This window comes from Ambystoma mexicanum, chromosome 9, assembly GCF_040938575.1.
Source record: "Ambystoma mexicanum isolate Mex_15411 chromosome 9, UKY_AmexF1_1, whole genome shotgun sequence".
Taxonomy (NCBI): Eukaryota; Metazoa; Chordata; class Amphibia; order Caudata; family Ambystomatidae; genus Ambystoma; species Ambystoma mexicanum.
In genome coordinates this window covers 702,592,460-703,745,892 of record NC_090931.1, presented here as the reverse complement: position 1 = coordinate 703,745,892, position 1,153,433 = coordinate 702,592,460, and the positions used below count along the sequence as shown (strand labels likewise).

At 46.4% G+C, this 1,153,433-nt stretch overlaps 3 protein-coding genes across 5 annotated transcripts; 2 read left to right on the top strand and 1 right to left on the bottom strand.

Annotated features, from left to right (window-relative positions):
* The first annotated feature begins 6,354 nt into the window (after positions 1 to 6,354).
* FZD5 (frizzled class receptor 5) lies at positions 6,355 to 9,808 on the top strand. Its single transcript, XM_069615594.1, has one exon. It carries the CDS (start codon positions 7,430 to 7,432, stop codon positions 9,212 to 9,214), a length of 1,785 nt encoding a protein of 594 aa, XP_069471695.1. The 5' UTR covers positions 6,355 to 7,429; the 3' UTR covers positions 9,215 to 9,808.
* A 380,098-nt stretch (positions 9,809 to 389,906) lies between these two features.
* CCNYL1 (cyclin Y like 1) lies at positions 389,907 to 951,109 on the bottom strand. The gene is made up of 10 exons (XM_069615590.1): positions 950,699 to 951,109; positions 865,419 to 865,493; positions 823,486 to 823,520; positions 801,622 to 801,722; positions 738,808 to 738,843; positions 699,747 to 699,798; positions 633,434 to 633,553; positions 582,770 to 582,936; positions 470,411 to 470,573; positions 389,907 to 392,241 (listed from the first exon to the last, which is right to left on the bottom strand). Exons 1-10 carry the CDS (start codon positions 950,871 to 950,873, stop codon positions 392,125 to 392,127), a joined length of 1,041 nt encoding a protein of 346 aa, XP_069471691.1. The 5' UTR covers positions 950,874 to 951,109; the 3' UTR covers positions 389,907 to 392,124.
* A 57-nt stretch (positions 951,110 to 951,166) lies between these two features.
* On the top strand, positions 951,167 to 1,117,257 carry METTL21A (methyltransferase 21A, HSPA lysine). Of its 3 annotated transcripts, none has more exons than XM_069615593.1 (5): positions 951,191 to 951,289; positions 990,037 to 990,116; positions 1,038,427 to 1,038,593; positions 1,076,520 to 1,076,631; positions 1,116,596 to 1,117,257. In XM_069615593.1, exons 3-5 carry the CDS (start codon positions 1,038,447 to 1,038,449, stop codon positions 1,116,988 to 1,116,990), a joined length of 654 nt encoding a protein of 217 aa, XP_069471694.1. In that variant the 5' UTR covers positions 951,191 to 951,289; positions 990,037 to 990,116; positions 1,038,427 to 1,038,446; the 3' UTR covers positions 1,116,991 to 1,117,257. The 3 variants fall into 3 exon arrangements, with proteins under 3 accessions (XP_069471692.1, XP_069471694.1, XP_069471693.1); XM_069615592.1 differs by lacking the exon at positions 990,037 to 990,116 and adding an exon at positions 1,001,601 to 1,001,671 and having other exon boundaries at positions 951,200 to 951,289; XM_069615591.1 differs by lacking the exon at positions 990,037 to 990,116 and having other exon boundaries at positions 951,167 to 951,289.
* Positions 1,117,258 to 1,153,433: the final 36,176 nt, after the last annotated feature.

Here is a 1,153,433-nt window from a genome sequence, read left to right as displayed (position 1 = left end):
TGCTTGGGGTATGCCTATACTGACGAATAGTAGGGTCAGCCCTCTCCACTGGTACCAGGGGCTCTGAGAACCCCATGCAGTCCCAAACTTGAGAAAGCACCTCCTCCACTCCTTCCCTGTTCAGATATTTCCTTTCTGCATCAGCCGATGAAGAACAGGAAACGGCAGAGGACTCAGTGCCAGAAGATGAGGATGAAGAGAAAGACAGACGCCGGCACATGTGCTCATGCGGATGGCTGTGACTCCCTCCAGCATGATGCTTTAGCAGCTTCTTCAATTCTTCCTGGTTAAGGAAAAATGCTTTGACTTCTTTGTTCTCCTCCTGTGCAGTTCAGTTGAAGAGGCAGACGAGGAAGAAGACAGGACAAGGTGCCTAAGTTTTTCAGAATGTTTACCCATCGCATGCACAGTCAACAAACAGAACACGGACTTGCCGAGCACACATTTAACAAGGTAGGCCAGGGGATCCCCCCAAAAATGGGGGAGACCAAAGAATCTATCCCCTTGGGAATGGGCCGTTCCCACAGTTCACCTCCACTCTGGAGGAGGATCCCACCCGCCTCCAAAAAGCAACATCGGGAGAATCCATCAAAGGAGCCAGTATGTCACGTTGAAAACGCTTTGCCCCACCGGCAGGAGAAAAGGGCATTTTAGACACATATAAAGCCCCCACATCCTTACCGCACCCGGGCCCTGCAAGCCCCAGGCTGTGATGCCGTCACGCCGGCTTAGAGCCCAGCAAAAAAACTGTCAAGGCATTACCTCTCAACCGGAACCCCAAACCCTGAAGGGGGCCCGGGAGCAATGCTGCACCTGAAGGAGCCGAAGGCCCCGCCACACAGCCCCACCAGGGAGCCAGCAACCGTCGTTCCCTGTAGCCCTGCACCGGGAATAGTCCAAAATTAAACTGGGTGACGTGGGTTGAGGGGAGGAGTTATAGGGAATAAGGGAAATAAAAGAAGGTCCTGTGTCGGAGGCAGTGACGGGAATCTAATGCATCATAATGGCGCAATCCCATAGGAAGCGCTCTGTGAATCAAGCCCTAAGTCTTTTATGCATTCGATTCCTTCTACGTGCTTATTTAAAATGAGCTCCTTTGAATTTTAGGCAAGAAGATGACCAAGATGATGCTCCCCTGTAAGAAAGAGTTATGATTTTGATTTTGTTCATCAATACTTCCTTTCAGCAGCACGGTTATGCCCCGGGTGCTGTTCGATTTTCTCCATGTTGCAGCTTAATTATGTTCTGTGATGCAACTCTATCCTATTCCGTGGAGCTACTCTCTTATGTTAGTTGGTGCTGTGCATTTATGTCTCTGGCTACGCCTGAATTAGGCTTTGTGGCTGCAATTAAGGACATGATTCATTAAATATTTTGCACTGCCGACGCAAACCCTGATTCATGGAACTGTGCAAAGTGTATTTTTGCAGGGCAGTTATTTTGTACTGCAAAAATGACTTTGTACTGACTTTTCCCTGCAAAGATACACTTTGCACTGCCAACACAAACCCTGATTCATGGAACTGTGCAAAGTCACTTTTCAGCAGTGCAAAGTCACTTTAAATCGTGCAAAAACATTCCATGAATCGGGCCCTAGGGCTGGAGGGGCCAGGAGTCATCTCGAGAAGTAGGTGCAAGGTTCAGGCCTTGGTGCAGGAAGAAATGAGTGGAACTAAATCAGAATCCTATCTCGGGCTACCAACTCCCTGCAGCAGCACCGCCACCTGCCCTTCTCGGCCTCTTTCTATTTCCTTGAGTTGCAGAGGACAATAGAGTTGCGGAATTTAATTTGTCTACAACCAAAATGGGCAGAGTTTGGTGTCAAATTCCCTATACAGCAAATCGCTAATCACCCCATTGTTACGCAAACAAACTTGCTGCGAGAAAATTGCTTTGTTACAAAAACGAATAACTAAAAAAGTATTGATTGATTTTTTTTTTAAAGAAGGCGGCTCTACAAAAAAGGAAAACCAATGCAATCCGTTTCTACCAAAAACGAAATGATTAATTAAATAAAGTTACTCCTGTTTGTGAGGAATACCCCCGATGTGTTCAAAATGACGTGATTCCCGTATCCGGTTATTACAGAATTCGGCCTTGCGTACATGATATGCAATACAATGATATGCTGTGTTATTATGAGGTGTGCAGCGACGTTATGGCAATGTGTCAAATTGAACAATTCACTGTTCCCCATAATATCACGCGCAGTTTCCTTTCGAGCCCACGCATCCATTTTACAGCGAATCTGTCAGCGACGTTCAGGTGAAAGGTTACATTATGTACCAAACTGTTAATAGTGCTGAGGGCCACCGTTGAGTCTGGTGTCAAAACAGAAGAAGGCCCCAAATACTGAATGTCAAAATCAAAATGCAGATTTACTTTCCCAGTGGTGTAGTAATTTCGAGCAACCGGCCGTCCTTGCACTTTTCACACACATTTTGCTGTCAGCTTTCCTTGCAGCGCCCCCTGGTGTTTACTCGAGGGAGCAGCCTGTGACGTGCAGATAAGATCAGTGGGGTAATGCACCGGCTGTGGAAATACGCGGTAACTTGTAGCTCACAGCCTCGAAACCCTGTAGGATGAGTGGGTGGGGGGCTCTCATCTTTGTATCCTGAGAGTAACAGTGGCATCTGCTATTTGTGTTGCAAAAAACAAGTTACTATTATTTAGAAATGGTTATGTTCCTGCTGCATATGTTATTGACTGCCGACATTTGGACATTATTGTATGCATTGTGTATTGGGGCAAAACATTGATCAAATATATTGTGTAACTCTTCGAGGGTACTACAAAAAAGCAGGCTTACTTAGCAGCTTATATATTGCTCAAGGGGGGAAATGTAGGAATATGATTTTGGGCTTTTTTTGTAAAATGTAAGTTCGTTCTAATCCACTTTATTTATTTATTGAACATTTGTTAGACACCTATACAACAGAATGGTGGTTCCAAGCGCCACAAGGCAAAGTGGGGAGGGATCAAGGGGAGTGAATAACATTGGAAAAAACAGCAAATGTACAATCGTGGTCCTACTAGGCCTTGTGGCATTCATACGTGCAAATGAAGTGAATAGAAGTGCAGGAGATAGGATGGGTGAGGGGGGCGGGAGAGAGAAGGACTGGTCAAGTCCTGGTGGTGGCGTGGGGGAGGGAGTGCCAAGGGGAGCCAAGGGAGGAGGCCTCAGGCTAAGTGCTAGGTTGGGTGAAACCCAAGGATGGAATGCACAGCTACCAGGCAGGGGACCTGCAAGGGGCAGTGCTGAGGGGCTGGGGTGGTGCTGGTGTCTACTGGGTAGAGGGCCTGGTATACTGTGAGATTCATAAGGACCAGGCCACCCGTCTCAGCGACAGTGCAGTGTTTAGCAAGGAAGGGAAAGAGTTTGAAAAAAGCAGAGTTTTGAGAAGTTTCCAGAATTTAAGGTGGTCCGGCTCCAGTCTGAGAGGGGCAGCGCGGCTGTTACAAAGGGAGGCAGCAGCTGAACAGAGAGACCTGTCCCCAACTCTCTGCTTGAAGAAGTGTTTGACAATCAGAGAGTTGGAGTTAGAGGAGCGGAGGTCTCTAACAGGGGAGTTGGGAGGGAAAGTTGGAGAAAGCGTGATCCCAGGCCCCAGAAAGCCTTGTGGATAATGCAGAGGGCCTTGAATTTGATCCTTGCGGCCGCCCGAAGCCAGTGGAGAGATTTTAGGGCTGGAGAGATACGGTCCCTAGGCTTGAGGCCAAGGATAAGTCTTGCAGCCCTATTGTGGATTAGCTGAAGAGGGTAGAGGGAGGAAAGAGATAGACTGAGGAAGAGGCTGTTGCAATAGTCCAGCCTATAGAGGACCAGAGCTCTGGAGACATTGAGCTTCTGGGGGAAGGTGAGGAAAGGGAGAATGCCTCTCAGGAGGTGAAGCTGGAAGTGGGCCTTCTTGGAAAGGTCCAAGATGTGAGGGGTGAAGGAGAGAATGGAGTCCAAGATGACCCTGAGGTTTTTGGCCTCACAAGATGGTATGGGTAGAAGGCCCACGGATTGCAGTGTGAATACTGGGGCTAAGTTTAATCAGTTTGAGCGCTTCCTTCTGATAAGCAGCACCAGCCATACAAAATCGTTTCCACGAGAGGCAGGTCACTGGAAAAAAGCGTAGTGACTGCACTGTCACTAGTGAAAATGACATTTTCATTTGTTCTCTAGAGGCCTAATTCATGGGTCGTTTAGCGCGGTGCAAAGTGATTTTGCACTGCCAACAAACATGTTGAACCACGCCTAATTCACTGAGAGGTGCAAAGTGTATTTTTGCAGAGCAAAGTCACTTTGCACTGCGAAAGTACTCTTTACACCACGCTGAATAGGCCTAATCCGTGCTAAACATTCCATGAATCGAGCCCTAGATTTTTTCACTCAGCTGGCTCAAGTTTTTATCCACTGTAAAATCGATGTAGGATATGTATGTAGTGCTGGAAATCTACATTATTTCCTGTGGAAGCCCAACAGCGAAGGGGGGGGGGGTGTTGTTGTTTGTTCCCCCCCCCACAAATGTTTGCCTCTCAGACGATTAATCATGAGCACCTGAAAGACAATCCAAGGGAGGAAAGGAGGAAACTGTCCTACAATGTTGCAGGGAAAGTATAAAGGTGCAGCCTTTGTAAACCTAAAAAGCTCTCATTAACTATTGCCTACAGAGTACAGTTATACCAAGCAATTTCACAGGCATCAGGATCAGACTTGCAAGTGGTCTTGTGTCCAAGTGTCTCGCCCCTGCACCTAATACGGTTAAGCCGACTGACCAATTGAAGGCGGCAAATAGGTTTTTCAAGGTCTGAGATCCGGGGAGACATTGTTTGCTGAAAGCCAGATCTGGGAAAACCCGGCCCAAAATCCAGCACTGAACGTAGATAAAAATTATAGAAAAAATAATGGTTCTCTCTTCCTTAAGAAGCATGCCAAAATCCTTGAGTGCAAATGTGGCAGCTTGAAAAAAAAAAAAAAAAAAAAGAACCGTATTGCAGAAACTTTGAGTCCGGTGCAATGCAAATAAAGGGCACGTGCATCAATGAGTCTGCATCAAAATGCTCCTGCGCATGATTATGTGCAACGATTGCTTATTGCATTAGTGTCTCTATGCACCTGCAATGTGAACATGAGCAAACCTTTGAGGTACCACCGTTATGATGAAGAATTGTTTGCACATGTTTGCTCTGACGGCTTGCACCGTGTACAGCAGGGGAACATGTTGTTTGCACTGTACTGTATAGAAGAAAACGTCTCTAATATTTCGCTCACTAGGCTTGGCCACCAGCCATACCCATTAGACACTATGTGGATAGGCAAGTGGCCACTGGGCATGGCTGGTGGCTAAGCCTAGTGGGCATTGTGTGTCTCTGGGCAGTGCCTAGATCATGCCCAGTGGCCACTTTGCCCAAGGTTTGGCCTTCAGCCATGACACGGCCATCCCGAAGCCTCTTAATGGACCCGCTTGGGTATTGCTGCGTTCATGTCCAGTGGCCACTTTGATCAGAGCGAGGCCGTGGACACTCCCCTAGCTACCCAGTGTACCCACTGCCACCGGGTCTGGTCTTCATTTATGCAGAGTGGCCACTTGGTCCAGGGAATGGGGTTTTGGTATTCCCCTGCCTCCCTGAGTAACGCTGACAGGTCTGCAGGCTAACACTGTGGCCAAGTCCAAGTTACGGTTGCATTAGAATGACGGTGTCCAAGTTGTGGTTGCCTCGAAAGGATGAAATGCCGAGTTGGCCAACAATTTGGCGTCTGTTGGTTCTAAAAGGGATTTCTCAAACAGCTTGTTTTCTTCGGGCCGTCAGGTGGACCCCAATCACGTTTTAGCGCGTGCATAGAAGCCCAAACTTTACATAGTGCTTCAGAGTGGATTCCTCTCGCTTCTTGGCGCTATAATAGCAGGAGCTACCGAATAACAAGTTTTTGGCACGTGGCTTTGTCCCGACTTCCAAAACTCATTAAAAAGTTCCATAGAAGCAGATAATATAGGATTATGTTAGCTGAAATTAATAGAATTACATATGTTGTGGTTAACACCAAACACAGAACTGACTTCACTTTTCCCTTAACAAAAGTACATGCGTAAACAGCCGGCGGCTCCTACTCCCCCTGAACTTTCAGAGCAGTGCCGGCTGCCTGCACGGAGGAGCGCCGCGGCCTGTTGGCTAATCTCCACTCCACACCCAACCCCACTGATCACACACACGATTCTACTGATGACAAACAGGGACAAGAAAGGAGGCATGAAAAGGAGGGGGCGTGGCTGTCGGTGAGAGAAGAGGCGCGGCCGCAGTGGATTGACAGGGGGCCTGGCCTCGCCAGCGCCTTTGAATGCAGGTAGCCAGCCCAGAGGAGAAAAAGTCCAGAGTGGGCGACAGAACGCAGAGCAAGGCGTGCAGCTGGTGCTGCGCTAGAAGGGAGCCCGTCCGTGCGCGTGTGTGCGTGTGTCACTTGTGTGGGGTGCCTCTTTCCACACCCGCAGCTAAGGGGCACAGAAGAAGAAGCACAGGCGGGCGGAAAAGTGCCCAGTCCGGGGCGGCTGCGAGTTCGTCTGCGATACTCCGCCACATCCAAGCCATGTGCACCGGCATCCACAGCAGGACCCAGCCCCGCGGAGAGAAATAAGAAGGAAAGGGCTGGATATGGAGGGAGCTTGGCCGGCACTTCCAAGATTGCGCCTGTAACCGTCCAAAGCCACCCCGGGCCGGCGCGAAGCGGAGTTCTAAGCAGCAGAGGAACGGGGAAGGCGCGTCCTAGTCCAGAAAACAAACTTCCAGAACTCTTCAGAAAGGACTGAGAATTTTGCCAATTCTTCCGTCCCTAAAATCAATTATTTGTCCGCGTTTTCCTAATGCTGGCCTTTTCCTGTGTTTACCATCCAGCCGGTAATTCAATAACAGTGATTGGAGGACAACCCCAGAAGCATAAAAACGGAGAGAAAAAAGACATTCTTTTGTGGATTATTGCGACTAATTTTGTCTTCTTTGTTTTGGCGACGAGAAAAACTTTACAAATATATTTTCAGTATTAAAAAAGGACCTTGTGCGAATCCCATCTTCTTGCGTAGAGCGCAACGCGGCCACCACGCCCCCGACCTTCTGGGTGCGCACGAAGGTATACGCAATTCTGTCCGCAACCGACTGGGCAGACTCTTTTCCATAAAGGCGTTTGGTGCAGCTGAACTGACGTTTCCATTCATTCTTCGGTGGGATTTGGCGTTTACCAAGAAACCAGGTTGAGTGCATGGCTTTTTAGTGCGTGAACACGAACCTAGAGACGAGGCAGCTGCCTGGCCTTTGCGGGCACACCGAACAACCGCCTAAATGAACTCTGAAAGCTGGAACATGGAAACATGGAAGACACTGCAGACGGCGCAGTAGTCTATAAGCCCATGGGATACATGGTGATGTTGGCGACCATGAGAGAGGGGCCAAAATGACTACCACTTCTGTGGCGCCCAGGCAGTGGAAATTGGACAGAATGGCACGGTCTCACCCCATAGACTTGCATGTGGGTCTTGCGCTGCTGCTCCTTCTCGTGACCTCTCCGACCCTTGTGCCCGCAGCCTCGAAGGGCATTGTGTGCCAAGAGATAACGGTGCCCATGTGCAAGGGGATTGGCTACAACTTGACCTACATGCCCAACCAGTTCAACCACGACACCCAAGACGAGGCGGGCCTGGAAGTGCACCAGTTCTGGCCCCTGGTGGAGATCCACTGCTCGCCGGACCTGAAGTTCTTCCTGTGCAGCATGTACACCCCAATCTGCCTGGCGGACTACAAGAAGCCGCTGCCCCCCTGCCGGTCAGTGTGCGAGAGAGCCAAGTCCGGGTGTTCACCTCTAATGACGCAGTACGGGTTCGCCTGGCCGGAGCGGATGAACTGTGACATATTGCCGGTGCTTGGAGACTCTGACAATCTGTGCATGGACTACAACAGGACCGAGACCACCACCACACTGCCGCCGTACTTCCCAAAGCCCACCCACCCATCCAGGAGGTCCTACAACAACCTAACCCCTCCCAATGGACAGAGGCCCTCTAACAGCGGGTGTGATGGTGTGTGCAAGTGCCGGGACCCCTTCATCCCTATATTGAAGGAATCCCACCCACTGTATAACAGGATCAAGACAGGCCAGGTACCCAACTGTGCCGTCCCCTGCTTCCAGCCTTATTTCACCCAAGACGAGAAGACCTTTGCCACTTTCTGGATAGGGCTTTGGTCCATCCTTTGCTTCGTGTCCACCTTCACCACCGTGGCCACGTTCCTCATCGACATGGAGAGGTTCAAATATCCAGAGCGCCCCATTATCTTCTTGTCGGCTTGCTACCTCTTGGTGTCCATCGGTTACATGGTCCGCCTCATCGTCGGCCACGCCAGTGTGGCCTGCAACAAAGACTACAACCACGTCCATTATGAAACCACTGGTCCTGCGCTGTGCACTGTGGTCTTCCTCCTGATCTACTTCTTTGGGATGGCCAGTTCCATTTGGTGGGTTATCCTCTCTTTTACCTGGTTTCTAGCAGCCGGAATGAAGTGGGGCAATGAGGCCATCGCCAGCTATTCACAGTATTTCCACATGGCCGCCTGGCTCATCCCGAGCATCAAGTCCATCGCCGTCCTGGCCTTGAGCTCCGTCGATGGTGACCCAGTGGCTGGAATCTGCTACGTGGGCAACCAGAACCTGGACAACCTGCGTGGATTTGTGCTAGCACCCCTGGTGGTGTACCTCTTCACCGGGACCATGTTCCTGTTGGCCGGATTTGTGTCTCTGTTCCGGATCCGTAGCGTGATCAAGCAAGGGGGCACCAAGACGGACAAGTTGGAGAAGCTAATGATCCGCATTGGGATTTTCACCGTGTTGTACACGGTGCCCGCCACCATTGTGGTGTCGTGCTACATCTATGAGCAGCACTACCGGGAGGCCTGGGAGAAGGCCCAGAACTGCTCCTGCCCGGGGGACAAGAGAAAGCTCCGGCCGGACTACGCCGTCTTCATGCTCAAGTACTTCATGTGCCTGGTGGTGGGCATAACATCGGGGGTCTGGATCTGGTCGGGCAAGACGCTGGACTCTTGGAGGCGCTTCACGAGCAGGTGCTGTCGGGAGGGCAAGGCCGTGAACGCTTGTGGGTACAGCGAGGCCAGCACAGCCCTGACGGCCAGGACTGGTGTGGGGAGCTCAGCCTCCTACCCCAAACAGGTGCCGCACTCGCACGTGTGAGTCCAACCTGCCTCGCACCATAGACTTTTGGGACAATTCATTTCATGTTTAACAGACGGGGGTAAGCTACAAGGAAAAGGTACCCGGCGCAGGCTTGGGCTGACCCTGGTTGGCGTTTGGGTGAGGAAAAGAAACCACCTTTCTGTATATGACTTTGGGTTCTTAGAGGGGAGTGTGTGTGAGGGATGTGGTCACTGAGGCAGGGCGGTGGAGGAAGTACCCACAGCTGAGCGGAAGTACTTGAAATGGAAAGTAAAAAAGCGCAAGGTATGCTTTCTTTTGCCAAGTGCCATCGTAAGGACAGCTCCCCCCCAACCCCCCCCGAATAGTGTCAGCGCTGACCCGCTTGTACTAAGGCGGCCCGGCTCAGCATTGCCGCTACACCCTCTTGGAAAGGGTGAGGGGTGCCGGTATTTCAGAGTTTTCCCGTTATAGGGAGAAGAGCCGCGGCGCGGCTGCGTGTAGAATATTCTGTGCAGATGCGAAGATTAGACGATACACTGGGGTTACACCTGGAAACAGGCTTTGGGACAGGTTACCGGGAAAGGTTCTAGTAGTGTTTGACCGGACCGCTGAGTATGTGGGCGATGGGGGAAGGGCAAAGGGGGTGGGCGGGGGGTGCTGAGAAATGTCACTAAAGGGGGGGGGGGGGATTTCTAAAAGTTAGTTCCAGCAGCACTCACCCCTCGTACTGGAGGGTCACACAGTTTGGCAGCGTGGTATCTGTGTTTCCATGGCACTTGGGGCAGACGGACCAGATGTTGGGGTAGACTTGCATGACATCCAGATACCCCAAGTTTGTAGAAATATGGCAGGCAGGTTTTGTAATCTCCCGTTTTACATTGCCCCGCCCCCAAACAAACATCAAAAAGTAAATAACACCTCCTGTGACCCTAACGCACCGTTCCAGGGCACTGGCGTCATAGTTTTCAAAAACAAATCATTGGAGGGGAGGGTGCCATGTTGGCAACGCACAAACCTACGCATCTGGTTAGCTCATATGTCCATTGCATGAAACCCCCTGTGCCCACCTGTAGTCCCCGCTGAGGCAACAACACAAAATGTAGGAGCTGAGAAGCTGTCACTCGAGCAGAAAAAACACACAAACACATTCAAAATGCAACTTATCACCTGAAAAACAACCCACGTCAGCAGAGGGGACTCGGGGGCGGTGTTTCTTCCAAAGAATGCCCTTTGGTAACGCGTCCCCTTGTTTTGGTGACGTCCCTGGCCAGTCCTTCTTTTGCCCAATTTGGTACCTATTCGTTCTGCATGACATGCCTTGCACGAGGGCCTTTGGCACGCTCGTGGCGGGGGGTCCGGGAGCGCACGCGCGGCCACTGCGTGTCAAATTGCCTTCGCGCCCAGCGTGCCTGTCGCAGGTGGGGGGTGGGCATGGAAGGGGGAGGGAGGGGCGAGAGAAACAAAAGCCCGCAGGGACTGTATTTTGGTTATTTACCCCGTGGCCGGATTCTCCTTCAACAATATCGAAACTCCCTCACTGCCGGGAGCAGGTGCTGGGCTACCGCTCTCCGCAGCAGCACCGAGACCTTTTTAGTCCAAACCCGGTATGGCCACGTTGTGTAAATTTTGACAAATACCATTATTCGTGTGTACCTCCGATTCCTTATCTGCCACAACGGAGAGTTTGCCTGGGGCAGCCCCGAACGCAAATATTAACTTCCATGGGAGAATCGGGACGTTTACAGCCACGACTTGTAAATGACTAGTGTAGGTTAGGCATTAAGTCGATGTTGTGGCTGACCTTTAGACATGTTCTACAGGACAACGTACACATCATACGTGTCATTGGGCTTTGACCTTTTAAAACTAACCCGCCGTAAGGTACTTGCCACACGGCCCTGGGGAGCTAGTAGGCCCTCGCCCCACGGAAGACGCACACCCCACTTGCTTCCATTAGTAGTAATACGCACTTACGGCCAAAGGCCTGCAGCTTCAAAGCGCTGTAATTAAGAAGTTATCATTAGTCAAACTCAGTGGCGCTCGTTTTATCGACCGCCGAGAGATGAAAGTCTAAGGGTCTGATTTACACACAAAAAAGTACCATTGAAAACCTTATTGTAAACCCGGCCCTGAGTTGGGTCTTCCGCAACTTGGACCATTGGTTGTGGTTACAAGCAATCACTGCAGCAAGTATGTCAACGCACTGAGCTATTTATTTTGCCAGTGCTTTATGATGGCACAACCAGGATGTTTACCGCACAAAACCACAGGAGGCACCACCCCGGTGCCAGTCCCAAACAACACCTGAAAAACCATACTCTTATTCTGAGCTATAAAAAAAAAACACCCCTTTTTAATCCACCTTTCTACCCGCTGGGAAGGGGTCCCACCCCCCCCTCCTGCCCCGTTCATGAAGGGATGTTGAGGCGGGTCGAATGCGGAGGGCTGCTTTTGTGTCGCCGATGCTGTTGGTACTTCTTGGATGTCCAATCAACGTGCATTACTTTACGGTGTACACTATTAAGGTATGCGGGCGGCGTAGGGCAAATGTGAAAGGAACTCACCCCTCATGTGTTTAGCAATGCCAGGGCACTCTACCAAAGACACGCTGGGAAACCGATTTACACATCTGTTCCCATTGAAAAACAATGTGTAAATCGGGCCCCCTATCTGCGGCCTGTTAGTTAAGCCGCTCGCTGTGAATATAGGAAACCCGAGTTACAGCCACTGCTTGCTGCCCCACCGTGTGATCTTGAACACACCACTTTATTTTCACGTGTTTCGCGTCTCTGTTTTCCAAAATTGGGGGAATATAAAAAAAACTTCACACACCAGAGAGTGTCATGTATAAGCTGAACGTTTGTTTACTTTTAGTCATTTAAAAAAAACTTGTATAGAATAATTTTCTGCCAAACAATTGTGAGTGGCTCTCCGTCACTATTCGGCGCCGTACAAAAGTGCACATTTCTATAATGCTTAGAGATATGACCAGCAACCCTACTTAAAGAGTACCCGTCCTTTCCATTTTCAGAAAAAACATTGCATTTCTTTTGCATTTAAAATTTTAAAACAAAGTTGGGTGGTGCGATGCTGCAGTCTTCCGCCCCTTTCTGGACCCTTGCATCCGCTAGAGAAATTGAGGCAGAAACTTCAGTGTGTCAGGCACGAAAAGATAAAACAGCACGGTTGCATTGTGGGGCTTGCAGTTCTCCATTTAAAACGGCAAGGTCAAGACCACAAGTACAAAATTTCAAGGAATGTATAGAAGGCTGGTTGGACTTTTGACGCAGGAAATGGGACAACTTGCATAACTAGGCAAATAAAATCAGTGCTGTGTCTGGGTGACACGAGGGCGTTTAAGTGCTCCGACGCTTGTGCAGCACTCTGGTGTCCCAGTGGGACTATAGAAACAAAACACGCCTAATAAATAGACATAGCATTTGAACCCCACCCTCCTGGTTCCTGTAACCTCCCCCTTCCTGCCTCTCCCCGCCCCCTTTTCAATCTGCGCCTTTCTCCTGGTTAATATAGATCTTTGAAATCGTCGGTAGCTCTCCTCGGAACTACCGCCAATCTCCAGCCATCCCTTTGGCATTGAGCCCTCAGAATCGGGCACGGTGGCGCCCTATTCCACGCGAGGCTTCCAGAGCTGCGCGCGAAGATGCACGCGTGGCCTCCAGAATCCAGGACTCAACACGGTGTCCCAGAGGAGGCCTCCTTCATTAAACACGCCAGGGATGGGCGCGCGGCATGGAACAAACCGAGTGCTGTTGGCACACAGCCTCATTGTTTCTGCTGCTCGTGTGTCTGTGGCACCCCATCTTCACCTGTCCCGTCTCGTACTGAGACGCCTTGTTTACAGGCTCGGACTGGCCTATAGGGCAATGCCCGAACCAAACACGCAAAATGCTTGGGTGGGCTCGTATTGGGGGGTCAAAGTGGGCCACTTTTTTGGCCAGTGTGGGCCAATTTGATGAGTTCCTTCACGATGCGTCTAATAGTCTTGACCAGTGTTGCTGAATAAATAGTCTTTAAAATGCACAGTTTCCATCCCATTTTATCAAAAACCTCCCCCTTGGGTACTATTCAAACAGTGTCACAAAGGGAATGAATTGCCATTTGCATCGGTTGGCCTCTTGACAGAGTTGTGCCCCCGTGCGACCCTGCTGGCTTTCTCCTGTGGATACAGATCTGTAAGGAATGGGCGAGGAAGCAGAGAGGCAGGCGCTCCTCTGGGAGTATTTGCATACCATTACCCACACCTGTTCTCGAGTGCTCCCAGTCGGGATGGAAAATAAGGATAAAAGCAGCAAGGCAGGTGTGCGAACGGCCAGGGGCTTTGTGTTCGGATGGAACCGCGCGGTGGCGTGTGTGCCGCGATATTCTTTCATTGTCACCATCTTGATATAGATAAGAGATGGCTGCGAAGCGACTGCATTTCATGTCACCAGGATCGCAGTGCTTCAGTGTTAAAGCTTCACTTAACGAATGGATTTTTTAGGCGCTATATTCCGAGTACAGCTCACACGGTCCACTTGCACTAACAGCTGCTCACAATGGCTTGGCAGAGGAACAGCCCAGGCTGTAGTTGTGTGCAGGTCACCAGATGACGACTTGTCCCGTGGACACCACTGTGCCAGTCACGGGCTTCCATTTAACGAGCACATGCATTCTGGGAATAGTAGTTTTGGGCAACATCAAATGAACACATTGGACTTTAGCACCTGATTCCAATGATTTGGAGAAGGAACGCCCAGAGACCCCATGACATGCGTGACCCCTTCAGACTGTGCTGATTTGCTTGTCTCACTTCCCCCTTAAAAGGAGGTGGACATGGCATGGTAGCATGTACAAAGCGGTGGCTAAAAAAGACGGCCATATGTGTCACATGTTGCATGGGGGAAACTTGGCACGTTTTGGTGGCACGGCCTAATGATCAGTGTTTGGGACTGATAAGGCTCTGAGCACAGAAGACAGCAACCCATCTAGAAGTAACTCAACAAGTAGCAGGGAGCGGAACAAGTTGACACTCTCTACACCTGGCAAGCAACACCTCCACCCACCATGCAGGCATTAGGAACGCCCTCTGCTCTTTTCCTGGGCTTGTTTTCCAATAGAACACATCCATTTGTCTGCAATCCCAATTTGGACGGGTGCCCAGAGGCAGTGATTTTCCCTAAGTCGGTAACCTGGTGAAGTGGGGTATCCAGAACGAAAGTCCTGGCCTCATGAGTGACCAGCTCCCATTTGACCATATTTAGTCGTATGCCCCATGGGTTCAAGGAGAATACCCGCCCAAACCCATCTCCATCCCACCTTAAAAATAATGACATTGGGGTTTCACTTAGCACTTCATGCACTATTCCTGATGCTTCTAAGCACTGTAATAATATCCCATGATTTCTATTGCTAAAGGCCTTTCTCTGGTTTCTTTTCCTTCCACCAAGGTTCTTTTTTTTAAATATTCTTCTAGCAGAAATAAACAGTGCCCGCATGTCACCAGAAACATCACATTTCCAGCCAGGACCTTTCATTTAGTGACGCAGTATTGTCTCAGCGTTGTAGCCTCACAGTTTATTTCAAATGAACACGCCTGGTGCAATGGGCGACCCTATTCATAGTGAGTCACTGAGCGAAATGACTTCCAGTTGCACTATGTCGCATGTGACACAACCAGATACTCATGTTTTTTGTTTATGTTGCTAATGCATATCTTTGCATTCTGGTACTTGTAGTTATGCTTCTTCCGTTAGCCACGTAGGCCTACAAATACCAGTATGCAAACTGCTGTGACTGGTGACGAAAAAGCCAGGCCTGGCTCTTACACATGAGAAGGGGGTCACGTGGCTCTTGCGACTGCTGCCCCAAGAGGAGGTGGCGGGGTCCCACAGCGTTGTCATTCGAAAGAAGCACTATACTGGATGCAATCAAAGCTGCAGAATTGCGCGGGAAAAGCACGGATATGTGAGACCAGAAATCACTTGGAATGCATCTTGGATTGGCTTTCAAAACCTTGCAAGACTCTGCACTGAAACCAAAACTACACAATGCTGCAGGACTCCTGGCACGGCCTGCTGTAAGCCTGTGTGTGTGTCTACTGGGGTCTGCAGCCATTGTCTTCCCAGATGTTCTGGACTACAACTCCCGCCAGCCTTAGCCGGCATAGTCAATGGTAAGGGCTCTTGGGAGTCGTAGCCCAAACGATCCGGAGAGTCACAGGGTTCAGACGCCTGGTCTAAGGCATGTACCATTTCTATCAAAACCTGTACATAATTGCTCTGTATATATGTTTTGTACATGTTGTATATATCGATATAAATATATAAATATATATAATTTAGAGACATGTTATACGGGTTTCTTGCAGTTACATTCCTAACTGAGCCACGCTGGGCATGCACCATTTGTACATTTGTGAGCAGTCCAGGGCGATTTTTAACCTGTCTTTTTGTATTAAATCAGATTTGCAAAATTCAGCGCAATTCCGGATCTTCTGTCTTTTTACCCATGCGACTTGCACCACTTCACACGGTGTACAGACTATGAAAGCGTGTTTTAACTTGCAATGGACCATAAAAATATTCACTAATTTTCAAATGTGGCTTCTAATTTAGCTAACCTGTCTCACATTCGCATTAGGGGTTTTGTAGTTCTTTAGTAAGTCGGGACTACACAGCACACAATGCACTAGTGGTGTGCAGGAGGGGATAGCCAACATATCCTGCACTTACAGAGTCAGACAGAACTCTGCAAGTCCTTTAACCTATTGATAATGATGAAGGAAACTTGAGGAGAACCATCTCCGGTTCCAGAAGCACCTCAAAACCTTTCTCTTTTTGCTTCTGCTTGTTCTCCTCCTCTCCCTTGCTGAACCTGCACTGGTTACCTGGCCTACCTCTGTTCTCGGGCCCAGGTCCCCTCCACCGCCAGTCGTACACCTGCACTGCCTTCCTGGCAACCCCCTGCACTCGTGACTGGCTCTGTATCCCTACAGTCCCAATACCAGCACATGCCACCTGCTGGCCGTACTTTACTTATTGTTATTATTCTTTATCCCATGTACTGCAGTTCCCCCCTTCCCCTCCCCCTCGCACTTTCCCCCTTCCCATGGACTTGCGCGATCTGAATGACACCTGGCCTAGTAGGATTGCTGTCTGTCTTCCCTCTTTTCCCCCTCCCTTGCCAATGCCATATCATATCATAAGGCATGTGCAGGAAATCCCTGATCCCTTGCAGTCATCGATAATGGTGCATGCAGGAAATCCCTGCTCCCTTTCAGCCAATGAAGATGGTGTATACAGGAAACCCTGCCCCTTTGTAGCCAATGATGGCAGTGCATGCAGGATATCCCTGCTCCCTTTCAGCCAATGATGAGGGTGTATACAGTAAACCCTGCCCCTTTGTAGCCAATGATGGCAGTGCATGCAGGATATCCCTGCTCCCTTTCAGCCAATGATGACGGTGCATACACGAAACCTCTGCTTCTTTGCAGCCGATGATGACGGTGCATATGGTGAGAACATATTTTAATCCCAACGGTCCTAACGTATGTGTGGCAGGTAATGGCGCACATGGTTGGATATAGAAAACTAGCGATTAAATTGGGTACCGAAATTGTTCACTTATGTTATAACGCTCTACCAGCTGCAAAAACTATAAATCTCACCATTTCATCAGGGATGTGGGAATGAACCTCAGCGACCATGCAGCCAATCCCAGGGGACTCTGAGAACAAAGAAGCTGAACGAAGTTACCCTCTGGTATGTTGAACCTACCTCATCCTGCCCATCACCCTACAAAACCATGCACCCAAACCACCAGATCCCGCCCTCTGGGCTCGCAGCTCATCCCGCTACAAGAGTAACCATGGAAAGCACGTCACAATTTGCAGCTCCAGGGTGTGAGAAGTGTCTCCGTTTCTTGGCACTGCCCCCCTCAACCCCCGGCTAACCTCACTCCCGCCCAGCTATGCAGCCGGCCAGATTGACAACAGTTTATTGAGTTGGCCGGCCGAACCTGTAGGTAATGGGCCGCCGCCCAAGTAAAGGGCCCATGCGCAGTGATGGTCCCTTAATGAGGGTGGTGGTGGTGTTACCGAAAGGGTCGGCACACCACCGAGTGGCATATCACCATTAGTACCTGTGTAGTTTCCCACTAGGATAATAGTGGTGCCTTTTAAAAATGTAAATAAAATAAACGTACCTTTCTTGCGGTGCCACGGTCAGGAAGTCCATTTTCCGTGTTGATGTCTGTGACGTCACCAACATGAAAATTGACTTTCCGAGAGCTGCACTACACGGCGCCAGGCCGCGGCAGAAAGGTAAGCCTATTGTTTTTCTTTTTTTTTACAAAAAAAGGCACCATTGCCACCTGTGTAGGAAATTGCACGGGTACTAATCGGTGAAGGGGGAGCGGGGAAGGCAATGGGGCGCTGGCTGCCTAGGCAGCTCAAAACACATGCTTGTACCATACAGTACAGCCCATGTTCCGAGCCACCCGATTGGCTTGTGCCCCTCCAGGGTGCTAATGAGGCAATATGCTCCTTGTGGTGTGCCTAGTGCCTACCCTGTTAAGAGCCAGAGTGCAGTGAGAGTCCCTTAACGAGGGTGGCGAGCCGTTGCCTACTGGGTCGGCCTGCCACTGAGGGGCATATCGCCATTAGCACCCCTGTAGTTCCCTACACTCGTGCTAATGTTTTTTGTTTTTTAAATTAAAAAAAAGAAACGCATCTTTCTTGCAGGGTGCTGCAAAGCATCAGTGCGTTTTCCATGTTGCATGACTTGGACGCCATCAGCATAGAAAACAGACTGAGGGGACAGCAGCACAGCCGGTGCCGTGCTGTGCCGTGCCATGCAGTAAAGTTACGTTCTTAAAAAAAAAAAAAAGTTTACATTTAAAATACCGTTAGCACCCATGTAGGAAACTACACGTGTGCTATGGTGAAGGGGGCATTGGCTGCCCAGGCGCAGGTTTGTTCCATAAAGTACAGCCTGCGTTCCAAGCCTGATGATTGGCTGGCACCCCATTCAGGGTACTAATGTTCATTAGAATAATGGACTGCTGGCAATTCTGTTGCACACAATGCACTAGTCGAGGGCAATAATGGCTAGTGTAATTCCTTTGTCCCGACATTACAGTGTTTCTGCTTTGCCTTTCCTTGTTTCAAACAGAACATTGTGCCCTCACTTAGTGGAATGATCGTATGCCAGTAATTCCCCCCTCCCTACCCATTGGACCATTTCCTGGTAGTTAAGTCCCACGGCTCTCGTTAAATGCCCTTGCTTTGCTCAGGCCTTTAATTTGGGCAGAAGGCTATTTCCACCCGGTAATGTCCCCAGAATGTGGCATTATTGCTTAATCAACGTTTCAGAAACTCGGACAAAGAAAGGGAAAATAACCAACATTTCACCATCATAGCTTTATATTTGAGAAATTAGAAATATGGCTTAAAGCATCCTGAAGATGTGCTCCTAATTCGAAGCAAGATGCTTCCCATTTAAAGGGTAGTTATTGGTTCCAGGAAAGGTGCTCATTACAGGGGCTTATTATAACTTGTATCTTGTATACACATCCACTGATGAGTAATCACACAGAAAAGGTAGGCTCATGAGGGTTTGATGGGAAAAGCGTGTGCTTCCAGCTAAGCCTACAATGCTGCAAGCCCATAGCAATGATGGTATTACCCACTTTTGCCTAATGGCAATTTAATAAAAAATATTCTTGCTGCATTCTTTTGCTACAAATTTACAGACCGTACGTTGGGGTAAGGAATATAGAAAGGGAAGGGGGTTGGTGGTGTAAGGAGAGGTGCAGGGGTTCTCCCCCGCTGTTTGTGGTAAAAAAAAAGTGACAAGATCGGCCCAAAAATGTGGCTAAATTACTATTTGCCCACACATTTTAGCAAGCGTTCATAGATCCACAAGGATTGCATTAACAAATACCCATCACAAAATACAATCTGAGGGTTTTTGTAGCGCCTGTGCGGCATCTCTCAAAACAATGCTAGGCAAAGTCCATGGGGGTCATTACGAGGTTGCCCGTCCGGAAACAATGGTACCGGAAAGCTTGCCGGTACTGTTGTTTCCAGACCGGCAAACTACGACAAACTACGAGTTTTGCAAGCGGGTGCCTTTTCGCCCGCCAGATCTGATCTGTCGGGCGGAAAGACACCCGCTCGCAGACCTTGACGATGGTGCTGGTGTATCCGACCTCCCCATTCCCATTGAGTTCAATGGGACTCGAATGGGAATGGGGAGCAATATTTTCCAGCGCCCGTCAATGAGGAATTACCGGGACCGCCAAGGCTGTAATGCCCTGGTAAGTCCCCATTGCCGGGCGCCAGAAAAAAAAGACTCCGGCGGCAACCGTGCCGTTTTTACCGGCACGGCTACCGCCAGACTTATAGTGAGGCCCCATTAACTAACCAAAGAAACTTAATTCAACACCTTCTCCTTTGAATTTCTTCCTCCCCCCAAAAGCACTGCAAGACATACCTGCAAAGTTGGCTGATTAGGAAAAAGTTCTCCTCAGCATTCTTCGAACCGCATGTCGTCTATATATACGGCACGCGTGCATCCACAGGCACTGAAATTGCTGACTTTGTTTTTATGGTTCGATCTCCTGTAAATACAAAAAAACGGTGTGAATTATATTTTGTGACAAGTCATAGAAAGCCCGAAATTCTACTCTGAATAAAACATTCTGGGGGGATTAGCTAGTTATGAGCACACAAAGGAAACGTCTATTTTTGTTTTGTTTCTTTGTTGCTGATTTATAGCGTGAAATAAAACAATGGCAATAACAGAACATAGTCACATACTCTTCTGCCTTCTCTATCCCCTCTTCGAAGCCTCTGTTACTGTCAGGGTTGGTGACAATGTGGTGGGGGAGCAGAATCACGCAGTCGGTGTCCAGATGTCGTCATGATGTGCCCTCTGATTGGCTGCTGTAGTGAATTTTTTTTGTGAACAGATACCACAGTGAAGAAGTAGCAGTTACATAACTAGCACAAGTCTACATTTCTCCACTATAAGCTGTATTTTCTCCTTGGCGGGTTCTGTGTCCATTTCGAGGTTGTGGCTATCTGTTGTGTTTACTTAGGAGTGAAAGATCTGACTTTTTCCAGGCTCCCCAAGATATCCCTAGCGAGATGAATCGTTTTTGGTGGTTCTCTGAAATCACCACCTCTGGTTTCAGTAGAGGGAAACAATCAGTTTGAAGTAACCAAGACCCATGAACCTTGGACTTCTGGTGGGAAACTGTGACATTTGGCCTATTAGAAAGGGCATTCTGTTAGTGATAGATCCTGCTTTTGCCTTCTCCATTGCTGGTGCAACCTTTTTATTGACAGTTTTCTGAGAAACTTAGAAACCCGGGTGGAATTGGGGGATGACAAGAGGGGTGGGGGCATCTTCTGATGTCTGCTGATCAACTGACCCGCAGCATCGGGGGCAGAGGGGGTCTGGCAACAGTTTGCATCCAGTTGGAAAGTTAGGGCTTGACTTGTGGCTCAGAGCATCGAGGACGCAGTGCTCCAGTGCCCTAAACTAGGTCTTGTGGCTGGAACTGGAATATTTGATGGCGTCTGGCACTGAACCCTTGATTTAACCATAGCTTTATTTACCATTCCAATACTCCTGCTTTATTTATAGCATTGCCCTCTTTTCATGTCAGTGGCTTGGAGGTTCTCACATCATAATGGAGAACGTGCACTCCCTTCCTGTCTGATGACCACTGTCTATGGAACATCTGAAGGGAAAGGAGAATCATTGTGCGGATGGGCCTCTAATCACCTTATCCCAAACAGGCCCATCACTTAAGAAGTGAGCCCACAGTTGTACATAAAGCAAGTTTATTGTACAATTTTCCAGGGAGCAGTTGGATGATGTTGCAGGACCAAACTGGCCCAAGTCTCAACAAAGCACACCAGTTCACATCTTTTATATAGTTTTGAAAGTTTAAACACTGCCAAATTCTTTATCGCAGTCCACCCCCAAACATGATTGGACAAAACCCACTTCAAAGAAATCCCATCTTTTCCCAATTCCTATGTTTTCATTGGCCAGCTAAATAATTATCTTCCGAATATATTTATAACACACCTTTTCTTATGATTTGTCCGTGATAGGTCATGACGTCAACACATGGTTAAACATTGGTATTGAAAACATAATTTGTTACTTGCAAATAACTGGTAAGCCATTTAAACCGTAAGTCTTGATTTGCACATAGCTCGCATAGATATTCCCCACAATATGATGAGGCTGGGTGAATGATTTCTCTTTGTTCGTGATGCTATCTCATTTTCCAGGTCACTGTTCCATTGAAACTTTCCAATGTACAAAAGCTTCCACATTATCGCACAATTGAAACTCCTAAATAGCTTTAAACCTTAGCTTACCCTGCATTTCACCACTGACCGAAATAAATAGTGAAACTCCTTCTGGCACGGTCTCAGGCAGGAGGAGGTTACATCTACTATCTACACAAATTATCAGACCACACAAACTCAGGGCTATTTCTGCAGCTTCTAACTGTGAAGGTTGTACAGTTACTCATTCACCTGTGCTCTGCCTTCTGAAAACCTGACAAAGTCAGTTTAAGAAGTCAAAAGTGCATTTTGCAAAAGAGCCCCAACTACCTTGTTTGATTCATTGAGAAAAGGACACTATATTGAGATTCATGAATTCCCCATGTATTTATATTAGTGTGCATGCATGTTTTCCCATTTGGTGGATTGGTCATCAATATGGTGCGTGCAACAGGAACCCTTCATAATCATGATACTCTTCCTGACCACCCCAACAGCATCATCATGTCGCTTGGTCTTCATCTCCATAGTTGCCATTGCGTTGGTTTTCACTTGGTCTTTACTGCAGCATCCCTTGAAGCTGGGCCTGACAGATTGCTTGTCCTCTGGATGTTTGTTCTGCCTGGTTCTTTTTCCTCTAACAATGGATCTCACCCCAGAGTCACTATGCAAACTATCTGTATTCTCGAGTAAGTGCAGTGGAAACAGGAAAAAGTTGCCAATTTCTTTGTGCTCAGAAAGAAAGGCTAGAAGCCCAGCACCCATATGGTGACAAAACACTAGTTACATGTATTATCCTTTCAGTAAAGCCTTTTTTGTATCAGCAGCTTTCTGAAACTGCACACACATCCACACATAATTAAGCTCCTATTCAGTATATAGGAAGCAATAACCATTATTCAAAAGAAGGAATAACATTCTGTGGGAAGCACAGGTGGACGGTCTTTGAGGTGGGTTTGTGATATTTGTCGGACAGGATCCAAATGATTGGAGTCAGTTCTTTTCATTGAGTACAAGTCTTTTGAGGACCCTCATTTTTTTCTACTTGCCCCAATTATGGTGAATATTTACCTTAGCCCCCACTCTGATGTTCCAGATTGCCAACACTCTCCCACATTTGGTTCACTCTATGCAGAATACATAATTACAATTATACAATCATTATAATTAATTATACCGATTTTGCTGTAGAGGCCACCTGATTCCTCTTTGTTTTCAGCTTGCTATTTTTTTTTTAGTGTATCTAAAAAATCAAAGACCATTGCCTTCAGCTAAATATTGGGAAGACCAAGGTAATCTTTTCTGGCCACAAAGATAGATCCATGTAAACTTACGAATATCCATCTTTTATGGCGGAATCATTTCCAAAAAATGTTTAAGGTGGAAAATATGAGGGTCATCTTTGACACTGAGATGATACTCATGCCCTGAATATTGACATATATGTTTTAAAAACCTGCCCATTCTAGCTTGACCCAACAAGAAGAATGATCTAATATCGTTCGTTGAAACACAGAGACATTGTTAGATATTGCCACTTATAGCCAGAAGAAGTGCTGCAATGCTTACTAAGGTAGACTACTGGCTCGGCTGATTTTTTTTAACTTTCATTGGCCCAATATGATGATCTTTGGGGCATTAGATGCTTGAACAACTGGAATTGTATCTTGGCTCACCGGATGTCAGCATCAATAAGGATAATATTCAAGCTACCTTGCGTAGCTTTCAAATGCAGACACAGGACTGGTCGCCATTAAGCACACAGTAAATCACACATTATGCAACCACACAGGACCGCCAGTCTGCAGCTCTGCACCCAGTGAAGGCCATGAGAACTGGTCCCGCTTATCACCTTCAAGAGATCAGGTCTAAAGCTCAGTTCCGGAAACTTCTAAAATGGCCTCTCGTCCAATGCAGTCAGCTGAAATATTCTAGGCTATACCAAGCCCAGAAACAAAGAGTCAAACAACGAGGCACCTCATAGAACAATATAAGAGACTTAAAAATGTACAATGGCTGATCTATATAAATAAAATCATAGGAAATCTTCTTTAAGAACCACTGCTTTACCTGGCCTCAGTAAGCAACCACGCAGAAGAAAGGGCCATTGCAGCGGGGAAGGCAAACTGCTGGGATCCATTCTAACTAAACCAGCAATGGGAGGACAAAGACCCAAGGAGAACACCCTTCGGCTGGGGTGGAGCTGGACAATCCCAATCATGTCCCTTTTCACTGTCCCTGGCATGATGAATCCAGACGGAGACTGCTGAGTCGAATGACAAGTACATTATCAACCACCAAGTCGTAGTATATAATCATCACACCCCAGAGCAAAATATGGCGGTTGTTTCTCAGAACCTAAGAAGATGTCATCCATCAAAGAAATCCCTCGGCAGAGCGGATTAATGGAAACTCAGAACATGTGCACACGGTTCAACACTGATTATTTGTGTACAGGTCGAGATCAGGATAAGTCGTATGGAAACTATAGGGAGGGAGCTATACCACAAGAGAGAGATAGCTAGATATACCGGTATCAGATTAACCGAAAACAAGAGGCAGGCCTTAACCTATCCTATCCTAAATAGGGCCTAATGTCCTGAGTCTAGGTATACCTAAATTTGGAAAGTCCAAGGTCAGGACAGTATCCCCCTGGATGTTTGTTTACACAGTCACTCACAGTTTTTGGGTGGTTTTAAGTGTCCCCACACTCTTCTTTACATCTTCTGGCATTGATTGGGGTTCATTAACTGATGCATAGCAAAGTCCTCTGGGACACTGCAATCCCTGTGCCCTGGGATTGCAGGTGTTGACTGGCTTTACCTTTACTTCCCAGCCCTCCTTTTGTCAATTTCCAGGGACTGTCAGTCCTCTGGCAACTCGGTTAAGGGCATTGACTTCCAATAGGGTACATTTACAGGCTCAAATGCTCCATTAGTGAGTTCACTATATGCCTGTGAAAGGTCAATCAGCAGATTCACATCAATGAAACAACATGCACTACACACCATGGCATGCAAAGCAGAAAGAGACTCAGATCTGCAACATCCATGCAAAGAATAGCCTACAGCCATATACCCATACCCTGCAGCAACCCCCCAACCCCCTTGTTGGACACCACTGTAAATGGACCCCAGGTCAATATGCAGCCGTTCACTCACCCTCCTATAGACCACACACCCTGTACGAGACAGTCCAGTACGTGAGCATGGATCCCAGGGTGCACTTGCAACACCTCCAGGGACAACAGATGAAGACCAGCCCACAATGTGCACACACACTGTGTAGTCACTCATAGTGCTGGATTAGGTCAAAAAGGAATGTAAAACAGTCATGCAATACATCCAGGTGTACACAACATACACAAATGAACAAGTGACCTGATTGGGGAACAAAGTAGCAGTCCGCCAGGGGAACGCATGCGCATATCTGTACAACCCTACATGCAGCAAGTGTGACAAACCTGTCCTGTGGAGTCAACGTACACAAATGCCCAGAACTGTGTCACCAGAGTCAACGCCATGAAGCGGAGCAGCCGAGGATGTGAAGACCTGACAGCAGACATGTGCGTTAAATGTGGCATAGTAGCATGGCAGGTCATGTGAGCCGATAAGGGAGTGCAGTGAGCAGTGGCACAGGTCAAAGAGTAGAGTGGACAGGGAGTACACCAGAAGGGCCCCGTAGAAGATGGGGTGAGTAAAAGTGTGTCAGTAAGGAGACATCATCACAGTCAGTGAGGCAAGTGCTTGCGAACCAAAATACGCAGAACACAGATGCACAGAGAATGAATGTTGTTAATAAGCATGTACAAACAGAATGTGGGACATACTGTCATTGGCTCAAGTGTGACAATGGCTGTCATCAGTTGTGTAAGTGCATCCTCCAATACAATGCACACGCATCAAAGTGAAAGCATACATGCACACGCATGCACGTGGATAGACACACATCTGCAGTGAAATGTACTGTGACTCAATGATCACAACCCGAACTACCAAATATGTGGCATGCATGCAAACACTGTGGTGACCAATGATACTGACATAACACACGAGACAGTGCACATCCTTGCCTGCTGACAGAGCTGGCATGATGTGATTCCCAATCACATCCACTGGAAACTGTACCTCCAAATTCGTGAAAGGAGAGCCAGTGCCTGGCAGAGGGCATGGTGACTAGGGATGTGAAAGGGTGCAGTGCGAACCTTCCATGGAGTACAGTCACCGGAGGAATCAGGAACACTGCAACAACATGCGACATAGCATTACACCAGCCATAGTTAAGAATGCGGTTGATGAGCTTGGTTGGCTGTACCCATAGGACGGCAGACTGGGTGGCATCTTTTCCCGGTCCACGAGTATCAAGAGGAGCCATGGAGGGGCCTCAAACCCCTCCCGATATTCTTAATGCTGGAGTACATCAGGGTTCAAGTATTTCACTGGCACTGTTTAATATCTATATAAAACCACTACTGGCTTTGCTTGATCACCTGGGTGTCCGCTATACGAACTATGCTGATGACACCCAGGTGATCTTTAAACCTTCAGGTGATCACAAATTGGACTCTGAGAGACTTAATGAAGTTTGTTCGGCTATCCAGTCCTGGATGATCATAAATTCAACTGCCCTTAATGATAGCAATACTGAACCTCTTATTATAGCAACCAATCACAGGTTAAATAAACTTGATGCTTTGTATAAGAACTTCTCCATTGCCAGCAGTCAGATTCCTGTGTTCACTAGTGTACAAACACTAGGTGTCCATGTTGATGCATAGCTTAATGTGAAAGATCATGCATCCCATATTAGGACCTCCTGTGGTTACGTGATTTAACTCTTTAACCAAATCAGACCCAATATCTCTGTTGAGAAGAGATCCACCTTAACTCGAGAGTCGATTATTGTAATAGTTTCTTGGCAAGGAACTTGAAATCAAATATTCAGTGACTGCAGGTGGTGCAGAATAGTGCTGTTTGCGCCGTTTGCAGTTTGCGCAAACATGATCACGTTTCTGAGGCCAGAAAAAAGTTACACTGGTTGCCTGTAGTGCACAGTATTCTTCATAAGATTCTAAAACTGGCTCACAAATGCTGGTCATCCATTGCCCCTCCTTATAGTATGAAACAACTGACTCCAGATAAACATGCCTGTGCACTGCGATCAGGGGATTCGCACAAACTCAAACAGTCACGTTTCAAATTCTCTAAATTTGGTGGATGCAACTTTTCACTGCAGGCATCCAGGGAATGGAATGCCCTCCCAAACAGAATACGTTCTATCTCTTCCCTGCTTTGCTTTAAAAAAGCAGTCAAAACACACTTTTTTGGCTAGTCCTCCTTGCTATGCATCACTCTCCTGCTCCTGTACTTTTATATCTTGATATCTGTGCGTTATTTGTGTGTGCCTTGAGGTCTATGGGCATTTGGCGCGTTAGAAGAATTGAATAAATAAAAAAATAAATGCATATAGCACATATGGTCAATACTCCATCAACCCATTGTTACCTGCACATGCCATCCTGTCGTCCTCAAGGCAACCATGGCAGTTGACACCACTGTGCATGGCTGCATGTCTACTACCGAACTCATCCCTTTGAGAGGGCAACAGCAAATCTCTCAAGGAAATAACAAATAAAAGAAAATGAGTCCATCTTAGATTGGGTAAAGAAAAAAACACATGCCTCCATCCTGGACAGGGGTATCAAAAAATAACAAAAAATGTCCATCCCGATCAAGGGGTACAAATTAAATAAAATCAGACCACACTGGTCATGTAAAGAATAAAAATAAAAGGTCTATCCTGTACTGGGGGGTGGGCTTAGAATGTCCACCCTTCAGGGGGAGGGAGAGAGGGAGGGTGCATGTCAATATCCACATGAGTGGAAAAAAATGAAAAATTCCCTCCATGCGCTCATGGACATCACAGCAACAGAGGTTCTGGAGGCATGGGCGTGCTGGGCCCCCAACCTGCAGTTGACCTGCTGGTGGTTGTAGTGGTGGATCCAATCCATGCAGTGCCAAGGCTTGATCTCCATTGTCCAAGGCCAGCCTTGACACAGATGCATGCACCAGCACACCAGTGGCGCTGAGGTCCGGATGCGCTTCCTCATGAATGGCAACTGAGTCAGTATGCGCACTCACTCATGCAGGTATCAGCAGCAATCAGACCCAGCTGGAAGCGTCTCAATGCTAAGGTAAAGCTTAGCTCAGCTCTCCTAATTTTTCTTCTCCATGAGATTTTACTTCTGAAACTTTGCCTCTCTTTCCTTCCTAGCATTTTATCCTGCTCTGTCCATACCTGCTGTATCTATGGACCTCTTGCCTGCTCAATCCTTTCCGTGTTACTTGTTTCCCTGGATCGTACCTCTTGGAGCTCTTCTTTATTGTTGCTTTTCCTCTCTGCCTTTCAAACCCCTGGTCTCTCCTCTACTATTTGCAGGGTCGAAATTGGAGAGTGCACATCCTTGCTAATGCAAACTATTGGATTCCATTCTACTGCTGAACATCCAACTCCATATCAATTCCACATCTTTTTTTTTACCCATCTGGGTTTTCCTGATTGGTGGTTGGCTCTGGGTGGCGTCCAGAGGCAGTTGCCCATTTCTACACGACTCTCGGACCAGCCAAAGAAAACGCCAGAACAAGATTGCTAATACCAACAATACACAGGTGAGACCAAAATCTCATTCTTCTGAGAGTTCTATGTGGCAGTCCGACCCTGAACTTGCCAAACCACTATTACATGTCACCTTAATGGAACCATGCACCCTGACCAGGACAGCATGGACCATTGCATCGTTGTGCAGAGCATAGTTCATGTACAATGAACAACGTGATATGTGTGCAGCAAAGATGTGTGCACTGTCATAATCTCAAACCTCTAAGTGTAGGGTTCCCTGTGTTTGACAGCAAAGTGACCACACATATGTCTGTTACTGTGGGATGTGTCACATCAATGTCAACACCAGGTCTCCCAGCACCCTGTGTGTGGCTCCACATCGGCATGAGTCCCCTGCTGTATGCCTAGCAGCAGTCAGGAATATGCATTGTAAATTGACATTGTGTGTGATAACAGTGCCATGCACATGACTTTGTCATATGAAGCATCAGTCGATGAGTGGCCATGAGTGAGTGATCAACAGTCATTGACTGTCATTTTGGATGACACTGTCAGGCAACGGGCACTGTCATCTCATACAATGCAAACTGCTACTGTACATAATGGGGTCTGCTGGTTAGACTAGCAGACAGGGATGTGTACTATCACACAAACATATGCCACACGTGTCCACCACACAGGATACTCCCAGAATGAAGGCCATGTGACATGCATCTAAACGTTACCAAACATGCATTACCCATGGATGTTATACAACTGCAGCCAGATGTACCACTACACATATATGGCGTGTCATACATGATTGGCGGAACATACGATGCACAAGAAATGCCACTCACAAGATGTGTCCTCATAGTTCTCCAGGCCTCCCATGCCTTGCACCTGCTGAAGGGTGATGAATTGGCTCATGGCCTCTTCATGCAGTACCAGCTGCCCCCCTCCAGTGTCCAGTGCAGATGCCAGGTTGACACTGAAGTTGTCCTTTCTCCGACGTGTTAGATCATTCCACCACTTCTGAACCTGTTCAGCAGTGCGCATCTCCATACCTACGGCGTTGATGTGGTCTGTGACCCGCTGCCAATGCACCATCACTGTGCAGGTGTATGGGTGCTCCCCACATACTGGCATCTCTCACGATAGTGATCGGTCAGGTAGTCAATGAGGATCTGGAGCTTCTCATCTGTGAAGTGCCTTTACCTCTGCAGACCCTTCTCCTGTGCCGTGTCTTGGCTTGAAGCCTCTTCCTTCTCTGCAGGGCATCCTTTCATGGCCCGAGAGGCCCTAGGTGGTGGTACTTCATCTGTCTGTGACCACATTGGCATACAGGTGCCGGATCGCCTGGGACCCTCCACATCCAACTGGGGCAGATGTGTCCTCACCCCGTCCCTGACCCCGGCTGCCCCCTTTCCTTCTTGGGGCATTTCCACTCATGTTTTTCAGATGTAAAGGACAAATGGAAGGCACACCAAGATATTGTTCTAGGTAATATGACTAAGGGAACAGTCTATGTGATGTGTGACATAGATGTGTGGTCCAGCAAGGCTCCAATGTACCCCAAAAGCAAAGAATACGGTAAGCGATATTCAGAGGCATCCCACAACTCAAAAATTGCATACGCGATACCGGAAAGCTTCGGAAAATCAAAAAATACTTTATTCAATATACAGAGGCACCCCTAGACTCAAAAACTGCATGCATTACACACGGTAGGCCTAAAGAAATACAAAAATCCATGCACGTATGCTCAGAGGCAAACCCCAAAAGAAAATCTGCAATATGCGTTACCTGAAGTAAACGACTTGCCTAGCACTACCAAATAGGTATGTGATACTCGTCCCGCTCGTACCTTTACCTGCACAATCAGTGATGCACTTTGTGTACCTTGTATTATACTGTCATTGCCATGAGCCACGTAGGCATGCTGACTAGGTGTGCTGCGTCCCCACGCATAGGACGTAACGTATGCATTAAAGGCCTTTACTCTGTTATCGGCTGCTACGGATGAGAGACGCACACCACAGAAGTTCCTCCTGCCTGTGAACTGCTGTTTTTGTAAATCCGGCCCTGCTTTGCCTCACTCACTCCTAAAGTGCTGCTGCCTGCTTGAGTGAAAGTGCCTGCTTGCAACCAACACTGTCTTGGAGTGCCAGTTGTCCTACATTTGCCTCTACTCCTGTATTGGGTCTGTGACCACCCCTTCTGTACTTGGGACTTCCACCTCCACCTTTGTACACCACCACAGCACCTACCTAGGACCCAGGAAAGCCATACCTGCCTTGGGAGTGCCATGTTTGCCCCATCGACATCCTCTGCGGAGTGAAGCACCCCCACATTGAGGCAGAGGGCTGCCAATTTCATCTCCACTGAAGTTGGCCTCCCGGTGGATCGGGTCCTGGGTGCCTATGATGCCCTCTTTAACCCAGCAAGACAACTGGGCAAGGACGCAAGGCTGAAGATCTGGGATGACATCACAGCTACCATCAACGCAGAGGGGGTGACAGACCGTACGAAGATCACAGTGTGGAAATGTTGGGACGACCACCAGGCACGTAGCCATTCCAAGGTGGTGGCAGCCCTCATCAAGGAACCCACCATGGAGGTGTACTGTGCAGGATGCCCCTGGTTCACCCAAGTAAAGCTGCAGGTCCATGAGAGGTTCTAGCTGGACATTCACTCCCAGATCTTGGCCGGACAAGGCGTGTGTAAACTGCTGGTGAGTACTCATGTGGAGCAATGCTCTACAGTATATGTGTGGTATGCATGTTTGCAGGTGCCACATCCTGTTTGCAGCTTGTGTGTGGTGTGAGATGCATCAGCGTGCTGCCTCATGCCAATGCTGGGCATATGTGGCGTCAGACATTGTATACTGACATTTGCATGGGTATTGGCAGATTTGTCATCAATGACTTGTTCTACTCAGGCACATGCTGTGTGAGATCATGGACCAAGTGCTGGGAAGTACGTATGCAGACATGCTATGTTGTGGGCATGTGGGGAACGTGCATGATGAACAACTCTATGTGTGGCACACCTGACAGTGCATCCGTGCAGACATCTGCTGATAGTCACACATGTGCATGGATGTCTGTGTATGTGAAGTTGATGCATTGACATCTCCGGGACAAGGATGTGACGTCTCATGCCACTGCATTAGGAGCACACGTGTATGTGTGTACATGCAATATGTGTATGCTGGGCCACATTACATGTGCAATTTGTTCCCAGATATGTGTGGCGGTACATGTTGCTTGCAGGTCATGCTGTTGCATGGGCATGTTAGTGACTGTGTTTGTGTGGGCAGGTGCCCTGGTATTGTTCCCATGCCCATGGCTGCGTGTCATACTTATGTTGATTGGTCATCGATATGTTGGCGTTGCATGTTTTTGGTGATGTGTTGGTGGGTACTCAACAATGTGTTTGGTTGACATGTGCATGTGACATGACTGTGATTCAGCCTCCACACTACACTCATGCAGCAGTTGACATGCAGTTAGCATGGGCACATACATGTATGTGTGCATTGTGTGTGTGTTAGTTCCTGGTTGAAACATGCTGCATGTTTGGTGATGTTAATGTTGTGTATGACACACATGCATTGATGATGATTACTGATGTCAATGGGCCTCATAACAAGTTTGCCAGTGTGGAAACAAGGGTGCCGGTGAGCTCACTGGCACCCTTGTTTCTGGACCGGCAAACTAGGAGTCTGCCTGCCAGAGCCGCTGTGCCCGACAGGTCTGACCCTACCAGGCGCCGCGGCCACAGTAGGCAGACTGGTCAAGGAAGGTGCTGGCACTTCCGAGTCCCCACTCCCATAGAGTCCTATAGGACTCTATGGGAATGGGGACTTAAATTTTACTACCGTCTGACTTCCTGGGCCGCAGGACTTGTAATCTCCTGGTTGCACTGGGAAGTCAGGCACTGGTAACATTTTTCGAGTCTGGCGGCAACCCCGCCGGTAGCACCGGCAGGGTCACTGCAGGACCCGTAATGAGTCCCAATGTGTTTTGTCCCCTTTTCCACAGTTGCTGCAGCTCATGAAGAGGGCGCTGTGGAGCAGAATGGCAGGAACCGAGCCACCGGACTGAGCCACCAGACCGAAGCGCATACCCCGGCCAGCCACATTGAGACCACCTTATCTGAGGGAGAGTTGGATGTTATGTTATGTTATGTCATGTGCTTGCTCGCAGGCATCAGGGCGCGGGAACCAAGAAAATCAAAAAAACACGTCATTCTCCTCATTAAGTTGGATTGAATCGTAGAGAGAGGGACTATTACTCATTGAAACAGCAAGGTTTTAAGCAGTTTCCTAAAACTCTGGTATTTTGCTTCTAGCCGTAATGCCATCGGCAGCTTGTTCCAGAGGTCTACTGCTTTCACCGGGAAGGATTTACCTTGCCTGAATGCACACTTGGTCCTGGGAATATTCCGGGGATGGGGAAGCACAAGGAACATCGGGCCGAGCTGCGGGGTATGTCCCAGGAGGTTGTTGTGGCGGGTGACTCCTTAGTGGCTGTGGGCAAGCGTGCAGGAACAGATTGGCCACCCAGGGAGGAAGGCTCTCTGGAGTCATCCAGGGATATCGAGGTGGTGGTGGAGGAGGAGGAGGAGGAGGAGGCAGATAAAACCAGCACACAGGGTCTGGTGGGGGCATCCAGGAGGGTGTTCAGGCTGCACCCCTGGGCCAGGCACAGGAGGATGTACAGTGCACCGTGGAGGGAGCTACCCAACCACCTGTGCCTGCTGTATCTGCTGCAGCAATTACCTCCGTCATGGATGCCTCCACCCAGACCGTGCCCCGCCCCATGGGGCCATGGAGGTTAAGATGGATTTCAAAACGCTGACCTGGTGGGCAGAAGTTTAGGAGGCCACTCTAGTTTAGTGGAACAGGGGAACCTTCTGGACAAACCAGACCAATCTACGATAACTTGGCAAGCGGTCAAGAGTAAGTCTCAGGAGCGGTGAGCGTGATCGGAATCCCACAATGAGCACACACAGTAAAACTCCACAGATTACTTTACACAATGAATATCACAAATACATTTATTATGGGCCTTTATAACACAATCATGATTAAACCACACTTATCAAGAAAACAATTACCACACATGCTTATTCACTATAACATATATACTAATGCGTTTAGCCTAATGCTGATGAAAGGGGAGAAAATAAACACAACCTGCAACAGAAAGGGGTCAGTTTCACACATATATCAGATTAGGCAGTTGTTCATCAACAATCCCTAATTTATGTAGTCCAGTCCTACGAAGTGAGGAGGCTAGCGCTCAAAGTACAGTTGTGTGTTAACGTGTGGTCGTGCGTAAGACAAAACGTGGGTTCTCTTCAGGGGGCTGTAGCTGCTGAGGAAGGGGCTTGAGGCGATGAAGAATACGTTTCTATTCTTAGAGGAGGGTCTACCCTAGTGGATAGAGCAACCTTTGGAGTTTGGGAATAGCTGGGGAGCGGAGGCTAACCCAGCCAAGGTGAGGATCTTTTAAGGGACTCTTGTGTGTAAAAAGGGATGGATGTGCCAGGGGGCCACCGGTAAGTGATGAAAGTACTCACCAAGCCTCAACACAGTCCAGACCAACCTTTGGCAGTCTAGCCCACTTCGCTGGTAAGTGTTAATCCTGCAGTTTCAGGGTGCTCCGGCTCTTGTGTGTAAAAAGGGATGGATGTGCCAGGGGGCCACCGGTAAGTGATGAAAGTACTCACCAAGCCTCAACACAGTCCAGACCAACCTTTGGCAGTCTAGCCCACTTCCCTGGTAAGTGTTAATCCTGCAGTTTCAGGATGCTCCGGCTCTCAGTGGCTGCGGGACAGAACGTTTGTCTGTGGCGGCACAGTAGCCTTTACTCAGCTCTCGAAAAAAGGAGGATAGTGCCGGTGCAGCACATCTCAGGACACGGTGGGGCAGAACTGCAGGCACTTTCAGAGATGGTCACCACAGCGGAGCGACACAAGGACCATAGATGCTCACGGTGTGGTGCACTCTCATAAAACCTGACGCAGAGGAGCTAAGACAACGGGTTCTGGTGGGAAAGGGCCCAGGAACACAAGCAAGCGAATCCCAAAGTCTCAACTCGGGATGGCGGCATTCCTGTGTGATACCCTGGGTTTGAGCTGGACAGTTCACTGGATGTCCCAGGAACACCTCAGAAGGGGCTCTTTGCAAGGGTAAGTAGGAGATACCGAGAGTTGTTCCCACTACTCCAAAAAGGGTGACGCGCCCTTGCAGGCCTTCTTGGTACGATGCAAAAGCATGGGTCTGATGGTACAACAGTGGGGTCAGGGAGCCAAACCTTCCAAGCATGTCAGCAGTTCCTCTAATCTGCTCTTTCGTTAAGGATACTTTGTTCCTTATGAGGTTCAGTGTGAACCTCAGTAGATCGACCTGGAATGGATTCAGAGCCCCTTCTCTTATTCAAGATTCGTTTTGTGCTCTTATCTCAGATACCCTTGGAAAGATCTGCTTTCTTGCATACACGCCAGGCGTAGACCAATCTAGGCCCATGGTGGTTCCAGTCATCCATGACTACCAGACATTCTGGCACCAGTAGTGTGGATTGGGACCAGAGAGTCCAACCCTCTTCCTGGGCACTAGCCAACGTGACACGCATGGGCCCATGAAAGATGCGGTTTTCGTGGGAGGCTGCATGCCCAAATAAGGAATACCTGGAGGTTTCTTGACCTGGGGGAATGCAAAGGGACAAAATGTCCAAAGGACAGAACAAAAGACTTTGTGGTACGGCCAATTCCTGCACATGTTCTAGTCTTGGAAAAAATGTTAACCACCATGCACACCTGATTCAATTTTGTGTTTAGATATATTGGGGAATTGAACTCAAAGTAATTGGTTGAAAAGGTAAGTATTATTAGAGGTGCAGGGGAGAAGTGCTCAGCCTTGGTATCTAGGCTGGAAAATATACATGGAACAAATGGTTTCCTAAATTAAGGAAACCCGCGTCCCCTGCCCACTATCAACAAGGGCCGAGGCCTGTATGTAGTTTTTAAAGTACTAATAGTAGCCTTATTGATTTTTACAAAAGGTAAGTAACACTTTTGGTAGTTTTGTTTGTTTTGCAATGACAGCAAATTTCTCTGAAATGTCCCAATTAATGCTTGACAATTAATGTATTTATCAAAAAACAGTCATTTATCCAAATTTATTACACAAAAACATTCAATATATGATCTGGCCCAACGCGCCTCGAGTATTAACTTTCACTCTTCATCAGGGGCAAAGTGTTCTGTATTCTTTATACATGATTAAATCACTATAGAAAAAATAAATTTAAATTAATGATCCAGTATTCATTCCAATACATATTAATCTTCATATGTGCATTAAAGGAAAAATAGAGTTCTAAAATAACTAAAGAAAAGCTCATTATAATGTTTCTATGTACATCATTGCTTCATTCTTTGGACTCAGGTTCAGTTTCACTGCTCCAAGAGGAAAGGACATTGTAGCAATTAGCCAGTGTTTGGTGCCTATATAGGTCAATGACAAACCTCTCTTTTCATGAATAGAACATGTTTTAAGAAAAAAACATAAAAAAACTCTGAGGTTCCTATTGGTGGTTAATATATACCTTTGCTTGAATTCAATATGTTGGAGGATAGTAATCTAATAGACTCAGTGGTTCCTAATATATGCAAAAATAATAATATGGTGGCTAGAAGAGCACTTACTTCTAAAGATGTAAAGAGGAGGTATCCACGGGTAGGGAGCTCCATTCGAATCTGGATGACAAAGTGGTGGAGGAGCCTAATTCTTTTAAACCTATAATAAATGATAGATTAAAAGTGATGCAATATAATGACCAGAGTGAGAGGGGCTATTAACCGGTCATAAACTTACTTGAAAAAGTAATAGCTCCACAGACAGGCATCAACTGTATCTCTGTAGAAGAAGAATGTAAAGTCACCAGTCTACAGACACTACCGAGACCAAAAACACAACATCTCACAAATGAGAATGGTGATCTTGGAAGTAGTCCACCCATTACCAAGAGGAGGTGATTTTCCAAAACTGTTAGCACAAAGAGAACTTTACTGGATCCAAAAATTAGACGCTATGTTCCCTCTGGGGATGAATGAGGAGTACTACTTAGGTCCATTTTTGTAGACATACCTCAGAGCATGGACACGGGATCCCTCATTTTTCTGATGACCTTTTGTTCTAATGACTATTCCTCAAAAAATATTTTTGGACTATTCTATGTTTGATTAAAATCAGATCTATTACTGGACAAAATTAAAACCCAATATAATAAATCCTGATATGAGATTCACAAGAGGGTATTTGAAATACAAGATAATTAACAATTTCATGACTATGCGATAAGAATGTACACCCCTTAGTGGGTCAGCCAAGAGTTAAATCATTTACTCTATGCACAGCACATGCAATTGTTTTAATGCTATGGTTTTAATGTACAGGTGCCCTGTTTTTTGTTCAATGACATTTTATCATCACACCCATTCCTCCTATAGGTCGAAGGACAAATATATTACATCCAAGGTTCCAATAAGCAATTCTTTAATAACTAACTTTTTTCTCTTTTATTCTCTTTTATCTAGCCCATCTACTCATGCACTTATTAAACCGTTTTTTATCGTTTTTTATCTTCTTTTATATTTACACAGTTGTTTTGTTTCCCCTTTTTTTCCATCACTGTGCTCTATTTACATTTTACATCCATATTTATATAGTTAACTTTTACACACGTTTTACCATTCTAGTCATCAGTTATATTTTCGCACACTCGCAAATGTTTACAAACATACAAAATGGCTGCGGGGTGGCCTCGTTACGCGCGTGCGCGGGTGATGTCACCCGCGGCCATTGTTGCATTAAGTGGAAACGCTGTGACGTCATCACGCGAGTGCGCGGATGACGTCGCCCGCGACCATAAATACTCGATCCGGTTCCGTTTTTCATTCGGAAGCGGATGGAGTGTTTCCTGCCACAGCCCCAGCTGAGCCCCCTTTATTTGGATTTCTGCAGCTTTTTCTTGTAAGTAAGGATGCAAAGCCACTATCACTTTGCTCTGTCACGTTGTTCCTTATGTACAATATTCACCTTTTGCCTGAATATATTTATATTACATATTCTCTCGATATATCTTTTCACCTCCAGAGAGAGATAAGCATCCCACAGAGATACAGTTGATGCCTGTCTGTGGAGCTATTACTTTTTCAAGTAAGTTTATGACCGCTTAATAGCCCCTCTCACTCTGGCCATTATATTGCATCACTTTAAATCTATCATTTATATAGGTTTAAAAGAATTAGGATCCTCCACCACTTTGTCATCCAGCTTCGAATGGAGCTCCCTAACCGTGGATAACACCTCTTTACATCTTTAGAAGTAAGTGCTCTTCTAGCCACCACATTATTTTTGCATATATTAGGAACCACTGAGTCTATTAGATTACTATGCTCCAACATATTGAATTCAAGCAAAGGTATATATTAACCACCAATAGGAACCTCTGAGTTTTTTTTAATTTTTTTTAATGTTTTTTTCTTAAAACATGTTCTATTCATGAGAAGAGAGGTTTGTCATTGACCTAAAAAGGCACCAAACACTGGCTAATTGCTACAATGTCCTTTCCTCTTGGAGCAGTGAAACTGAACCTGAGTCCAAAGAATGAAGCAATGATGTACATAGAAACCTTATAATGTGCTTTTCTTTAGTTATTTTAGAACTCTATTTTTCCTTTAATGCACATATGAAGATTAATATGTATTGGAATGAATCATGAATACTGGATCATTAATTTACATTTATTTTTTCTCTAGTGATTTAATCATGTATAAAGAATACAGAACACTTTGCCCCTTTTGAAGAGTGAAGGTTAATACTCGAAACGCGTTGGGCCAGATCATATATTGAATGTTTTTGTGTAAAAAATTTGAATAAATGACTTTTTTAATAAATACATGAATTGTCAAGCATTAATTGGGACATTTCAGAGAAATTTGTTGTGATTGCAAAACAAACAAAACTACCAAAAGTGTTACTTACCTTTTGTAAAAATCAATAAGGCTACTATTAGTACCTTAAAAACTACATACAGGCCTCGGCCCTTGTTGATAGTGTGCAGGGGATGCGGGTTTCCTTAATTTAGGAAACCATTTGTTCCATGCATGTTCTAATCTTGGCCCAAACGCATTAAACGCAGCATGGTCCATAAAAACGAGGTAGAAATACTTTAATAGTAAACTGCTGCCATCAGTTGATCCTAGGCACACTTGTACACACACCAAAAAATATTTAGAGGGTGGCTAGGGCCATAAAACAAAAGGACCTCTATGCGCAGTACTATAAGGTACTTGGCACATAGATAAAAAGTTACCAAGAAATGGCAATATAGTCGAAAACTAAGAGAAACATAGTTTCCCAGTATCGACAGCCTGAAGGACATGTCAGTTTCCCTATAACAAATGAGCAAAAGCCCAGAGGGGTGCATATGAAGGCTGTGCTCCACTGGAAAAAGTCAGGTTAGGTAAGCCTAACAAAAGCAAAAAGTTTGGGGGGTTCACAAATGGAGGGACAATTGCACATAAGGGAAATCCTTCCTAGCAGATGTCACCCCTGAGATGCTGCACGCCCTGCGGGCTGGTCTTACAAGGTGGATGGCCACAATTCGTGATGATGTGAGAGCTATTCGTTCTGAGCTCTCTCAGCATCACAAATCGATGTGCCTCTACCTGGGCCAGCTAGCACGTGCGCTACTCTCTGGTCTTCTCTGTGCGCTGGCACATTCATCTGCCCCTTCCTCCACTTCCTCCTCTGTGCCCCAGTCATCCCCCAGGGGGGCCTTCTGTATTAATGAAATCGATTTCACATGAGAAATAACAACACCGTTTATTACAAGTTGGGAGATATAAAGACCCTCTTGTCAATGGAGAAGGCAAACACGATATGGCAGTTGAGCTGGCATAATATGTCACAGCCTCATTGCGCGAGGATGACTCATACAAGGAAAGGCAGCAAGAAGCCATCTCACGCACCGAGAATAAACATACGTTCCCCCTTAAGGATAGCACATACTGAAAACAGTAAGTAATATGGAACATTGTATACAACATATAGACAAAGAAAAATTGATATGATAATTACTAAGTACATAACTCATGCTTAGTGATTAATTACTTATTCAGTTTGTAGCCCTCAAATTTAGCTGGTCCTTTCCTCATGCGGCATGAGGTACTTATACCATCATCCGGCCTCACTGCACTGTTATCCCGCATGGGTTGAGGCCGGCTGTCCATCACCCCATTGAATATGATACCCTGCTCATTGGTGTTGAGCTCGCCCTCTGATTCACCACCAATCTCATTCTCCTCTTGAAAAGAAACAATCTTATACCATTCATCCCCTAACTCATCATAAGTAGGATTTCCTTTGAACTATTTCCACGCTTCAGGGTACCTCATAACCGCCACTCGGTTTATACTCCAGTGTTTACCATCACTGGTTACCACATGTTTCTGACCCACTTTAGTGATTACAATAGGGTCAAAGTATTGTCAACATCCTTTAGGTACTCTGAAAGGTTTTTTGATTCTTACCGTATCACCCACTTCTACTCCTTGCTCCCTTCTAGCACACATACGCTTGACACTCTCACATTGATTCATCAACCAATCTGGAAATATATCAGAGCCCATAGCTGTTTCTCCCATCATATGGATCAGTGAAATTCCCATCAAAACATGAGGGGTGTCGCGGTTTGCCTTCAACATTTCATGCATACCTCTTTTCCAGTCCAGCCCATTTGCTCTAGACAGTTGTAAAGATTCTTTCATTCTGTAATTTGTGCATTCCACTAAACCATTTGCTCTAGGATTGTATAAAACTGTGCGATGATTTTCGATTCCATGAAATTTCTAGTATTGCCTCATTTCATTAAATACTAACTGAACGTCGTTGTCAGATATAATTATTTTGGGACAGCCTTCCCTTGTAAACAGCTTTTCCAAATAGTCAATTACAACTCCTGTTGATATACTGTCAACAAACTCCACCACAAACCACCTCGAAGCATAGTCAGAAACCACTATAGCAAACCTGTTCTCACGGCCAAGCATGCACATAGGACCCATGCAATCAAGGGCAATCTTCTTCCAGGCCATATGCAGAATATCCACACTTCCCTTTTCCACCTTCTGTGTTTTCAAGGATTTGTCACTTACTGAACAGGGCATACAATGCCCCACTTCTGCATCTACCATATCATCCATACCTGGCCACCAAAATCTTGACCTCAATCTCCTTTTAGTCAGACTTATTCCCAAATGACCTTTGTGGGCTCTCTTTGGCAATTTTCACCATAGCGACAAAGGGGAAACCATCCTCTCACCCCGAGCTAGACCCCATTCAGAACTACTTAATTCATCTCTGAACTTATAGTAGGGAGATTTCATGGATTCACCTGATTTCCATACACAATATAGCCACCCTCATCTTGTGGTCCTCTTTCACTGCGTCTAACTACACTTCCTTCGAAAAAACATTTCCAACAATACTTTTAATCTATACAAGCCACTCATTGCATACATCTTAGATGCCTCCACACTCTCCAAGGGAGCTCTAGACAAACAGTGTCCCACCGTGTTGCATTTTCCAGAAACATACTCAACCGTAAAATTATAACTCTGAAATGCCACTAACCACCTAGTTATTCTGGGGGTCACCAACCCTAATCCCTTTGTAGAAAACAAATGTGCCAAAGGCTTATGGTCGACCTGATCTTGTAAGGTATGCCCAAAATGTAAGTCTTAAAATACAAAGATGCCCAATAACATGCAAGACTTTCTCCTTCAATGGTAGAATATTTAGATTCTGTGTCCGATAATGTTCTAGATGCAAAAGCCACATGTACCTCTTTGCCATTCCTGACCTGGCTAAGAACAGCCCCCAATCCTGAAACACATGCATCCACAGACAATTGTTTCCGCAATGGGATCAAATCTGTATAGAGTAGGTGCATTTGCTATTTATTCCTTAAATGCAGTTTCTTCTTCCTTACCCCAACAAAACTCTTTCCTCTCCTTCAACAAAACACAAAGGGGTTGGTGTTTTACCACAAGGTTCCCCACACATTTGGAATAAAACTATTAAAAACCTAGGAAAGATTTCAGCTCATCTTTGTTGGATGGTGATTTTACTTTCACAATAGCATCCACCATCTCCAGACGTGGAACCGCACCTTCTTTAGTGAGCTTGTGTCCCAAATAGGATACCTGGTTAACTTTAAACTAGAGCCTGCTTATTTTAACCATCAAGTCTGCCCTTTCCAGTCTCTGTAACACTTCATACACCCTGGCATCATGTCCACTCTCATTTTTTGCTTCAATTAAAATATTGTCCTGAAAACACTACTCCAGGTACATCCACCAACAAATCCTCCATAATTCTTTGGAAAACGTCAAATGCCGATGCTAACCTAAAAGGCATTCTTTTGAACTTATAGGCACCCGTCGGCGTGATGAAAGCCATTAAAGGTGCGAGATGAGGTATGTAAAAGTCTACCTGATAATCTGCTGATTAGAGGTCCAGGGTGGTATACCATTCCGCCTCTCATGGTCATGAGCATCTCATTGATCTTGGGTAACGGGTGTCTATTGACTCAAATTGACTTATTGAGATCCTTTAAATCAACGTATAATCTAATACGACCATCCGGGTGTTGAGTGACTACAATGGGGGACAACCATTAATTACTCTCAATGGGTTTGATTATACCTTGATCACATAGGCCCCATAACTCTTCTCTCACTCTCAAGGGAAGGTTCCATACTTTGTGCACACAGTCTTGCTTGAGCAGACAATTCAATCTTATCGCAGTACCCCTTCAGTTTTCCTATGTCACGACCAAACACCCTCTTGAACCTAGCACCAACCTCTTTGGCAAATTTCTCTGCTCTGTTCACCACCACCGATCTCACTTGCAACTCTTTACCAGGGTGTAATTCAAGACCAAATTTCACTTGTTGACACCAACCCAATAAGCAATCACCTTTAAAAGCTACATAAATCTTTGCTCTTATTTTTCTGTCCCCGTATGGAATGTCACCCCACACAAAACTTTTAATATCAATTTTCCCCCGCCATATGCTCTAGGATTTATGTCAGTATTGTGTAATATGTGGCCCTTGTCTCCCCAAATGTCCTTGTATTTTCCTTCAGAAATAATAGTATATGGAGACCCAGACTCAGCTAATGCTTTTACCAAGCACCCTGCCACTACAATCTACAGTTCTGGGGGGAACATACTCCTCTTCCTCGTCATCCTCTATTCCACCCACAATGTGGACAATTTTGTTAGCCCACTCACTTTTTCCTTCACCCACAAACTGGACATCTCTGTCCGCCACCCAGGTTTTGTTGTTAAATTTGCACAATCTGGTGAAATGTCCCATCTTGCCACGACTACTACATTTAACTCTCATGGTGGGACATTCTCTAGCATTCACGGCATGTGTTTCAAACCCGCCCCTGGTGCATTTCTCCTTGTGCTTATTGTGTACAGCTGAATTATTCCCCCTAGCCAATGAGGATCCACTATTTCCATAGTTACCCTTACCAGATTTGGTGTACTTTTTCACAACACAAACTTTTGTTTCCTCACCTCCACTTACATTTTCTCCCTCATTGACCACTATGGCATGTACCAACTCCTTAGTTTTAGAATTCACCTCCTTAAGGCACATACTTGTTAATTCCATTCCCTTGGCAATTGCCAATGCATCAAGTAATGGTGTTTTTTTTGTTGCCTGCCACAAATTGAATTTTAGGGTTAGACATATGCATCATTAGTTGGACTCTAAAGTATTCATCCTCCTTACCAGTAAATTCACGTGATGCCAATAGTACTCTTAGATCTGCCACCAATGAGTCCACCACCTTCCCCATTCCCCATTTCCTTGAGAAAAACGTGTACCTCTCCAAGACAATATTTATCTGTTTGCCAAACTGTACCTGCAATGTTTTCATTGCCGTGGAATATAAACCTTCCCCATCACCACTACCGCCCTCTGCTGCACCTTCATCCACATCAGGCAGTTTTTTGATTATTCGTAAGGCTTCTGCACCCAAGGAACACATTAACATAAAAAATGTCCTTGCATCAGAGTATCTTTCTCCCCCAGATGCCATAAAATAAAATTTGAATAAGTCTCTCCAATCTTCCCAAGGAATTAGAGGTTCCCCAGATGTGGACAGAAATGTGGGTGGTGGCTCTAGGTTTTGCATGGTGATGTCACCTTCCCGATGCGCTATTCACAGTTCCCAGCCATCTTCAGACAGGAGTACCTCCCACTGTCAGTTCCAGATGGTGCTGGGACAGTCCCTCAAATGCGCCTAAATTCCCCCCATGCACTCTTCACAGTTCTAAGCAATCTTCAGACAGGAGTACCTCCCACTGTCACTTCCAGATGGTGCTGGGACAGACCCTCAGATGCGCTTAAAGTTCACCCATGCACCATGTAATGCAACTTCTTCAGGCCATCTGCACCATATTAAAGTCATCAAGAGTGCATTCTACCTCATGCGTGCCCCATAACTCACATGCCCTATGAACCAGGCATAGACTTAATTGATAGGTCTTGTGTATCCCTGGACCGCCACTGGTGGAGCTGATGCGCTGTGTGATGATAGAGGAGGGCGTACCAACAGTCTCAACGTTGCGTTCCTACTACACAGAATGAGCTGTCATACACACAACGCTCTCTCCTCCGGATGACAACAATACACAAAAGTCTCCTTCTTCAGTCTGCTTCCCATCACAGAGATTTATATGCCTCTTCCCCCATGATCACTGCAGGATTGCTGCCGCCTACACTGTCTCCCAATACTGTGGTATGCTGCACCCACATGGGTCTCCGTTCGTGCAGAGGTGTTTTGACAATAATAGGCTCACAATATGCTGCACCACTTCCTGCACCTACCAGGCGTGAATAGGGGCCACCACACAACTCCCCAATTGCAGCTGATAAAATACCTGGGGATACAGCGTTAACAGATCACCTGACCTCTGTGAGCCTAGTACTGTACCACCTCAATATGCAACATTCGAAGGCGGTGGTACCTGGGCAGTGTACGCTCGGCCAGGCAGTAGCAGGTTAGGAGTGCCCAGAGGCAATCCTTGCAGGGCCAGACAACTTGGTGGAGGCAAGGCGGGTAGGACAGTTCAGGCACCTGGCAAGAGGACTGGAGGAGATTCAGAAAAATGGTGTGCATCAGAATCGACTTCCAAATGCAGCTGATGGCAGAGAGGCAGCGGGCTAGGATGGCAAGGGTTGCTAGTGCCAGGACAGAGGTGGTGGAGAGAAGGACTCTGAGGCTTGCAGGGAGGAGGTGAAGAGGAGGATGTTGGAGAACCTTGCATGCTACCAGGAGAGAATGGTGGCCTGCCTCCATATGGAGGACAATGAATGCAACTGTGCCCCGGAGCGATGAGAGACTACTGAGCCTGCTGCCTATGTATATTGTTAATTATGCAGATTTTCTTTTTTGACTTTTGTTCATTTTTGCCCTTGGACATTCCCCCTTCCACGTAGTCGTTTTTTACAGTGTACATATTCATAATACAGATTTGAGTTTCTTCATCACGCAGTTGTTGGTGTCTCTATGTTCATGTGCTGCATTTTGGTTTTGGTATGCATTTGAAATGTGACTGTCACGTGGGTTGGGGGCCTCACTGTGGATGTGTGGGATATGCTCATCACTTGTGCAGTTGTTATTCGGTAGGTGTGTCGCTCCCGATGCATGGTGTAAGGAACACATAGTATCAACAGTAAAGACAGACACAAGTGATCGCAGTTCACGGGTGTTTATTAAACTGTATAATGGGTGAGAGAAATGTGTAATCTAAACCTTAAATATAAGATGGGAGCAAGCTACAACCATCACATAATAATAAGGCAGTCCTAGTGGTGTCTTGACAAATAAAAAGGGCCTATACTAAAAAAAAAAAACTATTGCCAATCCTTACAACAAAATTACAAAGTAGTGTGGGATAATATTCACAAGAAAAGAAAGAAGTGTTTGCCAAATGATAAGTCAGGATGGTAGGGCTGGGGTCTCCCTTCCCCACGTTTTTAGTGTGGAACAGGGCAGGACTCCTGAGCCCAGCACACTCCTAGACCTCGTTATCTTTAGATAACCATTCACTGTGGACAACCCTCAGCCGGGTTCACACCTTGTCGACACAAGGTTCACGGGTGTGCTACTTTTCACTCCAATTCGCAGGCATCCCTCAACCGGGTTCACTCTTGCTACATATACAGTTCACTTGGTTTTCTCACAGTGGGGAATTTACTCTTGTTAGCTTTCTCCTTGGCATCCCTCCGTCGGGTTCACATAGCCTTACTATCACTGTTCATGATTTTCTAATGCAGTTCATGATTTGCTCCTATCATTAGAAAGTGGGGTTCCCTTCCCCTAGCTTTCTCTTGGCATCCTCTGTCAGGTTCACCCTTGCCACAGTTTCACAGTTCATTCAGTTTAGCATCCCTCTTTCGGGTTCACGTTTGACATGTTGGAGAAAGTTGATTGAACTGTGAAAGACTTTCGCGTGTACGAGGGGTTTTGCTCGACCCTCTTAGGACTACTTTGACACCTGTCTCCGGCCTCTCTTAAAGGTTTCTTGGCTTCCCTAGCAACAAAACAAAAACACAACCCCAAAAAAGGCTTCAGTTAGAGTCCTTCATCAGGGACGTCATTTCACCAAATTGCCAGGGGTAGCGGAAGTAACATCACGCGACCCTTGACCCCTGATGACATCACAGGAAATGATGCCATTTGACCCCACCCCCAAGTGATATCGCGGGTAGCGATGGAACACCACCTTTCACCTGTTGACAAAACAGGAAGTGGCATAACATAGCATTGTACACTACGAAACATTTGGTTACGATATCACTATAATGTGATGTATATTTCATACAAGAATGGATCGCCATATGTATCAGTGTGTATAGTCCCATATTACCAAATAACTGTGAATGCAAGCAGGCGTCCATGACCAAATGATAATGGGCCTCATTACGACCCTGGCGGAGGTCCATGGTGCAATTTGCACCATGGACCATGGCGCAGAGCTGCCAACTCCGCCATGGGGGTTGGCGGACTTACCACCCCATTCCGACCTTGGCGGGGCGGTAAGTCCCCAATCCCCATTTACCCTTCCCCATTCCCATTTTTGCCCCATAGGGTATAATGGGAGTGGGGAAGGCGTTAATTACGCCACCGTAGAATACGGTGGCGTAATTAACAAGAGGTCCCGTAGCGCCATGGATTTTTCTGCCCGGAAAATCCGGGCGGAAAAATCCCCATGGCGCTACGGAAAGTCTTAATCTGGCGGAGAGGTACGCCATGCATTACGCTGGCGTATACCCCTCTCCGCCAGGGTCGTAATGAGGGCCAATGATGTGTTATTATATAGAACTTACGCTTAAGCGCTTTATATAGAAAAAATATACACACAATATCACCCAACCTGTGTTGGTACTCATTTATCGACCACAGAAGGATGAAAGGCTGAGTTGAAGCATTTAAGAACGGACTAAATCAGTGACTCACCCCCTTAAGTGTGCCTGAAATAAACATTTAATGAGTCTAGCAACTATTGTATAGAATTCCAGAAAGACACATTATTTGGTATTCCGATTCTTTCTTATTTAGGGTCAATGCTGAAAGTGTTCGACTTGTGGTACTCCTGTTCTTATTTTTCTCCTTTTTTTAAGGGGCCTGAACAAGAAAGCCAGCTACTCCAAAAGTAAAAGAGCCACATGGTGCTGGCCACAGCTCAGGAGATTGCATTACCAAAAACATTTTTTTTACATTTTTATTTTTAGAGGTCGCAAGGGAGACCACAGAGGTTGCAAGGGAGACCTCAGAGGTCGCCGTTGCGACCTCTGGCGACCCCTAAATGATGTCCCTGTCCTTCATATGAGCGCCCCACGACGCCGGACCACTCTGCTTCTAAATCTTTTACTGGGGTTTATTTAAATTTAATTTAGACAAGGTCTTTGTTCAACAAGGTGTTACGCTCACCTGGTTGCCACAGGGGCGTCGATCGGACCCGGACAGCTGTGGTCTCCACCAACGTGATGCGTAGTGCCGAGATGACTGTCTGGACTGGCCAGCCTAATCTCGTCTGCTTGATCCGTAGAAGTATTCTCCTGCAAGTGGAGAAAGGGATTTAGCCACCCGTGGATATGAGTGATAGCCCCCTCCCACTGTTCTCGTTCTCCCTCCTTGTCACCTCCGATATCCCCTTTTAGGAACCTCACCTTATGTTTTTAAATGATGAGCTCTCCATCCTGCGTGGTTTGCAGGGGCGCGTTGATGCCAGTTACTTCACTGGTTTGAAGGCGTGGGAGAGTTCTGGAGAGTATTGACTCTGAGGTTCCTGGCAAGGTTCGGTAAGTATCAAGTTCATAGAGTTCAATATGTACGATGATTCACTCTTGTTCCCCCCTTCCTTCCTTGTCTTGCAACTAAGATTGTGAGAAGATACCCCTCGTGGCAGTTGGTGGCACTCAGGTAAGAGTCTGTATTACCCGACGCCGTCCGGTAAATGTTGCCGGTGTTTAACGTGTTGTTTTCTCTCCCTTTGCAGGTGCGGCACATGAAGATGTGGAGAGTTATAGAATAATGCCTCTGGTGGTAATCAGGTAAGTCTATGATGATAAGTGTTTTATTTGTTGGTTTTCTCGGCTCACCTTGTTGTTTTCTTTTGTCCCTCAGGTGCCGGAGTTCGGCCAAGAAATGATGGAGGCAGCGCCAAATCGAAAGATGCTGCGAGGACTGATGAGTATGGCGCGGCGCTGCAGCTGGAGATGCGACGCGTACAGAAATGATGTTCTTTCCAGGTCCGGAGGCGAGATGGGTCCGAAATCAAGTGAGGAATTCGAAATAGTTTGTTTTCTAAACTTGTCCTTTCCTTTCCTCTTGGTTTAAGGAGCTCCAGATTCGAGGCGGGCGTGGCAGAAGACTGGATGCAGACTGCAGGCACGGTGAGCGTTACGCTGCTGGATGCAGAATAACGCAAAGCGTGTGCTGTTGTTCGGGCATGGTTTAAATAGCCTCCAAAGTAGTTCCAGGTAAGAAGTTCCCTAGAACCACGCCCAAGTAAAAAAAATAGTCCCTGTAGAAAAACAGTCCCATCCAGGCCTCACGTTGGCTTGGACTCAATAGCAGCATGGTCTGCATCAGGTAAGTAAAGTCTATGAGCCTGGCGCCTATGGCGCCAGGACAGATTTCCATGATGAGCCTGGCGCTTAAGGTGCCAGGACTGAACCCAAACAGCCCCCAGCCGGGGCTGTTGGGGTTTAAATAAATATCTGGATGCCTGCTCCCGGAGCTGATGGGCTTGGTCCTGATGCACGGGGGAAGGCATCATGACACAAGGTCGCCGCCTGCAACCTTGGGCCCAGCACAGTTCGGTTTTACTATCTATCTTGTTCGACTCACCGACTGTGCTGAACTGTCAGGGTTTTCTTGTCTTGGGACTCAAGGACGGCACCATGGTGGCAAGGGCTTCCTCTCGCTTTGGCTGTCAGCGAGGGGGAGCCCCATGTTCCATTAACACCTGTCACACCACAGGCCAGCTGTTCCTCCGGGTCTTATGATTGCCCTTTCAGAGGCTTTGCAGGTCTGAGTTGAAAAGGGGAAGGGCAGTGCTCCCTTCGTCGTCCCTCTAGGTCTCACTGCCTCTCTCCTCCGTTTGAACTGCCGGTCCGGTGTAGCTGTTTCCTCGTGCGTTCGTCCTCGCTCAACGTTTGCTTTCATGCTCCACCTTTTATCCCTGTCAGGAAGGGAAAGGGCCATCAGGTGTGTGTAGTTATTGTCAATTACCTGACTCTGCCTGACCCTTGTGTTGGGACATGTCAGGTAAACATTTTTGGTATTAGTCCATTGTTTGTCACAGTGCAAGAAAGTGTTTGTGTTTGAAAAGCAGAGGGGTAGAGTTTCTAGATATCCTACGGGGTAGGATGGGGAAAAGATATCATAAGGGAGGGAGTGGTTGGTTAACTCAGAAATGTGAGATTTATAGGGTTTTTGAAATGAATAGGGGGGATGGTGGGAACGGTAGTGTTTTATCAAAGTATACTGGGAGTTTGGGAAAGAATAATCAGAAGGACGTGGAGAAGAATGGGAGTATTCGGGTAGGAAACAGGGATTCTGAGAGATATGGTTTTCGAGTGCAAGAGGGTTTCTATTGGATTAACCAGAAGCAGAGGGGATGTTGGATTCTGGTCAAGGAGGTTCATTTGGTGGAAGGGCGGTCGAGTTGGTACAGCCTATAAAAGCCTCAAGGACCTCATCTTCCTCATCCCTTTTTCCGATATACCGCACCTCACCTGGGACTTTGCCCCTCGGCATAACCCCGGGCTCCCCTACCTAGGTGATCCTCCCTCGCTCATCCACCCCCAGGGTTGGGATCTGTGAGAACCTGCCCACCTGAATAAGGGGTTCTCGAGGTCTGCTTGGAAGAATACCCACAGGTTTCTCATAATGGTCACCCACCTACGCACATCAGCTACCACCCAGTGGATATTCTCATGTCATGCTGTATATCTGCCACTGAAATGCTTCATCTTCACATGTGAGTTTCTTAAGTCTGGCTGTACACATCATCCATCTCCTTGGCTCTCACACCCTCAGACATCCTTCACATCACCCAAACACATGCCTGTTCAACGTGTGTTAGTTGCAGGGGTTTTGGCTGCTGTGCTTTCCTACCTGACTCCAGTCATTGATTTTTACATGCTACTATGCACACACATTACATGTGTCTCTTTCCTATCAGTGATGTCTTTGACTTGTGTCCTCCTAGGCCATTCGCCCACAGCACTTTCAGGCCATTGCAAGGGCACAATGATACATGACATTTATGTCGCATGTACATGGTGCATTCACAGTTCAGCTGGTGCTACATTCAGCTGTCCTGTTGCTGTGCAACTGCCTGTAATGTGCCAGGGAGTCCTGTGATGAGCTACAGACATGGATTCAACATCAGTGCCCCCTGTTGTTCAGTCTAGGGGTGAATATGTGGCCGGTGTGCTTCAGGTTGGTGGCTGGCCAGTGTAGTTGAGGTAAGCTGTTGGTCAACATTAGACTGATAGAGATGTTATGTGGCAGTGCCAGGCTGGGTTGGTGTCAGGTGAGGCGGGACTGGTGGGTGGTGTCAGAACCTGTGTGACTGTCTGGGGGTAGTGTCGGAGGTGAGGGGGGCTGGAGGGTGGTGTCAGGACCTGGGGCTGCCTGGAGGTAGTTTCGGAGGTGAGGGGGGCTGCCTGGTGGTGTCAAGACCGGAGGGGCTGCCTGGGGGTGGTTTTGGAGGTGAGGGCAGTTGGTAGGTGGTGTCAGGACCTGAGGGGTTGCCTGGGGGGGTGTCAGAGGTGTGGGGGGCTGGTGGGTGGTGCCTGGGCTTGAGGGGGCTGCTGTGCAGTAGGGGTATATGGCAGCGGTTTGGGTCATTGGGAGTAGGGTGGAGGGTTTGCAGCATCGCAGGTGTGCAGCCATTACTTACGTGGAATCTCGTGCAGATTGGGAGGGGTGCAGCCATCAGTTACTTGGGACCTTGCACACATTGGCAGGGGTGCAGCTGCTAGTTACGTGGGACCTTGTGCAGGATTGCAACAGTGCAGCCGTTACTTACGTGGAACCTCCTGCAGATTGGGAGGGGTGCAGCCATCAGTTACTTGGGACCTTGTGCACATTGGCAGGGGTGCAGCCGTTAATTACAGGGGAGCTCGCTCAGAATTGCAGGGGTGCTGCCGTTACTTACAGGGGAGCTCACGAAGACTGGCAGGGGTGTGGCTGTTCCTTACGGGGGTGATCACGCAGTGTGTCGCAGGGGTGCAGCTGCTACTTACGTGGGACCTCACACAGATTGGTAGGGATGTAGCCATTAGTTGCGTGGGACAGCGCAAAGATTGTCAGGGGTGCAACCATTACTTATGGGGGACTTTGCGCAGTGTCAGCGGTATGTTGGGTCAATGCTGGACGCCGAGGTTTGTGCAATGCTTGTTCTATGGCTATTGTTTTGGTTTGCGGGGCGTGTTTTGGGGGCGTTCCTCGCACAGCTCGGTTTTCTTTGCGGGTCGGGTTGAAATGGTTTGAATCCATGAATATACACAGCATGCATTGGTAACTTTGTGCGTAGGGCCGCACAGAGTCGTTCCCGGCTCGCAGACTTTGCTGGATCAATGCACACTTTTTGATGAATCAGGGCCTAAAAGTTCTAGATCACAGGTAGGAGAGTGAGCCCTACAGACAGAATATTGTCAACTAATTAAAAATAAAAATAAAATGTGAGACCTGATTGACAAGGGCATCATATGTTAAAATACGGTTGAGCCCAGACAATGCCAATAGAGTTTCAGGCAGAAAATGAACGAAGGGTGGTAATTAAGGACAGATTTTTTAAAACAAGCACGGATTGTGTGGATTGTGTGCTCATGGTTGTAGATTCTCGTAGATGAAACAGAGCAGGCATGCGGATGCATCCATTTACAGGCACTAAAGGAAGAAGCCAATCAACTTCCTGAGAATCACAAATTAACTAACATGGAAAAAAGACCAAGTGGGATGAGCAGAAAGATCAGGGAGAATTCAAAGATTCCATTAATCTATCATTGATACCTATCTACCCCAGCCGAAATCTGAAACACACCAACCAGATCAGAAACTGATAAGCAACAGTCAACTATCAGAATGCTTTAATGTCAATAACTGGGTCCCCTTTCTCACTGGAAAGGCACTGTACTAGATTTTATATTTGTTAAGTTGTCAGATCGTTCACATATTGTGGATTTACAAATCTTTTTCTGTCCACAAATCAATGATTTTAGATAATCTAAGTGTGGAAATATTTCAGTCGGATCTAAACAGATAGCAAATTAAAATGCTGCTGAGGATTAAGTCTTCAATTGAAAAGCCTTCAGGCCCCCTTGTGATAACTGTAACCAGAAGAAGAAATATGCTAAGATTTTCAGTCATATTTAAGCTTTACTGCAAAAGAGGGCTGATGGTTTGATTGCCAAAAATCTTAAAAGTCACCTGACCACCTAGAAGATTACAAGATTACTTTTCAAAGATGTATTCCATAAATGGATTTCAAGTGCAACCTAGCCTTCATTGACTTTGAAGCTGCTAGGTACAAGGCCAACACCTTCTAATGCGTCAGTATGGGCTAGTCTCGCAAGAGCCCAGGCACAAAGATTCTGGCAACACTAAGCTGACAGGAAAGCAATCACACTCGGCCTCTACTATCCATACGTTTCCCCCAGGTGAACGTTTCTTATTGCATGGTCCTGGGCACTGTGTCATGATAAAATTCTGAATGGGGTATACCGGACGCAAGATATTTGTGCCACCATTGTGGAGTAACATTCAGAAGTACAGGTGTCAGTGTTGGTCCCTTGGTGGAATACATTGGGCCCCATCATCATTTGAATAAATAAGGCGTGTACCTGTTTACTGAATTCACTGGTTCTGATAAAGGCACGCCATAAGGTGGTGTTAGTGCCAATACACATAGGTTGACCAAGTACTTTCATGACCAAGTACTTTCATGGACAGACTGATCCATAATTAAACTACAAAGTCGTTTTTTTTCAAGCATCCACATGATTTCAGTGTTTTCCTCAATTGTATGTTATGTAGAAATCCAAGTGCAGGAACCGTCTAACCCCCAACAGCGCAGATGGACACTATATGATCCGATTCTTAACGAGATGCCACTCAGAGACGCGATCGCAACCACGATCACCAACTTTTTTAAGGAGAACCCCAGCGAAGACATCCCCACCGCCAACAATTGGGACGCAATGAAGGCAGTAGTGCGGGGAGAACTGATTGCGCAAGGAGCGGCCTATCACAGGCATAAACGACAAACTCGCCAGGGTCTTGAGGAAGAACTTAAAAAAGCAGAAAGGACCCATAAGGAGAAGGGCTGGACCCCTAAAAATAAGCGGGCCATCCGGATAGTGCAAAAAAAGATCGAGACCCACTACGCCGAACACACTGCCCACCAAATGGCAAACGCTAAACAGTTTTATTATGCTAAGAACAATAAAGCGAATAAGTTACTGGTGGCCAACTTGCCAAGGCGAAGAGGAATAACACGATTGTGGGCCTGCGTGACCAGCAAGGCAAGGTCCATTACGCTGACCAGGACAAACTACAGCTCGCAACGGCCCACCTGACCCAGGTGATGACTGCTGCGATACAGGACATGAAGGAACAGAGGGAATACCTACGGAGTGCAGCGCTTTCCCGGCTTAAAAGAACAGCCCGTGACTCTCTGGAGGCGCCGATTACCGACGAGGAAGTGGACGAGGCAATAAAAGCCCTTAAATCCCGGGCTCCCGGCCCTGATGGATATACAACTAGGTTTTACAAGATTTTCAAACCCCAATTATTAGCGCCTATGGTACAGTTGTTTAACTCGTTCAGGACCACGGCCACTATAACCCCGTCTATGCAGGAGTCAATTACGGTCTTACTACCCAAACCTGGAAGCGATCCGAAGAACCCTGCGTCATATAGACCCATCGCCCTGCTCAACATAGATGCTAATATATACTCTAAAATCTTAGCAACACGACTATCTCAGTTCTTGCCGGAGATAATCAGTGCAGATTAGAGCGGCTTTCTCAGACACCGCTCCATGGCCAACAACATCCGGAGGGCCTTAGACCTGGTGGAACTTACCTCCCGAGACTCCCAGGAGCTGGTGCTTCTGGCTCTGGACGCAACCAAGGCGTTCGACAAAGTGGATTGGACTTTTATGAGGCTCACCCTTGAGGCCTTTGGATTTGGCCCGGAATTCTGCACTTTGACGCTGGCAAACTACAAAGCTCCCAAAACCCTTCTCAGAGTTAATGGCACCCTTTCCCCCCCTATCAGCCTAACCTGCGGAACCAGACAGGGATGCCCACTGTCGCCGCTCCTCTTGGCACTAATCATGGAACCGTTTGCCCAACGGATCAGGTTGAACCCTGCAATCGAAGGCTTCCAGTCGGGCACGGCACACCACAAGCTGGCCCTCTATGCAGACAATGTCCTTCTAACTATCAAGAAGCCTCGGTCCTCCCTCCCTCAAGCCCTGGCTGAGATAGTGAGCTATGGAGGGTCACAGGCTTTGCCATCAACTTCCGGAAATCAGCTGCCATGGGAGTGGGTCTGACCCGGGAAGACCGAGAAGCCCTAATCCCTCTGTGCCCAATACAATGGACGACCAAGGGAATCGGCTACTTGGGAGTCCAGATCCCGGCCAACCCAAGCGAGGTCTATCGGGCTAATTTCCCCCCACTATTTACAAACTTGGATGCAGATTTAAAGCGTTGGGCGGCACAAGAGATATCGCTGATGGGCCGTATTACAGCCTGTAAAATGAACTTACTACCGAGATTTCTGTATGCTTGCTCCTCACTCCCGGTGCCGGTTCCGGCGCCAGCCCTTCAACACCTACAGAAGAAAATGCTGCAGTTTGTTTGGAGGGGGGGAAAAAACCCAGAATCCCTAAATCCACGATGCTGGGCAGCGCGAAACTCGGTGGCCTTGGGGTCCCAGACCTACAGAAATACCAAATGGCGGCTCAGCTGTCATGTATCCAATCATGGCAAATCCTTACCAACCGCCCTGGATGGGTGGACCTCGAGCAGGCGCAACTACCCCTCCCACTACGCTTTCTCCCACATATCCCCCCTCCGGAACGGTGACGGTGGCGGAATCTTCTGGCGACCACCAAACACACCATTTTGGTATGGGAAAGGCGTTGAAACAGAAGAGGATCCCGACGGGGCTCAGCCCCCTCTCCCTGGTGTTTATGAACGCGGCCTTTTCACCTGGTCTGTCTGCCCAGAATTTTAAGTCCTGGATTGCAGGAGGCCTGGAGACCCTGGGACAACTCTTTGAAGGAGGCCAACCCTGCACCTTTGAGCGATGTAAAGAACTCTTTAGGATCCAGGAACCGGATAGATTCACTTATACCCAGCTGCACCACTGGTGCACCCATCCACAGACTCGCCAGGCAGATATCCGCCCCCCACAGCCATCGAGTTGACCCTTAATGAGCTCCCGCCCCAGGGAGAATCTCCACTCTATATAAACGCCTCCAAACGGATTTCTTAACCTCCAAGACTCGGTATTTGGCCCTATGGGAAGCGGACCTGGGCCGTCCGATTGAAGACCAACAGTGGGTTGACATCTGGTCCCGAGCTCACACCTCCTCATCCTGCATCACAAATAGAGAATGCACCTACAAGATCCTCCTCCGTTGGTACTACCCTCCCTTGAGACTTCATCACATGAACCCCACACTCGACCCACAATGCTGGAGACAATGCGGCCAAATAGGCTCCTTCTTCCACATGTGGTGGTCCTGCCCCCAAGGCTCAAGCCTTTTGGAAACAATGCTTAGCAACAATAGCAGACATCACTCAGGTGCGACTGCCCTTGGACCCCGAACCTATTCTCCTTGGAGCGCCGATCCCCGGGATCTACCCAAGGTCTGGTCCTAAGGCCAAACTATTATCCCAATGCCTACTGGTGGGCATGAACGTGATAGCCCGCACCTGGAAAACGACGGAAGGCCCCCTCATGCCTTTCTGGTGGATGAAAGTCTGGGACATCTTGATCGCTGAGAAGGTGACGGCTGCCGGGGCAGGCATTCTACATAGCTTTCACAACATCTGGGGTCCGGTCTTGGACTTTGACCAAAGGTTCCCGGCCCTGACATTCAAGCCCCAACTGGACAGGAGAACTGTTCAAGATGGAGATCCCCAGCGGGGGCGGGAAGATGGAACTTAAGACCTGGGGGCGGGGTGGGAAGAGCGTTAGGTGGTATTGCTTTACGCTTCATGTTGCAAGTGATTAAGCTTTGTATTGTCATAACCTGCCTGTTTAAAATAAACATGTTAAAAAAAACATGTATTTAGGGAGTTTGTGTCTAAAACACTGCTGTATTGAAATATGTGGTGTTCCTCTTTGTTGATGAATTTTGATATTTTTATTAAGGTTTTATTCACATGCTGCATCACACACCAAAAAATGTAGTTGGGTAGAAGAAATTGTTAGAAATCTTATTTTTATTTTCTTGTTAAATGAAAAATATGGTTTCATTTAACTTTATTAAAATATCGTTTTAGTTGATAAATTAACTTTTTCAATAAAACTAACAATAACAAAATCATAACTTAATCGCAAGCAATACAGGGATTTGACAAGATAAAATCACATTGCTGAACTTGAGGCAGTGGAGGAGAACTCTACAATATCATTAAAAGGTCATTGCAACATCACATGATAATTCATAGTATCTTAAGAAAAGTTATTAAAATGGCAGTAAAATGGATAAAAGGCAAGAAAGAGAAGAGGAGTAAGAATTAATCCGCTAATTAACAATTGTAAGAGCGTCATAAAATAGCTAAAAACAGTCAATCAGTTCAGATCGTACATTGTACAGTTGTTCCTATTCACATAACAATTAGATTTCAAAACAACATGGCAACCATATAAGCAGGAAAGGACGTGGGAATTGCCACTGTAGTACTTCTATCATTCCTTGAGATTCAATCAGATTCGGATATAGGTGGCAATTGAACAGGTCTGCAAGAGTTTCTACACCCCTTCACATTTTTAGTTTAAAAAGAAAATACTATCTAAATTCGCTCACAACACCATCGTATGCGCAAATCATAGATTCCGTTTTAGAATAAAATTTACAGTCGCAATTACCAAAGAGACTGATGAAGCATTAAAAACCTCATGCCATAGTTGTTCCTTAGATAGCAAGGGTCTTTCTTTAAAATGATTAATAAAATACTGTTTCCTCAGATCGACCAACCCGTCACATTTCACGATTAGGTGAGCCGTTGTCTCAGGCTCATTTTCGCTTTTACAGAATCTGCAGTCGGTCGACAACACCTGTTCCTTCGCATAGATTGCCAATCTAGTTTTATTTGGTAGAAGGTTAACGCGGAAGCGTAAAAACGTATCTGCATAAGCTCTATCGGGGAATAGTTGGATGTACCGTGGAATCACGTTCAGTGCTTTACATAAGAAGGAGCCAGATCTATAAGCATTGTATTTTGAACATCTAATTCCAGTCTTAATCCAATCATCCCTATAGATCTTTAGTTTGACTTTATTTGAAAATTGTATTAATAGATCTAATTTAATATCTGCTGCATCTAAAAGTGATTCACACTGTACTTCCCACTTTAACAACGGAGTGTTACCGCTATTTTTTAAAAGATTTTTTTAGGACAGGGAACAAGTTCTTTGCTAGAGTAGGAGGAAGGTGTATTTTCCTATAAAGGGCGACCATTGCCCAATGAACTACAACTTCCAGCGATATCAAACCCATTTCATAGCGAATTAGGGCAATCGGGGTGCTCGCAGGAACTGGTAAAATCATTTTCCAAAAAATTCCTTCTAAGATATTCTAGTTCACAGCTTTGTCAATTATTTTCGTCTGGGCACCATAAGTAATAATAGGGACGGCTTTTTGTAAATAATATTTTGGAGCAGGCAACAAGGAAAATTTTCCAAATTTCATCTGAATAGCCTTTGCCTGGATTGCCAGCATTCTCATTAGCAATTCCTCTTTATAAGATTTGTCAAATGGGTATGAGTTAACATTGACTCCAAGATATTTATACGAGGTTGTATGTGCCAAAACCTGTTTGGCAAGTATCCAGTTAAATTTAGTTTTGGATCTTTTTTTAGCATTGTTAAATATTAAAACATTTGAATTTTTTGCATTTATTTCAAGGTTATTTTGTTCCGCAAAAAATGACAGGGCCGTTAGCTTCCTGTACTGGACATGGTTGGTACCGAGTTTTGGAGGGAAGGAGCTAATGCTTCAGGGAAAAGTAAAAATCGCTAATATAAAAGTTAAATAAATGAAAAATATTTGAAATTTCATTTGAAAAGAAAAATCAGTTAGGTACTCCTTTGTGCCTTCCCCCGATCTAGAGAATGTGCATATCAGATCCCAAACTAGAATAACTGTGTCCATAGCAGGGGACAATGGATAAAGGACTTGCCTGGACCAATGAGGACATCAAAGTTATAAAGTCTCTCTGTTGTCAATCAGCTCAGCACTCATACATAGACCAGCTGTGGAGTCTCAGATTGGTCCAGGTAGAGCTTGATTATACGTAGTGTACAGTATGTACATAATCCAGTTACTCTTGAGTACATGCAGCAGTTCATGAGACAGGACAGGAACAGGGATAGGTAATTGACACTACATACAGAGGAGTAGACCCACCGGCCACCCTATCATCCCAGCTCAGGCCCCCAACTGACACTCTTGGAACATTCACTCACAGATCCACTCAACATTCTCCTGAGCTGCATTCACACATCAACATTCTAATAGCAAGCACTCCTGGCTGGTGACAAGACAAGACTACAATACATTTCCTTTTTCATACTAGATCACAACCAAAACAATCAGCCACGCTAATGGTTTATCAACAGCAACCCAGCATTATGGACTGGCAGAACCTGTACTAGGAAACTACCGGACATCACCACAGACTTGAAAGTAAAAGCAACACATGCTGTGATGCCTAGTTTTGGAAAGCCAGGCTATTCAACAGTGGTTTCATTTGAAAAGTTAACAGTCTGTGGCAACCCAGCAAATCAAACACATCATGCCTCACTGTAAAACTGGAGCTCGAGTTCTCGCAGAGACAGAGGAAATTATGCCAGAAAGACATCAAGGCCTGTTGGGCTGTTCCACAAAAACACAGCTGCAGTTCCGAGGGCCAGGCTTGCACACAGTCTTTGTGAAGGCTCGATCCATGAACCTAGACAAAGCCATGAGCAACGCGTCAGAACAACGAAGGAAACTAAATCAGGAGAACCAATCCAGCTGCTCAGCTAATAACGGAGCACCCCAGAGCATGGTTCGGCTGAGGCCGGCCTTGAGGGTGGACCTGCAGAAGTGTAAAGAGTGCTGGTGGCTCACATTGGTTGCGGATGAAGATGGTTGGCATCAGAACCAAAAGGAGGTGCAGACGGGAAGCGGAGTAGAGAGAGCAGAAGGAGAAGGAAGAGTGAATGAAGATGACGAAGCAAGAAGAGGAGAAGGAAAGGAGAAGGGAGTGTGCAAACAAACATTTCAGAAGGTCTGGGAAGTGCGGCACAGAGACTGCAATACAAGATATAGTAGGGGCAGAGGAGATGGAAGGAAAGGTATTGGAACAGCAGAAGGAGATGAGAGTAACAGAAAGAATAGAGGAGGTTGAAAAAGATGTCTTGGAGCAAGATGTGGAGCAGGAGAAGAAAGAGGAAAGTGAAAGGAAACATCTGGAGATGGAAAGGGGGTTCAGTGAGAAGAAGAAGAGGAAGGACTGAGAAGGGAATGTAAGCCTAGAAAGGTGGTGAAGAAGGCCTGATTGTTGCAGGGCATCGAGGAGGAAAGAAGAAAGGATCAAAACTTTGAAGGAGAAGGGAGAGTCAGGGAGGCAAGGAGAAGGAGGGCATACCAACGTCAAGAGGCTCCAACACTTAGGGTGCCTGGCATCCCAATGCTGGAAGGGACTGTGCCAGAGTCTGTGAAGGGGACGTGGGGCATGTGTGCCTTGCCAGCCCCATGCCTAGAGACCTCTGGTGCACTTGTCTACAATCATGAAATCTTTGCCCATGTCCCAGGGCTCCCTCAAGCCCTAACTGGAGAAGCTTGCCATTCGTGTAAACAGCATCCTGAAAAACGCAACGAAGATGCAATCACTCTTGCAAGAAAGAAGTGCTGTGGTAATTAAACCCCAAATACTGTGAGTGACTTTACTTGACCATCGGATGGTGAAGCCAAAAGGAGAAAGGGGAGGTATGTCAGACCATGGTCATTAATCGAGCACTGCTTATTTTTGATTATTGAATATCCATTGTCCTTAGTTCAGTCTACCTTAAACCCTTGGCACATTTACTTTGTAAAATAAAACATATTGAACTGCACTTTCTCTGTGCTAGGTTGTCTGCTGGTTCCGGAGAGTGAAAATACCCTTGCCTACAAGCTGTGAAGCTGCTAGAATATATGTTCCTTATGGAAGTAGCTGCTGCATACAATGAGAGAAGTACTTGGAGACGAAATTCCTATTCATTTTCAGTAGCTTTCGTCTTGGGGGATAGCTGTACCTCAACATTTCTGGTCACCCCCTAAAAAATTATGGCTATTCAGGAACATGATGGCTGCAAACAAGCTGATTCTATGAGAGTGAAAGCAACTAACCTGCCTGTCCATTGGCAACCTATAAGACAGAGAGGGCAGGAACGCTACTTTTGGAGGTGTAGTCAACTTTTCTGGGTTAGCGTGTGTAGGAACATGTACGATTGGAAAATAGCCCCTCAAGCCATTTTTAGGGTACGCATTTATTTAACTGGAATGGAGACGCCATTTGTTTCTTCGGATTCATGTGTGGTGAGGTCTGTGTCTGGAAAGTGTCTTCTCTTTTTATCTCTCTCCTTTTACACCAGTTTCGACATTCATCGCTTCTGTCTGGCGCTGGCTGAGTTGGCACCTAAAACCAGGAGCTCTGGTGTCCTTTTTTAGGGGGCCGGGTGGCACGATACAGCTGTCAAAAAATGTTGTTGATATAGACATGCTAACAATGAGAAGAAAAAGTGTTAAATAAGTATATGATGGTTACCTATGTACATTTACTCACTCAGAAGTACTAACCTCACGTTCAACTGCCAAGATTAATTTGTGCCAGGCAGGCTTCCTCATGTGTTGTCACTTTTTGACTTTACCGATCCATTTTCCTAGTCTTTTATACATTATTTTATGTGTTGTAATTTGTATTAGATAATATTAAAATGTCTTTCTTTTTACATATTTTGGTACCCCTATCTATATCAGCTTTGGCAGCTAGATAAATGTTTTAATCATGGCTGTGTGACACCACAGTAGGCAAGTACGGGTAGCTGGCTTGTGGCATTTGTTGGTGAGTTGGCACACTTTCATCTTGCTGCACTGGGAGACCAATGTTCATTAAGCTCTGTGCAGAGAGTTTCCTCTGTGCTCATCTCTCTGTCCTTTTAAAGGATTCTAGGCAACTCATCCTCATGCCCCTGTGTGCACAAAAGACTAACATCATAAAGAATGCATCTAATAGCAAAAGAGGTTTCAAGCTGCGGGAAACCAAAAAGATACAGAGAGATGCAAGTTCATCGTAAGAGTTGAAGAAATAAGTCTTTATAGCTTCTGTAGCATCCCGGCAGATTGGATGGAAGTTTGTTCCAAAGCTCCAGGGCACAACAATCGAAGATCATCGCGCCAAAGTTCTAATTTAATACGTGCCTATTGGAGTCTGTTTTTTCCATTGGATCCAAGTACTTTAGGTGCCACAGCTTCCTGTACATGACTTGCAAGGTAGCCAGGGGTCTTACTGATGCAGCATTTCTGTGTCAGAGACAAGATTTTATGCAAACGTCTGTGGCACACCAGGAGCCAGTGGAGCTCTCTCCTGGCCTCAGTAACATGTGCCATCCTCCTAAGACCCTTTGCGGCTCTGATTGCACTGTTCTGAATAATCTGCAATGATTTTATATTCGTTTTGGAGGTACCAACCAACAGACCATTGTAGTAATCAACTTTGGTGTTGATCAAGGCCACCGTAAAGATAGGCCAAGTTGTTAGAAGAAAGGTAAGCCCTAATCTTCTTGATAAGCTTGGTTGTGTATGCACAAAACAATCTGAGGTATGCAACGTGTTTCTTTATGCATTCATTGGAGTCCAAAACACCTTCCAATGTCTTGATAGATGACACCACTGGGATGTTAGAGACAGGAATTGCACATTGATTATACATTTCCTCAAGTGTTTCCAGTCTCTGAGCATCCCAACTATGAGCAGCTCGCTTTTGCTTTTATTTAAGGCCAAGGAGTTAACGGCCTCCCAAGTCTGTACTAGAAAATAGACATGATTGATTGCCAAGGAGTTGGTATCATAATCCCCTGTCAATTCAAAAATTAGCTGGGTAGGGTTTACAAAATGTACCTATTTTACCCCAGCTGTGCCAAGAAGATCAAACAATTGGTGAGTGTAGAGATTAAAAAGTGCAGGGGACTGACACGACCCCTGCGGAACCACACAGGACACAGAAACAGGTGGTGCCTGAAAGTCCACAGCCGAGAACCCTGGAGGTTCTTGACACAAGAAAGGAGCTGATCCATGCTGCTGCTGATTTGGAGAAGTTCGTAAGCTCAGTAGGCCTTTTTTCAGGAGTAAGTGGTCGACAAGATTGAAAGCTGCAGACAGATCAAGTGACATGAGTAAGGCAGTATGAGCCATTTTTATCATCTCAGTGAGATTTGCCCCGAGGTCAATCAGTGCAGTCGCAGTAAAATGAAATTTCCTGATACCTGAATTCTGAATTCCAATAATGTGATGGTTTGCCATGTGTTCCTGGAGCTGCAGGCAAGCTGTCCTGTCCTCGGCTGGCCTTAGTGGCAGCAGGGACGGGGTTTACACGCCCCTTTTCTTTTTCTCTATCACGCCCCGCTCCAGCGCCTGGCAGTTAATCACTGGAATAGGGCGCCCTATTCCAATGAAAACCGCCTCGCTGATACGTCGGAGTGGGGAGGTATTCATCTCAATAGGGTGCTGATGCAAGCCGCCCCGGGCGCATTTAATGACAAAAGGGCACCTGCCGCGCCTCCTCCCACTACACCAGCTCGGGGGAGCCCTTGAAAGACTCCGCCGTGCTGGCGTGGTGGGGGGGCTCATGGTGCCATGGGGGCACATGGCGCAGCGGGCAGTCGCCCGGCCTGCCCTGTTCTAAGGCCGGCCCTGGTCCTGTCCATAATTTGTAGGAGAAAATTGACATTGGTTATAGGATGGTAATTGCCTGCAGCCGCCTGGTCAAGCATCGCCTTCTTTAATAAGGGAGATACTCAAACATCTTTGAGACTCATGGGCACACAAGAGGTTAAGAAAGATGAATTAACCATGCAAGTTATATCCGTTAAATCCGGAATAACACACATCTCGGTTAGGGTGTGTTTCTCATGCTTTTGGGTTCCTGCTGTCATTGTTGATTCTATAAACACGAGTATTGATAGGTTGGTAAGCTTATTTGAAAAATAATGATTGCAATAGAAGTTAGCTATGCTCCCCTAGTTGTTCACTATTTTAATCAAGCTTTGTGAAAGCCATTCGTTTTGGCTGTTGTAGTTCATTTCATGTTACATTTGTAGCCATGAATCTGTGTTGTCCCATTAAAGTATGGTCCCACTTCAGGGAACATGCAAGCAGAAGGGCTGTTCATCATGTGACTGTCATTATATAGCTGCTTTCATCTGCTGTCTAATTAAATACTCTTGTTATTACCAGTGGCAATCAATTGTTCAAAATGTTTCTCTAATACTCTTGAGGATCTGTTTCAGTACTCCATTTCTGGTCTGAACTGCTTACACAGCAAAGAGGAATAACTTAGAGTTAATTTAGAGTCACTGGCCATCAACTGGGGTTATCTCAATCTGCACTTTGGTAATAGTCATTTACACGCTTTCTTAGTTTGTAGAGGTAATAATTATGCAGTCACTTGGTTATTGATTTCAGTAGAAAAATACAATTTATTAATACATGCAAGTCTATATTCAGCAATATTACCAATTGTTGATCATCATATAGTGTCATGTCTTCAATCACAAAATATCTGCATTTTAGGTACGGTAGAGGCCTAACTACTGTTCCAAATAGCTCAACGCGTTTCGGGAAGTAATTTTCCCTTCTTCAGGAGCAAAATATTCTATGTTAATAACTTTCAAACTTCATGTTTTCATAATCTGGGTTCTTCCGGACAATCTGTTTCCCTCTAAAGAGAAAATCACAGAGAATACGTTTAGTCTATTGTTCTCCAATTGCAATGTGCATGAATACTTTGTCATTTTTACATTTTTTACAAATCAAATGTGTCTCTACCTCTCATTGGTGCCCCTTCGGTGTATCTCCGGCTGGAGTAGTCAGTAATCAGGGTGGGTGACCCCTCTAGTATAGTGATTTGGACCGGGGTAGAGGCTGGAGCTGAAGAGTTCTATAGGAAAGGATATGGGTCCATAATTCTGCTTATTAAAGTTTTACAAAATGTCTTCAAGGCTGAGTAATTCTCAGTTATTACTATTAGAGTCTTGTATAGGTAAAAAAGTGAGTCACTCACCCCTTCATGCGAGTGAGGTCAGGGTATGCAGTGCTCAGTCCAGTACCCAAAATGGTGGGGGAAGGTGAGCTTGTCAGAGCAGGCATTACCTGTAGGTAAAAAGCGAAGTTGGGTCAACCCTTATCCTGTCCATACTATGTGGAAGTTAAATCAAAGGAAATCCTCTAACCTTATATATTTTGTTAGGCTTCTTACCTCTCAGTTGCAGGTAAGTGTTCCGGGAAGGAGCCGCGAATGCAAAGGAGCCCGGACATCCCGTTGTTATTACCTAGATGCGGCGTCGGTGCACATCAGCGTGATGACGTCGGATGTAAACATCCAACGTCATCACGCCATGCGCGCGTCATCACTCCACATATCTGCTAGGGGGATAGGGCTGGAAACTGAGTATACAATTTCATACAATCAATGTCAGGGCCATCTTGGATGATGGTATGAATCAGTCAGGTATGGAATACCTTACATGGAAAGATGCTACAGACTTTTGAGTGCAGTGATAGTATATTTAGGAGTATATTGAACGGGGCCCCTCTGCTCATAGTCTCACTAAGTTCATCCGTTGTCATGACAGTACATTTATTTCTGGATAACATGGTTGTATTATAATCATATGATTCAGTCTCAGTTTCTTCCAAGCGCAGGCAAAAAGGCTACGAGATACTGAAGTGCATTACATAATGCTGTCCTTAGACTATATTTATCCGAAATTTGCATGGCAGATAAATTAAATATTACATACATGGATCCTTAGAGTTGTGCTAGTCATTGTAATCACCTTTGCGAATAAACACTAAGAATTAAAGAACCTGATGATGCTACAGCCTGATAGTGTAATGTTTCTGAGTCATTATTGGTATGGTGTAGTAGGGATGTTTAAACAGTATGATCATTCAATGTCGGTCTATACCCAAAGGGATTAAGGCCTGATCATATGCTGACTGGTAAAAATGTTAAGACATTTTCGTTGATGTGGTAGATACGTTTATGCATCCACCGTTAGTGTTTCTGCTCATAGGAATGCTCCTAGGTGGAAATCTTCGTTCATTCCATATGGGCACATGCTGTCCAATTTATCTATCCAGTACAGCTCGCGTTGGTCCATCTTTTTTGCGTGGTTGCCTCCTCTTAGTGCTCTATGTACCACCTCCAAGATTTGAAATCTCAGTTGGGCTACTGTGTGTTTTTTCTCACTGAAGTGTCTTGCAACTGGCGATCGTTCATTCTTGGTACGAATGTTGCTTTTGTGTTCGTTGCATCTCTCCTTCATCTTACGTTTGGTCTGACCGACGTAATAAATGCCGCATGGGCAACTCAAGGCATAGATTATAGATTTGGTATCACAGGTTGCAAAGTGTTGAAGTTTAATTTTGGCACCTGTTCGAGGATGCCTCACATAGTCTCCTTTTGTGATGTTGTTGCAGTTATTGCAGTGTAGGCATGCAAAGGTGCCTAATTTTTTAGTATGTAGTACCCTTTGTCGTTGATCTTGAATACGTTCTGCCCTCACCAATCAGTCTCTAAAGTTCTTCCCTCTTTTATAGGCGATTAGGGGTGGTTCTGGGAAAAGCTCCTTCAGGTGTGGATCCAGTTGTATTATCCTCCAGTTCTTTCTGATTAGCCGAGTGATTTGATGGCTTTGGCTAGAGTATTTCGAAGAATATAAGAATGGAATCTCTTTTTTCTCTGGTCTTTTCTTCAGTAGGTCTTCCTCTAAGTTATTCCTCTTTGCTGTGTAAGCAGTTCAGACCAGAAATGGAGTACTGAAACAGATCCTCAAGAGTATTAGAGAAACATTTTGAACAATTGATTGCCACTGGCAATAACCTGAGTGTGCAGGGGACGCGAGTGAACCACAGCCCGTGGACACTTCCTTTTCCTTGTTTTGTACCATTGCCGAGTGTCAAGGCAGTGTTCTTCACCTCTGCATCTCACGAAATCTCACTAAATATCTACTAACCCTGTAGAAACGTTTGTTAAAACTTGGTGTGCATACTGTGTTCCCATTCTTTGTGTAATTAAATACTCTTAACATTTTACATCAGCAGGTAGGGCACGAAGCCCAAAAAATGCTTCTGATATTTGTACCATCAGGCATGCCATCAATGAAAGCAAACTTTCAAGTCCAATTATCAAGGGCTGCAAATGATGTACCACAGAAGAATGTAACCCCTGACCATCCATTTATTAACAGGTGAAAAATGAGGACCGTACATCTCTGGAATAGAATACAGGCATTAATAATGTATGAGACAATGTACGGGAGAAAATAACTTGTTTGTAGCTAGTTCAGAATATTCTTCTGTAGCAAGATCCAGAACCAGTCTTCCAGCCATGCCGAAGCAAAGAGGACATCAACCACCCTGTACACATGCTGCTTATAACTGATGTAAGGATGATCTGATTGTGTGATGCCATATGGCCACTGAAAGCTGAGAACCTTCGAGCAGCATTCATGCCTTACCATTCACCTGAAGCAGTTGCTCTACTCAGTGCTTGCATTACAGAGCTTACGTTCCATGCATGCCTCAAACCCTCCAACAGAGCTAAACAGAGCTAAACCCCCAATTGTGATAACCTGGAAATAGCTCACACAGGCGGCTTAGAGGATAGTTCTTGCAGCAGCATACATCCCACCAACATAACATACATAATAGCCCCATTTTCTTTTTGCGATGTATACTCCATAATAGCTTAACACCGCCGGGAAACGTTTCCTTGATTTTAATGTTGTGATTAATCCATATGATGTGTGTTGCGATTCTATTCTTCTGCTATGCTTTACACTGATGAGTCCTTCACCCAAATATCCTCATTCTTATTTTAAACTTTGATTTGTAAGCAATGGTTTGCATACGTTTCGTTTCAGAATGATATTTCAAGATATGGTACCTTGTCATTCCTGCTGATATATTGCCAGGCACAGATATCCTCCTACGTTATTTATTTTATTTATTTGTGTATTTGTATAGCGCACCAAACCCGTAGGCATCAGGGCGCTGTTACAGACAAGCATAGGTTACAGTAGGAACATTACATTGCAGGGTCAAGGGTGAGGTACACAGTTCAGTTACAGAAGTGGAAGAACAAACAAATTACTATATCCTGGTGCTATGTTCTGAAACTGTGACTTCTCTAATGCGTATACCCGAGTGCCCACCCAATATGTGAGCATGTGTTGCTAATGCGTCTGCCATGTGTGCATGTTGACTCTGTGTTGTCGTTGTGCTTGTGGTTTAGTGTTAGGCCTGTGGTGGTGCAAGAGAGGTTGCAGGGTCCCAAAGGTAGCATAATACTTCACTAGCATTCCCACTAGCCCAAGGACTCCTCGGTGTGGTGTGTAAATGGACAGTCAGAGGCTTAGGTGGGGGAGTGAGGTTTATTTTCTCTGTAGTACCGGGAATCTTGGAGATTGGTGATGTCATGAAGGACAAGGCAATATTTTTCTCAGTAGATGGCTTTATATAACCAACATCCAATTTGGATCCAACATAAAACATGTTTACTACAATACCCAGTTGGTACAGACAAGAGCACATGCGTTGAATGTATCTTTGTGACAGGTCCCGGCAAGTGAAGCATCCCAAAATGTGGTAGGAGAATGTGTGAGTACATAAGGATTGGTAAGAGCCATCTTTTCTTTAGCTAGATGCATTCAGGGAGGTGGTTCAGCCCCTTTCCAGGCTGGTGGAGCTGCATCACAGATCTTAATGGATGAAGAGAACAATGAGGTAGTTTGGAAAGTTGTGAAAGGTTCTAAACTACCTTTCATTCAGAACAGTGTTTGAGTAGGTCATAGTTTCCTGAGCTCTGAAGAAATGTGAGAAAAGACCCAGAGAATTCCTAAGCTAAGGACGTTATGAATGGGCAAGCAGTCAGACACTCTTCAGACATTGTACAGCAACCAAGAGATAAGTGAACCAACTGTCAATGCCATTTTCAGGATTTAATTATTTTGTATATAGTTCAGTATCCAGAAATAAGTAATGTTGTAAATGTAAGATATTTATGTAGCGCAATTATAAGAATCTGCGTATTTAAAAGTTAGTAGTTAGGAGAAATATTGAGCCAATTCAGAGCAGCAACCAGGAATGAGCTGATAGATATATTGTCAAGATTACTGTGCTTTGGAGAGTGGAAGGCAGCCGAGGACCCGGGTGTGGGAGATTGATAAAGCAAGTCGTTGTATGCTTGCAATCGACTGTCGTTTTAGAGGAAGGAACCTGGAGGTGTCGAGGCAGTGCATTGGCAATTTTGGTTTCGGCAAGAGTGTGGCTAATGACAGATGCATAAATCACCTAGCAACTTTTAGAAGCACAGAGTGCAGAATTAAAAAGAGGTCAAGGGAGTCTCCGGCAGCACCATATGTAGCAGCACTGGAGCGCTGTGATGCGCAGAGAGAGCGGTGATTCAATGGAAACCGGCAAGATCCAGTAGTGAAAAGCAGTGCAGGGAATGCAGTGATACATTGGATACATGAGACAATATGGTCATTGAGTGTGGGAGTGCAGTGAATTATTTTGACAGTACCAAGTTACAGACCTTCAACTAGAAAAATAATATTCTAGTAAGCAGGAGTTTTAAAAGACTATCTGCCTCATCACGAGTTTGGCGGTAACCCTTAAATGTGGTGGTAACACTATTACTGCTGCATTTAAGGGTCTGCCAAATCACGGGTTTGGCATGATTTACCCCCAGCTCTGAGCTGGGGCAAATATGCTGCGATTTTGCAGATTTTCGGTGCTATTACCGCTGCACTAATACCACCAGCGGTAGTAGTGCTGAAAATTCCCCATTGGGCCCAATGGGGAATTCCTGACTAGGCACAATGGGGAATGGGGACTTACCGTTCCACCAAACCCGTGATTTGGCGCTAATAGCGCCAGGGGTTTGGCAGTAACGCTAATAGCCCCGGCGGTAATACCACCGGGGATACCGCCCAACTCGTGATGAGTCCATATGTATGGTTAACAATCTTTAAGAGACCAAGAACAGTTCAGCTAAACAGAGAGTTATGTCTAGAACAAACACTTGGTATAAGAAAAACAATTTCATTTAAACAAAGTCTTCTAGCTTTTAGGAGGAGGCAACCAGGTAAAAGGAGCGAGCAAGAGTGTGAATGTTGTAGCATTAGGATACAATTCAGATACAATGTATTAAATATATTTGTATTTGCCTTATTTATTGTAGATCCAAGACAGCAGTAATGAATACAGGGAGACGGTGTGCCAGTGAGCCAAGATCTGCAAGTTTGTTATTTTGTCCACTCCCTTTTCCCCCTGGAAGTGTCAAGACTGTGGCTGTAACAAGAGTAGTAGACCGCAGACAAAACAAATCCATAGGGTTTAGTGGGGGTAACCTCCACAGGCCTGGTCAACTGGGCTCTTGCAGTTTGACATATCTGACAATTTTACATGAACTCTGCATGTGACTGCATGTTATTCAATATGCATTTGTTCTGTTTGTAAAGTATAGCAGAGCCATCAACTGTAGACAGTTGCCCTCCTGGTTCATATACTATCTATACTACCCATTCGCCCTCTTGTGCTGCAAACCATAGAATACAGCCGAGTGGTACAAAACAAAAAATGGTGTCCATCTGTCACATAATCACCGACATAGCAATATTCTGTGCTTTAACACAATGCTTTGCAGGATTTTTATAATTTTTAAACTAGTCATCTCAGCAAGCAATGCTCTTTTTATTTTATTTTTATTTTTTAAATGTATTTATTGTGCATTGGTTAATTAATAAAAGACCTTCAGCACAAATATTAAAAACACATACAAGCATTATTAGACAATACAAACACATAAAATCAACAGAAATTATTTTAGCCATAATACAAGATTTCCAATACTATAAAAAGGTACATGACACATCAGCTAAAACCTATTTCAAAATTACATATCGGAATAAAAACTATATAAAAAATAAGACAAATACCTTTAAAATCAATAAAGAATAACAAGCAGTTTGAGTCAAATAAAAAAATTCATAGATAGATATAACACTGCATAGATCATAATATCAAATCTATTCTACTATTCGCAGGGCCTCAAATATGAAAAGGCAGAAGCCGTTTTTACAATTGATTCTGCAGCGGATTTGCCATTCCAAAATGTATCTGACTCGATAGATTCCATACTGGGAACCAAAGATGCATACCCTTTTATACAGGCATTAGTCAATTTAGGGCAGCCTGTAAGAATGAGCCGGGCAGTTTCAACAGAATAATTACACAAACGGCATAGTCTTTCCTCGTATGGAGTCCCCATCCAACGGCCCGTATGCTCTGTGTTCGAGAGAATGTTGAACCTCAGAGAGGAAATACATCTCGTTAACTGTGTGCTGCAAGACTTGACTAAATACGTGCAGTTTTACCGAAACCAAAATACAGAAAAAATACTGAAAAGCCACCTTGTTTACCCATTTTTTTAACCCATCCCAACCCCCATGCCCCCAATATGTGGGATACATTACTCACCGTAATCGTATTTCTGATGCTTGTATCTGCTTAGATTCACATGCTGTGCATAGGCCGACATCTAGTGGAAGCTGCGGAGTATTACAGTTTGTTTTTCGAAACTCGAAAATGGGCGTCGACACAGGCGTGCCAGTAATACTATCCCTAGTGTGACGTCCACTGTACCCAAGATCCCTCACGCGTCTAGGATCCTCAGATTGTATTTTTTCTGACATGAGGAAGCATGAGGAGTAGCGTGAGTACAGATAATCCAAGCAGATAGACAGAAAGGTAAGACTACAAGCAATCATGCGCCTTCTCTCGGAGGGGAGGAAGGGTGGGTCGCATGTGAATCTAAGCAGATACAAGCATCAGAAATACGATTACGGTGAGTAATGTATCCCTTCTGAGGCTTGTGGAATCTGCTTAGATCACATGCTGTGCATAGATTAGCGAGCAGTACCAGAAGAAGGAGGTGGGATGTGAGAAGGGTCATGAGCAAACAGGTGTTTTAGAACCGCTTGTCCCACTTGTGTATCTGTCTTGGAATGAGTGTCAATGCAGTAATGCTGAGTAAAAGTGTGAATGGAGCTCCAAGTAGCTGCTTTGCAAATGGTGTCGAGGGGAACATTTGCAATGAAAGCCAGAGTGTCCCCAATGCCTCTAGTAGAGTGGGCTCTTGGCGTAAAAGGCAGAGTTTTCTCAGAAAGAGAGTAACACAGCTGTATACAGTTGATAATCCACTTCGAGATAGCGCCTTTAGAGACGCGATCTCCCTCTCTGCCTGTAGCTACGGAGACAAACAGTTGATCTGTTTTCCTTAGCGGTCTGGTTTTATTTACATAGTAGAGGACCACCCTACGCACATCTAGGGTGTGTAGTTTCACCTCAGCTGAGCTTTGCGGGTTCTGGAAGAAAGCCGGAAGCTCGATGGACTGGTTTACATGGAACTTTGATATAAATTTAGGTGAGAACCTAGGGTGTGTGCGTAAAACCAGTTTGTCTTTATGGATAGTAAAGAAAGGATCCTGCACTGACAGAGCCTGAATTTCACTGACCCTTCTTATAGAGGTAATGGCTACTAAGAAGGCCGTTTTATACGTCAGGTGTTTGAGACTACTTTTATGCATGGGTTCGAAAGGGGGCCCCATGAGCTTAGCTAGCACCACATTAAGGTCCCATCCTGGCGGTGGGTTCGAAATAGGAGGGTGAAGTCTCTTTACTCCTTCCATGAAGGCTTTAACTACTGGTACTTTCCACCACGACACCCTGTTATGGGATGTGGTGTAAGCCGAGAGGGCTGCCAGGTGTACTTTCAGAGAGTTAAAAACCAATCCTGCATCCAGCAGGTGGAGCATGTATGTCACAATGTTGGAAGGAGTGCAATTAACAGGGTTGATTTGTTTATTCTGGCACCAAATAACGAATCTCTTCCACTTGTCAAAGTAACAGTGCCTTGTGTTTGGTTTCCTGGATTCTTTTAGGATGTCCATACACCTCTGTGGTAAATTGAGATGTCCAAACTCTATGACCTCAGGAGCCATGCTGCCAGGTTCATTGAGTTGGGTTGCTGGTGCACTGTCTGACCTTGTTGCTGGGACAGTAGGTTGTACCAGGCTGGAAGTTTGATGGGCTTGCACACCGCCATCCTGCGTAGGTGTGGAAACCATGGTTGTCTCGCCCACATGGGAGCAACTAGGATGAGCGTCATCGATTCCTTGTTCATCTTGTACACCACTTTTCTGATGAGAGGAGTTGGTGGAAAAGCGTACGCAAACATCCCTGACCAGTTCATCCACAGGGCGTTCCCTTGGGAGTCTGGCTGGGGGAACCTGGATGCAAATCCTGGGCATTGTTTGTTTTCGCTTGTGGCGAATAAGTCTATAGTGGGGAAACCCCACTGAGAGAAGAGATCTTCTACGATCTTTCTGTGAAGGACCCATTCGTGTTCTTCTGGGAGGGAGTCTCTGCTTAGAGCATCCGCTAGGGAATTGAGCTCCCCTGGAACATGTTGCGATGACAGGAAGATGTTCCGTTTGAGTGCCCATATCCAGATTTTCTTGGCAAGCTTGGACAGATTTGGCGAACGAGTCCCTCCTTGCTTGTTCAGATAGAACATGGCTGTCGTGCTGTCCGTCAGGATCTGCACCGACAAGTTTAGTAGATAGGGCTCGAACGCCCGAAGCGCTCTGAATACTGCCAGAAGCTCTAGCAGGTTTATGTGGTTCTTGGCTACTGAGTGAGACCAGAGACCCTGAGCTGTGTGGTGGAGATGGTGAGCTCCCCACCCAGTCAGGCATGCATCTGTAGTCACCACTGCTTGTACTTCGGGATCGTAAAAGGTTTTTCCCCTTGCGAGATTCTCTCTTGTCCACCAGTGTAGGCTCTGTACAAGTGTTGGCGAATCGACCACTAGATCGTCCCACTGACCACTTGCCTGAGACCACTGTTTCGCCAACCATTCCTGCATGGGACGCATGCGCAGTCGCGCGTGGGGGACCAGGTAAATGCATGACGCCATCATGCCCAGTAACCGCATTGCTTTGCGTACCGTTATTTGTTGACCGGACTGATAATGTGGAATTTGCAGTAGTATATTCCGAATTCTTTCTTCCGAAGGGAAGGTCAACCCTTTCTGAGTATCTAGGATTGCTCCTAGGAACTGTTTTGAGGTGCTTGGCACCAGGCTTGACTTCTTCTCGTTGATTGAGAAGCCTAATTCGTGGAGGAGGTCGATAGTCCTTTGAATGTTTGTCATGCAAATCCCTGGGGTTTCCCCTGTTATGAGCCAGTCATCCAGATAAGGGTACACTGGGATTGCCTCCCTGCGTAGGTGTGCAGCTGCCACCGCCAGTACCTTGGTGAATACCCTTGGTGCTGAAGTTATCCCAAAGGGCAGTACCTTGAATTGGTAGTGGCGACTGTCCACCTTGAAGCGCAAGTACTTTCTGTGCGCCGGGAGCATGGAAATATGAAAATAAGCATCTTTCATATCCAAGGTTGCCATGTAATCCCCCTTTTTTAGGAGGGGGATTACCTCTTGTAGCGTGGTCATACGGAATTTTTGGGGCTTGACATACTTGTTGGCAGGCCGTAAGTCCAATACTGGGCGCATTGTCAAATCTTTCTTTGGCACAAGGAAGTAAGTTGAATAGATACCCTTGTTTACCTGGTGTCCTGGGACGAGTTCTATCGCGTCCTTTTCTAGCAGAATGGCGATCTCCTCGAGAAGGATCTTCTGATGTTCTAAGGAGTGTACTCTTTGTCGTGGAGGATGGTTCCGGGGACGCTGCAGTAATTCTATACAATATCCTGTGGACACTGTTGACAGCACCCATCTGTCTGGGGTGATCCCTTCCCAAACCTGGGTGAAGTTGGAAAAGCGTCCCCCTACTGGGGTTGCGTGAGAAGGGACCCTGAACTGAGCGTCACTGCTTTGGTGGAGGCGTGCCACCTCCCTTGTTGGGGCTGCCTCTGCCTCTCCCACAACCTCTTTTGTTACCCCTGCCGTAACTTTGGGTAGACTGCTGCTGGCTGTTGTTCCACTGTGTACCCTGTCCCTGGGCATAGTTGCCTCTTTGTGAATTTTGGCCGCGTGGGCGATGAAAATTACTGTTCCCCCTCTGGTTAGGGGGTTTGTTGGTTAGTTGGCCAAGGGATTTCAGTGTTTCGTATTCTTCCTTGGCGTTTTTTAGTGCGTCTTCGACCGCTTTCCCAAACAATAGATCTGGTTCCACCGGCTTATCTATTAATGAAGCCTGAGTTTCTGTTTTGAACCCCGACTGCCGTAACCACGCATGTCTTTTGATAACAGTACCTTCTGCTATCAATCTCCCTGCGTTGTCCGCGGCGTCGAAAGTTGCTTTTAATATGCAACCAGACACGGCTCTCCCTTCTGCCGAGATCCGAGCCAATTGGCCTTTTAACGGTTCAGGAGCAGAGGCTATGAGTGCCGCGACCTCTTCCCACTGATGGCAGTTGTAGCTGGCCAACAGGGTGGTGGAGTTAGCAATCCTTGCTTGGTAGGTGGACGTTGAGGCTACCTTCCTGCCAAACCCGTAAAGTTTTTTGCTCTCCTTGTCGGGAGGAGCTTCTGACGAAGATAAGGGTGTTCCAGCCCTTTTCCGAGTGTTGGTAACAACTAGGGAGTCTGGTTTAAGATGTCCTCTTATATAGAGAGGGTCAGACTGGGCTGCCCGGAAAAGTTTTTCGACCCTGGGGTTGACAGCTCTGGTGAGGTTTGGGTTCACCAGGGATGGATCTATTCTTCGTTGGATGGATTTAAAGATAGGGATGGTCTGAGCGACCGGCCTCCTCTCTCCCACCAACTCTTCTGCGAAGTCCCTTTCCTCCTGTACACCGTGGGTGTCGATGTGAAAATGTTCTGCCGCGCGAGCGAGAACCTCATTAAGGAGGGGTTGGTTATCGACTGGCGAGTCGGTAATTGGGGCTTCGTTCTCTACCGGGGAATCTACTCTGTAAATTTCCTGCTCATCTTCTCCCTCCTCCCGGTCCTCATCATCCGCATAGTATTCCGCCCCGGTTTGTTCCTCCATAATTTCAAACTCCTGGTCCCCCTCAGGGAAAGGCTCTCCTTTGTACCTGGGGTGTGGAGTAGAGTATGGAGTAGAGTAAGGCTGCACCTCAAAGGGTTCAGGTCTTTCAAACCGGGCCTTTTTACTTAGGGGGATAGGATCAGTGGAACCTGAGGGTGTGGCCCCCTGAGGGTCATACGAGAGGAAATGCTCTGGATTCTTGTCGTAAAAATCTGCCAAGGAAGACATCCTTGACATGACCCTGTCTATGTCTTCACTGGACCATTCTTTGGAACAGGGGATGACTTTAGTAGGCAATTTTGGGGACTTATCAAGGGTACCCTTGCTGGATGTTGCAGTAGACTTGTATTTGTCTGTGTGCTTTGGGGGAAAGGATGGCCTTACAGGAGTGGAAGAATGTGCTTTCCGCTGTTTCCCCCCTTCCCCGTGCGTGGAAAAGTGTTTTCCCTGTCCCTTGGAGGCCCCGGAGACTTTCGACGTCTGGCGTCGAGGATCGGAAGAGGTATCTGTGTCTTTCGAGCGTGGGGCCTCTCTGGTGTTAACTGCGGGCTCCGTCTCTTGGAGCGCGGCCTGGGGGTGGAAGTCGTCTTCGTCCTCCGACGATCGAACTTCCGTTAGTCTAGGGAGCGAGGCACTCTTGGCAAGAGTGGATGATTGCCTTGCGTCATGAGGCGATCTCGATCGAGAGCGCCCAGAGGACACCGAGTCGGACCGTTCTATCTGTGCCTCTTTCCGAGAAGTGAACGTCGTCGAGGTTCGGTTGGACTTAGTGTGTTTAGTGTGTGTAGGGTGTGTAGCGCTTGCATCGCCGGGGGTCTTCCCCATAGCCGCCCTGCCGGACGACCTTCCGAGGTCGGGGACCTGCGCTCGGCTGTCTTTCGACGCCGTAATGCCCTCGCCGTCCGAAAGTACGGCGTCGCTGCCATCGCTGAAGGCGCCCTCCGCTGCCATGGCCGCCTGCCTGGCGTGGTGGGCCCAACGCTTTGTCGAACGGTCCTTAAGTGTCTTAGGTTTAAACCTACTACACGCTCTGCAGTTCGCTTCGGGGTGGTCCCTCGGCAAGCAGAGATTGCACGTGGCGTGCCTGTCGACCCAAGGGTATTTGCGGTTGCACTTGGGGCAGAATTGGAAAGGGGTACCCTCCATACGCACCTTGAGGCAGCGGGCTGGTAAGTGTAGGAAATATATAAGGTGTACCTATATATCAAGAGTGAAGAGTATGTACCACCCCCCACTCTCCCTACTTGCAGGGCCGAGGCCAGCGGCCTACTAGGCCCGGGCCGAGGCCAGCGGCCTTCCGAGGCCCCGATCCGTCGTGCAGCAGCCGACGGTCGATGTCTTCTCCAGCCGTCGTCGAGTGTCGAGGGTCGACGTTGGGGTGGGGAAGGATGTCAATAAGAATTATAAATTTGATTATTAGCAAAAGTATGGCTAAGGCCAGGGGACTCCGCAAATGCTTCCGACCAGTATGGCGGAAAAAAACAATCTGAGGATCCTAGACGCGTGAGGGATCTTGGGTACAGTGGACGTCACACTAGGGATAGTATTACTGGCACGCCTGTGTCGACGCCCATTTTCGAGTTTCGAAAAACAAACTGTAATACTCTGCAGCTTCCACTAGATGTCGGCCTATGCACAGCATGTGATCTAAGCAGATTCCACAAGCCTCAGAAATATATATATATATATATATATATATATATATATATATATATATATATATATATATATATATATATATATATATATATATATATATTTAAACTTATTTGGGTATTTTTTCAGTAATTTGGTTTTGGTAAAACGTACCTTATTAAAACATTTTTCGCTAAAATCACAGGATAACATTAAAACGAAAACCCTGGCTAGCAAATGTTGTGTCATTTCCTATTCAATTGACAAAGATTAGCATTTATATCTCATACACTGGTTTTATTTTTCAGTGTCTATAATGCATTCAGAGAGTCAATCAACTCTTCCATTGTTAGACCTGTTCTAACCAAATGTTCCATAGTCATGTCCCGAAGCTCGGCTAAGAAAGGGCTGGTGGTAGCCTGATAGTAATGCTTTGCAATCAGCCCCAAAAGTCAGTCAGTGTGCCAGTGAAGGAGATGGCGGGATAAAACAAATTTACTTCGCTGAAGTAACCAGATTGCTCTTATGGAAGGCCAAGTTCTAGCCTTAGACTTAGTTTTGACTACTCCCGAGGATGGTACATCTAAAATTGAGCGCAACATGGTTCCCTCCAGAATTTCCAACCATTTCATTCTTGATTCAGGAAGAGGAATAATACCATAAAGGAACAATACTGGTACTGTAAATGGAAATTAACCCTTCTACGTTAAAACCACCCTTATTACCGATAAACATTTTTAAAACCACCCACTTGCTTAAAACTTTGGGCAAGATAAAATCACCATAAAATGTGCATTGTGGACAAGACTTAATAGGAACCCCGAGATAAATCTAGCTCTCCACCACCTCAAGGGGTACACATCCAACTTCCAAGAGAAGGAGCTATTATTCCTAGAGCGAGAGTCAATCATTACAATTTTCATTGAACTGATGTTGATTTTTAAATGTTTAGTGTATAGAGACAATGCATCAGTGGAGCGTTGAAGACCAATCGGAGTGGAATCCAGCAGCACGGAGACATCAGCATATCCAAGCCATGCTACTGGCTCACACCCCATGGTGGGAGGGAAATTTCGCACCACTCCAATCACAGAGGCCAAGTCAAAAATATACTGGTTAAAAAGTAGGGATGCAAGAACCCAGCCCTGCTTTTAAACCACTGTTGGTGGAGATTGGTTGAGTTACTTGGCCCTCCTGGTTAACACGCGCTTATACTGAGTTATCAGTGTATAATGTTTTGATAAAATACAATAGCCCAGTATCATTTCCCCAGGTATGTAATTTACCCCAGCGACAAGTGCAAGAAACTGAAACCAAATGTCTTAGTAAAGTCTAAAAAGCAAAGGTACAGTTTCTTAGCTTCAATACGCACTACCTCGGTCATTAGGCTATGAAGAGCACAGATATTCAGTGGGCCTCATTATAAGTTTGCAGATCTGGTAACAATGGTACCAGTAAGCTTGCCGGTACTGTTGTTACCGGACTGGCACACTACGAGTTCTGCTCATGGGTGCCTTCCCACCCGCCAGGTCTGACCTGGTGGGCGTACCGACACCCGCGAGCAGAGCATGCCGGATGCCCCGGCACCATTTTGAATGATGCCGGTGCATCTTGCCTCCCCATTCCCATTCGAGCCCCATAGGGCTCGAATGGGAATTGGGAGCATTTTTTTCTGGCGCCCAGGAATGGGCAATTACCAGGTCTGGCGGGCCGTAATGACCCGGTAATTGCCCATTCCTGGACGCGGGGAAAAAAATGATACCCGCGACAGCCGTGCCTTTTACACCGGCACGGCTACTGCCCGTATTGTAATGAGGCCCAGTGTGTTCTTTTCAGAAACCGGTGTGGAGCTTATGGAGCCACCCCTTTTATTCAGCCCCTTTATTGAGTTTTTTCAACAGCATAGTCACAAAAATCTTTTGACTACTCTCCAACATGGCTAGGAGCCTGTAATTATCAGGGTTATTCCTATCCCCTTTCTTTAACATAGTAATCAATATAGACTCCCACCAGCTCGGGGGAATTATAACAGAAACCATGATGCTTTGAAAAAAGGGGCAAGGTAGTAGCCCAGAGATTAGGGTTAGCCTTAATTACCATGTTTGCAACACCGTCAGGGCCGGTGCCATAGAGTTCTTAAATCCCTTGATAATAATTAATATATCATCAATGTCGAAAACAAACTCTACGCTAAATATGGGGTGGGGGGCATATCTCTGCAGTAGTAGTGCTATTCTGGGTGTCATAATACAGATCTTTTATCACTGCGATCCACTCAAGCTCAGAGATAACATTGTCTTCATGGGAAGAATGACCAGCAGTATAACTACTGATCAAAGACCAGAATTTGTAATGTCATTACTCCATAAGAGTTTAAAAAGGAGCATTCAATTGACGTTAGTGGCAGAAGACTTTTGTGCCTTAAGCGAGTAGAAATGTTAGATAGCTGCCTCCCTTTTTCCACTTCTGAAAGTGTGATTTTTTTTACTTATGCTCTGTCCCGACGATAGTCCCTTGTTTTATTTTGGATTAAGATATCAAAAGGACCGTTGCGAGCACCAAAACTCTTATCTACCTTAAGATTGAGAAATAAATGTTTTCACTGTGCGTTCATTAACTTCCTAAACCCAATTATGATGATCTAACCATTCAAACAAAGTAGTCTGTGTCAGAAGTATATTTGGTCAAAACCTTTACATTCTGCTCTGTCCAGATTACACGGTTACCCTGAGTGTTAACTTCTACCTTTGAATCAGTGTATTTCAAACTACTGGGAGTATCCAACATCAATGACCATTCAAGAATGACATGATCTCCGAGTGTGGTATACTTCAGTGTCAACTTTCATGATCACTGAAAACATAGTCCAGACAGGAGGAGAAATATCCATTCATCCAGCTGGTATGAGACAAGTTACTTGAATGGCCCTTATTATTTAAACAGGACAAATCATGTGAACCGATTAGCACACCGATTTAGTGCTTCTATCTAGATGCCCGTTTTTTCCATGCGTACCACCCTGTAAGCTATTAGAAACAGATTCACCTTTGAGAACTGGATGGGTGTAAAGTGTGGAGGAATTAAAATCTGCAGCTAGAATTATCCTCCTGCTAGGGCTCAACTACAACCAAGATGCTAATAGCCTATCAACAATACTATGGATACAATTAGAGCCATTATCTTCTGGAGTGTCATATATATTTCCTATCAATATTTGCGCTTGCAAACATTTAGGTTTGCAAATTACAGTGGAAAGTACACAGGGCGAGATAGGGCCAGAAACAAAAGATTTTAATTTAAATTGAACCCGCGCACCAATATCTAAACCCCCCCATCGGGCGACCTCTAGATTTACACACTGAAGGACGGCAAAGGACTTGGTATCCGTCAATATTGAATTCTTTGGTGAGCCAGGTTTCTTGCTAAATAAAACCCTCACTACCAGTAATAAAAGAATAACCCTCTGGATAAAACAAGAAGGAACAGTGCCCTCTAGTATTCCAACATAACCAATCAATACATTTCTTAGAATGGGTATGTCAATTATTTTTTGTACTCAACATATCTGATATCCAATGTATTACCTGCTTATGCCCCATTACAACTTCCCTACTTTTTTCCAAAGAGGCACAAAGACTGGACTTTTCTGTAGTCAGATTGTTTAGCGAGGCAGTGTGGTCAGAATTGGATATAATGGCATTGATCTTAGATGTACCTTTTGATGTTGTGTTATATTTCCTGCATACTGTGAGCTCAAACCCCAATCTATTTAAATCTGAGATACAGGTGTTGTGAGAAACCAGAAGGTGTCTCACCTGCTAGTCCTTGGGGACCTCTCAACCTGATGGCCAGGACACGGGCAACATTTTTGGATCCAGTTCCTGGGGGTTGGCCAGTGCGGGAGGAACACTTCGGTGAGGGGTCTTCGGGGAGTGGGACTCCGGATGGCGAGACGCGGTATCCCCTTCCCTGTAAAACCTTTACCCCATCCAGGAAATGTAGGAACTCAACCCCCCGCACCCTCTTTCACAACATGAAAATGTTCTCATGGACAGCTCACTATCAGCCGTATACCTGACATGTCCCAATAGAATGTTCAGGCACTGTCAGGTGCTTACTGACCATCACACACACCTGACTACCATTACACTTCCTCACATGGGTTCCATGTGTTAATAAAACCTGCAAAAATATGGCCATACAATAATGGTGCCATATTTTTGCAGTGATATTAACCCATTAAACCTGTGGGGGATGCTCCCTCAACCCCCATATTATTTTAAAGGGAGCGGGGGACACCTAGCAACCCCCGCTCCCATTTACCCCCAAAAGTATCCCAACTAATATCGCCTATGGCTGTTCCTGCCAACCATATATATGGCGATAATATTGGTGGGGATAATGCTACCCGATACCCTCACATGGATAAAAGGCGGAGCACAAGAGCACACTCTGAGAAAAGCAAAACACATGAGGAAGCAGCAGTTCCAAGATGGCAGTTTAATATGAGGCGAAAGATGGCAAAACAGAAGGGGATCGCAAGGAGGGAAGCGCCCTTGACATTTTCAACAAGGAACCTTTACTTTCATGAACCTTCAAGAAAAGAAACCCTAAGACCAAGCAGAAAGGCTGAAGAATCCTGCATAGGGTGCGGATGTACCCAGGGCCCTCCTGCATTGATAGTCAAGGTGGGGAGAATCGGTTGCTACTGTGGTGCTGTCCTTGGCTCCTACAACAAAGTAGCACCAGTGAAGTCAGCACAGTCGGTGAGTGGGGGAGACTGATACCAGACTGGTCTGTGTTGAAGCCAAGGTTACAGGCAGCAACATTGTATGGTGAACGCTGAAGCGAACAGTGTATGAAACGCATGTGATAACCAACGCAAGTAAAAGTGAACTACAGATGAGTAATTGAACTCTGAAACCGACAGACGATGCACTTGACAGAGTGGTCCTGCATTGTGTGGGTGCACATTCAAAAGTCTCTGTAGGGTTTCAAACTGAGAGTTAAGAAAGGTGAAAGACTGGCAAAAGAACTGTACATTGAAGTGGTCCTACAACGGGTCTAAGAAAATCCTGTGCACAATCGAAAGTCTTCAATGTTGATACTGTCAAGCAAGTTGATGACAACATAGATAAAGTTGATCCAAGCCCGATGGAGGGAGATCAATTGAAAGCTTTTTGGGATAAAGCAAGTTTTTTTTGACTGAATTAAAGTTGGTCTGAGCCCGGCTGAGGGAGACTGATTGAACATTGTGTTAAAGGGGATTTTAGCCGGCAGAGGGGGATCCTGGGTGAACAGAAAGTCACCCGAGAATTTGAGAACATTCAATTGAAGTGGATCTGAGCCTGGCACAGTGGGATCCCGGGTGCACAGCAATACACCTGAAAAGTTGAACATTGAGTCGAAAGGGAATCTGAGCCCGGTGGAGGGGGATTCCGAGGTGGATAGCACAAGCAAAAGGAAGTAGACGATGAGGCAAGACTACTCACCCTCTGTATTCCATCTGTATTCAGAACAGCGTTCAGTGACCCTGGAGAAAAAGCAGGGATGGGAGTTCACCGCCAAGCACAAGCCCTCGAACGCAAGCTCTGTGTGGCAGGGTAGAACCTTCCCAACCTGGCCACAGCTGAACACACTGAAATTTTCAGCGTGCTTCTCTGTCTCGCAGACGTTTTGATTTAAAATCCTTAAAGGCACAGTATCCAGAGCCAAAATCCAGCACCAAGCGTAACTCCACGTCTCCTCACCACGAAGTTCAGTGACACACTGAACACTTCTGCCGCGCTTCGCGATCTCACAGGAGTTTTGATTGAAAATCCTTAAAGGCACAGTATCCGGAGCCAAAATCCAGCACCAAGCGTAACTCCACGTCTCCTCACCACAAAGTTCAATGACGCACTGAACACTTCTGCACACTTTGCAACGCTTTGCGGCCTCTTTTTATTTTAATGTCTGCACAGGCTACGATCTTCCAAAGGGCCTTCCACCCCACAGTGCTTCAGGGCCATTAAAATGGCAGTAGACGATATACCAACATCAAAAGGCATAACGCAGCAACATTTTCATAGATTGCATCACATTTTATACTTTCAGCATCCAGCCTTTTAGTCTCACTTTGTTTTCTCCTGTCCCATGTTCACACTCTCTGGGCCTACATTCCACAGGGATAAAGAGGAAAAGGGAGAGAAAGAGGGAGCAAGCAAGAGAGAAAGGAATACAGAGAGAGACAGACCAACATGGGATGTGTAGGAGGAATAGAAAAAGTGATAAATGAAGCAATATAAAAAGAGGGACGAAAGAGAGTGACTGAGAGACTGTGAAAGAGAGACTCAGGTACTTTGGGCCTCATTCTGAATTCGGTGGTAATCCATTGGTAAATCTGCCAAATTATCACCAAACTTGATTACCGTTACTGCCATTTGGTCCCTTGGAGTTACCACGCGATTACAAGTGGTGGTAATTTCCCATTTTTTGAGTCAATAGGACTCTCTGGGGATTTTTGGAGCATTTACCGCTGGTGGAATTACAACGCAGTAAATCTGCAGTAAAGTCTCAGTCACCTCCAGAGCAGAAAGAAATATGGACCCCCTTTCGTGCCAAAGACAATGAAACAATAAAATGGAAAGATGTAATGGATGCGAGCAAAAATAGAAAACTGCATGAGGAATATCCTGAACCCCTAAGGGGGCATGGCATGGCAGTCCTGAGGGCTCTAGAAAAGGTGTTACCCCCATTTGATGTGAATGTGGAGAAACTGTCCGCTGTGATACAGGGTGCAAGTGAGGAAGTAGCACAGTACTTTCTGCGTTATGAAGCAGCATTCAAAGCGCACAGTGGGCTAGAGATAGGGTCTGAAACGGGCCAACGGTACTTTGCCACAAACTTTGTAGAGGGGCTCCACGGGCCAATTCAGGAGAACATTAGGAGGGCAGAAAGTACATGGATGACTAGGAACCCCCGGGATCTCCTCGAAATGGCTAGGTATTACGAAAGAGGGGAAAGAGTGAAGGGACAACAAAAGGCACGACAAGAGAAGGATTTAAAAACCAAAGTGTTGATGCAACAGTTGCATCAAGGGCCCCAAGGCAGGTATAACTACAATTATAACGGCCCGTCACAGGGCTATAGTAGCAACATGATAGGGGGCCAAGGGACAGGAAGAGGTACAGTGCAAGGAGGTGCGCTATATGGGAGGAGGGATGGGCTACCCCAAGATGTATGTGCCTTCTGCAAGAGACCCGGACACTGGAAATCCCAGTGTCCCCAGAGTGGTGGGAGAGGAAGGGGCGTACGGCCCCCTTCACAGACAACATTTGCCCCAGGAAATAGGACTGGTGGGTACGGCAACCAAGACAATAGAATGTTTAAACCCCCTCAACCCAATGCCTTTGACGGACAAGCAAGAGGGGATGTTCCCTGGCCGGCCCCGCCTCCCCCCAATCTACTGTATCAGCCACAACAAACGACACAAGTACAAGGTGTATGCCAGGGTGAAGAATGTGGAGAAGGGGTATACTATAACAATGATTTTCAGGATAACACAAGCGATATGTCCTGAGGATGCCGGAATGAGATAGCGGGAGTGGTGCAGGTTCCTATAGACCAAAGGGGGCCTTATGCCTCTATTAGGATCGGCCCCCACCGAAACTTGAGATGTCTGGTAGACACGGGAGCTGGAAACAGGCACACCTGATTATACTAAGAGATTTTGCCTTTTTGTTGATGAACAGGAAGGTTGCGCTGTGTCAGTCTTGACACAGGAACAAGGGGGTAAACAGAGACCATGTGCATATTTTTCTAGCACTCTGGACTCAGTAGCTCGAGGCCTACCCCCATGCATGAGAGCAGTAGTTGCAGCAGCGACAGCCCTAAAACAAAGTGCAGGTTTCATCCTAGGGAGTGAAGTAACAGTAAAGGTTCCACATACGGTAGATGTTCTTCTGAATAGAGTGCATACACAGCATTTGACTACAGCTAGACTCACACAGTATGAGATGATCCTGTTTGCCAGTAATGTAAAAATTGAACGGTGTAACACTTTGAATCCAGCGACACTGCTTCCTTTGCCCACCTCACCTGATGACATTAGGCATGATTGTGTGATCCAAATGGAAGAACACACTAAGGGTAGAGCAGACCTGCAAGACACCCCGCTGGTTGATAATGAGGGTATATTATTCTGTGATGGTTCCTGTTTCAAACTGCCAAATGGGGAGACAACAGCAGGGTATGCAGTAACTACAGGGGAACGGTTGATTGAGAGTGGGAAAGTGTGTGAAAAATCGGCCCAGGCAGCAGAATTAATTGCGCTAACGAGAGCATTAGTGTTAAGCAGCGGTATGAAAGTGACAATTTATACTGATTCAGCCTACGCTCATGGGGTGGTTTCCAGTTTTGGTAAACTCTGGGGAGAGCGTGGGTTTTTAACCTCCCAAGGTGATACTATTAAACATGCCCGATTGATTGCTGAATTATTGCAAGCCCTTACGCTGCCCAAAATGGTGGCCGTAGTGAAGTGCTCAGCGCATAAAAAAACACTGGATTATGTCACGCAGGGAAATTCTTTGGCTGACCAGATGGCTAAACTAGCTGCCACAAGGGACACTCGGTGGGAAGCCCGACAGCTCATAGTGGGGAGGGATGTGACTATGGAAGGGACGAAGGAGCGCGTAAAGGAAATCCAAGCAGATGCAACCATTGAAGAAAGACTATCTTGGCACAAGGATGATCAATATGAGGAGACGGTAGATGGGCTATGGGCACATACCAAAACGAACACCTGGGTACTACCTGACGCATACTTACCTGTGATAGTGAGCGTGGCTCATGGTCCAACCCACGTTAACGCAAGAACTATGGAAGAAGTTTTAAGTACTGTGTGGTACAACAAAAGATTGGGAATGTATTGTCGCCAATGGGCAAAACAATGTGAAATATGTGTTTTATATAATGTGGGGAAAGGTGTACCGGCCCCGGCGGGCCACAGTAAGTTACCCACCTGCCCTTTTGAGGTGGTGTATATGGACTTTATACAGCTGGAGCCTGTAAATAAACATTCCTACTGTTTGGTGATGAAATGTGGGTTCTCAGGATGGGTGGAAGCATATCCCCTGCGGGACAATAGTGCCACCTCCACAGCACAATGCATATTGAAACACTGGATGCCCTTGACTGAAATGGCCGGATGCATTGTCTATTGCATTATTGAGTATGCGTACTATGCCTAAGCGTACACATGGTTTATCTCCTTTCGAAATTGTTATGGGGCGCCCACCAAGTATTGGGACCCCCAAATCACCTAAGAGATTGTCTGAGCAAGCATGGCCTGCATTACAACAGTACTGTATTGGGTTAACTAATAGACTGATTTCTATTAATGCACAGGTGAACGCAGTAGCTCCATCTCCTCTGATAGGAGAAGGTCACGACGTGCAGCCCGGTGACTGGGTTGTTATAAAAGCCTTCGATCACACCAGCGGACTGCAACCCAGATGGAGGGGCCCGTTTCAGGTTCTCCTCGCAACACAAACTGCGGTAAAAGTTGATGGCAAATCGCACTGGTACCACGTGGATCCAGAAAAGGGAACCAACCAACCCCAGGTTGCAACAGTACTGCCAGATGCCACTAGTAGGTGTGCCCATCGCCTCCGATCCCGTGACGTGTATGTGCCAAGCAACGTGTAAGGACACTGTTTTGAACTTTGATCATTAGGGAGATGAACATTTGGACTCTCTTGTTGGTTTTAGCAGAATTGTGCCTTACTGAAGACGACGGGCTTGTAGCCTGAAGGGCCTTCGGCGTTCCCCTCCTGGGACAGGCACTGCGAGACGTGGGACAGATCGGATGAAGGTTTTCAGTGAGACCTACCACTATTAGAGTAATAAGGACACTGGTGCTTTAAATAGGGGATATTGCTATATCGCTAGGTTGCAACTGATATACGCTGTATACTGAGCCATATACTGAACTATGTCTACACCCGTGTATGCTGGTTTAGTCCCTGAACGGATAAGTGTATGCTCCTCAAACACAGAAGGTAAGAGGAAAATACCAGTTTGTACCACAAGAGGCAAAATTTTGTTTTCTGTATGCACGATAGTAGTACTAATAGCATTTGCCATAATATTCTGGTATCTGGAACATCCATCTAGATATGAATTAAAGAACCTGTTGCCCGAGTCAAATGAAACAGGGAGAACAGATTGGGTCAAGAGCAGGAATCAAGATGCCTATGACCAACACGACCCGGAAGACTATGCTAAAAATGAATACGTGAAGATAATAAACACAACATATGGGGTAGTGAATAAAACTGATTGCTGGATCTGCACCCACATGCCCCGACATAGCAGTGAAGGCATCCCAGTGTACGCATCGCCAGTTACTGAGGATGCCGGGTGTACATTAATTTACATGAGAATAGTGTCAGCACAGCAATACATGATACCGAATACCGCTTGTTATGTTAGAGGAGAGAACAAAACCCTTCTAAAGGAAAAGATACGCTATAAAATCAAAACTGAGGGAATCGGGCTTGCACCTGCTATGGTACAGATAGTAAGAGAACCTCCTCCCCCTATCACCATCACACAAGAGTTTAGGCCAAAGAATATATGTTTTAAGAGGAGCGCAAGAGGTAATCAAAGAATGATCTCGGGGTGCAGTCAAATGGTGAATCTAAATAACTACACGAAGGGATTGTTACAGATTGAAGGACATGCCTACGTCTGTAACAAGAGGGCTTATTTGTGGTTAGCCAAAGATTTTGTTGGGGTATGTTACATAGCCAGAATAATGCCGGCTGTGATGGTATATGCCCCGTCTACTCTGCATAAAGAAATACACAGCAGAAATAAACGAGCAGTAAACCCAAAAATTCCTACGTATCAACCTACAGGATGGGAAACGTTTATAGATCTGATGGGGGTCCTGGTTCCTCCAGCGGGCATCTTTATGAACAGTCAAGAAATCCAAAAGCTAAACAGGGCCCTTGAGTTCGTAATCGAAGAATCTGCAGACCTAATGGAAAACATTACTTATGAAATGAAAGCAATTCGGCTAGTGGCTCTCCAAAATAGGTATGTCTTAGACATACTCACTGCAGAAAGGGGCGGAGTCTGTTTTTTGGTGGGATCCCAATGCTGTGTTTACATACCAGAAGGGAGTACAGGAATCCTGGATGGAGTAAACAAACTGCATAAAGTGGCGGATAGCATCCACCAGGAGGAAGGGTCAGGAGATAGCTGGTGGATGAAGCTCCTGAAAGAAATTGGATGGCAACTTCTTACGCCTATACTGGTTCTAGCGGCAATAGTTGTAGGAATTTGTCTCTGCATCCAATGTTTCCCGGTATGTGTGTCGTGCTGTGTTTCCATGTGTTCTTCCAGCATAACGCGCCTAAATCCAATGGATAAAAGCCATGTACAACAGGAATTTTTTGACATGGGAGGCCTGGAGAAGATTATGGTACATACAGTATGTGATGATGTTGCTTTCCTGCCATCTGCTTATGCTAGGACTGTTTAGATTGATGCTCAAGTGTGAGCAAAGGGTGGATTGAAGGTACGCATACATATGTAATGTTGTGCTCACACTTGGAGTTTGTACTAATCACCATATGTGTTAAAAGAATGTACCCTTTGTTAAAAGAAGAGGCCTTCTCTTTATACAGCGACATTTAAGACCTGCTGACCTGGCAAGAACTTGTTTTAACAGAAGAATTGTGTTTGGTCACTGTATGTCGAAGCATGTTGAGCCTGCTAAAACTATCTGCAGATTACGGGTGGGGAAGGAATGAGTAAGCACAGCCTCGTGCACAGAGATAAGGACACAGAAGGGCACGAGAGAGAGCGAATAACAGATAACAGGAAACCACAATAGCAGATGTTGAACTGTTGACCGTTGATGCAAAGTCATGACTGGGAGGAACCGCCTTGTGGTGGACATAATCTATGTGCAGCAATGTATGACAATGTAAAACAGATGGGTATAAAAGGACCACGATGTGCAGGGCAAAGGGCGGCACTTTGACGACTTGCTTTGCGAGACGGTTGAACTTGTGGCCCATTCGCGAATGCTTGTGTGTTAATAAAGCAATGTTTACTCAACTCTTTTCTGTTTGAGTTTTTATAGGGTCCCTTTTGTACTGGTTTTGGCGACGGCGAGAAATCGCACCCACAGTAATTACGTTTCCGCCCAAAAAAGGCATTAACAGAATTACCACCAATTTATCTCCCATGCTGGTGAACTTGTAATGAGGATTTATGACTGAGAGTCTGATTAGTAGTAAAATGAGAGACTGAGATTAGAAAGAGGGATGAGAGATGAGAACAAGATAGTAGGAAGATCTGTGAGACCTCGGACAAGTGATTATGACAAGAGACAGGGATGAGGACGAGGGACTAGGTTGGGAATTGGGTGGAGAAGCTGATGAAGGACTAGGACAAGGTACTAGGATGAAGGATGAGAATAAGGGACAAAGAAGAGCAGCCAGTAAGAGAGACTGGGATGAGAAAGAGGAAAGGGGACTAGAATGATGGACTTGGATCAAAGACTTGAATAGGAAAGAGTGCAAAGGAAAGTGGGAATTGGATGAGGAAGAGGTATGAGGAATATAAACAAAGAGGAAAAGGGGAAAAGAAGAAGAAGAGGGTTGCTGGAGAGGAAGATAGGCCCCGAAGAGGAAGCAGAAGATGATTGAGAAAAAGGAATTAGGATGAGGAAGAGGAACTAGGACAATGAAGGAGGAAGAGGGACTAAGACGAGAAAGAGAGACTATGATCAATAAGAGGGAATAGGATGAGAAACAGGGGTTAGGAAGAGAAAGAGAGGATGCGATGAAAAAAGGAAAAGGGACACGAATTAAGAACTAGGAAGAGGAACTAGGACATAGAAGAGGGAGAATGGCTAGGCCTAAGTGGGATGAGGATTTAGAGTATTTAAAGGAAAGGGACCGGGAAGTGGTATGATGAAGAGGGACTTGATCAACGAAGAGGGACTTGGACAAATAAGAGGAACTAGGACAAGAGAGAGGGTTTAAGGTGTGAAAGAGGGGCAGGGACACAGTCAATCACTCAGACACAATTAACTACAGGCCTCTGCAGTTTACTTTTGTTTACTCATCCCTGTACTGTACCATGTTTGCAGAAAAAAAGCATAGTGAGTGGCAGGAGACATAAAATAATCTGTGACGTAGTTAATGCTTGACAGTATCATTCCCAGTTGGCATGGCGGGCACATATTCCTCTTCTCTGCGACATTTCCCTTCCCTCTAGTCTCTGTAGCATTGTATAGGCCGCAAGGTGTCTCAGTGGCCTATCCAAGAATAGACTTGATTTTGCCATACAACACTTTCCCTGTTCAAAATGATCCCTCTGAAAACACAACTGTGATGCAGGACCACTACCTCTTGCTTCTTTTCTCTGCTGGTCCCTCTCTGTGGAAAGCTCTGCCCCGAGGCATCAACGCAGTTCAATCAGCAGAGGTATTTAAGCCAGGCTCAAGCTCCAACTACCACCCAGTGAAGGGGAAACCTCCCCCGTCAAGCCTTCTGCCCTCAAAAAGCCTGCTGATCATAACCTAATGATAAATGATGTTAAATATTCATTTGTGTACCCGCACCCTGAAGGCTGCAATGTTCACTATATGTATGTATATCTCTCTGTCACCAGATGGATGTCCCCTTTTATGTCTCCATGCCCTAACCCTAAATTACCCGGCTCCCCTCCATCCACATACTCACTGTAACAATGTAGAGGAACCCTATAAACCTCCTGACTCTACTGTTTGTTTTTGTTGGCGTGGACTAATAGGTTGTTGAGGTTTAGAGAGCAGAGAGTCCCAGGGGAGTGTAGAGTGAGATGGAATTGGACAGGTAGTGGGGAGATAGCTCCTGGATAGATTTAAATGAGATGAAATATCAAAAATGTGTAATTTTGTTTAGAGAGACACCTAGTGTACTGGCAGTATGGTTAGGTGGGAAAAGGTCTAGAACCTAGGTTGTAGAGAGTGTGTGCCAAATTTAAATATTTTGTGGAGGAAAGTGAAACAGGTGAGGGGGGAGTTCCGGAATAGGTTGGGACAGTAGTCACATTTACTGAGGATCTAGATGGAGATGGGAGTTTTGGCAGAGTGGCGAGTTAGAGACTGAACAAATATTCTCAATATTTAGAATGGTTTATCCTAAATGCAGGGCCGTATAAGTTATGATGGGAAGTTTAGGTTTGCTGTAAAAGAAAGAACAAAGGTTATGAGCCTTAGGGGATGGAATGAGGAGGTCAAGAAGAAAAATCAGATAGCTAACTGGATAGGAAGAAAGATAATGGGAGAGTGGTTAGCAACGAAGAAAGCAGAGAAGAAACAGTCAGAGAGCCAGGAGGTCTTGCATTGAAGTATGTTGTCCTTGAAGCCAAAGGGAGAAAAGAGTTTTGGAGGAGGGAGGAATGATCTGCAGTGTCAATGGCTATAGAGAGATCAAGTAGAATGAGGATGGAGGAAAGGTGCGAGTGGGGAGCTACGGCAAGAGACAGGAGCTAGAGCGGCTACTCTGGAACTCACATTTGAGGGGGGTGACAGAGCATTTGCCTCAAGGCAGTTAATACAATTCAAGAAAACTCACTCATGGAGGTTGGAGTGGTGGGGCAGAAGCAATGTTTTGTAGAAAAGAGGGTTGTTGGAATCATCAGTGGGTTTTTTCAAGAATTGTATGGCCATGGTCACTTGGTAGCAGGCTTGGAAGATGCCAGTTGATAGACAGATATTGAAGAGGGAGGAGAGGTGGCAGTAGCAGATGGTGCAAGATCTTTGATCGTGTGCAGTGCAAAGGAATAAATGGGAGTGGAGGATGGGTTAGCTGAGTGGAGGTTAGGTGTAAGCTTGGAAGGGAAAGTGGGAGAAATGTGAGACAGATGAAAGGGTGGGTGTAGAGGGGGGTTGAGATAAGTATTGAGTTTGGGGAGGGATAGGAAGAGGAAAAGAGTATCTTAAATTGTAATGATTTTGAAAGAGGAAGCAAAGTCATCAACAGAGAAAGAAGTTATTATCATAGAGTGAAGTTCAGGGGGGCAGGTATGGGACCTCGAGAGTCATCGACAGTTTGAAATGGATCAATCTATCAGAGGATTATGAGTGATTTAGGTGGAGGCACACATCGGTCCTCGGCTGCTGGGTGGCTAAGGAGATCCATGGTTGAGGTTGGATACAGCCGGGGGTAAAGGATCAAAATGGATAGTGTCAAAGAGTTAGCAATGCAGTTTTGAACTCAACAAATGAAAGTACGAAAAAGTGAGAAAGTGGGAAAGCAAGAGCTTGGAGAAAGGTGCCATCTTGGTTATGGTAGGGGGCCCTGTAGTCAGTATTGAACTTGTTTTAGTTATACATGAGGTTAGGGAGAGCGGCAGAGGAGAGGGTTTGGAGATGGTGTAGTGGAAGTGTGAGTGGCCAGAGGGTAAATGGGTAGCAGTGGAGTTAAGACTGAAGGATAGGAAAATGTGATCTAGCGAGTTGCCATGGGTGTTGGTTTAAAGGTTGTGTAAGCAGACCAGAGAGTGATCAGAGAGAATAGATGTAAGCTGTACATGATGAGGCTTGATCATGTCGGTAAGGATGGAGTCCCCCATAATGATGACATCGACACCAGACTGGAGAGTTTTAAGTGGTAAATCGAGGTCAGCCAAAGGAGAGATTTAGAGTGGGGACTCTGTGATAGATGAGTAGGACAGTGAGGGGTGCGGCAGCAAGAATTCGGACAGAGATGTGTTCAAAGGAGTAAAGCAAAAGTGGGGAAGAGGAGTCAATGGTGTGTCTATACTGATAATCAGATCAACACCCCTGACTTTTCTACTAGCGGAGGTGAGTGAGATAAGGTAGTGAAGGGCAGCCAGTGGGACACTGTCAAAGCATGATCTATGTTCCAGTGATGGCCTTCTCAGAGAGTTTGGGAAAATTGAAGTTAAAGGAGTCTGTGAGGAAGGAGGTTTTATTACAGAGTGATTGGCATTCCAGAGGCTGAGGGTGAGTTTATTCAGAAAGTGAGAGGGTGGGAGCGTTTATAAGGGAGACAAGTGAGGTAGATGAGGGTGGTGTGGGTAGGGTGAGAGTGGGAGGTACGGCCAAGGTGTCGTGTTTGACATGCATGGAGAATAGGGATGAGAAGAGAGGGGGAGGAGGAGAGGAGTGGGAGGAGGGTTCATGGGAATGTGCAAAGGTCCCGAGATAGATGAAGAGAGAGGACTATCAGGCTAAGAAGTAGGATTGTCATGGGCATGGTGGATATATAGGTAGTTAGGGGTTAGGAAACGAGGAGTATGGAGCAGAGAAGAGGTCCTGTGTGCACACAGGGAAGGGGTGCTTGCCTAGAGAGTGTGATGAGCATGTGGGGCCAAAAAAGGTGAAAGCAGTGTTGGCCTTAGCTTCTGGTGCCACTTGCCACAGGATGCCTAACACAGGATATCAAACAACAATGATAATGGGAAGTGGGTGGGAGGTCACATGGTCAATGTATCCAATCCTAGCCAATCAGCCGGCCCAGTTGAGCAATGTAACTGCCACACAAGCTCCCAAAATTGATTATACAACGTGGAGAGGACCATGAAGAAGTGATTGGTCCAAAAAGAGATTTCTGGGATTTGGAATCTTCTAGCGCTGAAACCGGTTGATTTGAATGTTATGTTATGTTATTTTGCATTTATATAGCGCCTTATATACCATTGGTATGGTCTGAAGGCGCTGGTAGGTTGAACGCCCTTGGGAACCAAAGTTCGTGTCAGTAGAGAGAGTAGAGAGAGTCCAAAGGTGCGTGTGTGCACCAGGTAAGTGTGCAGCTGGTGCGGAGTTCATGTGGTAGCTGCTTCTTAGCGGTAGGTGCGGTGGTTTAGAGATCAGGAATATGTGTTCGGTCTGGCAGGATTTATCCAGACCGAGTGTGGCTGCGTTAGGCCTGAGGAGAACGCCTGGCTGGGGGTGTGAAACCAGCAGTGTTTACTTAGAGTGATGGGGAGTGAGCGGGAGATGTTGATATGAGAACAGTTATACCGAATGGTGTCATAGTATCTCTGTGTTCTAGTTGAGTGGTGGTGTAAAGAAGAGAGTAAGCGTGGGGTGTGGTATGAGATATGCTCTTAGAATTCATCCGCCCCTTATACAGTCATCTGCTCTACATACACTCATCCGCTTCCAATACACTTATCCGCTCCCAATACACTTATCCACCCCACATACACTCATCCGTTCTACATATACTCGTCCGCTTGACGTACTACTCGTCCGCTCTACAAACTCATCTGTTCCACACACTCATCTGCTCTACGTATTTATCTGCTCCATACACTCATCTGTTCCACACACTCATCCGCTCCACCCACTCATTCGTTCCACCTACTCATCTGTTCTATGAATGTATCCACTCAACACATTTACCCGCTCAACACATTCATCAACACCAGATGCTCATCCGCTCCACACACTCATCTGCACCAATACGCTCTATGTACTCGTCCGCTTTATGTACTCGTCCGCTCAGCGTGCTCGTCCACTCTACGTACTCGTCTGCTCTACGTACTCATCCGTTTCACGTACTCGTCCGCTCTGCGTTTTTATCCGCTCCACACACTCGTCTGCTCCATATTTTCATCTGTACCATACATTTGTCCGCTCCATGTACTCGTCCGCTCCATGTACTCGTCCGCTCTACGTACTCATCCGCTCTGCGTACTCGTCCACTCTACGTACACGCCCGCTCTACGTAATCGTCTGCTTTACGTACTTGTCCGTTCCACACACTCATCCGCTCTACGTATTTATCCGTTCCACACTCTCATCTGCTCCACACACTCATCCGCTCTCTACATTCATCCGCTCTCCAGACTCATCCATCCTCCACATTCATCCATCCTCAAGACTCACCCACCTTCCACACTCACCCGCCCTCCACACTCATCTGCTCTCCACATTCATCTGCTCCCCACTCTCAGCCGCTCCCCACCCTCAGCCGCTCCCCACCTTCAGCCGCTCCCCACACTCAGCCACTCTCCATACTCAGTTGTTCCGCACTCATCCGCTCTCTACACTCATACGCTCTCCACACTCATCCGCTCTCCACACTCATCCGCTCTCCACACTCATCCGCTCTCCACACTCATCCGCTCTGCACACCCATCCGTTCTCCGCACTCATCCGCGCTCCGCACTCATCCACTCTCCGCACTCATCTGCTCTCTGCACTCATCCGGTCTCCACACTCATCCGCACTCCACATTAATCCGCTCTCTACACTCATCCGTTCTCCACGCTCATCTGCTCTTTATGCTTATCCTCTCTACACGCTCGTTCGCTCCTACACGTTCGTCTGGTCTAAAGGTTCACCCGGTCTATACGTTCGTCCGTTCAGTATACGCCCTCCCTCGTTCTATTCGCTTTTCTGTATTTACGTACTCATCAACTCTACACATACTCATCATCTCTACACGCTCGTCCGCTCTACACACCGAATCACTCTACACACTCATTGACTTTAGTATGTTCATCTAATCTATACACCCATCCGATCTCAATACTTATTTCATCTTTCTAGTTGTCTGTTCTTCCGCTCATGTACTCTTCCACAAAGTGCATTCATTGGTTCTATATGCTTCATCCATTCAAACTATTTCATCCATGTCATTCACTATGTTCCCTCCTCACTCATTATGTCCATTTCATCAGTTTAGATCTATTTACTTTCCCAATGATTTATTCATCTTATCCACTTCACTGTTTTGATCTACATTACTTGTTTAGTTCTGTATGTCTTTCCAGTTTACATTGAAGTTTATTAGTTGTCAGTTTCTCGTATCAGGTAGTTTGTTGGGTGGTGTTTTTGTGATGGTGTTAGTTTGGAAGACTGGATGGTTTTAGGGAAAGAGCTAAGTTTTCAGTAGTTTGCGGAAGGACGTTAAATCCTCAGCTAGGCCGATGTGTGGTCGGAGCGAGTTCCACAGGGTTGGGGCCAGGGCTGAGAATGATGATCCGCCCAACCTGACCGAGTTTGTTTTAGGAATTACTAGGAGGCCGGCTGAGCTTGATCTTAGGGTGCGAGTGGGATGCTAAGGAATTAGCTTGTCTTGAAGATATTGAGGTCCAGTTTTATGCAGTGCTCGATGGGAGAGGCATAGGATTTTGAAAGCCACCCTACGGGCTACAGGAAGCCAGTGCAGTGTCTTAAGGGCTGGGGAGACGTGGTCTCTTGGGCCGAGCGCAAGTAGCAATTTGGCCGCCGCGTTTTGTGCCCTTTGGAGTTTATTCAGTTGGTAGGCATGGATTCCGAGGTATATGGGGTTTGCGTAGTCCAGTCTTGTTATGACGATGGATTGGACTGTGGAGAGTCTGTTGGGAAATGAGAGATATGGAAAGATGCGCCTAAGGGTTTTGAGGTGGAAGTGGCAGGACTTTGAGACATTATTGACTTGGCGCGAGAGTGTTAGGTCAGAGTCCAGGGTGCATCCAAGATTTTTCACTGAGTTGGAGGGTGTCGGTGAGTTGCCCATGGCGGGTGGCCAGGGTAGTGGGTGCGGAAGAAGATTGGAGTTGCCGCAAACCATGATTTCTGTTTTGGAGGGGTTTAACAAGAGGTGGCTTTGGGTCATCCATAGTTCTATGTTAAGGAGGCAAGATGCCAGGTCGGGTTCGGAGTTGGTTTTCGAGTTCAGGAATTTTAGAATTAGTTGAGTGTCGTCGGCGTAGTTGTAACATAGGATGTTGTGTGAACAAATTATTGGTGGGAGGGTGATCAGGTAGAGATTGAATAGGAGGGCGGATAGACATGCTCCTTGTGGGACTCCCGTGTCGACTGGTCGGGCTTGGGAGGTAAAGTTGGAGAGTGTCGTTATTTGGTGCCTGTCTTTAAGGAATAAAGCTATCCATTTAAGAGCGGTTCCATGAATTCCTAGAGAGTGGAGGCGGTCAAGGAGGATTGAGTGATTTATCGTGTCAAAGGCGGCCGATAGGTCGAGAAGGATTAGTGCGGCGCATCCCCCGGAGTCTGCTGTCATTTTAAGGTCATCCCAGATCGAGGTTAGGGTGGTTTCAGTTCCGTGACATGTTCTGAAACCTGATTGGGTGGGGTCTAGGAGATTGTTTGCTTCCACAAAGGCATTTAGTTGAAAGTAGGCGGTTCGGTCAATGAGTTTTGCAAGGAACCTGATGTTTGAGATGGGGCGGTAGTTTTTGGGCTCGAGAGGGTCGAGTGAAGGTTTTTTAATTAGAGGTTTGACGTGCACCGTTTTGAATGCGTCGGGAAAGATACCGGAAGAAAGGGAGGCATTTATGATTGATCTTGCGTGTTCTCCTGCGCAGGTGGAAGCAAACATTTCTTTAAGGGTTGTGGCTGGGCAAGGGTCCAGTAGTGATCCAGATGGTTTGCGGGCAGATAGAAGTTTGAGAAATTATTCTGGTGATATTGGACTAAAGGATTCGAACGTTGGTTACGTAGGGGTCGCAGTTGATGGGCTGGCCGGTACGGGCGGAGGATTGCCTGGTGGCTGTAAGAGAGCCAGTTTGGTGGTTAGAGTTTTTGTCCTTTCGATAGCCGTGGTGTAAAAGTGGAGGGAGAGTGAGTCGCACAGAGATTGTGACGGGGTCGGGACGGTTGTGTTACAGGCCGGATTGGTGAATTTCGGAGATGATTTTGTGGAGTTCTTTGCTTGGGTTTTTGCAGTGTAGGATTCGGGTGTTGTAGTGGGCTTTTTTTGCTTTCCGGATTTCGGCCTTGTACCGATACAGGTGTTGGGCCAAGGTGGTCCTGCTCTCGTGGGTTTTCTCTTTCTGCCATTTGCGTTCTAGGTATTTGTATTGTCGTTTAGTGGTCTTCAAATCAGGGGTGAACCATTTGGGGAAAAGGCCAAAGCGGGTTGATGGTTTGCACGGGGGGGTTGAGCTGCATTAGTGATGCGTTGAGCCATGAATCAAAGGCCTCAGGGATTAGTTGGTTGTCGAGACGGCAGGTAGGTGGTGGAGACTGGAGGAGTGCCTCTGCTAGGTCCGGGGTGATTATTAGTTTTTTCCAGCATTTGCGTAGATTCGAAGGTTCAGATGCGAATACGGGAAGGGGGTTGGGTGAGCGGATGGTGAACGAGAGAATGGAATGATCGGACCAGATGATAGGGGTGGGTGGTTTTAAATGAATCAGGGTGTTGGAGCTAAAGATGGCGTCGAGAGTGTGTCCTTTATAGTGAATCGGGCCGTTTACGTGGGGTTGGCGATTAATTGCATCTAAACCGTCAACCAGGGAGTGTGTCATAGGGTTGGTGGGGATGTCGAGCCATATGTTGAAGTCTCCAAGAAGGGTGAGGTTGGGATGGTTTAGTTGGAGGGTGGCGATAGAATCGCAAAGGTTGTTTGCAAAATGTCTATCGTAGCCAGGGGGCCTGTAGATTATTAGGAAGCTGTGTGAGAGCGACGGGGAGAGGGATAGTTTAACGAGGAGAGATTTGCAGGACGGAATGGAGGGTTGGTTGTCGATGATTGAGGCACGGAAGAGAGATTTGAAGATGAATGCTACCCCCCCTCCTCTAGACGGACGGTTCAGTGGGATGAGGGAGTAGTCAGGGGGAAAGGCTTCATTAGCGTTTGGGCCGAAGTCATCAGAGAACCAGGTTTCAGTGATGAAAACTAGGTCTGGTTTGACAGAGGCGAGGAGGTCAAAGATGCAATGTCTGTTTTTTGCTACAGATCGGGCGTTAAATAGGATACAGTTCACATCGGCAGGCAAGGTTGGTCTCGGTGCTGGAGCGGGATGGGCCGGTGGTGGAAAAAGTGGAGGGAGAGGGGTAGGGTGGGTGATGCTAGATGGGAATAGTGGGCGAGCAGGAAATTTGGCAGGCTTCGGGCCTGGTTGGGTGGCTGCGAGTGGTAGGATGATCGGGTTTGGGTTGGGGGATTTGGAGGTGGAGTGTGGGCGGTTAGGAGTTTCGGTTGCAGTCGATGAGAAATTGAGGGAGAGGGGTTTCAGGAAGGGAGAAGCCGCGGGGGAAGGAGGGGATTGCGGGAACGAAGTGGTGGGTCGAGACAGGGGAGGCAAGGAGTGCTGAGAGATTGAGGGGGACCAGGAACGTTTCCTCTTTAGTTTCTTTGTTGCGATTGGTGTGTGAGAGAGGGTAGAGGGGTCAGAGGGAAGCAGCTTCGGTTCTTGCTAGGGCTAGGCATGCAGTTTTTAGGGAGGGGAAAGAGTGCGGTCGGGGGGGAAGGTGGCAGGGGTATGAGGGCAAGGCGGGGGGTGGGTGACTGCAGGGTGGGGTGTGCCAGGTATGATAGTGAGCGGAGCGGGTATGGTTAACGCTGGCAGGTCGGAGGTGGGGTTCAGAGGATGAGTGGTCTTAGGGTGAATGGCTCGCCACCGTGCCCCCCTGGCTTGGTGTTTGGAGAGGGGAATGGGAGGGAGTGCAAAGGAGGGTGGGGTGATTTGGGAGGAGGGGGACGGGAGGGAAGGCAGATCGGAGAGTGTGGGTGGTCCACGGGGGTCGTTTCTGATAGACTCTGGTGGAGTGGGTGCGCTCATGATTGGTGTGAGCTATAGGTTGATTTAGGAGTGTTTTCTGATTTTAGTTCTAAATTCAGAGAGAGGCTATTGGGCACACTTCAGATGCAATATTTCCAGACAGGGTATTAGGCACACTTCTAGATGCAACCTTCACAGACAGGATATTGGCACACTTCTAGATGCAGCTTTCAGAGAGACTATTGGTCACACTTCTAAATTCACAGAGAGGCTATTGGGCACACCTCTAAATGCAACTTTTACAGAGAGGATATTGGCACACTTCTAGATGCAACTTTCAGAGAGGCTATTGGGCACACTTCTAACTGCAATTTTCACAAGGTGGCTATTGGGCACACTTCTAAATGCAACTTTCGCAGAGAGGCTATTGGTCACAACTTCTAAATGCAATTGGGTACACTTCTAAATGCAGTTGGGTATACTTCTAATGCACAGAGAGGCTATTGGTCACAACTTCTAAATGCAATAGGGTACACTTCTAAATGCAGTTGGGTACACTTCTAATGCACAGAGAGGCCATTGGTCACAGCTTCTATGTTCAGTTGGGCATACTTCTAATGCAACTTTCAAAGCGAGGCTATTGGTCACAACTTCTAAATGCAATTGGGTACACTTCTAAATGCAACTTTCTCAGAGAGGCTATTGGTCACAACTACTAAATGCAACTGGGTACACTTCTAATGCAACTTTAACATGTAAAGGACAGAGCCTCTCAGTGCAGATATAATGAGTTTACAGTGGTGATGCTTAGTTAGATGGGTGATAGGGTAGTGTGGCCTGAAGTAGTTGCTACAGTAGTTGTAAATGCAACTTTCACATTTATAGAGTACAGTTTCAAAGGCAAATATATTACAGAAATAACGAGTTTACAGTGGTGATGCTTTGTTAGATGAGTGGTTGGGCAGCATGGCGTGAAGTAATTGCTTCTGGCCCTGTCCTTCCCACACTTACTTATTGTTGGCTTCTTGCTTCTCCTGCGGATACCTGCAGATACGATTTGGAGCCGTCTCTGTAGGAGCCGTCCTTTGCCTCTGGTCCTTAGCCGATGGGCTGCCGGGCAGCGGGCTGCCCTGGGAGAACTGGTAATGGAGGGGAATCTTCTCGTCTGGGCCAATCAGAGCGCGATGGGCAGGATGGGAGGCGGGAGGAGGAACAGCTATGAAACGGGGGTTGCGGGAGGGTATTTCATGGGCAAACAGGCAAGAGTGGGGGAATGAACATTTCACATTCCAATCATTCATTTAATACAAGATGATATGCAGGCGGTTTAAATGAACATTGATATGGCAATTGTTTCTGAACATGCAACTATATTGTATTAATGAGCTAACGCAGAGGCCTGCAAGTTGTGGCCTTACAGATGTTTTGGACTACGGTTCCAATGATCACCCATCATGGACTATGCTGCCTAGGATTGATGCGAGTTGGAGTCCAAAACATCTGGGGACACAACTGTTGCAGACCCTTGAACTACTGGAACCATAATGCTTGGCAATCAAAGAGCTGTGAATAAGATGTGCATTTTTTCACACTAAACGAATCTTGGCTCCATCTGTTTTCTATACTGTTTTGACTTGGTATGCAGTAATGACTTAAATATGTGGCGCATTTGCTAACTTTAATACGGATTTAAACCAAAAGGTTGGTCTCAACATTGTAAAAAGTAGTTTTCTGTATCTTTTCAGACCTCTGAAAAGAGGAGTCCATAACTCTACGAAACATGCTGCAGAACCAAATCCTGTGAATTATAACAACGCGTTAATAAATTGCATGTATATCAAAATAGTCATTGTAATCAAGCACGGACTCTCCTAATGGCATAGCTCTGAGCCCTTTGTGTACGTAGGGTGGGTGAAAACACAGGATTTTATTTTTGGCGGGTGAGAGCCCATTGGCGTATAGAGACGGGTATGGTGGCCGAGTGAGCCGATTACATGACGGGTGGCACCCGCCACAAGCGTATGGGTTGAGAGGTATGCCAATGGTCAATGGGGAGCAGAGCTAGCATCTATTAAGCGCAGGGGGCTCTGGCAACTGCTTGGAGGCAACCATAGGCTCTCCATCTTGAAAATCCTCAGCCACAGCCCCTGCAACCTCCAACAGTGCCACAACGTATTTATGTGAGGTCAAACAGTCACGTTTTTTAGATCACTTGGACGGCCTATGGTAGAGGTGTGGTTCACACTAACAAAATGTTCAATACAATAAAAGTGCCCAAATGCAGGTATTCTCAGCGCTACTCGCACGTGATGCCTCTTAATCTCAATTTCGAGTTAAAAGTCAGATGTAGAGCAGGAATTATGCAGTGTTATGGAGGCCGCGATGAGAATATTAAATTGTCAATTGTCAAAATGTATTCCACTTTGGGACTGATAGTATATGTACCATATACCAGCTGAAAACTGAATTACAAACTGAATCTATTCTGGTTGGATAAGGTGTTAGTGCCAGTGCTGGAAATGGAAAACGTTTACTCTGGGAACCCTCTCCTTAGGAGCAGTGCACAGAGGGGGTGGAGTGGGAGGGGTTAAGGGCCATAGCCCCAGGACAAGTCACTCAACAGAGTGGGCCTCATTACGAGAATTGAGGTAGCCATGGAGAATTAGCTCCATGGCTGCCTCCGTTCCGGGCTCCATTACCAGGTTCCTGTAATGGGGACTTACCGGGTTACTCCGACATAGGAGGACCTGGTAATTCCTCCTTGCAGGAACCCATCCCCATTCCCATTGAGCCCCCATAGGGCTCAATGGGAATGGGGAGGGAGGTAATAACAGGCAGATTACATCTGGCCCGTTATTGCCTCCCTCTTCCCCTCGCGGGACCCAGAAAGCACGACTGGTTTTACCAGGCGTGTGATCCGGGTCCTGCGTTTGGAAGCTCATAATCGGCGCTCCCGGAATGAAGGGGGCCAGTCCCATACCGGTCCCATACCGGCCCCCTTCATTACAGGAGCGCCAGCATTATAATGAGGCCCAGTATCTCTTCGTGGAGCCCAAGCCTGGTAATTTGCATAAAAGCAAAGAGCATTTTGGGAACACAAGAATGCCCACAATTTTTAAATTGAATATGTCTGTGATAGTGATTCAGCAAGAAACACTTCTGAGCGAGTAATGGAAGTTGGACTCTGCTCCTTTCGTTGGCCACAATGCTCACCCTATCAAACAATGCCTGTAATTGCAAGCATTTATAACAATTTAGACAGCTTCTGAAAAGCTTTGAGGCTTTGTCTGTTTCTGCATTCAGCCTCGTGTGTCTTCTGAAGCACGGACTGCTCCAGTGAGAGAACTCGGTCTAGGAACAGATCTGGGCTAGCCCTGGCAAAACTGCTTTTCTAATGCAAAATAAAGCCCCTCCACCACACATCAGATGGCGCCTGAAATCCCAGCAACCTAGAGGAACAAGTTTGCCTGCGGCCAATCTGTGACCCTCCTTATAGCGTGGGCTCCCTTCACTGAAGGGGGGGGTGGGTGGGGGTGTGTGTGGGGGTGTGTGTGGGGGTGTGGGTGTGTGTGTGGATCATTGCAATAAATAGTACTGGTACTGGCCTATAGAGGAAAAGAGGAAGGCCCAACGGGCGGTATGGGCTGGTTTTGTTGCTCAACGTGGGCCGGTTTGCTTTTGAGATTTTGAGCAATACTCCAATGTTCTTTCAAATATACGTTTTGCCACAATTCTTGCAAATAATTGACCCACGGTAATACTAGAACAGGAGGACATGAAAAGTAGTCGTTTTCAATGGACTAATGCCGCCTGTATGTTTTACCAGGCCTGGACTAAGTTTGTGTCCCAGTCCGATCCTGACACCAGCATGCAATATTTGCAGGGTTGGACTGGCCTACAGGGAACTCTGGAGATTTCCAGGTAGGCCTCTGCACCCTGGGCCTCTTTTTTGTGGCATTTCCACAATTTGCCATAGGAAAAGTGCTGGGTTTCCTGAAAATGATTAATATGGGCCATTTTGAACATTATTTCCAGGGCCTCTTTCGTTTCCCAGTCCACGCCTGAGTATTTGTCATACATTGTCAGCGCATGGGCTGTAGGTCTGCTACCAGGTTTAAGTGCAGCTTTTGCTTACTATTGATGTGCTCGGCCTTCCTTTGCTTGCTGTATAACATATAGAAGCCACTAAGGCGTCCTTTCGTATGGATGGCTACTGCAAGTTTTGCTTTGCATGATCAGATAAAATACAACGGAGAAAAGCAATGGGCAGTATTTTTTGTGCAATCGTTTCGAGAAGCTAATTATGGCCATAAAGTAATGTCCTTACAATTACCTGAAGCTAAAGTCTGATTTCCAAACAGCAAGCAGGTGTTCACATGAAATATTGGTAGTTTGCAACACCTGGTATTGTGCAATGTGCAATGGTCGTGCTGCTGTGAACTGAGAAACAAAGCCCCATTTAAGGCTCATGAAAAAGATTATGGCAGGGGCAGGTGTGTGTGTGTGGGGGGGAGGGGGGGGTCGCTACATTATGTGCTACCCTGCTTCTCATCGTCTGGCACTCTCGCCTCTTCCCGAACAGCACCCTATCCCCCCTGCAAGCCATAGAGAATGCAGCAGCCAGGCTAACCCTTCACCTACCCAAACACTCTCACATCACCCTAGCTCTTTCCCAGCTCCACTGTCTCCCCATATCCCAGAGAATTGCCTTGAAAGGTTTCTGCGTGGTATTCAAAGCCATCCACCTCAAAACCAGCTCATCTTACCTTCATAAAAAACTGAAACTCGTCACCCACACAAACACCAGACAAACTAGCCTGCACCTTCTACACACACCACACTCCGCAAACTAGCATGCACACCAAAACAAGCTTTTACGCATTGGTAAACATTTCTCTGAATCGGCTTCTTTGGAAGCATGCAGGCGGCCGCGACTCTAGAATGAGGATACTGGTCTATTGCTTCTTTTTGAATGAAAGACATATAAGTGCACTGTGGGTGGTGGATATATGTATTTGTAAAACATATTGTACATCTAAATGTGAATTTGTGTTGTAAAATAACATTTTTGCATATGTATAGGATGAAAGCGATGACTTGGAGCAATTTGACACTAATGATTTTAGAGTTAGATAGGAATTGTGTATTGTAGATTTTGCACTGAAGTTTTACATGTTATGAATTGAATATATATGATTTGTTTGGGAATTGTCATAACTATAAATTAAAGATTATTGTGAATTATGTTACTTGTTCGTTGGTTGTAAATATGTCTTTCTAAAATAATGACTACAAGCAGTAGATAAGAGAATGTTGATGGTTCCATGTGTTAATATCCCCACAAAAATATTCCGATACTAAAATGCCGCCATATTTTTGCGGCGATATTGACCCATGGACCCTGCGGGGGACACCCCCACATTATTTTAAAATGTGCGGGAGACACCCCTGCAACCCCCACACCCACAAATTATCACCCCAAAAAATATCACCTATGATGAGACAAACGGCCATATGTATGGCAATATTTTTGGTGGGGATATTCTGTAGGGATACCAATGTTGACAAAGCTCTGCAATCTTTGTTTATTGGTTTGGTTGCCGTTAGTCCATTCTTTGTATGATATTTTAGAAAAAAGAGGAGCAACATATTGGACCAAATACTCCACATGGAAAACACAAAGAAAATAGTGGTTCTGAAAATAAATGCTGCATCCCTGAACTTAGAAGATACATTGTGTGCTGTAGTCCTTTGCCTGTTTCTGGTGACTGCCAATTTGGTCAGTCAGGGGGCAGAGTGGCACCTAGCGCCAGTGAAATTTGGGCCTGGGGAAGGTATGAGGAGGTTCCCCTGATCACCCTGTCTTGGTCTCCGTCACATGGCTTAGTGGCCCAGCACAGGTCAGCCCTGGGAGTGCGACATCCTCTCGCGGCACTAGTCCATCATGCAATGCTAACCCTAAAAACAGTAGTCCTGCCTAAATCCATGCTGACATTCCTCCACTGCAATATTTGTGCCCCCTCTGCCCCTATTGAGAGAGCCCAAAGCTCACTCTGCACAAACCCAAAGCTCCGACAGCGAAATAGACCGTTTTCCCTGCAAGGAAATGACTTCTGCTGTGTTTTGTTACAGTTACAGCTTCACTTGGCAAATCACAGGATTCATTTCCCAAGGGTCGGGGAAGGACCCACGCTGAACTCTGTGGCCCCGTGGATACAATGCTACCAGTTTGCGTCTTCCCTATCACTGAAGATTCAGCACAGGAAACATTTCAGAGCCATTATTCCCCGATGAGTATTTCCCACACAGGGGATACAATGTTTCAATTTAGCTGCACGCACAATATCAAAATAGGGGAAAAGAGTTCAGAAAGCATAGCCAGTGCGATCCCAGCTACTAAGTCACATAATGGAGACACTGAAACCTCAACCTCAGCACAGGCATCATCAGGGATGGTATTGTATGATTTAACGGACTATAACAGTCCGACCCCACCAAAAGACCTAAAACAAACACCATGAAAAGTTCGGACTACCAAAAGTCCAAACTTTTTGTGGTGTGTGTTTAGGTGTTTCGGTGGGGTCGGACTTGGGGGTTGTCCCCCGCAACACCCCGTTCACTACAGTGGGCGTGGGTTGCAGGGCATAACCCCCCCGCCCCCTGCCAAATGAAGAAAACAAAAAAGCTGGGGGCTGCAGGGGTGTGCCCTGCAATACACCACTCACTATGCTATACAGTATAGTGAGCGGGGTGTTGCCGGGGACACCCCCGCAGCACACCCGAGAATAAATAAATAAAACAATTTTAAAAAGGGGGGCTTCGGGGCTGTCCTCCACAACACCCAGCTCACTATACTTTACAGTATAGTGAGCGGGGGTTGCGGGCGAAACCCCTGCAGCTTCCAAAAAAAAAAAAAAAACCCATGAAAAAATGAAAGGACCCTGCGGCCGCCGGTTCCCGATCACGGAAGTGAACGGGAACTGGCGCAGCAGGGACACAGCGCGAAGGAAAGGTAAGTAGGGTTTGATCATGTTGGGGGTGTGGGTGGAGGTGTGTCCTGGGTGGGGGTGTGGGTGTGTAGGGGTTTTAAATGTGTGTTCGCACGAGAAATGTACAAACGTTTTGTGGTTCACACATTTCTCATGCAAACTTTTCTGTCGCCGACGTTTCCCCGACAGAAAAATCACGCAGATCCTCAGGGATAGCCAGGTATGGAAAAATGGCATTCAAGAATGAAGAAAGGCCAGATATAGGCTTGGCCCAGCCCCCTGACTCAAAAGCAGCTCCAGGTTCACTCACTGAAGACAACCAATCACAGGACTCATCCAATTACAAGTCATAGGTGAAGACCTGCACCGAAAGTCTAATCCGGAAGAATTAGGGAACAAAAGTCTAATCCGGAAGAATTAGGGAACAAATTATAAAACCACCCAGCTGCAATTGCTCAGTGTGGGTTGCAGTAGCAGGCGGCTAGAGACTAGAGAGCCATGGAAGAAGCAGAAGCAGGAGAGATGGAGGAGAGTGTAGAGGATGTAACAGTGAGGAGCAGACAGGTGGTGAGAGTGAAGAGGATCAAGGAGGAGGTCGTAACATCAGATGGTGGGGAGGGCAGGAGAGGGTAGTGAGAGTTAAGGGAGGGGCAGTGAAAGGATGACTTCAGAGAGTGACAGTGGATTAGAGGGAGGTCATGGGAGTTAAGAAGGCGAAGGAGGAGGTGCTAACAACCGAGAGAAGAAGGCAGGAGGAGGTGATGAGAATTAAGGGAGTGACAGAAGAGGTGTTAACATCAAAAGAAGGATGGTTGAAGGAGGAGGTGATAATATTAGGACAGGAGAGTGTAAGTCAGCAGGATGGAGAAGGACTCTGGGTCCAGGAGGAAGAGATAACATCAGAGGTTGGAAGTGACTGAGGTGAGGACATCAGGATAAGACAGATGCAGAGGAGGTGGAGGAAAGAGCATTGCAAGATGGTGGTGTAGGGAAGGTATTATGGAGGGGTTGGAATTGTAACATCATTTGAGAAAGGGATATCCGGAAGGAGGCAATGCCCAGAAGATAAAGTGGGTAAAAGGTAGCAGCATCTCACAGTGAGACCAGAGCAGACCAGAGTGTAACATCCTTTAAGGTGGAAAAAAGATCTGACCATTGGGGGGGTCAAAGGAAATACCACCGTGAAGACAGAGAAACATGGTTATAAAGCTATAGTAGGCATCTAGCAGGACCAGGCAGTGGGAACAGGAATGAGTTTTGAGTCAGGGAGATTACTGTAGGAGTAGAGAGATGACAGGCAGAGGATTCATGGAGTTACAGGGTTGGACCATCCTGCAAGAGAGTCCCTTCCATCTCCCCTGGCCTACCCCACCATTGCTTGGACCAAGTGACTCACCTGTGGGACAGACTCCACTACCAAGTTGGTATTTAGGGTTCAGGACCCCATGTGAAACCCTGTGACAGTTCCTCGTGTACATTATCAAACTGACATTGAAGAGAAATGTTGCACGTTGGGAGTTGAAGTCAAAAGAACTTAATTCCTAGAGCCAAAGAAATCAAATCAAAAGGCAATGGGCTACATAACAAATTTGGTGACATTTTGGTGGTAAATCTGCCAGAATACCGACAAATCGAATTGCCGTTACCACCATTTGTTCTGGCGGAATTACTGCCAGAATACAAGTGGCGGTTTGGTGGTGTTAATCCCCATTTATGTCGTCAAAAGGGCTCCAAGGGGATTTGGCCATTTTTTGGCAGTATGGTGGCGAAATTACCTCAAAAATTTTGCTGGGGATTTTTCCTCCGCCTCACCACCAAAGTTGCAGTACGGCAGTGCGTTAATGCACTGGTAACAAAGAGAGACAGCTCTCATATGATTTAGCACCTGGGTGGCCAAGAGACTATGCACACCACAAGGAGACCCAACTTCCAATGACATGTTCTTGCTTTTACAGTCAATGGCAAAAGACATTACCTCAAACAAAAGGAAAGTAGTGGAGATTTGCAACAGCCTGGGAGCAAGAACCTCCAGATGGGATGAAGCAGAAGGTTGAATCTCCTCAATAGAATATAAAATACAAACTATGAAAAAAGGTGATCCGCAAGTCATCAAACCCTTGGCAGCCCTTACAGACAGGCTAGATGACCAGAATTCAAGGGATATGTGGAACAATGTGGAGATCTTCGGAGTGCCAGAAAAAAGGAAAAGGCTCAAAGATGATAGCTTTCATTATGAAACTTGCTGCTGCAACATTACACCTGGACATTGCAGGCGACACAGCGATCGAGAGCCCACAGAGCAATAGGACCAGGAGCTGAGCTTGGCAGAGCCCCTAAGGCGTATAATAGTAAGATTCCTATGGTTCACAGCACAGACCGGGAAAAAATCATGCAACTGGTCAGGGAGAAAGCTGCAACAACATGGGAAGGGCATCCAATTAACTTTGATCAAGATCTGCCCCGGGGAGTGCCAGAGGAAAGAAGGAAATTCACTGAAGACAAATGAGAACTAGCTAAGCTCAAGCACTATTACAATCTGAATCCTACCACTGCTGACCGAGACACAGAGGAAGGCCAATCTCTGCTATCACTAAAGTACTAACATGGAATGTCAATGGGGTAAATAAACCCATTGATACAACTAACATATTTTCCTATCTGAGAAGGTCCTGAGCTAACATTATCCTCCCCCAGGAGACTCACCTAAATGTCCTAGACACCCAAAAGATGTGTGACAAAGGGCGAGCCCAGGCCTTGCGCAGACCATGATTAGGCAAAAAACATGGTTTAATGATTCTGTCCAGCAAAACCTTAAGTTTCAACTCAACACACTCTCACAGAATCCAGAGGGCTGCTGGGTAATGATGCTGAGCCAGATAGCGAACCAATACTACCGGCTGATGTCCGTATATGGTCCAAATTCATATAATCCAACCTGAAAGCATTTCAGAACACGATAAAAGTGGCTTCCCAGCTGATGTTTGGAGAACCTTCCACCTGACTGAAAGACTACATGCACCACTCAGACATCGCAACATTCCCAGAATAAATGCAATTTTAATATCCAAAGAATACACTCAAACCCTTCTGGAAGCCCAGACACTTGTGCCTGCACTATCGGACCTCATACCAGTTGCAATTATAATATCTGATGCAAGGGTGCTGTCTGTCCCAACCAAATGGAGATACAACCCCACACTCTATCAAACAAATGAAGACGGGGATCTGCTCCACTCACAAGTCACAGAATACTTCGAGCTCAACCAACATGAGGAAATGTCCTCACAAGTCCTCTGGGATTCTGCAAAAGTCTCTTGGAAAGTATAATGATAGAGAAGGGCTCACAGATTGAAAAGCTAGCCAAAGCCACCTCATAGCACTAGAGTCCAAAATTAAGAAAATGCAATAAGGCCAACAGGCATTCATCCTCCAACACTGCATTGCATGCGCTCAGGAAGGCCAAGTAGGAAAGTAATGCTTTCCACACCAAAAATTCAATCTTCCTGCATAAAAAGGTGAGTTGTACCTTCTACGGGCAAGGAAACAAAGCTGGAAGACTCTTAGCGCACCTGCTAAAGAAAAACCAGCTCACTAGACTTATCCCTGCAGTGTTGAGTAACTCAGGGATGGCTGAGAGAAATCCTGCAGACATATGTGTTGATTTTAGGACTTTTTACTCTATGCTTTTCACCTCAGAACAGGTCTATACCACGTTCTTTGACAACTCCATAATTTGCCCAGAGAACTGTCAGAACTAATGATCCAACCGATCTCAGAAGAGGAAGTCCTCAAAGTTATGTCAACCTTCCACAATCGGAAAACGCTGGACCCAAACAGCTACTCAGTGAAATTTATCCAGACATCTAGAGAGGCTCTTCTCCCTCATCTGACGAAATTATACAACAACTTCCTAGAGCAGAAGGCCATCCCACCCACAATGTACCAGGCATCAATTTCACTCATCCCTAAAGAAGGGAAGGATGAAAGAGGCAGCCATTGGCCAATATCCCTTCTCAATACAGACCTTAAGGATCCTGAAGAAGATTCTAGAAGACCAGGTTCAGTGCTCTATCAGACATGTCATCCACACACATCAAGTTAGATGTATAGCTCACAGGGCATCTACAGACCAACTGCGAAGACTGACTCATATAATCAACATGGTTGGTGACCATACAGATAAGATGACACTACTCTCCATCTATGCTATTTTCCAAAGAGCCGAGAGAGTTTGGTTATCACAAAAGCTTCAGATCCTAGGTAAAAGCTCTACACAAGTCCCTGTAATGAAGTGAGACTCCTGGAGGCAGCAGGTAAGTTCCCAAAAGGTTCATTTGCTAAAATGCGGGTTACATGAGGTCAGAAACATGTCAGGGAAAGAGGGTACAAGACAGGAGCCCACTGGCTCCAACAAACCAGGCTTGCATCTCCAACTGCCTGGGTGTGGAACCCCTTTCACATCCAAACATTCTCAGCGCTCTCTCAACATTCTCATGGTGACATCACTCAGTCAGACATACAGGAGGGACAAGACGCCACACTCCTCCCTTCCATCAACATTCACAACAGAGGGAACATATGCGACACCAACGTCTGCACGCTGAAAATATGGTCTTGACACAAAGTTTAACAATTTCACCATCCATAGTAGACCCAAATCTCTTGAGAAACCTTTGCAACCACCACAAGAGATCAAAACACGTTTTACTCAAGGCTGCTACCCTCGAGTCCCAGGCCTGCCACACCCGAGCGCTACCCGCCCAACCATGGGCAACCACACCTTAGCATGACCAAATCAATAATACACCTTCCACCTGGACCTGTCACCGCAGGTATCCAGCATGCCACACTCGAGTGCAAACTTAGAATGTCAGAGTGACCTCAATCTTACAACGGGGCATGCCACTCAAACTCAAATTAAGCTACAGCCTCAAGAGTACAAGCCAGCAGTGAGGTGGAATACATACAGGAAAACAACTATCGTACTGCAGACATCACATTCCATCCACTCACATACTACATGCTCCACACGCACCCCTCACCCTTCTTTTTAAAGAAGGCGGTCACAACACAGGATCATTAAGAAAATATGAAGACACATACCAGCATTTAGGTGAGATGGAACACCCTAGCCGTGCCAAACAAAACAGAACTAGCATCCCATCATGAACTCCAGGCCAGTTAGTTTAGGATCCTCCAACATCTAACTGACTAAGAAAGACATGCTAACCCAATAGTCACAAAGCAAGGGCACGCCAAAAGTATATGTCATACCCGAACACCACAGATCTATACCAGTAAAACTCCTTTCCACAAGAGAAGGACCTGAGCAACCCCTGCCAAAGCTACTCAACAGCTAGTCAACTTATTTCCCCGCATTACAGAGCCTTACAAACAAACACCTGTTGCTGAGTGGGAAACGGGTAATAAATGGCAAACGTTTCTACATTATCCTCCAACAGGGCAAAAACAAAAGAAACATTGCAATCCTATAAGTACATCCTGCTCCAAACCAAAGAACAGCACAAAACAAAGCACAACCACGTGCACAAGGTTGCATACCATAAGTGTTGTTGCCAGAAACAGGTTTAGGAAGGAAATAAAGTACCAAATACAATGCTGTTCAAAATCTACAAAACCACTGACCACCTACAGTACCATGGTGCTGTACATTCCAATCCACTGACAGATAAACCTAACACTCCCCGTAGAGGGTGTTATACTATTCACCAATGTGGCAGAACTGCCCACACACTGAAACTAACACCCTCCCAAAGTAAAAGTGGCTGAGCCAAACCCTCAAACCAAAAATGGTTCACACAAAACTGACCTCTACAGAAAACTTTCATCCACGGTGCAATGTTGCAGCCTTACTTACTCCTGCTCAAAATGACTAAAAATAGACCCTGATATGCATAGTTTAAACAACCTCACGTATACACGTGTATTGATAATTTGTTGAAAATTGCGTACATAGATACATGAAGATATACATGTAAACGAAATTCACTTGTTCGCTAAAATGTCCTCACTGCACAGGGCAGTTCCAAAACCTGAGAATTCTCAAAGTGGTTAGTTCTAACGCAAGAACGTACACACCCACACTTGAACATTTCCATCCCCCAAAGTCTGCAAACATCTCACATTCTTCCTGAACAGGTCCTACTATAATGCAAAAACACATCTCGACATCAATTCCATGAGGCCATGCTGTATTGCAGCTATACCAGGAATGTCTTTTAATGATAGTTAACGTTACCTGCAAGACCTAAAGCTGTTAATACTAGCATGGAAATGCCCGTTTACTGTGCCACACATCCATGTTTACATAGCTGAGATGATGGCACATACACTCCACCACTCATGAGTCTTCTTATCAAAACAAAACTTACACCATGCATATTTCCGAAGACTCCTGGCCCATAGATCATGGCAGCCCACCCTGCCATACCATGGGCAGAAAGCCCAAGAGAACAGTTATTTAAAGACATGATGACCAATACCCTCCTTTCAAAACAATAATAGCAGCAAGTACATTCTGCAAATATCTTCAGTCAACTTCCGATCAACAACGTGACTTGAAAATACAAAGGACCTCATCATGAGTTGGGCGGTATCTCAGCGTTTTTTGTGCTTAGATACCGCCCAATGCAATTAGCGTTATTGCAACTTGGTCCGATGCAATTTGCGCTGGATCCCGAGTTGTGGGCGGGAGGTAAATCCCCATTCCCATTGGGTCCACTGAACCCAATGGGGGTTTCTTGGCACTATTCGCACCGAAAATGGTTTTTACCTCTGTCAAAAAGGTGGAGGCAAAACTCCCATTTTACGCTCAACTCGCAATTGGGCGGAGCAGTAAATGCATTGGTAATAGTGTTACCTCCGCATTTTACAGCTCTGCCCAATTTGTGATGAGCCTCAAAGTGTTCCTAACAGTTGCTAAAGTCGCACTTGTAAAAACGCTCTATTTCTCCAACCCACTGTATTGTAGCCTTCCATTACCGTGTTTGTCATGAGCCTCCAAATTACAGGTGGACTGCAAAGCGGTACGTTATTGCACAATGCACATGATGCGCACGTCACACAACCTGGCCGTGACCAAGTCCTTTCCTCTGAGCGCTTTGCGTAGTGATAACATCAACATCAGAGCTTTGGCAACATTTGAAGCGTCGCAGGGGCCATAATTCCATGCTTTGCAAGGTCCCTCAGTGACGTTGGTGACGTAACCATTTGCTCTCACAGCAGAAATTAGAGCAGGGCTTTCCATGGCACAACGACTGTCACAGCTGCTCCCAAAAGCATGTACAGGGACCCAGGTAAGTGGCCCTGCTGTAGAGCTAACTACGAATATCACACCAGATGGCCATCCTTAAACTTCACCTCTGCATCTGTTATCCTGGGAGACAGGATGCCTTGTGCGCGCCTGGGCTGCAGTCTTCCTAACACATTTTACTTTGCATGGAGTTTCAGCACTATAGAACTTGCTGAGCGCATCTTGGCACAGTATTTAATAAAGAGGCTGGATTGAACAGATGTCACGTTGAGAAGTGTCAAGACCCTATTAAAGGACTCGCTAAAGGGGCACAAGTAGCGTCTTTGATCAGGAAGCCTGCCTCTGAGTTCGAGCCACTAAGGCCTCTAACTTTATCTCCCCCTCCAGGCCAGAGGCCCCCCCAGACCCGTGTGCAGCCCCATCAGCCCCGCTCCCCAGTTCGCCTCCCCTCCGTGTTTCCCTTCCATAAACCCGCCTCCCTGCCCGCCCCGCTCCCTGATTGGTACCCCGTCTAGGTCATAACCGACTCTCCCAGGGCAGCCCTCCTGCCCGTGCAGCCCTGCGGCTAAGGGCCTTAAAGCCAAGGGTGGCTCCAACAGTGGCGGCTCCAAGAAGTGTCAACTGGTGTCTGTAGGGGAAGCAGTGGCCAGCCATCAACCATCATTTACAAGGACCAGTAAGGTAAGAGTGGCGTGGGTCAGGAATAGAGCAACTACTCTACCCAAGACTCCGAGCCACTTACCAAACCCAAAGTAAAGAAGATGATTGCATTGTATGATGTTTAGATTGCACTGATAGGCCTCTCTCCCACTATAGAGATCTCAAATTTAGCAGGGGTTCTGTCTCCAAATTGCATTGTATGATGTTTTGATTGCACTGATAGGCCTCTCTCCCACTATACAGGTCTCTCAAATTTAGCAGGGCCTCTGTCTCCAAGTTGCATTGTATGATGTTTTGATTGCATGATTAGGCCTCTCAAATTTGGCAGGGCCTCTGCCTCCAAGCTGCGTTGTGTGACGCTTGGATTGCACAGATGGGCATCTCTCACACTGCGCAGGTCTCTCAGGTTTAGCAGGGGTTCTGTCTCCAGGTTGCATTGTGTGATGTTTAGATTGCACTGGTGGGCCTCTCTCCCACTGTACAGGTCGCTCAGATTTAGCGGGGGCTCTGTCTCCAAATTGTGTTGTGTGATGTTTAGATTGTACTGATGGGCCTCTCTCCCACCATGCAGGTCTCTCACACCTAGCAGGTGCTCTGTCTTGAAACCAAGTTGTGTGGTGTTTAGACTGCATGGTTGGGCCACTCTACCACTGTACAGGTCTCTCAGGTCTAGCGGGGGTTCTGTCTCCACACTGCATTGTGTGATGTTTAGATTGCACTGATAGGACTCTCTCCCACTGAGCAGGTCTCTCAAATAACATAACTGCGCTTAGTTCAGTACTCTATCAACCCCGGAAACCCTCCACAACCTAACTCAATTAAGTCCCAATCCAGCAGACCGTTAACACCCTAACCCCCCCACCCCCCGACAGTGCATCCTTAGGAAACACAACCTGCCCACCGACAGAAAAACAACACTGAGCAAGAGTACACCCCAGCGTATCCAGAGAAGGAAAAACCGAGGTTACTGCGACAGCACAATACAGCATAGAGGACCAACTACCTTACTACGCCTGCACTTAAACTGGAAAATGGCCCGACCCAGAAAAGGACGCAGAGAAAGAGAACAAGATCGTGCAACAAGAGACGCAAACACACAACACCAACAGAACCCACAAGAAGCAGCCCCATTGGAAGGAAACATGCCTAACACAGCCATAACTGGAACAAAATCTACAATAGAAAAATCCTTATACCTCACACCTTACCTCGCAACAACCACGGTGCACCGACACCCCAACAAGGAAACCTTGAAACATGCGAAGAATTTCCTGAAACACGTGGAAAAAAGATGGGAGCACTCAACAAGAGAGTGGGAGGGCTCCGACCCCATTACCCCTTACATCACAAGAACAGAGGGGCAACTTCAATTTCCACTACATCCTACACAACACGGCGAAGCACCGACAACCAGCAATGCTACCTCCCACCCAACAATCAGACTCAATGAAGAAACCACCGCTGATCCTCATGCAAGCACCATCACAACAGAAACACCAAGACTAATCAGCCCTGTTATCAACTTATTGGACCGCTTCAATGAAGAAGCAGCCGTCGTCGTTCTTCATCCTACCGACATCAATGCGGAAACACCACAAACAGACAATTACCAACTTGAACAACAAATAACCTCAAAACAAAATCTCATCCACAAAATCCACTGTAACCTAATAAACGCAAGGTCAATGTCCAAATATTCAACTGAAATATACAACCTCCTGTCAGAAGGAGGCATAGACATCCTATTTGTAACCAAAATATAGCTAGACGACAGTAACAAGATCACCCTCAACAACTGCCTGCCTGAAGACTTCAAATGCATCCAAACAAACAGAAAATCCAAAAGAGGGGGGGACTAGCGATCATCCACAAGGAGCAACTGGCCATCAAAATGGAAGATCCACTAAACATCGAGAAATGCGAATCCTTAATACTACGACTTTCAGTAAATCCCAAAACTATCCTGAAATTCATTCTGATATACAGACCACCAACCTACAATGCGTCTTTCATAGACACTTTCACGGAATCAATCACCATCCTAGCCATCAAATACAACCATCTGATCATCCTCAGAGATTTCAACATCTGGTTCGACGAAGAAACCACAACCACACAAAAATCCTTAACCGCCCAACTAGCAGCCATGAACCTACAGAAACTAGTCAAAGGAGCAACCCACTCAGCAGGGCACACACTAGACGCAATCTTCGCCAACAAGGATCTCATCACCACGGCGCACCCAATTCAAATACTTTGGAGCGACCATGTCATCATTCCATTCATAATCACAATGGCCGCTCCAACAAAAAGCAACAAGAAAAACGACCCATCATGATGAAAAGAAATTGGAGAACCATAAAAAACTGCAACCTAACCGAGCTCCTAGAACCACAAGCATCAACCATGGAAGAAGCAGACCTAGACAAAAAAGTTGCCCTACTTCATACCTGGATCGCAACAAACCTAGACGACATCGCCAAAGAAAAGCCCTTCACCCTATCACGTAAGAAAACTACAGCAAAATGGTTCACCCCACTACTCAACGCCATGAAAAGAAAAAAATGAAAACTAGAATCTGAATGGAGGACTAACAACACCACCGCAAACAAATTGAAATTCCTACAACAGATCCGCTCATATAAAAAGGAAATACAAAAAGCACAGAGGAAACATTACGACAACTGAATCTTCAGAGCACCAAACGCTCAAAAAGAACTATTCAAAATCAAACGAAATAAAGCACCCACCGGGCTGCAACAACACGCCAATTCCATCGATGAAACTCTGGGAGGACCTCCGAGACCACTTCCAAAACAAAATACCCTCCATCCAACACACCATACAAAACAGACCAAGCGATCACAGCTCAAACCCCATGACACCGACGAGGAACATGCAAACAAGCTACGAAACTTTCCAGAGATATCAGTTGAGGCTTTCTTCAAACTGGTAAACCAAAGCAACAAATCAGGCTCTCCTGAAGACCCTTGCCCCCCGAACATATACAAAACAATTCTCAAACAAGGAACCCCCATGGAATACCACAGGAACCTTTTCAACCTCTCAATCTCAACAGGTAAAGTACCACAGGCCTTCAAATCAGCCTACATCTAGCCGCTTCTCAAAGACACAACAGGAAACGTAGAGGACTTATCCAACTACAGACCCATCTCCAACATACCCTACATAGCCAAACTGCTAGAAACGTACGTCTACCAAATAACCCAATAATTCATAGAAGAGTATTGCCTACTGGACCAGGCACAAGTTGGTTTCAGACCTACCAGAGGAACAGAATCAGCTCTCCTCTCAATATGGGACGACCTAAATCAAACGCAGACTCGGACAACAGTACCGTCCTGATTCTCCTTGATCTGTCTGCAGCCTTCGACACCGTCAACCACGCAATCCTCATAAAGAGATTAGAAGGACTAGGGATAACAGACACTGCCCAACTATGGATCAAATCCTTCCTAACAAACAGAACAGAAACAGTATGGATGAAACCTTTTAAATCCAAACCCAGAGACTCCACATGTGGAGTACCACAAGGATCATCCTTCTCCCCGCTTCTATTCAACATCTACATGTACCTATTAATCAAACTCATCAAAAAACACTGCCTCACATGCTACAACCACGCTGAGGATACTCAAATAATCTTCAACATACAAGATACCCAAGAAGAAAACACCACACTAGAGAATTGCCTTTGTGACATATTCAACTGGATGAACCTCAACCATCTCAAAATCAACCCAGGCAAAACAGAGATAATGATTGTTTCAAAAAAAGGAGGAGACATCAACTACATCCCCTGGCCAAGAGAGCTCGGCACCACACCAGAACCATCATCAACTGTAAAAAACCTAGGGGTCCTGATGGATAACAACCTCACTCTAGAGCCACAAGTAAACTCAGTAATCAAGAAATGTTTCTTCCTCCTGCGAGCAGCAAAAAGGATCCCATTGTTCCTGTCGTCCGCCAACAAAACACTTACCATCATTGTTCTGATCATGTCCAGAGTAGACTATGCCAATAGCCTATACCCGGGCATGCCCGAACGACTTCTAAAATAACTGCAACGCATACAAAATGCAGCAGCCAGACTCCTCCTCAAACTACCCAGAAGAGAACACATCACACCTGCACTAAAAATACACCACTGGCTACCACTAAAACAGCTAATAAAGTTCAAGTCCATGTGCTTCAGGCACAGAGCAATACACAAACAAGGCGCACAATTCCTAAGCGACAAACTACGCCTACATCAACCGACAAGAACACTAAGATCAAGCACCGACATACGCCTGGAACCAAAACCCTACAACAGAAAAAAACTCAGAGGATCCTCTTTCTCTCACCAGGCACCCAAAACCTGGAATGACCTACCGAAGAATATACGGAACACAATAAACCACCTAGCATTCAGGAAACTCCTCAAATCATGGCTCTTCACAGTGTAACCACAACAGAGATGCACTAGAATGCACAGACATTAAAACAACGATGAAAATAACTCCAACCTCGGCCACTCTCAAATTGGAAAAACACTCAAACCAAAGAACCAACCACTCGACCGAGCATAAGATATTATGGAAAATAGCCATAAAAGGAAGGCTCCAGAGACCGATCACATACTTGGACCCAGACGAAAGCCCTCAAGCGACTCACCCACTCCTACGTACCAGACAGAACATATCCAGACCGGCAGACGCATTTAGATAGATTTGTGAATGTTAGCATGGCCGCACTTGGATGAAGTTGTGGATATTGGCCTGCATCGCATCTAGATGCGACTTTGAACGTTAGGCATGACCACACTTAAATAGAATTGTGAGTGGTGGCATGTCCACACCTGGATAGAATTGTGAATATTGGCCTGCGTCGCATCAGGATGGGACCTTGAATGTTAGCATGCCCGCACTTAGGTGAAACCTGAATGTCAACATGCCCACACTTGGATAGATTTGTGAGTGTTAGCCTGCTTCGCATCTGGATAGGACTCTGAATGTTAACATGCCTGCACCTACGCGAAACCTGAAGACTAGCACAGACCACACTTAGAATTGTGGACAATTGGCCTGCGTCGCATCTAGATAGGATTGAAGGATAGCATGCCCGCACCTAGATGAAACTTGAATGTTAGCATATACCACAATTAGAATTGTACCACCAGCCTGCGTAGCATCCAGATTAAGTTGTGAATGATGGCATGCCCACACCTGGACAGATTTCTAAACACTAGCCTGTGCCGCACCTGGATAGGACTGTGAATGTTGGCGTGCCCACACCTGGATAGAGTTGTAGACACTGGCCTGCGCCGCATCTGGATGGGATTGTGGGGGCTGGCAAGTGCCACACTTGGACAGAACTGTGAATGTTAGCATGCTAAAGGTCATGTAACCCACTAACCAATATAAGCTCAAACTCTACATACTTCTCTCACTCAAAAAACTCACACAACCATCTCTCGCACAACAAGCCGCACACACTTCACAACACTGCAACAACACATAAACCGGAGCAACAGCACACGCAGACTGACACCGATCCAATTCCCGCACCAAAGCTCAGCACCCGGTGTACACTGAGTTGAAGCTGCTAACAGAACACGACTCCTCTCACTATCCTACTCCCTCTTCACCCTACTAACCAATCCACCCCTTATCATTTACAGTTCCGCCGGAGCGCCTGGGGACCAATTCCGTTGGTGACGGTGCATGGTACAAATACCTTTAACATTTAACATAGCAAGTGAGCTCTGGGTTTCAGGGGCCGGATGGGGCGGGACAGGAGGCTGGGAGGGAAGTGACGAGGGGCGAGATGGGCAAGTCAGTAAGTGTTGGAAAGCAAAGAATAAAAATGTGTGTAGAGCACTCCCGGATCCGTCTTATTCTTTACTGCGCAGCTCATGCCAGGCCGTCCCTCATTTGGGACACCCACTACACTGGTGACGAAGCACGTGCAAGGAGCGTGAACGGACCCAGGCAGCAGAGGTGCGTAGTGATACTGCAAGAGCCGGTGGGCAGAGAATTCACCCGGGCTGCGACAGTGATGGCGTTGCCCCCCTCAGTGCAAAGGCCTACAGAGGTCAGAAAGAACCGAATGCCACAGCCGTGATATCCCGCAAGCAATGGTGAGTGGGAGAAAGGGGTGAAGAGTAAGACGGTGATCGTGCCGGCCCTCTCATGCAAAATCTCTTCCCCGTCAGCTTCCATGTAATTTCACGTAACTCATGCCTTGGCAGGCGGCCATGTAAGGGATTCAGCAGAGCCACACATAATTTAAAAGGGCAGTGGACAAAAGTGGTAAAAAAACATCTTTTCAAGACATCCCCAGACAGTCAACCAGGACATTCAGGGAAGGGGTCAGGATGCTCCATCGGCTACGGCTCCATATAGACTTCCTGATTCACTAGCCGTTCAGCTACCAGGAGCTTTTGATGTGTCAGACAAAAGCAATATGGGTCCGAGATGGGCCAAATGGATCAGTGACTTTGATTTGTACATGGGGGCCACAGGGCCTGTGGATGAAGAAAGACAAATGCCTACTCCAATTGGCAGTGGGACCCGCAACAAGGAATATTATCAACAAAATGCCAGCAACGTCCATTGACTCAATTCATGACCTGAAGGGTGCATTGTCGGCCTAGTTCAGACTATGTAGACTATGAACGTCATCTATTTCATAGCACGAAGCAGACAAAAGGCGGAACAATGGAAGTCTACATCATGCGCCTACGAATCAAAATGAAGCACTGTAATTTCACCAACTATTTGAACAAGGAGGCCCTGCGTTCCCAAATCATTGCGTGCTGCGAATCCTGACATTCAGGCACAAACTACTCCAGAAAGCCTGAACTCTCGATGAAATTTTAATGCTTGTGAGGGCAGAACTGGCAGTGGACACACAGGTCGAGAGCTTCAACACAGCCACACCTACAGAGTCCATACACCGGCTACAAGATGACCGCAGACAGGAAGAACCCTTTTGCTATCGGTGTTGGTATGAGTATCCGTACGAGGGAACCTGTCCAGCAATAGGACAGAACTGCTTCGCATGTGGCGAGGAAGGACACTTCAAGTCGGTATGTCACCTAGCAAGAGAAAGAGGGCGAGACAGAGGAAGGGAGTCCACAGCTAGTTGCAGGCCAATGCCACTCCTCATAGCAACACAAGCATCTCAGACAACAGCTCAATCTCAACATAGACCAAAGGACACAGAAGCAAAGAGGCCAGAATCAGGGGATGGCAAGTACAGGAAAGACAGGAAGGAGAGCCAGAATCAGGGGACGGCAAGTACAGGAAAGACAGGAAGGAGAGAAGGAGATACGTCACACGCACACGACCAGACAGAAGATCAAGACATCACGCGCGATATCTGGTAGAACAGTCCCCTTCAGACACCGACACCAGTTTATCGGAAGGTGAAAAGAGGAAAAAGGGATACATGTACGCATTGGGCAGTTCGGCGGTGCCAGAACACAGCCCGACACTGCTTATGGCGCTGAATGAAAGATCAACAGAGTTTTTGATAGATACAGGTGCCAGAGTAAATGTGATAAGCAAACAAATATACAAGGAACTGCAGCACCCCCCGAAATTCAAACCAGCAACTGTCAACATATGCCCATACGGGGCGACAAATCCCCTGAAGTGCTTGAAAATTCGAAGGCACATGCCGCTACAAATCACAGGAAAAGAAAGTACTCATAAATGTGCTAGCATCTGAGAGTGAAAGCGGATGTATAATCAACTTCAAGACAGTCATAGACATGGGCCTGATACATGTGCTATACAAACTAATGGTGCACAAATACATCGACCCTGTAAACCTTATCAAGGAACTGCATCAACCCAATCCAAAGGATTAGGAAAACTATGCAACAAACAAATTAAACTACACATAGACAAAGACATCCCACCAGTAGCACAACACTACAGAGTTATACCAGTCAATATTCAATGGAAGGTAGAGGAGGAACTGTACCAACTACTTGAACAGGACCATAATTGAACCAGCCATGGGACTCACAACGTGGGTATCGCCCATCGTCCCTGTCCCAAAGAAAGGCTCAGGCGCCATCCGCCGGTGCCTGGATATGAGAAGACCCAACAAGGATATTAAAAGAGACAGGCACATGGCACTGCGTATCACGGACATGATACATCTTATAAACGGCACCAAGGTCTTCTCCAAACTAGAACTACAAGAGGGCTATCACCAGCTAGTGTTGAGCCCAGAAAGCGGCAACATCACCACTTTTGTTACGCACCTCAGGCTCTACAGATATAAAAGATTGCGTTTTGGCGTGTCCTCCGCCGCTGAACTTTTTCAGGCGGTAATTCACAATGTCATTAAACACATATCTAACTGTATAAATTACAGTGATGACATTTTAGTGTTTGGGATCGATGTAGGAAACATGACGAGATTGTACAGGGTGTGCATGGCATTGGAAGCAGCCAACCTAACCCTCAATCAAGAGAAATGTGAGTTCAGGAAAGGCACGTTAACATTTTTCAGACATATATTCTCAGAGAAAGGTATGACTCCAGACAAGGTCACGGCACTCAATGAGACACTGCCACCAACAAATGTCTCCGAGTTAAGATCCTTCCTGGGCCTTGCCAGTAACTGTACCCGGTACATCAAGGACTTTGCTACTGTCAGTGAACCACTTTGAGTGTTGACCATACAGAACGCCTTGTTCAGCTGGCCTGAGTGTCAACAAGCCTTCAACATGATCCGCGACAGGGTGGCACGTGCCGAGAACATGGCCTATTTTGACGCCAGCTGCAAGTCAGAATTGACAGAAGATGCAAGCCCATTCGGGCTACGGGTGATCCTAGCCCAAATTGACCCAGATGATGCTAGTCGCACTCACATTGTTGCCTTTGCCAGCCGCAGCCTCTCAACAACGGAACAAGCATACTCTCAAGCGCAGAAGGAAAGTCTCGTTGTAGTGTGGGCGTACAAAAACGTCCCTCTTTTTCTTTATGGAAAGCCATTTAAAGGAGTGACAGACCATCAGGCTCTACTGTTCCTTTAAGGTAACCCCTAGGCTAAGATGCCACCCCGGATAGCCAGGTGGGGACTCAGACTAAAAGACTACTCATTTGAGATAGTTCACCAGCCTGGTAAAGAAGAAAACCCGGCTGACTTCTTGTCCCATCATCCGAGGAGTAGAAATGTCCATGAACCGTCTGTAGCGGACCACTCTCTCCGGTATCTTATCCAGCATGCAATACCCAAGGGTATCGACCCAGCTCACCTCGCCCAACCAATGGAAGCAGACATAGCATGTCAGATAGTGTGTGAGGGACTCAAGTCTGAGCAGTGAAGAAGAGCCAAAGAGAGGTGTCGCCTCAAGTCAGATGTTGTCAGAAGAGAGGTGGACAGACTCATACAGGTGAAGGAGAAACTAGCCCTCTCTGAAGACGCCATACTGCTAAAGGGACAGAAGATGGTGATCCTGGCCTCTCTAAAGAGGAAAGTGGTGGAACTTGCCCATGAAGAGCAACCAGGCATTGCCTCCACAAAGCGCATGTTGCGACAAAATGTGTGGTTCCCACAACTGGACTCACTAGAGGAGGAAATCCGGAGGCGGAGAGTGTCCGACATGCTGTCTCATCCCACCGAATCGACATCCTGAACGGCTATGCACGTCTGAGCTCCCGGAAGGAGTGTGGTAAGCAGTGCTGCTAACTTCTTTGGACCCATCGAAGGGGGAAAATATGTGCTAGCCGTAATGGATGAATACTCCTGCTACCAGGAAGCCCAGCTTGTGTCTTCGACAGCAGCCCACCACGTCATCCAAGTATTAGACCGCATCTTCACTGCATATGGCATTCCACGAAGGGTAAAAACAGACAAAGGGCCCCCGTTCATTGGCCAGCACGGTTCAGTGAGTACATGGGATTTCATCATCAGAAAATCGTGCTGCTCTGGCCACAGGCGAATGGCATGGTCAAACGCTTCTTGGCAAACCCCAAAGAGCACTGCAAGTGGCCCGACTCACGGGTCAACCATATGAACAGGTTCTCCACCAATTTTTAAGGGATCATAGGAGCACACCACATAGCACAACCGGGAAAAGTCCAGCAGAAGTAATGTGCGGGAGGGACCTGCATACCAGGCTACCTCAGCATGGACCCAAGGATGGTGAGCGGCCAGTTGATGCAGATCTGAGAGACCAGGACAGATCTGCCAAGCAAAAAATGAAGGAGTATGCAGACGTGCAAAGAAAAGCTAGGGATTCTAAGCTGGAGGTAGAAGTGGTGACAGTGAAACAACCACAGACACACAAACACACCTCAATGTTCAAGGATGACCTGTTGATCATTACAGCAAAAAAGGGCTCAATGATAACGGCCCAAGGCGATCATGGACCCACTACCCAAAACTCCTCACATTTCATTAAGTTCCCCTAATTAGCCCCAGGAGGTTAAGTGGAAGAGGAAATGTAATGGATGAATACCTCTTGGGCGAGCCCTATCAAGGAGATCGAGAAGACTCGGATGCCTCTGGTGTCAAGGACATGGGTGGGTCAGAGGAAAGGTGTTCGATGGGGACAGCAAACTCGAGACCTCAAAGGGCGAGGAATAAGCCTTGACGACTCATTGCAGAAATGAGCTGATCAGCTTCATCTCAAGTTCACATTGGACCCCCATTGGGGTAACTGTTTAATTTGGGGGGGTGTCAAGTTGACAAGTGAGTTCCGGGGGGTTGAGGGTCAGGATGGGGCGGGACAGGCGACAGGGAGGGAAGTGACGGGGGCGGGATGGGCAAGTCAGTACATGTTGGGAATCAAAGAATTAAGATGTGTGTAGAGCAATCCCAGCTCCATCTTTTTCTTTACTGCGCAGCGTGGTGCGTGACCCATGTCAGGCCACCCCTCACTCGGGACACCCACTACAACAGCCAGGGTGATCTTGCAAAACCTATGTTTTAACCAATACTACATCCATGTATAAGGGTAAGCATATCTCCAGCACACGCTTCAGTGCCAGTGCTCAATCCTCGGTGATGCTTGCCCCAGATCATTCCAGGAGCTGCCCCAGTATGAGGGTGGGCAAGAGGACCCATATACACCAGCTTTCAGCCCTGCGTGGTGGGTAAGTGGGCTCCTACCACTCAGGCTTACATCTGCAATTGCCTGGGTGTGGAACTCCTTTCACATCCAAACGTTCTCAGCACTCTCTCAACATTCTCACTTGACATCACTCAGTCAGACATACAGGAGGGACAAGACACCACTGTCCCCCCCCCCAACAGCATACATCAAAACAGGGCAAGCCAACCCTACATCATTTAAGCTTACCAGAGGCACTCGCCATAGCTGCCTGCTCTCACCCTTCCGTTTTGAGATAGCATTGGAACCACAAACCACCCACGTTCAAGCCCATCCGTGCATTACAGGCACTGCATTATAAAAAAAAAGCTCTAAGGGCACAATTTTGCAGAACAATAATTCCAATCCTGATATATGCATTCATCTCTATTGTTTAATTCAACACCACAATTGTATCAACAGTGCCATATAATAAGAATTGTTTGGTGCAGTTAAATCATACAATTGCCTTGTTTAGTTCAAATTGAATGATACAGCTGCCTTATTTAGTGCAAATTAAATCAAACCATTGCCAACGCGTTTGCATGTGCCTGTGTCTCACCCACTAAAAGGCTTTCTCAAGGCTAATGTGTCTGGTTATTGCTAAGGTAACTTCATTTCAATTGTTTGAAAATTATTTTTTATTCAATTCAAATTCTAGTGAATATTCTATAGAGCAAGGAAAAGGGGGGAGGACAGAGGTGAATAAATGAAGAAATAAACACATTGGGCCTCATTACGAGTCTGGCGGTAGCCGTGGCGGAAAAACCGGCAGGCTGCCACCGGACCGGTAATACCATTCCGCCTCCGTGATTGGCGGAATCACCGGGGCATTACAACCCCGGTGACCCGGTAATTCTGGAGGCGTAATTCTGTAAATCCCCATTCCCATGGAGTCAAATAGGACTCCATCGGTATGGGGACCATGGAAACACTGGTTCCGTCTATGACAGAGCCGGTGTTTCCATGTCCGCCTGCAGGCGGGTGGTGTTACTTCCACCAGGTCAGACCTGGCGGAAGTGACACCTCCCGCCTGTAGGACTCGGAATCAGCCGGTCTGGAAACAACCGTGGCGGCGGATTTACCGCCACCGTTGTTTCCGGACCAGCTGACTCATGATGAGGCCCATTGTTAATAGCCTGATCATCATATATGTAAGAGATGTATAATCTTACGGAGAATGTCACGGCCGTACTACTGAATGTAAGTGCATGCAAAATCTGTTCATTTTGTATTTGTTTTATTTCGAATAGTGGTATAGCAGTACTTGATTTAATTGATAAAGTCTTAAATAGTGTAACAGATTTGTAAATTTGAATACCTAGTTAACTGCAGTAAAATATGTTGCCTGCTGGTGGGTTTTCCCTGTATATAAGGGAATTATTCACTGTACTATTGTCTCCTTATTCTTTAATTTGTAGGTGAATAACTTGATCTAAAAAATATATGTAAAATAGGTTTACACACCAAATCATTTATTTATTTATTGAAAATTAAAAGGGAAAATAATACATTTTTGGCACAAAAATACTTACAAAACTTTGTAACGTTGATTTACAGAGCTGAGGACCAGTGTCCTTAACAATGCTTGAAAGGATGTGGATATAAGTCCAGATGATGCAGGGGATGTAGAAACATGAACCAGGGGCATGGACAGTAGAGCAAGATATAGGAATTAGATAGTGGAGGAAGTGCTAAGTTTTCAAATGAAGAGGTGAGGGATAAGTGCTGTGGGGTGGTCGTTGAAAGGTAGGGGAAGACGCAAACAGGGAAATGTGGTGGTGTACAATGCTATGTAAGTGGCTCTGCAGAAGGAGGAGAGCTAGGAGGTTGGACTCAAATAGAGACTGAGTGGGAGTAGTGCAGAGAGCAAGAGGAAGAGCATTCCAGACTAAAGGAGCGAGGAAGATAAGAGCAGAAAGTAGAAGAAATGCAAGTGGCGGGAGAGGTGGTAGGGAAGTGAGCCTGAGGATGATCCTAAGGAGCCTTGGGGGATAATAGGGAGTGAGATTGCCCTATTAGTAGGGGGGGTGGAGACCATGTATAGTTTTGAAAATGATGAGAATGAGGTTATACTTTTGCCTCTGTTTCATAGATAAGCAGCCTAAATGGTGACGGGCTGGGAAGGTGGAGGTGAAGCGGGGGAAGTCTGGAGAGTGTACGGGAAGCAAAGTTTGTCAATAGGTGAAAAGGCATAGTTGGGAAGGCCATAGAGTAGACTGGTAGAGGAATCAGATTAAGAGAGTACTAAAGAGGAGATTAAGTGCTTAGCAGTGTTGAAGGGAAGAAGATGTCTTATTTTTCTGATGTTGAGGAGATTAAGTCTGGCCGCAGTGGCAGATTTGGAGATGGGTCAAAGACGGCACTAAGGTTGTGAGCAGAGTAGGGCAGGTAGTCAGGAGAGAATAATAGAAGAGGGGGAGAGGAAGAGATAGCCTGTTTGAATGGGAAGTAGAGAACTTCAGTCTTGGTAGAGTTGAGCTTGAGCAAGTGAGATGCCATCCGGTATTTGATGGTGGAGGGGCGGTAAGAAATGTTTGACCATAGCTCAGCGGATAAGGAGGGAAAACAGAAGTAGATCGGAGTATCATCAGCAAAGAGTTGATAGGGGAAGCCGTACCAGGAGGTCAAGGTGCCAAGAGCAGAGGTATAGAGAGTGAAGAGAAGTGGACCAAGGACTGACCCTTGAGGAACACCAACAGTAAGGGGCGTGAGTGGGGTAAAGAAGGCAAGGTATCATACAGTGAAGACAGACACAAGTGATCACAGTTCAAGGGTGTTTATTGAACTTCAATGGGTTAGTTGAATGCCTATCTAAACCTAAATCTAAGGATGGGAGCAAGCTATGACCATCAGATAATAATAACAGTCCTAGTCGAGTCTGTCAAAATAATAAAAGGGCCTATACTAATAAACCTACTAATAAACCTATTGCCAATCTTTACTTCTAAATACAAAATGGTGTGGTACAATAGTGTATTCAAGAAGAAATAATATGTCAGGATAGTTGAGCAGTTGGCTTCCCTTCCCCATGTTTTCAGCATGGGGCAAGGCGGCACATTCGAGCTTCGCACACACTCTGGCTTCTCTGCCGCGAGGATACAGTTCAAAGCATAGGTATACAGGCCTTTAGCCAAAGCATCCTTTCTAATAACAGTCCATTACTGCAGAGGGCCTCTCATAACAAATAAGCACCAAAGTTCCTTTCTTATCAGGATTTCCACATGTACAAGTTCTCGCTTCCAGAATTCATCATGGGTCTCTCTCCTTCAGGGTTGGGCCCCTTTTTACTACAATGTTCACAACTGGTCTTCCTCTTTTGGGCTCAGACCATGCAATCTGTCTTTCTACGTTTTTCTCTTGATATTAGAAATTGAAGACTTTCAAATGCGCAATGGGTTTTTGCTTAAACAGTTGCAGGACCTCTTCGATTCACTTCACACAATATTCTCACTTTCGTTTCTGCCACTTCTTTGCTAGATACCTTTAAAGAGACCTTCGATTGAGCACCCACGCGGCGCCGGACCACTGTTACTAGTATTGTATCTTTCACCTGTAAATGTTATAACATCCATCAGCAATTAAGCTTTACTTGCATCTTTGATCACACACGTTTCAATCTTTGTTGCTGCACTCTTTATACAATGTTGCCACTTCCAACCTTGACTTCAACACAGACCGATCTTGTATCGGTCTTCCAAACTCACTGGCTGCGTTGATCACTCAGGCGCTGCTTTAATCTTGGAGCCAAAGATGGTACCACATCGGCTGCTGATCCTCCCCAACTCGGTCAGCCATGCAGGAGGGCTGTGGGTATCCCTGACACACGATACAGGATTCTGCAGTTTGGTTTCCGGGCCTTATGCTTTCTAATTTGAAGGGTTCTGTAAAGTAACAATTTCTCACCAAAAAGGCCAAGGATATCTCCCTCCTTGCGGACTCTTCTTGGTTTGTCCTTTCCCTTCCCTCGTTCAGCTGCCATCGGAAAAGTACTGTTCCTTTGTGTGCTTTGCCTCCCTCACAGAATGCTCTCATGCTCCACCTTTTATCAGTGTGGGGAAGCCTAATGGAAGTCAGGTGTGAGTGATTGTCGGTAATTGGCAAGCTATGAAGCAAAACAAGCAAGGGCCTTGTCTCTGATGCCTATAAAAGAGAGTGTTGCGAGAAGGTCAGAATGGTTGACTGTATTGAAGGCAACAGAGAGTTCGAGAAGAATAAGAATAGATAAACGGTTAGCATGATGAGCGGAAGGCGGAAGAGATATAGTTGCTGACATTGAGGAGAGCTGACTGAGTAGAGTGGAGAAGCCATATTGAAGAGGATATCAGAGGTTGTGTGTGTCAAGGAACTCTGAGTCAGCTGAAAAATACACACTCTAGGGTTTGGAATAGTAAGGTAGAAGACAGACAGGACAAGATTGGCAGGGAAGTTAGGATGTAGGCCAGGTTTCTTAAGGATAGGGATGACAGTAGCCGATTTGTAGGATGATGGAAAAGTGGCACTGCCAAGAGAGGAGTTGAAGAGGGAAGTAAGATATGGAGCAACACCAGGAGCTATGAGTTTTACAATGTTTGGGGATAGAGGGATGATTGGGGCACATGAAGGGTTAGCGCTGAGGAGAAGGTCAAGGATCTCATCTGGGTTAGTGGGGCAAAGGAAGACGTAGTCGGGGATAGAAGGTAATTTGCAAGGCTATTTTGAAAGTTGGACATTTTTGAAGTAGAGCGCAGCAGAAAGAGTTGAGGGAATGAAGGAGGATTTAGGTGAGAGAATTCAGTTGAGAGATTTTTGGAGGCACCTAAATTGAGAGGATTGAGACGTAATGAGAGAGATAGAAGTTACGTTTGGCAGAGACTAGAGCAGAGGAGTCGTTTTGAAGCACAGTCAGGTAGAGTTGGAGGTCAGAGGAGTGTCTAAATATTTGCCAAGTGAGAGGGTTTTTCCTCATAGTTGTTTTTTGGTTGCGGATGGCAGGTGCAATCCGAGGCCGGGAAGTGGAGGGTTTAGGAGTGAATGTAATAAAAGGGCAGTGAGAGGTGAAGGGAGTGTTAAGAGCAGTGTGAAAGCTAGTGAAGGCTTTATCAGTGGATGGAACAATGAATTGTGCTTTGCAGGAGAGAGAGTGTTGTAGTTCAGAGAGGTATGTTGGGAATTTGGAGGAGGGAACCTTGCACTTGGGAATAGAAATGGTACATGGAGAGAGTGGGGTGGAAGTAGGAGTGGAGATTGAGGCAATGACAATGGAATGATCAGAGGGAGAAGGGGCGGTGGAGGTATTAGAGGCAGAGAGTTAAGAGGAGATGACAATAAGGTCAACAGAGTTACCATTTGAATGGGTGGGAAGAGAGTGGACAGAAGAGAGTGAGTGGTTAAGGAGAAAGCGAGCTAAAGTCAGTGGATAGAGGAGTGGAGAGAGAGAGGGGAGGTTAAAGTTACCAGTGACAATGAGGTCATAATGGGGTGGAAGGGAGTCAATTAGCTGGGAGAGATGGTCAATAAATTGACCAGCGGACTAAGTGACTGATGGAGAGATATGATATGAATGCCAAAGGGAACAGTGATTGTATAGACAGTGTATTCAAAAAGGAGAAATAGCGGGAGGTAGGGGAGCAGGAGGGATTGGAAGTTTGGAAGATGCAAACAGTCTTACACCATCATCCCTACCAGTTGGGCAGGGAGAGTGGGTGAAGGTGTAGGCAGGGTCATGAAGGGCAGTAAGGGTTTCAGATTCTGAGGGAGAAATCTATGTTTTTGTAAGGGTAATTAGGTCAAGAGAAGGAAAATGGTAAATAAGGAAGTCTGGGGTAAAGGAAGTCTTGTTACAGATAGATTGTGCATTCCAAAGAGCAATATAAAGGGATTGAGATGTAGAAGCATGCTGATGTGGATTCTGCCGAGTAAAGAGGCACTGGGGGTAGATGCAAGAAGAGGAAGTGTGTTGCAAGTTAGGGTTTGAGGTTTTGTTAATAGAGAGTAGGGGAGTGGCGTCGAGGAAAAGAAGGAAAAGAGAAGATAGGGATAGGAAGATAGCTGAAATGGTTTTGGGCAGAGGAGAATGGAGAGAGAACTAGAAGAGATATTAAGGGGCTGATTCATGGAATAATATGCACAGTGAATGGGGACTTTGCGTGTCATTCTGTGTGCAAAACCCCCCTTCGTCGATTCAGGGAATCGACTTTGCAGGCCCTTTCTGGCCATTGCAGGGACTCCACGCTGGTCTGGCACATGCAGTCCAGCGCGTTGCGGGAGAATCCACGCAGAGCGTGGGCTGGGCCTGTGCAGAGATTTAAATAAGGGCCGAAACATGTATATACTGCATTTTCCATACAGAATGAGGAATAATGTGGGCATGTTAAGAAATGGGATACGCTAAGCAATGGCATGCCCAATCTACTGCAAACCCAACTGAATTCATGGATTCCAACGCACAATCTCACATCAGGAAAAGTCACATGCAAACCCTGTGAACCAACCACCACATGATATCAGGCAGTTCAGCGCGCAAAGGATCAATGCATACCATACAAACATTGCACAGCCACAATGTATGCTGCAACAGTGGGAGCCATTTTACATGGACACAGAATAAGAAGGATAATGCCAAGGCCCCGGATTTTTGGAACACTTGATTACTCCAACGGACTTCTGGCCGGAGCACTGAGTAATCAAATCCATCGTCTCTAGAAAGCACAAAATGCCGGAGTCAGATTGGTGTTTGGTGTGTCCAAAAATTCCCACATATCCGGTCTCCGCCGATCACTACATTGGCTGACAGTCGAAGATCGGGTTAAATTTAAGATCGGTTGCCTGGTTTATCGATGCTTGCATGATATGGCACCAGCATATTTAACAAATAAATTGAAATAATACCAACCTACTTGTACTCTTAGGTCAGAGAATCAATTCCTCCTTGTAATTCCTAGGATGAAGTACAGGTCTAGAAGAGATCGGTGTTTCTCAGTGACTGGACCCAGATTCTGGAACAGTCTTCCACTATTTTTGCGACAAGCTACCTCCTTGATGACTTTCAGAGCAGGTCTTAAAACTTATCTCTTTAAATAAACTTACTATTTGTCTGTATGGTCTTGTCTTTCCCAGTTGGTCCTCCTGGCCTTCTGAGCTTTATTGTTCTGTTCCATCTGTGCCAGGATACGATTTGGTTTGTTGTGTGCGTGTTTACAAGTGCCTCAAAACTCAAAACTAAAACACGCACCACGCTGTTTGAGATGCCTGATGACCAGGTATATGCTAGGTAGCGGTTCCCACCCCATGTCATCCTAGACCTTGTCAGGGAGTGGGAGCAAGATCTAGCATCACCCACCATCTGCTTCCAGGCCCACCGTTCATGATGACGCCATACAGGAATCCTGCCACACCAGCTGAAGTAAGATATAATGTAGCATGTGTAGCCTCTAGGGGCATGTGAAGCGCACATTCGGGGTGCTAAAGTCACATTTCTGCTCCCTAGACCACTATGGTGGGGTTTTGCTATATGTCCCACCTGTAAAATCATTGTTGCAGTATGTGTATTGCACAATGTAGCCACACGGTGTGGCATACCAGTTGATATTCAGGTGGGACATCGCCCTCAACCACAGGCACCATCCTTGCCCTTGGTCTGCTAAAGGGCACAGGGAGAGGCTGCATGCAACCAGCTGGTGCAAACATACTCTAACTGAAAACCTGCCCATGTGGAGCACACACAGTGAGGCCACAGCCCTGGTGCCATTCAATGATGATTTGAGGCCTATCCTCCGTGTACATAACAATACCCTCAGAATGTGTGTCTGGGAGAGGCAAACTGTGTGTGTCCATTTGACATAAAATAACATGCACCAAACACTGACACAGTCAGAGCAAATGGAAACATTATCCATTTAGTTGTTGGGATTCACGTTCACATCCCAACCCCTCCCAAACGATTAAGATTGCGGAAAGTATGCTAACACGTGGGGAATGCATAGAGGTGGGTATAGGGGGAGGAATCATGTGGGTAGAGGTGACTGGCGGGAGACACGTGTATAGTAGAAGCACATACATATTCAAGGGAAACTAACCACTTGCTTTGCTGAAGTGTCACATAGAATACATTGTATGCGCATGATATCCATAACATGAACCAACACCATAATCAGGAGTAGGCCTGAATCTTTGCAGGCCATGTTGGAAACACAGAACAACAAGGCCTCTTCTATTGCATGACTATCACATCCCAACCCAAACCCCAGGCAAGGCAGGGAACACGCATGTACACACACACATATACAAATGTATCCAGTTACAACTTTGTACAATTACACATGAATGAAAGAGCATCTCGATGCTGCTAGTGAGTAGCCATGTGGTGCAGTGCAGGACATGTGTGTTGTGCATGGGCATGTATGTTTGTAGTTACTCCCTTATGTATGCAGCATGTGTGTTTCAGTGACCCACAGCGGCATGCAGCTCGCAAACGATGATGCCCATGTTTGAAGCCTGACAACTGTTGATTGGACATGAACTTGTATTTGCAGTGTGTGTAGTTGTACAGTTGCACCAACCATGCACATGCAATGTCACTTGATGGTTAGACGTGCTTGCACAGCAAGAGGGCCAGATGAGGATGTTGTGCCCATGTGCTGGACATTCATGATGTACATGATGTTGTGTGGACCATTTTAATGTATGCCAATCCACCCTCAACGTCTTGAGGTGACACGTGTGTATGGATGTATGGCCTTGCCAATTTGTGACATTGACATTTCAGGGACATTTATATGATTGGTCATGCTGCTGCATGTATACTGTGAGCGATGTGTGAGCATGCCATGTGTGTGTGCTTGGGGCTGTGACATACTCACATGTGCCTCTGCAATTAGTGCATGTATGTGTTGCATGTTCACAGGTCAGGCTGTCAGGGACGCATGTTGTTTGATGTGATTGTGTGGACAGATGCCCAAGCAGGTTTTGGCATGCATGGCCATGCTGTGAGTAGTGCAATCATAAGTATCTAATGAGAGCCAACATTCCACTGTGTGTCCCTGGTCTATCTGTGCTTCCATGCATTCCATGTTTGTCCAGCAACGCAGCAGGTTGCAGTTGGGTCACCTTGCCATTGCCATTTTGCCATGCCATATTTCTTGATATGTGTCTGTGCACTACCGTCTTTGTGCTGTGTTTACATGTGAATGTGTCGTGACCATGCTCATCATTGACCCTGGATTGGTGTGTCTGGCCATGTGTGTGAGTGTGGCTGTTACTGGTTGTACCATGGCAACTTCATGCTACTGTGAATGTTCTGTATGCCACACATGCTTTGACACTGTACACTGGTGTCAATGTTCTGTGTCTCCTTTCCCACAGTTGCTTCAGCTGGAGAAGAGGGCAGAAGTGGTGCTGTGGAGTGTGGCAGCTGAGAAAAATCCACCAGACCAAGGCACAGACCCCAGCCAATCCCCTGTGAAAGCTCATCCTCGGGGAGTGATGTGGCTGAGGGCGCGCCAGGACCATTGGGCGTGGCTGTTGGGGAGTAAGTCCCAGGAGTTGAAGGAGGCAGGGGACTCCTCAGCAGCGATGGGACAGGGTGATGTCACACAAGGGCCATCCATGGGGAATACACCCGGGATTCATCCAGGTTGACGGAGGTGGAGGCGGAGGAGGTGGCCATTGCAAACCAGTCCGTAGGGTCAGGTTGTGGTGTTGAGCAGGTTATTTATGCTGCAACCCTGTCCCAGGGGCATGAGTCTGTGCAGGCCACCGTGGAGGTGCCTGCACACAGTCATGTCCCTGGGCCATCAGTTTCAGCTGTGCCCACCTCCCAGGATGCTTCCACCCAGACCAGCATCCCCATGCCAGCTGATGTGTCCATCAGAGATCATGTGCTGCCTCTGATGGCTGGTCTCACGAGGTGGACTGCAGTCATCCGTGATGATGCACAGGCTACTTGTGGTATGCTTGTGCATCATCATAGTGAGCTGTGCCGCCTGATGGCCTTGCTGTCAACAGCAATGTTCCCTGGTGGGCTCTGTGGGCTGTTCTCCATCACAAGCCCCTCCTGCACTTCCTCCTCTCTGCATCAGTCATCCTCCAGGGTGCCTTCCAGGCCACATTCCAGCATGCCCACCTGTGCACTAGTCCCACTACTGATGCCCTATCTGGTGGAGCCAACGTCCCTGCCTGAGGTGGGAGTCCCATCAACAAAGGATGAGATGGTCAAAGGGCCTGCACTGACGCAGCCACAGGCAATGGAGGGTCAGCAGGCACCCCAACAACTGTCATCATGTCGGAGGGCGTACCAACACAACCTGCACTGGGCATGGCAGCGGTAGACAGTAACTGTGAGAAGGCAGACTGTGACAGGGAAAACCACTGAGAGGAGGCAGGTGGCATCTATAAAGCAGGAGGAACATAGGGTGGCCTTGCAGGCTTTGTCTTCCGTGTTCCGGCAATATCAGAGGCAGCTGGTTAGAGAGAGGCAGTAGGCACAGGTGATGGTGGCCAGGGCTAAAATGGTGCTGTGGCGGGCGCGCAGGTGGGCTGCCATCCTAGAGGTAACTTGCAGGTTAGCACAGGAGGCAGAGCATCAGTTGGTGGCAACCCTGCAAGACCTCCAGGTAATAACAGCGGCCTGCCTGAGGGAGGAGGATGTGGCCTGTGACTCAGCCCTGCTGGACACGTCAGAAATTGGAGAGGCTGCCTTTGTATATAGTTCTGTAGGAATAGGTTTCATTTCTGTTTTTTTTTTCATTTTCACCGTACTTCAAAGACATTCCTTCCCTGTTTTCCATGTATATTGTTGTGTTCAATAAAGGTTTTCCATGAGATCTTTCCACGCTTCATGCAGTTCATTTGTCTGTCTACGCATTTGATTGTTTGAATTTTGCCCAGTGCATCTGTTCATTTCAGGTCATGTGTATTGTGGCGTGACTGTTTGCATCATGTTCATGCTGTGATGTTTGTGGGTGGAGGGGGGCACATGTGCCTGATATGTGAGGGTGCGGCCATCAGATGACTTGAGGCTGCACTGGATGATTTTCATATTCCATGTGTAGCATCACTGTGTGTTTGACGTCAGTGTGGTTGGCATGGCGGCTTCTGTTGTATGTGTAATGATGTGCATAAGGGAATGGTTGTGTGGATGTTTTATGACATTTCTTAGGGACTTTCAATGGGGATGGATTGCCACCCGTTCATGTGTATTTGCACTCGTTCACACTGTTTTCTTTTCAGGTCCACTGTTGTTCATGTGTCCCCTTTCCACATGCTTGGAATTGTGCATGTGCCCACTCTATTCACTATAATGTGTATCATTGTAGGTGCTGCAGCGGGAAGTGGGCTCATTGTGGCTGGGGGGGCCTGAACACATCACTTGTGCATTTGATATTTCATTGCTGTGTCACTCCCATGTCATGCTCACACACCCACCGAAATCTGCAGATCTGCAGTCACACACTGCCTGCTCTCATGTCATGCTCCACCTCTGCCACTGGAATGCAGCTGTGTCCCATGTTTGCTGTTTCGGTGTGGCAGCATACATTTCCTGTCTCACTGAGTCACACACTCTGTGACTGGTTTCCCATCGCCCATGCACAAGCCTGTCATGTTTTCATCCCTGAAAGGGACTTTGACACCCCTACGACCCAGTCTACATATGCACGGGCTGTCATTGCCCCGTCATTATTCGTGGATGTGCCTAATGTATGATTCTGTATGCTTCTGTCCTCAACAGGCATTCACCTTCTTTGCTTTGAGGCCTTTGTAAAGACACATGGCCAATATGCACATGCCACGTTGCATTGCATTCACATGTAGATGGGGTGACCAAAGTGTTAGTGATACAATATTGTGCTGTCCAGTGCTGCAGATTCAGGTCTGCCAGGGAGTGACAGGAGATGCTCTCGGCCTGGACCAGTGCTACCAGTTGAATGTGTTGGTGGTGGCCATGTTGGAGGTCTGCTTCATGGTAGAGGCAGACCGTAGTGTTTCAGGTGAGTCGCACCTACACATTGGACTGGTAGGGTGGCAGGCTGCCTGGGGTGTATAGTGGAGATGAGGGGGGCTGGTGGGTGGTGGCTGTGCTTGAGGGGGCTGCCTGGAATAGTGTCAAGGGTAAGGGGTGGTGCCTGGGCTTGAGGGGCTTCCTGGGGGTATTGGCGGAGGAGAGGGGGGCTGGTGGGTGGTGTCTGGGCTTCAGGGGGCTGCCTGGGGGGACTGGCAGAGGTGAGGGGGCTGTTGGGTGGTGTCTGGGCTTGAGGGGGCTGGCTGGAGTAGTGTTGGAGGCGAAGGGTGGTGGTGGCTGGGCTTGAGGGGGCTGCCTGGGGTATTGGCAGAGGTGAGGGAGCTGGTGGGTGGTGTCTGGGCTTGAGGGTGCTGGTAGGTGGTGTCTGGGCTTAAGGGGGCTGGTTGGTGGTGCCTGGGCTTGAGGGAGCTGCCTGGGGTAGTGGCAGAGGTGAGGGGGGTGGTGTCTGGGCTTAAGGGGCTGCCTGGGGGTATTGGCAGAGGTGAGGGGGGCAGGTGGGTGAGGGGGCTGGTGGGTGGGGTCTGGGCTTGATGGGTCTGCCTGGAGATATTGGCAGAGGTGAGGGGGGCTGGTGTCTGGACTTGAGGGGGCTGCCCAGAGTCATGTTGAAGGTGAGGGGTGCTGGTGTCTGGGCTTGAGGGGGCTGCTTGGGGGAATTTGCGGAAGAAAGGGGGGCTGGTGTCTGGGATTGAGGGGGCTGATGTGCAGTTTGGGTGTCTTGGGAGGAGGGAGAACAGTTTGCAATTTCGCAATGGTGCAGTTGTTACTTATGTGGGAACCTCGTGCAGATTTGCAGGGGTGCAGCCGTTACTTAGGGGGGACCTTGCACAGATTCGCAGGGGTGCAGCAAGAGACCATTTTTTGGGAGGGCAAAAGGGGCACTTGCCCAGGGCCCCCACCTTGGAGGGGGTCCCACAAGGCTAGCTGATCTGAAGAAGTAAGATTACATTGGTCAAGTCTTGAATAGCACACGTCAGTATATTTTATGGGGTGCTGCTGTGGCTCTAAACCAATTGCCGTTCTGTTTTGGCAAGTGCATTCTGCCTTGATCAATTCATCATGTATTGCTTTCTGCATTCACTGTGGTATACATAGTTTGTGTGTTCCTTATGGCACAACTCTGTAGTATTCTTTCCTTCCTGTGGGACTTAGGTTGATCATGTTGTTGTGACTTGAATGGCGTGTAGACCGAAGAGAGCTCCGTCCCCAAGTACCGCACAGGGAGAATCTAGATCACTCCCTGTGCAGTCCTTGAGGCCACAGGTGGGAGAAGATGACACCGGAACCACGAACTTCTGGAGACCCCAAGTACCGCTGCAAAGGAAACAGTGGTTAAACACCAGGCAACAACAGTTGACACTAATACAAAAGAACCAGAAAAGGGCTTACCAGGAAAGGGCAGAAAGGGTGCTGCTAACACTTGGGGGTCAGGGTTCCGGGACTCACATGGACAGCGGTCCCAGCGCTTTATTGTATGATGGTAAGAATCCACAGAGTTGAGTAAACTGGTCCCACCTGACAAGAGACCAAAGACAGATAACCGTAGAATGGAACCATGGAGCGGTTCCACAGAATCCGATGAGCAAGACTCTAATGCAAGGTAATCCAAAGGCAATCCAGGAGCAGTCCGAGATCAAATATCAGTATATCAATCAAAGAGTCAATAGCCAGCAAGGATGATCCAAAAGAAGTCCGTGAAAGTAAAGCAGAAGTCGAGTAATCCAGATTCCAGAGACAGGTACGTGACGCCAAACAGAGTAACGGGAAACAGCTGTGAAGCGGTGCTTGAACGGAAGCGCCGCGTTTAAATCAGGCTACTTCCTGGTCACATGACACGTGACTGCATCACGTGATCGGGTTCCTAAGTCATGTGAGCAGGATCCTGCGATCACGCGATGCGGAAGCGTCCGAGTGCTTCTTCTGTCTCTCAGTCGCATTGGAAGCTGCCAATGAGTAAACGGGCAAAATCGGTAATGCACAGTATTATTAGTGGCAACCCGTACTTGAACGTTAGGGGCAGCTCGCTGTAAACGTGAGTCCCGCAACACATGTGTGGAGTGGGAGGAGGATGTAGGGCAAGGACGGGCCAATGGAACCCCAGGGCTGCTAGTTGTGGAACGTGTGCGTGTTGTGGAGTGTCCGCGAGATGTGAGGTGCATGATACATGTGCAATAGGAAATGGTGAAATGCATATTGATAAATTGAGCTCCACTATGGTTCAGAAGTTAGCTCAGTGTGTGAAGCAACCATTGCAGAGATATGTGTTCATATGCAAAATTAGAATATCACATTCCAGCATGGCTGGCTGAGCCTTTTCTATGTCCTAAAGTTTATAAACCTGCCTGCATATGTACTTGGTTTTGCAGAACAACATCTGCTATTACCAGCAATGTAACTAAAACAGAAATTGGTTTGTTCAGATGGGGTGTTGTAAAACGTAGGCGATCACCTCCAACAATGGCATAAACTGTTAGTCCAAGAGGTGAATAAGCATCCAAATTTAAGACTATAGAACGGCAGCGTTCATGTTTGTATCCTGGATTTGCCAACAGATGATACAGTGATCCTGGTCAAATCATTTAATATATCTTATATTACTGTGCTGTCTTCTGTGAGGTTTGCCTTCTAGCATGCTGCTGGTATCGTTTAGCCCATTACTTGATCTTTCTTCTTATGTAGGCCACTTGGCAGGAAGGGTTTGTAGACAGAAGAGAGCGGACCATATGTTCAGGCCTCAGGCAACCATATTTTAAGTTCTGCTTGTTTGAGAGAAAACACAGTTTGCTTTTTGGTAAAAGTCAAAGGATTTTATGCACGTTTATAAATGAAAATGTCACAAGCCATTGTTTTGGAAGTATTTAAAGCTATGAAATACAACAGCCAAACCCAGATTAAATGTGTTAAATCACATCGATTGGTATGCTGGTTCTCATAAACTTCCCTTGATGATGGAGGGGAGGAAGCTAGAATCATTCCCAATTTGCATAACACCCTTCTATAATATTTTGTTTAAAAATTGTCATGTTTGGTAATGTGATTTGTGTACTTTCCAAGTCCGTTTTATTTAAAAAATGAGATTGTTTTAGTTCATGGTAAGAACTGTAAAAGAAAGTGTTCAAATGCAGAAATTGCAGAGTTGGTACACATCCCAGCTTCACCCCTTCACCAATGTGTGATCCTGGGCATCTCATTTAATCTTGTATTGCCTAACCTCTCAATATTGCCTGTCCCTAAACCTTTCAAAATTGTCAGCCCTTCCGAGTGATTTAGTTCTCATGGTGTGAGCTTCACAAAAGCCTTATTCATGGGTTCACTGTGTTAATAGGGAGCATATTTATATCGCACACCACAGGCATGTGTTCCTTTGATATCTAGTGGCAACACTATTTGAAAACCATATCCCACTTCTAATCTCTGTCTATCTGGATAAAGACACCTTCCTGGTAGCTTCTAATCTGCCTCCATTATCCATGCTACGGTATGTGTAACATTCTCCTTCCTTCCAATTGGTGGTCTCTATACATGCATGAGCACTTTTGCATTCTGTGAGACACCTAATGTGAGTGCTCTGTCTATTATGGGTTACATGTAACTTTTACATACGGTCCTGCATTAATACTACATTTAGCTTCGTGGATGTTATTAATAAAAAATATCCTCTATGTACTAGAACAGTAAACCCATTGGAGACTGCTAATGTTGGTCTTCAAATGCTACCGGTTTATCATTCTGATTAGAGCAAGAATGAAGAGGGCAAGGGGACTTAAAGGGAATAAACTTGCTTATTATGCTGTGAGACAGCATATCAAACTATAGGATGTGAGTGCGACGAGTGGGGGGCGCAGCCAGTATTCTTGATCCCTTAATTCTGTTGTTTAGGTGGAGGTGATCCCCAAAGATGTCTGTGCCCAGGGTCCCAAAAGTGCTTAAGATGGCCGTTGTCTTACAGGGGATCGCGTGCAATGTCACTGGGGTGCTTGATGGTGAATCAGTGGTGGACGCGGAGGTTTGCGCAAAGGTTGGTCTATGGCTATGGTTTTGGTTTGCATGGGGGCATGTTGTGGGCGTTACTCGCGCAGCTCGGTTTTCTTTGCGGGTTGGGTTGAGTTTTTGCGCTTAGGAGTCCATGAATACATGGAGCATGCATAGGAAACTTTGCACGCACACACGGACACGCAATGTCTTTTTTGTCACAGGGACATTTGAGGATCAATGTGCACTTTTCTATGAATCGGGCCCTTAGAGCAGTGCATGGTGAGGGCAGAGCTGAGCAAAGACGTAATTGGTACGTACAAGCAAGTAGCAGGACAAAGCAATAGCTCAAAGGCAAAGAGGCCGGAAGAAAGGCAGGAGTTTGGCACTTAGCTGTTTGCCCTTTGCTGAGTCGCCCCAAAGCAAGGAGCCAAGAAGTGGTGACGAGCATTCAATGGGGAGAAGGGGTGGTGGGACCACCAACCTGAGGCTACAGAGCAAGGCAGGGCCGCAGATGGAGTCCTGGCCTAGCCGGCCTGTTCGTCACATGATGGTGGTGCAGGTGGCTGACGGAAGCGGGCTGGATGGAGGATACTGCGCTCAGATTAGCAATAGGAGCGAGCGAGCCTGGCCACCTCTGCAAGCAGCCTCAGGCAGATGGAATGAATGCCTCTGGTGCTGTTGCAATGTGCTCTGTGTTGATCTCAGCCCACTTGAAGTCTCTTTTTAGAGGTGGAAAGGTCTTTCAAAGGTGGTGGTTTAGGGTCAAAGGTCACATGAGCAGTCCATAGATGTGTCCTGCATGCTTCTTGTAGATCCCCTGACCTATGCAGGTAGCCTAAGGCAGATAGAATTAGTGCCTCTGGTGTATGATATTAATACTGGCTAACATCTCAAATAAACGATGCATCAGTAGCATGTACATTATTGCAGAAAGCAACGCGCTACCTATTTGGGAGAAATTCTTGGACTCCAATGAGTCAATGCACGGAACATCTTGTCAAGTTCCTGCCTGAAATAGTCAAACAATGAAATTAATACATAGCGCATCAATTCCATTGTACTGTTTAGCTTGTTTTTTCCAGATTGATGCAATACTATTATAATTAAATTAGTTTATGGTTCATTCAAATCAAACTGTGTGACTGAGTTTGTATTTTTCATCCCTGAGCTTTGACTCATTCTGAAATTAATTTCCAATTCTGTAGGACCCCATATCTCTCTTTTTTTGTGTCCTTGATTCTACTAGTGGGGTTCCTGTTTTGCTAATAGCCTTATGTGGGTTGCCTCAATCTATTTGTGTGTGTTTTAGTAAATGGGGTCACACTATCTAAAGCAGATTAAGCTAATGGACAACATAAGGATTGTCAGACCCGAATTACAATGCCTCAAACCAAGATGGAGAACAACCTTTGTGATGTGTCACCACTTAACAGACACGCACTAGTCAAATTTTCTGAAATTAAAAGTTGGCTTACTGTTATACACTTGTTCAAGTCATCCTTTGTTCTGTTCTTCACAGATGGCATTAGAACTTGCACCCAATACATTTATCAACCTCAAGAGAGATTACCGAAACCTGGCACTCAGATAACTGTGTAACTACCTTTGTTTTAATATGTTAATATTTACTACGCTGGTGTTTAAGCTAAATCAGGCGGGCACACTGCATATACGTCCTTGATAATCTATACACAAAGGGACCCATGTGTTGCCTGAACATCTGATGATTAAATGTCCCTTAAATGCCAATACTGTTGTGGCTCTACTGGTAAAGAACAGAACCCCCCTTTTATTGTGCTCTTTTCCATGAGGATTCAATAAATCTCACAGTCACAATTCTTATCTTATTGAGCAGCAATCATGAGCTATGAGCCTCAAGGGCTTCGCACCCCAGCTGGCCACCTGTGACAGAACCCTTGAGTTCCACAGCGACAGACGGTTATAGGTCATAGTACCGAATCAAAAGGATCGAATGACAAAAGGGTCGAGTCAATTCGACCGAAAAAAAGGATCAACATTTTTATTTTGGTGTGAAAACACCCCTTTAAAGCTAAACTAGAGCAACAACAAAAAAAATACATTTTAAAAAAAAAATGTCGATCCTTTGGTTTTCGGTCGAATGCCCTCTCACCTTTTGCATTCGATCCTGTTGTTTTCGAAACTTTAACTGGACACCGCGACACAGACACCACACTTTCAAGCACAGTTCATACCAAGGAAGACACAAACGGCTTGGTATTTCTCCTGTGGAAAATCAAGCCCTTTATTCCAGAAAAAGAACTTCAGACCTGCTGAAGCCTTGGTCTTCTCCCACTTGGATGGTGGCAGTGCCCTTTTGGAAGGCCTTCCCGCGACTACCCTCGCAAGCCCGAGATGTGTCCTGCATACAGCAGAAAGGCTCATCAAACAACTCTGCAAATTCGGCCACATCACCCCGACCCTCAATGAACTGTATTGGCTCCTGGTGCAAACCTGTATCATCTTCAGATTCCAAGGCATCATCCATAAGGCTGTGACCCTGAAGTCCCCAAGCTACCTCACTGGGAAACTCAGCATCTCCAGAGGCCTCCAATACACCAGAAGTAAGGACATGTAGAGACTGGAACCTCCTCCCCATGAACATCAGACTCACCCCATCGCTTCTACAGCTCAGGATATAACTCAAGACCTTCCTCTTCAAGGAATGGATCTTCACTAGCACCTAGGTCGACAAACATTGCAATCCCCAAAGTACCCGAGACTCAGTGATCTGCTCCTCACTGTTTGCCCCCTGGTTGCCCCCTGGTTGCTTGAAGATCATTTGCTGCCAATTCCCTGCATTCCCTGTTAGCTCCCTTTTCTCTGTCTCCCTCACTGGGTTCTTTCTCCTACGATTTTAAGTGCTCCGTTGCTTCCTGAAGCTAGGTCCATGCTCAATAAATACCTAATACTACCCTATTAATAATCACTCACACTTGCTCTGTTGCTCACTCATCCCCTTACTCTTGCTATATCTCTCACTCTTCCCCACTATCACAAATTGGGCCGTATTATGTCTTTGCCAGTATCCTGGTGGTAAATCTGCCAGGATACCGGCAAATGGTTCCATTACCGGCACTCGATCTGGAGGTATTACCGCCGGATCATGAGTGCCGGGTTAACCGTGTTAATCCCCATTCATGGAGTCCCATAGGACTCTGTGAGTGATTTGCCGGTATTACAGGCGGGGTATTACCTGCACCTGTAATATCAGTGATTTTTGCCAGTAGGGTGTCGGAATTATCTGCAGCACTTAGCTGGGGGTCATTGCTGCACCCCACCGGCAAACACATATTTGGATGGTGCAGAAACATGCCAGTATACGTTAATACCGACACGTTAATTCCACACTGGCCCACATGTAATGAGGCTGATTCTTTCTCATGCACCCATTCTCTCACAAACACTCACTCTTTCTTTCCACCACGTGCTCTCTCTCTCTCACACACATCCCCACACACATCTGACATTGTTTCACGAACACACAGATACACTCATGCACACTCTCTCAATTGCTATACTTCACTTATTATGTTGTTGTGTGTGCAATACCCTTTTCAAGGCGAATGATAGAATAATGCGGCAAACGTACCGCCCGTCTCAGTTGGAAAGAGGAGTTAAATGCCACCACTAGAAAATTACAAAGGAACTAATACAAGTACAGAGAACAATATCCATTTTGCAGGAATACTGAAGAAGTGGGGACTAAAATTCCATCCAAGGAAACTATGCACACAACATAAGAAGTTCAGAATAGTAATTGTATAAGGCCAGATGTCCATCAGATCAATAAGGGAATAGCTCTGGCGCCGCCCTGGTGGTACACGGTGAGAAGTTTGGGTCAATAATAGGGGCTTTGAAGAAGCCGAGCTAGTGGGTTCCCAGACCTGCAGGAGAGTGAAACAGAGGTTCGCTACAATAGCCAAAAAATTTGAATAGTAAAAATACAGAAATATTCGCAATCTAGTGAATACATTTTGAAACGCAGCAGACATAACACCAAGATATTTGTAACCTAGGGAAAAGAGGGCATACAAACATTTCTTTTGATTCTAAAAGTGTTTTTAATTAAGACAACGCAATCGCCTAATGTAACATTACTTGTGATCATTTGTATTATTTAAATTCACGAGCGTACAATCCAACACACACCTTTTCATTAGGTTAAGAGCACCAATATGGCTCGATGATTTGTTATGCTTTCGTATTGGGAGGGGCAGTGTTTGCTGTGGTTTCTTGCAGGGCTGTGGGCTTGACTATGGTACTTAGGGATGTCTGGAAAGAGTGATAGCACCAGAGTAGAGGTCTTGCACATTGCACTGGCAGTGGACAGGCAAGACCATTCTTCTATTGGGCAAAAAGGCTGCCTGGTTTACATGTATCGCACCAGTAGCACAACACGGCCGCCTGTGCATTTAGATAGCGCCTCCACCTGGAAGAGAGAAATGATCACAGTTCAATGGGCACTGGTGTCTTCTACTCATCATCCAACCCGTCTGCAAAGAATCAGCAGGGGTCGGCAACATTATTTTCCTTTACTGGAAGGTGACCTTCTCTTGTACCTTTTGCACAATTACATCTGACCCCACCTCAGTCCCCGTTATCTTCATAACCGCCTCCTAGGATGGTAGCGGGGCCACCGCCTCAGGACTTTCAGCCTGCCACTGTACCCTCTAGCAGGGCCAAGTCGTAGGGCGGGTGTCTGCAACCTGGGGCTCTCCAGATGTTTTAAACTGTGACCGCCATGACCCCTAACCATTGACTTGGATGGCTAGGGCAGATGGGAAAGTCCATATGTTAATCAGGCCTGGTCCAATCCCAGCAGAGGTAACTCTAGCCCCAACGTATAGGTCATATCCCTTCTGCGGAAGAGCTCCAGCAAGCTCAGATATGTTTCCACCAAATGAGGTGTAGCTTGGGTTTCTAGGGATGGCAAGCTTGGGACCCACACCTGGGCCCGCTCGGCCCACTCGGAGTGACATTAGCACAACTGAAGGTTGGTGGCTAAAAGGTTTTGACTTAATGATAACCTCTGGCATTACTCGAGGAGAGATCAAGCATGATTTGCATGTGGTCTGGAAGGTTGCCCTGTGAAATACCAGAGATTAGGATTAATGCACAACCGTCCAGCCATCAACCTCGAGTCTTGCAGATGTGAAGAGCACCTGAGGTAAGTCCCTAGATAAACAAAATGCTGACCAGGCCCTTTGAGGCGCTATCACTTAGACCTGAGAGTACTTCTGTGAAGTACAAGAGAAACACAATAGTGATGTACTCTTTAAAAAGGCGCTGATCTTTTAATAAGGGTGCATAAGGCAGCAGTGGTGGCGGGGGGGGGAGGGGGGGGTCTGGCCGTTGATTTCTCTGGGCCTCTTTTGTGAGGTAACCTATTTTATTTCCACATGTTCTTATAGGAAAAGGGTTGGGCTTCCTGAAAATGTGTAATTTGGGGCCACCTTGAAAATGATTTACAATGCCTCGTTTGGTTCCCAGTGCACCCCTGAAAGGCAGCTTACAAGTCATAAATCATTCACTGAGATCTAGGTACGTGAAGCTGGTCAGAAAAACAAAGGTACATGTTGGGTTTTTGTACATAATTATCAACGGTCTACTGCCAACCTTCAAAGGGATGGGGTAGGAGTCGATGGTTTAGCATGGAAGTGCACAATACACATCTCCCATTTTGTTCTTCATGGGTTATATGTCTTGTGCTATGCCGATTTGGAAATCCTAATCGCTCAGAGGTATTAGGTCCCCTTCCAGACGGTGGCCAAAATTAAAAGGCTGAACAGTGATAACGACCCGTGACTCCAGACCCCAAATCCTGTCCTTGAAAAATCTGCTGCACAACTGGGCAAGAGTCGCCGGGCATCACTTCCGTGTTTTTAATAAAATCAATGAACACAGACCCGTGTACAAACAACCACACCTTGCTACAGAATCGAGGCACTACTGCTGTATGCTCTCATGCTTAACTGTGCAGGAAGGACAGTGGCTGGGGAGAGGAATGAATTGACATTCCATTGAATACATACATTTTATGAAGCCATGACTTAAGAAGACTACGTGGTGATGAAGTTCTTCTCGGAAACGCGCTGAGAGCTAGTCACCTGTATGATGTAATCATTACAAACTTAAAGAATACATTATCTTTTTGAAAATACCACTAATTAAAATTGAATTTTTGACGGTGAAGTGTTGAGCATAAATTGGTGGGCACATCCCTTGTCGAGTGCCAGTCGCACTACCCGCCTTCTCCGCCAGTAACACCGCGACTCTCTCTGCGTGAAGGGCATCCATGTTGGGCTCCTTACCGAATTGGGGTTTTAGGGTGCTGCATGGGTGCCGACTAGGACGCTGCCGTGTGATGCAGGCACGGGTACCCCTAGCCCCTCCCACATCTAACATCACCGAAAACAAGAGTCCCAACTCGGTTCCCTTTCTGGCGTGACCCCACAGTGTACCACGGGAAGAGCTTGGGCATATAAGGTGCCATGACAAGACGAGGCCACAAATCCACCAGGCCACCCCAAGGCAGCCCGTTACTTCTTTGCCAGGGAGTGCGACGGTGGGGGGGCGGGGGGGGGGGTTATATTCTGTGTTGGTTTGGGAAACTGTTGCTAATCCTTTTTTCAGTGCTCACCCCCTGGGGTGTACTTAGTGTTGTGCAAAGCATACAGCAGAACGGTGCCCCTGCCCTAAAGACTTTACAACCGCGTCGTTATCATTATTACCCAGTGACTGTTGGGTAAACTGAGGCCAGGGGGCGATAAAGTGACTTGCTCAAGGTTACCGGCGAATCATTGGCAGGTTTCGCAGCGGAAATCACGGTCTCCTGCCTTTATCCTGACCCCAAGGCGAGGGCTCCCCCCTCTCGCTCCCCGCCTTGCGGGGACCAACAGTTAGGCGCATGAATGCTTTTGCTGATAGATTGCTCTGGGACTGGTCACAATAAGCCGCTGGCATGTGGGTGACAGAGAGCAACATGCTGGAGACTTGGCCTCAGTTGATGTTATTTCGAAAATATTTGCATTAAAACCTCATGTGGGCAGATTTAGTAAATTAATGAATCCGCGAAGACTATGGATTTAATGGGCGGACTATTATACTTTCTTTAGGTTCCTGCTCTTTTTTTCTATGGGGTGTTTTTACTGGATTCGTAAATGGCACAAAGAGGACTGCGACCACCAACTTGCGTGTCCACAGTTCCCTGTGCTATTTGGGTTGAGTTTGTGAACGGCTGCAGTTCAGGTAGGGAAATGCGGGCAGTCGCAGGTAGCCGTGCTGTTTTACACCCATTTACAGAACAAGCGTAAATGCTGCGCGTGTGTGCATTACACGTATGGAATTTACACGAATCCACATTCTCGGAATCCATAGCAATACCACCATCTCCACCGCCATGAAAATTCAATGTGGGAGGAAATGCTGGCACATTTGCTGAACAGAACTTCGTAGGGAGGCGAAAGGCGATGTTAAGATCCGCCCCCCTCCGCCCCAGCTTGGTGGAATGCATGTAAATGTCACAGTAAAATATTTACTGGGGGAGAACTTGTCGGAGAGAGACAGATGATATATAGAGATCAATTAATTATGCAAGCCCAAATAGACATCCCAGTGGCCAAACTGGATTCAAACCAAATCCCTGTCAACCCTTCAGAGCTCATTTTGTAAAAAGACGTAATTTGCCTTACGTTTGCACTTCTATGCAAACAAGTGCTCTCCAGGCAATTGTTGTCATCTGTAGTGCAGAGTGCAAAAGAAAACTGCAAAGTGACTGCCAAAGCGTCTTTAAGTCTCTCTTTTGCACTCAGCAGTGCACAATGAGTAAACCTTGCCTGTCATTTATTCAGGGAAAACGGCGTTCACAATGAATTCGTATGGAATCCGCCTGCTTCTTGCTGCTGCTGCTGTATAAAGGCGAATTACATAGGGAATTATTGGTTTTACACAAGCATGACCATGTCATGTTGGAGTCAACCCGAGTCGTTTTTGAAGGCGGAGGGTAAAAGGGAGGCTGAAACGTGACGACTGTTCTGCCCCCGCAGTCCGCCTTCAAAAACAAAGAAAATGCCCCAGAGCGTGAATGAAGATGTGAAGACATTTACGTCTCTGTTTTGCGCCTTCATTGACGGAGGTTTCAAAAAGGAGCCCCTCAACAGTCATCTACCAAATAAAAGGATTTGGTAGTCATTGGCTGTCACCTTTTAAGTTCCACGCCACTGCAAGGCCGCCCTTGCTAGCCAGGTTGCACAAGGGGTAGAATAACTTTGTTTGAATACCAGCTCGGTCGCAGTTCCGGTCTTTGGGTATCCGAGCCAGCACTCACTCATTTTGACATTCCCGGTAGGGGAAAATAATAAAATCAGCAAAAAATCCTAGGTTATCAAAAGACTAGCTCTTTTGAAAAATCACAGAGAACAGCATCCAAAAACGACCACTGCGGAAATAGAGTCACTATGCCACTCATTGTGCATGTGCTCATTTACATTACCACTTGCTTTCAGCGCGCAGGTGTTGAGCAGCGCAACCAAACTGAGCAGCTTCACAGGATTTCGATCACAGATTGATGTGTACAGAATTCGTGTGGAATAGGTTATGTGGTACATTCGTGAACCAAAACATGGTAAAAAATGAAGACCAAAAAAGGGTGTAGAAAAATACACATTGGTGGCATGCTTACTAGGTAATTGTACACAAATGATGTGGGGAAAAATACAGCTGGACTATTGTGAAAAATCTATGCAGTACCTTTCTTACATGTCTCAGCTCCCAGTGAGTGAAGTTATTTATAACGTGTAGTAAAAAAAGAATGCACATTATTACGGATCCGACCAACTTGTAATGAAGCATTTGGTAGAAAAAAATGAAAAAAATAACACTGATCCCAAAAATATGTGGATTCGAGAAAGCTCGAAGACGGGATGGTGGCCCAGCAAAGACCACTGTTCTTGCTAAAGACAAACATATGAACACAACTCCAATACAGTAAATTAGAAAGAAAGTGCAGAGTGTGGCGCCAAGTGCAGTTTGACTGCACACAGGTTACAGAGGAGATTGCTTACCAGACATACTCTAAAACTGCAAGCTGAGAGGAAGAGCAGGCGTTATTGTTTAAAAGAGCTGTGTGGCGTGCAGCGTCCTCGCAAAGTGAGGAGACAAATGGAGTTTGACTGCAGTTCAATGAGGGACGCTAGGAAGTGCTGAGCCGTCAGATGGTTGTAGCACTGGCAAACCAGATTACTTCAAGCGCCCCGTCATTGCTTCAATCAGCGGTATGGCAACAACTTTCTGGTTCTCGGCACTGGCAAAGTAGGATGTATTTCAGCCTACGATTGTCTTGTACCATCTGTTATTCCACTTGTTCCGCATTCATTGAACAGTTATTTTATGAGTCTCTTAGAAATTTTGCAAGACAGTTCAAAGAAAAAGGCGCTTTAAGACTTTAGTGCTTTTGACTAAATAGATGAATGCATCTCAAAGGAAAAGGATTCCAATGCATTTGAAAGGAAAAGGATTTTAACACATCTTAAAGGAAAAGGATTTTAGCAAGTGTCTAGCTCTTTATTTGCCTTGCTTATTGTATCTTTTTGGTAGTGTATGGCAGTGTTGCGTGGTGTGTATCTCGCTTCCCAGGCTACAGAAGTTAGTCCACCTTAAGAAAGGACCATTGTGTCGCCGCCCTTCAATTGTCCTTATCGCTCCTTTGGTATATAATCCGTAATGAAGGGCCCAGGGAAACGTTACAATTCATGAAGAAAAGATGTTACTCATCTAGACAAAGAAGTGACCCATGTTTTAGAAGAGGCTGCGACATCGACCATTTAGCAGACTGAGCCACGTACCAAAATTACCTCATTTGTTCGGCTGAAAAATTTCGAAGCTCTATAATCAATTGTTGCAGGATCCGATTGAGGTAGTGCGTCATGACAGCCTTGCAAGTGGGCTGCCTGTTATGCCTTCAGTCACTTTGCCAATAAAGAAATAGCAAAATCAATAAAATGGATCCTTATTGGATGCTGGCCTTAGTTTGGAGGCAGAAATCCTGGAGTTAGTAAAAAGATACAATAAGCAAGGCAAATAAAGAGCTAGACAGTTGTTAAAATCCTTTTCCTTTAAGATGCGTTAAAATCCTTTTCCTTTCAAATGCATTGGAATCCTTTTCCTTTGAGATGCATTCATCCATTTAGTTAAAAGCACTAAAGTCTTAAAGCGCCTTTTTCTTTGAACTGTCTTGCAAAATTTCTAAGAGACTCATAAAATAACTGTTCAATGAATGCGGAACAAGTGGAATAACAGATGGTACAAGACAATCGTAGGCTGAAATACATCCTACTTTGCCAGTGCTGAGAACCATGAAGATGTTGCCATACCGCTGATTGAAACAATCCACCAACCTAAATGCCTCTCTGTGTGTCTTCATGCATTCGGATAACCCTATAGAATAATCCGTAGAGGATCCGAGTGGGAGAGAACCAGAAAGATCTAACTTGGACACAGGATCCTCCATGCATTTTAGTGGTGAAGACTCAGCCCATCCCAATTTCTCCATCTTGGGGGACAGTTCGCTATCTGCCTTGGATCTTGTTCTTCAAGCCATCCTATGATTATATGATAACATACGTTTAGAAGCGAGGTCCCACTCACTAGTGCTGATCGAAACTAAGACAATACTAAATGATTTCATTAGCCAGCCTGTTGATTGTAATCAAGTAAATGATCACATGGGCAACAATACTAGCACCACAGTGCCTGTTATTCTTTGTACGGTCATGCAACATTCTTTGGAAAAGGGTTTACTCTACAACATAACCAGGCCTCTCAGAAAGTCATGGAAAATCCAGAAGGGGCTTTGTCCCATATAAAAAAGGGAAGCAGAAAAATAATCGGCTGCTTAAAACACAGTCCAAAAAAATAGCAATTCAGAAAAACAGCCCACCCGATAGCCATTCAGGATCTGGAAAATTCTTAAGGAATATATCACAAGCCTTTCAGTCTCTAATTATTAAGGACTGTAATTCTGTTTCCAATAATTGCTTGGTCACCATTCCAGATACTCAGATTGTACTCAGATTGAGCCTTGGGTTACTTCCCAACTCCAGGAGTCTGTCTAAGTGAGAGAACACGTTACTAGCCCCAGTCCCGGGATGAAAAAGAGAATGGGCTTAAGAGAAAGAAAATAAATCTAAAATAAATCCAAGGATAAAAGGGGATATTTTCAATTTTATATATTGGAAACTCGACAAGATGGTTTTGAACCTGACCTGGTGACTTTGGGGTCTGATCTAATATTGGGGGGGGGGGGGGGCAGAAGACATTTCTCTAATGGATGATCAAATGGTAGAACTGGTTGAAGAGGGGGCTGGTATTAGTATCGGAGACAATGTGAAACATGTGGGATATGAGGACTCCCAGATAAGGAGGAAAGTGTCACCCAAGATAGCTTAACAAGGTCAAGTGAGCAAGGAGGAGTTTCCTCGCACGCACACTCTCAGCATTAAGTTTGAAGCCATCTTTGGGGAGGCTCAGGACGATCCCTTAAACAGGTCATGTTTCTAGGCTGTATTTCAATGTTGCTCTCATCAGATTGAAAATTGATTGAATTCCACAAGGCTAGATGTTTTAACAGATGCACAGTGCCCTTTTACTCGCAACTTACTTATGGGTTAGTGAGCTGTGCTCGCAAAGCCTCATTGCGGCGAGGATACAATACTTACCTATCTGCATTATATGGCAATATTCCCTCAACTGTTTCATTCGGGGATGAAGAGGTGAGCAACCCTACTTATAAATTCCTCAATGTGAGATGTAAAATTGATACTGAGGGTCTGAGGCTGGTCTCCTCATCATTCCCAGTCAATGGATATGTTGGTGACTGGTCATGGTTCACAGCCACTGTCATCCTACATTGGGGTTCATCCAGGAAGCTGATTGTGAAACATTATCCCGCTTATGTTGGGACACACAAGGATTTAATCGTTTTTTAAATAACAAAATGATCGTGCATTTTAAAGAGTTGGATATTTTATTTGTACACGAAATATGGTTATTAGAGATTCCTGTTATTGACGGTTTTAAAGCCATATTAAAGAAAGCTAATTAGGGCTCCGGGAGTAGAATTTTAGGAGGGCTTTTGATTGCTATAAAAAACAATTTGGGTGTGGACTTGGAATATCTGAAAACCAACTCAGATTTTATTTTGGTAGCAACATTGAGGGATCAGTCAGGGAACAAAGTGAATAACATGTTATTGATTAATATGTATTGTAACCCTAGTACAGAAAGTGAATACTATTTAAATTCTGACCTGGATAAGATTTTACTGCAATGGGTTTAAATTTACAAATTATGGTTAGTTAATTGTTTTTGAACAGAGATAGGCTCCACAATTGAATATCTAACAAACATCCGTACTTCCAGTCACCTAATCCGAGTGGCATCACTCAATAAGAGTGAGGCCAGTGACCATACGTGGGCGAAGTTCATGAGAACATCAAACCTTTTTAAAATGAATGGTAATGTACAATGTATAGTTCATCCATTTCATTTATTTTTATTAATTTTATGCTTTGCTTGTTAGGCGCTTCTACAATAAGAAAATAGAGTTTCAAAGCACCCACAGGGCAAGGGAAGGAGTGGCAAATACATTAACGTACATTAAAAACCCAATATATAAGAGCAGTGGGGGGAAAACGAAACCAGGACAAACCTACTATGCCATGTGAGTATTCAGAACATATTGATTGTATATTTGTTTCTAATCCCTTCCTAAGCAGTATTGGTTCTTTCACGATTTCAAAAAGTGCTAATAGTGACCATGTGATGTTGGCCTTAAAAATCAAGCTTAATTAGGGGTGTTCTAGATTGGCGTGTTCAACATGTAAAAATATAATGGTTAATAATTCTAGGAACAGGCTGGCAGACGTTTCAAAACACAAGAGGGTTAAATTTGAGAGTAAGCAAGAGTTGGAGAAGTTGGTCCTCTGCAAAGAGATTCAGCAGATGTTCTCCTAAAAGCTTCTTTGAGATTTTAAAGAATTGGTAACTGCACCCTTTGACTCAAGAGCTGGAAGCAGCACCCGTTTACCACTGTACATAAACACTTGGTTGACATATTGGTAAGAAATCGTAAAGAGTGATGCGCTTGGAACTGAGGCAAATTACTTGAGACAGGACAATGTGCATGGAGGAAAGTCTAAGAATGCAAGCAGATTAAACAAAAATAAAAGAATTGGTACAAATTGCATAAAGTAGGAAATGACATAACATTTAATCAAAGGATGACATTATTAATTCACGACGACAATAGGGAAATCTAGCAAGTATTGAAGGGATATGAAAACACTCAGATTACCAGTGAAGTCAATTGTATTTTGAAATCTACCTGGGTTCTGCAATTTTACAACCTCCATGCCAAAGGTAACAAAGCATCTCATGCACCAGTCGTGTTATCCTCAGTTCCTTGGGTAATGAATTTTGATTTAGAAACCTGTAGTTAGCCTTAATGAGACTAAAGAATTCAACAGCATGCGGTCCTGACGGTGTCTCCAATATGGAATACAAACCTGTGGGCAGATATTTTACTAATATTGTTTTCACATGTTGCACTCGATTTAACCATCCGTGAATCTTGGCATAGGACAATTATTGTATATATTTTTAAAAAGGGTGACAGAATGTCACCCTCGAGCTATAGACAGATATCCCCAATAGATAGATCTAGTAAGGTGTTAGCGGGTTTTGTCTTAAAAGACTTGACCAAGTGCATAGAAAGAACCAAGAGGCTGAGTACCTATCACACAGGTTTCCGTTGGGTTATGGGGACCCCTTTGAATGGCCTAGTATACACCTTATGCCAACTAAAAGCATGCAGATTGAAGGGTCATCCTCTCTATTCGGGTCAGTTTGGATATGTCTGCCGTGTTTGACAAGGTGGATAGAGGTAGTATTTGGTCGAAACTATCAAGTGGGGGTATCCCGCCGGCACTCTTAAATATGCTACTGCTATTCCACACCGATAATAGTTTAAGAGTTTAACTAAACTCTGAAGGGGCGCTTTCCAGGAGTGTACCGGTTGAAGTAGGCTGAAGACAGGGATATGTATTAGCCCCCTCCCTATTCAATCTGTACATCTTGGATCTTCAGGAAACACTTCAGAAGTCCAATCTCTTTCCAGAGTTAGGATTACTTGAGGTTGGGTTACGCCGACTATGTGATCCTTCTCATTTCTACCCCTATTGGATTACAAAGAAGTTTAGATTATATGTGAAAATTTGCCATGGAAAATAAATTCGAGATCAATTCAAATAAGTCTCACGTTTTGGTTCGTAATTTTGGTTCGTAATAAAAAAAAAACGGAAATAGAAACATTGTAGTTGGTTCGTAAATGACAATGTAATGTAAGAAGTGGACCACCTTTGTTTTTGTTAATAAGAAACAATTGGGGCTCATTAAGGGAAAAATCTTGTCCAGGATTGAGTCTTATTATTCAAATGAAGATCATCCAGGCAAAGTACTGCTTTACTCTCTGGGGCCCTTAGTGGGGATTTTATAAAGCTAAAGTGATGCCTACTATTACTTATGGTCTGGAGTTGTTACTGGTCAAGAACAAACATGGTCTCAATGTATTTGAAGGAAGATTTGGCATACCATCTTGAACCCCCTGCCAATCCTCATCCCCTCACCCATTACCCATTACCCATTATCTACAGCGATTATATGTTTAGAGCTTGGCTTAACGTCTTGGTGGTATACATACTAATGGAACAAACTGATCCTCTACACAAAGATGAGAGGAAGGAGGGAATCTCTTTTTCCTACACTAAGTCTTTTGACCGGGCGGTGACTTATCTCTGAATGAGCTTATGAGGACATCTGAGTGGGCATTGATCCAGTGTTCCACCTCCCGTAATCAGGAAGAAGTTGAGAGACTGGGATATTATTGAAAATAGAGACAGTCTCACAAACCTAAAGCTCTATAATGAATACATTAATACATTCCAAGGTATCAAGTCACTGATGGTATATGTTTATGAATCCCCTTCTCGTAGCCATAGAACATGGCTTTTAAGATTCAGATGTAACTGTCTCCATACTCTTGATGTTGTTGCCCACTATTGGGACTACTGACTGAAAGGCGCACATGTAGCATTTGTAGATCAGCCCCATTGGAAACACTTTGTCATCTGATTTTGGAACATGCCCATTTATTACAGAGAAGGCGGTTTTATTTCGAAAGATTCATTCATTCTACTTCAGCTGTTATTTCGCAAATTCTGTGGGGGAGATTGATTAATAGCATACAGCTATCCCTGACAATTGCTTTAATTGCATTTTTAAAGGGGATCTCCTCCCAATTATGGCACATTCCTAGACTAGCTGATCTGTTATTGAGCTTACAGGATTGATGTTGCCGAGACGGGAAGTAGGGTTCCATAATTAGCACGGTTGCGCTTTAACAATTTTATAGATTCCCTGGCTATAATAGTTTGGTACTGACTATACACTTTGGTACATGCTCCATTGAATTCTTAGACGTAATGCAAATAGTGACCACTAGCTGGGTACTCTATAGTTCTTAATTTTGAGTCCTTTATCCGAGTATTATGTGTAATTATCTGCGTCCATAGTTTGTAAGAGATTTGAGTTTTCGCCTCATGTTTCTTTCATTTAAGAATCCTCTTAGCATTTTTATATGTATCTGTACCATAGATGAAGGGGTATTATATTGATTTATTGATTATTATTCTGTTTTTAAGCACTGTGTTCGAATCTTGTTATTCAGATGTATAACTTTTACTGTTTAAAAGTGTGGATCAATGAAATGGTGTTGATTTATAAGGTGTATTGTTTTAGATTGAATTAAATCATAGATGTGTCTGGAATTGTGAACGGTTTCATTTGTAAAATCATGCCATTGACCAAGCCAGGGGTCTGCAACCTACGGCTTTCCAGATGTTTTGGACTGCCACTCCCATGATCTCTAGCCATTGCTATGCTGGATAGGGCCGATGGCAACTGTGGTGCCAAACATCTGGAGAGCCAAGGTTGCAGATCTCTGAGTCATAAGCACTTGAAGGTAGTAAATGGCCCCATGAAAGGTTGCAAAGTGAAAGCTGAATTTTTATATATCGCTGTGACATTGTCACATGGACGACTTTGACAACGTCTCACTTCTTTCTAAAGAAAAATCATACTTTTTTAAAAACTGTCTTTCAGTTTATTACAAACTTTTTTTTACATTTCCTTTAAAAATTCCACATTCTATCAATCATACTAATGAAAAAGACAATACATCGAGGGCCAGAGCAAGAAGTGCTATCACCAAATGCACAATGACATTTTACAAGGAGTACATGCATGGGCAATTGTTGCTGCTGATGGTGACGACGGAGACACTGCCTACTTTTGCCAATTGCTAAAACTGGCACTGTTTATCAGCCTCTCCATGTCCCTTCTCCTAGAAGTTCACCAACTGAAAATAACTCAAGGAGACCTATCATATGTAACATACGTTTGACATACTCGCCCAAAGTTCTCAAATTGTGGAAACAATGCCACCATGTGTCAAGTACTAGTATTGTGCAAAGCTACATTACCTGTTCTGGATCATGCCCCCATCTCTACTTCCCTAACTTAACACTCCATTTTACTTTTTTCCCACGGATTTCAGCAAACGCTACCACCCACTCCCCACGGCCATTTCTGTAATGAGTAAATAGTTGAATCTCTGTTGTTTCATAATATGTTCGCCCAGTATGATATATATATACATATATATTTATATCACTGGCAAAAAAACCTTGTTAAAGGAACGTTATGGTTAAGTTCCACTAGCAAAAACCTATACAATTCAATGGACAAACGTTGTTACAGGGACATTATGGTTACAGGTAAAACCAAAACCCCCCTGAAATTCGCAAGTTATGGTAAGCTAAGCAACCACAACTCGCGCCACCAGTGTGCACTGCAAGGACTAACATCCATGACATCACAGATTCCATCACAAATCTCATTCATGACATCCCTGATGACATCACATGTGTGGGTCCCTCTTTTTGTTTACTGACATAATAGGCCAGGTGCTTTTCTTTACTAACAGTCAGTAAGAGTTGAAAAGGTTCTGTCTTTGTATACGGCACCCTTCTCATATGTTGTTACACTACTTTCCTTAGGGTACACTGATATGATGTCATACATATACATTATAGGGGAGGAAGAAAGCGTAATTTTTTGGGCATGAAGAGAATCAGTTATGTTATGAACAGTTTCTGGTAATCGTGCTCCTTTTTTGCTTACTTTAATTTCCCTGTATATGCTCATATAAGTATGCATTGTGGTGACTATGTTTTCTGTACAGTAGTGCAATTATGTAGTTATTAAGAGAATGGTAGCTACTTCTTACATGTTTCACAGTACCCCAAACTGTAAACCAAAAGCATTCCCATGTGTCACTATGTGACATGGGAGAATTACACTTCAATGGGGCATGGTGCAAAGAATGGCTTTTTTTCCACAAGAGTTAGCTCATGTACTGCAAAGAAGTGTGTAATACAATGGTGTGTATACCTACGTATTGCTCAATGAACAACTTCTACCAAGGATGTTTGATAGTTTTCTGCCCAAATATAGATGTTGAATAGAATCAGAGACAAAGACGACCCCTGCGAGACTCCACAGCTAAGAAGGCATGGAGCAGATAGAAAAGGTGGCATGGAGAGCGTCTGGGTACGATCCGTCAGGAATGAGGTGAACCAGGCTAGTACCTGGCCGGATATACCTATCTGGGCCAGTCGAGACAACAGGATGGGGTGGTCTACAGTGTCGAATGCCGCTGATAGATCTAACAGTATCAGGGCGCCAACCCCCCCTGAGTCTACCAGCCTGGTCATGTCATCCTGGACAGAGACCAGTACACTCTCTGTGCCTCTGCCGGGCCTAAAGCAGGCCTGCGCAGGGTCGAGGAGATGGGAAGATTCAAGAAATGAGGAAAGAAGGGGTGATACAAAAGATTCAAGTAGTTTAGAGAGGAAGGGAAGAAGAGAGATGGGGCGAAAATTAGCCAGAACAGTAGGATCCAGCAATGGTTTCTTAAAAAGAGGAACAAGTCGTGCAGCTTTAAGTTCAAGTGGGACCAGTCCAGATTGACATGAATTATTCACTGCTGCTGTGAGTATTGTCAAAAGATCTGGGGCAATGAGTTTCATAATATCTATAGGAATTGCATCCGAAGGGGAGCACGATTTAATCTTTTGAATTGCTGCTAGAACAGTAGCCTCTGAAAACATGGGGAAGAAGGACCATACTATAGGCTCGGCTGTGCTTGTAAGCTGAGAGAGGCAGTTTATGTTACTTAGAGGGGTGACTGCATCCTTTGCAATGTTTAAACGGATATCTCCAATCTTAGTTACAAAGAATTGGGATAGATTGTCACATAATTCTTGCATGGGTCGAACCTTCGCTGTAAGTGCATCTGATGAAGAAAGTGATTTGACAAGAAGATAATGCTTTAGGTTTACATAAGGCAGTTCCAATTTTCTGAGACAGAAATAGTGTGTTCACTGCTTTTATATCTGCATGACTGGCAGCAAGACATGTCTTATAAAGTTCCCACAAGAGGGGATCATAGCACTTGCGCCACTTACGTTCAGCCGGTCTTACTTTCAATCTGGCTGCTTTAAGTTGGTCCTGAGGGCAATCTCCAAGGTTGTACAAATCTCAGAGGGGCAATCTTGTCGGGTGCCTCACATAAAACATGAGAAAGTAGCGAGAGAGAAATAGGTGAGGTGAAGCATTTATCAGTAACTAGCAAAACTAAGCCTTGAACATCAGCATTACGCCAGGAGCAAAGCCAAACATTGGAGGCCAAAGTTTTGGCTAGAGGACCTGTGTCTTTGAACAGGCAAGTTATTAAGAAGTGATCTGACCAAACTATTGTTCTATTGTTTGAAGAGTTAACGTGGGTTCACTAGTAAGAATCAGATCTAGTTTATTACCCAGTCTATGCGTGGGGCCATGCACTAATTGGTCCAAATCAAGATCAATCAAACTGTCAAAGAAAGATCCAAGGGTTGGGGATATAGTGAGATTAAATTTCAAATTAAGTTCTCCTAAAATTACCAGATGGGAGTAGCGCATTTGTAGATCAGCTAGAAAGTCTAATAAAAGTTCACCAAAGTTCTCAAGCGGGCCAGGGGGGGGCGATATATGAGGAGAAAATGACCTAAATATGCAGACAAAATGGCTCATTTAAAGAAAAGTACTTCCATGTTCAGGGCATGCGGACAGTTTAGCTGAATGACATCGAGTTCAGGTCGGTAGATAACTGCAATCCCACCACCACGTTGACGGGGAGGGCGGTCTACATGGATTACACGATAGTCAGGTGGAATAGCCTGGACAAGGGCAGGAGCTGAGCTAGGCACCAGCCAGGTTTCAGTTAGACATAACAGCGGCGGGTGACGGTGGGTGGAGCTAGCTTCCCGGTACAAGCTTCTAAACTATGGAACACCATCCCCCCACATCTACGTGCAGAACCATCATTTAACCGATTCAAATATAGCACGAAGTGTTGGCTCCATAACATGGACTCATGACAGCTTAAACCTTAACCTACTGAACATGACCAATCACTCGGAATATGCACTTGTTTACGACGCCAGCTCCTACCTGTAACCATTTTTGGAACCTGGTTGTCTGTATTGTTGTTATTGCACACTTATGTAACTGTAACCTTCCTGCAAATGTAACTGTAACGTAACTCATTTAACTGTTCCTTGTAACCAGCTCCACATTTACGCGCCCTTATGCCCCCGGGCCTGGCTGCGCTTTATAAATAAAATAAATACAAAATACAAATACAAAAATACAAATACGGTCAGTCAAAAAGAGATGTACTTCATCTGTGTGCACCGATAATGTGCACGTATTTAATAGCAGTATAGACGGCGAAGGAGTAGTACCTTCCACAGGTGGCGTTATTTCAGCTGCAGCAGGTATAGTTGTTTGAAGGGAGCTATTCCACCCATGCAGCAGTATAGTGCTCCTGGGCGCAAGTACCAACAGCTGTAGCTTACTATTAATGTTGCTGCCATGCCAACTCGCCCTCAGCACAGACGGGCACAGATTTAATCTTATAGTAATGATTTAATCATGATGGGATGCGATTGTAATGCTTATTGCTCCCCTACAGGTAGAAATTCAGCAAAGTCAAATATGAATACGGCCAACAGTGAACTGTGGGATACCTGGTTTTCTGATTGGAACATGATGATTCTGAATGGTAACATGAGTAATGATGTGATTTCAATGCCCACATGGTCAAATGGAAAGGCCTCGTCAACAATTGACTATATTATTGTGTCCTCAGAACTAGACCACCAGTGCTCACAGTTTAATGTTATACACATGAAACAGTGACCATAAATCATTGCAAGCTAGCTTTAAAACTAGTAGCTTTTTTTCAGAAAGTTGTATCCAAACAGTATCCAAGTATCCAATCACGGTAATCACTTCACACCCTGCAGTATGAAGGAGCTATTCTCCATCTTAAAAGAATTGGAAACTCCTATCGCAGTACAGGATGACTCCATTAAAGATAAAACCTGGTGCACAGACATACAACTGGCACTAACCAACAAAGTGGCCAACCTCCAAACTAAAATTGCCCTAAAGAAAGCCTCACTACCAACCCAACCGCCGTTGGACAAAATTCCCACACCCAAACCCAAAGAATCCACCCAATTCCGCTTCTCCAAGGTCTCAGTAATTGAGGTAGAGAAGACCATTCTGACTCTTAAACCTTCTAATTGTAAAGGTGACCAATGCCCCGCACAACGGATCAAGGACGCGGCTAGAGATCTAGCCCCCTTCATCACAAAACTTATTAATGCCTCCTTCACTACGGGAACCATCCCTCACAATCTAAAGGAATCTTGGGTGCTCCCCCTTCTGAAAAAGCAAACATTGGACCCCAACATTCCCACAAATTATAGACCCATCACCACAGTGCCTTTCTTACTAAAAATATTAGACAAGGTAGCGTACACCCAAATCCAGAACTTCCTAGAGATGAACCATCTCCTTGGCGCCCGCCAATCCGGTTTCCGTCCGCAACACGGCACAGAAACTGCCCTTATCGACTTAAAGGCCCAAATAGACTCACTCAGAGACCAGGGCAAATTAGCTCTCCTCCTCCTTCTAGACCTCTCAGCCGCCTTTGATTTGGTGGACCATAGAGTCCTGTGCAATCACTTGGACTCGGCGGCTCACTTCTCAGGGGAGGCTATAGTCTGGATACAGTCATTCCTTAGTGACAGGACCATGAGGGTGTTCTCCCCCGCAGCGGCAGCAGACCCGATCCCCATCACCTGTGGAGTGCCCCAGGGTTCCTGTGTCTCGCCGACACTGTATAACATCTTCACCAAGCCACTCTTCGACGATCTCGATAATCTGGGTATCACCTATACCAACTACGCAGACGATACCCAGATTCTCCTACCACTTACTGGGGATTACGTTGAAGATCTGGCTTTGGTGAACAGAGTCTATAGCATCGTTCAAGCATGGATGGCCAACCATGGCCTTTGCTTGAACGATGACAAAACAGAGCTCATCATCCTGGGTACGGCGGCCCGCATCTCCAAACTCAACCAAAACTACTCATCCTTCATCATCGATGGCAACACTATCAAGGTCGCCAGAGAAGTAAAAACCCTAGGTTTTTACCTTGATGCGACACTATCCTTAACCAAACAGGTGAACTCACTAGCCTCATCCACGGCCTATACTTGCAAACTAATAAGAGCTGGGAAACAATTCCTATCAGATGACAGCTGTCTTATCCTAGCGAGAGCCCTCATCTTATCAAAATTAGACTATTGCAACACCCTTTACATAGGGACAACCAAAAAAATCATCAATAGAATCCAAGTGCTCCAAAACAATGCACTTAGAGCAGCCCTAAGTATCCCTAGAAGAGTACATTTCTCAGAAATAAGACGCAAACACAGATGGCTCTCCACCCAAGAAAAAATTAACCTCACATCTGTTTCCCTTATCCACAAATGCTTAAACAACAAAGCCCCCCGCTACCTCTCAGAACGCTTCAACAGAAAAAATCCCACTAGACTTACAAGGACAGTCAGCCCTAACTGCCTCCTAGTGCCTAGATTTAAACTAGCCACTATTGGAGGATCCATCTTCCCAGTTAAGGCAGCGCAATTATGGAACCCCCTACCTCATGCACTTAGATCTGACCAAACGTTCAACAGCTTCAGAAAGAACACCATAAAATGGCTCACTGAGAATGCGATATAAATAACTCTCTACCCCTCTCACCTCCACTTGTACTTCACCTGACACGCAACGACCCACTATATTGCTCGCTCGCCACTGACTTGCTATACTGCTCGTTTGCCATGGATTTGATTGACTGTTTTTATCTGCACCTGCATTTGCACTACCTGGCAGAGTCAAGAAATGTCCACTCTGCCTGCTCTATAACCTGTAACTTGTAACGTCTATGACCAAGCTGTAAATTTCCTTGTTCTCTTGCGCCCTGCTACCTCAGGGTCCGGTGCGCACAATAAATAAATAAACAAACAAACAAACGTAGTGAATTTCTCTAAACAAGGTAAAGGTTTGAATGCCAAATTAAGGCACATAGTCGACTCTGGGTATGAAGCTGCTATACATCATCTTAGCACTCCAGGTAGCTATGTTGAATTCCTCAGGGACTTAGACTGCCCTCAAGCTAAAACCTACATTAGAGCCTAATCTTCACTTAAATGAGGAAACTTATATAAAAAAACTCACGAGAAATAAGTACATTGAAAAAAGAGGGTCTCGATAAAAAAACTTAAAGATGAAAGCAAAAGTTCTTAGCAATAACTATCGTCACTGGTCGCACATGCAGAGATTGACACAAAACACTTGTGATGGCCAAAATATGCTCCAAGCTCTCTTGCCAACCCAGTCTAAAAACGTTTGGTTGCTTATTAATGGCCAGAATCAAACCAAATGGATGCAACAATCATGTCCCATTTCTAATGAGTCATGGGTAGAGGACTTTCACGAATCCCCTGAAACATCTAGCCTCAACTTCATTACTAATGGGGATAAATCGCCTTGGTCTCTCACTTCATCTAAAAATGATATAGAGTTGCTTATAGTAAAATCATCAAGATCTAGAGCTGCCGGATCCAGTGGCTTAACCAACATGATTTTAAAATCAGATATACCAACTTGGTCCAGTATTCGCTAAGGCCTTTTTGATGATATCAAACATCAAACACTGCCTGAGTCCTGGAAACGAGCAATTGTTATACCAATTTACAAAAAAGGGCATAAAATAGACCCAAGCAATTACACCCCTATTGTCTTCCTCGATTGCGATAGCAAAGTCTTCTCAGGCGTAGTGCTCAGAGATTTAATGAAATGGGCTGACAGTAGAAAGATTCTGGCCAAGCAACAGACTGGCTTCTGGCAAGGTCTCTCCACCACACTTAATGGCCTTATTCTCTACACATTAAAAGACTTTAGCACTCGATCCAAACTCCAATCGACATATATTGTGATGATTGACCTTACTAAGGCCTTCGATTTGGTAAACAGAGCAAAATCGTGAAATAAATTGTTTGTTTCTTTATTTGTAGAGCGCGCCAGACCCGAAGGTATCAGGGCGCGGAGATAAGAATACTTTAGGCTTACAAGTTACAAGGTTTCATAGGCATCAAAATACAAATAAATTTGAATACAGAAAATATTACAGGTGCATTACAAAAATTGAGTCAGTACAACATTCAGGTAATACAGGTGAAGGAGTCATTGCAGCGGGAGGCAAGGGTCCAGTAATTTGCTAGGTCTAGTGGCTCGTGCAGTTATGCTATCGGTCATTTTCTTTGAGCCATTTGATCATGTGTAATCTGAAGAGTGGGTAAGATTGGTCAGTTCTTAGAGTGGGTGGGAGGGAGTTCCACAGTTGGTCCGCTTTGACAGGGAAGCTATTTCCCCCGGTTGTCGTCATTTTAAAGGTGGGGGGACTGATAGGCAGTTTGTATAAGCTGTTCTAGTAGGTCTGGATGTGACTTCTTTTGAATCTCTGTTAGGTAGCTCGGTGCCGCATTATTAAGGCATTTGAATGTTCGAGAAGCAGTTTTAAGTTTAATTTTGTCAGCTGTAGAGAGCCAGTTGGATTGTCTTCTGATCGTTGTTATATGTTCTCTTTTGGAGATTCCTAGTGCCGCTCTAAGGGCATTGTTTTGTAGTATTTGAATTTTCTGTGTGATATATTTATTGGATCCCAAGCAGAGGGCATTACAATAATCCAGTTTGGATAGCACAAATGCTCTTGCCAGCGTGGTGCAACTATTTGAAGAGAGGTAAGGTCTAGCTGCGTTGATCAGCTTACAAGTGTAGGCTGTGGATGATGCCATAGCATTCACTTGTTTTGCCAAGGTGAGGTTGGAGTCAAGGTAAAAGCCTAGTGTTTTTACCTCCTTTGCAACTGGAATTATGTGCCCATCTATGACAAATGATGTGTAGTCCTGGTCAAGTTTCTTGATGTTCTGTGTAGATCCCAGTATGATGAGTTCCGTTTTGTCATCATTCAGGCATAGACCATGACGAGCCATCCATGCCTGGATGAGGAGGTTCATCTTATTCACCAAGGCCAAATCCTGCTTGTAATCCCCCGAAAGTGGGATGAGGATCTGGGTGACATTAAGAGGCTAGGGTTTCCCGGAGGGGCTGCTTGCAATCATAGTTGCCCTCCACCAACACACAATGTTTAGAGTAAGACTGAATCTTGATGGAGACCTCTCCTCTGAAATTCTAACTACGAATGGAGTAAGAGAAGGATGTTATTTTAGCTGCATACCTATTTAATATTTACTCATCAGACTTGGCAGATGATTTCTTATTAGCTCATTCACTTGTATGCCGATGACATAGCACTGATGGACCATACACCCATCGGCTTACAACATCTTACAGATATGGAACATAATGCGAAAGTGATTGAGCTTGTAATAAATCCTTCTCAGTGATACATTATATTTGGTAATAAATTAAAAAGCAGAAAAGCAGAAAAGCACAAAATTGGCGTCTGAATGACTAGATTCTGATAGTTGTAAAAAAAGACCAAATACCTAGGCTTTAAGCTTAGAATTACACAATCATTGAAAGATCTGACAGACAACCTTGAACCTAAAGTTATCCAATATATAAGCCAGCAAAACAAAAAAATCTTAAAAAGTCGCAGTAGATTCTCACTGCTTCCTTTATTGAAGTTTTATAAGGGGAAGGTGATTACTGCAATTCTGTATGGGATGCTAACCTGAGTGCACGCAAACTGAAGTGGGTCATAATAGAAGGTCGTCTCTGGAAAAAACCTTATGCCTGCCTATGTCACTTCCCATTGCTCGCCTCAGATATAAATTGGGTCTATATTCACTCCAATCACAATTTAATTAGAAAATTCTACTGATATATCGGTCTATTTTAGATCCTCGTAAACATTCTCTATATGAGAATATAAGTGAACATTTAACCTCAGCCAAGAGTGAGTTCCTGTCCAATTTAGAAAAAGATGCTGTGCAAATCTTACAGAATTGCAAAGTAACTAGCAAGACTCTAATCACAAATCCAGATAAAAGTAAAACGTGCTTTAAGATCTGATTGGATCACAACTAGAGCTTTATTTAGTGACCTAAAGAGTACTAAAAAATTCTATGTTTGAGAAAAATGTAGCAAATGTGTTACTCTATTTCATAACCCTGAATGGCGTGCTGAATTATTAAGGTTCCAGTTAAACCTAGTGAAAACAAACGAAACCATGAGAATTTGGCAGAATCTAGATCCAAAAGAAGGCAAACGTGATCTCTGCCGGGAAGGTCATGTCCAAGACACCAGACATCTAATAACGTGCACAGCCTTACTCTCTATAAGAGAGAAATATTTTGCAAGGTTTGTGCATCGCATAGGCTGGTTTAGCAACCAAGACTTCAGGCATAGACTTTCAGCTGGAAGGGAAATCTTCTTGCCAATAGAGCTTTCAAAACTTCTCAATGAACTAAAGCTTGTAACAATCACCTTGTGACACTAATTAAGAGATATGTACATTTGTAGCTCCGACCTGTTTACTGAAAATTCGTCCTGTATTAAGATGATGTATTTTATAATACTTTTACTGTTTTCTTGTTTATGTCTCGTTTTCTTATAGCAACATCTGTGTAAAAAGTCAAACCATGACTAAATGCACAATAGAAAAAAGGTATCTAAAGTTTGGTGCAACCTTAACTATTTTTATTTTTTTATTTTAGTTTATTACAAAGTTTTAAAAAACACAACAGACTTTTTACAGATGCATTATCACAACACATGAATATTAGGATTTCCCTTCCATGTCTGACACAATTCAACATTCAACATGTAGAAAAATAAAGACACAAGAACAACAAAAGAAAAAGTGTCTTAAATGTCTTAAAGGCTTTCAGATTGGGGCCTGCCACGATGGTCTTTTAGGTGTAAATAATTAGAGGTTTCGAGAGGCAAAAGCCTCTAGATGCCACACGTCTCTTATTCAGGCCATGTGTCCCAATGGACAATGGACATCCTATCAATCTTTTGTTAATTTCTTCCAGGAAAAGAATTAAGGCAAATGTCAACTTATTGTCCAGACCTTCGGAGATCGCACACCACCATTCCTCTCCTCCCCAAGTGGATCTTTTCTCAATCTCGGGTCCTAAAAGGTTAGTTCTTAGGGATCGCTACGCCGGGCAGAATAGTACCAGATGCTTTAAGTTTTCTTCAGGATTTTTACAGAGTCTACAACTGTTGTCAGACTCTCCATTTTGTTTTCTTCTGTTTAGAATTTCTTTTGTTTCGAATTGGTTTAACCTAAACCTCAGGAAGGCATCTCGAAAACAGCTACATGGACATCCTACAAGATATTTTGCTGGTTTGTTGTAGGCCTTTGCTTCTGGAGCTGCCATTTGCATACATCTGTGACAGCTTCTTTATTGTATAGTTTCTAGCCAGTGCCACAGCCACAGTTTTTTCTTGACCGCGTTCGGGTTATCCCGTAGCGTTTCCTTTGTAGTGTTTAGGGTCTCCATGATTTCATCACAGCTCTTTTCCCATCGACCTTGTATCGAGTCACTGTCCTTGTTGGAGCCTGTGTTCAGAATTTTGAACTGAACCAAGTTGTCTGTGCCAATAACCTTCCTGTATAAGGAGTGTGTGTTCTACGTGATTCCTGCAGTGATGGACGTTAGGCTGAGCTCATACCTAATGCATGCCGTTGGAGTGCCATTGGGTAGATGTAAAATCTTTTTCCAAAAGGTGTGTTCACTTGCCCCCGCAAACCCTGTATGAGCAACCTAGAGCCGCTTCTGCACCGTGAATTAAGGCAGGCACTACCTTTATCTTGTAAAAGTCCATGACAGGCTTTAAGCTAAACTTCCCATATTTCATATTTATCATGGATCCTTGTGAAGTTGGTTGCTTGCATTTTGATTTTATGAGTTTAGCCTTCGGTTCATCATTGATGTTCGAGTTTATCACTACCCCCAGATATCTTGTCTGGGTGACACACTTTAGGGTGTTGTGACCGATTTTCCATTGGAATTTTCTTTATGGATGTCACTTGTCTCCATGCAAGGTCTTAAGTTCTAAGATCTCTGTTTTTGCATTTTGAGACCATTTTCTGTGATGTAGTTTTGTAAGGCTGTCAATTTTCATCGTAAGCCTATCGATGTTAGGTCCAGGAGAACGATGTTGTCCGCGTATAGTATCGAATCCATCTGCAGTCCATTAATCTTCAGGGCAAAGGAATGTGTTTCGCTCAGGTCTCTTCCGATGATGGCTATAAAAAAGTTATAATATTGGATTTGAAAGGGTTCCATTTCGATCAAGCCAAATTTTTATGACGGTGTTGGTGTATAATTCTTATATCGCTCGTATGAGGCCTTCAGGGCAGTTCTGGTCCTTCAACTTTTTCCATAGTAGATTTCAAACTACAGCATTGAAGGCATGAGCTAGATCGACAAATGCCAGGAAGACTTCTTTTTTTCCTTATTGCCTTCCTTTTCAGTATATTAATCATTAGCAGATTCAAACCACAACCAACTCCTTTTATGAAGCCAGTTTGTCTGCTATCAAGAGATCCCCTTTGGTTGATCCAAGATGTTAGTCTATGCTGGAACTACGTTGCAAAGATCTTACCGATGACATCAAGTAGCGCTATTGGTCTGTAGTTCCTGGGGTCCGTTCTGATCCCCTTTTTAAAATTTTTAACAATTATTGCGCTTTTCCAGGATATCGGGATTCTTAGTTCTTTAATTATGATCTTAAACAGAGACTCACAGAACTCGACCCATTCATCAGCGTTCTGTTTTAGCATAAAATTTGTCAAGCCATCAGTGCCCTTGAGGAATTGATGTTTTTGATGTTCCCCACGATATCTCTTGAAATGATGAGGTTCAATGGAACAGAATCATCAAGGTGTTCTTGTGAGGTCTCATTTTGTTTTTTAAATAGGCCCGTGAAATGCCGGACCCATTGGTCTTCACTTACCATGTTGCAGGATAGAGCCTGTTGCTGGGCTTCAGTTTTATTTATTATTGCCCAGAATTCCTGTGACATTTTTCTTGTCATACTTTTTTGCACCTCTTCTGCGTCATATTGGTGCATTATTGCTTTGTGAGATTTTTATCCAATTGTTATACTTCATCTGAAGTTTCTTTTTCTAGAGCGCGGGATCTGCCCGATTCTGATGCTTTAGTAGTCGTATGTTTTGTCTCAGTTCTCATTTCATACGTACAATTTCTTGATCAAAGCTATGTTGAGGTCTGAAGTTTGCTTTTCCATTATTAGACCACGTCTCTTTGTATTGTTCCAATAATGGTACATAATCAGAGTCGTGTCTTCCTTCAACATCCTTTGTGATTCTGGATATTTCTGCACTATTTAGCCTCAGTCGGTTTCAGCCTGGTTCAATTTCTATCCCTAGCAGACACCCATCATTATTGTTTGGGCGATTTAAATGTTTTAAACCAATTTGTATTAGATTATGGGCAACCTTAACTATAGTTACAAACATTGTCTCACTCAGGCACCAAATACATCTTGTGTAACAAAACAAACAAAATTGGCAGGCATCTGATCTGGCCAAATCCAGACACACATGGCAAATTTGACAGTTTAATTAACGTTTTTGTTCCAAAAAAGATGTCTGATAACCTCAGTTCTTTGTATGCGGCTTTGTATCCAGGCCAAAAGATGCATGATTGAACCCACAATAGCTTTTTATTTTTGCATTTAATGTACAACAGTACATAAAACTTTTCACATATCATATCAAATATAAAAAACATATATAAAAGTACAATACATAGGATACAATAATTACACAATTGTCATACAATACACCTTCTTTCATAAGCAGTAGCACCCTTGGCATCGCCCAACACCAGTTAGTGAGGTTTTGTTCATTATTGTACCTCCCCACCAGCAATTATGCATCGTATATCATGCTTACAGGGCTGTGTAACATAATTTCCACTTGTTTCCAAATCCTCTAAAGTGCCATTTTAATAGCTATAGTCTCCGCGTTTAGACAGTGAACCCCAAAATCATTAGATGTTATTTTTCATAATCATGTACAAAAGCCCCTAGGTGTTGCATACAGAGATGTCCCAATATCTTACAGGTACTCATGATGCGTCGCTTCATCTCTGCCATGATCTTAATACTGCAAATCCTAGATGTCGTGTTTTCAGCCGAGATTTTCAGTTCAGGGCCTTCCACTGTAAGTGTGGGAAGACAGCCTAATCCAAGTAATACAAAAAATCTTCTGACCCCAAGTACAGGACATAAGGACAGATTTGCATTGTGCTTTTAAATAAGAGTGTCCTCAACTGGCATACTCTCGGTATGTTTTCAGGGTCGCCAAAAGTTCACAGTTCTTTTGCCAATCATTCAGGCGTAATGTTTTGACAAACCCTTGTTTCAACAACACATAATCCTCAGACCAAATCAAGGATCCATCCTATTTCCATGAACAACTTCTCTTTCATGTATTGGAATATTTTTAGAACTTCAAGTGACTTAATTGGCTGAGTAACTAGCAGATCAGGCATTACAACATCTTTATGTACAATATACCAACTTTACACACAACTTGCCCCACTAAAAAGATCAACCCCAATTCCAATCTCAGGGCAGCCATGGGGACACTCTGGGGTAATCCCAAAATGTTCCTCCATAGTTTACGCCCAAATACGTTCAACCATACCAACTTTGAATAATTCCACAGCAATGATTCCAGACCTTAAGTAATTGGAGGATAGTAGTACTGATTTTATAAAGTCACTGTACACTTTACGCTAAAGCCATCAGAATCGTGTGTTAATTTGCATATCATCTTATTCAGGACTAATACCTTTTTTAAATACCTGATAACTGCCTCCTGCCCTTTAGCGGGAGTTATGAGCAAGCCAAGATAACAATAATTGAGTGTTTGTTCAATTATGTCAGCAGGTACATGCAATGACGGCACCTCTAGTTTCCGCCAGGCGAAGTACATAAGCTTGATTTTATCCAAATTGAGGCTGAGCCCATTTTCAACTGCATACTCACTAAGGATACGTATTGTTCTTTGCATACCTATACAAATATGGTCAGCCAGGACGTTGTCATCCGCATATGACAACTATATCAGACTATCATTGCCTATCCGAGGTGGGCAGTTCAGCACCCTGCTTAACCTCTCTGGCAAGTCCGCCAGGTATAAGTTAAATAAAAGGGTGGCAAGCACACAGCCTTGTTTTAAGCCTTTGAATGTAGGTGTATATGCCGTGCATGCCACGCGGCTGCTAAGCCTGACACAAAACACTAGTTTCCTCATGAAGCGGGATGATCATCTCTAGCAGAGGTTCAGGTATACACCATTGGATCAGTTTCCATCATAATAAATTCTGATCTACAGAATCAAATGCAGCACGTAAGTCAACATTAATAAGGGGGTATTATTCTTGTTCTGTGCTGCATTAATAAGAAGGTTTAATTTAAGAGGTTATGAATGGTTGTAGACTCGGCACGAAGGCCTGTCTGGAAAGGGCTTAATATATTTGCACTCTCAGTCCATCTATTAAGTTTCTTTAATAGTAATGCAGCATATCATTTACCAGTCACATTCAACACTGAAAGGAGTCTATAATTTGGAGGCTCCGTTTTGAACACTGGAATTAGAACAGCCTGTTTCTTTTTTTTCTTTTAACAACTTTATTTATTTTGTTTTTTCAAAGGTATAAACACCCCCCTAACATTCCCAACATTGGATACAGTGTAGCATATTTCAACAGTTTGAGTGAGACTCTTGGGTCGCACATTCTTCCAGTTCAGAGTGTGTGTTTTAAATAACAGAAACGCTGCGCAATAGTCTCGGTTTAAAGTACATTTGTTCTCTATCATCTGTAAATTCGTGTAGTGGCATCCAGGTGCCCAAATATTTTGTGTAGGAGCCGTGGGATAATGTGGTAATCTTTTCCATGGCCATTACCCCCATAGTCTTACCCACCACATGGCCACTATCGGTCCTTGTTTGTTCTTCCAAGTATGAGCCAGAGTTATTCTAGCAGCGCTTAGCATATAGGTAATGAGGTGGGCTTTCGGCCCAGATTTAGCATAGCATCCCTCCACCACCTCCCCCAGTAGGACCACCATTGGGTCGAATGGTAATTGTGTCCCCGTTATCTCCTTGATGTGACTTAGGATTTCCTTCCAGTATATTTCAGCAAGTGGGCAAGACCACCACATGTGTATTAGATCACCAGGTTGTCCGCAGCCTCTCCAGCAGGACATGGGGTAGTCTGGGTTAATGGAATGCATGCGTGCAGGTGTCATGTACCATCTTAAACACATTTTGTATGCTGCTTCTTTAATGGAGGTACATTTAGAGCTTTTAGCAGCTCTTTGCCAGATTTGGCTCCAAGTTTCGCTAGAGATTGGTTTCCCCATATCCGCTTGCCACCTTTGCATAGAGGAGTGATTCTTCAGGGTCTACTGCTCCCATTAAATTATACAGTTTCAACACCCCTTTCTTGGGCTGGCCATCTTTTATCGTGAGTTCTAGTCCCACCGGATCTCGGGTTGCCTCTTCTCGTACCGTCCTGTTAGAGATCCAATGCCTTAGATGGACATAATGGAACCTCTCAGTCTCGGGCATATTAAACTTAACTTTGCATCTTTCAAAGGTTAGGGGTGTACCTTCTTCGTAAAGGTCTCCCATTGTCAGTGTTTCCTTATTCCCACCCCATTGTACCCAGTAGTCAGACTGCATTCCTGGGGTGAAGTCCGGGTTATGGGCCACCGGTGTCAGGGGTCCCCCTCCAATCCTCACTTTTCTACTTCGTAACACCTTGCCCCAGTACCATAAGGTGGCTTTGGTGGATTCGAGTAACACACACCCTCTTTGTTTCTTTGCCGTTCGGCAGGGAAGGGGAGGCTACCCAGGGGGGTTCTAGTTGCTTCCCTTACAAGGGCCCTCCAACCCGTTTGGCTATTTCTGGGTGACCACTGTAATACTGGGGCTATCTGTGCTTCCCATAAATATCTGCGTATTTCGGGAACCCCCAACCCTCCCAACAATTGGGGACTGAAAAGGACCTTTTTTGGAACTCTTGGTTTTTTCTTTTTCCAAATAAATGCCATTATCTCCCTTTGTAGTTTTTGGATTGCTGGGGCTGGGATGCGAATTGGTAGGGCTCTTATCACATAGAGGAACCTGGGGAGCAGGGTCATCTTTACAGCCATTATTCTTGCGAGCCATGACAGTTCCTGCACCTCCCAGAGCTTTAGGTCCCCTGCTAGTTTTTTCAGCAATTCCGGGATGTTAGCCCCATATAGTTTCTCGTATTTGGAGGTTAGTTGTATTCCTAAGTATTTTACCGCTCTTTGTTCCCACTTCAGAGGGTGCCTGTCCTCCCATTCTGTCACTTGCTCTGCTCTCTCAGTAATATTGAGTGTGCAGGATTTACTATAATTAATATGGAATCCGTAAACCTTCGCAAACTCCATTAATAGATCTAATGTTTTTGGTAGGGAGTGTGTTGTATCTTTGAGAAACATAAGGATATCATCTGCATAAAGAGCTATTTTTTTAGGCTCTCCAGCACCCGCTTCTACTCCTTAGATCTCTGGGTCGTCGCGGGGCTTTTGTGCTAGTGTGCTCCAAAGCCATGGTGAATATTAGAGGTGACAGCGGGCACCCTTGTCTTGTGCCCTTCTGAATAAGGATACTATCTGTGAACCCTCCATTAACCATTAGTCGTGTGGATGTGCAAAATTGGCCATTATCATGCGTATGAAAATCGGGATACACCCAAACTTTTCCAGAGTCAGCTGTAGGTACCCCCAATGTAGGCTGTCGAATGCTCGGGAGGCGTCTAATGCCAAGACTGAGAATCGCTGTCCTGTTCTACGACCCCATTCGAAGATCACCCTGTTTCTAAGAGGAAGGAATATTCATCTTTTTGCATACCTTACTAAATAAGAGCGTCAGAACTAATTATCATTAGTACTAATAAACTTACACCAGGCCTTCTCACCCATCAGATGTATAATTTCTTTGCCTACAATATCTCAAAACCATACACTGATATTTTTCAATATTTGTTGCCCACACGATGGTCATATGTTGAAGAAGTGCATGTTGCAAATATTTTCAACATCACATCAGCCAAACTCGAGATATTCACTTTATAAAGACCACAAACTGTGTTGATATTTTTCAACAGTAAGTTCGTTTGGACTAATGGAAACAAGTTCATATTGCTTAACAGAAAGAACATCCGCACATGGTTGATTCAATACGGTAAACATGCACCGAAAAGTCAGAAATAATGTTACAGGGTCCCCATGGCTGACACTGGGGACATTCAAGCATGTGACAGAGTGAACTGGGTGCCACCCTAAGCGACGGTGGTAGGGAGAGGATTCCCTGGTTTCCTCACACTGGCCTAGGGCAGTGGACAGGCACATTGCCTCATCACAGGCTAGTCTCGGGTGTCCAGTCCTTTTTGTCAAGCCTCACTGCGCACTAAGCCTTAGTACTTGATATTCAGCCTTTTACTCAGTCCAGGTTCCTGGCGGAAGGGTTCTGATGTCAGCTGGTTAGAAGGTAGGCAGCGTAGAGGTCTTCCCATCCTGGACAGGGGCTATAATAGCACCCTAGATCCAAGATGGGGGGAAAGCTTCCAACACCACGAAACAGATGCCACCCACAATTAATGTTCTCAAGGAAGAGTGCAAGCACTGGGCGCAGGTGACAAGAGATGGAGTCGTGCAGGTAGGATTCAGAAAGCTGGATAGTCTTAAGAAATAGTAAGCAAGGAAAAGGTCCAGGCAGGAACAAGAAACCAAAGCAGATGAGGCAAGCCAGGAAGTGTAAAATAGGAGAGTCTCTCTTCTCAGGGAAGCAGAGAAGGTTGCAAAGCATTGTCTTGTTGAATTGCTCCGTTTTTCAAGTGGAGTCTGCATCCGTTGACGCTGCAACGGACCACATGCACTCAACCATGCAAGCACAGAACCAAGATGGCAATCCCCTGTGCATGTGCTGCAGAGATGGCAACATGGCGGTACACCATGCAAGGATGCCGCAGATGCCACGGGTGCCAGACTGCCCAGGTAAGAAGCTGGGGTGCGGCAGGGACTCCATTGCATGTGATGATGCCAGCAGCCCCCAGCTTGGAAGGGCAAAGTGTTAGCTTAACATGGAAAGTAATGCTCCAGAGTCTGGTTGTTACGTTCACTCTGACCATTGTTCTGAGAATAACCAGAGCCGAGAACAATATGAAAACCAATATGGTCCCATAAAGTGGACAAAAAGCGAGATGTAAACTGCATTTCTCAACAAAGAATGTCTTTTCAGGGAGCCTGGGTAGCCGAAACATCTGATGATAAAAAAAGAAGGTATCAGCAAGATCACTTACCGATAGCAAGCCTACAAACGGTATGAAATGTGTCATCTTGTGTAATTGTGTGAAGAAAGTAAGTCAACAACGAAATCCGTGGTCACAGTGTGAGGGCATGAGGATACTTCGACAGGGTGTAGCTCTCTTTCTTTCCACCTTGGTTTGAGCACAAACCGGTCAGGTATGGACACATAGTCTTACCTGTGTCGATACGCCCAGCCACCCAAACTGAAATTGAAGCCATTGCAAGGTGGCTCATTGTCATGTGTGACCTGCTACCCTAGAATCGTGAAAGTTGGAGAGGAGCTTGTAATTCAGGTGAAGTGATATACAGACAGTTCTCATGTAATTGAAGGCTGCCCAGGGTATTGGAAGGCATGTGCGCAAATACCAGGGGGGTTAAGGGTGCCCTGACCCCATCAAAATACCCTGCACTACCTTTGGTCACCCGCACGTCCCAAATATTCCAGCCACCCTTCGTTCTCTGTCCCCTACTAATTGTCTAGCATATGCATTATAAGGGATACATCTAGGAAAGCCTGAAACTTAAGCTGGACAGTCCAAACCAGATAACTAAGAGCAAAAGCTGTTCAATAGAGAATATATGCCCCAATGTTTAAGGACCTTTTACTGCTAGGGTGAGTGTTCTGACTAATGACATTTGCACCAAATCCTGTGTACGTTATGTGCACAGAAAGGAATCCACTTAAATCACTATCACAGACATATTTGTCAAACATAAAAACATGGGGTTATTGACAAATGTTCCCAACATGCGGTTTGATTTTATGCAAAGCAGCAAAGTGTTACTTGTCCCTCACCCCTTTCTTACTGGCGATTTATTTACCGAATGAGAACCATTTTCTTACTGGGGCTTTTTAATAGCTGCAGTGCAGTAAAATAAGTAAACATAAGGCATACAAGGTTTACGCCAGTCTCTTACGCTCCTTTTGCCACCCTTGGACATCTTTTGCAGGCATCATGGGAGGGAGGAGGGGGAAATGCATTTCCTCCTCGTTGTGCCCACTCTGCCTGAAAACCACCTAGTTTTACGTAGGCATGACATTTTCAAGCAGGCGAAAAACAAATTAATTCATATGGAATCTGTCTGCATTTAACACATAGGAAAAGCAGGTGGATTTCATAGCAAGCCTTTGTAAATGTAACCTGCAAAGTGTATTTTATAGGCAGTTTTTAAATGTTTATTACAAAACAGAGTAAATGTAACTTGTCCTGTATAGTTTACAATACCAGTTCCCCCTCAGATGCGCCCCATCCCCTGGGGAGCAAAATTCTTTCTCAGCCATTGGTATATGAATAATAATGTTGGTTCTGCTCAGTGGTGGCTGATATGTTTGGGCTCTGAGAGCCAGTTTTCACCCCCCATTGTTGCGATACTTGGCAAAAGATGTAATGTTTGATTCAAAAACATACGTCTAGATTTCACAGAGAGCAGCACATGGCGATGGTGTGTCCCATTGCCAGCATGATCAGCTGATCATGTGCATTGATGCATGCATGCATGATTAGCAAGGCCGGCTTGGGAGTCTATGGTGCTGCATGCACTTCGTTGAGTAGCTTAGGGCGGGCCCTCAGCAGGTCTTACGGAACCATCCCTCATTTTTTGATGTGACACTGGCACAGAGGCGTTAATCTGAACTAGAGCCCTCAACAGGCCGGACTATAATACTGTCCTTATGATGGGACAATCCAAATCTGTTTATCTTCCTTTCAACATGCTGCTGTCTATATTTAATTTATGATGGCTGTTACATATGTCTCCACTGCTGCTGCTGACTGGCAGTTTCCAAAAGCAACACACAGCATGCTGCACTGTAGCCTGCCATTGAGTGAGCCTGCCTGGGGTAACATTGATACAAATGTTTGTGAGCTGGACAGGCTCATCCACCATTGTCTGCTGGTGGCCTACCACAGGTTAGGCCACTAAGCCAGAGATAGAGAAAGCCAGTGTCAGTCAGACACTGGATTGAGGCAGATGAGACAAGCCATTAGTAGCCACAGCCCACACAACATCAAATCATGCTGCAGTTGAAATAAAATGGTGGCAAATTCTGAATCCTGCAACAAACTGCCTGAGCCGAGCAGCCCGTCCAGCCAGAAACTGTTCAGTGACACAATGGGGCAAAATCAAATGCTTTGGGGATTCTCACGTGACCATGTTCTTCTCTGCAGTATAGTCGTCTTTGTTTTCATTTCAGTTTTTCCCCCCAGGGTCTCCCTAAACCTATAGCCCATACAATTATCACAGCCTCAATGAGAGGTCATCTAATATAGCAGGAGTGTTAGGCTAATAAAGTGCTGCCATGCTTACAGCTTAATCTCTCAGCTAGAATGGACTGGGGAAGTGCATGGAGAGTGATGCTGAAGGATAATAGACAGGAGTTATGGGAAGGCGTGGGCAGAGAGCAGAGCAGGCAAAGGGGATGGAGGGAGGTGACCCAATATTAAGGCATCAATTGATAGAAGAGGATATATGTGGAAATAGAGCGTGCACCTCATTGTTTGATGAGATCTCCCCCGAGAGAGGAAAAGGACTACATGTGCATAAAAACAGAACACTTCCTCTTTAGAGGAGCGTTTGCACTAAAAGGCCAGGTACTGCATTGGCCTACCATCCCAAAACACTCAGAGACCCATGAATGGATGATCAGGTAAACTCAACAACCTCAACATGAGGCCTCGAGAAAGGGATCACGAAACAATTAAAAGGTACTTTTTAATATCTTGATTCTTTCAAATTGTGGGGTTTTGAGTTCGACATCCACATGCAATTCCCATAAATGCATCCCGCCTTACTTAAGGGTGATGCTGGTATGCATCTCTATACCTGTGCCAATTACCTAAGCCTATTCGGTCCTAGGAATTATAATAACAGACCCCATGTTCCTGGGCATAGCTATGTATCTATCAACTCTCACACAGGAATTTCTGTTTCTTGTTAAACCCTTTGTTTTTTTCCTGTTTTTTTGTACCTACCTTCTATTTGAGGTGATCTACGTTGTATAAATGCTCGGATCCATTGGGCCCATTGTGCAATAGCACCTGGAATGTTACAAGCGCCAGATGGAATTACCAATATACGACCTCAGACCCAAATAACCAGACAGACTTAAAGAACATGGCAAAATACTATATTATCAGCTCAATAAAGTAGGTAAACTTGGTGAACAAACAGATTGCCACTCACGTAAATACATTTCAATTACACAAAAGCTTTATGCCTCAATGTACGTCAACTATGACGTCATCCTATGTGGCAAACAGTGAAAACCATTTGGGCGGAGGGATTGGTTAAGGGAACATATGTACTTACACTTTGTTTAGGTGTTAGTAACATGATTGGCTGCCCCTTATCTGGTAGGCATGCTTTGAACTACCTTTTTGGCTGCATATAATACAGATTAATTGCAGAATAACAGCAGTGGATTGGCTTCTGCAACAATGCATGATCCATTCCTACATAGGGACTCATGATTGGTTGGCATTCTCTCCCAACCTTTGATATTAGTCTCGTTAGCAGCACGTAAGCAAACCGAATCCCATGTGCGTGGAACAACGTCAGACCACTGCCCAATAAGCCTACCATCTCTCATCGGTTAAGCCCTAAACCAACTCAGCTTCTTTGTAGTTGACCTTGCTGACTGTTCTCGTCCTCAGGATTTTTAAGGGAGTGAAGTGACATTGCCGTCTTCGTCTGGAGCTTAATGAATAGGCCTTGTTTTCTAGTCTTGCACCACATATCTTGACCTTTTATTTAGTGCTATTTGATTCAAATATACTGGGTGCTATTACTCCTCTTGGCCTCTGGAGACTGTTTCTCCGTCTTGCATATGCTTTCTGCATCTTTGATTGTCCAATACTTGGCACTTGCAAATATTCACTCCTTTACTTAATCTAAGAAAAATATGTTGTGCGTATTTAGCTTATCCTCTTCGACTCCTTTTACACCTTGCAATTGCATCTTGCTATGGCATCCTTGATCCTGAGCCAAGCAAATAGCCTTTGTTCATTGCACAAAGATGTTTTCCAGTGCCTGTCAGCTCTGCACCTTCGGTCTCTCTACTTGGGCATTCTGGCTTACTATTACATGAATCCGATGTCCATCTTTTCATCAAGGCCGCTTTGTCCACATTATACCTTTTACTGCAGCAAGCTTCTATGTGTCTCAACTACCTTGTGTTTCTGCCTATGTACATCTACTGCATCTCTTCTCACTTATCTTCTCAGTATATATGATTTCTTCATATTAGCTTAAATGTTACTTTGTTACTTCAGTCACATCTTCTTTCTTGAAGTATTTGCATATCGTTTCAGTGTGTCCTTGTATCTTCATGACATCACTTTACTCGTAAGATTTCACTTATAGCTCGTCTATGTTCAATGGTGTCTGCAGACATCCTTCTATGTCAGTTTGAGGGTACATTCGATAGGGGTGGTGTAAGTGCATAACGTCTTTCGTATCTTCAATGAGGTTTTGGGACGATACCAGGTGTCACTCAAAGTGCTTTCTTGTTCTTCCAATATGACGGCGGTGCATCGGCAAGCACTATAGAGGATGTGTACCACCGCCTCTCTACACCATCCTGCACTGCAGCTGAAAGGCTATGAGTCCCTGGGGTAACTACCTCAGCCCTTCCGCATTGGAGGGGAAACATTTGTATCCCTGTGACAGTTCTCTGGACTTTACAGCCTGGGAGACGGGAGGCCATATACACATGTGCCAATTCCAGAGAACGACAGGTTTTCTGCTACTAGATTTAAAACACTTTTTTGTAGCGCGTCCTGCAGTTGTCCACTAACCTATAAGTCCTGTGATGTTCATAGCCATTGCAATGGTAGAAATTTTATAGAACTCAACTAGTGAATGGCTGAATTTACTTGACAGGCTTCAAACCTGTGTTCTCTACTCTAAATATAAATGTCTAAGGCAAGTGCTTAACTTACCATGCTATCTTATAGGTGTAATAACCAGAAACCATCCTTTCAACATGTGACCAGTTCTATTTTCCTCTGAGTGAATCCTCAAATGCCCATCATTCCTACAAGCAAAGTTCCCAACTTCATTATTTCTTCAGATGGCAGAGTCTCCATTCCTGCATGAAACCATCCTTCCTAGGTCAACAGTTTTCCCATACGTGTGAACTCTTAGAACCCATTTTTGCTATAGTTGACCTTTTATATATCAATGGGTGACTCCCCAAACATGTCCTTGCTACAGGTGGCATGTTGTCTGTCCTTGGTCAAAGACGCAGAACAGTTTGTTTCTCTGAGTTACATGTTTTATATCCCTGCGTGAGTGAATCCCAGAATGTATCCTACCTGAGGGTGATAGAATGAATTCCCTATGCTAATTTCATTAATCCAATCTTGTCTTTTTAATTCTGCTTCTATTATAATTGTGGATCATTAATCCAGATGGCAGAGGCCTTTAGCTTGGTCTATGCTTCCTAAGGGTAAGCTAGGGGTAACCTTGAAGGGGCATTTTGCCTGTCCATGGCTACGGTTGGGTTTAGATAGGGTGTTTGTGGGAGCTCAGCTTGAGTAATTAATCTTGCAGCTACTCTCCCAGTTTGTTCCTCAAATGTTGTCTTTCCCTCTAAACCCACAGAAGCCATCCCTCTTGCACATGACCAATTTCTCAGTATTTGATTAATCCCCAAAACCAAACCCGCTAAGACATAGCTAGCTGTTTAATTTAGGATAACTCCCCAGAATCAATTCATACACTCTGCAACCTGTGGCTCTCCAGATGATTTGAACTACAACTCTGAGCATCCCTCGCCATGGGCTATGCTGGCTAGGACTGATGAAGTTTTCATTTAAAACCTCCGGAGAGCCAAAGGTTGCAGACATATGCTATAGATGGGTGGCTCGCCACCTATTCACTAATCACTAGAACCAAGTTGTCTAACATAAAAATAATTTGTGTTTGTTTGGTTCTTACTGGCACAGTTTCACATTTTAATGACAAGATCTCAGTCCTTGTGCTGATCCCCAGAGCACATTCTTTCAACAAGTAGAAAGGTATTTGGCCATTGGCTAATTCCAGAAGCCTAACCTTCCCTACGTTGACATGGTAAACTTCATTTTTGTACCTGAACAATTCCCAGACTCCACCCATCCTTCAGGAGATAGATTCTCTACCTTAGAGCCATCCATCCATTCAGTCAGTCATGCTTTGTTCCTAGGACTTGGAAATTGCCCTGACCCCAATATTTCAACACATGAACAAGTTACACATTCTTCCTTTGAGAGAGGCAATCCCCAGAATCTAACAGGTGAAATGCAGTGATATGTCACTGGGTAGAGGCTTGTCTCAGTGGCAAAGCCTACAATCCATCCACCACCTACCGGTGAAAGGTAGTTTGTTCAAGTGCAAATCTCCAGACCCCAGACCCTGGAAGAGCCAATTTGCTTTCCATAGCTAGGCAAACTTCTATAGTCCATCAATCCTTTGGGTGAATGTACATGGGGCTGATGAATAACCTTATCTCAAAGACACATCCTTCATAAGGGAAAGGCAGTCCTCACTGAATCCATCCTTCCTACAGGAGACACCTCATTCGTTCCTTCCTGCACACTTCAACAATGCTGTCACTATATGATATGATAAGTCATTTATAATGTGCCTGTACACAAGTGTTTCTAGGCATGACAAGGCAAGGCAGGGAGGACGGAAGGAGGACAAAACAACAATCTTGCTAGGCCTTGTGTCATTCAGATCGCCCAAGTGCCGGGGTGATGGGGGTGTGCCGGGAGGGAGGAATAAGGGAGAGTGCAAAGTAACTCCTAAGTGCTGCCAGAGTTGGCTCAAGTGCAGAGAGTCTGGGGACGGTAGGGTTGCAGATACAGTCCCTTAAGTGGTTGAGAGGCCCAGAGGAAGTGCAAGGGCAACTGGTTGTGCAGGAGCATGGTCCCGTAAGTTCAGTGGGTGGCCAGGTAACCAGTATGCGCAGAAGACAGGGACATCAGCAAGGTAGTGGGAGAGAGACAGCGGAAGAAAAAAGGAAGGTCTTAAATTGCTTCCGGAACCTTAGGTGGTCCTGCTCAGGTTTGGGTGAGGCAGGGAGGCTGTTCCAGAGGGAGTCCCCAACTGAGGACAGAAATCTATCCCCCACTCTCTGCTTGGAGAAGCATCTGACCCTCAGAGTTTGAGGTAGATGATTGGAGGGCTCAAGAAGGACGATGCTTAGGAAGAGAAAGTTGGAGGTAGTGTGGTCCCCCACCCCAGAAGGCCTTTTGGACGATGCAGAGGGTCTTGAACTTGATCCTCACAGCCACAGGAGCCAGTGGAGATATTTCAGGGCTGGAGAGATACGATCCCTGGGTTTGAGGCAAATGACAAGTCTTGCAGTCACGTTCTAGATTAGCTGTATGGTACCAAAGGCATGATCTGAGGGACCTGCTTCAACTATGAAGGTGTGGGTGTTATCTGGGTGTTTTAAAATGGGAGCCAAGAGAAATGCCCTCTTCAGAGACTGGAATACAGCTCCAACCCGAGCATCCCATGTGAACTTTTGATTCTTATTAAGACATGTAATGGTCGAATGGAGGTGAACATATTCTGGCATGAAGCAACAATAGAAAATGAATTTCCTTCCAGCACGGAAAGTAGAAGGTGCTTGTACCAGAGTGAATAGGGCTAAAAGTAATTGTAGGTTTTGTAGGGATATAGAGTCTATAAAGACCCTGGAACATCTTGCAACTCAGTCCACAAACTGTAGTGTTAAGTCGGAAATATTTTGGCAGGTTTTTAAATGATAGGATTTTTAAATCGTACATGCTTTTGGAATTACATTTTAAATAGTAGACAAATATCTTTGACCTTAGCATCAGTGAGCTGTATTGATAACATTTTGAATTTTTAAGTTATTTTTCGGACTGAATGAAATTGTATATTTATCTATTTTTATATTTTGTGAATTGTGTAAGGTTTTACTTTAAACCATGTGCACAAATAAAAATGAAAAAGAAAATTGAAATTTGAGAAAACCCAGAAGCCATTGAGTAGCCTTCAGAGTCTGCAGTGGTGATAAACTCTTTTGGGGATTCATATGAACCATGTCAGGGCTTAAGCAATACCCCAAATAAATATATACTTGGAATGTGGGAGATGCATTTTTCAAGATTCATGTTGAGGTGGTTCTTCTGTAAGCATCCTAGGACCTCTCTTCCATTGAGTATTTGCTCATCCAGTATCCAGAGGGGGGGGGGGGAATATTATACCATCACGATAGACCTAGCAGGTCTGAAAAGATGGTATGCATAAAGCCTCGACACTGCTGGGGCATTGCAGAGACCAAAGGGAACTACTTTGTATTCATAGTGTCCTAACAGGGTCTTGCAGGCTGTATTCCATGCGTGCCCTTCTTTTATAGGAATCAAGTGATAAGCACCACAGAAGTCAAGTTTAGAGAACAACTGGGAAGAAGAGTGTGGGGATTCCAATATATCGCTAATCAAGGGTAAGAGATACTGGAACTTCTGAGTGGTTTCATTCAGTTTGTGCTAGTCAGTACATGGCCAGAGGGTGCCTTCTTTTTTGGGAATGAAGAACAGCGGCGCTCCCACAGCTGACTTGGAGGGGACAATGTATCCTCGATCTAAGCAGTCCTTCAGATATCTTTTAATTCTTCTCACTCTTTTACTTTTGGGGCGTATATCCAACAATTTGAAAGTGACCGATCGGGTTGCAGATTTATTTCACACTTGTGTGGTCAATGAGGTGGTAGCAGGATCTGTTCTGGGTCAGAGGAATAACATGGAATTCCACATATTCAACTGGCAAAGACTGGCCAGGGTTTGGCTGAGATGTAGGGCTTTCTGGTTGTTCAGGAAGGCAATAGAAAGCGACAGAGAATGACCCCCGCAACAGCACAATGTGCAGAGAATGAGGCAAAAAAACAAAGGTCCGGGTGATCCAATTGATAATGGGGTTATGGGCAGAAAGCTAGGGCAATCCCAATTTAAAAGGGTAAGTGGGTATCTTTATTACCTCAAAGGATATTGACTGCCTATGAAGACCGATGGACATGTTCACTGGTATGTTCTGACACATTTCGGGCCTAGAAGCAAGTGGCATACCTTGGATGACTTGTACACATGTTGCCTGGGAACGAGGAATGCTGGGTATGTTGGTGTGTGCCGGGTTTCGTGGTGTGTATTAGGTATTCTTGGTCCATGTAATTTCCAGAAGCTCCACTACCCAGGAGATCATATGTTGCTGTTGTCTCTCCATTGGCAGTAGCCCACTCCGATTTGATTTCCTTGGTTAATAAAAGAACAAGTTGCATTGCTGAGCCATTGGATTTGGAAGGTCTTTCTTGTTGCTGAGGGGGAACTGGTGTTGCCTTCCCACCAGAAGACAGGCCTTTTAGATTTCTGAAGGTCATGCTGTACACATAGAGCAGGCTCCCAGATAGTATCCAGATCTGTTGCAATACAAACATGGGAGAAGGCAACATCTTCTGTGCTTCTCCACATCCAGCAAAGAGCCCTGCAGCATGCCTATCTGCATCATTTCTGGTGGTGTTTCCCTGAGATTGGGTGCACCTGTTACAACTGGTGCATTTTAGGTGAGGCGGCTCTGAATGTTTGTCTCCGTTCTGTACATCTCTCCAACAACCGAAATCGATCTGAATTACCTGATCGAACAATGCTTGTAAAGTGGAAGTTTCTGAAAAGTGTACAAGTTCATCCTTATATTCATCTCTCAGTCCCCTCCGGGACAGTGTTAACTGGGTTAACTGAGTGATCTCCAGCCACAAGTGTTCAGCAGCTAGCTGTTTGAAGCAGCTAGTGTTGCTAATCAGGTTATGGGTCTCCTGTTTTAATCTACCATCTAATTCTGTGCCAGGGATGGTCAATTTGGGGACTTGACGGCTCCAAGAAACACATTTTCGAAATCAGAAAAATGATCCAGTACCAGAGGTCTAGGGTGCTGTCCAGAATAACGTAGTACCAGTGAGATTGTTTAGGATATAGCCCTTTTTTTTAGCTTGTCGCTTTCAAAGCGGGTTGGTCAAAACAAACTCAATGAAACAATGATTGGAAAACCTGGTCAGATTCCTGGGATCCACCATCACACTTTACTGACCCGGATTTGCCCATAGAAGTCTTTGCTAGTGCGGCTGAAGCCATTGAAGACAACGCCTTCTGCAATTTAGCACTTTCGTACCTCAGATCAGCAACCTCAGTGCGCTGCACAGCTCAACCCACGAGGCTTCTATACCTCCTTCTGAGGGGGGGCGGTAGGTGTTGCAATCTATCAAGCCGTGCTGCACCTTAGTACCCGATATACGGCCTTTTATTCAGCCCAACGGTTCTGATTTCAGTTGGAAGGGTGGCAGCATGGAGAGCCTCTCCGTCCTAGACAGGAGCTATAAGAACATTCTTGATCCAAGACGTAGGATAAGGCTTCCAACCCCATGAAAACAGTGGCCACCCACATTAACACGATGAAGGAACAGTAGGAGCAATGGATGCAAGGAAAAGGGCCTGGCAGGAAAAAGGAATCAAGGAAGAAGAGGAAAAGTAAGTAAGGAACAAGTGAAAAACAGGACAGCGTCTCTTCACATAGCAGCAGAGAAGGTTGCCACAAATTATCTGGTTTAATTGCACTGTTTTTCAATGCGCCACAGCAACGGACCAAGCACACCAACCTGTGCATCCACGGAACCTAGACTGAGGTCCCCTTTGAATCGCACTGATGGAAACATGGTGGCCCCCATGCATGGATGCCTCTGATGCCACAGGAGCCGGGCCGCCAGCAGGTAAGAGGCTGGGGTGCAGCCGAGATGCCATTGCACGTAGTGCCACCAGGAACAGAGCCCACAGGTGCCATGACACCAGCCCTAGAAACCTGGACCCCAAATTAAACCCTTGTAATCGCTGGTAGGCTGATGGGCGAGATCACCATCTCCTCTGAAAGTGCCTAAAGCTCACTTAAGTCTTCCTTTAAGGGAGACCCTTCCTATGTAATCCATCGAGGTAGTGTGTCAAGTGATACTGTTGCCCGGCAGATCCACAGAACCTACAACAAGCGCTGTGGTTCTGCAGATAAAATGTGGCACGTTCTCATAAAATAGCGCAAATTAAAGGAGCACAAAGAATTTTCATATATCCTTTACACAATTTTTAGAAATGCGTTGGCAACCTTATTCTCAAAGGTGACCTGTGCATTTCAGGTGTGGCGGGACAGTGGCTCAAAGATGCGCTGTCCAGCCTCTTTGCATACATTGGCGCTCCCGACACTAATGCATGACAGGCTCCCAGCAACCACGTGGTTGCTGGGAGCCTATTTGCCCGAGATGGAACATTAAAGGACCCGTCTCTGTGAAATGGCAAAAAACAAAAGCATTTGCTAGTGGGGCTAGCTATCAGACTTCAATGATAATTCATAACAGGGTCATAAATAACCCTGCTCCAGTTTCGAAAAGCGCAGAGGGGGCGGGGAACCCTAATTTCAGGGCATTTAATAGCGCATCCCTTCGGTGAAATCGGGATGAGCTTTTAATTGCCCAGAAACTCCCCCTTATTTGCGCAAATACGCAAAGGGAGAAAAAAGGTCTGTGAAATAATTGTTTGGCTCAAGTGAGGACATGCACTAGCGCATCTCCTCACTTACGCCAAAAAATTATTTCAGAATCTGGCCCAATGTTTTCAGCTTGTGACTTCCTGAATGTGGAGAAATTGGCGCAGAAGCAGTATTATTAGGCAAAGGAAATCATACACTACATAGAAACCTTAGATGGCATGGGTTCTGTCTCACGTTGGAAAACCACAGTCCTCAGCCCACTGCAGACAGCACGATGGATGGTGCTGAAAAGCATCCTAATATCAAAGTCCAAGCCCAAAGTAGGCAAGGTGCACTCTGGGAAGCCCGCACTCGAGTACCCCTCACAGATTCAGACCCTCAATTAAGGTCCATTTTGTTCAGTGGGGGTTGTTGGAGCAGGCTGTGGATGGCAGATTGGTTGGGAGTGGCTCGCCAAGTTATTTTGCTGAATGTGGAGTGTGATGACTGTTGGTGTAGTGGCTGCAAGTGGCTGCATTGGGAAAGTAAATGGGGTGGAGGGAGCGAGGACCTACATGGACGATGCTCCATGGACAAAGAGATATATTGGAGGAGCAAGGACTTCTAGTAGAGATAGATTTAGAAGTCTCATCTATTTTCACTTTTTTTTTTTAACTGCTCTGAAAAAATAAACATACAGAGAATGTATAATTCTCGCCTTCCTGCCATGAATAGAATTCCCACTCTCCAATGAAAATGACGTAGCAATCAACTTCGCCCCCACCCAGGCATGGCATTCAGCCTCTAACTCGGAAGACCAAATGGTAGTCATCAAAATGAACACATTGCTTTTGGGCAAGTTGCACGCTGCTGCCCACACTGTTACGCTATATTCTTATTACAACCCCATCAAGCACCATATTTTTTTTTCCTTTTCTACATACAACGTTTACAGTGTAATCTAATGACGGTATTTGTAAACGCGGTATAGTGTTCACACTTCGTGACTCACAGGCGCGCACAAAGAAAAGCGTCACAAATTGGTGCCACCCTTTCCAAACCACAAACAGGTGTGCTTGGCATTTCATACCTCCAAGAGCTGTCCGTTCTTACACCTGCCCATCCGGGCTTGAGTGTTTCCAGGAAACAACATTGCCTTGGAAACCAAACATAGCTCTCGTACACAGGAAGGAAATATATATATATATATGGATATATATGAAAGAAAGAGAGAGAGAGAGAGAGAGAGAGAGAGAGAGAGAGAGACTGACTGTGTGTGCACAGGTTAATGCTCAGTTAAGTGCCTGTTCTACTCGAGCGCCAGGTACATGTGAACTGCCCAAATTCTAATATTCCTACTTCTAAAGACAAGGGTAGCTTTCTTGGATACAGGCACACCCAAATAGCTGCACTATAAAAGAGGCAGAGCGTCCTGATATCTGGATGGAGAACCCGACCCCCCCCTCTCACGAGAGAAGGCCTTCTCTTAGTGGAAGACGTATTGGAGGGCAGATGGATATGTCCAGAAGGTCCGGGTACCACGTCTTCCCGGCCCAATCCTGGGCCACTAGGATCATGGATTTCCTGAACTTTCTCAACCTCCTCATTACATGAGGAATGACGGGGACGGCAGGAAATGCATACAGAAGTGGAAATTCCCAGTCCACCACAAGCAAGTCTCCTAGAACCCCTCTTGGCGGAAATTCCCTTGAGCAGTATAGCTCGCACTTCTGGTTGGCACCGGTCGCAAACAGATACACTTGAGGGGTTCCCCAAAGGGTGAAGATCTCTTGAAAGACTTCCTGAGCTAGTTCCCACTAATGGGACACTGTGCGCTGCCTGCTCAGTGAACCCGCTGTTGTGTTCTTCTCTCCGGCTAGATGAACTGCTGACAGAGAGATTCCTTCTTGTGTTGCCCAGAATCAGACCTGCATTGCCTCTCTGCACAGTGGTAGTGACCCTACACCACCTCTCTTGTTGAGGGAGTACATGGCCTCTGTGTTGTCCGTCATAATCAGGACATTCTTTCCCCGAAACAGACGGCAGGAAGGCCTTCAGCGCTAGTCTGATTGCGCTCAGCTCTAAAAGGTTGATAAGTAGTTTGGACTCCGATGAAGACCAATGGCCTCTGATTGTCAAATTGTTGGTATGTGCTTCCCACCCCGTGAGTGAGATGTCCGTCACTACTGTTATCTCCGGCCATGGCTGCCAAAAAGGTTCTCCTTTCAAAATGTTCTCCTGACAGGCCCACCACTGAAGATCCAGTGAGACTCTGCCCGGGATTTGTAGGAGGGCTGACATCCTTCCTGAGAATTGTGACCACCGAGTCCTGAGAGCCCATTGGAGAGATCTCATTCTCAGGCAAGCCTCTGAGAACCCTGAAAAATGCAGGATGCCATGAGGCCAAGCAACCTTAGAAAAACGAAGGTTGGTAGATGCTGCGCATTCTGGAATTTGGCTACCATCTGCAGAATGTCTTGAGTCCTCACCTCTGGCAGCAAGATTTTTCCTATGTATGCATCCAGGATTGCTCCGATGAATTGGATTATTCGTGATGGTATCATATGGCACTTCCTAAAGTTGAGGGAGAAGCCCAGTCTGTGAAGGGAGTGGCAGGTATAGCTGAGATGTTCCAGGGCTTGTTCTGGGGAACTGCCCCTTATCAGCCAATCGTCTAGGTATGGGTAAATGTGAATTCCCCCTCTCCTGAGACTTTCTGCCACACAGCCATCAGTTTGGTGAATACCCACAGGGCGGAGGTCAGCCCAAATGGCAGAACTCAAACCTGATCCTGAGAACCGCCAACGGAAAACCTCAGGTACGGTCTGTGCTTGTGATGGATCGGCACATGAAATTAAGCATCCTGGAGGTCCAATGATACCATGCAATACTGAAGCTGGAGGGCCTGAAGGACCTCAGAAAGGTTTACCATCTTGAACTTGCCCTTCCTGAGAAACTTGTCAAGTCTCTTAAGTACAAGATGGGTCTCAATCCTCCCTCCTTTTTGGGGATTAGAAAATACAGGGAGTACCAACCTTTGTTCCTCTGCGCTACAGGTACTGGTTCTATAGCACCTTTCTCTAGCAGGGTTAAAATATCCTATATAAGGAGCGGATCTGGAACTTTGAAACAGTTGTTCCCCAGTGGATGACTGAGGTTTTTGCAGAAAAGGGAAGCAGTAACCTTGGGCAACTGTTTCCAATGCCCAAGCGTCTGAAGTAATAGCCTGCCATTCTGTCAGATGCTGTGACAATCTGCCTCCTACTGCAGTCTTATGTATCAAGTCCTCAGAGAGGTTTTGGAGCGGCTGACGCAGTGGCTGAAGGTAAGGCAGCCGCTGCTGTTGCAGTCTTAGTACCTCTTCCCCCTCCACCTCAGGGAATCGTCTTCGTGCTCTTTGAACTGGGTGCCCTCTGCCCTGTCCAAATGTGGCAAAAGGACCAACCCCTACAGGGCGTACACGTGGGGTGTTTTGGAGTTTGTCTTATTGCAATTCTATGGGATTTAGCTGCTGCCTTGGTAGTTTGCAGCTTCTCCAAACTCTCATTAGCTTTGTTTCCAAACAAATGCGTGCAGTCAAAGGGCATGTTTTTTTTTATTTTTTACAACTTTATTTTTCTGGCACACAGGTAATACAAGTACATAGCGGTAACGTTCATTGGTTCATACATTGTACATAATCAATTTCTTTCTGAGTGAGTATTCTTGCTCGGCCTCTTCCTGCAGGTACAGTTTATATCTTTCCAATATATTCTTTGGTCTGGATACAGGTAGCACCGAGTCTATGTTCAATTCTTCCATATCATTTATCCAAAACATGTCCCTATCCCAGTCTGCCTTGGTTGGGGGGTTTGCACTTTTCCATCTCATCAAGATCACCACTGGCTGATCTGCCATCCCATTCAGGGCCCCACATACCTCCTCCCAATAACCCCTCAGTTTTACGCATGCCCACAACATGTGATAAATGTTCGCATCTTCCGCATTGCATCTTGGGCAATTGCCGGACACGTTCGGGTATATACGTCTGAGCTTTTCGGGGGTGTAGTGCGTCCTTTGTATTATCTTATAATGAATTAGTCTGTATCTGGAATTACAAGATATTAGTTTGGTAAGTGCACACACTTGGGACCATTCCTCGTCGCCAATTTGTTGTCCCAGGGCTAGCTCCCACTTGGTCTTAGTTGTACGTTTTTCTATTGGGCGCGTCTGGAGTATAATCTAATACAGTGCTGATGCTGAGACCTTTTGGAATCCCCCTGTGAACATGTATCCAAGTCCCATGTGTAACGGTGGCTCATCAGGGAAGGTAGGGTATATATTCTGTATGCCTGATTGTATACGGCTATATTATTGTCTGTACCTATATGTATTCCCCACTAGATCTTTGATGTCCTCTCATTGAATGAAGTGCCCGTCCTGAAATAGTTGACCCCATTGAGTAATGCCCTTGGAGGACCAGTGCCGCGCCATTTCCCCATCTATAATGAAGGGCATTTGGGGGTCGCCCCAGAGTGGCATACTCGGATGGTACAGTCTATTAGAGGCAAATATGTCGACTATCTTGGCTCATGCCGTAATCACCACCTTCGAAGGCTTTATGGTGTTTTAGTATTTGGGGGTCGGTTGTATCATTTTATGGAGCGCCATAGTAGCTTCCTTCTCAGGCTGAGTCGGCAATGGGCCAGGTGGATTCAGGAATAATGTAGCCCATTGGGCCGCATATTGTGCCTATGCTGTCAGGTAATATAATTCCAGGTCTGTCGCCAGCAGACCGCCCTTTGAGTAAGCCTCGGTTAACATCTTCCAATTCAGCCTTGGGTGTCCCCCCCATACTTATGAGACACATGCACTAGTCATTTTGGTGAACAGGGCGCGACCCGGCCAGACCGGTACATTGCTGAATAAGTAAAAGAGCTTTGGGAGAATTATCATTTTTATTAGTGCAATCCTTCCCATCATTGAGATAGGGAGGGAACTCCAGCGTTTCATCTTAATACACAACATATCGGCCAGAAAGTTATAATTTAGAGCTCGCGATAATTGGGCTGTCCTAGCAATGTGTGCACCTAAGTACATAATATGTGTAGGGCTCCATATTAGGCCATGTAGGTCTCGGGGTTTAGCTGTGTTTTCTGTAATGGGGAATATTTCGGATTTGCTGGGGTTTAGGCGTAGGCCTGAGAATCTACCAAACCGTTCAACTTCTGCGAGGATCCTCCCCAGTGTTTGGTCTGGATATTTTAGGTATAGCAAGATGTCATCTGCGTACCGATTTATAATATGCAGTTTGCCCTCTAGCATCAGCCCATATGCGCTGTAGCGTGCCCTCAATATATCCGCCAAGGGTTCTATTATTAGGGCAAACAGTAGTGGTGACAGTGGGCATCCCTGTCTTGTGCCCCCTCGTAATACAAACTTATCTGTTAGAGTACCATTGATTCTAATTGTGGCCTGGGGGCCTGTATACAATAATTGTATCCATTTAAAAGAATTTGGGCCGAAACCATAGTTCCGGAGTACCCCAAAGAGAAAGGGCCAGGAAACCGTATCAAATGCTTTACGCATATCCAGTGAGACGGCTATAGCCTGCTCTACAGGGGGTGTTGTAGTCAGGATTTCATGGCATCTTCTAATATTAATGGCCGTTGATCTACCCTGGATAAACCCTGCCTGGTCTTCATGGACCATGTATGGCATCAATGGTGGTAGTCTGGTCGCAAGTATCTTAGCTAAGATTTTTGCATCAGTGTTGATTAACGACAGCGGTCTATACGACCCACAGTCCTCGGGGGGGGGGGGTTTCCTGGCTTGAGCAGCAATGTAATAACTGCTTCTCTTGTAGTTTCAGGGGGTTCCCCCTTACTTAATGCTTCAACCCACACCGCAAGTAATCTGGGTGCCAACAGAAGCTTAAACTCCTTGTAGAACTCTGCACTGAGGCCGTCAGTGCCGGGGGCTTTTCCGTTTGATAGTGCCTTTATCGCCTCTTCTATTTCTGCTTCAGTTATCGGCAGCTCTAATAACTCCCTTGTATCACCTGCTAGGAGCGTTGTTGGAATTTGGGAGAGATAATGTTCAATCTCCGCGTCTGTGGCATCAGATTGCGGTGAATAAAGTTCCTCATAAAATGCATGGAATGTGTCTTGCATCTTACCTCGGTCAGTAATAACCAAGCCATCTACTGTTTGAATACAAGATATAGTCATTGTTCCCCTTTTTCCCCTCACTGCCCTCACTAGCAACCTCCCCGGGGGCTCGCTCTCTCCGTAGCAGCGTGCTGCTGCTGGTCTATCAAAATACCGGATTTCTTGATCCGCTGCCACAGTATATTCATCTAGCTTATTCTTAATATCCAAGCTGAGCTGTGGTGTCGGGCCAAGCGCATACTGGCCTTGCAGCGACGCTTATTTGCACCTCCAATCGCTGCAGTCTATTTCTGATGTCTTTGAGGATTCCGCATTCTGTTGATATGGAGCTGCCCCTTATATATACCTTGAAAGCCTGCCACAATATCGTTAGACTAGACACCGAATTCTCATTGAGGTTGAAGTATTCTTGTATGTGATTGTCCATTGCGTTTTTATAGACCAGATCTCGCAATGCTGCAGGCTTGAATCTCCATGGAGGTCTATTCACTATGGCGCCAGGGATTTGCAGTGTCAGCAGTAATGGGGGAGTGGTCCGAGTACGTCCTGGGGAGGATCTGAGTGTCCGTGTCCCATGATAGTGCTGTGTTATCTATCAACCATATATCTATTCGCGAGTGCATGTCGTGCACCGAAGAATAATGCGTGTAATCTCTCTTGGAGGGATTTAGAGTCCTCCAGGCGTCCCTCAAGTTCATGTCTGCCATGTGTGTGATGATTGTCTGGGCAGCTTTGCTAATGTTGTTGATTTTGTTGATGTGCGGTCAGCGTGTACATCTAGAATGGTATTAAAATCTCCCCCGCATATTAAATAGGCCGTGGGGAAGCTTGCCAATTTCCCAGAAATTGTAGAGTAGAATTCCGGGTCGAATATGTTCGGCCCATATACATTGAGGAGGACTATTTCTTGGTCTTGTAGTATGCCATGTAATAACACATCTCCCTTCGGAGTCGCATTCCACATCCGTGCATGCAAATTGCAAATTCTTATGCATCAAGATTGCTGTTCCTCTGGCCCTTTTAGAGAACGTTGTGAAGTATTGGTGTGCTCCCTAATTTGGGACCAGCTGTCCTCCCTGTTGTGGCCCTATGCGTGTCTCCTGCAGGAAAATAATCTTGGGAGTCTGCCTGTTAATATATGCAATCATTTTTCTTTTTTTGACTGTGGAGCCCAGACCTCGAACATTCCAACTCAGTAATTTAATACCATCAATACCTGTTTCAGCCATTACCTATGAAGTGATCGTATACGTGTGTCTGCAGATGCTGTACTACAGTACTATTGGTGTTCCCAGTGTTCATTACCTGTGTGCTTTATGTTTTCTTCTCCTCCTTAACATAACCCCCACCCAACATTCCAAACTCCCCCCCCCCCCTTTCCCTCCCTCCAAATATATGTGCACCTGCTACAGGGGGGGCCTGCGGCGATTCCCAGTGCCAATGCCCTTCTGGACCATATATAAAATTGACCGGTTCTATTAGTTGCTCTCACTAATAATGCTATCTGCGGGGGACATCACAATGTAGCATACCTTGCATATTTGAAACATTTCTTCCCCTGCAGAGAGTTACCCCTCCGCGGGGGGGAGACACCAATTCTGGACCCACATTTTATAGTTGGAACATACTGTTGTTGCACGGCTGTAAAGATTACTCGGTTTCATTCGTGTCAGACTGTCCAGGCGGGACAGGGATGTGCGTCTCTATGAAGTTGGCGGCCTCCTCAGGGAAGGTAGAAAAGTGTATCTTATTCTGATTATGAATTTTAAGATTCGCCGGGTAGAGCATATCATACTGGACCTGCCGTTCCCGCAGTAGTTTCTTAACTCCATTGAAGAGTTTCCTCTCTTGCTGAACCGCCAGTGTGAAGTCTGGAAAGATAAGTATGGTGTTGGCTTCCCATCTCAGTTCCTGTTTCTCCCTTGCTGCTTTCAGTATTAAGTCTCTGTCTCTATAGTTCACCACTCGGGCTATGATTGGTCTAGGGTATGCTCTTGGTTTCGGTTTTGGGGCCAATGACCTATGAGCCCGTTCAATAATAAACATTGGTGACCATCCCGGGTCACCCAATAATGTGCGTAGGAGGACCTCTACCTCCTTTTCCATGGAGCCTTTCATTGCTTCTTCCGGCACTCCCACTATGCCAATATTGTTGCGTCTTGACCTGGCTTCTAAATCCTCGCATTTGGACTTCACCGTCCCCAGTTCAATTGCCATCGTGGAGACCGTGCTTTTCAAGGCTTCAAGGGCGTCTTCTGTGCCTGATATTCTTGTCTCGGCCTCTGTTATGCGTGTTGTTTTGTCCAATTTTGCTCTGATGGACGCCACATTTGCATTAATCTCATCCAATTTATCATTGAGGGCTGAAAAGCCTTGTTGTATTGCTTGGAAAACCGCCTGAGGGTCCATCAACGCAGCTGAAGGGGCCTGTTGGTCGTGCGGGAGCATTTCTCCCTCCATCTCGGTTGCCATTTACTTTTGGATAGGTGTCGTAAATTTGTCGATGGCCCCCTTGCCCTTCCTGTGGCCAAAACTCAGGCATTATTTCCTTTTCTGGTAAATTGTCCCCTGTGCTGGATGAGCTATTCTTTTCTCAGTCCTTTCTTAGGCAGGTGAATGCAAGGTGTGGTTAAGCCTAACTTTGTGTGTGGTGCACCGCAAGCCAGTTCAGGTTCACAATCCTGCAGATATTAATGTGTTCAGCCCCTCTGCTCCATTCTAAAACATTTCCTATCAGAGGTGGGGGGTCAACTTCTGTGTAGTAATTATTACAGTTCCGATGCTGAGCTACTGCCTTTGCTTTGTGAACTTAGTACGGACTATAATGTATACCTATTAATCGCAGGTTTGTGTAAAGATGTCCCACAAGTGTCCCTGTCTACCTTCAATTCATTCCTTCACGTAGTTTTGATGCCATGCCTGTTTGCAGCTTGATCCAGTTGTATTGCTCCCGTCGTAATCCCCACCCCCATCAGAGGGAGTCTGTCCTCATCGCTTGGTCTACCATTCAGAGCACCACAATGACCACACCAACCAGCCACCTGATCCAGAATATGTACGACTTGCAGTATGTCTCTATTGGGCAAGTTTCTGCGGTGCAGGTTCAGTTATCCTAAATTGTCCCCCCTACACAGCCATCTGTTGCTTCGCTACGCTGCCCCAGCACTACCTCCGTCGTTCTATGGAGGGCTGCACTGTGGAACACAGTGCCACACAGGGGGATCGGGGGGCGCCCGTTCCGTATCCCACACCAGAGTATGTCACATGAAGGGGATGGAGAGGAGGAACGTGATGAGGGATCTCTTAATATGTTGTGTAAGGCGGGTTTGATCACATATATGGTGTTCTGGTTGCCGTCCAGCGGAGACCCACCTCCCGTCCCTATCTTCCTGCTTGGCTCTATATGTCCACCATAGGTAAGCAACGTTGCAATAAGTGGGGCGTTGGTCGCGTATTCCTCGCAGCGTCTCAACCGAAGCAGATGTGTGCCCATGCCTCAGGCCAGATTATGTCCGTTTGGTAGGGAGGGGGAAGATTGCACTGCGGATCTTATATATGTTTTTAATGTATTTTTTTTCCTCCCCCTCTCTCTCCCCCAGTGTGTGGGGGGGAAGTCCAGGTTATATATATGGACCTGGAGGTCCGCGCTCATCAGAGTGTTCCCTCCTTCCCCTCGCCGTCCCACTTATCTCAGTGTGCCCGCCGAGGGCCCGGCAGTGCTGCTCCCGTGACTTCCAGGCAGTGCGGTCTCCGCCGCACCTCCACCGAAGCTGAAACGCGCCCGGCGCGGTACGTTGGCGGTGCGCTCCACTTCTCAAGGGCGCCTGCGGGGCGAGAGGCGGTGTAAGATGGGGGTTCTACTGGCGCTCTACGTGAAGCGGAGCGCCAGCGGTTAAACCCAGTGTTGGTGGGCCGCGAGCCTCCAGGCCATCACTCGTGCTATCTTCTGCTGGGCTTCTCCCCCGGATTCCGGCCTGGCCTCAGGCTCAGCTACCCACCGCCCGCGGGATCCGTATGCTGCTGTTTCTTGCAGATTCGTTCACCGACGGCTCCCAAAGTTCGCAGTTGTAGTTGCTGTTCATGCCATGTTTCGTAGATAAAGAACCGGTCACTATAAATGATTATATTGGCATCGAGGCCCTGTTGCACTCCGGAGCTGACACGGGAGCAGACATCTTCTCTCGTGCGCAACAGCACCACCCCCCACCCCCCGAGTGCAGTCAAAGGGCATGTTGAGATGCCTGGATTGTACGTCTGGGGCAAATCCTGACTTTCTCAACCAGGCAAATCTGTGAATCACTGTACTAGCCACTATAGCCCTGCTGATACTGTCAACAGAGTTGAGACCAGTCTAGAGGGAAACGCATATTGCATCTTTCCCATCCTTGACAATGTAAAAGAATCCGTCTCGCTGCTCCCCTTCAGGGATATGGTCAGCTGCCATAAAAATGCATTCCCAAAGGGTGTGCGTGAACCTTGCTAGCGTGTACGTAGCATTGGCTGACTTAAGGCCATACTCCCGGCCGAAAAACCCTTTTCGGCCATGGCGTTGTAATGTTTGTCGTCTCTATCCTGAAGTATTGTAGGATAGGCATTTTGCCCACTGGTGAAGGTGGCTGCCTGAACTACCAGACTTTCTGGTGTTGGGTGCTTGAAGAGGTAAAAAGGGTCAGAGCTAGAAACTCTATACTTAGCCGTCAACTTTTTATTTACAGCTGGAATAACCTCTGGTGCTTCCCAATTTGTAGTCACAAGCCTCTGTAGGGCTTGATGAAAAGGGACCATCGAGTCCTCCTGTGGCTCTATGTCCAAGATATCAGTGAGATCGTCCTGTTTAAAGATTGGGGTAGGTCTTGAACACCCCATGTACTCCATAACCCTTGACATCAGTTGCCTGTATGTCACCTCAGTGTGGCACCAGGGTCTGCTATACCAAATTCAACCCCAGGAGAGGTGTCTACTCCACTAGCCTCATGAAGGCATTCATGCAAGTTCTTCATACGCAAGTCCTCTGATATCAAGGCCTCCGGCACTGATGGTGTTCCATACTGTAACCCAAAGGGTCTCCCTTCATCAGAGGATTCCTCTGCATCTGCATAAATAGAAGAGAGAGATTTGATGAAATCTGAGTGTGGCAAAGGAGTACAAGTCTTTTCAACTGATATTGTCGTTATATTTGTCACAGGAGCCGAAAATGTTGAAATTGTCGCTGTTGATGCTTCAACAGTTGGGTCGAAAGCTTCAACACATGTGGTGTCGATGGCTTCTCCACAGTTATCAGCGCCAATGACACACCTTTCTGTCCTGTCGGAATCAAGTCCTTTGGCATTGAAGACGTCGATGGCTTTGTCCTCGAGGTATTTTTTTCTCAGTTTAATGGATGGGATCGCTCTCGAGGAGACTTGGCCGCCGGGTCCGAGGACGCACGGCTCTTGTGCTTCCGAGGTCTTTCGACCGGAGAATCGCCTTTAGGTGTAGTCGAGGGGCCAATGCCATGTTCTCGAAAATCCTTAACATTCGGAGCCTAAACTCTTCCCACTGGGCCGGTGAACTAGATTTAGCGGGGCAAATGACCCATTCTGGTGAACTAGAAGATGAGGAAGATGGCGATCTATGGTGCTGTTTCTTTCCATGTCTCGAATTCGACGAATGGTGTAAACGTTTGGGCTTTTTTTGACAAGGAGAAACTGTTCTGGACTCGTCTGAGTTTTTTTTTTTTTTTTTTAAAGCGGGATCGAGGAGTGGACATCGCCAAAGACGAAGCCATTTCACATCAGAACTCGAGAAATATAGAAATGTTATTCCTGTCGGGAACGAGGCGTACCGCATCTGAAGCGTAAGCGCGGAAAAACAGCACTGAGGTCAACGGGCGCTGCACGTGCTACATATAACTGCAGTGATGTCAAAATTGAGACGGAGAACTCTGAAGGACATCGAGGCAACAGGCATCGAAGCACAGCGCCCGTGCTGAATTTGTTTCTCTGAAACAGCAAAGCTGGATATTGGAAATATCAAAGATAAGCAATACGTGGGAGGACACAATCCATTTGAAAGTAGGTTTGCAAACGCTCCTCTTTCAGCCTCCTTTGCCATGGGCCCACTCCATTAGCAGGCATGCAGGTGAAGCCAGCAGAGACTGCATATGTATATAGTGTATAAGCTTTAAACTAGTGATGTACATATTCAGGTAAAGCTAGTGCTGTGTGTGCATATTGAATAAACAAGCATCAACATAACCTCCTGCCTGCGCGTGATCCTTCTCCAGACCACAACAGATAGGTGTGAGATCCCAATCTGAATGGGTTAAATCCACAGTTCAAGGGGGGGTGGTGGGGTTTGGCAAGCAAGTGGTGTGGTGTAGAGGAGGAACAGGACCAGCAGGAGGAGTAAAGATTGTTGAGAGGATAAATCAGGACCTTGAGAGGGAGGGGAGAAGGCCTCCTTTGACGCACCTGTAGAAAATGGGCAACACAATCCCAGTTGGCTTTATCTCAAAGTCAAGGAGAAACTCCAATTGTTCCTGTATTTGCTAGAGAAAAACCAACACTGCCAGAATTATCTGCAGCAATGTAGGAGGTGACCCTATCCCATTAAAAAAATAGCCCATAAAAAATATAGCAGTTTAAATAACGCCAATAACAATCATTGTTGTCCATCAAAAAAGATACCAATATTTAAACTGCATCCTGATAACTAGTTGGTTCTGATGCTCTTAAAAGGGGAACACTTTCTCGATGCAGTATGTCAAGGGCAAAAAAGAGAAAGTGGGCTCTAGTTTCCTGGAACCCCATACCGCAATGGCAAAGCCCTATTTGTTCTATTGGCTCCACTTACCATCTTGCTCTAACACTATTTAGTGTCACGACCCTCGCCCAAAACCCCCTCTGGCAAACCCATTGGCCAGGTGGAGTCAGGACTCGGGCCTCTAGAGCCTGGCATCCTCTTCAAAAGCCCTCATGGGGCCAGTCCTGGCGCCTATGGCGCCAGGCTCATACACCATGAACAACAATGTGCTTGGGAACTACTTTATTGTATTGTCAGCCAAAATGGAGGGATCCATATAGCTTGGGTCCTAAGAACCAAGCTATGTGGTCTAGTGTTTTGGGTGTGGCAGGCCTGGAACTACTTTCCCTGGTACTACTTTACCTGGGCTATATAAACCACACCCTGACTGCAGAACATGCTTTGTGTTACTTTGCAGCTTGCAACGTGACGCTCACCATGTCCAGCTATTCCCTCAAACCTCGGAGAAGCAGAACCTGCAAGGATACAAAAGGAACATCATTAGCAGCAGCATCGTACACGCAGTCCTCATCTTTAAACACTTGCAGCTACACAGAACAGCTTCCTCGAATCTGCACGCCTCCCAGACAGAACGACCTGAAAGAGGAAGATAGAGGCAACATTAAAGAAAGCTGTAGAGACATTTACAAATTACGAACTGCTCAAAAGGCTTACCTGGCTGGTCGCCTCTCGGCTGGCACCACTCCGGACATTCCACTCGCGCTGAAGAACACCGCGACCTACAAGGAAGGAAAACACAGGTTAGCAAAGGCAAGACTTCGCAGCGCTGCGCATAGCGCTTACTTACCGCATCATAGTGCTCTTAATGCGCCATCATTTACCAGCGGGGCTCAACCAAGCCAGTTCGCTGCGCTGAAGCTCTGCATACCTAAGGGAGAAAAAAGAGACATTTTAAACAAAGAAAGGCATGCAGGATAGGAACAAAACTAAAGAACAGCAATAAGACCTACCTGAACAATATCAAACGGGCCGGCGTCAGTGAAGTAACTGGACCGCACTCGCCCGTGAAAGACAGCGTGCCCCTGCAAAGAAGGCAGGACAGAGAGCACGCCTAATTCTACCACAAGGCAGAACCTTCCCCGCAGACCACATCAGGGCAAAGCTGAGAAGCATACCAGCGAGTAACCCAGCTGGGAGGTGTCCCTGTGGATACCAGGTGAGCGTAAAAGAACACGAAGACTACCATAACAAATCCACCTGGGCGCCATGGAGACATCAGAAATTGACCAATTGGCCCAATTACTAGGAGAGCCTCGTGCTGAGGTTCATTCTGCCCGACAAGAGACTAATGCCCTCCAGAGAGACCTAATACTGACCAAAGAACGCACTGAAGAGATTAGCAGGCAATACTTGCAATCATAGGCAGGACAGACGCCTCTACCTGGAAGCAATCCAACGATGCAAAACCCCGCCATACCACCCACTCCGGTACAGATCACGTTACCTGGAACAGTGCCTCTGGCGCCACCAGAATGGTTCTCAGGCGACCCATGGAAGTATGCAGCATTCATCAATCAGTGCCGCCTTCATTTTCTTTGTAGGCGTGGAGCATTTCCAAACGACCAAGTCAGGTAGCTTTTGTCTTATCATACCTGAGTGGTAGTGCAGTAGATTGGACGGTGCCGTTGTAACCCATGATGATCCTCTATTACATAACTTTGGGGGGTTTCAGAGAGAAAGGGAAAAACTTTTTGCTCGTCATACCCAGGAACAAGCAGTAGACAGTGAACTCTTGTCCCTCCGACAGGGGAATCAGGACTTGTTAACGTACATTGCTACCTTCAACAGACTGGTTGCCGAAGCTAGGTGGCCAGAAAACAAAAGAAACACGTTATTCCATCGAGGCTTACGAGGCGAATTAAAGGACGTCCTAGCCCAGGTTGTTGATCCACCCAGAGACTGTGCAGAATTCATAAATGTGGTCGTGCAGCTAGAACACCGGTTGCAGGACCGAAAGGCAGACTGGTCTTAGAGGGGCCCTCGGACCGTGTATGTTCGACCAAGGGAAAAAACACCCCATGTACCTGAAAATGCTGTAGAACCCATGCAGATTGGAAGGATACGGCCTCCATTAACAAAACAAGAGCGGGACAAAAGAAGACAACAGCTTTGTTTGTATTGTGGGAAACCAGGACATTTCCTGAAGGACTGTCCAGTAAAACCCCCAAGAAGAACAGTCGGGGCCACAGAGAAGGATGAAGCTAAGGAATCGGGAAACTACCAAGCTCGACAAACGTAGAGGTCAGTTTGTCGAGTGAGAAGAAAGTTGCTGACCTTGCACTTTTCAATACCAGTGATCTTAATTAACCACCAACAGTCATCAAGAATGCATGCCGTTGAAGCATACATCGATAGCGGAGAAGTTGGAAATTATATTGATCAAGAACTGGCAGCAGAGATGGGGCTTCCTTTGTGTTCTAAGCCAACTATGGACAAGGTAACCACCGTGGATGGGACAGAAATCGCTTCCGGACCAGTAACCCAGTGCACAGCCAGGGTAACCTTGCTGTGTCAGGACGGACATCGGGAGTCTATTTCATTAGATCTCATCAAGGCACCTCAGTTCAGGCTCATAATAGGGATGCCATGGTTGGTTGCTCACAACCCTTTGATAGACTGGCAGGCACGAAAATTAACCTTCCCCGGTGACTGCTCCCCTGCCTGCTATTACCAAGAGGAGAAACCCGACGTCTGTATCCCCATGACTCCCGGAGCGACCATATCAACCCTAGGAGCAACTAATAGCTTGCCAAGTGAATACCATGATTTCCAGGATGTTTTCCGAAAAGGACCAAGCCAATACATTGCCGCTGCACAGGACCTATGCCTCTCGGATCGACCTTGTTCCTGGTGCACAAATCCCTTGCGGCAGGATCTACACTCTAAAAGAACCAAAAAAACCTTCATTTGAAATCCTATTTAGACCAGTACCTTGCAAACGGATTTATCCGTCCTTCGAAGTCCCCCGCAGCCAGTCCTTTGTTCTTCGTACTGAAAAAGGAAGGAGACTGGAGAACCTGTACTGACTACCGCGCATTGAACCAGATCACCGTGAAGAACCGCTACCCCTTGCCACTTATCCCTGAGATGCTAGACCAAGTTAAAGATGCCCAGATTTATATCAAATTGGACCTTCGAGGAGTGTACCACCTGGTCCGAGTCAGAAAAGGAGATGAATGGAAAACCACCTTCGTACTAAGTACAGCTTGTTTGAATATCAAGTCATCCCCTTCGGGTTATGCAACGCTCCTGCGGCATTCCAATATTTCATGAATGACGTCTTAAGGGAGTTAATTGATGTGTGCGCCTTAGTGTACATAGACGACATCTTAGTGTACTCAGCCTCGGAACAAGATCATGTCAGGCACGTTCGTTCAGTCCTCACCAAGCTCTGTCAACATCGCTTGATTGCAAAGCTTGAAAAATGCTTTTTTCACGCCACCGAAGTAGAATTTCTTGGTTTTATCCTTACTCCAGCAGGCATCAGAATAGACGTGCACAAGGTAGATTCCATTCTGAAATGGCCTTCACCGACATCTCTGAAAGGGGTACAAAGCATGCTGGGCTTTGCTAACTTCTACTGCCGGTTCATCCCAGACTTCTCTCAGGTTGTGCACCCAATCACAGTACTATTACGAAAAAACAATAAAAAGTTTGCTTGGACCGAAGAAACAGAAGAAGCCTTTCAGGAACTTAAAGGTTTACCTCCGCTCCAATCCTGCGACATCCTCATCCAGACCTCCCTTATGTTGTTGAAACTGATGCGTCCAGTCTCGCAATGGGGTCTGTCCTTTCACAGAGAGACCCAGAAACCGGCCAGCTACATCCTGTGGCCTTCTGGTCAAAAAAGTTCTCACCTCCAGAGATTAATTATGCCATCCCGGACAAGGAAGTCCTGGCTATCAAATCCGCCTTTAAAGCCTGGTGGCACTACCTTCTGGGGGCCAGACACACCATTACAGTCATCACAGACCACCGAAACCTGCAATATCTCAAAACAGCCAAGGCCCAGTCCTCGCGCCAATTACGGTGGGCCCTTTTCTTCGCCGAATATGATTATGTAATCACATTTCGACCAGGAGTCAGAAACGGAAAGACGGATGCCTTATCTCGCATGGGCATAGATGAAATAGTATATACAACTCCAGACCCAGTACCTATTATACCTGAAGACAAACTCTTGGGTATCATGACAGCCTTAACACAAGCAGAACTACGAAAAGAAATCCAACGGACAATGAATCCTGATGCCTACCTCGCATGGCAAACTCTAAGAGAAGAATTTACCATCAAGGACCACCTACCCTTTTTTAGGGATCGTCTATATGTACCCAAGAAGTAATTACAACAGCAGATTATTTCAAACTATCACGATTCACTGATCGAAGGGCATCCTGGGATCGCCAAAACCCTAGCTAAGTTGAAAGAGAACTTTTGGTGGCCTACCTGGGGTAAGGACATCATTCAGTATATTCAGTCCTGCGGTGTCTGCGCACAAAATAAATCACAGAAACAAAAACCATCTGGTCTCCTACAACCATTGGACATTCCTCCAGTTCCATGGCACATTCTTTCCCATGACATAATCACTGATCTACCTCCAAGCCAAGCGTTCAACACCATCCTTGTAGTTGTTGACTTATTCTCGAAGATGGCCCATTTTATTCCTCTCAAAGGCCTCCCAGACGCAGCCACTTTAGCAAAAGTGTTCCTGGAGGGCGTGGTTAAGCTACATGGCTTCCCTTCGGTTCTGGTCTCTGATCGAGGCAGCCAGTTTGTTTCAAACTTCTGGAAAAAAATGCTGTGCAATGGCACAGATCGACGTTCGGCTATCTACCAATCACCATCCCCAAACGGACGGCTAAACCGAGAGAACCAATCAGACCCTCGAGCAATATTTACGGTGCATGCTGCACCACGAACAAAGGAATTGGAAAGACCTACTATGGATAGCCGAATATGCATATAACAATTCTTTGCATTCAAGCACGGGACAAACTCCCTTCTATACCCTTCATGGCAGACATCCACGTACCTCTGAGCTAGACCTTCCAGCCAGCTTGGAAATGCCAGCAGTAAAGACTCTACACACAACCATTACTCAGGCTTTCAAAAGGGCAAAGGAACACCTTATTCATGCCAAAGAAAGACAAAAGAGATTCGCCGACCAACACCGGAAAAAGGCCCCTGATTATCAAGTAGGAGACAAAGTTTGGTTAGCCGCTAAATTCGTACCCATCAAGGGAACCCGGACCTTTCATCCCAGATTCTTAGGACCCTATACCATTAAGGCAATTATCAACCCAGCAGCCGTGAAACTGGATTTACCACCTAATCTACACATCCACCTGGTATTCCATGTGTCCCTCCTGAAACCAATGCAACCCGGCACACGGACCAGGACACCACCTAAGCCCATACTTGTTGACGGAGAACCAGAATTCGAAGTCAAAGATATCTTGGACTGTAAATGCTCTAGGACCAAGCTATATTATCTCGTTGATTGGAAAGGATTTGGACCACAAGATAGATTCTGGGAGCCCAGTGAGAATATCCACGCACTGCGTCTAATCAGGAAATTCCATCGGAACTTCCCAACCAAACCTGACCCAGACAGAAGGAACACCATGGGAGGGGCTTTAGGGGGGAGTGCTGTCAAGACCCTCGCCCAAAACCCCCTCTGGCAAACACATTGGCCAGATGGAGTCAGGACTCTGGCCTCTAGAGCCTGGCATCCTCTTCAAAAGCCCTCGTTGAGCCATTCCTGGCGCCTATGGCGCCAGGCTCATACACCATGAACAACAATGTGCTTGGGAACTACTTTATTGTATTGTCAACCAAAATGGAGGCATCCACATAGCTTGGTTCCTAAGAACCAAGCTATGCGGTCTAGTATTTTGGGTGTGGCAGGCCTGGAATTACTTTCCCTGGTACTACTTTAACTGGGCTATATTAACCACTCCCTGACTGCAGAACATGCTTTGTGTTACTTTGTAGCTTGCAACGTGACGCTCACCGTGTCCAGCTATTCCCTCGAACCTCGGAGAAGCAGAACCTGTAAGGAGACAAAAGGAACATCATTAGCAGCAGCATCTTACCTGCAGTTTTCATATTTAAACACTCGCAGCTACTGAGGACAGCTTCCTCGAATCTGCACGCCTCCCAGACAGAACGACCTGAAAGAGGAAGATAGAGGCAACATTAAAGAAAGCTGTAGAGACATTTACAAATTACGAACTGCTCAAAAGGCTTACCTGGCTGGTTGCCTCTCGGCTGGCCCCACTCCGGACATTCCACTCACGCTGAAGAACACCGCGACCTACAAGGAAGGAAAACACAGGTTAGCAAAGGCAAGACTTCGCAGCGCTGCGCATAGCGCTTACTTACCGCATCATAGCGCTCTTAATGCGCCATCATTTACCAGCGGGGCTCAACCAAGCCAGTTCACTGCGCTGAAGCTCTGCATACCTAAGGGAGAAAAAAAGAGACATTTTAAACAAAGAAAGGCATGCAGGATAGCAACAAAACTAAAGAACAGCATTAAGACCTACCTGAACAACATCAAACGGGCCGGCATCAGTGAAGTTACTGGACCGCACTCGCCCATGAAAGACAACGCGCCCCTGCAAAGAAGGCAGGATGGAGAGCACACCTAATTCTATCACAAGGCAGAACCTTCCCCGCAGACCACATCAGGGCAAAGCTGAGAAGCATACCAGCGAGTAACCCAGCTGGGTGGCGTCCCTGTGGATACCAGGTGAGCATAACATTTAGATGCAATTTGTCAGACGTAAACTAGTAAATAAAATTATTGTGAGTAAAAGGTATACAATCAACAATAGAGGAATTTATGGAATAGTTTGTCATGTCTAAATAATTAACTTGTATACATCTCTCATCCATCTCTCACTAGACCTCAAAGAGGTAATGCTTTTTTTGATACCAACAGCAAAGAACTTATCATTTTTACCAGGAGCTGTGAACCAAACTTCCTACACTTGACAATCTGGACTTCATACATTCAAACCCAGAAATGATTAACATTGGATGGTTAGATCATCATTCTGTAACGCTCACCTGATATCCACGGGGACGCCACTCAGCCTGTCTGGACCACTCACGATCTCAAACCCTTCCCTGGAATCTGTTCAACTGGGGGCTGGGCCTGAAATACAGGATTTCTAGATTTTAACTTTATTGTCTCTGGTTGCTTGACCCCCACTTCCTTTGAGGACCAAACCTTCCCCTATGTCCTCACCTCACCTTGTCTTCTTGTTTCGTGTGCTCTCGGTCCTGCTCTTCGGTGCAGGGGTGCATCGGTAGATGTGGGCGTTGCACCACCTAGTTGCTTCACTGGTGCGGGCCCAATGCGTCTGGGCTTGTAACTCCAGCCCGACAAGGTAGGTTTGTTGATTCTTGGTGAACTGCCCTTTTCTTGTCTCTTGCCCCTTAATAATGTCTTCTCTTCTCCCCCAGGAGTTGGAGGGGGTCGGTGATGGTGTCGTGCGGCTTAGGGAAGCCAAGCACTAGCTGTGAGTGAAAGCACGATGCGCGGCGCTGTTCGCTTTTTCTTGTGCTGACCTATGTCTCTCTTTGTCCCTTGCAGGCGCTGCAATGTCCCAGTATGGCCGCCGGCTGAGGGATATGTGCGGTGAGTAAAGCGCAATGTGCGGCGCCTTCCTGTCCTTTATGTGCTAACCTGTGTTGTCTTTTCCCTTTGTAGGTCGATGGCGTGCTCTGGAGCTGAAGTTACCATTAGCGGCTCGAGTCCAGGTAAGCGTTTAACGCTTCTTGCTGTTTTAGAAGAATCGGGGATACGAGAATGCTTACTAATGTCTTTTCCCTTTGTTCTTTTCTTCCCAGGGTGCGGCGTTTCGAGATGGAGAAGACACCGCCGAAATGCTGTCCATAGGACCGGAGGAGCGATGGATGGAAGCAGGATTCTCCTCAAGGTTAGTGTGATATTAATGATCTTGTTCTTTCAGGTACGTGGGATGCGGAGGAAAGGCGAAGGCCTTCAGGAGACCGATACGAACACGGTGAGTGTCACGCTGCAGGCGCAGAGTAACGCAAAGTGTGTTTCTCTGCCCGGGCGTAGTTTATATAACCTCCAGGTATCCCTGGGTCGAACCACACCCAAAAAGCTAGACCGCATAGCTCAGTTCATGGAACTGAGTTATGTGGGGGCATCCATATTGCCCAAAGTGCATTACCAAGTCCAGTGCCAAGTCTGTCCTCTGAGTCATGTATGAGCCTGGCGCCACAGGCGCCAGGTCTGACTCCAAGCGGGTCTCAGATGAGATGGGGAGGCCTTTAAGGACCATGTGGGGGATCGTGGCCTGGCTCCAGTGTTTTGCCTAAGCGGGCTAGGGACAGGGATCATGACACATTCCCTGATCAATATATTCAGTAGAGAATGTTTCTCCTGTCCAGATCTTGGTCCAAAGTTTAAGAGCTCTTACAAAAATCAGATAAACAATTAACATGCTATTTAGTTCACAGTGAACAATCAAGTCTTTTGTAGGCTTGACAACTAAAGTAGTTATTTAAAAAAATATATTTTCTGTCCTGGTTAAAGCATCAGTTCTTCGAAGGCCCCATATTTCATGCCAAACTGCTTTGGAATTATACAGCGCCACGATGCAGCTTGTACCACCTAGCTTGTTAGACCAGGCTCCTCGGGTACCTAAAGGCCCAATTAGACCGTTACCCTTTTAAGCTTCCAGTACTAGGGCAGGCTGATGAGTTTGCACTCCCAAGTCAGGTGGGTTCTAGTACGAATTTGGGGAAGGACTGAGCCTATCCCTCAATTAAATGTACGTTTAAGGTTAATGGGGTCTACCCACAGAATCGCCAATATATTCTGGCTCTGTTTAAAGAAATTCAAGCTTTATAGTCATTGACACCTAGAGACATTGCTGGAATGAATTCTTTTTGTGGATTTCAGGAGGGTGGACATAGGAAAAGCGGGCTTTCATTCCCACTTGATTAAGAAACTGGTTATGGCTGAATCAGAGAGGCTGGGTGACATGGGATACTTGCTGACTGAAGACTGTGAAGACGTGTTGCCTGTTAGTCAAAGGGAATCTTCCAGGTTGGGTCTCAACTCTATTACACGTGAACCCCTGCTCATCAATTTTGAAATTGGATGCCAGCAGAACCACGGCTTCAGGATCTATTAACAAGAATAAGTGTACAGTATCTTATGATTGGGTTCATGTGATCAGCTCCCTTGAAGAGCGCAAACAGGGGCAAAAGGGCTCCAATTGAAATGTGCCCACTAGACTGCTTTCACGGATACGGTTTGTAAAAGGGAATTTTGGGATGGGGCCGATCTGATCTGTCTGCAAGAAACTTTTATGATGGATATCCCGGTTATGAATGTTTTTGTTGTATCACATGAGCCGGCCACAAAAAAGGGCAAAAGGTAAGACCCTTTGGCGGCTTATTGAGCGCCTGGCAACTCTCGCTGGGTTCCAGGGTGGAAAATCTCCTAGTGGGGCGTGGTGACATTTTGGGTTTGAAACTCGATTTGTGGGACGCTGTGGACTCTGTTTGGAAGCCACTGATTGTGCTAAACGTCTATTATAACCCGGCCTCAACATGTCTGTTTGACTTTTTGTCTGCAATTACTAATTGCAGTGAAGATTATTCCGCCTCTAAAGAAACCAGACTGTTCATCATGGGCGACATCAACTCCGAGTGTTTAGATCCTGTCTGGTACAATAAAGGATCCGCCTGCAATGGTCACAGAATGCTAGAGCCAGGGGGAGATTGGTATGCTCTTTTCTGGATAAATGTGATTTAATACCATTAAATGGTAGAATAGAGGGGGACATTCCGCCTAAGTACACCTGGTCTAGTGGTAGCCATTATACACAGTTAGTGCTACATTAGTTAATAAAAAGCAGAGAGTTCCATAGTAGTTCAAAATGCCTTCCAAGGTTTGTTTGCAGTAAATATCAAATAAAAGTTTCAAAGATCCTCACACTTACCAGCGATGTCATGTACCATGTAAATGGTACCCGCCCTTCATAAAATCTACTCACCCATGCGACTGGGCTAGTAGATTTTGCAAGCTCTGCAGTGGCTAATCGATTCTGAGTAGTCGACTCTACGAATGACATTTTAGCCACATTAATACTGGTTGGTAATTCCCCCAAAGCTTAAGGAATATTAAGGAATCTCTCAGTGGAGCCATTTTTCAGTGACTTAACTTTCACCCCAATAGGTGTCACTAAGGAGGTTTAGCCTTTGATCTTGCCATAAAATGGGAGTCATAGGAACAATATAGACAGAACGTGTTTGGCAGTACCTTTTCCTTTCATATACCCTCCATCACCGGGCAGCAAACAACCAGATCCGGTGAAATCTTGATTTCTCGGCAGGAAGGCAGAACATGCTATGCTCCTCCTATATCCTCACACATGATACAGATTTCAGGCAGCCCCAAACAGCCACACATTGCCACCTCTCCACTGTGTGCCCTGGACCTTCACAGACTCAATGAGCACAATATATATAGAGGAAGAGGAGAGTGACACTTAGGACGCGAGTGACCAGGGGGAGGGACTCTCTAAAGTTTGAGACTCTTAAGGGGCCGTAACATCATGACAATTTTGGCTTAAAGTGAAGTGACATTTTCCGTTTGTTTTGTAGATTCCATAGTGGCAGGGAAATTATAAGTTATTTTCACCATTCCAAGGAGGACATTTCTGCTTGGGACTGTTAAGTATTTCAAATGACTTTGTTTGGAAATCCCCACTATGTCCCAGGGTGAAGGCAGAGGCTACAAAGAAGCTATTGGGAAACTGGCCAGATGTTATCAGTTTTGACTATCTTGCAGGAAGGGGGATGCTGCCCGACTCATTGGTTTTTCTCCATGTCATCACAAAATCATCTAGCGCCTCGATGCCTGTGGGCTGCAGCGTGCTCTATAAATCCAAAATTTAAATAAAATAAATAAAATCACCCATAGAAATAACACCGAAAAAATACACCAACCTTGTCAGTTGATCTAGATCCATGATCCACCAAGCACTCCAGAAGAAGGGAACCCTTGATTTTCAAAAGGGTATGATATATGGCATTTATAATGTGCCTGTACACAAGCGTTTCTAGGCACGACAAGACAAGGAGGGCGAAACATAGGGAGGACAAAACAACGATCTTACTAGGCCGTGTGTCATTGAGATTGTGCAAAAGCAGGGAAGAGGCAAGCGAGAAGTGCCGACGGAGCTGAGGGTGGGAGTGGAGGGAGAAGTGCAGGTAACTCAAGAGTGCAGCCAGCGTGTGGACTCAGTGCAGGTTCATCAAGAAGTGCAGCCATCAGGTGGCTCATAAGTGCAGAGAGAAGGGACTGTAGGGTTGAAGATACAGACCACAAGTGCTAGGGCAGCCAGGAGACAGTGCAAGGTGCAACTGGACATGCAGGAGCCTGGGCCCAAGTTCCGAGGGTAGCCAGGTGGCCAGTGCATGGAGCAGTCAGGAATCATCTGGGGGGAGGAAGAGAGAAAGCAGAAGCGAATCTAGCAGGGTGAACTTCCAAGGCACCTTATAGGGAGACAGGTGTAGGCAGGCACACAATATACAACTTAACCCTTCACTTACAACTTCACCCGCCTCTTACCCATCTGCAACCTCGCTCTCCTGGGTTCGAGATCACCCTGCCGTACTTTGATAGGAAGAAGGTAAGGTTAGGGAAGATCAAGAGGTTTCGGCAGGTCGGTTTCACCCAAACAGTCCACACCCCCACCCACAACAAAGGAAGAACCCTTGACTGGGTAGCCGACTTGAACTGCACCACCACCATTACGAATATAACCCTGGACAGATGATCACCTGATAAACTACTATAGCTACTGCTATTGCACCTCCTATGCCCACTAGATGTAAAAAAAATATTACTACTGGCAATCTATTACCTCATCATCTTCCATCTCTCAACTTGTTACCAAGCAACTCCGACCCGAACTTCCTAGTAGAGGTCTTCAACAACACAATGACCAGTGCCCTAGATATCGTTGCAGCACCAGCCAAGCTTAGCAAAAGTAAGCAAAAGGCTCACCTCAATGCCTGGTTCACACCCTATCTTAAAGAGCCAAGACTTCAGAAAAGAAATTACAATCCCTTTGGCGTCATTTCCCGTCAGAAGAAAATAAATTGCAACTGACCCAGCTGGCAAACAAATACAAGAAAGAAATAATCTGCACCACAAAACATGTATTCTATGAAAGAATCTCCAAAGCTAGCTCCAATACTAAGGAGCTCTTTGTGATCCTCCGGGAACTAGAATCCCCCATACCCCCACTAGACAACATACCGAAGGACAAACTATGGTGCACGAGCATCCAAAATGCCCTATCTAGCAAAATAACATCCCTCCAAACAAAAATTGCTAATAAAAAAGCCTCATTGCCGCTGACTGACCCGCTTGTCTCTATTCTGTCTGAAGTCCTCAGCATGCCAGTACCCTTTAGTTTCACCAAAGTCTCCATACAGGAAACGGAAAAAACTATCCTATCACTAAAACCATCCAACTGTCAAGGCGACAACTGTCCTGCCCAAATAATCAAAGACGCAGCGAGAGGTCTAGCACCTTTTATCTCCAAACTAATTAACGCTTCCTTCAAAACTAACACTGTCCCAATGAACCTAAAAGAGTCTTGGGTTCTACCGCTTCTCAAGAAACAGACTCTCGACCAATCCATCCCCACCAACTACCGACCCATCACCACAGTACCTTTCCTTCTTGAAACAATCGACAGAGTAGCTTACCTACAAATTCATGACTACCTTGAAACCAACCACCTGCTAGGATCGCGCCAATCTGGATTCAGACCACAACATGGGACTGAAACAGTGTTAATTGACCTAAAGACCCAAATAGATGAACTGAAGGACAAAGTAAAAACTGCCCTGCTACTCCTCCTTCACCTGTGGGCAGCCTCCAACTTGGTGGACCATGAAGTCCTATGCAAACACCTAGCGTCGGTGGCCCACTTCTCAAGTGATGCAATAGCTTGGGTCCAGTCCGATTCTAACCACTGTCCCACAAGGATCATGTGTGTCGCCCACTATATATAATGTATTCACCAAGCCACTGTTCGATAAATTGGACAGACTGGGTGTCACCTACAGTATATATGCAGATGACACCCAGATCCTCATTCCCCTTTCGGGCAATTTTGATAAGGATACAGCCTTGATGAATGAAATATACCTCCTCATTCAGGCTTTGATGGCTTGCCATGGCCTCTGCCTGAATGACGGTAAAACAGAGATCCTGATCCTTGGCACCAAAGCCAATCTAAAAAAACGAAGTCCCAACTATGCCTCATTCAAAATAGATGGGAACACAATCAAAGTAGTAAACTAGGTAAAAACACTAGGTTTTTATCTCGACTCTACCCTATTATTAAAAAAACAGGTCAACTCACTGGGCCGCCTCTACTGCCAATATGGGCAAACTTATCAGGGCCTGCCAACCATATCTAACAGAATCCAGTTGTATCACCCTCGCCAATGCACTAATATTGTCAACACTGGACTATTGCAATGTCCTATATCTAGCTAGCAAACATATTCTTAACAAATTACAAACACTTCAAAACAATGCCTTGAGAACGGTCTTAAATCTCAACACTAGAGAATACATCTCTAACCTCAGAAGAAATCACCATTGGCTGAAGATAAGTGATAGGATCTTACTCAAGAATGTATCACTCACCTTCAAATGCCTAAATAACGCAGCTCCTCCATATCTCATAGAGAGAATGACTAGAACAACATTGACTCGCCCAACCAGAGTAGCTAACACCCACTGTCTAAAGGTACCCAGGTTCAAGTTAACCAAATCCAAAGGAGGTAGCTTCCCTGTGAAAGCTGCTCAACAGTGGAATGCACTACCTCTGAACCTTAGAACTGATCAGTCCTATTGCAGCTTCAGACGTAATTCCCTAAACTGGCTGAGGTCCAATGATGTATGACCCCTGGACACCTGGAGCACTTAACCATATATCATGCATGTACCTTTTCTACTGTACTATGAATGTACCTATCTTACTGTACCATTCTCACATGAATCTATGTAACCACCTGTCCCCGTATGTAACCCTCGTGTATCGGTCCTGTTTTTTGCAATGTTCTGATCTCATGCTGTAACTAAGCTTCAAGTATTCTTAACTGCTGTGCCCAGTTACCTACAGGTTTGGTGCGCATTACCAAATAAATAAACCCCTAAGGAGGAAACACAAGGTTAGAGTAACTGGAGCACACAAGGAGAGGCGGACAAAAGGAATGCTGGTGTACGGTTCGTTTTAGTTGTTTTGAAGTTTCTTACATACTTTTCCAGTACACCAGCAGGGTTTTGTGAGTTTTTTACAAAAAGGCCCAAACACTAGTGTGAAAGGGTTAACACGAAAGGATGGTGTCAGGAGGAGTTGTTGTCAGGCAACACCACGTATCACGGCAGTAAAGGGTAAAAGGCTGAGAACAAAAGGGAGGTGGTCCTTAGGGGGCTTGATAGACAGCTCTGGTAACCAGTAGAAAAATGACAGCAGCTGTAAGGGTTCTGTGCTCTAATATCAGTGTATTCGTTTGTCAGGGATCAGCTGTTGGAGATGAAGACGTCTGTTACTAGTGGGCCTATTGATTTATGAAGGTTTTGACTGTTGGAGTGTTCTGATCCACTGAAGTGGTTTTTCCTTAATGTTTTGCTTCAGCCACGTTGGCTACATTTACAGAATTATTGTTAAAAGCCGATGCTGCCAAGAGTGTTATGTGCGAGCAAGAGCCGTTTCCATGAGCATACTCTAGTTGAGCGCTGAGGGGGCGGAGACACTGCTCAACGGCCTGCTGCAGCTGACGGAGGAAGTCGACTGAGGGCCGTGACAGTTATCAAGTCAGCCGCGTACCGATCAGCTGCTGACAGGCATGTCAGGCCTCTATGCAGCCGTGCACAGATCAGCTGCCGAAGTGTGAGTCACATCTAACGGCCGCCTCTAATGTTATGAATAATGAGGACTGAAAACGACAAGAGACAGATGTAATTAACCAGTGAGTGAGAGCGAGTCGAAGGAAAGCGATCCAACGCTCGTAAATCCCATAGTAGGGAAAGTAAATCCCGTAGTAGGGAAAGAAACGTGGGACTTCCAATTTGAGGCCCAAATTGAAGGGAAGTAAAGGAGGTGAAGTTACCTGAAGTGTTAAAATAGAGAAGAAAGGAATAAAGGGAAATCTAATAGACTATGAACTGTTATATAGGAGGAGAAATGTCTCGATTCGTTCTGAAGTCATAATTAGAAACCCAAAAGAAGAAGAATCCACGTAACTAGCAATGCAGTGAATAGTCCAATAACAAGAGCAAAGAAAGATTTGCAGAGACTGAGACTTAATGAGTAAGTCCCGTGTTCTACCACCCAGGGATAAATAACGGACTATTGTAAGTGGTCTTTGCTTCCTCAACATTGGGAACGTGACAAGAATAAAATGATTTACTAGTGTGGCTAATGATTTGTTGAGGTTCGAGAACAAATAAACCTAATACATTGAACTCATACTTGTGTGTTATCGTCTGTCCCACCACGAAATTGTGGCAGCAGTGGGATAAGAGGACACCATGGAGGTATTAATTAAAACTCTGAGCGAGGGTCAACATCTGCTACAACAGGCCTTACAGTTGCAAAGCCAGCAGGCTCAGTCCGACCGTAAGGCCTTTCAACAGGCATTACAGATTCAACAAGCACAGTTAATTGAAGCAACTAATTTAAGGAGGCACTCGCAGGTACCTGCTTCTGTTCTTCAGAAATACACTTCAGGCGAAGATCTGGCAGATTTCTTTGTGAATTTTGAGCGAGTTGCAAGAAATGCCCAGAGGCCAGCCGAGAGATGGTGCCACTACATCGCTCCCCTGATGACAGGGGAGATGCAAAGTGCCTACCAACCTGCAAATCCAACGGGAGATAACAACTATACAGATATGAAAAGAGTGGCGCTTGAGAGACTGGGTCATGATGAAGAGGCTTACAGGATCAAGTTTAGAGAAAGCAAACTGCAACATGACGAAACTCCTCGACAATTATATTACAGAATGAAGGAGCTGGGGGATAAGTGGCTGCAGACAGCTACTACTACAACCCAGGAAATGGCTGAAAAGATTGTGCTTGAGCAGTTTGTAGAGGCACTTCCGGTACCCATACAACGTTAGGTTAGACAACACCATCGGCCTAGTCTAAATGGAAGCAGTCAATATTGCGTCTGCATATCAAAAGGCCAGTCGAGTCAGAATGCTATCTTACATAATAGCACAGCCAAAGTTGTCAACACTCCTTCCGCTTTAGCAAGTGGACCTACGAATATACAGAGATGGCCAAATTCCATGCTTCGACGACCTGAGTGGGAAAGTAACAAATCACGCTAGATCAGTGAAGGAACTCCATTGCCTAGACCACCCAGCATGAGCTCTAGAGGGCCACAGTGCTTTGAGTGTGGAGAGTGGGGGCATTTAGCACGTCTTTGCCCCAAACGAACCAAGCCTGAACCAATGGATGTTTGTACCTTTGAAGTTCATAAATGGGATGACCTTCAAGAAGCTCCTCCAACCATGAAGTCCCCCCTATGTGTACACCTGCGACGCGGAGGTGGAGGGTCGCCAGACGAGGGCAATGATTGACTCTGGAAGTCTTCAAACAGCAGTCAGCACTGAGCTGGTAGGTGATGTACCCGAGTCGAATAGAAGTATCCCAATACGATGTGTGCATGGGGATGTGAAAAGTTACCCAACGAAGGAGATACAGATAAAGGTGGTAAGGGAGCGAATAGATTTAAGGGCAGCTGTAATACCTGTGTTACCAGAACCCCTCCTAGTAGGTTGTGATGTACCCAATCTTCCCCAACTGATAAAAAATATAGAGAAGAACTGGTTGGATAGCGCCCCCTTTCATGACCAAGAAATTGCCACACCGCCCATAAGAGAAAGAAAGAACCGGGCGTGTAGACGAAAAGTCAAGCGAGAATGGGGTGAACAAAATATGTCTCCAATTTCTGTAGACTGGAAATTGGACGAACAGTGAGATAGTTTCCGAATGGCTCAGGAGCTGGACCCTGTGTTGAAACATGCACACGTGTCAGTCGGGGAGAAACAATCACGGAAGGGGCCATATTTCATCAAAGACCATGGCTTATATTATCGAGTTACACAAGGCCCTGGAGAGGAAACAATCAAGCAGCTTCTGGTACCCAGTAAATACTATAGGCTGTGCTGGAAATGGCTCACTTACAGGTTGGAGAAGGTCATCTGGGAGTAGAGAAAACTACCCAAAAGATATTGGCAAGGTTTTTTTGGCATGGAATGTATGGCCAAGTGGCCAGATTCTGTCAGCAGTGTGGGGAGTGTTAGAGAAAGAATAAAGCCAACATCATGAAAGTACCCTTACGTCGAATGCTGCTAATACTTGAACCATTTCATAGAATCGGAATGTACATAGTCGGTCCACTGGATCCCGCTAGTCGTGGACACAAGTATCTGTGGTGATAGTGGATTACGCTAAACGATACCCTGGGGCGTTTCCTTTGAGGTCTACCAACGCACAGCAGATCTGTGATGTGTTAGTCCCTTTTATAGCTTGAGAAATAATGACCGATCGAGGCATCAATTTCAGGTCTTCTATACTTAAACAAGTGTGTGAGACCCTTCACATTGAGCAACTTAAAACGGCTGTTTATCACCCCCAGATGGACGGATTGGCCGAGAGGTACAACCAAACGATCAAGCAGATGTTATGGAAAACCACCACTCCGGAAGAGAGAAACTGGGATAGGCTGCTAGCCTGGATATTGATGACGCTACGAAATACACCTCAGTCATCAACAGGGTTTGCCCCCTTCGAACTTCTCTTTGGTAGACCAGTCCAATCCCTGTTAGAGTTATTGAAGGAGGGATGGGAGGAACAACCTAGCCAAGAGATTACTCGCGCTGAGTATGCATCCCAGTTGAAGGAAAGAGTGGAAAAACTACAAACACTTGCTCGAGAAAATCTCCTGCAAGCACAAGGAAAACAGGAACAGTATTACAATCGAAGCACACGGATGCGAAGTTTCCAGGAGGGGGATCAGGTATTAGTTCTTCTTCCAACAATGGAGAATAAGATGCTAGCGGCATGTAGAGGTCCTTACACCGTCGAGAAAGTTCTGGGTCCAATAAATTATCTAGTACGACAACCGGACAGGAAAGTGCCTGTGCAGATTTATCATGTACATCTTTTAAAGAAATGGATAGAACCTGTTCACACGATCACAATGATCAATACTGAAGAAATATCAGATGAACATCTTCCACAGACTAGGGAACAAATAGGAAAGGAAGCCCTGAACATAAATGAAGAACTGAATACAATTCAAACGGCTGGACTATCGTCTTTAGACAAGTACGCAGACTTGTTCTCTTGCATTCCGGGAAGCACCTCACTAGGTTTTCATCATATAACTACGACTCCAGAAACAAAGGTCAGGTTACAACCATATCGAATCCCTGTGGCTAAGATACAGACTATCAATCAGGAAGTGCTGGAGATGCTTAGACTAGGAGTGATGGAGCCCTACCATAGTGATTGGTGTTCTCCTATTGTGCTCGTACCTAAACTGGATGGAAGCTCACGTTTCTGTATGGATTTCAGGAAGTTAAACTAAATGTCCAAGTTTGGCGCGTATCCAATGCCCAGGATTGAAGACCTTCTTGACAAGCTTGGAAAAGCAACATTTCTGACTACTATCGATCTCACTAAAGGGTATTGGCAAATACCTCTTCATCCACCTGCCAAGGAGAAGAGAGCCTTCGTTACACCCACAGGTCTTTATCAATTTACTGTACTCCCATTCAGACTGCATGGGGCACCTGCAACCTTTCAAAGGCGTATGACCTTTTTGATCAAAGGTCATGAACAATATGTTGGGGCATATTTAGATGATATCATCGTATTTAGTCAAACCTGGCCGGATCATCTGACGCATCTGGAGGCCATTCTAAAGACCTTACAACAAGCAGGTTTACACATAAACCCGAAGAAAACCCATCTGGCAAATTTTCATACAAAATACCTTGGGTATCTAGTTGGTCAAGGCTCCATCAGACCCCAACAGGAGAAGATGGAAGCGATACAACGGTTGCAATTTCCGGCTAATGCACGACAAGTACGTGCCTTCCTAGGGTTTGTAGGTTATTCTCACAGATTCATTCCACACTTTTCAACTATTGCAGCCCCTCTGACCGATCTCCTATGATCCTCTGCCCCTCCGAAAAGGGAGTGGTGCAATGAGAAGACAGAAGAGGCTTTTAAGACTCTCAAGAGTGCTCTTACCAAACGAGCTGTGTTACAATGTCCTGATTATGAAACACCTTTTTTCTTCGTACAGATGCTTCTGGTACGGGACTTGGGGCAGTGTTATACCAAAGTCAAGAGGACACACTCATTATTCTATTTATAAGCAAGAAACTACTCCCGCACAAAGTGGGTTACGCAACCACCGAGAAGGAATGCTTAGCCGTCAAATGGGCCGTGGAAGCTCTCAGTTATTACCTCCTAGGAAGACATTTTACCTTGGTGACGGACCATGCCCCATTGGTCTGGTTATCCCGGAATAAGGTCACTAATCCCAGAGTTTTAAGATGGTTTCTTTCTCTACAACCTTACTCCTTCCAAACCATTCACCACCCTGGACGCTTAATGGCCCAAGCAGACTTCCTATCCTTCTGGAATAAGGTCACCAATCCCAGAGTTTTAAGATGGTTTCTTTCTCTACAACCTTACTCCTTCCAAACCATTCACCACCCTGGATGCTTAATGGCCCAAGCAGACTTCCTGTCACAAGCTCATGCCCTTCCCGAACGCAAGAGATCAGAATGGGGGGTCTGTGAAAGGGTTAACACGAAAGGATGGTGTCAGGAGGAGTGGTCAGGCAACACCAGGTATCACAGCAGTAAAGGGTAAAAAGGCGGAGAGCAAAAGGGAGGTGGTCCTTAGGAGGCTTGATAGACAGCTCCTGTAACTAGTAGAAAAATGACAGCAGCTCTAAGGGTTCTTTGCTTTAATATCCGTGTATTAGTTTGGCAGGGATCAGCTGTTGGAGATGAATACGTAGGCTATGAGTGGACCTATTGATTTCTAGACAATATGTACAACTTAAATTCTCCTAAGCAGCTGTGTTACTAAAAAATAAAACACAAAAACAAAGATTCCTTTAAAAATATAAAATGTCTTAAAAAATATATACAAAGACTATACAGTGCACTGTATTAAAAACTATTTTAAAAAACACCTTAATTTTAAGACAACCTTGCCAGGGCTGTCTCAAGGTTCTTGCTGCACTCTCAGGGCAGTGGGTGGCAGCAGCAGCACATTGTGTGAAGGCCCCAAAGTCTTCAAATCATCATGCACACTGGGCTGCATATGTCAGATGCAGCCCAGTACCCACAGGCAGTGTGGGGGGGCTCCACACCACTCACTCCACCTGGGCCACGTCTGACAGGTGTGGCCCAGGGGGGGGTTCTGGTGGGTCACCGGTAAGGGATGAGGCCCTTATTTTTTCTATTAAGCCCTAGAAGGCCTAAAAACATTCAAGGCGCTACTCTGCTATTGGGAGCGCCAGTAATTACATGTGCCCCGAAATGAGGGCCCCCTGGCGGGCAGCACTACTAATAGGCTGCTTATCAGGGGAGTGTCAATATAAAAACCTGAACTGGGTGGTCACAGACGCGGAGCACCTCTAACCCTTCAGTATCCAAACGAGTAGCCTCAGGCATCGCCCCCATTTGCTACAAAGTTTGTAGACAAATCTTTATCAGGCACAGTACCCCAAATTCTGAGGAAATATGTAGTCACCCCACTGTTAAAGAAAACCAATTTAGATCCTAAGACTCTTCAAAATGATAGGCCAGTGGCAGGATTGCCGTGGCCGGCAAAGATTCTAGAAACAATTGTGACATTCCAGCTGCAAGAAACCATGAAAACCTACTGGACCCGTTACAATCTGGTTTCCGACCAGGGTTCGGGACGAAAACTGTGTTGCTGACAGTATGAGATGACCTATTGAAGGAGCAGATCAGGGGGATAGGTCCTTGCTGGTCATGTTGGACCGGTCTGACACATTCAATACGGTAGACCATGAGATCTTGTTGAAACGATTGAGGGAAGTAGGAAAAGTTTCAGAACAACCCCTTCAGTGGTTTGAGTCTTTCCTTTTTAAAAGGGAACAAAGGGTCCGGCTTGGAGATTTCCTGTCGAATTCTGTCTTACAAAAGTGTGGGGTCCCTCAGGGGTATCACTTTCACCTTTGCTTTTTAACCTATATGTGAAATTGCTTATGGACATACTGAGGAAACATAACATCAACTTTCATTCATATGTGGATGATACTCAGGTGTTCCTGAAGGTGTAGAGATCTGAGGATACGTTTGCGATAGTGGAACTATAGGAGGTACAGGCTTGGATGTGTGCTAACCAACTGTTGCTGAATGCCAGCAAAATGCACGTGTCATTATTTCCTTCAAAATATCATCTGCAACAGAACAGATATTGCCACCATGTTTTCTAGGGGCACAGCTCAATTTTGCCAAGAAAATTAAAAACTTGGGCTGCGTGTGGGAAGACAATATGGGTTGTGCAGCGCAGATTAGCACAAAGGTGCAGTCAGCATTCTACACACTGCGATCACAGACACATTCTGCCATTTATTGCAAATGAGGATAGAGCAGTGGTTTTAGGGACACTTGTTAACGAGTGACTGGACTACGGTAATGCATTGCTGTCGGGAATACCAGCGTTCCTGTTGCGCAGATTGCACACAAACCTAACTGCAGCATTTTGGGCCAAGTATCAAAATGTGCACCTATCATTAATTTGAGAAAATCCTTACACTGGCTAGCTGTGAAAGAGTGAATAGAGTTTAACACTCTTTGCCTGGTTTTTAAATGTGTAAATAAATTGGCTCCGGGTTATCTATCTGACAACATCAAGAGCTATACTCCTAGCCAGCAGCTACGCTCAGGTGAGAAGAATTTACTCCAAATTCCACGGTCAAAATATGTGAGTAAAGGAGACCGTAGATTTGGGGTCTATGGACCTAGATTGTGGCATAAGCTCCCGGGACATATCAGAGAGGCTAAGACACTCATGACATTCTGGAAGTCTCTGAAAACCCATCTGTTCTGCTGAGATTTCCCATGGGAAATAGCCACAGGGGCAATTTTCTTATCACACTGGAGAAAAACAGTCCAAATACTAAAGTTTCCATCTGCACCCAAATATGATTTAGTTCGTCCGGTGCACAATATGAATGATTCAAAATTCACTCTGGTGACAGTTTTTTTTCTTCTTTAGAGCAAAGGGAACCTCGCATGCCCACGTGCAAGGGTCCTTACTCTAACCCTGTTCATACTTCCGGGCCCCAGGCACGGCTTGCGTCAGGGACCAGATTATTTTTTTTCTATTTCAAACACCAGGGAATCCTTTCTCTTATCCCCGACTGGAGGTTACATGCTTCCCCCCCCCCTTTTAAGTTTCCTCAGCCCGGAGGATAGCTTTGGCCTGCTCAAGGAACCTGTCAAGCCATGATTTAGGACAGGCCACCAGTTGCCACCCAGTACCTTGAATCTCAGGCACCTCCCACAGTACCTCAAAACTCCTGGGAACCTGCTCTAAGGAAGGAGGGACGGAAAACAGAGGAACAGACTGGAACCTCACTCTGGACCCCGCGTGTGTTGTATGTTAATTTCATAACAGGTCCGCTCTCCCTAGTGGTGGTATGACTGAAAGCAGCTGGGGCATCTTGTAGGTTTTCCTCCGTACTTGGCAGAGTAATCTGCACCAAGTCGGGGACCCCATATTCCAGTGGAGGAATGGGTAACAGTTACTCTACCACATCCATCGTGGCACGGGCGATAGAAGCTGGATTGGGAACAACCTCTGACGGAATACTCTGAGAATGGGATTCAGGTTCACTAGGAGTGGGATCTGGATCAGGGGGTGTAGGGACCCACACTAGTATCTGATCTAACCCTTGGTCTCGGCAGATGCCGAATAAATCACTCTTCACTGGCTTCCGGCTGACCACCTGATCTCTCTGCCTCAGTAGCTGGAGAAGCTTACGGGGAGTGAGCATTTGAAGGATCTTCTTCAGGCCTTTCAGCGTGGAGTCGCTGCTGTCTTGTCACTGACCCCTTGGTCGGTTCTTCATCTGTCACCTCTGGTGTCAACTCAACCTCATCCCCGACTGAGAGCAGGTGGTTCCAGTGCAAGGTCTTGATGTTCCTTGGCCGCCCTTCCTCTCAGTCGGTAGACAGGAAGCTCTCCCAGCTGATGCTCTACGATGAAAGGCTGAGACTCGCACTTGCCACCTAGTTTGTTGTGTCCCATCTTTCCCAAGCTGCAGAACACAAGATCGCCAGGTTGAAGAGCGTGAAACCTGACCTTGGCGTCCTAACAGCGTTTGTTCACTTCCAAATCTTCTATGCAGCAGCCTGAGGGAGCCGATAGAATTGCTCCAGTTAACGCTTGATCTGTTTAACATAGCTGGCATAGTTCTCACTGCCTGTTCCATCTGCGGACCCTCCAAAATACAGGTCTAAAGGCAGACGGGCGTCCCTACCAAACATCAAGAAATATGGTGTTAACCTGATGGCATCACTCTTCGTACAGTTGTATGCATTGGTCAGGGTGGCCACATAGTGACTCCATCTGTTCTTCTCCTCTGGCCTCAGGTGCCCAGCATGGCCAAGAGGTTACGATTAAACCTCTCCACTTCGGCATCCCACTGGGGGTGATATGGAGTTGTACGGGTCTTGATGCCAAACAGCTCCAGCGTCTGCTGGATGAGTGTTGATTCAAAGTCTGGTCCCTGGTCGGAATGAATCCTGGCCGGCCAGCCATAGTGCGCAAAGTATTTTTCCCACAACACGCGGGCAACAGTGATGGCATGCTGATCTTCGGTGGGAAACGTCTGCAGGTACCAAGTGAAGGATGTTCTGCACACCACGTCTGACCATCTCCAGCTTGAGGAAGTCGATGCAGATGAGGTCCAATGGCCCGGAACTCTGCAGATGGTGAAGATAGGCGGCAGGACGATCTGTGGCCTATCTGGTGACACACCTGGAGCAGTGCTAGCAATAATACTCGACATCTGCTGCTAGTCTGGGCCAGAAAAACCTTGAATGGACCAACCCGAAGGTACTGTCGCTGCCAAGATGTCTGTGCTGGTCGTGGAGTGCATACAATACAGCTCGGCGGAATCTCTGTGGTAAAACCAGGTAATGTAGTAGTCTCCAACTTTTCTTTCCTTGTACAGGAGTCCACCCTTCTGCACAAGCGTATTCCACTCCTTCAGCATTGCAGCTTGCTCTGGGTCATGAAGGACATCTCTGGACACATCCGCTGCTGTGGTCTTGGCTTTCAGGAACAGAGTGATGACAGGATCTGCTAGCAGTGACATACAGATCTCATTTTGGGTCAGACACGGTAGCTCAGATACCTCCAGACTGATGATGATGCAGTAGATTGTGGGTAACGCCTCAGCTGAGGATCCCAAGAAATCCGCGCTCCTGGCTCTGTCTGGCTCCTGCTGACTTGCAGCCTGGCAGATAGCTCTGACGCCTGCTGAAGACAACTCCTTCCACAAGGTAGATACAGCTGTATAATCCGGCTGAGCATGAGGCCTCAGAGAGGGCATCAGCATCAATGTTATTATGCCCAGGTCTGTATTGTAGACTGAAGTTATATGTGGACAGTACGGTAAGCCAACGGTGTCCGGTAGCATGCAGCTTCTTCGACTTCAACACATACGCAAGGGGGTTGTTGTCCGTCCTCACCATGAAAGTGGCGCTGTAGAGGTAATCCTGGAACTTCTCTGAAACATCCCACTTCAATGCCAAAAATTCCAATTTATGGACAGTGTAATTCCTTTCTGCTACACGCAGGCCTCGTTTGGCGAAAGCGTCTAGTCTTGTTTCCCCGTTCATCTCCTGGTAGATAACAGCTCCCAATCCCTTCAAACTCACGTCCACATGCAGGATGTAAGTTAAGTGCGGATCTGCATAGGCCAGGACAGGTGTTGAGCTCCTCGAAGGCCTGCTGGCATCGGTCAGTCCAACGCTCACCAAAGGGCTCCCGTGGATGGTATAAATGGTTTCCAGTGTTGGCAGTGTTCTTCCCTATGAGGCCCACGAGTGGTCGGGTGATGTTGGCGTATCCCACGACGTACCTCCTATAAAAAATTCAGAATCCTAGGAAACTTACTTCTTGAGGGTTTGAGGTCTTGGCCAGGTGAGGAGGGCATCCATCTTTGCCGGATCCACGGCGAAGCTATCCACAGAGACCATGTGCCTGATGTACTTGACACTTGTCCGGCAAAACTAGCACTTGTCCACTCTGACCTTTAGCCAGTGCTCCTGCAGGTGATCCAGCACCTTCATCAGCCTCCTGTTATGTTCCCCCAGGGTCCTCCCAAACACAATGATGTCATCTAGGTACACCAGTACCTCCAGGAGGTTCATGTTGCTGACTGTCTTCTCCATAAGGCGATGGAAAGTCGCTGGTGCACCGGAGATCCCCCCAGGCATCCTGACAAATGTGTACAAACCCAAGGGACAGATGAAAACGGTCTTCTCACGATCTGCCGGATGCATTTGGATCTGGTAGTAGCCACTGCGCAAGTCTAGGACCGAAAACCACTTACTCCCAGTCAGGCAATCCAGTGCCTCGTCCACCCGGGCATGGTGTACTGGTCCGGAATAGTGTGGGTGTTGAGTCGATGGTAGTCGATGCACATTTGGACATTCCCATTTTTCTTCCAAGCAACGACAATGGGAGAAGCGTAGGGGCTTCTGGACTCCTGGATAATCCCTGCCTGCAGAAGATCATCCAGATGGCGGCGTACATCCTCCAAGTCTCCTGGGGCCAGGCGTCCCAACTGCTCCCTGAAGGGAGTGTCATCAGACAACCGGATGCCGTGTTCCACTCCATGGGTCTTGCCAATATCCCAAGGGGCTTGTGGAGAATGTATTGAGCCGCTCCTTCAGGTGGTCCTTGTCCCTCTCCGAGATTGAAGCTAAAAAAGTTTGTTTGCCCCAAAAAGTGGTACAGCTGTTGGTGGGGGACTAATATAGTAAAACATGTAATCCAAAAAGCTGTATGGAATTGTATTCAATCCTAAATCCTGAATAATTTTAATTTAATTGTGGTATCAAAAGTTATCCTTATTTAATTACCCTTAGAAACACTAAACTCAATCAAAAAAGAGGTGGAAAAGAAACTCCAATACTGAAATGGGAATTAATTCTGTATTTCATTAAATTTAATGACGTAAATGTAGAAAGAAAACACAGTCAATGATGCCCGAGACTGGGCAGTGTCCAAAGTCCAAGGTCTTCGGACCCATGCCGCCTTGGATGATGTGGTGGCGACATTCGCTGGGGCTACAGATGCAGTCAGGTGTAACTGTGCGATGATGGTGCATCTTGTTACACGGATGGTCCCATTGGTCACATTAATCACCAGTACCTTGATGGTCTTCAGGTCCGTTCCATCCGCTGTCAACAGGATCTGCTGTACCAATAAACCCCCTGGGAGCGCTCCTCGTTCTGGAGCCTCCATCACCAGATGTCTTGGTCGTTGCTCCCTGCTGAGTCACACACTGCCAGGAACCATCACAGTAGCGTGTGCCAGGATTGTTATCTGCCCGAACCGGGTGGTCTGAACATCTCCAATGGGTCCATCAGGTGGAGCTTTGGCTGGATCTCTCTCTGCAAGTACGCCTGTTGGCACATGGGATGCATGGACAATGTGCTGGCATATCGGGGTCCAGCCCTCTCCCGACATAATGCTGCCAGTGCGTCGAACATCAAGGAATTGGTTCCAATCACCACCAGTGTTGCAGGATCTTCACTTCGACTTTTGCATACCAGAGCCAGGGTGTCGATAGGAGTGCTGACTCCAGCTGCATCGTGTGGAAACTGAAGTCTGACCCAGATGTACCCCAGATATTTGGAAGGGTTGTCTCCCACGCCGAGAAGGTTCAGCCCAGCCAAGGGCTCCAATGGGATATGCGCCAGGTGTTTTCTGTAGAACGGCTCAAACGATGCTTACCTGTGAGCCGCTATCAAGAAGCGCTGGTGCCCAACGACCAGCAATGGCAATTGTCACAGTGGCGGGTGGTCCTACGAGCCCCTCAGGTATCGCCCATGATGTTCAGGTGCTGCAATTGCTGGTAGTTTGACTACAAGTGATCTTCCTCTCAGGTGTACTAGCCGGTCTGGGAGGATTCTGGTTCCCTGATCACTTGCTCACTGGTGGGGTTATTGCAGCCCTGGGCCCATGTGTTGGCGCAGACTTGTTGATTTTTGCCTCTCCTCGATTGGAGTGTAGTAGTTTTGAGGATTCAGGTGCTCCACTTCCTGGTCCTCATTGACATTTCCCACCATCGCGTATGTTGGACTATTCAAGGTCTGGAACCTTGTCGCAACTTGATTGTAATCCGGTGGATTTGTGCACATAAGGAAGGTGTGGTCCTCCTGTCCACGTCTATGGCAGAACTGCCAATGCTGGAGCGATGCAGTACGCCGTTGATTCACCTTGGGCTGCCGTGGCTCTTGAGTGCTCCTGGAAAAGCTGGTGTTCTCTCTCTCTCTCGGGATGGCGTTGTAGAACTTCTCCCGCACTCTGGTGGCCCGGATGTCATTACAGTCTGTGGATTGACCTGCACCCTCTGCAGCTGCATCGCCTGGATGATTTGGCGCAACTCCTCTACTTGATGTCACAGATCATACTCCGGGGCAGCATATGGAGACACCAGTTGATATGATAAACTGTACAGTTTGTCTTCCATATCGCCCTCCAGAGTACACACCTCTCGGACCAGTTCATCAAAGGGTGGTGGTCTCTGGGTCTGTCCTCTGAGTCGCAGCTTCAACAGCGGCAGAGATTTGGCTCTGCGCATGACCCGTTTCAGCCTGACCAGATTCAGGCTGTGTCGGCTCAAACCCTTCCTTTGCAAAGCCAGCTGAAGAATTAACTTGGTCCTCATGAGACATTCCGAGATACGCTCACCCTGTTGGAGCCGGGTGGCGTAGTACTTCACCATGAGCTGCACACCAGACTGTGGGGTCTGGATGCATGGCACAGAGTACCTGAATGACAATTCAGGACCGGGCAGACTCTCAATGACGAAACGCCTCTTCTCCCAGTCAGTACCCCTCCAGTCACGTATAATCTGGTTGGTCTGGTCTGCCCAAAGTTGGTACTCCACTTCACCCTGCGGAGTTGGTTTCTCCCCAGAGAAGCGTCTCAGGCGGATATAAGGGCCATACTCAGATGGTGCCGCAATGGCTTTGATTAACAAGTCCTTGAAAGCAACCACCATGAAGGAAGCAATCAGTTCGGCACCTCTATTCTCTGATGTAGCACTGGCACGCCCTGTAAGCTCTGGTAGAATAGGGTTGCTTACAGGCGCAACCATGATAGCATCTAAACTGGGCACTGTAGGGTAATGGGGGGCAGCGCTGGTCAAGGCAGGATTTGGGCTATGCATAGGTGGTGTGACTGGTGCACTAGCCTGCAACCCTGTCCATGTGTTCAATGCCCAGAGAGGGTAGGACACTATTGGGTCTCCCCCATGTATGTAAGGAGCAATGTCTCAGGATCAACTTAATTGGGCCCATAGCAGACCAAGATACTGGTTCCGGCTAGGCCAGGTTATCCAGGCATTTTACATGGCTAGTGAGGGACCCTAGGGAATCCGTCAACCAGAGCACCCGGTGTAGAGGTGTGCTCCAAGGGAAGTGACCTATGATAAAGCAATGGTTGGGCTTAATACCCTCCCTCTCAGCCCAGCTGGCTACCTGAAGCTGATCCATGAGGATGGTACTTGTCTGTCAAATAAGGTGGAAAATCCAGTAGAATCAAAAACACAGTGATTATAATACTATATACAAATCCCTATACAAAACCTGAACAAAAAAAATGATTGCAAAAAAAACTGAAATTTACGCTAGCAAACCATACACTACCCCAGGAAGGGAAAAACATAAGGTAAGTAGGTAGGATAGGGAGGATATAGGCACACCAAAGGTGATTTCAACAGTGCCTCCAGAAATGTAGCAGGGTGATCCTCCAATGCACCTTATGGGCAACAGGTGTAGGTGGGCACACAATATAAAACTTAACCCCTCACTTATAACGTGACCAGCCTCGTACTTGTCTCCAAACACGCTCTCCTGTGTTTGAGATAAGATCAAGAAGGTAAGGGTAGGGAAGATCAAGAGGGTAGGGCAGGTCACTTTACCCAAATACCCCTAAGTAGGATACACAAGGTTAGAGCAACTGGAGCACACAAGGCGAGGCGGACAAAAGGAATGCTGGTGTACAGTTCTTTATAGTTGTTTTAAGCTTTCTTAAATACTTTCCCAGGACATCAGCAGGGTTTTGTGAGTTTTTTACAAAAAGGGCCAAACACTAGACAATATATACAACTTAAATTATCTAAGTAGCTGCGTTACTAAAAATTTAACACAAACGTATAAAAAAAGCCCTTTAAAAATATAAAATGTCTTTATAAATATTTATAAAGTCTATACAGTGCCCTGTATTAAAAAAAACTATTTAAAAAAAGACCTTACTTGTAAGACAGCCTGGCCAAGTCTGTCTGAAGGTCCCACACTACTCACTCCATCTTGGAAGACAGGTGTGGCCGAGGGAGTTCTGGTGGGCCTTATTTTTAAAATACGCCCCAGGAGAGCTAAACGCATTCAAGGCGCTCTGCTGCAATAGGGAGTGCCAATAATTACATGTGACCCAAAATGAGTGCCACCTGGGCGACAGCACTGATTATAGGCACTCCCCTGCTAATGAGGGGAGTGCCAATATAAAGGCCTGGACTGGTCGGTCACTGGCACTTAGCGGAGCGCCTCTAACCCTTCTTAGGGTTCTCTATCATCGGTGCTCTGCTCACGCCGGTGACTGTTTTTTTATTTTCTTGAGAGTAGAGGGACCCTCGCGTGCCCATGTGCAATGGTCCCTTACTGTAACCCTGTTCATACTTCCGGGTCCACGACGCAGCTTGGGCCAGGGACCAGATTCTCTTATTTTTATTTCAGGATCCCTGGCGTGGCTTCACGCTCTGGGGAATCCTTCCTTTCTTTTACCCCCGACGGGGGTTACACAAAGAGGAAGGTCTTAAGTTGCTGCCGAAACCGGAGATGGTTCTGCTCAAATTTGAGAGAGGCAGGGAGGCTGTTCCAGAGTGAGGCCCCAGCCAAGGAAAGAGATCTGCCCCCAACTCTCTGCTTGGAAAAGTGACTAACCCTCAGAGAGTTGGAAGTGGATGAGCAGAGAGCTTGAGAGGGGAGATGTTTAGGAAGACCGAGTAGGAGGCAGTGCAGTCGCAGGCCCCAGGATGCCTTGTGGACAATGAAGAGGGTCTTGAACTTGATCTGTGCCGCCACTGGGAGCAAATGAAGAGGTTTCTGAGCTGTAGAGATACGATCCCTGGGCTTAAGGCCGTGGCAAGTCTCATAGTCCTGTCTAAGTTGAAGAGGTGGGAGAATAGAGGCAGGAAGATTTAGAAAGAGGTTGTTGCAGTAGGAGCAGGAAGAGGGCCCAGAGTGGGCAGCCAGAGAGAGAGAAAAGGGGGGACCTGGTGTTCCAATGAGGAGGATCATCCCTCAGTCTTACTGGCATTAAGGCAGAGATCATTGGCTGCACACCATTCCTGAATTGCGATCAGACAGGCTGGAATGAGAGAAAGAGAAGAGACAGCTGAGGAGGAGCCTGAGGAGCTAGGTGTCATCCGCATAACACTGAAAGTTGGAGCAGAAGGAAGCGATGCGGTGGGCAACTGGTGCCAGGTATTGATTGAACAGCCAGGGAAAGAGGTTAGACCCCTGGGGAACACCACAAGTGAAGAGAGAGATAGAAGAGAGGAAAGACCCCAGTTGGACCTGGGAGGGTTGATCAGTGAGAAAGGGGGTCAGCCATGCCAGGGCCTGATCAGTGATACCCAGGTAAGGCCACTTAACACACATCCAGCTAGAGCCAAACTCCACTAAATAGAGGCCATTCACCTGGGGCAACAGGAGATCGACGTCGTTGTTGGTGGTGGTGTCATTCTTGATTGTGACTCAACCTTTCTCAAATACCATCCCTCAAGATCTCATCTTGCCCTTGCTCATCTTTGCTTAAAACTTGATAGGTTGTCAGAAGCTCCCCTTTAAGTAATAGTGATACATATTGGGACCAGTAGACCTTGTCCTACCTAGGTGCTTTATCTATCCTTTCAAAACTATTTTCACCAGCCAACCTTTACTGGCTTCTTGCCAGTCTGGAGGTATGATGAAGATAATGCCGGTCCTCCCGGGCCTCCACTGTGACAATAGTTGAGACTGTAAAACACAGTGTGTCACATGGGAAGCCGGGTTAAGAATGAGTATTGGAGGAAAAAGCATAGGCAGAAAAAACTCCACAAAAGGACGGCATGACCAGGGCTTCAGGTGGCGAAGAGTGCAGCTTTAGAAAGATGCATATCCAAGGCACAAGAACAAGTGGATTTCAGATGAAGAACAGCACAGAGCAGTCATAGCTAAGACAGCAATGAGGGAAGAGAGGTCTGAGCTTTGGGGAGGGCAAGGAACAATGACTTTAACAGGGAGGCAAGGAATAAGTACTTACAGTATTGAGGTGGCCAGCACCCGCTTGGAAGGATAATGGAGCATTGAGACACACAGTGGCCCTAAACATGGTCGTCTTATATCCTGAAGAGTCACACATTATGCTGTCCCGCACACCAGTGTCAGCTGTCTTTGAATGGGCATCCACGTTGGAGCTGTATTGTTCCAGGACCGTAGCAGTATGCCCTATCCCACACTGGGCTGGACCAGGCAGGTCAGGTAGTCCCTGTGAAATTGACAGAGTAATCACTGGGCTAAAACATTGGAAGCTGGTTCCCAACTCCGTTGACAGGGCAGCACCCCTTCCAATCGATCAGGTATTGTAGTATAGCCCAATGCAGATTGGAGTCGCACATTGCTTGAACTTTATATTCAGGTACTTGCACGCCATATGTCAGAGGGGGTGGTGGCTTGGATTGAACAGGAAAGTGACTTGCAAGTTATCTTTCTAGCAAGGATACATGGAAACTGGTAAACCTCTGGCCCTTGGCGGGTAGCATGTCATGCAGTAGATGGGATGCACAGTAACTCTTTACACCAAATAATCAAACCAACTCAGGAAGGTGGCAAAGTCCTTTTACTGTTTTATTATCAATTCTCTAAAATAGGGAGTTTCAACGGACGTTCTCTCGAAGCATTTCATTAAAAATTTAACTTTTATAGCAAAACGTCATCATATGTGACATCATACTACATGACAAATAAGAAAAGCCTATGGGGGTTGTGGTTGGCTCAAGTGGAAAATCCAAGTATACTTTTTATAAGGGGTTGGGCTGTGATTGGGTATATACAGTCAGGTGGACAACTCATGCCCACCCCTAGTGTAAGTCATCTTCAACAGTTATTAGAACCACAGTACATCATTGGCTCTCAAACTATAAGGCGTTTCATTATATGGCCCTCTACAATTGGTTGGCACGCTTGGGCTCTTCTGGAACAATGAGGCTCACTAGCAGCATGTAAGCTCATACACCAGGTGCTAGGAGGTGGACTGTACCTCCCCACCCAATTAGCCCACCATCTCTCATCACCCATCCCTTCTGCCAGGAATACTGTCTTTGAACTTAGCCTTGCAAACTATTATTGCTTCTGAGAATGCACGGGAGTGTGAGCACGTGCTATCATAGTTCAGGAACTGCGTGGCCAACTCTATTTTCATCCTGCGCTCACGTGACAGGAGACCGCAATTGGCCCATTTTGCAGCATTTAATTGTCTCAAATTAATAAAACCTGGCACTCATGGTGTTCTTTCTTTGTACCTTAACAAGGGATGATTCAGCGTTTCACGTTCTCTGCCTTCAAGAATAGATAACCAGTCTTGGCTGCCCTAACCCTGACACCAAGCCAGCCAGCCCTTCATGATTCTTCCATGCTCCCAGCTAATTCTCTGCTGCGATCTCAGCCCTTCCCTTCATGGTTTGAACTTGACACCGATGTCCAGCTTCTATATAATGGTGGCTCTGCCTGCAGTCTATTGACTACATATAGCTAGCTTCTATAATTATTTGGTCTACTTGCGTTGCTTTATCCGTACAGTTATTGAACGATTTGCATTTTCTGCAGTGCTCTTCACACGTGCAATCTTTGTCTTGCATATGAAAGTTTACTCGATTCTTAACATCGTCATCAGTTACATTCTCTTCTTCAGCCAGCCTTCTAGGTGCATTTCGCTCTTTTCTTGTGATGTCACCAACTTCTCTTTCTCTCTTTTTCATATTGCTTCAGGGGTCTCCTCAAAGAGATAGTCATCTCTTCAGGAATACATCTGTTAGGGTTTTCTTAGTGGAACCTTTTCCGAAGATTCAACGCGGAATAGTCACAACTGCTGGTGTCAAACATGGCATAGTTTCAGGCTGCCAGCATACAGGTAGTAGGGGGTCAGGACTTTCTGCAGAGGCATCGGCTGCTCTACACTGGGATGAATCATTTTTCAGGAAATAGGCAATTGTAGCCTATACCTAACTGGATTGATTTTCTTGAGAATTTTGAAGGGTCCGAAGTGCATTGGCAAGGACTTGGTAGGACATAGATGTGAGGGTTGAAACTTGGACGCTAGCCATACTTTATCGCCTACACGATAATCAGGCTCCTGCAAGTGACATTTATGAGCAGTCTTTCTCAACCTATCCTGTGATTCCTTCAGTGATTCTAGAGCTGCAGTGTGTCCTATCTACAGACTGAGAATGCTCTCTTCCAATCTGGGCACCAATTCGTCTGGTCCTAATATCTTGGGGAAGGTGCGAGGGTGGTACCCATATACAACGTAAAAAAGACTGATGAAGTGAGATATGTAAACTTATTAGGCGGCGGTCTCTTACCGACTGAATATGAACCATTTGGGCATCATAGACATCCAGTGAGGGTTTATCCCTCTGGTCCCGGACTGAGGGCACGCACACGCTGACTTACAGTGGGAGTCTATTTGAATCGTTTGAATGCTTTAAATGCATGGATACTTAGGAGTCTTTACACACATTTGCACCAGATAGCTATACTGGTTACTTAATATTGATTAGGAGAACTATGTTGTCACTTTACATGACCATGTGACAGTTTTTCATTACTCTACAGTGGATATACTTGAGTACCCTGAGCACTTGCTGCCAACTACTGTGCAACATCCCCGCCTAGTTGGTATACCCCACATGGCCGGTGAGTAGATAATTTTATTACATTATCCATTACATCGATCTACATCACTGATGCGTTTATTTTATTTTGTACCCCTGTATAGAAGATTCCCTATATGAATACCTTATCCTTATTCTATTTTTCCGATACATACGTTCTACACAATATTGAAATACAGCCATATAGGTTAGTGTACCTTCACTTTATTTACACTTTTACTAAAAATAAGTGTCCTGACAGAATAGAATACCTCACTAAGTAAATTAATCTGTTATATTGACAGGTGTACATGGTACTTTGAACATATTTGGAACATTTAGCTTCAAATGCCCTGAAGATGAACACAGAGTCCAAAATTTCGATGGCCATAGTTGTTGCCTTTACAACAATTGGAGCTTATTTGGACATTGTCAACCATATTTAACCTGTACCTGGTGTTTGTTTGCCATGAGGCACTGCAATACATTTTATTGTCAATATCAAACAAGAGTTGGGATATCAGTGAATTGAACTGTGATTCTGATTTGTATTGCATTACTATACATCGCTCCTTGATTTGTGGAAATATGTTTTCATTTTGAATATTGTACATTACACTCTTTTTATGATTTGACCTTTGGGTCATACATCTAGATGGTAATTACAGGTAGACCTAATATCCCAATAACATTAAACTAGACCTGTGTGAAGTTTTACTCATTTAATTGTCTATTACCTTTTGCTACTTTGTGTATTTAACACATTGAATTCATGGTGTAGACGTGTTTTACATCACTGAAATTCATCTCAGGACTTAGGTCCGTTAGGAGTGCAAATTGGGTTCCCTGTTGGAAACAACAGGCTTTGTTTTGTTTGGATGCTAGCTTGATGGTCTCTGGTGGCCTAGAGGCCATACCCTATTGCACCAGATGTTTTACCTACATTGTCTACATATAGGGACTCTTATCGGAATCAGGGTCGTTATTAGAACCCAAGTAAATTATTACATAACACAAGTTTTTCCCCTCCTTGATTCCTTTTCCATGTACCGACCCTTACCGTTGAACCCAAGATCCTGATGTTGCTGTAGGATTACTGGTGAAGGGATCTTAGTTTGTGCCTTCAGTACATGTTCCAAGAAGGTAAGTATAGTGTAGAGAAATATTTTCCCTTCCAGCACTTTACCGGGATAAACTGGCTCCTCAGAATCTGACCTCCTTTTCTAGAGTGAGGGCATCTGCAATGTTGTTGGATGTTCCTGGGATGTAGGTTATATGAAAGTCCTATTGTACAAAACAATACACTCAGCAAGCCTGCTGACTGTTGACACACTCAAGATACAGTGGAACCTGGAGGTTTTGATGATCTGGTCGAATCTCAAAGAAGAACCTCGATCCAATCAAGTGTTGGCTCCATTCTTTACAAGCGTTTTTCAGGGCTAACAATTCCTTCTCAATCACGGAATAGTGTTTTGTTTCTGCGAGTTTGTGAGAAAGGTATGTAATTGGATCTTCCAGTGAATCTTCTTGTACCTGTTTTAGCGCAGCTATAACCACATTCAAAGCATCAGCTTTAAATGGCTTCGAAGGATCATGTTGTCGTAGCACCAGGGCTGTGGTAAAATCTTGTTTAATCACTTGGAATGCTATGTCGGGTTTCGTTGGCCAGTGAAAGGCTGTGTTCCCTTTTAATAAGTTAGTAAGAGGCAAGGTCAAGGCTTAAAAATTAGAGAAATTGCCAATTGAAATCTACCAGACCCAAAAATCGTTCTACGTCCTTGTTCAAGGTGGCAACCGGTCACTGGAGAATAGCATCCACTTTACAGGCATCCATGCCGATATCTTCTTGTGATAGTCGAAAACCCAAGTACAGGACAATAACGCATCAAACTGACACTTTTCCGGTTTCACCAAGAGGTGATGGCTCCTAAGCCTCTGAATTACCTCCTTAATGTCCAATGCATGTTGTTCTGGTGATTTGGAGAATCTGTATGTCATCCAGGCATAATTTAGTTGTAGGTCTGAGTAAATCAGCAAAGACTATCTATAAACCATCAAAAAACAGCAAGGGCATTGACCAATCCATAGGGCATGACCCGGTACTCAAAATGCCCATTAAATCAAGTTTTGCAAAGATTTGTATTTATTGTGTTTATATAGTGCTTTTATCCAAAGCTGGTAACTCCATGGACAGTTTTTAATATGTAGGGCAGGAGGTGCTTAGCTTTCACCATTATCCTGTTGAGGGCTCTGAAATCCAGCCATGGCTTCAACTCCTTCGTGTCCATTTTAGGTACGAAGAACAAGGCAACCCATAGGGATTTGGACTCAGGGTCAGCCCATTTTGCAAATTGGTCTCCAAGTAGTCCTTGAATGCCTTTTCATCCTGCCTGCGACAAAGCAAACATGCAGACAAAAGTTACAGTTGTATCCAGATCATCATAAATGCGCAAGCATCCAGTAGGTTGGGTGGTAGGCGATTTCATTACTCTTCCTTAAAAAAAGTCCAGGAATTGCAGGTGTTTTGCAGAAATGATTGTTGCATGTATCAGTACTGGTACTTGCTTTGAATTCGTAAAATTGTCTTGATCAGTGTTCTGACCAGTATTCTGTACCAGTATTCGGACCATAAAAGAGTCCCCGAAGACCATTTGATGTAGGGATTATGTCTCCTAAGCCACGTGATACCCAGTACTAGAGGAAAATGAGCTGTATTCATGATATTGAAGGAGATGATTTCACGGTGCTACAGACCATAGACAATGGCACTGTCTGTTCTGTGACTGGCCCAGACAATAGAGGTCTGCATCCACACCTTCGACGCTAACCGCATCTTCTCCTTGCGCCTCTGGGGAAACTGATGAGAGCCCAATCCGAATCCCAAAATATTTCTGCTGCCTCAGAATACACAAGAGCAGGTACTTTCCAGGGCTGATTCCAGGGGTGAACAACAAAATAATTCCATCAAAACAACCAGTAGACTGCAGTCTACATCATTAGGTTGACTCACAGATGCTAGTGGCCCCAGTGTAGGATCCTGTCCCATCGGCTGGGTTGCACGGAAGTATACATTTTCTGAACGCTGAGGCGGCGCGATGGGGCGATCCCGTACCAGATGTTTGCTGGATCCACAGTACATACAAAGACTATATTATCGAGAACGATTGCGTTCTCCCCGAGTCAATGGTCCTCTCATACTTTGCACTTGTATAGATTCAGGCTGTGTACCCCGACTTGCTGCATCTGGTTGATCAGTTTGATTTTGGCAAGGGGAAACGAAGCAAGGCCAGGACTTTCTCTTTTCACTCCTTCTTTCCTGCATTTTGTACTCCAATTGTAAGACTAAATTAATAAGGTCTGCAAATGAGGACGGTCTGGGCACTCTGGATAGTTCATCTTTCAGATCTTTTGATAGGCCTCTCCTAACTATGGTAAATTGGGCTTCATCTGGCCATCCAGTATCTATTACTTGTATCCAAAATTTGCTGAAGCCTTTTAGGTGACCAATCGTAAGGGCTGAAACCCAAAGGGGGTGGGGGGTCGGGAGGAGTCTCACTATGTAGGGCATCTCTGGTGGCAAAATATTGCTGAAGAGCAGTTTTCTCTGCTTTGAGAGACTGAACCTCGTTTGTCAGGGTTTGTACTGCAGCCAACATTTCCTGGAATTGTTCCAGTTTACTTTGGGTTTGTTGCATCTCAATCTTTCACCAACCATCCTTACCTGACTTCTTGTCAGTCTGTAGGGATGATGAATACAAGGCAGGTCCTTCCTGGCCTCCACTGTGACAATGTTTCAACCACTAACAGTATGCAACATCGAAGTTGGCTGGTGTGTGCTTCAGAACATTGGGCTCATGCATGGCCTAAAATAGAGCATTGTTATGATCTGTGCCAAAGCCATCTGTCCCACATGCTGTTGTACATGGCAGGATGTAGCACCGGTCAAGCCCCACGACAGGTGCTGAGGGAGTTTGGGGCGGTGGGGAGAGGTGGGAGCACAGTGCAGCACAGATCAGGGGAGGCTCCCTGCTTAGACTCTGTTCAGAGGAGCAGTAGACAGGTCAGTGTTTCTTTGCTGTATGCGTGGGGTTCCTGGTCATCCCATCCATGCCCGGACAAGCATGGGACCATTGGGGATGTTCTGTTTGCTCCAGCAAAAGGCCAACATGTGGGGGTTTGGGGAGGAGGGGGAGAGCTGCACTAACTGTGGTGGAAGGCAGGTCAGAAGGATGCGTTTCAATACTCAGGCTGTGTGGCACCATTATGACCAGAGTAGTTGCTCACAAAAAGCCAAGATGGCTTCCACATGCACAGCTTCCCTTTGTAGCCCCACCTCCTGTGCTCTCATAAGACCTGCTGGGTCAATTTGAGTGGATCAGCACATACAAAGAGGAAAGGAATAGAGAAACCTTGTGTCTCAATGCAAGTCACGAGAAGCATCCTCCGGTGGTGTTCCTAGCCCCGTTTTTTCTTGTTTATTTTGTCTATCTTTCTGCAGAGGGTTTTTCTCTGGATTCCAGGAGTTTTTCTTCTGCTTGACTGAAATCAGTCTTCCTTGACCTCTTCACATGGGAAACCGGGCAAGAGATGTGAGGCACGATAGCTTTCCAGACATTTTACCAATCTGGTTGAAGACTAAAGACATTCACGTGCAGTACTCTCAAGGCGTCCAGAACTTTGGAAAGGGCAGCCAGCCATTGACAGCAACAGGCATCAAGTATGAGCTGGTAGCAAGGGATTTGACATTCTGGAATTTATGCCCTCTAAACCCTGTGACAACAGGGTCTAGAGGGCATGCATGCATAAAGAGAACTGGATCTGTCAAATTGACAGACACTGTAGTTGGCACACACATCTCCATTGACGTTCCGTGGCAACACATCATGACAATGGGCACTCATGTCTCTGTCACAAAGTTGAACATATTTAGCTATGTACTCACACAACATCCAGATCACACAATGAAGTGAACCACTTCCCCTGTGGCTGCAAAGTGAACATATCTTTCCCTACTGTACATACACTTTCACATAAGAACACATCACTTCTACATGAACACAATGGTGCAGCGGGTCCCGGAGCCACAGGTCCAGGGTGCCCCCGCCTCCGCCCTCTTCCTGGCTAAAGTGAGAGTGACAGCTGGGACTACTATGGCTGACTGGAGCACATACGGAAGTGCCCCAACCTCCTCCTGGCCTTGCATGGAAACTCATAATAGATATGATTTTGTGTGCATGTAAGGCGCTGGGGGCACAGAGGGCAGGAAGTGCATTTTTTTTACCTGGCATCTATGATAAAGCAAGCATGACAAGTGTTATTACGTGGCTAGACTGGCATTAGCCAGTCTATCAATTTCTTACAAGGGCAAGATTTTTTGTACTTGGCATCCATGATACAGCAAGCATGAAAGGCATCTATGTTAAAGCAAGTATGATAAGTGTTATTGCATGGCTAGACTGGCATTTTGGTGAAGCCAGTCTAGCTATAATATCTTACTGTGGCATGACATGTTTTTCTGTGAGTCTATGGCAATGCAAGCATGATAACTTATTACGTGTTTAGATTGCCCTACATTGTAGCAGACAGTTTTGACATGTTTTCTTTATGTGCCATGGAATTCTTAATGACAAAGCCAACAGGTGTATGTTATGTGGGGGGACTGACATATATTGGTAGAGCCAGCTTGGACATGTCTACTTATAGTATCATTATTGGAATTATGCGCAAAGCAAACCTTATGCTCTTATATGGATATGCTGGCATATATTGATGCAGCCAGTAACGAAATATATGGGCAGAGACAGCGTGAACATGTTTTTTATGCTGGCATAAATAGCAGGGGACGTCATCATGAAAGATATTTGGGAAATGCTCATTGCAAACTGTTAGGCGTTTTAAACCATTTTTCACTTGAAGTGTGCTGTAAAGTACACCATGTTTTCCCATTATTAAAAAACCTCAGAGAGACAACCATCATATCCCCAAACTCCTCTTTGGAGGTTTGGGTTTTGCAGTTACGCTCAGTTGCTCTTGCATATTTGTGGCAAATATTTACGCACTCCAATAAAAAAATGGACAAGCCACCACTGCCAGTTGGTACATTTGAGTGCGGATTCCAGGTCACAGGCATTGCCCCCTTGTTTCTACACTAGGTAAAAGATGGTCAAAAAGCATACTGACAGCTTTCTCCTAGTGCAGTGCGTGGCATTCCCCTGCACCAGCATGATCATCATGGGCATTGTGTATGCATGGTGATCCAGGCTGGCCTGGAGTGTGGAGCAGCCCCTGCTTTGTTGAGGAGCTTGGGGCCCTCAATATTTGTGCTATGCCATTGCATGAAAACAGACTTAGACTTGGGTTTGGAGAGCACCACCTCCCACCTATAAAATTCCCACACAACACCCTGCCCCTGTTGCTAAAGCATGCACACTTGCAATGAGACTATGCACACCGCTCAAATGCATGAATGTGTTATGTCAGACATATGTGTACAACATTTAAAAACCCTGACTCCAACTGCCATTGTTCTCCCAAGTGTAAAACGACTGTAGCACAACAGTGGAAGTAGGTACAGTGTTACTTACGATCATGCGGCACAGCAGGGTTTGCCCATTCTTGGAGCTACATTCTGTACCGTCAGGTGTCCCAACTTATGTTCCCGCCTTTGTGGTCTGAGGCTGGGTACTCTGGTAGCAGGGAAGATCCACTCAGTGTGGAGCCACTGATCGAGTAAGTCACCATAGCTGCCACATATCCCTCCACAGAAGTAGCAATGACTACAGAATGCTACCACATCATTCAGTTCTGCCATCTCGTGCTACCATTGCTGCGCATTGCACAGTTCTGCAGCTGCTCTGCAACTACACACATGGTCTCCTTGGCCCAACTACCAGAGCCAGCCTGCTAGCAGCGGCCTTGCTGGAGATAACCTGGAGACCGTCTATTATTTATTTTATTTATTGAGCATTTGTATGGCGCCAATACATCAAAAGTGTTTCCATGCGCCACAAGATAAGGAGGGCACATGGGAGAAATAAGAGTAACGGTCCTACTAGGCCTTGTGACATTCGGATCATGCAAGTGCAGTAAAAGGGAAGTGAGGGTACGAGGGAGAAGTGGAAGGGGGTAGGGACAAAATGGCTGGGTGAGTGCTAAGGTGGGCCCAATTTATTAATATTATTTATTTATTGTACATTTCTAAGGTGTTTATGCAGCAAGTAAAATGTGTTTCAGAGCGCCCACAGGGCAGCAGGAAGGAAACATGGGAGTGAAATGCAAATATAACAATGAAAGAAAGAGGCGGTTCTACTAGGCCATGTGGGCATTCAGAACGTGCAAGTGCAGAGAGAGAGAGACACACAGTATAAGGGAGGGGAAGAGAGGGGTAAGTGATGGGTGGGTAGGCAGCTGTTAAGTGACTTGGTGAGAGTGGTCAACTGCCAATAAATAATTGCAGGCCTTTGGTAGCACAGGCCAGTGGGTGCCAAGGCACGTGCGAGGGAGCGGGCGGAGGCTGAAAATGATAGGGTGTGTGAGGCCAGGGTCCAGTTGGACACAGCACAACTCTGGTCACCATTCTCAGCAAAGGTGGGATTTAGCAAAGACGGGAGGAAGGGAAGGAGAAGGTGAAAAGGAATTTCTCGAGGAGCTTCCGGAATTTGAGGAGATCCGGCTCCAGACTAAGGGGAAGGCTGTTCCATAGGAGGAAGCTAGCCGAGGAAAGAGATTGGCCACTAGCTCACTGTGTAGCAAAGCACTTGACCCACATAGAATGTGTGTCTAAGGAACGTAAACATCTGGAAGGAGAGTATTTAGTGAGGGTCAGTTGTCGATAGCGTGGTCCTCGGCCCCAGACAGCATTATGGATGATGCAGAGGGATTTGAATTTGATCCTTGCAGCAACTGAGAGCCAATTGAGATATTTTAGAGCTGGAAAGATGTGGTCCTTGGGCTTGAGGCCAAGGATAAATCTTGCAGCCCTATTCTGGATTAGCTTTAGGGGTCGTAGAGAAGAAGAGAGTAGATTTAGTAAGAGGCTATTGCAGTAGTCTAGCCTAGAGAGAACCAGAGCTCTAGAGACATTGAGCTTCTACAGGAAAGTGAGGAAAGGAAGGATTCCTTTGAGTTGGTGGAATTGAAAGTGGGCCTTCTTGGCAAGGTCCTGGATGTGAGGGAGGGAGGAAGGAAAGAGGCGTCGAAAATGACTCCAAGGTTTCTGGCTTCCGATGAAGGGGGGGGTGGGAGAACCCATAGAAGGGGGCCAGAGTGATGGGGAGAAAGAGGGAGCAGAATTCCCAATGTGAAGAATTTTAGTTTTGCTGGCATTGAGACAGAGATCATTGGAGGCACACCAATACTGGATTGCAGGTAGGCAGTCCGGAATGATGAAGGAAGTAAGGAGAGGATCAGAGGGAAGTTGGTAGAAAAGTTGTGCATCATCTGCATAACACTGGAAGGGTGTGCAGTAATAAAATTGTGGCAAAAATGCTGTGGTTTGGCCTGGTAAAGGTGTACCCATAATACCATTCAAGGGGAGCAGGAGTTGCAGGGGGGGCCTCTGCACCCATTTCATGGATTGCAGCTGCAAAACCACAGCCTTTTTGCTGCAATGTTTTGTGTAAACAGCCATTTTTGCAGCGATTTTAACACATGAAACCACTGGAAGTTAGGGAGATGGTGGCGATTAGGTGTACAGGCAGAGCAAGATAGATGTTAAAGCGCCAGGGAGAAAGGTTGGAGCCCTGGGGGACGCCATAGCTGGAGATAGAGATGGGGGATGAAAAAGAGCCTAGAATGACCTGGGATGGACGGTCATTAAGGAAGGTTGTCAGGCAATCCAGTGCCCATCCCGAGAAACCTAGGGTATTGTGGAGCCATTTTATGAGGATGAGTGGTTGTCCGTGTCAAATGCAGAGGAGAGATCAAGTTTGTTTTGTTTGTTTTATTCATTTTATTGCGCGCCAGACGCAAGGGTATGAGGGCGCAGGAGCAACAAGGTTATTCTCAGCTTGGTTACAGTGCTGTACAGAAATGTACAGGTATGTACATGGGTAAGTACAGGTGCAGGTACACGGCAGAAACATTAAAATGCAATTTACAAAATGTACATAAGGAAGGCAAGCATGGGTGAGGTCAGCGGTCATTTTCCTTTAGCCACTGAATGTAGTTGTGCCTAAAGTGGGGATAGGTTTGAGGTGTCCTTAAGGTGGGTGGCAGGGAGTTCCAGTGTTGCGCTGCTTTCACCTGGAAGCTGTTACCACCAGTTTTGGTTTGTTTAAATCTGATGACTGTGAATAGGTTGGAATTGGCAGTTCTGGTAGATCTGTTTGGGGTGTATCTCTTAACTCTGTCGACAAGGTAGCAAGGGGCTGCATTATTGAGGCATTTGTGCATCAGAGAAGCTACCTTGAGATAGGGTCAGCACAGGATGAAGTAGAGAAGACATGCATGGACCTGTTGTTGAGGAAAGATTCAATCCAGCCGAGAAGTGGGCTGCCGAGCCTAGGTGGTTGCAGAGAATTTTGTGGTCTACTAAATCAAATGCTGCTGGGAGGTCAAGTAGAAGTAGTAGAGCAGTTTTCCCATTGTCCCTTAGAGTGTCAATTTGTGCCTTGAGGTCAATGATTGCAGTCTCTGCTCCGTGTCCCGTCTATAGCCCGACTGGCAGATTCCCAGGAAGTGGGCTTTTTCTAGGTATTGTTGTATTTGCAGATAGGATGTCTTATCTAGTATTTTAAGCAGGAAGGGGACGGTGGTGATGGGTCTGTAGTTTATGGGTATTGAGGGCTTACCCATGACTCTGAGATTGCTGGGGTGGTCCCTGAGGGGAAGGAGGCCTTGATGAGCTTGGTATTGAAGGGTGAGAGGTCTCTGGCAGCATCTTTGATAATTTGTGAGGGGGCAGGGGTCACCATGGCAGTTCAAGTGTTTGAGGCCAAGAATTATTTTTTTCAACCTCCAACGTGGAAACTTTGGAGAAACTGAAGCGAAGGGGGGGTTTAGGTGTGGTGCTTTGGGGGGGAGGGGTGGTGTTAGATACATGAGCTGTGCAGACGAGAGATTATGATTTATTTTTTGTAGAGTGCAGTTATTTTATTGAGGTTCAACTTATTATTATCCAAGCCTGTTCACTTTTACGTTTTCCGAGTCAGAGATTTCAGGTAAGGGGAGAACCATGTGTTCAGATGTTTTTTAGGTTTTCTTTTTCTAAGTTTTAGCTGAGCTATGGAGTCTAGAGCTGATCTCATGATTTTATGAGAACAGCTGGAGAGTTGGAATCGCGAGCTGAGAGCAGCTCTTCACGGTTGTTCAGAAGAGCAGTTTCCGTGCCTCTGGATTCTTGGAATCCAGATTGATGGTTGTGTAGGCAGCCAACAAGTTCAGTGTGCTGGGTCAGTTGGGGGAAGACCAGCTTCTCCAAGAGTTTCCAAAGGAACGGGGTGATGGAGATGGGGGAAGTAGGTAACCAGACAAGACCGGTCTGTAGAAGGTTTTTATTTTTATGAGGCGGCGCACAAGGGAGTGCTTCAGGGAGGAGGGGAAAGATCCAGTAGCAAAAGAGGGGTGGCAGAAATCAGCAGGGGCAAGAGAGACAATATTGTTCTTGATGGTTATGGAGGAACAGGAGGAGACCTCCTTGGAGCGGACAACTCTGGTGACCTCATCAGGTGTGATAAGAGTGGAGGAGAGAAAGGCAGAGGGGGGGGGACGGGAGGCCTTAGAAGGCAGAGGTGGGTAAAGGAAGGGGAGGGTGGAAAAGGAAGCGAGAGTGCTCAGGATATCCTAAGTTTTTGCAGTGAAATGTGTGGCCAGTGCATTGCAGAAGGCCTGGGAAGGAAGAGGTGAGGTGGAGACTTCAATAGGGTTGGCTAGCTCCTTGCAGATATTAAAGAGTTCAGCTGTGTTGTTGAATACACCAGAGACACAAGCATGGATATGGGCCATTTCCTGGAGCGAATGGAGAGTCGGTATTGCCTTTGGAGCAAGCTACAGGCTAGTTTGTCAGAGGGCGAGCCGGAGGTCTGCCACTTCCGTTCTGCTGCTCTGCACTTGCATTTCAGGGCTGCAAGTTTGAAGTTGTACCCAGTGTTATGCTTGGAGGCATGTTTCAGGCGGATCCGCATGACTGGGGCAAGAGTGTAGAGAGTATTAGTGATGACAAGATGGACGTTACTGAGAGCAGAGTCAGAAGTAGAGTCTGATGTGGGTAGAGAGGGTGATGAAGATCGATGTGAAGGTAGCAGCTGACACTTGTTTCATCCGACGCATGTACGTGAACGAGGTTGGCAGGGCTGGGGGAGGTGCGTTCAGATGGCAGAGAGAACCAAGGTGAGAGGAGAGATTGGTCTGACTAGGAGAGTGGGGTGATGAGTGGGGAGGAGAGCAAAAAGATCAGTGTGGATGATGACATTGAGAGTGTGTCCAGCCGAATGAGTATGGCCGGAGGGGAGAATAGAGAGGGAGAGCGAGGTGCAAAGGTCACAGAAGAGAGTGATGCCATGACAGAGGAGTCGAGGTGGATGTTGAAGTCACCCAGTAGAAGGAGTTTAGAGGTGGTTGTGAGGAGAGAGTAGGAGAAATCAGCCCACTCAGAAAGGAACCGGGTGGTAGAGCTAGGTGGCCTGTAGATAGTGCAATGGTCAGGGAGAGATGACCGGCTTGCTAACCAGGCTCTCCAAGGAAGAGTAAGACTGGGTTGGTATGAGGGAAGAAGGGACATGCTCTGGGAAGATCAGTGCAACCCTACCACCAGCAGGGTTATAGGGCAAGGCTTCGAGATGATCTTAAAGCCATCAGAGAGAAGGGAGTCAAACGCAGTGACTGAGCTGGCATTGAACCACTTCTCAGTAAGAGCTAGGATATCGAGGTCAAGGTCTTCAAGGAGGAGACAAATGTCAGCATAGAGTTTGATAGCAGAAAGCGTGTTAAGCGTGGATAGGTGCATGAGGTCAATACCTTTAAAGGTTTTCTGAGGAGGGGTACAAGGGTGTGGTACACTAGTTGGAGGAGGGGGGACAGAGTGTGGAAGAAGGAATAGCAGGTGTGGAAAAGAAGTGGATGAGGGACAGCAAGCGCCGGTCAAAGAGGAGGAGGTTGGGTTGAGGACCCTGAACCAATATAGTGCCATTGTGATAGACATTAATGATATACCTGGGTGATGAGAAGCCTGCCAAGAGTACTTCTTATCTAGTGCCACCATTAATGGGTGAAGATGTGGGAGGAGAGCGAAGACAGATAGGATGAAGAGTTCATAGGTGTAACGCTCACCTGGTATCCACGGGGACGTCACTCAGCCTGTTCGGACCTCTTACGACCTCGAACCCTTCCCTGGGGTCTACTCGACTGGAGACTGGGCCTGAAACACAGGATTGGTAGAGTTTAACTCCCTATTGTCTGTGTGTGCTTGAACCCCTTCTTCCCCGGGGTCCAACCCTTCCCTTCGATCCACAGCTCACCTTGTTTTCTTGGAAAGTGTGCTCTCCGTCCTGCTTTCAGCACAGGGGTGCATTGATTGATGCAGACTCGTTTCTTCCTAGTTACTTCACTGGCAAGAGTCTGACAGGTAAGTATAATGAGTCTTTTGAACAGTTCTCTAACTTCGTTCCTTTCCTTCCTTAGATGATGGCCGGCATCCGGGGATGGTGACGTGCTGCTGAGATGAGTAGCGCTGAAGGTGAGAGCGCGATGCGACCCTTTCGTATTTGTATTGAACTGAGTTCTTTTTCTGTGTCTTTTAGGTGCCGCGACATTTTCAGCATGGATGCCGGTTATGAAGAAGAAATGCGGTGAGTAAGCGTGGTATGCGGCACCTCTAGATGTTTCCACGTTAACCTGGAGTGTCTTTTCCCTCTTGCAGATGGATGAGAAGTTCCGGAGACAGAGTTCCCCCAGAGCAGCTGGGATTCAGGTAAGGGTTTGAAGCTCGTACAGTCTTTCAAAATAAGCAAAGATTTGCTGAATGCTTACTAATGCCTTTTTTCTGTTCTTTTCCCTTTTCCTTAGGAAGCGGCGTGCCGGGATGGGAATGACACCGCCGAAGATGCCCACAGAGCAGAAGGAGCGATGAATGATGGGCAGAAGCGCCGCAAGGTAAGGGTGTTCCTAACGGTGTTCTTGCAGGAGCTGAGCGCAGAAGAAAGATGCAGGCCTACTGGAAACCGATCCGAACACGGTGAGTGTCACGCAGCAGGTGCAGAAAATGCAAAGCATGTTTCTCAGCCTGGGCGTGGCTTAAATAGTCTCTGGGTATCCCAGGTGTCTCTGGGCTGAAGCACACCCAAAAGGCTAGACTGCACATGCAGTTCTGGGAACCGAAATATGTGGGGGCATCCATCTTGTCCTCATCAATGCACTACAAGTCCAATCCCCAATGTTATCCTATGGGAGTGAGTGAGTCTGGTGCCAAAGCGCCAAGTCCGACTCCAAGTGGGTCTTTGGAGGGATGGAGAGACCCTTGAGGGCCATGTAGGAGATCGTGGCCTGGCTCCAGCCTGACATCTTGGAGGGCTGGGGACATGAGGGGCAGGAATCATGACAGCACTCTCCCCTCCCTGTGCCCCCCCCAGGCACCTCTCAAGGTGGCGCTTCTGTCTGGTCCTGGTTTGTTTGGATGGTTTTGATGAAATCGTCTAAGCAAGTGAGGTGTATGGATGTACTCACAAGGCTCCCATGTCCTGTCTTGTGGACCATACCCCTTCCAGTCTACTTAGTATAATTTGGATCTGACGTACCTTGAATCCAGGATGTCCTTGACTTCGAATTCTGGCTCCCCGGCATTACTTCTGGCTGCGGTGGCGTTGCTACCCGGATCCCAGTTTGAACAGGTTTAAGGAGAGACACGTGGAACACAGGATGAATCTGCATGTTTGACGGCAGAGCTAGTCTGACCGCCACAGGATTTATCACGGAGGTGACGCTGAATGGACCCAGGTATCTTGGACGGAAAGTTCGGGTTCCTTTAATGGACACGTGTTTAGACGCCAGCCAGACTTTGTCTCCCACTTGGTAGTTGGGGGCTTTTGTTCGGTGTTGATCAGCAAACTTCTTTTGGCGATTCTTAGCTTGAAGTAGGTGTTCAGCTGCCCTTTTAAAGGTTTGAGAAATGGTTGTGTGCAAGGTTTTGACTGCAGGCATTTCCAGGGTTGTAGGAGCGTCCAACTCAGAAGTACGTGGGTGCCTGCCATACATGGTATAAAAGGGTGTCTGCCCAGTGCTGGTGTGTAGGGAATTATTATAAGCATATTCAGCTATCCATAATAGGTCGAACCAGCTTCCTTCAGCTTGGTGTAACATGCAACGCAGATACTGCTCGAGCGTCTGATTTGTCCTCTCAATTCGACCATCTATTTGGGGATGGTGACTGTCAGACTTCCTTCTTCTCAACGCAAAGGCAGCACAAACGCGGCTAGAACACCTCCCTCCCCGTCGGGTCTTGGTACATGGGAGCAATTAACACAGGCCACCTTGACCCTAGGGGGGAAAGAGGGTTAGGGTCCGATGGTTGGATGGGTAGAGGTTGTTTAGGAACACCGGAAAGAGGGAAAGGGAGAGGATGGGGATGGGGAAGAACAGGGTAACATGCTCCTCAGCTCCGGCTCCTGTATCTGGAGTTCTCCGCCCTGGCGCTTTCTTGCATTCACTTGCAATCTTATTTATGCCAGATGAAACGGGCCTTTGTACTGGAGCCCCAGACCAGTTACTGTGTTCAGTTTACATTCAACTATGCACACTTATGCCAGAGAAGTTAGGCCTTTGTACTGGAGCCCTCAACCAGTTACTGTACTTGTTATTCAATCACTATCCTCACATTACTTCATGGAGGAAAGTACTGTCTGCATTAACATCATACAGAATGGTAAACACTAAACCCAGTTTCTAAACGTGCCCTAAAATAAACAATGTAGGTTGCACTTAGCTTCGGCACTGCTGTGTAGTCTTCTGGTCTCTTCGTGCTGCTAGACCCCTATGGCGTTCTGTACCTCACATGCGCTGCAAGAGGCAAGAATTAAGTCAGAATGGAAGCGTACATATAAGCAAGCGGAGTCTCTGTTTAGGGGTTAATAGTTCTGAGTTAGCAATTCTGCTCTACAGTCTTTTCAAGTCTAAACACGAAGCATGCTTCGTCTAGGAGCACAATCGCGTGTTAATGGTGTCTCATGCTGGGTTATTGGACAGAGCGCCATGCATTCCTAAACTGCTTCGGGCGTGGTTCCAGTTCAGAAATCCAAACGCGACTTCCTCTAACAAAAAGAATGCCGGAACGTGCGCGCTTGGTTCAGCACTTATCTTTTCTGTCAGGCGGGGCCTGGGGTGGGCTAACAGGTGGCGGGGTGCCCCGCGTAGGCTTGCCGTCAGGAGCTCTGGCTCTACACGTCCTTCCTCTCTGCTGGCCGGAATCGCAAGCGTGGGGCTTTGGGCGCGGTTCGCGCATGCGCACTCGCCCGGGCGTGGCTGACTCCATCCCAGCAAGCCTGTGCCATGCTCGGCCTGCTGGGAAACGTAGTTCTTGGGCTGTCCTTCGTCCCGGAGTCTGTTTCCTGAAAAACGGATGAAGGACACGCCTGGGGAATAATGTAGGATGAATTCTACGCACCATTAGGGCACCCACCACACTGCCTGAGCCCCCACCAGCCTCAATCCTGACAGTTCTCCCCCTCCCACCGGCAGGACCAGGCTTAGATGGATTTGACAAATGAAAAAGGCGAAGGAGCTGAGGAGCATGGATGTTTTCAGCGGGCTCCCAGGACCTATCCTCCGGGCCATACCCCTTCCAATCTACTAAGTAAAAGAGTTTACTCCGGGTATAACGGGAATCAAGAATTTTGCGGACCTCACACTCGGGGTGCCCATCAACTAGAACAGGAGGAGGTTTCTTGGTCCTGGAAGTGGCCGGGGCTGGTTTGAGTAGAGCAATGTGGAACACAGGATGCATTTTCATGTGTGCTGGTAAAGTCAATCTCACAGCCACTGGTCCCACCAATGCTTGTACAGGGAACGGGCCAATAAACCGGGGCATGAACTTTCGTGATCCCTGTAACCGGTGATGACGAGTGGACAGCCACACCCTGTCCCCTACTTGGTATTGCGGACCTGGTCGCCGTCCTTTATCTGCTTGGTGTTTATAAGCTTTTTTCACTGCTCTCAAGTTATCCTGTACCGAATGCCATATTTCCTCGAGATGATGTTTTTTCTTCTCGGCTGCCACTGGTACTTCTGGTATGTGTCCTAAAAGGGCTGGCTGAAAACGGGGACAATACCCATAGTTACTGTAGAAGGGGGTTGTCTTGGTTGATGTATGTATCGCGTTATTATACGCTATTTCAGCTAACCAAATAACGTCTGCCCAATTATCTTCTTTACCAAGAGTAAGGCACCGGAGGTATTGTTCGAGAGTTTGATTCAACCTCTCCGTTTGCCTGTCTGTTTCTGGGTGGTAAGCGGTGGAGAGTTGTATGTCCATACCTACAGAAGGCCTGCCAAAATCTTGACGTGAACTGTGGTCCACGATCAGAGACGACAATGTGCGGTAAGCCATGCAGGCGGATGACATGCTGCAAAAACAAGTCTGCCAGAGTACTGGCTGATGGGGTTCCAGTGCATGGAATAAAGTGAGCCATTTTGGTTAGATAATCCACTACTACATAAATAGTGTTAAACCCTCGGCTTAGCGGTAGATCCAAAATTAGGTTCATAGACATGGAGTGCCAAGGAGCAGGAGGCGTTGGTAAGGGTTGTAGAGTTCCTGATGGTCGATGATCTGATTTGTTTCTGAGGCAAGTTTCGCACTGGGTCACGTATGTATGAACATCTTTAAGTATGGATGGCCACCAAAAGTGGCGTTTTATTAACTCAAGTGTTTTTGCTTTCCCGGGGTGATCTACGAATTTAGAGTCATGACACCATTTTATGGCTTGTTGTCGCAGAGGCATCGTGGGTAAATACAAGGCTGATTTAAAAAAGGGCAATCCTTCCTTAATAGTCTGTTTTTTATTCTGGCTAGCCCATTGGACTAATTGTTGTGCAGACATCGCCTTTCTTACAGTATCGAAGACTGCATCCGCAGCTACACTCCTGATTACACGACTGGGATCAACCATTGACTTAGGCTCTTCTACTCTCCTGGTAGATTGATCGGGATCCGGTTCCGGATACCTTGATGGAATGTCTGCTTTTTGATTTTCAACTCCTGGGCGATAGGCGACTACAAAATCATATTCAGAGAACTGCGTGGCCCATCTTAGCTGCCTGGGACTGAGAGCCTTTGCTGATTTCAAGAACTGCAAGTTTCGATGGTCAGTAAAAATGGTTACAGTATTTCGAGCCTCCATTAGGTAATGTCGCCATTCGTCGAATGCTGTCTTTATCGCCAACAGTTCCTTGTCAGCTATGGCGTAGTTTTGTTCTGCAGGTAATAACATCCGGGAGTAGTAGGCAACTGGGTGTAATTGTCCATTTTCTGTTTGTTGCGAAAGAATGGTCTCCACAGCATAACTGGAGGCGTCCGTCTCGACAATGTACGGTTTGGTTGGATCCGGATGCATTAGCACCGGGGGCGGTAACGAAAACCTTTTTTAGAGCCTGAAAGCCTGCCTCAGCCGCTTCGTCCCAGGAAAAGGTTACCCCCTTTCGTAACAGTCTAGTCATGGGCTGTACCTTCTTAGCAAATCCGTCTATGAAGCGACAATAAAAATTGGCGAATCCAAGGACTGTTTGAATGTCTTTCACCGATTTCGGTGAGGGCCAATCCAGGATGGATTGTACTTTTTTCCTGTCCATGGTGACTCTTTGAGGTGACAGATGAACCCTAGAAACTCCACAGTGGATTGATGGAACTCACACTTCTCGAGTTTGGCGAATAGTTGATGCTCCTGAAGCTTCTGTAGAACTGCCCGGACGTGTTTTTGGTGATCCTCCAAGTTTTGGGACTAAATCAAGATGTCATCGATGTAGGCCACCGCGAACACGTCCAGGTACCCGCGGAGTACTTCATCCAGAAAAGACTGGAAAGCTGCATAGGCCGAACGGCATAACCTGATACTCATACAGGCCAAATTTCGTCCAGAATGTCGTTTTCCACTCATCACCATTGCGTACCCTTACAAGATGATAGGCCCCACGAAGGTCCAATTTGGTGTATATTGTCGAACCGCGCACCTGGTCCAACAACACTGGTAACATAGGGCAAGGGATAGCGGTTCTTGATGGTAATTTTGTTGATCGCCCTGTAGTCTATACATGTTCTGAGGTCTCCAGTCTTTTTGGGCACGAAGAATAAGGGGGAGGAGACTGGTGACGTCGAGTGTCGGATAAACCCGTTTGCCAGATTTGTTTCTATGTAATCTTTCAGGTATTGGTTTTCTGCTTCAGTGAAGGCATATATCCTACTACAAGGAAGTACTTCTCCTGCTTCCAAATCAATCCGGCAGTCGAACGGCCGATGTGGTGGTAGGGTTTTGGCGGCTCCCTTGCTAAAAACATCCCGAAAATCTTGATATACCTGAGGTAGTTCTGGAAGTGCACTTCCTGCGACGTACTGCGAGACGGACACTGAACAATGTTCTTGACAGAAGACGGAATTAAAAGTAACTGAACCGGCCTTCCAGTCCACCTGTGGATTGTGAAGTCGCAGCCAGGTCCATCCCAGGATGAACCCGAATTGAGGGGCCGCTATGACATCGAAGCTAATCATTTCCTGGTGTGTGTTACCTCTTTTCAGATGCAACGGTTCAGTTTGCTGAGTCACTGGCCCTGAGACTAATGGGGACCCGTCCACGGACTTCACTTCCTCTGGTAGAGTCTCAGCACGTAACGGAAGACCCATTTTCCGAGCTAATTGGACATCCACGAAGTTACCTGTGGCGCCCGAATCCACCATCAGAGTAACGGGTACCCGTTCCTCTTGCCAGCGCAAATACCCGATTACTGTGATATGGGCTTCTTGGGTAGTGTGCACATTTGCCAAAATCAGTGGGGTGCTTTCTGCTCCGCTCGCTCCTACCAACCACCCTCATGGGCGAGCTTTCTCGTTTCCCGAAGGCCCTCCTTTAACTGGCTTGGTAGGACATTCCCGCACGAAGTGCCCTGCTTTTCCACAATATAGACATAATTTATCTCTACGCCTCTTGTCTTTCTCCTCCTTGCTCAGTGGACCCTGCACCGAGCCGATTTGCATGGGTTCCTCTGTTCCCTTCTCCACTGCTCTAGTTAGTTTTTGCTGGTCCAACCTCACAATTGGCTTATTGTCCCATTTTCGCCTGTCCTGCCGCCGCTCACTCTGTCTTTGATCCAGCCTGAGTGCTAGGTCAATCATAGTGGAACATTCATCAGGTTGGGGATCTACTTGAGCCACGAGGTCCTTTAAGTCCTCACGTAGACCGTGATAGAACAGAGCCATTCTTTTTTCCTGCGGCCAGTCGGTTTCCATGGCCAACCGGTTAAACGCTGTTACATATGAAACCAAATCTCTGCTCCCTTGTCTTAGAGTCAATAGTTCCCTATCCTTAATTAAGGTTGCAGCTCGTCTATTGAAGATTTTGCCGAACCCCTCTAGGAAAGTGTCCCAACTGTAAAGCAGAGCGTCATCTTTTCGAACTAGGGGTGTGGCCCAAGAAGCTGCATCCCCACTCAGATATGAGATCACGAAGGCTGTACGGGAATGTGCTGTACGAAACACTGCCGGCTTGGTTAGGAAATGCAATTGACATTGCATAATGAATTGGTTAAAGGTTTGAGGGTCACCATGATACCTTTCGGGCGCTGCTAGAGGCAGTTGAGGTTCAGTAGCTACCTGCACCTGAACCGGGGTTGGCGGAGGTGCCCTTGGTAGTGGAGTGGCTTGGGCTTGTTGTTGGATAGTAAGGGTATGCACCTGACCTGCCAGATTCTGATAATCCTGCCTAGTTGCTATCAACTCGGCCTTGAGTTCTTGGAGTAGGGCTACTGCGTCTGCCATGGTTGTGCTGCCTAGGCGTCTGATGAACACTTGGGCTTGCGATTCTGTCAGACTTCCTTCTTCTCAACGCAGAGGCAGCACAAACGCGGCTAGAACACCTCCCTCCCCGTCGGGTCTTGGTACCTGGGAGAAATTAACACAGGCCACCTTGACCCTAGGGGGGAAAGAGGGTTAGGGTCCGATGGTTGGATGGGTAGAGGTTGTTTAGGAACACCGGAAAGAGGGAAAGGGAGAGGTTATGGATGGGGAAGAACAGGGTAACATGCTCCTCAGCTCCGGCGCCTGTATCTGGAGTTCTCCTCCCTGGTGCTTTCTTGCATTCACTTGCAATCTTACTTATGCCAGATGAAACAGGCCTTTGTACTGGAGCCCCAAACTAGTCACTGTGTTCAGTTTACATTCAACTATGCACACTTATGCCAGAGAAGTTAAGCCTTTGTACTGGAGCCCTCAACCAGTTACTGTACTTGTTATTCAATCACTATCCTCACATTACTTCATGGAGGAAAGTACTGTCTGCATTAACATCATACAGAATGGTAACCACTATACCCAGTTTCGAAACGCGCCCTAAAATAAACAATGTAGGTTGCACTTAGCTTCGGCACTGCTGTGTAGTCTTCTGGTCTCTTCGTGCTGCTAGACCCCTATGGCGTTCTGTACCTCACATGCGCTGCAAGAGGCAAGAATTAAGTCAGAATGGAAGCGTACATATAAGCAAGCGGAGTCGCTGTTTAGGGGTTAATAGTTCTGAGTTAACAATTCTGCTCTACAGTCTTTTCAAGTCTAAACACATGTAGGAAGCATGCTTCGTCTAGGAGCACAATCGCGTGTTAATGGTGTCTCATGCTGGGTTATTGGATGGAGCGCCATGCATTCCTAAACCGCTTTGGGCGCGGTTCCAGTTTGGAAATCCAAACGTGACTTCCTCTAACAAAAAGAATGCCGGAACGTGCGCGCTTGGTTCAGCACTTATCTTTTCTGTCACGCGGGGCCTGGGGTGGGCTAACAGGTGGCGGGGTGCCCCGCGTAGGCTTGCCGTCAGGAGCTCTGGCTCTACATGTCCTTCCTCTCTGCTGGCCGGAATCGCAAGCGTGGGGCTTTGGGCGCGGTTCGCGCATGCGCGGGCATGGCTGACTCCATCCCAGCAAGCCTGTGCCACGCTCGGCCTGCTGGGAAACGTAGTTCTTGGGCTGTCCTTCGTCCCGTAGGCTGTTTCCTGAAAAAGGGATGAAGGACACGCCTGGGGAATAATGTAGGACGAATCCTATGCACCATTAGGGCACCCACCACACTGCCAGTGCCCCCACCAGCCTCAATCCTGACAGTGACTGGTGGATAGCCGGATGTCGATCTGGGCCATAGAGCAGCATTTTCTCCAGAAGTTAGATACGAATTGAGTACCTCGGTCTGAGACCAAAACTGAAGGAAACCCATGGAGCCGTACGATGCCTTCAAGAAATATTTTTGCCAGAGTGGAAGCATTTGGGAGCCCCTTAGGAGGAATGAAATGTGCCATTTTTAAAAATAGGTCCACGACCACAAGAATAGTGTTAAACCCTTGACTGGGTGGTAAGTCCGTAATAAAATCGAGGGACAGCGTGTGCCAGGATGCTGGTGGGATTTCCAATGGTTGTAATAGCCCAGCCGGTTTCTGCTTGGATGACTTGTTTTGAGCACACACTCCACAAGATAGGATGAATTGGATAATGTCTTTACGCCACGCGGGCCACCAATAATTTCGTTTTACCTTGGCTAGGGTTTTAGCGATTCAAGGGTGGCCCTCTATCAAGGAATCATGATAACCGGACATGACTTGTTCTTGTAGTTCTTGGTTTGGTAAGAATAAACAATTCCTGAAGTAGGGCAACTGATCTTTCGTCATGGAATGTTCTCCTACGGCAATCCCCGCTTGTAATTGCTCCGGACTCATCAGGTTTTGGATTTCTTCATTTAATTCTTTCTGAGTTATGGTTGCTGTGATTCCTAGGAGCTTGTCACTCGGGATGATTGCTATTGGGTCAGGAGTCTGAAACCCTTGCTCTTCCACCCCCATACGGGAAAGGGCATCGGCCTTCCCGTTTTTCACCCCTGGTCGAAATGTAATCACGTAGTCATATTCAGCAAAAAAAAGAGCCCAACGTAGTTGTCGTGAGGATTGGGCCTTTGCCGTTTTTAGGTACTGGAGGTTCCGGTGGTCAGTTATTACAGTGATTGTGTGTTTGGCGCCCAAGAGATAGTGCCGCCATGCCTTAAAGGCTGACTTAATGGCCAGGAGGTCTTTGTCTGTGATAGCGCAATTGAGTTCAGGGGGTGTGAATTTCCGCAACCAGAAGGCAACAGGGTGTAACTGACCCGTTTCGGGGTCCTTTTGTAAGAGGACGGCTCCCATAGCCATGCTTGAGGCGTCTGTTTCCACCAGGTATGGGAGATCAGGGCGAGGGTGGCGTAAGATTGGGGCAGATGTGAATCTTGCTTTGAGTTCCTGGAAAGCTTCCTCGGCTTCTGTTGTCCACTGGAACCTTTGTTGCTTTTCCTTAGCAATGGCATGATGGGATGCACGATTCGCGAAAATCCTGGGATGAACCGGCAGTAGAAGTTTGCAAAACCCAGCATACCTTGAACCCACTTGAATGAATTTGGGGATGGCCAGTTCAGGATAGCATCTACTTTTGTACATCCATTTGGATTCCATTCGGGCTGAGAATAAAGCCCAGGAATTACACCTCGGAGACGTGGAATGAGCACTTTTCGAGCTTGGCATAGAGCTGGTGTTGACAGAGTTTCTCCAATACGGATCGGACGTGTTTAACGTGGTCCTGCTTTGATGCGGAATATACTAGAATTTCGTCGATGTACACTAGAGCACAGACATCAATCAATTCCCCTAGGACATCGTTCATGAAGTATTGAAATGCTGCAGGTGCTTTGCAAAAGGCCAAAGGGCATTACTTTATATTCGTACAAGCCCTATTTGGTGCAAAAAGCAGTTTTCCATTCGTCCCCCTGTTTTACGCGAACAAGGTGATATGCCCCCCTCAGGTCTAGCTTTGTGTAGATTTGGGCATCTTTGACTTGATCAAGCAATTCAGGGATCAGTGGCAGGGGGGTCGCGTTTTTTTACGGCAATCTGGTTCAGTGCACGATAGTCTATGCACGTTCTCAAGTCCCCCTCCTTTTTCGGTACAAAGAATAGAGGACTGGCTGCTGGAGACTTCGAGGGACGGATGAACCCGTTGGCCAGGTATTGGTCAAGATAGGCCTTCAGGTGCTGGTTTTCTGGTTCCGTTAGTGCGTAAATTCACCCACAAGGGATTTGTGCGCCGGGTATCAGGTCGATTTGGCAATCGTATGGTCTATGCAGTGGCAGGGTATTAGCCTGTTCTTTCTGAAAGACCTCTTGAAAGTCCTGGTATTCACTTGGTAGGGTGCAGATTGCCACAGTCGCAAGCATGGAGGTTCTGGTGTCTATTGGTTGTTTCTCTTGGCGATAACATGTGTGGGCGCAAGTCTCTGGAAAGGCCAATTCTTTTGCTCGCCAATCGATTCGAGGATTGTGAGCTACCAACCATGGCATTCCCAAAATCAACCGGAACTGTGGTGCCTTAATGAGGTCGAAAATGATAGATTCTTGGTGTCCAACCTGGCACAGAAGGGTTAAAGCTACAGTGCATTGGGATACTGGACCAGAAGCTATTTCCGTGCCGTCGACAGTGGTAACAGTGTCGGTGGTTGATTTAGGGCGTAACGGAAGCCCCATCTTTGCCGCAAGATCCTGGTCGATGTAATTCCCAACGGCTCCACTGTCAATGTACGCTCTTACTGCGTGCATCCGAGATGGTTGTTGGTGATTGATCAAGGCCACATATAGTGCAAAATGGGAGGTCTGTAGTTCACGGTCTTCGCCCGAAAAGTGGAACCCTACACTTGCCGGGCTGGGGAGTTTTTTTATTCCTTGATGGCATCTTCCTTGTCCGTGGCCCCTACTGTCCTCCTCGGTGGCTTCACAGGGCACTCTTTAAGGAAATGACCTGACCTTCCACAGTTTGTTTATTTGATAATGCGCTCCAAGCCCTTGGGCAGCTGGGCGCAACAATACAAGTAGACTCGAAACTTAGTTACAGTGCCTGACACAGGCTATTACAAAACAGAGGTAACTTACAACAAATGATACAAGTGATACAGTACATATACGATCAAGATGGGTAAGCGTAGAAGAATACCGTCTTAACATATGTATAGCATGATCAGCTAGATATGGGTGAATATCGTTACATATCATTGTTGTGCAGCCATTTGAGAGCGTTACATCTAAATCTAGTGTAGGGTAATGGCCGTCTGAGGTCAGGTGGGAGTATGTTCTATGATTGTGCAGCTCTAACAGGGAAGCTAGATCCACCCGCTGTGGTAAGTTTGAATCTCGGGACTTCAAGTAAGAAGGTGTTGGCAGATCTCGTCAGTCTGTTTGAGGGTCTCCAGTTGATTCTTTCAGCTAGGTAGGGGGGTGCTTGATTGTTGAGGCATTTGGATGTGAGAGAAATAGTTTTAAGGAGGATTCTGTCCTTTATCTTTAGCCAGTGGGCCTCAGTCCGGTGTTTGGAGATATGCTCTCTACATGGGATATTCAAAGCTGCTCTTAGGGCATTATTTTGTAATCTCTGGAGTTTGTCAATGACCGACTTATTTGCACCTGAGTATAGGGCATTGCAATAGTCCAGTCTGGACATGACAAGGACATTGGCCAAGGTGAGGCAGCTGGCACTGGACAGGAATGGTCTGGCAGCACGGATGAGTTTACACGTGTAAGTGGTTGTAGAGGCGAGGGAGTTCACTTGCTTTTTAAGGGTGAGAGCTGAGTCGAGGTAAAAACCTAGCGTTTGAACCTCTCGCATAACCTTAATAGTATTACTGTCGATGTTAAATGAGGCATAGTCCGGGTGAGTTTAGTTAGGTTAAGGTCTGATCCGAGGAGCAGGATTTCAGTTTTATCGTCGTTCAGGCAGAGGCCATGGGTGGCCATCCATCCCTGAATGAGGATGTATATTTTATTCACCATAGCCAGGTCCACTTCATAGTTGCCCGAAACGGGTATGAGGATCTGGGTGTCATCTGCATAATTTGTGTAGGTGACACCGAGTCTGTCCAACCTGTCAAACAATGGCTTGGTGAAAATGTTGTACATAGTGGGTGAGACACAGGAGCCCTGTGGGACTCCACATGTAATTTGGATAGGATCGGCACAGGTAGAGGTGGAAAAGACTCATGGTCCGGTTGGCTAGAAAGGATTGGACCCATGCTATAGCTTCCCCTGTGAAATTGGCAGTGAGCTTGAGGTGGTTGCATAAAACTGCATGATCCACCAAATCAAAAGCTGCTGACAAGTCCAGTAGGAGTAGCAGCGCTGTTTTCCCACTATCCTTGAATTCCTCAATTTTAGTTTTAAGATCTATCAAGGCTGTTTCAGTGCCATGGAGAGGGCGGAAGCCCGATTGGCACGAGCCTAGATGGTTAGCTTCTAAGTAATCTTGAATTTGGAGATAGGCTACTCTATCGATGATTTTTAGTAGGAAAGGTACAGTGGTGATAGGCCTATAATTAGTTGGGATGGATGGATCAAGGGTTTGTTTCTTAAGAAGGGGGAGGACCAAGGATGCTTTTAGGTTAGCTGGCACTGTGTTGGATTTGAAAGAGGAGTTAATGAGCTTCGAGATAAACGGGGCTAAATCTCTGGCTGCGTCCTTTATTATTTGAGCTGGACAACTGTCACCCTTAAAGTTGGAAGGCTTCAGTGAGAGGATAACCTTTTCAGTGTTGATGATGGAGATAGGTTTGAAGCTAAAAGGGGGATAGTATTAGGTTCAGTCACTAGAGGTGCTTATTGATCAGTAGGAGAGAGGGCATCCTTTTTATTAGTTATTTTAAGCTGGAGGGTGGACATTTTATTCGATAGGGCGTTCTGTATGTTAGTGCACCATATCTTGTCCTTGGGGACCGTGTCAGTTGGTTGGATGGGGGATTCCATTTCCCAGAGGATGACAAAAAGTTCCTTGGTATTAGATTTGGCATTAGTAATTCTGTCATTGAATACATTTTTTTTTGTATTGATAATTTCTGTCTTGTAATATTTGGCGAATTGGGTTAAGTTAACTTTGTTGTCGTCAGTAGGCGAATTGCGCCAGATAGTTTGGAGTTTTTGTTTCTGCTTCCTAAGGTCCTTAAGTTGGCGTGTGAACCACGCATTAAGGTGGGCTTCTTGTTTAGCTTTTCGTAGTTTGGGTGGTGCAATAGTATCTAGTGCATGAGACATAGCTTTATTAAAAGGTGTCTACTAGGGTGTCTGGGTCAGTATTGTACTCCAGGCCATTGATAGTAGGCAGGAGGAGGGGGATGAGTTTTTCTGTAGTAATGTCTTTTTTACTACTGGTGGGGAATGGTGGTATCATTTTGATAATTTTAGGACTGAGGAGGTCAAGTGTGGCAGTGAAATTTATTAGATAGTGGTCGGTCCATGGTTGAGTGATGATGTCAGTAATGACTATGTTGCAGTTAAGTTCAGATACCCAGTCAAGGGTTCTACCTTTAACATGTGTGGGGGTGAGGACTTTTTGGGTAAGGTCGTGGTCGTTTCGGATAGCTGTTATAGAGAGGGCATTTTTATTATCTGGCTCATTGAAGCCAATGTTAAAGTCGCCCAGCAACAGCGTTTGCGAGTGATTTTGGGTATTGTTAGCTATGAGGGTGGTAAGGTCATCTTCGAAGGTTCCCAAGGGACCTGGGGGCCTATAGATCAAGTGAATAGTTAGCGTGCGGTTATTAGAGAGTTGCAATTTTGCTGAGAGTACTTCGCAGGAAGCACAGGGAGGTGAGGTGGTGAGTCTGATAGGCAAAGTAGTTTTAATGATGGCTAGGCCACCGCCTTTAGCATTGGGTCTATCTACTCTGTGGATCTGGTAATTGTCAGGTATGGCTAGCATCAGGGAGGGTCCTGCTGCCTCGTGGATTCAAGTTTCTGTTACGGCAAGGAGGTCGATGCTGCTGTTTAGTATGTCAGCAATTTCAGTTGCATGGGCTACCATGGATCTGGCGTTGATAAGGGTTCCAGTAAGTGATAAAGTATTCTTAGGAATAGGATAGCTTGCAGATTTATCTGTGTGCTTGTTTCGACTCGGGTGTTTTTTATGAAAGTGAGTGGGATTCGGAGTCGGAGTTGAGGGTTTCGTGGCTTGAGTTTGCTTATCCAAGTGCGTCTGTATAGTTGGGGATCTAACAGTATTTCTGCGCTATTTCTTTTGGGTTCATAAATGCAAGGTAGTCTTGCCCTAAGTTTCAGGTTTCTGTCTGTGGGGGGGCTAGCGCTGTAGGTAGCAAAGGCCATGATTGTAGTTAGGAGGATCAGGGAGGTCAGGTTTCTACACATGGTAGTTAGAGTAGTTAAATGGTTCAAGTTACTTCCCTTACTTCGCTAGGATTCGCTATAGATTGCGGGTGGCTAGTTATAGTCAGGGGTTCATCTAGTGATATGGACCATGATATTCAAGAATCACAATATGAACTAAAATGCATGACTTACAGTAGTTAGCAACGTGCAAGGCAGGCGACCCAAGGGTCTTAAATAGGTAACAGGATGCAGTGGCAAGCTACTAAGGGGTCTTGGATAGGTCACAGGGTGCAATGGTAGGTGACCAAAAGGGTCTCAAAAAGGTCACAGGGTACAGTTGTAGCAATGCGGCAGTCTAGGCAGTACTGGGTGAATGAGTGAGCACATTCATAGCAGAGGTACAAAAGGCAAAGCAGATACTAGGCTTGCAGCAAATGTGGGCATATCAGGCAAAGAGCAATGCAAAATACATGGGGCACCAATCAGTAGTGAGGCACAGCAGGTTAGGTTATGCAAGTACATCAAGTAAGGATCAGTGCAGAGTACACAAGGCACCATTCAAAAGTGTGGCATGTCAAACAGGCATTGCACCTCGAGCATTATCAGGCAGAAGAGCGATGTAGCATACATGTGGAGCAGATCAGAATATGTGCGCAGCAGGTTTGGATAATGTAGGAGGTAGGCAGACTAACTCGAATCGCACACATTAGTCTGAGGCAGGTGCAATAAGGGAGCATAGCAGGTAAAGCATAGGCAGTATGGCATGTATTAAACAGGGGTGTTGCAGGTGTGCACGTTGGTAGCAAACTGGGGGCGAGCACTATAGACAGTAAGGAGAGCGCTGTATCTCAGAGTCAATAAAGTACATTAAAGGTGGTGCACATACCGGGCCACCAGGGGGCGCGCGGATGTGGTCTGACTTCGCGTGAGCTCCGCCACTTTGGGTCCCTAAGAGGGATTGAGCCCCCACTTTGACGACCCCCCCCAAGATTCTATGTCGGTGTGCTGCCAGCAGAGAGCGCCCCCCCACCTGTTCGGTCGAAAACGACCCCTGCAAACCAGAGATATACGTCCATCAAAAAGACGTCACACGTAACGGCTCCGCGGCCCGCTCGCAAGGAACTGTGCAACGGTCGGAAGCGGACCCTAGGCCTGCCGAACGAAGGAAGCCTGAAAGACCTGGAACCCTGACCACGGAATTAGCACTCCCGACGACGTCCCGCGCCCCAAAAGGAGCGGGACAGCCTCTGTCGAGTCGGCGGAGTTTCCGAAGAGCGGGACCGGGCTAGGCTAGGCCCTGGAACAGCGCTAAGCAGGGAGACGGTAGGCCCGCCCATCCCAACTACCCCATGAACAACGGCGGCATCGCCACGCAGCGGCGGCTCGGACCCCTCGCGCCCTAAAGGTTTCGCCTTGCACAAGAAGAAATCACCCCCAAAGCGCACTCCGGGTAACCCATACGCATTACTGAACCCGCACCCTGGGCAAATCAGCAAACGCCTAACTTACGGAGAACACCGACGCCGAAGTGCAGAGGGTGGATCCCCCGATCCAGGGGCATGTGCCTCCTCTGACCCCCGTCTCCCCATCAAACAGCATTGGTGATACTAAGGAACTTTGGGAGAACCAATGGACATTAGGGAGAAACTAGCCACATTCTCCTACGTCTCGACTTCTGCCGAAAACTGTGCCCATACCATGGCGAACCCAAATCTCTCGGAGAGTGAATCAGCAGCTACCAAAGGGGACATTGCCGCCTTGCTGGATGAAATAAAGAATATGGGTGCCAGCATTGGCTCCAAAATTGACAAGATTACCCAACGTCTAGATACCATGGAGGAGAGGCTCGAAGGGGTTGAGAACAATCAAGTGTCCATAGACACTCTTGAAGCGCAACTCGATCAACGAATGACCGAACTGGAGCAACGAGAGGAGAGCTTCAAACTCAAGCTTGATGACTTGGAAAACCGGGAGAGGCGGAATAATCTGAGGATTTTCAGAATCCCGGAACGAGAAGGGGAAACGGAGAGCGATCTGAAGAATACCCTGCACGACATCATCAAACTCTTAGTTGCCAACAATGCAGTTGATGAACCTATGAGGGAGAGGATACACAGAGCCGGAGGGCCCCCAGGCGGGCCGAGATCTGTCCTCGCTCGATTCCACCGCTTTCAGGACAAAACACGGATCCACGAGAAAGCAAGAGGCAGCGACTCAATTACCCTCCAAGGATCCCGAATCTCGATATACCAGGACCTATCATCCATGATCCTGGCACTCCGACGCACGTGCGGGCCTATCACCAAACATCTGAAAGAAAAGAACATAAGATACAGGTGGGGGTACCCCTTCTCTCTGTCCTTTAAATATAACGGAAGCAAAATCAAGCTGAGCTCAGAAGGGGAGATCAAGGCGTACATCTCCGATAGCCTTGGATCAAGCACAGAGGAACATGATCGGGGAGACCCACGCCATGAAGGAAGAGGATGGCGTATACACGGCCCCAGAAGGAAACATGTCAAGGGATCAAGGAAATTTCGGAGAGGTAATACCCCCCCAGGGGGGGAGAACTGATGAACTACAACACTGTTAAGATGACATATACGTTAATACATATGTCCATGGCCTGAACTGTGTAAGGATATCTAGGGTCAAAAAAGATCCAGACCATGTACACAAAGATGGGGGGTGAAGGGGGACTCAATCAAGGTTATGATGTTCTAATAGTCTTGGGGACCTGAGGCGACGGTCCCTAAAGGTGGTTCGATGCGGGACCAGCGTTTTCACCTGGGTCCGCACGGACGCCGTCAATGTGGGAAGGGTGGAGGGTGGGGGGGCTGGGCAGACAAGAAATGTACAGAGGATGAAGCAATACTGGCAACACAAAGGATCACTCAAGACAACGTGAGTCCCTATGACCAATATACTTACTTGACATGGGTCTCGAATCCACAACCGAAATACTGTGATAATGGCACCAATTGAAGAGCAGAAGGGTAGGGAGTCCCTAAGGATAGGAACACAACGTGAAAGGCCTCAACTCGCCGACCAAGAGATCACTAGTGGCAAGGGAATTCCGTAGATCTCAAATAGACATTCTCCTTCTACAAGAGACAAAGTTTGCCAAGGGGGAGGAGAGAGGAATACTTGGAAAAAGAGGGGGAAAGGAATTCTGGGGCTCAGGCCCACTCAGGAAAGGTGGAGTCAGAATCCTGATCAAGAAAGGAATTAATTTCGAAGTGGAAAAGACCTGGTCTGATGTAAGCGGGCGGGCTCTTCTGATATCTGGGACAATCGCAAAGGTCAAAGTAACAGTCGCAGTAATATACTCTCCCAATGCAGGACAAGCCAAGTTTCTAGAAAAGACAATACCCAAAATAATGTTGGAAGCATCTGGCCAAGTTGTCTTTGGAGGAGACTTTAACCAGTGGGCAGACCGACCAAAGACTGGGAACCGGGCAACCCCGAGATAAGAAGCCAAATGAGAAGTGAACGCACTGGACTTTCAGACATAATGGAGATATATGATCTACAAGATGCGTGGAGAATTAGACATCCTGATGAAAGGGGTTACACATTTTATTCCAATCCGCACAAAACATACACCAGGATTGATTACCTGTACCTCACCAAGGACCTCCTTGACACCACAATGCTATCAGAAATAATTCTGATAACATGGTCGGACCATGACATGGACCTGTCAGATATAAAATGGGCAGACTTACCTGTTTCAGGAGGGAAGTGGCACTGTAATGAAAGCCTGCTGAAAGATGCAGTATTTAAAGTTGAAATGGCAACTGAAATCGAGGAATACTTCAAACTAAACAACAATGGAGAAGTCTCCAAGCAGATAATATGGGAGGTGGCAAAAGCCACCTGGAGAGGCATCCTGATACGAGAAGGATCTACCAAAAAAAGAGAGAAAGATCATTGAGCACAGACTTAGGTCCGAAATATGCCAACTGGAGAGCGAGAACAGAGAACACCTGGGCACGGACTGCGACAACATCAACATGACACAACGTAAAAGAGAAGATCTAAAATTATTGGAGCACGAACAAATAGCACACAAACTCCGATTCCCCAAACAGAAATTCTATGAGATGGGGGACAAGGCCGACGCACTATTGGCAGCCAGACTCAGAGAACAAAGGGAAGAACGGAAAGTTAAAGAGATAATTGAAGATAACCCTACAAACCCCCCAATCGCCCACACTATCCCAGAGAGTTTTGCCAACTTTTACGAGGATTTGTACACCTCCGAAGTGAGTCCAGGGGAATCAGGTACAGAACACTATCTCTCCCAGATAGATATGCCCAAAATCTCGTACCCCGAAACTGAGCTCTTAGAATCCCTGATATCCGAACCTGAGGTCCAAGAGGCAATTAAAAGACTAACTATAGGTAAATCCCCCGGAGAGGACGGTTATACCTCTGGGTTTTATAAAACCTTCAGCAACCAACTGACACCATTCCTGACGGAGCTCTTTAACGAGATATTAGAAACAGGGAAGCCCCCCCGACTCCTTTACGAAGGCGCTAATAACAGTGATCCCAAAGGAGGGAAGGAACCCCAAACTTTGTGCTTCATACCGCCCAATTTCATTGCTCAACTTGGACGCAAAAAATGTACACCAGGGTACAAGCTGCTCGATTAGAAGTACTGATCCCTCACCTCAAACACAATGACCAAGTCGGATTTATACTGGGTAGGCAAGGGGCTGACACCATGCGTAAAACTCTTCATCTCATCCATGCATCACCAGAACTACCAAGTGACCCTGCCCTACTGTCAATAGATGCAGAAAAGGCGTTTGATAGAGTGGAGTGGGAATTCTTGAGGCCAGTCCTTCGCAAGGTGGGGATAGGGCCAAGATTTAGGAAAGGGATACAAGCAGTATACACATCCCCAACGGCATCTATATCTGCTAATGGGGAATACTCCAGATGGTTTGGCATGGGACGTGGTACTAGACAGGGGTGCCCCCTCTCAGCTATACTTTTTGCACTCTCCCTAGAGCCCCTGGCCCAAAAGATACGATCCGACTCCAGAATAGAAGGCATGCGATTGGGAACAAAAGAATATAAGATAGCACTTTATGCTGATGACATACTTCTACACATTACCAACCCCTCTGTATCTGTCCCTCATGCTCTCCAACTATTAGAAGAATATGGTAAACTCTCCAGGTTTAAGGTGAACAAGAATAAATCAATATTGTTGCCCTTGCAAGGAACAAAAGAGGAAAACGAAACCAAGATCTTGCCCTTAGGCCTCAAACTCGAACACTCTGCCTTTAAATACTTAGGCATCCAGATCACCAAAAACAAAGGACCTATACGAAGCCAACTTCCCTCCCCTCCTCCAGAGCTTCTTGGCCGATCTGAACAGGTGGGACAAACTTACGATTTCGTGGTTAGGGCGGATTAACGCCATTAAAATGGTATGCCTCCCCCGATTCCTGTACCCTTTCCAGATGCTACCTATTGAGATGCCAAATGCGTTTTTTGACAAAGCTAAAAAACTTATGCTTAGGGTTCCTCTGGCAGGGAAAAAAAGGCAAGGATTGCATTCAATACTCTGACGCTTTCCAAAGACAAAGGAGGGGTAGGTCTCCCCGACCTGCGAACATACTACAAAGCCTCACAACTACGCATCCTTATCCCACATTTACGTGAACACAACCATCTACAATGGGTCCACATGGACAACCATTACTTCTCGCCGGCCACTGTGTCTGAATGGCTATGGACCCCTCACAAAAGGATACAACGGAAAATTAAGGGCCACCCGATACTGAGTACCATCTGGAACATCTGGCAACCAAGCAAAGCAATGAACAAGATCACCACCTGGCCGTCCCCACTTAGCCATTTATGGTCCCCTGGCATAAACGATCACATAACCGAGGTAGGGAGATTCCAATCCTGGTAAGAGGCGGGACTCGAAAGGGTAGGGCAACTCCAGCAGAAAGACAAATTCATTACTCTCCCAGACCTGACTGATGCCCTAGGGATAGGCCCATTATCCACCTTCCAATACATCAAGATAAAAGGAGTCCTCACAAAATCCACATGGAAAGAAAAACTGCAGAGAGAACTCACACCATTCGAACAATTCTTGGATTCTAAGTCTGAAATGAAGGGTTTGATATCGGCTATGTACAAGGAACTTATCGAAGCAGGCACCGGGTCCACAGAACATCTTAGAAGCAGATGGGGTAGAGACTTAGGAGAGGAGATAGACCCAGAACAATGGGAAATGATATGTAAAAATGCATCCAAGACGTCCTTATCCAGCCAATACAAATCACACGCCATCAAACTCCTACACAGATGGCAATATGACCCACTCAAATTGTCCAAGATGTTTCAGACTCTGAGCCCGAAATGTTGGCAAGAATGTGGAGAAACTGCCGACTACTGGCACATGTGGTGGAGCTGCCCACGCATTGGAGTATTCTGGGAGGAAGTCCGAGCATGGATTAAGGACATAGGTGGCATACAGAGAGATGTTGATCCACGTTTGGTTCTCTTCGGAATGGAAAAAAACAAGGAAGAATGGACTAGACTTGGGGGTCTTGCCCCACACCTATTATTAGCAGCCCGTGCGCTGCTAGTAACAAAATGGAAATCCAAAAAGGTTCCAAGTAAAAAGGAATGGATCAATTTATCAACCAACATTTATACAATGGAATTGATCACGGCTTCCCTGCATAACAAAGCACCGCAATGCGAGACCTTATGGTCGGAATTTCGAAGCACACACCTCTCCGGGACGATGGACTCCCAACCCGAAGACACTACATGATCTTAAATGAACCAAGAATCCCAAAACATTCAATGCAAGCCAGCGAAGACCCAAGAATCAAGGAAACCTCATAATAGTGAACCGAACATTACCCGCTTTGAACATGTCAACAGAGAAAAGATGCCGCAATGATGTCTGCCCAACCACGGGGAGGGAAGGGGGTGGGTATGGAGAATGTTACTCTGATTGTTACTACTAGAGATCTGAAACGAACGCAAGGATGATCAACTGTATAACGAGACTCTAGTTTTGTTCTTTGATGTAACCACATGCTAACAGAGTTGTAACAAGTGAAACGCTCGAATTTTTTGTTGTTTTTTTTGTTTTTCTGTTTATTTTTGTTTAAAAATCAATAAAACCAATTTTTTTTTGAAAAAAGGTGGTGCAGGTAGCGTGGATTACCTTCCATTGCAGGTGGACAAGCACTGCTGGTTGAGTTAGCCGGAGGGGCACTAGAGGCAGGGTGAATTCCAGATGTTTTTGGGCATAAGGACGTCGCCTGGCTGCGTGGCTGTATAGACATAACTGCTGCTGTCTCCTTTTATCCCTTTCCGCTTTAGTCAAGGGGGATCTGACCCCCGATTTGCATTGGTTCTCCTGAACCTTCCGTTGTGCGGGAAATATGGTCCTTTAAACGCACATACATAGGGCGAGGGTCCGGTCTGGTTCGGTCTGCTCTTCGGTCCTGCAAACTATGATCCAGTTGAACAACAAGGTCAATGAATTCTGAGCACTCTTTCGGGGGGTTCACTACTTGTGCGAGAACATCCTTGAGCTTCCCCCGCAACCCCTGATGAAATAACGTGGTTCTCTTCTCCACTGGCCATTCTGCTTCAACTATGGGTCTATTGAACGTGGATATGTATGTTAATAGGTCTTGATTCCCTTGGCGTAGGGACAGAAGTTTGTTGTCTAATGCCTGCCCATGAGTACGACGGGCGAACAGATTTTCCATCTCCTGCTGAAAGCCGCTGAAGTCATGCAGGAAAGGATCATCTTGGGCCACAAAGGGTACACACCAGTCCGCGGCGCTACCACTGAGGTAGGATAGCACAAAAGCGACCCGTGATTGGTCATTCGGAAAGGCCCCTGGTCTACAAAGGAAGTGCAGGTGGCACTCGTTCATGAACGTTGCAAACCTCTTGGGATCCCCCGTAAATCGTTTGGGCGGGGCCAAGGGAACTGCCCCAGGAAGGGTTATCTGAACGGGTTTGGCTGATGGTGCTGGCATCGAGGGCACGCTTCCCGGCAATGGTGCATGCACTGCTTGTGACTGGAGAAGTTGCCGGCTTAAATCATCAGTGCATTCTTTGGCTATCAGCTCTCTCCTCAGGGTGTTGGTCTCCTGCATGGCTGCATGTATTTCGGAACGTAGCTGCCCCAACATGTGGGCTAACTGGTCGGTTTCTGACGTTTCCATGACGCCCAGTTGGATTTTGATGTGAGGCCTTGTGTTCTGTAACGCTCACCTGGTATCCACGGGGACGTCACTCAGCCTGTTCTGACCTCTTACGACCTCAAACCCTTCCCTGAAGTCTACTCGACTGGAGACTGGGCCTGAAACACAGGATTGGTAGAGTTTAACTCCCTATTGTCTGTGTGTGCTTGAACCCCTTCTTCCCCGGGGTCCAACCCTTCCCTTTGATCCACAGCTCACCTTGTTTTCTTGGAAAGTGTGCTCTCCGTCCTGCTTTCAGCGCAGGGGCGCGTTGATTGATGCGGGCTCGTTGCTGCCTATTTAATTCACTGGCAAGAGTCCGACAGGTAAGTATAATGAGTCTTTTGAACAGTTCTCTAACTTCATTCCTTTTCTTCCTTAGATGATGGCCGGTGTCCGGGGATGGCGACGTGCTGCTGAGATGAGTAGCGCTGAAGGCGAGTGAGAGCGCGATGCGACTCTTTCGTATTTGTATTGAACTGAGTTCTTTTTATGTGTCTTTTAGGTGCCGCAACGTTTTCAGCGTGGATGCCGGTTATGAAGAAGAAATGCAGTGAGTAAGTGTGGTATGCGTGCCTCTAGATGTTTCCACGCTAACCTGGAGTGTCTTTTCCCTCTTGCAGATGGATGAGAAGTTCCGGAGACAGAGTTCCCCCAGAGCGGCTGGGATTCAGGTAAGGGTTTGAAGCTTGTACAGTCTTTAAAAATAAGCGAAGATTTGCTGAATGCTTACTAATGCCTTTTTTCTGTCCTTTTCCCTTTTCCTTAGGAAGCGGCGTGCCGGGATGGGAATGACACCTCCGAAGATGCCCGCAGAGCAGAAAGAGCGATGAATGATGGGCAGAAGCACCGCAAGGTAAGGCTGTTCCTAACAGTGTTGTTGTTCTTGCAGGAGATGAGCGCAGAAGAAAGATGCAGGCCTACTGGAGACCGATCCGAACACTGAGTGTCAAGCTGCAGGTGCAGAAAACACAAAGCGTGTTTCTCAGCCTGGGCGTGGCTTAAATAGTCACTAGGTATCCCAGGTGTCTCTGGGCTGAACCATGCTCAAAAGACTAGACTGCACATGCAGTTCTCAGAACCGAAATATGTGGGGGCATCCATCTTGTCCCCATCAATGCACTACAAGTCCAATCCCCTATGTTATCCTATGGTAGTGAGTGAGTCTGGTGCCACAAGCGCCAAGTCTGACTCCAAGTGGGTCTTTGGAGGGATGGAGAGGCCCTTGAGGGCCATGTAGGTGATCGTGGCCTGGCTCCAGCCTGACATCTTGGAGGGCTGGGGACATGAGGGGCAGGAATCATGACAATAGGTCTGGGCATGGGACAAAAAAGAGGATATCATTGAAAATGTGTCTGAAGTTGCACTGACATAGGGATCCGAGATTAGTAGGCCAGGGTTAGTGGTCAGGATGTCTTTTTTTCATTTTTTTTCCTCTAGACTTCGTGAGGGAGGGAGGGAGGATAGGTGATAGTATAGCATTTAGAAAATATAGGAGAGATGGGGAGTGCCTTAGGGGCAGCTGAGTATAGGAGGAAGATTGAGGCAGGGGCTGCACAGCACAAGCACAAACTCACTGGCAGACTAGTAGCCAAGGGGAGCAAGAAAACAGATGTAATGGGAACACTTTAGTACCAAATAAAGGTGTGCAGAGATTTTAAAAAAACACGCCAAGATTTCAATTTACACAAGAGGTACATAATGCATTGAAAAGGAGGAGTAAGTAATGCTGGGGAAGCAGAATGGCATAGGCACACCTTGGTTCAGAAGCTGGTTAGGTTAGAAAGAAAATAAAAGTGATAATAGTGTCCAGCCATGGCTCACAGGTATTCTTGAGAAGTGCATACAATTCCAGAGGCCCAAGATCTCTGCCTGGTGGCTGTTCCATGAGATGCTGTGGGGTTGCAGAAAGGAAGGGGGCCCTAAGAGCCCTCCACAGCCCGGGCAGGCTCAGACAGGGCCTTGAAAGTGGGCATTAGCTTGGGGCCGACATTCGCCTGCTGGGTTCTGGATTGGCTCTAATGTAATGCGAAACAGGCCAATCAGAGCAGCGTCAGGCTGTGCAGGAGGAAGCACCAGTGCTGCACACTGGGGCGACCATTTTAAACTGGTCGAGTGAACATTGGATATGGCCCCAGTTAGGAACAAAGATATTTCTTCAGCACGTTCATGCTACTTTCATGGGAAATTTATGAAATAAATGGATCTGTGGCCATAGAGCGCTCCCATTGCTCAATATCGCGCCAATCGATACAAGAAAGCCAGCAGGCCTACCTTGCCCACTAAAAATGGCGTGATGCTCCTAGTTGCTTTCCAGAGCCTTATGGTGTAGAGTGAGGCTCTCTCTGTAAGTGGATTCCATTCAACACTACAGCTAAGTCAATGCCTAGTCTGGGATGCTGAGGGAAACCCTTATTGATATATTTTTATGTCCAGTTTGTTTACTCTGGATCACAACCCTTATATAACACCCCTCTCTTAGAATCCCCACTGAGCCAAGAAGTAGGTTTGTTTTGCAAATTAAAAGGTTTATTGGAAAATTAAACAATATGTATATATCACACTTTTATAATAAATTAATATTTGATATCACCCTTGAGAATATGATGTTGATCAACAATGGATAATGTTATAGTGGTACACTCTTTTTAATGGCGTAGAAGTTGAGATAGAGAGGATAAAGTAGCTGAGAATGCTCTTATGGCTTTAAAGACAATGCAATGATGAATGAAATGCAATTGTCATGATCTCTGCTTCCAAAAGATCAGGACTTGCCCGACTCCCTTGGAAGCAGACCCATAACCCCGGTTCCGAGTGCCAGCCAGTCCCAATTGGGACCTTTTGGACCCTGTCCTGGCGCCAGTGGCACCAGGCTCATAAAGATGCCCAGTCCCAGCGCTGGAAGCGCCGGGCTCATAATGCTTGGGTGGACTTACCTGCAGCAGACCATGCTGTTTACTTACCTGCCAGTTGAACCCCTGATCCTCTTCTGTTTGGGACTACTTTTCCTGTTGGGTGGGGCAGGAGCCACTCCCTAGGTTCAGAACACTGGAACTCTTCTGGAAAGCAGGAACTCTTTTCTTACCTAGGCGTGGCTGTGGAAGGAGACACCTAAGCACTACAGGAGGCTATTTAAACCACACCCGATGGATGAATCTTGCTTTGCGTTATTCTGCATTCTCTGCAGCAGAACGCTCATCGTGTCTTCTGCTTCTGATCCTGGGCCTAAGGGAACAAAGGCTTACCATCCTGGAATCCAGTCTTCAGCAGCACCTGTAAAGACAAGAAAGAACAGGTTAGCACTACGGTCTTCAGTGGCAGCGCATCTCTTACCTGGTCCGTCGGCTGTCACCAACGCCTCGCGCTGCTTTCCGGCATCTGAAAGCAAAGGCACCTACTCTTCGCATGCTCCGGAGGTCTTCACACTGCATTCCGGCATCTGAAAGACAAAAGCTTACCAGCTCTTCGCACGCTCCGGAGGCCTTCGGCGCTGCATCCCGCATCTGAAAGACAAAAGAAGGTGCGTTTAAAGACATTGGGCAACTTTATTACTCACATGCCATTACTCCTTCCCACGCCGAATCCAGAGGGTATTCCAGCACCCTTCAGCTTCTCTAAAGCTCCGAACTTGTACCTGCAAGATAAAAGGGACAGTTAGTGCACATCGTGAGGCAGGCTACAAGCGCTTACTTACGTGCTTCCAGGCGCTTCTATTCCTCACGCGGGTTCGATCCTCAACTCTCATCAGCCCGCCATCCGCCATCGCCGGAACCCTGCAAAACAAGAGATATCATTACAAAAGACTTTTAAGACATTTGAAGTGCCCAGAACTTACCGTTCGTGCAGTTAAAGACGGACAGCAGTCCTCTGAGGTCAAGAGGCCTGCACCCTTATCCAGTGAAGAAACTGGTTACGGCACCCTGCCCCGAGGCAGATGGAGAGCTCGGCGTTCACTTACCTAAGGTGAGGGTGTTAACCTTTGGGGTTCTACAGGAGAAGAGAAAGGGAAGAGGAGAGAGACACCCAATAACCCCAGTTCATTAATCCCATATTTTCTATCTGCAGACATCTTACTCTTCGAGTCAGACATACAGTGCACAGAGGTCCAGCCCAAAGAGCCAACCGTGTGTTACACATCACCTTTGAAGATACAGCATTCACCCAGTCAAGACCGGCGCCTCTGCGGGAATCAGGTGAGCGTTACAGCAATACAGAAAATAAACTTGATATGATTTCAACCAAAACAATGTAATCACTTATCCCCCTGGTAGCAATTCACGCCCCCCCCCTTAATGCAATTTAAAGAGATGGAAGGAAAGCACACAGTTCTCAGGAATGCAATCAAATACAATTCAGTTCCCCCCTAGCAAGCTTAGAGGAAAACAGGTAGGAGTTTTAAACACAGGCAAAATCCTTTTAAATTTGGTGGCAATGAAGTGAAAAAATATACTCAAATTGCTTTTAATTCCCTATAGGAAGTTCAGGGTGAGTGAGAGATACTTTAAATTAATTCAGGATCACTTTAGCAATGCTCTATGAATGATTGTCAGGTTGCAAACGAATTTCAGCAAAGGAAAGCAAGGACAAATATTTTTACACGTGGCTGAAATTAAGCAAAATGTCAAATCGCAGCAATTTAGTCGCGTGCGTCGAGCGCAATTACGGAAGCACTATAAGGGGTAGCAAGTCGGTTTTAGGTTCGTTGGAAAGCGTAGAATCATAGCTTTAAGATGACAGTTAAAACTAGCACAAACGGTTCCGGAGATACGGCCGATTTAGTAAAGGTAGTTTTTCGGATTTGAAATTTTAAAGCTCAGAATGACAGATGACAGTTTTCAGTTTTAAAGATGACAGAATGACACGATTCTAGGAGGCAGTTCTAATACGCTAAAATAGTTTGGATTAGATTATTTTAAACTAAGGGATTGGTTTTGGCACAGTGCTAGCTGGGTACTCACTAGATTTTGGACAGGAATGTGACTTTGTCACGGATCGTGTCAACCGGTTGGACTGGACTCCTGGCGGTTCTCTCGCCACGGACGATCTCTGCCTGGTTCTGCTCACAGCGATCTGGGTCAGCTCTGCTAGCGGCGCTGCACAGCGGTCTGGATCTCTGGTTCTGACAAAAGTTCTTGGCACTGCCCGGCGATCTGGTCTCTGGTTCCGGGTACAGCTCTGCTTTCTAGGTGTTTCTGGCACAGGGTTTTAGCCAGAATCAGACAGCTCCACCCGGCTGTCTGAATAGCTTGGTTTGGTTGCTAGGTTTTGAAGGCCTGCTGATAGGAGTTCAGCTGTTGGGTTCTAGAGTTCTTGGAGTTTCTGGATATGAAGTCCGAAATCAGGATGTGGAGTTGGCTGTCAAAATGCTCCGCAGAAAGTGAAAAAGAAAGGTCCTATCTGGCTTTCAGTGGCTCTTTTTATGTGTTTAGAAAGTGGGTGGGTCGGCTAATTCTGCATGCCCAACCCTCTCAACTTATCATTGGCCAGTTCCTCCTCTCTTCCTTGATTTGGGGAAGGAAATGGAGTGTCAGAGTGATGTCAGCCATTTATGATCTATTGAAGAACGCCCCTTTACTTTTGCTTAGAAAATCATTTTTCATAACTACACATACTTCCAAGATATACAGTTGTTTGACATTACATGTACATATTACAGATTACTTATGGTCCATGCTTGTTCAACTCTGATCTTCCTGGGGGCTTGCATTCAAAAATGACCACTTATTTAGTTTACCAATGTTAAATCTGTATAAAAAATTGCACAAATGTACACCCTCCTTCTACACACATTCCAGTAATTTACTAGGTCTCTAGCATAAACCCAGTGTCTGTAATATCAATAAATAGCGGGGTTTTGCCTCAGAACATGGTACAAAGTTGAATCAAGTCTTGAATTGTGGGTACATTTCTTAGATTAAGGTTCTCCAAATTGCACATTTTTGTGAGCTTAATACAATATTTTAGAAGCATTTAACTTAAACATATATTTGCTGCAATATGATGCCACAAAAGTGTCTGAGTCCACCCCCAGAAACTTGGGAGTACCACATGTCTCTCTTCTCCCAGGCAGGGCTCTGTTTACATTCCACACTGAAAATCAACATACCCCATTCAATTGCAAGTCTATTGTGTCGGCTGAGGTCAGCAGGCCAGGGGGCCACTCTGCATTTGGTTAGCATGAAGCTGTGATTTCCTGGGCTGTTGTGTTGGTCTCTGAGGTGAGAAGGTTTCCCAGCCTCTTGGCCTGTTAATGCAATCAGATTGTCTCTGAAAACAGCAAGTGGTTAAGAGTGTTAATTAACCAGCGGGCCTTTGAAGTTTCAAGCTGTCTCAGGAGGCTGATTAGCTTCTGAAGTAGCAGTTCTCCTGTCGGAGTTAAGACCGCTAGCGCCTGTTTGTGGACAAAGCTGGTACTGCACCCATTTCTGGGATCTGTCTTGAATTAATGCATTTCAGTAGAGTGGTCTTGTGCCCATGATTTTAGCAACTTTTTGACATCAATAAAAATGGATTTCGAACAGAACCATCTTTCTTTGCACTGCTGGGTGGCAGATTAGGTGACCATTTTGGTGTGCGCAAACTGCGCGTTTCTCCTGGATTCTGGCGTGAATGTGGGCGGCGACAGTTTATCCCCACATCTACCCAGTCTATTGATTCAACATGGGTCAAAATCCTTGACAAGCCCCCCGCCCGACTGCGCTTTGATTTCGAGTCGAGGGGGAGTCGGGTGCAAAGGATGTTTTTGATCCACACGCTGGTATGTCCGCATCATCTTCTTCCAATTCCGTAGATGGCATGGTTCAGCATCTTTTCCTCCATCCGGTTGAATCGATCGGTTCTCCTCGCCGGTCCTGATGGGAATATTGGGTGGTACCCCAGGCCCCTCGGATCTTTGCTCCCGGTCCCCGGTCGTCCTCCTTAGTCAGTCTCCATGGTTTCATCTCTCCTAGGATGATAAAGCAAAAGCGGCAGTACCTTTTCGTAGACATTTTTCCACCACTATTAATGGTGTGGCGAACATATACATTTTACACCTCAAGAGACAAAGCATTCTTATTTTGAAGAACAAGATATAATTCAAAGACAGTGGCATACAAGAATCATAATATTTTAGAGACTATATGTGAGATATTTTAGGGTTGGAACTGAATTAATCTGGATCGGTCCCCTCTGGTATTGCAGAGGACTCCTCCAGTTGCTGCAGAGTGTGCCTGGGATGGCAACACTTTAGCTGATTTATATGGACCCACTTGTCTTCCCCTTCCGCCAGACTACCTTTGGGGATGCAGATCTTATACGCTACTGGGGAGACCTTGTCTATAATTTCAAACGGTCCCTTCCATGTAGGCAAAATTTTTCGCTGTTTGGCCTGGTTTCTTTGGAAATTGTATAGATAAACCCGGTCCTCCCACATTATATTCCTTCCTGGTGGTCTTCAGGTCATAGTGGGTCTACATGCTATCAGATGATCTTTCTAAATTCCGCTGAGCATAGGCAAAAGCATGCTGAAGGTGTTTCCTTAAATTCTCCACATACTCATGAGTTGTGGAGGCATTTATCAGTGTCTGCTCTTGGGTCCTGTAGAGCAAATGCTGGGGAAGCACCATCTTGCGTCCGGTCATCAACTCAAATGGTGACATTTTAGTTGCAGATGAAGGGGTAGATCTGATGGCCATTAGGTCCAGAGGTAGTTGGATATCCCAACTTGGCCCAGAATCTGCCACAAACTTTTTTAATATGCTCACAATGGTTCTGTTATATCTCTCCACTGTACCAGAAGAAGCTGGCCTGTAAGCAATGTGTAACTTCCTTTTAACCCCCAGTATCTCCCACATCTTTGTCATTACTTCACTGGTGAAGTGGCTACCTCTGTCTGACTCAATCCTTTGAGGTAGACCAAAACGGGAAAAGATGTGGTTAATTATCAGAGCAGCTGCTGTTTCTGCCTTGCAGTTTGGGGCCGGGAGACATTCCACCCACTTGGTAAACAAGCATGTGACGGTCAACATGTACTTGTTTCCTCTAGACGAGCGAATTACAGGGCCTACGAAGTCGATTTGCAAATCTGACCATGGTAGTGTCATTCCCCTCTTTTGGAGAGGCGCCCGGTGTGTGAGGGATGTTGGCTGAAATTGTGCACACACAATACACCCCTTCAAGTATTGGTTGACGTCCTGGCCCATATGTGGCCAGTATGCAATCTCTCTTAAGATTTCAAGTGTTGTATGAAACCCCCTATGACCGGCGGTGGCCGCATCATGGGCGTGACTTAACATCAGGCTTCGGAATGAGGTAGGAACCACCCACTGATCATAGCCAGCTTGGGATTTCCTTACCAACAAACCGTCTTGGATTCGGAACCTTTTTGGACATTGCATCAACACTCTTAGGTCCTCTTTCCCAATGTAATCGGTATCCGTCAGGGGAAAGTTCTCAGGGTCCTCAATGTGTTGGTAAAACTTACCAATTATTGGATCCCCCTTCTGAGCTGTAATCAAATCAGCATCAGGAGTCTCCTTACTCCATTGTGCAGTTGAAAGATCATTGTGAGCATTTGTCTGGGACCTAGTGATAGCAGTGACCTGGATTTCCCCCAACAGGGACTCTATTTCTATTAGATCCCCTTGGATGGCCCCGGTTTTGGCCAGCTGATCAGCTAAGTCATTTCCAGTTTTGTCTGGTCCCTCTACTTTGGAATGACCCTTTATCTTTTTCCAGTAGATGGTCATCCCATTCGAGGTGACCAGATCATCAATGTTTTGAATTAACTTCCCATGTTTCAAAGGTTTATTAGCACATTGCATGCCTCTGGTTTTCCAGTTAACCGGGTGCTCCACGAACCCGTTCCATACATAATCTGAATCTGTGATTATGACCAGTTCGTGGAGTTGATGTTGGACTGCAGTGAGGATGGCTTGATGCACAGCCATCAAGTCTGCCACCTGACTACTTCGGGGACCAATTCCAATTTTGTATCCAGCGGAGGGTTCTGGGGATTCATTCACCCATGCGTTCCCTACGCCGGCCACGAGTTCTTTTTCCCCGTTGTTGTCAACATGGTAAGAGCATCCATCCACATAGACAGTGGCATTCCCTCACACTTGTCTTCTTCAAAGACTTTGTGTGGGGAATTAAGGTATGCCTCCATGTTGTCCTTGATTTTTAGACTTTCGTCCTCGAGACAGTTTTCTCTGGCACAATCATGCAAGTCAGCCAGACCTTTCGCGAGGGAACTCTTGTTTTGGCCATATCTGACCTCCACAGGAAAGCCTTGCATTGACAGAATCCAGGAAGTAATTCGGGAATTACTCACATTTCCGGCCCGGATTCTGTCACTTTGGAGATATTGCAGAGGCTGGTGTGGAGTCTCCACTATGATGTGCTCCCCCTGGATAAACGGGCGGTAATTCTTCAATGCCCACACCGTTGCCAGGAGTGCCTTCTCACAATCGTTGAATTTTTCCTCCACAGAGGATAAAGTTTTGCTCGCATAGGAGATTACTTTATTGACCTTGTCATGCTTTTGGTATAGTACTGCCGTCAAGCCCGTATTAGAGAACCCGGTCTCCAGGAAGAACTCCTGGTTTCTGACAGGGTAAGCTAGGCAAGGCGCTTGTGAGAGGCTTCTTTTGAGTTGTCTTACTGCCTCGGATTGTTCTGGACCCCACTCCCACTTGACCCCCCCCTTCAAAAGATGAATCAGGGGTCTGGTGATCTTTGCGTAGCCCTCAATTAACTTTCTGCTGTAATTAGTCAGTCCAAGGAGGCTCCTTAGTTCCCGCAGAGTTGTGGGATCCTTCAGTTTCTGGAGTGCTTCCACTTTCTTTTCTTGGGGACAGAGACCCTGAGGAGTAATCTCATGCCCCAAGAAATTAACACGGGTTCTACACCACTGTGCTTTCTGAAAGGAAAGTTTTGCTCCGGCGGGCCTCAACTGTGTCAGAACATAACGGATCTCCGCTATGTTTTCTTCCACAGATGAACTTTTGATGAGGACATCATCTACATAAGCCAGGTTACCCCTTGCACCCAGGTCAGGCATGGCCTTATGTAGGAAAATGTTGAATTCATTGCCGGAGTTGAGGTATCCGAAGGGAGTCCGGGTCCATGTGTACTGCTGGCCCCCAAAGGTAAATGCCAGTTTGTATTGGTCCTCCCGACTGACAGGCACGGTCCAGTATCCATTGGTCAGGTCTATTGCTGTGAATACCTGTGACCCCTGGATCTGGGCCAGCCCTTGGTCAATGTAGGGCAGAGGCCATCGGGAAGTATGGACTCGTTTGTTGAGCTCCCTAAGGTCGGCACAGAGTCTCCACTGGCCGTTTGGCTTCAATATTCCCAGCACCGGATTATTGAAGGTGCTGTGTACTGGACTGATTATTCCCCGGGACTCAAGGTTCTTAATTATTTCAGTAAGGGACTCCATGGATGCGAGAGGCAATCGATATTGCTTCACAAACACTGGAGTCATTCCAGGGTCCGTGGGAATTGTTGTGTGGATGTCGGTTCGACCACAGTCATATGAGTCTACCGCAAAGAGATCTTGGACATCCAAGGATACTTGTTTCAACTTTTGCTTCTGTTCCAGAGTCACACAGGCATCAGCTAGGTTGACTCTCTCTTCCACCATCTGCCTGAAGCCTGGAAAGACTTCTGGTTTGGCTATCTCAGCAGCCTCCTCCAGCTGGGTGGAGAAGTCCCTGGTCAGAGTGCTGATTTGGACTGGAGGCTTCAGGTGGGAAAGGCAGCCCTCATGGACCTGGAAAATCACCTCATCCCTCCTGAAGTCAAAAGTCACATCTTCCTTACCATAAAGGCAAGAAGTGTACACCAGAAATTTCCCCCATGCCGGGTGAAAATCCTGTCTGGTGTTGTATTGTCCTCACTGTCACTGTCAAAACAGTCCTTGGGGATTGGTCCTAACAGTTCATTTCCTAAATCAATGGAGAAATGTCGGTCATCAACCGCCATTCCAATAATGGTGCCTGCGGCTAGAGTAATACTCTTTAAGTCGCTGTTATCCACCTCTATTGGAATGGTGTCATGTTCTATGTTGACTAATGGTGTTGGGTTTACCCCTAACCCTTGCTGTTGGAGAGAAGCATTTAGATGAATATAAGCATCAGGGTTTTTCAATTTTTGTCCTCTTAACTTTCACTTCCAGGGAGAATTGTCAGGTCCTTTCTGGGATGGTGACTTCCTCTTTAAGCTGAATTTCAACTGCATAAGGTAGCAATTGAGCTGACCTAAATGCTTTTTCTGGATCATCAAAGCCCATGGGATTATCCGCTAATCGGGACCAAGCTTTGAAGTTTATTAGGTCCAAACTAATGGCAAAGCGATTGAGAATGTCACTGCCTAAGTAAATGGCGGCAGTGACGTCTCGCACGACCCAACAATTATGGACTATGCTCTTGTTGCCAATGGAGATTTTGAGCATACACCTGCTTGGCAGGAGATGTTTGGAATTAGGTGCTTCCAGGTCCATTTCCCATTTGTCTATCAGTTTGAATGTGGGAATGGCTGGATCTTTTGGGAGTTGGAGGAACATGGCTTTGCTGATGAAGCGCTTACCGTTGTTCACATACACTCGGGCGAGAACAGAGTCCTTCCCATCATTTAACTGAACAGGGATGAACAACTGCTCTCCAATTTGCTGAATATCGGCCAGGCTCTGAGCTGATTTCACATCTTTCTGGACTATAGGAGTGGGAGTGTCTGGTAAAGAATTTCAGAGTATTTCCTTCCAGTGTGGAATACCACCTTAAACTAGAAGGAAGGTTGATTTTCAGAAATAGAGAGGACCCCCCCATCACCAGTCTGTTGTCCTACTGCTATTACTGTCACGTCTGGAATTTGGTTGTTCTGGAAGTGAAATTCTACTTGGTCAGATTTTTATTCAACCATGTGGCAGGTGCCATTTAAACTAACATGGCTGACACTCTGTTTTAATTTTTTTGGTCGGCTAGTCTGGGTCCAGAGGACCTTGTTTACGCAATCTATTAGGGGTGACAACCTTCTCAGGAGGTCATTCCCTAGTAAACAAGGGGTGCCCTCTGGAGTTACTACTATGACCGGGTGTTTCACCTTGTGTCGCCCAATTTTAATGTCCAACTCTGCAGTCCCCTCGATGGGAATTTCCTTCCCGTCAAAGTTCTGAAGTTGTCCAGGAAGAGAGGTGAGGGGAATTTGGTACTTCTCCCCCCTACCTGAATTCAGTTCATCAAAGGCCCTTCTGGACAGAAGGGTGGCTTGAGTTCCAGTGTCCACCAGCGCCAAGATTGTACCCTGCCCCTGTACTTGTACCGCGGCATAGTATCTTCCATCCTCCTCCTCAAGGGGGCACAGATAATGCACATTTCTGGACAACTGGTGGGCTAATTTTCTGGTTTTGGACATTGCTAGCGAAGAGATTTGGCAGAATTCTGTGGAGAGCCTGGGGAATCTGAAAGAAAAAGTTGGAAACTGGAAATGGTTTCGGGTTCTGGGCCGCCCCCCCGCCCCCTTTTTGGAGGCAGTCATCAGGATTGGTTTGACCCATGGGATTTTGGTGTTGTTGGTTCTGGGATAGAATGATGGGCGGCGACAGCTCAATCCCCACATCTACCCAGTCTGTTGATTTGGTTTTAGGTTCCCCTGGTTCCGGTTCTGGGCCGCCCCTGCCTTTTTGGAGGCAGTCACCAGGATGGGTTTGAACCAGGGAAGTTTGGTTTTGTTGGTTCTGTGATAGGATGATGGGCGGCGAAAGCTCAATCCCCACATCTACCCAGTCTGGGTTGAAATCCCTTGGGACCCATTTGTTCCCCCATCTCTGAAGGAGAAAATACTTTTCCCAGGATCCTCTGAGGATCCCTCTCCCTCAAATTGGAAGACCTGTACCTCCTCCACAAAGTGGGTCTGTTTGGGTCCTTTGTTTCTCCTACCTCCTCTCTGCTCCTTGGGTGGCAGACTTTCAGGGTTAGGAGATTGTGTTTCCGCTTCCTGGTTTTCCAGGGGCTGTTTACAAGTTGGGAAGGAAGCTTCCTCCAAGGCTTTACACCCCCCTTCCTCTTGTGCCTCCTCCCTCGGAACCGGTGGGTTATCAGGGTGCTGCCCCCGTCATTGTTCTGGAGCACCAGGCCCAGAGTTTGGGGCATTCTGCGCTGGCATGCTCATCTGAGGGTTCTGTTGAGCCCTCAGTATGTGACCCAGATCTTGTGCCATATTTTGGACCTGGCGCTCAAGTTGGGAAACCTGCTCAGGTTGATACGGGGTTCTGTTTTCTACCCTGGGCTGATCCCGGGAAGGATAGCTATCCCTTCTCTGGTAATACCCCGGGTTGGGAAGATTTGGGTACCCCTCCACCCTTGGCCTCCCCTCTCCCGGATTAGGTTGTCTGGGCTTAGGGAATTGGGGAAAGGAGGATGGATGAGCTTGGGGTTGGAAATCTTGTGGATACCTGGGGAAAAAGTTCGGCCCAGGGTTTGGTGAATTTCTGCCCTCCTGTGGGAAGTTTGGAGGGAAGTTCTCTGGGTTAGGTGCTAGACTGTATCCCCCCCTTGGGCTGGAGGAGTCCACACATAACCCAGGATGGGACGGTTTCCCTTGTAGCGGGGACTTACATAATCAGGGGAGCGAGGGACCCCATTTGTGGGACTACCTCCTTGACTCCCTGTCTGTGACTGGCCCGAGGGCCTTCTGGAGTTAGAGTTATTCTGCGCAGGCAGGTTTTTAGGCCCCCCATCTCCAAATCTAAAACGGGAGCAACCTTTACCTCTGCCACCTTGACAGCAGCAGGGGTGCTGTTGGTTTTGGGGTTTTTGGGCGCATTACTTTTATTTTCTATAGGCTTCTGCACATCATAGATCCGGGTGGCTTTCTCAATGACCCAGTCTAAAGATTTTTTCTCGTGAAAATCTCTCACGAGCTGGGTCATTATGTACTTGGGAAAAGCATGGAAAAATGTGTTGATGAATTCTCTGCTGTCCATGCGCACCCTTCTGGTGGTCTGCGCAAAGGCACGCTTCAATTCTTGCACAAATTCTTGTGGGGCCTGATCCTCCCCACATTGAAAATTGTAGGTTGCCTTGCGAGCCTCTTGGGGATTTCTATGTACAGAAAAATGTTTCAAGATGGCCGCCCTATATGTGGACCATCTTGAATGGTTTTGGTCCTCCAGCCCCGCAAAGAAACTGGAGTATTCAGGGCAGAATGTCCATTTGACGTACTGGATGCAGCTACTGCTGTCCTTCAAATGGAAAGTCTCCATCATTTGCTCATAGAGCTCCAAGTGTTCCCAAACAGAATACTTGGCGTTCTTATGATAAGGCGTGATGACACTCCTGATTGCCTTAATCTGTTTTAAGGAGTCCTTAAGCAAGGCCCTTTTCACCTTATTGGCCTTTTTGGTTCGGGTAACCCTGGTCCATTCATCCTCTGATTCAGAAGCACTGCTACCAGAGGTGCCCGTCTGATCTTCCAGGTTTTCCCGGATTCTGCGAGCCTGGGAATAGCTGGCAGAATGTGGGGACCTGGTCTCCTGTGTCCTGTGACGCTCAGAGGAGTCTTCAGATCCCTCCTTGCTACCAGGATTTGATGGGTACCCCCCCCCCACTGACCTAACTGGGAGGAGGTTTTCAGGATGCCCTTAGTGGGCCTACTCTCCTGGGGTTCCCCACTAAATTGCACTGTACTTAGGTGCCCATACCCGGATGCCCGCCCATCCATTCCTGGGTGGTACTGGCCTATGAGCTCCATACTTTTGGCTGGATAGTGATCTGCCATCCCTGTGGCCCTGTGCTCATGTGGGCCAGGGGACATGGGGGTGGCAGAGTCCAGGGACTGGGAGAGAAGAAGGCCTCTGGTACTAGGGCTCCTGAGGTTATGCTCAGGCGTTTCCCTTTCCCAGCGAACCTCATCTCGATCAGCCCCTGCTCCCTGTTGCAATGCAAGAGCCTGCGCCTTCAGTTCCTCAATTAAGGCCTTACTAGACTATCAGTCTCTCCTGCATGGCTACCTGTTGCTGGAGTTTATCATTGTGCTGGCAGGGAGCCTCATTCTCTCTCTGTGCCTCCCGATTGGTCCTGGAGTACTGGGCCAGTCTTTGCTGCAGGAGGGTTACCTCCTGAGTCCCATCCCTACTGGCCTGCTCCTTTCTTGCCAGAGCCTCTTCCACCCTCCTGGTGTGCTCTAACAAGTTCTGATGCTCTTTTTGGAGGTCACCCAGCCCCTGGAGGGCCAAGTGATTTTCTTCAGTTTTTCTCTTTAAATGGCAGACTTCCTGGCCTAAGGTGTCCCTTTCCTGACTAAGAGTCTGCATCTGTGCCGCCAGGTCGTCCCTTTGCCCTTGAAAGGCACCAGCTTTCTGGCGCTCCTGATGAAACTCTGCCTGGGTATCCAGGTCTTTCAGGATCAGTTTATTGCTCTCTGCCTTTTCCCTATCTTGGTGGCTTTGCAGGGTAACTACCTGCTCAGCACATGCCCTATTAAATCTAATTGTTGCTCCAGCTTTGTCTGGCTCTGCATTAGGGAGTCCAAACCTTCTTGGTACTCCTTCTGCAAGGCCAGAAATCTGGCATCCTGGTCAGACTTTTCCTGTTGCAGGATACACATGTCCTCTTTGATTTTAATGAGATACTGTCTGCTCTCATTTTCTGACTCCTGGCTTCTGTGCATCCTCTGCTCAGAAGAGACCAGGTCAGATTGGGCCTTCCGAACGCGATCTGTTTCTTAATTGCCAGATCTTGGCCTTCAGCACATTTGTCCTGCATAGCTCCCATATATAGATACAAATATGCCGCTATCCTAACCATCTTGTTGTGTTCATCTTTAGCTTTAGGAGCCATGTATAGTTCACTCAGAGCCACATGTAAGGGACCCTGATCTCTCCAGATATCTAACCCAGTTGCAGTGACCGGTTGTGTCATTGCCTGCAACCACGCATCCTGGCCCTGCTCAGTCCATTCACCTCTCACAAATAGTTTATGTAAGAAGTGCTCTCTGGCTATTTTGATGTCTACCAGTGTTGTCATTCTGGAATTTGAGTTCCTTCCTGACTTACAGAAGTTTGTATTTTATTTTGCAAAACAGACCGTTTCCTTAGAGCGTTCCTTTGAGGAGTGCTTTACAGCGTAACACAGCGTGGTGATCTAACCGGATATGTATCCTGTCAGCTGGCACACTGCATTAATCTGCACAAGTGATAGATCTAATCCAGAATCCCCGGCTACGAGCCCCCACTTTGTAAACGGATTCAATTCAACACTACAGCTAAATCAATGCCTAGTCTGGGATGCTGAGGGAAACCCTTATTGATATATTTTTATGTCCAGTTCGTTTACTCTGGATGACAACCCTTATAACACCCCTCTCTTAGAATCCCCCTGACCCCACTGAGCCAAGAAGTAGGTTTGTTTTGCAAATTAAAAGGTTTATTGGAAAATTAAACAATATATATATATCACACTTTTATAGTAAATTAATATTTGATATCACCATTGAGAATATGATGTTGATCAACAATGGATAATGTTATAGTGGTACACTCTTTTTAATGGATTAGAAGTTGAGATAGAGAGGATAAAGTAGCTGAGAATGCTCATATGGCTTCAAAGACAATGCAATGATGAATGAAATGTAATACAGAAAATAAACTTGATATGATTTCAACCAAAACAATGTAATCACTTATCCCCCTGTAGCAATTCACCCCCCACCCCCTTTATGCAATGTAAAGAGATGGAAGGAAAGCACACAGTTCTCAGGAATGCAATCAAATATAATTCAGTTCCCCCCTAGCAAGATTAGAGGAAAACAGGTAGGAGTTTTAAACACAGGCAAAATCCTTTTAAATGTGGTGGCAATGAAGTGAAAAAATATACTCAAATTGCTTTTAATTCCCTATAGGAGGTTCAGGGTGAGTGAGAGATACTTTAAATTAATTCAGGATCACTTTAGCAATGCTCTATGAATGATTGTCAGGTTGCAAACAAATTTCAGCAAAGGAAAGCAAGGACACATTTTTACACGTGGCTGAAATTAAGCAAAATGTCAAATTGCGGCAGTTTAGTCACGTGAGTCGAGCGCAATTACGGAGGCACTATAAGGCCGATTTAGTAAAGGTAGTTTTTTGGATTTGAAATTTTAAAGCCCAGAATGACAGATGACAGTTTTCAGTTTTAAAGATGACAGAATGACACGATTCTAGGAGGCAGTTCTAATGGGCTAAAATAGTTTGGATTAGATTATTTTAAACTAAGATTGGTTTTGGCACAGTGCTAGCTGGGTACTCACACTAGATTTTGGACAGGAATGCGACTTCGTCACGGATCGGGTCAACCAGTTGGACTGGACTCCTGGCGGTTCTCTCGCCACAGACGATCTCTGCCTGGTTCTGCTCACAGCGATCTGGGTCAGCTCTGCTAGCGGCGCTGCACAGCGGTCTGGATCTTTGGTTCTGACAAAAGTTCTTGGCACTGCACGGCTGTCTGGTCTCTGGTTCCGGGTACAGCTCTGCTTTCTAGGTGTTTCTGGCACAGGGTTTTAGCCAGAATCAGACAGCTCCGCCCAGCTGTCTGAATAGTTTAAGGCCTGCTTATAGGAGTTCAGCTGTTGGGTTCTAGAGTTTTTGGAGTTTCTGGATGTGAAGTCTGAAATCAGGATGTGGAGTTGGCTGTCAAAATGCTCCGCAGAAAGTGAAAAAGAAAGGTCCTATCTGGCTTTCAGTGGCTCTTTTTATGTGTTTAGACAGTGGGTGGGTCAGCTAATTCTGCATGCCCAACCCTCTCAACTTATCATTGGCCAGTTCTTCCTCTCTTCCTTGATTGGGGGAAAGAAATGGAGTGTCAGAGTGATGTCAGCCATTTATGATCTATTGAAGAACGCCCCTTTACTTTTGCTTAGAAAATCATTTTTCATAACTACACATACTTTCCAGATATACAGTTGTTTGCCATTACATGTACATATTACAGATTACTTATGGTCCATGCCTGTTCAACTCTGATCTTCCTGGGGGCTTGCATTAAAAATGACCACTTATTTTCGTTTTTAGTTGGTTTACCAATGTTAAATCTGTATCAAAAATTACACAAATGTACACCCTCGTTCTACACACATTCCAGTAATTTACTAGGTCTCTAGCATAAACCCAGTGTCTGTAATATCAATAAATAGCAGGGTTTTGCCTCAGAACATGGTACAAAGTTGAATCAAGTCTTGAATTGTGGGTACATTTCTTAGATTAAGGTTCTCCAAATTGCACATTTTTGTGAGCTTAATACAATATTTTAGAAGCATTTAACTTAAACATATTTGCTGCAATATGATTCCATAAAAGTGTCTGAGTCCACCCCCAGAAAGTTGGGGGTACCACATGTCTCTCCTTTCCCAGGCATGGCTCTGTTTACAGTCCACACAAAATCAACATACCCCATTCAATTGCAAGAGTCTATTGTGTCGGCTGAGGTCAGCAGGCCAGGGGGCCATTCTGCATTTGGTTAGCATGAACCTGTGATTTCCTGGGCTGTTGTATGGGTCTCTGAGGTAAGAAGGTTTCCCAGCCTCTTGGCCTGTTAATGCAATCAGATTGTCTCTGGGAACAGCAGGTGGTTAAGAGTTTTAATTAACCAATGGGCCTTTGAAGTTTCCAGCTGTCTCAGGAGGCTGATTAGCTTCTGAAGTAGCAGTTCTCCTGTCAGAGTTTAGACCGCTAGCGCCGGTTTGTGGACAAAGCTGGTACTGCACCCATTTTTGGGCTCTGTCTTGAATTAATGCATTTCAGTAGAGTGGTCTTGTGCCCATGATTTTAGCAACTTTTTGACATCAATAAAAACGGATTTCGAACAGAACCATTTTTCTTTGCACTGGTGGGTGGCAGATTAGGTGACCATTTTGGTGTGCGCAAACTGCGCGGTTCTCCTGGATTCGGGCGTGAATGTGGGCGGTGACAGCTTATCCCCACATCTACCCAGTCTATTGATTCAACATGGGTCAAAACCCTTGACATCTCCCAGACAGCAGCAGTCATCTGGCCAACCTCAGCACGGGCGAGGCGGCAAGGGGGCAGGTGCTCAGGCAAGGGAATAGGGGTAAGCTAGTGCAAGGGAGGGAAGGTGGACCAGACCCAGTAGGCTAGTCAGGGAAGGGTGCCCAAGGGCAAGTGCTGGTAAGAGGAGACTGGTTGAAAGACTGCCTTCCACAGTAAGGCTCATGGGGGATACAGGCCACCAGACAGGTGGAACTAGCAGGGGAAGGGGACGGAGGAGGTAAAAAGGAAGGTCTTGAGAAGCTTCTGGAAATTAGGGAGATCTGGCTAACAACAGAGGGGCAGGAAGGCCATTCCAGGGACAGGCGCCTGCCAAGGAACGAGATATACCACCCCATCCTCTCCTTAGGGAAGTGTCAGACTTTTGGAGAGTCAGAGATAGAAGATAGAAGAATTCTAGCATGGAGGTATTTAGGGAGAGAGTTGGGTGTAATGTGATCCCAAGCCCCAGAAAGCCTTATGGATGATGCAGAGGGTCTTGAATGTGTTCCTTGCAGCCACCGGGAGCCAGTGGAGAGACTTTAGGGCTGAAGAGATGCGGTCCCTGGGCTTGAGGTCAAGGATACGCCTTGCAGTCCTATTCTGGAATAGTTGAAGAGGGCGGAAAGAGGCAGAATAAGGAAGAGGCTGTTGCAATAGTCAAGCCTAGAGAACCACAGCTCTGGAGACATTGAGTTTCTAGGGGAAGGTGAGGAAAGTGAGAATGCCTCTGAGGAGGTGAAGCTGAAAGTGAGATTTCTAGACAAGGTCAGTGATGTGAGATGAGAAAGAGAGAGGACTCAAAGATGATGCCCAGTTTTTTTGCCTCACAAGAGGGTTAGGTGAGGGGCCCAAGGAGGATGGGTAGAGTAGGGGAGAGGACAGGAGTCCCAATGAGAGGGATCTCAGTCTTACTGGAATTAAGGCAGAGATTGTTAGAAGCACACCATGCCTGAATAGCAGTCAGACAGTCGGGAATGAGAGGAAGGAGAGGAGAAAGAGGAGGGAATCTTAATCGTCAGCGTAGCATTGAAAATGAGGAAAGAAGGTGGCAATCAGGTGGGCGAGAGGGCCAAAGTAAATAATCAAGAGCCAAGGTGAGAGGATAGAACCCTGAAGGACACCACAGGTGGAGAATGAGATACAGTAGAGGAACGGGCGCAGTTGCACTCTAGAGGGCCTGTTCAAGAGGAAGGTGGTCAACAGAACCAGTGACCAGTCATTGATGCCAAAAGTATCACAAAGCCGATTTATGAGGGTGGTATGATTGTGTCAAAAGAGGAGGATAGACCCAGGAGGATGGGAAAAGAGGGAGAGTTGGAATAAAGAGCAGGTCATCATGTGTGTTCAGGAGAGCAGTTTCTGTGCCTATGGCTCGTCTGAAGCCAGACTGGTGGTCGTGGAGACAGCCAACAGATCCAGTGTGATGGATTAGTGGGGAGATGACCAGCTTCTCCAAGAGTGTGCCCAAGAAAGCGGTAGTGAAGACAGGGCGGTAGTTAGCTGGGTAGGTAGGGTCCATAGATGGCTTTTTTAGGGTGGTGCACAAGGGTGTGCCTGAGGGGTGATGGAAAGGAGCCAGTGGCAAAAGAATGGCTACAGAACTCAGCCAAAAAGGGCACGAGAGAGGCAATATTGTCCTTGATAGTTCTAGGAGAGCAGGGGAGCACCTGCTTGGACGAGACTTTCAGACTGTCTTGGAGACCACATCTAGTGCTATAGGTGTGAAGGAGGAGAGGAAGGAGAGAGAGAGAGAGAGAGGGCAAAGGAAGACTGGGTACAGGGTGGGAGTGAGGGGGCAGTAGAAGAGAGAGGACAGGAAGTCATGGGTTTTGGTAGTGAAGTGGGTGGCCAAGGCCACGCAGAGAGCCTGGGCAGGAAGAGGAGAAGTAGAGACAAAGGTAGAATTGGTAAGTTCCTTGCAGATTTTGAAAAGTTCTGTTGTTGTTTGTGGCCCCATAGATGCAGGCTTGGATGTGGGCCCATTTCTATGAGTGGATGGAGAGTCTGTAATGCCTTTGGAGCAGGTGACAGACCAGTTTGTTAGAGGATATGCCAGAAGCCAACCATTTTCGTTCAATGACCTTGTATTTAAGTTTAAGCGAGGCTAGGTCAGAATTATACCAGCTATTGCACTTGAAGGCGGGCTTCATGCAGATCCTCATGGCAGGGGTAAGGATGTCAAAGTGCTGGAAATTGAGAGGTGTAGGTAAGCAAGGGAAGAGTCAATGTGTGAGTCAACAGGAGTAGGAAGAGAAATGAATGAGGCAGCAAAAGCAGCTACTGACACTCGCTTCAATGGTTGAATGACGTAGAAGGAGGCTAGCACTGAAGGCTGAGGCTTAGCCAGGGAGTCTGAGACGTCAAGATGGGAGGAGAGAAGAGCATGGCCAGACCAGGAGAGGGGTAGTGAGAGGGTAAGAAAGGGAGATATCAGCAGTGATGAGCGCATCCAGATTGGGTTGGACCAGAGGGAAGAATGGTAAGGGAAAGAGTTGCATAGGTTGCGGAAGGGTAGAGTGGCTGCATCAAAGGAGTCAAGGTGAATATTGAAGTCTCCAAAGAAGAGAAGCTTAGAGGTAGAGGACAGGAGAAGAGGCAAGGTTGTCAGACTCCGAGACGAAGTGGGAGGTCAGACCTGGGGTCCTGTAGATGGTAGTGAGAGAGAGGGAAGGGGAGATGCAGAGCTTACAGACAAGACATTCAAAGGAGGAGTAGGATTGAGTAGTATGACAGACCCAGGGGCCCATTCAGGGAAGACAAGAGCCACTCCACTTCCAGACCAATTAGGATTGGGTTTGGAGAGCATCTTGTAGCCCTCAGGAAGGAGAGTGTCAAGCAGTGACAGAGCTGGCATTGAACCACGTCTCAGTGATCGTGAGGACATCAAGGTCAAAGTCTTCGAGGAGGTGACAGATGTCAGAGAAGTGTTTGATAGCAGGGCGAGCGTTCAGAGTAGCGAGGTGGAGCAGGTTGCTCCCTTTAATTATTTTTTGAGACGGGGTACAGAGACCGGGTACAGCCATCGTTGAGGGAGAAGAGGGCCGGCGGGAGGCAGAAAGGGGAGTGGTAGGAGGGAGGAGGAAGGAAGTTAATGTGATGGGGAAGACACCTGTCAAGGAGGAGGAGGTTGTGCTGAGAGCCATGGGGCCATGACATTAGCATTCTGATATACTTTAATGGTGCATCTGGCTGTTGAGAAGTGTGCCAAAAACACTTCCCATCTGGTGCCACCATTAAGGGGTGAAGTGGAAAAAAGGGAGAGGATAGCGACCATATGGGAGTCCATCGGTCAGGAGAGGGAACAGCGAAGGGGGGATGTCAGTTATAGTGTGTCTGGAGGAAGCGTTGACGTATGTGTCAGCAACGGGCAACCCAGGGTTGGAGAGCAGGAGGGCTTTTTAAAATGTTTTCTTTCCAGACTTCGAGAGAGGGGTAGGAAAGGGGATAGAATAGCAATTGGGTTATATAGAATGGATGGAGAGCACCATAGTTGAAAGGGGGGTGGGGGGGGCTGGAGAGCATGAAAGGGGTTTGCACAAAACATGCCGAACTCACCAGGTGGCCAAGCAGCAATCAGGGGAGAGGAATCAATGCAGAAAATGAAAACAGCAAAAAGCACAAGCCAAGAGGGAGAATCCTAGGTTACAACAGGAAGCGGGAGGCACAGATTTCACAGGAAATGAAGCGCAGCTAGTAGGAGTAACAAATTATATGGAAAAGTACACTTTAAAAACCCACAGGTGGAATAGGCAGAATCAACTATCCTGCAGGCGGGTAAACGGCATACTTTCTTTTTTTTTAAACACACGTTTTGGTGGAATAGGCAGATTCAACTTTCCAGCAGGGGAGCAGAAAACATACTTTTGAAAATACAGGTAGGCAGATACTACAGGCAGTAAGAGCAAGCTTTGACAACACAAATGAGCCCGGAAGCCCAGTAATGCCAATTAAGTACAGGAGGGAAACCAGCGGATTGAGGATAGCCGATGGTAAGTGAGTAACAGAGCAGGATGAACTCTATCCTCTGTGAACATTATGATCTGGGTTAGGCAGCTACAGCAGAGGTAGTGGGTAGTCAGAGCTGCGAGGTAAGTAGAGTCTGGCAACATAGTGAGGTGAGAATAGAATTCAGAACAGGCAGGCAGTCACACAGTGAGGGAAGGACAAAGAGTAATAGAGCACTTCAGGTAAGCGAGGAGGCAAGGAGGCATGGAGAGGTGATGGATTCAGCACAAAATTGATTAGGAGCAGAAGGCACACACCCTGGGAGGTGCGGCAAGCGAGATGGGCTGCCACAGGCTAGTGAGCAGAGCATGTAAAAAAGTGGGAACAGTTGCAAACAAAGGCATTGCGGCTGCTGGGTGTGCAGGAAGACTATTGAAGAGACTAGTGAAGGCAGTGTGCAAAAAATGACCATGGGTGGGGTGTAACTATTGCAGAAAAAAAACAAACGTAGACCCCGGGCTCAAAGCAGGCAGGTAACCATGGACAATAGGATCACAGGGTTAGTTTACCCACAGAGTGCGACTGATGGCAGCAGTAGAATCTGTCTTCCATGGTTGGGGCAGTGGGCCTACCCAGGGCCAGACAGGGGGCACAACTCTGCCCTTATATGAGGCCCTTTGAGGGGGCCGGTGTCGTCTGCAGGCTCCCGGGCCCTTCCTAGTGATGAAGGTTGGAAGGGCCAAATTGGATCTACCAAAAGGCAGGGATTGCAATGAATGCCAGCTCGCGTTCATGCAGCAGCCATACTAGAGAAGGCCCAGTCTTCAGGCATCCCCATGCAGCTCTGCAGGTCTTCAGGAGCAGGGGGCACAATGTTAGGCCCGGGAGGGTCCAAGCAAAAGGCCAACTGTTAGAGTTGCCCAGATGGAGGCGATCGGAATCATGATGTAGTTCAACATCCTGTACAGGCAACCCAGACACCAATATCTTCCTCTGCACATAGGAAAGTTGTGTACTTGGGCATATGTGGGTATGTCCAGCTGTATAGCCGCCGGATTATTGTCATTACCCTCAAGTGGTGTCATGTCCACTTCAACGTCTAGGTGTGGGGTGGCATCTGTGTGGGAGAGGGTAAAGTGATTTGTATGTGTATGCTCTTGTATGTGTGTCATGCTCAGCTACATATTACAACATTTGTATAGTCCCCATTGCTCCTATTATTTCAGACTACACAACCATTTGTCATCATGGCCCTATGCCGAGATGGAGCACTCTTGTCCATGGAGGCTGGGTACCACCACATACTATGATATCGTGCCTGGGGGAGGTACATGGGGGAATACCCCATGTGCCACATCCCATCACCAAATTCAAGGTAATCCATAAGGCACTGAACTCTATTGGAGACTGCTGTAGGGTAGACAGGACCTTATGTGGCACCAGAATAATGAACAAGCGTGATGAGTGCACAGAAGCACGGGCTCCAACAGAGGATTGCTATTACATAGGATAAAAGTGAGGCTAGCATGATGATCGAGGGACAATCTGGGTGAAAGGGAGCCATCCAGCTATTCGCTGGAAACCTACCACAATCACATACTGCCTAACAAGCCAGGTCCTTGCCTTCAAATCCAATGCAGCAAGACAAATCCCCACTACCAACTCAAACATGTGACTGGGGTAAATGTGCATAACCTGTTCATCACCAGACATCTGCTGCCCAAGGTTAGAGGACCGAGGTCACCCCAATGAGGAAGTAACCATGTCCATAGAAGGCGTAAGAAGAAAAGATCCTGTCCAAAAAGCAGCAGGTATCCACACTATCTACGCCTTTCAGACAACAACCAACTATTAAAACGTGTGAAACTAAAAGAAGAAATGCAGGCTCCCACTGTCAAAAGATCAGGACATTCAGCCTTGGTTACATTTGAAGTATTTACCAAGCAGGTGGTCAGAATGTCATGCACATCCCCAACCAGGTAGACCGGTTGGAAGGGGCAAACAATCAGGGTTGCAAGATATACCTGCAACACACATTTCATTCTGAAGGACCAATCACAAAAGGACTGTGCCCCTTAGCTCCTGCAGGGACACAATCGAGCATGGCTATGAAGAACAGCAGAAATGGGGGCGGGTTCATGCAAGTATCAAGAGTGCTGGTGGTGCATGTCTGGCTCAGGTAAAGTCGGGAGGAAAAACAGATTCAGAGTGGAGAGCCGTGAAAGCAGGAGGTGCAGCAGTGTTAAGGAAGCAGAGCAGAAACGAGGAGTGGAAGGAGCAAAGGGGTTTTCTAGAAAAATTTGAGAAAGAACTGGAGAGCTCGATGCAGAGAAAGGTTATGGGTGGAAAAGGGCATACAACTCAGAAAGAAGGGTGAAGGAAAGACAATAACACAGCAGAAGAGGTGGGGTTGTCGAAGACCAAAAGTAGGAATGGAGGAGGTTGAGCAAGAGCAGAATGATCAGAGAGGGGGGTGGAGTGAAGGCATTCAAATATAAGTCGGGAAGGGAACAGTGATAGAAGGAATGGAGGAGGATGAGAAGGGGTGGACAGTGTGGAAAGAGGAGGTGTGGCTAAAAACCAATAGGAGCAGACTATGGTTAAGAAAGTTACAGGTACCTAAAGGAGGGAAAGTGGACTAAGACAATAAGGCACACAAGGATCTAGTGACAGGATGTGGGAAAGGAGATTCCAGAGAAAAGCAAGAGTGTAGAAAACATTTAACCATCTAAAGATGAGATCAAGAGACAGGACGAAGTGTAATGAGCCAGGCGGGGCTGAAACGCAATGGGGAGGTGAATACATTCCACCCTTTGTAGAGTGTCAGGAGAAAGTAGCAGAGGACATGACTTTGGTGGAGATGGTTAAGAGGCAGGGAAGAATGATGGAGAGCTAGTCTAAAAAGGCACTTAACGAGTAAGTTGCTTAATACCCCAGTGATTGTAGAGACTGTGCCAAAGCCTGCCAATGAACAAACTGGGCCTCTGACTACAAGCTTGGTCTAGGATTCAAGTGCTGCTTGAGTCCTCACTGGTTGAATTGATCATCTAGGAGAACAGGGTTCTGACAAAAGCAACATAGGAGAAACAAATCATCCACTATCAGAATGTCCAGGGCACTTAAATCCCAAAGACAGAGAAACTTTTTTTAAATCCCAGATAAAAGAGTAAAGACAATGACATACTGATGAACCGTAATCCTTACGAAAATTGAACATTCACAAACCCTTAAACTCTGTCTAATCTAAAACCTTGGCACAGCTACTTTATCAAATAAATCATATTAAAGTACATTCTACTGGTGCTGAGTTGTCCGTTGACCACGGGGGCCCAGGAAACTAAAGGCAAAAGTCACTGCAATAATGAATCCTACGCTGCGTGCCGATTGTGGCGGAATATTCATAATTGCTGGTACTTTCATTTTAAGTTTCCGGAGGAGCCCAGGAAAATGAAAACAAAAGTACCAGCAATTAAGAACACTCTGCAATTCTATATTCATGAATTTGGCGAACCAGAGTTCATTAATATAGGATTGCGGCAGCCGCAGGATTTATAAATAGAAATTAAGGTGAGGGGGAAGCACTCACCAGGAGTACAGGGGCAAGAAAGGCAGGTGAGAAGTGTAACCTCCAGCTTGTGCCTCACAGCATTCTCTGCTCTCAGGCAGCAAAAAGCAAATGTTCCCAGTAGCGGGCTGTTAATTGATTACTGCTGCGATAACATAGTTTAACATGGACACAGGAGGCTTGTTCTTTTAGACCTATAAAGACAAGATTGGTCCTCGGTAGTTGAAGAGACTGACCACCACTCCATGGGCACGCCAAAATAAATCAAATCTCAACATGTCTTAACCAGTTTTCTCAGATTCCCAGACCATTAACAAAATAGAATGGAGTGGTGTTTATTCACTGGGAACCCATATTCACATTCAGCCTCAAGATTCAAAGCACTCCTCCTTAGGACCATACTGACTTTGAGAGGAAGGTGGTCAAGCCTTAATCTGGTGATACAAACAGGATCTTTAAGAATCAGGATCATGAGCACTTATCCGGGGGTTAATTAGCCACAAATAACCTCCAGGCAGGTTTAAACTGAACATTTCTGGGCACCCACACTCCATTCATTCTCTGTGATGGAGATGAGACACTGATTTGGCCCACAATTTGACTCCCTCTGGAAGACTATTGGGAAATAAAACCCAGTAACCTTTCCCAATCTCCAATGACTTCCCTATGCTCATCAACCAAGGAATAGTCCTTACAGAAAGTGAGTCACTTTACCAGTCTGGTCCACACACAAACGTTTCTAACCCAAGCTTTATGACACAAAGGAACCTGGTCTAATTCTTTGCCTACTATTAGATTAGCCACTGAGCGTCGAACTCCCAATAAATGGTTAATAAATATGTTATCATTGCTAAACAGTGCAGATTATCCTTAAACCAGAGCTCAAGCACATACAGGGCCCTTGCATTGCAAACATGTAACGCTGCTTTAACAGCAGAACCTTCCAGTTTGTACAAGAGTCCCTTAATAGCTCGTGTGTTTGAGGCAGTCAACCCTTAGCATGAATAATGTGGGGGATCCCATTACAGATTGCCCGAGAAGCAGATACGCAGATAATTGGGTTCTGTGTGATTTCCTCTAATTTATTTCATCGAGTGAGAATTGGTCGAATGTCTTTTTCTTTAAGGACATTTGATCACAAATGTATGCAGGGGGAGACATGGTGCAGCTCCCCCCAACTCATCTACCTTTATTATTCTGCAAACTCACCCCCCCATACAGTTGCGGTAAAATGCGGCATAAAGAATTCGACCAATTCTCCCTCGATGAAATCTACTGCGGACAAACCCCCTGTTACTAATACTTGTACATTTTACACATTCCAGCTGTTCACCTTTGATAAAGAATTTAGGTTTCAGGTTACTATTTTGTCCAAAAACCACAACCTTGTTTTCAAACAGTTAATAACTAGCCTGTGTGCGTCACAAAAATCAAAAAATGCATACAGTGAGCATAGAGCAAACTCAGTTTTGCCAATAACAACAGCGCATAATGGTGCTGATCTTTATCTCCGGTGCATCCTTGGCCGAGTTATTCAAATAGCCTTCCAAGCCATTCATATTGAGAATTAAAAGAAGGGGTGCAAGAGCACAGCCTTGCCTTACGAGATGGGTTACTGGAAAAAGCACAGTAAATTGGCCACCACAGCCAAATCTAACTGCAACGATGTTGCAGTAATATAGGACCCAATACAATCCAGTAAATTCAAAGGCACCCCCAGCCTAACTAAAGTTTGATCCTTAGGGCCAGGTCAAAGGCAGTACAAAAGTTAATAAAACATAACATTTTTCCTTCCAAATCAGCTTGGAATTTGTCGCAATTTGATGCAAAGTTAGGCACTGGTCAATACTATATTTTGGTTGGTTGGAAACCCAACTAAAAAACACCCAGTTGTCAAGGGAAATGAATGTGGTCAAATAAAAATTAGCTATTTATATAACACTTTAATCTAAAGTGTATAACATAGGACATATTTAAATACATTACTATTACCCAATCGAAATTGGTACTCATTTATCGAAATTGGAAGGATGAAAGACTGAGTTGGCCTTGCAAGGATTTGAATCTGCAACCTGTAGATCACACACAGATTGCAGCAACGAGCGTTTAACCCACTTCCAGCAGCTATAAAATAAAACTCTTCCATTTAATTTGGCGTGGCTATCTAATAAAGAAATCCGGTCACAGCATCGCAGTAATGACCCCTTTTCCCTTTATCGACAGGAATTTTCTCTGCTTTTGCCCACAAGGCAGGAAGTGATAAGATTTGACTATGCTAAAAATGATACGAAGAATACTAGCCCATAAGTGGACTTCCACCTTCAACAGTTCTAAGGAAAGCCTGCCTGGACCCGGGCATTCCATTTATTGTTGCTTGCATGGCTTTTAAGGTCTCAACAACCAAATCAAAGAGCTTAGAAGTATGTTTGATTCACCAGGGGTTTTCTGGGGCAGCAGGGTTTAAAGAGCCCATCCACCATTTTGAAGTCGGGTGGAGCAGTAAGGACCAATTAACAAATCATAACCATCATTACTCCTAGCATGCCTGTCTCATGACAGTCCTAACCAAATAAGGGCATCCACATTCTTGACAAACTTAAAACTCTAGCTTTTCCCACAAATTTAAGAATTTTACCCCACTCCCTTAGTGTGGTATAAATGCCTGCATATCACCTGTGCTTTGATCTACTTATCGTCAGATGGACCAAGAAGGGAGGGGTGGAAGGGACATAAGGAATGCAAGACTGATGTACTAGAAGTAGCGTTGATTACTATTCGTAAGTTGTCAGTACCCTTCATCCACTCTTACTCCTCTGTCCTCACTAATGAAGATATACAAAGCACACATCCCATACCATAGACAAATCACAGAACTATACATTGTATTGACTGACTCGAGAGGAGGATGCATGCAAATAGATTCAAAGGAGAATTAATGTAATAACCAGTCGTTAGCTTGCAAGCATAGGAAAAGAAAGGCGGCTAGCCTGATGTGGCAGCATTGCTTGCATCACTAATCAATAATGCACTTGCGTCAGCGCAGGTCATTGAGGCTAAGCAAGAAGAGTTCCCAGTAGCCTTATTCGAACTTAACACCGGATCAGAGGAGTGGAGGGAAGCAGAGCAAAACTAAATGTGCATTCAACCATTCTACATTGTCCAGGCAGTCTGAACGTAGAATAAAACCACAGAAGTCAGGACAAACACCTTTACTCCTATATCAAAGAAGTCAAAAATCATACATCCGACACCTAAGTAGAGGGTGAATCAACAATTGAGAATTAACTGTGATAAACAGTGGAGGGTGGTGAATTTTTCAACTGGAAGTGTGTAAATGTAAAGTGTGTAAATGTATGCTCCTGATGAGCGTGAGCGACCAAGTTCAACGAAGGCGCCCAAACAAAATAAGTGGGGTTTGTGGGGAGGAGGGTGAAGGTTCCCCACTGCCAAAGAAAATTGATAAAATAATGGATTAAAACTGTGCATTTTACAACACATTTGGTGGAAAAATTGGGTAAAAAGCAACATTGATTGCAGTCTATTTTGTATGGTAGCACATGAAAAAACCCAATGGAAGTTGCCAACAGTGCACAGCACCATTCTGCAACACATTTTCACTATGCCTTTGCCCACAACATAAGCCAGTAGATCAAACATTTTCATGCTGGCTGTGCCTAAACGTGTCCTTGCATGCTGCACCAATACATGCCGGTATTACTGTAAAAGTACTCCCAACCAGTAAAGAATGCCTTGCTGTGGCAAAAAGTATATCCAGATTGGCTGTACCAGCACAGGCCAGTGTACCAAGTAATGACACTTTTGTTTGCTTTTACCCTTAATTCAAGGCACACAAAGGCCATTTAATCAATGTCACTTGAACACCTAAAGAGGTATATTGACTTTATCGAAATTCAAAATGAACTTAATATGTGTATGTTGTGTTAAGATATTCCAAACTCATTCATTATTGCTTCAGTGCTTTGCCATACAATAAAGATGTCATCAATGTAACATCTATAAAATATCACGTACTGTTTCCAGCATGTGTTATTGATTATAAAACAATGTTCAAAGAAATGCATAAAGATGTTGGCATACACCAGTGCCATACTTGCCCCAATAGAGGTCCCAGACATCTGCAGGAAATATTAGTCTATCGGAAAAAGTTATTAAAAATAGGTTTAAGCAATTGGAGTACAAAAATTGGATTAGCTGATTCAATTTCAATATTTAACAAAAACCATTCAGTAGCTCCCACCACTTCCTCATGGGATATCGATCTGTAAAGACACCACATCAATGGCAAGAAGTAGATAATTTTCGGAAAATTCAACCATCTAAAGTAAATTCAAAAAGTCCATGGTATTCCTAATGTAAGGTGTAGTCTTTTTAACATAAGGTTGAATATAGGCAAGTCTAGCCACACATTAACACTTATCTTTGCTTTAGCCTTGATGCAGTTACTGTGCATCAAGGGTAAAGCAAAATTGACAAGTTGTGGTCAGTGGCCTACACTGAAAGTAGTGTGTGCATTACCACTGACGTCATGTATACAACATTTAATGACACAATAATAAAGTATAGGCCAGTCTGCACATACTTTCTTAATGTGGCATGGCATTATTTTTATTTGGCATCAAGTGAAAAGCAAACCTAAGTTAAGTGGCTAGACTGGCCTACATTAGTAGTCTGCATTTTCGTTTTAAAAAAATCTGTTTATTGTTTTCAACAATTAATCATACAAAACAAAAAAAGAAGGGAAAACAAAACAGTGGTTCAGTTGATCACCCCCCCTACATGCCCTGATTCCATCACAGGCTCACTCCCACTCGGTACATGGTGATTACCCCCTCATCATAGTCACATAGTTCAGTAGACTCATCTACAGTGATCCGGTTGCCGCCCCTCGCCCCCAATCGCCCCCTCATTCCGCCCCCATCCGTATGCATTAAGTCCACAACCACAGTTTCACTGTCCCATAATCGGTAACCTCTCAAGGCCTCATCACCAGTGTCCATCCCGACCTCTCAGACTTGCAGAATAAGGTACTTTTTATAAGGACCCCAGATGTCTTGGGGTCCGGCACAGTGGGGCAGCACCCTGCCATATTCCATTTCCATTTTGTTACAATAAAGAATATTGTCCTTCCATCGTTCTATAGTAGGGTGCCGTGGCCTGCCCCCACACCATTGCAATCCTCCTCTTAGCTAACAGCAATAGTCCAGCCAGCTGTCTCACTCGACCAGCAATCTGTCGGTTATCCACTAATAGTGCCATCACCGAGTCAGGTTCGACCCTCTGCCCTACAATAACACTCAGCATTTCAAACACTTCCTCTCAGAACCGCAGCACCGGCAGGCAGCTCCACGCTACATGTAAAAAGTCTGCTGGTGTACTCGCACATCGTGGACACTCGTCCAGTGTATCAGGTAAAAATGCATGCAACCTCGCCATGGTATAATAACATGGATGCAGGAATTTACAGTGGATCAACTTGAATCTACTAGTCAGGGCTTTTTTCCTCGCGTCTGCACAACAGTACTCCCACACTGTCAGTGACAGCCTCCCCCAGGGAGGCCTCCCATTCTTCCCCAGCCCACCACTCCCTGAAAGGAAGGAGCCAAATCCCCTTTTGTACTCTATTTTATTCTAAAGAGTGGACATAACTCTGTCCACATCACTTCATCCAATGTAGGGGCCACCCCTGGCTCCTACAGGAAGGTGGGGAACAAACCTTTCAGAGTGTCTCTCTAACATATAGAAACAGGTCCAAAGGAGTAACAGTCCCTCTATCACGTAGCCCCTCCACTGTTAGGAACTGAGCCTCCGGGAAGAGGTCCCGAAAGCAGGTGACACCCAGTCGCTGCATGCAATGTATAAACCCCAGGTCGCTGGTCAGTGTTAGGCCTGGAATGTGAATGACCAGAAGCTTCAGAGAATAAAGAACATCTCTCTTCCCTTTCAATAGGTATCCAAGGTCTGCAGGTCAACGCTACCATGTTCTCAACCGTAGACATCTTAGCCGAGGCAGTCAATAGCACCGCTCACAACAGGGAGGGGGCTACCAAAGCGCATCTCCACGTGTCTCCGGTCTGCTCCTTCCCCAAGCCAGTATACCAGGCGGCTCGCCTGAGCCCCCTCATAATACAACTTAAAGTCCAGAAGTGCCAAGCCCTGTCTGTCCAATGATGCTGTCAATTTCTACCAAGATACACATGCTTGTTTACCTGCACAAGGAAACCGACGTCTCGCCGACTGCACCTCCCGGAAATACGACTTAGGCAGTGCTAGGGGTATATTCAGAAACACAGAGGAACCGAGGCAACAGAACCATTTTTACCAGCAAGATCCTCCCATATAAACTAAGTGGCAACCCCATCCACCGATTCTCTACCATCCAAGTATGCTCCAGCACCCTGGCATATTTGTGCTGGTACAGAGCTTCCGGGGATCTTGCTGTGTATATACCCAGGTATTGGGTGTACAACATATGCCACTGAAAACCTAAACCATCATTGAACTGCCCGTAACATCTGTGAGAGGGAAGAGCACCAACTTTGTAACAATGTTCAAATTGGAATAGTCGCCAAATCTGATTACCTTCTGCATAATCAGCCCTTGGTTCACCTGTGGATTCCTAATATAGATCACCATGTCATCCGCATACAGGGATAGCACCATCCTGTGGTTAAACACCTGTATCCCTCTATGAGCATGCCCACCCAGATTAACTCAGCCAGTGGCTCAATCAACAGGACAAACAACAGGGGCAAAAGGGGGCACGCCTGCCTCATAACTCTCCCCAGTGAGACACCCAGCACGAGACAACCATTCACCCTGATGCGTGCAATAGGTAAGGTGTAAAGCAATTAATAAATAAAAACAACAAAGAGAAAGGGCCATTCAACCGAATCAAAGCATTCTCTGCATCCAATTGTGTCGACACAATATAGTCCTCCTGCCAAACCAGACAAACCAAACATTCTCCGTAGGCCATATGAGTTAGATCGTCCCGGAATAATTCCGGATTGGTCAGACCTCACATTTGTGCATCAAAGGCCCTAATCTTGTCGCTAATAATTTGGCTGAGATTTTGTTATCTAAATTAAAACGTGAAATTGGGCGATAGGAAGATCACCGAACCGCCTCCTTCCCCTGTTTCAACTGTATGGTGACCACTGCCTCTCTCATAGATACCCGAAATTCACCAGTCTTGAGGATCTGCTGGTACACATCCAGAAGATGTGGAGCCAACATTAATGTAAAATGTTTATAAGACTCAGCCATAAAACCATCAGGTCCTGAGGCTTTATCTATCGAAAGCACCTTAATCACCCCCAAAATATCACGCTGAGTAATGGTTTAACATAACCATTCCCACTCCTCATCTGTACACCAGTCAAGTGCCACCTGATCAAGAAAACTACTCATTTCAGGTTGTGAGGCCTGAATCTGTGAAGAGTACAACCACGTATAGAATGAACAATTCCCAGACAACCTCGTCATCTGCATATTGTAATTCTCCTTTCTCATTTTCAACTGAAAAAAAAATGCTCACTCCCGGCACCTCAACCTTAGCTGCTCTCGTAAGTAAGATGGAAATTTCACTTCTCTCTGTGTTGCCTCCGGAATTTCTCCACTTCCTCCCTGATCTTCTGTATAACTGGATTTTTCATAACTTCCACCCGGCTTGTAAACATTGAGTGCAAGCCTCACTCTTAGCAAGCGCTCTACGTATCTGCTTTAATACTCCAGCTTCCTTCGAAATGCACTGCCCCGTACCACACATTAAAAGCTTCCCAAAACATGGAGTTTGAAGTAACGGAACCCACATTTTCCTCCAAAACGGAGTTGTTAACAGTTGTAATGCCTGCTCAGAAAACCTCATCAGTCGGACCCTCATTCTTAAATCTCTAGGCCGGTGCGGTGCACCCCCAGTTCTCCCTGGTATTTCCAGAGCTAACACCACTGGTGCATAGTCTGATAATGTAAGTGCCAGTATTGGGACCTCTGTCACTGACCCTCCTCCTTGCAATCCTACCCTAGATCAAGAAATAGCTCCATTACCGCACTGAAGTCTCCTGCCCAAACCACTACCCCAGTACAGTTCTGCTCAAGCTGTTGGGCCACCCACAATAGTGCATACACTAACGTAATTAGGACCATAAAGGTTCAGCAAGCTAACCACCTGCCCATGTATGATATGGTAGGATATATGATATGGCATCACCAACAACGCTGGTCCCTTCTGGTCTTTGACCACCTGGGTCATCCGAAACACCACTGAACCACGTATCCGTGGAGTAAATATCTGTGACATGCCCCATCCATGTCTCTCCACTTTGTGTCAAGTGTGTCTCCTGAAGAAATTCAATATCAATCTAATGATGCTTCATAAAGAATAGAACCTTACGAGACTTGGATGGGCAGTACAGCCCCCCGACTATTCCATGTCATCCATTGGTGCACTTTAGCCATAATCATATGCATCGCTCATACAGATCCCCAGACATTCCAATCCACTACACATAAACAAGGGAAGCAAAGAATCATGTGGGGTTGACTCCTTGAACCACTGCCCCGATTAAGAACCAAGACAAACCACAACATGATGTCCCACTCCACCGGCGACCACAACTCTACCCTCACTTCTACTCTCGACCTTCTTTACCCTCTCTTCGTTTCACCCTTCTAGCAAACCTGCCCAACCTTGGCTCTCTCCTCACCTTTCCTCCAAGCATCACCTCCTCGGACGCCTTGAACGACGCTGGCTCAAACACACCTCCCCTTCCAATTGATCCACTTACTTCTCCTATCCTACCCTCTGCGATAACGGTCTTAACTCTACTAAACAAACCTACTTCTCTGACCTTCTCCACTCTCAATCCTCTCACCCTCGCCAAATCTTCCAAACTTTAACTCATCTTCTCTATCCCCCTACCCCTAATCATTCTGTTGCCTCTCCTCTCTCTGCCACTGATCTTGCTAATTTATTTTCTAACAAAATCCTCAATCTTCGCCAAGACATTCTCTGCTCCACTTCTTACTCTCTCCCATCACCTCCTTCCTCCCCCACCCTCTACCATGTCCTCCTTCACTCCTGTTACTCAATCAGAAGTTGCCCTCCTGTTATCTAAAACTCACCCTACCGCCTCCCCTCTGACCTCATTCCTACAATTTACCCCCTCCTTAAACCCTACCATACCTCCAACACTTCTCTAGCTACCTCTACCTTTCTTTCTCCCTTCAAGCATGCGACTATCATCCCTATCCTGAAAAAGCCATCAGCCAACCAATTTTTGCCCCATCTCCCTCTTGCCCTTCCTATCTAAACTCCTTGAGCGCATTGTCTATTCTCAACTCTCCTCCTTTGTCTCTAACCTTTCTCTTCTCCCCCTACTCAATCTGGTTTCCGCCCTCACCACTCCACTGAAACTGCTCACACGTCTGTTCACAACTCTCTCCTTTCTGCCCGCTACACTAAGCACTCCTCCATTCTCATTCTTCTCGACCGCTCAGCTGCCTTTCATATTGTCTCTACGCCTTAACTCGCTCTCATCCTTTGGCCTCAAAGACTCTGTTCACAACTGGTTCACCTATCTTTCCAACCACACCTTTGCAGTTTCTAGGGGTGGTAGCACCTCCCCCATCTATCCTCTCAACCACGGCGTCCCCCAAGGATCCATCCTTGGCCACTTTCCCTTCTCACTCTACACTTCTTTCCTAGCTCCCATCATCTCCTTTGGTGTATCTCACCATTTCTATGCTGATGACACCCAGCTCTTACTCTCCTTCTCTTCCTTCACCTCTGACATCCATCTTAAGCTCTCTTCCTGCCTTTCCGCTATTAGATTCTGGATGTCCTCTCACTTTCTTACCCTAAATACTGACAACACTGAAGTCCTATTCTTCCCTGCTAACACACTTCCTCCCCCCCTCCTCCTTCCATTCTCTTTTCCCCTTCCCAACTCCCCATTTCTCCCCACGCCCGCAATCTTGGCCTTCACATCGACTCTAACCTCTCCCTCTCTCACCTCCCGGTTTTGCCATCCGCAAAATTTGACCCTTCCTAACCTTCCATGCTACCAAACTCCCAATTTCCTCCCTCATCTTCTCTAGACACTTCTGCTCCACTCTTCTTCGGTCTCCCCTCCACACATCTAACCCCCCCTTAAATCCATCTACCACTCTGCCATCCATTCTCTCTCCTCATGATTCCATCTCCTCTTCTCGAGGTTGGCTCTCTTTTCACTTCCAACTCAAATTCAACTTCCTCCGTCTCATCTTCATATCCCTGTATGTTCTTGCTCCACCATACCTTTCCTCCCTCCTCCCTTTCTACACTCCTTCTCGCCCACTCCGCTCTGCCGATCTTTTCCTACTGTTCTTCCTCCACCCTGTGCCCCATCCCGCTTCTTCCAACTTCTTGCTCCTTTCCACTGGAACAGTCTCCCTCTCCCTATCCGCTCCATCACCTCCTATTCCTCCTTCCGCACTTCTCTAAAATCTTACCTCCTCCAATCACCATCCTAAAGCCTTTTTGCTGCTTCTCTCACTACGGTCATATTCCACATCCTAACACCCTTTTTGCTGCTTCTCACACTATGGTCCTATACCACACGTTAAACCATATTGCTCCTTCAATTTAAACAGGATAATAGGTAGCATCAGTTATCAGCTCACATATACATTTCACCGGGATTCACAGCTGCGGTCATTGTTCCCCCTGCATGTAGGAACCCTGGGTAGTGACTCAAGAAAAGCATTGGCTTTCTCTGGGGTCTGGGAAAACCATGCACGCTCCTCATGCTCCACTTTATGCTTGGCAGGAAAGAGCATGGCATACTTCATGCACCTCTCTCTGAGCTTCTTTTTAACATCAATGTTCGGTTTGCCTGCACTTTATCTGAAAAACCTGGGAAGAGCCGAATGATGTCCCCTTTGTATGTCAAAAATCCTTTCTCCCTGGTCTTCTTCAGAGCCAGGTCTTTGTCGCGGTAATTTACCATGCAGGCAATAATTGGTCTAGCCAGAGCTCCAGGAAGCGGTTTCCTTCCCCTGGGTATCCGATGCACCCTTTTAACTATGAAGACCGGCAAGAAGTCTTCGTTGCCAAGTGCCTCTCACAGTATGGATGCAACTAAGGGTTCCATGGTTCGTCGGTCCACCGCCTCAAGGAAACACACTATCTGTAAGTTAGTTTGTCGAGATTGTGTCTCAAGGTCCTCCTGCTTCTCAGCTAGCCCCTTAAGAGCCTTTCTGATTGCACAAGTTCACGTGATGCAGCTCAGAATTCATCTTCTATCATAGAGACTCGCCCTTCTACCTCATCCAACCTCTCCCCATGTTTGTCCAAGAACACCTGCATGTGGTCTACTTTACATGTGAGTGTCCATCTTCCCGTCCAACAAATGTATCCTAGTTTGTAGTTGGTTAAACATGGCCTTGGTAGCATTGAACACACTGTTAGGATCGCATGGGTGCGGGGGGCGCTGGGTGGGTCCATCCTGAGAGTCCTCCGTTACTTTATTATTCGTCACTTATGCAGTGGTGTCAAAATGTAATTCGGATTGTTGCTTCCCGGACTTGTGCGATTTAGACAGTGCTGCTCCTCCGGCGTCTGTGGGTATATTCCACACTCCAACCCACTTCAGGGATCAAGGGTATACCTCATCTCAGGAGGGGGTGGGGCTATACGCACACCCCACGCTCTCACTAGGTCGGTACAAACTGAGAGGTTAAAGGACTGGTCACCGATGCCACTGCCCTCTGGGCAGCAAGCAGAGGAGCCGCAGGCGAAAGCCACACAGCAATTATTGTCCTGGCTCCTCAACAAAGTAACTTCACAGTGCTACTCTGTATTCCCCCCTATTGTCACAGGTTAGGGGTTGATAGTCCTCATCCACAACACGGCTTCTAATCATCTATATGCATCCAGATTGTTCACCCTCATCTCTCCACACTGTCTCCTATTTCACCGTACTCTGACTCAGCTGAAGCAAAATTGCCCCTGGAAATAGTTACGTGGGCGACCACCGTGCCATGCAGTGCCACTCACCATAGGGTATTAACTCCTTCCTCCAAGTTCAAGAGCACCTCTAATAGGTGGAGGTGAAGTTCAACTCCAAACAGCCACCCATGCACGCAGGCAAAAAACTATCTGATCATTGCATCTAATGCCATTCCATTGAATTTTTTTCCATCTAAAAAATGTGCATCAAATGCATTGCATGTTTTTGAGGGGTAAAGGGTTAATTTTTGTTCAGGAGGATTTTAAAGGGTAAAAACAAAATTCAATGCAAATGAATTTAGCTGCAAGGAATTTGATGCAATGACAATAAACCGTCAAAAACATAGTCTTGCATGCCGGCTGAAAAGTTGCACCACCCAGTGCCAGTGATAGCAGGACTCTGTATGTCAACCTCTGCCTTCTCCTGCAGGCCCATACATCAGACTAGCACTGCATCACACTTCTCTCCAGTACCAGCTGTCACCCTATGCAGTCAGCACAGCTCCAATGTTAGTGAGCTCACCAGCGCCTCACCTCTGCAACCCCAATGCCCATGTACACCAAGGCGCATGAGGTGAAGTACACCCCTTTATAGCCTCACAGCATGTCCCAGTGAGCTTTAATATTACGTACCCTATTCGAATACCAGCAACAGCAGGGGCTCTCTAATCCTCTGTTGGAAGCCCCATTAGCAAACCGCGCTCTGCAGGACCTCCCTCCCGCCCCCCCAACACCAGCACTTCCGTGGGAGGTCTCTGGTTCCACGCTGAATCCCATCAGGGCATCTGGGTTGCTCCGATGAGCTGCCCCTCCTCTAATCCACTATACTGTCTCCACTTTTAGCCCAGCAGCACTCCAGCTCATCCTGCGCTACACACCCATTGCTCGTCATTGCACCCACAAGCTCCGATCGTCCGTGCTGGCACCAGGGCCACATTACCACTGCAGGCAGGTGCCAGTTGCCACTCACCCAGTGCTTGCGAGACCCTCCACTGTGTTCACCGGTGGAGCAATCTGCTGGTCACACTCTTTAGTCCCCGGCACTACCAGTCCAACCTGCTCGGGCAGCTCAGCCTCCACCTCTCACTGTGCGGCTCGACCAGGGGCACCAGTTGCCTGTGTGCGCCTCCTCGCTCAGTCACCACAGGCCGGTCCAACACTCTTTCTGCCTCATAGCACACCCTCAGTTAACAGGGTTCAGCCTCAAGATTCCACAGGGGTAAGCCCAAGGGATTCACAAATCAGATGCACCCCCGCATGAATTGCAGTGTCAGGTCAGGAAATATCAGGATTGCAACCCAGATTTGTTTGTGTGACAAGGAGCTCACAGGCTTGCTGCCATTTTGGCTGGGCTCACCAGAACCCCCCGCATTTACGTTCTTAACGCAGCAAGGCATTTTTTAATTGGCTTCAAGGGTAAAGCAAACATCAAAAGTGTTATTACATGGCTAGCTTGGCCTTTTGAGCAATGTGCATTTACTTTCTTACTAGGGCATAGCATGTATTACTTTTACTTGACATCAAGGATAAAGCAAACATACATGGGTAGACTGGCTTAAAATGGTGGCTACAGTTTAGCCAGATATTCTGTGTGTGTCATGGCATTTTTGTGCTTTTCATCAAGGGATTAAAGCGAACATAAGTGTGATTACCTTGTTCACTGGCCTGTCTTAGTATAGCAAGTCTGGACATACATTCTTTTTGTGGCATGGCATTTTTTTTACTGGCCGGTAGTCCTTACATTGTTATATTGGCATATATTGGTGCAGCATGCAAGGACATGTCTAAGCACAGCTAGCATTAACATGTTTTATATACTGGCAAATGTGGGCACAAGCATAATGAAAATACATTGAATAATGGAACTGTGCACTGTTGGCAACTTGCATGTATTGTTTTTTTTCATGTGCTACCATACAAAATGGATTGCAAACTGTGTGGATTGTTACCCACTTTATAACAATAAGTGCTGTAAAATGCACATCATGCTGTCTCAGAAGATTTTTGTTGTCCACATGTTCAGAAAAATAACTCACAGAAACCACCTACTACACAGAACACATTTCCATGCTCCTGCTATGCTTGAGAGTTCACCTTTTTGTAAACTGTTCAGAGTTAAGTGTATAGAAAGTGACCCCAATGAAAGCAGAAAACAGATGGGGAAGATTCTTGAGAGATTTTCGGCGCAAGCTTATCGCCACGAGGAGGTGGATAAAGCCACATACTTGACAAAAATAGAGTGAAATTACCTAAATTGAGACTTAAAGATCTCTGCTTGTGGGTGTTCCTAATACAGCATACAGAGTAACAAGATTAAACAATCTATTACAAAAGACTGGGATTATTATTTATTTATTTTTTTTTTTTTTAGGAAGGACACTAGTATTGGGGCACTTTCCAAGCACAACTGTTCCTTGCTTCCAAAACTGAGCTGCAATCTCTGCGATTTATTGGTACGCAAGGATAGAAGCAAAGATGTGAAGAATATCAACCCTAAAGAACCGTTAGGGGTATTTCCATGTCTCAATTGTGTCAACTGCAATATCAATAAGGGAAATATTTTCCACCCTAGGAACGGCAAGAAAATAATTCTGAAGGGTTTTGCAACTTGTGGCATCTATTACGTTGGGTACACCACAAAGAAAGTAAAGATAAGATGGAATGAGTACCGTTCCAATGTCCGAACCAAGAATTAAAGATTGGCAGTGGCATGTCATTTGCAAGAGGCAAGACCTATCACACAGATGAAGTTGCAGGTATTGGACAGATTGACCTGTTCGACTCATTGCAAAACCCATTGGATAAAAGAACAAGAATGTGCCTGGAGACACATCTTTATCTACCCTCATCAACATACACTCACAGCCATGGACTCTATACAGAGGAGGTACCTTACCTTTTTTATTACACTAGGTATGAGTAACAGTATTTGGATGGTTGACCCCTCTATGATTGCGCTTTATAACTGATCTAGATTTGCGTTGGGTACTAGACATGTTATTTTGTGTTTTTTCATTATTTTCAGTACCTACTAAGAGGCTTGTATGGTTTACTCCAACTTATTGCTTAGTTGAGTGTTTCTTTTGCTTGTGTTTTCAACAGCCAGCAGGTGGATATTATGTGCCCAAATCAAATTAGAAGTGTTTATTGTCTCAAATATTGTGGCCATAAATCGCATTGAACTTTTTGATGCATTGGTACTCTGATATTAGTTCTGTTTTTCTATTGTACTTTCTTCCTGGAGGACCATACAGTGTCATTTGAAAAAAAACCTCACCAGACCCTGGTAAGGACTCACCAGGGATTCATTTTAACCCACAGTTGGACACTTGTCTTCTGGACATACTTCATTGATATATTACTCATGTTTTCCCTCTACATACTAGCCCAGTGATCGCTAGCAGATCAATCTATTGCTACGGTTTCGCCAATCATGCAGTTTTTTTTTAAAATAAATGCAACGTTAAAGTTATTTCAAGTTACATTCAACCACATCATTACAGACTACGTCATTACATCACTACCCGTGATGTTTCCACCATTACAAACTTCTTTGTTGTCTATTCAAGATACGTACCAACTACGTCAGCTTAGGATACAGCATCACATCACTATCTGTGTGGTCATACCCCTTACAGACTAGTTTTTGAGCATCTGTAGTATTTAAATTGGATTAATTTACACATTTGAGCCACGCTCTACCAGGCAGGGCTCGCACGCGCTGCCTTAGATCATCAGGCACTCGGTATGTGAACACTTAGACTCACATTTCCCACAGTACAAAAGGACCCTTTTTAAAATTTCCTTTATTAAGCCTTTTCTTTATATCACATCTTCGCGTGTATCATACACGTGTACGTATTTGCTCAAGCATTGAAAAGAAAATTATTTTTCATGCACTTTTTTGTAAACTCCAAATCCCCATCCTCCCCCCCCTGTCCCCCTTGGGACAAAAACAATTCTTTAATTCGGTTCTCACAGGCGATAGATTACAAGTATTCCTTTGGGGTATCATATCACCGATGTCATTTCATTTCACTTATAGGCATCGAGGAAGGACGTCCACTTCATTTCCATGCTTTGGGTAATGTCATGGAGGGCCCATCTCATGCAGTTCTCGAGCTTTACAGGCCCATGTTGATTCAGATGGGAGAGTTTGTGATTTCCAACTGATGGCGATGCACACTCTCCCCGTTAGGAGTAGGAAGTGTGTCATATAGGGGGCCCGCTTCCACCGGTTTTCCTGTTCCTCCAAGACGAATAGCACCAGTCTGGGGTCGCCCTCTCTGGTAATCCCTCAAGTCAGTACCTCTTTTCCAGCATGCCTGGGTTTTCGGGCAGGACCACCACATGTGCCAGTAGTCCGCCTGGGCACTGCATCCTCTCCAACATTGGGGACTTGCTTGTTTGTACATCCTGGATAGTCTTTTGGGGTCATAATGCCATCTGTGCAACAATTTTATTCCATGGAGTTCATACTGGGGTGAGATGTATGTTTTGTACGCAGATCTGCACATTTGAGACCACAGTCTATCCCTCATCATTGGTCCCAGGTACTTTTCCCATCTACTTCGCAGGGCGACAAGACTGTTTCCCTTTGGGCTCAGTTAGGATTTATATAGCTGAGAGATGAGGGCCGTTGTCGTGAGGGATTCACTTAAGATGTTTTCCATTGAGTTGAGGTCCCTCTGAATTTTATCCTTCCATTTTGAGGCCGATAACACTCCTTTTAGTTGCAGATAGATGAACACTTGCAGGGGTCTGACTTGGAGTCCTGCTTCCAGGTCTTGAATGGCTATACATCCATTGGCTTTGACAAATTGTCCCACTCTCTCTGGACCCACTTCATACCATCTCTGGTAGCATGGGGGCTCTTGAATTCCATTTCTTATGGCAGGTGCCAATATGTGGCTCAGGGGAGATGGACAGGTCGTGAGTCCCTCATTTCCTCTTTATTCCACCACAGCTGCAGAAGAGATCCCATCACAAAATGACTAAGTACACTGCTGGGGAAGGCCTTCTTTGGAGCCCAAAGCCCTTCTCCTAGAGTTATCGGGCACATTAGGTGGTTTCGATTGCGATCCATTGATTTTGTTTATCTCCTCTCAGATGTGGAACCAGGGCTCTCAGCTGGGATGCTCGGTAGTACGTGTATAGGTCCGGGAGACCTGTTCCACCTTCCTCTTTCAGTTGGATGAGGGCCTTATATGCCATTTCCCCTGCCAAAGAAATTTAAGGAGCATGATTTTTATGTCTGCAAAGTGAGATTTCAGGATGGCGATGGGTAACATCTGGTATTGGTATAAAAGCTTGGGGAGTATTACCATTTTGATGGCATTCGACAGCCCAACCATGATATTGTTAAAATGCCAGAAAAAACACAGATGACTCCAGGACTCGGCGCCAATGGAAAAAGTTGTTTAATAGCATAAACTTTATAAGTCGTAGCTATATATGAAAACAGTAGCCCTCTACTTAATTAAGCATTTCGGCTTCCACAAGCCTTTGTCAAATCAGGGCCAACATAGGGACAAATCCCAAAGGCAGACAGTCTGCCTTTGGGATTTGTTCCTATTACTGTATTTCGGACAACAGTCATATGGATTATTTCGCAATAATGTTGGCCCTGATTTGACAAAGGCTCGTGGAAGCCGAAACACGTAATTAAGTAGAGGGCTACCGTTTTCATATATAGCTACCACTTATACAGTTTATGCTATTAAACAACTTTTTCCATTGGCGCCGAGTCCTGGAGTCATCTGTGTTTTTTCTGGCATTTTATATGGACGGTATGGGCTTAATATCCGTCCGAATCCAGTGACAACTGATTTGAATTAGTGAACCCATTATTGTCAATACGTGGCAATTAACAGGGATTGTAAGGAGTCGCCTGCTTGAGCAACTTTGAAAATAAGCCCCGCATTTTTCCAATTGAAACATGATATTGTTAACTTAGTCCATCTCTCCAAATCTTTTGCCATTTCTAGAATTAGTGGCGGGAGGTTTGCCTCGTATCGCTCTTCTGGTGACTTGGCAACATTGATTCCCAAGTACCTTAGGCTCTGGTATGTGGTCGGGATTCCCTTTGTCGTAGAACTTCTTGGGTCCAGGTGGTTGGGTGTTTTGTATCAGAAGAGTACCGTTTTTCTGCATTTACTTTTAGACCCGCCCATTTTCCAAATTCCCGAATAGTCTGTAGCACTTTAGGTATGGCGGTCTGGGTCTCTTCTAGGTAGAGGAGTACATCATCAGAGCAAACATAGCCAGTTTGTATTCAGTGTCACCAACTGCAATTCCGCGAATGGCTCCTGATGACATTGGCCATGGGTTCAATAGATAAAGCGTAGAAGAGCGGCGACAGGGGGGCACCCCTGTCTGGTCCCTCTCGTTAGGCCAAATTCCTTTTAGATCTCATCATTTACTGCCACTTTTCCCTTTGGGGCTCTGTAGATTGCCTGGATCCCTCTAATGAATCGATCTCTAAATCCCATGTTCCTAAGCGTGGCCCAGAGAAAGTCCCACTCAACCCTGTCAAATGCCTTCTCTGAGTCCACACTAAGAAGCGCGGCCTCCCAGTCTAGTTTCTCGGAGTGCTGCATAAGGTTGAGGGTCTTTCGCATAGCATCTGCCCCTTGTCTACCTTTGATGAAGCCCACCTGATCTGGGTGGACCAGACAGGGCATTATCTCCTCCATTCGTGTGGCTAGGACCCTTATGTACATCTTGGTATCAATATTTAGCAGTGAAATCGGCCTATAGGATTTACATCGAGTGGGGTCTTTTACGGCCTTGGGTATTACCACTATATGCGCCATGGAGAATGAGGGGGGCGCTTTACCAGTTTCTTGAATATGGTTGAATAGCACAGTCAGGCGTTGGGCGAGAGTACCAACAAATTGCTTATAAAAGCCCATTCCATAACCGTCTTCCCCAGGAGCCCCACCCGGAGGGAGTCTCTCTATTGCCGCCTCTACTTCCTCAGGAGTTATGACAGACTCTAAGAGGGCTTGTTCTGAGCTCTTTAGGTGAGTTAACCCCGCCCTCTCAATGTATTCCTCCATCTCCTCCTCCGTACTGCCTTCTGAAGTGTACAGGCGCTAGAAGCATTGAGCAAACCGACTGGCTATGTCCTCTGCGGATTGTTCCAGACCTCCCTCATCTGTTTTTATTTCCTCCACCCATCTCTCTGCTCTTTGAGCTCTCAATTTAGTGGCCAACATCTTGTCAGCTTCATCACCCTTTTCGTAGAATTTATTTTTGTATAATTTTAGCTCTCATTATGTCGCCCTTCCCCAGTGTTTTAAGATCCTCTCGTTTTCGTTTTGAGAGTTTCTAGATGGTCTATACCTTATGACCCGTGGGCGTGGAGTCAACCGTCCAGGTTTGAAATTTCTCTCCTCAAATTCTCCTCCTGTAATCTCTGTTCTCTCTTACGCTTAGCCCCTTCCCTCATTAAGTGGCCCCTCCATACCGCTTTGCCTGCATCCCATACCATTGTGATATCTACCTCACCATTATTATTTATTTGAAAGTATTCCTCTATTGCAGACTTCAAATCCTGTGAATAGAGTTTGTCCTTCAACAAGAAGTTGTTGCAGCGCCATTTGGAGTCTCGCTGGTTGAGCCTGTCCATTTCCAGCGTTGCCGTGACCACATCGTGGTCCCACCATCCTATGGGGCGAATCACACTATCCCTGATTCTAGATTTAATTTCTCTATTGACAAATAATCAATTCTGGGGAGCGTGTCGTGAACTCCTGATCTAAACGTGTATCCCTTTTCGCCTGGATTAATTGCTCTCCAGACGTCTACTAGGCCCTTTCACTGAGGCTCATTCGGAGTCTACTACTGTTTCCTGGGGAGGCCTTTGGTTATCACCTGTGTTGCCTGCCTGTCTATTTGTGGGTCCGCCCATGTATTAAAATCTCCCCCTATCACCACAGGGCCTCCGCTGTTCTCTTTTATAATCGATAAGGCTTTCTCATTGAACGCCCCTGACCTTGATTGTGTGAGTATACTGCTGCGAAGGTGATATATTGGGTTTCCCATTCACCGCAAAGTACCAGCAGCCTACCGTCCAGTAAAGCCTTAACTGTTGGGTTTTTCAGTCCAATGCGTTTTAGTGTTAAGCCTACTCCCCCTTCCTTTTGATCTGCAGAAGCCCAGAATGTTTGCCCCAAGCCTCTCCCTTTCAGTGGTTTCTCCTCCCCTGATTTGAGCCTCCTCTCTTGTATAAAGAGGACGTCCAGTGCGGTCCTTTCAAATTCCCTCACTAGTAGTGATCTCTTTGTGGGGGAGTTAAGCCCCTTGACATTGAGAGTGCCCACTCTTAATGTTGCTTGTTCAGGCCCTGTCTTAGACGGCATCTCCTTCTCTATGCCGGGTCCCATATTTCCTGCCTGTCCCCTCTATTATTGCCCCTTGCCTTGAGTGAACCTCCATTCGGTGTAGTGGAATATAATCATTTTGTGTCCCCCTTCTCCCCTCCTTATAAACTATAAACTATAAACGTAACTGAACCGTGGGCATTAGAAGTGTCCTAGGTCCTTTGGGTTGAGCCGCCCTCTTGGAACTGAGGGACACTAAAGTGTAAACTAGTCCCTCGTTGAGGACTCCCTTTGTTAATCCTGTGACTTATATTTGGTAATCAACGTGTCTTTCGTATTCTTCTATGCATTTTGTTCAAAAGTGCATGCATTCTGTGTCTGATATCACCACCACTTTTACCTTTACATGGTGTCTTGGTCAGTGATGTCAGGCTTATCTTGGCATACTTTGCTTCTCCTTCGCCTGTGTGGGGGCCGTTCCGCTGCTTGCGGACGGGGGAGCGGGCTTCATGGGGGCCAGTGGGGCCTCTGGATTCTTTCTGATCTGTCAAATGTTTCAAGACTTGCTTTGCCTCTTCAGGGGTTGCCACTCTGTAGTCCTCGTCTTTATATTCAACTGTCAGGAAGAAGGGATAGCCCCATCTATATCGGATGAAATGTTCAGTGAGCCACTGCGTACATGCCCTTCTTCGTTCCAAGGTAAAGCTTGTGGGGTCCTGAAATATTTTTTATCTTTGAGCTCTGGTATTCCAGATCCTGCACATGTTTTTCCCTGAGAAGGATTTCTGACTTCTCCTTGAAGCCGAGGCATTTCACAACTATCGAGCACGGTCCACCCCCCTAGGCTCTTCCTCCTCGACAAGCTCTCTCAATCTGCACTTTTTTGCCTCCATCTGCCTCAAATAGTTGGTTTACGATATCTCAGACCTTTTTCTCGACCTGGAGTGGGGTTTCTTCTTTTTCCTCTAGCCCTATTATGTGTTAGTTTGATCAGCTTTCTCGGTTTTCCATATCGTCCATTTTGAGGGCAAGTTCTTCTTTTAGCTCTATATCCGTCATTCTTGCGTTTAACTTCATTTCTACCAAGTCCATATTGATCAGGTTGTGTTCCAGATTTTCTACTTTTCCTTCAACACTTTCGACTTTCCCTCAGATTTCCGAAATGGACGTTTGGATGTCTGACCGCAGTGCCCTGATCTCTACCGTAATTCTAGCAATGTCCTCTCTCATGGGCGTGTTATTCATTTTGAGGTTGTCTGCGTCAGGAGGCACCGGCTCTTGGGGCTGCCTTCTTCGATAATGCTGTAGTCTGTCTACCTTCTTCTCAGGGTGGGTCTCGCAGTGTAAATTTCCTCTCTCAAATGTCACCTCGGTGGCATTGGGGGCTTTCCCTAGTATTTCTGATCTACTTTCCAGGGTTATCACTTAGTAGGCTTTCATGCGGCTCTGGCTGCGTAAGTTTAAGGGTGTAGGGGCACTACGGTTAAGCTCTTGAAGGGGGGCTCTCATGTGCGTTGTTCCTGCTGCTGAGGCGGGTCTCTTCTGTTGGCAAGAGGGGGTCCCCACCACCCCATTGTAGTGCACCCAGGGGACTGCTCACTCTTGTGCACTGTTTTTTGCCCTAGTAAGGGGGCCAATCATGCTGCCGAGTCCTGCCATGTGTGGCCTCAATATTAGCTTCGCTTTAAACCAGTCCTGGAGTGTTGGATTCAATATTCATTGTTTTATGGCAGGGGGCTGCCTGTGGGGCTAGCTTTCGCGGGTGCTGGGGGGGGGGGGTGGAAGGGTCTCTTGATTCCTGTGTCGTGGTCGCGTGTTCTTCCCCCCCACATTGAGGTCCCTCTTCCTCCCTTGGGGATGACTGGCACCTTTATTAGTCCCCGAGCCTCCTTTGCCGTATCCGTAAACCCTCTCAGGACGTAGTGGGACCTGGCAGCCTTTCTAGTTAATTACTGGTGTGCTCTCGTTACCTCTTGGTTAATGCCCCCACCTCGTCATGTAACTAGGGGAATCGCCGGGGCGCCTCTCACCTCATTTCTTTTTTTTTTTTCTTTCCCCCCCGCCATGTGATGGTTTGCAGATCTTCTGCCACAGCTACGGGGGAGCTCGACTGCCAACCTGCAGGTCCCTCCTTGCCAAATCACACACCGGCTCTCCTCCTCGTCAACTAGAGCAATCCAGTCAGGGGTAAAGTGGGGGGCAGCCTCACCGCATCCCTTCTTCCTTCGTTTCGTGCCATCGTCTTTGTGGCGCACACTTCGTTCTCCCGTTAGGCTGTTGCTCTGGGACGGAGGGTGTTGAGGCTCTTACTATGTGCCTTCAGTGGCACCACGCGTCTTCGGGGCTGAGCCTGGCCACGGATGCCTTCTCTTCCTCCGCACCAGCCTTCTGGCGCCAGCCCCTTCTGCTCTGAGGCACCTCTAATGTTGTCGAGTCCGGGACCCTCTTTCTCTCCAGGGATCCCGGACCTGGGTGTCGCGTTTTAGTCTCTGAATGTCAATTTGCACGGATCGTGGGTTGAGACGGGTGCTATGCCCTGGGAAACCTAGAGGTCTATATTTGGCCAGCGCCTCGCTTCGATCCGAGGGGTAAGGCTGGCTCCGTGCAGCGGAGTGTTGGGTTTGCACGTGGCCGCTTGTCTTCCCCCTCCCGTTTCCGAGACGGACGACTCGGCCCTTATCACCCACTCCTCAGCTCTGTGTGCACTCCGTCCCTGACCCCCGGGCTATCACCTTTTTTCAAGGAGTTTGTGCTCAGACTGCGCCCGTAGGGGGCTACTTTTGGGCCACTTCAAGTTTGTTCGTTTGGCACCTTTCACCAGCAGGCCGCTATGCTGCACATCGTGTTGGGAAGGGGCAGGTGGGGTGCCTCACTTCTTTCTCGGTCTCTTTTCGGTTCAGGCACCCATTTGAAACCTTCAATAACTTTGCTTATATTTTTTTGTTCAAATCCACTGCTTGGTTCATCGCCATGCCGTCGGGATTCTCTCGTTATCCTCTTTTGGCCCCGCTACGAGAGGAGCTGAGCTTTAGGCAGCCATTGCCTTCTGCGCCCTCTAGCGGTCTGACAAAGGACCCTTTTTGATCCGACTCGGTTCCCCTTGCTTTGGTTGTACAGGAATCATTTTCGAGTCTCAAGCTTTTCTATTTTGTAAGGTACCCCTTTTCTTTGAGTAGCACTCTTTACATGTACTTTAACATCAAAAAAATCTATTGACGAGCACTTACTTGTAAGGTTTTCACTGTTTATGTGGACATGGAACCACTACGTTGTTGAATTGATGTATTTGTCATTAGAGAAATTGAGACACAAACAAGAAGTAGAGTAACACATTAACAGATTTATTTCAGTTTGGTAATGTTTTGACATTTATTCCTACATATTTTAGTGTTGGAAGTATGCCCTTTGGAATACACAAAAGATATTCCTACCACAACACTGGGTTTCGGCGGGACTAGGTATACCGCCTTCTTCAGCACAAGGAACCTGATTAAGAATTAAAAGGGTCGAAGAAGGATATGTTATACTCTAGGCTGTGTCCTGATAATAGTTCCCACCATAAAAGTGACAGGTGCTGGATATCTCACCAGTAATTCCAGGGTTCCAGACAACCCAGTAGTGAAAGGTTGGCACTATGAATATAGAACCAGAAGATCTTCTTGAGGGGATGTTCTCTATATATGTTATTTCTAGAGAAAGACAGTTATTGAGAGGGAGAGTTGGGTATGTGGCCCTCCTTGAGGGTATAAGAGGGTAACCACATTAGATACATTTTTGGATTGACCGGATGTCCAAAAATATATTTAAAAAGACATAGAACATACCAGGAAGTAATCTGAGTTAGGGCATCACCACATCAATTATTTTGTGAATATATAGATAAATGCCGCAGGTTGTGCAAAGCTGCGGGTAGGAGGCACCAGAGGAGGGAAGAAGAGGGGAGGGGATACAGAGGTCTCATTAGGTATTATTTGCATTGGAAGGAACTTGTGAGCAACCCTGTAGTAAGGTTTTCGAATGGGTCACGAGTAGAAAGGTGGTCAGAAAAATAAGAAAACTTACTGAAGACAGATCTGGGGTACTAGGGCTGCTTCTGGAGGCGCTGTTCAGAAGGAATATTTGTTTACTTATTTTGGAACTCAGGCCTGTCCTTCCTGGGTGATCATGTAGCGGCAGGATCTACGGCGAGAGTAAAGTGTTCATATGCTTTCCCATGTCGTTCGAACATTGCTAAAGGGCATAGAAGGGATCACACCATAATATTAGAGAGGCATATTACTGTTTCGGCAGGAGTAGACAGAGGAGCGCATGGAGGAATAGCAGGGCTGGGCAGACCGGGTCGCTGAAAAACACAGCTCGTGGCTGCAGGTTTTTACTAATGGTGGAAGCCACATTTGTATAGAAGTTGCTAATGGCAACAGGCGCGCGTGGGGGTAATCATGTGACAGTGTGATGACGAGTTAAGTCACGTGATTGCATAGGAAGCTTGCAATAGTGTATTGTTGCACCCAAAGAAAGGTTACATTAGGTTTTACAGTGCATGCGTTGAGTGAGCTTGATATCATAACCCTGTCAGCATTTGTTGTTTCTTTAAGCTTACCCAGGACATTCAGTGCTCCCAGTATTTGGCCTGTGTTTGACTTTGGGCAATGGAGCAGTCGAATGGATGACAGGATCTCTCTCCATAGATTGGCTTGATGCAGTTCATTTGGAGCTGTGCACCGAGTGCAAGGTTTTACCATTTGGCAATTCTTTTGGTAGCTGAACAAGGTCACCTTTGACCTCCGCACTCAATCGCGCCATGTGAGGTTTCGGCTGGCAGTGACTCGGTCTGCATGGTGTAGGCTGCCTAGAGCTCAACTCTGCGCCCTGTGACAAATCCAGCCCCTTTTGGGACTAGGGAGGTGAGCCTGCTAGGCATCACAATGTGTGACAAGGCAAGCAGGATCTCACGGGGCGGGGGATTGGGGGTGGCTGCCCCCTAGGAGACAAGAAAGCCCCAGATAGAAAATCTGTAACATCTACATTAACACCAGAGACCCAATTGTTTGTTGGATGCATGGGGGCTGAACACAATAATCTACACACTATCTGAATAATCTGAAACACTTGTGTACGAGCGCAATAGAAATAAAAAATCTATCTACAGGGGCCTTTAAATGTGCTTGCTTGGCTGCTGACCCCCACATTGCTGCAGGAATCTAGGTACCAACGGACTTGTATCTCTCATTGCACAGTGGAATATGAAAGGGCCAAGACCTTTACCGATACGCAGCAAAAGCCTGTGCTGTAACACCAAGCCAATCCAGTTTGCAGGCAGGATCAAGTTGCATACGTGGTGGGAAGTGGAATCCCAGCATCTGCGCAACACTGTGGAGGAGAGCCTAAGTCACTGCGTTCTCCAGAGGAGAGACCGAACTGCTGTAGATGCAGCGCAACAGCATACAAGACTCATGACGCTCGACCAAAGCACCGCTGCGGGAGACCCAATGACCAGAGGAGCGTGGTTCCACAGTTACTGGACCAGCCCACTCACCCGAGGGACACCATGGAACAGCAGGTGTGCGGATTACCCAGTGGAGCGGGAACTGGGTGGTAGAGGACAAGATGAGACGTGCTGAAGAGGCAGAGGGCCCATATCGGCCTACCAGATACCCAAGAGGAATAGAAACAAACATTGAGGTGTAACTGAAAAACAGACCTTGCAAGGAGGTGCCAGAGACCTGAAAGAAATAAAAGCCAACAGGAAGAGTGAACCAGAAATAAATACCCCTATGAGTGGGTAACAGAAACCTAAGAGAAACAGAAGAATCTGAGGGGTGAGCCTGAAACTCAGGCCCAGGGAGGGAACAATAGCCACCAGAGAACCAACAGGTTGGAAAGAAGGGTGGCAAACCACAAACAATTAAAATTACCTTTTTAGCCAGAAGGTCCATGCTGGACAAAAAAGAGACACTAGCTACAAAAGGCATAGAGACACTAGCTACAAAAGTGAGGGATATATAAGTTCAAGTGCAGCATTTAAGAAATGAACTTTCCGAGCTAAGCAAGACTTGGTTGAGGGTTCAGGAGGCCTCTTTTCTATAGAAATCCAAGGAACTTGTCTCGAATGATACACGTTGGTAAAGGCCTGAAAGACCATAATAAGAATTTGAAAGACATTTAGGCAGGAGGTCGGGGGGGGGGATAATTAAACGCCAGCCAGCACAAGCCAAAACAAAATGGGGAGTAAGAGAACTTCTCTAGGCTAAGTTATGTTTTGTTACAAGTTGCAGGTCATAAGGTCGCACAGGTGTGGAGTTAGGACATGGTTTGTGTTAGATGTCCCGACAGGCACCCTTTTTGTTATTTTCTATGATAGGGAATCTTCAATCTTAGAAGCAGGGATATTGGAGGTGTTTTCTTTATTTTAATAAATTAAACTTGAGACCTGTAAAAACAGGTCTTCTTGTCTGGCTTACCACAGCTCCTTAAGTGTTTTGGGCTTAAGCCACTTATAGGTCAGGCTCTTGCCTTCAGCGTGGTGCCTTGGGACACTATTATTGCACATTATATGAGCCTTTCCTTCCCTCCCTCCCTCACTGGTGGGTGAGAGAAAGCCCTCATCAGATTGAACCCCGCTAAAAGTGGTGTTGACCTCGGAGCGAGCTCCGGTAATGGGCCGATAATCCTCATGGCAAGCTGCCTCAGTGCAATTCCATGACAAAGCCCTCAGCTTGTATGCTGGTCAGAGAACCCAAAGGGCCCTCAGTGGCGACACTGGTGCAAGATCCCATAGGATCCTTGGCACTAGTGCCAGTGCCTGAACAGGGCCTCCCAGTAGCAGAAACCCCCAGAAAGCAGTTATGCTGTGGTGCAGTAGAGGTCTTAGTGACTTAACTGTTACTGTATTTCTCCAGCATTGGTATCTTTCATAGATTCACATGTTTGAATATTCCCAGTCGTCAGACCAGGAAACCTCATGGATTTAAAAATAATTTTATATATATATATATATATATATATATATATATATATACACATACATATATTTCCCATAGAAATGGCAATAGGAATTGCTGTTATGTCTAATAAGGCATTCACTTGTGTAGTCTCTCCACCTCACTTTGGTTCTTTATGACCCCAACCAATGAGGTGGCAGAGCGCAAGATGCACCCCAGGCAGCCATCTTCAGATTTTGAGCCGTATAGTGACCACAAATGAGGACTGCTGGGCTTTGGAGCAGCCTCTCAGGGTAGGCGGATGGCCGCATGTGAATCTATGAAAAAACCAATGCAGGAGAAATACAGTTACAGGTAAGTAAGACTTCTCCAGCATTGGATCTTTCATAGATTCACATGCTTGAATAGAGTACCAAGCAGTTAAGCATGCCAAAAATGGCTACACCCTGAAGGTTAAACTTCAGCGTCCATGAGTATAGCAACATAATAAAAGCCACATATACCTTGGGAAGGAGACATTAGGCTGCCACTACCTTAAACAGGTGGCAGAGAACCACCTGTCCGACCACGGATTCCCTGTTGGTGTCTCCTGTTAAGCAGTAAGGATAAGGAATGGAGGAACCCTTCTTTGTGCGCTCTAAGTTTTGATGAGTTTTTGCTTTCTTGTAAACAGTAATTCAAATAACCTTTCTCATTTATCAGTTAGACAAGACTAAGTTTTTAGTGTCTTATTTCCAGACCTTAGTTTTTGGATTGTTTTGTTTTCATATTCAAAAGTAAATAGCCCTCTAAACGTGTTTCACTGTCAATGTCTTGTTGACAGATCTTCAGGAGGGATAGTCCCACACTGGACTTCTACTGATACACAACTAGAAATGAGCAAAAAATAATAAATTCTTTACATGTCAAAAAAATGCTGCTTGGCTTTCTCTCGTCTAACATTTGAAGCAAATTTTTTCGAAATTAACACACTTCTATTGACTTGTAAAATTAATAGTGTCACCCTTTTTTTTTTTTAGAGAACCAAGGACTTGCACAGAGTAATAAAGTTAATACTGACTTTTGTATTATGTCTTTTGTTGTGACTAGGAGGTTCAAAAGACTAGGTGCGTCATATTTTGAGGTTTGGTTTCCTATCTTTAATACTTCAGGTTCGTTGCATGTTGTCCGATTACACTTTATGCCTATAAAAGGGCAAGTTTGCTATTGAGATTATTTGCAATACTGCCTTAGTATATTTGGCTCGAATTTCCTAAGCGCAGTGCAGATATGCTGCATCTGAATTTAAGTTAACTATATTTCGCTTACCCTTTTATTAGGCTCCCAAAGTTGTCCTTTGGCATTTGCGAATTGCGGCGTGATAACCAGCTTTCACTGTTTGACCGCGATTGTTTCTCTCAAAGGAAGCACTCATGATCACGTGTATATCTTTGTCATGGCAAAACAAAGCCAAAAGCAGTATGTTGCAACCTATGCAACCAACCTATTCCAACATGGTAGCCTCACGGTCACGTGACAAAGATATACACGTAACCGCGAGTGCAATCCAAAAACTAGGGACTGGAAATAAAAGACACTAAAAACTTACAAAAGGAGTCTTGTCTAACTGATTAATGAGAAAGGTCATTTGAATTACTGTTTACAAGAAAGCAAAAACTCATCAAAACGTATAGAACGCACGAAGAAGGGTTCCTCCGTTCCTTATCCCTACAGTCTCCTCAATATTCTGATCAGCCTCAGAATTGGAACCTCAGTGCTGCCGCCAATACTGTCAAAACTAGTACATATATCTTTTTTAAAACTCCCAAAAAAACATTGAGTTCGCCAAAACTTGTGACAGGCTGAAATGTGCTTTTGCTAATATTCTGTTAAGCAGTAATGTTTGGCGAATGTTTGAAGCATGCTCCAGGAAGCCGCTCTACATATGTCCTTTATCGCTACTCCTGTGTGGAAAGCGACAGATGCGGCTCTGCCTCTGGTGGAGTGAGCTGTCAGATATCCCGGAAGCGAGTCACCTTTGGATTGATGGCAATTGCATATGCAATTTGCCACCCAGCGTGAGAGACCTTGTTTGGAGATGCATTGTCGTGGAGAGGTACGGAACTCCTTGGTTCTTTGTATATAGAATTTCAGGACTCACGCAATATCTAGAGAGTAGCGAGCGTTCTGCTGCTGAAGTGCGAATACTGAAGAATGTAGGCAGTACAATACGCTCCGAGTGTCATTTCAGAGACTACCTTAGGTAAGAAATGAGGATGTGCTCAGAAAATGACGCGGTCCTTCTGGAATATGGTGAAAGGAGGATCTGTTGAAAGAGCCTGGAGTTTGCGGATTCTTCTGGCCACCGTGATGGCTACTAAAAACGCAACCTTGAGTGCAAACAAAACTGTTTAGGCTCCAAGCGGGTACCAGTGCCGGTATTGATGGAAAGGTACGTAGTAATCCCTTGAGGAAGATTTTGACAGCTGGATTAGTAAGTAATGAAGCTTGACTAGGGTTTGTAGTATAGGCTGAAATGGCTGACCAGTGTACTTTAATGGAGGACAAGAAGAGCTCAGATTTTGCTAGATGCAATAGAAATGGCAACACTTGCTCCACCGAAGTTGAACGCAGATCTATGTGTGAAGCTTTACACCATGTGCTACTACAGGTACAAAAATCTTTCAGTGCCCAGCAGATTGCTCCGAGCTCCAGGGTGTGGGGTCAAGAATCTTAGGCTGACCATGTGCCCTTTGTTTGGAGTCCTGACAGGTGTGCTCCCCAGCAGGATAGGGATGCGTCTGTCCTGAGGAGGAGTGTAGACGTGGGTGCCTGAAATGGCATCCCGTGTGTCAGATTTTGTGGTGTTCCCCACCAGTGAAGTGCCTTATGAAACGCTGGTGGAAGTTGGGATGACGTCTTCCCACGGCCCGTAGGCTTGAGCCCATTGGTGGTCCAGGCTCTCTTGTACTGGTCTCATCCGTAGCCTGCAGTTGGGTACGAGGTATATGCACGAGGATATCATGCCCAGGAGTGACTTGAAGGAGCGTACCGTGGCTGTGGTCTTGCCCAGTAAAGACAAGATTAGTTTCAACATCATGGATATTCGGTTTGACGAGGGTCGCACTCTGAGGATGGAGGTGTTTAACTCTGCTCCTAGGAAGAGTGCTGTTTTGACTGGCACTGGGCAGGACTTTGTTTCGTTGATGGAAAACGCTGGGTTTTGAGTAAATGCGTATTCTTTGCGACATCTATTGTGGCAAGGTTGCACGAGCATGTCTTAATTAGTCAGTCTAAGTAGGGAAAAACTTCTGTTCCTGTGCGTCTAAGATTAGTTGCCACTGGTGCCAGCCAATTAGTGAAGACCCTCAGTGCCGATTTTAAGCCGAAGGGGAGGACACAGAATTGAAAATTCGCATTTCCCACTGTGAACCGGAGGAATCTTCTGTGTGCCGGGTGTATGGGGATATGGATGTACACGTCTTCCAAATCCAGGGCGGCTAGAAAGTCGTTCTTGTTTAGCCACAGTAACACACTTTGAAGGGACAGCATTGTGAATTTGATGCGCTTGACAAAGTTTTTAGCGCCCTTAAATCAAATATTGGTCGCCACTAGCCGTTTTTCTTCTTGACCAAGAAAAAATGAGAGTAGAAACCTCTCCCTTTTTGGTTAACTGGTATCGGTTCCATGGCTGCTTTTTGCAACAGCTTGCGAATTTCTATTTTTGGATGTTTCAACAAATGGTTCTTGCACATTCGAGGTGGGAGAGAGGGAAGTCTGTCTAAGAACTTGATCGTGTTCCTCGTGTATGACATGTAACACCCACTTATCCAATGTAATGTCTTGCCAACGGTGGAAGTGTTGGCTTAGCCTTCCTCCCACTGGGGTGAGGGGTGGAAGGGTTGAACCTGGGTTGTCAGATTGGTTTCGACTGGTTTTTCAAGAGGCCCAAACCAGGTCTCTCCCTCTGGCAGTTGTGTCTGGCAGTGGTTTGATGATATTGGTTATCCTGATGGACACTATTTTGCGTTCGCTGGCTGTACAATGGCCTGTTGTATCCCCTATATCTCGCGGATGAGCCACGAAAGGACTGAAAGGGGTGGTGATCCCCATCGTTCTTTAAGAGAGTTAATAGCTCTGGCTGTATCCGTGTCCGATTTAATACCTTTTAAACGGTCATCAATTCTTTTGCCAAATAAAACTTGTCCGTTGAAGGGCATATCCAAGATTTGTGCGTGTTCTTCTGGCCTAAAATTGATTGCCTTCATCCAGGCCTGCCTTCCAAGGACTGTCCCATAGGCCATCTGCCGAAAACCTGATTCAGCGACAGCTACGATCAGTTGATCAGAGGTGGCTTCCCCATCAGTTATTATTGATTTTGCCTCCTCCTGAAATTCTGCCGGTATGCGTTTGGCTAGTTTTGACATGCGTAGCCAGAGTTCTCTATCAAAGCGAGCTGTCATAACTAAGGCATTAGCTGCCATGATAGTTAAAGACTGATGACGAAACCTTTCTGCCCATGGCCTCCAGTTTTTGGCCTTCCTTGCCTGGTGGTGCTGTAAGTGGTGATGAGGAGTTTGCCAACTTCTTTCACGCTGCAACAGTGATGACTGAATCAGGTTTGGGGTGCCCCTTAAGCATAGGGGGCTGTATACAGAGCCTTCCATTTCTTTTCCGGACGAGATACCAAGGTGGGTGTCGATAGAGGGGTAACTAGAATCCTTACCCCTGCATCCCAAATCATGTCCAACAGTGGAATGGTTGTGACAGTCCATCTCTGTGCTTGTAGAGCACCGACTTCTTTTCATCTGAAGCCACTTGTATTTTGAACAGGTCTGCTGCCTTAGCAATAATGGTGTGGAAGGATACCAAGTCATCAGGAGGTGATGTTTCTCCTGGGGCAATCTCACTTTTGTGGTTTCTCTATCACAGTCATCCCATTGGCTATGCTGGTCTGGGTCCTGTGTGATCTCTCCTTCCCCTGGTTCCTCTGTGTCCGTGAAGTCCCTGAATGGATCCTGCTGCCAATCTGCCAACACCTTGGAGGGTACCGTCGTTGGGTCCCTTGGTGGTGAAGTTCTCCTTGGCTGAGGTGAAAATGGTAGAGGTGAGACTCTTGTTGGTGAAGTACTGCGTGATAATGGTCAGTCCCTGGGCCTGTGCAGTGGCTCGGATGATAGTGTAGGCTTACGGGTCCTACTGTTAGTGGGAGAGCCCATAGGTGTAGTGTTGAGGTGACCGGTCTCTCTGTGGAGACCTTATGCCCACTGAGCTTGTGGATGGGTCTCCATGTCTGGACGTAGAAGGCCCCAGTAGTTGAGCTCTTTGGCATCTGTTGAACTCCTCTATGATTCTCTGCATGGATTCCATCAGTGTAGGATCAAAGGGGTCAGTGGCGTCCTCAGTGGTAGCCTGCCATGGTGGACTATTTGATTTCCGAGTATGAGTGCATTGTTCACCCATATCTTCAATGTCAGAAAATTCCTCTTGTAGAATATCATCTGGTAACTCCTCCATCTCCTTAATTGGTGAAATTTGGATTGTTACAGGCTCTACCTGTCCTCTAGTGGAGGGTATTGTGTCCTTAGACCTAATTGTGCTTTCCTCTGGAAACGGTGGCCTTGCCATTGATGGGACGCTCGTGGACGTTTTTTCTGGTCTAACCTTATACGTAGACACGGGTGTTGCTGGTTTAGTCGACAAGTCTTTCGTGGACGAGGATTTAGTGGACGAGTGGTGTGTTGTCGGCATAGTCAACGAGAGCTCCGTGGATGAGTGATGTTTTTCCTTCGTCCTCATTGACGGTTCTTTCGTCGTCGATGATTTGGATGAAGATGATTTGCTTGTCGACAAGGACGTTTTTAACGTGGACAGGCTTTCCTTCATGGATTGTTTAAGTGTTGATGGACCTTTGCTAGTAGTAGAGCTTGTCGACGGCTTCCCTGTAGACAGCCATTCCCCAGCTGAAGGTTTAGACGCTGTCTGCTTACCTTTTAGTAGTGTCCCTATTCCTGCTCTTGTGAGGTGGGGGTGTCCCCTTTCCACTGAAGTGGCCCTTCTTTTAGAAGTTTGTCTCTCAGTCACCTTGTGAGATGGCACAGGGCCTGTTTTTAGCAGATTCTTTGTCTGAAGAATGGCACTTTGATTCCAAATGCAGCATCAGCATTCTGTGCCTGTCCTGTAGTGTGTTGTTGCAAAAGGTTTTGCAGATCTCACATTGATGAATATTATGAGTATACAAACAGTAAATGCACTGTTTATGGGGGCGGAGGGTCCCTCATGAACACCAGCTTCTTCCTGCATCTACTGCAATCCTTAGACAAGGAAGGCTTTTTGACAGTTCCCGTCTCCTATGAAGAGAGTACATAGACCTTATAGTGTTTGATGGCAAAGTAAAGAATATAGCAAAAAGTAATGAGCAAAATGAAGATTGCACGTGCGAAGAGCACTGAAGAAAATGTAAAGCCATTTTATAATTGTACAGATGCAGTAACACAAGTAGGGTAAGTAATCATAAGGCTGACTATACGTAGTGCATAGACTGCAGGCGGTGCTGTATATATATATATATATATATATATATGTATATATATATATATATATTATATAATTTGGATGTTCCACAACACATTTTAGCAAACTTGGACACCATAATAGAAGGGCTGAGAGTGTGGCACAGTTGAAGAAAACAGCTGACATAGAGGTAAGATTCAAGAAGGCTTGTCTGGCCCGGTGTCAAGATTTGGGGCAGCCAAGAAACTGGTTATCTACCGAGAAGATACATTGACATGAAAAGCAAGACAAGCACCTGTTGAGGGGTAATGGAAAAACACAAAGTGCCAGTTTCTATTCATTTAATGGGGTTAAATGCAAAGAAGGAGCTCAAAACACGGTCTCCTGTCACATGGCCGGATGAAAATAGACTTTGGGCAAGCTACACAGAGACCAGATGATAAGACCAAGCTGACACTCCCTTTCATTCTCAGGCACAATGATCCTTTGCAAGGCTGAGTTCAAATGACTAATTGAATGGCAGACAGCTGGAGTGATGATGGGCTAATTGGGTGGGGACGCATGGTCAAGTCCAACCCTCCAGTTACTGGGGTACCAGCATACGTGCTGCTAGCGAGTGGAATATTCCAGAAGGGTACAAGCGTGCCAACCAATTGTAGAGAGCCACGTAGCAAAGATCCCTATAGTTTGAAAGCCAATGAAACGTTGTGTATTTTTATGACACAGAAGGTGACTTGCACTAGGGGTGGGCATAGCTGTCCGCCAGACATTCGAGAGCCAACCACAGTCCTATCCCCCCTAGAAAGTATACTTAGACGTTCCCCTTAAGCATATCACAACTCCAAGTAGGTTTTCCATCTTTCCCATGTAGTAGGACGTCACATATGACAAGTTTTTGCTATATAACTTATTTCATGTGAATCGTGGAGAGACATGCTGTGGGTTGTCCGTTGACGCCCGCTGTACTCCCCGTTTAAGACAATTGCAATTAAAAACAGTTGTGTATTGCCAACTTCCCAAGTCGGTCTGAATATTGGTGCAAGAGTAAAATGTGCATCCCCATCCATCCCATAGAGCGCCTCCTCTCTTAAAGGGCCTACAGGCTCACGTGGTAGCAGAAGGCGGATGCGTCACTAAGGCCCATCGATTAGTAGGTCTTTAGTATTTTGGGAAAAAATCTGACACCTTCTGCCATCTAGTTGGAGGATGACAATGTTTCCTGTGGAGAGAGGTCAATACAGGTGGGACGGGTCCCTCTGACGAAATAAATCTCTCCTGGTTTCCACAGGCACTGAGCGGACTGAAGGCAACGGTGGTCGATTGGAGGAGGGGGACGATCCCAAAGTCTTGAGCTGAAAAGTAAATGGTGAGTAAATTGAGAGGAATGGCAAAATAAAGCGGGTGGGGTTGTGGTGATAAAGAAAAGTAACGGGGGGGGGGGTATTTACTGTAAACGAGAAGTGTTTGAACGAGGAGTGTTCTATAGAGCCTGGTTTCCTACCTCAAGGCAGGTCTAGGAGTCATTTCAAAACCCCAATGGGGTACTTAGGTGACACAAACAGGTTTATGATAGGGAATGATTCAAACTCCAATTGGGGTATTTTAAAGGCTAGGAGAAAAGGAGTACCATGGGGTTTTGTGTAAAGTCGATTAGTCTGTTTATTTTAAAATTCAAAAGTAGTGTCAAAGAGCGACAAGAGCAAACTGAGGTTAAAGAAGAGATAAAAAAGTTACCTCCTATGTTTTAGTCATTGTTGGCGCTGGTTGAATAGGTAGGCTGAGATAATTGAGAAGAACAAGTTACTTTCTTACCTGGTAACGTTCTTTCGATGGGATGGTCCGACGACGTATTCCATATCTATGACATGTAATCACCACAGCTGTGCTGCTTCGGAAACTTTTTTCGGCGTCTGCGTCCTGCGTCGATGACATCGATGCGCCGTCGTTGAGGACCTCCTCTGACGTCATCCGATGTGATAAGTAGGACGCACGACGCCCATAGCCTCAGTTGTAGTTTTTTCCCCCAGAACGTGTGACATTAGTCAACTGCCAGTCAGACACAAAGCCTTGCGGAACGTAAGCTGCAATCGCAAAAGAAATTCTGCAGCGGGGAAGGCAGGGAGGGAGCGATATGGAATACGTCGTCAGACCATCCCATCGAAAGAACGTTACCAGGTAAGAAAGTAACTTGTTCTTCAAGGGGATTGGGTCCTCCGATGTATTCCATATCTATGACAGACTCCCAAAGCAGTACCAGAGCAAGGAGGAGGGAAAGAATTTAGAATCAAAATTTAGAACTGCCAATCAAATAGCAGAGCAAAGGACCGCCTTGCAAAAGGCCAGATCCTGTCCTCGGATGGAATCGAGGGAATAGTGACGTACAAATGTATGTACTGAAGCCCAGGTGGCTGCATCACAGATGTTGCGAATAGGAACACCCCTCTGCAGGGCAGTAGATGCAGCCATACCCCTGGTAGAATGGGCCCGCAAGCCAGCCGCTGGGTTCTTACCCACCAAGCGGTAACACTCCGAGATGGCCAAAATAATCCAGCGAGACAAAGTCTGTTTCGTCACAGCTTGCCCCAAACGCTTTCCAGCGTAACCAATAAAGAGTTGATCGTCCACTCTGACCCGGGACATGCGTGAAACATAAAAGCTTAAAGCTCTCCTAGGATCAAGCCTATGGAGCCTCTCCTCTTCCTTACCAGGAAGCGGAGGAGGATAGAATGCCGGAAGAACAACCTTCTGGGCCAAATGAAATTCCGTCACTACCTTCGGGAGAAAAGAAGGACAAACTCTAAGGACAACCCTGTCCTTGTGAAATACAGTGAAGGGTGGTTTAACTGAAAGTGCCTGTTACTCACTCACTCTGCGAGCGGAAGTAACCACAACTAAAAACACAGTTTTCAGAGTTAACAGCCTCAAAGGGCAAGAATGTAAAGGCTCAAACGGAGCACCCATAAGAAACTTAAGAACAAGGTTTAAATCCCAACCGGGCACCAGGAAAGGTAACGAAGGGAACACATTAGTGAGCCCTTTCAGAAACTGTGAAATTAAAGGGATTTTGAAGTAAGAACACTCTTCAGACGAGCGCTTAAAGATGGACAGCGCCGCCAGGTAACCTTTAATGGTACCCACTTGCAAGCCCTTGTGGGCCAAAGAAAGTAAAAAGGACAGAACCATGGGGATGTCACATGCAAAAGATCCACATTCTGAACTCTGCACCAGTCGCAGAACTTACGGCAACGGCACAGAGACTTTGTTGCTGGCCTTCGGGCCGAAAGCAACACCTCCATCACGTCTTCAGGGAGGTCCCAATCCTTATACCTCAACCTTTCAGAAGCCAAGCGTGAAGGTTGAGGGATCTGACCTCTGGATGGAGAACCTGACCCCCCCCCTCCCGTGAGAGCAGATCGTCTCGGTAGGGAAGACGACGTGGAGGGCAGATGGACAAGTCGAGAAGGTCCAGGTACCACGTCCTCCGAGCCCACGCCGGAGCAATGAGGATCATCCGGGAACCGAACTTCCGTAACCTCCGCAGCACTTGCGGGATGACGGGGACTGGAGGAAACTCATACAGCAGCGGGGATGACCACTCCACCACAAACGCGTCTCCTAAGGCTCCTTTTGGAGGAAATTCCTGCGAGCAAAACTTTTCGCACTTCCGGTTGTCACTGGAGGCGAAGAGATCCACTTGAGGGGTCCCCCAAAGGGCAAAGATCTCCAGGAGAATCTCCTGAGCCAACTCCCACTCGTGAGAGATCGTGCTCTGCCTGCTCAGAGCGTCCGCCGTCACGTTTTCGTCTCCGGCTAGATGAACTGCCGAGATCGAAACTTCCTGCTGGATGGCCCAGAACTCGAGCTGCATCGCCTCCCTGCACAGAGGAAGTGACCCTGCCCCCCCCCCCCCTTTTTGTTGAGGTAGTGCATGGCCACTGTGTTGTCCGTCAGGATCAGGATACTCTTTCCTCGCACAGTCGGCAGAAAAGCCTTCAGGGCTAGCCTACGGCCCTCAGCTCCAACAGATTGATATGGAGTCTGGACTCCGACGGAGACCAACGACCGCTGTCAGCCCGTTGGCATGAGCTCCCCAACCCATGAGGGATGCATCCGTCACTATCGTCACCTCTGGCCAGGGAAGCCAAAATGGAGCCCCCTTCATCAAGTTGCCTTCAACGGCCCACCACAGAAGGTCCTGGGCGACCGAGGGCGGCACCTGAACCGGGTCCGACATCCTGCCGGAGGACTGCGACCATTGCATCTTGAGTGCCCACTGCAAAGATCTCATCCGCAGGCGAGCCTCTGGCACCAGAAGAATGCAGGATGCCATGAGGCCGAGCAACCTCAAGATCTCGAACGCTGGGAGCGTCTGGGCATGCTGAAACGTGTGCACCATCTGCTGAATGTGAAGAGCCCTCACCTGGGGAGGGAAACACTGCCCCAGGGAAGTGTCGAGCACTGCTCCGATGTACTGGAGCCGCTGTGTTGGCCTCAAATGGGACTTCTTTAAATTGAGGGAGAAGCCCAGCCTGTGAATGGAATGGTAGGTGACGGACAGATGATCCAGGACTTGCTCAGGAGAGCTCCCCCTGATCAACCAATCGTCCAGGTAGGGGTAGACGTGAATCCCCCCTTGCCTGAGATGCGCTGCCACCACCACCATGAGCTTGGTGAAAACCCTCGGGGCGGAGGTCAATCCGAACGGCAGGACCCGAAACTGAAAGTGCGAGTCGCCAACCGCGAACCTCAGGTACTTCTTGTGCTTGGGACGCATCGGCACATGGAAGTAAGCATCCTTGAGGTCGAGAGACACCAACCAGTCCTGAAGCTGGAGGACTTGAGAGAGAGTAACCATCTTGAACTTGTCCTTCCTGAGGAGTATGTTCAAACCGCGCAAGTCCATGATGGGTCTCAATCCCCCGTCTTTCTTCGAAATCAAAAAATAAGGGGAATACCATCCCTTGTTCCTCTCTGCTACAGGCACCAGTTCTATGGCGCCTTTCTCCAGCAGGGCTTGAATTTCCTGCGCAAGGAGCGGATCCGGACTCTGCAAAGAGGTACCCCGGTGGATTGTCGCGAGGCCTGTGCCGAAAAGGAAGACAGTAGCCATGGGTTATGATCTCCAGAACCCACACATCTGAAGTAATGGCACGCCACTCTACAAGATGCTGCGCCAGCCTTCCCCCAACCGGCGAACCATGGGGCATGGCCTCATGACTGAGTGGTAGCGGCTGCTGCGTTACCTGAGGGCAAAGAGGCAACTGCCCGAGCGGCCTTGGCTCCACGGGTACCCCGTCGTCCACCTCTGGTACCCCTGCGTTGGCCTCTTTGACTGCCAGCTCCTCTCGCTTTACTGAAGGACGAGTAATAGCGAAAGGAACCACCCCCTCAATTGCTGTCCCCTAGGACGAAAAGGCAGAGGTTGAAGAACTGCAGCGCCCAACGACTTTGCTGCAGCTTTTGAGGTCTGCAACCTCTCAAGGCTCTCGTCAGCCTTGCTGCCAAAAAGGTGTTCACCGTCAAAGGGCATGTTGAGGAGCCGGGACTGCACATCAGGAGCAAACCCCGACTTCCGCAACCACGCAAACCTGCGTATCACGGTGCTCGCCGCCATGGACCTGCTGACGCATTCAGCCAAGTCCAAACCAGACTGAGCGGACTCACACATGGCATCCTTACCATCCTGGACCATAGCAAGGAAACCATCCCGTTCGTCCCCTTCGGGAATATGTTCAGCCGCTAACGCAACACAGTTCCACAGAGTGTGTGTGAAACGAGACAAGGCACAAATGGAGTTGGCTGCCTAAAGCGCCATACCACCAGAAGAAAACACTTTCTTCGCCCAGCCATCAAAACGTTTGTCGTCCCTATCAGGAGGGATGGTAGGGTACGACGCCTGCTTTGCCGGGGCCCTGGCCGCCTGCACCTCCAAACTCTCCGGAGTGGGGTGCCTGGTCAAGTAGCAGGGGTGGCTACTGGCTGGACGGTATTTTCGCGACAAGAACCTGCCCACCGTCGGGAGACTCTCCGGAGCAGTCCAAGCCGCCGCCACCCTTCTCTGTAAAGCCATATGGAACGGCAGTACCAGGTCAGTTGGGGGACCAACATCAAGGATGTCTGTGAGATCATCCTGCACAAACTCCCCTGGGGGAGCAGACCATCCCAAGTACTCAGAAATCCTAGCCATAAGGCGTCGGTACGAGGAATCGGCATGAGAGCCAGGGGCCGACAAAACTCCACCTCCGGAGAGGTGTCCAGTCCACTGGCGGCATGCAGTGACTGCCTCAAATCGTCAAACTGACTATGGCCCGAGACAATTTCATCTGGAACCTGACTAGGAACCAGGCCATCAGAATCCTCATCCGCCTCTGAAATATTTTCCAGGTGGCGAAAAGAAGGTACCCGAGAGTGCTTGCTCTTAACCAGAGCCGTCCTAGGGGGTTCCCCCGTGCCACGGGGTACCTCCGACACGAAAGGCGTCGAGCGAATCGGCGCCGAGAGAATAGGCATCGGCGTCGAAGAAATTGGCGTCGACGTCAGATGCAGCGCCGCCAGCATCGGCGGCGTCAACACAGTCCTCGAAGCTGGAGCTCCGAGCGTGTCCTGCGTCGACGGCTTCGACGATTTCCTCAGAGCCAGAGCCTCGAGAAAGCCTGTCGACGCCCTCGACACCTCAGACGTCGAGGTCTTCCTCGAAGACATCACAGGTGCACACGGTCTCGAACGCGTTGAGGACAGGGACCTGGAACGGGTACGTCGAGAACGAGTCCCCTTGTCCGAACGGGACCTCTCCCGTGATTCGTTCCGACCACTCTTGCGAGCGGTGTCTCTCGACCTCTCACGACCGACCCCACTCGGGGGCGCGGACAGCTTGGTACCCTGCGACTCGAGAATCGCCAGCATTTTCTTCCCGAAGGAAGCCCATTCCTCCGGCGTCGCACGGCTGGTGGGGTAAGCGACGTGCCGGGCAGAGTCCTCCGAAGAGGACCTGGAAGACGACCGGTGTCGGCGCTTCCGAGAATGCCTCGAAGAGGCTGAGGAGTGGCGAGAACGACTCCTAGAAGGAGACCCACGAGACTTCCGACGATGACGCGGAGAGTCGTCTCTCGAATCATCCGTCGAAAGCCCCGCAGACTTCGACTTCCGGGGCTTGGACACCCAACCTACCGACAACAACTTCTTACGTTCCCGTAAGGCTTTGGACGCGAGCGACTGGCAGTCGATACAGTCATCCGTGTCGTGGGCCTCCCCGAGGCACCAGAGGCAGGCGTCGTGCGAGTCCGTCACCTACATCTTGGACCCACACTCCCCGCACTTCTTGAAGCCCGGACGCGGGGTCGAAGACGAAGTAGAAGACATCTTCACACGAAGGATTTTCACAAAAACGAACAGGTTCAAAGAACCAAGAAGAACAGAACTCCAAAGAGTCGAGGCGTTAACCGAGATTCACGAAGCAACACGTTCGTGGAAAAAACGGAACTGAGGCTACGGGCGTCGTGCGTCCTACTTGTCACATCAGATGACGTCGGACGAGGTCCTCGATGACAGCGCATCGACGCAGAAAAAAGTTTCCGAAGCAGCACAGCTGTGGTGATTACATGTCATAGATATGGAATACGTCGGAGGACCCAATCCCCTCGAAATAGAGGCTTTGAGCTGCGAGGTTGCACGGGCCCATATTTGTTTTTATGAAACATATCTGTGTAACTAAACGATAAGTATTGACAGTCAATAGAGACTTGCCACAATGGGTGATTTTACTCCATTGATGCATCTGTGCAAGATACTGACAAAACACTCAACCAAGCTCAGACAGTATAGTGGGTAAAGGGCACAGCAGATGATATGGTTATTGCAATGGCCACAAGGGAGACCGCTGTCAAAGGCGGTTTTGCAACACATGACCACATACTTGCACGCTGCGTACACAGGGAAGAAATTGGAGAAAAAGTTAGCTATTTTAGAGCTCTGGAAAATGTACCAGGAGTATCGGGAAGATCCGCCTGCTGAGGAATGGATGCTTAATCTGTGTAGGGAGGAAGGTGTTAAGCTTTCTGCTACCCTTACCTCGCCCGAAGTAAACTGCGATAGTACAGGAGATGTAGAATTCTATCCGTTAAGGGAACTGAAAGCAGCGACGGGATATAGTAATCCGATATATGAACCGCCTGCCTATAGAAGTGACAATAGTCCTGAAGGGACTAAAAGAAAGGAGATCTTTAAGGTCTCACAGGACAAGGAGGTGAAAAGCAAATGACCGAACATATCCGCAGACATAGAACGAGAGATTAAGAGATGGAAATGAGAAAAGGAGAAAGCTGACGAGGTAATGTGACGATAGTCCCAAGTCCCGCTAGTCCAGACATTAGCTTAGCCCCTTGATCTTTTCCAGACCTAGCAACACCCCTGTGTTGCACTAAAACTCCCACATTAGCACCTTGAAGCATTTACACCTTTGGCAACATGTGCTTCTAGCTTCGTTATTTACTCACACAGAGCAGGGAGGGGTGTTGCCTCCCCTTCTGCGTTCTGACCACCCTTTGTTTTGAGGTAATGCCCTTACCTACTAACTTTTCTGCAAGCCCACGCATGCATTACGCCTTTTATTGGACAGTACACCTCCTTTGACATTGTTCGCCATCCATCGGAAATTGGGAAACTTGCAGGACTTTTGATGTTTTTGATGATTATTGTAAGTGACTTCTAATATGTCTGATCGAAATCAAGCTTTTATGATTAAACCTTGAAATTGCTGGCGTACCTTGATGGACAATGGTGACAGCCCATCTTTGGCTAGTTTAAACAAACATGGTAGGAAGTGAGGAGGGGCTATGTTGAGGGGGTCCAGTGGTTGGACACCACCTGTAAAAGCTGCCCCACTTATATCCTTATGACCTGTTTGTAATGTCTGTCCTGGCTGCTGTCAGAATGTCGCAGCATTCTTGTGAAATCGGGGGATGCTGAATTCTACGAAGTCAGGAGCCAGGCCTCCAAGTTTGTGGATCGTGGTGCAGAACTTGCTTGGTGCACATCGATAGCAGGTCCGGGTTGCCTCCCTAGCGGAATTGGATGATCTTGACAGATTAATGAGGTTTGGGAACCAGTGCTGTCTCAGCCATGTAGGCACACTAAAATGATCTTGCATTTGTACATCATGACAATTTGTAGGACTTTGCTTATCACTGGTATCAGTGGAAACGTGTATGCAAACATTCCTCCCCACGATAGAATGAAGGCATCCCCAGCGATCCTCTCTGTGGATACCTGCTGACAAATTGCAGACCCTTCTTGTTTTCCTATGTTGCAAACAGGTCAATGGGTGGTGACCCCCCCACCGTTGAGACTATTTTTTCAAGCTGTATGTTCGTTAGTGGATACTTGCGTGTCCCAACCCATTAGTGACGCATCTGTTATTGTTCCTTGAAACAGTTACTCCTGGATAGGCACCCCAACTGTGAAGTGACGGGACTCTGCCCACCATTGTTGTTTGTGTGCTTACTGAGATGTTTAAAGCAATTTGCCGTTCCATGACCCACTTGTTTGTGACCATCTGCCAGAAATTCTTGGAGAAGCCGTATGTGCAGCCTGTACTACAGAATCAACAGGATACAAGAGGACATTGTCCCCAATAGTTGCATGTATGTTCGTACTTACACGCCGTTCCCTGGGTAGAATTCTTTCAGGAGATTGGGAATTGAGAGCACCCTTTCCTGGGAAGGATGGACCCAGCCCTTGGTGTCGAATTGTGCCCCCAAGAACAAGGTATTGGATGGCTTGAAGCAAGATTTGTCGGAACCGATTGTGGAGCAGAGGTGCGAGGATGTGTAGAAGGTGTTGGACGACGATGTGCACTTCTGACACCGAAGATGCCCTAATCAGCCAGTCGTCGAGGTACAGGTATACGTGATACGCTTCACTCATCAGGGACGCGGCCAGTAGGGCCAGACATTTCGTGAATGTCCAAGGTGCCGAGCGCAGGCCGAATGGTAGCACTTTGAACTGATAATGGTTTCCTAAAACTAACCTTGGAAACCTCCTGTGAGCCTTGCAAATAGGGGTGTGAAAATATGCATCTTTGAGATCTAGTGATGCTAAAATAAAACCTCCTGTACCGCTTTCGTGACATTGGCCAGGGTGACCATTTAGAATGTTTGCTTCTTTATGGACTCAAGGCTTCTCAGGTCTGGGATTGGTCTCCTTGATTGGTCTGGTTTTGATACCAAAGAGAGCCTGGAGTACGTCCCTTTGCCTTGCAGTTTTCTTGGAACTTTTTCTATGGCCTGCTTGATGAGCATTTTTCCACTTTGTTGCGTCGGACTTGCAAGTGTGGTTGTTTTTGCACACTAGGAGCTCGAAGAGGTGGTTTGCTGAACTCAACCACATGACCTTTTGGCATCATACCTATGACCCATGTGTCTGTAGTAATCCGCTTCCATTGTGGCAGGTGGTACTGCAGATGCCTCCCACTTGTGTTTGTTGAGTCTCTCCGGGGACCTGGAAGCCGTGCAAGTCAGGCTTGCTTTTGTGGTCTCCCTTTTGGGGGCAGTTGGGCATTGGCACCTCTTGTAGTCTTTTTGCTTGTATGGATATGAATTCCTGTATCTTTGGGAATAACCTTGAACAGGAAGTTCCCCTCCCCCCCTTCCTGGAAGGATCTGTTTCTCCTGCCGGAAGTTGAGCGCCCTGAAGCTCTCCAAAAGGATTGAAAAGTGTGCCGTGCCTGGAAGGAGGTTAAAGACCTTGCTGTGTCTGTTTCAATTGCCTTTAAGTCATCATTTTTCAGGCCAAAAAGTTGGCCACCCTCAAACAGCATGTCTACAACCTTTTTCTGCACGTCCTGTCTGAAGTCAGTGCATTTTAACCACTCCATTGCCAATCTGTTTAAACCCAGTTTCTACCTGATGTACAGCAATATTGATGGCATGATTTGATGCCTCGTCTCCCTCACGCAAGATGGCACGCATCGTGGGAGTGCTTCAGGAGTGCGGTTTGGCTGAGGGACTCTACGCTCTGCCAACAGTAGCCTGACTGGACTTTGCATTGTGCTGCTCTGTGGATTAATCAGATTTGCTGAACTGGTAATCCTTTCATCATACTCTTTGGTTATAAGCAAATATACAGCATTTATATGGCGTTTTGAACTGGGTTTTCGTTTTGACCTGCAGGTCAGCCAAGCTCCGCCTTGCTATCCCAGCAAGCACTATAAAGCCACAGGTGCGCGCTAATCGTGGGAGTGCTGTTCAGCTGTTCATCTGAGCAGCTGACAGCCGACAGCCTCCTGAATTCACGTTACTTAGCTGACAAATTTGACATTCACTGGGTAAGTCCTGTTGGTAAACACAAATTAGAATGGAGCCGTACATGTTTAAAACTGGCATGCCGGTAACAGTAACTTCCACCCAGAGAGAAGCTTGCTTAAATGGCGTCTTCCGACTTGTTTCCCAACAAAAGCGGTGCAGGAATGTGTGGACGGGATTGCCTCTTTGAAAATGCAGGGAAGCCAAAATGTTTCACAATGGACACCAGAAACTATTACCCTATAACGGCACGAGCTAACAAACACCCTGCTTTTGAAAGACACAAACAACTGAGCATGACACCCACTAGACAGATGTGTGGCTGTTGCTTCGACAACGATCTCAGACTCCGTTCGCCTTCCTCTTCTGCTCTCATTTTGGATCATGTTGCTAATCAAGCAGAACCAGCCATGTTGCTGTGTGACCAACTTAAGGTTATGATTCATGCTATCCCTGCCAAGATGGCCCCCTAGCTATATTCACAGGTTGTGAAAGCACAGCCTGTGCTGAATAGTGACAAGAGGTTGGCCAGTCTTGCCTCCTCGACAGTCAACCCAGCGCCACTCACAATGGAGGAGTTGTCATCCCCTAATGCTTTGCCTGGGCATAACCATACACATATTTATAGTCCTATTTATAATACTGGTGCATCTACACTCCCATTAATAATGGGGGCACTACTCAAATCAGAATGATGTGCTGGCTGATGATTCTACTGTTTTAGGGAGTAGAATACCTGAAACGCAATACCAAGAACAATTGAGGGTGGAAAATTTAAATTTGTCACAATCCCCTGTGTTATGCCAAGACACCTCAGATTCTATAGCAGATATATTGCATGTCACTGAATTATCCTTCGCATAGCCAACTCCTCATCCATCATTTGGACTGGCGGCATTACAACCTATAAACAGCCCCATCTTAAATGCACTGAATAATAGTGACTAATAGTGTATATATACTAATAATGCTTTATGAAGCATTGTTAAAAAAAACATAACTCCATGATTTGCTGCCCAAACTTGATGCCAAATTAGAGTCAACTACAAATTTGAAACTGAGCCAAAACGATTAAAAACCAGACACTAATAGCTGCAGTGTCCCATTTGAACTCCCCCTTAACTCATGAAGTTAATCATATCTGGAGTATTCTCTCCCAAGCAGTTACATTGTTGGCAGAAGACATGGAGGCATTTGATAAGTCCCAATTAAATCAGCCAGCCCCAGTAATGGACCAGGTAGTGGTCGATATCAACTATATCAATTACAACTACTGTTCTTAATGCTGGTTAGGCAATAATAGATAGTAATTACTCGCTTGACAGATTGAGGGAAAATTGCATGCCAGACACGCATATAGTACAAGAGAACGAAACAGGCGATACCTTGTACGATATATTTCAGATACCACGAAAGAAAAGAAAGGGAAGAAATCAGTCACTGGTGAGAAAACTTATGAAAAGATCATGTCAAACTTAAAAATCTAAAGAAACAAAATGCAATCTCTAAAATCCCCAAAAGCCATACAAAGGCCTTCAATTAATGCACTCGCTACGCCACTGATGGTCAGAATGACCAAGTCCAAAGATATACACGAAGAAACTTGTACACAACCTCGCTCAAGCACTAATGATGTCAAGAACACTGATGCCTCCTGTGTGTTTGATTGCATAGATTATTCGACATACTCAATAACAACTCTACCCGATATGGAGATCGAGCTTGAGGCAGACATAACCATGGTGCACAGTGAAGATGTCTGTAATACAGGCCAATTAGAGGCCAATAATAGTTTCCAAACAATGAAACAAAATATGCTACCCAATAACATCAAGTGGGGCCCATCGTTTTCGATCACCTTAAAACAGGACATAGCCCACGAACTAGACAAAGTAATAGCGACCCGGCAAAGCAGGAATGTGCCGGATAAACAAGCGGTCCTATCCACTGCTAAATCAGTTTTATCGGCAGGCCCCCTGAGAAAAGTGATCAGTGGAAACGGATACAATGCTCCTCATGGTGGTAAAAACTATACCATAGAAGAGCAAGAATATATAACTCTGCAAATGTTAGATCGAAGAAGTGATCCATATCCTAATAGTTCAACAAGTCTGACATTATTTGGTGAAATAAAGACGCTCAAGAGAGTGAAATCTCATGATATCCAAACTATACAATTTCTAAAAACTCCTAAATTGAATACAGTGAATATAAGAATTCCATCACAAATAGTAAGGGAGTATATTTGAAGTGAGAGAACGGCCATCTGAAAAAAAAAAGGTATAAGACTGTCCATCTCGAATTCAATACAAATGGACTGCCTTATGCACAAGAAATTTAATAAGACCACTGTAAATAGTACTAACTGCAGATCAGTGAGGTTGGTACATGTTGATGACATCCATCATGAAAGCCGGAAACCCCATAACAAATTGCTCCACCGAGACTCCCTCAAGCCAAGACAAGGCCCATGAATATACAGAGTCCAAAGTACCATGGACTCGGCTCAGTGAAACGTTAAAAGATAAGCACATACCTAATTTAAACCTGTAGAGTCAAGAGAATAGTGAAGTCCCCGAGTAAAATATTGCAATCTGGAATACGAGAGGGTTTGCTCACCTCTCAAACCCGCAGACTGCCGGTCATCTATTGTTGTACGAGATTATAATCATGGGCGTCAACACACCCCTACCAAAAATGGACAAAGTTGAAGTTATAGGGCGTAAATATTGAACTACCAACTAAATATGCCATCTGAATATATACTGGAACCCAGTAGCAACAGAAAGTGCTTTTTCAATACAGTCATTCAAACAGACATGATAGCATGCGATCCAGAGAACTATATTGTTCTGGTAGCTGGTGACCTCAAGATGTCTTGCTTCACTCAAAAGGAGATTTAGTGACCGGGCCAAAGTACAAAGATGGTTGGCATTGACGAAAGAACGTAATTCGACTATGATAAATCGCTTCTGCCAAATGGATAATCAACGAAGACCAACCTGAAAAGAGGTAATAACACTGCTATAATAGATTACGCTTTTATTACAGCATCTGCTTTGGATTGGGTGATTGAGTTTAAAATTATCGATACTCTCCTTAGCTACCATAATATACTTAAAATCACTCTTGCAAGGAAGAGCTCACTGTCATGTCAATTTTTTGCCCAAAATGTATTACCCAAGGTTAAAACCAAATAAAATGGTATACCCACCTATGCTGGATCAACTAGCCTCCAGATTAAAGTTACAAGGAAGTTCAACAAACATTAGACTTAGGTTTGATTTACTCATGAACTCCAAATCTTCTATGCAAACATTTTTTTAAAAAAATAAAGAAAAAAATGGGAGCACAAGTACACCTTAAACAAACACCCATTTGATCCAATGCTTGCAAAAGCAATAACAAAGCTCCAATATTGCATCAGGCAACAGAAGAACAAGTTACTTTCTTACCTGGTAACATTCTTTTGATGGGATGTTCCTCCGACGTATTCCACATCTATAACAGTAATCACCATAGCTGTGCTGCTTTGGAAAATTTTCGGCGTCTGCGTCCTGCGTCGATGAAGTCGATACGCCCCTTCGAGGACGTCCTCCGACAGCACCGACGGCCGACGTCACCCGATGTGATAAGTAGGACGCACAACGCCCATAGCCTCAGTTATAGTTTTTTCCCAGAATGTGTGGCACTAATCTTCTGCCAGTATGACTACAGAAAGCCTTGCAGAAACAGAAGATGCAATCGCATACGAAATTCTGTAGATGGGCAGGCTGGGAGTGTGCGATGTGGAATACGTCGGAGGAACATCCCATAGAAAGAACATTACCAGGTAAGAAAGTAACTTGTTCTTCGAAGAGATTGTGTCCTCCGACGTATTCCACATCTATGACAGACTGCCAAAGCAGTACCAACGTATGGAGGTGGGAAAAGAATTTAGAATTTTAGAATGCCCAATCAAATTGCAGAATAGAGGACCGTCTTACCAAAGGCTAAATCTTTCCCATGGATAGAATCCAGGGAGTAGTGCCTTACAAAAGTATGGACAGAGGCCCATGTGGCTGCTTCACAGATATTACGAATGGGAACACCCCTTTGCAGAGCAGTGGAGGCAGGCACACCACTAGTAGAATGGGCCAGTAAACCTACCAGAGGGTCCTTACCTGCCAGACGGTAGCATTCAGAGATTGACAAGATGATTCAACAGGACAGGTTCTGCTTAGAAACAGCTTGACCTAAACGCCTTCCAGTGTATCCAACAAAGAGCTGATCATCCACTCTGACCCGGGACATGCGTGAGATGTAGAAACTTAAAGGTCACCTAGGATCCAACCTATGGAGCCTCTCCTCTTCCTTACCAGGATGCGTAGGACGACAGAATGCCGGAAGAACTACCTTCTGGCTCAAATGAAATTCCGACACAACCTTCAGAAGAAAAGAAGGACGAACCCTAAGGACAACCCTATCTTTATGGAACACCGTGAAAGGTGGCTTGGCGGATGGTGCCTGCAACTCACTCACTCTGCGAGCGGAAGCAACCGCAACTAAAAATACAGTCTTAAAGGACAACAGTCTCAATGGACAAGAATGTAAGGGCTCAAACGGAGCTCCCATCGGGAACTTTAAAACTAAGTTCAAATCCCAACCGGGCACCTGGAAAGGTGATGGAGGAAACACATTAGTTAGCCCTTTCAGAAACTGAGAAATCAAAGGAATCTTAAAATAAGAACACTCTTCAGACGAGCGCTGAAATATGGACAGCGCCGCCAGGTAACTCTTAATGGTACTCACTTGCAGGCCCTTGTGGGCTAACGAAAGAAAAAAAAGACAGAACCACAGAAATGGCACATGAAAAAGGATCCACATTCTGTACCCTGCGCCAGTCGCAGAACTTTCTCCAACGGCAATGGCAGAGGAACTTTGTTGCGGGCCGTCTGGCCGAAAGCAACACCTCCATCACGTCTTCAGGGAGGTCCCAATCCTTATACCTCAACCTTTCAGATACCAAGCATGAAGGCTGAGAGACTTGACCTCTGGATGGAGAATCCGACCCCCCCCCTCCCGTGAGAGCAGATCATCTCGGTAGGGAAGACGCTGTGGAGGGCAGATGGACATGTCTAGAAGGTCCGGGTACCACGCTCTCCTGGCCCATGCCGGAGCAATGAGGATCATTCGGGAACCAAACCTCCGTAACCTCTGCAGCACCTGCAGAATGACGGGGACTGGAGGAAACGCGTACAGCAGTGGGAAGGACCACTCCACTACAAACGTGTCCCCTAAGGCTCCTCTTAGAGGAAATTCCTGCGAGCAGAATCTTCCCCACTTCCGGTTGACACTGGTGGCGAAGAGATCCACTTGTGGGGTCCCCATAGGGCGAAGATCTCCAAAAGAACTTCCTGAGCCAGCTCCCACTCGTGAGAGACCGTGCTCTGCCTGCTCAGAGCGTCCGCCGCCTCCTTTTCATCTCCGGCCAGATGAACTGCCGAGATTGTAATTTCCTGCTGGATGGCCCAGAACCAGAGCTGCATCGCCTCTCTGCACAGTGGGAGAGACCCTGCCCCCCGCTTTTTGTTGAGATAGTGCATGGCCACTATTGTCCATCAGAATCGGGACATTCTTTCCCCACACAGACGGCAGAAAAGCCTTCAGGGCTAGCCTGACTTGCCCTCAGCTCCAACAAAGTGATATGGAGTCTGGACTCCGACAGAGACCAACGACCGCTGACTGTCAACCCGTTGGCATGAGCTCCCCATCCCCACGATCGTCACCTCTGGCCAGGGTAGCTAAAATGGAGCCCCCTTCATCTGATTGCCTTTGTCGGCCCACCACAGAAGGTCCTGGGCGACCGAGGGTGGAATCTGAACAGGGTCCGACATCCTGCCGGAGAACTGCGACCACTGCATCTTGAGTGCCCATTGCAGAGATCTCATCCGCAGCCTGGCCTCTGGCACCAGTAAAATGCAGGATGCCATTAGGCCGGGCAATCACAGGAACTCGAACGCCGGGAGACTCTGGGCATGTTGAAACTTGTGCACCATCTGCAGAATGTGATGAGCCCTCACCTGGGGAGGGGAACACAGCCCCAGGGATGTGTCTAGCACTGCTCCAATGTACTGGAGCCGGTGGGTGTCAAGTGGGACTTCTTTGGGAGAAGCCCAGCCTGTGAAGGGAGTGGCAGGTGACGGACAGATGATCCAGGGCTTGCTCGGGAGAGCGCGCCCTGATCAACCAATCGTCCAGGTAGGGGTAGACGTGAATCCCACTTTCCTGAGATACGCCGCCACCATAAGCTTGGTGAAGACCCTCAGGCGGAGGTCAATCCAAACGGCAGGACCCGAAACTGAAAATGCGAGTCACCAACCGCGAACCTCAGGTACTTTTTGTGCTTGGGATGAATCGGCACATGAAAGTAAGCATCCTTTAGGTCGAGAGACACCAACCAGTCCTGAAATTGAAGGGCCTGGAGGACTTGAGAGAGAGAGAGAGAAACCATCTTGAACTTGTCCTTCCTGAGGAGCTCGTTCAAACCAAGCAAGTCCATGATGGGTCTCAATCCCCCGTCCTTTTTCGAGGATCAAAAAATATGGGGCATACCATCCCTTGTTACTCTGCGCTACAGGCACCAGTTCTATGGCGCCTTTCTCCAGCAGGGATTTGATTTCCTGCGCAAGGAGCGGATCCGGACTCTTCAAAGAGAGCTTCCCCGGTGGATTGTCGTGAGGCCTCTGCCGGAAAGGCAGACAGTAGCCGTGGGCTATGATCTCCAGAACCCACACATCTGAAGTAATGGCACGCCATTCTACAAGATGCTGCGCCAGCCTTCCCCCAACCAGCGAACCATGGGACATGGCCTCATGACTGAGCTGAAGCGGCTGCGGCAGTGCCTGAGGGCAGAGAGGCAACTGCCCGAGCAGCTTTGGCACCTTGTTTTCCACCTCTGGTACTCCTACGTTGGCCCCTTTGACTGGCAGCTCCCCTCGATCTACCAAAGGAAGAGTAGTATCGAAAGGAACCTCCCCTCCATTGCTGTCCCCTAGGATGAAAAGGCAGAGGTTGACATACTGCAGCGCTCAACGACTTCGCTGCAGCTTTGGAGGTCTGCAACCTCAAGGCTCTCGTCAGCCTTACTGCCAAAAAGATGGTCACCATCAAAGGGCATGGTGAGAATCCGGGACTGTACATCACGAGTAAACCACGACATCCACAACCATGCAAACCTGCGCATAACGGTGCTCGCCGCAATGGACCGGCTGACAGTCTGCCATGTCCAGACCCGACTGAACGGATTCACACATGGCATCCTTGCCATCCTGAACAAGGCCAAGAAAGCCATCCCGTTCCTCCCCTTCGGCAATATGTTCAGCCGCAAAAGATACACAATGCCACAGTGTGTGCGTGAATCTTGCAAGGGCACAAACGGAGTTGGCTGCTTTGAAAGCCATTCCCCCAGAAGAAAATACCTTCCTTGCCCAACCGTCAAAGCGTTTGTCGTCCCCATCAGGAGGGATTGCAGGGTACGCCCCCTGCTTTGCTGGGGCCGTAGCCACCTGTACCACCAAACTCTCCAGAGTGGGGTGCGTGGATAAGTAGCAGGGGTCGCCACTGGCTGGATGGTATTTTTTCAGTAACGACTTATTTACTGCCGGAACACTCTCCAGAGCAGTCCAAGCCGCCGCCGCCACCCTTCTTGGTAAGGCCATATGAAATGGCAACACCGGGTCAGTGGGTGGACCTTGGTCAAGGATATCCATCAGGTCATCTTGAAGAAAATCCACAGGTGGAGCAGACCACCCCACGTACTTTGTCACCCTCGACATGAGACGCCTGTACGAAGACGGTGTGTGTACCAGGCTCAAGCCTGCCAAACTCCACCTCCGTGGAGGTGTCCATACCACTGGCGTCATGCAAGGATTACCGCAGGTCTTCCATCTGGCTATGACCAGACAACAGTCAGGAACCTCATGACGAACAAACCACTCAACATCTGACCCTTCATCCACCTCTGAGATATAATCCAAAGGCTAGAATAAATCCCTGGATTAGGGCACAGAAAAAGGCTCAAACACAGGCCTCACTGATTTACTCAGGGCCTTCCCTCCTGAGTTTCCACCGTCCTCCGGGGTACCTCCGGTAAAGCCTCCACAAAAGGTGTCGACGGAATCAGCGTTGAGCAAGGCGCCGATGACTTTGGGGCTCCGCCCTCGAAGCCGCTGTCGAGTATGTCCTTAGACAACCTCGGCGCTGATGGCGTCAATGACTTCCTCAGAGCCTGAGCCTCGAGAGAGTCCCTCGACGGACATGGCGCTGACAGCATCGAGGCTCCAAGGGTCTCGAGGGTGTCAAGGACCGGGACCTGGAGCGGGCATGGCTAGAGTGATCTACCTTGTCCGATCGGGACCTCAACGGCTCCCGATGATCGCGCCGACCGCCTGAGCCCCAAGGCATGCGAGCGTGGACCTAGCGCGTTCCTTCCTGGCTTCTTTCGAAGGCGCGGATGGAACGGAGCCCTGCGATTCAAAAATCACCATCATCTCCTTATGAAATGCGTCCCATTCCGCCGGAGATAAAGCTTGTTGGGACAAGCTACCCGCCGTCTGGCGGAGTCCTCGGACGAGGAAGGCGACCGGTGGTGGCGCTTCCGCGAGAGGAATGGCGGGAACCACTCCGGGACCGAGACCCCCAGGACTTACGCCGACGCGGAGAGTCGCCCCTTGAATCGTTGGTCGAAAGCCCAGCGGATTTCGACTTATGGGGTTTGGAAACCCTACCTACAGATAGCTTCTTCCGCTCCTGCAAGGTCTTCAACGTCAAAGACTAGCATTCGTCACAGTTATCGGTAGCGTGGTCCTCGTCGAGGCACCACAGGCTGACGTTTTGCGGGTCCGTAAGCGACATCTTGGAACCACAGCCGCGGCACTTCTTGAAGCCCGACCTCTGGGTAGAACACGAAGACAATTCTCACAAGAAACCAAGAATGAAGAACCCATTCAACAGTAGAAGAACCGAGGCGCGCCGAGATTCCGAAGCGAACACGTTCGTGGAGAAAATGGAACTGAGGCGCCGTGCGTCCTACATATAACATCCAGTGACGTCGGCCGTCAGAGGAGGTCCTCGAAGGGGTGTATCAACGTCATTGACGCAGGAAATTTTCCAAAGCAGCACAGCTGTGGTGATTACTGTCATAGATGTGGAATACGTCGGAGGACACAATCCCTTCGACAGTGACATAGCAAACCTGCGTACAAAACAAACTTTGTTCGGCAGCATAAAATCATAAAGACGCAGAGAGACAATGAAAATATGCTAACTTCTTTGGTAACTAAAATCAGAAGTGCAATAGGGGTGCTTTTAAACCATAGTCCAATTTGTAACACAAGTACATTGCTGAATTCAATTGCAGAAGCAGACTGAAAAATGTATTACAGCGCCATTTAGGACCAACTGAACCTAAGTTCGATCTGTTGGACATAACACTCATAAAAAAAAACTGAGTATGTTGCGATCCCCTGGCCAGACGGGCTCTCTAATGCAGTTATAACATTTTTAAAAACAGACAAATGGCCCAGCATATTATATTTAGTTTTCACCAGGATTAAAACAATGGGACTTATACCATCATCTTGGAAACGCTCAATAATAGTACCCGTGTACAAAAAAGGAGACAGGAAGATGCTGGTTAACTATGGTTCACTGACACTGCTGGATATTCCAGGAAAACTTTATCCCAGGATTATTCTAAGAGACCTAAATAAGCGGCTGATAGCCACAAAACAAACAGACGCCCATATATCGGGATTTATGCCAGGATTAGGCACTGCAATAAATTTGCTAATCCTAGCAGCATTGAAGGAACAGTCTCAAAATTCGAACTGCCCCTTATATCTAGCGTTCATAGATTTGAAAGTCGCTGTCGACTCAATAGCCTGTCAAATCCTTTGGTCAAAACTAACTCAAGCTGGATGTCCAAGCTATATCTTATACACAATAGAGCAATTTTATTCAGAGACTGCCATACAGGTTAAATTAAACCAACGAGGCCTATTATCTTCACCAATACCAACAAATCGTGGGCTCAAGCAGGGCTGTATATTTGCGGCATCCCTTTTTAATTTCTATATCAAAGATATGAATATAGTTTACCAGTATGCTCATTCTTTACCTCCAAAAATGGGGCCACACCCAATAATACATGTTCTATGCAGATAACTTGGTCATTATTTATCACATCCCTATTGGTCTTCAAAGACAATTGCAACACTTGCCAGATTATGCTAACATGATAGTCAATACGTGCGCACCTAGTTTTCTGTCAATAGATGAAAAAGTTGCATAGACAATTTCAAATGATTCATGGTGCTGGGGAGGAATACAAGCCCTGACACTGGAGCCTGAATAAACCATGAACTAAACAAAGTGTCTAAATTTAAAGACACTCCCGTCCCCCGCACACCATTAAAGCTGAAAAAAATCAGTCAATGCAATGCTTACATTTTCAAAAGATATGTAATTGAATATTAGATACATAAACAAAAGTTGAAAACATAAATGTTTGTTAATTAAACCTTAAAATGTGCATAAATATAAATGATTTTCACATATGGCCATCGTAAAAAACAAAATGAAACAAAGAGCAACCACAGTGTTCTTATGTTGCGATTTGATTTCCAACTCTACGTGTTTCAGGGAAACTCCCCTTCTTCAGGAGTGAAAGAAATTTGCTATTACACGTATACATACAATTAATAATCACCTTTCCATATGCTAAACACAAAATTACCGTGAACAAATCATTATCAATCGTCACTCTAAACCAGCTACAAAGCAACCTAGCTCATACTATATAGGGTCATTATCATTTTCTTCATAATCAGTAAACCAAAATTGAATACTGGTGTGACTCCAAAGCATGAAATTAGAAACAAAATAATGGAAAGAATTACCTCTAGTATGTCTTTCTGTGTGGTCTTGCATAATACATGAATATTAATAGGGTCAATACACTTCAACTGCTGAATCAGATCAAAAGGGAACCATAAAGTTCCGGATTTAAAGGGAAGGTCATAATAGTAAAGTGCAAAAAGCTCAAATCTTACCCAGAGTTTAGAAGGGAGTAGGAATACACCCTAAATCCACAATGAAGAGACCACCGGACAACGGGACCTCTGGTGGTGTGTATCAAGATGAAGTATATAGGAAGTAGTGAAGGTCCTAGAACAAACCGTAAGACCAGTGATTAGAGTTGCAGTATCGGTATCTGCCTTATTAAGAACAACAATATCCATTTGTGGACTATCTTTACCTCAATAGTGAAAAAATAGTCTTTTATTAGTACTGTATTCCCAAAGACTATATATATATCTCCTACTGCATTTGTCATGAAATGATGGCACCGATGTTCAAAAGACTATTTTAGCCTCCTTACATTCCGAAATTGCGTACTGAAAAGAGAGACAGAAGTAAGCCACAAGGATGGGTGAGTCACTATCTTTAGGATCGAGTATTTCAAGTATTTATAGAAACAGTAATAATCTATGTACTTACAATTCGAAAGGCTAATCGTCTATAAAGACAGGAACTTGGGGTTGCTGTCTAATGTGCACCACACGTACGTGTCCGCATTCGGAATGAGCAATCTCTGCCGGTTAAAATGAAAACAGGAAGAGACGCGGTCGCATGACAGAGTCATGTGACCTGGAAATTAAAGGCGAAACAAATTCAAGCGACTCGGACAGGACAGAACCTATTCCACCGAGATGTTAGTATTGCCGGAGTGAGAATAATAATGGGTGTATAGAGTACCTCGATCTATATAAGCTGGGACCCCAGAAGTAAACCCCAATGGTAAGTACCATCATGACACCGTCACATGGCCGTGTCACATGACCAAAGAACGTAACGCAGAAATAATTGAACACACCCATGGAGAGGTGCCACTCAACTCTTAAATCGATACTACGGACATCTAAAGAGATGGATGATCTCAGAAATAAAAATGAAAGGGATTTATAAAAAATATAGAAAAATCGAAAAAATGAAAGTAGTGTCTAGAAAGTAGATACGGAAAAAAGACGAGTCAACAAGTAGCAGAGGGTTATATAGTGTATTAACCCTCGCAATAGATTTTTTTAAACCTTTCGATTACTGATGTATCATTCATTATCAGAACAATATGAACACTAAGTAGTCAACCAACTCATAAACCTGACATGAGCCCAACTTCTGATTATAACCAGTCCAAACCATAAGAGCCAAAATGGAGGACGATGTTCTACTGGTGAATACTTAAATGAAACAATTCAGGGAAAAGTCTTCATTGAGACCTCTGGGAGAGACAGTATCCAAGAAATCAATCCAGAACATCTCTCTTTGAGCCAAAATCCCTGCATAATCACCCCCTCTGTGAGGTTTTTTTTTTAACTACTTCAAGTATGTTGAATCTTAACTGTGCCATGTTATGTCTCTCATTGGTGAAGTGTCTTGCTACAGGGGATTTTTCATTTTTACACCGTATGTGTGATTTATGTTCAGTCCATCTTTCACGCGCCCACGCGCCGACCTTGCTGTTTGACCGATGTATAAAAGGCCACATAATGCTGTAGATCACACCTGTGGTTCTACACATGGCAAAATCTGAGTTTAATTTTTCTCCCCGTCTGCGGGTGTAAAATGTATTCACGTTTGGCCACATTGTTACAATGCTTACATGAAAAGCACGGTAATGTTCCCTTCTTTTTGATCACAAGTGTCAACAGTGTTTGTTTAGGTGCCCTTTCTGCTTTAACCACCTTGTCTCTAAGGTTAACCCCTCTTCTGTACACCATCATTGGGGGTCGTGGAAACAGTTCAAGTAGTGTGGAGTCATGATGTAGAACCAACCAGTTTTGCTGCAAAATTCTTTTAATGTGAAAGCTTTGTCTTGAGTACTTTGAGATGTGTAGGATTGAAGCTGTCTCTTTCTTGGGTTTCGGAGTGAGGAGTTGTTCCCTTGAAATCGGATGAGCCCTAGTTTGCGCTTGTTCTAGGATTTCTTTAGGATATCCTCTGGAGGTGAATTTTTTGGTTAAAGCTTCCCATTCTCCTTGGAAAACCTCAGAATCTGTGATTATTCTCTAAGGACGAAAGATCCGACTGTATGGTAAACTTGCCATCATAGGTTTAGGATGAAAGCTCGCATAGTGTAGTAAACTGTTGACATTGGTCGGTTTGTGGAATAATGATGTTTTAATCTGATTGTTGACAATTTCCAACTGCACATCTAAAAAGTGTAATTTGGGGTCGCCAATTTCAAGAGTAAACTTAATGCGTGAATGTACGCTGTTGATAGGCAAAAAAACTCTTCCAGTTCACTTTTGGAGCCACACCAGACCCCAAAAATATCATCGATGTACCTTTTCCAAATAATAATCTTAGTAGACCATTCAATTATGTCCAGTACAAACTGTTTTTCAAACCAATACATATAGATGTTAGCATATGCAGGGGCCATCGCTGACCCCATCAATGTTCCCGAAATTTGTGCAAAATAATCATCTTGATACCTAAAGTAACTATTGTTTAAAATGATTGTTATAAATTCCACCACCAACTGCGAGTCACATTTCACATTTTGGGATTGTAACAATAACCATTCTACAGCTTCGATCCCCTCCTGATGTGGGATCGATGTATATAAGCTGCATACATCCATTGAAAATAGAATGCATTCTGAAGACAAGGAATCTCATTGACATTCAAAAGGAAGTCTGTAGTGTCTCTCAAATAAGTCAGGATAAGTTGAACCAAAGGTTGTAGAATCCCATCTACATATTTAGATAGAGGGTCTAAGATACTATCAGTCTCCGCAACAATTGGTCTCAGCGGAGGATGGAGTTGATTTTTGTGAATTTTTGGAAGTCCATAAAGTACAGGAATTATCGGGTGTTTTTTCAGTAGAAAAGACCTAGTTTTCACATTGATCCATTCATTGTCAAATGCTTTATTCACACAATCCTCAATTATGGCTCTGATTTGGACCGTGGGATTACTGTCCAACCGAAGGTAGGTACTGTTATCATCCAACATGTCCTTGCATTGTGTGTGGTAGAAACTAGAATCCATAACCACTATTGCACCCCCTTTGTCAGCAGGTTTGTTAACTCAAGATCTTTCGCTAAGGATTCGATTTCTTTGAGTTGGGAGTCTTTAAGGTTAAATGGAACTCTTGAGTTGTACTTAATTTTCTTCAAGTCATTTTCAACTTTGAATTTGAACATATTGATCACCGGGTTGTCAATTGGGGGATCAAATGTACTTTTTGGTTTCATCTCAAGTGTCTCCTCCATATCCTCATCTACTGTATCCATGGTTTGTGTAGCAAAAAATAATTTCAATTTTATTTTACATAATAGTAAATGTAGATGGACTTTCTCTTCAAAAAGAGTGGAATTACTTGTTGGAACAAATGAAAGACCTTTGTTGAGGATGTCAAGCTGATTAGCAGTAAGGAATTTGCTAGACATATTTACCACAATTGACTCACTCATTTGATTTTCTTTTTGGATCTTGTGCCCACATCGGGTCTTTTTTCTAAAAAAAAAAAGGCACTGCCGGTGGGGATCCTGGAGCTGTAGGTAAAGAAACGCCTGCTTCCACTGGATGGTCACTTGCAGGTGGTTTTCTTGTAGGTATATTTCTGCCTGGTATAGGGTCACCTATGCTGACCTCACTAGTGTTGTTGGAACCAGATGAGGTGGGGCGTTTATTAGGGAATCTACTTCTATTTCTCTGTGCATAGAATTCCTGAGTATACAATATCGTTATGATAGTCAAAAGTATCTTAAATTTGCGCAGTTTGCGGTGTTCAATGTCCTATTTATAAGAGGCAAGTTTTAAATTGATGTCTAAAATACTTTTTAGATACTGTTCAGATTTCAATCTAGCTATTTGACTGGTTAAATCAGTAATCTCCTTATCGATTGAGTCTAAGGATTTAGCTAATTCTTCTATGGTCAGGAGTATGAGATCTAATGAACCCTTGTTCAATATCTGGTCCCATTTAATGATAAAGTCCTTATTCTCTTTACATAAGGTAGGCCTAAGATAGACCCTCAGTCCCCTAGGTATGAGTTGTGATTTATAATACTCGACAAGTGTCGAAGCATGCAGTTTTTGTGAGATCAATCGTCTGATAATCCTTTCAAGTTTTGAGATAAGGTGATCTGGGTTTGCTTGTATGTCCGTAGGCTTTTCAGTTTGGCCAATCAAAGCTAAAATATGCTTAGCTTCTTCATTTGTGAATGCCAAAGTCGTGGCATGTTTATCCGTAATCTCATTAATTTTAGAAAATGACATATTACACCGTGCGGGTGCTACCTATGAATAGTGTCACACTGGAAGAGACTAGTACATAAGCGAAAATGATAGTCAATAGGTGCACACAGTTTTCTGTCAATAGGTGAAAAAGTTACATAGACAATTTCAAATGATTCAGGGTACTGGGGAGGAATACAATCCCTGACACTGGAGCCTGAATAAAACTTGAACTAAACAAAGTGTCTAAATTTAAAGACACTCCCGTCCCCTGCACACCATTAAAGCTGGAAAATCAGTCAATACAATGCTTACATTTTCAAAAGATATGTAATTGATTAGATACATGAAGAAAAGTTGAAAACATCAATGTTTGTTAATTAAACCTTAAAATTTGCATACATTTAAATGATTTTCACATATGGCCATCGTAAAAAACAAAATGAAACAAAGAGCAACCACAGTGTTCTTATGTTGCGATGTGATTTCCAACTCTACGCGTTTCGGGGAAACTCCCCTTCTTTGAGCTTTTTTCACTTTACTATTATGACCTTCCCTTTAAATACGGAACTTTATGGTTCCCTTTTGATCTGATTCAGCAGTTGAAGTGTATTGACCCGATTAATATTCATGTATTATGCAAGACCACACAGAAAGACATATTAGAGGTAATTCTTTCCATTATTTTGCTTCTAATTTCATGCTTTGGAGTAACACCAGGATTCAATTTTGGTTTACTGATTATGAAGAAAATGATAATGACCCTATATAGTATGAGCTAGGTTGCTTTGTGGCTGGTTTAGAGTGATGATTGATAATGATTTGTTCACAGTAATTTTGTGTTTAACATATGTAAAGGTGATTATTAATTGTATGTATATGTGTAATTGCAGATTTCTTTTACTCCTGAAGAAGGGGAGTTTCCCCGAAACGCGTAGAGTTGGAAATCGCATTGCAACATAAGAACACTGTGGTTGCTCTTTGTTTGATTTTGTTTTTTACGATGGCCATATGTGAAAATCATTTATATTTATGCAATTTTTAAGGTTTAATTAACAAACATTGATGTTTTCAACTTTTGTTCATGTATCTAATATTCAATTACATATCTTTTGAAAATGTAAGCATTGTATTGACTGATTTTTTTCAGCTTTAATGGTGTGCAGGGGACGGGAGTGTCTTTAAATGTAGACACTTTGTTTAGTTCAGATTATGGTAACAACCATAAGCTTGGGATTGATGTGACTAAGTCAAACATTATGAAATGGCAATGTAACACCAAGAAGCTAAAACATGTCTTTAATTGGACAGCAAAAGGTTCCATTTTAGAATTTACACATGAATATAAATAACTGGGACAGATTGTGAGTGATTCCACTTCTGAAACACCATACCATAATAATCTGAAATATAAGATAAAGGCTTTAGCATCCCAGGCTAAGCTGCTCCTTGCCAAGTATGGGAAATACTCATATCTCCCAGTGATCCATCATTATACAGGCAAGGTAGTCCCAACTTTGACATATGGCGCGCAGATTAAATTACCCGAGTCAACCGGATTGCAACCTAATTGAAGGCTACTTTTGGAAAGCCCGATTACCAATCCCAAAAGCATTCCCTATACAGATAGTGAGGTACGAACTAGACCCATCATTAAGAGCTATATAGTCATCTGGAATACAACAAGCCTTTATGGGAAGTACAGAACGAATGAGAGGTACCAATCCTCCCTGCTTATGTTGGTTCAAGCTGGACTAGAGGATAATAAACCTTTAGCTATGTGGAGCAAAGATGGTGCGGAAGCTATGCAAGCAGTGGATATAAGCCTGGAATTGCTGACCGACAACCCTGGGAAGGCAAAACTGAAGTGGTGGCCTCAGGACTGGATATCTACTAGAACCCAGTGCCTGAAATATAAGGCATTTAAGAACAGTAACTTCGCTCATAAAAAACATAACGAATTCCCTAAATACCTAACCAGATTTCCAGATCCAGCATTTAGAGCCGATATGAGGATCAGATTTGACCTATGTTTAACTAGATCACTTTTAGCAATACGAACACCTGTTTATATGGATGTGTCATGCAGATCTGGTCAGCTACCGAACATAACAGAAACTCAAACATATAGTGGCAGAATGTCTATCCCTGAAAGAAATGCTAATCGTATACTTCCATAAGCATTTGTGTGAATTTCGAAATCCATCCGTAGATGAATTGTGGATTACCATATTTGATGCTCAAAGTTTTTTTGAATTTGGGCGTGGTCAGATATTTAAGGAAACTTGAACTTTTAAAAACAGTAGAGTTAACATAGGATTAAAACCATAACTGTGATGAATGAATGATGCTGGGTTAACCCAAGAAGGACATAGCTTCCCTGCGTTTGTCATCTGGCAGATGCTCCAATATCTGTGCCATCTTATTCCACATTTCCCGGTCATATCTGGTTATTATTGCCAGGGCATTTGCTGCATTGAGTGTAGTGGCCTGTGTGGTAAAGATCTTTTTACCAAAAGCATCCTGCTTTCTGCAGTCATTGTCCAGAGGGACAGTACATTTCAAACCTTTGGTGTTTTACTTTCGTGCCGGAGCGGCCGAGACTTCGGACTTGGGCGTGGGTTGAGATGTTAACTTAAGAGATACGTCACGTGCCTTACATTTCTTTTCAAGCCTTCCTCTCGGCGCTGGTTCAGATTTCTTTTTTTTTTTTTTAATGAGCAGTAAGGAACAAGTTACTTACCCAACTGTTCTCCAGCATGGGTCTGGCATGGATTCACATGCTCATGAATATTCCCCGTCCGGCTGGGAATCCTCTGTAAAGAAAAAAATCAGCATCAGTTTCGTTTCTGATCTGTCTTTCTTAGTAGTAACCAATCACTGGTCTCTGGGTCATACTGCCCCCAGCCAATGACTGCCCTCTCCCTAAGCCCCGCCTCTGGCAGCCATGTTCAGATTTGGTAGCACGCAAAGTGGCAGTATGACCAAGTGAAGAGCCGCAAAGGGGTAGGAGGGAGGGTTCACATGTGAATCCATGCCAGACCCATGCTGGAGAACAACAGTTACAGGTAAGTAACTTGTTCCTTCTCCAGCATGGGGTCTGGCATGGATTCACATGCTCATGAATATAAGAATACATAGCAGTACACACATGCACAGCCAACGGGAGGTGGCAATGGCTCAACATTAAGCATTACATAAAAAACTCAACATTAAGCAATTCTTACCTCCTAACCAGACTCACCTTAGGCGAACAGGTTGCGCAGCACCGCTTGGCCGACCCTGGACTCCTCCCTGGAATCCCGGTCGACGCAGTAGAATCTCGTGAAGGTGTGCATCAACCTCCACGTAGCAGCCCTGCAGATGTCCAGCAGGAGCACACCAGACAAGAACGCCGTGGTAGGAGCGATAGCTCTGGTTGAATGGGCTCTCGGACGGCCAGGCAACGGCCAGCTTGCCAACCGATGACAGTGCATGATGCAGCCGGAGAGCCATCGGGAAATGGAAGCCTTCGAGAGAGCCTTCCCTTGGTTCACAGGTCCAAAGTTCACAAATAGCTGTGATGTCTTCCGAAAACTCTTCGTGCGGTCCACGTAGAACTTCAGCGTTCTAGCCACATCCAGCAAGTGCAAAGTTCTCTCGGCCGGTGACGAAGGCGATGGGAAGAAAACAGGTAACACCAAGGGCTTGTTGAGGTGGAAGTCCGACGGCACCTTGGGCATAAAGGAGGGGTGCGTCCTCAGCACCACCCTCGTGCCGTGAAAAGTCAAGTATGGAGGCTTGCAGGATAGGGCCTGGATCTCTCCCACTCGTCGTGCGGAGGTGATGGCCACAAGAAACGCAGTCTTCCACGACAGGAACTTCAATGGTGTCGAATGCAGGGGCTTGAATGGCGCCCCCTTGAGCCTGGTCAGCACCACGTTGAGCTCCCATGCTGGGGCAGGGGCCTTCACTGGCGGGAACGATCGGAACAGTCCCTTCATAAATTCCTTCACCAGGCGATGGGACCACAAGGACGCCCGTCCTGTGGTTCTGGTGTATGGGGAGATCGCAGCCAGATGTATCTTGATGGAGGCGTGAGCCAGTCCAGCCTTGGCCAGCGACAGTAGGTACAGCAGCACTTGAGGGGCTGTAATCCGTAGAGGGTTAATCTTCTGTGCACGGCACCAGACAGAGAACCTCTTCCACTTATGTCCGTAGCACTTAAGAGTTGATGACGCCCTGGCCTTTGCAAGGACCTCTCTGCAGTCAGCCGGGATATCGTACCCTCCAAACTCTAGTGCTACAGGAGCCAGGCCTGCAAGTTCCGCGACTCCGGGTCGTGATGAAGTATGGCGCCTCCTTCTCTGGAGAGAAGATCCGCGTCCGTCGGCAGCTTGACTGGTGGGGACGCTGACAAGTCCAGAAGGTCCGGGAACCAGATCTGCCTCGGCCACGCCGGTGCAACGAGGATCATCCTGCACCGGGACCTCTTGAGCTGGTTGACGAGTCGGAGCAGCAACGGCAACGGAGGGAACGCATATAGGAACAGGCCGTCCCAGGGGAACGAGAAAGCATCGCCCATGCTCCTCGGCTGGGGAAACCTGCTGGCGAACCTCTGGCACTTGCAGTTCATCGCCGTCGCCAACAGGTTGCTCTGCGGTTTTCCCCATCGTTGGAAGAGTCGATCCACTTGATCCTGGCGTAGTTCCCACTCGTGGCACGAGCGCAGCTCCCTGCTGAGTGAGTCGGCGATGGTGTTCTTTATCCCTGCCAGATGAAAGGGCACCAGAAACATCCCTTGGGCGACGGCCCAATGCCACAGATCCTGAGCTTCCTTGGAGGGCTGGGGATCTGGCTCCCCTCTGCTTCCGGATGTAGAACATCGTGGTGGTGTCGTCAGTGAAGATTCTCACCACCTTGCCCTTGAGGGACGGGAGAAAGGACCGGAGGGCCCAGAACACTGCACGAAGCTCCAGGATGTTGATGTGGAGCAACCTCTCCTCCGGGAGCCAAAGGCCTTTCGCGTGAAGTTCTCCGGTGTGTGCTCCCCACCCTTCCAAGGAGGCATCTGTCATCATCGTTATCTGGTGGGATGGGGTCTGGAAGTCTGTGCCCACCGTCAGATGAGCGCGGGTGCCCCACCACCGGATCGCTCGTCGGAAGGTCTCGTTGAGTGGGATCCTGTCCTCAAAGCTGCCCATCGCTTGGATCCAGCGGGCGTCGAGGAACTCTTGCAGAGGGCGCATCCGAAGACTGCACAGGCGCATGAGATATATGCAGGACGACATCATCCCGAGGATGGACTTGATGGACCTCACCCTGGCCACGTCCGTGTCCAGCAGATGCTGCACCTTGCCCAGGATGGCTTTCGTCCTTTCTTCCGACGGCGAGGCCAGATGCGCCACTGTGTCGAACTTGGCTCCCAGAAACAGTGCGACTTGCGACGCGACCAGGTGGGATTTGGGAAAGTTGGAGAATCCCGGGTCTGTGAGCAGCTGGACAGTCTTCGCTGTGTGATCTATGGCTAGCTCCATTGTCCTTGTTCGGATGAGCCAGTTGTGCAGGTAGGGGTAGATGTGGATCCCCTGCAGGCGCAGCCGCGTCACCACCGGTGCGAGGCACTTGGTGAACACCCTGGGTGCCGACTTCAATCCGAACGGGAGGGCCCTGAACTGGTAGTGCCGTCCTTCGACCATGAACCTGAGGAACTATCGGTGTCCTTTTAGAATGGGGATGTGGAAGTATGTATCCTTCAAATCCAACGACGACAGGAAATCGCCCTCCTCCAGTTGTCCCAGCACGTGCTGGAGGGCGACCATCCGGAACTTCTGTGCCTTGATGTACTTGTTCAGTCGTCGCAGGTCCAGGATGGGGCGGCAACCTCCTGTCTTCTTTTTCACGAGGAAGTACCTTGAGTATACTCTGGAGCCCCGGAACCTCTTGGAGACTAGCTTGATGGCACCTTTTTTGAACATCGCCCTTACCTCCAATAGCAGTTGAGGGACGTGATTTTCCTTCCTGGCCACGGGAGGAATGCGGGGGCTCTTATTTAGAAATTCGAGGGCATGCCCCGGGGCCAGGGCGTCCAGCACCCAACGGTCAGTGGAGATGGACTCCCACACGCTGACGAACTTCGCCAGCCGGCCTCCCACCTGGGTGCTTCGGTGGGGGCCCGACACCGCTGTTTGTTCAATCTTGCTTGGAGGACGCCTTGGCCTCCCTGGCAACAACAGCGGGGCCCACCCGACTTGCCTCGTCCTCTATAGGCTTCCTGTGACGAGGAGCTGGCCGCTTGACGGTACGTAGAGGATCCACCGCCGAATCCCTTGGATGCACCCTGCTTGCCTCCGGTGCTCCGAAAAGACGGCCTTCGTTGCCGGAGAACGCCTAGGGCCTTTGCTGTCTCCGTGTCCGCCTTGATGGCTTGGAGGGACTCATCCACTGTTTTCCCAAACAGATTGTTCCCGTCGAACGGCATGTCCAAAACCTTGTCTTGTACGTCCTGGCGGAAATCCGTCGCCTTGAGCCACCCTCATCGTCTAAGGCAAACGCTGTTGCCTAGCTGGTGGAAACCGGTGGCGGCAATGTCAGTCGCCACCGTAATGGCGTGGTCTGACGCCACTTCGCCTTCTTGCAAGATCTCCAGGGCCTGGGCCCTCTTCTCATCCGGTAGGAAGTCCAACAAGGGGGCGATCTTGTACCATAACTCCCTGTCGTAGCGGGCCACGGTCACGAGGGCATTGGCCGCCTTAATCGTTGCCGCCGACGAGATAACTTGTCGTCCCATTGCGTCCAGCTTCTTTCCTTCGCCGTCCGGCGGGGAAGTTGACGTTGAGGCCGATGCCCCCCGCTTTCTTCTTGGCCGCTGCGGAGACGACCGAGTCAGGGTTCGGTTGTGCCCTAAGGCACAAAGGGGCAGCATCGGGGACCCGGTACTACTTCTCATACCGATGCCTCTTGGCAGGCATCGTAGACGGTTCTTGAGAAGGGTGAGACCCTCTTCCCAGATGTCATCCAGCAGAGGCATGGCAAGGACTGTCTTCCTCTTGGCCTCGCGCCGTTGGTAAAGGAAAACTTCCTTCTCTTCGGGGCAGAGCTGAAAAAGCTTGGATGCCCTGGCGATCATTGCATGGAAAGATCCAATCTCGTCGGGCGGGGAGGCCCGGGCTGGGGGCAATGGGAGCTCCGTCCCGTCGTCACCGCCGTCGTCGGTACCCGTCGTGGCCGTGTCCATTCCCGTGTCATCCCCAGGGACGGGGGACGTGCGTAAAGGCTGAGCAGGCGGGGCTGGATGGATTTGTCTCATCTTGTTCGGGGGGCTTCCCGCCGGGTCTGGCTCTGGCTCCTCCATCGGTGCTAAGGGCAATCTCGTCCTCATCTCCGAACATACGGATTGTATCACCAACAAAATGGCCGCCGAGTTATCCTGCGGCTCCGGAAGAGACGGGTGACTAGGACCCTCGCCGGTGCCGCCGTCACTCTCGTCACCTTCGGCGGGATCCCTCCCGTGGGGACGGGCCTCTTCGACGCCCTCGTCGAGGCCCTCTAAGACTTCTACCAGCTCCTCCTCGGATGCTGTGTCTGTGTCTACAATGGCCACTGCCCCCCCCCTCTCTTTTTCCGCCGGGGTCTTCACAGGGGTCTTTTCGATGGGTCTGAAAGAGGCTTCCCTCCGCGGAGGCAGGGAGACTCTGGGCCCCGAGGTCACCTCCACTGGTGTAGCCTCCACAGGCTGCGCCAGAGCCGCCGCGACTTCGATAGAGGCCTTGGCCAGGTGAATCAAGGCCTTTACCACCTTGTGTGGGCCTGTGGCCTTCACTTTGGAGGGAGGGTCACTGCCTAGCTTCCCCTCGGCCGGATCCTTCGAGCTCGACCGGGGCCTCTCCAGAAGCTTCACCGGGTTCTTGGCCTTCCTCTTCCCTGAGCCAGAGCGTTGGCTTGTGGTTGATGGCGCTGGAGAGGGTGCGCCCTGCCTGGCAGCCGAGGAGCCCGACCGTTCGGCGCTCCCGATGCCCACGGACTCGCAGTGCTTTGCCTTCTGTTGGGCCCCTGTCGCCGGGACGCTCTCACTGGACTTAGAAGACCGCTCGGACTACTTCTTCTTACCCGACGGGCTCTTTCCTTCCAGCCAGTTGGAGAGACGAAGGTGTCGGTCCCTGATGGTCCGTTCCGACAGGTTCCTGCAAAACGCACAGTCCTTCTCCACGTGCGTTTTGTCCTCATGAAGGCAGTAGAGACATTTCGAGTGCTCATCCTCCTTGAGCACATTCTGCAGCTGGCATCCAGGGCAAACCCTGAACAGCTTTCCGGGCGTCGAGCTTCCTTTCTCCTGGGCCATGTTCAGGTAGGCCGCAGAAACTTCTGGAATCCTCCAAGAAGCGTAACTCGACGCAATCTTCACCCTTGAGGGGCGTAGAAAAATCCGACACGGATCCTCGTTAATCGGATGTAGAGACGGTGGAGCTTGAGGCTCTATTTGACCGAAAAATTAGAAATTCTCTTTGAAAAAGCGCAAAAACGCAGCAAAAGCTCTAGAGCTAAACACGAGGACTCCCAACACTTGAGCGTGCGGTAAAAATCTGAAGATGGCTGCCAGAGGCGGGGCTTAGGGAGAGGGCAGCCATTGGCTGGGGGCAGTATGACCCAGAGACCAGTGATTGGTTACTACTGAGAAAGACAGATCAGAAACGAAACCGATACTGATTTTCTCTTTACCGAGGATTCCCGGCATGACGACGGGGAATACTCATGAGCATGTGAATCCATGCCAGACCCCATGCTGGAGAAGTCTCTTCCCACACATTATCTAATATATGTGTTGACATGACTGTCTTCCTCCTTTTGTGCATTAGATCAAAAAGAAAGCAATCTTTTTCTGCTCTGATGCTACTACACCAAATTCGTCACATGATTTCTGCATGCTGTATGAAAGGCCCCTACTTCTTCGGGAGGGGACTGTTTACGAGGATCACCCAGCACTGGGTCCATCCCTGTATCGCCTTCGTCCCAGTCATCCTGGGGCAGGGAGTGGGTGGTTGTAGTGTCTGTATCCGGATTGTCGTCATCCGCGTACGTTGTTTGTAGTTCCCTTTCCTCTTGCTCATGATATGGATAATCAGATGGCCTTGGTGGAGGGGAACCTAGTGTTCTTAATGGGATTCTCAATGTCGCCCTGCACCAAGGGGCTAATGGCCTGAGAGGCGACTGCCTGAGAGGAGACCCACTTTGCCTAGGTGATGGGCCACCTCTGTGTTTCACTTCCTCTCACTGTTCTTTTCTTTTTCCCCTGACAGGGAATTGGGTAGCTCCTTGAAGAACCCAGAAAATCCTTGTATGAGGCATCCTGTTCTTGCATGGAAGGTAGCCTTTTGTCTAGTTGCTCCACTAGCGACTGCAGTCAGGCGAACGCCTGGAGGGAGAGTAACCCAGACAGTAACACCTGCAGGTTGCTGGCTCTGGTAGTGTAGGCCCGGTGGGTGCCTGCGACTGTGGGATTGGCTGAGGCAGAGCCAGCAGGGTTGGAAAACCTGGCGCAGGAAGCAGCAGTGAGTGCATTGGCACTGGTGAACACTGGTTTCCTTCATAGAGACAGAGGACTAGAATACTAGTCCTCTGAGATTTGGGTGAATAACACTGTTCAAACTGAGTGTATATGGTGCTCCAGGATTTGTTCTGGAAGCAAGGAGGAGACTGGTAAGATTGAGGGCGACTCCCTACCTGTGGTTGGGTGTCTTCATTTCTTTAGTAGGTTGTTCCTTACCAGTGTTGGTAGGCTGGACCGATTTAAGAGGAATTTGTACTATAGGCTGCTCAGGAGCAGCCTCCATGGCGCTTGGATCCTTTGTAGTGGTTGCCCTTTGTTTTTTCTTGTCCTCCAGAAGCTCCCTCACCCTTCAGATGTTGTCAACGAGTAGGCTCCTGTTGATTATCTTATTGTTGTCAGCGATATGCCATGAACAGTAAGAGACAGTCGTCAATAAGGTCTTCGTCACCATCAACAGGGCCTTCGTCGATTAGGTCCTGCCCATTGTGGTTGCCTGGGTTGTCGGTTGAGTTGACAAGGATTTAACTATCGTCGTTGACCGAGTTATCATCGACAGTATAGCAACCTCTTTAGACAGTGGTTTCTTCCAGTCAACGACGGTCAGAAAGATTTTTCATTTTTCCCCCTTTACTCTTTTTAGAGTAGGATGGTCATTTTACTTCAAACCAGCCCCTTTTTGGGGCTTGCAATTTGTCGGCCTTGGTAGTCACCACACTTCTACAGGACTGAGCCTCAGAAGGGGCGATTTACCCTCATTCAACCAACACACTAATCTCTTCCTACCTTTAAGAGTTGTTGTGCTAAAGGTAGCACAAATCTCACAATCCTCTAGCATGTTTGGGGTGCCATGAACAAGGATTTCCTTGCCTTTTCCTCCGGGTCTATGGATGCCCCACTTATCTGTCAGGAGAAGTTGAAGCTCAAGGAAGAAAACTCTTTGCTCCTCCTCCTCCTCCCTCGGTCAGTCATTTCTCAAAGAAATGTGCTGGGGGTAGATCTCGGTCTTTGGCTGGGGCCTCCTTCTGGACTAACCTCCCTGTCATTCTGAAACTTAAGCAGCACCATCTCAGATTCTGGAAGCACCTCAAGACCGTCCTCTTTGCTTCTGCATTCCATCCTCCTCTCCCCTGTTCATCTGTTCTGCTTAGGCATCGTGCACCTGGTCACCCTTTGATTTTGGGCCCAGGTACTTGCCCACCCTGCCACACACCCGCACGGCCTCCTGGCAACGCTTGCACATTGGGGTCTGTATCCAACTCTAGAGCCCCCACCCCCCCATTTTTTTCTCTACTCTTATCAGACACACCTTGTCAGTACCTTTAACCTAGCACTTGCCGGCTGCTCTGCCATTGTTTGTTGTTTTTCATTCCTCTGTTCAACACTTTCCATTTCCCCCATTCCTCCTGCACTTTCCCCCTTCCCTCTCCCCCGCACTTGCATGTTCCCAATGTCACTAGGCCTAGTAAGCTAGTTTTTGTTCTCCCTTGTTCCCCTCCCTCGCCCTGAAACACGTGTATGAGCTCGATACAAATACAATAAATCTCAATATCTTTAGTATGTTCAAGATGTTTTATGAAAAAATACGTCTGTCAGGAGAAATTGCTTCAGAGGACTCCTCAGCACGACGTGCAGTTAGAATTGGAGGATGGCCTCTTGGGTGGTGCTAGAAACTCAACGTCCCATTGACTGGGGCACAATACACCCAAAAGGGCAGTGATTGGCTACTAAAGAGAGCTTAAGTTTTATTATATAGTACAATACTGAGGTTACCGAGAAATACCAGTCTGTCAGCAGGCAATATTGAAAGCATGTGAATCCATTAAATATCCAATGCTGGAGAAATATTTTTCCTGTTTTTTCAAGTTGGTCCATGAAGACCGGATTGGACATGGTTTCTTTAAAATCCTTCATGGGCCACTTTCTGGTGACAAAGAGTAATCTGACTCAGTCAATATTGAAATTTGGGGCGTTTCTGCTTTGAAAATCTTGGTACAGGTATTACTTCTTCCCACTCGTCTTCGTAGTCCGTAATATGCACTAGAGCCTTCTGCTGCATTGCCACAGTGTTTTACCTACCTCTGTGAAACCCTCCTTAAGTGATTTTTGTTTGTGGGGTGGAGGTAGAAATGGCTGGGTGCGTTTCGAAACTTCTTTCTCAGTAGGTCTATGCTTTTGTGTTCACTTGTCTTCGAGATGAGGTCTACCACGCTCGATGCCTGGGAAACTTGTGTCCTTGCACTTATAGGTTGATCTCTGACGCCTCTGCACTTTTGTCCCGATTTCTGTCGTGGTGGTGTTTTTGTCTGTGTCTGTTTTTGCAGCCTTGCGATTGCCTGAGGACTTTTACATAACTTATTTTGACAAGCTACCAGAGACGGAATCTGCTGCGAGGTCTTGCCTGCTAGCAGGTTTAGCTGTTGCATGTCAACTCTGACCCCAGCATCTAAAATCCTGACCTCGAGTTGGGACGCAAGTGCGCTAGACTCGGCATGTGCAGATTTCATCTGCATGGCGAATATCACCCAGCATTTGACAGCCCTCGAGAATTTGGGGTTTAAATGTTACACATGCCCAGCAGTGATTCTCAGCATGGTCCAGTGGGAAACCGCTATGGCACGTCCCACCAAACAAATTTTGAATTGCACCGTGGACAAAATGTAGACGTGGTGCTTTCCATTTGGGCCTCAAAGATTAGACAGCCTCAATTTAGAGAAGGGAAAGGAGAAGAGCAGTCCTTAAGCCTGGAAAGTGAATACAATGTACCCCTGCCCCACTCTGCCTACGGTACACCTTGTTGCAGATGCCAACATTTCTTCTCAATGTCTGTCGGCAAGCACTCAGGAACGGAAAAAAAACTATCATGCATCAAAAGGCATTGACATGTTCTTTGGCACAAAATTGCTGCCAACCAGTGGCAAAAACAATCCGAGAACATTGACACGTGAAGGATCATGTCTGTGTTTGGGATAGTGTGACAGGAAAACCCATGTCAATGTCCTGTTTTATGAATTAAAAAATATTTAATACTCCAAGCTGTTAGGGAGAATTTTGATTTCTGTGCAAAAATCCTCCCACCTTAGAGACCCCCAGCTGTTTTGATGGAGGTAGGACATTTTAATTTTAACACTAGAGTGAGTGAGACCTCTTTCTCCCTCATGTGTTTTTACCAGATTTGGATTTTGTGCTTTCACTGTTTTTGGAGTCTGAAACTCAATAGGCAGCTGATTTTTGTATGGTGACACACAGCACCCTCAGTGCAGGGTCACTGGGAAATCATTTAGATTTTGCTTAAGGTTAAATATCCTTTCTTGGGTGAACTACAGTTCCTAAGAATAGTAAAATGAAATTGACTTTACTTAACTTTTCTCTTTGTAGGTCCAGCACACACCATCTGATGTGGAGGGCGGGGGTGGGGCACGGTTGCTTAGTAGTCCCTTATCCTACATTCTCATCTAACATTTTGTATGTTACCCTCACTACTTTAAATGGCTGGTGGCAGTGGTTTACTTGTTCCTACCATTGTGCTTTTCTACCACAGGCTGAACCCTCAGCTGCAGTACAGCACCCATGAGTGACCATTTTGTCAAAATGGCCCCGGTCTTCGTTTTTCGCCATTTTCTGTTTGCAAGGTCATTCTTGGGTTTTACTCTGTGCGTTGACAGGTTTGAACCTTTTGTCTTTCCTTTGGTGGGCTTCAGCCCTGAAGCCCACCCATGGCTCTGGTGTGTCTGGAAGGACAGGATGTGAGGGAGGATCCCAAAACCCCCCTGTCCTTGGTCTCCAGGAATGCTTGAATGCAACTAGTCCTATTACCTGGCTGACTCTCCTTTCAGGACAGCCACCCTGCAGTGTGATTGACAGCCTAGGATGTGCATGAATGGGGAAAACCTGCTTAAAAGGCGAGGGTTTTGGGACTACAGGCAGAGTACCACTGGGAGAAACACCCGATGAAGAAACTGAACGAAGCTTGCTGCAACCTCCTAGACCTTTGAATTGCCCGACAAAGCCCTACTGCTGTGCTGACCTCTGCATTCACCTCGACAGAGAAGCTGCGGACCTAACAACTTCTCCCCTTGGGTCAGTGGGACCAAATAACCCTGTGACGACCTCCACTGGACCACCATCCCAGGCTTGCTGTGCTTCTCTGTTGCTGCAAGAGCCCAATGCCAGGGTTTGAATGCCTAGTCGAATGCAACGTCTGTCGCAGAACAAATCAGGCTTGAAGGTCCAGGAGCCTCCTAAGGACCCTCCAGAAGCAGGACCTCCAGATCCAGAGTCCCCTCCCCAGAGTGCAGGACCGAGGGATTGAATGAAGTCCAACCTGTGTCCGAGATCCACATCAGTGCTCTTTTCTAAGCACTGAAGCCGTGCAGTGCTGCTGAACCAAAAAAAGCATACAGCGGCCGACGACCGCCAGAGTATTGCCGCAGGAGCCCTCCAGACGTCCTCCCTCTTGTCCCCACGACTGAGGCTCAAGAACCAGGGGCTGCACTGCTGTAGCAAGACAGAATCCAGCTGGACCACTCTTCTTCGGACCAGAGGTACGGTTTAGGCTTGGGGTACTTACATTAGTGCTTTTAGCCAAGCTTTTCTCACTGAGGAATTGCATTGGCTTACCTTTTCCGAGTTGATTTCAACTCCCTTCTCACAACAGCTTGTGACCCTACAAGTGATTTTCTTCCGAACTCTAACATTGTGCAAGACTTAACCAAGAAGCGCATCAGTTCCCTAGACTGTCCAAATGACTTTGGCTGTCCTGGCTCCCTAAAGGCACTCTTCTGAATCCATTTACTTTGATACTGTTGGTTCCTCATAGGTGGTAGCGTGTTGTATACTCGTACTGCTGGGAAAGGCTTACCTAAACTTTATTGGAGGATTTAGAAATTGGTCTAACCTTTTTACATCCCTAACCCTTTCCTTTCTGCAACTTAGTCTACAAAAGTATATTAGCGTGATATATAAATGCTAATACTAGCCTTGTGATTGAAGTCACTGCAGGGTGTAAGACTAGTGTATGAAGCATATCAAAAGATTATCCACTGGCTTTGACTCTGAAGAATAATTTTAAAGTGTATTGGAATTGTTACAACACATTGTCCTTTTAAAAGAATGCTCATTTTAACTGACAAATAAATAACTAATGTGTGGGAGCAAGGGGCCAATGGGCCCCTCTCTACCGTCACTTCTCAGTACCAAACTTGGACCAAGTGCCTTTAAGTGGTGGGTACACCCCTTGCCCTTATGCAATGTTAACTTTTAGTTATATTCGCATAGATGGGACCACCGAGCAGGACACAGGGCATCCATTTTCTGTACCCCCTTTCGACTCCATCTTGGTAACTAGGCCTCACTGCGACAGTACAAAACGCATCTCTCCCCTTTGCCGCTGCCACAGCCTGGAGCACATAGCCCCCACCCTCGTCCCCACACCAACGGGAAAACTCTGTGACTCCATTCTCACGCTGAGGCTGAAGCTGCTTGCAACAAATAATGAATGCAACATATCCCTTTTCCTGTGAGATCACTGTCCTGCACGTGAACCAACATGAGCCAAGCACAGAGCTCGTCCATCTCCACAAAAGTGTCCTTGCCCTCTTACCCTCGCCAATCGAAACTTATTACCATTCTAACCCTGTGTCCTTGCAAGGCATCCCTTTCATGTGCCAGACTGCCAAACTCGCTATGAAGCCCACCCAACAGATCCCCAAGCTAACGTTAGACCCCGGTGCAGTATATCGTGCCTAGTACTAACAAATGCCACATACCTGAGATTCTTATGAGACTAACCCTATAGTTCAATGACAGTATTGTAGTGGCCAAGGCTCTAAACCTGTGACCTGTGTAACCCAAATGTGTAGCTGGTATAAGCCCTTGAGTGATTTGTATAACGATATGATACACTACTAAGTCTTTTGATCAACTGTTATTTAGTGCATGCATTATTCAGAATGTATTTTCTTCGCTTAGATAGTGACCACCGTGTTTCACAGCGACCTGACCTTCACCCATCCGGAGCACAATGTCGGACGTCAATCCTCCCGCCAACCCAGCAACCAACCCGGAGGAAGAGATGATGCCCACACCTAAGTCACCACCACGGCTGACCAATGCTGGTCCAACGTATCATATGTCAAAAATATAGATGTACTATATAAATGTGTTGTAACCTTTTTCTGGTCCGAGCGCTCTCAGAGATCTACATAAACCTTACTTGGAACTCTCGCAGCCTGCGCTTTTGTGCCTTATTCCCTGTCCAGGGAGTGTCTTATTTATTTTACACATGTTAGACAGGGTGGGCACTAACATTTGGTGACCCCGACGTGATCGGAGAGGTGCCTCGAGGCCGGCGCTGACAGGCGAGATCCGGGACGCCCCCAGCAAAACCATCGCCTCCGTGGTCCACCAGCCTGTGCACACTACGAAGAAGGGTCAAGGGTTCCCGGTTGACGAATACCCGACTGAAATGCTGCTCGCCGAGGCGGGCCACGGCTTGGTTGGGGTGCGAGCCTGACTGGGGTCGGACTGCGAGCGGCGATCCTTGGGTCACCTGACGGAACACGTGAGTGCCATTTGCGAAGGTTACGAAGGAAAGGTAAGGGGGGAAATTGTGGGGGGGGGGCGACGGGTGGTAACGGGTAGCAGGGAAAGAGTAGGGCCTGTGCGAGTGATGAGGCTTTTCTGATCTATCCTTTATATGGCCATTAGGTTTCGGTAAGAAGTGAAGAGAAAAAGAGAAGTGGTATCCTAGCCCGAACAGGGTAGAAGGCGGCGCCGCGTAGCATTGTCTCGTCCAGTGCAGAATAAATAAGTGAAGTTACGGAGAAAATAGTAGGAGTCTTGTATATTGAGTAGACTCGGAATAGTTATTTAGAACATTCTTTTTCTGGGTATGAAAAGATTCTTGAAGAGTAAGAGGGTGTAAGAGGTGGGGAGTGAATGAGAAGAGTAGGTGAAACGGGAAAGGGAGTGGGAAAAAGGGGAGCAACGGGTAAGAAAACGCGCGCAGGCAGTACATGTGCATGATAAGTGTTATATGTGCTTTCGTGTTCTGTCCATTTTTTGTCAAGGAAATCCAAATACTGTGGTTAATTTGTGGTTAAAGTGGCAAGCTATGCAACAATGAACTGTTGAATTTGAACATGCAATAACTAAAGGGTTAATGTTGAAAGGGGGGGATGATATATATATCTTGAAAAACATATATACATACAAATTACCAGTAAGTGACAAAGTTCGTGATACATTATTTAACTGGTGAAGAAGTGATTGAGTGGAAAAGGAGGTCAAAAGGTAAGTACAGAGGGGGGGGAGAGGAAACACATTAACATGGGAGGAATAACACCACTAGCACATATTTGTCAACACCTTCCGTTATACAGTGAGAAACTACAAAAATATCATGATCAATGGTTGACGGAGATAAAAGGGGACAGTGACGCCAATCTGGCCAGAGGGTGGGTCATTCGACAAGAGAGTATTGGATCTAGTATCTACACACTTGTTAGCAAGGTATAAGGGGAAAACTGCAAAACAGAAGGGAAGTACTAGACCTATGGCGAATGTTTGAGGAGGTTGCACCTGCAGCAGAGGTAAGCAAGGAGAAGGGGAATGAAACACAAAACACAGGAAGAGGTAAGTGGAACACCAAAGGGCAAGTGCACAACCACTACAGCTGAAGGCGATACAACAAAAATATACCCTCTAATGTCCAGACCAGCAGTAGGATATAGTGAGCCCCTGTACGTACCAGCCTGTCCAACTCCTACACCTACAGCAGGAGCAGTTCCCACAGCACCACCCCCTTATGATAAAGGAGTTTTGTAAGGCCCAACAAGTGTACCCCCGTGAATTTAGCACATATCACTGGAGAATTAGACCGCCAGCTAGCACATGCACGGATAGAGATAATGCAGTTACGAGCATTATGCGATAGGAGCCAGATGCTGCCAGGAGGAGGAGAGGTGCCACCATTATCTATAGTGGATCTAACACCAACATTAAGCACAGCAGGAGAAGTGGCGCAAGCAATCTCAGAGCCAGCACGGTCAGTATCACCACAAGAAACACGCACACCACAAGGGCAAGAGAAGGAGTGGCGGTCGGGGGAGTTCCTATTCCATATGAATGACAAGCCCGTGAGAATTATACGCTCGCCTACCCCAGAAAGTGAGAGGGGAGAAGGATGTGAAGGGAACAATGAACAGGTGTCAGAAATAGAAGTGTGGAGTGACTAAGACGAGTATGAAGAGGCAGCTGCCGAGACAGGGTCCCCACTGCCAAACCGCCGGTACCCAGACACACCATCGCCACCACTATGGCAGGATAGGTTAAGACAGCGAGAGGGAAATATGATGGTAAGTAAGATAGGGAAGAAACACAAGTTGCAAATGCCATTGATACATAAAGGAGCAGGTAGGCCACATTACATTCCGTGGGCACAAATGGACAAAAAAAACTTGCTAAAGGTCCTCCCCCCCCACTGTCGGGAGGGGCCGGAAAATGGATACACGCCTTTGAGAAAAACACAGCGGGAGTGCCGCTAGCAATAGGGGATGTGAAGAGTTTATTAGTGTCAGCAATAGGTGACTAAGCAGACGCAGTGTGGGAAAGAGCCGGATTCCCTGGAATAACGATGAGTTGTGTTCGCCCAGATGGATCAGCGTTCAATTATGTTCGAGCACAGGTATGGGATGCATTGAGGCGCACGTTTCCCCGATATTCCGGATTTACATTTAGTGATGCAGTGTACAATGGAGGATAACGAGGATCCTACGCAATTCATACTACGGGTGCAGGATTTATGGAGAAGTGAAACTGGCACGGTGTGGTACCAGTCCACCGCCTTGTTTTATTTTATCATCAAGACGGGGCTCCCGAAGGAGGTGCAGAAGGCTGGGATAGAAGCCAAGGGCTGGCTTGAAATACAGAGTATAATTGTGCACCACTGCAGGAGGATCAAAGAAAGAGAAAAGGAGATCGCACGAACAAGGTTGGCAGATGAGGCGAAGCTGGTACAGAACAAATTAGTGAACGTCGCCGCCGTCAACGCCAGCGCAACCACAGACCGAGAAAACGAGGGGGACGAAGGAGCAGGGAACAGACCAGCAACAATAGCAGCACTACGGGCTACAGGAGGGCCAGGAAAGTGGAACGGAGAAGAGCAATACGGTGGACAACAGTGGCAAGACCCACCGGCAAGAGGAAGATGTGGGTACCGTGGCCAGAGAGGGGGGTTTGGAGGTATGGGAAATAGGGGATTTGGCAGCCAAGGAATGAGAGGCGGACCACAAGGGTCATGCTGGAACTGTGGGAGATGGGGACACTACTCTAGAGATTGTAGAATGCGGCCTTCAGGGTATTTCCAGGGGCAACAGTCCATGGAGAACGAACAAGGTTGGGGATGTCCGCACCCAGGTAGCCCCTAGGGGCTACCAATGGGAAGTGGGAGACAACAAGACTACTGCTATAACGAACCTCAGGTACAGCAAGGACAGCAACCACCACAACAAATGGTATGGCAAAATGCAGTGGGAAGCGCGGCCAGTCATTGTTATGCAACATCTGCAAACGGTGCACCTGCACCGTACCGCGGCGTAACAGTGATCAGAGATAATGTCTTCTCTGTGCCAAGGCAAGAAAGACATTCAGATTAGGACAGCCCACAGGGAACACTTGCGTGTCCAGTCCTATCTACCACCCTATGTGCAGAAGAGGAACAACTAGTGGGGGCAGAGATAGGAAATACGCAGTTTATCTTCATGGTAGACTCTGGAGCAGAGAAATCATGCCTTATGGAAGGCCGGTTTCCGCTCTCAGGCAGGAATTTAGAGACGCAGGGGTTCTCTGGGGCTATTTTAAAAGTTCCTTATACTAAAGATCTTGATATAACGGAGGGTAAAACCGTGCGCGCACCCTTAATGTACCACCAAGACACGCCAATAAATCTGTTGGGTAGAGATTTGTTAAGCAAGCTGAATATGACGATCTCTTTTACAGAACGAGGAATAGTGTGCTCAACACCGGGAGTGTGCCCAGTATGAGCAATGTTGATGATCAGCCCAGTGATGAATGAAGCTGTGGTGCGAGGGGTACCCATTGATATAAGCATGTTCATTTATGGTATCAAGGTGTTGGCACGGGTGGTGCCAGAAATAACGAGAAAAGAATGGAGAACACCATCAGATTTCATATTCCGCCCAATTGCACACAGACATTGTACCAGGCACGATAATGTCCATAGACATTGAGGCAGTTCAAGTATCCAGTAAACGTATTGTGGTCATAGAACTGGACGCGCAGGGGTGCGAGTGGAGGACTTCTGCATAGACCCAAATGTAATGCTACGAGACATAACAGATGAGGAATTGTTCACCGATGGTGAGGATGGAGAAATAATGAAAATAAGCATACCATGTGATATTATGGTCCAATACAGAGGTACACAACCCATTGATGGCTAGCGTTAAAGCGCCACTGACTATTTGAGGAAGACATGACAAAGGTAGCACCTGAAATTTGGACTACTGGGCCCCACTATGTAGGGCTGCTGCCTGAGGTGACACCAATAAAAATAAAACTCAAACCAGGTGCAATGCTGCCAAGAGTAAAACAATATCCCATATCAAAGGAAGCGAAGGAGGGAATTAAAGAAACGATAAATGCACTGCTGAAACAAGGCATTATAGTGCCATCACCCTCCCCAAGCAATACAGCGATTTTTCCGATCAAAAAAGCAAAGGGAGGGGCGTGGAGGATGATCCAGGATCTCCACCCACTCAATGACGTCAGTCAAAAATAGTTCCCTCTAGTCCCTAACCCGGCATCACTACTGTGTAGTATGCCAAAAGAATCAACATGTTTTACTGTAATTGATTTGAAAAACGCCTTCTTGTCAATACCCCCTGACCCAGGATCCCGATATCAGACAGCATTCACATTAGGGAGCAACAGGTATGAACATTGCAGACTCCCACAGGGATACTGTGAAAGCCCCAGCATTTTTAACAGGGTATTGCGGGAAGACATTGGAAACATAGATCTAGAAAGCAGCATCATTCAATATGTAGACGATTTGCTCGTTTGTAGCCATACAGAAGAAACGTGTCGAGAAGACTCGATAACACTACTGAATCTACTAGCTGCCAAAGGATACAAGGTAGACAAAGGGAAATTGCAATACTGCCTTGCCGAGGTTGTATACCTCAGACAGCTGATATCAAAAGATGGGAAGCGAATACTCCCAGACCGAGCGGCTGCTATACGCAACATAATAATACCAAAAACTGTGAAAGACATGCAAAAATGTCGTGGCATTTGTAATTATTGCCGAGCGTGGATCCTTGATTATGCGGCATACACGCGCCCCTTACTACAAGCATTAAAAGAAGCACAGAAGAGTAGGGCGATAATAAAATGGACGCAGGAAATGATAACAGTACTCAAAATTAAAAGACCTTATCGAAGACGCCCCAGTCCTCGCGAACCCATATTATGAGAGGGAGTTTTTCTTATTTTCACACTGCAATGGGACACTGATGACAGCAGTACTAACACAGAAGACATCACTAGGTCACAAACCATTGGCTTACTACAGTGGGACACTAGATCCAGTAATGCAAGGTCATTTCGGGTGCGAACAGGCCCTCGCAGCTGCAGCCTTCGCGATTGAAAAAAGCGCCACCATTGTCATGGGATGTTCGGTAACGCTATATGCGGAGCATTCCTTGTTCGCCATCCTTGAGCCAACAAAATCAACACCAACGACCCAACGAGCAACAGCGTATGATGTAATAATATCAAGCCCCAACGTACACGTTGTGAGGTGCAAGACAGTAAACCCCGCAACATTTATTACAGAGCCATGCACGACAGAGGACATACAAGAACACGATTGTGCCACGTACGAGAGAGAAGGTGACGATATCCCTAAAGTGAGAATGCCCTACAGGAGGGAAAAATATACTTCATAGATGGGTCCGCATCAATAGACCCCGAGACAGGAGAAAAACACGTCGGAATGGCGGTAGTGCGTATGGAGGAAGATGAATATGAGACAATTTTGCAAAAGCGCCTTCCATCCCATTATTCAGCCCAGGCGGCACAATTAACTGCATTGATTGAAGCACTGCGCACTGCTAAAGGCTGTGCAGTGACAATATACTCAGACTCAGCCTATGCAACTACCACAGTGCACTCAGGACTGTCACTGTGGCGTAGAAGGGGATTCAGGAGGGCAGATGGTTCCCCAGTACAGCATGCAAAATTGTTAAATGAGCTGATAGATGCATTAGCACTACCATCAGTAGTGGCAGTGGTGAAGTGCCAAGCTCAAACCAGCAACACAGACGCAATCTCATTGGGAAACGCGGCAGCCGACGCAGCCGCGAAGGAGGCCTCATATTTCAATATGACACCAACACTTGAGTGCATCACAAAAGCAACTACAGTAGACCCACGAGAAGAAGCATACACTAATACCCCAATAGCACAGATAATAAAGTTACAAAAACGTGCACCCCAAGAGGAGCAAGAGCTGTGGAACAAACGGGGATGCACACAATCAGCCACAGATATCATTTGGAGACAAGAGACAGGGAAGGTTGTAATGCCTATAGAGGCACTGGAAATAGCATTCCAGCAGTTGCATTTCCCCGGCCATATAGCAAAACACCACATTGCTGCAGATATCCAAGAACACTGGTTCGTTCCCAACTTACAAGAACACCTGTCAAAATTCATTGTAGAATGTATAACATGCCAAACATATAATTCTGGAATGACATTAAAAACACTGCGTGGCACTTTTCCCCGACCAACAGGACCATTTAGAGAGCTCCACATAGATTATGCTGATATGGGAGAGCGGTGTAACGGAGGGAGATATCCGATTGTGGTGGTGTGTCCCTTTTCAAGGTGGGTGGAAGCAGGCCCATGTCCCCACCCAGACGTGAAATGTGCAGCCAAATTCCTCGTGCGGGAGGTGTTTTTGCAATGGGGGATATGTAACATCATTAGATCAGATAATGGCACGCACTTTGTGAATGACCTCTAAGGAGGTGACATCACTTTTGGGGGTGAAACACAAATTATGCTCGATCACCCAATGGCGAATGGGATGGTAGAAAAGATCAACGGGTTACTGAAGAGTAAGTTGTTAAATTGTGTAACACATTGAAGAACTGTGTTTATTGCTTGCCCCTAGCACTGTTCCAACTCAGGATGCAGCCGTGCAAAGACCAACACCTAAGCCCCCACGAAATTGTGACTGGGAGGCGAATACACACACCGGTATCCCCAATTAGAAGAGCTTTGGATGCGCACAGGGTTGCCACAGTGCTGGGGGAAGAGTTCAAGGAATACCTAACTCAGTTAACACGTGCAGTACGTAGCATAGCTCGACAAATAGCACCGCCTTTTACTGAAAATGTGATGACTGATACTACTACACCGGCCGCAGCCAGTTCAAGTGGGCCACTAATGCCGGGGGCACATGTATGTCCGCAGCTTTGTGAGAGGGTTGAGTTGAGTTTATTATTTATTGCGCGCGCCAGACCCGAGGGTAACCGGGCGCGTTGTTCAAGGATACTTTAAACTTTACAGGTTACATATGATTACAAATAGTGATTATACATAGTAGAAATTACATAATGCAGGCCATGGTATATACATGTAACATAATATAAGCAGGAAATATGCAGTAGGGAGAAAGAGGATATATAATTATGTACATAGTACGTTTGTAGAACAGTGGTAATGGACTATCGGTCATTTTCTTTGATCCAATTGATACAGTTGGATCTGAAGAGAGCGTAGGATTGGGGGGATCTCAGGCCGGGCGGGAGGGAGTTCCAAAGCTGGGCAGCTTTGACCGGGAAGCTGTTTCCTCCGGCCATACTTAGTTTGAATGGGGGTATCATTAACTGGTTAGAGTATGCTTCTCTGGTGGGTCTAGTGGAGATTTTTCTGTTGAATCTAGCGGCTAGGTATTTAGGTGCTAGATAGTTGATGCTTTTGAAGGTTAGAGAAGCTGTCTTAAGTTTGATTTTGTCCGCTGTGGAGAGCCAATTAGATTGTCTTCTAGCTTCTGAAATATGCTCCCTTTTTGGAATTCCTAAGGCAGCCCTAAGGGCATTGTTTTGTAGTGTTTGAATCTTTTGCACCGTGTGTTTGTTGGCTCCTATATATAGAGCGTTACAATAGTCCAATTTCGACAGCACTAATGCTCGGGCAAGGGTTAGGCAGTTGGCAGTGGATAGGTATGGTTTTGCGGCTCTGATCAGCTTGCAGGTATATGCGGTGCTGGATGCCATTGCGCTCACCTGTTTGGTTAGGGAGAGGTGGGAATCAAGGTAGAACCCTAGTGTTTTTACCACTTTTGCCACCTTGATAGTGTTACCGTCTATGACGAAGGATGAGTATTCTTCTTTTAGTCTTTTGATGTTTTGTGTGTTCCCCAGTATGATGAGTTCAGTTTTGTCATCATTCAGGCATAGCCCGTGGGTGGCCATCCATGCCTGAATGATGAGATAAATCTTGTTCACCAAGGCCAAATCTTGTTCATAATCCCCTAAGAGTGGTATGAGAATCTGAGTGTCATCCGCATAGTTAGTGTAGGTGACACCCAGATTATCTAGATCATCGAACAAGGGCTTCGTGAAGATGTTGTACATAGTGGGGGAGACACAAGAACCTTGTGGGACTCCACATGTGATGGATACTGGGTCTGCAGCAGCAGAAGTAGAGAAGACTCTCATAGTTCTACCGGTTAGGAAAGATTTGATCCATGCGATGGCATGCGTGGAGAAGTGGGCAGCTGTTTCTAGGTGGGTGCATAGCACATCATGATCCACTAGGTCGAAGGCTGCGGAGAGGTCCAGTAAGAGGAGTAAGGCCATCTTTCCGGAGTCTCTCAGCTCATCGACCTGAGTTTTAAGATCGATAAGTGCGGTTTCAGTTCCATGCTGAGGTCTAAAACCTGATTGTCTTGTGCCTAAAAGGTGGTGCAGCTCCAGGTGTTTTTGGATCTGCAGGTAGGCTACCCTGTCTAGGATTTTTAACAGGAACGGTACCGTTGTGATAGGCCTGTAGTTAGTCGGGATGGATGGGTCCAATGTTTGTTTTTTTAGAAGGGGGAGGACCCAAGATTGCTTGAGGTTATCTGGAATAGTGCCTGAAGCAAAGGAGGCATTAATAAGCTTAGAAATGAATGGTGAGAGGTCTCTGGCCATGTCTTTTATTAGTTGGGCTGGGCATAGGTCACCTCGGCAATTGGATGGTTTGAGTGAAAGTATTATCTTTTCGGTTTCAAGTATGGTTACTTTCGAGAAGTTAAATATATGGTTTAGTTTAGTGCTAGTTGGTAGTTTGCCTCTTAGGTTAGTTGAGGGAGGAATATTCTGTTTCTTTATCTCAATTTTTGTTTGGAGTGTGGCAATTTTGTCATTTAGTGCTTTTTGGATGTTCGAGCACCATATTTTATTTTTATCACAGTTATCCTGGACAGGAATAGGGTTTTCTAGTTCCTTTAGTATAAGGAATAGTTCCTTCGTACCAGATTTGGCCTGCAGTATTCTGTTGTTGAAGTTCTCTCTTTTTGCTTTCTTTATTTCATTTTTATAAATCTTGGAGGCATTGATGAGTGTAATTTTATTTGTCTCTATTGGGGCTAGTCGCCAAGCAGATTCACATTTACGTTTTTCAAGTCTTAGAGATTTGAGGTGAGGAGTAAACCAGGTGTTTAGGTGGGCACTGGGCTTACTCTTTCTGAGTTTCAGTGGGGCAATAGTATCTAGAGCTGTAGCCATAGAAGAGTTGAATTCATTTACTAGTGATGAGGTGTCCGATGAGTCAGGTAGAGAGTTTAGTCTGGGGAGGATGAGTGGTAGCAGTTTTTCTGTAGTTATAAGTTTTTTGTTTCTGGTTGGCAGGGGGGGAGCCAGAACAATTTCAGTAGGTATGGTCAAGTTAACATTTAGGAGGAAGGTTATCAGTGCATGATCTGTCCAAATTTGTGGTTTGATGTCGACAATCGTAGTATTGCAGTTATAGTCAGCAACCCAGTCAAGTATACGGCCTTTTTCGTGTGTGGGTTGAAGGATTTTTTGGGAGAAGCCTAGTTCTGAGATGATATTAGTGACATTAGTTGCTTGCAAGTCTTTAGGGTCGTTGTAGCCTAGGTTTAGGTCTCCCAGAAGGATAACTTGGGATGAAGTTTTTAGGTTGTTTGAGAGGATCGTGGAGATGTCCTCCTCGAACGTGCCAATAGGGCCAGGTGGTCTATAGATAAGGTGGATATTAATAGAATGAGAGGGCGATGCGAGGAGTTTAGCAGTTAATGATTCGCAGGAGTTAGTCGTTGAACTTGATTCAATTTTTAGGGTGAGATTATTTTTAGCAATAATAGCTAGGCCACCTCCTCGAGAGTTGACTCTATCTTCTCTAAGTATGGTGTAATTATGTGGTAGGGCAAGCATTATGGCAGGTCCTGCAGCTTGGTGCAGCCAAGTTTCTGTTATGGCGAGGATGTCACAGTCTCCTATTTGAATGAGATCAGCAATTTCGGTCGCGTGTGCTATTAGTGACCTGGCATTAATAAGGGCGCACTTCAGTTGGAGGTTCGGCTTTGCTATGGCCTGGGTGGCATTGCTTTTCTTTTTAGGTAGGCTATTGTAAGCATTGGTCTGCTTATTTGGGCGGTTATTGCGATGGGGGTCAGTTTTTATAGGAGGGGTGTTTCGGATGTTGGTGTTACTTCTGTTGCAAGAGGTGTTGAGTCTAGCTAGTGGTTCGTAAATTTTAGGTAATCTTGAGCGTAGTTTAGCGTTTCTGCTTGCAGTGTCACAGGGGAGGTATGTTAGCAATTGGTGGGTAATAAGTAAATGTGAAGGTTGATGGCTGGGCTCTAGTGGGGGAGTTAAGAGTCCTTCATCCACGGGCGGTATGCCCTGTGGTGTAGGCCTCGGTTGCTGGTTTATTTTTGGCATTGTGGTCCAAAAGGCTGACAGGTAAATAAGAGTTAGTATCATTCTAACTTAGTTTTAGGCACGAACAGTTGGTTTGCGGGGGTCAGGTACCTCTAGGTTAGACAGCCCAATCCTATGTAGGCTAAGTGCAATCGGGGACAGGCTAATGCAGTTATAGGCAGGCTAAATGCAATCGGGGACAGGCTAATGCAGTTATAGGCAGGCTAAATGCAATCGGGGACAGGCTAATGCAGTTATAGGCAGGCTAAATGCAATCGGGGACAGGCTAATGCAGTTATAGGCAGGCTAAATGCAATCGGGGACAGGCTAAATGCAGTTATAGGCAGGCTAAATGCAATCGGGGACAGGCTAAATGCAGTTATAGGCAGGCTAAATGCAATCGGGGACAGGCTAAATGCAGTTATAGGCAAGCTAAATGCAATCGGGGACAGGCTAAATGCAGTTATAGGCAGGCTAAATGCAATCGGGGACAGGCTAAATGCAGTTATAGGCAGGCTAAATGCAATCGGGGACAGGCTAAATGCAGTTATAGGCAGGCTAAATGCAATCGGGGACAGGCTAAATGCAGTTATAGGCAGGCTAAATGCAATCGGGGACAGGCTAAATGCAATCGGGGACAGGCTAAATGCAGTTATAGGCAGGCTAAATGCAATCGGGGACAGGCTAAATGCAATCGGGGACAGGCTAAATGCAGTTATAGGCAGGCTAAATGCAATCGGGGACAGGCTAAATGCAGTTATAGGCAGGCTAAATGCAATCGGGGACAGGCTAAATGCAGTTATAGGCAGGCTAAATGCAATCGGGGACAGGCTAAATGCAGTTATAGGCAAGCTAAATGTAATCAGGGACAGGCTAAATGCAATCGGGGACAGGCTAAATGCAATCGGGGACAGGCTAAATGCAATCGGGGACAGGCTAAATGCAGTTATAGGCAGGCTAAATGCAATCGGGGACAGGCTAAATGCAGTTATAGGCAGGCTAAATGCAATCGGGGACAGGCTAAATGCAGTTATAGGCAAGCTAAATGCAATCAGGGACAGGCTAAATGCAATCGGGGACAGGCTAAATGCAATCGGGGACAGGCTAAATGCAATCGGGGACAGGCTAAATGCAGTTATAGGCAGGCTAGATGCAAGTCTGGAATTCACCCAGGTTTCATTGCCCATACAAAGTCATTTATAGTACCCCACAGCGGTGAAAGTGAAGGGATTGAAGTATTGGGTGCACTTATCCGACGTGAGGAGGGCACACAGTAGTACAATCCCCCCCAGAGGAGCAAGACATCGCCACTGGAACCACAAACAAGGTCGTAGGAAAATAAAGAGTCAGTAAAAGAACATGCAGAGATAAAATGATGAAATGTATTTTGTTCTGCACAACTTGCGTCCACCTTCCTTTTTTTCTCCTGCCTCTTCCCCACTCTCCTCTTCAATTGACCAAGCATCCTATCTAACCTCACCTATCTCTCCCCCTCTATCCTCCCATCTGCATTTTTTTACATGATCAAAAGAGTAACAGAACAAGCCTGACTGAAAATAATGATTAAATATGAAGTTGAACAAGACTGTAAATAATTGCATATATTATGAAGACTTAACAAATTTATATCGCCCCTTCAGGTTAACAATGGCCCAACGACCCACGATCAGAGAGCGAATTAATGTTAGATAGCGATAGGGTCGCCATTAGGGCTAAAAGGTTCAGTGATGTTGAATGCATTTTGAAGTGTGCTGCAATTTTTATGTCGGTAATGGTGTTTTTTGCAGCATGGTATTACACCCTTTTATCTCTTGTTGATGACATGCAAAGGGGAGGGAACGGGGCTGACTTGATAAGAGAAGGATCACAAATGATATGGACTGGGGTAAGGACAATATGGCAGGAGTCACATGGACTTAATGTTAACTAAACAGATGGAATGCACCCCTCAGAATACATAACTGTGGAAACAACAAGTGTGGCAACGTCACGTTTCAATGTAAATACGAGCGATGCTTATGGATATAACGAATATGATGGAGATTATTGGACAAATGATTTAACACTAGTATTAATGCACAAACAACCATACACACTACCTCGCACAAAATTGCTGCTACTGATGATGATACATATGCCATATTGAATAATAATGATACAACATGGGCTGGGATGTTTCCGATACATTACAAAAGGGTGAAAAAATGATTAGGAAGGGAGGAGGAGAAAAAGGGGGGCGGGAAGGAAAAGATACGACATCTATCACGATTTGGGATTAGATGAAATAGAAGATCCCCGCCACCCTGATCAATCAAATAAATGGTATTCTGACATGAGTGCCACGGCAAAGCAAGCAACAAATGCGACTTGCTACGTCTGCTCACTCATCCCGCACGCATCAGGAACACCTAAAGTGTTAATACTGCAGGAACTGCCCTTGTCGGAGGCCCAATGTTTGATTCATCTGGTTCTATGCAGAATAAAGAGCACATTCCAGACACGCTGTCACATTGGAAAAGCTGGAGAACGAGAAAACATGCACAAGCCGACGCCAAGGAGTAGTTTGCCTCGAAGAACCATTTCTTGTCATCAAGGGGTCACGATTTGCAGACAATAAATGGCACAAAGAAACAACACAATGCAAAGCAGAAGCGCTTCGAGGCCTACCAAATGACACTTTCCAATGGATAAAAGGGGCATGTAACCACATCTTGTCACAACACGTCGCAAAGCTAACATGGGTCACAGCACTAGAAAAACAAATACAAAAAGAAGTGCCACATGAACTGTGTTTCCGCGGGGAAGGAAAGGTAAACATGGGGGAAGCAAGGAAATGTAAGAAGACGGTAATAATCCCAGACATGAAGAAAGGCACAGCTGCACTAATGGACATGTATTGGGTTTGCGGCAAACAAGCTTACCTGCACCTCCCCGCATCGTGGAAAGGAACTTGTGCTTTAGCGACAATCCACACAGCCCTGATGGTAATACCGGAGAGCCACATCCAAGGGGCAGCAGAGCAATCGGCTGGCATATCGGCAGCAAAGCAATCGGCTGGCATATCGGCAGCAAAGCAATCGGCTGGCATATCGGCAGCAAAGCAATCGGCTGAACCATCGACAGCGCCCCAACTAACGCTAACAGAAGGTCCAGCATATGAACTATTGTCAGAATATGAACTAAAGAAAAGATTGACACGAAGTAAAAGATCCTCCAATTACATCTCATCCGAATCATCGAAACTACTTGTTGAGATCCCGCAGAAATACAAGCTCTTTTCATCAGCAGAGACATTCTTTGCCTCACTTCTCGCCCCTGGACTACAAGCACGAGCAAACCCCAAATGGTTACAGATTGTACGCTGGGAGCTCATTCAAATGGCTAACGACACTGAAGAGGGGTTCAACGTGATAAAGATAGAACTCCGGGCACTGCGCCTAATGACAATGCAAAATCGATGTCCTTGATCTCCTCACGGCAATGGACGGTGGTGTTTGCCAAAAAATTGGGGGGTCGTGTTGCACATTCGTGCCAACTGAAGACGCTGATAACAGGACACTCTCCCATGTGATAAGTGCAGTACACAACCTAGGGGAGAGGATGAGAGTGGGAGGAGCAGAGGAGAGTACATGGTTCGACAATTTGTTCAGCTGGATACCATCATGGGTAAAATGGCAATGAAAATACTGATCCCCATCGTTTTTATGCTCTTGTTTTGTGTGTGCCAACTGGGACTGCGGTGTTGTGAGAAAAGCATGCCAACCTCGGCTATGATGATGGTGACAATGGGCGGACCGACAACGGTAACTACCATGATAGATGCACACATGCAAACAGGGGAGTAAACCACAGTACAGGATGACCGCAATTTACAGGCAATATGGGGACATAGTGGATAATTTGTATTACACGACAATAAAGGAGCCAAGAGAGTTGCAATGGTACCAAGTAGGATGGGGATGGAGGTATTTACTTAATGTGCACCCCAGATAAATATGCCAGAAGAGGGAACAGCCTACGAAGCGTCTGCAGAGCTTGGATGCACATAAAAGGTACCCCTGCGCGAGACGAGGCGGTGGCAGAGGTTGAGTACTACCAAAGGGAAAATGAAGAGTAAAAAGTAGAAGAATTCGTTACTTTAGATGTAACGAAAGGGGGGAATGTGTGGGAGCAAGTGGCCAATGGGCCCCTCTCTACCGTCACTTCTCAGTACCGAACTTGGACCAAGTGCCTCTAAGTGGTGGGTACACCGCTTGCCCTTATGCAATACTAACTTTTAGTTATATTCACGTAGATGGGACCACCGAGCAGGACACAGGGCATCCATTTTCTGTACCCCCTTTCGACTCCATCTTGGTAACTAGGCCTCACTGCGACAGTACAAAACGCATCTCTCCCCTTTGCCGCAGCCACAGCCTGGAGAACATAGCCCCCAACCTCGTCCCCACACCAACTGGAAAACTCTGCGACTCCATTCTCACGCTGAGGCCGGAGCTGCTTGCAACAAATAATGAATGTAACATATCCCTTTTACTGTGAGATCACTGTCCTGCATGTGAACCAACATGAGCCAAGCACAGAGCTCGTCCATCTCCACAAAAGTGTCCTTGCCCTCTTACCCTCGCCAATCGGAACTTACCATTCTAACCCTGTGTCCTTGCAAGGCATCCCTTTCATGTGCCAGACTGCCAACCTCGCTATGAAGCCCACCCAACAGACCCCCCAGCTAACATTAGACCCCGGTGCAGTATATCGTGCCTACTACTAACAAATGCGACATACCTGAGATTCTTATGAGACTAACCCTATAGTTCAATGACAGTATTGTAGTGGTCAAGGCTCTAAACCTGTGACCTGTGTAACCGAAATGTGTAGCTGGTGTAAGCCCTTGAGTGATTTGTATAACGACATGATACACTACTAAGAGTCTTTTGATCAACTGTTATTTAGTGCATGCATTATTCAGAATGTATTTTAGATAGTGAACACCGTGTTTCACAGCGACCTGACCTTCACCCATACGGAGCACAATGTCTGACGTCAATCCTCCCGCCAACCCAGCAACCAACCCGGAGGAAGAGATGATGCCCACACCTAAGTCACCACCACGGCTGACCAATCCTGGTCCAACGTAGCATCATATGTCAAAGACATAGATGTACTATATAAATGTGTTGTAACCTTTTTCTAGTCCGAGCGCTCTCAGAGATCTACATAAACCTTCCTCAGCGCTTTTGTGCCTTATTCCCTGTCCAGGGAGTGTCTGTCTTATTTATTGTACACGTGTTAGAGAGGGTGGGCACTAATACTATTTATAACTGAAACCTTGAGTGTAAGTGTTACTTGGCTACTTGTATTTACGAATTTCAATTGTACAGCTTGACAGCACACATTTACCACTCTTGAATTAGGCCTGGCTGCTCAGTCACACTACCAACTTGTGTAGTACAGACCTATACCAAAAGGTGGGTTACCTAATACCAAGCAGATAAGTGTTGTGTAGTCTCACACAGTGCAACTGCACTAATTCTTACCCAACACAAGCCAACACCTACATATGCTAGGCTAAGCAAAGTACATGAATCTAAGAGGATTGAGGGAGAGCACCAAACCTTTTGGCAACTCTTTTGGACATTATCACGACAGTCATTCTGAGTCAGGAAACAGAGAAAAGTAGTCAATGTTGAATAATTGACAAAACACGTATACCATTAATTAAAATAGAGTTTATTATTAGCATTTCTTTTAATATAAACATGAGAAGAAAACCTGATGTCCATAGCATTATTTTCAAACTGATGACCATTTGTTGCTACGGGCAACACATGTTGCTTGCAACAGTTGAAAAACCCAGATCTTGTATGTAAAATATTGTGTGAATGTGGTCAATAGATAGAGAGGGCTTACAACAAGTGGATCAGAGTACGCACCACAAAAACCTCAGGGTTGACCGGCATCAACAGCACTAGTCTTGGAGAAGGCATTCTTAACATTTGGCGCCGATTGGTAATATCTATGCTTTGCTCTGGATCAACCTATTTAGGACTGCTTAGAAGGAAGCGCATGTTCATAGTGTGCAGAGGAGTGAAGGCAGCTAGGGAGCAAGAATAATGTAAGAGGTGTAATCAAAATGCACTGCATATATTCATTGGAAACACAAAGCAAACCGGTCCAAGCGAAGAAGACCTGGCTGGTCGCCCAACAGTTTTCAGGAAACTCTGGTCTGCCTGTCTGGTCAGTCTAAAATGAACAGTCTCGTCTCATTCCGACAAAACACTTTTGAAAGCAAGAATATTTTGTAAAAACAAGATGGATTTGTCAGGACTACATCTGGATCAGTATCAAACATCGGTCAAAACATTGATGATTTAAATGTTTGATAAGAATGAAAACCAAGCCACCTTTTTATGGCCGGTAGACAACCTCCTTTGATTTCAATGAGAAGCTCAAGAGCATTGGTCCAGAAAAGAACCCTCCACCAATCTGAGCCCATGTCAAAACACACCCCAAGGTGCAGGTATCTACCTGCTGCATCATGACTGATGCTAACTGAGGTAGAGGGGCATTATGTCTGACACAGAAGAGGAGATTCAAGCTAGCTCTCACTCAAACGATTAAGGTATGAAGCCTATCATTGCTAAAATGTAGGACTAATACCAGGGAGTGCAGAATCTGCTGCTAGTGTACACACGTGTGAGCCCCCACTTCTCATCTGCTTCAGCAATTCATTAGAAAACCAGCAATTATATATAAGGACAGCATCATGTGGATCTTTGCCAGTCTGGAATAGACTATCTAAAAAAATCCTTCACTACTCAATCCGTCCAATTTCAGGTGAATTCATCAATCAAATGTGGCCAGTGGCAAATAAATAACGTGGCAGTTTCTGGCACAGTGAGTACGACCAGAGGCAAACTAAAAAAAAAAACTCCCTCCAACTGAATGCCTAACCACAAGTGTTTTACTTAAAGTTGGGCTTAGAATTTCAGCAACTTCATCCTATAGAATGAACTCCTGGTTCAGAAGTGTTGGCAGAAGAGCCCACACGGCAGTACACTTGGGAATAGGCTTACAAAGCATCGAGGCTGCAGCTCCTTCAAAGCAGCTGGGAAAGAAGCACCATTGTTCCAAACCAGAAATACAGTATGGACCCGATATAAAAATGTACAATCAATAAGCAATACTAGCATCTCTTTTCTCACCATTCTTTTCCATCATTCAAAACCTATAATGGATAATCAATTCTACGAAGTGCCTTGGTGACCCAGTGCAAGTAAAACACTCTGCTCAGGAGCTTGCAACTGGAGCCCCACGTTCATTAGCAGCTTTAGCAGTAGTCTTTCAAGGTTCGGAAGGCCACTCTGCTTTCTTTTAAAATTTAAACAAATACTTCAAAGCTAATGTCAGGTTCAACGTGGCTTAATACAGAGACACGCCTCATATTAGTGTTAGAACTGCATAGCTTTCCGCATGCAGCAAAACTAAAAATAAATAAAAACAGATTAAAAAGTGGAAAAGGAAAATTAAGGGATGAAACTGGATCTACGATCACATGATTAGTGTTTTAGGTTCTAAAATGTAAAACTACTCAGTATTAAAAACATAGTTCACAGCTATATGCCTACACAGTAAGCAAACATTTGAAGGTTATCAGGGATAGATTAAAGGGCACAGATCCTTAAGAATAAATTATTTCTGCACTTCTGGAAACTTTACGGACGACTGAGTGAGGTGGCAGACAGTTCCATTTTTGCCCCGAAAGGGTGCGCTCCTTGGACCGAGCAACCTTGGGGCCAGGGGTCTGCATTTTTCTCCATTGCCCCCTCATGCTGGAAGACACCGTGACGGCTGGCTTGATGTACAATTGGGCGGTGGCGGTGTTCAATTGTTTAATCAGAGGATTAGCTCAGTTTTTTGCTAGACCTCTATTCAAGAGATAATGGCATTAGAGCGGCGAATGCCCACTAAGTTATCAGCGCTGAATGATCTTCTCATCGCAACTTTAGATAAGTCTTTGTATTTATCTTCGCAAAGCCTGGAGATCGCCTGTAAGAGATGAAAACAATGCAGTGTGAACAAAATGCATTACAGGGGCATTGCGAAAAATATTGAGAAATCCGGTCCTGAAAGCATAAAACGAGACCCTGCTTAAAGCACATCACGTGAGTGGGAACAACAGAGGACGAGTTTAAGGAATGTTATATTTTCTGTGAAGTATAACACCAAAGTCAGTGACTTCTGTTTTTCAGTACGTTTGTGGGCATTCAAAATAAAGTGGTAATAAAATTAATGGAAAACATTGGAATCTAGTTCTAAAAATTATGCAGAATAAAAAGAACTATTGATAACCTACAAAGTATTATGCATATCATCAACACCTGACAGTTATTGTAACTTCAAAGAAGCCCACATTGACTTGTTAACCAGATTACTTTTAAACATTCTAAAATCACGCAATTAGAAATATTAAGAGGCATGTTTATGGGAATTCCCTATGGTCAGAAAAAGTATAATTCCCCATGCGTTCATCAGTACGACACCAGTTTTGCAGTCAGAAGTAGCGCTACGGTCTCTTTAGTATAGCTGTCTCTCATAAGCTACAACCATGGGCAAACGTGTCATTAGCTTAAGGCCATGGTTTTCTTTCGTAGAACCCATTTCCAGAATGTTCTATATAAAAAGTCGGACCAAAGAAATTGACCAGAAGACATTGTGGGCAAAAGCAAAGCATCACTTACCCAGATCACTGCAAACTGATAGTCACTGTACGCTATGACTGACAGTCTCAGTTCGGAAAGCATTAGATGCCTTTCTCTTGCAAAATATCACACTAAATGTATTTCAATACCACTGTCTCCTTAATAAATGAGTGCTGTCCGTCACAGTTTATCAAAACGAATAACTGAATAAAATCAGGTCATAGAGCAGTACATTGCACAGAACTAATTTGGATTTCATGCTTCACATTAATCATGATGTTCAGAGAAAAATACTGGCTTAATGTCCTGACTGGTATTTAAAACCAATAAACCTTGATAACCTTATAATGTACTTTGACTGAGCAATAATTTCCGGTTAGCCAATACACTTTGCACAATGAGGACAGCACCAACAAATAGGCATGCCTAATTTTAAAAATCTACTGACTATCTAAAAAGCAAAAAGGTACTCTCGTAGAGTTTTATTTCTTATTGCCAACTTTGGCTCTTCCTCTATATCGATATTAAACTCCCTCCAGACAATATAGAACCCTTGTTTAGACAGAACGTATTAGTCCTTTTAGTGCAATAGTGTTTAAATGAAACTCATCGTAGACACCAATGTGCAAGTAACAGTACACAATTAGTCAAAGCATAATTATTACATGGAAAGAAACTAAGAAGTTAAGACGTGATCATACATTCCAACTGGTCTTTAATAAAGAGCTCAGAAAACAATAGAGTCAATGGCTACCCCTCATAGACGCACAGGAGGTGCACCTATACTACAGTAAGGATAGCTAACATATAGGCTAACCCAAGGATCACAGGAAGGAATAATATCAAAACAAAGTTTAATGAAGAGTTTAACTATTAAAAGTTAGGCAACAATTTTCGCTTTTGGAAGCATTTCCAACAACTTTCCGAATGTATTTTCCATTGCAAACTGCAATGAAATTCCAGTAATTTACCCCAAACTGTTCCCTCCACAATGAACAATGATGTCTGGATGTTTTAAGTGAACCATGTTTTTACAAAACGGGAGCAAGTCAGCCCACTTCTTTCCTCACACTCCATACCATGACACTTCAAATTCATGTAATCCAAGATTTTCAGCCAATCCACAGTGCTCAGAATACACCTTCAGCCAATGGATCAAAGAGTCCCCCAAAATCCATACACTCTGCCTCCAAAAACATAGCCTGTACACCACACACAGAAAACCTAATTGGCTGATCCCCACCCCCCCCCCCCCCGATATCGACAGACACGACTGTCCGCGGTCCCCGCAGTCCCAGTTCCATGTCAGGCATCCTCAAAAGACAAGGATGGCATGTGCGGACAACTGCAGTGTCCACGGACAGAACGTCCAATTGAATTGGGTGGGGAGTTGTACACTTAAACAATTACTTGTACAATGGTGGCTTTTAAAAGAACCTTTGTTTTGGTTTTTTTGGGGGGGAAGGGTTGGTTAAACGCCTTATTTCCCTCTTCTTGCTTTTATGTCCATCAGTACTGTACCCTCTACATCTTCCCTTCCAATTTTCTTACAGGAACTGTTTCAATGCATTCCTAACATTGTAAAGAAAAAATAAAATCACATTTCCACCATCTGTGAAATGAACTCCATCTACACGAAAAAGATTCACACCAGACATTGTCACTCTCAAAAGATGACATCCCTGCAGCATATAAAAAAGCAGATACAACTTTATTCACAAGCTGCAGCGATTCTTCCATTTGTTCACTGAAAAGTTTGAACATTTCTAGTTTTGCCTCCGATTTGAGAAAAATGTATCTTTGCAGTAGGAAACCGCTCCATTACACTTTTGAAAAAGTCCTTCAGGGCAAACTGCAAATACAATGCAGTCACATACCCCAAAATGTTCCCTCCACAATGCACAACTATAATGTCTGGACATTTAAAGTTTGCCGAACTGACACAATGACAGCATGCTTGCCCAGTTTCACCCACAAATTGCATGCCACAAAACTTCGACTTCTTGCAAGCCAATGCTTCCACAGATGCCGTGATTTTCAGCATACACCTTCAATGACTGGATCCAAGAATCTTCCAAAATCCAGATACTCTGATTTCTCAAAGACAGCCATCTTCAATGCTTTCACTAAACAAAACTCCTGCTACCCTCTCTTCCTGTAAACCACAACCAGAACACTTCATTGGCTAATCCCCCACAGTCCCCTTTGCATGCACGGCATCCTTTAAAGACTATTGTGGCGTCTGTGGACCCCGTAGCACAGGACAGCCCTTGGGCCCTTTCTACTTTCATCTAGACTCCCTCGTTGGCTGCTTTCAAACAGTCCCCATCCATCCACCAATCACATCCTAAAACTCTAAACCTAACCAAGTCAACTCAGTTGAACACTAAATACACTTGAACTAAATATCTTCTGTTAATCTCATCCATGAGCATCGAAAACTGTGAAACTCTCCAAGATTTCCATTTTCAGATTCAACATCTGCATCCAACAACAAATAGTAGAGGTATGTTTATATTTCGTGTAATAATCTTCTCAATAAGCATATAGTCTTTAACCACACCAGTAAAATCCAAGCATTGCCGCATTCAGCCCCTGCTCACATCAAGCAGCAAATACAGTGCTGTGCATTTAAAAAATGTTTCTTTTTAGGACCAATTTGATCAACGTCAAATGTGTATGTCCATTTATAGCAGCACTTTGTGTAACCTTTTTCTAACCAAGAAAAGCAGATGCAAAACATTTGCAAAACATTTTTATGTGGCAGTAGGTGTGTGCAAGTTTGATATGTTGGCAGTACATGCATACAAGCCAACATGACCCATTCCAAAGCTAAAAAGCTTTCAAATAAAGGCTATGACAACCACCATGTAGAGCATGTGAACAGAGTACATTCTTTGCGTAAAGCAGTCCTGACTTGTAATTCCATTTCTCATAAAAAAAAGTGTGACATTTATATCGAACTAAAGGTAAAATGTTGTGCATTTAAAAGATTCCTTTTAAAGAGCATTTTTATGCAAGTAAACAAAAATGCATGTGCATTTTTAGCAGCAATGTGTAACATTTTCCTTAAAGAAAGAAAAAGCAGATGCAAAACATTTTTCAGTAGCATTTGATATGTGGAAGTCTAATATGTTGGCAGTAGATGCATACTTGCTAACATAACCTATTCAAATCTGTAGGTGCTTATACAGTCCTGGTTTTTTCTGTGCAATCTGGAACTTGTAGTCCAAGTTTTATAATGGGAAAAGTGGAACTACAATCCCCAAAACGCAACAAAAAAACAAGGACTACATAAGCAACTACAGATTGAATGGAATAGATGTTGGCAAGTAATCCCCCAAACATCACTACTCATACTCCAATTGTTCTAACATACTTTTTACATAGTATGTCATCCATAACACAACTTTATTGGCTCTTTTGCCCCAACTCCTCCTCCTACCTTCATGAACAACCACATCGCTCACTAAAATATACTTGACCATTACCATATATACCTACTAACTTTCTTTTTCAATTACAGGAAAGAAGAAAATTCCCAAAGACAGCCATCGGAAAAAAGTCCACTTCACATCCTACAGAGTAAGGAACAAGTTACTTACCTGTAACTGTTGTTCTCCAGCATGGGTCTGGCATGGATTCACATGCTCATGAATATTCCCCGTCGTCAGGCTGGGAATCCTCGGTAAAGAAAAAACCAGTATCAATTTCGTTTCTGATCTGTCTTTCGTAGTAATAACCAATCACTGGTCTCTGCGTCATACTGACCACAGCCAATGACTGCCCTCTACCTAAGCACCGCCTCTGGCAGCCATCTTCAGATTTGGAAGCACGTGAAGTGGCAGTATGACCAAGTGAAGAGCCGCAGAGGGGTAGGCGGGAGGGTTCGCATGTGAATCCATGCCAGACCCATGCTGGAGAACAACAGTTACAGGTAAGTAACTTGTTCCTTCTCCAGCATGGGGTCTGGCATGGATTCACATGCTCATGAATAAAGAATACATAGCAGTACACACATGCACAACCACGGGAGGTGGCAAAGGCTCAACATTAAGCATTACAACAAACTCAACATTAAGCATCTTACCTCCTCACCAGGCTCACCTCAGGCGAACAGGTTGCGCAGCACTGCTTGGCCGACCCTGGACTCCTCCCTGGAATCCCGATCGACGCAGTAGAACTTTGTGAAGGTGTGCGTCGACCTCCACGTAGCAGCCCTGCATATGTCCAGCAGGGGCACACCAGAAAGGAACGCTGTGGTAGCTGCGATCGCTCTGGTGGAATGGGCTCTCGGACGGCCAGGCAGCGGTCGGTTTGCCAACCGATGACAGTACATGATACAGCCGGAGAGCCATCTGGAAATGGAAGCCTTCGAGAGAGCCTTCCCCTGATTGACAGGTCCAAAGTTCACAAAGAGTTGTGACGTCTTCCGAAAACCCTTCGTGCGGTCCACGTAGAACTTCAGCGCTCTAGCTACATCCAGCGAGTGCAAAGTCCTCTCAGCCGGCGACGAAGGCGACGGGAAGAACACAGGTAACACCAAGGGTTCGTTGAGATGAAAGTCCGACGGTACCTTGGGCATGAAGGAGGGGTGCGTCCTGAGCACTACCCTCGTGTCGTGGAAAGTCAAGTACGGGGCCTTGCAGGAAAGGGCCTGGATCTCTCCCACTCGTCGTGCGGAGGTGATGGCCACAAGAAAAGCGGTTTTCCACGATAGAAACTTCAACGGGGCCGAGTGCAGAGGCTCGAACGGAGGTCCCATGAGCTTGGTCAGCACCACGTTGAGCTCCCACGCCGGGGCCGGAGCCTTCACCGGCGGGAACGATCTGAACAGTCCCTTCATGAACTCTTTCACCAGACGATGAGACCACAAGGACGTCCGCCCCGTGGTTCTGGTGTATCGGGAGATCGCAGCAAGATGAATCTTGATGGACGCGTGTGCCAGACCAGCTTTGGCCAGCGTCAGCAGGTACGGCAGTACTTGGGGGGCCGTAATCCGTAGAGGGTTAATCTTCTGTGCGTGGCACCAGACAGAGAACCTCTTCCATTTGTGTCCGTAGCATTTAAGAGTCGAGGACGCCCTGGCCTTTGCAAGAACCTCTCTGCAATCGGCCGGTATGTCGTATCCTCCAAACTCTAGCGCTGCAGGAGCCAGGCCTGCAAGTTCAGCGACTTCGGGTCGTGGTGGAGGATGGCGCCTCCTTCCCTGGAGAGTAGATCCGCGTCCGCCGGCAGCTTGATCGGCGGGGATGCTGACAAGTCCCGAAGGTCCGGGAACCATATCTGCCTCGGCCACGCAGGTGCGACGAGGATCATCCTGCACCGTGACCTCTTGAGCTGGTTGACGAGCCGGATTAGCAGAGGCAAGGGAGGGAACGCGTAGAGGAACAGGCCCTCCCAGGGGAACGAGAAAGCATCGCCCATGCTCCTCGTCTGGGGAAACCTGCTGGCGAACCTCCGGCACTTGGTGTTCGTCGCCGTCGCGAACAGGTCGATCTGGGGTGTGCCCCACCATCGGAAGAGGCGATCCACCAGATCCTGCCGTAGTTCCCACTCGTGGCACGAGCGCAGCTCCCTGCTGAGTGAGTCGGCGATGGTGTTTTTTATCCCTGCCAGATGAAACGGCACCAGAAAAATCCCTTGGGCAACGGCCCAATGCCACAGGTCCTGCGCCTCCTTGGACAGCGCTGGGGACCTGGTTCCGCCCTGTTTCCTGATGTAAAACATGGTGGTGGTGTTGTCGGTGAAGATCCTCACCACCTTGCCCTTGAGGGACGGAAGGAAGGACCTGAGGGCCCAAAACACTGCACGGAGCTCCAGGACGTTGATATGCAGGGACTTCTCCGTCGGGAGCCAGAGTCCCCTTGCGTGCAGATTTTCGGTGTGCGCTCCCCACCCTTCCAGGGAGGCATCCGTGGTCACGGTCTCCTGGTGGGCTGGGGTCTGGTAGTCTTGGCCCGCCGTCAAATGCGCGCGGGTGCCCCACCACCGTATCGCTCGTCGGAAACTCTCGTCGAGCTTGATCCTTTCCTCGAAGCTGCCCGTCGTCTGGATCCAGCGCGCATCCAGGAATTCTTGCAACGGGCGCATCCGGAGCCTGCACATGGGAATGAGGTAGATGCAGGAAGACATCATCCCGAGGAGGGACTTGATGGACCTCACTTTGGCCGCGTCGGCCACCAACATCCGTTGCACCTTGCCCAAGATGGTCCTGGTCCTCTCCTCCGACGGGGAGGCCAGAAGGGACACTGTGTCGAGCCTGGCTCCCAGAAACAGTGCGACTTGCGCGGGCACCAGGTGGGATTTGGCGTAGTTCACGGAGAATCCCAGGTCCGTGAGGAGTTGGACGGTCCTTGCCGTGTGGACCACGGCGAGCTCCCTCGTCTTGGCGCGGATGAGCCAGTCGTCCAGGTAGGGGTAGACGTGAATCCCCTCGCGGCGCAGCTGCGCCGCCACCGGTGCGAGGCACTTGGTGAATACCTTGGGTGCCGACCGTAGTCCGAAGGGAAGGGCTTTGAACTGGTAATGACGCCCTTGGACCACGAATCTGAGGAATTTGCGGTGCCCCTTTAGGATGGGAATGTGGAAGTAGGCATCCTCCAAATCCAACGACGATAGGAAGTCTCCTTCCTCCAGCTGACCCAGGACGTGCTGGAGGGTGACCATCCGGAACTTCTGCGCCTTGATGAACTTGTTCAGACGTCGCAGGTCCAGGATGGGGCGCCATCCTCCCGTCTTCTTCTTCACGAGGAAGTATCTCGAGTAGACTCCGGAGCCCCGAAGCCTCTTTGGGACGAGTTCGATGGCGCCCTTTCTGAGCATCGCCTTTACCTCCAGGAGAAGTTGAGGGACGTGAAGTTCTTTCCTGGCCACGGGGGGGACGCGCGGGCACCTTCTTTGAAACTCGAGCGCGTGGCCCCGGGCCAGGGCCTCCAGCACCCAACGGTCGGTGGAGATGGACTCCCACACGCTGACGAAGCCCGCCAGCCGGCCTCCCACCGGGGTGCTTCGGTGGGGGCCCGACCCCACGGCCGGTTCAATCCTGCTTGGGCGCGGCCTAGCCGCCTTGACCTCCTTGGCGACGACGGCGGGGTCCGCTAGACTTGCCTCGTCCTCTGTAGGCCTCTTGCGACGACGAGCGGGCCGCTTGACGGTAGGAAGCGAAACCGCCGCCGGAACCTTTGGAGGCGCCCTTGCCTCCGCCGCTCCGAAAAGGCGTCCGTCGTTGCAGGACTCCAAGGGCCCGGGCCGTCTCAGTATCCGCCTTGATGGCCTGAAGGGAATCATCCACTGTCTTCCCAAACAGGTTGTTCCCGTCGAAGGGCATGTCCAGGACTCTGGTCTGGACGTCCTGCCGGAAATCCGTAGCTTTGAGCCATCCACGACGTCGAAGGCAAACGCCGTTGCCCAGCTGGCGGAACCCGGTGTCGGCGATGTCCGTCGCCACGGTGATGGCGTGGTCCGAGGCCACCTCACCTTCCTGCAGGATCTCAAGGGCCTCCGCCCTCTTGTCGTCCGGCAGAAAATCCAGCAGGGGAGCTATCTTGTACCAGAGCTCCCTGTCATAGCGGGCCACGATAGCCAAGGCGTTGGCCGCTTTAATCGTCGTCGCTGCCGACGAGATGACTCTACGTCCCATAGCATCCAATTTCTTTCCCTCGCCGTCCGGCGGGGAAGTCGATGTGGAGGCCGCACCCCCCCCCCCGCTTTCTTCCTGGCTGCCGCGGAGACGACGGAGTCCGGGGTAGGCTGCGCCCGGAGGCACAGGGGGGCCGTGTCCGGGACCCGGTACTTTTTCTCGTACCGGTCTCTTCTAGCTGGCGTCGTGGAAGGGTTCTTGAGGAGGGAAAGGCCCTCATCCCAAATGTCGTCCAACAGAGGCACTGAGAGGACCGTCTTCCTCTTGGCCTCGCGCCGCTGATAAAGGAAGCCTTCCTTTTTCTTCTCCTCAGGGCAGAGTTGGAAAAGCTCGGAAGCCCTGGAGATCATGGAGTGGAAAGATCCGATCTCGTCGGGCGGAGAAGCCCTGGTGGGAGGCGACGACGGAAAATCCTCGTCGTATGCCTCGTCGTCCGTACCCGTCGCTGCCGTGTCAGTCCCCGTATCATCCCCTCGGGTGGACGGGGAGGAGGGCTGGAAGGGGCGCGACGGTTGAAAAGGAGGTGGTGGATGGATCCTTCTTTTCTTGGTAGGGGGAACACCAGAAGGTCCCGGTTCCGGATCCCCCGACGGGAGAGGTTCCTCCGTCGGTAACGGTAGCCTCGTCCTTATCTCGGAGCATAAGGACTGTATGGCCAACAAAATGGCCGCCGAGTTGTCTTGCGGCGCTGGCAGAGGGGAATCCGACGGGCGAGCAGGGGCCCCGTCGGTATCCTCGACGATGTCGTCGTCACCTGTGTCGGGGTCCATTCCGACGGGCTGGCCTTCTTCCACGCCTAGGCCGTGGCTTAAGACCTCGATCAGCTCCTCTTCTGAGGTTGAGGCCGAATCTCCGACGACGCCCTGCCCCCCCTTCTTCCCCACGGAGGGTTTCACGGGGGTCCTATCGATGGGCACAAAGGAAGACTCCCTCCGAGGAGGCAGGGAGATTCTGGGCCCTGAGGTCGCCACCACTGGTGCAGCCACCACAGGCTGAGCCAGGGCCGCCGCGACCGTTTCGATAGAGGGCTTGGTCGGATGGATCAAGGCCTTCACCACCTTAGGTGCGCTCACCGCCTTATCCTTGAGGGAGGGGGCACTGCCACGCTCCTCCTCTGCCTTAGAGCTCGACCGGGGCCTCTCCAGGAGCTTCGCCGGGTGCTCGGCCTTCCTCTTACCCGACCCAGAGCGTTGGCTCGTGGTTGATGGTGCCGGGGAGGGTGCGCCCTGCCTGGCGCCCGTAGAGCCCGAACGTTCGGCGCTCCCGGTGCCAGCGGACTCGCGGTGCTTGGCCTTATGTTGGGCCCCCGTCGCCGGGGCGCCCTCAAAGGTCTTAGAAGACCGCTCGGATTTCTTCTTCTTCTCGCCAGACGGGCTCTTACCCTCCAGCCAGTTGGCGAGACGTTGATGGCGGTCCTTCATGGTCCGTTCCGACATGTTGCCGCAAAACGCACAGTCCTTCTCCACGTGCGTCTTGTCCTCATGAAGGCAGTAAAGGCAGAAAGAGTGTTCGTCCTCCTTGAAGACGTTCTGCAGCTGGCATCCAGGGCAGACCCTGAACAGCTTTCCGGGCGTCGAGCTTCCCTTCTCCTGGGCCATCTCCGAGACCGGGCCTGAGAAGCTTCTGGATTCCTCCGAAGTGTAGCTCGACGAAATCTTCACCCTTGAGGGGCACAGATGAATCCGACACGGGTCCCCGTTGATCGGATGTAGGATCGGTGGAGCTTGAGGCTCTTTGACCGAAAGAATCGAAGTTTTTTGTGAAAAAAGCGCGAAAAATAGCACTAACGCTCGAGAGCAATAGCACGAGGATCCCAACACATGAACGTGCGGTAAAAATCTGAAGATGGCTGCCAGAGGCGGTGCTTAGGTAGAGGGCAGTCATTGGCTGTGGTCAGTATGACGCAGAGACCAGTGATTGGTTATTACTACGAAAGACAGATCAGAAACGAAACTGATACTGGTTTTTTCTTTACCGAGGATTCCCAGCCTGACGACGGGGAATATTCATGAGCATGTGAATCCATGCCAGACCCCATGCTGGAGAAGTACATTAATATAGTATTCATCTCTGTTATTGTAAAACTGTATTGTCACTATAGATTACCCTAGAGTATTCTTTTCAAATCAACATTCATTTCACCCCTACTCATTATACTGAAACATGCACACTCCTATTCCCATCTCAACCCCAACAGTATAACACCAACTGTTTTCATCAAAACCTAATGTTCCTACTTATTCATTGGCACCGCCACGCTACTCACTAACCCAAACCTATCACACCTGTACACAATTACTGCTACAACCTTCCCAACCACAACTATCACCCCACTACACAATCACACAACACGCTATTCATCTCTACAATCACACCCGGACACCCATGCACAATAACATCCATATAAATTGCACAAATTTCAAACCCAAACTTTGTTTTTCCCCAACAGACGACAAAATGCCTACTAAAAAGTAACTCTGTAAAAAACGAAAGATAAAATAGAGCAGATAAGAATAAAATCAAGCCGTATACTCACCCACCTCTAAAACAATGTATAGAAAACATTTAAACAAAAGAGCTAGTAACCTCACTCAAGAAAAGTAAACCAGCCACGGCTAAATAAGGTGAAGCCCCTCTTGCAAAAACTAAAATGTAATATCTACAAAGAAAAGCAACCTACTAATGAACCTCAACCTATATCTACCAGTCTTATCACTATAAAGCAATCCAAAACATTTGTTACAAAACAAATGTCACCGTAGAGTTCTTCGCAATCTTACACAAACAGCAGAAAAGTCACAATCTACCCAACTACCGCAGGAGACAAATCCTCGAAGCTCTCATTGACAGCGCATTTCAACTAAAAAGAAAATTGTTTATATTATTTTTAAAGCAGAATGAAACAGTAACTACATTTATCAATACATTACAAAAGTACTTTTAAACAGGTGCAATCTCAATATCGATACATTTTCAAACTTCTGTGAAGGTGAATTGATTCACATAAGCAGCACAGAACCATATTTCAATGAAGAGGCTTATAAACAAGAACAGAAAAAAAAACGAATTGCCATAGCCAGTAATGGCAGAGGGTATGAAATGGTAGGAGACACCATTATGGCACAATAAACTTTTAGAAAAAACTTGCCCAACAAACTTTCAACCAAATTTTCCTTTTGCCCAAACAAATTGTCCAGTGTACAAATGGACACGCAGCACAATGTGTACCGTATTGTAACACTCCTTCAAATCTTTACGACAATTCCTCAATTACCATGTCAAACTAAAAGATAATAGAATAAAAACTTTACAAACACTGGAATCCTGTCCAGTGCGCAGCCACGCTGGTCTGCGAGGACATTCATGAACATGCATTTCAGGAACTGCTGGCAAAAACACCTTCCACCACAGCAAAATGTTAGCAACAAACCATTGCGCTATACGGAATGTTATGCATAGACTATACTATGCAAAAAGTCCTGCTCTAGAACTGCAAAATATAGATAACATTCTCCTACATGGAACATCCAAAGAACTTTGTAACTGAAGTGGACAATCCCATAACTTCAGAAACGGTAACAAAAACCTCACAAACACACCAACCTCCTAAACAAACATACAACAAAAAAAAGCTAGATTTCAAAACACATCTGCTGAAATACCAGGCCATATCTGTTGTCGCAGCACTTTTTCTAAAAAGAGCACAAAATGAGTAGATCTAGCCTACAAATAGAGGACAATGAAGAATCCCAATGGTTCCAATAAGCTTTATATCTAACGGCAGAAAATAAAAACAAAATATCTCACCCCTCAAGTTGCATGTACTGCAACACAAAGCTTGACAATAACCAAATGCCATCACGTGCCATCCCTAATAACTTAGTATTACCACTTCCAAAGGCTCTCCAACAACCTAACTTGTACGAGAGCATTATAATCCAAACACTACACCCATTTCAAACTATAATAAGCATTCAGCCGAAAACAGCCAAATTACCTCCATCTGAGTTACTAAAGGGCATCCGTGGCAAAGTAGTATATTTGACATTAAATCTTAAAGAAAACGTAGAAACACTAGCAGTACAACAACCAATAGATCAATCTTTAATTGTACTAGTTAATGGTGTACCAACAAAAGAATTTGTCAACTAGTCGACTTAAAGTTAGACAAGCCCTATAATATCTAAAATAAAACAATCAATACTACAAAGATATAAACAGAGGAAAACTTAAAAGAAACCACCCAAATAATTAAAGATTCACTAGCAACTGGCCAATTTGAATGTGTAGATCCTGTTACTGCAGCCAACATTTTAGACCAGTATACAATTCACCCACTACACTCTAAAGACATCATTGAAGATGCATTAGAAACATATCAAATGCATCAAGCCAAAGGATGCCTAATGAGCATTACTCTACCTCTTTCCTACAGGATAAGGAGGAAGATTGACAAAAGGTCCACACAAATTAGTGCATCAGAATATCACTTTTAGAATGTATTCTGAAAACCCCATATTCAGACAAGACGTAGAATGCATTTTCCACTACATTTTTGAAAGTGAACTTGCAACTCTAGGTTATGGAGTGGCACACATTTAACACAGACTCTACATGTTTAAACATATCCGCTAACCAACTGCTTAAAAGACAAAGATTATGTTTTGCAATCTAGTATCACATATCTTGAGGCAAACATGCGTGGTACAAAAGAATACTGGTTCCGACATCATGCTGATGTACGTTGTATGCTAAGGAACCTAGGCCCACCCACATGGTTTGTTACTTTAAGCTGTGCAGAAGATTTGCACGACTTCTTACGCACTACAAACCAAAATGAGGATATAAAAAACACCAGGAGAACTCTTCTCTTGACCCTTTCAATGTACCAAGGTACTTACAAGCATTGCTTCATTGCCATGATGCACTTAATCTGCAATAAAACTACCAATCGGTTAGGAGCACTTCTTTTGGATAAAACATCAATCCAGAGGAGCACCAAACATACCCATGCTTGTGGATAAAAGACGCTCCAAAATTTGGCCATGACAGTGATGCCACCATTTTACAGTTTATTGAAAAATACATAACCTGTGACATCCCTTCAGAAACCACAGACTGTGACCTACATACACAAATCTTATGCTTCCAGTAGATGTATAAACAAAGTTAAATACTATACCAAATGTCTGTTTCGCATCCCTAGGCCAGTTTAAAAAAAAAAAAAAAGTAAATGATATGATATTTTATTTATATAGCGCCTATACACAATGTGTTTCAAAGCGCTTCAAGGCAAGGGAGGGAACAAGGGCAAATACAACCACATTCTTACAGGCCATAAACAGTAAGGATGTGACATTAACTATCGTACTCGGCCTGACGACATTTCAGATGGTGCAAGAGCTAAAACATAGATAAGGAAGGGAGGGGGAGAGTGGGAAGGAAATGGAAACAGCGACTACCGTATTAGGCCTGACAACATTTCTGGTAGAGCCGGAGAAAAACAAAAGGTGAGGGAGAGGGGTGCAGAAAGGGAGGAGAGTAACAAAACAAGCGACTATCAGATAGTGCTGGAGGGTGGGTGGGGAGGAAAAAAACAGTAATGGGAGGGTGGAGGAAACCGACGAGGTTGCTATCATATTAGGTCCAGGGACAATTCTGATAGAGTAAGTGCATAGAAGAAAGTATGGGGAGGAGATAGGAAAATGGAGAAAGGGAGAGGAGGAGAGAACAGAGAGTAAGCAGTCAAAAAGAGTGGAGAAGCAAGAGTGGAGAGCGAATACAATTGCAGAAGTCAGTACTAACACATAATGTTGCAAGCCATCTGGTTCCTCGCTCCTCCAGGGCTGGCTTGACAAGGTATGTAGTCTGTCTTTGCTTTTTATCGGAGTTGTCTTTGCTAGACTGCATCACGTATGTTGGTTCTGCGGTGGACTTTTGCCTCCTTGTTTGATCTTCGTGTCACTGACTATATGTACTCCACCTGGGTAAGCCTCGCTCTTCCTCTTCCCTGTTTGATCTGTATGAATGACATCCTCTACTCTACAGAGATAGTGATGTGGGGGACCATAGGGAGCTGAGTGGTGTAGGGGAGGATTGGTCCAAAAGACCCCCCTTGCCTACATCCCCACCCCAGGTGAGGGCCACGGCTCATCGGGTGTCCCCTCCTTACCACCAGGGCCCAGGTGGTGGATGACTCACCTGCTGAAGACATTGCCCACACGTATTGAATTCAGCTAGGCCTCAGAAACCATTTCGTCTAATAACGATGGTGTGAGCTCAGCGCACTGTAGCGCGGCCCCCACCCTCGGAGAGTTTCAATTATCCCTGTTGCCACAGCACCCTGGAAGATCCGCTGTGAGCCAGTTCCCACGAACAAGACGGACATGAGCTAGCGTAAGATACTAACACTAACATTTCACCTTCCGCAGTGTATCACTGCTCCCAGCATGACCCGGCCAGCGGGGCCTGGGTGATGAAGAGAACTGTAAAATGGTCATCGGATGAAAGCAGAAAATCCCCAAATATTAATGCCAAGACCACTTGCAAATTGTGCATTTCTCCACAAAGCTTCTTCTATTAAGGAAACCTGTAAAATATATAAACATGGTAGAATGCATGCTTACATGATATTAGCAATGAAGAACCCCCACCACTGCAGTTGGGTGCTAACAATAAAGGAGCGTTCCAGGGGACTATTCATTATGTGTATTCTTGAGAAGCTTACGCCCTGTGGTCCCGCACAATAACCGAACTAATGCTGCTAGAGTGCAAGAGAAGACGAATGTAACCATACAGAGGGCTCATGTGAAGGATGCGCGAGAATACACTTGTCATGCGTGTATGTCTAAGCCCCTTATGTGCCACCACCACCACGTACGGTGGCGAGTCATTTTCTATGTGCTCCACCAACCTCTCTACTACCTCACTTACTGCAAATGTATATACATATAACTGAATGCTGTAGTTGTTAAAACATAACGTACGAATAAGGTGCTTAGACTGGCTATATTTGAGACACATTTAGCAAAGTTGAAATGTATGTTTTCAAGTGATTCAAATAAGTATTATAGAGTGTTCAAATGCTTGTGATAGCTTGAGGTCTTCTGTTAAGACACTGTGTAAAAGGCGAATCCCCTAAAAACACATAGAACATTAAAAGGGACGTAGCATCCAAGTACATCAATGATTACAATGCAATCATTGTCCTCTTGTGGAATGTAAACAGACATACAATACATTGCAGACAATTTCACTGCAGTTGCAAGATATGTCCCAGCCTACCTCACCAAAGCTGAGAAAACAGTTAAAAGATCTCAGGGATGACATATCATCTGACCAAAACACTGTCACAAAAATTGTACATCATCATTGTCTGGCTAAACCTTGGTCTAGCTTCATCACGAAAAGGAGCACTAAAATCCTACCAAGCGATATAGCCACAAATGAACCCGACAGACAGGACATTTAAAAAAAACTATTTAACTGACACTATCCAAAACAGAAGCACTGCTTTGGAAAATGTGCTTGTACGACATAGCTCAAAACTACTCCTATGTCACACCAGATTAGACAACTGGCCTAGTAAAACTTACCAAACCCAGCCTAATTAATCATAAAGTTACCATTTAAATCTCTGCAACATATAGCACTGTACTGCATGGCCCGACTGCAACTTTTTGAATCTTGGAGAAAAGAATACGAATTAGGTGACTATGCCTGATTTGAAGCAGCATTCAAAACGAATGAAAGCAGTAGAACAAATGTCAAATTTTAATACAAAAAAAGTCGGACAATGAACACCAACAAGAGGAAGAAATTGAAGCTAAACTAGATACAGACACTCATGAGGGCAGTCCACCTTCCCGTACAGGAAGCCAAGAACCACTCATTCAAAATGAAGCAGAAATAGCCATGTTTGAGGTAGAAAATATAATTTATCAATACAATCTGAAGACTTGTCTGTGCTCAAATCACAGCAAAATGAACAACTCGTCATTTATCTAGTAGTCACTAAAGAAATTGAACATGGTTTTAAGCATGAAACTAAAACTTATAGCTGTAAAAATGATAAACCTCTGCTCCTGTAAGCGGTGACACTGGTTCTGGTAAAACATTCTTAATTAAAATAATCAGCACATTTCTACAAAACTTAACCACCTTTCGGCTGTTGTAACAGCCCCCACAGGTTTAGCTGCCTACAACATAGGAGGTTTAACTTTACACCAACAACTGTTCCTTTCAGTAGAAGACCAAAACAAATGAGAATGCTACAAATTATCAGAATTAGCTACTAAAGTACGCAGAATTCTGAAACAAATTAGAGTTCCTAATAGATTAAGCAAACAGTTTCCAGCCTCATGTTGGCTTTAAATCACCTCAGAATGCAAAAAGTCCTAAAACCCGACTAAGAATAACTGTTTGGAGGAAAACGTGTTCTAGTTTTTCTGAGACCTCCTACAGTTACCAGTAAAAGGTCAACCTATTTTCATAACATTAGGACACAAACAATGCTGCAACACACTTGGCAGCATTGGAAATGTAAATCTCTGACACCATTTTCAGTACAGAGCAGTAACTCAAAACATGGGTCAGTCTGCAGACCTCCATGCGAACATTTTAAAAAGCATTCAAACTGGTCTGCTTACTAAAGATCCAAAATCCATCTTAACTAATTCATGAGCTATATGGGTGAAACATCTGCTCCTGTTGTAATTGAGCAATTAACTCAACAGAATATAAAATGCATGTCCTTAATGCCAACCCTTGCAAGCTGTAGTCAATTCAACGAGACAATGTTAAAAAATGAAATGCATCCCATACTGTATCAGCTCTACAGACAAACGAGAAGTGCACGGCATGACGCTCACCATGTGTCAACAGGCAACAGCACGACTGAACTCCCAGCTGGATTGGAGAAAATATTAACTTTATGTCTAAACTGCAGAGTAATTCTAAAATGTAACCTTGATGTACACCAAGGTTCAGTCAATGGAACAGTTGGTACAGTTGTTGGCTTAGAAACATAACCACACGATAACATTCAGATTGCCAACATCCACTTTGACAAACTTGCAGAAGTTAAATAAATTGGCTACACAATAGCACATTTCCTTCTTTTCAAAGACATCTACGTACGCAGAGAATTTTCTCCATCTCTTGCATATGCTGTCACTATTCACAAATCACAAGGTCTAACACCAAATCATACATTGATTGACATTGGCAGCACAGTCTTTAAGAAGGTATGAGTTACGTAGCACTTTCACGTCACCGTACACTCAATGGTCTATTCCTAGTTAACACTTTGAGGCAAAGTCAACACTGACATTCCATGCATCCTAGAATACAACTGGCTATGTGCTCTGTGCACCCCCATTTAGATATGTATCCTGTACCTCAAAAAATAAAACCTTTAAAAAGAAAAGTAATGCAAACAGAATCTACAACAGATCTCCCAACAATACAGCTAAACAAACAACCAACTCCTTCACCATCAAATAGAACCACAGAACATACTACTACAAACTCTACGCACGTCCATCAGAAAGAAAAAACTTCTAAAAAGAAAATCTGCAAGTCCATCAAATGATGCATAGACATAACTCTCTGGTCCATTTAAATTCAGCAACCAACTGGAGTAAATTGCTATGAAAATGTAACAACCTATCTTCTCTTCCAATTGTCACCAATCATTCAAAACATTTACTTAAACGGCTCGAACCAGTTCAGTTTGCAAATACTCGTCCTACATAGAAATGCCACAAATAAACCTGACATAATTTACAGTATCTCAGGTATGTGACAAGAATTGGATTACTGTGTAGGAATGGTGAAATTTATCATAAAAAACACAGGAAGATCGACAGAATTCCTAAAGTACTTACTACAAGTACTGGAAAGCAAAAACATCCCTATAAATGAAATCTTCCAAATTTCATACACGTGGAAACATGCATACACGCTCTTCAACCATGTTTCACAAAAGCACGTCCCTAATGAGCAATTGGTCTATGTATCCATACCAAATTGTGAATCCATTTCAAGTTTCTGCAGAACGCATATCATGGAAAATGTGCCATTTTTGAAATTCAGACAATCGTTCTAGCTTGCAAATCAACTCACATAGCCAATATGTCATACTAATGCTTATAATGTACAACACAGATGGTACCAATAATAATTAAACTTACTGGTTTCACACACGGCCAAGTTTCTCTTGGAAAGAAAACCTTCACAACAGTAGGTATAATATACCACACTGGTGCAACAAACACTTCAGGGCAGTATACTACATATGTCAAAAAAAGAAGAAGTGGTTGGTTGGAACAAGTTACTTACCTGTAACTGTTGTTCTCCAGCATGGGTCTGGCATGGATTCACATGCTCATGAATGTTCCCCGTCGTCAAGCTGGGAATCCTCGATAAAGAAAAAAAATCAGTATCAGTTTCGTTTCTGATCTGTCATTCTTAGTAGTAACCAATCACTGATATCTGGGTCATACTGCCCACAGCCAATGACTGCCCTCTCCCTAAGCCCCGGCTCTGGCAGCCATCCTCAGATTTGGTAGCACGCCAAGTGGCAGTATGACCAAGTGAAGAGCCGCAGAGGGGTAGGTGGGAGGGTTTGCTTGTGAATCCATGCCAGACCCATGCTGGAGAACAGTTACAGGTAAGTAACTTGTTCCTTCTGCAGCATGGGGTCTGGCATGGATTCACAAGCTCATGAATAAAAGAATACATAGCAGTATACACATGCACAACCATGGGAGGTGGCAAAAGGCGCAACATTAAGCAATACAACTCAACATTAAGCATCTCTTACCTCCTCACCAGGCTCACCTTAAACAAACAGGTTGCGCAGCACTGTTTGGCCGACCCTGGACTCCTCCCTGGAGTCCCGATCGATGCAGTAGAATCTTGTGAAGGTGTGCGTCGACCTCCACGTAGCAGCCCTGCAGATGTCCAGCAGGGGCACACCAGACAGGAACGCTGTGGTAGCAGCGATCGCTCTGGTCGAATGGGCTCTCGGACGGCCGGGCAGTGGTCGGTTTGCCAACCGGTGACAATGCATGATGCAGCCGGAGAGCCATCTCGAAATGGAAGTCTTCAAGAGTGCCTTCCCTTGATTCACAGACCCAAAGTTCACAAACAGTTGTGACGTCTTCCGAAAACTCTTCGTGCGGTCCACGTAGAACTTCAGCGCTCTAGCTAGATCCAGCAAGTGCAAAGTCCTCTCGGCCGTCATCAAAGGCGACGGAAAGAAAACTGGTATCACCAAGGGCTTGTTGAGGTGGAAGTCTGACGGCACCTAGGGCATGAAGGAGGGGTGCGTCCTCAGCACCACCCTCGTGTCATGAAAAGTCAAGTAGGGAGGCTTGCAAGATAGGGCCTGAATCTCTCCCACTCGTCCTGCAGAGGTGATGGCCACGAGGAATGCTGTCTTCCATGACAGGAACTTCAAAGGCACCGAATGCATAGGCTCGAATGGGCCCCCCCCCCCATGAGCCTGGTCAGCACCACATTAAGCTCCCACGCCGGGGCAGGAGCCTTCACCGGCAGGAATGATTGGAATAGTCCCTTCATAAATTCCTTCACCAGGCGATGAGACCACAAGGACGCCCGTCCCGTCGTCCTGGTATATCGGGAGATGGCAGCCAGATGTATTTTTATGGAGGCGTGAGCCAGTCCAGCCTTGGCCAGCGACAACAGGTACGGCAGGACAGGAGGGGAGGGGCTGTGATTCGCAGAGGGTTAATAATCTGTGCACGGCACCAGACAGAGGACCTCTTCAATTTAAGACCGTAACAGTTGAGAGTTAAGGACGCCCTGGCCTTTGCAAGAACCTCTCTGCAATCAGCTGGGATATCGTACCCTCCAAACTCTAGTGCTGCAGGAGCCAGGCCTGCAAGTTCAGCGACTGTTCGTGGTGGAGAATGGCGCCTCCTTCTCTGGAGAGAAGATCCGCGGCCGCCGGCAGCCTGACTGGCGGGGACGTTGACAAGTCCAAAAGGTCCGGGAACCAGACCTGCCTCGGCCACGCCGGTGCGACGAGGATCATCCTGCACCTGGACTTCTTGAGCTGGTTGATGAGGCAGAGCAGCAACGGCATTGGAGGGAACGCGTATAGAAACAGGTCGTCCCAAGGGAACGAGAAAGCATCGCCCATGCTCCTCGGCTGTGGGAACCTGCTGGCGAACCTCTAGCACTTCGGAGTTCGTCGCCGTCGCGAACAGGTCGATCTGGGGTTTGCCCCATCGTTGAAAGAGTCGATCCACTTGATCCTGGTGCAGTTCCCACTCGTGGCACGAGCGCAGCTCCCTGCTGAGTGAGTCGGCAATGGTGTTTTTTATTCCTGCCAGGTGGAAGGGAACCAGAAACATCCCCTGAGCGACGGCCCAGTGCCACAGATCCTGGGCCTTCTTGGATAGGGCTGGGGATCTGGTGCCCCCCTGCTTCCATATGTAGAACATCATGGTGGTGTTGTCTGTGAAGATCCTCACCACTTTGTCCTTGAGGGACGGGAGGAACGACTTGAGCGCCCAGAACAGTGCTCGGAGCTCCAAGATGTTGATGTGAAGAGACCTCTCCTCCGGGAGCCAAAGGCCTCTTGCGTGGAGATCTCCGGTGTGGGCCCCCCAACCCTCCAGAGAGGCGTCCGTAGTCACAGTCTCTTGAAACGCCGGGGTTTGAAAGTCCGTGCCCGTCGTGAGGTGAGCCCAGATGCCCCACCATAGGATCGCCTGACGGAATTTCCTCATCGAGGGGGATCCTGTCCTCGAAGCAGCCCCTCGCCTGAAACTAGCGGGTGTCAAGGAACTCCTGTAGCGGACGCATCCGAAGTCTGCACAGGGGCACAAGGTAGATGCATGAGGACATCAACCCGAGAAGGGACTTGATGAGGCTCACCCTGGCCACATCTGTGGCTAACAGGCCCCGCACCTTGCCCAGGATGGTCTTGGTCCTTTCCTCTGAAGGGGAGGCCAATTGCTCCACTGTATCGAGCTTCGCCCCCAAAAAGAGTGCTACTTGCGATGGAACCAGGTGGGATTTGGGGTAGTTGATGGCAAACCCCAGCTCCGTGAGCAACCGGACAGTCCTCGCCGTATGATCGACGGCGAGTTCCCTTGACCTTGCCCGGATTAGCCAGTCGTCCAGGTAGGGGTAGACGTGGATCCCCTGCAGGGGCAGCTGCGCCGCTACTGGTGCCAGGCACTTGGTGAAAACCCTGGGTGCCGACTTTAATCCGAACGGTAAGGCTCTGAATAGGTAGTGGCGTCCCTGAACCACGAACCTGAGGAACTTCCTGTGCCTTTTTAGAATGGGGATGTGGAAGTAAGCATCCTCCAGGTCCGACGACGATAGGAAGTCGCCTTCCTCCAGCTGTCCCAGCACGTGCTGGAGGGTGACCATCCTGAATTTCTGCACCTTGATGTATTTGTTTAACCGACGCAGGTCCAGGATGGGGTGCCAACTGCCTGTCTTCTTTCTGACGAGGAAGTACCTAGAGTACACTCCGGAGCCCTAGAGCCTCCTGGGGACGAGCTCGATGACACCTTTTTTGAGCATCGCCTTTACTTCCAACAGCAGTTGAGGGACGTGATTCTCCTTCCTGGCCATGGGAGGAATGCGAGGGCACTTTTGGAATTCTAGCGAGTGCTGGTTGGCAAGGGTGTCCAGCACCCAACGGTCGGCGGAGATGGACTCCCACACGCTGACGAAATTCGTCAGCCGGCCTCCCACCGGTGGGGACCCGACGGCACGGCCGGGTCAGTCTTGTTTGGAGGAGGCCTTGCCGCCTTGGCCTCCTTGACGACGACGGCGGGATCCCCCTTGCTTGCCGCGACCTCTGTAGGCCTCCTGGGAAGAGGAGCGGGCCGCCTGGCGGTAAGCGGATGAGCCACCGCTGGTTCCTTTGGAGGCACCCTGTCTGCCTCCGGGGCTCCGAAAGGGCCGTCGCTGCTGAAGCACCACAAGGGCCCGGGCCGTCTCCGAGTCGTTCTTGACGGCCTGTAGAGACTCATCCACCGCCTTACCAAAGAGGTTGTTGCCGTCGAACGGCATGTCCAACACTTTGGTCTGGACGTCCTGGTGAAAGTGTCGCCTTGAGCCATCCCCGGAGGCAAACTCCGTTGCCCAGTTGGCAAAATCAGGTATCGGCGATGTCCGTCGCCACCGTTATGGCGTGATCCAACGCCACCTCGCCCTCCTGCAGAATTTCTAGGGCCTCTGCCCTTTTGTCATCAGGCAGGAAATCTAGCAGGGGAGCGATCTTGAACCAGAGCTCCCCGTCGTAGCGGGCCACGATCGCTAAGGCATTGGCTGCCTTAATCGTCGTCGCCTCCGACTAGATGACTCGTCGTCCCATAGAGTCCAACTTCTTGCCCTCGCTGTCCGGCGGGGAAGTGGAAGTTGAAGCCGCCATGCCCGCTGCCTTCTTCTTAGCCGCTGACGAGACGACCGAGTCCGGCGTGGGCTGGGCCATGAGACATCGGGGACTCTGTACTTCTTCTCTTACCTGTCCCTCTTGGCGGGTGTCGAGGCAGGGTTCTTGAGGACAGCAAGCCCCTCGTCCCAGATGTCGTCGAGTAAAGGCACCGCGAGGACCGTCTTCCTCTTAGCCTCTCGTCGTTGGTACAGAAACCCCTCCTTTTTCTGTTCTTCAGGGCAGAGCTGGAAGAGCTCGGATGCCCTGGTTATCATGGCGTGGAAAGAGCCAACCTCGTCGGCTGGGGACGCCCGCGGGGGTGGGGGGAAGGGGTTGGGGGTGACGACAGGGTGTCTGCTGTGTCATCACCGCCGTCATTGTCCGTACCCGTCGCCGGTGAGGGGTATGAGGGGTCCACCGGTCTCGCAGGCACGAGGAGGGCTTCCCGACGGGCCTGGTTCTGGCTCCTCCCGTCGGGGTGCGTGGTAATCTCATCCTTATCTCGGCACATAAGGATTGGATTGCCAACAAAATGGCCGCTGAGCTATCCTGGGGCTCAGGCAATGGCTGCGACGGATGGGATGGCCGCTCCATTGGGCCCTGTTCGTCGTCACTATCTTCGATCACGTCAGCAGGGACTGTCCCCTGGGATTGAACCCTCTCGAACCTCTTGTTGAGGTTTCTGAACCTCTCGTTGAGGCCTATGGACCTTTCGTTGAGGCCCTTCTCGGTCTCCACCAGTTCCTCCTCAGAGGCTGATTCCGAGTCTAATGGCCACCGGCGCCGCCCCCCCCCTCTTTTTCAACCGGGGGCTTCACGGGGGTCTTAGCGATGGGTTGGAAAGAGGATTCCCTCCGCGGAGGCAGGGATACTCTGGGCCCAGAGGCCGTTTCCATTGGCGTAGTCTCAGCCGGCTCCGCAGCGACCACTTCGGTAGAGGCCTTAGCCGGGTAAATCAGAGCCCTCACCACCTTAGGTGCGTCCTGGGCCTTCGCCTTGGGGGCAGGGTCAGCACCTCGCTCCCCGATCGAGATCGACCGGGTCCGCTCCAGCGGCCTACCCGGGTTCTCGGACTTCCTCTTCCGCAAACCAGAGCGCTGGCTCGTGGTCGAACGTGCTGGGGAAGTAGCGCACTGCTTTCCAACCGAAGAGCCCGACCTTTCGGTGCACCCGGAATCGCGGTGCTTGGCCTTCTGTTGGGCCCCCGTCGCCGGGGCACCCTCAAAGGACTTAGAAGCCCGCTCAGACTTCTTCGCCTTCTCACTTGCTGTGCCCTTCTCCAGCCAGGTGGCGAGGCGGGAACGACGATCTTGTTTGGTCCGTTCCGAAAGGTTCTTGCAGAACGCACAGTCCTTCACGTGCGTCTTGTCCACATGGAGGCAGTAGAGGCATCGCGAATGCTCGTCCTCCTTGAAAACGTTATATAATCCGCATCCAGGGCAGTTCCTGAACAGCTTGGATCCGGGCGTCGAGCTCCCCTTGTCCTGGGCCATGTCCGTTGAGGTAGGCCGCAGATCTTCGGGAATCCTCCAAGAAGTGTAAACTCGACGAAAACTTCACCCTTGAGGGGCGTAGAAGAATTCCGAAACGGGTCCCCGTTATCGGAAGTAGAAACGGTGGAGCTTGAGGCTCGATTAAACCGAAAAAATTTGAAATTCTCCTGAAAAAGCATGAAAACGCAGTAAAAAACTCGAGAGCTGAACACGAGGACTCCCAACACTTGAGCGTGCAGTAAAAATCTGAGGATGGCTGCCAGAGGCGGGGCTTAGGGAGAGGGCAGTCATTGGCTGTGGGCAGTATGACCCAGAGATCAGTGATTGGTTACTACTAAGAAAGACAGATCAGAAACGAAACTGATACTGATTTTTTCGTTACCGAGGATTCCCAGCCTGACGACGGGGAATATTCATGAGCATGTGAATCCATGCCAGACCCCATGCTGGAGAATGAATGTAACACCTCTGTTACTCCAAAACATAGGTTACCAGCAAATCTAACAAATGCCTACTTAATATTCCTTCAACCCAAATGTACTCCCTAAACCTTAGCACAATAAACAGTTTGAATACGCCAACAGGTATCCAACTACTTAAAAAATACCCTTCATTGCAATACACTTTAAATACGCCATCACAATTCTTGTTACTACAAAATTTCTTCTGAAGTCTAATGTAGATAGAATACACCAATAGGTATCCATCTACTTTAAACATTCCCTTAATAACACACTTCCAATATACTTTAACACTTACACTGACATAATAGTTTTTTGCCCCAAAGATTATTCAAGTCAATAAAACAGTGTAGTACGCACTGTTTTATATGTAGAATTGTAGCCTGCTTAACAAATTATACAGTTTCTTCACAGAAAACAAACCAGAGATTGCAGTTTCACTGCTGTATACAACCAAGTAACAGTACCAGGTGTAAACAAATACATATTGCATAAGCACTATCCTCAAATGTACTACAATCATAAATGCCACATACTTTCTACTGCCCCTACACTACCTATAATTACTATACACATTTCTATAATTGTTCTGGCCACAACCACCACAATATAAATTAAACCATATACCGGGTACATACAATACACCTTCAAATAACAAAACTCGCCCTGTAACCCCTGCCTTTGAATTGGTGTCGCCGATACCAAAATGGACCACAGACTCGAGGGCATATGTAACCCTACGCCTATGTCCTGCCCTGTCCTGTCCCGTCCCCAACAAACTGTATGGGCTCCCTCATGGCAAACAACCTTTCAACATAGAAAAAAATGGCTTCAGCTTTAAATTTAGATGCACTCTGTGCGGCCCTGGGAGCATGTGCTCCACTGACTATGCCCACCAGTGCCACTACTCGGTAAACTTTTCCACATCGAATTAAACCGACCGCTTTAATTAGCGGGGTTAGGCCTCTGGGTAATTCCATGCACTCTTTCCCAGGATATTCTCTTTTCCCTTCTTTCTCATAACAATTATCAGAGATAATACTCTGTGCTCTGGTACCACGCTCCTCCTCGGCACGTGTCGACAACGGCAGGTTTCAGCAGGTGTCCGGCGTGCCAGGGTTCCTTCCCCATGTCGGATCCTTCTGCACTCTGCCTCCGGTGCCTTGGCTGGGACGGCTGTTTTGCATGTGACGCATCGACGCCACACTCACTGCAGAATCGTTTAGCCAGATGGAGGGAGCTGTTAAAAAGACCACCACCAGAAGACATCAAGACTCATGTGAAGAAAAACATTAGACCCAAGGTAGGTGCCCGGTTCTCCTCTGCACTCTGCAAGGATGACTCCTTCCCTGGGAAGAATCCAAGCGGTAGGGGCCTTCCAGGTCCTAAAACCAGCAAGGGTACCGAGGCGCAGAGAGCTACCGACCAACAGGTGGAGGGGTCCCAGGATCCTCCCAGTCCCACTGCTGAGGGGCCGCAAGGCTCTAGTACCTGGGTTCTCCCCGAGGGGCTCTGCTCAGACACCATGCTAGCTTTGGAGGGGGTGCCTCTACGCAGCAGTAACACTACCGGCGTAATGGCAGAGGGCACTCCGCCTCCCAGGTCTCCACCCGAGATGCAGGGATGGTCCAAGCCTTTGCTTCCAAGTGTGCAGGCGGAGACTGGGTTCAGCTCATCATGCACCACGCAGCAGACACATGGCGCGGTGCATGACAAAATGGCTGCATAAGCAGACAAGATGGCGGTGCACCCGTAGCCTCCTCAATCAAGAGCAGGCATTGGAGCACACGAGATGGGACTGGACAACGCCGGTTACCTGGTCCAGGTCATACACAACCACATCGGCACATGGGCTGTACATAGACCCTGGCCCAGTGCGACAAAGACCAGCAAGAGCACAGCAGCCCTAGGGCCCAGCACCTACGCAGCCAAGTCCTTCACCAGCATGCAAGTATAGGTTCTTTGAAAAGTTCCTTACACTCATGAAATCGCCTCAGATGGGCCCCATCCTCTTGGGGGGGGGGGGGGACATCAAGGACATGCTCCCTCCTGTACCACCTCAAGTTCAGACCGTGGTACAGACCTTGATTCTAGTTCAGGCCCAGGTTCCCATGCTCAAATCAGTCATGGGGACTTCGCCCCCAGCACTAAGGAACTGTTTAAGATACTTAAGGAACTGGAGTCCCCTATCGCTCCTCTCAATAAGTGTACCCCTGACACTGATTGGTGTACAAACATCCAAAATGCTTTACTAGACAAAATCACCACTCTCCAAACTAAAATCAAAGCAAAAAAAAACTACCTCTCAAGTTCAACGAGCACCACCCTGAATTATAAAATACAAGCACTCAATCACAACTTCAAACCATTCAGCTTCTCTCCCCTCTCCATCAAGGAAGTAGAAATCATTATATCTAAACTAAAACCTTCCAATTGCCAAGGTGATGCATGCCCCGCTGTCATCATTAAGGAAGCCGCACCCAAGCTCGCCCCATTTATTACCTCCTTCATAAATGCCTCCTTTGAATCAAGCACCGTACCTGACAACCTTAAGGATGCCTGGGTCATACCATTAATTAAAAAAGCCAATCTTGACCCCAGCAACCCTTCAAACTACAGGCCCATCACCACTGTGCCTTTCCTGCTTAAAATCCTTGACCGCGCAGCCTATCTCCAAATCCAGGAGTATCTCGAACGCAACAATCTACTAGGGCTGAGACAATCTGGTTTCCGTCCCAGGCATGGCACTGAGACAGCTTTACTGGACCTGAAAACCCAAATAGAGGACCTGAAAGACAAGGGCAAATTGGCACTCCTGCTCCTCCTTGATCTCTCAGCTGCCTTCGACCTGGTTGACCACCAAATTCTCTGTCATCATCTCAAAATCGCCGCCCACTTCTCGGAAGCAGCCACTTCTTGGATCAGTTCATTCCTTGCCAACAGAACCATGAGGGTCTTCTCTCCACTAGCAGCGGCTGACCCCTCCCACGTCCCCTGTGGAGTCCCACAAGGATCCTGTGTATCTCCCACCCTTTACAATGTGTTTACTAAACCACTCTTTGATATCCTTGATTATCTGGGTGTCTCCTACACTAATTATGCGGATGACACCCAGATACTCATCCCTATCACTGGTGATTTTGTAACCGATTCAAAATCTCTTAATACGGTCTACTCCGTCATCCAGGCCTGGATGGCCAATCATGGGCTCTGCCTTAACGACGAAAAAACAGAGTTAATCATCCTGGGCTCCCAAACTAAAGTCGCGAAACTTGACGCCAACTACAATTCCTTCACTATTGACGGGATTGACATCAAAGTGGCCAATGTCACCAAAACTCTAGGAATCTACCTTGATTCTACCCTGTCCCTCACACGACAAACCAATGCAGTTGTCTCTGCATCGTCCTACACCTGCAAATTGATTACAGCCTGCAGGCCATTCCTGACTCCAGACAATTGTCTGACCCTCGCGAGAACCCTCATCTTATCCAAAATAGACTATTGCAATGCCCTATACCTTGGGACGAGCCAAAGAAATCTGGACAAACTACAGGTCACACAAAACAACGCCATTAGGGCAGCATTCAACATACCTAGACGGAATCATATAGCCACTATCAGACGCAACATCCAGTGGTCACCTATCTTGCACCGCATATCACTCAAATCACTTGTGCTCACACACAAGGCACAGAACAATGCAGCTCCAGCCTACTTAATATCACGTTTCTCGCATCACACAGCCACCAGACCCTTGAGAGCTGCCCAGGCGCACACTTTGGACATCCCCAGCTTCAAATTACGCTCGGCAGGAGGGTCAAGTTTTCCGGTCCTTGCTGCCAAGCTCTGGAACTCACTCCCCAATGCACTAAGGAACATTCCGCTTTGCCACGTATTCAAAACCAAAGCTAAACTTTGGTTACGGGAACAAGACATCCTGTAAATTTGTAACTGCTCACAGCGCGTACCCTTCTACTGTAACCTTGGGTACTGCTACTTTGTTGTTATTATCTATGTCATTTTCACCCGTTATGTTATACTGTATCATTGTCATTTTCACCGTTCATGTTATACTGTATCACTACCTATGTAACTGTTAACCTCTTCTCCTGGAACCTGTAACTTCTCCTCTGCAACTTGTAACTGCCTACTAAACATGCGCCCGCAAGCCTCCGGGCAAGGTGCGCAATACAAATAAATAAATACAAATACAAATACCGTCAGTCACCACGCCAGAGTCTCCCGCACCCAACACACCACCAGCAACTCCCAACCTACAGGACACAAACTAGGAGGATCAGGATACTCCCTCCTCAGCTAAGGCTTTCCACAAGAGGCTAGCGGATGTGGCTGAGTACCAGGGCGGGGGTCTTGGCTGAGGTGTTGACCATCCACAAGAACAGGCATCCCTCTGCTAAAGGATGTAGAATCCTGGGCCAAAAAGGGCTGGGTGAAGCCGCATTCCACGCAGCCTACTAATAAACGCCTTGATGCTAAGTATAAGCAGGTGGAAGGGGACGCGCTCACACCATCAGTGCACCCCCAACCTCATTCCTCCATTATAGCTGCCGTCTCCATTTACTCTAAGCCACAAGTTTCTTCATCTGCCCCCACTTCATCCCTCCTAGGGAAGGTGGAAAAGCTGTTGGGAGTCGTATGGCAAAAAGATATACTCTAATGCCACACTCCACCTGCGGCAGGTCAACACGGATGTTATGTTGGCAGCAGTGAACAAAAAACATTGGCGGAAAATTGCAGATTTCATCCCGGAGCTCACCGTGCATAGTCAGGTGCAATTCAGGGCAGGGTTGGCAGAGGCAAAAATAGTGGACCAAGTTATCATGGAGTCCACAGTGGCTCACATCGAAACTTCAGGCAGAGCTGTCATCACCGATCTGAGGAGGAAAGCTTGTCTTAAGGCAACCAAGTTTAACCCTGATGTGCAGGAGCGCATTCTCAACCTGCCATTTGAGGAATGGGGGACTTTTTTCCACTCGACCACGGACGAGAAACTTGACAAAAAGAAAAATAGCTCGCAAACAGGTGGCTTCAGGGGCTTCCAGGAACGACGCGCTAGACAGCCCGGCCTATTAGCCAGCACATGCGCAAGCAGCACAAATTCTCTCACAAGGGGTTTTTCCAGTCCCCCTCCCAGGCACCAGCCTCTTAGGGTGAAAAACTGACCATGCCATCCAGATCCACATGTCTCTGGCTTGCCCTTCACATCCATTCCTGGCGGGCAAGGTTTGCGGACACATGGATCCTCTTCGTAGTTTCCACGGACTTCCGTCTGAGGATTCCTCAATTTCCTCCACTCCACTACCACAGATTGGGATGGCAACTCTTGGCGGAAATCCACTCGCTCACTGCGAGTCAGGAGGCGAGGAGGTTCCAGCTTTACAGCAAGGTATGGACTTCTATCCCTGGATATTCACCATTCAGAAAAAGAACCAGGCTGGCCTCAGTTGTTCGAGACCTCTCTTCCTTGAACCTTTCCCTACCCTTTAAAAAGTTCAAGATGGTTACTCCAGCACTCATTGTGGAGACATTTTGTTGGGGCGACTGGATGTGCTCCCTGGATCTGAAGGATGCTTACCTGCACGTTCCGATTTGGGACCTCCATCGTTCCTTCCTGAGTTTCAGGATCATGGGCTTTCACTTTCAATACAGGGTCCTCACTGTTGGCCTCAATTTGGCCCGGGGGGTCTTTACAAGGTTAATGAACTCAGTAGCAGCCCTGCTCAGTGCTGAGGGCCACCACCTTTATCCATTCTTCAACAACTGGCTATTACGAGCCCAGTCACCAGAGGCTCTACCGCACACAGCTTCCGCACTTATGCACATGCTATACGATCTGGGGTTCTCCATCAACCTCAAGAAGTCACAGTTACTCCCCACCCAGTCCTTGACATTCCTGGGGCTAATTTAGGATACAAGGGTGGAGAGGATTGTCCCCTCGACAGACTAGATGAAAGCAATCAGGAAGGCCACCAGGCATTTTCTCAGCAGATCAGTACCATCCACATGGTAGTACCAGCACCTGCTTAGAATAATGGCGGCTTGTCTCCAAGCAGCGCCAAACAAGACTCAAAATGAGGTGGCCGCAGCTGCATTTCTTAGCCTCTTGGAATCAGAAGACATGCTCCCAGGCAGCTCTAGTTTGCATACCACAGCACCTACACCCGGACCTGGCATGGTTGAGTGCAGAGACCAACCTGTTAGCAGGCAGGCCTTCAGGCAGCCTTCTCCGGAGATCAGAGTTACCACGGACTTGTCCCTAGAGGTATGGGTGGGCTACACTGGACAACCACAGTGTACAAGGAATATAGTCACAACAGGAGCAGCTGGAACACCAAATGGCTCGAGATGGCCATCTGGCTTGCCCTCAAAGAGTTCCTCCCCAATGTCAACAGCAAGTCGGTCTGCATCCAGACAGCTCTACTTGCATGTAGTACAGCAACAAGCAGGGAGGTACCAGGTTTCCTGCACTCTACAGGCTGTCCATCAACATTTGGGAGTGGGCAATGTTGAACAGCATTTACTTATCAACATTTACTTACCTGCTGGGGGAGTCCAACTTGGAGGCGGACAGGCCAAGCAGACTTGGCAATGACATCTATGAGTGGCAGTCGAATGGATCCTCCTGTTGTGGTCCTCAGGTGGATCTTCAACAGGTGGGGCCACCCTCAGGTAGAATTATTCGGCACCATGAGCAATAGGAGGTGCCCTCAGTTCGCTTCCTGGCTGGGGCAAGCCAGGGGATCTCTGGGGGATGCTTGGGACGGCATGAATGCATACGTTTTTCCCCCCACACTCCGCTGATTCACAGGGTCATATGCAGGGTCAGGGAGTCACAGAGCCTTCGAATCATCTTGATAGCCCATGGTGGCTGGCAAGACCTTGGTTCTCTGAGCTCCTACGACTGTCGGACCAACCTCCAGTACAACTCCCACTGGGTCCAGCCCACTTACTCACAGCAGGGGGCACAGTGGTTCACCCTGCTCTGCAGCAGTTTGCCCTGGCAGTTGGTTCCTGAATAGGTCACCCTGAAGCATCTAAACTTGTCACAGGACAACCTGCTATCATACAAGGGGCAAGAAGCGACTCCACCAGGAGTCCATACAGGAGCAAGTGGACAAGGATCCACCACTGGGCCAAGACCAACCAGACTGATCCACTGACATGCCTACTGGACGATGCGTTATCCTTCTCTGTGCATCTGGCTCACTCAGGTGTGCAGGGAGACACCTGCTGTACGTATCTTGTGGCCATAGGGGCCTACAAGAATTCCAGAGACATCTTCTCTTCCAACCCGGTGGTTAAAGGGCACTTGGCGGGTCTGACAAGATTATATCCTCCGGTAAAAAGTCCACATCCAGTCTGGGACCTTAACGTGTTTGGTGCTCTGGCGCGCACGCACACCCTTTGAACCCATGGCATCAGCAGACATCAGGGTGGCTGCTATTAAGACTGGAGAGTTGGGTTTGGAACCTCTGTTTTAATGGCACTGGATATGGCAGTTGCCAAGTGGTATAGTAGTACCCTGGTATGATTTTCCAATGATTGCTGGACACAGTTGGCTGATTAAGGTTGGTCGGATTTATTAGTGTGTTGGTCAAATCACAATGGTTGCACAAGGTGGGCAGACAAACTTTACAGTTGCATATTGGGTATATGCCGTTTGCATGTCATGAATTGCCAATACATGTTTCGACCTAGGGTCTTTGTCAAGGAGTGTAAGGGCAGGCCCGGTTGGTCCTGGGTGTGAGTAGCTGAGTAGCCTCTAAAGCCCGGCAGGGCTGGGTGATCCCATTTCGGGCTCTCAGCAATCGTCATGAACCCACAACGAGATCACCCAGGCTTTAGAGGCTACTGCCCTTACACACCTTGAGAAAGACCCTACGCTGGGATTTGCACCTATTATTGTGAAGCTCCAGGTCATCCTGGTGGTTTGCTTCCATGACCGCTGTATTTATACTTTGAATTCCCATATCTTCCATTGAGGAACTTTTTCACCATTTGTGTTCTTGAACATCGTTACACTTCGCCACTGGACGCAACCTATCCTTATGTTACTATAAGTGAACCACTAATTGTGTTTCCAACCTATATGACAACGCTATTCCTTCCCCACTGACGGAACCTCACCATTGATGTACCATATCATATTCGTTCAACTACAGAATTCGACCATTGCACCCAGTGCATTCTTTTCAGAAATGTGGGCCTTGAAAATGACCAGTTGGGTCGAAACACATGTCGGCTGTTTTAAAACTAATTAAAAATGATTTGTGTTAACGACCGATGCGTAGCTGTGACAGTGCTCATAATACCACATTTCTGTAGACAGTACATTTGTTGTTGGCTTTGCGTGTTTGACCACATTCCCCTACCAATTGTGATTCCTTTCCAATTTCAAGCCTTGCTGGGGAAGGCTCTGTGGGAGTGTGCATGCAGCAGGCCTGGACTTCTGCTATCACTCTTTTGTGGATAATATAGCACACTGGTATACGAGGTCGAACACCTCTTCCCCTGATCCTTTCCATAGAAAGGTGGATGGGTATGGCCATACAAGGGGCAGCATAGGCCTTTGCCAGCAAACATGCCTACCCCCTCCATCAGAGCCACGGCCACGGCTTTCCAAAGACAAGTCCCATGGCAGACTATCAGCAAGGCGGCTACTTGGGCTTCCCCATCGGCCGGCGCCAGGTCGGATGCAGCATTTGGCCAGGCAGTTTTGAAGCACTTGTTTTCTTAGAGAGGAAACTCTCCTCTCCATGACTGCATTCAGTTGTAATCGCCCATACAGTATGGAGGAAAGGGGACGGACGTAGGCGTAATTATAAGTTCCTCACTCCAGTGACTAGCGTACTCCTAGTCCATAGTCCTTTCCTCCATACATCCCACCATCCTCCTTGTAACATCTCAGTGTCATTAGGCAATCATAATATTGTCGAAGCATCAAATGGGACTGTGTAGTGGCGCCGTTGGGCAGAGTCAGGGGAGCTCAAGATCCCAGTGCCACACCCTACGTGCATCTAAATTTAAAAGGGAAGACAATTTTTTCTGGTGAAAAAGGTTGTTTGCCAACCCTAGCGAGGGACGCCCATATAGTATGGAGGAAAGGGGACTATGGACTAGGAATAAGTTAGTCACTAGGGTGAGTAACTTTTTTTTTTACCTATAAAAAGCGCTCCATATATTCATTCCATTTCCCTACCCACGCCCTCTTTCAACAAAATAACTCCAAATTTGTTTCCCAAACTGTCCGCAGACTACCGCGGCACTTGCATGCCCCTTTTCCACCTATAAAAATAGCCCCATATCATCTTTATTCCACTCCCCCCACCCTTTCCAGGCCTTGTTTCGGACACCAAACTACCCAAAATGTGTTTTCCAGACTAGTGCCCCGCTGCACTATCCGTGGACAGGGGCCACTGTTCTTGGACACTAAAATGTTGGCAGTTTCTAAAAATATGAAGCACCTCACGCTTTTCGCCATAAAATCAGCGGGCGCATCCAATATCCGTGGACATCACATCGCCCCCCAATGGTCCAGGGGAGTGTCTGGATTACATAGGGGAAAAGAGTCCGCAGATCGGACCCGGGTATCAAAATGTTTTCCCTACTTTTGGGCCGTTTAAACTACTGTACAGATTTACACCAAATTTAAGCACGCTTTTGAGACCAAACCACCGCTCCTGGCGCAAATTTGGTGAAAATCGGTCCAGCGGTTTGGGCTGTATGCATGAGCACATTTTTCTATCCATTTCGTCTATGAGGAAAACCTCACATTTTGGGACCAGACCCATGGCTTTGATGCCCCCTCGCCCCCCCCCACCCCCTGGACAAAGTCTCACCAACCTTTGCAGAATCAATTCGAGGGGGCCATATGCTTATTTGTTAAGTTTGGTGAGGATTCATCCAGGGGAGGGTGGGGGGGCGGAGTTATAAGCTGCCCAAGAAGTGCTCTTATGGGTTGAGCAACTAAAACTTAACTAGAGTGCTGCTACCACAGGCCCTGTAATGCATTTACGGGATAAATTACTCACCGTAATCATATTTCTGGTGCTTGCATCTGCTTGGATTCACCTGCTGTGCAGTCCGACATGCCTCGAAACTCGAAAACGGACGTTGACAGGGCGTGTTAGTAATGCTATCCCTAGTGTGACATGTACTGCACCCATGGTCCTTCACGCGCCGAGGTCTCTCAGATGGTTTCTGAAATGAGGTATGATGTGATTTTTTTTTGAGGTTGCATGAAGTGTAACATGATTACAGATGTGCTAAAGCAGAAAAGTGGTAACCCAGAAAACATATGTGCCTTCTACTCCAGGAGGGGAGGAAGGGTGGAAGGGTGGGTGCATGTGAATACAAGCAGATACAAGAACCAGAAATATGATTACGGTGAGTAATGTATCCTTTCTGCAGCATGTGGATCTGCTTCAATCACATGCTCTGCATAGATTAGCGAGCAGTATCTGGAGAAGGTGGTGGGAAGTGAGAAGGTACCGTGGCAAAGATGTTTTAGGACCACTTGTCTCACCTGTTAATCTGCTTTAGAGTGTGTCAAGGTAATAATGTTTGAACGTATGGCTGGAACTCCATGGAGCAGCTTTTCAAATGGCGTCGAGGGGGGTGTTTGCAATGAAAGCTAAGGTAGCTCCTGTTTCTCCGTTACAGTGAGCGGTAGGGGTGAAAGTTAGGACTTTCTTGGATAGGGAATAGCAGAGCTGTATGCACTTGATTATGCAACTGGAGATAGTGCTCTGTGATTGCCTTCTCTTCCAGGTGCTAAGGAAACAAAGAGTTGGTCCATTTTCCTTAAAGGTTCAGTTCTGTCCACATAGTACTAAACCGCCCTCCATACATCAAGTGTGTGGAGGCTTCTTTCTGCTGAGTTTGATGGATTTTGAAAGAAGGTAGGAAGGTCTATGGATTGATTTACATGGAACTTTGAAATTAAATTAGGTGAGAACCTAGAGAGCTAGCGTAAGCAAATTTCCCTGTCCAGTTCATCCGCAGGGTGTGCCCCTTGGATCCTGGTTAGGGAAACCGGGATGCAAAGTCTTAGCATTGTGCGTTTAGGCTTGTGGTGAAAAGATCTAATGGGAGGGTGTGACTCCATTGTGAATATTCTGTCTAGGATATCTGTCGAGTTGCCACTCATGTTCTTCTGTTCAAGTGTGTCTGCTTATGCCAGACAACTGAGTTCCCCTGGAACTTGTAGAGCGGTTAGGAACATGTTCCGATTGAGTGCCCACTTCCATATTTTTTGGGACAGCTTGGACAGACTTAGAGTGTGTTCCTCCTTGCATGTTCAGGTAGTACATGGCAGTGGTGCTGTCTGAGGACTTCCACTGTTTGACCTGTGAGATGTTGCTGAAAGGCCTGAAGGACTGCCAAGAGTTCCAGGAAGTTGATGTCCTTGGGCAGTAGCGGGAGGCCACTGACCGTGGGTTGTGTGGTGAAGAAAGCAAGCTCACATCCAGCGTGTGACGAGTCTGTAGTTAGGATTGCTTGTGCGGGTGGAACATGAAACGGTTTTCCTTTTAGCTGGTTCTCCTTGGACCACCTGCGGAGGGCTTGTAGCAGGGTTAGAGAAACAACCACTAGATCGTCCCACTGACCGCTTGCCTGAGTGCATTGTTTTGCTAACCATTTCCTGCATTGGACGCAGGCGCGCATGTGGAACCAAGTGAATGCATGAGGCCATCAAGAAGTGCAAGTGCATTGATTTGCGTACCGTTATCTGGCGACCAACCTTGTAGTGAGGTACTTGCAACAGCATGTTTTGTACTCTTTCAGTTTGAGGGGAAAGCCAGTTCCTCTTTTGTCTTTAAGATAACCCCTAGAAATAGTTTTGATTGACCTGGGACTAGAATTTCTTTTCGTTGATGGAGAAGCCCAGATTGAAAAGAAGGTATATTGTTTGTTGCTTATTTTGTTTGCAAATTTGAGGAGATTCCCAGGTGATTAGCCAGTCATCCAGATAAGGGTATAATACTGGGATGGACCTTCTGCGGAGGTGTGCTGCCACTACTGTGAGCACCTTTTGTGAATACTCTTGAGGTGGAGGCGATGCCGAAGGGGGGTACTTTTAACTGGTAGTCCACTCCCGCCATCTTGAAACAGATATTTTCTCTGTGCAGGGAGCATTGACATAGGAAAGTATGCATCTTTCATATCCAATGTCGACATGTAGTCCGCCGTATTAGGAGTGGGATTACCTCTTGGAGCATGGTCATGCAAAACATTTGGGGTTTGACATTTGTTCGCAGGGCGCAAATCTAATACTGGGCGCATGGAAAGGGTTAGGAAAGTTTCCCATTCATGTGGAATTTTCCCCTCCAGTTGTATACCCCTGCCCCCCAACTTTCTGATGCCCTCTGATAAGCGTAGCCTGACTTTTGCCAGGGGAGTACAGCCTTCAGCTGGGTTTTCACTAAATTTATTTTGGAGAAACGGACATGCCTTTAAAGGCAGTCAGTACTTCTGCATGCCTTGCCTTTGCCTCCAGGATGTGGGCTGGTCTGTCTAGTTCAAATGCACATCCTGGGTGCCATAGAGTCTGGTGTGCTGGGAATGACTGGGACCACCATGGTCCGTGATTGGTCCACGTCTGGTATGCCTATATGTGAGTAAATCTCCCATTGGGATCCTCCTCGTTTTGGCACAAAGGAGATTCTGGATAAGAGAAGGCTCCAAACACCCATACCAGGTCGATCTCTTGAATTCTCACTGAACCTAGGATAAGATCCAAATATCCTGAAACTAAGAAACCAAGTCAAGGAACCACTGGTGATCCGCAAGAAGGTTTGCCACCCTGAGCCCGCTGTTGTCCCGTTGGACCCTTCTGCAACTGATGAAACCAGGCGCTTCGAACCATTTGAATAGTGGGACCAACTATTCACGGCACATTCATCTTAACCTGCAAGCAAGCCTCTTTGGAAGTGTTCCTGGGAAAACCAGTGATCTGTCCTTTGCTCTGAAACCGCCACCGTTTCGAGTGGACACTTGGTGGATCGTAAGCTTTGTGTTCAAGGCACTCACACCAAATTTCGTCCCCTTGGCATTCCCAGTTCTGGAATAAAGAGCGCCCGAACCAGAGTGAATGCGGTCACTGTCGCCCAGAAGTGCTGACGTAATTTGCAGGTGCCTTGCTGCTATGCCCCTCTGTGCCCTGAATCCAGCTGCACTGAAACTGGCCAGATCCCTTCACCAGGAGCGGAGAAATCGCCCCTGTCCTGCCACAGAATCCTTGCTGTGTATCAGCCGATGAAAGTTGCAGAATTGCATAATTGATGCATTTGAACCTGCAACCGAAGTGGACTCGACTGCCGAAGTTTGGACCAGAGTGCGCCGGGCATCGGCGAGTACTTGCATCCCTTACCGGTGGCCCCTAGTGCATCCATCCATTTTAATGCACGTGTGTCCCCTGAGGGCCACTCACCTCACCACAGGAAGCCTGAGCTACCGCCCATTTCCCAACTCCTGGGGCCTGTTCTGGGGGACACCCTCCTGGAATAGTGGGAACCTATTCATCGCCTCACCCATCTTCCTGAGCTGCTACAGCCCCTGCAAGAGACCCCGCTTTCGCTCGTCTGCACCATCGCATGCACCAGCATTTGAAAGTACTTTTGAGCGTTAAGCTCCACTCTTAGGGACTGGACTGCCTCTTAGTTAGGGATTGATTGCTGAACTGACCAAAGACTATTTGCCCTGCTTGCTCAGTTTTCTCTTAAATTGTGCACTAACCCTTTAGGCCACTTGGTATTTTGTATATATGTATAGTAGTGCTGTATTGGTTTGAAGTATCACTGTTGATAACTGCTTTGTGTTTGATGGCAAAGACTGTGAATATATGTATTTTTAATATATACACATGGAGTGCTTTGTAGTGTTCTTTGCTGTGTGTGCTCATTGTGGGCTTTCAGTCACCCTCATCCCTCCTGAGACGTAATCTCGACTGCCGCCAATGCTACCTTGATTGGTCTGGCTTGTCCAAAAGGTTACCATGTTCCAAGAAACTAAGCTGGGATGGATTTGATTTGACGTTCCAGGTCATCCCATTTGTGGTAGCTATAACTAGCTAAAGGCGTAGTGTTGTTGGTGATTCTGGTCTGTTATGCTGCAGAGGAGGAGACCCTTCTCCCGAAAGTATATATTTTTTTGCTTTCCTTGTCTGGCGGGGCTTCCGAGTGCCTGTCCTCCCCTGGCGGTGGTGGTGATCACAAAGGAATCTGGTTTAGGCTGAACCCTAATATACAGATGGTCAGTAGGCACTGAATAGTTTCTCTATTCTGGGGTTGACAGCCCTTGTGAGACTAGGCGCAAGTAGGGATGGCTGGATGTGTGAACGGACTGCAGGAGCGGAATTAACTGGGTGGCAGACATTTTATCACTCAGAATGTCTTCCATGAAGTATTTGTCGACCTGTGCTTCCTGAGTGTCAATATTAAAGTGTTGTGCCGCCCTTAGTAGCAGTTCATTGTACAGTAGTTGGTTATCAACAGGCAAATCACCTACCAGCTGGGTCCCGGTGGTCTGGCAACTGGATCACAAATGTCATTGTCGTCATAAAATTGATCCTGGTCTTGAAAGGTCCCCTTGAGACCCTGGGTCGTTTGACCCTGAAGGGTCGTCATAGTAAAAGCATCGAGAGGGGTCTTGGTAAGTCGAGGCAGGGGTGCCCAGAGCAGAGATGCTAGGCTGTGGCTCAAGACAGGACATTTTAGCAGGGGCTGCTGTGCTGAAGCCTCTGGCTGAGAAGCATCTTTAAGGGTTGACGGTTGTTCTGGGTGGCTGCCCATAAAGTCTACAAAACTTGACATTCTCCTTAAGATCATATTGAACTGTTCAGGTGTATAGTCGCATGAAGGTGGGAAGCCTGACATGATGGGGCTGGCCTGGGAGGTAGTTTGATCTTTGTGTTGCATAGCTCCTCAAAGAGTCTAGGGGGGAGAGGGAATGCAGTCTGTGTGCTTTGCGATTTTAAGGAGGGAAGCACTGACGCGTTTCTTAATTAGCCTCTGCATTTTCGCTGTTTTCTTGGGGGACGCCGAAACCCCTTTCACCGCATGTTCGGCACACGCAAGGAGGGACTTATGTGCAGTGTCCGAACAGACCTTTGGTTTCGGAGGCCTGTCGTGAGGCAAAAGCGTACGGGATGGCCCGGCGGACAGTGAGGAACCTGAGGCTCTCTCCTTGGACACGGCGTGGACTTCAACACTCGACGGAACTGTCAAGAGTCAGCCGTGGGCTATTTTTTTAGTGTCTTTGTGCTTGTGTGTGCCCTGGCCGCCGGGTGTATTCTCCATCACAGTGCCGGCGGCCTACATCTTGGAGTCGGGGGCCAGCACATGGGGATCCAACAAACCCTGCTCGGCTTCGGCATCACCCATGACCCAGATACTGCCCTTGCTGGACTCCTTTGGCACGTTGATGTAGTCCTCGGCCCTCAAGATGTCAGCGGCGCAGAGTTTGGTCCGCTGAACCTTTAAGGTTTTCGGCCAAAAAAGTTTACAGGATTTACAAACTTTTTCCAGGTGATCCCTGGGGAAACTAATTGCACACACTGTGCGTGTCTTTTCACTGGAATTTTCTGTGGCAAGTAAAGCAAAATGTAAAGGGAATTTTGTCCATCATTCTTTACAAGGGCAGATTGGCGAGAAAAAGGGGAAGGGAATGACAGAATATGCATTCTCTAAAGGGATCAGTATGAAGAACCTCCACCCTTTCTCCCTACTTTAATGGGCCGAAGCCCAAAGAGGCCCTTGTAGGCTACATCTGGTTGTCGATCAGTCAGTCGTCGATGAGGTTGTTCATTAAAAGCCATCGAGCAGTTGGTTGGCCATGCGAACAATAAAGGAAAGAAAGTCTACAAATAAACTTTCAATGAAAGGCATCAACCTGGAAGAGAACTCTGCATTTGCGACCGACTTCAATGGCAAAAAAAAAACAATCTGAGGGACCCTCGACGCGTGGAAGACCATGGTTAAGACCACGTCACGCTAGGGATAGTATTACTAACGCGCCATGTCGCCGTCGGTTTGAGTTTCAAGTATAAGTCTTGTAATACTCTGCGACTTCCACTAGATGTCTGACTATGTAAAGCACATGATCCAAACGGATCCACAAGCTCCAGAAATACGTTTTTATTTAAATAGCCTTCTAGCAAAGTCTGCCACCAGAAGACCACTTTCCATCTAAGGGGTTACAAATCTGCTTACAGCATAGGTTCTAATGCAGGGATATCGACTTAGCCAAGACAATGTTAAGCCACCAAGTAGGAAAAGTTCTCTTGAATAGAGTAACATTTTTCTAGCCCTGTAAAAGAAATGTTTACCCACCGGAATGGCAAAGATAGATTAGAGAGGTTTTATTTTTGTTCTGTATGCCACAAATGACAACATACTAATGCAAAGAAAATTGAAAACCACATTTGGCCATATAAAGAAGACGAGGCTATGCCGTCTTAGTGGCATGGCTTTGCTCCATCTGGTTCTTATCCAAGAGAAGATGGAACAAGAAACAGAAGACACTGCAGCCCACATGATGTTAAGAATCAGGAGAACAGATGAGTGTTGCAAACAAGATTTGAATCAATTAAAATCAGAAATAGATCTGATAGTTAAAGGCAGTCGATTCCACATTTTTGGACCAGCAATGGAGAAAGCTCGGCCATCCCAAGGTCCAAACCGATAGCGGGTGACAACCAGTAGTGCCTGTGAGGGACCAGAAGCCAATTTGGTGCAACGAGCGAAGTATAACGCACAACGATTTTAATTGGATGCAGGCACAAACTAGCAACCAATTAAGTTACCACCAGTCCAGAGTAATTGAAAAAAACGCAAGGGATGCCTTTAGCTAAGCATACTGCTGCGCTTTGTAACACTTGCAGAAATTTTTGCAAGTAGGCAGGTTGGGCGAGTAAGGTGGCATTGCAGTAGTCTAAGCTACCGTTTACCACAGTTCCAACTACAGGAGAATGAAATTAGTCAGGATTAAAGAAATAGCTTTTCTCAGTGGTTTTAATCAAACAGCACTGACCTGGGCATTGCGGGATAAAGTGGTCAAAATCTTGATGCCAATATTTACCAATTTTACTGGACAGGTACAGGTCCCAAAGTTGAAGGCCACTAGTCCGCTGTCCACAATGAAGGGGCTGATTGAGCGCTGACCACAAGGATTTCCGTTTCTATGGCTAATGGACAGATGTAGACATTAAACAAAGGGAAGAGAGCAGAACTTTGGGGGACACCACACTGGACCGGAAGTGGTGAAGATTTATATGGTGATGACAAAACAGATTGAGAACGAGAGGACAAGAAAGCCCTGAACCATTTATGGACAGAGCCAGAGATCCCAGCCTCCAATCTAGCTAACAACGTGGCATAAGAAGTCATTTTTACATGCCTGTACATGTGTTTGTATGCGTGACAAGACAAAGGAGGACAACAAACAATCTTACTAGGCATTGTGTGAGTAAGTGCAGCAGGCAGCATGGCTCTGGGTAAGTGCAAGGAGGCAAGGGACTGTAGAAGGCTCGAAGGTAGTGCAGGGGAGACCGGCCAAGAGGAGCCAGATGAGACTGAGGGTAACCAAGCTACCAGTCGGAGAAGCAGACGGGTAGGTCAGCAAGGAAGGGAGGCAGAGCAAGCAGAGGAGAAAAAGTATTTGGGCTGCTTCCGAAACTTCAGGTGGTCCAGCTCAAGTTTGAGAGAGGCAGGGAGGCCGTTCCAGAGGGAGGCACCTGCAGAGGAAAGTGATCTGCCCCCTACTCTCTGCGGTATTACCCAAATTGTTCGTTTACAATTGTTCGAATTAACAATTGACCGAATTTAAAGGGTCACAATTGACTTTGACCCTCCACCCCCCTCCCTATATATATATATATATATATATATATATATATATATATATATATATATATATATATATATATATATGATACATTACTCACCGGAATCGTATTTCTGATGCTTGTATCTGCTTAGATTCACATGCTGTGCATAGGCCGACATCTAGTGGAAGCTGCGGAGTATTACAGTTTGTTTTTCGAAACTCGAAAATGGGCGTCGACACAGGCGTGCCAGTAATACTATCCCTAGTGTGACGTCCACTGTACCCAAGATCCCTCACGCGTCTAGGATCCTCAGATTGTATTTTTTCTGACATGAGGAAGCATGAGGAGTAGCGTGAGTACTGATAATCCAAGCAGATAGACAGAAAGGTAAGACTACCAGCAATCATGCGCCTTCTCTCGGAGGAGAGGAAGGGTGGGTCGCATGTGAATCTAAGCAGATACAAGCATCAGAAATACGATTACGGTGAGTAATGTATCCCTTCTGAGGCTTGTGGAATCTGCTTAGATCACATGCTGTGCATAGATTAGCGAGCAGTACCAGAAGAAGGAGGTGGGATGTGAGAAGAGTCATGAGCAAACAGGTGTCTCAGAACCGCTTGTCCCACTTGTGTATCTGTCTTGGAATGAGTGTCAATGCAGTAATGCTGAGTAAAAGTGTGAATAGAGCTCCAAGTAGCTGCTTTGCAAATGGTGTCGAAGGGAACATTTGCAATGAAAGCCAGAGTGGCCCCAATGCCTCTAGTAGAGTGGGCTCTTGGCGTAAAAGGCAGAGTTTTTCCAGAAAGAGAGTAACAGCTGTATACAGTTGATAATCCACTTCGAGATAGCGCCTTTAGAGACGCGATCTCCCTCTCTGCCTGTAGCTACGGAGACAAACAGTTGATCTGTTTTCCTTAGCGGTCTGGTTTTGTTTACATAGTAGAGGACCGCCCTACGCACATCTAGGGTGTGTAGTTTCACCTCAGCCGAGCTTTGCGGGTTCTGGAAGAAAGCCGGAAGCTCGATGGACTGGTTTACATGGAATTTAGATATAAATTTAGGTGAGAACCTAGGGTGTGTGCGTAAAACCAGTTTGTCTTTGTGGATAGTAAAGAAAGGATCCTGCACTGACAGAGCCTGAATTTCACTGACCCTTCTTATAGAGGTAATGGCTACTAAGAAGGCCGTTTTATAAGTCAGGTGTTTGAGACTACTTTTATGCATGGGTTCGAAAGGGGGGGCCCATGAGCTTAGCTAGCACCACATTGAGGTCCCATCCTGGCGGTGGGTTCGAAATAGGAGGGTGAAGTCTCTTTACTCCTTCCATGAAGGCTTTAACTACTGGTACTTTCAACCACGATACCTTGTTATGGGATGTGGTGTAAGCCGAGAGGGCTGCCAGGTGTACTTTCAGAGAGTTAAAAACCAAACCTGCGTCCAGCAGGTGGAGCATGTATGTTACAACGTTGGAAGGAGTGCAATCAACTGGGTTGATTTGTTTATTCTGGCACCAAATAACGAATCTCTTCCACTTGTCAAAGTAACAGTGCCTTGTGTTTGGTTTCCTGGATTCTTTTAGGATGTCCATACACCTCTGTGGTAAATTGAGATGCCCAAACTCTATGACTTCAGGAGCCATGCTGCCAGGTTCATTGAATTGGGTTCCTGGTGCACTGTTTGACCTTGTTGCTGGGACAGTAGGTTGTACCAGGCTGGGAGTTTGATGGGCTCGCACACCGCCATCCTGCGTAGGTGTGGAAACCATGGTTGTCTCGCCCACATGGGAGCAACTAGGATGAGCGTCATCGATTCCTTGTTCATCTTGTACACCACCTTCCTGATGAGGAGTTGGTGGAAAAGCGTACGCAAACATCCCTGACCAGTTCATCCACAGGGCGTTCCCTTGGGAGTCTGGCTGGGGGAACCTGGATGCAAATCCTGGGCATTGTTTGTTTTCGCTTGTGGCGAATAGGTCTATAGTGGGGAAACCCCACTGAGAGAAGAGATCTTCTACGATATCTCTGTGAAGGACCCATTCGTGTTCTCCTGGGAGGGAGTCTCTGCTTAGGGCATCCGCTAGGGAATTGAGCTCCCCAGGAACATGTTGTGATGACAGGAAGATGTTCCGTCTGAGTGCCCATATCCAGATTTTCTGGGCAAGCTTGGACAGATTTGGCGAACGAGTCCCTCCTTGTTTGTTCAGATAGAACATGGCTGTCGTGCTGTCCGTCCGGATCTGCACCGACAAGTTTAGCAGATGGGGCTCGAACGCCCGAAGCGCTCGGAATACTGCCAGAAGCTCCAGCAGGTTGATGTGGTTCTTGGCTACTGAGTGAGACCAGAGACCCTGAGCTGTGTGGTGGAGATGGTGAGCTCCCAACCCAGTCAGGCATGCATCTGTAGTCACCACTGCTTGTACTTCGGGATCGTAAAAGGGTTTTCCCCTTGCGAGATTCTCTCTTGTCCACCAGTGTAAGCTCTGTACGAGTGTTGGCGAAACGACCACTAGATCGTCCCACTGACCACTTGCCTGAGACCACTGTTTCGCCAACCATTCCTGCATGGGACGCATGCGCAGACGCGCGTGGGGGACCAGGTAAATGCATGACGCCATCATGCCCAGTAACCGCATTGCTTTGCGTACCGTTATTTGTTGACCTGACTGATAATGTGGAATCTGCAGTAGTATATTCCGAATTCTCTCTTCCGAAGGGAAGGTCAACCCTTTCTGAGTATCTAGGATTGCTCCTAGGAACTGTTTTGAGGTGCTTGGCACCAGACTTGACTTCTTCTCGTTGATAGAGAAGCCTAATTCGTGGAGGAGGTCGATAGTCCTCTGAATGTTTGTCCTGCAAATTCCTGGGGTTTCCCCCGTTATGAGCCAGTCGTCCAGATAAGGGTACACTGGGATTGCCTCCCTGCGTAGGTGTGCAGCTGCCACCGCCAGTACCTTGGTGAATACCCTTGGTGCTGAAGCTATCCCGAAGGGCAGTACCTTGAATTGGTAGTGGCGACTGTCTACCTTGAAGCGCAAGTATTTTCTGTGGGCTGGGAGCATGGAAATATGAAAATAAGCATCTTTCATATCCAAGGTTGCCATGTACTCCCCCTTTTTTAGGAGGGGGATTACCTCTTGTAGCGTGGTCATACGGAATTTTTGGGGCTTGACATACTTGTTGGCAGGCCGTAAGTCCAATACTGGGCGCATTGTCAAATCTTTCTTTGGCACAAGGAAGTAAGTTGAATAGATACCCTTGTTTACCTGGTGTCCTGGGACGAGTTCTATCGCGTCCTTTTCTAGCAGAATGGCGATCTCCTCGAGAAGGATCTTCTTATGTTCTAAGGAGTGTATTCTTTGTCGTGGGGGGTGTTTCCGGGGACGCTGCAGTAATTCTATACAATATCCTGTGGACACTGTTGACAGCACCCATCTGTCTGAGGTGATCCCTTCCCAAGCCTGGGTGAAGTTGGAAATGCGTCCCCCTACTGGGGTTGCGTGAGAAGGGACCCTGAACTGAGCGTCACTGCTTTGGTGGGGGCGTGCCCCCTCCCTTGTTGGGGCTGCCTCTGCCTCTTCCACGACCTCTCTTGTTACCCCTGCCGTAACTTTGGGTAGACTGCTGGTTGTTGTTCCATTGTGTACCCTTTCCTTGGGCATAGTTGCCTCTTTGTGAATTTTGGCCGCGTGGGCGACGAAAATTACTGTTCCCCCTCTGGTTAGGGGGTTTGTTGGTAAGCTGGCCAAGGGATTTGAGAGTCTCGTACTCGTCCTTGGCATTCTTAAGTGCGTCTTCGACCGCTTTCCCAAACAATAGATCGGGTTCCACCGGCTTGTCTATTAATGAAGCCTGGGTTTCTGTTTTGAACCCCGACTGCCGTAACCACGCATGTCTCTTGATAACAGTACCTTCTGCTATCAACCTTCCTGCGTTGTCCGCGGCGTCGAAAGTTGCTTTTAATATGCAACCAGACACGGCTCTCCCTTCTGCCGAGATCCGAGCCAACTGGCCCTTTAACGGTTCAGGAGCAGAGGCTATGAGCGCCGCGACCTCTTCCCATTGATGGCAGTTGTAACTTGCCAACAGGGTGGTGGAGTTTGCGATCCTTGCTTGGTAGGCGGACGTTGAGGCTACCTTCCTGCCAAACCCGTACAGTTTTTTGCTCTCCTTGTCGGGAGGAGCTTCTGACGACGATAAGGGTGTCCCAGCCCTCTTCCGAGTGTTGGTAACCGCTAGGGAGTCTGGTTTAAGATGTCCTCTTATATAAAGAGGGTCAGACTGGGCTGCCCGAAAAAGTTTTTCGACTCTGGGGTTGACGGCTCTGGTGAGGTTAGGATTCACCAGGGATGGATCTATTCTACGTTGGATGGATTTAAGGATAGGGATGGTCTGAGCGACCGGCCTCCTCTCTCCCACCAACTCTTCTGCGAAGTCCCTTTCCTCCTGTACACCGTGGGTGTCGATGTGAAAATGTTCTGCTGCGCGAGCGAGAACTTCATTAAGGAGGGGCTGCTTATCAACTGGCGAGTCGGTAACTGGGGCTTCGCTCTCTACCGGGGAATCTACTCTGTAAATTTCCTGCTCATCTTCTACCTCCTCCAGGTCCTCATCATCCGCATAGTATTCAGTCCCGGTTTGTTCCTCCATAATTGTAAACTCCTGGTCCCCTTCAGGGAAAGGCTGTCCTTGGTATCTGGGGTGTGGAGTAGAGTATGGAGTAGAGTAAGGCTGCACCTCGAAGGGTTCAGGTCTTTCGAACCGGGCCTTTTTACTTAGGGGGGATAGGATCAGAGGAGCCTGAGGGTGTGGCCCCTTGAGGGTCATACGAAAGGAAATGTTCTGGGTTTTTGTCATAAAAATCAGCTAAGGAAGACATCCTTGACATGACCATGTCTATGTCTTCACTGGATCATTCTTTGGAACAGGGTATGACTTTAGTAGGCAACTTAGAGGACTTATCAAGGGTACCCTTGCTGGATGTTGATGTCCCAGTAGATTTATGTGTGTCTGTCTGCTTAGGGTGGAAGGATGGTCTTACAGGAGTGGAAGGCTGTGATTTCCGCTGTTTCCCCCCCTCCCCGTGCGTGGAAAAATGTTTTCCCTGCCCCTTGGAGGCCCCAGAGACTTTCGACGCCTGGCGTCGAGGGTCGGGAGAGGTATCTTGTTTCGAGCGTGGGGCCTCGCTGGTGTTAACTGCGGCCTCGGTCTCCTGGAGCGCGGCCTGGGGGTGGAAGTCGTCTTCGTCTTCCGACGATCGAACTTCCGTTAATCTAGGGAGCGAGGCACTCTTGGCAAGAGTGGATGATTGCCTTGCGTCATGAGGCGATCTCGATCGAGAGCGCCCAGAGGACACCGAGTCGGACCGTTCTATCTGTGCCTCTTTCCGAGAAGTCGACGTCGTCGAGGTTCGGTTGGGCTTAGTGTGTTTAGTGTGTGTAGGGTGTGTAGCGCTTGCGTCGCCGGGGGTCTTCCCCATAGCCGCCCTGCCGGACAACCTTCCGAGGTCGGGGGCCTGCGCTCGGCAGTCTTTCGACGCCGTAATGCCCTCGCCGTCCGAAAGTACGGCGTCGCTGCCATCGCTGAAGGCGCCCTCCGCTGCCATGGCCGCCTGCCTGGCGTGGTGGGTCCAACGCTTTGTCGAACGGTCCTTAAGTGTCTTAGGCTTAAACCTACTACACGCTCTGCAGTTCGCTTCGGGGTGGTCCCTCGGCAAGCAGAGATTGCACGTGGCGTGCCTGTCGACCCAAGGGTATTTGCGGTTGCACTTGGGGCAGAATTGGAAAGGGGTACCCTCCATACGCACCTTGAGGCAGCGGGCTGGTAAGTGTAGGAAATATATAAGGTGTACCTATATACCAAGAGTGAAGAGTATGTACCACCCCCCACTCTCCCTACTTGCAGGGCCGAGGCCAGCGGCCTACTAGGCCCGGGCCGAGGCCAGCGGCCTTCCGAGGCCCAGATCCGTCGTGCAGCAGCCGACGGTCGATGTCTTCTCCAGCCGTCGTCGAGTGTCGAGGGTCGACGTTGGGGTGGGGAAGGATGTCAATAAATAATTTTAAACTTCACTAATTAGCAAAAGTATGGCTAAGGCCAGGGGACTCCGCAAGATGCTTCCGACCAGTATGGCGGAAAAAAACAATCTGAGGATCCTAGACGCGTGAGGGATCTTGGGTACAGTGGACGTCACACTAGGGATAGTATTACTGGCACGCCTGTGTCGACGCCCATTTTCGAGTTTCGAAAAACAAACTAATACTCCGCAGCTTCCACTAGATGTCGGCCTATGCACAGCATGTGATCTAAGCAGATTCCACAAGCCTCAGAAATATATATATATTACACAAGCGGAATCCAACACAAAGGAACTTTTTAAGATTTTGAAAGAACTAGAATCCCCCACTGCCCCTATAGACAAATGTGTTACAGATGCACTATGGTGTAGTAATATTCAGAAGGCTCTATTAGACAAAATAGCTCGCCTACAATCTAAAATCAATGCAAAAAAATCCCCGCTACTAGCCGACCCGGACTACAAACAATTACCTAACAAATCACCTACTTTTAAGTCAACCTGTAAACCTTTCAGCTTCTCACCGTTCTCAATCTGGGAAGTAGAAAACATTATCAGGAAACTTAAACCTTCAACCCGCCAAGGTGATGCCTGCCCTGCCCCAATCATCAAAGCCGCTGCGCACGATCTGGCACCATTCATAACCAACCTCATCAATGCCTCCTTCAAAACTGTAGTACCCGATAACCTAAAAGACGCGTGGGTCATCCCACTCCTTAAAAAACCTACTCTTGATCCAGTCAACCTGTCTAACTATAGACCGATAACTGTACCTTTCTTATTAAAAATACTGGACAGAGCAGCCTATTTACAAATACAGGCCTACTTAGAATCAAACAATCTCCTAGGACTTAGGCAGTCAGGTTTCCGACCAAGACACGGTACGGAAACTGCATTAATAGATCTCACTACCCAGATCCAAATCCTGAAAGACAATGGAAAACTTTCACTCCTCCTATTGCTTGACCTGTCAGCAGCTTTTGACTTGGTCAACCATCAAACACTCTGTCACAATTTGAAAACTGCAGCACACTTCTCAGACGCAGCCACGGCTTGGATCAGTTCCTTCTTGGTGAACAGAATCATGAGGGTCTTCTCTCCCACTGATTTTGCTGAACCCTCACCAGTACCCTGTGGAGTCCTGCAAGGCTCTTGCGTGTCCCCGACACTCTATAATGTATTCACAAAGCCCCTCTTTGATATCCTTGACTATCTGGGTGTCACGTATACCAATTACGCGGACGACACCCAGATACTCATTCCTATCTCTGGGAACTATGAAACAGACAGCAAAACCCTTAATGAAATCTACTCAGTAATTCAAGCATGGTTGGCACATCATGGACTTTGTCTCAATGATGAAAAAACAGAGTTGATCATCCTTGGCACTCACGCCAAACTCAAAAATCTCAATCCCACATTTAAATCCTTCACCATAGATGGCAATCTCATCCCCGTGTCAAATAACACCAAAACCCTTGGCGTTTACATCGATGCCACATTATCCTTCTCCAAACAAACTAACGCAGTAGCATCATTAGCCGCTTACATCTGTAAACTGATCACTGCATGTAGACTGTTCATCTCCTCACCCAATTGCATTACTCTTGCTAGAGCATTAGTCCTGTCCAAAATAGACTATTGTAATGCCCTTTACTTAGGCACTAGCTATAAAAAAATATCAACAAACTGCAAGTAATTCAAAATAATGCCATCAGGGCTGCCCTCAACATCCCCAAAAAGATGCACATCTCTGAGACCAGACGCAAACTACGTTGGCTCCCAGTCAAGTGCAGAATATCCCTTAAAACTCTGGCCCTTACACATAAAGCCAGGGCCAACCATGCACCAGCCTACCTCACCAACCAACTTACACCGCACACTTCTTCAAGACCACTTGGAGCAGCACAAGCTAACACTATGTCCATACCGAGATTTAAACTTCATAACTCGGGTGGTGCTAGCTTCCCTGTACAAACCTCTAGATCATGGAACACAATCCCTGCACTTTTGCGAACAGAACCTTCATTTAACCTATTTAAACACAACACAAAGTGTTGGCTTCACAACATGGACGCTACGACAGCCTAACCGCCTGATACTAGCATGATTGACTGTCACTGGCACATTTTGTAATTAATGTACTTATACTAGACTATGTATATATGCATTTGCATGACTAAGTTTGTACCCACCGGTATCTGCAATGTAACGTAACCCTTATTGACTGCTTTCAATTGTAACTGTAACCAGATCTAACTTTTGCGCCCGTATGCCCCTGGGCCTGGCTGCGCTTTATAAATATAATAAATATAAATACAAATGAAGAAGGGAAGCAGTGAAACAGGCTGGTAATTGGAAAAATATTAGGAATTAGGATTTTCACATCTCTCCAAATACCACATGTAGAATGTTTTCCACTTAAATGGATGACATGCATTTCTTACTGTAAAAGCATTTGATAATTGTATCTGCTTAGATTCACATGCTATGCATAGTCCGACATCCAGTGGTCACTGTGGAGTATTGCATTTTGTTTTTTGTAGTCGAAAAGGGGACGTCGACATAGGCGTGTCTGTAATACTATCCCTAGAGTGACGTGCAGTGTACCCAACATCCCTCACGCGTCGAGGTCCCTCTGTATTTTTTCCACGCCCTGAGGGAGCCTTCTTAGGCATGAGCGAGTACATAAAAGAGAGAAAGTAATAAGATGTCTATGTTCCTTCCATCCGAGCGGGGAGGGAGGGTGGGCGCATGTGAATCTAAGCAGATCCAATCATCAGAAATGTTTTTACGCTAAGTAATGCATGTCTTCTGATGTTTGTTAATCTGCTTAGAATCACATGCTGTGCATAGACTAGCGAGCAGTACCCGGAATTGGAGGTGGGTTGTGAGAAGGAACAGTAGAGAAAAGATGTCTTAATACGGCTTGTCCCACCTGGGAATCAGATCTACAATGGGCATCTAGACAGTGTTTTGTAAAGGTGTGTACAGAGCTCTAGGTTGCCGCTTTGCAAATGGACTCCAGAGGGACATTTGCAATTAATGCTATGGAAGCCCTGGTGCCTCGAGTAGAATTTGCTCTTGGCTTGAAGGGTAGTTCTCTCTCAGCAAGAGTGTAACAGAGTGATGCATTGGACAATCCATCTAGTTATATTGGACTTTGAAACTGCATCTCCTCCTCTTCCTGCCGCCACCGAGACAAAGAACTGATTAGTCTTTCTCAGTGGTCTAGTTCTTTCCATATAAAACATGACCGCTGTGCGCACATCAAGTGTGTGCAGGCTTTTTTCTCCCAAGTTTGATGGGTTTTGAAAGAACGTCGGTAGTTCTATAGACTGGTTGACATGGAATTTGGAAATTAATTTTGGTGCAAACCTAGGATGTGTGCGTAGAACCACCTTATCCTTGTGAACTGTTACAAAGGGGTCTAGTATAGAGAGCGCTTGTAGTTCACTTACTCTCCTAATGGAGGTGATAGCTATTAAGAAAGCGGTTTTAAGAGTGAGATTCTTAAGTGTTGCTTTGTGCATGGGTTCGAAGGGGGAGCCCGAGAGTGGTTAGTACCACGTTTAGGTCCCATCCAGGAGCTGGGTTAGATATAGGAGGGTGGATCCTCTTTACTCCCTCCATGAAGGCTTTAATAATTGGAACTTTCCACTATGAGACCTTATGTTGATGCGTGGTGTATGCGGAAAGTGCAGCTAAATGAACTTTAATAGAATTAAAAGACTAACCCGGAGTCTAATAAGTGAGTCAGATAAAGAACAATCTGTGTGGGAGAGCAGTCAACGGGGTTGATGCTCTTTCCTCTACACCAGATGACAAACCGTTTCCACTTGCTGGAGTAGCAGTAACGAGTGTTCGGTTTCCTTGCTTCTTTAAGGATGTCCATGCATCTTTGAGGGAGCTGAAAATGTCAAAATTCTATGACCTCAGGAGCCAGGCTGCTAAGTTCAGGGCGTATGGGCATGGGTGCAGCGTTTTGCCCCGGTCCTGTGACAGCATGTTGTACGGGTAGGGTAGCTTCACCGGTGGAGACAATGACATTTCCATTAGGTGAGCGAACCAGGGTTGTCGGGCCCACAAGTATCGTGGTAACTGGTTCCTGGTGCATCTTGTGCACTACCTTGTTGAGAAGGGGAGCCGCGGGGGGGGGGGGGTGGGGGGGGATTGGGGAGGGAGAAGCGTAAACAAATTTCCCTGACCATGTTATCCAGAGACCCCCCCCTTGGCATTGGGTGTTTTCCAGAGTTGCGAACAGATCCATTTCCGGGAAACCCCATTGCGTGAAAACATCAGCGACGATGTCTTCTTGTAATCGCCATTCGTACTCTGTGGGCAGAGGGACGTCTCTGCTGAGTTCGTCTGCTAGCAGATCGAGTTTCACTGGTATGGGTTGTGACAACAGGAACATGTGTTTGAGAGCCCACTTCCAGATGTTTTGGGACAGCTTGGACAGCCCTGAAGAGTGAGTGCCTCCTTGCTTGTTCAGGTAGTACATGGCTGTGGTGCTGTCTGTGAGGACCAGTACCATCTTCCCCTGCAGGTGAGCCTGGAAAGCTGTCAGTGCTTTGAAGACCGCTAGTAGTTCCAGCAAATTTATATGTTTGGACGCTACACTCCGAGTCCAAACTCCGTGTGCAGTCTGATGGGATAGGTGAGGCCCCCCCCCATCCTGTAAGGGATGAGTCTGTGGTTCGAGTGGCTTCCACTGCGGGGCTGGCGAATGGTTTCCCTCTTACGAGGTTTTCCTTCGACCACCACCGCAGCGAGAGAACCAAGGCCTGCGAGACCACCCTTAGATCGTCCCATTGTCCACTGGCCCGACACCACTGGCTGTTGAGCCACTCTTGCATCGGGCGCAGTCGCGCGTGAGGTACTAAATATATATACACATGACGCCATCATTCCTAGCAAACGCATTGCTTTGCGTACCGTCGCCTCTCGACCGGCTACATATTGAGGGATCTGAAACAGCATATTTCGGACCCTCTTGGAGGGGAAGACGAGGCCGTCCTTTGTTCGAATTACAGCCCCTAGGAATTGCTTGACCTGGCTGGAGTCTAGGGTGGACGTCTTCTCATTTATTGAGAAGCCCAGTTGGAACAAAAGGTCTACAGTCTTTTGGGTATTTGAGAAGCATGTCTCGTAGGAATCCCCTGTTATGAGCCAATCGCCGAGGTAAGGGTATACTGGGATGGACAACCTGCGCAGGTGGGCCGCTGCCACTGCCAGTACTTTCGTGAATACCCTCGGCTATGCCGAAGGGTAGCACTTTGAACTGGTAGTGTTTGCCCTCTATCATAAACTGGAGGTATTTTCTGTGCGCTGGCAATATTAAAATATGAAAGTATGCATCTTTCATGTCCAGTGTGGTCATGTAATCTCCCTGTGAAAGCAGGGGTATTACCTCCTGTAAGGTTACCATGCGAAATTTTTGAGGTTTGACAAATTTGTTCGCTGGGCGCAGATCTAATACAGGGTGCATGGTTAAGTCCTTTTTGGGTACAAGGAAGTACACTGAATAAATACCCTCCGTTACCTGTGATAGAGGCATGACCTCTATTGCTCCTTTTTCTAGTAGCAGTTGGACTTCTTAAAGAAGGATGTTGAGGTGCTCTGGTGATAGGCGTCTTCCCCTTGGGGGTCTGTACGTAAGGGGCTGACTGAATTCAATGCAGTAACCGTGGGCTATAGTTGACAATACCCAGCTGTCTGTTATACCCTCCCATGCTGGTAGATAAGATGTTAGCCGGCCCCGACCGGCGATACATGGGAGGGGCACGAACCTTCGAGTTATTTGGTGTTGGTAGCCGGGAAGCCTTTAGGAGTGGGGGCCCCGACTTCTTACCTTGCCACGACGTTGTCCTCTGAGCGTATTGGCCGCTGCTTCCTTGAGTAGAGGACCAGTTGCCTGCTGAGGAGTATTGTTGTTGCTATCGTTGGCCTCAAAAAAAGCGTCTGTTGCCGTAACCTCGCTTATTGGGAGGCCTCGAGATCTTGTCTAGTTTTTAGGGTATCGAAATCCTTAGCAGTCTCTAGCACATCATCCACCGCTTTACCAAACAGGTTGGAATCCTCGATTGGTTTATTGATGAGTGACGACTAGGTCTCTGGTTTAAAACCTTAGTTCCGGAGCCAGACATGTCGCTTGAGAAGTATCCCCTGAACTAAAGACCGGCCAGCCGTCTCTGCAGCATCTAGTGTGTTTTTGATGATGCTTTGGTTAACCAGGGTACCTTCCGTTACAGTGGCTAACAAGTGAGTTCGTAGGGGCTCAGGGACTTCAAGGTCTTGGCGTAACTTTCCCCATTGGGCATCAGCATAGCTTGCCAGTAAGGTATTGTTATTGGCAATTCTGGTGGAAAAAGCTGCCGAGGCTGTAATCCTCTTTCCCAGGGCGTAAAGCTCCTTTCCTTCTTTGTCTGGGGGTGCTTCACTAGTAGATAGCGGAACCCCTGCCCTTTTCCTTGAGGTGGTTACTACCAAGGAATCAGGTATTGAGTGACCCTTCTAGGGTTGACCCCTCTAACCAACGCAGGTATTGATAACGATGGAATAAGTAGTCTCTTGACTGAGGCGAGAAGGGGAATGGCCTGGCTAGTAGGTGGTTTCTCCTTGATTTTTTCTACAAAATCTATTTCAGGAGTAATTTCCCCTGTATCAATCAAAAAATGTGCTGCTGCTTTCCGTAGTAGCGCATTGAAAGTAGATTGGTCATCTATAGGTGACGGGTTTCTGACTGGTGTGGTTTGAGGAGAGGACAGGTCCAGAACGTCTGGGTCTGTCGACGCTCCTGGAGACTGCCAAGGCTGTGAGCCCCCACCACCCATGTCTGGGTTTTCATCAAAACCTTCTTCTAGGTTTTCTTGACCTTCAACATTTAGGAACTCATCTTCTTGGAAGTGAGAGTCTTCTTCAGTGAGGTCATATGTATTAACTCCCCTCTTGAAGTGGGTTAAATAGTCTTGGGTATTTAGCCCTAGGGTCTTCAAGAAGTAACTCTTTTGATCTTTTGGGTGTTGCATGTGCAGGGGTGGACATGAACCTATCCAACTTATCCATACATGATTGGAATATTTCTAAAGTCCATTTGGGTAGCCCAGAACGGTATGGAGGCGTAAAGGGAAGTTCTTCCGCCTGTAGCCGTCTAGCTCTTTCATATAACGTTGAGGATAAATTCCCCTCGCCTTCTGAGAAGCCTTCTCGTGGGCTAGGTCTTTCCTTCGACGTAGGAGGAGGAGGGTCCTGCCTGCCTTCCGATTGTCTCAGCGTCTTCCTGGCTTTGTGAGTGGGGTTCGGCGAATCCTTCACCGCCCATCTGAGCATCAGTGGAGACTATTCGAGCCAAGCGCTCGATGACTAAACTGTCTGTCGAGGGTTCATCTGGCATCGTGTTGGGAGGTGCCAAGGCCTTGTCGCTGACGGGCGCTCTCTTACAAGGCACGTCGTCTGTCGTTTTAGTGGTAGCGCCCTTATCTGGACAGCCCAGTCGCAGGGAGGGCTAATGACCCTTACTGTCGGCGGAGGCCGCCGGTAGGCCCGGCGTCTCCATTGGCGCCAAGGCTTTCTTTGACGAAGAAGTGCCATGGGTTTTGTGTTTATCTTTATGTTTCTTGTGTGCGTCAGTGTCGCCGGGGTGTACATCCCCATAAGTAGGGCATAAGCCGAACTTGTCGGGGCCGGGGACAGACGCAGAGAAGCGGGAGCGCTCCCTAGAGAGGTCTACAACCTCGATACGGAGGTAGTGTTATCACTGTCCTCGTCATATTCGCCAGGTGAGGAATCAGCTCTAGACATAGCGTAGGCTGCCCACCTCTTGACCCTGCGGTCCTTTAAAGTCTTTGGGCGAAGAAGTTTACAGGCCGCACAGCCATCCTCTTTGTGGTCGAGGGGTAAGCAACGGTTACACCGCTTATGCTCATCTTTCCACATGAATTTGCCCTTACAGCGTGGGCAAAATCTAAAAGGAGTCCTCTCCATAGCTGAGGATACAGTTAAAAGTGATAACGACCCCGAAGGAAAGGGCGGTGAAAGAGAAAGGCATTCTTAGAAAGAAACAGAAGTGTCCCAGGACCCCTACTCTCCTACTGTATAGGCCGGCGAGGCCGGGCCACGTGTTTGGCAGCGCCAAAGGATCGCCTCCATCAAAATCACCGCCGAAGGTTTTATTCGGTGGTGACCAGCTTAGCCGAAGGAGGGATTAAGATTTAACTTAATTTTTAAATAAAAAAACGACCAAGTGTCGAATAAATGGTATTAGCAATTTGTCTCTAACAAGCTCCGCATTAGTGCGACCAGATTCTGGGCGAAAAAAAACAATCTGAGGGACCTCGAAGCGTGAGGGATCTTGGGTACACTGCACGTCACTATAGGGATAGTATTACAGACACGCCTATGTCAACGTCCCCTTTTCGACTACGAAAAACAAAATGCAATACTCCGCTGGATGTCAGACTATGCACAGCATATGATTCTAAGCAGATTAATAAACATCAGAAAAGATGTTATTAACGGTTGTCTTGCTTCATTCAGGACCACCCTCGATTCATCCAGGTTCAGCAGCCCATACTAGGGAATTCAGAATCCAGGAAGTCCAGTTCAGCGATAGAAGACTGGCTGAAAATGCTGTGGTTCATCCTGAACAGGAGGTACTGTCTGCACTGCAGAGTACAGGGAGGTGGGCAGGATCATCTGGAGCAAGTCAGAATACCACCATTCGAGAGGCCCTGCTGAGGCAATTAAGAGTCATCTTGTATGACTTTTGAAATAAGAGTGATGGGGAAGGCACACAGACAAATCTCAACCCAAGAGGCGAGGCAGACAGACATCATGTACTTTGGGGTCACCTCCAGCCAAATTGCACCCCAGGGCCAGAGGCCACCCAGTGGAGAGGATAAGGCCCTCAAATGTTGCCACTGATGGGTTGGTCAGTTTCAAACCCAATTATGGCCCTTAAACCGCCCCTGCACCCCCACAAAACAAAGTTAAAATAAAGTCAATATTAGTGGACTCCCTAGAGCATTGGTAAGTCCAGTTCGAAGTACTGTGTTGTTTCACCCATTTAGTTGTCGCAGTTCCTTCTGACCCATCATGCTCCTTAGGCAGTAGCCAACCTTATTCTGTGACATTTCCCTAATATGACCTTCAGGTGCACGTTCTGGGACCCCAAATGCTGCTACCTCCTTCACCTTGCATCTTTGTCAAAGCTTCAATCAAATACTCCAAAGAGGCGTTTAAATTTTACGTCACCACCCAAAGTTTGCCTGGCTAGCTTGGCAAAACTACTGCTGTCAAAATCTCACCAAGATTTTCTAGGATACATGTTTTTATTATTGCCCGAATTATAAATAATGATCTCAATAGAAGGATAGGTTCTCTACTTCAGAATAATGTGCAATATGTTCTCCAATCCGAAGGGGTTCACCTTTGCGCTAGTGTCCAGTGGTTGACACTTGCAACCCTTATCAATAAGGCAGCCACCAGTCTATCATACATCCACTTAACCGCTAGCGAAGAGACGTAAACCCTTCTTTATGAACCTCTTCAACCAGCTAGTTCCATTAAAGCAGTACATCTAGTTATCAGCCACAAAAGCCAGTCATTGTGGGTTGCACAATCTGGCAGGAGATTCCCACGATGTTCCAGGATAGGTGCTCCAAAGAGGCAAACTTCTAACATAGGCAGCCCCCAAGCAACAGTAGTTGCAATGATTGGCTCTGTGTAGGGTGCCCCTAGTACCTTGCTCAAACCCCAGATGTCATTAGCAGCAATGCCACCACTGGAGGGGATCCCGCCTCATTCTCCTAATTTACTCTCCAGTCAGGGATAATCCGCCATGTTCAGATTGGAGCCGCAAGAGTCAATCTATACCCTCAATGACAATGTCTCCCTCCAGGGTCGTGTCCCAATAATTGCCCCACCCCCAGACACCTGAATTCTCTGTCAGAGCTGGCTCAGGAGGCTCACCCCGAGCAAGTGACAATCGCCGAATGCATTGAGGTGACTGATCAGGAACAACCTAGAAATTAAGGTGTAGCAAGGGTAGACATTAGTCGCACTGCTGCAAAGACAATGATGTGGATTTCAATTAGTTCTCAAACAGTCACCCACAAAATATATGTTCCTGAAATTCAGAACCATCTGGCATATGGCTGGTCAATATTGCAAATTCTGCTTGCTAGCCCTTAATATTTATCCAGTCTATCTTGCTTAACATCCCTAATGTTCCTATTGTTCTGTGACGGGCAGTGATGTTGGTCTCACTGCACTTGTGAAAAATATTAAAAATGGAGATTATGCTGCATCCTCTGAAACTTGGAGAAGGCAGGGGGGGGAGAGAGAAGGATTAGACTACGCTCAATAGTCATTATTGAAGGTGGTGCTCAAGGATATTTGCCCCAATGTGGCCATGCTCCCTCTACTCGGAATCCAAACAATGCTTTACAAACATGTGGACTGGCTTTCACTTTGCAGCTTTACATATATTTCAGTTAGTGGAATATTTCACAGAAGAGCAGCAGTAGTCACTTTTCATCTTGTGGAATGAGTTGTGAGTTTCCTAGGGCACCAATGATTCACTTGATAGCATGAAGGGATGTATGATACAATTGTGAAATTGAGGGTTCTGCAACTGAACATCTTGTCTGCCATAGAGTGATTGACCACCACAGCTGCCTTTCAGCAGTACTTCACTTAAAACAAGGTCCCCGTTATGGTTTTTCGATAAAGTGTGAAGATTGCTCTGTGCAGAAGTAGACCAGATCAGGGAAGGACTGAACAGAAATGGTTTGGTTGATAGAGCTAATCTTACATTCTTACCAAATGTTCAGACTTTCAGGACAACCTTACTCCTATGAACCACTGTGTAGTTTGTTACAAGGGCACACATTTGCTTCACCTTCTACTGTAGACAGTTGCAGCTGGAAAACTCAATTTTCCAAGATGGATGCAAATCAGCCTTGTGTATAGTGAAGTGGGAGAATGGGACAAAAGAGTCTCACCAATCCCCTCACGCCCCTGTCCTAGAGGATCGCGGCCCAGACACCCGCCACGAGAGGAGTTTGCCTATCTACCAGACGACCAAATACCCTGGTACAGGAACATACGGATGTGCCCACCAGCCTGCCCACCAGCCTGGCCTGCCCAAGCCGACACCTGCGGCACGGATGAACTCGACTGAACCATTCAAAAGTAAATAACCACATCGTTACAGATGCCATGACGACCTAGCCAACGGTCAGAACACGCATGCAAACATGCACACTGGACACTCCCACACCAATCCACACGAAGAACATATTCAGTGCTATGACGTAGGTGACGGACACACCCACTGACGCGCATCTTTATTAATTTTCACATAGGTTTTTCAAAATGCAGAAACGCAAGACGCACAACGAACTCAACTAAAATGCTTGCTGACGCTTCTCCTTACCCATGCATTGCAATGAGAAATATAACGAAGACATGATACTGGGGATAAAGCAATATGATACCGTAACTTAAAGTGCCGTGCATCAAACATCCCCACCTATGCACCAGGCCCAAGTAGGCCGCAAGCAAGAGCCTCCACGAACATTGAACGAGCAAGAGTACAATTGCTGACCCTGCAGAATGAGCCCGGCGAGAACGGACAGCCAAGGGAACAATGTTGCAAACTCGCATGCCACAAGCCGAAGCCAAGGTCACACCTGCAAACTAAGCCAGACACACAGTGGAAAATGCAACATTAATAGTGCAGAATTCTGCCTCAACCACGGTCTCTCCTCACGTGACCAAGCCGAACCTGACAGGGTGCCAGAACCAGGAGGGAGGAGGCGCCTGGGTCCCACGTTTTGAGACACAGGCAGCAACAATGAAGCGACTCAATGGACACCTGCGGCGGTGGGAGTAGTCTGCTCTCAAGCATATGAACAAATCCACGCATTGTCTGCACAAACACATAGTTACATATTGTTGCAAATGACAGGTGCACCGCGAGCTGGGAACAACGATGGTCCAAGGCTGGGGGGCTCGCGAGTGGACCAATCAGAACATGGGGCACTCATCACTGACGCCATTAACGTTAGCCAATAATCAGGGGTCTTCGTGTAACAATTTTCATGTATCTAATAGAAGGGACAACCCAAGTATACCACCTGACTGACCCTTAACCACTAACAGCGTTCTCTATACGTATGCTATACTAACCCTACCACTTGAGGAACCAATCCAGAGCGACGATAGGTTTTTTGCTAATTTTCCCAAGTGACGCAAGTAGCGCGTCATACTGAGGTAAAAAGGGCCTGCGAGCCCCACGAATTTCGAGAGTCAGGACAGACGCGTACGATCCTTGACCCATCCCTGCCGTTGTTTAATAAACAGCAGAACCACCTTGCTTCTTGCGTGTGCCTCATACTCATTTTTTGGGATACGCGGGAGGCGTTGGGGCCTCCCTGCCCGGGGGTCCGCGGACGGCCCAGCAGACCCCGGGAGAATTTCCCCCCCGACAATAGCCATTTGCATCCAAGGTTAGGCCCCTTAATTTCGATAGTGTGTAGGGGGAAAGTTATCACCACCCAACAAAAAAAAAAGAAACACCCACACAACTGTGTGATATAAAACAAAGTCAGATGGTGACTTTCGGATAGTAGTACGAGCAGTTCCTAAATTACATTTTATGGCAGAAAAAAGGCCCAGTTTAGACAGTGTAGCAATACAGCTTCTTCCAAGCAGGTGTTAGGGCTGTGTCCATTCTGGATTCACGATAAGAAACGCCTGGTAACACTTGTGTATAGGCCCCTTACAAATGTCCAACAATAAATAAGTCACGTATTTAACAATTGAGGCATACAATGGTGGATGGTATTGCTTTATTTCTGGATAATTTCACAAAGTTCGCACCACCAGCAAACTTTGCTCCTAAACCTATGTATAGTGTCACCAACTGTCCACATTAGGCTGTTCTGTGAGACCCTTGATGCATGCAAGTTGGGTGGTCCTTGTGTGCATAACAGCTCCTAACTATGAGCCTTTGTACTGGAACTGGAAGCAGTTTTTCCAGTTTCACGTGCAATCAGAGACTCTGAAGGACATGGCACTCAGTCTGCAAATCATTCTTCCGAAATAAGTTGGTCTTTATTAATCACTCGCCCAGTTATGGATAGACTTCTACTTTCTCTGTTTTGTGTGAGGAGCAGCAACTGCTGCCATGCACTTTAAGAAATCACAAGTCGACAATTCTTAGTTAAAGGTTTTCTCGCCATAAATCATAAAATCACTGGAATGGTCTTCCTTTCAGCATATATAGGTATTTGAAAATGTGTGGCCTGAAGATCTCTAGCTCACACGTAGTCTTTGCTGTAAAATTAGGAATTTGAGATTGCCAATATTGTCAATTTGTCTTTCTTCGCTCACTTCTTTGCCACCTCCAGGGTGTAGAATTGGTTTAAACTAATCTGCAACTTTTGCATACTAGAAAGTTCTGGGAGTAAATCCCCCACCCCAATCTCCCTACCCCAACACACCCTCTACTGACCGTAAGCAGTTCAAAAGGTGCATTTTTCCTACTGCCCATTTGTGTGGTAATGTACCAAAGCTACTGGAGCAGTGCTTCCAAATGAAGGGGATTTTGCTATTCAGCACCCATCAGTTTCCGGTTAGGTTTTTCCAGGAGACATGACAGGAGTTTAACCACTTCTGCATAGAGATTCAATTATTCCTTCAACAGAAGTGCTAGGCTTGATCACTGTGACAAGTCGCTAAACACAGAGAAATCTTGTTTAAGGCGATTTATTTTGTCAGGATGGTTGTCAGTTTCTTTAGGGTTTTAAAGCGTAAATATTCAGCTTCACAGCAAATCCCAGAGAAACATCTACAATGTAACATTTTCAGACAATTTGCACCAATCTTGGTCTGGCCAGGAATATCTTGGAGGTGTACACACCTGTTTAGAGTTGAGAAGTAGGTGGCCTGGGTGGAGAATGTGGTGGTGTAGTCAACTTGTGGACTGTACATTCCTAATGTGATTTCTGGTGCCTCTCTGGATCTTTCAGGGTGCTTATTAGGTATGCGAGATTCATCTGGGGTGCAATTGAAGCATCTTGTGAAGTCCTCTGCCTCTGAAGTTTAAGCGCTGATATATAATAGTGGCTACGGCTCAACTGGGATCTATGAGGTTTCTTATACTTTTTTGGGCAAATTACATTTTGCCACTTATTTTCTTTAACTGTTTTTGCATTTTCTTTAACCACAAAAAGGCAAAACTGCACCCACCCTTCACATAATCTTTCACCAACCCCCTTTTCATATAGCCAACCCAAACCCACCATCTATTTATTTTGAGAGTAAAAATGCAGCAAAATGTGTGACATACCCTCAACTGTGAACATTTGGTACGCATGTCTCTTCAGAGGTTTTACAACATTGGGAGGTCAGTGCCAAAGGGCCCCCACATCAATGAACAAGTCACTAACTACTTTTCAATGTCGACTAGTTGCTGCAATGATGGCTGAAATGATGCCTGCCTTCCAGTGTCCAACCCTTGCCCCTTTATGGATGTGAGCCATCAAATAATTGTACCAATTTATTTGACGTTATGGCCAAAAGGCAGAGGAGTGGGACCCATGGAAGTCAGAAGAAGGCTCCTATATGGGCACCCAACCCCAGGGCTCTCCTGTCCTTCAGAAAACAATGCATTTTCTGACACACAACACTCTGGAATGGTGCGAAAATCATTAAGACACTATGCAAAGTGAAGGGTGATCTTTCCTGGAATTATGACGGGGCGGGGGTGTTCATCTCAAAGGGTGACGAGTTATTCTGATGGAAAGTGCTGAACACCAAAACGTAGGTTAAAGGAAAAATGCAGACACAAAACAGTATCTAAGCAGCAGAACTGTGATGGGGCTCTCGTGCAGCTTGCCTGCCATAAAGGCAAGGTTTCTCGGTTTGCACCCAGCTGCCTGTAACCCTATTCTATTTGCATCTAATGGACAGAATCATAGCCATGTATAAAAGCAGTAAAAATGGCCTTTTGAACAATCTGGAAAACCAAACCTAAACTGATTTTTTAAATGTACAAATACACTTTCAGGCAAGAATTGGCAAATCGTTACAGCAGGTCTACAGGCAGACTTATTCCTCCGTTCATATATTATATTTTTAACATTACAACTTTAATACAATTTTCTACAAATCAACCAAATTAAATGAATTAAATGTTACTACTTTTAATTTTGCGTTTACTTTAACAAAACCTTTTATTACTAGACTGTACATTTTCTATCCAAAAAGAAAGCAAGACAAGAGGACTAAATAGAAGGCGTTGCAATGCTATATTGCTTAGAAATCATGTGGCTGGAGGCACATGTAGTAAAGAGGTTAATATACACCAGAAGATGCTTGGTAGCTGTAGTGAACCCATTACAGACAAAAATTGCAGTTTTGAATTATCTATATGTGCTACGACTTTATATTTGGAGCAGATATGAACCAAATATTCTAACAAAAGGATATGTACAAAAGTAGAACAACAAGTTACTTACCCCAAGTAAGGTTCTTTCGATTGGATGTTCCTCCCACGCATTCATCTTATGATAATTATCCTTCCTTAACTGCCTCCCACCCTCCATCGGAGTGCCTACCCGACATTTGGTTTTGTCTCTGCGCATTACAAATACAAAAATTCCAGCTTCAGTTGCTTCAGAAAGATTTGACAGGGGGCGGAGTGTGCCTTCTAGTCAAGGTCCTTCGAGGGCCTCCATTTGACTGTCGACGTCATAATCAGTATAAGTAGCGCACACAGCACCCATTGGCTTTATTTCTGTTTCCCCCTCCTGAAGAGGAATTACCAGGCGTACCATAAACCGCAGGCTCCAAGAAAGCGTAAAGTGTAATAACATGTACATTCTATGGCGGGGTAGGCTGGGAGGGGCGATGAGGAATACATGAGAGGAACATGCACTCGAAAGAACATTACCAGGGATAAGTAACTTGTTCTTCGAATGGATTGTGTCCTCCCGCATATTCCTCATCTTATGATAGACTCCCACCCCATGTTGGTGGTAGAACAAATTATATTATGTTTTAACTGTTGTCATGGACTGAATGAAGCACTGCGTTTGCAAATTGTCCTTCCTGACTGGAAGATTAATCCAGGCAGTAATGTTTCCTACACTAGCAAGTGGCCGCTGGACAAATGTCTGACTGGGACACTTCTCTGAAGAGCAGCAGAGGTTGCCAGGCCTCTTGTGGAATGTGCCATCAAGCCTTCCGGCGGGTCTTTGCCCGCTAACCTATAACATTGCCCAATAGCCAGGATGATCCACCTGGATATGGTTTGCAACAGCTAAACCCAATTTAGGGGCTGTATAGCCAATGAAGAATTGTTCATTTTGATGAAAATTAGCCATTCTTGATATGTAAAAAAACTGCGGAACCTTTTTGGGTCCAGTCTTTAATCTTTCCTCCTCTTTTCCAGGATGAGGAGGTGGATAGAAAGTTGGCAAAATAATTTTTTGCGACAAGCGCATGTCGGGGACTACTTCAGGTAGAAAAGAAGGTTTGAACCCTCAGAACAACCTTGTCTTTAAAGAAAACTTTACTTGATGGATTACAGGAAAGAGCCTGCAACTCACTTACCCTGCAAGCTGACGTTATTGCAGTTAGAAAGACAGTTTTGAAGTTTAACAGTCTTAATGGGCATGAGTGTATAGGCTCAAAAGGAATGCATGTTAGAAATGTTAACACCAGGTTAAGATCCCATACAGGGACTGTGAATGGAATTGGTGGAAATACATTAAGACCCTTTAGGAATTGAACAAAAGAGGGATTTTAAAATATGAATCCGCCGAAGAGCGCTTGAAAATAGATTGCATCGCTAGGTAACCTTTAATTTTTCCAATCTGGAGCCCCAGATTCGCCAAATGTAACAGAAAGGAAAGCACCATAGGTGTGTTGCATAGAAAGGGATCCGCATTCTTATACCTGCACCAGCTGCTGAACTTGTTCCAACGGCACAAAAGGTTTTGTTGCTGGCCTTCTGGCCGAAAGCAAGCTCTCCATTAAGTCGTCAGGGAGGTATCAATCTTTGTATCTCAATCTCTCAGAAAACATGCGTAAAGGTTGAGAGTCTTGACCTGTGGATGGAGAACCCGACCCTCGTCTCTTTGTGGAAGACGTATTGAAGGGCAGATGGACATGTCCAGAAGGTCTGTGTACCACATTCTCCTGGCCAAACCTGAGGCAATTAAGATCATGTGTTTCCCGAACCTTCTAAACCTCCTGATCACATGAGGAATGACAGGGACTGGAGGAAACTCGTATAGGAGTGGAAATTACCAGTCCACTACGAACGCTTCCCCTAGTGATCCTCTTGGAAGAAATTCCCTGGAGCCAAACAGTTTGCACTTCCGGTTGACAATGGTCGCAAACCTATCCACTTGAGGGGTTCACTAAAGGGTGAAGATCTCTTGAAGGACTTCCTGAGCTAGTTCCCACTCGTGGGAGACACTGCTCTGCCTGCTCAGAGCGTCCGCCGCCGTTTTCTCTCCTGTTAGGTGAACTGCCGATCGAGATTGCTTCTTGAATTGCCCAGAGCCAGAGCTGCATTGCTTCGCTGCAAAGTGGTAGTGACCCTACACCTCTCTTGTTGAGGTAGTACATGGCCACTCTGTCGTCTGTCATTATCAGGACATTCTTTCTCCGTGCAGAGGGCAGGAAGGCCTTCAGCGCTAGTCCGATTGCCCTCAGCTCCAAAAGGTTGATGTGTAGTTTGGACTCTGATGGAGGCCAATGACATACGATTGTCAGTTCGTTGGCGTGGGCTCCCCACCCAGTGAGTGAAGCGTCCGTAACTACAGTTATCTCCGTCCATGGCTGCCAAAAAGATTCTTCTTTGAGAATGTTGTCCTTGCAAGCCCACCACAGAAGGTCCTGAGAGAGACTGCTCAGAACCTTCAGGTGGTCTGACATTCTGCCTGCGAATTGGGACCATTGAGTGCTGAGAGCCCATTGGAGGGATCTCATTCTGAAGCGGGCCTCTGGCACCAGAAAAATGCAGGATGCCACGAGACCGAGCAACCTCAAAGAAATAAGAAATTAAAATTATTTTTTAAAAAAAAGAAAATCGAAGGCCAGAAGATGCTGGGCACTCTGGAATTTGGTGACCATCTGCAGACTATGTTGAGCTCTCACCTCGGGTGGTGAGGCTTTCCCAGAGGAAGCATCCAGGACTGCTCCAATAAATTGGAGTCTTTGAGATGGTATCATGTGGGACTTCTTGTAATTGAGGGAGAAGCCCAGTCTGTGAAGAGAGCGTCAGGTTACGTCGAGATGTTCCCAGGCTTATTTGGGTGTACATGCCCTGATCAGCCAATCGTCTAGATAGGAGTAGACGTTAATCCCCCTCTCCTGAGACTCACTGCCAGCACCGCCATCAACTTGGTGAAAATCCTTGGGCGTATATAAGCCCGAATGGCAGAACTCAAAACTGATAAGAACCGCCAACCGCGAACGTCAGGCACGGTCTGTGTTTGAGATGGATAGGCACATGAAAGTAAGCATCCTGAAGGTCCAATGACACCATCCAGTCTTGGAGTTGGATAGCCTGAAGGATTTGGGAAAGGGTAACCATCTTGAACTTGTTCTTCTGAGGAACTTGTTCAAGTTTCTGAAGTCCAAGATGGGTTTCAATACTCTGTCCTTTTTGGGAATCATTAAGTATGGGGAATACCAACCCTTCTTCCTTTCCGCCACTGGTACTTGTTCTATAGCACCTTTCTCTAGCAGGGTCACAATTTCCTGCACAAGGAGTGGTTCCCGGAACTTTCAAAGAGTGCTCCCCGGTGGATGATCCTGAGGCCTTTTTTTAAAAAAAAAGGAAGGCAGTAACCTTGGGCTACAGTTTCCAGTGCCCAAGCATCTGAATTAATGCCCCGCCATTCTTTCAGACGCTGAGTAAGTCTGCCTCCCACCAGGGTCCTGTGATCAAAGCCTCAGTGGTTTTGAGGCAGCTGAAGTGGCGGCTGAGGGTAAAACTACCAGAACCTGGGTTGGCGTAACACCTCTCCCTCGTCCACCACGAGGGAATCTTCTCTGACCAGCTTGTCCTCTTGCTCTTCCAATTGAGGCGTAGAATCCAAAAAGATGAACCGGAGTAGGGCATGTTGAGGAGTCTAGACTGCACATCTGGTGCAAATCTAACACACTGCTATGTTGTCTGCAATATCCAGACCTGATTGGAGGCATTCACCCATTGCCTCCTTACCATCCTTAATTGCCAGGAAGCCGTCTCTCTCTTTGCCTTTCGGGATGTGGTCAGCCACCATAGCTACGCAGTCCCACAGGGTAAACGTAAACAATCACAAGGTACAGGTTCCGTTAGTTGACTTTAATGCCATATTACCAGCAGTAAATATTTTTCTGCCCAGGCATCCACTCTTATCATCCCTATCAGGAGGGATAGAGGGGTATGCTGACTGCTTAGTAGATGTAGCAGCCAGAACCACCAAACTTTCTGGTGTTGGATGTTTTGTCAAGTACTGGACATGGAGATGGGTCGTTGCTGGATGGTCTATACTTTCTAGCAAAATTTGTATTCACTGCAGCCGTAGTCTCTGGTGTCTCCCAATTGTCTGAGACTTTTTTTGTAGTGCAGTGTGAAATGGTAAAATTGGTGCTTTTTGGGAACCCTGATCCAACATATCTGCCAGGTCATCATGCTCAAAAGAAGGAGTAGGCCTGCTCCAACCTAAAAACAATCACTTTGCTCGTCAGTTTCTTATATGAAGAGTCTGCGTGGTCAGTAGGATCTAGTTAGCTGCATTCCAGTTCGGGAGAGGTATCTAAACCACTGGCCGACTGAAGGTTATCATAAAAATCTTTTAATCTAGACTCTTCTGAGATAAAATCATCTGGCACATTAGGGGTGCCATATTGTAACCCCAAATGGTGGTGTGTTATCTTTAGGTTTATTATCTTCATAGATGTAGGTTAAAGACTTTAAAAAATCTTTCTTGGGCAAATGTTTGAAAATAGTTTCCTGGGTTACCACTGGCTTCCACAATTGCGAAGTAATCGTCGACAAAAACTTCAAAGACGGAGTCGATTGTCAGAATCGACTACGACACTGGAGTCAACGGCTCCAAGGGTGTCAGCAAAGATGTCGATGTTTTCGACTTATGCGTTTTCGAAGGAACCCTCGATGGAATGGATTCCCGACTTGAGGAAGTCCGACGATTTCTCGTTGGATCAAGATTTTTCTTGATGCTGAACCGGCGTATGGCTCGGTTTAAAAGATTTCGTCTTCGAGTTCCCTTGGTCTTTATGCAGATCGAAAGGGGCAAAGGCTTTCTGCTTGTCCTTCGAGGGGGGGGTGGTCGGGCCGCATTCTCAAAGATTTTAAGCATTTAATTAGGAAAGGCATCCCATTTTGCTGGGGAGCCAGACTTAGTTGGACATTTGATTACCTCAGCCGAGGAATCACTAGAGGTCGAAGGTGACCCGTGATGCCGTTTGTTGGCCTTCTTCGAAGAAGACAACGAAGAATGGCATGATCGACTTCTCGATCAAGACCATTAAGATTTTTTCCATGGAGGAGAATCCCTTGACTCATCGGTCTCTCGTTGAGCTCTTTGAAGGGGTCTTCCAGAGCAACCTTCCCACTGCCAATTTACCTTTACGCTTCCTTAGAGCCTTTTCGGTCATCGCCTTATGGGAGTTACAGTCGGAGGTACGGTGACCAGCACCAAGGCAACACAGACATATGTGGCGAGGGTCAGTGATTGACATCTTCGATCCACAGTCTTGGCACTTCTTGAAGCCGGTCTTAAGCGTTGATGGAGCCAATGGGGGAAGACATTTTCATTGATCGAAAATATCGACATTCACAGAAGAACCGAAGCACGCCGTAATTCTTCGGAGTGTTGGCTCAGAAAAACGGAACTAAAGCCAACAGGCACTGCATGCGCTACTTATACCGACTGACGTCGACAGTCGAACTGAGGCCCTCAAGGTACATCACGAGATGATACAGCACACAGCGCCCCTTTTGAAAAATGTCCCGAAGCAGCAGAAGCTGGAAAAATTATCATAAGATCAGGAATACGAGGGAGGACACAATCCATTCGAAATTAGTATTTAAAAATCAACATGTGCCTATAGTTTAGGTAACTGCAAATTGTCATGATACTGACATTTTTCTCTCCAGAAATGCTGGGAAAAGGCCAGATCTACTTTCTATACCAACTGTTTTTCCTCATTGATGTGGCTAGTCTATCAGCAAAGCATAGCGACAAGGAATGCCATCTTAAAGTGTGATTTGGAGAGGTTTGAAACCTGTATAAAAGCCGAGCAAGCTAACAGTGCATGTAACCAAGATGAGACTTTAGAAGCTTCAAAGAAATTGCACATGATCACTGCAGAATACTAATAAGGAATAATACCATGAAAGAGGAAAGAGTCAAACCCATGTTACAGCAGGAAGGCATTCCCTCCCTCCTTCCTACTTTTTTGTAGTGCAAACAACCATTTATGAGTGTGGTGGTTCCTTAATGGCTGAAAGGATAACCCTTGGTGATCATTCACAGCGTGTAGATAGGATAAATATGTTATATTGAAGCCATGGCATGAATAAGGGGTGAGTAGCTTAGGCAAGCCGATTAATTTGCACTTCCCAATTACAGCACTTAAAGAAAGGTGAGAAGGCACCAGATAGTTGCACATTGAACACACAACAGGGAAGGGCCTAACTGGCAAATCTAGAACACGCCATCAACCATGCCACACTGCATTTAACATCACTCACTGCACAAGCACAGGAGTAGGAACAGGCAACAAAGTACAACAAATAAAGTCCCAACAGGTTCTCTATCTTTGGAAGGACCAATACTGCACACCAGATTTTGCATTGGTTCAATCTTTTGCTCCACGCTCAGGAACAGAAAAGAGCCAACCTATGGCCCAAACTATTCACAGTCAGGATATTTCTCTTCATATTACAGCAGCCACAGGATTAAGTACCCTGCTTTGTGGTGCTCTTCATGAAATACATGGTTCATTTATTTTTGCTGATCGTCATCTCGTCGACTTTTCAGTATACACCCCCCCTTTGCAGGGTTGCACCATCATTCTGAAGATAAAGTATTGAGTTGTCTGAACCACAGTTGTATGGTACCTGCGGAAGTGGACCAAGTGGAAACATTGGAGACACTGTTGTAGACTTCTGGGAGAAACAACCAGGGATTTTGTCCCATGTCCCCAAAAGCATGACTAATACTATTTATTGCCAAAAGTCTCAGTATGACATCTGAGCACAGGACCTGAGCAAGTTAAAGTAAAGATTAAGATAGATTTCAGCCTGCCAACAAACCTAGTAAGGAAGGTCAAATGAGAACCTGGGGATTTCATATTTCAAGCATTGGTTTCTCCAATCCAAAACGTCATGCCTCACATAACCCTCAGCACATCATTTATGACAATGTGCCCCATTCTCAAGACTGACCCCTTCCCCAGATCTTTATTGTACAATCTACCTACGATATGGTGGCTTAGATTGGCAGCTGCAAAGTGAGACAGTGAAATGGGAGCAGTCTGTAGAGGCCAGTGGAAGGAGGCCAGGTTGTTCTGCCCGATCAGGTGTCCATGTTTTGCTAGGACTTCTAATACTTGGTGCCTTGCAATGTCATGTTAGGATTTGCTATATGTGGGTTCAAGATGGTCTGCACCCCCCCTCACCAACCTGCCCACAGAGTATCAACTTACCTCTCCCCGTACAAACATGCCCATTCTCGCAACACAAAATAAATATACCAACATATCCACCAGCACATGGCAGCTGAACACTCCTCCCAAATTGCATCAAACAGCACTACACCTATACAAACAACTTGCATAGTAAAGCCCTGGACAATGCATCAAATCATTCTAGGCACGGTGCTCCCCTCTAGACCAAGAAGCAACGCAGGTTTCAGTGCACTGTATAAGAACCTTTAACATAAAATGCCTCAGATTGTGGCTCAAAACACCCATAAACAGATCCACACACAGCTCTCAGGTACTTCTGCATGCTTTCATCAACACCAAAGCTATCCTGCAGTTTCTCTCCCCTGCCATGCACTTACCTAATCCTCCAGCCCTCTTCCAGAATGCCTGGAACCCTGAAAATGGCTGCAGTGTCCAGTAGAAGTACCAGTTAGACAATGTAGCATTCCACGCATCCACAAATATAAACAGCACCGTGCACATGGTAAAATTAATTGGTGGATCCAGCCATTTCTGCATTAGCTATTCAGGAAAATTCAACACAAGTAGGCTAACACTGCTCATCATAGGTTGTGCAACTATGGAAATAAATCTTTGACACAATCTTCTTACAAACAAATGTTCAAAATGAGAAGAAACGATCAGGAGAAAGGAACAAGTTACTTACCTGTAACTGTTGTTCTCCAGCATGGGTCTGGCATGGATTCACATGCTCATGAATATTCCCCGTCAGGCTGGGAATCCTCGGTAAAGAAAAAAATCAGTATCAGTTTTGTTTCTGATCTGTCCTTCTTAGTATTAACCAATCACTGGTCTCTGGGTCATACTGCCCCCAGCCAATGACTGCCCTCTCCCTAACCCCCACCTCTGGCAGCCATCTTCAGATTTGTTAGCACGTAAAGTGGCAGTATGACCAAGTGAAGAGCCACAGAGGGGTGGGAGGGTTCGCATGTGAATCCATGCCAGACCCATGCTGGAGAACAACAATTACAGGTAAGTAACTTGTTCCTTCGCCAGCATGGGGTCTGGCATGGATTCACATGCTCATGAATATAAGAATACATAGCAGTACACACATGCACAACCACGGGAGGTGGCAAAAGGCTCAACATTAAGCATTACATAAACACAACATTAAGCAACTCTTACCTCCTCACCAGGCCCACCTTCAGGCGAACAGGTTGCGCAGCACTGCTTGGCCGACTCTGGACTCCTCCCTGGAATCCTGGTCGACGCAGTAGAGTCTCGTGAAGGTGTGCGTTGACCTCCACGTAGCAGCCCTGCAGATGTCCAGCAGGGGCACACCAGACAAGAACGCCGTAGTAGCAGCCATCGCTCTGGTCGAATGGGCTCTCGGACGGCCGGGCAACGGTCGGTTTGCTAACCGGTGACAGTGCATGATGCAGCTGGAGAGCCATCTGGAAATGGAAGCCTTCGAAAGAGCCTTCCCCTGGTTCACAGGTCCAAAGTTCACAAACAGCTGTGATGTCTTCCGAAAACTTTGTTCGGTTCACGGAGAACTTAAGCGCTCTAGCTACATCCAGCAAGTGCAAAGTCCTCTCCGCCGACGACAAAGGCGACGGGAAGAAAACTGGTAACACCAAGGGCTCGTTAAGATGGAAGTCCGACAGCACCTTGGGCATGAAAGAGGGGTGCGTCCTCAACACCACCCTCGTATCGTGAAAAGTAAAGTATGGGGGCTTGCAGCATAGGGCCTGAATCTCTCCCACGCGTCGTGCGGAGGTGATGGCCACCAGGAATGCTGTCTTCCACGACAGGAACTTCAAAGGAGCCAAATGCAAAGGCTCGAATGGCGGCCCCATGAGCCTGGTCAGTACCACGTTGAGCTCCCACGCCGGGGCCGGAGCCTTCATCGGCGGGAACGATCGGAACAGTCCTTTCATAAATTCCTTCACCAGCCGATGAGACCACAAGGATGGCTGTCCTGTAGTTCTGGTGTATCGGGAGATCGCTGCCAGATGTATCTTGGAGGCATGAGCTAGTCCAGCCTTCGCCAGCGACAGTAGGTATGGTAGCACTTGAGGTGCCGTAATCCATAGAGGGTTGATCTGTGCACGGCACCAGAGAACCTCTTCCACTTATGTCCGTAGCACTTGAGAGTTGAGGACGCCCTGGCTTTTGCAAGGACCTCTCTGCAGTCAGCCGGGATATCGTACCCTCCAAACTCTAGTGCTGCAGGAGCCAGGCCTGCAAGTTCAGCGACTCCAGGTCGTGATGAAGGATGGCGCCTCCTTCTCTGGAAAGAAGATCTGCTGACAAGTCCAGAAGGTCCGGGAACCAGATCTGCCTCGGCCACGCCGGTGCGACGAGGATCATCTTGCACCGGGACCTCTTGAGCTGGTTGATGAGTCGGAGCAGCAACGGCAACGGAGGGAACACATGTAGGAACAGGCTGTCCCAGGGGAACGAGAAGGCATCGCCCATGCTCCTCGGCTGGGGAAACCTGCTGGCGAACCTCTGGCATTTGGAGTTTGTCGCGGTTGCGAACAGGTCAATCTGGGGTTTGCCCCCATCGCTGAAAGAGTCGATCCACTTGATCCTGGCGTAGTTCCCACTCGTGGCACGAGCGCAGCTCTCTGCTGAGTGAGTCGGCGATGGTGTTTTTTATCCCTGCCAGATGAAACGGCACCAGAAACATCCCTTGGGCAACGGCCCAATGCCACAGATCCTGGGCTTCCTTGGATAGGGCAGGGGATCTGGTTCCGCCCTGCTTCCGAATGTAGATCGTGGTGGTGTTGTCCGTGAAGATCCTCACCACCTTGCCCTTGAGGGAAGGGAGAAAGGACCTGAGGGCCCAGAACACTGCACAGAGCTCCAGGATGTTGATGTGGAGCGGCTTCTCCTCCGGGAGCCAGAGGCCTCTCGCGTTAAGCTCGCCGGTGTGTGCTCCCCACCCCTCCAGGGAGGCATCCGTCGTCACCATTACATGGTGGGCCGGGTCTGAAAGTCTGTCCCTGCCGCCAGATGAGTGTGGGTGCCCCACCACCGGATCGCTCATCGGAAGGTCTCGTTGAGAGGGATCCTGTCCTCGAAGCTGCCCGTTGCTTGGATCCAGCAGCCGTCGAGGAACTCCTGTAGAGGGCGCATCCGAAGCCTGCACAAGCGCACAAGATATATGCAAGAGGACATCATCCTGAGGAGGGACTTGATGGACCTCACCCTGGCCACGTCCGTGACCAGCAGACGCTGCACCTTGCCCAGGATGGCCTTTGTCCTTTCCTCCGACGACGACGAGGCCAGACGCGCCACTGTGTCGAGCTTGGCTCCCAGAAACAGTGCGACTTGCGAGGGGACCAGGTGGGATTTCGGTAAGTTGGAGAACCCCAGGTCCGTGAGCAGCTGGACGGTCTTTGCCGTGTGTTCTACGGCGAGCTCCCTTGTCCCTGCATGGATGAGCCAATCGTTCAGGTAGGGGTAGACGTGGATCCTCTGCAGGCGCAGCCGCGTCGCCACTGGTGCGAGGCACTCGGTGAAAACCCTGGGTGCCGACTACAATCCGAACGGGAGGGCCTTGAACTGGTAGTGCCCTCCTTGGACCACGAACCTGAGGAACTTCCGGTGTCCTTTTAGAATGGGGATGTGGAAGTATGCATCCTCCAAATCCAACGACGACAAGAAATCGCCCTCCTCCAGCTGTCCCAGCACATGCTGGAGGGTGACCATCCGGAACTTCTGTGCCTTGATGTACTTGTTCAGTCTTTGCAGGTCCAGGATGGGCCACCATCCTCCTGTCTTCTTTTTCACGAGGAAGTACCTTGAGTATACTCGAGCCCCGGAGCCTCTTCGGGACGAGCTCGATGGCACCTTTCTTGAGCATCAAACTTACCTCCAGTAGTAGTTGAAGGACGTGGTTTTCCTTCCTGGCCACGGGAGGAATGTGGGGGCACTTTTTTTAGAAACCTGAAGGCATGCCCCTGGGCCAGGGCGTCCAGCACCCAACGGTCGGTGGAGATGGACTCCCACACGCTGATGAACTTCGCCAGCCGGCCTCCCACCGGGGTGCTTCGGTGGGGGCCCGACGCCACAGTCGGTTCAGTCTTGCTTGGAGGACGCCTTGCCGCCTTGGCCTCCCTGGCGACGAAGTGATCCACCCGACTTGCCTCATCCCCTATAGGCTTCTTGCGGCGAGGAACGGGCCGCCTGGCGGTACGTAGAGGAGCCACCGCCGAATCCCTTGGAGGCACCTTGCTTGCCTCCGGAGTTCCGAAAGGATGGCCGTCGTTGCTGGACAACCCCTAAGGCCCGAGCTGTCTCCGTGTCCGCCTTGATGGCTTGGAGGGACTCATCCACTGTTTTCCCCAAACAGGTTGTTCCCGTCGAAGGGCGTGTCCAACACCTTGGTTTGTACGCCCTGGCGGAAATCTGTCGCCTTGAGCCACCCTCGCCGTCTAAGGCAAACGCTGTTGGCTAGCTGGCGGAAACCGGTGTCGGCAATGTCCGTTGCCACCGTTATGGTGTGGTCCGATGCCACCTCACCTTCCTGCAAGATCTCCAGGGCCTCCGCCCTCTTGTCGTCCGGTAGGAAGTCCAACAGGGGGGCGATCTTGTACCACAATTCCCTGTCGTAGCAGGCCACGATCGCAAGGGCGTTGGCTGCCTTAATCATTGTTGCCGCCGAGATAACTTGTCGTCCCATTGCACCCAGCTTCTTTCCTTCGCCGTCCGGCGGGGAAGTTGACCTTGAGGCCAATCCACCCCCCCGCTTTCTTCTTGGCTGCCGCTGAGACGACTGAGTCAGGGGTCGGTTGCACCCTAAGGCACAGGGGGGCCGCGTCGGGGACCCGGAACTACTTCTCGTACCGATCCCTCTTAGCAGGCGTCATAGACAGGTTCTTGACAAGGGTGAGTCCCTCGTCCCAGATGTCATCCAGCAGAGGCACAGCGAGGACCATCTTCCTCTTGGCCTCGCGCCGTTGGTAAAGGAACCCCTCCTCTTCCACTTCTCTTCGGGGCAGAGCTGGAAAAGCTTGGATGCCCTGACAATCATAGCGTGGAAGGACCCAATCTCGTCGGGTGGGGAGGCCTGAGTCGGAGGGAGATCCGTCCCGTCGTCACCGCCGTAGTCACCCGTGCCTGTCGTGGCCGTGTCCGTTCCCGTGTCATCCCCAGGGACGGAGGACGGGGGCAAAGGTTGAGCAGGCCGAGGGGGCTGAAAAGGCAGGGCTGGATGGGTCCGTCTCCTCTTGCGTACGGGACTTCCCCGACGGGCCCGGTTCTAGCTCCTCCGTCGGGCCTGGCTCCGGCTCCTCCGTCGGTGGTAGGGGCAATCTCGTCCTTATCTCCATACATAAGGATTGTATTGCCAACAAAATGGCCGCCGAGTTGTCCTGCGGCTCCGGAAGCAACTGTTGACTTGGAACCTCGCCGGCGCCGCCGTCGCTCTCGTCGTCCTCTTTGTCGGGATCCTTCCCGTGGGACCGGACCTCAACGCCCTCGTCGAGGCCCTCCAAGACTTCAACCAGCTCCTCCTCGGAGGCTGTGGCCGTATCCACGATAGCCACTGCCCCCCCCCCTTTTTCCGCCGGGGTCTTCATGGGGGTCTTCTCGATGGGCCTGAAAGAGACTTCCCTCTGCGGTGGCAGGGAAACTCTGGGCCCCGAGGTCGCCTCCACTGATGCAGCCTCCACAGGCTGCGTCAGGGCCGCCGTGATTTCCTCAATAGAGGCCTTAGCCGGGTGAGTCAAGGCCTTCATCACCTTCTGTGGGCCTGTGGCCGTCACCTTGGGGGAGGGTCACCGCCTCGCTCCCCCTCGGTTGGATCCTTAGAGCCCGACCGGGGCCTCTCCAGAAGCTTCGCCAGGTTCTCGGCTTTCCTCTTCCCCGAGCCAGAGCGTTGGCTCGTGGTTGATGGCGGAGATGATGCGCCCTGCCTGGCAGCCGAGAGCCTGACCGTTCAGCGCTCCCGGTCTCACGGTGTTCCCGCAAAACGCGCAGTCTTTCTCCACGTGCGTTTTGTCCTCATGAAGGCAGTAGAGGCATTTCGAATGCTCGTCCTCCTTGAACACATTCTGTAGCTGGCATCCAGGACAAACCCTGAACAGCTTTCCGGGCATCGAGCTTCCTTTCTCCTGAGGCATGTCCGGGTAGGCCTCAAACTTCTGGACTCTCCAAGAAGGGCAACTCGACGAAAACTTCACCCGTGAGGGGCGTAGAAAAATCCAAAACGGGTCCCCGTTGATCGGATCGAGAAATGGTGGAGCTTGAGGCTCTGTTTAACCGAAAAATTTGAAAATCTCTTTGAAAAAGGCACGAAAGCGCAGCAAAGCTCAAGAGCTAAAGCACGAGGACTCCCAACACTTGAATGTGTGGTAAAAATCTGAATATGGCTGCCAGAGGCGGGGCTTAGGGAGAGGGCAGTCTTTGGCTGGGGGCAGTATGACCCAGAGACCAGTGATTGGTTACTACTAAGAAAGACAGATCAGAAACGAAACTGATACTGTTACTGATTTTTTTCTTTACCGAGGATTCCCAGCCTGATGACGGGGAATATTCATGAGCATGTGAATCCATGCCAGACCCCATGCTGGAGAAATAGCCTTGTCTATTCATTTACAGCAAAATGAAACTCGTGTGCAAAAATCACTGCAACAATTACAATTTCTCAGGTTTCCCAATCTTGAGCACTTGGATACCCAATAGTTAAGACCCAAGAATTTCTTAAAATATATTAACTAAAGTACAGAAGCCAACCACATGACAGTTTAGTGTTTGGAAAATGGGATCGCAGTAGTTCATATATACATTAATCAAAACCTGATGCGATTAGCATCAAAAGCATGTACATTACAGTATCTCAAACCATTACCTCCAGCTTTTGTGCTCGGTCCCTGCTCAACGGTTCCAGAAGAAAGTTAAGGTTGTTGTCATCTGCAAGGGACCGAAGATCAAAGTAGTATTTGGCGTAAACACTGGCGGGTACATTAATATTAAATTGCAGCAGTTCTAAGAAGTGTCTTTCCATCTCGTTCCTGGAATGTTGAAAAGAAGTAGGTTACACCTGGTAATCAGAGGCAGCAGATTTTAGTTTAATTTAGCATTGCATCTATGTTCCACACCATAAAGAAATATGTGGGGGGAAATACACTAAAGTTAAAGTATACATTGGCTGGAAAAGAAAACATGACTTATTTCGATCAGGATCCCTTTGTTTTCAAATTGCTAAATTTCACCAGGGCTTCAATGCAAATAAAGATTACATTAGTTTGGTGTTTGAAGCAAAGAGTACTGTTTTTTGGGCTGTGCCAGAAGAGGGTGGCAAGATCTATTGTGTTATATTTCTAACTAATGAAACAAGTAGTGTTACTTTCTTTCTAGAACAATTAAAGGGGAAGTTCATGCAATTTTATTTATTGTTTAATAAGATTCCCCACGATTAAAAATATATATTAAAATTATTATTCATATGTAAACTTTTCTGTAAATGATGCTCAAAGTCCAGACTATGAGGCATCAATTTTGTGAAATAAACCAGCCTCCTGTGTTCATGTTAAACTATGTCCTCGCTGAAGTAATCGAGCAAAAGCCCCCTATTGAGAACTTGCTGGCAGGCTACAGCTTGCCAGCGTAGTATTTATAATTGCTGGTACTTTCATTTTAAGTTTACCACGGTACATATCAGTTGTCTTATGATTTTTATCATGGGCAATCTTTTTAAAAAATATTTTTTTTTAGCAAACTACCCCTTTAATATGTTTTCTCTTCGATCATCAATTGACTGGTGTAAAAGCTACTCAGACAGCACTTCAGAGCTTGTAAATACCTGCCGGTAGACGGCTGTTGTGTTTTAAAGGCTCGTTGTTGCTCCACGACTCATTCAGTGACTTGGTCCGTGTAGGAAGTTAGCACGCACAATTGAAGGTGAGCATGTTAGTGGCAGGAAGACACGCGCATTGTATTTACACACAATTTCCCGCTGCATGTTACCATTTGGTCTGTGACTGGGGTGTAGCCTCAGTGTGATTGCACCTATATAGACACAGGACACAGCTGACTAGCGGCTGCTTTTATTGTACGGCATGAGAGTTTTACAGTGACACAGGATTTATACTTCATTTCTTGCTGCATGCTACCATTTGGTTGGTGACTGGGGTGGTGCCCCTTTAAAACTGCTCCGATACAGACACGGTACACAGCTGACTAGCGGTTTCTTCACTGCACGGCATGAGAGTGATATACACTATGATGCACCCTCGTTTCTGCTAATGCATGGGGAAAAACGTGGAGAACATGAGGCATTATAGGTTGTTCATTTTTGCTTTACAGATTGGTACTGTGAAATGCCATAGTATTTTGTGGATCTGGTCCTTTTTGCTCCGCCAGGGAGGTTTTTCCTGTGTTCCCTGCAGTGGGCATCTCTACTTGTGTGGAGGTAATTATCACTATATTTGGCATGAATGTGCTACAGCTGAAGTCTTTTAGTGATAGTGATTTTTGGCTGACAGAGTGCATGGTTTCTGAAAGTTGGTTTGTCCTTTTAGGTGTTGCGATATCTCGGCAGACTGACGCCTTGTGAAGTTTTGGTTTCTGATTTGCGAGAGATTAGCATACTGGTCACTTACAGACGTGCTTTGGAGGTTCACCAATTGAAGGTAAATCTTAGGGGTCCATTTGTTCTAGACCCGTGTGAGGTTGGCATCATGGCTTGAGCAGACTTCTCATTTACATTTTGTAGTATTTCCCCCCCCTTTGGAATTTATTAGTATCCTCTGTTTTTTCCTTTACAGACTCTGTTTGCCTGATACTGCCCATTCAACACGGTGTTGAGGAGAAGAGTGGATGTTTTAAATTATCCCCTGAAGAATGTTCGCCCGAAAAGGGCTCTGAAGAACAGAAACATGTTGGGATTATATGTTTTTAATGACACATTGAGGTTTTTTGTATTTTGTTATGTGATATCGTTTGTGTCTTGGGTATGTGTATAATTTGAGGCCTAAGTTTTAGATACTGTGGTTTTAGTGTTAGTAACTACACTGTTAGGTGAGGGTAGTGTTTTATGTTTTACTTGAACAAATTTTGAATGAACAAAATGTTTTTTGAAAGTTAAAGTGTTGCATGCAGTCTATGTTCAAACTGTAGGCACAGTTCTGTTTTTTCTATGGCTCGATATTCATCTTTTTTAAGAGGATTTCATAAAGGCTATGATGGAAATTCAGACTGTTACCCAACAAATTATGTTCCTTCTCTCATATAACTTTGTGTAGGATGGGACTTTGTATTTTGGTTTAACGGCACAATTTCAGGTTTCGGGGTTCAAATTTTTTTACCTCTTTGCTGTGGGTACCTTTACCCAGTCTTCAGCAAATCATTTTTTAAAAATTTCACATGCTTTCTTGCTTCACTGGAGGCATTGGTTCACCCATTATCAACCAGCCTGCTTTTCGAAGTTCAAATGCTTGTTTAGCAGTAGGCCTTAGTGGAGAGTCGCTCACAATTCAGTGTTTCAGTAACAAACCACTTTACAATGGTGTCCACCAAGGTGCTTTGAATCATCTTCTAATGTCACTCTAATATGCATTCTTCTTCGTGTTTTTTCTTGCGTTTTAAGCACAAGTTCTGTTGTCTTTTGCTCCGTTTGCTGCATTTGCCCTCAGAGCAGTGTACAGATTCGTAAGCTTCTCATCTGTCCCGACTCTGTAGTTTACAAATTCTGCTTGAAGTGTTTTTCTTGTGTTCAGATTCTTTTCCCAATCTGTCTCCCACGATGACGGACACTAGATTCTTTCCATTCTGCTTTCACGGACTGGCCTCGGTTACCCTTTCAGCAGCCGATCTCCATCATCGGATCTACTAGTTCAGCCCTCCTCACTTGAATCAGGTTCTGTGTACGATGTGCTTCACAGGTTTGCATCGCCAGTAATGTTTTGTTGACCTTCGCCTCTGGCAGCAGGTTTGGGTAATCTGCTTTATGTATGTAATTTTCCAACTCGCACCTTGTTACAAGGTCAGTGGAGGTATGCATGGCATAGGTCTAAGAATGCACCTTCAATGCAGTTCAAAGCCTTGTGAACCTTTGGTTTGTCAGCAGGATTGGTCACCTGATCAACAAGATAGGCACAAAATAATCTCACCCTGCACCTCTTTGCCGTTCCAAAGAGTATGTTTTGTCACACAAGGGATCCTCTTCAAATGTGTTTTTTTTATGGTGGATGGAACTAAAGCTAGGGATATCTCTGTGATGGGTATTTTCCTCTGTACAGAGACTGTCACCCTTCTGTTAGAGGATTAAAATAGGATTATTGCTTTTTTGTATGGAACTGAGAAGGGCAGCAGGGCTAGACTGGTTTTCAAATCATAGAATTTAAATAAAATGTTGGCGTTGGCAATCCGCGCACAGCCAAAAACTCCAAGCCTTTTTGTTACAGCAATAGTCAATAAAATATGGTCACAAATGTCATTCAAAGTTCTGTTTGCTGGTTTTATTTGATGTCATTGCCTTGGTTTCTACCTTTTGACAATACAATACATTTACTGTTTGGAATACAGTAATGTGTACAGCCTTGAGAATGACCTAGCGCCGATTTACGTGTCGGCTGAACATAAGATTAAAGCAGCAAGCAGAACTTTGAATTAAATTTGTGACCAGAAATTATTCACCATTACTGTAATAAATAGAATTGGACTTTTTGGCTGTGCGCTGATTGCCAACACCAGTATTTTGTTAAAATTCTATAATTTGGGGCAGTTGGGGTATTACCGTCAAGTTTTGGCAACACAGCTAGTCTAAGCAAAAGATTCAAGTGCACAAGCGCACCCATCGTACGGTCATACCCTACCTCAATATTAATCTCGGTTTTTCAAATTCTATTGTAATATATTCTTCAGACAATAGCATAAGAACCCAAGATCATTTTGAATGTGCCTAGATATTTGGGGGAAGTTTCAGTTTACTAGTTAAATGCTTTGAGAAAAAAAAAGTATTGTAACTCATTCCGCAGAGGATCTGGAGAATGTCAGAGAAAGCAACATTAGTTGCCATTTCATGTTTTAACGGTCCCACCAAATTCTAGAAATTAAGTCTTGAGAGGGTAATGTTGGAAATAAAGCTACCTTTTAGAAAATGTCTTCTTTGACCATATTGCTGAGCGAGTTTGCCTAATCAAGATAGTTTTCCCAAAATAGCTCGACATGTTCCAGGTCCTAATGATTTTCCAGGCCCAATTTACTGGATCAAAACCACAACTCAATGATTACTGTTTCTATAAAATCAAAATACATCTTGTCCAAGTCCTGGAAATCACTCCACTGCATTTTTTATTAAGGTGCTCTTAAATTACGAGTGGACGGGAAGGTGTTTACACACTCAATTTGGGACAATCAATTTTGCATACCGGAGCATTCTGTGGGGGCTCCAGGTGAACAGGGGCTACACTAGTATGAATTAAAATGCATCATTTGGGACAGAGGCTTTGTGCAGATACAAAGGTGGGACACAGAATTGCCATACATATTTTCTGACAGTGGTGCAACAATTTAGACATGTCTGGTTCCCTCATTCCTCAATGGTTTCAGAGTAATGTCTTGCTTTTATGAGCAACGTCGCTGCAAATACTAACCTCCAATGACCATCCTTTTCTATCTTCCAATTTAAATTGTTCATACTGCATAGTAAAACATCAACACCACTCCTCAACCCCAGTTACACTTTAACATTCTTTGTGAGAGCCAAAGGGTACAGTGGTAATTTCATGTCCTATTTGTACCATGTTGGAGTACAAACGTGATGCTTAACTATCCAAATGGAGCACAATTTTCCCCAGAGATTGACTGCCTGTGAAAGTGAAAACCTGAGATTAAGCATAAAAGCCTTCCATATAACGAAATATAGACTCCATCATCACAATGTATTTTATTACTGTATGCCACAGATGAGTATAGGGTACCGAAATAGTATTTGTTGTCTATGATCTAGGAATATTGCCTTCGAGCCAACATATGCTTTCTTAAATCCAGCGGTGACAACCTATGGGAAAAGGAAGTTGGCTTTCTTTAATACAGCGGTCCTATCAGATCTCTTTAGGCTCAGTTCCTGGATAAGGAGAACAGCAACTCAGGAAACTTAATTTGTTGATGGCAGTTCGTGGCCAGACTTCTGGTTGCTTGCAAGTTGAAAGAGGAGAGCCTGCCCCTGTTGTAATGAATTTCTTAGTTCTATATTTCTGTAACACACCTTAGCATCACAGGGAAGACTAGCACTACAGAAATGCTTTGGGTCTTTATACAGATTGTTACTTTCTAGACTATAAACCAACTTGAATTTTTCACAGAGCTTCAAATGAAATGTGTCATTTAAGCTAACTCCTGTTGAATTCAATCCCTTAGGTATGAACAGTTGACATATTACAGCCTTTTTATATGGCTTTTCTAAATGATCTCCATTTCCCAAAAAAAAGGATCTACTTTCCACAGCAGGAGGCCCACCTTAATAATGACACAGATATACCATTTGTTTTTGTATTAAACAATCACAGTTAACCAGAAACTACATGTTAAAAAATGAATGCAAGACATACCTTGAATAAAAATCTTATTTTATTAGTCTGGAATTGAATCTGATTAAGCAAGGCAGCAAAGGAGCCAAGCCCCGATTGGGTGAGCACAGCTTATCCAATGGCGTCTCTCAAAGCACCTGAATTTGGTGGGACTTGCCATCAAAATGTTTCCCATGGCAATGGATTGTTGAAGCCATGCTCTGACCCACATTGGCAAAAGTCATGTTAAGCAGTCTGTCCATAGAAGTTGCCTGAAAAAACAGATCTGTGCACAGTTGCTGCAGTCATGTCATCAAGCCAATAAAAACACTTGGTAGCCAAGATGCTCCCACTGACATTCACACAAAGTCCCATTGCTTAGTAATGGCGTAACCAGACGTAACTTCCCCCTCCTGAAAAAGAGCAATAGCCTCCATCCTCTTATCGTATGGAAGACCTCCAGAATTGGGCCCAGCTTGTACCACAGCTCCCTGTCGTACCTGTCTAGGATGGAAGTGTTGGCTGCCTTGATACTGGCCGCCGCAGTGTAAATCACCTTCCTTCACATAGCATCCAACTTCTTCCCCTCGTTGTCCGGAGGGACTGAAGACAAGGATGGGTTAGCCGACAGTTTCCTTACGGCTGCCGATACCGCCGAATACGGCAATGGTTGCGACCTCAGGCACTTGGGTGCGGAGTCTGGCACCCAATACTACTACTCCACCCAATCACGAATTGGCTGGAGCCATGCAAGGGTTCTTCATGAGGGCTAGGCCCTCTTCCCACATGTCGTCCAGAAGGGGCACCACCATGTTTGTCTTCCGCCTGGCCTCACATCTCTTGTACAAGAAACCCTCTTTCCTGGTTTCACCGGGCACAAGCTGAAAAAGCTTGGAGGATCTGGTGATCATTGAGTGGAATGACCCGACCTTGTCCGGTGGGGACACCCTAGGTGGAGCATCCAAATGCAGAGACTTGCTGCAACAATATCCTCGTCTGTAGTCATGGCCGTATCCATCCCCGGGTTTGCTGGGGGATAAGGGGCCCGATGCGGAGGCTGAAATGGGGGCGTTGGATGAAGTTTGCTCTTTGTTGGAGGCTGGGGTACCACTGGAACCGGGCCTGGTGGCATCCCCTTCTGGATCTCTGACACCAAGGTGTGAAGAGTCAAAAGAATGTCCAGAGACCCATCCCTCGGCTGAGCTGGTGGAACTGGAAAACTAGTTGTCCTACATGCAAATAGGCGTCCTCCAGGTCCAGCAACGCCAAGAAGTCTCCTTCCTCCAGTTAGCCGAGCATGTGCTAAAACAGGATCATCCTGAACATTTGGTACTTTAGGTATCAAAGACATCGTAGGGTCTAGGATGGACCTCCAGCCACCCGTCTTCTTTCTGACCAGAAAGTATTTGGAATAGACTCCAGAGCCCCAGAGTGGTTGGAAAACCAGTTCCATCGCCCCTCCTCCGGCCTCCTGTGGACCATGTGCAAGGACCCCTGGATCTCTTTGTCTGTGGACGAGACCTCCATGGCCTGAGCCACGGCCTGGGAGGGCTGTTTCGGGTCCTCCTCACCCCTCCCCCCTTTGGGGCCTGTTCCCCCCCCCCTTTCTTGCGTGCCAGAAGACTTTGCCAAAGTCACTGCGGCGGTGTTGCACCTAGGGGGCAAGGATACCTTCTGTGCTTCAGGGGCTTCCTTCATGGGGACAGCTCCCTTAGCCGTTGAGAGCAGCTGTGACCAACTCTATTGTCGACAAAGTCCTAGCCTGCGCTGATTCTGCCCGTTTGGGCATTTCGGCCTTCTCCTCAGTCTGCGGCTTCTCAGACTTCTCCTGCAGTTTAGCCGGGATAGATTTCCTTTCTGAAGAGGAGCTAGATTGCTGGCTGCAATGGAGGCGGAGGGTGATGTCAATTATGCCCCATCTACCTTGGGCCCCGCTTCCGTGGTGGAATCAGATTTGCGGTTCTTGGCCTTGTCTTGGGCCCCCACGTATGAGGTGCCCTCAAAGGACTTAGAAGACCGATCCTCAGACCGGCCGGTCCTGGGTGAGGCATGACCCTGCTCGGGGCAGAGGCCTTGGCATTAAGACACGCTGCCAGTCTACTGTGCCTGCCTCTCGTCTCAGAGGCATATCTTGCAGTCCACCTCCTTATGGTCCGGGTGTAGGCAGTAGAAGCATTGTAGGTGCTTGTCTCCCACAAACACGTTCTGTTGCCCGCACTTCGTGCAACTATTATAGCCTTCTGGAAACTTCGACAATCTTTGCCCTTGAGGGGCACTGAAATACACCGACAGTGGATCCTTGCTGTCGGCAGATGGAGAAAAGAGCACACATGCTCTTTTTGGAACAAAATTCGAACCATTTTCTGCCAAAAACACGAAAAAAAACAGACGTAGTTTGCAAACTCAAGGACTACCAACACTGAAGCGTGTGGTAAAAATCTGAAGATCGCTGCCAGAGGAAGGGTTTAGGGAGAGGACTCGTTGGATGGGGGCAGTATGACCCAGAGGACAGCGATTGGTTTAAAGGAGAAATAAAGTTTGTTAGTGAAACGGTTTCTTTTACCGATGATTCACAGCCTGGCGACAGGGAATATTCATGAGCATGTGAACCCATGCCAGACCCCATGTTGGAGAAGTAGAAACATTCTCAAGTCTCATGAGCAAATGCTATACAACTGTACATTTTACAAATTAAACACACTGAAATGAACACTTACTAGTTATTACAATATACTTGCTCCTCCCATTTGTAGGACCTGGTCTTAATTGGAAACGCATTCAATCCAGCCCTCAGTTTGAGAGATTGTGAAGTAGGTATAGATCTCAAATTCATCTTTTCTAGAGGGTCCGGAAATTGTGTACATAACTTTCAAATCATGATTTCGATTAAAGACTAGATCATTAAATACATTCTACATTGTCCCTTTTATGGAATAGCTCATGAGTTTGCAAACCAGGGGAACAGTGGTTGAGCTACACTAGTCTGCAGCTCACCCAGGGCAGAGTACAAAGTCGATTAATTGCCTTACATGAGCATTTATTTACATTACATTGGTTTCCCTGCTCAGAGAGCATGCCCGAGTGCCATGGGGGACAGACAGAATGCTGCTTAGGAACTTGTTTTGCAGGAGTCTATGAAGTCTACTGACATACAACCCCAAACCTAGCTACCATAGAACAAGACAGGAAGAAACTTGCCAGAAAAATATTTAGAAAAGCAGGCAAGGAATTCCCTCCAAATGTACCAAATACAAACTTACAACAACTCTGGCAGCAGGGGGCGCGGAATGGGAAGGTCTGGATAAAAAGTTCCAACTGCCTCATCTGGCAAGAGTCGAGGCCAGATGTAGGTTTCAAGACACGATTTCCCCTTCTTTTAATATTGCAAGAGCTCTTTAAATAAGGGCAGATAAACTATATAAATTAGGTCTGTTTGAGACGGACGATTAGAAGTCTACTCTTCAAGTAGTCAAGTCATTGATCATTTGTTCTGTAGAACCAAGTGGGTTAAGAGGATTGTGGATTAATCTAAAAAATATTGTATTTAATAAACGATCACTGGACTTAAGGAATGTCACCATCTGATGCATTCAATTTCAAATCTGCAAAAGAAAGTAAAACTAATAAAGGAAAATTGGGCATTGCTTCTAAGAGACAACAATGGACACTGTGGCAAGTAACCAATCCTACGCAACTCTGATTAGAGCTAGAAGATCTCTAGCTCTGCCAAGCCTGGTCTCGCAGGGCCACAAGAACTTTGTCCAAAAATGATGAAGCAATAGAGCTTGCACCAGAGCGCTCTGCGTGGTAAAGGACCACTGCCCAAGTTAATGGTCCCAACTGAAAGTAAGCGCAGACGAGAATGGAGCCCAATGATGAGCGCTCCAATGCCACTCCAGCTTCTGCAAGAGGAAAAAAGGAGCGCCACCTCGGGCTTTCCATGACGGCGATTTTCGGTGTGTACACACAGTGGGCAGGGAGAAATCACAAAAGGAAGCTTAGAATGCAGCCTTTACAGACCGTTAGAGCCCCTGCGCCAAGCTTGCTGAATGGATGGAAATGCGATGCAGTGAGAAGAGCAGTATGCAATGCTGGCTTCTATGGTGGATGGAAACTGGATTCCAGGTCCATTGCCAAAACGGAAGAAAACATGTTCTACTTTAAGTTATAGCCATTTACTTGCAACCACTCTAGGACTAGGAGTGGGCAACGACAGGGTAAGAAAGGACTTTAGATACGAGCTGGGATTTAAAAAAAAAAGGGTCATATAGGTTTCCCTCTTAATGTTGCTTAACCTTCAGTTCACATTGAAGGCAGCTGCCACCATAACGCCAAACACCCTGAATAGTTACATTTTACAAGTGAACGAGGTCACGGCTAGCACGAACAGGCCAGCGTTACTCAATTGGTATGGCTTTGCCATTGCGTTCTACCCTAACACGTGGGCACATTTAAGAGGCTGGCACTACGACCTTTCTGGTCACAAAAACGAGTTTGAAGAGGACGGCAACGTCAAAGTTCTCGTGCTATTAAGCTTGGCCTGGTCAGTGCGACAGTGAATTCTTTTGGCTGCACACATGAAGATTTCAGCATACAAGGACGGTGAATTAAGCTCCTGCTCCAGTGGATTCCGAGAAGCAAATCTCTGCAGGTGGCCCTTGCGGAAGCTCCTCAAGTTTGTCAGTTCGGAGCCCTCTTGTGGCTTTGCCTGCTGGCGCAGACTTCTCCCTCTCAGCAGCACTCCCTCTTGCCAAGTGATCACACACTGCATACTTCCAGGGTGACTGCTCTGGCACACCATAGCGAATATCACCCACTCCTCATGTCATCTTTTTTCTGGTTAAAACCGTACTTTCTGCACTGACTGAGGATGATTGCCCATTTAACCCAGACGACAAAAGGCTTGTAAAAGTGGGCTATATACTAATGGACTTTAGGAATTGCCTATAGTTTTGGGGATGTGTCTCTACAACACACATCTTTGCTCACATTTGGATTACTTTAACATAATATAACATAACGTTCAGTAATACGAGTAGGTGTGCAGATTTCCCGATGTTGGCTACGTGCATGTGAGATTACCTTTTGCGTGTGCGAAAACGGGTGTTCAGTATTTTTCATGAACGGTTTTCGTTTTTATGCAGCATTTGCAGGTTTGCCGGAATGCTGGCTTTGTGTGTGCTTATTTGCGATGTATTTCTGATTGCTTATATTGTTACTGAGGTGGAAAAAAACCCATTGTCACACAGTCACTAGCTAGCCACAAATTGCACTCGTGACTAGTCATCGATTAGTGATAATGGACTCCTTGAGTGTAAGTCATGGAGTGCTGTATGCATGTGGAGACTAGGGAGAATGACTGCATGCGTGGCTAGTAATTTTAACCTGAAATGTGTAGCCCTCTGCACGACATATGCACACTGAAAAACGAATCAGACAATATACTGTACACTTGCACATCTCTAAGCCTCAACCATTCTCAGCAATTCACAAATGCACACAATCCTCAATAAAATAACCTACTACCAAAGGCGTGCGCGGCCCCACACACAAAGGGGCGTTGCTTGGGGGGGGGGCGGCAAGGGGGCTATAGCCCCTGGTCTTTTGGTTGTAGCCTCGGATAGAATCTCAGGAGTTGCAACCAAAAGGCTAGCTAGCCCCCAGTCTCCACAGTGTGTGTGTGTACACGTACACACACACACACACACACACACACACACACACACACACACACACACCTCCCCCCCCAGTTACTTAGGCAAGCATAAATACACGCATGCCAGTACAGTCCATCTGAAACTGATATTGCTGTGTACATGGCACTCACAAACCGCATGAAAACAGACATTTAACTACCTAGAAGCTTTCATTCAGACAGTTCTTGAAGGGACACTCACCTACATGCACGGGGATACCCCCCCAAATGCAGAACGCAAACGCCGACATTTTTCTTCCTAGAGCCTTACATCCATACACAGCCAATTACAGGCACACCCGCGTTCAGTCTCTCCTACCCCTCTCCAAAACAAACATACGCAAACGGTGCCACACAAACGGCCCATACACCAACATGTTTTGAACCTTTCATTCAGGCACATGGCATAGAGATCAGACCGTGCATCAAAGTGCACAAAGACTGCCTCAACGAACACTGCTACAAACCTCACTGAACCCTTCACTTGAATACAAAACACTGCGTGTGCTCGGTCCCGCCCCAGTATGCCAACTCAAAAGTAACACCCAAGTGTTCTAAAAAAAAATAGGACAATCATCCACTATACAAATATACATACCATTTCACAAACCCTTAATTCAGATCTGCAAAGCTGTCACTCAAACACACAAAAATCAGACAAACTCCACCAATTCTAAAACGCTTCAAACCCAAACTACGCTATGAATAGGTTTGTGTGGAAAAACAGATGCATCACTACAGGCAGGCATTCTTTTCATGAAACCTTTCATTCTGCCACCAGCTCAAAAGTTACCAAAAAAAAAAAAAGAAGACTGACTAAACCAACACACAATCCCAAACACCATCTATAGTCTCAGATTGGTTTACAAACATTACGCCTTTTTAAGTAGCAATTGGTGGGCAAACGGGGGGAGGGGTTTTGCCGTGTTCGCGGCCCATACTATTCTGTTGAGCTACACAAAACGAAGGGAAAACTCACACAGACAATGAGGGATGGTGGTTTGAAAGTTAGTCGGGATAAGAAGTGTGTCCCAAATATGAGCTGCAAGCACACAACCTATGGAGATGTGCATGGATGTACATTAGGGGAGCGCCTTTACCTACTTACTGCAACACACGAGTTCCACCTTCAACATCAAGCGCGCATACCCTCCACCCGAGTAAGAAGTGTGCATATTTAATGTGCGTTTGTGTGCTATTCATGCTCAACTATCAGTCATGCACTCAACACAGGCACACAGATTTCTATTGCTAAAAATGTACATGTCACGGTGTGTGAGAACGGATGGCTCCACCAACCCAAATGCAGAGACAATCACCCAACACATCGAATGGCTGATATACAGAGAAGCACACGCAGCCACCACTTCACCCACCCACCCACCCACAGGTCGCCTGTATCCTTAACTATAGTGCCTCCCACAATGAAAAACACAAGGAAGACTTGTGGGAACCTTTGCCCAGAGGATAACCCCCTGCATAGCCACGTCACTCGTTCAAAAGTATAACAAGCATTGGCAATGCCAACAGTTTGGGCTTTTGTGTAGGCATGGGAAAGGCACTTGCCAGATAAAGCCATAGTGGTGTTAACTGGCAAATGATGGTAGAAGGTGAAAAATGGTGCAAGTATCTGGCCCATCTATCAGCAGTGCCTAGCCCCTTGGATTAAGGCGCTATATAAAATAAAAATACAAGTACAAATGCCTATTAAATATACATAAGTCAAAACTGTTGGTTTTGCAAATGCTTAATTTTAACAGGATTTCGTGAAGGGTGCTTATAAATTCAGTGGTGAAGGAAGACCTGGTGAGACATTTTTATTACAAAAGTAGCGGGTTTTCAACTCCAAATAAGTCATTCACTCAGAAGACTGCTTTGAAAAAACACTGGCGGGGACTTTGAGTGCAAAGTTTGAAGGCATGGCTTGAATAAAGTGAGCTCAAAGAGTTCCCATGAGGAGGTGTTTTGGGAGGGGCACGAACTGGGTGGCAATGGCCATAGGGATAAGCATGGCCATGGGCAGTCATAGGGTGGACAAACACCACCTACAGGCTGTGTGTACCTCATCAAATGCCAGTGCTCCCCATCAGGTAGTCTAATGGAATAGTTTAAGCTTAAAGGTGCCGGAATCGGATTTTACGAAAAATTATATGGCTGGCATATCTAAATATAGAAAGTGGATGGAAACCAATCTCCTGGGCAGCTAATCCAGAACAAGGTGATCGGCTTCCAAATCATCAGTTCCAAATGATGCATGGAATTCAACGATAAACCATAGTCATTTTCCTGGCTTCCTAAAGGGAAGCAGGGCTGAAGGTTACATAGTGTAAGGAAACGCAAGGTGTGAAACTTCAAAATGCGCATTGAAGGCCGGAAGTCACCAAGCGAGAGGTGCTGTACTCACAAAATGTGAACGTTTACCTCTTAAAATCTCCACGCGGCATAAGTCTGTGGACACTAAAGACATACTTCATCACCACCACCACCACAATAGAGGCCATCGTAGAACAAACGTGTCTCCATAACGACGAAGGCACAGCACACATTACAATGCCTGGTGCTGCTTACATTTGTGTACATCAAAAAACCTCAAATACAAAATGTCACTTTACTAAATAGCTAAACAAATTACGTAAAGTAGACTTCATTTCAAAATACTAAGTAGCCGACAAGCAAAACCTTTAGTGCGGATAGACGGAGCACTCACTGCAGGCTTCCCACCATAGGCCATACATATAAATCCTGTTTCCCCTGGCAACTTACATGCAGGTGTATGTTGTAACGCAATTAATAGATATGAAGAGATTGAGCGCACCATCTGGATAAAAAACACCATACAAAAATCACATCAGCGTATTTGTTTCAAAGTCATAGTTGATGCGCAAAATCCCTATTCAGTAACATTTCAGTTACACGCAAACATATACATATGAAGGCGCGCACACAAACCGGTGCACAATGACGACATTTGGTGCCAGAAAATACAATTTCTTTTGGCTGGGCATGAAGTGGGGGGTAAGGGGGGGGGTGCGATGGGGGCGGGGGTTAGCAGCCATTGAAAAGAAATGTCCCTTTCAGGGCAAGCGAATCAAGCATGCTGAGCAGCTGCTTCGAAAAATAGACGCATTTTTGGGGGCTCGAGCGAGCATTGTGTTCCATTAGTGCAGCTGTACGATTGCTGCGCCACACTCTCTCCCTTTCACCCTCATTTGTAAGGCCCCAGCTATAGTGGGCCAGATGAAAGGAAAGGAGCTTGCTATTTATTAGCTCAGAAGAACCCACGGACATGTTCACCAGGCTGATAACAGGAAGGAGGTTTATTGAAGTACAGGCGCGCCAACAAAAGAAGTGGGCACATCACCAAGGTAACAAATGGATCCCTGAGAGCTGACGCTATTATCTGGAAGAAAAAGGGCTCTTGAGGAAATATGGACTAATCTCAAATAAACAAACACTTGAGGAAGGGTGGAATTTTCTTATATACTCCCTTTCACTGCACCCCTTGCCCCAGATCCCTAGCTTCTCTGCTATTAATAGAATAGGATATAATGCCAAAGAGCAGGTTTCCTGCGCCAGTGATACAGAGGCAGGTAAACTGCATAAAACAAAGTAACTCCAATTAGTGATTTTTAGTTTCTTGATGTGGCGCGGCGCTTAGAGGAGCAGCAGAGCACTTTAAGGAGAACATGCATTATTTCTTCAGGTGCACCTCGAACATGTGCTGTATGAAGATGAGGGAGGTTGTGGGGGTCCAGTGGAGGCCAGAAAACAAAGGGATGGGAGGGAACATTTGATTGGGGCGCCACTAGAAGGCACCAGCACCTGGAGGTAGATTTATGAGGCAATGGACACAACTGAACAGTGGTCGCAGATTGATGAGCTTCTTGACATGGGTAATGTGGAGGATCCGGTTTCATAAACATGCCCAGCGCAAAGAAAAATAATAAATGGAGCAGAACCTAAAAAACTCCTAGAACCCCTAAAACTGGAAGGTTGAGAATTGAGCCGGTCCGGAAAAAAACAGCTAGACTTCCAAAACTGTATAGCCGAGATGACTAGTCTACCCAACTAACAATGGACCCCGAGACCTGTGCTGCATGGAAATTACCATTCAGGACAGACTCTTAGTCCTCCATAGGACTCCAGAAGGAAATAAACAAACGCGTGTCTACCTCAAGAGAATTACTTTGAAAGGGAATTCAATGAACTTCATTCTTCACACGCAACTAGATCAATGGCTGATCCAGATTATTTTAACTCCACAATCGTATAACCATAGGGTGTTCTGGCTTATTCAAAGTAGTCTGGGAAGGAAGAGTGGCTAGAGTGCAATGTGCATAGATCACCAGGCTACATGCTTTGGGATTACAGGTATTAACATATTTATTGAAGTCCTCCGGATGGTGGAGACAAACCTTGCGGGTTGCATAGTCCCGGGATAGTCTTACGTGAGGGGCAGCAGGTGAAGCCAAGTCACCAGGGAGGACACAGTTTGAAGTCTTGGGACTTGCATTTACATGCCATTATAACCTATCGAAGACTGGCTGAAAAGCACATTCCTAGAACATCCAAGGTGACTTTGCGCAGTTCAGTCACTGGTTCTTCGATACAAAACAGACTATTGCTTCAGGAAATAAGTACAAAACATTTTGCGGCCACTGGAACAGAGCCAAGATGGTGTGAAGTGAAAAACGCATTAAAAAAAAAATACAGATTTAGAAAGACAGCTCTCAGCGGCCTTTCTAAATTGAACTGTCACACAGATGAGCAGACAGGAACAGTCACGCTGGAAGAGTGGAGACGAGGGTGCCGATAAGTGTTTTGGGGATTTTGTCGGAGTGTGTGTGCGTCTGTGGGGAAGAGAAAGTAGATGTGTAGCAGGAGAGGGAACACATACAGAAACAGTCCTTCCCACGGGAAGGAGAACGCGTCTGACCCCCCCGCCCCCACCAAGCTCCTCGGATGGTGGAACCAGCTGGCGAACTTCTGGCATTTGGAGTTAGCCACTGTCGCAAACCGATCGATCTGGGGTCTGCCCCATTTGGCGAAAAGGCGTTCCAACTGATCCTAATGAAGCTCCCACTAGTGGCAGGAGTAGAGTACCCTGCTGAGGGAGTCTGCAATGGTGTTAGACTCCCACCGGGTGAAGAGGGACGAGGAATATCTCCTGTAGGACAGTCCAGTGCCACAAGTCCTGGGCCTCTTTGGAGAGAACCGGGGATCAAGTGCCCCCCTGCTTCCTGATGTAGAAGATGGTGATGTGCGTGAAGATCCTCACCACCTTGCCTTTCAGAGACAGTAGGAACAACTTGAGGGCCCAGAATACTGCCCGTAGCTCCAGGATGTTGATATGTAGATCCTTCTCCAGCAGCTGCAGGCCTCTGGTGTGCAGACATCTGGTGGGCGCGCCCCAACCTTCCAGGGAGACATCCATGGTGACCGTCTCCTGATATATGGGGGGGGGTTGAAATCCCCTGCTTTGGGCGATGTGGCAGCAGACCCCCCCCCCCACCACTCCATCGGCACTCCTCATTGAGAGGGATCTTGACCGTGAAACTTCCAGACACTGCAGGAGCGGACGAGGTAGATGCAGGACGACATGCCCAGTAACTACTTGATGGCAAGCACTGTAGCCATCTTCGCTGACAGCTATTGCACCTTTTCTTGAATGGCTGCTAGCCTCTCTTCCGAGGGAGACACAAGGCAAGACACTATTAAGTCTGGTGCCTAGGAACAGTGCATTCTGCGATGGCGTTAAGCAGGACTTCGGATAGTTGGAGAATCCCAGATCTGTCAATAGTTGGACAGTCACCTTCGTGTGCTTGTCGGCCAGGTCCTGCAAGCCGGCAAGAATCCGCCAGTCATCCAGGTACGGGTGTACATATATGTCCTGCAGACGTAGATGGGCTGCCACTGGCGCCAGGCACTTCGTGAATACTCTTGGGGTTTGACTTCAAGCCGAATGGTAGTGCCTTGAACTGGCAGTGCTGACCCTGCACCATGAAATGTAGAAATTCCGATGTTTCTTGTGAATGGGGACGTGGAAATGTGCATCCTCCAGGTCCAACAAAGTCAATAAATACCCTTTTTCCAGTTGGCCGAGCACATGCTGCAACGTGACCATCCCGAATTTTTGGAAATTTTATTATTTGTTCACACGTCGCAGGTCCAGGATGGGCCCCCCCAGACACCTCTTTTCTGACTAGAAAGTATCTGGAATAAACTCCAGAGCCACAGAGCCATGGGGGAACTAGCTCCATCGCCCCCTTCTCGTACCTCTTCCAGAAGTTGAGGGATGTGCTGCTCCTGCCGGGGAACCAGCGTAATACGAGGACACCTATGTTGGAACTCCAAGGTGTGCCCCTGGGCGAGAGCATCCAGCACCCATCTGTTGGTGGTGATCTTTCTCCGCTCGCTGACGAATCACTTGAGCCGGCCTCCCACTGGGGTGCGTGAGTGGGGGCCCGATGTCTTGGCTGGTTCAGGCTTGCTTGGGCGCCAGTGTCCTGCCCTGCAGGTGACGGCGATGCAGTCCTCCGCTACCGTAGTTCTGGGAGCGGCTTCTGTAGGCTTCTTGCATTGATGATTGGGAAGGCTGTCTGTACGACCTGGAGAGTCCTTTCGATGACCTGCTCGATTTTCCCCTGGAGGAGCTAAAAGAGGAGGAGCAGTGCTGCTGGAGTACGCTGAGGAAGCGGGCCGTCTCTGTATCCGCTTTGATGGACCGGAGAGACTCCTCAACGGCCTTCCCAAACAGATCTTCCCCATTGAAGGGCCTGTGCAGCACCTTCGCTTGGACCTCCTGACGTAGGTTAGTGGTCTTAATCCATCCATGCCAACAAAGGCAGACACAGTTCCCCATTTGCCGGATCCCTGTGTCGGCGACGTCCACTGCCACCGTGATGGCGAGGGCCTCCATCTTCTTACCGTCGGGGAGTAACTCCAGGACCTAGTTTGTACCACAACTCCCTCCCAGTATCTTCTGGAGTTCCTGCTGACTTTGCCAACGTCTCTGCGGTAGTGCTGCACTGTGGGTGCAGGGACACTTTCTGCGTAAGGGAGCCACCCTCCTAGGATCAGCACCCTTAGCTGCCGTGCTAGTAGTAGTCGTCAACGACGTCTTCGCCTGTGCCAGTTGAGCCTGCGAGGCTGTGCCGCCTTCTCTTCGCAGCTTCTCCGATTACCCCCCTAGCTTAGCACAGTAGAGGACTTCCTCTTTGAAGAGGAGCTTGATGGTAGGCTGGCAATGGAGGCGGAAGGTGATGCTGATCGCGCCCCCTCCACTTTGGAACCCGCTTCCACGGCAAACACGGTGGACAGACTTCCGGATCTAGGTCTGATCTTGGGCCACCAGGGATGACACACCCTCAAAGGATTTAGAAGACCACTCCTCAGACCGGCCGGTCCTGGACGAGGCATGACCCTGCTCGGAACACGGGTCAGAGGCCTTGGTGTTCAGCCATGCCGCCAGCCTACTATGCCTGTCCTCTGTTTTCTTCGAGAAACTGAGGCGCATATCTTGCTCTCTACCTCCTTATGGTCCGGGTGTAGGTAGTAGAGGCATTGTAGGTGCTTGTCCTCCACAAACACATTCGGTAGCATGCATTTGGTGCAGGGCCTGAAGAGGGACATTCCCTCCTCTGTCATGGTCGGAGGCGTGAAGTAGACCCAAGATGGCCTTCGAGAATCTTCGATAAATCGTAGCCCTTGAGGGGCACAGAACTTCCTCGTTGTCAGATGAAGGAAAGAGCGCACAGGCTCTTTAAAACAGAAATTTCACTTTTCCCGTCAAACAAAAAAAAGTACAAATAGCTCAGAGAGCAACTCAAGGACTCCCAACACCGAAGTGTGCAGTAAAAATCAGAAGATGGCTGCCAGAGAAGGGGCTTAGGGAGAGGACTCATTAAATGGGGGCAGTATGACCCAAAGGACAGTGACTGGTTTAAAGGAGAAATCCAGTTTCAAAGTGAAACCTTTTTCTTTCCAGCCTGATGACCGGGAATATTCAGGAGCATGTTAATCCATGCCAGATCCCATGCACTCTTCCAGAACCTAATAAGAAAACCTTATGGGAGAAAAAAGAAGGCTACTACAAACTTAAGTGGGAAGAACTTCAGGAGGCAGCTATCATGGGAGATTCCAAGAACATTTAGTCCTTGGTTTCGGATAAAAAGGGAACAATGACAATATGCTTCACTCCTTCATCCCACCGGAAAATTGGTTGAATTACCTTTCTAGGCTGTACAAATGTTATTAGGTTATTGGGAATGCGACTGAATTGGGGACTTGGTGCAAGGTTCAGTGATTGCCCATTCCACTATTGTAATATCTTCGGCAGAAGTGAAATGTGCAATTTTAAGTGCTAAAATCCACAAAGCCCCCTGCACTGTTGGAATTCCTGTGGACATGCTGAAAGACGAGCCAGATGTTTGGGCTCTGGTTTTGTTGAAACTACTTATGCCAATTGCAAAGTTGAATCACGTTCCAGATTCCTGGTGAAAGGCACAGATTGTGCCCATTTACAAAAGAGGCGGTAGATATAGGCCTCTCTCATTGTTTGATGGAACAGGCAAAATGTATGCCAAGATGATTTTAAATCAGCTGCAGGATTGGGTGAACTTAAACGACTTGGTTTCCCCATTTACAGGTGGGCTTTCAAATAGGGATAGGCACTACAGACCAGTGTTTTCAGCTATCTCTAGTCCTACAAAAATATACAGTGTTAAAGAGGATGCGGGTCTACGCTGTGTTCGAGGACCTGCAAAACGCTTTCGATTCGGTCCCTAAAGACCAGCTCTGGTAGGACGAAATGGGGTATTCCAGTAACATTGATAATTGCAATCCGGCAAATATATAGTAAAAATATTGCAGTGGTAAGGAGGCGGTCAGTGAGAGAGTGCACTGGATAATTAAAAGTTGACAGGGGCGTATGTCAAGGCCACGTCCTTGCCCTGCTCCCGTTTGCCCTTTTTATTAATGAAGTAATCTTGGCATTATTGGCTGAGTGCACAAGTGGTAATCTTGATCCGCCCCAAACTTATTATCAATATTTTCCCAGCATTATTCTTTGCCGACAATGCCGTATTGATGGCCACTTCTCCAATGGGGCTCAGGAGCAGTTTAAAATGTTTTGTTACCAACTGCTCTCGCTTAGGTCTGACACCGAACAAGTCCAAAACAAAAAGTAATGGTATTTGGTCCATTAAAAACGAAACCCTGTGTATGTTGCATGAAAATAGAGGGAGGGATGAGTTGGAACAAGTTCCTTACTACGACTATCTGTGGGTAAGATTTGCAGAAGGTGGTTTTTGGCCACTTCAGATGAAAAAACTAAAGGCTATCCTCGACAGGAATAGTGGAGGATTAAGGAAATTATTTGAGAATCATGGCGAGAGTGGTCTCTCCGGCCATATGCACAAGACTTAATCTGTGCTGGCTGCTTTATAATGGAGGAAAATTTGGGGGATATATTAATAGTCACCAACTTGAGACTACAGAGAATACATTCTTAATGCTACTGCACCTTCTGAATAGTTTCCTGAATGCACCCTTGCAGATCGAAAGCGGCCTAGAGCTATTTTCTGCTCAGTGAGTCTGGAAACCAATCTTTTATTGGATAAGATTATGGGCGACCCCAGACCTATTAGGGTTTTGAGAGGAAACTTTAGCTTTGCTAAATACATCAGGTGGGAGGTCATTGCAATGTGCGGAGCATGTTAGAAAATAATTTAAATGTGTGGGTTTAGATGCCATTTGGGTCAGCCCTGAGAACATATCTACTGTACGAGAGAAGAAGTGAAGTCTGCCATTAGGCAGGCAAACTATGAAATACTTGCACATGATTGCTTATAACTAAAGCTAGGTCTTAATCATCAGCTTCTAACAGGGCATTGAAAGCTATTTGGACCTCATAACACCTGCTTACGCACGTACCCTGTTCTTGGAATTCAGAATTGGCACTCTTTAGACTGCCAAATTTATAAGCGTTTGGAAAGGTCACCGTTTCCCGCTTTGTAACTTGAGTACTGAGGCCATCATGCACATTTTGTTATTTTGCGAGAAATAGTGACCCGAGAAGACAGTACCTTTCACTGTTGCTTGTGTAACTTGCCCTATGAAAGCTGTATTAATATGTAAATCTACCAAAAATGTTATGTATATTTTGTTGTAAGATTTGCACATCAGGCATGGACAATTCAGAGGCATCCAATTAAGCATTTGTAGTGAAACATAGATGAGCCCACCCAAACCAGTATTGCTATGAATTGTGCCAGGCTTTATGCATTCAAATTTTTATAACAATTTTAACTTCTTGTTTTTTATCTTGTTCTATATCTGAAGTCTTATCTACTGCGTTTATTGTTTTACTATTGAGATAATGAATTGTCCTGTTAAATTAATGGCTGCACATTTTAGATACAATGTAATTCTAGGTTCTGTGATGTTTTTGGATTGAATTGCTTGCTAAAGACAACTTGTCAAATAAAGTACATGATGATGATGATCAACAAATCAATTGTTTGGAAAGGGATGCAGGTAGTGCCAGTGTTTACCTACCTCATGCCCGAATTAAAACATGGTCAACGTGTGTGCCGTCTCCTTGACCCTCAGGCTGTTTGCAGCACAGATCATTTAATAAGCCACCAAAATACACTAGTTCCTTGGGGAGGGGAGTTTAGACAGAAAAGGGGAACATTTCAGCAATTTTACTAAATACAGGAATGGGCTTCAAACCCAGAGAAAGAATCACCTACAGATTAGTTCATGCATACAGACATTTGGAACGCACGATTGTGTATTCGCTCGTGTCAGTAAACATTTTCTACATAATAAGCACAAAATTTAATTAACGAGTATTTGTTTGTATTTTGTATTTGTATTTAGTTTATTTATAAAGCGCAGCCAGGCCCTGGGGCATATGGGCGCGTAAGGTAGAGCTGGTTACAGGGTTAAACAGAGTTACGTTAGTTACAGGAAGGATACAGTTACATGGGTATGCAATCAAAACAATACAGTATGCAATCAAAACAATACAGTCGGCCAGGTTCCAAAGTAGTTACAGGTAGGAGCTGGCATAATAAACAAGTGCATGCGCGGAAGTTAAACTGTCAGGAGTCCGTGTTATGGAGCCAACATTTCGTGCTATATTTGAACCGGTTGAATGACGGTTCTGCGCGTAGATGTGGGGGGATGGTGTTCCATAGTTTGGATGCTTGTACCGGGAAGCTAGCTCCACCCGAGTTGAGGAGTTTCGCCATTAGAAGATCGACAAACTACTTGAAAGCAAATTGAAAAGCGGACAGCCTGTAATCCAAATGAAGCATTAAACAAGCACTCATTCGAGGGGAACAATTATAGGAGTATCAAAAATAACTAATCGCAGTATTAAACCTTTTTTGTCCACTTGTGAGAAACCAGACATATGCACACGATTATAAAATGCAGCATGAACAAGCACATAATTAGAACTGAAAGGCAGAATGTGCCAAAACCAGCTGCAAGCAGAGCACCCGCATCACCACCCTGACAAAGCCGCACCATTTAAATCCAAGCAATTAAAACAAACCAATAAGGCTTGCTAGAACATGAGCTACAAATGTTTTCAACTCAGCATTATTTAACAAGGATATTAAATAATTCAGCCTTCTGCAGAATATTTACTTATGCATCTAAACAAGGTCACGTGTTGAAGAGAAAACTGTCAGGCAAGTAGATGGTGTTGGCCAAAAACAAAAAATGACAATAAGGTAGTTATCTACGCCGTCAGTCATTACTCAGTGAGGTAGCAGAGTCAGTTTATTTTCCCTCTGTCAAGATGGGGTTATCTTTAGCAACCATGTTTTCAGCAGATGCACACAAGATAAAGTATTGTTGCAGGTCCAACATGTAATAAAGGAAAAATATGCCAATGAAAAGGAATTCTATACAGACTGTAGAGGTCATGCATGGGGTACATAAGATCCTACCAATGCACTGCAGAGGCATTTTGAAGGCAGGGCTTTGCAACTGCCTTTGCATAGTACTGGATGCTAAAAAACACCAAAGTAGCTTTAGCCCTTAACATAGCAGTAACATTCGATCCGGCGGCAACAGCCCGGGCGCCAAGTTATAGGCCCAACTGCAGCAACGGCCTAAACGATGGGCCCTGGAGCAGTTACCACCCGATCCAGCCCGCCAGATTGAGTGTTATTGCTATTAGCACACTGGGTTTTAAATCTGGAAACCAGGGAGCCAACAGCAATATATTTTGTTTGATTGAACGGGACACTAATACTTAAAGAAATAGGGCGCACAAAAATGTTATTTTTGTTAAAAGATCGGCAATACAAAATGTATAATAAACATCTTTTTAATTAAAGTTCTTATGTAAAAATGTTACACAAATAATGTTTAAACCCCTTTAATATCAAGCACTAGGAGGCGTCCATTTTGTGAAACAGACGAGCCTCCTGTGCTTGAGTGAATCTCTGCCCTCGCAACTCTAATGAAGCAAAAGCTGATGTAATAAAAGCTACCAGCAGGTGGCTTTTGCTTCATGAGTGCTGGAGATGCAGAGAGCAGACAATGCAGGCAGGAAGGCTGCTGCGGGCAAGTTCTTTTTTTCTTTTTCTATGCAAACTCTGCATGTCGTATTTATGATTGAGGTGGCTTTATTTCCAAGTTTCCCAGGCTCACCCGACTCGGGCAGCTCAGGAAACTTAAAAAGAAAACCACGGCAATTATAAATACAACCATGTTGTATTTATGACTCTAGCGGCTTTCGTTATGAGTCTCCCAGGCTCCTCTGAGCCGGGGGAGCCCGGGAGACTCAAAGTGAAAGCCGTTGCAATTATGAATACAACGTTGTGTATTTATGATTACGCTGGCTTTTGCTTTGAGTCTCACTGGCCCCCGGGGCCAGCAGAGCCTGGGAGACTCGAAGCAAAAGCCACTGTAATTATAATACGTTGTTGTGTTTATGATTTCCATAGTTTTCCAACCACGGAATCATGAATGCAACATTGCATTTATAAAAGCACGCCTCTGCTCTACAGCATTAATGAAGCGAAAAGCCACCTGCTGGTAGCTTTTATTAAAGCGGCCTTTGCTTCATTAGTGCTGCAAGGGCAGAGATTAACTCAAGCACAGGAGGCTCGTCCATTTCACAAAACGGACGCCTCCTAGTGCTTGATATTAAAGGGGGTTAAACATTATTTGTGTAACATTTTACATTAACATCTTTTTAATGAACGTTCCCATTATACATTTTTTATTGCTGCCCATCTTTTAAGAACATAACATTTTTTAGAGCACTATTCCTTTAACACGGTCGTGGAGATTAAACATGGAAATATTGACCGAATCCGGACACTTGTCTTAAGTTTTCTTTCCATTATAAAATAGCTTTGGGCTAAACTTTATTAGCACCCAGGGCAGGGGAGCCAACCAATCCGGTTGCTTCAAAAGCAGACTAAACACTACCTCAGCACTGTGTTCTGAGCAGCCTGACCACTGCTTTCCCGCCCCCACCATCTCCCCAGCCCACTGTCACAGTTTCCTCGCCTCTCCACACCCACTAGCCCATTCAGCTTACTCATTTGGCAGCGGCAGCAACCTCTGCTCCTGCCTCGAACCAGACCCGCCAGCCAACATGGAAAAGGGTAGAGGGGCTCCACATTGAGCCCTGAATTCCAGCTCCACGGTGGCCATCTTAAATAAGTATTTTGTTTGAATAAACGGGAAGCCACAAGGCGTCCCATTAATTCCAACAAAATAAATGTATTAGCACTCCGGGTTTCCAGATTTAAAACCTGGGGTGCTAATAGTAATAACACCCGATCCAGCAGGCCGGATTAGGTGGAAACGGTGGAGGCTCATTGTTAGCCGCTATATTAAACAGTTTTTTCGTTCTGAATTTTAACCGTGTATGTTCATTTAGATTGGAGATCATTTTTATTTTCGAAATCCTTAGTAGTTTATTTTACAAAGAGGGTTGTCATTACATGTCTACTCAAATGCATGGCGATATATACCATTTTTTCATCATTGTTCAAACACAATGTCTTACAAAAGAACTTCCATCAGTATGCTACCTAAGAGTACAGGACCATGAATGTGGAAACTGAGCATGTTCCAATAAGTGCCATGACCCTTGTGGATCATTTAGAGGTTCTCCCAATGCTCACCAGTGCTAACATTAAGGAGATGGTGTGATATTTCTTAATCTATGGAAGACGTCCACCCATAAGCAAGTGGCATCAGCTGCCGAGTAATCATGGTAAAAGCAGTAGTCCAACATAAAGGCTACCCGTATTACTTAGAAAGAAGAAATCCACACAGAGGTATATATGTCTAATACACTATCCCTCATAAAAGGAGGTCTGAGGCAAGCAATTTTGGAATTGATATTATCCCAGATTTGAAAATCTTTGGCAGTTTTCAACCCCTTTTTTTGTATTGTCAAATTGCAGAATGCATCAATGACCAAAGGAGAATGCCTGCCATATTTATTCTATGTTGATCCACTAAAACGTTGAAATACTTTGGACTCAATATGCAGGACTATGCAGACATATTTAAGAAGAAGCCTTCCACTCTCAATCTGAAGAAAACCTGAATTCTCGTCATCTACTAAAGATACATTTTATATATTTATTCTAATTGTTTGCTTGTTAGGCGCTTATACAATAAGAAAAACTGTTTGTTTCAAAGCGCCCACTGGGCACGGGAGGGAGCAGGAGTGGGAAATACATTAAAGTACATTAAAAACAATTTATAAGAGCAGTGCGGGGGGGGAGGAAAACAGGACGAACCTACTATGCCTTGTGAGTATTCAGAATGTGCATGTGCAGCAAGGAAGAAGGCGGGGGGTCAGTTTTGTGGAGTCTGAGCTCATGGGTCATCCACAGATGAAGTGCTAGGAATGTTGAGTGCTACACAGGGAGGAGCCACGAAGGGTGTAAGTGAGCGGCACCAGGGCTGAGGGTGTAAGTGAAGGTACAAATAGATAGGAGCAGGCCGATTGAATGCGGGAGGTCGGGCCCAAGGACGCATAAGGGCCAAGAACCCCAATCGCAGCAACTGTGGGATTAGCAGGGGCGAAAAGAAGGGGAGGAGGTAAAGAAGAGTAATAAGGAGCTTCTGGAATTTAAGAAGATCCTGCTAAAGGTGCAGAGGGAGTGGGAGGTTGTTCCATAGGAGGGATCCAGCTGAGGAAAGCTAACCATCTGCCCTCTGTTTTTCACAAACCGCTTTACACAGAGTTAGAACCAGGGGAGCATAGTGGTCTAGAGGGGGTGTATTTAGTAATATAAAGTTGATTATAGTGTGGTCCCAGAGCTCAGACCACCTTGTGTAGGATGCAGAGGGATTTGAATTTAATCCGTGCAGCAACCGGGAGCCAGTGAAGACTTTAGCGCAGGAGAGATGCGGTTCCTGGGCTTAAGGACAAGGAGAAGTCTCGCTGCCCTATTCTGGATTAGCTGGAGGGGTTGCAGAATGGAAGATGGTAGATTCAGGAGGAGACTATCGCAATAGTCAAGACTTGAGAGAACCAGGACCCCCCCACACCTCGCGAGGGAAAGTTATAAAAGGGAGAATTCCTTTGAGAAGGAAGAGCTGAAAGTGGGACTTCTTGGCAATGTCCTGAGTGTGAGGGAGGAAGGACAGAAAGGAGTCGAAGGTGACTCCAAGGTTTCTGGCTTCAGAAGAGGGCGCAAGGGGAAGAGCCCAAAAGGGAAGGCCAGAGTGAAGGGAAGAAGGAGGGCGCATAGTTGCACCAGGACTGGATAGCAGATAGGCAGTCAGGGATGATGGAGGGTGCAAGAGGGTCGGCAGCGAGTTTGTAAAAGAGCTGCGTGTCATCTGCTAACACGGGAAGTTGGAAGAAAAGGAGATGAGGCGTGCAAGCAGAGCAAGGTAAATGTTGAATAGCCAGGGGGACAGGATAGAAGCCTGGGGGACACCACAGGTGGAGAGGGAAGTAGGAGAAGATGAAGTGCCCAGGATGACTTGGGAAGTGCTGTCAGTAAGGAAGGATGTCAGCCAGTCCAGTGCTCGTTCCAAGATACCAAGAGTATCCTGGAGCCTTTGTAGGAGGATGGAATGGTTGACTGTGTCAAAGGCAGAGGAGAGATCAAGATAGATAAGGACAGCTGGTGAGTTGGAGTCCAGAGATATAAGCAGTTCTTCACAAGTGTTCAAAAGAGCAGTTTCAGTGCCTCTGGATGCTCAGAATCCAGATTGATCGTCATGGAGACCACCAACATGTTCAGTGTATGAGTTGGGGGCAAATCCAACTTCTCCAGCTGTTTCCCCAGGAAGGGGGGGGGTGGAACTAGGGTGGTAGTTGTCAGGGCAGGTAGGGTCAGATTAAGGTTTTTTCAGGAGTGGGCGCAAAATGGAGTGCTTAAGGGAGGAGGTGAAAGATCCTGTGACGAGAGAGTGATTGCAGAAATCAGCAAGAGAGCCAATGTTATCTTTGAAGGTCCTGGATGAGCAGGGGGAACCAGCTTTGAAAAGGCCTTCATTGAGTGGGCAACTCTGGTCATTTCTTCAGGTGTGACAGGGGTGAAGGAGGATGGAGGGGGTTTTGGAGGCAAATTGTGATGCCAGTGCATTGCAGATGGCATGGGAGGGAGAAGGTGAGGAGGAGACTGAGGAGGGGTTGGCTAGTTCCCTGTAGATCTTGTAAAGTTCAGCCGTGTTATTGGATGTACTGGAAACCTGTGCCTGAATGAGATTTTCTTAGAACGGAGGGAGTGTCTGTATTGCCTTTGGATAAGGCCTGTTATGTGATCACTGCACAGCCCATAAGTGCGCTGATGAAAATGTCGCCACCAATTATGGCCCTGCACAGTGATCAGATCACTTTGTCCGCATCCCCCGTCCCGCATTGCAACATGCAAGGCTGGGGGATCCCGCACAGGACTCACTGTCCCAGAGACTCTCCCATTCTACACCTGCAGCACCAGGACAAGCGGACATGAGCCCCTCTACCCCCAGCACACCAGTCCTGCATCCAGGGGAATTGTCCCACCTGCAACGGGGAGAAGCGTTGCTCGGAACCCACCAACTCCAGACTTCACTATATTGCTGAAATTACAAAAAGCAATGCATTTAGCTAATTCCAGCATGCTTTGCTGAATCTAATCCGACGTCCCACTGTAGAAGTTTGCCATTACCAACAACGTGGTCAATGGCTGCCACGCTATTTACAAGCTTGTGGCACAGCTAAGGCCATCTACCCAGCCGATGCATTGATTGGCTGCTCGACTTCTTTTACAGCCCCCTCCTCCACCGTCAGGCGGAAGCCGCAGCGGAAGTGTGCCGCAGAAGGGCCCAGCAAAAAGCCTGTCCGCGCCTGAGCGCCGGCTGCCGTCCTTGCTGTCTCCGTTAAGTAGCTATCAATATGCAACCTCCTACTGAAGCATTCATTTTTTTTTTTTTAAAACGTATTTTATTGGTTTTGATAGAAAAAAGAAAAAGAAAACGTGCAATACAACAAGAAATCAACATTGGTTTGAACTGGGGAGGAGACGGTGAGGGGGAAACAAGGGGGGGGGAACAAACAAATCAACAACAGTCTTCATGTTGTAGCAAACTTACAGTGGACGGGTGGGTTAGGGGCAATGACCCAAAGTTTCAGGAAGCAAGAGGGGTCAAACACAGGGGTGGTTCCACCAATGCCGGCATCCGAGCAGTGTCAATGCAGTGGTGTGGGACTTCAGGGGGGTTTGTAGTCAGCGCTGAAGCGTATGTCTCTGAGGAGGGCCTTCCATGATTCCAAAGTGCCACCTTCGGTTTCGCCACTGTTCGTGATTCCTTCCTGCCAGGCCCTGGTTTCAGCTGTTGTCCATCTCTCGAGTTCTTTGAGCCATCTCTCTTGCCTGGGGCCCGACGGCGTCTTCCAGGCCATCGCTATTGTTCTTTTAGCCAGGATACATGAGATGTCCATTAATTTAACAGCGTGCTTGGATTTGCTAGGTCTGGGGTAGGTCCCCAGGAGGCACTCGCCAGGAGTCCATTCGTATCTTGTCATTCCGGCGTCCATGCAGGTCTGTTTGGCCTTGGACCACAGTGCCATCGCCTTGGTGCAGGTCCAGAACATGTGAATCACATCTGCTTTATCATTCCCGCACCAGGGGCATGCAGGGGAGGATGTCTTATTGAAGGAGGCAACCCTATGTGGGGTCATGTATGTCCTGTAAAGAACGTTCAATTGGATCTGGCCAAACCTGGTGTTCCTGGATACTTTTTTGGGAAATATCAGCGCTCTTTCCCATTCTTTATCTGAAATCGGGGTCTCAAGGTCCGCCTCCCATTTTGTCCTCAGATCTTCGCATTTAGGGTTGGTTTTATCACATAGTCTGCTGTAAAGCCTGGAGACAGGTCTCCAGCCGTCCGAGAGGTCATGCATCTCTTGTAGCAGAGGGTCAGGGGAGGGCTCCTCCGGCCATCCGGTCCATTGTTTCTTAGCAGTTTGTTTGAGGCGATGGTACCAGAGGAACTGGCCCGGGGGAATTCCATCGGCAGCCTTAAGAGATTCGAAATCCCTGAATTCTCCCTCCTCATACATGTCGCTCCATGTGTAAATGCCGGCCTCTTCCCACCTCCTTGCCGTAGAGATGTCTGCAGCCGTTCGACAGGTGTCTGCTAGGATGGGATTGTCCGGAGAGTATGGGTGTCGTATTCGCCTGATGCAGCAGGACCTGGCCCATATCTTTCTTCCCAGGTCAATCACCATGGAGGGGACCGGGGGTTGCCATGTAGGGTGCCATAGGATCTCCTTGGGGATCACATTGTCCAAGGGTTGCCTCAGCAGTTCGGTCTCTGCTGAAGGCTCATCCGAGAGCCATCTCGTTATGTGACTCAGCTGGGCAGCCAGGTAGTACAACTGGAGATCCGGTAACTTTATTCCGCCTTCTTTGTGTGGGAGAGAGAGGACGGACAGCGACAGTTTATGCCTGTGTGGGCCCCAAAGGAAGTCCCTGATGATGGCCTCCAGCTTCTTGAAGAAGGACGGTCTAATGTAATGGCAAATGTTTACGAAGAAATACAGGAATCGGGGGAGTACGATCATCTTGACAATCGCTGCCCTGCCCACCATGGCCAATGGGAGCTTGGACCAAAACTTTATAGAACTTCGGAGACTCGTGATGGCGGCCTCGGTGTTGTGTTCATGCATGAGTAGCGGGGTGTGGCTTATGTTGATCCCCAAATAACGGAACTGGACCAGTTGCCAGCTTATTCCTATCTCTGGGAGATTGTTTTCCGGAATGTTGCGTAAGCCCGCCAAGGGGAAGGCAGAGGACTTATTCCTACTAAAGCGGATCCCTGAGTACTTCGCATAGTTGTCCAGTATCTCCAACGCGGTTGGCGCGTTAACTTCGGGGGAGCTTAGGTAAAGAAGGACGTCGTCTGCATACAAGGATATTATGTGGTGTGCATTGCCCACCTTAATGCCAGCATCGAAAAGCTGCTGCCTGAAGTATAATGCAATCGGTTCCAGGCCCAGTATGTACAGCATGGGTGATAACGGGCAGCCCTGCCTTGTTCCCCTTTGTATATCCCAAGCCGCTGAAACCACTCTTCCCGTTCTTACTCTCGCCGTCGGGGAATTGTAGAGGACCTCAACCCACCTGATGAAGCCCCCTCCAAAGCCAAATCTTCTCAGGACCTCCCTGATCCACTCCCAGTATATGGAGTCGAAGGCCTTGATGGCGTCGAGCGACAACACCGCCAGGTCCTCGTCCCTGTCATATGTTTCGGCCATTACATGCTGCAACCTCCGGAGGTTAGCAGTGGTGTTGCGCCCAGGAACGAATCCGTTCTGATCTTCGTGAACGATGGAACCCACCACCCTGGCTAGCTTGCGGGCCAATATGGATGTGAGGATCTTGGCATCGTAGTTTAGCATAGCCAGAGGGCGATAGGACTCACAGTCGGTGGGCGATTTGTGTGGCTTGAGCATGGGGACTATTATGGTTTCCTTCATGGTGTTGGGGAGAATCCCATCCGTGTGTGCCTCCTGGTAGACCTCGTGGAGAACTGGGGCAAGGATGGACTCATACGCTTTATAGAACTCAGGTGGGAGGCCGTCACTGCCAGGGGCTTTGTTGTTGGAGAGGGACCTGATTGCCCCTTGAACGTCCTCAAGAGTGATCTCGGTTTCCAGCTCCTCTCTCTGCTCGAGCGAAATGTGGGGAAGTTCTATCTCCTCGAGTGTGTCTATGATGTCTGCAGCAGGAATCTGGGTCTTGTGGGTATACAGTTCTGTGTAGAATTTAGCAAAGGCTTCATTGATCCCTAGCTGAGTCGAGTGGGATGACCCATTAGCGTCCCGTATCTCCACTGGGAGATGTTTGGGGTGTTCCCGTTTGCAGAGCCATGCTAGTAGTCTTCCCGGTTTGTCCGATTCTTTATGAGATCTGGCGGTGTGCGTGGCGAAATCAAATTTTTCCAGTCTTTCCCATGCCTGCTGACATTCTGTGCGGGCTTCCTTCAGCTTGGTCTCTGTCTCCATAGAGTTGTCGCATGTGGACTCCAGTCGGGAGATCTCAGCTTCCTGTGCTTCCAGGGTTCTCCGCAACTGCCTGCGAGTTCCGCCGGCTCTCGATATGATTTCGCCTCTGGTCACCACCTTCATTGCTTCCCATAATGTGCCCCAGGAGGGGACCGAACCGATGTTGTTCTCCAAGTATTCTTCCAATTTTTCGGCAAGGGTTTCCCTGAACTCGAGGTCCGCAAGTGCCGCGGTCGGCATCCTCCACATGGGGATCGGGGGTCTGGGGCCTCTCATTTGCCATAACATGGTCAGTGGGGAGTGGTCGGAGATCGTCCGCCCCAGGTATTCTGTGGTTGCTATGTGTGGGGTAAGTTCCTTATTGATGAACAGATAGTCAATTCTTGTGTGAACTCCGTGTGGAGCTGAGTAGTGGGAGTAGGACCTGTCGGTCGGATGGTGTTCCCTCCAGATGTCCACTAAGTTGAGTTGCTCCAGAGTTTCCCTCAAGGCACCGGATGTGAGGCTGCTCGGGCGTGGGGGGGGCAGCGATCTGTCTGCACTCGTGTCAGCAACACAGTTGAAGTCCCCTCCCCATATGAAGGTGCGGTCCCGGTACCGAGTCAGCTTCGTTATCAATGTGGCGAGGTACGCCGATATCCCGTGATGAGGGAAGTAAGAGTTGATGAAGCAGACTGGGGTTTGTTCCAATGTGCCCCAAATCGCTGTGAATCTCCCTTCTTTATCTTGTTCACTTCCCTCCATCTGGAAGGGGACGTCCGGGCTTATCCATATTAGCACCCCTCTGGCGTATTTAGAGTAGGGGGACCCTCTAACAGTCCCAGCCCATCGGTCTGCAATTTTAGACATGGCCTCCGTCGTGAGGTGAGTCTCTTGAAGGAGTGCAATGGAGATTTTCTTCCTCCTGAGGTAGGACTGTATACGATTGCGCCTGAGGTATGAGCCCATGCCCCGCACATTCCAGGTCATTACAGTAAGCTGTGCCGCCATCCGGTTCGAGTTTCAGATTTGGTGTGGGACTCTGGGGTCCGACTCCACTTTAGTCTTGTTCGGGTGGGCTGCAGGGGGGATACCACTGCATTTCGTTCATCGGTGTCATGTCCCAGACCCATCTCGGTCTGCGTTGGCAAAAGAGGCATGAAGACTGTACAACTAATAAAACTAACAACAAAACTTAAACTGGTGCGCCCAGCAACTACAACATTGTCGCGGTGCTCAGGCGCTCTCGAGCCGTCGGAGCCCATCCGGGAGTCGGGCGCGAGCTGGGTCAGGCGGGTGCCCAGACCGGGTAAATACTACGCTGGGGGTGGGGCAAGGGCCTGGCGGCAGAGCCGAACGAGGCCGTTTCCAAGTGAAAAAACTGTAGTTGGATTATCTTCTGTATTCCGGTCTCACGTGCGATGTTTCTTACATGGGGGCCGCTGGGGGGTTAGGTCTCAGTCTGTGAGTTGTCCTTGCCATCCGCCAGGTTATTATCCTCAAGCCACATGTTGGCCGCATCTGGGTTCTCGAGAAATACCACTCTCTCCTTGTAGACAACCCTTAGGCGCGATGGATAAAGTAGTCTATATTTTAGGTTCAGTTGTCGGAGCCGGGCTTTTATCGGGACAAATGAGTTCCGCTCTCTTTGTACCTTCTGCGTGTAGTCCGGATAAATGGAGATTTTGGAGTCTCCTCGCTCGATGGGGCCCCCCTCCCTGGATCGCCGTAAGATAGTTTCTCTGTCCTGAAAGTTCAGTATCTTAGCGATTATGGGTCTGGGGTGCGATCCGGGGGGAGGGCGCCTCTGAAGGGATCTGTGGGCCCTTTCGACAGAGAATCCCTGGGTCAATTTGCCGGCCCCTATTTCTTGTAGCAGAAGGGTTTCGACGAAGGATGTGGTATTTACTCCCTCGTTCCCCTCCGGGACCCCCAGGATCCTGATGTTGCTCCGTCTGGCCCGACCTTCGGCCTCCTCCGCCTTTTCCTCCAAAAAGGTGACTTTCCTCTTCAGGAGGACAACTTCGGACTTTATGGCTGTGATGGCCGTGGAGGCTTCCTCTGCCGACTGTTCAACGGTCGCGACCCTCTCCGTTAAGTTGCGAGCGTCTTGGCGGATCAGTTGAATATCGACTTTGAATTCGTCGATCTTGGAGTCTATATGCGTCTTTAGCGAGGCTATAGCATCAAGTATCTGAGAGTGGTTATCGGCCGCCACCTCTTCGCTCGACTGGGCAACTTCAGAGGAGCTGGCCTTGGATTGAGTGGGGGTCTTCGCCCTGGTGGAAACAAAGGAGTCCATGGTGGCGGCTCTGGTCTTGTTCTTGGCGGCCATCTTGGGGCGATGGTTGCGGGTGTTTTAGGCCTCAAAAGTTAGTTCACTTGTGAGATCACTGGTGGGGCCCTTCACCTGGCCAAATATCGGGCCGTGAGCTGTGGTCTGCCCCCGTGTGTGATGGTGTGGTCCGTAGAGGTGGTCTCTAGAAGAGCGGAGCCTCTCTTTTGCTGCTGCCTCTCCCCGCCGGGCCCTGGAATCCGTTGGGGGAGGGGGTACCCCTCGCAGGCACCGCTATGCTGTGCGGGGCGCCATCTTGGATCCAGTAAGAACGGGAGGGGGGGAGAACCGATTCAGGGCCACCGGAGTCTCAGGGGGGTCCAATTTGGTGGGCCCAACAACTATTCAGGTGCAGGGCTGCTTCGCCCAACCGCTCGTTCCTTTTCAGAAGTCGGGGTCGCACGCGAGCCGGAGAAAAAGGATCAGGAAACGGCGTCTCGGCCGGAGCTCGGCGGATCAGCTACCGCTCGCCATCGGCGCCAAGCCACGCCCCCCTACTGAAGCATTCATATGCTAAACATTCTGAATCCACATGTAATAAGGTTAACACGGCCATCCTGCTCAGATATCACTGCGCACTGTCTAGCCACCCACAAGTCCACGCAGTAAGACCCATCACCTTCGCTCTTCGCATACTCTGTGGTACCACCCAGCCGGCAATAGAATACTTCATCCCATGGCACTCACCAATCTAGCCAACTCTCCAAAATCATTATCTCAAAGTGATCCCACTGTGCTCTCACAAAAAAACATGTAATCTGTTCTGATACTTGACACTTGCCTGATACGTGCGCTATAAGTACACTGCTTTTTAAAAAAACAGCAGTTGCCTCTTGCTGCCACCCAAGGCCACTGAACAAGATATTCAAAGTATATGACCATATGATCTTTTGACCTGGCCATACATGGGATTAGCCTTTCCTAAGGTCCAATTGCTCGGTTACTCAGCGGAAATAGTCTATCTCTGAATACCTTCATGTACTAGCCTAATTGTGAATTGCCTATCCTGAGTGCCTATCTGTACTAGCCTAACTAGTACTTAACCCGAGTGACCTCACCAAGTTGGACTAGCCCACTTCGAATTGAAATGCCTAACTGCACTGTTTATGTAGAACCAGCCTAGTCTCAATAAGTTAACTCACTCTAAGTCTACCTGCGCCCCCGACACTGTCATTGGTGAAAAGCTTATCCGATCAATGTTTAGTAAACTGGCACAGATAGAACTGCATCTACACACTACCACTCTCCAGCACAAATGTATCTTCATGTGTCCTGCCTGACAGCACCACCGCCCAAACACACCTCACTTCACCTCACTCACCTAGCCACCTTTCTCCTCACACTCTGCTCTATCTCCAGTATGTCACTCACTCAAGTAGACCTGGCACCAACACTAGAACACTATCACACCACATTGTGCCCACCACGCCCAAGACCAACCCCTCACTCATAGGCTTTGCAGGCTTGGAGCTCGCACCAAGCTACATATCACTCACCGCAGCACCCCACCTACTAAAGATCAAAGAAACAGCAGACTCAGCTCTCGCACACCCACACTGGCTACACACTCCACATCTCACAACTCGTACAACACCACCGGCACTGCACCTAGCCCCAGTCCCTTACATCCTCACAATCGCACACTGCCCACATCCCCAACCCAAACCTAAACACCCACACTCAGCAACCACTCACACCATCTCACACAGAAATGAAATGCACGCTTATTAATACCTGTTCTCTCCCAGCACATGTACTGGAGATCAATGACCTTATCACCACCCTTAAACTTGACCTATTAGCCATCTCTGAAACTTGGCCTCCCACAAGGCTACTCTATCATGAGACAGGACCGTAAGATATCCAAAGGTGGAGGTGTAGCCCTCATCTTCAAAGATACCCTTTCGTCAGACCAGGTTACCAACCCTGGAATAACAATGCTGACCTTCTCACTGCCAAAATATCCCCCAACTGTACAATAAACATCATAATCACCTACAGGCCACCTGGCTCACCAGACTACCAAAAGCAGCTCATCCAAATTTTAGGGAATAACCTAAAAAACTCTACTAAAACCATCCTTCTCGGTGACCTTAACCTAGGCTTACTTGACCCCAAGGACAAAGAAGCTGCCTCTCTAGCCAAAGAACTTCCCCACGTGGGGTTCGAACATAAAATGAATGCACCTACACATTGCAAAGGCCGCTCCATCGACTGGATCGCTGACTACAACTGCACCATATCCAGTATCAACTTCTTAGCCCTTCCATGGACAGACGACCACCTCATCCAATTTGCCATTCCCAAAACTCCTAGTCGCAAGATAGTTTTGCATTCCCCATCCGCCAAAGCCAGAAGCTCTAAAAAACTAAACAAAATCAACCTTGCATCGCTTCTCGATATCCCTGAACTTAAACCACCATTTAACAACAATCCCATCTCTCTGGCTAACACGTGCTCACTCAAGCCAACAAATCCATAGCTCCCCTTGAAGATAAAAAAAAAGGAAATCATTGCACTTGAACTCTTGGTTCACGGAAGAACTATCTATGCTGCGTATTAACAAGAGTCAAGCATTACGAAGTGGCAATCATCGCCCAATCAATCCTCTCTAAATTAATTTTAAAAAAATCTAAGGCACATACAAAAAAGCCATTTTTCTTGCCAAATCAGAATCATACAACCAAAGAATCTCTAAAGCTAACTCAAAATCTAGAGAAATCTTCTCCATCTTTAGAGATCTCACTTCCCCTGCTAATACCCCGGACAAAATCACCAAGGACAAAGCCTGGTGCTCCAGCATTCAGGACGCTCTCATCAACAAAGTAAAAACGCTACAAGAAAAAATAGCTCAGCGCAAATCTCTACCCAATCAGGACACCCCTCATGCGCCCCACCAACCTAAACTTCTAGCTCAGATACCCCCCCTTTGTCTTCAGAGACGTTACGGAGGCTGAAGTCACCAACCTACTCAAACCTTCCACTTGCAAAGGGGACATCTGTCTACCTACCATAATAAAGAAAATGCGCAGACTCACTCACAGCAATCACCACAGCATCCATCAATGGGTCCTTCCCCTCTGGAATCTTACCACTAAGCCTTAAAGAAGCTTGGGTACGCACTCAAAAAAAAAATTACAAAAATTAAATAAAACACCCTTGACCCCGCCTGTCCAAACAACTACCGCCCCATAACCACCGTTCCCTTCTTCCTCAAAATACTCGATAAAGCTGGTCACATCCAAATCCAACAATACATGGAATCCAATGCCATTCTAGGAACAAGATAATCAAGCTTCCGCAAAGGTGATGGCACAGAAACCGCACTCTTAGATCTTAAAAATCAAATCGCTAAAATAATGGACACTGGTAAACCAGCCCTCTTACTCCTCAATCTCGCCACTGCGTTTGATCTTGTGGACCACGATATCCTCACCTCCCACCTTTCCAATGCTGCCCACTTCTCTGACAAAGCCACCTCGTGGACAACCTCCTTCCTAGAAGGAATAGTCATGAAGGTCTACTCTGACCTAGCCAACGCTGCCCCCACCACCAACTGGAGTACCCAAGGCTCCTGCACTGCCCCTACCCTCTATGGCCTTTTCACCAAACCACTCTGACATGCTGGGTGCGCACGGCATAGCGTACACCAACTGTGCCGACGACACGCAAGTCCTCCCACTCACTGGAAAACATGTCCTTGATGCTGAAACCCTCCTCCAGATATACACCATCATTCAAACCTGGATGGCTATCAATGGTCTTTGGTTAAATGGGGATAAAACAGAGATCATCATCCTGGGCCCCAAGGAAATTCTCTCCAAACTTAATACACTAATTTCACCATTAACCACACTATCATACCAGTGTCCACATCGGTCAAGACCCTAGGAGTCTACTTAGATCTACTCTCTCAATGACAAAACAGGTGAGTGCCATCTCCTCTGCCTCTGCGCATACCACTAAACTTATAAGTGGAATAAAACAATTTTTGACCTCTCAAAACTGCTTATCCATAGCCAGAGCCACAATAGGAGCCAAGCTCCATTACTGCAATGCTCTACTGGCAGGCACCATTTAAAAACACATTAACAGACTCCAAATAACTCAAAACACGCTCCGCGCAGCCTTACACATTCCCAAAAATGACCAGATCTCCCAGGCCAGACGCAAAGCCCACTGCCTGCCAGTCAAGGAAAGGATTAACTTCAAAATTCTCACCCTCACACACAAATGCATCAATCTAGCAGCCCCATCCTACCTATCAGAAACCATCTCCAAAAACGTCACTACCCGCCCTGTAAGAAGCCACCGTGCCAACCAATTCTGCGTACCATCCATAAAAAGAGCGAACGCTGGCGGCATTGGCTTCCCCCACATTGCACCTAAACTCTGGAATGCACTCCCCAACGCACTCAGCAGTACCCTCCTTACTTGCCTTCCAAAAATCCCTCAAAACCACACTTCATATAACCCTCCCTTACCCTAACTATTCAGCCTACCTCATCCAGCCACCCACTTGTTATATGCCTACATATGCTTGTATTCCTATGATGTGCCACAATGCAATTCTATAATCTATGTACTAATGTAACCCCAAGATGAAACGTTATGCTAAGTCTCAATGTAACTACTAAGCCTTCCCCTGTAACCAGCAATGTATATACATGTAACAGTGCCACGATGCCCCAGGGCGGATGCGCGCTTTAAAAATATGAATAAATAAAATAACCCCCCCCCCCCACCTTTATGGCTGCACACGTCTGTGTGCTCCGCCGACTCCCTTGTATCCCCTGCGGCATCAGTTCCTCCCTTTACGTGGGTCGGAGCAGACGCCGCAGGGTGCTTTAAAAATAATAAAAACTTTGTCACCCGCTTAGATAAGCGGGGGGACACCCAGACAACCCACAATTCCTGTTACTGTGCCCCAGGAGAGCGGGAGACAGCCCTGAAACCCCTGCTCTCCTTGGGCGCAGTAATATGAGTCGGCAAAAAGAAATGTACCAAAGTCGCCATAACTGCTTAGTCGCAGTTATGTGGTCGACATTTTGATACATTTCCCTAAAGACCCATCTGTTCAATGCATCAAATTGAATTACCCTTCACAAGTTCTCACCTGCGTATTCTTGTTACTCACTTCAATCTCCCACCATTTCGTTCCTTCCCCACCTCCAAAAAATCCATCCACTGGCCAAATAAACACTCGAGTGATAGTGATAGTCTCATGGCAGTGAACAGCCGGTTACATATTTAATTTCCTTAAAAATGTTTTTATAAAAATATGGTCACAAGACAGCACTGCAGTCTCACAGTTTTCGTTAGGGGTGATTGGGGGGGGGGGGGGGGGTTCGAGAGTCGAAAGACAAGGAAACCTCCAGTAAGTATTATACATAATCAAAAATAACAAAAACTTCCTGCAGTGTTACATTGACTGTTCTTTGGCATGTGTGGAATTACTCTTCCTTCACAGTGGCTCAAGCCTTATAAAACAACAAAGGATGGAAATGGCGAATGCAGTGAAAAAATGGCCAGCAGTGCATAGGGAGGGTATTTCGAGAAGGATGAGTGGGGTCTGGGGGGGATGGGTGAAAAGGTAAGAAAACAGTCAACAGTATCAAAAATTCTAAACATTCTTGCAGGGTTCAAAGTGATGACATTTTCGGTAAAAACGCTCAGATGGCCAAGTAGCCAGAGTAAGTCCAGGTGGTGGACTGTTCATGAAGTGGGTAGGTGTGATTGACTCGTGCATAACTAGTTGAGACGCTTTTTGAATTTCGTTATGTTTCTAGTATTTCAGATCCGCAATGCACAAATAAGGGTTACCACAAACAATTTCATTTTTTTTCTAAACAGAAAATGGAAACGCTGGTGTTGAAGACAAACTGGTGCTTATGAACGCTAGTTAGTATAATATAGAACGCATGTAGCTCAAACTAGACTGTTTCCTATTAAACGCTAGCCCTGTTTTCTCAAAGTTTGCTTTTCAATCTGTTCAATTGCCAGATTGTATGCATGTTGTGTTGGTAACTATTTGCGATGAATTGCCATCTAGCAAGGTGAAGATTTTTAACTAAAATGATGCATGTAATTCCATCTCTGAAAAGGAAATCTGCTAATCTGATTCCCCTCTTAAGCGCCATGGCAAAAGCATACTGTGTACGTGTGCTCTGCTGCATCAGCTTCCTGAATTGTAGTACCTGCTCTACCAGTGGCACAGAGCAGGTTCAAAGCTCACAGGGGGCCTCTTGACAACTGCAGAGACATCCAAGTGTCTGCAGCGCAGGGGATGCATTTAAAATATGCACCCCAGTTCCAAAAACATCAAAACTCTGAAGATCTTTGTCCCAAACTGTAAAAAAAAAAAAAAAAAAAAAAGTTTAAAAAAAAGAAAGCCATACCTGAATTAGGGTATGGTGACCAGCATCTCAAGAGTTATCGGAGCCACATTAAATTGATATTGCATGTGTGTCAGCACTGTGGGCCCAGTTCAGCAGTGGAAGGGTTATGTGATGCCCCCAGACAGGCTAGGACCTGCCCTATGGGCAGGAAAGTAACCTGGTGGGATTGCCCCCCTTTGTAAAGGCAGGTAACCCCCACCCCCCTCACCACTCACCACCCCCCCCCCGCCATCTCCCAGGGACAGCCAGTCGGCCTGGGAAGGGAATAAAAGGGCAAACCCATTCACAAAGAGCCAGGCATCACACCAGGGGGCTGCATTCCTAAAAGTCTTTGTTTCTATTGGGAAGGGGGCGGGAATAGTATAGCCAGGGAGAGATCTGTACAGTTTGGGGAGAATTATGACATTTTCTTTCCCTCTTCCTCTTCCCTGCCCTCTTCACTTCCTGTAGCACAAAGCACTTTTGGTGTGATGTCAGAAGGACAAAGTCCACTCATTTCAAGAGATGGATGGACCCTTAAAGCGGGCTAGCTTTAGTCCAATCGTCTGTGGGATTTCTCCTTTAAAAGAAAGGGGTCCCACACCACTTATTTGAATCATCTGTTAGCATCTTTAGATCATCACTTGAGAAACGTTTGTTGGACCCTGCTATGAGAACAGTCCTTTCCAGAGTCCTCAGTTGTGAGGTGAAGGCAGATGTTCCTAGGCATAGGAGAGCTCCGCCCCCCCCCCCCCCCAACCATCCCCAGGGACCATTGGGGTTGATATGCTGCTGGAACAGGACCTGCCAATCTGCCAGCCACAGCAGTACCCAGTACCTGACCGTGTTGGAGGACCCCTGCAGTTGTGTGCCAGCCTCCCCATTGTTTGGGAGCCTGAGAACAAGGACGCCCATCTTACCCCAGAGTCTCTAGAGTGGGACCTAAAGTAACCTATTAAGTGACCTGCTGCTGAGCAAGACCACATCCCTGCCAGCCACAACGGTACCCAGGACCTCACCATGTTGAAGGACCCCTGAAGTTGTGCTCAAGCCTACCCCAAGTTTGGGAGCACGTGAAAAGGATTCCTTGTCCAGGAGCTCCTGGATTAGGACTTCGCACCCTGAGAGCTAAGTCAACTGGGATTCTATTGTTTTTGCTGTTAAACTGCTTGGAGCGTGTTTCAATAACTGTTCATTCATTTGAACAAGCAGGACCCTCCACTACTGCCTTTCGCTCACTCACAATCTTTGCACAGTGCCATACGTTTTGGTGCTGCCGACCAAGATGGTACTATTGATGGTACTCAAGTCCATTTTTGGGCTCTAGAGACTGGTTAGGCCAATTTGAACACGTTTTCCTCACAAGTACGATGAATTTTCAAGAGCAATGTTGCTTTTTCTTGCCTTTCACCATTGATTCATTACCCAGAGTGCTGTATCTACTATCTTTACTTATTATATGTTCTTTCCTCAGGGGGTGGGTTTTGTGAAGTGTTTATCTAGTTAGTTATTGTACATGAGGTGTCTTGACTAAAGTATGACAATGCATTACTTACCGTAAAAGCATTTCTGATGGTTGTATCTGCTTAGATTCACATGCTGTGCATAGGTCCGACATCCAGTGGTCACTGCGGAGTATTGCATTTTGTTTTTCGTAGTCGAAAAGGGGACGTCGACAAGGCGTGTCTGTAACACTATCCCTATAGTGACATGCGTTGTACCCACAATCCCTCACGCGTCGAGGTCCCTCTGTTTGTATTTTTCTGCCCTGAGGGAGCCTTATAGACGTGAGTGAGTACAGAAAAGAGAGATATAAAGGAAGTCTATGTTCCTTCCATCCGAGCGGGGAGGAAGGGTGGGCGCATGTGAATCTAAGCAGATACAACCATCAGAAATGCTTTTACGGTAAGTAATGCATTGTCTTCTGATGTTTGTTAATCTGCTTAGAATCACATGCTGTGCATAGACTAGCGAGCAGTACCCGGAGTTGGCGGTGGGTTATGAGAAGGAACAGTAGAGAAAAGATGTCTTAATACTGCCTGTCCCACCTGGGAGTCAGATCTAGAGTGTGCATCTAGACAGTAGTGTTTTGTAAAGGTGTGCACAGAACTCCAGGTAGCCGCTTTGCAGATGGACTCAAGGGGAACATTTGCAATGAATGCTATGGAAGCCCCAGTGCCTCGAGTGGAATGTGCTCTTGGCTTGAAGGGTAGTTCTCTCTTAGCAAGAGTGTAACAGAGAGTGATGCATTGAACAATCCATCTAGATATAGTGGATTTTGAGACCGCATCTCCTTCTCTTCCTGCTGCCACCGAGACAAAGAACTGATTAGTCTTTCTCAGTGGTCTGGTTCTTTCCATGTAGAACATGACAGCTCTGCGTACATCTAGTGTATGCAGACTTTTTTCTCCCGAGCTGGAAGGGTTTTGAAAGAACGTTGGTAGTTCTATAGTTTGGTTTACATGAAATTTCGAGATGAATTTAGGTGCAAACCTTGGGTGTGTGCGTAGAACCACTTTATTTTTGTGAACTGTTACAAAGGGGTCTAGTACAGAAAGAGCCTGTAGTTCACTTACTCTCCTAATGGAGGTGATAGCTATTAGGAAAGCAGTCTTAAGGGTGATATCTTTAAGAGTTGCCTTGTGCATGGGTTCGAAGGGAGGGCCCATGAGTCTGGAAAGTACCACATTTAAGTCCCATCCGGGAGCTGGGTTAGCTATCGGAGGGTGTATCCTTTTTACCCCCTCCATGAAGGCTTTGATAACTGGTATCTTCCACCACGACACTTTAAGTTGGGAAGTGGTGTATGCAGAAAGTGCCGCTAGGTGGACTTTAATGGAATTGAATACTAAACCTGAATCCAGTAAATGGGTCAAGTATAGAATAATGTCAGTAGGAGAGCAGTCAACTGGGTTGATGCTAGTACCTCTACACCAGATAACGAATCTTTTCCATTTGCTAGAATAGCAGTGTCGAGTATTAGGTTTTCTGGCTTCCCTGAGGATGTCCATACATCTCTGTGGGAGTTGTAAATGTCCAAATTCTTATGATCTCAGGAGCCAGGCTGCTAAGTTCATGGTCTGAGGGCATGGATGCAGTGTCCTGCCCTTGTCTTGTGACAGCATGTTGTACGGGCAGGGAAGTTTCACTGGGGGAGATAGGGACATCTCCATCAAGTGAGCGAACCAAGGTTGCCGTGCCCACATTGGGGCCACTAGTATCATGGTAACCTGCTCCTGGTGCATCTTGTGCACCACTTTGTTGAGAAGGGGAGTCGGGGGAAAGGCGTAAACAAATTTCCCTGACCATTGAATCAACAGACCGTTCCCCTTGGACTGGTTCTGGGGGTACCTGGAGGCGTAACTTTGGCATTGTGAGTTCTCCAGGGTTGCGAACAGGTCTATTTCCGGGAATCCCCATTGCGTGAAGATGTCTAAGACGATGTCTTCGTGCAATTGCCATTCGTACTCTTCGGGCAGGGGGAAGTCTCTGCTGAGTTTGTCTGCTAGCAGATTGAGTTCCCCTGGTACATGTTGTGCTAGTAGGAACATGTTGTGTTTGAGAGCCCACTTCCATATATTCTGGGACAGCTTGGACAGTCCTGGAGAGTGAGTGCCCCCTTGCTTGTTGAGGTAGTACATGGCTGTGGTGCTGTCTGTGAGGACCATCACTGTCTTTCCTTGTAAGTGTTCCTGAAAGGCTTTCAGTGCTTTGAACACCGCTAGTAGTTCCAGCAGGTTTATATGCTTGGATGCTAAACTCGGAGTCCACACTCCGTGTGCCGTTTGATGGGATAGGTGAGCCCCCCATCCTGTAAGGGATGCGTCTGTGGTTAGAGTGGCTTCCACTGCGGGTGTGGCAAAAGTTTTCCCTAATAACAGGTTTTCTTTTGTCCACCACCGTAGCGAGAGAACCAAGGCCTGCGAGACCACCACTAGATCGTCCCATTGTCCGCTGGCCTGACACCACTGGCTGTAGAGCCACTCTTGCATTGGGCGCATGCGCAGGCGCGCGTGAGGTACCAAATAAATACATGACGCCATCATCCCTAGCAAGCGCATTGCTTTGCGTACCGTCACCTCTCGGCCTGCTACATAATGGGGAATTTGAAACAGCATGTTTTGGACCCTCTCGTTGGAGGGGAATACGAGGCCGTCCCTTGTTCGAATTAGAGCCCCTAGGAATTGTTTGGTTTGGCTGGGGTCTAAGCTGGACTTCTTTTCGTTGATGGAGAAGCCCAGTTGGGACAAAAAGGTCTACGGTCTTTTGGGTATTGGAGAAGCATGTTTCGTAAGAATCCCCTGTTATGAGCCAGTCGTCGAGGTAAGGGTATACCGGGATGGATAATCTGCGCAGGTGGGCCGCTGCCACTGCCAGTACTTTCGTGAATACCCTTGGTGCAGATGCTATCCCGAAGGGTAGTACTCTGAACTGGTAGTGTTTGTCCTCTATTTTGAACCTGAGGTATTTTCTGTGCGATGTCAACATTAAAATATGAAAGTATGCATCTTTCATGTCCAGTGTTGTCATGTAATCCCCTTGTGATAACAGTGGGATTACCTCCTGTAAGGTCACCATACGAAACTTTTGGGGTTTGACAAATATGTTCGCTGGGCGCAGATCTAATACAGGGCGCATGGTTAAGTCCTTTTTGGGTACAAGGAAGTACACTGAATAAATACCTTCTGTTACCTGTGATAGGGGGACGGGCTCTATAGCTTCTTTCTTCAGTAGTTCTTCCACCTCTTGAAGAAGAATGGAGAGGTGTTGCGGTGTCATGCGCCGGTTCCGTGGGGGTTTGTACTTCGGGGAACCGTTGAACTCGATGCAGTATCCGTGGGCTATGGTGGATAATACCCAACGGTCTGACGTGATTCCCTCCCATGCTGAAAGGAACGATGTTAGCCGGCCCCCGACCGGTGATGCATGGGAGGGGACCCGAATTTTCGGGTCATTTGCTGGTATTGGGCGTGGAACCTCTGGGGCTGGAGCCACGACCTCTTCCTTTGCCACGGCGTTGGCCTCTTTGACTGAACTGGGTGTTACCCTGGTTGGTGGGCCAGTTGGAGCCAGAGTAATATTGTTGTTGTTGGTTCTGCTGCTGTCTTTGGCCACGAAAGGAGCGTTTATTACCATAGCCTCGCCTGTTAGGGGGCCTAGAAATTTGATCAAGAGTTTTGATGGTATCAAACTCTTTTTTAGCATGTTCTAGGGCCTCATCTACTGCTTTCCCAAACAGATGCGTCTGTTCAATGGGTTTATTTATGAGGGAGGCTTGGGTTTCGGGCTTAAAACCTGAATTGCGTAGCCAAACGTGGCGCTTGAGAAGTATTCCCTGCACTAGGGAGCGGCCAGCCGTCTCAGCGGCATCTAGGGAGTTTTTAACGATGCCCTGGTTTACCAGTGTGCCCTCTGATATTATAGCTAGCAGGCGAGAACGCAGAGGTTCAGGTGCTTCCTCTGCTTCGCTGCGCAGCTTGTTCCACTGTGCATCTGCGTAGCTAGCTAAAAGTGAGTTGTTATTAGCAATTCTAGTGGAGAAGGCGGCGGAGGTCGTGATTCTCTTCCCCAGTGCGTAGAGTTTTTTGCCTTCTTTGTCTGGAGGTGCTTCACTAGTGGATAGTGGCACCCCTGCTCTTTTTCTTGTGTTGGTAACCACAAGGGAGTCCGGAATAGAGTGTCCTCTGATGTATAAAGGGTCAGAGGATGAAGGGCTGAAGAGCTTTTCTATTCTAGGGTTGACCCCTCTTACTAGAGCTGGGTTAGTAAGGGAAGGAGAAATTCTTCTTTTAATAGAAGCCAGGAGAGGAATAGATTGGCTAACAGGGGCTTTTTCTTTGATGACTTTTTCTACAAAGTCGATGTCTGGAAGAGTTTCCCCTGTATCAATCTCAAAATGCGCTGCTGCCTTGCGCAATAGTGCATTGAGGGAAGGTTGGTCATCTATGGGAGAGGAGTTCCCATGTGAATCCTTGAGAGGAGAAGGGAGAAAGGCATCAGGGTCTGAATGTACTGATGGGGATTGCCAAGGCTGCACTGACGGTGAATGCCAGGGCTGCGAGGTAGCTGTATCCTCTTCAAACCCTGTAGGAGTGGTGTAAGGATCTTCTTCGAAGCCCTCTTCCTCAAGTTCTACCTCTTCTTCTCCACCCAAACACTCATCTTCTTGGAGGTATTGCTCCTCCTCAGTGAGGTCAACCAGCCTAGGAATCTTGACTCTAGGGTCATCCTGTGGCCATTCTCTTTGTCTTTTGTGAGTGGGTGGGTCTTGGTTTCCTAGAAACCTTTCCATTTTCTCCATGCAAGAATGGAGTCTTTCAAGGGTCTCATGGGGTACCCCTGAATAGTCTAGAGGGGGAAAATTAGTGTTTTCGCCTTCGAATCGTTTCGAACGCTCCCACAGCGTCGACGAGAGGTTCCCGTCTCCTTCTGAAAAGCCTTCAGGTAGTTCGGAAGCGTCCTTTGGAGAAAGGGGCAGTTCCTGGCTACTTTTGTGTTTTTTCGACGCGGTATTCGACGTTTGTTTCGTCGTCCGCGTACGTTCGTCTTCGGCGACAATTCTCGCTAGGCTCTCGGCCACGATTTTGTCCGTCGAGGGCTTTGGTGTCGACGTTGTGTGCGTTGCGCGTTGTACCTCGACGGTCGCTCTATGGAGCGTTGCGTCGGATGTTTTTGGGGTAGCGCCCGTGTTAGATGGAAGCCCAATCGCTGGTCGCGGCTGCGTTTGCGGGTGGGGCTTGTGACCTTTACGGTCTGCGGTAGACGCCGGAGTGCCCTGCGTCCCCTTCGGCGCTGATGGATCCTTCGTTCTCGACGAAGAAGAGCCGTGGGTAGTGTGTTTAGCCTTATGGGGTTTGTGTGCGTCCTTGTCGCCGGGGTGTTCATCCCCATAAGCAGGGCGTGAGCCGAGCCCGTCGGGGCCGGGGACGGACGACGAGGAGCGTGAGCGCTCCTTCTGGGGGTTCATGACTTCCGTAACGGACGTCGAGTTATCGCACTCCTCGTCACTTTCAGTAACAGCGGCAGCGGGTGAGGAAACTGACTTCGACATCGCGTAGTCTGCCCACCTCTTAACCCTACGTTCTTTAAGAGTCCTGGGTTTTAAGAGCTTGCAGGCTGCGCAGCTGTTCTCTATGTGATCGAGGGGTAAGCAACGATTACAGAGCTTGTGCTTATCTTTCCAAGTATATTTGCCCCTGCAGCGTGGGCAAAACTTAAATGGTGTCCTCTCCATAGCTGAGGCAATAATAGCTGGCGATAACAACCCCAAGGGAAAGAAAAGGGAGAAAGAAAGACATTCTCAAAGAGAAGAGACAAAGTTCTAACCCCCACTCTCCCTACTGTAAGTTGGCCGTCGAGGCCAGGCCACGTGTTCGGCAGCGCCGAAGGATCTCCTCCGCTCTTCCTCTCCGTCGAAAATAGTTCGGCGGAGAAACAGCTTCACAGCTAACGTCGAGGGGGAGGGATCGTTACCAGTATATTAAGTTATGCCAAAAGGACCGAGGTCCGTGGTAAGTATAGCAATGTCTCTCTAGGAGCTCCGCGAAAGGCGACCAGAAACTGGGCGGAAAAAAACAATCTGAGGGACCTCGACGCGTGAGGGATTGTGGGTACAACGCACGTCACTATAGGGATAGTGTTACAGACACGCCTTGTCGACGTCCCCTTTTCGACTACGAAAAACAAAATGCAATACTCCGCAGTGACCACTGGATGTCGGACCTATGCACAGCATGTGATTCTAAGCAGATTAACAAACATCAGAAATATTTATATAAACCCATGATTGGACATGCCTTTATATTGGACTGTTACACTTTGCTGGTTGGGTTGCTACTGAACCACATTCACACTGAAGAGTATAGCCTTCCCTCGGCCCACGTTACCACAAAAGGTGGCAGAGGTATCTCTTGACTGTGCCTATTTTACCTTTATGATTGTGTGAAGGCCGAGTGGGCATTTCAGGGCAGAAATCAATTTGTCACAGTATTCCTGTTCACTATATTTTGTGGTGAGATGCATGAATATGCAACATGTAACTCGCTTATGTTTACATTCTGCACATTGATTTTAATATACGTTGGTGCACTTGGCTAAACAAATTACAACCGAGTTTGGGATGCAGCAAAGTTAAAGCTATGTTGTACTTTTTTTTTTAATAGATGTATGTACCTTGGGTATATTCTCCTACGTGAGATTAACCAGAATTTGTATTTTTCTAATCTATTGTCATAAACAGGCTTGGCACAAGTCACGCATATGTAAAAGAGATTAAGTTAATTGTCATAATTCATCTTGCCTGGAAACATTTTGATATTTCTAACATTTATTTTCATAGACCATCTCCTGCTCAGACAATCATCTACTGCGTGAGCTGATAAACGCCAGTCGGCCTGCAGCAGTGGAGTGTGTTCCACTGTCCATTGAGGCACCATTGTGTACAGGTAAGACTGAGCCTAGAGTAGGCCAGAAAACTGCCACGGACCCTCGTGGTTGACCATAGCCCCAAATTGTGAGGTCTGAAACACTTGTAGCCAAAGAGTAGGGACTTCCTACAAATGTTCCTCATAAAGGAAAGTACATTTTCCGTGTACAGTAAAAAGTTAAAGTATATTGTTGTGCGCTAGAAAGGTGACGTCAACAATGTAAGCAACTGAAACCTGGAACAATATGTATAATAAAGAAATGCAGCCAACAGCCTCACGGACTGCGGTGTCCCCCCCCCCCCACTGATTGCTGCGGGCCGTCCTTGGAGGATTGCTCCCTGTCCCGTCTGTGGCCTCTTCCGACCTGTGGCCATCCCTCACAGCAGCAGGCACGGCCTCTGACCACGGTACCCACGCGCTCTTCGCCAAAGGACATCCACTGGAGGAGCCAGCCTGTCTGCCGGGGCCTCCTCCCACTTGATGCCCATCTCCCGCTGTGGCCAACACTGCCTCCAGGATTGCAGTGCCCTCCCGCCCTCCAACACCACCATCTGCAGCAGTGACTGCTGACACTGGACTGCATATGTTCCCCGGCATTCCCATCTATTGCTGTGGACCACTGGCTGGCGGACTGTCTGCACCACCGGGCACCTCCTGCTGGCAGCTCCAGCTCTTCCCCTGATCGGCCTAGCGGTCTACACCACTGCGCAGCTTGGCACCATCTCCTGCAGCAACTCACTAACCACCACTGACTGTTACTTCACTACTGAGCAGCCTGATACATTACAGTCTGCATCTGGACCACTGCGCGGCCTGGCTCCATCTCCTGCAGTAATCCACTGAACACCACTGATTAACAGTGCACCTCTCCGTTGTACAGCCCGTCTCCTTCATCTGCTACATCAGGCCACTGCCTACGAATTGCATCTGCTCCACTGCACAGTCTGCCCAGCACTTCCATCTACTGCAGAGGACTCCTGGTCAACGGATCGCTTCCGTACTACTGTGCAATCTGACACTACCACCTACTCCTGTGGCACACTACTCTATGGTTCCATTCTCATCGCTACCTACCCCCCCTTCCAGCAGCTCCACCTCTACCCCTACTACGGGGTAGCTTCACTACCCTCCACAGTCTCTACTACCTAACCCTCCACCGCTGTGGGCCCAACTTGCACTTACCAAGTACACCAGCTCCCACCCTTTCCTCTTCTTGCCTGACACACGCCTTTCTCCACACCTGTACCTCCTCCCCTTCCTTTCCAGTCCTGACCCAACCATTGCCTCTCAGTCCTTACCTTCTACCTACCACACTTCCCTGCAACCTGACCTTCCTCCATCCTTCCTAACTCGGCCCAAAACCACTCATTACCTGCTCCTGCTCTAACCCTCCCCGACTCTCAGCCACCTTCCCCACAATCTCCACACCTGTGCCTCCTCCTACCTCCCCCCAACTCGGTCACCATCTTTTGATTACTTGGCCCAACCACTCATTACCTGCTCCTGTTCCCCCCGACTTTGCCACCTCCATAGCCTACTCAGCTAAGCCTCCTCCAACTTCCTCCCAACTTGGTCCTCATTACTTCTCGCTGCCTGCCCTTAATCTTGTACATCCTAACTTTCTTCTTTCCACCCTACAAACTGAGTAGCATTGTGTGTTACAGCCTGCACGCAATTCAGTGTCTTCCTGTCTTCTACACCAGTGCAGACTCAATACATCTGCTATAGTGATCCCTGTCTAACCATTATAAGTCTTTTCAGCAAAGGATCACCATACCTCTCGTCTCACTTACTCTGTTGTGTTCTGCCAAATCTCTTCTTCTCCATCCTCTATTTCCTCCCCTCCCTTTTCTCTCACCCCTCCTCTCCCTTTCCCTCCTGCTTTCCTGTTCCCTTTTCCTCATGCCCGGTCCCTCCTCCAATCCCCTCCCCCACTCTTTCCATACCACACCTGTCCTCTCTTCCCGCCCTAATCTTCTCTACCCCCCTACTGCTCATCGCTCCAACCTCATGAACATTGCTCTCTGGAATGCCAGATCCATCTGCAACAAGACTGCAGCTGTCCTAGACATGTTCTTCCGTCTCACGCTCCATTTCCTATGTCTAACTGAAACCTGGATTCCCCCCCCACAACACCTCTGTACCCGCTTCTCTAACCACCTCCTCATCTTCCTTCTCTCACATCCCTCGTGCTACTGGCTGTGGTGGAGGCATCAGCCTCCTCTACCACCCTAAATACCTTTCCTCCTCTTCACCATCTCTTCCTTCTTTCCCTTCCTTCCCTTCCTTCGAATTTCTCTAAAAATCTTTCTCCTCACCCCATTTCCTTTTTAATCTATCGACCTCCTGGTCCTCTTTCTTCCTTCTATGAAGACCTTGACCACCTCCTCTCGCTTATCTCTCCCTCTCCTCTAACTGTACTCAGTGACGTCAATCTTCACTTATCTTCTTCCCCTCAGTCCTCACCCCTCTTCTCCATCCTGGTCTCTTACCTCCTTTCCCGTCTTCCTTCTCCTACTCACTCCTCTGGCTCCACTCTAGACCTCATTTTCAATTTTCCTACCCTTCTTCTCCTGTCTCTACTCTTCATATCTACCTCTCCGATCATACCTTACTCTCCTTCTCCCTTACTCCCCTTCCACTCTCACCTGACACTAAACCCTCTACCGCCCCCGCACCCCCCAAATCTTCTCACGGCGGGACCTTCGCAACTTTGATCCCTCCCTCTTCATTGACACCTGCGCTTCTTCTCTTCCCCCTCTCCACGATTTCTCTTTACTATCTGCCAATGAAGCTCTAACCTCTCTCCTCTTCCCTTGATCAACTCTACCCCCTTTCTTCCTTCCGTCCAACCCGGAAACCCTCTCAACCATGGCTCACCCCTCATTTCTCTCTATGCGACGTCTCCTCAGACGTCTTGAGAGGCTTTGGCTCAAATCTCCCTCACTTTCCAACAAAACCTCTTTATTTCTCGTACCACCCTCTTTAGGACTCTTGTCTGGCCTCAGCTAAACGATCCTACTACTCTAGCCTTCTTCACTCCCAAGCCTCTCACCCATGCCGCATCTTTCAAACTCTCTCACGACTTCTCTCCCCTCCTACCCCTGATCCATCAGCCTCCTCCACCCTTTCCCCTTCTGACTTTGCCAACTTCTTTTCCTCCAAGATTCTTGCTTTTCGACAAAAAAATCACCTGTTCCTCTTTTCCCCCCCGCCTCTCCTCTACCTCTCCCTTCAACCTTCATGTCTGTCTTCTCACCTGTTTCCCCATCTGAAGTCTCCACCCTCCTCTCCAAAGCCCACCCTACATCTGCCCCTACTGGCCCTCAGCCATCCCTCCTTATCCCCAAAATCTACCCTCTTCTCATCCCCTACCTTAGTTCCTTCTTCAACACCTGCCTCTCTTCGGCCACCTTCCCCTCTGCTTTCAAACATGCCACTATCATCCCTATTTTGAAGAAACCTTTGGATGATCCCCTTCTTACCTCTAACATCCGTCCTATTTCTCTTCTTCCATTCCTCTCTAAGCTGTTAGAGCGCATTGCCTACTCCCAGCTCTCAACCTTCATCACTAATCTCTCCCTCCTACCCCCCTCCCAATCTGGCTTCCGTCCCAACACTCTCCTGAAACTGCTCTTACCTATATCCTTAACTCCCTTCTCTCTGCTCGACACTCTAAGCAATCCTCAGTCCTCATTCTTCTCGACCTCTCTGCTGCGTTAGACACGGTCGATCACCCCCTCCTTCTTAACACACTCCTTTGGATTCACAGGCCCCGTCCTTAACTGGCTATCCTCTTACCTCTCCTCCCGCTCTTTCACCATCTCCTGGGGTGGCCGGTCCTCTCCATCCCAACCTCTTGAATACGGCATACCTCAGGGCTCTGTGCTTGGTCCTTTGCTTTTCACTGTATACCTCCTTCCTTGCGGCTGTTATCTCCTCGTTTGGCATTTCCCACCATTTCCATGCCAATGAGACAACTCTTCCTTTCTCCTCCTTCTCATCCGACCTTCACTTGAAACTCTTCCTGCCTCACTGCCATAAAAAACTGGATGTCTTCCCTCTTTCGCTTCCTCACTGACAAAGCTGACTCCCCCCTTCATTCATTTCCCTTCCACTAATCTCCCCATCTCTCTCCACGCCCGTAACTTAGGCGTCCACTTTGACTCCTCTCTCTCCCACCATCTCTCTCACTTCTCGTGCCTGTCGCTACCACCTCTTCAATATTTGCAAAATCCGCCCTGCTCTCACCCTTCATGCTACTAAACTTCTAATCTCCTCCCTTATCTTCTCTTGCCTCTTCTTCTGCTCCTCCTTACTCTTTGGCCTACCTACTTCTCATCTTGATCCTCTCAAGTCCATCTATCACTCTGCTGTCCATACCCTCTGTCTCCTTACCTTCCGCGACTATCTCAGCTTCCCTCTACTCCCTTGGATGGCTTCCATTTCACTCAACTTAAATTTCACTTCCTCTGCCTTGTCTTCAAATCTCTCCATGGACTCGGCTCCCCCCCCCCTTCCTCTTCTCCCTCCTCTCTTTCTACACTACCTCCCGCTCCCTTCGTTCAGGTGATCAGTTCCTTCTGACTGTTCCTCCGCCCCCTTGTGCCCCCCCCTCCCGTTTCCGCTCCTTCCAACTCCTAGCTCCCTTGCACTGGAACTCCCTACCCCTCTCAATTCGTTCTACTCCTACTTTCTCCTCATTTCGCACCTCCCTTAAATCTCTTTCACCCCCACCTTGAAACACCCTCCCCTTCCTGTTCTCCCTACTTTCTTCCTATCCCTCGATTCCCTCCTTCCACTCCCTACCACCCCTCTCTCACCCTTCCCCTCTCCTCTCCCCCATATTCCCGCTTTCTCACCCTATTCCCTCCAGTCTTATTGCTCTTCTTAATGGGTTGTTATTTGATTGATTCATATTGTAATCCACTTCTACAGTTATATTGTTATGTTATGTTATGTTCTTTGTATCAAGTTGTTCAATTGTGCAGCGCTTTGGCGTAAAGCGCTATATAAATTAATAAATACAAATAACTCAGCCATGCATCTCGCACAAACTCGAAGACTTAACATATATACATCAATCAGCTGTGTGGATTACATTTATTCAAAGGGATGCCTGTATTGCGCATTATCTCATGTATACCTCTCCTCTCTTAAAAGATTGGTATGAACTGTGACCATTGCTACCAATATGTGGCACAAAGGCAAACCGAGGACCACTGCCCCAACATCCCCAACTAGATCAGAAACCTACCTAGAACGCCCAACAGGTTCTAGATAAAACACGGGTTACCCAGAAGCTAGAGGCTGCTTGCCAAATCACTGTCACAGGTAAGGTAACTATTTATCAATTGTACTCATAGCCTATCTTCTCCCTCCTACAGAGGGCATAACCAACAACCTGCCACCTTTTCCCTTCTCTTGGTCGTGATTTATACTGAGTGGCACAAAGGTAGCGAGTGCAACAGCAAGTGGGGCCTGCGCACAGGAGACGCTGGACTTACACAGCCTTGTTTCTTTCCTATGCTTTGCAAGGAATGCTCGGTTCTTGGTAACAGGGTTAAGACCATCCCAGAAATCAGCAGTAAGAGGAACAAGGAGGACTAGTACAAGTGTCACTGCAATGAGTATTTCTTACTGCTCGTCAATCCCTACATGCTGAAAGTCAATGTCCCCCTTTTGCACAGCATCAGAGAAGGGGTGCATTAAAGCGTCTTACACTGGCCCTTCCAGGGTTTAAAACCACCATTCGTGCTTTGCCGAGTCCCACCAACCCATGGCATTTGACAGTCAAGGTCTCCTATCCCTAGATCTGTATCTGAAGAAGCAGAGTTTGGTGAGTTAGTGTTAAATACAGCCAACGATACTTCAGAGGAGGGGTAAAATACCAGTTTGTGTGGTCTATTATGTGTAGAGTAGGGGGTTTTGAACCCCCCCCACCCGCCAACACTCAATTTAAAAAATAAACCCCATTTCTAAAATGGTTATTCCATATTCCACGGTGGATTTATAATTAGCCTTTTCTACCTTTCAAGCCAGACATCATGGGTCCGGCAATACAGCATCTGGTACATGGTTTACTTACTCCCCAGTAGTGTCAAAAGACTATCTTATACATTCAAATAGTTTGAATATTCCAGGTGGTCGAAATGGAAATTGGCCAGTAAAAATGGATACATTACATTGATACACACAAAAAGAGATGTGTAGCTGCCTCAACCCCACTACATTTGACAATCAACATTTAAAACTCTTCTACCATGGGATCTCTTTGCCACAATCGGATACTCTACATCTTGGCTTGCCACTTCAAACAGCTAACTTCCCTTCCAACATCTATAGATCCGAAAGAAAACAAACTGCACATGTCGACGGTGCTAAGCAAGATGCACATTCAGTTCAAGTCCCTCTTCATCCTCCCAGTACTTATGAAGGTGCTAGCCTTCTGAAAGGAGCCCATGCCAACAAGGATTGCATATACGCAGAGGTGGTTGATACACGTCTCCTCTACTAACTCGCAACCCTGGACTTACCATGCATGACTGTGCTCTGTACTTATGTCATATTAATGATTCTAACCGTACCTTCTAAGCTATAATGATTGTAACTAGCGCCTTGATGCCCGAGGGCTTAAATGCCAAAATAAATACCCTCTACATTATATCCAGGGTATAAGATGTCCCACAATCGCTTCTGTTTTCCAAAAGGCCTTGTGGAGGCTAACTGGCAGTTTTCAGTTTAGTCTGCAAATCGACCCCACTGTTTGACTCACAGTCCGTGTAACTCCTACCTTTAAATACTTCCTCTGGCTCCTGTCTAATCCAAAGTTGAAGAACAAAGGAGAAACAAAGCAAGTATGTGAACCACAGCAATATGCAGGAGTGAGAGGAGTGTGCGCTACACCCCTTCTGAGCAGACCGCGGAGAATGAGCAGAGCAATCAGGCTGCGGTACACAAGGAATTCCCAACAGTAATCACTAAGGGGAAATGAGTGTGGTTACCATCGAGCGGCTAACCTGCTCCCATGAGCACAGGGTCCCAGCATGCATTAACACTACTTGAGGACAATCAGGAGATGCATTGTTCCAGGTCACAGTATATTCAAGGAAAAAAACAATGGCCTCAAAAGGGGCAGGACTCTGCCAGGAGGGACACCCAAAGTACATCTGGACTTAAACTCTTTCCTTCCGCCAAAGAAAACAGAAGAAAACCAACCGCTCCTCTGTGGACAGGCTCAAGAACTTTAGGTGACCTGCTGCTGAAGGACTTTCATGTGAAATCTAAAGAGAGCAAGTCTAGCAGACACAACTCTGCTTTTCTGAGATGGTGCATTACTTGGGAATGGGGGATATTTGGATAAACTATGTCTGGAAAGAAACTCCTTCACATTTCCAACAGAAAGGTGTTTTACAGAGCCGAGACACCAGACCCCAGGCCCCTCCAGGAAGCCCTTTATTCAAATTTTCACAGAGGCTTCAGAGAAGGGGCTTCCCTGAATACTTATTGCTGATGAAGAGCATTCCATGATTTGCCACCTGGAAATAGGCACTTCTGGCTATCCTGAAGAAGTGGAGGTCATAGATCCTGCAGACAGAAATGCATGTGTACTCCTGAGTCATCTTTGTTATGGGCGACAACTGCAGTCAAGGCCAAAATCTCTAATCCTGCTGAACTACCCAGGCTCTCCTACAGGACTTCGAAGACCTGTACACAAAACAAGAGGATGAGGCTGACTACCACTGTTGGAATGTTGGAATTTATGTACCAGCAAAATTCTCAGATCTGGCATACAGTGTGGTCTGGACCGCCACAGTCAGGATGAGATTGGCAGAAGGCACCACAGAACAACTGCAAGTCTGGTAATGGGTGAATGATGTGTACGAAGAATGTGTCGATTAGACCGTTTAAGGAGCTCGCTTACCCAGCAACATTATAAGGGAAGGTAAACAAGAGTATAGACACAGGGGAACTCTACAGGAAAGAGGACAACCATTCAGTTAAATGTGTTCCAATTTTAACAGTTAAAGGCGTACAGAGACAAATCAAGGTACAGAGGGAAACCACTGTCGGCATCTACCTCATAAAAGGCAAAAGCTGTTCCAAGACATTTGAATTCTTAATTGGGCCGGGACCCGATAAATCGGGCTAATGGGAGGCAGACTACAACAGGTCCTTCCCCAATGGGCCACCCCTATCATTGACATCTTGGTGATACAGTGAAAAGGGGATATAATTTGATGACCCAATTCCGAAACCCATGGGAACTTTAACTACACTGTGGCTCTATATCCAGGCAAACAGACTTGCCTTGAGGGAGTGTACTTAGCACCTACTGAGCAATTGCCCCAGTATCGAGGCACCCCAGAAGACCAGGTTATTACTCCATCATATTGCTCTAAAGTCGAGAAGAGATTTTCAGCAGGTACTAAGCTTGAAAGGTGTTAACAGGTCTATTGCCTTCACTAACTTCAATATGGAGATGCTTCCCCTATTCTTCAAGGGGCACCGGCTTATGGCGAGACCTAGACATAGGTCTGCATAATCCCATGCCGATCTTTATCATATACCTACGATGCATCACAGGAACAGAAAAGCAACATTTTGTGTTTGAGCCTGCGCCCCTGGGCTCCACTCTTGGAGTTCCTGCAAAGGTGCCGCTCTTCTGGCCAGACTGCACACGAGAAAGAGTTAGCAATTCCCCAATACATCAACAACTACTCGGGCACATCGGTAAGAGATGAAGAAGGAATAAGTTACTTACCTGTAACTGTTGTTCCCCAGCATGGGTCTGGCATGGATTCACATGCTCATGAATATTCCCCTTCAGGCCGGGAATCCTCGGTAAAGAAAAAAAAATCAGCATCAGTTTCGTTTCTGATCTGTCTTTCTCACTAGCAACCAATCACTGGTCTCTGGGTCATACTGCCCTCTCCCTAAGCCCCGCCTCTGGCAGCCATCTTCAGATTTGGTAGCACGCAAAGTGGCAGTATGACCAAGTGAAGAAACACAGATGGGTAGGAGGGAGGTTTCGCATGTGAATCCATGCCAGACCCATGCTGGAGAACAACAGTTACAGGTAAGTAACTTGTTCCTTCTCCAACATGGGGTCTGGCATGGATTCACATGCTCTTGAATATAAGAATACATAGCAGTACACACATGCACAACCAACGGGAGGTGGCAAAAACTCAACATTAAGCAATTCTTACCTCCTCACCAGGCTCATCTTAGGGGAACAGGTTGCGCACCACCGCTTGGCTGACCCTGGACTCCTCCCTGGAATCCCAGTCGACGCAGTAGAATCTCGTGAAGGGGTGCGTCGACCTCCACGTAGCAGCCCTGCAGATGTCCAGCAGGGGCACACCAGACAAGAACGCTGTGATAGCAGCGATAGCGCTGGTCGAATGGGCTCTCGGATGGCCAGGCAACAGTCGGTTTGCCAACCGATGACAGTGCATGATGCAACCGGAGAGCCATCTGGAAATGGCAGCCTTCGAGAGAGCCTTCCCTTGGTTCACAGGTCCAAAGTTCACAATTAGCTGTGATGTCTTCCAAAAACTCTGTGCGGTCCACGTAAAACTTCAGCACTCTAGCCACATCCAGCAAGTGAAAAGTCCTCTCTGCCGGTGACGAAGGCGACGGGAAGAAAACAAGTAACACGAAGGGCTCGTTGAGGTGGAAGTCCGACAGCACCTTGGGCATAAAGGAGGGGTGTGTCCTCAGCACCACCCTCGTGTCGTGAAAAGTCAAGTATGGAGGCTTGCAGTATAGGGCCTGGATCTCTCCCACTCGTCGTGCGGAGGTGATGGCCACAAGAAACGCAGTCTTCCACGACAGGAACTTCAATGGTGCCGAATGTAGGGGCTTGAATGGCACCCCCATGAGCCTGGTCAGCACCACGTAGAGCTCCCACGCCGGGGCAGGGGCCTTCACCGGCAGGAACGATCAGAACAGTCCCTTCATAAATTCCTTCACCAGGCGATGGGTGCCACAAGGACGCCCGTCCTGTGGTTCTGGTGTATCGGGAGATCGCAGCCAGATGTATCTTGAAGGAGGCGTGAGCCAGTCCAGCCTTGGCCAGCGACAGTAGGTACAGCAGCACTTGAGGGGCCGTAATCTGTAGAAGGTTAATCTTCTGTGCACTGCACCAGACAGAGAACCTCTTCCACTTATGTCCGTAGCACGAGAGTTGAGGACACCCTGGCCTTTGCAAGGACCTCTCTGCAGTCAGCTGGGATATCGTACCCTCCAAACTCTAGTACTGCAGGAGCCAGGCCTGCAAGTTCAGCGACTCCGGGTCGTGATGAAGTATGGCGCCTCCTTCTCTGGAGAGAAGATCCGCATCCGTCGGCAGCTTGACTGGTGGGGACGCTGACAAATCCAGAAGGTCCGGGAACCAGATCTGCCTCAGCCACGCCGGTGCAACGAGGATCATCCTGCACCGGGACCTCTTGAGCTGGTTGACGAGTCGGAGCAGCAACGGCGGGAACGCATATAGGAACAGGCCGTCCCAGGGGGACGAGAAGGCATCGCCCATGCTCCTCGGCTGGGGAAACCTGCTGGCGAACCTCTGGCACTTGGAGTTCATCGCCGTCGCGAACATGTTTTCCCCATCGTCGGAAGAGTCGATCCACGTGATCCTGGCGTAGTTCCCACTCGTGGCACGAGCGCAGCTCCCTGCTGAGTGAGTCGGCAATGGTGTTCTTTATCCCTGCCAGATGAAAGGGCACTAGAAACATCCCTTGGGTGACGACCCAATGCCACAGATCCTGGGCTTCCTTGGAGAGGGCTGGGGATCTGGTTCCTCCCTGCTTCCGGATGTAGAACATCGTGGTGGTGTTGTCGGTGAAGATTCTCACCACCTTGCCCTCGAGGGACGGGGGAAAGGACCTGAGGGCCCAGAACACTGCACGCAGCTCCAGGATGATGATGTGGAGCGGTTTCTCCTCCGGGAGCCAAAGGCCTCTCGCGTGAAGTTCTCTGGTGTGCGCTCCCCACCCTTCCAGGGAGGCATCTGTCGTCACCGTTATCTGGTGGGATGGGGTCTGAAAGTCTGTGCCCGCAGTCAGATGAGCGCGGGTACCCCATCATCAGATCGCTCAGCGGAAGGTCTCGTTGAGCAGGATGCTGTCCTCGAAGCTGCCCTTCGCTTGGATCCAGCAGGCGTCTAGGAACTCTTGTAGAGGGCGCATCTGAAGCCTGCACAGGCGCACGAGATATATGCAGGAGGACATCATCCCGAGGAGGGACTTGATGGACCTCACCCTGGCCACGTCTGTGGGCAGCAGACGCTGCACCTTGCCCAGGATGACCTTTCGTCCTTTCCTCCGACGGCGAGGCCAGACGCGCCACTATCGAGCTTGGCTCCCAGAAACAGTGTGACTTGCGACAGGACCAGGTGGGATTTGGGAAAGATGGAGAATCCCAGGTCTGTGAGCAGCTGGACGGTCTTCGCTGTGTGATCTATGGCGAGCTCCCTTGTCCTTGCTCAGATGAGCCAGTCGTCCAGGTAGGGGTAGACATGGATCCCCTGCAGGCGCAGCCGCGCTGCCACCGGTGCGAGGCACTTGGTGAACACCCTGGGTGCCGACTTCAATCCGAACGGGAGGGCCTTGAACTGGTACTGCCGCCCTTGGACCACGAACCTGAGGAACTTTCGGTGTCCTTTTAGAATGGGGATGTGGAAGTACGCATCCTCCAAATCCAATGACGACAGGAAATCGCCCTTCTCCAGCTGTCCCAACACGTGCTGGAGGGTGACCATCCGGAACTTCTGTGCCTTGATGTACTTTTTCAGTCGTCGCAGGTCCAGGATGGGGTGCCATCCTCCAGTCTTTTTCACGAGGAAGTACCTTGAGTATACTCCGGAGCCCCAGAGCCTCTTCGGGATGAGCTTGATGGCACCTTTTTTGAGCATCGCCCTTACCTCCAAAAGCAGTTGAGGGACGTGATTGTTTTTTTCCTGGCCACAGGTGCAATGTGGGGGCACTTTTTTAGAAATTCTAGGGCGTGCCCCTGGGCCAGGGCATCCAGCACCCAACAGTCGGTGGAGATAGACTCCCACACGCTAACTAACTTCGCCAGCCGGCCTCCCACCGGGGTGCTTGGAGGACGCCTTGGCGACGATGGCGAGGTCCACCCAACTTGCCTCGTCCTCTATAGGCTTCCTGCGACTAGGAGCGGGCCGCTTGGCGGTACGTAGAGGAGCCACCGCCGAATCCCTTGAGGCACCCTGCTTGCCTCCGGTGCTCCGAAAGGACGGCCTTCGTTGCCGGAGAACGCCTAGGGCCTTAGCTGTCTCCGTGTCTGCCTTGATGGCTTGGAGGGACTCATCCACTGTTTTCCCAAACAGATTGTTCCCGCCGAACGGCATGTCCAAAATCTTGGCTTGTACGTCCTGGCGGAAATCCGTCGCCTTGAGCCACCCTCGTCGTCTAAGGCAAATGCCGTTGCCTAGCTGGCATGATCATGCCAGCCAGGCCTGCAAGATCTCCAGGGCCTCGGCCCTCTTGTCATCCGGTAGGAAGTCAAACAGGGGGGCGATCTTGTACCATATTTCCCTGTCGTGGCGGGCCACGATTGCGAGAGCGTTGGCCGCCTTAATCGTTGTTGCCGCCGAGATAACTCGTCGTCCCATTGCGTCCAGCTTCTTTCCTTCGCCATCCGGTGGGAAAGTTGACGTAGAGGCCGATGCCCCCTCCCCCGCTTTCTTCTTGGCCGCCGCTGAGACAACCGAGTCAGGGGCCGCGTCGGGGACCCGGTACTTCTCGTACCGATCCCTCTTGGCAGGCGTCGTAGACGGGTTCTTGAGAAGGGTGAGACCATCGTCCCAGATGTCATCCAGCAATGGCACGGCGAGGACTGTCTTCCTCTTGGCCTCGCGCCGTTGGTAACGGAATCCTACCTTCTTCTCTTCGGGGCAGAGCTGGAAAAGCTCGGATGCCCTGGCGATCATTGCATGGAAAGATCCGATCTCGTCGGGCGGGGAGGCCCGTGCTGGGGGCGATGGGAACTCTGTCCCGTCGTCAGTACCCGTCGTGGCCGTATCCGTTCCCGTTCCCGTGTCATCCCCAGGGACGGGGGGGACGTGGGTAAAGGCTGAGCAGGCCGCGAGGGCTGAAAAGGTGGGGCTGGATGGATCCGTCTTCTCTTGTTCGGGGGGGCTTCCCGCCGGGCCTGGACTAGCTCTGGCTCCTCCGTCGAGCCTGGATCCAGATCCTCCGTCGGTGGTAAGGGCAATCTCGTCCTTATCTCCGAACATAAGGATTGCATCGCCAACAAAATGGCCGCCGAGTTATCCTGCGGCTCCGGAAGCGACGGGTGACTGGACCCTCGCCGGTGACGCCGTCATTCTCGTCGTCACCTTCGTCGAGATCCCTCCCGTGGGGACGGGCCTCTTCGACGCCCTTGTCGAGGCCCTCTAAGACCTCTACCAGCTCCTCCTCGGATGCTGTGTCCACAATGGCCACCGGTCCCCCCCACCCTCATCTTTTTCCGTCAGGGTCTTCACGGGGGTCTTTTCGATGGGTCTGAAAGAGGCTTCCCTCCGCGGAGGCAGGAAGACTCTGGGCCCTGAGGTCGCCTCCACTGGTGTAGCCTCCACAGGCTGCGCAAGGGCCATCGCGACTTCCTCGATAGAGACCTTGGCCGGGTGAATCAAGGCCTTTACCACCTTGTGTGGGCCTGTGGCCTTTACCTTGGGGGGAGGGTCACCGCCTCGCTCCCCCTCGGCCTGCCTCTTCCCTGAGCCAGAGCGTTGGCTCGTGGTTGATGGCGCTGGAGAGGGTGCACCCTGCTTGGCAGCTGAGGAGCCCGACCGTTCGGCGCTCCCGGTGCCCGTGGACTCGCTGTGCTTTGCCTTCTGTTGGGCCCCCATCACCGGGGCGCCCTCACAGGACTTAGAAGACCGCTCGGACGACTTCTCACCTGACAGGCTCTTTCCTTCCAGCCAGTTGGAGAGACGAAGGTGTCGGTCCCTGATGGTCCGTTCCGACATGTTCCTGCAAAACGCACAGTCCTTCTCCACGTGCGTTTTGTCCTCATGAAGGCACTAGAGACATTGAGTGCTCGTCCTCCTTGAACACATTCTGCAGCTGGCATCCAGGGCAAACCCTGAACAGCTTTTCCAGGCGTCGAGCTTCCTTTCTCCTGGGCCATGTTCGGGTAGGCCGCAGTAACTTCTGGAATCCTCCAAGAAGCGTACCTCGACGAAATCTTCACCCTTGAGGGGCGTAGAAAAATCCGACACGGATCCCCGTTAATTGGATGTAGAGACGGTGGAGCTTGAGGCTCCATTTGACTGGAAAATGAGAAATTCTCTTTGAAAAAGCGTGAAAATGCAGCAAAAGCTCGAGAGCTAAACACGAGGACTCCCAACACTTGAGAATGCGGTAAAAATCTGAAGATGGCTGCCAGAGGCGGGGCCTAGGGAGAGGGCAGTCATTGGCTGGGGGCAGTATGACCCAGAGACCAGTGATTGGTTACTACTGAGAAAGACAGATCAGAAACGAAACCGATACTGATTTTTTCTTTACCGAGGATTCCCGGCCTGACAAGAAATATTCATGAGCATGTGAATCCATGCCAGACCCCATGCTGGAGAAGGTGTGTTATCCAGGACAGTGCAATGGGCTAGAGTTGCCTCCTAAACCAAAGGAAATCTCATCCGATACCTTCGCAAACAATATAATTCACTGGGGTCTTCCATGTGTACAAAGATGAAAGTCTCATTCCCAGAGATGTAAAGAGTCCTACCGAAGGATAACTGTCCCAACAGAGACTACGGCATTAAGCAACATCTAGTCAAGAGAATTTAGTGCCCGATTACGTTCATTCATACCTTGGGCCATACTCTAACTGCGGCCCCTTCCATCCCCTCCTCTCACCTTCAGAGGTGGAAACCACACTGCATGAACTAGAACGCCTGAGTGCCCATCACTCCTGCAGGAACTTTCCTTCTAGAAAAGCTTGATCAAACTTGAGAAAATCAAGAGGGCTTTCCCCCTCAATTCTCCAGAGAGCCTGATTCACAATGGATGCAAGATCTCTTGGATGGGGAACACTATAGGAGAACCACTCAGTCCAAAACCCATCATAATCACAGGAATGCAGTATGTCAAAGTGGCGGGAAGGGGAGGTAACCATCAGGGCATGGAGATATTCTAACCCAGGACTCATGGAAAAGCAGTCCTCACTCAAAACAGACGTCCTCAAAGAGGCACAAAGTCCCACTCCTAAGAGAGACTATCATTTGGCCTGGGACCCCAGGCAGAGAAGAATGTCTTTTCCCCGAAAGCATCTCACATCAAAGGTTTTTACAACATCTAAAGACACCCTGAGCAAACTACAACCAGACATGGTCAAGCTCATGCTACCCAAATACGGTCCACCCATTTGCCTCCTCAGGGAAAAACATTCTAACCTGGTATAGTAAAATGTTCCAACACCTGGATACTGTAGGAGTAGGGCCTCAATTTTAACGGTTAGACTCCACATTGTAGCATGCACATGTTAGCGTTGGCTTGAACTGCAACTGGGGACCAGTGTGAAACTTAAGACTCAAGAGTGAGAGTCTCAGGCAGAATTAAATAGATGCCAATGCACAAGCACATGATTGAAATTGCACTTTGCTTCAGGATATTTCAATGAACTGAGCTGAACTAATAAGAAAAACATAAAACATACTAATTTAACCTAACCCCAGTTTCCATACAACTCAATCCCTTAACATTTAGTGCAAATTAGTCCATGATGAAACAAGCTGAATGCAAATTGGGAAAATGCATGATGCTCTGGAAATGGGAATCTAAAAGTTGAGGCTGAATCTGCGCTGGGTGATAAAAATGAAGATCCGTTCTACTGAAAACAGGGCACTGTATTAGAGCAGGAAGCTCAAGGAGCGATGTATCTTTTGCTCTGCAACAATGAAATCACATGCCATTTCAGTGGAATAATCTGCTCAAGGTAAGGTGTTTTCCTTGAGTGACAAGGGGATTTGAAAAAGGTCTTAGAGGGAGTAGCGTTCATTCCTCTTCGAGCGCTGGGAGAAGGATCAGAGGGCTGACTAGAGACAGAATTCAGTGCTGGCAAACTGTCTGATGCTGAAGAAGTCCTTATCTGGGTTGATCCTGGGCAAGGCAGGCAGAATGATTGGGGACGATCTTCATGCCAATCTGAATCACAATACTGCCACCATATCTAGGTAAATATGAAGTTAAGTGATGGGCTGCTGTTGTGAATGAGATCAGGTAGTCAAGATTAAGTAAGGTACTTCACTTCAGGTGCAGTCCATTTTTAATGTACATGTAATCATGCGTTTGTTTTGCCAAGTCTCACTGTGTTTTTTAAAAATGTATTTCTCTTGCCAAGTTCCATGAGGCCAAGGACAGTTGGCAAGACTTGGCACAGATAAAGCGCTGAAAGCTATCCCAAGAAGAAATATATTTGCACTGCATATTTCTATTCTACGATAAGAAAACAGATTCCAAAGTAACTTAGTTTCAGCACATTTATTCTGCATTGTCCCTTTTATGTGACATGCATGGACAGATGCGCAATAAGAAATCTCAAAGTAAAGTAGCCAGTGTGCTGTTTATCTAGAGCGATTGAATGAATATGCAGTTTTTCAATTGCATGCTTTACAATTGTTGAAACTCAGCCAAAAGGGTGTAGTGTGGTATTGTACCATTGGGTACCACAGGAGTGCTTGACCCATCCATCCCAAGTGTATTAAGTCCAGTATTTTATTTGTTGTTAGTGACCCTGGTAAAAAATAATTTAGGCAGAGTTTTGAAATTAGTCTCACCACTATGAGAATACTCCAACAGGTTACGACAATAGATTGTCAAGGATTATATAATACCAAATACCACCATAATAAAAAAAAAACATGGAGTAATAGCTATAACCGCTAAATGTATCCATCATATTTGGTGTGTTGTGCACTGGGAAACTTTAAAACAGTTACTGGGCGGGGCCTTGCATTCTAAATCATAACCATATTGTGCACTCAATTGAATTAGTGCTGTGAGGTAGTGCAATACTGTGTGCTAATCGGACTCATTATAGTAGTGTCACCATGTCCCAAATCCAGGCTGAGTTTTCTGAATTGGCAAACTATTTTGAGGCAAAGCTTTATGTCCATGCAGTTTGGTCCTCAAAATGCGACAATATGAAATTACCACAGAGGTAGAGCGGGAGGCATTTGAAAGCATTTTTGATGAAGGTAGCCTTGTGCATGTGTGCTTCCTTAGGCTATTCCAACCACCAGAACGCAAGGAGAAAAACGACATCAGATTATGTGCAAAATTATGGTTCCTGCTACACAGGTCCATAAAGATGAAAGGGAATGGCAGTGAAGTTATTAGCAAGTTACAGTGCAGTTTGAACAATGAATGTGATCAAGTGCAGCAGTTAAAAGCAGAATTAAAGCAGAGGGAGTTACACATGGAATTGCAAGGTAAATACAGCTACTTAAATTGCTCAGAGAGAAACAATTTAATGACAGTGAGCAAGAATTAACTCACTTAAAAGCAATTTTAGATGAAATAAGACAAGACAAAGATGTTGCTATTTCGGAAACACAAACCCTTCAAGAAGATAAGAGAAATATGGAGAATTCCATGCTATGGACCAGGAGATATTAAAAACTACTGGAAGAAAATGAAAAAAAAAAGGACAAAGTGCTTAATCAGTATCGGACACAAATCAGCAATCAATAAGATCCGGGGTGAGAGTTCGGATCTCTGTCATGAGGCAGAACAGCATCATAAACACTGCAAGAACTTCGAACAGCAAATATTTAGTCTCAAGTCTTGGGAAAGGCGACAAGGAACTACATTCAATGGAAATTACCTCAATCGCATCTACGGCCAAGGAAACAATGTACCAACAGATGTCTCTGTGGCCAGACCTGGTTATAACCAATGGTGGGGTCTGAATCACCGGCAAATATTCACACTCATTCATGCCCACAAGAGAACAGAAATTAGCGACAGAATGACACATCAGAACGCACCATGTATTTCCATCAAAATTATCAAGACTTTGATTAAACCACTCAAAAAGGGAGGTGATTGTTGCGTGGAAGACCATTTAGAAACCGTTCACAATATATTTAAAGCCCTCCAGACCCCTACGGAACAGCACTTTCACCTAACCCTAGATTCAGCAGCTACTAGCGTCATCTGTGGTCTGAATGAACAGAAAAATGTGTCATGGGCAGTCTTTGAGAAAGAGTTTAGACATCAATTCTCACCTTATCAGCCTATACAGGATGCCAGAAAAAGCAGCTCATGCTACCACGGCAAAGCCAGATATGTCCCTTCGCCAATACCTTCCAAATTTGAAAAGAGCATGTTAACGCATTGATGTGGCCTTTAACCCCAACTCTGCAGAATTTAAGACTGCATACTTTTATGGACTTCAAAAATAAATTATATCCCAGTTAATTCGTGAATTTGACAGGGAAAAACCACAATGGATAATAGAACATGGTACCAAACTGTATAAAGTGATATTTGGTCGAGAGGGGATGGGCCTAAGAATAAGGAGACAAAACCAAAGTCTAAAGAACCCACATCAGTGATTTTGGAGGTAAAATCTGTAAAGATGCTGCTTGAATCAGCTCAAACTCAGGCAATGAACAACATGACACCTAGTCAAAGAGGCATGCCTCCACAGAGTACATCACCCCAAACTCCTATGTTCCAATTCATTGATCCCAGCAATGGGGATTCTTAAATTAGCCCTGGATATTTGGGTAATTCTCCCAGAGTGGGATTTCTCCACGTTATGTCAGGCCTAAATCTCTCGGGGGGATAGCTCAGTGGCAATGTGCTCGCCTTGGAAGCAAGACGACATGGAACGACACAGGTTTGATCCCGGGTCCGCGCTTAGAAACCTGCGGGTAATTAAGCACGTTATAAATAACCTATCATATCAAATAACAATCAAAATCAAACCCATGCCGGACAATAGGGGCTCAGAATACAATGGTATATGGCGACCAAGATATGTGTTTAAAGATTAATTGAAAATGGAAACCAGCATAGGGGACAATTCCCACCAAATGAAAGACAAAATATGAATTATGTCGCTCACCAATATAATCAATCACCACCAGTCGAACATAGTCAAAGGATGGTCACTCCGTGTTCTCCACCTCCTGTGTGTCATGAACTCAGAGGTAAAACAAAAAGAAATCAATCTCCTGAGAAGTACCAGAATAGCCCTAATCGGGGTGAATAATCACTACCAGCACAGGCCACAAAGAAGAATCCAAAGACATGGACAGATTTCAATGCTTAGATGCCCAAGTCAAAGTTGTGTCTAACAGATAGGAAAGTTATGTGCAGTTCAAAAGCAACAGCCAAGTGAAAATGCAGAATGTCATAGGCGTGATCTTGTGCATTCCGACAATAAATGACTAGTTAATAATATCTGAACTGATGAACACATCCTTATGAATCACCTTTGAATAATGATTCTGAATTGCTTACGGATTTAAAAATAAGAAAACAAATGAATGAAAGTGAGACAGGGAATTTCAACACAAAAAAGGAGTCTGGTACAATTTAGAGTTGAATCAGACTATTGAGGTGTGTGAAAATGAACAAAAAGGGGAAAAATGAACAAAGAAAAGCCAAAGAACGGAGAAACCGTTTTAAAAAGAGCATCCAATGTGAAAATAAAACACAAGGCAAAGATTATCCTCACCTGATAGTCAGAATACCGTTGATACCCACACAGAGGAAACAGTAGCTCAAAAGGAGGGTGCCGGTCAGTCACCGAGGAGTATTTTGAGCCACGGATATTCCAAGGGACAGAAATGACACGCTCCATGCAAAACACAGATAAGTGCCATGCGCCAGAGGTTGGCAGGCTGTCACATGACACTTGTGGAAATGCCCAATCAAAAGGTTCTAGTGTAGAAACAACAAGCGGAAACCCAGACCATGAGGAAAGTACAGTAAGAAATTAGGGTGTGGACATTAGTGGTCCCAAGTCAGTGGCTACACTCCAAATGGGCTCTGAGCCCAGGAGAATAGACAAAGAAATTCAAAATGAAAGGGGCAAAAAGGAGGGTAAGATGTAACTTCAAATGCCCATTTGACTAATAGAGTAAAAAAGTGCCAAGGAAATTAAAGGGGCAGTGCCCTCACATTTTTTATTATCCCGGGCGTTCGGGCATACTGTGATTGATCGTAAATATAAAAAAAAAAAAAATGCATCTTACCTTACTTTTCCTCACTTTTACACACGCGAAAAAAAACGGGTTGGGCGCGGCCATCTTGTGCTAATCTTATCCGTTGCTGCATCACCCAAAGTTCAAGTGCCAGCAAGGCACTAAATCATTATCACCGCCCCAAAAGCTGACATCACTATTCCAAAAGATATGCTCTACCTATTTTCATGACTGCTAGGCAAGATTTGGTGCAGTAGCCTTTGGATGCACTACAACAACCTTGACCTCCTGGCAAGGAACCCAACCTTTGGTATAAGTCTGTACTATACAGGTTGGTAGGCTTATCTCAAGAGGGGTCAATATGAGCAGTAAGGTGGTTACACAGATTCACAGTGACAAGTATCCAAATAAACTCTTTATACACAAGGTTTCTTGATTAAACAATTATTAATTTATCCAACAGTCAATTTGAATAAGTCGCCTTCAGAAGGGGAAATATAGTAGTAACACAAATACACAATCTCAGTTCCTCTAAATTAGCAAGTACCCATTTGGGATGGCACACAGACACTTCTTACACACTCTGGTGACTTAAATATCTAGGACACTGGACATCAATATATCACTGGTACATTTAGATCAGTATTGAGATGAGTGTCAAAGTAAAGAATTTTCAGAATAAGACGAGATCACACAAATATTCTGAAGCAGGGAAGTACTTTTGAACCCCCCCAATGCAAAGTAAATTAACCCTTTCCTTGATGGAAGGTACAAAAAAACACACTCCGAGGAGAGAAGAGTCATTCAAGGAGCCAGGCTAGCCAATGTCAATTGGGCAAAAGTCTAGGTGAGCTGAAGCACTTCTTGTAGTTAAGTAAAAGTCTTGCACAATATTTTACAAGTCTTTGTAGCAAAAGTAGAATCAATGTAGGGTAAAAAGCCGGGCGGCTTGTGAGAAGTTGAAGATGCAAGCAACTCTACAGGAGCAACCAAGACAAGTCTCAACTGAGAACAAGTATGGATACAAGACAAGAGGTAAATTCTCTTAGACTGTACGGTACCTTTGGTTAGAAGAAATGGTTTCAGCTGGCTTCTGTTCCTGTGTGGCTCTGCAGATTCTTTTGTTCCTGTCCCTCAGTCGTGGGGACAAGAGGGAGGACTTCTAGGGACTCCTGCAACACAACGGGACAGTCGGTGGCAGCAAAGGGCAAACTTCAATTTATTGGCACTTCAGTGTTTCAGCTCCTCGTGTCTGACAGCAAATAGCAACACCAGGATTCTCAAATACCACTTCAGACTTTCCTCGCTTATGGGGTCCAGCACTCTGTTGAGGTGGCACAGGCTTGGTCAGTCCTGCATCAGGAAGTCCGGATGATCACCTAGCACTCTGCTCTGACAAATGCGATCCACTCGATTTGCTGTTCCCCTTCCTGGAACTTCGGTTCCAGCAGCGCACGTACAGCCAGCTATGAGAGGATGTCCAAACGAGTTCACTTTGGAGTTGATTGGTCCCACCAACTCAAGGTGAGAAGTTGTCCCTTGCAGGGCTTCTCTAGTCGAGGTGAATCCGGAGCTTCAGCACAGCAGCAGGGCTTCACCGGACAAATAAACGGTCCAGGAGTCGTAGCAGGCGTCTCTTCCAAGTTCTTCTTCGGCTTCCTTCGTCCAGTGGTCGACTCTGCCTTCCAAGCCAAAAGCCTTGCCTTTTATGCAAGTTTCTCCCATTCATTCCAGCCTAGCTGTCGCGCCTCGAAAATAAGCTTCGACACAATGAGTGAAAAAGTGGTCCAGTTAGAAACAAGGACCGCGACGTTAAAATACAGAGCAAGCGAAATGGATCCACAATGTCCCCAAATGTTGACCTTGGTGCAGCGTTCTGGCCGTGATATGGAGGCTGTGCTCAAAGGGACTCGAGCAACTGAGTTCAGACTGGAACAGTTAAAAAATGAGGCACAAGCGGCGCAGCTGCAGATCATCAGTCTCCCATCTGGTGTGGAAGGTGACCCAACCAGGTTTATAACCAACTGGCTCCCAGAGGTGCTGGAATTGGAGGACGACTATATATTTGGATAAATGTTATCGTATTAAGTCTCCTGCCTTTGGTCTGCCTTCAAACACATCTATGGGCTCGACATTCATAGTAAGGTTTGCTGAAACTCGGGACAGGGAGAGTTCTGAAGGCGGCAGCAGCCAAGATGTCTGTCATTCCAGGAACAAAAGGTCCATGTCTTTCCCAACCTATCACCAGCGACTCAAAAGAGAAGGAAGTGGCTAAATGCCATAAAGAAATCTTTTTTGGCGCGAGGGATTAAGGCAGAACTGCTTAGGCAAGCTATATTGAGGGTTTCAAGGATCGAAAAAGAAGGTGTTTTGGGACATGGAGGGTGCGGAGAAAAGGCTTGCGACCGCGCCAGTGAGATCACCATCGAGCCCGGACAGGGGATGAGAGAGGCTGGTGCTAGGGGGCTCTCCCTTAGTTCTGCTGTTTTATAGAGTCACAGTGCACGATTTTTCACCACAGTGTTGTGTGCCATTGACATAGCAACTGTGCCCCGATTTGGTGTTTGACTTGCCAACAGTGGGTCTGTTACTCATGTTATGTCCTACACGGACTCTTGTATGTTGGTTGTGGTGGTCCAGGGCTGGTGAGAGCCCCAGAGGTGGGTGAGGGCAGCATTGAGTGAACTAAGTGAGCGTTTAACAGACATCTGCGTCACACGATTTCACTTTTCCTCCCCATTAGGCCGAAGACTTGCAGGGTGTGCCATTGGAGCAAGGCGTTGGGGTAGTAAGTTGTTTTGTGACACTGCCACCCATGCGGTGGGTTTCCCTCTTGTTTGTATTTGCATAATAAACTTCCAATAAAGTAAACTTTTTTTTAAAACCACCTAAACTCAAATTTCTTAGGGGTTAGTAAAAGTGCAATAAAAAACATTGTTAAATTTCATCTTAAACTAACAATGTGCTTATGAGTAAGACCCCGCCTACACATCTCATATCCTGAATAGAGAGCAGACCGATGCATTGCTGGTGCTTTACCTCTATCCACATGCCATCTATCTGCGCCACATAGCACCAAACACCCCACATGTGGGTATAATGTCCATCATTGTGGAACGCAGTTACTTGTTTAAATACTTTTATCAATGTAATATTGTGTAACGGACTACAACATTGTGATTATTCAGATTTCATCGGTAAACCCTCGTAGATCTGTACCCCCTTCCCAGTCTTGGAGAGTTTTCCTCCTCCTTCGTCACACGCCGCCTCTTCCTCTTGTAGAAGGTGGATGGCTTCTTTGGGAATGCGTATCTTCCAAAAAGATTACTGTTGGAACTCTTCCTTGTATCTCTAACAGACCAAGCAGAGTGGAAACACAAACCAACTGCCCTTTGCCAAGGGGACAGTCAATTTTGAGAAAAACAATGTGCACTTTCCACATCGGACCACTAGATGGTAGCATCTGCAAATCAAATACATAAAAAACAGATTCAGGCCGAAGCCAGCCGTTTCGGCGCGGCTCTTTTGGCGCAAGTCCCTTTTAGGGGCCCCTGTTGTCCGCGGCCAGCATGGCTCAGGGATCTGAGCGCCGAGACAGTTATGTTTTACTTAAATATATCGGCAACCAAAGCACTGGAAAAAAGCCGTGTTTTGGTTGACAGTATATTTAAACAAAGAGTAGCTGCCTGATGCAGAAATAGGTTGCTGTGTTATGCAACCATAACACGCGGAACACAGCAACCTATTTCTTATAGGTAGCTGCAGTCCTTACCGACTCGGTAGTATATTCATGTAATTCTCAGTTTAATGCCGTCTTACCATCAAGTATACAAGAATGCCCACTAACAACCCCAATGAGGTGCCCGTTTAGTTAAAACGTTGTTTTCATTGCGTAGGTCAGTGGCAAAGCTTCCATGTGGATGTGAGAGAACCCCGAAGACAGGGTGTAGACTAGACGATACGTCCAAAAGCAGTGTAAGAGCCGATGGCCTTGTAATGTACTTCTGTTTTGAAATGTAACTGCGTAGATTGCATAGAAAATCACAGCCCGTGGTGAAGTGTATCAACGATGGTCAGTATTGTAATCCTAAACGCCCGATGATGGCGCTGAAAAGCAATCTGAAGTGCAGACACATTACTGATTGAACTGTTCCGACACGGGTCGGGGGAACTGTAGGTGGCGTTAAAACGCCGTTGTTTCTTGAATGAAGCCACGTAAGTAGCCAGCACCTACCATGTCCCGGTGCCTTACTGTACAAAAGCGGCACTCGCTGACGGCGCCCAAAGAAATCCTCCAGTGTCAGGGGAAACCCATTTGATAAACTCACTGAATTCAGGGCATTAATTTAGCCCAGATATGTTTTCAATGCACAAAACATGCTGTGGAAAATTATTTTTTTTCCAAGAAATGTATCCATGTCCATGAAATCAGGCTTTAGCAAAACGAAAAGGTGATGGCTGGAAGGTTTTGAATAAATCATAACCACGGGCAAAGCTCTGGGCAACCCTCCAGACCATCGTTTTACAGTCTGCCAAGCCATTACAGAAGGGGAAAAAACATATGCAAATCAGGCATGGTCCTACCCCAAAAGGGGTAGTCCAGCCCGAACTGCTAGGTCACATCCCTTCTGCACGAGACCACAAGCATCCCCAGACATGTTTCAGCCTTGTTGGGCGTCATCAGTGAGGAGTAGCTTGGGTCTCTAGGCCCGGCAGACTCGGGACCCACGTCTGGGCATACCCGTCCCACTCGGGGTGACTTTAGCAAAACGAAAAGGTGATGAAATCAGGCTTGCCTCAAGGCTGGACGAGCAAAAAGGAAACCCACAGCACCACAGTCCCCCAGGGCGCCAGCTCGGGGGAGCCTTAGAAAGGAGAAGTGTCATTTTGAAATTAAATGCGATCGCGGGCGCATTTAACAATAGGGTGCTGGCACCCTAGTGAGATAGTTACCTCCCTGCTCCAGCGCGGAAGTGGGGTGATAATCATCTTAATAGGGTGCCGAAGCACCCTACTTTTAAATGCGCCGGCTCCCGCGAGCGCATTTAATTTTAAAATGATGCTTCTCCCACCACAAAAAAACATTTGGCGCCTCCACCCCATAACAACCGCCCCGCCACTACCCCCTCCCCCCCGCCGGGGTACTGCTGCCACTAAGGCTGGCACTGGGTGTGTGCACATACATGTCAAAGGTATTGATGCATTTAAAACGTATATTCCAACACCATTTTCTACAAAACCACTGACAAACCAAGCTTGCCTTCTGAACAGAGCCACGCGGCCCGTGGCTTCCACATCTAATGTGCGGCCGAACTGTGAGGTGGCAGCAGAGCACCACCGTGGGTGAAACGAGACCTATGGCGCGCGCTATGCACTGCTGTTCATCAGGGCGAGCGTAGTTAAGTTCGCTGCATGTGCTACCATCACCCATTCATCGGTTTACAAACACCATGAATGTAATTAATGTCTGAAAATAAAAAGGAGTAATAGCATGTATGCAACAGGACGCCCTACTGTTGCAACTTGGCGGCACATGCAACATGCCTAGCTGACACTTTGGAGCGAAATAGAACAAAAAATGACCCTTGGTATTTGCGGTACATACATTATATGTCATGGCTGTGGGTACATCACCTTCCGAGGAAACGGCGGTATAATTTGAAATATGAGGTTCCCAAAAAAATGCTCATTTGCCACACCTGGCCTACGACAACCAAAACTACCAATCTTTTATAGCGGAAACAAACAGTAGAAAGTGGGTAACGTCCTGAATTATCGTTATTTTCTTAACCCCAATTTCTTCGTTCTTTTAAACATCCCCACAGCATACAACCTAACTTTATTGTGGCAATGAATAAACAGGATTAGCCCTCTCACTGAAAGATGGATTCCTGGGAGCTCCAGCACAATCATGGAACTGACTTGCTCAAAGAGTAAAAGAGACCAAGTGTACTTTCTGCACCTAACCACTAGATGGCGGCATATGTATAGCATATGAATCCAACAGATTCCCCCTACTGGATAGAGAAATTACATACCAGTAATGTTCGCTGTACACATTCTTCATTAGACAGATATCATCCAGCGTCAGCTGTCTGGAAACTAACTTCAACAGGGGGTGCAGTACTACACGACATGGACTCTACTCGACCATGCCACTCCGTGTGTGTATGTACACATACACATATACGGATACATTACTCACCGTAATCGCATTTCTGATGCTTGTATCTGCTTAGATTCACATGCTGTGCATAGGCCGACATCTAGTGGAAGCTGCAGAGTATTATAGTTTGTTTTTTGAAACTCGAAATGGGGCGAACTAGGGCGTGCCAGTAATACGATCCCTAGTGTGATGTCCACTGTACCCATGATCCCTCACGCGTGTAGGACCCTCAGATTGTATTTTTTCTGACATGAGGTAGCATGAAGAGTAGCGTGAGTACAGAGTATCCTAGCAGATAGAAAGATAAGACTACAAGCATCCATACGCCTTCTCTCAGAGGGGAGGAAGGGCGGGCGGATGTGAATCTAAGCAGATACAAGCATCAGAAATAAGATTAAGGGGAGTAATGTAAACCCTTCTAAGGCTTGTGGAATCTGCTTAGATCACATGCTGTGCATAGATTAGCGAGCAGTGTTAGAAGGAGGTGGGATGTGAGAAGGGTCATGAGCGAACAAATGTCTTAGAACCGCTTGTCCCACTGGAATATCTGTCTTGGAATGAGTGTCAATGCAGTAGTGCTGAGTAAAAGTGTGAATAGAGCTCCATGTAGCTGCTTTGCAAATGGTATCAAGGGGTACATTTGCAATGAAAGCCAGAGTGGCCCCAGTACCTCTAGTGGAATGGGCCCTTGGCGTAAAAGGCAGTTTCTTTTCTGAAAGGGAGTAGCACAGCTGGATACATTTAACTATCCATTTAGAGATAGCACCTTCAGAGATGCAATCTCCTCCTCTGCCTGTAGCTACGGAGACGAACAGCTGATCTGTTTTTCTTAGCGGTCTGGTCTTGTCTACGTAATAGAGGACCGCTCTTCTCACATCTAGTGTGTGTAGTTTCACCTCAGTAGAGCTTTTGGGTTCTTGGAAAAAAGGCCGGTAGCTCAATGGACTGGTTAATATGGAATTTGGAAATAAACTTGGGCGAGTTCGTAAAACCAGTTTATCCTTATGTATAGTAAAGAAAGGATCCTGCAAGGACAGAGCCTGAATTTCACTGACCCTTCTTATGGATGTAATGGCTACTAAGAAGGCAGTCTTATAAGTCAGGTGTTTGAGACTAGCTTTATGCATGGGTTCAAGGGGGGGGTCCCATGAGTTTAGCAAGCACCACATTAAGGTCCCAACCTGGTGGTGGGTTAGAAATTGGACGGTGGAGTCTCTTCACCCCTTCCATAAAGACTGATAACTGGCACCTTCCACCATGACACCTTGTTATGGGAGGTGGTGTAGGCTGACAGCGCTGCCAGGTGTACCTTGAGTGAATTAAATACCAACCCTGAGTCCAGTAAGTGGAGCATGTAGGTGACAATATTGGAAGGAGTGCAATCAACTGGGTTGGTTGGTTTATTCTGGCACCAAATAAATCTTTTCCACTTATCAAAGTAACAGTGCCTTGTGTTAGGTTTTCTCGATTCTTTCAAAATATCCATGCATCTCTGTGGTAAATTGAGATGGCCAAACTATGACTTCAGGAGCCGTGCTGCCAAGTTTATCGAGTTGGGTTGAGGATGCACTGTTTGTCCTCCATGCTGGAAGAGTAGGTTGTACCAGCACGGGAGTCTGATGGGTTCGCACACCGCCAGTTTGCGCAGGTGTGGGAACCACAGTCGTCTCGCCCACATAGGAGCAATGTCACGACCCTCGCCCAAAACCCCATCTGGCAAACCCATTGGCCAGGTGGAGTCAGGACTCGGGCCTCTAGAGCCTGGCATCCTCTTCAAAAGCCCTCATGGGGCCAGTCCTGGCGCCTATGGCGCCAGGCTCATACACCATGAAAAACAATGTGCTTGGGAACTACTTTATTGTATTGTCAGCCAACATGGAGGCATCCACATAGCTTGGTTCTAAAGAACCAAGCTATGCGGTCTAGTGTTTTAGGTGTGGTAACCTAGGGACTACTTTACCTGGACTATTTTGTTGGGGCCATTTAAACCACACCCGAGCAAGACAACACGCGTGGCGTTATTTTGCAGCTTGCAACGTGATGCTCACCGTGTCCAGCTATTCCCTCGAACCTTGGAGAAGCAGAACCTGCAAGGAGACAAAAGGATCATTAGCAGCAGCATCTTACCTGCAGTCTTAATCTTTAAACACTTGCAGCTACTGAGAACAGCTTCCTCGAATCTGCACGCCTCCGGGACAGAACGACCCAAAAGAGGAAGATGGAGGCAACATTAAAGAAAGCTGTATAGACATTTACAAATTACGAACTGCTCAAAAGGCTTACCTGGCTGGTCGCCTCTCGGCTGGCACCACTCCGGACATTCCACTTGCGCTGAAGAACACTGCGACCTACAAGCAAGGAAAAAACAGGTTAGCAAAGGCAAGACTTCGCAGCGCTGCGCATAGCGCTTACTTACCGCATCATAGCGCTCTTAATGCGCCATCATTTATCAGCGGGGCTCAACCAAGCCAGTTTGCCGCGCTGAAGCTCCGCCTACCTAAGGGAGAAAAAAGACATTTTAAACAAAGAAAGGCATGCCGGATAGCAACAAAACTAAAGAACAGCAATAAGACCTACCTGAACAATATCAAACTGGCCGGCGTCAGTGAAGTAACTGGACCGCACTCGCCCATGAAAGACAACGCGCCCCTGCAAAGAAGTCTGGACGGAGAGCACGTCTAATTCTACCACAAGGCAGAACCTTCCCCGCAGACCACATCAGGGCAAAGCTGAGACGCATACCGTCGAGTAACCCGGCTGGGTGGCATCCCTGTGGATACCAGGTGAGCGTAACAAGCAACTAGGATGAGCATCATCGATTCCCTGTGGATTTTTTTTGACCACCTTCCTCAGAGGGGTTGGTGGAAAAGCATAGGCAAACATCCCTGACCAGTTCATCCAGAGAGCGTTCCCCCTGGAGCCTGGCTGGGGGAACCCTGGATGCAAATCCTGGGCATTGTCTGTTTTCACTTGTGGCGAATAGGTCTATAGTGGGGAAACCCCACTGAGAGAAGAGGTCTACTACTTCGTGTAGATACCATTCGTGTTCTTCTGGAAGGGGAATCGCTGCTCAAAGCGTCCGCTAGTGAATTGAGATCCCCTGGAACATGTTGAGACGACAGGTAAAGGTTCCGTCTGAGTGCCCATATCCAAATTTTCTGGGCAAGCTTGGACAGATTTGGCGAACGAGTCCCCCCCTGTTTGTTTATTTAAAACCTTGCCGTTGTGCTGTCTGTTAGGATCTGCACTGACAGGGTGATTAGGTGGGGTTCGAACGCCCGAAGCACTCTGAAGACTGCCAGAAGTTCTAGCAGGTTGATGTGATTCTGAGCCACTGTGTGAGACCAGAGACCCTGAGCTGTGTGGTGAAGGGGGTGTGCTCCCCACCCTGACAGGGACACATCTGTTGTGACCACGGCCTGTATTTCTGGATCGTAAAAGGGTTTCCCCTTTGAAAGATTCACTCTTGTCCACCAGCAAAGACTCTGTACTAGTGTTGGCGAAACGACCACTAGATTGTCCCAGTGTCCACTTGCCTGAGACCACTGTTTCGCCAACCATTCCTGCATGGGACGCAGGCGCGTGTGGGGCACCAGGTAAATGCATGAAGCCATCATGCCTAGTAAACACATCGCTTTGCGCACTCTTATCTGGCGACAGGACTGATATTGAGGAATTTGCAGTAACAGATTCTGAATTCTTTCCTCTGATGGAAAGGCCAACCCCTCTTTGGTGTCTAGTACAGCTCCTAGGAACTGTTTGGAGGTGCTTGGCACCAGGCTTTATTTTTTCTTGTTTATCGAGAATCCCAATTGAAAGAGGAGTTCGATTGAATGTTGGATCTGCAAATTACGGGTTTCCCCTGTGATGAGCCAGTCGTCCAGGTAAGGGTACACTGGGATTGCCTCCCTGCGTAGGTGTGCGGCCACCACCGCCAGTGCCTTGGTGAAAAAACCCCTTGGAGCCGAGGCTATCCCAAAGGGCAGCACCTTGAACTGGTAGTGCTGGCTGTCTACCTTGAAACGCAAGAACCTTGTGTGCGCGGGGAACATGGAAATATGAAAATAGGCATCTTTCATGTCCAATGTTGCCATGTAATCTTTTTAGTAGGGGGATTACCTCTTGGAGTGTATTCATGCGAAATTTTTGAGGCTTGACATACTTGTTTGCAGGGCGCAAGTCTAGTACTGGGCGCATCGTTAGATCTTTTTTGGCACAAGGAAGTAAATTGAATAAATACCCTTGTTTACCTGGGACGAATTCCATCGTGTCCTTTGCAAGAAGAATGACCATCTCCTCGAGGAGGCTTCTTTGGTGGTCCAAGGAGTGTATTTTGTGTCTTCGAGGAGGGTCGCGGGGGCGTTCCAACAGTTCGATACAGTATCCCGCGGACACTGTGGACAGCACCCATCTGTCCGAAGTGATCCCTTCCCATGCGTGGGTGAAGGTGGAAATGCACCCCCCTACTGGGGATGCATGGGAAGGGACCCGGAGCGGATGGTCAGTTGTTTGGGAGGCGTAGCGCCTCTACCTGGGCTGCCTCTCCCCCTACCACGGCCCCTCCTTTGACCTCTGGCGAAACTGTGCGTAGCCTGTTGGTTGCCGCCCCACGATGTTCCTTGGCTTTGAAAGTAATTGGACCCTCTGGGAATTTTGGCCGTGAGAGCGACGAAAATTATTATTCCCTCGTTGGTTAGTTGGTTTATTAGTTAGTTGGCCAAGGAACTTTAAGGTGTCATTCGTCCTTGGCTGTTTTGAGCGCTTCCTCCAACGCCTTTCCAAACAAGACATTTGGTTCCACTGGCATGTCAATGAGGGTGGCTTTGGTCTCCGGTTTAAACCCAGACTGCCTCAGCCAAGCATGTCTCTTGATTACCGTGCTCTCTGCGATAGGCCGCCCTGCATTGTCTGCTGCATCGCAGTTAGCCTTGCCTTGAGAATGCATCCGGACACCGACCTTCCTTCCGACACAATCTGGGCCAACTGGCTCTTTAGAGGTTCAGGTGCGGAGGCAATGAGGGCAGCTTCCCATTGGTGACAGTTGTAACTTGCTAGCAGAGTGGTGGTATTGGCAATTCCTGCTTGGTAAGCAGAAGTGGAAACCACTTTCCTTCCTAGCCCATATATTATTTTGCTCTCCTTGTCTGGGGGAGCTTCAGAAGATGCTAGAGGTGTACCCGCCCTTTTCCTGGTGGCTGTAACCACTAAGAAGTCGGGTTTTAGCTGACCCTTTATGTAAAGTGAGTTGGAGGGGGCTGCCTTGAATAATTTCTCTATTTGTGAGTTAACTGCCTGGGTAAGATTAGGGGTGAGCAGAGAAGGGTCGATTCTGCTTTGAATAGACTTCAGAATCGGGATGGATTGGGCAATGGATTTTTTATCCCCCAGAATTTGCTCGTCCCTCTCTTCTTGGGCCCCGAGTGTCTATCTGGAAATGAGCTGCAGCCTTAGCTAAAACCTCCTTCAGCAAGGGCAGATTATCCACAGGTGAGTCATTCACCGGTGGGTCCATGGGAATAGGAGATGCAAGATCCTCTTCCTCATCCTCGGCTCCATAATAGTCAACCCCTGCTTGGTCGTCCAGTGTTTGTATTTCTGGATCCTCGCCATACTGCTGGTAAGGTTCAATAGTGAATGGGTCTGAAATCAGCCCCTGAACTGGAGTCTCAGTAAGGAGTCTTTATTAAAAGGTTGAGGGTCTTTGGATCCCGAAGGGGCAGAGGGGGTAGGGGTATTGTGATAGCTCTGGAAGTAATCGGGGTCTTTTTCGTAAAAATCTACCATAAGACATTCTCCTCATCACTCTGTCGATGTCTTTAGAGCTCCATTCTCTGGAAATGGGAATGACCCTTTCCTGCTGTGGTTCCTCTTCTATTCCCATATCCTGGGGAGTGGTAGGGACAACTTTAGGCTTAGTGACAGGGTCAGGGGCCTTGGACTTCTCTAAAGATTTGGGGTGTTTCTCCTTCTGAACCTGGTGTTCAGAGGCTTTTTTATTTTTGTCCCCTTTCCCCATGTGTAGAGGCATGTTTTCCTGACCCTTTGGCCTTCCCTGAATCTTTCGACGCCTGGCGTTGAGATTCGCAGCTGGGTTCGCGAAATTCTGGAGTCTTAGAGGGGGGGCGTTGAATCTCGGAGGCAGACGTCAAACAAACTGCCGGATTAGACTTTGAATGTGCCGCTTGGGGGTAGAGGTCAGATTCTTCTTCTGACGACCATACCTCTGTGACTTTAGGTAATGTGGCACTCTTAGCAATTGTAGACGGTTGCTGTGTGTCATGGGGCGACCGTGACCTGGAACGCCCAGAGGACACCGATTCTGCGGACTGCTCTATGTGCCTTTTTCTGCCGATCACTCGACACACGTGTCGAATCCCGGGTGGGGTTAGTGCGTTTAGATGAAGGTGTGTGGGTAGCGCTCTTGCCGCTGGGTGTTGTCCCCCATAACTGCCCCACCGGACAGTACTCCGAGGTCAGGGGCTTGGGTGTTTAACACCCCTGTGCCCTCGCCGTCCGATACGGTGGCATTGCTGCCATCACCGAAGGCAGCCACAGCGTCCAGGGCCATGAGTTGCCTGGCATAGTGGGCGCAACGTTTGGTGGAGCGGTCCTCAAGTGTCTTGGCTTTGAAGAGCTTACAAGCTCTACAATTTGCCTCAGGGTGGTCCCTAAGAAGACACAGATTACAGGTGTTATGCTGATCTACACAAGGGAACTTACGGTTGCACTTGGGCAGAATTTAAAAGGAGTACTCTCTATATTTGTTAATATCTGGCAGCGGCCGGGTATATGTAGGAAATAAACGAGTGCAAGTATATCCACCCCCCACTCTTCCTACTTGCAGGGCCGAGGCCAGAGGCCTTCCGAGGCCCAAAGTCCGTTGTGTAGTCTCGACAGCTGTTCGTTCTCCAAGTACCGGCGTCGATCTTCGGATTCTCGACGTGGGATTTGAGAAACAGTGATTTGTTAAATTTATGATAAAATGCCTAAAAGCCAGGGAACTCCGAAACTATGCTTCCGACAAGTATGGCGGAAAAAAATAATCTGAGGGTCCTACACGCGTGAGAGATCATGGGTACAGTGGACGTCACACTAGGGATAGTATTACTGGCACGCCCTAGTTTGACGCCCCTTTTCGAGTTTCGAAAAACAAACTAATACCCCACAGCTTCCACTAGATGTCGGCCTATGCACAGCATGTGATCTAAGCAGATTCCACAAGCCTCAGATACATATACATACACATATATACACATATAGACATCTACATATTTCCAAAATGAAAAACTGGGGCGACCAACATAAAAGAGGGACTACATCGCAGGACACCAATTACTGCCCCTCCCCAACACGCCCCAACAACCACCACCTAATCATTTCCAGCACCTCCTTTTTATAAACTGTATATGATCTCATTTGTGCAGTTTTGTCTGTGAATCTTGCCATGTTAATACAACACAAGCGTTTGCTCTAATTGATAGTACACTGCTTGCTGTACAGTGATTTCCAAGCGAGTCTCTGTAGCCAGTCAGTAAGTGTTGTGACTTGTACCTGAAAGGTTGGGGGTTCGAGCCAATCCTTCAGCTCCAATATTCTGAACGTGTTGTGAAAAATAATAATTTTAATTACCATAGCCGCCCAACCATGCAAACCCCAGACAGGGTTTCTAAAATGAAAAAACTCCCGGGATGGAGGGTGATTTCCATGGACTGTCCTGGGAAAACCGGGACATCTGGTGAGAGATATATAGATTTAGCTATCTAGCCAGATCTTGTTACTGCCCCCTGCACCTCCAGTGTGCTCCGATGCCTGGTGGCAGATCTTTTCCTGCTCTCTGGTAACACTCCACATATCCAGAGAGAAATCGTCTGCTCGGACACAACCAGACCCTTCCTGGACAGAGAGAAGGCCACAAAGTTGATCATCGCGCCTAAATTCTGCTGTCCTAGCCACATAGAAGCCGAGTGCCCTCTTCTGGTCCAGCCTGTACAATCTTTCCCCATCAGAGTGATGTGGACTAGGATAGATAACTAATCTTTAGGAAAAAGGCAAAAACTTGGCAAGCCACACAAGAAAATTAGCTATGCGCTCCTGCTTATGAGCAACTATTTGCTACACCTTGGAACTTGTATATAACTGTATATAACCATGCCTTGTATTTTTATGTAACATGTAATTCACTGTAACCTTTATTGTAACTTGTCTCAATGCATATTTGCTTAAGATAAGCGCCCAGATGCATATGGGCTTGGCACACTATACAAATAAAATACAAATAACACTGGCAAATCAATGCTGTGGAACATGTAGAAATCTGAAACCAACTTTAGAAGAAATTTCGGGTGTACCTTAAGGGAAGTTTTCTCCTTCAAAAACTAAGAAGCTCACTTGTGGTCCCAGTCCAGAAGGAGTAGGCTGGAACCTATTTACAAGGCCTTTCAGAAAGTGGGTCATTACCTGAACTTTAAAGATCTTGATCCGGCGACCTCTGGAATAGACAAGGCCGCCAAGTAGCCCTGGACTGTGCCTATATGAAGGCCTAAGGAGGGCAGTGATAGAAGGAACTTAATCACTGTGGTGGCAGGACATGCAATAGAATCCATCCTATGCTCCATGCCCCACACCTCGAACTGTCTCTACCTGCACGCGTACAATTATCTTGAAGGTCGGCGTGCAGAAAGTAATGCATCAAGTACCTCTTCTGAGCCGTCAGTCATCTCATCCCCTCAAGAAACATGCATGTAGGTTGAGGACTCTGGGTTCAGGTGGAGCACCTGACCTTCCGAATGGCATAGTAGGTCTGGCGGCTGAGGCAGCCGGAGAGGCAGGCAGATGGTCAATTCCAGGCACTCAGAGTACTGTGTACGCTCGCCCAGTCCGGGGCGATCATGGTGGCTCGAAACCTCTTTAGAACGCACGGGATGAGTGGTATAGGTGGAAACACATAGTGGAGGTTGAAAACCCACTGCACAAGAAAAGCATCCCCTAGTGCACCCTTCACCGGGAGTTCCCTCAAGCAGAACGGTCTTTACTTCGCATGGGTCCTTGTGGCGAACAGATCCACTGCGGGGTACCCCAGGGCAGATATCTGGGAGATTTTTCTGGCACACTTACCACTCGTGCAAGACCATGCTCTGCCTGCTCAGAGCTTCCGCCATCCTGCTCTCTGCTCCCACCAGATGGGCTGCAGAAGCGGAGGTCTGGTTCTACAACAACCAGAACTATAGCTGCAATGCCTCCCTGCATTGGGCAAGGGAACACCCCCCCCTACCCCTGCCCCTCACTTCCCTGCTTGAGATAGTGCACAACCACTGTGTTTTCTGTCAGGATAAGGATGGGTTTTCCTATCCCTTCAGGGACGCATCCATGACGCTTGGGGCCATGGTGACCAAAAAGGTTCACCAGCCAACATGCTTTCTGCTGGAACACCAAAGAGGTAGTCGGCCACGAACCGAGTCACCCTGAGAATGCCCTTCATGGCATCAAAGTACTGGGACCACTTCAACAGATACTTCAGAGATTGCACCAGTAGTCTGGCATATGCACCAGAAAAATGCAGGAAGCCATGAGACCCGAGAGGCGGAGGAAGAACGCCCCTGGTGGACTGTGGTGGCTCTGGAAAAAATAAATAAATAAAATCGTCCGTTTGCACCGACATTGGTGACTCTAATGGGGGGAAAAGCCTTCCGCCACAGGTATGCGCACAAGACTGCTCCGAACATTTGGAGCTTCTGTGTTGGTGCAACATGGGACTTCTGGAAGTTAGGGGCGAAGCCCAAACCCGTGAAGCAGAGAGCAGGTCTCCACGAGCGGTCTCGATAACTGCTTCAGCGGCCTTCCTCGATCAGTCATCCAGGTATGGAAATGCATGGACACCAGATCTCCTAAGGTGCGCAGGCACCACTGCCACCAGCCTGTTGAAAACCCTGGAAGCGCAGGTTAAGCCAAAGGAAAGAACCTTAACTTCTAGTGAGTGTCCCCAATGACGCATCTCAGGTAGCTGCTGTGCTTCTGATGAATGGACACATGTAAGTAAGCGTCCTGAAGATCCAGCGACATAACCAATACTGGAGCTGTAGAGCCTGGAGAATTTCTTTCAGCGTCACCATCCTGAACTTGTCTCTCCTCAGGAACTTGGTGAAGGCCCTATGGTCCAGGATGGGACGGACTCGCCTCCCTTGCTTGGGTACGAAGAGCAATGAGTGCCAGAGAATCCGCTCTGCTCGGATGGTGTTAAGATGGATTTCTGAACTCTGTCCTGGAGGAGCAGAGGTTCAGAAGGCCAGCCTAGTTTCTTGGAACAGGGTAACCTCTGGACAAGCCAGACCAATCAGGGTAGCGATGGCGGCGGTCAAGACTAGGTCTCAAGAGGGGTGAGGGTGACTGAAAGTCCGCAATGAGCACACAAAACAAGGACGCTTACAAATTACTCCAGGCAGGTGTTATATTAAAAATAGACACATTTATTACAAGGCCTTTGTAACATCGACCATAGTAAAGAATCACGATAAAACTCAAGTAAACCAACACATCACAATCAATACAATATATATACAAGACCAAGGGGTCTAAAGAGTTAGAAGCACGAAATATGTAGACCACCTAGATGGGGAGTAAAACAGGCAGTGCAAGTAATCGTTAGACCCAGTTCGACATCAGAGGCCACCTAACTAGAAGGAAGTCCGAGCCCTACGAAGAGTGGAGCCTTGTGCTCAAAAGTACCTGCACACGCGGGTGCCAACGGGCCAAGGAGTGTCTCTTCGGGGAAATCAGGCAGTTCAGAGAGGTGAACAAACTATGGTGAACAGACCTCCGCTACTCAAGCGGAGCCTCCACTTGTGGGCAGAAGCAGGGCGCGAGTACGGAGAAAGGGGTGCTGCTTTTCAACAGCGGGGGAAAGCCACAGGCTTCTGCAGGAGGGAGACCGGTTCAAGGTATTGACTACTCGCCGGTCCCCGATGCAGGCAGACCCAGGCTTCTACGAGTTAGTTTCTTCGCTGGCAGGTGCAGAGGCGATCAGAGGGGCGTCTCGGCACCGTGTAGATTCCGCGGCAGCAGAAGTCAGGGTCGAGGGTGTCCCAAATGCAGCGAACACGCACAGATGGTTACCTCAGCAGGGCAACTCGGCAGCCGCTTGTATTCCAGGCCCAATGTACACTTCTCGCTTCAGACCTGGGAACGCCAAGTGTACGAAGCGTGTGAGTGTCGAGGGCTCGGATTTCAGCAGCAGCCAGACGGCGGCGGTAACAGAGCAAGGGTCCCGTGTAGGCTGATCAGTCCGCTGGATGGCCCAGGGACGCTTCCGAAAGCTTACGTACAGGAGGTGAAGATGCCGAGAATAGTTGTTCCCACTATTCTAAAGGGTCGAAGCGCAGTACAGGCCTTCTCGTTCGATCAGAGGCAGAGGGGTCTCACAGGACGACAGCAGTGCAGGGTGCCAAACCTTCAGCGGGTCACCAGCGATTCCTCGACTCAGCTTCTTAGTTGCAGGATACTTGGCTCCTTTATCCTTTGTTCGTGAGAACTCAGGAGATCGACCTGGTAGTGGTGTTTCTAGCCTCCTCTTATCCAGGGTTCCCTTCGCGCCAAAACGGAGAGGGCCCAATGGGATATCTGCTCACAAAACACTCACACGATACGTGGACCTATCACGGACCACAGTGGTCCCAGGCATTCAAGACACTAGACTCTCTGGCACCCAGGATGTGTATTGGGACCAGACATCCCAGCCCACATCCTGGAGGCTCACAACAGGCCTGTAGAAGCCTGCAAAAGCATCTGTGTTTCGTGGGAAAGTACATGCCCAAATAAGGATGGCCCCGGGTCGGCTCGACCTGGGGAAGGTGAAGGGGCAAGAAGGTCAACTGACAGGACAAAGAACCTCATGGTCTGGCCATTTTGGAAGCCAGGCCACCCATTTTGGCCAAACGCGAGAAGCGCGGTTAACAGGGCAAAAGGGAGTTCAAAACACAAAGAAACAATCGCTGCCACCAGTCCTGTCCGTGACATACTTGCACAGTTCGTTATGAATCCATCGAGAGTTTCTATGGCCTGTAGAATGACAGGAGACCCAAGAGTGCAGTAACTGAGCTTACAGTGCCCTCTTGTGCCATGTTGCGCGAAAGCTGCAACATGAGAATAGTACTACGGAAAACAACGTTTCCCGGTACTGACTGTCTTAAGGGCATGTCAGTTTCCCCGTAAGAATGGAGCGAAAGCCCAGAGGAGTGCGGCGGAAGGCTGCGCTTCTCTGGCAAAGTCTAGATCAGGGTGTAAAACAACAGCAAAAAGTTTGGGGGTTGCCACATGGAAGGAAAAATTACCTACAATATGAAATCTTTCCTAACAGATGGCACCTCTTCCACAGCACCCTTCAACGAAAGGGCCCTCAGTTCCTCCTGGAGCTCCTATTCTGGTTGTTGTGGTGGGGGTGGTATGGGTGTCTGGGAGTGTGTCTGGTGGTCTTTTCAGAAATGCTAGACCGTAGCCGCAAGGTCCAAGCGTTAGATGTTCTCCTTCCACCAGTCCCAGTGCTCAGAGATTCCCCCCACCCCCAACGTGGAGAGACCTCAAAGCAGCTTAATGGGTGCCACCACTGCCAGTTTGCTGGCCCGTAAAGGCCCTCTGCCCAGTCTTGGAGAAACACCTATGCTCTTGCCTGGCTTATGGGAGCTGTGCCAGTGATCTTGGAGTCTTTACATTTTTTCAAAGACTCATCGGCTTTAGGACCGAACAGGTGCTCACCATCAAATGCCATGTCCAGAAGCTTGGCCTGGACGTTTAATGAGAACCCCGAACTGTGGAGGTAAGCCAACCTCTGCAGCACTGTGGATGCCCCCACAGCATGACTAACGCAATCTGCAGTGTCCTTACCCATGTGCAGTGCTCGACACGCCATCCTTTTCCCCATTGTTAATAAAGTCCAGAAAGTCATCCATCACCTCTCCAGCTAGTAGTAGATCCACTGCTTCTGCTATGATCCTCTGCAGCCCATGGGAGTATTTAGCAAAGGCACAGGATGCATTAATTGTCTTCAGGGCTACGTTGTCTGATGCAAAAATGTTCTTTACCAGGGCATCTGTGTTACTGGACTCCCCTGTCTGTGGATGTGGCCAGTCTCAAGCTCGCTGTGGCAGCTTGAACCGCCAGACCCTAGACACCAGGAAGAACAAGTTACTTTCTTACCTGGTAACGTTCTTTCGATGGGATGGTCCGACGACGTATTCCATATCTATGATAGGTAATCACCACAGCTGTGCTGCTTCGGAAACTTTTCGGCATCTGCGTCCTGCGTCGATGCGCCGCCGTCGAGGACCTCCTCCGACGGCCGACGTCATCCGATGTGATAAGTAAGACGCACGACGCCCGTAGCCTCAGTTGTAGTTTTTTCCCCCAGAACGTGTGACATTAGTCTACTGCCAGTCAGATACAAAGCCTTGCGAAACGTAAGCTGCAATCGCAAAAGAAATTCTGCAGCGGGGAAGGTAGGGAGGGAGCGATATGGAATAAGTCGTCGGACCATCTCATCGAAAGAACGTTATCAGGTAAGAAATTAACTTGTTCTTCGAGGGGATTGAGTCCTCCGACGTATTCCACATCTATGACAGACTCCCAAAGCAGTACCAGAGCAAGGAGGAGGGAAAGAATTTAGAATCAAAATTTAGAATTGCCAATCAAATAGCAGAGCAAAGGACCGCCTTGCCAAAGGCCAGATCCTGTCCTCTGATGGAATCGAGGGAATAGTGACGTACAAATGTATGTACTGAAGCCCAGGTGGCTGCATCACAGATGTTGCGAATAGGAACACCCCTCTGCAGGGCAGTAGATGCAGCCATACCCCTGGTAGAATGGGCCCGCAAGCCAGCCGGTGGGTCCTTACCCGCCAAGCGGTAACACTCCAAGATGGCCAAAATAATCCAGCGAGAGACAGTCTGTTTCGTCACAGCTTGTCCCAAACGCTTTCCAGCGTAACCAATAAAGAGTTGATTGTCCACTCTGACCCGGGACATGCGTGAAACAAAAGCTTAAAGCTCTCCTAGGATCGAGCCTATGGAGCCTCTCCTCTTCCTTACCAGGATGTGGAGGAGGATAGAACGCCGGAAGAACAACCTTCTGGCTCAAATGAAATTCCGAAACCACCTTCGGAAGAAAAGAAGGACGAACTCTAAGGACAACCCTGTCCTTGTGAAATACAGTGAAGGGTGGCTTAACTGAAAGTGCCTGTAACTCACTCACTCTGCAAGCGGAAGTAACCGCAACTAAAAACACAGTTTTCAGAGTGAACAGCCTCAAAGGGCAAGAATGTAAAGGCTCAAACGGAGCACCCATAAGAAACTTAAGAACAAGGTTTAAATCCCAACCGGGCACCAGGAAAGGTGACGGAGGGAACACATTAGTGAGCCCTTTCAGAAACTGTGAAATTAAAGGGATTTTAAAGTAGGAACACTCTTCAGACGAGCGCTTAAAGATGGACAGCGCCGCCAGGTAACCTTTAATGGTACCCACTTGCAAGCCCCTGTGGGCCAATGAAAGTAAAAAAGGACAGAACCATGGGGATGTCACATTCAAAAGATCCACATTCTGAACTCTGCACCAGTCGCAGAACTTACGCCAACGGTACAGAGACTTTGTTGCTGGCCTTCGGGCCGAGAGCAACACCTCCATCACGTTTTCAGGGAGGTCCCAATCCTTATACCTCAACCTTTTAGAAGCCAAGCGTGAAGGTTGAGGGATCTGACCTCTGGATGGAGAACCTGACCCCCCTCCCGTGAGAGCAGATGGTCTCGGTAGGGAAGACGACGTGGAGGACAGATGGACAAGTCGAGAAGGTCCGGGTACCACGTCCTCCGAGCCCACGCCGGAGCAATGAGGATCATCCGGGAATCGAACTTCCGTAACCTCCGCAGCACTTGCGGGATGACGGGGACTGGAGGAAACACGTACAGCAGTGGGAATGACCACTCCACCACGAACGCGTCTCCTAAGGCTCCTTTTGGAGGAAATTCCCGCGAGCAGTACCTCTCGCACTTCCGGTTGACACTGGAGGCGAAGAGATCCACTTGAGGGGTCCCCCAAAGGGCGAAGATCTCCAGGAGAATCTCCTGAGCCAACTCCCACTCGTGAGAGATCGTGCTCTGCCTGCTCAGAGCGTCTGCCGTCACGTTTTCGTCTCCGGCCAGATGAACTGCCGAGATCGAAACTTCCTGCTGGATGGCTCAGAACTCGAGCTGCATCGCCTCCCTGCACAGAGGAAGTGACCCTGCACCCCCTTTTTGTTGAGGTAGTGCATGGCCACTGTGTTGTCCGTCAGGATCAGGACATTCTTTCCTCGCACAGTCGGCAGAAAAGCCTTCAGGGCTAGCCTGACGGCCCTCAGCTCCAACAGATTGATATGGAGTCTGGACTCCGACGGAGACCAACGACTGCTGACTGTCAGCTCGTTGGCATGAGCTCCCCATCCCGTGAGGGATGCATCCGTCACGATGGTCACCTCCGGCCAGGGAAGCCAAAACGGAGCCCCCTTCATCAAGTTGCCTTTGACGGCCCACCACAGAAGGTCCTGGGCAACCGAGGGCGGCACCTGAACCAGGTCCGACATCCTGCCGGAGGACTGCGACCATTGCATCTTGAGTGCCCACTGCAAAGATCTCATCCGCAGGCGAGCCTCTGGCACCAAAAGAATGCAGGATGCCATGAGGCCGAGCAACCTCAAGAACTCGAACGCTGGGAGGGTCTGGGCATGCTGAAACTTGTGCACCATCTGCTGAATGTGAAGAGCCCTCACCTGGGGAGGAAAACACTGCCCCAGGGAAGTGTTGAGCACTGCTCCGATGTACTGGAGCCGCTGTGTTGGCGTCAAATGGGACTTCTTTAAATTGAGGGAGAGGCCCAGCCTGTGAAGGGAGTGGCAGGTGACGGACAGATCCATGACTTGCTCGGGAGAGCTCCCCCTGATCAACCAATCGTCCAGGTAGGGGTAGACGTGAATCCATCCTTGCCTGAGATGCTCTGCCGCCACCACCATTAGCTTGGTGAAAACCCACGGGGCGGAGGTCAATCCCAACAGCAGGACCCGAAACTGAAAGTGCGAGTCGTCAACCGCGAACCTCAGGTACTACTTGTGCTTGGGATGGATCAGCACATGGAAGTAAGCATCCTTGAGGTCGAGACACACCAACCAGTCCTGAAGCTGAAGGGCCTGGAGGACTTGAGAGAGAGTAACCATCTTGAACTTGTCCTTCCCTGAGGAGTTTTTCAAACTGCGCAAGTCCATGATGGGTCTCAATCCCCCGTCTTTCTTCGAAATCAAAAAATAAGGGGAATACCATCCCTTGTTCCTCTCCGCTACAGGCACCAGTTCTATGGCGCCTTTCCCCAGCAGGGCTTGAATTTCCTGCGCAAGGAGCTGATCCAGACTCTTCAAAGAGGTTCCCTGGTGGATTGTCGTGAGGCCTCTGCCGAAAGGGAAGACAGTAGCCGTGGGTTATGATCTCCAGAACTCACACATCCGAAGTTTGGCACCCCACTCTACAAGATGCTGTGCCAGCCTTCCCCCAACCGGCGAACCATGGGACCTGGCCTCATGACTGAGTGGTAGCGGCTGCGGCGTTGCCTGAGGGCAAAGAGGCAACTGCCCGAGCGGCCTTGGCACCACAGGTACCCTGTCCACCTCTGATACCCCTGCATTGGCCTCTTTGACTGCTAGCTCCTCTCGCTTTACTGAAGGACGAGTAATAGCGAAAGGAACCACCCCTCCATTGCTGTCCCCTAGGACAAAAAGGCGGAGGTTGGCGAACTGCAGCGCCCAACTACTTCGCTGCAGCTTTGGAGGTCTGCAACCTCTCAAGGCTCTCGTCAGCCTTACTGCCAAAAACGTGTTCAACGTCAAAGGGCATGTTGAGGAGCTGGGACTGCACATCAGGAGCAAACCCCGACTTCCGCAACCACGCAAACCTGCGTATCACGGTGCTCGCTGCCATGGACCTGCTGACGCATTCAGCCATGTCCAAACCCGACTGAATGGACTCACACATGGCATCCTTACCATCCTGGACCATAGCAAGGAAACCGTCCCCTTCGGGAATATGTTCAGCCGCTAACGCAACACAGTTCCACAGAGTGTGTGTGAAACGAGACAAGGCACATATGGAGTTGGCCGCCTGAAGCGCCATACCCCCAGAAGAAAACACTTTCTTCGCCCAGCCGTCAAAACGTTTGTCGTCCCTATCAGGAGAGATGGTAGGGTACGACGCCTGCTTTGCCGGGGACGCCTGCACCACCAAACTCTCCGGAGTGGGGTGCCTGGTCAACTAGCAGGGGTCGCTACTGGCTGGACGGTATTTTCGCGACAAGGACCTGCCTACCGCCGGGAGACTCTCCGGAGCAGTCCAAGCCACCGCCACCCTTCTCTGTAGAGCCATATGAAACGGCAGTACCGGGTCAGTTGGGGGACCAACATCAAGGATGTCCGTGAGATCATCCTGCACAAACTCCCCTGGGGGAGCAGACCATCCCATGTACTCGGCGACCCTAGCCATAAGGCGCCGGTACGAGGAATCGGCATGAGAGCCAGGCTCAGGCCTACAAAACTCCACCTCCGGAGAGGTGTCCAGTCCACTGGCATCATGCAGTGACTGCCTCAAATCGTCAAATTGGCTATGGCCCGAGACCATCTCATCTGGAACCTGACTAGGAACCAGGCCATCAGAATCCTCATCCACCTCCGAAATATATTCCAGGTGGTGAAAAGAAGGCACCCGAGTGTGCTTGCTCTTAACCAGAGCCTTTCTAGGAGGTTCCCCCGTGCCACGGGGTACCACCAACACCCCGGCCTCGAAAGGCGTCGAGGGCGTCAAGTGAATCAGCGCCGGCGTCGAGAGAACAGGCAACGGCGCTGAGAGAATCGGCGTCAAGTAAATCGGCGTCGACGTCAGATGCAGCGCCGCCAGCATCGACGGCGTCGACAGTCCTCGAAGCCGGAGCTCCGAGCGTGTCCTTCGACGACCTGAGCGTCGACAGCTTCGACGACTTCCTCGGAGCCGGAGCCTCGAGAAAGCCTGTCCACGCCCTCGACGCCACAGGCGTCGATGTCTTCCTCAAAGACATCACAGGTACACATGGTCTCGAACGCGTCGAGGACAGGGACCTGGAACTGGTACGTCGAGAACGAGTCCCCTTGTCCGAACGGGACCTCTCCCGTGACTCGTGCCGACCACTCTTGCGAGCGGTGTCTCTCGACCTCTCACGGCCGACCCCACTCGGGGGCGCGGACGGCTTAGTACCCTGCGACTCGAGAATCGCCAGCATTTTCTTCCCAAAGAAAGCCCATTTCTCCGGCGTCGTACGGCTGGTGGGGTAAGCGATGTGCCGGGCAGAGTCCTCAGAAGAGGACCGGGAAGACTACCGCTGTCGGCGCTTCCGAGAATGCCTCGAAGAGGCTGAGGAGTGGAGAGACCGACTCGTAGAAGGAGACCCACGAGACTTCCGACGACGACGCGGAGAGTCACCTCTCGAATCATCCGTCGAAAGCCTTGCAGACTTCGACTTCCGGGGCTTGGACACCTGACCTACCGACAACAACTTCTTACGTTCCCGTAAGGCTTTGAACGTGAGCGACTGGCAGTCGATGCAGTCATCCGTGTCGTGGGCCTCCCCGAGGCACCAGAGGCAGGCGTCGTGCGAGTCCGTACCCGACATCTTGGACCCACACTCCCCGCAGTTCTTGAAGCCCGGACGCGGGGTCGAAGACAAAGTAGAAGACTTCTTACGAAGGATTGTTGCACAAAAACAAACAGGTTCGAAGAACCGAGAAGAACAGAACTCTAAAGAATCAAGGCGTAACCGAGATTCACGAAGCAACACGTTCACGGAAAAAACGGAACTGAGGCTACGGGCGTTGTGCGTCCTACTTATCACATCGGATGACGTCGGAGGAGGTCCTCGACGACGGCGCATCAACGCCATCGACGCAGGAAAAAGTTTCCGAAGCAGCACAGCTGTGGTGATTACCTGTCATAGATATGGACTACGTCGGAGGACCCAATCTCCTCGAAGTGTAGGTTTCGCCTGGCCGGTTTGTGTTTCTTTAGGAGTTCTGGGTCCACAGTAGGTGCGAAACATGACTTTCGTCATAAAGTGCTGATGGGGTCTGACATGGCCACATCAAAGGCTAATGACCTTTCAGTTTGACGACCTTTGTCCAAGATGTCATTCAGTAAGTGGCTTGGCCGGGGATCACTTTCTCCACTGTCGTCCTGTACTGGGCATTGGGGTGTCACTAAAAGGATGCCTGCTGCAAGTCAAGATCAGGAGAGGTATCCAGGCCACTTGCATCATGCAGGCCTTCAGCCAGGGCCAGTAAGTCAGCCTGGTCCATGAAGAAATTAGCAACCCCAGACTCCCACGCTCGTTGGTTCCATTCCAAAAAGTGACTGGATTCCCTTCCTCGTAAATCGACCTCATGGAATCGAAGAGCTTTGATTGCATCTCAGGGGCAAAGGAACGCTCGACCACAGACAGGATCGTTCCTACAAGGTCTCAGCGGCATTGCCTTCAGGGCCACCAGCGCGGATGCCTTCAGGGCCACCAGCGCGGATGCCTTCAGGGCCACCAGCGCGGATGCCTTCAGGGCCACCAGCGCGGATGCCTTCAGGGCCACCAGCGCGGATGCCTTCAGGGCCACCAGCGCGGATGCCTTCAGGGCCACCAGCGCGGATGCCTTCAGGGCCACCAGCGCGGATGGATGCCAAGGTCGAGCTCGAGGGAGTACGGCATGACATGGTCATGTTGGCGCTGGAGCCAGAGGACGTAACTGGTGCCTGACCTGCCAGCAGCATTGCGACCGGGGCCCTACCCATAAAGGCTGGTTTATGGGTAGGGCCCATTCTCCTTAAATGCCTCCTCCACTCTTCCTTTGGGGCACCCGAAGTTGAACATGACTTGCCATGCACCCCCAACAAATCGGAGTTGTGTCTGCACCGATGAGTCTTCTTTTTATGGGATCACGACGAACGGCACGACCCGCTCTGGGAGTGTGAGCACTTCATTGCCTTCTTGTGGTGCCCGTCCTCACTGGAACGAACCATCATGAAAAAGTGTGCTGTGCATGCCGAAAAAAGGAACTGAGGTATGGGGCGCAGTGACATAATATGTATGGCTGACATCACATCGGGAGTCGAGGAGTGGCGCGGTTAAGTCCAGGCAGCGATGGTTGATGTAGTCCTACTGCACCTGATGTAGAAAAAGCTTCTGAGCAGCCAACGCTGGAGGGATATCCATCAGATGAGGAATCTGCAGACCATGCAATCCATTGAAATATTAGATTGAGACAGTACCACTATTAGTTTGGGCTAATAGATGGCACTTGCAGTAGAGTACAGATAAGGAGAAATGGCATATGGGGGGGTTACACAGCTTGTAGGAGTTTGGTTATTTGCACATCAATTGACTGACCATGGCCATTCCCCTCTTGCCCCTCCAGTTCCTACCTAAGCTGACCCAAAACACCTCATGGGAACTCTGTGCTTGTTTTAATCAAGCCTTACCATCACACTGTACACTTGAAGTGCCTGCCAGTATTTTTTCAAAAGCAGTATTCTCAGAGTTAATGACTTGGAGCAGTGAATCCACCACTTGTTTAATAAAAACATCTTAACCAGGTCTGCCTTGAACCACTATTTATAAGCCCTAGGCATGTGCTTCACTGAAGTCCTGTTAAAAACAAGCATTTGCATAGCTAACAGTTTTAGCTTGCGTGTAAGTATTAGGCATTTTCCAGGCACTGCTGTTAGATGGCCAGCACTCCTACCATTTTGAGCCTGCTACTATCAATAGCAAGTTGATACTACTACTAAACAAATAGGGGGCGTGGCCAGGGTCCATGCCTTGAGGACATGTTTGGCGTGAGCTACCTTACGGATTCTCGTTTTAGATCTTTAGCAGCAAGATTTGTGTTATTGCTGCACGTTTCTACAGGCTAAAAAGCCTCTGTTACTGCTGCAGCCTTTTGAGTGGTCCCCAGACAGCTGTTGGCACCATTTGTGGCAAAACCCTGGTGCGCCCGAAGCTCGCAGGCCGCAAGATGGCGGCTGCACCAGCGAGGCGCTGAGTCAGAATAGCTGAGTGGGACCTGTATGGGGGCTGTGGCTGCCGCCGCGCTGGTAGCTGGAGGAGCATCAGAGCAGGGCTCCAAGAGTGTGCGCAAGGCCCCTATGCACTTAACGACACGACCAGGGGAGATGCCATGCAGACCGCTGTATTATGGAGGAACCGGATGAGCAGGGCTGCTGCAGTGACCAGCGGCGTCAGCAAGAGACACTGTATGGAGCAGGCCGCCCCAGCTCCCGCAGGCTCATCATAGGAGCAGCCCAAAATCAACCGGTCCTGCAGATATGGCGATCTACAGCAGCGGGTCCCTGGGCTGTGCAGGCGGGTCCCCATTGAGGCACTTCATAGGTCCACCCGGTCCTAGTACTGGAAGCAGCAGTAGGTTGGGGCGAACATCCCTGCCTGCATAAACTGGAGGGGCCAGCTCCTCACTGGTGCGAACAGACTGCTGCTGATGAGGAGAGTATTGGCAGCATATGGAATGGTTGTGGGAGAGACCGGTAACACCATATGATGTTCTTTGTGCTATACCGGGCTGATACTATTGCACACCAAAAAGTGTCATCCTGAAAAAAAAAAGCTCAACTTCATTCATACCCACTACGAACTGCCACACTGTGCCTAAGGTTGCAACATGCTTGGAGGCTACAGGCAATGCTGGATGAGTGCTACTGCAGAGTGCTTTTCCAACGTTCCTTCAGGAGGGCCCTGCTTGCGATTAGACTATCCCTGCTGATGAGATTGAGACACTGTGGCCCAATTGAGCATTGCCTTATGGTGATCTACAGGCCGAGTGGAAGTAGAATGGGTGCCGGCGCATGCGCCTAGCATATGTAATAGGAGGGAATGGAGCCCCCTGGTACATTACAGTATTCTGCGTCTCTTCTGGGTCCAGTGCCCCACTTTACCTGACAATGAGTAGGCTTTTGACAGTATGGGTATGCTAGGAAGCGCCCCTTCGGGATCGAGGGGTCAACTCCTGCACTGGCAGTGAGGTTAGCACTACGATTTAACGCAAACGCTGGGTTATTGAGACTCGACTGGTGCAGGTGCTGCTGGGTGCCTCCTCCCCGAACTCCGCTGCGGAGTCCGGGCCTTCTGTCTCTGGATAAACACCTTGGCTGTTAAAGCTTATCTACGACCGCTGCAGCAATGCCGTCTTGCGTTCGGCCTGCATTCCTCACCTATTAATCATTGAGACACTATCCATAGCAGTGTGCCTTTTGTTTTCTCCCCCACCCCTTTTTTTGGAATGCCGACGGCTAAATCCAAGGGCGGCAATGGAGCCACAATCCGGGAGTCCTTCACGTCTTAAAACAAGCGCTGCGATTCCTCCCAATGAAGGAACCGGAACGGGCAGAGCAAACCCCAGAGCTGGCAAAGACTGTTCCTAGTCACTTTTTCGACCGTCATTGTCAACACCAGTAAAACACCATGTGCAACACCATGCCACTAATTTGGTCAAAGGTTCACATACTAGAGACAGACCTTACTCACAAAGCACTCCAATGTAAATTCTGTATTACATTCCTATTTTTCCACCGAGTCTCAGGAAAATTCATGTTCCCACAGGAGGCGACTGGTGAGCACCCTCATTTCTTGAAGTCTCAATATAACTATTCACTGTGGCCTCCCCTCTATACTCAGCTGCAGCAGTCGCCACAGAATCAAGTATTGTGGCCAGTCAGTGCGAGCCAGAAAGCAGTTCATAAGGCAGCATTGCTTGATCTAGACTTCAGATTCCTTTGAGCCGCAAACTGTGATGCAAGATAAAATGAATACAAAAACAAATGGAAAAATCTCCAAACTCAGTGCATAAAAGCGCAGTCGGTAGGGAGATAAATAAAGTAGCCCCAGAACATAGCCCAAGGAAAGGCAGAAGGAAAGGGAGCAAGGAAAAAAAAAAAAAATCAGCAGTAGTAGGCGTGAAGTAAAAAAGGCGGGCACATTGACAAGCCACCTGCTTAAAGAGCAGAAGGAACACCAACATGAAGATCATTTGTCTGAAACTGAATTGGAGGACTCCATATCGGATCTTGAATCTAGCAGAGTGAGTGCACTACACAGGAGCTCTACATCTGAACCAGACCTCAAAATGAGTGGGAGGAAAAATGTGAATACGGAAGATCATTTACTGAAACCTAGTACTACAAGCATTACTGGAGTGAATACAGACCCTAAAAGCATTGTCATAACAAATATACTCTCAAATCGAAAGCATTAACTAATTGTTCAGTGTTTGAATTTACTCCAATACACCCCGCCACCCCACCTTGAGATTATTGGGTACCAATGATTTGGTATTTGTAGAGATAATGAATGCCTACAACATCAATACTACCCGGGTGCACTGCAGCGCTAATAATCAAACACTAGGCATTTCCTTAAATTGGAATTTAGATTGGACATTGGCACTCTGGATGCGCCCAATACCAAGAATAATCAAAAATGAATTCTAACGGAAAAGCCAGCTGTGAACAAAAAGGACAATACAGCGAGAGCAGACCAACACTTTGATGATCAACAGGGTTGCAACTGATTGGCAATATTTTTACCACATGCCCAAATTAACTAGGATTGAATTAGCTTGATAACTTGGAACACGCAAGGCTACTGTCACCTACTGGCAGAGCACAGCCCTCTTGCCTTGTTGAGATCTGCTAATGTCTTTATGCTCCAAGAGAGCTGGATGTCTAAAGAACTGATTGTGGAGGGGTAGGTTTTGAAAAACATGACCAAACGTGGGGTACGCGGGAGGCCTGGTAACGGGTGTAAAACACTGTATAGTAGAAGAAGTGGTAAACTGCTCTAAATTTGAGAAATATTTACTTGCAGTAGAAATGTTTTGATTCATTGAGTTACCAAAGAACGTTTTTGCTATTAAATGTTTATGATCCACTGGGGAGTATGTTGACAGAGGATATATTTGCCAGCATTATGGAAATAGTATTGTCATGGTATTCTTCAGACATTCCAAAATAATTGCTGGAGATCTTAATGCCTATTGCAGACAGTGTGGTGCTGGTCGGCAATGATTGAGAAAGAATACAACTTCATTGAACCAGACCAGAATGAATAGGGCGGGACCGCGTTGGTCCAACTTCCTTGGGGATTGCGATATAGTGATGCTGAAACACTTGTGTATAGGCGCGTTATAAATGCCATATCATAACGAGCATACGAGTGGGGATGCCCCAGGAGGTTTTACCTGGCATCAGGGGATTATCATGCTACTATTGAATATTTCCATTGTACATGTGATTCGATCCCCTTTGTTAGAAATCTTTTTGTAATGCCAAATGTAGACGGTGAATCACCAGTGGTGCTGCAGATGTTTGTACCCAACACCAATAGAAAAATTGAGTACAAATCAGGAGGTTTAGCCAACAGTGGAGGGAAGAGGATCACCTGGAGCTCGCAAAATCTGGCAAAGATGACTTGTTAAAAATGGAAAACAGAATGGATCAAAACATACGGAGTCTACCGATTCCATTGAACAATGGATTAGTCGGTTGTAGGTGATTTGGTAGAGATTATTTTCTCGAAGTAGATTTCATCTAATTCTTTTAATGGGTTCTTTAGCTGCAAAAATATGCCGGGGGACCCCCGCAGCCCTCCCTACACTTTACTGCAGGAAAACACACTTGCTCCCCGCCAAACAGAAAAAGGTAATTACTAGATGTGGGCGGGAGAGGAGGGATGGGGATATGGATCCGCCTTTTCAAAATTTGCCAGCAAATTCATGGTGTGGATAGATCCTGGGGTTCTCCTTCAGCTTCTCGATATGGAGGTAGACCAGGAGGGAAGATATGCGATTGTGCACAGGTATGTGGACCATCAAGAGATATGTATAGTGAACTCTTATTGCCCTAATCATGGCCATACCCACTTTTCTCCCCTCCTTCGGTAGCAAGTTGGTCCGAATGAGGGACACAGGATTTCTTGGGGGGACCGAGCGGTACTTTAACTCTTTTAGGAACCCAACCCTGTATAGATCGGATTCCAGGTAAGCCGAGTCATGGCCGGCTTCTGCAGCCCTTAACGATATAATGGCAGAGTTATTCGCTGATGGACATTTGGAGGGAAAAAATGCTAGTGGGCGCGAGTATTCATACTATTCGGACCCTCAAACTTTACACCAGAATTGATGACTTATTTGCTGGGGCTGAGCATCTAGACGATTTTTCGAGAGCAGAACACAAGGGCCATTCGATCTGAGACCACTCGCCACTACTGTTAAATTGGGATATTCAGGGATCAAGCCCACCTGTCCCGACCTGGCGTATGTCGGCAGAGTCACTACAAGATGACGCCTTTAAAGGCCAACTGGAGGATGTCCTTGTTGCCTTCCTTGCGACTGTGGGCAGCGTAGATCGATGGGGACAGTATGGGAGGTGCTTAAGGTGGTGACCAGAGGCGATGTAATAGCCAGGGCTGGGGGGATAAGGAAATCATTATGGGATAACCTGTGGGCCTTGGAAGGCCAGATCCAAGAGGTTGATTCGAAGGTGGATACTAACCCCGTCGCTGAATCTGAGCTCTACCTGCTGCACATCCAGTGTGCGGAAGCGTGGCAGAGGTTACTCAAGTTCGATTATACAGTACACACAGCGCGTATGCATGAAGTGGGGGGCAAATCGGGGATGCTATTGGCGTGGCTGTGTAAGGCTGAACAGCCATGACAAACAATTGCGCTAATCCAGCTTGAATGTGGTGTGCCCTGGCAGCCACAGGCAGAGATAAATGACACTTCATGCATTCTATAGTACACTATATAGACATGAGACACTGGTTGCCCCTGCAGATTTGCAATCGGCCTTCTCCCAGTTTCTGTTACCTACAGAACTTTCGGTTACCTAGCGGCTTCTTTAGAACTTCCTTTAACTGAGGAGCTGAGGGGTGTGATGTTATTCCTGTGCACTAGGAAGGCACCGGAGGGGATGAACTTCCCGCACAGTTAAAACATTTGATTCCACTCTTGGCCCTGCCCTACTAAAAGTGTATGTAAAGGCATATGACCGGGGTATACTCCCGCATAGGTATAGGGACTATGTACATCACCTGCATACTAAGCCCGGAAAGCCTGCAGAGGTGTGAGATTCACACTGACCCCTGGCTATGTTAAATCGGGATATAAAAATACAGCCTGCCTTGCTTGCTGGCAGACACCAGAAAGTGATTGGCGTTATAATTCATGAGGATTTTAGCGGTCTGGTCTTGTCTGGTCTAGTCTACATAATAGAAGACCACTCTCCTTACATCTAGTGTGTGGTGATTCACCTCAGCAACGCTTTTGGGTTCTTGTAAGAAGGCTGATAGCTCAATGGACTGGTTAACATGGAATGTGGAAATTAACTTAGGTGAAAACCTAGGGTGAGTGCGAAAACCAGTTTATCCTTATGTATCGTAAAGAAAGGATCCTGCACTGAGAGCTTGAATTTCACTGACTCTTCTTATGGATGTAATGGCTACTAAGAAGGCAGTTTTATAAGTCAGGTGTTTGAGACTAGCTTTGTGCATGGGTTTAAAGAGGTCCCATGAGTTTAGCAAGTACCAAATTAAGGTCCCAACCTGGTGGTGGGTTAGAAATTGGAGGGTGGAGTCTTTTTACCCCTTCCTTGATGCTATAGGAAGGTCTCAATATCCCCCACCCTCCCTCTACTCCCTGCTCTTGCAATTTACTATAAAACTTTATACATTTTTCATACCAGTTTCATGTATTTAAACTGAAATTGTGCTCACAACCATAGGCGAGAATGGAAAAACGAGGTGACAAAGATAATTAGAATGAGAATAAAGCCATCATTTCCCCATGCGACGTGCAATTCAAAACAAACTGCAATGTTCTCCACAGTTGAATTTGATTTATTCCAAAAGGTGCCTGTGGAATATAACACTGCTAGTTCACAGAAATCTTATGTACATAAATCATATTTCACTTGAAAGAGGGACATGATGTCCAATACGTTTACTCAGTTACTATTTCCATGAGTCCTGAAGTGCAGGTTTAAATAGGACACCTATTTTATCAGTGGGTTCACTGTTTTTTCTTGGTTTTAATGCTCTAAAAACAGATAGCGAAGGGTCACTTAAGGGGCTGTTGATACCGCTACGGCAGTGCCTGGCAAGTGACTTTCGGATGCCTACACAAAAGACTAAACAGTTGGCATTGCCAATGCTTGTTAATTATCTTAATGTGAGATTGTATTGTATTTGGTTATTTATATAGCGCTCTTTCCGCACTTGTGTGGCCTCAATGTGCTTTTTAGGTGTGAACGCCCTCAGTAACCGTAGTCAATGTGCTGGAAAATTCTAAAGAGTTTACTTTCGGAAATGCATGTGTGCATTTGGACGGTCTAGGACTTGGCTGGCTGGCTGGCTGGCTAGGCTCAAATAAGCAGCCCAAAGCAAGGTCAGGCACTTGGGTGCTTGCTGGGGGTTTGCAATAGGATGCCATTATTGAGAGAGTCGATGTGTGACCAGCTATATCGGATTTCTTTTTCGTAGGTGGTCACTGTATGCTAGGGCAGAGGTGTTGAGGTACGTCAGGAGTTTGTCTGGATGGCTATATGTGCTGCTAGACCAGAAAGCATAGCCATAGTGCATTGTACGGTGCAAGGCTGCTTGGCCGTGCCTGCAGCCTGTGTCCACAGATGTGGTGTAATATACGTACCGTGGTCTTCAGGTTATACATACCGTACCCGTAATGGATGATATTCGCAGTTATCTATAATGTGGTACTGGCTAATATCAACAATCCTGTCTACATGTGATGCGATCTAGTATTCACAAATATAACCATATATGGCAGAGGCTAAAACATTGGCCATCCTGTCTAGATTGGAAAAGTGCGATACGGTCATGCTCTTGTCAAATGTTTGTGCTCGAAAGTCAACCTTTGATATGATATGGCATTTATAACACACCTGTACACAAGTGTTTCTAGGCGCAACAAGACAAGGAGGGGGAAACAAAACGGGAAAAACAACCATGTTACTAGGCCTTGAGTCATTCAGATTACGTAAGAGCAGGGAAGGGGGGAGGGTAAAGTGTTGAGGGTAGGGGCAGTATGGAGAAGTGTGGCACAAAGGAGAAAACAGGAGTGCAGCCAGCAGGTGGCAAATAAGTGCAAGGGAGGGGACTCTAGGGTTACAGATACATACCACAAGTGCAGGGGAGCCAGGGGGCAGTGCAGGATTGCAACTGGAGAGGCAGGGACCGCAGCCCACATTCATAGGTTGACAAGTAAGGGAGAGGAAGAGAGAAGGCAAAAGCAAAGAAAAGTCTTGAGTTGCTTCCGGAACCAGAGATGGTTCTGCTCAAGATTCAGAGAGGCAGGGAGGCTGTTCCAGAGGGAAGCCCCAGCCGAAGAAAGATCTGCTCCCAACTCTTTGCTTGGAAAAGCAACTGACCCTCAGAGTTGGAGGTGGAAGAGCGGAGAGCTCGAGAAGACATATTTAGGAAGAGAGAGTTGGAGGTAGTGTGGTCCCAGGCCCCAGAAAGCGTTGTGGAGAATGTAAAGGGTCTTTAACTTGATCCTTGCCGCCACTGGGAGCCAATAAATGGATTTCAGAGCTGGAGAGACAGGATCCCTGGGCTTTAGGCCAAGGACAAGTCTTGCAGTCCTGTTCTGGATGAGTTGTAGAGGCAGAAAGATTTAGAAAGAGGCTGTTGCAGTAGTCCAGCCTAGAGGACCAGAGCTCTGGAGAGAGTGAGCTTCTGGGGAAAGTGAGGAAGGGAAGAATACCTCTGAGGAGGTGCAGCTGATAGTTTGACTTCTTGGAGACGTCATATGCGAGGAGAGGAGGAGTGCGGAGTTGATGACCTCAAGGTTCTTAGCCTCACAGGTAGGAGACGGAAGAGGGCCCAGGCTCAACAGCCATAGAGAGGAAAGGAGGGAGCTGATGGTCCAATGAGTCTTACTGGCATTAAGACAGATCACCGGCTGCACACCACTACTGAATTACAGAAAGGCAGTCTAAAATGAGAGGAGTAGAAGTGGCTGAGAGGAGTAGAAGTGGCTGAGGGGAGCCTGAAAGGGAGCAGTGTGTCATCAGCATAGCACTGGAAGTTGGAACAGAGAGTGGCTATGCAGTGGGCAAGAGGTGCCGGGTATTGGTTGAACAGCCAGGGAGAAAGATTAGACCCCTGGGGAACACCACAAGTAGAGCAATAGAAAAGAGGAAGGACCCCAGTTGGACCTGCGAGGGTCAATTAGTGAGAAAGGAGGTCAGCCAGGCCACGCCTGATCAGTGATACCCAGGTTATCACAGAGCAATGTTAAGCAGGATGGCATGGTTGACCGTATCGAAAGCAGAGGAAAGATCGAGGAGAATGAGGACAGAAGGAAGGTTAGAATCGAGGTTTGAGAGCAGGTTTTCACGGATGTTCAGGAGTGCAATGTCCGTGCTTCTGGCCGATCTGAAGCAAGATTGATGGTCATGGAGACAACCAACAGATTCAGTGTGAAAGTTATGCTGGGGGATGTCCAATTTTAAGGAGAGTTCTCAGAAATGTGGGAATTCCTCTCTTCTTAGAGACCCCCAGCTCTTTTGCTGGACTTTGGGACATTTTTGATTTTAACCTTGGAGTTAGTGAGCCCTTTTGCTCTCACCCATGTGTTTTACTCTGATTTGGATTCTGTATTCTTTGTTTTTGGAGTCTGAAACTCCATAGGCATCACTTTTTGTATTGCGACAGCCAGCACCTTCAGTGCAGCATCACTGAGAAGTCCTTTGGATTTCTCAAAGGTTTAAATACCTTCTCTTGGTTAAACTACCGAAGAGCAGTGAAGTGAAATTGACTTTACTTACATTGTAACTTTCTAGACCCAGCACACATTATCTTACAATAGGGTGCTGGAGGGGTTACTTCGTATCCCCTTTGTCTAGTTTCTCATGTAACTTTGTTACCCTTTCTACAATTAATGGCCGGTGGCAGTGGTTTACTTTTTCCTACCATTGTGTGGTCCTACCGCGGGCTGCAATCACAGCTGCAGTAAAGCACCCATGGGTGCCCATTTAGTCAAAATGGGCTGGTCTTTTTTCGCCATTTCTTGTTGGAAAGGTCCTTCTTGAGATTTACTCTGCGCGCCATATCAGGTTTGGTGCCTTTGTTGCGGGTTTCACTGCTGAAGCCCGCCTCTGGCTCCAGCGTGTCTGGCAGGGCAGGAAGCAAGGAAGATTCGCAAAACTCCCTGTGCTTAATCTCCTAGGTGACAGGAATGCATCCAAAGGTGATTGGCTGCCTCTCTGCCCTTGGAGGACAGCCACGCTGCTGTGTGAGTGACAGCTAGGCTGCTAATGAAAGAAAAACCTGCATAAATGCCGAGGTCTTTTGCTTGGAAGGCAGGGTCCCCCACTGGACGAAGGAATACGAATAACTTGGAAGAGACGCCTGCTGCAACTCCTGGACCGTTGGTTGGTTTGTTTTATTAATTTATATCGCGCACCGAACCCGGAGGCAACTGGGCGTAAGAGGTATTTATTTATTCACATTAAAGAGCGCACAGCAGCCCGTGGGCATCATGGCGCTTGTTACAGTGGGTGATCATGGCTTAGTTACATACAAAAAGATACAGACAAGCGTACTCAGAGCAGATACTATGCATAGTAGAGGAAGTATACAGATAGTGGTTATATGAATGTAGGCAGTTGAAGAGAATTTGCGGAAGGCATAGAGGTGTTTCGGCTCTGAGCGTAGTAGGGAGCGCGTTCCATAGCTTGGAGGAAAGATAAGGGAAGCTTATACCTCCTGCCATGGCCGTGTTTATGCGCGGCACCATGAGTGGGTTAGTGTAGAATAGTCTGGTAGGCCTTGTTGAGTGTGATCTGGATAGTGTGTCTGATAGGTATGTGGTTGCTGAGAGGTTGATGCATGTGTGTGGTTGTGAGTATTTTGAATGTAATGCTGTCTTCGACAGTGAGCCAGTGTACAGTCTTTCTTGCTTGTGTGATGTGGTCTCTTGGGTATACCGAATGCTGCTCTAAGTGAGGTAGTTTGGAGTCTAGCTAGATTTTTTTTGGAGGTGCCAGCTAGGCCTGCATTGCAGTAATCCAACTTGGCTCCTATAGTTGCTCTGGCAATGGAGAGGCAGTTTTCCTTAGTTAGCAACGGCTTAATGGCATTAATAAGTTTAGTGCTCAGGGCGGAGGCCGAGACAATGGCGCCGACTTGTTTGTCCATAAAGTAGCGTCAATATGGACTCCTAGAGTTTTAAGAGGATAAGACCGGGATGGCACAGTTGTCGATGCGGAAGTTGGAGTAGAGAGAGTCGAGCTTAGCTAATGTGGACTTTTGACCGAGAAGGAGGATTTCTGTCTTGTCCCCATTCACGCAAAGGCCGTTGGTGGCTATCCAAGCTTGGATGGTGGAGTATATTTGCTGTAAGGTAGTGGCATCTTGGTGATAGATCCCTGTAAGGGGAAGGAGCACTTGGGTGTCATCAGCATAGTTATTGTAATTGATCCCAAGTGCATCCAGTTTATCGAAGAGTGGCTTAGTGAAGAGATTGTAAAGCGTGGGGGCAGTACAGGATCCCTGGGAGACACCACAGTGAATGATAGTGGGCTCTGCATTAGCTATATTAGAACACACTTTCATAGCTCTGCCCTCTAGGAAGGAGGTGACCCAGGTCGCTGCATGATTAGAGAAGTGCGCAGCATGCGTGAGATGATTGGCGACAGTATAGTCATCAACCAAATCAAACGCCACTGAGAGGTCGAGGAGGAGGAGGAGGAGGAGGGCAGGCTTGCCCTCGTCAAGGGTATGGGCGATTTGGTTTTTTAAGTCTAATGAAGCGGTTTCAGTTCCGTGCCCTTTGCGAAAACCCGGCTGTCTTTCCCAAGATGGAGTTAGTTTAAAGGTACAGTTGGATTTGCCCGTGGGCGGCCTCATGTATTTTAAGGAGAAATGGGATGGTTGTTATGGGTCGGTAGTTATTAGGTTGCAAAGGGTCTAGCGTAGGTTTAAGAGTGGGCTCACCCAGGACTCTTTAAGGCTGTTAGGGACTGAGCCAGTATTGAAAGAGGCATTGATGAAGGCGGTAAGGATAGGAGCAAATGGCTCTGCACATTCCTTGATTTTTGGGGGGCGGGCACACATCGCCCTTGCATTGTGATGGTTTGAGAAGTTTAAGGATGTGTAGGACATCTGCTTCTGTGATTTCCGTAAATGAACATTTGGGAAGGTTGCTGTTTTTGGAATTAGGCATGGTCTGGGGATTCTGCTTAGGCAATGCCTTGTAATTTTCTGAGATTTTGTTTTGGAGCAGGTCTATTTTTTAGCATAGCGGTTTGTATGCTGGTGCACCAAGCTTCATCTTTAGCGATCTTGTCAGTGCAGATGGGAGGGACTGTAAGTTCTTTAAAGATAGTAAAGAGTTCTTTGGTTTGGGAGTTCGCATCAGTGATTCGATGACTAAGCTTCGGATTTAGCATTGAAGATGGGAGTCTCTTTTTTGCACAACAAAACTTTAGGCTTAAGTTACAGAGTACCAAGGTAGGCATTCACAAGGACAGTGGTCAAAAGGATGATACATACAGTATGCATATACAGGACTGAAAGGATACAAAGGTTGTCATTGTTAGATAGGCAGTTACAGGATGCTACATAAATACGTACAATAAGTTAATATCTAGTACGTGTGCAGAACGAGGAGGGCTGCTACGATTAAATGTCATTCGTTCTCAGCCATTTCACAATATTATGTCTGAAAAGTAAATAGGTTTGTTCCACTCTCAATGCAAGAGGAAGTGAGTTCCAGATTTGAGGAGCTTTGACTGGGAAGCTACTGCCACCAGATTGAATCTAGGTATATTGAGGCAGAAGGAGTTGGCAGTCCTAGCGGGGCGGCTAGAAGTTTTCCTGACTATGCATTGAGAGGTATGGAGGGGTGGCATTGTTCAGGCATTTAAAGGTCAGAGAAGCTGTTTTAAGCAGTATTATGTCGTTTATAGTCAGCCAGTGATTCTGTCTTCTTAACTCGGATATATGCTCTCTGTTAGGGATATTTAGTGCCGCTCTGAGAGTGTTGTTCTGAAAGGTTTGGATTTTATTTAGGATGTATTTACTAGCTCCCATGTAAAGGGCATTGCAGTAATCCAATTTCGAGAGTATGAGGGCATTAGCTAGGGTAATGCAGCTGGATTAGGAAAGGTACGGCCTGCAAGCTCTGATTAATTTGCATGTGTAAACTGTGGCTGATGCCATACTGTCCCTTTGGTCAGAGTCAAGGTTGAATCAAGATAAAAACCTAAGGTTTTGACTTCCTTTACAACCTTGATAGTGTTTCCATCAATGTTAAACGTAGAGTAGTCAGTGTTGAGTTTAAGTTGGCATAGTTCCAAGGATCAAAAGCTCGGTTTTGTCGCCATTCAGGCAAAGGCCATGGGTTGCCATCCATGCCTGAATGAGTAGTTAGATTTTGTTCACAAGAGCCGTGTCCTCGAGGTAATTGCTCGAAAGAGGTATGAGGATCTGGGTGTCATCCGCATAGTTCGTGTAGGTGACACCCAGATTATCCAATTTGTCAAAGAGCAGCTTTGTGAATATGTTGTACATAGTAGGTGAGACACAGGAGCCTTGTGGTACGCCGCAGGTTATTGGTATAGGGTCTGCTGAGGCGGACGGGGAGAAGACTCATCATCCTGTTATTTAAGAAAGATTGAACCCATGCAACCTTACAGCTCACATTGAGCCCTCTTGAGATAAGCCTGGCTGCTCAGTCACTCTACCAACTTGTGTAGTACATGCGTACACCAAAGATTGGGTTAACTATTACCAAGAGGACACGGCTGGTGCAGTCTCCCACATGGTACTCCATACAATCTTGCTTAACAGCCAGTTCTTCGAAGAGTTTGCCCAGGCAATGAGTAATGGAGATCGGACGATAGTTGGCCAGACAGGAGTGATCAGCAGAAGGTTTCTTAAGAAGGGGGCGCACAAGGGAGTGCTTCAGAGGGTAGGGGAAAGGGTGACTGCAGAAATTGGCCAAGGCTGGAGTGAGGGTGTCAATGTGGTCCTTAATTGTTTTGAAAGAACAGGAAAGAAGCTGTTTTGATGAAATCAGACTTGTCTAGAAACGTCATCCGGGGTGAACAAAGGAAAGGAGTAACAGGGAGAAGGAGAGGCAGCCACAGGAGGGCCAGGAGAGGAGGATTGAGAGGAGAGGGTAGACAGGATGTCCTGGGTTTTAGTGATGAAATGAGAAGCCAGGGCCGAGAAGAGGGCCTCGGAGGGGACAGGAGAAGATACTGCAGTAGGATTGGCCAGCTCCTTGCAGATTTTAAAGAGTTCGGCTGAGTTGTTAGATGCTGCAGGGACGCTGTCTTGGATGTGCGCTTTCTTCTTACCAAGAACAGAGCCTATATTGCCTTAGGAGAAGGAGGCAGGCCAGTTTGTCAGAGGGTGTACCTGTTGCCCTCCACTTCCTCTCAGCCACCCTACACTTGCATTTAAGGGTGACAAGGTCTGAGTAACACTTGGATTTGGGTTTCAGGCGGATCCTCATGACAGGGGCAAGTACATCAAGAGTGTCAGATAGAGCAGTGAAGGTTAGAAAGGGCTGTGTCAGGGTGCGAGTTAGCCAAAGGTGCAGAAGGAGGAGAGAAAGTGGCAGCGAAATCCTCAACTGACACACGCTTCATGGGTCGGATGACCGAGAAGGTGGTAGGCAGAGCTGGAGTAGGCTTGGCCTGAGGGGTAGAGAAAGATGAGAGGAAAGGAGAAAGTGATCACGCCAGGAGAGGGGAGTGGTGAGAGGGTTAGCGAGGGGGAGGTCTGAGGAGATCAGAACATCGAAGATGTGCCCGGCACAATGAGTCGGGCCAGCGGGGAGAATAGAGTGTCACAGAGGTTGCGAAAGAGTCCAGAAGGACAGGAAGCATCCAGGTGGATTGAGGTCTCAGAGAAGGAGAAGTTGAGAGGTAGAGGCAAGGAGGGAGAAGGTGAGTAAGGTGGTTACCTGGCCAGGCAGCCGTAGATCGTGGCTACAGAGAGGCCAGGAGAGAGTGCCTGCAGACCAGGCTTTCAAATGAGGAGTAGTTATGCATAGGAATGATATAGGCAGTGATCCACTCTGGGAAGATCAAGGCTACACCCCTACTGGGACGGTTGGTTCTGGGCGCGGAGAGGATCTTGTAGCCATCAGGAAGGATAGTGTCAAACTTGTGACAGATCTGGCCGTGAACCACGTCTCGGTCAGACCGAGACCATCCAGGTCAAGTTCTTCAAGGAGACGGCAGATGCCAGAGTGTTCGACAGCTCAGCGAGATTTGAGACTGGCAATGTGGAGCAGGTTGCCATCTTTGAAAGACCTCTGTGCTGCGGTACAGGTCTGGGGTACACCCTGAGGAACTGTAGAAAGAGCCAGAGGATGGGCAGAGGAGGAAGGAGGAGAGGGCAAGGTAGCCAAGTAGGAGGATGCCAGAGAGATGGCGGAAGAGGGAGGCAAAGAGGGCAGCCAGAGAAGCAGTAGAGGGTGCCGAAGAGGTGGCGGAGGAGGCAGAGTTGCCAGAGAAGGGAAAGAATTGAGAGCAGGAGAAGAAAGGAAGTTGATAAGGCGCGGGAAGCATCTATCAAAAAGGAGGACATTGGCCCGAAGGCCTTGGACCAAGACAGTGCCATTTTGATAAACATTTATGATGGTCTTAGAGGAGTGGAAGGGGGCCAGGAGGACCACCCAATGGGTGCCACCATTAACGGGTGAAGGAGAAGGGAGAAAGCACAGACCATATGGAGGGTCCATAGGCCTGGAGAGGGAACAAAAAGTATGTCGGTGAGGGTCTGTCTGGAGGCAATGCTAGTGTAGCTATCAGCGATAGGGGAGCCTGGGTTGGAGACCAGGATATCCCTTTTGAACTTCTTCCTCCCAGACTTAGTGAAAAGGACAGGCTAGTCAATAGAAAAGCAGTTGGAGAAGATAGCAGAGACAGAGCACCATAGAGGATGCAAGAGCGTGGGGAAGGGGTGGTGTGGGGGCTAGAATGAGGAACCCCTAGTGTTGGGACAGAAGGAGGAGGGGAGCAAGCAGACAGACAATGACAACTCAGAAGAAATAGACAAGTACATGTGGGACCTACATGGAAGAGTGGACAAAGCAATCAGTAACAAAACCAAATTGACGGAGCAGACTACCAAGAGAGCCTGGAAGAAAGAAGTGCGCAACAGGCGTGCAGGCAGTACAATGTGAGGAGACTCCCAAGAAGCAGACTCCTAATTAAAGAATAACCAAATGAGGGGACCTGGAGGAAAGAGTGAGAAAAAGAATGCAGGCAATACGATATGAACAGTAATCGGGAGAGCAGTTGACAGACCACAAAAGAACACAGGGCAGTATGATGTAAACAACAATCAGGATAATCGGGCATCAAGAACAGAGCAGTCAACGAAAGAGCCCTAGAGGAAGAAGAGCACGACAGAGCAATGCACAAAAGGAAAGGGAAAAGGCCGGGAGTCGGGGCAGGGGAAGGCGAGGGTTAGGACCCGCAGGGGAGTAGGATGCGCGGCTGGTGTAGGAGTGCAAGGGAGCACATGCAATCAAGGGATGCACTGGAATGCACGCAGCCAAAGGGCCGAGAGTGAGCGCACGCGATCAGGGATAGCGAGGGAGTGATTGAAAAGTATCCACACAAAAAAAAGAAAGGACTGTGTTCCAAGGTATTATGCAGACAACTGGGTATTCCCAACATTTTTCTGAAAGTAGGAAACCATAGGTGAAACCAGGAGTCACCGAATTACGCAGTTTTAATATTTTTTTGCTCAATTAATCTTTCGGTATAATCTCAAAGAACGAGTCATGTGATTTTTACTGCCGAGAAGCATAATGGTCTCACAGGTTTCAGACAGCCACACACAAATTCTTTCATAGTGATGTCAGGAAAGGATTTTGTATGAGGAAAAGCATAGAAAACCATTGCACTTACATGTCCTCCACTGTAATGTCTTTCAGGATCTGGCAGTAGTCTACATTCCACACAGCCTGGTCGTCCCAAACCTTCGAGGACAATAAGATGGCTCCTAGAACTATCCTCTTCCAGTTGCAGGGGCAAATGTCAATCTCTGCATAGGTGAGTAGCCTTTCCAAATACACCTGCAAAATAATCACCTTAACCACTATGTAAAAATCCAACATTTCAAGCAAATCAATTCAGTGTTTAAAAGTGCATTTGCTTAATTTTTCAATTGGTGCCAAAATTAAATCAGCGAAGTATTTTTAACGCCAAACTTCTACCACAACCGCTCACTAGCTAGACTATCATGCCCAACTTTTCCACTCTAGCAGGCAATAGTCACATTAACCATTAATCTGCATTGCTCTTTGGGGGGATGGCCTCTCCCTGGTTTATGCTTTTGTCATTTTGGAGATATGGGCAGCAATGCTGTTTCTGATTTGGTCAGCATCAGGTCAGAATTGCTAAGGAGGTTTTTGCACAGGCCTCTTGTGCACGTTGTGCCACTAAAGAGTACCCAGCCCAAAAGGACAGCCAAAGCTCTCCTAAAATGTTAACATTGCAAAGTAGCAAGACTTAACTATTGGAAGGAGATGTAGGCTTACAAAAACAAAATTAGTCCACACACTTAACCTAAAAAAATACACCAAAGTGAAATACTGAAAATTTCACATTTACTATGTTACACATACATAGACCTCACTTAAATAGGCATGTTAAAAACTAAACCGTATAAAAACACCCAGGGTATTTTAAAAACAGAACATACAAAGACACAGCAGACCACTATTATATTGTACGTACACTACTTGGCAGTAGAAACATTACATATAAAGTAAAGGGGTGGTAAGAGAAGAGAATCAGACGTCAAAACAGTTCAGATATTGTTAGGTAAGAATTGATGTAGTCACACTGTAGGAGACTACACAACACTTATCTGCTTGGTATTGGGTAACCCACCTTTTGGTATAGGTCTGTACTACACAAGTTGGTAGTGTGACTGAGCAGTCCGGCCCATCTCAAGAGGGATAAATGTGAGCTATAGCAATGAAATTCGTAAATACAAGTAATCAATTAACACACTAAAGATTTGTTATTTATTAAACATCAATTTTTAAATGAGCATTCTTTTAAAAAAGGCACTTCATGTAACAATGTAAATATACTTTAAAATTAATTTTCAGAATCAGCATAAGTTAGTGGATAATCTTTGGATATGCTTCTTGCACAATTCCTACACCCTGAGGTGACTTCAATCACAAGTATAGTAGAACAAGTTACTTATGGACTGGTAACGTTCTTGCGACTGGATGTTCCTCCAACGTATTCCTCATCTTTGACATGTAATGTCCAGCTTCAGGATTTTCTTTTCAGCAGAGGGCGGGCTGCGTCGATGGCATCGAGTTGATGTTCCTCGAAGTACTCCGTCGATGGGGACTTTATCAGAGGTCATAAGTAGCAGACACAGCCCCCGTTGGCCTCTGTTTTTCCCCTCCTCGTGCAGGAGAAATGTCCATGAACACAGGCATGACAGTACTCAGCCTTGGTGGAATGAAAGCTGTAATAGCATGGGAAAGTGGTAAGTTGGGAGGGCGATGAGCAATACGTTGGAGGAACATCCAGTCAAAAGAACGTTACCAGTCCGTAAGTAACTTGTTCTTCAAATGGATTGTGTCCTCCAACGTATTAATCATCTTTGACAGACTCCCAAAGCAGTATCCATGATTGGAGGAGGGTGAAGAATGTATGTATATTGAGAATTTTAAAGGGCAGAGTAAAGTACTGCCTTACCAAAAGTGTCATCGAGCATGGGAAGTATCCAGATAATGCTTTGTAAACGTGTGTATTGATGACCACGTTGCAGCATCACAAATGTTCTTAATAGGCACACCCCTTTGAAGGGCTGTCGATGTAGCCATGCCCCTGGTGGAATGGGCTCGTAAACTCTCAGGAGGGTCTTTGCCTGCCAGTCTGTAGCATTCAGATATGGTGAGGATGATCCATCTAAACAAGGTCCGTTTGGAAACAGCCTGGCCTAGCTTGTATCCTTTATACTCTACAAAGAGCTGGTCGTCCACTCTCAATTTCGACATTCTGGAAATGTTAAAGCTTAACGCTCTCCTAGGGTCCAACCTATGGAGTCTTTCCTCTTCCTTACCAGGATGAGGTGGAGGATAGAAGGCCGGTAGCACAATCTTCTGACTTAAATGAAAGTCAGAAACTACCTTAGGCAAGGAGGAGGGTTTTACCCTCAACACAACCCTGCCCTTGTGGAATACAGTAACGGGTGGCTTGGAAGAAAGTGCCTGCCGTTTGGTCACAATACGGGCTGATGTTATAGAAACCAATAGTATTTGTCTTAAAGGTTAACAACCTTAATGGACATGTGTGCAAAGGTTCAAATGGAGCACACAGAAATTTTAAAACCAGGTTGAAGTCCCAAACTGGAACCCGAACAGGAGATGGAGGGAACACATTCGTGAGCCCTTTTAGAAATTGAGTCACCAATGGGATCTTGAAATAGGAGCATTCTTCTGATGAGCATGCTGCCAAGTAGCCCTTAATGGTGCCAACCTGAAGACCTTTATGTGCTAATGAAAGCAACAAGGATAAAACATCCAGAGTTGTACACTGAAAAGGATCAACATTCTTTTCTCTGCAACCGTCACAAAACATATTCCAACAGCAACAGTACACAGATTTTGTTGCTGGTCTTCTGGTCGAAAGCAACACCTCCATTACATAATCCGGGCGGTCCCAATCCTTGGATCTCAGTCTTTTAGAAACCAAGCATGAAGGTTGAGAGTATACCTGCTGGATGGAGAACCAGACCCTCCTCTCACGAGAGAAGGTCCTTTCTTTGTGGAAGACACATCGGGGGACAGCTGGACATATCAAGAAGGTCCGGGTACCACGTCCTCCTGGCCCAATCCAGGGCAATTAGGCTAATTTGTGTCCAGAACCTTCTCAAACTCTTATGACATGAGGAATGACCGGGACTGGAGGAAAAGCGTACAGTGGTGGGAATTCCCAATTCACCACGAACGCGTCTCCAAGAGCTCCTCCTGGAGGAAGTTCCCTTGAGTAGTACTGCTCGCACTTCCGGTGGACCCTGGTCGCGAACAGATCCACTTGAGGGGGTTCAGGATGCCATAAGGCTGAGCTATTTCAAAAAACTCCAAGGCCGGAAGATTCTGGGCACTCTGGAATTTTGTCACCATCTGAAGAATGTCTTGAGCCCTCACTGCTCCAATGTATTGGAGATTTTGGGAAGGTGTCATATGGGACTTCTTATAATTGAGGGAGAAGCCCAGTCTGTGAAGAGAGTGGCAAGTAACGTTCAGATGATCCATTGCTTGTTCGGGAAAACGCGCCCTTATCAGCCAATCGTTTACGAACGGGTAGACATGAATCCCCCATGCCCCCCTCTCCTGAGATTTTCTGCCACCACCGCCATCAGTTTGGTGAAAACCCTTGGGGCGTAGGTCAACCCGAATGGCAGGACTCGAAATTGATAGTGCGAGCCTCCAACTGCAACCCTTGGGTATTTACTGTGGTTGAGATGGATTGGCACATGAAAATAAGCATCCTGAAGGTCCAATGACGCCAACCAATCCTGGAGTTGGAGGACCTGAAGGATCTGAGAAAGAGCGACCGTCTTGAACTTGTCCTTCCTGAGGAACTTGTTCAAGTACCTTAAGTCCAAGGATACCAACCTGTGTTCCTATCCGCTACAGGCACCGGTTCTATAGCGCCTTTCTCTAACAGGGTAAACATTTCCTTCACAAGGAGCGGATCCAGAATCCTCAAAGAGTGTTTCCCCGGTGGATTGGTCTGAGGCTTCTTTATAAAAGGAAGACTAACCGTGGGCTATTGTTTCCAGAGCACAAGCATCTGAAGTAATGTCTCGCCATTCTTCTGGATGCTGAGTCAGTCTGCCACCCCCACCGGTGATTTGTGACTCAAGCCCTCAGAGTGGTTTTGAAGCAGCTGTTGCAAAGGCAGATTGCAAAGAGGCAGCTGCTTAAGCAGGCTTGGCACCTGTACCTTGTCCACCACAAGGACATTTTCATTGGCCTCTTTGACTGGCCATTACGCTCGCCCTTCCAAATGAGTAGTAGCAAAAAGATTCACCCCTCAAAGGTGGTCTGCTAGGACAAAGAGGCTGAGGTTGCCCAACAGCAGCGCCTAAAGATTTGGTTGCCGCCTTCGAGGTCTGCAACTTCAAGGCTATGGCCAGCCTTGAAGCCAAAAAGATGATACCCGTCAAATGGCGTGTTGAGAAGTCTAGCCTGCACATCAGGTGCAAAACCTGAGACTTTCACAACCACGTAAATCTGCGCATCACCATTGACCTGCTGATGGTATCTGCAGAATCCAATCCAGACTGAATCGACTCACATGGCTTCCTTTCCATCCTTAATAGGTAAGAAGCCATCCCCTTCGGGAATATGCTCTGCCGCCATAGAAATACACTCCCACAGAGTGTATGAAAATTTAGCATGGTCACAAGTGGAGTTGGCAGATTTTAATGCCATGCTCCCTGCAGAAAATACCCTTCTTGCCCATGCATCTACGCGCTTATCGTCCCCATCAGGAGGGATGATGGGGTACGCTGCCTGTTCAGAGGTAGCCGTAGATGCCTGGACCACCAGACTCTTGGGAGTGGGGTTTTTTTGACAGGTAGCCGGGGTTGCTACTGGAGAGGTGGTATTTCTTTTAAAGAAAATGTGTCAACTGCCAGATTACTATCCGGAGTCTCCCAATTCCTGGCCACCCTTTTTTGAAGTGTCACAAGGAAAGGTAAGACTGGATCAGTAGGTGGACCCTTGTCCAGAATGTCGGTTAGATCATCCTGATCATATGGGGCTGGAGGTCTAGACCAACCCAAGTATTCGACAACCTTAGACATGAGCTGTCTGTACAAGGAGTCAGCATGCTCCCGTGGCTTGCCAAACACCAGCTCAGGAGAGGTGTCAATGCCACTAGCATTGTGCAAATTGTCAGATCTAGCATTTTACTCTCCTCAGAAATGAGGCATTCAGGCACATTTGGTGTACCGTACTGAAGCCCCACAGAGGCATCCTCCTCATCTGAATGCTCTTCCTCCTCAAAAATGGAAGTTCAGGACTTTTAAAAAAATCATTTTTTGGCAGAGGAGTATTTATCTTCTCTGGTTTAGAACCCAGAGGCTTTGACGTTGTCGAAGTCGTCGACTTTGTCTTAGTCACAGATTTATTAGCGGTTCACTAGGCACTGGTGGCTGAGCTTGCAAAATTGGCGCAGCTGGCGTCGACAATCTCGGCGTCTATGTCGACAGTGGCGTTGATGGCATCGATGGCTTAATAGGGTTCGAGGACCCAATGGGCACCAACGGTGCTGAGGGTTTCAAAAGGCGTCGACTATCTCGATCTTTCCCCCTTCGATTTCTTTTCCGATCGAGGCCTGGAGGGCTCACTATGAGGATCACGCCGTTTACTCGAGCACGCAAGTTTTAGGCAGAGACCTCTCCTTTCTGGCTTCCGTAGAAGGCTCGGTTGAAGCACGGCCTTGTTTTTGAAATATTTTCAGCATAGCCACATGAAATGCTACCCATTCTGCGGGTGGAGACTTTTTGGACGAGCATGCCACCCTCTCAGGGGAACCGTCTGACGAAGACGTCCAAGGCGACCAGCGGTGCCTTCTCAATGTCGAAGATGAGTGACAGGAACCACTCCTGGACCTAGAGCTCTTGGCCTTATTCCTCCGAGGAGTCTCCTCCCGACTTCAGTCGAAGGCCTAGCAGGTCGGGACTTAGGGGGTTTGGAAGCTTATTCTACTTGGAGCTTCCCCTTTCATACTCTCAAGGCCTTTCCTGTCATAGATTGACACTTGGAACACGTATCCGTTTCGTGGCCCTCGCTGAGGAACCCCAAACAGACTTTATGCGGGTCGGTTATGGACATCTTCGAGCCGCAGTCTTTACATTTCTTGAAACTGGACCGAGGTGTCGACGGTGTAGATGACGAAGACATATCGAGTAGATTTAGAAAAAGACAGAAATATACTTCACAAGTACGAGGCGCGCAGAGTTTCTCACAAAACAAACATTTGCCGAAAAACAGAACCGAGGCCAATGGGCGCTGTGCGTGCTACTTATAACCTCCGATGACGTCACCCTCGACGGAGGCCTTCTAGGGACATCAACTTGACGCCATCGACGCAGGGCGTCCTCTGCCGAATTTTATTTCCAAAGCAGCTGAAGCTGGACAATACATGTCAAAGATGAGGACTACGTTGGAGGACACAATCCATTCAGAATGGCATTTATATATCACTGGTTATTCTTTGCAGATTCATGATATTGAAGAAAGGAAAGGTTTAAGGAAGGAAAAGGTTAAACAGGTTCTCAGTATAGGTGGGGACACTTAAATATTCCAATGAAATCTAGACAAGCCTTTACCAGCAATAACTATAACAAGTTACCACATATGAGGGACAGCAATATCAAACTCAATGGGCTAGACGAGTCTGTAGGGAGCCAGGACAGCCAAAGTCAGATTTTAGGGCGATTCAGGACCTGTTCAGCGACAGTCGAACTACAGGTTAAAAAATAAATAGGTCTTACACAATAGCCATAATTAAGAATGTCTTTGTGATTCCTAATTTACTATGGCCAATGGGAAGGCTAATTTGGTCCAATAAACACCTGACCAATACGATATTTGAAGCTACAGGAAGCCCAGAAACTATTATGGAAGCTCATCATACCCTGATGTCAGCCATCTCTGGCTGTCTTTTGAAAGTTAGAAACCCTTGTGAAATTGGCAAAAAAATTGACTGGATTAAAAATCGATGCATATCAGCCAAGGCAGCTTGAATTACAGTGCCAAAAACCTTCCTCTAGCGAAAGAATAGATCCTGAAAGCTAAGGCAGAGTATAAAATGGCACTGACGGAACTCACGATGGAATTGTAAGAGTCATGGGAGGAGTTCTGGTTGCATCTGAACCCAAGTCAGTTTGTGGACATTAGTTGGGACCAAAATGTAAACCTGAAACAATTGTAAACACATTTTGGCTCTGTAAGGGTTTGAGAATAATTTTAGAGCTGTAACATCCAGTAAACTTCCAAGAATTTCGAAATGAGGTTCTCTGAAACAGACTTCTAAAGCCATAGATACAAATGCCCTAGTGAAAAAAAGGCCTGGCCCTGATGCCATGCCTCTAGAAATCAGTTCAGGTCTGGGTCCCACGTTTGGTTTTAGAGTTTAATTAAATGCTGAGGCTATTTTTCCAAGATTATGGCAACAAGCTAGCCTTTTCCCAATCTTTTAGAAGGGAAGTAGAGATCCCACCCCCCACCCTCAGCTCTCTATAGGCCAATATCTTTTAGACTCCCAATTTAAAATCTTCAGAATAGTGTGGACACGTTTAAAAGAATGGCTTCACAACAGAAGAACAAGTTACTTCTTACCTGGTAACGTTCTTTCGATGGGATGTTCCTCCGAAGTACTCCTTATCTTTGATAATTCGTCTCCAGCTTGCTGGCCTCGGAAATGTTTTTTCAGCAGAGGGCGCTGTGCATCGACGTCCGTCGAGTTGGTGTCCCTCGACAGCCACCGTATCGGCGCCAACGTCACCATGCCCATAAATAGCCACGCGCAGCGTCCGTTGCTCAGTTCCATTTTGTAGCATAAGAGAAGTCATGCCTGAATTGGTTATTGACCTTGAAGGAGCGTAAACTGCAACCACAAGGGAAGTATTACTGCAGGGGTGGTTGTAAGTCGCGATAAGGAATACGTCGGAGGAACATCCCATCGAAAGAACGTTACCAGGTAACAAGTAACTTGTTCTTCGAAGGGATTGTGTCCTCCAATGTATTTCTTATCTTTGATAGACTCGCATAGCAGTGTTGTGTAATTTGAGGTGGGAGTAAAACCATAATGTTTCCTTTTAGGAATGAACAGAATGTAATACTGCTTTGCCAGACCTAGTCTCTTGACTAGAGGAGGAATCCAGGTTGTAAAATCTTGTGAAGGTATGTGCGGACGACCATGTGGCAGCCGCACATATATCTCGAACCGGAACCCCTCTTTAGAGGGCCGAAGAGGCTGCGATACCCCTGGTTGAATGAGCCCTAAGATTTTGAGGAGGCTCTTTCCCTGCTAGTTTGTAACATTCCAGAATGGCCAAAATAATCCATCTGGAAATTGTCTGTTTTGTTATTGGTAGTCCCAATTTGTGCCCTGAGTAACCTACGAACAGTTGTCTGCTTGCCTAATCTTAGCAAGTCTGCTGATGTAAAAGCTTAAAGCCCGCCTAGGGTCCAGCCTGTGTAGCCTTTCTTCCTCTTTCCCCTGATGGGGAGGAGGATAGAATGAAGGTAATGTAATTTTCTGAGTGATGTGGAATTCAGAAACCACCTTTGGGAGGAAATTAGGCTTCACCTATAGGACAACTTTGTCTTTATGAAAAATTGTATGAGGGGGGTTTACAAGATAGAGCTTGTAATTCGCTCACCCTTCTAGCAGATGTGAGTGCCACTAACAAGACAGTTTTAAGGGTGAGAAATCTTAGCGAACAAGAGTGGAGTGGTTCGAAAGGAGGACCCATCAGGAAATTTAAGACATTTAAGTCCCATAAGGGACCTTGGAATGGTCTTGGAGGATAGACATTAGTTAATCCCTTTAGAAATTGTATTACTAAGGGTAATTTGAAATACGATGGCTCCTCTGCAGTGCGCTTGAAGATCGATTGCGCTGCGAGATAGCCCTTGATAGTGCCAACTTGAAGGCCTGAATTTGTCAAATAAGAGTAGAAAGGATAACACCGTTGGTGTACCACATGAAAAGGGGTCGATATTCTCTTCTCTACACCAGCTGCAAAATGTGTTCCAACGGCAGCGGTATAAAGACTTTGTTGCTGGCCTTCTGGCCGAAAGCAACACCTCCATGACATCATCAGGGAGGTCCCAATCCTTGTATCTCAACCTTTCAGAAGCCAAGCATGAAGGTTGAGGGTTCTGATGTCTGGATGGAGAACCTGACCTCCCTTCTGTGAGAGAAGATTCTCCTTGAGTGGAAGGTGAATTGGAGGGCAGATGGACATGTCCAGAAGGTCCGGGTACCACGTTCTCCTGGCCCAGTCTGGGGCAATTAGGATCATGGTCCTCCGGAATCTTCTCAACCTCCTGATCATTTGAGGAATGACAGGGACTGCTGGAAATGCATACAGGAGTGGAAACTCCCAGTCCACTACGAACGCGTCCCCTAGAGCTCCTCTCGGGGGAAATTCCCTTGCACAAAACAGCTCGCACTTCCTGTTGGTACTGGTGGCGAACAGATCCACTTGAGGGGTTCCCCAAAGGGCCAAGATCTCCTGAAGGACTTCCTGAGCTGGTTCCCACTCGTGGGAGACTGTCCTGCCTGCTCAGAGCGTCCGCCGTCAAGTTCTTCTCTCCAGCTAGGTGAACTGCCGATCGAGAGATTCCTTCTTGAATTGCCCAAAACCAGAGCTGCATTGCCTCTCTGCACAGTGGCAGTGATACCACGCCTCCTCTTTTGTTGCGGTAGTGCATGGCCACTGTGTTGTCCGTCATTATCAGGACAATTTTTCCCTGTACTGATTGTAGGAAAGCTTTCAGCGCTAGTCTGATCGCTCTCAGCTCCAATAGGTTGATGTGTAGTCTGGACTCTGATGGAGACCAACGACCGCTGATGGTCAAGTCGTTGGCATGGGCTCCCCACCCCGTGAGTGAGGCGTCCGTGACTACTGTTATCTCCGGCCATGGTTGCCAAAACAGTTCTCCTTTCAAAATGTTCTCCTGACAGGCCCACCATTTAAGGTCTCGGGCCACCTTGTCCGGAATCCGAAGGAGATCTGTCATTTTTCCTGAGAACTGCGACCACTGGGTTCTTAGTGCCCACTGGAGAGAGAGATCTCATTCTCAGGCGAGCCTCTGGCACAATGAAGATGCAGGATGCCATGAGGCCTAGCAACCTCAAAAAGTCGAAGGCTGGGAGATGTTGGGCATTTTGAAACTTGGTGACCATCTGCAGAATATCTTGAGCCCTCACCTCTGGTGGCGAGGCTTTTCCCAGAGAAGTGTCCCGGACCGCTCCGATGAACTGGAGCCTCTGTGATGGTATCATCTGTGACTTCTTTAAAATGAGGGAGAAGCCCAGTTTGTGAAGGAAGTGGCAGACATAATCTAGCTGGATCTGAGCTTGTTCTGAAGATACAGCCCTGATCAGCCAATCGTCCAGGTAGGGGTAGACGTGAATCCCTCCCTTCCTTAGACTTGCCGCCACTACCGACATTAACTTGAAGACCCTCCGGCGGAGGTCAGCCCAAATGGCAGAACTCAAAATTGATAATGAGAGCCGCCAATTGCGAACCTCAGGTATTTCCTGTGTTTGAGATGGATTGGCACATGGAAATAAGCATCCTGGAGGTCCTGAGATACCAGCCAGTCCTGGAGCTGGAGGGCCTGAAGGATCTGAGAGAGAGTTACCATCTTGAACTTGTCCTTCCTGAGGAACTTGTTCAATTAGTCCAAGATAGGTCTCAGTCCTCCGTCTTTCTTCGGGATGAGAAAGTAGGGGGAGTACCAGCCCTTGTTCCTCTCCGCTACAGGTGCCCGTTCTATGGCACCTTTCTCTAGCAGGTCTACAATTTCCTGCAAGAGGAGCGGATCTGGAACTTTCAGAGAGCTGTTCACCGGTAGATGACTGAGGGATGCGTAGAAAAGGCAGGCAGTATCCTTGGGCAACTGTCTCCAATGCCCAAGCATCGGACGTAATAGCCTGCCATTCCGTCAGATGTTGAGTCAACCTGCCCCCTACTGGTGTCTTGTGAGGAGAGTCCTCAGAGCGGTTTGGAGGCGCCTGATGCAGATGCTGAGGGTAAAGAGGTACCTGCTGCTGCTGCGGCTTTTGTATTTTTAACCCGTCCACCTCGGGTGAATTTTTTCTGACCCCTTTGAACCGGCTGTCCTCTGCCTCTTCCGAATGCAGAATAGAAGCGAAAGGACTTGCCTCTCCAAGAGGTTCCTGAGGGGCGATATGGTGTCTGACGGATTGCAGCTCCCAGGGATTTTGCTGCTGCCTTTGATGTTTGAAGCTTTTCTAAACTGTCATCCGCCTTCTTACCAAACAAAGAAGAGCCGTCAAAGGGCATATTCAAGAGTCTGCTTTGCACATCTGGAGCAAAAATAGACTTTCGCCACCAAGCAAATCTCTGGGTTGTTGTACTTGCCGACATGGCCCTGCTGATGCTGTCAGCAGAATCGATGCCAGTCTGAAGGGATTCGCACATTGCGTCCTTACCATCCTTAATGATGTTGAGAAACGCTTCCCTTTCTTCTCCCTCTGGGAGGCAGTCAGCCGCTGATGAAACACTCCCAAAGTGTGTGGCTGAACCTTGCGAGCGTACAAGTAGCATTGATGGATTTCAACACCATGCTACATGCAGAAAAGACTTTTTTGGCCATAGAATCATCTCTTGTCATCCCTGTCCTGTGGAACAGTAGGGTAAGCCGATTTACTACCGGATGAAGTTGCTGCCTGAACAACCAGACTCTCCGGAGTTGGGTGTTTGGATAAATATTCAGGGTCCGCAGTAGACACCCTATACTTGGCTGATAATTTTGTGTTAACCGCCGGGATAACCTCAGGGGTTTCCCAGTTTGCCAATATTTTCCTTTGTAATGACGCATGAAAGGGCACCACAGGATCCTCCTATGGACCTTTAACCAAAATGTCTGAGGTCGTCTTGCTGAAAAGCAGGTGAAGGTGTAGACCACCCCATAAACTCTATTATCCTTGCCATCAAGGTTCTATAAGGGGTTTCAGCATGTTCCCCTGGGTCTAGTTTGGCAAATTCCACTTCTGGGGAAGTGTCCAACCCACTTGCTTCATGTAAGGATTCATGGAGGTCCTTAAACCTACCTTCCACAAAGGTAAATTCCTCTGGTACAGGAGTTGCAGATCCCTGCAACTCAAAAGGTCTCTCCTGATCCGAATTCTCCCCTTCCTCATAAATAGATGCTAAGGCTCTGGAATGATCAGATCTTGGAAATGGTATAAATCCAATTTCCAGAGCAGAAGGGGCCAAATTCATCATAATTGGCTGAGAAAACGTCGACGGGGATGTTAAAGGCTTCAAAGCCATCGAAAAAAGGCATCGAGAAGGTTGGTAGAGGCCTCGAGGAACTCGAGTATCGGAATTCTACTCGAGGTTGTAGACGACATTCTCATGATCGAGGCTCTGGCCACTGGCTGTGAGGTGGCCGTGGGTTTGTCCTTTCTCGGCGTCAAAGACGGCGTCGAATCGACTGACCTGTGCGTTGAAGAACCCTTTGATAATGGCGTCGAAGACGCCGATCTATGCGTCGAAGGGATCTTCGACAACAGCGAAGACGCGACCTTGCCTTTACTCGAGGGGTTTTGATTTTTCGGGTCTTTCACCCAGGGTATCATACACAGCAGTCTTCGAGGGGGTCGAGGCCGCTTTCTCGAAGACACTAAGCATCTTTCTCCTGAATTCCTCCCACTCAGCTTGAGAGCTATGTTTTGTGGGGCAGGAGACCCTTTTCGGACAAACGGAAGACGAGGAAGGGGATCTTCGACGTCTCTTTTTTGAATGCTTAGATCTCGAAGAGTGATGGGAACTGCTTCGAGATCTAGAACGAGAATGTCTTTTGTGATGGCGATGAGACGAATGTCTCGACTCCGCCGAGGAAACTTTTGAAGAAGTTTTAACTGCCTTATCTCTCTCGAGCTTCCCCCTTACGCTCCTTCAAGGCTTTCGCCGTCATGGACATGCAGTCCTCGCACTCCGAACAATGGTGCTCGACTCCCAGGCACCACAAACAGATCCTGTGAGGATCCGTCAACGACATTTTCTTTCCACAGTCTCGACATTTTTTGAAGCCGGACCGTGGAGTCGTCGGTTCGGATGAGGAAGCCATCGAGTACGAGTCGGTATTCATGAGGAATAATGAAGTATATTTGACTGAAGAACTGAGCAACGATATTCCGAGGCCCCACGAAGCACGGAAAAACAGAACTGAGCAACAGACGCTGCGCGTGGCTATTTATGGGCATGGTGACATCGGTGCCGATACGGTGGCTGTCGAGGGACACCAACTCGACGGACGTCGATGCGCAGCGCCCTCTGCTGAAAATGTTTTCCGAGGCCAGCAAGCTGGAGATGAATTATCAAAGATAAGGAATACGTCGGAGGACACAATCCCTTCGAAATAACCCCTCTGATATAAAGCTAGGATTTGGGGCGGCTTTTGGGCATAAGGGAGCACTATAATTTAATTATATCAAATTTGATTTACAACAAAGAAAATGTACTTGCCATTCATGGACCTCAGCACTGTCTTTGACAGGGTTAAAAGAACAAACGGTACAGTAGTTGCTGAGACATGAATTGTTCAGAAGACTTGGTTCACTCATTGACACATTTGCACAAAGATAACCAGGCCTGTTTTAGTTTGGCCCCCATGGACATTGTACACCTTGATCCAAATGAAGAGCTGCAAGGCTGCGTTTTAGCCCCCTTATTCTCACTTCATATCAATTGTTTAACTGGCTGTCCAGGCCATGAGATGTTCAATGGCCCACGTTTTGGTGGCAAGATTAGTCCAGTATTGGCTCATGACGAGGGTACTGTTTGGCTCAGAATGTATGGGTGGAACGTTTCAAAGTCGGCAACTATGGTATGTACCACAATCTGAAATCATAACAAAAGAAACAGTCCAATGTTTTTGGGTTAACCAGAATAAAATACCTGCTGTGGAGTCGATACGAGGGCGCATAAAGTACTTGACATCCACTGCTCACATCTGCACAACGTCGGATGTACGCAGGCGGGTGGAGGCTGCCTTAGATTGCTTGGAGGGTTACCCGGCCCCTCAATGACATGGCGTGGTCATGCATGTCTGGATCTTGGCTATGTAGCTGCGCTAAATTACCTGAGCTCGGGCTGCCTCGTGCCCAAACCCCGGTGAAGGTGGGCAACATCCAGTGACCCGGGATCTGGCTGGAACTGTCGTCCTGATGGCCGCAGAGATGGACCATCACAGAGAATCATTAGGATCTCATGCGGTGAAGCTCGACGTACAGCCTCAGAGTACCAGGCGCCAGAATGTTGAGGATCAGCTGCGGTGAAGCAGGTGTGCTGTCTGAGTGGCAGAGGCTGGTGTCACAGTAGTGCTGAGGTGGTGGGACCCATGGGGGTTGGGTGGAGGAAGGGGTTGTACAGCTCTCGTCCTTCCCTTTAACTTTTCTCTGTACGGTGCTACAGTGTGCCCCCACCTTACCTTACCTTTATTGCCTGCCTAATGCTAGCTCACTGGTACGGAGAATAGACCTGCCTGCCAAAAAGAGCTGGGTGTCTGGTGTGGGAGGGGAATATGCTTGTAGGGGCAGATGCATCAGCCTTACTTGCCCCTCTGGGTGGTGCAGGGGCTCCTCCATCGACAGAGCCCATTCATACTATCAAGAGAGATCAGAGTTCAGTTTGACTGTCGTTACTAAAACACATCCGGAAGTTGACTTGCCGAGAGGCAAAAATAATGGCGAAGTCTGGCAAGGGACACAAGACTACAGGCATTGCCTCCCTACTACATGCTCAGGACAAGGGGAAGAAGGAATTGACCACAGTAACTCAGGTCCATGACCCAACTGAAGTGTCTCGATGGGCTACAAAGGCAGATCTCAGATACAAGATTGAAATCCAAGGGAGCATGGCAGAGATGTCATGGCAATGTTGCCTCCATCAACAAGTGTGCAGATCAATCTGAGTGGTGACAAGGAGGCAGAGACAACTCTCTGTGAGCAATCATATGAAGTGAGTGAGTGGGCCTAGCAAATTTAAGTTGTGGAAGCCAGGGCAGAACTGCTTAAATTCACACAGGAAGACAGAACTGTTCCTGCCGCAGTAACGTCCGAGTGAGAGGCATCCGGACACAACAGATCCGGACCTGGGGGAATACATACAAGATCTGTTCTGCCAGATCTACAGATTAAGAGGTGGAGCTGAATAGTACCCATCGCGTCCGCCCAGCTAGACCGCTGTGGCAGGGCCTCATTCCAGATGTACTCAAGAGTCCACTTCCACACACTCAAGGAGAAGAGCCTGGCAAAAATCAAACTTGACGAAATAAGCTCTCGGGGAGCAACAATCGCAATGCATCAGGACCTGGCAGAAGCGACATTGGGCAAACGTAAATCATTGAAACAGTTGGCAGAATGGCTCCGTGAGAAGATCTGCTACAGATGAGGCTTCTCTAGGGTGCTACTGTTCTTGGGTGCAGAGTGTTGATGGATGTAGTTGATCAGGCCTCCCGATCCGGTCTCTGGATTTGCCCCGAGATTGTCTGACGGTTGCTCCAATGAATGGCATCTGTGGAAATCCTTTTTTTTGGAAATTCTTGGGGTTTCTGTAGTGGGAGATAGGTTTTGTTAGGGAAAAACATTGAGAAATAGGTGGCAATTAGTGGATATCGATTAGGTCATTTGGTTGGTGGGTGTTCTGAGCCATGAAAAGTTGACTTAGAATTTCTATGACAGGCCCTCTTGATCCAGCGTTAGGAGATTCCCTTGGGATAATGACCTGGAATATTCAAGGTTTAAACTCCCCAATCAAGAGGACATCAGTTTAAGTGGTATGTCTCAGTCGATGTTATTCCTGCAGGAGACTCCCCAACTGGAATGAGCAGATGAAGGCAGGCTAACCCACAGGAGTTTCTCTCAAGGTGGTATGGGCAGGGCCGCCATAGGGGAGCACTTAAATCATGCCAGGCGCAACATCAGGTGGTTTAAGCTTGACCTCGAAATAACTCTGCAATTGATCCATAAAGAGATTGTTCAGTTTTTGACCGATCTTGCCTTAGCTGATCTCCCGGATGGGGTTGCTATAGTGACAATACACATGAACATGATAGCAAAGGTGGGGACAAAATTCTCAAAAACTCTAAAATGAGTGCAGAAACCTGTGAAGGTTTCAAACCCCTGGTATGACAAAGATTGTAGGCTGGCAAAGGGCAGGCTGATTGATAAAGCGAGACAAGCACCTGGCGATGGGCTAAGGTTGGCCAGAGCAGATTACTACAGGGTTCTGATGGGAAAAAAAAAGAGTGAGTTGCACCAGAACATCTGGAGGGAGTTGAAGTATGCCATAGATAAAGGGTATTCAAAGGGATTCTGTTTAATCAGGGAGGGGAAGGGAAATGGACCTAACACGCTGCAAGCCTGTACTACAAAGCAAGCCTGGGTTGAACATTTTAGTAGTCTCTATGGGGGCAGAGGGGGACTTATCTGGTGAGACTAGCCCTGGTGAGGTGTGCACTATGGGCAGAGTTGTTGCAAACTATTCCCCATCAAGGTTAGCATGCAAGGAGGTGGGGAAGGCATTTATGCATCAGAAGCTGGGTAAAGCACCTGGCCCAGATAGGGTACCCATTGACTTTCATAGGAATGAAATTGTATCTGGGTGCCATATCTAACAAGGTTGTTGAATGTAGTACTAAGCATACACGCGGTACGAGCTTCTTAGAGAAGAGCAGAGCCTGACGCAATTTATAAAAAAGGCCCCAAAGATGACCCTTTGAATTATAGCCCCATTTCACTCCTGGATGCAGAGGGTAAAATGTTTTGCCAGGGCAGTGTTGGCACACTGATTCCTGGGCAAGTAGCGGGTCAATTAATCAACGTCAGGCGAGGTTCTCAGAAGGTCTGAGCACAGTCGACCAAAGTCTGACTAAGGCTGGTGTGCGACAAGTACGCAGTCCTCAGAAAAGTTAGTGTGTATGCAGTCTGGGAGGATCTGCGCACTGCCTTTGACACTGTCCCTAGGGAGCATATTTGGAGGATATTGAGGAAGCAGGGCATCCCGGGTCCCTGGTTAACTGCAATACAGAACCTATACACGGGCAATGGCACAGTGGTTAGATGGGGCATTGATGGGAGAACCTCTGATAGCATTAGAATAACCAAAGGTGTCCGCCAGGGATGTGTACTGACGCCCAAGCTCTTCGGCTTGTTTATTAATGGCTTGATGGATGAATTGCTGGCAGTCCAGACAGATGCACCAACATTGGCAGGGGAAAGCATTCCAGCCCTGCTGTTTGCAGATCGCGTAGTTCTGTTATCTTTGACATCTGCAGGCAGCTGGATATATTTACTGCATAATGCAAAAGGAACAGTCTGGTACTGAAAGCAACAAAGACAAAAGCCATGATTTTTAATACTAATCGCAGAAGGGAACAAAAGGAACTAAATCCAAGCCTGGATGAAAGGGTGAGCGAACAGGTTGCCACATACGACTGTCTTGGCATAAGAGTGATGGCAACCTGTGGCTGGGCAAGGCAGCTTGAGAAGGCCAGACTGACACTAGTGAGGTACAGTGGGGCACTTGCCAGGTTTACTGCAGAGCAATGAAACTGGGCCGTGTGCGTTTTTCTCAAAGCATACACTGCTCAGGCACGGCAAGCAGCGATGTATGGAGCAGAGTTCTGGGGGCAGACGAAGATACACAGCCTAGCAGTTGCGTGAAAACAAGTATCTGAAGAAGTTACTGGGAGTGCCCATCTGCTCCCCCAGCCTGCCGGTGCGTCTCGAGATAGTCATGCAAGGAATAGAGTCTACCTGCCAATTGCTTCCAACTCTTTACTGGGTCCGGCTGTGGTCTAACAAAACGCTACTAAAATTAGAGAAGCACTGCAGGATGCGTTATCCCAGCAAGGGGGCATGAATTTGAAGTGGGCAGTTCATGTAAAGAGGAGCCTGGTGGATCTGGGTCTGCGTGGCTATTTGAGTGACCCTCTTGCCATTACCACACATTGCAAAGCTAGAGTTAAAGCCGCAGCATTGGTTCTGATGCAGCTGGATACTCTGGTTAAAACTACAACTTCCAAATCCCTAGCACGCTATCTTACAATTAAGAGGGAGGAGTGGTTTGAGCCATACCTGGATCTAATCAGTCCTAAGCTCGAAAGTTCCCTGTATGTGAAATTTCTATTTGGGACCCTGCCTACAGCAGAGTTGATGCACAGATGGGATGCTGATGCTTCATCTATTTGTATGCTACGTAGGGTTGGCATGGAGGATCTTAAGCATTTGATTCTGGTGTGTCCTGCAACATTGCCCCCGAGAAGGTGTTTTCTAAAACCACTCTTTCGGGGTCATGGATGTAGATGCACAGAAGTGGCTATGGCAATTTGCCTAAATGCAGCTGATATTCCGGCAGTGCACGCCACAAGCCAATATCTGAAGTGGGTTTGGAGGATACGTATGAGTAAACTTCAAAGTCTATGATACTTCTCAATTTCAGTACTTCTGCCTGTATATTATATTTTATATGTGGATTGTGTCCATCATACGTTATCTTATTTTATGTATTTAATTATATGTGAATTATGTGTGCTTTAATGACTGATTTGTCGAATAAAGCTGAATTGACATTAAGTTTTCTTGCATCAAGTGGGGTGAAGAAAAGTGGGGTTGCAATTCTATTTGCCAAGCACTTAGTTTGTAAAATCGGGGATTGTGCAGGAGCTGAACCGAAGGTTCCTCAGTGTTAAGGGGAGCTATATGGGCCATAAATTCAAATGTTTCACTCTATGCTGTCAATGGTGGTAGACAAGATCTCTTCGAGGAGCTCATGGTTCAAGCCAAGGCCTTTGCCAAAGGCACTTTAGTGGTAGGGGGAGATTTCAACCCAGTGCACAACCCCATGATGGACAAAAAATTGCAGGCCCCTTGTGGGGACTTTAAAAACTCACTTGCCTTCGCCATAATGCTCAGGGAAATGGGACTTCGATTTTTAGAGGTTGAGGAATGACAACCTTCGAGATTACACGCATTATTCTCATGTCCACAGAGGGTTCTCGAGAAATTATACACTTTTAGTGTCTTTGCTTCTGGACCCCTCAATCCCGGACGACAATATAGAAATATGGATTCTCGCCAACCATGCTCCAGTTACCCTTTCGCTCCGAGTAACTGGACTGAAGTCCAAGATTTGCAAACCTTGGAGATTATTCCCCGCCCTCCCAACCACATGTACCTTCTTTTTTGTCCTTTTACGAGAGCGAACGCACTAGGAACACTTCTGTCCACAGCACGTCTGCTACTGGTGGCCGCCTTGGAAAGGAAAAACTGGCTGTTTTCCTTCCCCAGCGGGCATTTAAAAAAAAAAAAAATTACGAAACGCTGCAGCGTTTCAGAACAGAAAAACAATGCTATTAGTACCCGGTCTTGTGGGCCGGGTACAAAGAGCAATAAGCCCCTCGCCACGGGGGCATTACTGAGTCAGGTAATGCCCTAGGGCCTTTGTTAAGACCCTCGCTTCGCTAGAGCCTGTAACGATGGGCCCGGGGCATAAACTGACTCAGTAATATCCCCGCGGCTCAGGGCTTATTGCTTAAAGATGACATGCCCTTGGGTCTGGTCTGCGATTCAATGAAGGCGGTTGTTAGAGGAGAGGTAATAAAACTCAAGTTGCCCTACACTAAAACAAGGGAAAGGTGTATAGTAGACCGAGGACAAGGTTCAAAGAAGGGAAGAAGCGCAAAGGCTAGCGGCTCCTTAAAGGCTAGGAGCCAAACAAGAATGGCAAGGTGACCGCTGGAAAACCAAATCATATTACACCAGGGGGAACAAGGCAAATAAAATCTTAGCACAGAAAAAATAGCTAAATGTAAAACCTGTAATATCCTGGCTTGACTGATGTGTCTGGTGTGTTGCATCAGGATTACGCTAGAAAGCGGGACTATTTTTTCCCCAGTACTACTCCGTGGCTATGGCTAGCCAGTCCCTAGATCCGCTGGTCCAGGTAGAGTGCTTGCAATTGGCAGCTTTGCCGGCCCTCCCCCGGGTGGTGTTTGAATACCTAAACCGGCCGATTCTGGACAAGGCGGCAGCTATTAAATCCCTCAGCGAAAAACTACCCTAGACAGTTCACCTCTCTGTTTTATAAAACATTTTATGCCCTATTGTTTCCCTGCCTCACAAAGCTTTCAGCACCTTTCCTAAAACTGGGATGATCTCAGCATTCATGCAGAGGAGATATAAACTACTTTAATCCTAAAGCCAAATAATGACCTTGGTATACTAGATTGCTATCGCCCCATTTCAATTATGAATAATGATGGCAAAATATTTCCCAAAAACCTGGCTAGCCACCTTATAGTCCTGATCCCTGTGTTGATTCGGCTGGACCAAACTGGCTTTATCACCCAGAGAAATACACACTATGTCAGAAAGGTCCTCAACATGGTAAATATTGCTTTAAAGGCAGGACTCGAGATGGAGGTAAACGCATTAGATGCCCATAAAGCTTTTGATCAGTTGGACTGGACTTACCTTAAGGCGCTTCTCCAAACATGTGGATTTCGCCCAGTCTTTCAGCAGTTTCTTCTAGCCAATTTAATTGCGTAACCACAATACTAAAATTTGAGTTAACGGTAAAGCAACGCCCAAATTCACAGTGGATAGAGGGACGAGGCAAGGCTGCCCGTTGTCACCCTTGCTGTTTGCGCTCTATGGAGCCTTTTGCCACCCAGGGTCAAAAGAGCAGTGGTATCAGGGGCAAAACACACAAAGGCAAGGAATATAAAAGCCTCCCTATATGCCGACGTGGTTCTTGTAACTTTGACAGAGGTGTGAACATCTATTACAGCTCTGATGGAGGAGCTTGAGCGCTACAGGCGTGTTTTGGGGTTCTCAAACTTCCCGAAATCACAGGACTTAGTAGTGTTGCTTGAATCAGCAGCTACATTTCATAACCACTCAAAGTACACTTAGCTGAAAACAGGCCCATCAATTAACTAGGCGTTATGATTCCAAACATTAAAGCCCTCTATGAGGTTAATCTCCCCACACTTTTTGCAGAACTGGAGGACTTGCTGCATCAGTGGAACGTAGAGATCATCTCCTGGCTGGACCAAGTGGCAGCCGTAAAGCATAATCCCCAAGCTACAGTATCCTTTCCTGGTGCTCCCGGTCCAGGTTCCGGTCAATAGGTTGCCTAGTCTCCAGAATAAGATTCTTGCATTCGTTTGGAAGGGTAAGAACCCAAATCACAAGGAAGGTTATACTGAGGAACCCCGGGAAGGGTGTTCTAGGAGTACCAATGTATACCGCTACTACCTTGTGGCACAACTATCTCAGTCTCCTGGAGGCAGCCACCTACTGATCCCATATGGTGACAAATAGAACTTTAACCCCAGTGCCACTTTTGCAGCTTCCTTTTACTAGCGCGGTCCAATATCCGACAGCCTTCCCACTTTTATCAACATGACTTTCCCTAGGCTGTTGGAACAAAGCGATTGAGAGGTGGGATATTTCAAGGTCTGGGGCCATTATCTCCTGTTTTTAATATCACAGATTTTACCCCAGGGCTTCAGTAACGAGTTCGTAGCCATTGTGTAAGTAGTTCGATGGAACTGGGGCAACTATATAGTGGGGGTGTCCCCCAAACGCTCGATGAGTGTAAAGGGGAGTTGACGTTGGAGGAAAAGGAGAGGTTTAGATATTCCCAGTTACGCCACTGGTCCTCGAATCCGGAGGCCAAGCGGAGGGAGACCAGAGCGTTGGAGCTCACAACTCTTGGGTCTGTCGAAAGCATATGTTTTGACACTCTGGATTGCTTTGACCCCCAAGAGCAGTTGCCTTCTATGTTGACCTGGGAGCGGGACCTGGAGACAACTCTGGAAATGAAATCCCTGGGTTTCTAGATTTACTACGGACAAGGAATGACAGCTAAAATAATGTTATAGATGGTATCCGTCTGCAGATAGGCTAAAAAAGAATCACTTGTACCCAGCTTCTTGCAGGACCGGTTGCAATGATAACGGAACCAACTTCCATATGTGGTGGTTCTGTCCTAAAGCCCAGCCGTTCTAGAAAGCGGTTTGCTCAAATCAAATCTATTTACAGGTGTGACCATAATGATGAACCCAGCAGTGGTGCTGCTGGATGATCAGAGGCATGGGATCTATCCACTTAGGGGTAATGGTACACAGCCCTAATTACCGATCTCTTATTGACAGCAAAGATCAAGTTGGTGCAAAACTGAAAAGCACTAGAGGGCCCGATTATACCAATTATGTGGGGCAAAGTTTGAGAGATTTTCGCTTCAGAGAAAATCACTGCGTTATCCCTGGGGAAGTCATGTCATATTTTGAGACCTGGCTCCGTTTTATTAATAATGTTAAGAAAGGACTTTCTGTGATATACAAATGAAACCTATACAAACATCTTGGGGGTGGAGGGGCTCACTCAGTACTTAGTCTAATACCTCCTGTGATATTCTTGGTCTGGTGATTTGGGTGGGTGGTCTAAGATTTAAGTCAGAATTACAATGTGACTTAAATATCCTGCGTTGCATCACTTACCAGTCGGTCTCGCTTAATAAATAATTTTTTTTTTGTTTTTTAAAGAACCAGTTTTATTGTGGTTAAGAATATCTTCAAACCAAAAAGCAATTCTTATTAGAATAATTGTGAACAACAGTATAGTCTTAGTAGCACCTTAAACCGCAATTCATTGTTCCATTATATTAAAAGGTGCCTCAGGACATCGAAATGTCTTCAATTTCTCTGGCCCCTTCACAATCACCAATTATCCCAGTGCCGAGATTAAAACGATCTTAAAGTTAAATTGTCAGAGTGTTGGACAATTTAACTTCGAATAGGAGGCACTGCATGTTTGCAACTGTTCGAAAATGTGATCAAGCATTAATTATGAGAGCAGTAACGGCAGACTAGACACCAGCAAATTTGCAGTTACAATAGTTTACTTTCTTTGTGGTGCCCCTAAGGAGGACCTGTTACATTTGTTTTTTTTGTCGAGCTTCTAGCTCACTGAGGAAACTCTTCCTAATTTCCGTATTAAGGCAGCTATATTTTAGTTAATGTAAACAAAAATCTTATTATCCCTTAATGGCTGAGTTTCCAACAATTGCTTTGTCTCATCTTTAAGAGGATGAAATCATTTTATTATATATTAGATTACTCGTTAAACCAGGACTGACCTTTTGTGATCTGTATTCAGGAACAGATAGTTTTCCTTTATTTTATGGTTGTATAAGGTTGATCAACACAGAAGATGCCATTCTGTATATATCACGGTTTACATTATTGTATGTTTGGCTTCACCACACTATACGCGAATGTGGCAATTCTAAATTTGTGTTAATCAATGCCACTGAGCATAATGCACTTTATATTGTTTTGATACGCACAGGAGCTATGCACTTTAATTGTTCTGCACAATATACTGAATTGATTGCACATAGCCCTATTCACTTTATAATCTCCTGTGTTAGATTGAAACAAGTCTGTCAGGCACTACACACTTTATTTGTTCAGAATTATGGATTGTCTGCTGCGGTTAAATACTGACGGCAATGTGCGAATAATAATGTTCTGATATGCACTGGAGAGGAAAAATGCTGCTAAGCACTATGCACCTTAATTGCTCTGCATTATGTATTCAATCTATGGCAGAAAGTACTAAGCACCTTATAATCTCTTGTGTACTGAAACAAAGCAGTTAGGCACTACGCACTTTATTTGCCCAGTATTATGGATTGATTTTTGCCAATAGATACTCATGACAATGCAAGACTAAATTGCACAAACCAGTATATGTACACTAATAGAATGCAAAAACGTGTTGTACAAATTAAGATTTGCAAAATAGAGGACACCCATTTGGTTTGAAACACATTGTGTAGAAACTATCAGTGATTATACACTCAAATGGCAGCAACGCGTTTAAGATGGTACATGAAAAATCAGGAAAATAGTCTTTTCTATCTTTGATGCGGTCTCACACCGGGTATTTTAATTTGATTGTTTGATGGGGCCCATGTGTTGGGAACAAGCGGCGAGGTAGTCGTGAAACGCGTCAACGCTACTGAATCTTTGTTTTACACTATGGGAGTGCCACACTTTTGTGGTGGTTTGATTGCTGTGACATTTCCACTGAAGAAAAAAGGTTTGTGAAAGAATTGCAATCTAGTGTTGGTCACCCTCAGTTAACTGGGGGCAACCAGACGTGGACTCCCTGCTCACACTGCTCAGAGAGGCACAGATTCACCTCACTGATGAGGCCCAACAAGGCTGAAGCAAGTGTATGGGGTTGCTGTTGGTACTCTTGTTCAGAGAGGAACTGCCATAGTATTTCGGTGCTGGACTGCCCATGTGGGCGGGACAAAGACTGATATGCAAATGGATATTTCCCATCTGTGAAAGGTACAGTGAGCAAAAAGCGCGTGCTACAAACTCATCTCAAAACAGGTTATCATGCCATGTTATTTCTGGAGAGGAGCGCCTGCTACCTTTTTTGACAATCTGGGTACTAGTCACTAACAGCTCAATTGAGGCCTAGCACTCAATGCCCACAATACAGTTCTGTAATGGCTCAATTACTACTTAACTGAAGAAATAATTTTCTAGGGTAAACATTGTTAAAACCAAGTGCTCCCCATTATGTTACTGCAATAATCACAACAAACCTCAATTATTAAAATATTGCTTCAATAACTTTACTTCAGCATTAATTTACTGTGTTTGTAAGCTATCTTGAAAGTAAACTTTAAAAATACATTCAGGAGATTCCTTCCCTATGATTGGAGCAATAAAACCTGCACAGAATAGTTACTATACGCCAATAAAAAAATGCAACAAATTAGCTTTTATTTCCTATGATAATAATAATAGGTTCATAGTGGAAAAAAATCGAAAAACAAAAAGTCGAAAGTCAAAATATGGAAAAAAAAGTAGAAAAAAAAGTCACATTTCTTTTTTTATAACTTTTTTTTATTCGAAATGGGGAGGCGGGGGGGGGGTTGTTCTTACTTTTTTTTGCATACGAGAGCCAAAATCGAAATATAAATGAAAATTATTTGACTTTTTTAAACTTTTTTTTTCGATTTTGTCTTTCGACATTTTTTTTCCATATTTTAACTGCACACCATAATAATACCACTAACACTAGCTTCCCATAAGCAGATATACACAACGTAGACAAAAATGAAGCACCCATTCCCTAAGCCACTGGAAAATCATGCTTTATTCTCAAACAAGATTGCTTACAATGCCACTACCCTCAAATTTCGGTACACGGCATGCAAGACCTGATGTTTAATTCATCATCAATATTCAACAGTTAAATATCTTGGCTCATGAGGCAGCTCCACCAGTGGTCAACATGGTCAACACTTCATCAAAACATTTCAACCACGTTCCTGAGGTTAACCCCTCCCAACGACTTGGTCTCATCAAAGCGGGAAAATTAAAACCCTCTTTCATCCAATTCATCATAACCAGATTTTCAGTCCACATGGAGCTCTGGTTTTCAAAGAAGAACCTTGACCAGTTAAACACCACATAACCACAACATTCTAATAATCAGCATGGAGCAAATAAAAACGGAAGTGGTATGGTCAACACCCCTCTCAGCATCACATCAAAGTTTACATCCTTTTAGCACCTGACTTCCAAAAAGGTAGTTGGGCAAAACTCCTCGATATTTCTAGATGTTATTTGCAGACATTCTAAAAACAATTGTTTCCATACACATCAGAAAAATATCAGACCGCTGCAATATAAACATAACTCTTGGCAACTTCTAAATGAGTCCTCTGCAGAACGGACAATCTTAACTTCACACAACACATCAGTGGGCCTATGCATACCAAAGGCTGATCCTACCTCACTCTCAAACTAGATATAAAACATACTGCCACAGATTTATTTAGTCGAACCACTTGCCATCTTTTGAGCTACATTCTTTCCACTGCAAAACTCTTACCGCAATTTGCATCACATCGACACAGGCCAGGGCCCCATGCCATATCAGTAGCTTTCTCTATCAACTCCTCTCCACCAGTGATAAAAGGATCAATAAAGAAACCAGCCACTCTACCTACATCCCCACCAAATTGCTTCTGGGTGAAGCTGCTTCCTTAAAAAGACTGCAGCAGATCAAACTGTGCACTTGTCTCTCCTTCTCCCATCCTCAACTCTGGAGTACCAAACGGCTCTGCCTACTGTCTCCTTTTATACGCATACATGTATCCTCAGGCCACCATCATCAGAAGCTTAGGCATGAACTTCCAAATGCAGACGGACGACAAAACTGTGTATATTACTTCCTCCACCAACTCAGCCAACTCCATTCCTTCTGATCCGACATACCTTACACTGCATGAAGACCATCCACTGATGGATGAACTATAACAAATTGGCCTACAATGGTAAGAAGTTCAAAACCCCTAACCTACATTCAGAAACCTCAACACTCCCTTTCGACTGGCCCAAAGATCATGGGTTCTGTGCCAGCCTTGCGTATTCTGCCAGAAAATCTGGTGAATTCTTTGCTTAGCCATCGTTTGCCAGCCAATTTAAATCAATGGTTAAAAACTGCAATTATAAGAGGGAGTGCGGGTGCGGGGGGTCATAGCCCTAAACAGCGGAACATGGCATACAGTTCTCTGTGAGCACCTTGATGGATGCCAATAGCGGAATAATCCTAGTTACCCTATTGACTGTCCGTCAATCACTGCAACAATGTTCCCCTATTCCCATAGGCAGCCTGGAGTGCAGTGGGCCAAAGAAGCTGTGTTGCAGTGATCCTGGGAGACGGCGATGGAGCGGCATCTGCGGGAGTCTCCAAAGCGAGATGGTGGCAGAAGCGACCAAAACAGCTACCCACAAGGTGGAGAAGATTGTGACCAGGAGAGGGGGCTCCAGATGGAACCCACAGAGCTGCTGGAGCCCCGAACCACGCGTGTCCACCTGCACAGTTGGTGAGATCTTTCTGCTTCCAAGGAAGAGTGGGGAACCTGAGGTGGAAGAGACGTGCGGACAGCAGCAGTTCGGAGTTTGAAAAAACGCATGCCAGATGATCACCCAGTCCGTGGGGAGTCGGTATGTCCTGGAAAATGAGGGCTCCCAGTGGCGAGTTGGGAGGCACTGGAGATGGGGCTCAGCCTAAGGGTCAGTTGAGGAGCGGCAACCTGGAAGGCCAGCTCACTCATACCAGTGGGGGGGCAAATACTGCATTCTGGGGAGCCCGGCTGGCAAACCTTTACCGCTCCAGCACGGATCACATTTGCTGTGGTGCTGGTCAGGATCGATTGGGCAAGCTCTTGCTTGAAAAGGAGTTTGAACGATAATGACAGCAAAATGATGTGGGCCTTATGGTGCTCGCAGGCGATTAAGCTGGGAACGCCGCCCACAGGCTGATTTCCAGTAAGGAGGGCAAGCCTATGCTGTTGGGGATATTTAATGCAGCAGTATTCCCCTGGTCTCCTACAAGTCTGATCTCAGCGTTGCAAAAGAACAGTAAAAGTATCAAAATGTAATGTTGTACTCACTTGGAAGCAAAGTAGATTGTGGGGGAAGGGAGACTCTCACGATGCGGAAAAGGGTGCATGCTTCACAGAGTTTAAGTCCTGCCACTATAAGCAAGTTCTAAACATATCCCTTACCAGGTCTAAACCCCCGGCTAAAGTCAAAGGTCAAGACACTAAAGAACCCCTGAAAATAAAAGAAAAAAGCAGCTTTCGATAGTGGCACAAGTCCACAACTAAGCACAACACTCAAACCATTGCGATCATGGCAACAAAGCAAGATCTGCAGCTCTTCCTGCAGGAGTTAAAGCACAAAATCAAAGGCAGTGTTGATAAACTCAATCAATAGCGGCCTATATAAGCACGTATGGGCAGTTAAATACCGTTTTGAGGAAACTGAGAATGCAACTTGTGATCCAGCACACCAGCTGGCAATCAAGGTAACTGGTTTGGAGGAACAAATTGAAGTAATATGCTCACACTAGCACAATGCAGAAAATCGCTCAACGCAATAACGTCCAAATCATCCTGAAAAAAGTGTTCAATCGTTAACTGGAAGAATTTGACATTTTGGTCAGATTCTAGACCATGAATCGAACGCATAGTGTCTTCTTGTCCTTCCCGCAAATAAACTCCTCCCCCGCCGTTCTCACAGGGGTACACTTCTAACAGATAGAGAAGATTTTGAAGCAGCCAGAACCTACAAAACCAATTCTGTGGCACAAATAGAACTATTTCAAGATTTATCTCCATCACCATTGTCCAGGAGAATATTGATCATGGTAACCCTATGACTGCAAGAAAACTCCCATCATTTACAATTGGGTTTTCCGACAAAACTACTATTCGCTTGGAATGGCCAACAGTACTCCATAGTAAAGGAAGAGGAAGCAGACAAACTACTGAAAAAAAGAATGCTGGCAAGCAGTCACAAGAGCGACTCTCTACCAATGAGGTTGCCCACTCGCACTCCAGAGTGAAAAACAGCTCTTACTGATTTAAGAAACAGAATGGAAGCCAGAATCCAACAGGATTGGTCAAAAATGATTCCGGATGAGGCTAGTGCATCATGCTGCAAGCTCAGAATTAGCCAGGCTTATGTGGGCGAATCGCCTTTGGTCATAAGTCTGCAACATCATTATTAACTACAGGACAATCTGCGAAGGGGGTTAATTATAGGGGCAGCAGGAACCTATAATCCTTGGCTCAAGGGACTGTGCCAAAGTGAGGTTAAGGAGCCAGTCACTGTTGATATAATTATAACTGTTAAATTATTGATTTATACCTCTGAGAAATGTTTGAAAAATTGTGCATTTGTTATTTGCACAACACGTTTCATATACTTTGGGGATGGCTGAAGCAACTTGGCACAGTTCAGGGAGAGGGGTGGTTGTAAAGCTTCTGTCCCATTTACAATTGGGACATTTACAGATCAGAATGGCTTTTCCACAGGACATTGAAATATGGATCCTTAATATTAAGGCCACACTTTCCCCATGAAGTGCAAGGCCTTAATACAGAGGTTAGTTATAAAGGATCTCAATTGTTTATCTTCAGGAGACACTTGCTTTTGACCAAAAAAGAATGCAAAGAGTATTTTCCTGTTGCTTTTTAGCATCAAGCAGAAGGTGGTGGCAATTTTCGCAAAAGGGCTTCCCTTCACAAAGTAGGCAGTGCTGCAAGATCCAGAGGGGAGCTATTTAATTATTAATGGGCTTCTGAGGGACCAAATATTTACTCCATCATAGTATATGGCCCCAATGAAAACCAAAATCAATTTTACACTACGCTTATTCCAGTGTTGGGATCCTCGCGGAATAGTGAGGGGGTGACTTCAATTGTGTGATAGACCCAATGGTAGACAAAACACTATCCCTATCCTCAGGAGACAGTAGAAACTGAGATTTCTCCCCGATTGAAGGCTGGAGGTTCTTACACCCAAAAAAAATAATCAGATACTATACTTTTAATGTGCAGTCCATAGTGAGTTCTTCAGGTTGGGCAGTTTTTGATCTCCAGAACACTAATCCCCAACACAATAAAGGTTGCTATAATTACCAAGGTCCTATCGGACCACGCCACAGTGCAATTAATCCTCGACCAGGGTGGTTTCCTCACCTCCACTGTAAACCCAGGCAACTCTTTGATCTCCTCTTAAAGGATCCAGTCATGGTTCAAAATATAAAAGGAATCCCTGGAGAACTACTTTATCTGCCCTTGCACCCCCCCCCCCCCACCCTCTTATTTGTGCCCTGGTCATGGAGTCGTTCGCACAATCAGAGCGAGCCCGAAGATGGACGGCTTCTCAGCTTTGGATGCACACAAATTATCGCTATAAGCCAATAATGTCCTGGTGTATTGCAGAACCCCATTTGTTCCCTACCTGAACTTCTATGGGGTCCGGTGGGATATCAGGCTTTACATTTAACCATCAAAAATCAAAGGCTAAACATACCAAGCAAGAAAGACAATGGGCATCTGCACGCACCGACACAATATGCCTGGTCAGAAAATTCAATCCAATATTAAGGCATTTATCTGACCTCACAGTAGGACTCATTTAATATCCCAGAATTATGGCAATTAGCCATGGATCAATTAACCAGGTGGGACCTTCAAGCGATATCATGGCTAGATAGAGTCACTGCAGTTAGGATGACCCTCATTCCCAAGCTTTAATATGCATTTAGAACACTGCCCATTCAAATACCATACAAAATAATTAAATGCATACAAGGGGGCATTTTTAAGTTTATGTGGGCAGGAAAGTTTACAAGAGTAGCTTGAAAACAAAAAGGACGAGCACCTTTTTGGGCAAGCTGGTCACCCCCTGTGTTAGTCGCTATCTGATTGCGGTGCAAATTAGTCATGCGTCAACCTGGGCAAGGCATCAAAATGAGATTAGATGGACTGCAGTGGAAAAATGTGTGTCCGGAATCCCTCTCCCCTTTTTGCCCCAGAGATCACAGGAAAAGCGAGGGTCTATCTTCTACCATGTGCACCCTAGAATATCGGGAAAGAGCATTTAGAATCTTGGGTATAGGACGGGGTCTAAGCCTATTGACTCCCATTGCACGCAACTCAGAATTCACACCAGGCTTGGAGGAGGGCACATTCCACAAGTGGGACATTAACAGCCCTCTTAGATTAGGCCAGTTAATCCAAGGGAACTGCCCCACCACACATTAATTGAATGCAAGGATACACGTAATCTTCCTGAAGCTGAAGGGGGCAGAATGAGTATACAGGGGGCAAGGCAATTAGGATCATCTGATAAGTTAGGGATTGTACTGGTGATTGGGAAAACTAGAACCGCAGGACTGCCGCGCTCCCAGATGAGTTTGTTGCATGTCCTGCTGCGTGTGGCCTGGTACCAAGGATAGAGCCCCAATGTCCCTTGTTAGGATTCAAAGTGTGGTTTTGATACCAGTCACATTTCACACTAGACACTGAAGATGTCTGGCAATAATTCTCTAAAAAATGCTTGTGGGTTCTGGATGGAGCATAAGCAGGTGTTTATTTGGATCATCTGTTAAGTTAGTTTCAAGATGTAATTCACCTAAACTTGGCTGATCCAGAGGAGTCGCTCCTGTAAATAAAAGAATGGGAAAGGGACTTGGAACCGACCATCCCAGCTGAGTCCTGGACGCATTTACGAGTGGGCCAAACTTAGCTCAACAAGCATAATGATTAAATAATGTGAATACAAGGTTGGTTTCCAATGGCACATGTTCCAGAGGAGATTTCATAAGATTCCCCCCCCATATTTTGTAGCATTGCTCAGAGGGGCAGTGGCATGGAGGGACACCACGCGCCACTTATGGTTATGGTAGGGCTGCCCGATTATTATTTAAACCTATTGGAAGGAAATCCTAGCAAAAATAAAAAATATAGTAGGCATCATCATCCCATGGGATCCTTTAATCATAATACTGGGAAACTGATGACGATAGTTATCCGATGTCGGGCAACAGTTAATTATCCATTTGCTCTCAGCAGCTGATATACATTTGGCACCATTTTTGAAGAGCCACGCGGGTCCAAACTTCCAAAAATGGTGGGCGAGAATCTGGGCAGTTCTTGCATCGGAAAAGATCTTGCCATATTAAATGGTGCTCATCAAGTTCAGACAAATTATTCAATATTTTAAAACATAGGGAGCACATATTCTGGATACTTCAATTGATGATCCATGTATTTCTGCTAGAACTATAGACACCAATGATTAACTCTTGGTGCTCATAGACATCATGGACGACGATAGAAAGCCCTTGATTTATTCAGATCAACGGGTATGTTAACATTGAGCAGCACACCCTAAACCGGTACTTTTAATATTTGAATGTACTATTTAAATCAAATTCCTGTTGATCTATGGATGCAATTTTATATGTGACTAGTTTGAACTTAATGTTTTGCTTTTACTTGTAAATTTCCTTTAATGAAAAAATAGGAAAATAAAGCATGGAAAAAAACTGCAATTACCACCCCTGCTCGCAAAAAACATCACCCACTAATAGATGACCCATCTTTAAGCATCTGCGATCAGTGCAATCATCTCCAGGCTAGAAGAACAAATTATTTACCTCCAAGTAATGTTCTGTTACTGGCACAGATTTCTCATCTATATTATTCATATCGACAGCACCAGCTGCCTTGTGAATCTTCACCAGCCAGTGGCAGAGCAAAGCTCAGCATCTTCTCTGTACCATTATAAACCCCACATAGGATGGGATGGAGCTGCCGTAGCCTCACCACATGGCATCAGTTCCACCCATTTCCCCTAGCTCTCAGCCGCTGAATGACTGTATAAATATCCGCAAAGGAGGGCAGGTAAGGAGCATGAGAAGTCATTTGTTTTTCTAGTGGATTCCTTCCTCCCACATATTCCTCATCCATGACAGACTCCAATAGCAGTATGTAAATCTAGAGTAAAGTGGAGAGCAAGAGGACACCACCTAAACCAGAACAACCCAGAGGACTGCTCAACTAATGAGTGTCCTGCTCTGACAGGGAATGCAAGCAGTAGTGCTCAGCAAACGTGTGCAACGAGGGCCATGTGGGCGCTTGGAAATGTCCAAGTCCAAGAGTCCCCCTCACCCCTCCCAGCCTCCTGATTGAGGGCAGAGGTGGCATAAAGGATTCCATATGAAGGAGTGAAGAGACGCTGATCCTTCCCGCCAGATTGTAGCATTCCAGAATGTAGAGGATGACCCACCTTAACAGGGTCTGTTTAGTTACAGCGCTGCTAGCACAAGCATACCCACAGAAAGCTAGTCATCTGCTCAGAGTCCAATTACTTCTTGGAAGGGTGGAGAGGATGAAAACCCACAGCAGGTTGTATTTTGTGAGAAAGTTGGAAATCCAAAACAAACTTAGGGTGGAAGGAGGGTCTGACTTTCAAAGTCACCTTCTCCTTGCAAAACGCCAGTAGGGATGTTTGACAATTTCTGAAGCTCGCTGTCCAATCTCACAAAGTGATGGCCATTATCAAAAATAACTTTACGGGCAAGCAACCTTAATGAACAGGAATGCAGTCGCAGAGCTACCATGAGCAAATTCAAAACTAACCTTAATTCCCACGCAACAATTTACACCATATGCAGGCATAAATGGGCTTAAGTGGCTGGCATCTCAGCTGAAATCAGTACATCCTAGATGTCACCCACAAATCCTACTCCTTATAGCTCCTTATAGCTCAGCTGCCAAACATGAGGTGAAGACTGCTGATGAGCCACCCCTTCGACTGGGAGAGCAAGCTGGTCCACTCTGTGAGGTGCCGGGGAAGGCAGAGCGACATGTCCAGAAATTCTGGGCATCACATCCTCCATGCCCAGTCTGGAGCGATCAAAATTGGCGAGCAGCCGAACAGTCACCTGAGAACTAGAGGAATGTCAGTGATTGTCAGGAATGAATAGAAGCTGCAATGCTCCTCCAAAGTTTCCTTTTAATAAAACTCGGGGGTAGAACAACTTATAATTTGTGACCACAATGAAAGCAAAGAGGTCCACTGGAAGCAAAGCGAATATCTCCTCCAGGACTTGGCAGTGCTCCCGCTGATCGGAGGCTGAAGTTCGTCTGCTCAATGCATCCGCTAGGATGCTCTCCATACTGATGACATGGGCCGCCGTTAGAAACCAGTTCTGAGCCCCGAACCACAGTCTCATTGCTTCTCTGCACAGAGGCAACCACCCAACATCTCCCCAGTGTTGAGATTATGTATGGCTACTGTGTTGTCAGTTAAGACCAGTACAGTTTTGCCTCCCACAAAGTGAACGAAGGCTACCGGGGCCAGCCTGACCTTCACAACTCCAGCAAATGGATGTGTTTCTGGGTATCTGTCAAAGACCAGAGCCTGATCACCATAAGGTCTAACATGCGAGTGCCCCAGCCCTTCAAGGACTTTGTGACTGTCAGTTGGATCCAGGTTTCCCGAAGAAATGCTGCTCTCAGCAAATTGTCTGTGCAAGACAACTGTATAATGACAAGACACCTTGCAGTACTCGTAAATGGTCTGACTTGTTGCACTGGAACTGAGACCACTGATAAGTAGTAACTGTAGCAACTTCATGTCTAACCAGGACTCCGGTACCACCAGAATGCAGGCAGCCATGAGGGCCAGTAGGATCAGAAAGCCAGAGGCCAGAATCAACATCTTGGAACAAAGGATAGGACCAGGCGAGTGAATCAGAAGGAATGAGACAGTGAAACATGGGACCTCTTGAAGTTCAAGAAGGGACTCAAACATTGCAACAGGTTGCACATGGAGTACACATATGCCAATAGGCCAATGCTTGGTCTGGAGAGTGTGCTTAGACGAGCCAGTCGTCCAGCTAGGAAGAAGACATGTATGCTTTCCCTCCTGAAGCAAGCCACAACTACTGCCAGCAGTTGGTGAAGACAATGGGCACTGAAGAAAAGCCGAATAGTAAGACCCGGAAGTGGATAGACAAGACTATGAATCCAAGCAACTACCTGTGATTGCAATGGATTGGTGCATGAAAGTAGGCATCTTGAAGATCAAAGGAAAACCAGTCCTGTAGCTCGAAAGCCTGGAAAATCTGCACCAGGGTGACCATATTGAACCTGTCCTTGAGCAGTTACAGGTTTAAGAGCCTCAAATCCAGGATGGGATGCAGGACCCAGTCCATTTTCAGACAAAGAAAAAGGGAATTCCAGCCAATTCCTCCTAAGTGTGGCTCCAGTTCTAGTGCCCCCTTTGCGAGAAGCTGGAGGCAAAGAGGTGTTGGTAGGATGATGGTCTGGAGGGTATTAAGCAGAAAAGACAGCAGCCCCGAGTTTTGAACGGTAAGGCTCAAGTTTCAGATGTAGTTCGATGCTTCTCCTTGCTTAACGGGGTAATTCCCCCCCCCCTCCTACCTTTGTGGGATACCAGAAGTTCCCCTCAGAGATTTTGGCATCTGGTGCTCATGCAGGGACCGCCAAGATGGCAATACCACCTCTTTGGGCTCTACAGCCTCTGCCCTACCCACAGGAAGGACTACACTGACGCTTGCCCTAGGATGCCTGTTACCTATGTATGGGACAGAGGGGTCCTCAGGCCCCCTCGCGTCGTACGCTCCCCAGTACAAAGCTTGGACCACGTGCCTCCGGTAGTGGAATTGCCCCTTGCCCTTATGTAAAGTTAACTACGGTTGACTACTGCATAGATGGAACTACTGAGCAGGCCACAGGGCATCCATCTTTTGTGCCCCTTTTCGACTCCATCTTGAATAGACCGGCCTCACTGCGATAGTACAGCAATGCTCAGTTCCCCTTTCCACCGCAGCAGCCAAGGACAGAGCGACACACACACACACACACACACACAAGGCGGGCAGGCAGCTGGCTGGTCCCCACCCTTGCACTCCCCCTGCGAAGGAAAGCTCTGTGCTTCCATTCTCACGCTGAAGCTGGAGAAAGTTGCAACAATTAATATGCTACAGTTTTCTTCCTCTGAGATCACTGTTCGCCTGAGAACCGGCATGTGAACCAAGATGAGCTAAGCACTTTCTGCTCGATTCGTCCTCATAAACGTGCAAGCCACCCACCCCCATTAGGACAATTTATTGCCATCCTGACCCTGTACCCCCTGTAAGGTATTTCTTTCAAGTGCCAGACCCTCGCCTGTGCTGCGAAACCCACCCACTACTAACCATAAGCATTTTTATTATTATATATGCTTTTACTTGCACTAATGAATTTGAAACCTAGAAAGAGATGCGAAACATAGCCTGATTCTTTTACATGCACAATAAAGGTCAAGGCCTTCAATTAAAGCCACGAATGACCCAATTGTACTGACAATCATTGTGTGCAACTCCTGTAGAAATGTGACAAGTAGCATAAAATGTTTTAAATAATTTGTCATTTAGTATGAAACAATACTAGCTTAGGTAGTGACCACACTGACTGGACCCTGACCTGCATGCAGCGCAAGATGTTCGACGTCAGTCAGCTACTCAGCCAACCAGGAGGAAGAGATACTACCCACACCTACAGCACCACAACGTCTGGCCAATCGGGTCCATTTAGTTTTGTTAGAGTTACTTTAACTAATATAAATGTTGGCACTGATGTAATTAGTTTTTTGGGTTATTTCCTAGCTGGAGAAATAAACCATCCTTTGAACTCTTGCAGCTGGGTCTCAGTGCCTCTTTCCCCGACAAGGGGTTTTGTCTGCTATTTTATTTTTTCTCTCACACGTAGTAAGACGGGGAAAGGCACCTACACCTACCACGATGGGCATGGGGAGGTGAAGGGTTAATAATCCTGCCCTCTTGTGGCATGAGCAGAGACAGCTGTTCGACAGTTATATCCAAAGACTGCCATGACTTTAGATGGGTGGAAACTGAAGTGATGCATCCGCCTTAGCAAAGGTTAGGTTCATCAAACGGAATATCCACCATTTTGGCCTTGACATTTGGAGCAAAATCTGAGTTAGTCATCCTAGAGTGCCTTCTTAGGACCGTTCCTTTGCTCATGACACACTACACAGTTTACAATGACAAGGCCAGATTAAGATCTAGCACACTACTTCCCTGCTGTCCTTCACCACAGTGTTGAAGTCCTCCCTCATTTCCCCAACCATGAGGTTCTCTGTTGCTTCCAAGGCCACGGTCCAGAGGCTAAATCGAGAAAATGGCAGAGATGCAAGATGCATTTACTGATCTGAGAACAAGGCTGCTCAAAGAGAATATTTTGTGCCGCCAAGCATCCAGTCCCCTGCTCTCCCTGTCGGGAGGCAAAAAAGGCAAAGCAGTGGCTTTGGAGATAGCCGTCATGACCTACACCACTAAACTTTCCGGGATGCATGCATGGAAAGGAATGCCGGATCTGAAGGTGCTAAGCAATGCTTTTTTGGCAAGGTTCCAGTCCATTGCAGGGCTGGACATTGGCTTCAAACCATACTGCCAGGTTGAAGGGCAGCAGTGTTTCTCTGGGGGCCCTCATCCAAGATGTCGGCCAGTTCAAAAATAACTTTGAGCCTGGCGAGTGCTGAAATTGCAAGTGTTTTCAACACCAGTTGCATCATCTTCTGAAAAGCAGAGTCTGTGCCGGAAGGATATCTGGCTCTGAGGTGGTGGTGTCAAGGGGGGCGTGGCTAACTGGCATGTAGAGCGGACGGGTCTCCTGTGAGCTCCGCACCGATGTGCCATCATAAGCTGATTTTCATGCATTTCTGCTAACTTTTAAAAGCTGCAACTTGCACCATTCGTCGCCGGAGCTCATCATCTGTCGCTTGATCCGTCTTTCAGACGGTTGGAGACAACCAACATCGACTTACGTCGAGCGAGAAGAGCCGGAGCCGAGAACCAAAATGGCAGCTCCCGCGTCCTGAGTTTCGAGGGACCGGAGCGCGCCTGCACCGCGGAGGACGTCGTCCATCGGGGCCTGCCGGGGAGCCAGAACAACCGGCCAGCCTGCACCGGGGTCAGGAGAGAGAGCAACCGCGCTCGTAGACAGAGCGACCCGCTCCCTGAGCCTCCATCCAGCGGCGTCCTGCCCGGGGCCGCGGGGCCCAGCGGAGCCCTGACAAGACCTGGGGCCGGCCGGCCGGAGCCACGAAGGTGAGCGGGGCGGGGGGGTTACCAGCGACAGAGGACTTGCGACCGCATATCACCGGGGCCTCGTACCCCCCTACCCCCCGCCAACGCTGACTCCGCCACCTTGCGCCCTTCAGCTGACACCGAGAGCGACCCAGGCCTGACGCTCCACATCCACAAGAGCTGGTGAATGCCCGGACGGCCGCAGCTTACCTTCACCCACAAGACGGGGCGCGGGCACTGCCGAAACCTGACGCCTGCCTCTTCGGATGCGCGAAGCCCTGCTTCGACGCCCTGATATTGCAGCCTCTCCCCCCCTTCACCTTCATCTTGGCCCGCAGCAACAGCACGAGGAACCCCGCCGCGCCTCTTACTGGATCACAAGATGGCTGGTAAAAGTAGCAGGCCCAAGCAACGGCAGACCACCCTGGACACATAAGCAGCCAGCGAATCTCCAAACCCCGAGAGCACGATTTGTGCGCCCACAAGCCTTCAAATCGGACCATACAACACCGGCGGCACCTGAACCCAGCAACACCCAGCTCCTCGAAGCCATCAGACATCTACAAAACGATGGAGCACAAAATCGATGCTGTTGCCGTTGACCTGGGCCTTCTGCGCCAAGATGTCCGCTCTCTGGCCGGCAGGACTGACGCGCTCGAAATACAGGTCAAGGAAAATACTGAATCCAAAACGCATCTCCTCCGAGACGTAGACGAGCTCCAACAAAGTCAAGAATTTGGAAGACAGGGCGGAGGAAGCGGAGGGGAGAGCCCGTCGCAACACCATTCGTCTCCTTGGGCTACCTGAGGGTATCGAGGGCTCCGACCCCACTAACTATATTGAGAACCTCCTGCTGCAAGAGGTGGGAGCTGGCAAACTCTCCCAAGGCTTCTCTATCGAAAGGGCCCACAGATCCCTTGCTAAAAGACCCCCGCCGGGCGCTCCACCCAGGCCGGTGATCGCGAAAGTCCTTAATTACAGAGATCAAGAAGTGATCCTAGCCTTTTCTCGTGCAGGTGGTCACATCAAACGTGACTGCCACAATTGCAATCTACCCTGACTACACCTTCCAGGTTCAAATGAACAGAGCCCAGTTTATACACACAAAGGCCAGATTGAAGGTAGCTGGGTTGCGTTACATGCTCCTGTACCCTTCAAGACTCAAAGTGCTGCACAACAACAGGGCACACCTTTTCGAAACTCCGGCACAGGCCAGAGACTGGATGGATGGACAGCAAATTCCTTACATCGAAGAAAGAAAGCGGAAACCTAGATAACGTTTCTCCCGTCATTTCAACAGCAATCAGGCAGCCTTCACCCACCACCGGCGGGCGGAATGAGCCCCCTACTCAGCTGAACGGATCCTGATATGGAGACACTAGAGTCAAGGTCCACTCCTCCCCCTGGAAATTTCTTTCCTTTTTTTTTTGGGTGTACATACCCACCCCGTAGGGCACCTAGTGACCCATGCACGGTCCTACGGAGCGGAAACGGGATTGTCATAACGAGGGCAACCTCGCTGGGCTAGTTTTATGTTTGGGTTGTTTACAGTTAAGGGGGGAGGGTGGGAAACGGAGAGTTATTACTATAGTTGGGAACCGCAAACGGGAATTACCAAGACCACGGAAGCACTCGTCATGCACTTCAGCACCAATAAGTCCAGAGTCCTGCTGGCCCCACTCGTCCGACTACGCAACAACTATGGCTGACAGTTAAGATAATCACATGGAACGTTAGAGGCCTGAACAGCTTTGTCAAACAACGCGTCCAGTCCTACTTGAAGAGATGCAAGGTCGGAATCGCCATGCTCCAAGAGACTCACCTGTCTGCCAAAAAGCTAGACGCCTTGGCCAAAACTTGGCGCGGCACCCTAGTGGGTTCCACATACTCCTCCTATGCCAGAGGGGTCCTGATCTGGATTGCCCCCACGGTACCCTTCAGGCTCACCAGCACTAAATCAGACGAGGGGCGAATGGTTGTGGTTTGTGGTTCTATTGAGGGTAAAGAACTGTGCTTGGTCAGCACTTACGCACCTAACCACGACGCAACTACCTTCTTCCACTCCCTCTACACACGGCTCACCCCGTATATGGACAGAATTATGATATGGGGGGGCGATCATAACTGCACCCTCGACCCTTTGCTGGACAGATCCGATGACAAACATGACCGCCCCTCCCCTCCGGCCAAAATACTTTCCAGGTTAGTCCACCAGCTACAACTAAGTGATATTTGGAGGGAGCAGCACCTGGGGCAACGGGAGTACTCCTACTCCCCCCCACATGCCGTGCATACCAGGTTAGATTATATCTTTCTCAGCCAGACACAGCAGTCTATGTTTGTTGACGCGCATTACTTGCCGAGGGTGCTGTCCGATCATTCTCCCCTGCTGGTCACCTGGGAGGTGTTCCCGCCTAGACCCCTCATACCCACGTGGAGATTGAGAGCCGAAGCTCTACTTGATACATCATTCAGAGATTACATTAGAGACGAGACCGAAGAATATTGGGAGGACAACCTACATAGTGTTAAATACATAGGCACCGCCTGGGAGGCATATAAGGTGGTCATGCGGGGTGAGATGATCGCAGCAGTTGGGGGCGCCCAGAGATCCATCACAACCCTGTTGGAACAGGCCGAGGGAGACCTGCGCACCCTCGAGGGCAGGGCTGACTCATCTCCCGATCAATTACTTAAAATTTCCGAACTTAGAAACCTGCCTAAAGCACTGGGAAGCCCTTGCTAAACTAAGCTACGCCAAACACACAGAGTCCATGCCCCGGGAGACAAGCCCGGGAAACTCTTGGCCTGGCTCTACAAAAGGGAAACCCCCAGGCCACCCATATGCCACATACTCGCACCAGATGGCACTACTGTGCATACCCAACCGGAAATCAACTGTTTTCTCCAGCTTCTACCATAATTTGTACTCTGAGACCCCCCCCCTCTGACACGGGGATCGAGGACGCCCTTGGCGTCATCGATTTGCCTAAACTAGACCCGCATATGGCCGAGACTCTCGATGAGCCCATCACTCCCGATGAGGTCAAGGTGGTGATCAGAACGCTACCAGCTGGGAAGACCCCGGGCTCGGATGGCCTCCCAGGGGAGTTCTATAAAACCTACGAGGAAACACTCGCCCCTATATTGGCCCAGGTCTATAACGAGGCCTTTGAGCGTGGCACCCTCCCGGACTCCCTGAGCACGGCCGTGACAATACCCTTACTCAAACCTGGGAAGGACGGAGCAGATTGTGCCTCATACAGGCCCCTCTCCATGCTAAATGTAGACTGCAAGATCCTCACCGCATTGCTCGCCTCCAGACTGCACAGAGTGATCCCACTGCTGATCCATCAAGACCAGACCGGATACGTCCCCGGACGATCCATTACTGAGAACCTGCGCAGGCTGCATCACGTCATTTATAGTACCGAGGGAAGACCACAGAAACTGGATGCCACCAAAGCAATTGATTCCGTGAGGTGGGAATGGCTATATGCTACCATGGCAAAGATGGGAATTGGTCCCGTACTTCTGAAATGGACCCAGCTGGTCTACGCCAACCCCACGGCAAGAGTTCGAACTAATAGAACCTTTTCTGCGAAATGGTCCCTACACAGAGGCACCCGCCAGGGATGCCCCCTATCCCCCATGCTGTACATCATCGCAGCCAAGCCTGTAGCAGCCTACCTGAGACAGGAATACGGAGATGGGGGCATCACCATAGATGGGAAAACTCATCTCGTCTCCATTTACGCGGACGACACCCTCTTATATTTGCAGGACCCCGAACACCACCTACCCTACATTCTTGAAACCCTGGACAGCTTTCATAAGCATACCGGGATCCAGATTAACAGAAACAAATCTTGCCTCTACCCCCTAGCCGCACTACACAGTGATCATTATGGGTCCCTCCCTCCCCTAGATCTCGAATGGCAGGCGACATCGTTTAAATATCTGGGGATAACCATACATCGGACCCCCGGCACGGAACATATACTTAACACCGTAAGGGCCAAAGACTCTCTCTCGAAGTCCATGGAATTTTGGGGTGCGGCTTCCGCTCTCGGTGGCCGGGAGGGCGGGCCACCTTAAGATGGTCGCCCTGCCCCGCCTATTGCACTACTTCACTAACATTCCCTTCTACATCCCCCCGGCGTTCTTTAAAGACCTCAACAAGCTCTGTAGGGGCTTCCCTTGGCAGGGAGGCAGGCATAGGGTGGCATTGGAGACCCTCCAGAGACCATACGAGAGGGGTGGGTTGAAGATCCCCAATTTTGGACTTTATTTCCTAGCCAGCCAGCTGAGGCACATTGTGCGGTGGATGGCCGATGAGAGCACAACAGACACCCGCCTCCTCCAACCGGCCCTCCCCCAGCTATTACTCAGGGATCTGCTGTGGACCAAGAGGGGTGCTCTCGAACACTGCCCACCTCGTCAAGCTGGGACTCCGACTCTGGAAAAGGGCCTGCAAACTGGTCGGGTCCGAAGACCCATACTCCCCACAGATCCCCATTGCAGCACTCATGTCCAATCATTCCTGGGGGCAACTTGAGACCCGTACACAATGGGAGCCCCTTGGGGTGGCCACGCTTGGGGACCTGATCCAGGAGCAGACGGTTTTAGCCTTCCCAGACCTTAGTGACGCCACTGGCCTCCCGGCCGGGCAATTTCTACTGCACAGAGCGGTCATACAAGCCCTAACTAGCAGGTGGCCCGCCGCTGGCAACCTGAATGATGAAAACGAATGTATTGAAACGATTCTTAATGCCGCCGAGGGGGGCTACGAAACCTCACGTATTTACGAGGCCTTACTATGGGGCTCCACCAAAGAAGACCTCAGATGCCGAAACAAATGGGAAACCGAATTGAATCTGGTTTTCGAAGACAAAGCCTGGGGCGATATAACCCACTACCATAAAAAAATCTCCCGGAACGCCCGCTTACAGCTCATTCAACTGTACGTCACGAACGGAGCGTATCTCACCCCGGAAGCCATATCCAGAGTCATCGGTGCGACCACCCAATCATGCCCCAAATGCGGCGAGCCCGAGGTTGGCATGACCCACATGTTCTGGGGATGCCCAGTGATTAGAGAATTCTGGACTCAAGTGAGGGATAGAGTGGCCGGTGCAGACATTGACATCGAAGTGGACAAGCCCTCAGCATGCATCCTGGGCAGGTTTAGGCGCAGCAGGGAGAACAAACCCCTGAACAGGCTGAGAGACCTTATTTACATAACTGCCAAAAGGTGCATTGCCATGGGGTGGAAGAGCCCCAAAGGCCCACCTATGCCCCTATGGTGGGGGGGACCTTACAAAGTGGATCGCGGCATGGGAGACTGCGATCCAAGTGCTGAGGCTTGACTCCAGCGAAGAGCTTCACCGCTGGGTGGCCTTAACTGTACCCTCGTTGTACCCTGAATCACAGGAGCGCGAGGTAGCTGGGGAAGGCGACCCAGGCCCGAGCATGGACTCTTGACGAATTTAGTACTTACTGTGGTCTTGGGGGGGAGGGAGTGGTGGGGGACAGTTGGGGATTTAATCTTTTCTTCTGATATGCTCAATCATCACCATGGATACCTGTTTTACCCTTTGTTATTGTTTGTAATGAAACTAATAAAATATATTAAAAAAAAAAAGAGATGGTGGTGTCAATGCAGCTGGGCTCTTGCAGATTTGTGGTCAAGTTCTGTTATGTTGAAAAGGTTCTTGTATAGTGCACCGTCCCCAACGGAATTGGTCCCTAGGGGCTCTGGTGGATCTGTAAACCAGAAGGTAGGATGGGTTAGAGTAAGGTGAAGTGGGAGTAGGATAGTGAGAGGAGTGGTGTACTGTTGGCAGCTTCAACTCGGTATACACCGGGTGCTGAGCTTTGGTGAGAGTATTGGGTCAGTGTCAGTCCGCATGTGCTGTTGGTGCAGCTTATGTGTTTTTGCGGTGTGGTGATGTATGTGCAGCTTGTGGTGCGAGAGATGGTTGTGTGCGTTTTTTGAGTGAGATAAGCATGCAGAGAGTTTGAGCATATATTGGTTAGAGGGTTATATGACATTTAACATGCTAACATTCACAGTTGTAAGTGTAGCACTTGCTGACCTATGTAATTCCGTCTAAGTGTGGCCCTCGCCAGCTTTCACAATCCCATCTAGATGCAGCGCAGGCTAACGTGCACAATTCTAAGTGTGGGACACGCTAGCATTCTCAGTTCCTTTAAGTGTTGTTCTTGGTAATCTTCATAAATCCATCTAGGTATGGCACATACTAACATTGACAATTCCATCGAAGTGTGTCAATGGCTAGCCTTACTACTTCCGTCTAAATGTAGCGCCTGCTAACATTTACAATATTATCCAAGTGTGGCACATGCTCACATGCTCACATTCAAGTTCCATCTAGGTGTGGCAGATGCTAACAATCACAATCCTATATAGATATGGTGCAGGCCAATGATCTAAATTCTAAGTGTGGCACATGCTAACACTCAAGCTCCAACCAGGTGTGGCTGTTGCCAAGCTTCACAATCCTATCTAGATACAGTCTAGCAAGCCCTTGCCTTCCCCTAGAACTCTTCAGGGAAAACACCAGTTACTCAGGAGTAATAAGGTTCCATCCTAAATTGGACAGAATCCCCACCTCGAACATGTCCAACCTCTTAGACATAAGCCTGCCCATTAGGAGAGGATATACTCCTGGTGGGAGCTGGCGTTGCTCAGATGAAAGATCAAGGAAGAAGCAGCATGGAACAAGGTTGGATCACTGTTCAATCGAGCCAGAGTCAAATGTGTAGACATGCTGTTGTGGTCTCATGAGGATTCCTGCCAGCTCTTCAGAGCACTGTGGATCCTGCAGGCACCACTGGCACAGAGGCGGAAGGTCTTGACAAAGATGCCCACCTTCAGACAGAGTTCATTCAGCTGGGTGGGAAATAGTACCTGGGGAACCAATTCCTCCGAGTCGTATCTGGAAAGCTGGCTCTTCATCAAAACGAGGAAACGACAATGCCTTAATAGTCATTTGGGGGAGTGGGATCTTTTTGGGGAACCTGAGCATCACGGATCAAGCCCGGAAGTGGTTGACCACCTTCCTCCTGGACCAACCCTCCCAAGTCCAACTTAGGTCCTTTCTCTCCACATGTGGTGTTCCCCAGGGCTCTAACATCTCACCTTGGCTCTTCAATATCTACTTGGCCCCTTTGGCCCACCTGATCTCTACCGCCTCCTCTAACTTTGTGTTATGCGGATGCTCTGCTCTCCTTCAAGCTCCTCTCCTCTCTCGCTCATTCCCAACTGTCTATCCGTGATTCAGGATTGTGCCTTTGCTTTAATGCCAGTAAGACGGAGATCCTTCCCCCTTGCTCCTGCTTTCCCTCTCTCACTCTGGCCGGCCTCTTCCTTCGCGTTCCTGTGAGGCAAAAAACCTTGTCATCTTGGACTCCACCCTCTCCGCACATCACAGACATTGCCAAGAAGGCCCACTACCAGCAGAGGTATTCTTCCTTTTCTCACTTTCCCCAAGAAGCTCACTGTTTCTAGAGCCCTGGTTCTCTAGGCTGGACTACTGAAACAGCCTCTCTTTTTCAATCTGCCTTCCCTACTCTCCGTCCTCTGCAACTAATCCAGAACAGGACTGCAAGACATCTTTGGCCTAAAGCTCAGGGACCATATCGCTCCAGCCCTGAAATCTTTCCACTAGCTCCCAGTGTCTGCAAGGATGAAGTTCAAGAACCTCTGCATCGTCCACAAGGCTTTCTGGGGCCGGGGCCCACACTACATTCAACTCTCTTCCAGAATACCATCCTTCGAACCCTTTGTTCAGCTAACTCCAACTCGGAGGGTCAGATGCTTCTACAGGCAGAGAGTGGAGTGGATCTCTCCCTCCTCAGGTGCCTCACTCTAGAATGGGCTCCAAGCCCCTCTCAAACTTGAGCCGGACCACCTGAAGTTCGGAAGCAGCTCAAGACTTTCCTTTTCTCCTCTACTTTCTCTCTATCCCTCCCATGCTGACCACCTGTCTGCGGTGCCAACTGGTTTCTTGGCTACCCTCAGTGTCACTGGGTACCAGGCTCCATGATCAGTCTCCCCTGCACTGCCCCCAGGCCTACCGCGCACTTAGGGGCTGTAACTGTAACCTCTATAGTACCCTGCCTCCTTGCACTTACCAAGAGCTTTGTTGCCCCGACTGCACTTACTCCGAGCAATGCTGCCCTGATTGCACTTCTCCCCTCTCCCTTCCACCTGCACTTTGCGTTGTCACACTTGCACAATCTGAATGACACAAGGCCTAGTAAGATGGTTTGTCTGGTCTTCTCTCCCTTGTCTTACCACGCCTAGAAACACTTGTGTACAGGCACCTTATAAAATGACACATCATTCTTATACTTCCAGACAAGAGAGCATCTTCTTCCTTTCTCCACTCCATGCACAGACTTCAAAGGGGTTCTTTTTGCCATCTTTGTGGCGAAAGGTGAAGATCTTTGTAGCACACTTTTGCAGGGCCTTTGGGTGCATGGACTGGCACAACCTGCAATCCATTCAAATCATTTTCTTTCACCAAACAGTGCAGGCAGATCTCTCTCCCCCACAAACAGCACAGAGTCTGAACCATTGGGCCTTACAAGGGTTAGGCATGGCATAACACTCAGAAAAGCCAAGTTATGCACCATTCCCAAAGTGCCCAGAATGCAAAGAAAAAAAAGGAACCAAGATCTAGTTCCATATACACTGGCCCCGCTGTCACATCACGTGTGCCGCATGACAGCACTGAGCAGAACTAATGCAGAGCAGTACTGTATCCCCTGGTGGCGAATAAGTTTCAGAAGGCAGCTGGCGCTGAATAGAATATCAGATGAGTAATCTGTAGGAGGAAGAAATCATTAGGATATACAAACGGCATCTTTTAGGCAAGCTCCAAGGAATCCAGAACAAAACTACCCGACTTATTCAAACTGATTTCTAAAGCAACTACACTGGCTTCCGGCGTTAGGACAGTTTTTCTGAAGTCCAACTAATGGCTTAAAAACCACTCAACTGAGGCAGTAGAAGACTCCACTCTTAGTAGAAGGCTGTACCATCCGAGTATATGGTAGCGTAGACAGAGCAGCCAGGCTCATTTTAGGAGGGAGAGAGGGATGTAGGAAAGTACACTGAACATTTAGTACACCAAGGATTCAATAGTAACACTTCCAACCAGAAGTATTATAAACAATAAAGGTTTATCTAAGTACAAGTAGGCCAAGTCAAATCTTGAGGTAAGTACGGGTTATAGAGTCAAACACATTTATAAAAACACACCAATGCTTGAAGTTACAGGCCAAAGCATACAACCTTCTTCAGAATACCCAACAGTAATTCCAGGGAAGCCAGACCGTATACACATTTAGTATAGGCCACACCTATTCATGGGGAGTACAAACCATTGGTTACTTTTAAATTACGTTCTGAAATACAAGGGTAGTAGACCCTGTCAGTTATGCAGTGACACTCGGCACAGAAATCACATCAACCAACCCAGTTACCAGGATGTGTTTCAGAAAAGTGGAACACAGATTCAAGAAACAGTACATACCTATAACTACTTTGATAACAGTTATACGAGGAGAGTAAAACCTTTTTGGTGTAATATACAATTAGAGTTGCTTTTCAGCACAATAAAACACAGTAGAAGATAAACAAGAACTATTTACACTAATTTAGGATGCACCAGGCAGACCAAGGTTAGTTAGACCTAAAGAACACTTTTCAAGAATGGCACAGCTATTCTAGGCAGGTAAAACTTAATGATGCAATAAACTATTACAGTTGCTTTTCAGGTCAGTGGAACACAGACCGAGGTAAGCAATAACTTACATTTTTTTAGGATGGCACAGCTAACTCAAGTTAAGTAAAACCTATATACTTTTTAAAGGAGCTACCAGCAACTTAAAAAGGTAGGTATACACCCAAGACTGTTTAAGCATCTGTATAAAACAGACAAGGGAAAGCAAACCCCAATGCAACACTTTATGAATGACTCCCTGTTATTCTAGGTACGCACACCGTAAGGCAGACTTATTCTAAAAAGGGTATACAGCAAGTTAGGGGAAGCAAAAGCCAGTTGGGGAACTTTTACACCCATTCTCTGAAAGAAATAGTGAAGCCAAGAGCATTACTTTTGGGAAAGAGGCACAACCAATTCACAGGTGAATACATTAACCTAATATATACTTTTCAGAATGGCCCAACACACATTCAAGTTAATTAAGAACTTTAACTGTCCACTCTCAGAGTGACAGTTACCAACCAACCAACTCTTTCACAAGGAAGTACTTTTACTTGTTATACTTTAAGACAGCATCCTTTGCTTATCGAGTCCTTCCCTATTCTATTGCACAAGTTCACTCAGGTGCAGAAGAGGGACCCTATTGGTCTAGGAGGCAGCTGTAGGCAGGATGAGATAGTATTGTATTGCAGAAAAGGTCAAAGTTCCTGTGGAAGATTGTCCAAACAAGTAGTGGTATCCAGTCTTTCCATCGAAAAAGTTTCCAAAAAAACTTTCCATCAAATGCATATATGTGTGGGGTAAAGGGTTATGTTTGGGGTGGGATTTTAAGGATATAAACACGGGTTGGAGGGGCTCCCCCGGCCCCCAAAAATAAAAAATAAATGCATTTGATGGAGAAAAAAAAATACTTAAGGCATTTATCGTTGGAAAGTTCGATGCAAAGACTATGAACCTAAGTAGTTCATTTTAGTTAGTTAGGGTCCAGGGACTTCTGAGAAGACATCTAGGAGGATTCCAGCAGTGGGCCTGGGTGAACTAGAGGAGCGGACTCCCAATCACAAGAAACACACCAAAGCTTTACAGAAATCACAAAGGCTTAAGTTAAGTGTATTCCCCAGCCAACACAGTACCTTAGCACGGAAGAAGAGTTGCAGCAAGAATCAGGATCTGCAGCCTAAACCCCAGTCGAATTCCTTTATCATGATAGGCCAGGACACTGGAAGGGGTTTTGCAGCAGGGATCATGGGGAAGGCTCTAAGAAACAGGTTCTTTGCACGGTTTACTCCGCACAGAAGAGGTTGCAGCGGGGGAGACTTCATGACAAGGAATTCAGCTACTGGGCTTTTGGCTGCAGATCTGAAGACAGGACCCTGGAAGGGCTTCTGCAGCAGGGATCAAAAGGGAAGGCTCCAGGCAAGAGGTTATTTGCAGCTGGTCGCGGCTCTGTGGTTTGGGCGTCGTTTTCAGGAGCCAGAAGACTACTGAATATCTCTGATTGGATTCTCGTTTCGAAAGGCACAGTACTCTGGTGAGGGGACTTTTCTAATTCTATTCACGTCTCTGGAGATCCAGCAGTATGCCACCAAAGTTTCAGCTCGATTCAGAAGACCATGCACCGCACAATGGCTCGAGGTCCCAGGGTATTGGGGTATTGCAGACCCGCAAGGTCGCAGCATGACATGGGATGGCTCAAAATGCAGGTTTTCATGAGAATAGTGGATCTCACCAGGCTCTGGGCCGTGGTCATCCTTTTCGGGATCACCAGGTCGATTGGAAGGAAGGGTAACACCAGGCTCTGGTTACACAGCAGGCGCTCAGTCACTGGAAATGGCTACGGCCGTTGTTTCTGTATCTTCCTCTTCGGTTTTAGCTCCAGTGGTAGACTACCTCTTCGACTTCCAGGATCAGACTTTTATGCAGGAACCCAGCCTAGCAAACAGACTTGCAACCTTCAAACTTTGGGAAGGGGGGGGGGGGGAGTGGGAGGGGTTGGCAGTCCTTTCAGGACAGCCAACCTCCCAGTTTCAACTGGTAACGCAACGGGCTGCAGAGTTTGACTCCTCCCTCGCTTCCTGCCTTCACAGACACTCTGGAGCCTAGGTGGGTTTGACCAAGGTCTGCCCCCGAAGATAAAATTGACACACGATTTTCCCGCCCTGGTGGTCAGGGGGAGGAACAAGAAAGGACAAGGAACACTGAAATGTTGAAAAAAAGGACCATTTTGGTAAAATGGGCACCCTTGGGTGCCTTTACCGCAGCTGTGAAAACAGCCTGCGGTAAAGGTTCACTAAATTAGGACAAAGGTTCACTGCCACCAGCCATTAAAGGTAAGCCTGTCCAGTTAAAGGGGAGCCCCAAGAGCAACCCTGCAGCAATATAAAATCATATCGAAAGTTGTCAAAAAGGATCAAATTAAAAAGGCACTATGGAGAGTCTCAAAAAGGACACCCATAAAAAAAGTAAAAGATTCTGCGATTGTGGAAAAAGGTTTTCCCACTCACTGATGTATAGGGAAAAATAATGCACCACTAAAGCAAAAAAGTTCTGGCATTGACACAAATCAGGAAGATTCATCATTGCTATGAAAATCTTACCCAACGCTCGGCATCAAGTTTAAAGCCCTAGTTATAACCTCCAAAGCCACTCAGGTCACTGATCAGGACCTACCTATGAGCAGGACCAGTAACATCAATATTGACCAGCCAAGCCCCTTCAATAGACTGACTCATGCTTCCTTTCCCCAGGGCCCGGCTTCAAGAAACTCAGAAATAAAGGCGGCAGACTCAGTCCGACCCCCAAATATGTGGAACAGCCTTCTGTTCCACATTGAGTGAATACAACCAGATTACAGGAGGTAATTAAGAACCATTTGCGATAGCCATTTAGGGAATTCACTTTCAACCCTTTGTAAATAAAGATGTTATATCATGGTAGGTTTTCTATGACAGTCTTCGTGCTAAGTGAAGGTCAACTTAGTGGACCAATTTAAAGCATGATTGTGCAGGCTTTTGCAAATCTAGAGTGAAGTTCCACTGTCCCTAGTTCACACTGAATTGACCATTAGATCTCAAAAGGGCTCGAGAATGTGGCACCTGTCGTGCACCCATATGTTTTGAACTGACTTCCGATATACCTCACAATGGCTATGCTTGCTAGTGTGATGGAAGCTGTAGCACTGTAGCACAACACCTGGAGAGCCAAGGTTGCAGAGCCCTGGTTTGAAAGGTTCTTTCATCAACAATGAAATAGGTTTGCAAAACATGCAAATGGGCATTTTAGAAAAACACTGCAGAAACCCATTACATGAATCTTATTCAGAGGTGAGGATGTAATTTTCTGATATTTAAAAAAACAGGAAGCCTCCAATAGACCCATAATTACAAGTTACAAGCATAGCACTTTTGCAGGTCATATGTGACTTATGAATACAGCTTTCAATTACAATAAATTAAAACAGCATTCCTCTTACCAGTGTTACTATTGCACACTCAGCTGTCAGCTGTGCTGCACTGAACAGTGTTCGCACAAAACGATAGATGTGCTTGTGGTCAGGGTCATTCTTGAAGTAATCCTCAGGAACACCTTCACGCTGAAAAATAAAGTTAATTAGGGTGATCATAGGTTAAAAGGTAATTGTTCCTATAACAAGCAAATACAAAAAAGTACTACTTCAAAAAAAACAGTCTACTGCTTTGTAAAGTGAATAGTATAACATTAGAATTTTCAATTTTGTTCTGCATTTTTATTTTACATTTCTGGTTAAAAGCAAAACAGATTCTTTCACTTGTTAGGGGAGCGCAGTAAGAGTTGATTAGCAAATATGGCCCACAAAAAAAGTTTGAAATTGGGCCTGCATGACAAATTATTTTTCTCCAAGTACAATCCATTTCCAAAAGTGTCTTAGAAAACGATTACTGCATTCTAGATTGTCCCAATACATTACGCTTGTGTGGAAAAAAAAAAGAAAGGCATCTACATTTAATGCCACAGTGTGAACAGACACAAACATGAATGGAGGAAAAGCATGGCTTCCTTCAGAACCAGATAATCCTAACCTTGTAAGACATTTCCCTACTTGCCAAACCCCGATGAGCATATGATAGTGAAAGGGTTCCCTTTCAGATTTTGGCTAGGAACTAGAAGTACCAATGCATTAACTGGGTCCTACTGACTAACTCTTGCCCTGATGAGATAAACTTACTTCTGGTATGGATCCTCTGACCTGCAAATTATTCAGAGCACTAAGGTTTGTGAATCAGACCACAATTGACCCCATGGTCAAAGCATGAGCAGCAACAAAAAAACGACTAATCAGTGATTAAGTGCATCTCTATTTTAGGTACCCTTCCTCCATGTCCAGGGGATACCCCAACAGTATGGCTAAGCTCCTGAGCAATTTCTGCACAGCATAAAAACATCTGAAAGCCGGACCCACACAAGACTCCTTTTTAAACCACAATACCGTCCACTTCCTCATCGCCCTGGTCATCTTTGTTAATTTCCTCTAAACCCATACCAAATGTTTTCAGAAGCTCAGAGGAGTTGGTGAGAGTCTGAAGGAGGAGGAGGAGGAGGGATAGGAGGAGCAGCTAATCCATAAAACAAAACCAACCTGAAACATTGTAGTTTTCGGATGGTGAAAGTTCTAGACCATAGCTAGAGACACTTTGTAATGTTGTTCCTCCCGACTGGTTTACCACCTTCCCCCCCCCCCCTTCTCTGGAATGTAACGGTGTACCCTTTACGAGCCCTTTACCTTTAGAGGGCTGCTTTCCCCTCCCCAAACCCCCCACTGATCCAGTGTGTCACAGTTCCCTCATATAGTTTGTTGTGACTCATTTGGTTGGTGGGATGACATTACCTTGGTAATGCACGAGTGTCCATCTTGTTCGCTTTGTGTGAAAAGAAACTGACGAAGCCATATACGGTCATAGATTGTCTGACTTGGAAGGGCAGGGGAAGCTAAGACCAGATTTGCTGAGATACCTGAATGATATCCGATTCAAGAGCAGAATTCACTAAGTTTTGCCCAGTGAAGTTTGAATGTGATCACCAGTGATTGGAAGGCCACCAAATGTTTGAATGGGTGAATAATCCTTATTGCAGGACATAATTGCACTCAGCTCCCAATATCCCTATTTAACCAGGGATAACACTATTACTTTAGCTAACTCTGGGATGAGTCCTGAAGCAAGAGATGAATACAAACCAGATCAAGACCACCAGAAAGCCTTGTTGCAACTAATCAAGAAGCATCTGTATGCCAGGGTCTCTCAGTGACACTGCAGGCCTAAAAGGTCTCAATGATTACAGTTAACAGAAGATAAGCTGCTGGAATCTGTGTGGTTCAGTTATGATTCATGACTCTGAGGAGTCAATTTCTTAGCTGAACTACCCGCAGGAACACGACTACATCTGCTTGTACAGTATGCAAAATCTGCAAACATCCAAGCTTCACCAACCACCAACATTAAGACTTTGTCCTTCCTCTGGTTCATCATCATGTTCAATGGGGCCTCCTGAAACGGTAGCTGAAAAGCAGAGACCAGCACTAATATTCTTAAACTAACAGTTTGCATTTAATTTTAGCCTATCACAAACTTACTTGCACGAACTACAGTATTGATCTTGTATTTATCACATGGTGGATACTGCGGCATCAGGACCGAATCCAGCTGAGCTAATCTGAGCCCAGTCTGTCTCATCCATTCCAATGAGAGAATATCCTCAGGTTGACTGATCTGAAGTAATCTCTAGGAAACAGTTAGGATTGTTTTCTTTAATCATGCAGCGAGTCATGGAAGACCAACTGTTAGTGCATGCAAAGGGTTGCCATCAAATTAGTCCAAACTCTCACGGTCGTAAACATGACTGAGCAATCTGGCCTCACTCGTAGATGGGGGAAGAGGGCTGGGTTCAAGATCCTGTTAGTGCCACACAAGCACATAAAATGCACAAAGTATATCATGAAAAATATGCACTATTACAAAGACATGTAGTGATAAACCTTAATGTAAAAACCTTATGACCCTACTGACCTCAAACACATAGAAAAGTACAATGGCATCTACTTTCCAATGCTTTAAGTTGAGTTGCAGTGATTCGTTAAAAAAATGAAGACAAAATAAATCACAGGCTTTCAGAGCTATGAGATCCCAAGAGGAACAAGGACATTTGAGCCGTTTTCAAATAAGTAAAAGTCAATGTACATTTAGGAAGTTTTTAAAAAAAAGTTTAGAAAAAAAAAAAATTGTTCACTGGCATCAACAGGACAAACCCAATAGTTCACGTGTGGTTATTGTGAAAACATACAAGGTTCTTTAGAGCAGGGAAGGAAACAGAAACAAACAAGCTAGGAAGCAGAGGGGACCCCACCAGAACAAAAGTAGCAACAGGTTTGACAACCAGAGGTCTGCAGCGGGATGGCTGCAGAGTGGACCACCAGGTCACTGAAGGATTCGGCACAGTCTGAGATGGAGGGGTTGGGGTTGACCTGGTGGATAGTACACAGCGTAGAGGCCCAGCAATGGGTTGGGGCATTCCATTCATCAGAATCCTCAGGCACGATGACAGACTGAGGATTGCTCTAAAAGAACCCCATTGAGCATGCCTTGAGGTCTCCTAGGATAGCCAGATTGGGTCTGGATAGACAGTGCTTGATATATGATAAGGCATTTGTAACGCGCCTATACAAAAGTGTTTCAAGGCGCGAAAACTCCTTAAGACTCCTGCTCAGATTACAGACTTCCCAGGACCACAGGACCCAGGAAAAATAACCTTCAAGATACTAGGAGGGCACAACATGAAGCTAAATGTACCCTTATACAGCAGGTCCCACTAGCTTTGGGGATAACAAAGGTCCAGCACAGGGGAGCAGGAAAGGCCGCTTGACTGAGAACGTGCAGGACCACCTTATATGGGCATTTGGCTACCAAAGCGGTGCAGCCAAAAACAGAACATGCAGCCACCATCAACCTACTCGGCTATTTCTGGGAGGGGAAATTCAGCCAGGGACAAAATGGGTACTCCGAGCACCTCTGCTCTGGAAGCCGTGCAGGCTACTAAAGGCAGCACACCAGAAAAAGGAGTTGCCACTGCAGAGGGACTGCAGTACGAGTCCTTCAACCAGCAAAAACCTGGCCGAGAAACAAAGAAAGTGAGGAAGAAGTTTAGGGGACTCAACAAGGAACCCCGAAATACAATTATAACTAATATACTGAGCAGCGGATTTAGTGTCCAGAGTATGGACATTGGACATTCGTGGTAACCTAAGTGGTAGGGTGATTAACTCTGAACACCAAGTATGAGTACCTATACGTTCAGATAGATTTTCAGAATTAACCGTGGGTGTAGATTCTGAGAGACCAAACTCATATGGGGAACAGGAAAGACACTGAAATCTAGCCAACCAATTCAAGATAATGTAGCAGAGCAGTAAGGCTTAGATTTAGACGGCGTGTGAGTGGTTGCGGGCTACAATGAGACAGAACACTTCAATAATTCCATTTAGTCGGAGAAGTTCAAAAATATGTCATTATTAGGCCTTTAAGATACTGTACTATCACACAAATATCAAAATACATATATACATTCACCTTGGGGAGATTGAGGGGTCTACTAATAGAACAACACTTCTTTTTTCCACTAACTTTACTACTCAGTGTTGCTTCTGCTACAGTTGCATACTGGTTCTAAAAGTAAACAGGCAATTTCAGTAGACACAGGTACATCATTTTGGTAGAACACCTATAGGGGAACCTAATACAAGGCTCCTAGCACTTAGTAAGCCCAGCCCTGGAAGGGAATGAGGCCCAGTGCCAAAAAGTCATTGGTTCAACAAAACGCACATTTCAGGTGGGTTTAGTATTGGATTACAACAATAGATACCGGCAGCCTGTCGTCTTCGGGGTAAGTGTTCCAAAGTTAAGAAAAAGTTCAGTAAGGTGCGTCCCCCAGTCCCACCACTCAAAGGAAGGCCCATGGGGGATCGTTGACCAGACCAACACTGATCTTAATTCAGCTAGGGAGAGAGGGTGAAGAATTTACACCCATGCAACCCTATGGCAGGAGGGGGCAGGAATAAGCATTATAAACATACTTCCCTTAATCTGATTCTTGCAGGCACCGCTTCAAGGGTTCCTTGATATGTTGTTCCCTTATTCATTTATATACAGGAGTAACAATGCTGTTTTGATCACAAAAGAACGTACAATAGATAAGAAATCAGATTTGTCGGGAAGCAATGAGCTTCTTACAATGGGGTGAGTTTGAGGGACATTCTGACCAGGCTGTGAAGGGAAGTAAATGGAACAGTGACCGGGGACAATACATAAGTGGACATACATAGATTAAGACCAACTAACATTAGCCATTTTTAAGTGCAGATAGGAAGCACGGCCAGCTGTGCTCAGGATGTGATCATGATGGGTGAAGTGCTACAGTGGAGGCAGAGTAAGCGAGACACAGGGGCAGGCGAGAGAAAATGATAGCTAGCAGGCAGATGAGAGGGCGGTTAAGAGGGTAACTGAGGCAAGGAGGTAAGCTTTTAGTTTGGCTTTGAACAAATCCATGTGGACTGTTTCTCGGATGTCCAGGGAAAAAGAATTCCATGCAAGAGGAGCAAGAAGAGAAAGAATGAAAGGGAGAGGAAGCACGGAGAAGGCAAGGAGCCACAAGGCTAATCGAGGAGCCAGAGCGCAGATTTACAAGAAGGCTTGTAGAGTTGGATAAAGGAGGATAGTGACAGTGGTGCCTTACCATGGATAGATTTGTGAACCAGGAGACGACATTTAAATCTGGCCCTGTTTTGCATCATCAGCCATCAAACCTGGTGACGGCACAAGGAAGTAGGTGTGAAGTGAGGGAGTTCAAAGAGAACCCTTGCAGCAAAGTTAGTGATGTCGAGAAGACAGAAAACATAGTTGGTGAGGACAAAGTTGATGCTGGCGCAGTAGCCCAGTTTAGGAAAGACAAGAGTGGTTAAGAGATACTGCGTAAAAAGAGAAGGTAAAAAGAGAAGGAAAAACATTTTCAATTTTTGATGCTTTTTGGAAAAAAGTGCTCCGGTCCTGTCCCAAAGGACGGAATGTCCCACAAGTATGGAGCAAAGGAGACTATGGACTAGGAGTGAGGTAGTCACTACGGTGAGTAACTTAATTTTACTGCTCTGGGAAACAGTTTATCCCAGAGAAGGCATTTAAACCTCAGGAAATCTGAAAGACTTCCCTGTGTCACTGCACTGAAGGTGCTTTGTGACACAATTGTAAAATATGATGCCTATGGAGTAGGTTAGACTCCATAACCAAAAAGAAAGTGTATACACTCACATCAAAATACATGAGAGAGCGGGAAAAAGGCTCACTCTCGCCAGGTAAAAAAAAATCAAGACCTCAAAATCCAGCAAAGATGCTGGGGGTCTCTAAGGTAGATGGAATTAGCACATGTTTGAGAAGTCTCCCTAACAATCAGCCCTGGAGCTCAGGTCCAAGCAGTAATGTTTACAAAAAGCTGATGGGGAGACCCACGTAGCCGCCTTGGCAATGGTCTCCCAGGTACCATACTTTTGGAAGGCAACAGCTGCTTTTCCACATACAAGATGGGCATGAATGCTCTTCGGAGGTTGAAGGCCCTGAATGGTATAGGCAGAGGTCAAAGTGGGCGGGAGCGGTGCTCCTATATTTTTTATTTTTAAGTTTCCCTGTTCCTATACTTTTATTTTAAAAAGAAACAGTTCTGGAACAGTTTAGTTTTAAAATAAAGTGTAGGAAGAAGTTGAAGCTTGCACTTCAGTGCACTGCAATGAACATTCCCTTAAACAGCAGGTGTGTTTGTTTGGGAGTTTGGATTGTGTGTGAGGGGGGGCAGCAGTGGGACCAGCAGGGAACATAGTTCCACTACTTTTTCCGTACACTTTGACCAATAGGTATAGGCCTCAGATACAGGAGGCAATCCATCAGGAGATAGCTTTTGAAGCAGGTTTCCCTTTCGGGTCTCCGAATGTAACAGAGTTGGGAGGCGCCCCTGAGTTCAGTAGTTCTGTCCGGATAGAACTTCAGTGCTCGTCTGACATCTAGATTGTATATTACTCTCGGCATCTGAGGCCGGGTTCGGGAAAAAAGCAGGTTTATGTTTATTAGGTTTATATAGCGCTTTAATCCAAAGCGCTTTCCAATATAACAAGGTACAATAATGAAAGAAGCATATATACAATCATGAAACAAACCAGTGAGACAATATATAGAACAATTTACATAAGTGGAGAGGAAGAGGGAAGGGACGGGGTGGAGGGAATCAGGGAGGAAGGAATGATTTCCAGAAATCTGATTCAAAATCACATAGGTGAGAGAAGGAAGGTGAAGGGGGAAGAAAGGGAATGGGAAGGGGACAGGAGAGATGGTAGAGAAGGAAAATCAGGGGGTGGGGAGTGTGTAGAAGGCCATACAAGGAGGTGCAGAAGGAGGAGTATGTGGGTATGGAGCAGATAGAGGTAAGGAGTTCCAATGTAAGGGGGCTAATCGCTGAAACAAACGTAAGCGTAAGGGACATGGGAACTGGGGTACAGTCAGGAGGAAGAGGTCAGCCGAGCAGAGAGAACAGGGAGTGTAAAATAAGGAGAAAGGGGAGATGGGGGGGCAGGGGAGTGAGGTCATGAAGAGATTTGAAAACCAGACAAAGGAATTGAAATTTAAGTTGGGAGAGAAAGGGAAGCCAGCCAAGGTGAGAGAGTGAGGAGGAAATAGAGTCGCGATGACAGAGGAGACAGTATGTATAGAGGAGTGGTAGATGGATTGATTTGAGGAGGGCCAGGTGAGAGACATGGAGTCCAAAGAGAAGAGAAGAGCAGTAGAAGAGACGGGAGAAGATGAGGGAGGAGATTAGGAGTTTAAAAGCATTGAAGGTGAGGGAGGAGCGCATCTTCCGGATGTTGAAGAGATAGACGGGTAATGATATAGACGGGTAATGATATAGAGAGGTAATGATATAGACAGGTAATGATATAGACAGGTAATGATATAGACAGGTAATGATATAGACAGGTAATGATATAGACTGGATTCAAATGAAAATCTGTCACCACTTTAGGAAGGAAAGAAGGATGAGTGCGAAGCACAACCTTACCCTTATGAAAGGATAGGAACGGCAGTTCCACTGACAAGGCTTGCAGCTTGCTTACACGCCTTGCCGAAGTCACTGCAATCAAAAAGGCAACCTTCCAAGAAAGGTACTTCAGATCCGTCGTGGCCATAGGCTCAAACGGCTTATGGCATAAGGCGGTCAAAATCACATTTAAATCCCACTTTGGGTGAGGATTGAATACAGATGGAAGAAGATGTGATAAATCTGCAAAATACCTTTTAATGACTGGATTCATCAGTCCTACAGGACTACAGGATAGGACGGATGCCCGTAGCAGCCATATGAGAAATTAACAAAAGGACAGCGTCAAATCGTAACATGTCTGGGGTCTAACTGTTTAGCTAAACACCAGTGACAAAACCGGAGCCACTTGATCCTATTCCAAGACCTCGAAGAAGGCTTCCTGGCCGCTTGGATAATGTGCATATCATCTTCAACAGGTTAAACTGCGCTAGGGATTTGAATTCAGGCACCAGGCCGCCAAGCTGAAAGATTATGGGGAGGGGTGCCACATCTGCTGATTGCACTGGTGAAGCAGGTTGGAAATCAGCAGCAGTCTGATCTGAGGACAAATCGACAGATGCTGAAGTTCTGAAAAACAGAATCTGGCGGGCCACCAAGGAGCTAGGAACAGCAACGTGTAATTCGAAGCATTCCTGAGCTTGAAGAGTGACCGATGAATCAGAGGAAGAGGCGGAAGGCATATGCCTTCATGTTGTGCCACGCAAGAGGAAGTGCAAGTACGCACGAAGCCATGAGGCCCAGAAGTCTCTGGAACCACCAAGCAGTGCTCTGACTGGATGAAGGGACGACACGTGGCGAATAGATCCGCAATCCTGTCCGCCGTCAAATGCACCCTGGAGTCGATAGTGTTCCAACGAAAACCCAGGAATATCTGGTCTTGGGAGACAGTCATGGAAGTTTTCCACCAGTTCACCGAAAGCCTGAGGTGGAACAAGAGCTGAAGAAGAGACTGGATATTGCTCAATGCCGTCTGTGGACAAGGGCTGCGTAGGAGCCAATCATCCAAATACGGATATACATGAACGGCCTGTAGCCGAAGGTAGGCTGAGATGACCGGCATCTTCGTAAAGACACGTGGCGCCGAGCTGAGACCACAAGGAAGCACCCAGAACTGGAAATGCTCCCCTCCCAGGGAGAACCGCAGATACTTTGGATGTGGCCCCCATATCAGGATGTGCATATACGCGTCCTGAAGGTCCACAACACTGAGCCAGTCGCCCTTCCGAAGAGAGGACTTTATTTGACAGGGTGTGATCATCTTAAATTTCTCTTGTGGAATAGAAAGATTGAACTGGGAAAGGTCGAGGATGGTGCGCAGGCCAGCCTGGGTGGGTTTGAGCACTGTGGACAGTCTAGAGTAAAAGCCCTCCCCATGCTCCCCGAGGGGAACAGGTTCCACCGCCCTGAGGCCTAGAAGCTTCTGAACCTCGGCTCTGAGGGAGGTTGGAAAGGAGGGATGAAGGGTGGGGGTGGGGCAAGCGAAAGCCGCCCGAGAGATGGACAAACCCCACTGATCGGTGATGGTCTGCCACGCCTCCAGATGAGACGAGATTCGTCCTCCCATGGGAGAATACCTGCTCCTGGAGAGGAGGCTAAAGGCCGAGAGAAAAACAAACCACGTTGTCCTGAAACCCTTTGAAGCCAGAAAAGGATAGAGACTGAGACCCCTGACCTCTGGGTATAAGGGGCCTTAGCTGGGACCTTTGCCAGGACTGACCAGGATTTGGCTGTTTGGGTACTCTCCTTGGTCTTCGTGAGTTCGTCATCCGTAGAAGAATGAAACTCCTCCTTTCCGTCGAAGGGAAGGTCCAGATCTTTATCTTGCACCTCCTTCGAAAACTCCGTTGGATGGAGCCACGCCTGGCGGGAGGTGTCAATTTCCACCATCAGGCCTCGAGCTGCAGTATCCACATGGTGTGTCGCAGCCTCCAGGATAGCCTGTGCCAACACCCTAGCATCCGAAAAACCGGCCTTGAAGTCTAGCTGGAAATCAGCCAACTCCCTCCACAGCTTCATACTAGCTGCCGCCAGGATCAGCTCGGTATTTGCTTGGCAAAGTTGCAGTGCTGAGTTGGCAAAGACTTTCTTGCCCAAGCAGTTCAGAATTTTGTCTTCCCTGGAGAGAATATGAGCCGCAGCTGTAGAGGTCGCAGAGGCCGGCTTGGATTGAAGTGTTGCTGCAGCTACCACTATTTAGGAAGGGAGCGGGCAAGACACCAAGGCAAACTCCTCAGAGGTGTGAAGCCTGTAACAGAGGCGTTGATTCTTAATATGCAGCCCAGTGTGGGGTTTATTCCCGACCTTACGGGCCTCAGCCAAAATGTCCTTCTGCCGGAACAGACCGGTGCGGTCTTGAGGTGACAGCCGAAACACCCCTTCCTGCGGAGCGGGGGCCTCAGGTACAGGAATGTCAAGGAGGGCCATCATATCCAGAACCCGGTCATGGAATGCTCCGACAGAGCAGGGCTGCTTATCGCTATCCAGATCTGCCCGAGGGTCATCCGACGGATCGGTGGCAGACGGCTGGGCCGCCACAAGTTTTAAAGTGCTATCCCGTTCTACCGGTGTCTTCTCAACGGTAGACAGCGGGGTTAGGGGAGGAAGAGCTGGAGGCAGACCGATAGGTAGAGGTGGTACAACCAGCAGAGCCACTGGAGCCACTGGAGTTAAAGAATGCATGAGCATCTGAAATTTCCCAAAATACACATCCTCTGATGAAGGCTTAGGTGCTGGGGTAGGCAGAGGCCTCTCATAAGGGCCATACCCCCACAAACGGCATGAGGATGGTTGCCAGGAAGGCCCACCACCAATCGGGTCCACGTAGATCAGCAGAGCAGAAGTAGGAGGAAGCGAGAGAGTATGTGGCAGCAGCATTCGAGCCTGCCAGTCATAAGAAAGGCAGAACAGATTTTTACATTCCACCAAAGGTGAAACAGGCTGCTCAGACCCAAAACTAAGATTCCCAGCACCCGCAGTCAAGAACGTAGGTGTAAGGGAAGGACCCACAATGGCCCCCATGGACCATGGGGGGTGGGCCGCCATTTTGTCAATGCCAGAAGAGAACTGCGTCACATGTACAGCTGAGGCAATTCTCTCCACAGGCTGGTCAGGGGACTTGAGTAACAATTTAGCCTTGACACAAGGATCCTCTGCCGAGCCGGTACTGGGAGGGGGGGGGTGGTCTCGGATGTCTGCTCGACATCTTAGAGGTGGCCCCAACATTAGTCTCCAAGGGAGGAACCTCGGCAGAGCCGATAACAGGAGTTACGGTGCATGACCGCCCTCTTTGCCCCCTCAACAGAACCGTTATCACTGCGATGAGCGTGGGAAAACTGAGGAATGACCCTTACAGACAAGACCTTAGGAGCAGGTGTCTCGGTTTTGTCAGTACAGACCTTAGCCTCAAGTAGAGGAACCTCAGGTTTCATCCTGGTATCTATAGCTCCCTCACGAGGGGCCCCAAGCCGTGGCTTGGTACAGAAAGCTCCAGAAATGGAGGCCTCAGGGCGTACCCCGGTGTCCAACGCCTCAGACGCACTGGGCCTAAGTTTAGAACCCGATAGGTGAACCACGGAACTTGTTGTGGTCTTGGGAGGTCCCTCATGGGACTCCCGCAGAGAAAACTCTGGTACACCTATTAGGCACCTCTGGAGAAATCCTGGTGGTAGAGCTACTAGAGCTCCTCCCGGACAGAGAAGACCCCGGAAAGGAGTTCCCCCAGAGTACCGCCCTTCACTGGGACGCCCCTGGCTGGACTCCTGTAGGGAGCTCAGAAGGGATGGCACACGCTCTTGTCGCTTGATCGCCTAGTAGTCCATCAATGGTTGGTCTCTCTGATATTGTCCTTGGTGTTGCTGGGATGAGGATATTTCTTCCTGATTGGTGTTCCCTAGGGGCCGCTTGTGGCCTTCGGCTGGAGATGGGGTTGATCCAAGATGGCTTCTAGAAGAGATGTCACCAATCCAAGATGGCCGCTGGCACTGAAGTTCCAGACAAAGTGAAGCCAAAAACCAGAAGGGATAACAGTCTTGTCACTTGGTCATACTTCTGTGATCTGTCCGGTCAAGGGGCCATGGGTGCTGAGGCCAGTTTGGCCATCGAGATTGGGTCATGTCATGATCATAGCCCCTGGCCCTGGCATTCGGGGCCGCATCACAGTGTCCCTGCACAGCCCCAAGGGCCCAATCATGCCCCCAAGACTCTCTTGGAGTCAGTCCTGGTGCCAAGCTCATAGCAGGAGGAGGGGCTGAGCCTTCAATGGCAATAGTACAACATGGATGCCCCCACATGGTTCCATTCCAGAACTGAACCATGCGGTCTAGATTTTAGGGTGTGGTCAGGCCTGAAGGCACCTGGGATACCTGCAGACTATATAGGCCATGCCCGAGCTACAGAACACGCTTCGCGTTGCTCTGCACTTGCAGTGTGACGTTCACCGCTGTCTGTTCTCTGCATTCCTAGCCTGTAAGAAGAAGTTTATTCATCCTTACCTGCTAGTTACTCCAGCTCCTGTTCGCTCCAGTGTCGTGAACCTCCAGCATCTCGGCAGGCGCCCTCTCCTGGAAACCACAACCTGGGGAAGAAAAAATAGAAAGACTGCACTAGTAATCGTTCGCATTTCACATTTAAACAATTCGGAAGCACGCTTACCTGAGCGGGACTCGCTGTTGGCTTATTCCTGTTCCGGCCTTCCATCAACCTGCCACATACTTACTTGACGGCAATTCGGACTACATCCGCCCATCGCTCTGCATCCTCTCGGCAGCTTACTATCCAGAACATCACGGCGACCTGCAAAGAACACAGGTTAGCACACCGCAAAAGCGCACATAGCGCCTCGCTCCGCGCATTCACTTACCACCTCGAGCACAGCCCCAGCCAGCTTGGCAACTTCATCATTGCTCCCGCACCTATGGGAGATGAAGACATTAACAGGGGCAATTACAAGTACGGACAAACTATCAAAACAATAGACGTACCTGAAGAACTGAGTCGCAGCAGGTCTGGACTCACGGGCCCGCCAGTGAAGCAACTCGGCGGCGAAGCGCCCCATCCGCAACGCACCCCTGCACAGAACTGCAGGACGGAGAGCGCACCATATCAAAATCCAAGGTGAGGAAGGCTCTAAGGGTATCATTGGGTTCACAAGGGAAGTGGGCCCAGAGAGGAAGAGATTGTGGGCTAAATCTAAACTCCTGCATTTCAGACTAGATCCTCGGCAGAACGAGAACCCGGGGGGAGGTGGATCCAGGTCAGAAGCAGTCCAACCAGATCGGGTGGCATCCCTGTGGATACCAGATGAGCGTTCCAGGTCCGGCTAGTAAGCAGTTAAAGCTCAAAAAAGGGATAAATCTCCTTGACTTTGACCGTCTCCTCAGTCTGCTGGGACTCTCCGTGGGCGACGGTCACTCTGCGTGAGAAGCAGTGCTGCATGCAGAGTAGAAACTGCTTGACAGAAGGGATATTACAGCGACCTCATTTAATCTTCGAATTGCTTGCACAGAAGACATTTGGGAGTGTTACGCCCCATATATTGAAAGCTGCGTCACTTCCAGAGTAGGAACTGCGACACAGTGGGGACGTACGGCGGTCACAGTTTTCTGTCTATCCCTCTTTCATTTCTACGAAGTCGGCCTCGATAAGAGACAGACGGTGCTGACATTTCATCTATACAAAGTCAAGGAGATTTATCCCTTTTTTGAGGGATGTTTGATGTTTACAAATTTCCTGGAGTGTGCTTTATAACGAGGACTACCTGTATTTGACCCAGCATCTCTAATACAGAGGAGAAGCTGGTCAAGACAAGACCAGTTTACCATCCGGTGTATGGTTTTCAGAAATGTTGTTAGGTTCATCCCTATCCTGATGAAGACAGATAACTATTCAAGTCGAAACTATGTATTAAGAAGCCTATTTGACTAAGAAGACTTCTTTATCTTGGCATCAACAGTCTGGGCACTAATAGTCGATAACATGTGTCTGGAATGAACCATTATCATTGAACACTGGAAGTGTTGTTGACATTTCCATTACACAGAATTTGTATCTGTTTGCTTTTGATCCCATTCATTGTTTTTTTAGAAAGCATATTTTTTATCCTAACAATGGAACAGTTGTTGCACTTTCTTCACATTTCCCTTTAAAAAAATGTAAATGCACTATTTTTAGAGCTGTATTAGTATGAATGAATGTATGAATGTCTGTTATATAGGATGTGTTTTACAAAATGAATTAAAGACTTTTTTACAATCTATAACAAAATAAAATGAATTTTTGATGTAATACCCTTTGCCTTGTTCTTCAGTTGCTCTTGTGTTTCCGGCACCACCACCTGTTTCATATGTATTGTTTTACCTCTAGGTGCTGGGTTTGGAGGTTCCCACCATTGTTTGTTGGCCTCTTGAGATAAGCCTGGTTGGTCAGCCACACTACCAACCTGTGTAGTACAGACTTATACCAAAAGGTTGGGTTCCTATTGCCACGAGGTCAAGGTTGTTGTAGTGCACCCAAAGGGTACTGTACCAAATCTTGCCTAACGCGGCTCTTCAGCAGGCTGCACTTCTACATAGGGGTCTTGGCTCCAATGATGATCCGTCAAATGGCTGCAGTAGCATGGGCATGATTTGTGGGAGATGAGGGGGTGGATGAAAGTGTTTGTGTGCCCCCCCCCCCCTGATCCAACTTTTGTGGCACACCATGTTGTCCCCCTCATTTGGTTTGGTAGGGGCCCCTTTCATTTCGATGTCATGCCCCCCCGCCCCCCGCTCACCCACAAACATTTTCAGGAAAGTTACTCCACTGTGCAGGAGGAGTCCTTTTACCCAGAATGTGGACTTCAGTTGACACCAGATACATCAATAGTAAGGGTCTGCACCTTTCAAACATGCAGGGGCTATCCAATCAGACAGCCACTGGCCAAGCATTCTGGCCAGCATCAATCACTGTGGCTCGGATGTGGATTGGGACCCGGAAGTACACAGACCGCCAATATGACTGGGAAAGGCTTGCCATATATGACAATTCTGGACATGAATGAAAAAGTAAAAAATGGCCAAAGGACAGGCACAAATCTTGTGGCACAACCATTTTAGAGGGTATGGTATTATGCAGTAAAATGCAAAAGAGCACGAGTAAAGTCAACACAGAGAAATATCTGCTGCCGCCAGCCCTTACTGGACACATAGTAACTGTTAATAAAAAGGTACAAAAAAGTTATAAAGATACAAAGTATCCTAACCACACTTGTTTAAAGGTGATGTGTGCAGCTTTAAAAATACAAACAATTCACTATGGGAGACAGTCTCCCAGTAGAGAGTCTTAGGGACTGACAAGTTCCCCCATAAGAGTGAGGGAAAAGCAAAGTAAGTAAACCGGGGGGGGGGGGGCTTTACTTGCCTCCAAAAATTGAGGCCAGCAAGCAAATAAAATCAATAAGTTCTGGATGTCCTGTTGAAGTCTATGGGAAGAAAGCAGCAAAAAGGAACATCTTTCCTAACACTATACAACATTTCTCTTCACAGAAGAGGGTCCATACAAAGATATTCTGAAAATGATACTTTACTATTATGAGCATGCTAAACCTTAGCTTAACCACTCCATTTTAGGAGTGGACTGCTCACAAGCATGCTGTGAAGATGAGTTTACTGTTTTGTAATGGTCCTTTCAAGCACATAAGTGTTCCGGCACAAACCGTTTTCAGTAGCGGTGGTGGACACAGGATTGAGCATATCCTGCTGCAACCGTGATAAATGGGGGACCAGGAATTAAACTTTTGGCGTGCCTCATCAACTGGAGTGACCCCTAAATCAACTGGGCCACAGGATTCAACCTGCTCTACTGTTACATTTAATGCACTTAATAAAACAGTACATTCTACACCTGTCTCATCTATCTACCATCTATTGTTTTTATTTATCCAATTGTTTTGCAGGTGTTTCTATATTGTAGAATATTTTGCTTGCTCTCACCTTTTTACGCATGACAATGCTGAGCACTAGGATTTTGGGCCCATCAAGCCCTGCAGTGCAGCACTTGGCGCCATGGCACAAGTGGCTCCAAGTTTCAATTAATTCCATCATTCTTTTTAAAAGGTTCAGTAAATCGTATATGCACTGGATGCATTTTTCTTTTTTTTATTAGCACCTTTGCCTTTGGCTGAAGTTTACAAAAAACTTCAAGAAATGGTGACGGCGTCCAACAGGATGCCTGCTGATGAATGTGGGGAGTGTAAATGTTTCTAGTCTATTTTCTATGTTGATTGCTTACACCCAGTCTAAGATATATATTAACATTAGTTATTTATTATTGTTGTTTCTAAGAGATACCGAATTGCGCAGATGCCTTTGTTTTTACCAGAGGACATGTTCCAGAATGCATGTTAGTATGCACCATACAGTGTTAGGGAGAATTCTCTGTTTAGGCTGAATTTCCTAACCTAGTGAGTCCCCCAGCAGCTTTGCTGGATTTTTGGGGTTTATTTTTTTCTCCTGCTGAGACTCTTACTCTTGGACATGATTTGAGTGTATTCCTTTGACTCTAGATGTGTTTATTGGGCTATGGGGTCTTTTACTCCATAGGGCTTCATGTGTTTTTGTGATGCGTGTTACACAGCACACTCAGTGCAGTAACACAGGGGTGTCATAGTGACCCCCCAGTATAGACTCCATACCCTGGGACTGACTACCGTCTCCCAGGGCATGTAAAGTCACCATTGACTTTACTAGTCTTGAATTCTGACCAGAACCAGTACAAACCATTATATTGTGGATGTTCTGGCCGGGGCAACTCGATTGCCCCGGGGTCTGTTAGTCGAGGGGGCACATCTCCGCCCTGATCGAGTTTTGGCTGGTGGCAGTGGATACTACTTTTTATATTCAACCGCGAATATTTCTCTATGGGATTTTCCCATTGTTCGAGGCTACTATCTTTATTTAATTACGATAGCCTCGAACATACCGCTGGTTTATTTAATTATTATTAATTCTCCGGTTGGTATTTTTTGCCAAAACTCGGTTCTAAAATGGCGTTTGTGTTCTCTTCTGTGACTCCAACCCAAGTCGAGCCCTTTGTTCCACTTTTTTGGCGGGCTTCTCCACAGAAGCCCTCCAAAGTTGTGCCACTCTGTCTGGGGTACTTAGGAGGGGTGGAGGGGGATTTAGGCCCCCTGGACTGAGTTGCCTAGGCAACTCAAGTCGCACTCCGTCCTGATTGGCCCAAGTAGTGAGCCGGCCGGCTCACCACTTAGCATGTTTGAGTGACAGCTAGACTGAGTGAATGGGGGTTTTCTGCATAAAAGCAGGGCTTTGGGGACTGGAACTTCAGAAGTCGCCACAGGACCAAAGAATCCGACGAGGGAGATCTTCTTCCTTTGACTGGTGGGGATAACCAGTTTCACCGTCTTTTCGTCTTCCCGACGCATCTCGTGGCCGCCTTGCCTGTGCCAAGCACCCCTGCAACCGGAATACCACGTTTTACCACGACCGCGAAATAAAGGGTAATACCTTTAACCGGAAAACTCAGCGGCTGGTTTCTTCCCTGGCAGTGCAACGACCTTCATCTTTCCTCCAAGTCGAGATCTTCTCTTCCTCTGGACGACGCCGAGACTTGCACCCGCTGCCAGGAACAACTGCCACCGCTGGAGGATCCTTCCCACTTAAGGTACCGTGTTTCGCCTGGCTTCCCTTGCCACCGACTTTACGGGGTAGATTTAGCCCCCGGCTTTCGAACCTGGGTTAGCCTGGGACACCCTGGCTAAACCTTTCTGAGCCTCTCTAAACTCTTTTCGACTCTCTGCAAAACTTTCAAAGCCTAGTGTAACTGTGTGATCTTGGGCGCATTTGTGCTCTGCTCTCTCTAAGAGTGGGCCCAGCCTATGGACTTTGGCTCACCAGTGACTTTTGCTCTTCTGCCTTGCTAAAAGTGTTCCTAAATCTTAGAGTGGTGTAAAGTTCTTTTTCATGAACTTATTGTAGTGCCATCTATAGTTAAGCGCTCACCTCTGTCTGGTAATAAGTGGTGTTAACGAAGACTTGTCTGATAAGGAATAAGGGTTGTATATATCATAATAGTAACTGTGTTTAGAGTGTTTTACAATAAGAGTGCTGGAGTGTTTCAAACAGTGTTTTTAAATAAATAATTATATACTTGATACCAAAGCTCTGATCAGTGTTTGCCTGTGCTATTGCGTCTGAGTGCCTATTGTGTATACTTTGCATACTGCCTAACTCCTCTTGAGGGAAGTCTGCCTGCTCAGCCACAGCTACCAGGTAAATCTGGGTGGTATCGACTGCTACCAAGTGGGTTCACTGCTAACACCTGTAGTCCTAAATCTTTTGCAATGTTCCCAAAGGGAACTGCACAGGTTTCTGCCTAACACAGAGAAGCACACAGTTTATTTTATTTTTATGATTTCTTTTTTACAGTAAATATGTTGATGCAACCTGAAAGCCATCATACAGTACATCTTCAAAATCTCTTGATATTAACCTAAGGTAAACAAAGTATGTGATAAGGAAGGATTTAGCGCTGGCTCAGGAGCAATGTGTGTGTAGGAAAAGGTTATTTAATGCATTAGCAGTTGCCAGGCATATTGAGTGGTATTCATACCCTAAAAGCTAAATATGAAACTGAAAACGATCTCATTGTTGGGGAGCTGTATCATACTTCATACCCTCCCCTAGTGAGACCCCCAGCACTTTTTGCTGGACATCTGGCCCTTTTTCAATCCTGAATGAGTGGAGCCTTTTTCCACTCATTCATTCTTGTGAGCACTGTCTTTTGGAACTCTATTCTTTGTATTCTACCTGTACTATCGTTACTATGGTGTTTGACTATTCCATAGCTCTTAAAGGCATCTGTGTTTTTACACTGCAGCACGCAGCTCCTTAACGACAGTGTTGCTGATGACCCAAAGGGTCCTCCTTTGAGATTCTTTTTCTATATCTTACTTAGTATCTCTCCAGAAACTCTATAGTCTGAGAGATTGCCACACCCCACATTCAGTGGTGTGCCAAAATGGATACCTCGTATCGCCCTTCTCTCTCTGCTCCTGTGACTTAAGTCACATATTAGGCAACACACAACTGTATAAAGGCTACTAGCAACAACCTGAAAACCCAAAGATAGGTCCAGATCATAAAACCAAACCCTAAAACAAGGTTTTATTTATTTTACTTATTTTACTGTGGGGTGGACTCCAATCTATTCAAAGAAGAATAGAACAAGGTTGTGACTGAAGACAGGAGGATAGAGCGAAACAAGGGTACTATCCCTACCTAAAGTGCGCTCTTAGCTAGGTTGCGGTGTTACGCCTGTCTATTAGTGACAGAATAAGAGTAAAATTGCCACTTCTATTGTATGTAATACATTCAACCTTGAGAGTCAGAAGACTTCAGTTCCAGGATAATCAAAATCAAAGAGGACAGAATACAAACAGAAGGGCTTTTTTATACCAAGGCCAGAGAGGAGGCAGAGGACAAGACCCAGCTCCCAAATAATGACAAGGAGCAGAGGGAGAGGCCTTCCCCAGCCCGAGAATTATTAGTAATTAATCTCTCTACCCATGTCCTAACAAATATGGAACAACAAGTCCTACAAAAAGGTCTTCGTTTTGTTCCCACAGTAACACATGATGATTTTCAAACGCGAATTGAATTTGCTAGACTTATGCATAACATTAGATTGAGACAACATTTTGGCACGATAGATCAGGTAACAGATGAGAGAAATTGACGCTACGGGTTTACATCCTAGATCCACCTTTTATCCACCCATTGCTTCTGCAGAATCCCTAACATTTGAGAAGGCCATAGTGAAAAAAATGGAGGAAATTGAGAAACAAGAAAAGAGCTCCTTCCAGAATATTACCTTTCAAGAACGTAAGGCCTTACGTGATCTTAGTACTAACAAAACCATCATAATTAAGCAGGCAGACAAGGGTGGGGCCACAGTTATGGACCTGGCTGATTATGATGCCATGGTTATAGCGCTCTTAAATAATGAAGAACATTACAAAATCCTTACTTGTGACCCCACTGAGAACCTCCACATAGCCATTTCCAATATTGTGGAAGAAGCCGCATGTGAAGGTCACATTAGCAACAAAGAAGCAGCCTTCCTTATGCCAAAATTTCCAAAAATTCCGGTATTTTATGCCCTACCGAAAGTTCACAAGGGCTTAACTCCTCCGCCGGGGAGACCCATTGTTGCAGGTATTGACTCCATCTTGGAGCACCTCTCAGTTCATGGATTTCTTTGAGGCCACTTATTCCAAAAATGCGCTCATATACAAAAGACACCATGAGCATACTGAACACACTTCAAGGTCAGACTTTTGACCCCACCACCCAATACTTCGTTACACTCGATATAGAAGCACTATATACGAATATTCCACAAACAGCGACACTGGAGATAGTGGAAAAAGTACTTGGAGATCTAGTAATTCCTCCAGAGGTGCCCATTGACCTCATAATGCATTTAGAAGAACTAGCACTCACTAAGAATTTCTTTCTCTACAAAGAGTCCTATGAGCAATGCTCAGGGACGGCCATGGGCGCCACATTCGCGCCCTCGCTGGCGAACTTTTATGTAGCTGAATTTGGGGAGACCCATATATATCAGCCTTCCAATCCCTTTCGGACACATGTCACCCTTTGGTCACGATATATTGATGACGTCCTGGCTATATTTACAGGAACTCTATATCAATTTAAAGAATTCTTGTCTTGGCTAAATTCTAGAGACAGATATCTTAAGTTTACACACTGTATCTCAAAAGAGATCATACATTTTCTCGATGTAGAAATTAAACCAAGTAGGGGTGCTTTAGTTACCACTATCTTTCGAACATCCACTGATCGCAACTCGCTTCTGGACTACACCAGTTTCCATCCGAAATGCCTTCGCGAAAACTTACCCTTTGGGCAGTTTTTACATTATAGGCGTAATTGTTCTACTACTCAGGAGTATAATCTACAGGCACAGGGACTCACAGATCGCCTCTTAGAACGTGGTTACCCTAAAAAAACTGAGAATGGCAAGGAAACGAGCCAAAAACATCCCACGGGATCTAACTTTACAACAAAAAACACGACCGGTGGGAGATAATACGATCACAGCAGTCTTTAGTTATTCCAATAAAATCAATTTGATCAAAAGGGAAATCATTAAGTTATGGCCCATACTCAATGTCGGGCAGGTTAATTTACCATTACCCCGATTTGCTATGAAAAAAAGAAAAAACTTGAGGGACACCCTTATACTTTCATATACACCAGCCCAGGAGACGACAGGGCAAACTACCCTGTGGAACAACACCTCCCCACAAGGACACACACCATGTGGCCAGTGCAATGTATGTAGTCTCACAAAACGCACCAAAACACTAGATCTTGGTCTAAAGACACCATGGAAACAACTGGCCTTTACGAATTGTAATACATCAAATGTGATCTACATGATACGGTGCCCCTGTGACAAAAAGTATATTGGCATGACTACAAGGCCAATTAAAAAACGCATCCAGGAACACCTATCATGTCTTAGAACTCACCGGGAGAATGCTCCTATGGTGGACCACTTTCAGAGGCTTAAACATCTGGTCTCTGACATTGAGTGGACCATTATAGAAAAGGTAAAATGTCCCAGAAGAGGAGGGGATATGAGTCTCCTACTTAAGCGGGAACAAAAATGGGTTTTCCGTTTAAAAACCGACAAAGTGGGCCTCAGAGAAAATATACCCTGGCATTCCGTGGCCATGATGCCTTAAGCCATTTATGGAAACATCTGTGATCAATGATTGATATCGAAGGTTACCCTGTAGATGGTCCGGCTGTGTGTTTAAACTCATAGGATGTTAAACTCTGTGTTTTTTATACATGTACATTCTGCCCTTCCCTTGAGGTGGTATTTCAGGGAGGAGGTTCTCTTTGGGGTCGACTGATTGTGTGCAGCATGAGCACGCGAGTGGCCCTGGGCTAGGGTCCAATATGTGGTGCCTGACTGGACTTGGACACACACACACACACACACACACACACACACACACACACACACACACACACACACACACACACACACACACACACACACACACACACACACACACACACACACACACACACACACACACACACACACACACACACACACACACACACACACACACACACACACACACACACACACACACACACACACACACACACACACACACACACACACACACACACACACACACACACACACACACACACACACACACACACACACACACACACACACACACACACACACACACACACACACACACACACACACACACACACACACACACACACACACACACACACACACACACACACACACACACACACACACACACACACACACACACACACACACACACACACACACACACACACACACACACACACACACACACACACACACACACACACACACAACACACACACACACACACACACACACACACACACACACACACACACACACACACACACACACACACACACACACACACACACACACACACACACACACACACACACACACACACACACACACACACACACACACACACACACACACACACACACACACACACACACACACACACACACACACACACACACACACACACACACACACACACACACACACACACACACACACACACACACACACACACACACACACACACACACACACACACACACACACACACACACACACACACACACACACACACACACACACACACACACACACACACACACACACACACACACACACACACACACACACACACACACACACACACACACACACACACACACACACACACACACACACACACACACACACACACACACACACACACACACACACACACACACACACACACACACACACACACACACACACACACACACACACACACACACACACACACACACACACACACACACACACACACACACACACACACACACACACACACACACACACACACACACACACACACACACACACACACACACACACACACACACACACACACACACACACACACACACACACACACACACACACACACACACACACACACACACACACACACACACACACACACACACACACACACACACACACACACACACACACACACACACACACACACACACACACACACACACACACACACACACACACACACACACACACACACACACACACACACACACACACACACACACACACACACACACACACACACACACACACACACACACACACACACACACACACACACACACACACACACACACACACACACACACACACACACACACACACACACACACACACACACACACACACACACACACACACACACACACACACACACACACACACACACACACACACACACACACACACACACACACACACACACACACACACACACACACACACACACACACACACACACACACACACACACACACACACACACACACACACACACACACACACACACACACACACACACACACACACACACACACACACACACACACACACACACACACACACACACACACACACACACACACACACACACACACACACACACACACACACACACACACACACACACACACACACACACACACACACACACACACACACACACACACACACACACACACACACACACACACACACACACACACACACACACACACACACACACACACACACACACACACACACACACACACACACACACACACACACACACACACACACACACACACACACACACACACACACACACACACACACACACACACACACACACACACACACACACACACACACACACACACACACACACACACACACACACACACACACACACACACACACACACACACACACACACACACACACACACACACACACACACACACACACACACACACACACACACACACACACACACACACACACACACACACACACACACACACACACACACACACACACACACACACACACACACACACACACACACACACACACACACACACACACACACACACACACACACACACACACACACACACACACACACACACACACACACACACACACACACACACACACACACACACACACACACACACACACACACACACACACACACACACACACACACACACACACACACACACACACACACACACACACACACACACACACACACACACACACACACACACACACACACACACACACACACACACACACACACACACACACACACACACACACACACACACACACACACACACACACACACACACACACACACACACACACACACACACACACACACACACACACACACACACACACACACACACACACACACACACACACACACACACACACACACACACACACACACACACACACACACACACACACACACACACACACACACACACACACACACACACACACACACACACACACACACACACACACACACACACACACACACACACACACACACACACACACACACACACACACACACACACACACACACACACACACACACACACACACACACACACACACACACACACACACACACACACACACACACACACACACACACACACACACACACACACACACACACACACACACACACACACACACACACACACACACACACACACACACACACACACACACACACACACACACACACACACACACACACACACACACACACACACACACACACACACACACACACACACACACACACACACACACACACACACACACACACACACACACACACACACACACACACACACACACACACACACACACACACACACACACACACACACACACACACACACACACACACACACACACACACACACACACACACACACACACACACACACACACACACACACACACACACACACACACACACACACACACACACACACACACACACACACACACACACACACACACACACACACACACACACACACACACACACACACACACACACACACACACACACACACACACACACACACACACACACACACACACACACACACACACACACACACACACACACACACACACACACACACACACACACACACACACACACACACACACACACACACACACACACACACACACACACACACACACACACACACACACACACACACACACACACACACACACACACACACACACACACACACACACACACACACACACACACACACACACACACACACACACACACACACACACACACACACACACACACACACACACACACACACACACACACACCCACACCCACCCCCCCCCCCCCCCCCCCCCCCCCCCCCCTCCTTTTTGTAGCGTATGCGGAGTGGCGCGTGCATTGGAGGGGGCATCTTTCCGGCCCCTGCCTGACCTCGGCGAGCGAAGATTTGCGTGCGCATTGCAGGGGGTTTTGCCAGCCCTGAGTGGGGCTAAGAATGGAATTAAATTTTATAAATAAACCTTTGGAGGCTGCCGTGTTGGTCTCGCGCTGTTGCACCTCATTTGCGCCTCCATAAGAACGGACTGGCCGCTACGGAGGCGCGTGCGTGTGCACGCGACACGTAGATGTAACGTGACATACCCATTAAAACCAATGATGCGTTGATGCGCGTCATTGGTGTTTCCATGACAACGGGCCGGCCATTAAGGAGGCGGGCGCGTGTGCGCGTGACACGTGGATGTCACGTGACAATAATTTGACACGAATTGGCCTATACGAGTCAGAGGCATGAACACGTGACACGCGAATGCGAGTCACGTGACACACGAAGGAAAGGCCGTCGCCCCCTTGTCTCCTATTTAACACACAGAGATTTGAGCCATAGGGGATAGATGCGCCGATGCAGAGCGCCGCGCTTTTGACCGAAAAGACGCCCGTGTTATGCAATTTTCATGTAAGTACATGTGCAAACTCTTGCCTGCAGGGATGTTTCAATCTTACCCTTGGGACAATTCTGTAGCTGTATTTATCCCCTTACCCTCGACTGCAGATCTTACTAATAAAAAGCAAACTTGCCGTTGTTGGCCGGGACCATATGATTCTCTGTTCCCCCTTATATCTTTGCCCTAAAATAATTGCCCATGTGATATAAATTGTGGTCGCCCCATATTGAGAGCTTCTGACATCCAGTCTATTTGAATATCATTATAAATTTTGCAAATATTCACAGATGTATTACACGTGGACTGGACAGTAAAAGTTGGGCACTAATCTGTGGCATACCAGTCTTTAGAACAAAAGGGAGTGAATACCAAGGGTGAGTTGAGATTCCTCTGTTGTTAATAAGATCACAGGAGTTGTTTAAGAGCATTCCATACCATCGTTAGAACTATCACCTATGTTGTGGTTATTTTTCTAAAATAACATTGTGGCTAATAAATGTAGGTGGCACTCCTTGACACCAAGAGATGAGACCTTGATATTGAGATTGGGAATTGAGGTGGTGTTATGCGATAGCCATGGTGCTGTGTTTGTTGTGGTTGGCAAACTAGTGTTGTGCCATCCTAAATCCAATAAGTGGAATTTAGCAGCTTCCTAGTAACTGTGGTTCATTTTGTTGATCCCACAGGTTCCTTCCCAGACTGTTCCAGTTCCATGACACCTACTGCAGGGTGGTAATGTACCATGCCATCTACTGTTTTTAACCATTTTCCTCATTAAACTGGTTGTACAATAAAATGCACCAACTCGTGAGGAGCTTAGACTGTCCTGAAGAATGTGGCGTTACTAAACCCGAGCCACTGAAACCGGTCGACGGTGTTTGTATCATCTAAAAGGGCTCCAATTTGCCCCCATTTTAGTCTTGAGCAAACCTTTTTACATTGTCCCACTTTCCATGAGCAAAAAGTTGATTCCACATGGGAAGCGGTGATTGTATTGTCTTTGTGTGTGTTTGTGGGATTGGGAACTTTTCCCATTTCCCGAAGTTGTCATTTTTACAACCGAGTACCCCAGGAGCGGTGTGAATCAATGGGCTATTAAAAATTGCCAATCCCATTAGATGCCACACGGTTTAGTTTGAAGAGAAAAATTGACTTCACTTTCCTGGGCTGACTCTCCTTTCCTTTCCCTGGTTTTATTGCTAGTCTCTTCCGATTTAAGCCAATCGAGAAGAGAGTGGGCTGAGACTCTCAAGGTTGAATGTATTACATACTATAGAAGTGGCAATTTTACTCTTATTCTGTCACTAATAGACAGGCGTAACACTGCAACCTAGCTAAGAGCGCACTTTAGGTAGAGATAGCACCCTTGTTTCGCTCTATCCTCCTGTCTTCAGTCACAACCTTGTTCTATTCTTCTTTGAATAGATTTGAGTCCACCCCACAGTAAAATAAGTAAAATAAATAAAACCTTGTTTTAGGGTTTGGTTTTACGATCTGGACCTATCTTTGGGTTTTCAGGTTGTTGCTAGTAACCTTTATACAGTTGTGTGTTGCCTAATTTTTTGTGTTAATAATATCTAAGGGCAATACCCTGTCAACTTATAGAAATTGCCCCATTGTTTGCTAATAACTTAAGTCACATATACCATCACCTAGTTATGGCAGGTGAAAGTGGACGTGTTCAACCAACTATTGTATTTTTTGTACCAAAAGCGATGTCCATTGCCTCAGTGGTGCACAATAGGGGTACCCAAGTAGCAATTGAGGCCTCCCTTCTTTTTTTCGCCATTACTAGCGTGGTTGTTCTGGGTGAGGTCTTCTACCATTATGGAGAAGCGGGGAGGGTGGGGGGCAGCCAGATGCCCCTTTACGTAAAATGCTGAGAGATTGCAGGGGAGTGCGTGCTGGAACTGTATAAAAGGTGAGGCTTCTGGGGTGAAAGGAAGTCTACCACTGGAAACTGAAGTAACCGAAGACGACCAGAGACGCCTGCAGTCACTTTCCAACATTGTTAAGCAACCACTGCTGCCCTGACTGCGTTTTCTGTGCAACAGAGAAGCTCCGAAGAGGACAACTCCTTCCCTTTACATGGTGGGAACAACCAGTCCCAAGACGAACCTTGAAACAAGCCATCTCCCGAGGTCCTGGAAATTTCCGGAGCTGCGGAACCCCAATACCAGGAGACCTACTGCCCATTTGAGTGCATTGTCATGGAAAAGACGTATCGACTCAAATCATTGCTGAACCTGTAAGGACACTCCAGAGATCTGATCCAACTTGCCCAGACCCCCTCATCAGAGTGTGGGACTGCAGGAAGCAAAGAAGAGTGACCGGGCATCCGCATCCTTGGTTGGTGCTGCAGAAAAGATGACAAAACCGCAGTGTGTACCAAGAAGCTGCCGAAAGTCGTGTTATAGGTCCTCCTTTGAGATTGCTGCTGAGAGATCCCGTCCATTGTCCTGCCTTCAGTCATCAGACCAAGGAATCTGGCAGTCAGGTCCAGAACTGCAACATCGCGGAGCATCCAGCACAAACATTTCCTTCTAACCTAATGTACTGTGGGGGAGGGGGTGGGTGGTTGGAGGTATTGCTTACCCGATTCCAAGAAGTTGTTCCAGACCGTTGAGTGCACATAGAGGTGTCCAGGGCAACCCCCTCTTACTTCATACCCAAGCTGCTGGTTGTGTCCCCTTCTAGAGTCCGATTTAAGGTCTTCCTTGTTAGTTAACTTGCTGCTTCAATAACACTAGAAGGGGGGCGTGGCTAACCGCGGGATGCCGTAGACATGCGTCTGCTGTAACGCTCTCCTGATTCCCACGGAGGCGCAGGTCTGGCTTCGAGTGCTGATGCTTCTTCAGTGGTGAAGCGCAGGACTCTGAAGATGGACAGGAAGGGCCCTCTACTCTGGCTTCTCCGGCTCGCAGGAATATTCCCCTGTGCGTGAAAAGGGAGCATTACCTACTGACTGAGTTATGCTCAAGCCCTCCACGATACCCTTCCACGATTCCCCGTGAAGTCTCACCTTAGGGTCTGAAAGGACGAGCTCTCCATCCTGCTTCTGACGCAGGGGCGCGTTGAACCCAGTTACTTCACTGGATTGAGGTTGGATGGGAGTTCAGGTAAGCTTGATTATACTGGTAAAGCGCTGTAAAAGTTCTGTTGCAAGTTCAAAAGTTCAAGCTTTAAATAATAATGACCATTGTCTTTTTTCAGGTGATGAATGAAGATTCCTTTGGAGACTTCTTGCAACAAAGGACTGATGTTGATGTCTTTTCCCCATAGGGGCCGGGGTTCGGAATGCCGGAGATATGGCGCCGACCCGAAGTGAAACGTGCAGCTCCAGTAAAGATCTGGTAAGTCCTAGATGAGCGCTCAGGTAATGTTTTTGCATTCGCTCATCTAATGTCATTGTCTTTTTTCCCCCATAGGGGCCGGGGTCCTGCTTGGAAGCAGCAAGACCCGAAATGAAATGGGAATGACCCAACAGGTAAGTCTTAGAAGGAAACTGAGCTTTTCCTATTCCCTTCCTTCTCTCACCTCTTATTCTTGTCTTTTTCTCTAGGCTCTGGGAAGTGGCTGTGTATCCGGATGATCGCTGCTGAAGATGGAGGAACCCAGGAAAGGTGAGTGAAATGCAGCGCTGCAGCGATCGTAACGAAATGCTTTTAAAAATGATGTCTTCTCTTTCAGGATCGTCGGTGATGTCTCTGTGGTGCAGATTAGCTGGTAGGTCTTTTGTCTCCCTTTGCAGGTGACCCAGGATGCTGACAGGCGTGGCTGAAGTCCAGATGCAGGAGCTGACACGGTGAGCGTCCAGCTGCGAGGAGCAGAACAACGCGAAGCGTGAGTTGCTGATCGGGTGTGGTTTAAATAGCTTTGGAAGAAGTTCCAAGTGTGTATCCTTCCTCCGATCAGGTATGTATCCTTCCCCGACCACACCCGGGTGGAAACTAGTCCCACAGGTAAAGTAGTTCCTATTCAGGCCTCAAGAGGGCCTGGATGTGGCAGCATGGTCTGCATCAGGTAAGTGCACATTAAAACACTTGAACACATGTCTAGCTTTATGAGCCTGGCGCCTAAGGCGCCAGGACAGAGGTCCAACATGAGCCTGGCGCCTAAGGCGCCAGGACTGCGTCCAAAGGGCCCCAGCTTGGGCCCGCTGGCACTCCCCTGGGGGAAATGCCTGCCTGCCTCTGGGGTTGCTGGGTCGGACCTGGCTCCTTGGGGATAGGCATCATGACATCTGCTCGGCTCCCGCGGCTGCACTAACATCCTGTTATAAAAAAGCCTGTTTTCGGGGGTAATAAGAGCTGGAAATACCCCGATGTGACGGCGAACATCCTTGGGCACACCCGGAGCGAAGATCGAAGAGAAATGCGGTCGGATTCACCGGAGAAGACCGTGTGAAGTTTTGTGGCGACAGCAACTAGCCCGTCTTCAAAATGGCCGCGGGCGCACGCAGCTGAACGTCCTGTGCATATCCAGCAAGGCCGCGCTGAGGCAGTGTCCAACCCGCAACAGACTGGTCGATCACAGCGAAAGAAAGGTGCGGACCCAGCGGAGGCCCGGAGTGGCCCTGATCGGCGGACACGCTCTCGCGGGACAGCACAGACAAGAAAGCGGCGGGAGAACCTGCCAAAAAGCGGAGTCTGGGCCTCCCGCACGGGCTCCTGCCCTTCGGGGGGCCCAGCCGGAGCATCATCACTGGCCGGGAAGTCAAGAAGGCCTGCAAAGGGAGAGAGGGCCGTGCACCCATGTGAGCCCTATCCTCCGATAACAGGCGAGCGGGGAGGCCCGGAGAGAGAGAGGCCCTTCCGCCTTTCCGCCCCTGCGGGAGCCGCTGATTTAGTAACATACGCGCGGACCCAGTGCGAGAGCGAGGGATACGCCTTACCCCGGAAAGCGTGCTGCTGCTGGGCGGCGGGCGGCTGCGTCGGCCCTGCAGTGAGGACATATCCCCGTAGCACAGCAACAACAAAGGGAGCGATTTGCCAACAAGGTAAAAGACAAGAGGCACACCGGGAAGCGTAGTGCTCAGGCAAAAGCTGGCTGGACGGGCGCCCACATCGGCCCATACAGCGTACAAGGTGGACTTGGTGCCATGGGGAAAGACAGGCCGAGGAAGCTTCATGCCCAAAGCAGAATGGATCAGTACACCATTCCTCCACCCCAGCCCACTGAACACCACCTGCAATCCTCAGACGACAGAGACGGACCAAGGAATCTCGCTCAAAGACATCATGGCCGCCATTACCGACTCCCGCACGTCCATGGAGCAGAAAATGGACGGAATAAGCATGGATGTTTCCCTCCTCAGGCACGACCTCCAAAAACGAACAGCATGAACCGGGGAGGCTGAGCAGCGCATTTCCAACACGGAGGACAGGATGAACACCATGCAACAGCAGCTTCATAACACACAGCGATGGACAAAGCTCGCCAAGCGCACACTGCTATGAGAGCAAGGATCTATGAAACCGGTGACAAGGCCGGCAAGATGCTGGTATGGCTGGAAAGGAAGGAGCAGGGACGCAGCCATGTCCGGAGACTCGAAGCGGACGGATCAAACGCAAGGGTGACGGACCAGGAAATAACCCAGGGCTTTGCGGAATATTACGCAGTTATACAGTGAATCTGCAACCCCGATGGACGCTACGATTATGGACCGAATTGAAACCCCTACCCTGAATGAGGCGCAGCGGCAACGGTTGGAGCGGGAGATCACGGAGGATGAGATTCTAGCTGCCATTTCTGGACAAGAGTAGTAAGACTCCTGGTCCAAATGGCTTCCCGGTGGAGCTATGGCGAAGGGTGGATACCAACGTGATAGCCCCCCAGCTACTGCAAATGTATCTCCATGCACGTGAAAAGGGCATTCTCCCTCCAGATCTCCGAGAAGCAACGATAGTAGTGATACCCAAGCCGGACAAGCCCCCGGAAAGATGTAGCTTGTACAGGCCCATTTCACTCATCAACTCTTAGACTAAAATACTGGCAAAGCTTCTAACGTACCACCTACAAGAGGTAATTCCCTCCTTGATTCACCCGGACTAGTGCGGTTTCATGCCACAAAGATCAGCTTGCATGAACCTCCGCAGACTATTCTCAGCTTTGGAAAGAGCCGACAGCATACAAGGGCCACTAGCCCTGTTAGCAATTGACTTTGAAAAGGCCTTCGATTCGGTGAGATGGGAGGCTGTCTGGACCATAATGCGCTGCATGGGCTTTGGCGAGAACTTCATGAGTTGGCTGAGGCTGCTATACGAATCCCCGGTTGCTAGGACCAGGGTCAACGGTTGGCGATCTGAAGTGTTCGGTCTGAGAAGGGGTACAAGGCAGGGCTGCCCACTATTGGCCATGATTTTCGCTATTGCGACCGAACCCCTGGTGATCCTGCTGCGAAACGATCTAACCTGGGAGGGCTTCCGGTGGTCCGAGACATGGGAAGACAGAATATCCCTCTCCGCGGATGACCTACTCATCTACCTGAAGGACCCAAACACCTCCTGCCCCAGAGTTATGCAACTGCTGTGCCAATATGAGGCATTCTGTGGACTACGCGTGAACTGGTCCAATTCCATCCTCTTCCCTGTAGGGAACACCTCATTGGTGAGTCTGGCGACCGGCCCCTACCAGATCGAGAAGGAACAGTTCAAATACCTGGGGATACACATCACGACGCACCTTACTGAATTTACTGCCTTGAACCTCTCCCCCCTTGGTGGCAAGATTTGCAGACGACACTCGCCACTGGATCTCCTTGCCACTGATGATGATGGTAGGGCAGCCTTGTTTAAAAATGATTGCCCTCCCTAAATTCCTTTACATCCTGCAAAACGCGCCATTGTATTTCGACCATCGGGACTTCCACAAAAAAAAAAAAAATCGAATTCAACCTCCGGAAACTGCTTTGGAAAGTCGACCCCCCCAAAATTGCTCTTCTCACCCTTCAGAGGTACGTCTGGGAAGGCGGGATCGGTCTGCCCAGGATGCAATCATATTACTGGGCCAGCCAGATGGAGGTGGTAAACGACATGCTTCACGGTGACGGGAGCCTCCCACACATCAAGGGCTTCCACTGTAACGCTGCAAATAAGCCAATAGAGCACCTCTACAGAGACTTGGATCGCCCTTCGAAATCTGATATGGCATCCCACATAACGAGAGTTTGGAAGGAAGCGCTTCGATTCTTGGGGTGGGGTGGGAAAATAACACTGGCCCAGCCCTTGTGGAATTGCAACCTTCCCGAATTACGAAAACTACCGAGATGGCCCGAGTGGACCCAGCGTGGAATATCTACTGTTGGAGATGTGGCACAGGAGGACAACCTGGTAACATTCGAGATAATGCAAGAGAGGTTCTCCCTGCCTGACACAGAGAGGTGCCACCACATGCAGCTGAATCATGCTTGGCCGACCCATCGACAGATCACACAAGACCTGCCGGAAAGCTCCCCGCTTGAACGAAACAGTCGAGGATCAGGTAGAGCGGAAGGTCACCTCCACCATGTACACTGGGATAACTTCCTTCGCGACATCGGAACTATCCAGTCTGAAGTCAAAATGAGAACGAGATGTGGGCCCACTCCTTCTGGAGGACTGGACGAAGGCCCTGATGTACCCGCGTGAAACCACCATCTCTTTGAGACTCCGACACGTCCAGTTGAAGATCCTGCATCGCACTTACTACCCGAGAGTAGCCCTCTTCCGATGGGGCAGGGCCGCGGACACAAAGTGCCTACGCTGCAAGCGAGAGGCAGGTACCTTTTTTCATATCCTGTGGGAGTGTAGTAATATTCAGTTGCTCTGGCAGAAATGCTGCGACAAACTGTCTAGTGTTCTGGGAAAGACAATACAGAGGTGCCCGAAACAATTGCTTCTGGGGGTCTCCGGGGAATCCGACTTATCCCCCTATGAGAGACTGCTGTGGTCAACCACGTTTGCAGTCCTTAGGCGGAACATTACACAACTGTGGGGCTCGGAGCGCACACCCAGCTATGACCAGTGGGTCACGGACGTGGACATATGTGCGGTAATGGAGCACCGGGTGTACAAAGCAAGAGGGTGCCCGCAAAAGGCGGGGAAAATATGGAGAAGATGGGAAGAGGATAGCTGAAGGCCAAGGGCGACCCTGTAGCCGCTGAGACTGTGTGAGGCCCACCGAAAGGGAAATATTGACTCTGTTAAGAGCACCCTTTGTCATGAAGTCATCCTATGTTAAATTCGACGGTCTGTTGGACCAAGGTCCCTGAAGTTGAGTGCGTTACCGTTATGGTTTCTTCTTTTGATTACTCTGCTCTCTTCCCACCACTACCTTTCCTTGGTTTTCTTTCCCCCCCCCCTCTTCCCCCCCCTCTTCCCCCCCCCCCCCCTTCCCCGTGTCCCCTCCCTGGAATGTAGAGAGATGAATAATGTTGTTTTAACCTTGAAAACCAATAAAATCTTTGATAAAAAAAAAATAACACTAGAAGCTGAAAGAAATCCACAATAACTCTTTGCAATTTTCTGCTTGTCAAGACTTCAAGCCCTCTCCTAACTGCCTTTAGCTAGGATTGTGATTTTGGACTTGAAGGACTTTCTAGGTGAAGAAACTGTATCTAGAACCTTGAACTAAGCTTATGTTACACTAACCATTTTCCTCCCTTTAAGAGACTTACCAAATGTGTTTGCAGAGTAAAAGTATCACTGTATAAACCGTTGAAAACCGCATGAGTGCGCAATAACCGATACTACAATAACATTGTCTTTTCCCTTTCTAATGCAAGTGTAACCATGAACAAATCCAAAAGTGAAAGTGCCCTTTGAAGTGTATCATCAAGTGTTCTAGTATAAACGTCTGAAGTATTTAAAGTGATTCTGGTGTAAATATAATACACAGTTATATAAAAAGTATATGTGTAAGTGCTGCTTTGTTGTGCCAGTCTAACTAAGATTCAGTGTACTTACCTACAGCTCACATTTTCCTCTTAAGATAAGCTGGACTGGTCTGCCACTCTACCAAGGTCCTGAGCTAAGATTGGAGATCTACAAACCACTGGGATAGCTTACTAAAGTCCGACTGCAGTAGGACTTTAGGAAAACTCCCCTAACACTCATACATACGCTCGGTTTGCAAAGTCATAATTGGAACGGGTTTCTGGGTTGATTTTAGTATCGTTTTATTCGAACAATAGTATCAAAGCTTAAAGGTTAGGGGTTACACTCAGTTTCCTCTGAGCCGTGGCCATATATATTTTATATGATCCAGGATTACACACTTTGATCAACAATACTCTGTGTGGCAAGCGAAAATACATTGGTTAAATTAGTGTTAGTGAGACTAAATTAGATATTAAAACCATTCCACTGATCTTAATGTAAGAAAACACGATGCACAAATAAACATGCTTTAGGTCCACGAAGCATAGCAAATCCCCCTGACAGGGGGCTGAACGGATCAGTTTCCAAACAGAACATTATCTGTGGAAATGTAAAGATTGAGCAGGGAGAAGTCTGGCACCATGTGAAGGATAACTCATTGTTGGCATTGTGAAAAGCCTTGAATAGAAACCTTGGCCTTTTGACAGGGCACCTCTTGGAGAAGGTGAGGAGAGCCCAAATGGAGGAGGCGAGGAGAGAAGACAGGGGAAGGAAGAGAGGCAAAGCAGTATATTCTGAAACCATTAAAATGATTTAGGGGTTCACAGCGCTCATCCTCCAGCCCACAAGGAAGGTGACCCACAGCCTCCACATGTGAATTGTAAACCTGGTGCTGAATGTCACTGCTGTCTAGAAAGCGCTAGCCGATTGCTATGGCTGTCAGGATACCACAAATTGAACTCTGCAGGAGCTGGTGAATCCTGCAGACCTCCATAACAGATCCACTTACAGCAATTGAATATATGAAGTCACCTCTGTACTGTTAACACTCCAGAAGAAAAGGATCTTTGACAAAAATCAATGACATTTTTAATTTTTTTTTAAAAAGACATTCTTTCTTCAGTTCAGTCTAAAAGCACAAACAGAAAAGCACATAAACAACTTAAGAAAAAAGTTCAAGCACTAATAATCTTTGTTGCTCTCCAAAGGACTATGGGTGCCTGTGCACCACTGCAGAATGCCTGTAGTCAAAGAGTAATCCAATACTTTGAGAAAACATTCTCCATCAGGGCTATGCTGGTGTTACACTATGATGCTGCTCTAACCTTTAATATCTATTGTGAAAATACTAGAATCCTAACTTGACCTAAAATCTATTCTAACCAAAAACTTTCCCTAACTTTATCCAACACCATCTAGACGGTCTTGGAAACTTAAAACATCTAGGAAATACTAATGAGCTTGTCCTACCGTTTGAGAGTTTTGTGAGCCTTAAATTGTTTTAGCTGCAGCTCAGTCCCTGGAAAGAACTGCTTCTGAAATATTTAACTGTCAAGTATTTATGTACATGCTCATTTACTTTCTTCGGGTAGTTTTAAAGACTAAAGTAGGGGATTTTGCAGATTGAAATAGAGGCAACACACACAAAGACAATACTACTGGGCAGAGCGATTGGATAGCATCTCAGCAGAGAAGCGCAACACAAAGTTGTTTCACCCTAGGAAGATTAGATCGCATCTCCTCAATGGCAACATATCAACATTAATCCTTTCAAGCATGCATAGCTTCTACCCCACCACCACCAACAGGAACATAGCCCATAGATTTGGGGATCGAAATCAAGGTTGGATAAGCAAGACCTATAAGCAGCTCCTGGGCATCCAGCATTAACTAGTGACTGGGTTAGAGCACTGGGGAACACGGGGTTAGTACATAGCATTGCGCAAATCTAACTTACTGATAAAATGCAACATCATTTTGGCAATTTATGGCCACTTATGTTTTAAATGTTGTGGAGATGTATCCTCGGGTTTATTTATAGACCCAAAAGCACAGAGTTAAATTCAAAGGGGGGGTGTGTTCAGCATCAGTTGGTCTGAGGAGCAAAAAGTAGCTCCTGGTAGCCGTTTATGTCAAGCTAACCAGCCTCTTCTATGTTACTATCAGGAGATACATAGCTCCCAACTCCCCTCAATTTCAAACCCTGCAGATTGACACATTGCATTGATTTTATTGGACCGATATGTCGCTGCAAGCCTCCAATAATGGAGCATTTGGTAAATGCACTTGCTCTTTAGTGCTGAATGGATGAAAGGCAGTCAGAGAATTCTTGTCAGCTTTTCACACAGCTCCAAAAGTCCAAGCTAATCTGCATCGCTATAATTTAATTCCATCCTGGCTTGGAAAGGAACAGTGACCTGCATAACTGCATTAAGGACACAAAATGAATAGCAGAAAATAACCCATTCTCCCAATTTCACCAAATATCCACCATAAACAAAAATGCCACAATTCATACTTATTCAAAATCAAATGGAACTTATGGCATAAACAGCCCCCACCATGTGCACCATCCTACAGAACCTAGTTAATGAAGTGTGGATTTGAAGGACCACATCTAGCTGCGGTGGTTGTACATGGTGCAAAAATCAACAAAGGACCTGGACCAGCTATCCGTTCTCAGCAGAGTGCAAGCCTCAAAGATCTTGGGAGAGGAATTCACATCGACTGCCAGGGAGTTAACAGTTTTCACCATTGTCAGTTCTTGCACTCTGGTGGTTCTTGCACAAACCAATCGAACATGAGCTGAAGCATTTTTTGTCCTGCATCCATTGTAAATATGGTAGCCCTTAAACAAACCAAGCACAGCATGTCTGCACAACGGACACATATATATATATATATATCCCCTAGCCGCTGCGTCAATATGATAAACAGAGGCTCTCTTGTGACAATAGGTGCACCTTCGAAGCCAAAGTTAAAAGGCAGCCTGTTAGGGGTAGGTTGTTTTGAAACACGATACCACAGCAACCTCATATTCAAGGAGACAGCGGCTTGTCCCAAGTGGAAAGATGTGCTGGTATTAACTAGATACCCCAATATGTCTTGCAGTTTACCCTTTCTCCCAAAAGGGGTTGTGGAAGATTGGCCCATGCCAAAGTTTTACAAATCATACATGCATTAAGTACATCACTAAAATGAGCCCCCAATCTAGGTGTTCCAAATTAACCCCAATGGACTATGGTGGGCATCTAGATAAAAACCGTGATGGAATGAAAGAATTGAGTAGTTTTTAGAAATTATTCCTTCTGGAAGGGCTTGTTGATAAGGAAACCCTTTTACAAACAAAACCGGTGGTCCTACTTGGTTTTGCGGTTTACTGATGTATGATGCCCAATGATTCAATCGCCTCTGGACGCAGAGGAATGAAAACATTTGAAACCTGGAGAATTCACTGACTGGCCACACATGCACTAAGATTGAAGTTTATACAAGGGGTACCATACCAGAGAGCACCACTATTGAAACATGGTCAGGGCACCTGCTTAGAGTGGATCCAGGATGTCCGCAGATCTAAGCTCTCCCAAACAGGCTGCCTAATTAGACACCTCGATGTAGGATGGCATGTGACTGCTCTGCAGAAACGAGAAGCTAATGCCCGGTGGCCCTTTTGGAAACTATGTTCAGTCTGAACAGATTGGCTGTATTGCTGGTGGAGTGATGAAATCCTAGGCAGCGTGGCAAGAATACTGTTGCAAGATGACTGCTTGAACAGAGAAGTGATGGGCTCTGGCACTCAGCCATTCATTGCTGGAGTTGCAGCGGTCCCTACGTCCTTCCTCTGAAGGAGGTTGAGTGGAGAATGAGTAAACATTTAAACAGTGTTAGAACCTTTGCTGGAGACCCAGTCTGCACATTGTGATCGATCTTCCCAAGTCAAAACCGCTGCCCGACGGGCTGAGTACAATCATGAAGATGTATCGGAAGGGAGCGATGCAAACCATGTTAAGAAGTTGTGCTGTTCAAAAAAGGAAGCCGTCTTCCATTCCATTCTTGTCCAGGTGGCAGGGCGTCAGGAGTGCTCAAGAACACTCCCACCAGGCTTTTTTGTCTGGAAAATGCAAGTAGAAGTGAGAAGAAAGTGGTGTCACTACCGAAAATCTGTAGATAACTTAAGCCTGGAAGCAGTGACTTTTTTAAAGCAAGGCAGGTCACTGAGGTTAAGGATCTAATATGCCTCGATAACCACGGGCTGTGAGAGCACTTTAAAAATGCAAATAAATAAAATAAATAATTTTGGACTTGGCTCTCCGTCAGGCAAGTGAAATTCTTGGTTTCAAGGCATCAAGGCGATTTGGCTTCAGGTTCATCCTGTGAAGAAACCAGTATAGACTCTGCATGCGGTCTTAAAAAGGGTTATAAGGATGAAAAGCATTGTGCAGTACTTTTCAGACCAAGAAGCAGTGATACCAACCACAAAGCAAACTTTCATTGCAAAATCTACAGTAGAGGGTGAAATTGAGGAATCACATTCCAGTACAACAGCTCATACAAATGCAAAATTGAAGGCAAGCTGGTACATTATACGACAAACTGCAAGGAGAAGTCATCCGGCTGGACCCTTCAATTTCAGCAGTTTAGTCAGAAATCATAAATTTGGTTGATGCTCCCTCACTGATAGTTGCAATGCAAACACGTTTGGAATCTCAGGTTAAGGTACTACAGCACCAATGCCAACCTGAACTGAGGGACAGGCCTGTAGAGCACCCATAGTAGAATATATGAACTAGAAAAATATGGATCCTAATCCGCTTCTCTACTGGACCAAAAGGTTTGGTCTGGCGCAAATGACTTAATTTTCATTATTGTTTTCGGCTTTCCAATGTAAAAATCAAAAGCCTTCAGTGCACATTAGTGAGCAACTGTAAAGTGTTTTAAGCTGGTTACGTGAAATACTATTCCAGCAATAAAAGCTCTTTACTACAGCCAATATTAGTCGGTTAAATGAGAATTTAATGTTAATTTTGAAAAGCCTATTTTTATTTATTTGAAGAAGGATGTCAACTTTGACCAGACATTACTTACAATAACACATTTAACGGATTGCAGCGGCATTTCCAGGAAGGGTGCCTGTACAATAGTACAAGGAAGAGAATAAGGGGTGATCAATTTTCAGAGTGATAGAAAAGCGAAAAATAAAATAAAAATATAAGTAAAAGGTGATTTACGAAGGGAACCTGAAACTTTGTGGGCAACGCTTCAAACTCAAGAGTATTGCACAAATACAGAAAATTACATTATGTGGCACTGGAGGTCAGGTTGGGTAGAATTTAAAATGGCAGAGGTGGTTGTGAGTCCCTCTTTGGCAAGTCATTGTAGTTTTTGAAAAGATCCACAGCCAGGTTGAGTTTGATTGCGTTTTATCAGGTTCCAATGGAGCGGATGAGCAGAGAAAAAGTGGAAAGAGGAGAAATAAGGAAGGGCTTGGTACCAAGGTTGAGTGCAGAGGCGGCGCAGAGGGAACAAAATTTAAGCAAGTCAATAGAGTTGGGAAGGTACTAAGGAGCAAGACCATTGGTGGCTTTGCAGGATAAGGAAATTGAAAAAGGGAGCGGTTGTGCATGGAGCGCCAATCAGATGAGGTCAAAGAGGGAGGATTTGAGTAGGTTGTAGAGTGCAGGTATCAAAGTTGATTTTTCTGGCGGAAGGAAGATGTATAGAGAAAGGCCAATGAGTAGGTACAAGCAGTAGTCAAGTTTGCTAAGCACAAGGGTCGAGAGTAGCGTTTTCGTAGATTGGCAAGTAAGACATGGGTAAACTTTGATTGCTTAGAATGTTAATACGAGCAGTGGTAGTGATGGCTCTTTGCCGTCAGATGTTGCTATCAAAATGGGAAGTCAAGAGTCTGCTAGGTGGCACATGCTAGATGGCTGGCTACCTGATAAATCTCTCCTTGGCCATCTGGGAAATAATGACAGCAGGTTGCGGAAGTGAACGACTGATAACCAGCCTGGAGGCACCAGAGAGTGTGGGAAGTCCTAAGGCGCGCACACACGGACCAAAGAAGAGCACCGGGGATCCGCTGGGCAAGCAGCAAAGACAACAGGCATGGCAGCATCCGGGGGAGGAGTCCTGCCGGGGACAGCCACGCTCAGTCCGGAGAGAAAGCTGAGCGAAGGACTGGTGGATGGCCCACTGCAGAAACCTCCAGCATCAACGCAGGGGAAAACTGCCCCTGCAGGTGGTGTAGCAGAGCCTCTGCCTTGGCCGTGATTTACAACTAATGATGACAAAAGGTATTTAGTGCTTCCGTGACCCCCATCGCCCCCATTGCTGTGCTGGGGGGGGGGGGGTGTAAATGCTGCGCGTTTACAGAAACAGAATGGTTAAGCACGACAAACAGTGCATCTTTAGAATTGTAGAATTGGAGCAAGTAAAGAGGCCACACACTGAATTGACAGGGTCTGAGAAAAGGCAACCCTTCACCCCCTCCCGAATGTGTCCAATTCCACCAAGCCAATGAACTTGCAGATTGGAGAAGGAAGGAGCTGCAAGTTAACATCATGCAGGAGCGCCAACTGGAAGTGTCACATTATGGACAAGCTCAGCTAACATGGCTCCGGGACAAGGGAATCATTTTGTTGTTGATTTCCCATCTCGTTCAACTTTGAAAACGGAGGACATTACTACAGGGTCACTGGTGGCGAGGAGGCGGCGGGGGCACTTTAGAGACTACAAGGAGAGGACAGAAGCGCAACTTTAGGCGAAAGCATAAGAGGCACAGACCAAAGGTCCATGAACGGAATGCCTACTAAAAGAGGGAAGGCAGGGAGAATCAAGGAAATACCGAAGATTCAATACCCCTTGACAAACGTAACCTGACCATATAGAGTGAAAGCAATTTAACATCACTTCTGCCATAGGCCGCCCACACAAAGGCGCAGCACTCACCAGTTTATCTTCCTGACTAAACCATGGCTAGGCACCGGATGACAAGTGCAGAACGAACACAACCAAGCAAGCTCTGCCGAATTACGAGGGATCAATGCCCAAAGGACTTGCTGCATCTGGTGAAGCAAGAACATGGTATCAAAGCACCCTGAGGGACAAGGAACCACCAAATAGTGGCCCTAACCTTTTTTTGTGCATCTTTTTTGCTCACAACAATGTTTCGGGTAGCCCTTTTCTTTTTTTTGGGGGGGGGGTGAATGGGCCAGGGAGGGTTGTGGGCAGTTTAAGAAATGATACAAGCAAAACTACAAGGCGGCATACTTTCAGGAATGTGGGTATTAAAAATGTAACGTGTTTCATGCTAGGCTGTGGCTACATCCCGGAAGACATATTGGGTCATTGGAACCCAGGGTCAGTTATAGTCAAAAGTGTATCCTCAAAAAGAAATGTCTGTTGGCAATCTGGTTAAATGTGGCACTCTGAATGTTAAGAGGACTCAACTTACTGCAAAAACGTTCCATATTAACAAGAGAGTATAAACTTGCGAAGCTCAATATGTTATTCATACAGGAAACCAAGTTTAAACATGGGGAAGAACAACTGTTCAAAGGAAAATACTTGGGTGGGGCTGTCTGGTCTTCTAATTCGGTAAAAATAGGGGTTTAGGCATCTTATACGAAGCCTCCCTGCATTTTTAGGCACGGGGAAGGTAGATGTGGCAGTTAAGGGTTCAATTGTCCGTACTATGGTCATCCTTGTTTCAATATACACACCTAATCAACAACAACTCTCCTTTTTCAAATTGGTCTTGGAGGGCTACTAATATGCCGGGGAGATTTCAGCATGATAGCAGATCCCTCAATAGAGTGGTGATCACGGCGCCCAGATGCCGAGCCGCCTCACGTCCCCCATAAAGGTGGTCTGATGGACCTGTTGGAAGAAGTACACTTAGTTGACGCATAGCAACATTTCCATCCTTCTGCCAAAGCGTAAACATTTTACCACCACACAAGACATATTCCTGCATAGATTACATTCTTAGCGAAGCTACACGCATACTAAATCACCTCCTCAGCCATGGTGATTGTGGGATGGTCAGACCATGACATGGTAATTTTCACCTTAGACCTCGGCCTCACCGAGCCACCATCCCACAGGTGTATATGTATTGACACCCTCAGCCGAGATCCTCTCTTCTGTTTACAGCTGCAAGAGCAAATAGGTGCCTAAACACACTTATGCAGAGGAGAGTTATAAATGCCATATTATCATTCTTCGGAGAAAGGAGGCCTTGTTGCATTAAAATGTGGACCAGACTGGAGACAAGGTCAAAGAAATAGAACAGCTCAGGAAAAGAACTAGGCGAAATAGGGAAAGGTAAAGTCTTGACCCAGCTTCACTATCTGAAGCAAAAATACTATGAAAACTGAGACAAAGCTCACACTATGCTGGCAGCTAAACAGAGCAGAGTGGACAGAGCAGTGTTAGAGGTTTAGAGCTCAGCAGCTACCCCCATAGTCTCCCCTCTAGAATGCATGCAGCGCTTTGCACAGTTTTACGTCACACTATACACATCAGAAAGACGAGACTACTCCACAAGCACACACCAATACTTACCAAATATCCCGCTCAGGTCAACCACCCCCTTGGACCGAGATGCCCACAATGCACCAACAAAATGGAGGTATTGCAGGCAATTTCCAAGCTCAAAGCTGGGTCAGCAACCGGCCAAGACGGCTATACTCCAGCCTTTTACAAAATGTTTGGTCAATCCTTAGCCCAATTTGTAGTTAAACTATATAATATACCGGCAACAGGAGAGGAACCAACGTATTTCACTCAGGCCACAATAATCGTCATACCAAAAGAAGGGAAAGAAATCGAAATGTGCTTCATGCCACCCAATTTCTCTAATCAATGTGGATGCAAAGATATACGCGAGTATCCTAGCAGACTGCCTAGGCAGTATTCTGCCGAAGCTCATACATCACTATCAGACAACTTCAGTCCAGGGCAGGTAAAGCTCAGATAATATCCGCAAAATTCTAAACTTAGAATTAAAAAAACAGTCTATTAAAGCATTTTTTGCTTGGAAACAGGAATCTAATCCGGATCTTTTAGCTAGCTAGAAGAATATAGTAAAAGACTATAAAAGACCATGCATTACTTACCGTAAAAGCATTTCTGATGGTTGTATCTGCTTAGATTCACATGCTGTGCAGTGCATAGTCCGACATCCAGTGGTCACTGCAGAGTATTGCATTTTGTTTTTTGTAGTTGAAAAGGGGACGTCGACAAGGCGTGTCTGTAACACTATCCCTATAGTGACGTGCAGTGTACCCACAATCCCTCACGCGTCGAGGTCCCTCTGTTTGTATTTTTTCTGCCCTGAGGGAGCCTATTAGACGTGAGTGAGTACAGAAAAGAGATATAGAAGAAAGTCTATGTTCCTTCCATCCGAGCGGGGAGGAAAGGTGGGCGCATGTGAATCTAAGCAGATACAACCATCAGAAATGCTTTTACGGTAAGAAATGCATTGTCTTCTGATGTTTGTTAATCTGCTTAGAATCACATGCTGTGCATAGACTAGCGAGCAGTACCCGGAGTTGAGGTGGGTTGTGAGAAGGAACAGTAGAGAAAAGATGTCTTAACACGGCTTGTCCCACCTGGGAATCAGATCTAGAGTGGGCATCTAGACAGTGCTTTGTAAAGGTGTGAACAGAACTCCAGGTTGCCGCTTTGCAAATGGACTCAAGAGGGACATTTGCAATGAAAGCTATGGAAGGCCTGGTGCCACGAGTGGAGTGTGCTCTTGGCTTGAAAGGTTGTTCTCTTAGCAAGAGAGAAACAGAGTGATGCATTGTACAATCCATCTAGAAATAGTGGATTTCGAAACTGCATCTCCTTCTCTTCCTGCTGCCACCGAGACAAAGAACTGATCAGTCTTTCTCAATGGTCTAGTTCCTTCCATATAAAACATCACTGCTCTGCGAACATCCAGTGTATGCAGGCTCTTCTCACCTAAGTTTGAAGGATTTTGAAAGAACGTTGGTAGTTCTATAGACTGGTTGACATGGAATTTAGAGATAAATTATGGTGCAAACCTAGGATGTGTGCGTAGAACCACCTTATCCTTGTGAACTGTAACAAAGGGGTCTAGTACAGAGAGCGCTTGTAGTTCACTTACTCTCTTAATGGAGGTGATAGATAGCTATTAGAAAAGCAGTCTTAAGAGTGAGGTCTTTAAGTGTTGCTTTGTGCATGGGTTCGAAGGGAGACCCCATGAGCCTGGTTAGTACCACATTTAGGTCCCATCTCGGAGCGGTGTTAGCTATGGGAGGGTGGATCCTCTTCACTCCTTCCATGAAGGCTTTAATAACTGGGACTTTCCACCATGACACTTTAAGTTGGGAAGTGGTGTATGCGGAAAGTGCAGCTAAATGGACTTTAATAGAGTTAAACACCAAGCCTGAGTCTAGTAGGTGAGTCAGGTACAGAACAATTTGTGTGGGAGAGCAGTCAACTGGGTTGATGTTCCTTCCCCTACACCAGATGACAAATCTTTTCCATTTGCTAGAATAACAGTGACGAATGTTAGGCTTTCTAGCCTCCCTGAGAATGTCCATGCATCTCTGCAGGAGTTGTAAATGTCCAAATTCTATGATCTCAGGAGCCAGGCTGCTAAATTCATGGTCTGAGGGCATGGATGTAGTTTCCTGCCCTTGTCCTTTGACAGCATGTTGTACGGGCAGGGAAGTTTCACTGGAGGGGATAGGGACATCTCCATCAAGTGAGCGAACCAAGGTTGTCATGCCCACATAGGGGCCACCAGTATCATGGTAACTTTTTCCTGGTGCATCTTGTGCACCATCTTGTTGAGAAGGGGGGGAGGGAGCGTAAACAAGTTTCCCTGACCATGGTATCGATAGACCGTTCCCCCCTTGGATTGGTTCTGGGGTACCTGGAGGCGTAATCTTGGCATTGTGAGTTCTCCAGAGTTGCGAACAGGGCTATTTCTGGGAATCCCCATTGTGTGAAGACGTCGAAGACGAGGTCTTCGTGTAACCGCCATTCGTACTCTGAGGGCAGAGGGAAGTCTCTGCTGAGTTAGTCTGCTAGCAGATTGAGTTCCCCTGGTACATGTTGTGACAGTAGGAACATCATGTGTTTGAAAGCCCACTTCCAGGTGTTCTGGGACAGCTTGGTCAGTCCTGGAGAGTGAGCGCCCCCCTGCTTGTTGAGGTAGTACATGGCTGTGGTGCTGTCCGTGAGGACCATCACTGTCTTCCCTTGTAGGTGTGCCTGGAAGGCCTTCAGTGCCTTGAACACAGCTAGTAGCTCCAGTAAGTTTATGTGCTTGGATGCTACGCTCGGAGTCCAGAACCCGTGAGCAGTCTGATGGGATAGGTGAGGGATGCGTCTGTGGTTAGAGTGGCTTTCACTGCGGGGGTGGCAAATGGTTTCCCTATTACCAGGTTTTCCTTCGACCACCACCGTAGCGAGAGAACCAAGGCCTGCGAGACCACCACTAGATTGTCCCATTGTCCGCTGGCCTGACCACTGGCTGTTGAGCCACTCTTGCATTGGGCGCATGCGAGGTACCAAATAAATACATGACGCCATCATTCCTAGTAAGTGCATTGCTTTGCGTACTGTCACCTCTCCACCGGCAACATATTGAGGGATTTGAAACAGCATGTTTTGGACCCTCTCGTTGGAGGAGAAGACGAGGCCATCCTTTGTTCGTATTAGAGCCCTTAGGAATTGTTTGATCTGGCTGGGGTCTAAGATGGACTTCTTCTCGTTGACGGAGAAGCCCAGTTGAAACAAAGGGTCTACAGTCTTTTGAGTATTTGCGAAGCATGTTTCGTAAGAATCCCCTGTTATGGGCCAGTCGTCGAGGTAAGGGTATACTGGGATGGACAACCTGCGCAGGTGGGCCGCTGCCACTGCCAGTACTTCCGTGAATACTCTTGGGGCTGATGCTATGCCGAAGGGTAGCACTCTGAACTGGTAGTGTTTGCACTCTATTATTAAACCTGAGGTATTTCCTGTGCGCTGGCAACATTAAAATATGAAAGTATGCATCTTTCATGTCCAGTGTTGTCATGTAATCTCCCTGAGAAAGCAGGGGGATTACCTCCTGTAGAGTCACCATACGAAACTTTTGCGGTTTGACAAATTTGTTTGCTGGGTGCAAATCTAGTACAGGGCGCATGGTTAAGTCCTTTTTGGATACAAGGAAGTACACTGAATAAATACCTTCCATTACCTGGGATAGAGGCACAACCTCTATGGCTCCTTTTTCTAGTAGTTGGTCCACTTCTTGAAGAAGGATGGCGAGGTGTTCCGGTGACATGCGTCGTCCCCTCGGGGGTCTGTACGTAGGGGATCTGTTTAAGTCTATACAATAGCCGCAGGCTATGGTTGATAGTACCCAGCGGTCTGATGTTATACCCTCACATGCTGGAAGAAAGGATGTTAACCGGCCCCCGACCGGCGTAGCATGGGAGGGGACCCGAATCTTTGAGTCATTTGGTGTTGGTGGCTTGGGACCCTCTAGGGGTGGGACCCCGACTTCTTCCCTTGCCACGACGTTGTCCCCTCTGGTTATATTGTACACGGGTGCCTTGGTTAGAGGACCAGTTACCTGCAGAATATTGCTGCTGCTGGTGGTGTTGGCCTTGAAAAAAACGCTTATTGCCATAACCACGTTTGTTGGGAGGCCTTGAAATTTGATCTAGTGTCTTGATGGTGTCAAATTCTTTCTTTGCGGTTTCTAAAGCCTCATCCACCGCTTTACCAAAGAGGTTTGCATCTTCTATAGGTTTGTTAATAAGAGATGCTTGCGTCTCAGGTTTAAAGCCTGAATTACGTAGCCATACATGGCGTTTCAGTAGGATTCTTTGTACTAGGGAACGCCCGGCCGTTTCTGCAGCATCCAGGGTATTCTTGATGATGCTTTGGTTGACTCAAGTCCCTTCAGTCACCGTGGCTAGAAGGCGAGTACGTAGGGGTTCCGGTACCTCCTCAATGTACTTATGTAGTTTGCTCCATTGTGCATCTGCGTAACTTGCCAGCAAGGAGTTATTGTTGGCAATTCTTACGGAAAAGGCAGCTGAGGCTGTAATCCTCTTTCCTAGGGCATATCATTTTTTACCCTCTTTACCTGGGGGTGCCTCGCTAGTTGACAGCGGCACCCCTGCCCTCTTCCTGGTATTTGTCACCACTAAGGAGTCTGGTACAGAATGGCCCCTGATGTATAAAGGGTCCGATGGAGAAGGACTCAACAATTTTTCTATCCCAGGGTTGACCCCTCTGATCAACGCAGGAGTGGATAGTGAAGGAATAATTCGCCTCCTTACTGAGGCGAGGAGGGGAATGGTTTGGCCGACAGGGGGTTTCTCCTTAATGATTTTTTCGACAAAGTCGATGTCAGGAGAAGTTTCCCCGGTTTTGATCTCAAAATGCGCTGCTGCCTTACGTTGAAGTGCATTAAAGGTGGGTTGATCATCTATAGGCGATGTATTCCTAATAGGCGAGTCTTTTGGAGGGGACAGGTTTATGGCTTCAGGGTCTGAAAACACTGACGGGGACTGCCAGGGATGTGAGGCCTCTTCTTCTGGGTCTTCTCCGAAGCCCCCATCATCCATATCAGGGTTGTCTTCAAAGCCTTCCTCCTGTAGGTATTCTTCCCCCTCATTGCCTAGGAATTCATCCTCCTGAAAGTGGGTGTCCTCTACAGTGAGGTCTTAATCTACATTTTCTTGGGGTGGATCAAACAGCCTGGGGTACTTGGCCCTAGGATCCTCCTGAGGTCCCTCTCTTGATCTCTTAGGTGTTGGAAGGTTCTGAGTCTCCATAAACCTCTCCATCCTGTCCATGCAGAACTGGAGTCTCTCTAGGGTTTCGTAAGGTACTCCGGAACGGCCAGGGGGGAGGAAAGGGAGGGCCTTCCGTTAGGAAACGCTTTGACCTATCCCATAATGTCAAAGAGAGGTCTCCTTCGCCTTCAGAAAAGCCTTCCGGTAGGGTAGGAGTCCCTCTCGATGGAGCGGGAGGTTCCGGTCTTCCTTCTGGTCTTTTCGGCGTCTCCCGGGCCTTATGAGCGGTAACAGACGTATCTTTCACTGTCCGTCTTAGGCTATCGGTGGAAATGATCCTTGCCAGGCTCTCGACAACTAAGCTGTCTGTCGAGGGTACTTCCGGCATCGCCGGTACAGGTGTCGCTTGCTCTAGCCGACGAGCGCTCTCTGGCAGTGTGCATCGTCTGGCGGTTTAGTGGTAGCGCCCTTATCAGGGGTTAGCCCAGTCGCTGGTCGCATATGCGGTTGCGAGGGGGGCTTCAGACTTACGGTCTGAGGAGGCCGCCGGTAGGACCTGCGTCTCCTTTGGCGCCAACGCCCTCTTCGTCTTCGACAAGGAAGAGCCATGGGTTGAGTGTTTTCTTTGTGCGTCTTTGTCGCCGGGGTGTTCATCCCCATAAGCAGGGCGTGAGCCGAGCTTGTCGGGGACGGACGACGAGGAGCATGAACGCTCCTTAGAGAGGTCTATGACTTCCGAAATGGACGTCGTGTTGTCACATTCCTCGTCACTTGCGGCGGCGGTGGGTGATGAGTCAGACCTAGACATGGCATAGGCCGCCCACCTTTTGACCCTACAGTCTTTTAAAGTCTTTGGCTTAAGTAGCTGACAGGCCGCACAGCCGTCTTCTTTGTGGTCGAGAGGCAAGCAACGGTTACACCGTTTATGCTAGTCTTTCCAGGTAAACTTGCCCTTACAACGCAGGCAAAACCTAAAGGCTGTCCTCTCCATAGCTGAGGAACAGATCGCATGTGACGACAACCCAGAGGGGAAAGGGAAAGGCATTCTCAAAGAGAAACAATGTCCCACGACCCCACTCTCCACACTGTATTTGGCCGTCGATGCCGGGCTGTGTTCGGCAAATGCCGAACAACCTCTTCCGTCGAAGGCACCGCCGTCGGGAGATCTTGATCGGCGGTGAACAGCTTTGCAGCTACGACGACGGAGGGGTGAAGAAATGAATAATTAAGGGCGACCAAAGGTCAAGTAAAGTTTTTGCAATGTCTCTCGAGGAGCTCCGCGTATAGGCGACCAATATCTGGGCGGAAAAAAACAATCTGAGGGACCTAGACGCGTGAGGGATTGTGGGTACACTGCACATCACTATTCGGATAGTGTTACAGACACGCCTTGTCGACGTCCCCTTTTCGACTACGAAAAACAAAATGCAATACTCCACAGTGATCACTGGATGTCAGACTATGCACAGCACAGCATGCGATTCTAAGCAGATTAACAAACATCAGAAATGTTATTTTAGAAGCTAAAAGTAATTTCCATAACAATCACATTAGCAATGCTAAGAAAGATACTAGGGGAATATTTACGATCCTGAAGGAACAGGCGATTACCCCGGCTCCTTCCGGACCCCTTGCAAAAAAAACGACGAACCATGTGGTGCCAACTTATTCAAGATGGATTACACAATAAATTGCACAAAATTCAGCTAGCAATGCTTGAAAAAAAAGTTGATGCTAACTACTTCTGCCATCAAGGAATCAACTAAACATCATACTCCTGATCCTGCAGTCCCTCAGTTAAATTTTCATCCAATATCAGGATGAACTAAAATCATTGAACGGATGAAATCCTCTCATTGCAGAGGTAATGCATTTTCATCTATGACCATCAAAACATGCGCCCCACATCTTCTCAAAGCAGTGCGCATTTTCAGAAATGCCTCCTTGAAGGAGGGAAAGGTTCCTGACGAGTTAAAATTAACAATGGTTAATCCCATTCTTAAGAAACCTGGGTTGGCTAGGGATAACCCACTCAACTATCGGCCCATAACAGGCCATTTCTACTTAAGATACTTGATCGAGTTGCCTATATTCAGATTGCGGAGCATCTGGATCAACATCCCATCCTCCACTCTCATCAGTCGGGTTTTGGGAAACAATATGGTACAGAGACCTCACTTTTGGAGCTGAAATCTAAACTCCTAGCCCAGATGGACAAGAGTGGGTGGTCTCTTGTCATCTATTTAGATCACTCTGCGGCCTTCGATTTAATCAAACATACCATTCTCATTCCAAGACTAAGGGAGGTTGCCAATTTCTCTGCTACTGCAGCATCTTGGATTGCCTCCTTTCTCGGGCATAGAAGCAGCAGAGTGTGCTCCGATTTAGCTGAAGCAACAACATTACTTGTATTATAAGGCATCCCACAAGGTGCCAGCACCTCGCAGTGTCTATATAATCCCTTCATGGCCCCCTTTATGTTAGAAGAGAAGGGGGGTCGTGTTTTCAAACTATGCAGATGACACTCAATGTGTTATCCCCCTAACTGGGCAAATAAAATGTTTTCACCAATTGAAAAGTGGATGCTGGACAACTACCTTGCCCTCAACCGGAGCAAGACAGAACTTATGATGGTAGGCAACTCTTATGCCCCGAGTAAACTCAATCAAGCTTATAGCTCCTTTAAATTGGGAGACAATACCATATCAACCCTATTCAAAACTAAAATTCTCAGTCACTCTAGGCCAGACATTAAAAACGAAGGCACATGTTAAAACAGTTGTCTCTGGATCAGTCTATTTTGTTAAATTTCTATCTCACTAGAGACCTATGATCTCCCAGGAAAGTGCAGAAACTATTGCTCAAGCAATAATTGGAGCTAAAATTGATTATTGCTGCAGCCTACTGCTGGGCATTAGCCAGCAAGAATTGCATAGGCTGCAAGTAGTTCAGAACTGGGTCGTCAGTCGTTCTTGTACTACCTAGGCAAGACCATGTATCAGGCGGCAGCAGGTGCTTGCTTCACTGGTTACCCATCTAATCAAGGATTACATGTAGAGTCCTGGTTATAACATTTAAATGCAAACTACAAATCATGCCTCCATATCTGCAGTGTTAGACCAAGGATAAAACCAACACCAGAATATTGAGGTCTGGGAAGCAAAATCTTTTAGTGCAACCTAGATGCAAAACTGCAAAAGCTGAAAATTGAGCTTTATTCCACAGATTAGGAGCTTTTAAGAAGAAACGCGCAGCCATAACTCCCTTCAAGAAAGACCTGAAAACATTGCTGTTTTCTTAAGATCGACTAAACTTGCGCTTTCTACCGTAACCATAACAGCCTCTTCAGCTAGACTCCTGTGTTCCTGATTCAGATATTTCTATATCTGAATGTCCCTTTATGTATTTTATGTACAACCTGCCCGCGACTTCATGCCTGCGGGTCTATAGAGCGCATTATAAATGCAATGTACTTATCCGGATTGAGCGAGGATGATATAAATCCATGCCTTATCTCAATCAACGCCGATAAAGCATTCGATAGGGTGGCATGGTCATTCATGTATGGACCACATGTACATCGGTCATTATGAATGGCAAGTCCTGGTATTTAAAACATCACACAACTTGCAATGTTATCTATGTGATAATTTGCCCCCATTTCAAAACATATTGGGAAAACTACCAGATCCATTAAACTAAGGAGCATAAATCCAAGATTCGAACCAAAGCTGTAGCATCTCCATGAGTAGCCCACTTTCTTGAATACAATCACAGTTGTGACAATTTGAAATGGTGGGCACTTGAGCGGGGTCGAGGGTGTTGACTCCCATAGTACAAATGCTAGACTAGCGCAGCATGAACAATGGTGGATGTACAACACCCTAAGCTATCACATGGGGCTCAATCAGCAGGAAGAATGGCTTAATTGCGTACCATAACGATGTCAGGCTCGGATAATCGATTATCATCTGATTTGAGAAATCATCAATGCAATCTGGCTCTAGACAACGTCTCATCTATCAGTTGTTGCCCTGGCTTTTCGAGATGCATTATGGATACTTATAATACTTCAGCAGTGTCTGTTACATCTGTAGATTATGTGCCCTTTGACAAACACAATAACTGAGTGTTTGTCTATGTTTTGTCCATCTTGTTTTCCCGCTTTGGGACTACAACTTGATACCGCTTTAGTAACAGCAGTGCGGATGCTCAGACAGCTGATGTGATTCCCGCAGTCCCGTTTATAGGACTATGCTTTTTTCCTACGAAATGGCATAAGCGGAAGTCCATTTTCACTGTTTGAATTATATAAACTGCAGCAGTTCCAATGACTTATCAGCTGGAACACTAGAGATCCGTTGTCAACCTTTTCAGATATTGGATGGGTAAGCGGGATGCTTTTTTCCTTAGGTCGGCCCTTTGCACTGAGGCACCTTAGACCTTGCCACCAGTACAATCACAGCACGATTTTTGCCGTAGAGTTTAAGCATTGGGGCTGCATACTTGCGGCATATGGGAAGCCTAGTTCTGCGGGCGCGAGCTCGGCAAACGTGCACACTTGGGGATGCATTAGCAGGCCGTTTCTATTGTTTTATCATGGCGGATGTTACATTTTGAGCCGCATTCACTCAATTAGTATACAAGCGGCAGACAAGATTCGCACTTTGTCGACTAGAGGTATGCTAATCATACACAGCATTTCGTTAAGCCTGTATGGAGTAATTTGTTGGAATCCATTTAAACTATATACTACTGGAAGTTGATCTTCTAGTCTTTTATATAGTATATAATTTTTTCCAATTAGGTTGGAGTACTATTTTGCTACTTGAAAACAGCAAAATAGAAAACAAAATGGTCTTCAATCGGGCCCCATTGGCAGTCACAACATATCTGCTTCAAGGTAAGAGCTGTGATGCTGCCGTGAAACACGAATGGAGGTGGGTCAAGTCTGCCCGTGGCACCTTGCATAGTATTTTGTCTTTTAGAATTCTGCAAATCAGGTCGAACTAGGGCTAATTCTAATCCCAGTCTTCAGCTATTTTTGTCGCCACAAATAGCCCATTATCTGTTTCTTATTGGGGTGGCAGTATAAAGTGATTGACCTCCACACCCATATTGGAAGAAACAAGGTTAACAATTTGTTTTGTTCTTCGACGTTTAAATATTGAACTCATTTCAGTGGATCCGAGTTGTAGGCTCGGTCAGGTTTTAACGTAGTGTAATTTTATTATTTACTTTTGCAGAACATTTGGTCCCCAATTGATTAAAGATGGATGTTAAATGAATATTCAAACAAGAACAAGCCTGCGTACTATTCCAACTTCATATATGTGTTTATATATAGATATAAACACTGGCTTGCAGTGTTTTTGTCCTGAGGAAGACTAATATCATTCTTTCACTGAACTAGATATAAGTACTTGTCAAAACTACGATAAACAAGATATTTTGGGACATGCAATATTAATATTTTACATGTCCCAAAATCCATGTCTATTCATGGAAGATACTTGTAGTCGACACTTAGCACTTTGTCAGCATCTATGCACTGAGTCAGCACTTAAGACCCATATGAAAAATAGTACAATATGGGAAGTTGGCTAGCTATGATGGCAACATAGTACCCATTTTTGAGAGCCACTCATATAGGAAAACCTCTCATATAAAAACCATACATTGCTTATTCATGCAATATTAAAATGTTTTTAGAACTACCAGATGTTTGTATACATTTTAGGATGAATACTTGGTCTATTTTTATGAAATTGTGTGTATTATATCAATAAAATATGAATATATAATGATCACTGACCGAGCTTACCCTCTCCTTCACCAACAAGAGTATTGTATATGCATTACATTTTCTTGCTGTTCCGTGTGACTATTTGCCTTGGTCTTTTGATTCTTGAGTCCAGCCCTCACAAAAGGGCCCAGTGAGCAATGGATCACAGGGGCACTGACACTATACAGAAACACAACCGCCCAAGTGGTAGTAAAGAGCGTTGCATCAGGAAGCTTTCAACTAAGCTGGGGCACTCGGCAGGGATGCCTCTTATCCCCACTACTATACACCCTTGTAATAGAGCAGTTAGCGCAGGAAATCCGCCACAACACCAACGTAAGTGGTTTCAGTAGAGGCGGTAATGAATATAAACTAGACATGTTTGTAGATGACATACTCACGTATTTCACCGCCCCAATGTTATAATCCTGGCGTTGGTGCAAACTATTAATTATGGCCTGCACTCAGGGTTTCAAATGAATATCCGCAAGACCACTGTGCTGCCCTTGACACCACACAAGCCCAACACACCCTACCACAACACGATTTGCAAATTAGTTTATCTGGCATTAGATATCTAGGGGTAACCCTTAAAGGGCAGCTTGGTGACCTGTATGTAACCAACTGCTCGCCAATATGGTTTGCTCTCACTGGGACCTCAAATGATGGTAAAAAAAGACTAACCAGGGCTGCACGTTTTACGACAATCAAAATGAATATACTCCCTAGATTTATGTTCCGGTTTCAAGCCATGATTGTAGTGGTCCCCGAGGTGGCGTTGCAAAAAATGAAAAGTGAACTACTTTCCTTTCTCTGGGCAGGACAAAGGCCACAAATTGCATACAATACCTTTGTTGTCCCCAAGAAAGAGGGTGGGATGAGCTACCCAGACATAAGTGAGTACTACAAAGCGCCCCAACCTAGAATAGTAGACCACTTGAGGGAAAACAAAGAAACAATGGGTCGCTCTGGAGAACAGACTTTTTGCTCTGGTCACAATGGATGAATGGTTGTGGGTCCCCCACCCTCACCCCCCCAAGAGCAGACTCACTAAAAAGGATCAAGACCCATCATATATTAGCAGTTTTCTGGGCAGTATGGCGCCCAGGAGCAGACACAAAGGGCATCACCTCATAGCCGTCCCCTCAGAGCTGCATATGGGCACCCCCAATAAGAGACCTTATGGTAGACTTAGAATGTTCCCAGAAAATGTATGAAGCAGGATTGATCAGAGCAGGTCAAATGTGGGGTAAAGGTGTGTTCAAATCTAAAAATGACCTAGAACAAGCGCTGCAGACATTAACTTACCTACAGCTAATAGGGGTTCTAACCGACCATCGCTGGAAAGACCAATTGAAGAGACAGTTAACCCGCTTTGGGTGCCTCCTCAACACACATTGGCTCAAAAGGCTTGATTTCGCTAATGTATACAGCACTTAACGAGGTCATCTGCCCACCCGCGAACTCAGACTATCTGGGAGAAAGACTTAGGACTGCAGGGGGATAGGGAAATCTGGCCCACTTTGTACAGGGTATCTGGTCATCAACAGTTGCAATGCAGTATAAAATGTTAAATTGTAGACTTTGGTTCCGCTGGCACCTGATCCCGCTCAGGCTCTCAAAAATGTATGCAGGAGTCAGCCAGATTTGTGGAAGGACTGTACACTAGTCTCAGATTATTGGCACCAATGGTGGAGTAGTCCAAACGCACAGATTTAATGGAAAGAGGTGCTGGGCTGGGCTTGATAAAATAGAGACTATGCTCCTCTATTACTGTTTTGGGCAGAGAGAAGAGACAATGGTTATGTCTCGGAATCTCTATAGCCACCAGAGCGTGCTTAGCTCAACAATGGAAAAGAAACACCTTCACATCAAATTAGACTGGCTTAATAAAGTATTTAACATACGAAATGGAGTCTTACAGAAACCCTCATGGAAACAGACATTGACCCTGAGTGGCTCCCCTTCCATTGACTATTATAGGAAAGAGATTGGGAGGTGTCTAGATACAAGCCATGGGGTGACAAAAGCAGTGAACTCTAGATACTGACCTACCTGCGCAGCTCTTTACGGCGCTACTGCCAACCACAACGAGAGACTAAAGTAAGGAAGTTCCTGAAAAGCTCCCTGAAGCGTCAGGAGGAACTCAATTTGTCACAATGCCTTCTTGTACAGTTAACCTACCAGTCCCACAAGCCCTGGTTTCGGAACAGCCATCATATTTCTGTCCCACTTAGGTTTTGGGGAAAGGGAAGGGAGAGGGCGGTTTTTAGTTTGGTGGTAGAATGCAGCTGAAATTCCAGAAATGGCGCAACTATTTCATCAGGCTTATTATATTCTTATTAGGTTGCACATGAAAAAGTTTGAGAATGACCTGTGTGACTATTGTTTCATTATGGGATCCATATTGTCGGATCGGTGTGCATGTCTCATTTTATGTTGCTTATCTAAGATTTAGTTGGAAAAAAAAAATCTAATGTTAAAAAAGGGGTGACGGGGTCAAGGTTACAAGCATTTGGCAAGTAAGCAAGGTAGTCATGAGGTATGGAGATGGAGCAAAGGATAGGAATCGTGGTAGACGCCAGGAAAAAGACCAGTTCAGCATGAGGGCAAAACCATCCAGTGAAAGATTGCAGTGAGACAGCTGGTAATCCATTCAAAGAGGCTGGCTTGTAGGAAGGAAAGGAGAAAAAGATTGTAGTGTCGTCAGCAAAGATGTCATAGTGAAAGCCAAGGCACGGGACAAGTCTTCCTAAAGCAAGTGTATAGAGAATGAAGAGCAAGGACTGATCCTCAGGGGACGTTGATCGAGGGAGAGAGAGATGGTGTCAGATGTTTGCTAGTTCCAAGAGATTTTAAATGAGTGACTTTCCAGGTCTGAGGCAATACAGGTGAAAGCAGATTTGTGAAACACCAGGTCCTGGAGAGCTAGGAAGAGATGGTCTGGCCCTCCGTGATGGAGAAGTTGAGAGTAGTATAGATAGGAGAAGAGCATGCTGTGTGTGTCCCATATTTTAGAAGGAAAGTAATGAGCAGAGTCATTAGCAGAGATGGAAAAGGCAAATGCAATTGGCTTAGTAGGTGTGAGCAAAGCTTGGCTTGGTGGGTATATCAAAGTTTGCAGCAGTTACTGCGAAGGGAGGATACTAGTTTGTGAAATAGGATTTCGCAGAGAGCAGTGCATAGGTACAGGCAGCAAGAACATCATTTGTAGGCTAGGAGTAGGGTGGGGGCCTGACTTGTGCCAGAGTCTTAGATCACAAAGCATTTAAGGGAATGGTTTTCGGAGGTGATCGAAGGTGGAGGACAGAAGATGTGAATATGCATGCAGGATATCATTGGTCAAAGGGAGTCATAAGTGCAGAGTTTAAGGGGGACAAAGGGGATCCTCACATCAAGTTAAAGGAACAAGTGTGCCCTGCTTGAATTTAATCTTGGTCATTGAAGAGGGGAGGAGTAGATGACGGGACCAAGATTTTAAAGTGAATAGGGTTATCAGAAGGTGAGGGGTCAATTGAGAGGTCAGGGGAGGAAGGAGAAGTAGAGGGAAAGACGAGGCCATTAGAGTTGAAGGCACTGGGGTCGATATAGTACCAGAACAGTGGCAGGACTACGATCAAGTAGTTGAAAAAAAGGTTTTTTTTAAAAAAAAAAAAGGTGATGTCAGAGTGATCAGGAATCACACTCTGCCACCCTTCCCCAATTGGTCTGGCAGTGTGGGAGAATGCAGTAGTATGAAGCGTCAGTCATGAGGTGAGATTCACATTTCTGTGATGGCTAGAAGTGAATGGTGATAGGAGTCAAACTGGTGAGGGATGTTGGACGACTTGTTGCAGAGGGATTATGTATTCCAGAGGCCAAGTGAAAGATGGATATAAGGTGGGGGGAGTGGGACATTTGTTGTGGGGTAAGCAAGAGGGATAAATGAGATTGAAGAGCCGAAGAGAACAGGAGGGGTTCAGGAGAGAGATGGTGGGTGGGGGGGAGGGACCCGAGGGAGGTAAAGGCTATGAGTTTTGACTGAAGGTTATGGGAGAAGAAGAGCTTGTATGTTAGGCAACATTGTATGCAGCACCCTATGGATACCTTGTGGGCTTTCCTTGCTTCTGGGGTCCAGCACTGTTGAAATGGCTCAGGATTGGTTAAGTCCTGCTTCGAGGGAGTCCGGAGGATCTTCCTGGAGCTCGAGTTAGACTTAAAAACGATGCACTATATTTTAGTGTTCCCCTCCGTGGCACCCGGTTCCTGCAGCAGCAATGGAAGTAGAGCCAGCAAAGAGGATTTCCAGATGAGTTTGTCTTGGTGTCGACTGGTCCCACCAACCCAAGGGGAGAAGTCGTCCTTTGCAGTGCTTCTCTAGTCGAGACGAATTCTGAGCTTCAGCACTGCAGCAGGACTTCACCAGGCAAACCAACAGTCTAGGAGTTGCAGCAAGCATCTCTTCGAAGTAGTTCTTCGGATTCCTTCATCCAATGGTCGACTGCCTTCCTTGCAAAAGACCTCGCCTTTTATGCAAGTCTCTTCCATTCATTCGGAGCTAGCTGTCACGCACAGCAGGGTGGCTGTCCTACAAGGACAGCGAGCCGGCCAATCACCTCTGGGTGCATTTCCATAACCAAGGAGACTAAGCACAGGGAGGTTCGGCACCTCACTCGCTTCCTGCCCTGCCAGACACGCTGGAGCAAGGCAGAGGCGGGATTCACTACTGAATCCCGCCAAAGACAAAACGAACAAACGGATCCAACCTGGTTTGGTGTGCAGAGTAAATCTCAAGAAGGAACTTTCCAACAAGAAATGGAGAAAAAAAAAGAAGACCAGGGACATTTTGACAAAATGGGCACCCATGGGTGCTTTACTGTAGCTGCAATTGCAGCCCAAGGTAGAAACACACAATGGTAGGAAAAAGTAAACCACTGCCACCAGCCATTAATTGTAGAAAGGGCAACATAAAAATGTTACATGAGAAAGTAGAGAAAAGGGATACGCAGTAAACCCTCCAGCACTCTATGTAAAATAGTGTGTGCTGGGTCTACAAAGTTACAAAAAGTAAAGTCAATTTCACTTTACTGCTGTGTGTCACAATGTAAAAAGACGACGCCTATGGAATTTGTCAGACTCCAAAACCAAAAGAAAGTGTTTAAAATCAATGAAAAATACATGAAAGTGGGAAAAAGGTCTCAATGTCTCCAGGATCAAAATTAAAAGTCCTAAAGTTCAGCAAAAAGAGCTGGGGGTCTCTAAGGTAGAAGGGACATAGCACATTTCTGAGAATTCTCCCTAACAATGTACAAGGAGGAATGTCACAAAGTCTAAATGCATGATGGAGCGGGAAAGAAGAACAAGTTACTTTCTTACCTGGTAACGTTCTTTCGATGGGATGGTCCGACAACGTATTCCATATCTATGACCGGTAATGTCCACAGCTGTGCTGCTTTCGAAAATCTTTGGCGTCTGCGTCCTGCGTCGATGACGTCGATGCGCCGTCCCCGAGGACCTCCTCCGACGGCCGACGTCACCCGATGTGATAAGTAGGACGCACGACCCCTCAGTTATAGTTTTTTCCCCAGAACGTGTGCCACCAGTTTTCTGCCAGTCAGACACACAAGGCCTTGCGGAATGCAAGCTGCAATCGCAAAAGAAATTCTGCAGCGGGGAAGGCAGGGAGGGAGCGATCTGGAATACATCGTCAGACCATCCCATCGAAAGAACGTTACTAGGTAAGAAAGTAACTTGTTCTTCAAGGGGATTGGGTCCTCTGACGTATTCCATATCTATGACAGACTCCCAAAGCAGTACCAAGCAAGGAGGTGGGAAAGAATTTAGAATACAAATTTGGCGGAATAGAGAACTGCCTTGCCAAAGGCCAGATCTTGCCCTCTGATGGAATCGACGGAGTAGTGACGTACAAAAGTATGTACTGAAGCCCAGGTGGCTGCATCACAGATGTGACGAATAGGAACTCCCCTCTGCAGGGCAGTAGACGCAGCCACTCCCCTGGTAGAATGGGCCCGCAAGCCAGCGGAGGATCCTTACCCACCAAGCGGAAACACTCGGAGACAGCTAAAATAATCCAACGAGGCAGTCTGTTTTGTCACAGCTTGTCCCAAACGCTTTCCAGCGTAACCAATGAAAAGTTGATCGTCCACTCTGACCCGGGACATGCGCGAAATATTAAAGCTCAACGCTCTCCGAGGATCAAGCCTATGGAGCCTCTCCTCTTCCTTACCAGGATGTGGAGGAGGATAGAATGCCGGAAGAACAACCTTCTGGCGCAAATGAAATTCCGAAACCACCTTCGGAAGAAAAGAAGGACGAACTCTAAGGACAACCCTGTCCTTATGAAACACAGCGAAGATTGGCTTAACTGAAAGTGCCTGTAACTCACTCTGCGAGCGGAAGTAACCGCAACCAAAACACAGTTTTCAGAGTTAACAGCCTCAAAGGGCAAAAATGTAAAGGCTCAAACAGAGCACCCATAAGAAACTTAACAAGGTTCAAATCCCACCCTGGCACCAGAAAAGGTGACGGAGGGAACACATTAGTGAGCCCTTTCAAAAACTGCGAAATTAAAGGAATCTTAAAATAGGAACACTCCTCAGACGAGCGCTTAAATATGGACAGCACCGCCAGGTAACCTTTAATGGTCCGCACTTGCAAGCCCCTGTGGGCCAAAGAAAGCAAAAAAGACAGAACCATGGGAATGTCACAATCAAAAGGATCCACATTCTTAACTCTGCACCAGTCGCAGAACTTTCTCCAACGGCAACGGTACAGAGACTTTGTTGCCGGCCGCCTGGCCAAGAGCAACACCTCCATCACGTCTTCAGGGAGGTCCCAATCCTTATACCTCAACCTTTCAGAAGCCAAGCGTGAAGGTTGAGGGATCTGACCTCTGGATGGAGAACCTGACCCCCCCCCCCCCTCCCGTGAGAGCAGATTGTCTCGGTAGGGAAGATGTGGAGGGCAGATGGACAAGTCGAGAAGGTCCGGGTACCACGTCCTCCGGGTCCACGTCGGAGCAATGAGGATCATCCGGGAACCGAACTTCCGTAACCTCCGCAGCACTTGCGGGATGACGGGGACTGGAGGAAACGCATACAGCAGTGGGAATGACCACTCCACCATGAACGCATCTCCTAGGGCTCCTTTTGGAGGAAATTCCCGAGAGCAAAACCTCGCACTTCCGGTTAACACTGGAGGCGAAGAGATCCACTTGAGGGGTCCCCCAAAGGGCGAAGATCTCCAGGAGAATCTCCTGAGCCAGCTCCCACTCGTGAGAGATCATGCTCTGCCTGCTCAGAGCGTCCGCCGTCTCGTTGTCGTCTCCAGCCAGATGAACAGCCAAGATCGAAACTTCCTGCTGGATGGCCCAGAACTCGAGCTGCATCGCCTCCCTGCACAGCGGAAGTGACCCTGCCCCCCCCCCCTTTTTGTTGAGGTAGTGCATGGCCACTGTGTTGTCTGTTAGAATCAGGACACTCTTTCCACGCACAGATGGCAGAAAAGCCTTCACGGCTAGCCTGACGGCCCTCAGCTCCAACAGATTGATATGGAGTCTGGACTCCGGAGACCAACGACTGCTGACTGTCAACTCGTTGGCATGAGCTCCCCATCCCGTGTTGGATGCGTCCGTCACGATCGTCAACTCCTGCCAGGGCATCCAAAATGGGGCCCCCTTCATCAGATTGCCTTCGACGGCCCACCACAGAAGGTCCCGGGCTACCGAGGGCGGCACCTGAACAGGGTCCGACAGCCTGCTGCAGGACTGAGACCACTGGAGCTTGAGTGCCCACTGCAAAGATCTCATCCGCAAATGAGCCTCTGGCACCAGAAGAATGCAGGATGCCATGAGGCCGAGCAGTCTCAAGAACTCGGACGCTGGGAGATTCTGGGCAAGCTGAAACTTGTGCACCATCTGCTAAATGTGAAGAGCCCTCACCCGAGGAGGAAAACACTGCCTCAGGGACGTGTCGAGCACTGCTCCGATGTACTGGAGCCGCTGCGTTGGTGTCAAATGGAACTTCTTTAAATTGACGGAGAAGCCCAGCCTGTGAAGGGAGTGGCAGGTGACGGACAGATTATCCAGGACTTGCTCGGGAGAGCTCCCCCTGATCAACCAATCGTCTAGGAAGGGGTAGACGTGAATCCCCCCCCCCTTTCCTGAGATGCGCTGCCTCCACCACCATGAGCTTGGTGAAAACCCTCGGGCGGAGGTCAATTCGAACTGCAGGACCGAAACTGAAAGTGCGAGTCGCCAACAGCGAACCTCAGGTACTTCTTGTGCTTGGGATGGATCGGCACATGGAAGTAAGCATCCTTGAGGTCGAGAGACACCAACCAGTCCTGAAGTTGAAGGGCCTGGAGGACCTGAGAAAGAGTCACATCTTGAACTTGTCCTTCCTGAGGAGTTTGTTCAAACCGCGCAAGTCCATGATGGGTCTCACTCCCCAGTCTTTCTTCGATATCAAATAAGGGGAATACCATCCCTTGTTCCTCTCCGCTACAGGCACAGTTCTATGGCGCCTTTCTCCAGCAGGGCTTGAATTTCCTGCGCAAGGAGCGGATCCGGACTCTTCAAAGAGGCTCCCTGGTGGATTGTCGTGAGGCCTCTGCTGAAAAGGAAGACAGTAGCCGTGCGTCATGATCTCCAGAACCCACACATCCGAAGTAATGGTTTGCCAATCTACAAGATGCTGCGCCAGCCTTCCCCCAACCAGCGAACCATGGGACTTGGCCTCATGACTGAGTGGTAGCGGCTCCGGCGTTGCCCGAGGGCAAAGAGGCAACTGCCCGAGCAGCCTTGGCACCTCGAGTACCTTTATTTCCACCTCTGGCACTCTTACGATGGCCTCTTTGACTGCTAGCTCCCCTCGCTTTACTGAAGGACGAGTAATAGCGAAAGGAACCTCCCCTCCATTGCTGTCCCCTAGGACGAAAAGGCGGAGGTTGGCGAACTGCAGCACCCAACGACTTCGCAGCAGCTTTGGAGGTCTGCAACCTCTCAAGGCTCTCGTCAGCCTTGCTGCCAAAAAGGTGTTCACCGTCAAAGGGCATGTTGAGGAGCCGGGACTGTACATCAGGAGCGAACCCAGACTTCCGCAACCACGCAAACCTGCGCATTACGGTGCTCGCCGCCATGGACCGGCTGACACAATCTGCCAAGTCCAGACCCAACTGAACGGCCTCACACATGGCATCCTTGCCATCCTGAACCATAGCAAGGAAGCCATCCCGTTCGTCCCCTTCGGGAATATGTTCAGCCGCTAATGCAACACAGTTTCACAGAGTGGGTGAAACGAGACAAGGCACATATGGAGTTGGCCGCCTGAATCGCCATACCCCCTGAAGAAAACACTTTCTTCGCCCAGCCGTCAAAACGTTTGTCGTCCCTATCCGGAGGGATGGTAGGATAAGACGCCTGCTTTGCCGGGACCGTAGACGCCTGCACCACCAAACTCTCCGGAGTGGGGTGCCTGGACAAGTAGCAGGGGTCGCTACTGACTGGACGGTATTTTCGCGACAGACTTGCCCACTGCCGGGAGACTCTCCGGAGCAGTCCAAGCTGCCGCCACCCTTCTCTGCAGAGCCATATGAAACGGTAAAACCGGGTCAGTGGGGGGACCAAGATCAAGGATGTCCATGAGATCATCCTGAACGAACTCCCCTGGGGGAGCTGACCAACCCAAGTATTCGGTGACCCGAGACATAAGGCGCCGATATGAAGAATCGGCATGAGTGCCAGGCTCCGGCCTACAAAACACCTCCGGAGAGGTGTCCAGTCCACTGGCATCATGCAGTGACTGCCTCAGGTCATCAAACTGGCGATGGCCCGAGATTAGCTCATCCGAAACCGGAACCAAGCCGTCAGAGCCTTCATCACCCTCTGAAATGTACTCCAGGCGGGGAGAGGAAGACCTCTGGGGATCAAAGCAGTGCCCAACCTTAGCCAGAGCCTTCCTAGGGGCAAACCCCGTGCCACGGGGCCCCTCCGACACCACCGCCTCGAAAGGAGTCGAGGGCGCCGAACGAGTCGGCGCCAGCGTCGACAGAAAAGGCGTTGAGCGAATTGGTGTCAACGTCAACTGCAGCGCCGCCAGCATCAGCGGCGTCGACACAGGCCTCGAAGCGTGTCTCTCGACGACCTAGGCGCCGACGACCCCCTCGGAGGCGGAGCCTCGAGAGAAATCGACGACCTCGGCGCCAACGTCTTCTTCGAAGATGGCTCAGGATCACGCGGTCTCGAGCGCGTCGAGGACCGGGACCTGGAACGGGCATGGCGAGAATGGCTACCCTTATCCGAGCGGGACCTCTGCCGCGAGCGGTGCCGACCACCCGAGCCCAAAGGCGTACGAGCGTGGTCTCTCGACCGGTGCCGACCGACCCCACTCGGAGGCGCGGACGGACCGGTGCCCTGCGATTCAAGAATCGCTAGCATCTGCTTCCCGAAGGAAGCTCATTCCTCCGGTGTTGCTTGCATGGACGGATAAGCGACCCGCCGACGGGCGGAGTCCTCAGAAGAGGATGGGGAAGGCGACCGATGCCGGCGCTTCCAGGAATGCCTCGAAGAGGCAGAGGAGTGGCGAGACCGACTCCTGGAAGGAGACCCACTGGACTTCCGACGATGACGCTGAGAGTCGCCCCTCGAGTCATCCGTCGAAAGCCCCTCAGACCTCGACTTCCGGGGCTTAGACACCCGCCCTACCGACAGCTTCTTCTTGCGTTCCCGCAAGGCCTTTGCCGTGAGCGACTGGCAGTCGACACAGTCGTCCGTATCGTGGGCCTCCCAGAGGCACCAGAGGCAGGCGTCGTGCGAGTCCGTGACAGACATCTTGGACCCACAGTCCCCGCATTGCTTGAAGCCCGGACGCGGGGTTGAAGGCGAAGTAGACATCGCCATGAACAGGTCTTCACAAAAAACCGAACAGGTTCAACGAACCGAGAATTGAAAACAGCAAACTCCAACGAGTCGAGGCGTACCGAGATTCACGAAGGGAACACGTTCGCAGAAAAAACGGAACTGAGGCTATGGGCGTTGTGCGTCCTACTTATCACATCGGGTGACGTCGGCCATCGGAGGTCGTCCTCGGGGACGGCGCATCGACGTCATCGACGCAGACGCCAAAGATTTTCCGAAGCAGCACAGCTGTGGACATTACCTGTCATAGATATGGAATACGTTGGAGGACCCCAATCCCCTCGAAATAGGCATGTGATGGAAGGGTACAGACTAGGAGAGAGAGGGGTGGGTAAGTGGGTGAACCAATGTGGGGGGCTGGGAGGGGGACAATCTAGGAAGGCGCAGGCAATCAAAAGACAGCATGTCCAAAACAGGACGTCTGTTGGTTCTTCGAAGAACAGCTCGACAGTGAATGGATAGTCACTAGGTTGAAGGGTCCCTATAATATAAGCAGGAGTAAGGCGAAGGGCAACCACAACGTAGGAGCGAGAGGGCATGAGAAGGGACCCGACCCTAGGCCCTCTCTGGCCTAAAAGAGGAAGTTGCCATCTGCTGCTTTTAGTCCTTAGCTACATACGGTATGGCTGGATGCACAGGGGGGACAAAATAAGTGAGGAAAGGTTTCCCTTGACCCTATGGAAGCCAATCAAGAGTGCTCAAGATTGCTTCCACTACAGGGTTTTATGGGGCCTGGGAGGTTAGTTCTGAGGCAAGGCCCTTACTTAGTGTGCAGGATCCTCTGCAGGATGTGCCAAAAAAAGAACTTTAAAATGAAACTAATCTAAACCTTTAGCATTGGGCGCAAGAGAAAATTGATGCAATATTTAAATAGTCACACTAACTATTGGGTATCATTTTGCCACTGCAAAAATACATTACCTTGTTTTTACTGAAATTGAAATTATGAAGTTTTTCATTTAAACAAATACTCCTTGTTCGATAAAGGAATTTATTGTAAACGTTAATGTACTTGTTAAATAGGTGCTACCAAGGAATTCATTAAATCCAAACTATTAGTAGCAGTGATCACAGCTTATCCCCACTAACGTAGCACTTGAAACAGAGCAATCTAATACCATAAGGGGTCTGTATTTCATTGCATTATAGTTTTTTTAATAGCAAAGTAGCAACTGAAAATTGGCAAGGCATGTCCTTATAAAAATGAATGCGACAAAGATTCTAAAATAACTCACAGTTAGAGGATGCAATTTTTCATCAAATATTTCCAAGGATTTTTCTGAGTCCCTGCAAAATAAAATCATGTCGTTCACAAGATTTCAAATTGTTTCTCGTCTCTACTGAATTTATATAGTTTACAATTCCCATTAAATGAAATCTCTTCTGGTAACAGGCTTTAGAAGAATCAATATTTTCTGTCTGCAACTATCAACACATATCTTACGAATAAACTTCCATACAATTAAAAAATTGCACAGGGGTGTAACTAGGGCAGGGTGGCAAGTATACAGCTTCCATCTTTTACTCAACTTTCAGCAGCAAGTACAGATTCTACAACATTTTCATCCAATAACTGCATAACCCAGAAACGTCTGGTTAACTGTCATTTAACAAAATCCTCAGAACTTAGAAACAGTGTAATCTCCAACTTCTTTGTCCATTGTGGCCAGGCCATGGGTCAGACCATATAAAAGCCTCCCCCCATGCGCCCTGCCCTCCCAAGGACCCTCAAAATATGGGGGTAGGAAGCCTACCGGGGAACCACCAGATCTACCCCAGAGGTGGTGTGAGGGAGGGATGGGCCCCGACCCCCCCTGTGCCCATCCCCAGGCGCCCGGTATGGGAGGACCTGTGTAGGTGCATTGGTGCTGCCATCTCTATCGATATGCCCATCAGTCTATCCAGGCCAGGTCTCTTTCTACTCTGAGGAGGTTCCCGAGAATCTACTGCCACCAGCATGCACTGTACTCTTACACCTGAGATTAACAATGGCTCATCTCTCTTCCTCCCTAAAACCTGTGAGGACAAGAACCTGCGTGATCCAGGAGGCGAACACCACAAGCAATAAATAAAACACATGGACACCACGGCAAAGAGGTTGTATGAAAAGTAAGCGTGGCTAAATACCCTTCCAGAAAAAGTCCTACCCAAAAGGGAAGGAGATGGGACAAGTTAGCACTCACAAAAAAAGATTGCCCCAGTGAAACAAACCCAAATAACCAAAGGGGTTTTGAGCAGGCGGGAAGGGCTATAAAAAGGCAATGGTGTCAGTCTGCATTAGGGGTGTACCGAACTTCGGCATCGAGTAAGTATTCGGCCGAATTCCGTCTGAAAAAAAAGCTATTCGGCTCTTGCCGAATACTTTGACATTCTCATTTCAATACAATGAAACCTGAACTCAGAAAGGCAAATATAGACTTCAGTTTGCAAAACTGAATAGAATTAGACAAGGCAAATAGCTATCACGCAGCTGAAAAACATCTTCTATTGTAATCTGCTCTTTAAGACATGTTTTGTTACAGCTTCTTAAACATAAGAGGTGGTCATCTTTTATACTTAGCCTGCAACAATACAGGAACCTCTTTTCTTTTGGCGAATGGTTCTATGCAATGTTCACTTTTTTTCAGTTGGAAAAGGCAAACTGAAAGAAATGTGCATAGATACTTTCAGTTCCTGTCATGTCACTCACCATTGCGTATGTCATAGTCCTCCCTTCTTTGTCTGAGTCCCGAGTTTAAAATTATCTGATATTTTATCAGGAATGATAAGTTGCATAGGTTTGTGTATTGGCGAGAAGGAGTGGCTAGGATAAGTCAAAAGTGAGCAGCATTTGTTTGGGTGGGGTGAATAGTTGTGAGATGGAGTTCACGCATTTCAGATTTCCTCTTGACTTGTATCCTGCATGAGCCAACATTAACCATTTTCTACCTTTTTAAGTTAGCTGAAAAGAAGTTTCAAAACTCGACCGTATCGACTTTGCAACTGGATAGAGAACGCAATGCATCTGATTCACAAAGGCAGTCCTTTTGCATTTGTGAAGCCTCCTACTTTAACTTGCACTGAATAAGCAACAATCTTCTGTACATATGGTACCTTCATTTTGGTTAAATCTGCTTTATTTCTGGCTTTTATACTTTAAATAAAGATGCTACATTAATTACAAAGAAGAAATAAAAAGTATAGAATGCATTTAAAATGGTGCTTTAAGTGTTTTTCGAAGTTTGGAACATGATTTATTAAATAAAGCAACTATTCGGCTTCGGGTGAATAGTTGACAAACTATTCGGTATTCGGCCGAATACTAAATATGCTATTCGGTGCAGCCCTCGGCTGCATTGAGGTGTTCGGGTGAGGTTGAGGAGCCAGTGGAAGAGGCCGGAAAAGAGGGTGTAACAGGGATGTTATGTGGCGCTTGGAACAGGTGAAGCTCGCAGGGAGCCTCATCAAGAACAAACCAAATACAGTGGGCAAAATATTAAAGTTGCCAGCCAATAGCCAGCCATAAAAATAAAACAAAAGTCCCTTCCCACCTCAATTCTATACAAGCACACAGCACACATTTTCGTACTCACTAAGCCAAATATCAATAGCCAATGGCTGGTGACGAGTGCACATTTTAAACCCTGATTATAAACAAGGGACATCAGTTCTGCCCAGTAGTCCCTTAAATCTGCTGCTGAGAATCCAAACTAAGAGGTTACAAGCTATCCAAAAGAGGATCAGTTTGGTAGGGATTAGGAGTCGTATGCAGAAGAAAAGCCCAGTCCATTGGTTGTATTTCTTGATTTCCAGCAAAAGATCTCCATGTCAAAAGATGTAGTAAAACTTTGACCTGCTACAACAGTTGACACACCTATTATAACATGAAAAATGCATTACATTTCAAACATTAAACAGTCAGGGTAAAGGATTAAAATATTTAAATATAGGTGTTTCTCCCTTGCCTGTCCCTTCCATGCACTTCTCCCATAAAACACTAGATAAAATGACAAAACCCTGAAATCCACACTATTACATGTTTCCCTTTCATTTATATTTGCCTCTTTTTATAATGGGGGATATGACCCCCCCGCCCCCTTAAACTCAACCTTCCACATTAAATTATATATTTTTTTTAACCCCATACAGGTTTACCTTAAAATGTCTATTTTGATCGTACCCTTAGTATGTCTACTTTAGGACTACAAACCTGAAATATTACTGAAGGTAATTAATTTGTTCTTCCAAAAGTGTCCTTCCCAGCCACAGATTGCTCATTTTAGAAAAGACTCCCAGAGCAAGACAGAAAGAGGAGGAGGAAGTAGATGGAGGAAAAATGAGCTACACCATGATGTGTTGACGCACATCATGTACAAAGCCAGCATCCTCCCCATACAAGGAGTACAGGAAGTAATGTTTGGTGAACACGTGAAGGAAAGCCTACATAGACACATGTCCGATGTCTACAGCAGAGACAGCATTCTGCAAGGCAGAACCTGGCATAAGGGCAATGGTAGAATGGGACCTGAAACTGTTCGGCAAAATATTACCGGCCAAATTGTAGCATTTGAAAAAATGCCATGTACAAGCCACCTGGACAGAGTCTGCTCGTTAACAAGCCTGCAGTACCAAGCCCAGTAAAACCAGTGTTGGTCATTCTTCCTAATGTCTCATCTGAGACACATAGTAGCTGGGAGCCCGGTATCACTCAATTTGTTCAAATCAAACTGTCCGCATGGACATTTTGTTCGAATTTGGTGATAGTTTGTTTGAAGCCTAATATAACGAACATGAGGGGCATGTGCAATGGGGGCGGTGTCCCCCTGCTCGGTATATTAGGCTTTGGTGGTTGCAGTGGACATTTTTTTTAAAAATTCATTTAAAAAAAAAGGTACCTTGCAGCGTCCGCTCCGGCCCAAGTTAGGACGGAACTGATGCCACAGGGGTGTGGAAGAACTGGCGGCCGGCGAGAAGGTTAAGTAGGGGAGGGGTGATTCATGTAAGGCTGGTTCGGGTGCAGGCGTTTGAGTTGTCTGACCGAAGGTCAAACAGATTTCTGACAGGATAGATTACGAACAATGCCACTTCAAACTGACTTTGGTCAAACAACCCTGATCTGGGAGACCTCTTCGCGTGCAAATGAACTTTCTTCTGTCTTAGGACGAGGCAGAGGGTAGAAGACCGGAGGATGGATCTGAGACAAGTGAAGCTTTGCCAACCTTGAGCGGGAAGGATAATCGCAACCAAAACATCACTTTCTCCTTCACTAAAAGGGGTTAAAAGGTAAGGTTTGACACCAACAGCCTGGAGCTTTATCATCCTCCTCACTTTAGTAATAGAAACCAGGAAAATAACCTTAAGGCTTGAAACTGAGCCACCATCTCAAATCCCACAAGGGAACAAACTGGAATGGGGAAAACCGATGTCACAAGCCACAGACGTGGCTGGTCACTGTGGCAACAACAGGAGTGCCTGTCGCACAGCGCTGCACTGAAATGTCAGAGCACCACTTCCAAGATGGCGTCACAGCCAGGTAGCGTCATCACCCACGTGCCCCAACCAAGATGGCAGCGAGCACTGGCATTCGAACACACAGTTCACTTTTGTTCTCCAGGCTAGATCAACAGGAATCAACAGCAGAGCATACGTTCCAACGCTAAAGGTACCCTCCAGTTTGTTGCCACATTCCATGTCTCCATTCCCTTTCCTTCCCTCCCATGTTCTCCCTTTCCAGTCCTGCGTCTGCCGATACATTTCGGACCTCTTCCTTCATGTTTGGTTCTTCGTGTCCTGAGCCTCCGTCAGCCCAGTAGTCCTGTGGAGTTCCTGATCCTCTTCTTCGCTTCCATCTGAATTTTTTTTTTTGGCCTCTCCAGTGGTCACCCCCTGCTGATCTACAGCACATGCGGGGTGGCGTTGAGGGGAATCACCCCATCCCTAGGACTCTCTGCTACACTGTCGGACAAGTCACGTTACAGATTCGTCACAACAGCACGCACAGTCCAAAGTGAGCCCAGAACTTAACAGAATAGGTCATCCCTGCAAAAACTGGACAGTGGTGATGGAAATTAAAGAGCCCGGTTTGAAGTTCTTGTAAAAACCAAAATAGGGAGCGGGTATCTCTTAACAGCTCCATTCTGACACCCTTAAAATTGCCAGGACAGGACAATGCATTACTTACCGTAAAAGTATTTCTGATGGTTGTATCTGCTTAGATTCACATGCTGTGCATAGTCCGACATCCAGTGGTCACTGCGGAGTATTGCATTTTGTTTTTTGTAGTCGAAAAGGGGACGTCGACAAGGCGTGTCTGTAACACTATCCTTATAGTGACGTGCATTGTACCCACAATCCCTCACGCGTCGAGGTCCCTCTGTTTGTATTTTTTCTGCCCTGAGGGAGCCTATTAGACGTGAGTGAGTACAGAAAAGAGAGAAAGGAGGTCTATGTTCCTTCCATCCGAGTGGGGAGGAAGGGTGGGCGCATGTGAATCTAAGCAGATACAACCATCAGAAATGCTTTTACGGTAAGTAATGCATTGTCTTCTGATGTTTGTTAATCTGCTTAGAATCACATGCTGTGCATAGACTAGCGAGTAGTACCCAGAGTTGGAGGTGGGCTGTGAGAAGGAACAGTAGAAAAAAGATGTCTTAATACTGCTTGTCCCACCTGGGAATCAGATCTAGAGTGGGCATCTAGACAGTAGTGTTTTGTAAAGGTGTGTACAGAACTCCAGGTTGCCGCTTTGCAAATGGAGTGAAGAGGGACATTTGCAATGAATGCTATGGAAGCCCCAGTGCCTCGAGTAGAATGTGCTCTCGACTTGAAGGGTAGTTCTCGCTTAGCAAGAGAGAAACAGAGTGATGCATTGGACAATCCATCTAGATATAGTGGATTTTGAAACTGCATCTCCTTCTCTTCCTGCTGCCACCGAGACAAAGAACCGATTAGTCTTTCCCAGAGGTCTAGTTCTTTCCATATAAAACATGACGGCTCTGCGCACATCCAGTGTATGCAGGCTCCTTTCTCCCAAATTTGAAGGGTTTTGAAAGAATGTTGGTAGTTCTATTGACTGGTTGACATGGAATTTAGAAATAAATGTTGGTGCAAACCTAGGATGTGTGCATAGAACCACCTTATCCTTGTGAACTGCTACAAAGGGGTCTAGTGTAGAGAGCGCTTGTATTTCACTCACTCTCCTAATGGAGGCGATCGCTATTAAAGCAGTTTTAAGAGTGAGGTTCTTAAGGGATGCTTTGTGCATGGGTTCAAAGGGTGAGCCCATAAGCCTGGTAAGTACCACATTTATGTCCCATCCGGGAGCTGGGTTAGCTATAGGAGGGTGTATCCTCTTTAGTCCCTCCATGAAGGCTTTAATAACTGGGACTTTCCACCATGACACTGTGTTGAGACGTGGTGTATGTGGAAAGAGCAACTAGTTGAACTTTAATAGAATGAAAGACCAACCCTGAGTCTAATAAGTGAGTCAGGTAAAGAACAATCTGTGTGGGAGAGCAGTCAACGGGGTTGATGCGCTTACCTCTACACCAGATGACGAATCTCTTCCACTTGCTAGACTAGCAGTAACGAGTGTTAGGTTTTCTAGCCTCCCTAAGAATATCCATGCATCTTTGAGGGAGCTGTAAATATCCAAATTCTATGACCTCAGGAGCCAGGCTGCCAAGCACATGGTCTGTGGGCATGGGTGTATCGTCTTGCCCCTGTCCTGTGACAGCATGTTGTATGGGTAGGGTAGTTTCACCGGTTGTGAGAGAGACATCTCCATCCGGTGAACCACTAGTATCATGGTGACTGGTTCCTGGTGCATCTTGTGCACTATTTCGTTGAGAAGGGGAGTCGGGGGGGGGGGGGGGGTGCGGGTGAGCGGGGGGGGGAGCGTAAAAACACATTTCCCTTACCATGTTATCCAGAGACTGTTCCCCTTGGATCGGTTCTGGGGGTACCTGGAGGCGTAATCTAGGCATTGGGGGTTTTCCATAGTTGCGAACAGATCTATTTCTGGGAATCCCCATTGTGTGAAAACGTTGAAGACGATGTCTTCTCTTAACCGCCATTCGTACTCTGCGGGCAGAGGGAAGTCTCTGCTGAGTTTGTCTGCTAGCAGATTGAGTTCCCCTAGTACATGTTGTGACAACAGGAACATGTGTTTGAGAGCCCACTTCCAGATGTTCTGGGACAGCTTGGACAGTTCTGGAGAGTGCATGCCCCCTTGCTTGTTCACGTAGTACATGGATGTGGTGCTGTCTGAGGACCATCATTGTCTTTCCCTGCAGGTGTGCCTGGAAAGCCTTCAGTGCTTTGAAGACCGCTAGCAGTTCCAGCATGTTTATGCGTTTGGACGCTACACTCTGAGTCCAAACTCCATGTGCAGTCTGATGGGATAGGTGAGCCCCCCATCCTATGAGGGATGCGTCTGTGGTTAGAGTGGCTTCCACTGCGGGGGTGGCGAATGGTTTCCCTATTACAAGGTTTTCCTTTGACCACCACCGTAGCGAGAGAACCAAGGCCTGCGAGACCACCACTAGATCGCCCCATTGTCCGCTGGCCTGACACCACTGGCTGTTGAGCCACTCTTGCATTGGGCGCATACGCAGGCGTGCGCGAGGTACCAAATATATACAGGACGCCATCAAGCCTAGCAAAGGCATTGCTTTGCGTACCGTCACCTCTCGACCGGCCACATACTGAAGGATCTGAAACGGCATATTTTGGACCCTCTCGTTGGAGGGGAATACGAGGCTGTCCTTTGTTCGAATTAGAGCCCCTAGGAATTGTTTGATCTGGCTTGGGTTTAGGCTGGACGACTTCTCGTTGATGGAGAAGCCCAGTTGGAACAAAAGGTCTACAGTCTTTTCGGTATTTGAGAAGCATGTCTCGTAAGAATCCCCTGTTATGAGCCAATCGTCGAGGTAAGGGTATACTGGGATGGACAACCTGCGCAGGTGGGCCGCTGCCACTGCCAGTACTTTCGTGAATACCCTTGGCGCTGACGCTATGCCAAAGGGCAGCACTCTGAACTGGTAGTGTTTGCCCTCTATCATGAACCTGAGGTATTTTCTGTGCGCTGGCAACATTGAAATATGAAAGTATGCATCTTTCATGTCCAGTGTTGTCATGTAATCTCTCTGTGAAAGCAGGGGGGGGATTACTTCCTGTCACCATGCAAAAACGTTTGAGGTTTGACAAATTTGTTCACTGGGCGCATATCTAATACAGGGCGCATGGTTAATTCTTTTTTGGGTACAAGGAAGTACACTGAATAAATACCTTCTGTTACCTGTGATAGAGGCACGACCTATTGCTCCTTTTAGTAGCAGCAGTTCCACTTCTTGAAGGATGGTGAGGTGCTCCAGTGTTAAGAGTCGTCCCCTTGGGGTTCTGTACTTGGGGGACCGACTGAATTCTATGCTGTAACCGCGGGCTATAGTTGACAATACCCAGCGGTCTGATGTTATTCCCTCCCATGCTGGTAGGAAAGATGTTAGCCGGCCCCCGACCAGCGATGCATGGGAGGGGACCCGAATCTTCGGGTCATTTGGTGTTGGTAGCCGGGGATCCTCTGGGAGTGGGGCCCTGACCTCTACCCTTGCCACGGCTTTGTCCTCTGAGTGTATTGTCACTGGTTCCCCGAGTAGAGCACCAGTTGCCTGCAGTGTACTGCTTTTGTTGCTGTTGTTGACGTTGGCCTCGGAAAAAGCGTTTGTTGCCAAATCCTCACTTATTGGGAGGCCTTGAGATTTGTTCCAAAGTTTTTAGGGTGTCAAAAACCTTTGCGGTCTCCAATGCGCCTTTTACTGCTTTCCCAAAGAGGTTAGAATCCTCTATTGGTTTATTAATGAGGGACGCCTGGGTTTCTGGCTTAAAACTTGAGTTGCATAGCCAGACATGACGCTTCAGAAGTATCCCCTGGACTAAAGAACGGCCAGCCATTTCTGCAGCATCAAGTGTGTTTTTTATGATGCTCTGGTTAACCAGAGTTCCTTCTGTTACAGTGGTTAACAATCCAGTTCTTAAGGGCTCGGGGAGTTCCGAGGTCTTGCCGTAACTTTCCCCATTGGACATCAGCATAACTTACCAGTAAGGTATTATTATTGGCAATTCTGAGGCTGTAATTCTCTTTCCCAGGGCGTAGTGTTTCTTTCCTTCCTTGTCCGGGGGTGCTTCGCTAGTTGATAGCGGAACCCCTGCCCTTTTCCTTGTGGTAGTTACCACCAAGGAATCTGGTATTGAGTGACACTTAATGTATAATGGGTCCGAATGAGAGGGAGTAAACAGTTTTTCAATTCTCGGGTTGACCCCTGCAACCAACACAGGTGTAGACAGCGATGGGATGATTTGTCTCTTAACTGAGGCGAGGAGGGGAATGGTCTAGCTAGTGGGAGGTTTTTCCTTAATGATTTTTTTCTACAAAATCAATATCAGGAGTAATTTCTCCAGTCTCAATTTCAAAGTGCGCTGCTGCTTTCCGTAGTAGCGTGTTGAAAGTGGGTTGGTCATCTATAGGTGACGGGTTCCTGACTAGTGTGGTCTGAGGAGAGGAAAGGTTCAGGATCTCAGGGTCTGTAGACTCTGTTGTGGACTGGACTGCCAAGGCTGTGAGCCACCTTCATCTGGGTCTTCTTCGAAGCCCCCGCCCCCACCTATGTCAGGGTTTTCCTCAAAACCTTTGAGGTTCTGTTGGTCTCCAATATTTAAGAACTCCTCATCCTCTTGGAAGTGAGAGTCTTCTTCAATGAGGTCATAAGTATTAGTCTCCATTTGAGGGGGTTCAAATAATCTAGGATATTTAGCCCTGGGGTCCTCATGAAGTACCTCCCTTGGCCTCTTGGGCGTTTTATGTTCAGGAGTGGACAAATCTATCTAGTTTGTCCATACATGATTGGAATCTCTCAAATGTCCAATGTGGCAACCCAGAACGGTCTGGAGGCGAAAAGGGAGGCTCCTCTGCCTGTAGCCGTCTAGATCTGTCCCATAACGTCGAGGATAAAGTCCCTTCGCCTCTGAGAAACCTTCTTGTAGGCTTGGGCCTTCCTTAGACGGCGGGAGCGGTTCCTGCCTCCCTTCCGGCATTCTCAGCGTCTCTCTGGCCTTGTGAGCCGGCGTATCACTCGCAGTCCGTCTGTGGCCGTCAGTGGAAATTATACGAGCCAAGCTCCCGACTATTAATTTCTCCGTCGAGGGTTCGTTTGGCGTCGTGCTGGGCGTTGCCGAGTCTCTTTCGGCGACGGTCGCACTCTTACGAGGCGCGTCGCCTGGCGTTTTGGTGGTAGCGCACTTGTCTGCAGGTAGCCCAGTCGCTAGTCGCGTCTGCGGTGGCGGGGAGGGCGTGTGACCCTTACGGTCCGTGGAGGACACCGGTGGGCACGGCGTCTCCGTTGGCGCTAGGGCTTTCTTCGTCTTCAACGAAGAAGTGCCGTGGGTTGTGTGTTTAGGTTTATGTTTTCTGTGTTCGTCAGTGTCACAGGGGTGTCCATCCCCATAAGTAGGGCGTGAGCCGAACTCGTCGGGGCCAGACGCAGAGGAGCGGGTACGCTCCTTAGAGAGGTCTACAACTTCCGGAACGGAGGTCGAGTTATCACTGTCCACGTCACTCGGCAGCGGCAGGTGAGGAATCAGCTCTAGACATAGCGTAGGCTGCCCACCTCTTGACCCTGCGGTCCTTTAACGTCTTTGGGCGAAGTTTACAGGCCGCACAGCCTTCCTCGTTGTGGACGAGGGGTAAACAACGGTTACACCGCTTGTGCTCATCTTTCCATGTGAATTTGCCCTTACAGCATGGGAAAAATCTAAACGAGTCCTCTCCACAGCTGAGGATACAATTAAGAGGAATAACGACCCCGAAGGAAAGGGGGGTGAAAGAGAAAGGCATTCTTGGAAGTAGAAGAAATGTCCCATGACCCCCACTCTCCCTACTGTTTTAGGCCGGCCAGGCCACGTGTTCGGCAGCACCGAAGGATCTCCTCCGTCTAAGTCTACGTCAAAGTTATTACTCAGCGGTGAAACAGCTTCGCCGAAGGAGGGATCTAATGTAATGTATATTAAATAACGACCAAAGGGTTGAGTAAATGTTTTGCAATTTCTCTCGAAGGAGCTCCGCGTTAAGGGGACCAATATCTGGGTGGAAAAAAACAATCTGAGGGACCTCAACGTGTGAGGGATTGTGGGTACAATGCACGTCACTATAGGGATAGTTAGACACGCCTTGTCGACATCCCCTTTTCGACTACGAAAAACAAAATGCAATACTCTGCAGTGACCTCTGGATGTCGGACTATGCACAGCATGTGATTCTAAGCAGATTAACAAATATCAGAAAAGGGTCTTCAAACTCTTCCTATGGCACCAGGCATGGAATGTATGCCACCAGTAGGTAAATATCGACTTGGTAGCCAGCCTCCTGGCAGAAAGGAGTACATCATCTGACAAATCTCACCACTTATAACTTAGTCTCTAAGCAGGCAAGCATGTAGGTGGTGTCTGCTCGGGCGAAGGACCTTGCCCTCCGACTGGGAGAGCAGATTAACCCATGCCTGGAAGACACAAAGGTAGACAAGTGGCCATGATCCTTATGAAGTTCTCCAGGTCCTGAACCTAGTAAGTCTCTTGGGATAACGGTTAACAGAAAACCGAGAAGATTGAAGGTCCTATTATACACAATCAATGCACCCCAAAGAGCACCACATCAAACATCCGCTGGAGCAAAAAAAACACTTCCAATTGACAACAGATGTAAAGAGATCCACTTGAGGGTTCCCCAATAAGAGAAGATATCCACAGCTTCCTAACAGTTCACACTCATTGGAAAATGACACGCGCTTGATAAGGATATCATGACAGTTTTCTGTACCAGCCCGATGAGCTTTCAACAGGGAGACATTCTCCTAGCCCAGAACCATAGTGGCACTACTTCCCTGCACAGAGGCAGCATCAAACCACTTATCCTGTTGAGGTAATGGAGGACTACTATGTGTGCTGTTTAATCCTGGACACATACCATGAAACAAGGGGAAAGACACCAGGGCCATTTTGAAATGATACTTTGATTCTGCAGGAGACCACTCGACCATCAGATCCACAAGGTGAGCTCCCTAACCTGATCCTGAAACAGCGCTTGAGATCTGTAGCGTGTCATGTCCTGAAGCTACAAACCATTTAGCAGTACTTGGTAGTGACATCATGTGCAACTTGGACTCTGGCACTAGAAAGGTGCACAATGACCATGAGACTGAAGTGGGGGGGAGGGGCTAAGACAGAGGCTGTGAACCGGCTCTAGGGCTAAACAAAAAGGCACAATCTGAATGATGTAGGCAGCAAGACCCTACCCGAAAATTCCTGAGGAACCAGAGAATCTCAGAAAGGTGAGATTTGGACATCTTGAAATAAGAGAAGACCAAGTGTGCACCAGAGGACAATTGTGGTGCAAATGGCCCGCAGTAGCACTAGCAAGCATGCTTGAATGAGCACATTGTCCAAGCAGGGGAAAAAGGTGAATCTAATTCCTTCAGAGACAAGTGCCCACCTTGGCCAACAGACTAGTGAAAACCTGGTGGCCGAGAGAGGCCAAAGGGCTGGACTACAAACTGAACTCAAGTGCTTTCCGTGTTTGGAATGGATAAGCACATGGAATTCGGCACCCTGAAATTCCAGCGACACCAGTCAGCCAGCGAGGGTAGAAGGGGGGAGAATTTCTTGGGGGCAATGGAGAAAGGGATGACAAACACCCTGCAGGCCCAAGTGTCTTATGTCACATTCATCCACTTCGACAAAAAGGGACAGTTCACCCCACAAGTGAAGAATGGACAAAATACAAATTAAAGCATTTGAACAAGAGCAGAGTATGGAGGTTGAACAATTCTCTGAGTGAAACTCTACCCCTTGCCTAGTGAGGAACACACCTCTGCACTTGCTTACCAAAAGTGGGATTGACCGCTACCCTCCTTTAGGCAACGGAGGTGAAGTGATGAAACAATGCCCTCTAGGAGAAGAGGCAGGTGAATGCTGGACTGCCAGGCCAAAGGACTTGGTTGTGGCCTTAGACACCTTAAACTTTGAGCAGCTCACCCATTTTGGAGCCAAATAAATTGTCACCACTAAAGATTGTTTTAAGGACTTTCATCTATACATCAGTACACACAGATGACCACATCTAAGAATACCTCTGCAGCATAGTCCCCAAGACCAATGAGCGGGCTGCAAAATCTTCAGCATCTACACTGTAGTGAAGAATCTGCCTAGTAGCCTCTTGCCAACCAAATGGGTTAAACTCCCCTTTCTGACAACAAAGGCAGGATTGCCACTGCCTTAGAAATTACATTCCTCAGAACATAAAAATATTTTGCTATAGCCAACATTGCATCGATATCTCACAAAGCTAGGTGACTAGAATCAAAATCTTTGCACCATGGGCCTCAAACATTTGTTTTACAGTGAGGTGGCAAGGGCATAAAAGTTGCAGACTAAGAACAATCAGTGGAGGCCTGGCCCAACAGTCCATCTACTGTGAGATGACGGATTTTGTTGGGAATGGCACAGTGCAGATTAAGATTTTCTTCCTTCTGTCACTTTGAATTTCACTTAGAGGACTGAGTGGCGTATCTTCGACGGTCCGGCATGTCAGGAGTGAAGGCCCTCTGCCTCCATCACCACAGTCCCCAAGGGCAAGCAGGGGACTTTGCCACACAGGGCAACGTATTTTTCTGCTTCTTAGCGCACTTTCCATTCTCACTCCTCTGCAGTCATGTTCTGTCCACTAAGCAGCACTAAAGTGTCTTAACCACTCGTCTTCTCTAAACTTTGCTAACGCGAGACTGAACTCCCTCAGTTCACACCTAATTCTTCTTACTGTCACCAGTGTGATATATGATATGATATAGGATATGATATAGCATTTATAACGCGCCAATACACAAGTGTTTCAAGGCGGGATGAGGCAAGGGAGGGGGAGCAAAAGGGAAGACAGGACAACGATCCTACTAGGCCAGGTATCATTCAGATCACGCAAGTGCATGGGGAGGGGGGAAAGTGCAGTACATGGGATAGTAGAATAATTAAGATAAAACGTCCATTGGTAGCAAATGCAGACATAAGTGCTGGTAGGGGGACTGTAGGGATGCAGAAAACAGTCCCCGGGTGAAGGGGTTGCCAGGGAGGCAGTGCAGGTGGGCAACTGATGGGGCCTGGGCCCAAGAATCAGAAAGGGTGGCCAGTTAACCAGTGCTTTTACTGCCTGGAATTTAGCAGGGGAGAGGGGGAGAGAAAGCAGAGGCAAAGAGGAAGGCTTTGGGGTGCTTCCGGAACCGGAGATGGTTCTCCTCAAGTTACAGGGAGGCAGGAAGGCTGTTCCAGAGGGAGGGCCCTGCCGAAGAGAGATCTACCACCCCTGGGGGAGTTGGATGCGGAGTGAAGCGCTCGAGAAGGAAGATATTTAGGAAGAAAGTTGAAGGTATTGCGGCCCCCAACCCCAGAAGGCCTTGTGGACAATGCAGAGGGTTTTGAACTTAATCCTCGCAGCCACTGGGAACCAGTGAAGAGATGTCAGTCCTGGAGCGATACGATCCCTGGGCTTGAGGCCAAGGACAAGTCTTGCAGCCCTGTTCTGGATAAGTTGCAGAGGGCAGAGAGTAGAGGCAGGCAGATTTAGATAGAGGCTGTTACAATAGTCCAGCCTACAGAGAACCAGGGCTCTGGAGACAGTGAACTTCTGGGGGGAAGGAGAGAAAAGGAAGGATACCTCTGAGGAGGTGCAGCTGGTAGAGTGACTTCTTAGAGACATCGGAGATGTGAGGAGAGAAGGAGAGTGTGGAGTCGAAGATGAGTGAGGTTTTTAGCCTTGCAGGGGGGAGCAGGAAGAGGGCCAAGGGAGGCCGGCCAGAGAGCTGCAGGGAAGGAGGGAGCGGGTGTGCGAATGAGTAGAAGCTCGGTCTTACTGGCATTAAGGCAGAGGTCATTGGCAGCACACCACTCATGGATGGCAGACAGTCAGATGAGGGGAAAGAGGAGGAGGAGGCAGAGGGTAGCCTGAAAATTAGCTGGGTATCCTCCGCATAGCACTGAAAGTTGGGGCAAAGAGCGGCAATGCGGTGGGCAAGGAGTGCCAGGTATTGGTTGAAAAGCCAGGGAGCGTGGTTAGACCCTTGGGGGACACCACAGGTAGAGCTAAAGATAGAGGAAGGACCCAAGTTGCACCTGGGAGGGTCGGTCAGAGAGTAAAGAAGTCAGCCATGCCAGAGCCTGACCAGTGATATCTACGTTATCACGGAGACGGTTGAGCAGGATGGCATGACTGACAGTGTCAAAGGCAGAAGAGAGATCAAGCAAGAGGAGGACCCACGGGGTGTGGAGTCAAGGTTGGAGAGCAGGTCTTCACGGATGTTCAGGAGAGCAGTTTGTGCTTCTGGCAGCTCGGAAGCCAGACTGATGGTCATGAAGACAACCAACAGATTCAGTGTGGAGATTAAGCTGGGATATGGCCAGTTTCTCCAGGAGCTTGCCCAGAAAGGGAGTGATGGAGATTAGGCGATAGTTAGCTGGGCAGGAGGGGTCAGCAGAGGGTTTCTTAAGAAGAGGGTGCACAAGGGAGAGCTTCAGGGGGGATGGGAAGACTCCAGTGGCGAAAGAGGGATTGCAGAAATCAGCCAGGACAGGAGCCAGGGTGTCAATGTGGTCCTTCATAGTTTGAGGAACAGGGGTGAACCTGTTTCGATGAGACTTTCATAGATCGGACTTGTCTAGAAACCCTGTCTACAGAAAAATGGGGAAAGGCAGAGAAGGAGTGGGGGGGGGGTGGCTGCAGAAGGGCCAGCAAAAGAGCAGGGAATAGAGGGAGGGAGGCGATAGGAGGAGGAGAGTGAGGACAGGATGTCCTGAGTTTTAGAAATTAAGTGAGATGCCAGTGCTGTGCAGAGGGCGTGGGAAGGGACAGGAGAGGTAGAGACTCGGCAGGATTGGCCAGTTCCTTGCAGATTTTTATAGAGTTCAGCCGAGTTGTTAGATGCCGCAGAGACGCAGGCTTGGATATGAGCTCTCTTCTTGGTGAGGACGGAGAGCCGGTATTGCCTTTGCATCCGGCCAGTTTGTCAGAGGATGAAAATGAAGCACGCCATTTCCTCTCGGCCACTCTGCACTTGCGTTTTAGGGTGATGAGGTCTGAGTCATACCAGGAGTTACACTTGGCTTTGGGCTTCAGGCAGATTCTCATGGCAGTGGCAAGGATATTAAGAGTATCAGATATAGAAGAATGGAGAGTGCAGAGGGCTGTTTAAGGGTGAGAATCAGCCAAAGGGGGAGGAGGGGGTGAGAAGGTGGCGGCGAAAGCCTCAACTGACATGCGTTTCATGGGTCGGATGACCGAGAAGGTGGGTGGCAGCGATGGAGGTGGCTTGGCCTGAGGGGTAGTGAGGGTGAGGTGGGAGGATAGGGGAAAGTGAGAGAGGAGTGGAGAGAGGGACAGAGAGGGGAAGGTCTGAGGAGATCAGAACATCGAGAGTGTGCCCTGCAGAATGAGTCGGGCCAGAGGGGAGAATAGTGAGAGTCGCAGAGGTCATGAAAGAGTCCAGAGGGAGGACAGGAGGCATCCAGGGGAAAGTTGAAGTCTCCAAGAAGGAGTTGAACGGTAGAGGCCAGGCGTGAGGAGGAGAGGTCCACCCACTCGGAGAGGAAGGAGGAAATCTGACCAGGTAGTCGATCGATAGTGGCCACAGTAAGGGAGAGGGAGAACCTGCAGACAAGGCATTCAAAACTAGGAGTAGGCCTGCATAGGAGTGACATTGGCAGGAATCCACTCGGGGAAGATCAGGGCTACACCACCATCAGAGCGGTTGGACCTGGGCACGGAGAGGATCTTGTAGCTGTCAGGAAGGAGAGTGTGAAAGCTAGTGACAGAGCTGGCCGTGAACCATGTCTTGGTGAGACCAAGGACATCAAGGTCAAGTTCTTCCAGAAGGTGGCAGATATCAGAGGCGTGTTTGACAGCAGAGCGAGAGTTTAGAGTGGCAATATGGAGAAGGTTGCCATCCTTGAAGGACTTCCGGGGAGGGGTACAGATCATAGGTACGCCCTTCGAAGGTGTAGCAGGAGCAGAAAGGGAAGGAGGAGGCAAGGTAGCCAAGGAGAGGCGGGAGGGGACAGCAGGAGAAGAAAGGAAGTCGATGAGGCGCGGGAAGTGTCTTCCAAAGAAATGTAGGTTGGCCTGAGGCCCTTGGACCAAGACAGTCCCATTAGAGTAGACATTAATGAGGAACTTGGAGGCATGGAAGGAGGCCAGGAGGGCATCCCAATGGGTGCCACCATTAATGGGAGAAGAGGAGAAAGGAGAGAGCACAGAGACCATACGAGGGGTCCATAGGTCTGGTGAAGGAACGACAGAGTATGTCGGTGAGTTTCCTTTGAGGATGCACTGGTGTAGGTGTCAGCGATAGGGAGGCTTAGGTTGGAGACCAGGATGTCCTTTTTAAAATTCTTCCTACCAGACTTGGTGAGGAGATCAGGATAGTCAATAGAGAAGCAGTTAGAGAAGATAGGAGAGACAGAGAGCACAATAGAGTAGGTGGGAGAGGAGGGGCTGGGAGGGACCCTAGCGTAGACAGACAAGACAGCGAGAGGCAAGTGAGTGGAGCTATGGGACGAGAGATGAGCTCACAAAATGCACATTCTAAGACAGGAGAGAAGACTCACCTAAGTTTGAGAGTCCAAAAGAGGGAGAAAAGGCCTAGGTTTCACAATGCAGTTTATGTGGTACTGATACAGGCAATTTATACAATTTGAAACAGCAGGGAATAACCGCCGGTAAGTGGAAAGGGGGGGTAAGCAGGGCGGTCAGAAGGGAGGTGACTGGCAATTGGCGTCCCCTGCGGACACCTGCAGACACCAACAGGGAGCCATCAATCCGGAGACACCCTTGGCCTAGGGGCCCTTAGCCGTGGGGCTGCCCAGGGAAGGTTAGTGATGATGAGCCAATCGGGGGGGTTGGGATGGGAGGCGGGTGGGGAGGAGGAGAACAACAAGTAAGGGGAAGCGGGAGAACAGGGGACAACAGGCAGGAAACACAACAATTACAGGCACAAGCAGTATTATCAAGCCCAGGCGGGCAGTAATGTAAGATCTTTTTTGCGCTGCACTCACCCGCTCAGCCTGGTGAAAAAGTGGATGGCTGATGATGCAAAACAGGGCCAAGTTAACATTTCTTCTCCTGATGTGCAAATCAAACCACGGTAAGGAACAAACATATCTATACTCCTCCAAATCTACAAGCCTTCCTGTAATCTCCACTCTACCACCTAGACTACTCTTGTGAAATCTTGCCCTCCCTGTGCTTCCTCTCATTTCTGCTCCCTCTTCTTGCTCCATATGCATGGAATTCTCCTGGAGAGAGTGAGACCCTTTTTTCCCCCACTCATGTATTTTAATGTGATTTCTGAGCTTTGTGTTTTTTGGTTATGGAGCCTGACAAACTCCATAGGCATAATCTTTTACATTGTGTCACACAGCACCTTCAGTGCAGTGGCACAGGGAAGTCTTTCAGATTTCCCCAAGGTTTAAAATACCTTCTCTGAGCATTTTTTTTATTTTATTGTTTTAGCTGAAACTAGTCAACTTTACAATGTTTTCTTTTTATAATCATAAAATATATCATAAGATGACGAAAGGATTTAAAAGAAAAAACATCAATACAAAAAGGAAAAAAATTATACGAATTCAACTTTACAATTGTACAATGTGTTACAATTATTAAGACTTATCTTAAAATTATTAAAAATAATATTTAAAAAAACTTACAGAACATCACAGTGAAGTTGCCAATTTGCTTCATTTCATTATCTTCCATATGGATATTAACACTGGTATACTTCTAACAAATTGAATAGTGCCAATTCTTAAAGGTAGAGATAATCATCCACAAGGTATCTGCAGTTAAGTCACCATATTTTTTTAGTGGAGGTTTTAAGTAGATTAATCTTTCTTTAGATAGGGCTTTGCAATCTACCAATATATGTCTCAATGACTACTTGTCTTTAATTTTTGCATAATCGACAAACGTTTTCTTGTGGTAGAATAAGTATTTTTTGCACGGACTTCCTGAGTTGGCCATAAATTTAATCTTACTCATAGGAAGTCTACTCTGTTGGAGCATAGATGGAGATTTGATCATCTATGATTCAGGTAAACTATATTTCTTATGCATAAGACGCTTCCATCGAAGTCTTGATACCGCAGGCAAGTAGATCTATTTCTTGCCCAATCCCATTGAAATAATTTCGTTTTGAACACATATAGGATTTTGTAGCAGTACTTCGACTGATGCATCTGCATAGGCCAAAGCATTAATCGCTTCATGACGCCACTTTTCCGCAAAAGCATCTTTAGATTGCAAAAGGTAACGAGCTAAGGACCCTAATAGCATGTCTGAATTATATGCTATTGGGCACTTCCGTAGAATGCCTATTTGCCAAAGATAGACCATATGGCGATATTAAACCCAACTCATTACGAATAAGCGCAATTGGAGTACAATCTGGGAGGACTAAGATACGTCTCCAAAATGTGGCTTTAAATTTTCCCCATGTCAGTTCAGATATAACTGGTAAGCATTCTGATCCATACAATAGGATTGGCGTGATTTGGTGTTTGAAGAAAGTTAGGGTCGGAATAATGGAGAATTTTCCAAATTTTGCCTGAATTATCAGCGATTGAGAGGTCATTCTACTTAGCTTCGTGTTCCAGTTTGACATTGGCGCTATATTCGTAGTGCCAGAAATAACATCCAGATATGTATATTCTTGAATGCGTTCTAGTTGCGTCTTTTGAATAGACCATTTACAGTTTCTACAATAATTTTTCAAGGTCGGATTGCATGTCATTACTTTTGTTTTTTCTAGATTGTTACTAAGTTTCTATCAGCATAGTCTGAGAGTGCATCAAGAAGTTTTTGTAGCCCTACCAGTGTCTTCGATATCAAAACTAGATTGTCTGCATAGAGAAGTGCAGGTGTTTTAATGTGATCTAATTTAGGGGCATCAGATTGTATTTCGGTAAAGATTTTGCACATATCTGCGATGAAATAGCTAAATAGTGCTGCAGCAAAAATGCAACCTTGACGTAATCTTCTATAGGATTTAATTACTGATGAGTGCCTTCCAAATTTAATCTCACTTGAATGCTGGTATTGGTGCGTAAGGCGTGAATGAGTAATTATGAGACTCTGGCATTTGTCTCGAGGCAATTTTCTTAACAGCAATTTGCCTGATACGGAGTCAAATGCTGCTCGTAGATCAACAAATACCATATATAATGCTTGATTACTGGCCTGATTATGTTTGATGTCAGTTAGTAAATTGAATGAGGGTCCCAATCCAGCAATGGATCCGGTCTGGCAAGGGTCACGATATGAGTGTTTGTTAATCCATTCATTAAGATCTCATAGTATAAACCGGCAGAAAATCTTGCCCGATGCATCTAAAAGTGCGATCGGCCTGTAGTTGGTAGGATTGGCCCGATCGCCCTTTTTAAAAATTGGAATCATTACTGATCTTCGTCAGGAGTCAGGAATTATATTGGTTTTGAGAATCTGGGCAAAAATGTTATGCAAGATCTTTGCCCATATCTGGGGATGTTGTTTGAAGTCAAAATTGCTAAGGCAGTCAGGTCCTGGAGCCCTAGAGTAACTAGATTTGTTGCTAAAGAATACGAGGTCTTCTTCCAAAATTTGCATTTGCTCCAAACCCCAATTTGAGATTTGAATTTTAAAATCCTCCAGATTGGTATTAGAGTATAAACTTGTATAATGTAATATCCAGTCTGCTTAAAGTACTCCATTTATTTGGGCTGGATATTGAGTTTGGTTGGTTGCAATATTCAGGAGACTCCAAATTTCGGCAGTATTTTTGGAGCTTTCTGCTGATAACAGTTTTGCCATCATTCTGATATAGCCAGGTTTTAAGGGCTCTAGTCCAATTTCGATATGTATTTATGGCTCGAAGAGCTTCAAATCTTACAGAGATCGGAAGTTGTAAGACCAGTCTCTTCTCTCTGCAGAAGAATGATTTCCGCTGTTGCATTTCTTTGTCGAAACTATGTCTCAGAGTATGCTTCTCTTGGGCTATAGGGTGAGAGTTCAGTTTATATAGATGTAAGGCTGAAAGAAATGTTTGATCTTCCCGATTGGAGGTTGCTTTTAATCTCAGGAGGTCTGCACGAAGACTAGTTAACGACTGTTCGTTCCATAGAAATCTAATTCGTGAGTTGTTCACATTGAGTCTTGGGATGTATCTACAAATGTGTGAGTTTGATGATATGCTATCAGAATACCAACGTGCAGTAAGCATTTCATGATCCCCATTAGGGGAATGCACTCCTTCAAATTTGGTCATTAGACTGAATGAGTTCGTATCCAAAAACAATCAATAATTGAGGTGTTCGTGCCCCTCCGCCAGGTATAATGAGCTGGGATATCACTTTTAATTGAGCCATTAAGCATCAATAGGTTACAAGATTTCATGATTTCTTCCCATTTAGCGCATGAAGGGTTCAGGCTGTTAGATGTCTTTGCCAGACAATGTAGATTCATATCACCAACAACAAAAATATTCGTGACCTTGGGGGAATGAAGTATTAGTTTAAGCAAATTCACCAACTCACCAAAAAAGATCTAACAAGGCAATCCCATAGGGTTCCGATAAACATTTATTAGGGCCATGATGTTACCGTGGAAAGTTATTTTAACCATTTGTAAAAAATTGTTTGGCTGAGCCCATGGGTAGATTCTGAAGCCAGAATCAATGTTCACTGCTACCATTAACCCAGAAGCTGGTCTACCTTTGGTTCCTTTAATTGCGGGGGACAGAAGGATTTCCTAACCGTTCAAAACAGGCGCTGTGGTAAACCACGTTTCTTGGAGGGCTATGATATTGTACAATAGTAACTGAGGAGTCCTTCAACAGATGGCAATGACCACAGGTATTCCAGCTTATAATTGAGAATTCTTTGGGTTTTTTCTCCAAAGATAGTTATGAAGTATAACGAGTGTTTGTTGCATCATAATTTGGCTGGGGATTTCCTTGGCACGGTCTCTTAGAATTACAATTATCTTCGGCATTATATAATTTCAACTGTTGGATTTGGGTTGTAGAAGTTGTCTCTACCCCTTTATCCTTTTCGCTTTCAAACTGTAGGATCAATAGCCAGAATGAAACCTATTGCAAAAAGGTCTATTCTGGCCTGCCAAAGAACGTTACGTACAACATTTGAGCTCAGCCACATAACCATAGAGCGATTTGAATCATTTAGAAACTCGACCTGGGTGATGTCATTGGAGTTGACATCACTCAAGTCCGGTATATCCTCAAAAATCGCCAAGACACTAGCTCAGCACAAATCATATGCCTCAAATGGAGCTGCATGGCATTTCAATATAAATAAATGATTATTTTGGTTTAGCATGTGTCTTGACAATTTGATGGTATTTACTGTTTCTTTTGCAAAGGATTCTTTTTTTCAGGTACATATAGAGGCAGAATGCTAATTGCATTTTCTTTTGGGAGCGTGTTTGTATTGGTCATCTTTTTATCGTTCGCATTGCAAGAGGACTTTTAAAAAAAATATTCATCCATTGCTTGATGGATTTCAGCTCTAAAATACGTAGGTACATTTCCAATGATATCGTTTTTCATGTCATCTCTATTGGTGGGGTGTGAAGACATCTCAACCATTGATGGTTTTGAATTCATACGAGCGTCCGGTTGTAGTGGGTAATTTGAGTAACTAGAGGATTCACTTAGTAACTCTATTGTTATGTCTGGTTGTATGACTTCATGGAGGGGCAAGGCAGATTTCAAAGTATTCAAAGTCAGAATTGGTTGCTTATGTTGTTTAAAGTCTTCAAGGGATCTTCGAATTTCTGCCTGTACCTCTCGCAGGATTTCATCAGAGAAGAGAGATTTATTCTGACGCAATTGTGCTTCTTTTAGAGTAGAGGATTTTCTCTCTTTTGGGCATTGCATGACTATAGGAGTTTTTATTGGTAGCTCATTTGAATTTTCCCCAGAATCTAAACAGTCTGTGTGAATCACAATGCAATCTGCTGCAGTAACAGAAGCAGATTGATTAACTTTGGATTCGCTGTCTTTTAGAGCACAAGGGGCTTCAATCAACGCAATGATCTCATTTAGAGCATAATCTTTGACATTTTTATTCAGATGTTCGTTTAAATGTTTATATTTATTCTGTATTACTTTCCTTATATTAGAATTTGAATTTTTCACTGAAGTCAGGCGTTGTACAAACTGTTTGACATTCGCACTACTATTGTGCGTAGACATTTTTTGATTTTGTTTTTTTGGCAGGTTATTAGATGACATTTATAACAATCTTGGTCATTCCCTTTTGGATGAATGTCAAACCTATTGTACATCGTGCCCGGTTTAACTGGAGGAATCTCCGTTGATGGGGGAGCTTGTGTAAGTGGGGAAAACATTAGCGTCTTCTTGACAGGTTTGAGGAACAATAACTTTCAAATGTCGGGAGAGGACACATAGGATGCTGAATGTTTAATTCAGAGGATTGTCTGTCATCTCTAGGTCTATAAGGGCCCTTTTGGTCATATTGGTCAACAGCACCAGTATCACTTACCTTTAGCATTTTGTTTCTTGTCCCAATCATACATCCACTCAAAGCTCTTGTCAATTTTCTGCATTTGTTGCGTCACTTTTATAGCTAGGGATTCAAATAATTTGACCAAAGACAGAGTAATTTCCAATAAAGGATTGTTTTTGTTTACTAAATCCTATGTCAAAGGAGAATCTGGAGAGACAGATTTTTACTAAAGCCACCAACAGGAACAGCCTCCTACTGGCAACGAGTTTTCATCCTCGTAGGACAATGGACAGTGTCCCTTTAAGCCAATTTCTAGGATATCGAAGTAACATCTCAGAAGACACCTAATTAGTGAGGCAATCAGCATCACGCCACAAATTCAAGAAAAGAGGCTACAATCCAACTACTATAGCCCAAATCGAGGAGAAAGTGGCAACCATTGAGAGATACCTTGCTCACGTCCAGAAATCGGAACAAAGATGACTCTATGGTGTACGTTACCACATATTCCGCTCAGAGTAAAAAAAAAATCAGGAGTATTATCCAAAGAAATTGGCCAATGCTGCAAATGGACACCCTGACAACCACTCTTTCAACAACTTCCAATTTTAGCTTAAAGAAATAGCAATGCCCTAAGAAACAGTCTGGTTAGAGCAGATTTAGCCTTGCCCAAAGGGAACCACAAGATACCAGCATTGCAGTAACATCCTTCCAGGAAATAATCTCACATCCACACACAGGGAAGCCAATTACACTAAAACATTTGTGTACTTGTGACTCCACAAATGTTATTTATGCTCTCAAATGCCCTTGTGGTTTTTATTATGTTGGGATTACCATGAGAAAGGCGGAACAGCGTTGGACTGAGCATAAATCCAACATTAGGACAAAAAGTCTCAGATCACCGGTGTCAACGCACTTTTTGGAAGCAAGGCATTCTATTGCCCAACTAAAACGTATGATTTTTGGGACAAGTGAAGGTGGGCCCAAGAGGAGGGGGGGGGGGGATGTCTATAAGAGACTACTCCAGAGGGAGATTGCTTGGATCGATCTGTTGGATTGTCTGAGCCCAAGAGGAATGAATTGTGAATTTGATCCGATGTGTTTTTTATAGTGTTGCTTGTAGTGTTTTATTGTAGTGCTTCTAACAGTGCACCTTAAAGTACCATTCCAGCTCGCTTGAGGTCAGATCTTGAGCAAGAGTAGTTGTCAAAATTGAGTCGAACATATATTTGTTATCACTTGATTTCAATGCATTCTGCCTAAACATGACCTAGCGGTCATGCTCCATTGTGGTATTCCAGATTGTGAACGGCCTTGGCAACGGGAGGTCTAACTAGGTTTTGAAAAATCTCTTAATTCTGGATAGAAGTATCCGCCAAACCCACCAATTGATTAGAATGTGAACGGCTTTGACACCGGGAGAAAATAATCGAAATGCAACTGTTGGTTGTGTACAGGAGTCTCCGCGAGAGCCATAAGCTTTGATGCATCTTTGGTTCATACTTGGAACATGTCTTTACACCATGACACTCAAGTGGTGACCCTCAGAAAGAAGGGGGGTTGGCAGATTGCCAATCGTTGACCCCACTTCGACAGACGGTTACCTTAATTGAAGCGGGAGATCGGGGCACCGCACAGTAGTACACTGCTGCAATGCCCCTCCTCCCGCCCTTAATCTTCCTCAAGTGCCACAATAACCTTACTCATTGGCCATCTCCATAACTAGTGTTTAAATACACCTAGCTATTCACCTTGACCAAGATTGTTTCCATAATAACCAGCGGGGGGTAGGGACACCACACAGTTGAATACTGCTTTGATGCCCCTCCTCCCACCCTTAATCTTTGTTAAGTGCCATCTTCTCCATCACTCGTGTTGAATACACTCATTTACTTGCCTTGACCAAGGTACGAGCCAGGACTCATCCAGACAGACTTCTATCTCTTCTCATTATTCCTAACTGGGATCACCTATACTCTTCTACCTTTGAAGAAGCGTATGCGATAAGTTAGCAGCGCCCCACGGGACGCCGCAGAAACATTTTACTGTACAATATCTTGCAATCTTTAGGACATGCGCACACCTTCGTGCTGCTTTCAGGACTTGATGCGCGTGCGCGTTGCGTTCATGTTAACCTCAGTCCCCCATGCTGTGAGATTTCACAATACATTTAGGCACCTGGTCCTATTAGGAACCTGTGCCTCCGTGAACCTAAGGCCCAACGAGCAAGTGTCAGTACTGATATCTACGTCCTGCTAATATGAAGTTGCGGACAAAATGTCCCACACAAAGATGGTGCCGGGAGCCAGGACGCGCGTGCGTGCCGCCTCCCTGGCAACCATTTTTACAAACCAGAGATTAGCAAAGCGTCCTAGCGACGGGCTGCTAGTTTTCCTCTGCTAATCGTGGTCTTTGAAGGCAAGCTTCTTTAGCGATATACCCTGAGCCCTGACTCCGCCGCCTTCATACGGACGGCAAAGTATTGCAGAAGCGCATGTTTCCCTCTCAAGACAAACGAGCACTCGTTTAGTGGAACAATGCGTAAAGCCGCCATTCAGCATCATTCAATTGAATGTGTATGCTATTATGGAGCTCGGCTTCTACCATACACGAATAGTCACTTAAGTTTATACTTATCTGGTTTTGGTCAGAGCCCAATTCAGCTATACATTTTATTGATTTTTATATATATATATCTAGAAGCCATGGTGTACACTCCCTAGACATGACCTTTCACATCTCTCCTTGCCTTTAGCCGCCTACACTGGAAACCTCAGCCTGCCATCTCCACATTACCCGGGAAGAGGAGTTGGTCTTCCTATCGGGTAAGTGGATTAGACGACATGTGTACCGCTTAGAGTGAGACTCTTGCCTTAAATGGACATTTACAATCTGTGTTGTTTTGCATTTACCATGCAGGTAGTTGCCAGCATCCCCTACTTACACAGTAATTGAGTTTAGTGCACTTCTACTTACATGAGAGCTACTTGTTAAATCTCCCGGTTACCTCAGAGGTCTAATTAGTTTATATTTATTTGGTTTAGGAATTGAAATTGAACATTGTTGGAACTAAAACACGCCCTGCCCTGAAGATGGGTTTTGATTAATCCGAAACGCGTTGGCATACATGATTTTATAGGAGTGTCTTTAGTAAGCTCTGAGCAGAGTGAATAATACTGCCCAGAAGGATAAACATGCTAATGTTGTTTCATAGCTACAAATGAATCCTTTCTTTAACCGCTTATACTAACAAGTTGTTTTGTTGATAAGCTTCATTCTTTATAGTTTACGTTTTTTTGTGAGGGCTGCCTTCAGCTCAACTATATATTACTGTCATTGTTTTTGAATTGTTTGACTACACAATTGTGCTAAAGTGGTATCCCACACTATGTGTTAATAGTGTGGTGTAAATTGATTTGTCGTCAATATAAAATATTACATTATCTAGTTAACACCTGTTTTGTCTCAGCCTTGTGGTTCCTGACTGTAGACAAGCAGACTGACAGATCAATGTAATTTTTCTTCAAGCGAATCCCATCTAATTGATGTAAAACTTATTATATTGAAACAAATCCATAGAAGCAACCATCGTAAGTCATAATACGTCCCACTGTGAGTCGAATTGGATTTACGAGGTTGAAGTAACATTGGGGACTTTGTCCCACTAGGAGTGCAGCTTAGGGCTACCAGCAGGCAACGGCGGGTGTGTGTCTTGTACTAAATCTTTTAACACAGATGACAGCCGAGGAGAGCAAATATCAAATTGTTTCCTCTGTGTTGGGCGGGAAAATGATGTAGGGCTCTCGACTAGCGAGTCACTACAATGATTAAACAGACTTGGTGATTGATATAAGTTTATCTCAGCCGCATGAACTGACGCATCAATAAGTAGTGAGCGGAAGTGCAGTGGAAGTGCCTGTTTGCCTGGAGGCTATATTCCTGTTGTGCTGCTCACCCATTGTTTTGTTGGACTTAATCAAAGGCTCCGCCCCATTACCGGCTCCGGCTGTATTTGGCACTGGCCGTGCGCCTCAAGTGCGCATGCCAGAGCAGAAGTGCCCTGGAAGTGCCTGTTTGCCTGTTAGCGGGCCGGAGCTAGACTCGCTGACCGAAGCGCCTCTGCATTGGAGAGGCAAATTTACTGGCGTTTCGCCGTGTGCATGGTAAAGAGGTCGATGTGTGAGCACCCATCTGATTTGGTATTCACTTTGTAAGCGAGAAAGAGCTGTCGCGACTCCAGTGTTCAACATGTTTAATCTCGCAGGTGAATACCGCTTATTGTACTTTGTGAAATAACTGGTTTTCTGCAGTGTGCATGGTAAAGTCGATGTGTGTGCACCTATCTTATCTCATTTGGTATTCGTTCTGTAAGTGGGAAAGAGCTGCTGCGTTTTCAGTGTACAACATTCAATCACGTGGGTGAACACTGTTTAACGAATTTTGTGAAATAATTGGCTTTTCGCCGTCTGCACGGTAAAGAGGGCGATGTGTGCGCTCTCATCTTATTTGGCATTTATTCTGTAGCGGGAAAGAGCTGCCTCGATTTGAGTTTGCAATATATTCAACCTTGAGGGAGAATACTGCTTACTGTGTTTTGCAGAGGAACTATGGACTGTTCTGTAGCAGTGTACGGATTACTTAAATGTTCTGTGGGGCGGTGAGTCGTCAGCGGGATAATGTGGAACTCGTTCATGTCAGTTTACAGTCTCGCCTCATTACTGTCCTATTGATAAACCCACTACGTACTACTCTAAATGATTAAGTGATCAAAGGGTTATTTGATTGTGCCCGCTTGAATCCACGCGAGCCGCGCTCTCTATACTCTTGGCTAAATAAGAATGGGGGTTCGTTCTGCTCGTTGGAGTATGGTTGGCTCGCTTCGCAGTGGTAAATCCGTTCGCCCAATTCAGGTAGTCTTTGGCCAAACCTGCGTTTGTGTTTAACATGGATAGCCTTCTGATTGGGGGCCAGATACCCGCCTGCTCGCCGAATGAGGCGTTAAATGGGTGTAATGATTTAGGGGAACAACAGCCCCTGGTGAATCCAGCCCCAATCCAGAAAAGTTTATGAAGCGGGCAGGAAAATCTGGATGCTCAAGTAATGGAGATGATAGAGGGAGCCAAACTGAGACCTAGGGGCCGACACCTCCCTCCTGGCGCCTGTTGTACTTGCAGAGTTGGACAGAAGGGTCAGTTTATCCAAGGGGCCGTCCACTCCTGCTAGGCCCAGAGCAGGGGGTTATAACAACGTTCACTTATATGAAGCTTCTGATGTGGCTTCCCCCCCTAGATATTAATTATATTGAGCAATCCTTTGGCTCAAACTCTAGGGTCAAGGAAGAAGGGTATAATGGGGAGAGAGAGGGGTTTGGTAGTCAGGCTGCCAACCCTCTCAAATTTGCAAGTCCTGCATCCCCTATTGACCATCCATACGAACCCACTGTTCCCCTCATAGGACCTCTTTTCAAAGGCATTAATTCAGAGGATACGGCCTCAACATACGCCACTTTTCCCGTTTTAACAAGGATCCTAAATCTACTCGATAAGGGGCATGAGAGGACTCATATGGACATCCAAGAACTTAGATCTTTAATTTTAGTCAGTACAGAGAAGATTTGTAAACTGGAGGGTTATCTTTTGGCTTTAGAGAGATGTGCGTTTCCGGTGGGGCATAGTGAAGCCCAAACCAGAATGTTCTGTCATGACCAGACCTCACAAACGGATCTGGAGATGATGGCTTGCCCTAAATCTTATGCAGAGGTTTGGGTAAAGGGGAACAACGACTCATCCTCTGCACTTTTGAGCAGCTTGGCGGAGCTTAAAGTACTGTTTTCTACAAACGTTAATCAGACCAAAAGTCTGGAGGAGAGCATAGTTTTAGCGAATCCCAATCTTAAAATGTTACAAGGGAAGTTGGTAACAAGTGCCATTTCCCCCCGAGGCCATACAGTCAGTGACCAATCAAGAAAGTCCCTATGCTCTCTTAAGGGTATTGGAGGAAGGAAGTGATCAAATTGGTGTTGAAGGGGGACCTAGGGATAGGGACTGTTCTCCAGAATGTCCATCCACCATTTTTCAGCACACTTCCCGTAGAGAGAAGAAAATGAGGGCCAAGGCCCTCAAGCGCAGGGCGGCCAGGTCTAATAGTCTTATCAAAAACCTGGTTAAAAAAAGCAAGAATTTACCTGCATCAAAAATTGCCAATACTAATACCAATCTAAAAGACATGTGGTCTTTCCATAGAAGGTGGCATTGATTTCTCTCAGCTTGATGAAAGCAAAAAAGCGTTAGAGCTGAAAGAATTGAGAACGCCAATAAAAACCAATTTGGCCGCCTCCGACGATGGTGCTCAGGGCCCACCAGAATTTGCAGTCATGGAGGGAGGAGACTACGGTGACGCTTCTGACATCCTGATTGAGGCCATGAGTCATAAGGGCCACAGTCAGGCATAGAAACAAGTAAAGAAAATGTTTAAAAAAACTGTACATATAAATGACGTTCATATAGGGGAAAAAACTCCCTCAGGGTTTTAAATCATCTAATGACAGTCCTCTCAAAAAAATTCCATTAACATAAAAAAATAACCAAAAAAAGAAGGATCCGACTGACAGTACGGATATTAAGTCCTTTTTTACACCAAAAACCAAAATTTGCCAACAGTGCTGGGGAAAAAGGAGGGCTATTCAGACGCCCCCCAAATTTCCATGACAACACTGAATATTGGGAAATCCCCCCAGCCCCCCTGAACCCCATGGGAGGGTACAGGTCGGGGAACCTCACTCTGGAGTGTTAAAGGGAGGGGGCCCTAACAAACTCAGGGGAGGCCACAAATTCAGGGGAGCACCATGCCCAGGTTTACCTTTAAGTGGGACCATTGGGGGGGGCTCCTCCTTCAACATTGATATCCACTCTTGTGCCTAGTGAAGAGATCAAAATCCTGGTACAACAGGCTTTAAAAAATATGTTAGAAGATTCAAGCAGACAGGGACTTAGACTCCCGGCCACTTCTAACTGGATCGAAGCAAAGCATAATTTACTTGAGAATACTGATACAACAGAAAGATCTTCAAATGACCTTAAATTACTTAAGTCATCAAAGGACTGTGTTGGGAGTGAAAAACATCTTTCCGATCCACCAACTAGGATTGGGTTGGGTCGTGAATCAACTAATGTGGCTCCATATATTTATATTCCACTGAGGTACGGGGGCCTTAGTGCGGCACAGCCGGCTATGCATATACACTCCTCACGTCACCATGAGGGACTGGTAGCATTGGTCAATCAATCTTGTTTAGACCCTTCTAAATTACCGCATATTCCTACATCTGAACAGTATGACGAGTCTAATATTCCAGAAAGGAATAAGAATTCCCAGCCATTGAAAGAATGGGAGAATCTGGGACAGGGTGAGCGCTCCACAGGAGGTGTGCGGGGGGGGGATTTACACTCCTCATAAGACTGATACTCTGGTATTACGTAATGATCCACTGAAAGAATGGGGGGAACCCGGTACAAGCTGAACACTCCATAGGGGGTGACAATTATACTCCTTATAGGCCCAATGACAGGGCATCAACTAATGATACGTACAATAGAGTTGACTGGAGAGCCCCACATTTTACGGACTATCCCAGTATTGTGTCATATTTCATGCTTCCTCAGGGTGGTCCTGAGTCGCTAAATCACCCAAGAATTTTATCCCCATTTAGTAAAATTCCAGACTTTCTATGATTTCCTCTGGCGATATCAAACTGGTGGATTTTATGCACCCACTGAGATTTGGCTACGTAAGATTGGTCTTCTCAGGCCATTATGGAACTTGTGGCATCAGAAATTGATGCCCTACATTGCTTCGGCTTTGACCTCGTACCATTCAATAATAGACTGATTAGCCGAAGTGTTGAGTTAGAGGGGAGGAGTCTTATGGATTCCATCTCATGCATCCATCAAAAAAGGATTGAGGGGACAACTTTACAAACCCAAATTCCAAAAACTGATCTTAAATGGTTAGCACAGAGTGAATCACTGGCAAAAATTCAAGCCTTAAACGGGAAACCATAGATTCCTTTTCTTCATACAATTGTTTCATGGAATTCAAGGGGAAACAAGGTTCTGATGCTGGCATCTGATCGCATTAGCCAACTATGTGAAGCTAGTATTTTTTGCCTGCAGGAGACCTGGGCTCTTACTCCCTTGGTGATAGATGGTTATTGTATACATCAAGTGCCTGCAGTTAAAAAATTGAGATGAGAGGAAGACCCTCTGGGGGCATGCTTATTGTAATTATAAATATGTTAGCCCTTAAGTGTATTAAGCTCTTTTCTATCCACAAGGGATGTATTGCCATGCTTCTGCACTTTTTTTCCCCCCTGATCCTCTTGGACATCTATTGATAATTCACGTATATTGGTCTCCCGGTCTGGATTTGAATGAATTCATTAACTTGATTGTTGGTATAATTCTGGAATGCCAAATGTTGTGCAAAATACTTATCATGATCATGGGATTTTAATTATGAAGTTGGGATATGCTCAAAAGGGGTGCATAAGGAGCCAATTCTTTACTCCTTGGGCCACGGCAATTCCAGAAAGCAAGGGCAGGGAGCGCCGTGGAATCATTTGACGGGCTGGGGCTTAAATTGTGTAAATGAATTCATGAGCACGGGTTTGACCAGTTACACATGGACAAATGGCGTCGAGTACTCAACTATTGACTACATTTGCGAATATGCACATTTAATATTTGATTTTACAATACTACCCTCCACTGTTCGTGACCACTGTATGCTTAAACTGTCTTTGCAGGCGCATACCGTGGTCGCCCCTAAGGAGTCATATCCACTTGTGATGGAGTCTAATAATGCCGGTATCAACTGGCACAGTGACAACATTTTGAAGTTTTTTTTTTCAGGATTATGACAAATGGTTGTGATAAAAAAAAAAAGACTACACGCATATGGACTTTAACAGTTATGTTAAGGGTATTATTTTGGGTCCTCTCGGAATTAAGAGATCTAAGAAATTAGGCCAAATTCACAGGCATGTCTTTGATCCCCCTATGTACCTGCTTAAAAAAGAAAGGAATCAGGAAATTCTGCTCTTAGCAAAAATGCCGTTTAGTCCCCAATTGGGGGAAACTATCAAAAAGGCAAAAAAATAGATGGAAAATTAAAGCTCGTACATTGAGAGCTAAAATTATTCAGAAGGATGCGGAACGCATGCTTGAGGCCATATCCAAAACAAATACTAGAAATTTCTGGACCCTTATTAATAAGAGGAGACTCAAGTTAGAGAACATGGAGTGTGTATTTCTTCTATGGTCTGGGAAGGGCACTTTGCCTCATTATACTGCCCACAAGCTATTAAATGGTTGGTGCCAATAGACATCCTCTCATGTTAATGGAATTTTCCATTTACACTGCTTGACATCCAAAGATTGATATCTAGATGTTCGTCATCCCGGGCTCCTGGCCCCAACTGCTTGCCAATGTTGTGTGTTTAAGGGAAATCCAGTTCTGTGTGCAAAAATCTGGTTTCTTCTGTTTAAGGACATCGGCATATCTAAGGTATTTCCAACGAGCTGGCATTTGTCGTATGTGGTACCCATCGGTCTATGCCATCCAGTTATAGACCTATCGCCCTGCTGGATGCAGATTCTAAAATGTTTGCGTCCTTGGAACATATCCAGACCTGGATGGAAGTCCAAGGAATTCCTTCCCCCTGCAAATCGGCTTTAGGAAAGCAGTGGGCACGGATGCCGGGGGACTTCTGCTGAACATCATGCAGCACCAGACCAGGATTAAGGGCAGTCAAACTATTTATCTGGCGGCAATAGATTTATGCTCTGCGTTTGATCCGGTAAATAGAACCACATTGTGGAGCAAACTGTATGCCTTAGATATGCCTGTGCAGTTATCCATCATTTATCAATTCCATATAGAAACTAAAATTAGGGTTCGTATTTACTCAATATTGAGTGATCACTTTCGGAAGAAATTACTACGAGTAATGGTCTCAGACAGGGATGCATATTTGCGCCAACTATCTTTAATTTGTACCTTTCAGATGTTGGCCCGTATCTGGAAGGTGCATCCTTTGTTGCTCCTAAAGTGGCGGGTACCAAGATCGTGTGGTCCGCTTACGCTGACGTACTTTTGGTTGACCACACGCGCATAGGTTTGCAGCTGGTGCTGTCCTCATTTAATAAATACATTGTGGAAAACTTTAGCTATTAATCGGACAAAGACCATCATCATGCGCCTAAGCTGTAGGAAAATTGCCATTAGGTTCGCTTGGTTCCTAGATCATGTCAAACTTTCAATATGGCATGTTTTTCGCTATTTGGGTTATCCAATATTTGAGTTTGTAAACAGGGTAAATGTATGTAATTATTTGGACAAGAAAATCGGTCCACTGATTTCCCAGCTTCGTAAAACTGATAATAAATATGGGAAATGTTCATTGTTACCCTGTCTTAATGTGTATCGTAGCAAATCTGTGTCCGCTATGGGATGGAATTTGCTCCATCCTGGTTTAGAATTGAATTTCTTAAATATGAGGCCCGCCTGCTGAGATCTATGGTCTGTTCCCTTAGCGGCTATACGCCATGAACTAGGGCTGTTTTCTCTATTCAGCATAATTGAGTGGCCAAGAGTCTCCCAAGGATACCACTTTGTATGGAATCCTGGGAAGGCGCTTGGTTGCAGGCAAGGACTCATCCTTGGTACTTCGAGATTTAGAACGGGAGGCCCAGGAGTGACTCGCAAAAGTCAGGGTATCTAAAGAATTACTTATTATGAATTCTATGACGGTCAAGAGACTTTTGCAGCATGCGGATTGGAACCTTACGGTCAGTGTAATTCTGAATAAAAAAATGGTATTCTCCTCTGGTCTCCAACAACAAAATAATAGGCACCACGGAACCTTTTCTCATAAAATTCCCCAAGTAAAGCTTTAAGGCAGGAATTTATGAGATTCTGCTTTAATGTTTTGGAGACGGGTCAGATTATGAATGTCAGGGGTGGTTCTCTTGCGTCTTGGGACAAATTTAGATCTTGTAACCGTGAGGCTAGGTATGAAACACTGGAACATCTACTGACCGAATGTGTGGGTCTTAGACAAGTACGCATTGAATATTTTGTTAAATTTGTGCCCAATACAGAATGTGTTAATCTTAAAGCACCGTGGATGGATATGCTACATGGTTCCAGAGTTAGGCTTCAACTGGCTGTGCTCTGTTTTTTAAAGACAAAATGTGAACTGTAAGGATGATTTAATGTCTTATGACCAGTGCAAAGTATGTTTTCCCTGAAATTGGATTATGGAGTGCATTTGAGTGTAAATGAAAAGCAAGAAAAGGAAATATGAAATGATATTCTGCAGATTTTAAATATATAGGTTCGGATTCCACCTAGGAAAGGTTGTAAAATTTTGTCGCGTCCTGCAATTTGAAAGTCTATGTATGAAGAAATGTGTGTTTTTTCCCTTTTGTTATATATGTAATATTCTGTTTAATAGTGTTTATTGATGTTATGTATGGTTTTAGTTGTGACTAATGTGCAATATACTTTTAGCCGTAGTACTTTTGATGTGTGCATTTTATCAGAGATTTCTATTTTTGTTAAGGTTACTGTGTAACCAAAACAAATAAAAAAAAAATAAGTGATGGTTTTTGAAGAGGTGGTAAACATTTGTCATTAGTAGATGGAATCTCTACAATTTCTTCATCATTTTGGCCATTACTGACAACTGACTTTTTACCGTAAAAGGAAGTATCTTTTCTGGTGCTACATGACTGACTAGAACTCCTAAAAAGGACTTGTTTGATATTTCCAGTCTGTTGTGTAGTCAAATCTACAATAGGTGCATCAACCACAACATTCAGAGCAATTGCCATAATCTGCGTATCAGAGATAGTTAAGCTCGATGCATGTGTCTGAGCTATTGGCACATAAATCAGTACTTATAGGTTGGTTACATCATTACGACAATTTATATCAGACGAAGAGTCAGTAGGAATGCGTGGTGGATAAAACTCCCAAATATTGCTTGTAGTACCCTTTTTAAGAGGAAATGGGCGGTTGTCCACATATTTTCCTTTTTAGGGCTATGACTGGAGATGGCTTCAGGGGTGTTGCTTTAAGTTGGACCGAAGCCCGCATCACCATTAAAGAGGAGGGCATTCCGGTTTTTACAATATAGCCAACAGCTTTCCGTGACATTGGAATACAACAGAATTTACTAGTGTTACCACTAGACACTTCTAGAACATAAAGGTATCCCAAAAAAATAAAATAAAAATCAAGATAAAAATCAAGGGGAATCTAATGTGCTGAAAGGAATAAAAAAATTAAAATACAGAATCTCGTTGCGCTGTCAGCTAAATCAGCTGAACAGCGACTTGTAGAAGCGACTTGCTTGAAGCGCGCGGAAGCACGCGCCCGGTCTTTTTAAGTGGATTATGGGTAAATGGGCAGAGTTCGCTCCGGCAAATCCACTGAATGTCCACAAAGTTCAGTAATCCTCATATCAGAGAATGTTGCAGCGTAACAGCGACTTGTAGAAGCGACTTGCTTGAAGTGAAATTGACTTTACTTACCTTTGTAACTTTCTAGACCCAGCACACCCTATCTTACAATAGGGTGCTGGAGGGGCTACCTAGTATCCCCTTTGTCTAGCTTCTCATGTAACAATTTTATGTTACACTTTCCTCACTGAATGGCTGGTGGCAGCGGTTTAGTTTTAACTACTGTAGTGTGCAATTACCGCGGGCTGCGTTCGCAGCTGCAGTAAAGCACCCAAGGGAGCCATTTTTGTCAAAATGGCCCTGGTCGGCTTTTTTCACCATTTCTTTGTGGAAAGCTCCTTTTTGAGATTTACTCTGCTGACAAAGCAGGGTTGGTCCCATGATTCGCTTTGCCCTTGGCGGGATTCACGAGTGAAGCCAGCCTCTGGCTCCACGGTGTCTGGGGTAGGCAGGAAGTGAGGGAGGTGCCCGAAACTCCCTATGCGTAGTCTCCTACGAGACCCAAATGCACTCTGCAGTGATTGGCGGGCTAACTGTCTGGCAAGGGCAACCACCCTGTTGGGTGATTGACAGCTAGGCTGGAATGAATGGGAGAGAACTGAATAAAAGGCAAACCTTTTGGCTTGGAAGGCAGAGTCGACCACTGGACGAAGGAACTGAATAACTTGAAGAGGACGCCTGCTGCAGTTCCTGGACCATTGGTTTGCCCGTTGAAGCCCTGCTGCTGTGCCGAAACTCCAAATTCGTATCGACAGAAGCCCCTGCACGGATGACGAACTCCAAAGTAAGCCATCTGGACATACTTTTTTCAGCTGGTTGAATTTCCAGAGAGTTGCTGCTGGAAATTGTACAGCCAGGGAGAGGAACACCAGATTGTGTATGCTGCTTTTAAGCTGGCCTAGAGCTTCAAGAAGATCCTCCGGACTCCCAGGAAGCAGGATTGACCGAGCCTGAGCCCCCTCAACAAAGTGTGGGACCCCAGAAGCAAGGAAAGTTTATCTCGACAGCCAGGAACCACAGTGTTGCCATTTGTGGTAGACGCAAGGAGCTGAAACACTGAACAACCACTGATTTGAAGATTGCTGGATGCGAGCGGCGACCGTCCCATTGCAGTGCAGGAGTCCCCAGAAGTCCTCCATCTTGTCCCCACGACTGGGGCCGAGGAACAATGAGATCTGCAGAGCGGCACAGGAACAGAAGTCATCCGCTGCATCTTTTCTTCAAGTCAAAGGTACTGTACAAAGTCCGAGAGAACTTACCTCTTGCTGTAGAGTTGCGTGCATCTTCTACTAATCACAAGTCTAATGGCTTGTGGCCCTACATTTGATTCTTTTCTTCAAAGACTTCTAAAACATTGTGCAAATACTTTCTACTTACCTACCAAGAGTGCTTCATCCTATATAAGACTTTTGCCCATTGACTTTGGCCTAGCCTGCTATACTGAAGGACTCTGCTGTAGGGATCCAAAAGTATTTGTCTGCTTAAGAATATTTGTGGTCTCGTGTTCTAATAACCTTTTCCTTTTACCAACTTATAACAGTATTCTGAATGCAAACAGTAAGATATTAATGTCCCCAGCACCCTAGCTATTGAAGTCACCCGAGTGTGTAGGTTGCGTCTGTAGGCCATCCCAAAAGGGTCTTTACTGATTTAGAAACTAAGAGTATTTGTGTGTTACTATTATATTGCCCCCTTCTGAAGGCGGCTTATTCTAACTGACAATTTAATTAATAAGTGTTTATTCAAGAAACTTTGAGTGTAAGTATTTGAGTACTTGTAACTGTGAATCTCTGTGTAACTTCCCTACAGCTCACACTGACCACTCTTGAGATAAGCCTGGCTGCTCATCACGCTACCAAAACTATGTAGTACAAGCTTATACCAAAGATTGGGTTTCCTATACCTGTAGTCAGAGTTTTGTAGTGTTCCCAAAGGGTACTGCATGCAAACTGTGCCTAACACCACTCTCCAGCTTCGACTTTGCTACCATGTAATGTATTTATACCAAACTACATATCAGCATAAAATAATAAAGTTGTGCATCGACTTTGTGGTAATTTCTGGGTCCACTGCAACACCATACAATCTAGCATCTAGAGCGCATTGGAATGTATGAATTCATTTGTGGACATGTAAATAAAGTGAGTTTCATAGTGTATATTTGAAAGGCTTCAGCATCAAAAAATTGTTAGATAAGAATTAAAGGAAATTGCTAAACATGCAAACTTGGAGGCTAATCAAGAAAAATTAATTTAGTACATTTCAAAATGAATTCATGCCTTGCAGAACACGGTCGGGTGTCTCCCAGATTCTGTGTTTAGCCAAGGCAGGGGGACTTGCTCTTGCCAAGTTCATCCTCCAAAAATCTGGTGGTGGGTCCTTTGCAATCAGCAAAGCACTTGTTTGGAATGCTATACTTAAAGTCCCACCAGCAAATGGAAAGAATAGTACACCTCAGAAGGGGGGTTTACTCCCATCTTTTTGTGGTAGCTATTTTTCGTAATGCTTCAGAGTACAACATAGTTATGTAGGTTGCTGCTTGCCTGTAATCTGAACTATCTGCAGTGGCACTGGGTGATTTCGCAAATGTACTCCGAACAATCCATGCCGACATTTTAGTTTGTTTTTACTAAATTAACATTCATATGTGCGCCCAGAATTAGTAGAACACCAAGTACTTGATCGAGGACCACCATGTAATTTAAGGAATTAAGTAACCAACTACCATATACAAAAGGGATACTACAAATCATCAGTGGTACATGAACTTTTACAAGAACTCCACCTCAAACCTTGTTCCAATATTTATACCGTTACCCCTTGATGACGTGCCACCTAAATATTGCAAGTCACCGTCAATATATTATGAAGCGACTTGCCTTCAATCACATTAATGAATACAATTAGGATGTTGTATTGCCTTTGGTACAAGGCTGCATATTTGACAGAGTTCAAACCTGTAAACTGCAAGTCTGAGCAGGGGCTCAACCTGCAGAGACATTTTAAATACCGTTATTCAACAGCTAGTTAATGTTGAAGCTAGTCTTAAACTGTAAAGGTGACGTTCAGTAAACTCGGATGTTGCATTAAAAAATAAACTGTAGTGACAGGTTTGGATTGCACATTTCAGAAAAAAGTGACAGGTTTTCAGTTTGAGATCAGATTTAATGCAAAATGTTCTTACCTGTTTTTAATGTGGTAGTATATTGCTAGCGTGACACTAGTGAGAAAAACAAAATAAAAGCAGTCAGTAACAAATCGATTAGTTTACAAACCCAAACATTTTGTTTGGGGTGGCAATCGATTTTAAATTCACTTTCAGGAAGAGGTGACAGTTTTTTTAACCAATTAAAGAGAATTAGAGAAATGTAATCCTACTCAATCACCCAAATATCCAGATAGCATTGTACAGCCACACGCGTCCATTCTCAGTGCAGTCTCCTACAGAGTGCAAAGCACATTAAGCGATAAGCAACTCGGAACATCGACCTGCAGGATCAATTATTTTCAACAATTGATGAGTGTTATCAGGTCTGTCTACACAACCCATGCGGAGTACGGGTGCTTTTTGCTACCATCTGATAAAACTAAGATGGGTTCAAGTTCTCGTCTCCTTTGGCATCCTTAAGACCCCGCCTTTCTACCCCACTTCCCAAAGATAAAACAGACGAGAAGAACGTCACTTACCTATATTCCCACTCTCAGCTCATGGTCCAAGTGTATGCTTACTCTGTCTTTCAATGGCAGATCCACTAACATCCTTTCAATTAGCATTAGTAGACATCCTCACCACACTACATTCTTCTCGCACCCACCCGCCCCCACCACCTCAATCAGAACCCTACCTACACAGCTAGTTACTTCTTGGAACCCTTTTATTTTTTAACAATAATGCTAGGGCAGAGGCAACTCTCACGTCCAGCCTGGTGGAAAGTTCCTCAAACCACCAACCATTGTTGAATTTGTTCCAACATGCACTCTTTAGCCACAAACAGATAAGAAGTTTTGTGACCTCCCAAAGAACATGAAGCTTCTCTGATGTTGATAACAGATACCCGATTTAAAGAACTCTCCCCTGATAATTCAGAAAGCTATTCCTAAAGGCTACAAAATAAAAAATAGATTCACGTTGATTATTTTAGCGAATGATGTAATTGGTGTACAGTCTGAACCACAATGTTAACCAGCCATAAATATTCACTGTGCTAATGGAAGCTTTTTTTGAGTTTTAAATATTATATTATTTATCTGTATGTAAGCATATACGTTTTATGGAGTACGGGTCTGAAATAAATATTATAAACCCTTTTCCTTGGGCAAGTAGGCGTTGGAAATGCCCACTTTCTCCGAATAGCACAGCGCCAGTAACTTTCTCATTCCTTGCTAAAATATGGAACTTTCTTCAAAGAACCACCAACATTTATGCAGCACTAAAAAACTTGGCAAAAACAGCTCTTTCTTTATTAAACCGCCTCTGCAGTAATCCTTCCTTGCTTGATATTATGCCTTCAAGATTTTTCAATAGAAAACATCTCCTTCAGTAGAACATCCATTCAGCAGTTAAGCATAAGGTGGGTCCCAGCTACACAACATCTTGTACTGCCTATTTTCCATACATCTCCTGCAGTCTTCACATCTGTACAGCCAGCAATTTTGACATTAGCCTGCCCATTATAGCACCGCCATTTACTCTTATCTATACCATTAACCGATATTTCTTTGCAGCGTTTGCCTCACTCTTCCCACCTGGTTAACCTTTAACCATACTAGATCTAACTTCACCCTTTCCAAGTGAGTATTTATCTTTCCCTTTGAGTTTCCTGTCCAATCCGGATGTCAGACATAATCCACATCTTATTACTGGCCTCCCATCCTCCCAAAACACACTTAATTTCTCTTGTTTGCTACCTGTTAGGACTAATTGTTTTGTATCTTAATCTCCTGCAGGTTGCTAAATATTCATTAATTTACAGGGTCATGTACAATTTCTACACTAGTTTACCGGTGTTGCACATGCAATTTCTCTTGCCTACAATAACCTGTTCATAATTGGATATGAGACCACCAGTCATTCCTGCTGTTAAAACACTGCGCTGGCTAGATTTTAATTTAGGAGTTTAGCGCTCCTAAATATCTACTTTATTTTGTTAGCTTTCATTGCTAGTTTTTGTCAAGCGACCATCAATCCTGATCCGGATAACCAGCTTGTATGCATCCTGCAATCAATTTATTCACATCTTAATTGGTGTTACTCAGGGTTGAGTTTGGCAATTATTATCCTGATTATTTACCACATTCATGAACTTATTGTTGCTGATCGCATTGGCTTTTCTGCTCTTATGATGTATTGGACAGTTCGCAAAGAGCCATGGAGGTTATTTTGTCAGTTTGACTTGATATTTCACAATAAATTAACCCCAACTTTACACTCTGATTACAATATGTGGCTATATGATATAGTACTTTGTAGAATGGTTTCACTCCCTCCGCGCCCCCCACGTCCTTTTTCACTCACTTTAAACCTTTTCTCACATCTCACCCTGGTGTGACAAATCTGGTCAATTCAGCCCTTCTCCACACAGAGGAGCAAGACTAGGAAGGTGAACCCCCTCAGCAACTCTCTAGAGGTCTGGGCAAGTGGGATCTTGCTGGGAGTGACTCCCCGCTCAGAGACAAGGACTCTTAGTCCGATAAGGACATGACAGACCAGAACACATTGACTGCCTACATGGATCTTGTACAACCTAACGTTATTCCTGTTTTGACTCCACCAACCAAGTCGGCTTCAGGCAGTTGCGGATTTCATCTGAGCGCCAAAGGCACAGAAGTACACACCTTTGTTATTATTAACGACTTAAACAGGAAAGAAACTGAATGGAGGGAAGGAAACTCCTACATATGGGTGTGTGCTATCCCCATGCAGCAGCGCAGTCGGGAGGAGACGTCCTGAAGGGGCGGAGCCACAATGGGACGGAGCCCACTGCAGCATGGAGAGCGAGCCCAAAGCTAGCTATATGCCGGAAGGCTGGCATTTTCTCTGACCACGAGGTCCAGGCAGGGGAAGAGGCTGAAACGCAGAAGCAGCCGTTTCCTCTGGTGGCACGACGTAGGCATGAAATGTGGGCTCTGAGCCCAGTAACCGACGCCGTAACCAGCTTGCTGTGGAGAGTCCGGATCCCCGAGCTCTACACCCGAAGGACGTTAGCTGCAGAGACGAGCAGCAACAGGAAGGTGAACACTCACAATGAAACTACCACAGAGGTACGAATACTTTGAATCCAAGCTGGGAAAGCCCACGAGGTTACAGGAGAGTAGGAACCAGAGCAGGCCAGCGCCTCGTGTGCATCAGAACGAGAAAGGTACAAACAATCAGAAGCCGTATAAAATAGAGAAAAAAAATGTATGGTAGAATGGCTTGAATTTGGGCTGCACCAAAATATCATACAGCCTCAAATTTCAAACAATTATACCAAAAGTATACCAAAAAAAAAAAGGACCCTGCGGCACTGGTTCCCATCCATGTGCGTGAAGGGAACTGGCATTGCAGGTAGACCGGGGAATCAGCAGCACACAGCGAAGTGTGCCCGCAACAGTTAAGGGGGAGTGGGTAAGGGGATGCAGGTAATCCAATGCACGATTACACTGATGAAGTGTAATCACGTATATCCCTCTTAATCAAGGCTGGGAAAGTCAAGCAAGTTATGCAGCTCTGAGAAACCTGAAGAGGCAAGCGCCCAATGTGAAGCAGAGTGAAAGCAAGACAAACATTTTGTATCAAGGTCGGAAAAACCGATGAGGTTGCTGAGAGCCTGAGAAATCCCGATTGGGCAAGCAAGCGCCCTGTGTGATTTACATAAATTGAGAAAAAAAACAAGTTTGTCCGAACACTGTTGGACTTCGTCCAAGAGCCCTGAGAATGTTATAAAGAGAACTGTGTTAAGAGAACCTGGAGAGGTATTGAGAACCTCCACAACCCTCCTTGAGGAAGCGGACACCATAAGGAGGAAGTTTTGTTCGTTTCTGCAAGAAATCTGAACATGTTGGGTTTTGGTATTAATGAATTTGAAATTATCAACAGGCCATCCATGTAATTGGGCCAAGCAGAAGCTGAAGTTAGGGGATCATTGCTCCTGCCTCTTTTTATTTCAGTTTTCCAAAGTGGTTCGGCCAGATTAGTTGGATAGGATCTTTGAACCAAGGACTGTTTTCTTCGAAGAGCACCATTAGTTTTAAGTTTATAGGTAGGGAACTCCGGACTTGTCCTATTTCTTTGAGTGTTTTTACTTTTAATAAAGATCCTTAAAGATATGTCAGAAGTTAGTCCGAGTCCTCCTTCTGTTGCGCCACATTGGGCTCACTTCAGATAGCTGGCTAGGCAATCCCATATATTTCCTTCTGGGGTCTGACAAGGTTACAGTTTCACTGTTCAAATAAACAAGCCTACATATTTGGAGAGATTGCTTGAGTAAAACCAAGCCCACCACACAACCAACGACTTACTCGCTACTAAGACTTGCTCCAAGGAACATCAACCATTTTGACATCTTTTCGGATTAGCAGTAGTCTTACATCTACCCACATTGACCATCTTCAGTGCCATTAGACCACTACCATGGTGCTTGGCCAGTATTAAAAACGCTAACATAACCTAGGTTTCAATTTACAATACTTTTGCAGGATTCATTGTCTCAATTCTTTATGTGCGGTAGTCAATGTTTTTAAAAATAAAACAGAGAAAAGCTCCCAGTGATTCGAAGTTAGTGAAACCCAACATGAAGCCCAGCGGACAATTTGATATGTAATATCTGGGAAAACAGAGTTTCATATTGGTTATAGAATGAAATGTTGGGCAGAATTCTGCCAATGTTTCAGAAAATGCATAATCTTTTACTGCAAAGTAAAAAATGTGGGCAGTGACTAAGGATGCCTTACCTCTAACCCAATTAAAGGCTGTTTTCTCCCTACATGATTTGCATGCAACTATGTGCATGCAATATGAACCTCCTGCTTGAAAAACATCTCAGGAAGGAAAAGTAGACGATATGTAAATGGATTATCAATGTCAAGCTAATAGCCTTCTTAAAGGCATCACCCTTGAACAATGTGAATGTGTTCGTGTTGAGGAGGATTTTCAGAAATGTGCCAATTGCCTCTACTTTAGACACCCGCAGCAACTTTGCTGGATTTTGAGGACTTTATTTTTTTAACCTGGAGAGAGTGAGACCCTTTCCCCCCCACCTTCTCATGTATTTTAATGTGATTTAGAACACTTTCTATTGGTTGTCGAGTCAAACTCCATAGGCATCATCTTTTACATTGTGTCACACAGCACCTTCAGTGCCGTGACACAGGGAAGTCTTTCAGATTTCCCAAAGGTTTAAATACCTTCTCTCAGATAAACTACTGTTTCCCAGGGCAGTAAAGTGAAATTGACTTTACTTACCTTTGTAACTTTCTAGGCTCAGCACACACTATCTTACATTAGGGTGCTGGAGGGGCTACTTAGTTTCCCCTCTGTCTAGCTTCTCATGTAACATTTTTATGTTACCCTTCCCTCACTGAATTGCTGGTGGCAGGGGTTTACTTTTTACTACTATTATGGAATTTTATTGCGGGCTGCATTCGTAGCCACGGTAAAGCACCCATGGGTGCCATTTTTGTCAAAATGACCCTGGTCGTCTTTTTTCGCCATTTCTTGCTGGAAAGGTCCTTCTTGATATTTACGCTGCACGCCAAACCAGGTTTGGTCCCTTTGTTCATTTTGTCTTTGCCGGGATTCACAAGTGAAGCCCGCCTCTGGCTCCAGTATGTCTGGCAGGGGCAGGAAGCAAGGGAGGTGCCCGAAATCGCCCTGTGCTTAGTCTCATAGGAGACAGGAATTCACTCTTAGGTAATTGGCCGGCTGGTTGTCCGGCAAGGACAGCCACCCGGCTGGGTGACTGACAGCTTGGCTGGAGTGAATGGGACCAAGCTGTATAAAAGGCGAGGCTTTTTGGCTTAGAAGGCAGAGTCGACCGCTAGACGAAAGAATCCGAAGAATGACTTGAAGACGACGCCTGCTGCAACTCCTGGACCGTTGGTTTGCCCGGTGAAGCCCTGCTGCTGTGCTGAAATTCCAAATTCGTATCAACAGTAGTCCCTACAAGGACAACTTTTCCCTTTGAGTTGGTGTGACAAATCAACTCCAAAAGTAAGCCACCTCGACATCCTCTCGAAGCTAGTTACATTTACACTGCAGTTGCTGCTGGCACCGAATAGCCAGGGAGAGGAACACCAGTTTGTGTGCATTGCTTTTAAGCTGGCCAAGAGCTCCAGGAAGATCCACCAGGCTGCCAGGAAGCAAGACTGACCAAGCCCGAGCCCCCTCAGAGTGCGGGACCCCAGATGCAAGAAAAGCCCATCACAACAGCCAGGAACTGCGGTTTTGCTATTTGCGGTAGACACGAGGAGCTGAAACACCGAAGTGCCACTTGTGTGAAGATTGCCGGTTGCGAGCGGTGACCATCCCATTGCAGGAGTCCCGAGACGTGCTCCCTCTTGTGCCCACGACGGAGGCCCAGGAACAGGGACATCTGGAGAGCTGCACAGGAAAAGATGTCATCTGCTGCCCTTTTTCTTCAACCTAAAAGGTACTGTACAGTATAAGAACGTACCTCTCGTAGTGTAGCCACTTGTCCTCGTTGGAGACTTGCTTGGTTGTATTTGCAGAGTTGCTATGAGCTTCTTTACCTCACAAGCCTAATCAGCTTGTGGCCCTACTTTGATTTATTCTATCCGACAAAGACTTTATAAACATTGTGAAAGACTTACTTACCTGCACCTGCAAGAAGTGCTTCAGTTCACCTTGACTTTTGCCAACTTAACATTGGCTGGCCTGGCTCGCTGAATGACTCTTCTCTCTTCTGCTTATGTGTTTGCCTTCATTCCAGGAAAGTGTTAACTGACTGTGCATTGGGGGTTATTGAAAATACTTACCTGCTTAAGAATCATTGTGTGAATCCTTGTTTTATTCTGATCCCTCTTGAAACTTCTCCAAAAACTATTCTAAATGCAAACAGGGATATATTAATGTCAATAGCACCCTAACAATTGAAGTCACCTGAGGGTGTAGGTAGTGTCTGAGCCATCCCAAATGGGTATTTACTGATTTAGAAAACTAACTGTGCGTTTGGAGTGCATTTGTGTTGCTTTATTGCCATCTGGACATCCTTCTTGGAGCTGGTTGAATTTCCACAGAGTTGCTGCTGGAAACTACAGCCAGGGAGAGGAACACCAGATTGTGTGCGCTGCTTTTAAGCTGGCCTAGAGCTTCAGGAAGATCCTCCGGACTCCCAGGAAGCAGGACTGACCGAGCCTGAGCCCCCTCAACAGAGTGCGGGACCCCAGAAGCAAGGAAAGTTCATCTCGACAGCCAGGAACCGCAGCGTTGCCATTTGCAGTAGACGCAAGGAGCTGAAACACTGAACAACCACTGATTTGAAGATTGCTGGATGCGAGCGGCGACCGTCCCATTGCAGTGCAGGAGTCCCCAGAAGTCCTCCCTCTTGTCCCCATGGCTGGGGCCGAGGAACAGTGAGATCTGCAGAGCTGCACAGGAACAGAAGTCATCATCTGCATCTTTTCTTCAAGTCAAAGGTACTGTACAAAGTCTGAGAGAACTTACCTCTTGCTGTAGAGTTGCATGCATCTTCTACTACTCACCAGTCTAACGGCTTGCGGCCCTACATTTGATTCTTCTTTTCTTCAAAGACTTCTAAAACATTGTGCAAATACTTTTCTACTTACCTACCAAGAGTGCTTCATCCTATATAAGACTTTTGCCCATTGATTTTCGCCTATCCTGCTATACTGAAGGACTCTGCTGTAGATATCCAAAAGTATTTGTCTGCTTAAGAATATTTGTGGTCTCTTGTTCTAATAACCTTTTCCTTTTACCAACTTTTAACAGTATTCTGAATGCAAACAGTAAGATATCAATGTCCCCTGCACTTTAGCTATTGAAGTCACCTGAGTGTGTAGGTTCCGTCTTTGGGCCATCCCAAAAGGGTCTTTACTGATTTAGAAACTAAGTGTATTGAAGTGTATTTGTGTGTTACTATTATATTGCCCCCTTCTAAAGAAGGCTGATTCTGACTGATAAATTAATAATTGTTTAATCAAGAAACCTTGTGTGTTAGAGTTTATTTGAATACTTGTCACTGAATCTCTGTAACTCCCCTACAGCTCACATTGACCCCTCTTGAGATAAGGCTGGCTACTCGACCACACTACCAACCTGTGTAGTACAGATTTATACCAAAGTTTGGGTTCCTATTGCCAGGAGGTCAGGGTTGTTGTAGTGCACCCAAAGGGTACTGCATACAATCTTGCCTAACAGTCTCATAAATGCATACATTTTAAAAGCAACACTTGTCCTCCTAATGTGGAGGATAGCGTGATGTGGGATGTTTGAGAACTGCTCGTCTGACTAGAGTACTACTTGAACAGAACGTAAAATTGAATATTTCCTAGGAATGCCCATTCACACGTGTTTAAGACTAGTGAATATGCTGCTGCTGTATGTTGTTAAAAGCAATATTTTCTTTACATGTTTTATTCCAATTTACAAATGTGGGAGAGTGAACAGGAGCACCGCAAACATAACCTCTCCCTACCTCCATTGGACTATCAGCAAAACCTTTTCCTACATCTTTTCCTGTGCATCTGCAAGCACAAGAAACTGGTGAGATTCTATAAATGAAGCAATAACAGCACGATGGATCCAAGGAATTCACCCTTTTCCCCAAGGGAGAGTCACCCCCTCTGGAACTAGGAAGGGCAGCCCACTAGGCAATACCCACCCTATGGGACAGGGCAAGTGGGATCCCAATGGGATGGTCCCCTCCCTCCCCCGTTGTCTGGCAACCAGGAATGCCAAAGTAGATATTCCCTTTCACCTCTTCGCATTGCAAAGTCCCAAGCATTAGTTTAATTATTTTTTGCTTGCTAGGCGCTTATAAAAAGGAAATAAATTCGGTTTCAAAGCGCTCACAGGGCAGCAGGGAGGGAACATGGGACAGCAGTCCTATTAAACACAAAAAATACAGACAGAGAAGGGACGGCCAAACCTACTATGCTTTGTGAGTATTCAGAACGTCCAAGTGCAGGAAGGAAGGAAGGACGAGGACAGTGGGGTAGGTGCTGTGGTGTCTGTGCTCGAAGGTGACCCGCAGATGAAGTGCAAGGTATGGTAAGTGCTATGCAGCCAGGAGCCACGTTGGGTGGAAAGTGCCACCCTCCAGTGTGGCGGGTGTGCAGAGGCAAGTGCTGAAGGAAGACGGAGGCTGGGGAGATTGGGTGTGAATGGTCAGAGGCCCAGAGGATGCATAAGGGTCCAACACACCAATCACAGCAACTGTGAGATACGCAGAGGAAGGGAGAAGGGCAGAAGGAGAAAAAGGAGGGTCTTGGTGTTTTCTGAACTTCAGAAGGTCCTGCACAAGATTCAGAGAGGGAGAGGCTGTTCAAGAGAAGGGATCCAGCTGAGGAAAGCGAGCGGCCTCCTGCTCTGTTTGGTGAAACGCTTTATACACATAGTTGGTGCCAGAGGCGCGTAGAGGTCTAGGAGGAGAGTATTTGGTAAGAGTTGCAAATAGTGTGGTCCGCGGGCCCAGACAGCCTTGTGGATGATGCAGCGGGATTTGAATTTGATCCGTACAGCAACCAGGAGCCAGTGGGGGCTTTTTAGGGCAGGAGAGATGCAGTCCCTGGGCTTAAGGCCAAGGATAAATCTTGCTGCTCTAGTCTGGATTAGCTGAAGGGGTCACAGAGTGGAAGAATGTAGGTGGAGAAGGAGGCTGTTGCAGAAGTAGAGCCTAGAAAGAACCAGGGATCAGGAAACATTGAGCTTCTGGGGGAAAGAAATGGGAGAATTCCTTTGAGAATGAACAGTTGGAAGTCAGACTTCTTGGGAATGTCCTGCGTGTAAGGGAGGAAGGATAAAAGGCGTCAAAGATGACACCAAGGTTTCTGGCTTCAGAAGAAGGAGCTGGGGGAGAGCCCAAGGTGGAAGGCCAGAGAGAAGGGAAGAAAGAAGGAGCAGGGGTCCCAATAGGAAGGATCTCAGTGTTGCTGGCATTGAGGCAAAGATATTTGGAAGAGCACCAAGCCTGGATGGCAGACAGGAAGTCAGGGACGAAGGAAGAGTCGAGTGTCGTCTGCATAACACTGGAAGGTGGGTGAAAAGGAGGAGGTGAGGCGTGCCAGCTGAGCAAGGTAGATGTTAAAGAGCAAGGGGGAGAGGATAGATCCATGGGGGACACGACAGGTGGAGAAGAAAGTAGGAGAGGAGAAGGTGCCTAGGATGACATGGGAAGAGCAGTCAGTTAGGAAAGAAGTCAGCCATTCCAGTGCACAGTTTGTGAGATCCCAAGGGTATTGTGGAGCCTTTGTATGAGGATGGAATGGTTGAGTGTGTCAAAGGCAGAAGAGAAAGTAGAATAAGGACAGCTGGGGAGTTGGAGTCCAGGGATGCAAGCATATCTTCACAGGTTTCAGGAGAGCAGTTTGTGCCTCTGGATGCTCAGAAGATTAATGATCGTGGAGACCACCGACAAGTTCAGTGTGCAAGTTGAGTTGGCCAGCTTCTCAGGCAGTCTCCCCAGGAAGGGGGTGATTGAAATAGGGCGGTAGTTAGATGGACAAGAAGGTTCTGCTGAAGGCTTTTTCAACAGTGGACGCACAATGGAGTGCTTGAGGGAGGAGAGGAAGAGCCAGTGGCGAGAGAGTGGTTGCAGAAATCAGTGAGTGCGGGGGCAAGAGAGCCAATGTTGTCCTTGAAAGTTCTGACGAACAGGGAGGAACCGGTTTAGAAGAAGCCTTCATAGAGCGGGCAACTCTGGTGGTCCCATGTCATTTCATCGCGGGATGAAACAACGATGGGTTTTTCTCTGTGGATATTTTAACAAGAAAACTTATTTATTTTTTTCATTTGTGGGGGAGGGGTTCCTTCCCCAAAAACCCATCCCCTCTAATTATTTAACTATTCCCGAACACCCACACTGCATCTATACATTTTAACCCCACTACAAAATTCGATGAGTTTTCACGTTGAAACAAAAACCCAGCGTCCTTTCATCCTGCGATGAAAGGATGTTATACCACTCTGGTAACTTGTGACCGGGGTGAAGGAGGAGGGAGGGGGTTTGGGAGTGGCCAAGGGGGTGTGGGATGGGTTAGGTGGGTGAGTAACAAGGGTGTTCAAAATGTTGTGGGTTTTGGTGGCAAAGTTTGTGGCCAGTGCAGAGGGCCTGGGAAGGAAGCGGGGAAGACTATACTGCGGAAGGGTTGGCTACCTCCCTGCAGATTATGAAAAGTTCAGCCGGGTTACTCGATGCACCCGATACCCGTGCCTGAATGTGGGCCCTTTTCTTGGCACGGATGGCAAGCCTGTATTGCTTTTGGAGCAGGCGGCAGGCCAGTTTGTCAGAGGGTGAATCTGAGGTTTGCCACTTCAATTCCGCTGCTCTGCACTTTTGTTTCAGGGCTGCACGTTCTGAGTCATACCAGGTGTTTAGAAGCAGATTTCAGGCAGATGCTCATGACTGGGGCAAGGATGTCAAGGGTATTGGTGATTGCTGAGTGAAGATCGCTGAGAGCAGAGTTTGAGGTGGATTCTGAGGTAGGGGGTGAAGGGGGATGAAGGTTGAGGCAAAGGCGGACACTTGTTTCATCGGGCGAATGTTCGAGAACGAGGTTACCAGGGCTTTTGTGGGTGCGGTAGGAGGACCGAAGGGACCCAGGTGGGAGGGGAGGAAAGCATGGTCTGACCAGGAAAGAGGGGTGCCCAGCAGGGGAGAAAGCTACAGGTCAGAGTGGATGACGGCGTCCAGGGTGTGTCCAGCCGAGTGAGTTGGACCGAATGGGGGGGATGCAAAGGGAGAAAGAGAGAAGCGGAGAGGTCAATGAAAAGAGTGGATGCTGAGGCGTCCAATTGGATGTTGAAGTCACTCAAGAGGAGGAGGTTGAAGTGGAGGAAAGTAAGGAGGAGCAGAAATCAGCCCATTCAGAGAGGAGCAGGGTGGTAGCGTATGGAGGCCAGTAGATCGTAGGCCAGAGTGGAGGAGGGAAAGATGACCAACTTGCAGACCAGGCTCTCTAAGGTAGTATAGAGTTGGGTGGGTACGATGGACGAAGAAACCCACTCAGGATAGATTTAGGTGACCACCCACCGCCAGTACAGTGAGGTCGAGACTTGGAAATGATCTTGAAGCAGACAGGGAGTCAAAAGCAATGACTGAGCTGGCATTGAACCAAGTCTCAGTGAGGGCGAGAAAGTCGAGGTCAGTGTCTTCAAGGAGGAGGCAGATGTCAGCAGAGTGTTTGTTGGCAGAGCGGGCGTTAAGAGTTGCAAGGTGGAGGCAGTCTCTGCTGTTGAAGGTTTTTTGAGGACTACAGGGCCACAGTACTCTGGTCAGGGGAGGAAGGACAATAAGAGGTGAGGGCAGAAGGAAGGCAGTTGACGAGGGAAGGCAGTTGACGAGGGAAGGCAGTTGACGAGGGAAGGCAGTTGACGAGGGAAGGCAGTTGACGAGGGAAGGCAGTTGACGAGGGAAGGCAGGATTCGGTCAAAGAGTAGATGTTTGGGTTGAGGACCCTGAACCAGTGTGGTAGACATTAACAATGTAGCGTGAGGATGAGAAGCCAGCCAAGAGGACTTCCAACTTGGTCCCACCGTAAATGGGAGAGGAAGTGAAAGAGGGGAGAGAGCAGAAATGAGGGGTCCAAAGATATCGAGAGGGGACAGAGGAGAGGCTATCCGTGAAGACCTCTCTGGAGGTTGGGCTGAAGTCCAGGGTTTGCATGCCAGAGAGAAGAGAAAGGAGAAGAGGATAAGAAAAGTGAGACATACAAAGTTATAGATCAGGATCCTAGTGGAGGAGGCATGAAATATTTCAACCATCACTCACTGAAGGCTCAATAGTTTGTAGGGGTGCTGAGGCCCGAGTTCCTGGGAGGGAGAGCAAGATGAACCTAGCAAGCTACAGTATAGTTTGTGGCGGGGGCCCTCCTAGCCCTCCTAGGCCCAGACCGAGCCTAGATGTGGGCCTTCGGTGGACGGGCTGGCTTCCGCCTGCTGATGCCCCTGATTGGACTAAGTGTAGTGAGGCAGGACTGCAGGCAGTGGCTGACTCCTCTACCCTAGGCAGATACAGCCACCTTGGAAAGTGCACACAAAGCATCCACATCCATGGAAAAATTGCACACACTGGGCGATTTAGAAGCAACACGGAAGCCAAATGCAGAAAACCTTTGATAGCAGTCAATTGTGCTTCAGATGGTCCAATTTGGAGCATTTTGCACATTCGGGGGCAACTTAAAATTAAATGCAAATCTTATTGCATAAATGTAAACCGACACCCCTGCAGACTACAAGCCCCACTGGGCTTACCTTGTGTAATGCTGCTCCAGAGTAGGATGTATAGTGGGAGCATGATGTTCTTCCTTTCTTGCCAGGACAATGAGAGCTGGGGGGAAATGGGAACCGAGCAGAGTAGCCATGTGCACAGGTAATTTAAGGTGAGGTCTTGGTCACCTACATGTATCTATTGCAATTTCATTGTAAAACCCAGAACCAATGGGATCCCACCTTCCACTCCAAGGAGGGTCTAAAATACACTGGCAGATCAAGAGAAGGAGAGACCAGCTGAGAGGCGAGATGCCAGCTTGCGCTGCCGTGCAAAAGGAGGAAGTCGCGCCCCCTCAGGAGGAGCTGAAAAGGAGAGCCACACACCCAGCGTGGTCGGCAAGTACCCAAAGCTCCCCGCAGAGTCTTACCGAGTTTGGCTACTAACTGTGGCTAGTGGTCAAATATGGCCATGTTACGAGGTTTTTCGCGTGTCCTTTAGCCATCTTGTGTTCTACTCTTCTTCCTGGCCTGTGAGGCCAGGAAAATCCTTATATGGACTTTCCGTGCCCAGGAAAGCAGATACTTTTGGCAGGCTTCTGGAGGGCTATGCGCGTTTGCTGCCAGGAAGTGGGCTGGACTGTCTGGTCCCAATCCACAAACTGTGCCAGTGTGTCTGAGTGGTAGGAATGAGCTTTGCCGCAAGTTGTCCTGAACGGGCCACTGCTGGGCTGTGTGTGGGTGTCAGATCTGTAATTGGCTAGTGGGAGCTTCAGTTCTTACCTGGCTTTTGGGATAAGAGGACCCCTGAACCCACTTTAGAGAAATCCTGGAAGAAACTGAAAGACTCCTGTCCAGCTGCAAGACCTGCAAGGAGACCAGAGACCAGTTGGAAGGAGGCCTGGCAACCAACTTCTGTGCTGTCCTGGAAGAGCCAGATCTTGTACGTGAGCTTCAGCAGTCCTGCTAAGGAGCTGCAACCCTTGGAGTGTAAGGAACAAACATTCGATGTCAGCTCGGAGTACTATGAAGAGCCTTCAGAAGTTCCCCTGGACCGCCCAGTGGCTGACGGGCTCAGAGATTGGCTACTGTGCTGCAGACATCACCATTCGGAGTTAAGGCCTGGAACTGGGGCATCTGGGACCCGAGATGGGAGGGGAAGCCAGACACCAGCAAGTGAATAGCTTTGTGTCGCTGTGCATCGGTGGCCGTCGTCCGAGAGGGGCCCTGTATCGAGTTCCAGTTGAAAAATGCAAGAGAAGACATTGCACCAGCATTAGTCACTAACCTGCAGCACCTGGGGACATCAGACCCTCTTCAGCAGACCGGTCAAGTCCCATGAAGAAATGGAGTACGGGGGTTGAGTTGTAGCAATACTTACCTGAACCCCAAACTCACTTTTAAAAGTTTTGGTAACTTATCAACTTTTGTATTACTTTGGCTCTGCCATTGCTTGTTCACACAAGCACTCCAAAAGTTGGGGACATGCTTGTTAGATTAACTTATCCCCCAACAATTGGAACTGTTCATTGGACACCAGAGCCCATCTTCATTTTTCCAGCTTCACAAAACTGTACGCAACTTTGCTGAACTTTTGGGCACAAGGCCCAATACACGTTAGGGATGGACTTCTGAAGTTAGTATTGTAGCTCTGTGGACCTACAGTGCTTATATACATCTATACCTTCCTTTTTAGGGATTTGATAGGTATTTTACCCATCTCCAGTGATGGTGTATATATCCATTTTCAGGGTTGAGTGATATTACCTGTTAGTCATTTTTCCTAAGTAATTACACAAAGGCATCTTGTGTGGATGTTAAATTTGAGTCATGCTATGCACTAGCTCCTCATTCTGCAGCAATAGCTCCTGCTTACTGGATGGTGTCCAATACCCAGGAGTTGCCTTTAGCTCCTGCTAATCAAATATTTAATTAGATCCATGGTTACATAAGTTATTGGGTTTTATATACTGTGCACTGTTGCCATATGCATGGTCTCTTTGTGCTCTGCCGGATCTAAATGAGAGGAGCTGGGTTTGCTTAGGGGGAAGAGAAGAAAAATGCAGAGCATGACTGCTGCTGTGTTGGCACATGCAGAGCACGATATAGGTATGTTTCGAGGTGTTCTGTGTCAAGATTTGTAGTTAGGTGGAGGCCTGTGTGTGACCACACTGCTAGAATACATTGGCAGGGGCTGTGGTATGCAAGTAGGCTGTAGAAGGAAACATTGTGAAGTTTGATGTCCGTTACCATGTTGTGTGGCTTAGTTGGTATATGATGTGCAGTCTGACATTTAATTTTAACATGCTAATGTGAAGAGTAGTCAACAAAGACCACAATGAGCAGGATGGTGAGTTTAGAACATAAAGGCAGTTGTGCTTTATTCAGGGTAATTGAGGCTACAAGCAACCATTGTGTAACAAATTGGCCCTTCCCTGATCCAGCAGAACCAGCTGGGCAACTCACCACATGACACACTAAAGAATGAACGCTTACCTGCTATACCTGCTATACCCCAGAGAGCTCATATGGCTGGAGAATGGACTAACTCAAATAACTAGAAGTGAATAGGATGTGCAACCTACAACTGCTCAACATCACAGATCTGACTTCCTGGGACTCAGGAATCCCAGGCTCACCTTCTTTGAACCTCTGGAGCACCACTCGTCACTGGTATGCAGAGACTGCATCCTAAGCTAGCACGCTGGCTGTACCATTCCCTAGTATCAGGTTCAACTCTAGGATTCTCATCCGCCCAGAGCACTTGGTTCGAGGCGCATAGGATTGTGGCAAAGCAGACCAGATCATAGAATTATGTGCAGAATATTCACAACAATCTTACCCCAGTAACTACAGGAATACCAGGCCTTGCTAGATAAGGGATCATTTCTTCCATCTATTATGGAAGCTCAGGGCTACTGGAAAGGGAAAGACTTCATGTTCCATATACAAGCCTTTGCCACTACTTTTTAGCCTGTAGATTGACTCCCTTGTTGGCTGGCAGGGCCTTGCTGGACCAGACTGGATTCATCCCAGATAAGTCCATGAAACAATTTACATTGTCTCTTGTAAGGGAGGATTTTTATTTCTGTGCCAATTCCCTTTAACCTTAGAGAGCCCCAGCTCTTTTGCTGGACTCAGGGATTTTTAATTTTAACCCGTGAGTGGGACTTTTCTCACTCATGTTTTTTCTATGTTGTGTGTTTTACTGTCTGGTAAACTCCATAGACATCTGCTTTTTGCATTGTGACAGCACTTTTTGTGCAGTGCCACCGTGAAGTCTCTTGGACTTGTCTTAATGTTTACCTACATTTTCTTGGGTGAACTACTGTTCCCAAGAACAGTAAGATGACTGCTGTCTTACTTACCATTTGTTTTGTGGGACAAGCACACAACATCCTATATGGAGTGCTGGGGGGTTACATAGTAACTCCTCTATCCCACTTCTCATGTAACATTCTGTTACACTAACTTGGATGGCTGATGGCAGTGGTTCTCTTTTTACTACCTTGTGCCATGTATATGCAGGCTGATTCCTCAGCTGTAGAACAGCACCCAAGGTGACCATTTTCTCAAACACTTATTTTGTTCACTATTTGTCAGTTACTTCTGGGCTTTCACTCTGAATCGGGCTCGAGTCCTTTGTGCATTGTGCCTTTGGCAGGCTTCAGCCCTGAAGCCTGCCCAGGCTCCAGTGTGGCTGGAAAGGCAGGAAGTGAGGGAGGGTCCTGAACTTCCCTGTCCTTTGTCTCTAGGTATGCCTGAGTGAAACCAGTTCTGACTGGCCGGCTGGCTGTGCAGGAAGACAGCCACCTTGCTGGGAGATTGATAGCCTAGGGCTGTGAAGGAATGGGAACTTGCTTAAAAAAGGTGAGGTTTTTGGGACTAGAGGCAGAGTCGGCCACTGGAAGACAATATCCGAAGAAAACGTGAAGAGATGCCAGCAGCACCCTCCTGGACCATGAAGTGCCTGGTCAAGCCCTGCAGCTGTGCTGACAGTATTCGTTTCGACTGGGAAGACCCTTATGGGAGGACTTCCTCCCTTGGGCTGGTGGTACCAACTAGCCATGAGACAAGCTTTATTTTGGCACAACCCTGACTTGCTCAGACTTTAAGGCTTCAGAATCCAAATGCCCGGGGGACCCCCCCCCCCCGACCATTGACGAGTGCATCGTCTTCGGAAGTGCAAATCCGGCCAAAACTTCAGGGGCATCCAGGACCCTACAGAAGCAGGAAATCTTCCTCCGGAGTACCCTCACCAGAGTACAAGACTGAGGGATCAAGTAACATAACCAGAGCTGTTCGTCGTTCTTTGGCGCTGAGAAAAAGGTACCAAAACCACAAAAGGCCGCTCAATCTACGAGAATCCATTGCTGCAGAGCCCCTCTATGGCTACCGCAGAAGCCCGCCAAGCGTCCTCCCCTTTCGGCACCACAAACAAGGACCAGGAACAAGGGTCTGCCACACTGCAAAAGGAAGGCATCTAGCTGGAACGAATTCAGTTCAGTTACCCAAGGTAGACCTACCAAGGTGCTGGAGATGCCCTCAGTCGGTAGTTCCGCTAGATACATTCCCATATAGGTAGGAATAGCAATGATATAATACCCAATAGGCCCTCTGTATAAAGTTACTCTCAAAGATTTCCAGATGAGTAAGATCTGAAAGGATGGGCATCTCCTGGGCTGCTCTGGAGGAAGTGATGATCAAGCTTAGCCATCGCATTGGTAAAGAGGTGCCATTAGTGCATGGGTTACAAGCCTGGCACAGTCGGCCGATGTAGATGGGGACAAATATCTCTTGGCCTCATAGCGCAATACATGCCTGGAGGAGGAAGGTAACGAGTCAACTCCACCTTGGCAGAGTACATAAGTGCTGCGACGAATTCTAGATGGATAAGATTGGCGAGGGTGGACCTCACTGATAGCGTAGTGCATATCTGAGTCATGGTGTAGGAAGGTTAGTGCTATTACTGCTTGGTTTACAAGCCTAGCACAGTGGATCCAGATAATTGGAGATGGATATCGCTTGACCTCAGAGCGTAGTAAGGTCTGATGGAGGGAGGCAATGGTTCAGCTCCGTCAAGGTGTGGTATTATAAGTGCAACTACAATTGGGGCCCTGGCAACCATTGAGTTGGAGATGGCAATCACCTGGCCCGAGAACCTATTGAGGGCCCGTACTGAAGGGTTACCCAAGCCATTTCTTAGGTATTGTGGTAAGTCAGGCGGTCAGGGAGGTCCCTTCAGTTTTTGGAGGAAGAGCCAGGTTTTGAGTCTTCCAGAAAGCCATGTTCTCTTAGCTGTGTCTAATGCTCGGAGGCATCGAGTTCCACGACATTTGCGCATTGGTTGAGTAGGCGGACACTCCGACCCTGACTGAATTGGTGGCGGGAACCACTAGAGTAGGACTATGCTTGACCTCAAGGTGCAAGTAGGGTGGTAAGGCTTACATTTGTATTGTAGATATTTGGGGCCTGTTTTGTGCACCTCTCGGTGAGTAATACACAGGATTTTGAAGGTGGCTCTATGTCCAATTGGGAGCCAGTGTAGGGTGTGGAGGGCGGGTGAGATGTGATTCCTTCGTCCCAATGCAAGTAGCAGTCTGGCAGCCGAGGTTTGGACTCTTTGGAGTTTGTTTAGTTGGTAGGCCGGTACAAACAGGTAGAGGGAGTTTGCGAAATTAAGTCTGGACATAGTTACATCCAATCTGTTGGGGCAGATGAGGCAAGGAAAGATGCATTTTAGAAAACTGAGATGGAAAGGACAGTTGTCCAGAAACTGGTACATACATTTCTCATGTGTGCATGAACCTCCAGCTCACAGTGGAGGAAATACAGAGTTAACTTTAGGCCAAAATAATGTATTTTGTACTGAAAGCTTTAGATTCATTAGAAAGCTCTGGCATGTTTGATGCGTTGCTGCAATCCGGCGTGAAAACATGTGTCCTGAAGACTATGGTGTACTGTAGATTTAATCGCCTTTCCACAGTATATAAAATCTGGTTTCATGTATACATTGCAAATTCTTTGTTTACCCATTTGTTTGCTGCCATGTTGAGGATTGGTCTCAATGGGTCTGCACCTTTCTTGGATACTAAGGAGTAGCTCTCATTGCATCGGATGTGAAGGAAGCACAATCGTCTCTTGTGCAACAGTTGGTTCAACTCCTAGACCGGCCCGTTCAGGTGAAGGGGATTTAAAATATTTGCTTCATGCGATGTTGTTCATTTAACATTAACTGATGTTTAAAAAAAGACTAGCACGATATGGCTGCCTACGTCAACCACGCTCACTGTGGTCAAGGGAACCCTTGGCACAAACAAAGTATTTGGGGAGGGTGGGGAAGGCAGCAGTTCTACTTTCAAATATAACAACTCAGAAGTTAAAGTAAAGCTATAAGCAGATGACAATTTACTCACCCTCCCTAAATGCGTTGTTATACTACGATAGTGTTTGAGAAATTTGTTGCCAGATTCTGATAGAAACAGGAATAAAACCGAGTTAGTGTTGTGGAGCTGAGATCAAAGTTATATGGTTTAAGGACACAAAATATTTTAGAACTTGAATGCTCCAATCTTTGCTCATCTAGTAAACAACCAACGTATGCTGGATCCCAGACAACCTTTCTTTATCCATATTTGGATGCATCACCATGGTCAAACTTGCGATCCTGCCATGGCTACACCTTTTTAAACCCATTGGTGAAATTACTGCTCCAGCAGCCGTGGTGGTTTTTTTTCCCGCAAACCATTGGTGGAATTACGCCATGGTTGTTTACCATCACCTTTTTGAATGTTGAATATTTTGTTGGTATTGCCAAAGGTTGATGGAGCAATGTACCAACCAATGAAATCCCTGCCATTGGTTTATACCTGAGAATGGAAGAGGTGCGTGCTTTTGCTTGGCATAGATTTTTTTTTTTGTCCAGTCCAAGTAACTTTTCACACCACAAGGCCATTACAGCAGCTTCGAGTTGACATGTTCTTTGCAGATATAATTTTGGTAGGAAAGCAGGCACCCTTCTTTCGGGACTATCAGAAATTAGTGTGTTTTGTGTTATACAAGGCAGCATAGTCATTTTGTTAACTGCAAAAGGTCTGTCGTAGTATCCGAAAAGTGCCATGAACCTGGAGGATCTGAAATTAAGCTAAACAAGGAGGGAGAGTTTTCACCCCAACTAATTGGGATGCGTTTTGCCTTGGAGTAGTAAATAGCCTAGTACCGTGAAAGCATCGCCTTTGTGGATTCAGGTTCTGAACGAGAAGCCCTTTGGCAAATGTGGACCAGGGGGCATAGTTTTCAAGGGTATAATTCTTGGAATGTTTCATATGCCTCTGTACATTTTGGGGTAATGGCATCAATAAGTATCTACATCTATGGAGAGCCGAGAGATCTTGTGGCTGCATCTGAGGCACTACAGGGACCTTTGGGGTGGAAGGCATATACCAGTGATTCTTAATACAAATGTGTAAAGTCAGTCTTCCAAGTCTACCATGACTGTGTTCACAATTTAGGTATTTGACATGTGAAGAGATCCCACCGAAAAGCACCTCCACAAACCAATCACTTTCAAGATTTCATTTTGATGAGCACTACATTGAATGGTGATTGGGACAGATTCGACTGAAGCTGCGAGTACCTCATGTGTCAGCTCTGGACACCTTTGCTGCACCAGAGAACGAACCTTCGGTTAGATTTTTTATGTGCTTGTTGCACCAGGGAATAGAGATTGGAATAAGTTGTGGAGCGATACGAAGAGGCTTATCTGGCTTTCAACTGGATGCCTTTCATGTCCTTCACACACCTACAAGGCATTTAATTGTGAATTTCCCTGGTGTCAGAAACTAGTAAATACATCATGCAAGCAAAAATGATCTTTCCTAGATTTCTTAGCACAAAAAGGGGGGTAACACACTGGTAGTCAAGTGACGACAAAGGGCTGAGGGAATAGTCAGTGTTAGGTAGAATTAGCATTTCTGTGCCAAGTCCCTTCAACCTTAGAGACCCCCAGCTCTTTGCTGGACTGTAGGACTTTTTTTCTCCATTTTTACAGTTGAGTGAGCGATACCTTTTTCTCACTCTCGCATGCGTTTTGATCCAATTTGGATTTTGTATCCCCTCTGTTTTTGAAGCCTGACAAACTCAATAGGCATCTACTTTTTGTATGGCGATACACAGCACCCCCAGCGCAGCGTCAGAGAAATCCTTTAGATTTCTCATCAGGTTTAAACAGCTTTTCTTGTGAGAACTACTGTTCCCAAGAATAGTAAAGTGAAATTGACTAGTAACCCCTTATCCCATGTTCTCCTGTAACATTTTTCTATGTTACCCTCAATACTTTAAACGGCTGGTGGCAGTGGTTTAAATTTTCCTACCATTGTGCTTTTCTACCGCAGGTCGAATCCTCAGCTGCAGTTTAACACCCATGGGTGACCATTTTGTAAAAATGGCCCGATCTTTTTTCACCATTTTCCATTTTTTCGTTTTGCCTTTGGCGGGCTTCAGCCGTGAAGGCCGTCTGTGGCTCCAGTGTGTCTAGAAAGGCAGGAAGCGAGGGAGGTTCCCGAAACTCCCCAGTCCCCTTTGTCTCTAGGTGTGCATGAATGCAACCAGTCCTAATTGCAGGCTGGCTGTCCTTTTAGGACAAAGCAAAAACAGAGGTGATGGCTGGAAGGTTTAGAATGAATCAACCACTAGCATTGCTCTGGGCAACCCTCCAAACCATCGTTCTTCACCTGCCAAGCCTTTGCAGAAGGGGGAAGACCATATGCAAATAAGGCTTGGCCCCACCTCCTAGGTCACATCCCTTCTGCATGAGACCACAAGCATCCCCAAACATGTTTGTCTTGTTGGGCCTCATCAGTGAGGAGCAGCTTGGATCTCTAGGCCCAGCAGGCACGGACCCACGTCTGGGTACACCCGTCCCACACGGGGTGACAAAGCAAAAACAGAGGTGATGGCTGGAAGGTTTAGAATGAATCTTAACCACTGGCATTGCTCTGTGCAACCGCCCAGACAATCTTTGCCTGGCAAGCCATTACAGAAGGGGAAAGACTATATGCAAATCAGGCTTGGCCTCACCCCAAAAGGGGCAGTCCAGTGTTTATTCCAAATGGGCAGTCCAGTTGAGTGACAGCCTAGGCTGTGCATGAATGGGAGGAACCTGCTTAAAAAGGCGAGGGTTTTGCGACTAGAGGCAGAGTCAACCACTGGGAAACACCTGATGAAGAAACCGTGAAAGAAGCTTGCTGCATCCTCCTTGACCTTTGGATTGCCCGGTGAAGCCCAGCTGCTGTGCTGAAACTTTCTGGTCCACAAGAGAAGCTGCAGAAGGGACGACTTTTTCTCTTGGGTTAGTGGGACCAAATAACCCAGAGACAAACTTACTGGACCATCTTCCCCGACTGGCTGTACTACTTTGCTGCTGCAGGAACTGAGGGCCAGGGGTCGAGAAATCCATAGTAGAGTGCAACGTCTGAAATCTGGCCAAAAGCTCCAGGAGTCTCCTATGGACCCTCCAGAAGCAAGACAACCCGAGCTCGAGTCCCCCTCACCAGAGTGCAGGACCCAAGGAGTGAAGGAAGCCCAACCGGTATCCGAGATCTGTAGTGCTGCAGTTTACAGATCACTGAAAGCGCGAAGTGCAGCTGAAACGAAAATAAAGGGTCTGTAGCTGAAGACGACCTCCAAATTGCTGCCGCAGGAGCCCTCCAGACGTCCTCCCTCTTGTCCCGACTGAGGCTCAGGAACCCAGGGTCTGCATCGCTGCAACAGGACAGAATCCAGCTGGACAACTCTTAATCAAACCTGTTTAGAGTTGGGGTAGTTACCTCATTGTCTTTTTGGCAGTGCTCTTCTTAATGAGAATTGCATTGGCTGCTTTTGAGAGTTGATTCCAGCTCTCCTTTCACAGGCTTTACAGCTTGTGACCCTGCACGTGATTTCCTACAAACTCTAACTCTGTGCAAGACTTTTTCACTCTAAGAAGTGCCTCAGCTCCATAGACTGTGGTCCAATTGACTTTGGCTGTCATGTCTCCCTGCAGACTTCTAGCCCATTGATTTCGATATTTCTGTCCCTCATAGGCAATTAACTTGTTTTAGACTTATTGCTGGGAAAGGCATGTCTAGACTTCATTGGAATATTTAAGTATACTCACATGCCCCGAGAACCAGTTTAACCTTTTTTCTTTAACCTTTCCTTTCTGCAACCTGAGAATCTGCAAAGTATAACTAGTGATATATAAATGCCATTACTGTTCTTTTGAATGAAGTCACCTCCGGGTGTAGGAATTGTGTAAGGAACATATCCAAAGAGTCACATTGCCAACTTGTGTATTACAGACTCATACCAAAAGGTGGGTTACCTAATACCAAGCAGATAAGTGTTGTGTAGTCTCACAGTGTTACTACACCAATTCTTACCCAATAGACAGAAATAATAAATTGAAATTACAAACCAGGGTAAAACAATTACCTTCACAAAAAAAGTATATTTGTGAATACCTACCTAAGGTCACTAGAGCACCCGATGGATTGAAGTTAAACCATTCTATTCTTGGTGTACAGATTTCTAGGTCTGTGTAAAAACAGTGAACACCACCTATGGAAAAACTCAAATCGTTTCAAAACAAGAAAAGAATGCCAAATGTGTTACTTTGTTCATGTGTTTTTATATGAGCCCAAACCATCACTATAGTGGTTTCAACGCGCCTGTGCTTGTCCACCGAGGGATGCATTGTGCTCCCACCAGGGGTATGCCGACTTTACTCTGCTAGAGGAAAGAAAATGAGCAAGAGGAAGATAAGGGGCTTGGTAAGCAGGAATTTGATGCAAAGAACACAAAGGAAAAGGAGGGATGAAGCAGGGTAAAAATGTTTTGTGGCAGCAGGGCTGCATGCCAGTCCTCTTGGGTGGACCATAGTTCTGCAAAAGGGAGGCGTTGGATATGTTCTCAAGTGTAGTGATAATTAGTTTGCAGTGATAATTAGTTTGCATTTCTAAGGCATATTTGTAGATTATGTTGGTACGCAATGTAATGTTGTAATGTTGAAAGCCTGAGCGTGTTGAGAGCGCGCTCTGGCAATCCTGGTGGCTCATTTGTTTGGACAGACAATATTTATATAATGAATTGGTTTTCAACCAAATATTAAAAAGGCCAGGTTACTCACTGTAATGACTACTGCACTTAGTCTGGACCCATAACTAGATGCATCTACCACTTTCACTTGCTAAAAATAGGCAAATCATCCCAGAAAAGAAAAATATGGAGTAAAAACACCATCAGCAAAAACTAGGAAACAGACACATAAAATGCCTGCCTCCCTACTTTAACCCACACAGTCCCATGGATATGTTTGGAGTAGTAGTACATTGCTGTTTCACAGTTTAAACATGTGTACTCTAAAAATACTCTTTTTTTTGTTATTCTTGATTTAATCACTACTGTGATTTTTACAAGGTTTTGAAGTCAGAGAACAAGCATTTCATAAAAGTCCAGAAGAACGTGTTTCTCTTTGGGTGGTTTCGTTTTCCTCAAAAACGGTGAAGGTCGTGTTTGGTTACTTTCTTGTATGGTAACTTCCTGGTTCTCGTCCATCTTTTTCAACAGAACCTGTTCCATGATTTTCGCTGTCACCCGGGAGGTCTTTTCGCCTACAATCAAGCGCTCCCACCAAAGGTCTTCCTCAAAGATGTGTGCCGTTGAGAAAAGATTTTTCAGAAAGGGTGCTCTAATACTATCAGTTCCTGGACATGACAGCAAGAGATGTCTCAGTCTCAATAATGACCTTGCTTCTACAAAATCTGCAGTTTTTCGTCTCGACTGTCCTCTGATTGCAAGGATTTCATTTGTAGGCATGAGATTCAATCGCGTGCTCAAAAAGATTTTCCTAAGCGCTCTACTTGGATACTTTTTCAAGAAGACTTGGGTCTCATTTACTTTTCTTATCTGAGGTGGTAAGTGAGAGACCAGTTTGTATTTTGAAGCCTTGTCAAGAGTGTTGGTCCAATCAAGTTAGTTTATCTTAGTTTGCACTTTTGTACGGTTTTCGCTCAGTTCCTTTTTTGAACTCAAAATTTCTAACAGTTTTTGGTCTTGTTCTCTTTCCTAGAGAGTAAGAAATTTACAACAACCACCTGCTTGTTCCCCATTTACCAAGGTAAGAAGAAAGGGGCGGGTTTCCAGAAGGGTTTTTCTGTACAGCATAATACTCTGTCTCGATGATTGATTGGAGAGAGGGTTGTCTCAATTCACGTCTGATCAAGACCAAGGGAGTTGACTTACGCCAGAAGAGAACGACCTCCAAAAGGGGCTTTCCAGGGACTGCCAGATTGTTTTTTGGAAGAGATGGCATTGCTTCCACTCCATATGATCTGGCCGGAACGACCTTTGCTCTGTAGAAGTTTATTACGGGAAACAGTGAAAAGCGGCCAAACTTTATCGATGGCTTTAGCTTGCGTTCTTTTCGTACAGGGCGTTCTGCATGGAGATTTCGGTTTTTGAGCTATCTAAACATCACTCCGAGATATTTAAATTCCAGGACTTTTAAAATTTCTTTACCATCAAAGTACCACTTTAGTTTCTCCTTTCACTGCTTTTTTTTTCAAAAACACATGATTTTGGACTTGGATTGGTTAATTTCCAAGTCGTTTTCAACAATGTCTTTCAAAAAGTTATCCAGCTGTCTGAAGTCCAATCGGGGTGTGGTCCAAAAGAATCACATCGTCCTCGCATAGTAATCTCGGTATCTTTTCCTGGCCAAGTGTATGAGGGAATGATCTTAGTCCATCTTCCACTTCTTTGTAATCTCCCAAGTAAGAGAGAAACAGGCCTGTAGTTAGGGGGCATCCTTGCTTTACCCCACAAGCAGTTGGTATTTCTTCAGACAGTGTTCACTGATTACTTAGTCGAACTTTCATGCTGGTGTCTGTGTGCAAGGCTATTATGGGTCTCAGGATCTCTTTTGGACATTTCCATGCACGAAGTTTGAGCCACATTTTTGCCCTATGGACTTAGTCGAAAGGCTTGTGTTAAGTCAATGAACGTGAGAAAAAGTCTCGGGCCTCCTGTCCAGATCTTTCCTTTAAGGGTGCTCAAAACCATGATGTTAACGTTGGTTCCCATGTTCTTTTTAGAGCACGTCTGGAATGGATCTGCGCATCATGCTTGGGCTGCCCATTTTTGAAAATGGGTAAGAGCACCAAAGACCTTTCCGATAACATACAAAAGAGCAATGGGACGGAAGTTCCTTGGGTCGTCCTTGCAGCCCATCTTGAATATAGGGACCACAACTGACGAAGTGCAGGACGGTGGTATTTCCTTTGCGTCAATGCATCTTTTGAATATAAGGCTGCTAAGAGCTGCCCATTCCTATGGATGTTTTTACAGGTCGATATTTGAGATCCCATCGGGACCCGGTGCTCTGGAATTTTTCAACTTGCAAATTCTATCTATAATTTCTTCTTTGTTGTGAATATCGACCCAACATGTTTTTTCTGCAGACTTGATAGGTGGCGAGGCGAATTGCGGTAGCTGGAATATCGCTTTGTAGTGTTGTACCCAAGTACGTTGGTCGGGTGCTCTGTTGCTCTGATCCGAGACCAGAACTTCCTTGAATTTTTGCCACAGACCTGTCTCAACATGTCTTCTGAATCCTATTGGTATAGGCGCAAGTGACACTCTTTAAGCCATGACTTTTAGGTCTTTGTTGCAACCAAGAGAGCGTCTCTATTTAGCTGTTTTGGGTTGTAACTCTTTAGTCTTCACACAGTTCTTTTTTTTACCAGATGTTTGTCGTATATATGGGTGCTGGAGTTTGACTTTGCCCCTGATTTGTTTGTTGGTCTTCTATATGGGACAAGTAGAGGGCAATAGTCTATATGCGACTCGTCATTCTGAATCTTTAAACTGTCAAGGCCGTTATACGCTCTTGTTAGTGCTATGATATTTTGAGAGCTCAAAGTTATGCAATATCCTTGCCTGTTTGTCTCCAAGGTTGTGTTCATTACCTGCTTTTCAATACTGCAGTAAGACCAGACTGGGGTCAAGAGGTTGTGGTCACTGGCGTTTGTTCTTATTACTTCGAAAGATGTAATTACTGCAAGTAGAAGACACGAGATAAAGATTTAGTCGATGGTGGCAAAGGAAGTGCCTCTTTCCCAAGTTGGAACACAGTTTGGACAGTTAAAGGTTGTAGCTAGATCAGTTAATTCTCTTGAGGACATATGTTTTGACCACGGAAGGCCTCTTTCTTCAGCCGGAGATCTAAGTGCACCCACTGGCGACTTTTTGCAGGTGGCGTTTAGATCGCCACATATAATCAGGTGCGAGACTTGGTCTACATATGCGCTGTCGATGGCCCTTTCCAATAGGGAGATGAAGCTGCTGTTTGTTATGTCTTCCGGGTTCCAATATGTATTTAGGATTATGATGGGTGTCGCAAGGTTTTTCCCCTGTTGCTTCACTGTAGTGGTCCTATTGCACTAAAACTGCCAATAGTGAGGTGTTACAGGACAGATTTGCTTTAAATGTAGTCCACTGCTAGAGTAAATTGCTAGCAGGAGGCCTGAAGATGGTCGTCCTCTGTTGCCTTTTTTTTGCTGGAGCAAGCGCCAATTCAAACCCTTCCAGAGTTGGTTTTTCGACAAGCCAAGTTTCCTGGAAGCATAAAATGTAATACATAAATTTGCATTATGAATGGAAACTCAAAAAAAAAAAATTAAAAAAAACTGTACAACACTAAACAAAATAGGGAGTAAAATACTCCTGCTTGAAAATCTTATCTGGAGCAATGGCTTAGTCCATAGTCACCTTTACACTATGTGAGGGGAATTATTATACGCACTTGTAATGCGCCGGAGCACGCAGGCATCAGGGTGCAGAGAGAAAAAGGAGGAAACAGAAGGAAATGTCAAATCCTGGAAAATATTACTCAGAAATGATGGTTTTCAACCCTTTCCTAAATTTCAATGTCATTTTCTAGGCAAAAGATTTTTGGATGTTTGCTCCATAGAGTGGCGGATTGTCCGGCAAGGGATCTGCACATTCCTCTGGTGCGCTTACTCTTAGGAACAGATAAGCAGACCGCATCACTTGATATGGTAGTTCTACCCGAATGACGAACCTTAATGAAATCTTTAAAGTAGCCCGGAGCATGCCAATACAAATATTTGTGGATAATTGTTATGGCCTTAAAATGTATAGAGCCTCCACTGGAAGCCAGTGCAAGCTTGTTCTGTGGGAGGAGCTAGGTTCATGTCCAGTAACACTTTAAACTAAAGAATTTAATATTTTTTTTTTAAAACTTTTCATTTGTGTTACTTAACTCATTGTGTTATATAAAAAGATCGAATTAACTTGAGTCACATTACAAAATCAATCAAGACAAAGGAGTCGGAAAAAAGAACATAGCAGATTACAAGCTGTTCCACTGCCAAAGGGATATCGTATCCAAGTTAAATGTGATCCCAGGATGTTATTGGGGAACTGAAAAATATTGTAAATCAGTTTTTTATCCTTTCCCAATAGGATGTTCGCCCATCTGACAGGTGAGTCCATTTGTTTTGCTGAAATTGAAAAACGATCTCTGTATATAGTTCTCTGTTCCACCTGTGCTAGTCAAACCATGATATGTTGCAGTGTTTGAGATGCTTCGTCGATGCAGAATCGGCAGTGTTGCTCTGAACTACGAATTAACTTCATTTTCGCCAACCTGTATCTAGTTGGAATATTGTTCAGATGTATTTTCAAGTAAGTTTTGCGAATGAGTTTGTCCGGAAATAGAGTTAGATAGGTTGGTAATTCGTTTAGAGCTCTTATATCAAATTTGCAATGTAGGTTCATCCAATAAACCGCTTTTGCTCGAATAGTTTTAGCCCAGTAATTTCGCTGTAGTTTGATTTTAGCATGCTGGTGGCGCAATAGGAGCATTTCCATGGATATTTCTTCGATTATCAGAAGTCTTTCCATGTCCTTACATGCGTTCAAGATGGTATGGTTCATATTACTCAGATTGGAGTATCTGCATTGCCGGGATGTTATCGCTGGACAGCATTTTGCAGAAAAAGTCCAATTTGTTTCCAGGTATTAATTGATGACAGGGATTGTGCAGCAATTTCAAATCTTATTCTTACCATGGGATACATTCGAAGCAATGCTAAGATCTTCCTCCAAAACATTGCTTCATATATTTCCCACATTGGTTGAGAAAATTTGAGCAGGGTTTCGCTACCATAGGTGAGAATTGGTACGACCTTTTACCTATAAAAGGCAATGATGAGTTTGAAAGAAGATTTTCCAAATTTGGTGTGAAGGCATGGTCCTTGTCTAGCTAAAGATTGAGTTTTTTCCTACAGGTAATTTGCCCAATCTTGGGTCTGTTTTGGATTTGTCAGAATTCCTAAATGTTTGCAGGTAGACACCACACACAGACCTTTTTTGTCTAGATGCAACTTTAGGGGTCTTTGTCATTTTACAATCTGGTTGGTTAATTTCAAAATTTGTTTTCTTTGTGTTAATCTGCAATTTGTTGTCTTTCATGTATGTACGCATCATATTTAAGCTAAGCTGTAATCTCTTCGGCATTTTGTCCATCAAAACAATGCCATCTGCATACATTATAGACACAGGAACGGAGTTCATTTTAGGCAGATTTAAAAGGGTCAATTGCATATGATCTTCTACATCGGCTGTAAACAAGTTGAAGAGGGTTGCGCAAGAGGGCAACCCTGCTTCAAGTCATTCCAAGTCTTTATGGGTGGTGATACGATCCCATCTTGAGATAGTTTAACTGTAATGACAATGTTAGAGTATAGAAGTTTGATCGGCTCAATGATCTCCACTGGGCAATTCCAAGAAGTTAGTTTGTTCCAGAGCTTTTGTCTGTTAATTGCATCAAATGCCATGTGGAGATCTACAAAGGCCACATACACTTGGGTTTTAATCAGAAATGTTTCCTGCTTGATGAGCTTCAATATCATTAAATTGGCATTAGTACCTACGTTGGAGGTAAAGCCGGTTTGTCTTGTTGCGAACCTGTTTTCCGTTTTGGCCCAGCTAGTCAATATTTTCAGCAAAAAGGTTGCAAATCGTTTGCCCAGGGGATCTAACAGGGCAATGGGTCGATAGGTGGTCGGATCATTGCTAGCCCCATGTTTGAATATAGGAATTAATGTTGCCATTTTCCAAGTTTGAGGAATATGGTTACATTTGGCAATTAGGGAGAAGAGGTGGTCGATGTTGGTCCACTCCTCAGGGGCTTGTTTAATGGTGGCGTTTGACAGGCCATCCGGGACCGGGGCTCGAGATGAGTTTAACTTATTGATCATGGTCAGTATGTCATCTTTGAGCCATGTAAAGGTCAATTTCTTAGTTTGTCGAGATTCATGTATGAGATATGGCATTTGTAGCGCGCCTATACACAAGTGTTTCAAGGCGCAACGAGGCGGGGGGGGGACAAGGGGAGAACAGAAAACGATCCTACTAGGCCAGGTGTCATTCAGATCGCACAAGTGCAAGGGTAGGGGGTCTGGGAAAAGTCAAGGGGAGAGGGGAAGTGCAGTACATGGTTAGTAGAATACAAGATAAATAATAGGGCCAGCTGGTGGCAAGTGCAAGGTAAGTGCCGGGAGAAGGGGCTGTAGGATACAGAGACAGTCCCGTAGTGCAGATAGGCAGTGCAGGGAAGAGTGGCAGGGCCAAGGACCGAGATCGGTGAGTGGCCAGTTGCAGATTCAGTGCAGGTTCAGTGATTTTAGCAGGGGAGAGAGGGAGAGAAAGCGGAGGCAAAGAGGAAGGTTTTGAGGTGCTTCGGGAACCGGAGAAGGTTCTCCTCAAGTTTCAGGGAGGAGGGAAGGCTGTTCCAGAGGGAGGCCCCTGCTGCGGAAAAAGATCTACCCCCAGCTCTTTGCTTGGAGAAGCGGCTGACCCTGAGGTATTTGGAGGTGGATGAGCGAAGAGCTCGAGAAGGAAAATATTTAGGAAGAGAGAGTTGAAGGTATTTTGGCCCAAGTCCCCAGAAGGCCTTGTGGACAATGCAGAGGGTTTTGAACTTAATCCTCGCGGCCACTGGGAGCCAGAGTAGCGATTTCAGTCCTGGAGAGATACGGTCCCTGGGCTTGGGGCCAAGGACAAGTCTCGCAGTCCTGTTCTGGATGAGTTGCAAAGGGCGGAGAGCAGAGGCAGGAAGATTTAGATAGAGGCTGTTACAGTAGTCCAGCTTCGAGAGAACAAGGGCTCTGGAGACAGTGAGCTTCTGGGGGAAGGAGAGGAAAGGAAGGATACCTCTGAGGAGGTGTAGCTGGTAGTGTGACTTCTTAGAGACGTCAGATATGTAAGGAGAGAAAGAGTGTGGAGTCGAAGATGACCCCGAGGTTTTTTGCCTTGCAGGAAGAGGGCCAAGGGAGGCCGGCCAGAGAGCTGCAGGGAATGAGGGAGTGGGTGTGCCGATAAGTATAATCTCAGTCTTACTGGCATTAAGGCAGAGGTCGTTGGCGGCACACCATTCCTGGATAGCAGAAAGACAGTCGGAGATGAGGGAAGGGGAAGAGGAGGCCGAGGGTAGCATGAAAATGAGCTGGGTATCATACGCATAGCATTGAAAGTTGGGACAGAGAGCGGCAATGCGGTGAGCAAGAAGTGCCAGGTACTGGTTGAACAGACAGGGGGAGAGGTTAGATCCCTGGGGGACACCACAGGTAGAGAAAGAGATGTCAGAGAGGAAGGAACCCAGTTGGACCTGGGAGGGTCGATTGGAGAGGAAGGAGGTCAGCCACGCCAGAGCCTGACCAGTGATACCCAGGTTATCACGGAGACGGTTGAGCAGGATGTACTAAGGGGTCTGTAATTCGAGATTGATAGAGGGTGGAGAAGTGCTGTGTCCCATGCTTTTAACAATGCATACAGCGTCATGCTGTAAAACCTGGACGCCACACCAGACAGTTTTTACTATCCCCAATCATCAGAGCATTGCAATAAATCCTTGACATTATTAGGGCACGAACGAGGGTGGCACAGTTAGCTTCAGAGAGATAGGGTGTAACTAGTCTCAGAAGCCCGAGTAGATACTGGGCTTTGTAACATTTTTGATGTGCGCGTCTGAATTCATCGAGGAATCAAAAGTAACATCCAGTGACAGTTTTAATAGTATGGTTCTCGATAGGGAGACCAGCATATTGGCTGTCCAGTTTGGATCTGGCCTGGAATGAGCCGAACAGTATGAGTTTGGTTGCGTTCACACACATCCCATTATTAGCCATCCAATACGGAATTGCGGCATAGGCTTTATTAATAAGTTCCACGTTGTAGTGTGTGTGCGAAATGAACCAGAAAACATGGCACTGATGAGCAGCCATCTTGGATATTAAGTAACTTTTACCGCAAGGAAACAGTAATGAAAGCCTACGTTTTCCTGGGCTTTGGGCTCAGCTAGTAAACATCATTTCTGCCGCCAATTTTTCTTATAACTATAACTAATGTGTCATGGGTAATTATTTGCCCATCCGAGTCCAATAATTACTTTTGCAAAGGTCAGGAGAACGTAGGTACGAGATCTCCGCAGGTGACCGTGATAAAGCAAAACAATTGACGCTGTGAGTAGTGCCCTTGTGCTGCTATTAATGCCAAGGTTCCCTGCCAATATTTTTTGAGATATGCAATATTGGACTCAATTAGGCAAATATCTTGGAAAGTGAATAAGTGTGTGGTGAGGCATTGACAAGAGGGGACATGTAATATCCAGTTGGTAACATGAGCTCCATATTTAAGAAAAAAGGAAGCTCTGCAGGTGGAGCTGTCTCGAGGTAACTATTCCGGGGTGGACCAAAAGCCTGCATGGCAAAGTTGCCCAGAACTCGGCATGTGGGGCGGGTTTGAGCAAAGAACGGGACACCAGTATAGGAGAGTCAAGTCTGGATGAATTAGAGTTGTCTACAAAAAGTGCTGGTGGAAAAGGGGAAGGAGTGTTCGGCCCTAGGTAGGAGGGGCTGGATCTTGTTACATGCCTTCCGAAATTTACACCAGCAGAATGTTGAATTACAGGTGAATCTTCTGAAATTATAACAAAAACTGGCAGCCGAGAAACTAGCATTAATGCAACAGCTCCAGATTAAATATAATGAAGCAGTTAAATATCATGTGGTGGCCGAGCGAGCTGCAATAAAATTGGCTTGTTATAAATATAAGAGGGAGAGTGAATTCTCCCAAGGTGGTAACTGTGAATGCCACCGCGGGGGTGATTGGGACCCTGATCACTGGGATGGAGACATTTGTTAGCACTAGTACTGAGAGTGGTTCGGAACAAGAAATTAAACCCAAATTGGAACCTGATCGTAAAGAGGTAGTGGTTAATCTGGTGATGCAACGGAAAATGGTCATAATCCCAGAGGAGGGGTGTTATGCAAAGTTTGTATGCAGTACCCTTTGGGACCACTTCACACAACTAGGACTACAGGTGTAAGCAAAACCAAACTTTGGTATAAGTCTGTACCACAGTTTTTTTGGTAGTGAGCCGAGTAGCCAGGTTTATCTCAAGAGGGAATGTTAGCTTGTAATGATGTTACACAGAGGTCTACAATCACAAGTATTCAGATAGACTTGTAACTCAAAGTTTCTTGGTTAAACACTTAATTTATTACACAGTCATTTAGAAAACATTCACAAAAAAGGAGGCAATCAATATCACCCAAAAATATATTACAATATATTACAATACATCACACTAACCGGTTCTACAAACCAAACTGGCAATTCTTTGATTCCGGTAGAGGTCTTCAAGCACACAAGCTGGTGTCCTCCTCCCTGGTTAATCCTAACCAGCTCCGAGAATGGTATCCAGGTGGCTTATGAGTTGATTGGTCCTACCAACTCAAAGGAAGAAGTCACCCTTGAAGGCCTTCTCTGGCGAGATGAACGTGGCAATCCGGACTTGCAGCAGGGCTCGACCGGGCAAACCAACGGTCCAGTAGTTGCAGCAGCCGTCCTCTTCCAGCTCGTCATTGTCTCTTTCGTTCCAGTGGTTGACTGCCTTCCAAGCCAAGAGACTCACCTTTTAAACAGTTTTCTCCCTTTCATTCCAGCCTAGCTGCCACTCACCCAGCAGGGTGGCTGTCCTTGCCGGACAGTCAGCCAGCCAATCACGCCAGAGTGCATTTGGGTTTCCTAGGAGACCAAGCACAGAGTTTCGGGCACCTCCCTCACTTCCTGCCCACCCCAGACACTGACGCTAGAGGCGGTCTTCAGTCCAGAAGCCTGCCAAAGGCATAGCAACAAAGGGACCAAACATGGTTTGGCGCGCAGAGACAAACTCTAGAAGGACCTTTCCAAAAAGAAATGGCGAACAAACAAGACCGGGACCTGTTTTTAAAAAAAAAGAAAAGGGGGGGCTTATGCACCATCTTGAAAAACATGGCTCCCGCGATTTTTAGCTACCGGTGTTCGCTGTCGGGAAAAATCATGGTAGTTCGTTGTAAAAACACTGTCACCAGCCGTTTCGAGAGGAAAGGGTAGCAGGGGATTGCTACATGAGTTTGACACAGGGGATACCAGGTGCTGGATCTAGGCATTTAAAAAAACTAGTAAAGTCAATTAAACTCTTCTTTGTCTGGGAAACAGTAGTTTATCCGAGAGAAGGTGTTTATACCTTCGGACAGCCTAAAAGGCTTCCCTGTGTGTCTGCAATGAGGGTGCTGTGTGGCATGAAAAGGTGATGCCTATGGAGTTAACTAAAACCCCATAATCAAAGAACACAAGAGAAAAACACATCAAAATACGAGAGTGTGGGGGGAAAAAAAAAGGCTCTCCCTCTCTCCAGGAAAAATATCAAGTCCTCAAAATCCAGCAAAGTTGCTGAGGGTCTCGAAGATGAAGGGAATTAGCACATTCTTGGGAATTCTCCCTAACACCCAACCCCCCCAGACTAATCGACAGGAGGATTTAATCCATCCCTGGATGAATCTCCTTACCCCAGTCGGTCATACATTCTGGAGAGACCATCAGCATTTTGCTGATTATACCCTGACCTGTGTTGCATGGTAAAATCAAACCCCTGGAGGCTGATTGACCATCTTGACAATTTAGGATGTTCCCCCTTCACCTGCATTAACCATCTCAAGGGTTGGTGGTCTGTCTGAATCACAAAAGTATATCCATACAAGTATGGTCTAAACTTCTTCAGAGAGCACACAATGGCAAAACACTTGCGTTCTATGGTTGCCCACCTTGTCTCCGGTTCCTTCAGCTTCCTGCTGGTGGAAGCTGATTGGGTGTTCCCTACCTTTCTCATCCAGCTGACTCAGAACTGCACCTATACCTCTATTTGAAGCATCTGTCTGCACAATAAAAGTTTGGCTGTAGTCGGGAGCTCTTAAGACTGGAGCTTGACAGTCCGTCAAATGCCTTAGTGCACTCCTCATTCCACCTGACCTTTTTGGGGAATTTGGGTGAAGAGACCACATTCAAGGCAGAAGCTATTGACCCATAGTTCTCTATGAAGTTTCTATAATAACCAGTGAGACCTAAGAAGGCTCTCACTTGGGTTTGAGTAGTAGGGGTGGCCCATTCATGTACAGCTTGTACTTTGCAAGGCAATGGCCTTATTTCACCTCCCGCTACCTCATTTCCAAGGTAGAACACTTTGCTCTGACCAATTTGACATTTACTTGCCTTTATGGTCAGATAGGCCTGCTCAAGAGAGTGCATTACATATCCAAGTGGTCAACATGTTCTTTCCAAGTAGGGCTGAACACTACAATGTAATCCTAATATGCCATGCAGAAGTCATACATCCCATTCAGAACTTGATTAACCATCCTTTGGAATGTAGCAGGTGCATTCTTTAATCCAAAAGCATTACTCTAAACTTGTAGAGGCCTGCTGGGGTTGAAAATGCCGTTTTCTCCTTGGCATTTGTCAGTCAGAGCTATTTGCCAATAACCAGAGGTTAGGTCAAATGTACTGAGGTACTTGGCTGAACCAAGTTTGTCACCAGCTCATCTGTCCTAGGTAAAGGATGGGCATCAGTCTGACTGCATTTCGGGCTCTATAGTCCACACAGAATCTCTGGATCCTGCCTTTGTCACTAGTACAACTGGACAAGACCATGTATTTGTAGATGGCTCCATTACCCCGAGATCAAGCATCTTGTTGACCTCTTCCTTTATGTGGGTTCTTACATGGTCTGACATCCTGTAACCTCTGCTTTTAACAGACAGTCACCAGTGAGAATATCATGCATGTGCCAAGGGGCCAAGCCTGGTGATGGTGAAAACAGGGAGGCAAACAGATTTAGCAGACATTTGCACTCCTGTTCCAGTGTCAGATTAGAAGAGATATTAACTCTTATCTTCCCCCCATTTAAAGGTTGTCCCCTGAGGAGATCAGGTAGAGGTTCACTCTCCTCCTCCTCCTGAGCTGACGCTAGAAGCAAAGCTCCCACTTCTGGTCTTGAGACATAGGCTTTTAGACGGTTGGTGTTAAAGCACCTGGGGGCCTCCTTAGGATTGCACAAGTCCACAAGATAATTGACCTCGCCAAGTTTTCCCACAACCTTGAAGGGTCCAATCCATTTGTCCTGCAAGGCCCTCTGCCTTGTAGGTACCATAACTAGAACTTGCTGGTCTTCAGTAAACTCAACCATGTTGGCCTTCTGGTCGTGCCAATGTTTCACCAGAGCCTGACCTGCTTTCAAGTTATCAGATGCTTCTGCCATCATGTGCGTCATTCTCCTCTGGAGACCAAGCACATGGTCAGTGACTCTCACTGGCTTGGGGGAAGGAGCACTCTCCAACCCTTCCTTAATTAGGGCAAAGGGGCCTCTAACGGGATGACCATAGAGAAGCTGAAAGGGACCAAATCCAACTCCCTCCTGAGGGACTTCTCTATAAGCAAATACAAGGCATGGCAGTAGAAGGTCCCACTTTCTTGTAAGGGGTTCCTCTAAAGCAGCTATCATGCTCTTAATAGTTATATTAAACACCTCTACCAAACCATTCGTCTGGGGATGGTAGGCAGTTGAGAACTTTTAAGTCACTCCACAGTTTTTCCACATGGCCTGTATGTAGTGGGACATAAAATTGAATCCCCTGTCAGAAAGGACATCCTTAGGAAAACCTACCCTTGTAAAAATACCAAGTAGGGCCTTAGTGTAACGCTCACCTGATTCCCGTAGAGGCGCCGGTCTTGACTGGGCGTATACCGTATCTGCAAAGGTGATGTGTAACACACGGCTGGCTCTTTGGGCTGGACCTCTGTGCACTCTATGTCTGACTTGAAGGGTAAGATGTCTGCAGATAGAAAATATGGGATTAAGGAACTGGGTTATTGAAGGTCTCTCTCTTCTTCCCTTTCTCTTCTCCTGTAGATCCCCAAAGGTTAACGCTCTCACCTTAGGTAAGTGAACGCCGTGCTCTCCATCTGCCTCGGGGCAGGGTGCTGTAACCAGTTTCTTCACTGGATAAGGGGAGCAGGCCTCTTGACTTCAGAGGACTGCTGTCCGTCGTTTACTGCACGAACGGTAAGTTTCGAGTAATTCTAATGTCTTTAAAGTCTTTAGTAATGATGTTTCTTGTTTTGCAGGGTTCCGGCGATGGCGGATGACGGGCTGAAGTGAGTTGAAGATGGAGCCCGTGTGATGAATAGAAGCGCCTGGAAGCACGTAAGTAAGCGCTTGTTGCCTGCTTCACGATGCGCTCTGTCTTTTTATTTTGCAGGTACAAGTTCGGAGCGGCTGCAGGGTGCCGGAATACCCACTGGGTTAGATGTGGAAAGGAGTAATGGCGCGCGAGTATCAAAGTTCCCCAATGTCTTTAAACGCACCTTGTTTTGTCTTTCAGATGCGGGATGCAGCGCCGAAGGCCTCCGGAGCGTGCGAAGAGTTGGTAAGCTTTTGTCTTTCAGATGCCGGAATGCAGTGTGAAGACCTCCGGAGCGCACGAAGAGTAGGTAAGCCTTTGTCTTTCAGATGCCGGAATGCAGCGCGAGGCGTTGGTAACAGCCGATGGACCAGGTAAGTGAAGAGCTGTCACTGAAGACCGTAATGCTAACCTGTTCTTTGTCTTTATAGGTGTTGCTGAAGACTGGATTCAGGATGGTAAGCCTTTTTCCTTAGGCCCAGGATCAGATGCAGAAGACACGATGAGCGTTCTGCTGCAGAGGATGCAGAATAACACAAAGCAAGATTCATCCATCGGGTGTGGTTTAAATAGCCTCCTGTAGTGCTTAGGTGTCTCCTTCCACAGCCACGCCTAGGTAAGAAAAGAGTTCCTGCTTTCCAGAAGAGTTCCAGTGTTCTGAATCTAGGGAGTGGCTCCTGCCCCACCCAACAGGAAAAGTAGTTCCAAACAGAAGAGGATCAGAGGCTCAACTGGCAGGCAAGTAAGCAGCATGGTCTGCTGCAGGTAAGTCCACCCAAGCATTATGAGCCCGGCGCTTCCAGCGCTGGGACTGGGCATATTTATGAGCCTGGTGCCACTGGCGCCAGGACTGGGTCCAAAAGGTCCCAATTGGGACTGGTTGGCACTCGGAACCTGGGTTATGGATCTGCTTCCAAGGGAGTTGGGAAAACCCTGACCTTTTGGAAGCAGAGATCATGACACTTAGCAACAGCCTGCGCTGTAACAGTCCTCATAGGTATGGCTTCAGGATACCTAGTAGCATGGTCTACTACAACCGAGATAAATCGGTTGCCTGAAGAGGTTGGAGGGTCCAAAGGGACAAACAATGTCGATGTCTACTCTCTCAAAAGGGACTACCACCAGTGGGAGAGGCACCAATGGTGCCTCATTCTTGGCTCCACTCTTGCCAGATGTCTGACAAGTGTGGCAGCTCATACAGAATGTATCTACATCAGACCCCAACTTAGGCAAGTAGACATATAGAGAAAGCCATTCTTTGGTCTTAAGTGACCAGCCAAAGGAATCTCATGGGCTAACTGTAGGAACTGTGGTCTGATTTCTAGAGGCACTACAAGTCTTCTGTAGTCCCCTGGGATAGACTCAGTTGGTTCATTGTAGAAGAGGCATCTTCCCAGTACAACCTGCGATTCCCTGGCTCTTGCCCGTCCAGCTGGGAAGCTGCCTGTTGGCAAAGTCCTTCAAGAGTAGGACACTCTTTGACCTCTGCTGAAGTCTGCCCTACAGGGGCCACCTTCTGCCAGTAAAGACTGCAGTTCAGGATGGTCTTTAGGATCCAGATCTCCAATGGGGGGACTAGGAGGGAGGGGGGTCTTTTCCAGCTCTGAATCTTCATCTGCTGATTCAACCTTTCCTGGTTCATCCTCACCCTCAGCTTCTGGAGTAGTCACAGGAGTGACTTTGGACAGACCTCTCAGGGATGTCTGTAAAGATTGGGTTCTGCTAAAGATGACCGACATCTTCTTGTACATTATATTAAGATCATCAAGTCAGGTACACTTAAACTTAGGGCAACATGCACTGGAACTCTCACTCATACATAAACATTCTCACAGGCTGCATTCTATGTCATTCACCCCACATTCCATACATACTAACAAAAGGCAGCAGGGAAACCAGGCCACTACAATGTCCTTGTTGGAAGCACAGGAGCGATCTCTTTCTTTTTCTTGGAAACCTTGGGTTTTCCCTTTGTCTTTCTTCCCAGAAATAGCAGTTAGTAGTTCCTGTGGGCTGGGTGTTCTAGATTCTTCTGCAACATCCTCTGGAGAGTCAGTTAAGGTACTCTCTCTGGCCTTCCTGGTCTGTTCCCGTTTCCTCTTACTGGGAGGCCTGGGGCTGCTTGATACAACTCGAAGAGTTTTTAAGTCATTCCCCCAACATGACTCTCCCAGGCACCTCACTCAGCACACTAACATTCATGTTGTTGCACTGGATGAGAGATGGTAACTTAATTTCACTTTCTCTGCCTTGTCTTCAAATCTCTCCATGGTCTTGCTCCCCCTTATCTCTCCTCCCTCCTCTTTCTACTCTCCCTCCTGTTCCCTTCGGTCGGTCTGCTGACCACTTCCTTCTCACTGTACCTCCGTCCCTCTGTGCCCCCTCCCGTTCCTTCCAATTCCTAGCCCCCCCTGCACTTGAACTCCCTACCTCTTGCAATCCGCCTTACCCCCACCTTCTCATTCCGCACCTCCCTTAAATCTCTCCTTTTCCACTCTCCTCCTCGAAACCCCTTCCCCCCTCCCTCCTTTATCTTTCCCCTTGACTATCTCCCTCCCCTCCCTCTTCACGCTCACCTTTCCCCTTCCCTCCTATTCCTCATAACGCCCCCCCCACCCAGTCCTACTCCACTATTTTTCCTATTCCCTTCAGTTAATTGCTCTTCTTGTTTTGTTGACTGATTTGCTTCTACCGTTATATTGTTTATGTTTTATGTATTAAGTTGTTCAATTGTACAGCGCTTTGGTGTAAAGTGCTTTATAAACCAATAAATACAAACAGGGCCTCCAGCAAGTTTAGTGAGGCCTTTGGGTGCCTTAGCAACATCTCAGGTTTGAAAAAAGATTCATCCACCACTGGAATGCTGGCCCCAGTGTCTCTAATGGCAGGGATTTACAAGGACACTGTCCTTATAATATTATTTTGTGTTATCTGGAATTGAATTATAGACCTCCAAATTCTGCTGTTCCCACAGACCCAGGGACACTAAAACACTGGCAGAGACTCCAATGGGGTCTTCAGCCAGTAGTTGAAAGTTTCCACTTGCCATTTGTACTCCACCCTCTGGGGAAAAGGCTAAGGAGGCAGAGTAGACCCCTGAAGATTTACCCTTGCATCTGGGATCCCCTTTCACATGGTCAATTGACCCGCAAGCATAACATTTTCCAAATGTTTTGATAAATGGGGCTTCTGCTGACCGCCCTCTGGTTTAGCACCAGAGGTTTCACTAACCTGATTCGTTTTCCCATGTGGTTTGCCCTTTTTCTGTTTGGGGCCCTCTTTTGGATTGGAGGTATTAGAATTCACTTTGCCACCTTTCTTTTGCTGCTTCCATCATCCTTCTGAGTTTCCCCAGAATCCTTGTGTGTAGCCCTGTTGGCAACCCACAAGTCAGCAGCCTTTGCTAACTTCTTTGGATCCATTTCCCTAGAATCAGCCAAGACAGCAGGCATCAAAAATAGATTAACAAAAATGTATTTCTCATTCCTTCAAAAGGTGTTAACTCTGTAACCCTTTACCCAACCATCTAAGTTCTTCAAACATTCACACACCCGGGTAGCCCAAGGTGTACCATCATGCTTTGAGGGTCCTAAACCTCTTAAGGTACTGGGAAGGAATTTTCCCAAATCTAGCCATCAAAGCTAGCTTCACATTTTCATACTCCAATCTTTCAAGTTTCCCCCACCTCCATTACAGCATCAGTTGCAACCTGGGGGAGCCTAGACAAAAGCCAAGGAATCAGTTGATTCCATGTAAACCCCTGAATCCCATTGTTATATTCAAAATCAGCCAACCAATCCATAATATCAAGTTGCACCTCATACATACTCACAGCTTCCTTAGGCATGCAAGGCCTAGAAGACTCTGGAAGAGAACCATTTTCAAGAGACAATTTCTTCATATCAAGAGCATGATGCATTTCCATTTCTCAGTTTGATTTCTTGATTTTTACTTTGAGTTTGCATTTGGAGCCTTTTGAACTCTGAGGTCTAATTTTTTCAAGAGACACATTCTGGACTCAGTACTGGACCTGGTAGGGTCCCTGTGGCTAAAGGTTGATGCCCAAGAGCAGGGAGATGTGCAGTGGGGCTCGCATCCTGAAACTCCTCAGACTCTTCTGGCTGTTCAATAACAGAGTTAGACTACATCATCAACATTATCCACATTTTCTGAGATATTAGGGGTTACAGCCCAATTTCTCATTCTTTGATGTTCCAACAATCTTTCTACTAATTCATTTTTCTTTCCTTTAACAGTAAGGTTCCTATCCTTACACATTTCCTTCAGTTGATCTACTGTTAAAATGATCAGGGCCTCCTGTTTGTAGTTATCCATATTAGGCATGATAAAATTGCTTTTCTAGTGGTGCTTAGCCTTGTGAAGGTTACTATCTGAACAAAAGTAAAGCAGAACTCTCAATGTAACAACTATACAATGTATCCTCACCGCCTGCCACCAGTTTTAGGCAAAGTTTGTATGCAGTACCCTTTGGGACCACTACACACAACTAGGACTACAGGTGTAAGCAAAACCAACCTTTGGTACAAGTCTGTACCACACAGTTTTGGTAATGAGCTGAGCAGCCAGGCTTATCTCAAGAGGTAATGTTAGCTTGCAATGATGTTACACAGTTCTACAATCACAAGTATTCAGATAGACACTTATCTCAAGGTTTCTTGGTAAAACAATTTATTACAGTCATTTAAAAAACATTCACTAAAAGGAGGCGATCAATATCACAAAAATATACTACTATACTTTACACTTCAAACGCTCTAAATGCCATTTTGCTCATCTTTCAAAGTAGTTTAAATGTTTCAGAACCGGTTAGAGTAAAGTATTGTAGTATATTCACATATATACTCCCTTTGAAAAGCAACTGTTTGCTTGTTATTGGGCACTAGTGGGCACCGAACAAATGAAGGTGGGTCATGATGTATTGATCCGGCCAGAAATACCTATTATGCAATGGGTGCTGAGTTCACCTAAAACCCATCGGATTGGACATGCTCAAGAGGCGAGCATTATTAAATGGAAATTATACATACAAGATTGTGCCAAAACAGGTAAGGGTGGTGTGGCCAAATTACACGAACAAGTGGCAGGTGATCCGTCAGCTGACTTGGAACAAAGTGAGAATGGGACGATTGGCAAATCTCCTGTAAAATGGGGAATCCCTTATGGAGAACTGTTTAATGAGCAAGTTGAACATGCCTGGTTCACGGATGGCTTAGCCAAGTATCTGGGAGTTGAACAACATTAGAAAACAGTAGCCTATAATCCCAAACTGAAATGGTGTTAACCACCTCAGGAAAAGGGAAGAGTAGTCAATTTCCCAAATTGTGTGGTGTATCAGGCTTTAAAACAAGAGATGCCCGCAAGTGCTTACGTTTATACTGACTCATGGTCCATTGCCAATGGCTTGGTGATGTGGTTGCCTGCGTGGCAGAAGAATGGTTGAAAAATCCATGATAAAGAAGTTTGGGGGAAGGAAGTGTGGCAAGACATCGCTGAAATACAGTGACAGTATTATGTGGATGCACATTGTGCACCAGATTCATTAGAGCGGTGGTTCAATTCTGTTGCAGATGAACATGCGAAAATTGCAATCATGGACGGGAGGGCTGAGGAAGAGGCTCTGGAAGGGATTGCTAAGTGGGCCCACCAAAAGAGGTGACATCTCAGAGAGAAGGCTACTTATCAGGGGGGCACAAGAGGGAGGAATTAGCATCCCATTAGAGATTGTGAAAACCATAATTTTGCAGTGTCCCATGTGTCTGTAAAGACTGGAGGGGGCGTCTGTACTCCTGCTCTCTATATTGCAGAGGAGAGGCACAGAGGACCCCAGCCAAGATTCTCTATAGGGTAGCTATGGTCAAGCAATCAAGGCCTAGCTTCTCAGGAGGTGATGCGGACTGGTTCTTAAGTACAGTGTAGTCCCCAAGCACCCATTAAGGAATGTCCACACACCATTTGTTAAAACACAGTCTTTATATAAATAAGGTTCAATGTTATATACACCATCACAATAATACACTGTGCTCCAATAACTCTAAATAGGGGAAATAAATAAAGTTCTAGGTGGTACCACGATTACTCAGATTCCATTAAAATGCATCAACTGTACTCAGTTCAAATAGCATACAAATCAACACAGCGAAACAGTATCAACCATAGACTTTTAGAAAGAAGACAAGTTGGTTAGACAATTGGGAGAATACTGAGCCCCTACCGTCAGGCACAGTTCTGTATGAGAATTCCCCCCCCACCTAGGCAACCTGTAAATGAAGATGCACTACAAGTCCAGTCTATATATAGTCTTTTCTTCTGTAGTTCTGCAACGCAAATGTACCTTGTGTTGGAGAGGTCTTCGGCAGGGAATCAACGGGCCCTTCTTGAGTGCACTCCCTTTCAAGCAGGAGCCACGGGTTGTCGAACTTCCAAGATGAAGAAAAGGTGAACGTTGTTGAGGCAGCAGCTTCGGTCCTTGCGGTGCTCGTTGACGAGTGAATGAAAACGTCCTGCAACAGTGGAGGCGTGCGGTGCACCTTGATGATGGTTCAGTGCTGCAAAGGGTTAGTGAAGAACTTTGGCCCATCAAGGGCATCAAGTCATCAGCGTCTGAACGGGACCGTGACCGCGGCTGGCTTCAGTAACTTCGTCTGAGGTCTTCGGGTGGCGGGAAACCTACCGGCAGATTCTCCTCGGTCGTCGGCGGCCTTGACTTTCTCCGGCAGGACGAAAGTGGTCGGCTAGGATGAACAAGGGAATCCTTGGATCAAATATTCTTAGGCAAAGGGAACACGGTGGCTCCAGTAGGCAACAGTGGACGGCTGTCCGGTGCTTTTCTTAGTTCTCCACGGCGGTCCCCTTCTCTGGTCGGCAGCCTTTCGTAGGTCTGTCTACAAGGGAGCTTTGGCAAAGATCAGCTTGTTCACGATGGTCCCTAGTAGCTTTGGGAGAGGTCTCCTTACCACGTCCTTTTGGATTAGTTCTTGAAGACAGAAGCTTTCAGATTACATGGAAGGGACCAGCAGATCACCTTCGTCCGGCTCGGCTTCGAGAATAAGCATCAAGTATCAACTTCAGCTTCTGAACTATTTCTAGCAGTGAGAGGCCCCCAGATATACTGTTGATCTCCCATTCATTCTGCTGGGTCACACTCAGGCAATCAATCACTCAGAAGGGCATTCAGGCAGTCAATCAGGCGTACTGTGCATTCAGGCCATTCTTCTCCATCCTGAAACTCACAACACAGAATAACCAGGTTACTCACCGTAGTGACCACCTTACTCCTAGTCCATAGTCCCCTTTCCTCCATACTTATGGACATCTCTCCGTCCTGTGGGATGGGACCGGAGCACTTTGTAAAAAGCATCCCAAAAAATATCAAAAAATGTGTCCTTCCTCTCTTTCTTGCACGGGGCCAGGCACGCGGCCATAACCCCGCCAACCTTGGCTCCGCCCCGCGCATCGCCCATCAGTCCTTTTCTATCGCCAGGTCAGAGACCTATTAGCAATAACAGAGGAATCTTAGAGGGGACGGCGGGCGGGCGTATGGAGGAAAGGGGACTATGGACTAGGAGTAAGGAAGTTACTTACCTGTAACTGTTGTTCTCCAGCATGGGTCTGGCATGGATTCACATGCTCATGAATATTCCCCGTCGTCAGGCTGGGAATCCTCGGTAAAGAAAAAAATCAGTATCAGTTTCGTTTCTGATCTGTCTATCTTAGTAGTAACCAATCACTGATCTCTGGGTCATACTGCCCCCAGCCAATGACTGCCCTCTCCCTAAGCCCCGCCTCTGGCAGCCATCCTCAGATTTGGTAGCACGCCAAGTGGCAGTATGACCAAGTGAAGAGCCGCAGAGGGGTAGGTGGGAGGGTTCACATGTGAATCCATGCCAGACCCACGCTGGAGAACAACAGTTACAGGTAAGTAACTTGTTCCTTCTCCAGCATGGAATCTGGCATGGATTCACACATGCACAACCACGGGAGGTGGCAAAGGCTCAACATTAAGCATTACATACAAACTCAACATTAAGCAATTCTTGCCTCATCACCAGGCTCACCTTAGGCAAACAGGTTGCGCAGTACTGCTTGGCCGACCATGGACTCCTCCCTGGAGTCCCGATCAACGCAGTAGAATCTTGTGAAGGTGTGCGTCGATCTCCATGTAGCAGCCCTGCTTATGTCCAGCAGGGGCACACCAGACAGGAACGCCGTGGTAGCAGCGATCGCTCTGGTCGAATGGGCTCTCGGACGGCCGGGCAGCGGTCGGTTGGCCAACCGGTGACAGTGCATGATGCAGCCGGAGAACCATCTGGAAATGGAAGTCTTCGAGAGAGCCTTCCCTTGATTCACAGACCAAAGTTCACAAACAGTTGCAACGTCTTCCGAAAACTTTGTGCGGTCCACGTAGAACTTCAGCGCTCTAGCTAGATCCAGCGAGTGCAAAGTCCTCTCAGCCGACGTCGAAGGCGACGTGAAGAAAACTGGTAACACCAAGGGCTCGTTGAGGTGGAAGTCCGACGGCACCTTCCGACGGCACCTTGGGCATGAAGGAGGGGTGCTTCCTCAGCACCACCCTCGTGTCAAGAAAAGTCAAGTATGGAGGCTTGTAAGATTAGGGCCTGGATCTCTCCCACTCGTCGTGCGGAGGTGATGACCACAAGGAACGCGGTCTTCCATGACAGGAACTTCAAGGGCGCCTAATGCATAGGCTCGAATGGGGCCCCCCATGAGCCTGGTCAGCACCACATTAAGCTCCCACGCCGGGGCAGGAGCCTTCACCGGCGATGAGACCACAAGGACGCCTGTCTCGTAGTCGGGGTATATCGGGAGATGGCGGCCAGATGTACTTTGATGGAGGCGTGAGCCAGTCCAGCTTTGGCCAGCAACAGTAGGTACGGCAGTACTTGAGGGGCCGTAATCCGCAGAGGGTTAATCTTCTGTGCACGGCACCAGACAGAGAACCTCTTCCATTTATGACCGTAACAGTTGAGGACGCCCTGGCCTTTTCAAGAACCTCTCTGCAATCAGCCGGTATATCGTACCCTCCAAACTCTAGTGCTGCAGGAGCCAGGCCTGCAAGTTTAGAGACTGTGGGTCGTGATGGAGAATGGCGCCTCCTTCTCTGGAGAGAAGATCCGCGTCCGCCGGTAGCTTGACTGGTGGGGACGTTGACAAGTCCAGAAGGTCCGGGAACCAGATCTGCCTCGGCTACGCCAGTGTGACGAGGATCATCCTGCACCTGGACTTCTTGAGCTGGTTGATGAGGCGGAGCAGCAACGGCAACGGAGGGAACGCGTATAGAAACAGGCCGTCCCAGGGGAACGAGAAAGCATTGCCCATGCTCCTCGGCTGTGGGAACCTGCCTCTGGCACTTTGAGTTTGTCACCGTCGCAAACAGGTCGATCTGGAGTTTGCCCCATCGTTGGAAGAGCCGATCCACTTGATCCTGGTGCAGTTCCCACTCGTGGCACGAGCGCAGCTCCCTGCTGAGTGAGTCGGCGATGGCGTTTTTTATTCCTGCCAAGTGGAAGGGAACCAGAAACATCCCCTGGGCGACGGCCCAGTACCACAGATCCTGGGCCTCCTTGGATAGGGCTGGGGATCTGGTGCCCCCTTGCTTCCATATGTAGAACATCTTGGTGGTGTTGTCGGTGAAGATCCTCACCACCTTGTCCTTGAGGGACAGAAGGAACAACTTGAGAGCCCAGAACACTGCTCAGAGCTCCAGAATGTTGATGTGAAGAGACCTCTCCTCCGTGAGCCATAGGCCTCTTGCATGGAGATCTCCGGTGTGGGGGCCCCCCCAACCCTCCAGAGGAGTCTGTCGTCACAGTCTCCTGAAACGCCGGGGTTTGAAAGTCCGTGCCTGTAGTGAGGTGAGCACGGGTGCCCCACCATTGGATCGCCCGATGGAACTCCTCGTTGAGGGATCCGGTCCTCGAAGCAGCCAGTCACCTGAAACCAGCAGGTGTCGAGGACCTCCTGCAGCGGACGCATCCAAAGTCTGCAAAGGGGCACAAGGTTGATGCATGAGGACATCATCCCGAGAAGGGACTTGATGGACCTCACCCTGGCCACGTCCGTGGCCAACAGGCGCCGCACCTTGCCCAGGATGTTCTTGGTCCTCTCCTCTGAAGGGGAGGCCAATTGCCCCACTGTATCGATCTTTGCTCCCAGAAACAGTGCTACTTGCGATGGAACCAGGTGGGATTTGGGGGTAGTTGATGGCGAACCCCAGCTCCGTGAGCAACCGGATGGTCCTCGGCATGTGTGTTCGACGGCGAGTTCCCTTGTCCTGGCCCGGATTAGCCAGTCGTCCAGGTAGGGGTAGACGTTGATCCCTGCAGGTGCAGCCGCGCCGCCACTGGTGCCAGGCACTTGGTGAAAACCCTGGGTGCCGACTTTAATCCGAACGGTAGGGCTCTGAATTGGTAGTGGCGTCCCTGAACCACGAACCTGAGGAACTTCCTTTGCCATCTTAGAATGGGGATGTGGAAGTAAGCATCCTCCAGGTCCAACGACGATAGGAAGTCGCCTTCCTCCAGCTGTCCCAGCACGTGTTGGAGGGTGAACATCCTGAATTTCTGCGCCTTGATGTATTTGTTTAACCGACGCAGGTCCAGGATGGGGCGCCAACCGCCTGTCTTTCTGATGAGGAAGAACCTCGAGTACACTCCGGTGCCCCAGAGCCTCCTCGGGACGAGCTCGATGGCACCTTTCTTGAGCATCGCCCTTACCTCCAACAGCAGTTGAGAGACGTGGTTCTCCTTCCTGGCCATGGGAGGAATGCGAGAGCACTTTTGGAATTCCAGCGAGTGCCCGTTGGCCAGGGTGTCCAACACACAACGGTCGGAGATGGACTCCCACTCCCACACACTGACGAACTTAGTCAGCCGGCCTCCCACCGGGGTGCTTCGGTGGGGGCCCGACAACACGGCCGGGTCAGTCTAGCTTGGAGGCGGCCTTGCCGCCTTGGCCTTGCCGCCTTGGCCTCCTTGGCGACAACGGCGGGATCCCCTTGCTTGCCGCGACGTCTGTAGGCCTCCTGGGAAGAGGAGCGGGCCGCCTGGCGGTAAGTGGAGGAGCCACCGCTGGATCCTTTGGAGGCACCCTGTCTGCCTCCGGAGCTCCGAAAGGGCCGTCGCTGTTGAAGCACCCCTAGGGCCCGGGCCGTCTCCGAGTCGGTCTTGATGGCCTGTAGAGACTCGTCCACCGCCTTACCAAAGAGGTTTTGCCGTCGAATGGCATGTCAAACACTCTGGTCTGGACATCCTGGCGAAAGTCTGTCGCCTTGAGCCATCCTCGTCGGCGGAGGCAAACTCTGTTGCCCAGTTGGCGAAATCCAGTATTGGCAATGTCCGTTGCCACCATTAAGGCGTGATCCGACGCCACCTCGCCTTCCTGCAGAATTTCTAGGGCCTCCGCCCTCTTGTCAGGCAGGAAGTCTAGCAGGGGAGACATCTTGAACCAGAGCTCCCCGTCGTAGCGGGCCACGATCGCTAAAGCATTGGCCGCCTTAATCGCCATCGCCGCCGAGATGACTTGTCGTCCCATGGAGTCCAACTTCTTGCCCTCGCTGTCCGGCAGGGAAGTGGAAGTTGAAGCCGCTGCACCCGCTGCCTTCTTCTCAGCCGCTGACAAGACGACAGTCTGGGCCCTGAGGCACAAGGGGGTGGGATCGGGGACTCGATACTTCTTCTCGTACTTGTCCCTCTAGGCGGGTGTCGTGTAAGGGTTCTTGAGGACAACAAGCCCCTTGTCCCAGATGTCGTCAAGCAAAGGCACCGCGAGGACCGTCTTCCTCTTGGCCTCTCGTCGATGGTACAGAAACCCTTCCTTCTTTTGTTCTTCAGGGCAGAGCTGGAAGAGCTCGGATGCCCTGGTCGTCATGGCGTGGAAAGAGCCAATTTCGTCGGCTGGACAAGCCTGCGGGGGGGGGGGGGGGATGTCCGCTGTGTCATCACCCATCCCCGTCGCTGTACCCATCGCCGTATCCTCTCTAGGGTCCGGCGAGGGGGATGCGGGGTCCACAGGTCTCGCAGGCACGAAGGGCGGAGCGGGGTGGACTCTCCTCCGCTTGTTCGGAGGGCTTCCCGACGGGCTTGGTTCTTGATCCTCCGTCGGGGTCCGTGGTAATCTCATCCTTATCTTGGTACATAAGGATTGGATTGCAAACAAAATGGCTGCCGAGCTATCCTGGGGCTCGGGCAATGGTTGTGACGGACGGGATGGCCGCTCCACTGGGCCCTCTCGTTGAGGCCTATGGACCTCTCATTGAGGCCCTTCTCGGGTTCCACCAGCTCCTCCTCAGAGGCTGATTCCGAGTCTGTAATGGCCACCGCCCCCGCTCTTTTTCCGCCGGGGACTTCACGGGGGTCTTAACGATGGGCTGGAAAGAGGATTCTCTCCGCGGTGGCAGGGATACTCTGGGCCCAGAGGCCGTTTCCACTGGCATAGTCTCAGCCGGCTTCACCAGGGTCGCAGCGACCACTTCGATAGAGGCCTTTGCCGGCTGGATCAAAGCCCTCACCACCTTAGGTGCGTCCTGGGCCTTCGCCTTGGGGGGAGGGTCAGCGCCTCACTCCCCCTTTGAGATCGACCGGGTCCGCTCCAGCGGCTTACCCGGGTTCTCGGACTTCCTCTTCCCCGAACCAGAGCGCTGGCTCGTGGTCGAACGTGCCGGGGAAGTAGCGCCCTGCCTGGCAACCGAAAAACCTGACCTTTCGGAGCTCCCGGTGCCCGCGGAGCTTGCCCTTCTGTTGGGCCCCCCACCGCCGGGGCGCCCTCACAGGACTTAGAAGCCCGCTCAGACTTTTTCTTCGCCTTCTCACCTGCTGTGCCCTTCTCCAGCCAGGCGGTGAGGCGGAAACGACGATCTTGTTTAGTCCGTTCCAAAAGGTTCTTGCAGAACGCACAGTCCTTCTCCACGTGCGTCTTGTCCTCATGAAGGCAGTAGAGACATTGCGAATGCTCGTCCTACTTGAAAACGTTTTGCAATCCGCATCCATGGCAGCACCTGAACAGCTTGGATCCGGGCGTCGAGCTTCCTTGTCCTGGGCCATGTCTGTTGAAGTAGGCCACAGATCTTCCGGAATCCTCCAAGAAGTGTAAACTCGACGAAAACTTCACCCTTGAGGGGCGTAGAAGAATTCCGTAACGGGTCCCCGTTGTCGGAAGTAGAAAGGGTGGAGCTTGAGGCTCGATTAAACTGAAAAAATGAGAAATTCTCCTGAAAAAGCGTGAAAACGCAGCAAAAACTCGAGAGCTAAGCATGAGGACTCCCAACACTTGAGCGTGCAGTAAAAATCTGAGGATGGCTGGCAGAGGCGGGGCTTAGGGAGAGGGCAGTCATTGGCTGGGGGCAGTATGACCCAGAGATCAGTGATTGGTTACTACTAAGAAAAATCAGAAACTGATAATGATTTTTTTCTTTACTGAGGAATCCCAGCCTGACGGGGAATATTCATGAGCATGTGAATCCATGCCAGACCCCATGCTGGAAAAGGTGGTCACTACAGTGAGTAACCTGGTTATACTCCTACGTCCCGTCCCCTTTCCTCCATACTTGTGGGAGATTCCCAAGCACTCCTTACAGGAACTACGGGTGGATGGAAATACCCCTTACTGAAAAAGGTTCTTCAGCACAGCCTGACCAAACTGAACATCAGCTCTTGAGCTCATGTCAAGACAATGCTTACAAAAAGCAGATGGAGGCCCAAGTAGCTGCCCTAGCGATGGACTCCCAGGGTACATATTTCTGAAAAGCAACCGCGGCTGCCTTGCCACGCACCAGGTGTGCACGAATACCCGGAGGTTTCAGCCCTTGGACAGTGAAAGACTGATGCAGGCGGCGATCCACCGAGAAATAGTCGCCTTAGACGCCTGCTTACCCTGAGGGTTACCGAAGGTCACAAAAAGTTAAGAACTCCTAAGCTCGGAAGTCCTGTCCAGGTAGAACTTAAGAGCTCTTCTGACATCAAGACAGTGCAGAACCCTTTCAGTCTCCGAGGCAGGGTTCGGAAAAAAGACCAGTAGGGAGATCGATTGATTCAGATGGCATTCAGTTACCACCTTCGGTAGAAAGGCCGGGTTTGTCCGCAGGACTACCTTGTCCTTGTGAAAGACCAAGAAAGGATGCTCCACTGACAAGGCCTGGAGCTCACTCACTCTCCTCACTGACGTAACACGACCAGAAAGGACACTTTCCAGGATAAGTATTTGAGGTCCACCGTGGCCATTGGTTTAAAGAGTTTATGGCACAGCGCTGTCAGGACTACATTTAGGTCCCACGGCAGATGTGGACTACGAACCGGAGGGTAGAGGCGTGTCAAGCCTGCAACATGTCTCTTAACCACTGGGTTACTCAGAGAATAAGAACATTGGTCTGTAAAAAGATAAGCGGAAACCGCTGAAAGGCAAGTTCTGCATGACAGAACGTGAACACCCGACTCTGCCAGGAAGGACAGTACCGTGTCAATCGTAGCCACCCTTGGATCCAATTGCTTCTCCAAACACCAATGACAGAACCTGAGCCATTTACTCCTGTATTGGGATCTGGTCGAGGGTTTCCTGGCTGCCTGGATAATACACATGTTATCCGTAGACAAGTTAAGATCGCTCTAAAAACTTGAACTCAGGCACCATGCCACCAAGCTGAGCTATTGTGGGGAGGGGTGCCACATCTGCTGTTCCCCTTGATAATGAAGATCAGGAGTTGCTGGTAACCTGATCGGCGGATACACTGACAGGTGTTGAAGTTCTGAGAACCAAAACCTGGCCGGCCACCACGGGGCAATGAAGAAGCGAACCGTTCACAGAGTTCTTCAGCTTCCAAATTGCCCAATGGACTAGAGGCAGAGGCGGGAAGGCGTAAGCTCTCATGTTGTGCCATGGAATCTCGAGAGCATCCCCCAGAGAGGAGGCTCCCAGCCCCCCTCTGGAGGCATACTGAGGAAGCTTCTTGTTTACCGCTGTAGCGAAGGAGGTCCACCTCCGGTGTGCCCCAACACAAGAAAATCCATGAGAGGACCTCCGCCTTCAATTCCCACTCGTAGCTGACCACTGTCCGCCAGCTGAGGGCATCCGCTGTGACATTCAGCTGGCCCAGGATGTGTACTGCAAGCAGCCCGACACCATGAAACATGGCCCACTCCCCTATCTGGATAGACCGGTCCACGAGGGGGAGGGGGGGAACTTTGTTCCCCCTTGCTTGTTGATGTAATACATTGACACCACATTGTCTGTGCGTATCCGGACCACCTTGTAAGCAATGAGCGGTCTGAACGCCTTGAGCGCCACAAATGATTTATGTCCAGGAGCTTGTCCTGAGGCGACCAGAGGTCCGAGACCTGAAGATCGAACGTCGCACCCCACCCCAGAAGGGAGGAGTCGGTCGTGATAGTCACCATGGGGGCTGGGTCCTGAAACCCTGCACCCCCCCTCCCCCCCCCGACAGGTTGCTGAGAGAACCACCAATCCAGGTCCATTCTCATGGAATCCAGAATCATTACCCGCTTGGAATCCGGGTCCACAGCCTGACGCCAGGAACTCCTAAGAGCCATCTGGGTCCTTCTCATCTCGAGACGAGCAAGAGGAAGAGCCAGCAACATGAGGCCATGAGGCCCAGAAGCCTCTGGAACCACCAGGTCGACATGCTCTCCGACTGCGCAAATATCTGACATGTGGCTAACAGATCTGCCATTCTGTCCCCGGTCAGGTACACTCTGCAGTCGATCATGTTCCATCGAAAACTCAGGAAAATCAGGTCCTGCGAGACAGTCATGGAAGATTTCCACCAGTTCACCGACAGTCCAAGTTGTAACAGGAGCTGAAGGAGCCTGGAGATTGCCCGCTGCTGCCATCGGACAAGGGCTGCGTAAGAGCCAGTCGTCCAAATATGGATACACATGGATACCCTGGAGACAAAGATGGGCCGCAATCACCGACATCTTCATGAAGACACGCGGCGCCAAGCTGAGGCCAAAAGGAAGCACTCGAAACTGGAAGTGCTCCTCTCCCAAAGAGAAGCAGAGATCGCCTGTGTGGGTTCCAAATCAGGATATGCATGTACGCATCCTGAAGATCCACAACGCTGAGCCAAACGCCCATCTGCAATGAGGAGCATATCTGGCTGGGCGTGATCAACTTGAATTTCTCTTGGGGTAGGAAAAGATTGAACTGGGAAAGGTCTAGGATGGTGCGCAGGCCAACCTGGTTGGGTTTGGGCACTGTAAACAGCCGGGAGTAGAAGCCCTCCCCTCGCTCCCCAAAGGGAACGGGTTCCACCGCTCTGAGGTCCAGAAGGTTCTGAACTTCGGCTCTGAGGGAGGGCGAACCCGACAGCTGAAAAGGAGGGTTGAGGGGTGGGTAGGGGTAGAGGTAAGCGGAAGCCCGCCCGAGCGACTGACAAGACCCGTCTTCTGTGATGGTCTGCCACGCCTCCCAATGAGACGCAACACGTCCTCCCACCGGGGTCTCGTGCGAGCGCGGAAAACCCTCATTTAGTAGGTTTGTCGGTGGCAGTGCCACCTGAACCCGAGGAGGCGGCTGAGGAGCGTGCGAAAAACTGTCAGTTGTCTACGACGGTTATTCCCCACAGGGGTATCCACTCTGCGATATTTGTGGTCGAGGAAGCCCCTAAAGCCGGAGGAAGGTCGACTTTGCGACAACGGTCTCTGCGTTTTGAAAGGAGCCTTAACCAGGACAGACAATGACTTAGCTGTCTGAGTGCTATCCTTCGTCTTGGTGAGCTTTACATCCGTTGTAGAATGAAAGAGCTCCTTACCATCGAACGGAAGGTCCAACACCTTGTCCTGCACTTTTGAGAATTTAGTGGCATGCAGCCACGCCTGCCGTGAGGCATCAACCCCCATCATAAGGCCCCGAGCCGAGGTGTCTACGTGATGAGCCACAGCCTCCAGAAGATCCTGGGCCAAGACCCTGGCGTCGGATAGGCCTCCTTTGAAGTCTTCCAGCTTCTCGACCGGGATACACTCCTCAAACTCCGACAGACCTTTCCACATCCGCATGTTAGCTCCCGCTAATATCAATTCAGCGTTGGCCTGCCTGAGCCGCAAGGCCGAGTTGGCGAAGATTTTCCTCCCGAGGGATTCTAGGAGCTTGTCCTCCTTTCCCAGAACCTGAGTAGCCATCGTGGAAGAGGATGCTGCATGCCTTGACTGCAAAGTGGCCGCAGCCACCACTGTGGAGGAGGGGGGGCAGACAAGACTACAGGGCCACCTCTTCTGAAGAGTGCAGCCTGCATCTCGCGTGAATTTTCTTATTGACAAAAAGTCCAGAGTGTGGCTTTTCCCAGACTCTGCGGACCGCGGCCAGAACGTCCTTCTGCAAGAACAGGCCGGTACGCTCCAAAGTAGACAGGGTGAATGCCCCAGAAAGCACGCCCTCCTGCGGAGTGGGTGCCTCGGGCACCGGAACATCTAAGAAACTCATGTCCAGTACCCGGTCATGAAAAGCTCTGATAGAGAGGGGAAGGTCCTCGTTGTCCTGCTCGCCTTGGGCGTCATCTGACAGGTCAGGATCCTGCTGAGCCCTGTCAGGCGCTGCCTTGTTCACCGGGGACAATGGAGGCAAAGGCGGAAGAGTCAGGGAAGGCACCGTAGGCAAGGGAGGCCCCGGCGGAACCACCGGAGGAACAGGTAGAGGCGCAGGCGGACCCATCTCCCTAAAAAGCCCTTTGAAATACTCCATCATGGGGTCGGTACGCATAAGCATTTGAAATTTACCGAAAAAGGCGTCCTCCGGAGACTGTTTCCGGAACCTGAGGTGGCCTCTCATGAGGTGGACAAATCCAGGGATGTAACGGGGACGGGTGCCACACTGGCCCCTCCACCGACGTATCCACATAAATCAACGGTGCCGACCCTGCTGGCAACGAAACTTTGTGTGGAAGAGGCATCCGGGTGTTCCAATCAAACTGGCCAATAAGGATGCGCACAAGGGACTTCATGTCCACCCAAGGGACCAAGCCCTACACCTGAGGCCGATGGCGTAGTTGTAGGGGTAGCACCTAAAATGGCCGCCGCGGTCGTGGTGGGAACGGGCGCCATTTTGTCCTCATCTTAGGGGAACTGCGGCACGTGAGGAAGTGAGGCAGGGGTCCCCGTCGATGAATCGGGGGTCTTAACTTTAGCCTTAACACAAGGAACCTCGGCAGAGCCGGTACTTTGAGGCCTGGAATGTTTTTGTGACATACAAACCGCCAACTTAGCCTTTGAAGGAAGGGCCTCGGCACTGCCGGTAAAAGAAGAACTTCCTCAACAGGTTTGGTGTCACCGCAAGAGCGGGAACGGTAAGAAACAGCTTTCACCGACAAGGCTGTGTCAGGCCTCTCGGAACTGTTGGTAGCTTTAGCCTCTGAACGAGGGACCTCGGACCCAGGCCCGGTAACAGCCTTATCTGCGCAGGCCTCAAACATCCGCTCGGTAACAGCAAGCCCGGTCTTATTTTTGAGGAAAGCCGATAGAGAGGTCTCAGAGCGAGCTCCGGTACCCCCACGACTCAGAGCCTCGGAGAAAACTCTGGTAGAATTATTAGGCCCAACGGGCACCTCAGGGCGAACCCCGGTGGCAGAGCGATCAACGCCCCTCCCGGCCCGAGAGGAACCCGGGAAGGTATCCCCCGGCCGGGGTGCTCTAAAAAGTAAAGAACTTACCGGGCGTTGTTTCTTCTCGTCGATGAACGCCTGAAAATGTGAAGGAGGAGTTCGTCGGAACACCACCTCCCACCGCCCCAACCGACGTTGAAGTGCCCGGACCGAAAGAGTCGCAGTAAAAACAGGAGTCCCAACGGTGATCCGGACCCAAACACTCTAAACAAAGAGGATGGCGATCCGCCCTCGCGAAACGACGGTGACACGATGAACAATCTTTAAAGTTTAGTTTGAACGACAGACAGTCTAGTACACGATCGCTAGCGAGAGCCAGAGAGGAAAAAAGGAAGAAAATCTTCCAAGGATGCAAGTGCGTCCAGTTCCGAACAAGCAGAGAAAAGGACTGATGGGCGATGCGCGGGGCAGAGCCAAGGTGGGCAGGGTTACAGCCGCATGCCGGGCCCCGCGCAAAAAGAGGAAGGACACATTCTTGGAAAAATATTTGGATGCTTTTTACAAAGTGATCCGGTCCCGTCCCATAGGACGGAGAGATGTCCATAAGTATGGAGGAATGGGGACGGGACGTAGGAGTATGTGGATTCGGACAAGTACTCTGCCATTCAGCACTACACTGCATTCATACTAGTTCCAGGCAGGGCTGTCTCAGTCATTGTGTCAAACACCAGATACTAGACACCCATAGCACACAATGCATATTCGTCACACATTCCATTCACCCATGGCCCACCCCACGGGCGTACCCACCACATACGGTCGTTGGAAAGGCTCCAGCCAGTCTGGTCGGCACTTCCCCCACACTACCACATATGGAACTTCCACCCAACAGCTAGTCAGGGAGAACGGACAGAGTCAGGGCTTCCCGGGACTTCGGGAAAATCAGGCTAACAGGCGATGGACAGCAAATGGCCACGGGAGCCATCTTGTCTCCATCAGGAATCCACTGATTCCAATGACAAGGCCTGGCCATCCCAAAATGGAGGATGCTCAGGGCACCTGTCAATTCAGCACAGAGCTGCCATCAGCCCGTACCCTGCTCTGTGGGCCACAAACGGGTGCCCAAAAACATACACTAGGAGTACAGGGTCGTACTCCCAACCATGGGTGCCACAAGGGTATCCCCCAGGGGTCTGTTCAACAAACCAAATACAGGAAGAGCTACAGCGCCAGGAGTCCCCACATGAACTGCTGCGCAGAAAACAAGTCAAAACATATATGATAAAGCAATAAAAGGACAAGGATTCAGAGGCCCTGTCCCTCTGATGCATTTCCAGCATCACAGTGTCAACATCAGAAGCAAAAATCTATCCCACATTGTTCATGGCACATTGAGAAGAGGCAAATTGCCCCGCCAGATTTGGCAGACCTATTATATTGGCACGAAGCCCATTAGTAGGGGATATCAATATGCATGCTCTATGGTAGATACATACTCTGGTTACTTAATGGTATTATCATGTAAAAGAGCCACACAACTGAATAGGATTAAATTATTAGAACAAGGGAAATTGGTTTCAGACTATTGTCAGGAAAAAGGAATTGAATGGATCTTTCACGTCCCTTATCACCCGGAGGCTTCCTTGTTAATTGAGAATGGTTTGTTGAAAGCACAGTTATGAAAAAATGAGGAGGGTACTTTGAAAGGATGGCGTGAACACGTGGTGGAGGCCGTGCAAATCCTTAACTATCCCATTGCGAACGATGAGACTCCATTGATGCGCATGTTGTCGCCATACTTGCAATTCAGAAACATTGTACTGGGAAATGTTGCCTGGTGCATTAGCCCCTTACCATGCCACTCCCGAATCAGCTGGGGTGGATTTGCATGCGAGAGAAGAAATTTGACGTGAGCCTAGAGGCATTGTGGCAATTGATACAGGAATTGGGGTACGGATTCCTTTTGAACACATGGGATTGAATGCCCCTAGATCCAGACTAGCCATACAAGGCATTCAAGTGTTAGGTGGGATTGTGGATGCAGACTACCAAGGAGAAATCAAGGTTATTCTCATTAATAGTGATAAAAACAGGTTACAATTCATAAAGCAGACGGAGTGGCCCAATTGATATTAGTGCCTGTGAAATTATATATGGTGAGGAAAGGAGATCCGCCCACAGTATTGACCATTCGGGAAACAAGGGTTTTGGTTCATCGGATACTATGGTGCCAGGTGTTAAGTTATGGGTCGACAAACCTAGTGGTCCGCCAATTCCGGTGGATGTGATTGTAGCCGGGAAGGATCAGGTGGTTCATGTGATGAAACCGGGAAAACTAAAGTGGTCACAAATTTGCGCTGACAAATGTTAATTACGCGAGTGATGTACTTCACTGATATCTTGTTTTTGAATTCTGATTTTTAGATTCTGTGTGTGCCGAGTTCCTGTTTGACGCACGATGGAGTATTCTGGAGGGTCTGGGGACATGCTGGAGGAAGTGGCAAAGGTCTCCATTCGGCCAAAGGACTCGGGGATCTGGATCAAGACCGACACGCCTGCTGTTACTACTGAACCTGCTGATGCATCCATTGCAGCCTATAGAAATGTCTTTATGAAACAACGTGGATGAAAACGTGATACCTTAGACATTTCTGCTCTTTCCAGATCCTCTGCAGAATAATTACCCCACAATGGTCGTGCAAGCAGACAATATATGGATTCACCTGGCCCGGCGGGTGTTCAACGTTTCACATTTTTGCATGTCGGATGTACACTATTCCGCTACTTTGGTTTGCACGTGTCTTGTGGCAATACAGACACCTGTTCCAGTTTTGCGTACCTTGTATAAGGATCCTTTAGATGAACTCTGATGTGCAAGGTTCCTTTTCCGTGTATGAATACTATACATTTTGTGCAGACGCTGACCGAAAATGGAGAAATATGACCAGCATCATCACTCACAATATTGCCCCTGCTGATGTCTGCTACCAAATTACATGTGATCCGAACTTTGTTGGAAAATGCCAACAGTTGGACTTTGATCATAATAAGGGAAGAACGGATTTCGAGCGCCGCTTGTGTGCTCGTCCATTTTCTGTTTGTGTTGATGTTTCGAATAATATGTAATGTAATTTTACAATTCTAACTGCCAGCCACCTCAGCCATGTGGAACTGCCTGCGGGTTGGCTATTTTCTTGTGGCAAATCAAACATATTCATATATTCCTGGTAATATTTCCAGCGGTCCTTGTACATTGACACGCCTCAGCTTAATGCCATTTCCACTACGCCCTGCTATTCGGCGGTCCACACGATCCGCCTCCTATAACGCTCTGGCACCCGAAAGGAATTCTGACGTACACTTCTCGTCTGAAACTGAGGTCTTGGCATTGGCTATCTCCTTAGTGGTGATTTGGGGACTAGCAGCTGGGGGATATAAAACTATGACCAGTTAGTTTGCCTGGTAGTTAAGGGGCTTAAAGAGACTTATCACACTTTAACTGAGTTGTTTGGATGACAGAAATTTTAGAGAGGCTATTTTGCAGAACAGAGCAGCTGTTGATGATCTGTTTTTGAAGCATAATTCTGGGTGTAGCACTGGAGGATTGTTCCCGTTCCATTTACGACCATATTAAGGATTTGAAAAGATCTTGTTGCCAGGGTGACGCAGGATAAGTGGGACTTATGGGCTCAGATGTTTTCTTGGATTCTTGAGGCATTGCGTTCAGCTTTGGCTTGTATTTTTGGCATTTTTGCTGTTTTGGTTTGCTGTTGCATCTCTTGTATTCCAAATCTGTGGTGTTTGTTTCGTAGGTTCTGGGAACCTCCTTTTCACCCATTGGGTTACGGTAGTTGAATATCCAAGGGGTAGAGTGTACTGCGTAAGCTAAATGAGTCAGAAAACATGGCGCCGATGCACGGCCATCTTGAATATTCACTTCTATTTACTGCAAGGAAACCATAATGAAAGCCTACGTTTTCCTGGGCTAGTAATTCTGCTACGAAGACAAGGTCACATTTATGTCAGATGACCAAGCCAGGGAGAATTTTTATTGTATTGTCCGCCGAATGACAAGCTAGAAAGGGAGTCGGAGCAATCTGCAAGTGCAGTGATAAAGGAAAGTGGGAACGACAGCAAGGAGATAAGATGTTTTTTTTCCACTAACTGGAATATTCCACTCTGTTTCTGCCTCATGTTTATTGTCTGCTCTTCAGCCGAGGGAAGCATGGTAACCCATGAAGGGCAGGGATCGAAAGCAGCCCCCATAAGAGACAAGTGTTTTCCTCTTGGAATACAGAGTTAGAATTTGGACCCCAGGTGATAGTCTCACAAAGGGAGAACACTCCGCTCCAGATCCCGTTAGAACGATCAATCTCTTTGCCTACCTGCTTTGGGACTAAGCAGTGTTGTGGCCGAGATGAAGGGGTCTCCTGTGGCGATCTTAACGGTAATGCCTTTTTTTCTTTGTTTATATATAACAGATGTGTTTATTCTTTCTTATTTTGTATGTTCTAAATGTATAAAGGGCCTGTAATGCGCCATTTTTCTTATACCTAACTCGTGTAATTTTTTGCCCATCTGAGTCCAAGAAACTACTTTTGCAAAGGTCAGGAGAACCAAAGTACAAGCTCTCCGCAGGTGACCATGATAAAGCAAAAACACGTCCTCTGTGCACGTGCCGCTCAACTCGAAGACGAGCTGTGTGTCGTCAGTATAACTGGTAAAATACACACCCAGCCTGTCCAAGAGATCACAGAGGACTGCAGTAAACATTAAAGAGTGAACGGAACAAAGTGTTGGCAAACATTTCGTCTTTTGCAACTTTCCCCAATTGGCTTAAATGGAGTCCTGTGGCAAATCGGTTTTTGTCTAGATCCTAGGTGATTATTTTGCTTCAGTGAGGCCCTTTAGCCTCTGACCTGCTTCCTCCTGAATGCACTTGTTAGTCCCTATGACTACCTGTAAAAGCAATGGGCCCTCCAGGTTTGTACCTCTGTTTTTACGCTGCATCATACGCTAGCTTCAGTGTACTGCTGTCCACAAGTATGGAGGAAGTAAAACTGAACCTAGGAGCACATTTACTTAAAGGTTTTTTTAACCCAATTTGCGGATCCCATTTAGTGCTTATGAATATTAATGAAGATCTCATGATTGATTTCATTGTACTGCCAACTGTGGGAGTGAGGAACACCAAATTAGAGCTAGGCTTCCATCAAACAATTATTTCAAGACCAAAGTATCACTCACACAATGTGCATCTAAAAAAGGTTAATTGAGAAGCCAGTGTGGTTGCAATATACATTTTTTGGAGTGGCACATGTGAATTTATCAGAGGCAATGCTACTCAAGTTTTTGTAGTATTTTAAGGTAAAATTTCAATGGTCTGAGAGTAGACTTAGTGCTCTAGAAAAAAAATGTTAATGGAAGGTACCAAAATGCATAAACCCAACAGCACCTTTAGAGTAATAGACATTTTCAGTCTGCATGAGCACCACTTGAACGTAGCAAACAATAAGTGACCACTTCCAAAGGGTTAAGTGCACACCCTCAACCACAAAAGAAATTAAATCACAGTGGATATAAAAAGTAGCAGTACCAGGGGTCCTATTGTCCAAGTGAAACAAACATAAGACTGGGGCGCAAAGGACTATAACCGCTTTCCAATACCATGAACACTTAAACAAAATGGCAGGCAATAAATAGAATCAACAGATTAAAACAGCCAAGTACCACTGTTGTGAGGTACTCTGGCAAACATACATTTCAAAATCACAAGCAAGAGAAAACCCTGTGCATAAAACCAATATGATTCAGACCATAAACCTCAAATGCATGTTTAAATGTCTCGGGAGGAAGTTCAGCGGCAACATGCTCGCCTTGGAAGCAAGACAACACGGAGCAGCATAGGTTCGATCCCCGGGTCCACACTTAGAAACCTCTGGGTATTAAGCACGTTATAAATATCATATTGTATCAAATGTTCAACTGATTTCAGTGTGCAGGGATACGCACAACAGGTAATTGAGCACATTTACATTTTAAAGACATGTTTAGACTTAGTTTGTTTACATGTGAAACAGTTATTTTGTATGTAGGGCACTTTAGTTCACAGTTGCACTATGTAACCAGAAGCTATATGAAACAAGCAAAGAGCAAGTTAAATCCAAATTCATGGATACAAAATAAAAATGAAAACGTAAGTTTTAATAAAGAAAGTCAAATTCATCGAAGTGAAAAAGGCATTTAAACTTTTAAAAAAGGTATAGGCATGTCAGACATAGTAATACAACACCTGGAAGCAACATAGACGAAAGGCAATGGCGCAGTGCTTTGTTTTTCAGGATTTTAAGTTCTCAATTAAGAGTAATTTCATCTTTCCTTTCAATTTCCTTTATTTGAAGTACTTACCATTTGATTGTGCTTCTAAGGTTAGGCTGGCTCACTGTGCTGTCATCTAGAAATATTGTTGAGCAAGAGCTGTACTTCTTTGTAAGCTGACCTGGCGATACCTAGGAATAAAGGCATGCAGGTTATGCCAAAAGCATGCCACAGAAAACATTTCTTATTAACAAATAACAGAAAATACAACAAGCCACAAATGGGGTCTATTAGTTTATCAGAACACATTTCACTTTCAGAGTAAAAGGGCATAAAAGCAAAACAAAAACAGAAAGGTTAAGATTCAGGGTTTGCAACAACACATCTGGAAATAGGTTGGAGAATAAAAAAATAAAATACATTGGGATTTAGGGAAAAGGTTATAGGGCAAAGTAAACAAAAGGCACAAAACAAATCATTTGGTCTCTCAAGACATGTGGCCTGCAGATTAGTCTTGCCTACGTGTCTTGGAAGCACACCTAGTCTCTCCTCGATTGTTCCTTTTCCTTAATCATTCACCTCTATCACTGCTAGGTATTGTTCACAGGACTAGACTATTTTTAATATTTGCCCCTTTATAACTTTTAGGCCACTAAGATTCATTCCCACCCTAATTTTTCCAGGCTCAATTATTCCTCACTGGTCAAACACCCTGCTTGTTCAATTGCCTGTCCACTTATTTACGACAATACGGCCAGTCTCCACTTTCAACACCCTCACTCTGCCCACACTCGCCACTGTTCTCCCCCCTATAGCTCCCCTAGCCTCAGTCTTTATTTCCTCTCTTGGATTTGGCCTTGACATTTCTTTAGCAACTTATGTTACCACCCACCTTTCAGACCTACCCCATCTTTCAGCCATTCCTCGTTCACCATGTGCATTATCCTGTTATGAACTAATGCCCCTCACTTAAGGAACGCCCTCCCCTCTCAGCATGCTCCTGTCTTTTACCAGTTCACCTCTTCATACCGCTTAACAAATACATTTCCCTCTGTTCATTTATAAGTACCAGTTATCACTGCAAAATATTATACTATTTTTATTTTATGATCATACACAGTTGAAAATAAAGTATCCAAATGGGTCTGGACACAAACATGCAAGAAAGTATGTACATTAGTGTGTGTGTGTAGGTATCCAACAGCCTTGTGGTTGCGGAATGTGGTTGCTTTGTCACAGATGGCCTAAAAAACGTTTCAAAAACAGCCAGGGGTTAATATTACACTTTTGAAAGGGGATGTGGGGGAAGAAAGGGGGTCTAACCAATAGCCGTCCCTCACTCTCATTTGTCTTTCTTTGGGCTCCCTACACCCTTGCCCAGGCGTCCCTAAACACAAAGATGATGGTCACTAGCGATTGGTAACCCCTACTGTCCATCACTGGATAGCAGTGGGGGCATAAACTTTATAATATCTGTCGCCCTGTGGGACTTACCAAGGGTAACCCCACGTTCCTCAGACAGCAAATGATGTTCTTAAGATTGTGCCGGACACCTTGCTCCTTACACCAACTCACTCTTTTGGCATCCTCTTACACCCGTCCCTCTTCTCAGCTCTCACAATGCCCCTCTTCTTCATCTATGCTTTAACCACACACTTCGCCCACCTCGCCACCACCTTCAGACATTCTCCTGCTTCACTCTGCCCTCACCACTACTCCCAATGCTGCCTTGCACTCTTTGCACAATCCCTCACAATAAGCGCCCACTAACCTTCGGCCCCCTTCCCTCGAACAACCAACACGCTTTCACTCCCTATATGTACTGGTCTCTTCCAGATTCTAACCCCACCCTTCCATTGCTTACTGTGCTCACCTGATTATGGGCCAATGTGTGCCATTCTTTTCCCCAGTGGCTAGTTACATATGAATTATTTATTTTGTTAAACTCTCTAGCTCTTCCCTCTTATTTATTTGTACTTTTATAAAAGCAGCGCACAAAGCCCATGGGCATCTAGGCACTGGTTACAGAAAAGAGGTAGGTGAGGGTGATAACCAGGCTATCGAAGGGAGTAGCACAAATATGGAATGTCAGTTGAACAACTGTGTTTTAAGGTTCTTCCTGAAGCAATTGTAGGAAGGTTCTTGTTGCAAGTGGGCGGGGGATAACGCATTCCAGAGATGGATGCTCCGACTAGGAGGCTGGTGCCTCCTGCTTTTTTCCAGTGGAATCTGGAAGTGATGAGGTAATGAACGTAAGCAGAGCTTACTGGCCTCATCGCAGCACGCTTCATTTTCTGGGAGTGGTGGGGGGAGCCAGTGAGGAAGAGTCATTCGATAGGCATAGGTGGTGATTAGACAATCTTGAACTGGATTCTGTCCTTAACCGGGAGTCAGTGGGCAGATTCTTGCTTGCAAATGTGTTCGCGTTTGCCAATGTCTAGGGCAGCCAGGAGGGCGTTGTTTTGAGCGACGTCATTCGTGAAGGTTCAGAAGTGCTGCATAGGAGAGTTACAATAGTCAAGTTTGGATCCTAAGAGGGCATGTGCCAATTCAAGCCGATTCTCGGGTGAAAGGAAGGGTTTGCTAGCGTCAATGAGCTTGGTGGCATAGCTTGACGCTGCAATGCAATGGACTTGGAGGTTCATGGTTAGTGCAGGTAGACACCTAGAGTCTTGATGCTGGCAGCTACTGGGATAGTGTGGCCCTCGATGGTGATGGCTTGGTCCAGTTTTGCGTGGTGGGCCAGCTGGGCAGAGGAGGAGAAGCTCAATTGTATTATTGAGACAAAGGCTGTGTGCGGCCATCCAGGATTGAATGGATACGTAGATCGATCTGACTCCCTCAGAATATGAGGTATGATTGCCAGTGAGGGAATACGAATTGTCCAGCACGGTTTCGTTTGATGCCTCTGATGGTGTAGTGGAAGCCAGGGGCTCAGGCTGCTAGTCTTTCATGTTATTCCATTATATGCTGGTGAGGACTGTTCCCAGTTTGTGGAGGAGTTTAGTGTTTATACTGCTCTCCTGCAGTGCCAGACTCAACCTCAGTTCATTTTTGTTGCCCAACCATTAACCCAGGGTTTCTTTGGAGTTGGCAGGTCAGGTGTTGGGGTCTCATTTCTGATGGCAATGAAATTCCCAATCAATTCCCCGTTTCCTCTCTCGGGTCAGAGTTATCAAAATTAACAAATTGATGCAAGTAACATACAGATCATTAATTCTGCCTCAAAAGGTCTGTTTTATCAGTGTTCTTATAGTCAGAAAAAGTCCAGGTCAAGCATGGTACTGGGCTAACCAGTTTATTATAGGGTACACAGAAGTGCCTTAAGACTTTTATTCACTAAAAAGGTGCTTAGCCTCTCACATTGGGAGAGACAAATGATTCAGAATGGCTGAGCATGATACTGGTTCTGATTCAGTGTTCTCCCTAGCATTAAGGATAGGACTCAATAGTTTAGATTACAACAATTTGCAGGTAGATTTTAGCTTCAGCATCACTGGGATGCCTTTTCGAAATGGAGCAGAGACATAGGAATCTCATTGTTTGGTATCTTTAGCCAACACATTGGTCTTCATAAGAAAATAAGTAAACTGTAGCTGCTCTAGTTTTACATTCATACAGTGGCAACTTGAGTGAAAATGGATTCTCAAGCAAACAGGAATGCACTGAAGATGCTAGCATGCAGAGGGGGGTGAACTGCTGAATGTGCTGAAAGGCAAGCCAGATATTCTACGTTACGCTACAGGATTGCAGTCTCAGGGATCAAAGCAGTGAAGGTGGAATGTCAGTATTTCAAAGAAACTAAGCTGGTTACTAGAACAGTTATGTTGAATATCCCATCTACTTCCAGCACTATCTGGTTATTTAGTGCTGCAAGCATGATGCAAGTGGACCAGCTGGTCCCCCTTCAAGCAAGGAGTCCTGAAGATCAATAGTCTAGCTGGTCTTGCTGGATCAAAGGAAGGTAGCACTGGTTTAAGTAGTTTGGTCTAAAGTAGTCAGAGTTAAGCAAAGACCAGAAGTACTTCAGTTTGTTGCTGGTTCAGGAGAGATGCCACAGCAGAGCTACAGTAGTCTTTCCTTGGGTAAAGTCCTGGTCAGCTGCTTCGTGATGAGTCCAAGTCATTGACAAGATTTATGGTACATAAACACCTACCTTAATAGTAGTCCTGGTAGCTGAATGCACGCCCAGCTTGAGCTTCCACTCAAATACCCTGCACCATTTAAACATTTGTTGACTGCCAGATTACAGATAGCCACATTCAAAACTTCCCACAGCAAACACTCGGGATTCAAGTGACTATCAGACAAGGATTCGCAAATCTAGACAGATCTAGCTACGGATAGTTGCTTGACCAAGTGAACTGCGAAGCAATGCCCCAACCAGTCGAGGGCACGAAGAGGAGCCCTACACAAGGGACCAACATGGGGAGAGAAGGAAGAGGCACTGGTTTAGAGCGAAAAGGAGGTAAAGACAGAAATTCAGCAGAGCAGACAGATGGATGTTGATGGGACTGCTCTCTCCAAGTTAGGCTCTGTTATTTTTTTTTTTTTGGAAGCCACATTGTTACTTGCTGTCCGCGCCCGTAAGCCTCGACGTCATTAGGTGCGCTATATAAATATATTAAAGTAAACCATGATAGCACCTGACCAGGGAGACCTGCACTAGCCAAACTGACAAGCAGGGTGGAGTGGTCAACTGAATCAAAGGCAGCTGACGGATTTAACAAGATCAGCGCACCCACTCCACCCTGATCCGCCAAACACACCAGGACATCAACCACAGAGACTAACGCGCACACTGTGCCTCATCAGAAACCTGATTTAAAGGATTCAAAGAAAAGAGTCGATGCAAGGAAGAAGCCAAGTAGAGGAGAAATCAGACTCTAGCAACCTCATGAGAAAAGGCAACCGTAAAATAGGGCAGAAATTAAATAAAACAGTAGGATTGAGAGAGGGTAAAAAACCAAAAAAAGAAGAAATGGCTATAGCATGATTCAATTCGGCAGGAATTATTCCTGAAGAACAGGAGTCATGAACTGCCTGTAATACGTAAAGGGCAGTGAAGAATAGTCAAAGGAACGAAATCTGAAGGGGACGCCAACTTAAATGCATTTGTTGCAGCCACTATATATCCTCAACAGAAAAAGAAATAAGAGTGGACCATGATGCCTCTAAGGGCCAGGCAAGAGTGGAAAACATATCTGCCTGTTTTCCAACTTGAGCAAGCATTTGTCATGAACTTCCACAATCTTTTAGACAAAAAACAGGGAATCTGACAGCCTCTGCGAGGGACTAACTCCAGATAGAGCAGGTGTTTGAGATCCGAAGACCCTAATCAGGGAAAAGCCGAATGACCAAGAAGGGGTGTGATGCACCATACCCCATGGTGGGTTGAGCAATCCGAGAACCCTTGGCAGGATAAAAGCCAAACTACCCCAAGAAGAGGCAAAGGGGACAACCCCAAGAACGAGTGAAAGGAAACACTCCAGGGTGGATGACTCATTTCGCTGATAAAATTATAGACTACAGTACTACAAACCGAGAGACTCAAGACATTATTGCCAGGACTTTGAACTATACAGCAAGGTATGCTACCTGGAAACGGACAGATGGAGAATTGTCTGGGATTACTAGTCCAGCCTTGAAGAAGAAAGGCTTCAGACGCCTAGTCTAGTATACTTTATGTCAGTTTGCCATTAGAGGTAGAGTCAGCGCTCAGGTTAGATTAGGCTTTTGGGACAGAGGCCTATCCTAGGTTTCTAAGACTTTCTGACTAGCACCATATATTCTTTTATTTTGTTAGATAGGGCCAAGCCTCACCTTGGAGTAGGGATAGAATAGACCTATTGGATTTAAATAAAAAAAACACTAACCATGACCTCTTGCCCGCCACCACCCCACTCACTCAACCCCCACCCCCTTAAAAAAAAACACCCCCAACCCCTTAAAAAAACCTCCCGACCCCCATCCCACCAGTTTCTGGTTAGAGAAGGGGGCAGGGAAAAGGCAATAAAAAAAGAAGGCCAAAGAACAGGGCTTATAACAGGAGGAGCAACTATTTTAAGTATATTGTTCACAAAATGGCATGACCACACACCAACCAAAAAAATAAAATCAGTAGAGCAGGGAAACAAACCTGCCATAGACAACCCAAACCCCTACAAAATGTTGGCAGACAAAAAGCGACAACGCATCCCTGTAGCACTCCACTGAAGAGGATGCACATTACAAAGTGAGCGCACAGGAAACTAAAAGCAGGAGAAAACGCCTCCCTTCCCTAGTAGTCTCGGGAACTAACAGTGCCCTCAATACAAAGGAGTTGAGCAAGTGAGTGAATCTAAGAAGGCATCACTCATCTCAACAATCAACCATGATACCAAAATAGACATACTGGTGGTTCTAAAGAAATAATTCAAGAAAAGCTGCAAAAAAAAAAAAAGAAATTCCTTCATACTCGCCCAATACTCTCACTAGGAACAAGGGATCTAACCCACTATGGATAATTACGTTTTCCAGTTGATTATACATCGTGGACAGGAACTCTGCATGGTTATGTCAGGACCCAGGCCAATGCTCAAAAGAGCAGCCAAAGACTTTTGGACCACCTAAGCAATTTACGATTCTCACCCTACAGGTTCATAATTTACTGGGTTTGTGGTAGCTCTGTATGGTAACTAAGTACCAAATAAGTACAGTTTCTGCTTCTGTAATGCCCCCAGTGGCATAATACTCTTGATCGCAATGGCCCAACTCAAATCTTTACCTTTAATTATCTGCTGATGAAAGGCATGGTGCTGCCAGCCCCTGTCATCTAGTTCGGTTAAAACTGCTCCAATATATACCTCAGAAGGATCAGTTTGTACCAGAAAAACACTTGTGAAAAGGTGCCCGAAAACAGGTACTTTGTAAAAGGGGTCCTTAAAATTCATCTGAAAGGCCTCGTCACACTCAGTCCAAGTCATCCTTTTAGGTTCCTTAGAAGATGCGAGCAGTTAAAAAGGCTTTCATGTGTCAGCCAGCCATGACATACCTGCAATTCCCAGTAAGACAAAAAAGGGGCACTGGGGTCTCACAAGACTGTCCTGTACAGCTTGTAGTTTACCAAGAAAAGGCTTAACCCACCACCCCTCCCCCCACCACCAGCCTTGTGTACAAGGTAGATCACTGTGCAATTTGACAATATGATAGATAGTTCATGGCCAGTTGGGCCAGTGAAAACCTTCAACACAATCCTGAGGTGGGGAACATGTTCTCCCCAAGTCAAGGTAAAGGTTGCATAATAACCAAGGCAAGCCAAGCAAAACTCTGCAAGCCCATTCGGAACATGACTTTGCAATGCTTTGAAATGTGACGGATGCATTCTTTAACCCAAATAGCATTACCCTGAAGTGATAAACCCCTCCTGGAGTGGAGAACAGTTTGTCCTCAGTAATCACAGTCAGGGATATTTGCCAATATCCACTGCTGAGATCAAAAGGTATTCCTAGTTAGCACTATTTACTTCAGACAGACTAGGTCTAAAAGTGAGAATGTCTCATGGTAACTTGTTGGGGGTATCTGTATAGGCTTAGAGGTGGCCTCCGAAAGACTTGTTTCAGTTCCAAGACCCTGCCTTAGAGGCTTTTCTGTAGCTTGGTCTTTCAATCAGTGTTCGTCCACTGGGGCAGGACCAGGCCCAGTTTTTAGGCCACATACCAGGTGTTTCCATGGGGTGGTCTTAGGACAAACTCCAATGTACGACGAAGAGGGGAGTCTCTTCCTACCTTATAACATTCCGGAAATTGACCAAATGTGTTGCCAGAATAAAAATCAACAGCTCACCCTTCTAATCAACAAATACCACAAAACCCAATGGCTCTTATTCCATCTTCATAGCCATAACAGAAATTAAAACCCTAAACGCAGAGAGCGGCCAGTCATTAAAGCCCAAAACGCCATACGGCTTGGCGAAAAAAAAATGCACATCACAGGAGGTGCAATGCCTGAACACGGTCTCTCCAAGCAAACAGAAGAGGCCGGAAATGAAAAATACATTTCAAGCGCAATGAAGCGCATCCCATTTGCAGTACTCTTGTGCCATCCAAGCAGGGAAAAAAGGATTAGTGTTTAGTGATGGGTGCATACATAGGGCAGTTCCCTTAACGGAACAGAACCAGTGGTTGGGTGGGGCGGTGCATAATGCATGACATGCTTTTTTTTTAAGTTGCTGAACAGCATGCTCTGTTCCTCAAGAAGTGTACCACCAGTTTGGAGTAAAAGGGGCAGGACAAAATCATAAGAAAGTCCCAATCGTTAGGATGGCACGACACTTCTATTTAGAGTTAAGTTGCTGCATTGGTTTAGCAAGCTGCAGAGCTTAAAAATGACAATAACTGTTCAGAATGTTTTTCTACACCCCACTGGTGAGCGATGTAAAACCGTCTAACCTCAAGACAAGACAGGGTTTCCAACAAACAGAAAGACCAAACTCTAAAGTGGAAACTATGCCAGAGCAGTCGGGCTTAACGCAAGGTAAGAGGAAGGTGATAGACGGTACACAGTTATACCCAATAGTTTCCCCAATAAAATCACTACATTCTTATACTGAAAAATATGTATATTATAAACTAACAGCAGAACGCAAGGATGTCTAGTAAAGTAAAATGTACACCTTCCTTTGTCCAAACATGTATCCGTCCCCCCTTAAACTCTAGACCAAGGAAAAACTGGGCGTCTTATTGAAGGAGGCCCCTCTCGATCTTGTTATAGATTAAAATGTTCAGTCCTGATAAAAACACTGACTGGTTCTTGAACTTAAAAGTTCTGGACGTTGGATGCTCCCCCACATGTATACAAAAACCCAACAGGATTTAACCAATGCAACATCAAGTCTGGTTTACTGCCCTACCAGACTTGACCCAAGTCTTCTTATGACAAAACATGGTTTCCCAAATATCAGATGGCGCCCCTTTCCCTGTTCTTTCTCCAGCTCACAAATGTAGCATCAAGTCTGGTTCACTATCCTGATAGACTTGACTGTAGATTTTACAATTCCACACAATGTCTTTTGGCAATGGGTCCTCGACCCCTTGGTTTAGCTTCTTGTAAACCTCACCGGCCTTTGTATGGGACCGCACCCTGCTGTACTGCTTCAGCGGCCCCTTTGTCCCTGCTTCACTTAAATGACCAATTAAACAGACTTGGTGTGCTCTCCTGCCAGGTACTGTCCCACAAACAATTTCTCCATGTTCGTTCTGGCTTTCACAGTTCTTCGCTATCCTTTTTGCCTCTTGGGATATTGTTTTGTGTCTCTTTAATCTGTTTGGTCTCCTCTGTGTACCACCAGCCGGCCCAACCCTTTCCCAATCTTTGGGAAATTCTGTTGCGGTTTTCGGTCCATCCTGGGACTAGAGCAGGGCATCTACGCTGCTTCCACGCTCGGCATCCTGCCCTCGGCAGCTCCCCAGTAGTAGGCTCTCTCCCGCATTCTCAGCTGCATGCTTCTTCTCCCTGCTTTGGCAGTTGGGTTTGCCTCTTTCCCAGTCACGGGACAGGTCCTCGCTCCATGGACCTACTGGAGACACTCCTCCCTCGACAGATTCACTTTCTCTTGCCTTTGGGTACCAGTGTCTGGTTCCCCGCTCCTTCAGGACTGGCTTGACAAGGTAGAGAGTGCTTCCTTGCTTTTTATCACCAGGACTACCTCCAATAGACTGTACCGCGTATGATGCTTCCACGGTGGGCTTCTGCCTCCTGGCTCGATCTTCCTCGTGCCAGTGATGGTTTGCACTCTACCTAGTTAAGTCTCACTCTTCCTCGTCACAGTTTGAATTTTAGGGATGAAGTCCTCTACTCTACAGAGATAAGTAGAGGTGTGGAGGACTACAGGGGACTGAGTGGGTTGAGAGGAGAGGGGACAAAAATGGAGAAGGTCAATAGCATGTTCTCCCAAGGCTCTCATCACTGGTCCTATGGAGGGCTTCCCTCCCCAAGAGATCCACCCGCTGAGTACCACCCCCAGAGGTCCTATCAGGTAGCAGCCTCACCTCCCTGGCCTCATGGGAAGGGGCTTCCCCCATGGGAGCAGTGACAATACCCTGGGATTCTTTGCAGTATAAAAACAGTAAAGGGCCATAGGAGATCCTACCCCACCCCTAAAGTAAAGGTATAGACTACTACAAGGTGATGGAAACTAGACCTATAAGGCCAAGTGGTGGGGAAAAACTGAGACCTAGACAACAGACAAAGTTTAATTTAGATGGTAATCTGGACCCAAAATACCCACACACAAATAGTCACAGTAATATCCCCACACAACAATTAATGGCACAAACATTCACCATACCCTAGGAGAAAATAAGTTCATCTTTTTACCAACAAGGTGCCGAGTGCCATCAAAAGTTAGAATACATTCAGATTTACAGTACCAGGACCATGGGGTCTCATACTCCTAGAAATTAGATACCAACATAATCAAAATTTACAAAGTAACTTTAGAACATGTCAGTATGCAGGAGAGTAGACTTACTGCCAATTTTTACATCATTGCATTAGTCTCTAGTAGGGAAAACGCCAAGGATTCAAAGTGGGGCTGGGAAAAAGCCAGTGTTCAGTTAAGTACCCTTAAAAAGGGCAAAGAAAGCTCCCCACAGGAAATAACAGGAAAAAGCCAATAGGCAGAGAGTTATAGGATAAAGTCAGGCAAGTCCTACCCCACAAGGCAGAAACAGTAGCAGAAAAACACAGAAGAGACAAATATTTGCAGTTCCAGGTTCGTAACCCAGAAAAAAGTCAGCAGTGCAGTATTTGGTCAATGGAAGTTTATAGCAAAACCTAGTAGAGGTGGACCTCCAGAACCACACTCCTACCGGAGGCATGGGACCACCTCGTGGGCAACTTGATGAACCACCAGCCCATGACACAGGGGGGCACGGGTGGAAAAAGTACAGAGCCAGATTCAGAAAACCTGCCTCTGAAACTGGGAAACAGCTTTGTTAGTACAAAGCTTCTTCCAAGTGTCGGGCTACAGGATCCTTTACCCAGGGATTTCCCCTCCTTACGGATGGTCCAGATGACCAAAAAGAAGAAATCGGCTCTGGAGTTTGAGTAACGAGGAGCAGAAGCAGTAATGAAAAAGGCAACAGGAAGGAGTAGTAACCTACCCAAGAGAAGTGTGGCTCGAAAGGTAAAAACTCGGCAGCTACCCAGCAGTCAACTGTCCCGCAAAGGAACAGTAGTGAAGGTGACCCAAAACAGTGCAGAAGCAGAGTAGTAGTGTACCCCCCCCCCACTAATCGGGATGAAGGAGGCCTCCTAACTGAAAGCACTACGACCAGGAAGACTGGCAGACCACGAAAAAGCAGCCCAGAAACGGTCTACAGATGGGATTTCCAGCCCATCAACTAAGAATGGCTAGGATACCAAAAAATGACAGTGTAGGAAAAGACAAAGTCCCCGGGGCTCAGCCGGTATGGCCAAACCTAGTGCTAGAATTTGTTTATAATAAATGTTTTATTGTTTTTAGTTCAAAATAGGAACTTAACAGTTCAACAAATATATAAAACTAATAGTTTTTATTTGTTTCATTTCATTAAGGAAATTTAAGAAATTATATTTTGTAAGGAGTTACCTCCACCATTAACCATAATAATGAAGCTGCCCCAACCGTAACTTCAGTCCACAATCTGTACAATGCAATGTGTACACTCTATCGGTATTTAAGCAATAGGCCCAAAAGGCATATTATTTGATGGCATTGTAATGACTCTCAAAGTCACCTAGTACATTCATGTACCGAGAACAAATTTCAAGGCATTGTGTCAAAACATGCCCGACACTGGTTTGTTTCCATTTTTGCAAATGCAACAAAGCTGCTTGTCAACTGGGCTTTGGGTGTAAACTCCCTACACTGTAAGCAGTGGTAGTTTATTTATGCGCAATTGAAAATCTTACCAGTGGGCTTGGGCTTCTTACCAGATATTGCTCCGATTTTAGATATTTTCACCTGACACTGGTTATTTGGCTATACATTTTTAGCTTTCCCAATTAATCAAAGTTACTAACCCAATCACAGTTTTCCAGTTTAGTTTTGAAAATTGCTTGCATGGTCCTAAAATCTGCTCCCCCTATTTTAAATCAGTCCTAATTTTAACTATGGAAGCCTTTTTCCCTTCGGTTTATTACAGGACTCTTCAGAAAACTTGACCTACGATATTCAACAGTGGGCACTTTGGGCTGCTCCTCAATTTCATATACAATCCATATCTACGGATCAGGACCTGTGCTCGTAGGGATGTCAGGCCCAACAAGCTTAATAGATACCATAGGGGTCCCAGGTGGAAGACCCAGAAGCATTCTCCAAAACCTCTCCTCTAGGAATTTCTACCACGCTAGATCACTCATCTCTAAGGCCTATAGGCCGTAAAGAATTGCTGGTACATAGCATTGCTTGTACAATTTTATTATGCCTGCCAGTGTTTATCCTGCAGACTGGCTTGCAAACGTTTTTACTGCATATGTTAACTGACAGGCCTCTCCCCTCCCCCCCCCCCCCAACAATTACTATATCATATTTTCCATCAGATGCTAGCTCCAGTCCCAGGTAAGGATAGTTTACGGGGGCGCTAGAGAGCCCACGACCAAGATGGCCGCGTTCTCGTGAGCTCCCGGGTAGCCCTGTAAAGGAGAAGGCCAAAACTTGACTCATTGGGGCCAAAAATAGCTAAACTTCAGCGAAGCACACCGGACCGACTGAGGACGCGGGGGTGACGTTTGGCGGAATTTGACCATCCAGGAGCACTGCTGCAGCGAAGTGCGCTGCTGGCGAAGGAGGGCTGAGGGCGCAGCTCGGGGCATCTAACGCCCAAGTGCCTCTGCGCCGATCAGCGAGCAGAGCACTCTGGAGTTCAGCCACTGCTATCACACACGGTGGGATGCCCGGGACAGCCGGTGCTCCAGTGGTCCAAAGAGAGCCTTGCTGCAGGAAACGAAGGGCGGCCTGATCGCCGGAGCCCTGCTGTCTGTTGGAATTGGCAGAGGGTTAGGGCCGGGTGGCCTGCAGGACCCGTCCGAAGCCAGCGACCCGCCAAAACGAATACAGGCCAGCAGGAGGTGAGAAACAGGAGTGAGCAGGACCCTCCCCCACTCCCCCTAGTGGGACAGCAGAACAAGAGCAGCGGACCCCACCGGCAGAGGAGTACCCACACGCCTGGAACGAGAGGGGGAAGAGATTGTGCAAACCCGGCCACTGAAAGTGGCACCACTGTGGGAGGGTGAGAGGAGACGGCGCAGGGTCGGCAGCAGACCAGCCTACCTCGTTCGCCGAAGTTGGCACCAGTTAGCTCAGAAAGTAAGTCCCATGTTCCACCATAGCCCTGGGGAGCCCAGAGAACACTCCTGGCAGCCACCACAGTCATCGGCGCCACTGCTCGCCGCAGGAGGGTGGGACAGTACTGACAGCGAGGGGGGTGGAAGTACATTGTCTGCGATACCCGGAGCCAGCATTAACGAATGACATAACGGGCAAATATTGTGAGCACAGCGGTGAGGGGAGCCCATCGGTGGAGGAAGCGCATAGGTGACAAGGACAGAATGTTGGACCTCGCAACAGCGGGATACGCCGGGCGGGGCTCACCCTGAACAAGCAGCAACGTATCGACTCATATTTAATAATCGACTCATATTTAATAACAGGCAAGGGTTGTGGGTGTGGCGTGGTGCTAACCGCCCTGACAACCCTCCAGCCCGCACACAGGGGCACGTAAGGGTAACAGAGTGCCGGTAGCCCCTTGCAGCAGCACGTCGCGACAGGCGAAACCGCGCAGTCTGCGTATCATAGATAATCTACAACAAGTGCAGACACCGAGCGCTGAGCAGTACATATGGCAGCACCGAGCCCCCTGCAACCAGAACAACGGAGGCAAGGGAGGACAAAAGGAGCAACAATGGGGTGAGTGAGTCACTGGGAGGGGTGACGAAGACATACTGATACCCCCACAGCAAGGGGAGGGGGTAGATCACCTACACCAGGGCCCAGCCAAAACTAACCAAGTCAATGTTTGACTGCAAAAGAACAAAGTGAATGTCGACTGGTGTTATATAGGGGGAATAAGTAGAAGGAGGTCCTGGCCGTAAAGGGAGCACAACACTTCCATGCTGCTCCCAACCGCGTTGTGTGTCGGCAGCACCAAAGCAGTGTATGGGCTCAAACCAGTCTGGCCAACGACCGGAGAAAGAGTCAGGACATGGAAGACAGCTAACCATCGACCCTCGAGACAAGTGACGGGCTTGAGACCCGGGAGGAAGGTGGCACGCGGAAACTATGGCAAAGGGGGCAAGAGGCAGACCAGCTTACCATTTACACAGAAATAAGGGATACGGAAAAACAGACAGGGATCACGCAGGGATCCTACAATGGCGGCTACCTCATCCCCCCGGGGGCACTGGCAGGACCGAGCAAGGACCCTCCTGCATCGAAGTAGAGTATGGTCCTCGTGAAATGAGCTCTGGATTCGCTGCCATCAACACAAAACTGGACGGCTTAACATAGGTGTACTGGAGGACATCAGCAATGATACCGTGCACGCTGTACAAGAGCTGCGCAGGGAAGTAAGGGCATTAAGAGACAAAAATGAAGACCTTGACGCGAGATTGTGTAGAAACATAAGAGTGGTGGGGATCCCGGAGACTGTCCCGCAACAGAACATGGAAGTGTTCATGGAAACTTTTATAAAAAATATACTGCAGGGAGTAGCACTATCCTCCCAATTCCTGGTTAAAAGGGCGCACAGGATATCACAGCTCGCCACGAGACCCGGTCAAAACCCATGCCCAGTGACAGCAAAGGTGCTAAATTACCGAGATGCTACACTCCGGAGGGCAAGGGAACTTGGCGACCTCACATTTGAGAAAAGCAAGGTATCCTACCCGGACTTCACCCCGGCCGTCCAAAAGGCCTGCATTTCTTTTGCAGCAGCGAAGAGGGCAATACTCCATGCAGTACCCCTCCAAACTCAGGGTCCAGTACAATGGAAGGGCGTACTTCACCAACCTGGCAATGGTACACTAATTCATTGGAAAGCCACTGAAATTAAACACCAGGCGCCACAACCTAAGAGACTAGTATCCTGCTGCTTAGTTGGTAAAGGTGCAACGCACCGGCACGTACAGAGAACGTGGGCAGTCCTAGGTGGTGGAGTTATGAGCCATAGCCCTGATGGGTCATGTTAAACCAGCGCTAGAAATGTACCTAGTCAGACCTGCGGCACGCACAAAAAGTTATATAAAGTTAGTCATCCTCCGAGGTTCAGGAGTTGGAAGCCACTTGGAGGGTGGTATCCGGGCGCCACCGGGCTGTTGCTCATGCTAATTTATGTGTTGGGTTGTTATGGGGGCGGGTGAGAGGGGGGGTTATCCACTGTAAGTTAGGGCAGGCAGTGGGGGGGGGCAAGGGGTAGTTGGGATAGGGTGGGAAGTTTAGGGGTTCCTCAAAAAGGTTCACATCTTCTCAGGAAGACCACTATGCAGCCGATGGTATGGTGGGTAAGGCGGGGAAGGCAAGCTCTCCTCTTTGATCCTCATCCGAGGAATGGCATATACGGTTATAAGCTGGAGCGGGGGACGGAATGACTCGCGGAAAGTGATACAATACTGCAAGAGACAGCGCAAAGACAGTCCTGCTACAGGAAACTCATCTCAAAGGGCAAGGGAATGAAGGGGTTGCCAAGAGCTGGGGCAACTGCAAATATTTCACTACATATTCAGCATACTCTGCGGGTGTAATGACGCTGGTGCAAAAGTCGCTGGGGTTTCCGAGTTAGTGACAAAGCAATAGATACGGGGGGGGGGGGGTATGCAATTGTCTCTGGATGTGTGGGTCACACAAAGTTGACCCTGGTCAACGTTTATGGACCAAACGTGGATGATCCTGAATTTTTCAATACCCTGCTCGGGAAATGCCAAAAATATCTAGACACCAACATGATGTAGGCGGGAGATCTCAATGTACTACTGGACCCCAGCATGGACAGATCAGGGGAGGAAAGGAAGTGTATAAGGGCAGCTGAAGCAGTGCTGAACGATATGGAGGCATTGGACTTGGGAGATATTTGGTGACTGTTACACCCGGGGTGGGGGGATTCTCGCACCACTCTACGGCACCTAATACCTCAACCAGACTAGATTACATACTGGGATGTCCATACCTGGTACACTGCATAGAGGGAAGCGGGATGCTTCCAACAACGTTCCAAACCACTCCCCGGTGTTGTGGTCCATGCGCTTGGAAACAACGCTACCTCGCCCCCTACTGGAGGTTCAAGGCGGCGGCACTGTTAGACAGTTTTCAAAAGTGAAATGCACAATCTGATCAAACCCTACTTTTTGGAAAACCTGCACTAAGTGCAGGGGAAAGAATTTTGTGGGAGGCGTTTAAGGTGGTGCTGAGGGGGGAGGAGGGAGATTGGTGCATGTTCACTGAAATGGGAGTCTTGAAACTGATCCGTAGGCAGCTACATGAAGCGGAACTCGAAATAAAACACAGGGAAGAGGAGGCAGACAGGTTGAACTCAGAGTTCTCTTGCCAGATTAAAGGAGGGTCTGGAACACTTCCAAGCACTAGCAGACCGGGAGGTAAAATACTTTGTCCAACCTGCAATGGCCCGTAGATACGGTGAGATGGGGAGGCCGAACAGGCACCTGGCGGCACTGGTCAGGCGCGAACGGGGCTATAGGGAAACTGCAGTGAGGACTGGGAGGGTGGGGGGGCAGTTGTAGTGAAACCGGCAAGATTGCGGAGGTATTCTGCGAATACTATGAATCCCTGTACGCCACGAGAGGCACTTTACCTGAGGAAGAGCTTAGGGAATACATTGCGGCAGCTGCACTTCCAAGACTAGGCGCTGAAGCTGTGGAGGCCCTGGCAAAGCCTCCTACGGTTGAGGAGATGCTGGGCACAGCGAGGGCCCTCCCCACCTCGAAGGCTCCGGGTAACGACAGTATAACGGCTGAGTTTTACAAGGAATGGGGCCCGGAAGTAGCTCGACATACGCTGGGAGGAGGGATTGGTGTCAAGAATACTCCCCTCCTCGATGAAGGAGGCAGTGATAACATTAATCCTCAAGCCGGGGAAGGACCCATTAGACTGCTCGTCATACCGCCAGATTTCTTTGTTAAATCTGGACACAAAAACATTTTGCTAAGTACTGGCAGACTGTCTGCTCCCTTATGTTACACAGATAATCCATCGGGATCAGAGGTCGACTCACTTAATATCAGGTGCCTATTTGCAATTCTAGTGCAGATAGACCCCACTACACAGGCAGTGGCAGCAATTTTGGACATGGAAAAGGCGTTTGACTCAGTCGAGTGAACCCACCTATTGAAAGTATTGACCCAGGTGGGAGTCCCAACATATATTTTTTGAGAGCGTTACGGCTGCTGTATGCAGGTTCCAGCGACCAGATAAACATTGGGGGCACATGGTCGGATCTGTTTGCACTTGGGAGGGGGTTCAGACAAGGGTGTCCGCTCTCCATTAATCTTTGCCATCACAATTGAAGTGCTGGCTAGCAGGTTCCGGAGGTTTCACAGACACAGGGGCTTGTCCATGCGTGGGCCAAGCAAATTAATCTCATTGTACGCAGACGACGCAATCATTTACATAAAGGACCCAGGGGTCAATTTAGCGCCATTAACACAGGAGATGGCTGCATTTGGTGGAGCCTCGGGACTCAGATTAAACTGGACTAAGTCCTCCTTGTTCCCTCTAAATGATGCGACTGCCCAACTGCCGGATGCACAAGTTTTTGGTTGGACACAGACGTCACATATTTGGGAGTAAAGGTTAGTAGGGAATCCCAATCCTTGTTAGACAATCATAAGAGCTACTTACAGACTCTACGAACCAGCGTAGATAGGTGGTATAAACTCTCAGTTACATTTATGAGCAGAGTGGCCGTGGCCAAAATGGTGGTGGTCCCCAAACTCCTGTACATGGTCAAAACATACCGTTATGGCCAGGAATGAGCCATTCCGATGAAGTGCGATCCCAAATGATTAAGCTGGCATGGCACCCGAAAGCCCCGGTATAAGCTGGGAAGTGCTAGTATTACCGTGGGAAAAGGGAGTGATCTGCGCACCTGACGTAGAGGCATACTTCTTAGCAGCCCAACTGTCCTTCGCAAGGTTCTTGATGTCGGGGGCGCCCCACTCGTGCATTGAGTGGGGCTCGGTACACCCCCCACACACATACAGGGAGTGCTAATCTCAGGAAAGGTTGCAGACCTGTGCAAAAAAGACCCAGTGGCGTGCACAGTCAACGCCTGGAGGAGGGCCATGAAAAGGCTCGGGTGGAACACCCGTTTGACCCAGGCATTTCATTATGGCAGATAGAGGTTCTGGCACCAACATGCGATCTATCCATAGTACGTGATTGGGAGGGAGCTGGGATAGTAAGATTGGATGATATGTATCCATCTCAGGAAGAATTCACCGACAAGATGGGTAGCGGACTCCAATGCAGATTGCAGTATTTCAGGATGAAGGCAGCGTTCAGGGAATGGTCTCCAGTATTCCCAGACATCCATCAAACGACACTTATTGCAATATATCAGAAGCTCTCCTGGTTGCAGAGGGGTGATGACAGCAATATACAAGATCATCCAGGCTGACTCACACCGCAGCCCCCTCAGCTGTAAAGGCAAGTGGGAGAAAGACTCTGGGGAGATCTTCAGGGATAAACAGTGGGAGATATGTGGCATCACACACACTGGTGCCTTCAGCTCCAGACTGTAATTAATCCAACTTAAAACATTTCGCGAGTACATAAGTATGATAACACTAAACCAGCTACATGCCCAAGGTGCAGCGTGGACATGGTACACATGCTGTGGTCATGTTCTAAATTGCATCCCTACTTGGAGGCAGTGATTGGGGTAATGGCAGGTGTGCTGGGTTAGACCATTCCCTGTACGATGTGTGGCAGGTTTGGGTGGTCACCCGGGGTGCCCAAGTGATATCGCAAACTATTAACGACCTGCATGAAAGCAGCCAGGAGGTGCATCCTGATTAAGTGGACCAATTCTTCCCCGCCCGGGCTGAACAAGTGGATGAGTGACCTGATTTGGTTGAGTGATACAGACAGAATATGCTGCATTATGCGGGCAACAGAAACGGCCTAAATGTATATGGGGCCCGTTAACAGCATACCTGATAGCATGTGAGGAGACTCCAGTCTAAGGGGAAGGTGAAGGGGGTTGATAATGGACTGCAATGTTCAGAGTATTGACCTGATATGGTATGAGGAGGCCAAGACCTGTTGGACTTTTAATTGTACCCCAACCAATGTTGCAATTGTCTACAGTGAAATTGACAGTGTATTAATGTAACATGTGATAATACTGTGGTCTGAAGATGTAACCAAACCAGGATATGTTTAAAAAATAAAATAAAGGATAGTTTACTTTTTCAAGTGTTTCTACTTTGAATACAATATCCTGTTTATAAACCTTTCTACCTGTGCTGATCTTCATTTTTGTTTTTACGCATGTTAAACACTAATTCGTTTTTATCAACATAATCAATTAGTGCCCTAAATTTGGCTTTTGCACGTTTATGGTGAGATCCATAATGCTTAGGTCGTCTGCATATAGTGCAAACTCCATCATGCTCAAACCAATTTTAACCGAGCAGGCAAGTTCTGGTAATAATGCCTTGGGCAAATCAGACAAGAACATGTTAAACAGGGGGGGGGAGGCAAACGCACATCCCTGCTCGACACCCCCACCTCCTCCCCGTTCGTCACTACCTCCTCTGTCAGTGTTCCCACAAGTCTCACCTGGACACTGGTGCTAGCGTGAAATCGTATAACGATGTACAATAGCCATTCAGGCCAGCCCAGCTTTAGTAGCTTGGTTCATAGTTCCACGCGATTCACGAAATCAAACGCTGTGGAGAAGAATTATCCTTCCCAGTGGCCCACCCTTTATCACTGTATCCAACATTCTAGGCTTAAATCCTGTTTGTGTAGGATTCAATGCATTTATGTTTTCAGCCCATTTCTGTAGTTCGGCCAAAACTAATGAAGCGAAGAGCTTGCCCCGATACATCAAGTAGGGAAAGCAACCAATCATTTTCCAGTGCTTCCCTATCGCCTTTCTTGAACATGTGTACCAATAACGCTTGTTGCCAATCTTTCGGCAACACACCAGCCATACAGATTTTATTGTACATTATCTTAAGCATCTCGGCCCACTCTACAGAGTTTGCCTTCAGTACAGCATGTGACAGACCATTTGGCCCAGCTGCACAAGATCCTTTGAGGCAAACAATTGCTGTGCATAGTTCATCTGCCCTAAATAGGAGCGGCCAGTGCACCAATGGGACATGATCATATAATCCCTGCTTAGCCGTTATATGTTTGGACGCTATGTACTGGACCCATAAAGCTGCTTGCACTAGGTTTACAAGACCCCATTGTTCGTCACCCTTTGCTTTGGTTAAATGGCGCCAAATCTCTCTGGTATACCTACTCCAAATTACTTGAATCATAATGTGCATTTTTTTTATTCACCCGCCTTTCCATGATCCACATTTTATACTCTTATGTTGCAGCGCATGTTCCGCTTTGCAGGATGAATTTCGTAATCCAATAGATTTTTGTGCTTGTTCAAATGCACTGCCAGCGGCCTTTGTGGTATAGAACCAGTCGCCTGTGCCAATTTGCTCAGACCATCACACATCTCAATTACACTAAGCATACGAAAATTAGGTAGCTCATATTTAAAAGACACCTTGTGGCCCACATAGCTTTACTAGCGTTTCTTTCAGTACAGCAAATTCGGTTAACTTGGTGGTTTAGTTTTACACCAACCCGCCCTTCACAGTTGACCCTACGGTACCCATTTTAAGTGTTAGCACCATTGTTGAATGGTCGCTATACTTTAACTCACTTACCAGCAATGGCTAGACCATCACGGCACGTTTGTTGCCAACAAAGAGGTAATCAAGGGTTGATGCTTTGCCATTCATGGACCATGTCCGTTTCCCTGGTTGATCTCCATCAGTTCTTCCATTTAGCATAAACAACCCCCATTGTTTAAGGAATACCGAAACCACGCCCTCTTCATTCCCCCTCTGTTTTAACACACTAAGTGGAAAAACGTAAAGGTTACACATTTTTCTAGGTCCCCTACACTGTGCATTCAGGTCACCACTTACTATAGCACACTCACTGTCCTTAGTAGCAAACTACTCTGCACACAACTTAACTAGCAATTCTTGTTGTACATTAGTACTCACAAGTAATGGCGGGATATACATCTTTACCAATAATATCGGGCAACAAGTGCTACTATTTCCAAACCTTGCCTCCTCAATGGCTACATTGGACTGTTCCCCTCTGCATATTGAGTTATGTAAACTAGTTGAACAAATTATACAAATAGTTTTGTAGAAATTATGATCATTTTCTTTGCCACCCTTGACCTAACGGTCCATGTTTTTGTTATATAAATCTATCTTACCTGGAGGACTGTACAGTATCTCAGACACCCCTTTCATTTTCTAACTAGTTGAACCTACACAGGAGCAAAATCCAACTATTCCATTACCCTTTGTAAGTATTTGGCTAGTACTGTTCCATGTATTAATAAATGCGTTCCAGTTCCAAGTTAAAATGTAACCCTTTACAAAGAGTAGATTATCTTTGGTGTCCCATTACATCTAACAAATAAGTGTGCTTTTTTGGTATATTTTGTCAGGCATCACTCGCCACTATCCAACGACAAGTAACATTTATCTGTTGGCGAGTAAAAAATGGTGTGCTGTGTGCATGTGGAGAACCAAGGTGGCGAAAGACACTTTATGCCTGGCTAGTAGCTTGCAACTTGAAATATTATTTCCCTTTTTTGGTACATTTGTCTCACCATTGCGTTGCTTTAAACCAACAGATAGCTGCATGTTCACCTTACTTACATGGTTGATGTGATTACTTTTCCTCTTTTCTCGCACTGTAACAAAAAAGAAACATGCCAATTAAATGATTAAACTGAAAGATCAATTTGTTCTAATAAAATCAACGTGTCACTATTTGAAACAAGCAAATAAAGCACACGAATGAAAAATAGAACACTAATTCTGAACATTAAGATGTTTTAAATGATTTTGCATCACCTGGGCATTGAGTGCCAAGTCCATTTAAAACTGAATTCCCAAAGGCGCCTTTTTCTTGTACATTGCTGGGATACCAGCTGTTAGGGAAAATTCTCAGACATGTTCAACCTTATAGACCCAGAGCTCTTTTGATGGACTTTATGACTGTTTATAACCTGGAGAGAGCAAGACCCTTTTTTTCCCCCACTCTGTGATTTGGACTCTAGCTTTTGACTTTGTAGTCTGACAAACTCCATAGGCATCATCTTTACATTGTGACACCATAAGTGCAGTGGCACAGGAAAGTCTTAGATTTCCCAAAGGTTTAAATACCTTCTCTTACTGAAACTACTGTTTCCAAGAGCAGTGAAGTGAAATTAATTTTACTTACATTTTGTAACTTTCTAGACCCAGCACACACCATTTACCATAGAGTGCTGGAGGAGTTACTACTTAGTATCCCCTTTGTCCAGTTTCTCATGTAACATTTTTTATGTTACACTTTCGACAAGTAACGGCTGGTGGCAGTGGTTTACATTTTACTACCATTGCGTGTTTTTACAGCGGACTGTGTTCGCAGCTGCAGTAAAGCACCCATAGGTGCCCATTTTGTCAAAATGGTCCCGGTCATCTTTTTTCGCCATTTTTTGTTGGGAAGGTCCTTCTTGAGATTTACTCTGCGCGCCAAACCAGGTTTGGTCCCTTTGTTAGTTTTGTCTTTGGCGGGATTCACGAGTGAAGCCCATCTCTGGCTCCAGTATGTTTGGCAGGGACAGGAAGTGGGGAGGTGCCCGAAACTCCCTGTGCTTAAACCCCTTGGTTACAGGCATGCACCCAAAGGTGATTGGCTGGCTAGCTGTCCTTGGAGGACAGCCACCCAGCTGCTGTATGATTGATAGTAAGGCTGGAATGAATGGGCGAAACCAGCATAAAAGGCGAGGCTTTTTGGTTTGGAAGGCAGAGTCGACCACTGGACGAAGGAACCAGAAGAACTTGGAAGAGACGCCTGCTGCAACTCCTGAAACATTGGTTTGTCCAGTGTAGCCCTGCTGCTGTGCTGAAGGTCGTAATTCGCCTCGACTAGAGAAGCAATGCAAGGACAACTTCTCCCCTTAGGTTGGTGGGACCAATCAACCCCAAAGTGGACATCCTCTCGGAGCTGGCTGCACTTCCACTGCTGCTGGAGCCGAAGTGCCAGGGAGAGGATCCCCAGATCGAGTGCATTGGTTTTAAGTCAGACCCCGAGAGCCAGGAAGATCCTCCGGACTTCGCTGAAGCAAGACTGACCAAGCCTGAGCCACAACAGAGTGCTGGACCCCAGATGCGAGAAAGTCTGAAGTGGTATCCGAGAACCGCAGTGTTGTAATTTGCTGTAGACGTGACAAACTGAAACCGGGAAGTGTAGCTGAATTGATGTTTGCCCATTGCTGCCGCCGACCTTCCCATTGTGTTGCAGGAGTCCCCAGACCATCTCCCTCTTGTCCCCACGACTGAGGCCCAGGAACAACAGGATCTGCAGAGCCACACAGGAACAGAAGCCAGCTGGAACCATTTCTTCTAACCCAAAGGTACTGTAAACCTAAGAGGACTTACCTCTTGTTGTGTACCCTTGCTTGTTCTCAATTAAGACTTGTCTTGGTTGCCCTTGCAGAGTTGCTTGCAACTTTGCCCCTCAAAAGCCTCCCAGCGTGTGGCCCTTCAAATGAATATATTTCTACAAACATTTCAAAAACATTGTGCAAGACATACTCACCTGCAAAGAAGATCTTCAGCTCCCCTAGACTTTGTTCAACTAACATTGACTGTTTTGGCTCCCTGAGACTTTTCTACCTCTGACTTTGTGCTTTTGCCTTTCACCCAGGAAAGGCAACATTTACTTTGCATTGGAAGATTTAAAAAGTACTTACCAGTTCATTAATTATTTGTTAAACTTTGTTTTATTGCTCTATTCTATCTTTTGCACCCCAAACTCAGTATTGTTCTAAATGTGCCAGTGATAAATAAATGTCCACAGTGTCCTAGCTATTTAAGTCACCTGAGGGTGTTTGAAGTGTCTGTGTGCTATCCCCAATGGGTATCATCTGATTTAGAGAAACAGTGTTTTGAAGTGCATTATAATTGTTACATGTTTTGCTCCCTTCTGAAGTCTTATTGAACTGACTTACATTAATAATTGTTTAAATCAAGAAACCTTGAGTGCAAGTTTTTATTTGATTAACTGTCACTGTTTAACTGTTACAACCCTACTGCTCACATGGACCCCTCTTGAGATAAACCTGGCTGCCCAGCCACACTACCAACCTGTGTAATATAGACTTATACCAAAGGTTGGGTTCCTATTGCCAGGAGGTCCAGGTTACTGTAGTCTTTCAGAGGATACTGCACACAATCTTTTCCTAACACCAGCTAACGCAGGCGAGTGCAGAAAGCTTCCTACTTCAATGATCCAACATGTACATCTGTACTAGCTTATGGAGACCTGATCCAATTGAAAATGTAAATTAAGTTTCAAAATCTGCACTCAGCATTGGTTATTGATAACAAATTGTCAAGTAAGAATGTTTGGGCAGTCGGTACGTGTAGAATGGAGATGCAAGTGGCTTTTTAAAACTGAACAGTAGCTTGCAACTTGAATTTATGACCCTTTGTGTGGCATCAATTCATTAGAGTGTATCTGGTCATAAGGTATGCAATTACAAATCAGACAAGAGAAACAATTCCATCTCAACTTTGGTAAGCTTTTTCCAGGTTTGTGGAAACACTGGCACACTTTTGGTAAGCTTAGAAGCCTTCTCCAGTTGTCCCAGCCCTACGGTTGGCCAAGTCTGTTTACAGTGCGATTTGTGTACTTTTCAAGCAGCCTCTGTTAATGAATATTATTTTTCCCTTTAAAACGTTCACACATTTATATCAGCTAGCAGTGAAGAGACTTGTGTAAAGTGCAGACTGGACTATAATCTCCATCATTTCTTATAAAGGGGTGATCCAGGCCAAATCACTATTTTACTGTGTGCCTTATCTTCCAAAAATCAGATGCCAGGTATGAGTTTTTCTGTCATGGGGAGGTATGGGTGCCAGGATGCAATATATTCAATATTGTGTGGTAGGGCAGGCAGAGTGCCAGTTAGTGGGTTTTTGCTTAGGAGTGTGAAGTGGCAGAAGGCCAGGCATGCACATTTTGACTACTTATCTCAATACGAAACCAAGCTCCCTGGCTCAACTCTAGCTCACCCCTAACATTCTCTGGTACCCACAACTCCACTATAACCAGGAGGAGAACCCTCTCCCATACGACAAAAACCTAATAAAAAAGAAGATACTCCGGTGTGGAGAGGGCGTAGGTGGAGGAGCTGTGCAGCCTGACTAGGGGAACTCTAAACCGTGATGTCAGAAGGAAGCGGCACCAAGGTGCAGGCCTTTCAATGATAGTTGCTGCGGTTTTAGCAAATAGACTATTTGACAACCTTTGTGAGCCACTGCGCTGCTACCTTCTTGGTGCCTGTTCTATCCAGGCCCGTAGTTTGCATTTTATACTTCTGGAGATCATTTAGTTGCAACATGGCTTTTTCTTAGGTACTACCTGCCTCCTTCACTATAATCTTTTACCAGCACTACAATACCGCATAAACTCAGTGACCCGTCAAGTAGGTCCATCAGAGAACAACACTGACCAATGTCATTTTTCATTCTGCCACACTGCTATATCTCACGTGTAACATACCTTGCTTGGTGGTTTACAGCTACCACCATGCCCAGGGCAGGTGGCAAGCAACAGGAACCTATGGATAGCTTCACCATAAAACTCTAAGGGCACTACTCCTAGTGGAACTGATTATTCTAGGATTGCAGACCAGTCTTTGAGAGGGCCAACTCTGAACAGAGTTATGTTATGAAGTGGATGCAGGAATGGTTTGCTTCAATCAATACCAGAAGGATGAACTTGCTTCAAATGCATGCTCTTTACGCTCAGAGAAAAACAAGGTGGATGAATGGCTCACCGACACAAACTAGAACTGGTGAGATGGAGGACAATGGGAAATTTACTGCCATTGCTTCAGCTTGAAATAAATATCTGCAACGCGTCACACAAGCATTAGCAAGATTTTTCCACAGCCCTCTGGTGAGGAATCTAACATCTAACCTAAGGGGAGAACAGGGTTTCAAGCCAAAATAAAAGACCAAACTAATCGCAAAGCTATGGCCAGCCCAGTTCGGATACAAACAGTATTGGTCAATAATTACCTTATGTGCTCCCAATGCCAAATGTAACCCCACTACCTGGTGCCCGATCGAGTAAGGGGTGAGTAGAAAAGGGAACGCCTAGATGATTTAAAAAAAAAAAGTACATTGATCACTACCCAAAATGCCACACAGAAAACAAAATAATTCCTATACCCCAAGCTAACCTGAACAAATGATACAAATACACACCATTCATTAAATACAGCACATATAGGGAAAAAGGGGGTAAATACTTTACTGCCCAGAGGATCACAAACCATAGGTTTGGAATATAGTACAGTGCTGAGAAGGTCTCATTGCACTCCTGGAAAAATTGAGACATAGAAATAGCTAACAGTTATACAAAGTAACTTAGAGCATGTTCAGACGACAGGTATGCAACACCAACGCTTTAAAAACACAGATAAAATCGGGAGTATTTTTGTAGGAAACTCTAGGAACCCTAATGGGACTCAGGAGAAATACAAGTTTTCAGGCAAGTATCCTTAAAAGTGATTTAGGTTGCGTTTTTCAAGTCAGCAACTGATGCCCAAAGGATATAAATGGGACTGTCAGTAGGCAGAGATGCAGTTATGGGGAAATCGGGTAAGTCTGAGTTCTGAGAGGTAGCGAGAAGACACCAACCAGCCCCACAGGAGACCGTCACAAAGAGTTCCAATACCAGATTCAAAATCCAGCAGTGGAAGAGGAGAAGCAAAGCAGGATCCATACCAATGAAATCCATGTCAAACCACCGGAGACCTGCAGAAACCCACAACCACGGTCCAGAGTACCCCTGAGGAGAAGTTTCTAGGACAACCTGAGAAGCATGACCAGAAGCCAAAAACAATAGAAAGAAAAAAAAAAAAAAGAGGAAAACATGCCATTGTTAAGGACACACCAGTATAATCAGGCCTGGTCCTAGAATTGCAGCAGCACAACTTCAAGGCAATAAATCTCTAACAAGTAGGTGAGCAACCTACCAAAATAAAAGCCGAGGAAGGGTTAGGGTCTCCCCCAGATATAGCCAAACACTTGTTGACTGGCCTAAGCCAGCCCTGCAATCACACACAAGGGCACTTGCACAAAGACTGATGCCTAGCAAATCCAACTAGCCCTAATGCCTGCCCAACACCTAGGCACACCAACAGATTTATTGTCCTGTCTAAGGCTAGGATCAGTCTAAAACAGGGTGTCAGGCTGGGCTGCACCGTTGTCCGTGTAGTCATTTACCAACACCAAGTGACTAACGTGAGGAGGCAGGGAGGCTGCCATATATGCAGTTGATAGAGGGTGACCTTTTTTATTTTTAAACAGCAGATATGACATGCATTACTTAAATAGCATTTCCAATTATTGGATCTGCTTAGATTCACATGCTGTGCATATAGTCCAACATCTAGTGGTAATCACAGAATATTGCATCTTTCTTTCGAGGATCGAAAGGGGATGTCAACATGGGCGTGACTAACACCATCCCCAACGTGACTTTTAGTGTACCCAAAATCCCTCACATGTCGAGGTCCCTCCGATTGTGGTTTTTCGGCCGTGAGGGAGCCTTATGACCAGCATGAGTGAGTAGAGAGAGAAGGTGTAAGATGTCTATGTTCCTTCTACTCCATGAGGGGAGGAAGGGCAGACGCATGTGAATCTAAGCAGATACAATCATCAAAAATGCTATTACGGCAAGTAATGCATGTCTTCCGATGCTTGTTAATCTGCTTAGAATCACATGCTGTGCATAGAGTAGCAAGCAGTACCCAGGGATGATGATGATGGAATGTGTGAAGGAACAGTAGCAAAGAGATGTCTTAGCACTGCTTGTCCGACCTCAGAATCAGACCTAGAAGGTGTATCTAAGCAATAGTTTTGTGTAAAGGTATGTACAGCACTTCAGGTTGCTGCTTTACAAATTGACTCAAGAGGAACATGTGCAATGAATGCTATGGTAGCCCCTGTGCCCAGGAGTAGTGTACTCTAGGCGAGAAGGGCAGATCTCTCTTGGCAAGAGTGTAGCACAGTGTGATGCAGTTCACTATCCACTTTGAAATAGCCGATTTATAGACGGGGTCCCCTTCTTTACCAGCTGCCACTGAAACGAAAAACTGGTTTGTGTCTTAGTGGTTTTGTAATTTCCAGGTACAAAATCACTACTCTCCTCACAACTAGTGTGTGGAGGCTTCTTTCTGACATGTAAGTGGGGTTCTGGAAAAGGGTGGGCAGTTCTACAGATTGGTTCAAATGGAACTTTGAAATAAATGTAGGCGCAAATCCTGGGCGAATGTGCAGAACCACCTTATCTTTGTGAATTGTGACAAATGGGTCTTGAAATGAAAGGGCTTGCAGTTCACCAACTCTCCTTCTTGATGTGATAGCTACCAAGAAGGCGTTCTTGTAGGAGAGTGCTTTAAGGCCAGCCTAATGCATAGGTTCAAAAGGAGGTCCCGTTAGTCTAGTAAGTACACCGGTCAGGTCCCATCCCAGAGCCGAGTTGGAAACAGGGGGATGAATTCTCTTTACTCCCTCCATAAAAGCCTTATCACTGGAATTTTCCACCACAAGATTTTCTTCTGGGATGTGGTGTATGCTGAAAGTGCAGCTAAGTGGACTTTTAGGGAATTGAAAACTATGCCTGAATCTAGCATCCGAGTTAGGTACCGGACAACAAGTGTAGGTGTGCATCCAATAGGAATGATACTCTTGCCACTGCACCAGATGACAAAACGCTTCCATTTGTTGGAGTAGCAGAGTCTGGTGTTGGGTCTTCGTCCATACATCTGAGGGAGTTGGAGGTGCCTGAACTCTAGGACCTCAGGAGCCAGGCCGCTAAATTGGGAGTTTGAGGACATGGATGAAGTTGAAGTGTTTAGCCCCTGCACCACACAGCTGTCCTCTGACAGCACGTTGTAGGGTCATGGCAGCTTCCTGGGAGGAGAGACTGACATTGCCATGAGATGGGAGAACCAAGGTTGGCAGGACCACATCATGGCTACCAGAATCATTTCGACTGGCTCTTGGTGCATCTTGTGCACCATCTTGTTGAGCAGGGGACCGGGGGGGCAAGGAGGAGTGTAGACAAATTTCTCTGACCATGTTATCCAAAGACCGTTCCCTTGGAGCGGTTCTGCAGGTGCCGGGAGGCGTAATCTGGGCATTGTGAGTCTCCAGAGTTGCGAATAGGTCTATCTCTGGGAAGCCCCATCTGTGAAGACGTTGAAAACAATGTCTGCGTGTAGTTGCCACTATGGATAATGGGAAGTCTCTGCTGAGGAACATCTTGTGTTTGAGAGCCCATTTCTATATGTTCTGTGACAGTTCGGATAGCCCTGGAGAGTGAGTGCCCCCTTGTTTAGGTAATTCATGGCCGTAGTACTGTCCGTGAGGACTAGGACCGGCTTCCCTTGGAGGTGTGTTTGGAAAGCCTTCGGAGCCTTGAACACTACTTTCAGTTCCAACAGGTTTATGTGGTTGGATGCTACTGCTCGGGACCACATGTGTGCTGTCTGATGAAGGTGAGGGCCCCCCCCCCCTCCTTCCAACTCATCAGAGAAGAGTCTGGTGAGAGTGGCTACTACTGCGGGAGTGAATTCTTCCCCTGCACAAGGTTTCCCCTTGACCACCACTGCAGTGACTGAACGAGGGCTGCTGAGACAACCACTAGATTATCCCAGTCACCTCACAATTGGCTTCATAGTGAGGGATCTGGAAGAGCATGTTCTTTACCCTCTTGTATGAAGGAAAGAGACAGTCTTTGGTCCAAATTAGAGCCCCAGAAATTGTTCGACTTGGCTGGGGTCTAGGCTGGACTCATTGATCGAGAACCCTAGACTCAATAGGAGATCTACCGTCTTTTGGGTATTTCTTAGGCATATTCCGTATGAATCCCCTGTTATGAGCCAGTCGTCGAGGTATGGGTAGAGTGGGATGGACTGCCAGCGCAGGTGAGCATCTACTACCACCAGTATCTTCGTGAACACCCATAGGGCTGAGGCAATGCCGAAGGACAGAGCATCAAACTGATAGTGCTTGTCCTCTATCATGAACCTTAGGTACTCTGTGCGCTGGCAACATTGAAATATGAAAGTATGCATCTTTCATATCCAATCTTGCCATGTAGTCCCTGTGCACCAGCAGCAGGATTACTTCCTGCAATGTTATCATTCTGAACTTTTGCGGTTTGACAGTTTTGTTCGCTGGACGCGAGTCTAACAGTGCACATGGTGAGATCCTTTTTGGGTACAAGGAAATACACAGAATAAATACCCTTGTTTACCTGATGAATGGGTACACCTTCTATGGTGCCCTTTTCCTGGATCTGCGCCTCTTCCAGCAGGATTTGCAGATGTGCTGGTGATAGGAGTCTGCTCTTTGGAGTATGGCATCAAGGTGGCCGGTGGAACTCTATACAATAACTGTGGGTGACGGTCTTGAGCACCCACTGGTCTAATGTGACCCCCTTCCCATGCGTGAATGAATGTTGTTAAACATCCCCTGACCGGGGAGGTATGGGAGGGGACCCGGACTGGCGAGTCACTTTGATGCAGAGGCCCGGGAGCCTCTTGGGGTGGAGTTTCTGGCTCTACCCTTTCCTCTGTGCTGCCCCCTTTGTTGGTATTGGCTGCTGCCAGCTAAACCTTGTCCGGAGGACCATGGAGTACCTCCAGCGCCATAATGCCTGTGTGGAGATCGGGAGAAGGACTGACCCCAAAAGGAACGGCGAGTTAGCACCTCCCCACTGTTAAAAAAGTTTAGTTGAGAGATTTGAGTGTCTCATGCCATTTCTTCACAGTTTCCAAGGTGTCATCTACAGCCTTACCAAACAAGTTCGACTCTTCCACAGGCTTGTTTATCAAGGAGGCCCAAGTCTCCGGCTTAAACCTGAATTTTTTAGCCAGGCATGCCTCTCGACAAGAGTACCCTGTGCCAGAGTGTGTCCTGCCATCACAGCAGCGTCTAGCGTATTTTTAAGGATGTTGTGGATCACCTGCCTTTTCTCGGAGACGACCACCAGCAGGCGTGATCGCGCGGGTTCAGGGACTTTTTGGAGTCCCTCTTGAAGCCAAGTTCCACTGCACATCGCTATAACTCACAAGAAGAGTAGTATTATTTGCAACTCTGGTAGAATATGCTGCTGACGTGGTGATGCGCTTGCCAAGGGCATAGGGTTTCTTGCAGTCTTTGTCAGAGGCGGGGGGAGCATCTGATATAGACAGTGGCACCCCAGTCCTCTTCCTGGTGGTTCTAACAACCAGGGAGTCTCGATTGGCATGCCCCTGAATGTACATAGGGTCAGACAGAGGGGCGAAACAGTTTCTCAACCCGAGGGTTGACAGCGCTTGTAAGGGAAGGGTACAGTAAGGAAGGGGCAAGGCGCTGCTTAATGGAATTCAGCAGGGGACTAGCTTGGCTTATGGGAGGTTTTTCCTTTAGAATATCCTCAACAAAATCAGAGTCCTAAACAGCTTCCTGAGTGGCAGTTTGGAAGTGGCCTGCAGCCTTCTTTAGGATGGCATTGAAAGCCATTTGGTCATCAATGGGCGATGGCTGCCTCCAGACAAATAACGTCTGGGTCAGGAGTTGGAGTGGGTGCAAGCAAAGGTGCTTCCTCTGCTGGCTGATCTTGTCCCCAATCAGGACACTGGTCAGTTGTGTCCTGCCCAAAAGGATTGTCCTCATGACTGTAGGGATCCTCATATGTCTCCTCTGTCCCAGAAAACTCAAATACTTCTTCCTGGAGAGTTTGTATTTGGGTTAGAAGCTTTTGCAGCTTTGGTAAAATGGGGCAGGAGTCCGCCTCCCTAGGTCTCTTGGGAGTAATGAACCTTTCAGAAAAGTGTATAAATTGTGACATTTTGTCCATCTAATTTTCAAACATTTCTCTCGTCTCCAGGGATGAAGCAGAGGTGTCTAAAGGAGGGTAGTTGATTTATCAGATAAAGCCCTGGAGAGGGGCTTCGGAGTACTCCTCTCGACGAGAGGGAGTGCTGCGACGCCACGAGACTCTTGCGTATCTTTGTCGGTTATATAAGGGATTTTGATGTGCCTGTACGCATCGTCACGGTTACCTGTTCCGCCAAAACCTTTGGAGCCGACGCACTCTTAGACTGCATGTCAGCATTAGTGTGCTTTTTAAATGAGATGCCCTTATGAGTGGAATGCCCGGACGCATGCAGACACGACGGATGCACGGAGAGCGCTGTACTGTGAGGTTCGGCAGGCATTGTCAAAGTTTTCGGCAAGCCTGTTAGCGTCAGGTGCTTGAACGTATCCTTTGAGGAAGCTCGGGGTTGTATGCTTATCTTTGGGTGGTGCATGTGCGCCCCTGTCGCTGGGTTGTGAACTCCCCATAGCAGTACTGGTCTGCCTGTCTGGGCCGGGGGCAGGCACCTGGGAACCTGATGCTTCCGCCGAACGGTGTATGGCCTCCAGGTCGGAGCCATGGCTACCGCTAGAGTCCTCGTCAGCCGAGGCGACCGCACCAACGGGGGAACCACTTTGGGCCTGCATCACGTAGGCCGCCCACTGCTTAGTCCGCCTATCTTAACATCTTTGGACGAAAGAGTTTGCAGGACTTCCAGGATCGCTCGTCGTGGTCACAAGGTAAGTACCTATTGCATTTGCGAGGGGTGTGCTTCCAGGGGTATTTTCCGTTGCAAGACAGACAAAACTTAAATGGAGTCCTCTCCATCGCAGAGGCAGAAAGGAAAAGAGGAAATGCATTCTCAGAAAAGAATCAACCCAGGGACCCACTCTACCTACCGTAAGTGCCTGGCCTGAGGGCCGAGACCACGCGGTTGACAGACGATCGATGCACCAGTCCCCATAACAGCAGTTGGATGTCCTCTGCGTAGGGATCCATGAAGTAGTTGAAGAGAAGTCCAAGACTAAATGACCATCGGTCGTGGGACAATGAATAATTACTTTGTAATATCAACTCTGACAAACTCTGCATAAGGCGACCAACTAGTTGGGCGAACAAAAACAATCTGAGGGACACTGACAAGAGGGATTTTGGGTACACTACACGTCACGGATAGTGTTACAGTCACGCCCATGGCAAAGTCCCTTTTTTCGATCCTCTAAAGAAAGATGCAATACTCTGCAATTACCACTAGATGTCGTACTATATACACAACATATGATTCTAATTATATTAACAAGCATCAGAAACTTCTATTCTCTTAAACAGTCGTGCATCTGCTACACTACCCCGTGCAGTCTGAGGAATGTAAATGGGGAGAACCTTCATCCCTTCATTACTAGTTGCACTGCATGTATGAGTCATTGATTTCATCTAGGACAGCCTCAACTGGCGCGGGTTTTGCTACTTTGTTTTCAGGTACATACACAACTGGTGAATCTAAAGAGGTTAGTAACAGACACCTGTATGCAATTGAATCTAGATACACAGGAAAGACTAAACTATAATTTAGTAACACTACACTGTACTTTATAGGTTTATAGAGAAATCTGAATGTACCACAGGAAAAGACAGCTTGAAAACCTTGAAAATTGATTAGTTATCCGAAACGCGTTGGCATCTATGAAACTCAGCCATCTGTACATCTGAAACAGACTCCTGTTGTAAAGCTGGTTTATGTTACAGGAACACTTACTTTCCATTATACATGACACTTTAATTGATGTTGATTGCACATTTTACTATTATGTATGAAAAAAGTATTTTGAAGCCAACATCTGATAAAATATCATTTTGAGTATGTCATTAAAATACACTCCATGTTGATTTTCCAGAAACTACATTTTTGATTTTACTAAAGGTATACCAGAAATTAAGCACTGGGACTAGCTCCAGCAGAAGTGCATTTGGGTTTTCCTGTTGGCAACAACGGGCCATTTTCTTTTTGGGCTGAGAATGATCCCATGTTTGCACGAAGGCCATTTCAAACCTGTTTCGTGGGACAACAAAAAAAAGGAGTCTTCAAAAAACTAAATAGGTAAGAGCAGGACCAAAAAAATACATTCCCCGAAAAAGGTAAAATGGGCAACCAATGCAGTAAAATCTGCATGCATCCCTAGGGAAGCCAAAACTCCTACCAGCCTAATGTTTAAACCCCAACAAAAAGGTGATAAAATCAACCCGGGGGCATCCAAGAAGACATCTGGTCTACAGTAGGATCGTACACTTAAAAGGGTAGCAGCAGCAGGATGTCAGCAAAAGTGTCTGAACACCTAAGTGAGCCTAAAAACATTCGGTGTAATTTAAAATGGGATAGCACAACCCCCAAAAACGGAATTCTGCCCCAACAAGTAGTACTAGAATCCAAACCCACACCTAGCATTAAGATTCTTGGAATTGCTGAAAAAAGCTATGGTCTAGGGAACTGTTTGTAGAGGAACAGCCACGAAAGATTTTAAAAATCGCCAAATATTTTTACACTTTCTGGTCAAGACAGCACATCTCGTTACTACCAAAACATAAGTCAGGTGGTCCGCCACATCTCATTGTGGCACACTTAAATTACTGACATTGACACCTTATTTGGAAATGGGCTTGGGAGCGCAGAGAGCTTCAATTTGAAACCAGCAGGGTATTTTATCCATCATTAGTTCTCCCATATAGTCCAAGACTCTGCAAAGCGACAGACATACTCCATATGCAATGCTATTTCCGGCTAAGTTTCTGATTTAACACAATGCAGAGTTTATCAAGTGCATATACACTAAAATAGCGAAAAACCAGACAGAATATACTGCATCTGGGCACAGATGTTAGTATATTTCAATCATATATAAAATATTTTGTAGCAGAAGACAAAGAACACATTTAAAAAGAGGGAAGTAAGGTCTTTCTGAAATAAGAGCTACCAGTTGAAGTTCAAGCGACAGACCCAAAACCAAAACCAAAAAAAACATACCTCCATTAACAAATTGTGATGCAGGTACTACTAGCCGGCAGCGAGTTAAAGAGCGGAGATCCTTCTCATTCGGACCCCTGCCCCTGCTTTCCCACTCACTCTGGCCACCGTCTTAGGCTCTCTTCATTCACCCTTGGTGTCATCTTCGACTCCACTCTCTTCACATCTCGGACGTCGCCAAGAAGACCCACTACCACCTGCACCTCCTCAAAAGGGACTCTACCCGTTCTCACTTTCCTCCAGAAGCTCACTGTCTCCAGAGCCCCGGTTCTCTCTAGGTTGGACTACTGCAATAGCCTCTTTCTCAATGTACCTTCCTCTACTCTCCACCCTCTGCAACTAATCCAGAAAAAGACTGCAAGTCTTATCCTTTGCCTCAAGTCCAGGGACACTCTCCAGATGTGAAATCCCACCACTGACTGCCGGTAGCTGCAAGGATAAAGTGCAAGACCCTTTGCATTGTCCACAAGGCTTCCTGGGACCGGAACCGCACTACATCCAACGCCCTCTTCCAAAAGACCTAGCCCTTCACTCTGCTACCTCCAATTCTCTAGGGGTTAGATGCTTCTCCAGGCAGAGTGGGGGATAGCTCCATCTCATCTGCAGGTGCCCCCCTCTGCAATGGCCTCTGTGCCCCTCTCAAACTTGAGCCGGAACACCTGAAGTTCCAGAAGCAGCTCAAAATGTTGTTCTTCTCTTTTGCTTTCTCTCTCTCCCTCGCCTGTAGACCTATCTGTCCGCTGTACCAACTGGTTGCTTGGCTATCCTCAGTCTCACTGGGTACCTGGATCTTTCTTGATCAGTCACCTTGCACCGAATGCAGGCCTACCACGCAGTTAGGGGCTGTAACTGCAACCTTACAGTCCCTTGTTCTCCTTGCACTACCTAGAACTGTGCTGCCCTGGCTGCACCTACTCTGTGCATTGCTGCACTATTTGCAACTCCCCTTACCCCTCTGTTTCCCCTTGCACTTCTCGTTCTCGCACGATCCAAATGACACAAGGCCTAGTAAGATAGTTTGTCTCGTCTTCCCTCCGTCTTCCCTCCCTTGTCTTGTCGCGCTTAGAAACACTTGTGTACATGCGCGTTCTAAATGACATAGCAAATGCAGCCAACATCTTTTTACTTTGTGAAAAAGATGTAGGCAGGTCGAATAGCATAGTGCAAGATGGAAGCCGTAAGGAGTTATTCAAATGGTTTTTAGGACCCAAGAGAATGACCTCTGCGTTGGAAGGGTTCAGTTGTAGCTTATTAAAGACCATCCAATTACTTACTTCCAAAGTGCAGTTCACTATGCACTGAAGAGAGTTAGGCAAATTATTAACGTGCATATAAAGCTGTGTAACGTCTGCATAAGAGATAATTAAGATTGTATTTAGAAAAGATCTAAATTAGTGGCTGAAAAGGTAACAGGGACAGAAGTGCCCTAGGGGAGTCTGCAAGTGACTTGCTGTATCTTACACGGAAGCCAGTATCCCCTTGCATTATTACGGTGGGATCATCAGTTTAATGTTGCACCTCCCAGCACTCCAGTCTCTTCAGTTGCTGTTGACCGACAATATTTTTCTTGCTTTTCTTTACTGTTGGAGATATTAAGCACTGGTTCCGTGGCAACAGTCTAGACATGGTGTGCTAATCTCCTTCACTATGTGCTTCATTGGTCAAGATCTTATGTTAAGTGTTCACTGATGAGCTGGTTTATGTTAAACATGTTCAGCATTTATAACAAGGAACCCATATTGTGCCATCTATGTGTGGGTGTATAACATGACCTCAGGGGTTACGTGTGATTTTATCGAATCCAAAATAACTAATCCCATTACAACTAAAACGTTATACCCAATTTCAAAATAACAAATTCCTTTTTGTTTTGGGGCGTGGGGGGGGGGGGGGGAGGTTGCCCCCCAAACTCCCATTTTTTTTGTTCCCAATATCCCCATTGTTATAAAGCACTATTCCCACTCCCAAGTCCCTTTTTAGTTTTTTTCCAAATTCGTTATTTTGGAATTTGTTATTTTCGATTCGTTGTGATGGGATTAGTTATTTTGCGATTCACTGCATACCGACCTCAGGTAAAGGGATGTTACCAATATTGCTTAGCTGGAATTTGAATGCTCATGGACTCAATCAGAAAGGCTAGGAAAATAGCTTCATATTAATAGTCCTATAGCTCAGTGATGGGGCAAGCATAGATATTGTACCATGTATTAATCACAATCGTGTGGCGTTATTACACTTGTACATCATATACTTTTGCAGTGTGCTGCAGTTGAGGCCTGATCCAATGGCTAGCTGTGTCGTCAAAGGTGTATTGGTCTGGATGAAAGTAATGATTGTTAACGCATATGGATCTTATATTTATAATCCTACTTTTTATTCAGATAGGTCTAGGTTGTGCATGATCCCTGGGGATATGATGATATGTTATTTATAACATGCTTAATACCCAGAGGTTTCTAAGCACAGACCCGGGGATCGAACCTGTGTTGCTCCGTGTCGTCTTGCTTCCAAGGTGAGCACGTTTCCCCCGAGCTATCCTCCAGAGATGATACTCCTACTTTGTGGAGTTCTTGGATGTGGACCTGGAACATGCCACTTATGGTATTAGGCCATCATAGGAAACCACCCTTATCATTAATATGATGGTAGCACAGCATTAACAGGATACTTGAGAAGCACACAGCCACATGCAGGATATACCCTCTCAAAATGATCTCTGACAGACCTCTCCTTCACTTTTGGTGGGTAGTAGAATATTGTTCTATTTTACTCGGCACATTTTCAAACAAGTCTTCACTGAAGCCATCATTACATGCGTTTATAGGGCTTCCTCCTCCTCCCTCCTCTCCCCACCACAGTGAATGTGCTGCTGCGCTATTGGATCCTACTTCCAATTCTACCATGTCAGGCAAAATCACATTTTTAGAGAAATCAAGGCTCTTCTTATGTTGTTCTCTGGGATGCATTTAAGGCTTGGTCTACTACCTGCGGGATACTTAAAGCAGTCAAAAACACGTACTAGCCATTCTGCGGTCTGATCTTGGACCTCGCCCTTTCAAGGCTCTCCTCGCAGACATCAAGTCTGAGCTTTTCACCTTTCGCTCACTTGCTGAGCGGGAGGTAACATTCATGGCCCGACTAATTCCTGATCACCGTTAAGGAGAGCAATATCGGCTTGGACAAACATTGGCTTGATCCGTCTGGGCTGAACCGGGCAAGAATAATATACATGAGTTTCCCATCTGAGATTGCATCTCATCACCTGGTCTAATGATATCAATTCCTGTTCTTTTTATTACTATTCTTTGTACGCTAATCACAATACATCATCAGTTTGGGACAAGTCTTCATAGCTTGATGGTATCACATTGCTTTTACGGTCTCATGAGACGTTCCGGGTAGTCTCTGCCCCCTTCACTGAAGAGCATTCCACTGCAATTGAGAATCTTCTTGTGGTCAGGCCGCTAGCTCAGACTGTTTAGTCTCTGAATTTTATCAAGCGTTTAATAATTCCCCCCCCCCCCCCCCACATTTGCTCATATAGGTGGAATCGCTGGCGGGTGGAGCTTTGTACCATCGCTGCGGGCCATTTTAGAGTGACATGGCACACATTTACATTCTGTTACTCACAAGGGCAAACATGACTGCACCTCCAATGTGCAGGCGAGGTTCCATCCTGGAATTAGTGATGAATTCTCCCAATGTCATGGTTCAACCGATTTCTTACGTAGGTTTTGAGAATGTCCCTCCATTGTTCAGTTCTGGGGAAATTTGTGAGAATTTTGGCGGATATTACTGAAATTCATCCTATATTTGTGCCCCTTCATTATCTCCTTGGAGACATTGATTGGTAAAGAAACAGTTACTACTTGTAGGTTTAATTCGGCATGTCAGATTGCGAGATAATGTGTATTAGAATACTACATTTTCGAATGTTTTATCTTTGCTCAGTGATTGTGCGGGTATGACAGCTATTTAGATAGTGGAGTGCTATGTAGCTTCTGTTGAGTCCTGCTCGACACCTATTGAAAATCATGTGAAGACAATGGACCAATTCCTGCAGTGCACTGGAACAAGACTGGCAGCCCTAGAGGAGACCACAGAAGCATCACAGATGAACTGGGGAACCAAGGAGATGGCAAGTCTTACTGAATCAGGAAGGGCTACTGCCTTCCCTCTACCAGGAAAGGGTCACATGGTGCAAGGACAGGGGGGGCGGGGGGGTTGAGGTTAGTCATTTTGGTTACATGAACTGCATTTAGGTCTGTAGTTTAATGAACGACCATTTAATCCCTCCATCCTTTAATTCGTAACCTTCTGTCCTTTTCACTTCATTTTGCTCGGACCATAAACCTACCATTGTCTTCTCTTTTGAGATAATTTCATCTTCTGAGGCAGCAGGTAAGTTCTTAAGCTTAAGTTATAGATAATCAGGCTTCATCATAACATCAGATAATGAACATAAGGAACAGGATCCTCCGGCGAGACCACCGGCTCCCACCAGCTGGCTCCAACTTCCCGAGGTGGAACTCTCTCACACAAACCCAAACATTCCATGTACTTGCAGGACATTCCATAATCACTATACACAAAGGGAAGAGACGAGATATAGTACACCTCCATTCCTTCAACATACCACAAGAAACACCAACACCTGGAAGGAATAGGACACAACACATCCCTTCCTTCAAAATGACGCAGAGAAATACCAACACGGGGAAGGCAAAACAGGTGCAAACACATTCCTTCCTACACAAGAACCCAACAATCACTCTGCACCACACAACCATATTCACAACACAACCACCTCCGTGAGCAGACAGGGGTACCCAACCAGGCATAACTAACATTTTTCAAAGAAGACTGCAGCACAAACCTACACTCACAACCAACAAAAATATCACTGTCCACCTCATACCCACTACTGCCACTGTTGCATTACAAGCCTGCTATGCTTCAGCACAGACATGCCCCTCTTGGGCTGGCAGGCAAGCATACTGCACCACTTTCAGCCAACACCACTCAGGGACACACAAGGAGGAAACACTGACACCTACATGAACATCTTGGACAATACTAATTACAAATACCTAGATCCTAATACCTTAGAGTCAGCCTTGAACAGTATCGCTCCACTCAAACCAAAAAAGGCCAAAGCAGTTGCCCACCTTAATAGGTTCACACCAGAACTAAAAATCCTGAGGAACGAAAAAAAGAGCAGCAGAATCTGCCTGCCGTAAAGCACCCACCACTCATAACAAGGCACTGTTTCAACCCAGCAGCAGCTTCCTACGAAACTGCCATCCTTACCACCAAAAAAGAAATCTAACACAGAATCCTTAATGCCAAATCTAGGACCAAGGAGCTCTTCAGCATCCTAAGGGAACTAGAATCCCCAGCCCCGCCATCAGTGGATTGCACAGAAGATGCTGCCTGGTGCACCTAAATACAACAAGCTCTATCGGAAAAAGTAGCTACACTCCAAAACAAGATAGAAGCCAATCCACCAGGGGGCGCTGAGATGTGTTGAAGCATCTCCGCTCGTCTCTCCAACAGGGCGCTGACCGAGGGACCTGAGCCCCCCCCCCCCCCCCCCCCCGACACCCCCGGAGCGAGACATCGACACCCCCCCCCCCCCAGTATGAAGGTGCCGGGCACCTCCGGCCCAAATTTGAAACTCGAGGGTGGAACAGAGCCGGAGTTCTGAACCAGCGAACTTCGAGGGCGCGAGGCCCCTCCCCCCTGCGGCTCTGCGGCTCAGCGGAAAGCAGCGGTGAGCCCGGGCCCAGAGAAGACTTGCAAAGGCCCAGGCGACCGAGGCCGAGGGCTCCTGCCTTGACGGCTGTTTGTGGCGACGAAACGGCCCAGGAGGTGGTCCAAGGAGCGGGAGAAGGAGGCACCGCAACAGGTCAAGGAACCCCCCCCAGCGGGGAGACTGCAACGGAGCAGCACCCCAGGAGTGCGCAGATTCTGGCGAGCCCGCGTGGGGCGAACACGAGTGGCGTGGGAGCGGCCCCCCTGAGGTAAGGAGACCCACCCCGGGGCTGGGCACCCACCGGGGGAAATAAAACCCAAAAGGGGGAAGGAGGAGAGAAGCCAGGGAAAGCCCATACAAGCCCCGGAAGCACCCTGAGCCTGAGAGGTGCACGGGGCTCAATCGAGGGCAACTACCCCCCGCAAACGCCGCAAAAGGACAGACTGTTAAAACACAACAGGTCACGGCCCCCGACTACGGGGGGAAAAAAAAAAAAAAGCGGGGAAAATCGGAGAAAGGGAAACCCCCGCACACGACAAGGGAATTGCCTGGGGCTCCAGTCCCCCCACAACCGTGTCCCCACCCTCGGCTGCAGAGCTACCAGGGGCCCCCGCTCCCCCCAGGACGCAAAGGAGACAAGCAGGCCCCGTTGGCCACAATCACTCGGTGGCAGACACCGGGGAGCAAGAGTGCCCAGGGAAGGCCTATGACCTGGAGGGAAACACTACAGAGGTTTCGGCGCCCGTCCCCTGAGCCCCCTACAGCCCCCGAAATGGCCTCCCAAACGCAACAAGAAGCGACAGATGCAAACTCGGTCTCCAGGGGTATGGCGGCCCTGCTGGATGAAATTAGAGGATTTCGCGCAGATATCACCCTTAGGCTGGACACCCTGGACAAAAAGGTGGACAATATAGAAGACAGGGTGCAGGCACTGGAGAACAATACAGCCTCGAGTGACATTTTCGAGTCACAATTTGACATGCGCCTGTCGGAGCGAGAGACGAGAAGAGAAATGCTCATTAAAAATGGATGACTTGGAAAACAGGGAAAGGCGCTGCAACCTACGTTTCCTAGGCTTCCCGGAACAAGATGGTGAAACTCAGGCAGACATTGTCAAGGCAGTCAACGCGGTGGTGAGTGCGCTTTATGACGGAGCTAATACTAACGAACCCACTATTGACAGGGCCCATAGAGCAGGGGCAGCCTCCAGAGGCCCCAGATCCGTCTTAATCCGCTTCCACTACTTCTCTGAGAAAAGCAGGATCCTCGAACTGGCTCGCAAGAAGGGCCCGGTGGAATGGGAAGGGGCCCAGATCTCGGTATACCAGGATTTGTCGGCCTTCACTCTGGCGAGACGCCGCCTTTGCTCCCCTCTGACGAAAATGCTCCAAGCCAAGGGAGTCCGATACAGGTGGGGGTATCCTTTTTCACTCTCTTTCGAGTTCGAGGGATACAAGTATACCCTGATCACTGAAGATGACATCCAAAGAGTGACGGGCGAACTCCTAGATAGTTCGGGTTTGGAACCGGGAGACCGTGATCGGGAGCGCACCCAGATGGGCCCAAAAAAAGAACAACGTTCCAAAGGAGAGGCGCAGAGTACGAGGCCAAAGGAAATTCAGGAGAGTGGCACCAGCGTCGCCGGACCCTCAGAATGGCTGAAACAAACTACTGGAATCCGATGAAAATTTTATCCACTTGACGTTGCAAAGGGGGGATGTTGCTATATTTTACGTTCTTGCATTAATCCCGAAGAGGGGGGGGGGCTTGAATGGGTGTTTATAAAGAGGTAACGAGCCCGGAGGGGGGAGACATGGTTGGCCGGTTGTGTGACCTTGGGACGATGCCTCAACACAACCAGGCGATCTGGGGGGAGGGGGGTGGGGGGAGAGAAGAGGGGAAGTTGGGATGTTGGGGGATTTGTTATAGTACGCCAAAGTTTGGGGATTTGATCACGCCCTGGGGGCTGTTACTAGCCCTCTGCGAGGTGCTGAAACGTTTAGGGAGTAACGACGCTTGCATCCTTGAAATTGGAGTTATGTGCTTCAAAACGCGTCCTAATGGATGATTCACTCCAATCCTTGTCAGTGGGGTCTCTAAATGTTCGGGGGCTCAACTCACCCACCAAGAGGTCGCTGCTCATGCGGGAATTTACGAGGATGAAACTACAGTTCCTCTTTGTGCAAGAGACCCACTGGGTTCCGGGGAAGGAGCCCAAGCTCAAGGCTAAAAACATAGATCAGGTATTCTCAGCCTCTACCCAGTTCAAGAAGAGGGGAGTAGCTCTGCTGGTGTCCCCCGGGGCTCACTTTGGGTTTAAAGTGTCTCAGACCGACCCCGAGGGTCGGTATCTCATGGTAAAAGGGGATGTGCGGGGACGTTTGTTCACCTTGGTCTGCATATACGCCCCAAATGAGTCGCAGGACGTCTTCTGGGAAAGCATGAAGGGGACAATAATGGCATTCGCGGAGGGTACCCTCCAGGTGGGAGGGGACTTTAATATGGTGCTGTGTCCCGAGAGGGATAGGAAATCTGTGAACCCTTGCCCCAACATCCGTCTCCACAAAAAATTGGCATCAACCTTCCAGGAGGTGAATGGTGAATTGGGGCTGTGTGACACGAGTATACCCAAGAAAGGTCTGAACCCCGACTACACTTTTTACTCTAAGCCTCATGATGTTTTCTCGCGTATAGACTACATTCTGGTTGATTCAACTATGCAGGGAGAGATCACCAGCGCCGGGGTGGAAACCGTCCCCTGGACGGACCATGACATGGTTAAGATTAGGATTGGCCTCCCCCCTACTCCTGCAGCCAGCTCCCGTTGGAGTTGTAACGACCTCCTTCTACATGACAAGGAGACGCGCCAAACCCTTCTGACAGCCATAGAAGATTATTTCTCCCTTAACGACAACGGGGAGGTAGGCACTATGGGAGTATGGAAGGCATTTAAGGCAACTATCAGAGGTACCCTGATTGGCATTGGGGCGGGGAAAAAAAGGGAGAGGGACCGGGAAGAGAAAGACCTGAAAACCAAGATAGGGGCCATACAACCGGGTGGTAAACTGAAATCACAGATGTTTCCTGGGCAGTGGGAGGAATTGCAGAAGCTGCGCACCAGATTGGCTCACCTTCAAGTAGGGCAAATGGAAAGGAAGCTCTTTTCTGAAACAAAAATATATGGAAAAGGGGGAAAAGGCCGACAAGATACTGGCCTGGAGACTCCGCGAACTTAGGAACAGCAGGAGAGTGAATTCAATCCGCTCTGCGGACGGTAACTCGACCGCAAGGGACTCCAAAATAGCGGAACAATTCAGGCTATATTATGAAAAATTATACTGCACAGAATACAAGGGGGATGGGATAGATGTTGATAGGTTCCTGGATTCCCTCCCTGTCCCGGGCCTGCTACCAGACAAAGCCGACACTCTGGAAATCCCCATTTCCCCGGAAGAAGTAATTGACACTATCTCCTCCTTAAAAAGTGGTACGGCCCCGGGGGACGACGGCTTCTCAGTCAAATTCTATAAGACCTATAGATCCACACTCGCCCCCTTTCTGGCCAAGCTGTTCAACTTTGCACTTAGCCAAGGGTCCCTCCCACCCACAATGATGTCAGTCTTAATAGTGGTCTTACCTAAAGAGGGCAAGGACCCAGCCTTATGCCAGTCATATCGCCCCATATCACTCCTAAACACTGACGTCAAAATATTGGCTAAACTTCTGGCGAACAGATTGGCAAAATTCCTCCCTACCCTGGTACATGGAGATCAAGTGGGCTTTATCCCGGGGCGCCAGGGGTCAGATAACATCAGAAAAACCCTCGACCTTATGCATGAGGCAACCGAGCAGGGAGTGGAGGGGTACCTCCTTTCACTCGACTCAGAAAAAGCCTTCGACCGGGTCGAATGGCCTTACATGATCAAGGTTCTTAGGAAAATGGGATTGGGAGATAATTTTTGTGGGTGGGTCGCAGCACTATACAACTCGCCCTCGGCGAGAGTATTAGTTAATGGGGGTACATCTGAGCCCTTTTCCCTTTCACGAGGCACCCGGCAAGGCTGTCCCGTCACCTCTCCTATATGCCCTAGCCATGGAGCCCCTGGCTATAGCGGTTAGGAACGACCCGGAAGTTATGGGTATACGATGTGGTGAGTGCGAGTTTAAGCTCTCCCTATTCGCAGACGACATACTAGGCTATCTGACCAGCATTCAAAAATCCCTACCGAGGCTGTTTGATCTCATACACTTTTTTGGCTCCTTTTCGGGGCTGAGGATAAACACATCCAAATCAAGCATCATGCCAATGGGCCCCAGGGGAACAAGATATTGAGAATAAAACCGACATTCAGGGGGTTAGAATCGAGCGAGAATCCACAAGATACCTGGGCACCATCACCCCCAGATATCTGTCACAACTATACCAATGGAATTTCCCTGGAATCCTCGCCCGGGTCAGTAGCGATCTCAAAAGATGGGCCCCCCTCACGCTCTCCTGGCTCGGACGCATGGTTTCGGTTAAGATGAACATTCTACCACGCCTTCTCTCTCTTTTCTCGGCACTCCCTGTCGTGATACCAGAGGCCTTTTTCGAGGTGCTCCAATCCCGTGTCCTCCACTTCATTTGGAATGGCAAAAGGCCCAGGGTTAAAACTTCCACTCTGACCCTCCCAAAATCCCATGGTGGCTTTGGACTCCCCGATTTTAGGCTTTACTATAAAGCAGCTCAGCTTAGGGTGATGTTGGAGCACATGCGGGACGATATGCATACATTCTGGACGTATGTCGAAGACACCCACGCACATCCGAGGAAGGTCAGGGACTATCTCTGGGCCTCTCCCAGGTCACTCCCCCCACAACTCAAGACACATCCTACCTTAGCAGTCCTTTGGACGCTGTGGAAACCCAGCAAAGCTAATAATTTGATATCTACATGGCCTTCTCCTCTGTCATCACTCTGGGGCCCGCCCATCGATTTGGACATGAGGGGCTTTCGGGACACCCAGGCATGGTCTGACATAGGACTGGAAAGAGTCTCCCAGCTTACACGAGAAGAGGGCTTCATTGAATACGACAGTTTGACAGAGGCTCTGGTGGATAGGCCCCCCACGGTTTTTGAATTCCTGCGGTTGAAAGGGATACTTACCCAACCAAGGTGGTCCGAGCAGCTTAGTCGCCCCCTCACCCCATTCGAACTTATTCTGGCCAAAAGTAGTTCACGCAAAGGTTCGCTATCTAAGTTCTATAGTGTGCTGATTACAGCGGACCTTGAAGGCAGACAACCCTTCAAGCGCATATGGGAAGAGAGGATGGGAATGTCAATAGATGATCACACCTGGAGAGCGGTTTTCAAGTGCATTTTCACGGGCTCCCTATACACAGCAGCTATGGAACATAACTTTAAAATCCTTCATTCATGGCATCGCCCCCCGGCTCTGTTGTCTAGAATGTACCGGGATGTTTCCCCCCCTCTGCCCCAGAGGATGCCACCAACGGGGAACCTGGTTTCATATGTGGTGGAGTTGCCCGTCCATACAGGTTTACTGGACGGAGCTACTTAGCTGGATCAAAGATATCGTGGGTTATGGTCCATCTTTGCACCCGCTGGAAATCCTACTGGGCTCCCCCATGCCTGAGTCGGAGGTGAATGCCTTCCCCAAGGTCGTCTGCGCCATGTTGCGGGCAGGGAGATTGGCGCTTGCGCAAAAATGGAAGAGAGTCCTGGCCCCCTCCAAAGAGGAATGGCTCTGCAAGCTCAGGGTGATTTTCAGCTACGAAAAACTCTCGGCAATAGCCAACGATACCATGGCTGCTTTTTTCCAAGAATGGACAGCAGTGCTGCTGCATGATGACTGTATTACTATGCTATTGTAGAGGGGCAATTGAACAAATGTTTGAATTAATGGTTGCATTGCGCGGGTCCCCACACTCCTCAGAGGGTTGGTCTTGCCCTGGCCTAATCGCCTCATGGTCTTACCCCACTGTCTCAAGGATCACTTTTTTCTGTCAAGTGCTATGCAAGTGTTCTCCCCTATGCTCAATGTAGTTGCATCTTCCCTAAAGTTGGCGTGACAATTATTTGGGGTGAGGGACCGGGAGGGGGGAATAGGGGTAGGGAGTTAATCAGAAAATGTTCCTGACAATGTGATTTCTCTTGCATTTATTGCTGGTGGGATAAGCCAGTTGGCCCACCCTGTCGTGTAAGTTGTCAATAAAAACAAATTTAAAAAAAAAAAAGATAGAAGCCAAAAGAACAGCCTATCGAGCAGCTCATCTGATAAACCCTCTCCCAAAATTCAACTCCCCGAGTGCCCGCCGTGCACATTCTCCCTGGTCACGCCCAAGGAAGTGGAAGTCATCAGAGGCCTCAAGCCTTCAAGATGTCAAGGAGACACATGCCCAGCTCCTATCATTAAGGAATGCGCTAAAGAACTGTCTCCATTTATCGCCACAATGATAAACTCCTCTTTCAAGGCCAGCCTCGTCCCCAACGAACTCAAGGAAGCCTGGCTCATGCCTAAAAATAAAAAAAACATTAAAAAAAAAAACTTCGACCCGAACATACCAACGAACTATAGGCCAATCACAACCATCCCCTAAAAATTCTGGACAGAGTTGCATGCCTGCAAATCCAGAAAAACCTGCAGGACAATAATTTACTTGGTCTCCGACAATTTGGCTTTCGGCCCAGACATGGCATGAGAACGCCCTCCTGGACCTGAAAATACAGATGGATGAGGCAAGATAAAGGCAAACTGGCCATTCTCCTCTTGGTAGACCTCTCGGCTGCATTTGATCTGCTTGATCACCTGATTCTCACTGAACATTTAACCACTGCAGCGGTCTTCTCAACCAATGCATCCAAATTGATTAAATCATTCTTATCCAACCGCACCACCAGAGTCTTCTCGCCCTCTGCCTCAGCAGCCCCGATCCCCATTCACTGTGGGGTGCCCCAAGGCTCTTGCGTCTAACCAACGCTATACACCATTTTCATGAAGCTCCTCTTCGGCCTTCTCGATAACATGGGCGTCATCTACAAGAACTACGCAGATGACACCCAGGTTCACATCATGTTGACAAGATGCTACGAGGATGACTCTCCCACCACTCTTTCTCGATTTCGTGGGGTGGACGAACCTCTTCTACATTTCCTCTCGAATATGGTGTTCCGCAAGGCTCTGTCCTCTGACCCTTTATTTTCTCTTTACACTTCACTCCCATCATCTCCTTCGGGATTTCTCATCATTTCTATGCTGATGACACCCAACTGTTCCTCTCCTTTTCTTCCTTCACCTCTGACTTGCATCTCAATGTCTCTTCCTGTCTTACTGCCATTAAAAATTGTAGGTCATCTCACTATCTCTCTCTCTTAACACTGACAAGACTGAAGTCCTGTTCTTTCCATCCAACACACTACCTCCTCCTTCTCCCCCTCCTATTCAATTTCCTCCTAGTTGCCCCATTTTCAACTATGCTTGTAATCTTGGCATTTATTTTTACTCTTCCCTTGCCTTTACTCATATCTCCCTCACCTCTTGGGCATGTCGCTATCTCTTCAACATCGGTAAAGTTCTTCCCTCTCTCACCTTCCATGCGACCAAACTTTTAATTTCCTCCCTCATCTTCTCTTGTCTTTTCTATTGTTCACTCCTTTGGTCTTCCCGCTTCCCACCTTGCCCCCCTCAAATCCCTTTACCACTGCCATCCGCACCCTCCGTCTTCTCTCTCCTCACGCCTCCATTTCCAACTCACTTTCTCAGCTAAAATGGCTTCCTTTCCATTCCCAACTTAAATTTCACTTCCTTGGTCTGGTCTTTAAATCTCTTCATGACCTTGCTCCTCCTTACCTCGCCTCTCATTTTACAACCCCTCTCCCTTCGTTCTGCCAATCTTACTTTCAGTCCCCCCCACCCCCATGTGCCTCCTCGTTTCGGTTCCTTTCATCTCCTTGCCCCCTTACACTGGAACTCCCTACCTTGCTCTATACATTCCTCCCCTTCCTATTATTCCTATTCTTCCTTCTGCTCCTCACTGAAATATCCTTTCATTCCCCAGCTTACCCTTCTTTCCCCTCTTTCTTGTACCCTTCTCCGTGTTCTTTATCTTCCCCCTTCTCTTCTAAAACTCCCTTCTTCCTACTACTCACTACTCTCCCCCCCTTCTTTCTCCACCCCCTCTCCTCTCCCATATGTAAATTGTTCTACATACTGATTTTCTGGTTTGACTCATGTTTATCGTTTTTGCTTCTACTGTTCCTTGTTTAACGTATATTTTGTTCATTGTAAAGCGCCTTGGATTAAGGCGCTATATAAAATACATACAAACTAATCAACGATATCTACTTGGAAATACAGGCATGGATGGCTACCCACAGCCTCTGCCTCAATGATGAAAAAACAGAGCTCCCAATTGTTAGCACCAAGGCTCGCCTAAACAAGCTAGACGCACGGTATATGTCCTTCAACATTGATGGGAATCCGATCAAAGTTGCAAAGGAGATAAATCTGGACTCTACCCTATCCTTAAAGAAACAAGTGAGCTCCATTGCCTCATCAACAGCCTACACAAACAGGCTAATCAATGCGTGTAAATCATACTCGTCACCCATTAGTTGCATGACGTTAACCAGAGCTTTTGCGCTCTCTAAATTAGATTATTGCAATATGCTCTTCTTAGGATCCTCTGAACCGAATCTTAACAGACTTCAAGCCTTACAAAACAACTCCTTAAGAGCGGCACTAAACATTCCTAGATCCAGCCATATCTCCAGCCACAGACAGAAATCCAACTGGCTCCCAGTGCGCAATAGAATCTCACTTCGCACATTAGCAATCACCCACAAATGTATGTCCAACTCTGCACCTAAATATCTCTAAGTTCTCCATATACCAACCAGCTCGACCCACAAGATCCTCCCAAACACACCACTCTCAGTTACCAGGTACAACCTAAAAACTGCTGGTGGAGCCAGCTTCCGTGTCCAAGCCGCCAACCACTGGAAATCCCTACCGCCCACCATTAGAATAGAACCGGCCTTCAAAGCTAGAGTTAAACTCTGGCTCACTGACAAGCCCAATAACTGAAACCAATGGCTGCTAGTGGATCTGTATTGTATCTTCATTGTTCTGAGGTTTTTGCCCTTAACTGTATTTATCAGATGTCCAGACCTTTCTGTAACCCTGGTCGTTTGCTGATCGCCTATTTATGCAAGTATGTATCTTGCAACATGTTACGTTTTCCAGCACCCAGTTACCTTAGGTTTAGGTGCACGATACAAATAAACAAATACAAAATATAACACTCACAATCATGACACACAATCACACTTAAGGTGTAGCAACACAACCAACCGGAATCATCCTCTCAAGACTACAACCAAACGGTCCCAGATTTATGTGCCAGATTATAGTAGTTTTATTCCTGGTAGGGTGGTGTCTATTGAGGCATGTCCAGCTACACCATTGTTTTATTCTGGTTTGGTGTCTGTGGGGTTCGGACGTATGTCTACGGTCACGTTCGATGGTTCTGAATGTGTTCGACGAGTCCCAACTCGATTTATGCTTTTCTCATTTCACCTGTCTCAACACCCATGATTTCCTTCTGGGTTTGAGTGCTTTGGGTTTATCGGCTTGCCGACTGTTTTCCATCTTTCCGGCGGGATTTCTAGTCTGTGTGGCACAGATATGGACGGTGGTTTACGATTTGCCTGGCCATCAAGTTGGGACCGTATTGGTTGTTGTCTTGAGGAGGATTCCAGTTGATTGTGTTGCCACTCTGTGGGTGCGCTTGGGTGAGAGTGATGGTTGTGCATTATTTTTTTGGGATAAATGTTGTGAGAAAAAAAAATCTTTAGCAAAATAAGAAAGAAAAATAAAAGTATGTATAGCCTTCCAGGATCACCTAAAAGACTTTATATTGACCCTGGAAGTAAGCAAACCACAAACAGGAACCAAATTATCTAAAGAAACCGCCATTGATGTACCTTCCACCCTAACTTGAATCCGCACAGATCACATTGTTGATCACCCTATACTGCTGTCATACCAGCCTCCATAGAGTCAAGAAGATCATCTAGTCAATGAAAAGTTACTGCTCAGCATCTTCACAGATGAATCATATGCAAAACAGGTAGTCAAATACTGTGTTTCCAACAACACAGTCCGGAAAACTACCACAAACCACAAATTGGCTATGGGGCTGGTGTTGGTGACCCATCTGGTCATTTGGATCTTGCATATCTAAACAGAATAGACATCTAGGCTTTACTCACCAAGGTCAAGCCTGACCGACTCATCACAGAAACCTGGCTAACAGTAATACATGGGGCCACCAACACAGATAACATTTTGTTTGCCAACTGCACCACCAAGAGGCGAGGTGAAATTGCACTTGTAGACAAAGAATACATTGATTCAAATCAACCTCTGACAATACGGGACTGCAAAACACTTAGACTGCACTAACTCATACACATCCGTGCTCCGCTTACTGCTCAACTACTGAAACCCTTCAAGCTACCCCTGGTTTCCAGACAACTTTGCAGATGTGGTAGATTAACTCACTGTCAAACACCAATAACTTGCTATACTGAGAGATATTAATTTTTGGATGGGCTAAAAGGAGAACAGTTGCCAACTCCAGTCAGAAAATCCGAATGCCCACCTTAATTGCATCAACCTAGATATGCAGCCTGCCACTCTGGATTGAGTTTGGCAATCATTTTTATACTTGACACCATCCCAACACCACTTATCACAGCATGACTTCCTTGCCATCTCATTTAAATCTCACCTACATTTCCATAAAAAGCTCAAAGCCTCCAACAATGATCAAAGCATGGGAAATCAATCTACTAATCAAACAGGAACACAAAAAAAGAAATTAGTGTCTCCACAAATTGATCCCGCAAATGCTTTAAACACTGGCTTTAAATACTGCCTGAAACCCTCCAAATACCCCTAAAAGAAGCAACGCACTAGGTGGTTTACCGCTCAACTAACTTTAGAAAAAATAGGGTAGAGAGAATCGGGATCATTAATTACCTGGCAACAGACAAAATGGCCCGTCAGCTCCGTATTTACATGAGTCACATGTCAAAAAAGAACGTTACTCATACTGACCAGCACACTCAGAAATAAATGTTCAAAATTATCTAAGAAATCAAAACCCTTCAGCCTTCAAATCAATGACTCACTGCAACAACTTTGTGACTCAAATGCTGCAAATTCAGTGACAACTTTACTAAGTAATACAACCTTGACGAAAACGGGCCAAATACAGTTGGGAGGGGAGTTGGGAACCGGGGGCTGCAGCGTGGAGACCTGAGCCAGAGGCTGTTGCGGAACTGCCTGCACATGAGGCTGAACAGGTCCAGAGGCGCATGAACCAGAGCCAGCGCCACCAGAGCCATTGGCAGGAGCACGTCCCTGATGGCGTCCCTGAAGATGTCATGAGCCAGAGGAACCGTTCGAAGAACCTGTCCTCGCAGGCTGGAGTGGTGGTAGGCGATATTGACGGGGTAGCGAGTGGCTGCTGGAGCCGTTGGGTGCCCTGCCCATATGGACGCAGAGGGAACCTGCCTTGCGCGAAGGCAGGGTAAGCCTATATCCCATAACTGGTTGACACCAGTCCCACCTTGACGCACGTTCCTCCACCTGCTGCCTTACCTGGAGCGGCGTCGGCAGGATGTCGGGAGTTTCTGGCGCAGCAGCCATTTTGTGGTGCTGCTCGACTCACTGGGTCCCGCCCCGTCCAGGACTCGTGTGGATCATGGGGCCTACCCAGTTCCTCAGACCGAGGCCCAGTAGGCATTTTGCCCTCGGCGGATCTGCCTATAGAACTGTGTATAGGCACCCCCCTCAGATATGTTGCTGATACTGTTATGACCCATAGAACTTGCCCTTTCTGGACTTCCTGGTCCTTCTCGCGACGGGGCTTGTATTCTTTGTTACTCCCAACATGGCCGCGCCAAGCGACTTGACTCGCGCCAGCCTTCACGTCGCACACGGCACGTTCTATAAATTGGCCACGCCCCCGCGCGTCTCAATGCCATCATTAGATAGTGTCGAGGTGTTTGTGCTGTTCGGCGAATCCACTATTCCTAGTTCCTGGTTCCTTCCTTTCACCCCTTCCCTCTAATCTGCTCCTGGAATCCTCATTCCTAGCGACCGCTACCTTTTTCCTGGACATCCTGGAACAGCGGCCTTCCCGGAACTCTGAACGTGCTCTGCAGCCAGACAAGACTCGAGCGAGCCTATACAAGACCCGATCCGTCCACAAGAGGAATCCTCCCGCGGAACAGAGCAAGAAGCGATCCCAGGTGAGACGGGGGAGATTTACGACAGATTCTAGGGCGTAGCCCCTCGGGTGAAGACCCGTGAAAGAACCTTCTGGTCCCTCAGCACTGTGCCCAGGAGGATCTACTAACCCCTCGGCCTGTCAGCCAGTAGCTGATTCAGCCTCGGTACTTGTGCTGGTACAAGGACCTGGGCGGTCCCTCCCACGCGGGCGAGTCCTTGGGAAGGAGTCTCCCTTGCGGGGTGCACTGGAAAAGAGTGGCCCTACCTTGGGCCTGGATCGATGATAGACAAAGTAATTTAGGCCCTTTGGAGGTGATCTCTAGAATAGCTCCCTCCACCTGGCTAGTCTGTTCTTCAGAGACCTTGAGGAAAGCACATCAGACGCGGTACAAGCTTGCCAGCCATGGCCTGGGCCAAGGCACCATAGGCAGACGGCGTGGAGGTCTTTAGTCGGGAAGAGGTCTTTAGTCGGGAAGAGGTCTTTAGTCGGGAAGAGGTCTTTAGTCGGGAAGAGGTCTTTAGTCGGGAAGAGGTCTTTAGTCGGGAAGAGCCCATTGCAGGATGACACCTGCTGAACCCTGTAGAAGTTGACATGCGCTGGGGAGGAGCGTGGCGCCCGAGGACCGAGTACCTGAATGATAAGACAAAAAAGACAGAAGAGAACAAGTATCTGCGCGGGGAATTACATGGTCGAAGCCAAACCCAGGATCGCTGGTGAATTTGGCCTGTTCCCGTTGATGTGGAAACGGGGACTGGGGTGTGGCACCGGAGGGTGGAGTCAGGGCAGCTCACACTCCCATGGAAGCACCACCACACGCCTCTATTTAAAAGGGGAAGAAGGTTTTTTCTGGTAAAAAAGGTTCCGTCTTCGGTCCATTGGAAGGGACCACCATGCAGTATTGAGGAAAGGGGACGAGACGTAAGAGTACTAAGCTCTTCTGTTAGTCCGACCATAGAAAATAAAACAAAATCTGTTTAGTTTCCCGTGTAACCCTGGAACCTGTTTATGATTAACCTGCTTATCTTGACTCACTGTACTGTCTTTTACCTATGCAACTTTGTAACAGCGCCCGCCACAATGCCCCAGGGCCGCCTGTGCGCTTTATAAATGCAAAACATTAAAATTAATTAGATCCAACTTGATCATTTGGATTCTGACAACATAAGATCAAAAGGAGCCAAAGCAGAGCAACTTGCGCTGGGAAACCGACTACAGGGTACCATTGGGGCACCCCGATGTGGGACCACAGATGTCACAGCAAGGGACACAATTATCTGGACATACCGATTGCTCAAGAGGATCTTACTCAGATATTCCACTACCTTCACTGCAGGACCCGGAGAGATCTGTCCAATATTGATGATTCAGTAATTAATGTTAACAATAGAACTCCCAGACAACTTGGTCTGGGTTATACCAAAGGAAACTGCCATCTCCTAAACATTGAACAGAACAGCTCTGACAAGCAACTTGAACAACCTAAACATGAAGGATGGGTATGGGTCTGGTGCGCATTATAAATGAACAAACAAGTGTTGTCAATAGGCCTTGCTCAGTTTGGAAAGTAAACCCATGCAGGCTTTGAAAATGAATGCGTTTGTGTAGGGTTATGGGTATATTGACAACTATTTTTACCTTCCCCACTTGTAATGCCCTGGAACATTCAAACAAGTATGTGAATCTATAAAAGACTCGAGGCTGGTGAACATACCACTCCTTTTCCTAGAGACTCATGGTAACCTTTTAAAGAAATATAATCCACCTATGGTGCATATTTACACAACCATTCTAAGCAAATGATTTAGCAGGAATTCTACCACCCAAAGAGTCTACATTTATTTTGCAAAGCTACCAAAGTCATCATGACCTTCACTCGGAGGAGCGTGGATCGCTTCAGAACAAGAAATCATACCCTTCCAGTAGCATTACGGTACCCAAGAAAGGCTGGCTAGCTGAAAGTCCCAAAGGGCACAAAGTTGACCTGAAGATAAAATGCCTTTTGTACAGTCCAGATAGAATGTAAGATCCATGTGAACATCTAGGTTAAGCAATGTTCTCTACTTCAGAGGAATATGCACGAAAAAGGAACAATCATTAGCAATGCCAACAGTTTGGGCTTGTGAAGGCATGGGAAAGACACTTGTGTATATAACAAGGAGATAAGAAAAGAATGTGACTATTTTGTGTAGACCTCAAAGAACCCTACCTAAACTTCCTGATGTTCCGGCAACACAGACTGAAAAAATGGGACTGTGTGCTGATAGAATATAAAAATAATGTCAATTTATTACAAAAATTAGCCACAAACAATTTAAAACATAATTGGACCCACAGACACCAGACACAGTGGAAGAAAAATAACAAATACCTAATGCCTAAACCTATCGTCTGAAAAACACTTCCTACGTAATTACAAAAAACACAAGACTCAAAACTAAAGCAATAAACATTCTACATGTGTTATAAAAAAGATTCCCGACATGTTTCTGTTCGTCAACAACTCAAACGGTTGAACATTCTTCAGGGGAAAACTTCTGTAAAATATATTGTAGACTGCTTCAACACTGTGCACAATGGGTCAATTTTCACATCTCCAAAATGGATGTAATCTAAAATACAAAAATAAGGGGAAGAGATAGTAAGGGTTGGGTCTGTGAATACTAAATATAAGCCTCCAAACTTCAGGAATAATACTGAGGCATGAGGTAACGTAGGCAAGATAAACCAAATAACATCTGCCTTTATATTATTTCTTAAAATCAACTATGCAATTACCTTTACTGTATAATTGCTTCCAACGTGTGCCAGTAATTAGAGCTGCACGATAAACACCAATCACTGGGTGCATCTATTGTTTCAGTGGGCGCATGTAATTCGCCTCAAAACTTGATCCAGGACACTGTAGAGCCAAGACAAAAGCCAGAAAACACCCACACCAGATGTAATTCAATATGGGTGTATAACCACCTAGTCATCATTAAACAACAAGGGAAAATCCCGTCTATTACCTTCAGTCAGAAACAGGTTTGCTCCGACGGTCGAATTACAAGTAATCAATCCGATCTTCAAGTGTTTATGTCCACACTACCTAGAAACAACAAAAGGACACTTGTATACTATCGGTGTGCCTCTGCATGTGTGGCCCTAAAAGTGAAATTCCAAACACCGCACCACATGGTCTTATAGATAAGGGAAACTAATCCAAAACACTTACTACATGCAAAGTGCTTTTTAATCCGCAATACTGAAATCCTTACCCGCGGAACCCAAACATTCTACATTTCACCATAGTGCATGTCAAACGCTTACTGCATCTAAAGGCAGTGTGACTCGAAAGACGCAACTGACTACCCGTAGCGTCGCAAGCTTTTCTATTTTAAATTCGATTTTAAATTCGATTTTGAATACTACCGAGGCTTACACAGTGTCGCGGCATCCCACTTACCCAAACAGTTAGCAAGCGCTCCTCAATCCGCTCAATCCAACAACCTAGGTGTAGACTACCCGCAAATCATGGCCGGTAATTAACATTGAAGACAGACTCCCCCCTATACTGTGGATCAACGTTCATAGAAAAAGGACTATGAAACAAAAAACTAGGGATGGCACTGTGTGCGGAAGGTAAGCTTCACTTTAAAGGGGAACACCGCCTCAAAAGGTCTGTATATACAAGGAAAGACCAAATACACCCATGGTACAAGTTTAAAACAGCCTACAGTATCCATCACACACTGTGGTTATGTACCTTGATGCTCCTTATATTTAAAGAATGGTGTTCTAATACCTCAAATTCTTTGTAGATTTTTCATTCGTACATGAAACATTTTTGGATAATTAACCACAGAAACATGTAATTTAAGACGTATCTTTCAACTCAAAGAAACATTTTTTGGAAAACATTTTTGAAAACAATTTCTACACAGGATTACAACAAGTTCGTACCACCTAAATATATTTATGATATATAGATGCAGCAGCACAGGAGAATCAATGAAACAACTAATAATTCAAAAGGTACATCGTTTCTTAGGATCACTATACCTCAAATTAAACTAACAGTGCCAATCAATTGCTTCATTCAAACCCACTGTATGGCTCTGCAGTTTGAAAATAATCTTTTGTTCAAAATTGAGCAACTTGCGATCAATCTCCTGTTTACTAATGCCACTTATTTTTTTCAAGATGAACCACCTGAAATCAGTATGAGAATGCCCTTTGTCCAAAAAGTGCTTGACCAAAGGAGCCGTAATTATCTTGTTTTTAATACAACTACGATGTTCAATCATTCTTATACGGCACATTCTGTTTGTTTTGCCCACATACTGTAAACCGCAAGGGCACCTGATCAAATAGACGACATTTTGGGTGTTACAATTCGTCAATTCATTAAAATTCCATACAAGATCTGGCAAAATCTGCAAGATCTTTTTTTCTTCTGTTTGTGCACACATACTGCACTTGCCACAAGGAAAATTACCTTTAACTTCAGGTAGACCCCACAAAGTGGTCAATCGTACTTGTTTCCCCTGAGTTTCAGTTATATCATTGCGAACCAACATGTTGAGTCTAGTTTTGAGTCTTGTTGTGTTTTTTGTAATTACGTAGGAAGTGTTTTTCAGACGATAGGTTTAGGCATTAGGTATTTGTTATTTTTCTTCCACTGTGTCTGTGGGTCCAATTATGTTTTAAATTGTTTGTGGCTAATTTTTGTAATAAATTGACATTTTTATATTCTATCAGCACACAGTCCCATTTTTTCAGTCTGTGTTGCCGGATCATCAGGAAGTTTAGGTAGGGTTCTTTGAGGTCTACACAAAATAGTCACATTCTTTTCTTATCTCCTTGTTATATACACATTATTTTCCCTACTGGTGGAGATAGGCTTTGTGTTAAGTAGGGTCTGGTTGACCTATTTATAACACAATGGGAAAGACACTTGCCAGGCACAGCCATAGTAGTATTAACTGGCCATTGATGGTAGCAGGTGTAAAATGGTACGAGAACGTGGGCATCTAACAGCAGTGCCTGGCAAATGCCTAATACTTATACAGGGGCCAAAACTGTTGGCTGTGCCAATACTTGTTTTTAACAGGACTTCATTGAAGTGCTTCTAATTAAGAGTGGTTGAATGCAGACCTGGTAAGACATTTTTATTACATCAGTAGTGGGTTTACAACTCCAATGAAGTAATTAACTCTCAAAAGACTGCTTTGAAAAAACATTGGCAGGGACTTTGCAAGTTTGATGGTAAGGCTTGGTGAGTTCAAAGAGTTCCTGTGAGGAAGCGTTTTGGGCGCAGAGGTGCAGGAAAATGGTGTGGATGGCCATAGGATTAGCATGGCCATGGGCAGTCAATAGGTGGGCAAATAACCAAATACCGGCAGGCTGCGTGTACCTCCTCATATGCCATTCATCCTCAATCTGTACTCCAATGAAGTAGTTTCACATTATAGGTGTTGCAAGTGACACCCAATAGCCCAAACTAAAAATCCAAGACCTACCGAGTCACGAGGTGCAAGGTGCAAGAATACTCTAGGCAAAAAAAGAAATGGTGAAGGAACAGTCTCACAGGTGGAGAACACCTAAAACAATGTGTGAATACACTCTGGGTAAGGGGAACCAGAGTAAAAAACAAAAAAACACTAATACTTTTTTGGGTGTTCAGTCTCCTATATGCAGCAATATTACATAGAAATGAAAAACGATTCAATTGAGACTTAGCAGTATTCTGCTGGAAAAAAAAAAGATTAAGATTCTAACTTTAAGCAAGAGCAAACCAAGAAGGAAACAAATGTCAACACATGATACAGGGAACACCAAGATTATTGATCTGCTTCAGGGCTTGCAAAATCTACCAGCATGGGCGAGTAGTTTTTATGAAGGGCTAGCACCATTTGCAAGATAATCTACCTTTACTGCAAACACACTTTGTTTCAAGTAAATGGCAAATACAAGTTTCACTGTGCATACTTAACGCCAAATATGAAGTGTGCTTATGGCAACATGCACCATTTTACAAAAAACGCACTGTTTAAATATTTAGTTACCAGTCACCTTTGGGAAAGTGCATTTCTCTTAGGTCGAGTATGTAAACTAAAAAGGTACTCGCCTTGCAGGTCTAGTGGGATTTTAAAAAATGTGCAAGGCCTGCGCAAACATAAACCACCTCATCACAGATTACTGTTTAACCACTTCCTAACAACCCGAGGATTTAAAGAATACCTCTGAAAAGCTCCTGAAAACCATGGACCAATTTGTGAGAGACCAGGTGGCCAGGTTGTAGGTGGACAACCAACCCCATGGGATCTGCCCTTTAGTCTGGCCTCAATTTAGAGAGGGTGGAAGTGAAAGTGTTTATTGATTCCCCCATTATTGGTCTGCTGGGAAAGGGGGCAGAATGCCTTTTGCGAGAAATATCCATGCCACAAGGTCATCTAGGAGCGTGCCTAAAAATGGCTGAGTTGCAGGGGGATGTGGCTAAGCACCACACCTCATAGGAGTGAGCTCAATTGTAGGACTGTTAGACGGCTCCTCAGAGCTACACGATGCTCATTTTGGGCATCACCGGCCCGACAAGTGCAAAACCATAATGGTACACAGCGCTTTTGTGCCCCATTCCTTATAAAAGTAAACTTCTTTGCCTTGCTCAACTCTGGCTATGTGGAAGTTCCAGGGAGTGCAGTTGGCTCCCTTTAAATTAGGCAGCACAACAGAGTATTAGACCGCTGCTGGTTAAGTCTAATGGAGAACCCATGTTAGGTTTCTTCAGCACCTCCGGGGCATCATAGGCTAAGGCAGTTGGGTATTCGGACTGGGCAGCACACTGGGACAGGGTTAAATTTTGATTTGGACAGTAACCTCACAGAGGTGTATGGAGCTGGGCATGGGAAGCATGTCTTGTACATAAAAGTAGTAGTAGTACTATGTCATGTATATAGCGCCTTTATCCCATTAGTATGGCCTCATCGTGCTTGTGGTGGGAACGCCCTCAGGGGACCGAAGTCCAAGGTATCATGCATGCAGGTGGGTCGCCGTCTCTGCGGCAGATGTCCACCAAAAGGGTGCATGAATATACCTTGAGGCTCAGAGCCTTGATTTGGATGTAGCTGTGCGATCAAATCTCCTGTACAACAGCCTACCCTCAAAGACCCTCTAAGTGCAATAGACAGGCTACTGTGAGGGGGTGGGATGAAAACCGGACACAGCGTTCAGATTCTCAAAATCAGACATTTTATTATACGAAAAGTGGTTGAATAATACCTCTCTAGCCCCATTCTAAAGATAAACTTCCCTACCTAGAAACTAAAACCAAGGGTCTATCTGTGTCAGGATGTCAATTATTAAAGCAAGCCATCCGTGTGTCCAAAACGTCCCATTCTGGTCTGCACGCTAAAAAAAACAAAAAAAAAAAAGGGTGCAAGGAAATTTCTTTGTATTGACATTGGCAAAAAGTGATCAAAACCAAAAGCATAAAAGGATGACTCCAATAAAAATGATCTCCGAGATAGAGATCCTTTAATATCAAGAGGTTGTCCCCCTTCCCCAGGATTCTTAGATTGAATGGCAAATCGCTCTCCAATTGTTAATTTGTGTCTTCACTGGACTCAGAGTTCTTGTCTAAACAATACGTTTAGAAACAGTCTTTCTGTAGTATTTCTGATAACTTTGTAGACACCCTAGTAAACTCCACTACCAGTAATCTTCATATCAGTTCAGCTGCCTGGTGTACTCGCCTTCCATGACTTTTCAATATTCTTTAGTTTTCACAGTTCCTTCATTATACCACAATAGCATATACCATGAGGTACTTGGTGTATCTGTATATGGTAACATTTACTCAATTGTCTCTCCACATTGACATTGCATTCATTTATACTTGATTGGGATTGCTCTTCATACTTTGCCTTGTTTGCATTCATACATTCTTCGAATTGGGTATTTGAAGTTATACTTGGTCTTGTCTGCATTACAACAAACTTGGCCTTTGAATGTTGCAGTATTCAACCATTTGTTGGCGCACTTGTTGGGACGCCCTTGGGTCCCCAGCTGATTTGCGCAGACTCACTGGTTCTTTCTCTGATGCTGTTTGCGCCTCTGCTAGGTGACTCCTTCACCCACTTTCTAGTTTGTAGTGTGCAGATGTTTCTACCTGCGTCGCTCTGCGGTCACACGCCAGCTTTCCTTCTCTGCCCGGCTTGAAGAATGCTGCGTCAAGCCGCCCATCCTCCTGGAGCTCATGTGTGGTTCCCAACGTCTCCACAGTCGTCCTTACTTGCATGTGTTATTTCTCATGTCCTAGCTGTTCCCTTGTTTTCACCAGCTCTGCCGGTGTGCCTCACGTACGGGAGCCTCAGCATAGGCTGAACCCTGCACGGCTCGACTTGACAGTGCGGTTGTCAGCTTTAAATGTCACTGCAGGTTTGAAATAACGAATCTGCAAGTTGAACTTGAATCACCTGTCACTTTGCACAAACGCCCTTGTCGTTCTTGTCTCAGTACCTGGGTGGTTATGGGAGTTGGAGTCAGGAGTTATCTTGAGACTTAAAGATGGATTTCATATAAAGGCGCATCAGAAACATGAGGCGTTATGTGCGAGTTGTGGGTGTTTGGGACAACGGTGGGGGTCTGTCCAGAACACTGTAAAGAAAAGGTTTGACTTACTTTGGGAGAGCGAGGGGGAGGGGAGGGTTTAGGATAGCGGTCAATAGGGCATTAGGGGTTTGGGTCTCAGTCGTCCGCATGGGGAAGTGGGGCGGGGGTACTGTGCTTCATCCAATGAAGTCATGACATTTCCCTGTAGTTGTCTCCTCCCATGTGATTCTCCCTCATAAAACCACCCTCAGGGTCAGGATCAGGTAGCGGATACAGTCCCCCGGCCACATGGGAGGAGATTCTCGCCACGGAATTCGTGATGACTGCGCTGGATTCACCACACTACCCTCAGAAATCTTCTAAGTGCAATTTCAGGGCTACCCAGATTTCTTATGTGCAATTCATTGGCTATCATCTATCCCTAAACACAATAGACAGGCTACCCTCTTCTAGGTGCAATATCAAGACTACAAGCATATATCTTCGATGTGGTTCATCTGGGGAGTGGGCGGGCAAAGTGAATAGACAAGTTTATTGTCAAAGGCCCACTCACTTGCCACATAGTAGTGGTCTACAGAAAGGCTGGACTACTTGAAAAACATAAAATGAACTTAATAAACCATGGGTAATTCAAAGAAAGTCTAGCTGAGAGCAGCAACATAACTAAGGTGCAAGTGTCCCAGGGGCACATGGAGTAAGGAGCATGTGGACGTTTATGAATGTAGTCTCTCCTTTATCCAATTCGAGTTTCTGCTCCAAGGAGTCCTGCAGCCAGGTAAGTAAGGCTTACTCAACATGTGCAACTTGCACTGTAAAATCGTTTAACCTTCAGGGTTTCAGAGAAGATCAGTCTTGCACTGGGAAAACTCTCTTATTCAATGGTTATCAGCAGAAAAATAAGCATTTTAAATACTTCAGCATCTTCACAAAAAAAAGCAAACTTGCCAATGACTAGAACAATGGTGTACAGGTTTGGGATTGTCAAGGCCAGCTTTCTCTTGGCAATGGTAGGGACATGACAACCGAAACAGTTTGAAGCACTGACCTTATTACAGAGTTACTGGGCGGGGAGGACTCTTAGTAGAGGGAAGTTCAGGAGGGATAGACAGAATCAAATTCTCCTCAACTGTATGTTTCTATTCAAAAGAAGACAAAGCCTTTTCTTTAGGCACAAAGGCTTCAAAATAAAAGCTGGACTATACCTATAGCAAAGTCTGCTTAACAATACGTTTTGAGCACATTGAAAGTGTACTCAAAGACAGAAACTGGAGTTCATTAATATTCTAAGTATCAGAATATGGTAAAAACACAGAAGTGGTGGAAAGCCCAGGATCTGCAGTTTACCCGCAATGGAAGAAAAGTAGCTGACAAAATAAAGACAGCAACCACTTGTCATAGTAAAGAGCTAACAAAAAAAAAACACGGCATGTTCATGCCCAATATTGAGAAGATTCATGTCGGACAAAGTTTGTCCTGCTTGCTGAGTAAATTGCAACAAGCGCAATGATCACTTTGCTGTGTCTAAACAACGCCATTGCAGTTTGCAAAAAGTAAGGACATCTCACTGTAAAATTCGGCTAAACAGACAGGTTAAAACCAGCAGACAAATGTTACAAGCAAAAACCATATAGCTCTTGGCTAGATGAAGTCACTGAACAAAAGTGTTACGTTTCTTTACACAGAAAAAAAAAGAAAAAGCTGGCGCACATCTAGAAAACTTGGATTATGCACCTTACAAGGCCCTTTTAGCCTGTACCCTGTGCCGTAGACAACCTCGGTCTCAAAAATGCCATCCAGGTCTCACAAGGTAAACTTGGAGTGCACAGTTAGCAGTGAATTGCGTACAATTTTCAGTAGAAATCAAAAAATATTTAAGCAGGTTTTAATGTACCATTTAAACAAGCATGTTCTTTTCTAATGAAGCATGGGACATGGAAACTGTTCCCGATCTCAAATAAATATAAAACATGTTAAGATTGAGAAATGTCCAAGTAAAACTCGCTTACCATCAGTCTGGGACTTGCTCAGGAATATTGTGCTTGCCCTGGCGTGGTCGGAGGGGTTCGATTCCAGGGCTAAATCTAATTAAAGCAAAAACAATGAAGACAAATTAGTTACATGGTTTCAAAAGCACTGGACAACTCGACACAAACGAGCTCATTCAAGGTTTTCCAAAGTAACATGGTTGTAGTAACTGAGGCATCCAACACGATCACTGGTTATTTGCCAGAGCAAGCCAATCCGCATCCTGCACCCACTCTTTCACAGTGCTACAGAATTTATGTTGATAAAATATAGGATCCTGTGGTAATGCAGTTACCGGTAGTTCGAAGGCCCAAACCCAGGCATTGCAAGCACAATTAAGGAGCAGGATGAAATGAGGAACAGCACATGCAACAGTTATGGACTGGAAGATAAATATCTCCAACTATGTGACAGCAGGCTCAAATGCAAAGGGCACGACTGTACTAAATACCATACCAAGCAACCTAATCATTCATGCAACAAATCAAGGCACCAACGGAAGCAAACCGCTCCTGTGTTTGTAGTGCAAACTAACTGCAGCATCCTCATCACTCTCCTGCTCGCATTCAAACGTAGACAAATAGGTCAACGCACTGAAAGCAATGAATGCTAACCGGCAAAGAAAACTGAAGATGCACAGCCAATCTACAGCACAGGTATACAATAGTTACATTATGTAAGTCACAGTGCATTAAAATGTTTACAAAGTCAATGTACAAGATTGGTATTGGCAAAGTCAGAAAAATATAATTTTACAATCTAATCTGTCACAAGGTGACCAGGCTGTAGTAGGTCAAGACCACAGATTTAGTTAAGTATCCTCTTTATTTGGGTAACTAAAGGATGGATCAAAACAATAAATCTAGTGTTGTTTCAACTGCAGATAACCCCTTTACGGGTTTAGGCCTTGACGCCAAGTATTACATTGCTCCCCTGGGAGGTTCTCAGCCACCGAGTTATGGGTTCCCAAACCCTTCTCAAAGTCTGTTGCAGCTTCAACTGGGTCCAAAACCGTTGTCCAAATGTACCTCTTTGTTCATGCTTTCTTTCTTCCCCAAATATCTGACCCTAAGTGAAGGCAAGTGTGGTACCCAGAGAAAGCTGGGGGAGGTGGGCCAACAGGGGGCAAGCAGGAGCTGTGGCTCTGGTTTCCTGGACCTGGCTATCCCTTCCTACCTTGATCCGATCATCCAGTGCTCTCCCTGCTGGATGTACACCCCTCCGCCCGCTTCTAGTCCCTGCCTTGGGCCAGCTCAGCCAACCAGAACTTTTCTACACTAGCAATGGGAATGTTTGCTGCCACTCTTCCCAGTTTCCTCTGACCATCTCCCCCTTCAACACACCTTTTTCATCCCCTTTACCTTCTCAGACCACCTCTGTCTCACCCTCTTGTTCCAACCTCTGCTCCAAACCCTCTACACCACCTTCTGCTGAGCGTACCAGCCACTGTCCAGCCCCACCTACTGATCATTAGCCATCACTTACAGTCTCACCACAACCTCTTGATCTCTTATCCCAGCCTCTCAGGCTTCCCCATCAAGCCCCTGCACTCTATTCTTTAACCTCAGAAGATTACTCTCCCCTACCACATGCCCCAGACACAAATCTCTCCCCTACCGGCTCCTAAGGTTTCTCCTGTTCTTACCCCCAACCACCTCCTTACTGTGCTACTGTGCTCCCTTTTCTTGATGGCAAGAATTCAAATGTTGCCAATTGCATTGCCAACTAAACTTTTGTCTACTGGACATCTTTGTCTGGGAACCTGGATGATCCTAATGTCCCCACGCTCACAGACTGATTCGAACAGTCAAACCTACAATCCTGGTCAGGTACTCAAGAGTCAAGTCAGGCTCTCATCACAGGAACTACAACTACTAAGCTGGTCAGACCACTTAGGTGATACGAGGTAAATACACATTTTCTTTGCAAAAATCTACATCAACCCCATGCCTTTCCCCTACTCAAAGATCCCTAATCATTACAATACCCAAAGGATTCCACAACGCTTTGGTCCCAATTAAACAAAGGTTAAAGGTGAATAGACAAACAGTGACTTCTAATTTAATGCCAATGATAACCAGAACTGCTCAAAACCAATGGAAGCCTTAGGCAAGAAAAAGCAGTATTGCAATTTTCATAACACTGCTACATTCTTTCAGACCAAAGTGCAGAACAGAGTCGATCATGTGACTAGCCACCATCCCAGATAAAGTTCTGATGCCATGCTGAAACCACGAGTTCAAAAGATTAATCTAAAAAATGTATACAATTTTTTTTTTTTTTTTTTTAAAGTAGAGCGCACCACATTCAAGTCCAAAGGAGAGTGTACAGGCCATGCATGTGGGAACATTCTCTTAAGTCCAATAGCATGTCCCTTAGCCACTGGCTTTGATGAGGAAACCTGCTCCAACCATGTTGTGCGGTAGGCATCTGAGCCAAAAGGCAAATCCTGCTAGGATTCTTTTGGATGTCAGACTTGGCCAAACCTGTGATGGATCGAGTAACATTCAGCAAACTGTTCATGCCTGGTTCATGTTTTTAACTCTGCGCTAGTGGCAGAGGCTATACTACTTACTATTGAACAGACTCCTAGAGGAAAAATGTCCCGTTAACTTTCAGAATCAATCATCACTACAGAATCTGGATGACCACATGTTAAGGACTCAAGGACAAATCCACTACCTGAGGGGGATGGGTGGAATGGCTGAGAAGTGGACTGAATGTCCCTCTGTGCCAGAAGGATCATTGGAGGTTTCCAAGATAGCACATCTATGCAGTAATGCCCAGTCAAAAGGGTGGGGCACCACGCATGTAGCTTACTTGACTAATGTATCGCAATGCCTGCCTTGCCATCACCGCTGTGATTGTAGAGAGTTCTGTTTTGCAGAGGCATATTTACCCAATTATGGTGCAATACAATTGTGGCTGCAATCCAATTTGCCAAACCTTTCTTGGAGATATAGCTGTACCATCGCTTGAAGCAATAAAGTGATTTTTAAAAGAGTCTTCAACTCTGTTAATTGTAGTCCTTAAATAGCATGCTTGAAATCTAGTGAGTGCTCTGATGGCAAAGATTTGTTGTCGAGGCAAGAAGCCAAGACCACTGATTTGTTAAGGAGATGACCGGAAGGCATCCGAAGAATATACTTTAGATTAGCCCGTAGATCCATTTTCACCTTGAAAACCTGTGTTGCATGGTTCACAGATGACAAAAGCCTGCGACTTCCCTATTCTCTTGTCTGAGATGATGGCGACCAAAACAGCGGTCTTGCAGAAGACATACTTCTGAGATGTGGGCATGGGTTTAAAAGGTGAGAACCAAGGGAGTATTGTGCTTTCACTTAGGGCTGCGACCTGTGTACTGGAGAGAAAGTGCAGACAAGGTTTCTCAAACGAACATGCATCCGGTAAATCTTGTGTGTCTGGATATTGCTGCCAGACGCACTGTGACTGCAGAATAAGAGGACAGATTTAGAGCATGTCCATGGTTGTAAGTTATTCTGTGTGCACAGGACAAAAGTGCAGGAAGATGTTTTGTTTGGGGCAATGCCTGACTGTAAAATACCAAGACACTATGGAGTTGGTTTAGATTTGCCTAAGTTCTGCACACTCAGGAGCCATGTCATCTGGTTGCTCAAAGCAGGATTGTGGTTGTATCTTTGTACACAAGATCTGCTGCTGTTCACCAGTATAAAGATGCCATAATTCTTCAACTGCAGTCAGAGAAAATGGTTTATCTGGCTCGATTAAGATCATCTGGCATGGTTGATGATCTGTGATGAGCATTCTTGATCACAGGATTCAAACAGTTTATACAAATACTCCCAACCAGGAAATTTAAAATTCTTCACCAATTAACTCTGGTTAAGGAAGCCTGCTAGTGAAGGACCAGCATTTGGTAACCAAAAACTATCTATTCGTGGTGTCCTCCATTTCTGGAATATGTGGCAGAATTGACGTTAGCTGAGCTACAATGAGACCAGAGGAGGGCGTCATGCTAAGAACCTGCCATTTAGTAAGTTCAAGAAGCCCAACAATTGGAGCAAAAAGTGGAGCCAAAGGATAATTTGAAGCTGGGCAAGTGCCACAGAATCTCTGCCACATAGCACTCGGGGGCCAATATATCCTTGCTTCTGAAGGATAAACAGATCAAATCTGAGAGGATCCACAACACGTTTCCCTTGAGCAAGAAGAGAAAGTGATCACAGTGGCCATCCCACCTCTCAATTAAAAGGTCCCTGAATCCAGCAGTGACTTAAATGTCCTCTCCACCTCAAGAGAAAAGCATCCATCGCTACTGTGCCCAGAAATAGATAACATGGAACAGCATTCTGCACTCATGGGTTGTGTTTTCCCCTGTTAGGAGGGCTATTCAGGGGACAATACACAACACTTTACTTGATATTTTCAAACTGTGTGTAAACGTAAAGCAATAGCAGAACGATTTTAAGAATGGTTGGGAGGGAAAACGTTAATATAAAACAAACATACTTTTAATTCTATAATTGGAATTCAGTGATACAGAAAAAGGGCTGGGGGGGGGGCATCACGCCCAAGTCCTAACAGAGGGATCCTCTGGGGGAATCCTAGGACCAAACTGCATCCTGCATGACCAGATAAGGGCAGTGTTAAGGAGTGCCTTTAGTCTCATGCAATCTCTATAGGATCAAATGGGCAACAAGGTGTATACACCCAGCACCTGAACTTAGATTCTCAATAATAGCACGCACAGGTAAGAATCACAGGTGCAGACTTCACACAGCATTTCCGTTGCCCATGCTTCACGTCGCAGGTGCAGTACGTGTTGTGCTTGGGTCCAGCTAATGGCAATTCCGGTCTCAGAAGTAGATGTTTCAGATATGCCCAAGCTGGACAGGCAGGAGCCCTTGATGACAAACAGTGCTACTCCCATGACGAAGGACAACTCTCAGCACACTGCAAGTGTGGAGCATCGGCATAGAATCCCTGGTCAGGGGTCGTCTGACTTGGACCTTGCAATAGGGAAAGACAGGCTCCAGACAAGCCCCCTTTCAATGTTAATGATAGCTGCTGCAGACAAGGATCCTGTGCCACAAGTTAAGGATCTGCCAAGTATCAAGTCCCAACTAGAGGCTGTGTCCACAACAGCGACGGCGCCTTTTCAGTGGCTGGTCAGACTTCAAGAGGATCCAGGGACTCTTCAGAAGTCCACTGGCTGCATTGCAGGATAAGAGAATGATTACACCTACCAGTATAGGGAAGGAAAACATCAAAGGTTTTCCCAGGTCACTGCCAATTAAGCAGATGATCCACAGCGGATGGCTTGTCCTTCAGGTCTTCACAGCATGGTCTTCTCAGAGTGCAGGAAGACAGGCAAAATGTAAAATGGTCAAAGCTCTCGACATGGTGCATGGGATGCATGGTAGTGCACTGGAAAAACGTTCATGGCATGCTGCCACCAGCCTGCTCTGGACACATCAAAAAGGCATAGAAAATATTGTAAGAGCAAAAAAAAAAATACAAAAAAAAAAAAGACATTGAGCCTCATTAGGACTTTGTCTGTGCTCATTAAAGTGCTGGTATTACTGTATACTGGCACGTTTCAGCTCAGGAAAAGTACAAGTTTGCTGGTGGGCTGGATGAATTACCTCCAGCTAGGAGGTAGAGGCAATTCCGCCACCCTACCGGCAAAAATAGCTGGAATGGGGATTTACAACCCTTCCCCAACACTCTTAATCCAGTGGTATTACCGCCGGGCCCATTTGCTGGTATACTGGCGCAATTACCGCAAGGATATCGGCAACGTTATGATGAAGTCCAGTGTCCCTGTAACATTACACAAAGTTTGTGCTACAAAGTAAAACTACATGAACATACAAGTATGAGAGAACATCTTCCCTTGCACCGTCAAGTCTTAGGGTATGACCAGTGCCCACAAAACAAGAGTTAAGTGAGTGAGGCTATAAAGCCCTCACTCCCCCAAAGCTTGGATACCGACACATATGTTGGGGTGTCCACTGAAATCAAAGTGGGAACTCGCCCTCCTCGCCATGGCGTGAATTGTGATATTGACACAGACACTGTTCCTCTAGGAAATGTTTGCAGTCCTACTAAATTTCCAGGTGAAGCTTATTACCTAATCAAAGAAATACACCGAGTCCATTATGGAGGAGATTCAAAAAGCAGTCTGGGGACCCAAATGGTGAACGCCCTGGAGGAAATCTTACAACCAAAAGCCATGACGAACAAATTATAAAAAAGTGCCCTAGGGCCATCCATTTGCCCCGACAAAGAAACATTTGGAGTGCAAATGGAACCCTGTTAACAGCTTTGCTTGAATTCTCCCCACATGATAATCTCCCCATCCCCTTCCTGGTGCCCACTAACCAGACTATCCTCCAACCCATACCAGTGCTGTCTAGCTCTGGGTTGGTGCCACAATCAGCAACAAAGGTGGCAGTTGCCAGTCGAGTCTCCGCCACCGGTTGTTAACCTTGGACCCAGAGGTGACGGGGAGGGGGGGGGCGGGTCTGCCACCAGCACCACTCTGAGCAACTGCTTGATCCCAGACTGTGCCTGGTCTAACTCAAATGATCAACACCCTGCATTTGCCCGCTGAGAAAGCCAGCCCCCTGGTCCCATTGGCCCAAATGGACACCTAGAATGATGTGGTGCCTGAAAGTCCTCCCTTACTATAGTAAGTGGAGTGAGAACATGAGTTCAGCAACGGCTCTTTTCTCTATTTAACTTCACTAAGGGACACCAAACTATCCAATATACTGGCCCCAATCCTGATCTTTTTCTTAACGAGGATTGTGCTGCCCAGGTATGTAACTGCAAACAAGTGCTCTCAGAACTGATATCAAAAGGCTGTTACTGGCAAAAAAAGACCGGCAGGGAGACCGACTGATTCAGATGGAATTCAGTTACCACCTTTGGCAGGAAAGCAGGATTTGTCCGTAGGACTACTTTATCCTTGTGAAAGACCAAAAAGGGTTGCTCCACCGACAAGGCCTGGAGCTCACTGACCCGCCTTGCTGACATAACGGCGACCATAAAGGACACTTTCCAGGATAGGTACTTGAGGTCCACTGTGGCCATTGGTTCAAAAGGCTTATGGCACAACGCCGTCAGGACTACATTTAGATCCCACGGCGGGTGTGGACTGCGAAATGGAGGATAGAGGCATGTCAAGCCTGCAAAATGCCTCTTAACCAATGGGTTACACAGAGAGTAAGAGCATTGGTCCGTAGAAAGGTAAGCGGAGACCGCTGAAAGATAAGTTCTGCATGACATCACATGGACACCCGACTCTGCTAAGAAGGATAGGAAGGACAGCTCCGTGTCAATCGTAGCCCCCCCCCACACCCCCTTGGGTCCAACTGCTTTCCCAAACACCAATGACAGAACCTGAGCCATTTGCTTGTGTACTGGGACCTAGTCGAGGGTTTCCTGGCTGCCTGAATAATGCGCATGTTATCCGCAGACAAGTTAAGATGTTCTAACGACTTGAACTCAGGCACCATGCCGCCAAGCTGAGCGATTGTGGGAAGGGGTGCCACAGCTGCTGTTCCCCCTGGTGAAGAAGATCAGGTTGCCAGTCACCCCCGATCGGCGGAAACACCGACAGGTGTTGAAGTTCTGAGAACCAAAACCTGGCCGGCCACCACAGGGCTATGAGTAGAAGGGAACAGTTCACTGCGTTTTTCAGCTTGTAAATTGCTCGGTGAACTAGAGGCGGGAAGGCGCAAGCGCTCATGTTGTGCCATGGGATCTCGAGAGCATCCCCCAGAGAGGAGGCTCCCAGCCAACCCTCTGGAGGAAGAATACTGAGGAAGCTTCTTGTTTACCGGCGTTTGAAATTTGAAGTTTTGTCTGTAAAGTGCACCAGGCCCATGGGCAACCGGGCGCATAATCTTAAAAGATAGGTTACAAAGTATATACAAGGGACAGATTTGCTGGTAGTACATAAATACAGAGTACAAAATAGTGAACAATACAGTGAGGCATATATACAAGATAAAATATTTCAGGAAAGGGACCGGCTAGCAGGGAACCTTATGCTATCTGGGTGAACAGCCAGGCTTTGGCATTGTTCTTGAACATTAGGAAAGAAGGTTCAGTTCTTATGTGCGTTGGCAAAGTATTCCACAGTTTGGAAGCTAGAACAGGGAAACTCACGCCTCCCGCTTTTTGGAGTTTGAATCTAGGCAGGGTTAGGCTGTGAACTTGGGCTGATCTAGTAGGTCGGGATGAGGAGTGAAGTGCGAGACGCGATGTGAGGTAAGGTGGGGCCTCATTGTTCAGGCATTTGTGGGTCAGGACTAGCGTTTTCAGGGCAATTCTTTGCTTTACCGGGAGCCAGCGTAGGTCAGATCTAAATGTAGAGATATGGCACCGTCTGGGAATATTGAGAGCTGCCCTTATGGCGTTATTCTGAATAGTTTGAAGTTTGTTGAGGTTGATCTGACTGGTCCTTAGGTAGAGGGCGCTGCAGTAATCTATTTTGGAAATAAGTGTTCTGGCCAATGTGGTACAGTTGTGCGAGTTCAGAAATGGTCTGCAGGTGGTAATAAGTTTACATGGGTAGGCGGAGGCCGACCTAACAGCATTTGTCTGTCTGTTCAGGGAGAGTGTGGAGTCCAGATAAACTCCTAGTGTTTTTGTGTCTTTGGAGACCTTGATGACATTACCGTCAATCGTGAAGGACTTATAGGATTGGTTGAGTTTGTTAAGACGATAAGTGGATCCTAGTAGTAAGAGCTCCGTCTTATCGTCGAGGCAAAGTTCATGTTGAGCCATCCAGGCTTGAATGACCAAGTAGACATCATTCAGGGCTTTGGTATCGGCTGTGTAGTCACCAGTAATGGGAATGAGTATCTGGGTGTCATCCGCGTAGTTCGTGTGAGATACACCCAGATAGTCGAGCACATCGAAGAGGGGCTTGGTGAAAACATTATATAGTGTAGGCGACACACAAGAGTCTTGAGGGACGCCGCAGAGAATGGGAGAGGGGTCTGCTGAGGGTGAGAACACCCGCATAGATCGGCATTAGCAGAGTCAGAAAAGTAAGCAGCAGATTTGAGATGTTGGCAAAGTATTCGGTGGTTGACCAAATCGAATGCCGCCGAGAGATCCAGGAGAAGGAGTAGGGCAAGCTTCCCGATGTCCTTTATTGTCTCCATCTGAGTTTTCAGGTCAATCAGGGCTGATTCAGTGCCGTGTTTGGGGCGGAAGCCTGATTGCCTTAGCCCCAAGAGTTTGTTGGACTCAAGGTACTCTTGGATCTGCAGGTAAGCTGCACGATCAAGAATCTTAAGCAAGAACGGGACCATGGTGATTGGTCTGAAGTTGGTTGCGATGTTAGGGTCAAGGGATGATTTTTTGAGTAGTGGGATTACCCACGCATCCTTGAGGTTGTCAGGGACTGTACCCGTTTTGAAAGAGGCATTTATGAATCAAGTAATGAAAGGGGCAAGGTGGTGAGAGGCTTCCTTGATGATGGGAGCTGGGCAAGGGTCACCTTGGCAGTTGGACGGTTTAAGGTTGTTTATGATTCCTTCTACTTCAGGGATGGTAAGGGGGGGAGAAGGTGAATGGTTTAACAGATGGGTTAGCTTGGTGTTGGGAGCTAGTTGTGGGTGTGAACAGTGGTTGATCCAACTGTAATGACTTTTGGTTATTTCTGATTTTAGTTTGAAGGGTGGCAATTGTATCTATGTTAGTGCACCAGTTGCTATCTTTGGGACAGGAGTCAGGGGTGGCTACAGGTGACTAGTTCTTTGAGAATTTTAAATAGTTCCTTAGTATTAGATTGTGCTGAAGCAATGCGGTTATTGTACAAGTCTTTTTTGGCCTGGAGAAGAGCTTCTTTATAGTTAAGGGTGGCTACTATGAGGCTGTCCTTGTGTGTGTCAGAGGGGTGACACTTCCATCGTGACTGCATTACATTTCTCTTTACGTAGCACTCTAAGCTGTGGTGTGAACCACGAGTTTAGGTGCGCGTGTTGTTTGGGTCTTCTAAGTTTGAGTGGGGCGATGGAGTTTATGGTTGTAAGAACTGACTGGTTGTAGATGTTGGCTAAGATAGTAGGGTCAGAGCAGGAGTTGGTGGCATTATTGAGAGTGGGGAGGATGAGGGGGAGCAGTTTTTCTGTGGTTATATTCTTTTTGTTTCTGGTGGGGGTGGCTGGGGCGACAGGAGGCGCTGGTAGTGAGGCTGCTGCAGTGCTAAAGGTGATGATTTGGTGATCAGACCAAGCGCAGGGAACACTGGATAGAAGGCGGATGTTGCAATCAGTGTCGCTAAGCCAGTCTAAGGCTCGCCCTTTATTGTGGGTAGGTTTTTGTATGTGGTGGGAGAAGCCTAGATTTGTTAAGGTGTTGGCAAGATCGAGTGCCGCCGGGTCATTAGGGTCTTGGTAACCTAAATTAAGGTCACGAAGGATAATAATTTGAGAGTTCGTTTTCACTTTGTCAAGTACTAGAGTGGCGATGTCATCCACTAAGGAGGTAGGGGGGCCAGGTGGTCTGTAGATTAGATGGATGGTGGCCGTTTGGTTGGCCGATAGTGTGAGTTTGACTGAGAGTAGCTCAGTGGTTTCCAACTTGGTACTCTGTAAAGTTCTAAGTCGTAGTGAGTTTTTGTAGATGAATGCGATTCCTCCACCTCTGACGGTGCGGTCGCATCTGGTGATGGCATAATTAGGTGGGATAGCCAAAGAGAGCTGGGCCAGAGGCGGGGTGCAGCCAGGTCTCAGACGGCGATTAAGTCAAGCTCCGAGTCTTGAGGAGATCTTCAATGTCCAGGGTATGAGCTGCTAGGGACCGAGCGTTGATCATGGCTGCCTTAATAAGGCCAGCGTTGCTAGGTTTTGCTTTAATCTGACTGGTGTTGCCTGAGGAGGCAAGGTTGGTCTGTGGGCCTTGGGGTGTAGGTGTAGGCCGTAGCGAAGAGGTCCTCTTCCGGTGTGCCCCAACGCAGGAAAATCCATGAGAGGACCTCCGCCTTCAACTCCCACTCGTAGCTGACCAATGTCCGCCGGCTGAGGGCATCCGCTGTGACATTGTTGGCCCGGGATGTGCACTGCAAGCAGCCAAACACCATGAAGTACAGTCCACTCCCAAATCTGGATGGAGAGGTCCACGAGAGGGGGAGACTTGGTTCCCCCTTGTTTGTTGATGTAATACATCAAAAACACATTGTCCGTGCGTATGCGGACTACTTTGTTGGCAATGATTGGTCTGAACGCCCTGAGCGCTACGAAGATCGCCAGAAGCTCTAGATTTATGTTGAGGAGCTTGTCCTGAGGCGACCAGAGATCCGAGACCTGAAGAAGATCCAACATCGCACCCCACCCCAGAAGGGAGGAGTCCGTCGTGATAGTCACCGTAGGGGCTGGGTCCTGAAACCCCACACCCACCAACAAGTTGCTGAGAGAGGACCACCACTCCAGGTCCACTCTCATGGAAGCCGGAATCACTATCAACTTGGAGTCCGGATCCACAGCCTGGCGCCAAGAACTCCGAAGAGCCGTCTGGGCCCGCCTCATCTTGAGAAGAGGAAGAGCCAACAAGCACAAGGCCAGGAGGCCCAGAAGCCTCTGGAACCACCAGGCCGACATGCTCTCCGACTGCGCAAACATCTGACACGTGGCTAACAGATCCGCCATTCTGTCCCCGGTCAGGTACACTTTGCAGTCGTCGTGATCCAGCGAAAACCCAGGAAAATCAAGTCCTGCAAGACCGTCATGGAAGATTTCCGCCAGTTCACCGACATCCCAAGAAGGAGCTGAAGGAGAGACTGAAGATTGCACGCAGCTTTCAACGGGCAAGGGCTGCGTAAGAGCCAGTCGTCCAAATACAGATATACATGGATACCCTGAAGACGAAGATAGGCCGCAAACACCGACATCCTCTTCGTGAAGACACGCAGCGTCAAGCTGAGGCCAAAAGGAAGCACTCGAAACTGGAAGTGCTCCTCTCCCAAAGAGAAACGGGGATATCTCCTGTGTGGATTCCAAATCAGAATATGCGTGTACACATCCTGTAGATCCACCACGCTGAGCCAATCGCCCAACTGCAAGGAAGACCGTATCTGGCTGGGCGTGATCATAATGAATTTCTCTTGGGGTAGGAAAAGATTGAACTGGGAAAGGTCTAGGATGGTGTGCAGGCCAGCCTGGTTGGGTTTGGGCACTGAAAACAGCCGGGAGTAGAAGCCCTCCCCTCGCTCCCCGAGGGGAACGGGTTCTATAGCTCTGAGGTCCAGAAGCTTCTGAACCTCGGCTTTGAGGGAGGGCGATCCCGACAGCTGGAAAGGGTTGCAGGGGGTAAAGGTAAGCAGAAGCCTGCCCGCGCGACTGACAAGACCCATCTGTCTTCTGTGATGGTCTGCCACGCCTCTCAATGAGACGCAATGAGTCCTCCCACCGGGGTCTCGTGCGAGCACGGAGAACCCTGATTTTGCAGGTTTTTCAGTGGCGTTGCCACCCGAACCTGAGGAGGCTGAGGAGTGGGAGAAAAACCAAGTCCGTTGTTGCCTCTGGCGGTTATTCCCCGAAGGGATATCCACCCTACGAGATTTCCGATCAAGGAAGCCTCTGAAACCAGAGGAGGGCCGACTCTGGGACAGTGGTCTCTGGGTTTTAACCAGGACCGACAAAGACTTGTCTGTGTGCTATCCTTCGTCTTAGTCAGCTCTAGATCTGTTGTAGAATGAAAGAGCTCCTTACCATCAAACGGAAGGTCCAGCACCTTGTCCTGCACTTCCTTTGAAAAGTTGGTGGCATGCAGCCACGCCTGTCGGGAGGTATCAACCACCAACATAAGGCCCCGAGCCGAAGTGTCTACGTGGTGAGCCGCAGCCTCCAGGAGATCCTGAGCCAGGACCCTGGCGTCGGATAACCCTGCTTTAAAGTCTTCCAGCTTCTCAACCGGGATGAACTCCTCAAACTCCGACAGACCTTTTCACATCCGCATATTAGCCCCCGCTAACACCAGCTCGGCATTGGCCTGCCGAAGCTGCAAGGCTGAGTTGACGAACATCTTCCTCCCAAGGGAGTCAAGGAGCTGGTCCTCCTTTCCCAGAACCCGAGTAGCCGTCGTAGAAGAGGATGCTGCAGGCCTGGACTGTAATGTGGCCGCAGCCACTACCATAGAGGAAGGGGGCGGCCAAGATGACAGGGTCATCTCTTCCAAAGAATGCAGCCTGTATCGCGCGTCAAATTTTTTTTTATTGACAAAAAGTCCAGAGTGTGACTTTTCCCAGACCCTGCGGACCTCGGCCAGAACGTACTTCTGCAAGAACAGGCCAGTACGCTCCAAAGGAGACCAGGTGAACGCCCCAGAAAGCACACCCTCCTGCGGAGCGGGTGCCTCGGCACCAGAACATCCAAGAAGCACATCATGTCCAGTACCCGGTCATGAAAAGCTCTAAAAGAGCAGGGCAGATCCTCGTTGTCCTGATCGCCCTGTGTGTCATCCGACAGGTCAGGATCCTGCTGAGCAGTGTCGGGCGCTGCCTTGTCCACGGGGGACAATGGGGGCAAAGGCGGGAGAGTCGGGAAGGCACCGTAGGCAAGGGGGGCGCCGGCGGAACCACCAGAGGAACGGGTGGAGCCGGAGGCGCGAGCGGACATATCTCCCTAAAAAGCGCTTTGAAATATTCCCTCATGGGGTCGGTACGCATGAGCATCTGAAATTTGCCGAAAAAGGCGTCCTCCGGGGACTGTTTTGGAACCAGAGGAGGCCTCTCATGAGGAGAATTCCAGGGACATAACAGGGACGGGTGCCACACCGGCCCCTCCACCGACGTAACCACATAAATCAAAGGTGCCAACCGCGCAGGCAACAAAACATTGTGCGAAAGGGGCATCCGAGCGTTCAAGTCAAACTGGCCGAAAAGGATGCGCACAAGAGACTATATTCACCCACAGAACCAAGCCCTACACCTGAGACAGATTGTGTAGTTGTAGCACTCAAAATGGCCGCCACGGTCGTAGCGGGAATGGGCACCATTTTGTCCTCATCTGAGGGGAAACTGCGGCAGGTGTGGAAGTGAGGCACGGGTCCCCGTTGATGGATCAGGGGTCCTAACTTTAACCTTAGCATAAGGAACCTCGGCTGAGCCGGTACTATGAGGCCTGGAATGTTTCTGCAACATACCAACCGCCAAATTAGCCTTCCCAGGAAGGGCCTCGGCACTGCCGGTAAAAGAGGAATTTTCCTTCTCTGCCCCCTCAACAGATCTGGTATCGCCGCAAGAGCGGGAACGGTGAGAAACAACCTTCACAGATAAGGCCTTGCCAGGCCTCTCAGAAGTGTTGGTAACTTTAGCCTCTGTACGAGGGACCTCGGACCCAGGTCCGGTAACAGCCTTTTTAGCGCGGGCCTCGAACATCCGCTCGGTAACACCAAGCCCAACCAAGGCCTCGGGCGCACCCTGGTCTTATTTTTGAGGGAAGCCGATAGAGAGGCCTCAGAGCGAGCTCCGGTACCCCACAACTCAGTACAACTGGGCCTACAAGCAGCCCCCACAGGAGGGGCCTCAGAACGTGCTCCGGTATCCACAGGCCCCTTACGGAGACCCCTGGAGAAAACGCTGGTACAATTATTAGGCCCAAAGGGCACCTCAGGGCAATCCCCGGTGACAGAGCGATCAACGCCCTTCCCGGCCCAGGAGGAACCCGGAAAGGTATCCCCCAGCTGAGGTGCTCTGAAAAGTAAAGAACTTACCGGGCGTTTCTTCTTTTCGTCGAGGAACGCCTGAAAATGCAATGGAGGAGTTAAAGGAGGAGTTTGTCGAACACCTCCTCCTACCGCTCCAACCGACGTTGAAGTGCCCGGACCGAAAGGGAGTCACAGTAAAAACAGGAGTCCCAACGGTGATCCAGACCCAAACACTCTAAACAAAGAGGATGGGGATCCGCCCTCGCGAAACATCGGTGACACGATTAACAATCTGGAAAGTCTAGTTTGAATGACAGACTAGTACACGATCCCTAGCGAGAGCCAGAGAGGAAAAAAGGGAAGAAAATCTTCCACGGATGCAAGTGCGTCCAGTCCCGAGCGAGCAGAGAAAAGGACTGATGGGCGATGCGGAGCCAAGGTGGGCGGGATTACGGCTGCGTGCCGGGCCACGCTCAAAAAAGGGAGGAAGGACACGTTTTTAGAAAATATTTGGATGCTTTTTACAAAGTGCTCCGGTCCCGTCCCACAGGACGGAGAGATGTCCCATAAGTATGGAGGAAAGGGGACGGGACGTAGGAGTAACAGCCTGCTATAAGAACGTTTTCATGTTCGCCTAGCTTTCTTAGTCTACTAGCTTTGCCGGCTATCAATTCCATTTTGGTATCATTTAGTTCATTTGTGTTGCGTTCATATAAACTTTTCACAAAACAATTATTACATTTAACAAATAAATGCATCATAATCAAATACAAGAATAAACTATTTAATACATTGATTAATTCATAATCTCAATTATAAAAACAGGTACACATTAAATCATGCTTTCAACAACTTGCTAATGTGCAGCCAAATTCAATATAAAAAAGTACATTTACGGAGGGAAGACTCGCTACTAAGACAGTATATCCAGAAGGCTGTAAACTTAATGGGGTCAATCATTTAGAAAAGATTCCAGGTTACACATGTATAGGGATCCAAGTTGAATACGTTCTGTGAGTATATGCTTAGCAGCTGTCTCAATCTTGTGTTTCAGCTCGCAAATTTGACAAACCCTTGCCTCAACTGGCAATTTTAACTGTGGGCCACATATTGTAAGCAGTGGGAGATGGTTAATATGCAGTAACATTCGCTTACGTGCAGCAAAATTGGGACTTTAGGTAATATTGCATTCGCTTACATTTATGGATAACAGTGGAGACAAAATTATATCCCTGTAATTTAGCCAGGTGTAGGTAATTGTTATTCCAATCCCAAAGCTTTAACAGGTAGTAATTATCCTGGCTATCATAATTGGGCTCCCAATCTTTTTGCCTTAAAAGATCAATATTAATTTCTTCAAAGTTGCTATTCCTGCAGGAATAGTCAGAGTTGTAATGTGCTCCAATTCTAGACAGAAGCCGGCATGTAGGTAGTACCCTATATTTCAAATGGAGGCTGCCCACGGAGGGAAAACCGGGCCCAGTTCTAACCTTAGATACTCTACCTGAGTGGAGGCTGGCAATTTAAGATATTACGCCAGAAATGTCCTGCATGTCTATTGAACCACGTGGTATCTCTGTCAGCGCCTCCAAACCAGATAATATAGCTGGACAGAAGCACGGTTTATAGAGGGTCAGCATACTAAAGTGTAGCCTGCAGTCTATGTTGCAACCTTTTTGAATAAGAATTTAAGTTGACAGACTTTACTACTTTTTGTAACTAGTCTCCATAGATAGTCTGCCTAGATAGTCTGCTTGCGCACTCAACTTTAGGCACAAATACTTTAAAATGATTATTACAAACAGGGAATGTTGAGTACGTTAAGCCTATTTACCATCTTATGCGTAAGCAATATTGCTTTTGTTTTGAGATTTATAAAAGAATAATTTTCAACAGCATACGACCATAATTCACCCAGCATCCACTTCATCCCTGTATATGTGATATCGAAGAGGACCAGATCGTCAGCGTATAATAGGCTGACGATCCGTTCCTCTTCAATCTTGGGTGAGCAGTTTGCTACGTCACGCAACCTCTTGGGTAAATCAGCTAAATATGAATTGAACAGGGGGGCCAGCACACAACCCTGCTTGACCCTCCCCCTGTTAATCAGAATCAACACAAGAGGCCTCGTTTTGAACAAACGGACCTGACACTTCGTGTTGTGATGCAAATCTTTCAAAATGTGCAATAAATTCTCAGGACAGATTAACATTGTTTAATCTATCCCATAACAAGGTGTGGTACACTTGGTCAAATGTTGCTCAAAAATCGATCTGCATTACGTACAAAGCGGGTGCACTGAGCCCCATTCGTTAGTCTCGTCATGTAATCTTAATATTGTGCACTGTAGATGAACCAGAGCGAAACCCCATCTGGAAGGGCTCCAAGCTATGACTGACATCAACCCACCTTCAAAGATCATTCAGAACAAATTAAGTAAACCTCCCAGTTACATCAAACATGGACCGCAGTCTATAATTGGCTGGAAATGTGTGTACGCCCTTTTCATACATCAGTACTAAAATAGACTGCCGCCAGTCAGGGATAGTACATTCTGTGCAGACCTTCTCGTAAAGCAGCTCTAGTATCTTAACCCACTGCTCAAGGTTTTCCTCGAGTACGATGTTAGCCAGACCATTTGGGCCCAGAGCTCTGGAATTTTGTTTCCCAATGTCATCCTGTATACATTCTTGTGTCACAACCATGGGCCAATGCTCAGTACACTCTTGATTTAGGGGTTTTATAGGTTCAGCTGTGTACATTAGTAGTTAGATGGTTTATCCAAGCATAAGATTAGTTTTGGGACCCTTGGCCGTGGTCAGCAAGTGCCAAATAGATGGTGTATTCTTAGTTTTTAGCACAGCTATCATACGCTGCCATTGTGCATTTTGGGCCGAGAACTTCCAGCGGCCAAGCCAATTACATTTTGTCCTTGGCCTTCTTAATACATAGTCATACCACACACTGAGTGAGAAGTCTTTAATTTGTCCAAATTCTTTTTGCATTATGTGCTTAGTGTCTCGAATTTCTTCATCAAAAGGTTTTTTGTTCTTTTTAGTGGAAATTACCATAGAGCAATCTTTAAAAATACCCACACTTCCCACTATAAATCCCAGCCAATTCTCCAGTTAGTTGGCGATAATGGTTTTGACCCGGTGTAAGTTATACTGCCCGACATGTGACAATATCAGATGCCTTCTTCATATTCCTAGCAGTCCATTTTAAGAGATTGCCACAGCGTCACACCTATTAGTCAGCATTCTAACATCTACCATCAAGGTTAACGTTCATACTGAATGATTGCTATACTCATTAGGATGAATATTCAATTCTACAACATGCTCTAGTAAGGCATTGCTAGCAAAGAAATTATCAAATGTAGCCTGTTGCACCCCATCCCTCCACGTGCGTTTCCCCGGATAATCCCTGTTGGCACGTCCATTTAGTACCACCATTCCTTCATATCAACCACAACTTTGTCTGTTGGAAATTTTCAGAGTAAAATCTTTTTCTCCTAATATTTTCATAGATGGCACATGAGTCAGTCCTCACGGCGAGCATTTAATTCCCCTCCCAATACTATCTGCTCATGTGTGAAGGTACACTCCATTCCTTTAAAATCATTTTTTTTTAAAAATGTATTTATTTTTTTAAATTGCTTCGAACTGTATGGTACCCCAAGGGTCAGACATTTAGTAATAATACATGTTTCGTATCATTTCCCCAGTTAATCAGGACTTCAACTGCAAAGACATTGCCCTCGACATCTTTCTGGTGGATCACTGCGCTTTAGTCCATTTTATGTCCCAATTAAGAGGCTGCCATAAGTGCTACCTCCAAGTCCTTTATTTCCAAAAACTCGATAGAAATGGTATCCGTCAATGTGTATGGCAGTTGTTGGCCAGGTATCCTGGAGAAAATATATGATTTTTCAATAATTTGTCTAACAAACCAGCTTTCCTAGTAAAATGAGAGGAACCACTGGTGTTCCAACATCTGATTTCACATCAGTAAGGGTTGAACAAGTAAATAGCCAAGTAGCCATTCCCATCCATGCACATTGGCAACATTAGTCAAACTAACTGGGCTAGTCTTTTCCTTGACAAGGTGCGTCTTCTTCAGACCGGAACATTTTTAACATCATCCTGGGCCAATCACAATGTTAGGTTTCACATCCAAGTCATAGCCCAATTTTGCTAAAGCTATTTGGTGGTAACAAATTAGTGTCACTGGGTTGGAGGCCAAGCAGTAGATACGTGAAAGTCCCCCTGACCCCCACCACCATTATTGAGTGACTCCACAAAATCGAAGACGCTGGAGTTTAAACATCTTTGTGTAGGAATCCTGAGTAGTAGAATCAATAAATCAGAATGATTAATTCATCCCCTTAGGCAGTGCATACTATTAATTCCAATAGTAAAAATCTTTGGATCTAAAAGAGCAGTTTCTGGTCCTTTAGCAACCTCCTACTCTTGGTTCAAAGACAAACCTAGCACATTTCATAGTCTGCGCCAGATGGATAAGGCAGGCTCATTACAGATGCAGGAGATCTCACTCTCACCTGGTGCACAAGTTTTGCCTCCAACTTCCATTTCATCATGTTCTATTAGCCAACTGGTTAAGGTTAGCGGAATTACTTTTTTCGTGTTAACCGACTTTTCTTTATTTTAATCTAGCCGTGGAAATAACTGCAGAATTTAGCGGCTCCTTTATAGTTTGTTGCTTATCTCAGGCCGCTTTTTGGGTACACCGAGTTTCAGTTGGCGTCTCTGCTTACGTGTTTGAAAAGTAGCAGAGATTATTGAATTCCCTTCTGCCTCTTCATTTCTCTCTGCTTCCAATACAGGTCTAAACACAAACGGCTCTCGCAGTTCACCGGACTTGGGAGCTTGGTGTACAGCTATAGCTTCATTCTTGGTGGTATGGTTCCCGACGGCCCCCTTTTTATTTATTATCAACATTTTCCCTGATCTTCTGCACTTTTCCAACCACAGCGTCCTGAACAGACATGCACCACGATTTCTCTTTTGGCGAGTTTTGTTTCAGTTGGAAATAGGTTCTCCAACGCCCTTAGGATTAGGATTTTAAATAGTTCTCTGGAATCAGATCTAGCATTCATGATTGTCGAGTTGTAGTCCAACTTCTTTGCTTCGATAATAGGCCATTTATAATTCTTATCCGCTGTGGCATAACTTTCCTTATTTTCCACTGTTCTAGATTTAATCCAGGTGTTATAGGATGTACAGTTGGTTATTTTTAAGACATGTATCTCTGGTGAGTACCAGGAATCTTTTTACTGGTAGAGTTTTTAAAAGGGCATTTTGATCCACCGCCTCAGACGCCCGTGCCAAGTCATCAGCAGTCTCAACAGGGCAATAAATGGAGTTGCTGTTTCCAGAGTAAGTTTCCAGACATTCCTGGAAACAATGCTAGCTTTAGTCGGTCTTGGCGTTCTTAGAGTAGGGAACGCAATTGAGGGGAGCTAATCTATTTAGCTGCTGCTTTTAGCAGAGTAGAGCCGGGTAGGCTTGAAACAAACAGCTACCTGGAGCTACTTTTGGCACCTAGGGCCAACTGGTGCTTTCCAAGCATGTTAATGTGACATTAACTGAGTATTTGAAAACGTGAATAAAGAAGAAATAGAACACATTTAAACACAATGGTTCATACAAAACTGACAAAATGATAAAGAAGCATCTCTAGTAGCTCCTAGTTCCCCTGAGGTAGCTTCTGCCTACAGGGTAATGCCAGTCACGCAGGAGCCGGTTTTAGCTCCTGCTCATCGAATCTCGGTTTCAGACCCTGCAATGTTAAAAACAAATAAAACTTGTCAGACAAGGGGCAGGGGAGGAGGTTGTCTACTGCATCTATGACAACACTGCAGCTGGCAAGCCAGTCTAGGGTGTTCGCCTTTATATGTGTCGATTCATGATCATGTTGGGCAAAGGCCAGATTTGTCAGTAATAATTCGACCGATACTGCGGTGGAGTCCGCCTTATTAGCTAGCCATATGTTAAAATACCCAAACAAATTTTGAGCTGGAGTCAAGACTCAGGAGCAACATAGAAGCAAGTTGGTTGTGGAAATCCACCATCGGTGATGGAGGTCTACAGACCAGTAGTAAGACAGGTGCATTGGGGTCTGTCAGTAATTTGACAGATTATGTCACACCCCAGAGGGTCTTGAATCCCAACCTTCTAAACGTCCAGTGAGGATTTACAAACCAGTGCTAAACCCCCACCTTTACCTCAGTCCTGGTCGGTTTGAAATAATCTAAATCCTACTGGTACAGCCAAAGAAAGTTAAGGGCCAGCAGCACTATGGAGCCACGTTTCTGAGACAGCAAAGAAATCTATCCAATGAGCCAGAATAGGGTCTGAGATATCAGTCTCATTTTTGACCAGGGAGAGAGTGTTAAGTAGCACACATTTAATGGTATTAATAGCCCCCTGCGTTCTTAATGGTGGAAGACTTGGTAGATAAATTACATTGAATATAAATTACGTGCAAGGGGGCGTGGCTTAGAGGACATGTAGCAGGGCGTGCATCTTTGAAAGCTCCTGCAGATCCTACATTGATCCGTACACGCGGCAACCTACTGCGATCCTGGACTTGTAAATATACTGCTGGGCTCATCAAGTGCCCTGGTACAACTGGCTGTGCTTGGTGCCAACCTCACACAACAATCACGGTAGAGATCAGTGAAAGAAGTTTCAGGAGAATCAAATGCAGTGGTCCCAAGGTGGCGTCCGGCAAGAACAAAGGGATCAGCTGGGACGGCGAACTTTGAGTAGCGGACCGCAACTGTATAGAATGAGACAACAAGTGGGTCTGCAAGCGCATAATTATTACAGAGCGTGGGGCCGTGTTCACTGAAGACTGAGAACGTTAATATCCCGTTGGGTGAAGACGAGATGCTTTATGCTGTGAGCCCGGGAGTGTGATATTTCTGAGCAGTGCGCAGCCCACAGGCTGAGAGCCCCCACTTACACACGGCCGTGAGACTCGATAGGGAGTGACCGGGGACACCGAGCAACAGTGGAAAATACAGCTGCTTCCCCGATGAGCCAGGCTGAAACGCGCCGACACACAGCTACAGTGTGGCAAGCGGAGGAATCCCCCAAGAACATAGTAGCGACACTGTGCGCACCAGATGATCCCGGTCCTAGCTACAACCAGAGACGGGTGATGATTTAAGACGCGGCTGCCGACAGGAGTGGCTTCACGAACTGAAACGAAGACACATGCTCGGAAGAAAGAGCGAACCGTGACGCTCTGAAGCATCGTGAAGGACGACGATGGTGAGGCACTGCTGACCCGCCCTACACACCAGAGGAACAAGTATTTAGCCCCCTCGCCGCATGACACGTCGGCTGTGAAGAGGCTTGGGGAGACGATGCGCTGAGAGAGCACTGCGTCCTGGGCTGGGTAGCCCCACACTGCAGAGCTCATACGCTACAGCATGGTCTGCTGAGCCAGAACTGTTGGGACAATCGCACAGGACATTGCAGGTTTTATTCTAGCCAACGAGCAGTACTCTCTGCATAAGGATAACATCGAGACAGACAAAAGCCCTGCTACACGAGACGAGATTGGACCCAGTGGGACCCAGCATACCACCTGGGTGTACAGTTAATCCTATTGTAAGGGCCAGAACTGGAACATATCCTGCCAGGACGTGATTGGCTATCAACATTATCTGAGAAATATTGCTTTGACATACTAGGCCCACAGCACAGCAGACCAAAAACAGTAGCCCAGAGGGATGAGCAAAAGAAGCAGACACTCAAACAAATAAAACAGTGATACGGAAAGAGTCCTGAGAGCGCACCGGCAAGGCGTCACTGGGACACAAGTGCACCCTTCAGACGGAAGCACTCCACAGCACCTGTTGCTTAATCCCAGCAAAATTTGAATCCAAGCAGACCAAAGCCAGACCAAAGCCAGACCAAAGCAGGGATCGCTGGACAGCTTCGCCAGTCCAGTGCATGGCGCAGACACCCCCAAAACAAGCAGCAGCCCAAATCGTGGCGATAAGCAGATCTTGGAAGCAATAGCTGCACTGAAAGTGTCCTGGGAAACTAAGCTGGAGGCCGCCATGACAGAGCTGAGAACGTCCCTGGAATTTAAGATCGACGCGGTCAGCATAGATGTCAATCTTCTACGACAAGACGTAAAGGCGGTGGCGGCGTGCACAGGAAAGTTAGAAGTTAAGGCTAACACAAGTTCCCACGCAGACAACACCAGAAACATTGCTGTGTTGCAACAGCAAGTGCGAAACATGGAAAATGGAGCAGAAGATGCGGAAGGGAGGGCCCGAAGAAATAATATACGGATAGTAGGGCTCCCTGAAGGGGAAGAGAACCCGGACCATACGAACTACATAGAGAACATACTACTGCCAGAGATAGGGGCGGAGAAGCTTACCCAGGGATTCGCAGTTGAGAGCGCACAGAGCCCTGATCAGGAAACCACCACCGGGAGCACCCCCTAGACCGATCATTGCAAAAATCCTGAATTATAAAGGCAGAGAAAAGATACTGGAACATTTTCGGACAGGAGGGATAGCAAGTAGAGCATCAGTGTCAGTCACGGCATACCCTGACTACACCTTCCAGGTGCAAAGACAACGCTTGAATTATGTGGCCGCGAAGAGAAGACTGAGAAGGGCGGGGCTGAAATACATGTTACTTTATCCAGCTAACTTGAAAGTTTTACACAAATGCAAGGCCCTCTTCTTCAAGACTCCAGAGGATGCAATGGCGTGGATGGACACTGAGCTGCCCGACTGATGCAGAGGATGAGTGGAGATCGAAAGAGGCTAAATGATCCCACGTCTTTCCTCGATATGCATGTTGTAGAATTTGCCGATTAAGACTGTATAGAGACTTCTTATGGCTCTGCTACGATGAAGTAAGGGGCGGGCGGCCTAGATACAGATGCACCAAATGAGGCCAGCAATATAAATTGCCTCTGTGCCATGTCAATAACTAGTAGCAGGAGGTACAGGAGCCGCTTATTACAGGCGACTCTGGAACACGTGAACACCCCCAGTAGTTTAGTTAGTAGGATACTAGTAGGGCGGTCTCCCCCTGCAGAGCCCTAGGCGTAGAGGCTACATGCAGGGTGGCCTGAGATCCAGGGATGGAGCTGGGCATAAGTTGGGGGGAGTAGAGGGAGTGGGGGAGGGGAGGGTTGGGGAGTTTAGGAAGGGGGTTAGACGAGCTTACACACGCTACTGCGCATGGATCGGAAGACAAGGGAGGATAGAAGCGGAACTGGATATAGATCAGAGATGGGAGACCTTAAGATAGCAACCTTTCAGGGGGCTCAATAATTATTTGAAGAGGAATAAGATCATGATGTATTTAAGAAGGCAGAGAAAAGACATCGCCCTATTACAAGACACTCACCTTACGAAGGGGAAAAAAAAAAAGGCTGTGATAAGGAAGAAATGGAAGGGGACCACCAGAAGGGCAGCGTATTCAGCATACGCCAGAGGGGTAATCACTTGGATAGCACCCCATGTCCCCTTTCAGTTATTACAGTCCACCGTGGAGTCTGATGGAAGGATGGTGGCGATACAGGGATTGGTAGAAAACAGAGAGCTGTGTATTAACACACATGCCTCGAACCAAGATACTGTGGCCTATTTTAAGACCTTATATAGCAAAGTTAGCCCGTACCTCGGGGGTGCAGTTATATGTGGAGGAGACTTTATTTGCACGCTGGACCACAGTGTGGACAGATCAGATAGGAAGCTAGATAGACCTACCCCTGCAGCCAAAACCTTGAGGACCCTGCTGGGCGACTTTCATCTGGAGGATGTATAGAGACAGCACCACCCACATGACAGTATTCTCATTACTCGGCCCCACAAAACTTTTATACATTGCTAAACAATAGGTTTGCTACTCCGGAGCTGACGGGGAGCTAGTGCGGTCGGAATACAAAGTGAGGGTCCTTTCAGACCATTCGCCACTGATCTTAACATGGAAATATCTGCCTCCAAGAGCTAGGATCCCAACGTTGCAGCTCAGAGCCGAAGCATTGAAAGACAGTGTTCAGAGGGGACTTGAGAAAAGAAATTGTAGAATATTTTGAAAATAACACTGCAAGAGAAGAATCGGCTGGCACTCTATGGGAGGCATTTAAGGTGGTGGTGAGGGGGGAAGCTATATCTAGAGAACTCCCTTGAGGAAGCTGAAACCATAAGTCAATTGCAGCAGGAGTGTGGAGGGCATTGGGAGAGATTATGCAACTTGAACTACAAGAAATACATATAGAGGCAACATGCTGGCGGGGACAAGCCAGGGGTTGCTAGCATGGGTGTATAAAAATGAGACACCCAGACCGATGATTAGAGCAATAAAAGGGGGAGAATGGACAAATACACGACACCCAAAAGGGCGTGAACGGTAGGTTCCTTGAGTTCTACCAACAATTGTATGGAGACGTTGAAGGGGGTGATTGGAGTGAGATGGCTGAAACGCTGGAGGATATTGGCTTGCCTAAATTGTGAACTGGAGAGGGAGAACCTAGAGGCCCCACTTAAGTTGGAGGAACTAGAAGCAGTGATAAAGCAATTACCTACAAGCAAGGCCTCGGGAGTGGACGGACTCCCCAGTGAGTTCTACAAAACATAAGACAAAGTGTTTCCCTCCCCCCATTACTGGCAATGTTGAACGAAGCATTAGAAATAGGGATACTGCCAGAATCCCTGAGAGAATCAATTATTCTGCTTTTCAAGCCTAACAAGCAGAGCATGGACTGCAGGTCGTATAGACCGCTATCCATGCTGAACCAGGACAGCAAGATACTCACAGCCGTGCTGGCAAATAGACTGAGACAGGTTATTCACAAACTCATACATCCTGACCAGATCGGATATGTACTGCACAGAAGCATATCCGACAATCTCAGAAGGCTCCACCGTGTCATAGAGCAAACAGAAAGGGACTCGCACGAAGTTGCAATTATCTCATTAGATGCAGTGAAGGCCTTTGATTCTGTCAAATGGCCTTGGCTGATGTCAGCCCTAAAAGACTATGGAATACGGCATGGGCACCTGAAGTGGGCGAAACTACTGTACAGTACGCCAGTAGCCAGAGTCAAGACGGGAGCAATCATTTCAGAGAGGTGGCAACTCAGTAGGGGCACCTACAGGGATGCTCTTGGTCACCAATGCCGTTTATCCTTGCATTGGAACCTTTAGCAATATATCTGAGGCAACAATATGAGGTAGGGATCTATACGAAAGAAGGGCCACATTGAATATCAATGTATGTTGATGATATGCTGTTATACCTGGAGTATCCTGAGGAAAGCTTGCAATACATCTTAGAAGTAATGGAGCGATTTGCGGTGCTCTCTGGCATTACAGTCAATCCGAAGAAATCATGTATATTCCCCTCAGGGAGATATAAGGGGATTCCGCGAGGAAAGCTACCAGTATTACAAATACATTGGGAGACTAGAACCTTTAGATACCTTGGGATTGATATTTATCACACGGTAGAGGATGAATATGAACATAACACAGAAGGCAGTGGCAAACATTGACAACAGCATGAGATTCTGGGCTAAGCTCCCTTTGGCCATGGTAGGGAGGGTGGCACTGTTGAAGATGGTTGTATTGCCGAGGTCGATACATTATTTTGGGAATATACCATATATGATACCCAAGCGATTCTTCGTTAAAACTCCAAAGCATATGTAGAGGGTTCATAAGGCATAATACCAGGAATAGAATAGCCCTGTGGAAACTGCAGAACATGTATGACAAAGGGGGCATAAAATTTCCCAATTTTGAGGTTTATTTGGTTAGTCAACTACAATATATGGCTAAGTGGTTAACAGAAGACTCAACAGCGGAGTCTAGATTGTTGAGGACTGAATGGGTTTCGTTATTTTTGAAATAATGGATATGGCTACCAAAATCAGAGCTAAAGGGAGGCACGAGGATGTTAGAACTGGGATGGAAGATGTGGCGCAAGGCCTACCAAGGTATCCGACCCGGTGTTCTCCGCAGGTGCCGCTAGAGGTATTGACCGGAGTGGACGAGCAACTGAGGAATACAATTCTAAGCATTAGGAACCAGTGGGCATTGTAACGCTGAGAGATGTATGCCAAGATGGGAAGGTAATGGAATTTAACGTATTGGTCGAAGAAACTGGTCTACGCTCAGGGCAGTACATTACTTACACCAGATTGGTGCGATGGGTGAAAGACCCGGTTAGAAATAGTGCTGTAAGGTCAACCTGACAGGGCCATGGAAACAATTTACGGCATCTCAGAGGGAGGGCACGAGGTCTCTCGAATCTATGAACTGCTGTCCAGGGTGGGAAAGGAGGTGACGCAGCAGAGACGGGATTGGGAAGAGGAAGCTGGGGAACCCATGTGGGTGAGTGTTCAGAGGTACCACAAAAAAAAGTGTCCAGGAATGCGAGACTGCAACAGATCCAGCTATATGTTACTCACAGAGCGTACATGATCCCCCCCAGAGGATTTCTCAATTCAAGCACGCAGGAATACAAACATGTCCTAAATGTGCGGTAGTGAACGCAGGGATGATACACATGTTCTGGGCATGCCTGGAAATTGGAAAATTCTGGGAAGAGGCAGGCCACCGCCTAACCGAGAAAGGGATCACACTAGATGCGAAATCTGTGTGGGTATGCATGGTAGGGGGTATTTTCTAGACCGTGCAAACGGAAACACGCGAGTAAACTCAAGGACTTGGCCTATATACTGACCAGGCGCAGAATTGTCATGGGTTGGAAAGCAAACAAACCAAAAGGTAGAGGTTTGGTGGCACGATCTCCAGAAGTGGGCAGAAGCAAAAAAATTGTGTTATGGAATTAAGCCGCCAATAGAGGGGGGGCGGGGGGGAATGAGGAAGAGGAAACTGATGGCGCCTGGAGACACAGTGGCTACACTGTCTGGGTCCACCCAGTCCTGCCTAGGTGAACAGGATTCCTCTGGAAATACAGAGGGGGAGGGGGGAGGTACCCCTAGAGGAAACAATGGCAGATGGCAAAGTGGAGTAGGCTCGTGTTTGGGGGGAGGATAATGGGGAGACATTGGACACTTCACAATATTGTATATGATGCTTGCGTCATAGGATATGCACTGTTGGGTTTGTTTCTTGTTTTTGTTGAATATATATATATATACATATATATATATTTTACGTGCAAGGTTTAGGAGAACCCCTATTCATCACAAAGGTTATCGCATCCGGTATCCAAGCGTGGTTTATCTGAGCTGGTGCTTCCTTCACCTCCTGAAATAGCCCACCGGAAATGAGGGCTGAGTCCTGGGCATTAAGGGGGGGGGGTCACAGAACTCCCAGAAAAACTGGTTCGATTTAAATTAAACCACCTAGTTATATTATTGGACTGATCCTCAAACGTGGATGAGAGTGATCACTGCCACACGACTAAGGCATTGGCAGCAACACTTTTGTGTCAGCTAGATGTTGTGAAGTAATCTGGACCCCAGCCTCATGCACTATGGAATGGATAGGAGTGCCCGCCTGCCTAACATCTTTATGAATCAGAGACTTTGTTACCTCCCGTTCCGGGCTTTTCTCAGTAACCAGCAAGGAGTCTTCTTGTAACCCCCACACCAATATCATCTATGCAGTTGGATAGAGTATGGGGACAAGAACTCTGGTCATTATGCGATGTATCTGCTGGACAAAGGCCCACAGATAAATAATGCTGTAGGTTGGACTGGACGACACAAAAGTATCTGCCAACATTCTGGTGCTTGGTGATATGCCTTAACTAGCCTCAAGCACGTTTCCCTCAATCCTAACAGCCATGATCCAATGACAGTCACGTAAAGCAAAAAGGTAACATTTAAAAATCCCCCAGTTCACCTGAATCCCAAGAGTTTACACGCCAGCGCCACGCTCCCGGACGCAAACAGGCACCAACGCGCCTGGAGTGGAAATAAAAGGGCACATGGTGAGCCGGGAAATGTAGTTAAATAGGCAAAATGGTGCTTTTCTTTCCATCACAAGCACGTTTCTCACTTAGCGTCCGTGAGGAGAATGACGTAGTGTAATCAATCTTTCAAATTAACCCACAATACCATCATGTTGAGAAGAGCATGTAGTTTTCCCTCCTCAGTAGGAGGAGAGAATTAAATGCCAATGCAGCCGTGCACAACCAATCGTAAATATGTAATACGGACGGTACCCGTGGAGTCCTTTCATTGAGGTTACCAGAGCTATAATCCAGCGGCTTTCCATGCCGAAATCACTGAAGTTACGGCTTCATCATCTGCAGATTGTTTTATCACTTACACGGGAACACAGTGCATTCAGGTTTTGTTTGCATGATTTACAAGGGCATGTCCTTCATGAGATTACAACCAGGTTATTCATAGTTCCCAGTAAGTAATGCCATGCAAAGTAGATGGATTGTCTCCATAAACGCTTAGTCACACAACCTATATTGATCGTTAAAAAAACTCACATTTTACGATCAGGAAGGTCATTGTGTATTTATCAGATGTCATGACTGCACGGTTCAGGACATGTGTACCAGCATACTCCTTACCCCAGCACTGTGATAATCTATTCATCTAGCTGCACACTGGGCTCTGTATATCACAGCAGCACACACTGACATGAAATGCAAACATCTGCACCCTTTATTGCCTTAAAGATACTCCCTGTAGCACGTGAATGCTCTAAACGGCAACCGGACCAAGAAGTACAGCCTTGTCTGCACAGAACAAGTGCATTGGAAAAGGGAGGAAAAAAAAAGCGAGCATGAGCCAAGCCAAAATATAAAAACAAAATCATATAGAAGTTCTGCCAGAATATCAACGAAATAACATTTAGACCAGACTTCTAAAACTCTTTGATGCATCAAAATGAACGCATGGCACAGACTTCCAATTGATATTCTGGACAAGAGTGTGCAAAAGCTTACTGTGGAAAGATAGCGCTTCAATAAAACAAAGTAATTTGTCTTCTTTAATTTTATAGTCTAAAACACACACACTGTTAAGATGTATTTCTAAACTCTGACCCGGTGAGCAGAGGCTTTAGAAGGCCACCCTGGTTTAGTGGAACAGGGGAACCTTCTGGACAAGCAAGACCAATCTAGGTAGCATGGCAGGCGGTCAAGACGAAGTCTCAGGAGGGGTGTGAGAGAGATCGGAAACCCACAATGAGCACACACACACACTAATCACAGATTACACTTAGACAAGTTATACCAAAAATATATATACATTGTCGGCCAGACCTGTAAGGAAAGGGGCGAGTTAATACAATAAGAGCATTAGACAATTCTTCAGAGTCGTGCTTCGCAGTCCAGCCCTAAGAAGTGCTGAGCTTGTGCTCGACAGTACAGTTGTGCATAAAAACGCACAATAGCGCAGATAGAACAAAAATCAGGTCTTCTTGAGGGGGCTGTGGCGAGTCAGGAAGTGCCTTGAGGTGATTAAAAATGGTTTCCCACTATCAGAGTAGGTCTGCCCTTGGGGGCAGAACAATTTCCAAAAGGTGGGAATAGCTAGGAAGCACAGGCTAACCCAGCCAAAAACAAATGCCTTTTCAGGGATATTTGTGCCTAAAAGGGATTGGTTATACCAGGGGGCCTCCGGTAAGTAATGCAAGTACTCTCCGACCCTCGACACAGTCCGGGCCAAACTTTGCCAGTTTAGTCATGGTCACTAGTAGGGTCGAGTCCTGCTGTTCACAGCGCTCCAGCTATCAGCAGCTGCGGGATATAGTCTGGGACAGTTGCCTTTTCTCAGCTTCCGGAGGAGATACAAAGAAAAACCTGGTGCAGCAGGCTTCAGGGCACAGGAGGGCAGGTCAGCAAGGCACCTGCGGCGACCGTCACCAACAGGTAGTGACACAGGAATTACAGATGTGTGCAGCATTACGCACTCTTCGCGACCCAGAGGCCTATTAAATTTGGCGTGAGAGGGCACGGCACCACAAGCAAGCAATATCCCAAGTCACGTGGTTTCAACTCGAAATGGCAGCGAAACTACGGGATTCCCAGAGGTGGAGCTGGACAGTTCACTGGCTGTCCCAGGAACACTTCAGAAAGGGCTTCTTCAGTAGGTAAGCATGGGGTGCCGAGAGTAGTAGTTCCCACTACTCCAAAAGGGGCAAAGCACCCTTACAGGCCTTGTTCAATGAAGAAAACAGGGTTGGTCGGGACAGCAGGACTCAGGGTGCCAAACCTTCCAATGCGTTTCTGGCGGTTTCACAAGACCGTTTCTTCGTTGCAGGATACTTGGCTCCTTCTGTAGTTCGGAGAGAACTCAGGTGATCAACCTGGAATGGATGCAGAGTCCCTTCTCTTATCCAAGATTAGCTTCACGACAAACTCGAGGACTTCCAATCATAGATCTGCTGTCATGCATGCATCCCAGTCGTGGACCAATCATGGCCCACAGTGGTCCCAGTCCTTCAGGCACTCCAGACATCCTGGCACCAGTAGTGTGGATTGGGACCAGACAATCCTAACCCGCTTCCTGGGCGCGCACACGTGATCTGCAGAAGCCCGTTAAAGAGATCAGTTTTCACGGGAGGCTGCATGCCCAAATAAGGAAAACAGGTCGCTCGACCTGGGGGAAAAGCAAGGGGCAAAAATGGCCATAGGACAGAACAAAAAACTGGCTCAACCATTCTCAGACCAGGCCACAGTCTTGAACCAAGTGCGGTAAACGCGATATGATCCTGTAAAAAGAAGTAAACACTTATACAAATTGTACCATCACCAAAAAATCCTTAGAGGGTGTCTAAGGGCATAAAACAAAAAGGTCCCCAGCGCACCGTACTGGAAGGTACATTGCGCACTGTTAAAAAGTTACCAAGAGATGGCAACATAGTCTAAGACTAAGGGAAGCATAACTTCCTAGTACTGACAGTCTGAAGGATGTGTTCGTTTCCCCATAACAAGTGAGCAAAAGCCCAGAGGAGCGCAGCTGAAGTCTGTGCTCCACTGGCAAAAATCACAATAGGAAGCCAAACAAAAGCAAAACGTTTGGGGGGTCCACAAATGGAGGGAAAATTAAACATTGATGAAATATTTCCTAACAAGCGGGTTTAACTTAAACCCATAACAGGCACAGAAACCTACATCCACCAAATACCTTCAACTCTCACTTCCTAAATATCTTCCTTCTCGAACTCTTCGCTCATCCGCCTCCACCTCCCTCAGGGTGTGTCGTTTCGCCAAGAACCGAGTTGGGGGTAGATCTTTCTTTGGCTGTGGCCTCCCTCTGGACAGCCTCCCTGAAACTAGGAGAACCATCTCCGGTTCCAGAAGCACCTCAAAACCTTTCTCTTTGCTTCCGCTTTCTCTCCCCTGCTGAATTTCCTTCTGAAACTGAAACTGCACTGGTTACCTGGCCACCTTCTGATCTCGGGCCAAGGTCCCCTCCCCTGCCAGTCACACACTTGTACTGCCTCCTGGCAACACCCGGACTTGGGGACTTTTTTCTGTATCCCTACAGTCCCACTACCAGCACTGACACATGTCTGCACTTAACACCAGCTGGCTGCACTGTTTACTTGTTTATTTATTCTATTATCCCATGTACTGCACTGAACCCACACGCTCCCCCACCCCCTGCACTTTTTCACCTTGCCCCTTCCCACGCACTTTCACAATCTGAATGACACCTGGCCTAGTAGGATCATTGTCTCGGTCTTCCCGCTGTTCCCCCTCCCTTGCCTAGTCGTACCTTGAAACACCTGTGTATAGGTGCATTATAAATGCCATATGCAAACCAATATACCTAAGGGGGAAAAGCGGGATCATTAGGATGCCGGGGGGATGGGGAGTGGGGGGGGGGGGGGGTCGCATGGGACCACTGTGCAGAGGTTGAAGTGGACCAAACACCTTCGAGTCTCTGCATGGGACATAGATAGCCAATGCCTTATGGCAGGAAAACAATGTGATGTTAAAAAGGTATTTATATCGTGCACAGACACCAACGGAGTTGGTCCCCAGGCGCTCAGGCAGATCTGTAAAACAAGAAGGCGGGTGGGGGTAGGTTAGTCGGGTGAAGAGAGTAGGCGAGTGAGAGAAGTGGTGTGCTGTTGGCAGCTTCAGTTCGCTGATCACCGTGCACTGAACTTTGGTGTGAGTATCGAACCGCCGTGAGAACTTATGTGCTGTTGGTGCGGTTAATGTGTTGTTCGTTGTTGCAGTGTGATGAAGTGTGTGCGGTTTGCTGGGCGAGAAATGGTTGTGTGGATTTTCTGGTGAATTAGGTATGCAGAGATTTGCGTTTGGGTTAGTGGTTTGTATATCCAAGTCCTTGCAGATCATGTTCCATTTAGCGAGCATTGCTGTAGGTATGCTTAATTGCTACTTTCCTTTCTTGTCCATCTAACTCTTGCGAGTGATGGTGCAGAGCATTCCCGGCTGTATTGTGTTTGGACTTCGTGTAACAGGACGGGTATGTCTAGTTCCCCCCCCACACCCCCACTGGTATTAGTGCTGTGGATTGGCCGTCCGCTATTCCTTCACTATCTATTTTGACGGCAGTCTGTTGGTGCTTGAGTGTTAATCGGGGCCAGGATGCTATTGATAAATAGTTCTAGTCTTTACGTCCATGTCTAACTATGTATTCAGTCTTTAGTGTCATCCTATCATAGCTATCTCTCAGTTGGTAAGTTCGTAGAAAGTCTTCCTTAGACCTTAGATTCTGTTTGTAGTCGATTGCTTAGTGGGATCCGGGATCAGTATCTTCACTCATCATTGTCTCAGCTATGTGTATGCCCCTGTGGACATTCTTCTAAAGAGCCAGTATTTGAGTTGTTTCCTGAAGAGTAGGAGTTTGTGTTACATATGTTCCTTGGTAAGTCGTTCCAAGTTTTTGGTGCGAGGGGAGAGAAAGAAGATCTTCCGAATTTTTTGTTGTTGTAGGGATTTGGTTCCAGGCGGATGTTGTTGCTTGATCTGAGCGTCCTTGTTGGGTGATGTAGGCTTAATTTGTCTCTCAGGAACTCTGCACCTTGGGTTGTGGATTGCTCTGTGCGTGATGCACATGGATTTGAATTTGATTCACTGTTTAGTGTTTTTAGCAATGGTGTGATGTGTTCTCTTTGGGATAGTTTGAGGAGCAATCTGGCCGCTGCATTTTGTGTTGTAGTTTAAAAAAAAAAAGATTTAGGAGTCGTTCAGGAATACCCAGGTATAGGCTATTGGCGGAATCCACTGTGGACATGACGAGAGCGATGATGGCGTTTTGTTGGTGAATGACAGGAATGGTAGGATCCTTTTTGCTGCTTGCAGGAGAAAGCATTTCTTGAGTAGAGCGTTTACTTGTGGCTGTAGAGTAAGTTTATTGTCCATCAGGACCCCCAGGTTTTTTTTAAAAACATTTTTTACAGTAGACAATGGGGCTAGGGTTGTACCAAGTTCCCTTGAGCAAGGGATGTAGTGGTCGTCTTCTCTGTTTTTGTGATGATCATTATTTCCGTTTTGCCCGGGTTGAGTTTGAGGCAGTTCTAGTTCATCCAGTTTAATACATCACAAAGGCAATTCTCTAGTGTTGCGTTTTCTTCTTGACTGTCTTGTATTTTGAAGACTATTTGTGTATTGTCAGCGTAGTTGTAGCAAGTGAGGCCGTTCCTTTTGATCTTTATTAGTTGAGATAGTTAGATGTTGAATAACAACGAGGAGAATGATGATCCTGGTGGTACCGCGCATGTGGATTGTCTAGGGTTGGATTTTAAAAAGGTTTTATCCATATGCAAGGCATCAATTAGTTTTCAAAAATTGATAAGCAGAATATGCCAATTAAAATATTTTTGATTAGCAAATAAACCTATTTGATTAGCAATTTTGTACTCGCATTTTAAATGTCACCAGAAATTAGTTTTACTGCAAAACATACAATTAGCAAGAATACAGCATTTCTATGTACCTCTGAAGTAATACATTCGTGCAAGGAGTGTAAAATTCACTGCGTGAATGGACTACATAAATAGATCTGATAAAAAAAGCTCTGTAAACATTCAGTTCAAGGCTCTGTGCAGCTAGGTCATGCAGCAGTCAGTGGTGCATAGTGCAGTGTCCATCTCAACAAGACATCAATAAAGACGCAATTGTGCATGTGTCCTTTTTATTTTATTATCAAGTTTCATTTAACTAGTGTTTGGCATAAAACAGTCACAAGCAACTGCCCAAGATGAAGACAGCAGCTAAAATGAGTTTGACAAATTGGGGACATTCGTCATCTTATTCTGCAGAACCAAATGGCTAGATGCCAGTCTCTTGGTCTGCCCAGGTCATTGAGGCCCTGATGCAGCACCTACCAGTTACTAGGGCCATAAAGTTTCATCTGCGAGACAAATAGGCCCAGCAAGTTAACATGTAATCATCCCTTTGTGGTGTGGCTTATTGCAAGACAGCAAAAACTGAGATGATTTAAAAGATCAAAATAAATTATCTAAAGACGGAGTGCCATCCCAGACACCTAAAAGCCAACAGAAAAATCATCAGGGTGCCCAAGAGGTCGGAAATCTCTTCTCTAAACCTATGGCGCACAGGCACCACATTTTGTGACTCCACGGGAGTGTTTGAAGTACTGAGTGGCAAGTTAGCAGAAAATTGTGCAATGTAATGCCCATCGGGCCACCAACACTGCCTAAGGATAAATAATGCACATTTCTGTTCTTGCCAGCACACTGGTGTGTCTGGGTTGGATCAAATGATTGTCCAGGATCACACAGTTTGGTTAAACAGTGAAGCCAGAATTTGCCAGCAACTTATCACATACCTTCCAAGCTCTAACTAGTACACATTTGTTTTCTGTTTCAAGACCACAAAATGGTTGTTTATTTGCAAAGAACACAAATACCTTGAAGCAACCACCTTTGGGGGAGTATTTGCACCACCCTGAATATAAGACTACAAGTGACAGCCCCATAACACAACCTGCTTGCAAAAGGCCCTTTAAATATTGTTCCATTCTTGTAAGGCACTGCCTATGACACCAACACATGATGTTTTTAGTATAAAAAGATGGGCTATGCTTTTCTTACCTCTCTGGTGACTCTTCATTTGTTGTCAGAGTCAGTGTGAAGGTTCACTCTTTCCTGTTATCCTCTACAGACACATTCCAATGTCTACAAAACAGACAAAGAGCAACTGATTACCCACAGCAATGTGCTTAGGTGGCTGGAAATAATTGTCCCACCGAACGGGTAGAAGAAATATTACTGCCAGCCACTTGCTAACAACAAGCCCTGCAATCAGGAACAGTATCCGGGCCTTTCAGCCTTTTCATTTGATAAGGGCCATAAGCCTCAGGGATGTCCACAGCAACTATCACATGTTGCCAGTTTGCAGCGTTATATAATAACAGCAATTTATATATACTTTTGTTCTGGGGCTTAATGCCTGAGCTGCATTTGCGGGAGCCTTTCCGGCCGTCACTTCCCTTGGGGTATACAGAAGTGTTATCACCTTGTTGCCTTTTCACATGGGTTCCTCCACAGCAGGCACTTGCTGACATAGGATTTATAGCTTTTCAGTGGGTATTATTGTTTCAACTTCCTGCTGCCTGGCCATTTAGTGATAATCTGCGGCTGTTAACCCCCCAGAATATTTCTTTGTCATTTCATTGGGTAAAATTGATGTGACATCTACTGTGATGTCATCATATGCTACTTACTATTTTTGAAACTGGTCCCAGAATGTTGGCATGTCACAGTTTTCCATCAGATTATCTAGATGGATAGCAGTGTGCTTTAAAACTGCAGTTATCTGACATACAAAGGCATTCCAAAATGGATCAATTATTTCCACCCACTTTCTAAGCACCCAGGCCCCGCACTAGTAACAGCATGGTGTTGCAGAGGGCCTTTAGGTAATCCTTCAGTCTCGTGATTAAGGTGCCACAAGCACTTTAATCATGAGACTGAAAGCCAGGGTTCCAGTGCACCCTGATCCGTAACGGAACGTCTTTGTAATGCCCATCAGGCCACCACAGGGTGACCAAATTTAAAAACTAAAAAACTGGGATATGGCAACTAACATAAAAGTAGGACCAACTCTTGAAAGTGGCTGTCAAGGCACTACACTTCAATAGCGTTTGGAGAAGAAGGGGGGTTTAAGTGTTGCTGTTCAAAGAAACATAATACATTAATTACAAACTAGTACCATCTTAATTTGTAAAATAAAACATTTCTTCTGTGCGAGATTGTGCATTCCTGCCTGCAAGCTATAAAGACCTACTACAAAAAACCGAGACCACTGCAGTTTCTAATGGGAACATAATCTTGAGAAAGAGAGACAGCACCAAATACCGGGACAGTCCCAGCAAAACCAGGATGTCTGGTCACCAACCAGGATGTCTGGTCACCGTAGGCCAACATAGCCTGCTTGCAGATGGCATTTTAAATATTCTTTCAGTCGCATGATTAAAGTGCTTGTGGCACCTTTAAAGCACTAGACCGAAAGAAAATGCAAAGTGCCTTCTGTAGTAGGCTATGTTATTAGTGCGGGCCTGGGTGCTTAGAAAGTGGCAGTAAATAATATGTCTCGCCACCCGCCCCTCATTTGGGCAGGTGAGATATTGTATAGTTCCACTTTCTAAGCAGCCAGGCCTGCAGTAATAACAGCCTGCTTGCAGAGGGTATTTTTAATTTTCTTTCAGTCTGGTGCTTAAAGGTGCCACAAGCGCTTCAATCACAAGACACGCGAGAAGGAAGGAATATTTAAAATGCCATCTGCAAGCAGGCTACGTTATTACTGCAGGCCTGGGTGCTTGGAAAGTGGCCGAAATAATAATTCGGCCGTCCGTTCGGGAGAAATATTTCCAGCCACTTTCTAAGCACCCAGGCCTGCATAAATAATGTAGCCTGCTTGCAGAGGGCATTTGAAATATTCCTTCCTTCTCGCGAATCACGAGAAGGAAAGAATATTTGAAAGGCGGTCTGCCAGCATGACATTTTACTGTGGGACTGGGTACTACCCGAACGGGTAGGTGAAATATTTCTTCCTAGCCGTGGCCACTTGCTAACACCCAGCCCCGCAGACAAGGGGCTCGCCGAAGGCCTGCACCCTCCTCCCCCACCCTCGCCTAAGCACCCCAGCATGACTCCTTACCTTGGATTGAAGCCGGGTTTGTGAGTGGAGCTGGGGTGCTCCTGCTGAAGTCTTCTCTGCGTGACTTCGACGCCACCCCCGGGCTGGGCTCATACATTAATACAATGTATTTAGCCCAGCCCAGGAGCTTCTGCCTGCACACTGTCAGGGCACCGAGCGCAGAGTTTAAATAAACAGGCACCGTAATCTGTGCCTTTTAAGCTCTGCGCCATAAATCATATTGCAGTTTCTGCGACATGATTCTAAAATTAAAATACAAACCAGCGGCATTGTATCACAAATTGCGATGTCGCTTATTTTATGCCTTGATATGGTCTCTGTTCTGTTTGTTAGGAAGGATTTGATCCACAGTAGGGCAGCGTCTGTTATCACCAGTCTTGCAAATCTTGTGAGGAGGAGGTTGTGGTGTCACAGAGTGGACTAGAAGTATTATGGCAGTACTGTTGTCCAAGTCTGCGTTTGCCTTTAGGTCATCCCATATTGAAAGGAGTGCTGATTCCGTTTCTCTCATTGGTCTGAAACAGTCTTGTGCCTGGTCTAGTAAGCAGTGCTCTTCAATTAATTGGGTTGTTTTGTATATGTATCGAGCAGCTTAGCTGTATACGGGATGTTGGAAATTGGTCTGTAATTGGAGAGGTCCTCTACTTTTCCTGCTGTTTCCTTGAGTAGCGGACTGATGTACGTTGATTTGAAGGATTGTGGCGCTTTCCCTGTTGAGATTGAACTAGCTGCCATGAAGTAGGTCTACTTCGGTGCTAGCTCCCACTTGATCCTTAATGATCCGCCAAAACGCATGGCTCCTCAGCGAAATTGCCTGCAACTAGGTGGCTGAAGAGGAAAGGCTCGGGAGTGCCCAGTTGGAACTATAGGCAGGGTCCCAACGCCGGGGATAGGGTATCGGAGAACCAGGGCTGCGGACAAAGCCCAAAGTAAGATGGCCACAGGGAGGAGGCGAGGGTCCGGACCGCAAGGTTGTGGCCAGGCACGTCGTGGAAGTGAGAACATCCCAGAAGAGGCCAAGGGAAGCACCTCTCGGCACTGCGAACAGCATTGGATGAAGTGAGGCATCCCACTGGTAAGAGGTGGACGATCTGGGGCTGACGCGAGGAAATAGATTGTGTGCGCATTAAGAGGTGCACTGGGAGGTCCATGATCCCAGAAAGAGTAGCAGAAGCACTACAGGCTACTCCAGTAAGTGAGGTCCCTTGCAGGACTCGGAGAGCAACATCCATATAAGTAGAGTCGCCCCTGCGGTTCGAATGCAGAGGCAGAGCCTTGCTCGCGAGAGCCCTGGCCTGCAGTGCGATGCAGTGCAGTAGAAGGGACGCACCCCCCCACCACCCTACGTGAATGGCAAAGTTCCAGAGGCACCCCGTAGCCGTCCCAACAGATGGTGGCATTCAAGGGGAGAGGTGGTGGTGCAGCAGGAATTGGCAATCTCAAAGGCGGATGAGGGATTACACCTCCCCTCCCAATACTGAAGAAAAGGTGAGTCGGTATAGCCGGACAACAATCTCAGTGGCAGGGAAAGTGAGAGGAAGCCCTGCCATGCTACCCAGAGACCACAGTGCAAGCTGAAGTGTTGGGGCAGGTGAATACACAAAAGTATTGTGCTGCTACACCCTGCGCATTTCCTCAATACCCAGAAAGCCCATGAGCCTGGCAATAAAGATTTGAAGAGGCTCCTACTGCGCTGGGAATCCACTGGCAGGGCACTTCTGTTTTGCATAAAGGGAGACAGCACTGGGTCACAGCTTTCAGGCATCGGCTGGAGGGCGGCAGGGGATTGGGAACAATACCAGGAGGGATGGGGAATACCTACATTGGTCCCGATTGATAGCCTGGCAATTACAGGGCGCTGGGAAGCCCTGTAGCAAGGAGGTCCCGGGTCCTGGTGCAGCCGGTTGCGCCTCTGTTCTTGCCTTCTTTATCTTGAGAGGAAGGAGTGGACCACTAATATAACGCTCTGCAGTCTACATGGTTCCATGTGTTAATATCCCCGCACAAATATCGGCATACAAAAATAGCGACATTTCTGCAGCGATATTAAGGCATGGAACCTGCGGGGGACACCCCTGCATTATTTTTAAAGGACAGGGTATATCCCTGCAACCCCTGCCCTAAAAAAAAAAAAAAAAAAAAAAAAAAAAAAAAAAAAAAAAATAGTAAAAAAATAAATAAAATGACCCCCCCCAAAATATCGCATATGGCCGTTCCAGGCGACCATATATATTATATACAGCGATATTTTTGATGGGGATAATATGTAGTGATACTGTCTATAGGCCTCCCAAATCTGACAAGATGAAGTCTGGACAAGCGTCCATTGAAAATTATGCTAAGTTAGTGCAACAGGATCCAAAAGGGATCACGGAGCCTCCACAGATGACAGTTGGCGACTATGGAAGTGTATAACCAAGTTATGCAGGTTATTGCTGACCTCAAGGCCTTGTTGGGAACACAAACTGGAGCAGTGCAACTGGAAGTGGGACTGCTGCGACAAGACGTCGTCGGAGCACACCACCACCGTGGTGACCCAAATTCAGAAGAACACAGACGCGCTACGGGAAACTAGATAATGTCCACGTTTTGCAGCAGCAGGTCATCCTCCTAGAAAACAGAGTGGAGGAAGCGGAGGTCAGGGCTAGGAGGAACAACATTCGAAAAGTGGGGCTACCCGAAGACGAGGAAGGTGCAGACCCCACAACAGGCATAGAGAAAATGCTGTTCAGGGAAATTGGGCCTGCAAACACAGGGATTCAGAATATAGAGCGCTGACTAGACGCCCGCCTCCATGCGCACATCCCAGACTAAGGTCCTAATTACAAATACCGCGAGAAGATACAGGCCTACTCCAGACAGGGAGGTGAGTGGGGTACTGAAGAGCGCCTCGGCGGAGCTAGCGGTGTATCCAGACTACACCTTCCAGGTGCATAGAAACCAGGTGCGATTCATGGCCGCCAAAGCCAGACTCAAGCGGCAGGTGTACAATATATGCCGATTTACCCGGCGTGGCTGAAAATCATGCATAAACGGGCGTGGTTCTTTGACCTCCCAGAGGAGGCCCAAGATTGGATGGACAGAGGAAGATGGGTCCAGACGGGAGAGAGAGAAGACCATGGGGAGGTAAACAGAAGTAGCTGTAATGGAGAACAAGGGGCGCCAAGAGTGACCTCCCTTTGAGGCAACAGACCGCCCCCCCCCCACCCCCGTGAACTTAAGGTGACATCTGCGCTATCCAGGGAGGTCCGGGATAAGCAGGTGCTTGCGGAAAGTACAATGCTTGGCTGAGGAGACCATCAGCTTACTTTATTACTCCAGTTCTTGTTCTTGTAGCTGTATGTGGACTAACTTAGATCTACATGGCGGGAGCAGCCATTGACCAATGATACAAACTGCACAGAGAGAGACCGGATTTATTGAAGTGCTGAGCCTCCCCCTCCCGAGTTCTATTTTATGGTGCACTTGTTTTATGTGCCCACCCGCTGTGCACCATCCTGGGGTATGAACACCGAAGGATGATGTGGGAAGCGGAAATGCCTGAACAAGACATTGGGCAGAGGTTATTGGTTGGGAGAGTTCATGGGGGTTGGGGTTTGTCCACCTGTGTGTCAACGAGAGTTATGGATTCCCAAATAGCAACAAAGGGGTAGCACTGGTAGAGGCAGGGCCAGTCAGCTTCTCTATACTGATAAGAGGCTTATGGCTGGAATGATAAAAAGGTGCTCACCTGGAACGTGAGGGGGTTAAACTGTTATATAACACGGAATAGGGTCTATGCGTACCTGAAAAGAAGTGGGGTAGGCATCGCAATGTTGCAGGAGACACACCCAATGCCAGAAAAGTTGACATGGCTGGCAAATAAATGGAATGGGCAGGTGTTTGGTTTGGCATATTCCACCCATGCCAGGGAGGTCCTAATATGGATCGCACCCACGGTATATTTAAGAGGACCCAAATCAAAACTGACAATGAGGGGAGAATGGTCTTGTTACAGGGCCTCCTTGAAAACATTGACACTTGCATCATTAACATGTACGCACCCAATGATAATGCAGCGGTATTCTTCCAATCACTCTACCCGAGGTTGGGCCCGTACAGGAACAATAATATTATATGGGGGGGGGGTGACTAACTGCACGCTTAACACCACCTTGGACAGGTCAGACGTTAAGTATACTAAGCCAACCCCAACTGCTAAAACACTGAGTACACAGTTGAGCGCATTTGACTTGATTAATATGAGTACTGCCTAGTATGGATTACCAGTCAGATGTCACTCTGCACCACATGCAGTGCCTACTAGAATAGATTAACTTTGTGGGGCAGGAAATTGCTCATTTAATTGACAGGGCACAATATGAAGGTAGAGTACTGTCGAATCACGCCTAGTTAGGCTTGTGTTGGCAGCTTAAGCCTCCTAGGGCCCCAATACCCACATGGAGACTTGGGGGAAAATCTTCACAGGTCCCTCCCACCCCCCCCCAATTCGTGACGGTCAGGAAAAGTATTGTGGACTATGTCAAACATGAGGGGTCTGTGGCTGGTGCAGGTCTGGGAGGCATTGAAGGTCATAGAGGTGGCGTCATTGCAGGCTCAGGGAACATTCAGACTATTAACAGGGAGCTGTCCTCGGCAGAAGAGCAATTACGAGAACTGGAACTATGCACAGCAGGGCAAGCTGGGGATGCAGCGAGGGCAGCAATATTAAGACGGAAATGTGTTGAATGCTGGGGAGGCTAGGCAAGCATAGTTACTCTAAATATATTGAAAGGCAGCAGAAGAAGGTGACAAAACTTGACTATTAGCATGGCTATACAAGAAAGAAGAGAAGCGAAGCGAAGCACAATCCACTCAATCCGTACGATAGAGGGAGGCCTCTGCAGCACCCAAATGGGAATTAATGGGGCCTTCCAGGAATTCTAGCAAGGCCTGTGCAAGGAGGGGCCCGTAATATCAAAGGATCACTTAGACCAGGTACTGGGGAGATGGACCTTCCTATATTAGATCAGGAAGCCAAGGACGGCCTCATTACGGTAGGGGAAATACTGGAGACGATTAAGTCCCTGCTGACAGGGAAGGCACCGGACACGGATGGATTGCCTGGTGAATATTACAAGGAATATGCGCAGGAATTGGCCACACATTTATTCAACATCTATACAGACTCTTGCAAGGTTGTTGTACTCTTTCCCCCCCCCCCCCCCGACCCCCAAGCTAAAGGGAATCCGTCATTGTGCCTCTCCTCAAACCCCACAAGCCAGAGATGAAGTGCATCTCCTATAGGCCTCTGTCAATGTTAAATCGGGACAAAATTCTTACGGCTATACTGGCGGCTAGAATGAAGAAAATGATACACACTGGTGCAGCCGGAACAGAAGGGGTATGTCCCGGGACGCAACATGTCCTGGAATCTGAGGCGACTGCACCATGTGCTAGATAGTACTGTGGACTGGGAGATCCTGTGTGCCATAGCATTGATGGACACGGTGAAGGCATTGGACTCTGAGGTGGGACTGGTTCTGTGCTACATTTCGTAGATTCGGATTTGGGCGGGCATACAGCCAGTGGGTTAGGCTGGTGTACACCAGACGATGGCAAGAGTTAAAACTGGCGGATGCATCGCTGAATCATGGGAATTGGGTAAAGCTACTAGACAGGGCTGCCCACTGTCCCCACTACTTTATATTCTCACAATGAATCCAATTGCACAATACCTTAGGAGTATGTGGGAGCGGGTATAACAGTTACGCATCGGATATTTATGCAGACGACACTTTACTAAATATATACACAGAACCCTGAAGACAACCTGGAGTTGCTGTTGGAAGCACGAGTTATTTGTGAGGTTGTCAGGGATTACGATTAGCTTTGATAAATCAGCGCTGTTCCCATTAGCTGGGCTGCGCAAGGTGGAGCAAGGAGCGCCTTCAGTGTTGGCGCTGCAGTGGACAGGGCCTACGTTCAGATATTTAGGGGTCATTATATACCACAGTCCTTTAAAACACTGGACAGTATTAATAGAAGCCTTCTGTGGAACGGAGGGAGGAACAGGACAGCACGCTCCACGTTACATAGGCCATATGAAGAGGGGGCAGGGGGGATATTAGGGCCCCGTGATTCAATTTGTTCTACATTGCGAGACAGCTGCAGTTTGTGGTGAATTAGCTTGCTGATGATCCGACTATGGATACATTGATGTTGCAATCCCCGGAATCACAGTATTATCTTAAGGAATTGGTGTGGAATAGGAAGACCCCGGGAGTACACTGATCGCACCTAGTCTCCTTGGGAGTTAGGATGTGGGACCTGGCGTTAGCGGTGATGGGGCTCGAGGACCCATTTTCGGTCCCCGTTGTGGTAGTGTCCGCCTCATCTCAGGCAAGACAATAGATGCAAGGGTATTGGGAACCTCATGGGGTGGCCACGATAGGTGGTTTGCTGCGAGATTACTTTTATTCCCTTTGAAGAATTGACCAAACACAAGGGCCTTCATAAAGACCGATACATATTGTACAAAACTATTAGAGGGGGGGAGATCATGCAGATATGGCACGGCATATAGCGAATTTAAAGAACAGCATGCAATAGTGGATATCTTAGTTGACATATCGGAGGGGGTGGAGGCACACAATATATAGGTTATAAGTAATACAGTCTCCACCCCCCTGGAAACAAGGAGTAAATGGGAGGACCACCTGGGGGCCCCTTTTACAGATGCACAACGGTCAGGAGTATTGTATACCACGAAGTGTTGCAAAATGCGAGACTGCAACTGATACAGCTGCAGATAACAGAGCATACATGACGCTGCAGCAAATTTCACGGTTTCCAGGTGCAGCGGAACAGGTATGCCCTTGATGTAAAGCAGAGGAAGCGGGCATGCGCCATAGGTTTTGGACGTGTCCGATAGTGGGACAATACTGGCGAGAGGTAGAGAGTAGAATGAAGGGGGTAGCGGGATGATGTGGAAGCCCCAGCGGCTGCACTTTTGGGCTGTTTCCCGCACCATAAAAAGGGCAAAACACCAAATTTTAGGATCTGGCGTATACATTGGCTAAACGTAGAATCGCTATGGTATGGAGGCCACCAAGGGGTCCCGATGTGGAGGAGTGGTGGCGGGATATAAAGTGGGCTTTAGCCGAAACTGCAGTGGGGAGGGGAGCTGCGTAGCTTAGTAGAGAGGAAAATTAACGGGGGGAATCATGGCCTGGGAAGTGGTGTTACAAGCCCTGTTTGAGGCAGAGAGCCAGGGAGGGGAACCCTAGTCAAAACCGGAGATATCCAACCTTAATAGTCCTTGTCGTAGAGATAACAGACAGCATGCAGAGTCAGACAAGTGTGTGGTGAGCGAGTAGCAAGAGGGGGGGGTGGAGCTAGGGGCGTAGAGTTAAGTTTTGTTGTGATTCATTCAAACAGCTTCCCAAGCCGCTTCTCCCCAATGGCTAACTCCCTGTGAAAACCCAGTGAAACCCTATTTGCCCAGACATAGCATATACAGTTGCGTGAAGCAGCTCTCTAGAGAGGCTTGCCAGAAATAACCTATGTCAAGAGTGAAGCAACTAGGAAGTTCTAGAGCTTGAACAATTACTACGAGAAGTAGGGGCAAAGTAGTAGCGCCTCCACCTGCCACCAACTATCGTGTTAACAGGTCTCTTGATTGGACTCTCAAAACAAAAACTCACATTGAAATGCACTTCGCAACACTTAAATGGCCAAAATGTATGATTTAAATCAGTTATTTAATTTGGGGAAACCCTGCCACTGGATACCACGTTAGGTGACATGGTATAGGAAAATTAATACAACATTGTCATCTGTAACTTTCGAACTTACTGACTAAAGTTCACCAAATCTGTCATGCAACTAATCGGAAAATGTATGCCAAAGGTCATTGTTGTTTTTATGTAGAAAAGGAATGCTGACTAGAGGTATTTTTGCCATCTGTTTTACATAGATCATCAAAAGGCATTAATTCAGGACTGTTACACACTGCTCACAGAATACACCAACACTTGACAGTTCAAGGGATTCACATCTTAATTTTAGCCAGGGCTCAGGGGGCATCCTTTCATTTATCGGAAAAGCACGGTTCTCTCCAACACAGCTGTCTGCACTCACGTGGTTAGTATATACAGCTGTCCACGCTATTGCCCAAATTCCTACTTCGGCTAGGCATGCAGACAAAGGCGGATGTCCTTCTACATCTGTCCTCCCCTCAGGGACTTTCTAAAACTCTCCCTACAATATCCCAAGGTCAGTGATCTAAAGAGGTCACTGGGAAGTGCAGTACACATACTCTGCCCGATTTGTTCTCCTTACTTTAAGACCCACGTACTCTTCTCACTTCCTGGTCTTACTACCCTCTACCTTCAAATGCCACCCGCCTTATTCCATTTATTCCCTTTCCTTCCTCCCCTGCCCCGTTCCAATATGCCCCGCTAATGAGTCTTGCCACCACCCGTGAATGCTACAACCCCTGCCTCTGCACTACCACTTCGCACTACAGCCATCAACCCCACCCTAACTCAGACACCCTCATTTCACTCACACAATTCAAAAACACTCCCTAACCTATCCACACTCCTTACTCTCTCACGCACACTCACAATGCACTCTGTACCACACATCGCTTTGGCATATAGCGCTTAATAAATTTAAAATAAATACAAAAAAAAGAAGATAAAAAATACTCGACAAACAATTTCTCACCCATTCAAGAAACCACCTCCACACTCTGCCTCTCCCATCTCCCTCGCTCCCTGCCTCCTGCTGGTCTCTTGGTCTGCCACCTCCTCCTCTGATCTCACCCGATCAACCTACAACTTCCTGCTGCATTTCTTTTTTTTTTTTTAAATGCACCCACCCTTCTCCTCCTGCCACTTCATCACTTGCCAATCTGGCCCAGTCACCTCCACCCACAAGGTGTTACAAGCAGCCAAGATGCTAAAGAATGGAAGTTCCAAGCAGGCCCGCCGCCATGGAATAGTGACGACAACAGGGAAGTAGACGGTCAAAGTTCCTGTACAGGGGCCTTAGTCCAGGCTCTATTAGGGCAATTACAGGCTACATGAAGTTTTGTGCCACTGTTCTTTCTCAAGCAGTCTAGGAAACTTGTCACCGACTGCGGATACTCTCCTCCGGCATTGGGCGGTGGGGTGCAGCTTGCTGGCTTGCGCATGGGCAGTGAACTGCATCGTCCCACTCTCTGCTGGGTCTCGTCTAAGGCAGTGGGGCAAAGGATGCTTGAGGGTTGCTCAGCCTGCATTGGGTCCTGATCTCCAGTGTCACCTGCAGTGCCGGAGGGTTTCTCCATGGCGATTGTCTTTGCTCACATCATGCACGTTGGCTCTGGAATAAATTCAAAGAAACCGGCAAGCATCTTGATTTGGAGGCATGGTGTGCGGTAAAGAGGTATTGCATACATTTTTTTATTAGGTGTATTGGTTTTACAAACAAAAACCTTTTACCCGAGTACCAAACACCACTTTAAAAGAAAAATGAGCATTTCCACTGCTGTTCTACGGACCAGTTTGTGTAGGCTCGAGTTCATTAGAATTATAATCGGAGGTCTGTTGTTGTTATCATTTGTCCAGTTGGCATCGCAACAGTCTTTAGTGCTAAGGTCACAAATCTGTTCACCCCGGGTGAACACAAGCAACCTGTCTTCCTCCGCCATTGAATCACGTTTATTGATCCCTCCGCCCAGGATGTTAGTTCTTGCATCTCTCACAGCTGGGCAGAATAGAATCAGGTGTTTCAAGGATTCTTTTGTTCGACACAGTCTGCATGACATCTCAAACCCGTCTGGGCTCTTGGTCCCAAAATGTCTTTTGTGGGGAACAGGTTTAGACAAAAGCGCATGAACTGGGCTCTGAAGAAACGATTGGGAAATTGCAACAAGTATTTGGGTAACGTGTTCAATCTCCTGGCCTCCTCTAGGGGTTTTTCGTACAATTTATATGACCGTCTCTCTTGCCGAGTGTCAGTCCAGTTTATCATATATAGTTTCCATTTGGTCCTATTGGGGATCCCAATCAAGCATTTGTCCGATTCTCCAAGATCTGCAAGAATTGCTTGACAGATACTCCTCCATTCATCCAGGGATCTTTCAGTGTTTTGCTCCATCCCTCTCTGTAACACCAAAAAGCCTCCTGGCTGCGGGGGCACAGGGAGGGTGTGGTGAGCGCAACGACATGAGCAACAATACAGTAGTTGTGTAGCGCTGAAATAAGACATAAGTGAGCGGAGTCAGGCCTTGCCAATTCTTTCAATTTCAGCTAGACCTGCAGGTCGGGTAACTTAGTTTACCTATTCAACCTAAGAGAAAATGCACTCAACCCATAGGAACGGAGGACAACACATTTAAAATGCGATATCTTGGAAATGGTGCATGTTACTACAAACCCACTTTATGTTTGGCACTCTGCTGCCTCCCAGAGGCCAGCCATGCACAGTGAAACTTATTTGATATGTACTGCAAACAAAGAAAATGTTCTAGTAAATGCTACTCGCCCTTCATAAAATCTACTTGACTATGCGAGTGGGCGAAAAGACTTTGCGAGCCATAGATGAGTCTGTAAAATGTAAAAAGGTTAGCTGCATGAATGGACACAAATAAATAGATATGATCAAAAAGGCTCTGAAAACAGTTTGGCCAGTTGTCTCCTACAGGTGGTAATATGTAATGCAATCAAATAATACAATCATAAAGCATAAAGCAAAGCGAGCTCTGGAGGCCAACTACAGTGTTTGGTATTGAAGTAGATCTGTAGATGTACAGACTGGATGGAACTACTGATCACTACTTTGCATAAGCATCTAGTTCGCTTTGTGTATTCATTGTGTAAGAGGCAAGAAAGAGACGAAGCGGAGTGTATTGAGTATCAGTTAGAGAACTGTGCAAACTAGGTGGAATATTGTAGTTTGTGGTCATCTCACCTTCAGTGTACCTGGTATAAAAGCAACAGGGTGATAATGTAGAATATCAAGGAGTATGGGTTGAGCACCAGTTGCAAGATGTATGCAACCTGCAGGTTACAGAATAAGATTGGTCATCAAAAGCATTTGAATGTGTGATCATGTGTATTTTCAAAAGTGTTCACTCGTCAATATGGTGCATCTTTCCCAACAAAATGAAATATAGTTTACACTGACATTAAGATACACTAACCTAACCATTACTGTAAAGCATGGAGGCAGTGTTTTACAGTCTCAATACTGTAATTATGCATCAGCTTAAATTTTAGGAATGGAATTGCACGACAATCTTTTTTTAAAAAAAACATAACGTCAACACATACATCTTTTTGCCAGACAGGATATAGAAAGATTAATAAAAGTATCATCCTGATTACTTCTTGATTGCAATTATTTGAAAAAGAAAAAAATTCCTGCCTTTGGCACTCGCGAGTGGAGGAGACGATTACTGCTGCACTTTCTCTGCATTAGCACTTGAAGTGAACAGAGAAAAGAGGGTGAACAGAGCAAGAGGGCAACTTAAATAGCTAACTTTGCTACACACGTGTCCATTTGATTAGCAAACCTAAAGAATTGCACAGCAAATTGCTATGTGACACTGCTTATTTTATGCCTTGCACAGACTGCAGCGACTGCTCCAACTCTGCAACAACTCTGCACATAAATACAGGTTGTACAGCTCCCTCTCCTTTCCATCCGACCTTCTTGCTTCCTTGCACAAGACTCACACTATGGGGTCCCCTTTGAGAGCGCCTCCTGACTGCATCAATCCTCAGCCGCTAGCATTAACATTCTCAACCTTCAGAAAACGTGTTTGTTACTCAACACTCTAAATAAACTCTAATCGTTGACTCTTGTGCTCAGCAAACTTGATAACTAGTTGTGCCTACACCTTGGCATGCCTCCCTAGTTTTTCCCCTCGCCATGGACAAAGTCCTAAACTTTGCAAGCTGGATTTAACCTATCCAAATCCTCCCCAAACTTCTACCTACCAATAATAATCTGGTCGTCTCTGCATGCACTACTCCCCTTTGAAGTGGCCAAGGCATAAATCAGTGTTCATAAATCGATTAGCAGAGTTTGCTAATTAAAATGTTTTTGATTAGCAAACAGACAGCTTTGATTAGCAATTTTGTACTAATATTGTTAAGGTCACTGGATGTTATTTGTACCCAAGACATGAAATGAGCAACAATACAGCAGTTTTGCTTACCGCTGAAATAAGACATTTGTGAGGAGTCAGGCCTTGCAAATTGTTTAATGTTCAGCTAGACCTGCAGGTCGGGTTACTTAGTTTACCTATTCAACCTAAGAGAAATGCACTCGACTCATAGCAACGGAGGACAACCAATGTATAAAGCGATTTCTGTAAAATGGTGCATGTCACTACAAACCCACTTTATGTTTGGCAAATTGCTGCCACCCAGTCTAGTCATGCACAGTGAAACTTGTATTTGACATTCAGTAGATGTTAAATAGAAGTTTCAAACATCTCTTGTAAATGCTACTCGCCCTTCATAAAATCTACTCTGAGTGGGTGAAAAATCTTTGCGAGCAATAGATGAGTGTAAAATCACAAAGGTTAGCTGCATGAATGGACACAAATAGATAAAAAAGGCTCTGAAAACAGTTTGGCCAGCTGTCAAGATATAATACAATCATAAAGCAAAGGGAGCTCTAGAGACCAACTACAGTGTTTGGTATTGCAGTAGATCTGTAGATCTACAGAATGGATGAATCTATTGATCACCGTTTTGCATAAGCATTTAGTTCGCTTTGTGTATTTATTATGTAAGAGAAAAGAGTGGATTGCGTAGCTATCAGAACGGGCCAAACTAGGTGGAATATTGTAGTTTGTGGTCATGTCACTTTAAGGGTACCTGGTATAAAGCAACAGGGTGATAATATAGAATGTCAAATAGTATGGGTTTGATCATGGGTGGAGTACTAGTTGCAAAATGTATGCAAGCTGCAGGTTACATAACTAGGTTTGCCATCAAAAGATTAAATCATGTGATAATGTACATTTTCAAACGTTCACTAGTCAACATGATGCATCTTCTCCAACAAAATGAAATAGAGGACATTATGAAATTCAGATACACCAACCTAAACTTTAAAGCATGGACCGATGTAAGGTTTTACAGTCTCAATACTGTAATTATGTATTATTTAACAACTTACATTTTAGGAATGGACTTGCACGAGTGTCTTTTTAAGAAGATATAAAGTTAACACATCCTTGTCTGTGCCAGACAGGATATAAAAAGCTTAACAAAAGTATCATCCCGATTACTTCGGGCTTGCAATAATTTTGAAAACAATTCTTGCACTCCTACAAATATATGATAATAGGTAATTTATAACGCGCTTAATACCCAGAGGTTTCTAAGCGCGGACTCGGGGATCGAACCCGTGTTGCTCCGTGTCGTCTTGTTTCCAAGACAAGCATGTTGCCACTGAGCTATCCTCCCAAGACTAGTGCATGCGATGGGCACGTTATTCAACAGCTCAAAGATCACAGTTCAAGAGTGTTTAATAAACTGTATAGGTAGGGTGGAAAAACACCCAATATAAACCTAAAGCGAAGATGGAAGCAAGCTACGACCATTAAATCAAAATACGGCAGTCCTAGTGGCGTCTTGTCAAAATATAGGGGCCTATACTAAAAATAAACTATCGTTAATCCTTACAACTAAATACCAAAAAGAGCGTGGGATAGGATTCACAAGAAAGAAGTGTTCACAAATGATAAGTCAGGATGTGATAGCCGGGGGTCTCTCTTCCCCACGTTTTGAGCACAGGACAAGGTGGGACTCCTGAGCACAGCACACACTCCATCTTCACCAGCACGAGACGACAGTTCCAGCTTCTGAAGTTCAAACATAACAAACAAAGTTCCTTTTCGGATTGCACTTGAGGGGATGATTTCTGGGTCCCCCTCTTCCGGGCTCAAACCCCTCTCGAATATCAGTCTACCTCCCGTTGGGTTCACTTTGGCTTATATTCTATAACAAAACTATTTCTTGATTGCATTCACGTTGTCGGAGTGATGGGTCCTCACCCCTGATCTCCCTCTTTCGGGCTCAGAATCTTTCTTGATATAATGTATGATATTTTATTATTTCTATCGCGCTCGTACACAAGTGTTTCAGAGCGCGGCAAGGGAGGGGAACAGGGGAGAACAAAACAGCGATCTTACTAGGCCCAGTGACATTGAGAATGCGCAAGTGCATGGGGGAGGGGGAAAAGTGCATGGAAGCGGGGAGGAGTGGAAACTGCGAAGCAGAGGAGAAACAGATAATAAATAAATAATAGAAGCAACAAACAGTGGTAGTGCAGCCAGCAAGTGCTAGGTTTAAGGCAGCAGACAGGGTAGGTCTGGTAAGTGCAGGAAGAAAAAGGGGGGGGCTGTATGGGTACAGATACAGACCTCAGTGCAAGGGGTGGCCCGGAGGCAGTGCGGAAGCGTGGCAGGGTGAGCAGGTACCTGGGCCCGAAGGACAGAGGGTGGTCAGGTGCATGGTGCCAAGAGAACAGATCAGCAGGGGAGAGGGGGAGCGAAGGCAGAAGAAAATAGGAAGGTCTTGAGGTGCTTCCGGAACCGGAGATGGTTCTCCTCAAGTTTGAGTGGCAGGTAGCTGTTCCAGAGGGAGGCCCCCAGCCGAAGACGGATCTACCCCCAGCTCGTTTCTTTGAAAAACGACTGACCCTGAGGTAGAGGAGCGAAGAGCTTGAGAGGGGAGGTATTTGCGGAGGGATAGCTGAAGGTATTTTGGACCCAGTTCTTTAATGGCTTTGGCACTCACGAGTGGAGGAGTCGATTACGGCTGTACTTTCCCTCCATTAGCAATTGAAGTGAACATTGAAAAGAGGATGAAGAGGACACCAACGGCAAGTGATGAATGCAGGGCGAGCTGTGCTTTCATTTAAGAGGGCAACTTAAATAGCAAACTTTGCTACACAAGTGTTCATTTGATTAGCAAAACCACAGAATTGCATAGCAAATTGCTATGCGACACTGCTTATTTTATGCCTCGAGTACCACTCCGCCCCCTTCTCCTAGTTTACAAATCTATCTATAGCAGGGTTGTCCAACTCAGGGCCTCGAGGGCTAGAATCCTGACGGGGTTTCAAGATATCGCACACGAATATTTAGAAGGAAAAATGTGCATACATTTAGAATCATTGTATGCAAATATATCATGAATATTAATTAGGGGTATCCTGAAAATCCCACATGGTTCCAGCCCTAGAGGCCCGAGTTGGACAACCCTGATCTATAGTCTTGATCCTCAGTACCTGGCTGACTTGTCAACTCAGCATCCTGTTCCCACTCCTCCTCTGCATTCAACATCACTGTCCCATGACACCCTACCCCACCCCGCCCCCTGTGTCACCACTTTCTCCTTTCTTGCCCCGCTCCACTGGAACCCTCACCCCATCGAAGGCAGCCTCCAGTGCCATGTAATAGTGTAATTTTGCATATTTTACAGTAGTTTGCCGCAGTTTAGAACACCGACTCACATCACCCCCCTCCACCCCCAACCCCCAAGTTACTTTTTTGTATTTCGTCCTACTGTGTTCACAATCTCATTAACTGGCTCACCACTTGTACATACCGGGCAATTATTGCTGAAATCTCCACATGTGTTATTTAAGCCATTCCGAAATAGTTATTCCCAGTTCTTCAAATAAATACAAAATTCACTGAGTATGTGATACAATGCAGATAACACAGCAAAGAAAAAGGAGGGCAGTGAAGTAGCATTGTTCGAATCCCCAGAAACAAAAAACAGAACATTACCATGAAAAATAAACTAGCCATTGCAGAAAGCACTTTATTATTGAAACATTTTTTTTAAACAAAACATGGATACAAATGGTTTTAAGCAACATAACATTCAGCATGCAGCCTTCAGCACTGAAAGATGCACGGCACGGACACGCGGAAAGAAACTTGCCATTGCACAAAGCACAAGCAACATCGGTAACGCTTAGAAGTGATGCAACGTAGCATTAAAAATTAATCCATTCAAACATGGGAGCGAGGGAAGCTGGGAGGTAGATAGGGAAGCAGGTAGCTGAATGGACTGGCAAATGAAGGCAGGGATGGATGGCGAGGGACGGGTGGGGTGTGACAGGTTACAGTCGTGAGCCATCCATGCATTTCTGTGACCGACAAATGCACACTGAAGATATGTGGCATACATGAGGAAAACACCAATTCAAAAATAAGGAGACCATTCTTGCGGTCCTGGGGGAGCATTTTTTTAAAAACTAAGTTACAACCAAAAAATTAATGAAGTCTGCAAAAATTGGGACTTACCAACGTTAAAGTAAAATGTTTGTCCAAAACACAACATCTGCACTGGTTGAGAACGTACCAAAAAGGTAGAGACAATGTCGAAATTAACTATTTCCACGGCACAAACTCCATCACACTACAACTGAAACCTTAACTCGCACTATGCCAATGCTTCGAAACATTCCACTCTAAATATCAGTTAGGTAGCAATTATGCTAAATGTAATAATACTTTAACATAAGAGGCCCAATTTCCTTACATTAAAGGAGGATGAGCCCTAGAAATTTAGGAATACAACTTTTAGTCTAGGGACGGAATTGTGGGACGCTTTACGGAAACCTCATGTCTCAGCCTACTCCTCAAAATATAATCCTGTCTGAGTCAGAGGTCATAGGGTAGAGCTCTATAGTCGACCAATGGAACTAACCATTGCGGGTTATGTCACTATATAACGCTTTAACTGCCAGTGCGCAGGCACACAGTAAATATGAAAGACATTAATGTTAGTAACAATATAAACAGGGGCGACAGCAGCAACCCTCAGCAAAACGGGACAGAGGTAACACGTGAATGAGGCTCGCATCATGCGAGTTCGACCCTGCACATACTTCTCAGAAAAAAGGCTGAAAATGACAAAATTAATTCAGGTCATTAATGAAAACAGACAAAAGTTCAATACTGCAACAAATTGGCCTCTAGAGATATCAGGAAGAGAAGGTCACCGGCACACAAGGAAAAGAGCAGGTAGAACAATCAACAATGAACAAAGAGCAATAAGCAAGCTTCCAGAGAAATGGTGGGAAAGGAGAGGGAGAGAAAGAGCGAATGAGATGGGGCCATGATGCAACACATTTGTCCCCCCCCCCTCAACTCCCCGCATACCCGGCTTAGGTCCTCTCAACAAGTTCATAGAAGCAAGGTATGCTGAGAAACTCCTGGGTCACAATTCATGAATTAGGCTTATAATTATTAAGATTCTGGAGGGGTGTGTGCTCGACTGTATTAAAGACATGATTTGATTAAAATACTTGCATCTCAAAAACAACAAACAAGGTGGTGAGGGAGTAGCACCTGGCTCGAGAACATACATGTTCATTTGCCACATTACAAGACCAGAAATCTTGTGCACATGAAAGCAGCGAAGCAAGTTTCTGGTCCTGTGAGGGGACGGAGGGTGAGCAGCATCACGTGAATATCTCTAGTACAGGGGCAGATGCATCGGAGCATCAGAGCCCCAAGTCATATACAGGAAATCTGATGGTTCTCTCTTGTGAATCTTTTTAAAGGAATAGTTCAAATGGTGCCTTTTACAGAGCATGTTTTGAGAAAAATGGGTTAAAAAGCCATGCAATTTACAACTTCTTCAGGTAAAGCACAAATAAGGCCATCAGATGCCAGATCAACAGTACACATGAGCATTTGCCAAGATATTCATGATGCATGGGTCCACAACATATGGCAGTATTGCCACTAGAAATAATTTCATGAAGCAGAATATACACCAGCATTCCCAGGGTAATCGATTTTGAAGCTAAAATCTATGCAATTATGGTTATTGTACATCCCTTTAATGAAGCTGTAAAACCAATGTAAACTGGTATGGTTACTTTAAATCTGCATTAACAATCTATACTGGTATGGTCACTGTAAACCACATTCCTGAAGCTGAAGGCACCATATAGACCAGATTTCCCAATGCAGCACATTGGAGGATGTTGCACAAACAAGCCAGTAATGTCCATCGATGACTTTCATGATGCAGGCGCATTTTAGGAATATAAAAAAGCCATTAGACTTATATTTATCAAATCAGATAGGGATGAAAGCATTCACACTATTTTGAGCACACAATGCACGATGGGTGTGGTGCCAATTTCATTTGTCACAAGATTCATACTAACAATCAATAAGTGTCTTCAAACTAGGAATCATATATACACATTTTGACAGGCATCACTTTTAGGAATAATGCTTTGGCTGCACTGCTGGAGCAGAAGGCAACTTCTCTTTTCCCTGGCTGTGTTTGAGAGATTGTTTGCTGGCACGGACGACATGCCTCGGGGACATTTAGTGGGTGACAGCAGCTTTTTAAGAGTGTCTTTTAGGCACCCTGACCTCCCCCCTGTACTCCAGGGGCTACTGCTACGCCAGTGGATGGTAATAGGTAGGCAGAACCAGAGAATGCTAATTGGCAATGCCTATGCTTTCACTGACAAAAGTGAAAGGAGACATGCATTAAATTCATCAATTTTCTGGACCCCTGACCAAAATATCTTGGGTGTGAACTGCCCAGCCCTTTTTAAAAGCCCCTTTGTAGTGGTCTATTTTGACCACTGCCTAAGTGTACATCTACTTGAAAATGTATCATGCATCACTAACTTTGGATCTTGGGAAGGTTTTACCATCTGACATGTACCCAGCCTAACGCAAGACAGTTTTTACATAGCCCAATGTAAGGCAACTTTTAACAGGTCATGCGGCCTGCAGCCATTCAGCCGAAAAATGTTCGACCTCCAGCACACTTTAACACAGAAGGCTAGTGTGCACACTTGCTGAACAAATATTCTTAGGCTGTGCAAGAGCACAGATATCCAGGAAGTGGTGCTTTGCTGTTCTGGCAGATTAGCAGACCAGACCACAAATAACAGGTGCCTGCCTGCTTTAACTGCTCATAATTAGGTTCCATCTTAGAGCAGACGGTTGACCTTACAAGGGGAAGTGTAATATCTGAAAAAGATTCAAGCACAGAAAATTGACACACAAACAAGAAGCATCATGCACGCTTGTGCGGGTAAGGCACAGAGTACAGTGGAGGCATTCACTGAACGGGTGCAGAGCTCTCCATGAGAGGTGCGAAAACCTACCTAATGTAGTTTTACATATATGAGACCAATCAACGAACACAGTGACACACTAACCCTAGGTCTCACTGTTCGAAATAGACATGACAACGCACAACCATGTTACTTGATACATATAAAGCCCAAGCACAAAAAGGGGAAAGGAGGAAGCCCAGTAGACTTGCCAGTCCATTGAAGCTTGAGGGGCTGGGGAGGAGTGCAGAGCAGCAGATAGGACTGAGACTGCGAGGCTCAGCTAAGCACAACTCGGCAACCCAAGGAGGACCGGTTTCATTTGAAGAAGACTCTGCTGTATACGTGACGGTGGGGGCTTTCTGGGTATATGGAGACTGATGACGTGTAGTATAGTGTAACAGCTTCATGAGACAAAGGTTACACATGCTGTTAAACCACCACTTGTTCTATTTATTTATCCATTCAAACATGTTCCTTGCCCACATGGCAATCTTGTTCATAGGTGTGATGTTATGTTCTATCTGCTTTAGCTTGTTTAATGAAAATAAGAGCCCTCAGAAGATAGGCAGTCACATTAAATGCGTTAACGTGATAACTCCTGTGTTAAGTGTATAATTCAGAGTAATGCGTCAGAGTGAACATCCCTCTTTTGTCTTCTGCGCCCTGATACCGCTAGGTCCGGCGTGCATTCGAAATATTAAAACAAACAAGGAATGAAAGTAAGACGCAGCAAAGTGGGTAGCGTAGCAGGCAGGCAGCTGAGGAAACTAGGTGAAATATTGTAGTTTGTGGCCATCTCACTTTCAGGATCGCTGGTATAAAGCAACACTGATGAGATGGAATCAGCTCATCGGTTGAGCACCAGTTGCACAGATTAATGCAGCAAGCAGAACTAGGAAAGTGTTCACTAATCAATATGATCTTTCCCAATAAAATTAAATATCAGTTGACAGATTTAGATATGCTAACCAAAACTTGACTTTAAGGCATGGGGCCAATGCAGTGTTTTACAGTAGCAATAATGTGATTATACATAATGTAACAAACTTACATTTTTGGGAATGGAATAACACTACTGTCTTTTTAAAAGTTAACACATACATATATTTGCCAGATAAGATATAGTTTGCTTAGTAAAAAGCATCATCCAATTACTTCTGGTTTGCAATTATTTGAAAAAGAAAAAACAAAATGGCCAACCAATTCCAAACAGGCCTTTGGCACTTAAGGAGAGGATTACTGCTGCACACTCTCCATTAGCTTCTTTGAACTTGCAGTGAACAGAGAAATGTTGGCAGAGAACCCTAAAGCTAAGGAAGTAATGCAGAGAGAGATGTGCGTTCATTGAACAGGGTCACTTAAATAGCCAGTTTTACTACACAAGTGCCTATTAGCAAACCTACAGAATTGCATAGAAAATTGCTGTGGAACCCTGCTTATTTTATGCCTTGCCTTCTAATCAAATCCTTATTTCGATCCCTGATATACTCTTTAAATACCCAGGAGAAGGATCAATAGTAAAAACATTAGCATGTATTTATCCTTGAAAAAATGCATAAAAAGAATGAAAAACAGGTGAGGGTCCAAGGGAAGGTAGAGGCCAAGTCTCACAAGATTTACAAGTCTGCTCTCTGGTTGGAAAACAGTTGTCTGCAATTACAAGTTCTATATTTGGCATTTCAGTACTTGCACAGCCAACTTCCAAGCACTAATCTTCTGACGGGGTCATGGTCATCCCTACCCACTACAGAAATACACACAAGACCCAAAACAAAACAGGCAGGGCATTAACCAAACCACATCCTACTCCCATTCAAACTGAGGCTTTGGGCAACAACCTTTCATTAAAATCAAAACGAGGTTGGGATAAGGCCTGTCTTGCCCTATGCTAAGGTGAGATTTCCTGGTTCTATGTCATTTCAGCGACACCAGTTTTTGAGAGGGGCGTTTATGAAAAGATTGTAGAAAAAATATTTACAAATAATTTTTGGGGGTCCCAACCATCCCACAAGCTCCCCTTCCTCTACCGTTTTTTGTTATTCCAAAATCCCCTTTATATGGCCTCCCCCACCCCCAAAAAATTTGATTGGTTTTTTTCGTCAAAACGTACACCAGTCTGAAAAAAGGGTGTCGATGAAAAGGACCTTGTACTGATGTTCCTGCCCAACTGAAACTATTGTTGATAGTCTGTGTCAGGAAGCCCAGAGTAAATGTCTGTGTCCACAACCTATACTTGCTCTCACATCTATATGTGCAATCTGTACCACCACTGCTTCAGCTCAACAATGGTATTGGACCATATTTTTGCAGTCCTCGTCACACTTTTGCCACCAATCATTTTCTGGATCATCAACCTTTTCATAGGTTTTGCCACAGTTTCAACTTTCAACTTGTACAGTTCCTCTTTTCCTTATGGCTCTTGCCAATGCTTACTTTCTTTAGTTTCCATAATTCACAGTTCCTTTGCATCAGGGAACGCTTTTCTCTACTTTCCATTCATGTGGCATTCACTCCTTATTTCTTTCCTTTGGTTTGGTATTCAACAGTTTATTCACATCAAAACAACTTAACTGCAAATTCGGTTCATTCTCCTGCTGCAAATCTGCACCCTTCTCCATTTCAACTCCGTTCATCAACCATCTATCAATCATCAAACATCAAACATCTGCGTTTTACATTTGGACCAACAACCCCATTGCCTCTGCGGTCCCTCGTGAGCACTCCGATCTTCCTTCACAACACAGCTTGCACCACAGCGTCCTGGAGTCATTCAGCCTCACTGGACTCACCTGGTATGCTGTCTACATGTGCCCTTCTCTGCTTCAGTCGGTGCTTAGTGGTTGCCCTGTTCCCAGCAAGCCCCTCCTCCAGGGTCTCCGACACCTCAGGCTACCAGAGAGCGAGTCCCCTTGACTCCAGGATGTCGGCAGACTGGCATTACCGCCGGAGACCTTCCGACAACGCCCACCACACTCTGCTTCCGCAGCAACGACTCTGCAGCACCTCAGCGCTTCGAACACGCGTCTCCCTGCCTTCACCTCCGGGTTCTTAGTCTGCAAGCATTCCGCAGGCCAACCTCCCAGGCGATCTCCCAAGCAATCTCATTAGTTTGAACTGAGCGGGCCATATACACCGCCCCTTTGACTTCAGTTGCAGGTCATTCATATTGATTTCAGATCTGTATTGGTACTCGCCACCCCTCTTCCCAGTACCAGAGCGGTGTTTGTGTATGCCTGAGTTAATAAAGTATTGATGTGTGTTTTTATGTGGTCTTTTCCTCGTCTCAGTACCATAGAGATATGCAGCCCTACAGATAATGGTGTATCAGGTACTTTTAAGCCTTAAAAATAGGCACTCCCCAAAAATTATATAGGGAGTAAAAATACTCCCAATAAAAAAAAATAGTAAACAGACATGTAGGACCATGTGCATCCGCTTTGACTCGCACAGCTATATGGATATGTTTAGACCAGTAGTGCACGTAATACCACAGGAAGAACCAACTGTATGATCAGAAGAAATAAACATGCACATTTTAATGTGTATGAATAACTAGGTGCAAAAACTACAAAAATAATTCTGTTTTCCAGTTGTAACACATTTTTACTCGCTTATAAAATGCTCCCATTGGGAAATGAACTAATTTTTATTCCCATAAAACTCATTTGACTCCTAACTTTAAGAACTAGGGAATACAATACTCCCACTTCCAAATCTCATCTGGCGCACTGGGGAGATGGTTTTCTAACACAATAGAGAAGGGATAAGTTATATCACATAACAGACTGGGGGACATTTGATTGCTTATGAAGGGGAAATCTCTCACCCAAGAGTGCTTCATCCTCACCTCCCAGGTGATACTCCCTTGCATATCCACCCCCAAGGTCAAGATCCAAAAGAGACTACCTTTCCCTGGCCACCAGAGGGGAGGATATTTAGGGGAAGAAGGGAGGACGCCCTCAGATTCCTCACAAAGTCTAGAGATCTAATGCATTCCTATCCTTATGTGCAGCTAAAAGGTACAGTGGCATCATGAATTTTGATCAATTTATAAAGGGATTTTAATGCAGTTTGCCAGTCAGAGGGAATAGTGCAGGAAATGGGACAATTTCCCCCCAGATTCTGACAGAAATGGTACCCCTGGATTACAGATATCAGGAACCAACAGCAAAAGTAATTTTCGCTGCTTCGAGGAGCGAGACGCCATTTGAGAAGCTGGGAAACAGACTGTCCGGATTGCAACTCAGTTTGTCAGAGGGCGAGAGCACAGCAGTGACCACCTTGACACCCAGCAGCAGCGCGGAATGACCAGTGCAACGTTTATGGTTGAGATCCTAAGAGGCGTCGAGGAGAGTGGCAGGACATGTAGCCTGGAGAAATTGATAGGAGCATCACCATTGTGGACAATTCAGTTAGACTGCCTGGGTACTCTGATCTCTTGCCATCTTTCCCTTAAACCACATGGACTTTGTGTTGCCCGATAGAGCATAACTGAACACAGTGGGTTGGATGCTTCATTGATGAGGTGGTGACTGGCAACTTGGCAGGCTTTCGGATTATATTGTCTGGTGGGAGCCGATTGGTAGGGGATTCATATCAGTGACTTGCAACACCTGATCAGCTATACAGCATGTCGGAATCCAAAGCGAAGGCAAGCCAGAAAAATACCATCGATATGGCGGGCCGACTGCGGACTGGAGCATACGTCCACTGGATCAAGATAAGGTGCTGGCGGCGATTGTGGATCTACGCACCTCGACTGAATATAAAAACAGATGAAATAAAGATTGATGTAAACCTCCAACTTCAGGGTGTGAGATCGCAATCTACTTGAGTAACGGTCACAAAGGAGCAGCTTTGACACTACAAAGGCCACTACAGTTGCTTTGAAAGCGACGGTGAAGTAGCTGGCACACAAGAACAAGGTTCTTGAACAAATGGCTGAGGACACAGGTACCACAAAATAGTCGAATAATGGATTTTAGAGAGGGTGAGCAGGGGACTGACCCTATAGCATTTATCGAGAACCTACTGTTGCAGGAAATTGGGCCAGGGAATCTGTCCCAAGGTTTCACCTTCGAAAGGGTGCATAGGTCATTGGCTCGCTCCCCCACCCCCTAGAGAACCCCCTCGATTATAGCGTGGGTACCAACTTTCGGGACCGAGAGACGATACTTGCATTCTCTTGAGATGGATAGGGGAATTTCGGGTGGTTCAAACGTATTTGCAAAAAGTAACATTTAACTTTTTTTTTTATATATATAGTAAGGGCCACAACCAACTCCGACGAATGGGTCCTTCAACTGTAACCCATATACTATATTGTATCGGGAGGTAAACAAAAACAAAACAAACAAAAAAAAAGCACATGAAAATAAAAATGATAGCAAATTGTTTGCTTTTGGTTGCCAAAAGAAAGCGCCATTCCCTGGAAATGCCCCAAAGCTCCCTTGATTTATCAATCACTAAAAAGGCATACAAAGATGGGCAGTAGTTGAGAAGGAAATACTACAAAGTAATAAAAAGCATGACAAAGAAAATAACATTGGAATGGGGACAATTATTGAATGAGTCAACATCATTACTGGACGATAGCTCCAGCCTGTATGGTTGATTTCAGCGCAGTCAGAGTAATTTAATGTGGACAGTTAATGTGCATCATGAAACTATGATAGAAATTGAACTTTATCTGTGGTCACCTATAAATGTCGATGTAATGGGCTGTTACATGATGTAATAAAGATGTCCGACTTTATACCTAGATTGCCAATAGATGAACATATGCTAAATCTGCAACAAAAACCATACTGCCGAGGTCTGTAAACTTTGTTGTATGTCTGGAGGGTTTATGTTAACACATCCAGTTTAGTTTTTTTCTGATTTATACTTCACAGGGAACAGAGAGAATGGTTCAATTGCAAGCAGTGGGCTGCGACAGCCAGGGGTAACAATTCAAGCTACAAATCAGCCATAAAGTCCCTTGCCACCTCTCGTCTATTCATACACAATTTTACTATTCAAGAGTGAAATATCACTACCCAATGACTCATGGAGAATGCACATTTTTCAACCTGATAACAGGGTTTGAAATCGGAGAGAGGGGTGGGGGGGGGGGGGCGCTTCGGCGAAGCTGGGAGCCATTTAGCTCCTGCTTTTAGCATAGTAGATCCCGGTTAGCTTGAAACCGTCAGCAACCAGGAGTTACTTCTGGCTCCTAGGGCCAACTGGTGCCTTCCAAAATGTAAGTGTGACATTAACTTTTAAGCACTTAAGAAGGTTAATAGTTAATACAAAATGAACAAAAAGTTAAATGAGCATCTCTGGTAGCCGCTGGTTCCCTTTCGGTAGCTCTTAACTACTGGGTGGTGCCCAACACTCAGGAGCTGGTTTTAGTCCCTGCTCATTGAATCTCAATTTCAAACCCTGTGATAGCACGGCAATCCCCAGATTAGCATACATCTCAGCAAACCTACTGGACTATTCTTACAAAATAGTAGATAAACCTGGAATGTCAGAAGAATCTCATATGCCCACTTAATGCTAAACAAGAGCTGAAACTTAAAGAAACACGCACAACTTCTCAATGTTTGCAACGCAAAGGCCATTAAAGTGGAACAATAGAAAGAAGCATACCAGTCACTCTACAATAGAAGAAAGAAGATGCCCGAGATAACTGGCCTCGCAAAGCAAAACTTTCATTTGACATTTACTGCAAAGTTAATGGTACGCAAAAGTTTCAAACATTCCCTACAAATGGTACTCACCTGTCATAAAATCTACTTGACTATGCGAGTGGGCAGGTAGACTTTTGCAAGCCCTATATCAGTGTCTGTAAAATGTAAAAGGTTAGTTGCATAAAAGAATAAACAGATTGATAAAAAGGCTCTTAAACCAGTTAGGCCAGCTCTCTCCCACAGGTGCCAATATATAATTCAATCATAATCATAGAGCAAAGCGAGCTCTGGAGGCCAACTTCAGTGTATGCTATTGCAGTAGATTTACAGACTGGATGGAACTATTGATCACTTTTTGCCTAACATCCATTTAGCTTTGCGTGTTTACTATGTAAGGAGGAAAGAAAAGAAGAGATTAAGCCGAGTGGATAAAATTTATCAGGCAGAGAACTGGGAAAACTAGCTCGAATATTGTAGCATGCTGCCATCTCACTTTCAGGGTAGCTAGTATAAAGCAACAGGGTGACAAGATAGAATGTCAAGGAGTATGATCAGCTCATGGGTTGAGCACCAGTTGTGCAGATGTTTGCAACCAGCAGGTCACGAACTAGGTTTGCCATCAAAAGCATTTGGCTGTGTGATCATGTACATTTTTCACTCATCAATGTGATGCATCTCCCCCAACAAAATAACTTACACTATGAGATTTAAATACACAAACCTAAACTTTACTGTAAAAGATAGCATTTTACAGTAGCAATACTGTATGCATCCTGTAACAACTCCATTTCTTAGGAATGGATTTGCATGCCTATTTTTTAAATGTTAAATAGTCTTTGCCAGACAGGATATAGTTAGCTTAATAAAAGTATCATCCCGATTACTACTCGAGAAGATTATTAGTGCTGTGCTCGCTCTCCATTAGCCCCTTTGAACTTGAAGAGAACAGGGAAAAAGAGTGTGGAGAGAGCAAGAGGAATGCAGGATGAGTTGTACTTTCATTGAAGAGGACAACTTGAACCTTTTTTTTTTTAACACAAATGTCAATTTAATTAGCAATTCAGAATTGCATAGCAAATTGCTATGTGACCATGTTTATTTTATGCCTTGAAAGCCATTTCCAACTTCAGACCATGATACTCTGTTGGATATGAGAGTAAATAGCATACAGGACATCATTCGCCTCTACGATTACCTAGCCATCAACCAGCCCTAGATTTCAACTGCCTACCTTAAACTAAACTCATCCAAGACTGGATTATCCTCATCGGTCCACCCGCTAAAAAACAATTTGTCCAACATTGGCTCAATGATCTGCGCTTATAAGGATTTTATCCACAACTCTCAGCAAAGTCCTTATACTTCACCATCGACAGCAGCCTATGCTTCCAGAAACACATAGCCAAGAAGGTCCAAAACAGCCTGGCTACCGACTCTCCACCCTTTGCAAAATCAAACCCTTCATCCCGCCACAGACCGTAGCGTAGGCCCTTGTGATCTCACACATCAATGGGGGAAATTCCCTCCTTACACGGCTCACAGCTGCTCACTTGCCTCCCCTAAAAGCAGTCTACCAACGTACAGCATGTTATATTGTAGGTGTGCAGAAATTTGACAGGATCCCACCTGTTCAACACAAACTATATTTGCTTCCTCTCCAGGCCACAATACTTTACAAGGCTGCATGTATCACCTACAAAGCAGTCACGAGTAGCACACCAGCAGACCTGGTAGCTAAGCTATGCATATCTGGCACACGATCCTCATGTAGCAAATCGACCAACTGTTTCAAATCATACCTCGCTCGCAAAGAGAGGACCCGCCAACAATCCTTCTTGTCATGCCTCTACCTCTGGAACTAGATCCGGTGTCGGCTCACAATTCTCCAATTCCGCAAATCTCTCAAAAACATGGCTTTTTAACAACACCTGACCAACAACACTTTCCAATGGACGCACATATTGATGCAAACCTCAACTCACAGTACTACGCTATAGGATCCTATCCCAGCCCAAATGCTGGCCCATGCCGTACAGCACTCTGCTGCTCTTGCGTTAGATCCGCACTTTAACCCCTCAAGTGCCAAGGACGAGATATCTCGTCCTTGAAATTGCATGCACAGTGCCAAGTACAAGATAGCTTGTCCTTTTTGGCACCTTGGTTTGTGTGATCCCTGCTTTGCAGGGATCACACAAAACTGTAATCCAACCCCCGGGCTATGTGAGGAGGAGGTCCCCCCCTCACTGCCACGGGGCTGGATTACCTTCAGTTTCACGTCGGTGTGCGTAAATCATGTTGGCGTGAAACAAAGTAAATTCACTGCAGCAGCCATTTTCAGCTGCTGCAGTGAAGAAAGAAGGTGAGTGCCCTTCTTTGTCAGCCTCGATCTCCGGCTGCATTTCAAGCCGGAGATTGATGTGGGTATCGTTGGAAAGGGGAGATTCTCCCCTTTCCAACAATATCCTTTGTGTAGCATTGTTGCTCACGGATCGGGCGCAGGGCACGCGATCCGTGGGCAGCAATGTCACTGGATCAATAGAGATCCGTTTGTGATGGAGGGGAGGCTGCTTACTAGGTAAGCGGCACCCTTCCTTCCCCCTCTCAGCCGTGTCCCCAAAGCACAGGGCCACAGCGCTGGAGACCCCTGGGGGCAGATGATCACTGCCCCCAGGGGTATAAATAAAAAATAAAAAAGAAATGAAATAAAAATCGAAGGAAGGGGAGTTGGGAGGGGGTTTGGGGCCCACTAGACCACCACGGATATAGGAAAACGTGGTGTCCTTGGAAAGGGGAGATTCTCCCCTTTCCAACGACACCATGCATATGACACATTGCTGGTCACGGATCAGCGCAAAGTGCTCGATCCGTAACCAGCAACCCACTAGATCACCAGGGATAAGCTTGAGACGTGGGGGGCTGCTTACAGTAAGCAGCCCTCTCCCCCCCTCAATCCCCCCCCCCCCCCATGTCCCCCAAAGCATGGGGGCACATATGTGCACAACCCTGGGGGCAGATGGCTGGTCATCGGCCCCCAGGAAGGGGGCAAAACAAAAAAAGAACGGGGATGGGTGGGGCGGCCTGGGATGTTTTGCCCCCCTGAAATTGTGATGGCCCTCCCCCTCCCACCCCTTGTAGCCCTCCCTGGGGGCAGATATCTGCTCTGAGGAAGAGGCACCTGCCCCCAGAGAGGCCTGCATGAGATGCATTCCTTGCATTTGGTGTGGTGGGGGTAGAGGGTCACCCCCCCATTACATTAGAAAAGTACCTGGCGGTTTAGGGTGCCCCTCAGCCCGCCCTAACGTGTAGTGTACCATTTTCCATTTTTTTCTTTGTTTCCGAAACTTGCCTTGGCGCATGGGGGCACATTGGTGTGCAAATCTGGCCCCAGGGTGCCCAAACCTTACTGCCCCGCCCACCGGGGGGCCTGTCCCATACATTTTTGGTGTCCCTCTCCCCCACCCCAAATGGAAGGGGGGGGGGGTGTACCTCACACAGCCGGTTGTAGGAGGCCCAGGGAGGCCTGCATGAAGTGCCCCCGCCACCCATTTGGGGTCGGGGGGGAGAGGGCCATCAAAAATTGTGGGACAGGCCCCCCAGTGAGTGGGGCAGTAAGGGTTGGGCACCCTGGCGCCTGACTGGCCCACCAATGTGCCTCTCTGCGCAAAGGCAAGTTTTGTAAACAAAGAAAAAAAATGGAAAATGGTGGCATGCATTTTAGGGGGGTTGTGGGGCACCCACGTCTTCCCCACCCACAATGGAGTGGGTGCCATGTCATGCAGCCCTCCCTGGGAGCAGATATCTGTTCCTAGGAACGGATGCCTGAGCCCAGGGAGGAGTGCAGGAAAGCCCTCCCCCTCATCTGCCCCTGGGGAGGGCTACATGAGATGGGCCGACCCCAGAGGTCGAAGTGAGCGGGAGCGGTGCTCCTCTACTTTTTTAAAATTACCTTTTACAGCTCCTATACTTTTAAAAAAAACTGTTCAGGATTGTTTTGTTTTAAAATAAAACTGTAGGAAGAAGTTGAAACTTGCACTTTTTGTTCACTGCACTGGACGTTCCCTAAAACAGCAGGTGCAAGTTTTTGGGTGTGTGTATTGTGTGTGGGAGGGGACGTGGTGATGGGGTTTGTGGGGATTGGGTGCAGACCAGCAGGGAACATAGTTCCACTACTTCTTTTCGTAGACTTCGACCACTGGCCGCTCCTCCAATTGGGGTGGGGTGGAGAGGTGCACCCCCCCCTTCACATTAGAAAATTCCACAGCGGTGTAGGGGGCCCCGCCGACCCCGCTAAAGGGCAGCCTGCCATTTAGAATTTTGTTTACTATACCTGCCTTGGCGCAGAGGGGCACATTGGTGTGCCAATCTGGCCCCGGGGTGCCAAAACCTTACCGCCCCACCGACTGGGGGGCCTGTCCCACAATTTTTGGGGGTCCTCCCCACCCCAAATGGAGGGGGGTGTACCTCACGCAACCGTTTGTAGGAGGCCCAGTGAGGCCTGCATGAGGTGCCCCCGCCACCCATATGGGGTGAGGGGGCCCCCCAAAAATAGTGGGACAGGCCCCCCAGTGGATGGGGCAGTAAGGTTTGGGCACCCCGGGGCCAGATCAATGTGCCTCTCTGCACCAAGGGGAGTTGGTTAGCAAAGGAAACAAGTGAAAATGGTGGAATGCTTTTTAGGGGGGCTGTGGAGAACCCCAAAGGGTCAGGGACATTTCTAATGGGATGGGGCATTGACCCCTTCCCCCCCCAGCCACAATGGAGTGGATGCCATGTCATGCAGCCCTCCCTGGGACCAAATATCTGCTCCTAAGTGATGCCTAAGGCCAGGGAGGAGTGTAGGACAGCCCCCCCCTTATCTGCCCCCAGGGAGGGCTACATTTTGCTGGTGTGACCGTAGGTAACATGTTTTTTGTTTTGTTTACAGCTTTTTCTACCCGAGCAGCTGCAATGTTATGCGAGTACTGTTTTTTTATCATTCTATGGTTAGGGCCCACTGTTAGTGGGGTGGGTGAGACTGGGGCTGGATTGTTGGTGGTGTGGGTGGGAATGGCCCATCTGGGAAGATCACTTCCAACTGTCCTGGAGTTGCGGCTGGGCTGCATTACAGCTTTTCCCTTCGGGGGAGGTATTGGCACACTGCCGAGACTCCTTGGTGGGGAGAAGCTGTAATGCAGGGCAGCCAGGGCTCCAGCAAAGTCGGCGGTAATATCCCTGGCCTTGGGCACCCTTCTCCCATGTGGGTCTTTGCCAGGGGTTCTGGGTAATAAATTCTGGGCCGATTTGCGTAAGTCAGATCTCTGGATTCCCACGGGTGTCCTCTTTTGGGAAATGCATGGGGTTCCCCGTTTTCCTTGCTGGCTTCGACACCCTAGGCCCAAATCTGTAGGTTGCCCACATGAACAAAATGGTCAGTGGCAAAAGGCTTGGGGTTACCAGTGGGTTACCCTTTTCCTTTTGCGCCCCCGGTAGGTGCACCCACACGTGAGGTACTGTTTTCATCGGGACATGTGTGGGGACGTGGGAAGGTAGGCCATGTGTTGTTGGCCTTGTGTTTCGGTGGGTGGCCAGAGCGAAATGTCTGAGAATTGTCTTAATTTCCAGCCAATTTCAGAGACATTTCCCTGTGTCCACTCACCGAAACACATCGCCAACAACAGATGTCATACCTTCTTGCGTTCCCACAGGTGTCCCGACGAAAACGGTACCTCACATGTGTGGTTTCACCAATCTAGCCGCAAAGGGAAAAGGCTAACCCACTGAAAACCACAAAAGGGTTTGAGGAGATAACCTACAGATTTGGGCATGTCCAAGCCACCAAGGACAACTGGGAACCCCATGCATTCCTGAAAAGAGGGCACCAGTAGGAATCCACAGAGGTCCAACCTGCGCGAAGTGGACCAGAATGTTTCGCACAGAGCCCAAAATGAAAAATGTGGGTTTTTTCAGCACATTTCAGACTTTGCCGGGGCTTCTGGGTAATATATTCTGGGACGATTTGCGCAACTCATACCTCTGCGGATTCCCACGGGTGTCCTCTTTTCGGAAATGCATGGGGTTCCCTGTTTTCCTTGGTGGCTCGGACATCCAAGGCCCTTATCTGTATGATGTGCCCATCTGCAGAGAGTGAAATTCAGGTCTGAAAACAGACTTGGGGTTACTTGTGTTTTAGGCTTTCCCCTTGGCGACCAGGTAGGTGCACCCACACATGGGAGGTAATGTTTTCATTGGGACACCTGTGGGAACGCAGGAAGGTATAACATTTGTTGTGTTTGTGTGGTTTTCATAATGTTTTGACCCATTTGCTGGTGTCCTTTGTCACACAGCCCTTCATTTCCCAAATGTGACCTACATTTAGTCGCTGCTTTAGGCACCATACACTTTTGTAACCTGCACAAGCCACCTACCATTGAAAAGGTCTGCCGTTCCTCACCACATTGGTTTTCCCGATTTACACATGCTAAGTGCGTCTGTTCAGGCCGTGAGCATAAAACTCCTGTGTACCATGGCTCAGTGTTTGGCTTGTGGTATTGCTTGTTTTGTAAAACACTGCAAAAAATGTGGGCTTTCCTAACTGCAAGAGTAGGGGGAATGTAGCGGAGCATTGCTTTTCTCAAAATTCATAGAAGCCATTGCCGTACCAAGCCAACCATGTCCAACACATACTTTTTTTTCAGTCATTTTCCCGCTTTTCCCCCCAATCTATGGCATTTCCCCCCCTACCTAGTTGTTGCCTGACCTACGCAAATCACTCCTTCCTAAACTTCGAATTTTGTCTACTTTTCAGAAATCTATGCCTTTCTGTCCTCCAATTCGGCATACCTACCCTTTTCTTCCATTCCGTCCATGCATGTCCAATTGGCAAAAATGGCCAAAACCACCTACCTCTAACAGAACAGTTGATAACCACATCAAAATATGTTTTTTTCGTTTCCAATCAACTTGTTCTTGAAATCCAGGAAAGTGGGGAATTCAGCACAGCAAACCATTTGTTCCTAGCTCTTACAAGGAAAAAAAACCACAGGCTTCTTTGTACATCATTTTATTGGCATTTTTCGAAAAAACCCAAAATGTTCGCCCTTTTTGTTTATTTTCTCTTACCCCCCACCCCCCTACAGCAACCTAGGATTCCTGGGTGGCGTTACAACCGCCTACATGTGGGGAAAAAAGGAGCCAAATTTGGCCGAGATATCTCATGTAACAAAAACGTTACAAGGCATTGAATGGCCACATACCGAAAACACCAAAAAAGGCCCTGGCACTGGGGGGGGGGAAATACCCGTGGCACTTAAAGGGTTAAACAATAAAATAAACAATAAAATACAAATTAAACCTGGTGATTAGTGTGGGAAACAGGTAAGACAGTAAAAGAAATCCACAGCAGTGTACCTGAGAAACAGAACAATTGCCTCCTACGATGCAGAGAGTAGTGTGCGCTTCTGGCTTCCAGGATGGACAACTTCTCAGGATGAAGCTGCCAGACCATAATGAGAAAAGCATGGTGAAATTCAAGAGCAATAAGAAGAGACATTTTTCTTGGCAGTACCAACCCCACCATGGATGGAAGAGTATGGCTCGCCAAAGGATTAGTTTCCATCAAGCACAATGTCTCCAGTGTAGAATAAGGGAAGTAGTGCCCCATAGATTTACTGTACTGTCACTGATGTAGGGGAGGCAACAATGTTAGCTAAGGAGCAGCTCTTTAGGGAGGGTGGTTGAGGAACTCCATCCGGACCCTCGCTTGTGAGGCTGTGATGATAAAGATGTGAACCAGCTGTAGCTAGTAGGATGGAAGATTGATATGCAGTCCTAAAAGTCTCCTCCGTGGGTAAGAAGCGAGCATAGCATCTTCCAAACATAGTTGTGACACAGTACAGAGACAATGCTCCACATTCAGATTGGGTATAGGGACTAGTACCTCTTGGGGGAGGGACGATTGCTTGTTCTGCAAAAACAGAACATGTGTTGTGGCCTCCAATTGCCTGCCTCCCTTATCCATTACCCTGCTCTACCACCCCCACTGCAAACCTTCGCTGTACCTGCTCAGAGAATGTTAGTGTCTTCGTAAGCACGACAGGTTTTAAATTCTTTGGTTGTCCGTTATTGAAGCTCCAGCTGTAGTTAAGTCCAGCCAGAGTGCTTTTCTCTATTAGCACAGTTTCCTTCAAATGGGGGCTCAATCTCACGATCCAAGCCTGTGTTAGGAGCAAGCTGTGTGCTGGATGCACCCACCCACCTGCTAGCTGCAGCCAGCCCTTCATCCACAGCTTCTTGCAACCTACTAGCACCACCCCCCCACCCCTCCGCTCTCCCCACCTCCTCCCTTCCTCTGTACTTTTCAACAGATTTCCAAAGCCGAAGGCACCACCGTCTCCCTCATCTGCCACGGAAGAGGGCCTCCGAGCGGAGTCCAGCGATAGCCTAATCCTCTCTCCATGGGCAACGTGCTTGCAGCGAGCCAGGTTATATTTTTTTCATACTGCTGTTGGCAGCCCCAGGGTGCCAATTGCAATAATCAACCGTTCTGGGCACAAAGCCAGGAGGTTTTAACTTCGGCCCTGGGCTATTACCACCCGTTTTCAGCACGCAGCAGCCTTGCTTATACTGCACCAGGCCTCAAATCTGCACTCGTCCCTAGCAATAAGCAAGTGATAAAGGACTCTTGGCAAGAAAAAACGTGTTGTGTGAAAGTTCAGAATCGAGGGTGCAAGTCACTTTTTAGGCCTGGCTAGAAGCTTGCAACTTGAAATGTTAACTCTGTTGTATACTATTCTTAACTGGTTTCTCATTTAACAGAACAGTGCTACATGCAGAGTAGCAGTGTACAGACATTATGGTTAGCAGGGCCGCCACCAATCAGATGTATGTATAAGTATGGGACTGTTAGGAAACACTCGTACAACTCTCACAGGAATTTAGACATTACAAAATGCCAAAGGAATTAGCGAAAATGTCGGTCTCAAATTCATTTAATAAATAAAATGAACTTGCAGGCTCTGCACCAATTATACACCTGTGCACCATAAAACAAATACACAAAGCGATCCAGATTAATGTGGTGCGAGATGCTATAGGAACACTAGTCCCCATCGAAGCTGCCGTTCCCCAAAAGAGTAAACATGAATATCCCTAAATGCACACCATGGTGGCTCATACACATCTACGTACTAAATGAAAGGCATTGATCGAGGGACCACCTCAAAAATCAAGTGTAACACTTTTAGGCAGCACCATTTGAGCACAGAAGCAGAGCTCCTGTGAGACAGAATGTGTTACCCAACACCCATGGAGCACAATCTATCAACATTTAGGGAATTAGCAGGGGTATAAACCCTCAATATGACATTTCACCCTGAAGGACAAACTAAATGGGAAGATGTATGGTGCCACTAAACTCAAACACTGATTAAATAAAATGGTACCAGTCACCGAGGGGCGCAGGTTTGAGGTTTTTCTGAAACTACCTAAACTTGTCCTTACGAAGTCACACGAAAGGCTTCTGAACCCTTAGCCCTTATCACATATTAACGTACTGCTGTCACTTTTACCAGTCTATCTGTCCAGTCCCAAATTCCAGCTCGCTGGTGCTTGAGCTACACCAGGGGCTACAAAAGAGCAAAACCGAAAATAGCCTACCTCCTGAAAGGTCTACTGCAATTCCAGGATATAACTGTATTGTGGGGGGCTATCACGCCCACCTAGGAGGATGTACCACCCCATACATTTTGCCTAAGATATTTGGGAGCAACCCTTAACAGAACCAAACTCAAGCTACCCTCAAGCTCCAGCTCCGAACACTCCTCAGTGCTGAAATGCAAATTGACAGCGGACTCCTATCCTTCGATCCAACAGACGTCCCTCACTAATGGGTCCTGCCAGGTTACATAACTAAACTTGTACACCAATATACCAAGGAGACCAATAGTTCACCTGTCCGGACAAGCAAACCAATGAAATGTCAGGTAAACCATGAAGAAAAATATATATTACCCATTGTCTCCCAGCTCCCAGTGTAAACGGGCAACTACATGCTGCTGAAAGCAAGGCATTAGACCTGCATGCATGCTATCTGACCAATTGTGCTCACCCCATGCCAACCTTCAAGCGAGGATGGTAGATGACATTGCCTTCCAAGTATGTGTGCAGAGGCGTTGCTAACGGGGGGTGCTCAGGGGTCTATAGTCCTGGGTCCTTTGATTGGAGCCCCGGAGAGAAGCTCCGGGGCTACAACCAAAAGGCTAGCTAGCCCAGAGTCCCGACAGACCCGACATTTGCATAGCCCGGGTCTTTTCCAGACCTAGCAACACCGAGTGTGTGGTTCATTTTCTTTAAAAAAAAAAATCATTATATAATCATCTCCCAGGGCCATGTTTAAATCCAGACTTCTGTGCACAAAAAAGTAAAATGTAGGTTACTGGGAGCTGAGTTCAAAGTACTCTTTGTAGACTAAAAAAAGAAATTGTAGTGCAAGAAAAAAATCTCACCTAACAAACCATGCCATACCGACTGATACATTGTAAAAGAATAAACTGCTAGCACTTTTTGCAAGAAGGCGAAACTACAGCCAGCCAATATGAAAAACTCAACATATCAAAAGTGTAGAGAACAAGTACATATAGCAGCACCGTACTTCATCACCCCAGTGTTCTCTTCTCCACACTTGAGATCATCGGTTTTGGACCTCTGGCTGTCACTTGGACCCCCCGCCCCATAGAAGATATAACCTAACAAATATAAATGAAGTATCTAAATGTTACCAAAGTGATCAGAAACTTCTCAGTATTGCATTAGCTGAACTCAAAGAAGTCTGCACTACTTAGTTGTGTAACAGTGACATCATTCTGTTTAACTGAGCACTGCGGAAAGGAGGTATAAACACTACCGTCATCTGAAAGGGAACTTACCAAAAAAAGTAAAAATGCATGTTGTATGCGTTACTATATGAGATAAGTGTAGATAGTAAAAAGACGGATTTTATAATGAAAATGTGTTACCTACATGTTTTCCTCACAAAAACTACAGCCATTGAGAAATCAAATTACCTTTTTACTGCCACCTCCAAAAAATAAAAATAAAGACGTTGTAACAGACTACCAATTCAACATTTTTATCTGGAGCACTGGTTTAACTACTTAAATAACAAATGTGACTCGTTTAAGAAAGCATACCAAATTCCACTTGCGGCAATGCATGCTGAAGTTGACATGGGCAGATGTGAAACACATAACCCTTCCACAGCTGAACTGGACCCACAGGGCTGAACCATGCGCAATATCAATTTAATACGGCTGGCATAAAATGTGGGACGGGTATGCCCAAACGTGGGCCGAGAGTCTGCCGGGTCTAGAGACCCAAGCTACTCCTCACTGATGACGCCCAACAAGGCTGAAAGATGTCTGGGGTTGCTTGTGGTCTCGTGCAGAAGAGATGTGACCTAACAGTTCAGGCTGGACTGCCCCTTTTGGGGTAGGACCAAGCCTGATGGTTCTCCCCCCCCCCCTTCTGTAATGGCTTGGCAGGCTGAAAAACGATGGTCTGGAGGGTTGCCCAGACCTGTGCCTTTGGTTATGATTAAGTCAAAACCTTCCAGCCATCACCTTTTATTTTGCTATAAGATGCTGGACTCCATACCCTAACTTAGGTTTTGCTTCTATTTACAGTTATATGTGCCACCAGGACAACATCTTCAGGGTCATGTCGTTTTTTGAACAGGGGTGAATATTTGTTAAATGTAGCCCCTGTGCGGCAGCAACTTGGGTTTCAATGCAGCCGTTAAAGATGCCCCGTGGCCTCTAAACCTGCTCTGTGCCACTGGTAGAGCAGGTGCGGGGAATCAGGATATTGATGCAGCTTGGCACAAGTATACACTAGACTTTTGGCATGGAGCTTATTAAAAAAGGGGAATCCGATTAGCAGATTTCGCCTTCAGAGAAGGAATTGCATGCATCATTTTATTATTTAATACAAATAAGAAGGCCAGGCCTTTCACACCTTTGCCAGATGGCAAAATCGCAGGTATTAATTGTGGTCTTGTGCAGAGAGGATTTGACCAGGCAGCTCTGGCTGCATGACCCCTTTTGGAACAGGACCAATACTGGTTGCATAAACACTTTCTCCCTTCCACAATTGTCAGGACAGGCTGAACATGGGGAGCCTAGAGTCATGCCAGTAACATTTGATTCAGTCAAACCCTTCCAGCCACCACGCTTCAAAGCTGAGATAGTTCACTGAGCAAACATCAAATTTCAGACCACTTTCATTTCATAAAGGAGAATCTACTGGATGTAGGTCATACAGCATTATTCATGAAATGGGTGCCACAGACTAATCAGAACAAAACCAACCTCTTTCTCCATCAACAGTTCGCTCTAAACTTTACCACAGCCAAGAGATTTAAAAAGTCCATGCACAAACTGGGATTGGTTACCCCTGTGCCACCAATTGTGTTAAAAGACCAGCTGAAAAGCAATGACAGACCTCTCTTCAAAAACGACTCTGAGTCTGAACCAACTGTGCATACATCAATAAGTTATGTGATGTAACCCAATACCTAGTCTACTAGAAATGGTTCTGGTGGGGTTAAAGAAAGTATAACCAGCATGAGGTTTAGGAGTTTAAACAGCCCTCTCAGTGGTATTCCAAAGTCAATATTTCACATTCAAAAAGTGAGTGGAGACACGCTATGCAACGGGGTGCATTTTTGAAGGTTCCAAAAGCAATTAAGGCTGTGGGACAGTACAGAGGTCCAGACGTCTAAGCGGAGCCGAAACAACACTCATAGGAATTTAATCTTAAAACCACATGGTCCACACAGCCCAACTATTGCAAAAAATGAAGTGCTTGGGGAAGAAATGAGAACATTATTAGCGAAATGTCCCATGCAGACTCTCTGAGACACTCAAAATATACAATTGTCACTACACAGTTCACAGTAATTTCTCCTGTGGGCCCATTGCACACTGTGCATACAAGCTTCAATCCATTACCAAGCTGTGTGAATTTAGGGAACTAACAGTCTAACTCTGCTGACGACAGCTTGTCCCTAAATGCTAAAGCTGTCCAAAACTATATATGGCTTGAGGTTTTCAGATAAGTCATTGTTACAGCAAGTGTTGACACAAAATAAATGAGAACCACGCCCAGTGTTTCTCGCTCAGAAGGGTAGCATTCTGGAGTTGTACTTCACAATCATATATGTGTCAACATTTCTGGGAACTATTTAGCTCCTACATAAGCCTTTCAAGAGCCTCGTTACCTTTACATGAATAGCTACTAGGAGCTACCTTTGGCTCCCTCAACCAACTAGAGAACACAAATATGCCCATCTGAATTTTAATTGTCTGGGAATGTGCATAAAGGTGCATTTGTAAACTTCTAGAAGACATGTACACAAAGTTATTGTGTTATCTAATTCGAAAGTTCCAGCTCCTGCTCTATGAATTCGAATTTCAACACCTGGAATGGGCGGTCTTTATGTTCCCAAAACGCACTCACATTTAAGGCCATCCTAAACAGCAATCTGGTCAGATCACTGTTATGATGTTGTACCACTATAAAATATGATGCCGTTCGAGCTCCCCAGAGTTCGAGAACGGTGTGAGCAGATTATCGTTTATCGCTGAGGCGAGTGCACCCACCTGAGGGCTCTTTGCAATAATACTATAAACTTCCTTATAGTCAGTTTTGATCAATGTGGAAACTTAACATTGGGGACGAGGATTTCAACGAGAGCCCCCAGCCGACAACCACAAGTGGACAGAGCCTGTGTGAATCCCAGCATTGGATCGCATAAACAGAGGAATACAACCGACCAGACGCAAGAAGGCATCCGAGTAAGGTACTGGTGCAGTGAAACGAAGTGTAAAAATAATTGCCTGGGGCCATAGACAGCTTACCGCAGCATTTTATGAAGGCTGGCTGACGCGCATATTTAACGATTCACTCAAGGTTTAGAATAAGGGACCCATGAAAACGTCCCAGGCGTGACGGCCATTTTGATTGCCTCTGGATGTTGCCTTGACAACCAAACAAAAGCAGTTTGTATCATGCGATTTGAAGGAACAATCGGCAACGCTGCAACGTTAGACAGTATAAACTCTTCTTCAAACGAGTATCCACATATCAGACAAAATAATGCAATGAGCATTTGAATGAAAGGAAAACCACTCTATAGACAAAATAATGTGAAAGGACACTCAATACTCACAGTGTTTACAGCAAAATAGCAACAGAAACATAAAACATTTTATCAAGCAAGTAAAACGGAATTTGTTAACTGGGCAACTAGCAATGTCCTAAAATAGAAGAAAGGAAGAACAAAAAACACAAGGACTGCAACAGACGCAAGGATAGAGGTTGAGACAGATTACCAACATGCAAAATACCACAGCACCATGCCCATTCTTACGAAACCCAGGAAATCACTCTAGTCCTTGGGAACAATGGATAGACACCTTTCAGGTGTACCTGAGAGCGATTGGGGACACAAAGTTTAATGATGACTTGAAAGAGGCCACACTATTGAATTGTATTGGGGCCTGGAGCACTTAGAATTTTTGTACGCTGCCTGACCAGAGCAATGCTAATGCAGGGTCCGGAGATTTGGCTAGCCCAAGTGGCAACAGGCAGCATGAGCGTGCTCGTAGGAAATTAACAAGACACTTTGGAAACAAGACCAATGTTTTTCTGGAAAGATATAAAGGGACAATCAGTTGATACATACATGGCAGTGCTGAGAGGTTTAATATCAACGTGTACATTTACAGGTGTGGCTGCAGAATATTTGCGAGACCAACTGGTGTTGATAACAGTGGATCCCCGTTTACAACAAAGATTATGGCAAGAGAAGGACCCAACATTCAAACAGGCAATGGAGATAGCAAGAACCATGGAGTTAGGGGAAAAAATGCATGAGAGTGGTGCAGAACAAAAAGTAGGTTGTGGAGGTCAAAAGCATCCAGTAAGTGAAAGAGTAATAAGGTTACTAATGCATCTATAGTAAGGAAGATGTTGATGAATAATCCAGGGATGAAACACAGGAGAGAAAGAACCATTCAACGGAATGCAAGGACGTCGTTATAAATGTGGCCGAGGCAAACAATGTGGAGAGAGTGTGTGCAGCATACTCTTGCGGAATGTTTTAGATGTGGTAACATTGGCCATTTCGGAAAAGTTTGTAGAAACAACAGGGTTAGAGGAAGAAATGTAGAATGCATGAAGAAGTCAACCGTCTTAAAGGTGCAAGCATTAAAGCTCTTGAAGAGATTGGCAGCCAAAGTAGTTTGCTGTACATAGTGAATGACGGAAGAGAACATTCAAATTCTAACCATCACATCTAATGGTAGAAAAGGACCATAGGTATAAATGACCGTAAATAAAGTTCTGATGCAAGTAACGGTACACACAGGCTCACCATATACCATTGTACATGTATCAACTTACATTAAAGAACTAAAAGGCAAGTGTGAATATCTAGAACACGAGAGAGAGCCACCGGATATGGTAAAAGCCCAATCAATATTATTGGATACAAATGGGTTCATTTAAGTTTTGATGGGAGACAGACATATTGTAAATTATATGTCGCTGAAAATGGTTCATCAGTTGTGGGATGGTGGGAACAAGCAGATTTACAGATAAAAATACCTCCTGGAGAAAGTGTTCCCATATTGAACATATCAACTGAGAGCTGTGACACGAGTGAGAGTTTGGCTAAGAGCTTTCCCCAAATATTTAATGACAATATAGGTATGTTAAAGGGGTTTAAGCACAGGATTGTGTTAAAGAAAGGAGCCAAACCAGTTAGGAACATTCCTATAGGTACAAGAGACGAATTACAAAAAGGAACAAACAAAATTACGTGAGCAAAATACTATTGAACCAATTGCATGTTCTGAATGGCTTTCTCCTATAGTGATTGTGCGAAAACCTGACAACTCTATAGGATGGGTGTCGATTTACGAGACTTGAATGCAAACATATGGATTGACAGACATCCGCTACCCAACATTGGGGAAAATAATTATGAAGCCTGCTATATATTTTACGACCCTAGATATGTCATCAGCGTATCACCAGGTAGTCCTAGACGAGGAATCAAAACATCTGACATAATTTGTTACGCCATTGGGAGCCTTTAGGTATAGAAGAATGCCTTTTTGTTTAGCGTCAGCTGCAGCTGTGTTTCAAAGATTGATGCAGCAGTTATTTAGAGGTGTAGAGGGGGTGTATTATTTTCAGACATTCTAATTGCAGCAGACAGAAATGGGACACAGCACCAAACTTTTAGGTGTGTTACAAGTTATACAGGAAAGAGGCCTCACTCTAAAGATAGACAAGTGCAAAATCAAGATGAGAGAAGTAACAAACTTAAGTCACATCATAAATGAGGGGACCAAACCCAAGAAAAGTTTGGTGGATACCATATTAAATATGCAAGTCCCATCTAACTAAGATCAGCTGTGCAGTTCTCGTGGTTTAACTGATTATTCAAAGTCCATACTGCATTTCACAGAGAAAACGGTGCATATGAGAGAATTGATGACATCAATAAGATTTGTATGGTCAGATGAAAGCAAACACGAACTAGTGCATTAAAAAAAAATGTATTAACAGTTCACCGACATTGAAAATGTTGAAATGTACCTCCCACAATATAATTTCCGTGAATGCCAACAATATCGGCTTAGGTGGAGTCCTGGAACAAATTCAGGAAGGGAATACAGTACCAATTGCTTTTACTTCAAGAGTATTAAAGGCTGTAGAGTGAAATTATTCCACTATAGAGAAAGAAGCGCTGGGTGTAAGGTGGATCCTTGAACGTTTCAGGGGTTTGATTTGGGGTCTTCCAATAGCACTGAGAACAGACCACAAGCACCCGATTCATGTATTGAATTGCAAGAGTCCGCATTTGGTTATCACCCAGAATTCGGAGATGGATATTGGATATAATGCAGTTTAATGTTAATATAGTATATACCCCAAGCAGCTCAAACGTAGTTGCATATTGTTTATCAAGATTGCCCAGAGATGATGGTGATCTAGAGGAAGTAAACAATGATGAAGTAGATACAGAGTGCATCATTGCACACATTGAATGAAGTATATCAAAAGGACGAATGGATCAAGTTGTCTACAGATGACACAGAGCAAAGTCTAATACGTCAAGCCATACAAGAGGGATGTAAAAAGATTGATCAAAGGTTGAAAGATTATGCTCAAATAAAAAATGAGATATCAGAGGATGCCACATGCATGTTCAGAGGTGACCGCATTATTCCAGTTTCATTAAGGAAGAAAATAACTGATCTGGCACATGAAGGCCATTTAGGCAGAAACCTCACAAAAAGGAGAGAGAAAATTACTGGTGCCCGGGATGCGGAGAGAAACTGAGGCGTTAGTAAAGAACTGTACGGCATGTGCAGTGAGTGATAAGAGTAAGAGAATGAATGTCGCACCTCTACAGCCTGTTGAGATGCCACGTTGGGTATGGAATAAATTGGCCATTGATATCATAGGGGTGTCCAGTCAACTGGTCGACTGCAATTTGGTCGACTGCAATTTGGTCGAATATTTTTTTTTTTTATATATATATATATATATATATATATATATATATATATATATATATATATATATATATATATATATATATATATATATATGTGTGTTTTGTGGGTTTTCGTGTGGGGAAAAAAAAATAAGAAAAAAAAGGGGGTTGGGGGGGGACCCCCCCAGAAAAAAACCAAAAAATGGGTAAAAAAAAAAAAAAAAAAAAAAAACACAAATTCGACCTTCGACCAAATGGTGTCGACCATTTGACTGGTAACCCCTGGACCTTTTGAAACATTAGATACCCAGAAGATTTATATTGTGGTACTATTGGATTATACATCAAAATGGGTAGAATGGGTTGTTAAGGAAGGTACAGTTTAACACTGTAAAAATGTGAGATTTTTGGAGGATGTGTTTAATACAGAATGAGATCCTAAAGAGATATCAGATAATGGGGTGCAGTTCATGGCCGAAGAAATGTAAGCTTTCATGAAGGACAGAGAAATTGACCAGAAGGTCGCTTCATTGTACCACCCAATGGCCAACAGATTGGAAGAGAGAATTGAATGGCTTCATAAAAAGTATCATACAATTGGCCATTACAAATTGATTACATTGGAAGGATATGTTAAGCGAAGCATTAAATGCTTACAGAATGACCCCACACTCAGCTACAGAGGAAGAGCCTTTCACGATAAGAGTGAAAACAGCATCAAATAGACTGAGACCAAAGTGGTTAATGTCAAAGGGTCACAAGAGAATAGATATGGATGATGTAAGAAAAGCAAAAGAGACAAAAGGAAGTATAAAGAATACTATGATGTCAGTAAGCATGTTAAAAAAAAAAAAAAAAAAAAAAAAAAAACGCAGCATCAAGGAGGGTGACTGGATTTGTGTGAGAGAACCCAAATAGTGTTGAAAGGATTATCCAGATTCAGAGAACCGCAAAGAGAGTGTTAAAAGCATCAGAGAAATCTGTTGTATTAGAAGATGGTCATTTAAGGACGTAGTGTTGGCAGAGAAGAGAAGATAGGGAATATGATACAGCCACCACTGGGTGATCAAGATCAGACAAGAAATGGGGATCAAAGACTGAGCGCACACATGGACACAAACAAGACCCCTGCGGTATAGAGATGTTATCCAGGAACAGAAGAATTTTGCAGAATTTCAAGAAAGACTATGTATACTATTAAAACCACCACCTCCCCCATCTCCTATTGGACATCCCTGAAAAAAGGACCAGAAATGTATCAAGTGAAGACCACGGTCAACACCACGTGCATCCTTTACATCTAACAAACTCATGTTTTCTCCCCCATCCTTCCACACTTTCCATTCAGTTTTCTTCCCCATTTGTTTATTAAGGAGGAGAGGAGAGATGTTAGGATGTTGTAATGTTTATGTACCACTATAACGTATGATACCGTTCTCTAGCTCACCGGAGTTCGAGAACAGTGAATAGGTTATCGTTTATCGCTGGGGAGAGTGCACCCACCTGGGGGCTCTCTGCAATAAAACTATAAACTTCCTAATAGTCAGTCTGGACAGTTATTTAATCGAAGTGGAAACTTCACCCAAGGCCTTATGCTTAGCTAGGCAATGATATGATATATGATATGGCATTTGTAACGCGCCTATACACAAGCGTTTCAAGGCGCGAATACCAAGTAGTACAGAGTGTGAGGGCAGGAGATAAATCCTCTCCCCCTCCTCTCTAGCAGCCCAGTCACAGCACGGGCAGGATACACCAACTCTCTCCCTTTGTTAAGAAGAGAATGTACACGGGATGCTATTCATAAGAGATCGCTCATTCAAGTAACCGTTGTTTTCTCCAAAGTCTTCAGTTTTGCAGATACCAACTGTAAGCAGGGCCTTTTTATGCCAAAAGCACAAACAAAGCACCAGTTTTAAATGTTTTGTAGAATGTTCCGTTTTCCACACATCATTTACAAAGCATGCCTTGGTCATCCATTGAAAAACTACATTTCTTTTTCATAAGTCATGTCAAGTCTAGAATATACATTTACAATAGCAGGCCATTTGTTTAACAGTGTGTTGAATTGCATTTAGGTATTTGTAGTGTTCCATTCAAGATGGTGGAAATTAACGCTACATTGGCACACAAATATTTCTATGCAGAATGTATATATTTGTCTGGGGATTTATTATGTGTATTTTTTTTTCTACATAAAACAAAGTTGTTGAAAGCCAATATGATGGCGAGGAGGGGAAAGGAGAAGAGGGAAAATTAGTCATGATTCACCAGGGATGTTGAAAGAGAAAGTTGCTGGTCGGTGGTCCCTGGTTCGTCACCAGGGACCTGTACCAATTTTGTTATTTGAAAACCTGTGAAATTCCCAATTCTCACTTCTACAGCACCTCACTGGTACATAGGTTCTACTTCAATCACACTACAAGTATTCAAGTAGTAGCGGCACTTTAACCTACCTGGACTATAGACAATTCATGCCATGATGTCCTTTTACCAGGTGGTCACAGCAAGAGGCATCCGTCTATCTTCCTCACCTTACAATTATAAGCATTGCTTGGACAGTCAAAATAATCCTCAACTATATCTTTTGAAGAATATTTTACTACATTGCACAACATGGGCAAGCACATACACCAAGCAATCATGAACCTGCTGTACAGTTTACTCCAATTAGTAAAACACAATCCGATTTTTTTTGTACTGCAGTCAGATGGGGTTTTCAAACCAAATTTGTAAAGCTACCTATGCAAAACAATATCTCTTATAATTACAGCTTGAAAGATGTGTTCAAGTGCCCGAGTTTCAGATTCGTCTCCAGTCCTGGCTTCACCAAATACCCGAAGTGTGTGCTCAGGGGCAAATTAACTTCCCTCATTGGTCCTTATCTGTCAAATATAGAAGTGATTCTCGTTGCACACTGGTTCACCACTCCAAAAAAGCCTCTAAATGATATTAGACTAGATGATATTTCAGTGACCATTCATATTAGGCATTGCCAAGTGTGCCGCTTGGCTTATGACCAACAACTTATTTTGTGATATATTAACGTAACATAAGCCAAAGAACGATTTATTTAAAACATGCACAACTCATGGAAATAGAATCATCTGAGACCATGCAGACTCAAAATACACATTAGCTGTGTGTCCGGATGGATTGTTTGGAGTAGGCGCCCCTCACTTAAGCCGCTGTACACCATTTCCATCATCACTCAGGCAATGCCCAGTTGTCAGAGCACACCCCTCGATTTACTAATATCTTATGCAGCGCGCAGGATACCAAAACATTGTTCAAACCCATGTTCATCCGTGTAGAGCAGGCCATTGCATAACTACTTCAATCGCCTACTAAACCCTATGCGCGGTAATACACCTACCCTTCCAGTGAAGGCGTCTATAACCACCCCGCACCCTCTCCCTCCCACCGGGTCTAATCCCACCGGGGTGTCGAGAAGAACACTAGTCCTCCAGCATGACTAGGAGTATGGGGACTAGGCGATCATCTAGGAGAAAAAGTGGTAAACGGGAGACCAACAGCCCTTATAAATAAAAAAGGGGGTGGAGGCATTCAAAAACGATTCCATGTTATCCGGGATGAGCCACCACGACCACAGTTTTCGTTCATCCGATTGCATTCCGAAAGTTGTCGTCTTGGTACATTTCAAGGGAACGGAACAAACAAAATCCAGGACTCGAACAGGGCGATGCAACCCGTTATCAGGAAGGTGCCCAGGGGTGTAAGAATAATCACCTAAAATGATTTTTATGTAGCAATAACCCCTGTTGCCCCCAAGGAGCAGCATTTATGTAGGGCTGCCTCAGCGGTCCATCTCTGAAAAGTAGCTATATGAGGGGCAGCAAACCTCGGACTCCCGAGGAACGGATATAGGAAGAAGGTGCATCTCAGAGTGGGTTGAAGGGGTGCACCTGACACTTTAGAGACCCGCGTATGGTCTACTAGTCCACACGCGACGAAGGTGTCCAGTCCAGAGGAGGTTCCTTTCCTGTGGGTACCTTGGAGGTTATGAGGGCGTTTCCTACGATATTGGGTTAATAGGCTGGCGCTATAAAAAGGGGCTTTCTAAAGCGGTCTCATTGCACAACCGAAATTACTTTGCAGAAAACAAAAAAGTGTGGAAGGGAATGGTGATGTCCCAGTGCTAGGAAATGTAATCTCACCGTCGGGGAACTCGCGATCACTGATATGCTGCAAGTGTGGCCCCGGCTCCGCTTCTCCTGGCACCTCCTCCTGCTCCCTGTAGGCATTTCCCCGGCGCGCGGCAGCTCCCCCATCCCCACGGCTCAGCCGAGGACTCCCATCTGGGGACACGCAACAGGTCACTGTATTCCCCATGGTACTGGGTGCAAGAGGTGCTCAAACCACTTCCTTAGCAGGCATACCGCTCCTTAAGAGTGCTTCGCCGCTTGCCGGCTCAGCGCGTTCTGGGTCCACAGATGTCACAACAATCCCATTGTAATTCGAAATTCGGACCCGGAGCACCGGCGGCACGCGCGTTCTCGCGGGACAGAACAGGGGCTGGAGTTCACGGTAGCCGAAGACAGAGATGTAGGACTCGAACCGGAATGCTTCACCCAAAAATGTTATTGTCCTTCTTCTATGTCCAGTCTCTATCCGCAAGATTGTTGGCTGAATACGCCATACGTTACGCACTCGAAAAACGGAAGGATCTGATCACCGAGATGAAAGCGGCGACGACCATATTGGCCAGGTTCAGCCCATTGCAAAGACAAACTCGTTTTTAATTCAGTGTAAGTGTTTTTTATGGAATCCCTTTAACATGACACTTAAAATTGACACTTTTAGCATGTCAATGTTTGAAGTCTTAACTGTTTTCATTTTGGGTGATTTTAATGTGTACTGTATGCAGTGCTGGAAATGAAAACTATTTTACTCTAGGATCCCACCTCCTGTTGGACAGGAGGGGAGTTTAAGCTGGAGCGATGTGGTGCTTCTACGGGCAGTGTCATTACAGCAAAGTGCTATGCTTGAAAGAAATATAAATACAAATTCAGAGCTAAAATATCACGCCTTACTAATATATAGAAGAACTGTAACGTGCACAATTCATGTATCCAACCAAGCTTACAATATATTTATCGAGTAGCATGCATCATTTAAATATTTGTTTCAAGTATGAGGGAATTGTCTGTTACTTGGGTTACTATACACTAATTTGTATTTATATTTATTTTGTTTATTTGTTTTATTATTTTTTTTTTATTGTTACAGTTCCAAAAGAAGTTTTCACAAATATACATGTAGAAAATATAAAACATATAAACATATTAATTTTGCAACACTTAAAATTAACTGTTAAATACATAGAGAAAGAAAATACAACCATAAAATACTATATACACTAAAAGGTTAAACTTATTGCACAGCAAATTCAAATACAAAAAAAAAAAATGATTAACCGTCGATATTTTCTAAACTGATAAGCAGTTTGACATCATCATCAAATTTATCTAGGCGTTCTTTGGCCACTTTCCATATCTGAGTGATGGCAATAGTCAGATAATTACTCCTGCCAGAGAGACAGTGCAACCAAAAGTTTTCACTCTCAATATCATTAAATTCCCTAACCAATTTAGCAAAATATTTGTTGTAGATAGAACTCATCGAATAACAGCAGGTGAGGAGGACATGTCTAATAGTTTCCACCATATCATTCTTAGCACAAAGTCTGCAAATCCTTTTATCCTTCGGAAGGTCTCTCCACGATCCGCAAACCCCCAGGACATCAAGGCGATTAAGTCTAATGTCCATGAAGATTCTGCGATTTAGCTATGATGGCATGAGAAGGAGGTATCTTTGAGGTTCTTTGAAGCTGAAAGGCATCAGTGCGAAGGTATGCAGAGATCTCATGCTAAAAACCTTCTCGTGGCTAGATACCCAATCCCACTTTTCAATAACATCCTTTAGGGATTTTAACACTGCACCTTCACCGTGTTCCCATCTGGGTTTCCAGCAGATTTTATCAAACATTTTCCGATTAAGACAATTAAATTTGATAAGAGCCTCCATCTTGCCCTCCTCCAAGCCTTCCTTTAGCATATAAAGAAGAGTACCAGGCCGTGCAAATTTAATTTTTATGTACAATTTGGCCCTATTATGTTCAATTTGAGCAGCCATAGAGATAAGCCCTACTTCCAGACGAACTGCCTGAATAGGAGTATAGTTATTCAGACCCAGTAGTCTGCGCCATATGATTCCTTCCATGGTATCAGCCCAATCTGACCAGTCGGAAAATGAGGTCTCTAATGCATATAGAAACATAGCCGCAAGTTTTTGTTCATAAATATTGATAATTCCCAACAGGCTATGTCCAGCTGTCATTTTTGAGAAAGACATGACAGCAGTAAGAGTGGCCAAAACTTTAGCTCTTTTATTCTGTTGAACCAGTTTATTAAGGGCCCCTCTATCCCCACATAGCTCATAGCCCAGATATTTATAGGAGTTGACTTTCCTGATCGCCCAAAGAGCAAGGAATCACCTGCTTATTCCAGCTATTTCGACCCACAGCCATAAACTGTGTTTTGCCCAGATTAATAGTGAGCCCATTAGCATCAGCATAGTCACAAACAGAAGTTGCGCTATTGCAAATGCCACTATAGGTGTTATCAAAGATAACGATATCATCGCCATAGCATTTCCAGCCAATTTTTTGAGAGCCTATTCTGGGGAAGGTATTCATCTTGGCTTTAAATATACTGTCAAAGTCCGCCTTAAATAGATTATAAAGTGTAGGTGCTAAAGTACAGCCCTGTCTAACCCCTTTTGCAATAGCAACTGGTTCAGACATAGAGCCTTCATTATCAATACGAATCCTGGCTTACTGTCATCATATATCATTTTACAGACATATAGAAGATAAGATGGCATACCAAGCAATTCGAGTTTAGACCATAGTCTTGCCCTCTCAACAGAGTCAAAAGCAGAAGAAAATTCAACAAAAAGCATGTAAAGAGGTAACCTATTTTTGCCCTTAGCCTGTTCAATGAGTGTATTAACTATGAAAATATTGTCCCGTGTGGAACAGCCTTTACGGAAGCCAGTTTGAGCCTTATCAAGAACACTATCTCTGTCAATCCACTTCATTATTTCACGGAGAACTATATTACAGAAAATCTTACTGGACACATCAGTAAGAGCAAGAAGTCTATATTTCTCAGGTGAACTACGGGAGCCAGATTTAAACACAGGAATAATGTGAGACAATTTCCAAGAGATAGGCATAACACCAGTATCAATAACTTTCTGAAAAATGATCCCCAGAATATAGGCCCATACCTCCGGGTTGTCCTTAATAATAACATTACAAAGGCCGTCGGGCCCAGGTGCTCTAGATGTTTTGAGTCCCTTAATTACCATAAGGATATCTTCCTTTACTATAGATAGAGTACCAATAGGTCTTTTGGCCAAAGTAATTGCATCTCCCTTAAATTTGTTGGAAAGATACTTAACCCATGTATAGCTGTTAATAGGAATAGACTGATCAGAGGTCCCATTTTTACCCAGGGATCTGAAACTAGCCCAGAATGTCCTAGTGTTTCCATTCATAAGCAAGCGAACCATGTATTGCCAATTGATATTATTCATAGAGGACAAGTATATTCTTATCTCATTCCGATGTTTGTTTTTGATCTTTCTCTTCTCATTACAAATGAGAATGGGATCAGTACTACTAATGTCACGCAGACGGAGGTTTCTGCGCTTCTCCCTTTTCATATCTCTGATTACCCTATCATAGGCTCTACTTCTATTAGGAATATCCTTAAAGGGTCCAAGCTTACCACCAATGAGCATGAAATGGAGTAGATGTTCAGATAGCCATGTACATATGTCATCTGCTGTACGATAGAGAAGATGGTCAAGATTAATATCAAGACACCATTTTTTTGCTTTAATAAGGTTAGTGTCTGACCAACAGATCCTATTACAACAGCTAGTAATATCAATACCTTTGGTTTGATCAACTGCAACAATCCTATTTCACAATCTAGCCGTGCCTTGTAATAAGGAATGATCACTAAATTCATTTGCATAATATGAAAGCCAGTGATGTTGTCAAAAAGCTTATCACTCACACATATAAAATCAAGCATGGAGAATTGGCAACCATTGGACCAAGTCGAAATAGTGTTTTTATGATCATAACAGCTGCCATTCAGCACAACTAGCTCCATCTCCTCAATGAAAGTAGACCATTTTTCTGCCTTTGTCATATCTCCCAAGTTATAGCACATGATATTTGAATTTAGATCACCACCAAAAACTATATTGGTAAGCCCATCGGGCGAGCATTTGTCAAGGATACATTCATAGATACTCTTTTGAATGGTATCAGTGAATGCATTGCCCGGAGGGTCATAGATATTAATCAGAAGCATACGTACCCCAAACTTCATGTGCAACTCAACAATCAATACATTGGGGTTAGCGGGAACCAATACACATTTGGAGGCAAACAGTTGATTAGATATCAGTGTAAGCAGTCCCCCAAAAGGCCTACCCTTTTCTCCTTTTCTTGCAGGGTTATAATATGTTGTGAAACCATCGAACGCTGCCTCTTGCAATAACCAGGTTTCATGTAATAGGACAATATGTGAATTGGATATGAGACCAAAAGAGCCCGATTCCGAGAAAAGATGACCATGACCTCTCGTATTCCAAGAAATAAGAGAGGTATCGTCTCAATTTCTATTTTGACCCATAGGCAAAAAAGAACATAGCCATTCCCAATGTGATTTGAGCATATCATTATCAATCACTTGGTCATTGGATTGATTAGGATTGTTCGTAGATTTCTGGCTCGGCTTGGTGGAAGTATTATCAGACCTCTCTTCACTCACATCCAACAGATATCCACATTTCTTAAGCTCATTTTTATGTTCCCTCACAAGATTTACAACAGCTTCAGAATAGCAATGTACACGTGTCGGCAGCCCCTGACATTGCTCCACATACTTAAAATCCCCCTTTTAAGTATTCTTAAGGGAAGTTGTGCATGGATGATCTCAAGAAATTTACTTCTATTAATCGTTTTATTTGTTTTCCTAGTGCTGCCTATTATAGAAAATTGTTTATTCGATAAATGTATCAACTTTGTGTGTGATACAGATGGAACAGGTGGTAATTTCGGAGTTATAATAGGTACTTCCTGAGGAAGTTTGTTAACCATCTCAGAAAATTTTACTTTAGATTTTTTAGAATTTTTATTAGCCACATTGTACACAGCAGATTCAGCTAGTCTTTCATCAGAACTTTCATCTGTAGAGTCAGTCATATTAGATGAACTATCATCTGGTATGCTAACTGTCCCCACTGTAGGCAGTTTGTCAAGTAATTTACGGACTGTTACTTTGGGCTTTTCAGAGTCAATAAGCCAAGAAGTAAGATTCCCATTATTTAGAGCACGCTTTTTAGCTTTCCTTGCAGCTCGCTTTCTGCCTCTTTTAGTCTTAGATTTTGTCCCTTCTGTGACTTGCTCATGGGCACTTCCAGACACTTTAACAGGCTTATCTGTTTTTATTGCCCTATTAAGCCTCCTCCTTTTTTCTCTTTTAGACAAATGACACTCTTCCAAACTCTCACAATCACTACCCGCAATAATTTCAGCTAATGTGGATTCCAGATTTTCAGTTACAAGTACAGGTATCACCTCTTTTAGAGGCAAATTATCTCCCATGATCTTACCAGCCAGAGCAGGACTAGGTATAGACTTTGCCAAGACTTTCAGAGCATCTGAATTATTTCTAACCTGAGAAACAATGGTATAACATAATCGTAAAAGAATTTTCAGAGCAAAACTAGAAGTAGTAGTATGAGTCTCCATGTCCTTAAGTTTAGCTTCAATATTGCATTTCATACATTCAGAATTTACTACCAATGAGGCATTTTCTTGAGTACCAATTTCAGCCATACTCTCTGCTAATCCTGTAAGTTTGGGAGAACAGGAGAGTCTGTCATTGAATGTAATGGGGGCAGTATTGATTATAGAGCCTTCCGTTACCAAAATGGTTGGAGCAGCAACAGGCTTCAACGGCAAAGGGCAGGGTTATTTCCGCCTTTCATGGTCTGTAATTTGGCCTTCCAGGCTATAGCAAAGATTCAATAACGAATTGTTGTTATCAAATTCCAGCGACGTACATGCCACGTCACACACGGATGTAGTTGCCTCCGCAGAATCAGAATGAATCTGTGCAACCGCTATTTGGTCACAGAAGAAATCTGTGATCTTCTTATCCTTCTTGATCACTGTCTGAGTACTTTTTTCAGCCATCTCCACATCTTTGCTTTCATTCCTGCTCTTTTTCCCACCTTTAAGTTTGCTTCTTAACTTCATGGTAGTAGTATACCACACCAGTATAAAATTACAAGATGAGACACGTACACAGTAGCCCAGGTTACGCAAGCGAAGTAAGACTGGTTCAAAGATCAGAGATCCACAGTCACCAGCTTGTATGTATATATCTGTATAATATCAGTAGCTCTACAGCCCCTATGGGCAGCCAACTGGTTCAAAGATCAGCAGATCAGCAGTCACCAGTAAAAAAAGTGTAGAGAATCAAGCCGGACATATAGACCAAATCCAGGCAGTGGGCACTTAAACAGCAAATTAGAGCATAAGGTGCAACCACCAGAAAAGAAGTAGGCTGCCCTATCAAGCACAGACTGGCCCTAGGGACCTGCTCGTATGGCACAGAGATGCCTTACAAAATCCCAACAGTAATTTTGCAAGGAAATTGCCAGGTAATGCAATCTTTTAAGTATTGAACTTTATCCTGACAAAATACCCATAGGATATATATTTATGGCAACATGGAGTCATCAACTACCGAGTAGCACACAGTTTAAAATATGTAATTTTACCGTGCCAAAGAAAGCCCACAGGATATGTATCTAGAGGCAACACGGAATCTGCAGCTTCAGAAAAGAGGCACCCCCAACCCCTGGCAGGCCGTCAGCTAAAGAGGCTCAGCAGGATGAAGCAAGCCGCTCGTAGCCGCACTCGGCGACGTTCAGCACTGAACACGTAACGCTCCCTCAAGGGAATTTCCGCGTAGAGGAAAGGACCTAGGACCGTCAAGCCGCACCTCCAGGAGCCGTAATGCACGAAAAAAGGCTCAGACAGGCCGCTTCCGACAGTACAATCACAGTTGCAAATATTTTGTTTATATAGCGCCTTACACCAAAGCGCTGAACATTTTAACAACATAATACATAAAACAATAACAATGGAAGCAAATAATGAATCAGTCCAATAAAAAAGTGAGAAGAGCAATTAATCTGGAAGGGAGAGCTGAGCAGTAGATCTGAGCGGGAGAGTGAGGGGTGAGGAGGAGAAGGGGGAGGGAAGGGGTAAAGGAAGAGAGTGGGGAGGAGGGAGAGAGGAAGGAGATGATCAAGGGGAAAGAGGAAGGAGGGGGAGCAAGGTGGGGGAAGGGGTTTCATGGCAGAGGATGGAGAAGGAGAGATTTAAGGGATGTGCGGAATGAGGGAAAGGACGGAATAGAGCGAATAGAGAGAGGTAAGGCGTTCCAATGCAGGGGGGCAAGGAGCTGGAAGGAGCGGAAGCGGGAGGGGGCACAAGGGGGTTGAGGAACGGTGAGAAGGAAGTGGTCAGCAGATCGAAAGGGAGCAGGAGGGAGTGTAGCAAGAGAGGAGGGAGGAGAGATAAGGGGGAGCAAGACCATGGAGAGATTTAAAGGCTAAGCAGAGGAAATGAAATTTAAGTTGGGAGTGAAAGGGGAGCCAGCCGAGGGAGCTAAGGGAAGCAGAGATGGAATCACGGGAGGTGAAGAGACAGAGGGTACGGACGGCAGAATGGTAGATGGATTTGAAGGGGGCGAGATGGGAATTAGGTAGTCCAAAGAGTAAGGAGGAGCAGTAGAAGAGGCGAGAGAAGATAAGGGAGGAGATTAGAAGTTTAGTAGCATGGAAGGTGAGAGAGGGGCAGACTTTACGAATGTTAAAGAGGTGGTAGCGATAGGCATGAGAGGTGAGAGAGATATGGTGGGAAAAAGAAAGATAGGAGTCAAAGTGAATTCCTAAGTTGCGAGCGTGGGCAGAGATAGGGAAATTAGAAGGAGGAAAGTGACTGAAAGGTTGAGGAGAGGGAGGGGGAATAGAGTTGGAGGGGAAGAATAGGACTTCATTCTTGTCAGTGTTGAGACAGAGGAAGTGGGAAGACATCCAATTTTTTATGGCGGAAAGACAGGTAGAGAGTTTAAGATGGAGGTCGGGAGAGAAGGAATGGAAGAGCTGAGTGTCATCAGCATAGAAATGGTGGGAAATGCCGAACGAGGAGATAACAGGGGCAAGGAGGGAGGTGTAGAGTGAGAAAAAGAAAGGGCCAAGCACCGAGCCTTGGGGTACGCCGTATTCCAGAGGCTGGGTAGGAGAGGACCGGCCTCCCCAGAAAAAGGTAAAAGAGCGAGAGGAGAGGTAGGAAGATAGCCAGTTAAGAACAGAGCCTTTGAATCCGAAGGAAGAAAGAGTGTTGAGAAGAAGGGGGTGATCGTCAGTGTCGAAGGCAGCAGAGAGGTCAAGAAGAATAACGACAGAGGATTGCTTAGAGTGTCGAGCGGAGAGGAGGGAGTTAAGGATGTAGGTGAATTGCAGTTTCAGGAGAGTGTTTAGGGCGGAAACTAGATTGAGAGGTGGGAAGGAGCGAGAGATTGGAGACAAAGGTTGAAAGCTGAGAATAGGCGAGGCGCTCGAGAAGCTTAGAGAGGAATGGGAGAAGAGAGATAGGACGGAAGTTAGAGGTGAGAAGGGGATCAGCAGAAGGTTTCTTCAAAATCGGAATAATAGTGGCATGCTTGAAAGCAGAAGGGAAGGTAGCTGAGGAAAGGCAGGTGTTGAAGAAGGAAGTTAGGTAAGGAATAAGAAGAGGGTAGATTTTAGGAATAAGTAGGGAGGGGAGAGAGTCTGTTGGAGCAGAAGAGGGGTGGGCTTTGGAGAGGAGGATGGAGATGTTGGAAGGAGAGACAGGTGAGAAGTCAGACATGCAGGATGAGGGGGAGAGGGCAGAAGGGTCGGGGGGGGAGAAGAGGAGTTATTGATTTTTTGCCGAAGGGCAAGAATCTTGTAGGAGAAGAAGTTAGCAAAGTCAGAAGGAGAAAGGGTAGAAGAGGTTGAGGGATCAAGGGTAGGAGGGGAGAGAAGACGAGAGAGAGTTTGGAAGATGCAGCGAGGGTGAGAGGCTTGGGAGTGGAGAGGGTTAAAGTAGTAGGAACGTTAAGGCAAGGCATGAGTCATAAAGAGAGTGGTAGGTGAAGTATGAGGTTTGGTTGGAAAGGGTGGAAGATTTAAGCCAGTCTCTCTCAAGACGTCGGAGGAGACGTCGCATAGAGAGAAGTTGAGGAGAGAGCCACGGTTGAGAGGGTTTCATAATTTAAGTGCGTTTCGTAACCTTCTTGGTTGGTTGGTAACCTAGATAGACAATTAGCTTGTCTGCACCTGTACTCCTGCATTTTATTTATGCTAACCTGGCTAGTCACAGTGTTTGTACATGATAAGTGTGTTGTCTCTGGGTCCTAAACTTTTTTACTAAGGGTTTATGATCTGTCCACAGCTTGAATTTACTTTACCACAAGTAGGTTCTGAAGTAGTTCACTGCCAAAGTGTGGGCTAACATCTCCTTCTCTTCTCTTTCTTGGAGCTGTCAGATCCTTTGACGGACACAGGGCTCGTTGGAAGAAAAGAGCGGCTAACCGGAACTGCGTAATGCAGCCCGCCGGGCTGTGCTGCTCGCACCACGCGCGCCCTGATCTGCGTGCACTATTACTAGTATCTCACAATTATTTGCACGCACCAACACGCACACAGAAAGTAATAATAAAGGTACTTATCTGCAAGCAGTAAAGAAAGGGTGTAGTGTGAGTGGGCAGAAATGAGAGGCGGACGGACATCATTATTCAAAATAAAAGGGTTGGATAAAGGCCTTTCTGTCCCAATCCTAAACAGTTTCTTTACCTAGGCAACTAAAACTAAAGATCCGTCTGTGTCTTGTCAAATTTTATACATTGTCCTTGTGTCCAAACCTACTAATCTGACCCTCACACTAGCAATGAAAAACTAAAGGTGTAAGGAAAGTAGGTCTGATATAGGTTTGATAAAAAAGTAGATAAATCAAAAAAAACAATCCTTTTATCCTGAGGGTGGTTATCTTCCCCTGGATGTCTCGGGTAGGATGGCAAAAGTGTCTCTTTGAAACAATTACTCCTTAAAGATGGCAAAAACGTCTCTTTCAAGCAACCACTTATTAAGGATGGCAAAAATTGTCTCTTTTAACCACTTATCCTTATATCGGGGTCCGACCTACAGGCATGGGGATGGAGACCGTTGTTCATCACTACGGCTAACTTTGAAGGAGGTGGAGAACGCAGTCACACAACCGAGCACCAGGACCGGATGCGGTCCATGCAGATTTATATACAGCAAAGATGATTTGCTGGTAGCCTGTTTTAATTCCTATTTGGAAACCAGTAACTATCCAGAGAGAGAAAAATGCTAGTATCCATCCAATATTTAAAAAGGGCGATCCTGGAAGCCCTCTGGCTTAAAGGCCTATTTCACTGCTGGACACCTCCTTCAAGGTTTTTGGTCCGGCCATTTTGCAGCATCTTGAGGACTGGATCTTAATCACCCAAGTCCTCTCAGAGGTCCAATATGGTTTTAAACCTGGCCTCGGAACCCGGGACCAGGCCTTGAATTTGTACTTGGTAGGGGCCTCCTCTGTCTATGGCAGGGCGGAGACGATTTATCTAGCCTTCATGGACCTGAGCACAGCATTTGATAAAGTGAACAGAGCTATTTTATGTCTTGTGCTCGGGTCCATGGGCTGTCCAGCTGAATTGTTAAGGATCCTTTAACTGATTCATGAGGACACTAGGGCCTGCAACCGATTTGGGGAACAGGACAAATGTACTGGCTATTTTGAAGTGGTCACCGGAGTGCGCCAGGGGTGTGTGCTTGCACCTGTTTTATTTACTCTATACACAAATGGCCTTTTTGGAGCACTTGTAGACACAAAAGCAGACTATCCATGGTTGGGCAATAAAGCTTTCCCTCTGCTTGCACATGCCGACGACACAGTGCTTATTGCCTGGACTCCACTAGCCCTACAAAAGTTGGTCAATGCCGACACTGATTTTATGACCGTTCTAAAACTCACTATAAACACCAGTAAATCTGCAGTGATGGCATGTAGCGCTGGAAGAGGGAAAACCATCAAAATGCATACTATGCTGAGGGTCTGTTATTCCTAGGGTCACCAAGTTCGATTCCTTAGGTATTTGCTTCTCAGACAACTGGAGGGGAATGGCTCATGTGCACAGGCAGAGCATTAAAATTAAACAGGCACTGGGGGGTCATTGCAAGATTTACAAAAATGTGTCAGGGTCAACCTCTGGGTCTCATCAAGGAGACGTATTGTACTCAAACAAAGGCCATGACCAACTACGGGGCGGCACTGTCAGGGATGGAAAATACATTGGCCCTTGAAGTCACAGAGAACCATTTTTTGAAAAAACTATTGGGACTTCCAAGCTCTGCCACTAATTATGCTGTGCATGTAAAACTGGGCATAACACACATTGGCGAGGATTGGTACGAAACACCTTTTCTGCACTGGCTGGGGATCTGGTCAAATTCTAGAGATACCCTGACACACGACAATATTAGATCTATGTTGCGGGGCTCCCATGGGCAAAAAACACCATTGCTGAAACACATTTTTGTTGTGTCTCTCAGATGAATGTACCAAGGTTACAATGCCCGGCCTAAATTTTAACAGTAGAGAGGAATGAGTATAAGAAGGCCTTTTGTTTGCTTATCATAATTAAACACAAATCTATTGGCCTAGCTCATGCGTCCAATAGGCAACATTTGTCCACCACGAAATAGGATACCATACAGCCATATCTGACACATAGCAACAAACGGGCAGATCGATGAGCACTAACTAGGGCGCGCTTTAATTTATTGATGTTGAGGGATATTACGAAGAAATAGCAGGGGCAGGAGCAGAATTTGGCTTGCCTGGGTTGTGGGGGTATGACAGAATATCTCTTACACTTTGTCTAGTTTTGTCCATGTTATCATGATATTAGGAAACAGACTATCACTCCACTTTTGAGAGAAGCAAATTGTACTCGGTGTCACCCGGCCTTTCTGTTTCTGCTATGTGCCGATCCACTCATCGTTGCCTGGGGCCTGTCAGACTATTTGAGGAAGGCATGGAATAGACGAAAGCGCATTGTGGATGCCCCATAACATGTTGCTTTATTTTAAAATCTAATGTGCTTCCTTCCACCTAGATGCAGGATTTTATACCACTGCTCGTTCTTTTGTGTTTTCGCAAACAGCATGTTATTAGCATGGACTGTGAACTTTCAACTCTGTTTATTTTAAGATGGATCATGCAAACCGTATTTTATCAAATGGACTGTGTTTCTTTTAAATGTAAAATTGAATTTTCACAATGGATTGTGCAAATTTGTATGTATACTAGTTTAGGCCCTTTTTGATCTGAATAAACTGTTTTTGGAATTCAATTGATATATGAGGTGTATATATGAGATGTGAATGGTATTATTCTGCTTAGAGTGTTTTGCAGGAAAGGGTTTGCGGGGGTTTACAACGGGGGGACTTTTATAGTGAAAAGCCATCAAGAGTTTAGAAATTATGGAGTCTTCTTTGGGAAGGGACACACAGTGCGTCTCTCCTGATGGGGTTACCACCTTCTCCGGACAGCCGTCTCCTCCCATGTGATCCCCCCTCTTAACACCACTCCCAGGGTCAGGACCAGGTAGCGGCTGTCGTCCCCTGGTCACATGGGAGGAGATCTCTGGGTGGGGGTCTGCCATGACTCCACAGGATTTATCACAGTAGGAGGGCCCGAGATTTATGTGAGCTTGGAGAAGGAGCAGTCAAGTTTCAGCAACAAAATGCCATCTTTCAGGAAATTGTGTTTTTTATGTTTCTCTGTTGATATAAACATCACATATATGTTGCTTCTGAAGTTGTGAAGTAAAGCATAATACGAGCCTCTGGGTCTTGACATAGAATAGTGTTGTCATGTCTCCATGAAGGCTCTGGATGAAAATGCCACAGTGTATGTTGCTGTTGTTGATGTCTGCATGAGAGCAGCTCCTCATCTGTATGCACTAGCATCAACCGCTATTATGGTTTCATTTATTACCTCAAGCGACTTGAGACTGGGCGCTTCTGTAATTTCTTTGTTTATTTCTATTTTTTGCACTTGGTTGTGCACTAGAACAGATCTCCCTTTCTTAGTTTTTTTTTTTTTTTAGGCTTTCTGTCTTGCTCGAGAAATCCTTCAAACATTTCTCATAATATTCATCCATTCCCATGAATGACTTTAATTGTTCTTTTTTTTGGAGGTTTTGGGGCATTTTTAATTGCTAGTATCGGACTCTGTTGGTCCCATGTATGGCTCTAATATGGTGTAGTTCAAGAACTTGAAATAAAAAAAATTAGTCATGGGCGCCCCTCTATGAGAATGAACACGGCAAAAATTGCCTGTGCTATGGGATGATACCCATTCTAGAGTCCGCAGCCACATTTTAGCTCACTGTACCTTTCACAGATGGGAAAATCCATTTGCATATCCGTCTTTGTCCCGCCCACATGGGCAGTCCAGCACCGAAATGCCATGGCAATTCCCTTCTGAACAAGAGTACCAACAGCAACCCCATACACGTGTTTCAGCCTTGTTGTGCATCATCAGTGAGGTGGAGCTGTGTCTCTCTTAGCACAGTGAGCAAGGGTGTCTGGATGACCCTAGGACAATTTGTCAGATTTAGCTCTTAAGTGATTATTTATCAAAAGACGATGCCTTCAATACAGTTACTGGCTTGGGAACAACTAACAGTTGTGACAAATCCCTGGATATTGTCACTTCTCCCTTAGGGATAGCCTCTTTCCATGAGTCCAGGGAGGTAAGGCCACTACCCGATAGTCCCCCTGGGGTAGTACTCAATGGGTGGGTCTCATGGGGAGGGAAGCCCCCTATGGGATTAGTTACAATCCAGGGAGAACATGGTATCCCCATAGCCCACCTAACCCCAACCAGTCTTCCTCTATAACCCCGACAACAATATCCCCACTGTTTCTCTCTGTTTCCCTAAAGCCAGGAAGGTAGAGAGTACTGGGACAAGGAAGTCCTCAAGATCAGTACTGAGATGAGGAAGGGGTGCATAAGCATAGAGAGCACCTTTGTGAATCCCAGTGAGCAGTCTAGTCTTTTTGAGTTTCCTATTGGTCAAGAAAGATTGAAATGGAAGAGAGGGAAATACAAACTCAATAAGAGATCCTCCCTGGAGGAACCGGGAGCTGCGGAGCCAGCGGTCAGGAGCCAAATAAAGCAACCAAGGACAGGATGCTAACCTGTCAGCAGAGGCGCTATAGAGAGCTCCATCGTGGTTGGGCCATGTCTGGAAAAAGGAAACCGAAGCGCCAGCTGACCGAGAGAGCTGGAGAGCGTGGTCTGCCTGGATCATGATGTTGGAAAGCAGGAAGCCGCTGCAGAACTCGAACACAGGAGGTCTCCAAACGGGGGCGAGAGACCCAGAAGCAGCCAACAAAGACCAGTGAGCAACCAGAGAAGGGTGACGAAATCCAATAAGGAGTGTCTTGCAAAGGCATCTTCTTAGTGGCAGTCCCTGGGAGCGGGGATGACCAGGGCTGCTCATACCAAGAGAGCAAGATTCCAAAGGGGTCTGGGGCCCAAGGACAAGACAACAAAGGTGTCTGGGACCTGAGAACAAGATACCAACCGGGTCTGGGACCTGAGAGAAAGAAGCTAAAAAGGTCTGGTACCCAAGAGCCAAAACCAAAGGGGGCGTTGGACCCAAAAGAGAAGAAGCCAATATCACAGGGGTCTGGTACCCAACAACAAGAATACCTGGCAGGATAGTCAACTGGGTACAACCTGTTAAGAATCAGGAAAAGCCAAGAAGGAATTGGTATCCACACACAATAACAAACTACACACGAAACCTTTGTTATAATCACAGTGCCTGGCAGGATAGTGTACCAAGTTAGCTGTGAACCAAGGAGCATTGTGGAAAGACCAGGGGAGGGGAGACATAGCTCCTGGTGTTTGTGGACATTGCAAAAGGAATCAAGATAGGGTGCCCTTCTCTTGACATTGTGAAGATAAAAGACTCTTTATTCTATGTGCATTATTTTAAACTCAACTCAAAGAACCTTTTTTGAGATGTTTAATTTATATCCCTTACGAAGAACATTTAATTTTGAATCGCCCAGAAGGGACCTTGTGGCATTCATCCCGAAGAAAGAAACCATTCTTCTGAATCAAGAAGACCTACCTTTTCCTTTAATTGTGGTTATAGTGTAAGGGTCAACAATAGGTTTTGGGCATAGGATGGTTGATTTAATTTGTTATTTATTATGCGCCTTTACACAAGTGTTTCAAGGCGCAACCAGGCAAGGCAGGAAGAACAAAGGGAGGACAAGACAAGCAATGTTACTAGGCCTATTGTCATTTAGATGGTGCAAGTGCGCAACAAGAAGTACAGGGGAAAGGGTACAGGGCAAAGTGCACCCAGAGCAGCAAGGCCCTGAGTTAAGTGCAAGGAAGGCTGGGAAACAGGGGGCAATCCCAGCCCGTAGTGCAAGGTTAGCCAGGCGGCAGTGCAAGGTGGGCCAGGTGGGAATTGTAGGGGGACTGGTGTCCTGTAAGACTCAGAGGACACCGAGCAGCCAGTCAGCAGACTGAGCAGGAGCAAAGAAAGGTTAGCAGGGGAAAGGGAGCGAGTAAGAAGAGGAGAAAATTAATGTCTTGAGGAGCTTCTGGAACTTAAGGAGATCCAGCTCAAGGCGGAGAGAGGCACAGAGGCCATTCCAGAGGGAGGCACCTGCAGAGGGGAGAGATCTACCCCCATTCTCTGCTACTCACCCACAGAGAATTAGAAGTAGACGAGCGGAGGGCTCTAGGAGGAAGGTACTTGGGAAGAGAGAGTTGGAGGTAGTGAGGGCCTTAGCCCCGGAAAGCCTTGTGGATAATGCAGAGGGTCTTCAACTTGTTTCTTGCAGTCATTGGGACCCAGTGGAGGGATTTCGGGCCGCAGAGATGCAGTGCCTGGGCTTGAGGCCAAGGATAAGTCTTGCGGTCCTGTTCTGGATGAGTTGAAGAAGGTGAAGAGTAGAGTTAGGCAGACTGAGAAAGAGGCTGGTGCAGTAGCCCAGCCTAGAGAGGACCAGGGCTCTGGAGATAGTGAGCTTTTGAGGAAAGGTAAGCAAAGGGAGAATACTTCTGAGGAGGTACAGCTGGAAATGGGCCTTCTTGGCAAGGTCTTTGATGTGTGAGAGAAGTAGAGAGTGTAGTCGAAGATGATTCCAGGGTTTTTTGCCACACAGAGAACAGCCAGAGTTAGAGGAAAGCTGGAGTAGGGGTCCCAATGAGAAGGATCGTAGTCCGACTAGCATTAAGGCAGAGATCATTAAAAGCGCACCATGCCTGAATAGCGGGTAGACAGTCATGGATGAGCAAGGAGGAGGCCAAGGGTAGCCTGAAAGAGAGCTGAGTGTCTTCTGCATAACACTGAAGGTTAGAGGAAAAGGTAGAGATTAGGCGGGCCAAAGGGGCCAGATAGAGACAGAGGGAGAGGATAGAGCCCTGGGGAACACCACATGCAGAGAGAGGTGGTGGAGAGAAAATCCTCAAGCTGAACCTGGGAAGGTCGGTCCACGGGGAAGAAGGTCAGTCACGTTAAAGCCAGATCCGTGATGCCCAGGGTCTTGCTGTTATGCTCACCTGATATCCACGGGGACGCCACCCAGCTGCGGGGACTCTGGTGCCCTTCTCAGCCGATCCCTGGTATAATCAGCGGGGAAGTTCTGCCTGGAAAACAGGTGGGCAATGTTCAAGACTGGGCAACTGGGGTAAGAGCCTCCCAACACCCCGTATGCCCGCAGCCCCTCCCCGGACCTTTCCTCACCTTGTTTTGGGTTTTGGCGTGCTCTCCGTCCTGCCTTCTTGGCAGGGGCGCGTTGTCCTTTGTGGGTGAGTGCAACCTAGTTACTTCACTGATGCTGCCCTTTAGAGTCTTTCGGGTAGGTCTTATTACTGTTATACTGTAAGCCTTTCTTGGATTCAATAATGTCTTTTCTCTCTCCTTAGGTGCACGGAAGCTCGCTGTAGAACGTTGGCTGAATTTGGACTCATCGGCAGGTGATGGTGTTTCGAGAGCGCCTTGATTCGGTAAGTAGGTGCAATGCGCAGCGCTATGATGCCTTGCCTTTGCTAACCTGATGTCTTTTGTTCCCGTAGGTTGCGGTGCTCACCCGGAGCAAGAAGTCCCAAGGCCTTGCTGGTGTACTGCTGTCCCCCGAAAAGTGCATGAAACAACCATAAATCATCAATGCAATTATGGAGCAAGTACTTTGAACCAAAAACAGACAGACACAATAACTCACAACCACGCACTCTTAGAAGATAAATCAGTTCTTTACGGCTATTTATTCAAAGCTTACAAATACATAGAAATAACTCATAAACATAGTAAGGTCATAGATCACAGAAGAAGTAAAGAAGTCAAAAAGAAATACATCACCGTGAGCGTAATAGAAGTCCTCATCTCGTCCAGAAGCGGCTGGAAGACCCCGGGGACAGCCAGGCCGAGAGTACCACAGCTCACAGGAAGGCCAGACGTAAGCGTCCTTCTCTGGCTGAAGTCTCACCTGATCCCCTTTGTGTCTCCACATATATACACACTCCACAAAGGGGAGTTAATTCTCGAACATTCTGGAAATTGCACCTGCGCAGTTGAGGAACAGCCGTCGGTTGCCAGCTGGGTCAATCGAGAGCTCCCCCCAAGGAACGCAGGGCCTTCCTGCCCTAAAAACACACTCCACGGAGAACAGTAGCAAGCCATAACAACGTTAGCTTTCCCAGCAGAAATGGCCTTGACCGCATAGCAGGTTTGGAAAAGCATGTTTGTCTCAGCACTGTGATTCTAACACTTCAGCAAAATGTGTACAGCCTTTCACTGCGGTATGAAGTAAATATCCAACATGGCTCCGAGTGCGCCCGCGCCATTTTGAATCAAGCATAAATCAAGCATAACAATTCCACCCTTTGGATATTTATCTTCCGTAGCCAGGTGGCACTGGAACTGGTCTCTGAAACCTACGAAAGATTAAAACCAAATTGGGAACACATTGAAGACAACAACAACAAGCAATTATAATAAACAGTATAATAAAAATGCAAGCAAAAATATAACGTAGTGTACCCCCAATATCAGGTATCCATGAAAATAACCAATCCCACCAGTTTTTGTTACGATCTTGAGACACTTGAGAAATGAGATCCCTCAAACCTCGAATATGACTTTCAATGGATCGTGAGTGGTCACTTAAATTGAAACAACACATACCTTCAAAGGCATTACACCCTAAATTATGTTTCAGCAATAAGTAATCAACAGCAGGTCTGTTTTGTAAAGTTGCTTTTCTAATAACTTGACCATCAAGGAGTAATTCTTCTAAAGCCTGCGAAGTATGATTAAGACTTTTAACTACTAAACACGATAATTTCATCAAAGATTTGTAACCTCCAGCAGCTAAACCCCAAACACCTACTAATGAAAGGGTTAATGCTAGAACCTCAGCTTCGGATAGCAAATGTACATGTGAATCACAGTCAGGAGATAGCCCTACAGACTCAAAGGTTGACCTTTTACCTCGAGTTATCGCTGAGTGTAAAGGAAACATCATTAATCGTAATCGAGTCAAAGCACATGGACCTCCAGAAATGTTAGCTGGAATATAAGAATATGTAATGTTACCACATGAAAAGAGCCATCCTGTTGGAAGTTTCACATGATTCAAATGACTAGCAGTTATCACTGTATGATTGCAAGACAGTGTTATTTACACTGGTGCATTTACTGACATTCGCGAACATAGTCTCCTTTCGAATGTAGTGTGATTTTACTGATTGGTCAACTCTATTTGTCTGCATTTACCAATTTGCGTCAAATTTCTCCATTTCTTGTCGGTCTCTTGGCAGAACATACAATATTCATAAACTGAAAAAGATTGTCTAATGTCTGAGTCTTGAACTAAAGAATCATTATGTGTGATGCCGAAGATATGCTTTAAAACCAGAAGAGGCGTCGGCACCACTACTAAACATGTAGTCAATAAAGCTTCAGCATTGGGCACATCAGTAAGAAAAAAGTGTTATATATTCAGTACTTGCTCTGCCAGATATATCCACATATTCTCTTCTTGTGTGATCATAGGAGAGTGTTTCCTCCTTCCTACCAATGATTCCGGCACGGTTGGCATCAAGGTCGTTTTCACTTGCTCCTGATGTGTTTGTCGCATTTCACGGATCCATGTCTTCGGTCTGGCGGGCTTTTCGGCACTGGCATAGGGCTGCTTGGGGTTGACATTATTCATCACTATCAGTATCCCCTTGATCACTGGCACAGATGTGACATTTGTCACTGGTAACAGAAGATCATCGAATTCGCCCAAATGGAGTCCATTTAGTGCCACAGTCACACCAACCAGACCCAGGATCTACAAAGCAAACCCAGAAAAGATATATCAGTGTTGCACATCACTCTCTCAGGTAACATTTGTCTGCAGGTACACATTGCCATTTCTTTCTAACAGGCTCCATTACTAAAACCACTTGATCTTTGCCTGATGCAATGACATCTGCGGGCACTGGTGGGCCTCTTGGCTTTTCCACCTACACCTTTGCACCCGGTACCATACTGTCTGAAGAGCCAAAACCACGATCCCCATGGGTAGTTAACACTGTAGGAGGCTCCCCTTTCTTAATCATGGACAATTTAATGGGAATGACTATCAATTGGGCCACTCAATCACCCTTGTGGATTGATAACAATTGATCCCCACTATTCATTAGGATGACTTTAATCTCGCCTTGGTAATCATCATCAATTACCCCTCCCAACACTTGAACTCCCTTCAACGCTAGGCTAGATCTAGGGGCAATCCATCCCATATGCTCTGGGGGAATCTGTACTCCAATTCCTGTTTCAATGACAACTATTCCTCTTGGATCTAATCTGATTTCTTCATTAGAATGCAAGTCTACCCCTGCTGACTCTGGAGTTGCTCGATAGGGAGCTAAAGAACCTGCCGTGATTTCCCAGTATAACAATGTTTCTCTGACTGAATTGGGTTGAACCTGTAAATTAGGAGTCATTAATCGCATTAAAGGAGTTTCATGTTCATACACAGGCCTATTGTTTAACACTTGCACCGCATCAAACACACGATCACGCCAGCCTGCCAAACTGCCGTCTCCAGATTTGCGCAACTGTTCTTTCAATAACCCATTCATTCGTTCAATTAGCCCTGCTGCAGCTGAATGGTATGGGATGTGGTAAATCCACTCAATGCTCTTTTCCTGACAAAATTCTTAGATCAGTTTGCCTTTGAAATGTGACCCATTGGTTACCAGACATTTGGTAGAAAAAAATTGGTCGACAAATTTTTTTTTTATTTTCACCCCTTTATTTTATTTTTTGGGGGGGGTCCCCACCACCCCCTTTTTTATCTAAAAACACCTTTTTTTAAAAAACGAAAAAACCCGAAAAATAAATATATAAATAAAAACATTTTTTCGACCATTTGGTTTTCGACCAAATTGCGTCGACCAAATGTCATTCGACCAGTTTTCAGTCGACCAAATGACTGGACACCGACCCATTGTCACTTTGAATCTGCAAAGGCACTCCATAATGTAATATGATCTGATCTAACAACCTGATAGTGTTCAATTGGGTTGCACGTTTGCACGGTAAAACCATCAAATATCCCGAGTATGTATCCACAATAGTGCCTGCATATTGACAACCTGTGCTGTTTGGCATAGGACCGATATAATCAATCTGCCAAATTTGACCTGGTAATTTTCCTCTTCTCAATGTGCCTCTAACAATCTGAGGTATAGGTCTGTGCAATTGGTGTTGGCACACGAGACATTGCAAAATGATTGTTTTCACTATTTCTAACGGAAGACTGATGCCTCGAGCTTGTGCCCACCTGATAGTAGCCTTTTCTCCAAGGTGCCGACTTTTCTGATGGGCCCATTTGGCCAAACCCTCCATATCGTCTTCCCGAGCCTCTGCATCCATTGTCGCAATCTTGGTGTGTTCGTCTGCAACAGAATTAAACCAACGTTCTAATGAATCTGTGACACAATGCGCGTACACATGATATACAGTGACTTCACTTTGTAACAACATTTCTGGAATATCTTGCCACAGTTCCTTTCCCCACAACTCTTTTAAATGAATCTTCCATCCATTCTTTTGCCAAGTTGGCAACCACACTGCCAATCCATTCGCCACTGACCATGAATCTGTGTACACATGACATTGACCAGGGGTCTCTTGTTTCAGTGCTTGGTAAACTGCGTAAAGTTCGGCGAGCTGACTGCTCTTTCCTTTCCCTGTCGTTGTCAACATCTTTTTGGTTTTGGGATTGTACGACACTGCTTTCCAGTACCGTTCAGTTCCCACATATCGAGCTGAACCATCCGTGAACCAAGAATGCTCTGTTTGCTCCACGGTCAAATCACTGTAAGGTACTCCCCATTTCACGGGAGACTCACGTTTTTCAGGCACCTCCGGTGGTATGTAATCTGAGGGCGGTGGTATGTAATCTGAGGGCGGTATGTTGGCTACTTGCTCATGTAGTTTTGCCACTCCACCCTTTCCTGATTTGGCTCTGTCTTGAATATACCATTTCCACTTAATTATGCTGGCTTCTTGAGCATGTCCTATACGATGCGTTTTATTAGAGCTCAGTACCCACTGCATGATTGGTATTTCAGGTCTCATGAATACATCATGACCCAACGTCATCTGCTCGGTATCAACAAGAGCCCAATAACATGCCAGCAATTGCTTCTAAAACGGAGTATATGAGTTACCAGCGTCGGGCAACTTACGACTCCAAAACCCTAATGGCACACGTTTCCTGTCTTGTTTCTGCCACACACTCCAGTTGGCATAATTGTCTTGCAAAGACACATTTAATTCCACTTCACCTTCCTTCAAGGGCCATAAATCAAGCACCTGCTGCACTGTGTCTTTCGCCATCTCAAAGGCTTTCTGCTGCTCTTCCCCCCACTGAAACTCATATTTCTTTCGTGTCACCTTGTAGAGGGGGGCCAATATCTGCCCTAAATGCGGAATGTGCTGTCTCCAAAACCCAAACAGTCCTATAAACTGCTGAGCTTGCTTTTTGCTCGTTGGAGTGGTGAATTCAAGTATTTTCTGTCGTGCTTTTGGCACCATTTCTCGATGCCCATGATGCCACTGAATCCCTAAGAATATCACTGTTTCAGCTGGACCTTGAATTTTACTCGGAATAATCTCCCACCCTTCCTTTTTCAATCCTTCTATAATGGCATCTAGCTGACTTTGCACACTGTGCTCATCCTTGCCCTGTATCAAAATATCATCAATGTAATGAGAAATTTGTATGTCAGGTTTACACGGTATCTTGTCTAAGTGCTCTGCCACCAGCCGGTGACAAATAGTCGAACTGTGCATTAACCTCATGGGTAGTCTCGTGAAAGTGTACTGACGTCCACCCCACGTAAATGCAAACTGTTCTTGACACTCGTCAGCAATTGGCACGGAGAAAAATGCATTAGCTAAATCGATCACTGCATACCAAGTCCCCTCAAACCTTTGAACATTTTCAATCAAAGTAATGGCATCTTCTGGGACTGCGGGCACTAAGGGAGGAGTGTGTTTATTCAACTCCCTGAAATCCACCGTCATCCTCCACGACCCATCCCCCTTTTTAATGGGCCAGAGCGGATTGTTCCATGATGTGGTAATAGGGCGCAATAGACCCGCCTCGACGTACTCTTTGATGGTGTCGGAGATTTCCTTGTGCCCCCCAGGAATGCGGTATTGTTTCATGGCTACCCGCTTGGTCACCACTGGCACTTGCACTGGGGGCATCTTCAATTTGCCTACGGTAATGGGTGTACAGATCAATGCACTCACCCCAAACTGGTACGTTTTACCGCCAAGTCCCAAGGTTATCCCTTCCAAAATGTCAAAGCCAATTATATATTCAGGTATCAGGACAATTAACACTTGGTATTTCTGCCTCTTTAAATTGCCTATCTTCATCTCCACTCGCGTTTGCACTGCGGGAGCTTCCTTTCCCCCTAAACCTGTAATCGTAAACTGTTTGCCTTTAAATCATGTCGGATTACCATGAATCAAAGAGGCCTCCGCCCCGGTGTCTATCAATGCTCACACCCCTTGTGTATTTCCTGGCCCCCAAAAAATCTTAACATTAACATGAGGCCGCCTATCCACTTTTATGCGGGCAGACGATGCCGGAGCTTGGCCGAAGCCCTAGTCAAACTTCGAATGAGTGTGACTCGTCTCCGCCTCTAGCATCGCACTCACCACCTTTCTGAAATCAGCGCATGGCGGCTGGTACGGGGAAGGTGTCCCCATAGACCCTTCATCTTGTTCTTCCGCAGGGGGAGCAGAAGGTGATGCTTCCCCCTGTGGCGTGGTGACTACTTGTTTCTTAACCTGTTTATAGCGCTCTTTGGTTGCAAGTCCTTGTTTTTTGTATAATTCATACATTACTCTGGGTTCAATGCCATCAATTTCTTCATGTGGCACAGCATCTTTTAACAAAGCCAAAACATGTCTTTTCGGGACACTCGGGAGTCTCTGCTATCTTGCCGCCTGCCTTCAGTTCTTCTCTGACTACGCCCCTCTCTCTCCCGTGGCTTGTTATCGCTCTTATCCCACTCTCCCAAATCTGCAAGTTGCCGAATGGCATTTGCTACCTCATCAGTAGCCTTGCCTGTCATGCCTACGAGCAAAGTCATAATGACACTTTTGTATGTGGGTGGCGCATTTCTAATCACCATGTTTTGCGTTGAAACTGAGAGCGGTACGGCTCCCATGTGATCAGGAGCATCTATGTGAATCGCCTCTTTCATAGAATGCTCTCTGACTTTTTGAATTGCTTCTCTCAACGTATACCACTTCGTTTCTTCACTGGGCCAATCGGTGGTAACAGGGTATTTACGGTTACATGCCTGGGCTATCAGGTGCAACAAAGACACCTGCGTATCTTGACCATTTGCGTCAGGGGGCAGTCCTGCTCTTAAGACCCCCTGTACATTGGTGTCAATTGACAGGGGTAAAAAACGCGGTGAATCAGTGGAATCTACCAACAACCCTGCAGCACCCCCGTCTAGCAATCTCACCATCCATGTCAATAAAGCTTCCCCTGATTTTTGCCTCAAACGGGTAATCATTTCCCCAACCTCTTGTTGTGTGTAATCTTCAAAAGTGCTTAAATCCACCATACCACCACCAGGATTCTGCAGAGGTGGTCCGGCTCGCCGCCTTCTAACAGGCTTCGCCGCCACTGTTTTCTGTTTCACCTCTGGTTTGGGGTCAGACTCTTCTGCGGAACTACTTTCTAGACTGGTCGAATCAAAAATATCACCATCCCATTTGTCCGGATCCCAGTCTACGCCAGCGGTAGCGATTACAGTTGCCACCTTTCTTTTGTTGACCCCTCCCCGTCTTTTCCTATACTTATATCGCGCTACTCTGACTGCTGCCCTCTCGGCCACCGCCTGATATGTGTCGGCCTTATCTTTAAACAATTTCATTTGAATCTGCTGCATTAATGCAGTCTGCCGTTCTGCAGCTAACTCTCTCTCTAATCTCCATTCTCCATCCAGGAGTGCCGGTGAGTGTTTGCTCCCCATCCAGGCCCCTCTGCCTCCTCCGTAGCGTCCCGGCTTCCCACCCCGCACCCGCTTCCTGATTGCCTTCCCTCCCGCCTCCCGACCCGCCCACCGCCATCGCGATTGGCCCCTGACCGTGTTAGCAAAGGCCTAGTGGCCTGCAGCTCCCCCGAACTCCATTCTCCATCCAGGAGTGCCGGTGAGTGTTTGCTCCCCATCCAGGCCCCTCTGCCTCCTCCGTAGCGTCCCGGCTTCCCACCCCGCACCCGCTTCCTGATTGCCTTCCCTCCCGACCCGCCCACCGCCATCGCGATTGGCCCCCTGACCGTGTTAGCAAAGGCCTAGTGGCCTGCAGCTCCCCCGAACTCCATTCTCCATCCAGGAGTGCCGGTGAGTGTTTGCTCCCCATCCAGGCCCCTCTGCCTCCTCCGTAGCGTCCCGGCTTCCCACCCCGCACCCGCTTCCTGATTGCCTTCCCTCCCGCCTCCCGACCCGCCCACCGCCATCGCGATTGGCCCCCTGACCGTGTTAGCAAAGGCCTAGTGGCCTGCAGCTCCCCCGAACTCCATTCTCCATCCAGGAGTGCCGGTGAGTGTTTGCTCCCCATCCAGGCCCCTCTGCCTCCTCCGTAGCGTCCCGGCTTCCCACCCCGCACCCGCTTCCTGATTGCCTTCCCTCCCGCCTCCCGACCCGCCCACCGCCATCGCGATTGGCCCCCTGACCGTGTTAGCAAAGGCCTAGTGGCCTGCAGCTCCCCCGAACTCCATTCTCCATCCAGGAGTGCCGGTGAGTGTTTGCTCCCCATCCAGGCCCCTCTGCCTCCTCCGTAGCGTCCCGGCTTCCCACCCCGCACCCGCTTCCTGATTGCCTTCCCTCCCGCCTCCCGACCCGCCCACCGCCATCGCGATTGGCCCCCTGACCGTGTTAGCAAAGGCCTAGTGGCCTGCAGCTCCCCCGAACTCCATTCTCCATCCAGGAGTGCCGGTGAGTGTTTGCTCCCCATCCAGGCCCCTCTGCCTCCTCCGTAGCGTCCCGGCTTCCCACCCCGCACCCGCTTCCTGATTGCCTTCCCTCCCGCCTCCCGACCCGCCCACCGCCATCGCGATTGGCCCCCTGACCGTGTTAGCAAAGGCCTAGTGGCCTGCAGCTCCCCCGAACTCCATTCTCCATCCAGGAGTGCCGGTGAGTGTTTGCTCCCCATCCAGGCCCCTCTGCCCGTGCAGCCCCATCGGCTAAGGACCAGAGGCAAAGGACGCCTTTTTTTTTTTTTTTTTTTAGAGACGGCTCCAGGTCGTATCTGCAGGTATCCGCAGGAGAAGCAAGAAGCCAACAATAAGTAAGTGTGGCAGGGGCAGGGACAGAAGCAATTACTTCTCGCCATACCACCCTACCACTCAACCTGGTTTGCAAACCCTCCCTACTGTGATATGTCCATGTCGAATCACCACCTCACATCATCTTGAGTGGGTAACCGCATTTAGAAAGTGTGCCTAATAGCATTTGGGTGGATAACAGCATTCAGAAAGTGTGCCTAATAGCATCTTGATTAGACAATTGCTTTTAGAAAGTGTGCCTACTAGCATTTGGTAACCTTTAGAAAGTGTGCCTATTAGCATTTGGGTGGACAATTGCATTTAGAAAGTGTGCCTACTAGCATTTTGGTAACCTTTAGAAAGTGTGCCTATTAGCATTTGGGTGGATAACTGCATTTAGAAAGTGTGCCTAATAGCATTTGGGTGGACAATTGCATTTAGAAAGTGTACCTACTAGCATTTTGGTAACCTTTAGAAAGTGTGCCTATTAGCATTTGGGTGGACAATTGCATTTAGAAAGTGTGCCTACTAGCATTTTGGTAACCTTTAGAAAGTGTGCCTAATAGCATTTGGGTGGATAACTGCATTTAGAAAGTGTGCCTAATAGCATTTGGGTGGATAACTGCATTTAGAAAGTGTGCCTAATAGCATTTGGGTGGATAACAGCATTTAGAAAGTGTGCCTAATAGCATTTGGGTGGATAACTGCATTTAGAAAGTGTGCCTATTAGCATTTTGGGTCCATAACCGCATTCATAAAGTGTGCCTAACAGCATCTTGATTAGACAATTGCATTTAGAAAGTGTGCCTAATAGCATTTTGGGTGGGTAACCGCTTTTTTTTTTTGAAAGTGTGCCTAATAGCATTTTGGGTGGGTAACCCCTTTTTTTTTTAAAGTGTGCCTAATAGCATCTTGATTAGACAATTGCCTTTAGAAAGTGTGCCTAATAGCATTTTGGGTGGGTAACCCCTTTTTTTTTAAAGTGTGCCTAATAGCATTTTGGGTCCATAATTGCATTCAGAAAGTGTGCCTAATAGCATTTTGGATGGATAACCGCATTTAGATTGTGTGCCTAATAGCATATTTGTAGGAGAACTGATTGTGTAAAGTGTGCTTAATAGCATAGTTATGGAGAAACTGAATTTAGAAAATGTTCCCAATAGCTTATTTGTAGGAAAATTGAATTTGTAAAGTGTGCCTAATAGCATAGCTGTGGAGAATCTCAATTTAAAAAGTGTGCCTAATAGCATATTTGTGGAGAATCTCAATTTAGAAAGTGTACCTAATAGCATACTTGTGGGAAAACTGACTTTTTGGGAAAATTGAATTTGCATAGTGTGCTGAACAGCATAGTTGTGAAGAAATTGAATTTAGAAAGTGTGCCGAATAGCATAGCTGCGAGAAATTGCATTTAGGAAGTGTGCCTAATAGCATTTTGGGGGGGTAACCGCTTTTTTGAAAGTGTGCCTAATAGCATTTTGGGTGGGTAACCCCTTTTTTTTGAAAGTGTGCCTAATAGCATCTTGATTAGACAATTGCCTTTAGAAAGTGTGCCTAATAGCATTTTGGGTGGGTAACCCCTTTTTTTGAAAGTGTGCCTAATAGCATCTTGATTAGACAATTTCATTTAGAAAGTGTGCCTAATAGCATTTTGGGTGGGTAACCGCTTTTTTGAAAGTGTGCCTAATAGCATTTTGGGTGGGTAACCGCATTCAGAAAGTGTGCCTAATAGCATATTTGTAGGAGAACTGATTTTGTAAAGTGTGCCTAATAGCATAGTTGTGGAGAAACTGAATTTAGAAAATGTGCCCAATAGCTTATTTGTAGGAAAATTGAATTTGTAAAGTGTGCCTAATAGCATAGCTGTGGAGAATCTCAATTTAGAAAGTGTGCCTAATAGCATATTTGTGAGAATCTCAATTTAGAAAGTGTACCTAATAGCATATTTATGGGAAAACTGACTTTTTGGGAAAATTGAATTTGCATAGTGTACTGAACAGCATAGTTGTGAAGAAATTGAATTTAGAAAGTGTGCCGAATAGCATAGTTGCGAGAAATTGCATTTAGGAAGTGTGCCGAATAGCATAGTTGTGAGAAATTGCATTTAGGAAGTGTGCCTAATAGCATATTTGTGGGAAAACTGATTTTGTAAAGTGGGATCAATAGCATAGTTGTGCAAAGTCGCATTTAGAAGTGTGCCCAATACCCTCCGTATACAAAGTCGATTCTTGAAGTGTCAAAGCTACATCTAGAAGTGTGCCCAATTTCCTCCCTGTCCAAAGTTTAACCTGAAGTGTCCCCAGCACCATCTCTGTACAAAGTCTAATCTAAAAACTAAACCTACCTAGTAGCACCTCCTAGCTTAACCATGAGCACTCCCATACCACGAAGGTCCACCGGATCCGACCAATGGGCACCACCAGCCCCTTCCACCCAACCCCACCTCTTGTCACCACCTCCAACCTTCCAACCCTCCACCCCACCTCACTCCCTTCCCCTCACCAAACACCAAGCCAGAGGCGCACGATGGCGTGCCACCCACCCCAAGACCACCACTCCGACGAACCACCCCGATCAGCCTACCATAATCACACACCCTCCTCACACAACCCTGCCAAATACACCCAGCCCGGCAACCATCCAACCATCATCCCCCCCAGCTACACCCACCTCCATCCGGCCACAACCACACGCCTTCCTTTCCCTAAAAACTGCACGCCTAGCCCTAGCAAGAACAGAAGCCTCATGCCTCTCGCCCTCCGACCCCCCTACCCTCACGCACTCACCACTCACAACAAAGACACGAAAAAGGAAACGTACCTGGTCCCCCTCAATCTCCCACCACTCATCCCCTCTCCTGTCTCGATCCACCACCCTAGCCCCCCTTTCTCCACCCTCACCCTACGCCTCACCCAGCTTGAAACCCCTCTTCCTCGATTTCTCACCACCCGCTGCTGAAACTCTTTACCCAACACACCCCACCTTAAAATCCCCTAGACCAAACCGCAACAGACCAACCCATATACTCACCCACTCAATACCCAACACTTCCTCCGCCCGCCCACTCTTCCCATCATCCATCAACCACTGCACCCCTCTGGCAGCCCTCTCTCCACCCTCCCCCCCGCTCTCACCCATCTCGGCAACTCCCACATCGACCTCTCCTACCGAAGTGAAGTGCATACTATTCAACGCCCGATCCGTAGCAAAAAACAGACACAGCATCTATGACCTCCTCGCTTCTGACAAACCTGACCTGGTTTTCATTACCGAAACCTGGCTCTCAGACGACTTCGCCCCTATAGTCAACGAAGCGTTCCCCCCAGACTACTCCCTCATCCCTCTGAACCGTCCCTCTAGAGGAGGTGGAATAGCATTCGCATTTAAAACTCACCTCCACGCCTCAATCATCGACAACAAACCAGCCATCCCTTCCTGCGAATCACTCCTAGTTAAACTATCGCTCTCCCCCTCACTCTCCCACAGCTTCCTATTAATTTACAGACCCCCTGGCTACGACAGACAATTCTCAAACAACCTCTGCGACTCTACTTCTGCACTCCAACTAAACCATCCCAACCTCACCCTTCTGGGAGATTTCAACATATGGTTCGACATCCCAGCCAACCCTATGACACACTCTCTTGTTGACGGCCTAGACGCAATCAACCTCCATCCCCACATAAACGGCCCAACCCACCATAAAGGACACACTCTAGATGCCATCTTCACCTCCCACAACCAGATTCACCTAAATCCCCCAATCCCTATCATCTGGTCCGACCACTCCATCGTTTCATTCACTATACGCTCTCCCACTCCAACACCTGTACCCGAACCAGAAACACTGACTATACGCAAATCCTGGAAGAAACTAATAATCCTTCCTGACCTAGCCAACGCACTCTTCCAGTCTCCCCCGCCTACCTACCTATCCAATAATCAACTAAACCCTGATGCCTTTGACTCTTGGCTCAACACCCCTCTAACTCGACTCACACCAACCTGCAAACCATCAGCCCGCTGTGGCCATTTTCCTAGATGGTTCACCCCTGAGCTGAAAACCAGTAAACAACTATACAAATACCTCGAACGTAAATGGCGGAAAGACAAAACTCCCCTGAACAGATCCAACTTAGCCCGGCATCTCCGCCAATACAAGGCTGAAATCCGAAAAGCAAAAAAAGCCCATTACAACTTCCGAATTCTAAACTGCAAAAACCCCAGCAAAGAACTCCACAAAATCATCTCCGAATTCACCAAACCATCATGCACCGCCTCCACACCGACACCCTCTCAATCGCTGTGCGACTCACTCTCTCTCCACTTTTACACCACAGCCCTCGAAAGAACAAGCAACCTAACAAACAAACTTGCTCTCTTATATCCCCCAACCAACCCACCGTCCACACCAGTCACCCAACCGCCAACGACCTCCAGCCAACCAACATTTGACTCCGTTAGTCCCATATCAGCAGACCAATTTCGCAAACTCCTTTCCGCCCGAAAACCATCCGGCTCCCCGCTTGATCCATGCCCGGCATCAACCCTTAAAGAAATATTTGCATCTACCTGCGCAGGAGAACACGCAAGAACCATCATAAATGACTCACTCACATCAGGAATCTTTCCAGACGCATTCAAAACTGTTCATGTCAAACCCCTATTAAAAAAACCATCCCTCAATCCTCTCGACCCCAAAAACTACCGCCCCATCTCAAACACAAGATTCCTTGCAAAACTCATCGACCGATCTGCCTATGCCCAACTAAATGCCTTTGTCGAATCCAACAATCTTCTTGATCCCGCCCAATCCGGTTTCAGAGCCCGACACGGAACCGAAACCACCCTAACCTCTATCTGGGATGACCTTAAAAACACGGCAGACGCCGCAGGATGCGCTGCATTAATCCTCCTCGACCTATCAGCCGCCTTCGACACAATCAACCACTCAATCCTCCTAGACCGCCTCCACTCCCTAGGAATTCGTGGAACCGCTCTAAAATGGATAGCTTCTTTCCTCAAAGATAGGCACCAAATAACGATACTCTCCACCTACTCCTCACAAACGCGACCAGTCGACACTGGAGTTCCACAAGGAGCGTGCCTATCGGCACTCCTATTCAATCTCTACTTGATCACCCTCCCACCAATAATTCGCTCACACAACCTCCTGTGCTACAACTATGCCGACGACACCCAACTAATTCTAAAATTCCTGAACTCAAAACCCTACTGCCGACCAGAGCTCACTTCCTGCCTCCTCGACATAGAGCTCTGGATGACCAAAAACCACCTTCTGCTAAACCCTTCCAAAACAGAAATCCTGGTATGTGGCAACTCTGAACTTCTTCCACACCCACTACCCTGGCCATCAACCATGGGCAAGTCCCCAACCCCCTCTAAATCTGTAAAAAACCTTGGATGCACTCTTGACTCTGACCTAACACTCTCGTCCCAAGTCAACAATGTCTCAAAGTCCTGCCATTACCACCTTAAAACTCTCAGGCGCATCTTTCCATACCTCTCCTTTCCCAACAGACTCTCCGCAGTCCAAGCAATTGTCATATCAAGACTAGACTACGCCAACCCACTCTACCTTGGAATCCACACCTACCAGCTGAATAAACTACAAAGAGCTCAAAACGCAGCAGCCAAACTACTACTTGCACTCGGACCAAGGGACCACATCTCCCCTGCTCTCAAAACTCTACACTGGCTTCCAGTAGCCCGAAGGGTGTCTTTCAAAACCCTATGCATTTCTCACCGAGCGCTGCATAAAACCGGACCTCAATATCTTCAAGATAAGTTAAAACCCTATCACCCACCACGCACTCTAAGATCTAGCTCGGCCGCCCTCCTGGTCGTACCTAAAACAAACTCAGTCAAGTTAGGTGGGTCATCATTCTCAGCCTTGGCCCCCAAGCTGTGGAACACGCTGCCACCCCACATCCGCCTAACAGAGGATCTAATATCCTTCCGCAAACTATTGAAAACTTGGCTCTTCCCCTAAAACCAACCCTGTGCTAAAACTAACTCAAACTGAATAACACCACTGCAATATTACCAGCCCAACAAACTACTAGATCTCGAACTGCAATATGACAAATAATAGTATAACATCAAGATCCAAGCGAGAAATCGACAACCAATAACCACCAATGTAAACTAAAGAACAACGTGAATAGGTCATAACAGCGAAATATCAACATGATGAGTAAAGCAAATGTATAAAACCAATGAATGTTTAGAGCGGACAAACACATAAACGGGAACGTTGCGTGGAGGCGATGAAGGCATAAACCAGACGATTGAATAGGACAGAGAAACGTCTAGACCAAATGACTGAACTGATGTACCAAACGGATGATTGTATAGAGCGAATGAATGTATAAGCACTGAGGGAGGTATAAACCCGCATGAGCACAAGGGACTGATAAATATGTAGAGCAGATGAAAATATTGAATGGATGAGTGTATTGAGCAGGCGAGCGTATAGAGCGCACGAATATATTGAGCGAATGAGTGTATAAGAACGGATGAACCTATAAGGGCGAACAAGCGCATAGAGCGGACCAACGTATTGAGCAAATGAGTGCACTGAGCGCATGTGCGCACAGAGCAAATGAGTGCGCGAAGCGGTTAAGCGCATGGAGCGGATGGATGCGCGGAACAGATGGGTGCCCTGAGGCAATGTGTGCGTGGAGCTGACGTGTACCGACGGGTGTGTCGTGCGGACGGGTATATGGAGCGGACGGATATGTGGAGCAGACGAGTGCGTAGAGAGAGTGTGTGGAGCGCACGAATGCGTCGAGATGACGTATGTACGTATAGCTGTCGTATGAGTGTGGAGCGGACTTACATTGTAAAACGGAATTATGTGTGTAGAGCGGACGTGGATGTGTGCAGTGCGGACGTGAGTATGTATAGAGCGGACGTAGGTATGCGAGCAGAACAGATGTATGTGTGTCTGTAATGCGGACGTGTGTTGTGTAGAGCGGACGTGTGTGTGTGTAGAGCGGACGTGTGTGTGTGCAGAGCGGATGTGTGTGTGTGTAGAGCAGATGTGTGTGTGCATTGAGCAGACTTATGTGTGTGGGTGTAGAGCGGACGTGGATGTGTGTAAAGCGGACATAGATGTCTGTAGAGCGTGACGTATGTGTATGTAGAACGAACATGGATGTGTATGTAGCACGGACATGTGTGCGTGTGTAGAGCAGACGTGTGTGCATGTGTGGAGCAGACGTCTATGTATAGAGCGGACGTGTATGCACGTGTAGAACGAACGTGTGTACATGTGTAGAGCGAACTCACGTGTGTACAGAACGGACGTGTGTGTGTTTAGAATGGATGTGTGCGTGTGTATAGAGCGGTCGTGTGCGTGTAGAGCGGACATGCAGGCGTAGAGCGCACATGGATGTGTGTCTGTAGATCGGACGTGTGTGTATGTATGTGTCTGGAGCAGACGTATGTATGTGTAGTACAGACGTGTGCATGTGTGGAGCAGACGTATGTGTGTATATAGAGCAGATGTATAGATGTAGGTGTAGAGCGGACATGGGTGTGTGTAAAGTGAACAGGAGTGTGTAGTGCGGACGTATGTATATGTAGAACGGACGTGTATGTGTAAGTAGCGCGGACGGGTGTGCGTGTGTAGAGCAGACATATCTGTATGTGTAGAGCAAACGTGTATGTATAGAGCGGACATCTGTGTGTATAGAGCGGACGTGTGAGTGTGTATAGAGAGGACGTGTATGTGTAGAACAGACGTATGTGTGTGTAGAGCGGACGCGCGTATATGTGTTTGTGTATAGAGCTGACGTGGAACAGACATGCAAGACGTGTGTATGTAGAGCAGGCACCTGTGTATAGATCAGAAGTATGTGTGCGCAGACCAGACGAAGTACCAGCTAGTAGAGCCGGTGATTCCTTAGTGCAGTTGAATGCATGATCGAACGAACGCATGAGCGACGAATTAGGAAGTATGTAGATATAATCCGATCTCATACGCATCATATCACATCACCACGCTTACTCTCTTCTTTTACACCATCACCCAACTAGAACACAGCGATACTATGACACCATTCGGTATAGTTGTTCTCATACCAACATCTTCCTCATACTACACATCACTCTAACTAAACACTGCTGGTTACACCCTCCAGCCGGCGTTCTCCTCAGGCCTAACGCAGCCTCAATCGATCTGGATAATCCGGCCAGAACGAACACATACTCCTCAACCCTCAACCACCACACCTAATGCTAAGAAGCTGCCTCCACATGAATGCTACACCTGCAGCACACATATACGGTGCGCACACGCATCTTTGACGCCTTTATACTCTCTCTACTGACTTGAACTTCGGTTCCCGAGGGCGTTCAACCTACCAGCGCCTTGAGACTATACCAATGGTACATAAGGCGCTATATAAATGCAAAGTAACATAACATAACATAACATAATCGCAAAACCTAATTTTTCATGTCGGTTTTCATCTGATGTATTTTCCTATAAGCATGCAAAAGAACCCAACCTTGCCTACCTAATGCCGCACATTCTTTACCACGTTCTACTGGAACTTGTTGCAAGCATGCAATTACATCAGTCGGATCGGCATCTCCCAATCCTTGATCCCAAGTTTCACTTAAACCGGCACCACATGCTCACGCTTGAGCCAACTTATCATACGGACTCTTCGTCCAACCTGGAATAACAACATCAGAACAGTCACCGCCAGCGGTAACGTTCTTCTTCTTGAACAAATTACTCATTATTGCAAACAAATCCAAACCTCGTTGAAGCTATATATTTTCTTCTCCACACTGCAATCACTCCCACAGGCACTCAAACAGTTACCAAAGAGACAAAAGACTTCACTTTTCCCCAAAAAAAAAAAACTTCACTTACACGACAACCAAATCCAATCTACGTTTCAACAGACTCTTGGATGCACGGAACAACTCATCACGTACATCCTGTTTGTGACGCCAAAAATGTACTGCTCTCCCCCGAAAAGTGCATGAAACAACCATAAATCATCAATGCAATTATGGAGCAAATACTTTGAACCAAAAAACAGACAGACACAATAACTCACAACCACGCAATCTTAGAAGATAAATCAGCTCTTTACGGCTATTTATTCAAAGCTTACAAATACATAGAAATAACTCATAAAAATAGTAAGGTCATAGATCACAGAAGAAGTAAAGAAAGTCAAAAAGAAATACATCACCGTGAGCGTAATAGAAGTCCTCATCTCGTCCAGAAGCGGCTGGAAGACCCCGGGACAGCCAGGCCGAGAGTACCACAGCTCACAGGAAGTCCAGATGTAAGCGTCCTTCTCTGGCTGAAGTCTCACCTGACCCCTGCCGTGTCTCCACATATATACACACTCCACAAAGGGGAGTTAATTCTTGAACATTCTGGAAATTGCACCTGCGCAGTTGAGGAACAGCCATCGGTTGCCAGCTGGGTCAATCGAGAGCTCCCCCCAAGGAACGCAGGGCCTCCCTGCTCTAAAAACACGCTCCTCGGAGAACAGTAGCAAGCCATAACAACGTTAGCTTTCCCAGCAGAAATGGCCTTGACCGCATACCAGGTTTGGAAAAGCATGTTTGTCTCAGCACTGTGAATCTAACACTTCAGCAAAATGTGTACAGGCTTTCACTGCGGTATGAAGTAAATATCCAACATGGCTCCGAGCGCTCCCAGAATGCATTGCGCGCCCGCGCCATTTTGAATCAAGCATAAATCAAGCATAACGGCTGGTCAATGGGCAACTTGAGAGGTAAGCTGCCGGCACTATTGTAAATGTCTGTCTTGTTTCTCTCCTTTTGCAGATCCGACGGTCCGGGAGGCTCGCTGTTCCTTGGATGCTGTTTGCAGGAGCAGAGGGCAGCTAGCGGTGGAATCACAGGTAAACTTCTGCTAATAACGATGTCCCTTTTGTTTTTCAGGTGCTGTTCTTCCGAGGTTCGCAGATGCTGCTGAACACAATGAGCGTCACGTTGCAGGATTGCAAAGTAACGGGAAGCGTGTTCTCCAAGACGTGTGTGGTTTAAATAGCACCAAGAAAGTAGTCCAGGTAAAATAGTCCCTAGGATACCACACCCAAAACACTATACCGCAAAGCTTGGTTCCAAGGAGCCAAGAGATGTGGATGCCTCCATGTTGACTGGCATTGAAATAAAGTAGTTCCCAAGCACAAGTCTTCATTAAGTATGAGCCAGGACTGGCCCCAAGTGGGCCTAGGCAAAGGATGCCTAAGTTTGTTGGGGGCCCGAGCCGAGACAACCAACAGATTCAGTGTGGAGGGTTAGCTGGAAGATAGCCAACTGCTCCAGGAGTTTGCCCAGGAAAGGAGTGATAGAGATCTGGCGATAGTTTGCCGTAATGGAGGGGTCGGCAGAAGGCTATTTTAGCAGGTGGTGCACAGGGGAGTTCTTGAAAAGAGAGGGAAAAGATCCAGTGGCGAAGGAGTGATTACAGAAATTAGCAAAGCCTGGACCAAGAGGACCAATGTTGTACTTAATGGTTCTGGAGGAGTAGGGGGTCGCCTGTTTGGATGAGACTTTCAGACCAAACTCGTCTGGAAACATCATCGGGTGTTACAGGAGAGAGGAAGGAGAGAAGCGTAGAAGGTGGGGATGGCCAAGAAGGGCCTGAGAGAGAAGAAAAGAGGAGCAAAGTGCTGACAGGATGTCATGGGTTTTAGTGGTGAGGGCCTGGGTAGGTGTAGAAGAGGTAGATACTGCAGTAGGATTGGCCAGCTCCTCGCAGATGTTTGTAAAAGTATGGCTGTGTTGTTAGAGGCAACAGAGATGCATGCTTGAATATGGACCCTCTTCTTAGAGAAGATGGAGAGTCTGTATTGCCTTTAAAGCAGGCGGGAGGCCAGTTTGTCAGAGGGTGTACCCGAAGCTCTCCGCTTGAGTTCAGCTACTCTGCACTTTCAGAGCAGCCAGATCAGAGTCTTTTGCTTTAGACTAACATCCTGACACACTCCATAGTATTTTTTGAGGCAGGGGAACCCCTCTTAGAACTAGGGTCAGGCAGGGTTTTCTCTTTCTACCAATAAAAGTCTAGAGCCAGAACCATAACTTCTGTGTTCTGATCTCCTTCTTTCACACCCTTACACAGTCCACATAAAATATAGGAGATGCAATACAGCATTGCTGATGGTTATATGGACAACATTGAGCATTGTCCAGGACTAACAAGGTAGTGTCGATAGGAATGGGCCCCTTAATCAATATTAACAAGGCTGATGGCCAAGAAAAGTAAATACACTTTGAGCCTTTGAGTGGTGACAGTTTGAAGGCCTGAAAAAAGCAAGATGTTTAGAAGTCTTTTATTCTGGATGTCAGGTATGCATATAGCACCGAAGATTACAATGGCAGTACTAAGGGGGCATGAGATGGCCAAGATCTGTTGTATGCTAGACCAAACCTTTTCCCAGAATGTGTTGAAAGAATGATATTCATAATTGGATGCAAAAGGGGGCCTTTATTAACATGGCTGTGCCAGCAAGCCTCTGAAACCAAAGGAAATATTTTGTGCAGCTGTAAAGGAGTCCAGAATAATTTATGAAGGGTCTTAAGTCTTGTTTGTGGGTGAGAAGCTGATGCAAAGGACTCTGTTGCAGCGGTCCACATTTTATGCCACTGAATGTCAGAGCATTGTACCGGTGTCCGATTACCATGAATGCCTTAGGCTTACCATTTCCATGGACTTCAGTTTCTTTTACCATATGTATATTTATGAAATGATCTGTGAGGTGCTGGAGATACCATTCATGAAAGGTAAAACACCTAGGGAAGAGCGATTACATGATTGTCGTTGGCATAAATCCATGAACCTTTTATGATTAGCTATCTCAGATTTTTGTAAACGATATAAGGAAGTATGGTCTGTGTAAGGGTGCGGAAGGAGTAGATCGACACATAAGTGACTTTTATGTTGGATAAAATAAAATAGGAAACAAAAACCTAACTGTCCCTATTACTAAGAGGGGGGGTTTTCTTGCCTCAACTCATTACTAAAGATTCGGTCAGAATGTCCGTAAAAAGCAAATAGTTCACCGTTGTGTGTCAAAACCTATTCCCATCTCTTACATTCTTTAACTAAGGAAAAACGATGATCTTCTTAACCCAGAAAAGTTACTCCCTTCTTCTGGACTGAGCTCTGTGTTCACCACCTGGTGATGAGACGTGTTCTCCCAATATAAACAAGAAAGTTCTAACAGTTCTCTTGGAGGATTTCTCCAACAATAATAGACAAAAGGAAGTCTCTTCATAGCACTTATTCTATTCACAATACCAGGGAGATGGGTCCCTTCTCTCTGGCTCTTCACATTTCCTAACACCAAGGGATAGGGCCCTTTCGTTGTCCTCCTTGGGGTTTCACAACTCACAATGTCGAGGGGTATAGCTCTTCCCTTGTTTCTTTAGGCTTTCACAGTTCACAATGTCAAGGGGTATGGCTCTCCCCTTGGCTTCCTTCACAATTCCCAATGTCAAGGGGTATGGCTTTTCCCTTGACTTCCTTATGCTTTCAAAGATCACCATGCCAAGGGGTATGTTTCTTCCCTTGGTTTCCTTCAGACTTTCACCACTCTCATTGCCAAGTGGTATGGTTTCTTCCCTTGACCTCCTCAGGCTTTCACAACTTACAATGCCAAGGGATATGATTTCTTCCCTTGGTCTCCTCAGGTTTTTACAACTCAAAATGCAAAGGGGCATGGTTTCTTCCCATGGCCTCCTTTATGATATCTCAGTTCCGCTGCTATTTGTAAGGTGGATCTGGTTCACTATCCTGCCATGTACTATTATAGTTCGTCTTGTGGCTTTTTTACTTAGTATAGCAGACCTGGTTAACTACCCGTGTTATTCTTGTTTCACTGTAGAAGTCCACCCTGTAAATAATAAGACGCTGCGCTAACGGATTGCCGTAACAGGAGTTAGAGGCTTTGTTTACTCGCGCAAGCTAGCAAGAAAGCTGCCATCGGGTTACGTTCGGATGTGTAATGGACTGTACGATCCTCGTGGAGATGAGGTAAAGGATGTTTTCCTTTTGTCAGTGCGCAGGGTACGGAACTCGGGGCCCCATAAAAAAGTGTACCTTGTATGCAACTTTAATGTGAGATATGGTTGTTTGAATTGAAGAGCGATGGAGGGAGATAACAGCAAGGTTACTAGCACTGAAAGCTCAGACAGGTGGGAGTCCACTGTTTGAGAAGACACAATAAATTAAAGAACGATGATTTGAAATGAGGATAAGGTCCAGTAGCGAACATACCCTGACAGTGATGGCATGAGAAGTGGCTTCATACATAGATTGTATACCGCGTGATAGTTTTTTCTGTTTGTGTTTTTCCAGGTATTGAGTGGTCCGACATAGATGTTGGGATGCTCCCCTAATTAACCGTTGTCAAGCGACTTTTGTGGAGATGTGACACGGTAAGCCTTAGTTTAGTAAACACAGGTACTAACTAGGTAGGACAATAGTAAATTATATATTACTGATTATTGTTTCTTGTTATTTTCCCACATTGTGTCTCCCCAGGTCAAGAATTGTGTGAAGTATATTTAAAATTTTAGTATTTGAATGTCACCTAAAGTGAAGTGTTTAGTAGTGTTGAACCAACCATAGAAGAAGAGAGAAGGTTTAAGGGTACAGATGGTCCCCCTGATGAAGTTCTGGAGTATTATATGGAACTTAATTGTTGAACGAAGCATGTTGGGCAAGTGAAGAGTATTGTAAGTTAGTGACAATACTTAAAGAGCATTGTAAATTCAGTTGAGACTAACCCCATGGTAGCACCGAAAGGGGTATGAATGTACTTAGTAAATGGCATGAGGTATCTATTATGTAAAGGGAACCCGTGAGCTACTGACCATTGTGTTTTCTGTAGGCATAGTGATGTCCTTTGAGGCACTGTACACTATCTAGTTTTGTATAGGCAGGATGTTACAGGTTTGAGCACAACACTGGTTTTTTGTATGGTTTGTAATTGTATTTTATGATAATGGTTGTAAAAGGTTTTTAGGAATTTTTGCAATTTTACATTGTTTTAGATGGTGATATGACGATGTGTGATGTATATGAAATAAAATTGTGAATTGTTTTTGGTGTAATGATGGTTATTGTGTGGAGACTTAGTACCTATATGTTAAAAGTACTAAGGTGATAGGACCTGGTGAGGACAAGGAGAGGTAACAAGCGGACGTGTTTGATCTTTTGTCTAAGGATTGTCCAGTATTTTTTCTCAAGAGTCTGGTCAACACGTCGGTAAATGGCTCTATGTCTCTGTGTGGTTGTTGGATGGTGAGTGCGGGTGAGCCTGTGAGACACGAATAAAAGGGTTGTTTATAATTAGTTTGAGGAACACGACAGAAAATCACTTGAGCGGTACTAATCAAGTAGCCACAGTCTTGTAGGAGTGTCGACTAGAAGAGTCTCATTTGACACTTCAGAACCATGGCTGCAGATAAAACAAAGAGTTATGACGCGAAATACGTGGAAGAGCTATTGGCTCAAGCATCTTTCTTCTCTGAAGAAGGCGAAGGACCATTGGCTGTGAACTTCAGTAATTGGGATGAACTAGTGCAAACGAAAAAGAGGTTCATACGTATCGAATTACATGGGTCCATCATGATTGAGTACCTACGGTCAGGTACCCTACCCACTGGGCTGATCGTACGGAACGAACCACGTTTATTTCTGGACAACAAGGAGTTCGTCATCCAGTGGAGTTACATAGCCGATAAATGTGGCAGAGACTGGGTAATTCTGACAATTGACACAGCAAGAGAAATGACATTAAAGATCACACGAGAAATGAAGGACTTTAAAAGTTTCTGTACGAAACACCGAATCGAACGGATGAAAAAAGACCTGATACATTTTTCACATGAAGGAGCTTATCAATATACTAAAGATGGTTATGTACCTCAAGGAGTACAACAGCAACAACAAAGAGGATATGGCCAACAGAGACAAAACAGGAAAGGGTATACTTCATACAGCTCGGGCAGTTCTAACGACGGTAGCTTTCAGAGTGGACAAGGCCAGAGACCATATAGAAAGAGAGGTCGGCAACAGAGAGGGAACTATCAAAATAGGCGCGCACAACGTAGAGGTGGTATGAACAATCCATATAACTCAGGACCACAACAACAACAACCCTCCACTTCCACGGTTTCTTTTTTGGAGGAGCGAGAGATAGCGAACGAGTGGGAGTCAGAAGAGCGCAGAACTCGGAGCAACCATCCCTACTAGTTAATTTATCTAAATATACTCCTAACACTGTTGAGAAGATAGTTTTGAACCATGGTCTAGGGTTTGTCCCTACCACACATTACAATAAGTTTCAGACTAGAACTGAGATTGAACTTTTAATATGGAAGATTCATTTGAAAAAGTACTTCATGGATAAAGAATTTGAAAGAACTGAGAATGAAAGTGGACTAAGGAAAAAATCTAATTTTGATCCTCCTGTAGCTAGCTACACACCTGAGGCTATAGTTTTTGCTAGACGAGTATGGCATGACCTTCGTGAAATGGAGAACGAGAGCGTTCCTTCCAAATTTCAAAATTTGAGTAATGAGGAGAAAAAAGCTATAAAGTCATTGGCCACAAACCACAGTATCATCATACGCAAGGCAGATAAAGGAGGAGCAGTGGTGATTCAAAATAGGGAAGCCTATATTACAGAATGCAAACGACAACTTGGCGAGGATTCTTATTATCGGAAGTTAACAGATGACCCGTCTGGAAGACTATCTAGTCTGATTAGAGACAAAGTAGAGAAGGCATTCGTGAGAGAATGGATCTTTAAACAAGAATATGAATATTTCATTGTATCCAGACCTTCTGTTCCGAAATTTTACACCTTGCCCAAAATTCACAAATCACTACTTACACCCCCGGGTCGTCCAATTGTTTCAGGTACTGGGTCGCTGTTGGAACCACTTGCAAAATTTGCAGACAAATTCCTTAAACCATTCGTGTTGGAGATGTTTTCATACATACAAGATACAACAGAGGTTATAAATTCCATTGAACATATGACGTTCGATCCTGAAATCCATCTCTTAGTTAGCCTAGATGTAGTTGCGTTATACACGTGCATACCCCAACACGATACACTAGAGGTACTTGAAAATGTTTACTAGCTAAGAGGACTACAGGAGTGACACCAAACAGTTTTATTCTGTGGTGCGCGGAGATGGCGCTAACGGAAAATTATTTCATATTCAACAGTGAATTATACCATCAGATTCATGGCACAGCCATGGGCACGCCAGTGGAACCAACGGCTGCTAACCTCTATGTAGAAAACTTTGAAATACAACATATCTACCAAACCACCAACCCATTTCTTTCTAAAATCGTCTTATGGCGTAGATTCATTGATGACATCTTTTTGATATGGGAAGGCACTGTGAGCTCCTTTTTAGAGTTCTTTGAATGGATTAACCGACGGAATAGATATTTATAGTTTACCTGCACCCATAGTTCAGAGAAGATTGACTTCTTGGACATTACGATCTGGGTTGATAGTGTACAGAAAATATTACAAGTGAAACAATTTCACAAAAAAACAGATAAAAATGCCTTGTTGAGTTTTAATAGCTTTCATCCCAGGCATACAAGAGAAAACTTACCGTTTGGGCAATTCCTTCGGTTAAAAAGAAATAGCACATTGAATTCAACTTTCCATGAAGAAGCCGAACAATTGAAAATTAAACTGTTAAGAAGGGAGTATCCCAAGAAAATCGTTAAAAGAGCTTATAAAAGATCGATTAATAATCACCGGGATGCACTACTAGAATATCATCCGAAAAGTCATGACAAAAGTGAGATTGTGTTTGTAAGTACTTACAAAGAAAGAACTAATGAAGTTATCTAAATCATTAAAAAGAACTGGCACATACTTGCAGGGGGTGAAAGCCCACTAGAAAGGCCTTTATGTGCATACAAGAGAGCGCCGAATTTGAAAGAACTGCTAACTAAAAATGACATTGCCTTGAAATCGAAGGACCAAATCAGCATTACACAATCCTGGGGTTTACCTACATTAGTAGGACATTCCCCGTGTGGCAAATGTGTAAATTGTAAATACACTTGCAGAACAAAAGAGGTGGACTTGAAACTTCCAAAATTGTGGCAGCAGACTAAGTTTACGAATTGTAACTCGACGCATGTAATCTATGAAGTATGGTGTCCATGCTAAAGAATTTATATAGGCATGACAGAACGGAGAGTGACCACAAGAATAGGTGAACATAGGAGTTGCATCCGTAATCAGAACATGCTAGCTCCGATGGTCAGTCACTTTATTATAATGGGTCATAATGTAGAGGAATTGAAATGGACAGTGTTGTGGCAATCTGAAAGAACCAATCATTCCGATGCTGACTTAAGGAAATTGCAGTATAAAGAACAATGGCTGATCTTTTTGAGAGACTTAGCCACCACAGGACTTAATGAAATAGGTAATTGGAAATTCTGATTATGGCTGCTTTGACAATATGGCCTAGTGAGGTGTGACCCTGCTATCGCATAGACCTGCATAGTGACCAGATGACAGTTAATACACAGTTGTTCATTCCATCTTTACTCAAACTGATTATGGCTGCTTTTACAATAGTGCATAGTGAGAGGTGACCCTGCTTTCTCATAGACCTACATAGTGACCAGATGACAGTTAATGTAGCAGTGGTTTATTCCATCTTTACTCAAACTGGTGGACTAGTGGCAGGAGACCTTAAGACATGGTGAGGTTCTAGTTTGTAGTTTAACACATTTTTAAACGAACACTGGAGATTGGAACAGGTAATAAGACCCCGAACGATCGTACATCATTTTCCCAATGGAGCCCAGTGAATAAAATACAGGTGCTCTACCCTGGTGCAGAGAGGTGAGCACTAAAGACACATTTTTTTTCATGATTGGCGAGATTGTGTTTTCGTGAGGGCAGGAACAAGTTAATGTTCCGCGAAAGGTGATCAAGACGTGTTGCGACACACGTATCGATACGGAAGCACTCACGTGATGTTTTCGTTTAGGACGTATTACGTGTAGTGATTCCGGAAGTCGTCACGTGATGCTGCAGCGATAATGAGATAACCTCTTCACCAGTATCGGTAGCGTACACTACGTTCGAAGACAAGATGAAACAGACGGCGTTTCTACAGCATGAGTAGTAGGTAAGTGAATCCCGTGCGGTTTGGCTAACAGAGAGCAGAAGCATACTGAGCGTGGTGACCACAACGCCCGTGTGTGATTTACAGAGGGCGTGTTATTCTTGTTTCACTGTAGAAGTCCACCCGGTGAATAATAAGACGCGGCGCTAACGGATTGCCGTAGCAGGAGTTAGAGGCTTTGTTTACTCGCGCAAGCTAGCAAGAAAGCTGACGTCGGGTTACGTTCGGATGTGCAATGGACTGTACAATCCTCGTGGAGATGAGGTAAAGGATGTTTTCCTTTTGTCACTGCGCAGGGTACGGAACTCGGCCCCATAAAAAAGTGTACCTTGTATGCAACCTTTAATGTGAGATATGGTTGTTTGAATTGAAGAGCGGTGGAGGGAGATAACAACAAGGTTACTAGCACTGAAAGCTCAGACAGGTGGGAGTCCACTCTTTGAGAAGACACAATAAATTAAAGAACGATGATTTGAAATGAGGATAAGGTCCAGTAGCGAACATACCCTGACAGTGATGGGATGAGAAGTGGCTTCATACATAGATTGTATACCGTGTGATAGTTTTTTCTGTTTGTGTTTTTCCAGGTATTGAGTGGTCCGACATAGATGTTGGGATCCTCCCCTAATTAACCGTTGTCAAGCGACTTTTGTGGGGATGTGACACGGTAAGCCTTAGTTTAGTAAACACAGGTACTAACTAGGTAGAACAATAGTAAATTATATAATACTGATTAATGTTTCTTGTTATTTTCCCACATTGTGTCTCCCCAGGTCAAGAATTGTGTGAAGTATATTTAAAATTTTAGTATTTGAATGTCACCTAAAGTGAAGTGTTTAGAAGTGTTGAACCAACCATAGAAGAAGAGAGAAGGTTTAAGGGTACAGATGGTCCCCCTGATGAAGTTCTGGAGTATTATATGGAACTTAATTGTTGAACGAAACATGTTGGGCAAGTGAAGAGTATTGTAAGCTTGTGACAATACTTAAAGAGCATTGTAAATTCACTTGAGACTAACCCCATGGTAGCACCGAAAGGGGTATGAATGTACTTAGTAAATGGCATGAGGTATCTATTATGTAAAGGAAACCTGTGAGCTACTGACCATTGTGTTTTCTTTAGGCATAGTGATGTCCTTTAAGGCACTGTACATTATCTAGTTTTGTATAGGCAGGATGTTACAGGGTTGAGCACAACACTGGTTTTTTGTATGGTTTGTAATTGTATTTTATGATAATGGTTGTAAAAGGTTTTTAGGAATTTTTGAAATTTTACATTGTTTTCGATGGTGATATGACGATGTGTGATGTATATGAAATAAAATTGTGAATTGTTTTTGGTGTAATGATGGTTATTGTGTAGAGAGTTAGTACCTATATGTTAAAAGTACTAAGGTGATAGGACCTGGTGAGGACAAGGAGAGGTAACAAGCGGACGTGTTTGATCTTTTGTCTAAGGATTGTCCAGTATTTTCTCTCAAGAGTCTGGTCAACACGTCGGTAAATGGCTCTGTGTCTCTGTGTGGTTGTTGTCTGGTTAACTATCCTGCCAGGCACTACTGTTGCTTCCATACTGGTTGTAATAGTGTATTTGGGGTTGGCACACCCTTGCCTTGTTCCATCTGTAAATACTTCTTCATAAGCTTTCTTGCACTTAGCGTACCAGACCCCTACTTCACATCACAATTCAAACTATCAAGGGATATGGCTCTTCCCTTGACTTCCTTATGCTTTCACAGTTCACAATGCCAAGGGGTATGTTTCTTCCCTGGCCTCCTCATGTTTTTACAACTCACAACTCACAGGGGTATGGTTTATTCCCTTGACCTCCTTTATGCTTTTCAGTTCTTCTGCTATTTGTAAGGTGGACCTGGTTCACTATCCTGCCTAGCACTATTATTACTTACATGCTGGTTGTAATAGTTTCTCTGCATTTGGTGTTCCCAGACCCTTGTTCCATCTCTAATTACTTCTTCATAATCTTTCTTGCACATAGGGTCCCAGACCCCAACTTCACATTAGTTGGTCCTTTAAAGTCTCTCTCAAAGGTTTTCTTCCCAGTATTAAACTTCAGGGTAATGTTACCCTTCTTATGGGGTTCCCAGATCTGTCCTCCGTTCCTACCAGCTAGCCCAGGCAAGCCCCAACCTTCAGGCAGCTTCCATTCGGGCTCCAGCCGGCTTCAGGAGTCGATCTCTTCTGCCCTTTTTCCTCCGCACCAGCCACAGCGTCTCCGTAGTTGCTGCTTGCTGCTACTCTGCTTTGCTGGTGTGCGTGGTACAATCTCTTCTCTCAGGCAGACATCCGTAGTCTGCTTCCAGCAGGGCTAAGGACCCTTCTTCCTCTGGCCCTCTCTGGAGGCTTCCGCTTCTCTCGCATCCTGGTTCCTCTGGTCTCCCTTCTCTGCTCCACCAACCTGTATGCGGATCATCGAGGGAGGGCTGAACAAAATCTTCTCTTTTTGTCTCAGCAGCGTACTGATTGTCCATATTGACTAGACTGCTGGAGTTGGTTCCGTAGAGCGCTCTCCATTACTCTACGCCCCCCCTCTTCCTCCCAGTACTAATGTTGTTCCTCGCAACAGGGTTGTTGAAATCTTCTTTGTCTCAGTACTTTTGCAAGATTCATACAGGGAGTCTCTACTCTTCCTCAGCCCGATATTTTGAAAGGTGATTCTCTACCTTAAATGGGTACATGGAAGAGTGTGGAATCATGTTAACTTGTGAGGGTAGGGAGATGAGGGAGGGGTATACTGCGTTCTTCCCTGATAATCGTCCCCAATTCCACAAGGGGGATTCCCTCCCATGAGATCCACCCGCTGAGTACCACCCCCAAGGGGACAATCGTATCGCATCCTCACCTCCCTTTCCCTAGCCTCATGGGAAGGGGCTTTCACTAGGGAACCAGGGACGATATCCTGGGGTTAGTCAGTCTTTTTCTCTTTGTTGACATTGTTGGTAAGGCATCTAAATGCAAAGGAAGGTTGATTTATTTTTCAAGGTGAAGCCACTATGCAATATATTTTTGGTTGTCACAATTAAGCCAGTGCAAGTGGTGTCTGCATTTGAATGCAAATTTGTAATCAATTAAGATTGTGTGGTTGAGGCCCACTAAGGTATTTCAGGAGTTTGTTTCTTTAAGCTGTTTCTCGCTCTTTTTCTGTTCCATAGAAACTAGTTTAACACTGTGTCTACATTTTTTAATACGAGTTTGGGGAGAAGAAGGAACATAGCTATTGTGTAATTGATTATGGGAAGTGACAATCATTTTAATTCTTCCTACTCTGACCCACCATGATAAAGACTTTGTGGCTAAGAATCTAATTTGGTTTTAATGAGTTAGATTGATTTTTCAGTTGAATTCTCTTCCATTAGACATATCACGATTGAACGATATGAAAAACCAGAAAAGCGTGTTCCCACCAGGAATAATTTAGTGCTATCTAATCACAATGTTCACTTTGAATGTAGTGTGCCCCGAAGGGGTAACACTGCTGCAACCCACAACAATGAAACAATTATCTGAAGAAACAATAAGCACAACTTGGTTGCATCCAAATTACAACCTAGTTTATTAATGAAACTTGTATATAAATTCAATGAAACCTAAGTAGTAATCATATGCTTTTCATATACACAATGTTTACAAATAGACAGAAGAGTTATCGTTCTATTTGTAAACTGGGGTTTTCATTGATCACCCCAGCTCCCACTGGAGTCGGGGACGGCTCTCTGGTTTGATGTTTGATCATATGCCCAAGTATTTCAGGGATCAACATTGCTGGGAGCTATTTAGCTCCTGCTTCTAACCTAGGGGAGCCTGTTTAGCTTAAAACCAACAGTTACTAGGAGCTTGTTTTGGCTTCCCGTGCCAACTGGCACCTTACTAACATGCTTTTGTGACATTAACTTTGAGTATTTGAGAATGTAACTAAAAAAGAATTAAAACACATTTCAATATAATGGATTATAAATAATCAGCAACAAGTTAGTGTGCACTTCATGTGCGCATTGTGCTGTACTCACACTTGTTTCCCCATCAGTAGCTCCTGCCTACTGGCTGATGCCCAACACCCAGGATCTGGTTTTGGCTTCTGCTCATCTTATAATTTCAAACCCTGTATTTACTTGCTTCTTTTTGCCATTTTAAACCGCAGTGTGCTGTGTCGCTTTTAAAACAATAGTTAAGTGGGATGATTTCAGATGCATTGATGTTGAGTGTATAACGTGACACAGAGGCATATGATTCAATAGTGTTTAAAAGTTCTTGCAGAGAACTAGCTGGACGTGCTAAGAAAACTAGGATATCATGGGGGGGGGTGCTGCTGAGCGGCAACTGGAATGGACGCTTGATACTGGAGCTGCGGCCGTTGCAAGATCCTAATATAAATTAATCCTTCTGCGAGCCCTACCTTTCTCTTGGCAAGGTCGCATTGTGTGCCGCCCATACTTCAGCTGTGCCAGGCTGAATTTGGAGGCGATTGATTGCTGGTGAGAGTTGAAAAGCGAGGTGTGCTGCCGGACGGGTTGTTATGTTATGTTATGGTCACTTGTATAGCTCACGGTCGCCCGAGGGCATCATGGCGCTGGAGAGGAAAGTAACTAACACCTAGATAACAAGTCAGCCAATCAACCGCAATAATTAAAATAGATATGTTTTAAGGTTTTCCTAAAAACCTAATGGTTTGGCATTTGTATCATAGCAATAGGGAGGGAGCAAAGCAGAGTAGCAGCAAGCAGCAGCTACGGAGACGCTGTGGCTGGTGCGGAGGAAAAGGGGCAGAAGAGATCGACTCCTGAAGACGGCTGGAGCTCGAATGGAAGCTGCCTGAAGGTTGGGGCTTGCCTGGGCTAGCTGCTTCGGAACGGAGGACAGATCTGGGAACCCCATAAGAAGGGTAAAATTACCCTGAAGTTTAATAGTGGGAAGAAAACTTTGAGAGAGACTTTAAAGGACCAACTATAAGTGAAGTAGGGGTCTGGGACCCTAAGTGCAAGAAAGATTATGACTATTGCAACTCTCTTACCTGGTGCAGCCCAAGGGTCTGATTTACCGACTTCAACGACTTCAAAATCTGGCAGCACGGGTTGTGACGGGGTCACTGCATGGGGCCCATATTTCACCAGTTCTGCGCTCCCTCCACTGGCTCAGCGTATATACTTCAAATCGTTATGTATTGTCCATCGGGCTCTGTACAATGAGGGAGCGGAGTATCTCTGAACTAAGTTTGTGCGCTATCTTCCTAAGCACTCACTGCGCTCAACATCAGCTGGCTTGCTATGTATGGCCTCCTTCTGTCGCGCCCGTGTTGGGGGTCGGGCATTTTCCATTGCTGCGGTTCAGCTGTGGAATCAGGATTTGGGTGTTGTCGGCATAAGATAGCACCTGACGCCGAAGGAGCAGATGAAGCGCAACAACAGAAAAATATAATTGTTGAAAAGAATAGGGGACAAAGCAGAACCCTGTGGTACACCACAACGGAGGTGACAAGAGTTAGATGTGAAAGTTAGAGCGCCTGCTCTGTAACACCCAGCACCCGCCGTAATAACGCAGCCTTGTGCTCGTAGAAGGCCTCTTCTATTACGGCAGGCGCTCTCTAACACCCAGCACCCATACCTGCCTACGTTTGAAAATCAAAATTCCTGAGATTTATGCCCTGCCCACAGTGAGTCACACAAAACCGCGCTCTGCCCACAGGTTAAAAAGGTAAACTATGTTGTAATGTGATGTGACGTCAGAAATCTGCGGTTCAAATTGAAATATGCATATTTCATTAAATTGCCTTTTCACAACCACCCAAATTGCATTGGACAAAAGGCATTTGCATGTAAACTCCAAGAACCAATACAAAGGTTTTCCCTGAAATTTGCAGTACCGAAATTGGAAATTTCACCTTAGTTGTTTTTCATCAGGTTAGGTAGGGGGGGCACAAGGGACACTGCCCCCCTCCTAGCTATGCCACTGGTCATACAGTGAAGGTCATTAAATAAGAGCACATTATAGATACCAGGGTGCAGGACCAGATATAGAACCATGGAGGGGACTCTGATGTGTGCCCACAGACCTCCCCACTGCTGATGGTGGAAACAGTGGGGCACGGTCGGACTGGGGCATACAATTGTCTCTGGCACCAACCGAAAAAGTCTCCACAGTGAATTAATTCCTTTTGTGACATTGTTTGAATAACCCAAGGGGGAGGTGAGGCAAATTGTACATTTTAATTCAGCAACACTGGTCAAAACTATAGGGCCGGTTTGATGAGTTACTGGACTTCAGTAACTCATCAAACTGGGCCACATTGGACAAAAAGGTGGCTCACTTTGACCCAATAGATATGGGCCCACACACGCCTTTTGCGTTTTTGGTTAAGCCATGGGCCTATTGCCCTATATAGGCCAGTCCGAGCAGCCTGCAGTGGTGCATGGAGGTTAGCTGCCTTATTTATCACAAGGCAAGCAGCCAGAGCTAGTAGGAAGCTTTACACTGGCCAGTTTGCGGACTGGAACCATGGGGGCAGTTGCTGGACCTCCTCCCCCCCAAGAGGCTCGAGGCCTCACTTGTTTGTAAAGGCGAAAGGCCCCAACGCTGTCCCTGATTGCTGGGCTGTGTGTTGGCAAGTGGCTGCGCTGGCATTTGTTCGGCTGTCGATTCTCGAGGCCCCCACCCCCCTCCAGAGTGAGTGTGCATTGTTGTGGGTAGCCGGTAAATTAGTTGCTTTTTGCCTATTTTGTAGGAATTGGTCTGCAGTGTAGAGGAAGATTAGGCAGAGAGGACCTTCCCACTTGATAACAACGGCTCTGAGAGGTAAGCCTAGCCCAACGTTTTATTCTAAAAATATCTTGCAGCAAACCTTTACATTTTACATACATTGCACTGATGTTATACTTCAGAGGTACATAGAAATCATTTCTGCATTCTTGCTAATTCTATATCTTGGGGTACAATTAATTCTGGTTACATTCAATATTAGTACAAAATTGCTAATCAAATTAGTTCATTTGCTAATAAAAAAAATTTAATTAGCAAAATCTGCTAATCAATTTTTTAAAACTAAATGATGCCTTGTAATTTATTGTTAATGTGAAATAGTTTATAAATAAAGTTTACACATAGTTACATAAAATCAAAAACATAATAAAATATACAATAATTTAACATAAGATTTCTTATACTAAATGGTAATAATATATATATATATATATATATATATATATAACATCAAGCAAAAGGAAAAGTTCAATATTCAAAAGAGATAAAATAACTTGTAATCACATATAATGACATACACATTGTACCATAAATTATACTTTAGTGGGTTACTCTTAATCATTCTTGGATCACAATCTACTATATGCTGTTTAAGTCATTTGACAATTCATTACATCTCTCAAGGCTCATCCTTATATAAGTAAGAATCAAAAACCTTTGCCAAAGGAAGAACCATTTCAATTACTGATGTTCCTATATCATTTCATTTTAAGACTTATTTTATATGTTCCCATTATAATGTGGCATAGTCCTCTAATCGATACCCATTTAAGTGTTTAAGTGTAGCCTTGCACTAAATAAACTCCATTTCCCTATATTGAAATTCCCAATAGGGTTGCAATCATCAGCCAGACAGAATATATTGCAGTGAGCAATTGAATGCTCTTGGTGTTGATACAGCCGAGCCAAAAGATAATTTCCCCAATTAATTCCAAGTTGTGGACATGTGTACCAAAATGGAGCTTGTAAATCCCTGACATGGCAGGGCACTCAGTCAGCAGATGTTTAGCTTACTCTAATATATCTTGATTTTTGCACATTCGGCAAAATCGATCGAGAATAGGAGTCTTACTGATGGTGCCCGTAACAGTCAGGGTAGGATGTTGTGCTAGTCTCATGAGTAGAATGAATCATCCAAGTCTATTAGCGGGGCAAAGGATGAGATAACGCTGCGGCTTCTTAAATGTGTGTGGCAAATATGGCACAAACTGATATTTTTTTAAACCACTGAGTTGAGCATAATTCTCCAGCCAATCCCAAAGTTCTATGCGCTTGGCTAATGAATTCTGCATTTTCGCTGTGTCGTTCCCCCCATCTGGCGGACCAGCATATCTCAGTGTAGAGTTTTTCCATGGCGTCCTTCAATGTGCAAGTTGTGTATGTTTTGGATGCTTCCTGATGTATAGTTGTCAATAGAGCGTTATCCGTATTGCTACACATTTTTTGATAAAGGGCTGCCCTTTTTTCTAGACGATAGCTTTTAAGGAGATCAGACCTAGTTCCAGTCTGATGATAGCCATCGAAACACATACCGGTAAACCAAGGATCTTCCACCAGAATTTACCCTCCATAACCTGAAGCCATTTGAGATCTATATGCAAGAGGGCCTACAGACCATAGGTTATCATGGGAACGAAAACCTGGATATATAGTTGGCGTGTGTCCCACCAAGTGTAACCTCCTTATTTGATAGGGAAATGATGAATCAGCGCTGCAACCTGAGAAGCTCTAATGTTTTGTGATTGTTTACACGTGGTGTGGTCGCCACTGATGTCGAATTCGATACCAAGATCTTTGTAATGGGGGGCATACAGGATCTCCGAGTCACGGATAATTAGTCTAGGAGGGGCACATTTCTTATTGGAGAATACCATAATTTGGGTCTTTTCTCGATTGATTATGAGACCATTGCTGTCAGCGTATGTCCAAAGGGCTTGAGCGGAGCTGCGCAGACAGCTAAATGTAAGGTAAAATATTACCAGGTCATCTGCATAGGCTAAAACCGGCCAATGCGCCTGACCTATTCTGGGGGGACAGTTATGGGCTGATGTAATTGCCAACGGAATATCATATACATATAAATTATATAGAAGAGGGGCCATTACACAGCCCTTTTTCACCCCCCTATTCTGCATTACCTTACTTTTCATATTGCCCTGTTGATCGAGTTTGAGGGACACAAAGGTGTTTTGGTGTAATAGTCTAAGATAGTAGAGTAGTCCTTCAGGGCAGCCCATGATCTTTAATTTAGACCATAGTTTATCTCTTGGTATTAAGTCGAATGCGGCTTTGAAATCTACGTATAGTGCGTATAATGGTGGATTCCCTTTCTTCCTGGCTCTTGTGCGCAATAGGTCCATGATTGCAAGATTATGAGTAGTGGAGTATCCCTGTCTAAATCCACTTTGGAATTTGCAGAATATGTGTCTTTTCTACCCAGTATTGTAATTTGTTAAGTAGGAAAGGTAGCAAAAGGTTTGCCAGTCGAGTCGAGCATAGACGGGAGCCTGTAATTACTAGGATCCAGCTTGTTGCCTTTCTTAAAAACAGGAATTAATATGGCAGATTGCCAGGATGATGCTATTTTACCTTCTAATAAGACTTTTCAAACATAATTGTCAATAATATGGCCCAAAATTCCGGCTTGCTCTTAATTACTATATTGGCCAGCCCATTTGGGTCTGGCGCACAATAAGATTTTAACTTATTGATCTTTTCGAGCAGTTGGTCGTAAGATACTTCAAATGGAGGACATAGTGGAACTTCGATTAGTGGGTCTGAACACGCTGTGCTCATCGGTGCATTGCGACTTTCAAGGAAGCTAACCCATTCTTGTGCTCCAATGGGATTAATTAATTGGGTGTTCCCTTTACCCCTGGCTTCCCATAGAAGGGTCTATATACTTTGAGTGTTTTTCGAGCAGATTATTTGTACCGTTTTCTGCCATCGTAGATTCCTCTCTAGATATTTCAGCTCTGTTTCTGTTTTTAATAGTTATGGAGATGAAGACATAGGACTCATACGAGATGCTTGATCTTTTGGCATCTCTAATATGTCTATCAAAAGGATTTTTCTTATTTGATACTCTAGAGATCATACCCACTACTGTGGCCGCATGTGTGCCTGAAAACCTACATATCCAATTCTCAATTGCATTTGCCGACATTGCATACAATTGGCAGAATTCTGGGAAATAAGCTTCAGATGTAGCACAGGCTCCTTGCCTTATGTTCCTCTCCAACCAACATATGCACGTTGCTGCCTGATTTACATGTAGTTCCCCATGAGTTTACAATTGAGACATCTAAGGTTAGGAGTAATGAAGAGTGGTCACTCCATGTGTTTGGGATTACTTTCAAATCCTTTACCTGAGATGCCATTACTTGGCTAACAAATAGGTAGTCCAACGTACTACGGCATTTGCCGCTCTTCCGGGTGTAATTACTAGGGCTGTCATTAATTGTCCTTCCATTCATCATTTCCAACTCCCAACATTCGAAAAAATTCAGCCAGCATAGTCCCTCAGGATCATTTTCTGAGTGAGCCATAGTACTTTTAGCTTTCAGTTTAGGATTAGATAATGTCCCCTCCACCCCTATCATATGGCATTTAAAATCACCCAATACCACAACGGCTCTATTCCCGGGGGTTAGGGTCCAGGATACCAAGAGGTCATGCATGGCCTCTTGTATTAGCTCTCTCAGTTCTGCTCCAGTTGGACTTTACAGGCTGACAAACGGAATACTTTCCAGGTTGCCCCGCAGATAACTTTTCACCTCAACAGCAATAAGGCCGTCGTCAAATTTAGTATGTTTGCAACTTGATTTTACTGTGTGAGCAACACCAATAAGCAGGCCCCCATATGGTCTACCTCGCAAGCCCTTCTTAGCCAGTAACTGATAGATTATGTAGCCATCCAATATCAGGGATGAAGTTCACCATGTTTCTTGTATACATATACACCTATGCGTAATTATTTATGGAAGTGAGCCTGTGGGAGACAGCAGATGGGAGAAGCCTCTACAGTTCCAAGATATGATCGTAAACTCTCAGGAGTTTAGTACAACTTCTGGGAGCGATTATGCTACCCATTTCAGTACATTCTGAATATCAACCATCCCAACCTCCTTGCCTGTCGGGAGTATTGGCACTATTTCCCCACTCTTGGCCTCTTCTTTATCTTTTTTTGGGGCAGTTTGGGTATACTTTATCCAGATCAGCGTCCATTTCCACGTCGACCACCAGTAGGGCATCTTTGTAAGTCCTGAGCATTTGGGCTGTTGCTAAAAACGTACAATGGATTGCTGATACATTTGGGTTTGTTCCCTTTAGTGGCTCCACATATGCAAAGTCGTCCGACTTCAGCACTCACAATTGCGGAACTGAGTGGAGTCTAGTTAAAAATTCCGATCTTGATAGACTTTCTATTTACCCTAGGTGGTGTAGGTACTTCTTTCAGCAAGAGGGCTGGTCTTAGAGGCTTATTAGGAGTAAAGGAATTGTTACCTTCCTCTTTCTGAAGTTGTGGTAAAGTGGATTCAGGTAATTTCACTTCTTGTGACTCATTTCCTTTATCTGAGATAAGCCTGCTCGTTAAGTACCCCTCTCCATTGGCATTACGTTTTCTAGTTTGGGCAGCTCTTTTTTTATCTTTCCTTGAATGTTTTTAAGGTAGTCCAGTGTCAGCCAACGGGGAAGCTACCATGCACAGTCTTTTATTCATTGCTGCCCTTTTTGCCATGCAACGTTGTTTCTGTGTATGAAATATAGCTGAAGTGTCGGCTGAGTTAGAGTTTATGTCTAAGTCCAGGTTAATTACCGGATCTTCAATAATGTGTAGCGCTTCCGATAGGTTACAGTCAGCTTCATCTCTGATTTTATCAGTTGAGATATAGGCAGGGACCATGTTGTTTGTATTTTCCAGGATGCGTCCACACATTTTCAATAGGATTTTTAAGGCAAATTGTAGTGCCGCCATAGTTGACTGTATCTCTGCTAAATCAGACGAACATGGGTAGAGATCTTTTGCTGCTTCTAGTACACTTTACGGTGTAGTTTCTGTTGTGCTAATTACTAAGGTGGGTGACGCTGATAATCTGGTAGCAGGCAAAGAGGGGTTAGAGGGTTTACAAGATTTATTGGCATGTGACTCATGTTGGTTGACAGAGTTGTTGCCTGGCTGATTGGTTACTGCCGGAATCATTCCCCTCTGGATATTTAAACATAGATCAGGCAAAGAATTATTATCTATGTCTCCAAAATTCGTCGTGTCCTGGGGTTGCTACCATTATTTCCAGGAAGATCTACTTCCTCCTGTGCAGTAGAGATAGTATAAGGCCGGGGATTAACAAGAAAGAAGCCAATTATAACTCCTTGATTTGGCGAGATCTGCTTTTTAGCTTTCTTATTTGATTTAGCATTGTCATCCACACTCTCCACAGAACTAGTTGCTTGTGATTTAGTTTTACCCTTTTGAATACATAGGTTGTATTTCAGGTGTGAGCCCTTCTTGGTAGATGGCATTTTGAGTGCAAGTAATTTCAGTCCCAGTCTTTGCATGTGAGGAGTACCTCGTCAGTGCCCAATCTTAGGCTAGGTTGTTGGATAAGTGAGCTACTGATAAGAGGCTCTGTTGTATTACACAATCGTTCAAAGCACCTGCTCTACAAAATGAGGCTGAGATCAAAGGCAAGTCTCCCGGCCTCTCACTGCTCGTAAGTGAGTATTTGAATCAACGCTATAACGGATAAAGATAGCAAAATTACTCTCTTTACCTTTAGAGGATAGACTAAATAGTCTAGTTGAGGGAGGACTGAGGGGCAGATTTCCAGTCACCAACAGTTGGTTCTTCTAAGCCCTGTAGCCGAACTCTGTGATCCTCCGTGATCACCGCTGATCACTTCCCGTCCACTTACGCTGCGGATTTGATGTTTTTAACACAATGTTCATTTGGCAGCAGGCAGCAAAGTAAGCCACTCCTCCTCGCTTGTAGTGGCAAAAACGCACAGAACACTCCCCTCATGCAGTAGGCAGCAAAAGGAAGCCGCTCCTTCTCGCTCACAATGGTGAAAACACATGAAACGCCCAAATTATACCCTTAGTGAACGCGTATGGGAGGACGAAAGGCTGGGCTCCTTTAGGGCAACCTACAGCAATTTGAGGAACTGGGGGATAGGGAGGTGCTATACATACCCAGGCCAGTGCTTGCCCAATGTTACGGTAAGGCCGATCGGCCTGGCCGGGCCCTTGCTGGGGCAGTCAAAATTGACCTGCTACCCTGAATTCAGACGATATCAACGCAGAGTTCAAGAGTTATTATGAGTCCCTATACTTCTGCAGAGACACTACCACAGATGAGGAGCTTGCACAATATTTGGGGGGTATTGATCTCCTGGCATTGCCAGATGCAGCGCGTCTAGAGCTAGATACCCCAGTTACTACAGAGGAAATAGCTAGCGCCATCGCAGCCCTGGCGTCCAATAAGGCCCCAGGGTCAGATGGGCTGGGGGGTTGAGCTGAATATGGAGTACAGTGCTATTCTTGCTCCGCACGTGGTACGGGTATGAGAGGAGTCTCTTGTCACTGGGGTTCTCTCGTAGTCCAAGTGAAACCTGGGAAGCCGCTGAATGAGGTCACTTCATACCGACCACTGTCATTACTAAACACGGATGTGAAGATCATTTGCGAAGGTCTTGGCATCTCAACTCCTCCCCTATATGGTAGAACTAGTACATCCTGATCCGTCGGGATTTGTCCCGACCAGATCTACAACCTTGAACCTCTGTAGACTTTTTGGCATTATCTTCATGATTGATCAGCGGGCCAGGGCGGTGGCGGCGTCTCTAGATGCAGAGAATGCCATCGGCTCTGTGTCCTGGCAGTACTTGGTGAGGGTTCTGCACCGTTTTGGGTTTGGGGGTGGCTTTCCAAGGATATGCCCAACTTCTCTATTCACTGCCGGTGGCCAAGCTATGGACCAACACTATGGCCCTCATTACAACCCTGGCGTAGGACCATGGTGCTATTAGTACCATGGTCCATGCCGGATTCCATCATGGTGGATGGCGGATTTACCGCCCCATTCCAAGGTTGGCGGGGCGGTAAATCCCCATTCACCATTGCCCCTTCCCCATTCCCATTTTTGCCCCATAGGGCTCAATGGGGATGGGGAAGGCGCTAATTACGGCACCGTAAATTATGGTGCCGTAATTAGCACCAAGGTCGCTTAGCGCCTTGGACTTTAACGCCTGCAAAAAGCAGGCGTTAAAGTGTGAATCTGGCGTTACGGGTCTAACGGCGCCGCAGCCTTTTACGGCGCCATTAACCCCTTAATGCCAGGGTTGTAATGAGGCCCCATAGGTTATCCCCTACCATACACCTGTACAGGGGAACACGGCAGGGGGGCCCCTTATCTCCCCTGTTGTTTGTGTTGACGATAGAACCTCTCGTCACGGCCATGAGGGATAGGCATGGGCACCGAGGGATTTGTTTGTCAGGACCCTCTGTGAGGAACTCATGGTGGCAACAGTAAAGACAGACACAAGCAATCACAGTTCAAGGGTGTTTATTAAACTTTGCAGGTTAGAAAAACGACTATTCTAAGCCTAAATCTAAGATGGGAGCAAGCGCCGACAAGCAAATAAAAATATGGCAGTCTTGTTGCGGTATGTCAAAATAAAAAGGGCCTATACTAAGAAACCTGTTGCCAAACCTTACAACTAATACAAAAAAGGGTGTGGGATGATTTTCAAAGAAAGAAAGAAGTGTTCTTAAATAATATGTCAGGATGCGGTAGCTTGGATCTTCCTTCCCCACGTTCTGAGCACAGGTTGAGATGGGATCTTTGGGCACAGTACACACAAAGCTTCCCCATGCACACGTCGACAGTTCCATTCCAGCTTATCAGGAGCCTCGTTGGCCAAGTCTTGTTTCTCTTGAAAGTCTCTTGCCTTCAAGGGCCTGACGCAAATAACAAATAAAAGTTCCTTCAACATAAATTAAAGTTTATTTCTTGGTTTCACTTTGGCTGATTTTTCACCCCTGGGTCCCTCTCTTCCGGGCGCTGACCCTTCTTTACTTTCAGCCGCCCTTCTCTGCGTTCACTACGGCTTTTCCTTCGCTCACAAATCTTAATGTCTTTTCAAACAGTTCCAGTGGACATACCTCGGCTGGGTTCACTCTTGTCAACACACTCTTCCCTGTGGCTTTAGACTTGCCCCCTTCTCGTCAGCATCCCTCGGTCGGGTTCACTCTTGCCAACTTCATCTTTACATCCACTTTCAATGTTTGCAGGATTCACTTCCCTTGCGTTCTTTATAGTTTGTAGATCAAAGGCTTTCGGCTGTACAGGGATTTTGTTCGACCTCCTGTATAACCACTTTGACCTATCATAGCGGCTCCCCTATGGCCTTCTGGTTTCTGTAGTTTTACTCCAATAGGGATCGACCAGAGCCTCTTCGGAGCAGCACCCACATGGTGCCGGTCCCCTTCTGCAGCTGGTCTCCCCTTTACAATTTTACAGTTCTTTGAACTTTCTCACTTTGCCACTTTCATTCACCACAACCCGGTTCTTATTAGTTCTCCCCTCTACTCACCGGCTGTGATGTACCGCTTGGCTTTGCTTTTCACTGTCGTCAAGGCCGGTACCACGGAAGCAGGAGTCTCCCTCGCTCCGGCTTATCGGCATCGATATGCTCCATGTACCGTTGACATCTGCTGCAGTACACTTTCGCTATTGTCCTCGGTCTTAAGTTTCTCTCCATTTAGGGTTCGCAGGGTTTTGTTGAAAAGTGCAAACTTGTATTTCTCCTGGTCTGCCTCTCGATATTTGCTGCCTTTCTCCTCCTCATGAAATGCTGGACCTGGATAGCTGTCTTGTTGTGCGGTCTGCCTTGCTCATACTGTGCTCTCTTGCTCCAACTGTTAACCAATGTGAGGAAGGGAAAGGGCATGAGGGGTGTGTGATTCTAATCAATTGCCTGACTTTGCCTGACCCTGTATTGGGACATGTCGGGTAAACGGCTCTAGTCTAAGTCCGTTCTCGGGTGTGTCGTGCGAAAGTGTCCGTATCGGAAAAGGGGGGGAGGGGCAGTGGTTTTGAATGTCCTACGTGATAGAATGGGGAAAAGTGTTGAAAGAAGGGTGATGCAGAGTCTCACCCGTCAGTGCCCTACTCCCACTCCCCAAGAACCCCCCATCCAGGTGATCTTCCCTCACTGGTCCACCCCCAGAAATTGGATCCAATAGCGATGGCTTTGTCCTGACCACCTGGATGACGGATCCCCGGGGACTAGCTAGGGAGACACCTTCAGGTTTCTCGCACATCACAGGTCATATCCTTGTACGTTGACAACACATTGCTATATGTCCGCAATCCTGAGGTCCACCTCGCCCCGATGATGGATGTAGTACAGACATTTACAAACCACTCTGCCTATAGTGTTAATAAGGTTAAATCTGAATTGTTCCCCCTCACAAATTCCACACCTCTGATGGCAGATCTCTTGTGTTTTTCGCTTGTTAGACGCGCAATTGAAATATCTGGGCAAACAGGTCTTGCGACAACAGCGCATGCTGTATGCAGACAACTATGCTGAGTACATGCAGCACCTAGAGGCAAAGCTTAAAATCTGGGCTAAATTACCACTCTCCTTGTATGACCGTTTGTCTTTGCTGAAAAAGTCATCCCTAAGTTACTATATTTTTTCGGCAATATTCCCTTTTGGCCGGGCAGGGCCTTCCATACGCTCCATGATGGTGGAGTTCCTCTGGGGGTCTGGTACTGCCAGGATGAGTTGGGAGAAATGCACAGAGCCCTACGAACGCGGGGGACTGGCCACCCCAGAAGTTGAATTATATTACCTGGTCTCTCAGACTCAATACGCCGGATATTGGTACTCCCGGGACCTGAACCCATGCTCTTGACAATTGAGAGATATGAAGCATCGCCCACTAACCTTAAGGCAGTCATCTTTAGTGACAAATACACTGATACCTGCACCTTTGACCCAGTACGCACGACCGTCAATGCTTTGGCTAGGTTATTTCTTAGGCTGGAGCTTACAGTTCTTTACCACAAGAATAGACTACTCTGGAGCTTCTCTGGTCTAGCCCCTACCTTTGACGATGACTTCCTGGGGAGACAGGGCGGGACTGGTGTTGGGGATCTTTTCCCAGGCAGCTGTTTGTGACCCTAGATGACTTTACGACCAAGCTTGGCAGCAGCCCTATTGTATTTTTGCAATATTACAGGTTGAGAGCCGCTGTGAAACGGCTGTGGCTGATGATTCCACGCAAGCCTAAAACTCATCCGCTCATAGAAGCAATAGTCACATGTAAAAAAAACGAAATGGTTGGTATCCAGACTGTATGGTCTGATAATACCACGGAAATGGGAACATGACTTAGGCATCCATTTCACTGACGTTCAGTGGCTGAAATGTTGGGTGCTCACCTGGGATGTGTCTTTGTGTGCTAGGTACAGGTTCATTCAGTTCAAGCACTTTACATCAACTGCATTACACTCCAGCAAAACTAGCTAGATTCTTCAAGGACACTGCCGACGAATGTTTGAAATCCGGCCACTCCCATGCCGATACTACACACATGTTCTGGCAATGCCCGGTGATTGCCTGTTTTTGGGAGAAAGTTGCGGCTACCCTGCATGAGATGCTGGAGATCCCCCCCGCCCACGTTGGCCCCTGTTAAGTACCTGCTGGGAGACATAGGTAACGTATCTGTGGTTGCCAGACAATTCTTCAGTGTGGCATGTGCAGTGGCCAAGAGCAGCGTGCTTTGTTATTATAAATCAAAGAGTTCTCTGACACATGCAGAATGGATACGTGATCTTATGTATACCTCGGACAGGGAGGAAATGTACGTATCTACCATAGTATCATCGTGTAGACCTAAAGACATTTGGACTCCCTTATGAGCATACTTGGCGACTCAGAATGATCCCATTTTGTTATACACTGATGCTGCAGTCCATGCCTACACCCTGTCTGTCCTTTTAGCACCCCTGTATGTTTCCTTTCATGCATGTCTGTTGGTATAATTATGATTAATGTATAATGTGGGTCTGTACCCGCAAGTTTCTAGGATGCTTCATCCCATGTACCTGTTTTCCTTTTTTCCTGATCAACCCTGATATGTTTGCCACGGTTTAAATAAAGTATAAACAAAACAAAAAAACAGTAAACTAGGTTATCGTCAGCGTAAGCAGAGATTTTGTTTGACATATTTTTAATATGGATGTATGATGGGTCAGAAATGAGAGACGGACACGAAGTTGTAGTTTTCTCAATGTTTGCCATATTTATTAAAAGTAAAGAGGGGTGAGATCAACGTCTATCTATCTGTCCCTACCCTAACGAGAATGTTCATACCTAGCAACCTAAAACTGAAGAAAGATGACCTTGTGTCCAAATGTATCTGACTCTCGCACTAACATATACAACCAAAGTGTAAAGGGTAAATGTATCTGGTTTCAGTTCAACAAAACTGTGTAAAAGTTCAAACTTATAATTCTCACAGGGTACTCGTTATGACCAGGGTTTGCTTCACTTCCCCTGAATCAATTCAGGAAAACATTTGAAAAAGTTCTGATTCAACAAAGTTCTATTCAGTTCAATGACAAATGTCCCAATACGTCATTCAACTTGGTAGAGTAAATGTCTCTTTCACAAAACACATGTTTAAAACCAAAGCAACTGTTTCTATAACCACAAATATTCTTCCTGTGAAATGCCTTTTTCAGTACAGTGCAGCAAATGTCTTTTGTTATATAACAGTTTGTCAGGATGATAAAGTTAATAATTTCTTTCCACAGCACGTTTTTACCACAACCACATTTCTTCAATGCAACAGTTTCTTTCCTGGTTTACTCGCCTGCCAGGATTAACTATATCTGGTCCCTTTCCTGGTTTACTCGCCTACCAGAAAGAAAAACTCCTACAATTAAAATTGGTCTCTTCTGCTAGTGGCAATATTTGTTCCAAGGTTCTCCACACCAATATCCCAAGTGAGGAGGGGCTGCACAATGTTTGCCTGTCTTTATAGTTTCTTGGCTGTTGGCAATGTGGGTTACAGGTTTCCCCAAGCTGATATCTCATGAAAGGAGAATTTCACCTGTTTTGCCTTTTTATTCTACCTGTTTGGTATTCAAAATTGTCTTTTACTGTTAATTGTACTGCTCGGAGCGCCCTGGGGTTACCTCTCGCTTTAGGCCATCTCTCCGGCTTCTTTCTGCTTCACTGTGTCACTCCTTGATGCTGCAGTGTAGATATTACACCAGGACAGGGCTTTGGTACCATCAACAGCTCTCCTGTAACTGCCGTTGCCTGCACAACCCTTCTCTGGAGCTCCACAGGACCGTTTCCTCCAAAGAAGCGACTCGCATCGGGCCGGGAGCACGTCTCCCGCACAGCTGGGCTTCTTTCTCCGCTGCCGTTATGCCATGATTCTGCTTCCAGCTGCACGTACTCTGCAAGACCGCACGCCTTCTCTTCCCGCGTCGGCTTCTGCTGTCGCTTTCTCTTCTGCTTCAACTTCCACTGCATTTCATCCTTCAGTGGCTTTCCGGACTTCATTGGTTGTTCTCCTGACTGCTTCTGCATCTGCTACTTCCCCTTTCACCTGTGGATGATTACCACATTTAAATGTCCCGCTTGGGTGATTTGAATTGAAACAACTAGACTGCACAGTCGTCTTAGTAGCACGATTTAAAATATATATATTTTTATTGTTTTTAAAAACACAAAACCATGCAAACATTCACTTCCCCCATTAGCATATCCTAACTTAGTCAACCATAGATCACCATTCTAAGCAGGTTATGCCAGGTCACATTATATCGTACAAAGCCATATCATGGCGCTAATTACTCCTCTAACCTCATCCTCTTCCCATTTGCCCAAGCTTTTTATAGTCTTTGCTGGACAACCCTGTGCGGTATAAATCCGGTGTTCTACTGCCGCACAAACGTCTACATCTGCGACCCACTGAGCCAACCCTGAACATTCGGGTGAGCCCCATCGCTGAGCTATATTTCGTTTAATCAGACCAACTGCAGTGGATAATAACAGTGTCTCCCATCGACTGCCAGCGTTCTCATCGGGTATACCCAGTAATAACAGTTTAGGGTCCATTGGCACCACTCTCCCCAGAGTGCCAGTCAGTTTGTTACAACATTGTCGCTAAAAGCTTTGAATTCAGCAGCATTCCCACAGGATGTGTATAAAGGTCCCTTCGGCCTCCCGGTATCGTAGGCAGTCTGGGTCACGGGCCCGGTTCCATCAGTGCAACGCTACCCTGGGGTAATATACCTTGTGAAGAATTTTCAGTTGTACCAAGCGGAGCCTGGAGGGCATTGCAATCTCCCATGAGTGCATTAAGGCTATTATCCAATCTTCTGGGTCGATAGGGCCCACATCTATTTCCCACTTCAATTTAATATTGGTCAGTTCGGTAGTGGCAAAGGTTGTTATGGCATTGTATAGAATGGAAGTGACCCTGGTGGGTATGCGCTCTATTAAGAGGTGGCGCTCCAGTGGTGTGCATTCAGGCGTGTCAGTAAGTGCTGGTAGGTGTTCTCGCAGAGCATGCGTAGTTTGCATATAGTTATAACCTTCAGTGTCTGGGAGTCCAAAAGTCTACTGGAGCGTATCAAATGAAGCGATGTTACCCTCAGTGAGAATATCCCCTACCTTTGTAATATGGGCCTCCACCCGCCTTGATTTTATTTTTTCTTCAAACTAGCGCTGGGAATCCCCTTCTTCAGAAGGCATCCGAGGTTAGAACTAACATATATAATCATGGGGTGATGCCATATGGAACCAAGACAAATTCATAATTTACATCTTACATAGTAGAAAGCAGCTGTATGGGAACACTTGGACTGTGGCTATTAAACATATAATACAACATTCAATTTTCAATGTTCACATACATTTTTGAGAATAAATCTCAAATCAGTTAGCCTAAAAATATAAAGGGCCGTCTCATTGTGCAAAAACATTTCATTGTACAAAGGAATACAAACAAGCTAAGAAGTCAAAAATAGCTTTAAGAACTTTTTTTAAAAAACACAGGTTGCAGTCTTCTACTATAAATGATAGCAGCCCACTGTGGCCAACTGCTTTGAAATAGTCAACTACAGGTGTCCCAGGGAATGAAAAACAATTCCTATCTTTCTTTATAGGACTTGCCTTATCTCATAGTTTCGACAATGTAAAATTTAGCAACCCCCAACTGGGCGTTGATAGCTGTCTTCTTCAGGACTGTAAACATAAGCTGCTTTCCTTTCAAATGTTGCAGCTGGTAAAGTGCTATTTCTTGCTCTACTCAAAAATACACTGGGGTGGATCTCTGAAATAGTCAATCCATCTCCATCAGTGTAGTAGCAGTATACATTGCTGCCTTAGTATTCAATAAGGACTTTATAGAATACATCCACTCTCAAATGTATTTATAGTTCAGCATTCTTCATGCAAGATTCAAGGAAGAGAATAAAGTACCCTCCGTCCCTTCTCAGCACATTGCAATGTCTTTTCCAGCAAGTTGCAGTGTATATAATTGTAGAAAAAGGTCTTGTCTAGCATCGTCCATCAAGAAGTCTTACTATTATATGTTTGAGCTCGACCCACCTTGGCCACGCCATGAGTTTCTCCATTTCGGTGAGATTGCTGTTATTCCAGAGGGGCTGTATCTGGGTTACCCTGTTAGCCCACCCAATGTGCTTGTGTGCTGCTTTCCAGATTATAGCAGTATGCGTTGCCATCGTCTGCCAGGGAATTCCGGGGGGGGGGGGAGGGGTTAGTGAGGGCCTGATAAAGCATTGCAAGTGGTGACATATTCTGCCGTCCCAGCATCTCCGCGCGGATATGTAGTAGCTCTTGACCACCATGAAACAAGTCATTGATTACTGCCATTTGGCTCGCTCAGTAATATGATTGGAGATGTGGTATCCCTATTCCCCCTTCCCATACAGATCTCTGCAGTGTGCTGAGGGCGATACAGGGTTGTCTGCCACTCCATAAGTTTCCGGAGGAGACCTTCTATCCGGTGAAAAAACATGTCAGGGATCCAGAGCGGGTGTTCTGTAAAATGTATAAGAAACGCGACAGTGCCAGCATCTTGAAAAGTGCCGCCCTACCTAGCAGCGGCAGGGGGAGAAACATCCAATGACGAACATCGTTGGAGAAGCGCTCAGTGATTGGGTGCAAGTTACCGGATGTGTAGTCTGCGAGGTCTACGGAGACCCGGATAAACAGATAATGGAAGCCCCCGCATTCCACCCGATTCGGGCAGTCTAGTGGGATTGCCTGCTTTCCACCCTTCACCGGGAAAGACCAACTTCCCCCAGTTAACACACAGTCCGCAAAAGTCATTGAAACATGCCAGCATCTGCGTGACCACTGGACAGGATGGGGCTGGGTAACTCAAATATATCAGAAGGTCGTCGGCATAGAGGGAGAGTCTGTCTTCCCCGCCATCTGGCCAGCGGAAACCCATCCATGTGTTAAACTTTCAGAGCCACGGAGCCAGAGGCTGGATAGCTAACACAAATAGTAATGGGGACTGGGGACACCCCCTATCACGTTCCCCCTGCCCAGTGGGAAGGATTCGGAGGGCCAGCCATTGACCCTCACCTCAGCGTGTGCGCCCTCGTATATTAATTTCACCCATCCCAGGAAGGACTCCCTGAACCCCATTCAGCGCATAGTTTCCCATAGGCGCTACCACACCGCTGTGTTAAACCCCTTTTCAAAATCGACGACCAACAAGGCAAAGGGTGTGTTAAGGATGGATGCACGCTCCAAAAGCAGGTGGAGACGTCTTATGTTCATGCGTGTCGATTTATGTGGCATGAAGCCACATTGGTCATGGTGAATTAAGGAGGAGATGACCGCTTGTAGTCTGGTGGCAAGAAATTTAGTCAGGATCTTGGCCTCCCCATTAATCAATAAAAATGGCCTATAGGAGCTACACAAGTCTGTTGGTTTGTCCGGTTTGGGAATCACCACGATGCTATCTTTGTGCAGATCCGGTGGGAGAACCTCCCGCTCTTTAGAGTGGAGAACATCTTATGGAGGGGAGCCGCCATCTTTTCCCCACCTAGTTTCTTCCAGGTTCCCACTGGTAGGCCGTTAGGACCTGGCGTTTTCCCGGAGTGCAGCTGGGCGATGGCCTCAGCTATCTCTGCTTCGGTGAGATCTTTGTCTGGCTGAGCATTTTTTTGTGATTCAGATAGTCGGGGGATCACTATATCATCTAGTATGGAGAGGTCCACCGGTGTAGTCGGACCCTGGTAGAGCGTGGCATAGCGAATGCCTCTGCAATGTCAGCGTCTTGCTGGACCCGTTCATTCTGTGCGTTCACAATTTCCCTGACATGCCGATGTCCCTCGTCCCTTTTCTCCAGTCAGGCCAGCAACTTGCCTGCTCTATCACCTTGTGCACCTTGATGCAAGCCCCTGCTGCACGATGAGCTTGTTTGGCGTTGTCACAACGTTCCAGAGGCATTTTCTGGATTTGAGGACGGAACGGTGCGTGCCCGGGGTGGCATTTAATATGTATTTAGCCTCCCAGTCTTCAGCCTCTCTTTCCGCTTCTGCCATTCTCCGTGAATGTTATTTCTTCTTTGCGGACATCCAGGAGATAATCTCTCCTCGGACTACCGCTTTATAGGCCTCCCATACTACCGCCGGGTTTTCGACCCCACTACAGTTTCTCAAAATATTCTGTGGTTTTCTCGGTAATGTGGTCAACAAAGTCGGGAAAACCGAGATAGGTATTTAGTCTCCATGTTCTGGGGGGGGCGGGTCTACTCGTGTGTATCTCTATCGTCAAGGTTAAGTGGTCAGAAATGCCACGAGGTAAGTGCTGCAGAGATGACCCTATATGCCTCCAGAATTGGGAGAAAAAAGTAGTGCAGTCTGGACAATGCGTCATGGGCTCCCGAATGGAAGGAGTAACCACGGTCCTGCTGGTGGCGTTCTCTCCACACGTCACAAAAGCCAAGGGCTGACACAAATAATGCAAATCTGATGGGAATGTCAGGGTTCCATCCACGGATGTGCATGACGCCGAGTGTGTTGTCCATTACGTCGTTAAAATCACCCCCGAGTTTCCAGAAATTAGGTAGGTGCCTTGCAACTGTAGCTACTAATTCTTCCATAAATTCCTTATGTAGGTGGGGCATATATGGCAAAAAATGGCAAGGGTTTCCCCCCACAGAGTACCCTGCACCACCACTAACCTGCCTCTCGGATCTTGTTCCACCGAGGCCAGCAGAAATGGGAGACGCTTATGTATTATGATCAGGACCCCTCGGGAACCCATAGTGAATCCTGAGTGTATTGCAGCACGGTAGTTCGTCCTTCGAAATAGGATGTAGGTCGTACCAGCTAGATGCGTCTCAGTAAGAAGGGCAATGTTGGGGGGTGTCTATTAAGGAATTGGGTGACGAGATGCTGTTTGATTCTGGATCCCATGCCGTCTACATTCCAGGTGAGAAGCTTAAGGGATTTGTGGGCACTAGTGGTCCCTAACGGAGCCTGGATGTTTGTCATGGGTGCTTGTGAACGTTCAGGATTATGGAAGCTGTGTTATTTGCATGTGTGACTTGGTTCTGGTGAGTGTTTGCGTTAGAATTCCCCCTAAAATGTACAACACATTTCAACGATAAACGAAAGTTAAGCCCCCTCCCATGCACCACTCCATACTCCACCCCAACCCGAAGCATCTGTTGCCCGAACATTGCTAGCAGTCACAAGATGTTGCTGTTAGCACAACCCAAGAACATATTTTGCCCCAAAAACAGACCTAGGGGTCGTGAGCAGAAAGCATCAACTGGGACTGATGTGAGAACCAGTCAGAAGAGAACCAAACCAAAAAGAGGACCAAGGGAAAAGGGGAACAAGAAGAAGAAAAGGGGGGGGGTTCCTCTGGGGTACAGAGTAGGAGCTGACGCCATGGCAGTTCCGTGACTCATTCAGTGCTGGACCTCATAAGGTGCGTCATATATCTGCCTGGTGTGTTCCGTTTCGGTTCTCTCCACCTACTTGACAGTGTGTACATCATGGATGTTACCATCACTGGACCTTCTCTTGCACGGGCTTGATCCATTCTAGTGGCACTGGACGCCGCTCCAGGGGGGCACGATCGGGTCGGGCTGGGGCCACCCGCTCAATCTTCTTGGTTCTGAACCCCAATCGCCCTCGATATGTCTCTCAGTCCATTTCCAGGCCTCCCGCGGGTCAGTGAAGTACACCGTGGTGCCATTGTGGTAGATCTTCAGTTGAACCGGAAAAAGTAACCCATATTTCACCTTCATGGAATGCAGCCGCCTCTTCAGCTGTTCAAATGATTGTCTAGCATGTTGTACTTCGCAGGTGTAGTCTGTGAAGAAGGAGATCCGGGAGCCATTACGTGTGATTGACTCTTTCGTGCGAGCCATCTGCAGCAGTGCATCCCTGTCTCTATAGTTTAAAAGCCTGGCTATCAGTGTGCGGGGCGGCGCGCCTGCGGTAGGTTTTCTTGTAGGCATACGGTGGGCTCTTTCCACTGAGAAGAATCTCGAAAAGGACTTTGGGGCAAAGATGTCAACCAGCCACTGCTCTAAGAAAAGTTCCATGCTTGTCCCCTCTGCTTTTTCAGGGAGCCCCAAAATATGCACATTATTGCTGCGCAATCTTTCTTCTCCTTCGTCAACTTGGGCCTCCAAGGTCTTAAGGCAAGTCGCCACCCACAAGAGCTGTTGGTTGGCTTCTCTGAGCCCATCCTCCGTTACAGAGAGGCGTTGTTCGGCCTCCCCGGTGCGGGAGGACAGTTTTTGAAGGTCATGTCGGAGGAAGGAGACTTCCGCCGTAATGCCCTCCATTTTCTTCTCCATGGAGGAGCGGGAGCTTGCTATAGCGGCCATCACATCTTTTAAGGAGAGAGTGTCTTCCTTGGTCGTAGTTTCCAGCTGTGGAGTGTGGTCCATAGGTATTGACGTAGCAGCAGTTGCATACTGGTCCATTTTGCTTTACGTAGACGGCTTTTTGGGCTTGTCCTTAACCCTATTGCGTGACTGGGTGACTGGGCCAGTCAGATGACACTGTAGCCATGGGGTGTACTGGATGTTGTGACCAGGTGGTGGACTTGCCTGTCCTGGGCTGAAGAGTCTTCAGGGTTCCTTCCCCTCAGTGTCTATCGTACACGGAAGATCTGTCCTGGGGGACGTCCAGGTACCCACAGTAGGCGGGAGGGATTTGTACAGTCTATGGTGTGGTGTACTAAGCAATGGTAAGCCTGGCACTGTTGTGCGTCTGTAGCTTCCAGCAGGCTGTGTTGAGGTCTGCCCCTCAGTTCAGGGCACCACATCCTCACGTCCTCATTGCTCTCCAGTCGGCCATGCTCCCCTCTTAGTAGCACCATTGATCATCATTAACTCTTCGTTCCTTGCCCCAGTACCATAAGCATTATGGGTCTTGAAGTCCATAATGTTTTTAAGTTTTGCATGTCTATTTAGTTTTTTTTATTTGTGAACCGAAAGTTTTCAGAGCTAGATGTTGTGAATGGTATGTGCCTTGACATTGGGGTTAAGACTTCTACCTAAGACAAAATCATAATTAGAGGATGTCACATTTGATTAATGAATTCCCGAGGTACAAAGATTATTCTGTTTAGATGACATTTCATAGAATGTTCTTTGCGTTTTCTCATGGGGGGACTTGTACAGTGACAGTATGCCATTAGATGTTTGGGAATTATAAGATCCACATCCTCGTAAGAAGAGGAATACTGTGTCTCTCCCAAGGGAGTCACCATTTTACACACTGACAGCCATCTCCTACCATGTTATCCTTTCTAATGATGCCACTCCAGGGTTAGGATCAGGTAGTGGCTGCCTTTCCCTGGCCACACGGGAAGAAATGTTCAGCTGGGGTTCAGTGATGACTGCAGGATTCATCACAGATGCCTCAATGGAGAGGAAAAAGCAAGGGGAAAGGGGGGCAACCCTAGCGGGTTATTCTTTTGAGAGCAAAAGAGATAGGGCCCCATTAGAAGTTTGTTGGTATTTCTGCGATAAATCTGCCGAAATATCACCAAACAGATTTATTGTTACCGCCACTCAGTCAGGCAGAATAACCGCCGGATTACAAGTAGTGGTAGGTGATGTTAGTTCCCATTTATTGGAGTCCATAGGACTCCATGAGAATTTCGGCGGAACTACCACTGGCAGTAATATCGCTGATTATGTGTTGGGGGGTATTTATATTTGTGCAGAATGATGGGGGATTTACCACTGTTTGTTTTCTGCACCGACGTACTTGTAATGACACCCTTACTGTTGACATTATTTATGCAATTGATGCAGTTGGAGGATTGTGTACTTGCTATTATTTTGGAGGACTTTGAACCAAATCCAAACCAATTAGTGTTAAAGGACATTTGTACCGTGCACTATCACCACCAGAGTGGTCCCCTGGCGCTCTGGTGGCTCTGAAAGAGGGGGGGAGGGTTGGTTTAGTGGGATGAAGCAGGAAAAGTGCAAGAGAGCAGTGATGTGCTGCTGGCGGCCTCAGCCCGGTGGGTCCGTTGGCTGTGCCTGGGGTGTTTTCGGCCGGTAGTCGTTGTGTACTGTTGTGCAAGTCTGTGTCTTTTTTTGTTTTGTTGTTGCAGTGTAGTGAAGTTTGTGCAGTTTGTTGTGCTGTTGTGTTGGTTTGGAATGTGAGTGGTGTATGCAGAGGGGAAATTGTTAGTGGAGTTGGTTAGTTGGCATCTTTATCCTGAATTGAGGCGCTGTGCTTGTGTAGTCTGCCCTGATGCGCCTGTCCTGATCTGAGTCCCTCTGACATTCAAGGTTCCTTACTCCTCTTGTCCCCGCCTCTACCAGGCTCTCTCATAGCCCCACCTGTCCTCCCTTCATACTCCTGTGGCCAGTGCACCTGCCAATGTCAACAAGTCAGGTTGTGTGCCAATTGCCAATATATAAGCAATTCCATAACACTGTGGTACCTGGTGGTAACTAAGGGGCGGGTGGGGTAGTTGACTCTGTCTCCGTGCGTGTCACCTGAGTTCCAGTCTATCTGGTGTCACCCGCCCAGGATCTGTGGGAGCTCCCCCGTTATTTCTAGGGCTGTCCATGTTCTTTCCAGTTTAGTCATCCTTTTGTCTTTCGGTTTTCAGTTTGGGTCAGTGGTGTTGAAGAGCCAGGTTTTTAGTGATTTCCTGAATTTTAGGTGATCTTCTGTGTTTCTTATTTCTTTTGGGATGTTGTTCCAAGTTTTTGCGGCTAAGTGGTAGAAGGAGGTGCCTCCGAGTTTTTTCTTAAGGTATGGTTTGATTTTCAGGCGGACTTCGTTGCTCGATCGGAGGGGTCTTGTCGGTTTGTAGATTATTTTCTTTTGTACGAATTCTGCTCTGTGTCCACTGATTGCCCTGTGTGTTATGCACATTGTTTTGAAGGTGATGCGATGTTTAACTGGGAGCCAGTGCAGTGTTTTTAGGGCTGGGGTGATGTGGTCTCTTCTGGATAGTTTGAGGAGTAGTCTTGCTGCTGCATTTTGGATCCGTTGCAGTTTCTTCAGGAGGTGTTCTGGTATTCCGAGATAGAGGCTGTTTGCATTGTCGATTATTGACATGATTAGGGCGACGATAGTGAGTGTTTTGTGCGTGAAGGAGAGGAAAGGTATAATTCTTCTTGCCGTGTGGAGGAGGAAAAAACATTTCTTCACTGTTGTATTTATTTGTGGTTCTAAGGTTAGGGTGTAATCCATTAGGACTCCCAGATTTTTTTACTACCTTTGATGGTGTTGGTGCGTTTTCCATTTCCGTAGGCCACGGGATGGTGGTTTTGTTCTTTTGATCTTTGGATATGATTGTGATTTCTGTCTTTCCTGGGTTGATTTTCAGGTTGTTGGCATTCATCCAAATGAAGACCTCTTTCAGGCAGTCGATTAGGGTTGAATGATCGGCATCTGTGTCTTTTATTTTGTAGATGATTTGAGTATCATCTGCGTAGTTGTAGCATGTAATGTTGTATTTTTTGAAGATTCTGATGACCGGAGTCTGGTAGATGTTGAAATATAGTGGAGATAGTGAGGATCCTTGTGGCCCTCCACAGTCGTTAACTCGGGGAGTGTATTTGAATGGTTTAGTCCATACAATTTCTGTTCTTTCTGCTGGGAATGATTTGGTCCAGAGTAGAGCTGTGTCAGTTATGCATATGTCTTCTAGTCTTTTGGTCAGGGTGTCATGGCTCACTGTGTCAAAGGCTGCGGGGAGGTCGAGCAGAATAAGGGCTGAGGTAGTGTTTGAGTCTGCGTTAGTTTTGAGGTCGTCCCAGATGGATAGTAGTGCTGTTTCCGTTCCTCTTGCTGGTCTGAAACTGACTTGAGCTTGGTCTAGCAGGTGGTGTTTTTCTACATGTTCTTGGGTTCGTTTATATACGTAGGTTTCTAGAAGTTTTGCCAGGTAGGGGATGTTAGAGATCGGCCTGTAGTTGGAGAGGTCATCTACGTCGCCACTTGTGTTTTTCAAGAGTGGCTTGATATATGCTGATTTGAAGATCCTCGGTACAGTCCCTGTTGCTAGTGATAGATTTAGAAGGTTTCTGTAGTGTTCTGCTGGCGTTCCTTGTGCGAGGATTGATTTGTAGATGTCTGGGGGACATGGGTCCATGGGAGATCCAGCTTTCTTGCTTCGTTTTGCCAGCATAGCGAATGCCTCTGCTGATATTTCAGGAAAGCTTTGGAGTTTGAGCTGTAGTTCCGTGTTAGGTTTGTTAGGTTGCATGTTGTGGTTGGTTGGTCTCTTTTGTACGGTTTGTCGGATGTGATTGATTTTTTTTTTAAGTGGTCTGCCAGGTTGTTGCATAGTTTTTCTGAGGGGTTTAGGGTGTTATCGCAGCCTGGTGGGTTTCCTATTTCTTTAATGATGCTAAACATTTCTTTTTGTGTGTTGGCGGCATTGGTGATTCTGTCATCGTAATGTCTTCTCTTTGCCTTTTGAATTCCCTTCTTGTATGTGCAGATTTGTTTTTGGAACAGTGTTTTTCCAGTTCCATCTTTTTGTTTTCCTTTTTCATGGCGCGTAATAGTGGGGTGAACCATTTTGCCATAGGATGTATAGATTTTGAATACTTTTCTTTTTCCTTTTTTTCAAAAAAACAAGAATGAGAAAACTCTCCTGATGATCACCTGTGACCTAAACAGGCGTGAAACACGTGTAGAGAGTGATGAAAATAAACAGTATACAAATGCATTAATAAAATGGAGATTATCTAAATGAGAACATGAAGGTCTTTTCTTTCAAAGACAACCTGGATTGGCACTCAAAAAATTATAACTGAAATTGGAATGTCGCAAGTGGAAATGTAAACATTTGAAATTCTTTTCTTTGATGGGGTGAACGATTTTTCTGGGGCGATCTTGTCTATTGTATCTGCAATCCATTTGCGTAGTATCTCCGCTTTCCCGTCTGTGTCAGCTAGCTCTAGTTCTGTGGTTGAGGGTTTGGTTAATTCCAGTTGTTCGAATAGGTTGCTTTCTTTGACGTGTTTCCAGTTTCTCTTTGTGGTGGTTGTGAGTTTCGGGGGTTGGATGTAGACTTAAGTAGGTAGAGTGATCACGAATGGGATGATGAGATGGTCGCTCCATAGTATTTGTGTTGGTGGTGCAGTAGTGATGAGTTTTTCGTTGGCGAAGATTGCGTCGAGGATGTGTCCTGCCGAGTGTGTTGCCCCTTTGACTAGTTGTCATAGTTTCATGGCGGTGAGTTGTTCAATCAGTGAGTTTTTGGAGTTGGCGTGGTTGTCTTCAAACCAGATGTTGAAGTCCCCCAGGATGATTAGGTGTTCGTGGTTGATGGCTAAGTTGGTGATGGCTTCTATGAAGTTGTCGACGAATGTTGCATCATATGTCGGCGGTCTGTACACCAGGATTAATGTGATGTTGGTTTTTGGGTTCGCCGTTAGGTGTATTACCATGGTTTCGCAGTTGAGAATGTTGAGCGGTTTGTCAGTTTTTATTTTCAGGTGTTAGTTGAATGCTATTGCGATGCCTCCTCCTTTTTTGTTTTTCCTGGTTTTTTTGCAAGCATTTGAAGATGGTTGGAAGGCAGCTTTGGAGTGTGATTTTGTAGTTGTCGTCCAGCCATGTTTCTGTGATGAAGAGGATGTCCATGCCGTTGTCGTCGAGTAGGTCGAAGATCTCTGTTGAGTGTTTTGACATGGATCTTGCGTTTATTAGATTGCAGTGAAGTTTGGAGGTGTATGATTTGGACTTTCTTGGTGAGGTTGTCTTCTGATCGGTGTTGAGGTTTCCTTCCTGGTCGATCTCTTGTTGAGCTGTGGGTTTTGGGGTGTCAGTGTCTTCTAAGAGTTTTCCTAGGTTCTGTGTTGGGTTATTTTTGTTTTCATTGTGTTCATCTTCCAGAAGTTGTGATTGTTGATTGGAAGTTCCTTTTGCTTTGGTGATGTAGGGCGTTATCGCATGGGTTGTGTACTTGTTGTTTTTTGTGTTGTTCGTCCTTCTACTTGCTTGTGTTCGGTTGTTTGATGTTGCTGTTTCTAACGTTGGGTTGGTTTGGTGTGGTTGCCAGTTGTCAGCGAGGTATGGAGTTAGGTAGAGGGATTTGTCCCTTCTCTCAGTGTTGGTTCGATTTGTGTTCCTTTCTGTGGGCGTGCAATCTATTGTTGTTGTTCTCATTTGCTGTTCTGGAGTGTTTGTTCTTTCTTCTCTTTGTCTTTTCCTTGGAATGGGTCGTTTGCGCAGCATAATAGTCTTGAGAGTTGTTTAGTCTTTTGTTTGGTGAAGTCCAGTTGGTCCTGCTTTGGTCTTGTTGTCTTGTGGTGTAGTAGTGGGTGTGAAAGCTGTCTGCTACTAGTTTGGGCTCTGTCTGTAGGTGGTATTCCGTCTGATGTTGGTGACTCGCTCAGTCCCTGTCCTTAGGGGTATGGGAAGGTGGTTAAGGGTTGTTTAATAGGGTGCTATCAGTGGCTCTCTTTAGTGTCCGTCTCCCTGAGTGCGGTTCACTGCGGTGAGTTAGGTATGTGGGTTTGGGGAGGGTATCTGCTAGTTGAAGAGTGGCTTGGAGGGGCGCAGGTCGGATTTGCGCCTTGTGGTGCGTGAGCCCCGGATCAGAGTGATACTCCACAGTAATTCACTGGTGGGTTCTGTTTCACTTGATAGTGAGTTGGTCAGCTAAATCTGAGACATGTATAGTGGGAGAAAGGCCTATCAATGCAATCTGAATGACACAAAAGGAGATTTGGGCACAGAGGCCCTGCTAAATTTGAGAGACCTGGATAGTGGGAGAGAGGTCTGTCAATGCTGTAAATGACACAGAAAGAAATTTGGGCACAGAGGCCCTGCTAAATTTGAGAGACCTGTACAGTGGGAGAGAGGCCCAGCAGTGTGATCTAAATATCATACAATGCAATTGGGGACAGAACCCCAGCAAACTTAGAGACACCTGTATAGTGGCAGAGAGGCCTAGCAATGCAATCTTAATGACACAAAAAGAGATTTGGACACAGAGGCCCTGCTAAATTTGAGAGACCTGTATAGTGGGAGAGAGGCCTAGCAGTGCGATCTAAATATCATACAATGCAATTGGGGACAGAACCCCAGCTAAATTAGAGACACCTGTATAGTGGGAGAGAGGCCTAGTAGTGCAATCTAAATACCGTACAATGCAGTGTGCAGTCCTATCAATGCAGTTTAACACAGTGCAATTGGTGAAAGGCCTGGTAGTGCAATCTAAATATCGTACAATGCAGTTGGGGACAGAACCCCAGCTAAATTGGAGACCCTTGCACAATACGAGAAAGGTCTAGCAGTGCAATCTAAATATCATACGGTGCAGTCTGGAGACTAGGTTTGGATTTTAACTAATTTTGAGGAGGAGGGTGGGAGATGCAGTGCGGTGCAGTGGCCCTGCGCAACGTGGTCTCCCCAAGTGGCCGGGACTCCAGTGCAGAGCGGATGTTCCTCGCCCGGCCTTGAGCCACTCCTACCTAATGCTTTCTCAGAATGCAGTGCAATTGCTGCCGCCAGCGTTTTGATAGTTTGCAACTTAACAACTTCTATCCGTTTTATAAAGAGTCTAGTATTGTCGTACTTTAGTCTCCCTTTCAAGAATTGCATTTAGGGAGAGGCTATAAGACTCTCAAGAGTTGGCAGTAATCTGTTCGCAAGAATTTTTGTAAAAATGTTATAGTCTGAGTTAAGCAATGATAAAGGTCTGTAGCTCGCTGGTGATAATGGGTCCTTCTCAGGTTTTGGGAGGGGAATAATGGTGGTGTTTCCCATGGAGTTTGATATCTTGCCATAATCTACAAAATTATTGAACAGTTTACGGAAGGAAACCCATCTGGGCTTGAAGATTTCCCAGATTTAAAGTTTTTTATGTTTCTAATAATTTCAATAACAATGATTGGCTTCTCTAAGATCTGCATCCAGTTTAGTGCCATTGCTCTTGTGGAGGAAAGCATTCATTTTGGTTTTGGATTAGTTTGCTGGTGATGAATAAAGTTCTTTAAATAACTTACAAAATGTGTTTGAAATGTCTGTTGGATACACAGTATTCCAAAGTCCTATACCATAGAGGTGAAGACACAAGACTGCAAGGAAAAGGAAAGCTCTTGTCCCTACCCACTCAAAGGCCCGTTTGGGGTGAAAATGCTTCGTGGACAAGGCCTACTGCAAGATGGACACTGGTACCCAGGACCCTGCCACAGGTGACGGAACCCCTGCAAGTGCCGTCTACAAACCCTTCATGAGTGGGATGGGCGGAAGGAAGGGCTCACTGTGATCCCCTGCACTGGGTCTATTAGCTCTGCCTGTATCTCCACACCATCTCAAAGCCAGTTTGGTCACCTTCGCTGTCCAAGCTGCTGCAAGGGAAACTGCTGGAGCCATCTACTACCTCTACCGTCTCTGCAAGTTTCGCCCGACGGCTACTCTGCATCTGAGACCCACCAAATCTACTAGCGTCCCCAACTTGATTCCGCCTTCCAGGTTATCAGATTCTGTCAGCCACAAACCCATGCCGATGCAGTCCCCCAATGCAGTGTTAAGCCAGCCGAGCACACTCGGCACTGAAGCGGTCTGGTCAAACAATACCCCCTGTCATTACTTCAAATTTTTAACTGTATCCGTAAATTTCTCCAGAACAGGAGCTAATTTACTCATTACTCCTTCCAATTCCCGATTCACTAGACTTCTTTTAGACTTTGTATGGGTCGATTTCTTCAGTGTTCTATTATTCACCTGGTCTTCTAGTATTCGGGTCGGGTCAAAGCCCATACCTGTCAATTTGCCATCACCAGTTTATTCACTATTGGAAGAACAAAATTACATTGCCCATTTTAAATCATTAGCAGAAACTGGTAATTCAACTTGTGTGAGGTCCATTTTGGTAATTAGATGGAGTTCAGGCAGAGTATATCAAATCTGAAGTATACATTTTCGATTTTAAAATAGGCTATTTTCCATTGCAAATAGTTAATTAATTCTAATTTTCTTACCCATTGTATTTTTACACACAGTCAAACTTGTTGTAGGTTGCCTTTGATATTGTTCATTATGCTTTTTATAGCTTTGAGGAATAACAAAAAGTTGTTGTTGTTGATCGCTGCTGTGTTGCTTTCTGTACTGTTTCGCAATATATCCATCTCCATACTTCCCATTTGATCTTCATTGCATGACACCGAAGCATCCAGGGTTCCCCGATGTTGCAGTGAGCAGCCTTAGTTGCTCTTCACCTTCACTGGCTCTGTGGCTAATGCCTGAAATTCTACACCAACAATGTTTTCATCAGGTTTTCTAGGCAGCAATTGCAATTGACTTTCTATATCCTCAACATTCGAGCTCACGGCCGAGTGACCCTCACTTTCTCTCACTCTTCTCAATTCCGCTCTTCTGCATTTTTTCTGCATTCTTCATCGTTGCCCACGTTTGGACCTAGCCGTTACTTTGGGGCAATTAGATCTTTGATTGGAAACCTTATCAACATTTTCTTCGTCTACCAAATAATCAGTGGTCGTCCCCATATCTTCAGCTTGCCCGAAATTATCCATTGTTGAGCTAATCTCCATTTTATTTTGTTCTCTCTCTGTTATAGTATCATTCCAGTCATACCAAAAAACTAGCATATAATCAGAATGGATAATCTCTTTCTGAGGACTTGATAATACCACATCCAACAGCCTTATTAGTCCTACCATCATAATTAGTTGTTCCTTGTGGAGATTGTTACAGAGTGCTAATAGTGCTCTCAATATTATCATAGTTTGTGTGCCTGGTTGTTCTTACACAGCTGATAATTCTGGAGAGCTATATGAAGATGAGGCGTCAGATGCTGGTGAGGATGCGTATAGACTTTCTGAAATGCACACTAGATTTGGTGATTTTGATAGGTTCAACGAATTAGACTGAGCAAAACCAATAATACGTTGAGATGGATTTAGCATATTTGAGGAAGGCGGCTGGAGACGCTCGCCGATTGAGTCTCGTTGAAGGCTCAATCAAAAAATTAAGCAGTGAATTATTATCCATTGGATCTGCCGAAGGTAATTCGATCTGTACTAATTCCTCACTTGAAGTTGGCAACAAATCCATAGTGGAGGTAGTTTCAGATGCATGTGTTGCCGGTTTCATAAATTAGGTAAATTTGCTTTGCTCGCCTCTTTGTTGAGTCAATATTCTATTCTCTTCGACTACATGTGCTACACCTTGGACGCTAGAGTTTGCATGTAGCATGTTACGCACCCTTTTAAAAAAAGTTTCTACTGTTATCCATAACACGCTTATTCATAGCCATGTTAGATCTGCGTAGTTGATACTTTCTGTTTGTTGCAGGCATATTTTACAATCCAAATTTTTGTGTGTATGTAAAATGTGAACACTCGGCACTACTGCTTCCACACACGTCGCGCACACCTGTCTGACCTTGCTTGTGCGAGTACCCCCCAGCAAACTCTCCTCAGATGTACTAGCGTGCTTGCTCACCTAGTACCTCGCTCATCATTTGGCTCCGTACATGGCCATGAAAAATGTGCACACAAACTTTCCACTGCTTCACACAGAGAAAAATAATTAGCGAGAACATTTGTAACCACTGCTATTGCTTTCTGATTGACTTATGGCATTGCATTCTGGAGTTCAAAGCACAGCCATCACATCATATTCATCTCATTCAAGATGTTGCAGCTGGACTTCTCAGCGATGGCACCTGCTCTCTGAATGTGCTTGCCTTTGTGAATTCGGGCTTAGAAAATCACTCTTGTCTACTGGAAAGCACTAAGGGCCTCAACAAGTACAGCAGTGCGGGGAAAACAGCAGTAATGCAGTGGTAACTGCTTTTCCACTGCATTACCGCACCGCCATACTACAACTTTGGTGGTGAGGCGGAAGAAAAATTCCAGTCAAATGCTGGAGGTAATTCCACTGCCTTACTGGAAAACAACGGCCAAATCGTCGGAATTACCGCCAAGTAGTAATTCTGCCTAAATCCCAATACTCCATAAATGGCCGTTAGCACTGTCACACCACCACTTGTAATCCGGCAGTCATTCTGCCAGACCAAGTGACGGTAAAGGTAATTCCATTTGGCGGTATTGCAGCAGATTTACCACCGGAATGCCGCCAAACTTATAATGAATTCCTAAGAACCCCTATAGTTACTTCTGTAAATGTCAAACTCTGCCTCTGGTACTCTCTGATATAATACTCGATGGGCAACTCGGTTCTGGGCTGATTCGAATGGAACCATTGACTAAGCTTTTGTTCTGACTTGAGAGTCGTGTAGACCGATGAGACCTCCGTCCCCAAGTGACGCACAGGGGAACTAATAGAAACCCGCTGTGCGACCTTTGAGGCCACAGGTGGGAGATGTCTTCCCAGATCCACGGAACCTCTGGAACACCGATGCTGCTGTCAAAAGGGAACGAGGTTAAGTACCAGGCAATTACAATACAATCAGGTAAACAATAGGATCTAAAGAGTCTTACCTATCTGGTGTTGGGGAAACCCAGGTAACCTAGTAGAGAGGTTCGAGACTCAGATGATGCGGCGGTCCCTGGAATAGTAGAACCGCAGGTGAGCGTGGATGTAGGGTTAGCCACCTGTAGGAGAGAGGGCTTGACTTGAATCCCAAGAAGGGAAATGGCGTAGAAGTTCAGCAAGGTATCAAGGGATGATCCAAAGACAAGTCGAGGGGAAGTCCAAAATCCGGCAACAGGTAAACAGTTCCAAGCAAAGGTACAAAGAGGTGTCCGAAGGAGTCCGAGGTAGAGTTCCGTGATCAAAGTAACAAGGAGCAATTCGTACCGCCAAACAGGGTCTGAAGACAGCTGAGAAGCAATGAGCATTCTGTCTCTCAGACCTTTATACTGTGTGTCTCTGGGTCATGTGACGTCTCTGGGTCATGTGACGTCCACCAAGGTCACGTGAGGAACGCCACACTGGATCACGTGACCGACGTGAAGAAGTAACGCCGCCCCTTCTGCTATATGTTCTCCAAGGCAATTGCCAATGCAGAAAGGGTTGCAATCGAGCCCGTACACCAAAGCTGGTACGGTGTTTTCGGTCCTTTGGGTTCACCGAATCACTTGAGCCTCGAACCTTGGGAGGAGATGTTGGGGGAATGTGCGCAGTGTTCTGATGTGGAGTGGAGTGGTGTGCAGAGGATCGCCTAACATAGCCCCCCCCAACGGCCCACGACCCCGTGGGCAGGACGGATGATCCTTATGGAAGCGGGCCACCAACCGAGGGGCGTTCAGATCTAAGGTGGAAACCCATGAACGCTCCTCCGGGCCGTAACCCCTCCAGTCCACCAGATATTGGAGGTTACCCCTAAACCATCTGGACCCTAAAATGGGCGACACCTCTAAGACATTAGGAGAGGTCAGGGACACCGGCGCAACAGGGGTTCGAAGACGGACGGAATCAGGACAAGGTTTGAGGAGGGAGACATGGAACACAGGATGGATACGCCAAGAACTAGGAAGAACTAGACGAAAAGCCACCGGATTCACAACCTGAGAGATCACATACGGGCCGACAAAACGAGGTAGCAATTTCCGGCAACCCACTAGGCGAAGATGACGTGAAGACAACCAGACCCTAGAACCCACCACCAGAGGGGGAGCAGCTCGACGTTTGCCATCCACACGGGCCTTCATAGAAGCCTTTGCTTCAGTGAGATGAACCACAGTACTAGCATGTACGGCAGACAAATCCCTAAGACATGTCGTAGCCGCAGGATTCGAAGAACTAGAAGCATCAGGGACCGGCAAGACCTTGGGATGTTGGCCGTAGAGGGCGTAAAAGGGGGAATAACCAGTAGCTGAATGAGCCGCATTATTGTACGCGAACTCAGCAAGCCGTAAAACGGCCAACCAGGAGGACTGATGTTGCAATATAAGGCAGCGAAGGTACTGCTCCATAGATTGATTCGTCCTTTCGGTCTGCCCATCGGTCTCAGGATGATAGGCCGAAGAATACCTGGTATCAATGCCCAGTAATTTCGTCAGCGACCTCCAGAACCGAGAGGTGAACTGTGATCCTCGATCGGATATAATGACCGAAGGAAGGCCGAATAACATGAACACATGTTCAAAAAACAAGTCCGCCAAGACCGGGGCCGAAGGAATGCCTTTACAAGGAACAAAACGAGCCATTTTTGTGAACGTGTCCACCACTACACAGATGGAATCAAAGCCTTTCGACTTGGGGAGATCGGTAACGAAATCCATAGTCAACGTATGCCAGGGCCTGGGAGGTACCAGAAGCGGAAGTAACAACCCAACCGGTCGACCCCTTCGATGTTTAGCCTGAGCACATACTGCGCACGAATTGACATAACATTCTACATCGCGCTTCATAGAGGGCCACCAACGCTTGAGAAGATCTAAAGTGCGCTCTTGACCGGGATGGGCATTAAAGGGAGCATCATGAGACCACTCAAGGGCCAGATTACGAGTGTCAGGTGTGGGGAGGAACAGACGTTCATGTACGAAAGGTAATCCATCAGAATACACTGGGTCCCATTCTCGCAACTGATCGGAATGATTGCTAGTCCAGGATCGGACCGAGTCTAATAATGACAATGAGGGTGTACAAAGACAAATCACATGACTCTTTCCGAGAACAGTGTCAGGGAAGGTTGGCAACTCGACCCCCCCCCGGGGAACGTGACAAGGCATCTGCTTTTCCATGTGAAGTGCCAGGACGATGCATAATATGAAAATCAAAAGAGGAAAAGAAAAGATGCCATCGGACCTGTCTACTATTAATGCACTTCAATGAAGCCAGATCCTGTAAATTCCGATGATCTGAGTATACAGTGATGGGATGATTAGCCCCCAGAAGATGATGGCGCCAAACACGAAAGGCATCCATGACAGCCAAGAGTTCCTTCTCCGTAACAGTGTAATGTGTCTCAGTACTGGAAAACTTACGGGAATGGTATGCCACTGGGTGTAACTTGCCTGTTGTAGGACATGTTTGAGACAGTACCGCACCGAGAGCAAAAGAAGAGGCATCCGCCTCAACTATGAACCGAAGATCAGGATTGGGGTGCTGGAGTACCGGTGCGGTAGTAAAGGCGGTTTTCAAAGCTTCAAAAGCCCCCTGATGTTCTCTCTGCCAACGATAGGGTACCTGAGGACTGGTCAGAGCCGTGAGCGGGGCAACAATTGTGGAAAAGGAAGAAATGAAACGTCTATAAAAGTTGGCGAATCCCAAAAAGGCCTGCAAGGACTTGAGTGTTTGAGGTACTGGCCAATCTAATACTGCTTTGACCTTAGATTCGTTCATGGATAACGCCCCAGGGGTAATGTGGAAACCCAGAAACTCAACAGACGTTTTATGGAACTGACATTTCTCAGGTTTGGCGAATAAGGAATGTTCTCTCAGACGGGATAGTACTTCTCGGACATGCTTTACATGGTCGTCAAGACTACGAGAAAAGATTAAGATGTCGTCCAAGTACACAACCATGTATACATCCAGAACATCCCTGAATATGTCATTCATGAATCGTTGGAATGTGGCCGGGGCATTACATAGGCCGAAGGGCATGACTAGATATTCATACAAGCCGTAACGAGTACAGAAAGCTGTCTTCCACTCGTCTCCCTCGCGAACGCGCACTAAATTGTATGCGCCGCGTAGGTCAAGCTTGGTGAAAACAGAAGCATGTGATAAATGATCCAGAAGTGGTGTGATTAACGGGATCGGATATCTATCCTTTTATTGTGATAGCGTTAAGACGCCGATAATCCACACAAGGACGTAAATCCCCCTCCTTCTTGGGTACAAAGAATATAGGGCTTGCCGCTGGTGAAGTAGAGGGGCGGATATGCCCTAAACGAAGGGCGTTCTGTACATACTCTTTCAACGCTTGTTCCTTCAAAGGGGACAAGGAATAGATCCTGCCCGAAGGAATAGTGGAATCAGGGAGTAATTCGATTGGGCAGTCATATGGTCTATGTGGAGGAAGTACCTCGGAAGAGCCACGATCGAAAACTGATTCGAATGCTTTGTACTCAGGTGGAATCCCAGACACCAAGCCCCCAACAGTATGAGAATGCACAGTCTCTGGATCGTCAACAGTCAGCGTGAGTTGGGCTAAGGCTCCCAAGGCCCGAGAAGGTGTATCAGTGGTTTGATGGACCGGGAGACAATAATTCTGACAGACCTCGGACTCGAAGAGCACAGTGCCTGACTGCCAATTGATCAGCGGATTGTGTTCACGTAACCATGCAATCCCTAATATGATACCGAATTGAGGTGTGGTAATCAAATCAAAACTTAAGGTCTCTGTGTGAATTTCTTGTATGTTCAACAAGAGAGGTGCAGTTTGGTGTCTAACAGGACCAGAAACTAACGCAGAGCCGTCTACGGCTTGGACATGCTCAGGTCGTGTTTTTACCACTAGAGGTAGGTTGAGGGAATGGGCCAAATCAATGTCTATGTAGTTACCAGTAGCACCTGAATCAATGATCATATTGACTGCATGAAGAAGGCCTGTAGAGGGACATAGAGTAGCCTTTACAGAGATGGGTTGAACACGAGCAATGGCAAGAGAGGTACCCGGAGATGATGACGGGACACTCGACCTGTTCTCCGGATCTAAGGTCGAGCTGTCCGAAAAACCTGGCTCTTCTTGGGACGTCGAGGACACTCTTTCACAAAATGTCCAGTGGTGCCACAATAAAAGCATGCATTATCCACCCTCCTACGTTCCCTCTCAGATGTTGTAATAGGACTACGTAAACCTCCCACTTGCATAGGTTCTTCTGTACTGGGAGCAGGAGTACTAGCAAGAGTAGGATGGGAAGAGACCCCCAATTCGGCTCTACGCTCCGATCGCCGTGCATCTATCTGCAGGGCAAGATCAACCAATTCCTGATACTGAGTGGGCACAGAAGGGATCACTGCTAAAGCATCTTTCATGATGTTACTCAACCCCCTATAAAAGACCACCGCCCGCTTGTTTTCTGGCCATGATGTTTCAGCAACTAGTTGATTGTCCGGGTGATGTAGTCTATCAAAGTCCTTCTACCCTGAGTTAAATCTAACAACTCCAAATCCCTAGACTGTGCCTTGTGTCGGGTATCGAATACTCGAGACATTTCTAGAACCAACAGATCAAAGTCATAAAGGACTGTGCTATTATTCTCCAGTAGGGGATTAGCCCAAGCGGCAGCTGTCCCAGCTAAATGGGAAAGGGCAAAAGCGGCTTTAGCAGTGGATGTAGGAAAGGCCAAAGGTCTGCATAAGAAATGTAACTTGCACTGATTAACAAAGGTTCTGAATTTCTTGGGGTCACCTTGATAGCGTTCAGGAGCAGCCAGGGGGGAAGGGGTTGGGAGGACCACCGGAGTTGGGACTGTAGTAGTAGCCAAGGGAGGGGGTGTAGTTGAGGAGCTAGCATCTCCAAACTCAGGGTCTGCGGGAAGGGAATGCTGAACACTCTGTATGGAATCTAACCTTTGGTGGATCACCGTGTTCGCGGCGGCCATATCTGCCCTTAATACTGTAAATGCCTGGACTAAGGCAGCTATGGGTTCTTCCGTGGATCCCTGCATCGTCAAACACGACTAAACGGCTTCTCAGTCTGTTCTGACTTGAGAGTCGTGTAGACCGATGAGACCTCCGTCCCCAAGTGACGCACAGGGGAACTAATAGAAACCCGCTGTGCGACCTTTGAGGCCACAGGTGGGAGATGTCTTCCCAGATCCACGGAAACTCTGGAACACCGATGCTGCTGTCAAAAGGGAACGAGGTTAAGTACCAGGCAATTACAATACAATCAGGTAAACAATAGGATCTAAAGAGTCTTACCTATCTGGTGTTGGGGAAACCCAGGTAACCTAGTAGAGAGGTTCGAGACTCAGATGATGCGGCGGTCCCTGGAATAGTAGAACCGCAGGTGAGCGTGGATGTAGGGTTAGCCACCTGTAGGAGAGAGGGCTTGACTTGAATCCCAAGAAGGGAAATGGCGTAGAAGTTCAGCAAGGTATCAAGGGATGATCCAAAGACAAGTCGAGGGGAAGTCCAAAATCCGGCAACAGGTAAACAGTTCCAAGCAAAGGTACAAAGAGGTGTCCGAAGGAGTCCGAGGTAGAGTTCCGTGATCAAAGTAACAAGGAGCAATTCGTACCGCCAAACAGGGTCTGAAGACAGCTGAGAAGCAATGAGCATTCTGTCTCTCAGACCTTTATACTGTGTGTCTCTGGGTCATGTGACGTCTCTGGGTCATGTGACGTCCACCAAGGTCACGTGAGGAACGCCACACGATCACGTGACCGACGTGAAGACGTAACGCCGCCCCTTCTGCTATATGTTCTCCAAGGCAATTGCCAATGCAGAAAGGGTTGCAATCGAGCCCGTACACCAAAGCTGGTACGGTGTTTTCGGTCCTTTGGGTTCACCGAATCACTTGAGCCTCGAACCTTGGGAGGAGATGTTGGGGGAATGTGCACAGTGTTCTGATGTGGAGTGGACTGGTGTGCAGAGGATCGCCTAACAGCTTTACTGTTAAGTGCACACCCTCTTCACGGGAACCTTTTACTTAGCAGAGGGAGGAAATGAGTAATGTCAAGTTTCTTTACAGTACTGTCTAGGCTTCTTGTTGCCCTTGCTTGAAAAGTATCCAAAAGAAGCTGGAAAATTGTGGTTCGTGTTTGAAAATATCATATGAGGCTTGTGGGGGGAGGGCTAAATGGCTACTTCGAGCTGTTATTCAACATTGAATTGTATCGAAATCCTCTCCTTCTCATTGCACAGAATGCCTGAAAAATAAACTATTGTGCAACAGGATTGGTATTTCAATTTTTTAGATGCCTCTTCTGTCTCAAACATGTCATATTTTATATCTGATCATTAATGGGCTCAAAAGACCTTTGCATGGATGTGCAATCATTGCATTCATGCAAGTTTAAGATTAGCAGCTTAGTAGAAGTAGCAGTAGAGTGTTTCCTTTCTTATCATTTCACTGGCACACATAGATTAGCAATAATTGAGTCACCAGTGGACTCCATGTCACTGGGCACATTGCTCTAGACCTAGGCTTTCATTTAAAAACGTAATGCATTCTGTCAGCACTGCTCTTGGTTCATTCAAACCCATTGTACTAGTGTTGCAGATTGGACTAGTGTTCCTGATCATTCTGTTTTATAAAACTAAAGCTCGGGACTAAAGCATTTTGTCACAGTGACGCAGTGTCATCTGGCAAGAATATCCTGCACTTATATAATTATTAATGTAAGATGTATCTTTTTTTCTGCAGCGGTCAAATACTAGGTCGGAATGGCTCTAGTGCCCTACGATGAGGCAGCTGCCTGGGGCTTACAGAAGTTTCACCAGCCTGCGGCCACCTTCAACTTTGCCAGCCATACCATCCGGATCCAACAGAACTGGAATCAGCTTGGAGTGGCAGCTGTGGTATGGGATGCGGTAGGTGCCTTAGTCTCTACATTTGCAAAGGAGACCATGTGGGTGTGTGTGTGTGTGTGTGTCTTCTTTGGAAATCTAACAGTTTGCATGTCATTATGTGTTTCATATATTTGCAGGGCAATTGCTACTCCAATCCCTAGAAACTATAATATGCCCAACGCAAGGTTATAGCTTCATCGATAAACTGTTCTCTGATGCTACTTCATTGTGCTGTCATCACTTATAATGGTCCACTTAAAATCTACCGGGACAGCAATCTATACACAATTTTGGTCAATCAAAAGTCTTAGAAGACCGGATAGAAGGTATGAGAACTATTTGCGGGGATGTACACCACATTGTGAGCTGATTCAGTTGCAGGAAATTGGATTTTAGTGTACATAAAATGGGACACATTGAGGATACTGGAGGCCGAATTTTCGCTGCAGTGCAATGTTCGCCCTCACACCTTCTGTGGTCATTCTCGAGCTCCTTGTACTCTGTCAATATATCCAATTACAAAAATGCTGGGCTCAAAAGTACCTTTTATTAGCCAGGTGACCCAAACCTGCTTATGTGGTTGGAAAGATACTGGGACAGGGTTTTAGCAAGCAGATTATCCTTCACTCCATTGCAACAACCAAGCACAAACACCCATCTTTTAACAGCACTACAGCTGAGGAAGGCCGATACCCACAATCATTTGTGTTTTGTGATCATTTTAAAATTCCAGGAGATCAGAAATTCACCTCCAGATGGCACGCCAGCAGAAGTGTTGCTTATTTAAAGTTACTAAACTGCTTTGCTCGTGGCAGCAGGCCCAGCTCAAGATTTTTACTTTAAAGTGATTGTTTATACATGCACGAAGATGAATCTTACAAAGGTACTATACGCATATTATGACTCCCTCACTCATTCAAGGAATTGAAAACATGATACAAATAATGCTTAGGTTAGTTTAAATATACAATACTTTGTAAGCTGCGTTGCCTGTGGAAAAAATTAAGATGGTTGATTAGAACCATTACTACAGCAAAAATGAGTAAAAATTGCTTGGTTGCACCATTTTAAGACAATACATGTTCTACTGCTTAGGAACTTGTGAAGGAACCCACCTCTTCAACCCTGCTCATTTTGCATTGGTGACTTATATTTGCTCCCATCAATCGGAATGGTATTTATTAAAAGTGGGGTCTTTTTAGTAATAAAGACCCCACTTTTAATAAACATGCTTTAGATACTGATTGATGTGTTCTTCCACTAGCCTTTTTGGACAGTTTGGTTTGCTTTTCTCACTGTGCCTTGTTTTTTATGGTCTACAGAAAGCGCACAGGTTGAAAGTAGTAGGCTGCTCCACAGAGGCCATTTGTCAGATCAAATTCAGTGGGGGTCAGGAGGGTGGTGGGGGGTGGGAGAATTGTCACTGTCCGTTGATAGGGACAATCCGTTTTTAAAGCTGTTTCTTTCATGGTTGTAAGGGCATTGGTTATGGAGGGCAACTTATTTCTGAATTCTTTGATATAAATGAAAACACTGTTCACTGGTTTAATGGTACAGAAAAGTCATGTTTATATACAAGGGTGGATTGCCACCTTTGCATTTACGATCTAAGGACAAATAGGCTAAGCGTAAGAATAACAAAAACATTAAAGAAATTAATGGCAAAAGCACACATTAATTAAACAAAAAATAGGAAGAAAGTAATGTTGGAAGGACTAGACTGCACATCGATTGGCAATTTGGTGATGTGAACCTAGCTAGAGAGCAATGGAGTTCTGTACCAAAAGATGTTCTTATCACGACTACATGAAGTGGTACAATTGGCATCCTGCACCCATAGGATTTGAGGTGAGGAGAGTCAGACCACTGGTTAGGATTTGTTCAGGTGCTCGTTGGGAACAACCCTGATTCATGGTGGCATATTGTTCCTTATTCTGTGTGTAGTTTGAAAAGAGACTCCAGTGAGAGAGAAACCTGGGATGTTCAAAGCTGCTGTGGCAGAAAAGTGAGAGGAGACGAGAAGCTGCAGTTTCCTATGCAGTACTATGAGTCGCACCAGGAAGCGGAGACATTCCGGAGAGCAGAGCGAACAAGTGCAGGTCTCTGGTGATAGACATCTAGGACTGACGAAAGAGGAGAAAATACAAGGGAAACACTTTCCCGACCATGTAGCAGCAAATGAAGCAACACCACAGAGGGTGTCTGAGAACAAGAAAGCGACAACAGAAGTTGCCGTCCTGGCCCACGAAGAAGAGTCCAAGAGACGAGGTACAGACCTGGTGACGCAGTCCCAACACCAAGAATGTAATGGGAAAAGCAGCAGACCCGGGCAGGGTAGCGAGTAGAACTAATACTATACTCCTACTCTTGTCAGTTAAACACAAAGTAACCAGAAGAGTGAGAATAATCACTAGGTCAATCATACTTGTCACAATGAGACGCAAAGTAACCCAAAGAGTGAGAATCGTCACTTGGTCAATCCTACCCGTCCCAGTGAGACTCAAAGTAACCAGAAGAGTGAGAGTCATCCCTGGGTTCATCATACCTGTCACAGTGACACAGATTGATAAAAAAAGAGAAAGAATCAGCTCTGGGTTCATCATACCCGTCCCAGTGAAAAGCCAAGTTATAAGAGGACTGATAACTCTGAGAAGAATACTATTGCTCACAATATTTAAGATACAAGTTGGATTTCAGATAAAGAGACTTTCAAGTTTGTGAGAAAACCGGAGGGAAAGAGCCTCAAGGATAAGGAACATCTTTATAGAGGAAATTGAAAAGACAAGAGTAGAGAGGCCAAGAGATTTGGAAACCCCTGAATTAAACAAACTGGTACACTTGATAGCCAAGAACTATCTAAAGATCCTATGTTGACAGAAACATGATGAGAAAGCAACCTAGGAGAACTTAAGCAGCCCCTGGACTTTAGTTGTTTTGTATAAGTGGTAGGGTGAGAGTAGGTTAGATTTGGACGAAGGACAGACTATTACTTTTGGACCTCACAAATGACCGACAAGCACCCCAGTTAGTTCTATTAGGCAGGGAACCCTACAATCTAGGCAAAGTGAGGCTGTTTTTCTATTATTTAAATAGAAGCCAGTTCTAAATGAAAAAACATAGTCTGTCTCCTTCTGACCCTCCATAGTTGCCTCAGATCCTGTGTCCTCTGTAAGAAGATATGTGACTTGGAGACTCTTGTTAGGCAGAGTTTGTATGCAGTACCCTTTGGGACCACTACACACAACTAGGACTACAGGTGTAAGCAAAACCAGCCTTTGGTATAAGTCTGTATTACACAGTTTCTGGTAGCAGAACTGAGTAGCCTGGCTTATCTCAAGAGGGAATGTGAGCTGGAAGGATGTTAAACAGAAGTCTACAATCACAAGTATTCAAATAAACTCTTATACTTATACTTCTTGGTAAAACACTTGTTAATTTATTTCACAGTCAGTTATAAAACATCCACTAGAAGGAGGCAATATATCATACACATATATACTTCAATACTTTAAACTGTCAGGCTCTGAGGCATTTAAAACTACTTTGAAGGAGGAGCAAAATGGCATTCAGAGTATTTGAAGTAGGAGCAAAAAGGCATAGGTTAATAAAACGAAGGATACAAGTATTCTTAAACAGTGCAAATGGTTTGAGTTCACCAGAGGAGTCAATTAAATGCAATAGGTAGGCCAAAGTCAATGGGCTACAGTCTTGTATAGGATAAAACAGTTCTGGTATTTAAACGGAAAAGTCTTTGCCACGGTTCTCAGAAGTAGTTCATAAAAGAAAGAATCATATGTTCGCTCACAAGCTGATTAGGCCTGCAGGTTGCCAAAGTTTCAAGCACTTTCGCAGTGAGAGGTAAGTTCTCTCGATCAGGTTTTCACAGTACCTTACAATGAAGAAAAAGATGCAGCTGAAGACGTCTGTTCCTGGCAGTTCCTGCAGATCTTGCTGTTCCTGAGCCTCAGTCGTGGGGACAAGAGGGAGGACGTCGGGGGACTCCTGCACTGCACTGGGACTGGTCGAAAAGCTGGCACTGACAAATCTTCAATTGCGGTAGCTGTAGACAAGCACACAAACTGGTGTCCCGCTCCCTGGTTTTTCGGTTTCCTGCAGCACTCTGAGGAAAATACAACCAGCTCCGAGAATGGTATCCAGGTGGCTTACGAGTTGATTGGTCCCACCAACTCAAATGGAGAAGTCGTCCTTGCAGGGGCTTCTCTGTCGAGGTGAACTTGGCGTTTCGGACCTGCAGCAGGGCTTCACCGGGCAAACCAACGGTCCAGGATTTGCAGCAGCTGTCCTCTTCAAGCTCGTATTTGGTTCTTTCGTTCCAGTGGTTGACTCTGCCTTCCAGCCAAGAGACTTGCCTTTTATTTAGTTCTCTCCCATTCATTCCAGCCTAGCTGCCACTCACCCTGCAGGGTGGCTGTCCTTGCCAGACAGTCAGCCAGCCAATCATGCCGCAGTGCATTTGGGTCTCCTCGGAGACTAAGCACAGGGAGTTCCAGGCACCTCTGTCACTTCCTGCCCGCCCCAGACCCTCGGGCACCAGAAGAGGTCTTCAGGCATGAAGCCCGCCAAAAGCATAGGAACAAAAGGAACAAACCAGGTTTGGCGTGCAGAGACCAACTCTAGAAGGACCTTTCCAAAAAGAAATGTCGAAAAAAGAAGACCAGGACCCATTTAAACTAAGGAGGCTCTGATGCCATCTTGAAAAACATGGCTCCTGTGATTTTAACGCTACCGGTGTTCGCGGTCGGGAAAAAATCATGGTAGTTCGTTGTAAAACCACTGCCACCAGCCATTTCGAGAGGAAAGGGTAGCATTTGACTCCTACATGAGTTTCTAGACACAGGGGATACTATGTAACCCCTCCAGCACTCTATTGTAAGATAGGGTGTGCCGGGTCTAGGAGTTTAAAAAGACTAGTAAAGTCAATTTCACTTTACTTTCTCTGGAAAACAGTAGTTTATCCCAGAGAAGGTATTTAAATCTTGAGACATCCAAAAAAGGCTTCCCTGTGTCACTGCACTGAGGGTGCTGTGTGACACACATGAAAAGATGATGCCTATGGAGTTGTCTAAAACTCCATAATCAAAGAAAACAAGAGTAAAACACCCATCAAAATACATGAGAGAGTTGGGGGAAAAAGGCTCCCACTCTCTCCAGGTAAAAAAATCAAGTCCTTAAAATCCAGCCAAGTTGCTTGGGGTCTCTAAGGTGAAGGGATTAGCACATGTATGAGAATTCTCCCTAACAACTCTTTTATTTATTTTTAATTTTTTTTTAGTTTATTTCAAAAATACAAAGGAAACCAAGGAAATTGGCAGTACATCATTATGTATCATCTTTTAAATTCAAAACATTGTTGTAACAGTGTGAAGACCTAAAAAATGTCTAAAACATGTCTTCAACTACTTACCCCCCTCCCTTCCCACCTGCTCAAAAACTTTAACATTAGCTTGTATAGTCCATCCCCATATCACACTTCTTCGCGATCGTTGGAGTGTTACAAGCCAGCTCGGGCGTCTTCGGATTCCAGGATTCGTTCAGCTTCTTCGTCCGGGATCTAGGAAACTCCAGGAAGCTTGGAATGGAGACAGCACACGGAGGCGGTCTGCGCGGAACGCGGAAGTGACAGGATCAAGGAAAGTAGTAGGAAAGGAGAAGGAGGAAGGTCCGGGGACCAGGAAGCAACACAGTTCCGGAGAACGAACTACGGAGCACGTCAGGCCACAGCTATCGGTAGCGTTGAGACGCGCGGAACCGCAGGGGAGTGGCTAATTTATAGAACGTGCTGCATAGGACGTAAAGGTCAATAGACCGCGTTCCATGTATACGGCCATGTTGGGTGTACCGCAGCGAGTAACCCCCGACGTGCCAGGGACCAGGAAGACCAGAAGGGGCGTGATCGATGGATCATGACAATATCTGCCCAGATTAACCAGGTGTGGTTAGTGACCCAAATTGGAAATTGGCACCCAAATATTCTCCTACAAGTAAAAGAGCTTTGCGGCTGGCTTTAGCAACAAGGTGTCTAGTGTGGGTTTGTCAGCAAGCCAACCCGCTACGAACTGCAGTTGGCTAGCCAGAACATAGAGCTCAAAATTGCTGAACCCTAATTCCACCTTCATTGTAGGCTCGTTGGAGTATACTGTAAGGAAGGCATGGTATCAAACAGTAAGACAGACACAAGTGACCACAGTTCAAGGGAGTTTATTGAACTTCAATTGGGTTTGAAAAAACGCCCATCTATTCCCAAATGTAAAGATGGGAGCAAGTTACGACCATCAAATAATAATAACAAATTCCTAGTGGTGTCTTGTCAAAATAAAAGGGCCTATACTAATAAACATATTGCCAATCCTTACCTCTAAATACAAATAGTGTGGGAAACAATGTAATACAAAAAGAAAGTGTTCAAGAAATGATATGTCAGGATATCTGAGCCGTTGGCTCCCATTCCCCACGTTTTCAGCACGGGACAAGGCGGCACACTCAATCTGCGCACACTCTGGCTTCTATAGCACTAGGATGCAGTTTAACCATCAGCATCAGGGCCTTCTCTGCCCAAGTCTCTTTGCCATTCAAAGTCTCTTCTTTCAGAGGTATTCGGAAGGGTACCTGGTTACTGCCTTGCTCTACCCAGGTCGGTAGAATAATATCAACAAACGAATGAGCAAGGTCAGGTCGATCTCTGCTGTAGAGTAACCACTGCTGCACCCTGAGTGGGTAACCCCTTGTGTGGGTGGTCACAGAATTCTCATTAAACACTTCTTCTGCACAAAAGGGTTTTATTTTGAAGTGCAGTGGTGTAGTAATACACTGGTATTTTTCAAAAACATTGGACATTCACATTTGAGGACATACAAAGTGTAGTACCTAAGTACGAATGATCAAGTAGTCAATATTTGAGACATCTACTTGTACAGTTGGTTCATTCTCTATAGGTTCCTTGGGAAGAAAGCTTAGAGAATTCAGTGGAATCATAGACAGGTAGGAGGCCCATGGAGTGTGGGCACAATCAAGATTTGAACAACAACATATAATACATGTCAACACGACAGTGTTTTGGCCATTTTGCGTGGAGCTAGGTGAGCTCTAATGGTGTAGGCCTTCATCAGGACAGGAGTGTCTTTACGAGTGGAGGGTCTTATGTGGTCTGTAGGAGTGAAACAGACAAAGAACGTGTCAGGATGTACGTGGTCAGCAAAAGATCTAGCAGAGAGAAGTTATGAATACTATGTAAGGCGGATGCCGGTGCTTACCGAATCCGAGGAGCTTAGTGGCTCAGATTAAGAGGTGGAAGGATCCACTTCTTTAGGATGCAGTCGTCATCTTGTCAACAGGCGCGGTCACGCCTGTCAGGGGATAAGGAGGTAGGATTACTAAATGGCGCCCCAAGTGTGCGGTTCCTCTCTAGCCCATAGTTAGTGTGTGACTAGGGAGGTGGTGGTGTAGGTCTTAACAGATTTGGTGAGAGTAGACCTAGTGGTGGTCCCACTAACGTGGAGTGCGCTTAAATGGGATAAAAAGGGCTTCTGTGGAATCACAAATGCCATTTATCAAGTGCACGGAGAAATTAGTGCAAATCTGTATTTAATACAATGGGGGTCATTCCGAGTAGGGCGGTAAGGGTTAACGGTCACCGTTAACGAGACCGGTGCCGTTAAACCCTTACCGCCCTATTCCGAGTTCCCTTTGCGGGTTGGTACTTAACGCCTGCTTTTTGCAGGCGTTAAAAAACCAACCCGCAAAGGGACCTAGGAGCTAATTACAGCACCGTAATTTACGGTGCCGTAATTAGCGCCTTCCTCATTCCCATTGAGCCCTATGGGGCAAAAATGGGAATGGGGAAGGGCCCTTGGTGAATGGGGAATTACCGACCCCGCCAACCTTGGAATGGGGCGGTAATTCCGCCATTCACCATGGCGGAGTCGGAAAAATAACGGCGTCAACCAAGGCGCTAGTAGCGCCTTGGTTTACGCCAGGGTCGGAATGAGGCCCAATGTGATTAAAAAGAGTGCCCCTTCTCAACGGTCCTGGGGCAAGGGTGGACCGTGATCTATGTGGGCTGTGCAAGTTCTGGATTACGGTGCCACAACACGTGTCATGCAGCCTATGGTGTAGGTGGCACGAAGGGCTATGGGCGTTTAAATGTGCAGAGTCATACTGTTTGGAGATTCCTTACAGTGAGGGTAGGCCTACCAGTTTCTGTGCATAAGGCAGCGTGCAGTAGAGCTTACCTATTGCCAGTGCATTCAGCTGCCAAGATCGTTGAAGCAGCAGTGTGTTGTCTCGGATGTCGAGGATGCAAGTGTGTAGAATGCATGTTAGGGCCATATTAAAGAACAAAGGCCCAGTGGTGGGGTGACTACCTAGATGCCCACTCGGGGTGTAGCAGTGGTTACTCCTTATCAGAGATCGACCTGATCTTGCTCATTCGTTTGTTGATATTATTGTACCGACCTGGGCAGAGCAAGGCAGTAACCAGATACCCTTCCAAATACTGGTTTATAGTACAGCCCGCGGCTGTGGGTTTTGTTGCACTCCCCTGGAAACCCAGGGTTGCATCTAAGAGACTATCCAGTCTACAAACTCCATCTCAACAACATCAAGATGGATAAAGTGAACATTGTGTCATACACAGACGATTACTTCAAGAAGCTCCTGGGCACCACATCCACCCTGAGTAATGAAGACGGCATCCTCACACAGGGTGTGGCCAAGGACGAACTTGAACACATCAACCAGAAAAATAAGAAACTCATACAGACCGAAATGCATGGCAAGTTTATGCTGGAGTACCTCAAAGCTGGAATTATCCCGGAAGGATTGCATGTAAAGAATATCCCACGGGTATTCACGGACAATCCTAAGTTCACAAAAATTTTTAGCGGGGTCGGAAACAAATGCAGCCGCGATTGGCTAATCCTTGTCATAGACACAGCAGACTAAGAATGCAAAAAACAAGGATCACTACTTCTAGAAATAGAGAGGAAATTCCAAGACGATGCCACAATACAAGACGCAAAGACCAAGCTAGAAAAACTAGAAGCCGAGGTCGAGAAATTCAAAACAATAACCATTGAGAGAAAAGCCCAAAAATTCAAGAAGGACCTCCAAAATTACACAGAAGAAAAGACATATCCTTACCTGCGTGATAATTACTATACTGAACTACAGCAACAAGGAAACTACAACAGAAGAAACAGAGGAGTAACCTTCTCAGGCACCTCATCAAGCAGCAGTGGTAGTACATTGGGAGGTTCAGGCAACCAACAACAGCCACAACAACAACCTTTTTTTCCCAGGTGCATGCAACGAGAGCGACCCAGAAGAAGACCACCAGCCCAAGGACAGCAAATGAGGACCAGGCAGTGGTACCAAAACCAACCACAACAGAGAGGATACCAATCTTCAACCTATCCGACCATATAATTTCCGCCACCGAACAAAACCTGTTGGAAAAAGGGTTGTCCTTCGTACCGGCAGCAAAAGCTAATGCCTTCAACACTGAAGTCGAACTGAAACGCTTCTTCCGGAACATTCGCTTGAAATACTTCTTCGAGGTTTACCTACCAGAACACTCAAACACTATCATGGAACGACCCGAAAGAGGTACAGACAACACCACAGGCCTCAAAATGAAATCAACATTTATGCCTCCTCCCCACACTATCCTTTGTGAGTTCGAAACATATGAGAAAATGGTCACCAAAGCTGTCCAGAAGGGACTCACACAGCACAACTTCTACGCAGACAACCTACAAATAGATGAAAGAACAGCGTTACGTTCCCTTAAAGACCACCATGACATCACCATCAAACCCGCGGATAAAGGCAGTGGCATCGTCATTCAAAGCACCAAGGACTACGACCTGGAATGCCTGCGCCTACTGAGTGACATCAACGCCTACCGCCCCTTACAAGTGGACCCCACCAAGAGTCTACAGGATGAGATTTGCAGCCTAACAGACCACGCACTTCGAGAAACTTGGATCTGCGGAGATGAGCATCTTTTCCTCAATAAAGCTCACCCGCGAATCCCGGCGTTCTACATACTGCCAAAGATACACAAAAAGGTACAAAAACCTCCTGGAAGACCGATCGTATCGGCTTGTGACTCAATTTTCAAACCCCTATCAGTCTACACGGATTTCTTCTTGAAACCTTTTGTGAACCAAATGAATTCCTACCTCAAAGACAGCAGGGATACCATCCTCATGCTGGGGACCATCAACATAGAACAAGTTTACATCTTAGCCACCCTGGATGTAGAGGCCCTCTACACTTCAATCCCACAACTAGAGGCATTAGAGGTATTGAAACTCTTTCTGGATAAAAGAAATGACACCGAAACCGTCCCTAAAGACTTCATACTGCGTTAGAGGTGTTGAAACTCTTTCTGGATAAAAGAAATGACACCAAAACCGTCCCTACAGACTTCATACTAGAATGTGTGAGACTTGCAATGACCGAACATTTCTTTCTATTCAAAGACCAATTGTACAAACAAATCAAAGGGGTCAGCATGGGGGCCACCTTTGCACCAGACATTGCCAACTTGTACATGGCACATTACGAAACCGAAAACGTCATGGCAGACACTAATCCCTACAGAAACAACATCAAGCTGTGGAAAAGGTACATCGACGATGTGCTCCTCATCTGGCAGGGGAACAAACAAGACCTAACTGCATTCCAGGAATGGCTCAATCTATGCAATCCTCACATCAACTTCACGATGCGCTGGGACTTCCACTGGATTGACTTCCTAGACCTCCACATATACAGGTCAGGAGACTATCTACACACGGAACTATTTCGGAAATCTACAGACCGGAACACCTTACTACACTTTGGAAGCTATCACCCTCAAGGTCTGAAATATAACCTGCCCTACAGACAGTTCTTGAGGATTAGGAGGAATTCCACCAACCGTGACACATATGAGAAACACGCCACAGATCTACAAAACCGCCTTCTCAACAGAGGCTACCCGAGGAAACCTGTGAAACACGCAAGCAAACGAGCAGCAAACACGGACCGTACTATCTGCCTCACCAAAACCACCAAAAAAGAACTGCACAGACTGGTATGCGTGACAACCTACAGTCCCCTCAGCAATTTGATAAAAAAGACAATCAAGCAGCACTGGCCACTGATCAAGAACACTGGATCTCTTCAAAAAGTGCCCCTTTTTGCCTTCAAGAAAAACCGCAACATCAAAGAGTCACTGGTCCATACATTTCTTGAAACTCCAAAACAACCCAATATTCTATGGAACTTACCACCTGTCCAATGACACTACCGATGTGGCAAATGCATGGCCTGTCAGTTCACAGAGACAACCAAAGGATTCACACACAAAGAGATCTCGTGGACCTTACAGGATCACACAAACTGTAATACCAAACAAGTTATTTACACCATTGAATGCCCATGTGGACTTCTATACGTTAGGAAAACCATGAGCGCTGTGAAGACCCGAATTGGTGAGCACCGGTCTTGTATAAAAAAACAAGGTACCGGACAAACCACTAGTGGAACACTATGTTAAGAAGAACCACACCAACATGGATATAAAGTGGTGTGTCTTACAAAAGGTGAACACCACCCTTAGAGGTGGAGACATTGACAAAACCCTGACCAGACTAGAACAGAAATGGGTCCACAAACTACGAACTGTCAAAGAGGGTTTGAACATAACTGTAGAGTGGAAGCATTTCCTGTAAAATATGGCGACAGTATGCATGTCCTATGAGAGAACACCCATCTACAGCAATGTGTTGTATGCAATATGGCTGCAGATGCTCTCTGAGAAACCACATCCACCTTCCATCTGGCCATACTTGCATACAGATCCTTTCCATTTTCTAAAAACAAGAATTTGCACTGTGTAACAATTTGTTTTTCAATTATTTTTAAAGTAATTACATCTGTAAATTGATATAAACCATTGATGTCATATACATGTGGGAATTAATTAACACAGGCCTGATTCTATACTACATGACAGCTGACACCCACAGGGATTGACAGTGGCTGACATCATCATCATGCGCCACACCTTGCATGACTTGCATTTTGGCCCTACTGACTGCCTGCATTAACTTCAAACAGGCACTGAGGTAGTCCCCTCACCACAGGGCCCTTGTTCTTCAACACGGCCCTAGCCCCAGACACCCAATGGGATTGACAGGGGCTGACATCATCCTGCGCCACACCTTGCATGACTTGCATTTTTGCCCGACTGACTGCCTGCATCAACTCCAAACAGGCATCTAGGTAGTCACCCCACCAGGGGGCCTTTGTTCTTTAACATGGCCCTAGCCTGCATTCTACACACTTGCATCCTCGACATCTGAGACGACACACTGCTGCTTCAATGATCTTGGCAGCTGAATGCACTGGCAATAGGTAAGCTCTACTGCACACGGCCTTATGCACAGAAACTGGTAGGCCTACCCTCACTGTAAGGAATCTCCAAACAGTATGACTCTGCACATTTAAACGCCCATAGCCCTTCGTGCCACCTACACCATAGGCTGCATGACACGTGTTGTGGCACCGTAATCCAGAACTTGCACAGCCCACATAGATCATGGTCCACCCTTCCACCAGGACTGTTGAGAAGGGGCACTCTTTTTAATCACATTGTATTAAATACAGATTTGCACTAATGTCTCTGTGCACTTGATAAATGGCATTTGTGATTCAACAGAAGCCCTTTTTATCCCATTTAAGCGCACTCCACGTTAGTGGGACCACCACTAGGTCTACTCTCACCAAATCTGTTAAGACTCACACCACCACCTCCCTATTCACACACTAACTATGGGCTAGAGAGGAACCGCACCCTTGGGGCGCCATTTAGTAATCCTACCTCTTTATCCCCTGACAGGCGTGACCGCGCCTGTTGACAAGATGACGACTGCATCCTAAAGAAGTGGATCCTTCCACCTCTTAATCTGAGCCACTAAGCTCCTCGAATTCGGTAAGCACTGGCATCCGCCTGACATAGGGCCTCATTACGACCCTGGCGCTAAGGGATTACCGGTACCGGTAAGGGTACCCGTACCGGTAATCCCTTAGCGCCTGATTACGAGGTCCCTTTGCGGGTTGTGGAATTTAACGCCTGCTTTTTGCAGGCGTTAAAAACCAACCCGCAAAGGGACCTTGGTGATAAGTACGGTGACGCAATTTGCGGCACCGTACTTAGCGCCTTCCCCATTCCCATTGAGCCCTATGGGGCAAAAATGGGAATGGGAAAGGGCATGGCGGCATGGGGAATTACCGCCCCGCCAACCTCGGAATGGGGCGGTAATTCCCCATTCCGCCATGGCGGAGTCGGTAAGTTACCGGCATGGACCATGGTGCTACTAGCACCATGGTCCAACGCCAGGGTCGTAATGAGGCCCATAGTATTCATAACTTCTCTCTGCTAGGTCTTTTGCTGACCACGTACATCCTGACATGTTCTTTGTCTGTTTCACTCCTACAGACCACTTAGGACCCTCCACTAGTAAAGACACTCCTGTCCTGATGAAGGCCTACACCATTAGAGCTCACCTAGCTCCACGCAAAATGGCCGAAACACTGTCGTGTTGACATGTATTATATGTTGTTCAACTCTTGATTGTGCCCACACTCTATGGGCGCCCAACCTGTCTATGATTCCACTGAATTCTCTAAGCTTCCTTCCCAAGGAACCTATAGAAAAATGAACAAACTGTACAAGTAGATGTCTTAAATATTGACTTCTTGATCATTCGTACTTAGGTACTACACTTTGTATGTCCTCAAATGTGAATGTCCTATGTTTTTGAAAAATACCAGTGTATTACTACACCACTGCACTTCAAAATAAAACCATTTTGTGCAGAAGAACAGTTTCATGAGAATTCTGTGACCACCCACACAAGGGGTTACCCACTCAGGGTGTAGCAGTGGTTAATCTTCAGCAGAGATTGACCTGACCTTGCTCATTCGTTTGTTGATATCTTCTTTGAGGGCCTGCTACAACAAACAAACAATACATTTCCTTTCCTCTTAGGATTTCGCATGTACACAGTTTCTCAGGCTATTCACTATTCAGCTCAGGTCTCCCTCCGCCGGGGTCAGACCCACTTTGTCACAATGTTTTCAGGATTTTCATGTATCCAACTTCTCGAGTGGTTCACTGTTCACCCTGGGTCTACCTCCGCCGGGCTCAGTCCAACTTTAACACAAAACCCTCAATCAGTCTCCCTCTGCCGGGCTCGGACCAATTTATCACAAACTTTCTTTACTGGTTCAACATCGAAGACTTTCGACTGTGCGCAGGATTTTGCTTGGCCTGTCACAGGACCACTTCGATTCACAATTCTTTATAAATCTTTACTCTCACTTTTGTCACTTCTCAGCTGGATACCTTACAGACTCTTTCAACTGAGCACCCACGCGGTCCGGACCACACTGTCAAAGTTATCGTATCTCGGTTTCAAAGTTCAATGACTCACCATCAGTTCAACTTTACTTGTGTCTTTTATCACACGCGTTTTAACAATATTCGTTCCAGCGCTTGCCATACAATGTTGCAGCTTGCAACCTTGGCTTCAACACAGACCTGTCTTGTATCAGTCTCCACCAACTCGCTGGCTGTGTTGATTTTGCTGTAGCTTTGTTTTGTTCTTGGAGCCAAGGACAGTGCCACGGCAGCTGTTGATTCTCCCCGCCTTGATTATCAACTGGGAGGGCCCCGGGTCTCTGACACACAATGCAGGATTCTTCAGCCTGGCTTACTGGTCTTACACTTTCTGTTCTCAAGTAACGGTTCTTTGTCAAAAAGCTCAAGGGAGCTTCCCTCCTTGCGATCCTCTCTGGTTTTGCTGTCTTTCTGCTCTCGTCCAGCTGGTGTCTCGAAACTGCTGTTTCCTCGTGTGCTTTACCTCGCTCAGAGTGTGCTCTCGTGCTCCGCCTTTTATCCCTGTGGGGAAGCTTAATAGGAGTCCGGTGTGCGTGATTGTCAGTAATTGCCTGACCTTGCCTGACCATTGTATTGGGACACATCAGGTATACAGATCGGGTGTTAGTCCGTTTTCTCCCATAGCAGGCTGTCCGTGTAAGTGTTTGTGTTATAAAAGTGGGAGGCGTTCCTAAACATCCTACCTGGTAGGATGGGGTAAAAGTGTTACATGGAAGGTGATACTGCGTCTCACCATCCGGTGTCCCACTCCCCGAAGACCCCTCACGCAGGTGATCCTCCCGCACTGGTCCACCCCCAGGAACTGGATCCAAAAACGATGGCCGTGAGCTGGCCACCTGGATGACAGATCACTAAAGAGCATAGGGGATAATGGGCAACCTTGCCTAGTACCTTTTTCCAATTCCCATACTTCAGAGAAATGCCGGCCTGTTCTAAATGTGGCCACTGGTTTGGTGTATAGTAATTGTACCCACCAAAGATATTGCTGTGCAATTCCGAACCGTTTTAGGGCTGCGTATAACCACTCCTATCTGATGGAATCAAAGGCTTTGACAGCGTCTAGGGAGGCTACAGTACAATGCGTGTTGTTTAATCTGGTATTATCTATTATATGGTGTAAGCGCTTTAAGTTCCTTGATCTGTTTCTACCTGGTACATAGCCTGTTGGATCAGGATGTATTAGTCTAACTATCAAGTCTATTAGCCAACAATGCTGTGAGTATTTTGCTATCTTGGTTCAACATGGACAAGGGTCTGTAGGAGCTGCAGTCCAGTGGAGGTTGGTTAGGTTAAAAACGGGGTATTATTATTGATTCCCATAAACTCATAGGCAGGGAGCCCAACTCAAATGCTTCTGTCAGCGTATCTAGCAGTGTTGGAGCAACGTCATCTGTAAACTCTTTGTAGAATTTGCTTGGCAGGCTGTCTTCTCCTCTGGTGTTTTACCAGTGGGTAATGTTTTGATCGGGGCTAGCAGCTCTTCAAGGGTTATGGGGGCTTTCAAGTACTCTGAAGCCTCTTTGTCGAGGCAAGGGTGGTTAATTGAGTCTAATTCTTCTTCAAGGTCTGAATATTGCACAGTAGCCCTCTCAGTGCTACTCCTAAAAGGACTGAGTTTGGGGTACAATGACCGAAAGAAGGCGGTAGCTTCGTGATGATCCCTGTTCACACGCCAATTCACTAAGTTAAAGCTCTTTCTCTTGCAGTCTTTATCCTCATACTGGTCAGACAAAGGCCACTCAATATGTGTTTATTATGCACATTTCTTTGTTTTCTAGGAAACCATACATGATGGCCATCCTGCCCTCTGTATCGGTCTTAACCTGAAGTTTCTTAAAGGTCACTGATGGTGCAACCCAGGTTAGGCCGAGTATGTAGAACTGACCATATTTCCACCCCATTTCTTAGCAAGTGTGGCTTGTCTACCAGCGGTAAGGTGTGTCTCTTGTAGTAGTGCTACTTCTATCTTGTGTCTGTGCAGATATGTGAACACTCCTTTCTTCCTTTTGATGTAACTGTTGAGACATTCCAAGTCACCATTTTAAGGTTTCCCATCATCGTATGCAATGTATCTTAGGTCTCAAATATCTTGCAAGAAACCCAAACTGGGTCTTTGGTGTTAAATGATCCAGAAATCATGATATATTGTGTATAGTCTAGGGGACATCTGGACAGTAAAAAAGGCAATCCAACAAAACTTTCCGATACCAAACCCTCACCCGATACATACCCAACTTCAAACAATCGCCCAGCAATACATTACATGGTCAGGTGTGACCGCTTCTCGCACAGCCTCTTCCCAATTCGAGAGTTAGGCGATCGGTGCGCAGCAGGGTGGGCATTTTAAAAAGAGTGCCCTGAGGAATAACTTCTGATGGGGGTAGTGGCAGTCAAACGTCAGAAGGCACCAACAGGGTGTTGCAAAGTCGGCTATTGGGATCTTCCTGCATTATTGCATTGCCACTTTCCAGAAAGCAGCAGTTTGGATAATGTTCAAATGGATACCCGGTCGTCTACCATAAGCATTGATCTTCAAAATCAGATTATAGGAGGCATCTAAAAAGTTAGTAACAGTGTTGACTGTTTCCATTGGAGGGGGCTGCTACAGTTTTCATCCTACCAAGGTGTAGTAGGTGTGATAAGTCTGTACATGAAGGCCAGGAATAAGGATTGGTCACTCATAGATCGAAAAATCAGTGTACAACTATATAGGACTCATAATTGACATTGCAAGGAAAATTGTTCCTTACCTATATGCAAATGTACACCATTTACTAACATTCACCAGTCTGTCCTGCATTGCTCATGTTGCAGATTTCCCCGAATGGTGAAAAAATGGTTGTTTATCTTTTTGTAATTGATGCAAATGTACCTCTGCTGCTTTTGGTAAAGAATTTTACCACTTAAGTGATGATGTTATGCAGAGACTTGGTCTGATGTTTTTTATTATCATAATCTAGTTATTTTGCTTTTTTGTTACTTTATTCCTTTGCTTACAGAACAGGTCTGATACTTAGGCTCTATTACTGCCTGTACCGTTTGCTTTTCCATTTTATTTTGGTTTTTGTCTGTTTTGACAAAGAAAGCGGAGTGCAATAATAATAAAAACGGCACCTCAATAAAAATGGTTTCTCTTAAAAACATAGAGCACGCTCATACAATACAATTTACATTGTCTTGTCCACCCCCCACGGGGCTCTAGAGTACATCACTAGGATGAATCATTGGTGAATTGTTGTACACACCACCAAGTTCAATATAACTAACTACATACAGAAGTTATAGTATGTCTCAACTTTGCTAGGTGGCTACCCCTCCTTGTGACAAACAGGAATGCAATATCAGGGCAGTATGTTTCAATGTTAGAAAAAACGTGTTTTATGGGTACTCGCGGGTCTTGACGGAACACACAACATCCAAGGCGATTCGGCATCAGAGGATATTAGCGAGGAATGCACAAGACGCAGTGATCAAAGGGGGATCCCGCCGGCTTGAGTGCCGGTTGACGTTGTGGTAAAGCTTGTTGGTGTAGACAGTGATAGCCCATGTCAAGTGTGCCTCCTGATGTAAAAGGTCCAAAGGAAAGTGAATCGCTAATGTTTCTTGCAGCCACGGGTCGCTGGCGACGTTCGAACCTCGAACGTTATTTCAAGCGGGCGCGAGATAGCGGATCTCGCCTCTTTGCGTACAATCGAAGTACCGGGCCCGGTGTCTGCATTGGGTGTTTCTCATTCCGCTGTCTTGTCGCACAGCGGCTGGAGAGCGCAGCGACAGCGGGAGAGAGGGGAGGATGAAGCGTAGCTGGCAGGATCCAAATACCTCCGGGTATTGTGAATATCCGCCGGACATTGCAATGCGGTTATAGGGTGCCGGGTGCCATCTTGTTTCCATTCCGCTGTTGCAAGGTCTGGGAAACAAAGATCAAACACTGCTTCCCTGCAGATGCATGCATTTGGAACAGTAGGGAAAAATGAGCACCAGGTATTCAACTAGCGTTCATGCCAGCAGGATTGCTGGGAGAGTGAAATAGCTGCTTCTTAGAGCGGATCAATGACTGATCGAGCAGGAGCTGTAAGGAGTGCTGCCTTACTGCTGGCCGCCACGCCCTTCGACTTGGAGACTCATTTGTTTGTTAATTACTTTTCTTGTCTTTTTCCTTTTCTATAAAATGCTTCTTTCTATCCTTATTTTAATCTTTTATTCTGTCCTAGTAATGGTATGATTAGGCCTTTTCTTTCTTCATCCTTATTTGGAGGCAACCCTGTCTCCTTCCCTTGTTGCAGTACAGTGCCGCAGGCAGGCCTCCAGATAAGGTGTGTACTAGGCCTTTTTACGAATGAAAATCTTGTAAATACGACCGCTTTATTATTTTCCTGTGCACCTTTGCACACACGTTTAGAGCAGAGGGCAGTGCAAAGGTCAGGTTACTTGACAGAAAGCAGAAGGCATCTTTTGATTTGTATCTACATGGATGTAATTGCAAGCCATGGATAAAAGCCTCTGATACAGAATGTATTTCTCTGAAACCTTTCAAAAAAAGAAACTGCACACTGTGATCAAAGGAATGGTTTATTTCCGTTCAGCTTCTGCTGTGTTTTACTGCACATGGAGCAAACAGAAGCACTCTGCATATTTATTTTCCTAGCATTTTAGGATTGTAAAATGTATAAGATGGAAAACTAAGTTGCAATTGTGAATTAATATTTTGTAACAAATTATGTTTTTTTTTCTCCAGAGTTCCTGCGCTGTTTGCATAATCATGCTAAGGCAGATAATTTTTACACTCTAATTATAAAAACAGTGTGTAAAATGATGACTATGCACAATCTAGTTTATATCCATTCAACCTTGCAGTCAATGGGATACATTACTATAAATGGTTAGTGGCAGCAGAGCCTTTGCTCAAGGCTGAGTGATTACCATTACACCAATCATAGGTTATACCCTCTCAAATCTTCAAGACTACAATTGAAACATCCAAGCGCTGTTTAGAAACAAACAAATGAAAGTTACATTTGTAATTGAAATAGAGCAAAACCTGTCCCTGTGACAATCCAGATAGGTATTTAACTTGTAGCGCTTCATACATGGTTCGTCCAACATCTAGGCACTGTAATTATTAAACCTCAGTCGATACTCAGTTAACCAACCTCTGAAGGATATTAGCCAGTAAGATAGCTTAGCTGGTTGAGCACTTGTTGCTGCAATATGTGCATGTTCTGTAGGTTGCAGGTTCGAATCCCGGCCAGGCCAACTCAGCCTTTCATCCTTTGAAGGTCGATAAAGGAGTACTGACTTTGGTTTGGTGATAATTGTGATAAATATGTTCTATGTACAGAACTTTGCCAAACGCGCTATATAAATGACCATTTGACCAGGAGATTAGAGTTTAGCATGGAGTCCTTGCCTCTCTGCACTGTTGTGTCATAAAATTGGCATAACATTAGGTAGTAATAGCTCCAGGAAATGAGGACTTTCATTAAACATCAAAAGACAATTCTGCTATCAAACCTCAAAACACACAATACAATCCATGCTTGCTTTACTAAGTAATTGGTTAGGTTTTTGTGTTTTCATCATTTAAATATATACAGGAGAGATCAAATGACCAGACCTTAGAGAAATAATGAAAGGTGTATTTGAAGGGATTGTGTCCTCCGACATATTCCTTATCTTTGATAATACGTTTCCAGCTTGCTGGCCTCGGAAAATATTTCTGTAGAGGGCGCTGTGCGTCGACGTCCGCCGAGTCGATGTCCCTTGACGGCCACCGTATCGGCGCCGACGTCACCATGCCCATAAATAGCCATGCGCGGCGTCCGTTGCTCAGTTCCGTTTTTCCGCGCTTCGTGGGGCCTCGGAACATCGTTGCTCAGTTCAGTCAGATAATCTCATCTACATCTACTCGAATATTCCAACTCGTTCTCGATGGCATCTTCATCGGAACCGACAACACCGCGATCTGGCTTAAAAAAATGTCGATAACGGATCCACACAGGATCTGCTTGTGGTGCTTGGGAGCCGAGCACCATTGTTCGGAGTGTGAGGACTGCATGTCCATGACGGCGAAAGCCTTGAAGGAGCGCAAGGGGAAGCTCAAGAGAGGTAAGTCAGTCAAAACCTCCTCGAAAGTTTCTTCGGCCGAGTCAAGGCATTCGTCCCCTCGCCGTCGAAAACATTTCCATTCTAGATCTCGAAGTAGCTCCCACCATTCGTCGAGATCAAGACACTCAACGAAGAGACGTCGAAGATCCCCTTCCTCGTCGTCTTCTGTTTCCCCAGAAAGGGTCTCCTGCCCCACAAAACACAGCTCTCAGGCTGAGTGGGAGGAATTCAGGAGGAAAATGTTAAGCGTCTTCGAGAAAGCGACCTCGTCCCCCTCGAAGACAGCTGAGGGTGATACCCGGGTGAAAAACCCAAAAAATCAAAACGCAGCGAGTCGCAGCACCCGGCGAAACATTCCACCCGAGAGCGCCACGGGCCATCGGGTAAGAAGGCACCGTCTTCGACGAAGCCGTCGTCGAAGATTCCTTCGACGCATGGATCGGCGCCATCGACGCCGTTGTCGAAGGGTTCTTTGACGCATCGGTCGATCGACTCGATGCCATCGTCGACGCCGACGTCGACGCCAATGAAAGAGAAAGACCACGGCTACTCCACAGCCAAGGGTGATTCCAAGAGCCTCCGACACGACGCCGAGACCGTCCTCGATGTCGTCGAGTAGGATCCCGATCCTCTCGAGTTCTTCGAGGCCTCTTCCAGTTTTCTCGACGCCTTCGAAGCCTGTCACATCAGCGTCAACGACATCGACGTTTTCTCGCCCAGTAATGACGAATGTGGCTCCTTCTGCCTTAGAAATGAGTTTTATACCATTTCAGAGGTCAGAGTACCCTGGATTATCTTCAATTCATGAAGAAGGGGAAGATTCTGACCAGGAAACCTTCGAGTTGCAGAGGACCACACTACCTGTTTCAGAGGATTTCACCTCTGATAAAAGAAGGTTGAAAGACCTACAGGAGTCATTACATGAGGCAAGTGGGCTGGACACTTGCCCAGAAGTGGATTTTGTTAAGCCAGACCCAGGGTAACAAGCCGAAAAACTCTATAGAACCCTGATGGCAAGAATTATTGAATTCATGGGTTGGTCTGCGCCTTCGCCTGTTTTTCAACAGGATGACCTGACAGACATATTAGACAAAGGTCCACAGGAGGATCCTGTGGTCCCCTTCCATACAGCCTTACAAAGAAAAATTGCATCTAACTGGGAAACTCCTGAAGTTATCCCTGCTGTCAACAAAAGGTTATCAGCAAAGTATAGGGTAGCTGCTGCTGACCCTGAATACTTATCGAAACACCCAACTCCAGAGAGTCTGGTGGTCCAAGCGGCAACTTCATCAAGCAGCAGGACCACTTACCCTACTGTCCCACAGGATAGAGATGACAAGAGGTACGATTCTATGGCAAAGAAAGTCTTCTCTGCTTGTAGTATGGCGTTCAAGTCCATCAACGCCACCAGTACGCGCGCCAGGTTCAGTCACACACTGTGGGAGTGTGCTTCATCAGCGGCTGACTGCATACCCGAAGGAGAGGAAAGGGAAGCCTTCCTTAACATTATTAAAGATGGCAAGGATGCCATGTGCGAGTCACTTCAAACTGGCATCGATTCCGCTAACAGTATCAGCAGGGCCATGGCGGCAAGTACAACAATGCTTTGACGGCTCTTCATTATTCGGAAACAAGGCTGATGACAGTCTGGAAAAGTTGCAGACATCTAAAGCAGCAGCAAAATCTTTAGGAGCTGCTATCCGCCAAACTCCTTTTCGCCCCTCAGGAACCTCTGGAAGAGGAAAGTCCTTTCGCTATTATTCCGCATTCGGGAAAGGCAGAGGACAGCCAGCTCAAAGAGGCCAAAGAAGATCCACCCGAGGTGGACAGGTCAAAGGTACTAAGGCCGCAGCAGCAGGTGCCTCTTTACCCTCGGCATCTGCATCAGCTGCCCCCAAACCACTCTGAGGTCTTTCCACACAAGACACCTGTAGGGGGCAGGTTAACTCACCATCTGACGGAATGGCAGGCTATAACGTCAGATGCTTGGGCATTGGAAACAGTTGCCCAGGGTTACTGCCTACCCTTTCTACACATCCCTCAGAGTCATCCACCGGGGAACAGCTCTCTAAAAGTTCCAGATCCGCTCCTCTTGCAGGAAATTATAGACCTGCTAGAGAAAGGTGCCATAGAACCGGTACCTGTAGCGGACAGGAACAAGGGCTGGTACTCCCCCCTACTTTCCCATACCAAAGAAGGACGGAGGACTGAGACCCATCCTGGACTTACGAGAATTGAACAAGTTCCTCAGGAAGGACACGTTCAAGATGGTAACTCTCTCTCAGATCCTTCAGGCCCTCCAGCTCCAGGACTGGCTGGTATCTCTGGACCTTCAGGATGCTTATTTCCATGTGCCAATCCATCCCAAACACATGAAATACCTGAGGTTCGCAATTAGCGACTCTCATTATCAATTTCGAGTTCTGCCATTTGGGCTGACCTCCGCCCAAGGGTCTTCACCAAGCTAATGTCGGTAGTGGCTGCGAGTCTAAGGAGGGAAGGGATCCACGTCTACCCCTACCTAGACGATTGGCTGATCAGGGCTGTATCTTCGGAACAAGCTCAGACCCAGCTAGATTATGTCTGCCACTTCCTTCACAAACTGGGCTTCTCCCTCAATTTAAAGAAGTCACAGATGATACCATCACAGAGACTCCAGTTCATTGGAGCGGTCCTGGACACTTCCCTGGGAAAAGCCTCGCCACCAGAGGTGAGGGCTCAAGATATTCTGCAGTTGGTCAACAAGTTTCAAAATGCCCAACGTCTCCCAGCCTTCGACTTTTTGAGGTTGCTAGGCCTCATGGCATCCTGCATCTTCCTTGTGCCAGAGGCTCGCCTGAGAATGAGATCTCTTCAGTGGGCACTGAGACCTCAGTGGTCGCAATTCTCAGTGAGAATGACAGATCTCCTCTGGATTCCAGACAAAGTAGCCAGCGACCTTCAATGGTGGGCCTACCCAGAGAACATTTTAAAAGGAGAACTGTTTTGGCAACCATGGCATGAGATAACAGTAGTCGCAGACGCCTCACTCACGGGGTGGGGAGCTCATGCCAACAACTTGACCATCAGCGGTCGTTGGTCTCCATCGGAGTCCAGACTACACATCAACCTATTGGAGCTAAGAGCGATCAGACTAGCGCTGAAAGCTTTCCTGCCATCAGTACAGGGGAGAAATGTCCTGATAATGACGGACAACACGGTGGCCATGCACTACCACAACAAAAGAGGAAGCGTAGGGTCACTGCCACTGTGCAGAGAGGCAATGCAGCTCTGGTTTTGGGCAATTCGAGAAGGAATTTCTCCATCGGCAGTCCACCTAGCCGGAGAGAAGAACTTGACAGCGGACGCTCTGAGCAGGCAGAGCACAGTCTCCCACAAGTGGGAGCTAGCTCAGGAAGTCCTTCAAGAGATCTTCGCCCTTTGGGGAACCCCTCAGGTGGATCTGTTCGCCACAAGCACCAACAAGAAGTGCGATCGGTTCTGTTCAAGGGAATTTCCCCCGAGAGGAGCTCTAGGAGACGCGTTCATAGTGGACTGAGAGTTTCCACTCCTCTACGCGTTTCCACCAGTCCCTGTTATTCCTCAAATGATCAAGAGGTTGAGAAGGTTCCGGAAAGCCACGATCCTAATTGCCCCGGACTGGGCCAGGAGAACGTGGTACCCGGACCTTCTGGACATGCCCATTTGCCCTCCAATTCGTCTTCCACTCAAGGAGAATCTTCTCCCGCAGAAGGGAGGTCAGGTTCTCCATCCAGACATCAGAACCCTCAACCTTCACGCTTGGTATCTGAAAGGTTGAGATACAAGGATTGGGACCTCCCAGATGACGTCATGGAGGTGTTGCTTTCGGCAAGAAGGCCAGCAACAAAGACTTTGTACCGCTGCCATTGGAACAAATTGTGCAGCTGGTGTAGAGAAAAGAATATCAACCCCTTTTCATGTGGTACACCAACGGTCTTATCTTTTCTACTCTATTTGGCAAATTCGGGCCTTCAGGTTGGCACTATCAAGGGCTATCTCGCAGCGCTATCGATCTTCAAGCGCACTGCAGAGGAACCATCGTATTTCAAGTTACCATTAGTAATACAATTTCTGAAGGGATTAACCAATGTCTATCCTCCAAGACCATTCCAAGTTCCCTTATGGGACTTAAATTTAGTCTTAAATTTCCTGATGGGTACTCCTTTTGAACCACTCCACTCTTGTTCACTAAGGTTTCTCACCCTTAAAACTGTCTTATTAGTGGCATTGACATCTGCTAGGAGGGTGAGTGAATTACAGGCTCTATCTTGTAAACCCCCTCATCCAATTTTTCATAAAGATAAAGTTGTCCTACAAGTGAAGCCTAATTTTCTACCAAAGGTGGTTTCTGAATTCCACATCACTCAGAAGATTACCTTGCCTTCATGTTATCCCCCTCCCCATCGGGGGAAAAAGGAAGAAAGGCAGCATAGGCTGGACCCAAGGCAGGCTTTGAGCTTTTACATCAGCAGACTTGCTAGGATTAGGCAAGTAGACCAACTGTTCGTAGGTTACTCAGGGCACAAATTGGGATTACCCATAACAAAACAAACCATTTCCAGATGGATTATTTTAGCCATTCTGGAATGTTACAAACTGGCAGGGAAAGAGCCTCCTCAAAATCTTAGGGCTCATTCAACCAGGGGTATCGCAGCCTCTTTGGCCATACAAAGAGGGGTACCGATTCGAGACATATGTGCAGCTGCCACATGGTCGTCTGCACATACCTTCACAAGATTTTACAACCTGGATTCCTCCTCTAGCCAAGAGACTAGGTTTGGCAAAGCTGTGTTACACTCTGTTCACTCTTGAAGGGAAACATGGCAATTTTACTCCCACCTCCAGTTACACACCACTGCTATGGGAGTCTATCAAGATAAGGAATACGTCGGAGGACACAATCCCTTCGAAGAACAAGTTACTTCTTACCTGGTAACGTTCTTTCGATGGGATGTTCCTCCGACGTATTCCTTATCGCCCATCCCATCCATCCCCTCAGTAAAACTTCCCTTGTGGTTATAGCTTATGCTCCTTCGGGATCACTAACCAATTCATGTAAAACAACTGTTAACGTCAAAACGGAACTGAGCAACGAACGCTGCGCGAGTCTATTTATACGCATGATGACGTCGGCACCGATACGGAGGCTGTCGAGGGACATCGGCTCGAGGGACATCGACGCGCATCGCCCTCTCCTGAAAAATAAATTCCGAGGCCAGCAAGCTGGAGATGATCTATCAAGATAAGGAATACGTCGGAGGAACATCCCATTGAAAGAACGTTACCAGGTAAGAAGTAACTTGTTCTTCTCCACTATTACTACCCTCCACACACCACTATTACTCTCCCCTGTCCCTACTACCATTACTTTCCCCTCTCCTTTTCACTATTCTCCCCCCCCACACCTCCCTACCAGTCATCCCTCTTTCACTCCCTACATTTTCTCTATTAGTACCATTCACAAACCTGGCATGCCCACTCAAACCCATGTACCACTTTCTCCCACCACCCAATACCGCACATTGCAAACCCCTTCAGTAATTCACTTCCACGCTCCCCTGTACCTCCTCTCCTCCATTGACCTCAACCAAATAACCCACACCCACCTGCATTCTGTGCCCTTTTTTATCCACCCCTTCCCTTTCCATTGGTTCTCTCCCTCATCTGATTCTCCAGACAACAACAGTCTTCCCCAGGGGATGTGTTACAGGTGAGCAAACATACAAAAGGGGTATTAAGCCCAGCCCCTTTCTCATACAGGGTTCACCGGGTTCAGACAATGGTGGCCCGCAGCATTTGTAGTTAGTTGACAAGTTTGTGTGAGGGCTTTACTATAGGATTGGGATGCAGCCCCACTGTGGGTAAGTACATTGTCCTTAAGTAAGAGCGTGTTAGAATTGCTGGGGCACTTCATGCACATGCTAAGTTGGAGACATTTTTCTTCGGTTGTTCTGTGATGAGCAGGTTACTCTGTCTCCCAGCAGCAGCTCACTGTCTCGACTCCAGACAGGTTTCTCGCTGGCTGCACTGCTGAGGCTGCTGGTACTTAAAGACCTACTGAGCAAGAGAAAAACTGTCCACATGGTGCGTTACAGGCATGACAGTGGTACACATGTTGAACATACAGGCACAAAAAAGAATAGAGAAACTTGCACACAGACATGTGTCATAGTTAGTTGATACAGGAGCTTCTTGCTTAATGTTAAAGCCTTCAGATTTTCTGCATGTTCCTTCAGATTAAGTTATGAATGCTGTTGGCATTGGAGGTCAGCCTCCATTTTACCCCTGTTTCCCAAATTTTGACTTTTACATTAGGGCCTATCTCTGAACGCCATGTCTTTCTGCTGAGTCCTTCTGCACCTGTGGGCCTCCTGAATCTAGATCTGCTGTGTAAAATGGGATGCACTATTTATTGCTCTCCTGACAGCATCTATTTGGAGGTATATGCACAAAGGGAATACATTTTTGGCTCTGTTGCAGGGCCATCTTCTCTGATGAACGAACAATGCAACAATCCTTATTCATTGCAACAGGGAGTACTGGAACAGGTTCATCCACGGTTATGGTCCTCTCACGAAAATGAGGTTGCATGCACGCCAAATGTATAACCGCTGTGCATTACCACGTTCCTGCGTCCCATGATCTCCCATTTCGAAAGAAAGCAGAACTTATTGAATCTCTGCTTCAATAAGAGATTGTACTTACTTAGAGCCCTAGGAATAGCCTGATCCGATTCTGCCCATTAAGAAACCTGGAAAGAAGATTTATAATTTTATGCACAACGTTCATGATGCAATTGTCGCTGCATACTTTTCTCATTGTCCCAAATCTGGCAGCCATTTGATCTTGCATACCTTAAGAAGCAACCCCCATTTCAAAGTGGTAAATCTATGCTCTGCATTCTTCTCTCCATCTGTACACCATGTTGGTCAATATTGTTTGCCTTTACCTATACATCTTTGCAATGCACATTCACAAGGCTTCCTCAAGGAAGAACCTGACCATCTTTTCTTTTCTTTTTTGGTTGAAAACCTCTTTATTGGCATTTTCACTTATAAGACAAATGAACAGTGCACACATTGCGGCTACATACTACCCTGGGAAGGAGTCACCCTTGCAGGGTGCAGAGGAGGACAGGGCACCTACCTTTGGCCTGTTCTTCCTCCTTACATATGCCTTGATGTCTTCTGCTGGTGATCTTTCGAACAGCTCCCTCCACCTGGCTAAGCGGTTTTTCAATGAACGCTGGGTCAGTGCGTCACATGCTGAACATCCGTCCCAGCCGTGGATGAAGGCAGAGCGCATGAGGATCCGACGTGGGGAGGGAACCCTCGCAGGCCGAACACCTGCTGAAACCCGCCGTTGTCGACATGCACCGGGGAGCAGCGTGGCACCTGATGACAGAGTATTACTCTGAATAATTGCTGTGTTGAAAAGGGGAAAAAAAGAAATATCCCGGGGAAGAGCATGTGGAATTATAAGGCCGGAGGCCTAACCCAGGAGCGCTGGTGAAAGCGGTCTGCTCCCGTCCACGCGGAAAAGAGGACTGAGGAGTGGCACCGGGGGGCAGAGTGAGGCGAGCGCATGCTCCCAGGGCAGCGCCCCTGCGCGCATCTAAATTTAAAGTGGAAGACAATTTTTTCTGCAGAAAAAGGTAGTGTATCCCGTCCCTAGCGAGGGATGCCCATACACTATGGAGGAAAGGGGGCAGGACTTAGGCGTAAATAGCATAAAGAAACAGTAGGCCTCATTACAAGTATGGCAGAGCGGGGAAAAAAGTTAACGCTAAAAGAATTACTGCCACTTTTCCCACTTTGCCATATTACAGGTATGGTCCTGGAGTTGAGGATTTACCTCCAGGAAAAATTGGCAAAATTACTGCCGCTGAATTATCGCTGTGATCATTCCACCCAAAATGGGGATTTACACTGCCAATCCAGCAGTAATTCCGCAGGACCAAGTGGCAGAAACCGTAATTCAGTTTGATGGTATCTGGGCAGATTTACGTGCCCAGATACCATCAAACTCGTAATGAGGCCCATTCACAACAACCTAATATAACAAACATAATATCATGTAACATAGCATAACCTAGTATACCCTAGCAACACACTGTTACCACATAGAGTATCAAAAATGGCCTACAAAGATAACATAACATCACGTAACAGCTGTTAAATGTTTCCCATGAGGTCGCTGGGGAGGAAGGATCAAAGCATTGAAAAGCCCCTTTCTATAGCCCCTGAACTTAAAAAAGAAAAAATAGCCAGCTTTATCAGTACATATATTTACATGCAATAGGCACTAACCCAAATAGAACATCTGTTCTTAACAGTAAGGAAATGCATTCAAGATGGAAACATCGAGGCAATACTAGATGTTTTTTGGTGTAACTACACGGGAGAGTTTGTGTGTTAGACAAGTGTAAATACCAGGGTGTAAAAACCAGGGAAGTGTCCATTGTAGAAGTGCTTCAAGCACAACACTATGGGCCTCATTACTAGTTTTGCAGATTTCTCATGAAAATAAGGCAAAACTAAAGTACCATTACTGCCACTATGCTTGACAGTAAATCTACCAGATTATGAGTGGCGTATTGGCAGTGTTACTCCCCATTCATGGAGTCTAGGGGCTTCCTGGGTGGTAATTCTACCCACAGGAAATGCTCCATTTTTTGGAGGTAAAGTATAAGAGAAAACTCCAGCCAAGTGCTAAAGGTTTGTCCTCCACTTTACCTCGAAAGTCAAAATTTGGTGGGTGGAAAAGTGGTGTTAAACCTGTCACGGCCACTTTACTTCCACTCATTACCACACTGCCAAACTCGTAGTAAGGCTGGGCCTCATTACGAGTTCCCCGTTGTGGCCAAAATGGTGGTAATGCTGTGGTACTGCATTACTGCCACATTACCGAACCACCGAACTATGAGTTTGGAGGTAAGGTGGAGGAAAAACCTCCAGCAGAATGCTGTAGGTAATTCCTCTGCCTTCCTGCAAAAAAAATTCCAAATCAGCAGAATTACCGCCAGTGGTAATTCTGCCAAAATCCTTATGGAGTCGTATGGACTAATGGGACTAACATCACCTACCACCACTTGTAATCTGGTGATAATTCCGTCAGACCAAGTAGCGGCAACAAAAATTTGTTTGGTGGTATTTCAGCGGATTTACCAACCAAATACCAACAAACTTCTAATCAGGCCCAGTGTCTTTGGTTTAATGTATTATGTATAATTGTTTATTTATAAAGTTTAAAGGAATGGTTCGGTCAACATTTTTTATTGCCCCTACGGGTCGGCCATGTGTTTTTAAGCCTAAATCGCTCGATTTCTGAAAAATTTCCTATGGACCTTACCCGAGTTTTCGTCCATTAAACGCATGTGAAAACAGGCATCAGGGAGCTGCCATTTTGTGATAATCCTATCATATCCCCGATCGCCCTGGCTGACCTGCTTTTGCGGCACTAAATCATATCCCCAGCCCCTGAGCCTGTCATCAGCAGACGCATACCGCCCATTTCACAACGCCAAAGCACGTCTCGTGTCAACATTCACTGCGCTTCAGCTAATGACGTGTCGCCACACCCCGTGTCTCCAGGCAAGCCTCCCCTGAGGCAGGCCGCCCCCCTGCAAACCACATAATACCACGACATAAGCACGTCATTCATTCACAAACACACCCCTGTTTCTAATACTTTATAAACCACTTCATATGTCTCATGAGAACATCTTTGTGCTTTGCAAGTCAACTCCTGAACCTTCTACCTTGAGAAGCACTGAGATCTATGCTAATCTGCTCGTCGTCGTGCTATCTGTGACCGCTTCGAGCAAACTCGTCAGTGTGCTACCTGTGGCCATCTACCTGATCTCCTGCAACATACTGCTCGGCCTGCTGAATCCAACTGTTTGTTGGTCAAGGTAAGGCCATGTATCCTAGTCATATTTCGGTCATTTTTACATTTCTATCTATTTCCGATTACAGTACCCAATAGAGCTATGGTCATTGGTCTCATTGCTATTGACTTGAGTTTCAATTGTTATGCTCTCAAGAGATCTATTTATTTTCATCTGTGTCAATTGTCATCGAATTGCATCCTTCGGGGGTCCAGTCTATAATGTAAGCATGTTTCCTTTTCGTGCAAGACAGAACATCCAAGGGACGAGTGACATGTTCAGAGTTTAGTCACATAATTTAAAAAATGTCTGTAACTTATGCAAATACTAAGCCGCACATGATGAACTGGTATAGTTCTGGCGACCAAAACAAACCTTGCATTGAGCATGGTATGGTTCATTTACTTTTTTATGACATTTTTATTCGTCAAGGTTTTATAATAATCTTGATATTTACTTTTCAGAATTTTCAACAATGCCTGCCTGTTCGATTAGCGGTTGCCCTTCGAAGACCCATGCTAAATCTGAAGGCACTACAATGCATGTATTCCCGAAAACTGTTGATCGAATAAGAGAATGGGTCAGACATTGCGGATATCCACTGGATGAGCTGGAAAGTAGAGTCCAACAAGTCTTAGAGGACAAGAGGGGTGATCGATACCGCATCTGCAGCCGGCACTTTTCCTCGAACATGTACGCCACATCTTGGGTAACAAAGAAGAATAAACGGCGAACGACACAAAAATTGCTCGCAAACGCTATTCCAACTCTATTCGTCCACATTCCGCCACTGGTGAGTCAAGTGTCCGGATTTAGCTTTAGGCCTTGCGGTAGTGTGTAGGTAGCCGAATGGATTAATTGATATTTTAGGTGTTGTGTCCCTTGTACTACTCCCTTGTAATACTTTCGATATTGATATGAGTGTATAGCTTTTTGAATAATGACATTTATCAATACATTTTTTTTCGATTTTATAACCCCCAAAGGAAATCTATTTATGGGCACAGGGAACTGTACTATATTGCGCATTTTCAATAACATTATTCTCAAGTATTCTGTCGGTTTACATGGCAATTTTTTAATATTTGCATTTCATCATCAAACAATAATTTACCTTTACAACACCTTGACTATCCACTGAATCTGAAGCAAGAACATTCCACATCCGTGACGTGCCCGCAGTTATCAACCACTTCTAGCGCGTATCAGGTAATCATACTTGGCTATTCCGCTACAGACTTCTTTTATGCATGTCAAGTAATAGTTTTTATGTATTGTGTGATTATTTTACAAATTGTTTGGTTAGTGCTTTCCAATTGATATACACCTTAGTTGTCGTCCCCTGGTGTTTGTTTTCAGTTATAATTAGTGTTATCCATACTAATGCAAGTACTGTCTTTCAGGGAGATGCTGAAGCGTCCACCACATTGACAACAGCCCTAGATGTTCTTCAGCAGCACGAGGTATGGATACTGACAGCTCCATCGACCGTGATCTTCAGGACTGGAACACTTGTCGTTTGATTGTTCTACACCATGTTTCATTCGTGGTTAGCCATTGATATGTACCTGTGCGGTCGACCCCAAGTGTGTGTTGTGTTTTCAATATTGTAATCCTTACTAATGCAAATACTATGTTTCAGGCAGTTGTTGAAGCGTCAACCCGCGCACTTGATGAGGAGCCTGACATTCACGTAATTCCATGGGAAGCGGGACCATGCGGTATGAATCGGCGCAACAGCTTTCGGAAGTGCGCACCATATTTACAACATCCATAGATATTCTTCAGCAGCACGAGGTATGGATACTGACAGCTCCATAGAGCGTGATCATATAACGTGATTCCATTTGCTATACTTTCTTCCCTATTAACGCAAGTACTGTGTTTCAGGGAGACGATGGAGCTTCCACTACAATCACAAGATCCCATTTAGATGATGCAGATGTAAAGAAATCGGAGAAATAAGTTGATTAAATCTGATCATATTTAAATATTCCTTGATTCTTTTAGACAATGCAACATTTGTGGTTATCTCTTTATATGTACCTGTGACGTCGAACCCAAGTGTTTGTTATGTTTACAATATTGAAAACCATACTAACGCAAGTACTGTGTTTCAGGGAGTTGCTGATGCCTCCTCTTCAATACAATCATTCGTGGCAGTCCATGCAGAGCCAGAGGTATGGATACTGACAGCTCCATCGAACTAGGTAATCAGAGCTTGAATACTTGTCGTTTGATTGTTCCACACAATGTTTATATCGTGTTTGGCTATTGAGATGTACCTGTGTGTTCGTCCTCACGTGTGTTTTATGCTAACAATATTTTGATACACAGTAATGAAAATACTATGTTTCAGGGAGTCGATGGAGCCTCATTCCATGCTTTCTATGCGGATACAGAAAACATAGTCGTTGCAGCGCTAGAGGAAGGGGAGACATGCGGGTACGAATCGGAGCAACAGCGTGCAGATGTTGAAGGTCGAGTCAAAAAAGTTGCAAAGAAAAGAAACAAAAATAAGGTTAGTTACAAACAGTTCATAACTTTAGAAATGTGTTTGTGCTGGGGACTATTTTATGTTTTTTTCCAGTCAATTGTACTATACTTTATCTTGTGTTTAAACTGAACATCCCTTTTCCAATCTGTCCTCTAGTTACCCGTGAGTGTCCAAACTATACATACACAGACAGTGAAGCGAATGAGAGATGTTGCTTGCCAGAACATTTACGCTATGGAGGAACTATTAATTCAGACGCCGCGTGTTGAGACTAGAGATGCTCATGTCCAATGGCCAGAACATGAAATTAATGTGTCCGGAGAATCCAGTAAAGTTGTAAAGGACCATTGCTACAGTGCAACCGCACCACCACAACAAGATGATACTGGATGGATTGAAGATAGCTCTGAAGTAGTCGCAGATCAATTCACACAATCTACACCCGCCAAAAAATTGCCATCAAAAAAGCTGTCGACATTGTTGTTCTCCCATCAATGTTGAAGTAGCAGATGTTGAAATGACGGAGAATGAACCAGCAGCAGCATTCACTGACGCATCAGAACTTGATAGCAGCAATATTTCTTTCAAATGTGGTGATATGTCCTCAACGTCACAGGCCGAAACAACTTTGACGCAGGATGACAGTCTAATGAAAGAGGGCAAATACATAGTATTCGACAGTTGTTTGATGGATATTATAAGTATGCTGAAATGTGGGCATTCCGTCAGTGGGAAAGTATATGGGAAGCCATTGATTCATGTGACTCGTCAAAAACAAGGCAGCAACGTCACAATACATGCCGCCTGTAGATTAAATCATACGTTCTCATGGTCTGCACAACCGATGCTGGGGAAACTGCCAGCACACAATCTACTGTGTGCAGCTGCATCACTTTTTAGTGGCTCCAGTTTTAGAAAGTTAGAGTCTTTCTTTCAGTTTGTGGGACTCCATTTCATTTAAAAAACGCAGTACTACAAATACCAACATGATTATCTGTTTCTGGCCATTAGTGATGCTTGGAAAATTGAACAATTGTCTCTAGCAAGTACATTCGAAGGCAAACGATTCAGGCTAGCCGGCGATGGACAGTGCGACAGCCCTGGATTTTCTGCCAAGTACTGCACCTACCACTTTCAGGACGTGGATAGTAAGAAAATTGTGAGTTTGGTGGTCGTGCAGGTAACACAATGTACATCCTCAGTGGCCATGGAGAAACTAGGATTTATAAAATCAGTGGAATATCTACAATCGAAAGGGAATGCACATCGACCTCGTAGCCATGGACAGATACGTTTCAATTGCCAAGACAATGAGAGAGCAGTTCCCTCATAGTAAACATCAATTTGACATATGGCATCTTGCTAAATCAATCAATAAGAAAATCTCGGCTGCAGGGAAACAAAAAGGTTTGGAAAGTATTTCAGAGTGGTCCCAGTCTATCAGCAACCATCTTTGGTGGAGCTCCAAAACTTGTGAAGGGTCAGTGGAAATACTACTTGAAAAATGGCGGTCACTGATGCACCACTGTACCAACGTGCACCGCTGGTCAGAAAACCTACATTTCTACCAATGTGAACATGGCCCTTTGTCCCCAGTGTAGGCACGGAAGAAGAAGTGGTTGAATCCATATTCACCGACACACAAAGCCATTGAGAAGATTGTTTTCGATAAAACTCTATCAAGAGATTTGAGGGGACTGACAGAATTCTGTCACACAGGCGGTTTGGAGGTGTTCCACAATATGTGCCTAAAGTACAGGCCAAAGCGCTTGCATTTCAGCATACAGGGCATGAGACATAGGACTCTACTTGCCGTCTTGGCCCATAACGAGAATCTCGGCCGTGAACAATCTAGGACTACGGGTAATGTAAGGATGCCTCGCTACACTAAGGCCTTTTCAAAAAGAAGTAAGCAATGGGTGATCAAACCAGTCTATGAGGAAATGGAGTTCGACTTTGTCAAAAGCCTTATTGTTGCTGTATTAGAAAAGCACAGATATGGAATTTAGAACGTTTCTGTGCAGAGCACTGATCTATTGCCACCCAACATTGCCACTGTGCCATGTCCACCCAAAGGAGAGCTGGTTGTGAAGTACAAATCCCGGTTTAAATAAATGTAATACGATTGTCTTTTTGTAAATAAATGTTATTGTACAGTGTACATACAAAGTACGCTAACCCTAACCCCTACCTTCACCATCCTGGGTGGCGAACAACATGGGTTTCATCTTTGAATTCTCTCTCTATTCACCTCATATTGCTGACCTTGTCTATATGTGTATGTATATATTTTTGTTGATGTAACTAATTTTCGCAATCTCATGTAAATGCTGCGAACTGATAACCGAGGGGAGGCTTGAGTATTGCAAATAATAAAAAAAAAAAAAAAAAAAAAATCTCACTTTCAACTCAACTCCTCGGGTACTTTATACTTTCCCTGACCTTCCCCAAAAAATTAAAAGTCTCAATAGTTATGGTTCTTTGGGGCTTCAAAGCTCGCAGACAACGAGGACAAAATTGGGGGCCTTAGAATGCGCCAAGCGAGCCGTTGCAGATGGGAGAGAAGCCAGTTCACATTTGCACATTTAGGCGCAGTACATAGATGGATTCGAAACTTCAAGTTCTTACAGATGGCTTTACTACGGGATGTTGCAAAGAAAGAATGTATGCTCATTTCTACTGAAGGTCAGCGGCTTTGATTTTCAGCTCGCGCCCTGAAGAGGCCCACAACTCGCACTGGCAGTATAAGGTTCTATTGTTTTTTGACCTTGAGAGACAGGGACCATGCCGAAAGAACTTCATTTGAAGGGGGGGGGGTGCAATAACGTAAGAGACGACAAGGCAAAAAATTCTGAAACTAGACCGAGTTTCATGTTAGTTCAGTATACGAAAAATCCTTGTCAAGAGCACAGTGGAATTTACGGACTGCATTACGCAGAGACACAATGGAAATTGCAAATATAATGTAAGTAACTCTTTAGACGCTTTTATACCGGAATGAAGAATTAATGAATGGATGCATGAATAAGTGAATGAATGAAGAGCTAGGAAAACATTTGTGGGATCGTCCTTGTAGCGGGCACATGGGCATGCAGGTCCACATTCCACACGCATGTAGACAAACAGTCGTTCGTCATTGTGTGCTAACCTCGATTTATTTAGTTACTTTTTGCATTGATTTTAGAGCTGAACATACTCCATTGCACTATCCTTGAAAGCAAATAGTTTCAGCTCGGCCGTAATAAATAAAATTAATAATATTAATAAAGATCGGCTGGCGAGACTAATTATAAGTTTTATGTTTTCAAAACAGGTATATCCTTCCCTACTGCTACTGCCACCAGTTTCAGACCCCGGCAGATGGTTTTTTCAACCGCGAGCTGCAACTTCTTGTAAACAACTGCACCACTTTGATGATTTTATGGGACGATCGCCAAGGGCCCATATGCCCTTACGCGGTACTAGCGGCTGGAAGCAACATATCAACCTTTACGCTGGCCTAGTGCCTACTTGATGGAACAGCCTTGCGGTTCAACGTGCGACCAAAGTGCTTCTTTTAAAAAAAAAAAAACAACACCCTGTGTACCATAAAGGAAAAACGCGTGACTCACGATAAACTTTTACGGATTTGCGGATAGAGATAAAAGAAAATAAATGGCATTCCAAGTTCATATGGCAATTGCTGAATATTCTATAAACATTTAATGTCAAATAAATGTACTTTACCAAATGTACCGTGTTGCTGTTTGATTTTAAAGTAGTTTCATATTCCGAATTGTGGCGCGCTGTGTTGTGAGTTGATCTGTGTTGGTTTCCGGGTTCTGTGTGAAGTCGCGTAGAAGACGACTGGGCGCGTTTGCCTACGCAGCACAGAAACGTCACGGAGAGAGGCGGGGAATATAAATGTTTTGATAATGTCAGGCTCAGGGGCGGGGAATATGATTTAGTGCCGCAAAAGCAGGTGAGCCAGGGCAATGGGGGAAATGATAGGATTATCACAAAATGGCAGCTCCCTGATGCCTGTTTTCGCGTGCGTTTAATGGACGAAAACTCGGGTAAGGTCCATAGGTCCCTGGATTCGAGCCTTTGTTGCTCTGTGTTGTTTTGCTTCTGTTGCCACTGAGCTACACTACCCGTGCCAATAATACTAAGACTGAAACGCCAAAGGAACTGTATGTGTTGTATGACCGTATTCTGGGCCTCATTACGAGGATGGAGGTAACCATGCCGCTTTTAGCGGCATGGCTACCCCTATACCGGGTCTGGGTTCCTTGAATGAGGAATTACAGGGCCATTCTGACCTTGGAGGGCCCGGTATTTCCTCATTCAAGGAACCCGGACCCGGTACATCCCCATTCCCATTCGAGCCCCCATAGGGCTCAATGGGAATGGGGATGATGCCAACAATGGGCCTGTTAATAATGGGTCCGTTGTTAGCATCCTGGTCTGCTTGCGGGACCCGCTAAAGACGTCTGGTAAAACCAGGCATCCTTAGTGGGTTCCCGCAATCAGATCTCGTAATGGGGCGGTAAGGGGTTGACGGCTCCGGCACCTTTACCCGCTCCGTTAACCCCTTACCGCATTCCTTGTAATGAGGCCCTCTGTGTTTTAAAAATCTTACTGCATAGGGAAATGAATGTCGAGGAATGGAACTGGAAATGGATGTGTATGTATTTTAGGGATTTAATTGCACGTGTGATCATTGATATGTGTGTTTATTTATATGTTCCGTACAGCACACCATGTCACCTTGCGGTCTCTTCTAAGTGTTTGCATATTTTGGGGACATTGTAAAGGTTGGTGTGTGGCCTAATGACAGCTCAGATGATTGGTTATTTTGTCTGGAATTTGAAGCCACTAACCAGTTTCTTTAAGTCTGAGAGAAAGCTGGCCCACATTACTGTGTGGGCCATTAATGTTAAACCTGACATGTTTCCTAGTAAATTGGATTTCTCGTTTCAGGCCGTTGTTCTATGCACCTTTTTAGAGATGGGCACTATTGATCTACAAAGGCTGGCTGTGATTGAGCTGGGTGCAGGAACAGGACTTGTGGGAATTGTAGCTGCTTTAATGGGTAAGTTAATTGAAGATGCACACTAAATCCTTGGATTGCTACATTGCCATTTTTAGTTTTGGGTTAAAGGTGGGGTTCGCCCCATCTTGGTGGCCCTCCTAATGCTGTTAGTGGAGAATGTATACATTAATTCAAGAACACAGCACTTTGGCTTGCAATTTCCTTCTTGTACTTCTTTCATCCAATCAGTATTTGCAGTTGTAGTCTTGGCCTTCCTTCTTCACAGGCCCAAGGCTCAACATATAATAATGAGTGCATGAATACTGCACAGATGGGATAGAGCAAGGATGATGTACGCCTTCCCTTAAAGCAGCAGGGCAGGGGCTCGGCGTCCTTGCTTTCCTCCTGCCATTTTTACCCCATTTGAGCTCATTCCCATTCCGACTGTACTCTTTGGATCAAACCTATATACCTTGCTCCCTGTACAATGTTAATCAAATATCCATGTGGCCAATTTCCCTCTTACCCACACCCCTCATAAACGTAATCTGCACTTTTCCCTTGCCTCACAGCTCTGGACTCCTCCCAGCCTCTCCATATAGAAAAAGCTCAGTTTTAACTTTACCATTACCCCCTTTGCAACTGTATCAACACTTTGCCAGGCCTCCACTCCTGCTGCACTTTGTCTCGTCCCCTTTGTCAAACCTCGTACTGTTGTGATGGAAGGGGCAGAACTCTGTTTCACAGGTGGAGCATTGCAATTCTAGCTCCACCCACTTCGGTTAAAAAGAGCCTCTGCACCACCTATTTTGTCAACTTGGACTTGATATAATGTCAAGGGATGCAACGTAGCAGTTTAGGAACAGGAAGTGGCCAAGCCAACTAGGACATACTTTGGAAGAGCTGTGAAATAGGAGGTGGTTAATCCAAATAGGCCACCGTCCAAACATAGCTCAAGTTGGCAAAAGAGAACAAAGCAAAGGTCCTGAAGGACCCTTGAAACAAAAACTAGCTGGAGCCAGAAGACCTTAAGGAGCAACAGTGAGAGAGTTTCCCTCCCTGAGATATTGGTGGTTGTTGCAAAAAATACCAGAGCTACAGATAAGCTTTGACCTTGAGAATTTGACTGGAGCTGGTGGCAAATACTAGCCCGGGAGGATGGCCCTTGCATGGAGGGGGGAGTGGTGGGTAAGGGCCAGAGACCCGTGTAGAGGGGGAAGAAACACCTACCAAGAAGTACTTGTAGGACAAGAGTGGGGAAGTTACAAAGGCTTTCCTCAGTAAAAATATAAGCGACCTTTAGGGTATGAGAAGAACACTTAAGGTCTGGCCCTGCTATGAGTGCATCATAATTCTACCCTGAGGATTGTGCATTATTGGGATTATCAACGAAGACCTTGTAAAGAATTATGCTGGGACACTTAAAACCACCCTGAGTTTCTGAGTGAATCAAATAACTCTGCTGGATACTTTCATAGGTCAGAAGGAGACAGACTAATTGGTCACATCTTTACAGGTTTCTTTATTTAAATTATAAATAAAATGACTATCTGTCCCTTGTAATAAGATGTTTGCCCTACCTAACATAAAATAACTATGGTTCTTGTCATCAGTGGGATTGTCCAAATAAAGTCTGTTCTCCATCCAAAACTACCATATCCTGACCCTACCACTAATCAAGAAGGCTCTACGAAAAGAGGGGTCCAGGAGAATGACTCCCTTCTCCTGGACAAGCTCCTTATAGCCTTAATAGTTCTGTCTTGGGGTGGTTGCTGTTAATCTCATAAATCAGTTCTTTTAATTCTTCAAAGGGGCTTCTCCCCCTCCTGGGCTTCCCTTGGTTTTCAAATTAAAAACATCCTTGATTCAACAAATAAGGGTTTCTTTTGTGACTCTTCTTTGAAGCTTGCAGAGTCTCTGTGCAAGTCTCTTATCCTTGGCTGCACCTGGGGTTCTCACCTGGCCTGTTTATATTGCAACTCAGACTGTTCTTTACTAATCTTCAACCACTTACATTCTTTGATACCAGGGTTCTCTGTCCCCTTAGGCTTATAATGTTCTCCTGGGGTTCCCCCTTCTTGGAATAAACAGGATGGCTCTCTTGCTTTTCTTTATTTGTCTTAACATATTCTTCTGTTTTGGGAAGAGTATGATTGGTCCCTTGGTAATCTTCACTCTCTTTCCAATATTTAGATGCACTGGGACAGGTATGATTGGTCCGTTGGTATCTTCACTCTCTTTCCAATATTCATATACACCAGGATGAGTATGATTGGTCTCTTGGTAATCGTCACTCTCTTTCCAGTATTCATATACACTGGGATGCGTATGTTTGGTCCTTCTGTAATCTTCACTCTCTTTCCTTCTTGGCCCCCACAGTTCCTGTTACATCCTGTAAATCAGGTAGGCGTCACCGGTTCTTCCCGTGGGTTCAGGCCTGTCTTGTTACCACCACCGCTTCGGGCGTTAATGTCTTCTTTCTTTGGCTCTGCAGAGTCCTTCCTGGTACAGTCGCGGCACAATTTGAGGACCACAAAGTTCACCTTCTCTCTGTCATGATACCACCTACAGGTTCTTCTTAGGTAAGTAGCTTTGCTCCTGACTCCACGGTGCCTTCTCCTTAGCTTCTTCAGCGTCATATTGACTTAAGACCTCTCAGCGTCTTTTGGTTTCCTTCACAGCCCCGGTTTGAGCTTCCCATCCTCCAGTGACATCATTCACTGGTCCTTCCTTTCTTTTTATGAGAAAACGCTGGGTCCTGCCCAGTGTATACGCACAGTCCTTTGTTTCTTTCCATTGGGGATTCGTTATTCCTCGTTCTCCCTTGTTCGTTTCAATGTGGTTGGCTGCCAACCACTGGTCAACCTGCATGGCTCTTGCATTCTTCTTCTGCACAGTACGAGTGGTTTGTTGAAGTTGATTACTGGCGAAGTTGCAATAACAAATATTAGTATGAGAGGTTTGTTGAGGTTGACTGTTTTGGTACTTCGATGTTTTCGTCAACTCCTCCGAAAAGGGTTTAGGGAGTTGCTGCATGAAATGGCAGTCCTTGCCTCCAAGAGGGGATTCTCTCCCTGTGAGTTCTCGCTTTCCACCACCCCTAGGGGGAATGTTGCATAGTGGGCTCACCTCCCTAGCCTCCAAGGGAATGGCTCCCCTTTTGGGAGAATTGACGAGCTCCCGTGAATTGTCACAATATGGACACTCTGAATTAGAATAGGAATTGGACTTTGGAACTGATGACACTAGGGGCATCATCATGAGTTGGGCGTCAGCCCTTAAATGCGGCGATAATGCTATTACCACCGCATTTAAGGGTTGGCCCAATCTCGAGTTGGGCGGTAAATTGGAGTTTTACCTCCAGCAAAAAGCTGGTCTTTCTAAATCATTTTTTTTTAATACCTGCCAGTGCCATTGTGTGATGTCGGCCCCTCCTAGCCTTGTTCCATGCATGCAATCATAACCAGCTGGATTGGACTTCCATAGCAATTATAAAAGCATGCCCGTGACATACACATTCACAGTATTTGTTTCTTTGAACCTCACAGGGAATCCCAGTTACCGTTTTTGTTATTTAAATGCATGGGAAAGCTGGAGAAGAATGTATGTAATGACGAACGCCAATAAAAAGGATGTGCCCGGGACCAAGGAAAGGCTTCAGGCTCTGTTTACAAGCAGAAAGTGTATTTCTGGTTGTGAAAACAGTTAGAACGTTGCAATAGTATTCTCTTAACTGTAGGCTTAGTTCCCTAGGCACCTCCCTATTTAACAACCCAAAAAGTCACATAAATAGAGAGTGCAACATTAGTAATTCTAGTTTAGCTGAGAGGATGGTGAATGCATGAGCTTATTTCTCTGAAAAAGTAGTGAGAAATAGGCAGACTGTATGGTCGTGTGAGTTTTATCCATAGTCAGCTTCCCAGATGCCAGGATGTGAACATTTCTCTTTAGGGTCCATGGTGAGAAATTTGGAAAATGTGCATTTTTCATTGCTAATGGGTGAAATCCCATCAGTAATGACTGGGCTATTTTTATGTCCGTAGTAGCCCAGCCTCAGCCTCTTGTCTGGGGGTTCCAAACCTGGTGTAGTGGTGCCTTTCTCATGTTTTGTGTTTGTGCCAGACACCCACCCCCCCGCGCCCCTTATTTCTAGATGAGCGGTAAACTGGCCAATTGTTTGTTTGCCTTTATTTCTAGAGCCTGATTAAATCTTTGTGGTTAAATAATAGTTTCTAGGGTTATTTGGCAAGATCTAATCAACCGTAACTGCTGGGAAGGGACTGGTCGAAGCCTACAGGAATAGTTTTTAACAATGGCTTAACTCTCTTGGGACTACTGCCTCAAATGCAGTCTGATGGAGATCTCACTTGACTGGTTATTGCAAGTCCCTGGAATTGTGAGGCGTCCTCAAAACAGTCCGTTCCGCACCTCAATGCTACGGCTATTACTGGATTGCCGAATTCCACCAAGCCTTTAGCGCTTCTGGCAGAGAAGCCTGTTAAGACAATGTGACAGTGGTTTTGTATCCGTGAGAGATAATTCCTCCATGACCATCCATCTGCTCCTGTAAAAGATAAGCAAGACCTTACTATGTTCAAAACTTCCAAAACAACAAACGTGGACCATTTTTAGATCAGCCACAAAGCTCAAACCTTCTTAGACCATGGCACCAACAAGGTCTATTTTTGGTGGGAAAGACTACACTGTTTGAAGAGAACGACTGAAAGGGTAAAGGGACCTTTTCAACTTTTGCCACATATCTAATAACACCTTGAGAATTCCAACCCCAAGGTGCTGATTTAACCAAATGAGCATTAGCAAAGGCAACAGTTTTGTCTTTGAGTGAGCTCCTTCCAGGTCCCAGACAGAGATGGCAGAAGCAGTCACATGCTCGAAGGAAACCAGCATGGGAGAGGAGTGCAGCATCCCTGCACCCACTCATTACTACACCCCTTCAAGGGGCCAAAGAGCCAAAACTAAAGCTATTAATAAAGTGCCAACTTTGAGTCAAACTAATGTAACCTCACTAAATGGATCTAAGTCGCCTCCTATGATCCAAAACAATGCAGATTAAGAACACCTGCTGACTTTTCTATCTCCACAATGCCACCCTACTTTGCACACTCCATACCATTAGTTTCCCATGCATTGTAAAGCCAAAACTAGAAATTACCGTAGAAGAATTGACAATCCTCACAGATCCACAAACAAGAAATGGAGTGTAGGACATCATGAGCACCTACATTAAAGGAGTTCACAAAGGGGGATGAACAGAACATCTGAAAACTGCATTTTGTAGGGAATAACAAAATATATATATATATATTGTATTGCGTCATACCACATTTAACTTTTCACAATATATTTAACGATTAAACAATATTAATTAAATTATCTTACATTTCCTAAAATACATTACATACATTTAATAATATTAAATGCATCCATTTTTTTCATACATGTCATCAAATTCATACCTAAATAAAAGCGATTTAATGCTAAAACAAAAACATATCAAAGTGCAATATTCATTTCTTTTGTCAAAACCTCTTTCTCAAAAGCAAACCACACACAAATCAAAGAAATTGCCCCAGTAAAACTACGCCCCCCAAACCATTTAACCAGAACTGCTCCTTTTACACTTCCTCAAAACCATCAGCTAAAAGTCTATAAAATCTAAAATTGTACCTTTGCATTATCCTACAGCCCATTAGTACATGCTTTATGGTTTCTTCTTCATTCATAAATCCACATAATCTACACACCCTTTTCCCTAATAACGTTTGACTATGTTCCGGTATTGCACATACAGGCTACTTATTCAAGCAAATCAACATAAAAACTCTCAAACATTTTGGTTCGGGAAACTGGTAGATCTACTTTTGCGGGCACATGTAGGTAAAGCATCATTTTGAGAAATCCTGCAGTGATTTTAATCAACCAATATGGTTGTGATTGCATACCAGTCCCACGCAATAGCACATTTCTTCAGTGATACTCTTAACACACGCAGGCCCTCTTCCCAATTTGGAAACTAGGCAATCGCAATAAAATGTTATTCGTTCTTCAGTTTGAATTCTGTTAAGTTTTTACCTCTACCCTCTAACATTTCCTTTTTTAGTGTCAAGAGGATCGTATCCGATTCCACGTACATTATATTCATGTACAGCATCCCCCTCTTGATCTTTATCAATGTACTTAAAGTGGTCAAACCAAGTTCTATGCAGATTGCCTGCCTTGGCATTGCACTCGATAGGCCAAACAGTCTATGTCATACCAACCCTTCCAGACCCTCAGCCCACCTCTTGAAATTTGTAAATGAGTATTCCAAGGCAAAAGTAACTGCAGCTGCCAAAATTTGGCGATACAGAGTTACTACACCAATTACATTGTAACTAAGGTTACTGAAAACTAACATTTTCAGCATAAGCATCAATGATATCGCTTTAGCACAGCAATGCTTCAGTAATACCTGCTCATTTCATTTTACACTGATTTCATATCCCAAATATGTATAGTACTCAATTTTCGATCATCTCCTCACCCACCACCATGCCTCTTTTAGCAACTCTTATTTTCCCAAAGCTCATCATTTTAGACTTATTGAAATGCATCTTTAAGTCAGTTTCTTTTGCATACTTCATCATTTTCATAGCGCTTTTCCTCAGCCCAACATATGACATCAAAGATAGCCAAATTATCTGCATACGCCAAGTAAGATATTCTCTCACTCCCCAATTTAGTGGCACAGTTGTCCCTGCTAATAGGCTGTTCATCCAGGTCCGCCAGGTAAAGGTTGAACAGGACTGGAGACAAGACACAACCCTGTTTGACACCCCTCTCTATATCAACAGGGGAGGTAATGTCAACGGCACCATTCAACCTCACCTGCGCCCTTGTCCCCTGGTGTAGTAATTGGCATGCATAAAGAAGATTCAGCATACCCATCTTTTTCAGTTTTACCCACAATTTCTCACAGTTAAAGGAATAGTGCGCTCAAAAATATTGTCCCGAGGGTTCGGGCATGTGTTTTTAAGCATACGTTGATCGATCGTACAAACATTTCCTATTCGCCTAACTGTTGTTTTCCTCATTTTTACACATGCAAAATCAGGCAGCAGGGCGCAGCCATCTTGTGCTAATCTTATCCGTTGCTGCATCGCCCTAAGGTGAACTGTCCTAGCGGCACTAAATCATATCCCCTGTCCCTGAGGCTGATATCACCAAACCTAGTGATATTCTCTGCCTATCTCCATGGCGTTACTGGGCAGCGTAGCCAAACGCGCCCAGTCATCACCTACGTGTTAATGTAGGTTGACGCAGAACCCGGAATATCAACACACATCATCTCACAACACAGCAAGTCCCAATTTTGAATATAAAACTATACTTTTAAAGGAAATGGCAAAACTCTACAATTTGTAAAGTACTTTTATTTCACAATAAACGCTCCGAGAATACTCAAGCAAATGGGTAATTTTTTTCTTTGTTATCAATCCACAAGTATTTATCGTGAGTCACGCGGTTTTCCTTTTGGGTATAAGAAGCGCATAGGACGAACCGTGAATCGCAAACATTCGCCATCAGCTTGGCACTAGGCCAACGTAAACAATGTGAGGTTGCTCCTTATCGCTGGTACCGCGTAACGGCATATCGGCCCGCGGCGATCGTCCCAAAAAAGCGTCATGGTGATCCAGCCATTTAAGTGTATCTGCAGCTGCCTGTTAAAAAAAGGTGTCAATTGGTATCTGGAATCGATGACAATCACAGAAAGGCAGGATGTAGCTGTTTGAAAAATATAACAGAAATGTGTCACAGTAGCCAATCTTTATTATGATTTATCTTTTTACCCATTAATTCTGCACCGTGAGAAAACTAATGATGAACACAAACGTGAAACAATGGGAACACAGAAAACAACGTGGAAAGTAGTCTACAATTTGCTTCAGAGGTTAGTGCTATGGAGTATGTTCAGCTCGAAATGGGATGCGGGAGCGGACGCCACAATTCGAAGAGCTGTCATGATCCATCGATCACGCCCCTTCTGGTCTTCCTGGTCCCTGGCACGTCGAGGGGTTACTCGCTGTAGTACACCCAACATGGCCGTATACACGGAACGGGGTCTATCGACCTTACGTCCTAGGCCGCACGTTCTATAAATTAGCCACTCCCCTGCAGCTACGCGCGTCTCAATGCTACCGTTAGCTGTGGCTTGCCGTGTGTCGTAGTTCGTACTCCTGGAACTGAGTTGCTTCCTGAATTCCCGGAACCCATTCCTTACTCCTTTTCCTTCCCCTCTCCTTGTACCTGTATGCTTCCGCGCTCCACGCGGTCCGCCCCCGAATGCTGCCTTCCTTCCTGGTCTTCCTGGAGTTTCCTTGATCCCGGACGAAGAAGGTGAACGAATCCTGGAATCCGAAGACGGCCGAGCAGGCTTATACAAGACCCGAACAGCACAGAAGAAAACCCCGGCGAAGGATTCCGCAAAGCAGCGAAAACAGGTGAGAAAAAATGAAATCTGTGACAGATTGAGACGCCACCTGATTGATTTTGATACGGACATGGAAGCGGCCATCCAGGACCTTATGCATGGTATGCAACAGTTGACGACCGAAGTGCAGAACTTAAAGGCAGAGATCGCCGCCTTAAAGCAATTGGTGTTATCCCGTGAATCCGCCACGAAAGAGAGTGTAATACTGGGCGGCGTTGTTGATAAATATGATGGTTCTGCAAAGAGCCTTCGTGGATTCCTTGATTCATGTTTGGTCCTCTTCACTTTTAAGCCTTATTATTTTTCTACGCCCAGGGCTAAGGTGGGCTTTATTATCTCGCATCTTTCCGGTAATGCTTTGACCTGGGCCACCCCACTAGTTAACTCTGGGGATGCTCTCCTGGATGATTACGACGGCTTCATACAGGCCCTTAAGACCATGTTTGACCGGCCAGAACAGGTCTACAGTGCCCAGGAACGTCTACTCGACTTTCAACAAGGTACCCAGGATATGCTCACGTATGTCACACGCTTCAAACAGCTGGCTAAAGAAGCGGATTGGTCCTCTGAAGCTTGTTTTACTCTATTTCGAAGAGGGCTAAACAAAGACATCAAGGATGAACTAGCCAGAGTGGCACGCCCGAGTTCCTATCAAGCCTTTATGGATCTCGCCCTACAGATTGACTTTCGCATCCAGGAAAGAAGGGCAGAGAAAAAGAAAAGCAAGTTACCACTCCAGAAGAACACCATTGGAATACCCTTGAACCCCGAAGGCATTTCTACTTCTAGCAACGAGCCTGAACCTATGCAGCTAGGGGCATTCCGTGGACCTATATCCTCCCAGGAAAGGATGCGTAGGATCCATACCGGATTGTGCATGTATTGTGCATCAGATAAACATTTAGTGAGAGAGTGCCCATAGCCCCCCCCCCACGGCGCTCGGGAAACGCCAGCTCCCGATCCTAAATGGAGCACAGGTTCGGGAGAGAGATGCCTGCTCCACATCTATTCCATCCTTGAACTCTCCTGGACAAAATTCTTTGGTAATCTTACAGGCTTTCTTATCGCCATCCAAGAAGGAAACATTTCCCATCCTGGCACTGGTGGACTGTGGGGCTATGGGGGTGTTCATAGATCAAGAATGGGTCCTTAAACACCATATTCCTTACGAATCCCAGACTATCATGCAACCTGTAGAAGCAATTGATGGAAGACCTCTTTCTTCAGGACCCATAACCCTTCAGACCAAGGAAATTGAGCTTGCTATAAACCACCATCGAGAAAAGATAAGATTTGACATCATCAAGTCGGCTCATTACCCAATGGTTCTGGGAATGCCCTGGCTTCAAAAACACAACCCGTACATCAATTGGGCAGTGGGTACCTTGTCCTGGGTTCTGAGTTTTGTATGTCCCACTGCATAATTTCGGACCTTGTTCCGACACCATCAGAAGGACTTCCTACGAACCATCAAGGTACAATTTCAGTCTCAAACATTATCCGGGTTCCGGAGATATACCAGGAATATTCGGATGTTTTCTCCTCTGCAATTGTCCAGGCGCTACCTCCCCATAGACCAGAAGACTGTGGTATAGAAACGGAACCTTCCGCTGTGATTCCCTTTGGAAGGATGTTCATCTTATCCGAACCAGAAAAGAAAGCCCTTCGAGAATACCTGGATATAAATCTTGCAAATGGTACCATACGACCCTCTAAATCCCCAGCAGGGGCCTCACTGTTTTTCGTTCCTAAGAAAGACACCCAGGAACTCAAACCGTGTCTGGACTATCGAGGTCTAAATCAATGCACCCTTAAGGATCGCTATCCGTTACCCCTGATCTCGGACATCCTGGAGGCAGTAAGGGGCGCAGTTGTTTTCACCAAGTTGGATCTCAGGGGTGCCTACCATCTGATCCGTATTAGGGCAGGAGACGAGTGGAAAACTGCCTTTAGAACACCCTTTGGTCACTTTGAATACTTGGTCATGCCCTTTAGACTTGCTAATGCCCCAGCGGTCTTCCAACGCTTCATGGATCGGGTGTTTTCAGACATGTTGTTTCTTTTCGTGATTGTCTATCTGGACGATATCCTAATATTCTCGAAGGACCCTTCCAAGCACGAAGAACATGTTAAGGCAGTGTTACAACGGCTACGTGAAAACAAGCTCCTGGCAAAGCCCGAGAAGTGTATCTTCCATGCTTCTACTATACACTACCTAGGATTTGTCCTTAGTCCAGAAGGCATTGGTATGGATTAATCCAAGGTTAAGGCTATATTATTCTGGCCAAGCCCCACCTCTGTGAAACAAATCCAATCCTTCCTGGGCTTGGCTAATTTTTACAGGAAATTCATATCTTCCTTTTCCGAGATAGTCCAACCAATCGTTGCCCTGCTAAAGAAAGATGCTCCCTTCCTTTGGACCACAGCTCAAGAGGAAGCCTTCCAACGGTTGAAGACTGAGTTTACCCAGGCCCCCATCCTGGCTCAACCTGATGTCAACCGACCATTCATAGTGGAGACAGACGCCTCCAGCTACGCTATTGGAGCCGTTCTAAAACAGCTATTCGGGGACAGGATGGAACATCCCATCGCCTACCTTTCACGGACATTAACTCCTAGTGAAACCCATTACTCAGTCTTGGAAAAGGAACTGCTAGCCATCCGCCAAGCCTTCACAGAGTGGCATCATCTACTCCTCGGAGCGAAACATCCCGTCCAGGTCCGCACGGACCATCGAAGCCTACAAGTATTGCAGGCCTAGGAATGTAGGAATAGCCCTCAAGCTCGGTGGGCCTTCTTTTTTGCCCAATACCAGTTCCAGATTTGCCCCGTTCCCGGAACACAAAATCTAATAGCTGACGCCCTCTCTCGACGTCCAGACTACGAGCCCCCGGGAGATCGGGCATATCCCAAGATGTTTCCTCATACAATATTTCTAGCACAAGCAAACAATCTCCTGGAAGACATTCGTATGCAAACTCAGACTTCGGAACTCTGGAAGAGTCTTTCAAAAAAGAATCAGTGGGATCTGAGAACTAAGGACGGATACTTGTTTAAAAATAATAAACTGGTCATCCCCACGCAGAAACTACAACAAAAGATAATAAACCTCTGCCATGATACTCTTCACTCCGGTCATCGTGGCATTTCCAACACCCTCCGTCTAATACAAAGACAATTCTGGTGGCCCAGGATGAAGGCTGATGTTCAACTGTACATTCGATCTTGTTCCGTCTGTAATCAAAACAAACATGACAACCAGAAACCAGCTGGATTCTTATTGCAGCCTCCACCACCAACAAGACCTTGGGACATAGATTGAATTCTCTGGTACAGTTTTCCGGATACACAAATAAAATCAATGCTGGAGATATCATTTCCCATTTTCCATATCGCCGAAGGTGGGACGTCCCCCGGAACGGTGCCATTAATGATAATGACATTCAACATCCCAAAGAAGTCAATCCATTTAATCACTTTTTCCTTATGCTTGACTTCTTACCTTCTCCTATCCGTACCGCCAAAAGTCCTCTTGCTAGTAACCAGGTACTCTAAGCATCTTGCATTTAAGTCTCCCCCAATTAATGTGTGTGTATCAGCCCTCATATACCCTGAGTAGTTATTGCAACCAGGATATTTTCCTGAATTTCATCCGTGCATGTATTCATTGGGGGATCATAAATGTTTATCAGCAAGGTGCACAGACAGTTCAACCATTACCAGAAGGACATTTGGACATTGGTCTTCAACGTTAACTTTATAGGCGTTATAACTCATTTGCAATGAATGTTAATAGTCGCCATATGGCCGTCCCTTATCCCCTTTTCCTGCAGGATTACAAACACTTTGAAACCTGTCAAAATACACATCATCTAACAACCAGGTTTCCTGTATTAGAATCATATGTGATTGCTGCCGGTTTCTGCAAATAGGTGTGTATGGTCCCTAGAGTTCCATGACCTTATTGTGAAAACATTGTTAGGAGTTGTTTATGGGAACCAGTAAGAAGGATAATAACCATTCGGAATGTGATTTTGCCCCCTTATCTCCATTACCACCTGGCTTTTTCAAACCATTCTTGGCCACCATCATAGCTTTATTTGTGTTAACTTTTACCCCTTCTTGGGTTTTCCCGTTTGATCGAGATCAATTCCCCATTTCAGAAACGAGGGGGCCTTATTTCTGACAAGAGAAGCCATCTTAGCGTCCCGTCAATGTACCTTTGGGCAAAAAATATCAAGGCCTTTCAACTGTTCCACAAATTCAAAGTCTCTACCTTTTGAGATTTCTCAGTGCAAACAAATGGTCAAATAGAGTTAACAGTGCACCTGTATTTATTGGGAGCACTCGATCCTCAAACAATCGTTAAATTGTAAAACTCATTGCGGGACAAGCTGACTTAATTATTACCACCTCTTTTTGAGGTGATTCCATGCACCCCAATGCCCTCACCCTGGTACCAACAATTGACAAGGTTTTACGCCCCTTCCCCACCACCTCCGACACCTTTTGCTTAACAGCCAAGATGTCAGATTCCTCACTTTGGTGGTTTGCCTCTGTGCGCATCTTTCCGCTTTCTTCTGTGCCTTTCTAGTTGGTGGCATTTTCTTCTGTGAGCCTATAGCAATTATTTCCTCATCAACAACTATATTAACAACTGTTTGCTTGGCAGTTTACACTGGCACGTCGTTTTGCTCTCCGTCTCCTTTCTCTACGGGACATAGGCAAAACTACATTTGAGTCGTTTTGCTGGTCCACAATCATTGATTATAGTAGACCGACCTCTAATTGATTATCCCTGTTCCTCAAACTGTTTCCCGTGCTTGGCTCTCTCACAGGACTTACGTGATTAAACCTTCCATTGTCCACCTCTTTACCCGTTTTTACCTCCTTAAACAATGTCACATTCTGATTTAACATTGCCGAGTGCTTAGTCACCTCATTGGATACAATATTACATTGTTTCAAAAAAGATTTTAGTGCAAAATGGGTTGCTTTGTTGTCTACAATGGGCTGTATAATTTCATCACACATATACACGCCTGTCTTTCCATTACCTGAAGTGGCGCTTTCTTGCACTCCAACAATTGTTTCTTCAAGTCCTGTCAGACAAGGTGAGACAGATAGTTGTTGCTACTCTACTGAACCCCTCAACTCAGTACTCAGACTCTGTCCAACAACAGCTTTACCCCTGTTAGGAAAGATTTCCATTTATGGATAATTTTCCCTCCAGTTGTGAACCTCCCAACATTTTGCTGTAGTCTGCCCATCCTAGCCTGACTTTTGCCAGTGGATCCCAGCCCTCTGCTGTACTCTGCTGGACTTTTGCTCATTTTGTTGTGCTGAAACTGACATGCCTTTAAGGCAGTCAGTACTGGAAGACTTTGTTTCAGTGCACAATGTACCTTCCAGTACACTGCGCTGGGGTCTCTTTTTTCATTTCTAAGGCCATAGACGCCCTCAAAGGATTTGTTGTGGATGTACAAGTGTGCCTTTGACAGAGCTGGTGGCAGCTGTTACTTTTTGTGGATTTTTAACTCTTTTCAATGGTCCATACCGCGTTTACCATGTTTGGACCAGGACAGTGGTTAGTGCCTAAAATGGCCATGCCACCAGGCCCTTTGTTCTGTCCTTTGGCCATCTTGTCCCTTTGCCTTCCCCAGATCGAGGAGACCCAGGAAACTCCTTATTTGGTCATACAGACTCACGCTTTCACTGGCTTCTGCATGCCTTGTGTGTATGCCTCCAGGATGTGGGTTGGAATTGTCTGGTTCCAATACACATCCTGGGTGCCAGGATGTCTGGTGTGCTAGAATAACTGGGACCACTGTGGTCCGTAATTGGTCCACGTCTTGGATGGCTGTATGTGAGCAGATCTCTCATTGGTTTCTCTTTGTTTTGGCACGAAGGAGATTTTGGATAAGAGAAGGCATCATACATCATACAACCATTCCAGGTCGATCTTCTGAGTTCACACTGAAATTAGTAAAGGAGCCAAGTATCCTGAACTTAAGAAGCAGAGCCGTGGAACCGCTGGTGAGCCGCTGGAAGGTTTGGCACCCCGAAGCTGCTTTTGTCCCATCGGATCGGACCTAGAAGGCCTGCAAGGGCGCTTTGCCCCATTGGAATAGTGGGACCAACTATTCTCGGCACCTCCAACTTAGCCTTCAAACGAGCCTGCTCGGAAGTGTTCCTGGACCGCCCAGTGAACTGACCAGCTTGTACGGGTCCTTTGCCCTGGAACCGCTGCTGTCTCAAGTTGTCACTTGAGACTCTGGAGACTGTAAGCTCTGGGCATAAGGCACTCTAACCGCTGAGTTTCGTACACATAGCACTCCTAGGTCTAGAATTAGGTAAGTACGCCTGAACCTGAGCATACAAGGTCACTGTATCGCCCAGCTGTGGTGACTAACTTTGTGGGTGCTTTGCTGCTGTGCCCCTCTGTGCCCTCAGACTCGCTGCAGCAGAACTGGCCTGACCCCTTAACCAGGAGAGGAGAAAACACCACTGTCCCGCCACAGAATCATTCTTGGAATGCAGCCCCTGAAAGCCGTAGAGCCGAGCAACTGCAGGATTTAAACCGGCGACCGAAGTGGACTCGAATGCCGAAGTTTGGTTCAGAGTGTGCCGAGGGTCGGTGAGTACTTGCAACCCTTACCGGTGGCCCCTGGCGCATCCAACATTTTTACGCATGAGTGTCCTCTGAGGGCCACTCTTCTTTGTTGAGGTAGCCTGTGCTACCGAGCTCAAAGGATCCAAGAATTCCCAATTCTTGGATCCTGTTCTGACCTCTTGGGGAGACCCTCCTTGAGTAGTGGGAACTTATTCTTCACTGCCTTACCCCGCTTCCTGAGTCGCTACAGCCCCTTGAAGAAACCCTGTTTTGGCTCTACTGCACGATCACGTGCATCAGCACCAAAAGTACTTTTGAGCTCAAGGCTCCACTCATCTTTTGCACTGGACTGCCTCTTAGTCAGGGATTGAACTGTGAAGGACTACCTAAATTATATTTGCACTGTGTGACCCCTTTCTTTTGAGGTTGTGGAGCTCTACTGTGTAATATTCATTTAACTGTGTAATATTCCGTTAGGTCAACTGTTATTGTATATATGTTTGCGAGTTACGATTGTGTTAGTTTGTTTATTACTGCTTTGATTCTATTGTGTGTTTGACTTAAAAGGCCTTTAATAAATGTATATGCATTTTTGATATATACACCAGATTGAGAGTAATTTGTAGTGTTGTTTACTGTGTGTGCGCTCCTTGTGGGCTTTCGATCACCCTCACCCCTCCTGAGACCTAGTCTTGACTGCTGCCAATGCTACCTTGATTGGTCTGGCTTGTCCAGAAGGTTGCCCTGTTCCAAGAAACTGGGCTGGCCTTCTGAACCTCTGCCCACTAGGTCAGAGTTCAGAAATCCATCTTAACAAATTGGTGTACAGCGGTGGCATAGGATCGAAGGTACCCAGTGTTGCGCACTGGTAAAGGTACTCTGATTACACTGACCCAGGACACATAGTGACCTTAGTAGTATACTAACTGTAAAGGCTAATGACCTATCTCAAAACATGGAAACAATAACCAACATAACCTTGAATGCTTCCAAGTCAAACACTGAGAATGATGTGTACTGCGAGAGGCCTATCTGCTCAAGGTTCAAAGAGTGAAATGATCCGAAGGATCATGGATTGGCAAGAGGTGCAACTCGATGCCATTACCTCGAATGACAGTGCAGAAGGTGGAGGGGCTGCCCTCACTGACGTCTCTAGCAGAGCTGTCGCTGCACTCATCCATGGGGTCCATGAAGACAGGGATGCTGCAATGTCCCAAGTTTCCTCTACTAGCTCTGATGCTGAAGCCATGCTTGAACTCAAGAAGCAATAACTGCAGTTTAAGCAGAAAGAGTACCAGGTTTAAGGGCTGGGGCAAGCAAAGAGTTATGCTGCAGAGAAAAATGCAGGTGAGGCAAAAGAAGGGTCGTGGACCAGGAAAACATTATTAAACTACAATTCCCAGCAGCACTTGGTGCATCGTGTAGTTTAGCACATTCCGCTACACAACAGCTGTGTGTAATTAAGGACGGCTTATTAGCCATCAACCGCCTGTGCCCGGTGCAGATTTATTTTTGTAGGCACGGGCGGTGATGGCAGAATACAGCAGGAAGGAGTACTGTATTAGCAGACACGCCAAAGGACTTGGCAGATGCGGGAGGATTCCGGGCAATATGGCGGTGAACGGCATGGCGCTTTGCTTTCTTCGCTGAGGTGCATCTGGTCCGGGCAGTCCCGTGGGGCTCACGGACACCAAAGCTAAGTGCAACATGTCTTGTTTTGTTTACGGTTGTCATTACGGTCGGTGTTTTCTTTCTGCATGAAGTATTTTCCTTGCTCCGCTCCGATATTGGGGAAAACATTGGTTGCATCATCTTGAGTATACCACTCTCCATAACGCAACACACATTTGGTTCCGACTGGCGAAGCAAAGGGGGAGAGGGTGAATTCATGGTGTGTTACAATTATGCATTATTTCTGACGGCAATAACGCTCCGTTGAGGACGGAGCCTGGAATTTCATGAGCATTGTGCTAATAAGGGAAAGACTGAGCCTTTAGGACGGAGGGTTTGCAGGTGTGGGCAGTTCTCTCATTCATTCACAGGAGAGAACCAGCACGCCCTTCCACGTTCACAGTAGGAAGCTGAATTAAGCATTGTTTTATGTTTGCTTATGCTAGCCCTTTGGGCCATGTGTATGTATATTGATTGTGGGAAAATTCCCCAGTTTGTCTCATTCTGCTTGCTCTATGTTGTCTGATGTGTCATGCCCCATCATGTTTTATGTTGCATGTTATCACTGCAAAGGTTATGTTGATTACAAGGAAAATAGGAGGATGTTTGGATAGGGGAACAGGTTAACAGGAGGTTAAGTTTAGGACAGGGTTACAGTTTATGGTGTTATGGTGATATGTATGTTTTTTTTCCTGTGCTTCCCCCTACCTAACCCAGCAGGTTCTCCCTATCCCTCTTTCCGGTTTCCCTAATATCCCCCTTTCCATCCACAACCGCCCCCTAATCCCCCCACGCCCCATTGGTTGCCACGTGGCTATCCATGATTCTGATATTTAGGTGCCCATGCCAACCACAGTGGGAGGGTCAAATCCATTCGGCTTCTGTGGATCGGTAGAGAGTTTCGATACTCTTCCCTTGTGTATTCTTGACAAGGAGCTTCAGTTCAACATGGCAAAGCTGAGAGTTGAGCAGGCAGAAAGACAAAAGGACAGGGATCACCAGTTGGAGCTGGCCAATATTCAGGCTGCAACTGGCTCTGCTAAGAGATCTGGACATGTGCCTGGGTCCTCCTCTCATCCAAGATTTCCTAAAGATTTGCTCAGTATGTATGATGAGAAGAATGACATTAAGCACTGGCTGCATTTGAGTATGCATGTGAGGTCCAAGAGGTTGTGGATGCTGATAAGATTGCAAGGCTGCTCAGTCAATTACCCCATTCTGGCTGCAGTGCCATTATAGAAATGTCTAAGACTGATAGAGTAGACTTTGCAAAATTAAAGCAAACTCTCATCTTAAAGTTTGGGAAGACTCCTCCTCAATACTTAAAGAGATTTAGAGAATACAAGAAGAAAGAAGGTAACACTTGGGTGTCCTATGTTACTGGTTCTTGAAAAACGTGACTGGCTGGGTTGAAGGCTATAAGGTCACCACCTTTGAGGGTATGATATGTTTAGTCATACTTGTATTTGTGCATCATTTTCCCCTGAGCTTAAGCAGCACTTGGCTGATTCAAATGTGATAGATCCTAAGAGACTGGCTAGTGCAGCTGATATGTGGGTGCCATACAGAGTGTCCCATAAGGACAGAACTACTCCTGGTAAGCAGGAGTAGTGGGAAAAGCACAAAATAAGGAGGGTGGGGGATCTGATAAAACTTCCTCCCAAAAGAGCCACAAAAAGAAATTCAAGGGTAAGTCCCAAGAGAATGTTATACTTCCAGACAGAACTCTGGTTATAGTAAGCCTCCCGATGTCCCACGAACCAGTGGATCTTGTGTGGCTTGTGGAGCAAATGACCATGTAAAGGGGGACCCCAGATGTAAGGTCAAAACCATGGGGGTCCACTCTGTGAGTCTGACCTTCCCCTCCTATGAGGAGGAAGAGATCACAGGGGCATCCTTCTCCTCAGACGCCTTCCCCAGTTGGATAGAATCTGAGGTAGTCCTAGTTTCTCTCAGTTCCTGGGAGTCTAAAGTCTCAGAGGCTCATGCTAGCATTCCAGACAATACCAAGCACTACTTTAAGGACAGTGTGCTAATCAATGGAGTTGATACCCCTGCCCTTAGGGATAGTGGTGCCAGCAGAACTGTGGGGGATTCCACATTGGTAATCCCAGAGGAGCTTACTAGAGCTCCCCTGATGCCCACCACCAGGTTAGCTGACCCCCCCTCTCAAGTTCCCAGCAATGCCTGGAAATCTTACCTTCAATGGTACAATGGTCAGGATTCCAGTGAGCATATAGAGGCAAGTGCCAGGTAAGATCCTACTGGGGAATTATCTCAGAGACTTAGGTCTTGTGGGTGACACAGCAGAGAGACCATGCACAAGGTCACAGACAAGGGTGGTCTTAGCCAAGACCAAGGCAAAGCCCAAGCCAAAAGGGGGAAACCCAAGGCTAAAGGAGTCAAGAAAGACAAAAGAGGGAAAGAAAATATTCCCCCTCACTCACCTACCACTGGGGTGGAGGTAGGTGGCCAAACACCTGAACCTGACGAGGAAGAGGTGTTGCCTGAAATTCTTAATCCACATGACCATCCTGAACTCCAAAGTTTATTGGTTGAAGGTGGTCCTAATAGGGTTGTGTTTTGTAAGGGCCAGCGTGAGTGCCCATCTTTGGAAGGCCTCAGGAGACAGGCCTGCTCCCAGCTTGAGGGTGAACCTCCTGGGAAGCACAGGATTTATTGAGAAGGCGGGCTCCTCTACAGTGAGCTCACAGAGTATACATAAGGAGACCATAGGAGGTTGGTGGTTGCCCTTCATGGAAGACCCGTCCTCTTGTAGCTGGTGCATGAAGTCCCCATTGCTGGTCACCTAGGCATCAAGAGAGCCAAGCAAATGTTAGCCATGCACTTCTACTGGCCCAAGATGGGGCTGCAAGTAGAAAGTCGCTGTAGGAGTTATGCCATCTGCCAGTTATCTGGAACAAGTGGCACAACAATCCAAGCTCTTTTGGTACCACTCCCAGTTGTGGGGGTACCATTTGAGAGGGTAGGGATTGACATTGTTGGTCCCCTTGACCCTCAGACATCGTCAGGCAATAGGTTTACCCTGGTGCTGGTCGACCATGCCATCAGGTATTCTGAGGCCATCCCATTAAAGACTGTAACTGCTATGTCAGTTGCAAAAAGCTTTACTTGGCATATTCACTAGGGTTGGCTTCCCTAAAGAAGTTGTTTCAGATAGGGGCAGCAACTTTATGTCCAAGTACATGCAAGCCATCTGGAAGGCGTTTGGGGTTCCTTACAAGTTTTCCTCAGCATATCACCTCAAACCAATGGCTTAGTTGAGAGGTTCATTAGAACCCTCAAACGCATGATTGGGCCTCTGGAGGAGCCCTAGAGGAGAAATGGGATCTCCTTCTTCCATGCTTATTGTTTGCCTACAGAAAGGTACCTCAAGAGGGGGTTGGCTTCATCCCCTTTGAGCTTCCTTTTGGTCACTCTGTAAGGGGATCCTTGGCTGAAGTGAAGGAGGGGTGGCAGATGCCTACTCCCCCTATCCCTACCAATGTAGTAGTCTATGTGCTAGGACTAAGGAAAAGAATGGTACTCTGGGTCAGGCTAGTGAGAAGTTGAAGTCTGTGCAGGCCCTGGTTAAACGCTGGTATGCCCAAAAGCTTTCCTTGTCAACTTCATCACCAGGCCAGCAAGTCTTCATCATGAACCCTATAAGGCCTAGAGCTTTACAGGATAAATGGTCAGGCCCTTACTTAGTAGTGGAGTCACTGGGTGAGGTTGACTATTTAGTGGTCCTTGGAAGGGCTGGACAGGCTCCAAAAGTGTTCCATGAAAATAGACTGATGCTTTCATCATCCCTAGTGTTGAAATAGCTGCACTGCTGTTGGCTTCAGATGTAGAGCAGGAATAGTCAGAACCTCTTCCTGATCTGTTCCAGGGCAGTCCTTCAGACAGCTCCATTGAGGGTGTCAAAGTGGTCCCTCACCTGACTTCTGTTCAACAAGATGAGGTGAGAAGTTGCAGAGGCAATTCTCCCCCTTGTTTCCCCTAGCTCCTGGGGTTGGATGAATTTGGCCTTGCATATCCGGATGATTCAGCCGTTTTCAGTGCCACCTGGGAGGATCATGTGAAACACCTTAGAATTGTGTTGCAGGATCTTCAGAAGGCCCACTTGACCATAAAGGCCAGCACGTGCCAGATTGGTCAAGGTTCAGTGATCTACCTTGGGCATGAAGTACGTGGAGGGAGGATTCAGCCTCTACCCAGTATAGTACAAGCAGTACAAGACTGGCCTATCCACAATACACAAACCCAAATGAGAGCCTTCCTAGGTCTCACTGGGTACTACAGAAACTTTATGGTAGACTATGGTACCATAGCTGCCACTCTGACTGCTCTCACTACTCGTAGGAAACCAAATAAGGTCTCTTGGTCTGAGTAGTGTGGGAAGGCCTTCAATGGCTTAAACGACTCCTTGTGCCAGGCCTCTGTTCTCAGGGCCCCTGATTACAAAATACCTTTTATTGTGTAGACAGATGCCTCTGACCCTGCGAAAGGTGCTGTACTGTCACAGGTAGATGAGAAAGTCAAGGAACACCCGACTGGATTCATAGGTCGCCAGCTTAAGGACAGAGACCTCAGGTGGTCCACAGTAGAGAATGTTTCTCTATTGTGTGGGCGCTAAGAAAGCTGAGGCCCTACCTCTATGGGACCAACTTCACAGAGCAAACTGACCATAAGCCCTTACATCGGTTCATGAACATGAAGGGAAACAATCCTACGTTGCTCAGGTGGTCCATAAGCCTGCAAGTGTTTGACTTCACCATTGAGCATAGGCCAGGTGTCCAACATAGCAATGCTGATGGTTGTCCAGAATGTTTAACCGACCCGAACAAGAAGCTCATCCAGGGGTGGATTAGTTCCCCCTGTCCTTGGTCTGGGAGGGGCAAGTATTAGGAAAGATTTCCATTTATGGGTAATTTTCCCTCCAGTTGTGAACCCACCAACCTTTTGCTGTTGTCTGACCATCGTAGCCTGACTTTTGCCAGTAGAGCCCAGCCTTCTGCTGTACTCCGCTGGGCTTTGCTCATTTTGTCATGGGGAAACTGACATGCCCTTAAGACAGTCAGTACTGGGAGACCTTGTTTCCCTTACTCTTTCACTTTGTTGCTAGTTCTTAGCAACATTTAATCAGTGCACAATGTACCTTACAGCACAGTGCGTTGGGGTCTTTGTTTCATTTTTAAGGCCCTAGACACCGTCAAAGGATTTTTTTGTGAACGCACAAGTGTGCCTTGGACAGAGCTGGTGGCAGCTGTTACTTTTTGTGCATTTTTAACTCTTTTCAATGGTCCATACCGCATATGGCCCAGGACAGTGACCAGTGCCTAAAATGGCCATTCCACGAGGACCTTTGTTCTGTCCTTTGCTTATCTTGTCCCTTAGATTTCCCCAGATCGAGGAGACCCAGGAAACTCCTTATTTGGTCATGCAGACTCACGCGCAAACTGAAGCTTTCTCAGGCTTCTGCATGCCTTGTGTATGTGTCTCCAGGATGTGGGCTGGAACTGTCTGGTTTCAATACACAGCCTGGGTGCCAGGATGTCTGGTGTGCTATAATAACTGGGACCACCGTGGTCCGTAATTGGTCCATGTCTTGGATGGCTGTATGTGAGCAGATCTCTCATTGGTTTCTCTTAATTTTGGCGTGAACAAGATTTTGGATAAGAGAAGGCATCATACACCCATTCCAGGTCGATCTTCTGAGTTCACACTGAACTTAGTAAAGGAGCCAAGTATCCTGAACCGAAGAAGAGCTGTGGAACCGCTGGTGACCCGCTGGAAGGTTTGGCACCCTGAGCCCGCTGTTGTCCCATCAAACCCCCTGTTTCGGATCGAACCTAGGCCTGCAAGGGCACTTTGCCCCGTTGGAATAGTGGGACCAACTATTCTCGGCACCTCCAACTTCGCCTACAAACAAGCCTTATTTGGCCATGCAGACCCCTGCGCAAACCGAAGCCTTTGCTGGCTTCTGCATGCCTTGTGTGTGTGCCTCCAGGATGTGGGCTGGAACTGTCTAGTTCCAATACACATCTTGGGTGCCAGGACGTCTGGTGTGCTGGGATGACTAGGACCACCGTTGTCCGTGATTACTCCACGTCTGGGATGGCTGTATGTGAGCAGATCTCTCATTGGTTTCTCTTCGTTTTGGTGTGAAGAAGATTTTGGATAAGAGAAAGCATCTTTCACCCATTCCAGGTCGATCTTCTGAGTTCACACCAAACTTAGTAAAGGAGCCAAGTATCCTGAACTGAAGAATCAGAGCAATGGGACCGCTGGTGACCCGCTGGAAGCTTTGGCACCTTGAGTCTGCTGTTGTCCCGTCGGACCCCCTGATTCGGATCGAACCTAGAAGGCCTGCAAGGGCACTTTGGCCCATTGGAATAGTGGGACCAACTATTCTCGGCACCTCCAACTTAGCCTGCAAACGAGAATGCTTGGAAATGTTACTGGACCGCCCAGTGAACTGGCCAGCTCGTACGGGACCTTTGCCCTGGAACCGCCATCGTCTTCAGTTGACACCTGAGACTCTGGAGGCTGTAAACTCAGGGAATAAGGCACTCTCCTGCCTAGTTTCGTACAACTAGCATTCCTAGGTCTGGAATTAGGAGAGTATGCCTGAACCCGAGCATACACGGTCACTGTGTTGCCCTGCTGCGGTGACGAACTTCGTGTGTGCCTTGCTGCTGTGCCCTCTTGTGTGCTCAGACTCGCTGCAGTGGAATTGGTCTGACCCCTTCACCAGGAGCGGAGAAAATGCCACTGTCCCGCCACAGAATAATTCCTGGAACGTAGCCCCTGAAAGCCGCAGAGCCGCGCAACTGCAGGATTGGAACATGTGGCCGAAGTGGTTTCGACTGCCGAAGTTTGTTCTGGAGTGCGCCGAGGGTCGGTGAGTACTTGCAACCCTTACCGGTGGCCCATGGCGCATCCATCAATTTTTACGCACGAGTGTCCCATGGGGACCTCTCTTCGTCGAGGTAGCCTGTGCTACCAAGCTGTTCCCAATTCTTCTATCCTGTTCTGCCCTCTTGGGGAGACCCTCCTCGAAAAGAGGGAACTTATTCTTCACTTCCTTACCTCCCTTCCTGAGTCGCTACAGCCCCTTGAAGAAACCACGTTTTTACTCTACCGAGCGATTGCGTGCATCAGCACTGAAAGTAGTTTTGAGCTCAAGGCTTCACTCATCTCAGGGACTGGACTGCCTCTTAGTTATGGATTGAACTGTGAAGGACTACCTAAATGATATTTGCACGCTGTGACCCCTTTGTTTGCAGGTTGTGGAGTTCTACTGTGTAATATTCCTTTAAGTCAACTGTTATTGTATATATGTTTGCGAGTTAGGATTGTGTTAGTTTGGTTATTACTGCTTTGATTCTATTGTGTGTTTTACTTAAAAGGCCTTTAATAAATGTATATGTATTTGTGATATATACACCTGACAGAGTAATTTGTAGTGTTTACTGTGTGTGCTCATTGTGGGCTTTGGATCACCCTCACCCCTCCTGAGACCTGGGACCTAGTCTTGACCGCTGGCAATGCTGCCTTGATTTGTCTGGTTTGTCCAGTAGGTTACCCTTTTCCAAGAAACTAGGCTGGCCTTCTGAACCTCAGCCCACTAGGTCAGAGTTCAGAAATCCATCTTAACACCTCCTTCCAGAGTTGAGCTCTGCTTTAACAGTTCCTTTTGGTTCACCGCCTGAAGTCATAAACATAGGTTTAGCAGTGAATTTTCAACTAAAAGCGACCCAGGAAGCCCCACCATGCTCACCACATGGTCACCTCCTTTGCTTTTAACACCGGTTTTATTGTCCAATGGGGGCCCAAAATACTTAGTCATTTTTGCAGCTGCCTTATGAACTTGCACTGCAGTCTTAATACAAGTCTTCGTTTGAACATGCTTGTTACTCGAGCCAGTGCCTTCAATCATTTTTACACTTTCAGGGTGTTTGTTGCCACGCAGGGGATATCTATTTTTAGCCAGATAGATTACCTCCACCAAAAACGTCCACTCCTTTATTCAGAAAATTCAAAAGGGCACAGCCTCACTTACTTTTTTCCCTTAGTTGTGTGCAGCTGTTTATATCTCTCCAGATAACAACACACCAAACCCCAAACACTCTGGCACAGTGTTTTGGTACAGAAGCTCTGCCTCTCCAAGGTCGCAAAAACTGTAGACAGGCTGCAGAAAGGCTGCTCGCTCCGGCGCAACACAAATTCAGCAATCTCCCAGCAAAACACCAAACACTCTGCCACTCTGTGTGCTTTGCGAGAGGCCAGTGTTTTGGTACAGCAGCTCCACCTTTCCAAGGTAGCAAAAACTGTAGACAGACTGCAGAAAGGCCGCTCGCTCCAGAGCAACACAAATTCAGCCGTCACCAGGAAAACCACAAACACTCTGGCACAAAATTTAACAAAATATAAAGTTCTTTGGGAAACAGTGGAATAAACTGCAAACAAAAAGTTTCCTCGAGCCAACTGTCTTCTTTCCCAGGTTCCATCTGCCAACAGCCTGTGGCTCAACACACCACACAGTAACAATTATAATATAATGACTGGTTGGGAGAACACCTTTGTGACTGAGGGGTTGCTAAAGACAAAAAGAAAGATGGGAGATTTCTATATTCAACACCAAAGGGTGTTTGGACAATAGGTTATGTCTAGAAAGACCATCCAAAGTCCAAATGTCCAGACCGTAGTCTAGAAAGCAGAGGATCGTGGGTGATCACCCAGGACAGTTTCCACAAAATGCACTCAGTCTTCGGGAGTTGTAGGGTCACAGTGCTCTACTATGTCCTCAGTGGGATTCTGTTCTCTGGGATCCTGGTCGTCATTTATTAGTGCCCTTGTTGCATCATCTGTGACAGTAGATGGCCTCTGCTGTTCATTCAACCCCACATGTCCTTAAATGGAGGGGCTGGGGGGTCACTTATCGGCTTGTGCATATGATCTTTTGGAATTGGTTGTTTGCCTGGAACTCCTCGGGCAGGTATCCCGCTACTTTGATTTCTAACACTTACATAGTGTGGCCACACCCCAGGGGTTCTAGGACCACTGTAGCTCTTGTCCACTCTGGCACTCAAGCTCTTGTCCTCTTCTTTTATTACCCGACCACTGCCTCCTGCCTCAGCTCTTATTCCTTAGCCCTTGATCCCCCTCCTTATCCCTTAATCCCCTCCTGCGTTTGTGTTTGATCTCCCTTCTCCTTCTCCTTCTCCTTCTCCCTCTCCCTCTCCCTCTTCCCCTCCCCCTTTCCCTCCCTTTCCCCCTCCCCTCTCTCTCTTGCTCTCTCTCTCTCTCTCTCTGTAATGACTCTCACGAATGCCACCCTTTCCCCCATGAAGCTAGTTAAATTCTAGCCCCTTTTGTATTGTGGGTAATAATAGAATAGGGGCAATAAAGGCTTCAGATGACTTGCACATATATGCCTGTCTGGAATGGATTGTGTCCTCCAACGTATTCTACATCTTTGACATGTAATGTCCACAGCTGTGCACTTCGGAAACATTTTCAGCAGAGGGTGTCTTGGGTCGATGTCCCACGAAGGCCTCCGTCGAGGGCGACGTCACCGGATGTTATAAATAGGATGCACAGCGCCCGTAGCCTCAGTTCCGTTTTTTCCGCAAACGTGTTGCTTCGTGAAACTCGGCATGCCTCGTGTGTTCATCGTTACTATGTCTTTTTCTTTGACCCCTCCGACTCTGCGGTCTGGCTTCAAGACCTGCCGGGACTGCAAGTTGAAAATGTTGATCACCAACCCGCATCGCATTTGTTTGTGGTGCTTCGGCGAGTCTCACGACACCAACGACTGTTCGAAATGCCAGCCGCTGACTGCCAAGGCTTTGCGGAAGGGGAAGCTCCAGGTAGGTAGGGGCTCTAAGCCTACTAAGACCCGTAAATCTAAATCTAAATCTAAATCCAAGGGGGTTTCCACCGACGACTCGAGGGCCGACTCTACATGTCGGGAGGGGGCCTGGGGATCTCGGTCCCGGAGTGGTTCCCGCCATTCGTCTTCCTCGTCCCAGCACTCTAGGAAGCACCGTCACCGGTCGCCTTCCCCATCCTCCTCCTCGGATGGTGCCTCGAGGAAAGTGGCATGCCCGATGAAGTCCCTCGACTCCGGAGGAATGGGCTGCTTTTAAGGAGCAGATGTTGGTGATATTTCAATCGCTGGGCACGGTTCGGGACGCGCCTTCTAACGAAGCCGGCAAGGAATAGTCTCGTAACACGGCTCGCAGGCCTTCGGGCTCGGGTCCGCGACGCGACTTGCACAGGGAACTTTCGAGGTCCCGTTCGGACAAGGCTCAGGACAGTCACAAGAGACATGCCTCTAGGTCTCGGTCCTCGTCTCCGGCGAGACCGCTGCAACCTACTAAGGGCTCGAAGCCGGCATCGACTCGGTCGGCGCCGTGTCCGTCCGACTCGGACGTTGATGCTTTGCCATCTAATGAGCCCGGGGCATAGACGCCTCGGGTATCTTTTCCCTCAATTTGCCATTGGAGTACCTGGATCTCATGGATCCTCAACGGAAGGCTACTGGGAAGTCTATGAGGTCAGTATTGGACTCCAGGCCCTCTTCTGTTCTCAGGCCAGGGTTTCAGCTCCCTCTGGACGGCATTTATGAAGAGGAAGAAAGGTCTGAATTTGAGGACCCTGGTGATCTTGATGTGGCTGCAGTTTTTTCTGGAGACAGTCAATTGGAGGAGTTAAGGCAAACCCTCCATGATGCCAGTGGGTTGGACACTTCTCCGGAAGTGGAATTTGGTAGGCATGAGCCTGGGGCTCATGCTGATTCTTCATACCATACAGGAGGCTCATGGCTAGGGTCTCAGAGTATCTTGGCTGGTCCAGTCCTCCTGAAGACTTTGTACAGGATGAATATACGGACATCTTAGATCAAGGTCCATCCTCTGACCCGGTGTTACCGTTTCATCTCACCTTACAGAAAAGGGTGGCAGCTGCTTGGCAGTCCTCGGAATCTCTTCTGGCTGTTAATAAATCTTTGACTAAAAAGTACTGCCCTTCTGTTAGCGACCCCAGCTATTTATCCACTCGCCCCACTCGTGAGAGTTTGGTGGTTCAGGTGGCTACGGCCACCTCGAGGCAGGCGGCGTACCCTACCATCCCTCCAGATAGGGACGACAAGCGCTTCAAGGTTGGGGTCGGAAGGTATTTTCTGCTGGGAGCATGGTGTTTCTTTAGCGGCTGAGCATATTCCCGAGGGGGAAGAACGGGATTGGTTCCTTGCTCTCATGCAAGACGGCAAGGATTCCATGTGCGAATCAATTCCCCCACAGTGTTAGCCGGTCCATGGCTGCGAGCACCGTTATACGCAGATTTGCGTGGTTGCGGAAGTCGAGTTTTGGTCCGGATTTGCAGGCCCTTCTTCTGAACATGACCTTTGATGGTGCATATTTGTTTGGCAGCAAGGCTGACGAGAGCTTTGAGAGGTTGCAGACCTTGAAAGTTGCGGCTAAATCTTTAAGCGCAGCTGTGCGTCAGCCTCCGCCTTTCCGTCCTAGGGGACAGCAGTGGAGGGGAGGTTCTTTTCGTTACTACTCCTCCTTTGGTAGAACGAGAGGGGCTGCCAGTCAAAGGGGCCAGCGAAAAAGTACCCGTGGTGTTTGGGGAAATAGAGGTGCCAAAGCCGCACAGTCATGAGGCCAGGCCCCATGGTTCGCCGGTTGGGGGCAGACTGTCTCAGCATCTCGAAGAGTGGCGAGCCATTACTTCAGATGCGTGGGTTCTGGATACCATAGCCCACGGCTACTGCCTTCCCTTCCTTCAACGGCCTCATGACAATCCACCGGGGAAACTCTCTTTGAAGCTTCCGGATCCGCTCCTTGCGCAGTAAATCTTGACTCTGCTGGAGAAAGGTGATATAGAACAAGTGCCTGTAGCGGAGAGGAACACTGGATGGTATTCCCCTTATTTTTTGATACCAAAGAAATACTGGGGATTGAGACCCATCATGGACTTGCGTTGGTTGAACAAACTTCTCAGGAAGGACAAGTTCAAGATGGTTACTCTTTCTCAAGTCCTCCTGGCCCTTCAATTTCAGGATTGGTTGGTGTCTCTGGACCTACAGGATGCTTACTTTCATGTGCCGATTCATCCCGCGCACAGAAAGTACCTGAGGTTTGCGGCTGGCGAATCGCACTTTAAGTTTTGGGTCCTGCCATTCGGATTGACTTACACCCTGAGGGTCTTCACCAAGCTAGTGGCGGTGGTGGCAGCGTACCTCAGGCGAGGGGGGATTCACGTCTACCCCTACCTGGTTGACTGGTTGATCCGGGCGCGCTCTCCCAAGCAAGCGTTGGATCACCTCAGTCTCACCTGCCGCACCATCCACAGGCTGGGCTTCTCCCTGAATTTCAAGAAGTCGCATCTGACACCATCCCAACAGCTCCAGTACATCGGGGCTGTGTTAGACACGTCCTTGGGGAAGTGTTTGCCTCCCAAAGCAAGGGCTCATCACATTGTGCAGATGGTGGACAAGTTTCAACATGCCCCGAGTCTCCCGGCTTTCAAATTCTTAAGGTTGCTCGGCCTCATGTCCTCCTGCATTTTTCTGATGCCAGAGGCCAGTCTGAGGATGAGATCCCTGCAGTGGGTCCTCAAGATGTCGGATCCCATTCAGATTCCACTCTCGGTCTCCCAGGATCTTCTGTGGTGGGCCAACGAAGGGAACCTGATGAGGGGGAAACTGTTTTGGCAATCGTGGCCGGAGGTGACTGTAGTGACGGATGCTTCCCTCACAGGATGGGGCGCTCATGCCAACGACTTGACCGCCAGCGGTTGTTGGTCTCCGTCAGTCTACAGTCACCTCCACATTAATCTGTTCGAGCTGAGGTCCTTTCCTGCCGTCTGTGCGGGGAAAAAGTGTCCTGATTATGACGGACAACATGCATTACCTCAACAAAATAGGGGGGGTAGGGTCACTCCCGTTGTGCAGAGAGGCAATGCAGCTCTGGTTCTGGGCCATCCAGCAGGGTGTTTTGATCTCGGCAGTTCATCTGGCCGGAGACGGAAATGCGGCGGCAGACGCTCTGAGCAGGCAGAGCTTGATCTCTCACGAGTGGGAGTTGGCTCAGGAAGTCCTTCTGGAGATCTTCGCCCTTTGGGGAACCCCACAAGTGGATCTCTTCGCCACCAGTGTCAACCGGATGTGCGAGAGATTCTGCTCAAGAGAATTTCCTCCGAGAGGAGCCTTAGGAGACGTGTTCGTAGTGGATTGGTCATTCCCGCTGCTGTACGCATTTCCTCCAGTCCTCGTCATTCCTCAAGTGTTGCAGAGGTTTACAGAGGTTCGGTTCCCACATGATCCTCATTGCTTCAGATTGGGCCAGGAGAGCGTGGTACCTGGACGTTCTAGAAATGTCAATCTGCCCTCCACGGCGTCTTCCCTACCGAGAGGATCTGCTCTTGCGCGAGGGGGGGGTCAGGTTCTCCATCAGAGGTCAAGACTCTCAAGCTTCACGCTTGGTATCTGAAAGATTGAGGTATAAGGATTGTGATCTCCCGGATGACGTGATGGAGGTGTTGCTTTCAGCAAGAAGGCCAGCAAGAAAATCCCTGTACTGTTGCCGTTGGTGTAAGTTCTGCGACTGGTGCAGAGGTCACAATGTTGATCCTTTTCAGTGCTCCATTCCTATGGTTTTGTCTTTCTTACTTTCTTTGGCCCACAGGGGCCTTCAAGTGGGTACCATTAAGGGTTACCTGGTGGCGCTGTCTATCTTTAAGCCCTCGTCTGAAGAATGTTCTTACTTTAAGATTTCTTTGATTTCTCAATTCCTTAAAGGACTGACTAATGTGTTCCCGACCTCCCCTTTCCAGGTGCCGGTTTGGGATTTAAATTTGGTTTTCAAATTTCTCATGGGTGCTCCGTTTGAACCTTTGCACTCTTGTCCTTTGAGGTTATTGTCCTTCAAGACTGTGTACTTGGTTGCGGTTACTTCGGCTCGTAGAGTGAGTGAATTGCAGGCACTTTCATCAAAGCCACCCTTTACTGCAGGCTTGTCCAACCTTTTTGAATGTGGGGCCGAAGCATTAACTTTTTGTCACCCGGTGGGCCGGCGAGCCAAAAGTGAACACCCTCACCCAAAGCAGTAAATTCAAAAGCGATGGTGTGTGACCTTTGACACAATAGCATCAAACATCAAAGGCATAGCCATGCAGTCCCAAAGATAGCTTTTGGTGTCGGGGGGAGTGATCAAAGGTTAGTTTCTTGTGATATCTTCCAGTGTGTATGTGTTGATATTTCTCTCAAATAGTGGGGGCGACCGAGCGTAACGAGGGAGCTATAATGATCTAGGGAGGGCTTGGGGGGGGGTCCCCCCAAGATTTTTTTTTCCAAATATGGGGCTGAAATTGTGCATTTTACAGCAGGAAGTCACCAAGAAGCCATAAGTTTACAATCGGTTCTAAAGGGGAACATGTACATTCCATGTTTGTTTGTTTGTTTGTTTTATTCAGTACAGCGCTCCAGACCCAGGGGTAAATGGGCGCTTAAGGACAGGTTACATAGTTACAGTATATAAGCAGTTCTACAAATGTGGCGTTAATATGCCATATATAGTATGTACAGGCAGGTAGTATGTACAATATATACAGTTGGTACTTAGCTTAGTCTATCTGAGGATTGCCTTCTCCAGAAGCCAACTAATGACTAGTCTTCTGAACAATTGGAAGGATTTGGACAGTTTAATACTCAGTGGCAGGGTGTTCCAGCGTTGAGGGGCGAGGACAGTAAAGCTCGAGCCCCCCGCTCTTTTGGCGGAGAATCTAGGCACGGTGAGGCAGAGAGTATTGGATGATTTGGTGATTCTTGTGTTTGGCTTAAGGGAGAGTTTGTTGGTGAGGTACTGGGGGGCTAGGTGGTTTAAGGCTTTATAGGTGAGGCAGAGGGTTTTCAGGTCGATTTTTTGTTGAATGGATAACCATTTGCAAGATATTCTTATGTGGGAGATGTGCTCTCTCCTGGGAATATTTAATGCTACTTTCAGCGCATTATTCTGGAGGATCTGAAGTTTCTTGATTATAGCTTGGTTGGCACCAAGGTAGAGGCTGTTGCAATAGTCAAGCTTCGATTGTATGAGGGCCCTCGCCAGAATGAGGCAGCTGTTTGTAGATAGAAAAGGTCTACAAGCCCTGATTAATTTTCCTGTGTAGGCAGTAGCTGAGGCGGTCATATTAACTTGTTTGGAAAGGTTGGTATTGGCGTCAAGGTAGAAGCCTAAGGTTTTCACATTATTCACAACTGGAATGATGTTGCCATCTATGATGAAGTTGGAATAATCGGGGCTGAGTTTCTGTAGGTTATTGGGGGACCCGACCACGAGGAGCTCGGTCTTCTCATCATTCAGGCAGAGGCCGTGTGTGGCTATCCATGCCTGAATGATGGCGAAGATTTCGTTAATCCTGGTGGCGTCAATGTTGTAGTTGCCAGTGATGGTGAGGAGTATCTGGGTGTCATCTGCGTAGTTGGTGTAGGTGACACCCAGATTGTCCATTTTGTCAAAGAGAGGCTTTGTAAAGATGTTATAGAGGGTAGGGGAGACGCAGGACCCTTGTGGGACACCGCATGTGATGGGGCTGGGGTCTGCTGCAGCCACAGATGAGAAAACCCTCATGTTTCTGTTGGCTAGGAAGGATTGTATCCACGTGACAGCAGAGGGTGAGAAGTGGGCAGCAGAAGAGAGGTGGTTGCAGAGTATTTTGTGGTCAACCAGGTCAAAGGCTGCTGAGAGGTCTAGGAGGAGTTGGATAGCTGCTTTGTTTTTGTCCTTGATGTCATCAATCTGACTTTTGAGGTCAACAAGGGCAGTTTCTGTTCCGTGTTGAGGACGAAAGCCAGATTGACGCAGGCCTAACAGTTGATTGGTCTCCAAGTAATCTTGGATTTGCAGGTGGGCAACTCTGTCGAGGATTTTTAGCAGGAAGGGGACCGTGGTGATAGGCCTGTAATTGGTGGGAATGGCCGGGTCGAGAGATTGTTTTTTTAGGAGTGGGAGAACCCAGGACTGTTTCAGGTTGTTGGGTACTGAATTGGTCGAGAAGGATAGGTTTACTAGTTTGAAGATGAAGGGGGCTTCAACAGCAGACAAGAACATTGTAGAACACAACACATTTTAATGATCAATGTGTCCACAGTGTAAGACAGCACTGTCACTGATGTAACACATTGGCATGCTGGTTGTGCCCAAAATATGCCTCTGTAGCAACATGTCTATGCTGGCTGTTCCCAATTTAAGCCAACATTGTCCTCTACAAAGCATGATTGATGCTGCCTGAGCATGTGCAGTGTGCCCAATACATATGCCAGCTTATCTCTTTAATACACATCGATTACTTCTGTGGTAATGAAAGAAGCATAATCCAATTCCAGGGGGCACTTGAGGGAGTAAAAGTCCTCTGCCACGGCCCGGTTTATTGGTCAGACCCAACATTGCAGAAATAAATTAATCATGTCCACGGACCCAACAAACATTGGACAAATAAATAAATCGGGCAGGGGAGCCGATTTATGAATTTCCTGGGGGGTGCCCAAATATAGGAAGTGACATCACCAGCAGTTATATGACCGCATTTGCACGTAGCCGCCAACTTGGTGCGATGGGGGCGGGGGTGCAGAACAGTGGAAACATTGGCTAGCATGTACTGCCTATACTAAAGTCAAGTAAAGAGGAGATTTAAGCCTTCCAGTTGCATTCCAGTAGGCCAATACTGCCCCTATTCCACCCCTCTATAATCATCCATGTTGTAGTAGCCCTCAAAAGGCAGAGCAACACCTAGGATGGGAGAACAAAATGCCATCCCATCCTGTGAGTGTGTCAAACCTCAGAGCAAAGACTGTGCTTGTGTCTCTTACCTTGGAGCACAATCTCACTAATTTGGGGAAAATCTCGCAAGTGGGTGCGTGGGAATCCCATGCGTGTGTGTGGGCTGCCGACCTCGGATCACTTGCTCACTTCTTCAGTGTGAAACTCTGGCCAAGGCAGAACTGTCCCAATGGTGAGAAGTGTTGTATTTTCACATTAACTATGCTTAAGCACTTTGGGTTATTGAATAGTGCTGCTACATTCTGAGTAATTCCATCCCTTTAAATATGTTAGCTCTTGTATAACCACAACAGTGTTGATTTATTCTGATGATGATGAAGATGATGTTAGACTTGTTCAATAGTTCTGGTTCTGTATCATTAAATGTACTTCAGATCTTCAGAGTCTCGGGAGGATAGCTCAGGGGCAACGTGCTCGCCTTGGAAGCAAGACGACATGGAGAAACACAGGTTCGATCCCTTTGGGTATATTATGCGCATTGTAAAGAACCAATAAAAATAAATAAATCTGCTGAGAAGTGCTAGGGCATTGTCAATAAGAGTGTAGCAGCTCAACTGAGAAGTGCTGATGTTGTCCCATCAAAAGTATAGCAGCCCCACTAACATGAACTAGCATTGCCTCAACAAAAGCATAGTATTACAATTATAGAAGCCCTGTTTAGCAAGCTAACTGAGGAGTACCAGCATTGTCCCATTTCAAATATGGCAGCTCTAGCAGAAAATAGATTACACAGCCCTGCTGAGAAGTGCTGTTATAGTATCTTTAAAAATATAGAAGCCCATTAGCTCTGCACCATTAAGCCCTGCAAGTACTGTCCCATTGAATGCTATTACACTGAACAAGGTCAACAGTATGACAAGGTCCATACTGGGTTCTATGTGATAATTCTGCATTTTGAAGAACAAATACAAAAAAGACCGATTTATTTCGGCCGATTTGTGTGGTCAAAAGGCCGAATTATCACATTCTACTGCCCACCCACCCCGTTAAACCCCTAAAGAAGATGATCCCACCTCACCCCACACTCCCACCCTCTCCCACGCTGTTACCTTCCTGAGAATTCTGGGGAGTTACCTCCCTCAACGCCTCTGTTCCCCGCCCATAGCATAGCATTCACCCTCAACACGTACACACTCAGAAACATGCAAATAGTCTCATTTGCCCTCTCCCTGCCACCTCCCCCCGCAGATGCAATGCAAGAGGGGTGCACAGATGTACAAATACACCCAACCCAAAAATATTTTTAGAAATTGCTTTGCATCTGTGCCTCCATTTTTTAAAATCGTTTTGGGTTGGGTGTACCTCTACATCTGTGCACCCCTTTTGCCAAGTGGGATGCACAGATGTACGAATACACCCAACCCAAAGCGATTTTTAGAAATGGAGGGACAGACTTGCTTTGCATCTGTGCCTCCATTTCTAAAAATTGTTTTCGGGTTGGGTGTACCTCTACATCTGTGCACCCCTCTTGCCCAGAGGGGTGCACAGATGTACAAATACACCCAACCCAAAACGATTTTTAGAAATTGGGGGACAGACTTGCTTTGCATCTTTACCTCGATTTCCAAAAATCGTTTTGGGCTGGGTGTACCTCTACATCTGTGCACCCCTCTTGCCCAGAGGGGTGCACAGATGTACAAATACATCTAACCCAAAAAGATTTTTAGAAATTGAGGGACAGACTTGCTTTGCATCTGTGCCTCCATTTCTAAAAATCGTTTTGGGTTGGGTGTACTTCTACATCCTTGCACACAGATGTAGAAATATACCCAAACCAAAACGATTTTTAGAAATTGAGGGACAGGTGCAAAACAAGGGCATCTTGCTCTGCATCCGTATCTCAATTTTTAAACATCGTTTTTTACCCGGCTTTTACCCAGGCCGCCAGAGAGAGACCCAGTATGGATGGAACAAAGGGCCATCCATAGTGCGTCTCTTCTCTCCGGCCTGGGGAGTTCGGGGGGCCGGAGCACCCGCGTTATCGGCGCCCCTGAAACCGGGTCGTGGCCTGTAGCTGCCTCTGGTGCCCGGTTTATTTATTTATTTGTTCAATGTTTGTCGGGTCCGTGGACTTGATTAATTTATTTATTTCTGCAATGTTGGTCGGACCCAATATTGCAGAAATAAATAAATTAATCGGGTCCACGGACCCGACAAACATTGAACAAATAAATAAATAAACCGGGCGTGACAGAGGCAGTAACAGTCCTCCGCCACGGCCCAGTTTATTTATTTGTTCAATGTTTGCCGGGTCCGTTGGTTCGACCACCATTGCAGAAATAAATAAATTAATGGGGTCCACGGACCGACAAACATTGGGCAAATAAATAAATAAACCAGGCCGTGGTCTGTTACTGCCTCTGGTTCCCCCTTTTAGGGGGCACCAGAGGCAGTAACAGTTCTTCGCCACGCCTGGTTTATTTATTTAATTGTTCAATGTTTTCTGTACAGCCTCGAGGGCCACATGAAATGGCTTGGAGGGCCGTATTGTGGCCCGCGGGCCATATGTTGGACAACCTTGCTTTACTGTGTTCCACAAGGACAGGATTGTACTGCGGGTACGACCTTCCATTCTATCTAAGGCAGTATCTGAATTTCATTTGAGTCAGAAGGTGGTTCTTCCATCTTTCTACCCTCCTCCTCATCCTGGTAAGGAAGAGGAGCGACTCCATCGGTTGGATCCTAGGAGAGTTCTGAGATTTTACATTTCTAGGCTATCAGGGTCAGTGTGGACGATCAACTCTTTGTAGGATATGCTGGACACAGATTACCAAACAGACCTTGTCCAGGTGGATTATACTCACCATTACGGAGTGTTACCGATTGGCGGGTAAGGACTCTCCTGAAGGGTTACAAGCTCATTCCACTATGGGCGTGGCTACTTCCACCGCCCTCCAGCAGGGGGATTCCTATTAGGAATATTTGCGAGGCTGCTACATGGGCTTCGCTCCACGCCTTTGTTAAACATTACTCCCTGGATACGATCCATGGTCAGGACATGGCCTTTGCGAAGGCGGCTCTTTATTCCGCAATCTGATTGGGTACTCTTAATTCTTTTCCCTCCTCCATTTACTGGTACTGCTTTGGGAGTCTGTCAAATATGTGGAATACGTTGGAGGACACAATCCATTCGAAGAACAAGTTACGTTCTTTCGACTGGATGTTCCTCCAACGTATTCCACATTGCCCTCCCAGCCTGCCCCTCTGGAGAATTTCCTATGCGATTGCAGCTTATGTTTCCGCAAGGCTATGTGCAGTCAAGCAGGCATGAAACTGGTGCCACACGTTCTGAGGGGAAAAAACTTAAACTGAGGCTACGGGTGCCATGCGTCCTATTTATAACATCCAGTGACGTCGCCCTCAATGGAGGCCTTCGAGGGACATCGACCCGACGTCACCGACACAGGACGCCCTCTGCTGAAACAATTTACGAAGTGCACAGCTGTGGACATTACATCTCAAAGATGTGGAATACGTTGGAGGAACATCCAGTCGAAAGAATGTTACCAGTTGGTAAGTAGCTTGTTCTTCCCTGGCATCATTGGCTGTGGCTCGTGGTCCCCACCTCCTTTTTCACTTCTTCTTGTTAGAAAACAATGCCCTTGCTCAACTCCAGTTGAAGGGAGTTTTCTCATGGTTTAGTTTGTTGCCCACCATGTGAGTGTCAGGCAGGAGTCTCATGGCTGCTTTCTGAAACATTGAACTGTCTGGCAAGTTTGTAGGGACATGTCTCTCTTACCACTGATCATTGATTGATTGATTGATTGATTTATAGAGCGCTTTACACCAAGGCGCTGTACAATGGAACAACAAAATACAGAATAACAACAACACTTAACAATGAGAGAAAAATTTACATCTTGAATCATTCAACAAAACAGTGCAAAGAGCAATTAACTGGGGGGTGGAAAGGGGAGTGGGAAAAGGTGGGGGGAGTAGGAGATGGATAGGGCGAGGGAAAATGGAAGGGAAAGAGAGAGGAGTAGGAGAGGGGAGAGAGGAATCAGATGAAGGAAAAAAAGGGGGGGAGTGGAAAGGTCAGAGGGGAAGTTTTCAAGGAGGAGAATGGAGGAGGAGGGATTTAAGGTAAGTGCGAAATGAGGTGAAGGTCGTGGTAGAGCGGATTGTAAGAGGGAGCGAGTTCCAAAGCAGAGGTGCAAGGAGTTGGAAGGAGCGGAAACGGGAGGAAGTGCAGGGGGAAGGAGGTACAGTGAGAAGGAAATGGTCAGCGGAACAAAGAGAACGGGAGGGGGAGTAGAAGGAGAGAAGGGAGGAGAGATAAAGAGGAGCAAGACCATGGAGGGATTTGAAGACAAGGCAGAGAAAGTAAAATGTTTGCTGTAAGTGGAAAGGTAGCCAGCCAAGGTGAGAGAGTGAGGAAGAGATGGAGTCACGGGAGGTAAGGAGACAAAGGGTACGAACAGCAGAGTGGTATATGGATTTAAGAGGGGTAAACTGAGATGCGGGAAGTCCAAAGATTAGAGAAGAGCAGTAGAAGAGGCGGGAGAAGATAAGAGAGGAGATTAGGAGTTTGGTGGCGTGGAATGTGAGGGAGGGACGGATTTTGCATATATTGTAGAGATGGTATCGGCAGGTGTGGGAGGTGAGTGAAATATGTTGTGAGAAGGTGAGAGGAGTCAAAAAGAACGCCTAGATTACAAGCTTGGGGGGAGATAGGGAGATTGGAGGGAGGAAAGTGATTGAAAGGGGGAGGGGAAGGAGGGAGAAGAGAAGAAAAGGACTTCGGTTTTATCAGTGTTAAGAGAGAGAAAGCGGGAGGACATCCAGTTCTTGATGGGAGTGAGGCAGGAGGAGAGCTTAAGGTGGAGATCAGGCGAGAAGGGGGAGAAAGAGAGAAAGAGTTGAGTATTGTCAGCATAGAAGTGGTGGGAAATGCCAAACGAGGAGATGACAGGGGCAATGAGGGAGGTGTAAAGAGAGAAAAGGAAAGGACCAAGTACAGAGCCTTGAGGGACACCATAGATAAGAGGAAGGAAGGAGAGGACTGGCCTCCCCATGATACAGTAAAGGAACGGGAGGAGAGGTAGGCGGAAAGCCATTTTAGAACAGGGCCTTTAAACCCGAAGGAGGAAAGAGTATGGAGCAGGAGTGGATGATCGACCGTGTCAAAAGCTGCGGAGAGATCAAATAGAATAAGGATAGAGGATTGGTTGGCATGTCGAGCAGAGAGGAGTGAGTTAAGGATACAGGTGAGAGCAGTTTCAGTGGAATGTTTGGGACGGAAGCCAGATTGGAAGGGAGGAAGGAGAGATGAAGAAGTAACAAAGGATGAGAGTTGAGAGTAGGCAAGGCGCTCAAGAAGCTTAGAAAGGAAAGGTAGAAGAGAGACAAGTCTGTAGTTAGCAGTGAGAAGTGGATCGGCAGCATCGAGGCAATGTGCCTGGAGGAAGCACCTAATTTCGTTCACTGCTTGGAGGCCTTGTTCACAACCAATGTTGAGCTTTGGGTGCGCATCATCCTGCGTGCTCTGCACATGGACTGCAGACCTTCGGCAGGCCAAATGATGCAAGTTTCTGTTCTTCATCCTCTGTCTGTGTGTTCGCAACCTCCAGAGAACTCGGCTGGAACACGATGTACAGAAGAGCATCATGTGTAGTCCAACACACAGTACCTTGCGCTTCAGCACAGTGAATGGTGAATAGAGCCAAGACCCAGAGAAGTCGGGGGAGGGTGCGTATGAACGTTGGGGAGGGGAAAGGGGGGAAGAGGCTGTGAGGAAGGAAATGAGATGCAGGGAGGAACCCCTGCAAATGATTAGGGTGAGGAGGGAAGAGAAATAACAATCTTGCAAGGGGTGGCCTTTACTGGGCGGCCCTACATAATGTCTCTCTTTTGTTAGCAACATATGGACTTAGAGCCGTACTTGTGCAGGTGAGTTTTCTAATCCAGCTTTGGTTTCACCAGTGGATATCTGCAGGAGACACATGTGCGTGCACTAGGTCCCTTTTGCGGGCCTTTGGAGCACTGGGGTGTCTTTACTTACTACTTTTAGGGGTACCTTCATGGGGTGAGGGGCTCCCCCTGGCCTCCAGCGATCCCCAGTCTTCCTAGGCTGGTGTGGCTACTGTGCCTTTGTTCAGAAGGAGGTGTCGCGTGGCCAGGGTTGTGCATGCTTTCTTTCTCAGTGTCTAAGCTGCTAGTTTTCAAGGAATTCCAATTACATGAAATGTGCCAATGCAAATGAAACGTTGGAAATGAAGGTGTGTTTTGTATGTGATTATTTTTATCTCTGAATGGCGGCCTTTCGTCCATTGTTTTCAAAGTTATTTAAGTATTTCTCACAGTGTCCGTACAGTGGGAATATGTCCTTTTCAAGTAACACTAAATTAATCGTGTATGCAACTGATCACATGTTATCTTTGTAACCCACAGGTGCAAATGTGACCATTACAGACCGAAAGGTGGCGTTGGAATTTCTTGAGTCCAATGTCCGAACGAACTTGCCTGCTCATATCCAGCCAAATGTTGCTGTGATGGAACTGACGTGGGGGCATGACTTGGGGAACTTCTCAAGAACGTTTGATTTGATCCTTGGAGCGGATATCATATATCTTGAGGACACTTTCACAGACCTGTTGAAGACACTGGAGCACCTCTGTTCCGAACATACTGTGATCCTACTGGCTTGCCGGATTCGATACGAAAGAGACCAGAATTTTCTGACTATGTTGAAGGGACCTTTCTCTGTAGCTGAAATTCACTACGACCCTAGTTCAGATATTCACATATACAAAGCACAAATGTCCGCGCTAAAGAAGGAGCTATAAAAAGCATGTCTTTCCTGGTTTTATTTGTATTATCCATTTGGCGACCTAAATAGCGGGGGTTCCGTGACGAGCAAATAAGATGATTAGGTTGTTAGCACATCCATTCCTGTTAGTCTAAGCCATTGAAGATTCAGTCAGCGGGGTGCGATATGTTCATTTAAAAATAGCGGTGCGTTTTTTCATGTTTTTCCCTCCGTCACTGTCAATGGGCCACACAGGCATTTGTTTTACTATCAATAAAAAGGACGTTCCTCTCATGGAAATAAATGAATCGTTTTTTCATATTTTAATTGTTTTATTGGTCAAAGAATTGTTAAAATACAAACGCAACAATACATAATGAACTATTTTAGATATCAATCAGGCAATTTCAATACATTAAATGCATGAAAATGGATATATTAAAAAAGGACAAGTTCAAATCTAACACTTGTCGATCCTCATCATACAAGTCGCTTTCACCTAAAAGAAATACATACATCAAAATAAAACGGGAGGAACATCCACCAAACAATCTAAACCAATTCACTTAACTCACAGCAGCCACATGGCTTTCAATGAACCTACTGTTGGCGCCCAACCACTCTGTTCTTATCCCCTGAATCATGATTATGAGAAACCCAGGAAGATTAGCTGTAAGTGAGGTATATGTTAGTCCATCTGTTTAGGCCACTTGGCATATTTCACCAGAGGTCTATTATGTTCATAATAGCTTCTCTTATATGGTCTATATTTGTTCTCTTACTCGGCAAGAGTCTTTCAATTAATCCCTGCCTTTCAACAAAAGCTATTCGAGATAAGTGGGATCGTCATAGTCAAACAGAAGGGACATTTTCAGTGTATGTGCACACAATCGCTCGCCATGCCGAAATCAGTAAAGTCTGCACCACATGTTTTTCCAGAGATTGTATAAGAAGTATGTATGCCTTTCTCCTAATAGTCAAAAAGCAGGCGAATCTGGTGGGTCACATTGACCTATAGCTTTTGTGATAGTTTCAACTTTCCTCCAGACAGGTTTCACTTTAGGGCAGAACCAGAGCACATGGCCTAATGTGCCTAGACATGGGCAGCCATGCCAGCACTTGGAAGAGTCCCACAGGCCCATTTTAAACAGTTTATTTGGAAGATGACATATTCTATGTAGTAATTTAAATTGTATTTCTCTTAGCCTGCGTGATATTGAACCATCTGGAATTAGATCCCATAGGGATCTCAGTCACTCATCAATGTGTCACAGGTAATGCACCTTCCTACCTCAACAACTGTTTAAACCGCAAAGGTACAACCAGATGCCTTAGATCTAACACAAAACTACAGCTACAAGTCCCATGTTGCAACAACGCAAGAACAGGCAACTCTAGTTTCACGTTGCAGCTCCTAGAATTTGGAATTCTCTCCCTTCCAATATTAGCAACAAACCCATACTGATCAAATTCAAGAAACTACTCAAAACCTGGCTGTTTAATAAATACTGGGCACTGTGGTCCTATGTACTATCCATGTAAATATCATATATGTAACTGTTGCAGTGTATGTATTTGTAACAACTAAGATCAAGTATTCATATCATATGTAACCTTAAGTTAAGTATTCTCCTGTAACTACGCCGTGATACCCTTGGGTTTGGGCGTACAACAACAAATGGAATAAATAAATATAATAAATAAAATAGGTCCGCAAACTCAGCTGTGTCTATTTAAATATGCAAGTCCTGGTACCAAGCATGCACCAAGGATGCTATGTGCACATTATCATCTGCAATGTGAGCAGTAGGTAAACCTGTTTTATTCACAGATACTCAATATCTCGCACTCAAAATCTGGATCTCTAACTGCCTCTCCCCAACATGTTAATTCATGGCTAGTAGCACCTAGGTCAACGTTTCACTTCAAATCGTTGAAAATACCCTATTCTGTGGTTTCAATGACAGTAATTACTTCGAGGTAATTTACTTCGAAGTAATTACTTACAAATGACTTTGAATAATATATGTATTTGTAGGTTATGGGGCAAAAATTGGGTTGGGAGGGGTTTAGGGTAGGGATAGTAATGAAGGGGGAATAAGGGACATAGGGGTGGCCCAACAAATAAAAATAAAACCAGTAAAGTAAGATTTTGCAGTTATTACTTCGAAGTAAATTACTTCAAAGTAATTACTGTCAGTAAAATTACATGCAACCGTGAAGAACCCTTTAAAACAGCCAATCTATTTTCCTCAAAATGCCCTTATCACAGAGAGCCTCAAACCCCAGCAAATATGTATAAAAAAATAAGTCTTTAAGCTCATTGTTGTTCATACCGATGAATAGCAAGACGTGTTCTCTCCTATCCCCAATGAGCAGTGCGTTCAAAATGTAGACATTAGATTGTATACCCTCTTTTATTACCTCACACAGATATCCACACACAAATACATAAACAGACCAGGCACCAACATAGCACACCCTCACTCAGTGCTTAAGTTGTAAAAAAAAAACAAGTGCCAGGACCCAAATAATTTTTAGCATGCCTGGGATGGACAGCTCCTGCCCATTGTTTCCACTAGCCATGGCCGCTCCCCACATGGGCAACATATGTGAGGTTAAAGTTGCAACTCCCACCCGCTTATTGGGGGTGATGGATGCACTGACTATGGCAGATGTGTGATTTCAAAATATCCAATCAACATAATATATTTGTGTCTTGATACGAGACAAATATTTCAATTCTTCTGAGATCCATTGACAGAAAATAGAGCAAACATGCTTTCCTCCTATGGTAGATTGATGGACAAGTACAAGCAAACTCATTACTAAACCGATGAACTTGTCTGTCAAACACTGCAGCAAGATCACCTTAAATCGGTTATTTATTTATTTGTATTTGTAGAGCGCGAAACAGCCCGTGGGCATCGTGGCGCTTGTTACAGAGAGTGAGCAGAGCTTAGTTACAAGATGAGAAGTAGTTACAAATGTTTTACATATTTTACACTATACATTGCAAATGACATGATGTGACAGAGTAAGGGACGTATGGCGTTTGTGTGGATGTATGCAGGGGCAGGGGTAAGTGTTAATTGAAAAGGGACGTTTTCAAGTTTCTCAGGAAAGCGGGAGGGAGGTCTCGGCTCTGAGAGCAGTAGGGAACACGTTCCAAAGCTTGGGGGCTATGTACGGGAAACCTATCCCACCTGCTTTTGCCCTGTTGATGTGTGGAATGTTGAGTTGATTAGTATAGCGTGTTCTGGTAGGTCGAGAGGAGGTGGTTCTGGATATGGTTTCTGATAGATAAGAGAGTGCAGAGAAGTTGAGGCATTTGTGAGTAATAGTGAGGATTTTAAAGGTAATGCAGTCTTTGACTGGGAGCCAGTGAACTGCCTGTCTGGCTTGGGTGATGTGGTCTCTTCTCTGGATGCTTAATGCTGCTCTTAGCGAATTGTTTTGGGTGATTTGATGTCTATTTAGGTTTTTCATAGAGGTGCCTGCTAGAAGAGCCTCACAATAGTCTAACTTGGCACCTATAGTGGCTCTGGCTATTGAAAGATGGTTTGGCTTGGTTAGGTAGGGTTTTATGGCAATAATGAGTTTCGTGCTTAGGGCGGATGCAGAGACAATGGCACTGACTTGCTTGTTCATTGATAGGGTGGCATCAATGTGAACCCCTAGCATCTTTACAGACAATGAGACAGAATGATGGAGCTGTCTATGTTGAAGTTGGTGTAGAGGCAGTCTAGCTTAGCTAGTGTGGCCTTTTGGCCGCGAATAAGGATCTCGGTCTTATCTCCATTAAAGCATAGGCTGTTTGCCACCATCCAAGCTTGGATAGTGGATTATATTTGGTGTAGAGCCTTTGCGTCTTGGTCATATGAGCCTGTTAGTGGTTGAAGTGCTTGGGTGTTGTCAGCATAGTTTGTGTATGCAATCCCAAGTGCATCAAGCTTGTTGAAAAGGGGCTTCGTAAAGAGATTGTATAGTGTTGGGGCTGTACATGAGCCCTGTGGGACGCCGCAATGAATGGTGGTGGGGGCTGCATTTGCTATGTTGGAGAATACTTTCATTGCTCTACCTTCGAGGAGGGAGGTGATCCAGGAGGCTGCTTGTTTGGAGAATTGTGCTACTTGGGTAAGGTGGGCGGTAAGGATCTTGTGATCTACAAGATCAAAAGCCGCCAAGAGGTCTAGGAGGAGGAGGAGGAGGAGGAGGGCAGGCTTCCCTTTGTCCAAGATTTGAGTGATTTGGTTTTTTAGGTCTAATAAGGCCGTTTCAGTGCCATGCCCTTTATGGAACCCGGACTGTCTTTTTCCTAAGATGGAGTTTTCTTCTAGCTATAGTTTGATTTGTTTATATAGTGCGCTGAACCTTGGGGTAGCTAGGCGCTTAACTTAGAGGAAGTGTTACAGACATTTTATACATGATGGGACAGGAATATTTACAGATATGGTACAATAGTAGGAATGCTGATATACAGTAAATAGAAGGAGGTCAAGAATTAATGCTAGAGTTTACAGGTTGCAGTCATCGAGAAATACAGTGGTATATCTTATTCATATTTACAATAATATACAAGCTGAAGGTGGTCCCTGGGGTGGTAACTGGGGGGAGAGTTTAGGAAGTGATGGTCGGCGATAGAGCCATGCTTTGACTTTGAATCTGAATGCTAGGAAGGAGTGTTCATCTCTGAGCATGGAGGGTAGTAAGTTCCATGTTTCCGCAGCTAGAACGGGGAAACTAGATCCCCCTGATTTTTTGGAGTCTGAATTTGGGAATGTTGAGGCAGTGGGCATATTTGGCTCTGGTAGGCTTGGCAGTGTTTTTCCATGTGAATTAATCAGTCAGATATTTGGGGGCAGAATTATTGAGACATTTGTGGGTGATCATGAGTGTTCTGAAGGTGATTCTGTCTTTTATGGATAGCCATTTAGCTGACTGTCTGGCATGGGAGATGTGGTCGGAGCGTGGGATATTGAGAGCTGCTCTAAGGGCATTATTTTGAAGTATTTGGAGCTTATGGATGTTTTGTTTACTGGTGCCTAGAGTGAGTTACAATAGTCGATTTTAGATAGTATCAAGGCTCTGGCCAATGTGATACAGCTTTGTGTAGACAGGAGTGGTCTGCAGGCAGTTATAAGCTTGGTGGTGTAAGCAAAAGAAGAGGCTAAGGAGTTTACTTGTCTAGTAAGAGACAGTGTGGTATCTAGGTATACCCCTAAGGTTTTGGCATTGTTGGAGACCTTGATAACATTTCCATCTATGTTGAATGAGTTGTATTGAGGGGTGGGTTTGTTTAGGTGTTGCCTGGATCCAATTAGTAGAATCTCTGTTTTGTCGTTGTTAAGACACAAGCCATGTTTGGCCATCCAGTCTTGTATTTTGCTGGATATTTCATTGAGGGGGGAAGAGTCTGTGTCATGGGTGCCAGTGAGTGTGATGAGGATCTGCGTATCGTCAGCGTAGTTGGTGTAAGGGACGTTCATATCGTCCAGGAGGTCAAATAACATCTTGGTTAAGATGTTATAGAGAGTGAGGGAGACGCAGGTGCCTTGGGGGACTCCGTATCAGATGGGCGAGAGGTCTGCTGATGCTGTGTCTGGGAAAACCCTCATGGATCTTTCCGAGAGGAAGGATTGGATCCATTTAGCTGCATTCGGATCTGGCTGTGAGCCGCCTTGTCCAGAATTTCAAGAAGGAAGGGGACGGTGGCTATGGGCCAGTAATTGTTAGGCTGGGCAGGGTCTAGGGTAGGTTTTTTCAAAAAGGGGCGAACCCACGCCTCTTTTGAGGCGGTCGGGAACGATGCCTGATTTAAATGAGGAGTTGATGAAGGCCGTCAGAAGAGGTGCAAGGGCCTCAGCACAATCCTTGATGATCTTTGGTGGGCATATGTCACCTTTACACAGTGATGGTTTAAGGTGTTTGAGGAGGTCTATGACTTCTGATTCTGAGATGTCCCTAAAGGAGAATTTGGGGAGATAGGAGACTTTATGCTCAGGGGGAGTTTGGGGGGGCAAGTGATGACTCGGTTGAGCTTTATAGTGATCCTGAATTTTCTTTTGGAGGAGGTCTATTTTGTTCAGCATTGCGGCTTGTATGCTTGCGCACCAAGCTTCATCTTCGAGGATCTCATCAGTGCTGTTGGGAGGTGCGATGAGTTCATTGAAGATAGTGAATAGTTCTTTAGTTTGGGAGTTGGCACTGGAGATTCGCACATTAAATGAGTTGGATTTAGCAGTGATGATGGCCTCTTTATACTGCAGGGCAGTCTTGAAGCTTTCTTTGGATGAGTCACTGGGGTTAGTCTGCCAGTTTTTGAGAGCCTGTCGTTTGTTCAAGCGAAGAGTTTGGAGCTTTTCTGTGAACCATGAACTCCTGTGAAAAGACTTTTTCTCCTTCTTACATTCGAGTGGAGCGATGGAATTTACTGCTTTTGGCACTTAAGACAAGCACTCCTCCTTCAGCAATGGCCTTTCCTTGGAATTGTCCCTAAAATGGTGCTGCTGGCTGGTGTGAGTAGCCAGGAATGAGACATGGACACAGAGAACTTAAGTTTGTTGCCATAAAGTTTTATTCAAATGAATGTTTGGTTGGAAAGTGCCTTACTGTCCCTATTCTAGGAGGTATTTTCTCTACCTCAACCAAAGCTAAGGCCCTTATTCACAGAGTGTTTTCCAATGGGAATTTGCCATTATAAAATGCTTCTGTGAATTAGGCACTTAGGTTCTGTCTGTCCAGTGTCAAGATGTCCAAAGCAAACTGTCTTGTGTCCGAAGTCCTGTCCTTGCCCTCACATTCTAAAAGTAACTCTAGGGTGCAAAGGGTAATGTCTTTGGTCTTGAAAGTTGCACAAATGTTCAAGTTCAAAAAAAGTGTGTGTATATATATATATATATATATATTTCTGAGGCTTGTGGAATCTATTCAAGAGACTTGAAGACTCCTAAGGGCACTAATCCTCCTTGGAGTTCTCGAGTTCTCTGGTCAGCACACACAAAAAACTCCTTGTATTCAGCTTAACTTAGATGTGAGTCCCAACTTCGTAGGATACTTGATGTACTCCCCTGCTTCTTTTCTACTTCAATTTGACTGGGATCACAGTCTTGACTTTTGCCTGGTGTAGTCATTTGCCAGGACTTCTTTACGTGATTTGTTTTACACATTTGCAAACTCGACTTTGACCTGGTATACTCTCCTGCCAGGGCTTTTAATGTGATTTCCTGTACACACTTGCAAACTTTGCTTTGTTACATTCACCTCTAATAGTTCTCTTTCAGTAATATTGAATCTCATATTCTTTTTCATTAATTTCACTGTCCTTTAATGTTCTTTGGTAGCATTGCCGAAGCACCCTTGTGTCCCAATCTCCCTCCTTAGGACTCACCGGCTTTCTGTGGCATTCTTTCGGTAAATGGGAAGTGGCGGTTCAGTATCCCACTTCCACCTTGCAGACTCACCGGCTTCACCCGCCGGCTTCCAGATACTTTGCGGCTCCCACCTGGTTTCTGAACTCTTCTGTGTATGGGCAGCATAGGTGCTGTTCTTCGGTTCCCCTGGCTGCCAACCGGACTTGGCTTCTTCTTCTTCTGGCGTGGTCAAAGCGTGGCAAACCATTTCCTGCAGCCTTCCTCCTTCTGTCTTCCCCTGGAGCCGACTGCCTCCACCGACTTCTATTCAGCGGTTCGGTAGTCCCTCGCACGATGCTGCGAGGGCATGGCTTCCCCAGGTAGTGCTCTCTTCCTGCATTCAGGTTCTGCCTTTTAAATGTCCCGGCACTTATCATATGCTCGTAACCACTAGAGCATGTTCTGTAATTCTCAGCCTCATGGATCCTCATTGCTCCATTCAGCCTCATCATCTCAGTATTCTCGAATGCATGAAAATGTTGGCCAGTTCTTGGTTTTCTTCTCACATGATACTGGAAGAGGTTATTAGTAGGTTTTGTGGGTAGTGTCAGGGAACTCTTACAATAATCCATAAAAGCTTGAGATATGGGGTAAACATCCCTAAAAGGTTAAGGGGGTACAGAGCTTCACCTGATGATGCCATGTTATCCCCTTGAGGGTCGCCTCCCCCGTGTGGTCCTCCCTCATATAGCCACCCCCAGGGTCAGGATCAGGTAGAGGCTGCCGTCTCCTAGCCACATGGGCAGAGGCTACCTCTGGGAAAGGAGTGATGATACCAGATTCATCACACTGGTGACTGCCCTTTTTTGTCAACCCATCCTGCCATGAATTGCTTCCGATTATTACAGTAGCGGAGCTGCACCAATGTCATGCAGGCGGAATGGAGCAGTGTGTCGGCATGGTCTGCCTGAGCACCCAGCATTGTCTCTCCAAATCATTGTTATTTATGTATAACTAACACTGCTGTGTCCGAGTGGGCCAGGCTTTTCAAAAACAACAATGAACTGACCCAGGATGCAGAAACAAATGACAAATGCACAGTGTTATTGCTTGTTGTGTAACTGACTGTTAACACATTTGACAAAACAAAACATTATAATCAGTCTGAGATAATAAGTGCTGGGGCTCAGAAGTAAATGCCAGGGCTGAGCCCTGGCAAACACCCACACAAATTAAGCCCTGCTCCCACTCATCACTCAGACCAAGAAATTGAAATACTTGTGCAAACCCCTCTCACACATGCAGGCTCTCAGACAAATTGCATAATGATTTGCACCAAGATTGACTCTTCACACCATTCGCATAAAGAAATCATCACACAAGAACATGTGCTGCATAAAGAAACTGCTCAGATATCCACAACCATTCAATTTGTTAAAGTACTTTCCTTTCCATGATATACAAACTCACTTGCACATTACTTGCTGATCTACACATCATGCCATGAATCAATATGCACATTTCAGTATTTGAGAAAGGGGCGGGGTAATGGAGCGGTGGGGGATTGTCGACTTTTAGAAGGTACCATTCCTTCTCCTTAATGTGAAAATTATAATTTTGAAGTCAAGCAGGACATATACATGGCACTAAGCTAAAAAGAAGCAGGATGTGGACGAAGTAATGTAATGTAATCTTGTAAAGAGCATCTCTTGCATTTGGAGGCCACTTGGCAAATTTGTACAAATGTGCACCAGAACAATGGTCTTTAATGTGAAAAAAAACATTTTGGTGGCGTTTCTAGGTACAGCTTTGAAAGATACAAGTATTCTAGATGTTTTCTGTCTGTAATCATGATGACCAAAATGTGACTATTTAAAGAGTTGATGGTATCTGCGCAGTGCAGACATTCTCCCTCACTCAGACGTGTATGACTTGTTGCTCAATTAAATGAGTACAGTGCGCTGGGATTCCACGAGCGCCAATCATACATTGTTCGAGCTCCATCACCGCACACAGAATGTGGCTAAGCCCTCTGTAGACAGTGTCTTTCCACCATAGCGCCATAGATCACAGGCATAAGTGAGTAAACACAATGTTTACTTTTCATTGTTAGTGCCGCTTGCTATTCTCGGGGAGGGTATAATTTCAATCACATGGTAAGCAGTGTTCACAATTACAATGAAACCCTGCCCGACATGCAAGGATGTCGGGCAGGTTTTAATGGTAATTGCACATGCTGCGGCAGCGTGTACAATGGATACCTATGGGGTCCACCTGCTTTATGCTGGTGCACAGTGCTTTAAGTGGGTAAAAAATTGAGGAGGGGGCTCACTTAGGGGCGTGGCTTATATGGTGAACAAGGTCTAAGACTTGATGGGCGTGGCCTAACAAACATGTAAAAATGGTCTGACTACATAACTAAGTGCATATCGCAACACAGTCTGCTTGGTACAAACTAAATGGATAAATTGACCTGTGCACCAGGCACACAATGCATGAATAAATAAATCGGGCCGTGTATCCGACAAATAATGCATAAATAAATAAACCGGGTTGTGTATACAGGTGAGGGCTTGTGACCCAAGAACTGTTCCCGCTCTGCTCACGACCCGGTTTATTTATTTGTGCATTGTTTGTCGGGTACAGGTGTTACCCATACATCGTTTAGAAATCTTGGTGTCGCTTCAGGGGCTATCCACCTCGCCTGGCACCCAAAAACTGCCTCTGCCACTGGGTTTACACATTAGTGCTGTAAATCCTCAATTTGTGTCATGCTTCTGATTAACCCGACAGACCTCACCAAGAGATATACTATGCAACTGGAGACATTGGAAAAGGGTTCTTCAATACCCGGGCCATAATCCACCAGATTAGCATGTCAGAGAAACCACTGCTTAGGGAAGGCTGAAATCTTCCTCCAACATTGCCACTAAAAGAAACATCTGTAGGGCAGAGAAGACGTTAAGCCCCATGGGTACACACAAACCCACCAAGATACCATTCGTTAAAACCAGTTGGTCCGAAATGGGGTTCCATAATAGCCCCATTAGAATCAGTTTTAAGCTGATGGCATTTATTCAGTGGCATCGTAGAGAGACAAAATAAACCTTACTTAAGAGACTGTCATAAGAAGGATGTCCCTACCTAAAACGAAAAGTACTGTAATTTTAGTTATCAAATTATACAGAAAGAGCTAGGGGGGGTGTTTCCTATTTAGCTCGATCAAACTGAAGACCGGGCGAGTGTTAGAGCCTCCGAACCAGGCATTGGGGCTCCTTTTTTAACGTAATACCAAAAGGGCCCCACAGTTGGATAGAATATACGCTTAATTGTTTCTTGACGCTTCAGCAGAGCAAGACACTTGATCACATTGATGAGACGATTTGATTACAGTCATGCATTAAAGAATACATTTTACAAGGACTGGTTTCTGGTTAGTCGTGCAGTGGAGAAAAAGCTTTAAATGGATGCTGCTTCTTGGGGATGGTGTTTCTACAGGTTGCTGAAAGCTGCCATTACTCTTCGAGAGTGTGTATTAAAGCAGGCATTGAGAGGTGAAAAGGTACGATTTCAGTTATGCCATAAATTGCTTGAAGCTAGGAGTCTGTCCAGGGGGAGGTTTATCCCAGATGTGGTTTGTGATTGAGAAGCGTTTGTCTTTTGGCTTCTGAACTTGGTTCTGGGGACCACAAGCTGGTTAACTTGTACACAGTCTTGTGCAGGGCCTTTGAGGGGCGGCTTGGTCAATGTGAACTGAAAGTTGCTGGGGCAGGGCTAAAACATGTCTGGGGTTTCACCTGCATACACGACCCAGTGTATTTATTTATGTATGCATTGTTTGTCTGGTCCCACAAACAATGCATAAATAAATAAACCCGGTCGTGCGCTGAGCGGGAACAGTTTGTGGATCACAAGGCCTCAATTGCATACACAACCTGGTTTATTTATTTGCATCAATAAGGGGTCACGAGAGGAAGTTACAGTTTGCTTGGGGACACTGCATGGCTGACACATTTCCTACAGCTGTGACTGACAGAAGTGCCAGCCGTAGCGTCAGGCAAACTGCAACTTACTCTCACGGGTCGCAAGTGGAAATTGCAGTTTGCCCTACGCTGTGGCTGAGGCTTTTGTCAGTCACAGCTGCCTATCTTCATTATGGTGGCTGGCAAATGTCCTATCGTGGCAGGATAATGTCCAGCCGTGGCCTGGTGGCACCGGGGGGGCCCGGCTCAGCCCCACATTTGGAGACTGCCGACACTCGGCGCGGCCTGGTCCAGCCCACTTAAAGCACTGCATAAAGCAGGCGGACCTCATAGGGATCCCCAGCATTTCTGCAAGCATGAAAATACATGCACGGTAGAGAGAAATAAAGGAGGCGAAAATTAAGGTTGAATTCCGCTCCTCTCCGCCATAAAAATGAAAATGGGGCGTGATGTAACAAACATGCGTGGCTTTTACGTATGTTTGTTACGTTACGTTGTGCACATGACAAAAATGAGCCCCATAATGTTTAAATGTTTAAAGTGGTCCTGTCTATGGAAATTGCTATGTGCTTTTATATTGATTTAGTTTAACATATTCAAGACAATGACCCTCATTATAAGTTTGCTGGTATCCTGCCGGTATGTCGGCAAACTGTAGTAACGTTTCAACCACTCGGTCTGCTGGAATTACCTGTAAATCCCCATTCCATGGAATCCCGAGGACTCTATGGGGGGGATTTACCTGCATTACCGGCGCCGGTGTTACCGGGCCTGTAATACCAGCAGTTATTTGCCAGTAGGGTGGCAGATATACCTCCTGCTCAGAGCTGGAAGTAAATCCACCTCCCTATTGGCAAACTTGGAGGGGGCCGGTCTGGAAAAGTTCTGGTACACGTTATTACCAACACTTTATTTCCAGACAGGCGAACGTTCTCAATATGCTATTCTTTCATGAATATTGTTTAACATGAAACTATGCATTTGGAAACTCATTAAAAAGAAAGTGGGCAAAAAAAGGAAATTGCTGTACAAAAAAGGCAGGAATCTAGCTTTGGTTTGTATTAGGAACTCACTTGGTGGATTATAGGGGTAACATACAATGTCAAAGGCAATGTGGTGATACTTTGAGGTAAGTCTGACAATGTGCACAAAGGAAAATATGGACAATAGAAGCACACCCTATTGTCAGAGATATAGTCTACTCTAATTAGTAATTAGTCAGTGCGTTGCTAATTGAAAAAACTATTCGAGGTGCAGAGGAGAGAGATGCAACCTTGACACCTAGGTTGCCCAAATACAGAAAAGACAAACTTTGTTTGGGTTTCCTGCGTGATATATTTTGGGTGCAGCGCCAGCGTTTTATTAGCAGTGTCTGTTGTGGAGGCTTTGTGCTCATAGTAGGAGCAGGGATAGGAGTAGGGGCTGCAGATTTCTGCGGGTTTCGTACCTGAGACCAAATGGCCGGGGCTACAGAAATTGTGTTGCTAGAAGGTAGTGCGTTACTGCAAGATCGCTGCGGTGGTGTGGGCATTGGTAAGGATGGGGGTATGTGCGGTTCCAACTGCGAGTTCAACAGGGGTCACAGAGATACATGGCAGTTAGCTTCAGGAGACTTGGTAGGGTGTAGGACCTGGACATCCATCCGTTCACTAGATGCTGGAGTGCAGTGGAGGTGCGGCGTGGGGTAACAGTGGCTGTTTGAGAACGGGGGTAACGTGGGGGTAGAAACATGCAACAAGCAAGCTGTATGATTGCATACTTCAGGCTTCCTTTGTCTGGGCATGCCGTGACTTTGTTGAAGGTAGACGGCGGTTCAGTCCGTTGCATCAGGAAGCAGCGGAGAGCGGCAGAGAGCTGCTTCAGCCTTGGAATACAGCCTTCGGATACAGCCGGGGTCGACTCCGGCTTGGGAGGTCTTCTGCTATTCGTTCTATAGCAGTCCAATCAGCCTGCTTGTTAAGGGTATGAGCAGCTCAGTGGAGGTTGCTATGCCCCATGGTGGCCATATTGATGGGTGCTTCCAGAAAGGGTTTCTTCATGGCTTCATGGTGCTCTGCGGTAGTGAGGCACCCATTGTGGATAGTGCCAGCAGCAGAGCTGCATAGAGCTGCTTCAGCCTTGCAATACGGCCTTTAGATGCAGCCGGCGTCGACTCCCAGCTTGGGAGGCCTTCTGTTATTCGTTCTATAGCAGTCCAATCGGCCTGCTTGTTAGGGGTATGAGCAGCCCAGTGAAGGTTGCTCTGTCCCATGGCCGCCATTTGGATGGGTGCTTCCTGATAGGGTTTCTTCATGGCTTCACAGTTCTCCAAGGGTAGTGGGGGACCCATTGTGTATAGTGCCAGAAAACTGTACCATGAGATCAGCGTTTCCCTTTCCACCAGCACTGAGCTAAACAGAATAAATAGAATGTTTGTTTTAGATGTTTAAATTTAGCCAAATACATCCCCGCCCCACATCTACATTTCCCCAAAGCCCGTACCTCACTTCTTGGCGCTTTCTTTTTGTTTTGAATTATTAGATCAAAGAAGTCAGTTACAAAGCGTTCAGCTTTCTTATTGCCATTGGACGTTTTTCTAAAGTCATCAAGGAAGGTTTGAAATAGGCAGGGAGTAATGCAAGATTCTTTTTGCTCCATGGTAGAATTTTTAATAAACTGTAATATTAAGGTGTTGTATTTACTAGCATTTCCAAAATATCTAAAAAATTCTATTACCACTCTGGTTCACTGTCAAATTTGTTAGCAAAGACCTTGATGCAGTGGATACTTCACATTTCATTCGAATTTTTTCCTGGGAATGATCGCTCAAATCGGTATCGCTGACCATCATTTTCTCAGAGAGGTCAAACAGGGTTGGCGTAAGGGCAATATAGTCCAAAAATGCGAATCTCCAGGTAGATCTGGCCTGGTGCAACATCCTCTGGGGTGGTACCATTCTAGTTCCATATTTTGAATAGTTCGATCCATAATTTTCCATCCACCAAAACACGAGAATTAAGTCCATACATTTGACCCTTGGGTTCATGATCACTGTGGAAGGCCGAAAAGCAGACCGCATTTAAGTCACCTGCCACCATGATATGATATATTGCACACAAAAAATATCACATATATCCCCAATTATGTCAGTACGACACGGGTTATTGTAACTGTTGACTAGCAACAGAGACTTCAGGGATAGAATTGCCTTCAGTAGCACCCTAATTGCCAACAGGCCATAGGTGCTATTCGAGATGGCCTCAGACTCCACTAAAATAGTGTTTTCACTATTATTATTAGACCCCCAGATGGGCTTCTACCCATGCTCTTTGTTGGAATACCATAAAACCATCAACAATTAAAGGTGCACATAGCCATACCTCGTGTAAAAAAATTATGTTATGTATGTTAAGGACTTTTTGCATGTCAGCATTTCCCAGAACGTTGTTGAAGCCATGTGAGTTCTACCATAACATTTCTAAGTTAGCTGGTTTGTCGATGTGGACTAAAGCCCTGTCCCACATTCTCCCGATATGCAAAGTGTGTGTTACTGGAGACACACGCTCCTCACCATCTTTATTTTTATTGCATATTGTTTGATCATACTCCAAATTGCAATAAAACATTGCTTCAAATCTCTTGTAGGGAAGCCAGGAGGCAGAAGCCCCAGCGTTGCATTCCAGTAACTGACAAGGAGGGAAGAGGAGGAGAGTGGAAGGAGCAGGCGTGGAGAGGTAAAGATGTGAAAAAGTCAGGAGGCAATCAGAACTAAACTTGAGGGCATAGAAAAGGTGCTGACAAGAGATGAATTGCAGGGGAAAGAACATAAGAGGGTGTTTGGGAGGAGAGTGGCAATGAGTCTCAGAGCAGTAGAATCAGAAATAAGTGCTGGACCTTTAACAGTTATCTTAGCAGAGGCGATACAGATTATTTGCAGGGGGCGTCGATGATACACTTTTTCATTTCAACGGATTCCAAAAATTGACCTTTTCACTGTTTTGTGAATTAAGCGCAATTTAGCATTTTTCGGCTGTGAATCAGGCCCATACTGGCTATACTTACATCCTCACTCTTATCTTAGCATTTGTGAAGGAATTCATAATGCTTTTGAAAAGAATAACACATTTGATCTACACAAAAAGGGTATGTTTTTAAAATGTTCATACATATGATTTACATATTCTTATTCCCAATAATTGTCGACATTTTGAGACTAGAAATACATACATTGATTACAAACCAAAAGAACCAAATTTGAAACTACGAACCTGTCCATTGTCAGACTTACAGAAAAGATAAACAAGTTCCCAAGTCGGGAACTCACGTCCCCTGCGCACTATCATATGTCTGGAATAACAGACCAAAAATTCATAAATATTTTAGGTAAGAAGTTGTAACATATTTTGGAGAGAAAATTATTTAGATGAAAAACAGTTAGGAAAAAATGAGGTTTCAGTCACTTTAGATCACAATAACCATCTTCATTTTATTCGTAATGAAGTAGTTGAAGGGGGCCCAACGCGTTTCGAGTGTTGCACACTCTTCATCAGGGGCAATTCAGTTTCTAGAAAAAGGTTTATGCAAAAACAATAATAAATCCTATGGGCCCATGTTATCCTAAGGGCCCATGTTATCCTATGGGCCCATTCCCCTATAGGTGTAATTAATTAAAATTGATTAGTCACTAATATGGGGTACTATTAAAGTTTGTAAGACCCCAAAAGGAAATTTTGATATAACTTTATTTGGGGGTCCCCTTGGGGGGTCTCAACTTTTCTCCATTGACTTAACATTGGTCATTGACTTAACATTAGCCATAGACTTAACATTAGGTAAGACACCATTTTGGATTCCATGGTGACGCCCCTTTATCATGATTGGCTACTGGGAGCCACGCCCCTTTGCTCTGATTGGCTGTTGCGTTTGAAAGACGCCACGCCCCTTTATTCCCATTGGTCGATGGGGCTCCATTGACTAACATTGTCCATAGACTTGACATTGGCCATAGAATTAACATTGGCCATATACTTAACATGGTCACTGACCTTCATTGTAGGATTGACCTACACTGGACAAGAAGGGAATCCTAATCCCTCGCTTACACTGTTTGTGTGATAAGGGACCTGGTGGTCTCTTTGGTGAAGATTTAATAAGAATCTTAATTGGTATTAATGGGATTCAATCCACTGGATTTGATCCTATATTACATGCCTGGACATGTCTTCTTCTATACCTATCATTGGAGGGGGGGGGGGCTGTGGTGTTTTTACACGACCCCCCATGGTCTACTTGACCCACTAAACCCTCCTTGTGGTTTAGACACTTACCCGAGTGGGGGGGGGACCTGTTGGGTATTTTGTGGATATTTGGGGCTTTGCGGTATTTTCTTACCGCCAAAATACCTTTAGCAATAATCACTCTCTGTATTCATATTGGGTCACACATGACAATAATACATTGCATTATTTCAGAATTCAGACCTATTTAGATGATATGCGCGGTAGTTTGCGCGGTTGGTTGGTATAGTGGTTGGTTTATTTGTGGCCCCAATATCCAACATCCCTTGTTTTTTATCTAGATTGTTCTTGATCACTAGAGGGATACCACATTTTCAGTGTTAGTGTTGTGTGCCACCATGGGCAATTGTGGTATTTTTGTGGTAATTTCCACTACCTCATCTACGTTGGGGAACTATGTCCAGAGAGTCTCTCTTCCCGTTGACTCATGTACCTCCAACAGGCTATGCTACAAACAATCACTCACAACTGTCCATACTGAATAGAATCATGCACACATCTGCTTTAAAATGACAATTGCACTGTTTAAAAATCTACCCACGTTTAAACCTTTCCCCATGCAAAATGAAAGAGAAAAATAATACACACTAGCTATCTGTTTTCAAATATTTTTGTATTATAGAAATTTCATTTAAACACAGTTTAACTTTTTTTACAGAAATAAATAAAATGGTACAACATTATTTGTGATAAAATGAACAGAGAGCTGCGAGAATATATTCAATTGGTAACATTAAATATGCTGACAAGGGACTGAGACTCCCTCTAATACACTGACTGAACAGCTTTGCACACTTTCGCACAGCTCCCACTCGCTTCTGTAATTACCTTATCTGTTCAGCATGAGTTTTCTCCGGCTATTCTCTTTCTGAATTTGGCTCCCTTGAAGATCAACCCCAGTGAGAACAAGCGTCTGCCGTTCTCAAACCGGGGTTATTGCCTGGCGCTCTCAGCTTTTGCAGCAGGAATGCCCCAGCCAGAAAAGAGATCCTTCTCCCAGCTCTGCAAGATGTCCACCCTTTCCCCTCTTCTCAAGCTTCCCCAGCAAAGTTCTAATCACAGCCTCTAGCATGATACTTGCTATTACGCTGCTCCAATCAGAATCAATCATGTCATCTCCTCCCTCTCTACACAATGGCTCACTTCTACAGTGGCAATTGTAACAAACTGATTTCCTGCTCCTTCGAGCTCTTTGCTTCCTGTAGTTATGTGGACAGAGCAGCAGAGAAAAAAATGAATGTGCGTTTAAAAGTTCACTTTCAGAGTAGGCCTAATTCTGCAGTGGAGACACATTTTTATTAGTGGGTTATGTTAAATGAAGTTTTATTAGTCAGGTTAGTTGTTAATAAGGTTAGTTATTCATTTTCAAATGTGTCTCTTGCAACATAGGCATTTCAGGTGAAAAATAGTGTGCATTTTGAATGTGCAGATGTGTGCTTTTAACTGTAAAAATGGATTTGCATCTTATATGTAAAAATCGTTTTTGACTGAATAGCCTGTCTTTACTTATATGTCCATGTTACTCTGGCAACACATATAGCAATGCACCACACCCATGTAGTGGTGCTGCATAAAAAAATGCTACCTGTGCAGTAGTGCTGTACTCTGTGCTGTAACACGCCAAATATCCTTGCATACCCTCCTTTTGTTTTTAGAACTTGGCTACGATCCAAGCCAAGTCCTAAAAACAACTTGTTCTTTTTCTTCATTTAAAATGCATGTGTATTGGGATATCTTTCTCTTCCTGACGTAGCTACTAAAATCAGTAACATTTTCATTTTTACTGATAGCACAATCAACCATCCACCCATGATTAGCACCAGGACAGCCAAACCCACTACTGAGCGTTCCCCCCAGGTTCCCCAATTAAATCTTTCCACTTCTATTATCCCCAGATTACTAATTGTAATACTGTTTTTTCTCAAATTCATTTTTATAACATGTCTTTCTTTGTGATTCAATAAATATTCCACATCCGGATCTATTGGAAAAGTATCCCTTTGAAAAAAATCGATATTTTCCACTTGGCTTTCCCAAACATCATTTGTTACATGAAACAATGTTAACCCCCCAATTGACACAATTGTATCCTTTGGAACCTGTAAATAAAAAACATTATATTTCACCTGTTTAACCACGTATGTTCCATGGTTTAAATGTACTACCGTCATGTTCTTTAAACAGGTGCTGACCAACCATTTACCTCTGACCATCTTAGCCTGTGCCAGTTCTTCACTCCCCATATTGCTAATAATCACTTCACATCCTTCTGATATACTTGGGTCAGATTTCAAACCACAAATAGCATCTGTGGCATCAGGAACAAACGGTTTACCTGGACACATATAATTTTGTTCTTTAAATTTGACACATGTTTCCAGGTTTGGTATTAAATAAACTTCAGGTTCCCATGACTGAAATGCCACCACTTCTGTAGTCTTAATCTTAATAAATTTGTCCTCTTGCCAAAATCCCACGTTGTGTACCCACTTCGTTTGATAAATAAGTTCAGGAGCTACATATGGGATGCATAGCAAAAATCCTATCTCTAGTCTTTCCAAGTCCACGTATAATGGCATTGCATTACCCATTTCAAATGCAATTTTTACCTGTATCACATCAATTTCCCTCCTGGTCAATCTTTCTATCATTTGACGAATAATATCCTGCGAAACAAAATACAAGGGGATATGTCCTTGAATCAATTGTGAAACTGCAGTTTGAACTTCTCTCATATAATTCGTTAATAGTCTATCAACAGGACTCATTATGTTCAATATTTCATTTAAAGTTCTGTCATGCTTAAGTATTATTTTAGTCGCCCGTTGCATCACATCCGCTTGTTCATTTAGAATGATTGCAGTTTCATTTATGAATCTTACTTGTTCATCCAGTCCCCCTCTAATCCCATCTAATGTTTTTTGTATTATTTCTAGGTCAATACTCAGTTGTTGCGCGTTAGTACTCAGTGTTTCTACCGAAATAGAATTGGCTGTTGATATTGTGGTACCTATTATGGCTCCAACTATAGACATTACCAATGATATCGCGAGCATCACCGCACCTCTCTTTCCCCTCCTCTTCTTAATGTCTGCTGAATTCACAAATGTTTTCTCCAACTGCATTAATATATCTCTTATTGACTGCTTAGCGTCCTCTTTTCTTATTTCCAGCCACTCTTTAGTCTGTTCAATCTTAATTCCGGTATTGTTCAAATGTTTTTCAATCAGAATCTCAGGATTCAATGGTATGTAGATATTTTGGAAAATCATCCTTCTATCACTCATGATGAATCCTGGTGCCTCTTCCACCGCGATACCAGATGCTGGTCCAGGTTCAATGACAACCTGTGCTTCTGAATTCTTGAAGATCCCTCCAAATATCATCATCATTAACCATATCATTGGTATCATCTTCAATGCTGATCGCTTTGCAGCCTTGGTCTTCACCCCTCTTTGGGGCTTTCCCGGAATCCGTCCACGTGGGCTCCAGGACTCCATCGTCTCCCGTGGCCTCTGATACCGGAACCTCCGACCAAATAATGTTAATTTTCTAAATCAAATAGAAAAGAAACAAATTAAGTACATAGCACAATACTAACTTCACCCTTTTGCCAAAAATAAAACATGCTTGGTAAAAACATTTCGTTTTTTTTTTTTTTTCCTTCTGAAATTAAACACAAGTTAAAAAGAAAACAAGCATATATAAAACAGCATTCAATATTTAATACATTTTCTCTCTGCACACCAACCATGAGCTTCCATTATATATTTTTTATTTATTTATTTACTTATTTTATATTATATATATATTTACATATATTACAGTGTTTATGTGCCATTATAACAATCAACTTTTTAACTTCTCTGTCACTGCCTCCTGATTGTACCCATTTATTTTCTCTTTTTGTGTTCAAGGGACTTTATCTGTTTCTACATGCTCAAGCTGCCTGATCTCATGTCTGGGATGGCATGGTTTGATTTGATTTACATGGACGAACTGCTCTATTGCCGTTTCACCTTCATTTTTCAAAATTTTATAAACTACAGGAGAGACCTTATCTATGATTCGAAATGGCCCCTGCCATGCTGCTAGAAATTTAGAATTTTTCTGTTTACTTTTTCCAAAATGAAATTTATACACCTGATCCCCTACACTGTATTCCTTTACTGATGTATTTTTATCATAGTAAGACTTTTCACTGTCAGCAGCTCTTTCAAGATTTCTCTGCACAAAAGCAAATGCATGTTGCAAATGCCTCCTCAGTTCATCAATATATTCATGAACTGTGGATGCACTCACAAGTGTTTGCTCATGTGTTCTGTATAGCAGGTGTTGTGGTAACACCATTTTCCTACCTGTCAAGACCTCATGGGGGCTAACACCTGTTGCTTTGGCAGGAGTTGATCTGATTGCCATTAAAACCAAAGGTAATCGTAAATCCCAGCTGGAACCTGCTTCTGCCACAAATTTCTTTAAAATGTCCACAACAGACCTATTGCACCGTTGAACTCCACCTGAAGAAGCCGCCCGATATGCAATATGTAGTTTTCTTTTCACACCCAGTATTTGCCATACCTTACTCATTAGAGTACTTGTGAAATGACTTCCTCTGTCTGACTCAATTCTTTGTGGCAACCCAAACCTTGAGAACACATGGTTCACCAGCAATGTGGCTGCTGTTTGCGCACTACAATCTGGTGCAGGAATGCATTCAATCCACTTTGACATCAAACATACCACACTTAAAATATAACGGTTTCCTCTGCTCGACCTTTTTAAAGGCCCTACATAGTCTATTTGCAAATCTGACCATGGAAGAGTTAGGCCTCTTTTCATTAATGGAGTTCTATGCATTGGTGAAGCAGGTTTAAATTGGGCGCATACTAGACATCCTCTAGTATATAATTCCACATCTTGGGACATATGTGGCCAGTAAGCATAATCTTTTAGTATTTCCAATGTTTTTTTGAACCTCTATGGCCTGCAGTTATGGCATCATGTGCATGGTGTAGCATTAGCCCTCTGAATGAAAGGGGTACCACCCACTGTATTTGTCCTGTTATGGACTCTCTAATCATGAGTCCATCCTGTAATCTAATTCGTGTTTTGTTCTTTAATAGCACCCTCAACTCTTCTTTTCCCATATAATCATTTTCTGTTAAAGGATTTTGTTCAGGATCTATCAAATGATTATAATAGATTCCCGAAATTCGATCATTCTTTTGTGCCTCAATCAAATCTTGGTCTGGCGTGTCATGACTCCACTGTACCACTGGTTGATCTACCTCCTTTGGTGCTTTAGAACGTGTTACTGCATCAATTTGTATTTCACCCATTAAATAATCAATAGGTAGCAATTCTCCCATCACAGCCCCAATCTTAGCCAGCTGGTCTGCCTTATCATTTCCCTCCTTATCCTCTCCTGGTGTTTTTAAATGCCCACACATATTTCTCCAGTATATTGTTAAATCATTCTCTGACACCAATTTGTCTATGGCTTGTATCATTTTTCCATGTTTAAGTGGCTTTTTGTTGTATGTAACCATGCCTCTTGCTTTCCAACCAGGCAAATACTCCACAAAGCTATTCCGTGCATAGTCAGAATCAGTCACCAGGACAATTTCACTGAACTTTTTATCAACTGCAGTAGCAATTGCTTTATAAATGGCTGCCAATTCCGCCACCTGACTGCCCCTAGCTCCAGTCCTCATCCCTATACTGGGGACGCCTTCACATTTCAACCAGACATTTCCTATTCCTGCCACTAATTGTTTATTACTGTCATTTTCAATGTGAAAAGCACAACCATCCACATATACAGTTGGCAAATCCTTGCATGTTTTTTCATCAAAAGCTTTGTGTGGTGATTGTTCAAATTCCTGCAAAGTAGTTTCCACTTCCATTTCATTTGGTATTTGTTCAGCTGCGCAGTCATGTAAGTCAGCTAACACTTGAGCAATTGGGTTCTTTTTATTTTGTCCATATCTCACTTCTACAGGAAAACCTTGTAATGCCAGCGTCCATGAAGTGATTCTGGACTGCGCTAGATTACCTGATCTAATTCTTTTACTCTCTAAAAATTGCAAAGGTTGATGATTTGTTTCAATAATCACATTTTCTCCCTGAACAATGGGGCGGAAATGTTGTAGCGCCCACACAGTGGTTAATAGGGCCTTTTCACATTCATTAAATTTCATTTCAACTTGGGAAAATGCCTTACTTGCATAGGCAATGGTTTTGTGATTCAAATCGTGTTTTTGTGATAACACTGCTGACATACAATGTTCAGAAAAACCTATTTCTATAAAGAAATCCCTGTCCTTTATGGGATATGCTAAACATGGTGCCTTTACAAGACATTCCTTTAATTTAACCACTGCATCAGACTGCTCTTTTTCCCATTTCCAGGGGGTATTCAGTTTAAGCAGTTTAGTCAATGGTTGAGTGATTTCTGCATAATTTCCAATGAACTTTCTGTTATAGCTTGTCATCCATAATAAACTTTTTACTCCTTTCGCATTTTTAGGATCTTTTAATCTTTGCATGGCCTCTATTTTCTTCTTTTGTGGATTTAGCCCATGTTCAGTCACTTCATGCCCTAGAAAGTTCACTTTTTTCTTGCACCATTGTGCTTTTTGTAAAGATACTTTGGCGCCTGCTTTCTGCAATTGGCCTAGCACATGTCTTATTTCATCAAAATGGCTTTTCAGGCCTTCATTTTTTATCAGGACATCATCCACATAAACTATGGTTCCTCTTTCCGCTGCATCTGGCATTGCCTTCCTCAAAAATATGCCAAATTCACTCCCACTATTGATGTACCCGAACGGCGTTCTAAGCCAGGCGTATTGAGTCCTGTCAAATGTAAAGGAAAATAAATTCTGTATCTCCTCTGCCAATGGCACGCACCAATATCCAGAGGTGAGATCTAATGTGGTAAATACTTTTGAACCATGTACCTGAGCTAGGCCCTGATCAATGAATGGCAGTGGCCATCTAGATACTGGTACTCTTTTATTTAACTCTCTCAAGTCTGCACATAGCCGCCATTGACCATTTGGTTTTAACACACCTAAAATAGGTGTATTGGATGTGTTATGAATGGGCCTGATGATTCCCCGCGATTCCAAATTTTTAATAATCTCTGCCAATGATTCTAAACATGCCAGCGGTAGTCTATACTGGCGTACAAACACTGGACTTCTGCTACACCCTTCTGGTAGTGTGGCCACATGTAAATCATAAGCATCTTTTGCAAATACATCCTTAAACTCCATAAATATCTCCCTCAGATTGTTCCTATCCTCATTGCTGTCACACGCATCTGCTAAGGAAATCTGCTCTTCTACCATTTTGGAAAATTCTGGAAAGTCTTCTGGTAAGGGAATCTCGGCGCTTTCCTCTAACTGTGTGGCTGTGTCTTTTTGTAAAGCTGCCACTTTTAAATATTTTGGCATATCAGCTTCCACTTCAATGGGCTGATTTTCTGTTTCATTTTCATTTAAATTAAATATTATGCAATCCTCTTGATGGCAGCACACTGTCTCATTTGAATCATAAGGATACACAGAATGAATTTTAAATATTCCTTTGGGCTGAGAGTCCAGGTGTTCTGGCAACTCACCCTTGGCATCTACATACTTTTCAGGGATATTTCCAATCACCATGTCATTTAAATCTGCCGTATAATGTGATTTTTGTATGGCCATTCCTAATGGGGAGTTTTCCTCTAAATGAATATCCTGACAACGTTTATTATTTACCATAATTTTTACAGATCCTTCACCAATATCTACCAATGGAATGTATTCATAATCCAGGCCTTGCTGTTTTATGGATTCATTCAGGCATACAAATGCATCAGAGTCTTTCATCTGCTGTCCATTTTTGCATTTCAGTGTTATTGCAAACTGTTTTGTAAATGCAGGAATAATAGTATCTTTCCTCATTTGTAATTCGATTGCATAAGGAACCAGTTGTGCACAATGATAAGCCCTTCTTTTGTCTTCAAATTCAGGCGCCGGACCACCTAGGCGTGACCATATTTTTTGATTAAGGAAATCTAACACCATACACATTCTGTGCATGATGTCATTGCCCATGTAAAATTCATTTTGTGCTCCACTCACTATCCATACATTATGGTAAATTGTTTTCTGCCCAATGCTAATTTTAAGCATGCATCTCCCTGCAATTCGGTTTTCAAAGTCTGGACTGTCCAACCCAGAAACATATTGGTTTTTAATCCTAAATTTCGGGATTTCTTCCCTCTCCATTATTTTTTGCAACAATTTCTCATTAATGAAACTCCTTTCATGTCCAAGCGCTAAAGTGGCTTTTATTGTTTTAAAATAGTCATTTATACCAACATGAACCCATGGTTGCTCATCTTCCATGTGTATTTCTGGCAGAGTGGTAATGTGTTTTTCTGAATCTGTTTTAGGAGCAATATTCTGTTTGCATGTTTTCTCTTTTAAATAAAAACGTAATGTGTGCTCATCTATAGCAGTCTGCCAATTTTTCCTTGGGTCCAAGTATATTTGTACAGGTAGTTTTTCATTGTCGCCCTGCATTTTGTCTTGACACATTAATATAACAGTAACACTAGGTATGCAACTATTCTTGAGATATACCTCCACAGCATCATTTGTTTTGGCAACAGTGTGACATTCATTTATGTTGCTGTTTTGTGATTTTAGTTTCTTAGGCCTCAATGGTTTTTTGGTTAAGGACCACAGCACTCCATTCACCCCATCTATGAGAGGAGACAATCTTTTCAGGCAATCTGTCCCCATCAGAAATGGAATTTCACAAATAGATGTGATCAATACCTCTTGTTTCATTCTGTGCTTTCCTATTTTTATGTCAACCTCAGTTACACCTATGATGGGCACCTGCTCCCCATTAAAGTTATGCACTGGACCTTGATTTTCCTTCACTGTGATCTGACTCTGTGGGGGTCTCCCTTCATTGATACTCTTTACCAGCTCCTTGGACATAATTGTGGCTTGTGCGCCAGTGTCAATCATAGCAAAGGTGTGGCATTTTTCTTCTACAGTGATGGGTGCATAATATCTGTCCTCAACTTCCTCTAATACACATAAGAAGTGTGAATTCTTACTGATTTCAGGGCTCACCTTTCTCAGGCCTTTTTCACTTTTGGCTAAGCACATTGGTAAATGGAAAGACATTTTTCCCTCCTTTTTACCCATTTCTGCGCGAGAGACTTTATTCATTTCTCCATGATCAGAGGTTTTTTGGAGTGTGGCCACTGTTCGCCCATCCATCTGGGTAACATCAGAGACCACATTACAACCTTCTAACTGAACATGTGTAACAACATCATTCAACAATTTGTCATTTTTTAATTCTGTGCATTTGTGATCATTTAGTGTGATACCAGCCCTTTCAGCCTCTTCAAAAATATGTGGCTCAAAGAATTCTTCAGGTGATTGACTTGTACCCTCCTTTTGAGTATTTCCTTTTTCTGCCTGTGTTTGGTCATTGTTTTGCTTGCCCAGGGAAGGAGCTATAGCATCCCCACTTACTCCCTGTTCACTGGTATTCCCCATGCATGAGTCATTTTTCTTAAGTCTGTCCCTTTGTTCTTTTGGAATTCCTAATGTTTCTTTTTCATTTGTGCAAATCTTTACTGTTTTATTTAGCTCTAGGTTAAACCGTACCTCTTTTTTAGAAGTATTTGCACTTTCTGTCACATGTTCATTTACTGGCACTTTCATTTTTAATTCATTAAGCATCTCAGAGTCGTTATGCAAAATTAAATCAGAGCAATCTGTCATTTTGGCACTGCAGTTATCATGAGTACTTAGTCACTTTTCGGAAGTCCCCCGGTCATTGCTATGGCCATCAGCCCCCTCTTTCGAAGGTTGTTTTTGCGCTGTATAGAGCTTTCCTATTTGCTCAGCTAACATTTTCACTTGGGCCTCAAGGCACTGGAACCTTTCCATCTCTCTAGAATCCTCTTTCTGTGGCCTAGGTCAATATTGGTTGTTTTCCCCCTGATTGGATCTATTCTGATACCTCTCAGGTGATTGATGTCGGTTGGGATGGTTTCTGAACTCTTGATTCATTTGTGGAGGGGAGCGGGGTGCACCCATCCTTTGATTATAGTCCCCTGGTGGGGAATCATTGTACTGACGTGGATTGTAGTTCATATTTTGCCTCATATCCTGTCTCTCAGATTGTGGGTACTGGCCCCTATGTTGATTTCCATTATCAGTAAATCGATCCACATATCGGGGTCTATCCTGATTACCATATATCATGGTGTTGGGATCAAATCTGCTTTGTGTCCCCAATGACTGATAGGGACCATCATTTCTTTGATCTTGATTTTGTCTCTGGTTATTGTTCATACCTGCCATATCAGGCCGTTATCCTACCCGGGGTCTGTCCCCTAAATACCTAGGGCTGATGTAGCTCTCCCTATTACTAGGATCATGTGATTGGAACATTGGTACAGGAAATGGCGATCTTTGTTGATTACCCCTTTGTTCAGGTGTCACATTATTTTTACCTTGGCTTTGAGCAGAGTCAAGGGACATTTTGGCTGACCTGATTTCCATTACTGTGGCTGAGGGTTCTTTAGATTTAGGTCTAGTATCTTTCATTTTATCACTTTCTCTATCCTGACAATAGAGTACCTCATATAGTTTTGTGCTTTGATGTACAATCCATTCAAGGGACTTGTCACGGTCAAATTCATGGACCAATTGGGATATGATGTCTTTCTGTAGCCCATAGAAGTATGCAGTTTTAAACGCATTGGAATTTGGGTCAAAAGATACATCAAAGCGAGAAAATGCTCTTTTTAAGTCTTGTAAAAATTGGCGAGGGGATGTATTAGGTCCAGCAGTGATTGTGTAAGCGACTTTCTTTGCCTCCTGCAATGACTGAAAAGGAGAAAAATGACGCCTAATTTCTTTTTCAAACTCCACCCAGGTCATATTCTGCTGATCATTTAATCCCCTTATGATGCTGGCCATCGGGGCATCTAAAGTTAAATGAAAATATTGTCTGTACTGTTCCTTAGGTATCTGGAGTGCTTTAAAAATGTCATGCACCGCTTCTAAGTGATCCTCAATGCAGCATTCACCTCCCTTTTTAAATGGTTTGATCAGGGCTTTAATGGATTTCATTATTTTTATGGGGCTACTTGTTGCAATGCATGGAATTGCACTACTTTGTGATTCAATCCTGTTTTCAGGTGTATGAGATTGGTGGCTGCCCCCAATTGGAGTATCAAATCCCCCAAGGGCGCTGCAACCAAGTTCAGTCACCGGCCCAGTCACTGGAGCACTAGCTCTTTGGGCAGAACTAGAATTCACCTCCACTCCATTGAATGTGGTACCCTGCCGCCTCTCCTGGGACCTGGGAATGCACATTTGCTGTTCTAAGTCCTTACACTTTTTAAGGAGTCTGTTTGCTTCATTTTGCAAATAGTTGTTTTCATCACTCATCTTATTAATCACCTCCTGCATGTCGCGCATTTGCATTTGGCATTCATTGAACTCTTTATTTCTCTTGTCTCTTTCTTGAGTCATTTTAATCATTTCTTGTTCTGCACTCTGGAGATCACATTCTTTTTCACAATGTTCTTTTTGTAAAATCTGCATTTCTGAAACAACCTCATCTTTATCCTGTCTAATGTGGTCCACTAAGGCTTTTAAGTGTACCAATTCTTCCTCACTATCCTCAAATTGTTTCTTGCTTTTGGATAACTGAGCATCAAAGTCTCTGCATTTTGATTGCGTGTCTTTTTGGCATACATCCAATTCTGCTCTTAACATTTCCTGATTTTTACTTGCCCCATCTAATTCAGTCTTTAACCTGTTAATTAGCTGGGTATCATTTTCCTGCATTCGCAGGGACTTATTAAAAATAAACCATATTTTGCCGCATAGCCGTATTAAACAGTCTTTCTCTGCACTTTTATCAGCTGCATTCAATAATCTTGTAAGGCAGACCTGAATTATGCTGCCTTCTGCAAAAAATATTGTCTAATTTTTCTTTCTGCACCTCACCCTGAATGCGGTCACGCCATTCTAAGGTGCTGTTCGACGACCACGTCCCATGTGCAAACAACTTTGCCTCTAAATATTGCATTAGGTCTGAAAATGTGGTTTCCCTTTGTGACATTCTGAAATTCGTTTTTAGTGGCACACTGCTATTATAAAATGGGTTCCCTTTAATGTGCAAATGGCAGTGTGAGACACGCTTGCCACGCCCAGTAGGTACTCTATGATCACTTTCCCGGCCTGCAACGCACCATAAATATGCTGGGTATTTTGTGGATATTTGGGGCTTTGCGGTATTTTCCTACCGCCAAAATACCTTTAGCAATAATCACTCTCTGTATTCATATTGGGTCACATATGACAATAATACATTGCATTATTTCAGAATTCAGAACTATTTAGATGGTATGCGCGGTAGTTTGCGTGGTGGTTGGTATAGTGGTTGGTTTATTTGTGGCCCCAATATCCAACATCCCTTGTTTTTTATCTAGATTGTTCTTGATCACTAGAGAGACCTCAGGCCTACATTTTAGGGATACCACATTTTCAGTGTTAGTGTTGTGTGCCACCATGGGCAATTGTGGTATTTTTGTGGTAATTTCCACTACCTCATCTACGGTAGGGAACTATGTCCAGAGAGTCTCTCTTCCCGTTGACTCATGTACCTCCAACAGGCTATGCTACAATCACTCACAACTGTCCATACTGAATAGAATCATGCACACATCTGCTTTAAAATGACAATTGCACTGTTTAAAAATCTACCCACATTTAAACCTTTCCCCATGCAAAATGAAAGAGAAAAATAATACACACTAGCTATCTGTTTTCAAATATTTTTGTATTATAGAAATTTAATTTAAACAGTTTAACTTTTTTTACAGAAATAAATAAAATGGTACAACATTATTTGTGATAAAATGAACAGAGAGCTGCGAGAATATATTCAATTGGTAACATTAAATATGCTGATAAGGGACTGAGACTCCCTCTAATACACTGACTGAACAGCTTCGCACACTTTCGCACAGCTCCCACTCGCTTCTGTAATTACCTTATCTGTTCAGCATGAGTTTTCTCCGGCTATTCTCTTTCTGAATTTGGCTCCCTTGAAGATCAACCCCAGTGAGAACAAGCGTCTGCCGTTCTCAAACCGGGGTTATTGCCTGGCGCTCTCAGCTTTTGCAGCAGGAATGCCCCAGCCAGGAAAGAGATCCTTCTCCCAGCTCTGCAAGATGTCCACCCTTTCCCCTCTTCTCAAGTTTCCCCAGCAAAGTTCTAATCACAGCCTCTAGCATGATACTTGCTATGACGCTGCTCCAATCAGAATCAATCATGTCATCTCCTCCCTCACTACACAATGGCTCACTTCTACAGTGGCAATTGTAACAAACTGATTTCCTGCTCCTTCAAGCTCTTTGCTTCCTGTAGTTATGTGGACAGAGCAGCAGAGAAAAAAATGAATGTGCGTTTAAAAGTTCACTTTCAGAGTAGGCCTAATTCTGCAGTGGAGACACATTTTTATTAGTGGGTTATGTTAAATGAGGTTTTATTAGGTTAGTTGTTAATAAGGTTAGTTATTAATTTTCAAATGTGTCTCTTGCAACATAGGCTTTTCAGGTGAAAAATAGTGTGCATTTTGAATGTGCAGATGTGTGCTTTTAACTGTAAAAATGGATTTGCATCTTATATGTAAAAATCGTTTTTGACTGAATAGCCTGTCTTTACTTATATGTCCATGTTACTCTGGCAACACATATAGCAATGCACCACACCCATGTAGTGGTGCTGCATAAAAAAATGCTACCTGTGCAGTAGTGCCGTACTCTGTGCTGTAACACGCCAAATATCCTTACAGACCTCCACCCACCCTCGGGGGCCCACCCCGATCCTCAGAACTGGGGGCTGTGGTTTGAGGAGTTACTTCCTCATTCCTTTGTGTCCTATAATGTGTGCCTTAATATTACTTGGCACACACGTCGCGCGCGCACTGTTAATTTAACGTGCATTGATTAACATTGGGCCCATGTTATCCAATGGGCCCATGTTATCCTATGGGCCCATTCATTCCTGTGGGGGAAGAATTTATTGGGGTCCCAAATCTTCCCCTATAGGGGTAATTAATTAAAATTGATTAGTCACTAATATGGGGTCTACTATTAAAGTTTGTAAGACCCCCGAAGGAAATTTTGATATAACTTTATTTGGGGGTCCCCTTGGGGGTCTCAACTTTTCTCCATTGACTTAACATTGGCCATTGGCTTAACATTGGCCATTGACTTAACATTAGGTAAGATGCCATTTTGGATTCCATGGTGACGCCCCTTTATCATGATTGGCTACTGGGAGCCACGCCCCTTTGCTCTGATTGGCTGTTGCGTTTGAAATACGCCACGCCCCTTTATTCCCATTGGTCGATGGGGCTCCATTGACTAACATTGTCTATAGACTTAACATTGGCCATAGAATTAACATTGGCCATCTACTTAACATGGTCACTGACCTACACTGGACAAGAAGGGAATCCTAATCCCTCGCTTACACTGTTAGTGTGATAAGGGACCTGGTGGTCTCTTTGGTGAAGATTTAATAAGAATCTTAATTGGTATTAATGGGATTCAATCCACTGGATTTGATCCTATATTACATGCCTGGACATGTCTTCTTCTATACTTATCATTGGAGGGGGGGCTGTGGTGTTTTTACACGACCCCCCATGGTCTACTTGATCCACTAAACCCTCCTTGTGGTTTAGACACTTACCCGAGTGGGGGGGGGCCTCCACCCACCCTCGGGGGCCCACCCCGATCCTCACAATCCCCCTTGTTTATTTCACGATACCAGCTATTCCTATTTGCCCCACCAATCCCGTCCCTCTGATTATAATGTTCCAAACTTTGTCAAATGTGCCCGACAACTACAACTCCCACAAACCCTTGACTTAATTCATAAAACCTACCCTTCCGAGATGACCACAGACCCTAATACGAGGGTTATAATTCCATGTAACACCTCTTTCCCTTCTGAACCTGTAGATTACCTGGAAACTACCACCCGCTTTTTCCAACCCAAACACTTCTCTATATTTTGACAAACAACAGATTAATATGCAACCTGTTTACTTGACATGTCCCAATTCAAGGGTCAGGCAAAGTCAGGCAATTGACCACAATCACACGCACCTGATGGCTCTTTCCTATCCCAAAAGGGATAAAAGGTGGAGCAAGAGAGCACAGTAGAAGCAAGGCAGACCGCACAAGTAGACAGCTATCCATGCCCGGCAGTTCAAGAGGAGGAGAAAGGCAGCGAATATCGAGAGGCTGAGAAGGAGAGACAAGACCTTGCCCTTTTCTACGTAGGCCCGCGATACCTCCGCAGAGGGAATCGTACGACCAAGGACAATAGCCCAAGTGTGCTGCAACAGACGACAACGGTACACAGAGCGTGTCGATGCTAATATGCAGGAGCGAGGGAGACTCCTGCTACCGTGGCACCGGCTTTGACTCCAGTCATGAGGAAAGCCAAGCGTTTCATCACTGCCAGTGAGTCGAGGGGAGAGCTGATAAGAGCCAGGCTGTGATGAATGAAAGTGGCAAGTTGAACTAAGTTCAAAGAACTGTAAAAGTGTAAGGGGAGACCAGCTTCAGAGGGAACCGGCACCACGTGGGTGCTAACTCGAGAACATCTGATCGATCCACATCTGAGTGAAACTACAGATACCAGAAGGCAGTAGGAGAGCCGCCAAGACAGGTCAAAGTGGTCATACAGGAGGTCTAGCAAAATCCATGTACAATCGAAAGTCTTTGACCTAAGAACTGTAGAAAAAGTAAGGGAAGTGAAACCTGCTTCATGAGAAAGCAAGGGACGTGAATACCACAAACATTGAATGAACTGTGAATGTGAAGTTGGCAAGAATGAACCCGGACAAGGGATGCTGACAAAGAGGAGGCAAAGTCTAAAGTCCCAAGAAACAGTGCGTTGACAAAGCTGAACCCGGCCGAGGGAGGTCTACTGGAACTGTTTAAAAAGACATTGAGACTTGAGAAGTGTCTAAGCCCGAACGAGGGAGATCCAGAGGTGAAGATATCACCCAAGGTTAATTGAGAAGAGGAACAGTTATATAATCTGTGGAATACGATATGTGAGGTGTCGGCACCCGGAAGAGGGGGACCAAGGGGTGAAGCCATCATACGTAGAACAGAACTTTGTGTTTGTCAGTCGTTTAAGTAAACCTATCAGGTACTCGAGTATCAGGAAACCACGAGGAACAAACTTTCATTTTGTTGAAGAAACTTTTGTTTTGTTATTTGAATACGTCCGGCCCTCGAAGGTAAGAGACATTCAAGAGAAACTAGACTTGTCCATCGATGACCCTGATAGCTGCAAGTGGAACGGTCTTCTCGTGCTGGGGAAGCTCGAGACTGTACTGTTCTCCAAGATCATACCTTATCCCGTGCTCAAAACGTGGGGAAGGGAGACCCAAACTACGGCATCCTGACATATTATTTATGAACACTTCTTTCTTTTCTTGAAAACCATCCCACACCTTTTTGTATTAGTTGTAAGGTTTGGTAATATGTTTTTTAAATAGGCCCTTTTTACTTTGACACAACGCCACTAAGACTGCCTTATTTTCATTAGATGGTCGATGCTTGCTCCCATTTTAGATTTAGTTTTAGATTAGGCGTTTTTCCAACCTGCATACAGTTTAATAAACACTCTTGAACTGTGATCACTTGTGTCTATCTTTACTGTTGCCACCATGAGTTCCTTACACATCCCAGGACCTCAACCTGCTCGCAATCACAGAAACTTGGCTTCATAAAACCTCTGGTCCTACTCTGTCCCTAGCACTGCCCAATGGCTTCTCCATCCTCAGTGGTGACCGTATTGATTGCAGAGAAGGTGGTGTCGCTATAATTTTTAAAGATTCTCTCAAATGCAGACTCATTAACAACTCCATGGATGGGAACTCCGAAATCCTCTCAGCCACACTATCCTTGTCCCCATCAGACTCTATCACTATCTATATTATATACCGCCCACCGGGCCCTACTGCCTCCTTCGAAGGGAAACTCAACCACATAGTGTGTGAAAACATAAAATCCACCTCTAGAACCATTCTAATTGTGGACTTCTACCTTGGTCTAAATGATCCGGCAGACCATGTTGTCACGGCAGTAGCAAATGCTCTATCAGCCCTAGGCTTCAAACAGTGCATGACAGATCCAACACACAACAAGGGTAGAATCTTAGACTGGGTAGCAGGCCTGAACTGCCAGATCAATATTTTATCCAACACCCCTGCCCCTGGTCCGATCACCACATCCTGACCTTCACCTTCCCCCCACTACTCAGAAATCTACAGCCCCTGTGGCCATGCCAGCCACCTGGTCCTGCAGTGCAAGAAACTGATCAAAGACACTATCTCACCTCTACTAACCACACTCCTACCAGAGTGCCTTGACTCCTCAGACCCAACTGTCCTTGCGGACACCTACAAAGTCACTCTAACGCTGTGAACCTGGTCGCCCCTCTAGCTCTCACGAAGGGCCAAACCAGCAGGACACATCAACTCCTGGTTTACCTTAGACCTCCAAGCCCTATGAAAACACAAGCGACAGGCGGATGCCGCCTGGAGAAAAACACCAACCGAATCCACCAAACTTACCTTCAATGCACTGTCAAGAGAATAACAATAGGCCTTTGTGGCAGCCAAATCCACCGTTTACGACACCAGAATAACTAATGCTAGCTCAAATTCCCAAGAGATCTTCAAAATAATCAGGATATTGGAAACGCCATCCAGCCCTCCCACAACCATCATGAAAGATAAGTGGTGCTCAAACATCCAGAATGCTATGCGGGCGAAGCAAACCTCCTTTTAACAGAAAATAGCCATCAAACAAGTTTCCATCTAAACAACCAGCTCACACTCCTCTTCCCACCCTCCTTATGAATCTCCAAACCCCACCCTTTCACTTCACTACAGTCACAGAAGCTGAAACCTCTAACATTCTTAGAAGCCTTAAAGCCTAAAGATGTAAAGGGGATATCTGCCCAGCTAACATCATCAAAGACTTCAGAAGCCTTAGCCCCGTTCATCACAAGATTCATAAATGCTTCCTTCACTACGAACCTTGTCCCAGTCAGCCTAAAAGAATCGTGGGTTCTCCCATTGCTAAAATAAACACACCCTTGACATGTCTGCACCCAACAACTACCGGCCCATCATGACAGTCCCCTTCCTACTTAAAATCTTGGACAGGGCTGCTTATATCCAAATACAGAACTTCCTAGAATCAAACCACATCCTGGGAAAGTGCCAGTCAGGCTTCCGAACAGGACATGGAATGGAATCTGCACTGCTAAAACTGAAAAATCAGCTTGATAGCTTCAAAGACAAGGGAAAACTAGCCCTCCTCATGCTCCCCAATCTATCGGCCGCCTTTGACCTTGTGAACCACAAAATCTTGTGCCACCACCTCACAACAGCCGCCAATTTCTCCCTAGAAGCTACAACCTGGGTGGCCTCCTTCTTAGAAGGAAGATCCATGAGGGTCTTCTTCGACACATTCTGTGCCCCACCTATCCCCATCCCATGCGTCGTCCCCCAAGGCTCCTGCATCTCCCACTCCCTCTATAACAAATTCACTAAACCCCTCTTTGACCTCCTGGCTGACATTGGAATATCCTACACCAACTATGCCGATGACACCCAAAACCTCCTCCTCCTCTCTGGCATCTATGACAGCGACTCTCGGAACATTAACAAAATGTACTCAACAATCCAGGCCTGGATGTCCATGAACCACCTATGCCTCAAAGACGATAAAACGGAGATCCTTCTGGTGGGTCTTCAATGACAATCAGGAAACTAACCACCAAATTCTCTGCCTTTACAATTGATGGGATACAGATTCCTGTCTTTGCCTCAGTGAAAACACTTAGTGCCCATCTGGAGGCATCCCTATCATCGATGTTCAAACAAGTGAACGCGATAACTTCTGCAGCCGCCTGCACAGCCAAAGTAATCAGTGCAGCCAGACAATTCCTCACCCCCACCAGCTGCCTTACCATCGCCAGAGCAGTCACCGGTGCAAGACTCGATTACTTCAATGCCTTGTTTGCAGGAACCTCAACAAAATAAATCAACAAACTGCAGAAAATCCAAAATAATGCACTATGCTCAGCACTCAACATCTCAAAACGGGACCACATTTCTGCAGCAAGAAGGGAGGCCCGTTGGCTTCCAATACGTGAAAGGATCATGTTCAAAACACTTTCCATCACCCACACATGCCTCTCCCACACTGCGCCGGAATACTTGTCTCAAACAATAGCGAGATCGAATTTCACCAGACTAATAAGGTCAGTTCACGCGCACCGCCTAGCACTACCGAAATTCAAAAGAGCCAGAGGAGGTGGCTCTAGCTTCACCACGGTGTCAGCAACCCAGGCTGGCTGCCAAAAAGGGGCTGGGCACAGAATGAACTGGTCTTGTTGTGGCCTGGCTAAAGGAACATCATTAAGGCCAGGTAACTTGCCACTTTACATGGCTGCAATTGATTACACGCTGGCCTTTGCGTCAGTCGCAATTTATTATCGTGCAAGTTAAGGGACTGGCAGATACCTGGTTCCCTCTTATTGATCCTGCTTAACTTTCATGAGCATACTTTTTGACAAGTAGTGTGCACTGACGGAGAGCTTTCGGGCAAGAAGGGGCCTCCGTCAGGGCTGTGTATTAGCTGCATGCTTATTCAACCTCTACTTGTTGGATATGGGAGAATTCCTCTTTAAATCCTCATTTGCTGCACTCAGGATTTCC

Excerpts from the sequence above, each read along its gene's own strand:
- FZD5 (XM_069615594.1), top strand. The coding sequence starts at position 7,430 with ATGACTACCACTTCTGTGGCGCCCAGGCAGTGGAAATTGGACAGAATG.
- CCNYL1 (XM_069615590.1), bottom strand. The coding sequence starts at position 950,873 with ATGGGGAATACAGTGACCTGTTGCGTGTCCCCAGATGGGAGTCCTCGG. Across the intron at positions 823,521-865,418 it reads GAGCAAGTCCCAGACTGATG|TGCGAGAAAAGAGGAAAAGT; the intron begins GTAAGCGAGTTT and ends TTTTTGTTACAG. Across the intron at positions 582,937-633,433 it reads AGTGTGCAATAGTAACACTG|GTGTATTTGGAAAGGCTACT; the intron begins GTAAGAGGAATG and ends ATTATTTTGCAG.
- METTL21A (XM_069615591.1), top strand. The coding sequence starts at position 1,038,447 with ATGGCTCTAGTGCCCTACGATGAGGCAGCTGCCTGGGGCTTACAGAAG. Across the intron at positions 1,038,594-1,076,519 it reads CAGCTGTGGTATGGGATGCG|GCCGTTGTTCTATGCACCTT; the intron begins GTAGGTGCCTTA and ends TTCTCGTTTCAG. Across the intron at positions 1,076,632-1,116,595 it reads AATTGTAGCTGCTTTAATGG|GTGCAAATGTGACCATTACA; the intron begins GTAAGTTAATTG and ends TGTAACCCACAG.